The 886,262-nt window shown below is 40.5% G+C and overlaps 5 protein-coding genes and 1 long non-coding RNA gene across 11 annotated transcripts; 4 read left to right on the forward strand and 2 right to left on the reverse strand.

Moving 5' to 3' along the window:
• Window positions 1-74,527: 74,527 nt before the first annotated feature.
• On the reverse strand, window positions 74,528-77,734 carry LOC134358739 (uncharacterized). Its single transcript, XR_010020934.1, has 3 exons — window positions 77,616-77,734; window positions 75,346-75,467; window positions 74,528-74,903 (listed from the first exon to the last, which is right to left on the reverse strand). It is a non-coding gene; the product is annotated as an uncharacterized LOC134358739 (long non-coding RNA).
• A 19,519-nt stretch (window positions 77,735-97,253) lies between these two features.
• On the forward strand, window positions 97,254-330,759 carry c19h10orf90 (chromosome 19 C10orf90 homolog). Of its 3 annotated transcripts, XR_010020935.1 has the most exons (11): window positions 97,254-97,449; window positions 117,909-118,690; window positions 125,476-125,560; window positions 232,320-232,399; window positions 241,207-242,344; window positions 258,217-258,431; window positions 279,516-279,720; window positions 289,160-289,223; window positions 296,793-296,892; window positions 296,986-297,101; window positions 330,647-330,759. XR_010020935.1 is itself a non-coding variant. In XM_063071199.1 (10 exons), the coding sequence occupies exons 2-10, from the start codon at window positions 118,076-118,078 to the stop codon at window positions 297,016-297,018; spliced, it is 2,535 nt and encodes an 844-aa protein (XP_062927269.1). In that variant the 5' UTR covers window positions 97,254-97,449; window positions 117,909-118,075; the 3' UTR covers window positions 297,019-299,275. The 3 variants fall into 3 exon arrangements, 2 of the variants coding, with proteins under 2 accessions (XP_062927269.1, XP_062927271.1); XM_063071199.1 differs by lacking the exon at window positions 330,647-330,759 and having other exon boundaries at window positions 296,986-299,275; XM_063071201.1 differs by lacking the exons at window positions 97,254-97,449; window positions 330,647-330,759 and adding an exon at window positions 117,692-117,768 and having other exon boundaries at window positions 296,986-299,275.
• Window positions 330,760-342,394: 11,635 nt separating this feature from the next.
• On the forward strand, window positions 342,395-739,521 carry LOC134359017 (disintegrin and metalloproteinase domain-containing protein 12-like). Its single transcript, XM_063071825.1, has 23 exons — window positions 342,395-342,795; window positions 413,381-413,514; window positions 428,707-428,780; window positions 589,083-589,161; window positions 600,094-600,170; window positions 616,333-616,519; window positions 620,438-620,503; window positions 622,681-622,752; window positions 629,170-629,339; window positions 635,999-636,083; window positions 654,028-654,176; window positions 679,788-679,965; window positions 685,965-686,054; window positions 691,996-692,191; window positions 696,967-697,075; window positions 709,609-709,807; window positions 712,956-713,033; window positions 720,396-720,504; window positions 723,097-723,232; window positions 728,102-728,171; window positions 728,366-728,614; window positions 735,691-735,803; window positions 738,024-739,521. Exons 1-23 carry the CDS (start codon window positions 342,633-342,635, stop codon window positions 738,070-738,072), a joined length of 2,832 nt encoding a protein of 943 aa, XP_062927895.1. The 5' UTR covers window positions 342,395-342,632; the 3' UTR covers window positions 738,073-739,521.
• Window positions 739,522-815,273: 75,752 nt separating this feature from the next.
• On the forward strand, window positions 815,274-855,140 carry dhx32b (DEAH (Asp-Glu-Ala-His) box polypeptide 32b). 2 transcript variants are annotated; one of them, XM_063071826.1, is made up of 11 exons: window positions 815,274-815,804; window positions 822,510-822,703; window positions 825,788-826,172; window positions 836,117-836,362; window positions 845,546-845,645; window positions 847,424-847,582; window positions 849,799-849,990; window positions 851,370-851,519; window positions 851,692-851,882; window positions 852,245-852,426; window positions 854,957-855,140. In XM_063071826.1, the coding sequence occupies exons 1-11, from the start codon at window positions 815,526-815,528 to the stop codon at window positions 855,138-855,140; spliced, it is 2,262 nt and encodes a 753-aa protein (XP_062927896.1). In that variant the 5' UTR covers window positions 815,274-815,525. The 2 variants fall into 2 exon arrangements, with proteins under 2 accessions (XP_062927896.1, XP_062927897.1); XM_063071827.1 differs by lacking the exon at window positions 852,245-852,426 and having other exon boundaries at window positions 854,957-855,122.
• A 125-nt stretch (window positions 855,141-855,265) lies between these two features.
• Window positions 855,266-862,814, reverse strand: bccip (BRCA2 and CDKN1A interacting protein). The gene is made up of 7 exons (XM_063071828.1): window positions 862,683-862,814; window positions 862,085-862,159; window positions 861,923-862,003; window positions 861,261-861,350; window positions 857,021-857,205; window positions 855,752-855,920; window positions 855,266-855,575 (listed from the first exon to the last, which is right to left on the reverse strand). Exons 1-7 carry the CDS (start codon window positions 862,797-862,799, stop codon window positions 855,405-855,407), a joined length of 888 nt encoding a protein of 295 aa, XP_062927898.1. The 5' UTR covers window positions 862,800-862,814; the 3' UTR covers window positions 855,266-855,404.
• A 57-nt stretch (window positions 862,815-862,871) lies between these two features.
• uros (uroporphyrinogen III synthase) lies at window positions 862,872-884,039 on the forward strand. Of its 3 annotated transcripts, none has more exons than XM_063071832.1 (10): window positions 862,872-863,010; window positions 866,649-866,761; window positions 866,998-867,081; window positions 871,238-871,334; window positions 873,708-873,785; window positions 875,415-875,489; window positions 877,036-877,119; window positions 879,721-879,806; window positions 881,220-881,318; window positions 882,339-884,039. In XM_063071832.1, the coding sequence occupies exons 2-10, from the start codon at window positions 866,699-866,701 to the stop codon at window positions 882,456-882,458; spliced, it is 786 nt and encodes a 261-aa protein (XP_062927902.1). In that variant the 5' UTR covers window positions 862,872-863,010; window positions 866,649-866,698; the 3' UTR covers window positions 882,459-884,039. The 3 variants fall into 3 exon arrangements, with proteins under 3 accessions (XP_062927902.1, XP_062927900.1, XP_062927899.1); XM_063071830.1 differs by having other exon boundaries at window positions 866,677-866,761; XM_063071829.1 differs by lacking the exon at window positions 862,872-863,010 and having other exon boundaries at window positions 866,552-866,761.
• The last annotated feature ends 2,223 nt before the right edge of the window (window positions 884,040-886,262 follow it).

Genomic DNA, 886,262 nt, shown 5'->3' on the forward strand with positions numbered 1-886,262 from the left:
TATCGGCTAGTGTAGGATCCAATACCAAAGATCAACACTGACGGTCAATCAGAAGTCCATAAGATGGCCAAAACCTGGAAACTAAAAACTCTGGGGATCTGTCCCGGAGTTGAGGGGCCGTCTATGTGTGTGGGCGGGTGGGAAGGAGGAAGGAGGCTTGTCTTGCTGCTGTTGTTTCGTTGTGTTCTCTGTTGCTCTGCTGAGCATCGTGGACACCAGAATATGAGGCAACGTTTGTAGGCTACCACAGCACATCCCTAGGTTGTGTTGGGTGTTAATGCAAATTATGCATTTCACTGTATGCTTCAATGTGCATGTGATACATCTGAATCCACGTCTATGAAATGTTTGGAATTGAGGGCTTTGTGTAACTGGCACAGAGCAGAGGAGAACTTGACACTAGCATAGATCAGCCATGATCACATTGAATGTGGGCAGGTTCGAGGAGCCTGGTGGCCTACTCTTGCTGCTGTTATGCTCATAAACTGGACAATTGTCCATTTCCATAGTTTTCCTACAGTTAGCACTTCAAAAGCGGTTAAAAGGAAGGTGAATATGTTTAAATTGATTTTTGCTTGATTCTCATTGACTTCCACGTTCCCAATGAACAACAATGTGTTTTCAATCATTGATCTTAATCAGCAAAGGTATGATGTACCTTGATCAATTTGTGAGCAGAAAAGAAAATGTGAGTAAATGTTCTCATTTGCTATAATAAAACCATCACAGCTCAAACTGCTTTTGTATTAAACTCTGAAGAGCTTTTGGATGAAAAATATACAGATATCCCCAAATACATTTTAATAAATTATGAAAACTACACTTGGGGATAGCTAGTTGCTGAAAGACAAATGTAATTAAAGTCCTTGCAATGTAGAGTAAATTTGAAACTTTGCTTTTGTAAAAGATGTGCTTAAGAGCTACATTTACTTGTGCACTGCTTAATTTTAATAATTTTATCACATGCATTTAAAAATTCTGGTACCCAGGAAAACATTTTCCCAATATTTTTAATGATTTTTCAATTTACACCTTAAAAGGAAAATACTTACATATTAAAATGTATATTTTTCCCAATATTTTTAATTCTGTTTGTGCAGAATTAAATTTTGACAAAACAAAAATGAACTGGAGTAAGATATTGGGCCATTAGAGGCCTTATTGCCATTCAGCAATATCATGGCTAAACTTCCAACTCAGCACCATTTTCCTGCCCTGTCCTGAAATCCTATGATTCCTGTAACATCCAGAATCCTTTCTGAAAGCAATTAGTGGCTAGCTCTGAATAGAGGGTAGGGAATTGCTAGTATTCAAAACTCTAAGTGAAGAAATTAAAGTTCAAATTTGAAAAGTCTAATCCAAAATGAAGACTAGTAAAATTTCTGAGCAGAAATGCATGCCATATATAAGCTTGTTAAGTCCATAAGACCATAAGACAAAGGAGCAGAAGTTGGCCATTCGGCCCGTCGAGTCTGCTCCGCCATTTTATCATGAGCTGATCCATTCTCCCACTTAGTCCCACTCCCCTGCCTTTTCACCATAACCTTCGATGCCCTGGCTACTCAGATACCTATCAATCTCTGCCTTAAATACACCCAATGACTTGGCCTCCACTGCTGCCCGTGGCAACAAATTCCATAGATTCACCACCCTCTGGCTAAAAAAATTTCTTCGCATTTCTGTTCTGCATGGGCGCCCTTCAATCCTTAAGTCATGCCCTCTCGTACTAGACTCCCCCATTATGGGAAACAACTTTGCCACATCCACTCTGTCCATGCCTTGCAACATTTGAAATGTTTCTATAAGGTCTCCCCTCATTCTTCAAAACTCCAAAGAATACAGTCCAAGAGCAGACAAGCGTTTCTCATATATTAATCACATAAGTCCAATCACAAGCTGAATTCCTCCAGCATTGTGTGTGTGTAAGCTTATTAACATTGCTTGGATTTTTTACCCATTGAATCTCAGCTGTATTCTTCACACTAAAATATACCATTTGGATTCCAATGGCACTTCTGGTGCCAATGCATGTTTGGCAGATGTTGTGACTCTAGTCTATAAAATGCATGATATTTAAACAAATATCAGAATCCAAACCACAAATTAAAAGCTCACATCAGATACATTTGTAATTAGTGTTTTCAGTCATCATTTCATTTTCCTTCCTACTTTGCTCTCTGCCAACCCTCCAAAACTAAACACAACTTCTAAAAATTACAACAAAATTTCACTTAAAATTTGAAGTTTCAACAATTGAAATATTCTTTCAGAGTGATTCACTTAAGGCTAATAAAATTTCCCGTCATTTGATTGATTAAGTGTTGCCAAAGCATCATAGGAAATTCTGCAATGCCAAACCACTACCTCTTCTGGCAGTTAATCTTAGAAAATATAGCTTCTTGATTTTATCTTCATTCCAAATTTAAAAATGCTAATTTATCTGTAGATAATGTAACATTTATACAGTTCCCTACTCTTGCAATAGAAAAGGTATGTTACAGTAGCTATCAAGAAGGGACAATAAAAATATAAAAAACAACAAACCTGAAATTTTTAAAAAACTTTTATTTAAAGTGCTTCTCCAGACTGTGTGAGCAATTGCACCCACAGGTTCATTGCCAAAATATTTGCGTTCAAATAAGAGAATACACCTTGCTAAAACCATTGAAAGACAAGACTGCCTGTAATTGTTTAAAAAAAAGAGTAATCATAGAGTATAAGTTTTTTTTTAATTGGGGAATGCTATTCAGGAGTCTGAATAGCTAGTTGAAACTGTCCAATAATACAATGTTGTAACAAGTGCATTTATAATTCCTTTGGTAAATAAAAATTGTTAGTCCTTTTTTCTCACAATATCAATATTGTATATCAATACTGTATATATTTGATTACACTGATTTTAAAAAAGATACATTATGTAAGTGATGTTGGCAGCATCATTTTTTTCTTAGATTTTTTGTGATTTCAAAAATAAGTTTTAGACAAAATGATGCTATGTTGGGTCGCTTTCGAAGTCGTGACTCAGACTTAGTTGTTTTTTGGGTTCATAGGGATGGTTTTGTTAGGGGTCAGGTTAGTGTTTAAAGGCCAACGACATGGGCAGATGACATCCACAGTCCAGGCATCTGCTCTATGCTCAAAGACCAGTGACATTGACATGGGACAAAGGATATCTATGGTTGTATGTCGGTCTGGCAGACAAAGAGGGCAAGACCTGGTTGGCCTCCCCAGCTCAGTGAGTCACCGGCCAGTTCTGGGATCGGAGTTCCATGCAGGCAGGAGGCACAAGCAACAGTCATTCCTCAGGTACATGAATCGTCGAGACCAGAGTTTGAAGCATAATGTTCTGGGTCACATCATCTGGGAGTCAGAGATGCATCTTTCTACCTGTCCAAGCTGGCTCCAATTTTTGTAAATATATATGATACACAAGAAGTGAATTTTAAGATTTCTAATTCGTGAACCATGTATACTGAAGATTAAGAATTAGTCAAATTTCTTTTTCTGAAATATTGTAACAGAATAGACCAATTGCTAATAAATGATTTTGTGATCAATAGAAAACAAAGCTGTATCCAAATTTCATCTATTTATGCTTGTCTTGTAACAGCCTGTTATATTCAGGTGAGGTCAAAACATGCGTGACAATGGAAGTTTATAGTTAGTTATGACTCTGTGATGGTTTTGAAAGAGCCACATGTAGTATATAAATTTGAAAATTCTCACATTATAGTTGATTAAATATTATTTTAAAACGGTTATTCAGGATGTCATAATAAACGTAAAATGGATAAATGCTCAATTCCCTCCCTTTGACCAATTCTGAATTGCATAGGACAATTTTATCTTTCAGCCTGAGCCCCAGTATAATGAAGATAATGATTCAGTTAAAGGGAGCATCAAATCCAGTACCATTATCAGTGAATAAAATATAGTTTATGTACAAAAATAGAAATAGTTCCAAGAAAGAACTGTGGGCAATACGTGAATGAAAAGTAGCAATGATTATACATAATGCTTTAATTTTCATTTTTAAAATTTTTTATTGATACGTAATCTTCTACAGCTATAAAATGATACAAGACTTCAAAAATTGATATATATACAGTTAATATAGCTGAAGAAAAAACATCAAAAAAGAATATATGATAATGAAAAAAAATTATTTTTATAAAGAAAAGGAAAAAAGAGAACCCTAACTAAAAAAAAAACCACAACTACAAGAGAAAGAAAAAGAAAAAAGAGAGAAACAAAAAACCATTAGGAACCAACTCCCGGAGCAATATGTCTTACAATGATTTGTATACAGTATATATAAAGAAGACAAATCATCAAACGCCAATTCACATTTATATAAAATAAGATAGGAAGGAAACCATATAAATTAATTCAAATTAAATGATAATATTTGGCAAAAGAGCCCCATCTTCTCTCAAAATCGAATTGAGGGTCAAAAATTCTACTTCTAATTTATTCTAAACAAAGATATAACATTACTTGGGAAAACCATTGAACTAATGTAGGGACAGAGGTATCTTTCCATTTCAATAAAATAGTCCTTCTTGCCAACAATGTAACAAATACAATTACATGTTGGGCTGCAGATCAATACCCTGAATATGATGCGGAACTATTCCAGATAGAACAGTCAATGTATTAGATTGTAAATTAATTTTCAGAGCTTTAGAAATTGTAGAAAATAAAGATTTCCAAAAAGATTTTAATGAAGAACATGACCAGAACATAAGTGACAAAGTAGCTACTTCAGTTTTACACCTATCACAATAGATGTCTATGTTAGGAAATATCTTGGATAGTCTCTCCTTTGTTAAATAATGACAGTGAACAATTTTAAATTGAATTAAACAGTGATTGGCACATACCGAAAAAGAATTGACCATTTTCAGAACTTGCAACCAATCTTCATTAACAAAGGTCATATTAAGTTCTCTCTCCCAATCTTGTTTAATCTTTAGCGAGAGGTTATCTTTTTGTAGTAAAAGTAAATTATAAATTCTACCAATGGAACCTCTCACTAAAGGATTCATATTCAAAATAGTATCCCACAAATCAGATTCTTGCATGTATGGAAACTTAGATAAGTATTTTTGTAAAAAATGTCTAACCTGAAAATATTGCAGCAAGTGTGTACGAGAGAAAGAATATTTGCTAATTAACTCTTCAAAAGTCATCAATCGACCATCACAAAATAAATCTGCAAAAAAACAGATCCCCTTATTTCTCCATAAGACAAAAATGGGATCGGTTGTTGAAGGTTTGAATAGAAAATTTCGATAAGAGGATTCAAATGATCTATAAGAATCCTATTGCTACTGTTATTACTAATAATTTCAGGTCCCTTTTTTTCACTTTCATGAGGTACTAGACAGGGATGTCCATTAAGTCCTTTATTATTTAATCTTGTACTGGAGCCTTTGGCTATAATACTCCGTGAAGCTAAAAACATTCATGGTATCTCTATAAATGAGACCATACATAAGATCATGGGACAGGAGGTCCGGGAAGAAAGACAAGGGGGGGGGACCCAGAGGATGGGCAAGAGGTATATTCAGAGGAACAGAGGAAGAAAAAGGAGAGTGAGAGAAAGAATGTGTGCATAAAAATGAGTAACAGATGGGGTACGAGGGGGAGGTGGGGCCTTAGCGGAAGTTAGAGAAGTCGATGTTCATGCCATCAGGTTGGAGGCTACCCAGACGGAATATAAGGTGTTGTTCCTCCAACCTGAGTGTGGCTTCATCTTTACAGTAGAGGAGGCCGTGGATAGACATGACAGAATGGGAATGGGATGTGGAATTAAAATGTGTGGCCACTGGGAGATCCTGCTTTCTCTGGCGGACAGAGTGTAGATGTTCAGCAAAGCGGTCTCCTAGTCTGCGTCGGGTCTCGCCAATATATAAAAGGCCACATCGGGAGCACCGGACGCAGTATATCACCCCAGTCGACTCACAGGTGAAGTGTTGCCTCACCTGGAAGGATTGTTTGGGGCCCTAAATGGTGGTAAGGGAGGAAGTGTAAGGGCATGTGTAGCACTTGTTCCGCTTACACGGATAAGTGCCAGGAGGGAGATCAGTGGGGAGGGATGGGGGGGACGAATGGACAAGGGAGTTGTGTAGGGAGCGATCCCTGCGGAATGCGGGGGGGGAGGGAAAGATGTGCTTAGTGGTGGGATCCAGTTGGAGGTGGCGGAAGTTACGGAGAATAATATGTTGGACCCGGAGGCTGGTGGGGTGGTAGGTGAGGACATACCTCTTGCCCATCCTCTGGGTCCCCCCCCACCCGTCTTTCTTCCCGGACCTCCTGTCCCATGATCCTCTCATATCCCCTTTTGCCTATCACCTGTCCAGCTCTTGGCTCTATCCCTCCCCCTCCTGTCTTCTCCTATCATTTTGGATGTGGCCTTTTATATATTGGCGAGACCCGACGCAGACTGGGAGACTGCTTTGCTGAGCATCTACGCTCTGTCCGCCAGAGAAATCAGGATCTCCCAGTGGCCACACATTTTAATTCCACATCCCATTCCCATTCTGACATGTCTATCCACGGCCTCCTCTACTGTAAAGATGAAGCCACACTCAGGTTGGAGGAACCACACCTTATATTCCGTCTGGCTAGCCTCCAACCTGATGGCATGAACATCGACTTCTCTAACTTCCGCTAAGGCCCCACCTCCCCCTCGTACTCCATCTGTTACTCATTTTTATGCACACATTCTTTCTCTCACTCTCCTTTTTCTCCCTCTGTCCCTCTGAATATACCTCTTGCCCATCCTCTGGTACCCCCCCCCCCATTGTCTTTCTTCCCGGACCTCCTGTCCCATGATCCTCTCGTATCCCCTTTTGCCTATCACCTGTCCAGCTCTTGGCTCTATCCCTCCCCCTCCTGTCTTCTCCTGTAATTTTGGATATCCCCCTCCCCCTCCAACTTTTAAATCCCTTACTCACTCTTCCTTCAGTTAGTCCTGAAGAAGGGTCTCGGCCTGAAACGTCGACTGCACCTCTTCCTACAGATGCTGCTTGGCCTGCTGCGTTCACCAGCAACTTTGATGTGTGTTGCTTGATTTCCAGCATCTGCAGAATTCCTGTTGTTTCCATACATAAGATTTCTCTTTACGCAGATGATCCTTTGGTTTATATTTTGAACCCTGAAGAATCTATTCCTAATCTTTTGGAAATATTAAATGATTTTGGAAAATTTTCGGGATATAAAATTAACTTAAACAAAAGTGAATTGTTCCCATTAAATACTCCCGTTTTTATATATAATGATATTCCATTTAGAATTGTGAATTCTTTTAAATATTTAGATATTATCATTACTTAGTCCTTTAATAAAACTGGCAAAATTTATGTCCAGAATGACAAGTATACCAGATATGGACCTTGTAATACTGTACTAAGTTTAGGTTAATCAAGATTACACTTACTTATCTTTTTCTAAGTATTTTGACTCAAGGACGTCTTGCTTCCACTTATATTCTTTGAAATTCCATATGAGTTGATAAAGCAGTAAAGCAATAGGTCAGAAAATGATAACAATATTGTTTCTGTTAGAATCATTCTAATTCAATGTAATTTAGTTAATCTTAAAAGTACCATGAAACCAAAAACAGGTATCAATCGAAATATTGCTGCATTGGGGTGAAAGTGTTGAAATTTGGAAATAATTCAATATATTTTTAAAATATCGTTTACCCAAAAGTCAATTTTCCTCCTTTTGCTCATTTGTAGGTTTACCCCCCCGCCCCCCCGCCACACACAAGCGCAAAGGTGGCAGCTTTATCATAGGCTTTCCCCATTGCTTCTTTTATGAGGGGTGATTGATAAGTTTGTAGCCTAAGGTAGAAGGAGTCAGTTTTAGAAAACCTAGCACATTTATTTTTCCTACATTTACACACTTAGTCCAGCAGTCGTGGAGCATACGGATCCTTCTTTGTAGAAGTCGGCATCTTGGACCCCCAGAAAGTGGTCCACGACAGGGGTGATTGATAAATTCATGGCCTAAAGTAGAAGGAGATGATTAAATTAGATTAGGTTAGATTATGAAGACACACAGTCCTCTTTTGTTGTCATTTAGTAATGCATGCATTAAGAAATGATACAATATTTCCTCTGGTGTGATATCACAAAACACAGGACAGACCAAGACTGAAAAAACTGACAAAACCACATAATTGTAACATATAGTTACATCAGTGCAACAATACCATAACTTGATGAAGAAGTCCATGAGCACAGTAAAAATTCAAACCCTCTCAAATGTCCCACATCTCATGCAGATGGGAGAAGGAAGAAAAACTCTCCCTGCCATGCCCGACCACAATCCGTCTCTGAGTCATCCGAAAACTTCGAGCCTCCGAATCAGCTCTCCGACACCATGTACTGAGCGCCATCTTTCTGCATTTTCACTCAGAGAGTGGAACTGCACGTGCATGTAATAAGAGCTATATAACTTATCTCCTTCTACCTTAGGCCACAAACTTATCAATCACCCCTGCTGTGGACCGCTTCTGCAAAGAAGGGATCCGTATGCTCCACGACCGCTGGACTAAGTGTGTACATGTAGGAGGGGACTATGTTGAAAAATAAATGTGCTAGGTTTTCTAAAATTGACACCTTCTACCTTAGACCACAAACTTATCAATCACCTCTCATAGTTGTTCACAATATGTTGGCAAGAACATCCACACATCCCATTTGACTTTTCTTACCATCTCAAGTATAGCTGCTGCTCTCAGCTTGCAATGTCCTCAGAGTAACTTGTCAGACACAATGTTCCACCAGCAGAGTCCCACACAATAATAATTTATCAAAAAGATGCAGTAGCATCTCTTAAGTTGTCCTTTCCATTGACATCCATAAAAAATAGACCCAAATCTTTCATAGATAATTTGCCACATCTGAAGCCAGTCCAGTTGTATTGGGTCTTAATCATTCTATCTATTAACTTCAAGATGTAAATTGATACATTCAGTTACGCTTAGCCAAAATTGATTTTACATCAAAATGAGGTAATCAGATGTATATATGTTTTAAAAAAAATGCAAGTGAAAATTTTCCATCTGATCTTAATGATCTAATTTTGTGAAAGATGTCTCTACATTTGTCGTTATGATTATGATAAAAGTTCTTAATTCTTAATATATTGGTGGTAAATAATTTACACCACTACCAAAGCTTGGTGCTAACTTTGCAATTGTGCAAGGGGTATACAGAAGATATTTGAATTGTTGTTTTTATTCCACAGTTTGAGCTACAGATATTGTGCATGCTGATATATTTCAGTGGCACAATGCATGCACCTTATTCTATTTTTAATAACTGTTCTATTTTGTATAATATAAAGAATACAAATAAAAAATATTTCAACTGAGGGAAGAAAGTTATCTATATATGCCAAAGATACATTCATATTTTTAATGCTAAAGCAGAATAGTGCTTGGAATTGAGCTTTAGCTCCAAAGTTAACAAAGCAAGTATTTCAGACACAATTATACTGTATTTATTATTAGAATTCAGTATACTTTCTATTGGTACTTTGACCTTTTACCGTATTCACTGGAATAACCACAACAAACTTGCACAAAAAATTGGGAAATATTTGTGGAAGATTAGCATGAGACGAATTGGCATGAAACTTATTGAGTAGTAACTTACTGAGTATGTCAGATACCTGACTTAAAAAGTGAACAGGGTCTGTCAGGTCTTTCAGTGGAGCTTGAGATTGTTTAGGTCAGTTACTTATGGGAGAGGAATGCACCAGATTTAAAAACCGAGCAGGACCTTTTGAGATTGTCTGCGGAACTTGAGATCATGTTTTCTATGTTTCTATGTTTCTGTCATATGGGTTATTAGCCAATTGGCCCAATAAAAAGAAGTTAGGTTTATGTGGGAGTGTCCATTATGTAAGTAGACCAGGGTTTAGAATGGGGAGACAAAGCTTTAGCTCAAGGGGCATTGGGAAGGAGAAGTTGAGGGTAAGATAAGTATCTGGTAAGTTTCTTTCTTTCTTATTGCACAGTTAGAGTCGTGAGAATGAGAGTTAGGGCAGTGGAGTGCTCCTCTTGCAGAATGTAGAAAGACTGGGAGACCTCCAGTATGCCTGAGCACTACACCTGAAAGAAATGCATCCAGCTGCAGTTTCTTACAGATTCTTTGAGGGAACCAGACCAGGATGCCCTTTGGATCATTCGGGAGGCAAGGGTGGTAAGACATGTCTAAACAATATTATAGAGGTTTTTGAGGAAAATTAGTGAAGGAAAGGCAATGGGGGGGGAGGAGGGGGACTGATGTTTGATGGTTTTCTTTGAAGGGGTTGGTTCTGTGGTTCTTTTTTTTCATGACTGTCTGTGGGGAAGACAAATTTCGGGGTCGTATACTATATACATAATTTGATAATAAATGTACTTTGGATCTTAAGATTTTGTCTATGTGGACTTTAGCAAAGCCTTTGATAAAATCTCATGTGGAAAGCTGTTCTAAAAGGTTCATTCACCTGGAAATCAGGATGACATAGTAAATTGGATTCAACATTGTCTTAGTGGGAAAGGGCAAAGAGTGGTAGTAAATGGTTGCTTCTTTTATTGGAGGTCTGTGACTAGTAATGTGCCTCAGGGATCTGTGCTAGGTCCATTGTTGTTTGATAATGTTGTGAACTGGATCAGCAAATTTTTGGGTGACAGCAAGTTTAAAAGCATGCTGGACAGTGAGGAATATTTTCAAAGCTTGCACCGGGATCTAGATCAGATGGATCAGGAAATAGCGATCCATAATTCCTTGAAAGTTGTGTCACAGGTGGATGGTGTCGTAAAGAGAGTTTTTGACACAGTGCCCTTTGTGCATCAAAGTATTGACTTTCATGAATTGGAATCTCCTGTTGAAGTTGTATAAGACATTCGTGAGGGCAAATGTGGAGTATCGTATGCACTGGTCTCTTCTTTATAGGAAAGATATAAATAAGATGGAAAAAGGATAGAGAAAATTTACAAGGATGGTGCTTGGATTTAAAGACCTGAGTTATAGGCAAAGGTTGAATAGGGTAGGAAATTTCTCTCTGGAGTGTAAAAAAATGAGGGGAGATTTGATAGAGATATACAAAGTTATGAGGGGTATAGATCGGGTAAATTCAAGCAGTCTTTTTCCACTGAGTTTGAGTGAGACTAGAACCAGAGGTCACAGGTTAAGTGTGAAAGGTGAAACATTTAAGGGGAATCTGAGGGGAATCTTCTTCACTCGGAGAGCGGGGCAAGTGTGGAACGTGCTGCCTGCAGAAGTGGTGGATGCAGGTTCGATTGCAAAATTGAAGGGAGGTTTGGCTAAGTACATGGATGGGAGGGATGTGGAAGGTTATAGTCCAAGTGCAGGTCAATGGGACTTGGCAGAAAAACAGTTCAGCATGGACTAGATGAGCCAAAGAGTGTGTTTTTTGTATTGTAGTAATCTATAACCTTTGATTTGACTCTGAACTTAGCAGACATTTTATCTATAAATAATACTTCAATGATTTTGAATCTGTAAACAGAAGATGTTTCAGGCTGAGACCCTTCTTCAGGACACTTTTTTCAGGTCTCAGCCATAAACGTCGACTATTTACTCTTTTCCATAGATGCTGCCTGATCTTCTGAGATCCTCCAGCATTTTGTGTATGTGCTTTCGATTTCCAGCATCTGCAGATTTCCGCGAGTTTGTAAAAATAATGTTTAGATTTAAAAGCGATCGTGACCTCATTGTGCCCAAGTTACCTTTTTTTTATAAGTTAATGAGAGTTCAGTTGAGATCACAACGCAGAGTCTCAGATGCACTCGTAGGCAAACAGAAAAAGAGTAATTAGAATTTAAGTGCACTTTCTGTCAAGTGCTGAATAATTCTGGGGAGGAATTAAATACCTTCACCACATCTAGAGAATTACCATTTGACAAACAAATGAGGCTAAAATGGAGACATAAGAGACTGCAGATGGTGGAACCTTGAGCAAAAAACAACTGATGGAGGAACTCAGCAGGTCAAGCAGCATCTTTAAAGGCAAAGGGATAATTGATATTTTAGGTTGAGACTCTGCAACAGTACTGAACTGTAAAGAAAAGATATCTGGTCTAATGAGTAAGAGAGATGGGAAGGCAGCAGCTAGCAGTTGATGGGTGGAACCCGGTGAGGAAGGAGGTGATGAGCTGATTAACCTAGGTGGGGGTGGAGAGGGGTGAGGTCAGGTGGATGATAACTAGAGACAGATAAGAAAAGATAAATGAGGGGGTAGATGGGGTCAGATGGGGGGATGTTGTGGGAGGGTAGGATGGAGTTGTGCTAAAAGGCTGGATAGTAATAAAGGGGCTCAAGAGGCTGCAGAATCTGGAATATGATAAGTAACAGGGCAAAAGGTTGATAATTCCCTGAGTCTGGGTGGCGTGTTTACTAGGATTTTAAAAACAGAGTCTACTGAAATAATCATTGTAATATTTATAATATTCCAAAACTTCTTGGATTATGGAGAAAAGCCAGAGAATTAGAAAACTGTTTATGTGACACCCCTATTCGAAAAGAGAGAGAGGTGATAAAGGATTTAGCTATAAGCTGATTAGCCTAACATCCAAGGTAGAATTAATTATTACAAAAGTAATGGCAGATGGATAATTGTAATCTTATGAAGCAGAGTCAGCATGACTTCTTAGTATATCAGTCATCAATAATTTGGATCAATTCCAGAGCATGATGTTCACTTTGTAAAACTGTGAGGGGTGCACAGAGGTCATATGAATGTGCATTTCATAGAATCGTAAAAACAAATAGCTCATCATATCCCACTAGCCAAGAAGGTGCCACCCAATCTGCCCCTACCTTTCAGTAGTTGATCTGCAATGCAGCAGGCTCCAGCTACTTAAGTACACATACGGTCATTTTTTAAAAATATGGTGAGAGTTTCTGACCATCACCCTCTCAGGAAATGCATGCTAGACAGTTACCACCCTTACCTCCTTTCGATTCTTCCTAGAATTATAAAATGATTCCCCCTGCTTTTTGATCCCTGAGCCAAGGGAAGTGGGTTCTTTCCATACACTATTTCTCGGTTCCTCAAAATATTATGGACCTTAATGAATTTTGCGTTTTGCCTCCATCATCCCCTCAAAACTAATCATTGAGCTTCAAGGCCCTGGCCTCAATACCTCTTTTTGCATTTGGATTTTCTATTTTCTCTATTGCAGATGCCAGTCAGTTCAGATTGGCAACAAGGTCTCCTCTCAAATCTCCATCAGCACAGGTACACCACAAGGCTATGGGCTTAGCCCCCTGCTGTACTCGCTTTACACTTATGAATGTGCAGCTAAGCACAGCTCCAATGCACATTAACTTTTGTTGATGACACCACTGTCATATGCCAAATCAAACATGGTGACAAATCAGTAGGCAGAAGGGAGATTGAAAACCTGGCTGAATAGAGCCACAACAACCTCTTACTCATGTCAACAAGACCAAGGAGCTGATTATTGACTTCAGGAGGGAGAAACCAGAGGTCCATGGGCCAGTCCTCATCAGGGGATCAGAAGTGGAGAGGGGTCAGCAAATTAAATTTCTCAGTGTTATCATATCCTGAGCCCAGCACATAAGTGCAAATACGAAGAAAGCATGGCAGCACCTCTACTTTCTTAGAAGTTTGCAAAGATTCAGCATAACATCTAAAACTTTGACAAACTTCTATAGATATCTGGTGGAGAGTGTATTGACTAGCTGCATCACAGCCTGGTATGGAAACACCAAAGTTCAAAGTACAATGTTATCAAAATATGTATGAGGTATACAACTCTGAGATTCATCTTCCCACAGAGAGCCACAAAAGAAAGGAACACTATGGAACCCGTTCAAGAAAACATCAAACACTGCACATGCAAATGATAAAACACAGAATATAAAACATTAAACCACAGAGTCATTTAAAGAATCCAAAAATGTTCAGTTTACTTCAGTTCATTTCAATTTAACGCTGTGACCTTCGTTGACTGCAGGCCACCGATCAAATCACACAAAATAGCATTTAAAAAAAGTAACCAGAAATCAGAAACACGTAGAATGTGAAACACAGAGACCAATCTACAAACCATTTTGATTAAAACTTGCCAAGACTTTGGCACCATCCTCTGGCAGCCAGAGGGAGAGGGAGAGGGAGAGGGAGAGGGAGAGGGAGAGAGAGAGAGAGAGAGACCATTAAAACACAGACAGACAGCCTTAAACACCCATTCGCCTTCTGCTCTCATCTTTGTTGATTTAAATTTTTGCTCAACACTTTAATTAGTAAGATTGGTGAGAAATGGGGTTGATCATGAGCTCACACCTTGTCTCCAGGCTGCACACTTCACTCCAAACCTCAGAGACAGCAAAGCACCACATCGCTTAATCGGCCTGAAAACACACCATCAAAATGTAAACTATAGGTTCCAACAGTAGTAGAATCATATTTGAAAGAAGAAGTAAAAGAAGTATTTTCATGAACTATGTGAAGGATGCTGCCTTTGGTCACATTGTTTGCTGGCACTATCTTCTCCACTGCCCTTCAATGGAAAATCCTACAGAAAGTAGTGAATACAGCCCAGTCCATCACAGGTAAAGCCATCCCTTCCACTGAGCGCATCTACTCAGAACATTGTTGCAGGAAAGCAGCATTCATCATCCCCACCACCCAGGTCATGCTCTTTTCTCATTGCTGCCATCAGGAAGAAAGTACCGGAGCCTCAGGACTCACACCACCAGTTTCAGGAGTGGTTATTACTCCTCAACCATCAGGCTCTTAAACCAATGGGGATAACTTGACTCAACTTCACTTGCCCCATCACTGAACCTGTTGGAATTCCTTGAGGAGATTACAAGTAGGTAGATAAAGAGATGCAGTGAATGTTGTATATTGGAATGTCAGAAGGCCTTTGACAAGGTGCCATGAATGAGGCTGCTTATCAAGTTTAGAGCCCATGGTATTACAGAAAAGTTACTGGCATGGTTAGAGCATTGGGTGATTGGTAGGAGGCAGCGGGTTGGAATAAAAGGGTCCTTTTCTGGTTGGCTGCCAGTGACTAGTGATGTTTTGCAGGGGTCAGTGTTGAGACTGCTTCTTTCTCTGCTGTATATCAATGATTTACATGATGGAATGGCTTTGTTGACAACTTTGCAAAGATTGGTGGAGGGGCAGGTAGTTGAGGAAACAGGCTGCAGAAGGACTTAGATTAGGGAAATAGGCATGAGAGTGGCAAATGAAATACAATGTTGGAAAATACATGGTCATGCACTTTGGTAGTAGAAATAAATGTGCAAACTATTTTCTGAACAAAGGGGAATCCAAAATTAAGAGAGGGACTTGCAAGTTGAATTGGTGGTGAAGAAGGCAAATGCAATGTTAGCCTTCATTTCAAGAGGTACAGAATACAAGAGCAGGGTTGTGATGCTGAGGCTTTCTGGGGCACTGGTGCAGCCTCACCTTGAGTACTGTGGACAGTTTTGGGCTCCTCATCTAAGGTTTCCCATGGTGGGGGAGTCTAGGACAAGAGGGCACAGCCTCAGGATAGAGAGGCGTCCATTTAAAGCAGAGATGTGGAGAAATTTCTTTTGCGAGAGAGTGGTGAATTTGTGGAATTTGTTACCATAGGCAGCTGTGGAATCCAGGTTGTTGGGTGTATTTAAGGCAGAGTTTGATAAGTTCTTGACTGAGCACGGCATCAAAGGATACAGGGAGATCACCAGGGGGTGGGGCTGAAGGGGGGGGGAATGGATCAGCCATGATTGAATGGTGGAGCAGACTCGATGGGCCAAAGGCTTAATTCTGCTGCTGTGTCTTATGGTCCTAACATTGTGGGCCAAGGGGCCAGGACTATGCTGTACTGTTCTGTTTTATTCTCCGTGGGATTGTGTCTCCTTGAACAAAGAAATCAATGAATGGCAAATGATGACATGTTGTCAATGACTGTAAGCAAACAAGGTCACTTTAAATATAATTGAATGGTCATCTGGCCAGGGATTGGAACTATGATCCTTGCATTTTCATTGGAAATACAGGGACTGCAGATGCTGGAATCTGGAATAATAAACAATCTATTGGAAAAAGTCAGGTCAAGTAGCGTTTATAGGAGGAAAGCAATTGTTGACATTTTGAGTCAAAATCCTGCATCATGGCATTGCTAGTTCATTGTTGGTGTAAAATTAGAATTATTTTCAGAATGTCTGGTACATTCTTCTCTTGAGAACCCTTTCAGCTTCCTGCTCTGCCAGTCAACAGTTCACCTGTTTTGCTGTATTAGTCGGGAACTAACCACTGTGATGTAACCGTATCTAGGAGCTATTAGCTTTGTGCAGAAGCTTGGCATCAGCAAAATTTCATTAAGCAACTGACACGCCATTGTCTGCAATCAACTGAAACTAATCAAATATAGGGAAGCACAAGAAGCTGTCATTCAGTACTCTCCATTTGCCTGGAGGACTTCAGGTCTGTAAGACCAGAAGGCATAGGAGTAGCATCAGGCCATTCAGCCCATCAAGTCTACTGTGCCATATAATCATGTTGATTTATTTTCCCTACCAACCTCATTCTTCTGACTTTTCCCCATAACCCTTACTAATCAAGAACTATCCGAACTCTACTTTAAATACACCCAATGACTTGGCCTGCTCGCTATCTGGGCAATGAATTCCACCTATTCAGCATCCTCTGGCTAAAGAAGTTCCTCCTCATCTCTGTTCTAGAGGCAACACACATCAAAGTTGCTGGTGAACGCAGCAGGCCAAGCAGCATCTATAGGAAGAGGCGCAGTCGACGTTTCAGGCCGAGACCCTTCGTCAGGACTAACTGAAGGAAGAGTTAGTCTTCCTTCAGTTAGTCCTGACGAAGGGTCTCGGCCTGAAACGTCGACTGCGCCTCTTCCTATAGATGCTGCTTGGCCTGCTGCGTTCACCAGCAACTTTGATGTGTGTTGCTTGAATTTCCAGCATCTGCAGAATTCCTGTTGTTTCTGTTCTAGAGGGATGTCTTTGTACTCTGAGGCTGTGCCTCTGGTCCTATACTCTCCCACTATTGCAAACATCCTCTCCATGTCCACTCAATCTATGCCTTTCAATATTCAGTGGATTTCAATGAGATACCCCCTCATTCTTCTAAATTCCATCAAGTACAGGCCTACAACCATCAATTTCTCTTCAAGCATCAACCCTTTCATTTCTGGGATCATTCTCAGCACATTAGCCAATGCCGGCACATCCTTTCTTCAATACAGGGCCCAAAATTGCTCACTCCAAGTGTAGTTTGACCTATACCTTATGAAGTTTCAGCATTACATCCATTCTTTTATATTCTAGTCCTCTTGAAATGAATGCTAGCACTGCATTTGCATTCCTCACTATCAGCTCAACCTGCAAGTTAACCTTTAGGAATCCTGCAATAGGACTCCCAAGTACTCTTGAACCTCTGATTTCTGAATTCATTGCCCGTTTAGAAAATAGCCTATGCCTTTATTCCTTCTATCAATGTTCAAGGCCATATATTTCCCTAGCTGTATTCCATCTGCTGCTTCTTTGCCCATTCTCCTAATTTTTCCAAGTCCTTCTGCAGATACCCTGCTTCTTCAACGCTAGCAGCAATTATCTTTCACAATGGTAGAATAACAAGTTATTTTATTGAACTTATAATATAAAGTGATTCATATGTTCCATTAAGTCCTTGCATCATTTGCACTGCTGTAAGCCTCACATCCACATCCAACTGCTTGCAGACAGGACCGGACGTTCAAATATGACACCCAATTAACCAAGCCCAATCTTGCCCTGCAGCCACCGGGAAAGAAGTCACAAGAGCTGGCATGTGCCGTTGGATTCCATGCTGGGTTGGAGGATGGCCCTGTCCCACCGGTGCTGATTTCCAGTGCTCATTTAGCGGAAGACAAACTGGATTGCCTTTATTTGCGGCTACACTGTGCAATATAAGGAGCTGCTGCAGGCTGTTCTTGCAGAAACCTGGCTCCAGGACTGTATCCATGCAGCTTCAATCTACAGGCTATACTTAGGCTATATTATCGTTTTTTATATTATATACTTTTTGTAACTGTATGTTTTTCCTGCTATCATAATTATATGTGCTATATGTGCTGTGTGCGACTATTGGTTCTGTGCGTTGCTTGGTCATAGTCATGAGTATGGTTGAATGACAATTGAACATTGTGTTCATTGTTGCCTTTTACTGGGCAGGGTGGCACAAAAGTAAATATAATCAGAGGATTCTGAGAATGTGTTCAGCTTCTATCACACAAACTGGGGAATTTAACTTAATTAAATATATTGAGATTAATACTTAAAAATCACATATTGGTAATAGTGATGATGAAACTACAAGGAAATTGTATAAAGTCTTTAGGGAAAGAAGTCTGCTGTCTTTATCTGGTGTGGCTTATTTCAGACTCCTTATTCAATGTAATTTAAGACACAGTGAGACTGACTTTTTCCTCTGGAGGAAATCCCTGCGATCACAGAGAGAAATCCATACAGACTGTACTGGAGGTTAGGATTGAACCTGGGTTGCTGGAGCGGTGAAGCAGCACCTCTGCTAGCTGTTCCAGTCTGCTGCACTGTATCTATGAGCTTATACTGAAATCAAAAGGATTCCATTGCATCAACAGTGGATGTGTGGGGAGTAGAGAAAAGTATTGTGCGCTGAAAATCCCTGTGTGAGTATTATTGTCAAGTTGAGTTTACTTTCATTTGCACAAGCATGGTGAGGTATATTACAATGAAAATCTTTCAGCAGCATCACAGGCATGTAGGTACAAGCAACACATAATTTAAGTTATACATAACCATACTGTATACCACAGTTCAGTCCAAAGTGAAAAAATACACAGAAATAAAATGCTTGACCTTTGCTGTCAGATTTTTTTTAATCTGCAACCAGGAACAGATTAATTGTGGAATCTGGGAATCTAGTTTGACAGCTACTGTATGAGACACAAATAGCTACAGAAAAGTGGATTTGGATAAGCAAAGCTGCAGTGTGATCTAAAACCAGGTGAGAAATGATGGGTGGCTGAATATGACAAAAGCTAAAAAATGGAAGGTTGCTTAGATGTTGCAAGTATTGTCACTAGTATTGCAGAAATTCCTTCAAATAATCACTCCTTTCTAAAGGACATTAAATAATAAATGTTGGACTTGACAATGATGCCTGTATCCCAGATTGGAAAAATATACAGTGGAATCCAGTTAATTGGGCCATTGGTTAATTAAAGCAGCCGGTTATTTGGGACAACTCTTAAAGATCAAAAACTAATCAAGAAAATAGCCAAGATTCTCTTAGACACTATGCCACTTAATTGGGGCAGGAATCTGTTACCAAACAGCTTCTAGCTAACATCAAATGCATGTATGCGTGGTCATTAGAAACAACACTGTGCTTAGAGTGAACAGTTTTCAAATAGTGTCAGTTGTATATGCTTACATGCAGTAATTTTTTGTCAGGCGAGAAATAAGCAGGAAGAAAACACAGAACTGTTTTGCTTACTGTGGCTTCAAGCATTCAGGCTTGCAGATGCCAGGAACAGGTGGAAGTGAAAATTAAACAACTTCGCTACTTCAGCAAGTTGGAAACTACAAAGAATTTGAAAGTATCAACAATCATCTTGAAAGTTACAATGAAAATGAAGATTTGAAGAATGCAATCATTGATAGCGTTGTACGAAGGTTGGTGATGGTGATGAAATGTGTCAACTCCGGCCAAAGAAATGACTTGGATGCACTTCAATTTGCTTACCGGCACAACAGGTTCACAACTGATGCCATTTTATTGGCTATTCACTTAACCATGGATCATCTGGACAGCAAAGATGCATACATCAGGATGCTCTTTACTAACTACAGCTCAGCATTCAATATCATCATCCCCTCAAACCTAACCAATAAACTTCAAGACCTTGGTCTCAATACCTCCTTGTAAAATTGGATGCTTGATTTCCTCACTTGCAGATTCTAGTCAGTTTGGATTGGCACAACATCTCATCCACGATCTCCATCAGCACAGGTGCACCACAAGGCTGCTTGCTTAGCTCCTGTTCTACTCGCTTTATACTCACAGTATAACTGAGAGACAAAGCATGACTCCAATGCCATTTTCAAGATAGCTGATGACACCACTGTTGTTGACGTCTAAAACTATGACAAACGTGTAGATGTGTGGTGGAGAGGCTGCATCAGAGGCTGGTATGGAAACACCAATATCCGTGAACAGAAAATCCTCCAAAAGGTAGTGAATACACCCAGTTCATCATGGGTAAAGCATTCCCCATCATTGAGCACATCCACATTGAGTGCTGTCACAGTAAAGAGGCGTCCATCATCAAGGGACTCCACAATCCAAGCCATGCCTTCTTCTTGCTGCTGCCAGCAGGAAGAATTTACCGGAACCTCAGGACCCACACCACTAGGTTCAGGAACTGTTATTACACCTCAACCATCGGCTCTTGAACTAGTGAGGAAAACTTCATTCAACTTCACTCACCCGATCACACAACTGTTCTCAAAGCCTATTGTTTCACTTTCAAGGACCCTTCATCTCATGTTCTCCATATTTGTTGCTTATTTATTTATTATTAGTATTTTTTTTCTTTGTTTGTTATCTTTCGCACATTGGTTGTTTGTCCATCCTGTTGGGTATGGTCTTCCATTGTTTCTATTGTGTTTTACTTCTTCTTTTCCTTCTTGTGCATGCCCACAAGAAAACAAATTTCAGGGTTGCATATGGTGACATATACAGGCATGCACTTTGATAATAAATTTATTTTGAACTTTGAACAATTAATCAGAATCCACTGTATTCTGTAGGAATGTCTGTTTCTCAAGTTATGGTAGCTGTTGTTGAGACTTCCCTTTGGGAAGCTCTTCAGCCAAGAAACCATCGAATTGGTGGTGCTGAATCTCTGTCCCTGGTATAGATGCCCATTATTGAGTATCTGCAAAGCTAATATTCTCAGACGGTAACCGCATTTCTTTCTTACTGTTTTGTCCATCCATTTCTATTTTCTCATGGAAGATTGTCACATTTTAGAACAAATATATTAGAAAACTGTCCATCTTCTGTTTATTGGAAAGACTCTCCCTTAGGCTCAACAACATTAAGTTTGATTGAATCCAAGACAGTTCTGCTGGAAATTTTTCCTTTATCCCCAACCTTTTCTGAAATACATTTCCTAAGATTTAGTTAACACTCTTTTCAACTATCCTACTATGTATATTGCCGTTACATATTGAACTTTAAATAAACATGTGTTTGAAACAAAAAAGCTACTAATATGTACAATATTGAAGCTTAATATATAGTAAGCTGTTGCCATAGATTCGCTTAATCTTTATGCAGACTCACCAACTTAAAACGATGTTCTTAACCAGAGAGCGAAAGTCCAGATTTGTAGTACAGCGTGAGTGACATTCAGCAGACTTGGTCCTTTTGTTTTGATCAAAATATTTCCTTACCAACAGTTTCTAGAAGGGGGAAAATCTGATCAATTTAAAAATCTAATCCCTAGGTCATCAATTAGAAGTAACATAAAGTAGATAATTATTTTATTGATGGGTAAATGGGATGTGCACCTTTTATCAAAGAAAATGAAGTACTGATCATGAAATAGAAATGATAAATTTTGCTTGCAGAGAATGATATATTACTGTCAAGGAAACTTCTATAGTATTGTCTCTTTTTTGTATCAGTCAGCAATTAACTAGCTGATCAGTTAGTACAATTATCCCTTTTGCATTATGTATTGCTAGGACCCTATTCCTCAGTGTCATCTAGCATTCTTGTTGGCCTTTTGATATTTTCTCTGGATGTCTGTTCATTTGCAATGCTAATGGACAGGACACAAACATGGCTTGGTAATAAAAGTTTTAGCTCAGTCCGGAAATTTGAACACACATCTAAATGCTTCAATGTTACCTATTGACAGTGACATTAAAAGCAAAATTTTATTTCTCCAAGTGACTGTATTAAATTTCATACAATGAGAATGTTTTACCAACATTGTAGCTGACTGTTCATTTCTATAATCATTTGTTCACTTCAGATTGTGAGAATTTGCTGCGCAAAATTGGCTGCTATATTTTGCTACATGATAGCAGCTCAAAAGTACTTCATCCTTTTAATTTTCAGCCAGTGCCTGAGAATGTTAGAATTGACATAATGACATGTTTCTTTTCTCTTCACAAGAAAATATTACAGCAGATTCTATGTAGCAGATTGTATGATCATCTGCTATTACAGGCATACATCTGCAACTGCACCAGAAGTGGTGTATTAGTATTCTCATGGCTTGCTGCATGATTACACTGGGCATTCTATCTCATTGTGTTTGTTTGCAGATGGTGACCTTGGATGCTGTACGTGTGAATGAGCCAAAGCTGCTGATGAGAGACTTGATTGTACAGAAATAACCTTGACAACTCTGGGGGTCAAAATTTGCTGCAGTGAGCTACTTTAAAGTCAAGCCATTGTATTAATGGGTTACTGTGTAATCAATTGTGTAATCTTATGATGGTGACAAACAAACTAAGCAGTCTGAACAAATTCCTTGCCATCTGAGCGGATAATGATATTTTTCAATTAAAACACATTGGCTTGATCTATAATCTCCCTGCTCTTCAGAAAGCCAGAGTGCAAATTTTCACAGCAGTGTCACCCTATTGCAGGCTGTCCGGGTGAGTGGAGATCAAATGATTTGTTAAAATAAATAAAATTAACATACTGCCTCCCATATTTATTGGAGATTGATATAACACATTGGAAAGATCCAGAAGCATAGTATTTACGGGTGCCAGTCAATAATGCACCCATGGATAAGTTTAGCCAATCACTTAGTCTGGGGATGAAATCAAGAAGAATGAAATAAGTTGCAAACCCTGATATTTATGTTGGAGGGCAGGAAAAAAATGTCTGGTATTGCTGGGTTCAAGTTGAAGAAAATTCTTAAGTCATCTTTGGCCAGCTGGACAGTAGTACAAATGCTGTTCCTGCTCCTCATGTTAAATATGGACATGCAATAATGTTAAATATTGTGAGTGAGCACATTTCAAAGTATATTAATAACTCTTACCTGGTACACTGCTTCAGTAAGCGGGCTAAACCAGGTGAGGGTAGCCAGTGGCAACATACCCCAGAGAGGTAGGGACATGCCTGTCCTAGCATGTGAAGCCTGCTGTAGCGGAGTGGGCGGATCAGATCTACAGCAAAATCCAGAGGCCAAGAAGGCAGTATGCAGCACTCCATGGAGAGCGAAGGGGATGATAAGACACAGAAAACATCATGGTCATCCATTGCAGTGAAGGAAGACCCCAGTTTGTGATCGTAAACAAGAGAAAATCTGCAGATGCTGGATATCCCATCTGCTGAAGGGTTTCAGCCCGAAATGTCGACTGTACTCTTCCATAGATGCTGTCTCGCTTGCTGAGTTCCTCAAGCAGTTTGTGTATGTTCCCCAGTTTATGATGCTTATTCATACAACTGGAGGTTGACAGAGTGGAACTGGTTTCAATATTAGGTAAGGATCAACTGTTTAAACTAGTTGAGAACCTGGATCCATCCTTTCACAAGTTTCATGTTATAGGACAACCACCATTTCCCTTCATTTTAATACCACGGAGTTCTATACTTTGCAGTGGACCCATCAAAAGATGTCGAACAAATTTTCAGACCAGTATTTCATTTTCAAAATATGTGTGTTTGTAGTTTAGATTCAAAATTGGCTTGGCCATAGAAAACAGAGGCCTGTGATGGAGGGGTATCCTGACTTGGGATCTGTGACCAAGGGTGTGCTGCAGCAACCAGTGCTTGGACAACTGGATGAAGATTTAGGGTGTATGTGTTGCCGATGACACAGAACTTGTCAGACTTGTGGAGAGTGAGGAAGGTTATCAAAGGATACAGGATGTAGATCAATTGGAAATATGGGCAGAAAGTCACAGATGCACTTTAATCCAAACAAGTGTAAGGTATTGTGCTTCGGGATACCAAAGTAAGTATACAGTAAATGCCAGGACCGTTGAGAGTTTTGGAGACACTGGAGATTGCAGATACTGGAATCTGCGGCAAAAAAAACACAAGCTGATGGACAGCCTTAGCAGGTAAGGCAGAATCTGTGTCGGGAAGGGATTGGTTGATGATTTGGTTGAGATCCTGCATCAGGACTGAGTGCATAGAGGGAGGACAGCCAGTATAAAGGAGAAACAAGGAGGGGTGAGTCAGCCCCTCCCTGGTGATGGGTAGACCTAGGTGGGATGAGGAATGGAGGGGAGAAGAAGCTAGGAGGAGGAGGGATGGAGTTAGGAGATAGAGACTGGGAGTGAAAGGTTGAATGTAGGTACAGAAAGAAATTTTGTACAATGACGTTGGGTATCATTGTTAAATCTTTCCCATCTCAAATGAAAGGATTACAGACTTAAAAATTTTCCTGATTTTTAGAAGAGTTCATTTCTGAATTTTTAAATTACTATCATATTAACGTGACATTTTCAAGCCATGTAGGGCTGTTGATCGAGTTGGTGGAATAGAGTTGGTCTGTCAATTGATTAGGTAGTGAGTTGTAGATTCTATTTTTAATTAGCAATCATGTTTTGTTCCACTAGGAAATGGCTTCTATTTCCAAGCTAGATGTTTGATTGAACATTCAGTAGTGGATCAATGCTCCCCTTGAGATCAAGAGACATATAAAAATGTGCTTTGAAAATTACGTACTGCATATCTAATCATTTTTCTCAATATAGTTGCTGAATTTTGCCACTTCATGATAGAAAATTATCTATTTTAATACAGGTTGTGAAGGAAAATTATCTTACATTCCATCAGATCATTTTAACTGCTCAATCTCATTTAAATGCCACAACCCTGTTTTTGAATAGAACTTTGGTTAGGTGACTGCAGATGCAAAAACCCAAAGAAATTGTCTGTTTCAGAATTTCATAAAAATATAACATTATGCTTACATTTTTCATTCAACCAGGCCTAAAATGTATATTTTACAGTACTTCAATGTCTCAATCAAGTCTTGCTGTTGAACTTAATGCTACCCAAAATCCTCTGGTAGTATCCTCTGGTCGCACAATAAATTTTGTTCCAACAAAACATTTTTGTTGGCAAGTTCCAACATGGCTGGGCCAAAGGACTTTCAAGTTTCTAAAATGAAATTGATTAACGTGCTGGGACCTGTTAACCAATTTTGCAATGACACAAAGCTCTCAATCTTCTGCAGGCATATGGTGATGGATATTGAAGTCTCTCACACAGAGTGTATCCTCTGCCCTTCGTACACTTGTGCTTAAACCGTTTGTTATTCAATATGGAGGAGTATTGATTTACCAGCTGGGCTGCAGGTGGTAAACAACAGGAGGTTTCCTTGCCTGGAATTGATAATGTCATGTGACTATATGGGTCTGTGCTCAATATTGAGGATACTCAGCTATTTTTTTTCCTGGTTGTATAATACTATGCCACCATGTCTGCTCAGTTAGTCCTGCAAGTGGCACTGATTATAATCCAAGGACTTTGATAGAGGAATTTAGGACACTTGCTGAAAAGGATGATTATGTACATACAATCTTATCATTGAATAGAATGCATTTAGATGCTATTCCCTTGTTGATAGTGAGGAAGCCAACTGGACTAGAAGTAACTTTGCCATCTCAGTGTAACAGCTAAGTTGATTCTGGGTGATTTGGTTGTTTTTACTCCTATCTTGTGCGAAAACTGTAGCAATTGAAACAACTGATTCCCTGTATACCAAATCAGATGGCCAGTAATAAGGACCTAAAGTCACAGATAGGCTGTACCTAAAGTAGTTTAGATGTCTGATAAAATGAGGAAGCAGTAAAGGTATGGAGTAACATAAGACCATGTACACACATTAATGACAATAGTGAAGGTGGAAATAAATTTTATGAAAGAATATCAGAGGCAATGCCTAATGGTGGCACTGGATGAATTGATGGTGAGAGCCTCATACCTATTCTTCTTTTCTTTTTCCACTTCTCTCTTCCCAAAATCACTCTGTTGACAAACTACAAATGGTGCATTTTTACCTTCTTCCCATCTGTCTTTACAATCCTATCTTTACCCTTCTTCGTTTTCGGAACTTGAGTTTTCTCAGAAGAGGAAAAAGAAACATAATTGGATATGAAGAACCGCTGTCATTTGATTCTACTCATGTAAACCATGAAGCCCAGATAATAATACTATTTATTTTAAAGTTAAGAAATAAAGGAGGAATTCACATGTGTTGAGTCAGTGGACATTATTGCATTGTAGTTAAGATAGTGGGACAATGCATAACCCAGCATCACTAGGTGCTCATAGTAATTTTGCTGTAAAAGAATCATCAATGAATTTTGATGCCTGTGACTACAGATGAGTTGTTAAGTGTTTACAATTGAATGTTTGATGCAATAAGAATCTGACCAGTAATCCTGTGTGAGACATCAGGGTGTATGGGACACCTGCACCAATAAACACAAAATTTGGATTGTCATAGAATTGACAGTCATTTCACTATGAAATTTGCTATGATACAAGCAAATTATCTGAAGCATCACAGCTCTGCTGCAAAACAGCCTTTTTTGTGTGGTATGTGTCCTGCATTACAATCTTAGACTGCTGTCTTGCAAACTTGAGTTGCATCCATCGGTGCTCTGTTCACTTGGCCTTCAGGACATTAAATAATCCATCAACTTGCTCTCAATAATATTTGATCCTAGAGGCTTAAAGCCAATTAAGGACTGAAGCTTCTGAGGCTACACTCTAGGTTTGAAGTATTTAAAATTCTCAATTCTTTAGGCACGTGTTATAAGCAAGACATGCCTAATTGTAAAAATTATACTTCTTACATTTCATTTATCATTTTAAGTATTAATTTGAAAAGAGTGAGGATTGATGACCTCTTTAAAAATGTATGTTACTAGGTGAAGAATCCTACAAAAAATTAAATTATGGATGCAGCCCATCATGGGTAAAGCCATCCCCACTATTGTGCACTTTTACACAGAGCATTGTTGCAAGAAAGCAGCATCCATCATCAGGGACTCCCACCACTCCGTCATGCTCTCTTCTCAATGTTGCCATCAGGAAGGTGGTACAGGAGCCTCAGGACTCATACCACCAGGTTTAGGACGTTATTACCCCTCAATCATCAGGCTCTTGAACCGGAAGGGATAAGTTCATTCAATTCTACTTGCATCATCACTGAAATGTTGCCACAGCCTATGGACTCACTTTCAAGTACTCTTTATCTCAAGTTCTCAATATGTGTTGCTAATTTATTAATTATTATTCTTTCTTTCTTTTTGTATTTGCATAGTTTACTGCTGTTTGCTCATTGGTTATATGCCCGGTCAATGTGGTCTTTCATTGATTCTGTTATGGTTTTTGGACTTATTAAGTATGCCCATAAGAAAATGAAACTCAGGGTGTATATGGTGACATACATATCTCCATACTTTGATAATAAAATTAGTTTGAACTTTAAAATTTCATTTGGACTACATAATTGATACTGATTTATGTTTAAGATATTATATCCGGAGACAATAACAGTTCTTTAATAGCCAAGCTGGTCATTCCATGAATGCATACTTTGAAGAAGCTATCAGCAAAAATTAGAAGGTAGAATGGATTATTAACATTGGCCCAAGGGACATTTTTAGGCACTTTTACAGGGTATTTTTAAAATTTATTTTTATTTAGCATAGAATAGGCCCTTCTAGCTCTTTGAGTGCATCACCTGAACAACCCACCGATTTAATCCTAATCATGGGACAATTTTCATTAACCAATTAACTTACTATCCGGTATGTAACTGGACCGCAGGAGGAAACTGGAACACCTGGAGAAAACCCACGTGCACAGTGGATGGCATATACAAACTTGTTTAATGAGGACGCCAAATTGAACTCTGAACTCCGCATCCCCCCCAGCTGGAAAAGCATTGCACTAACTGCTTTGCTACTGTGGCACCCTGGATGTTCACTATTGGATTAAAAATATATTAGCTCTTAGGTGTGTGGTCTATGAATAGTAAGTATGAACATCAATAAGCTACTTAGTTATAAAGAAAACACAGAAATAATAAATTTTCAGATTAGTTAATAAATTCTGACCTATTAGGCACCATAGATTCATGATTTGAAGGTCATTTTGTAATAAATGTGCATAATGCAGAATAGAGCTATAATTTCATCTACAGTATTTAATTGTTTTTATCTATATAAGGATTTAATAAAGAAAGAAAAATATCAGAACTGTTAAATGAATATCTAAGGCAAACGTTATATATAGTTTATTCCTGACCACTTGTTTTAACTTGGTAGTCGCAGTGGTAACATTTTCTGAATATTGATAGCTTCATGCCAAACTCATTCAGGCAGGGCCACCTGCAAGCAGAATGTTAGCATACTAAATTCTGCTAGGCAAGCAATATGTTTTTTTTTCTACAAAATGTAAATAAGTGAAGTACTTGAGACTGGCATGGTCTGCCAAGCAGCAATATGAAAGCCAAAGTGGAAATGTCATTAGTGAGCAGAATCTTCCTGAGATATGCTCAAATCACAAAAGTGTGAAATATGTTACCTGGCCTTAATTATATTTAATTCTTCAGCTCAGTGGTCACTACCAAAGTTGTCTAAAAAATACCTAAGTAGTTATGATTTTAAAGCAATGATTTTCATAAGCATGGAACTTAGAATCAACTGGTATACATGGTTTAAGAGGACAGCAGTTTGCTATTGACAGCCAGAAGGGCATCAAAGGATGATCTTGATAATTACCTTTCTGCAGATTTTGATCTTCGTCTTTCTTGTTTCTGTTGCTAGCTTCTTTGTGGTTTAATTTTATACCATAAGACACAGGAGCATAATTAAGCCATTCAGCACATTGAGTTTGCTCTGCCATTTGATCATGACTAATTTATTTTCCCTATCAACCTCATTCTCTTGCTTTTTATCCCCATAACCTTTGATGCCCCTACTAATCAAGAACCTATCAATCTCTGTTTTAAATATAATCAATGATTTGGCCTCCACAGTTGTCTGTGGCATTGAATGTCACAGATTCACCACCCTCTAGCTAAAAAAAAACTCCTCATCTCTATTCTAAAGGGATGTCCTTTTATTTGAAGGCTGTGCCCTCTTGTCCTAGACTCCTACTATTGGAAATCTTCACTCTATCTAGGCCGTCCTATATTCAGTAGGTTTCAATGAGGTCACCCCTCATTCTTCTAAATGCCAGTGAGTACAAACCCAGAGTCAAATGTTAACCCTTTAATTTCTGAATCATTATCATAAGCCATTTTAGGACCCTCTCTAATGCCTGCACATCCTTTCTTAGATATGGGACCCACTTTTGCTGATGGAGTGTTTTCAGAGAGGTATAATGATTTCCATAAAAACAGCCTCGTGCATCTGAAGTTGAACCCCTTTGCTTCTCAAAAGTTGCAGATGGTATTGTCACTAAGCAATTTAAAGTTTTTGCCAGTGATACAACTTAATATGTCTTGGCTGTATCATTACCGTAATATTTCTGGTTAAAACTGCAGTGCAACTTAAAAGTCTTCTCAAGGGTAAACGAAGTACAGCACACTCAGCTCCACATTTATACTGTAACTAGGCAAAAATGAAAGGAAAAAAATCTTGTTTTTTGTACTAAACATGCAACATCTATCATACGTCTTTTGAATTATGTTTCTGAAATTCAGTTCAAAGCTTCTTAACATCAATTTTAAAACTCTCAATTTCTACTACTTATATTCATGTGGCAAGTTTCCCAGTGCAGTGCATTGCTTTTTTGAATTTGATTGTGTGCTTGTGGATATTTGAATTTTTGGTTTTACACAGTCATATTGCAGTTCCATGCCCTTATATAAAATTCAGAAAATCAATTGCATTTAATTAACACCTGTGATGGCCTGAGGCCAACACTGTTATTTTACAACCAGTGAATTTTTCAGCAAATCTGTATGCAGAGTGTTCCCCCGGTATGCAATACAATAATTTGCAGTTAATTCTTTTATTCGAATTGGAGAATAAATGTTGGTCAACAAATTGGGGATATTCCCACATTATACTCCATTTACTTGTATATGTGGATCTCTTATACAAGACTAGGTTCATTTTAACACCTGACCTGAGAAACGACACCTAATAATGTACAGCATATCCTCATTTTCCTAGTGGTGTATAATCTTGCTCTCCAGAGTGGAATTTGAACATACGACTTTCCACCTCAAAGGAAAGTGCGCACAAATTAAGCAATGGGTCACACTTAATTGCCTCTTAAAAAAAAAACTGCCAATAAATTTTCTAGTGCACATGAAGAAATCAGGCAGGGATCATGAGGAAAATACCTCAGCTGCACCTAATTGGTAAACACTCCAGAGTGAGTAATGAGTATTTTCATTAACCAGCATGCCCTTGCAGCCATGAGAAGCCACCCAGTGCTGGCCACCTGGCCACCTATTCTTTTGATTACCCTTAGCATAAGCAAAAGTGATTTCAGTATTGGCTTTTACAAGCAGATGCATTAAAGATTGCCTGATTGCCAGACTGTGCTAATAACTCAGTATTTGCCTGTCTTGCAGAATATTTCCAGCAGTGTCTGTTTATATTCCTGGAAAGATCTCATTGCTGTGAGAGAAGGCATGGATACCAGATTCATGCCAACTGGTCACGTTTCTGTAAACATCATCAGATACTAAATCACCCAAAGCAATGTCTGTTCTCTTGCAGCAATGGTGTTCATCATATATCAGAAAAAAAATTATTGCAACCTTTACAAGCAGGTATTGTTCTGTTCGTCTATTCTTTCCTCTGCAATTGCAGGTGCATACATGAGTGATTTCCTGCTGTTTTTTGAAATGATAATTGATGTTGTCAGTTCCAGTTCCCTGGATTTCCTAGTATCACAGCAGAAATACTACATACCACTCTGTGGCAATGCAAAAACACAAATTTGTCAAATGGGTACTTCCATAGTTTTCAAACAGATTTGTAAAGTTCACAAAGTAAACTTCAATTCCAACAAAGAAACTATAAAATTTTCTGATCAACAAAACTTCTGTGAAGATAATCTTTCACTCTAAAAAGCAAGTAGGAGGCTACTGTTTTTATTTGCCTGATTTACCGAAGAGTTCTTGACTCACTGTTCAATGCAGTTAGGCTCTCATCTTGAATATTGGTTTCACCAGTGAGTTCCAAGAAGGACAGGAAATCTGTGTGTGAAGAATTAAATCTAACACCTATTAACAAGGGATTACTACATTGAAATTGCCAAATATCAGTTCTAAGGTAGTTTCCTGCACGAGTTGAACTCAACATGTTGGTTAAAATGTATTGTCAATTTTACCTTCTATAGTAAATGTTGTTACATTTTTCTTCTCCTTTCTACTCCATGTGAGAAGTAGTATCTTCAGTGGTTTTATTTCACCAGGGAGAAAATAACTGAGATTTGCCAGCTCTTTCAGCATCATGCTGGTATCAGATCTTTCACCTGTGGTTATAAGGTTAATGCTGTCATTAACATCTATGCATCAAGGCATAACAAGTTCTATAGAGGAAAGTAACAAATTCACTAAGCTGTTGTGCATTGCTCCAGGCAGTCCAAGATGCTAATTTTCAACAGTGCAATTAATTTATTGTCGTAAGGGCATGCTGGGAGCATTGGTGGCGGACCCAAATGCAAGACACAGACACAGAAGTACTAGGAACAGGTCTTAACTAGAGAGCTGGGACAAGAACACAGACTTGGGCTAGGACATTGGCTAGGCAAGCGGGAGCAGGACAAGGAACTGGGAACTAGGAGACTGGGCTTGAACTCCGAGCCGGAGACTGGACAAGGACCCAGAACATGGGTCTTGACTCGGGCTCGGACTCTGGAACCAGGGGAAGCCAGGACGTGGTCTTGGGAGACAGGACTAGGTGAGGCTACAGGAAGAACAAGAGACTCCTGGGCAGGACGAGGGAACTCCAGTACAGGATGAGAGAACTCCGGTACAGGACGAGGCACATGGACAGGACGAGAACACGAAGCCTTGACTTGGTACTCAGGAGCAGCCGAGCCTTGGACTTGGGATGACAGGAACCTCGGAACCTTGGACTCGGGACAACAGGAACACAGAACATAGATACTTGGTCTTGGGGAGGACAGGAACACAGAGCCTTGGATTTGAGAGACAGGACACAGGGACGTGGAACACAGAGCCGGGACCGCTCCTTGGGAACAGGACTTGGGGCTGGGGCTCTATACAGAATGATGAACAGAACAAGACAGTTCCGAACACTGGGTAGCAGCAAACAGCCAGACCTACCTAGCGTGGGCATGGACACAGAGACAGTTCCAACTCAACAATAGACAGTTCCTTACCTTGACACAGCAAGGCTCCGGTCTCGCTCAGGTGGTAGAACTTGAGAAGGTTGCAGGCAAAGGCTCCAGCCACAGGTTGCAGGCAAGGGCTCCAGAAGGAAGGGGAAGGGGAAGGGGAAGGGGAATAGTCCAGCCTCAGGGTAACGGTAAAGAAGGCCTGGCTTACCCCACAAGAGGAGAGGACAGGATACTGACAAGACAAACCAGCACCTACACTCGAACCCAGGGCCACTTATATTCCCAACCCCAAGATGAGCATCAGGTGCCTATCACAGACCAGACCATGACAGAACCCCCCCCCCCCCACCCTTATGGGAGTCTCCGGGCGACCAAACTGGCTCTCCTGGACTAAGGACAACCCAGGTGGGTTTGGGGGGGGGGGTGGAATTCAATCAGGAGAGAACCCAGGATGATGAGAGTTAGACGACAGTGTCTGCATTGCTGGGTCCATGTATGGCTGGTTCGTTCTGTCATAAGGGCGCACTGGGAGCATTGGTGGTGGACCCAAATGCAAGACACAGACACTGAAATACTAGGAACAGGACTTAACTACAGAGCTGGGGCAAGAACACAGACTTGGGCTAGGACATTGGCTAGGCAAGCGGGACCAGGCCAAGGAACTGGGAACTAGGAGCCTGAGCTTGAACTCCAAGCCGGAGACTGGACAAGGACCCAGAACCTGGGTCTTGACTCAGGCTCGGATCCCGGAACTAGGCGAGGACATGACATGGCTACAGGACTGGACATGGCTTGTGTACTTCATGGTGAGGACATGACAAGGCTTGGGTTCAGACTCCGAGCCAGAGACTGGACAAGGACCAAGAACCTGGGTCTTGACTCAGGCTCAGACTCCGGAACTAGGCGAAAACATGACGTGGCTCCAGACGCAGGTTACAGGCAAATGCTTCAGACACATGTTTCAGACAAAGGCTTCAGAAGGAAGGAGAAGAAAGGAAGGGAACAGTCCAGCCTCAGGGTAATGGTAAAGACAGCCTGGCTTACCCAACAGAGGCAAGGACAGGAAGGGACCGATCCAACCACAGGGTAACAGCAAAGCCAGCCTGATTTACCCCACAGAGGCAAGGACAGGATACTGACAAGACAATACAGCACCCACACTCAAACCCAGGGCCACTTATATTCCCAGCCCCAAGATGAGCATCAGGTGCCTATGATTAAGCCCAACTGAAACAAGGGACAGCCGGAAGACCCAGAGTCCGGAGTCCGCGGACCAGACCATGACATTATTCTCCATTTTCTGGTTGGAGCTAAATAAAAGGAAAGATTCTGACCCTTGCATTTATAAAACTTCAATATAATACTAAATATTATATGTACCAATTGATGTTGATGCTTACTGGTAAAGCTGGGGAACACTAAATATAACAACTTTGACTTTGCCAGATTTGCAGGTTTTCCTCCCAGTGTGTTATGTTTTAAATTATACTTTAAGACTTAAATCTATGGATTATATTGTGTTAACTTTCAGAATGCAGGCTCAGAGATACAATACATACTTTCTCTATAAAAATAATGACCCACTGATACAGAGTTGGAGTTGAATAGTCGTCCCCTATGATCATTTGATCCATGCCTTTTAGGTCTAGGGATATCATCAGAAGTCAGTAGGACTTCTCTGTCAATACGTAGGAATTCAGATTTAGTGGCTTTGACTTTAATCCCCTACTTTTAAATGTCACAGACCTGCAACGTCTCTTCATTAGTCAAGAAGGCACAACAGTGTCTACATTTTCTGAGGAAATTGAGGCATGCAAGGCTTCATGTCCCCACTCTAACAACTTTCTATAGGAGCGCCATCGAGACTGCATCCTTGTGTGGTACAGAAGTTGCAAGGCATCAGACGGAAATCCCTACATAGGATAGAGAAAACCGCTGAGAGGATAACAGGGTCTCCCTCACCCTTTTTTGTGACATTTACCGTGAGCGTTGTATGCGGAAGGCCTGAAGTATTGTTAAGGATCCTTACCAGCCATCCCACAATTTCTTTAACCCTCTACCATCAGGAAGGAGGTACAGGAGCATCAGGTCTAAGACTGCCAGACTGGGTAACATCTCCTTTCCCCAGGCTTTGAGATTAATGAATACTCTGCTGCAACTGGGGTCTGGTTACTGTTTACCTGTGCTGTGTACTTCACATGGGTTTTGAATCGTTTGTGGTAATATTTTGTTTTATGTGCTGTGTATTGTGGGTACAACGTGGTCCAGAGGAATGTTGTTTCATTTGGTTTTATATATATGTACATTCATATGACAATGAACTTGAACTTATGAATTAGTTTTGTTTCTCACCCACTTTCTCACCCGCATACAGTTGTATGTTTCATTTCTTTCTGTACTGACACATTCAATCAATCTATGCTAACAAATGGTTTAAGTATTTAGTGTATTCTCAGATGTTCTATCATCTGCCATGGCATAGATTTCTTGATTTTGTATCTTTTGTATCAGTCCATTTAATCTTTCTTTTATGTTTTCAGTTTTGATTTGTACATTTTATCTCAGTGGCTGATGCAGGCATTTTTCCCCTATGAACCTATGGTAATCTACAGTTCCTGCATAGCCACCTGTCACGCAGATTTTAAAATTCTTTTGTTCTTGTTGTTTGCCTCCTTTTCCAGGACTGATCTGGATGTTGGTTATTTAAGCAGTCAGCATCCCATGGCTCTTGCCTGTACTGGCTCTACCTGTACCTATATTTTGTGCTTTTTGTATACCTGGGTATGCTGAATCCCAGATGAGCTGCTTCATTATCCTTTTATTTATTTCCTTGAATTTACATTTAATAGCTGCAATTCTCAGCCTTGTAAGGAAATCTTCATCAAGTTCACCTGGTCCCTGCCTAGAGCTTTGGTGATGGCATCTGTGGATCCAGCAGTTCAATTTTCATTTGAGGTTTGTGTAGAATTTTTCAAAGATCTTGTCAAGTATTTCATTTCCCAACCCATATATATCCCAACTGTTTTAAGGTTCTTTTCTTCCTCACTCATCCACAAAAGCATATGGCTGACTATGTCACTCGTGCCTTTTAGAAATAAATGAATGTCAGATTATATTTCTGTTTAATTTTTCCCAGTACCCCAGCTTATGGCAATTCTTTGGGGTGTATTTTCTTCTTTGGTAGTCCCTTGAGACTGAGGATGACCTGTTTCCACTCTGGTTTGTGGGTTCTCGGATATCTAGTGTGAATAATGCAGACCCTTCCACAAGTAGGGGCAGCAGATTGCTGATGGATGAACAGGTGGCAAACTTGTTAGGTAACATGCTCCTTCCACTGCTTATGCACATCTTCCTTGATCATCTGGTGTATGGTTTTTTGAGGTCCTCAATAACAATCTGAATACTGCTTCTACACTTCTTCATAGAAGCTCTGAGCACATCCTTGAATCCTCCTCAACCTCACCTCTGACCCCTGAAGGAGTGTCCTTCATGAGCAATGAGAATGAGGAGGATTCATAGTAACACCTTTTCCAATTAGCCTTGCTGCCAATCCTCATCAACAAGATGTCAAGAAACCCTATAGCAAGAGTGCTTTAGGAGCAGATGGTCACCTGTAAAGTTTTAAAATTTGTTATCAAAGATCTTTAGGCACAGTTCCTCTCTGGGAAGAGGACATATACTAGGAGATGTTAGAGGTGCTGTAATCACGATCACCTTCAGGAAAGAAGTCCAACTGTGATAACTACAAAGAGTGTCTCAGCTGTCTGCTTCAGAGAAATTCAGCACTAAAGACCTACTCCCCATGGCTGAGTGCTGCTCCCTAAATCACAGTGTGGATTCTGTCCATCTAGGGGCATGGTAGATGAAACCTCTCAGAGTATAACTGCTCAAAAACTGTAGTTATCTTTCACATATTCAGAACACAAAGATTAGAATTGATGTTTATTTCTGAATCAAATTGTGTAAACATAGATAAATCACCTTAGTGGGTTGTATCTCAAATAATGATGTCAGAGTACAGGAGAGGTGAAGAATTTAATAACGTGGTGTCATGGCAACAACCTTTCCCTCAATGTCAACAAAACAAAAAGGCTGGTCATTGAATTAAGGAAAAGGGGCAATGCACTTGCTCCTGGCTACATCAACAGTGCTGAAGTTGAGAGGTTTGAGAACTTCAGTCCCAAGGAACTAACATCACCAATACCTTGTCCTGCTTCCACCATGCGGACATCACTGCCAAGAAAGCTCACCACCACTTTTACTTTCTCAGGAGGCTAAAGAAATTTGGCAAACCCTATTAAAACCTTACCATTTTTATCGATGCACTCTAGAAAGCATCCTATCTGGATGCGTAATATGCTTGATATAGCAACTGTTCTAATCATGACTGCAAGAAACTGCAGAACATTGCGAACAGAGCTCAGCACATCACGGAAACAAACATAGCTTTCATAAGCTCTGTCTATACTTCTCACTACCTCAGCAAAATAGCCAGCGTAATCAAAGACCCCACCCACTCCAGTCATTCTCTGTTCTCCTCTCTTCCATCGGGCAGAAGAATCAAAAGCCTGAAAGCACTTGCCATCAGGCTCAGTGACACTTTCTACCTGTTCTAAGATTATTGACTGGTTCCCTAGTGCAAGAAGATGGACTCTTGACCTTACAGTTGATCTAGTTATGATCTTGCACCTTATTGTTTACCTGCACTGCACTTTCACTGTAGCTGTTACCCTTTATTGTGCACTGTTATTGCTTTACCTTATTCTTCTAGCCAGATGGGACTCAGCAGCCATGGTTGGCAGCTCACCCAGGAGAAGGAAATTTCTGACCACAAACCTCCACAGCCTCGTGGCTTTACCCACTCATGGAGAATGCTTTGGGAGTAAACCCTAAGGAAAAATCAGGAGTTGGAATCCCTAAAGCAGCAGTCCTCTGTTGAGTTCAGTGATGACTGGCAACTGCTGTGAAGTCGCTGGTGCCAAACTGTATCGGTCTCTGCCAATCCTTTGGATTCATCAGCTGCGAAGAAAGGGAAAGCCTCCTGAATCGGCAACAGCTTGCCCTCCATTTCAGTACTCCCCTGGCTTGCGTATCAACTACATAGACAGCTAGGATATATATATGGTCGATCCCGACCAATGGAGTGTCTCCTCACTCTGCCTCAGTAAACTTTGTAATGGTTTAAGCCATACGAACAGTTCACAAGACAAGCTTTTCACTGTTTCTTGGTACAAGTGAGAATAATAAACCAATTCCAATAATAAATGGATTCCTTATATGTGATGTAAATTGGTTATTTTAGTTTTATTTTATTTACTTAGTGATAGAGCATGAAGTAGGCCCTCCTGGCCCTTCGAGCCACACTGCCCCAGCAACTTCTGACAACCCCAGTTTAACCCTAACCTAGTCAAAGGACAATTTACAATGACCAATTAATCTGCCTGGTACGACTTTGGACACATTTCACGGGGAGGACATAGGGATTCTTTACAGATGATGCCGGAATTGAAGTCCAAAATCTGATGCCCCAAGCTGCAATAACGAGTGCTAACCTGCTATGCTACCATAGTGAATTTCATTCACGAGACTGCCACCCCTACTCGATCAGATTGTTTAGGTTATGAAGACACGTAGTCCTCTTTTATTGTCATTTAGTAATGCATGCATTAAGAAATGATACATTATTTCCTCCGGTGTGATATCACAAAACACAGGACAGACCAAGACTGAAAAAACTGACAAAACCACATAATTATAACATATAGTTACAACAGTGCACAATACCATAACTTGATGAAGAAGTCCATGAGCACAGTAAAGTTCAAAGTTTCTCAAATGTCCCACATCTCACGCAGACGGGAGAAGGAAGAAAAACTCTCCCTGCCGTACATGACCACGGTCCGACTCTGAGTCATCTGAAAACTTCGAGCTCTGATCAGCTCTCCGACACCGAGTATTGAGCGCCATCTCTGTCCGAACGATTCAACCCCCTTCTCGGTCGCCAAAAGTAGGCAAGGCCGGGGATTTTGAGGCCTACCCTCCGAATGATTCCCGACCACACAGTAACGACAGCAGCGAACGGGCGTTTCAGAAATTTCTCCAGATGTTCCGCTGTGCTTTCACATCCATTCTCCATCAAATCAGAATTGTCTACAGCCCCTATTTAACAGATACGATATCATTTTTCACCGGAGGGCTGCGCACACGCAGGCGCGCCATCTTCTCTGCCCGCCAATCAAAATGGTCCAACAAGCCCTACATTTCAGGAGGGAATTAGGAAAGGACAATAATTGCTGGACTTGGCAGTGATACAGTATGCACAATGAAAATCATGGATAGACAAGTTTAATGTATGCATGTGGATAAATAAACGTTAAGTGGGATGGAAATTCTGCCCACACAGAATTAGTTGGATTCGGCCCACTTGGGATGCTGAAGAAAGGCAGATGCTTCTATGTACATAGATCTAGCATTTTTGGACAAGTGTGTGACAGTTACGGCCTTCTTTGATAGATAGATTTGCAAAAAAGAATGCTATTTTATGTTAACTCGTGTTTGTCATCACAATGTATTATACAGCTGCTGAAAAAAAAAACAAGTTTTATGGCATTTTTATTTTGTGTATATGACCATAAGACATAGAACAGAGTTAGGCTATTTGACCCATTGAGGCTGCTCCGCCATTCAATCATAGCTGATTTATTATCGCTCTCAACCTCATTCTCCTGCTTTCTCCTTGTAAACTTTGAGACCCTTACTAATCATGAACTTATCTACCTCCACTTCTACAAATGTCTGAGGCAATGAATTCCACAAATTCACCACCCTCTGGCAAAAGAAATTCCTCCTCATCTCTGTTGTAAATGGATGTCTCTCTATTCTGAGGCTGTGCGCAATGGTCCTAGATTCTCCTACTTTTGGACAAGGTCTCTCCACATCCTCTCTGTCTAAGCATTTCAATATTAAGCAGGTTTCAATGAAATCCTCCTGCAGCCTTCTAAACCCCAGGCAGCGCAGGTTTAGAGTCATCAAAAGCTCTTCAAGCATTAACCCTTTCGTTCCCAGGATCATTCTCGCAAACTTCTTCTGCACCCTCTCCAATGCCCACACAGATACGGGGCTCAAAACTATTCTCAGTACTCCAAATGTGGTCTGACCAATGCCCTATAAAGCCTCAGCATTACATCATTGCCTTTATATTCTAATCCTCTTTAAATGAAAGCTAACATTGCAGTTGCCTTCCTTACTTCTGACTCAAACTGCAAGTTAACCTTTTATGGAACCTTGCACTCTTAAGTTCCTTTGCACCTCTGATTTATGAATTTACTCCCCATTTAAAAATAGTTTATGCCATTATTCTTTGTTCCAAAGTGTATAGCCATATACTTTTATACACCTTCTGTATGCCTATGACATCAGTAGATTTTAACTTAATATTTTCTTACAATTTGAGAGGAATTCCTGCTCTTTTACTGTCTTTTTCCTTGGATCTATCTTGGCCCAACATATATTTCATTATAGCAGTGATACAGTGCCTATAAAATGAATTCACCCCCCCCGCCGAAAGTTTTCGTGTTTTACAACACTGAATCATAATGGATTTAAATGGACTTTTTTGACACTGATTGACAGAAAGAGACACATGTTAGATCTCTACAAAGTGATGTAAATTAATTAGAAATATAAAATACAATTTAGTCAGTATTTTTGGCAATTACAGCCTAGAGTCTGTGTTCATAGGTCTCTTATCAACTTTGCACATCTAGACAGTCCAATTTTTCCCCATTCTTCTTTACAAAACTGCTCAAACTCATCAGATTGCATGGGGATCGTGAGTGAACAGCTTTTTCAAGCCCAGTTACAAATCCTCAACTGGATTGAGGTCCGAACTCTGACTTGACCACTCCAGGACATTAATTTTGTTGTTTTTAAGCAATTCTGTGTAACTTTGGCTTTATGCTTGCTGGAAAACAAATCTTCTCCCAAGTCACAGTTCCCTTGCAGACTGTATCAGGTTTTCCTCCAGAATTTCCCTGTATTTTGCTGCATCCATTTTACCCTGTACCTTCACAAGCCTTCCAGAGCCTGCTGCAGTGAAGCATCCCCATAGCATGATGCAGCCACACCATGCTTCACGGTAGGGATGGTATCTTTTTAATGATGTGCAGTGTTTGGCTTACACCAAATGTAGTATTTAGTCTGATGGCCAAGAAGCTTAATTTTGGTTTCATCAGACCATAGAACCTTCTTCCAGCTGACTTCAGAATCTTGCACGTTCCTTCTGGCAAACTCTGGCCAAGATTTCATGCGAGCTTATTTCAACAGTGGCTTTCCCTTTGCCACTCTCCCATAAAGCTGTGACTGGTAAAATACCCAAGCAACAGTTGTATGCACAGTCTCTCCAATTTCAGCCACTGAAGCTTGTAACTCTTCCAGATTTGTCAGGTCTCTTGATGAGCTCCCTCACTCGTCCTCTTCTTGCACAGTCACTCAATTTTTGAGAACAACCTGCTTTAGGCAGATTTACAGGTGTGTCATGTTCTTTCCATTTCTTGATGATTGATTTAAGTGTACTCCAAGGGATATTCAGAGACTTGGAGATTTTCTTGTATCCGTCTCTGGACTTGTGCGTTTCAATAACCTTTTTGTGGAGTTGCTTGGAGTGTTCTTTTATCTTCATGGTATAGCTTTGGCCGGAATACTAACTCATCACCGGTTGGAGCTTCCAGATACAGGTGTATTCTTACTACAATCAATTGAAACACCTTGACTGCACACAGATCTCCAAAAACGGACCATAAGAACATAAGAAATAGGAGCCATCCGTCCCATCGAACCTGCCCCGCCATTCAATAAGATCATGGCTGATCTGTCTGTAAACTCAGCACCACCTACCTGCCTTTTCTCCATAACCCTTAATTCCCTTACTATGTAAAATCCTATCTAACTGTTTCTTAAATATATTTAGTGAAGAAGCCTCAACTGCTTCCCTGGGCAAAGAATTCCACAGATTCACCACTCTCTGGGAAAAACAGTTTCTCCTCATCTCCGTTCTAATATTTCTCCCCTGAATCTTGAGGCAAAGTCCCCAGTTCTAGTCTCACCTACCAATGGAAACAACTTTTCTATCCCTTTCAAAAGTTTGTATGTTTCTATAAAATCCCCTCTCATTCTTCTGAACTCCAGAGTGTATAGTCCCAGGCGACTCAATCTCCAAACAGATCTCTATTTAACTAATTATGTGACCTCTAAAACCAATTGGCTGCACCAGTGATGATTTGGTGTGTCATATTAAAGGGAGGAGGGTGAATACTTGTGCAATCAATTATTTTGTGTTTTATATTTGTAATTAATTTAGATTACTTTGTAGAGATCTGTTTTCACTTTGACATAGAGAGTCTTTTTCTGTTGATCAGTGTTAAAAAAGCCAGATTAAATCCATTGTGATTCAAGGTTATAAAACAATAAAACATGAAAACTTCCAAGGGAGGAGTGAATACTTTTTATAGGCACTGTGTATTAACCTGATAGCCTACACTTTTGTGATGTTACCACAATAATGACTACTTCCTGAAGTATTTTAATCAAACTGCTCTAAGTTCTGGCATGGGATCAGGGGCATAAGGTCCACTCCATCACTCTCACATGTTTTTTACTTTGAAATGTTCATTATAACTGCACATTTTAGTTAGATAATTGTTGATTTCCTGATTGGGGAGACTTCAGACTCAGAACAATTATCCTTGAAAACACAGACAGTGGTGATTCTGTGGAATTCTCTGCCACAGGAAACAGTTGAGGCCAGTTCATTGGCTATATTTAAGAGGGAGTTAGATATGGCCCTTGTGGCTAGAGGGATCAGGGGGTATGGAGGGAAGGCAGGTACAGGGTTCTGAGTTGGATGATCAGTCATGATCATACTGAATGGCGGTGCAGGCTCAAAGGGCTGAATGGCCTACTCCTGCACCTATTTTCTATGTTTCTATTAGCAGGGAAATCATAGGCTGCATGTCCTGATTTTTCATGCAATCAAGTTATTGCATAGGAATTAAGTTCTGTGGAATCTGGAAGTGCTTGATATGATTTTATTTACATTTCAGCATGAACTTATAATACACAATTGCAGTACACAAATAATTAAGTTATTGAATTCTGCCAGTGAATCAAGGAAAGACCAATCGTAGATATTGTATCTGGCACATCAGTCCTCTTGCATCCATACAAAATTCTTAAGGGACTTCACAGGGTAGAGGCATAATTGGTGTTAATCCCTGCACAAGTGTTTTAGAAGCAGTGATTAAGGTCTCAAAAATGGGGTATACTATTCTGTCACAGTTGAGAGGCAAACACCTTCATTCACAGAGTAATGAATCATTAGAATTCTTTACCCAGGAGGGTTATGGTGGCTTAGCCTTTGTGTATATTCATGACATAGGCTGTCATATTTTTAGATGTTAAAGGAATCAACGGACACGGGAAAACACAGGAGAGGAATGCCGAGGTAAGTGATCAGCCATGATTTTATTCAATGGCTGAGCAGACACACAGGGACAAATGCCTTGTTCCTCTTTCTACTTCCTCTGTGTATGTGTTCCCTGCCTTTAGCTATGTGAACTTCAAGTCTGTTATTGAGTCCATGTCAGGAATAGTTATTTACAATAACTTATATTCCCTTCCTTTGGTCTGTATCCGCTGAGACCTTATTACTGTGTATGATTTGTATAATAAAACTATGCTTTTTTTTGAAAAAATGTTCAGTACCAAGAGGACGATTAGAATCAGTATGAGATTTCACCATGTTCAAAACAAGGGACATTTATCTAGTGTTTTTCTTTGTTCAGTATAAGTTTTTGAAATGCTGAATGAATGTCAATTTAAAATGTTACATCTGCTGAGAGTGATATTTAATCTATAAAATGATCTTGATTTATTCTTAGATTTTTTTGACACCACCCTCCTTATCCCTGTCTCCAGAATTGACAACGACAGTAAAAAGTTAACGTAAGACTGTAGACTCAGGATGTGCCCTCTTCTTATTGTTACCATCAGGAAGTAGGTACTGAAGCCTGAAGGAACATACTCAGCAACTCAGGAACAGCTTCTTTCCCTCTGCCATCTGATTTCTGAATGGATATGGAAACCACGGACACAACCTCACTTTTTTAATTTATGTTTTCGCACTTTTTAAAATGTAACTATTTGACATACACATATATACTTACTGTAATTCACAGTTTACTTCCCTATATTATCATGGATTGCATTGTACAAAAAGCAAGCTTCTGGAGGAACTCAGATAATCAGGCAGCATCTGTGGGTCACATATAATCTGAGGAGGTAATGTATCTTCACTCTTTCCTTCTCCCCCCGATTCCATCTGCCCTTCAATCGCTTCTCACCCTGATCCACCTACAGTACAGCTTTCCAGCTCCTGCCTTGCCCCTCTGCTTCACCCCGTTTTACTGGCCATCTTTCGCTAACACTCTCCGACTTCTCAATTCAAAATGTTGACTATCCCTTTGCTTTCACAGATGCTGCCTGACCTGCTCCAGCAGCTTGGTTTGTTTTTGTAAGATCAGGTAGTACGGCAGCTTAGCAGTGTGGAGAAGGTCAGTTAAAACATGCCCAGTGGATCTATGTAAAATTTAACTCTGAACTCTCACAGGAAGCAAGTTTCTAGGAATCCTTTCCTGGCCTGTAAAGAAGGTTGATCCACATTAATTTTCACATCAAAATCCTGATGATATTTGGATTTCCTGACAATTTATTTAGAATGATCCTACAATATGTTTGTAAATATTGGGTCTTAATGGTAAGTTGGGGCTCTTGAGCCAATCTTAGAAAAAGTTCTGACCCTGGGAAGTCACAAGAAAATTCCTGGAAAAATAAGCCAGCATCCAGAATTTCAGAGTTTCTCAAATTCAAATGTTATCTGTTAATTATGCTTGAAGGTTCTGACATTACTTCTTTACAAATAGATAAGATTTTAAAAGTCAGAAAGATAGAAAATGGACCTATTCATGTTTAATGGCTAGCCTATCAGGCTTATCAATAAATAAAAATTCAGTTACTGTCTCAAAGGTATTTCAACATTTTTATACTAAAAAGCAGATTTTACATTTAAGTAGAACCTTTCTCAGGTTTTGGAAAGTCTTAAAGTATTTTAAGATCTATATACTTTTTATACAGGAAACCTGGTGTACCTACAATCTTTCAGGTCATGACCCTGCTCCCGTACTGAATGAGCTTTGTGTATAATTGAGGACAAGTGTGTTGTCCAGGTGGGGTAGGGTGGGATAGTTGTGGTGATGGGGGGACCAATGGTGACCAGCCCCAGTTTATGATCAGTAATCAGGTAAGTGACTAAAAAGAATTTGTTTAGAGGTGGGGGTGGTTGCAGGAAGTATTGTGTAGCTGTAAGCAAGGAAGTTAAGGCCAAAAAGCAGCTATCAAGTAAATAGCTTTGAGGCAAATCCAAGCAAAAGTTGAAGGGGATGAATATGGTATTCCAGGTGTGTGATGATTGAGTTGACCATGTAATTATTGGGAGAGGATAGGGGCTAAGGCCAATGATCAGACATGTAGCTAGGGGGTGGAAATTAGTGCATGTGGAGAAATCAGAAAAATTGGAGGGATTATTTGGGGATGGGTTGGAGGACCACTGTTATTCGTAAAATCTTAGATAACAACAAGGAAGCGTACAGGAGTGTGATAGTGTTGCAACAATAACCTCACACTTGACATAATCAAGAGCAAGGAATTGTTGGGGCAGTTGGGAGTACACACACAAGCCCTCATTGAGGGGTAAGTGCAGGAAAGGGTGAGCAGCTACAAGTTCCTAGGCATCAACACCTCAGAGGGACTACCCAACACATTGATGTAGTCATGAAAAAGGCACATCAGTAGCTCTACTTCATTTAGAGTTTGAGGAGATTTTATATGTCACCAAACGCTTGCAAATTTCTATGGATGTAGGGTAGCGAGCATTCTGACTGGTTTCATCAAAGTCTGGCCTGGAGGTTCCAACGAGTAGGATTGCAAAAGGCTGCAAAGTGTTGAGATGCTGCCAACTCCACAATGGACACAACCCTCCCCACCATCAAGGGCATCTTCAAGAGGTAGTGCCTCAAGAAGTTAGCATTCATCTTTAAATAATCCTCAGCATCTGGGACATGCCCTCTTCTCATTACTACCATCAGGGAAGAGCTACAGGAGCCTGAAGACTCATACTCAGTGATTTAGGAACATTAGATTTCTAAATCATCCATGAACCAATGAACACTACTTTGTTATTCTTTTGTTTTGCACTATTTATTTATTTTGTAATGTATAGTAATGTTTATGTCTAATGTTTAATGTTGCCAATCAACACCAAATTTCACATGATACAAGGCAGTGAAAGTAAACGTGATTTTGATTCTGACACTATGGAATTGATTAGCGGCTTGCAGATGGAGCATGGAGAATGCTTGGAGCCTAGATGACCTGGAAGGCAAGGAAATTAGTAATCAGTGAATGGGTGAGTATCTGGGCTTGGACGTATTGAAGGAGATGCAGGAATGCTGGTGTTTGAACCAATCGGGGAGTGTGTGTGAAGATCAGGGGTTGTTGACAGAGGTAGGGTTTAAACTGAATGTGGATGTCTGGGGAGAGGTCATAGAATGGAGGGAATTCAAGCCCACGGTGATTACGGGTAGGGCAGTTTTGTAACAGAGAAGGATTGGACTTGCAGGGCAATGGGTAGTGATCTTGGGCCTTACTGAGACCCTGCGCTGCTTCGCTATCTCTGGAGTGACCAACAATTGCCTTGTCAGAGATAAGGTAATCTAATTTCTATCCATGGCATCACAAGGAATGCTTTAGATAGAAACAAGGAATGGCATAGTTTGATACACAAACAAATCTTACATCGGGAAGTGAGAGCTGAATTTCCAGAATGACAGTAAATTGTTATAACTCGCAATGCAGTTTAATATCTTTACAATTCTATTCGCAATTATTTTGACTGAGATAAACATTAACTGGAATGCCAGAGTTCTCTCCATTATTATTATTGAAGATCATTCCTTGTTATATGTTAGATTCACTTGAGGAGGGATGTGTGGCCTCAGTTTAATGTCCTGTGAATGACAACACCTGATGTTCAGCTGTCATTATTACTGTCCTGGAAATCTCAGCCTAGTTTTTGTGTTTATGACTGGGTTTTAATCACAACACGTACTAAGAATTGGTGAATTCCCATTGTTGCAGAATGACCTCACTCTCCCTTGCTGGAGAGGGAGAGCCTGTCTGAGATACTGAAGTGCTGGGCTATGGACTGTAGTTTCGATGGACTCTGGGTCAAGGTCTATTTGGGAGGCTTTTGCTTGGTGGGGGCATTGGTGCTTTTGCTGGCACGAGTTGGGGGGGTGGTGGAGTTAATGCTGTTGCTGCTGCTTCTGTGAAGGGTTTAGGGACTTTGATGTTCTGTGGAGGGTTTAGGGACTTTGATGTTCTGTGGAGGGTTTAGGGACTTTGATGTTCTATCATTCACTCTATGGGGTCTCTTGTTTCGTGGATGTCTGTGAAGAGCACAAATTTCAGGTTGTATACTGAATACATTCCATGATATTAAAGGAAACTAAATCTAAAAATCCCAAATCTGGTAGCACAAGAGTAACATGAGATTATTGTAATGTATCTGTTAACAAAGTTCTACATCTGTCATTACTATTTCCCACCAAATTAGCACCAGCAAGTATGATTGACCAATCGGCATCTACTGATCTCCAGCAGTGAATTCTTCAACTTATTCCTAGCACAAAATTGCAGCTGGATCAAAAGACAACAAGGTTAAAGGGGAATATGCATCACAGAGCTTTCATTTCATTTGTTTTCTGGCTCAGTGAATCTACGTGAAGCCTTGTGTTTTGAATCTACTCTGTAAAGAAGCACATAGAGCAGTCTTTGGAGAATTTTATAGTCTTTAAAATATGGGAAATGACCTGGAATAAAGCATCTGAGCAAGCTTTCTTTTCTGCCAAGGCCAAGCAGTTGTACCTTGTGGACATGGCAAGGAACAAGTCATTGAAATGAAAAACTGCCGATGCTAGAAATCTGAAACAAAAGCTTAAAATACTGGAAGCACTCAGCCTTTCAAACAGAGATGATGTTTCAGGTCAAAGGTACGTCATCAGAACTGGAAAAGTAAGAAACCAGTGGTGGGAGGGAATGGAGGAAATGTCAGTGGTAAGGTCAAGGTAACAGTTACTTTAAAAAATGCAAGTTAGAGACAGAAGGCAGAGAAAAAAAAAACAAAATGGAACAGAGGTATATAGCCAGGCCCGTAGGTAAAAAAGAGTGGTTAACTGGGATTCTTAAATTCAGTATTGTGCCAAAAACAGAGATATCAGCGGGTAAGGAGAAATGAAGTAATAGCTATCACTCTCATGGACTGAAGAAAGGTGTTCTGCAAAGAAGAGCTATGATTGTATTGCACAATAGGGAATTAAATATTATTAGAATAATTTGTGATTTATATAAGTATGATCTTCCAACTTCTATACGGTTGCTGTCAGGCAAGTAGCATTTTTCAGTTATGTGACATTAAAAATGAGGCTATGAGCAGCTGAGAAATTGTGGGTTGAAAAGAGAGCTTTATTGTTGGCTAGACATGTGTGGGGGAAGGCAAGGTGTTAATGGAAGAGCAGAACAAAAGTTATGGAACTTAAATAAATTTCCAAAACAAAAGCTTCTGGGAACAGTATGTCCATATTGAGATGTTCTCCCTGTTTCTTTTTCTACCTCTGCTTCCTCCTAATAAACCTCTTCACCTTCAGAATTACCCATGGTGGCTCTGTCCTCCTAGCATTGTCCCTCCTGCAGGCATAAGTTTTGCTGTTGGGGCACCATAGTGTTGCAGTACTTAGCATTGTTGCTTCATGACTCCAGGGACTTGGGTTTGATGCTGACCCTATCTGTGACTGTGTTGAGTTTACATGTACTCCTTTGACCACATGGGTTTCCTGCAGGCACTCCAATATCCTCAAACATGTCAAAGGAGTGTGGATTGGTAGATCAAATTGGAACTTTAAATTACTGCTAGTGTAGGAAAATGGGTGTGGGATTGCCTCTGTTGACAGGCATACATGAGGGAAAATTGAATTTGTGTAGGATTTATGAAGATGAGTGCTGGATGGTCAATGCGGATGCAGTGGGCTGAACTGCCTGTGTAACTGTATGAACATAATTATTACGAGGTTCCTGGCTTGAGTGAACTAAAAGGCACATTCGCCTCTGGTAAGGCACTAGATCTCAAATTGCTATGTCTTATACCTCTGGTTTCTGAGAAGTATTATCAGCTATGTTTTAAGTAAGTGACCTTTCATTGAGTGGTTAGTTGTTCATTCTGACAAGATAGGCCCAAGCCAGCATGGTTTCATGAAGGGAAGATCCTGCCTCACTAACCTATTGGAATTTTTTGAGGTAATCTCAAATAAGTTTGACAAGGGAGAGGCTGTGGATGTTGTGTATTTGGATTTTCAAAAGGCCTTCGACAAGGTGCCGCATAAGAAGCTGCTTAATAAGATGAGAGCCCATGGAATTACAGGAAAGATATTGGAAAGGGTGGAGCATTGGCTGATAGGCAGAAAGCAAAGGGTGGGAATAAAGGGATTATTCTGATTGGTTGCCGGTTACTAGTGGTGTTCCACAGGGGTCGGTGTTGGGACCGCTTCTTTTTACAATGTATATCGATTTTTTAGATTATGGATTAAGTGGTCTTGTGACTAAGTTTGCAGATGACACCAAGACAGGCGAAGGAGCAGGAAGTGTTGAAGAAACTGAAAGGTTGCAGAGAGACTTGGTCAGTTTAGGAGAGTGGGCAAAGAAATGGCAGATGAGATATGATGTTGAGAAATGTACGGTTGTACATTTTGGAAGAAGAAACAATCAAGCAGATTATTATTTAGATGGGAAGAAAATTCAAAAATCCGAAGTGCAAAGGGACTTGGGGGTCCTCGTGCAGGATACCCTAAAGGTTAACCACCAGGTTGGATCGGCAGTAAGGAAAGCGAATGCTATGTTGGCATTCATTTCAAGAGGAATATTGTATAAGAGTAAGGAGGTGTTGATGAGGCTCTATGGGGCACTGGTGAGACCTCATTTGGAATACTGTGTGCAGTTTTGGGCCTCCTATCTTAGAAGGGATGTTCTGATGTTGGAGAGAGATCAGAGAAGATTTATGAGGATGATTCCTGGAATGCAGGGGCTAACATATGAGGAGCATTTGTTGGCCTTTGGACTGTATTCATTAGAGTATAGAAGAATGAGAGGGGATCTCATAGAAACATTTTGAATGTTGAAAGGGTTGGACAGAGTAGATGTGGAAGGGCTGTTTCCCTTGATGGATGATTCCAGGACAAGAGGCCACAGTCTTAGAATTAGAGGGTACCCATTTAAAACAGAGATGAGGAGAAATTTTTTTAGCCAGAGGGTCATGGATTTATGGAATTCGTTGCCACATACAGCTGTAAAGGCCCGATCATTGAGGGTGTTTAAACAGGAGATTGATAGGTATCTAATTAGTCAGGGTATCAAGGGATATGGGGAAAAAGCTGGAAACTGGAACTTGATGGGAGAATAGTTTAGCTCATGGTGGAATGGTGGAGCAGACTCAATGGGCCGAATGGCCTACTTCTGCTCCTTTGTCTTGTGATCTTGTGATTCTCACTTCCGGTAACACAGATGTTTAGGAGGATGGACTACCTTGTAACATCATGACAACTGCCTTGAAGTCTTACACTTTAGTAGGGCATTGATTAGGTATCACTGAATGCGACAGATACTCATGGGCGACTAGGTGACGCTTTAATTAGCACATATGAGGAGTCAATGATGTCCTTCGGGAAGTCTGTCAGAGTGGCAAATCCAAATGCTTGCTCATTCTGATTGGTATCACTGCAATTGAGGTTGGTAATTGCTAGCTGTGGAATAAAAGCAAATAGTAATCGAGAACTTGAGAGATTCTGCAGATGCTGGAGACACAGAGCAACACACAATCAATGTTCTTCATTTCCTTCATTGAGTTCCTGTAAAATACCCTGGAGGAGTTCTTCAATCATCCTGAGGCAAATCAGTTACGGAAGCTAGTGACAATGGCAGACACTAGCAAAGGAAGACCACATGGTTCATCTGGCAATGTCCGTTGTGATGTCTAGAAACTTTGCAAAATACTGATTGCTTACACTTGTCCAGGAAGCTTACTTTCATTCTGGAAACCTATGTAGGATGGATGTAGCTTCATGTAAGCTATACGTTTCCAATCATTTCCATCTCTCTTGTGGTTTTTATTTGAATTTTAACTGAATGCAGGGTAAGTGACACCCAACCTGCTGTGAAATATGAGAGCACTGTGATGAAATTCAAGTGAATGTATTAGCTTGGTTAAGGGGCCGTTTAAGAACAAAAGAACTGAGAATATCAAGTCATTTTCAGACTGAAAATAGTTACTGTAAATTATATAGCTTAATGTGTCAGGTGACTAGCAAAACAAGAAGCAATAATGATTGAATCTTTCATTTCTGGGGGGCTACGGTAGCGTAGCAGTTAGTGCTTTATTACTACTCATTACAACTCGAGGCGTCTGAGTTTGGGGTTCATTTCCCGCACTGTCTGTACGGAGTTTGTACGTTCTCCCTGTGACTACATGAGTTTTTCCAGGTGCTCCAGTTTCCTCACATAATCCAAAGATGAATCAGTTACTAGGTTAATTGGCCATTGTAAATTGCCCTGTGATCAGGTTAGAGTTAAATATAGGTAGGGTGCTGGGAGGCATGACTCATTGGGCTGGGAGGGCCTGTTCTGCAGTGTAATAAATAAACTATTGTAATATATTTTGTAGTATATACTTGCAATACATATGTCTAATATATTATCCAGAATTTATTTTGAGAGCAGTATTGTAGAATGGAATTCCATGGCCTGTGGGTAATGAGATCAAGTAGCATCTTTACTTTTGTCTGCTTTGATTTGTCTTGCATAACCAGTTTAATGTAGGGTGTAAATACCTCTGTGCATTGTCTCCATTCTTTAGACAAGTTACATGCCTGGAAATTCAGTAGCATGGGTGTCTTTATTTGTTCTGATGATAGGTCTTCAGCCTGAAGTGCTAACTTCCTTCCTCTTACCAGTAATGCTACCAGACCTGGTGATCATCTATAGTATTTAGTTCATTCCAGATATGGAGCATCTGCAGATTTTTGCTTTCCTCCTTTATTCGTTCCATGGTGTACTATTTTAATTTAAATTATTCCCAGCATTGTCTTTCTGCACAAATCTGTCTATTATGTTAATCTTCAGCCACAAGGTTTAAATTTCATAGATTCCTTAACCAGCATTTCTGACACTATATACAAACATATGTTATTTTCTAAAATACTGGAGGAAATGAAACTAGCAATGTTTTTAATTAAAGAAAATACTAGGATGGACAAATCATTTCTTTTTTATGTGACTGCCTACTCCTTCCCTCTGCTAGCCTGCAGGTCACCCTTGGGCAAGGTGTAGCACCTGCTTATCCCCCCAGTCAGGGTCACGTGAAGCCATAGGAGAAGGTGGTCGATGGTTGTATAAAAAGCTGGTGCATATCACAAGTCCTGATTATGCGACCACTGATGTCAGGCAGGCAATCTCTGAAGAGTATTGATAATGGCTGGGGTCACCTATCTTGTAAAGACTCTGCCCAGAAGAAGGCAATGGCAAATCACTTCTCTCGAAAAATTTGCCAAAAACAGTCGTCGTTATGGATAGATCATGATCACCTACGTCCATCATACGACACGGCACATACTGATGGTGATGACTCCCAGATAGGTAACTGGTTCAATCCTATGTAATACTCACAGTCTAAAACTACTTACAGAGAGATCTATTGTTCACTTATACACTTATATATACAATTATACACTTAATATAACTCAAGTCATGTATTTTACAATCATTTTTGATAATGAAAAAATAGCAAAAGTACAAAAGAGCTTTCCAGTTTGACTAAAGACTTTGATGCTCCCTCCAGGTCTGGTTCTAACAGACTGCAGTTCTCCTGGAGCTTCTTGCTGATGTGTGGTGTTCTCACTCTGCGGAGTTAATAATGCACTATTTGGTGTTTCTACAGTAACCAAAGGATTGCCGCAGAGAATCAGTGAAGACCTAGCTCTTTTGAATTCTATACTGCTTAAATGAAAGGACCATGTAGTTTGTCTAGATATACAGATAATTCAAAACTAGTTGGGGAAATAAGATGTGAGAAGAATGTAAAATGCCTGCTGAAGTATGTAACCAAATTAAGGGAATGAGCAAGGACGAGGTAGGTAGGAGAGAAAACGTGGGCATTTTAGGCTTCTCATTTCAATCAGAAGAGCAGGAAAACAGATTTTTTTAAAGTTACGAGAAATTGTAAATGTTGGTGTTTAGAATAAGTTGAGTGTACTTGGACAAACACGAAGAAGTCAATATATTTAGGTAGGCATTATTTGGACAAATGTTGTATTACAATAGTGTAGCGGTTAACACAATGCTGTTACAGCTTGGGGCATTGCAGTTCAGGGTTCAATCCTGGCATCCTCTGTAAGGAGTATGTATATTCTCCCTGTGGAATGCATGGGTTTCCTCTGGGCTCTCTAGTTTCCACCAACAGTCCAAAAGCTCCTCTGCCTCCCTTGGCCATATCTTCACTGTCCTCTTCATGGACTCTATGGCCCTCAATCTTCAGCACATATTCTCCTTTTGGATGGCACGGTAGCACAGTGGTCAGGACCACACTCTAGTACAGGTGACACTGGTTCAATTCCTGCTCCTGCCTGTATCTACTCCTCGTGAACCCATGGGTTTCTTCCGGGTGCTCTGGTTTCCTACTACAGTCTAAAGACGTACCAGTCGGTAGGTTAACTGGTCAGTGTAAATTGTCCTGTGATTAAGCCAGGGTTAATTAGGTGGGTTGTGGGCCTGTTATGTGCTCTATCTCTAAATAAAAAGCAATAAAAAATAAAAATTACTGCACTTTTACAGGAGAGGGAGAGTACAAGTGTAACTAGTTATTGCTGCAAATATAAATGGCTTTGCTGAGACCAGATCTGGAGTACTAAATACAGTTTTCATATGCATACGTAGGAGAGGGTGTCATTATAAATTCAATGGAATTATTGCTCTAATTATCACATGAAGAGCCATATTCAGTTTTGGAGAAAGGGGTTAACCCATCATGTGCAAAATGGAGGCACAAGAAACTGCAGCAGCTAGGATCTGGAGCAATAAGCAGATGCTAGAGGAACACAAATGCTGCATGCCCAGGTGGAAGATGAACAAATGGGCTTTGTTGAGGCTAAAGCCTGCAAGTCTTTTAGTGATCAAATGAAGCCCAACATAAGCCTGAGGCATGTTTAATTGTGCTAACCAATCTTTCCATTTTATGTCAGAACAAACTTCATGAGGTAAAAGGGCAGGGAATGGTCGATGTGCACGGCATAATGGGTAGTGTCTGTTGTCAGGGCCGTGGAGTACGGCTGGAGTTGGGTTGATATTTTGGTTCAATGTAATTTCTGATAGGGGTTTAAAACACTGAGACATTGCTTCTATTTGGCTCTCCATAGATGTTGCCTGGCCTGCTGAATAATTCCAACATTCATTTTTTTATATATATATCCACCTTAGATCTGTTGTGATGGTAGGTGAATTACGGTGGGTCCAGGTCGTTGCTCAGCCAGAAGTTAATTCTAGCCATAATCAACCTCTGAAAACACTATTATGGAAAATAAATATGATACGGGTGATAGTCATTGACCCAGCTCACTTTGAGCACCAGAATGATTGATGGGAAGTTCAGATTGAGGCAATGAAAGGTTGAAGATGTCCTTGAATACACCACCCAGTTGTTCGGCACAGGTTTTCAGTACCCACCCAGGTACATTGCTGGAGCATGATGATTGTGAGGATTCACCCTCTTGAAGGATGTCTGGACATTGACCTCCAAGGCAGAGGTCACAGGACTGCTGGATGCTGTGGGGATTCCCAGAGGTGTAGTCTAACTGTCCCTTTCAAAGTGTGCATAAAAGGCAGAGAGCACATCGGGGAGAGAAGCACGACTGACGAAGTAATCCTCAGGTTCCTATGCAGTTAGCTTTAATCAGAGTTGCCTTTTGCTCTCACAATTGTCTTCCATAGGTCATACTTGGATTTCTTTTAGGATTGTGTATCGCCAGTCTTGAAAGCCACAGATCTAGCCCCCAGCATACTGTGAATCTCTTGATTCATCTAGGACTTTCTGGTTTGGTAGGACTCCACATGTTCTCAAAGACATACACATATCCACACAGGTCTTCATAAAATCAGTGGCAGTTGTGTCGCATTCATTCAGATTGGAAGATAAATCCCTGAATATAGTCTAATTTGCTAATTCAAAGCTGTCATATAAATGTTCCTCTGCCTCTCTTGATCATATCTTCACTGTCATCATCGTGAGTTCTGAGCTCTTCAGTCTTTGCACATATTCTCCTTTATCACAGCATTGGCTGTGTTCTTCGTCTCATTGCTCCAGCAATCTTTTATTAATTTCCCTGTATCATTCCTCTATTTAAACATTCACTAGATAGATTTGTTCCCATTAACCAGCCTTCTTAACTCCTTCTCAGTTGACATCTTTATCATGCTGTTTTCTTCGTCACTACTCTATCACTGACAGCACTTCATTTCTTTTCCTTTCGATTCATCATAAGGATGTGGATGCTGCCGGCAATACCATTATTTACTGCTCATCCCTGGTTGTTCTTATGGGGGAGGTGATCAGCTGCCTTCTTGAACTGTTGTAATCATTTCAATGAAGTTTTTCTCACTGTGCTGTTGAGGAGGGCTAAAATTTTGGTGATAATGAATTACTTGTGATCTACTCCCTAATCATGTTGTTGAGTGCCTTCGAAAGATATGTTCCCACACATCAAAGTTGCTGGTGAACGCAGCATCTCTAGGAAGAGGTGCAGTCGACGTTTCAGGTCGAGACCCTTTTTCAGGACTAACTGAAGAAAGAGTGAGTAAGAGATTTGAAAGTTGGAGGGGGAGGGGGAGATCCAAAATGATAGGAGAAGACAGGAGGGGGAGGGATGGAGTCAAGAGCTGGACAGGTGATTGGCAAAAGGGATACGAGAGGATCATGGGACAGGAGGTCAGATAGGAGGTCTTTCTTCCTGGACCTCCTGTTCCATGATCCTCTCGTATCCCTTTTGCCAATCACCTGTCCAGTTCTTGGCTCCATCCCTCCCCCCTCCTGTCTTCTCCTATCATTTTGGATCTCCCTCTCCCCCTCCAACTTTCAAATCTCTTACTCACTCTTCCTTCAGTTAGTCCTGACGAAGGGTCTCGGCCTGAAACATTGACTGCACCTCTTCCTAGAGATGCTGCCTGGCCTGCTGCGTTCACCAGTAACTTTGATGTGTGTTGCTTGAATTTCCAGCATCTGCAGAATTCCTGTTGTTTGCGAAGATATGTTCCCATGCACTTTCTGCCCTTATCCTTCCTGTGTAAAGGACATTTGTTTGGGAGGTGCAGTTGGATAGTTTAGGTGACTCACTGCACTGTAATCATTAGATGGTAAATTCTCCAGTTACTCTCTGTCATTGCTGAAATGAATGATTATGTGGAGTGGTCGGTTGTCTTAGATGATGTTCATTTCCTGACAGTTGTTGGGATTAAGGACATTGAGGCAAGTTGAGAATAGCTCTGGCAGCTCTGGACACCTTTTTCTTCTTCTAGTTTGTGCATCTTGATCTTGGGAATGTGCATTTAGTTCACAGGAGTTCTCTTATTAATCCTTCAATTGCTCCCTTTAAGATCTGATCTCTCCTCTCGGTTTCCTGATCCACAACATTATCGGCCAAATCCTCTGTTTTGGTATCTCCATTAACTCCTTTCCTTTTGGCCTTCCATTCCTCAAGCTGGGCTTTGGTCTTTGCACCTACTTTTTCAAGTCACTTCTTATCTCCCTCTTGAAGTTCATGCAATAATTATAATGCATGCAGAGTAGATTCTGGATCTTTATACCCACAAAGCTGAATGCTTGCAACTTTCTAAAGCTCCTTGAACTCTCTTCCAGCTTAAAACCAAGCCACAGTTTGCAAAAAAAAAGCCTAATTAACATATCAGAAGCTTTCTCAGATTTGTTGGCTACAAAAACTGTTGTAGGTAGAGCACTGCTTTCGACACTTTCACGATTCCTCTGTGCTGCATGGTCACACCTTGGTCCAATATCCTTTCCCACCGGGGCACAGAACTTGGCACTAACACTTGTTTGTCTTCTGTTGGACAATGGTTCATGGTGTTCAGCACAGAGACAGCTATGCTTTCAGTCAACTTTATTGCAGGGAATGTGGCATGCAAATTATGGATGGATTGCCTATCAAGCTGTAGTTGTCTCAGCCAGTCATGCTTCAACAATACAGGTCCTTCTGTTTTTACTACATACAAACTCAATGCGTCTTACTGATTGTTGTATTTTACTGTTATGGATGACATTTCCACTGGAGTTATCTTTTCTCCATTATAAGTTCTTAGTTGAATATCTGCAGCTTTCCATTTGATATCTTTGAAATGCTGTTCAAATTCATTTTGTGGAATGACTGAAACAGATGAGCCAGGGTCCCATTCCATTTTAATTAATTTACCATTCACTTCTGGTGTAAGCAACATTGCTTATCTATTATTAGTTTTCACACTGTTAATCTCAAGGCTACACAATCCTGTGTCACTCTCATCATTATCAGATTTTTCATCAATAGCATGCATATTAGTGCAACACTTACAGTACGCTGGATGAACACAGCAGCAGCAGTGGAAACGATGAGTCGACGTTTCGGGCCGGAACCCTTCGTCAGGACTGAAGAATGAAGGAGGTGGAAGGATTTGAAGAATGCTTGTAGGTCTTTTTCTCTTCTCTGCGCAGTCTATTTATTTTTGTCTACCTGACATGTTCTTAGTATGTGGCCTACTTTGTTGCATTTTCTGCAAGTTTTGTCTTTAAACCTGCAATTGTTTGGTGAATGTGAGCTCCTGCCACAATGGTAGCACAATTTGTTTGGCCACGCTGGTTTCTGTTTAGATGCTGCCATTTTATTCACTCTCATTTTCAATCCTGACTGTAACTCAATTGCATCTCTGCCTGCTGTTTCCATTGAAACAGCAATCTCAGTTGCTCTTCTGAATGTACATTGTGCTTCAGTTAGGAGCTATTTTTGAATATTTTCTTTTAAGATTCCGTAAACTAAATGATCCCTCAGTACAGCATTCAGCCCATTATCAAACTGACAATGCTCCAACAATTTCTTCAATTCAGCCACTTACACTGAAATGGACTCCCCTTCCTTTTGATTCCACTTATGCAATCAGCAATGTCTTCGGATCCAAATGTTTCTGCATTACTTTTACAATAGCAGGAAAACTCATTTCTGATGGTTTAATTGTGGCAGTCAAACCTTGAAGCAAACTGTATGCCTTTAACCTCAATGCACTTACTCAATGTATTCACCCCTCTTCAAAGTTTCATGTTTTAATGTTTCACAACTTTGAATCAAAATGGATTAAGTTTGGCTTTTTTGACACTGATCAACAGAAAAAGACTCTTTCATGTCAAAGTGAAAACAGATTTCTACAAAGTGATCTAAATGAATTACAAATAAAAAACACAGAATAATTGATTGCACAAGTATTCACCCCAACCCCCTTTAATATGACACACCAAATCATCACTGGTGCAGCCAATTGGTTTTAGAAGTCACATAATTAGTTAAATGGAGATCTGTTTTTGGAGATTTGTGTGCAATCAAGGTGTTTCAATTGATTGTAGTAAAAATACACCTGTATCTGGACGGTCCAACCGCTGGTGAGTTAGTATTCTGGCAAAAGTATGCAGCTCCTAAGAGACTGCGTTAGGAAACTGGAGCTGCAGCTCGATGACCTTCGTCTTATCAGGGAGAGTGAGGAGTTGATAGAGAGAAGTTACAGGCAGGTGGTCACACTGGGGCCACGGGAAGCAGACAAGTGGGTCAAGGTTAGGAGGGGGAATAGGAAGAATCAGGTAATAGAGAGTACCCCTGTGGCTGTGGTTGTGCTGCTTGACAATAAGTACTCCTGTTTGAGTACTGTTGGGGGGGGATAGCTTATCTGGGGGAAGCAACACTGGCCGTGCCTCTGGCACAGAGTCCGGCCCTGTAGCTAAGAAGGATAGGGAATGGAAGAGGAGGATAATAGTAATAGGGGACTCAATAGTTAGGGGCTCAGATAGATGATTCTGTGGATGATGTCAGGAGACCTGGATGGTAGTTTGCCTCCCTGGTGCCAGGGTCCGGGATGTTTCTGATCGCGTCCAAGAGATCCTGAAGTGGGAGGGAGAGGAGCCAGAGTTCATGGTACATATAGGTACCAATGACATAGGTTGGAAAAGGGGAGAGGTCCTGAAAGAAGAATATAGGGAGTTAGGAAGGGAGTTGAGAGAAAGGACAACAAAGGTAGTAATCTCGGGATTACTGCCTGTGCTACGCAATAGTGAGAGTGGGAATGCAATGAGATGTAGGATAAATGCATGGCTGAGAGATTGGAGCAAGGGGCAGGGATTTGAATTTTTGGATCATTGGGACCACTATTCGCGCAGGCGTGACCTGTACAAAGGGGACGGGTTGCACTTGAATCCTAGGGGGACCAATATCCTGGCGGGGAGATTTGCGAGGGCTACTGAGGTGATTTTAAACTAGAATGGTTGGGGGGAGGGAATCAAATTAAGGAGAGTAGGAGAGGGGAGGTTGATGTAGGAGAAAAGGAAGAAAAAGATAACAAGGTTGTTTCTCAATTAAGGATAAACAGAGAGTAGGAGGTGGAGCGTTTCTTAAATGCATCTGTTTTAATGCTAGGAGCATTGTAAGAAAGGTGGATGAGCTTAGAGCATGGATGGATACCTGGAAATATGATGTTGTAGCTATTAGTGAAACGTGGTTGCAGGAGGGGTATGATTGGCAACTAAATATTCCAGGATTTTGTTGCTTCAGGTGTGATAGAATAGGAGGGGCAAGAGGGGGAGGTGTTGCATTGCTTGTCAGAGAAAATATAACAGTGGTGCTCTGGCAGGATAGATTAGTGGACTCGTCTAGGGAGGCTATTTGGGTGGAATTGAGGAATAGGAAAGGTGCCGTGACGCTTATAGGGGTGTATTATAGACCACCGAATGGGGACCGAGAACTGGAGGAGCAAATTTGTAAGGAGATGGCAGATATTTGAAGCAAGCACAAGGTTGTGATTGTGGGAGATTTTAATTTTCCACACATAGACTGGGAAGCCCATTCTGTAAAAGGGCTGGATGGTTTGGAGTTTGTAAAATGTGTGCAGGATAGTTTTCTGCAGCAATACATAGAGGTACCAACTAGAGAAGGGGCAGTGTTGGATCTTCTGTTAGGGAATGAGATAGGTTAGGTGACGGAGGTATTTGTCAGGGAGCACTTAGGGTCCAGTGATCACAATACAATTAGTTTCAGTGTAATTATGGAGAAGGATAGGACTGGACCTAGGAGTGAGTTTTTTGATTGGAGAAAGGCTAACTTTGAGGAGATGCGAAAGGATTTAGAAGGAGTGGATTGGGAAAATTTGTTTTATGGGAAGGATGTAACAGAGAAATGGAAGTCATTTAAAGCTGAAATTTTGAGGATTCAGAATCTCTATGTTCCTGTTAGGTTCGAAGGAAAGGTTAAAAGTTTGAGAGAGCCATGGTTTTCAAGAGATATTAGAAACTTGGTTCAGAAAAAGAGAGGGATCTTCAATAAATATAGGCAGCTTGGAGTTAATGAGGTACTCGAGGAATATAAAGAATGTAAAAAGAATCTTAAGAAAGAAATTTAGAAAAGCTAAAAGAAGGTACGAGGCTGCTTTGGCAAGTAAGGTGGAAATAAATCCAAAGGGGTTCTACCGTTATGTTAGTGGCAAAAGGATAGTGAGGGATAAAATTGGTCCCTTGGAGAATCAGAGTAGACGGCTATGTGCGGAGCCAAAAGAGATGGGGGAGATCTTGAACAATTTCTTTTCTTCGGTATTCACTAAGGAGAAGGATATTGAATTGTGTAAGGGAAAGAAAACAAGTAGGGTAGTTATGGAAACTATGACAATTAAAGAAGAGGAAGTAGTGGAACTTTTAAGGAATATAAAAGTGGATAAGTCTCCGGGTCCGGACAAGATATTCCCTAGCACCTTGAGGGAAGTTAGTGTAGAAATAGTAGGGGCGCTGACAGAAATATTACAAATTTCATTAGAAACGGGGATGGTGCAAGAGGATTGGCATATTGCTCATGTGGTTCCATTGTTTAAAAAAGGTTCTAAGAGTAAACCTTGCAATTATCAGCCTGTGAGTTTGACGTCAGTGGTGGGTAAATTGATGGAAAGTATTCTTGGAGATGGTATATATAATTATCTGGATAGATAGGGTCTGATTAGGAACAGTCAACATGGATTTGTGCGTGGAAGGTCATGTTTGACAAATCTTATTGAATTTTTTGATGAGGTTACTAAGAAAGTTGACGAGGGTAAAACGGTGGGTGTTGTCTATGTGGACTTCAGTAAGGTCTTTGGCAAGGTTCCACATGGAAGGTTAGTTAGGATGGTTCAATCGTTAGGCATTAATATGGAAGTAGTAAAATGGATTCAGCAGTGGCTAGATGGGAGACGCCAGAAAGTAGTGGTGGATAACTGTGAGACCGCTTTGCTGAACATCTACGCTTTGTCCGCCAGAGAAAGCAGGATCTCCCAGTGGCCACACATTTTAATTCCACATCCCATTCCCATTCTGACATGTCTATCCACGGCCTCCTCTACTGTAAAGATGAAGCCACACTCAGGTTGGAGGAACAACACCTTATATTCTGTCTGGGTAGCCTCCAACCTGATGGCATGAACATCGACTTCTCTAACTTCCGCTAAGGCCCCACCTCCCCCTCATACCCCATCTGTTACTTATTTTTATGCACACATTCTTTCTCTCACTCTCCTTTTTCTCCCTCTGTCCCTCTGAATATACCTCTTGCCCATCCTCTGGGTCCCCCCCCCCCGCCCTTGTCTTTCTTCCCGGACCTCCTGTCCCATGAACCTCTCGTATCCCCTTTTGCCTATCACCTGTCCAGCTCTTGGCTCTATCCCTCCCCCTCCTGTCTTCTCCTATCATTTTGGATCTCCCCCTCCCCCTCCAACTTTCAAATCCCTTACTTGCTCTTCCTTCAGTTAGTCCTGACGAAGGGTCTCGGCCTGAAACGTCGACTGCACCTCTTCCTACAGATGCTGCTTGGCCTGCTGCGTTCACCAGCAACTTTGATGTGTGTTGCTTGAATTTCCAGCATCTGCAGAATTCCTGTTGTTTTTGTGGATATCTGTGTGTCAGATTGGAGGACAGTGTGTAGCGGTGTGCCTCAGGGATCTGTACTGGGTCCAATATTGTTTGTCATATATATTAATGATCTGGATGATGGGGTGGTAAATTGGATTAGTAAGTATGCAGATGATACTAAGATAGGTGGTGTTGTGGATGATGAGGTAGGTTTTCAAAGCTTGCAGAGAGATTTATGACAGTTAGAAGAGTGGGCTGAAAGATGGCAGATGGAGTTTAATGCTGAAAAATGTGAGGTGCTATATTTTGGTAGAGCTAATCAAAATAGGACATACATGGTAAATGGTAGGGCATTAAAGAATGCTGTAGAACAGAGGGATCTAGGAATAATGGTGCATAGTTCCCTGAAGATGGAATCTCATGTGGATAGGGTGGTGAAGAAAGCTTTTGGTTTGTTGGCCTTTATTAATCAGAGCATTGAGTATAGGAGTTGGGAGGTAATGTTGAATTTGTATAAGACTGGGGTGTTGTGTACAGTTCTGGTCACCGAATTATACGAAAGATGTCAATAAAACTGAGAGAGTACAGAGGAGGTTTACTAAAATGTTGCCTGGGTTTCATCTCCTAAGTTACAGAGAAAGGTTGAATAAGTTAGGTCTTTATTCTTTGGAGCGTAGAAGGTTGAGGGGGAACTTGATAGAGGTGTTTAAAATTATGAGGGGGATTGATAGAGTTGACATGGTTAGACTTTTTCTATTGAGAGGGGGAAGATTCAAACAAGAGGACATGGGTTGAGAGTTAGAGGACAAAAGTTTAAGGGTAACATGAGGGGGAACTTCTTTACTCAGAGAGTGGTACCTGTGTGGAATGAGCTTCCAGCAGAAGTGGTTGAGGCAGGTTCTATGTTGTTGTTTAAAGTTGAATTGGGTAGATATATTAACAGGAAAGGAATGGAGGGTTATGGACTGAGTGCAGGTTGGTGGGACTAGGATAGGGTAAGAGTTCGGCACGGACTAGAAGGGCCGAGATGGCCTGTTTCCATGCTGTAATTGTTATATGGTTAAAAGCTACACCATGAAGATAAAAGAACACTCCAAGCAACTTCACAAAAAGATTATTGAAACGTACAAGTCAGGAGATGGATACAAGAAAATTTCCAAGTCTCTGAGTATCCCCTGGAGTACAGTTAAATCAATCATCAAGAAATGGAAAGAACATGGCACAGCTGTATATCTGCCTAAAGCAGGCTGTTCTCAAAAATTGAGGGACTGTGCAAGAAAAGGATGAGTGAGGGAGGCCACCAAGAGACCTGACAAATCAGGAGGAGTTACAAGCTTCAGTGGCTGAGATGGGAGAGACTGCAAATCCAACAACTGTTGCCCAGGTGCTTCACCAGTCATATCTTTATGGAAGAGTGGCAAAGGGAAAGCCACTGTTGAAAAAAGCTCACAAGAAATCTCATCTAGAGTTTGCCAGAAGGCACATCTGAGACTCTGAAGTCAGCTGGAGGAAGATTTTATAGACTGATGAAACCAAAATTGAGCTTTTTTAGCCAACAGACTAAATTCTATGTTTGGCATGAGCCAAACACCGCACATCATCAGAAACATACCATCCCAACCATTAAGCATGGCGGTGGCTGCATCATCCTGTGGGGATGATTCATGCAGCAGGCCCTGGAAGGCTTGTAAAGGTAGAGGGAAAAATGAATGCAGCAAAATGCAGGGAAATCCTGGAGGAAAACCTAATGCAGTCTGCAAGAGAACTGTGACTTGTGAAAAGATTTGTTTTCCAGTCAGACAATGACCCCAAGTATGAAGCCAAAGCTACACAGGAATGACTTAAAAACAATAAAGTTAATGTCCTGGAGTGGCCAAGTCAGAGTCAAGACCTCAATCCAATTGAGAATTTGTGGCTGGACTTGAAAAGGACTGTTTGTTCATGATCCCCATGCAATGACAGATCTTCAGCAATTTTGTAAAGAAGAATGGGGAAAATTTTCATTGTCTAGGTGTGCAAAGCTGATCAAGACCTATCCACACAGATTCAAGGCTGTAATTGCTGCCAAAATCGCATTTACTAAATACTGACTTGAAGGGGTGAATACTTATGCCATCAATTAGTTGTGTTTTATACTTGTAATTAACTTAGATCACTTTGTAGAGATCTGTTTTTACTTTGACCTGGATAAAATCTTTTCCTGTTGATCAGTGTCAAAAAAGCCTAATTGGATCCATTGTGATTCAATGTTGTAAAACAATAAAACATGAAAACTTCCACTGGGGTTGAATGCATATTATAGGCACTGTACAAAAGTAAGTTCATAACAACGCTGGTAAAAATTGGGGAACTGGAATTTCTGCTGCACAATCCAAACATTCTGCGTAGCCATATTGACCTGAGACAGTATAGGATATTTTCTGGTTTTCCTTCAGATCATTTTTGTTGTAATAGGGAGATTTTCAATTTGCATTGGGGAGAATACTTTGAGAAGAGTGTCTTTTTTTGTAAATTACTCTGGTATTTCCTTTTCTAAGCACAAATGGAACAATCTATCAGCATTTCCATGATTAGTTATCCTCTAGAACAGGGGTCCCCAACCTTTATTGCACTGCGGACCGGTTTAATATTGACAATATTCTTGCGGATCGGCCAACCGGGGGGTGGTGGGGGGTGGTGTTCAAGTAGGGTCAAACTCACCTCAACATGTCTTTTACAGTTAGGGTTGCCAACTTTCTCACTCCCAAATAAGGGACAAAAGTAGCAGTCAAATCCCGGGACACTTTACCCCTGGAAAGACTACCATGACCATGAAGCCTTGCGCGGGCACCTGTGTGCGCATGTGTGTACGTGCCGATTTCTTTCCCCACAAATCAGTTTTGCCTTCATCTTCCCAACTATACTGTACATACATTATTTCTACTTTATGTAGGCTGTGTTTTTATCATATCATTCCTGCTTTTACTACATGTTACTGTTACTTATTTTCGGTTTTATGTGTTACTTGGTATGATTTGGTAGGTTTTTTTTGGGTCTGGAAACACTCAAAAATTTTTCCCATATAAATTAATGGTAATTGCTTCTTCTCTTCACGGCATTTCGGCACGAAAGGTTTCATAAGAACGCTGTACCTTAGCGGGGGAAATACGGGACAAACCAATTTAGCCCAATATACGGGATGTCCCGGCAAATGCGGCAGAGTTGGCAATCCTATGTTCAAATTCAACAGTGCGTGACAGGGAATGAGGAAAGGTGCAGCTGACTCATATCATTTCCTTGCAGCCCGGTAGGACATGCTTTGCGGCCCAGTACCAGTCCGCGGCCCGGTGGTTGGGGACTGCTGCTCTAGAATTCAATCTTGTAATTGTGTCCTCCAAGAAACATTTTCTGTGCTCGTGCTGCTGCTGTTAGTGGAGCATCCTTCTGTGGACTGAAAATGGACATGAGTGGACACGAGTGTAAATTCTAACCTATACAAGTGCTGATTAAAATGTTTCACACCCCAAACTAGACTCAATGACTCTCTGTCGATCTTTCCGTAATTTTTCTCTGCAGTGGTGAGGGAATTTGATGCAAAAGCTATGGGCTGGGGCATTCACTTTCATTACTCTTTGTATGTGACAGAATTGCACCTGTAAAATAAAGCAAGGCATCACAGGCAAGCTTCACTAGATGGTGTGGATCATAATGTTTGAGTACAGTGTTTGATGTCACCATTTCCTTTACCTTTTTGAAAGCCACCTCACTACTTTGACCATTATCATTTCTTCTCATAGTGAGTTCCAGGGGTGGAACACAGTAGCCAGGTTTGGCAGGATCCTGTTACAGTAACTTCCAAATCCCAAATAAGACCACAACTGTGACATGTCCTTTGGCCTTGGAGCTTCCACCAATGCTTGAATTTTGTCAGCATACTTGGAAGTCCTTGTGCATCAATAATGTGACCACAGTAAGTGATGCTTGGTTTAAAGTATTCACACTTGTTGCACATGCTCTGAGCTCATAATCTAATCTTTTTGACACTTCTTGAGTTTTTGCAGATGTTCCTTATCATCCCCAGTGGTAACAACGATGCCATGCAGGTAACACGAAGTTCTCAGACAGCCCTACAGCACCTGGTACATAGATTTCTGCCAGACTGCAGGTGCAGATGCTACTCCGTGACTGTTAACGGTGAGAAGCACTTTGGACTCTTCTTCCATCTCAGTTTGAAAGTAGGCCTCAGCTAAGTCCATTTTGCTGAAGTGTTTTCCTCTAAAAAGGTTTGCTAAGGTATTCTATATCCTGGGCAGAGTGTATTGATCTGCTTTCCGTATTGTGCTGATGGTAACCTTAAAATCACCAGAGATTGTGACACATTCTTCTTGGCTACTGGGACTTTGGCATTGCCCCTAGGCTCGGAAAGAATTCCTTCAGTCTCCAAGCACTCTAGCACACTGGCAGCTTTATCACAGATGGTATAAGAAACCAGACTAGCTTTGCAAACCATGGCATTTTCATTTGACACTATTTTACCTTTGATATATTTGAGTTTTCCGATGCCAACCCTGAACACTGCTGTGGCATGACCCAGTACTTTTCTTAATTCACTTTCAGATAGCTTCATTGAAGGGAAAGTGGCATGCAAATTGTGGATGGATCTCCAATCAAGTTGTAGTTGTCTCAACCAATCACATCCCCAACAATGTTGGTCCTCCTGTTTTTACCACATGCATGATGAATGTGGTTTGTTGGTTATTGTATTTCACTATCATGAAAGTTATCACTTCTCCAGTATATGTTCTCAGTTTAGTATCTGCAGACTTCAGCTTAGTATCTCTGAAATTCCGTTCAAACTTTTTTTTGTAGAATTATTGAAATAGCTGAGCCAGTGACCATTTTCATTTTAATTAATTTACCATTTACTTCTGGTGTAAGTGATATTGCTTGTCTATTATTAGTTTTCATATTGTAAATCTCAAGGCTAGCTAGTCTTGTGTCAGTCTCATCATTATCAGATTTTTCATCAACAGCATGCAGGGTAGTGCTCTTTTTGAAACTGCAACTTGACTTTTTAGCTTTTTCTTTTCCCTCTTCAGTCCATTTATTTTTGCCTGACCAACATGTGTGTCCTACTTTGTTGCATTTTCTGCATTTTGCCTTTAAATCTATAATGATCTGGTGTATGTGAGCACCTGCCACAACAGTAACACAATTTGTTCAGCTTAGATACTGCAGTTTTGTTCATACTTACTTTCATTCCTGACTGCAACTTAATTGCGTCTGTGTCTGCGGTTTCCATCGAAACTGTGATTTCAACTGCTCTTTTCAATGTAAGTTGTGCTTCAGTTAGGAGCTAATATTGAATACTTTCTTGTGCGATTCCCCAAACAACATGATCTCTAAATGCATCATTAAGACCATTACCAAACTGACAATGCTTAGACAATCTCTTTAATTCAGCCACAAGTGCTGAACTGGACTCCCCTTGCTTTTGATTCTGCTTATGGAGGCTAAAGTGCCCTGCAATCAACGATGGCTTTGGTACTAAATGTTCCTGCATTACTTTGATAATATCAGCAAAACTTATTTTGGATGGTTTGGTTGGAGATGTTAAAATTTGGAGCAAACTGTATACCTTTAAACCCAATGCAGTCAACAAAATTATTACTTGCTTCTCATTGCCTATTCCATTTGCTTCAAAATACTCTTCAGCTAGATCAGTATACATGAGACAGTTACCTCTTGAGCAATCAAACCCAACAATCTTGCCAATGAAGCCAGCTATTTCTGCTCCTTTTTTAAATGATTATTATCACCCAGTACTTGTTCTTTATGTACCCATATATTCTTCCAGTTCTAACTTTAAAAAAAACCTGGATCATGTCTTCACTTCTGAAAAACACACGCTGCACTGTTTATTTTTCAACTCAACCATCTCTGCACATGTTGTGCTCCAGTTTTTTACCTCCAGTTCCTCGCTGTGTTTTCTTTAGTTTGAATGTCTTGCTGCACTTCAAAGGAAGTTACGGGAATCCAAAATGTGAGTCTAACTTTGTGTTTAAGTGAGGCATGCACATATAACATGGTAGCATGATGACATAGGTAATTCACGTGTTTATACATATAACCCTAATGAATTATTTAAATGAACAAGAATGCTTTATCAAAATATTTAAAATTACTCAAAATATTACTGAAATATTAAATACACAACACTTTACTGAAAGAAACATATGATCTTGTTTTTATCTCATCGTCATTTGGAGAGAATTGAAACAGAATTGTAAAAATGACAGCAAAGAAATAAATCATCTGCAAAGTTTAGGGAATCAATTGCAGATCTTGGAGCCCAGGTAACCGAACATTCAATTGGAACTATCTGAGTGATACAAATGGACGGAATGCAAGAGGCTAGAACTTGAGGAGTGCAGAAATTGTAAACAAACAAAATGCACATGTGCAGGGTTATGCAATTCCAAAGATTAAAAATAATCTATTTTCTGCTATAGCTTTAATTCATTCTTATGCCTTTAATACCCTGCAAGAATTCTGATTTGGTTGTCTCCAACTCTCCCACACTTTCATTTCTTCTTTTTACTTGTGTCATATTTTCTTTCTTTCTCTCTCCCTCCCTCCCTCCTCCTCCCCACCCCCTTCTGCATGTCTCCTAATTTCTAGGTAGATTTTGTCATTTATCTTTCACAGATGTTGATTTCATGCAACATTTTAGAATATAGAGAATAGAAAACCTACAGCACAGTACAGTCCCCTCGGCCCACAATGCTGTGCCAAACATGTACTTACTTTAGAAATTACCTAAGGTTACCCATAGCCCTCTATTTTTCTAAGCTCCATGTACCTATCCAGGAGTCTCTTAAAAGACCATATTGTATCTGCCTCCACCACTGTCGCAGGCAGCCCAATCCATACACTCACCACTCTTTGGGTCAAAAACTTACCCCTGACATCTCCTCTGTACCTACTTCCAAGCACCTTAAAACTATGCCCTTTATGATGCAGTTTTTATTTTGGGCATATGACCACTGATCATTTGACTGACTGCCTGTTGCAAAATCTTTTGCCATGTGGACTTGTATCAGAGAATGATGATTAAAAGTTGTTAGTAATTATTATTATAGTTATTCCACAGTCCTTGAATATGAGCTTTTTAAATTGTGCTTCACCACTTTAAACCAAGCACATATCAATCATGCAGTATTTCCTCTGCAATGAGACTTTTTACAATCCTGGTAAAATGCAAATTAATACCAGAAGACCAGAATATACTGTATTTCTCATCCTAGGTAGCTAGTCTGCCGTGTGGGTTCATGTTTTTTAGTAGATTGAGTAAGGGAGGAGAGAGAGCAATGCACCTCATTTGTGCTGCCCTCTGGTGAAAAATGATATCGTATCCGTTAAATAGGGGCCGTGGACAATTCTGATTTGATGGAGACGGATGTGAAAGCACAGAGGAGCATCTGGAAAAAATTTCTGAAACGCTTGTTCGCTGCTGTCGTTACTGCGCAGTCGGGAATCTTTCGGAGGGAAGGCCTCAAAATCCCCGGCTTTGCCTGTTCTTGGTGACCAAGATGGAGGTCGAATCGCTCGGATAGAGATGGTGCTCAGTACTCGGTGTCGGAGAGCTGATCAGGGCTCGAAGTTTTCGGATGACTCAGAGTCGGACCGTGGTCGGGTACGGCAGGGAGAGTTTTTCTTCCTTCTCCCGTCTGCGTGAGATGTGGGATATTTGAGAGACTTTGAACTTTTACTGTGCTCATAGACTTCTTCATCAAGTTATGGTATTGTTGCACTGTTGTAACTATATGTTATAATTATGTGGTTTTGTTAGTTTTTTTTCAGTCTTGATCTGTCCTGTGTTTTGTGATATCACACCGGAGGAAATATTGTATCATTTCTTAATGCATGCATTACTAAATGACAATAAAAGAGGACTACATGTCTTCATAATCTAAATCATTCTGCTGTTTTATTAAGGAGTTAACGAGGGCATGATTGTACAAAAGGCATATTTAAAGCTATGTGACAATCACTATCAATATCCAAAATTGCTTAGGAAAAGAACATTTGACAGATATGAAATGCTAATTAGACAAAGAGCCAGATCTTCCAAGTATTAGTCCCTATGCAAGAGATCTCGGAGGCCCCTCCCTATTCTTGGACATATCCTCCTACCTCCCCAAGTTCCAGACTGCACCAGAACCTTACTCAGAGTTCTTTTGTCAATCAACAATCTGAAAAGTCTTTGCGGAGCCTGGATTGCTGAAAGGGGAAGATTCCTGTTGATGCTCATGCTAGGAGATTAAGCTTCTAATGGCAAGAAGAGAGACTACCAAAGGACTTGATCCAACAGTAGGTAGTAAGTCAGAAAATGAACAGTTCAGAGATTCAGACTCTTTGCAATCAGAAATAAAGGTAAGTACTGACAATTACTTCTGCAACCTTTGCTTCACAAGTCAGACAAATCAATCATAGTGCTAAGTGCAATAAAACTATCTGCTATACAACTGAGTCCTGATCTACTCAGAAAATGAAACTAATTGTCTCACAGGGGAGCTTAAAAATCTCACTTTTCAACTACCAAGAAAGATTTCTTCACAATTTGTATTAAATTTGAATATTTATAACATCCCTAATAATTAACATAATATACTGATACCAAGATGTGGAGTACAAAGATCATCTCAGTCATCATAAAGTCATATCTCAGAGTTTCTCATCACAGAAACCTCTAAACCTGACCAAGTACTCTGGTATGGATTTTTAAAGTGTGCTTAAAAGGTAAATATATAATCTTCAAATAATTATAAAACTAAAAATGTAATTCCTTTTTAAAATGAAAAGTATCTTCAGTAAGAAACCAACATCAAAAATTTGATTCATTTCTTGTGTTCTCGCTTTCTTTTCAGGTAGGTTTCTCCATTTTGTAACAGCCCCAAAAATATTCTCCAAACAAGATCACAAAAAATATGAAAATACAGTGGATTCAGGTTAATTGGGGCAGCCGCTTATTTGTGACTATACTTAAAGAAAAAAACAAATTGAGAGAAGGGAATAGTCAAGCAAAGGGTGGGGGGGGGTGGGGAAGATTGAGAAATCAATGTTCATGCCATCAGTTTGGAGGCTACCCAGATGGAATATAAGGAGTTGCTCCTCCAACTCGAGTGTAGCTTCATCTCAATAGAGGAGGCAGCCATGGAATGACATGTCGGAATGGGAATGGAAAGTGGAATTAAAATGGGTGGCCACTGGGAGTTCCAGCTTTTTCTGGAGGACCATACATAGGTGCTTGGTGCAACAGTCGCCCAACCTAGATCGGGTCTCACTGATGTACAGGGGTCCACACCGGGAGCACTGGATACAGTATATGACCCCAACAGACTCAAAGGTGAAATTTCACCTCACCTGGAAGAACTGTTTGGCTCCCTGAATGGCAGTGAGGGAGGAGGTGTAGGGCCAGGTGTAGCAATTGTTCCACTTGCAAGGACGTACCAGGAGGGAGATCAGTGGGGAGGGATGAATGGTCAAGGGAGTCGTGTAGGGAGCGATCCCTGCAGAAAGCAGAGAGTTAGCGGGAGGGAAGGATGTGCTGGGTGGTGAGATCCCCTTGGAAATGGCCGAAGTTATAGAGAATTATGTGCTGGACACAGATGCTGGTGGGGTGGTAGGTGAAGAGGAACCCTATCGCTGGTGTGGTGGCGGGAGGATGGAGTGAGGACAGATGTGCGCAAAATGAAAGATATGCAGTTGAGGGTAGCATTGATGGTGGTTACAGTCAATTACTTTCCTTTAAATTTCAGATTTTTTAATCTTTGCTATTTTGCAGAGAAATTGTCATTATTAGCTAAGATCAGAAAGTTCCATTTATCTTTCAATAATGAAAGAATCCAGTGAGGCATAATGTCATAGGATTTGCTTTGTGCCTTTTATTTGGTGTTAAAACAGCATTGCAAATCACCTTCATGCTATTTCTGAAAATTACGTCAAGAGAGAGAACTTCATAGAACATAGAAGAATATGGCATAGGATCAGTTCTGTGCAGGAGGTTCACAAAGCAGAATTGTCATATTTATCTGTGTAATGCCACACTGAAACTATTATATTCATTTTCAGCACAACATTCTCGTTGTTGTGTTTTCAGTTCTCATTGTCTTCAGTAGGAAAACAACATCTGTGATCTTTGCAGGCAGCTTTAATAGGGAAAACTCTTACGTACATTTGGGAATGTTACCAATGATTGAATGGACGTTGCAGTGATGGGAGGAGGGTGGTAAAGTGCTCCCAAGGATCAGAGGGACCTGAACAAGATGCTGAATAGTGGTGCTGGCAGGAGACATGTTCATTTTGGATGAGAATCTGAGAACCACAGAAAACTTTCAGAAATATAGCCAAACATCTCAAGCAACGCACATTACATCTCTTGCAAGATGTAGGATGTCAGGAAACCTCACCATCTCCCTGATAACTACGTTTGTGGAAGTGCACCCAGCTTCAGCTACTGACAGACTGTGCAGGGGGTTTGCAACATTTTTTATGCCATGGAGCAATACCATTAAGCAAGGGGTCCATGGACCCCAGATTGGGAACTCCCGAATGAACTGCAACTGGAGCTGGAGTTGGATATACTCAGGATAATCTGGGAGGCTGAGAACTTCATAGAGGAGTCCTTCATTTCGGTGGTCACACCCAGGCTGCAGATGGGTAGGTGACTACTAGGAAAAGTAAGGGAAGCAGGCAGTTAATGCAGGGCTCCTCTGTGACCATTCCATCTTATTAACAAGAACTGTAACCCCTTTGGATACTGTTGGGGTGGGGAGAATAGAGTTTTCAGGGGTTAGCAGCGGCAGTCAGATCTCTGGCATTGTGACCAGATCTGAGGCTCATTAAAGAGTAGGTATTGTACATGGAGAACAGGGTCTGGAGGGATTTGGGCTGAACATAGATAGCTGGATCTAGCTTGGTGGACGACATGACTGGCATGTACTCATTGAGTTGAAGGGCCTGTTTTGCTCTGTGATTCTGGCTGTAACATATTACTTGGTTCTGAACCAAGAAACATAAACTGCTGTTTCAAAGTCTGCTGTTCTCAGGTACAAATTATCCAATTTTCAATTTGATTTTTATGAATATATAATGTATTCACATTGGTTAATAGCAATCATAAGGACTTTCTACAGGGGCACAATTGAGAGCATCCTGACTGACTGTATAGAATTGTACTTCTCTCAATTGCAAATCTCTGCAGAGAGTGGTGCAGACAGCCCAGTGCATCTGTAGATGTGAACTTTCCACTATTCAGGACATTTATAGAGGCAGGTATTAAAAAGGGCCTGAAGGATCATTGGGGACCCGAGTCACCCCAACCACAAACTGTTCCAGCTGCTACCATCCAGGAAATGGTACTGCAGCATAAAAGCCAGGACCATCAGGCTCCGGGACAGTTTCTTCCACCAGGCCATCAGACTGATGAACTCACACTGATACAATTGTATTTCTATGTTATATTGACTGTCCTGTTGTACATACTATTTATTACAAATGACTATAAATTACACATTTAGACAGAGATGTAACGTAACGGTTTTTACTCCTCATGTATCTGAAGGATGTAAATAATAGAGTCAATTCAATTCAATACAAACACTGGAGGAACTCAGCGGTTCAAGCAGCATCAGTGAAATGAGAGACTTAGTCGATGCTTTAGGTTGAGATCCCATGCTCTACAACTTCCCCTTGGCACCCCCTTCAGGTGTTTCATGACCTCTTCATTTCCATTTGTGTCAATCACCTCTATTTCTCCACTGCGTGCACCTATTACCTCACTCCCTCCAAACAGGAAGCCTTACTCTCAAACAACACACATCAAAGTCGCTGGTGAATGCAGCAGGACAGGCAGCATCTCTAGGAAGAGGTAAAGTTGACGTTTCGGGCCGAGACCCTTCGTCAGGACTAACTGTAAGAAGAGCTAGTAAGAGATTTGAAAGTGGGAGGGGGAGGAGGAGATCCAAAATCATAGGAGACGACAGGAGGGGGAGGGATGGAACCAAGAGCTGGACAGTTGATTGGCAAAAGGGATATGAGAGGATCATGGGACAGGAGGCCCAGAGAGAAAGAAAATAGGGAGGTGGGGCATTAGCGGAAGTTTGAGAAGTCAATGTTCATGCCATCAGGTTATGACCTCCCCCTCGTACCCCACCCGTTATTTATTTCTATACACACATTCTTTCTCTCTCTCTCCTTTTTCTCCCTTTGTCCCTCTCACTATACCCCTTGCCCATCCTCTGGGTTTTCCCCCCTCCCCCTTTTCTTTCTCCCTGGGCCTCCCGTCCCATGATCCTCTCATATCCCTTTTGCCAATCAACTGTCCAGCTCTTGGCTCCATCCCTCCACCTCCTGTCTTCTCCTATCATTTTGGATCTCCCCCTCCCCCTCCCACTTGCAAATTTCTTACTAGCTCTTCTTTCAGTTAGTCCCGACGAAGGGTCTCGGCCTGAAACGCCGACTGTACCTCTTCCTAGAAATGCTGCTTGGCCTGCTGCGTTCACCAGCAACTTTGATGTGTGTTGCTTGAATTTCCAGCATCTGCAGAATTCCTCGTGTTTGAGCCTTACTCTCACTTCATATCAATCCCAATCTTGTCATCTTTACTACTCCCACTGGTTAATGATTGGTAGATATGCAAATTATAGCGCTTAGCTTTACACACAGAAGAGGAATACTGTAATCAGCCCACTGACACGTTCAAAGTTCAAAGTAAATTTATTATCAAAGTAGATGTGTGTCACCATATCAGCTTTGTTTTTGCCTATACTGGACTGTAGTATTCTTGACTGCTGACTGAAGTGCAACTGATAAGAGCAGAGCTGTGGTTACTTGGCAAAAGGACATCTATCTAACTTGCAGATGATGAATGGGAGTTCTGACACCACCTTATATCTTCCTTCAGATCATCACAAATTATGTCATTGTTTCTCAGTTGCCCACCTCATTTTCTCTGAAGATCTTCTCCTTACAGCTTCCACCTTAGAGTCACAAGTACACATAGCTCACTTCGATTTCCTTCCGGGGAGACCCATCATTCTAACCATTTTCAGTTTCACAGAGCTAATCTCTTCATATCTTGTTCTGTTTTTTTTCTCCTCTTCCCATTACAGCAGCTACACTAGGAACATAAGAAGATATTTGAGTCAGCATTTGGGCCCTCAAGCCAATGCAAACATTTGATAATCTGCTATCGACATTGTTTCCTGTTCTATGTCAGTTTCCCATAGTTCTTGATTGCAGCATCAGGAAGGCAAAACAGGACTATTCACAAAGAATATACTGCAGTCCTGTGATATCAAAGTCACAAGGTGCATGTGGCAGGGCATTCAGACCATAATGGACCACAAGTTCACCCTGTACCTCAAAGATAGTGATACCTCTCTTCGTGATAGGTTGAATGTCTTTCACACATGGTTTGATGCACAGAGGAATGTGTTGGCGAAGAAGACTGCCACCACATCCCCCCCCCCGCCCCCGAGGAGCAGGCACTCTGTCTGGCTGCAGCTGATGTGAGGAAACCAGAGTCAGCACATGTAAAGCTGTGGGGCCTGGCAACATACCTGGGCAGGACTGAGGGGTTGAAAAGTCCAGTTAACAAAGGTTCTAACCAACATCTTCTATATTGCTCTGGAATACTCCACTGTCCCCACAGGCTTCAAGGCAGTCAGCATCATCCTCATGCCTAAGAGTGTAACAGAAACCTGCTTTAATGACTACAGTCTCGCGGCACTGACCTCAGCAATTATGAAGTGCTTTGAACAGTTGGCTACGGATCAAATTAATTTCAATATTCTGCTATATTGAACCTTTTCCAGTTTGCTTATCACTCAAAACCAGTCCATTGATGATGGCATAGCCCCCGACCTCCACTCCGTCCTGTCCCACCTGGGCAATTAAGCCTCATACGCCTGGATGCTATTTATCAACATCAGCTTGGCATTTAATATCATCATCCCTCAGAAGCCTATGGGTAAACTGTCCTTGTTGGGTCTCAACACCTCCCTCTGTATCTGGGTCTTGGACTTTGTGACAAAAAGACCATAGTCAGTCCAAGTTATCAGTAACATCTCTAGCTCCAGCAGACAGAGCGTTGGCACCCTCCAGGGCTGCGTTCTCAGCCCACTGCTGTTCATGCTGCTAATGCATGACCGTACTGCTAGATTAAACTCAAACTGTCATCCAGTTTATTGATGACACAACAGTGCTTGGCTTCGTCAACAGCGAATATGAGACTGAGTGCAGAGAGGAGGTAGAGCAGGTTGTAGAATGGTGTGAGCACGACAACTTACGTCTCAACATGGACAAGACTAAAGAGGTGCTTGTGGACTTTAGGAAGGTGCAGTCTGATCACTCCTCACTACACATACAGTAAACAACTCCTCCATGGAGAATTAGGAACATCAAATTTCTAGGCGTACACAGAATGGACGATCTCACCTGGTCCTCCATTACCACCTCTTTAGTCGAGGAAGCGCAGTAGCATCTCCACTTCCTAAGTAGAATGCTTTGAGCAAGGCTCCACTCCTCCAGCCCCATTCTCACCAACCGTACTGGAGCACCATCAAGAGAACCCTGACTAGCTGCATCGCCGTCTGGTATGGAGGTTGCAAGGCGTCTGACCACAAGGCCGTACAAAGGATTGTGGAGGCTGCTGAGAGGAATATCAGGGTCTCTCTTCCATCCATCTGAGATATTTCTGCGGAGTGCTGCCAATGCAGGGCCTTTACCATTATCAAGGATCCCTCCCATCTATTCCATAATCTCTTTGACCTCCTACCATCAGGCAGGTGGTACCATAGCATTAGGACAAGGATTGTTAGGATGGGAAACAGTTTCTTACCCTAGGCTGTGAGACTACTGAACTCCCTGCCACCACCCAGGTCTCATCACGTATGAAGCACCATCAACTATGTATTTTTTTTTAACTTGTGTCGTAAATGCACCTTATGCTAAATGTCAGTCTTCTGGAATACATTTTATTATTTGTTAATTTATTTGGGCCAATTTTACTTTATGTGTTCTGTGTGAGTTATATGTACTGTGTTGTGCACGTTGGTCCAGAGCAATGTTGTTATATTTAGTGGAATACATGTAAAGTATGTGGTTGAATGAGAATAAAGTTGAACTTCAATCTCTAAATAGACTGCATTGAAATATTAATTTAATTTCTTCCTTCATAGAACCTTCTAGGCTTTTATGTTGTTTTTCTTTAAATTTCAGACTTCCACTAATGCAGTATTTTGCTTTTGAACTACATTGTTTTTTCTGTGTTTTTTTACCTTGACCTAGATTTTGCTGATAAAAGTTCAACATTGAGCTGTTGGTTTCTCCAACTGAAGTTGCAAGTTGTTGAGAACTCTGCACAAGTACAGAACCTCTCAAAAAAAACACCTCATTTTAAAATTGTAAAGCTTTACTACAATTCTTAACTGAACACCTCTCAGACTGGCAGTGAAGCATCCAGGAAAGCACAAAGTGCTTCATTTCACTGACAGGAGTATCCAATAATTCAATAATACACCTAAAAGCCCTGACAAGCCTGACTTGTCATACCTAGGTAAAATTTGTGGCTCTCACATAGGATTCATTAGTCACCCTAGAATGGAGAGAAATGTAATTGTACAATGTCATCTGACAGACTGTCTATGAAATATGACTCAATGCCATAAGCAGGTGATGGATCACTCAACTTGCTGTTCCTTTTGTTAGTCTCTCTTAGATGCTAATTGAATCTGAACAGAGAGTACAACCACATTAATTGCTTTATGGTTAGTGATATCTCAAAAACTCAGATTATTCATTCCTACATGCAAAATAGAACTGAAATTACCTTGAGATGAATCTCAGTAGCTCCAAAGATAGTTTTGTAGTTTTAATGGTATACTGTAAAATAGGAGCATGACTTGTGTGGTAAAAATTTCATAATCCTTTTTTTGTTTCCAAATGCACAAGCAAATGAGTGTCTGCTCATAATACATCACTTATTTGTGATATTTGCCCGGGCCCACTTTTGCAGTTCTTTTGGTTCTTTTCCCACTGTCAACAAAACAAGTTTTGTACACCAGCTTATTAAGGAGACAGACAGCCTCTATCATTTTGTTTGTTTTCAAATCTCTAATCCTTAGCTCATTAGGACTTAAATACAAGTTGCAATTACCACTCAAAGAAGCAGAGGAAAGGGTTTATTCCTAAAGTGAATAAAACATGATGCTTTTTAAAGCATATAGTTAGTAACTAGCACCATAACATTACAAATTATTGAACTAAATAAAATACAAGTAAATCCAAAAGATTTATATTGACATTAATGCCAAAAAGGCATTAAAGGCCTAAGTACAGGAGAAATTCTGTTAAAAGGTGGAAAAAAGCCAAGAAAAATACTTGCATTAACATCTAGAAAAGCATTATTTATCAACAAAGGGAGCAGCTATTTGAATCATAGTGAAGACCTTATTGGAGTGAGTACAACTGAAAAGAGCTACTTTTTCATACCCATGTGTCTTTGGTGTTCAAACCAATAAAGTGCATGGTCTATTTAAAAATGGCCTGACATTTATATGGAGAATATGTTGGATGGTTCTGATGACATAACTGGATGTTCCTTGCAGTAATGATTTTTTGCTAAATGCTCCATCTCTTACTCCCTCAATGTTAACTTTTCTTTAGGTCCTTCAATAGCATATCTCACAAATAATTTGGACTTCATACTCCATGTTATTGTATTTTCATCATCCACATTTCTTGCAGTGTATGTTCATAAACCTACATTACAGAGAGGGAAGCTAAATGAGAGAAGTCATGCAGTATGTATCACTCAACCTCAGACATGATTTAAAAAAGAAAGATGAAATGCAGATATGCCATAAAATAAATGAGCTTTGGAAAGTCAAATGGTTGGCTAGAAAGTGTTTGGAAAAACATGAGACTGCAGATGATGAAACAAATAATTTATTGGACGAACACAGTGGGGTGAGCAGCATCAGTGGGGGAAAGGAATCTTTAAAGTCCATGTTGTGTAGCTCTACAGTCCTTGTATATATAATAGACCTGGCAGCTCAAAACTAGAATGTCATTTACAATAAACAACAGCAGAATCTATTTCCCTATGAGATACTGTGTAACCTCATTTCATAGTATATATCCTTCACTTTACCATAAACTCAAGTAGCACCTAGACCTCAAAATTGTATGACAATTACTATTTCAAGAGGAGTCAAATCATCCACCTATCATTCACTGGCATTACCATTGCTGATTTACCCCCACCTTCCCACATCATCTACATCCCGAGGGTCACCAATGAGCAGGAACACAACTGGAACAGCCACATATATAGTTTTTCAATCCTCCCCGTTCCTCTATTCCCCGCTCTGACCTTTTAACTCTTCTCACCTAATGATCGCTTCCCCCTGGGTCCCCTCCTCCTTTTCATTCTCCTATGGTCCACTCTCCTCTCCTATCAGATTCCTTTTTCTCCAGCCGTTGAACTTTCCCACCCACCTGGTTTCACTTATCACCTTCCAGCTAGCCTCCTTCCCTAATTCCTGCTTTTTATTCTGGCGTCTTCCCCCTTCTTTTCTCAACCCAAAATATTGACCATTTACGTGGTGGCTGCCTGACCTGGAGAGTTCCTCCAGCATTTTCTGTGCATTACATATATAGTTTGTTACAAGAGCATGAGAGATTAGTTATCTGGTGGTGAGGGACTCACCTTTGAAAACCCAAAGATATATCACCATCTGAATTATTTCAGTCATGAGCACATGGAATAATCTTCACTTGCTTGGGTGAGTGCAGACTCACAAAGATCAAGGAGCTTGATGATACTTGATTGCTACCCCATTGTGCTCGGTAATAACTCATTGTGTTTACTTGCCAAGGCTACTTTGACAGCACTCACCAATCCTGTGCTTTATACCAACAAGAAAGAGAAGAACTTAAGATGCATGGTAACACCACGATACTTCTCTCTAAGTTATAAACCCCATGATCCTGGAATTGTATTGCCACTTCTTCTTTGTTACTTGGTCTAGATCTTAAAGTTTCTTACTCAAGAGGTTTTCATGAGTACAGTCACCAGGAGGACGATATAGTGTTTTAAGAAGATGCCCCCTTTTTGGGGCAATTTGGAGTTTTCAATAAATACTGTCATTGGCCAAATTCAGATAGTTAAAAAATACACGTGGACTAAGATGTTAACTGTCCTGTGCTATCACCAGTGGGATCATCAGTTGATCTGCCACCTGTCTTCAGGAGTTTCGGCCCGCTTATGATCAAGACTCCCTCGAGGTGGTGGGTGAAAAATGACTGCACTATCTCTTTGATTAACTGAATTAACAATAGACAGTTTTCAGTCTTTCTCCCCTCATATCTCCATGACAACCATGCATTTGGGATTCTTTAACAGGAATTCACAAAAAGCACTGCAAAGTGATTGAAAATTTGAACTGACAATTGGTTTGCCACTTTTCTTTCCAATAAACTATCACAGATAACCTATCTGTAGATCTTGGATTTCAATAGCTCCTGTGCCAAAGAGAAACAAGTAATATGAGCAGATTGCCTCCGCCACCCACAACTATTCCACAGACTTTTCAAAAGCATTTCTCAGTATGTTTATCAATTTGTGATTGGGTCCTTTTATCTTACTATTCATTAATCTGAAAGACAACCACACTTTCCAAATAATATGTCATCACCCACAAAGAATTGCAAGAAGTAGGGACAATTGATTTTACTCTTGCGTCAATCAGTTAATCCTACTGCAACAGAAAGTTCAGCCCTTCAAAAACTTCTTCAGAATTAATAATATGCAATGGACTTTATTTTTGCAGAGGAAACAAAGTGATTTTATAAATATGATCAAATGAATAAAGTAAGTGAGGAAATATTGTTCAATAACTGCAAATGCTGATTGTTAATAAAGATTTTTATGTGCACAAGTATAATGGAGGTATTAACCTACAACAAAGTATTTTATAGTAGTTTAATGCTTCCATAAAAATGCAGATTATGAGATTACGTAATGACCTATTAATACAATGACATAAAACACTATATATTCATCTACAACAGCAATTTGTGATATGGTATGGTTGTGAAAATTGATTGATAAGCAATGTATTTCAATCAGCATTCAAAAAGGACAAAGACAGACAACTCCTTCAGTGAAATCTATGGTTTTGCATTCATGGATCCCTCAAACTCTGGGATCCCTCAAGTTTGATTTAAAATGTAAGCTTTATTCAAAATTATGAAATTAATATTCCTTTAATTCAGAGAATATCCCTTTTCCTTAGACTACACATTGCAACCAGTTTCAAATCTCCATGAAAGTCTTTGGATTATGGGAAATTTTATGGAAGTCAAACAGCTATTTTCCTGCACCTCTACACAATTAATTTGCCTGGAAATACCCAATTATGTTGAGTTCCAATTATTGGAAATGTATTGGAAAGGTGTCTTACAAAGTGTCAGACTGTCTTTTCCTCATGGGCTGGGTCCACACAAAGAAAACAAATCTCAAGCATGAATTCTGTGGTTTGCTGAAGAGATGGAGAAAAAGGAGATGAGGCCTTGTGCCTCAATAATCTTTCTCAGTGTTTTTCATTTAGTTTGACCTTGGAAGCAGGAGGCTGTGGTATTACTTCATACTGAGCCTTTAGAACAATTACATATCTTTAATTTATTGCAATAGTAAATTAGTAGTTTGGGCTAATAATTTGAAGAAAGTAAGTAACTGAATTTCTGAAAGATTCCAAAATATTGCTGACAACAAATGATAAACATTAATGCTGGCAACTCCACAACTGCAGTGAAAATTTGATTTTATTTACAGAAGAGGGAAATCATCTGGCTCACAGGTAAGAGAACTACACCTCTTCCCTTGCCGCCAAACCCAAAGCACAATGGCAGTCTTTTATTTAAAGTAATAGCCTATAGGATCTACGGTAGGTCTAAATAGCAAACCTAAACCAAGATTGACTCATAAACATAAGAAATTCTGACGGCTTCTATAGAAAGGAATAAACTTGAAGTTTCAGGCCAAGACCATTCTTCAGGACTGGAAAGGAAGGGGGAAGATGTCAGAATAAAAAGGTGGGGGGGGGGGGAAGATGTCAGAATAAAAAATTGGGGGGGGGGAAGATGCCGGAATAAAAAGGTGGAGAAGAGGCAAAGGAGGACAGATAGAAGGAGGAGAAGGAGGTAGGAAAGTTAAAGGGATGGAAAAGAACAAACCTGATAGGATAGGAGAGTGGACCACAGGAGAAAGGGAAGAAGGAGTGGACCCAGGGGGAGGTGATAGGCAGGCAAGAAGAGGTAAGAGGTTGGAGTGGGGAATGGAAGAGGGGAGAGGAAGGGATTTTATTTACCAGATATCAATATTCATGCCATCAGGTGGCAGGAAAGAAAAGTTAATGGTTCACTGCTAATGTTGAATCAAAAACTTTTGCCTAAGGGGTTCCACAGGACTCATGACTCAGATCCCGAGTTTTTGCAATACGTAGTGCACCCTCATGTTCCTGAGGGAATGCATTCCTAGAAAATCACAATTTTCAGTAACATGAAGTCATGACAAAAATTGACAAGATTTGTTCTGTGAGGAGTGCAGAAAACCTCGATAATAGCAGCAGGCATTGTGTAATTGAGGAACCAACCTAACGAAACTGCAGTACTACAAGATGCAAAGCAGAAATCAATTAACAGAACTTAGTGATTCCATAAGCATCAATTCAGATCACGAGATCTGCAGTTCAGCTACATCTAACCAGGAAAGATAGTGGACAGTTAAAAAATATAATTTGAGAAGGTGTCCAAGACATGTGTGCCAAAGACAAGGCTAAAAGAATTTGCATCCATCTTCAATCTGAAGTGCAAGTTGAATGATTTGTCTCCGTCCTGAGTACCTTGCGATTATTTAAGCATCTTGGAGTACTGAATAGAATAAGGCTATGAGACCATTCAATATTCTGGCTGTAGTGCAAAAGACTTGCACTCCAGATCTAGCTACATTACCTATAAGCCTATCCAAATAGTTACATTAGCTATGCAGAACAGTCTGTGTTCCAACTCTTCCGTGGTAATGCTCCCTAAGTCTTCCTTGCTGAGCTCGTGAATTTAATCAAGTTTGCCTCCAACTTCCACCCTGCCCTTAAATTCATTTGATCCATTTCTAAGACCTCCCTCTCCTTTCTTGATCTCTCTATCTCCATCTTTGAAGGCAAACTGTCTCTGGACATCTTTTATAAACATAGTGATTCCCATGTCTATACTTCTTCCCACCCTGTCTCCTGTAAAAATGCTATTTTCTTTTCTCAGTTCTGTCTCTCCTGCATTAGTTCCCAGGATGAGGCTTTCCTTTCCAGGACATCAGAGGTGTCCTCTTTCTTCAAATACAGGGCATCCCTTCCTCCACCACTGATGCTACCCTGACCTGCATCTCCTCCATTCCCCGAACATCTACGCTCACCCCATCTTTTCATCACCTTAACAGGAATAAAATTGCTCTTAACCTCACTTACCAGGCCATGAGCCTTCATATTCAATACATCGTTCTCCACAACTTCCACCATCCTTAACAGGATCTTAACACCCAACACGTTTTTAACCCCCTCCCCTCGCTCTTCACTTTCCACAGGGTTTACTCCCTCCATGATTCCCTTGTCCATTCATCCTTCCCCACCAATCTCCCTCCTGACACATACCCCTGGAAACAACAGAAATGTTACATCTGCCCATGTACCTCCATCCTTACTTTCATTCAGGGCCCCAAACAGTCCTTCCAGGTGAGGACTACATCTGTGAATCTGTTGTGGTCAACTATTCTATCCAGTGCTCCTGATGCAGCCTCCTCTCTGTTGGTAAAACCCGACATAAACTGGGGGACCACTTGGTCGAGCACCTCAGCTCTATCCTCCAAAAGTGGAATTTCGCGCTGGCCAACCAGTTTAATTCCTATCCCCATTCCCATTATGACATGTTAGCCCATGGCCTCCTCTTCTTCCCTGATGAGGCCACTCTCAGGGTGGAGGAGCAACACTTCATATTCCATCTGGGTAGCCTCCAACCTGATGGCATGAACATCAATTTCTCCTTCTGGTATTTCCCCCCTCCCTCTTCCCTCTCCCCTCTTCTTCCATTCTCCATTCTGGGCTCTTACCTCTTCTCCTGACCCGCCTGTCACCTCCCACTGGTTCTGTTTCAGCTTCCTTGTTTCCCCACTGTCCTCTCTCCTCTTCTATTAGATTCATTCTTCTTCAACCCTTTACCTTCCCCACTCAACTGGCTTCACCTATCAGCTTCTAGCTATCCTCCTTCCCCTCCCCCCTTTTTATTCTGGTGTCTTCCTCCTTCCTTTCCAGTCCTGAAGAAGGGTTTCAGTCTGAAACTTCAACTGTTTATTCACTTCCATGACTTGTTGATTTCCACCAGCGTTTTATGCATGCTACAGTTACAATACTGTCATCTCAAAAATAATATGAAAAAATGTCCACGTTTGTTCTGTGTATAAAAAGGACAAATCCAATCTGATCAATTACTGGTCAATGAGTCTGCCATCAATCCTCAACAAAGTGACTGAAAATGTTATCAACAATACTACAAAATAGCAGTTACTCAACAACAAGTTGTTTGGCATTAATCAGTCTGGATTTTGCCATGATCATTTTGTTCCAGACTTTATTAAATTGACAAGATCTCAATTACAGAGGCAATGTCACATTGACTACCCTAGCCTCAAGGCTGCATTCTGGGCACCACAAAGCCTTCATCAAATTAAATTAAATGGGTATCAAAAGGAAAACTCACCTCTGGCTGGAGGTCCTCAGACAGAAAAAAATAATTGTAGTTGTCGAGGTCAATCATCCCATTCCGAAGTCATGGTTGCAGGAACTTCTCTAATGTCCCAGCCCTAATCGTTTCACCAGCTTAATTTTGAAGGCAAAAGTGGGCACCTTGGTTGATGATTGAATCTTACTTAATTATATTTGCATTTTCTTAGAGTATGATGTCTACAGAAAGACCTGGAAAACGTGGCTGATAAGTGGTAGGTAACATTTGAATAAGAAAATATCAAGCAATAACTATCCACCACCTCCATGGAAAGGAAGACCAACCATTAGCCCCTGATGTTCAGAAACTTTATCACCCCTGTTTCCCACTGCCGATATCCAGATTTAAGCATTGATCAGAAACTTAACTGAACCAACTGGATAAGTAGCATGAAGAAAGCTGTAGCTCTAGGCAGGATGGTAATTAATGGAGTGAAATGCACCTTCTGTAAAAATTTGGGATTGCAGGGTACCTAACAGACTCCCTGATGACTACATCTGCAGGAAGTGCATCCAACGCTGGCTCCTGACTGACAACGTTAAGTAAGTGGAGCTGGAGCTGGATGTACTCTGGAACATCTGGGAGGCTGAAAATTTCATAGATGAGACTTTTAGTGAAGGGATCGCACACAGAATGCAGTCTTCAGATAGTAGATGGGTGACCACCAGAAGTAAGAGGAGTAAGCAGTTATTGCAGGGCTGTCTCGTGGCCATTCTCCACAGCAACAAGTATTTGGATACTGCTTGGTGGTGAGGGGGGCCAGAATGACTTAACAGGGCATAGCAGCAGCAGAAGATCTGGGGCTCAGAAGGAAAGGGTAAAGTCAGGTCGAGCAATAGTGATGGAAGACTTGATAGTTAGGGGGATGAACAGGAGATTCTGTGGCTGTAGAGACGATGCTAAGATGGTGCGTTGCCTCCCAGGTGCTAGGTTCAAGGGTATCTCTGAGTGGCTGCAGAATATTCTCAAGAGGTGGGGTGACCAGCCAGAGGTCACGGTGCATATTGGCACCAATGACATAGGTAGAAAAGTGGAAGTGGTCCTGCACAGTGAGCATAGGGACGTAAAGAAGAGGCTAAAAAGCAAGACCTCCAAGGTGGTAATCTCTGGATTACTCCCAGTGCCACATGTTAATCAGGCCAGGAATAGGATGATAGTACAGATGAATGAGTGGCTGAGAAGGAACTCCAGGGAGCAAGGTTTCAAATTTCTGAACTACTAGGATTTCTTCTGGGGAAATTATGATCTGTATAAAAAGGACAGGTTAAACCTGAGGTTGAGGGAACCAATATCCTTGCAGGCATGTTTTCCAGAACTACTAGGGAGGATTTAAACTAATTTAGCAGGAGATGGGAATTGGAGTGATAGGGCTGAGGATGGGGCAGTTGGTATAGAACTAGATGCAGTGTGTAGTGACACTGAGGAAGGACAGGCCGGAGATAGGACAAAATTACAGTCAGTAAGATGAGTTGAAATGTAGGTCTGGGGCAAAATTGAAAAGGATGATGAATACAGGACTGAAGGTATTATATGTGATTGCTTGCAGTATAAGGAATAATGCAGGTGATTTTGTAGTGCGGTTAGAATTATGTAGGTATGACGTGGGCATCACTGAATTATGGCTGAAAGAAGGTCATAATTGGAAGCTTAAATACCCAAGGATACATAAAGTGTTAAAATACAGGTGGGTAGGCAGAGGGTGTGGGGCAGCTCTGTTTGTAAAAATTAAATCAAATCCTTAGAAAAAAGTGGATCAGCAGCTGTAGAATCATTGTGGATACTATTGATTAACTACAAAGGAAAAACATCCTGATGGGAGTTATATACAGGCCTCCAAACAGTAGCCAGGATCTAAGCTACAAGTTACAATGGGAGATAGAAAAGGAATGTCAAAAGAGAAGTGTTGTGATAAAATCATGGGTGATTTCAATATGCATCTGGAAGGCACCAGCTGTATGCCAGAAATCTGAGACAGTCAGAGGGCAGAAGTGAGTGTAGTTGCTATTACTAAAGAGAAGGTGCTTGGGAAGCTGAAAGGTCTGAAGGTAGATAAGTCACACAGATCAGTTAGATTGGTCCAGAATTCTGAAAGAGGTAGCTGAAGTGATTATGGAGTCATTAATAATGTTCCTTCAGGAATCACTAGATTCTGGAATGGTTCTGGAGGAATGGAAAATTGTAAATACTCTAATCCTGTTTTCCTGATAGAGTTTGCAGTCCAATTGGCACCAATTAACTCATTTGAAATGGCACATTCATTGTTTGATTCTTCTGGCCATCCTGAATAAAAACACCTTTAAAATTGTAGCAAGAGAGCTATGAATGATAGTAAACCCAAGTGCAGAGTAAGGTCTAGAATTGACTCAGACTCAAAATAAACAAGATGACACAAATGAAATTCAAAGATAAAAACCCACAAGCAGCAGTTCTATAAATAGAACTCCTATAATTGAGCACTGAAGACTCAGCATGAGGCCTTTAAGTACAGACTTTCCATGAAGGAATGTGGCAAGCAATAATAGGCAGTTTGAGTCTCAAAGGGACAGAGGCAGTGAACCATACTCTGGGAACTGGAGTGCTGAAACTTGGATGCCTGCTGCTGTTCAGTTGGGATCATGAAAAAACAGGCAGGCACCTTCAGATGATATGCAAGAAAGAACTTGATTAGACAAGTTTGTGATATTTAGTCATCTACAATTTAATGGTACACTTTTAATGTATTTATACAATGGATATTGGAATTTCTGCCAGAAATCAAGACACAACCTTTGTAAATCTATCAGAGATGCGAAGAGACAGTATCAGTCCAAAATCTAGTCACAGACTGACTGTCAGTTGTGGTAGAGCTTCCATACTTTAAGAGGCTACAAAATTAAGTCCAGCAGCATCAAACGGAAAGAAATTTGGCATGTCTTTGTTGCCCTGTACAAATTTTTATTGATCCTACTGGGATGCAAAACTGCTTGGTATGGCAACTGCTCTTCATGTGACCACATGAAACTGTAGAGAGCTTTGGACACGGATCAGCACATCACGGAAACCACCCTCCCCTCCATGGACTCTACCATGAACTCTCACTGCCTCGGTAAAGCAGCGCTTCTCTCCTCTCCCAAAGGGCAAAATATAAAAAAGGTTAAAAATATAACATCAGGGTCAAGCACAGGTTATACTTTGCTGTTATAAGACTATTGAATGGTTTCCTAGTACAATATGATGTCCTTGACCTCACAATCTATCTCAGTATGATCTTGCACCTTATTGTTTACCCGCACTGCCGGCTGTTTTTATTATTGCTTTACCCTATCCTACCTCACTGTACTGTATAATGATTTGATATGAATGAACAGTATGCAACACAAACTTTTCAATGTATTTTGGTGTAATAGAATATTGACAACTCTGTTTTATTGGTAAATTTAATTGTAGGATAAATCTTTAACTATTTAAAGAAGTCTCTTACAAATTACTTTAGTTAACATTGGTAAAAAAAATACTTGAACTAAGTATTTTTCTTTCATGAGGCTTGAAAGAAAATCATTTCTGAGCAGTTCAGTATCATACAGAATCATTTATAAATTAAAAATAACCAGTCTGAAACTTTTCATGAAAAAGTAATATTAGGATATTAAGAGTCTGGCAATGGCTTTGACAATTCTTAGCCTTTTCCTAGACTAATTAAAATGCTTCATTTACAGAATAACATTGTAAGCTCTGTGAGTTCATAAAATGACTGTGATTGGTTAATTCTGCACGTCAGAATGTCATAAATATACTCCAGGTGGTTACACACTGTTTAAAAAATTATTAATATATATTAATATTAGTAGATAATAATATAGACAAAAACAAATCGAGGGAAAGAGGGGGGAGGGAGGGAGAGGGAAAGAGGGAGGGAGAGGGAAAGAGGGAGGGAGAGGGAAAGAGGGGGGGAGGGAGGGAGAGGGAAAGAGGGGGGGAGGGAGGGAGAGGGAAAGAGGGGGGAGGGAGGGAGAGGGAAAGAGGGGGGGAGGGAGGGAGAGGGAAAGAGGGGGGGAGGGAGGGAGAGGGAAAGAGGGGGAGGGAGGGAGAGGGAAAGAGGGGGGGAGGGAGGGAGAGGGAAAGAGGGGGGGAGGGAGGGAGAGGGAAAGAGGGGGGGAGGGAGGGAGAGGGAAAGAGGGGGGGAGGGAGGGAGAGGGAAAGAGGGGGAGGGAGGGAGAGGGAAAGAGGGGGAGGGAGGGAGAGGGAAAGAGGGGGAGGGAGGGAGAGGGAAAGAGGGAGGGAGAGGGAAAGAGGGGGGAGGGAGGGAGAGGGAAAGGGGGGGAGGGAGGGAGAGGGAAAGAGGGGGGAGGGAGGGAGAGGGAAAGAGGGGGGAGGGAGGGAGAGTGAAAGAGGGGGGGAGGGAGAGTGAAAGAGGGGGGAGGGAGGGAGAGGGAAAGGGGGGAGGGAGGGAGAGGGAAAGAGGGGGGAGGGAGGGGAGAGAGAGGGGGGAGGGAGGGAGAGAGAAGGGGAGGGAGGGAGAGAGAAGGGGAGGGAGGGAGGGAGAGAGAAGGGGAGGGAGAGAAGGAGGAAGGGGTGGATGGAGCGAAAGAGAGAGGGAGGGTGAGAGAGGGAGAGAGAGAGAGAGAGAGAGAGAGAAACTGGTAATTTTTTGTAAACAAGGCTTGTAGAGGCTTGTTGTCCAAAGGAATGGGCTGATCAGTTCCAAGGAATGCAAAATCTGATTGATACCTTCACAACTGCTGCCAATACTGCTTATCCAGAAAGAAGCATGCTAAAGCAAGTCCATTAGTTATTTTTTAAGTGGAAACCTCACTTCTGCAAAGTGCTTGTAACAACGCTGAGTGTTGTTGCCAATAAAACAATTCTTGCTTTGGATGCATTCACAGAATTGCTTTAATAGTTAATGACAATCCATGCCCGAACTCATAGGCTGTCAAAGCTTTCAGTGGGATCAGGACAACTGACTATTTGCCAGTCACACAAACTCACTAAGTCTTGAGATGTGCAAAAAAAAAGATGTAAAAATGTTGAAAATTTTTAAAGAAATGCATTAGCACTTTACAAATAGTAAAACATATACCCATTAAAAATAATTCAGAATTGTTAAAACTATTTTAAATAAATTATAAAACCATGATTATCTGCTGTTCAGAAGAATCTGACCTGCACTACTTGAAAGGAAAGTATTTCTAAGGGGAAGTGCCTAAAACTGTACACACTTTAATGGATTTAGTCTAACCACCCCTTGAATAAAGGTAGAAAAAATATTTCCCTCTATTTTCCAGATCACTAATATAAATGTTGAATTCCCTTAATGTTTTTGATATGTACCTGGCCACAATAATTTAATAATCTTTGAAACTAGCTTTCATCATTTAATGATCATTCAGATCTATTCTGTTTAATACAAAATTAATGGAATCTGATCACCGCTGCCAAAATCCACAGATTCAATCACTAATTAATCTGTAAATGAAGCTTTATGCTCCCATTCTCATAAATTACCATGGCACCTACCATTGTGATATTAGCAAATCTGATTCTCTGTTTTGTTAATGAAACACCTTCCAATTTATGAGTAAATACAAGGAATAGCACTTAGAGTCATAGAGCACAGAAGCAGGCTCTTTGGCCTATCCAGTCCATGCCTAAACCCTTTAAACTACCTACTTCCATTACCTTGCACCAGGACCATAGCACTTCATATCCCTACAATCCATGTACTTATCCAAACTTCTCTTAAACATTGAAATCAAGCTCACATGCACCACTTGAACTGGCAGCTCATTCCATACTCTCATGGCCCTCTGAGTGAAGAAGATTCCCCTCTTGTTCCCTTTAACCTTCTCACCTTTCACCCTTAACCCATGACCTCTGGTTGTAGTCCCTCTCAATCTCAGTGGGAAAAGCCTCCTTGCATTTGCACTATCTATACCCCTCATTGTCAAGTTGGATTTATTTTTATTCTTTGAACATGTGCAGCTTCCCCACTTGAAAGAGATTCAGTGCGGCTACCCGAAGGTTTTTAACTGGAATCCACTCAATGACCAAACATCTTTTCCTTTTTCCTCCTTTTATTTTTTGCAAGTGTGGCAGTTCGATAGTTCCATTAATTCCATCAACCATTTGCCATTAGACATTAGTCACTAGTCTTTAGACACTAGTCATTAGACATTTAGGTGAAAAACTGGCTACCCCTGCGGACTTTACAGACAGATTCCGACCTGCACCTCTCCGCTCCCTCACAGACGGTTATTTTTTCAAACCGGGTACGCCCTACACGAAGGTTCCCGAGCTCTTCTTAAACCTCGCGCCATTTCCCAGAAGTGCCTGCGCGCGATGATCCCTGTGAAGCGAAGCTCGTGCTGACCCAAAATGCAGTGCTAGCAGTGCTCTCGTCCGTGAAACAGTCTCTAAGGTTATTTAAAGTTCAGTATCTTACCGCAGATTTCAACGCTGCTCCGGGACTGCCGCTGTGATGCTGCCGGGTCCTTCCGATATTCCGGGCAGAAGCAGCACTCAGGCAGCGCGTTTCATCCACTCTATCAATGGATTCTTGCTATTCCTTTTAAATTTTACCTTCTTTTGCCTGTTGGTCCCAATACTTTCTCGAGAATCTAGTTTGACTTGACACTCATAGTTTTGTATACCTCTATCAAATCTCCTCTCAATCTTTCACGTTCCAAAGAATACAGTACAAACTTATTCAACCTTTTCTTCCATCTCAGGTCTTCCAGACCAGGCAACATCCTTGTAAATTTTCTCTGCACTCTTTCAACCTTGTTTATAGCTTTCCCGTAGGTAGATAACCAAAACTGCACACAGTGCTTCTCATTAGGCCTCTATACAACTTCAACATAACATCCCATCTTTTGTAATCAATACGTTGACATATGAAGGCCTTGTGAGCAGCACTGATCCTTGTGGGATACCATTAGCCATTTCCTTCCTAAAAGAAATACAGAATCTTGTTTCTACATTCCTTCCTCTACAATAACTCATCAGTTTATCTTCAGTGAAATGAGAATTAATTTTTGCAAATGCCACAGATGAAATTGGTCAAAACTGACCATCTATGAGGTACTGCAAATCGTCAGAAGAACCAGGATGGTTTCCAAATGTATTGATCACCTTTAATCAGTACATATTCTTTACCGTACCGTTGGTAACAAACTCAGAAATTAATCACAGTTCAACAAGAAGAGTACAAATAGCAGCAGCAGCTGAACTTGAAAATGATGTGCTAATCTGGTGAAGCTGCAGAACTATGTGTGCTTTAGGTAACAGAAGCAAAACGCTGCATACAGACTTAAGTGATGTCAAAACCAGTGAACGAAATCAAAGACCGGCAACTCTGCTATTTCCAGTCTGTGATAATGTAGCAATATTCATCATGTTCATCTACATATCGTTTATTATCATTGATACTTGTTGTGAGATTTGTTGTTTTGCAGCAGTAGTACACTACAAGTTACAACAATAAATAATAAATGCTGCCTATGAATAAATAAAGTGTGCAAAAGTGGGATAGCAAGGTAGTTTCATAAGACTCATTGGACCATTCAGAAATCTGATGACAGAGAGAAAGAAGCTGTTTCTAAAAACTGAGTGTGGACTTTCAAGCTCCTGTATAATGTGTAGATCATGGTGTGGCTGAGGAATGTGTCCAGCAGGGCGGATTATATTAAAGCAGAAAAAAGAAGAATCAGACTGATGATAATTGACAGAATTGACAAGCTCAGATACAAATAGAAGTAAAGGACATGTTATTTAATAATTGGAGAATTCCACATTTAGTCCTGCATGCTGCAACATGTCCAGAGGTTAAGGCAGTGTTCGTCAAGCTGGGACTGATTCATCTTTGGTGACAAGAAAAATTAAATACACTATTAACCCAACATCAGCGGTTTATAAATTTGCCAGCAATAGCAAATCTAAGGATTGGAAGCACTTTAGATCTCTACGAAGAAGGGACAAGAAATCAATTAAGGAAGGCAAGGTAGAATAGGAGTGGAACCTGGCAAGAAACATACAACAGACTGTAGGCATTATGATAGGTATGGAAAAAGGAGAAGACTAGTGAGGACATATACAGAGACTCAACTACAGACAGAGATGAGTAAGCAAATGGCAAAGAAATTAAACATCTGCATTGCACCTGCCTTCAGAAACAAAACTCCTAACCGATATATCAGAGAATCTATTGAGAATGAAAAGAACTTGGTCAAAAAATTCAATCTATAGGAGTGATCTATTGAAAGCCTGATAGAGTCCAAGGACTTGACGATTTACATCCCAGAATTAAGAAAGAAGTGGGGTTAGGGACAGTGGATACTTTAGAAGTTCCTTTTACAAGACATTGGCAAATATGATCTGAATATTTTGAGATGTGATGAAGAGGGAAAACAAGGAACTACTGGCCTAATGTCAGTCATAGGAAAAATGTGGAAATCTATAATGAAAGATGTAACAACAAAGCACCAGTAGGAAAAGAAAAATATTCAATTGAATAAAGATGCCCTGGATTTATAAAAAGAAAACCATGTTTGATTGATCCTTGGAGATCTTTGTGAATGTGGCCACAAAACTAAATGAAAGGGAAATGGTGGATTTCTGAAGGCTACTTAATGAGTTAAGAGCACATGAAATTTAGGGTTATGTATGGACAAAGATTAAGATAAACTTACTGGAGAAAATGCAAAACGTGGAAATAACCAAAACATTGATGGGATGAGACTAAAGGGATAGCACTATGCTTGGACCCAGGTATTAACAATTTGACTGAGGAGACAAAAATTCATATTAAAGTCTGCTGAAAATTCTGAACACAATTGAATTGTGAGTATGGTAAAGGATGCAAAAAAGATTCTCAAATGAAATTGATAAGCTGAATGAATAGGTGAGTAAATAACAGATGGAATATAATGTGGAAAGAATATGAGATCATTTATTTTGGTGCCTATAAAAGCAAAGCAGGATATTAAATGTTGAAAGATTGGGTAGTATTGCTGTTCAAAGGGACTTGGGTGTGCTTGTACATTTGTCACTGAAAGTCAGCATGAAGCGATTAGAAGAACAAAAGGCATGTTAGTCTTCATGTGGGAGAGGGGTTATTTATTCAGTGTTGGCAGATGAAGCCAAACCAAACTCGAGAACGTTTGGATAAGCACATTTGTACAGGAGTATTAATTAGTTATATTGAGAATTGGGAGATGAGGGTGGAAGGAGACTAGATGAGTGGGAACAATAAATAATTGCAGAGGTTTGAAAAGAATAAAGTCCTTCTATATGAGCGAATGTGCAAGGTGAAGGGAACAACATAGGGTTAATGGAGTGGGCTAAAGTGGTCACCTGTCTAATGGAAACATCACTATCTGTTAAGCTCAATCAGAACACTTGTCTCAAATGGATATAAAAATCAGAGCATTCTGATGATCTGATAGACATGGAGGTTTTCCCTTGCTTGTTCATATCAATTGAGTAATGATTTGTTGTATCTGTATATAATTGATCATCAGAAACATTCTTACCACTCAACCAACAGATATTGAGCAGCTCTAAGAGGAGAAACATAAACACCTGCAATTGAGAAGGAATAACATTATTTTTATTGATTCCTCACAAAGGTAATGGCTTGAAGGTCACCACAGAGTGGAAACTTGCTTGGAATGGTCACATAAAGAACGTGGCTTTAAGTGCCAACCAGAGACTATGTTTTGTACAGTATGGATCTCACCATTGACTTTTCAAAACGTTTCTGCAGATGAAAGCAGAAGGAAGGGGAGTAATGGAATCCTTCCACTTATCTGGATAAGTACAGCTGGAATAACATTCAGAATGCTTGCCGTCATTCAGACAATGCAATCCACTTTACTGAAAAAACTCAACATCCACCTTGAGATGTTCCCTCAACAATTAATGCCCTGTGGCTGCCATGTATGACATCTACAAGATGAATATCACCATCTCACCAAAGATGGTATTAATAGCACTACAGATAACACTTCAGATAAAAATGCAAGTAGGGTGGTTCACCTCTACATTACACACTTGGATATGTACACTCAGTGGCCGCTGATCAGGTACACCCATTCGTTAATGTAAATATTTAATCCGCCAATCATGTAGCAGCAACTCAATGCATGACAATCATGCATTCATGCTTGAGAGTTTGATTGTTCTTCATATGCATTAGAATGGGGAAGAAATGTGATCTAAGTGACTTTGACCATGGAATGATTGCTCCTGCCAGTCGGGGTGGTTTGAGTATCTCACAGTCTGCTGATCTCCTTGGGTTTCTATGCATAACAGTTGTTTATTTTTTCTTACTTACCTTCTAATATTTGTATATAAACATAGAACATAGAATAGAACAGCACAGTACAGGCCCTTCAGCCCACTGAAGAGGCGCTGGCTGCCCACTCAATCTATTCCTCTTAATATCTTGTACACCTCTATCATGTCTCCTCTCATCCTCCTTCTCTCCAGAGAGTAAAGCCCTAGCTCCCTTAATCTCTGATCATAATGAATACTCTCTAAGCCAGGCAGCATCCTGGTAAATCTCCTCTGTACCCTTTCCAATGCTTCCACATCCTTCCTATAGCGAGGCGACCAGAACTGGACACAGTACTCCAAGTGTGGCCTAACCAGAGTTTTATAGAGCTGCATCATTACCCCGCGAATCTTAAACTCTATCCCTTGACTTATGAAAACTAACACCCCATAAGCTTTCTTAACTACCCTATCTACCTGTGAGGCAACTTTCAGGGATCTGTGGACATGTACCCCCAGATCGCTCTGCTCCTCCACACTACCAAGTATCCTGCCATTTACTTTGTACTCTGCCTTGGAGTTTGTCCTTCCAAAGTGTACCACCTTACAATTCTCCAGGTTGAACTCCATCTGCCGCTTCTCAGCCCACTTCTGCACCCCATCAATGTCTCTCTGCAAACTTCGATAATCCTCTACACTATCCACAACACCACCAACCTTTGTGCAGTCTGCAAACTTGCCAACCCACCCTTCTACCCCCACATCCGATCGTTAATAAAAATCACAAAAAGCAGAGGTCCCAGAACCGATCCTTGTGGGACACCACTAGTCACATCCCTCCAATCCAAATGTACTCCCTCTACCACGACCCTCTGCTTTCTGCAGACGAGCCAATTCTGAATCCACTTGGCCAAACTTCCCTGGATCCCATGTCTTCTGACTTTCTGAATAAGCCTACCGTGTGGAACCATGTCAAATGCCTTACTAAAATCCATGTAGATCACATCCACTGCACTACCCTGATCTATATGCCTGGTCACCTCCTCAAAGAACTCTATCTGTGCACTTGTAATGCTACTGTGACACTGTAATTTCCTTTGAGCTCAATAAAGTATCTATCTATCTATCTATCTAGAATTTACAGAGAATAGTGCACGAAACAGAAAACAACCTGTGAGCAGCAATTCTGTGGGCAAAATGCCTTATTAATGAGAGAGGTCAGAGGAGAATGGTCAGACTGGTTCAAGCTGACAGGAAGGTGACAGTAACTCAAATAACCAGGCACTACAACAGTGGTGTGCAGAAAAGCATCTCTGAACGCACTACACATCGAACCTTGAAGTGGATGGGCTACAGCAATAGAAGACCATGAGCATACAGAGATAGTACCTCCTGTCCCTAATGAAATGGCCATTGACTGTATTTCTGTCCCATTATTGCTAATGTAAAATCTTGAATTTTGTTATTCAGCAGAACTGTGAGACACCATCACCAAACGCTCACATCATTTTCTTAAGGGTACAAGGTAAATGTTGGCCTTGTCAGTAATTACCACATTCCAAAAATCAATAGAAAATTTACTGTTAATGCACTCTTTATCGTCAGTTATACAGTCCAATAAGTTCCCTACAGCACATTGTGTTCACTTTGAACCTTTAAAAAATTTAATATGCTTGAGTTCTGCCTTGATACCCATAATTTCTCCACTTAGAGCTTTTACTAACAGCTTTGTAACTTTCCATTTTCTCTCTCACTTAAATGTTGCAATTTACAGCCTCTATGGTACAATATATTTTGTAAAATTTTGAAAACGTAAACATCTGTTGTTTTTGAAGTAAATAAAATGGTATGATTATGAGAAGGTAAAACATACAAAGTGAAAGTGTAGGGGAATAATAGATAGTTTTCTTTCATTTTATTGAATTACACTGATGACTAATTTCCCTTTGCATTATTGCATTTCATTTAAATGATTCATGAAATAAATACACTGAATCAAAATAGGTTTTTTATTACAGATGGCAGATTAACCAAGCAATCAAGGACCTCTGAAGAATTCCATTCATTGTTGTAATGTGCATCTGACAATTATTGATAAAGTAGGGCTTTAATAAGTCATGAATTCATGATCATTACTTTACTTATCATTGACAAAATGACAAAAATTAGGAAAATTAGGCACATATGATAATAAAAATGAATGCTTCAACTTCAGAAAATTAATTTCTGTTGAGTTATCCTTTAAAATAGTATCAAGAAAAAGCTTAAAACATTTTTGCACTGCATACAAGCTTTTCAGTGTTAATCATTAAATGAACCTTAAATATTATGAATGCATGACTGATTGAACTTGGTCCTGTTAACTTCAAACATTTTAAAAAGCTTTTCATATGTGATTGAATTCTGGTAAGAAGAAGGTATTTGTTACATATGGATTTAGCGTTTTCCAAAAAAATTAAATCCCTAAATTATTTCTAATTATTGGAAGTAATTTGGAAAATGCTGGTGCCTTTCTACATGCAGGTTGATATTTTCATGCCAAATCTTAAACGTGGAGAGCGACGGAATGGGACTTTACATGGGTAAGCTATTTCATAGCATTAAGGAATTAAGAATGTATCCAGTTATCCATGTCAATGTACTTAATGCACTAAACTAGTAAGCTTTTTAATAGTTTCTTTATTATTTTCACTTGGAATATTTCTCCTTTTCTATATTGCATTCCATTTAAATGGTTCATTAAGTAAACACATTGAATCAACACATCGAACCGTTTTTTTTTATGGTAGACTGTAGATTAAACAAGAATTCCAGGACTTTTATGAAGTATTCTATTCACTGTTGTAAATACACATTAGACAATTACTGAAAAAGTAATTACCTTAATAAGTACAGAATATCTTTCTTAAACACTTCTTGAAAACTTATTGTAATATGTCCTTAAAAAGCTGCAAGTTCTCACTATTACTGATGTTTAAGTGTACCAAAATCAGTTACATGCATGGATCTGTGTTGAGGAGGAGAATGAAAATGAAATCGAGCCTCAATAAAATCTTTCTTGTCTTAGTTTTTGAATATTATTGTATTGCATGATTACTGTAAGGTGTATTCTTCAACCTTATTTAACTAAGTTCCTGATTGTATTGTTGTTGCCATGGAGAACTGATCTTCAGTTCAGGTTTTTTGTTTGGAGATGAGGTGAGTGACAGCATTAGGCTGCTGTGTGTTTCCAGAAGCTAGCTAAAATACAACCTAGGAAAAATCCTATCTTCGTGAATGCCATTTTGACTGGTTTACATATGACAAAGCAAACCTTCCCAGTGGAAAGACAGTGATAAATGTTTCATTTGTTGAGGTAAACAAAGAATGATTTATACTTGTGGTAAAATCTGAAGAATTTTCTTTTAACTCATAATGCTTCTGTTACATCTAAATATTGCCGAATTCTGCTTTTAAATTATATAAATTTCAATTTACTTATTTATTGAGTTAAAGTGCAGAATAGGCCCCTCCGACCCCTTGAGCTACATGGCCAGTAATCCCCCAATTTAATTTCAGCCTAATCATGGACAATTTACAATGATCAATTAACCTACCAACCGGCATGCCTTTGGACTGTGGGAGGAATCAGGAACACTCGGAAGAAACACACACAATCATGGGGGGGGGGGTGGGGAGCATACAAACTCCCTACAGCAATGGCGGGAATTGAACCTGTGTCTATATTTTTACGCTTCCTCTTTACTTATTAGCAATTTCATGCTTTTCACCTTTTTCTAAAATCAATAATAGTTCCACTTGGTAAGGGTTTGCTACTTAAGTGCTATTCATTAATTGCTAAACCTTGAACATAAGTAAAAGTTATTTGACTCTGAGGATCCTCTTAATGCAACCTAACCATGTTTTTAACTGGGACTGGATCTGGAAACTAATTTCATAATGCTGTTTTATTTTTTAACATACTTCCTGAATGCTTCTTGATGTCAGAGCTTTTTGTAACACGGCATGACTAGGCCACAAGGGATGATGCCACTCCCTAAATGGAAAATTGGAAAATTGCAGTGATCTTCTGGATTTTCTCAAGTGGACCAACTGTCCACATCTACCACTTGCATTCCTCATTCCTTCTTATTTATCTCCTTCTCCCAAATCAGAAAGTCAGTCCAGCTGGTCCTGGAGCTGAAGCGTGTTAGGGATCCAAAGATGTTGAAGGCTTTTCTACTTTTCAACGTTGGAAATAACATACATCATGCATCACTATTTTGGAGCAATGCTAGTAGAAACTGGGTTACAAAATTCCGTTGAGTAAGCCATACCACTTGATTTCCAAAGCAGTGCTTAATTGGTAGAAGCACATTTAAAGGGACTCACACTGAGTGTTGCAGAGAATTATGGAGTGAATACTCAATCTGCTCCACTTCATCACAGAGATCCTTGTATTCCAGTGTCATTTCAACATAGTGAAATTTCTCACAATGGTTGGATCTGTGATGATCCTATTGCACTTGGAGTGAGATCTAGCACCATTGGGATCATTGGCAAAGTTGTGTACCTCAAGTGAGGAGGTCAAGAAGTATTCAAGTTAGAAGAACCTATCCCCACAGATTTCCTTGACCTAAAAGCCATCTGCTGGAGAAACTCAAAAGCTGAGGCAGCATCTGTAGAAGCAAAAGGGTAGTCAACATTTTGATTTGAGACCCTGTGTAAGTGGTGAAGCAGAGCTTAACCCAAAAAGTTGACTATCCTTTTGTGTCCGCAGGTACAGCTTGGCCTGCTGAGGTCCTCTTGCATTTTCCAGGATCTGAAGTCTGTTATGCCTCCCTTGTACTCCAATGATCATTTTGAAGACCAATAGCCCCGTAGAGTGAGGTTATTCATGGTGGGGATATTCAAGGACATTTTCAACCTCTCACTGCTACGGGCGGAAGTTCCCACTTGCTTCAAAAAGGCAACCATTATACCAGGGCCTAAGAAGAATAATATGAGCTGCCTTAATGACTATCGCCCAGTAGCACTCACATCTACAGTGATGAAATACTTAGAGAGGTTGGTCCTGACTAGACTGAATTCCTGCCTCAGCAAGGACCTGGACCCGTTGCAATTTGCCTATCGCCACAATAGGTCAACGGCAGATGCAATCTCAATGGAACACATACCAATCTCAATGTAAGACAAAGGAACACATACCAATCCTCATAGAGGGATCAGAAGTGGAGAGAGTGAGCGGTTTCAAGTTCCTGGGTGTCAAGATCTCTGAGGATCTAGCCTGGTCCCAACATATCGATGAGGTTATAAGGAAGGCAAGACAGCTGTTACACTTTATTTGGAGTTTGTCAACAAATACCCTCAAAAACTTCTATAGATGTACAGTGGAGAGCATTCTGACAGGCTGCATCACTGTCTGGTATTGGGGGGGGGGGGGCTACTACACAGGACTGAAAGAAGCTGCAGAGGGTTTTAAATTTAGTCAGCTCCATCTTGGGTACTAGCCTACAAAGTACCCAGGACATCTTCAGGGAGCGATGTCTCAGAAAGGCAGCGTCCATTATTAAGGACCTCCAGCACCCAGGACATGCCCTTTTCTCTATCAGGTAGGAGGTACAGAAGCCTGAAGGCACACGCTCAGGAATTCAGGAACAGCTTCTTCCCCTCAGCTATCAGATTCCTAAATGGACATTGAACCCTTGGACACTGCTTCACTTTATTTTAATATATAGTATTTCTGTTTTTGCACAGTTTTTAATCTATTCAATATACGTATACTGTATAAAGTATAATGAATAAGATTTATTTACTTTTATTATTATTTTCTAGAATATGTATTGCATTGAACTGCTGCTGCTAAGGTAACAAATTTCATGTCACATGCCGGTGATAATAAACCAGATTTTGAATCAATCAACATAGAGATATGTGACATTGTGAGGGCAATCCATGCCCACTGCGTACACTCCTCAGCCCTCAGATATCATGCTGCCTGCTACACTCAGCATTATACCCTCATATTCTTTTCGGGTGTCTGACGCTGATCCATGCTCCACCTATTTACTCTCCCTGCATCATTAATGAAGTATCTGGTGTACTATCTTCCAGGAAAAGGGACTCACTCTACCTTTTCCTCACTAGAATGAGGCAGGGCATCAATCTTCCAGTATTGCTGTTTTCTCTAAAGTTCATGTAGCTCCTTTGTCCCCCTTCAGAACCCAGATTTCTTTACAACTCATGAGGTTTAATAATACCTCAATAATGGAGAATATTCAACATCATGCTTCAAGGTGTTCACATGGCTCTTTCAATCTTAAGGAATCCACTTTGCCAACTTCCTTCCTGGACTGGTGTAACTGGGGCTCCATTTGATTAGTCAAGGATGATTTCCTTTTAATACATCCTTTATAACAGTTCAATTGTACTTTAATTTTATATATATCTTGATATTGCATAATAAAAATAGGTAAATTGCATACTAACCTTAGTTGTTTGAGAAATTTCAGATCAAGAGCAAAGCTTTCTTACCAAACTAAGTGAGTCACCAGTGAGGCTGCACCTGCAGTATTGTAAACAGTTTTGATGGGCCCTCCCAAAAATAGATAAACTTACTATGAATAGAATGTGACAAAACTGGTCCCTAGGAAGACAGGTTTGCAACATGAGGACACAATAAGTAAGTTAGGCCTCTATTTTTTACTGTTTAGAGGATGGAGAGATGGCCTAATTAAAATTCTTAGAGGGCATGACAGGATAAATCAGGAGAATATTTTCCCTGGCCGAGGAGTCTAGATAAATCACGGGCTATTTAGAACAGAAATGAGGAAAATTGCCTTCATTATTCCTGGTGGGTGAATCTTTGAAATTCTCTATTCAGAAAGGCTGCGGAGTCTTGATAAATAATTACGTTTGAAACAGAGATTGGTGGATTTCTGAATATAGGGAGAATGAAAGATTAAAGATTAGCTCTATTTGTCACACATGCATCGAAACATCATAACAAACAGTGAAATGCATCATTTGCGTCAGCTGCCAACAGAGTCTGAGGATGTGCCAGGAGTCTCAACTGATATAGGGAGGTGACAAAATATTCCTGGGCTATGGCTAATATTCCCTTCAGATGTAGTGAACATCACACATTTAAACTACTGAAATACTGTATCATTGTAAGAGGATAACTGATCAAGATTGCACAAAACTGCACATGGCAGGCAGGGATTTTATAATCATGTAACATTATTGTGTCCTTGATCAGAGACTAGCTCTAGAAATACAGATGCAAGTAAATATATTTTATTCTCACAAGCATTCCATTATGCAAGTGTCTGGTGTGTTGGTTCCTCCAAAAGAATTATCATCATTTTGTCATTGATCCATATCACCATCCAGCAAGGAACGAATATTGTCTTCCAGAGTTTAACTAGCTGTTGTCACCATCAAGAATTTTTAGCATTACAACTCAGCAATCATAACCGAGAACATGCCTTGCTGGATGGAGATCTGTGCTGTAATAATTTACCATTGCAAGTTAATGCTGATAAGGTGCCACTGGGGATTCCTTCAAAGTAGTTGTTTAAGTTAATGTTAACTATAAATATAATAGGCAACTGTTAATCCATTTAGCTATCCAAGTCTGTTCTGCATACCAATGAGTACAACACTGAATAATGAAAACAAAAGGCCTTTTTTTAGTTAGTGTCATTCTCATTATTGGTATCTCTGCAGATCATCATTTGGAACCAAAAGAAAAATCAATGAGTTGGAGGAAATCAGTGGACCAGTCAGCATCTGATGCAGGCTGTTGACTCAAAATGTCAGCTCTCACTTTGCTGCCTGAGCCACTGAGTTCCTCTAGCAGCTGATTTTTGCTGCCTCAGATCCAAGCATCTCAATCCCATGTGTCAACATTCAGAACAACTGAGCTCCATATGAGACAAATCAAAAGTAAAACCACCCTTAACGTGGAAGACCCTTATTTTTCCACAACAATCCCTCCCGTGAAAGGAAACATCCTCCGAACATCTATCCTATTAAGATGGCACAAAATCTTATACATTCATACAAGTCTCATGCCCTTGTTCTGAACTCCAATATCTACAAGCCTATCAAGGTCCAGCTTCTACAGTTGATACAAGGATGAGGGTCTACACACTTGACCCAAAATAAAAAGGATTCCTAGCACATCCTCAACATCAACCCTGTAATACAGTAATATGTAGATAAATACTCAGCGGTCACTTAATTAGGTATCTCCTGTACTTACTAAAGTGGCCACTAAGTGTATGCTCATGGTCTTCTGCTGCTGTAGTCCATCCACTTCAAGGTTTGACATGTACACTCAGAGATGCTCTTCTGCACACAACTATTGTAATGTGTGGATATTTGAGTTACAGTTGCCTTCTTGTCAGCTTGAACCAGTCTGGTCCTTCTCCACTGACCCCTCTCATTATCACGGCATTTTTGCCCACAGAACTGCTGCTCACTGAATTTTTTTTTTGTTTTTCACACCATTCTCTGTAGACTCCAGAGCAGGGGTTTCCAACCATTTTAATGCCGGACACCGGCCCCCTAGGCCTGAGTCGACGTAGTAATAGTAGTAGTTTACGCTATGGACTAATACCAGTAAGCAAGGAGTCCATGGACTCCAGACTGGGAACTCCTGCTCTAGAAACTGTTGTGCATGAAAATCCCAGGAGATGAGCAGTTTCTGAGATACTCAAACCACACCACCTGGCACCAACAACCATTCCATGGTCAATGTCACTCAGATCACATTTCTTCCCCATTCTGATGTTTGGTCTGAACAACAAGTGACTCTCTTGACAATGTCTGAATGCATTGAGTTGCTGCCACGTGTTTGAGTGATTGGATAGTTGCTTTAATGAGCAGGTGTATCGGTGTATGTGGCCACAGTGTGTACTTAAACACCGAGAAGCCTTTATAGCTGCAGCTTCTGACAAACTGCTTCATTGCCCTGGAACTGAGCATGGATTCATGTGGAGCATCCATTTTCTGAGAATGTTATGGATAACACATTCACTGAGTTAGTCACGCTCAAGTTTAAGGGCCTAGGGAAAGAAAGGGAATAGGTGATCAAAAGGGAGTGCAGTAGCAGGAAGGTAGTGCAGGTAGTACATCTCCCTCCAAAACAGATAAATATCTTTGGATACTGTTGGGGGAGATGGCTCATCAGGGGAAGGTGGCAGCAGCCAAGATCATGAGTGGCTCTGCTGCACTGGAGGGCAGGGAAAAGAGTGTCAGAGCTATTGCTATAGGGGATTCCGTGGCAAGAGGAACAGAAAGGAGCTTTTGTGGCCACAAAATGGGATTCACGGTTGATGTGTCGTCTCCCAGATGCAAGGGTTAGTAGTGATGTCTCATAATGGCTGCTGGGCATTCGGGAAGGGGAGGGTGAACAGTCAGTTGTTATGGTGCGTACAGGTACCAACAATATAGGAAGAAAATGAAAGAGGCCCTCCAAGCCAGATTTAGGGAGCTAGGAGAGATATTAAAAAGGAGGACCTCAAAAGAAATGATTTCCAGATTGCTACTGATGCCATGGGCTAGTCAGAGCAGGAATAGCAGAATAGTTAAGATGAATATATGGCTTCAGCAGTGGTTCAGGAGGGAGGGTTGCAGTTCCTTAAGGCACTGGAACCTGTTCTGGGGGGAGGTGAACAAGTACAAAGTGATAGTCTGTTCCCGGGCAGGACTGGGATCAATGTCCTAGGGCGATTGCTTGCTAGTGCCATTGAGCAAGGAATATGTCAGTTGGTTGGGAATCCAGGCAGGGAAGCAATGAAAAAACCAAAACAAAAGTTAGAAAAAGTCAGAGTGATGTACAGAAAAGTCAAATGCAATGGACACAGAGATCGCTAGATTCAAAAAGCTCAATGAATTTAATGGTACTTTATCTGAATTAGCAAACTCCTGGGCCTAAAGGTAGACAAGTCCCCTTGGTGCTGATCGATTGCATCTCAGTGAACTGAAAAAATGGCAGAAGTTATAGTAGACTGTCTGTGATAATTTAACAACACTCACGGGACTTTGGGCAGATCCTAGCAGATTGGAAGACAGTGAATATCATGTATTATTTTAAAAAATGGATGTAGACAAAGGGCAGGTAACTAAAGGCCAGTTAGTTGGAAAATGCTAGAAGCTACCCTTAAGACCGCAAGACATAGGAGCAGAATTAGGTCATTCACTTCCTCAAGTCTGCTCCACCATTTCTTCGCGGCTGATTTATTATCCCTCTCAAACCCATTTTCTTGCTTTCTCCTTGTAACCTTTGATGCCCTGATTAATCAAAAACCTATCAACCTCTCTTTTAAATATGCTTGCCCGCCACAGCTGTCTGTGGTAATGAATTCCTCCAATTCACTACCCTCTGGCTGAAGAAATTCCTCCTCCTCTCTGTTCTAAATGGATGTCCTTCTATTCTGAGGCTGTGCTCTCTAGTTCTAGACACACCCACTATAGAAAACATCCTCTCCACATCAACTGTATCTAGGGCTTTCAATATTCGACAGTTTTCAATGAGATCCCCCCCACTCATTCTAAGCTCCAGCAAGTACAGGCCCAGTCCATCAAACACTCCTCATATATTAACCCTTTCATTCCTAGAATAATTCTCGTGAACCTCCTCTAGACCCTCTCCAATGCCACCACATCTTTTCTTAGGTAAGGGGCCCAAAACTGCTCACAATTCTTCAAATATAGTCTGACCAATCCTTTATAAAGCCTCAGCTTCATATCTTTGCTTTTATATTCAAGTCCTCTCAAAATGAATGCTCACATTGCATTTATCTTCTTTATCAACCTGCAAGTTAAACTTCAGGGAATCCTGCATGAGGACTCCCTTCGTATAACACCATGGACTCTTATCTTGTTAAGCAGCCTCATGTGTGCCACCTTGCCAAAGACCTTCTGAAAATCCAAGTAAACCAACATAGAAGTGGTTCCATCAGCATGGATTCAAGAACGGCAGGTCTTATTTGACAAACTTACTGGAGTTCTTTGAGGATATAACGAGTGTACTGGACAGTCAGGAACAGGTGGGCAAGTGTCTGGCAGATGGATTGCAATGTTGGTAAATGCGAGGTCATCCACTTAGGAAGAAAAAAAATAGAAGATCGGATATTATTTAAATGGTGAAAGATTGCAGCATGCTGTTGTGCAGGGGGATTTGGGAATCACAAAACGTTATTTGCAAGTGCAGCAGGTTATCAAGAAGGCAAATGGAATGTTGCCATTCTTTGCTAAAAGCTTTGAATATAAGAGCAGGGAGGTTATACTGCAACTGCAGTGATGCTGCACCTGGAGAACTGCATGCAGTTCTGGTTTCCTTTACTTGAAGAAATACATACTGTCTTTGTAGATGTTACAGAGGAGGTTCAGCAGGTTGATTCTGGAGATGAGGATGTTAACTTATGAGGAGAGATTGAGTCAGCTGGGACTATACTCACTGTAATCCAGAAAAATGAAGGGAAGCTTATAGAAATATAAAATTATGAAAGGAACAGACAATATAGAGGCAGAAAAGTTGTTATTGGTAAATGAAACTAGAACTATGGGACATCGCCTCAAGACTTGGAGGAATAGATTTAGGACAGGGATGAGGCGAAACTTCTTTTCCCAGCGAGTAGCAAATCGATAGAGTTCTCTGCCCGGGGAAGCAGTAAAGGCTATCTCATTAAATATATTTAAGACACAGATATATATTGGTATAGCAGGGGAATTAAGGGTTATGGGGGGAAAAAAGCAGGTAGATGGAGCTTAGTTCACAGTCATATCAGCAAGATCACAGGGCAGATGGCCTAGTCCCGCTACTACTTCTTATATTATTATATTCGTTTGCTTTTCCTGTGTGGGTCACTTGGAATTTTTAGTCTTTATTGCAAGGTGGTTGATGTACAAAAGTCCAGCTAAAAGTAGGCAAGGCATTGCTGAGACTACACCTGGAATACATCAAAGAGCTTTGTTCTCCTTACTTGTGCAAGGATATGTTTTCATTTGAGGCAGTTCAAAGCACATTTACATACAAAATATTGGAGGAACTCAATGGGTCAGGCATCATCTACAGAGGGAAGTGGACAGTCAACATTTTGGGTCGAGACCCTCGTCAGGATTTAGAGAGGCAAGAGAGACTGCAGTTGCTGAACAACAGGATTCCCAGCATTGTTGTCCATCTTGGGACTCACTGTTGCAGCTGCTTCAGCATTATGGATGAATGGTGTAGACCTTGGGTGAAATGTGTAGAGTTTACAGTTTCTCCCCGAGACTATGTGAGCTTCCCTGCTTGCTCCAGTTATTTCCTTATCTCAGGATGTCCTGGCAGGTTAATCAGCTGTAAATGACCTTTAGCTCAGATAATTTGCAAATAAATCAAAGGGAAGTTGATTAGTATTTGAGAGAGAGAAAAAATGCAAGACTTCAGTGGGGAAAAGAAAGAAGGAATGGGAGGGATAGGAAGCCTGCATAGATTTGATAAGATGAATGGTCTCCTTTTGTGTTGTAAAAAGATTGATTCCCGGCTGAAATACATTGATGTTTAGAAGAATGAGTGTCGATCCTACTGAAAAAATAAAAGATTCAGGGGAGCCCTCCCAGGGTTAATACTGAGTAGATAGTTCATCTTACAAGGAAATAAGGATGAATTTCTTCTCTCAGAGAATTTTAAGTATTTGGAATTTCTACCCTGAAGATCTGAGAAGGTTGAGTTCTTGAATGTATCAAGGCTAAGATGCATAGATTTTTGGACTACAGGATAATGGGCACAAAAGTGGAAATGAGGCCAAGAACAAATGATCTTATTGAACAGTTTGGTAGTCAGAGGATTAGGACAACCATCATAGATTAGACAATAGAACTCTCTGTACATTTGTCGATTATTGAAGTTGCTGCAAGAGTAGCCAATAATCTCTGAAGTTCCCTAAAAGTGTAAAAAAGTATAAGAAAAGGAGTTTGATAATGAATTAATTGAAGCTGTGAATCTCCAGGATTGATCACAGGATTTTCAGTCGGGAAATGTTTTGAGAAATAAACATAACTGCAGGCTGGGAGCAGACTGGTATGTGATAAGGGACAATACCTCATGTAGCATTTTTTCAGCTTCACTAAGTGACAGTAATACATTGGGAACCAAACTCACTTTAAGACACAAGGTTGCAGGGCATAATAAATTGGAGTCAATAAGACAGTTCTATATAGTTATGGTGAAATGAAAAATAAACAACAGGCCAACTCTAAGACATTTCTTATTGCATCTAGGTCTCAATGGCAAGCTGAAGAACTTGTTATTACAATGGCAATAAAACATAATTAGAACCCATAGTTAAGACATGGGCCAGCTGGTGGCGCAGTGACATCAGCGCTGGACTCTGGAGCGAAGGTTCCTGTGTTCGAACCCAGTCGGGCTGCTCCCGGGCACACTTTGCATCCGTGCCGGGTTGAGTGTGGAGTTTGCAACTCGGCCTCATAAAAAAAAAACTGCGCTGTGAGAAGGACGTGGGGGACCACTCACAGAATCTTTCCTCCAAGACAACCACTTGAAAAGTGGTCGCCGAGGCTCTGGCAGAGTATGGCACACAAAAAAAAAGTTAAGACATAGAAATACTTCAATGACGAGGCCTAGTTTTCAGAAACATGTGGAAAGAGCGTCCTTGTATGAATGATAAGGGGCAATCAATTTAATGTTCTCAATACATGAACAGCTCAGTACCAATAGCTAGGAAGCTATGTAATTGTCATTAAGTGGAAAATAAAGCTGATACTTTGCTAGCTGCAATGGAGTGAAGATGGCCGAAATGGACATTTGATTGGAGGATAACAGAAGGAATTTGGCGGGGGGGGGGGGGGATTTGTCCTGGAAATAGGATTGAACACCTTACTTCAGAAAGAAAGAATCCTGAGCTTGTGGTTCAGAGAAAGCTGGGCACTACAGGTCAGACAAGATCACACTGTGTCTTGATAGAATATTGTGCAAGCTATGAGAACTTATACTTCATTGGTCCAACTGGGAGTTTGAGTAAAGCTCACTATAGCTTTCATTACTTCCCCATAGTGCAATTTTAATAGAAGTGTGTATTAGAAAAAATTCTGGTAGGACAGATTTTTTCCTACTTTCACTCTACTATGTTCCAGCTAGGGCAGATTGCCCTAATACAGTGATGGAAGTTTCCTTTCACTGGCTGCCACATGGCAGCAGGAAGAGCCAGGTCTTTTAATTGTAAAGCAGACATGCATAATCAGCTCAAGCTTTCAAAGGGCAGGCAGCTGCCTGCTACAAGCTCCCATAATTGGCTGCAATTTGGAATAACAGGCTATGTTGCAAAGGCAAGTGTATTCCCTAAGAAAAATGACATCCTGAGAGAATTGAGCACCAAACAATTTACTGGAGGAACTCAGTGGATCCAACAGCATCTGAGTCGGAAAAGGAATTGTTGATGTTTTGGGTCGAAATCCTGCATCATGATTTCCAGCTGAAACACCAACAATTCCTTTCTCCTTCTCAGATGTGCTCGACATACTGCGTTCCTCCCAGCAGGTTGCTGCTACAGATTCCAGCACCTGCTGTCTTTTGTGTCTCCTTCCTGAGAAATTTGACTTTCCTTTGAAGAAAAGGAGATAGATTCTGTATTCATGGAGACCCACGCATTGGTTCTTCATTTGAACCCGACAAGTAGTTGGAAAAATATTAACTCTTCAGATCAAATATGCCTCTCTGACAACAATAATTGTTTCATAGGATCCTAAAGACAATAAGGTTTTATTTTCTTTAATTTCTCAAACCAAACCGGCCACTTGGGGGCAGCATCAAGTTGCTTTGAATTGAGGGTAGTGCACTTGGGAATTTCCTGGAATGACCATCTTCCCTAGATTTTGTTGTCCACCGGCTGTGAGGATATTCCAGATTTTCCTTTATATTTTTGTTCATGAAATGTCATCCTTCATGCAATGTGAGAGTCAGGGGCAGACATTCTGGAATTTAGCCCTTGTGAACTTTTGGGATTCTGCTCAATAAATGAAAATTGGTGTAGCAGATTAACTTGATAACAGTTTGTATAATATTAAAATATCACAATCGTGGCCATGAAATCACTGCCAGAAATTGGAATACATTTTTAATCTGTTAAGTTTCAACATGTTGCATATTTTGAAGATTAAAGTTAAATAACAACAAGGTTTACATGGTGGCCATGTTATTAGGTACGTCCTGAACTTAATTAGGTAGCTACTGAATGTATATTCGTGGTCTGCTACTGCTGTAATCATCCACTTCAAGGTTTGATATGTTATGCATTTAGAAATGTTCAGTAGCACACCACTATTGTAACACATGCTTATTTGAGTTACTGGCACCTTCCTGTCAGCTTGAACCAGTCTGGCCATTGTCTTCTGACCTCTCTCATTAACAAGGCATTTTCACCCACAGAACTGCCCCTCACTGGATGTTTTTCTTTGTTTCTTGCACCATTCTCTGTAACCTTTAGAGACTGTTGTCTGTTAAAATACCCGGAGGTCAGCCATTTATGAGATACTCGAACCACCCATCTGGCACCAACAATTATTCCATGGTCAAAGTCACTTAGATCACATTTTATCCCCATTCTCATGTTTGGTCTTAACTATATTTGAACCTCTTGACCATGTTGGCATGCTTTTATGCATTGAATGCTGCCACACGATTAGCTGATTAGATATTTGTATTAATGAGCAGGCATACAGGTGTACCTAATAAAGTGGCCATGAGATTGCATGCTAGTGTTTCAACAGCAGCCTCTTTCATTTGCAACGTACATGTCAATTCTGAGTTCCTTCATTGTGCCATTATATATAATGGTTAGGTGTTTTAGAAGTTTTGAATTTGGAGCGGGGGGTGGGGGAGTATGGAGATTATAGACTGGCTATTTACAAATACAATTCCCACAAACTGATAATAGACGTGGTTTGTGATTAGATTATCATTCAATTTTTGACAACTTCTAAATAAAAACTTTGATAAAATAAATGGCATGAATTTGGCTGCAATAATAACGTGAAGACTACCTCACACAGTAGCAACAACATAAACTTAATTGGAACACCTGACATCTGCAGCTCTGCAGTAAACAAGGAAGTCTGGAAATGGTTGACTGAGCTCCAAACTGAGGTGGGGTGGGCAATTTTGTAGTTTTTGTTAATAAGCAAGATATTAAGATAACTGAGCTTATGACATTGAACCATATTCCTGACTAAAAATGGCTAGATAAAGTTAGTGCTTTTAGAGGCAAATGTGTTTAATACTGTGCTAGTCATTATGGATCAATATTAATATCCATAAAGAATTAAGGTGACTGTTTTATGTGAATGGGGCATAAATGAGATAGAGTGAGAGTGGGGTTGTGGGATCCCTGGGGAATTAGGTAATTCAACTGATTACACTGGATTGCTCCCTGAATACTTTTGGGTTTATCTTATGGATTTTGGGTTGCTAATCATGAAAATCACCATGAATCTTCCCTATCATGCATCACTTTTTAAAAAAAAAGTTGCCTATATCTGTTATTTCAATTCATAATTCAAGTTAGAATAACCCATGCCAAGATTAAGGAAAGTAGTTTTGTAGGTTCATGAACAGGTCATTAATGACAGGCAATTCAAAGAATTAGTAGGACAGGAGAAAATGGAATGGAAGGCATACAAGAATATTGTTGAAAACATTCTTGGCAACTATAGAGCACCAAACTACATGCTTCAGGCATACAAAGCCATGAAGTGCAGCATGTCACTAAAGATTTATTTTCTGCATTTTCCTGCAAGTCTTGGTGCTGTCAGTGACAAGCTTTTTGAAAGGTTTCACCAGGATATTGTGGTTATAGACAAACAGTATCGGGGCAATTGGAATCCATCAATGCTGGCTGATTATTGTTGGACACTTGCGTGAAAAGCCTCAGATACTGAACACAAATGAAAATCATCAATTAAACATTTTAGCTTAGTTGAACTACTACAAACTGTCAGCAGTATTATGCAATTAAACACATTATATTCAATAAAAGTTCATTTCTTGTTTCCCCGAAGCCCTTTGTGATACAAGTGATCTGAAATTATATTTGTGTTCAGCTTCAAGCAGTCTATCATAATCACAGCAAAGCTCCAAGGAAGCAACACTTACAAAAAAAATTGTTATCCAGTGTTATGAATATTCTCAGCATCGATGGAGAAGACAGGCATGCAACTTTTTCCCAGGGCAGCAACACCTAATATAATACAGCTTGGTGATGTATACTCAGTGGCCATATTTTTATGTACAAATATCTAATCAGCCAATCATGTGGCATCAACCTAATGCATAAAAGTATACAGACATGGTCAAGGTGTTCAGTTATTGTGCAGACCAAATATAAGAATGAGGAAAAAATGTGATCTAAGTGAATAGGTATAGATAAGGTGAATGCAAGCAGGCTTTTTCCACTGAGGCAAGGGGAGAAAAAAAAAGAGGACATGAGTTAAGGGTGAGGGGGGAAAAGTTTAAAGGGAACATTGGAGGGCTTCTTCACACAGAGAGTGGTGGGAGTGTGGAATGAGCTGCCAGATGAAGTGATAAATGTGGGCTCACTTTTAACATTTAAGAAAAAATTGGATAGGTACATGGATGAGAGGTGTATGGAGGGATATGGTCCAGGTGCAGGTCAGTGGGACTAGGCAGGAAAATGGTTCGGCACAGCCAAAAAAGGCCAAAAGGCCTGTTTCTGTGCTGTAATGTTCTATGGTTCTATGATTTCGACTGTGGAATGATTGTTGGTGCCAGACAGGGTGGTCTGAGTATCTCAGATGATCTCATGGAATTTTCTCACACAGCAGTCTTGAGAGTTAATGAGAAAGGTGCGAAAGACAAAAACATCTTCTATGGTTCTAAGGGCAAAAGCACCTTGTCAATGAGAGAGGTCAGAGGAGAATGGCTAGACTGGTTCAAGCTGACAAGAAGGCACGTTAACTCACGTAACTACACATTACCAAAGTAGTGTGCAGAAGGGCTGTTTTGAATGCACAACATTTCAAAACTTGAAGTGCATAGGCCACAGCTGCAGAAGATCACTGACATAGACTCTATGGCCATTCTATCAGGTACAGGAAGTCCCTAATAAAGTGGTCACTGAGTGTACATGCAGGAGGGATGAGTCCTCCACATTGACTCTAAACCCCATGAAGTCTCTGTGACTGGGAGACCATTTCACTGAACACCTACGCTTGGTCCACCAGAGGAAGCATGATCTCCCAGTGGTCACATATTTTAATTCCACGTCCCATTCCCATTCTGATATGTCAATCCATGGCCTCCTCTACTGTTGAGATGAAGCCACACTCAGGTTGGAGGAACAACACCTTATATTCCATCTGGGTAGCCTCCAACCTGATGGCATGAATATTGATTTCTCCAACTTCCGTTCATGCCCCTCCTCCCCTTCTTACCCCATCCCCTATTTTATTTACTTATTCATTTATTATTCCCCCCTTTTTTTCTCTCTCTTCCCCTCTCACAATCACTCCTTGCCTGCTCTCCATCATCCTCTGGTGCTACCCTTCCCCTTTCTTTCCCCTGTGTCTCCAGCTTTGTTTCCCTTTAGCCAATCAGCTTCCCAGCTCTTAGCTTCATCACTCCCCCTCCTGTCTTCTCCTATCATTTCGGATCTCCCCCTCCCCCTCCCTCTCCCTCTTTCAAATCTCTTATTATCTCTTCTTTCAGTTAGTCCTGACGAAGGGTCTCAGCCCAAAATGTCGACTGTATCTCTTCCTATAGATGCTGTCTGGCCTGCTGTGTTCTACCAGCATTTTGTGTGTGTTGCTTAAAGTTTCTCAGCGTTAGGTTGCGTAGAAGAACCTCCTGATTACCGCCTCTCCTGATAAATTAGTACCCCTCCATATCGAACAGCACTTGGAAGATTTATTGATACACAAGGGCTTGGAATGCATTCTGGCTGGGAGATTGAATGCCAATAAGCAACAGTGGCTCAGTAGCAAGAACCCCAGTCAAGTGTTGAAGAGCATAGTTGCCTGACTGTCTGCAGTTGGTGATGAATGAATTAACCGAAGGGATTAGCCGATTTGACCTCATCCCCACTAACATACTTGTAGAAGATGCATCTCTCCATGATGAGGTTGTTGGGAGTGACCAGCACATAGTCCCAGCTTCTGCAGTGAGAACCCCTTAATCATGTTTTGTAGCACCACACTCAGGCTAAATTAGATAGATTCAGTACAGAGCTGACAGCTGAAAACTGAGCATCTATGAGTGGCTGTGGATCACTTGCTGAAAACGTACAGTATACCACCAGAAACGTGGTCCAACATACCATCTTTCTCACATTATTCCCAGGCCAGGAGATCAATGAGAATGTAATGAGCTTTCAGGTCTGTGTGGGGTGCCTGGGAACATTGGGCTCTGAGGCTTTTAAAGCCCCTGAATTGGGTAATTGTTGTTTAATGGGAGTCACTAATTGTTTAGAGTTCCTTGTATTTTTCTCCAGCGACTTGCTTTTTGTAATGTGGCCTCCTGGTGCTTTCTATTTAAGGTTGTTAAGTTTATTTTGATAGGCTAGGGGATTTCATGTTACTTGTAATAATTAAGTGGACACTTGATTCGTGATACTTGCGGGGTCCTAGTTTTGAGAATGTTACTTCTTGTGAAGTTGCTCAGCCGAGCCACTGATGTTCTTGTGGGGTTATGATGAATAAACTCTCACCGCCGTCTCCACATCAGAGTCTGCCTTTCCTCCGCACTTGGGTTTTGAAATTGCTAGCATACATCGTGACAGAGAGGTGCAGAATACTGAGAATAGCACCAAGCATTATAACAAGCATGAGGTGTTAACCTTATAAGACTGTATTCCAATCAATAAAATCAAAAGCTCTGCAGTCTTACCATGTCTAGTTATAAATAGTAGTGGACAATTAAACTACTGATTGGAATTGGAAATAAAGACCCCAAGAACATATCTATCCTTGATGATGATGTGGACTGACATGTAAGTGATAATGACAAATATAAACTACTTCAGCTTGAAGTGCCAAAAGATTATCTATCTCAGCTTCCTCTTGAACCACACACCCCCCCCCACCCACCCCCCAACAGCGCTGATGCAAGAGTTAGCATATTCAATTTGATCAATATGATAAAAGAAATGGCTAAAAGCAATGGGTACAGCAGAGGTGATAGGAACAGACGATATTTAAATGATAATATTGAATATCTGCTCTTCCGAGCCAGCTGTACCTCTAGTCAAAGAGCTTCAGTACAGTTAGAGTTGGCATCCAGCCAATAAAGTTAATGTTTTTTTTACAAAGCGCAGGGCAAACCCAAAAGAAAGAGAAAAGCAAAATAAGCAAAACACCCAAGTGACTGGATCAGCTAAAGATGTCAGGTGAAAGCTGGTTTAAGGCTGGTATCATGTGGTGATTAACTGCCCTCCTGACACACAGTGCGTTCCACCATTTACAAAGCAAATGTCAGGAGTGTGTTGGAGTACTTTCCACTCATCTGGATGAGCACCTTGGCAGCAATTCTCAGCAAGCCCAAGACCTTCCAAGTCAAAACGGCCCACTTGATTTGCACCCCTGAACTATATTAAATATTCTTCCCCTACATCACCAACACACAGAAGCTGCAGTGTTTATCTCCTCACTGCTGTTACTTGATTAGGTCTTTCCAACTGCATAAGCCAAACTCATGCAATCTGCTACCAAAAGGATAAGGAGAACAGGAGCCCACAACACCGTAAGACTTTGGAGCAAAATAAGGCCATTTGGCCCATTGAGTCTTTTCTGCTATTTGATCATGGCTGATCTATTTTCCCTTCAACTCCATTCTCTTACCTTCTCCCCATAATCTTTCATGTCCTGACTTATCAAGAGCCTATCAACCTCTGTTTTAAATACACTCAATGATCTGGCCTCCACAGCTGCCTGTGGCAAAAAAAATCTACAGATTCTCCACACTCTGGCTAAAGAAATTCTTCTTCATCTCCATTATATGTGGACGTCCCTCTGTTCTGAGGTTATGCCCTCTGGGCCTAGACTCCCCCACTATAGGAAACATGCTCTCCACATTCATTCTATCTAAGCCTTTCAACATTCGATAGATTTCAATGAGATTTGCCTTTATTCTAAATTCTAGTGAGTATAGGCTCTGAGCCATCAAACGCTCCTCATATGATAAGTCTTTCATTCACGGTATAATTTTCGTGAACCTCCTTTGAGCCTTCTCCAATGTCAGCACATCCTTTCTTAGATAAGGAGCCCAAAACTGCTCACAATACTCCAAGTGAGGCCTCACCCATGCCTTATATAGCCTCTGCACGACATCATTGCTGACTTTATCAGCCATAGCGATATCAGATTAAATGGCAAAAGTCAGAGGTTACATGTAGTTATGTTTCTCACTTTGTGGTTTACAATTCTGTGTTTTGGTGAGATTTCTTCCATCCTCAGCATTTTCTAATGCTTGTTTTGTTCATGCTGGTAGAAGGCCTTGAACCAAAGCAAGCAGGATGTTATATCAACTGACAAGTCTTCAAATGTCCCTGAGGAACTGTCAGTGAGATGAACATCAAAAAGTTGCAGATCTGAAGTATTAACTCTCCAATCTGACCTGCTTTTATTTTAAAAGTGTTTCTTGCTTAGAACAAAACCTAGACCATTATGGACTGAAGACATTTTGTTATCTGGTTGACTATAGTTTCATAGAGTCATACAGTGTGCAAGCAGGCCTTTTGGTCCAAATGGTGTAAGCTGACCAAGATTCTTGTCTAAGCTCCTCCCATTTTCCAGCATTTGACCCATATTCCCCGAAACCAGGGGTCCATGGACTCCTTGGTTAATGGTAAGCCTCCATGGCATAAAAAAAGATTGGAAACTCCTTACCCTAAACCTTTCCTATCCATGTTCCTATCCAAGTGCTTCTGAAATGTTGTTAATGTACCTGCCTTAATCATTTCCTCTGACAGTTTATATCATATGCTCACCACCAGAATATGGTGCAATATGTTGCCTCTTGGGTTTCTATTAAATCTCTCCCCTCTCACCCTAAACCTAGGTTTCTGAGTTCCACTCTGGGATAAAGACTGTATGCATTTGTATATGGTTGGCATATGGATATGCATTCTCCTTGGCTATACCCATCATGATTATATACACCTCTGTCACTTCAGTTTCCCACAGTCCAATGAATAAAGTCAAACCTGCTTAACTTCTCTCCTTGACTCAGTCCCCTGAGTCCCAGCAACACCATTGCCAATCTCCACTGCACTCATGTAGTGTTCAGAAGAATTTAGTCTTGCTAAATCAGAAACAAACCCCTGAAGCAAATTAATAAACTGCACATAGCAATATTGGTTGTTAAGGAATTACCAATGAATTTAAAAGCAAATCTATTTATAAAATAAATAAGATATTTATATCAAACTTCATATGATTTTGCAAAACAACTGTAGAATATATAGCTTGCCTGGATTGAAAATAGCAACACCAAATAAAATAAAGAAGTAATTCAATCTAAAAAGATAACAGTTTCATTCTGAATGGAACCCGTGTGATCTCTGCCTTGAATTCTAACAGAGCTGTCTTTTGTTCATTTTGAGGGAAGACTTGCTTGGCTATTTCACGCATGACTTGAAAATTTTCTGATGGTTACAAACGTATGATGAATAAACAAGTTTTAAGTGTAGTCAAAGCCGGAAAACAATTTATATACTTTATTGGGTCAACTTGCATAATGCATATGCAGACAGAGCAAAGCTATAAAGCCTTCATAGCGTAATCAATCCCGAAGCAAGTGAGCAGATTGGGTTACAAAGCTTCTTCACGTTATAAAACATTTATCTGCATCAACTGTTCTCTCGTTCAGCAGATAAAAGCCACATCCTGCATTGGAAATGAAGGTATGTGTATTTGTTAGAGTTATAACATGGTGATTTATCAGGGAATGACCCTAAGGAATGATCTGTTTTTGTTGCATTTGATCACATTAACAAAGTTGGCATTTATCAATAATGGAATACAATGTGTTCTTCATACTTAGGTTCTGCAGATGCTTCTGTCTTGTATCTGGATTGAACGCTGAAGCTGACTCTCTAACTGAAAGAATTTTACTTCCTGATCAGATCATCAAAAAAGCAGAATATGAAATACTGCAATGAACCTGTGATATTCTAAAATGACTGATGTTTATTTCATGGATTCAGAACAATGGAGCTGTCTAGTGAATGTGTGCCTACATCTTACATAAGTGAAGAATATCAGAGCAGCTACTGGGATTTTGTGATGTCTCCGGTGAAGATTTTGCCATCCAGGCCTTTTATGGCAAACATTAGTTTGGAAAACATTTCACTGCAGGCTCAAAAGGCACAAAAAAGGGTCACAGAGGACTTCAAGAAAAGAGCTGCTTCACCAGCTTTACAAAGTGTATCAATGCCAGAGCTGTCTAGTGATTACATTACATGCACAGCAAGCCTGAACAACCAGAATGTAAATGACAAACTTGGCTACAGCGACGGACTGAATCAGTGTTATTCAGGTTCTACAAAGTACATGTCTAAATTGAGTTATTCAGAAAAGCCTTTTGCAACCACTGCCCAGAGAACCCAAGATTCCACAGCTTACAGAACAACCAATGCTGAAATTGATTTTGGTGCAAGAACTGAGAAAGTACAAATAAAAGACTCCTGTGTGCAAAGGAAACAGTATATTACACTAGTCACATCTGATACGGTAAAATACCATCAATTACCAAAGCGATGTTTTCCAACTTATATCGACGATGAAAAATATGACAATAATACCCCAGTATGGTACTGCACAGAGGTAAGCCTAGAAAGAAAGTACAGATTGTAATTCAATGATATTGAAAAAATAATAATAATGTTCTCCTGCAGTCAGAGAATCATTTGTGGTTTCAGCCGACATTCTAATTTGTTTTTTATACCATTACATTTATAATTGTGGATATTAAATGGAGACAATACTTCACCATTGATTATTATAGTGAAGTATTGTCTCCATTTAAATTAAATTTCCAATCTCAAAATGGAATGTAGTTATCCCTCAAGGACCAAAGAGGTAATTTAAGCGTGGATGGGGGGAATATGATCAAGAACCTAAATGACTACTTTACATTAGTATTCACCAGGGAGAAGGATATGGAGGCTGGTTAAGTAAGGAAGGAGTGCACCGATGTTCTGGGGCACGTCTATATTAGGAAAGAGGAATTGGCGTGGGGTAGGGTGGATGACATCCCTAGGGTCTGACAGCATCTAACACTGAATGCAAAGGTAAGAAAGAGTGGAGACTGCTGGAGATCTGATGGAGATCTTTTCCATCTTTGCTAGTTACGGGGGAATGTTGTTCCATTGCCGAAAAAGGGCAGAAGAGATCAGAATGGAATGTGCAGGCCATTGAGCCTTACATCAGTGGTAGGGAAGTTGTTGGAGATGATTTTGATGGACATGACTTCAGTTCACTTAGGGTATCAGGGAATTTTTAAGAGAGCATAACCACAAGGGATTCAGCTGACAGTGGAAATCCAGAGCAACAACACATAGAAAATGCTGGAGGAATTTAGCAGGCCAGGCAGCATCTATGGAAATGAATAAACAGTTGACGATTCGAGCCAAGACTCTTCATCGGGACCACAGAGGAAGGGAGAAGATGCCAAAATAAGAAGGTGGGGCAACGGGAAGGAGATCCAGATAGAAAATGATAGGTGAAGCCAGATGGACAGGGGAGGAGTGGGGGATGAAGTAAGAAGCTGGGAGGTGATAGGTGTAAAAGTTAAAGGTCTGGAGAAGAAGGAATCTAGTAGCAGAGGAGAGTGGACCATGGGAGAAAGGGAAACTGGAAGGGCATTGGGGAGGTGATAGGCAGGTGAGGAGAAAAAGTAAGAAGCCAGAGTGGGGAGTTGAGGAAGAAGGAAGGGGGAGGGGAACATTCCAGAAGATGAAGTATTGATGTTCATACCATCAGACTACCTAGATGGATTATGAGGGGTTGTTCCTCCAACCTGAGAGTAGCCTCATCATGGAGAAGAGGAGGCCATGGACACACATGTTGGAATAGGAATGGAGATAAGAATTAAAATAGTTGGCCACTGGGAAATTCTACTTTCTGCTGATGGAACGGAGATGCTGGACAAAGCAGTTCCCAAATGTATGTCGGGTCTCATTAATGTAGGGAAGGCCACATCGGGAGCACTGGACACAGCAGACGACACCAACAGATTAGCAGGTAAAGTGTTGCCTTACTTGGAAAGACTGTCTGGGGCTCTGAATGGAGGTGAGGGAGGAGGTGAATGGGCAGGTGTAGTACTTCTGCAGCTTGCAGGGACAAGTGCCAGGAGGGGGATTAGTGGGGAGGAACGAATAGACAAGGAATCATGGAGGGAGTAATCTCTGCAGAAAGCGGAGGTTGGGGGAGATAAAGTTGTGTTTGGTGGTGGGACCCCGTTGAAGGTGGCGGAAGTTGTGGAGAATGATTTATTGGATATGGAGGCTCATGGGATGGTAGGTGAGGACAAAAGGAACTCTATCTCTTTTAAGGAAGTGGGAAGATGGGGAGAGCATTGGATGTCTGGGAAATGGAGGAGATGCTGGTGAGGGCAGCATCAATGGAGGAGGAAAGGACCCCATTTTTTGAAGAAGGACGACATTGCTGATGTCCTGGAAAGGAAATCTTCATCATAGGTCACAGATGCGCTGAAGATGAAGGAACTGATAAAAGGGAATAGCATTTGCACAGAAAAGAGTTGTAGTCAAAATAGCCACAGGAATTGGTAGCTTTATAAAAGATATTGGCAGACGGTTTGTCTCCTGAGATGGAGATAGAGAGATCGAGAAAGGAGAGAAGGATACCAGAAATGGGCCAAATGAATTTAAGGCCAGGGTGGAAGTTGGAAGCAAAGCTGATGAAACTGATGATCTCAGCATGGGTGCCTGAAGCAGCTCCAATGAAGCTGTCAATGTAGAGTAGAAAGAGTTGGGAAGCATTTTCTGGGAAAACTTGGAATGTGGACTATCCTACACAGTCAACAAAAACACAGGCATAGCTGGGACCCACGTGGGTGTCCATGGCTACACCTTGAGTTTGGAGAAAGTGGGAGGAACTGAAACAGAAATTATTGAGGCTGAGGACCAGTTCCACCAGACATTGGAGGGTAATGGTGGAGGGAACCGGTTGGGTATGCTGTCAAGAAAGAAGCAGACAGCTTTAAGGATTTCTTGATGGAGGATATAAGTGTGTAGGGACTGGATACTTCCAGTATACAGACTAGACTAGCCAATGTATAGGATCTGGATGATTAGGAGAAGTCAGTATGGTATTATGCAGAGGAGAACACATCTCACAAATTGGGTTGAGATTGTTGAAGAGGTAACTCAGAAAACTGATGAAGGCAGAGTTGCAGATGTGGTCTTCATGGACTTCAGGAAGGCCTTGCACCAACACCTTCTGCATGGTGGACTGGTCCATAGGGTTAAAGAAAACTGGATCTAAAGTTAGCTGGATGATTAGTGGCAGAGAGTAATGGTGGGTGAGTGCCCTTTTAATGAAGTTTGTAACAGAGGTCTACCATAGGGATTGGGACTGGGAGATTTTTTGTTTGTCATATATATATCATTGTCTTGGATGAGAATGTAAGTGGGCCTCATTATAAGCTTGTGAACAAATTGATCGCAATAATGCAATGTAAGGATGCTTGGGTACATAGATCAGCTGGAAAGTTGGGTGCAATGATGGTAGATGGAACTTAATCCAGACAATTATGATACAATGTACTTTGGAAAGTCAAATTCTGTTCAGTCATATAGAGTAAACGAAAGGGACCTTAGGAGCATCAGTGTACAGAAGGAACTTTGAGTGCAAGTCCACAGTTCACTGAAAGTGGTGACACCAGTGGAAAGAGTAATGGAGAAGGCATTCGTCATGTTTGCCTTCTAAGGACAAGGCATTGAGTATAGGAGTTGGACTGTCATGTTGTAACTGTGCAAAATATTGACTGGACAACATTTGGAGTATTATGTACGATTCTGGTTGCCACCTCAAGAAATAATGTGGTACAAATTGAGAGAGTGCTGAAAAGATTTGTCGGGATGTTGCCTGGTATGGAATCATAGGTCAACCAGCATGGAGTCAGGCTAGTCAAGGTGAACTATCTAAGCTAGTGCCATTTGCCAGCCTTTGGTCAATAACCTTCTAAACTTCTCCAATCCATGTACTTGTCTTTTATTATACCTGCCTCAACCATTTCCTCTAACAGCTCGTTCCATATTCTTACCACCCATTGTGCATAGAAGTTGCTCCTAAATTCCTCTTGATTCTTTCCCCCCTTCACCTTAAACTGATGTCTTCTTGTTTTAACCTTTTCTACTCTGGGAAAAAAGACCCGATCTGTTCCCCTCATGATTTTATACAGATCTGTAAAACTATAAGACCTCAAGATACAGGAGCAGAACATGGTGATCCGGCCCATTGAGTCTGCTCCGCATTTGATCATGGCTGATTTATTTGTACCATCTCAACCCCATGTTCCTGCTTTCGGCCTCTAACCTCTAACTGATCACCTGTCAGTCTCCTATGCCCCAAGGTATAAAGTCCTAGACCATCCAGTGTCTCAATATAACTCAGTCCTTTATGTCCTGGTAGTAACCTTACCAATATTTCTGCACTCTTTCCAAAAGTAGAGTGACCAAAACTGAACGTAATACTCCAAGTACAGCCTCACGATTGTACTTCGAACATTTATATTCAATACTCTGACTTACAAAGGCTGCTGTGCCAAAACCTTCCTCACCGCCCCATCTACCTGTGACTCCACCTTCAGGGAACTATGTGCTCTGAGTCACTCTGCTTTACAACACTCCTCAGGGGCTTGCTATCTCTGTGAAAGTCCTATGCGGATTTGACTTTCCAAAATGCAACACCTTCACATTTATCCGAATTAAACTCCATTTGCCATTCCTTGGCCCACTTACTCAGCTGATGAAAATTCCCCTGTAATTTTTGTTACCCTTCTCCATTTTCCATGATACCACCTATTTTTGTGCTACCTGCAAACTTACTAACCATGCCTTATACATTCTTATCCAAATTGTTGAAATAGACGACAAACACCAATAGGACCAGCACCAACTCCTGAGGCACACGACTGAGGAAATTGACACGACATTTGACACTATAATTCTAACTATTCATGGAATGACCTTCAGCTTACTTTAGTATATTTCTGAAATTAAAGTCCTGTCGATTTTTCAAAATAAAATCCTTTGAGCCTCTTTGTTGAAAGTACAATATTAATTAATGATGATCACCTTTTCTGGAGCCCAGCCAGCACTACTTTGAAATGAGTACATTTCCAGTACTTGAGAGGAATCAACATTACAGTGAGAAGATTTTGCATTTATGTAACACATTATAAATATCCTATTTAGTTTCACAACCATTTAATTATTTTTGAAGGGCTTTTATTATTATTGTGTTAGTAAACACATCACCTAATCGCACAAACAACTAATCAGTTTTGATGTTGGTTGAGAAAACTTGTATTGGCCAGAAAACAACTGAATTTCCTCCTCTTCCTTAGATGGTGCCAAGGAAATATTTCTGGAGAGACATTCAAAGACTTAATTTAAAAGGCAATTTAAAAACTCTTAGTTTCAACAATGCAGGAAATACCAACTGAAATTAGAAGTTGAAAAAGTTAGAAGTTGAAACCATTTAGTAGAACTTGATCTTTCAGCTTTCTGCTTTGGATACAGGCTTGACTGCTTCATTGTGTAACTAGTTAGACCAGTTTGATCATGAAAATTGTGGGGTATTTTATCTCTACCATTGAGTGATTAGAAATCTCATGCTATCATCAGTGTTCATCAGAGGTGATAACCTCATAAAAAGCTGAATTCTGGGTTTCTAATCTCCTTTGGATCCAGTGGCTTTTTGAGAAATTGCATCAGCTGATTTCCTAAAGACAGAGTCTTCAACAGAATCATGGAGCACTACGTCACAGAAGCAGGCTCTTTGGTCCATCTATTTCATGCCTGACATTCATAAAAAGCTGAAGTTTGGGTTTCTAATCTCCTTTGGATCTTTTGAGAAATTGCATCAGCTGATTTCTAAAAGATAGAGTCATGGAGCACTATAGCACAGAAACAGGGTCCTTGGCCCACCTAGTCCATGCTTGGTTTTCTGTTTAGTGCTTTCTACCTGTACCTGGACCATAGCCCTTCATCTCTCTCTCATCCACACACTCCCCTTAAATGGTAACAATTGAAACACATCTATACTTCTGCTGATATCTCATTCCACATTTGTACTACCCCCTGACCCTATTTCAGCTTGCACATAAGCCTTGAATTCTAGATTCACCCAACCCGAGGAGGGAAAGCATGCATGTACTCACCCTGTCCATAAGTCATAAAACAAGAAAAAATGCCAAAGAAGTTAATTGAATGTGTCTGCAATCCTTCTCTCCTGGCTATATTGCTACCTATGAAGATATATGCCTGGACTTCTGCATGTGGTGATTGTAAGATTTACTGCAGACTTCATCTGGGTCTTGGACTTAACGGAACAGAATTTGGAGAGTACACAAAGAAGAATGCACCATCTAGAATTAAGGTCAGGTTTGGGAGATGGGAAAGGGCTGGTGAGGAGTTGATAGCTGGTGACTTGGGACATGTGCTAATTAAGTATCAGAGTGTTGGGATTTCGAATTAGGGATGTACTGATTGGTTGTTTAGGCAATCGAGGGGCCAGCTTTGGCAAATGGTGACCTGAGGTTTGTGAATAAAAATGGGGCTTCAATCGAGCACAGGTCTTAGCTTAGTGGGGTCCGGGTATCTGGCTCTGTGAAGAATCCATGATTGTTTCATCAGTGATCAATGATTATTTGAACTGGGTTCAATTCCTACTGCTGCCTGTAAGGAGTTTGTATGTTCTTCCCGTGACCGTGTGGGTTTCCTTCAGGTGCTCCAGTGTCCTCCGACAGTCCAAGGACGGACTGGTTAGTGGGTTAGTTGGTCATTGTAAATTGTCCCATGATTAGGTTAACATTGAATTGGGGGGATTGCTGGGTAGTGTAGCTTGAAGGGCTGGAAGGGCCTACTCTATGCTGTATCTCAATCAATAAAATAAATAAAAATTATTTCTCACAGAATATGAAAGACTAATTTGGTTGGCTGTACATGGGCCTGGCATCATTAATGTGGGACTGATGCTAAAACTGTGCCAAACATGCAAGTCCAATCACTCCAGAAATGCTTAGTTGAATTTCCAGTGATACAAAATGATTTAGAAATGACCATGGTTACACTTCTCTCCGGAAAGCGATGTTTTTAATGGCACCATATTATCTCGTCTACATTCTTTTTGCAGGTTAGGAATAATTGACAGGAGGTGGCTCTGAACAAAAGTACTAAAGTAACTAAATAGCTATACAACTACAAATTTCAATGAGAGCTTCTTGTAATGTATCCTCTTTCTGTTTTATTTTAATGTAACAATTAGGAAATGTAGTAAAGCTTTAATTAAAATTGAATTAAATTGCTGTGCTAATGAAAAAATATTCTATGTTAATAAGATTCTAATTTTGTTTGCAACAGAACAAGAAAATGAATCTTCCCTTTCCATCAGTTCAGAACAGCAAAAATAGATTGAGGACCAGGGGTGAAGACCAGCTTACCCAAGGTAGGGACCAGCTTACACAAACCTTGTGCTTAAAAGAAAAGTTTCTGAAAGCAAAAGTTTTGCAATTGGATGGGTGCAAAAGCATAGGCAAATAATACAGCATGTTCTGATATTAGTGTTGTTTGCATTTGGCTATCCTTATGGCAGGATAGCCCATATGATTGAGTGATGCCGTAATAATAACCTCTTGCTGAACATCAGCAAAACTATTGATTTCAGAAAGGGGAAAGAGGTGAACAGGCTGTGGCCTACATTGGGGGATTGGTGGTGGAGAAAGTCAGCAGCTTTAGCAAGTCACCTTATTAGATGATCTGTCCCTGGTCCAGCACATAGATGCAATCATAAGGGAAGAATTCTAATGAAGTTAAGGAGGATAGCTTTTCACCAAACACTCTAACAATTTTCTACAGATGTACTGTTGAAAGTATTCTGACTGGGTGCATGATGCTCTTATGTGACATTTCAAATGCTCAGGGATCTAAGCAATTGCAGGGAGTAGTGGACTATGCACAATACATCACGAGCACATCCCTTTCCACCACTGGTAAAATCTGCAATAGGTACTACCACAAGAGGACAACATTCATCATCAAAAATCCCACCATCCAGGCCATGCCACCTTTTTGCAGCAACCAAAGCCAAAAGTCCCACAGCACTAGCTTCAAAAACAGTGACTTCCCTTCAACCATTCCCTTCTTGAACCAGCCAGTAAAATACTAATCGCTAGTTAGCAATACCATGACACTTGGTACTAAGTTGGAAATTTTTATTGTTGTAATTGTGTCCTTTCTGGTAAAAATGTAAATAATTTATGTTTTTCTTGTGATTGTTGTTTATGTGATGCTGTGTGTGCCTGTGATGCTGATGCAAAGTTTTTCATTGCACCTGTGCATACATGTATTGTGCTATAAACTCAGTCTTTGACTTACTGTGAAGAATGAAGACTGCTTATACGTGGGGAAGGTGCTGACTACCTTCATTGCATTTTGAAGTTGTAAGCCTGGTAATAATATAATTGGCTCATAAGAGGTCTTCATCTGTGTATACACTGTGTGTGCTTTTGGAATCTAGTAAAATTAGTTTAAATTGTCTTAGCAATTTTTAAACAGATACTATGTAATTTTGAATGTTTGTGATTGTATTTAACATTTAGTGACAGAGGTAACTTTGGTCTGTAGATGGTGTTTCACAATGCTGTTCTGTCAGCAGAGATGGTTACCTGCTGGAGGGGTCTTGTACTCGACTACTACCTGGGCTGTGCTGGGACACACGCTTCTCAATGGAAAATTGTACTTCTTCCAGATTAGTGTGCTGCATTCGTTGCTCTTCTTCATATGGTTTCCAGTTCATTGGAAAATTCTAAAACAGACTGGATGATCAGTCAGTCTACAAGGGTGAAACTGAGCCTTCAGTGTCAGCTTAATTTCCCTTTCCTACTCTAACACTTCTGCTTTTGATCTGTAACATTTGCTTCAGTGAAGTCTGGTGTACATTAGATCTTCCATTAGGCTTGTTGCAACCCTCAGCACTCAGGAATGAATGAACACAATTCAGATAACCAGCCTTCCAGTTTGTGCTTGAACTGGCTTACTCTGATAACAGGTCACTCACTCAAAATTCTAACAACGTCATTAATCTCACATTTCCAGTGCCCGCAGCATCTGTTCAGTCTGTTGGTCCTTAGTTAGGTCTCAGGAAGAAGTCTGGAGAGGAATTAACAGTTGGTTGGCACGATTTCCTTCATGCTGTTGAATTGCTAACAGGAGGATGATCCATTGCACCATCTTGAGACATAATAAAAATAAAAATCTTGCATCACAATGAGTGTTACTTACATAATATGTACAACATGGTCATTTGGCTATGCATGTCAATCATGTTCGTGTCAACTATTTCATATGAGCCTTCAAGGAAGGCATGTATATTTAGTCTGAACTATTCAGTACACCACATAAAACATTTTTTTAATTAATGGCAGCCTAGTAATAACCCCAAGATATTTCTATTCCCCCCATGCTAATTTATCATCTTTCCTATTTTTGTCCACAGACTTGTATTACAAATATTTGTATTATATATGGCCATTTCTACATAATAGGGAGTATAATTATTAGGCATGTGGCAGTATGTGGCAGTCAAAAAGAATTGCTCCCAGATTTCAAAGCCTCATGGAAGTAAATTACTGCAGCCGCATGTCATTTCGAAATCCAAAGAAAAATATATGACAGACTTAACCTGTCCAGAAACAAATTACAAAGTTCTTGTTTTATTTACTTTCTTTTAAAACTTGTTTACACATTAGACAAAATGCATTCTCTCAAGAAGTAGAATAATACTACTGTTGATTGAAAACTGAAATAATAACAAAAATGTTGGAAATGCACCGCAGACCAGGCAGCGTCTGTGTAGAAAGAAACAGAGCTAATGTTTCAGACAATTGAACTTTTCATCAGATCGCTCTCAGATTTTCGTTATTACTGCCATCATTAACAATAGCAGTGTAATCAGATTCCCTCCAAGGTGAGATGCTTCTTACCCTTCATCACTTTGTTTCCAACACTGATAAGAACCTCTTTCAGCTAAAATTATCTGATGGGTACTCAGCGACCTTAGAGTTGGGAATCAAGCTCAAGTTACCAAGTTTTCATGATTCATGTCATTAAAAATAGAAATTGCCACCAGCCAAATATGCAGAAGTCCCATAATATTTTCTGTTGAAATTGATCCCAGTTATCTCGTGTCACAATCTTGCTGAATTCATATCTAAGTACAGCATTATTTTCTTAGAATACTTCAACAAATAATTAGAAGATTAATTAGTATTTATTTATGAGAAAAACCTTGTAACCAAACACTGTTATGATTTTTACTTCATTTCTTTAGGAAGGCAAGAAAAGCAAATGTCAGCAAACATGCATATTGTGCAGTATTGAAGGTTATTTTTAAAATATATTGTCAATAAATTTGTGTTATGGGTAGGAAAGGTTTTGAGGGATGTGGGTCAAATGCAGACAAATAGGACTAGCTCAGGTAGACATCTTGGTCAGCATGGATGAGATGAGCCAAAGGGCCTGACTCCATGCTGCATAAAACTCTATAACTCTATTAAGCTGTCTGGAGAAATAATTGGATTCTGTGTTGTAAAATGTTGATATCAGATTCAATCAAGCCATCAGAGTTAATTGCAAATTATAAATATTTGGAACAGTGCAGGAATGTTTTTAATCTATGATCCTTCATAGCTTATTTCTTCAGAGATGAATCCCACAAGAAGTCCCTCGTCACCAGTGAAGACTGGAACAGAAAATAAATTACGAGGGGTGATTGATAAGTTTGTGGCCTAAGGTAGAGGGAGTCAATTTTAGAAAAACTAGCACATTTATTTTTCAACGTAGTCCCCTCCTACATTTACACACTTAGTCCAGCAGTCGTGGAGCATACGGATCCCTTCTTTGTAGAAGTCGGCGTCTTGGACCTCCAGAAAGTGGTCCACAGCAGGGGTGATTGATAAGTTCGTGCCCTAAGGTAGAAGGAGATAAGTTATTAACTTCAAACTTTCTGCATAATCACTCAAAGAGTTGAACTGCACGTGCATGTAACGAGAACTGTATAACTCATCTCCTTCTACCTTAGGGCACGAACTTATCAATCACCCCTGCTGTGGACCACTTTCTGGAAGTCCAAGACGTCAACTTCTACAAAGGAGGGATCCGTATGCTCCACGACCACTGGACTACCTATGTAAATGTAGGAGGGGACTATAGTTAAAAATAAATGTACTAGGTTTTCTAAATTTGACTCCTTCTACCTTAGGCCACAAACTTATCAATCACCCCTCGTATGTCTTTGAAATACAATTTTATACTTAGCCTTTAAAAAAGGCTAAGATTGACTCTGGAATTTAAAACAAGGGAAATATTCCTAGACAAATCTTTGAATATTAATATTTTTCTCTCTCTATGACTGTTTTCAGAGCACTCTTTCAGAGATTTTGTTCCCGCATGAATGTATTTTACACTTTATAGCCAAACCTGTGGAATTTTGACCTACTGTTCCCTTAACATACGATGCTAAGTGTTAATAGATTCAAGAGGAGAGGCAATTATCTTCCTGGGTCAAGTATTGCTTGTTCTCGTTCTAGACTAAAACCTACTACTTCATTGGAGGCTACTATGGCAAATAAAAAGGAAGTTGAATTATTACTTCATTGGCTTCCATGCACATAGAGCAAAATGTACTAGCCAGCAAGATTTGAGTCTAACATGCAATCTAAGAATATACAAGCAAACCAGTTATTTACATAATCTTTAAGCTTATTTACAGAGAGTACAATGTTATGAACATAATTGTAGCACAAATGGAAACACAAATATTATTAGGGTGTATTCTGGAGTTACAATATATAGCAAATATTAACTTCAACAGCAACCAGTCTTCAGGTCTGAATGACGATCCTATATTGAATTTAAAATGCAGCTCAGAAGAATGGTTTTCCTGCAGCAGCAGATTGGGGTCACATGCAAAACAGGAAACACCCCATTGATCAAGAACCACCCCACTGACCCGAGATGTCTGCATATGCATGAAAGCAGCTGAGAAACAGCAGTGATTAACAATCATTTTGGGTGTATGGATTGTTGGTGTGAAGATCTTTGTGTTTTTAAATTATATGTAATTTAAATGAAGCATTAGGAATGCATTGTAACTATAGAATTGTCCTGCTGTTACCTTTGATCTTCAGCATATTAAAATGTGATGTTCACTGCGTCAGGGAGCCGCTCTCCAGAATGTCTCCAAATACTGTCAGCTTGTGCGTGTGCCAGATAAATATTTTTATGCTGCCATCAGCATGTCTCTCTGGTGGCTTTTGTTGAGAGTCACAAAAGATATGTTTGGAATTAGTAGGGTATCTGTACTGATTCCACTGTCAGAAGATAAATGTAGTCTAAATTTATCACAGTCATATCCAACTAGAAGACATCAAAGAGATGAGCTATTGATGATGCAATCCAGTCACATTTTACTCATGTTTGCAAAGATGTTGTGGGGCAGTTTATCTGATGACTGTAAATTATTTCCCTGTGTTAGCAAAGAGTTAAGTGGGGATAATGGGCATGAGAGAGTACATTGCAGGGCTTCAGAGACATAAGGAGGGAGAAATGGGGCCAATGAGATTGGTCTTTTGGGAGCTGTCATGGACATAATGGACTGAATGCTCTCTTTGAGTGTTGCAATAAGTCAATAAGTAAAGTAGTTGCATCATGCAGAAAATAGCAAAAAATTTTATTTACCTTCCTAATCTTGTCATCAAAAAAAAACTAGGGTCATTTTCCAGCATGAATCTTGAGATGTAGTTATTGTAATTTTAAGACAATCTTGAATTAAATTGCATTTGCTTCTATTTAAGAAAAGTCCAAATTAATAAAGTCATGACTGTCATATTTTTTTGGGATCATTTGCCAGTGTTTTTGTCTGACTTTGTGGGGCTATCATTACTTCATCAATGACCACATAATCTCCAGGAAATGTGTGCAGTCTGAGGATCAGGGGGAGTGTGTAGGGTGGTGGTGAGAGAGGAGAAGTGCCATCTCTATCATAAACTGGAAATCACTTTAGCTTTCAGCCTCTCCATCCTGGCTATAGGCTGGGCAGCATTAGCAAAAGGCTGAAAGACCATGGCATGGGGGTGGAAATGGAGTAGTTTTAGCTAAGATAGACAAACTAAGAGGAGTGCTTGCTGATATCCTTGCACTCCATAGTGTATCATAATTTCTCACAATAATGATTCATTAGAAAATGTATCCTCTTTGGGTATGTTTTGAAAGACTGTGCTGTCTGCCAACAGACTAATAACACACTGCAGTGTATCACAGCCAAAGTGATCACAGCACTTGATTTCCTGGGTTTACTCACTCCGCAATAAACTGCAATGCATATTTGGATATGCTAGATACAGTAGCTGATGCCATGCTAAAGTCAACAAGTGTCCTCTCTCCATTATCAGCAAGGATGACAGTGTGAGGCTGTTCCACGGTCTCCTTCGATGCTTATGCTATGATACTTTAACATTAAAATATTCTTTTGTTAACCCCTATATTTGACTATATGCATGACTGCTTAAAGATAAGAACTATTGCTGCAACCTGATTAGTGCCCCTTCAAGGCAATCTATTCTCATTTGCCACGTTTCACCTCAACTAGGACCATAGATTGACTTGAACAGTCATTTTGCAGACCAGTTGAGACCTTGTACAATGAACTCTCTGGCTTGTTAGGCTAAGTGGCTTCCTCCAACAGCTTTTCATTTATTGTTGTAGCTTCCCATGTCATGCACATGTTAATGTGAAATGGAAAGAAAATATGGGTGAGGATTTTCATCCTGAGAGTGAAGGTAAATGATTGGTCAATGGTTTGGATAACGGAGTTGATGGCTTTGTGGCAAACCTTGTGGATGATACGAAGATAGGCAGAAGGGTAGGTAGGTAGGCAATGCGATTGCAGGACTTAAAACAAATTGGGAGAATGGGCAAAAAAGTGGCAGATGGAATACAGCATTGGGAAATGTATGATAATGCATTTTGGTAAAAGAATAGTGCAGACTATTATGTAAATGGGGAGAAAATTCAAACATAAAGGGTGCAAAGGGACTTAGGAGTCCTCATGCAAGTCTCCCAGAAGGTTAATTCACTGGTTGAGTCTGTGGTAAAGAAGGCAAATGCAATGCTGGCATTTACTTCAAGGGGAATAAGATACAAAAACAAGGAGATAATGCTGAAACTTTATGAGACACTAGTCAGGCTGCACTTGGAGTATTGTCAACAGTTTTGGCCTGTATCTCAGAATGGATGTGTTGTCATTGAAGAGAGTTCAGAAGAGGTTCACAAGGATGATTCTGAGAATGAAGACGTTAACATATGAGGGGCATTTGGCAGCTTTGGGGCTGTACTCACTGGAATTTAGAAGAAAGCAGGGGGATCTCATTGAAACCTACTGAATGTTTAAACAACTAGATAGGGTGGACGTAGAGAGGATGTTTCCTGTTGGGATATCCAGAACTAGAGGGCACAGCCTCAAATCTGAGGGGCAACATTTTAGAACAGATTTTTTTTCAGCCAGAGTGTTGCGAATCTGTGGAGTGCTCTGCCACAGACTGCGATGGATGCCGTCCGTGGGTGTACTTAAGGTGGAAATTGATCGTTTCCCGATCAGTCAGGGCATCAAAGGATATGGCGAGAAGGCAGGTGTATGGGGTCAAGTGGGATCTGGGATCAGCCATGATGGAATGGTGGAGCAGACTTGATGGGCTGAATGGCCTAGCCTAATTCTGCTCCAACATCTTATGGTCTTACGGCGATACAGTTAACATCAAGGATGATAAATATAAGTGGGAGAAAGCCATCATCAATCTGGAGTATGATTCACAGCACTTCACTGAACAGCAGGTCATCTGAAAAACTGCTGCACCAAGACTATCAATGTTTAACTTGAGAGAGTCATTTGAATTGAGGTGCAAGATTCAAGATTGTTTAATGTCATTTCCTGTATACAAGTGTAAGGAGAACAAAATAATTGTTATTCTGGATCTGATGCAGCACAAAAAAAAACATGAAAGATTAAGAACACAATAATAATAACAAAAATCACACCGTAAATATAAATAAATAAGATAGCTTATGTACAAAGATTGATTGCCTGTCCATAAAGTGATGTTAGGCTGTACATATGGTAACTGATAGGAAATAATGTCATGGTAACAACATCTAACAACATATTCCATTCCTATCGTATGATCTTCTCTGCAATGAGATTGTTCCTTAGTTATTCCATTAATCTATAGGGAAACAATCACAGGAGTTCCATGATCTGATCCAAGCACAGTTCCAAAATTGAGATATTCCACCCCATCCATGGGTAGACACTGATGCTGTGTGCCAGAACTAGATAGTAGTTGAGTTTTGTTAGATTGGTACTTATTTTCTTATACACATAAAGCTATGAAGCTTGGCCCCTAATGTTTTATCTCTGTCCTCTTTAGCAAAGTTGGGGCTATGGGGCAGCATGGTGGCATAGTGATTAGCACGCTTTACAGTAGAAGCAACCTGAGTTCAACGCTTGCCGCTGTCTGTAAGGACTTTGTACGTTCTCTCCATGATTGCATGGGTGTCCTCCCACAGACCAACAATGTACTAGTCGGTAGGTTAATTGGTCTTTGAACTTGTCCTGTGATTAGGCTCGGGTTAAATCGGAGGTTGTTGGCCGGTGCAGCAAGTATCTATTCCATGCTGTATCTCAATAAATAAATTAAAAGCTTCCTGTCCATTGATTTTTTTTTTGTTGAACACTGCTACGATGTGCATATCCATTTAACACACTTTCTGTTTATAAGTCTGGATTCTAACCTTTGTGCTAGTGCTTGCAGAAGTTAGAATCAATTATAACACAGCTTAAAACGAAGATTGATCACTCCTTTCTAAATAATTGGGCTGAATCATTGGAAGGATTTTGCCAAGAGCAGTGGCACATGCCGTATAACGTGAAACACGGATTAATTTATCCTACGGTACTAGGCTGTCTATGTGTGATTTTGAAAGAAATCAAATGAAGAAAGTACAGGAACAAAAATGGGCAAACACTGTCCATGCCTGGTTCCATCATTGCCTCTCCAAAAGGTACATGTGGTCGTTTTAATAATAACATTGATCGAAGTGTCTTTTTTTGCAGTGTGAGTTTGAACCTGCTGTTCTTAGAGCCTCCCTTCCGTTCTGCACCAGCTTTCAGAGCACTAAGAGTAGTAGTGGGTTAATGTGGAGCCTGCAGAATAATTGTGAAAATTTATAGGTAGGCTTAGGATAGTGTGCATACCAAGAGGAAGAAAAGGTAAATGTGTGGGAAATTACTCAATGAAAGCAAGTACACATAACTATCAAATGGCATAAGGAAAACATCATTCCCCATATGTTTCTGCAATGCCATTGTAAAAAACAATCAATCCATTTATCTGCTGCACTGCTTTACATTTTACATCTAGATGCTGGTCTTGAAGAAGTGTTCCTTTCATAGGTTTTGTACTTATTAATAAACTATGCTGTACACGTAGCCTCGGTACAGTTTCTCCTGTACCTGAAGCTTGTTCAAAATGGGAAATAGGACAGTAATGTAATATTTGGCAAAGTTTGTCTTTGCTTATACACTAGAGGCCACTTTATTAGGGACCTCTTGTACCTAGTAAAATAGCAACTGAGTGGATGTTCATAGTTTTCTGCTGCTGTAGCCTATCCACTTCAAGATTCAACATGTTGTACGTTCAGAGATGCTCTTCCGCACATCATTGTTGTAACATGTGGTGATTTCCGTTACAGTCAGCTTGATCCAGTACAATACTTCTCCTCTGACCTCTCTCACTACAAGGCAATTTCACCCACAGAACTGCTGCTCATTGACTGCTTTTAATTTTTCACATCATTCTCTGTGAACACTACCCGACCTGACACCAACAATCGTTCCACAGTCAAAGTCACTTAGATCACATTTCTTCCCCACTCTGATGTTTAATCGGAGCAACAACTGAACCTCTTGACCACGTCTGCATGCTTTTACGCACTGAGTTGCTTCAGCATGATTGGATTATTTGCATTAATGAGCAGGTGTACAGATGTACCTAATAAAGTGGCACTGACTGTATGAGATACCTGTGTATGATAATACATATTAAAGTTGTATGTTTTTACCTTTAAAATCTAAAAAAAAGACTTGCAAGAAGTAATCATTTCTAGAGCAGTTGTTTGCAGTTTTTTTTTGTTTTATACAGACTTCTAGATTGTACAATAATTGGTTACCATATATATCAGCATCTGCTTACTGTTCATATATCATCAACAGCCCCCAAAGTTGCTTGGAGATCTAACACAAAATTAGACCAACTTCTGCCTCTATTGCATAACATGTTTAATCATTTCAACTAACCAAATAAAATTCCTCTTTCTGTTAGATTTCCTTTTCATGAGCATAGAAAGATGTGAAAAATTCAAGCCACTTATCTTAGCTTATTCTGAACTATGATTATAGAATCAATCTGCAGTAAAAGACGAAGTTATCACTGTCTGAAATGCAATATTTAATAGGACTTTTACAAAGAATAATATTTCAGCGCAGAAACAGCACTGGATGCATACTAGCACAAAAAGCTTCATATAAATGTGATTTATGCCTGACAACCTGGAATGATTAAAAACATAAAGTGAATTGAAAAATATGTTTCTTCATCTTGCTGAGCAAATACATCATTGTGCTAAGTAGAAGCCCTGAAAACATGCACTTCATGTGATAATTAAGTTTTTGATATGCTAAGTTTTATTTAGATATAACAGGGAAATGAAAGTGACTGCTTAGAAATGATCGGCTCACAATGTGAGTATGATTAAGTTCTGCTTAGCTTTCACAGTCCAGACTTAACTGCAAGTGTGCTGTGAAATAGGATTTGTATAGAAAAGATATTATTTTCATTAAGATACAGAGATTGTGATAGGGCCTTTCTTATCACCAGCTGAGATAGTTTTCAACTTTTTCTAAATGATTTTGTTCATTATTTGGAATGTGTTTCTGTGTCTTCATTGGTCGGGATGTTGAGTATGAAAGTTGCATGTGCAGGTTTCAACTATGTAAAACTTTAGTAAGGCCACATTTGAAGTAATTGTACAGTACTGATTGTCGCATTATGGGGAGATCGTGGAAAGGATGCAGAAGAGGTTCATCAGGATGTTGCCTTGATTACAATTATAAGGAGTGGTTGGACAAATTTGTATTCAAACTCTGGAGCTCTGGGAGCTGGGCAGACATTCTGACAGAAGTATATAAAGTTATGAGAGGTACAGATTGGGTAGGTAGCCAGAATCATTTTCCCAGGGTGGGAATATCAAATACTAAATGGCAGAGATTTAAGATGAGAGAGGGAAAGTTTAAAGGAAATTTACGAGGCCATTTTTTTTAAAATATAGAGAGTGGTAGGTGCTTGGAAAGTATTGCAAGGTGCGGTGGTGGAAGCTACAGTATACAATAGCAATATTTAAGAGGTGTTTATATATGCACATGAGCATGTAGGGAGTGAAAGGATGTAGACTATGTGCAGAAAGATCATTTTGGATCAGCATCTTGATCAGCACAGATATTGTGGGCCAAAAGGCCTATTCCAGTACTGTACTAGAATATATTCCATGTTCCATGTTCTATGTGGGAATTAAGTTGGAAGTTGTGGCTAGTTATAGGTTCATCTAAAGTCTTTTTTCTTGAATTTTCATGTTTATTGCAAGTATAGTCTTATAAGTTACTTACAATGGGACAGTGCCATGATGGTAGAATTGGTCAGTTAACATGCTAACAATTGTTAGATTTTTATAATCTTTACATTGGCCTTATACTGAAATTCGTTACCCATATACAGTAGCTTTCGAAGGTAGTACCAGTCTACACTGCCGAATAATTGATATAAAATAAAACAAACTTAGACAAAAATTCAACTACTTATGTATCTATGAGAACAAAAAACATATCTACTTCGAATTGACATTATTTTTGGATCCCTTTTGCAGAAGTCTTCCTTCCATGAACATGAAAGATGATAGATTCAGGGACAATAATGTCCCTCTCATCGATCCCTTTTTTTTAAACAAACCTCTTTTGAAAATTAACTACATTTAGAAATAGATATTAAAGCCACATCACTGGGCATTAACCTTTATTTCTCATGATGTTCAGAAATAAAGTCCTAGCCAATTCAGTTGGCTTGATTCCCATCTGATGTACATAATTATTCAATAGAAAGAACTCAATCAGATTTGATTTCACTGCCTGAAACTCAAATTTATTAAAGGCCAGAGGTCCTTTATGATGAACTGTAGTGGTTTGTGAAATAATTGAGTGAGATGGACTTGGTTAATAGCCAAGGCTAAGGTTTCCAGAAATAAATTTGTTTCACACGTTATTTATAATAACTATGATATGGAGTTTTGTGCCTTTTAGACCTAAATGATAACTATATTCATGTTCATGACAAATATTTACACATCTTCTCCTTTTCCCCTACATGGAGATCTCAATAAAATTTGTAAACGACATTGCTTGAAAGGAACGCTTAACTCTGATAGTAACACAATTTTTAAAAAATTAAATACAGTCACTAAGTCAGATAGTATCTATTGAGAGAAACGTCATTGACTTGAAATATTAATTCTGCTTTTTTTCTCGAGGGATATAGTCTGATTGCTGAATAATTTCAGGATATTCTGTTTTTCATTTGAGATTTATAGCTCATGCAGTATTACTCTCCTTGATATTTTTGAAACTATTATGTTTTAACTTCAAGAATCACCATGTTGGTGGTTCTATTTCCTTCAGAGTGGATCAGTAATAATCATAATATGATGGTTATTTGAATTTTTTAATATTTGAAATGAAAGAATTTGTGATTATCTTTACTTAATATCCGGACTGAGTTTAGAATCAGACAATATTGTCTCCAGAAAACATGTTGTCCAGAATCTTGGGGTTCTTTCTGGCCTTTTTTAAATCACTGTCTGAAAATTTTATCAAGATACCATCTCCAGTGCGACTGTATGGAGAAACTGTTTTTTAAAGCTGACTTGACAACAGAATGAGGTCATTTAGTTGTGCAAATGTACTTCAGAAATTCATTTTAAGGGAAGTATGGTGCCAGGAAGACAAGATTTAAAACTCATGTTGCAGAGGATATTTTATCTGCTGCTGAATTGATAGACCGAATCACAATGTATCATTAGCAAACACATTTATGCCTGTTTCAGGAAAGTCCACACACCAAAATTTCCTTGAAAATGTTACTGAACTTCTTAAGTATGCATTTTGTAATTGTTAACTACAAATTAATCTATCAGCTTGAATAAAACTGCTTAATTCTAAAATTCTCTCAGATAGTATTTGTGTTTTTTAAGTTCTGCATGAATAAATATTCAAATTGAAGCACTTGTTTTATGTGAACATGGTAAAATAGAACACATCACAAGTAATGAGAACTTGTGCTTCAGTGCACCAAATACCCAGGCACGCAAGGATAAAGAGATGTAAATCCCAATGATTCTGATGCAGAATCAGATTTATTTAATGCAATATTCATTTGTTAGCTTCCTGCTGAAATTCTATTTCATTAGAGAACATTTGGGTCACTCAAAGGAAATGACATTTTAACTGTATCATCAAGGCCTTAACCTACCTGTAGTTTTATTGTAGAATGAAATACCAATAATAAGAGTAGCTACAGTATTTGTCATATGTACATTGAAAGATACAGTGAAATGTATCACTTGTATCAAATCAAATCAGTTAGGATTGTGCAGGGCGGACTGCACAGTCTCTCACAGCCACGGACTCTGCAGCGGGGTCTGTGTGCTCTCGTGGGCAGACTGCGGAATGGATACAATGTTCACGCTCATGAGTTTGCATGTTTCGGCCAATTAATGTTTCACTGTAGTCGTATTTGACGCCCTTCTTCTTGTTCCAATCTTGTCAAGACTTGACCAAGAACAGAGCAACATCTAGTTTCCTACTTACCAGTGTCCTAGTTCCAGGAAAGAAGACTACCGTGTAGCTTAAGGCTGTTAAGGAGGGGTATTTATTTAGTATCAACCTACCTTATCTGAGCCACTGTATTGGCGTTAGATTTGGTTTGACGGTTCTGGTTAATGGCCTTGTTGACCTAGCATTTATTTATTCCCCTTATTCTCTGCACATTTCACATTGAAGTCAGTGGACTGTTGATCCGTTTCAGTCTCTTTTTCTTCTCTCTCTCTCTCTCTCTCTCTCTCTCTCTCTCTCTCTCTCTCCTCTCCACCCCCCCCCCCCACCACACATGGGCACATCATGTCACAATCTCCAATTTTATCTTAGAATCAGAGAAATAGTTGCAAGGTGTCTGGGTGAGTGCTGAACAATATTTTCATTTTATTATCTCGTTCCCAAAATTACTTTAGTAATGCTCAAACTGGATTTGAGTGCAGTGAGGAACAGGAGCAACAGTTCTAAAGGGAAGATTAATTACCTGGAGCACTATGAAGGATAAAGGGAAGGAAAGTTCATTTTGATAATTCCTATCTTATAAGAATCTACCTAGAACCAGACATCTAATGCCAACTTTCAAGTGTATATTGGTGACATTCTGTACATCTGACATTTCCTGCAGGCTGAAGTCCAGTTGCATACCGTACCTGTGGTGGTGAAGAACACTGGCAAGTCTAAGCTTCTTGATTCTAGATCATCACAGATGAATATGGTTGGTCATTGTGACAAATCACAGTCTTAAGTACTCTGCTGCACAATTTGCCTAGGTTCAAGGAAAAAGGACTTTATCTCCCTATACTTGAGGCTAGCAAAATCATGGACACAGATGCTGGAAATCCGAAGCAACACACACACAAAGTGTTGGATGAACTCAGCGGGTCAGGCAGTATCTGCAGTATGGCGAGGGATAAGAAGCTTCCTGCCTGAGAAGTGACTTGGATCCACCACAGTTTGTCTACCAACACACAGAAGCAGCCATTTCTTTAGCTCTTCACTCAACCCTGGAACATCTGGACAGCAAAGGTGCATACAACGGGATACTCTTTATCAACTACAGCTCAGTATTCAGTACTATCATCCCCTCAAAACTAATCGATAATCTGCAAGACCATGCCCTCAATACCTTCTTTGCAATTGGATCCTCAGTTTCCTCACTTGCAGATCCCAGTCACTTTGGATTGGCAACACCATCTCCTTCACGATCTCCATCAGCACAGGTGCACCACAAGGCTGTATGCTTAGTCTTCTGCTCCACTTGTTTGACACTGATGACTGTGCAACTAAGCACAGCTACAATGCCATATTTAAGCTTGCTCTTGACGCCACTGTAGTTGGCCGTATCAAAGGTGGTGACAAATCAGCATAGAGGATGGTGATTGAAAATCTAGCTGAATGGTGCCATAACAACAATCTCTTACTCAATGTCAGCAAGACCAAGGAGCTCATTATTGACTTCAGGAGGAAGAAACCGGAGGTCCATAATCCAGTCCTCATCAGGAACCACAGGTGGAGAAGGGCAGAAATTTTGAATCCCTCAGTGCTATCATTACAGAGGACCTGTCCTGGGCCTAACATATAAATGCAATTACAAAGAACGCACGGCAGTGCTTCTACTTCCTTAGAAATTTGCAAAGATTCAACATGACATCTAAAGCTTTGTCAAACTTCTATAGATGTGTGGTGGAGAGTATATTGCCTGGCTGCATCAGAGACTGGTATGGAAACACCAATGCCGTTGAATGGAAAATCCTATAGAAAGTAGTGGATACAGCCCAGTCCATCACAGCTGAAGCCCCTCCCTCCCCTGAGCACACCTACACAAAGCATTGGTTCAGGAAAGCAGCATCCAGCATCAGGGGACGCACTACCCAGGTCATGCTCCCTTCTTGCTGTTGCCATCAGAAAGGAAGTACAAGAGCCTCAGGACTCATACCACTAGGTTCAGGAAGTTATTACCGCTCAACCATCACACTTTTGAACCAGAGGGGACAACTTCACTTGCCCCATCATTGAAATGTTCCCATAATTCATAACCAATGAGTTTCAAGGACTCTTCACCTCATGATCTCAGTTTTTATTGCTTATTTATTTGCATAGTTAGTTTTCTATAGATTTATTGAGGATGCCTACAAGAAAATGAACCTCACGGTTGTATATGGTGACATATATGTACTTTGATAATAAACTTTACTTTGAACTTTGAACCAGCCACGTAAGTCGCAGATTATATGACTGAAACCAGAGCACATCAGGAAAGGCTCATTACCCATTGAAAGTAAGGCGTGTGTGGCTAAAAGCGGAAGTCCATGTGGTTTTTAAAAAAACTTGGGTTTATTGTCTCTCTATTTGTTATCTGCTGCACAACGTTGAGGGTTGGCTTTTTGTGTTGACTCTTCCTGCTCTGGGTCATTACCTTATCCAAACTCTTGTAAATTCTGCAGGGGGGAAAAGCTACTTCAAAAAGGGCAAGTAGGAGACTTGTCGAGAGTGGAGTTAAAGCCCTCAAAATGGAATTATGGTGCTAAAGTAGACGAATGGGTAGCACTATCCATGTTATCATTTCCTTAACCTCCAAAACGTTGTAGAAATACTACCCAAAATCTTTCAAAATATATGTTAGTAGGAATTAACATTAATGTCAATCAATAGATTTTTATGTTAGCAATAGTAATTAATATTTACGCTTTTTGCTGATAATTATACCTTTGTGGAGAACAAACTCCTCTTTCTTCCCACATGAGATTGTTCCACCATGATCCTTTGATACCATGAGGCATAGTAACCCGATGAAAGCAAGTTTGTGTAGTATTTCATTAATTCTATAATGGTAATTATCCTATTATGGATTTATTAAGTCTGCCCACAAGAAAATGAATCCCAGGGTTGTATATGGTGACATATACGTTTGTACTTTTATAATCGATTTCTTTGAACATCAGCTTCTGATCTTGTCGTGATTTAGTTGAAGACTATCGAGGGGTGACAATTGACTGAATATAAAATCTCTCCCATATCTTCCCTTTAGACAACTATTTTAAATCTGTAACCTTTAGTTACAGAGGCATGGAGTCATAACGTAATACAGCACAGAAACAGGATCCTCAGCCCAACTATCCCATGCCAAGCAAGGCACTTACGTAAACTAGTCAATTTACCTTTAGTTGACCTATATCTCTTTAAACTTTTCCTGCCATGTACTTATTCAAAAATCTATAAATACTGTTTGTCCAAATATCTTTTCAATACTGTTACTAATCTACTGAGCAGAATCCTATTATGAATCATAAACTCTGTATCTTTCCATAGTTGCTGCCTGATCTACTGATTGTTTCCAACATTTTCTGTTTTTATTTCAAAATTTCAGCATCTGCAGTTCTTTTGATTTTCAAAATATGTTCTCAGTACTTTTATTTGAAAACCTTTCAAGATTGTGAATACCTTGCTAGATTTCTCCTTAATCTTCTGTTGCCCCAAGAAGAATAAGCTAAGCTTCTCCAATGTCTTCACTAATTGAAAACTCTTATCATTGATGCCATCCCAGAGAACCTCTTCTGTACAATTAATGAGGACAATATATTCTCTTTGAAGAGTTGTGCAGAATTATGAATAGTATAACAGAGAATTTTCTTCAGAAGTGTAACGGATCCACAAGAATTGCTTAATTTTATATTCAATGCCTTTACTAACAAAGTACATAGCGGGGGTGCTAAGCAGGTGCTACACCTTGCCCAAGGGTGACCTGCAGGCTGGCGGAGGGAAGGATTGCCTTACGGCCCCTTTAGTAGAGACATATCTCCACCCCACCATCCAAATCAAATATTACTGAAATATTAAATACAAATCACTCGTCCCTGCTTAGCTATAAACTCCAACTCAATATAGAATGCATCTCAGCCTATATACACATACACACATATAGACGTATGTACATACATATCCTGTATATAGACATATAATACTATATATACTAAGGCTGAATCACTGTGGAGGATTTCCTTCTCTGTAGGATAATGTCTTTTCTGACGGGGGCAGGAGATGGTCACTCTGCTTGACAAGTGAGACTTGTGGCTGTGAAACAATTTCAGCTACTGGGGCCTTGTCCACGGCGGTTGCAGGAGTTGACTCCGGGGCTGCAGGAAGTGGTTATGACAGCTCTCGACACCTTTTTTCTGGATGTGTTGGCATCCCGCAAAATGCATGCCAAGCTTCACTCGGCGAAGTGAATCATAATGTGCGTGTACTGCTTCTGCCGTCACCAGTCCCACTACCTTTTGGAAAGCCACCACACACAGCTTTGCCCATTGCTATTTCTTCCCGATCTGTAGTAATGAGTTCAAGGGGTGGAGCACAATATTCAGATTTGGCAGGAATCTGTTATAGTAATTGACAAATACTAAAAAGGGTCACAACAGTGTTATGTCCTTTGGCCTTGGAACATCTACATGACATGAATTTTCTGAGCAGCCTTATGTAATTCTTATGCATCAACAGTGTGACCACAGTAAATAATTAAAGAATTCACAATTGTTACATTGTGCTCTGAGTCCATAATCTTCTAATCTTCTAAACACTGCCTTGAGATTTTGAAGATATTCCTTGTCATATTTACTAATAATAAAGATGACATCCAGGTAACACTGAGTACTTGGGCAGTTCCCTTTCAGGACCTGGCCCATACCTTTCTGCCAGAGAGCAGGTACAGATGCTCCTCCAAAAATAAGCCCATTATCATGATAAAGCCCATTGTGAGGGACTTTTCTTCCATCTCCATCTGTAGTTAGGCCTCATCTAAGTCCACTTTGCTGAAAGGTTTCCCTCAGAGAGGTTTGCAAAGATATCCTCCATCCTGTCAGAGGGTGCTGATCTACTTTCAGTACTGGGCTGATGGTGACCTTAAATTCTTTTCAGGTCCTGACAGACCCATTCTTCTTGGCTTCTGGGACCACTGGCAATGCCCATAGGCTCCACCAACTCAGCCATGGAAAGAATTCCTTCAGCCTCCATGGCTAGCTCATGGACTATGTTATCACAGGTAGCATAAGGAACCAGATTGGCTTTATAAACTTGGGTGTGGCATTTTCATTTAACACTATTTTACCCTTGATATGTTTGAGTTTTCCGATACCATCCTTGAATACTGCCCTAGCATCACCTAATACTTTTCTTAGTTCATTTTCAGTTAACTCTATTGCAAGGTGTGAGACATGCAAATGGTGGATGGAATTCCGATCATGCTATAGCTTTCTCAAACATTCACAACCCCATGATGTTAGCCCTCCTATTTTTACCATATAAAAGCCCAGTGTGGCTTGTTGGTTTTACTGTTGTATTTTACTGCCGTATTTCAGTCTTTCAAATGTCATTCCCACAGGTGTTATTTTTTCTCCTATATAAGGTTTTGGCTGGATATCTGCAGGCTTTAGTTCACTATCTTTGAAATGTCATTCAAACTTCATTTTGTAGAATGACTGAAACAGCTGAGCCAGTCTTCAGTTCCATTTGTTTAATTTTCCATTCACTACTGCTGTAAGCATAGACCTTGTTGACAGTTTTCACATTGTAAATCTGAAGGCTACTCAGTCCTGTGTCACTCTCATCACGATCAGACTTTTCATCAATAGCATGCAGACTAGTGTTGTTTTTTGAAACTGGAATTTGACTTTACATCTTTTTCTCATCCCTGCATAGTCCATTTATTTTTGTCTGTCTGACATGCCCTTTGTATTCTTCGTATTTGTCCTACTTTGGTTGCAATTTCTTCAAGTTTTACCTTTAAATCTGCATTGGTCTGGTGTATGTGAGCTAGTACAACAATTTGTTTAACCAGGCTGGTTTCTGTTTAGACATTGCAATTTTGTTTAAGCTTACATTCTTTCCTGACTGCATCTCAGTCTGCTGTTTTATTGATTCAGTGATTTTGTCTGCTCTTTTAAATGCAAGTTGAGCTTCAATTAGGAGCTGATTTTGAATGCTTTCTCGTAAGGAAACGATCTCTCAGTGCATCATTAAGGCAATTACTGAACTGACAAGGCTCAGACAACTAATTCAATTCAGCCATGTATGCTGAAATGGACTCCCCTTCCTTTTGGTTACCCTTATGAAACCTAACGTGTTCTGCAATCAACAATGGTTTTGGTTCTAAATGTTCCTGAGTTACTTTCACAATATCAGCAAAGCTAGGAAGACACAAACAATCTCCCAGATATAATAATGGCCAAAGGACCTAGGGTAATGGATGAACTGAAGGAAATCTATATTAGGCAGGAAATAGTGTTGGATAGACTGTTGGATCTGAAGGGTGATAAGTCCCCGGGACCTGATGGTCTGCATCCCAGGGTACTTAAGGAGGTGGCTTTAGAAATCGTGGATGCATTGGTAATCATTTTCCAATGTTCTGTAGATTCAGGATCAGTTCCTGTGGATTGGAGGGTAGCTAATGTTGTCCCTCTCTTCAAGAATGGAGGAAGAGAGAAAACAGGGAATTATAGACTGGTTAGCCTGACATCAGTGGTGGGAAAGATGCTGGAGTCAATTATAAAAGATGAAATTACAACACATTTGGATGGCAGTAACAGGATAGGTCCGAGTCAGCATGGAGTTATGAAGGGGAAATCGTGCTTGAATTTCTTCTGGAATTTTTTGAGGATGTCACTATGAAAATGGATAAGGGAGAGCCAGTGGATGTAGTGTACCTGGACTTTCAGAAAGCCTTTGATAAAGTCCCACATAGGAGATCAGTGGGAAAAATTAGGGTACATGGTATTGGGGGCAGAGTACTGACATAGATTGAAAATTGGCTGGCTGACAGAAAACAAAGAGTAGCGATTAACAGGTCCCTTTCAGAATGGCAGGCAGTGACCAGTGGGGTACCGCAGGGTTCAGTGCTGGGACCGCAGATGTTTACCATATATATTAATGATTTAGATGAGGGAATTAAAAGTAACATTAGCAAATTTGCCGATGACACAAAGCTGGGTGGCGTTGTGAAATCTGGATGTTATGAGAATGCAGGGTGACTTGGACAGGCTGGGTGAGTGGGCAGATGCATGGCAGATGCAGTTTAATGTGGATAAATGTGAGGTTATCCACTTTAGTGGTAAGAACAGGAAGGCAGATTATTATCTAAATGAAGTGGTTAGGAAAAGGGGAAGTACAACGAGATCGAGGTGTTCTTGTACACCAGTCACTGAAAGCCAGCATGCAGGTACAGCAGGCAGTGAAGAAAGCTAATGGCATGCTGGCATGGGGAATTGAGTATAGGGGCAAAGAGGTCCTTCTGCAGCTGTACAGGGCCCTGGTGAGACCACACCTGGAGTATTCTGTGCAGTTTTGGTCTCCAAATTTGAGGAAGGACATTCTTGCTATTGAGGGAGTGCAGCGTAGGTTCACAAGGTTAATTCCCGGGATGGTGGGACTGTCATATGTTGAAAAATTGGAGCGACTGGGCTTGTATACACTGGAATTTAGAAGGATGAAAGGGGACCTGATTGAAACATATAAGATTATTAAGGGATTGGACACGCTGGAGGCAGGAAGCATGTTCCCGCTGATGGGTGAGTCCAGAACCAGAGGTCACAGTTTAAGAATAAGGGGTAGGCCATTTAGAACGGAGTTGAGGAAAAACTTTTTCAACCAGAGAGTGGTGGATATGTGGAATGCTCTGCCCCAGAAGGCAATGGAGGCCAATTCTCTGGATGTTTTCAAGAAAGAGTTAGATAGAGCTCTTAAAGATAGCGGAATCAAAGGTTATGGGGATAAGGCAGGAACTGGATACTGATTGTGGATGATCAGCCATGATCACAGTGAATGGCGGTGCTGGATCGAAGGGCCGAATGGCCTACTCCTGCACCTATTGTCTATTGTCTATTGTCTGTAAAGCCAATTTTGGCTGGTTTGGTTGGAGCAGTCAAGCATCTAAGCTAACTATATGCCTTTAAATCTAATGCACGCAGCAATATTAGCAGTCACTTCTGATTGACTTATTTGCTTCGAAACTTAGCTCAATTTGCTCAGTATATAATATGCAGTTATTTCCTGTGCAACTGAATGCATCTATCTTTCCAATGTAGCCAGCCATTTTTGTTTTTTAAAAATTTGACTGTCTGTCCCTTCAAAAGATGCATATGCTGCGATGTGTTTTTTAAAGTAATGCGACTGTTTCTTGTTGCGCTTTTCTTTAACTTGAATGCCTCACATTTCTGGAACAGCTCAGTAGTTGTCTCAAGTTCATTTTAAAAATACCTTGTTGCCAATAATTTGTAACTCCAAAACATAAAATTAATTGAAAGGAAAAGAAGGGAGCCAGGAATAATGGTCTAACTTCTGTTTACTTTAAGTGAGGGGTATACGTATGATGTGGCAGTGTTATGACGTATGCTATTCATGTACTTCATATATGTAACCGTAATGAATTATTTAAACAAAGAGTGCTTAATTAAGCAATATATTTACAATATTACTGAAATATTTAATACAAAACATTACCAACTTTACTAATTGCTTTCAAGCAACTTTTTTGGCCTAAGATATAAAAAATGTTTTAAACTCTTTTCATGGCACATGCTATGTGTGTCCAAAGGGAAAAAAAGAATATTCAGAGTTTAGACGTTTAGAATATCAGAGGTTTAGGAATGGTGGGTGTGATTGCTGCATTACTATGTTCCAATTATGTGGTTATATTTGACGTGATCACTCTTCCTCCCAGACAGAAGATGCTGACAACATAGAAAAACAGAGTTTACCAATTCTTATAACTTGAAATAACTTGTAATGTCACAATTAAAAAGTTTTGGAGGAAATAATATCACACGCCAAATTTAAATTTGCATACATGGCATGATATGTTGGAAATCACGTAGTGAGAGATTGAGGTTTGATTCCTTAGGTTATCAACTTTCCAACCTTGTCTAGCAAAATAGCTCAATACAAAGGGACAGAGATGAAATTTGAGTTGACCCTTCACTTCCGGAAAGCAGCTTTTTGAGAGAGTACTGTTAAGCATCAGTTACAAGATATGAATGAGCTAAAAATAAAGGTAAGTAGACAAATATCTTATTAAAATCAATTTTTAAATGAACACAGCTTCATATGAAATATTAGATTAGTTTCTCAATGATTGTTCATAATGCTTGAGTTTATAAGGTGACTAGATTATTGATTTTTAGACACAAGACTATTACCCTCACTTTAGTGTATTCTTTAAATTCCTACCGTCTCCAAAGTAGTTAAGGAAATATCAGTAAGACTATTTTTATCCTGGAACATCCTATTAACCTTTTAATTGAATTAATAATCAATGTTAAAAAATCATCTCAATTCATTTCTGAAAAGCAATGGAAAAGCCTGTATTCATTATCAGCATAACATATTTCTCTCTTCCATAATAATTCAGTGTGAGATATTAATGTAGAAAGATTTCATAATCCTTTTACAAAGAAGCTGGTCAGGAAACAGTAGATCTTATTAATTTTACTGTGTACTGACTCAGGCTGATAGAGTTATATTTGATGCTTGGGCTTCAATAGCACTTGCAAATCTTAAGGTTTATTTTTTGAGCTGTCACCATGTCCAGTATATCTAAGTCATAACCAGAGTCATAACTTTCAATCTTAAAACTGATGAAGGAATAAAATTTGATTTGGCTCTTGGGGCAGGAGTATGACTTTCTGCAGAGCAACCACAATGTCTGAATTTGTCCTTGTATAACTCCTGCCTTTTTCACCAAAGCAATGTCAGTGAGACCTATTCAAAACAGGACAGCCAATGTAACTCTGGCTGAATAAATACAGAGCAACCCATTTCCATTCCAATTAAACCAATGTAGCTCAACCATTCTATTCAACGTACCTACGCCATACACTGGAGGCACAATGTGGTTTACTCATAATGAAGTTGTTCCATGTTTCAGTACCTCACCGTGATAGTTACAGACAATGCAAAAAACAACAATTTTCAACCAAGATTAAACAGACAAATACTTAACTGTACTTGTCGCCAGATGATGATTCCCTTTTGTTTGGAGACATGAGAGGTTGGTCAAGCCTGACTACGGATATAATATGAGCATTTCTCTTTCGTTTCAGAAGAAATTTGCAAGAAAAATATCTGAGTTTACCTTATCATGAAAGAGTGGGCACCGTAACCGTTTGATACTGGGGCACAATGTGATGTCTGTCTATTATTCATACCAGTAGGAACTTCTCTGATAATTTAGAAGCTAGTGAAATTTGTTTGATAGTTTTGCTTATGGGAGCTCCTGAGGGAAACCCGTGTGGTTACGTAGAGAACGTGCAAACTCCACGCAGACAGCACCAGAAGTCAGGATCAAAACCTAACCACCGGAGCTATTAAGCAGATGCTCTTCTAGTGGCTCCACTATGCCATCCTACCAATATTGTCATGGGAAAATACATCTTAAGATTAGTGACAATGATGACAAATAGGCTTATCATGTGCGTAGGCTCATTTAATCATCTGGTACAGATGAATTATGACAGCTGTGTTCTTCAGGACACAATCTAGTTTGTTGCTACTGAGTGAGTCTTGGTGATGGACATTAAAATCCCTAGTCCATTCTATGTCATTTCACTTTCTGCTTTGGTGAAACTGGGAAAATGGCTGCAAAGTATGATTCTATTAATTTGCCTGTCTTAGCTTGTTGCTTCACAAGCTGCAATATATCCCTCTCAATTTTGAAACCAGCTTTATGAGGACTTTGCAAGATTCAATTGATTGGAAGAACAAGAATATATCCAAGAATTGAGATTGATGTCAGGTGGTTTGTACATTTTTGATCATGCTGTTCTCAGCATTGTGGCTTTGATACAGCTGCGGTCGGGTAGGCCATTTCAGACAAGATAAAGATTTTCTCTTAAGAAAACCATCCTGACCGGCCTATTTTATCATGTGCCTTTAAGTACCCTGAGACCTCATCCTTAATAATCGACTCCCAACAACTCCCCAGCCACTGAGGTCAGGCTAACTGGCCTATAATTTCCTTTTTTCTGCCTTCCTTCCTTCATTAAGAGTGGAGAGATATTTGTAATCTTCCAGTCCTCCAGAACCATACCAGGATCTAGTCCTTCTTGAAAGATCATTAGGAATGCCTCCACAATCTCCTCAGCTACCACTTTCAGAAACCTTGGATGAAGTCCATCTGGTCCAGGTGACTTATCTAACTTCAGACCTTTCAGTTGCCCGAGCACCTTCTCCCTCGTTATTGTAATGGCACTCACTTCTGCCCTGACACACTTGAACTTCCAGCAAACTACTTGAGTCTAATGCAAAATACTTAATCAGTTCACCTGACAATTCCTCGTCCTCCATAAGTACCTCTCCAGCATCATTTTCCAGTAGTCCGGTATCTATATTCACCTCTCTTTTAATCTTTATATATCTGAAAAAACTTTTGGTATCCTCTTTCATATTATTGGTTATTTCACCTCCATATTTAATGTTGCCCACCCCCCCCCATGGCTTTTTAGTTGCCTTCTTTTGCTTTTTAAAAGCTTCCCAAATCTCTAACTAATTTTTCCTATTATATCCCCTCTCTTTTGCTTTTATGTTGTCTTTGACTTCTCTTGTCAGTCACGGATGCATCACCCTGCCCTTAAAATACTTCTTCTTTGGGGGGGGGGTTGCTCCCAGAAAATCCAGCCATTGCTGCTCTGCTATCATCCCTGCTAGTGTTCCCTTCCAATCAACTGTGACCAGTTCCTCTGTCACGCCTCTATAATTCCTTTTACTCCACTGTAATAAAAATACTTCTGACTTTATCTCTTCCTCTAAAATTGCAGGATGAATTCTAGCATATTATGATAACAGCCTCTTAAGGGTTTCTTTACCTTAAGCTCCCTAATTAAATCTAGTTCATTACACAGCACCCAACCCAGAATAGCCTTTCCCTTAGATGACTGCTCTAAAAAGCTATCTCATAGGGATCTATAAATTCTCTCTCTTGGGATTCAGCACCAATCCGATTTTCTCAATCTACCTGCATATTGAAATCCCCTATAATTATCATAACTATCCACAAAGATTCTATATCTTCTGATCTTGTGTTACATCTTTCTAAGGATTTGATTTCATTTTTTACCAACAGAACCATGCCACCCCTCTGTCTACCTGCCTGTCCTTTCAATACAATGAATATCCTTGGATGTTAAGCTCCCAACTATAATTTTCTTTCAGCCACGACTCAGTGATACGCACATTAATCTCTAACTGCACTACAAGATCATCGACCTTATTCCGTATACTGCATGGATTCAAATATAACATCTTCATTCCTGTATTTCTCTCTTTTTTCAATTTTATCCCCATGTTACACTGCAACCCATCCCACTGACTGCAATTTTTGCCCCATCATCCTCCCGTTCTTCTTGATAGTGTCACTACACACTGCATCTGCTTGTATTCCAACTGCCCCATCCTCAGCCTTATCACTCCATTCCCCTACCAAATTAGTTTAAACCCTCCTTAACAGCTGTTGCAAACCTGCCCTCAGGATATTGGTCCCTCTTGGGTTCGGGTGTAATCCATCCCTTTTGTACAGGTCATACAGAAGAAATCCCAATAACCCAGAAACCTGAGGGCCTTCCCCCCCCCCACCCCGTGGTGGTACCTCCGCCATGCATTCAACTGCCAAATCATCCTATTCTTACCCTCACTGGCACGTGGCATAGGCAACAAATTGGAGATTACTACCCTGGAGGTCCTGCTGTTCAGCTTTCTACCTAACTCGCAAAATTCTCTCTTCAGGACATTTTCCCTATTCCTATCTATGTTATTGGTGGCAATATGTACCAAGACATCTGGCTGCTCACCCTCCCTCGTTAGAATGCCATAGACCCCATCGGAGACGTCCCTGTCCCTGCCACCTGTGAGGAAACATACCATTTGTGTGTCTCTTTCACGTCCACAGAAGCTCGCATCTGCTCCTGTAACTATGGAATCCCCTGTCACTACAGCACTCCTCTTCTCCCCCCTTGAGCCGCCGTGCGAGGCCGGGTACCTGAGACTCGGTCGCTGTGGCTCCCCGCAGGTAGGTCAGTGCACGAAGGTGTTGGGCAGTTTAACAGTGAGTGATCGTCTCAGTTGCTTTTCTGGTGATTGCAAGACCCTGTTGGATATTGTTAATGTGGAATGCTGCAAGTCTGATTTGCTGATCTATTTGCAGACGGTGGGGGAACTGCGTGGTCTCAGTCATAGTGAGGACTGGGCCTCAAGCTGCAGAGTCGCCTCTTTACAGCCACCCAGGAGAGAGGTGGAGTTGGTGTAGCGCACCAGAGGTGCTGTGTTCAGGCTGGAGTTGGAGCTGTTCCCTAGTGTTTGCTTGGCAGAAGAGAAGTTGTATTGTGTTCCACTGCAGCACAATGCATCATTCATGTACTCAGGACCTTGGAATATTTTTCTGGTATGACTGTATTTTACTGATACCTTATGTGTGCTTGCTATTTTGCATGTGCAGTATGTGCCTTGTGCTGTGTGTGACTGGTAGTTTTGCTCCTTGGCCACGGAGTAATTCTGTTTCGTTTGGCTGTATTCATCGGTATTCATGTATGGTTGAATGACAATTTAACTTGAATGTGAACTTGAGGTGAATGCCCACGGGGGTACACCTGCACTGACTGCCCATTTTCTTTTCCTCTCCTGACAGTCAGCCAGGTACCTGCCTCCTGCATTTTAGGGGTGGCTACCTCCTTGTAGCTCCTATATATCACCTCTTCATTTTCACTCATACAGTTTGATAATAAATTTACTTAAAACCTTGAAATTGCTTACTATACTTTTGATTCATATCTATCCTTTATTTAAGATAAATAAAGTAACATAACTGCAAATGCAGGTTTGAACTTAGATACTTGTTATTGATCAGAAGAATATTTGCTTTCCAGTGACTTGTGCAAGTAAAATACAAGTTATGGTCTTAACTTTTCTTAATTGTGTAATCTAACATATTGATTGGGCATTATAATTTCAAACCTTAGCATTTTTTAGTCCCGATACAGGGTTTTTCACTGAAATGCCAACCATCCCTTTCCTTCCATGGATACTGCTGGACCTGTTGAACTTGTTGCAACAGTTGGCTTCTTGCTCAAGATTCCAGCATCTGCGGTTTTATATCTCAGTTTGACATATTCTATACCGTGTTCACTACTTCCCAAATTGAAACCAGTAGCATATTTATCGAAGTCTTAATTATTTAACATGGCCACCATCTAATTAATTTTCACAGGTGCTTTTGGAATTTCTATTTTTGAATGAGGAAAATCATATTTTCTTTTCTTCTGATTTGAACATAGGCCATTTCTGCATATTGGGATGCCCTCAGGTTATGGATCTCACTTTATTCTGTTTTCTTTAGTCCTTGTTCAGCTATAATTAGTTTCTCAATCTGTTAGCCAAATCTGACAAATTTTTAACATCTTAATTAGCTGTTCTCTTACAACTTTCTATGATTTAAAATGTTATCAGCAGCGTCAGACTACTGAATCCCAATTGGGAAATCTCAAACAACAATCTTCCTTCAGTTGGGAAGCATCATTGCATAATTTCACAGAATTTTACTAAATAATTGCATAGCAGTTACATTACCATACAATACCCTTACTTTCTGGTTTATCTTGGGACTCTGGCTGTCTAATTTAATATTCTGAATGGAGAGCAAAACCAATAAGAGATTATTTGCTGAAAATACTGGCTAGTTGAATTTTTTGATTAGCAATGCTGATATTAGAAGTTACTTTTAAACACTAAGAAAAATTGATATTATAAATTAAGTATTCAGATACACACCTTCTGTATTAGTAATGTAGTCATATCTCTGATTTATTTTTAATTTATTAAAATACGTGTGGAATATGTCCTTCTGGCCCTCTGAGCCTCAATGCTAAACAATCCCTCGATTTAATCATAGCCTAGTCATGGGACAATTTACAATGACCAATTAACCTACTAACAGGTACATCTTTGGACTGTGGGAGGAAAGCAGAGTACCTAGAGGAAACCCATGTGGTCATGGGGAGAACGTACAAACTTCTTACAGGCAGTGGCTGGAAGTGAACACAGGTCACTTGTACTATAAAGCATTCTGCTAACCACTATGCTACCATGATGTCCAATTCATTGGGGGAAGAGTAAAATCTTCCAAAATCTTGTAACTTGTTGTTTTCTTTTTCCTCAATAGTGTGTTTGAAGTTCACTCATTTACAATGTGAAATAGGAACAAAACCATTTCTGGGCTGAATTGCATCACTCTGCAATGTGCCCAGGTACTTCCCACTGTGAATGACCCTTGCACATTTCGCATGATTTCAATCTCCACTAAAGTTATTCACCAACATTGCTACCCTACCCTACAGTCATTTTCACTCATATCAATCTTTCAGTCAGTACCCATAAATTCAGAGGAGTTAAAACTGACCCTGCAGCTTTTTCAAAGGCAGAAGTGCAGGTAGAATAAGCAATGAGAAAAGGCTATCAGACTTATGCTTCTTTTTGTGTTTGGAGAGCATTGAAATCTTTTGATCTTGATGTTGAATGCCTTTACAATATTCACAAGTCCCTGGGTGTAATAAATTTATTTTATGAAATCAAAGTTATTTTATTTTAATTCCCAGAGAAGAAAATCAAACCAAATTGTATAGAACGTATTGGTGCCATTTTATTGCTAATACAAGATAATTTGATTTATTTGAACCAAAGTTATTTTTGAACTATCAGAGATAGTCTGTACCAGAAATGACAGGTATACCTGTAACTAAGAACAGTCTGAAAGAATAGTGAGCTGTTGCCTCCACTAACTTGCAAATCCTTTGGAGGTCATAACCTCTGTACTGTTACCAGGGAAGAGAAAGTGGAAGTTATGAGAATTTCTTTCACATGTTATATTTGTTTTAAGGAAAAAAAGTACGCTTGATCACAACGTGCTTGTGAAACAGCAATTGTAATGTTATTTGTTGCAAAATTGGACAATTATTTATAAGGCAGAAAAGAGCAGGATAAGGGTGTAGATCAGGGATATAAGACCATAAGACATAGGAGCAGAATTAGTCCACCGTAACTCATCTGTTTGGGATAGATGAATGGGTGACTGTCAGGAGAGGAAAGAGAGAACATCAGATAGTGGAGAGCACCCCCATGGCTGTCCCCCTCAATGGTAGGTACTCCATTTTGAGTACTGTTGGGCATGGGCGGGAGGGATGACCTACCTGGGGGAAGCAACAGCAGATGTGTCTCTTGGACTGAGTCTGGCCCTGTGGCTCAGAAGGGTAGGGAACTGCAGAGGATGGCAGTAGAAACAGGGGACTCCATAGCCAGGGGGACAGATAGGTGATTCTGTGGACACGGAAAGAAAACACCAGTGGTAGCTTGCCTCCTAGGTGCCAGGGTCCATGATGTTTCTGAACAGATCCATAATATCCTGAAAAGGGAGGGTAAGCAGCCAGAAGTCATGGTACATATTGGTACCAATGACATAGGAGGAGAAAGGGAGGAGGTCCTGAAAGAAAATACAGGGAGTTAGGAAGGAAGCTGAGAAGCAGGCGCTCAAGGGTGGTAATCGATAAGACCATAAGGCCATAGGAGTAAACTTAGGCTATTTGGCCCATTGAGTCTGCTCTGCCATTCAATTATGGTTGATCCTTTTTTCTTTTCTCAGCCCCACTCCCTGGCCTTTTCCCTGTAACCTTTGATGCCACGGCCAATCAAGAACCTTTGAAGCTCTGCCTTAAGTACACCCAATGATCTGGCCTCACATCAGCCTTTGGTAATAAATTCCACAAATTCACCACCCTCTGGCTAAAGAAATTTCTCTGCATCTCTGTTCTAAGTGGACCCTCTATCTTGAGGCTGTGACCTCTTGTCCTAGCCTCCCCCACCATGGGAAACGGCCTTTCCACATCTACTCTGTTTAGCCTTTCAATATTCAAAAGGTTTCAATGAGATCTCCCTTCATCCTTCTAAATTCCAGCGAGTACAGACCCAGAGCTATCAAACATTCCTTGTATGATAACCCTTTCATTCCTGGAATCATCTCTGTGAACCTCCTATGAACCCTTTATCTACTTTATCTATCCTACTTGTAATCTCCTCAAAGAATTTCAACAGGTTTGTCAGGCAAGATTTTCCCTTAAGGGAACCATGCTGACTTTGTTCTATCTTGTCCTATGTCACCAAGTACTCCATAGCATCATCCTTAACAATTGACTTGAACATCTTCCCAACCACTGAATTCAGGCTAAATAGTCTATAATTTCCTTTCTGCTGCCTTCCTCCTTTCTTAAGCAGAGGAGTGACATTTGCAATTTTTCGGTCCTCTGGCACCATGCTAGAGTCCAATGATTTTTGAAAGATCATTACTAATGCCTCCACAATCTCTACCGCTACCTCTTTCAGAACCCTAGGGTGCAGTTCCTCTGGTCCGGGAGACTTAGGTACACTTAGGTCTTTCAGCTTTTTGAGCATCTTCTCCCTTGTAATAGTAACTGCACTCACTTCTCTTCCCTCACACCCTTCAGCATCTGGCACACTGCTAGTGACTTCCACAGTGAAGACTGATGCAAGGTTCTCATTTAGTTCATCTTCCATGTCCTTGTCCCATTATTATTTCTCCAGCCTCATTGTCTAATGGTCCTATATCCACTCTCACTTCTGTTTTATTTTTTACATTCTTGAAAAAGCTTTTACTATCCACTTGATATTGTTTGCTAGCTTGCTTTCATATTTCATCTTTTCCCTCCTAATGATTCTTCTAGTTGCTCTCTGTAAGTTTTTAAAAGCTTCCCAGTCGTCTATCTTCCTGCTAATTTTTGCTTTGTTATATGCCCTCTCTTTTCTTATACATTAGCTTTGACTTCTCTTCTCAGCCACAGTTATACTATTTTGCCACTTGAGTATTTCTTTGTTTTTGGAAAACATCTATCCTGCATCTTCTTCATTTCCCCCAGAAACTCATGCCATTTTTGCTTTGCTGTCATTCCTGCCAGCATTTCCTTTCAATTTACTTTGGCCAGCTCCTCTCTCATACTACTGCCTCCTAAGTGTTCTTTTATCTTAAGCTCCCTAGTGACTTCTGATCCAATCCAGAATAGCTGATCCCCAAGTAGGCTCAACAACAAACTGCTTTAAAAGCCATCTTGTAGGTATTCAACAAACTCACTCTCTTGAAATCCATTACCAACCTGATTTTCCCAATCAACCTGGATATTAAAATCTCCCATGACTATCATAACATTGCCTTTTTAACACGCCTTTTCTATTTCCTATTGTAATCTGTAGTTCACATCCCAGCTATTGTTAGGAGGCCTGTATATAGCCGCCATCAGGGTCCTTTTACTCTTGCAGTTTCTAACTCAACTGGCAAGGATTCAACATCTTCAGATCCTTTGTCACAACTTTCTACTGATTTGATGCCATTTATTACCAGCAGAGCCACACCACCCCCTCTGCCTACTTTCCAATCCCTCTGAATCAACGTGTAACCTTGGACATTCAGCTCCCAATTACAACCATCCTTCAGTCAAGTTTCAGTGATGGCCACAAGATCATATCTGACAATCTGTAATAGTGTAACAAAATCAGCCACCTTATTTCTTACACTCCGTGCATTGAGATATGACACGTTTAGTACTGCATTTGCTACTCTTGTTGATTCTGCATCCCCAATGCACTGATACTCACCTTGCTGGCTGCAATTTTGTCCTATCATCTGCCTGCCCTGCCTGACAGTCTGACTCCAAGCTATCTTTGTTTTTTTACCATCTCTCTGATCCTAACCCCCTTCATCTGCCAAATTGGTTTAACCTTACCCAAGTGCGCAAACTAACAAATATTGGTCCCCCTCGGGTTCAGATGCAACTGATCCCTTTTGTACAGGCCACACCTCCCCCAGAAGAGATCTAATGATCCAAGAAATGGATCTCTCTAACTGGAAAGATAACACTGGTATAGGCGCATTGGTTGCAAAATCTTACACTTTGACTTTTCATTTAGTAATTTACATCACCATTTTGCTTTAGACTCTCTTCAACTCAGTATTCTACAATAAGTCTGGATATACTTGACATACTTTTCCAGTAGAAAACTGATGGAATTTGTTGGCTTCCTTTTTTTGTGCACAGTTCAGTATTTTTGTTACAGACTTCAAGAATCTAGTCTGTGTAAAACAAGCATGTATTGATCTTATCCTGACAATTAAGATACAAACTAATATTCTAAATCAAATATCAAATTAAGACAAATAATTTCTTGCCAATTATTTTAAACTGAAATATGAAAATAAATGGCTAAGTAATTTTGCTGTGATACAATGGAGACAAAAATGTCTACAAGGTTTCAGTCATTTATTTGTGGAGCCAATTTTGATTCCTGGATTGAATTATGATATCAGTGACAATAGTTTGAAAGTTTGAATGGTTTTGTATGTTCTGACTTTATCCAATTGGAATTCATATTGGAAAAACACAGTAGCCAAGATGACAAAAAAGAGGTAACAGATTGGTCTGAAAAGTTGGCAGTAATACATTCCATTTCATTACTTCAGCAAGGAAACTGTTTTGTGGAGGTGGTCATTGAATTTGTATATAGATACAGAGTAATTGATACTGACAACTGCTTAGATAATACGATTATCCATTTAAATCCATAATAACTTTCAGAAACATTTGATATGAAGCAATTTTGCATTAGGAGAAGCTACATTAACTGGTAATTGATATACTAGGCACATACATACTTACATTTTGAATATTCCCCATTAAAGCATATGGAATCTGGCTGACTCAAATTCTGTTTATGATTAATGAAAGTTGTAGCAACAGAAATTTACATAGAAGAGTTGATGTACATTTATCATTTGATGAATTGTGCATTCACATGTGCAAACTAATTCTGAGCATACTTTAAAAACACATGGAATTGTACATTGCAGAAATGGGCCCTTTCCTATGTTACCTGTGATGCCCATTTACACTATCTAAATCCATTTGCACACATTACACCCATATTCATTTATTTTTTACCACTCCAAAGCATTTTAAATGTTGTAATTTTTATCTTTCTCAACCACCTCCTCTGGCAGCTTCTTTCAGTTTACCAACTCTTTATGGAAAAGACCCTCAGATCTCACTTAAAATTGTCCCCTCTTACCTTAAACCTGTACCTTCTAGTTTTAGACCTTCTCCCATCTTGCAGAAAAGATGCTACATATTCTCTCTAATCTCCACATAATTTTTTTTAAAACCCCTATAAATTCACCCTTCACTGTTGTATGTTCCAAAGAGAATAAGTACTCCCCATTCAATCTCTCCGAGCTGCAGTCCTCCATTCCAGGCAACAGTCAGTTGAATCTCTTCTGCACTCTCTTCATTGCTACTACTTCCTCCTTGTTGTGTGCTGACAAGAGCTGCACAACGTAACAGTGCTGTTTAACAAATTATGACTTACTTTTCAAAAATATATATTTATTGTCGTTCATCATAACATCTTGAATGCAAGTAAGATTTTCAGCAAAGTATTTTGAAATGGTGGAATATGATCAGTTACATAATTATACTCCCAGAGGTAGCAAGTTCAGCAACTAATTTATCATCATCAGGTGCCGCGCCCAGTTTGAGCTTTGACTGCCATGGCCCACACACTCCTGTTTCGGGTCAAGTGGATCAATTCATTGGTATTCATTTCCAGTTCTCTGGCTGCTGTCTACATCATCATTTGTCTTTGTCTTCCTCTTGCTTTCTTCCCTTCAATTTTTCCCATAATTACCGTGCATTCTAACTCCTCTTTCCTAATCACATGTCCAATGAAGTTACATTTCCTTTTCATGATCTCATACATTATTTCTCTTTTTAATTTATAATTTTAAATTTAATTTAATTTATACTTGATTCAAAACTAAAACTAACTCTGCAGTATAAAACTCATTTCCAGCGAGTATAAATGAATTCTCACCGGCGTTAAAGTGGAGCATGGAAGTAATACTGAGCAAATGAAAACTGGGAACAATTCACACCTCTTTGGCAATGATTCCACACCCTGTCCCAATTCTTTGGTAAGAATTCCTCATTCCTTCCCGCTGATGGCCCCTTCTCCCATCTACAACTCTCCTCCTCTTTTTGGACACCCCACTCTGGTACTTTGCCTGCTGTTGATCGTTTCATCTCGAACTGCCAACAAGACATTAACTATCTCAACTTCAGCAGTCCTCTCTCCTCCTCTAACCTTACTCCTTCTGAACGCACTACCGTCCAATCCCAACCTCCCCAATCAAAGCCGCAGACAAATGGAGTGCTGTGGTCGTGTGGCACACTGACCTTCCCCTTGCTGAGGCCAGATGGCAACTCTCAGTCACCACCTCATACCTACCCTCGAAGAGAACCCCAGTCTGGACCATCAGAAAACTGTCTCCGACACCATCACTGACCTCACACACTCTAGAGAACATGCATCCACTGCCACCAAACTCATAGTTCCGTTACTTTGCACAGATCGTTTCTACCTGAATACCTGACTGCTCAGGTAGGCTTATTTTCTCTGCCTGCTCCTGCCATTGAACTCACGCCATCTTACTACTACGACATCACTCAGGCCTAGGGGGCTGGCAAGGCAAGGCAAGGCATGCTGTCATACCTCAACTCCATTCTATCCCCTCTGGTGCAGCCCCTTCCCACCTGCATCCTTGACACTTCTCATGGTCTTGATCTTCTCAGTAACTTTCAATTACCTGGCCTTGACCCTTTCATTTTCACCATGGATATCCTGTCCCTATACACTTCTATCCCCCATCAAAAAGGTCTGAAAGCTCTCCTCTTCTTTCTCAATAAAAGAACCAATTAGTTCTCCCCCACCACCACTGTCCTCCATCTGGCAGAATGGGTCCTCACCTTCAACAAATTTTTCTTTGACTCCTCCCACTTCCTCGAGACTTGAGAAGTAGCCAAGGGCAGCCGCATTAGTCCCAGCTATGCTTGCCTGTGTAGAACAGTCCATGTTTCAAGCCTTCCCTGGTAATGCTCCCAAATCTTCCTCTGGTACGTTGACGTTGCCGCTGCTTCATGCACCCATGCTGAGCTCATCAATTTCATCAATTTTGGCTCTAACTTCCACTCTATTTTTAAATTCACGTCCATTTTTGATATCTCCCTCCCCTTTCTTGATCTCTCTGTCTCCATCTCTGGAGACAAACTGTTGACCAACATCTTTTATAAACATACTGGTTCCTATGGTTATCTTGACAATACTTCTCCTCATCCTGTCTCCTGTAAAAATGCTATTCTCTTTTCTCAGTTCCTTCTGATCCACCACACCTGTTCCCAGGGTGTGGTTTTCCATTCAAAGTTCAAAGTAAAATTTATTTATCAGAGTACATATATGTCACCACATACAACCGTGAGATTCTTCTTCTGTGGGCATACTTAGCAAATCTATAGAACAGGAACAGTAAACTGTAAACACCAGGTACTGTTAACTATAATCTGTGCAAATGCAGATATAAATAAATAGCAAAATAACAGGGTCCTTAAATGAGTGTAGCTAACCCCTTTTGTTCAGGAACCTGATGGTTGATGGTTAGTAGCTGTTCTTGAACCTGGTAGTGTGAGTCCTGAGGCACCTGTACCTTCTACCTGATGGCAGGAGAGAGAAAAAAGCATGGCCGGGTGGTGAGGGTCTTTGACGATGGATGCTGCTTTTCTATGGCAACATTTCATGTAAATGTGCTCAATGGTTGGGAGGGTTTTACCTGGGATGTACTGGACCAAATCAACTACCTTTTGTAGGATTTTCCACGCCAAGGCATTGGTGTTCCCATACCAGACGTAATGCAGCCAATCAGCATACGGTCCAGCACACGTCTATAGAAGTTTGCGAAAGTTGTCGATGACATGCTGAACTTCCACAGACGCTGAGGAAGTAAACACACTGTCATGTTTGCTTCACAATAATATTTATATTATAGGTCAGATCCTCTGAGATAGTGACACCCAAGAATTTAAAGTTAATGACTGTCTCTGCCTCTGATCCTCTGATAATTACTGGCTCATGGACCTCTGGTTTCCCTCTCCTGGTCTAAAATTAGTTCCTTGGTCTTACTGACATTGAGTGAGAGGTTGTTGTTATTACACCACTCAGTCAAGTTTTCAATCTCACTCCTGTATTAATCACCCCCTTTGATATAGCCCTCAACAGTGGTGTCATCAGCAAATTTATATATGGTGGTGGAGCTGTCACAGTCAGGGGGATGATGGTGTTAAATGCTGAACGGCAATCAGCAGATCAGAGAAGTTCTCCTTCTCCAAAGAATGGGTTTCCCTTCCTCCGCCACTGATAACACGCTGGAGGAACTCAGCAGGTCGGTCAGCATCCATGGAAAAGATCGGTCGACGTTTCGGGCCGGAACCCTTCGTCAGGACTGTAGGGGGAAGGGACAAAGGCCCTATAAAGAAGGTGGGGGGAGGGTGGGAAGGAGAGGCTGGTAGGTTCCAGGTGAAAAACCAGTAAGGGGAAAGATAAATGGGTGGGGGGGGTGGGGAAGCAGGGAGGTGATAGGCAGGAAAGGTGAAAAAAGAATAGGGGAAAACACAATGGGTAGTAGAAGGAGGCGGAACCAAGAGGGAGGTGGTAGGCAGCTGGGGGAGGGGGCAGAGTGACATAGGGATAGGGGAAGGGAGGGGGAGGGAATTACCGGAAGTTGGAGAATTCTATGTTCATACCAAGGGGCTGGAGACTACCTAGACGGTGTATGAGGTGTTGCTCCTCCAACTGTATGATAGAAAAATGCGCGAGGCTCAGCAGTCAAGCAAGCCTTCCACATCAGCCACAGCAGATGACAAACCTTGACCTTCAACATCGAGGCGGGCAGAGATAGAAGATGACCTGCCTGCCCTAATGGCAATGACGAAATGACACCCCAGTGTCCCACCACCCCAACCCCCAGGCCACGGACAGATACCAATTCGTGGAGAATGCAACGGTAGCTGGGAGGCACACAGCACATCTTTAAGAAAAAAGCCGAAATAAGCATGTTAATTAATTAGGTGCCGCCGACCCGTAATTGTTGGCCCAGATCAGAGATGACGCAATCGGAAATCGGCACTGATCTGGGCCGACAATTACATACCGGGCGGCACCTAATTAATTAGTATGTTTGTTTCGGCTTTTTTCTTAAAGATGTGCTGTGTGCCTCCCGGCTACTGCTGCACCCCTGCGTGCTTCGCGGCAATGTATCGCTCGGAGGCCTGGAGGGTGGGGGCCACTGCACCACCCAAACTCTGACAGCCTAACACACCATTATCAGTGTGCTTGGCGCTGTCTTCCCGATTCCGGTAAGTGATACTACACTGTACATACATTATTTCTACTTTATATAGGCTGTGTATTTTTACGTGTTATTTGGTATGATTTGGCAGCTTCATAGCTTAAAGGTTACTGGAGAGCGCTTGCGCCGTGTTTTTGGCAACAGCGCTTGCGTGAGATTTTCGCTGCGGAGAACAGTGCAGTAATGATTGTGAAAAAGTATTTCTACTTTATATAGGCTGTGTATTTATCATATCATTCCTGCTTTTACTATATGTTACTGTTATTTTTAGGTTTTATGCGTTATTTGGCATGATTTGCTAGGTTATTTTTTGGGTCTGCAAATGCTCACAAAATTTCCCAATATAAATAAATGGTAATTGCTTCTTCACTTTACGACAATTCGGCTTACGAACCATTTCACAGGAATACTCTACCTTCAGATGGCGGAGGAAACCTGTGTGTGTGTGTGTGTGTGTGTGTGTGTGTGTGTGTGTGTGTGTGTGTGTATGTGTATGTGTGTGTATATATATATATATATATATATATACACACACACACATACATATATATATATATATATACATACACACACACACACACACACACACACACATATATATATATATAGAGAGAGAGAGAGAGAGAGAGAGAGAGCACGCGCAAAATGGTTAAAATCAAAATGGTTAACAACATTTGAACAGAAAATGCTGAAAACATGCAAAAGGACAGACACCACATGTGGAAAGAGGAAGAGTTCACTTTTCAGGTCTCGGACACATCTTGGGAAGTGAGAAAAAGAGAATCAAGTTAGTTTTGGGTAGTGGAGGAGGTGGATGGGTGGAATGACTGGAAGTTCTCCAGTAGGTTGAGTCAGGATTATTGGCACATGGTTCCACAAATCAGAGCTGTAAGCATGGTTCAGAGTGGTGCTTGAGAAAGGGGTTTTAATTCAAAAGATACAGGCATCAATACTTGGGGAATATGGAGATGTTTCACTGGGATCAGCTTCATATGAATTATGCTGGGATCAATGCACTGACTAAACTGAGTAAATAAGCCTGTTTAGTATTTATCTCAAGGGCTGATCCCACCTTCCAGCAGACAACAACAATAGGTCAAAATACTGCATAATTAGGGCATTCAAATAACTAAAACTGTCAAAGCAGCTTTAATATCATGGGATTGAATCTAGTAAGAAAAATATTAATAAATTAAACAGAAACAACATTGATAGTGTAGCATATTGACATGTAAAATGGTAAGTGGAATATGACAGGAAGGGGCAGGATATATAACAGCAGCAGCAAATGGGGTCAAAATGAAAAATGGTTAACATCAAAATTAAAGAGCCTTTAACTGAATGCATCATAAATGAATTGGTGATAAAATAGTTGTTATAAAAATGTGGTTGCAATGTTACCAAGGCTAAGAAGTGATTATTCAAAAGCAATGCTATTGCATAGCCAAGGTGAGCAATTGCAATTTGACTTTTTGTCTCTAATCCTCACCATTTTAATGTCTCACTATGAACTTTCTTCAAGGCATGCTAACTTTGAAGAGAAATAGCTCCTCATGTGTCTCCAAATGGACAGAATTCACTGCGATCATTGTGCCTGATGCTGATGGGGGAAATGCCTAAGGTGAATAGGGTGCCAATCAAAACTTATTGTACTGCTCTGAACGGTATCAAGCTTTCTGATTGTTGCTGAGGCTCCATCCTTCTGAGTAATACCTTGAAGACAGTAGAAAGGCTCTGATATGCAGAAGAGTTTCCTGAGAGTGGAGTCTCTCCAAATATTGGCAGTGGTGATTCATCTGCCTCTTCAATACAGCTGCTTAAAAGGCAAATGCTAGATTAAGCTATGAACAAGAGATTCTTGCAGACTAGGGGTTCCCAAATTGGGGTCCACAGATCCCTCAGTTAATGGTAGGAGTCTATGGCATAAAGAAGGTTGGGAACCTCTGTTGCATACATTCTGCATTAAACAAATAAGTGTTTGTTACATAGATGTACTGAGCGTTACAACACATGGTGCACTCTCATATACAGCATACTATATTAAGCAATACAATAGTTCTACATGTATAGCTAAAATATAAGCTTTTAATTAAAATAAGTTTGGATAAATATACTGAGTGGCCACTTTCTTTGGTACACCAGTACACCTGATCATTAATGCAAATATCTAATCAGCCAATTATGAGGGAGCAACTCAATGCATAAAAGCATGCAGACATGGTCAAGAAGTTCTGATGTTCGGACAGAACATTAGAATAGGGAAGAAATGTAATCTAAGTGACTTGGGCTGTGGAATGATAGTTGGTGCTTGACAGGGTGGTTTGAGTATCTCAGAAACTGCTGAACACCTGGGATTTTCACACACAACAGTCTTGAGAAGTTTACAGAGAATTGTGCGATAAAACAAAACATCCAGTGAGCGGCATTTCTGTGGGTGAAAATAACTTGTTAATGAGAGAGGTCAGAGGAGAATGGTCAGACTGGTTCAAGCTGATAGGAAGGTGACAATAACTCAAATAACCATGTGTTACAACAGTGGTGTGTAGAAGAGCATCTTGAATCAAGTCAAACCTTGAAGTGGATGGGCTGCAGTAGCAGAAGACCGTGAACATACACTCAGTGGCCACTTTATTTGGTACAGCAGGTACATAATAAAGTGGGCACTGAGTTTATATCAGGAATATTACATCTATTGATGAACCAGATATTAGCAATATCTATAAATGAACTAATTCTAAGTAAATGTATTGATTTATAGTACTGTATATCATAAATAAAGATGTCTGCACTAATAATTATTGCACAAGATTACAGTTCATGCATAGTATACCTTGAAGATTGGTTATGACAGTAAACAGAAAATATAAATGTATTATTTGTGGGTCATCAGATTGTAATTAATTGTTTTAGAACAATCATAATGGTTTGTCTGGTGCCATTTATAATCTGTAACAATTGCCTAATTGAAGGGACTAAATCAAACATTGTTAATATATAGTATTGTGCAAAAGTATTAGGCATATATATATATATATATATATATATATATATATATATATATAGCTGGGGTGCCGAAAACTTTTGGTGAGAACAAAGGGTATTGGGAATGGCGAGGGCAGAGCTCCGTGGGAGGGATGTGCAATGGGAATGCCAGGGATTTGGGGGGGGGGGGGTTGGTGGTGATGCAGGTGCAGACACACCCAACCCTGAGACACCAGGCAAAGTAATTTGATTCCAAACAATTGGTTTATTGGTTACTAGAGTGTCTCACTGGTGCTTCCTGCTTCCACCCCTCTCCCTTCTTCTTTTCCAACCACGACTCCCCTCTCCCTGCCACCTTCCCACTCTCAGTCCACAACAGAGACCCATATCACAATCAGGTTTATCATCATTCACATGTCATGAAATCTGTTTTATTTTGTAACAGCAGTACAGTGCAATATATAAGATTACTGCAGTACTCTGCAAAAGTCTTTTGTAAGCCTAGCTGTATATATACGCTGAAGACTTTTGCACAGTAGCATACAATATTAGGAGGAAAACTAGTCCGTATTGTGATTGTAACTGGATTAATAAAGGGGAAGAAGGCAGCAGAACAAGTATATAACATGTCGAATTTTGTTTTTCATAACTACCGGCATTCATCGATTTGAATATGCTTGTGCAAGATAAAATTATGAGACATATACAGCAAATAAATGTTAGTCTTTTTTGCAATGAAGCTGGAGTATTACAATGAAAAACTCTGTCAATTACATGGTGAAACCAAATGTAGTTTAATATATTCAGTTTTGATCTTGATACCCAAAGAAAGATGGATTTTGCAGGAGGATAATGATCCGTGGGTGAAAATGTTGTTCTTTGATGAGAAATTTATGAACGTTCATGAAATTCATCTAGATGAATGAGAATAGATCTTATTGATGTACTCGGTGTAGGGGGTTTGACAGAATAGCTACTGAGAAGCTATTTCCCTGGCCTGGGGAATCTAAAGCCAGAGGTAATAGTCACAAGGTGCAGCCTTGTTGAAATGAAGTAAGAAAAAATATTGAGAAAGTTCTGAATATTTGGCATTCTTTCTGTTAGAGAGCTGTAATGCAAATTGGTGAATATATTCCAGGTTAGGGAGATGGTCATAATAATCATAATTTTGAAAGGTGGTGCAGGATTGAGAAGCTTATACCTGTCTCTGCATACTTTATTCTTATTGGAATTGAAAGAGCCAAAGAGCTCAGTTGCATTGAATCATCCAATGCTGAATGAATTCAATGAGCCCGCCATACACCCGTCAACACCTTGAAAGAACAGTAAGCGTTTGTCTTACTGCCCCTTTGCAATTTTCCTGATGTAATAATGACTTTAAGCGTATAGATAATTTCAAGTACCTTAGAAGTGACAACATACTGGAAGTAGAGAGAGAAGGAATTATCGATCTGGTAACTAAATTAAGCTCAAAGAGGCTTTAGAGGAAGTGATGGGTGATTTTTTTTAAATATAGAAATGTTCTATAAATTGGATTGAAGGAGTTGAAAGTTTAACAGCCAGAGTTGGTGTGCAAGGAAGATGGAGGAGAGAGGATGGTCATGGGAAATGCAAAGGAGGGTGGAGTCCACAATGAAGGCACGTGCAGGATTGAGGTAGGCCACGAAAGGGGTTATCCAACTGAAAATTTTATGGGAGTTTATGTTAACTCAAGCATTAGTTCTCAGGGTCCAGCTGGCAAAGTTGTATCTTGCGATGTGACAGACAGGACTGGGAGTAATTTGGACAGTTTAACACATTATATATCTGGGTAACAGTTAAGACTCAAGCACAGCAGAACTAATAAAAGTACAAAGAACCACTAGTTTACAAATGGAAGAATACTTTCTCAGCTGTGAATAATGCATTCTAATATTTGTTACTTGCTTTGTTCAGAGTTGCATCAACTTACTGTCTAAATGTGTTCCCTGAATATCATATTTCTTCTTTAAGAAGCCTTTCAATTCTTGAATTAGAGTGCAGTGTAGACAGACTTATAGGTCATTTTGACAGGTTTTCATCCTTCCAAGGGCAGCTGTTGGATTTCTGGGAATTGTCTAAGTACACAGGGTGAGTGACTGGAGTCAAGTTATACTCATCAATTTTGACAGGTCCCAAGTGATTATAAACTAATGATCACTACATGTAAGAATAATTGTCTGATAATATCCTGCACAATAGATGACAAATCAAAAGTTGTGCTTGAGTATAACACTCGTCAGTTGTGTTAAGTCTCAGTAAACAGTATTGTTTAACAGCTGAGAACAGCAGCTGTGTTCAGTCTCAGTAAATTGTGTTGTTTCACAGTCGAGAGCTGCATCTTGCATGAAACTGTAAATTAATTTTGAAAGCTTTTTGATTCACCAAAAAATCAGAATCACTTTATCGCCAGTATGTGAAACATACCAGAATTTATTGTGATTCATTGCCAAGCATAAAGCACAGGACAATACCATAGCAGATAATGTCATAGCAACCAACAGCTTACAAGACCATAATGCCAACAGCCATAACCAATCAGCTATTAGCAGAACGGTCACATGCAGAACGTCAATAATCAAACTTAAATTAATGTGAACATATGAACAGACTCAATAATATTCAACAAAGCAAGGAGAGCAGGAAAAGACCATTGACTGGATATTGTGCAGGGGCAGTCAGGGTGTTCCACCTGAGTGAGCTTTGTTCATGCTTCCCACTCGTACTTGCCACCAAGTCCATATTCAGTTCAGCAATTATTACAGCCCTCTGCTTTCTCTTCAACAGATGAGGAAATTGCTTGGCCATCAGCCAAATTTCTGATATGTTGCTGAATTTCTTATCCCTTTTTAGAATAACTCTATTTTTAAAAAATTGAGCGTTATTTAAAAAAATCATTAAAATATCAATGAACAGTTGTTTGGTGTCAAATCATGGATTTTAATATGACTAGGAATTGAGATACCAAATCTACTCTATCAATTAGTTATTACTTAACATCATACTTTGTACATGTTAGGCTCACACTTTCTTTCTTGTGTGGGATAGACACACAACAGGTTATATGCAGCTTAACTTTTGTTTTTATGTCTGGAGAAGTTATGTTCTCATCACACATCACCTCTGCATACATTTAAAATTTTTCAGCAGGGTAACTTTACAGGTCACATGCATGGAAACTAGCAAGTGGTGACAACGGTTACGTTGTCGAAAAGATCTTTTTGCAGCCTTACTTTTAATAACAGTCTTATCCAGTCTATGTGTGAGGATGTTGTTCAACGTACTGCAGGAACTGGGTTTTCAGTCATCTGGAAAAGAGGGAGTTTGTGTAAATTTAGAGTCGTTGTTGTAAAGAGATATGGCGACCATTGACAAACACGTTATTCTCGGAGGGGAAGAATTAGAATCCTGAAAAGTATGTTCTCTTTGTAGTACCAGATGAAGGATATCTCTTTGCAGTTGGAGAGGAGTTTGGAAAGGAAGGTCATTTGTCCAAAGTTCACAGTCAATGTATATTTATGTGCACACTGAGTTGACGAACTTTGGGACATGAGTGAATACAGATGCTGGAAACTGGAGCAAAAAAAAACTGCTGGGGGAACTCAATGGGTCAGATAGCACCTGTAGGGGAAAAGGGATGGTTGCAATTTTGGTCTGAGACTCTGCATTGGGATTAAGATTGTACAGAGAAGGTAGCCAGGGTAGTAGGAGATAGGTGGAACAAGATGACTTAAGGAATGATGGCCAGATAGACAGGTGGGGGAAATTCAAAGAGAAACTGCCTGGTAACAAGAATTAATCTGCTGAAACGATAACGGTTTTGAATTTAAAAAGGAGGGACTCTCTTTTATACAACAACCATTGGCAGTCACAGTATATTCTGCAGCCATGAATGAGAATCTTGAAGAGACTTTTCTTGAAACTGCTTGATAAAAATTGTTTCTAGTGGTTTTTCTTCCAAACAAGCAGAAACATTTTCTTTGGATCACCTGTCAAAATATTTCATAATTTTAAAAGCCTCTATCAGATCCCCACTCTCAGGAGAAAAGAGATCATTCACTCTTTCATGATAACATACACCTTTTCACATCTGCTTTCATTGTTGTAAACCTTCTATTCACCTTCATCAGTACTTCATTAATTTCTCAATTTCCAAATGTATCTTTGACAGATTTTCACTACAGCAATATTTATTCCCTGCAGTATGTGTATCAATTCACAAGGCTATTTTTCATGATAATGGATAGTGTGGCACTCGCTGGGCAGACAAATATATTGAAATGAAATATCCACAGTACATGTAGTCTAGCCTTTTTGATTTACAATCCCTTGCATATAGGAATATATCTCTTCTAGGAATATATCTCTTTTGTAAATCAATCCCAATAAGAACTATCTGTGTGTCAATGAGGTCACATCTCGTTTTTCTAAGACCACTCACCCAATCTGCCTAATCTGTTTTCACTGGGCACTCTGGTGTAGAAATTTCCAGAAATCAATATGGTAATCCTTTGCTGTGCTCCGTCAATCATAAATATATCTTTCCTTAGATCGGGGATAAGAGCTGTATGCCGTATTCTTGATTCAGCCACACAAGGGCCTCATATGATTGTACTTTGACATTTTTACTTCTATATTGAAATCCCCTTGCATTAAAGGCAAGTAGTTTTCCTGATTACTAGCTGTACCTGTAATGTTCAAGTTCAAAATCAGAATCAGGTTTAATATCACTGGCAAATGTCATGAAATTTGTTAACTTTGCAGTAGCAGTACCATGCAATAATAGAGAAAAAACTTAATTATGCTCCATATATAGAAACATAGAAAACCTACAGCACAATACAGGCCCTTCGGCCCACAAATCTATGCCGAACATGTCCTTACCTTAGAAGTTCCCTAGGGTTACCCATAGCCCTTTTTTTTCTAAGCTCCATGTACCTATCCAGGAGTCTCTTAAAAGACCCTATTATATCCATCTTCACCACCATTACCAGCAGCCCATTCCACGCACTCACCACTCTCTGTGTAAAAAAAACTTACCCCTGATATCTCCCCTGTACTTACTTCCAAGCACCTTAAAATTGTGTCCTCTCGTGCTAGCTATTTCAGCCCTGGGAAAAAGCCTCTGACTATCCACACAATCAATGCCTCTCATCATCTTATACACCTCTATCAGGTCATCTCTCATCCTCTGTCGCTCCAAAGGGAAAAGGCCGAGTTCACTCAACCTATTCTCATAACGCATGCTCCCCAATCCAGGCAGCATCCTTGTAAATCTCCTCTGCACCCTTTCTATGGTTTCCACATCCTTCCTATAGTGAGGCGACCAGAACTGAGCACAGTACTCCAAGTGGGGTCTGACCAGGGTCCTATATAGCTGTAACATTACCTCTCAGCTCCTAAACTCAATCCTACAATTGATGAAAGCCAGTGCACCGTATGCCTTCTTAACCACAGAGTCAACTTGCACAGAAGCTTTGAGTGTCCTATGGACTCGGACCCCAAGATCCCTCTGATCCTCCACACTGCCAAGAGTCCTACCATTAAGAATATATTTTGCCATCATTTTGGACCTACCAAAATGAACCACCTCACTCTTATATGGGTTGAACTCCATCTGCCACTTCTCAGCCCAGTTTTGCAACCTATCAACGTCCCGCTGTAACCTCTGACAGCCCTCCACACTATCCACAACAGCTCAACCTTTGTGTCATCAGCAAATTTACTAAACCATCCCTCCACTTCCTCATCCAGGTTATTTATAAAAATCACAAAGAGTAGGGATTCCAGAACAGATCCCTGAGGCACATAACCGGTCACTGACCTCCATGCAGAATATGACCCGTCTACAGTCACTCTTTGCCTTCTGTGGACAAGCTAGTTCTGGATCCACAAAGCAAGGTTCCATTGGATCCCATGCCTCCTTACTTTCCCAATAAGCCTTGCATGGGGTACCTTATCAAATGCCTTGCTGAAATCCATATACACTACATCCACTGTTCTACCTTCATCAATGTGTCTAGTCACATCCTCAAAAAATTTGATCAGGCTCATAAGGCACAACCCACCTTTGACAAAGCCATGCTGACTATTCCAAATCATATTATGCCTCTCCGAATGTTCATAAATCCTGCCTCTTGACATCTTCTCCATCAACTTACCAACCACTGAAGTAAGACTCACTGGTCAATAATTTCCTGGGCTATTTCTACTCCCTTTCTTGAATAAGGAAACAACATCCGCAACCCTCCAATCCTCCGGAACCTCTCCCATCCCCATTGATGATGCAAAGTTCATCGCCAGAGGCTCAGCAATCTCCTCCCTCACCTCCCACAGTAGCCTAGGGTACATCTCGTCTGGTCCCGGTGACTTATATATATATATATATATATATATATATATATATATATATATATATAATAGTTAAATTAAAGGAGCAGTGTAAAAGATAGATATAAAAAATTAGTGAGGTGTTTAATGTCCATTCAGAAATCAGATGGCAGAGGGGAAGAAGCTGGTGGTGGTGATTGTAAATCCAATTTGCCACAGGCCTGACTGTTGCCTTGGTCTTGCTGTATACCGACATGTACTGGTTCAGTTTCTGAGATAAAGAAGGAGAAAATGTAAACATTAACTCCACTTGTCACATGTACATTGAACATGCTGTGAGCTGTGTTGTTTGGGTCAAATCAAATCAGTGAGGATTTTGCTGTGCAGCGCACAAACATCACCACACTTCTAGTGCCAATATAACATGTCCACAACTTACTAACCATAACCGTATGTCTTTGGAATATGGGTGGAAACCCACGTGATCGTGGGAGAATGCGCAAACTGCTTACAGGCAGCAGAAGGAATGTGTGACAGTTGCCGCTGATTAGTGTTACACTAACTGCAATGCTATCGTGCTGGCCCCACTGAATGGATTTGTGAATGGAATTGAACAGTATATAACCAATAAACATTGCAGAAGATCAGAAAATTGGCAAAGCAGCTGAAAGTAGCTGGGCCTAGGAGCCTTCTCTGTTGGACTCCTACAACAATGCATTGGAACTCCTATAGAAATCTTCAACAACCACAATCATCTTCCTTTCTGTGAGACTCCATGCAGTGGAAAGTTTTCTTATAATTACCATTTGGTTTCAGTTTCATCAGGGATTCTTGAAGACTCATGTGGTCAAATGCTGTCTTTCTCTCAAGAGTAGTTATTCCAGAATTCAATGCTTGTCCATGTTTTGACCCAGGTAATAGTGGCATCAGTGGTTAAGTTGATTTGCTGAACAATATAAAGGTATAATAACATCTGCATTCAAAGGTGTTCATAGTCACTCCTGATAGAATGTAAAATTGTACGTGAGGAGGTAGTTAATTTTTGAAGATATTCCTTCAGGTAAGCTCTTCATCTTTAGAGTCACAAGTCAAGAAAGGTAACTTTGGGAGGGATCAGATAACAACCAACTCTTTTCTGAAATATACTTCAGAGAGAATAAATATTTTAAAGATAGAAAAAAGGAAGAACAAGAAGAAGAATAAAAATTGTCTTCAAGCCAAAAACTTTGAAATGGAAAATTGTATGTGGCTTTTGGAACTTCAATTGAATAGATGTAATTGGCTTTGAAACCTGTCATTAGAAGCAACTAATTACAAAAGAATCCAATAATTAAACCATGAATCTGACTATAAAACAGCTTGAAAGATGATTTGGTTATCTTCATTATATTTCTGATTCTTAAATTGAATAAAATGCATTAGTATTCAAAAGTTGGCTGGCAGGCTGACAATGCTTTAGTATTTTAGTGTCGTATGCAAATGCCTGGAATTGTTCTCATTTGATTCCAACCAAGCATTTTGCTAAGTTTTCATCATTGCTGTTTCTTTTTTCATTTATATTATCTTTCATGTTTTTTCATTGAAAATGAAATGGTATTTAATTTGAAAATACATTACCTTCAATACAGAGTTATCATTTTATGGGGACAAATTCTTTCATGTATATCTAAAATTTTACAAATACAGTCTGGGCAGAAATTCTGTCAAAACATACATTAATCCAATAACTAATCTTAATGAGTAAGGCTATTTTGTACCTTGACAGAACATTATCATGTTCAAAATGTATTTCATTGCAACTTGGTTTTGCTTAATTTTATGGTCGTGTTATAATGAGATCACTCAATTCCTGACTTGCTTTATTCCACATGACATTTAAGAGCTTCTCTACATCGAATACAGTAATATCTATGAACACTGACAATGTCCCATTGAAAGTGCTAAAGCCCATGTACCATAACTAAACATTCCATTATCCTACCACAACCAAAACTGAATTAAATCTACTTGTGACACTGAACTGATCTGCTTACAGTCTGTGGAAAGTTGCCAAGTACTTCCTCTCTGGAAAAAGCTGTTAAAATCAAAGTTAAATACATTTCTAAGTGTTTGGTCTAAATTAATAAAGAATATAAATGAGAAGTTCTATTAGAAAAGCATGAAGCCACAAGTCAATATTAGTCTGCATTTACAGAATCAGAATCAGGTTTAATATCATTAGCATCTCATGAAATTTGTTAACTTTGCAGCAGCAATACAATGTAATGCATGATAAACATAGAAAAAAGTGAATTACGCTAATTATATATATACATATATTAAATAGTTAAATTAAATAAGTCGTGGAAAAACAGAAATAAAAAAGCAATGAGGTAGTATTCATGTGTTCAATTCCCATTTAGAAATTAGGTGGCAGAGGGGAAGAAGCTGTTCCTGAATCTCTGAGTGTGTGCCTTCAGGCTTCTGTACCCCCTTCCTGATAGTAACAATGAGAAGAGGACATGTCCTGGGTGTTGGGGTCCTGAATGATGGATGCCACCTTCCTGAGGCACCACTCCTTGAAGATGTCTTGGACGCTGCGGAGGTTAGTGCCCATGATGGAGGTGACTCTTGTTGCAACTTTCTGTAACTTACTTCGATCTTGTGCGGTAGCCACCCCTTACCCCCCGCCCCACCCCCGCCACCACCCCGTACCAGATGATGATGCAGCCAGTCAGAATGCTCTCCACGGTACATCTGAAGAAGTTTTCTAGTGTTTTAGGTGACAAACCAAATCTCCTCAAACTCCTAATGAAATATAGCCCCTGTCTTGCCTTATTTATAGCTGCATCAATTTGTTGGGTCTAGGTTAGATCCTCAGAGATATTGACACCCAGGAACTTGGAACTTGAAATTGATCACTCTTTCCACTTCTGATCCCTCTGAGGATTGATTTGTGTTCCCTTGACTTGCCCTTTCTGAAGACCACAATCAGTTCTTTGGTCCTGCTAACATTGTTGTTGCTACAAGACCACTTAACGAGTTGGTATATGCCCTCTCGTCACCATCTGAGATTCTGCCAACAATAGTTGTATTATCAGCAAACTTATGGATGGTATTTGAGGTATGCCTAGCCGTACAGTGAGCAAGTTCTCTTCATTTTGAGCTACGCATCAGCAAAACCCAGCTGGATAAGTCCATGGGGATCTCCAATTTTAAACTGTAGTCCAAAGTTCTGTTAGGCACACGTGGCTTAATGCAGCCAAAAGCTTCTAAGCACAGAAACAATGGGACTAAAATTCAGATTTTTTTTTAAAGGAGACATGAAATTTCACGTACATCTGCTCTCACTCCATCCTCCCACCACCCCACCAGGTATAGGGTTCCCCTGGTCCTCACCTACCACCCCACCAGCCTCCAGGTCCAACATATTATTCTCCGTAACTTCCACCACCTCCAACGGGATCCCACCACTAAGCACATCTTTCCCTCCCCCCCTCTCTCTGCATTCCGCAGGGATCGCTCCCTACACAACTCCCTTGTCCATTCGTCCCCCCCATCCCTCCCCACTGATCTCCCTCCTGGCACTTACCCGTGTAAGCGGAACAAGTGCTACACATGCCCTTACACTTCCTCCCTTACCACCATTCAGGGCCCCAAACAGTCCTTCCAGGTGAGACATCACTTCACCTGTGAGTCGACTGGGGTGATATACTGCGTTCGGTGCTCCCGATGTGGCCTTTTATATATTGGTGAGACCCGACGCAGACTGGGAGACCGCTTTGCTGAACATCTACGCTCTGTCCGCCAGAGAAAGCAGGATCTCCCAGTGGCCACACATTTTAATTCCACATCCCATTCCCATTCTGACATGTCTATCCACGGCCTCCTCTACTGTAAAGATGAAGCCACACTCAGGTTGGAGGAACAACACCTTATATTCCGTCTGGGTAGCCTCCAACCTGATGGCATGAACATCGACTTCTCTAACTTCCGCTAAGGCCCCACCTCCCCCTCGTACCCCATCTGTTACTCATTTTTATGCACACATTCTTTCTCTCACTCTCCTTTTTCTCCCTCTGTCCCTCTGAATATACCTCTTGCCCATCCTCTGGGTCAACCCCCCCCCCTTGTCTTTCTTCCCGGACCTCCTGTCCCATGATCCTCTCGTATCCCCTTTTGCCTATCACCTGTCCAGCTCTCAGCTCTATCCCTCCCCCTCCTGTCTTCTCCTATCATTTTGGATCTCCCCCTCCCCCTCCAACTTTCAAATCCCTTACTCACTCTTCCTTCAGTTAGTCCTGACGAAGGGTCTCGGTCTGAAACGTTGACTGCACCTCTTCCTATAGATGCTGCTTGGCCTGCTGCGTTCACCAGCAACTTTGATGTGTGTTGCATGAAAAATTACTGACAAGTAAAATAATAGAAAGTAAAAATTGTTTTGAGAGGTGCCTTGATGGAGGTGTTTAAATTGGTAAGAGGCATTGATGGAGTGGACAGCCAGCATCTTATCAAGAATGGCTAATACGAGAGAGGATAATTTTAAGGTGATTGCAGGAAAGGGTATTAGGGATGTCAGAGTTTGTTTGTTTTTTTTTACAGAGAGAGAGGTTGGTGCATGGAATATGCTGCCAGGATGGTGATAGAGGCAGTTATGTTAGAGACATTAAAGAGATAGACACATAGATTAAAAAAAAAGTGGAGGGCTATGTGGAAGTGAATCACTAGATTGATCTTGGAGTGGTTAAAAAGTTAGCACAATATCGTGAGCCGAAGGGCTTGTACTATTAACACACATAAAAGTCGCTGGTGGACACAGCAGGCCAGGCAGCATCTCTAGGAAGAGGTACAGTTGACGTTTTGGGCTGAGACCCTTCATCAGGACTAACTAAAGGAAGAGCTAGTAAGAGATTTGAAAGTGGGACGGAGAGGCGGAGATCCAAAATGATCTGCCAGAGAAAGCAGGATCTCCCAGTGGCCAGACATTTTAGTTCCACGTCCCACTCCCATCCTGATATGTCTATCCACGGCCTCTACCTGATATTCTGTCTGGGTAACCTCCAACCTGATGGCATGAACATTGACTTCTCTAACTTCCACTGATGCCCCACCTCCCTTTCGTACCCCATCTATTATTTATTTATATACACACATTTTTCTCTCTCTCTCTCTCTCTCTCTCTCTCTCTCTCCTTTTTCTCCCTCTGTCCCCCTGACTATACCCCTTGCCCATCCTCTGGGTTTTTTTTACCCCCTCCCCCTTTTCCTTCTCCCCGGGCCTCCTGTCCCATGATCCTCTCATATCCCCTTTGCCAATCACCTGTCCAGCTCTTGGCTCCATCCCTCCCCCTCCTGTCTTCTCCTATCATTTTGGATCTCCCCCTCCCCCTCCCACTTTCAAACCTCTTACTAGCTCTTCCTTCAGTTAGTCCTGATGAAGGGTCTCGGCCCGAAACATCAACTGTACCTCTTCCTAGAGATGCTGCCTGGCCTGCTGCATTCACCAGCAACTTTGATGGGTGTTGCTTGAATTTCCAGCATCTGCAGAATTCCTCGTGTTTGTGTTTGTACTATGTTCTATTTTATTAACACTTATATTTAAAAAAAACAAGAATAAGACTTATTAGAGACCGAAAAGGCCATCTATGTGAAGGTAGGATGTAAGTAAAGTTCCTGAAGATATTTCATATGGCTTCATAAAAGAGAAGGATGTTCTTGAAGTTTTAATGATGAAGAAGGAGTGTGAAATGTTGGATAGGGAGAAGCATTAAACAGGTAAGTATTTACAGACTTTAACATCTTGAAGTGGATAAATTAATAGGCCTGGATGAGAGGTATTCAAGTCTCTCAAGAGGACTAAGAAAGAAATTACAGAGTCTTCGACAATCATTTTATGATGCATGTTGGCTATTAGAAGACTGGACGATTGCTTTTATTGCACTGTTATGTAAGGGGGTGCAGAGGGTGGGGGGTTAACAGTGGTGGGAAAGGTGCAACGGTTGGGTGGAGATGATAAGCCACTTTAAGATTTCAACAGCATGGTTTAATTAAAAGAAGGACATGTTTGACTAAACTACATGAATTTTTGTTTTTGAGAACGTAGCGAGGAGGATTGATGACGGAAATACATTTGTTGGCCACTATGTGGATTTTAGCAAGGTTGTTGACAAGGAGGATGGTCAGAAAATAATATCTTACTAGATCCAACACAAAGTGGCAGAAGCGAAGGAAATTATGGCTGTTTGATTTTTGTGGAATGGAACGGTATGTTGAACTGAACAGCAATTACTGGAGGATTTTATCCTTAAATGCAAGGATTTAAAGTATATTGTGATGATACAAAAATTACAGAAATTGGTTGCTAATGAGGAAGAAAGCTTGAGATAAAAGAACATTACAGGTGGTCTGCTGAGTTGGCAAGAACCAGAATCAGATTTAATATCACTGGCAAATGGTGTGAAATTTGTTGTTCCTAAGGCAGCAGTACAATGCAATACATAATAATAGATAAAGTATGGTGAATTTGAGTAAATACATAGCAATTAGATTAAGTAAGTGGTACAAAGTAGAACTAAAAAAGTAGTGAGGTTGTGTTCATGCGTTCAATATCCATTCAGAAATCAGATGGCAGATGGGAAGAAACTGTTCCTGAATCATTGAGTGTGTGTCTTCAGACTTCTGTACCTCCTTCCTGACAGTAATAGTGAGAACAAGGCAAGGCCTGGGTGATGGGGTCCTTATTGATGGACACCACCTTTTTGAGGCATCGCTCCTTGATATTATGAAGGCTGGTGCCCATGATGGAGCTAAGCTTACACCTCTCAGCAACTTATTTCGATCCCATGCAGTAGCCTCCGTGCACCCCACCCCCATGCTCCTATATACCGGACGGTGATGCAGCCAGTTAGAATGCTCTCCATGGTACATCTGTAGCAATAGACATTTAAAGTAGCAAATGGAATTTAATCCAGAGAATTAACAGATAATACAATTAAGAAGGTGTAATAAGACAAAGAGGATTTAATCCGGAGATCTGAGGTAGTACATAAATATAAAAGTGGAAGGTTTTTGAGTGCTGTGAAAGAAGAAGAGAGTTTTAGCGAGTATATCCACAGATCCTTAAAGGTAGCAGAATAGCTCAACTATGTTAGTGTAAATGTATATTCACTACAGAAAAGGATCTTGACGATTGTAGGGACGATTTACAGCAGATTGAAAAGCTTGAGCATATAGACATTAAGAAAGAGGATGTGCTGGAGCTTTTTGAAAGCATCAAGTTGGATAAGTCTCCGGGACTGGACGAGATGTACCCCAGGCTACTGTAGGAGGTGAGGGAGGAGATTTCTGAGCCTTTGGCAATGATCTTTGCATCATCAATGGGGACGGGAGAGGTTCCAGAGGATTGGAGGCATGGGATCCAAGGGGACATTGCTTTGTGGATCCAGAACTGGCTTGCCCACAGAAGGCAGAGTGGTTGTAGTTGGGTCATAGTCTCCACAGATGTTGGTGACCAGTGATTTGTGCCTCAGGGATCTGTTCTGGGACCCCTTCTCTTCATGATTTTTATAAATGACCTGGATGAGGAAGTGGAGGGATGGTTTAGTAAAGTTGTTGATGACACAAAGGTTGGGGGTGTTGTGGATAGTGTGGAGGGCTGTCAAAGGTTGCAGCGGGACATTGATAGAATGCAAAACTAGGCTGAGAAGTGGCAGATAGAGTTCAACCCAGGTAAGTGTGAGGTGGTTCATTTTTGGTAGATCAAATATAATGCCAAAATATAGTATTAATAGTAAGATTCTTGGCAGTGTGGAGAATCAGAGGGATCTTGGGGTCCGAGTACATAGGACACTCAAAGCTGCTGCACAGCTTGACTCTGTGGTTAAGAAGGCATATGGTGCATTGGCCTTCATCAATCATGGAATTGAGTTTAAGAGCCGAAGGGCAATTTTGCAGCTATTTAGGACCCTGGTCAGACCCCACTTGGAGTACTGGGGAGCATGCCTTATGAGAATAGGTTGAGTGAACTCGGCCTTTTCTCCTTGGAGCAATGGAGGATGAGTGGTGACCTGATAGAGGTGTATAAGATGATGAGAAGCATTGATCATGTGGATAGTCAGAGGCTTTTTCCCAGGGCTGAAATGGCTAACACAAGAGGGCACAGTGTTAAGGTGCTTGGAAGTAGGTACAGAGGAGATGTCAGGGTTAAGTTTTTTTACGCAGAGAGTGGTGAGTGCGTGGAATGGGCCGCTGGTGACGGTGGTGGAGGCGGATATGATAGGGTCTTTTAAGAGACTTCTGGATAGGTACATGGAGCTTCGAAAAATAGAGGGCTATGGGTAATCCTAGGTAATTTCTAAAGTAAGTACATGTGTCAGCACAGCATTGTGGGCCGAAGGGCCTGTGTTGAGCTGTAGGTTTTCTATGTTTCTATGTTTCTAGATAAGGAATAGGATATAGGATAAGGGAGGGTACACACAGAATGCATGCAATGTTAGTTAGACCACACATTAAATATTATGTACAGTTCTGGTCACCTTATGAAAGGGAATATGCTATTAGAATGGGTAGAATGTAAGGGAATCGGAGGATTTCCCATCAGTCACAAAGTGCAAAAGCTTGAAAGCATGTACCCCATCAGTAATCAATGATGGTTTCTATCCCAGTGTTAGCTGTATCTTGAATGGATAACTCTTATGCCAAAGACGAATTCTTGATTGACTCTCTTTGCACTTCATTTATTTACCTGGACTGTAGTTTGTAGCAGCCACACCATATTCTGCATTGTTTTCTTCTCACTACCTCGATGTACATGTAAACCGAAGTATTTTGGTGCACATGACAATATTGATAGATAGATAGATACACTTTATTGATCCCGAGGGAAATTGGGTTTTGTTACAGCCACACCAACCAAGAATAGAGCATAAATAGAGCAATACAAAAACCACAAACAATCAAACAACAAAATGCAAACTATGCCAGATGGAAAATAAGTCCAGGACCAGTCTATTGGCTCAGGGTGTCTGACCCTCCACGGGAGGAGCTGCAAGTTCGATGGCCACAGGCAGGAACAACCTCCCATGACGCCCGGTGTTGTATCTCGGTGGAATGTGGCCAAAGTCCAACAGTAAAAAGTTCAATATCCGGTCTACAAACACGTTCCTCGATCGTAATATGACCCGGATTGCACCATCTGTTGTTAACCAGAACAGTAAGCACCCAACTCCTTTACGCTTACTGCTCTCAGTGCACTTCCGGTCAGCCCGAACAGTCTGGAAGCCGTCCATGGAGAAATTTTGATCGGGTATTCAATCAATTCCAACAGTAAAGTAATTCCAATTCCATGCTATGAATTAAGAATTTCTGGTATCTCTATCCTATGTAGTTTATCCTGTAGTCCAAGGTTATGGCCCGCACGTACAGTCAAATGGAGGAATCAGTCTCTTTAGATTCAGACAGTTGAAACTTCAAATAGAATTTCTCTTAAGTTTCATCAAGATCCCCTGTCATTTTTCTAAACTCTCGGAACTCAGTAGAAATGTCTGATTAATCATAATACTGGAAGCTGCTTCAGATGCTCTCTAATCACAGTATATTAAACTCTCAGATGCTGGATGAAAGAAGATAACCAAGGATAATTGACAGCTGGCAAATGTATATCCTTACTGATTGTATCTTGGCAACTGTAACCAAACATAGTAGTAGATCAAGAAACATCGATTGGTCACTGATTGTGGGAAACAGGAATTCTGGGAGAGCAATTACACAGATTTGTCCTAGCTGGGCAATCCATTAGAAAATTTTAGAATCGATATTTTGTAGTGGTTTTATTCAATAAAGTATTCATCACTAAATTTCAAAATGTAATGATTTAGACCAGGTGTAACAGCAAATTTCAGCTCATTTTCAATCAAGAATGAGTGCTAATAAGACAGTGCTAATAAGATAGTGAGAGAGTTACAAATCTCTTCATTTATCAAATGTTTGGCATTGATTGCCATGACCTTTCAAAAGTCCTGGTACTTTAAATCTACTACCAAAATACAATGGTGCAGTATACTTAAAGAAACAAAAAAAGGTTTTCATAGCAGATACAGTTAAAAAGAAATTCCTTATGTTCAAAAGATTTTAATATATTATAGAAGTATTTTTCATTTAACTGCTCTGTTATAAGGGAAGCTAGTCATTTTTACAGAAGTACATCTGCTTCAGGATATCAGAACAAACTATATTAAATACTTTAACTGCTACATTTCCCTGTTTGGGTAGTGCAGTGGTGTAGTCAGGTGAGTTGTTGTCTCACAGCTCTAGTGACTTGGGTTTAATCCTGACTTCTGGTGCTGTTTGCATAGAGTTTGTATGTTCTCCCTGTAATCAAGTGGGTTTCTTTTAAGGTGCTATGGTTTCCTATCATATCCTCAGACTGAAGGATTAATTGGTCACTGTAAATTGCCCCTTGCGTGTCAGAGAGTGGTAGAATCTGGCGGAAACTGAGGGGAATGCAAGGAGAATAAAATGGGATTTCGGTAGGATTAGCGTAAGTTGGCAAATGCAGAGAGCTGAAGGTTCTTTCTGTGCTATCACTGATATGAATTCTGTATAACAAATTGATAGAGGGATTACTGTTATATAAAAAATTTAAAGGTCTAGTGCAAATGGAGGACATCCATTTAAGGTGAGTGGACTTATCAGAGGTAAGTATTTTATTCAAAGAGCTGTGGATGCCTGAAATGCATTGCCTGGACTGACGGTGAAGGCTGATACAATAGAGACATTTAAGAGACTCTTATAGAGGCATACGGATGTAAGATAAATGGAGATAATGTGCTGTGTGGAAGGGAAGGGATAGATCAATCGTGGAGTACAGAACATCATGGGATGAAGGGCCTGTACTGTGCAGTACTATTCTATGCTCTAACATTTGCATACTTCATTATAAATCTTGCCTGAAGATTGGATTGGGCAGTATCGGATTTATGTGTGCCACAGAATGCCTTTTCAATTAAAAAAAATCAATATTTAGAATTTTATCAAACTGCACAAAATAACTAATTATAAACTTGTATTTAAAGAAATTTGTAAAAATGTTATTCCCTTTTTCAGTTCCTCTTTCTCTGTCGTATCTGTTCTCAGGATAATGCTTTCCATTCCAGAACATCCGAGATGTTGCAAAGAATGGGATTTCCCTTTCTCTACCATTATGCTGCTCGCACCCACATCTCCTCTATTTTCTGCACACCTGCCTTCACCCACTTTCCCACTGTCATAGGAATAGAATTCCATTGCCCTTACTTACTGCTCAATGAGCCTCCATATCCAGCACACCATTCTCCATAACTTCCACCATCCTCAATGGGATCCGACCATTAGACACATTTTTCCCTCCTCCCCCCACTACTATCTGCCTTCCATAGGGATTGACCTCGATGTGACTCTCTTCTCCACTTGCCCCTTTCACTGTTCTTCCTGGCATGTATCCCTGTAAGTGGAACAAATGCTACATCTGACCCTTCATCTCATCCCTCACCACCATTCAGGCCCCAAACAATCCTTCCAGGTGGGACGACATTTCACCTGCAAATCTGACAGGTGATCTTCTGTATCAGGTGCTCCCAGTGCAACCTCCTCTACGTCGGTGAGACCCAACTTAGATTGGGGGAATCACTTCATCAAGCACCTTTTCTCTGTCCTCCACAGAAGGTGGGACTTCCTGCTGGCCACCCATTTCAACTCGACTTCCCATTCTCATTCCATCATGTCAGTCCATGAGTTACTCTATCACAATGAGACTGCTCTCAAGCTGAAGCAGCAACATCTCATGTTCCATCCGGGTAGTCTTCAACCTGACAGCATGAACATCGATTTCTCTAACTTGCAGGCATTTCTCACTTTATCCTTTCCCCATTCTAGCTCCTCTCTTACCCTTTTTCTCCTCACTTGCCCATCATCTCCCTCTGGTGTCCCTCCTCCTTCTCTTTCCCTCATGGTTCATTCTCCTCCTTTTTCTGCCCTTTACTCCTTCCACCTATCTTCTTCCAGCTTCTTTCCTTCTTCTCTCTTCCTTTCCAGTCCAGGTGAAGGGTCTAGGCCCAAAATGTCAATTATTTAATTTCCTCCACAGGTACTGCCTGACCTGCTGTGCTCCTCCAGTATTGTGTGTGTAACTCTAATTTTCGTTTTGATTCTTCTATTTGAAGTGCAGGTGAATCATTTTGAAATAAACTCAAATCAGATATCCTGAAAAAGTAATCACAACATTAGATTAGCCTTGCGTTAGAGAAATGATTTTTGTTTTTCTTTCAAAGAAGCATTACTACTTAACTTGTGCATGTAACAGGTAGTTGTAATGGAGATGAAGGAAAACTGATGGAATCACAGGGAATTGTGGAGCCGGAGAGGCTGTGCAGGAATGCAGTGGAGCGTAGGTGTCCAGATGAACAAATCTGCCCCAAACCCTCTCTTGCAACCCCAGACTCATGGACTGGAAAAGTCATACACTGTGCCACAAATAGCCTCAACTCACTGTGGTAATGCTGAGCAAGGTGCCTATGATATGAAAGTGTCAATCTTCAGTTCCCTGCTTGAGGCTAATGGCAATTACATTTTTAATGCATTAAAATGACTAAGGAGGAATTATAATATTAAAACAATGTCCTAGAAAGAACACTTTAAATTATGCATAATCATTACTCTCAGTACAATGTACTTTTTATTGAGTGTTAACAATAAAGGTGGTAGATTAGGCCCTTTAGATTCAACTTCTATGGCAAATAATTATATGTTTGAAATGCAATAGCAAAATAGCATCCATCTTCAAATGGTCCCGTTTCCTCAAGGTTGGGATGTCATCATCAAATGGGTACAAATATTTTTTTTGTGTGTGATTTATACAGGGCTTCTGTACTTTACATTAATATATACATGATCTATGTTGTACTTAGTCCATTCATGCAGAAGCAGATTTTCAACAACACTGGTGAACTCTGCTTCAGCCCAAGTTGAAAGAGAGCAATTAGTCAGGTGCCAAGGTGGTTCCTTGACTTAAAGCTTACTTGTCTCTCTATGGACCAACTACCAAATATACCATTACACTAATCCCAAACAAAAAAGGAAAGTTCAGCCTTTTCCTGAGTTCAGGGAGCTTGCCTGACCATTTTCAAACTGCTGATCTGCTGAACCATCATTTCCCATTTACTGATCTGTCAAACTGCCCTGGTAATCCAACTCATCTCCCAAGCACTTGATCACTGATCTTACCTACAATGATTCCAAATAGTTGACTCCAGTTCTGTAAACATTATCTATCAACTGGCTCTGCCCCCAAATCCTCTGAAACACAGCCCTTCCCTGTATGCCCTTGTCTCTGTCCTCAGTTAATTCCTATTCTTGCACACAGCTCCATTGGCTTCATGGGTAAGTTTTCAGGCTGCTGAAAACATCAATGCACTCAATATTATGCAACACACACAAAAAATGCTGGAGGAACTCAACATGTCAGGCAGCACCTATGGAAATGAATACACAGTCGATGTTTTGGGCTGAGACCCTTCTTCAAGAGTGGAAAGGAAGGGGGAAGATGCCAGAATAGAAAGATGGGGGAAGAGGAAGGAGGATAACTAGAAGGTGATAGGTGAAGCCAGGTGGGTTGGAAAGATAAAGGGCTGGAGAGGAAGGAATCTGATGGGAGAGGAGAGTGGACCATAGGAGAAAGGGAAGGAGGAAAGAATATGTTATTTTGTTAAAGCATTTTACTCTTATTATCCTCATTAGATGCATGTCTGTTATTCTACAATTTCTCACACAACACTGCTGTATTTGGAATTCTCTATAAATTGTAGTAGCAGAAAGATTAGCTAATAGCTATCAATTTTTGGGTTTTTTTTCCTGATCTTAAATTCAAGGCACATTCAGTTTTTCTTCTACACTTGGATTTTAATTGTTTCAATCCTTGATTGACAAACTCTCAGAATGTAAATTCAATATAATTAAATAATTTTATCGAATATAGTGTGCTGGGATTTTTACTCCCCCACTAGGCATGCAACTTATTTAAAATTTTATTCTAATTAGATGAGAAAAGATGCCCGTTTTATTATGTAATGTAGTGCAGATTACAATTTTGCATTTCAGATCCTTACACTGCTAACTTTTTGCTTATAATTTTTTGGCGGGCTTTTTCCAGTACTACTTTGGTGTCTTACTGATCATGGAGCATGTGGACTTAAACATGATCTGTGCTGAGAGTTGCAAAGCATAGGAGGTTGTGGAGCTGTTCTAGTACGTCCAGAAGTAAGATGTTCATGATCCTTCACATCTGCTTTATTAATATAAAAATTCTGCTCAGTCACTGTCTTAATAATTAAAATCAAGTTTATCACTGACATATGTCATGAAATTTTAATCATAAAGTGATTCTGCAGGTGCTGAAAATCCAGAGTAACATACAAAATGCTGGAGGAATTCGGCAGGTCAGGCATCATCTACTGAGGGGAATAAACAGTCAAAGTTTCAGGCCAAGATGCTGATGAGGCCTTACCCATTGAGTTCCTCCAGTATTTTGTGCATTCTCATGAAACTTGTTGTTTTGCAGCAGCAGTACACTGAATTAGATTAGATTCAACTTTATTGTCATTGTGCCGAGTACAAATACAAAGGCAATGAAATGCATTTAGCATCTGACCAGAAATGCAAAGAGCAGTGTTATTTACAAAATAACTGCAAATAAAACAAGTGCTACAGCACACAAATATAAAAGTACTGAGACAGTACAATACGGATGCAATACTGCTTGGCGCTGTGATGAGAGGTTAAGCAGTGTCACAGCCTCAGGGAAGAAGCTCTTCCTGTGCCTTCTGGTGCGGGAGCGGAGGCTCCTGTAGCACCTACCGGATGGGAGGAAAGTAAAAAGTCCATGGTTAGGGTGAGATGCTGATAATGCTTTTCGCCCTGCCCAGGCAGCATTTATGGTAGATGTTCTCAATGGTGGGCAATTGGGTGCCGCTAATCCACTGGGCAGTTTTCACCACATGCTGGAGTGCCTTGCGGTCCAATACGGGACAATTGCCATACCACACTGAGATGCAGTTGGTGAGTATGCTCTCAATGGTACAGTGGTAAAAGTCTGCCAGTATCCTGGGACAGAAGCGAGCTTTCTTAATGCTCCGCAGGAAATAAAGGCACTGTTGCACCTTCTTGATCAGGATGGAGGAGTTCAGGGACTAGGTGACATCCTCGGAAATGTGGACACCAAGGAATTTTCAGCTTGATACACGCTCCACTACAGTTCCGTTGATGTAGATGGGGACGTGAGTGTGACTCCTGGCCTGAAGTCCACAATGATCTCCTTGGTCTTCTGGGTGTTAAGGGCCGGATTGTTGTCGGCACATCATGCAGCCAGGTGCTGGACCTCATCCCTGTAGGCTGTCTCATCATACCCCCTGATCAGACCAACCACCGTGGTGTCGTCTGCGAACTTGATTATGGAGTTAGAACCATGTACGGGAACACAGTCATAGGTGAAAAGGGAGTACAGAAGAGGGCTCAGCACACAGCCTTGAGGCACGCCGGTGTTCAGGGTGAGAGTGGAGAAGGAGAGGTTGCCTAACTTAACTGATTGGGGTCTGTTAGTCAGAAAGTCCAAGGTCCAATTGCAGAGGGATACGTTGATACCAAGCTGACGAAGTTTGGTGATCAGCTTGGAGGGAATCACAGTATTAAATGCCGAACTAATGTCAATGAACAGCATTCTGACGTAAGAGTTGGGGCTGTCCAGGTGGGTCAGGGCAGAGTGAATTGCCGTGGAGATGGCATCCTCTGTTGACCTGTTGGTGCGATAGACAAATTGATGGGGGTCCAGGGTTGAGGGCAGACAGGATTTCAGATGTGATAGAACCAGTCTCTCAAAGCACTTTGCAATGATGGGGGTGAGTGCAACTGGACAGAAGTCATTCAGGCCCGTGGCAGTGGAATGCTTTGGCACTGGCACAATGGTGGCGATCTTGAAGCTTGTGGGGACAACTGCCTGGGCCAGGGACAGATTAAAAATGTCCATGAAGACCCCGGCCAACTGCCCTGCCAGACTCTGAGCACGTGGCCAGGTATTCCATCCGGCCAATGACACAAAAATAACAGTAAGTTACAAACATAAATGAATTGTGCAAATTGCAAATAATGAAAGTGTTCATTGACCATCAGAAATCAGATGGAGACAGTAAAAAGCTATTCCTAAAACATGGATGTGGATTTTCATGCTGCTGTACCTTCTCCCTGATGGTAATAATGCAAACAGGGCATGTTCTGGATGGTGAGGGTCTTTAATGATGAATCCATCTTGAGGCAATGCCTCTCGAAGGTGTCCTCAGCGGTGGTTAAGCTTGTGCTTGTGATGGAACTGACTGAACCTACATCCCGCTACACCCTCTTGCAAGTCTGTGCATTGTCAGAATGTACAATCAGTCAGAACACTCTCCACCTTACATCTGTTGAAATTTTCTGGAGTCTTTGGTGACATACCAAATCTCCTCAATCTCCTGACAAAGCAGAGCTGCTGGTGTGTCTTCTTCGTGGTTACATTAATGTGTTGGAGCATAATAGAGCCTCTAAGTTATTGATGCCCAGAAACTTGAAGTTCATTAAATCATTACAATGTGGCAAATAATATTTTCTTTGGAAAACAAGCAAACTGATTTTGGAAACAATTTTGGTAGCTACAGAAAGTTGTTAGTTTTTTTTGTTCTTTGTACTATGGCTACAAATGGAGCTCATTCAAAAGCAGATCTGGGATGGTGCTAAATAACATTCCAGTTTATGGTTAACATTTTATTTTTGTATATTTATTAACCGATTATGAAAAATATTAGCAAGATGATGACCCTATGTCACTTTGAGTGGTTTCAAAAGTAGATCAAATCTGCACAGTGATGTTTAAAATGCTGCAGTAAATATAAGATTGCAGTGTTCTTAGTATTACTAAACACCAGCACTGCCATAAACACAGATTTACTTTTTCTGCATTACAATACTACCCTCCGAAACAGAAGCACACAATTTATGAAAAAGAACATGAGTGCTTCAACTTCAAGAAATTTGCCCTTCCTTTTTGCTTCTCCTTCTTCCTCTTGTAAAGAAAATTTGCCCTATAAAAATCCTTATTTGTAAGTGACTCATTTGGTACACAATTGGTGGAACCAGTATAGTGAAGGACATCTGTTATTGGGATAGGTGCTAGAAAAGTAATTAGCTATCCCAATTAAATTTTGTCTCACACATGTACCTGAAATAATACCAGCTGTGCAGGCACATGGTTGATCTAATTAGTGCTTTCTCAATTCACAGTAGAACCTAGTTACTCAAACTGTCACAACTATTTTTGGAATGGTACACCTTTTAGTGCAACAATGAATATTTTACTTGTCTGCTTACGTGCATTTGTACTTATTTCAATGCATTTTAAACTGAGAATGTTGTGTATTTAATATTTCAGTAATATTTGAATAATCTTATATATATGTTGCTTTATTAAGCATTCTTGTTTGTTTAAATAAGTCATTATATGTTAAACTCTATATATAAATACCTGAATTGCATACTCTGTTGTGCCACCCCATGATACATGTGCACCTCGCTTAAAGAACAAACTAAGACTCACGTTTCAGACTCCTGTGTCTTCCTTTAAATTGCTTCAATGTCTTGAAGTTACAAAGAGGTGTTTTTAAAATGAACCCAAGACAGCTATTGACCTATTGAAGTGTAGCGAGATGTTTGAACTAAAAAAAGGAAGTGATGAACGGCGAGTAAAAAAAGCAGTGCAGCGTAGACAGAAAAGATGGTTCATAATCAATCAGAACAGGGTAATAATAATCATATAAAAAGCTGAAATGGCTGCCTACATCAAAAAGATTGATGTGTTTGATTATGTAACAGATAATTGGATTTTATATAATGAATAGATTGAACAATATTTTGAAGCAATGGAAATAGCTAATTAGAACTGAGTACCAATTTTGCTAAGTGCATTGGGTTTAAAAGCATACAGTTTGCTTAGAAGTCTGACTGCTCCGACCAAACCAGCAGAAATTAGCCTTGTGGATATTGCCAAAGTAATGCAGGAACATTTAGAACTGTATCCAATTCTGGTTGCAGAATGATTTAGGTTTCATAAGCAGAATCAAAAAGGAGAGTCCACCAGCGTACATGGCTGATTTGAAGAGATTGACTTATTATTATCAGTTTTGTAATAGTCTTAATGATGTACTGAGAGATAATTTCATTTGTGGAATCTTACAAGAAAGCATTCAAATATAGCTCCAACCAAAGCACAGCTTACATTTTAAAGAGCAGTTGAAATCGCTGTATCAATGGAAATAACAGGCAGAGATGCAATTGAATTGCATTCAAATGAAAGTAAGCATGGACAAAATTGCAGTGTCTAAACAGCAACTGGCCAGGTCAAACAAATTGTGTTATTATTGTGGCAGGGACTTACATGCACCAAACAAATGCAGGTTTAAAGGTGAAATTTGCAGAAAATGCAACAATGTAGGACACATACAAAGAGCAAGTCAGGGAGACAAACTGCATAGGGAAGAAGAAAAACTAAAATGTCAACTTACAGTTTCAAAAAGAACACTAATCTGCATGCTGTTGATGAAAAATCTGATAATCACAACAGTGACACAGGGCTGTGTAGCCTTGAGATTTACAGTATGAAAACTAATAATATACTGTACAAGCAATGTGGCTTACACCAGGAGTAAACATCATATTAATTAAAATGGAATTGGACACTGGCTCAGCTGTTTCAGTCATTCCACAAAACAAGTTTGAATGTATTTCAAAGATACTAAATGGAAGCCTGCCAATATCATACTAAGAACTTCATTGGAGAAAAGATAACTTCTGTGGGAACGACATTTGTAACACTGAAGTACACAACCAACAAGCCACATTGAGCTTGCATGTGGTAAAAACGGGAAGACCAGCATTGCGAGGGTGTGATTGGCTGAAACAACTACAGCCTGATTGGAGATACATCCATCATATTTTCCACAATAAAGTCAACTGGAAGCAAATTAAAAAAAGGTATTGGATGATGCAACACCTGTCTCCATGCTGTACACCATGAACCATTGTCCAACAGAGGGCAAATAAGTTTTGGTGCCAATGTCTGTTGGAAAGCATATTGGACCAAGGAAGGACACGCTGCTCAGAAGAAAAAGCAGTAATCTGATGAAAACAGCTGTTCAAGGCAACATATCTGAGAAAATCTCTGATATGTTAATCATGCAGCTAGTTGTGAAATGTGGCTATGTTTTAAGCAGGAAAAGTGTAGGATTTAGGATAAATTGGAATGGGAATTGGAATTAAAATTTTTGGACACCAAGAAGCCCCGCTTATGGCAGATGGTGTGGAGGTGCTCAACAAAACGGTCCCCCAATCGGCAGGTGGTGTGGAGATGCTTGATGAAGTGGTCCCCCAATAGGTGGAGGAGTAACATCTTATATTCCATCTGGATACCCTCCAACCTGAGGGCATAAATATTGATTTCTCCTTCCAGTAAACAAATTTTCCCCACTCTCCCTCTATTCCCCACTTTGACCCCTTACTTCTTCTCATCTGCCTATTGCATACAAGAAACTCATAGGCTGAACAACCAACTCTATGTGCCAGGAATGCATTTGGCTATTGACACCCCTAGCCAAACTTATGGAAGTTCAATCTTTGTTAAAGATAAATCTATAGTAATGAGCACAGCAAACATCCAAGCTGGCTCAGTGGAACTTCTGAAAGTTGAAATAAAACACATAAATATCGTCTCGGTCTATAAACCCCTTAATGAACCATTCATGTGGCCACATAACCTAGATCTCCAGGACAAAATGTACCTCATTATTGGTGACTTTAATAGGCATAACTCCAACTGGGGATACGAAGATGATGATGCAAATGGAGAAGAGGTTGTATCATGGGCTCTAAACAACAGTCTTGAGCTACTATACGAGTCAAAGGACACCCCTACCTTCACAAGTGCCAGGTGGAGAAAAGGATACAGCCCAGACCTTGCCTTTGTTACCTCGGCAAGCTCCAACCTCTTCACACGAACAGTACTCCAACATATACCCAAATCCCAACATCGTCCAGTCCAGGTAGAATCCCTCCCAGTTCTGAGACCTGTACCATCAAAGTACCAAGATTTAACCTGAGAAAAGCGAATTGGACATCTTTCACAGAATCCCTTGATCAACTTATCGATACCATACCACCAGAACCTGATCATTATGATGAATTTATCCGACTAACCTGGAAAGTAGCACAGCAGAACATACCTAGAGGCTGCAGAACCAAATATATTCAGGGATTGACTAGTGATATCAAGCAAAGTTATGATGAGTATGTCAACTTATATGACCAAGACCCGTTTGGTCAAGACACAATTGAAATGGGAGAGTCAGTTCTGTCCCTACTGAGATGAGAGAGACAACAGCATTGGCAAGATCTGATAGAAAACACAGACATGACCAAGAACAGTAAGAAGGCATGGGCAACTGTTTGGAAACTCAACTCAGACAATAGACCACCACAGAGAATTGCTGCTGTAACACCCAATCAGGTTGCCCATCAACTAATACTAAATGGTCGACCAATTAACAAGAAATGGAGGCAAAAGAAAAAGCAACCTCAGGTGATGGAGTCAGCTCTCTCAAACGGAATAATAACTTCCCACCTCTCACCCTAGAAGAATTAAAAGATGAAGTATGACAGCTAAAATCCAACAAAGCTGATGGCATAGATGGGATTCTTAATGAATTCCTTAAACATCTTGGACCTAAAGCAATTCACTGGCTTCTGTCCCTTTTTAACTGCCGCCTAAGATCATTCAAAATACCTAAAAAGTGGAGAAGAGCCAAAGTTGTTGCTCTCCTAAAACCCAATAAAGACCCCAACATTCCTAAAAATTACAGACCCATTTCCTTGCTCTCACCCTCTATAAACTCTACGAGAGACTCATACTGAAAAAAATATACCCCTTAGTCGAATATCTTCTAACACCAGACCAAGCCGGGTTCAGGCCAGGCTGCTCTTTCTGCATCAAGTCCTGAACTTAACCCAGTACATTGAGGATGGCTTTGAAATGCAACAAATTACGGGGGCTATATTCGTTGACTTGACAGCAGCATATGACACTGTGAATCACAAAGGCCTTCTACTGAAATTATCTAAAATGTTAAAGAACAAAACCATAGTCAAAGTAATAAGAAACCTCCTAGAAAATCATAGATTCTATGTAGAAATGAATGGAATTAAGAGTAGGTCACATCCACAAAAGAACAGACTACCACAGGGATCAGTCCTGGCATCTCTACACAAACGACCAACCAACCTTTCCTAACACATGCAGGTTTATCTATGCAGATGACCTATGCATAGCAACACAAGCTAACTCCTTTCAAGAAGTTGAAGTACGACTTACAGCAATCCTCAAAGCAATGAAGCAGTATTATGAAAAATGGCCTCTGAACCCAAATCCATCAAAAACTCAAGTATGTGCATTCCACCTGAGGAATCGAGAAGCAGCTTGGAAACTCAAGATCTTCTGGTGTGGGAAGGAGCTCGAACACAATCCGACTCCAATTTACCTGGGCGTGACACTGGATGGGATGCTCTCATTTGCCATCCACATCCAAAAACTCTGAGGGAAAGTTGGCTCTCGCAATTCTCTCTTGAAAAAATTAGCAGGCACGAAATGGGGAGCTAATGCTCACCCACTTAGATCAACTGCCCTAGCACTTTGCTTTGCACCTGCAGAATACTGTGCACCTGTGTGGGGCAGATCAGCCCATGCGAAGAAAATAGACCCGTTGTTTAACGAATCCTGCCGAATGATCACGGGCACACTGCGCCCCACACCCACTAACATCATTTACAGACTTGCAGGCATCGCTCCCCCAGAGATCCAAAGACACACTACAACAAAAATTGAAAAAGGTAAACAAAACTCGGATCCACGGCTCCCACTACATCATCATGTGCCAGTTTCCAACCGCCTAAAATCGAGGAAAAGCTTTGCAACAGTGGAGGAACTACCGCATGGAATATCCCCCCAAACATACAGGATTGACCTCTGGCAACAAACAGAAGCCAGACCCCAATCAAACAATACGGTGCAAGATCCCATAGAAATGTTACCAGACGGGGCACTGCTTGACAGACGGAAGTGGTGCACTCTCAACAAAGCAAGAGCGGGAGTTTGTAGGACAGGAGACAATATGGTGAAGTGGGGTTTAAAGACCAGCGAATCCTGTGAGTGTGGCAAAAGGGTGCAGGACATTGAACACGTTCTGCGCAACTGCCCACCCTCACCTGATTTAGCTGCCACTGACCTGCTCAACATCAATCAAACAACACTAGAGTGGCTGGCTGTCTGGTGTGACAAGCTATGATAATGACCTGCCTATTACTTCCACGTGGGTTCCCTCCTCCTTCCCTTTCTCCTATGGTCCACTCTCCTCTCCTATCAAATTCCTTCTTATTCAGCTCTGACCTTTCCCACACACCCAGCTTCACCTATCATCTTGCAGCTACTCCCTTTCGCCTCCTTCCTCACTTTTTATTCTGGCATCTTCCCCCTTCCTTCTCAGTCCTGAAGAAGGGCCTCAGCCCAAAATGTTGACTATCTATTCATTTTATAGATGTTACTTGACCAGCTGAGTTCCTCCAGAATTTTGTGTGTTGCTGTGTATGTAGTTGAGATGCATTCTATTTTGAGTTGGAGCTTATAGCCTGGTAGAGAGGAGTGTTGTGTGTTTAATGTTTTCGTAATATTTGAAAACTCTTGTGTATATATTATTTGATAAAACTTTCTTGTTTGTTTAGATAGGTCATTATGGGTTATACATATAAATACGTGAATTGCATACTACCACATGATATGTGCGCACCTTGCTTAAGGGAAAGAATGAAGTAAGACTCACATTTCGGTCTCCTGTGTCTTCCTTTAAATTAGCTTAACATTTAACATGTTACAAAACATAGCAGAGAGGATAGGGTCCATTCTTGTCTTTGCATCTGTTAAAGAGGAAACAAATAAAGCTTAGTAAACATTTTGTGAATTAGTGAAACAAAAATGATATTATTAATCCCAGTTGAGTAAAATTAACATTAACAATTTTTAACTCTTTTGAACCTTGTTTAGCTAGAAAGTCATTAACACATGTTTAATGCCAAAGAAGCACATGAATACCCATCGCTTTTTAGTCATTTATTATTTGAGCATGGGTGAAATAGCACTGATTCCTACTGCAAGTAATCAACTTACTTTGCATATATTTGGATGTTTTTCATGGTGGTGATTAGAAACTCATTTAGGATAAGAGAGTGGAAACAAGGCTAGATACCTAACAGCCTAAATCATAATCATCCACAGACAAAAAAAGGAAAATATTAATTGCATGAATGCATAATAGATAATTAAAGGACTGGAAAACCATAACTCAGAACACTGCTTAACTTGCAAAAGAAAGACCGGGGTACAAATGCTTTAGAGCAGCAGTTCCCGACCAGGGGGCCATAGTTCCCTCTGTTAATAACAGGTATCTGTGGCATAAAAAACGGTTGGGAACCCCTGCTTCAGAGTAAGTTTAGGACTATAAGCAGTCTTTTTATGATTTCTCTGTTTAGAGTAGACTAGGTAGAGGAAGAGGGTTTGTATGTTTAAACATTTGACTGACAACTCTCTTAAGATAATATTAAAATTTCCGAATCATATTTGGAATTTAGGCCATCTTCCCTCCTCACGGAAAATGGCAATGGTAGTGCCTATTCTAAAACCTGGAAAACCCAGGTCGGATCCTTCTAGTTATAGACTAATATCATTGATGCCCCATTTGTGTAAACTTACGGAATATATGGTAATAGAGCAGTTTAATTATATTTTGGGAAAAAGAGGTGATATAGTGTTTTATCAGAGCAGATTTTGGAAGGGTAACATGACATTGGATTCAGTTTTACGTTTGGAAGATGATATTAGGAAAGCACGGGTAAATAAAGAAGTTGTAATAGCAGTATTTTTTGATATAGGAAAAGCTTATGATATATTATGGAGGGTGGGTCTTTTGATTAAATTATGGAAATTAGGAGTGGGTGGAAGGCTATATAATTTTTTCTGAGTTCCTTATTTGGACAGTCTATGTAGGTAAGGATAGGAAAGGTATTTTCGGGCTTCTATGAGATAGAGAACTGGACTCCATAAGGCAGACTTTGCAGCCCTTTATTGTGTAATATTATGATTAATGATATTTTCTCCACAACAGGCACTGGAGTGGGTAAATCACTTCTTGCAGATTATGGAGAATTATGGATCAGAGGGAAAAAAAATTCAGTTTAACTGTATATAGGATGCAATTAGTAATTAATAAGTTTGAAAAGTGGGCAAACAGATGGGGCTTTAAGCTTTCAGCAGCTAAAACACAAGTTATATGTTTTACAATAGATCTGCACTCAATTTGAAACTGTATAGTCAAACTCTTGAATAAGTGTCAGTGGTAAGTGTTCTTGGCACGTGGCTGGACAATAAACTGACATGGAAGCACCATATCAGTAAGATAATTGACAAATGTAAAAGGGTGTTAAATATCCTTAGGTGGGTATTCTTGGGGTGCTACACGAAAATCTCTGTTGACTTTATATTTTTGTTTAATTTAATCAGTACTTGATTATGGCTGTGTGGCTTATGGATCAGCTTCATCTTCAAATTTAAAATGTTTGGATGTGATACAAGCTCAGGCTTTAAGACTGCGTTGTGGTGCAGTAAGGTCATCTCCTGTTTCAGCTTTACTGGTTGAAATGGGATAATTGCCCTTACAGTTGCGGAGGATCAAGCTATTATTAACATACTGGGTTAACTTGAGGGGGCAGAAGAATGATCACCCAGTTAAAAGTGTGTTGGAAGACTGTTGGGAACATCACAAGTTTTGGGTAGCTGGGTTCTCATCACGCTGGGAATATGGATTTGTTGGATTACGTAATTTGTCCCACAGTAGTTTTTTCGGTAACCCCACCATGGTTTTTTCCAATGGCTTTAGTTGATTATAGGTTGCATGATTTAATGAAACCAAGGACCCTGATATGCCCGAGAGTCTGTTGGTTCATCAGTATGTTAAGGTGAATTATTGGGATGTGTTAACCATCTTTACTGGTGGATCAAAAGATAATTTAATGGGAAATGTCGGTTTGGCTGTTTTTATGTCTGAATTACAGGTAATAGTAAGAAATGTCCTATTAACTATCAGTGTATACTGCAGAAATGGTTGCCATCATTTTGGGCTTACAGTGGGTGGAGGATATCTGTCCTTGTAAAGTTATAATTTGTTGAAATTATTTTTCAGTTTTGACTTGTCTTAAAACAGGTCATTCTATCAGTAGGCCTGATTTACTGCTGCAAGATCTTCAAACTTTATTTCATATTCAAAGTATTGGTCAACATGTCTTCTTCTTATGGGTTCCTGCACATAGAGGTGTTGGGGGGAATGGGCAGGTTGATTGTTTGGCCAAAAAAGCTGTTAAAAGTTCAACTGTGGATATAGACAGTTAGCAAGTCAGAGACTAAGGGGTTGGTGGGATTTAAGAATAAGGGCATAAAGGGAGACACTTTTACAGAGTACAGAAAACTGTTGGGTTGATGGGAGAAGAGGGTAAGACAAGAAGTGAAAGAATCTTATTGACTCGACTTAGAATTGGGCATACTATATTCAATCATTCCTTATATCTTGTTGGAAAACATCACGCTGGGGTGCATAGGTATTGTCATCATTATGAAACAGTTGAACACACTATTTTACAACGTGAAGCATACAAGGTTGAAAGAAAGCAAATGCAGGCTGTACTACTAGCTTTCCAGGTTGACAGTTTTCATTTAAAAACTTTACTAAGTTATGGAAGTGACTTTAATTTAATTCACAATATTGTATTTCATTATTTAAAATATATAGGGCTTTTTGGGGTAATTTACTTAAAGAACTAGTAGGGGTTTTATTTCCCAACTCGCTACACCACACTCCAGTCCAGTTGGTGGCGATAATGCACCTTGAACTTGGACTGTCAACCACCATTAAAGGTCAGAAGAAGAAGGAGGAAGAAGGTTTCATTTTGAGGATGGTGTTAACATCTTTGTCATTTGCTGTTGCTAGGAGTCTAGAATAGAATGAAGACAGAATACTTGATTGAGAACTGTTTGCTTCTTGGTAAAATGTGTAAGCTTCCCTTTGTAAGTGTTTTGGTGATTGTTTTATTTACTGTTATTGGGAGTCCTCCACTAGTTGTGGGGTTATGAACTATTTACTTTTGTGGAGTTAACTGTTTTCTTTTTGTTCATCAACTTTCAGAAATGTATTGAATATAGGGTTGTCCTATGACTCTTATGTGTTAACAGTGATGAGAGATGGGAGGGAAGTGCTGTTAGAGCAGGTCAGAAGCTATGTTCTTTAAGAAAGGTATCCAGGATACAGCCAAAAACAGATATCACAACTAATATGACAGGACTGTAGCAACATATGCCTGCAATCCTTTGGGGTGAAGCAAAGGTACATCAAATCTTATAGTTGGCAGTAGAGTTTGGGTGACAGCTCTAATGAAGTAAAGAAATGTGGCAAAAATTTCCAAATGCCCCCTAAACTGATCATGGGGCTAAAGAGCTAGAAGTAATCGTGAACACGTGCATCTGTGCTTATGTAGCTGATGACTTATGTACTTGATGACAAAGAATAGAATTTGAGTGTTATCTCTTGATATACTTTTGGGAGGTTAGTAAAACTTTTGTGATTAGACAAGAAATTTTACAATCAATGAGGCTGAGCCTCATACTGGAAATGATCTTTGCATATGAATGACCAGTAACATAAATTAAAGTTTTACACCATGGTTTGTAAGTGTCAAATTTTCAAAAGTATGTTGAGATTCCAGAAATGTATGCAATATTCTAAATTTGGTTAAGTCAGTTTTCAACTGCAGTGATGCCTTTCGTTTGAAGTAAAAATAAAGCATTGGAAAAACTTAACATACCAGGGAGAGTCCTCTGGAGAAAAAAAAAGTTAGTATTTCAGGACAATGACCATTCATCGGAGCTAGGTATGTGAGAAAACAACTGTGCTTTAAATTGCAGAGAGCAATGAGAATATCTGCAAGAGGATGGAGATCACTGCTGGTGAGGTGAGATATCCAGATCATTGATAAAGGGAATAAAAAAATCAAAAGAACATGCTCGAGCAGTGAGAGTCAGAACAGAGCAAGTGCTGGAAATTGGGGACAGGGGGATGAAAATATCCAGCAGACGAGGCAGTACCTGTGGAGAGAGTGAAGCTGAGTTAAGTTGGCAGACTATATATATTACAACAGGTCAGTTGCGACACAAATGAGAAAAGACTGAAGTTATTTAATTCAATATTGAATCTCCAGAGCTGCAATGTATACTAATGAAAGATAACGGTCTACTTTAGATTCAGAAGCACAGTGTGATAGAGAATTAAGTTACCAATGACAGGGAGCTCAGAGATGTTCTTTGTGGATTTTTCTTCAAAGTCATTTATTCACTTAATGATAACTTTATTTATATAGTACCTTTCACACATTAAGATGCAGGATCAAAGTGCTTTTACATAGATAGTAAAGATAAATTAATGTCATAAACATATGTGACAAAATTAAAATTAAAGACAAACATATAGAATTAAAGACAAACATATAGAATAAGCTGTAATCAAATATACCAAATCATATAATTGTAATCAACATCAACAGGTATTAAATAATTCTCTAAGGCGGCAAAATTTTAAAGTAGGTTTTTAGAAGTGTTCTGAAACATTCCAGAGTACTAGCCTGGTGTATCTTAGTCAGTGGAGTATTCCTGATTTTTGGTACAGAAGAGCAAAAGGTTATACCACTAGTTCTTATATGCTTGGCTGTAGGAACACTAAGCAAACCAACATTTACAGATCTCAGATTACGATAATAGGTGTAAGGGGATAGACACTCCAAAAATATATGGAGGAACTAGAATATTCAGGGTCTTATATACAACTAAGTGTATTTTAAAATTGATCCTAATGGACATGGGCAGCCTGTGTAATGATGCCAAAAATGGGGAGACTTGTGAGCCTCTCCATTTAATCATGTTTATAAGTTTTGGGGAGGGATACGGACAAGATGAGCAATCTGGTGTTGAGATTGCTATGAAGGAATATCTTTGGAAGGTGAGATTAGTGACTGTCTGGGAGGCAGTAGTCTATGTTCCAAGAGAGATGTGAGTAAGCTTCTGCAAATTAATTATTAACTAGACAGCTTTGAAAAAATTGTTATGAAACCTCAGAAAGATCATTCCCTTTGTATTTTCCAGTCCTCTCTTACTCTGCAAATTAAGACATGCATTGACCGAAAACTGTATTTCTTTCTCCTTGCACTAAATGCAGCATGCCCAGCTAAGTGTTTACAGTACTTTGTTTCCGTTCCAATTTCTAGCATGTTTGATTTTTCAATGACTGTTTTCCTATAGGGTTTCTGATCTAGTGTTTAAAAAATATTGTGGGGTTTTCATATGAAACCATTGCCTTGGAACTGAAAACTAATTAGCAAATTCCTGCTTTTGTTTCTATTTGATGGTTCAATGCATCAATCTTGAACTCCTTGTGATCTAGAGGCACTGTGTGAATTGGGGCTCCCTTGAGTTCAAAGGGACTGGTAAAACTCTGTTGTGTTTAAATGGAGCAGAGGAAACAGCCCATTGTGGGAATTAGTGTTCTGGTGTATTAATGGGAGTGTGGGAACTGGGGCTCCAACTTTTTAAAGGGGCGTTAAGGAACTGGAACTTTAGTTTGTGAAAGTAATCAGTACCTTTCTGAATAATCAGACGGCTGATTATTGCAATTTTACTGCAATATATATCTCCTGGACCTAAAAGTGGCCACTGAATGTATGCTCGTGGTCTTCTGCTGCTGTAGCCCATCCACTTCAAGGTCTGATGTGTTGTGCTTTCAAAAATGCTCTTCTGCAGACCACTGTTGTAACAGGTAGTTACTTGAATGACTGTCACCTTCCTACCCGAATCAACCAGTCTAACATTCTCCTCTGATCTTTTTCGTTAGCAAGGCATTTTTGCCCACAGAGCTGACACTCAATGGATTTTTTAAATGTTTCTTTCTCACCGTTCTCTGTAAATTCGAGAGATCTTTGTATGAGAAAATCTCAGGATATCAGCAGTTTCTCAGATACCCAAACCACCCTGTCTGGCACCAACAAACATTCCACAGTTAAAATCACATAGATCACATTCCTTCCCGATCTTGATTTTTGTTCTGAATAACAACTGAACCTCTTGACCATGTCTGCATGCTTTTATATATTTAGTTTCTGCCACCTGATTGCCTGATTAGATATTTGCATTAAAGAGCAGGTGTATCTAATAAAGTGGGCACTGACTGTACATTCAGCCATCAGCATATGATCTGCCAGGTATGCCAGGCAACCAGCAAATTTAAAGACCTGCTGGCCATTTCAAGAACTGTCATTCCTCTATGCAGTTTGGGGCAGTCCTACTTAATGCCATAGTATAGAAAGCTACGTTAAAATGAATATTTCTCCCATCAAATTCTGAATGCTCCTGTCTATCTTTGGTTGGGTCCATCTGCAATAAAGAGCAACACAGGCATCGTCGAAGTAGATCAAAGAACAAGCAAATGTGCCTGTGTCTGAAACCAGGACGTGAGAAAGATAATTCCTGGGTTTTGCTAAAATTAATTCCCTATGTTGCGTTACTTGAACACCAAACAAAAACCGCTGAGAGATTGAGTGAGGGATTTAATACTGCACGATGTGCTTTGACACTGTGTGACGCGTTTCCAAATAACCGAGTTCTGAGTCGAAAGAAGGACGTTCGATCCTTTAGTACGAAACCAGCAAAGGCGAATAATCTAATCTCTATAGCAATATCAGCGAAACTAGCAGAATTAGTGAAATAAGCAAAATTAGTGTAATTAGTAGTCAACAAAAAAATCCAACCCTGGTTTTCTCTAAAACTAATGAGGTCCAAGAGTGACTATGGGGTTAGACTCATTTGCTTCTATCACGCCCCAACTCACATGACAAATTACCATAACCCATAATAAACATTGGCAACACAAAATACAATACAGACAGACAAAAAATAGATACATTGCTCCTACACCTTATTCCATAGCTTTTTGATACAAGGACGTTGAAATGACTGCACTTCTATTTAATTAAAGAATCAGAAACCAGCACAGAAATAGTCTCCATTGCACATATCCATCTTTTCATTTTGCAGTGTTACCAACCCAGTTTTGATCAGATGACCCTTTAAATGCATAAATTATCAAATAAATTTCATGTACAAGATGCCTAAATATTGCATGTTTACACATTCCCAAGATGGCTAATGGCACTTTAGTGACTCACCTTGCCTGTCCCTTTGCAACAGTGGGAGAGACTGCATAATAAACTGTCACTTGGAGCGCAGAAGTACTGATGATAGGAGCCATCTCATTAAGCCTGATATGCTGGTTATACATCTTTTATCAAATGTGTGTAGTTGATCATTTATTCACAATAAGTTGATAGTGTGAGAGGATATAACAAAAACAGTAAAATTTCTCCAAATTGTCTTTACAAAGCTGCAAACAATGATGTATATCTAAAAACAGAATTGTTGATGTGTAATTAGCCTAATACGTTTTCTTTGTTACGTACCCCGTAACTGGGTTGCCAAACCAGCAGAAATGGATCACTCAGTTGGAGTCTGGAGTACTAGAACTAAGAAAGTTTTATTAAAGAAACAAGCAACACAGTAATCGAAAGGATAATAAATGCAACAATTCAACAATGATAACCACACATGTGCACAGAATTAAGATAACAGCATCAATCAAGCTCTATCGTTGTCTAGGGGTAAATGACCAATTTCAAAATGACTCAAAGTTCAGTCCAGTTTAGTAGTTCAGTTCGCAGTAATCGTTGCCATGGCGGTGGACAATGTGGGGGAAGAGAGAGATAGAATAGGAACAACTCATCATTCAGAACGGCTTCACTCACAGACCAGCAAGATGGCTCACAGACCAGCGAGATGGCTCACAAACAGCTTTTTGGGCGGGTCCTTGGTGATGTCACCTGAGGTCACCGACTGTGACCCCTCCTCCAGATGCGGTCGATCCTCTGCAGTGAACCCGGCACCCAGGCAAGGGCGGACACACACCGGGTTCCCGCTGATCGTACCTTTCCACCCTGTGCGTTGTCCGGTACTTCTCACCACTCGTGAGAGGCGCACCGCTTCCAGGGTCTCGTTACCTCGGGTGGCGTGTGTGTCTGTCTTAGCGAACCTGTCCCTTTTTATCCCCCTGCTGGGGTATCGCCTGTCCATCACTTCAAACAGTTCAGGGCTCAAAGGGGGGAGCCGCTCCAGACAGCTCTTCCTCCCACATCCCTTCATTACACATCTCCAGACGCTGCTCCATTGTTCCTTATCTCTCCTTCCCCTGAGGGCAGGTGGCAGACCAACTGCTGATGCCACTGATGCTAGCCCAGGCCAGCAAACATCTTAATTTTATGTGTATTCTCGTAACATCTTAAATTACTTCAGCCACTTAGTCTTCGTAACAAATATTGCAGAGGGTTCTGTTATTTTTGACATAGTCAAATGAATGCATTGCAGGGAACTTTCCTTCAGAAGTAAAGGATGTGACCTTCACTAAGCTTTAATCACTTAAGAAGTGCTCAGAGCTACTAAAGGCTTGTAACAGAGCTCAAAGGCAATTAGCAAGTTCAACATATTCACCTGAATCCCAGTGGAGGACGCTTCAGCAAAGGCTGACATTTTAACTTTCTCCGAGAATGGTGCAAATCCATAATGATGGTTCTGAACAGGCCGAGAGTCATAGACTTGTACAGCATAGAAATGGCTCCTTTGGATCACCATGTCCATACTGATATTTTTGCCAATATACATAATCCCATTTGTCGACCATAGATCTGCCTCTTTTTATGTCTGTCTACATAGCTCTTAAAAGCTGGGATTGCCGAAGGAGGGGTTGAAATCAGGTACAATGAATTCCAAACATCAGTACCTGTGTTTCATGCAAAAAAATACTTTCCACAAAATCCTACATAAATCTCCTCTTTCTCACCTTATTTATATGCTTTAGTTTTAATATTCTCCCTAGTACTACCTCCCCTATTTATGCCTCTTATAATTATATATAAAGCTATGAAGTTGTCCCTCAGCATCCTGCAATCCAGGGGAAAAACTCTCTCTCTGAAGTCCTCAAGTCTGAGAAATATACTTGTGACTCTCCCCTGAATTCTGTCCTGCACAACCATGTCCTTCCTATGGTGTGGCAACTAAAACTGCAACCATGACTCCAAATGCAGTCAAGGCAGTGTTTTATTAAAGTTGCACCTTAAGGTCTCAACCTTTATGTTCTATGCCCTGACCAATAAAGATGAGCATGCCATGTGTCCTCTTCGTTATTCTATCTGACTGTGTTACTACTTCCAAGGAATTAGACTTTAATCTCAAGGTCTCTTTATTCATCAGTATTTCTTAGTGCCCTATCATGTGCTATATATGTCCTACCCCATTTGACTTCCCAAAATGTATCACCTCACACTAGTCAGAAATATTCCTAATCCCAGTACAAGGGAGACGACATTCTGGAGTCTCACACTCGATCACAGAAACACCTGTATGGCCCCCTCCCAAACAGGTCCACCACTATAGCTTACTTAGATTTCCCCCCTCCCCTATTGTATAGTAGAGCCAACCATGATTGCATGAATGTGGTTGCTGCTGCTGCTTTCCCCTAAGAGGCCATACTACAGCACTATCTAGAACAATGTGCACGTGTGAGAGGAGACTGACCACATGGGACTTCTACACAACCTGTCTACACTTTGTACTCTACTGAGTGGTCACCCAACCCATTCTTTCTGTACACGTGGAATGACTAACTCACTAAAGATACTGCACAGAACATTTTCCACTTCCTGTATGCTTCATATTAAGTCCAACTGCTCAATGAAATAGCACAGGAGTTATAGATGGACATATTTCTGGCAAACGTCATCCCTGATCTCCAACATCCTGCAGAAAGAGCATACCATTTTCTATCTTCCATATCTTTTATTCCCAGTTTCTTATAATAAGGAAAAAAAGAAAAAAAGTCTGTCACCACTCACTCTGTTTACCAAACCTTGAACAAAATCACCACTACCAAATGACTCTCCCACTCACTGATCAAATTACACTGATCTCACAGTTACGGCCCAATTTTCACTTCAACATATTTTTATCTCAAAAAACTGAGAATTTGAACTGCAAATCTGTAATTACTTGTTCAAATCAAAGCAGAATATAAATTTGATGTGATTAGTACTACTGCACAGTTCTTTCAATATATTATGCTGGCGTAGCTGAACAGGTAACCATTTTGCCTTTGAATCGAAAGGTTTTGAAGTTACCAGTAAATTATTCCATAACTACTTGAGCACAAATCTTGGTTGATTCTTCTTCAATGGAGTGTTGCATTGCTAGAAGTACCATCATACAGCTGAACTGTTAAACTAAGGAATGAGTAACATAATTCACCAAAATTTCTGACCTCTCGGGTAGATGTAAAAGATTCTGAGATATTACTTAGACGACAAAATAATTTTCTGAGTTTGACTTATGTCAACATAATTTAAAAAGACTATCTGGTCATTGTCAAAATCGTATGTGTGAGCTCTCCCTGAGTATAACTGACAGCCTTTTTCTTACATTGCAACATTGATTACTCTCCAAAATTGCTTCAATAACTTAAAAGAAATTTTGAAATCTCTTGAGATAATGAAAAAGAAAGAAAGAAATTAGTTCTCTTTACCTTCTGTATTGGTGTACTGAGTTAAATACTGCCAAAGATTTAATTACCTGGCAAACAAAATTACGCCTTTCTTTTTATTGTGAATGTTGAAAGCAATCCATCCATTTTATATTAAATATTAAAAGAACTGAACTTGGCAATATTCCACAAACAGTACCATTAGGTTGACTATCCAGTTATAAACCTTTAGCATTCATTCCAAGAATTTAACATGCACCAGGAGAACCTTTGCTCTGTACATGATATCCATGAAGAGATTTGGCACGTCACCAATGACCCTGGCAAATTTCTACAGAAATGAAGAGCATTTTGACGGGTTGCCACTGCCTAGTATCGGAGGCTCCAATGCACAGGATCGAAGGAGGCTGTATCCTCCTACTGAAATTGGGTTTGAGGTTGTAGATAGCCAGCTCCATCATGGGCACAACCCTCTCACTATCGAGGACGTCTTGAAAAGGTGATACCCCAAGAAGGCAGCACCCATCACTGAGGACCTTTCCCATTTGGGACATGCCCTCTTCTAATTACTACCATCATGGAGAAGGTACAGGAGCCTGAAGACTCACATACAATATTTTATAAACAGCTTCTTTCCCTTCACTATTAGGCTTCTGAATGATCCATGGACACTAATGTAGTGTATTTAATATTTCATTAATATTTGAATAATCATTCTTTGTTTACATAATTCATTATGGGTTATATGTAAGAAATATGTGAATGGCATACAGCATTATGCCACCACATCATACAGTATGTGAGAGCCTCACTGAAACTAAGGAAAGAAAAACTAAACAGACCAGTATCAGCATCCCAGCTCCTGTTTATTTTTCAAATAGTTTCTGGAGTCACCAAACGTAACATAGGTGATGAGGAAGTTTTTTTTTAAATGAACCCAAAATGACTACCTACCTGCTGAAGAGCAGCTCTTTTTTCTTTGGAAGGGAAGAGAAACATTCATGTTTTTAAAAAAGGCAGAAAATGGACAATCAATAAGCAACAAGTATGACCATAATGGTCGAGTACCAGGTAATAATAATAATAATAATAATAAATAAAGGAAAAATGGCTGACTACATCGAAAAAGATAGACACATTCGATTGCACAACAGATAATTAGATGATGCAAACTGAATGAATTGAACAGTACTTTGAAGCAAATGAAATAGCTGATGAAAAATGAGTGTCAGTGTTGCTTAGTACAATGGGTGGGAAAGCATACAGTTTGCTTAGTTTAACTACTCCAACCAAACCAATCAAAATCGTGAATGTAATGCAAGAACACTTAGAAATGAAACTATTGTTGATTGCAGAACGCTTTAGGTTTCATAAGCAGAATCTAAAGGAAGGTGAACCCATTTCAGTTTATGTGACTGAATCGAAGAAATTGCCTGAGCATCATCAGTTCAGTGATGGGCTTAATGATGCACTGAGAGATCGTTTAGTTTATGGAATCTTACAAGAACGCAGGGCAAGCAATGTCTGTAGAACACATTACACTGACACTGAATCAGAAGCTTGCTAATTCCCTCCTTGTATATCGCAATGCAGCATACTCCACAACCAACTACTCACCAGCTCTCCCATTCCTGGGCCGTCCCTTGTTCTCACTTTTGGATCTCCTCAAATCCAATCTCAGAAGGAGTATACAGAACAAACAGCTAAGGCAAATTGAAGACTCCTCAAAAAAGGAGGTTTGATGTTTTCCTCCTGGACAAACAGCCCTGGTGAGGGGCTACAGAGGTGATCAAAAGTGGGTACTTGGCAAGATTAAGGACAGAACTGGACCTCTCTCCTATACAGTAGAGATTGCAACTGATGTCATTTGGAGAGCAGACAAGTATCCTGGCTCCTGTGCTTCTCTTTTAATTAGTTTCTGGAATTATTAAACATAAAAACTAACTCATTATTCCTCTTTTTCAATATTCATGTTTTGAATTTATAGTAATTTTTATGTACTGCTGCCACAAAACAACAAATTTCGATACATACAGGATATCAGTGATAATAATGAACCTGATTCTGACATCCATTTGAACAAGAAAATTAAACCTCAGTTTAATATGTCATGCAATGATTTTGCCTTTAAAATCACAGTATTGTCTAAAAAGTATTGTATTATGTGCATGCCCTCATATGCAATTTGAATCTCATATTTTTTATTTGTTATAAGTAAATTATTTCCTGACCGAGACATAACATGTTATGGGATTTTCAGCTAGCTATCTGCTCCATTCTAGATATTAAGTTGTATAGAAAGGTCTTGGATCCAGCTGAGTCTTCTGCAAACTCATTATTAGGGATTGATCAGTCATTATTATGTACTTGCAAGTTTTTTTTTCAAATAAATGACAGGTGGCTTTTGTCTGTTTATTTAGAAGTTCCTAAATTCCTAAATGTGTGCCTTGTTCACAGGACACTTCCTTATTCTCCTGATAGAGCACTCCTTATCCTACAAGGAATATGGTGGAAGCTCAAGAATGGATAAGATTTTATTGACCTTCAGTAGCCATTACCCAAATATAACACTTGTGCAGCCTGCCCACCTGCAATAGCATTGTGGAAATGGAGGCGTGGCCTAGTAGATGTTCCACAAAATTGAGTGATCCTAAGTTGTGACTAGATCTTAGGGGGCATGTTCTGTACGTGAACCACCCTGACAACCTTTTGAATGCTTGGCATTGTCAAACCTTTTGATTTATTTTTAAACTAACATACACCCTGTGGTCACTTTATTAGAAACTTACTGTACCTGTTGCACAGACATGGCGGTGGACGAACCCAAGTGCAGAACACGGGCACGGAGGCAGAGTCGTGAAATCAGTATCCAGGAGCGATGCTAGACTTAGAACTGACAGTCCTAAGAGTCACAAAATGAGGTTGCTCACACCGGAGTCAACCAACAAACTGGGAGTTCCTTGTTGTGATCACAGGGTCTTTATCCTGCATTTTCTGATGGAAAGCAGGTGTGTGTAGTTAGTGGAACCTGGGTATGATTGGAAACTAAATGAGGGGAGTGAGGCCCGATTCCTGAGGTAAATAGCAAGGTGAGGTATTGCCAGAAGGGACCATGACAGTACCGAATTAGTTGCTGCTGAGTGTATGTTCTCAGTCTTCCACTACTTGCAGTCCAACCACTTCAAGGCTTGACTAGTGCATTCAGAGATGCTCTTCTGCACACCACAGTTGTAATGCATGGTTATTTGAGTTATTGTTGCCTTCTTGCCAGGTTGAATCACTCTGGGCATTCTCCTCTGACTTCTCTCATTAACAGTTATTTTTGCCAACAGAACTACCTGCCGCACACTGATTTTCTTTGTTTTTGTTTTTCACACAATTCTCTATAAAATCTAGAGATCATTGTGCAAGAAAATCCCAGGGGATTAACAATTTCTGAGATACTCTGACCATGCCATCTGGCACCAACAATCATTCCACAGTCAAAGTCACTTAGATCACATTGCTTCTCCATTCTGATATTTGCTCTGAGCAATAATTGAACCTCTTGAGCATGTCTGCATGCTTTTATGCATTGAGTTGCTGCCACATGATTGGCTGATTAGGTATTTGCATAAACAGGTGCAAATAAAATGCACCTAAAATAATTGCACCGAATAAAATGGCCACTAAGTGTATCTACAAATAGACTAACAATAAAACACCGTAAAGTACTATAAAGTACTAGATGCAAAACAAATAAAATAACGTATTGTAAGTGAACTACCTATAGCTTTTTACTCATTCAAATGAATCAGGTTGCTCTCTTGTAACAGTTATCCCTTGTGCAATACTTGAGGCGTAGCTACAGAAGTAGAAGCTGAACTGTAAGTTGCAGCTGTGTGTGTTATCTTTGGCTGAAGATAAAGTTTAACTAGGCCAATACAAACAACAGATTGCAAAACAAAGCAAACGCGTTTGTGATCCTCCTTGTATACAAACTATTCTAAGTCAGATTGCTTTAAGTTTATTCCAAAAATGTAAAGCATCAAGGGCAGTCAGCCTAGCATGAGAGAGAGTTTCAGCCAAGTAAGCTTTAAGTCCGTTTTATCATCTAATACATGAACAAGTCCATATGGCAAATGTTTCCTTCAGAGCTGTGTAAGTAGTTTTGAGTAATTCCATTAATAACATTTATGGAATTGTATTAATTCACTTCTATTTAATGCAAGAATAATTTTGGCCACTTATTTCATAGAATGAAATGGCACAGAGACCAAACAAGTTTTGTAGGGAAAAGGTTGGGAAGTGGAGTTGAAGCCAAGGCGAGATCAATCACATCTTTTAAATAGTCCAGCAGGGTCACATCTGACTTACTCTTGCTCGTATTTCTCGTATTCTCTATACTTACAAAATGCTGGCAACTTGGAGAGTGTCAGTGTATTATGATGCCTTTGTGTAACACGTACATTAAACAATATAGACACATGACCCAAGCATGCAGAATGTTACAAGTCTGATCAAATGCCTGTCGCTGTGTATCCAGGCTTCCTGAGTGTTTTTTATAACCCTTCTTAATCCCTCAATTTTCCTATGGAGATCTGCATCTAAATTGTTCAACAGAGACTACGTTTCAGCCTATAATATTTGCTCTCCTTTAGGTGACATTCGGGGTGGCAGGTTGGAGGTACGTCTCTACCGAAGGAGGTGTAATGCACTCCTTTCCTCCACTAGCCTGCAGGTCACCCTCGGGCAAGGTGAAGCAATTGTTTTTTTCCCATCCCCAGAGAACCGATCAGGCTCACGTGAAGCCATGGGTGTAGGTGGCAGATGGTCGTATGAGCAGCTGATGCATTTTACATGTCCTGGTTATGCAACCACTGACCAACAGTCTCTGAAGAGAACTGATAATGGCTGGGGTCACCTGTCTTGTAAAGACACTGCCCAGAAGAAGACAATGGCAAACCTCTTCTGTAGAAAAATTTGCCAAGAACAACCATGGTCATGACAGGTGGAAGACCTTGATCGCTCATGTCCTATGACACAGAACATAATGATGATGATAAAGGTTAAATTTCTGCGGTACACATCCTTCTTGAATAAGAATCAGGTTTAATATCGCTGGCATATGTTGTGAAATTTGTTTTGCAGCAGCAGTACAATGCAATACATAATAATGAAAACTAAATTATAGTAACAATATATGAAAAAGAAAATATAATGCAAAACAAGAGGGAAAATATGCTGAGGTTGTGTTCATGGGTTCATTGTCCATTCAGAGGTCTGATGCTGGAGGGGAAGTGGATGTTCCTCAATCACTGAGTGGTGCATTCAGGCTCCTGTACCTCTTCCCTGATGGTAGCAGTGAGAAGAAGGCATGCCCTGGGTGATGGGTGTCCTTAATGATGGATGCCACCTTTTTTAAGGCATCGACTTTTTAAGATATCTTGGATGCTGGGGAGGTGAGTGCTCGTGATGGAGCTGGCTGAGCTTACAACTTTCTGCAGCTTTTTCTGATCCTGTGCAGTGGCCCCTCTATACCAGACAGTGATGCAAGTAATTAGAAGGCAGAATGGTACATCAGTGAGTGACTTTGGTGACATGCCAATTCTCCTCAAACTCCTAATGAAATATAGCTGCTGTTGTGCCTTCTTGATCTATCTTTTCTTTTAATTGCAGAGATAAAGACAACTATATCATCTGAAGCCCTACATGTATGCTTGCTAGCTCAATTGTGATCAATTTTCCTTGCTTCTGGCATTGATTCTAATCATACCATTCCACAACAATCCCTTTGTGATTCCTATGCATCTGCCAGCACAAAAGAACTTCAGTAATACAGAGCCTATCCATGTACAAGAGAATGGAGAAACCTTGAACTTCTCCTGCTGAGATGTGCCCCACGCTATCTCTACATCCACCTCCAGACTCTTGAAGGCAGAAGAAAGAATTATAATCTCCATTCCCCAAGCCATGGACTGAGCTAATGGTCTTGATGAGGAATATTCAACAAAGCTCAGGCTCTTTCTAAAGATCAAATTGGAACTGGTCCAATTTCAAATGAACACCACAGAAGACATATTACATAAAATTCCCTAGTGAAATTGATGTAATTCCCTAAATGTATCCCTTAATGTGGACATCAAAATCAGGTTAGGCTTGTAGATAAAGGCATATAGATATAAGATTCATCAATGGATTTGTCCAAGGGATATGAAGGAACAATGCAAATAGAATGGGATGCCCATATATCATTTCAGGTCCTGCTCGGACAGCTAATCCACTCTTGGATAAGAGACTATCCTTTAGCCTGATAAAAAATCAAAGTGGAGCATGAATTACAAATTCCACATCTATTATAAAACATCAAGGGTCCATTTAGAAGGCATAATATATGGCCAGTTATAAACCTTATTAATAATCCTGATTCATAAGTTAATTATGTATAAAAATCATTATATTTCTAGGAAGAAAAACTATATTTTAAACTATATTTTAACTATATTTTAGTCAAATTTATTCTTGAGAAATTTTCTGGTTCTGATCAGCAGTTTCTCGTTTTCATTATGCTAATAACTGCCATGCTGGAAATCTCTGTAATAAGTGGGCTTTGTTTCTTAGGTTGCAATATAATCCTTTAAAATGGTTTCATTTTTCTTCAAGAGTTACTATTGAACCATGAAAATTTATGTCTTATGTTCTTTAATTTGTGTACTTATGAATTAACAAGTTTCAATTTCTTAAAAATCATAGCTACAGCTTATTATTAGTGCAGTAATTATTCAGCCAGAATTCACAATTAGTTTCATTAGATACTTAGGATATTTCTCTTCAATATTGAAAATAACATTCAGTCTATCTGAAGTACAATGATAACAGTAAAGTACATATATTTGTTTAGTAATAGCACAACATGTTAAATAATATATATGTAACTGCTGAGTGTAATGCTCAAATGCAATTTATGGCATTTTTAGCTCATTTCAATTGTACTACTTTCATGTCCCTTTCTCTTGTGGACCTCATATTCTATGCAGCATATTTCATTTCTCAGTAGAGACAGAGAACCTCCCCTCTGACCTTACCTTCCTGTCATCGAGAACTGTTAATGTGGCAATCATGATCTCCTCAGTATGCCTTTTATAACCCTTCAGCCTTCTGAAAATGTTCATTAGAATTTTCGAAGTACTGAGTGAAATGGTGCACCTGATGTTTCACAAAGCTGGGAGCTGAGATTATGGTTGATTACCCGATTACAACTTTCATTTCATCTGGCAGAAATTGCTTCAGGACCCTGAATATTGCAAGACTAGCTTGAAAAGAATCCAGTGTAGGTTTGACTACTGGAATGAAACAAATACAGCTTCTTCTACAAAACTCGTTAATCCTACATCTGGGGAAAACTATTCTGACTTCCTATTCATCAAATTATTTTTAGCGGATGATTGTATTATAGATTGATATCCATGAAGTTCATCTGAAGTATTCATAAAATCAATGGTGTCATTTGAAGTGCAAGCTGAACCCACTGGGAGATTCTAAGCATTACTTGATTTGATTGCTGAAAAAGGCACAAAAATACTGACTCCCCATTTCTAAATGATTGTAATGGCACATGCCTTATGTTGCATCAATTACTTGCTTGCATTATAGCTGTATGTAGAGAAAAAAAATCAGAGTTACATTTTAAACACTTTCAGTGATTTTTGCACTAGCAATAGAAGATATCACCCCAATATGTCTAAAGGGGAATGTGACAGAGTTTCAGAATAGGTCTGTGTTCCAGGCCTCGAGCTATAATTTTGTTTTGATGAGACTTTCAATATGACTTTCTTCTACACTGAAATAGCAGGGACCAGCATACTTTTAGAATCTGGGGTATGCAATTGCAGAATTATAAACCCCTGTAACTGTCAAAATGAGATGTACTTCATTTTGAAACAAAGGAAAAGGCCATGTTTGTATACATTTCTTGTTTTAAGCCTGCCATTATCAATAAAATAGCCTCATAAATAATTCTTAATCCAGGAAGGAAAAGAGCAGAAAGAGTCATGTGCTATTTTCACCATTACGTTGGTAAAACAATTATTGATCTGAAGATTCAGGGTTTATCACACACAAAATGCTGGAAGAACTCAGCAGTCCAGGCAGCATCTATGGAAAAGAATAAACAGTTGGTGTTTCAAGCCAAGACCCTTCATCAGGACCTGCAGGACAGTCCTGGATTAGAACAAGCAAGTTTCTAGTAAGCTTGTTTTTCTCTTTCTTTGTCTAGTAGTACATAGCTAGTGTGGTGAGAATGGGTTGATGGTCGGTAGCATGTTCTTCATGTGAGTTATGGGAATTCAGGGTAATCTCTAGTCTCCCTGATAACTACATCTACATGAAGTGCACCAAGCCGCAGCTCCTTAGAGACTATGTTAAGGAATTGGATAAAGGGTCTTGGCCTCAAACGTCAACTCCTTACTCTTTTCCATAGATGCTTCCAGCATCTGCAGATTTTCTCATGTTTGTGACTCAACATTTAATACAGTGCTCCATTCTCCATCATTTTATAGGGCATATTAACCATAATTCGTAACTTAATTGGAATTAACCATTAGCTTTCATGCAAGTTATTTCCCTTGATCTGGCCTTGATGTTTTCCAAGCTCGTTTCGCAAAGAGCGTGGATGAAGTTGCCTTGGTTGCCATCGCAGATGGGGAATCTGACTGGAAATTAGGTGGGGCTGTTGAGGAGAAGACTAACGATTGGGATTGGAGGCTGACAACCAGGAGGGAAAGACTGGGGGAAGAAAGCTGCTGATCAGGGTAAGGGAGATTGAAAACTCCCTTGAGAGAACTAAAGGGAACATACCTGATCACAATGGCCCATAAAACTTGGTGAAATAAGCCAATACATTTAGGAGCCAAAAGCTCCCTGATAAGTATCCTGACCCCTGTTAAGTCTGTGCAGTGCAATGACTTAAGTTTCAAGTCAAATTCCATTATCACAGAGAAAGATTGATTTAAATATGCCAGTCAAGTATCCCATCACTCAAGTAACTTAATGTGCACATTTATAAACAGTAAAAGAAAGTGGCTTTTCAGCGTCACTCTCACTGCCAACTGCATTACCAATTGCATTCAATCTTATTACCTCCTCAAACAATTTCTTTGAGAAGTCTGAATAAAGTTAAAAGGTATTTACAAAAGGAAGTAAAGACATCTGAACTAAAATCAAGTTAAAGTACATGAGGAATTGTTGACTGATATAAAACCTATATTTTAAAGTTTGAGTATTGTAAAGGAATGTAAGATAAGGGATTTTAGTTTTGGTGAAATGGGAATCAGATTTATTATCACTGGCAGATGTCATGAAATATGTTGTTATGTGATAAAAATACAATGCAAGAGAAAAAATGACTACAAATGTTTACAGAAATATATAAATAGACAAAAGATCACTAATGAGGTGCTGTTCATGTGTTCAAGGACCATTCAGAAGGGAAGGATCCTCCAAGATTCTTTTTCAGTGCATTGCAATCATCATGAGCAGTTACTTGTTTGGCTGAGCCAGTGTGAGGTTTAGAGAAACATAGAAAACATTCAGCACAATACAGGCCCTTCGGCCCACAAAGCTGTGCCGAACATGTCCCCAGCTCAGGAAAAATAAGCTTTAAAAAATGCTTGGGGCATCTTGGAACTTTTTGGTGGGCTGCAATCATAATGACCTATTAGGCACTCAGAAAAGACCAATTAAAAGAAGTGAATTGTAAGTGGAGTGGCCATTGTTGGAGTGGATGGTGTTAGACAGTGTTAGAGGGGACAGGCTTTGACTCAACAGGCTTAGACAAGAGCAAGTAAGTTTCTAGTAAACTTCTTTTTCTCTTTCTTTGCCTATGAGTACGTAGCTAGTGTGATGAGAATGGGTTCATGGTCAGTAGCATGTTCTTCGTGTGAGATGTGGGAATTCTGTGTGACCACTAGACTCCCTGATAACTACATCGGCATGAAGTGCATCAAGCTGTAGCTCCTTAGAACCAGAGCTGCAGCTAGATGACCTTTGGCTCATGTGGGAGAATAAGGAAAAGACAGATAGAACTACAGGGAGGTAGTCACTCCTAAGTTGCAGGAGGCAGGTATCTGCATGACTGAGAGGGAGAGTGAAGAGACAGCCAGTGCAGAGTATCCTTGTGGCCATTTCCCCTCAATAATAAGTGTACCACGTTGGATAGTGCTGGGAGGCAGGGGGGTGGGAAGGGGCAGCGACCAAATCTCTGACATTGTGGCTCAGAAGGGAAGAGGGAAGAGAATAGTACAGTAGTGGCAGGGGATTCCCTAGTTAGAGGAGCAGACAAGAGATTCTGTGAATGTCAAAGAGACACCCAGATGGTATGTTGCCTTCCAGATGCCAGGGTCAGGGATGTCTAATATCACATCCACAGCATTTTAAAGGGGGAGAGTGAAGAGGCGGATGAGGTGGTACATATTGGTGCCAATGACATAGGTAGGATTACGGAGGAGATTCTGAAGAGGGAATATGGGGAATTAGGCAGGACTTTAAAGCAGTAATCTCTGGATTGCTGCCCATGCCACAAATCAGTAATGGTAAAAAATAAGCTGATAAAGCAGATGAATGTGTGACTGAGGAACTGGTGCAGCGGGCAAGGTTTCATATTTCTGGATCATTGGCATCTTGTCTGGGTAAGGTATGGCCTGTACAAAAAAGGCGGGTTGCATCTGAATCCAAGGGGAACCAACATCCTTTCAGGCAGGTTTGCTAGAGCTGTTAGGGAGGGTTTAAACTAATTTGGCAGGGAGAGGGGAACCAGAGTGATTGGGCTGAGGAAGGGACATTTGGTATACAAGTAGATGTATTGTGCAGTGAGACTGTGAGGAAGGACAGGCAGATGACAGGGTAAAATTGCAGTCAGTGTGTTAAGTTGAAAGCAACATGGGTGCACAATCAAACAGAATGATGAATAATACATCTGAAGATGTTAGATTTGAATGCACACAGTATAAGAATAAGGTAGATGATGTGGCTAGAGATTGGCAGGTATGATGTAGGCATCACTGAGTCGTGGCTGAAAGAAAATTATAGTTGGGAGCTTAATATCCAAGGATACATATTATATTGAAAGGATAGGCAGGTAAACAAAGGATATGGGGTGGCTCTGTTGATAAAAAATTGAAATCAAATTCTTAGCAAGAGGTGACAGAGAATCGGAGATGTGGAATCTTTGTGAGTTAAAAAACTGCAAGGGTAAAGAGACCCTGATGGGAGCTATATACAGGACAGCAAATACTATCCAGGATGTGGGATATGAGTTACAGTGGGAGATAGAAATGCATTGAAAGGGCAAAGTTATAATATTCATGGAGGATTTCAAAGTGCAGATAGATTGGGAAAATCAGGTTGGTGCTAAATACCAAGAGAAGAACTTGTAGAATGTCTATGAGCTGGCTTTTTAGAGGAGTTTGTGGTTCAGCCCAGTAAGGGAAAGGCAATTCTGGATTGGGTGTTGTTTAATGAAACAGACTTGATTAGGGAGCTTAAGATAAAAGAACCTTAGGAGTATTAATATGATAATAATGTAATGGAATATGATAGAATTCAGCCTGTTGTTTGAGAGAGAGAGAGAGAGAGAGAGAGAGAGGGAGCTAAGTTAGGTATATCAGTATTACAGTAGAGTAAAGGGAATTATGGAGGCATGAGAGAGAAGCTGGCCAAAGTTGAGTTGAAGGGGACACTAGCAGGGATGACGGTAGAACAGCAATGTCTGGAACTTCTGGGAGCAATTCGGAATGCACAGGATAGATACATCCCAAAGATGAAGAAGTATTCTAAAGGTAAGATAACACAATTGTGACTGACAAGGAAAGTCAAAGACAGCACAAAAGCAAAAGAGAGGATATTATGATATCACAAAGATTAGTGGGAAGTTAGAGGATTAGGAAGCCTGTTGAAATGAACAGAAGGCATCTTTGAAAGTCATAAGGAGAGAAAAGCTTAAATATGAAGGTAATATAAGCACCAAAAGTTTCTTTCAGATATATAACGAGTAAAAGAGAGATGAGAATGGATATCGAACTGTGGGAAAATGACACTGAAGAAGCAGTAATGGGGGACACAGAAACGGGAGACGGAACTTAATAAGCAGTTTTCATCAATCTTCACTGTGGAATACACCAGCAGTAAGCTTGAAATTCAGCAGTGTCTGCAGGCAGAAGTGAATGCAGTTGCTATTACTAAGGAGAAGGTGCATGGGAAGCTGAAAGGTCTGAAGGTAGATAAGTCACCTGAACCAGGGGACCTGCAACCTGTATTCTGAAAGAGGTAGCTAAAGAGGTTGTGGAGAATTAGTAGTGATCCTTCAAGAATCACTAGATTCTGGAATGGTTCCTGGGGACTCAAAACTTGCAAATGTCACTCCACTCTAACAAGGCAGGGAGGAAGGAAAAAAAAGAAATTGTAGGCCACAGACAAGAGAAAATCTGCTGGAAATCCAAGTAATACCTGAAAAATGCTGCAGGAACTCAGCAGGCCAGGCAGCATCAATCAAAAAGAGTAAACAGTCGACATTGCAGACTGAAACCCTTCATCAGGACTGGATAAAGAGATGAGAAGTCACAATAAGAAAGTGGGGGAGGGGAGGAAGAAATACAAGGTAGTAGTTAATGGTTGAAACCATGAGAGGGGAGGGGTGAAGTAAAGAGCCAGGAAGTTGGTTGGTGAAAGAGATAAAGGACTGGAGAAGAGGGAGTCTGCTAGGAGAAGACAGAAGACCATGGAAGAAAGAGAAGGCGGAGGAACACCAGAGGGAGGTGATGGGCAAGTAAGCAGATAAGGCGAGGGGGGGGAAACAGGAATGGGGAATGGTGAAGGAGAAAACAGGGGTCCATTACTGGAAGTTTGAGAACTCAATATTCATGCCATCAGATTGGTCAGTTACAGGTCAGTTAGCCTGACTATAGTGGTTGGGAAGATGTTGGAGTCTATTATTAAGGATGAGGTTTCGGGGTACTTTGGGTGGAGGACACATGATAAAATAGGCCAAAGCCAGCATGTTTATCTTAAAGGAGACCTTATCTGCCAAATCTGTGGGAATTCTTTGAGAAAATAATGAACAGGATAGAGAAAGGAGAGTCAGTTTTTATTCTAAACGGGAAGAAAATTTCCCGTTGATTTCCCGTTTAGAAAATAGTCTATGCTTATATGGGAGGCAGAGTTTGAGGGTCGGCACAACATTGTGGGCCGAAGGGCCTGTACTGTGCTGTACTATTCTATGAATCTTCTATATTTTCAGAAGGCACTTGACAAGGTGCTGTACATGAGGCTTCTTAATGAGATAAGAGCCCATGGTATTACAGGAAAGGTACGAGCATGGATAGACAATAGACAATATACAATAGGTGCAGGAGTAGGCCATTCGGCCCTTCGAGCCACACCGCCATTCACTGTGATCATGGCTGATCATCCACAATCAGTACCCTTTTCCTGCCTTTTCCCCATATCCCTTGACTCCGCTATCTTTAAGAGCTCTATCTAACTCCTTCTTGAAAGAATCCAGAGAGTTGGCCTCCACTGCCTTCTGAGGCAGAGCATTCCACAGATCCACAACCCTCTGTGTGAAAAAGTTTTTCCTCAATTCCGTTCTAAATGGTCTACCCCTTATTCTTAAACTGTGGCCTCTGGTTCTGGACTCCTCCAACATCGGGAACATGTTTCCTGTCTCTAGCGTGTCCAATCCCTTAATAATCTTATGTATTTCAATCAGATCCCCTCTCATCCTTCTAAATTCCAGTGTATACAAGCCCAGTCGCTCCAATCTTTCAACATATGACATTCCCGCCATCCCTGGGATTAACCCAGTGAACCTACACGGCACTCCCTCCATAGCAAGAATGTCCTTCCTCAAATTTGGAGACCAAAACTGCACACAATACTCCAGGTGGGTCTCACCAGGGCCTTGTACAACTGCAGAAGGACCTCTTTGCTCCTATACTCAACTCCCCTTATTATGAAGGCCAACATGTCATTAGCTTTCTTTACTGCCTGCTGTACCTGTATGCTTAATTTCAGTGACTGATGAACAAGAACAAGGATAGAATATTGGCTGACTGTCAGGATGCAAAGAATAGGAATAAAGAGGACCTTTTCTGGTTGGCTGACAGTGACTACCAGTGTACCATAGGAATTGGTATTTGGATCTTTTTTTTAAGATTGTATGCCAGTAATTTGGATGATGGGTTTGATGACTTTGAGGCTAAGTTTTTGGATGATATAAAGACATGTGGAAGAGCAGATAGTGTTGAGGAAGGAGGGCATCTGCTGAAGACCCAGACAGTTTGGAAGAATGGGCAAAGCAGTGGCAGATGGAATATAGTGTAGGGAAGTGTATTGTCATGCAATTCAGTAAAAGGAATAAAAGCATAGACTATTTTCTAAACGGGAAGAAAATTAAAAAATTTAGAGGTACAGAAGGATTTGAGAGTCCTTGTGTAGGATTCCTTAAAGGTTAACTTGGTTGAGTTGATGGTAAGAAAGGCTAATGCAATGTTGGCATTCATTTTGAGAGGAAGGAAAAGGAAAGGTACGTCACATCCAGAGTTTCTCCGGTTAGCGGACTATTTCCCTCCCCGGCTCTCTTGATGTAGTGGGGAATTGCGTATGAGGCAAGTTACAGCAGTGGTTTGCCATTGCCTTCTGCTGGGTGAGTTTCCAAAGAGATCACCAGCTCATAACCCAACACGAATGGAAGGCGTGCAGGGGAGCTGGGTGGCTGGATTCGAACTCGGGACCTTTCATCCCGGAGTCCAGTTCTGATGCCACTACACCACCAGCTGGGTATTCGAGAGGACTGGAATATAAAAGCAAGTATGCAATGGTGAGGATTTAAAAGGCATTGGTCAGACTGCACTTGGAGTATTGTGAGCAGTTTTGGGTCACTTATCTAAGAAAGGATGTGCTGACATTGGAGAGGGTCCCAAGGAGATTCATGAGAATGATTCTGGGAAGGACAGGGCTACTGTATGAAGACCATTTGATTGCTCTTGGCCTATACTCGCTGGAGTTTAGCAGAATACGGGGGAATCTCTTTGAAACCTATTGAATATTGAAAAGTCTAGATAGAGTAGATAGGGAGAGGATGTTTCTTATAGTGGGGGAGTCATGGACCAGAGGCTACAGACTCAGAATAGAGGGACATCTATTTAAAACAGAGATGAGGAGGAATTTCTTTCGCCGGAGAGTAGTGAATTATTGCCACAGGTGGCTGTGGAGGTCAAATCATTGGTTGATAGGATCTTGATTTGTCACAGCGTCAAATTTTATAGAGAAAAGGCAGGACAATAGGGATGAGAGGGATAGTAAATCAGCCTTGATGGAATGGTGGAGCAGACCCGATGGGCCGAATAGCCTAATTCTGCACCTGTGCCCTATAGTCTTATGATAATGCCCAGGAACAAGAAGATGCTCACCCTTTCCACCACTGACCCCTCAATGACTACTGGTTTCTTCCTCAAGTCCACAACTAATTGCTTGGTTTTGCTGATGTTGGGTGCAAGGTTGTTGTTGCGACACCACTCAACTAGCAGATTAATCTAAATCTCCCTCCTGTACGCCTCACCGTCGCCATCGGAAATTCTGCCAACAACAGTGGTGTCATCGACAAATTTATATATGGTGTTTGAGTTGTGCCTAGCCACACAGTCATGAGTGTAGACAGAGCAGAGGAATCGGCTAAGCAGACGTCGTTGAGATACGCCTATGTCAATGGTCAATGATGAGTTAATGTTACTACCGATCTGCATTGACTATGATCTCTCGATGAGCAAGTCAGGGATCCAGTGGCAGAAGAAGCGACAAAGACTCAGGTTCTGAAGCTTACTAATTAGTACTGAGTGGATTGTGATGTTGAACACTGAGCCATAATCAATGGACAGCAGCTTGACATATGTTTTGCTGTTATCTAAGTGCTCCTAAGCCAAGTGAAGAGCCAGTGACACTGCATCCACAGTAGACCCGTTGTGCAGGGTGCAAATTACAGTGAGCCCAGGTTCTTGCTTGGGAAGGAGTCAATTCTAGCTGCAATCAATCTCTCAAAGCACTTCCTCGTATTAAATGTGAATGCTACTGGGCAATAGTTATTGTGGAAGCTCACCCTACTCTTCTTCGGTGCCAGTATGATTGGTTCTCCTTTGAAGCAGATGGGAAACGTCTAATTGCAATGAGATGTCCTTGAATTCTTCAGCCAGTTGGTCTGCACGGATTTTCAATATCCTTCGAGGTACACCATGAGGACCTAATGCCTTGCTAGGATTCGCCCCCTTGAAGGATATCCTGACGTTAACCTCAAAGAGATAGAAATCAAGGAGTCACGAGATACTGTGGTGATTTGTACAGGCATGGCATTATTTTCCCTTCAAGCATGCATAGAAGTATGGAGCTCATTGGGGAGAGGAGCATTGCTGTCATTTATGCTGATATGTTTCACCTTATGGGAAATAATGGCATGCAGACACTGCCATAGCTGTTATGCATTCAACTGTATCTTTAACTTCAATTGGACTTGTCTTTTCACTCTGACGATGGCCTTCCATGGGTCATACCTGGATTTATAGTAGGATTCTGGATCACCAGTCTTGAACACCACAGGTCTAGCCCTTAGCTGATCGTAAATTGGCTGATTCATCCATGGCTTTCTTGTTTGGGAAAATATGAGTTCTCAAAGGCACACACTCAGCCACACAGGTCCTGAGGAAGTTGGTGACAAATTCATTCAGATCCAAAGATGATTCCCTGAACATAAACCAGTCCACCCCTCCCCTCCTGTCCTCTCCTATCATTTCGGATCTCCCCCTCCCCCTCCCACTTTCAAATCTCTTACTACCTCTTCTTTCAGTTAGTCCTGATGAAGGGTCCCGGCCCGAAACGTCGACTGTACCTCTTCCTATAGATGCTGCGTTCACCAGCACTTTTTGTGTGTGTTGCTTGAATTTCCAGTATCTGCATATTTCCCCGTGTCAACCAATTTAAAGCAGTTCTGTAAATGTTCTTACACCTCTCCTGACCATACTTTCGCTGTCATAACCACTGGTGCTATGGTGCTCAGTCTCTACCTCTCTACCAGGAGTAGAAGCATAGCCAGATGATTGAACTTGGCCAAGTTTGGGTGTGGTGTGGCACAGTAAGCATTTTGGTTGGAGGTGTAACAGTGCTTGACGGTGTTGGCTTCTCTGGTTTTGCATTTGATATGCTACTGGTAGTTTGTCAGAGACTTCTTCAAGCTGGCTTTGAAGATCAGCCCTGTGATAATTGGGAAGCCATCAAGGTGTGCTGCCTTGAGACTTTTGATCATGGTATTCAGCCTCCCCAATGCCAGTTTGATTTTTGCCAGTCGTGGAATGTCCACTGCAACCAGGATGCTGGTGGAGAACTCCTTCGGAATACAGATCAGACGACACTTGATGCTCTGATTGAAGGAATAGGATTCTGACAGAACTGCCACGTCTGTGCACCATGGTGAGTTAATCAAATGAAAATGCTGCTGGCTCTGCCGAATGACGCCATCCAGTCCATTCAGTGGATATTGTAGCTGTACTGTATCAAACGAGGATATGACTATGAATACATCAGTAAATCAATTTGAGTCAAGTACCTTACATTTACTAGCACGATCCCACTTAAGAGACAACTAATTACTTTAACAGATTATAATTTCAATCCAAGATGATTTGCATGGGATAATCTTCTCAGATTTATTACATCTGTGAAGATAAATTAATTAGTATTTTTGCAATGATTGAAAAGATTACTAAACTATGTGAAAACTGAATTTTGTTACAATAGAGGAAATTCCCATTAAAATATTTGATATTTACTATTTTTCTCCTTGTGCTGAGTACTTTTCACCTTTTCTTGACATTTCTTGTCTTTATCCCTCTATTATGAATAAACTTCCTGATTTATCATTTATTTTGTTTCTTTCCTATTAATGGTATAGTTTTATGTTTCTTACAGTAATGAATAGTTCACATTGTGTTAAGCAAATGTGTAGTGGACTATTTTGTTTGAATTTGTTTGTCAGCTGAAAACCTTATTGTAGCATTGGCCCAGGCATGGTTTAAAAGACTGGATTCCAGAGGTGAGGTGAGAGTGATAGCAGTTGATATCAAGATAAATTTTGACTGAGAGCAACATCAAGAGCCCCAGCAAAACAGAACTCAATGGGTCAATGAGCATCAAAGAGGAAAACACACACACTTCAAAGGAAGATGGTTGTGTTTTTTGGAGATCAGTATCGTATCCGTAAGGGTTTACTTCAGGAGTTCTTCAGGGCAGTGTAATAGGCCAACTATCTTCAGTTGCTTCATCAAATAAACTGCCAATGATTATAAGGCCAGAGGTGTGGAAATTCACTGTGTATTTCACCTGCAACTTTGCAGAAAATGAAACAGTCAACTCCTGCTTTCATTAGGAGCTAGCTAACTTCATACCTGCTCTGATCACCAACAAGTAACATCTACGGCACACTAGTACCAAGCACCGACAATCTCCGAGAAAGGCGTTAGACTGCCAAAGCCTGGCATTCATTGTCATTGTTATTGCTGTCAAACATTGATTTGATATCATGCTGAGTTCCTCCTCTGCAATGCTTGCCAGAAACTCAATTAGAACAGCCTCATACATATTATGATAGCAAGAACAGATCAAAGTCTGGATGTCCAGAAACAAGTGAATCATCTCCTAACACTCTAAAGACTTCCTGCTGTCCACAGGGTTTCAGTCAAGAATGTCAGCCTTTGAAGCTCTGGTCTTATGGATCCATTATGTTCCTCACATTCCATTGATTCTAACTTTTTCTCAGATTAGGGCATCATTCCACAATGTATCTAGGCTCCAAAATATTGCTCTAAGCTCTCTGCGTCGTTATGATGTTGGTTCCAATTCAGTGGACCTTTAGGTTCAGAGGAGTATTTACTTTTATTTTGAGAACTAGAAGTAGGGGACATTGCCTCAAGATTCAGGGGAGAAGATTTAGGACGGAGATGAGGAGAAACTGTTTTTCCCAGAGAGTGGTGAATCTGTGGAATTCTCTGCCCAGGGAAGCAGTTGAGGCTTCTTCACTAAATATAGTTAGATAGGTTTTTACATAGTAAGGGAATTAAGGGTTATGGGGAAAAGGCAGGTAGATGGAGCTGAGTTTATGGACAGATTAGCCATGATCTTATTGAATGGCTGGGCAGGCTCGATGGGCCAGATGGCCTACTCCTGCTCCTATTTCTTATGTTCTTATGTTCTTATGAGATACAGCACAGTAACAGGATCTAATGGGGCCGTAGCACCTAGTTACATCCACGTGACCAATTAACCTACTAAACTGTACATCTTTGGATTGCGGGAGGAAGCCAAAGTACCTGGAGGGAATTCACATGGTCATGGGGAGAATGTTCAAACTCCTTACAGAGAGTGCCAGAGTTGAACCTGGGTCATTGGCACTGTAATAGTGTTATGGTAACCGCTAAACTACCTTGCCTCCCCAGTAATTTGTTGTCATCTGTAGCAATTTGTATTTTGTTGTCCATTTTCAAAGTTTTTTTTGTATTAAAATGCTCTGTAGCTTGATCGTTTTCTGTATCACATCCAACCTGCACCATCTTTGAACAAACTACACATTTCTTGGACAGTATTTTAAAAGCACCTGATGGTACAGCCTTTGTCCTGAATATATTAATCTCCTGACTTTAGACTGTAGAGCAGGGGTCCCCAACCTTTTTCGCACCGCGGACTGGTTTAATATTGACAATATTCTTGCGGACTGGCCGACAGGGCGGGTGGGGTTGTTGAAGTAGGGTGAAAATCACCTCAACATGTCTTTTACAGTTAGGGTTGCCAACTCTCTCACTCCCAAATAAGGGACAAAAGTAGCCGTCAAATCCTGGGACACTTGTGTTTACCCCAAGAAGGACTACCATGACCACGAAGCCTTGCGTGGGCACTTGTGTGTGCATGCGCGTATGTGCCGATTTTTTTCCCAACAAATCGGTTTTGGCTTAATCTTCCCAACTATACTGTACATACATTATTTCTTCTTTATATAGGCTGTGTATTTATCATATAATTCCTGCTTTTACTATATGTTAGTGTTATTTTCGGTTTTGTGTGTTATTTGGTATGATTTGGTAGATTATTTTTTGGGTCTGGGAACGCTCAAAATTTTTCCCACATAAATTAATGGTAATTGCTTCTTCGCATCATGCCAAATCGGCATGAAAGGTTTCATAGGAACGCTGTACCTTAGCGGGGGAAATACAGGACAAGGGCAATCCCGTATGGGACAAACCAATTTAGCCCAATATACCGGATGACCCAGCAAATACGGGACAGTTGGCAACCCTATGTTCAAGTTCAACAGTGCGTGACAGGGAATGAGGAAAGGTGCAGCTGACTCGTATCGTTTCCTCATGGCCCCATAGCACATGCTTTGCGGCCCGGTGGATGGAGACCACTGCGTAGAGAAATTTGCTAATCTAATTCACGGTATCACATTTTTCTCGTTGTCATGATCACAAATCATGCCAATAGTTCAAGTGGTTCAATTTAATATCAGAGAATGTATACAGTATACAACCTGAAATTTTGGCTCTTTGCGGACATCCATGAAACAAAAAAAAACAAATGAATGACAGAGACATAAGAATTCCGAAGCCCCCTTCCCCCCTCCCACACTCAAGCAGCAGCAGAAGCATTGATTCTCCTCTCCCCCTACTTGCACCAGCAAAGGCACCCCCTTACCATGCAAGCAATAGCAAAAGCCCCTAAAGAGACCTTAATCTCGAGTCCATCAAATACTGCAGTCCATAACCCAACACTACGGTATTTCAAACAGTTGAAGCAAATATTATCCTTAAAATATAATAGTATATATGAATTACATTTCATCCTGTCATATATATGGAAAACGCCATGTAAATTGGAATTATGTAACACTGTATCCCATTCTTAGGATGCACCAGCAATTATTATTGTCATGCAGTAAAACTGTGTAGAGAGCAGTTAATGACAAACATACATTATTTGATAAATGTAGCATTGTACTCTGTTATTCAATTGTTCTATTTTTATTATCTCTGTACATCTTCTGCATAAATGCAGTATTTTTCTTCGTATGTTAGTGTAAATAAGTCAGGCTGCAGAGGGAGGCCTGTTATCTTGGCCCTACATCAGTTGTAGTACAGCGGATGAAGGAATGAGATAGATGACCAAAACATCCTGAATCAATCATGTTTCCACCACAGTAAAAGAAAGTGCTGGAAATTCTTTAATATACAAGTCATTCACTGCTGCAACTTATATTTACACACAGGGCACTAATAAATGTTGTTTCAGATTTATTTATACAGACTGAACATAAACTACTTTGATATGACTGTACTACTGTATTTCTTGCAGAAGATAAAATGAGCCAATTAGTACTCCAATGCTGAGTCAAACATACCTAGAAATGAACTGCTATGGATGTAATACTATGTTTGTTCAATGGATATTAAAACAACTATGAACAATTATTGTGTTTGTATTGTAATTTAAAAATGTGAAAACCAGTGCTGTGAAATATATGTATTCTTAGCTGTTTTTGTACTTGAGTAGAATTTCAATTTGCACATAATTCCTTGTGTGCCTCTTTCCCATGGCAATTTGCAACATTACTCAGGAAATGGCACTCTCTCTCTCGACTCTATTATGTAGGTTTTCAAACTGGGTGGTGAGGCCCTTAGAGGTTTTGATAATGTTAGAAGGGAGTTGTAATTATAACATGAACATATGATCATTATTTATAATTAGAGTGGAGAATGATGGGGGTGAAGGGGTAGAGAAAACAAATCTGTAGTGGGATATAGAAAACCCTCTGCAAGCCTCGATTACAGTGGCAGCCCAGCTCTTTGGCCTCTCTTTCTTGTCATGCAGCCAGATAATAATTACCTCTATCATTTCCACACTATCATTACTCTACACATTGATGGTGTTGTCTTAGTTAGGAGTACCCTGAAATCAGGAAGATTGTACGCTTGAGCGACATGATACGGTAGTGATTACCATGTTGCTTTACAAGCCAGTGATCACCGATCGGTGTTCAATTCATGCTGCAAAATGTTTGTGTATTTTCCCCGTGACTGGGTGGGTTTCCTCCCACATTCAAAAGAGGCATGGTTAGGGTTGGTGAGTTGTGGGCATGCCATATTGGCGCCAGAAGCGTGTAATAAATTTTGTTATTCAGATGTTGTATACATTCACATCCTAGTTGTTAATATACATATATCACCAGCAATAATTTATCCTAGCACTGAATTATATGGTACACAACTGATCATGGACTTCCAATCAGAAAAATATCCCTTCTTCACCACTCTCTGTCTCCTTACACCAATCCAATTTTAGATCAAATTAGTCAGCTCTTCTTGGATCCCATGTGTCTTAAATTTCTGGATCAATCTACCATGTGTAATCTTATCAAATGTCTTAGTATAGTTCAGATAGTCATGTCTAACCAACTTGGCTTCATCAGTCTTCTGAGTTACCTCATTAAAAAACTCAAATTTTTAATGGGTGAGCAGCATGGTAGCCTAATGGCTGGCACAATGCTTTAAGGTACAGATAACCTGGGTTCAATTCCTGCTGCTGCTTGTAAGGAGTTTGTATTTTCTCCCCGTGACTGTGTGAGTTTCCTCTGGGTGCTCGGGTTTCCTCCCACAGTCCAAAAAACGTACCAGTTGGTAGGTTAATTGGTCATTGTAAATTGTTCCCATGATTAGGCTGAGATTATATCAGGGGATTTCTGGGCAGCACAGCTTGAAGGCCTGAAAGGGGCCTTTTCCGAGCTGTATTTCCATGATAGAGGTATACAAAATATTAAGAGGAATAGATAGAGTGGACAGCCAGCGCCCCTTCCCCAGGGCACCACTGCTCAATAAAAGAGGACATGGCTTTAAGGTAAGGGGTGAGAAGTTCAAGGGGGATATTAAAGGAAGGTTTTTTACTCAGAGAGTGGCTGGTGCGTGGAATGCACTGCCTGAGTCAGTGGTGTAGGCAGATACACTAGTGAACTTTAAGAGAATACTAGACAGGTATATGGAGGAATTTAATGTGGGGGATTATATGGGAGGCAGGGTTTAAGGGTCGGCACAACACTATGGGCTGAAGGGCCTGTACTGTGCTGTACTGTTCTATGCTCTATGTAAGTAAATAAATAAATGTACGAGGCAGGATTTCTCTGCACAAGGCCTGGCTGAGTACGAGCAGGATTTCTTCAATAATTTTCCTTGCACTGGCATTAGGCTCATTGACTTGTAATTGCTGTTCTTATCCCGGCTGCACTTCTTAAGGAAAGAAATCCTTGAGTTCTGCTCCAATTTTGTGGTACCTCACCTATGGCTAATAAAAATGCAAAAATGTCTGCCAGCTATCTCCTGCTTAGATTTCCTTAGCAAAGTGGTATAGATCTCATCTAGCCCTTGGGACTTATCAGTCTTTATGCATGCCAAGATATTTCATACTTCCTCCCTCTTAACACTGACCTGATAATCCATGTAGCCATCCCTGAACTTGCAGTCTGTCACATTGTTCCGCTTGGTGAATACAGGTGGGAAGTATTCATTTGGGACCTCACTCATGTCACCAGGCTCCGCACTCAGATTCCTCCTTTGGTCCTTCAAGAGTTCTACTCTTTCCTTACAGTACTGTACAAAGTACATAGGCAAACACACACACACACACACACACACACACACACACACACAGGGGTCAGAGAGAGGGGAATCATGGTTGGAAAAAGGGAAAGGGAGAGGGGAAAGTGCAGGAAGATCTTTGCAAAGATTGATCTTTGCAAAGATCATTAAACCAATTGATTGGAATCAAACGGCCTTGCCTGGTGTCTCAGGGCTGGGTGTGTCTACATCCACACCACTCCCCACCCCGGCACTCCCCCTCTGTCACACCCCTCTCGCAACACTACACCCTCGCCATTCCCAACATCCTTTACTGCCAGCAGAACTGTGTAAAAGTCTTAGGCACCCCAGCTATATGTATATATGTGCCTAAGACTTTTTCAAAGTACAGTAGCTACCTCAAATGTAATTCCTTGCCTATATACTTTATCCTGAAACTGAGAAATGCAACTGTTTCTTAGTCTTCATATAAAAAATACATCATTACAAGTATATGGCTAGCCCTTATGAATATCGTATGGAAGAATGTAAGTGGCTAATATTGACTGCGAACTTTGTCAAATGTACAATATCAGTTTGACCTGCTCATTTAAACAGTTCTTTCTTTCAGCTTTCCTCCCATCAGCCCTCCCTTCTAGTGAAATCAATGGAAGCAACGTTTTCCAGGTGCTTAATTGAGTGGCAGAGCTAAGATCACACATTTTATGTTACCACCTGAAGTCAACATTATCTTCAATGACATAATGATGTGAAGAGAAAGATTTCTTGCCTGGAGCTCCTGAAAGATAGTTTGTAGATCTGTTTATGAAACTGGCGAGAACAGATTTTGAAAACACTTTAAACAGATGCTTCATACAGAGATTGAGAACATTCAAAGTCCCTGCATTCAAGTATTTTTGTTCTTAATACGCAATAATGTAGTTTAACCTTTTTTATACGTTTATGTTGAGTGAAATAAAAATGTTGCTATTTTGTTATGAACAAAATAGATCTATAACTCATATTAACACAGCAATCAACTGATCATTCTGAAAGCAGTCAGTTTTGGAATTTCTTTTTTGTAAACTATCTTTTGTTATGAGTGCTATTTACACTAGTCAGATTATTTTTCTTTCTTGAAGTGAATCACAATGACAATGGAGTAAAATAAAACATGAAATAATAAAGTTATATTCTCAGAAATCATCAGGCTTTGAAATTTTATATGGTGACTTGTTATCAAGAAACCTGCATATTGTGGAGTTTTAGAAACTTAAACCCCAAGCAAGCTAGAATATATATTTTTTTGTTGTTTTGGAGGTTTTTTTAAGGAGTGAGTGAAAAAGGAACACGAGTGAACCCCTCTGTTTGTCTCCCATTCCATCTTTGGAATATTGACTGAGCCTTGTAACTCAATACACAGAAAATCAGTGATGCAGATGATGCACCAGTACATTAATATGCTGCCCCCATATATTACATGCTGCACCATCCAGATAGCAGGATGTTACTTCACAGTATCTAGGGTCACTACTTTTATGTTTGATTCTTTCGTAGCCTTAAACAGTAAGGACTCGGGTTACTCTGTTAACATCTGCGAAATAGCCTGTCCATCCATGAATACAAACACAATATTAAATTATTTATAAGAAGAACCTATGACCCTTCAGATGTTTTTTAGTGAGTCATTATGACGATGTCAAAACCATTTTGGCAGTCTTACAGTTCACTGCATAAGCAACCTTTCTCCTTCATCACTCAATGGTTTGTGCTCAAATTTACATGAGTGCTGTGAACATGTTAGTTTAGTAAATCAAGTCTTGGAAGACAAACGTAATTTCAGCACGAAAATATGCATTCCCACATTTCTTTCTTCATTTTTCTGTGCAGTATCAGAACATTTACTTGTGTGGTATATTTATACTATTACTTGTTAATAGTTTTTTTTTAAAAATTAGGCTGTTAAATCGATACCAAATAAAACTTGTAATATTCTAAATATCTTTATTTCAGGTTTATCTGAAGAAGCTAAGAATAATTTGGAGCATTGTATTTTTATGACATATCCTCATTCCAGAGCACCTACATCTGAGGTAAAGATTTACAAAAAACTAATAACATCAAATATTGTGGCAAGTTTGCAATGTAGATTTTTGTTATCTTGGATTTTTAATCATTATATTTTTAATGTTTAAGAATGTTTTATTCTGATCCCATATTCCTCTATGTTATATTCCTTATCTAACTAATCTTTTCACTCTCTTACATAATATAACTTGAGCTGTCTGTCCGTTCCATTTGATAAGGCAATAATTTGTGACTTGATGATACACATTTTTAGTCATACATATACAGGAATTAATGGGCAAAGTTCTATTTCTCCAATATTTGCCCAGATTTCAATAGATTTGCCATTCTTTGTCAAAAAATAATTGGGAAATTCATTAATACTGTTAAATTCATATACATTTCTTCCTTAATGCCATCACAGCTTAGGAGTATGCTATTCCAAGATAATTCAAGCTGCTACATCTTAAGTACATGAATCACTATGCAAAAGCTAGATAACAATGATTATTGCCTGTGCTCCATAACATTAATAAAAGTGTTCTAAGACTAATGATTAGTCCTTTTATCTGCAGTGAGTCATGTGCGTCTGAAATTGAGAAACTGAGTTGCCTATGACTATATTTGCTGGAATACAGAAGAATGAGAGTGGCTCATGTACAAACATCTAAATTAGTACACTTGGTAAATTGGTAACTGCTTTATTTTTGTCATATGTACTGAGGAACGGTGAAAATTTTTTAGTGCAAGCCGTTCTCACAGTTCAATCATTACATTAATGAATCGAGGCAGTACAAGGTAAAACAATAACTGAGTGCAGAATAAAGTGTTACAGTACGGTGAAAATGCAGTGCATGTAGACAATAAGGCACAAGATCACAATGAGTTAGATTGTTATGTCAACGAACATCTCATTGAACTAGAGAAACATTCAATAGTTTTATACTGTAACAGTGGAATAGAAGCTGTCCTTCAGATTTTTGGCATGTACTTTGACACTGTTGTATCTTTGACCCAATTGGAGGTGGGGGTGAAGAGAGAATGTCCAGGGTGGGCAAGATCTTTGATTATGCTGCCTGCTTTACTGAGGCAGGGAGGAATATAGACAGTGTGAAATGAAGGAGGCTGGTTTTCCATGATATGCTCAGCGGTGTCAATGACATTCTGGTTGTTACTAAGGTGGGACTGGGTCCCCAGCCATATCAGCCAGGAGCTTATTGAATAGCAGAACAGGCGCAACAGGCCAGCTAGTCCATTCCTGATCCAATTCCTAATGTTCTTATAACATATGAATTTTGGTAGCCTCAAGTAAAGGGCAGCACAGAGTAACAACTAGAATTCAATCCTGAGCTCCAGAGCTCTCTGGTGGGATTTAGACATTCTCCCTATGACTGCGTGGGTTTCCTCCAGGGGCTTTGGTTTCCTCCCTCACTGGTAGGTTAATTGGCCACTGTGGAAATATTCCTAGTGTGTACACGAATGGTAGAGTCTGGGGAAAAAGTGATGGGAATACACGGAGAATAAAAATAGGTTAAGGCAGGATTATGTAAAAATTGGTGCTTGATGGCCAGTGAGGACTTATAGACCAAAGGAATCGTTTCCATGTCTGTGACACAATGACTCAATTTTTCTACATGCAGAACAGTTTTAATAATTAATATTGGACTGCTGGGGGTTCCAATCTCAATTAAGTGTTGGAAGATGAATAAAAAGTGACGATTGAATGGATTGATGGACAGACTGAGTCATAGTATGTTGGAAAAGGGAAAATGTTAGTTAAATAAGATGTATTACATAGATTGAGGACCGTGAGAAAGTAATAAAATGCTTTAAAAATATAGCTGTTTGGTTAGGCAACAGGACCACACAAGTACATTTGTAGATCTGCTGCTTACCCTACCAGATAATAGTAAATAGAGCTAGATCAGGGTTCCCAGCCTTTTTTTACGCTATTGACCCTGACCATTAACGAGGTTCCCAACTTCAGGTTAGGAATCCCTCAGCTGAAGGAACAGCTGAGTTTGGATCAGAAGTCTATAAAATAGACCGGGCCTAGGAAGATTAGTTACTGTGTGAATTCCTATGCAAGCTTGCAAGGACTCGGATTATACTAGTCCTTAATACAAGGATATACAACATATTTTCCACAAGTAATTGGAAAAAGCAGATTACTTTGGTTGCTGAATAGCAAGCACTGAATAATTTGAAGTGCCATCTCAGCCTCTAAATACCATAAGAAGTCTACTTATGAGCCAGAAATGAAATCTATAGTGATAATATAATGCATCTAATTTGGAAAAAATAACAGAAGAAAATTACAGAATTCTAATCCACATGTTGGTTTAAGAAAATTTCAGCACCGACGCACAGAAGACCATTTTTGTGTTTTTCCAGTTGCGCCTCTGTGTTTTGCGCTTTGGAAGTGAATTGCAACCTGCAGCGGTTGCCAGAGTGGTTGTCTCCTCTGATCTAGTAAAATTGTCTGTTTGAGTTTTCTAGCCTCCTAATGAAGTGTGGAAAGGATGTGCAGGAATATCTCATTGGTCTCTGCTTGCAGCTTCCCCTGCTTGCATGAAGAGCAATTTATTTGTCTCTTTTAATAAGCCTTCTACACATTTTAATTTTAGGGTCAAATTTCATCTGCATGGAATGTATTATAAATATGCATATATATGATGAATCACACCTGTGCTTTTTGGGAAAAAAAACTGTAAAGTTTCATCCTTCCAGTTCAATATTTCTCTTTTTTTTTGGTCTCTGATTAATAGACCATAAAGGTACTCTCAAACTCAAAGGAACTGATTACTTGGTGTTAAGGGGCACCAAAGCAGTTTTGAAATGTGATTCAAATTGATCCAATTCCAATTTCCTGATTGGATCAGCTTAGACTTGAGATCACACATCAGTGCCTTATTATATCTTTTGATGTGAAAATAATTTAAAATACTTGCTTTATAAATTTACTTACTTACTTAAATACTATTTAAGCGTAAGCCTGCTGTTGAATTTCTGTACTAAGCAATCAGTTCCAGCAGCGCTGTAGTATAAAGATATTAATCTGTTTTAAATGCAGTGATCAGTTCCTGGAACTTGGCTTGAAGTAAATTCATTTCATTTTTCATATGGTGATCAGATCAATGTCAAGGACGATAACATGTCTGATGTTATTTTAGTGAAGTATTACTGTCCAACTTTAGGGAATCAGACAATGATTATAACAGAGAAAGCAGTTAATTCTATGGTCCCAGTCATCCTTTCAGATACTCTTCATGTCCCTTTTGAATTGATTTCTGCCTCCACAACTTCCCCTGGCAGTGCTCTCCAGGCTGTTCAAAAATTTCTTCCTTGTATCATTTTTAATTATTTTTCCATTTACCTTGACTCTCCTTTAATTATTAACCACTCTGCAAGTGGGATTAAGTGGATCAGCCAAAATGAAATAGCGAAGCAGGCTCGGTGGGCCAAATGGCCTAATTCTGTTCCTATATCTTCTGGTCTTACAGGAATATTTTTGTTCTACTTACGCTGTCTGAATTATCATTTCTTTAATTTGTTTCTGTCAGATTCCCTCCCTGACGCCATCTCCCTGGACCTATACTCACCTCTGGAGCTTTTGAATAGTAAAGACACCAGCATTAAACAATTGTTTATTGCCTACAGTTCCAGCTTCAATACTTTAAGTTCCTCTCCAGAATCTAGACTTGCGACTCAAACACCTCCCTCTGCAACTGGATCCTTGACATCCTAACTAGCAGACCTCAGTCAGTAGGAATATTAGTAACACCTCTGCCATGATATCCCACACACTGGTGTCCATAAAGATGCACATTCAGCCTCATACTTACTCCATATGCATTCATGGCTGTGGCTAGATTCTACACTAACTCCATCTACAAGTTTGCAGATAATACTACTGCAGTGGCCGAATCTCAAATAAGATTGTGTCAGAGTACGAGAAGGAGATAGATAACTTAGTGATGTGGCGTCATGGCAACAATCTTCCCCTCCATATCAACAAAAGAAATGAGATGGTCATTGACTTCAGTATTGGGATGGTTCACATGCTCCTGTTAACATCAATGGTGCTGAAATTGAGAGGGTTGAGAACTTCATGTTTCTAAGAGTGAAATCACCAATACCCCCGTCCTGGTCCAAACGTGTTGATGAATCAGCCAAAAAATTTCACCAGTGTCTCTACTTCCTCAAGATGCCAAAGAAATCTGGCATGTCCTCTTTGACTGTCACCAATTTTTATTGATGCTTCCTATCCAAATGCATTGTGCCTTGGTCTGGCAAATGCTCGGCCTGAGACCACAGGAAACTGCAGGGAGTTGAGGACACAGCTGAGCACATCACAGAAACCAAACTCCCCTCCATAGACTCTGTCTACCCTTCTTGCTGGCTCTCTAAAGTACCCAGCATAATCAAAGACCCCACCCACCCAGACATTCTCTTTTCTCCCACCTTCCATCATGCAGAAGATACAACAGCCTGAAAGTACATACCACTGGGTACAAAGACAGCTTCTATCTCATTGTTGTAAGACTATTGGGCAGTTCCTTAGTACAATAAGATCAACTTTTGACCTCACAGACTACGTTGTTATGATTTTGCAACTTATTGTTTGCCTGCACAGGGCTTGGTCTGTAACTGTAATACTCTATTCCATATTCTGTTATTGTTTTACCTTCTGCTACCTCAATGTAATAAAGTAATCTGTATGGTTGGCTTGCAGAACAAAGTTTTTCACTGTAAACTTACCAGTTTACCTTGCAAGGCCCCATATTCCAAGGAGAAAAAAATTTAGCTTCTTTATTCTGATAGCAAGAGTAAAGTCCATCATTCATGGAATTGGTATATCTTATTTGTTTGTTTGTTTATTTATTGAGATACGCTGCTGAATAGGCTCTTCCGGCACTTCAAACCGCACTGCCCAGCAACCCCTGATTTAACCCTAGCCTTGTCATGGGACAATTTGCAATGAGCAATTAACCTATCAAATGGTACACCTTTGGACTGTGGGAGGAAACCAGAGCACCTGGAGGAAACCTACACGGTCACGGGGAGAACATACAAACTCCTTACAGACAGCTGTGGGAATTGAACCTGAGTTGCAGGTACTGTAAGCGTTGTGCTAACCAGTACACTTCCATGCTGTGTGGATCTCTTCTACTTTGCCACAAAGTCCATTATATCTTTTCTAGTGTATGGTACCAGACTGGAGTCCGGTACTGGCTCAACTACTTTAGTTGTAGTTGTGCCAGTGTTTTATAAAGGTTTGGCATGAGCCAGCAAATTACAGCTAATCACATTTTCTTAAATGCTAACTTCACATGTGCCCCTATTTGCAATTAACTAAAATTCAAATTGAATACAGATAATAAAATGTCATGTATATGTAAGAGTTTGATTACAGTTGAGCAGTATTTTTTATGGTTTTTTGCTGGTTTCCCTTCCTTGAAGTTGATAGAGATAGATCATAACTGTAAAGTGTAGATCACTTTGCATTAACATGGGGGATTGTAGTCAAAACTGCATACAACCACTATAGACAACTATAAATTTAGACCATTTCTTCCAAGACTCCAAAGGCAATATAGCCTAAATAAATTTACTATGATTTGTCTACAAAACTTTGCTGAATTCTGATCTTTAGGACTAGTAGTCAGCTGTTGATCTCAGGGGATGATGGGTTTGTGCCTCTGGTGGACTGTGTCCTCTCCAGGACACAGGCCTGGGCGGGAAGATTTGAAGAACCAGCTGTAGTCCAAGCGAAGGGCAAGCACTGATATAGCTTGGCACCAGCGTCGTCGCAGAGGTTGCCAGAGTGAAGTTGTAAACAACATCAAACTGCCTTAGGGACCCCTGCTGTGGATTTCTTCCTCGGGATTTACTCCTGAAGCCTTTCCCATGGGTGGGTATGGCCGCAAGGCAGTGGAGGTTTAAAATCAGAGTTTTCCTTCTCTTAGGCGGGTTGTTGTTCAAGGTTGACAAGCCCACCTGCCTGAAGCAACTGGTTTTGAGGTGCCAGTGGTCCGCCTTTGCCCCTTCTGTTGTCAGTAGAAACAGTTCCTCCAGGCCTAGCAGCTAAGCCACACATGAAGGCCAAGAATTGAACTTGGTTGTCAGAGGCTGTTAGAGACGCATGCCATTTGGAGCACTTTATAGGTAGTGGGAGCTTATCCCCACTACCACCACAGCTGTGACAACCTTAGGAACCTTTTTAGGACTAATTATTTAAAAATATTACTCAGTAAATTGCAGAGCAGATTTTAAAAATATTTAATGCCAGAACTTAGAAGGCACTACGAATCTTGTATCAAATATCATAAAACAGTAACTATACTGTTAAAATTCATGCAATATATTTTCTATTGTATGAGGCCCATTTCCTACCTCAGTTTCATTTTTTGCTATTTAAGGTTGGGTTGAGAGCTTACTCAAAATTATTTAAATCTCTCTAAAAGTGGGCTTTTGGGCATGAATATAAAGGTCCAATCGATCATTCATGAAAATGAAAAGCAAGTTAGGACATACAGAATCAAAACAAAAAGAATAGTTTGGATCTGAGCCAACACTCGGCCACAAGTGAACAAATTGGCTGAAGGTTTTCCACATGGCTGCATTTGGCTAATATTAGTTTGCAAGAAGACCAAAAAGGTTAAAGGGGAAGAAACTTAATGTGAAACGATTGAACAGCTACGAAACTCTCAGAGAATTTCTGGATGTCCTCATCATTTATAGCCTACGTCTGCAACAGGTAAAGGCGGACCGTAACTAAAGTAGTACAGAACATTTCTCAGTTTTTTCACCAGGTCAACAGAGACAAAAAGCTGGGGTGGAGGCAAATGCCAAGTCTCTTTCAGGCTGTATAATCTACAAAGTTCCTGGATCCATCCTGAAGATTAGTGGAAGCAGAAGAGAAGTGAAGATAGCAACTCCTCAATCTGTACAGACACTCACACCCCTGCAAGGCTCACCTGAATACAATCTGTGAGCCTACTGGCTTCCTGGCTCACTCTCTCTGCAAACAGTTGAGCAGAATGGCTGAGACCAGAAACATAGTACAAGAAAATGCAGCACTGATGTCGAAAATCACTGTGAACTGAAGCAATTGTCCATTGTTCACAAATTATATGCCACATTTTGCCCAAGTAATCAAGTGTTTGATCATTAAGAATCTGGAGAAGAAAACACACTGTGAATGTCTACCAAACTTCCGTGTTCATATTCCTCACAAATGGGTTTTTTCAAGGACAATCCCAGTCGGTGTTCTGACCTTACAAATTTGTATATATTGTATGCATTATGAAGTTTTGATTGGGTAACCTAAAATGAAAAATATATATAAAATAATGAGATAATTAGCAACTAAAATAATTGCAGGATATTTTGCTTTAACGTTCTTTTGACTGATATCCCATTGCAGAACTGTGCCCATCTTTATCCAGTTTTATATCATGCATTTAAATTGTGGTCAACACTTACATACACTTAATGTTACTCTTAAATTATGACAATCTGCACAGAATAAGAATATTTATCAGACAGTGGATCAACCTTTGTCAACCCTGCATCTCAGAGATAAGTATACCTCAATATTTGACTGATTGAGTGCAGTGGTCCATCTAGTTACAAAGCACTAAACATTTTGGTATATTCTGGGAGCATTTAAAATTAAATGTCAATTGCATCCTACTCAAACATCTTACAGAGATCAGCATGTGTCTCTCTTGTCTGATGCAAAATACTGCTGCTTTGGTTTGCCAAATTGAAATGAAAAGCAGTAGCTGTGCTGCAATGCGGAAATAGCATTGCTAATGTTGCAGTAAAAGTATCATTAGTCCAAATGTGGTGACAGGTCAGGAGCAATCTTTCAACTGCACTGGTGATCTTCTTCTGACCAAAAAGCAACATGTATCAAACTTGCCATTTTGTTATCATCAAAATAAAACTCGTGAATTTGTTTTCCCCTTCTGTTCGGTTGACAACTGCAGCGTCTTTTCTCCTCCAGATTCCGAATAATCATAAACATGATTACTTAGGCAAAACATAGCAGACAATTTAAACAATGGACAATTGCTTCAGTTCATCGTCGCTTTCTACATGATGAAATATTGCAAAAGCCTGAAGAAGAAAGGCAGGCACTCTGAATTTCTCAGCTAGTTCCTCACAAATGAGATCAAGGAAAAATAGTAACATACTTTTTGTATACCTGCAACTATAAATCAGAGCACATTACCTTTAAAAGACGAGTGCTTAAAATGTATAAAGGAAAATTGATGAAGTAAGAATGATTTAACAAATGCAGTGTACATGATATGCAAATCATAAGACTTGATATTTATACTTGTTAGCCACTTTTGGATGTATTCCACTGTTACTTAATTTCTTCCACAATTATATGGATTACTAGATGCATTAGCAGATACAAGGTAATTAAAAGGATTACGGGATGCACTGGTCCCCCTATCTTTCTGCTATTTCTCCCCTGTTGCAACATTAATAATTGGACAGATTATGCCTCAAATTATATATAATTCAATTAAATTACAGCCAAGTAGTTTGACATGTGAAAGGGTAATTCCTTGTAATTGAATGCCACCTAGCTGAACAAAAAGAGCCTCTACAGTTTTAATTTATGGGTATTGTGTTCTTTAATGGGATTGAAACACTAAAACACTAATAGCCATTTTCTTTCAATGAATAAGATTTAAGCTAGAAAATATTTAAGAAACTTAGTGCGCTGTACAGAAAAAAGAAGAAAGTACTAAAATTATCTTGTTCTTATCATGATACTGAAAATAAATTCATTTTTTTTACTTTTCTGCAGCATGCAACATTCAGCAAAGGAAGAGAAAATAATCCATCATCTTTAATCTCAGTGATAATCAGAGTGGAAGCAAAAAAAGATCGCGATGTTTTGCCTGATTGTTTCCAGGATTCTGAGGGTGAAGGCTCTCAGGAATCAATAAAATACCCAAACACACGACACACTACACCATTGACAATGCCAAATGTAGAAGGTATTCCTGAGTCCACAGTGCTTTGCAGCAAAAATAAAACCTTGAATAAATCCAGGAATGGGTTTTCTTCCATTACAGTTACTGCCCGAAGAGTGGTGAGCCCAGTTAATAAACTTCCTAAGCCAACTCTCAGTGCTTCTTCGCACAAGAATAATTCAACTCAGCATCAGAGATCAATGAACGTCCTGAAAAATTTCAAGAGTTCTGAAGATATTGTGTGCATTCTTTCTCTGACAGATAACATTAATGAGTTTCCATGTAACAGATATACTTTTACAGAAGAGAGTTCCCAGTCTCAGTCAATGTTATTTTCAACAGGAGATAGAGTGAGCTCTTTAAAAATTAATAGCAAGCAACATGATACCATGGTACCAAGCAACAATGAAGACAAAACCAATCTCTCTTCTCAGCTCTTTCATCCTGTTGTTTCCTTTGTACATTTCATTGTCACACCACTGTATTTTAACAGTACTTACCACTTAGACAAATCTCTTTTGGTTGATCTTTGCTCTCTTACAAATGACAATGGATCTGCATTGGTACAGAAATCATCTCTGTCCTTAAGACTAAGCTGCACTTCTGCTAACTCATCAGCAGATGGCGGTGATGGCATGTTTAAATTAATTTCATTCATCGGAAGCACCAAACAGGAAGCTTCTTACATCATGTTCGATAAGGAAATCCCAGATATATCCTCCAGAACCAGAGATATCAGTCTGCAACAACCATCAGCTGTCCAGAAAGTGTCTAAGACTGCATACCAATATGATGGACATTTATGTTTGGGTGGAAAAGAAACACTAAGTTCACCCAAAAGGTCTACTTACCTCTTTATTTCTCTTTCAAATATGAATAAAGGAACAAATGATTTTATTTTGGGACAGAAGCGTAAACCATGTCGTCATGAAGTACAGTGCCCATTCTCTGACCTCATTAGGGAATCAGGTATGTACAAGTATATTGCTTTCCTAAAACTATATGGAGTGGTAGAAGTTCTGCAACAGATGCAATTTGGTAATTATATGCAAAATGCACATGATTTTGGTCTGAGCACATAACACTTTGAGTTCCCAATCCACTTGAATTTCAGAACCTTCGTTGATCTTGCTGTTTAAACAAAAAATATTATTTTTCTCATAAATAAGAATGGTAGCCAGGTGCAGCTTTAATACTGTAAACATATCATGCCTTTTTGGCAGGTGTGTACAACTCCCCATCTGTGAATAACCTGACATCCTAAAGATGAAAACTGACTTTAAAAACTATACTGTGACCAATTTTTAAGATAATTTCTTAGTAAATGCAAAATCTTTCAGATTTTACCTAATAATTGCTGTGTACCTAAGGAAATTTGAAGAACTTTCCCAGTTGATGGATCCTTACTACATTGACCCCAGGGCCATGGCTAGTTTTGTGGATGGAGCCTGATGAGGGGGAACTCATCAGGTAGGGTTGGTCAGTTGATGGAGGAGATCCTGAGAGGCAGGGTTTATAAACATTTTGAGAGGCATAATATAACTAGGAATAGTCAGCATGGCTTTGTCAAAGGCAGGTCGTGCCTTACAAGCCTGATTGAATTTTTTGAGGATATAACTAAACACATAGATGAGGGCAGAGCAGTAGATGTACGTATATGGATTTCAGCAAGGCATTTGATAAGGTACCCCATGCAAGGCTTATTCAGAAAGTAAGGAGGCATGGGATCCAAGGGGACATTGCTTAGTGGATCCAGAACTGGCTTTCACACACAGGCAAAGAGTAGTTGTAGACGGGTCATATTCTGCTTGGAGGTCAGTGACCAGTGGTGTGCCTCAGGGATCTGTTCTGGGACCCTTTCTCTTCATGATTTTTATACATTTTTATAAATGATCTGGATGAGGAAGTGGAGGGATGGGTTAGTAAATTTTCTGATGACACAAAGGTTGGGGGTATTGTAGATAGTGTGGAGGGCTGTCAGAGGTTACAGCGGGATATTGATAGGATGCAAAACCGGGCTGAGAAGTGGCAGATGGAGTTCAACCCAGACAAGTGTGAGGTGATTCATCTTGGTAGGTCAAATATAATGGCGGAATATAGCATTAATGGTAAGACTCTTGGCAGTGTGGAGGATCAGAAGGATCTTGGGGTCTGTGTCATGGTCCGGTCCATGAAGTCCGCATTCCAGTTCACGGTCTGATCCATTGACTCTTGCTCCAGGTTTTCCTGTCTACCCTGTTTCTGTTCCTGTTGAGCTCTAATTGAGACAGCTGATGCTCGTTGGGGCTGGCTGCATAAATACCTCCAGAGACCAGGGTGCGGCTGCTGGATTGTTCTTGTCCTTACTCCGTGTATCCCTTCCCCCGCCTTCTGTTTCCTCGCCTGAAGCCTTGCCTTGTCTTGCCGGTATCTCTGGCCTCGCCTGAAGTTCTTGTCTCGCCTTGCATTGCCTGAAGCCTTGCCTTGTCTTGCTGGTAACTCTCGCCTCATCTCGCCTGAAGTCTTTTCTGGGAGTCACCCTGAACCTAGCTCCCTTCCTGTCCCTTGCCTCCGTCGGGTAAGCCAGGCCAGATTGCCGTTACTCTGCTATGGGTCCTGTCCCTTCCTGTCCCTTGCCTCCGTCGGGTAAGTCAGGCCAGATTGCCATTACCCTGCAGTTGGTTCTGTCCCTTCCTGTCCCTCGCCTCCGTCAGGTGGAGAACTGCACCCTGCTCAGGAATGCCACGCCCTGCCCAGGAGGAGCTTCAAGACCCCAAGCTTCGAGCCTCGCCCCAAACCAAGCTTTAAGACCCCAAGCCTCATGCCTCACCTCAGGTCTCTAGTCTCAAGCCTCACCTCAGGTCTCTGGTCTGAAGCCTCACCTCAGGTCTCTGGTCTCTAGCCTCGCCTAAAGTCTGAAGACTCCAGCCTCGTCGTGCCTGCCAGCCAAGTCACGTCCTTGCCTAGTTCTGAGGTTCGAGCCAGAGGCAAGACCCAGGTTCTGGGTCCTTGTCCAGTCTCTGGCTCGGAGTCCAAGCTGGGGCTCCTAGCTCTCTTGTCCAGTCCTGTTCTGGGTTCCCGGTTTTTGTGTCCATGTCCTCACCCTCACCCTGTATCCTAGTCCTGTCCCTAGTACTTCAGTGTCTGTGTCTTGCACTTGGGTCCGTTCCCAGTCACCACCTTATGACAGTCTGAGTCCATAGGCACTCAAAGCTGCTGAGCAGGTTGACTGTGTGGTTAAGAAGGCATATGGTGTATTGGCTTTCATCAACCTTGGGATTGAGTTCAAGGGCCGAGAGGTAATGTTGCAGCTGTATGGGACCCTGGTCAGATCCCACTTGGAGTACTGTGCTCAGTTCTGGTCACCTCACTACAGAAAGTATGTAGAAACTATAGAAAGGGTGCAAAGGAGATTTACAAGGATGTTGCCTGGATTGGGGAGTATGCCTTATGAGAATAGGTTAAGTGAACTTGGCCTTTTCTCCTTGGAGTATGTAGGATGAGAGGTGACCTGATAGAAATGTATAAGATGATGAGAGGCATTGATCGTGTTTCTCCCTAGGCTGAAATGGCTAGCACGAGAGGACACAGTTTTAAGGTGCTTGGAAGTAGGTACAGAGATGTCAGGGGTAAGTTTTTTACACAGAGAGTGGTGAATGCACGGAATGGGCTGCGGCGATGGTGGTGGAGGTGGATACAATAGGGTCTTTTAAGAGACTTCTGGATAGATAGGTGGAGCTTAGAAAAATAGAGGGCAATGGGTAACCCGAGGTAATTTCTAAAGTAGGTACATGTTTGGCACAGCATTGTGGGCTGATGGGCCTGTATTGTGTTGTAGCTTTTCTATGTTTCTATGATTCTAACTGGGTCTTGAACTCGTTTCAAAGATGTGGGGAACAGAAACATATGATTTTGAGTATGATTCACTGACATATATACTACCCAGATTATTTGAGCTGGTTGTTCCAATTCTACTTTGATTGTAATGGCCTAACCTTGACCCTTGTAAATTTCAAATACAACTGCACCAAAACTTCCATTGAAGAGTTTATGGTTGAAAATGAAGTAGTTTCTTTGGATATAAAAGAATGAAAACTCCAACTGCTGAAAGACTGAAGTAAGGGCTGAAAATGTAGGAAAGATACATTGTCCCCATATTAGAACAGAGACTAAAATATAGATTTGTATTCATTTACATCATATATTTCTTGAGGTTATAGAAAAATGCTTTATTGACAATGGCACCAATACTTCTGATGTTAAAAACGCAAACACGAGGAATTCTGCAGATGCTGGAAATTCAAGCAACACACATCAAAGTTGCTGGTGAACACAGCAGGCCAGGCAGCATCTCTAGGAAGAGGTACAGTTGACATTTCAGGCCGAGACCCTTCGTCAGGACGGACAAAGGGTCTCGGCCCGAAACGTCGACTGCACCTCTTCCTAGAGATGCTGCCTGGCCTGCTGCGTTCACCAGCAATTTTGATGTGTGTTGCCTGATACTTCTGATGTGTAGATTTTGTTGCATCATAGGAAATGAAGCAGAAAGTTTGTGGAGGAGAAGTTCCTACGAACAGCAGAGTTTGACTGAGGGATCAATACTGGTTTAGGTACAGGGCAAACACAATTTGAAAATGATCTTCTATCTCCTCCAATAGATAAGACCTTACATTAACAGTTAATCCAAAAGACAGTGCTGCATCAGTGTGGAAAACCATCTGCATTGGAATATCACTCTGACATGCACTTTGAAAACTCAACCCTCTAACTTAAAGCCAAACATTTCTCCATTTGAGCTGCAGATGAAACTAAAGGGAGAATAGTTTGATACTGTAGATTTTCCACATTCAAGATATCCAGATGTTGATATATTAACTGTACAGTATATTTTGTATTTTCTGTTTCATGTGTGATATTTTCACTTGTCCACTGTATCACACGCAAAATTGGAGGAACTCAGCAGGTCAGACAGCACGTATGGAAATGAATAAACATTTCCAGTCAAGACCCTTACCAGGCCTGGAAAGGAAGGGGAAGACGCTAGAATACGTAGGTGGGGGTAGAGGAAGGGGTACAAGCTAGAAGATGATAGGTGAACAACAGGAATTCTGCAGATACTGGAAATTCAAGCAACATACATCAAAGTTGCTGGTGAACGCAGCAGGCCAAGCAGCATCTATAGGAAGAGGCGCAGTCGACGTTTCAGGCCGAGACCCTTCGTCATGATAGGTGAAGCCAGGTGGGTGGGGGAGGTGGTTGAAGTAAGTAGCTGGGAGGTAATAAGTGGGAAGGGCTAAGAGCTGGAGAAGAAATCTGATAGGAGAAGAAAGTGGACCATGGGAGAAAGGGAAGGAGGCGCATCAGGGGGAGGTGATAGGCAGATGAGGAGAAGAGGTGAAGGACAGAGTGAGAAAATAAAGAAGAGCGAAGGGGAGGAGAAAAATATCAGAAGTTGGAGGAATTGATTTTCATTCCCTCAGACTGGAGTCTATATAGGCAGGATATGAGTTGTTGCTCCTCCGACCTGTGAGTGGCCATATTGTGGCAGAAGAAGAGGTCATGGGCTGAGATGTTAGAATGGGGATGGAAATAGGAATTGAAATGGTCGGCCATCAGGAAATTCCACTTTTTGCGGATAGAGAAAAAGTGCTCCACAAAGTGGTCTCCCAATCTACGGCGGGATTGTATTGTGATTTCTTTGCGCACGTTTACAATATTAACTCAAACTTTGAATGAATATACTAAAAAGTTAATAAAAAGTAGATACCAATTTTGAAAATGCTTAATCTTACAAATCAATGTTGAGTACCAACTGTTGAATTAAATTTTCAAATGTGAACTAAATTTTAAAATTTTAGCACTAAGGACACTGGTTTCAGGCATTTGATTCTGATCCTTTAATATTTTATTGAGTCTTGTTCTATTATTCATATTGTAAATTATATAATTTAGACTAGTTGCCTGTTATCCCTGTATTACAATTTGGCTAAAATAATTGAGTTCAGGAACAATAATATTAGAAAAAATTATTTCCTCTCAAGATGATTGTGAATTAGAGTTCTAATTGTGAGTGGCATTTGAAATTGTCTACCTTCACTAGAAGATTTAGCATGCCTCAATTGAAAGTAATGATTCTCACCAGAGGATTTGAGGAGTTGGCAGTTAGTTATGAAGTTACTTCATTCAGAAGAGAAATGAGGAAGTATATGAATAGGATAGAGCTGGATATAATTGGAATAATTACAGCAAGATGTTCAAATGCTTTATTGAATTTCATATAGCCTATGTCCAGGAAAGAAGTGGAAAAAGTATTGAACTCTGTGGGGCAATGTGTGAAGAGCGGTGCAAGCAAATTTTTTGTAATTTAATTTGTTAGCCTTTGCGTAGTGGTGAAAACTATTTCAGAATTTTGAATCAGAAAATTGAATAGGTAACTTAAATTTGAATTGAACCCTGAGAGGTTGTTATGGAGATGACAGTACCTTTATGAAATTTATTAATTATCTGGATGGTGCAATACATCCAATGTTTGAAGATGACACAAAACTTGAAAGTAAAGAAGTAGACGTATACACAAATGAATATAGATAGACTGAAGGAATGCCTTGATACAAAACAGATGCAACTTAAAGAAATGTCAGGTAAATAAAGATAAGTTATGAAGAACATGGTATAGTTTTAAAGTGGGCTTGAGAACAGAAATCTTTTGCTATGGGATGTCAAATTGGTCAGCCTGTTTACAAACCAGAGAGAAATTCATGGTTTTAGAAATAAAGTCTTCAACTGCAAAGACATAGTTTAATGCTCAATTTTATAAGATATTAGATGGGCCCTTGCTGAAGGACTTCAGCTACTATACCTTCTCCTAAGAATCTTTGATTTTATTCACTCCACTACTATATGTTTGCCACTAACAAAGATTTAGATTCTGGAATCCCCTTGTCAAACGTCTTTGTTTTCCTCAATTGTTGCACCCTTGGACTTATTTTTGGTCCACGTTTTTGGTCATTTAATATGTGATCAACATGATCAATATATTCTGGTAATTGTTTGGTGAAGAAGCTGTAGGATACTTCATGTTATTGAAAATATATAAACAAATAATTTTTGCTACTTTCTTTCACAAAATTGCTTAAATGCAAAATATTGTTACATGAAATACATCTCAATGTTGTGAATAACTTAGAGACATATTTAGACAATTAGTTAAAGAAAAAATACGATTAGATAGATTAATTTCAGGTTGTCCGATTTGTTGCTAATGAGATGCCACAAAAAAAATAATTACTTGATTCTCAATTCTTCACAACTGACATGAATTGGATGAATATAGAACATAAAACATAGAATGTAGAACATTACAGCTCTGTACAGGCCATTCGGCCCACGATGTTGTGCTGGCCTTTTAGCCTACACTAAATTCAACATAACCCTTTGCTCCTACATAACCCTCTATTTTTCTATCATCCATGTGCCTATCTAAGACTTTCTTAAATGCCCCTAATGTGTCTGCCTTTACCACCACACCTGGAAGGACGTTCGACGCAGCCTCCACTCTGTGTAAAGCACTTAACTCTGACATTCCCCCACCTCCCCTTCATTCTTTCTTCCAATCACCTTTGTGTGTCCCCTCTATAGCCATTATTAACCATTCTTGTCCTGGGAAAAATCCCTGGCAGTCCACTCGATCTATGCCTCTTACCAACTTGTACTTCTATGCTTAGTCACTTCTCAACCTCCTTTGCTCCGAAGAGAAAATCCCTAGCTCACTCAATCTATTCTCATAAGACATGCTCTCTAGTCCAGGCAGCGTTCTGGTAAATCTCCTCTGCACCCTCTCTAATGCTTTCACATCTTCCCTATAATGAGGTGACCGGAACTGGAGGATCAAGGATCAACTTTATGCACCCTATACATTTACAGTACCGTGCAAAAGTCTTGGGCACATATGTATTGCTAGGGCGCCTAAGATTTTTGCACTGTTTTGGATTTGTTAACGTGGAATGGAGTGTAGTTTGTAAATTTGGTAGGAGAAAAGGATGCTCAGAGTGACGAGGGTGAAGCACCCCAGGAGGGGTGTGGGATAGGACCAGAGAAGGAGTGCCAGTGTTGGGAGGGGGACGCGGTTGCAGACACACCCAGCCCTGCGACATCAGGAAAGGTAATCTGATTCCAAACAATTGGTTTGTTGATTACTACAGAATGTCTCTCTGGTGCTTCCTGTACCCCCCCCCCAACTTCCCCTTTTCTCAACCAGGATTCCCCCCTACCTGCCCTCTTCCCACTCTCAGCGCACGATAGAGACCCATATCAGAATCAGGTTTATTATCACTCACATACGTCATGAAATTTGTCGGGTTTTTTTTGCAGCAGCATTACAGTGCGATACATAAAGTTACCACAGTACTGTTCAAACATCTTCGGCTCCCTAGCTATATATATGTGCCTAAGACTTTTGCACAGTACTCTACATTGTATTAGGAATTTGCTGTGGTGTGCTGGTGTGACATGCAACAGAAAACAACAATATTCAACAATTATAAAGACTAAAGAATGATATAAAAATAAACTTAGAGGTTAATGTATGGATAGGGAATAAAATGTGCATAAATACATAAATACCAGCATGTATTTACAGTGTAAACAGCTTTATAAAAAGTGGTTCAAAGTGTTTACAGTGTAGTGCAGTGAATGGGATAACGGATAGAGGTGGGTAGGGGGTCTTACTGGAATTGTTGTTCAGATTAACAGCCTGGGAAAAGAAACTTTAAAAGTAGCATGAGGTTTTTGTTGTAATAGCCCTGTAGCACTTTCCAGTAGGAGGCTTTTGGAAAAGGCAATTTGCTTGGTGGGCAGTGCCCTCAGTAATTTTTTCTGCCACTTGTTTGTCCTGGACACAATCAAGCCCTGCTGTAGTTTTTGCATATTGTGAGGGGATTCTTTACCAAGCCAGACAGTAATGGCTGATGTGAAGATGCTCTCTATGACGGCAGGAGAGAACTGCACCAGGATGTTCTGGGGAAAAAGGAATTTTACCAAATGTTGCAAGACATACATCCTCTGCTGAGCCTTCTTGTTAAGGAAGAAGATATGGTTCTCCTGCACGGGGTCATACAAAACAACGATGCCCAGGAATCTGAATGTTGAAGCCGTGCTAACTGTAGAGTTGTTGATGATGAGAGGGTGGCGAGGAGAAATGTTTCTCCTGGAGTTGATATGCTTCACCACGGTTTTGAGGGCATTCAGCTCGAAGATGTTGTACCAGGACACTAGCTTGTTTACTTCCTGGTGGTACTTGGATTTATTGCCTTGGGCAATTAGTCCAATGACAATGGTGTTATCCCCAAACTTTATCAGTCTAACTAATGGATCACTGGAGATTCAGCCACCAGTGTGTAGAGAAAATAGGAGAGAGGAAAAAACACAACCCCTGTGTTGACTGTGCGGGATGTGGGGTTGTGCTTGCTGAATCTCACATACTGCTTCCTGTCATAGAGAAAGTTTGTGGTCCACCTGCGGATGGAACTTGGTACGTTAAATTTGGAGCATTTCCCCCACAGAAGCTCAGGGTTGATGGTGTTGAAGGCTGAAATGAAATCAACAAAGAGAATCCTGGCATTTGTACCGGGGGAGACGAGGTGCTGTACAATGAAGTTCAGACCGATGTTAACTGCATCATCTATAGATCTGTTGCCTCTGTAGTGAACTGCCAGTGGACCCTGGGGGCAGCATGGTAGCGTGATAGTTAGCACAACGCTTTATAATACAGGGGACCCAGATTCAATTCCTGTCACTGTCTGTACATTCTTCCTGTGACCGTATGCACTCTGGTTTCTTCCCACAGTCCAAAGCCAAACCAGTTGGTAGGCTAATTGGTCATTGGCCTATGATTAGGCTAGGAGTAACCTGGGGGGGGGTGGGGTGGAGTTGCTGGGTGGCTTGGCTCGAAGGGGCAGAAGGGGCTATTCTGTGCTGTATCTCAATAATTAAATCCAGAAAAAATTGAGTTATGGATTTGAATGGCAGAGCATATTGGAATTAATGTTCACAGACACTAATTGAAGTCTCCCCCTGCATAGCACTCAAAAGTCTCATGATGAGAAACATTAGGTTCATCATTCTAAAATGTTACACCATGCTGCGTCTGATACCAGCAGGTGATTATTTAACGTGGCTGAACGGCTTTAACCTATTCAGTATTCTAATTGAGGAGATCAGGAAAAATGGGTCAGTGCCTCCATTAAAACAGCAAGCAGAGGAATGCCAAACAAACATGCTGCACATTCAAATGCTAATGTCACACATTAAATCTGAAAGACCTTTAAAGGACAACTGAAAACACTGAACTGTTGAAATAAATCAGCACACAGTTCAGCACAAGGGTTCAGTGTTCAAAAATTCAATGATTTGTAGAGAGCCATCTATGAGATGCCGTATATTTCATTTGTTTATGATGATATCACTGACTTTCATTTAATCTTTAAAATAATTGGGAAAATATGTTTGCATATGTTGTCAGAATCATAGGGTTCACATATGTTCAATCAATTAATTCTTAATAACAGCACCAGTGAGTCATCATTTCCAGATGCAAGTTGCAATCAATGTTGTAGCCAAAATTTTATGACTGCGTATAAAATGTGAGAACATTAGCATTTAATGCATGAAAAAAAGGATTTTGAAAAATTGATACAATATGTTGTACTGTCACCTGGCTGCTGTACTGCCCTATAGTGCGGTCAAAACTTCCCTGTTTGAATATACCGTATGTATACTTAAATGTCTTTATACACTAGGGTGATTATAGGTAGATTTTAACATTTATATAACTTCCATTACAGCGTCAGTGCAGAACCTCTACATTCAATGATTCTCAGATTAATTTTCCCTCTTCTAGGGCCTCTACTACTCAGCTACTCACAGCAACCTGGTCAACATCAAGAATTTAATAGATTGGAGTCTTACTTGTGATCTCCAAAATGTGATGCAGCATCCTGGATTTTACTGTCCCACTGTGTTCTGACTGGGGTTATAGGGGTATGGATGGGAGATCAGTAAAGGTAGGGTGGGATGTTATGGTCTCATGATATGCTGGAAACCCAGAGGTGACTTCAGTGAGTGAGTTTTAACTCATACTTTGTGTTATCAAATACTGCTTAGTGTGTCAATGTGATTTCTTGATTTTAACTTCATCAATACAGAGCGTGGAAGCCATGTATCTGTTCTCTAACTGCTTTCAATTCTGTGTTACTTGTTTATTACAGTAACTAGTCACATGAGTGGAGGCATGGTAAAAGCAAAGGGAATAAATTATGTATTTATGCTTATTACGTGGCGGCTTGTAGCTGGGGGCTGCGGAGGTCGTATCTTTGCTGACCGCTGGGATAAGGCTAATTGCTAATAAAGGATCGATATAGGGATTTGACTCTTTGGGGCAATCATTGAAGCCGTGGGCGTGTCATGCAAGTATAACATGCTATGCCAATGGTTTTGTTTTGATTTTGGACCAAGCTTTGGCCGCCACATAAAGAATATTCCAAATATGCATGGAAGCAGTTGGAATTGCCACAAATGAACAAATTATGAGTGTATGTCTGGTACCTAAGTGCTTTACTCGGCCTACATTTGTTGCTGCCTCAGAAAAGCAGCCGGCATATTCAAAGTCGCCCCCACCCACCCATCTGTCAAGCAGCAGACACAAAAGCATGAGAACATGCAACACTAGACTGAAGGGCAATCTACCATGCACATTATTGTGTACCTGCACGGCACCTTCTCTATCACTGTACCTGTATCACTATAAACTGTTATTGCTCCAGCATTTCATCTGTGTTGCTTCTGTTCTTGCTTCTCCTTTGTGCTATAATACCTGGTGGTACATGCTTTCAGGCTTTTGTCTGTTCAAGAAACACACACAAAAAGCTGGAGGAACTCAGCAGGCCAGGCAGCATCTATGGAAAAGAGTACAGATGACGTTTCGGGCCCAGACCCTTTCACCAGACTATATGCTCATTCTGACTGGGGGAGAGGGGTAGAATTGCTGAGGTAGATGGAGTCGTTAATTACCCTTTACTGAGGCGGTGAGAAGTGTATTCAGGCAAGGCTGGTTTCCATGATGAGCTGACCACAACTCTCTGCAGTTTCTTGTAGCCATGGACAGAGCTGTTTCCTTACCAAGCATGATTCAATTCATTTAATTGTCATTCAACCTTTCTTGAATATTCATGTGTACAGCCAAATGAAATAGTGTTACTATGGGGTCAAGTTGCAAAGCACAGTATGAACCACCCACGATGCCTCTCCCCCCGGCCCAGGATCCGATGTTTTGTATAATACATCATAAAAATTGATGACAGTGAAATTTCTTTAATTTCCTGAGGAAATAGTGACGCTGATGAGCTTAAAAACGCAAACACGGGGAAATCTGCAGATGCTGGAATTTCAAGCAACCCACATAAAAGTTGCTGGTGAACGCAGCAGGCCAGGCAGCATCTCTAGGAACAGGTACAGTCGACATTTCAGGCTGAGACCCTTCGTGAGCCCGGCAACTTTTATGTGTGTTACGCTGATGAGCTTTCTTGGTCATGACATCAGCAAGGTTTGGGCCAGAACAGGCTACGAGTGATGTTCACTCCTAAAGACTTGAAGCTCTTATCCCTCTCAGCTCCAGCAGCGTTGACAAATACAAGAGCATGTGCATCACCCCCTCTGTGAAGTTGATTGCTGCCTCTTTTGTTTTGTAGACTTTGACGGAAATGCTGTTGTCATGACAACATGTCACTAGGCTCTCAGTCTCCTTCCTGGACTATGACACATTGTTATTTGAGACAGGGTCCACTGCAGTGGTATCATCTGCAAACTCGGAGATGGAATTAGAGCAGAATCTAGCCGCACAGTCTTGAGTGGGGGGGTAGTACTGAGGATCCAGCCTTGTACTGGAACAAGGGGCCTGCTTGTATACTGTATTATATGGAATCATTATGATGTTTGTGTGAATTTGGCCATTTGAATGTTCCCCAGCATTTAGGCAGGTAGTAAACCAATCCAATTCCATAAGGTCACTTGATATCATGACGTAATTGTACATGTGATGTAGTACATGCAGTAATTATTTTTAGTCTTAACTAAAGTGTTAGCATGTATTTTAAAGCACAAGAGATTCTGCAGGTATTGAAAATTCAGAGCAACACACACAAAATGGTGGAGGGTCTCAGCAGGTCAGGCAGCATCGAAGGAAATGAATAAATGGTTAATGTTTCGAGCTGAGACTCTTCATCAGGGCAGGAAAGGAAGGGGGGAAGATGCTAGAATAAAAGGGTGGAGGGTGAGGAAGGAGGTCAAGGTAGAAAGTGATAGGTGAAGCCTGGTGGGTGGGAGAAGGGGTATGAAGTAAGAAACTAGGAGGGGATAGGTGGTAAGGGTAAAGGGCTGGAGAAGAAGGAATCTGATAGGACAGAAGATTAGACCATTGGAGGAAGAGAAGGTGGAGGGGCACCTGGTGGAGGTGATAGGCAGGTGAGGAGAAGAAATAAGAACGCAAACTACACACACAAGATGCTGGGGAGAGTGGGAAAATGAAGAAGTGTGAAGGGGGAGGGGGAAAATTACCAGAAATTGGAGAAAATTGAAGTTCATGCCATCAAGTTGCAGGTTACCTAGATGGAATATAAGGTGTAGCTCCTCCTACCTGAGAGTCTCCTCATCATGGCAGAAGAGAAGAGGAGGCCATGGACTGACTTGTTGGAACGGGAATGGAGATTGGAATTGAAATGATTGGCTACCAGGAAATCCTGATTTTTGCCGATAGAATGAAGGTGCTTGACAAAGGGCTCCCCCAGTCTATGTTGGGTCTCAGCAATGTAGACAAGGCCTCATTGGGAGCTCTGGATACAGTAGATGACCCCAGAGATTCACAGGCAAAGTGTCACCTCACCTGGAAGGACTGCTTGGGGCCCTGAATGATGGCAAGGGAGGAAGAGAATGGTCGAGTGTAGCTCTTTTCCCTCTTGCAGGGATAAGTACCAGGAGCAAATTAGTATGGAAGGACGAATGAACAAGTGAATTATGGAGGGAAGTCTCTTTGCTTTAATTCCCCAATCTGGCCTCCTCTTACCTCTTCTCCTCACTAGGCTATCACGTCCCCTGGTGCCCTCCATTTTCCCTTTCTCCCATGGTCCATTCTTCTCTCCTATCAGATTCCTTCTTCTCTAGTCAAACCTTTCCCACCTATCACCTCCCAGCTTCTTACTTCATCCCGCCCCCATCCACCTGGCTTCTCCTATCACCTTCTAGCTTGTGCATCTTCCCCACCACCCACCTTACACTGGCATCTTCCCTCTTCCTTTGCAGGTCATTAGGAGTGGGTAATTTAAACGGTTTTCAGGATGGACTAGATAGACCAAAGAGCCTGTTTCTGTGCTGTACTTCTCTATGGCTTTATGAAGCAGGGTCTTGGCCCAAAACATCAACTGTTTATTCACTTCCATAGATGCTGCCTGAACTGTCGAGTTCCTCGGGCGTTTTGTGGGTATTGCTCTGTAGTTTAAACTCCCGGTCTCTTCTGGAGTTTATTAGTGCAGTGACCACCAATTCACATTGATAAGTCACAGTGACACTTCGACGATTTCCCAGTATAACTCAATAATTAGAGAATATATTAAGGTGGAAGACAGAATGCCTAAGGTCAGAGGAATAAAATATCATGCTTTGAATCTCCTGGGCATCAAGGATAGTCATCCCAGGCCACAAAAGCTGCAAAACCCACAGATGCAGAGGAGACAGTGGCTGAAATGTCAAAGTTTCAATGATTTCTGGAGCCCAGAGGGTCTGGAAACTTGTGTGTCCTGCTCAGTGAAAATACTTCGGTTGTTAAGGACTGCTGATAAGCAAAACAAAACACAAGAAACCTGAACGCAGTGCAAAGAAGTCTTGATTGCTGAAACATAGTAATGGCACAATTGCAGACAGGATTTCAAAATCTGGGTTTATGAATGATTCCTCTAAGTAGATGGTCAGCTTGGACTCGTTGGGCCAGGAGGCCTGTTTCCATGCTGTTTAACACTATAATTCTTGGACGTACAGCAGTGTTCATGTGAATATTTGAATATTCCACAGCATTTAGGCAGAGAATAGAACTATTCTTGTAAGCAAATTATGTTTTGGAAATAGAGGATCATATGTAAAATACTAGATAGGACTAAAAAAAGTCTCTTCAGTGGTTGAAGATTTGCTCGTGGAATTATCACATGCTAACTAATCTGGTAGCCTCAAAGAAAGCCAACAATACTGTGTTTCCTGAACTTTTGAAGAAATTGGAGGATTATTTCAATCCACAGCATTTGGAAATTGTATAAAGTAACAAGTTTGATACAAGAATCAAAGAGCAAGAGACACTAAGAACAAATATCCCATGCAAAAGGGAGAATCTGTGGGATGGAGGAGAAAATGTGGTAAAACAATAAGGATTGTAGGAGTCTTTTTACCATGGGAGGTAATACCTGGAGCAGAAAATTCAGCTATCTCCCTTTGGCAAAGTATACATGTAATCTCAAGTTGTACTCTAGAAAACAACTGAAGATAAAGCTGTCAATCCTCTCGAAGACATCCCCCCGACTCCCACACTTGGAACAAAATAATCAAGTTGTACTCTAGAAAACAACTGAAGATAAAGCTGTCAATCCTCTTGAAGACATCCCCCTGACTCCCACACTTGGAACAAGTAGGATCAGGCCATTTGGCTGCTTCGGCTCTCACCTACTCACTTCCCCGCCAGAACAAGAATGAAGTTTTTTTCTTTGGTCCTTGCTCTCCACTCCACTGGCATTTGCATTATTTGCAATTTATGCCATCTTCAGTGGGATTCCACCACCACGCATTTTTCCTGTACTCTTTCCTTTCACTATCATTCTTGATCTGCTGAGTGGTTCCAGGATTTTTCTGTTTTTGAGTTAGAATTCTAGGATCTGCAAATATTTTGCTCAAAGTACTGCAAGTATGAGATCAAATAATAAGCCTTCTTTATTATAATGGATAATGATTAGAATTACCAATGGTTGTAGCCAATTGCAAACTGCAAATTACAAACACTATTGCTTGGTAACAACTAGATAAGGAAAAGAATAACCAATTAGATGGGTGAGTTTAGTATCTTTGAAGATTCTGGAAAATCAATCATGGTCATTGTCCATTCATGTGATTGTTTTCAATAAGAATCTAATCTCTATTCAATTTAACACTTCTTTTATTTGACGGTTTGGCAAATACGGCATCAATCAAGTTTCTCCCCAACTCCAGACTGGGTATTCCCATTCCTGGGCTCAGGCATTGCACCTCTGAATGCTGAAGGTTTGGGCTCCACCAAACTTCTTCCAGGCTTTTCCTGTTGACTGGGAGTCAAGCCTCTCAATCTGACTGATTTCCAGACAGAGTTCCTATTTCCCTCATTCCCTGACTAAAAACACCAAATCCTGCCTAAGCAATCTAGCTCTGTGAAAATATCAGTAAATTTTCCCCTCTACATTCACCAACTTCTCCCCCAACAGCACAACCATGATTCCCTGAGAGTTGGAAGAGGAATTCAGTATGTAATGAAGCCAGCAGGCATTTGGTAGTATGTCACTGTACTTGTGGTTAATTTTTGCATGTCAACTCATCATATCAATTCCCAGAAAAATTGTACCATTTCTAAGTGAACTATCGAAATTTATCTTTTTAGCAGAGGATTGAATTTTCTTTCTGTGACTTAGGTGCACTCTTTCACAGCATTTTCTCAAGAATGCTGTATTTCAAACTGTTTTATGTTTGCTACATATTGACTTGACATGACAGTACTTGCATGAATTAATGTGAGATTTTCTTCACAGCTGATATGAAATTTCCCAACAGTCATGTTGATTTATGGGGAAAGAAGAAAAGCACTTTGAAACAAAGCCAAGAAAAATTCACCCTCAGTATGACGGCAAAGTTTACAGGATCTTCTACTGAAAATGAAGGGGAAGATATTGAGACAGTATCTGATACTGATACAGCGCTCACTACAAAGCATAAGAAAACTTTGTCAGAAGTACTCACGCTGCGGGTAAGATCCTTGAAACCTTGTAAGTGTAATTGGATAGCAATAAGAGAAGAGAAATTCCTATTACAGATGTGGCGTATGTGAAGTTGAGACACAATTTTTGGATGTGAAATATTGAATAAAAAGAAAGACAATAGTATTTTAAATATTATAAGCAGTTTGTCAAGTTAAAGAAAATAAGCTAAAGGAGCTATTTCATTTGCTGAATTGTTTGGGAACCCTCATGCATTTTAGGAAATTACTCAATTGGACCATTAAGTACTTTTTTTCAGGTGTGTTTTACACAACTAAATTGATATTTATCATGTTCTTACAATTACTTTAGCCCTATGCACCTAATGCAATTAGTTTTTCTAAATACACTGTGGGATGAGTTTGCTAAATGAGCCATTGAGACATTCAAATTCAATTTCCCAATATGCATTAAGTCTTCAGTCTGTGTTCCCACCACCCAGGACATGCTCTCTTCTCACTGCTGCCATCAGGAAGAACGTACAGGACTTGCACCACCAGGTTCAGCAACAGATACTACCCCTCAACCATCAGGCTCTTGAACCAAAGGGGATAATTATTTCTTTCTTTTTGGATTTGCAAAGCTTGTTGTCTTTTGCACTCTGGCTGAGTGGCCAAGTTGGTGCAGTCTTTGATCGATTCTGTTATGGTTACTATTCTATGGGTTTTAACCAATTTCCCCCTGGGGTCAATAAAGTATGACTATGACTATGTTTACTGAATAAGCTCACAATAGAATGATTCTCAGAGTTGTATATGGTGGCATATATGTACCTTGATAATAAATTTACTTTAAACTTTGAACTTTGGCATAGAAAGATAAGTTTCTGACAGACTGTAATTGACTTTGTCACTTTAAAGATGTAGTCAGGATTATTGCTCGTGACTGCAATGCAGTGAATCTCAGTGGAAAACAGTAAGTTATTCTGTGATATACTCCACTCACCTTGCCCTTTCCACATACCTCCAGCCACCACGGTGGAATCACCCGCCAATACTCTTTGTTAAACTGTGTTGATGTGAGGTACCATAGGATACCTGATACTATATTGACAGAATTGAGAGAAATAAGGGATGAAAATTGTTGGAGAAATACAGCAAAAAAAATTTGTTTATTCTTTTTAGTTATACATTGGGTTGGTACATATCTATGATATAAGTTTGATGATAACTTAGATGAATGGACCTCTTCTTTTTACTGATTTTGATATGTGGCTGTAATATGTAAAGCAATTTCCCAATATGCATTAAGTCTACCAAACAAAATCAATAATAATTTGATGATGATTAGGCAACTGTCACTGAACCCTCTCAATATCTAATCCTATATCCAACTTGTACAGTTACTGGTCAATGCCTGGATACTAACAGAATCAAGAGTGCAAAGTTGGAGAAACATAAATATCTAAGAAGTTCTTGGTATTGGAACAGATTACTACATAGTATGAAAGTTCAAAAGGACATTTATTATGAAACTATGTATGCAGTCTACAACCCTGAGAATTGTCTTCCTACAGGTAGCCATGCAACCCATTCAAAAAAAGCATCACACATCAAATGTGCAAAAAAAAGAACAAATCATGCAAATAGCAAAAAACAAGTGAATAGTACACAGAATATGAAATAGCAAATGTTGAATCCTTGACACACTCTAGGAATGTTCAGAGTAGTTTAGTTCAGTTCAGTTTAGCGCTGTGTCATTTTTTGACTGTAGGCCGCAGAGCCAGTCAGAGTTGAAGTGCCCCGACCAACGTGGCGCAAGATAGCAATAGAAAAGGTGTAACCAGAAACCAGAAGCACAAATAACATGAGCTGTACGTTCTCTAAAAATGAGTCCAAACCACAAATCATGCCAATCAAATCGTGTCTGAGACCCAAGACTCCTGCGCGTTCGTCCAGCAGCAGCGAGTGACAGGGAGAGGGAGACTGGTCAAATGCTGGCAGAAGGCGCTGAACACCCACTCACTTTCCGCTCTCAATCGCATTGATTTCAATCTTGCTCAACGCTTTAATCACTGAGATCAGCGAAGAACCTACGTGGGTCAGCATGCATAGGAAAATTAGATAAGTGGGAGTTTGGGCACAGGCTGCTAAATTTAGTGTTAAAACATATATTTTTTTTATTTTGCTGATAATATGTGGTAAATACAATTATTATACTCATGGTCTTTAAATTATATGTGCCCGGAAATGATATCACTTACTTCTTCTTTTCAGTCCTCTGCAATTAGACAATGATTTCCCAAACAAAACAATATCAAAGCTACATAGAATGATGTTCAGTTTGAGAAATGCTTGACTACTTGAACCCTGTTGGCCCAGGGCACCAATTGTCAAGGCTCCTCGGACAACATGATCTTAAAAATGCAGAGCCACGTTAGGGAATGTGCAAGGTAATTCGAATGCTCATCTTCTTTCTTGGATGCACATGTCCCAATAACATGCCAGTCCCTGCAGCCCCCTCACCTCAGCTATGATCCCCTCAGCCAGGCTGTGTTCTACCCATCTATAATCCCCCCACCCCACCCCACACTCGCAATATACAGCCACTACCCTTGACATCCCCTCCCCATGTGATGCACAGTCACAGCAACTTCCATCACCATTGCCACTGGCCATCAAAATACCACAAACAAGAGAAAATCTGCAGATGCTGGTAATCCAAGCAACATACAAAAATGCATATGTTGCTCTATCAAAATACCACACTCAATTTCCCCATTCTGCACAGAAAATTTAATCACAACACACACAAAATGCTGGATGAACTCAGCAAGCCAGGCAGTGTCTTTGGAAAAGAATAGACAGCCAATATTTTGAGCTTAGACCCTTCTTGTTCAAATGTGGACCCACTACTTTGTGTAAAACTTCCGTGCTCAAAGCTATTCGCTAACTTTTATTGCTGCACATTTTTGTTTCTCTATGCTTTGAGGTTTGATGGTCTGTTTTTTAAAATGGGGTTTTTTGGGGTTTCTTTGTTTTGTGGCTGCCTATAAGGAAATGAATCTCAAGGTTGTATAATGTATACATATATTGATAATAAATGTACTTTGAATTTGAACTTTGAATTTGCATGTATTCTGGTGTGGATCAGCCACCCATATTGATTGGTAATGTCACACGCAGCCACCTGTGACCAGTTACATATTGCTCCTTGGGTCACTAATCATGCTGACTTCAGGTCAGAGGTAAATAAGAATTTAGTATAAAAGTGACAATGACATTTATGTGTCTGGCCTTACTAATTGAGATCAAATGAGTGTAATTCACTGAGGTGCATGATCTTTACTGGGTTATCATGAGGCTACTCTTTAAGACCTGGGCAGTAGCTGACGTGGTCATCCCCCATTGTGTGCTGTTGTTGTTTGTTCAGTGCTTCTTTATGTCATGTCTGTAAACGAGGCAGATTATTCTGCTTCTTGACATCTACCAAGGATGTTGGAGATGGTGATGGTATAATTATTTAAGCTAGATCTCGAGTAATCAGCCCTGTCCCTGGGAGATGTCTGCCTGCTGCTGCACTTATCACTCACACTTATTGAAGATCTGGCTTTGATGTAGCTGAGGGAGGATGTGGCAGTCTGTGGGGACGTTTGCTCTGGTTAAACAGGAGGTCATTGGGATGGGTTGTCAGCAAAAGGATGAAAATAATTGGTCAATTTACACCTAATAAAACCAAATTGAAACTAATTTTTTATCAAAGTACACATTCGTTCTTATATACTACATTGGGATTCATTTTCTTTCGGGCATTGATTGAAAAGAAAAAGAAATACAATAGAATTTAAAGAAAGATATACATAAACGAACAATGGACGAAAGAAGACAAACTGTGCAAATTTTAGAAAAGCCTTCCGCTTTCAAATCCCTGGGTTCCGCTGTGTTCAGTTTCATTTCTTTCAACTCTCCGCTATTTCAGTCTGTGATATCTATGTGAAAAAGAAGTTTAAAAGTCCACATGGAAAGTTGCAAGGAGTCACTAAAAGAAAATCTTGCATATTCACATTCCATGAGGTGCAGTTGGACTCCCACAGACTTTCTTTTATTTGTCTCCATAATCTCTATTCAATATCCCTTAAGGAACTTTAGCAAAGCAGAATCAAGTGTATCATTTTTCTCCTCCATCTTTCAATCTGCACAATTTGCACTGTAGCCATCAAGGCCACCTACATAAAACCAATGGGGATCCTTTCAATATATACATGTGGGTTCTCAGGGATATCATCACAAGCCAAATATCATTTTGACTTAGTGGAAAGCTATCAAGCAGCAACAGAAGTTTTTTTTTGCAGGCTCTGAAGGAGCAGAAATGCTCTTTTGGGATATACAGTGAGAACTGGCTGCTGCAGGAATACATCCTCCTTGATTGCAAAATATCTGTGGAGAAAACCCCCGTTGTCTTTGGAATTGCTAATGTTCTACATCTTCCATTTGAAATGAGATTTAAGTGACTGAAAAATGTTCTGATTTCTGTTTCAGCAAGGGTGCTTTAAATTCGTATCAATGCTCACTGCCAAAACTGAGATGAAACTTTGTTTACAATTGCACTATAGTATAGTTTAAAGCAGCTTATTTTTCTTCTCACTTTTCAAGCTTTATTGGTATACATTTGTCACTTACATTTTTTTTGTCAGCTGCTGAAACATACATACAGGTAACCAAGATAACTGGATTTCAAACTCGTCATGGCAATTAAAGTGTTACTGGTTGGTTGCTTGATACCTTAGCCCAGACCAGAAGCTTGTCACACCAGCAAAGGTCAACTAAACACAGCTGTAATTAAACACGCCAAACAAGTCTCACTCTTAGCAATTTCTTGTTCCCTGAAAACTGAAGTAAAAATTTGATTACTCAAGGCAAACCACATCCTGTTGGTTCACAAACACCAGAAAATCTACAGATGCTGGAAATCCAAAGCATCACACACAAGCAAAAAATGCAGACGCTGCATTTAATAAAGGAAACTTTAAAAGTACATAAAAGTAATTTGAAGGAACCTGCAGACAATACTTGAGCAAAATACGTTCAGTTATTAAAATGTCCACTGAGTATATGTTCATTGTATTCTGTTGCTGCAGTCCATTTACTTCAAGGTTCAACATGTTATGCATTCAGAGATATTCTTCTGCACATCACTGTTGTGGTTATTTGAGTTACTGTGGCCTCCCTGTCAGTTTGAACCAGTCTGGCCATTCTCGTCTGACCTCTTTCATTAACAAACTATTTTCACCCACAGAACTGCTGCTCACTGGATGCTCCTTTTTTGTTTTTTTGCATCATTCTCTGTAAACTCTGGAGAATGTTGTGAGTGAAAATCCCAAGAGATTTGCAGTTTCTGACATTCTAACTGGCACTAACAACCATTTCATGGTCAAAGACACTTAGATCATATTTCTTCCCCATTCTGATGTTTGGTCCAAACAACAACTGAACCTCTTGACCATGCCTGCATGCTTTTATGCATTTAGTTGCTGCCACATGATTGGCTGATTAGATATTTGCATTAACATACAGGTATACACAATAAAGTGGCCACTGAGTGCATGCAAACAGAAATTGTTCCAGAAATTAAATCAGATAATTTATTTTCAATCTTTCTTGCCATTAATAATAAAACTATTCAAAAATATGAAGACGACTGGGAAATGTTCACTAGCCCTATTAGTGCCACATACTTAGTAATGGAATTCATTTTTCAGCTTTGCAAATAATATTGCTTTTAGACTCTAAAGAAACATTTGATCAAACTTCACACCACCCTATGAATTCTAGAGAATGAAGAAGAAATTGAAGTGTCTGCATTCTCAATTTGCGACATTATATATTGTTAAAGAGTCTGGAGGAAGGTAATGAAATTAAATAGGTGAATGAAGTGTACTTTGTTGATGAATAGAATTGAAACTTATCAGCTCAGCAAATAATATTGCTTCTGAGCCACAAAACTGAATTTCAGAGAATCAAGAAGAAATTGTATGAAGTAAAGTACCAATTTCTTCACATCTAGTAGATAGAGATCTTGTAAGATAAATAAAACCACATTTCTGCAAAAATATATGTTGGTAGAGAAGGCAGAATGATGTAATGAAATTCATAAATCAATGAAATGGCTGCTGTTGATCAATAAATACTTAAATCATATTAATTCAGCTTTTACATAAATCAGATCAGCGCTATAATTTTACTTGATAGAATTGCAAATCTCTGTGCACAACTGGACATCTTGGCTTCACTGAAAAGGTGCTTTTTACTCCTCTTCCTTTTTTGGTCTCCATCGGCATGCATGACATGTAGCTAATGGGTTGCATGGCAACTTTAAAGCTGGTCTCTAAGAGACATGAAAGCAGCCTAGTATGACTCGTTCTTTGATTTATTTCCTTCTTTATATGTGCAGAAATATCTGTCTCTATTTTGCAGAGAAGTAACATGGTTTTGGTTAGAAAATCAGTTTCTAGGAAGTGGTAGGAAGAGAAAACTATTAATCTTTAAGCAGTCTGTTATTTTCTTTAAAGATTAGATAAAAGGTTACCAATACACAAAGTACTAATATTTAGTATTCAATATGTATACCTACATTGGTACAGTTACGAACCCATAATCTATTATTTGTGATCTGACAAAAATATGGCATAAAAGCTTTTGGAATTCTGTGATCATTGTATGCAGAATTTACAAGATCCCTTCTAGAAATGGTTTATCTTTTGTTTTTGAACAGTACAGATAATAAGATCAAGGAAGATCTTCATGATTGCATACTAAAGAGAACCACTATGTGGACAGTTGTATAGGGCAAGGCAGTGAGAAATAGTTGGTACAGGGAGTGGAAAAATCTGCTCACTCATCATCATTGGATTTGGACTATATCAGTAAGGCAACAATAATTTAATGATATATTGGTTAGGACTTCATTCTCTAGAAAGCAGAAAAAAGATTGAGAGGAGATGTGATAGAGTATACAAAATTATGAGGGGTATAGATGGGGTAAATGCAAGCAGGCTTTAACCACTGAGGCTGGGTGAGACTAGAATTAGAGGTCATGGGTGAAGAGTGAAAGGGCAACATGAGGGGGATCTTCTTCACTCAGAGGGCGGTGAGAGTGTAGAACGAGCTGCCAGTGCAAGTCTTGGATGGGGGTTCAATTTCAACATTTAAAATAAATTTGGATAGGATGGGTATGCAGGGCAATGGTCCGGGTGTAGGTTGGTGGGATGAAGGAGATTAATGGTTGGGCACAAACTAGATGGGCTAAAGGATCCATTTATGTCCTGTAGTGTTCTATGACTCTAGGTGCTATACTTAATGGATTAATCATTTGGAAGTCTTGACTACTGATCCAAAGACATGAATTTACTCCACACCATCTGAGCAAATTTAAATACAGCTAATTATATCAACTGGAATTTGGAGGAGAAAAGAACACACATGTAATAGTAGCCATGAAATGAAAAAATAGTTGCAAAAAGCTTACCTTCAGAGAAATAGACAATATGAAAAGCAGTATATTTGACTCCTAACTGTCATCTGAAATGGCCTCAGAAGTCTCTCAGTTCCAGACCAACTAGGGATGGGCTATAAATGCCAGTCTGCATGTCATCTATGAAGAACTGAAAGGATGGAGGAGCAACACTTCGTATCCCATCTGGGTAGTTTCAACCTGATGGCATGAATATCAATTTCTCCTTCTGGTAAAATATTTCTTCACCCCCACCACTCCTCTGTACTTCTATTGCCCATTCAGTCCTTTTCCTCTACTCATCTACCTATCACTTCCCCCTGGACCACCACATCCTTCCCTTTCTCCTATGATCAACTTTCTCTCCTATCAGATTCCTTCTTCTCCAACCCTTGACCTTTCCCATCTACTTGGTTTCACCTATCACCCTCTAGCTATCATCCTTCCTCTTCCCTCACCTTTTTATTCTGGAGTCTTCCCCCTTCCTTCTCAGTCCAGGCCGCCTGACCTGCTGAGCTCCTCCAGCGTTTCGTGTGTGTTACAAAGGAAAATATTGTATGATTCATGTGTGCTGTTGTCTCAACCTCAATGATTCCCTTCTTCATCTGCAGAATGGTTAATTATTAGATAAATCTAAAGTGAATGAAGGAGAAAAAGAGGAAAGAGGAAAGAAAAATAAATCTAAATAAAAGAAACTGAGTAAATACAGAAGTTTCATGGTGTATAAATACACCTCACATCCAACAAAATGCCTTTAATGTGAAGCCACTGTTATTTAATATGGAATCACTGCAGCCAATTAGTCCTCAGTATGGTTTCACAAATAATAATGATGTAATACTTCCAGATATTCATTTTGATAGCTTTGGCCTTTCTACCAGAAGCTCTCCCCAACTCTTCGATGTAAAGTCCTATGGGATATTATACATCCATTTAAGAAGGGAGAAAAGAACTCAGTTTAATGCATTACCTGAGACTCATTTAGTACCATTCAAGTTTAAATCAAAAACTCCTGGCTGAAGTTTCCTCCAGGGATGAAAGCACAAAAATCTAGCCTGACACTTTAGTGCACATGAAAGTCTCCTGCACTCTTACAAGTGTTCCATTTGATTTGAGATTTTAATTTAGGATACCTTCTGCTCTTTTCTGTGGAGACAAAAGATCCTTTGGTGTTTTTTTTAAGGTAACCCTCGAGCTCTGGGCAACATTTATCCCACAAATAATATTTCTAAATCAGATCCAGGTTTTGTGTGCTTCCAAATTAGCCCTGGAGGGACTAAGGCTTTTGCCTGAAGCTCAGCATGATGGAATATAGATTTGGAATGGTTGCATTTTTCTAAATTATTTATTTATTTATCTATTTATTTATCTATCTATCTATTTATTGATTTGTTTGTTTATTTATCTATCTATTTATTTATTTGTTTGTTTGCTTATTTGTTTGTATACCTGTCTGTTTACTTATTTATTTATCTATTTATCTATCTGCTTATTTATTTATTTGTTGAGCGAGAGTGTGGAATAAGCCCTTCTGACCCTCTAACCTGTGCTGTCCAGCAGTCCCCCAATTTAACCCTAGCCTAATCACGGGTCAGTTTTCAATGATCAATTAGCCTACCAACCAGTATGTCTTTGGACTGTTGGAGGAAACCAGAGCACCTGGAGGAAACCCACACGGTCACAGGGAGAACGCAGAAACTCCTCGCGGGCAGCAGGGGGAATTAAAGCCGGGTCGCTGGTACTGTAAAGCCTTGTGCTAACCACTACGCCACCGTGCTGCCCCGTATGGGGGTCAAAGGTTATTGGATCCTGGAAGTGATGAGGTTCTCCGAAACTAGGCAGCTAAATTGAGGGTCATTAGAAAAGGGTTTGGCTGTCAAGGATCTTTAGATGTTGACAACAAAGAGCTATGGGTTATGGCAGCCTAATCAAGTATTCCAATTCAGTGTCAGGGAGAGGTGGTAGACTAAGCAGTATTTGCAAAGGTATCTACTGGGGAGGAGTTATGTGATCTAGTTGGGGGTTACAAGTTAAATAGCAAAGATCAGTAGCTCAGGGTTCCTAAATGGAAGTGAGGATCAGGAGTTAAATATTAGATAAATATTCACAAATTGTCTGCTTTGCTGAAGCATTTTGCAAGTTACATTGATTTCAAATTTTCTTTATTGATTTTCATAATTAGTTTGGATAGTTGATTTTTTCCCACTGTTTCATCATTTTCTGGCTGCTCTGTAATGACTGGGCTGTCAGATTTCACACTGAGGCGTAAACAGATGGTGCTATATATGAAGTAATCCTGCTTTAAAAAAATCCAGCTGAGAGCTTGAATACTTAATAATATTGCAGAACAACTGTTCTGCCTTTCACCTTTTCTTCATTTCGAGTGGATTCCTTTAATGCAACAGGGTAAATAATTCTGTGGGAGTTCCCACTGATCCTGCTGAACACACTGTAATAGGCAGTGACTCATTTCCCAGATGGAAGAGGAAGGGCTACATTCATTTCCTGATATTATGTCATTTAAATTTTACTTGGTACCTTATTAATCATGTAGGGCACAGACTGCTCCACATGTACATGTTAACTGTGAAAGTAATCAATATTGGCAAATTCAAAAATGCCCTACTAACATTTTCTTCAGCATATTATTTCCTGAAGTTGATATTTTTTAATCAAAGCTTTCAAAAATAGAGCATCTGTTTTCGTGCTTGCTATTCTGCCTTGTACTGATTAATATAGTTGACATTTCAAAGCATTAATGAGAGTCTGCACAACGTTAGAGGGATGCCATCATTTGGATAAGTTATTAAATTTATCATCTTGGTAGATGCATAGGACATAAACACAAGATACTCAACAGATGCAAACAGGAGGAACTCTGCAGATGCTGGAAATTCAGGCAACACACACAAAATGCTGGTGGAACGCAGCAGGCCAGGCAGCATCTAAAGGAAGAAGTACAGCTGACGTTTCGGGCTGAGACCCTTTGTCAGGACTAACTGAAAGAAGAGCTAGTAAGAGATTTGAAAGTGGGAGGGGGAGGGGGAGATCCGAAATGATAGGAGAAGACAGGAGGGGGAGGGATGGAGCCAAGAGCTGGAAAGTTGATTGACGAAAGGGATACAAGGCTGGAGAAGGGAGAGAATTTCGGGACAAGAGGCCTGGGGAGAAAGAAGGGGGGAGGGGAACACCAGAGGAAGATGGAGAGCAGGCAAGGAGTTATTGTGAGAGGGACAGAGAGAGAGAAAAAAAGGAAAAAAATAATAACTTTTTTCTGGGAGACCGTTTCACTGAACACCTATGCTCTGTCCGCCAGAGAAAGCAGGATCTCCCAGTGGCCACACATTTTAATTCCACGTCCCATTCTCATTCTGATATGTCTATCCACGGCCTTCTCTACTGTCAAGATGAAGCCACACTCAGGTTGGAGGAATAACACCTTATATTCCGTCTGGGTAGCCTCCAACCTGATGGCATGAACATTGATTTCTCTAATTTCTGTTAATGCCCCTGCTCCCCTTCTTACCCCATCCCTCATTTATTTATTTGTTTGTTTATTTTCCTTTTTTTCTCCCTCTGTCCCTCCCACAATAACTCCTTGCCTGCTCTCCATCTTCCTCTGGTGCTCCCCTCCCCCTTTCTTTCTCCCCAGGCCTCCCGTCCCATGATCCTCCCCCTCCTCCAGCCTTGTATCCCTTTTGTCAATCAACTTTCCAGTTCTCAGCTTCATCCCTCCCCCTCCTGTCTTCTCCTATCATTTCAGATCTCCCCCTCCCCCTCCCACTTTCAAATCTCTTGCTATCCCTTCTTTCAGTTAGTCCTGATGAAGGGTCTCAGCCCAAAACGTCGACTGTTCTTCTTCCTATAGATGCTGCCTGGCCTGCTGCATTCCACCAGCATTTTGTGTGTGATACTCTACAGATGCTGGTAATCCAAAGCAACACACACAAAATGCTGGAGGAACTCAACAGGCCAGGCAGCATCTGTGGAACTAAATAAGGAGTCAACATTTTGTCACAGTGCCGGGGGCTTTGGGAGCAAGGGCGGACTCAAATGCAAGACACATCTTGTGAGATTACTTAGGTTTAGTTTATTGTACGATACCAGGAGAGCTAGGCAGGAGCAGGAATAGCGAACAGGATAAGGACTCAGGACTACGACTAGGCTGGGACCAAGGGTCTGGGCTTGGACTCGGAATTGGCTCCCAGAACTAGAGGAGACATGAAGAGGCTAGGGTAAGGACTCTGAGCCCGAGACTGGGCAAGGAGCCAGTACCTGGGTCTTGCCTCGGGCTCGGACCCCAGAACCAGGCATGGACATAGCATGGGCTGGGGAGAGGAGGAACATGGAAACACAGAGCTTCGGTCTAGGGGAGCAGGTACATGGAACCATGGACTCACACACAGAACAGAGAGCCGGGACCCCTCCTTGGGTACAGGACATAGGGCCGGGACTCATGAACCTCCACGGGGCAATGGCAAGATGGCCTGACTTACCCCACGGAGGCGAGGACAAGACAAGACAAGACACGACATGACTCCCTGCGGGGCAATGGCAAGACGGCCTGACTTACCCCACGGAGGTGAGGACAAGACAAGACAAGACCAACACGAATGAACACCAGACAGTACCTATCTAGCTTCGGCGATGGAACTAGACCAAAGTGCAGGCGGGGGCTGCAGACGAGGGCTAGAGGCGAGAGGGGCAGAGAAGAGATTCAGACAAGGGGGTAGGACAGGAATCACAGACCGCCAGGGCCAGGACTTGACATGGTACTTGAATGCCGCCAGGGCCAGGACTTGACTTGGAGCCTCCGGGTAGTGCCGAGCTCTCGACTTGGCCCGGGAACAGTAGACAGCAGTTCTTGATTCCCTCTGGCGGGTTAACTGACAGACCCACCTCAGTAAGGAAACTTTGCAGGCTCGCTTTGGCGAGGTAACTTGACAAGGTTGCTCCAGTGAGGAAAGACGAATTACCGGCACTCACTTCGGGTGGAGACTAGGCTTGCTCCGGCCAGATGACATCGGCACGCCGTGACTTTGTAGACACTCCCGCACCGAACGGCTGAAAGCCGGAGACTATAAACTACCGGTTCAGCCGAGTATTAATTACCTCTAATCACCAAAGTCGAGGGACACGGGAAAACAGGGTATCAACGGTCCGGATCGTAACATAAACAAGCTAAATTTAAAGGGACCCGATCCGGACCATGACACATTTCAGGCCAAGAGCTTTTTTCTGGACTGGAAAGAGAGGGGGAAGAAGTCAGAATAAACAGGTGGGGGGAGGGAAAGAGGAATAGCTAGAAGGTAATAGGTGAAGCCAGGTGGATGGGAAGAGTAAAGGTCTGGAGTGGAAGGAATCTGATAGGAAGAGGGTGGACCATTGGAGAAAGGGAAGGAGAAGGGGAGCCGGGGGGAGGTGGTAGGCAGGAAAGTAGAGATACGAGGCCAGAGTGGGGAATAGAGGAGTACAGAGGGAGGGAACTTTTTTAACTGGAAGGAGAAATCAATATTCATGACATCAGATATGAGCTATCCAGATGGAATATACGGTGTTGCTCCTCCACCCTGAGGGCGGCCTCATCATGGCAAAAGAGGAGGCCATGGGCCAACATGTTGGAACGGGAATGGGAATCAGAATGGAAATGCTGAGCCACCAGGAAGTACTGCTTTTGGCGGACGGAGCAGAGATGCTCGATGAAGTGGAACTTCCATTTACAACGGGTGTCGCCAATGTAGAGGAGGCTGCCTCGGGAGCACCAGATACAATAGACAACTCCAGCAGATTTCCAGGTGAAGTGTCGCCTCTCCTGGAAGGACTGCTGGATCCCTGGCTTGTCCTCCAATCTTCTGGAACCTCACCTGAGGTTCTGCCAGAGCCCCAGTAATTGCTTCCTTTGCTTCCCACAACATCCCAGGGTAGATACACTTGCAACTTAACTTCTTTAATGTGATTCAAGACTGCCAGTACCTTCTCTTTCATAATATGAAATACATTTCCTGTAAGAACAATGGGAGAAGATTCAAATATAACATTTAAAACAACAAAGCACTCCGTTCTTTATTCATTTCTCCAATTGGCTAAAAAGGTCTTAAAAGCAAATCAGTGGAGTAGATTTAATTGGATGGCTCATTTAAAGTGCAGGCATAATGGGTCAGATAAGTTATTTCTGTGCTGCTTCAAACAATGCTTATATAAATTGATATTTATGAGTTGTGTATTTGCAACTAATATAAATTAATACCGAGTCCAAAGTGGAACATAACATTTGACTAACTTTGCAGAAGGTATTATTTGACCAGACAGGCAGGTGGATAACACGATATGTTGGGACCAGGTTAGATCCTCAGAGATCTTGACACTCAGGAACTTGAAGCTGCTCACTCTCTCCACTTCTGATCTCTCTATGAGGATTGGTATGTGTTCCTTCATCTTACCCTTCCTGAAGTCCACAATCAGCTCTTTTGTCTTACTGACGTTGAGTGCCAGGATGTTGCTGTGGCACCATTCCACTAGTTGGCATATCTCACTCCTGTATACCCTCTCATCACCACCTGAGATTCTACCAACAATGGTTGTATCGTCAGCAAATTTGTAGATGGTATTTGAGCTATGCCCAGCCACACAGTCACTTGTATACAGCAGACATCCCACCCTGCAAAAACTCACTTCAGGGAGGTCTCAACTGGAAGTCTCAACCTCATAGCAATCTGTGTCAATTAATTTGTTAATTTTGCAAGACATCAGATTCACAAGTGTTTTGTGAGACAGCTGACTTCTGAATTCTGTCTTAATGTGCCATGTTCACAATAGCTGCTGTCTTGGTTGATGAGTAGGCATAGTTTTCTGCTATTTCTGAATCTGGAAACATTTTCCTGAATAGCTTGCCTGTGTGCTTAAACACCTGGAATGGCAGGTTATACTCAACGATAAAAGATGTAAAGTACACCTCAGCTCTAGTGACCTTCTCTGTCAGACTTTGGTTTTCTGCTGAAAAGAACTGTGAAATACTTGAGCAGCCTTCCCTGCGCTTAGCCTCCCTGATATGTTGTGGTCCCTAAAAGAAATAAAAGCATAAGGTGTATCCTTATTACAGGTGTGCGTCGCTTAACGTCCATTCAGACAAGGTCTGATCACACATATATCTGTAGTCACACACACACACATTGCCTGCAATAGTCGGGATCAGAACTTACTTTTTTACATCAAAATGGGGGATTTTAAATGAGTGATTTAGAAGTTCTGTATCTTCAAGTTCAAGTTTATTGTCATCTGGCTGATTGTCCACAAATGAAACAACCTCTGTCCAGATCACGGTGTAGCCACAATACATATATCATGCACACCACATAAAATAATATTTTACCATATTATTTAATAAAGTGTAATTCAAAATGCATATAAAGTGTGCAGCACAGGTAAACAGTTCGCTGTCCTAAAGACGAGACCTCGGTGGGGGCCGGGTATTTATTAAAATCAGTTTTTCTTCTAAAAACGGCTGTGCTTAAACCCAGCCCATCACGGGCTTCGATATACCTGTAAGTGGAAGTGTTTCAGGAAAAAAACCCCAAAGAATTTGCTTGCTGCGAACGCGTTTTTAAAGATTTCTTAGCGGACGATTTTGGAATTTCGCTCCAATTTAAGCCCCGCTCTAATCCCCTTTAAGAAGCCAACGCACCCCACCCATATAGGACAGCCTTGCATAGTCAGGTTTCACCACCAGCCTTGGGAATTTCTTCGCCAGGCTTTTGTACTTCATCTCCAACAGTTGTCCGGATGTTTTCAGCGTCATTACAGAAGGCAGTAACTGAACTGATGGAATATGGAAGAGAGAGAGAGGTTGACTGTAAAGCCCACCCACAGAGAAAACTAATAGGTCTACTTAGCAGAAAGAGAGATCAAGCAGGATTCATTCATTTTCTTTCTTTCTTTTTTTTCCCTTTCCCCCTTCCTCCCTAAAAAATCGATTTCCGGGACATTGTATATAATTTGCGGGCCTCAGGGAGCTGCTATCAATATGCAGGAGACTCCCGGAACTCCCGGGAAAGGTGGGATGTCTGATACAGAGAGTAGAGCAGTGGGCTAAGCACACACCCCTGAGGTGCACCAGTATTGATCATCAGCGAGGAGGATTTGTTATCACCAATCTGCACAGACTGTGGTCTTCCGGTTATTAAGTCAAGGATCCAATTGCAGAGGGAGGTACAGAGGCCCAGGTTCTGCAACTTCTCAATCAGGATGGTGGGAATGATGGTATTAAATGCTGAGCTATAGTCGATGAACAGCATCCTGACGTAATTGTTTGTGTTGTCTAGGTGGTCTAAAGCCACGTGGAGAGCCATTGAGATTGCATCTGCCATTGACCTAATGTGGCGATAGGCAAATTGCAATGGGTCCAGGTCCTTGTTGAGGCAGGAGTTCAGTCTAGTCATAACCAACCTCTCAAAGCATTTCATCACTGTCGATGTGAGTGCTACCAAGTGATAGTCATTATGGCAGTTCACATTATTCTTCTTAGTCACTGGTATAATTGTGCCTTCTTGAAGCAAGTGGGAACTTCTGCCTGTAGCATTGAGAGGTTGAAAATGTCCTTGAATACTCCCACTAGTTGGTTGGCACAGGTTTTCAGAGCCTTACCAGGTAATCCATCAAGACCTTCTGCCTTCCAAGGGTTCACTCGCTTTAAAGACAGAGTAACATCAGCCTCTGAGACAGAGATCACAGGGTCATTAGGTGCAGCAGGGATCTTCATAGTTGTAGTTGTGTTCTCCTTTTCAAGGCATGCATAGAAGGCGTTGAGTTCATCTGGTAGTGAAGCATTACTGCCATTCGTACTACAGGTTACCCCCGCCATCCGAAGGTACGGCGTTCCTATGAAACGGTTTGTAAGCCGGAATGTCATAAAGTGAAGAAGCAATTACCATTTATTTATATGGGAAAAATTTGTGCGCATTCGCAGATCCAAAAATAACCTACCAAATCATGCCAAGCAACACATAAAACCTAAAATAACAGTAACATATAGTAAAAGCAGGAATGATATGATGAATGCACAGCCTATATAAAGTAGAAATACTTCTCTACAATCATTGCCGCACTGTTCTCCATAGCGAAAATTTCACAAGCAGAAACACTCTCTCCAGTAACCTTTAAGCTATGATGCTGCCAAATCATACCAAATAACACATAAAAATACACAGCTTATATAAAGTAGAAATAATGTATGCACAGTGTAGTATCACTTACTGGAATTGGGAAGATGGCGCTGATCACACTGATGATGGTGTGATAGGCTGAGTCGTCAGAGGTTGGGGTGGTGCAGTGGTCCCCAACCTCCGGGCAGCGGACCGATACCGATCTGTGAAGCATGCTGGGGTGCAGCGGTAGCCGGGAGGCACCCAGCACATCTTTAAGAAAAAAAGCCAAAATAAACAAGCTAATTAATTAGGTGCCGCCCGGCACTTAAATGTCGGCCCAGATCAGAGGCGACGCAATTGGCAACCGATTCTCTAGTTCGCTACTGCATTCGGTTTCAATTGTTATCCTTTCCTCTTCCAATTGCATCAGCTCTTCATCTATCAGTTCTTGGTCATGGGATGCCAAAACCTCTTCAACATCATCTTCTTCAACTTCCACAAGCCAAACTCACTTTGTCCTTACCTCGTTCACCACGATCGAAACGCTTAATTATGTCTAGTTTTATGCTAAGTGTAACACCCTTATGAGTTCTTTTAGGCTTTTCCGATATCTTAGAACTCAGCTTGCTAACGGCTGCTCACAGGCACGTGTTTAAGCAATGCCGCTAGAATGCAGTTCCGGGGGTGGAACTTGGCTGCTCGGGGTGCGCGCTGCTTTTATCACGCGCTGCCTTGTTTTGCGCACTGCCTTTTTTTGTAACAGTGAAAACACCTTCTGTTAGAGAAAACAGGTGACTGATGTAGATCTTTCGCAACAGCAAGGTTTCAGAAAGCGAACGTTCAAAAAGCGGGGGACACCTGTATTGGGTTTCCCTTTGCAGGAAGTAATGTCTTGCAGACCCTGCCAGAGTTGCCGTGCATCTCATATTGCCTCCAACCTTGTTCAAAATTGTCTCTTCACCACTGAAATAGCCCTCTGCAAATCATACCTGGTTTTCTGGTACAGGCCTGTGTTGCCAGACTTGAATGCCACAGATCTAGCCTTCAGCAGATAACGTACCTCCTGGTTCATCCACGGCTTTTGGTTTGGCAATGTACAGTAAGTCTTTGTTGGCACATACTCATCTACGCAGGTTTTAATGAAGTCGATAACAACTGCAGCATACTCATCCAGATTCAAAGACGAATCCCTGAATACAGTCCAGTCCACCGATTCAAAGCAGTCCTGCAGGCACTCCTGTGCTTCCCTTGTCCATACCTTCTTGGTCCCCACTACTGGTGCTGCAGTCTTCAGTCTCTGCCTATACTCAGGGAGTAGAAATACAGCCAGGTGATCAGACTTCCCAAAGTGAGGGCGTGGAATAGCACAGAAGGCATTCTTGATAGTGGCATAGCAATGGTCCAGTGTGTTGTTTCCTCTGGTATTGCAAGTGATTTGTTGATAGTAATTGCTTAGTGATTTTTTTCAGACTGGCCTGGTTAAAATCTCCCAAAACGATGGTGAAGACGTTAGGGTGCGCTGTTTTGTGCATGTTGATCCCATTGCTCAGATCATCTAAAGCCTGCTTGAGGTGGAATGTAAACTCTGAGCAGAATTACCCCAGAGAACTCCCATGGTAGGTAAAAAGGACGACACTTTACTACTAGATATTCCAGGTCTGGTGAGCAGAATTGGGACAGCAGTGACATATTTATGCACCAAGAGTTGATCATGAGGCATACTCCTCCACCTCTGCTTTTGAGAGACTCTGTAGATCTATCCTGATGGTGTATAGTAAACCCCTCGATCCGAATCGCTGCATCCGATACGGAAGGGGTTAACCAGGATTCCATGAAACAAAGGATACACGTGGTCCTAATGTCCCTCTGATTCAGCACCCTGGCTCTGAGATCATTGATTTTATTCACCAGAGACTCCACATTCGCCAGCAAGGTAGTTTTATGTATAGATATTGTTAAAAATTTGTTCCTTGTCACAATTCAATGTTGTCCATGCTATCTGAGGGAACATTTAGTGGTTCTTCACTGAACTAATCAGAACCAGGTTGATTACCATCAGCATGTGTCATGAAATTTGTTAACTTAGCAGCAGCAGTTCAATGCAATGCATGATAATATAGAAAGAAAAAAATTAAGTAAATCATCCCAGTAAGTATGTGTGTGTGTATATATATATATATATATATATATATATATATAGAGAGAGAGAGAGAGAGAGAGAGAGAGAGAGAGAGAGAGAGAGAGAGAGAGAGAGAGAGAGAGAGAGAGAGAGAGAGAGAGAGAGAGAGAGAGAGACTTATGGAGAAGAGGAGTTCAGTGGGTAATACCGTTCCGCCTGACCGGAAGTGCACTGAGAGCGGTAAGCGTAAAGGAGTTGGGTGCTTGCTGTTCTGGCTAACAACGGATGGTGCAATCCGGGGTATATTACGATCGAGGAACGTGTTTGCAGACTGGATATTGAACTTTTTACTGTTGGATTCGGCCACATTCCACTGTGATACAACACTTGGTGGCATGGGAGGTCGTTCCTGCCTGTGGCCATCCAACGTGCAGCTCCTCCCGTGGAGGGTCAGACACCCTGAGCCAATAGACTAGTCCTGGACTTATTTTCCATCTGGCATAGTTTGCATTTTGGTGTTTGATTGTTGGGGTTTTTTGTATTGCTATATTTATGCTCTATTCTTGGTTGGTGCGGCTGTAACGAAACCACATTTCCCTCGGGATTAATAAAGTGTATCTATCTATCTATCTATCTATCTATCTAGAATAGATTCAAAATGGTACAAAAACAGAAATATATATTAAAAAACGGAAATAAAAGTGAGGTAGCGTTCATGTGTTCAATGTCTATTTAGAAATCAGATGGCAAAGGAGAAGAAGCTGTTTCTGACTCACCGAGTATGTGCCTTTAGGCTTTGGTACCTCTTTCCTGATGGTAAGAATGAGAAGAGCTGGGTGAAGATGGTCCTTAATAATGAATGTCACCTTTCTGAGGCACCGCTCCTTGAAAGTGCCTTGCGTATTACAAACATTAGTACCCAAAACTGAGCTGACTAATTTTACAAACTTCTGTAGCTTCTTTTTGTCCTGTGCAGTAGACAACCCTGCCCCACACCAAACAGTAATGCAGCCTGCGAGAATGCTGTCCATTGTACACCTATAGAAAGTGTTTTAGGTGGTAAACCAAATCTCTTCTAACTCCAAATAAAATATAGCCGATATAAAAATTCTTTATAGCTGCATTGATATGTTGGGACAAGATTAGATCATCAGAGATCTTGACACCCAGGTACTTGAAATTGCTCACTCTCTTCACTTCTGATCCCTCTATGAGATTTGGTTGGTGTTCCCTCATCTTACCCTTCCTGAAGTCCACAATCAACTCTTTCATCTCACTGACACAGAGTGCAAGGTTGTTCCTATGACACCACACAGCTAGCTGATATATCTTGCTCCTGTATGCCCTCTCATTTCCATCTGAGTTTCTACCAACAATAGTTGTATCATCAGCAAATTTATAGATGGTATTTGAGCTATACCTAAATACACTGTCATGGATATAGAGAGAGTAGAGCAATGGGCCAAGCACACACCCCTGAGGTGCGTCAGTGCGGAGGAACTATTATCACCAATCCGCACAGATTGTGGTCTTCCAGTTAGGAAGTCAGGGATCCAATTGCAGATGGATGTACAGAGGCCCAGGTTCTGTAGCTTATCGATCTGTACTGTGGGAATGATGGTGTTAAACGCTAAACTATAGTCAACAAACAGCATTCTGACATAGGTGTTTGTAATGCTACAATGGACATAGAAAAATCCCAAAATAATTGCAAATTCAAAGTATTTGGGCATTGCATAGAGGCAGAAAGATGAAATTTTTGTTCCTGACTATTTGCAAAACTTCAGTTTTATCTATAACATCTGGGATTAATAATTTGGTGGCTATGGTTCTGGACAGGCAATTTACAGATTATAAAATCTCTCCATGGTCAATAATAAAAGTAACCAATAAATTTGGTTATTTATGCACAGTATATTGTGTGGAACCCTAAATGGTTTGTCCCAAGCTTACTGTAGTGCCTGTTATTTTTATTTGACTCTTAATGTTCTTTGTATATGGACTTCCAGTATCGCCTCCAGCAAAATACTTCCTCTTTAATACAATTTGGGAGCAGGGCCAGATGGCCACGAAATGGCATCACACACACAAAAAAATAAAGTTAATGAAAATAACTCAGAGAATATCTGCGTTAATGGTGAGGAAGTATTTTATTAATATAATGAAAATTAAAAAGGTGTTATATGTTCATATGTAACATGGAGCTGATGATCCAGTTTACCAAAATACTCTGTGGTCACCGTATTAGCTACACCAGCATACCTTCATTTGTTACAGCAGATGTTGTCAGAAGAAAGTTCTTATATTTTCTTTATGGTATGACACCACATGCAAATCATAATACTTCCATTTTATTTTCACACTAGGAGGCTTTGGAGCTGTACAAGCCAGAATTTATCTTTCGATCACGAAAGCGTTTGCGGGAGCTTGAAGTTAAGGCAAAGCAGAGGAGAGTCCAGATGCGTGAATGCGTGCAGCGACGAAGGGAAAGAGTCAGAGCACCAATGCAAACTATACCATTACCCTCTCCATTTAAAAAACGACAGTGCACCATACCACACCCTCTGAGTGGTAAGTTATTTCAAATTGCAAACCTGACTAATACATTAGAGAGAAAACGTAGAACATTGCGCAAAATATTCCTCGCTTGAGCAAAAAATCAACTCAGCCTAAGAGGGTTGCTTTTGATATTTAATCTATCTGGTAATCTTCTTTGGGTGTCCGTGGATAATATGCTTCCATAATTTTTCAGTGCATCTGAATTCAGATTAGAACACAAGTTTGATAGAATGTTTATACTTATCTCTACCTATGCATTACGCAGCAGACATACATGATTATATTTCATGTTTCTTTCTAAGAGAATGTTCAGCCCACCTGGTCTATGCTAGCTCTCAACACAATCTCATTCCTCTGCTGATTTCCTCTCTCTGTGATCTCTTCTCCCCACATCCCAATCAACTGCTGACTGATTTTATCCCTTCTCTACATAATAATGGATCAACCCATTTTACTTACCAACCCATTTTTTCTTTTGGAATGTGGGTGGAAACTAGAGCTCCTGGTGGAAACCCATACAGTCACAGTGAGGACACGCACAATCAGTACCAGAGCTCGGATTAAACCCAATTCACTTGGCAGTAGTATTATGACACGTATGAATCATTCCATTCTAGCCCCTCATTTTGAGTGGCTTCAGGAGGTAAGCCATCAGTAGTAGTGAAAACAGCTTCGACGGATTTTGGAAATGCTGTATCATTTTAGGCAGCCCAATCAAATGAAATTGAAATGAGGCAGACACGAGGAAATCTGCAGATGCTGGAAATTCAAGCAACACACACAAAATGCTGGTGAAGCTGTCGTTAACTTGTCGTTACTGAAAGTACTGCCGACGGATAGGATATGTTAAAAACTAATAGTTCTTATTGTTTTTTAGTCAGCATGTGCATAGTTTATGTGATTCAATAAAAATATTGCATGAGAAATGGATTTTGTCCCTGCCACAGTTACTGAGGGATTACCATTCTGTGGTGTTCGCATTTCACAAATTAAAATTGCCAATTGCATTAATTCTTTAGTGTGTGACCTTGCTTTAAATCAGGTACTTAGAGAGTAAGTTATGAATTCTCTAATCTTCAGTTCTGGCTCTCTGTGCATTTGATGTACTAAGACTTGGAGAAACCAGGTATGAACTAGAGTTTCCAACAACGGTAGTGTTATTCCTTTAACTTTAAAATGCGAATATGCGGCCTGAACCAGACATAGGATTGCAGAAGTGGATGGCATGATATCATAGTGGTTAGCATAATTCTTTACAGTACTAGCAACCTGAGTTTAATTCCTGCCGTTATCTGTAAGGAGTTTGTACGTTCTTCCCATGAGTACGTGGGTTTCCTGTGGGCACTCCCATTTCCTCCCACAGTCCAAATACGTACCAGATAGCAGGTTAATTGGTCATTGTGAATTGTCCTGTGATTAGGCTAGGATTAAATAGGGGGATTACTGGGTAGTGTGGCTCAAAGGGCCGGAAGGGTCTGTCCCATTCTGTATCTCAATAAATAAATGAAGTAGATATCTCAGTATCTAAAAGAAAAGCTGGCAGAGAATATCCCAGGCTAACTTTGTGACCCAGTCTCTGCTTAGTCAACTTTGTTTACCTCCCGCTCACTGAGACTGCATGCAAAGCTTGCAACCTTTGCCCAGCTCTTACCCTACCCACTGATCTGCTGTCCCATATAACCAGGAATATCTCCAGGCACTTCATCCCAAATATTGATCTCTACCTCATGAAGTGATAATTACACATAATTGCCTATTGTGCCAACCAATAGCCCAGTGGTCCCCAACCACCGGGCCGCGGACCGATACCGGGCCGCAAAGCATGTGCTACCGGGCCGCAAGGAAATGATATGATTTGGTGATATGAAACGATATGAGTCAGCTGCACCTTTCCTCATTCCCTGTCACGCACTGTTGAATTTTCATCAGTGACCCAAGACGTGAAAAGGAGTGGGTCCGTGACCCATTTATGAATGTCCCCGGTGAATCATCCATGTCAGCACGGGAAAAACATCAACTCCTCAAGCTTGCAAATGACGATGGGCTGAAAAGTATGTTTGACATAAAATCTCTGCCGGCATTCTGGATCAAAGTCAAGGCTGAATATCCTGAGATAGCCATAAAAGCACTGAAAACGTTGCTTCCATTTCCAGCATCATATCGCTGCGAAGCAGAGTTTTCTGCAATGAATGCAACGAATACTAAATTGCGGAATAGGCTGGACATAAGGAACCCCCTTCGAGTATTGCTGTCTCCTATCACTCCTCGATGGCACCGTCTTGTTGCGGGGAAACAAGCCCAGGGCTCCCACTGATTCAGCGATATTGGTGTGTTGCAATGATTTGATATGTTCATACGAGGAAAATATGCACTGTGTGTTTAACATCCAAACATTACTTAAAATGTTATGATGCTATTGACTTATAAGTGACTTATAATTCAGTGGTCCCTAACCTCTGGGCCGCGAAGAATGCAGCAGTGGCCGGAACGCACCCAGCACATCTTTAAGAAAAAAGCCGAAATAAACATGCTAATTAATTAGGTGCCACCCGGCACGTAAATGTCGGCCCAGATCAGAAGCGATTGCCGATTGCATCGCCTCTGATCTGGGCCGATATTTACGTGCCGGGCAGCACCTAATTCTGACGAAGGGTCTCGGCCCGAAATGTCGACCGTACCTCTTCCTATAGATGCTGCCTGGCCTGCTGCGTTCACCAGCAATTTTTATGTGTGTAGCTGTTTCTTTCGGCTTTTTTTTTAAAGATGTGCTGGATGTGTTCCGACCACCGTTGTACCGTTGCATTCTTCACAGCCCGGAGGTTTGGGACCACTGTTACAATTGACTTATCACTATAATCATGCAAGGAAGATATGCACTGTGTGTTTAATATTAAATTTGTTAGATAAACCCTTTCAGAAATGAAATTGAGTGTATTAGCCACTTATAAGTGACATAGTTGAATTAGCACCTATATACCGGTAGTGATTAACACCACCCACCCCCCACCTCCCCCGGGTCGGCCGATCTGCAAGAATATTTTTAATATTAAACCAATCCGCGGTGCAAAAAAGGTTGGGGACCCCTGCAATAGCCAATAGCTACCACCAACATAAACACCATACCCTTCCTGACAGCTGGCCCCTACACACTCTTAATCCCCAGCAGCATAATTCCCCAATAAATTATGCCCCAACTGCTTTGCCTGATTTTAGAAACATAGGAATAGAAACATAGAAAACCTACAACACAATACAGGCCCTTCGGCCCACAAATTTGTGCCGAACATGTCCCTACCTTAGAAATTACGAGACTTCCCCATAGCCCTCTGTTTTCCTAAGCTCCAGATACCTATCCAAAAGTCTCTTAAAAGATCCTATTGTATCCGCCTCCACCACCATTGCCAGCAGCCCATTCCATGCACTCAACACGCTCTGAGTAAAAAACTTACCCCTGACATCTCCTCTGTACCTACTACACAGCACCTTAAACTTGTTTCCTCTTATGGCAACCATTTCAGCCCTGGGAAAAAGCCTCTGACTATCCACACAATCAATGCCTCTCATCATCTTATACACCTCTATCAGATCACCTCTCATCCTCCATTGCTCCAAGGAGAAAAGGCCGAGTTCACTCAACCTGTTTTCATAAGGCATGCTCCCCAATCCAGGCAACATCCTTGTAAATCCCCTCTGCACCCTTTCTATGGCTTCCACATCCTTCCTGTAGTGAGGTGACCAGAACTGAGCACAGTACTCCAAGTGGGGTCTGAACAGGGTCCTATATAGCTGCAACATTACCTCTCAACTCCTAAATTCAATTCCATGATTAATGAAGGCCAATACACCGTATGCCTTCTTAACCATAGAGTCAACCTGCGCAGCTGCTTTGAGCGTCCTAAGGACTCGGACCCAAAGATCCCTCTGATCCTCCACACTGCCAAGAGTCTTACCATTAATACTATATTCTGCCATCATATTTGACCTACCAAAATGAACCACTTCACACTTACAACAGGAATTCTGCAGATGCTGGAAATTCAAGCAACACACATCAAAGTTGCTGGTGAACCCAGCAGGCCAGGCAGCATCTCTAGGAAGAGGTACCTCTTCCTAGAGATGCTGCCTGGCCTGCTGCGTTCACCAGCAACTTTGATGTGTGTCACTTCACACTTATCTGGGTTGAACTCCATCTGCCACTTCTCAGCCCAGTTTTGTATCCTATTAATGTCCCGCTGTAACCTCTGATAGCCCTCCACACTATCCACAACACCTCCAACCTTTGTGTCATCAGCAAACTTACTAACCCATCCCTCCACTTCCTCATCTAGATCATTTATAAAAATTATGAAGAGTAAGCGTCCCAGAACAGATCCCTGAGGCACACCACTGGTCACCAACCTCCATGCGGAACATGACCCATCTACAACCACTCTTTGCCTTTTGCGGGCAAGCCAATTCTGGATCCACAAAGCAATGTCCCCTTGGACCCCATGCCTCCCTACTTTCTCAATAAGCCTTGCATGGGGTACCTTATCAAATGCCTTGCTGAAATCCATGTACACTACATCTATTGCTCTACCTTCATCAACGTGTTTAGTCACATCCTCAAAAAATTCAATCAGGCTTGTAAGGCATGACCTGTCTTTGACAAAGCCATGCTGATGATTCCTAATCATATTATACCTCTCCAAATGTTAATAAATCCTGCCTCTCAGGATCTTCTCCATCAACTTACCAACCACTGAAGTAAGACTCACTAGTCTATAATTTCCTGGGCTATCTCTACTCCCTTTCTTGAATAAGGGAACAACATCCGCAACCCTCCAATCCTCCAGAACCTCTCTCGTGCCCATTGATGATTCAAAGATCATCCCCAGAGACTCAACAATCTCCTTCCTCGCCTCCCACAGTAGCTTGGGGTACATCTCATCCGGTCCCGGCGACTTATCCAACTTGATGTTTTCCAAAAGCTCCAGCACCTCCTCTTTCTTAATATCTACAAGCTCAAGCTTTTCAATCTGCTGCAAGTCAGAACTACAATCACCAGTATCCTTTTCCATAGTGAGTACTGAAGTGAAGTATTCATTAAGTACCTCTGCTATTTCCTCCACTTCCATACATACTTTCCCACTGTCACACTTGATAGCTCCTATTCTTTCATGTCTTATCCTCTTGCTCTTCACATACTTGTAGAATGCCTTGGGGTTTTCCTTAATCCTGCCCGCCAAGGCCTTCTCATGGCCTCTTCTGGCTCTCCTAATTTCCTTTTTAAGCTCCTTCCTGTTAGCCTTATAATCTTCTAGATCCCTAACATTACGTAACTCTCTGAACCTTTTGTAAGCTTTTCTTTTCTTCTTGACTATATTTATTACAGCCTTTGTACACCACGGTTCCTGTACCCTACCATAACTTCCCTGTCTCATTGGAACGTACCTATGCAGAACTCCACACAAATATCCCCTGAACATTTCAAGATTCAAGATTCAAAGATTCAAAAAACTTTATTGTCATTCTAACCATACATCAGCTCTGCAGGGCAGAATGAGACAGCGTTTCTCAGGGGCAGTGCAATCATAACATAACAAACGCAACACTAAATAATAAACATAACAATAAATAGTAAAACACAACAGCCACATGTCAGTTAAAATCAGTTATAAGTGACCATGCAAGTTAAAAGTGTCCAAAGCAGAGTCAGGTGGAGCAGCTATTTAGCAGTCTGACTGCCTGTGGGAGCAAGCTGTTTAGTAGCCTTGTGGTTTTAGTTTTGATGCTCCTGTAATGTTTGCCTGATGGCTGAAGAACAAACAGTTCATGGAGAGGGTGTGAGGGGTCTTTAATGATGCACCGTGTCTTCTGGAGGCATCGACTCTGAAAGAGGTCTTGGACAGAAGGTAGGGAGACCCCAATAACCTTCTCTGCCCCCCTAACCACCCTCTGCAAGGCTTTTTTGTTGACAGCACTGCAGCTGGAGTACCAGGTTGTGATGCAAAAGGTCAGCACACTCTCAACCACGCCTCTGTAGAATGTAGTTAAGATGTTAGTGGGGAGTGATGCTTGTTTAAGCTTCCTCAGAAAGTGCAATCTCTGCTGGGCCCGTTTCACAATCCCAGTGGTGTTCCTGGACCAGGTGAGGTTGTCCGAGATCTGCACCCCAAGGAAATTGATGTTTTCCACTCTCTCCACTGTGGAGCCGCTGATGCTGAGGGGTGTGTGCTCGGGCTGAGACCATCTGAAATTGACGATCATCTCCTTGGTTTTGGTGACATTAAGCATCAAGTTGTTATCCCTGCACCAGCTCTCTAGGTGTTTGACCTCTTCCTTGTACATAGTTTCATCATCTTTGCTGATGAGCCCCACCACTGTTGTATCATCTGCAAATTTAATAATCAGGTTCTCCTTGAATCTGGCTGCACAGTCATGTGTTAGCAGTGTAAACAGCAATGGGCTAAGCACACAGCCTTGTGGGGATCCAGTGCTCAGTGTAATGGAGTCAGAGATGTTCCTGCCAACACGGACTGACTGGGGTCTCTCTGTCAAGAAATCCAGAATCCAGCCACACATGGCAGTGCTAAGGCCAAGCAGCGACAGTTTCTCCACTAGTCTCTGCGGGATGATGGTATTGAACGCTGAACTGAAATCAATGTGCAGGATACTGGCATAAGAGTCTTTGTTGTCCAAGTGAGAGAGAACTGAGTGCAGTGTGGTGGATATTGCATCCTCTGTAGAGCGATTTGGACGATAAGCAAACTGTAGAGGATCCAGCGATGAGGGGAGGCTGGCTGTGATATGAGGCTTGACAAGCCGTTCAAAACGTTTCATCACTATGGGGCTCAGGGCAACGGGACGGTAATCATTCAGACAGGCTACAACTGATTTCTTTGCTACAGGGATGATTATGGAGGTTTTGAAGCATCTGGGGACAATAACTTGACTGAGGGAGATGTTGAAAATGTCTGTCAGGACATCTGCTAATACATCAGCACATTCCTTGAGCACACGTCCAGGGATGTTGTCGGGTGTGGGTTGACCCTGGCAAGGGTCCTCCATGTTTGCTCTGGATCAATGATTGGAGCTGGCTGGTCAGATGGTAAAAAGAGACTGGCTCTCCCCCTTGCTGTAGTGTTTGATGCTTCGAAGCGGGCAAACAAATTGTTAAGCCTGTCTGGTAGAGAGGGGTCACTGTCATCAGTTTTCTGCCTGATCTTGTAGTCTGTCAGAGCTTTAATTCCCTGCCACATCCGTCTGGTGTCAGCTGTGTCACAGAAGTGTCCATGTATTTTGCCCGCGTAGGCCTTTTCGCTTTCCTGATCCCTAGTGAAAGCGCAGACCAGGCTGAGCGAAGCGCACTCCTGTCCCCGATCTGTAGGCTGTGTCACGGGCCTTCAGTAGTGAACGCACCGCTGTTGTCATCCGTGGCTTTTTATAACCACGTGTGGTGAAGGTTTTCATCACAGTGACATCCTCCGTGCATTTGGCTATGTAGCTGATTACTGCCTCCGCATACTCCTCAATGTCTGTATGGTCGTCATAGGAGGCTGCTGTTTTGAATATGTCCCAGTCTGTGTGCAAAAAACAGTCTTGTAGTGCTGAGGCTGCTCCTTTTGGCCAGACTTCCGAAATTTGCCACATTTGTTCCGTACTTTTCCCTGAGAACATCTGTTCCCAATTTAAGCTTCCAATTTCCTGCCTGATAGCCTCATAATTCCCCTTACTCCAATTAAGCACTTTTCTAACTTGCCAGTTCCTATCTCTCTTCAATGCTATTGTAAAGGAGATAGAATTATGAAAACTATCTCCAAATTGCTCTCCCACTGTGAGATCTGACACCTGACCACGTTCATTTCCCAATACCAAATCAAGTAAAGTCTCTCCTCTTCAAGGTGGTAAGAGTCTGGTGATGTGACCACTGACGCCAGGCAGACAATCTCTGAAGAGTATTGATAATGACTGGGCTTACCTGTCTTGTAAAGTCACTGCCCAGAAGAAAGCAAAGGCAGACCACTTGTGTTGAAATATTTGCCAAGAGCAATCATGGTCAAGACCATAATTACCCACATCATACAAGGCATGTAATGGATGAATGATGGTAAGAAGCTTGCATGACATAAGGTAAGTTTAATAGCTTCTGGGTTTGCGGGCTTTTAGTGCTACAGGACTCCCCACCAGCGGGCTCACAGCGAAAATGTTTCTGATCTGCCATGCAGCAATAGTTTTGCAGGTGTTGAAGAATTTTCAGTTGTAAAATAATAAAAATAATGTTTTTGATGTTGACAGCCTTTTGATCAAGCATATTACAAAAGAGAATAGATGGAAGATTTAGTGTTCAATAAGTTCTCGGACACAGAAGTGCAATCACAGGAAGGCTGAAGTTTATAATTGATTAGCACTGATTGCTTGAGATATTGGCCCCCGTCCCAAAACTGGTGAGAGGATAGCACCATTGCAAAACTGGTTATTTCAAAAAATCTACTGCTTCACTGATCAATTCATTTACTTCAAAATTGCAGCAACTTTGCCAAAACCCTTTCCAGCACATTAATTGTTGTTTGATTTATGATTTAGATCCTTTTTAATTACTTTATTTGTAGTCACCATTTTAGTATGGTATATTTATGTTCTTTTACAAACTGATTGTCTTTGTACAGTCATAAACCATTTATACAAATGTTTCTGTGATTGCTATTGATTTAACGGTAACATAAATCAACTGGAGATCTTCCATCGATCCAACATTTTTATTGCTATTTGTTTTTTTTCCACAGTGACAGATTACCTACCTACCCTTAATCTTTGTCAGAGGCTTGGAATCTTTTCCATGATGATCAGCAAACATAGTTAACTACACTTAATGTTTAATATTCTGCCTATGAGGCCTTCATTGTCACCATGCAACCCCATTCCCCAATTCTACTTCTACCCTGTGGTTCCTCTTGCAATTTATCAAGTGTAAGCTACGTTGTATCCCACTACAGTATCAGGGGAATAATCTATGCTTATTCAGTAAACTATTGCACAAAGCAACAGTTTCCAGTAAAGATATAATCCAAAATATACATCTTCTTCAGAAATTGCTTTATTAGCTTATCTAATTCCACTTATGCAGCTTTTTTCCAGTCCCATAGCTCTATTATATCCAGCTACACTCTACCTTTTATCTTCTGTCTATCATGCTCCAAGCTTTGCTTGATTGTTGATGGCAATCTAAAATACATCAATCATGTTCCCTTAAATTCCCCTGCTGAAGCCCAAAGCCTTGTTTTCTCCCCCTTCCAACTTTAAAAGACTCCTTGCAGTCATTATATCTTGAAACCTTTGGACTGCATAAACGAAAGTTGTTGTGGGGTGACAAGGACCTTTCACTGGACAAAATTTCAAGTTGAAATTGTGCAATTGTACACAATCTGATTAAACATGGCATTTTATTAAGTGCCCATCTCTCCATTTTTAGATAATCTATACAAACCGAAGGAGAGGATGATTCCAGAGAAGGAAATGCAGATGAGATCCAAAAGGTAATTTGAGATTATTCTTAGGACATTTTCTAATCTGTAAAGACGCCCTGAGTGCAATTTATTTTAAAACTTTCATTCAGCTTTACAATGTCAGCAGTTCTATTTCTGGCGAAGTGTTTTGCTCACAGAAGTGTGAGTTAAAGGGCTGGCAACTCAACAATACATTTGAACATTTCTTATTGTGGATTCATTCGTTCTAGTGACTGAAGCCCAGGGTTTACAACAGTTGCCAGAAATAGCATGGCTTTTGAAAACTGACTTATGCTCCAAGATGTCAAATCTGCAAAATTTTTGAACAGAACTTCGTAAAGTAATATAATTAATATAAATTTGTCTTTGCTTTAGCTAAGAAAATCAAAAAATAAATAATTTCCGTACAGTGGGTCATGTCCTTAATCATATCTACTGCATGTACACTAATCTAATCTGCCTTTGATACAGTTTATATCTTGAAATTTTTATTGAACAACTAGAAACTACTTACAAATCATACACAACTGTGACTTTGTTGGAAACTAATTTATAAATTTTTAAGGATGTGTACTTTATAAAATTGTGTCCATATTTTCTCAAATGATATAGTTTTTATCCATTTTGTTTATTTGATACAAATTATTATTTGCTTGCTTTCTGTCTGCAATATACTTTGCCAAAATATGACAAAAGGCTTGGAAGAGTAGATGGAAAGAATGAAAATCTTTTATAGTGTAACTGTTACAGTTTGAATGTGAAAAATATGTATGGCTGGACACTAACCTGAAAATGCTTGTATTTTTGTGATCTGACTGTTCACTAACCTAATACAGTGCAGGTGTGAACCACCTGTCCCTGGCAGGGCAGTCGGTACTTTTACGACAGTGGCTAAATAGGTTTCAACAATAAGAATATTTCTGCTTGGCTTTCTAACCTTGTTGTTTTCTGAATTGGATTCAGTATTGGGCTAACATATTAATTTTATTCCTGATGAAGACATGTTCACATTAAGAGAGGAGTAAGAACAAGAGCCACCTTAAAATTAGGGCTCTCAACCTTTTTTATGCCATAGACCCCTACTATTAACCGAGGGTCCGTGGACCCCAGTGATATGTTTTGTAACTTCAAAATATTAAACTAATTCGAAGGAAGGCACAGGAATCTGTGAATGTGGGCCTATCTTCGAGTTTACTTTAAGCAAGTCGCGCACGTATCTTGTAGTAGTGTGATGACATATGTAATTCACATACTTATGCACGTAAGCCATATTTAAATGCACAAGAATGCTTAACCAACTTCTCTCTCTCTCTCTATATATATATATATACAAGATTACTCAAATATTACTTGTATTAAATACACAACAGCCAGGTTGGGAACCCCAGCTTTAAATCCTTCCACCTCCTTTTGAACAGATGAGAATGCTCCAGTTCTGGCCTCAGTTCCCGCTCCTTTGGGAGAATCCCTGGACATCACTGATGTCTTCAAGAATGGAAATATATAATCCTCTTAGCAAAATCCTATAAACTGGAATTGTGTTTTTTATAGTCAAAGATGCACTAGGAGCTTGAACGTGTGTGTAGGAATTCATCCTCGAGAATGTCAGGGAAGTGGTTGGGCTGCCTTTCTGTTTAGTTTCTAGTGATTTCAATTGCTCAGAGAAGTTTAATGGTGGCGAAACCAATCATAGTGGGAGTGATAATTTGTTCAGCCAGAGCTATTTGGTCTCAGTTGTTATGATAGAGCAGTATGTCATTGTATCCGTGTTGCTTTATTTGTTTTCTATTCTGAAATACATCATTTATATATTTGATGTGAATGATAGAGATAATTATGAAGGCAGCATCGAGACGCTGCTTTTTCAGAGCCTTGGCACTCTTCAGCAATTAATATTCAGGTAGTGAAATGCATACTCTTCGGTATAACATTTTAAATTGCATGACATCATACGATACTACATCAATGTCAACAATAAAAGGAAACTAAGATAAATAGTTGAACCTCCTCTTCTAATATATTCCTTAAATTTGTTAAGTCATGAAGTGCTGCACTTAAAACTACAGGCAATCATGTGAAATTGGAGAACTGCAGAGAAAGTTGTTTTCCATATGTGATTTAAATGTAATTTATAATGCTTTCTAAACTCTCTGTAGATAGATATTAGGATTACTGATTCAAATTGGTGACAGAGCCTTATTATTTTATGTTCTGTTTTCACATGCCAAAGATGCTATTAGACAGTGGTGCATTGGAGCAGATATTTGAAGAGTGAAAATCAGTTATGAAAGGCCCAGAGAAGCTCCATGAGAAAATGTCCGCTTGGTGAAGAGAATACGTTTCTTCAACACCGACTGCAGAAACTGGGCCAATATTTTCATCTTGCAATGTATTAAGCATAAGAGGTGCTTGAAAAGATTAAGAATTATAGTTTTGAAGGTGAAGGCTTTGGGAACTTATGAATTAAGTGCAAGTATAGGCCATTTGGCTCCCCAGACCTGCTCCATTGTTTAATCCAATGGCTGATCTGATTGTAACCACAACTCCATCATCCCATCTACCAGAAGTAACATTTCACATTCTTGCTTATCAAGTATTTATCTAACTCTGCCTTAAAAATATAAAAGGTCTTTGCTTGCACAGGCCTTGGAGGAAGAAGGTACCAAAGTCTCATGACAGAAAAAATTTCACTTCATTGCTATCTCAGATGCTTTGCTTTTAACCGGCGATCCCCTATTTTTAGATATGCTTCCACAATAGGAAACATCTACTGCAGAGTCACCCTGTTTTGTCTTCTCAGGATATTATATGTTTCAATTATTCCTTCTCACTCTCTGTCAGAATATACAAACTTAGAATTCCTAAATTGTCCTCCTTGGATCACCTCCCCTATTCTCAGAATTCGACTAGAAAACTTTTTTTCGAAATACTTCAAATGCATTAAATCTTCCTCTAAGAAAACCAGTACTATATACAGGAAAATGGTGTGTATCACAATTTTCTTTAACACAAAGCCATGTCATCTGCACAGGTGTCAAGAAGCATGAGATTAAAATAAAATAAATTTTGTGTTTCTTAATTTGTTGTTTTCCACATAAATTCCACAAGAGTGAATTTTAATCCAATCCTCATTCTCCTCCAACAGATTCAATACCAGGAGTTTAATAATCTAGCTGTTGATTTCTCTAAAGAGTCACATTTTGTTTCATGGACTGCAATAATAATAATAATAATAATAATAATATTATTATCATATAGGGCTAGTAAAACAGTCCAAAAACTGACTACAAATTTTCCTCAGTAATGGAGTAATGGAGAATAATAAATCAAACTGAAGCTACAGATGTTATGGATGGTAAGAGGGACAAGGTTTAGTTTCATGGATTATAATTTGGTTATGGTTATCATTTGATAGCTTACTTAAACATTTTTTTGAAAATATTACCTTGTAAATCACACCAAAGTTTGTATTATTTTCAACATCAAAAGAAAACCAATTGACAAGAAGTTCAAAGTTCAAAGTAAATTTATTATCAAAGTACCTATATGTCATCATATACAGCCTTCAGATTCATTTTCTTGCAGGCATAATAAATCCAATAACTATAATAGAATCAATTAAATAAGTGCACCAACAGGGCAGACAACCAGTGTGCAAAAGACAAAAAAGATTTTAAAAAGTAGTAATAAGAATAATAAATAAATAAGCAAGAAATATCAAGAACATGAGATGAAGATTCATTGAAAGTGAGGCCTTAGGTTGTGGGAACATTTCAATGATGGGAAAAGTGAGGTAGGGTGAGGTTATCCCCTCTGATTCAAGAGCCAGATGGTTGAGGGGTAATAACTGTTTTTGAACCTGGTGGTATGAGCTCTGAGGCTCCTGTATCTTCTTCCTGATGGCAGCAGTGAGTAGACAGCATAACCTGGGCATGGGGTCCCTGATGATCAAAGCTGTTATCCTGCAACAATGCTCTGTGCAGATGTGCTGTAGGTTGGGATGGCTTTACCTGTGATGGACTCAGCCGTGTCCACTACTTTTGTAGGACTTTCTGTTCAAGGGCATTGTTGTGATGCAGTCAGTCAATATACTCTCCACCACACATCTATAGAAGTTGTCCAAATCTTGAGATGCTTATTTCTCTAATAAACGGCTTTTCCTCTTGCACATGCTCTGTTTTAATTATCAATCTGCCAATCTATTAATGAACTTTTAAGTAAAGGATAGCTTCATCCACGGCATTAGGACATACATCAAAATATTTTGTAAGCTTACTTTTTTGATAATAATTTTGATAAGCACCCGTCTGCGTCCCAGCTATGCCTGCCTTTGTGTTGGCTTTGTGGAACAATCTATGTTCCATGCCTATTCTGGTATCTGTCCCCCACTTTTCCTTCGCTACATCGATGACTGCATTGGCGCTGCTTCCTGCACGCATGTTGAGTTCGTTGACTTTATTAACTTTGCCTCCAACTTTCACCTTGCCCTCAAGTTTACCTGGTCCATTTCTGACACCTCCCTCCCCTTTCTGAATCTTTCTGTCTCTGTCTCTGGAGACAGCTTATCTACTGATGTCTACTATAAGCCTACGGACTATTTTACTCATAGCTACCTGGACTATTCCTTTTCTCACCCTATCTCTTGCAAAAATGCCATCCCCTTCTCGCAATTCCTCCGTCTCCGCTGCATCTGCTCTCAGGATGAGGCCTTTCTTTCCAGGATGAAGGAGATGAAGGAGATGTCTTCCATTTTAAAAGAAAGGGGCTTCCCTTCCTCCACCATCAACTCTGCTCTCTTCACGCACATCTGCTCTCACCCCATCCTCCCGCCAACTCACTAGGAATAGGGTTCCCCTTGTCCTCACCTACAACCCCATCAGCCTCCGGGTCCAACATGTAATTCCCCGTAACTTCCGCCACCTCCAACGGGATCCCACCACTAAGCACATCTTTCCCTCACCCCCTCTCTCTGCTTTCCGCAGGGATCGCTCCCTATGCAACTCCCTTGTCCATTCGTCCCCCCCATCCCTTCCCACTGATCTCCCTCCCGGTATTATCCTTGTAAGCGGAACAAGTGCTACACATGCCCTTACACTTCCTCCCTTACCACCATTCAGGGCCTCAGACAGTCCTTCCAGGTGAGGTGACACTTCACCTGTGAATTGGCTGGGGTGATATACTGCGTCCGGTGCTCCCGATGCGGCCTTCAATATATTGGTGAGACCCGACGCAGGCTGGGAGATGGTTTCGCTGAACACCTATGCCCTGTCCGCCAGAGAAAACAGGATCTCCCAGTGGCCCCACATTTTAATTCCACATCCCATTCCCATTCTGATATGTCTATCCACGGCTTCTTCTACTGTCAAGATGAAGCCACACTCAGGTTAGAGGAACAACACCTTATATTCCGTCTGGGTAGCCTCCAACCTGATGGCATGAACATTGACTCCTCTAACTTTCGTTAATGCCCCACCTCCCCTTCGTACCCCATCCATTATTTATTTATTATATATATATTTTTTTTTCTTTTCTCCCTCCTTTTTCTCCCTCTGTCCCTCTCACTATACTCCTTGCCCATCCTCTGGGATTTCCCCCCTCCCCCTCTCTTTCTCCCTAGGCCTCCCGTCCCATGATCCTCTCATATCCCCTTTTGCCAATCACCTGTCCAGCTCTTGGCTCCATCCCTCCCCCTCCTGTCTTCTCCTATCATTTTGGATCTCCCCCTCCCCCTCCCACTTTCAAATCTCTTACTATCTCTTCTCTCAGTTAGTCCTGACGAAGGGTCTTGGCCCGAAACATCGACTCTACCTCTTCCTAAGAATGCTGCCTGGCCTGCTGCGTTCACCAGCAACTTTTATGTATTGCTTGATAAGCTTCCTAACTGGATTACTCAGAAACTTACACGCCTATCTTCTGTGCCTGTCATATTGGCCTGAGTGGGAATCACAATCACCCCATTTTATATTGTTGGCAAAGATCACTCTGGAGCAAGTCTGGAACAATTTAATATAAAGCACTCCACTCTCCTCAGCTATGCATTGTCCAGCGAGTCTCATATATTTCTAACCTCACACAGAGCTGCTGCTGTTACGTTTGGAGCAACTGTGCAGTAATATTGTTTTTTTAAATACTATACAAAGTTTAATCTACATATGCACTCATTGTTAAAATGTTAACAAGTCAATACATAAAAAAGATTTTTAATCACGTAACGTTATAATATATTAATTGCTGTATTTGTCTGCAGAGTATTAATGCAACTAATGGGAAGCCAGACTGTGCAAATAAATCCATGGGGAAGACACAAACCCTTTATCAATAATCTAAAAACAAGCAATTTGACAAAAGCATCAAATGGATGAAGAAATTTAGTATGGGCCCCCAAATGCTAAGAACTTTCTATAGGGGCACAATTGAGAGCATTCTGACTGGCTGGATCACTGCCTGGTATGGGAACTGTACCTCCCTCAATCGCAGGACTCTGCAGAGAGAGGTGCAGACAGGCCAGCTATTCAGGACATTTACAAAGACGGTGTGTAAAAAGGGCCCAAAGGATCATTGGGGACCTGAGTCACCCCACCACAAACTGTTCCAGCTGCTACCATCCGGGAAATGGTACCACAGCATAAAAACCAGGACCAACAGGCTCCGGGACAGCAGATTCTTCCACCAGGCCATCAGACTGCTTAATTCATACTGATGCAACTGTGTTTCTATGTTATATTGACTATCCTGTTGTACATAATACTTATTATAAATTACTATAAATTGCACATTTAGACTGAGATGTAATGTAAAGATTTTTACTCCTCGTGTATATGAAGGATGTAAGTAATCAAGTCAATTCAATTCAAGCAATGAGAAGACTTGAAATTATGGCCAACACCATATACAATAAACACAAAATAATCTGCAGATACTGGGGTCAAAGCAACACTCACAACACGCTGGAGGAACTCAGCAGGTCGGGCAGCATCCGTGGAAAAGATCGGTTGACGTTTCGGGCCAGAACCCTCGACCGATCTTTTCCACGGATGCTGCCCGACCTGCTGATTTCCTCCAGCGTGTTGTGAGTGTTACCATATACAGTAGTGGTTAGTTGCTGCCTGTTACGCTGCTGGTGTGTAGGGCAGCAAACCATCATATACTGTACATAAAACTATTTTTTCTTCCCACCTTAGAATGAGAGTGAGAATGTTTGGTGAGGCTTTTATCGACGAGATGCACATACAGAGCAGGAATGAGTTCAGGGGTGTCTCAGAAGAGTGGCAAGTCAAATGAGCTACAGAAGAAAATATAAGCATGCTATAGAAAAAAATAAATAGTCGAATGAATTATGATAATGGCGTAGTGGAGAAAATATTCAATTATAATCATGACTTTCAATAAACTTGAGGTTTATTGAGCTACTCGCTCAATCAAATAAAACAGAACTGCATCATATTAAAATGAAGCACTGATTCTCAGTCCATTTTCTTGCTGTCATTTCCCACTGATATATAACATCTGCCTGTACAACTAATATACTTTTTTACACAATATACAATGCATAGAGGTTGATGATTTCTAATGTCTGCTTTCATTTCAAAACTGTGTCAGAATTTATAACAAGCTGCCAGAGGTGAAAAAGAAAAAGGAGGAAGAGAAGAAGAAAGTTGCTTCTCAAGCAAATCGATTGCGAGCTATGGTTTTCAAAAAGGTATTACAACCACGAGAGAATTACTCATTATTCATTTAAGTATTAGTGGCGTTTATATTTTCAGTGGTATTAATTTATTCTCATTCTTTCCAGAAACTGCTGGACCAAATCCTACAGAAACAATGACTATTTTCATAAAGCATCAGGAAGATCTTATGCTAAAGCTACCAGAGAAGTGATATAATTGAAGCTACTACACTTCATAAAATGTTAATATATGAAAGTCCACCCTTTCAAGTTTTAAAACCTTAGTGTCTAATTTACTTTTTCGAGAGTTTGTTTGGAGTTTCATACTTCAAAAAAAAATGCTTGTTCTTTATTATGCTGTTGCATCTATGCCCATTGGTGCACTAGGCACAACTATACTTTTATTAGAAATAATACCTGTCTACTAGTTCAGGGTTTTTATTATTTATCCATTGGAATGAAGTTCAAGCTCAATCTTGTTAAGGACAACAAACATGAAATTATTTCTTGTTTTTTTTCCTCAGAGCCAGATTGAAAAGTTCTGGGATGTTCTCTCTAACCTACGAATCAAAGTTCAAAGTTTAAGATAAATTTATTATTGAAGTATATGTATATCACCATATACGACCCTGTGGTTCATTTTCTTGTATGTATTCACAGTCAAATGAATAAATAAGATAGAATCAAGAAAAACTGCACACAAACAAAAATATTTACAAGAAAATCCAAAAATATCTAACTAAATCCATGACAAAATAAGTCAATAACAATTTACTCAGTATATTAATATGAAAGCAAATATTCTCAGTATATAATATATTATTAGTCCTGAAGAAGGGTCTCAGGCAAAAATGTCAATTGTTTATCCATTTCCATAGATGCTGCCTGACCTGCTGAGTTTCTCTAGCATTTTTTGTGTATTATCAGTATATATTTAGTTTAAGTACTGTAGTAGAAACTGTATATTTATATTGAATCCTTGGTGGTACCTCCTGTTTAATTGTACACCAAGGCACAAGCTAGATTATTGTACTCTCCTCATGCAGTAACCGATTCAGGTTCTCTTTCATGTTAGCTTTAGGAAAATACCCAAAAATCTCTCATTCTGATCCAAAATCTCCAAAGTAAGTAACTGATGTGGAAGAGACTTCACTATCCTACACTTAGTGAATTCTGTATTTGTCTGTGAGGACTGGCTTCACTTTTACAGTGAACTAGAATATTGCGGAAAAAAATGACCACTACAGCTTAGAAGTATCTAATGGCATCTTGAACAACCATGAAAACAGATGAAGATGGAGACACAGTAAGAGGAAATAGTAGAAATGACCCTTCTGTCCTAATACACTCCAGCAGTGGTGAGTTATATGAATCTTTTAAAGGTAAGAAGCACCAAGCAAAAAAAAATTGTAAAATAGAAGGAATGATACAAGGTATAGATACAAACCTTTCCAAAAATAACATGTGACCCAATAAGCAATAATCTAGGCAAGGATAAATTTTTTGAATCTGCTATACTGCTTACATTTTGAAAAAAATACATGCACCTCTGCTTAAAAAATTCAAGCTATTTTGAAATCTTGTACAGTATATTTAAGTTAATGTGCTAAAGCAGTGCTGCTATTTTTTACTTATTTTATAATTACCTGGTGCAATACTTATTAATACTTGTATATAGTTTAAAAGATATAATAATCGTATATATTTTAAATGATATTTAGTAGCGCATACTATAAATCACAAGGCAAGTTCACATTTAGTAGTCATGATGTGCAATTTTAAGCTACTTACAGTACTTGAATGTGGTTTAACATTGCACAACTAATCAAAATGCATCACCAATTTAGTTATTCATTTGAATTTATTGAATTCAAAGGTAGCTCATTATCAGGGCTAAATATTACATTTTATTTGCATAATGATAAGTAGAATAAAATCCTGATGAACTTCCAACCTTCATTTGTTTCTTGTCTTTAGATCAACCATTTGAATAGATTGTATTTGTTTTCCTTTACCTAATGCAACATTTGTAACAGCATATTATTCTTTCAGATGAAAGACGATTTAAAAAGAACTGTACTATGAAATAAAATGAAGGTTGAACTGAATTTAGCAAGATGGCTGGACATGAAACTGTTCCATTGTTTCAATGAATAAAATATTATTATATTCCATCACATTTGTAATTATAAATTATTATAGATTAAGGTTTATGATGTGTTCTAGTTCTGGTCATTTTTTTTTGTTTCTACTTTTGGGCAACTTTGAGTCGGGGCAGCTTGCAGATAATAAACACTGAGCTGAACTGGAACATGCCTTTTGATTTTGTGTTTTATATTCTGTGTTTTTGCTCTTTTTTTATTGTGGTTTGCATCATCTTTTTTGCATGTGGGGAGGAGGGTTGGTGTTGCTTTTTGAACTTGTTGGTTCCATAGTTCTTTGTTTCGTGGCTGTCTGTGGAGAAGACAAATTTCAGGGTTGTCTGCCACATACATACTTCGATAATAAATGTACTTTGAATACAAAATGGAATATATTGGCAAATAGTTTTTTTACAATCCTCACCCTTACTGAAGAAACATTGTGCTGTTAACAGGAGATACTAGAATTAAAATGTGAGAATACTATCCTTTCTCCATTATGAAAACATATACTTGCTTCTTACTGCTATTTAAAAACATACTCATTTACATGACTCTCCTTGCACAGACAGTGAAGGAGAATCCTAAGGCATTTTATAAATAAATTAAAAACAATAGGATAGCTGGGGAGAGAATAGGACCACTCAAGAACAAAGAGGGAGTTCACACCTGGAGCCAGAAAAAGTGGGCAGGACACTCAACAAGTACTTGTCATTGATATTCACTGAGGAGTGGGCATGGAGAATTGTGAGATCATGGTGGGTTATGTTGATATTCTAGGGAATGTTGATATCAAGAAGGAGAACTAGTTGGGTCTTTTGAGGAGCACTAATGTGGATAATAGGGTCTGATGGGATAATTGAGAGAGAAAGAGAGGAGATTGCTGAGGTCTTGTTGCAGATCTTTGTATCCTCTTTAGCCATAGATGAAGCCCCAGAGGACTGGACAGCAGCCAGTGTTGTCTTTTAAATGCAATAATTGTACTTGTCTCTTAACTTCCTCTGGCAGCTTAATCCATGCATTAGCCACCCTCTGGGGTGAAATAGATGTCACTCAGATTTCTTTTAAAACTTGTCTCTCTCACTTTAAGCTAGCCTTCTAGTTCTGGACTCCCATTCCCCTGGGGAAAATACTTTGGCTATTCACCTTATCTATGCCCCTTATGATTTATAAATCCTGATAAGGTCACCCCTCTGTCTCCTATCCAGCCTCTCATTATAACCCAGCCCTCTAGTCCCAGCAACATTCTTGGTTGCACCTCTTCAGTTTAAAGTCACATTTCTGAAAGAGGGAGACCAGAACTGTACCCTGTACTTCTAGTGTGCTCTTACCAACATCTTCACCAGCTGAAACAGGATGTTCCAACTCCTATACTCAGTAAATTGACTGATAAAGACAAGCATGCCAATTACTTTCATCAACTTATCTGCCTGTTTTGCTACTTTTACCAAACTATGGATTTGCTCCCCTGGGTCCTCTGTTCAACAACACTTCTGAGGGCTCTACAATTTACTGTAGAATTCCTGCCCTGATTTGTCTTAACCAAATACAACACTTCATAAATATCTAAATATTCACTATGGCTTTGAGTGATAAAGGTTGTATCTTACATGATTGAGTTTTTTTTTGAGGAAATGACAAAGATGAGGACAGGGCAGTGGATGCTGTGCACAAGGACTTTAGTAAAGTTTTTGGCAATGCCCCTCATGGTAGACTTATCCAGAAGACAAAGGCACACAGGATCCATAGAAACTTGATTCTCTAGATTCAAAATTGGCAGAGGCCAGAGGGTAGTGGTACAGGGATGTTATGTTGAATGCATGTCTGTGACCAGTGATGTTCTGCAGGGTTCAGTTCTGTTTCTGATTATTTGGACAAAAGTATTGGTGGGCTGATTAGTACGTTGACAGGTGGCTTGAAGGGGGAGATGAATTGGCATGAAGTGCCAGCAGGGAGATCGGTGGTGAGGGGGGCAGAAAGAGACAAAGGAATCATAGAAAAAGCAATACCTATGGGAAACAGAGAATGGGTGGTGAGGTGAAGACGCATTTGATGTAGGATCACACTGAAGATGGTGGAAGTTGTAGAGAAAAGTGTGCTGGATGCAGAGGCTCATGGGTGGTAGGTAAAGAGAAGAGGAAGTGGAGATATGTATATCTGTTTTGTATTTGCACTGTGACATCTGTTCCCCAGGATGAGGCTTTACTTTACAGAGCATCAGAAATGTCCGCCTTCTTCAACAAATGGAATTTCCCTTCCTCTACCATTGATGCTGCCCTTACCCGCATCTCACCCATTTCTCAGACATCCACCTTCACCCCATCTTCCCACCATCTTAATAGGGATTTATTGTGTGTGTGTGTGTTTGTGATAGTCCTTTATGTGTGAAAGTTCATTCATGAGTAATTCTCCATGTTGGTAGATGTCAGTGTCATAACTGTACTGGACTTGCTGGACCGTATGCTCAGCTACTTCTGGAGTGTGAGACTTCAGTACTATAGCCAACATTGTCCCATTGCATGTGATGTATCTAGTCATCTCAATTATTTCTCAATATCAAGTGTAGTGAATCAAATTGGTTGAAGACTGGCTTCTGTAATGGTGATATTCTCCACCAAGATATTCATCCTTGTAACATTTCTGGTTGAAAATACAATCTTCTCCATTGTGTTCAGGCACTGAACTCAGAAAGGTGAATAGGTGGGAAAGGGGTCACTCAGGGCAGACGTTATGTAGGCCACTTCTTGACAGAAGTGTTTTATACAAAACTTTCCAAAGTGTCTTACACTGCTGTCTTAATGTATTCTCAGTAGAGCAGAGGACTCTACTGTTCCAGCTCAGGTTCTTTCATACCTGCTGCCACCATCTACTGAGTATTGCTATGGTGTGGCTACATAGGGGACTATGCCTTTAAATGTGGATATTAATTTGGGGCTGTTACACTGAAGAGTGTTTGCAGGTGTGTTAAATTAAGCAAATGTCTTTAAGAAACATGCAGAAGAGAAGCAGGCATATAAATTGTATAGTTAGGAAAACATAGGCAGCTATTAATGAAGTAGTGGAATGGGGATGTTGATGGGAGTTTAAATTTTCTGTTGCAAAAACTCAAGTTATTTGTTTTTTCTAAAAAGAACATTACACCCACAATTGTTCTCAAGTTACATGGTCAAACAAGAATTACTGGTAAAGTTTTTAGGAATGTGGATGGACACATGTCTAACTTAGAAAGTGCATGCGAATAAATTTCTAGAGAAGTGTAAAAAAAGCCCTTAATGTGCTCGAGTGCTTAGTTGGGTGTGATTGCGGTGTGAGTAGGAGGTCACAAAATTGCTTTAATCAGATCTGTCTTTGATTATGGATGTGTTGCTTATGGGTCAGCCTCACCAGCAGTCTTAAAGCCCCTCGGTGAAGTTCAAGCTCAACCGTTATGTTGTGGTGCTTTTAAATCATTCCCAATTTTGACATTACTGGTAGAAGTGGGTGAAGTACTTTACATCTAAGCAACACACACAAAATGCTGGAGGAACTCAGCAGGCCAGGCAGCATCTATGGAAAAGAGTAAACAGCCGATGTTTTGGGCCGAGACCCTTCATCAGGACAGGGAAAAAAAAAGAGAAATCAGGATAAGAAGGTGAGGGGAGGGGAGGAAGAAGTACAAGGGGGTAGATGATAGGTGAAACTGGGAGGGGAGGTGTGAAGTAAAGAGCTGGGAAGTTGATTGGTGAAAGAGATAAAAGGCTGGAGAAGGGGAAAATCTGATAAGAGATGGTAGAAGACCATGGAAGAAAGGGAAGGATGAGGACCACCAGAGGGAGGTGATGGTGAGATAAGGAGATAAGGTGAGAGAAGGAAATGGGAATGGTGAAGCGGGGGGGGGGGGCAATTACCAGAATTTTGAGAAATCAATGTTCACCCCATCAGGTTGAGGCTACCTAGACAGAATATAAGGTGTTGCTCCTCCAACCTGAGTGTGGCCTCATCATGGCAGTAGAGGACACCATGGACTGACATGTCAGAATGGGAATAGGAAATAGAATTGAATTGGGTGGCCACCAGGAGATCCCGCTTTTTCTGGTGGACAGAGCGTAGGTTCTCAGCAAAGTGGTCTCTCAATCTACGCAGGTTGCACTGATATACTGAAGGCAACACTGGGACCACCATGTACAGAAGATGACCCCAACGGACTCACAGATGAAGTGTCGCCTCACCTGGAAGGACTGTTTGGGGCCCTGAATGGTGGTGAGGGAGGAGGCATAGGGGCAGGTGTAGCACTCGGTCCGCTTGCAAGGGCAAGTGCCAGGAGAGAGATCAGTGGGGAGGGACGAATGGACAAGGGAGTCACACAGGGAGCGATTCCTGTGGAAAGCAGAAAGTGGTGGGGGGAGTGGAGGAAAAGATGTGCTTGGTGGTGGGATCCCACTGGAGATGGCAGAAGTTACGGAGAATTACGTGCTGGACACAGAAACTGGTGGGGTGGTATGTGAGGACAAGAGGAACCCTTTTGCTGGTGGGGTGGCAGGGGGATGAGGTGAGGGCAGACATGTGTGAAATGGAAATGATGTGGGTGAAGGCTGTGTTGATGATGGAAGAAGGAAAGCCCCTTTCTTTGAAGGAGGTCTTCTTAAGAGTTCTGGAATGAAAAGCCTCATCCTGAGAGCAGTTGCTGCAGAGACAGAGGAACTGAGAGAAGGGGATAGCATTTTTACCAGTGACAGGGTGGGAAGAGGTATAGTCCAGGTAGCTGTGCCAATCAGTGGATTTATAAAAGATATCAGTAGATAACCTCTCTCCAGAGACAGAGACAGAGACAGAGAGATCAACAAAGGGGAGGGTGGTGTCGGAAATAGATCAGGTAAACTTGAGGGCAGGGTGGAAGACGGAGGCAAAGTTGATGAAGTTGATGAGTTCAGCATGGGTGCAAGAAGCAGCACCAAAGCAGTTGTTGATGTAGCATCGGAAAAGTTGGGAAATGATACTGGTGTAGGCTTGGAGCATAGACTGTTCCACACAGCTGATAAAACGGCAGGCATATCTGGGACTCTTTGGTTTCAAGGAAGAGGAAGTGCCGAAGGAGAAATTATTGAGAAGGAGAACCAGTTCCGCCAGACAGAGGAAAATGGTGGTGTAGGGGGAACAGGTTGAGTCTGTTGTCTGGAAAGAAGTGGAGAGCTTTAAGGCCCTCCTGATGGGGAATGGAGGTGTACAGAGACTGGACATCCATGCTGAAAATGAGTTGATTAGGGCCAGGGAACTTGAAGTCATTGTAAAGATCCAGAGTATGTAAAGTGTCACGGATGTAGGTAGGAAGGGACTGAACTGGTGGGGAGAATAAAACAGAGTTGAGGTTTGCAGATATGAGTTCAGTGGGGCAGGAACAAGCTGAAACAATGAGTCTACCTGAGCAGTCGGGTTTGTGTGTCTAAGGTAGGAGGTAGAAATAGGAGGTGTGGGGTAAGGGAACGATGAGGTTGGTGACAGTGGATAGAAGATCCCCAGGATTAATAAGGTCAGCAATGGTGCTCCTTCATGGGATTCTGTTCGAGGGGTAAGTAAGAGGAAGTGTCTGAGAGTTGTTGCCTGGCCTCCACAAGGTAGAGGTCAGTCCTCCAGACTACTACAGCATCACCCCCTTATCTGTGGGTTTGATGGTGAGGTTAGGACTAGTGCGGAGAGAGTGGAGAGTAGTGCGTTCAGAAGGGGTGAGGTTAAAATTGGACAGAGGAGAGGTAAAGGCAAAATGGTTGATGTCTCGTTGGCAGTTAGCAATGAAAAGATCCAAAGCAGGCAGGAGACCAGAGTGGGGTGTCCAGGAAGAGAAGAGTTGAAGAAGGGAGAAGGGATCAACAGCGTGGGTGGGAGAGCCCTTGCCAAAGTAGGCATGGAGGCAGAGAGAGCGGAAGAAGTGCTCTGCGTCATGGCAGGCGCAGAGCTCACTGAGGTGTGGGCGCAGTTTAGCAGTGAAAAGATCCAGAGCAGGCAGAAGGCCAAAGTAGTACATCTACGCAAGTTACAGTTAGCAATTTTTTATTGAGTTAATGTAAGACGACCTAAATTTGGTCATTCAATATTGGCAACATTAGTAGAGTGGTGAGAGCACTGTATTCGTAAAGTCTTCAGTTTGTGGGGCGGGGGGGGCGGGGAATGAACAGGCATAAAATCTTGTGTTGTTTCATGTGGAATATGGTACTGAAGTACCCCTTTCTGTCAGTCCTCCTTGGTTTTTTCCTTTAGCTGTGGTTGATTTAAGCTTTCAAGAAAAGATCAAGATGAAGAATGATTATGTATCAGTGGCACAGGTAGTATCTCAGGCGATATCTGTCTGAGACAGTTGCTATCACTTTAGCTTTGGAATAGGTCGAAGAAGTACACCATGATGACATACTTCTATACTCTGATTCATTCTCAGTCTTGACATCTATAAAAACAGATTATGTACTTCATATTGTGGGCAAGGCATTCTTCTTGAGATTGGACAACATCTGTCGAGGCTGCACAGTCCAGGCTTCTGTGTACATTTCATTTGGCGAGAAGGAAATGAGGTGGCAGACTTCCTTGCCAAGCAATTACTTAACATTAAGGACATAAAGGATATAAATGTAGTAATGTCTTAGCAAAAATGGCAGGCGAAATGCATAATTCAGGGGAATTAAGGGTTCTGAGAAAAGGCAGGTAGGTGACAATGATTCTATGGCCAGATTTCTGACTGTTTGGGGGAGGGATTTAGTGGGTATACTTCCTGTTCCTTTGCTCCATACTCCAACTTGGTAAGTGATGGTAATGCACCTTATGTTGGTCTGCCAACTGTCATTAAACCTTACAAGAAGAAGGAGAAATATTCGGGCCCTACTTTAATGCATGATGCTAGGTGCAGTTCATCATCATAATCTTTTACACAAATTATTATTCAAATGTATGTTTATTTTACAGATTGCCTGTTGTGTACTGATGATAATTTTAGAGCGAGATTGTTTCCAAAAATATAGGATCTGGTCAGTTTTAGTTTTAGCTGAACCATTTGATTGTCGTTTTCCACAAACTTCTGTTGGAAAAGTTTCGTGAGATAAGGTACTATGTGTAATTGAGTGGAGTATGTTGTTAGTTCATTTCTGACTGCAAAATCTTCTGACTTTGTGTCAGCTGCCTCACAAGAGAAAGGAACTCTCTTGGTCATTGTGAATCAGAATATGTTTGCACTTAGTCACGAACATGTTGATCTTGTTTCATGTCTTTGAAATAAAGGAATAAGGGCATACACTTACAAAATATCTTTCGTGATTAAAGGAAACGTCAAAGCACTAAGTACTCTGATTACTGATGTTATGCAGGAAACATGATAAGAATTTGTGTACAACAATCTCCCACAGACGAAGATGTGATACTGTTCAGATAATTTATGTTTTAGTGTGTCGGTTAAGAGGTTACTTCTGACCAGAACAATGGAGGTAACTTCCCTGCTCTTTGAAATAGCTGTCTAGGATCTATGATGTCAGTGAGCAGAAAGACCCAAAGTTCAATATCTCATCAGAACAATTCCAATCTGTGACATCATAACACATCTTTGGGACTAAACAGGAGTGTCTGGATTGAGATGTAATCTGCAAAGGGATGAATGTATGAAGGAATAATATCACTTTGGGAGAATAGTGATGATACCTGACATAAACATACTTAGAACGTATGTACAAAGGGAATACAAAAATGGAAAAATTTGTAAGCACGGATGAAGTGTTTCAGGTTATAGCATATAGGATGAGAAGGCAGCAAAGATACATCTTAGGCAAATGCCAAAGAGGATATGAACAGGTATATATTTCATGAACTGAAATTCAAGAAAACCTTCAGAAGAACAATGTAGAAAACAATAGCTTTTTCAAATGGAAGCAGTCTAGTTAATTGAGTAAGGGAAGTGAAACCACTGAAGACGAGTCCCATGGAAGTAGATAAGAGGGAAAAATGAAGAGAATTGCAAATTTGATTTTATTGATTCTTTTTTCAATGAACTGCTGTGAGAGAAAATATGTTTCATGAGATCATTCGCGACCAACGTTGACCCAATGTTCTGAGGAGGCCAGGGAATTGGAATTAGTTTGGAATTGGGTTATTATTGTCACATACACTGAAGTATAGTGAGAAGTTCGTCTTGTATACTGCTCACGTAGCACATAGTGTTTCATCATTACACAGTACATTGAAGTAGTACAAGGTAAAACAATAGTAGAATGCAGAACGAAGTGTAACTGCCACAGAGAGAATGCAGTTCAAGTAGGCATTGAGATGTAGAATCATAATGAGGAAGATTGTGGGGTCAAGAGTTCACCTTATCACATTAGGGAACCATTCAATCATCTCATCAGTGTAGAATCTGTCATTGAGCCTGGTGGTACATGCATTCAGGCTTTTACATTTTCACCTGGAGAGGAGAGAAGAAGTTGTTTGGGGTGGATGGGGTCCTTGATTATGCTGGTTGTTTTATCGAGGCGGTGAGAAGTATAGAGACCAGCTGATGTGCTGAGCTGTGTCCACAGCTCTCTGCAGTTTTTTGCAGTCGTGGGCAGAGCAGTTGCCATACAAAGTTGTTATGCATCCAGATAAGATGCATCAATAAAAATTGGCAAGTGCTGATTCAAGTAAATTTATTCTCAGAGAATAAATTGTTCAATCTTGAGATTTGCTTGCTCACAGGTAGCCACAAAGTAAGAAACCTAAAAGAACACAATTTAAGGGGAAAAAAATTAAAAGACCAACATTTGATGCACAAACAATTGAAGCGAACAACAGCATTCCGAACTAAAAATGAGTCATCAGATCCGAATCCTGGAGCAGCCCGGAGTAGGTCCAAAGCCTCGCTTCTCAGTTCATCATATTAGTGGGCATGGAGCACAGGAGCTGAGCAGTCTTCATAACCTCAGCACCATGAAGATGACCATCGCAGAGAGCGAGCGAACTTGGCTCTCATTCTGACTGACACCCTGTCATTTCAGCCTATCTGGGCCTGCGTTTCAATTGATCCAACGATGGAACAGCAAAAAGTTCCAGTGCCCTGGAGAGAAGAGTGAACATTGTGGTGAGCAAGTGAAATCGGCTCTCACCTCTGATCTGGGCAGCCATTTAAATTGTCAAAACAGCACATTGCACCTTGCACCAGGACCCAGGCACCACTGCTGTGAAATGCCCCAGGACTAGACCACATGCTGCCCAGCAACTTGCTTCAGGCCTGGATATCGTCACCCAGACTGAAACCACTCTTAAACTCTTCAAATCAGCTTGGCGTCCAGAGCAATCTAACCTTGCACCCGGGTCAGTTGTACAAGCATCAAAATTGAATCTCCTCTGCCCGGACCCCGACTTCTCCTTACGGCTCCCAGAGTGATCCAAACTCGCTCCCGGGCCAGCTGTTGATGGGGACATGCCAAATTTTTTTAGCCACCTGCGGAAAGGGAGGCATTGGTAAACTTTCTTGTCTGTGGCATTTACTGTATATGGTTGGACCAGAACAGGCTATTAGTAATCCTTGCTACTTATTAAAAATTTTATTTCTGTTTTTGCCTACTTATTTTACCAATTTAATATATAAAACTTAACTATTTAATATACATATATATTTACTGTAATTCTGCTTTTTTCCATAGTTCTCATGTATTGTATTGAACTGCGGCCGTAAAGTTAACAAATTACACGACAATGGCCTGATTCTCGTTCTGATCCATTCCTATTAACTTGACCCTCTCAAGCATTTGAACCTCACTATCATTATTGAAGACAGGAGCATGTGCACTTCCCTGTTCCTGAAGTTAATCAAAATCTTTTTTGTTTTTCTGAGACTGAGGGAAAGATCGTTGTCCTGGCACCATGTTACTGAACTCTCGATCTCCCTCCTGTACTTTGATTTAAGGTTATTTGAGATATGGCCCACTAAATTAGATTAGATTATGAGGACACTCAGTCCTCGGTTATTGTCATTTAGAAATGCATGCATTAAAAATGATACAATGTTCCTCCAGAAAGATATCACAGAAACACAGGACAAACCAAGACTAAAACTGACAAAACCACATAATTATAACATATAGTTACAACAGTGCAAAGCAATACCATAATTTGATAAAGAACAGACCATGGGCACGGTACAAAAAAGTCTCAAGTTCCGATAGCCCCATCATCTCATGCAGACGGTAGAAGGGAGAAACTCTCCCTGCCATGAACCTCCAAGCGCCGCAAACTTGCTGATGCATTGGAAGCACCCGACCGCAGTGGACTCTGAGTCCATCCGAAAACTTTGAGCTTCTGACCAGCCCTCCGACACCGAGCACCGAGCACCATCTCTGCCGAGCACTTCGACGCCGCCCCGGCCACCGAGCAACAAGCAAAGCCGAGGACTCGGGGCCTTCCCCTCCAGAGATTCTGGATCACACAGTAGTAGCAGCAGCGAAGCAGGCATGTCAGAAGTTTCACCAGATGTCCCTCCATGTTCTCACATCCGTCTCCATCAAATCAGGATTGTGCACGGCACCCTACTTGACAGATAACAGACATCATTCACCGGAGTGGCCACTGCGAGCTGCGTCACGCCGCCATCTTCTCCTCCAATATCACTACAGTGATATTATCTGAAAACTTACTAATGGAATCAGAACAGAATCTAGCCAGGCAATCATGAGTGCATAGGGAGTAGAGTAGGGAACAGAGGTGCAACCTTTTGCTTAAAGCTGAGCCCAATTGAAAGGATTTAAACCAGTGTTTTGACAAAAATTTGCAGCTGAATTTGAGAGGCAACAGTGCAGTCAAGTATCTTGCATAATGAATGGAGATAATGACATATCGAAGTTCAAAGTAAATTTATTATCTAAGTACGGATATGTCACAATATACAACCCTGAGAATCATTTTCTTGTGGACGTACTCAATAAATCCATTAGAAAATGATAACCGTAATAGACTCAGTGAAAGACTGTCCCAACTTGGGCATTCAACCAATGTGCAAAAACAAACTGTGCAAGCACAGAAAGAAAGAAATAATAATAATAATAATAATGATAATACATAAATAAATAAATAATAAATAAAGATCATTGAACATGATGGGATTGATGTAGATACAAGAGATTGTAGATGTTGGAATCTGGAAAGAAAATAAACCACTGGAGGAACTCAATGGATTAGGCAGCACCCGAAGCAGGGGAATGGTTGTCATTTTGGATTGAGACACTGCATCAGAACTTGTGATGTTAGGATTGAGTTAGTTGGTCTTGTGGAGAGATGAGTTTTGGGGAGTGTGACTAGAGATCATAGAGAAATTACGAGTGGTGGTTGATATGTTCGTGGCCTAGGGTAGAAGGAGTCAATTTTAGAAAACCTAGCACATTTATTTTTCAACATAGTCCCCGCCTACATTTACACACTTAGTCCAGCGGCCATGGAGCATACGGATCTTGGATCTCCAGGAAGTGACCACAGATGGGTGATTGATAAATTTGTGGCCTAAGGTAGAGGGAGATGAGTTATACAGCCCTTGTTATATGCACATGCAGGTCAATTCTGCGTGATTATGCAGAAAGTTTGAAGTTAATGACTCATCTCCTTCTACCTTAGGCTACGAACTTATCAATTACCCCTGATGAGTTATTAACTTCAAACTTTCTGCATAATCACTCAAGGAGTTGAACTGCATGTGCATGTAAAGAGAGCTGTATAACTCATCTCCTTCTACCTTAGGCCATGAACCTATCAATCACCCCTGCTGTGGACACTTTCTGGAGGTCTAAGATCCGTATGCTCTACGACCACTGGACTAAGAGTCAGTGAGAACTGGTAGAGCCCAGCAGTAGGGAGAAAAGAAAAAATATTTAACATTTTAAAGAGTGGTGAATGGTTAAAAGATGAGGCTTTCTACAAACTCCTAGTCATTGGGATGAAAAAGAACTGAAAGGAACTTGAACATGCATCTTTTTAAAGAAAATTGAATACTCTTCCCCTCAGAGTTAATTCTGGAGCAATCAAAGGTGACTAAATCCTGCTCTCGAGAGAAACTTCACTAAATAGAGAGAAGCTTAAAGTTATCAATTTCAAATAAGGACACCTGCTACAGAAAAACTTAAGAAGCTTCTAGAAAAATACAGAATCAACTGTACAACAATTGCAAGAAATTTTACTGAATAGTTACATGTATATAGGAGATTATATAAAAATACAAGCACAAATAGGAAAGGTTATAAGAAATGTTACTGTGTTACATTCGAATCCAACATCATACACCAACTGTGTTAAAGTTTCTGGCTTTTTGAGCTCTCGGGAAAAACATCTGAGAGTGGTACATGTGAGCGGAAAGAGTGAGCAACTTAGCGAAAGCAACACTATTAAATGCAAATGGTAGGAAGTCGATGGATACATCATCAGTGACTAGAGTCTTGTAATGGGTAGATTGTGTTCGGAGGTTGGAAGTGAATACCTAATGAAACAGGGTGAGAAGTGTGGGATTAGAGGGAGGAGGGGAAGTGGGAAGTTAAATAAGTAAGTAGTTAGAGATGGCCATCTTGGTGATTAAGATATTGAAGGTCGATAGGACGTAGTTCATTGTTAGTTACTTGAGCATAGATGAGTACATTATTGGGAATCAATGAGCCGGAGAAATATCGACAATACAGAGAGTGAAGAATTGCACCCATTGATGATTAACGGAGAACTGAAAGAAGGCTGATGCTATCTGCATGGACTTTGTCCAGTCATCTAAATGAGAGACAAGTTTGGAAGTGGACATGGCATCTATTAGCTACGTGGGTTATGACCAAAGAAAAAATGGCTGGAGTTGCTTAGCACTTTAGTGCAAGGGTGTTTATTAGGTGCGTCAAAAATCAAACTTGCAAATAGTAGCGAAAATAGTGAAAAGAAACTCCTCCATGAAATTGCAGAATCCCAACATAACTGATTATGTACAGTAAGAGAAAAATACCAGAGATTATATCCTGAACTGCTCGGTGTCACTGGGATGTAAACACTCTTTCAAGGATAACGAGGGTAACTTTCTTCAACTCCAGTTTTCTAATGAGGCCAATATGGAAACTGAAGATACTTCCATGGATGAGGTGGAGGTGGCTGATGGTACGGGTGGATAACACACATAAAAGTTGCTGGTGAATGCAGCAGGCCAGGCAGCATCTCTAGGAAGAGGTGCAGTCGACGTTTCAGGCCGAGACCCTTCGTCAGGACCTGACGAAGGGTCTTGGCCTGAAATGTCGACTGCACCTCTTCCTAGAGATGCTGCCTGATCTGCTGCGTTCACCAGCAACTTTTATGTGTGTTGCTTGAATTTCCAGCATCTGCAGAATTCCTGTTGTTTGGTACGGGTGGGTGGCCAGTTTATGCAGGCCTCAGAATAATCAACAACTACAAACATGAGAAAATCATATAGAACAACGTTTACAGGTAATGAGTGAAAAAGAATAATAAAGCAATGGTGTAGAGAAATACTGGCTTCAATTACAATGACCATGCAGTGATAAGTTGGCCACAGAACAGAAGGACATCCCTTTAGCACAGAGCTGAGAAGGAATATCTTTAACCAGACGAATTCAGTGCCATGGATGGCTATGGATGCCAAATCATTGAGTGTATTTAAAGCGGTGGTTGATAATTTCTTGATTAGTAAGGGTGTCAATGGTTACAGGGAAATAGCAGGAGAATGAGGTTGAGAGGGGTAATAAATCAGCCATGATTGAACGGTGGAGCAGACTCGATGGGCTGAATAGTCTAACTCTGCTGTGTTATGTTCGAAGTGATAAGGAATTGTCACAGGTGGTAAAAGAGTGTCAGACTGTAGAATAGTATTCAAATAAAGAAGGATATTTCCAAAATCAGGACTACAGTTTAAAGGTGAAAATTAATCTGACGAAGTAGGTTACAGCTCACAAACATCAAGAAACATGATATATGGGAAAGAAAAGACATCAGCATTACATTCTATATTTTCCCTTTACCCTTCAATAAAAATTTGCCTTACAGCTTTCAATCACCAGTACCAAGCTGGAAAAAAATAGTAAAATTTGTGGCGTCTGCTAAAGAAGGTAAAGAGAATCAAAACAGAATTATTCAGAGAGACAGAGGAGAAGCCATAGCAATGGAATACCACAGGTAGTGGTGTGAAGAACAGTGACATGAAGATGATTGACTGATGATAGATTCCCTAGATTAAATATCCTGCTTCTGTGCTTGGTAGCCTGTGACTTTCCTGCCATTAAAATTAATGGGCAGAAAATCACAGATTGGCAAGTGAAGAAGTGATAAGCTCCTGTCTTAACATATCTCATTTGCCTTGTGCACTGTCATAAGTTATTTGCTTGTGAATAAAAGATTACTTTGAAATCTATATTGTACTGAATCATGAAGTAAAATCAAAGATTACTTAATTACAATAGATGTAACTGGATCCAATACATTTTCTTTGTATTTTCAGCTATTTAATTCAAGGAGAATACAAAGATACATACACTTCAGTTAGGCTTATTGTGAAGCGAAATGACAAAGTATAATTAAGTTTATTTCATATTCTTCAGAAAAAGAATCGGTTCAGTTCTCCATTCTTAGAAATAATTTAAGACATAATGTGCACTTCTGGCAGGCATTAACCATGAGGTAATTGAAATTACATCAGTCTGTTGTTTGGTCTGTCAGAGTAATGGAAATTACCTTGACAGGGTATATAATATTCACTTTTAGGAAATCATGCATCCTTGTTGATCAGCCTTAGAGCTGGCAGATACTTTATCTACAACAGGTTAGAATATTTGAAACATTTTCCCCATCTTCAGTTTGTCCAGTTTAGCACCTAATTTTCTGAGTGAGCTCAGAAGATATATTATACCTTAAAAGATACGTAATAAACATATTGTTTAAAATGTAGGAATAAAAATGCCTCATGATGATGTGTAAACAAATAAGTCTTTAAATCCAATTCAACAATGCCAGTAATGTGAAATGAGAGCCTTTACTGTCCATATAAACATAAGACTGGGTTTATATGTCTGCCTGTCTGCTTTTCTGCTAAACCAATACATTCAGTAAAAACACATAATTAAGCTCTCCAGCTTCATCCATGAATTCCCATTTCTCCAGTACTTTCTGTTACTCCTCAGGTAACATATTAGCTGGTACTGCCAAACAATGAGACATCTTAAGAAGTTTGTCTCATTTTTATGATGTTGACTCATGGTATAATCTAATCCAGCTGTGGCATGGAACGTAGGCTCTTGCTTGGTTTTTTAAAGACTTCAATATGGTTTCAGTTACTGGATCTAATTGAATTTGTTTTCTAATAATTGGCTAAGTTGCACTTTAGTCCACTAGAAATAATCATTGCTGCGGTGTTAGACTGGAATGTGCTGAGTATGCATTTCGCAGACTCAAATATCCTTAACACCCAAGCAGAATTATTTATCTCTGTCAATACTTGGGTCACAAAATTGCCAACATTTTGAATACCTTAGGAAATGTGCTTCAAGAAAATAATGCACATTTAACTTTCTACATAACAGATCAATACCTTTATTTGAATGTAATAATAAAACTGTCTTAAAGATTTTTTAAGTCACATAAAATTAAGCCTTCTTTAGGTTAGCACAAATTTTCCAAAGTGAGAAGTCAATTTGAATTAGTATCTGATTTTTTTCTTTGCCTACATTATTCAGCAACATGGTGCACTACGGTCAATATTTCGGTTCCATTTATTTCCCCTCATTCTCTCATATTATTAACTTCTTGCTTACTGCCTTTAATTGGATTGGGTTCTAATTCCATTTTTCTGAATATCACTGTCCCCAGCATAGCAAACATGGACTCATTAACTTTGTATGGGCTACTGTTTTGTGCTGTTATAATGGCATTTTTATTCTGAAAAGACAAATATTCACATTCCAAATAATTATTATTCAATACAGGTTTTTCATTATGGACCATGCTTCAAAGCAGCTTTGCATTTGTTCCTTCTAGGTTATATTAAATCAAAAAGCATTGATTAATCACTGAAATTCTGATGCTAAATATGGCTATTGATCTAATATCCAACTCCTCCATTTCAGAGCATTGTAGCTGCAATATATACAATCAACCTGATGCACTGCATTAAATCACAGGGGACATACCAACATCACCTCCTTCCTCACATCTCTTGTCATATAAAAAAGCATTTTAACCAATGCTAGGAACAAAACAAGTTTTTCTCTATTACATACGGTCCTGATCTATAAATACTCAAAGTAAACTTTGAGAAATATATACATACCTGTGTTTTCACTGTCCCTTGTCTTCAAAATGTGATTTGATAAGTTGTTGGTGATCTCACACTTGGAGTATTGTGTACAGTTTTGGTTTCCTGTTTCAGAAAAGATTTGAAAGAGTGGAGAGATTTACGAGGATGTTGCCAAGGCCAGAGTTATAGAGAGAGGCTGGCCGGTCTAGGCGTTTATTGCCTGGAATGTAGAGAGTGATGGTGACCTTATGAGGATTTTTAATAATTATGAGATGCATGGATGACAGTCATTTCCCCAGGGGAGGGGAGTTCAAAGCAGAGTGTACAGCCTTAGGGTGAGAGGGGAAAGATTTAAAAGGGACCTGAAGGGCAAATTTTACACATACAGTACCGCACAAATTCTTAGGCACATATATCTGTGTGTGTACACACAGTCACACACACACACACACACACACACAGTGTCTAAGAATTTTACACAGTGCTGTAGAGGGTGGGGAGTACATGGAATGAGCCGACAGAGGAAACGGTATAGGCAGGTCTAATACAATAGATATAGTTGGAGAAACACTTGGATAGGTACATGGAGGGGCAGGTCTCAGAAGGATATGCACTGAATGCAGGAAATTGGGACTAGCTGAATGGGCACTGCTTTTGGCATGGACTCATTGAGCCAGAAGGCCAGCGTCCACATTGTATTGCTCTAAGACTCCATAACTCTAATTCTGTCTGGATTGAATTCAGAAGCCACGACCCACCCAGCCAACACACCTTTTGTCCCTCTTCCCTCCGGGAGAAGATTTAGGAGCTTGAAGACTTATACGGCCAGATTTGGGAACAGCTTCTTTCCAACTGTGATGAGACTGCTGAACGGATCCTAACCCAGATCTGGGCCGTACCCTCCAAATATCTGGACCTGCCTCTCGATTTTTTTTTGCACTATCTTACTTCCCATTTTTCTATTTTGTATTTATGATTTATAATTTAAATTTTTAATATTTACTAATTTTAACTATTTTTAATATTTTTAATATTTAATATTTGTAATCCAGGGAGTGTGATGCGCAGAATCAAATATTGCTGTGATGATTGTACGTTCTAGTACCAATTGTTTGGCGAAAATAAAGTATAAAGTATAAAGAATAATATATTCTGAGATAATTGACTTATCTAAACCATCAGCAGTTTATGAAGAAGGACCACAATCGTCTTTGTCAAGAAGAAAAATGAGGGGTTGCTGTCACTACACCGAACACTAAAGACTCAACAAAATAAACATAAAGAACCAATACCCTCTCCATTTAATGGATAGCGCATTCGCAACACTCTATGGGCCCCAGATCTTCACCAAGTTGGATCTGCAAAGTGCGTCCAGTCTAAACCACATGAGAGGAAGACAGCGTTCATAACACCCTCTGGCCCCCATGAATACTTGATGATGCCTTTCAGACTTTCAGCCGTTTCAAAGCCTTCATTCACAAGATCCTCCAAGACATGCTACACGACTCCGTGTTCTTCTCCCTCGATGACGTCCCCATTTTCTCCAAGGACCCCCAAGACCAGGCCTGTCACACCTGTTCAGTCCTACAGCGTTGCCTCGAACACAAAGTACTGTAAGTTAGAGAAATGCCAGTTCCTCACCCAAGTCATTTCCTTCCTGTGCAACATTCTTTGACCCTAGGGCATAATCATGGACCCAGAGAAAGCTTGCACCATCATTGAATGGCCCCCACCATACTTCTTGGGCTTCTCCAATTTTCATCAGGAACTCCAGCCAGATTGCCACTACTCTCCGCTCCCTCACCAAATCACCTACATCACAGATAACCTGGTCTGCCATCGCAGGCCAGGCTTTCAAGGAGCTCAGGAGATGCTTAATCTCTGCTCCTATTCTTCGCCATCCAAACCCCTCCAGACCTTTTGTGGTAGAGGTGGACGTATCTGACATGAGCACCGCGGCCATCCTCTCCCAGAACAGATGGGAAGACTCACCCTTGTGCCGCCTTCTCATGCAACTTCAATTCTACATAGCGTTGTTATGGAGTGAGAGAGAAGGAGTTACCTGCATTAAGTAGGCCTTGAAGGAATGGAGACATTGGCTGACGGGAAGCACCAAGTCCTTGCTGATCTGGATGGACCACCAGAACCCTAGATTCATTCAGTGGACCCGCCAACTCAAACCACATCAGGCTTGCTGGGTCCTCTTCTTTGAGAAATTCAACTTCACCATCTCCTATTGACCCAGCTCCAAGAGCACGAAGGCAGACACCATGTCATGACAGTTCAACCCAACTGCAATGGGGATCGACCCTCAGCCCATCACTCCACCCTCTCAGACTCCTGCTTCGGTCGTCTGGGAGCTTGAGAACCAGATCCACCAGGCTCTACAGCACAAGCCTACTCCGGCCAACACACCTGACAACTGCATGTACATGCCGGTGACTATGTCTTCCAAGGCACTCCAGTGGGTCCACTCCTCAGCCCTCTCCAGCTACCCAGGTGCAAGATAGATCCTGTATTTCCCTTGGCACCTGTTCTTCTGGTCCACCAGGATCGCAAATGTATGTCAGTTTATTGCTGCCTGCCATCAATGTGCCCAGCCCAGTTCTTCCAACTACTGGCACTCTTCTCTTCTATGACCCCTACAAGACCCTAGATGTCTGTGGTCCCACATCCTCATGGATTTCATCGTGGCTTTGCCATCTTCCAATGGGACCACAGTGACCATGACAGTGGTGGACCGGTTCTCCAAGGCAACCAACTTCATTGCTCTCCCCAAACATCCATCAGCTGCTGTGACGGTGGACCTGCTTCTCCCACATTTAGTTCGCCTCCACGTTTTCCCTCAAGAAATTGTGCCGGACCAGGACCCACGACTCTTCTCCCGTTTCTGGCAAACCTTCTGCTGCCTCCTCTGCATCTCATTGAGTTTGTTCTCTGCCTATCATCCCAAGACCAATGGCCAGTCAGAAAGAGCCAATCAGCAAGTGGAGAAGTTTCTGAGACACCTCGTTGCCTCTAACCAATCCACATGGCAGAAGAATCTGCTCTGGGCCGAACTGTCCCACAATTTACACACGGCCTCTGCCATGGCTACGTCACCCTTTGAAGTGCTTCATGGCTACCAACCCCCAATGGTGGTTGTCTCATCTGCTGGGGTCCTGGTTTGCTGCTGCTGTAATGTTTGAAAGCGGGAATGGAGGGCCATCCTAGCTGCCAACCACACATACTGTTGCCAGGCCAGCTGCTGGTGGTGCCTAATCAGACTTCTCTAGTCTGGGGACCAGTCCTGACTGTCCACCTGAGATCTTCCCCACACACCAAGTCGCATAAACTCTCACCCCTGTTTATCAGTCCTCTCAAGGTCACCTTCTGCATCAATCCAGTAACGTACAATCTCCAGCTGCCGCCGCCCCTTGGTATCGCACCTAACTTCCACGTGTCTGGCCTGAAGCCTGTTGGCCACAGACCACTCAACCCAATTGAGCCTACATCTCTGGAAAATAGGGTGGTAGAAGGTGGTCTCGTGTACATGGTCCATCTGTTGATGGATTCACATTGTTGTGGTTGGGGTGTGCAGTACCTGGTTGACTGGGAAGCGTACAGCCCAGAGGAGAGGGCTTGGATGCCATCCAGTTTTATCTTGGATGCATCACTCATTGAGGAGTTTCACCAGACCATCTGGATCATCTTGGGTTTTTGGGTGTCAGGTGTGTGGAGCTAAGGGTGGGGGGGGGTGAGTGTCCTCTCAGGCCTGTACAGGCAGGCACCTCCCATTCTCCACCCAGCTAAACAGAAATCACATGTCACTTGCTTCCAACTCGTCAGCTGCTGCCTACTTAAACCCTGCTCTCATCCACAGTCCTTGTTCACCCATTGAGTCACCCAGCAAGCCTCAGTCGGTTTCTCCTAGTCTTCATTTACCTTGTGGTCCTGTCATGTTAAGTATCCATTCTCTGCTGTTTTGTGGCCCTTCAAAGCTTGTTAGTTTGCAGTTTATCATTAAAGTGATTGCACACCACTAAATCCTTTCTGCTGCACTGCATTTGAATTCTGACACCTCTACGTTCTGGGACGTATCCAGTAATAGGGACTATTCAAAGTTGAGATCAATCAGGATGAAGAAAATCAGGGGATGGGTGAATGGTTTGGAAAATAGACATGTGATGTAGAATTATCTTATTGAATAATGGGAGATTTTAGAGGGCTATATGGCCTGTTTCTCTAGACAAAATCACATCATGGTTATGCTTAGATGAGGATTTGAGAAGATAACCCCTTGTTAGTTGGTGGATCAAGACTACCTGTTTCCGAACTGTTCTGAACTAGTTTAAGATTGGGATAGATTACAGCAACATTACAATTTTAGGCCATCAAAGCTACATCTAAATCTATTGACATTTGTTGTCCAGAACCTTTCAATTTGTATTGATATAGGATGATCCCCAAGGAGGTACAGCACCTTGCAAAAGTTTTAGGCACATGTAAAACAATTCTGTAAAGCAAAGATACCTTCAAAAATAATGAGGTGAAAAGTTGCTTAGTATCAAAAAAATACTATAAGAGCAGTAAACAGTTAAAAAACTGAATCAAATCAATATTTGGTGTAACCCCTCTTTGCCTTTAAAACTGCATCAATTCTGTTAGGTACACTATAATGCAGTTTTATAAGAATATTGGCTGGTAGTTTGTTCCAAGTATTTTGGAGAACTTGCAACAGTTCCGCAAACTTTGGCTGTCTCACTTGCTTCTGTCTCTCCAGGTAATCCCAGACAGCTCTGTAGAAGCCATGCCATCCAAAACCATATAAAAATGGAGGGTGCCTAAGACTTTTATACGGCTTATTTGATACTACTAGAATATCAAAGGTGTGTTTGTTCTTTTTTTGTTACTGATAGGAAACCTTGAGGATCTGAGTGCACTGCACATTACTATTATTGATCACACAATTCACTTACTAAAACTTTTCGAAAAAAGCTTATGCTTTTTCAGCACAGGGGGAGCTTGTTTTCTGAATGTTGTAAGGAGATCTGTACATATTTTAAAAAGCGTTACTTAATTTTGTTAATTTTTAAAAGAGTAACAGACATGTAAATTGCTGTAATGTTACCTGTTTATGAAATATCCCATAGTTAAATTAATTGAAGTTAGTTTGGGTTTATTTGCTTTGAAATATAACACTCTTCCTGAAGTAAGCAGTAAACCATTGTAATACTTCAAAGGTGATAACCAAGTAAACCATTTCGAAAAACTCGGGTGTAATTAAAATAAATGCAGTGATTACATCGTACAGTATGTTGATCCTTGAATCCAGCACAGTGAGAGGCTGAATTGTTGTCAGCTGTATCCCAAGCCAGTGAGAGTATGAATGAGCAATTCTACACATCTGTTGCAAGGTCATCAACACTGTGGAAAATAGCAATTTCAGATCAGAACATAAATCATAGAACAGTACAGTGCAGGAACAGACCTTTGGCCCACAATGTTGTGCTGAACCAATTAAATTAGTAATCAGATGGCCAACTAAACTAATCTCTTCTGCCAACACCATGTCCATATCCTTCTATTCTCCTCACATTCATGTGCCTACCTAAACATCCCTTAAAAGTCCCTAATGTACCTCTACCACCACCCCAGGTAGTGCATTCCAGGCACCCACTTCTGTCTGTGTAAGAAACATGCCCTTGCATATCCTTTGAAATTACGCACTCTCACCTTAAATGCATGCCCTCTGGTTTTGGACATTTCAACCCTGGGAGAAAGATGCTGACTGTTTTATTTATGCCTCTCATTAGCCCCTATCTAATTACCCCTGAGCCTCTGCTGCTCTAGAGAAAGCAACCCAAGTTTGTCCAATCTCTCGTGATAGCACATGCCCTCTAATCCAGGCGGCATCCTGGTAAACCTCCTCTGCACCCTCTCCCAAGCCACAACATCCTTCATATAATGGGGGCAACCAGAACTGTTTGTAAGGCTAACTAGAATTTTATAAAACTGCAACATAACTTCTTGACTTTTGAACTCAGTGCCTCACAAATAAAGGTAGGCAGGCTGTGTAGCTATGAACTTGGACCTCAAAATTCCTCTGTTTATCAACACTGTTAAAGGTCTTGCCCTTAACAGAGCACTATCTCTTTATGTTTGACTGACCAAGGTGTAGCACCTCACATTTGACTAGGTTAAACTCCATTTGCCATTTCTTCACCCAGCACAGATCCCTGTGGAACACCACTCATCACAGACCTCCAGCAAGAATAAATCCCTGAGACCACAACACTCTGCCGTCTATGGGCAAGCCAGTTCAGAACCCAACAGCAAATTCACCATGGATCCCATGCAGTTCATCTTCTAGATGAGCCCCCCATGAGGGACCTTGTCAAACACCTGCTGAAGAATTCTCCACAGTATCTTCCATACCACTGACATAAGAGTCACCAGTCTATAGCGTCAAGGATTATCCCTGTTCCCTTTTTAAATAATGGAACAACATTAGCTTCTCAGTGGCCCTCTGGGACTTCACATGTGGCTAGAAAGGAAACAAAAACATTGTTCAAGGACGCAGCAATCTCTTCTCTTGCCTCTCTCAATAACCTGGGGTATATCCCTATCCTCCATGTCCACTCCTTGGTACTGTACTCATTGTGTCTATCATAGCGCTCAGATCATCCCCGTAATTCCCATGCCCCAAGTTATTTCCCTTTTAACCTATTCTCTCTCACATTTCCACTACTACCCTGCTGCACAGGAGCAGTTTTTTTTTGAGGCTTTCCGCTGGTCAGAGTCAACCATGGATATTGCATCCTAGCTGTCTACGTGACCAGCAAGCCTGTACACAAAGCCAGGGCAGTACGATATGGAAAGCAATCCGATGCCCATGCAACAAGCCTCCCTCTCTCCATGCAGCTGATGAATCCAAAGGAATGGTAGAAACCAATACAGTTTGGCACCAGAGGCTTGGCAGGAGTTGCCAGTCAGTATTGAACTCAACGCGAGACTGCCTGAAGGACTACAGCTCCGGATTTTTCTTCAGGGTTTACTCATGCCCATGAGTGGGCATAGCTGCAAGGCAGCAGAGGTTTGCGATCCGAGTTTTCCTTCTCCTAGAGGAGCTGCCAACCGAGGCTGACGATTTCCATCTGCCTGAAGCGGCTGGTTTTAAGATGCCAGTAACATACGTTTGCCCCTTCTCCTAAAGGTAGAAACAAATCTGCCAGGCTTAGTAGGTAAACCACAAGTGAATGCCAGGAGTTGGACTTGGTTGTCAGAGGCTATTTGGGGTGCACGCCAATGGGAGCATTTAATAAGCTTATCTCCACTACCTGCTCTGGCTATGATAACCTTAAGGAACCACAAGTGTGTCTACTGAAAGAAGCAGTTATGTGCTGCTTGCTTCATGATATACAGTTTACATTTAAACATGCCTGGTTCTTTCATAAGATCTTCAAAAATATTTAATTAAGTGCAAAACGGGCTTTCTGAGGCAGAACTCAGGATATACTGCATGAGACCCATTCACTGCTCAGAGTCCACTCCACCGGCCCGGATCTCTGTTAAATATGGAGTTAACAGGTACCAGACCCATATTCTGTGAACAAACTGAACAGTTGTGCTAGATCCACAGGGAGCATGGTCCAGGATGATACAGCCTGTTGGAAATTATTTTCTTTTCGTTTGCTGGTGCTATCTACATATTTCTTCAATGGAACTTTTGTATTATTGTGCTCATCTTCAAATGATTCAAGTTCATGCTTTCAATTAACTTCTCCAAAGATTGAGAAACAAATTAAAGTTTATCCCCTCCATAGCTGCTGCCTGATTGGTTCCCCCAGAATTCTGTGTGTGTTCCTCAAGATTCCCAGCACCTGCAGAATCTCCTGTGCTTTAGAAAGTTTTAATTTATTTGTTTTGTTTGTTTCACAATTAGTTTCTAATCTGTATTTCATTCAGTGAGTAATTGACTTATAGTAAATCACAAAGTCCAAGGTTCAATCCCAAGACCACATTGCTAGTTAATTTAAATAGATTGGAATTGTAATGCTCTGGTTGATGTTGCTGCCTCTGGGGCAGAGTGATAAAAATCAGCATGGTTTTTACAGTTGATCTTCATTTAAATTAACACTTCTACATTTGTTCCATAATGACAGAACTGTACAGTGCTTTAATACGCAACAAATAAGTTAGAAATAGATTAAGAAAAACATTTGCAATTGTTGCACATGAAAAATAGCCGTTTGGGAAATGTAGAAGAGGATAGCTGTTGTTCATTAATCTTACTTTTAGATAAATTGCCGTGAACCGCTTCCATTATTTCTGTATAGAACCGATTCCAAGGGATGGTTATTTGTTTAATGATTTTTTTTCTGCAGATAAATTTTGGATTTTCACATGCATCCCATTACAATGACTTGTATGCTAGCTTTTATGGTGAAAATTTTTGGTACCTTACATTGGGTTGGATGGATGTCTGAAATTCTGCTGCATTGGGCTAATACTTTTAACATGCCTATTATTAACATAACAACTGTGTTAAAAGTATTAGCCTGTCCAAATCTGGCTTCAATTCTCCCAACTAATTAATCTTGACTTTCATTTTAGGATTTGTTCTGGAACTTGTCCTTCTTATACATCACAGCTATCAGAACAATAATATATAGACTGTGACACCCACTCTTACTATTCTATAGGTTAGAAGAAAGGTAGTACAGGAAATCATCGGCATCTGGGTACATGCCCAAAGAAATTAAACAATTAAATCAATAATGTAAATGTATAATTGCAGAAGCATGAAAAAACTTCAAACAGTTGGCGGATTAGTTAGATTATCTGTTGTGGGCCTGAAACCTTAACTCTATTTCTCTTAAGCACAGGAGATTTTGCAGGTGCTGGAAATCCTCCAAAACGCTGATGGTTTGTTCATTTCTATTGATGCTGCCTGACCTGCTGAGCTCCTCCGGCATTTTGTGCGTGTAATCCTGTTTCTCCGTAGGACCATAAGACATCGGAGCAGAATCAGGCCATTCAGCCCATCGAGTCTGCTCTGCCATTCTATCCTGGCTGATCCCAGATCCCATCCAACCCCATACACCTGCCTTCTCAGCATGTCCTTTGATGCCCTGACCGATCAGGAAACTTTCAACTTCTGCCTTAAGTATACCTATAGACTTAGCCTCCACTGTAGTCTGTGACAGACCATTCCACAGATTCACTACCTTCTGGCGAAAAAAAATCCTGTTTCTCTCTGTTCTAAAAGGTTGCCCCTTGAGGCTGTGCCCTCTAGTTCTGGATACCCCCACCAAAGGAAACATCCTCTCCATATCCACCCTGTCTAATCCTTTCAACATTCAATAGGTTTCAATGAGATTCCCCTGCACTCTTCTAAATTGCAGTGAGTACAAGCCATACCACCAAATGCTCCTCATATGTTAACCCCTTCATTCCCGAAATCATCCTCATAAACGTCCTCTGGACTCTCTCCAACGACAACACATCCTTTCTAAGATTTAGGGCCCAAAACCGTTGATATATTCCAAGTGCTGCCTGACTAGTGTCTTAAAAAGCCACAGCATTATCTCCTTGTTTTCATACAGATTATACTACTGAGGTTAGGCTACCTGGCCTATAATACCTGGCCTATCAGAGCGAGTTAGGGAATTGGAGCTGGAGCTGGATGAACTACGGATCATTCGGGAGGCAGAGATAGAGATAGATAAGAGTTATCAGGAGGTAGTCACACCGAAAAGATGGGAGGTAGGCAACTGGATGACTGTCAGGAGATGGAGGGGGAGTAGGCAGAGAGTGCAGAGCATCCCTGTGGCCATTCCCATCAACAATAAGTATACCGTTTTGGATACTGTTGGTGGGGATGACCTACCAGGAACAAGTTGCAGTGGTCTTGTCTCTGACACTGAGGTTGGACCCTCGACTCAGAAGGGGAGGAGGGAGGAGAGGACAGCGGTAGTGATAGGGGATTCTATAGTCAGGGGGGCAGGTAGGAGATTTTGTGAGGGAGATCGGGAGTCTCGGATGGTATGTTGCCTCCCTGGTGCTGGGGTCCGGGACATCTCAGATCGGGTGCAGGTTATTCTCGAGAGGGAGGGCAAGAATCCAGATGTGGTGGTCCATGTAGGGACCAACGACGTGGGTAGGAAGAGTGAGGGGGTCCTGTGTAGTGAGTTCAGGGAGTTAGGTATGAAGCTGAAGGGCAGGACCTCCAGGGTAACAATCTCAGGATTGCTACCTGTGCCACGTGCGAGTGAGGCGAGGAACAGAAGGATTATACAGATCAATACATGGCTGAGAGGATGGTGCAGGAGGGAGGCTTCAGGTTTTTAGATAATTGGGCTTTGTTCCAGGGAAGGTGGGATCTGTTCGGACAAGACCATTTACACCTGAACTGGAGGGGTACTAACATTCTTGCAGGAAAGTTTGCTAGTGCTGCTTGGGGGGGGGGGTTTAAACTAAATTTGCAGGGGGCAGGGATCCAGAATGTGAGAGAGGATAGCAAGATGAAGTATAAAGGACAGGTGGGGACTACACGTTTCCGGAATATTAAGTGTGAAGTAGAGAAAGGTGAGGCGGAACGAGTGATAAGGAGGATACATGTGCAGAGGAATGGTCTGACGGAGCATGAAGTTAAATGTGCAGAAAGAGTAAGTAAATTTAAGAAGGACAACAAAATTCAAGGGGCGTATAGCCCAGTGAGAGTTCGGGGAGCTGGGTTATGCACAATAGGCAGCGATTTAAACAGAGAGAGGAGAAATGGGTTAAAAATTCTATATCTGAATGCACGAAGTGTCAGAAATAAGTCAGATGAGCTTGAAGCTCAGGTGCGAATGGGTAACTATGATGTTGTTGGGATAACGGAGACATGGCTGCAGGGGGATCAGACCTGGGAATTGAATGTACAAGGGTATACGTGCTATCGAAGGGACAGAAAGGTGGGCAGAGGGGGTGGGGTGGCCCTGTTGGTGAGGAATGAGATTCAGTCCCTTGCAAGGGGGGACATAGAATCAGCAGAAGTAGAGTCACTGTGGATAGAACTGAGGGCAAAAAGACCCTAATAGGTGTTATCTACAGGCCCCCAAACAGTAGCATGGATATTGGGTGCAAGTTGAATAGGGAGTTAACAATGGCATGTGGCAAAGGAAATGTCGCAGTAGTTATGGGGGATTTCAACATGCAGGTGAACTGGGAAAATCAGGTTGGTACTGGACCCCAGGACAGGGAGTTTGTAGAGTGCCTACGGGATGCATTTTTGGAGCAGATTGTACGAGAACAGACAAGGGATAAGGCTATTCTGGATTTAGTGTTGTGCAATAAACAGGATTTGATAAGTGATCTTGAAGTAAAGGAGCCATTAGGAGGTAGTGACCATAATATGATAAGTTTTTATCTGCAAGTTGAGAGGGATAAGGGCAGATCAGAAGTGTCAGTATTGCAGTTGAACAAAGGAGACTATGGAGCCATGAGGGAGGAGCTGGCCAAAGTTGCCTGGTCGGATATCCGAGCAGAAAAGAGAGTGGAAGAGCAATGGCAGGTATTCTTGGAAATAATGCACAAGGTGCAAAATCAGTTCATCCCCCAGAGAAGGAGCGATTCAAAGGGGGGAAAGTGGGCACAGTGGTTGACAAAGGAAGTCAGAGATAGCATAGCATTAAAAAAGAAGTATAACACAGCTAAGGTGAGTGGGAAGACGGATGATTGGGAAATTTTTAAGGAGCAACAGAACTTAGCTAAAAAGGCAATACGGGGAGAAAAAATGAGGTATGAACGCAAGCTAGCTAGGAATATAAAGGAGGATAGCAAAAGTTTTTTTGGGTATGTGAAGAGAAGGAACATAGTTAAGAACAATGTTCGGCCCTTGAAGAATGAATTGGAAGAAATTGTTATGGGAAACAGAGAAATGGCAGACGAATTTAATAAGTACTTTGGATCTGTCTTCACTAGGGAAGACACGAGCAATCTCCCAGATGTATGGATGGGCCAAGGACATAGGGTAACAGAGGAACTGAAACAGATTGACATTAGGAAGGAAACGGTGATGAGTAGACTGATGGGACTGAAGGCTAACAAATCCCCAGGTCCAGATGGTCTGCATCCTAGGGTACTAAAGGAGGTGGCTCTGGAAATTGCGGATGCATTGGTGATCATTTTCCAATGTTCCTTAGATTCAGGATCAGTTCCTGAGGATTGGCGAATGGCTAATGTTATCCCACTTTTTAAGAAAGGAGGGAGGGAGAAAACAGAGAACTATCGCCCTGTTAGCCTAACATCAGTAGTGGGGAAGATGCTAGAGTCCATTATTAAAGATGAAATAGCGGCATATCTTGATAGCAGTGATAAGATTGGGCCGAGCCAGCATGGATTTACCAAGGGCAAATCATGCTTGACTAATCTATTGGAGTTTTTCCGAGGATGTAACCAGGAAGATAGATGCGGGAGATCCAGTGGATGTGGTGTACCTTGACTTTCAGAAGGCTTTTGATAAGGTACCACATAGGAGATTGATGGGTAAAATTAGAGCTCATGGCATTGTGGGGGAGGATATTGACATGGATAGAAAACTGGTTGGCAGATAGAAAGCAAAGGGTAGCAGTGAATGGGTGCTTCTCGGAATGACAGGTGGTGACTAGTGGGGTGCCACAGGGCTCAGTATTGGGACCACAGCTGTTTACGATTTACGTCAATGATTTAAAGGAAGGCATTGTGAATAACATCAGCAAGTTTGCTGATGATACTAAGCTGGGTGGCAGTGTGACATGTGACGAGGATATTAGGAGAATTCAAGGTGACTTGGATAGGCTGGGTGAGTGGACAGAAACTTAGCAGGTGGCGTTTAATGTGAATAAGTGTGAGGTTATTCACTTTGGGAGCAAGAACAGGAAGGCAGATTATTATCTGAACGGTGAGGAGTTAGGTAAGGGAGAAATACAAAGAGATCTAGGAGTACTTGTTTATCAGTCTCTGAAGGTGAATGAGCAAGTGCAGCAGGCAGTGAAGAAGGCTAATGGAATGTTGGCCTTTATTATAAAGGGAATTGAGTACAAGAGCAAGGAAATCCTTTTGCATTTGTACAGGGCCCTGGTGAGACCACACCTGGAGTATTGTGTGCAGTTTTGGTCTCCAGCGTTAAGGAAGGACATCCTGGCTGTGGAGGAGGTGCAGCGTAGGTTCACTAGGTTAATTCCTGGGATGTCCGGACTGTCTTACGCAGAGAGGTTAGAGAGACTGGGCTTGTACACGCTGGAATTAAGGAGATTGAGGGGGAATCTGATTGAGACATATAAGATTATTAAGGGATTGGACAAGATAGAGGCAGGAAATATGTTCCAGATGCTGGGAGAGTCCAGTACCAGAGGGCATGGTTTAAGAATAAAGAGTAGGTCATTTAGGACAGAGTTGAGGAGGAACTTCTTCTCCCAGAGAGTTGTGGAGGTGTGGAACGCACTGCCTCAGAAGGCAGTGGAGGCCAATTCTCTGGATGCTTTCAAGAAGGAGCTAGATAGGTATCTTATGGATAGGGGAATCAAGGGTTATGGGGACAAGGCAGGAACCGGGTATTGATAGTAGATGATCAGCCATGATCTCAGAATGGCGGTGCAGGTTCGAAGGGCCGAATGGTCTACTTCTGCACCTATTGTCTATTGGCTATTGCCTCTGATTAAAAGACAAGTTAAAAACTATTCCAATGTCTTACACAACAGCTAAGTGTTGAATCGCCGTTATGGTTTTGGAGGAAATGGATGTCAGGATCCGGCTCCTACAGCCCCCTTGCCACTCATGGCAGGATTCCCACAGCAGTTTGACCAGTGGCCATCCCACAAACACATCTTTTTTTTTTAGATAAGGGGCACAAGATGGTGAGTAATTTTGGGCCCAGTATCTAAGGAAAGATGTGCTGGTCCTGAGATGGTCCAGAGGAGAGTCAAAAGAATGATCCAAGATATGAAAGGCTTAACATTGGATGGCTCTGGACCCATACTCAGTGAAGTTCAGAGGATGAGGGGGAATCTCATTGTAACCTACTGAAAACCGAAGGCCTGGATAGAGTGGACAGAGAGAAGATGCTTCTTTTATAGGCGGGGCTAGGAGCTGAGGCACAGCATCAGAATAAAAGGCCTCACTAAATCAGAGATGAGGAGGAATATTTTTCTGCCAGAGGGTGATGAATCTGAAGAATTCATTGCCAGAAGAGGGCTGTACAAGCCAAGTCATCGGGCATATTTAAGGTAGAGATGAAAAGGTTCTTGTTTGGTAAAGGGGATTAAGAGTTGCAGGGAGAAGGTGGGAGAATGGGCTTGGGAAAAAAATAACCATGACTGAATGGCAGAGCAGACTCAACGGGCCAGATAGCCTTATCTTCATCCTATATCTCATGCTCTTACGATCAATCTTGACTGGAATGGCAGAAATCCAAGAAGTGAGTGTGGTCACTATCTAGCACAGTCCATTGAAATTCTGCCTTTCTCTCTGTGTGGGTGTTACCCAACTTGCTGAGGGTTCTTATTATTTCAATTTTTAAGTCTGAACTATTTTGCTTGACATTACATATATTTGTGTTCTAATATTTTTGTTTATGTGCTTTATAAATCAGCATAAGAAATGAGAAAACAATCTCAATTTGCAGCGGAGTATTTGTTGCTCCAGCTTCCAACATCTGTTGTCTATAGTATCTCAGGAGAAGGTATGAACCTACTTGTGGGTGGGAGACCCTTTGATTCCAGTAACATAGCATATGAGTGGTGAAAGGTGCATGGATGGGCAAGCTGAATGTCAGTGGGAGGGGAATGTTAAGACTCTACACACCGGATTATTTAAACTACATTCTCTGGACATTGGGATTGGGAGATCACAAACATGAGAAAGTCTGCAGATGCTGGAAATCCAGAGCAACACACACAAAATTCTGGAGGAACTCATCAGGTCAGGCAACATCTCTGGAAAAGGGTAAACAGTTGATGTTTCGGGCCGAGACCCTTCCTCAGGATTGAGAGGGAAGTGGGGAGATTGCTGAATTTAAAAGTGGGGGGAGGGGAAAGAGGCTAGATGGAAGGTGACAGTTGAGTGAGGTGGGTAGGAAAGATCAAAGGCTGGAGAAGAAAGAATCTGATAGGAGAGGAAAGTGGACTATAGGAGAAAGGGAAGGAGGAGTGGACCCAGGGGGAAGTAATAGGCAGGTGCGAAGAAGTAAAAAGTCAGAGTGGGGAATAGAGGAAGGGTAAGGGGCAAAGTTTTGTTTACTGCAAGAAGAAATCAATATTCGAACTATCAGGTTGGAAGGTATCACTGGGAGATGCAGTTGAAGTGAGACAGTGGAAAAAAACACGACTTAGAAACAGAATGTGAAGTGACTGATTACCAAATTGCAACCCTCCAAATGTAATCTGCAGTTTTTGTTGACTTTTCTTAGGAAAGAAGCAAAAGGTAGAAAAAGGAGAAAAAAGAGTGATGAAATGAATGAAGCATAAAATGAAAGAAGACCAAGGGATCATAAGCACTGTGATGACTCCAGTGTCTCGAAAGACAGGGTTCATGTCCTCCCAAGCTAACATCAGAAATTAACAGAGATATGGACAAGTAGCCAGAATTCGGAACTTAGCACAGATGTTCGTTCATTGGCACAACAAGCTAAATGGCTCTATTTTTGGCACAGGTTCAATGATTGAGTTAATTATGAATAATAGTAATGGCTATGTGAAGAGTGGAAGAATATTGATTAGTAATGTAAGTGTTCTACAGCTCCATCTACGATGCTTTGTCTGCCTCAGCCAACTTCACAATTTGGTATCTGTTAGGGTCCCACAGCCTGCATAATTAACGTAAAATACTCTCTTGTAGAAATAAGTCTTTTGTCTTTATTAACTTACAAATCATATTTCCAGCATTTAATTTTTACACTTTAGCAAGAAGACAGATTTTCTTCATCCCTATTCTTACTTCAGAGTTTGCTTTATTGTAATGTGTTGATTTTATCCATTCTTAGTCATTTTATCCACTTTACTGCACAGCAATAATGCATTGCAGGCTTTTGAATATTAATTTCAAATCAATTAAATGAAAGTTAAGATGTACTGTTTAGGCTTAATATGCAAAGTAAATTGATAAAATCTGATATCATTATTAAATGTATATTTACTATTTCCTCCTTTCAAAGTTAACTCACAAAATATTCAAAAGCACATGCTTTATATTATTCATTATCTTTATACAATATATTTCAAGTATATTTAATAGCTTTTAACAATGAATACTCTATAGATTTTAATCTCATTAGTTTCTACAATCACAACGGAATGCAATACCGATTAAGATTAGAATAGCAGATCCAGCACGAGCTGTGAATGGAAATTCCTGTTATTAATTATTTTTAAATCTGCACTTTCAAGGTTATAATTTCAAGGTTATAATTTCAAGCTGAAAAATGTAGCTTGTAATTTAGTCAACATTTCAGCTACACTGTGACTTTCACATACTGGAAAATGCTATGTGTAACTTGCAATAGAGAAATTGCTATTGTACATGTGGCTGTAAGGATCTTCTTTGTGTAAGTCTTGCTCTTTTATAAAGTTGTGAGTATTTTGAAACATTACACTGTAACTTTGGTGACATTTTTAACTATTTTTCCACCTTCCTTTTGCGACTTGCTGTATGAAATTTGAACTAATCAGAGACAAATGATTGAGGTACAGAAAAGAGGGATACAAACAATAAGCAAGAATTTTATCCGTAGTAATTCATGTTTTGGTGGTTATGTGTGTATTGCTGATGCTCCCTTTGAGTCCTGAGTTCGTTCTTGCTCGAGACCACAGCTGTAAACTCAATATCCCAGACCTAATCTTCCACAGATCTAATATATTTGTCGAATCTTTCCCATTATAGAGCAGGGCTTTGTATTCTCGTAATCTAGTCTCTGAGAGAGGCGCCTTCTCGAAGGAGTGCTTGGAAAATGTTTTCACAGATAACGCAGTTAAAGAAAAGAAGTTTGCTGTTTCTTGAAAATGCTTCTCAAAGGATGACTATCCTCTTCTGCATTTGTTCACGTCCAATTTTCCCCGAACATCTATCTCTCACCCTCTTCATTCTCACATAGCTGTCTCCGCAAATAAACTCACATACTGTTTCTGTCCTATCATTCATTCTTTTACAAATCTTTAAGGAGACTGTACCCCACCATCCCTCATTCCTCATGCTTTTGTGCACACACACACACACACACACACACACACACACACATACACACACACACACACACACACACACACACACACACACACACACACACACACACACACACACACACTATTGCAACCAATGACCTTTAACGTTCTCAGTGCGGTTCACTTGAAGATCAGGAAGCCAACACAGGGATATGGAAGGATCTCTAAGAAGGCAAAGGGTAAAGATAGGAAATGTGAACCTAAGGGAAAAAAATACACTGCAGGAAAAAGTCTGGTCATGCTGCACTATATTGGCCTTATGGTAATTATGAAGGATAATGCAAAATTTTCAAAGATAATGAAAGAGCTCCATATGCAATAATAGCACAGTAATGAGACGATAAGCCCAAACTAACACGGAGCTTTACTGCAATCAAAAGGAGTAATTAGAGAAGGTGGTAAGGAAAGAAGAAAATTAAAATAGTATTTTTCTGCAGGTATATGTGCAAGGACGATAAACTGCATGCAAAATGTAAATAGAGTGTAGTTGTGGTGCCATCTAGAGGTTCAGATATTGCAGTATGAATGTGTAACACTGACACCTACTGTTGGGAGGACTGAAAATATCATGTATTTATACTTCTCTCTGTGAAACCCAGACATGGTGAATCTAGAATTGCATGCTAGCATAGATGAAACATTGGAATTACATCCAAGTGTTTAGTATAATTCATCCTACTAGTGTAGAGCATTTATTCCTACAACTTTGCCATATTTATCATGGTTAATATCATAAATACAAATTACTGGTCATTATCCCATTGTATGTTGGAATTTACTGTGTTAAGTCGGGTGTTGCTGGGTAGCGTGGCTCGAAGGCCAGAAGGGCCTATTTCACACTGTACCTCAATAAACAAATAAATAAATAAATATCAGCTGAACTATAGCTGAACCATGGACTGAAACAGAAAACATACAATCTCCTAATCATTTTTACCTGATATATACAATACATACATTCTTTCTGCTGTGATTCATACAGAGTAAAAAGTTTAAAACTCATCTCCTTCCCATCCCCTCTTTCACATTGAGATTGTGTTTCAAATGTTTCTTTCAATAATGAGCCATCATGAAAGACCATAATATTGATTGTCATCCAGATGAGACAGAAATGAGAGATTTACCAATTGAATAGGGTGGGAGTCCTTCTTTCAGATAAATAGATATCTGTGGGTTGGACTAATATTTCATTTAGTACCAGAATGTGGCTAAAAAGTAACAACATAGAGATTTTTCCACTTGTGGGACATACGAAACAAAAAATCCTAAATCTCAAACAGTCACTAATAAATCGTATGGGTAATTCTGGGAAAGCTCTTTAACCCAAAGAGTATATACTCTGTGGCCACTTAATTAGGTCCACCTGTACACCTGCTCATTAATGCAAGTATCTAATCAGCCAATCATGTGGCAGCAACTCATTGCATAAAAGCATGCGGACATGGTCAAGAGGTTCAGTTGTTGTCCAGATCAAACATCAGAATGGTGAAGAAATGTGATACTGTCTGAGTGACTTTGACCATGGAATGATTGTCAGTACTTTATACTTTATTGTCGCCAAACAATTGGTACTAGAACATACAATCATCACAGCGATATTTGATTCTGTGCTTCCCACTCCCTGGATTACAAATATTAAATATTAAAAATATTAAAAATAGTTAAAATTAATAGTGCCAGGGAAGATGGTTTAAGTCTTTCAGAAACTGCTGATCCCCTGGGATTTTCACACTCAACAGTCTCTAGAGTTTAGACAGAATTGTGTGAAAAACAAAAAGAAAACATCCAGTGAGAAGCCATTCTGCGGGCTACAATGCCTTGTTAATGAGAGTGATCAGAGGAAAATGACAAGACTGGTTCAAGCATGTATTACAACAGTGGTGCACAGTAGAGCATCTCTGAATGCACAACACATTGAACCTTGAAGTGGATGGGCTACAGCAGCAGAAGACCAGGAACATACAGAACTGTGCAAAAGTCTTAGACACATATATGTATCTAGAGTGCCTTAGGCTTTTGCACAGTACTGCATATTATATTTCTCCAGTTACCAGATAACTCTTAATACTACTGAGCTAATACAAAGCTAAATACTCTTGTTTCTATTTCCCAAACACCTTCCTATCTTAACCAATATACTGTACCATGCAAAGGTCTTAGGAACCCTAGCTCTATATATATATATGTCTAAGACTTTTTGCACCATACAGTGCACTCAGTGGGCACTTTATTAAGTACAGGAGGTACCTGATAAAGCGGCCACAGAGTGTAGCTTGATATATGAGTTACAACAGGAACACAGATATACATGAAGACAAGTAGGACATGTAAGAAAGAAAGAAATGGAAGACTTATTTATTTATTTGTTTGTTTATTGAGATACAGCACAGAATAGGACCACTTGTCCCTTCGAGCCACACTGCCCAACAATCCTCCAATATAATCCTGCGACAATTTACAATGACCAATTAACCTGCCAACTGGTACGTCTTTGGACTGGAAGAAACCAGAGCACCAGGAAGAAACCCGAGCACCAGGAAGAAACCCACATGGTCACGGGGAGAACACACAAACTTCTTACAGGCGGTGACAGGAAATGAACCTGGGTTGCCTGTACTGTAAAGTGTTGTGCTAACCACTACACCACTCTGCTGCCCTATTATGCTGATAGGGTTAAATGTAATGGATCGAAGGCCCATGTGGAACATGAATCATATGGTCTTTTTTCTTTAATAATAATTTATGTATCACTGGCAGATCACCCTTGATATTTCCCATAATTACTCCTATACATATTGTATTTCTTTCATTTAATTTTGCCAAAATTCAGTTTCTGTATACTTCTGCAGAAACAATGATTCTGAAATTCCTGGGGCCAGAATAGAAATACTCTGGCATTAAAGTGACATGGGAGAGAATCTAATCTAACAGGATGGAGTGTACTTTCATTAGTTTCAAAGGGATTGTGTAAAAGCTCACCCACAAAGTACATTCCACTTCATTCTTTATCACTGTTACCTGGGACACTGAAAGTCATTGTTGTACAATGCTGCAGGGGAGATGTGTTTCCAATTTCGACGATTGGCTTTGGAGACACGATTAATTACAGAAACAGTGAGAATAACACGTGTTTAGTGATTTTTGCCTCTCACCCTGACTAGATTCCGAAGATCAGTTTATCATACTACAACAAACAAGGCCCTTGTGTCAATGGCAGAATTGGAAAGATATGTGTATGATGATACCACAGCAGAGGAGGATTGACAACCCTTTCAGATGAACAGCAAGTAAATAAAAATAAACAGGGTCTTTTTATTTCAGACCAGTTCTGTTCTTAATATATTTCTGTGTTGAATTGGCATGAGGAAAGCATATTCCTTGCTCAAGCCCCCCTTAAAATTGTAGTCAGATTCTAATGATATCAATAGAGCCTTAAAGACATTTTAGTTGGTCCTTTTAGGCCTACCTGCTCAAATTCAACTATGTGAGTAAAAATAAAAGCTTCTACTAATGTTGTTAATACAAATGTTTATTTTATTTGAGCTAGATATAAATAAAATGATTTTCATAGAAAAATGCCCAACAATCAAATACTGTATTAAATAAATATTTAAGAGAAGAATGTTAAAACTACCAATGAATATGAAAGAGCTATATTGCTGAATTTACTCAGCAGTTCAGCTATAACTTATGCATTTAGAACATAGAATAGTACAGCACATTACAGGCCTTTCGGCCCACAATGTTGTGCCGACTCTCAAACCCTGCCTCCCATATAATTTACTGTCTGGTTTTCAGGCATTTGATAGTTTATTTCAGAAATTACTAAATTAGCATATTGGCCATCTAATCCTCTCCTCCATTCAGTATTTTTGAAAGTATTGAGATGACTGTCAGGTCCTGCATTAAGGGCCCATCACTAATAGTCCTTTAGAAAGCTGGTGTGAACTGCCTTCTTGTAACTCTTGGAGTGGAAGTATTTACACAATATTATGAGATAGAGAGTTCCAGTAGTTAGACCCAGTGAAAATAAATGAACTGTGATTTATTTCCATGTCAAAATGGGGAGTGACTTGGCAGGGAACTTGCAGCTCTATTGTGTTCCCAATCAACAGCTGCCCTCATCCTTTTTGCTAATGTCTTAGGTCTGATAATCATCTCTAAACGTGTTGCTGTATACCACACTTCTGACCTGAAAACAAAGCAAATATGGTTGGGCCAACCACACTTAAGTTATGCCTTGAAGATGGAATCTCCAGCAACCACAACTATCTACCTTATACAAGCTATATCTTCAACCAACAAACTGCTATCCTCACTGATGCTACATGTAAATGTGAAGAGATTTTACCTCCAACAAGCTTTCAAGCGGTAAGTTGTACAGTAACTTTGGTTTACCAAATCTCCTTGGTGCCACTCTTAGTCAAATGCTACCTTGAAGACAAGGGTATTTACACAAGTTTATCAGGTAAAACCCAAACTAAGTAGATTATTTCTAGGTAGGTGCTGCTTGATTAAGCTTCTGATTACACCTGCCACCACTTTGGTGCTGACTGCATGCTATTATTGTGTGGTAACTAGTACTTTTAGTCCACCATGCATCCCTAGGCAATGTCCCACAATGCATGGCTCAGGTCAGTTTTTAACTTTACTGTAGTGAATTGTCTGATGTGTCTACTGTAGCAGTGTTCTTTTCAACCTCATCATGCTTCAGAACAGTCCATCTCTTATTTCCATATTTTCAACCATGGAATCATCAAATTTATTAACAAAATGAAGGTCATTATGTCAATGCTGGTCACAAGTACCTCTATTCAGGTTTCTCCAGACACCCTTCTAAATCGGAAGCCATTTTGTCTCCAGTATACTTGAAGGCAGTTAAGTTCAAAATTAACATGACTCATTGGGCAAAAAAAAACCTCTCTAATCCTCAACCAGCTATTGTAAATCTTCATCTGCTTATTACCTTGCTGTCGATCAAGAAAAATAGATTCTTCATTTTCATCATATCCAGTCTTCACAGAATCTAAAGCATGTCAGTTAAATACCCCCTCCATACTACCTTCCTCCCAGTTTCCATTATTCCAAAGAAAACAACCCCAGTTTGGTCAGGTCTCCTCTTAAGTCCAATTTTTCAGCTCTGGCAGTATCCATGTAAGTAAGCTTCCTCTGCATTCTCTCTCGTGCTTTCATTTCCTTCCTGTAGTGTGGTGACTAGCACTGTGCACGGTACTGAAGCTGAGGCTTAACTATTGTTTGCTGTGACTCCAGTATGACCTCCCTGCTCTTATAATCTATGCCTTAGGCTGTAATGTATCCCAAATGACATTTAAAGAACTTTATCTGCTTGTGTTTCTGTCTATAGGGACCAGCACATATGTGCTCCAAGGACTCTCTCTTCCTCTGTACTTAGCTTGCTCACATTTATCATGTATTCCTTAGCTTGTCCTGTCTTAAGTGTGGTTACTGTTGCTGATATAACAAAGGAAATGTGGCTGTGATTTCAACCATAACTAGACTTCACAAATAGAGAAAAAAATCAGGAAGAGATAACCTACTTTGGGAGTTGGCCGGTAATCAACATTCATCAGAACAGTAGAGATAAAACTACTCAACCCATCAAGTCTGCTCCACTATTTAATCACAGCTGATTCATTATCTCTCTCAAACCTATTCTCTTGCCTTCTTTTCATAATCTTTAACCTTAATGTCCTGACTAATCACAAGCCTATGAACCTCCACTTTAAATACACTCAATGACTTGGCCTCCACAGCAATCTGTGGCAATAAATTCCACAGATTCACCACCCTCTGGCTAAAGAAATTCCTGCTCATCTCTAATTGAAATGGACTTTCCTCTATTCTGAGGCGGTGTCCTTTGGTCCCCGAATCACCCACTATAGGAAACATCCTCTGTACATCCACTCTATCTAGGCATTACAATATTTTCTAGGTTTCAATGAGAAACCTCCTCATTCTTCTAAATTCCAGTGAATACAGACACAGAGCATCAAACGCTTTTTATACATTGTCGCTTTCATTCCCGGAATCATTCTTGAGAACCTCCTCTGCACCATCTCCAGACCCTCGCCAGTGCCAACACAACTTTTCTTAGATAAGAGCACAAAACTGCTTCCAATACTTAGTCTCACCAATGCCTTATAAAGCTTCAGCATCATATCCTTGCTATTATATTCTAGTCCTCTCGAAATGAATGCTAACATTGCATTTGCCTTCCTTACCATCAACTCAACTTGTAAGTTAATCTTTATGGAATCCTGCAAGATGACTCCCAAGTCCATTTGAAGCTCTAAGTTTTGAACTTTCTCCCCATTTAGTAAATAGTCTGCGCCTTTATTCCTTCTACCAAAGTGCATGACCATACTCTTCCCTACATTATGTTCCATCTGCCACTTCTTTGCCCATTATACCAATCAGTCTCAGTCTTTCTACAGACTACCTGCTTCCTCAACACTACCTGCCCCTCCACCTATCTTTGTATTGTCTGCAAACTGGCCACAAAGCCATCAATTCCATCATCAAAATCATTGACATATAACATGAAAATAAGCAGTTCCAATACCGACCCCTGACTTTGGGCTACTTTATCATGCATCTCCAAGTAACCCAAAACCTTATCCTTAATATTAGACTCCAATATCTTCCCAACCACTAAAGTCAGGCTAACCGGCCTATAATTTCCTTTTTGCTGTCTCTCTCCCTTCTTAAAGAGCAGAGTGACATTTGCAATTTCCCAGTCCTCTGGAACCATTCCATAATCTATTGATAACTCTCCTGGTATTCTTCAAAAGTGACAGTGACCTTTTACATTTGAAAAGGGGATGATAAGAATGCTTTCTCTGTTGCTTGTTTACCACTATTTTCACCAGGATTGTTATGAATACAGAGCATTACTCTGATCTTTTCTCTTTGTGGATGTTGACTGACTTACTGAATGTTCCTGGTACTTCCTTTTTTAAAATTTGTATGTCAGTTATCTTGTATTTCTCTTTTGTTTGTACACTATTATTTTTTGTGTTTGTTATTCAGCTGTGCAATATTGTAGCTTCACTGGGTTAGTATAATATTATAGTGCTATGTTGATATTTCCTGTTTCTTGTTGATTTATGTCAACTTCAAGTACATATCGATATGGAATTGGCAGAGTTTGTCAAATGTTAGATCCCAATTTTACATCGTAACCTAATAATTTGAAATGATCTTAGACATTTTTCATTGTAGATTTATTTATTTAGAGACAGAGAATGGTACAGGCTGTTCCAACCCAACACACCCACGGTGTCCAATTACAACCATGTGACCAAGTAACCGAATATTCTGGGCCCAATATATTGATGCATTAAAAAAAATAATAATAGAATTATTTTATTGATCCTGAGTGGGAAATTCTTTTGTTACAGCAGCAACATTTAAAACACACTTAGAAGTGTGCAGGCTTAACTAATAATAATATACACAATAATCATGTAGCAATGTGCAATAATAATGTACTAAATCATAAAGCAGAGATTATCATACTGGGATGTGTGTTCTCCTGTCACACAGAGATGAACTGTTGTATATGCTTATTGCATTTGGTAGGAAAGTTTTTCTGTAACGATCCTTGTGACGGCGGAGCTGAATGAGCCTGTTCGAAAAGGTACTCCGCTGCTTATTCAATAGGTCATGGAGAGGATGTGCCAGATTGTCCATAACGGATAGCAGTTTGTTCAGTGACTTCCTCTCAAAAGGGTCCGGGTTAAAGCCAAGGACAGATCCAGACTTTTTGATGAGCTTATTTATTCTTTTTGCATCACTAGCACCAACATAAAGCAGTAAAGAAGACTGCATTTAATACAACAGACTGGTAAAAGACCTCTAACATAAGCTGCATACATTGAAGGGTCTCAGCTTCCTTAGAAAATAAGCACAACAGTGGACATATTTCATTAGGAGTTTGAGGAAAATTGATATGTTACCAAATACACTCTCAGATGTACCATGGAGAGCATTCTAACTAGTTACATCTCTGTCTAGTATGGAGGGACCATTGCACAGGACTGGAAAAAGCTGCAGAAAGTTGTAAACTCTACCAGTGCCATTACGGGTACTAGCATCCCCAACATTCAGGAAACCTTCAAGGAGCGATGGCTCAAAAAGGCTGTATCTATCTCTAAGGACCCCCGTCACCAAGGACATGGCCTCCTCTCATTGCTACCATCAAGGAGGAGGTACAAGAGTCTGAAGACACACACTCAATATTTCAGGAACAGCTTTTTCCCCTCCACTATCAGATTTCTGAATGGACAACGAACCCACAAACACTACCTCAGTATTCATTTTTGTCTCTTTTAGCACTGCTTATTTAATTCTTCTTTTTAAATTTATCATTTTATTATTATGTATTGCAATGTACTGCTGCCACAAAACAACAAATTTCATGACATATGACGGTAATATTAAACCTGATTCCGATTCCGAACCCATACAAATTTGGAAGGTAGCTGGAAACCGGAGCACCTGGAGGAAACCCAAACAGTTAGGGGAAAAACGTACAAACTTCTTACAGACTCTGGCAGGAATTGAACTTGGGTCACTGGAGCTGTAATAGTGTAATACCGTGCCACCTCCTTCAAAACATCAGGGTGATTGCAATCCACCACCACCAGGTCCTGCCTCAGAAAATAATAACTTTAATTTCAGACGAATTGTGGTTCCAGGAGTTGTAGAGGTGAGGCTTAAGTGGGCTATTAGGCCTTCTGTGACTTTTATAACATTATTATAATCTAAATTTATCAGACAACATTAATATTTCTAGTTCAGGGAGAACTGTGTATGCATGTAAGCATTTGTGCATGTAACAAGACAGCAAAGTTCCTGTTACAGCCGTGGTTAAACAATGTAATCGCTAGATATGATTTTCATTATTCTTGAGTAATGATGAAAATGAGCTTAAAATGTATGTATCACATAATTATATCCCTCAGAACTACATTGAAGTGATTTGTATGTGATAAGTTACACTGATGTGTTGTCATTGTGGTTGAATAGTGTTAAATTTGCAGACACAGCAATGTTCACTTAATTTAATGTCGGTTACTTTCCTCGATGAAGTCAAGGCACTGGAAAAACTTCCTGCGGTGCTGTGCTTGCTGTGAAAATGTGTAGTCAAACAAATGCCATTCAAGGAAACTGTAGCTGGAGTTCTCAATTTGTTGAAATACAGTAGTTGTGAAATACAGCGTGTACAAGGACAGAGTGTTGCATGCATTTCAGTTATATCCTAGAAACATGAATAGGAAAACTGTTTCAGCACAACAACAATTAAAGACACAGGATTATTTATTAAAAGTCTGTCAGGGATGATGGTTTATTAAACCATGCAGGATTAAGACGTGCAAAAGTTTTCTGCTTTATATTGATATTACGATGGGTACTTTACTGGGTTGAAGTTGATCTCCCACTGCTCCTGATTAACTTGGGAGAGGAAATGTTTATAGTACAGTGAGGAAGAACGCGCTCTACTTGCAAACGGAAGAAAATGTAGAGCAGACGAACTGCAAATATTGAGATGACGCTGCTCACTTTAATTTCACCGGGTGATTGTTAAGGTTGAACTTCTACTGTGCACTGTCACTAAGCTGATGCAATGGGCATTTATGTAAAGCATTATTGAAATCCCGATTTCCTGAAGTGCGATTTCACAAATTCAGACATCCTAAAGGTCATTTGCATCTTGGGGCCTCTTGCATTGTTCACCTCACGTGCTAAATCCGAATTAATTGTGGCGGAGGTAACCATTTCAGGGGATGGGTCGACTTTTCTGTTTTGATTACGTCAGCAGGAATGACCCATTCATATTTTCAAACTGAACACGACGGGCACTAGGACCCAAGAGCTACATCTGTGGTTATACAAGCAGCGGTATGGGGGGGGGGCTGTCGAAGAAAAGCTGCTAAAGTGGCATTTTAGAGCAGGCTTTTCCGTCTGAGTCCTGAGCACATGAATTGGGCACCTGGGCCCTCTACAGCTTCTTTAGGAACACATGTCTTTGCTGCCTTTGTCCCAAGTGAACTTTGTGACAGTGCCCGAAATCCTGCCCAGTCTGGGAGGGCTGTATGAGGCGAGTGACCGTCTGCCGGAAATCTCCCACGTCCTGATCCCGGCTCCCTCTATATTATGGTGCTGATCTCCCCCATCCAGTTTGATGCAAAGATCGCTAAGTTATCTCACAGTCTGCACAAGATGACAAGAGGACTTGGGCGCAGTGGTTTTGCAGCGAGACTGCAAATACTGTATGTTTTTATAAGCGTAACCGATGCATTCGTAACATGGAAAGATGGTGAGAGTTATTTTTTAAAATTTATTTTGGTTCCGAAAAGTACTATAACTTCTGTGTGTTTTTTGCTACTATTTTATGGGCAATGCAATCGCCTTGCTTTCACGCCGTGCCCGTTACTTTGAGGCATCTATCCATTGGCCGTTACACCATCTGGCTCCTATTTGAATGACTCAAAATACATTGGGATCAAACTTTTCCATTGTGCTTCAGAACAGTTGCACAGTTTGCTTGGTATCCCGAGAGATATATTGAACCAATGTGATTCGTGCCCATGTAACTATGATCAAGACAGGTTTTCTGTCTTTTGGTTTACTTCCAGCGTAAGATTATTGACTGAATTTGATTGCCAGTTATTCTGTTCTCCGATCCTGCCTGCATCGCTCACAGCGCAAAGCAGTTCTGGTGTGCTGGACGTTATGCTGTGGATTGGAAAGCTAATGACCATTGGAAGGAGCTAGAAGTTGGAAATACTTTAGCACCGTTTTATTAGTGTTTTATCCAGTTCGGTCCGGCGCTTTTATAAAAGCTGGAAACTATTCACTTAAGAAAAAGTTACTAGAAACTTAGCAACAAAGTGACTTGTGTGATGGCATTTTTGGATGGAATCAGCGTTTGAAATTGAATGCGAAATCCTGTGATTTCGCTAACTCACTGATTTGGAATCATGAGCTGGCATGGAATGACTGAGCGAGAACTTCGGAGATTACTTCTATGCTCCTAATTAAATGTTAGCTTTAGAACATGGTTCTTGATCCTTCAAAGTTTGGCCAGTACTGATTAATATTTGGGTTTAAGGGATCTCCCTGCGGACATATACTACTTCCCTCTCCCAATTCTCTGTCTTTGTGCTTCCCTGGAGGACATCGCCCTTTTCGTAACCTACACACAGAAATAATGCGCAGTTAACTTGAACCACCTTTCTTTGATGTTTAATTCCACCAAACACAAGTTCCTATCGTGTTTGGTTAGTACAGGAGTTAACTTGTATTTATTTGCCTTAGTTAACTTGTATTTATTTGCCTTGGTCGTAATTATGTGTTAGGGGTTAGCTGGAGGAAACTCATTTATTGAATTTGACGTGTTTCACCTTTTATCAAAAGTTAAATCAAGACATCAGTCCTTTCACAGGCTGTAGCATCAATAAAATATTCCCCATTTCTTTCCTGAGTTGGACATATTATGCAAGGGTTATCAGTGAATTTGGCATTTCATCTAAAAGGCTAATTGCTTCCCCAGAACAGGCAGCTGCAGTAATCAGATTTTTTTTTCTTCCTGTATGATGAAAATGAATATACACAATAGAACAAGAGCTGGAGCTAATTCTACCTAAAATAGTTTCAATATTGGACTTCTAAAACAGCATTCTGGTCTTTGGAATTTTGCAAACTGAAATAGGCGAGGATTGAATTCATTTTCATTCAAATATGTGTTCAAAGTCTTGGATAATATATCAGTATTCAGTTCCTTCAGTCATATACTGTCAGTTGATTAATCAGTAGTGGGAACTGTTATGTTCCTTTTCATCTGAAGTTCAATATTGTTCTTCCATCATCAGCAGGAATGATAATTTAAAAAGATGCATGCTGTCATGTGGTATGATGTTAATCCAGTCTACTGTGTGACACAAATTTATGCCACTGACTCTCTGAACAAAGAGTCTTCTGCCTCAGTTAGGCTGTCTTTAGAGGTAAGAGGTCAGGCATTTTCCCTCAGGGAGTGAGCATAAGCCAGAGGAAGATTCTCCAAAGCCTGTCACATCCCTTTCAGTGATGGATCCTACAGATAGAAAGAGGCATTTTGGCCTACTGAGCCACACTGACCATCAAACACCCACTTACACCAGTCGTACACTATCTCTTCTTTATTCTCCCTGCATTCTCATCCGTTCTTCTCAGATTCTATCACCCATCCACACACTGGAAGCGATTTACAACGACCATTTAACCTACCAATCTGTACTTCTTTGGAATACAAAAGGAAGTTGAAGCCCCCTAATGGTCACAGGCAAAACATTTTAATACATAGATATCAGAGGTTAGGATTCAACTTGGGCTACTGAAGCCGTGTGGCAGCAGCTCTCCTAGTTGGTTCACTGTGATGCTGTTGTTCTCTGAAGTACAGAAGTGAATGGACCTCACACGATGTCCACAAGACAAGGATTATCCATTAACCTGCTGCTGCTGGACTATGTCACCTCCCAACAATAAAGGATTCTGGGAAATGAACCACTTCACATACCCATGGGACCCACTATTCAATGAAGGCATTCATCAATCATGAAATTTACCACCTCCTTCAGTATGCCCTCTGAGGAAAAGTGTGCTTGAAGTACAGACCTAACAAGAAGCTCATTGTCCCTCGAACATTGTGATTCTTGCCCTCCACTTTTGAGACTAGCCAACTTGAAGTACTGGAGTGGTACTGCAAAATATATGTCTGCAAAATCTTCCAAATCCACTCAGGAACTGAACCAGAAACACCAGAACCTATTCACGGTAACATAGTGGCGAGGACAGTGCTTTAGAGCACCAGTGACAAGCGTTCAATTCCCAGTGGTGTCTGTAAGGAGTCTGTACATTCTGCCCATGATCGCGTGGGTTTCCCCCGGGTGCTCCGCTTTCCTCCCACAGTTCAAAGACGTACCGATTGCTGGGTTAATTGGTCACTGTAAATTGTCCTGTGATTAGGCCAGGGTTAAATTGGGTGGGGGTTGTTGGGTGGTGCAGTCGTAGGGCCTATTCCGTGCTGTACCTCAATAAAATAATAATCAGGTCCACTTATGCACACTTCATATGCTGAAGTTAGGTACAGAAGTAGATTTGTCTTAGTTATATGATTTCTTTCAAGGTCAAATCTGTAGCTGATGATACCTGAAGTCATATGATACCTGAAATCTGATGATATGCTTGCTTGACTGCCTACAATCCTCAAAGGTAATAGGTCACAGCCAAAGACACCAGCCTGCATTGGATCCAACCTATTACCTTTGACGATCAATTCAAAATAATCCTGAGCACCTTGCACAGGGGTTAGCCAGGAAAAGACAATAAGCAGGTCTGAATTATTTCAGGGATTATAGAGTATTCATCAGTGATGTTTTATTTTATTGCTGACGAACATTTTGGCAATCATTTCTGATCTGCATTCTGTGATCACTGATCAGCTTTCACTTTGCAGTAACTAGATGCAATTCATAGCACCAAAGTCCATCTCAGCAGACCATTGCAGGAACTAGCTCAAGCACACAGGAGATTGCTGTGTCCCCTCCTAATCTTCTTTCCATCACCTGCTGAACAGTCTTTACTGCAGCTGCTCGGTAGAATAAGTTAATTATATGCTTACCAGGGCAGTGGTGTTGGGGCATTACAGGTTCCTTGTACAACTCCAGACATGATCCAGACAGTTCTCATTTGGATTGATGATTCCTTTTGTAAAATGCTTTAGCAATGCCTTTGACTGATTCTTTGCAGGATATTAATGCAATGCACAGCAGGTGGCTGGCGCACCAAAAATAGCCTTGTCTCCATCAGGGCCTAGAAGTCTATGAGTAGCTTGACGGTCTTCTTTCTTAGCAATTAATGATGTGCGTTTCAGGAGCTTGGCAGCCACTTTACTTGTGCCAATGGTACAGAGGCAATCTGTCATTAAGGGCAAGGTCAGGGAACAGAGTGTGACTGAGATAAAATTGTCTACACCTCTGTACTCCTTAAATTCAACCATGCTTCTGTCATAATTGTGGCTGTTCATATAGAACTTTCCAATTCTAATTGCCACCATAAAAGTTTTTTTTCAGCTCTTCTTAAGTATCATTCACAGAGAGAAACAAACAGTTACAAAGGATAGCAGTCCAGAAGAACCCGAGCAAGCCAATGATCGAGAAAAATATAAATAATTGAAGTGTTTTAGTAAAATTATTATTTTATATAAAGTCAATATTAATCTTGAAATCCCTTTTGCTTTAGTTCAATTCTTCTTTAAATATAATGATAGTAACTCTACCATATTACTGGCTTGCTCAACTTTCTTGGGAATGTTAATCTCTGTTTGAGCATTGAAGGTGTATTTTGGCAAACTGAATAGAGGTGAATACATCTGGAAAATGTTACTAATCACATGAATAGTCACAATAATCACACAAGCGCCGCCAAATTTAAGGGGTAATGTTATTGCCAACCATAATGGACATTTACTTGAATGCCTGACTTTGTCATTGCTGACAGATCACATCTGTGCCATATCTAAGCTGACAAAAGGCATCAAGTGTTTGTTTCAACACAAGTATTCAGTTCAGAGGAGGGAAGCTGATTAACTACCGAATCAGCAGCCATTGTCACCTTCCTCCCTTCAACATCTTCAAAGGGAACTCAAGATATCCAGTTCTCTTTCCACTGATGTGATAGATGTCACTGCCTCCTTGCAAGTGTTGGGCCCCATGTCAATTCTGGCTAGATAGGTTGTAACCTTCCCTCATTTTTGGGAGGATGTGATTTCATATCCTACAGTGGAGACTATGAGACCATAAAACACAGAAGAGGAATCGGACCATTTGGCCCATCAAATTTGCTCCGCCATTCGATCATGGCTAATTTATTTTCCCTCTCAACCTTACTTTCCCTGTAACTTTTGACACACTTACTAATCAAAAACCTTCTCTTTAAATATATCCACTAACTTAGCCTCCACCGCCATCTGTGGCAATGAATTACACAGTTTCACTACCCTCTGGCTAAAAAAATTCCTCCTCATCTCTATTCTATTTTCCTATTCTGAGGCTGTACCCTCTGGTCCTAGACTCCCCTACTATTGGAAAAATCCTCATCACGCCCGTTCCATTTGGTAGGTTCCACTGAGATTCACCCTCATTCTTTTAAACTCCAGTGAGTCCAGGTCTAGAGCCATCAAATGCTCTTCATACTTTAACCCATTCATTCCTGTGGTCATTTGTAAACCTCTTCCGGACCCTCTCCAAGGACAGCACATTGTTTCTTAGAAACGGTGCCTTGAAAAAGTATTCAGCCCCAACCCTTTGTTCACATAACCCTTTGTTCCCTGGTCGTACAACCAGGAATTTTGATCAATTTACCTGAGAATTTTTATTTGTGGACTACAAGCTCCTTCCCACCTGCACCCCCCCCCACCACACACAGTAAAGCCCCCAAAACACAGGGAAAATTGTAAAGCATGAAAAACTACAAATTCAAAAACTAAAATGTCAGCAGTTCAAATATATTCAAACACGAGAAAATCTGCAGATGCTGGAAATCCAAAGCAATACATACAAAATGCTGAAGGAACTCAGCAAGCCAGGTAGTATCTATGGAAAAGGGTAAATAGTCAACGTTTTGGGCCAGGACCTTTCATCAGGACTGGAAAGAAAGAGGAGAAGTCAGGATAAGAAGGTGGGGGGAGGGGAAGAAGAGGTACAAGGTAGGAGGTGAAATGGTGGGGGACTGGGGTGAAGTAAAGAGCTAAGAAGTTGATTGGTGAAAGAGATAGGGGGCTGGAGAAGGGAGAATCTGATAGGAGAGGACAGAAGTCCGTGGAAAAAAGATAAGGGGGAGGAGCACCAGAGAGAGGTGAAAGAGGGAAATAGGAATAGGGAATGGTGAAAGGAGGGAGGCATTACCAGAAGTTTGAGAAATTGATGTTCATGCCGTCGGGTTGGAGGCTACCCTGACGGAATACAAGATGTTACTCATCCAAGCTAAGTGTGGCCTCATTGCAATAGTAGAGGAGGCCATGGACTAACATGTTAGAATGGAAATGGAAAGTAGAATTGAAATGGGTAGTTCATGGGAGATCCCACATTTTTTGGCAGACGGAGTGTAGGTGCTTAGTGAATCGGTCTCCCAATCTAATTCGGGTCTCACCGATGTACAGGAGGCCACACTGGGAGCACTGGATACAGTAGATGTCCCCAACAGACTCGCAAGTGAAGTAATGCCTCACTTGGAAGGACTGTTTGGGGCCCTGAATGGTAGTGAGAGGGGAGGTGTAGAGGCAAGTGTAGTACTTGTTCTGCTTGCAAGCATAAGTACCAGTAGGGAGATCAGTAGGGAGGGACACCTCGACAAGGGAGTCATGTAGGAGGGCGATCCCTGCAGAAAACAGAAAGTGTGGGGGAGAGGTGGAGGAAAGATGTGCTTGGTGGTGCGATCCCATTGAAGATGGCGGAAGTTATGGAGAATTATGTGCTGGACGTGGAGGCTAGTCAGGTGTTGGGTCAGGACAAGAGGAACCCTATCCTGGTGTGGCAGTGGGAGGATGAGGTGAGGGCAGACGTGCGCAAGATGGATGAGATGTAGGTGAGGGCAGCGTTGATGGTGGAGGAAGGGAAACCCCTTTCTTTGAAGAAGGAGGATATCTCAGTAGTTCTGGAATGAAAAACCTTATTCTGGCAGCAGATGTTGCAGAGATTGAGGAACTGAGAGAAGGGGATGCCATTATTTTAATCCTTTCTTTCATGGTCTTCTGTCCTCTCCTATCAGATTCCCCATTGTCCAGCCCCTTATCTCTTTCACCAATCAACTTCCCACCTCTTTACTTCACTCTCCTGGTTTCACCTATCATCTGCTACATTGTACTTCTTCCTCCCCTTCCCCCATCTTCTTACTCTGCCTTCCCCTCTTACTTTACAGTCCTGATGAAGGGTCTTGGGCCAAAACATTGACTGTTTATTCATTTCCATAGATGCTGCTTGGCCTGCTGAGTTCCTCCAGCATTTTGTGTGTGTTGTACAATGTGATGGAACAAGATTTGCCCATTCCTCCTTATAAAATTGCTCAAGCAGTGTTAAGTTAGTTGGAGTGTAGTGGTGGACAGCAATCTTGAGGTCTGGCCAGAGATGTTCAATTGGGTTAAGGTTAGGACTCTGACTGGGCCACTCAAGGACATAAATTTTCTTCATTTGAAGCCATTTCATGACTGTTCTGGTAGTTTGCTTTGGGTTGTTCTGCTGAAAGACGTATTTCCTTCCCAAAGGCAGAGGCTAGCAGGTTTTGATCCAGGATCTCTATGTATTTAGTTGCATTCATCTTCCCATCAGTCCTGACCAGATATCCAGTCCCTGCTGCTGAAAGGCATCCCCAGAGCATGATGCTATCTCCACCGTACTTTACAGTAGGGATGGTGTTACCTGGCTGATATGTGGTAGTTGATTTACACCACATGTACCACTCAGTGTTGGGGCCAGAAAGTTCCACTTTAGTCTCATCCGATCGTAATACCTTCTCCCACATCTTTACAGTATCTACTAAGTGACATTTTACAAAACCTTTACAGGAAAGGATATTTTTTTTTAGCTATGGCTTATTCCTTGCCACTTTTCCATAAATACCCTTTTTATGCAAGGCGTTAGAGATTATGGAGCCATGAACTTCATCTCCATTTGCAGCCACTGATTTCTTCAGCTCACTCAGAGTGACACAGTTGGTGTCACAGTTGCCTCTATTAAAGGCCCATTCTTCTCTAGTGATTTAGTTCAGAGGTATGGTCTGATCTAGGCAATGTGGCTGTGGTGTCATATATTTTTCACTTTTTCACAATGCACTGCACTGAGCTGAGGTGTGTTCAGTGCTTTTGAGATGGCCTTGTACCCTTCCCCAGATCTGTGCTTCCCTATTATCATTTCCCTGACTTGCCTTGAATGCTCTTTTGTCTTCATTTTGGGCTGGTCTATTGAATGTCTACCATACTGTTGAACCTTCGAAAGATAGGGGGTATTGATTCTTATGAATTCATTGAAAGCAGGTATCCTCCAGTTTTGTACATCACAAATTGGGTGTGTTGGTAAGGTTGGAAAGTTAGCGTAGTAATTACAAAAGGGCTGAATACATTTTCAACCTCACAATTTTGGTTTTTAATTTTTAGCAGGTTTTGTAATCTTTTCTTTTGATTTGACATGTTGCACCATGCCTTGGAGATTAGCTGAAAAAATCTTACTTCAATATATTTTAAATTTAGAAAATAAGACAGTAAAATGTGAAAATAGTTGTGGGAGCTGAATACTTTTTCCAAGGCAGTGTATGGGACCTAAAACTGCTTACAATATTCCAGACCTAATCTGACCTAACCTAAGCCTTATAATGTCTCAGCGTTTGCTTTTATATTCTGGTCCTCTTGAAATGAATACTAACATTGCATTTGCCTTGAATGAAATACACGTTCCAGGTTGATAATCGACGTGGTCAGGATGGAATGCTGCTTGGTTTGTCAAATGTTCTCTCAGATGGACATTACAGATTGTATGGGGCTATTTCAAAGAAATAAAAGAAAGTTTTCTTTTCTAATATCCTAGCAAATATTTACCCATCAACTAATTCCAGTGAGAAAAGATTATCTGTTCATCATTGTAAACTTGGAGGTTTCAGAAGTTGTTGTGTGCAAATTGCCACAATTTTACATCGCCACTATAACTTCATTTTAAAAATGCATTTTTAGCTGTGAAACACTTTGAATTTTTCTGGGGCATGGAAGACTTATATTAGTGCATGTCTTTCTTAATCTCTTTTGTCAACAAAGTTTGACATCACCACAGGCACGCTTCACTATTAAATCTTTTTTTTAGGTGATAATGGCAGAAAGAGAGGAAGCTTGTAATACTTAGCTCTCAAACCAGGATGAGATTTGCTTGAAAATTAGATTTTCAAGTAATTGCTAAGCAACTGAGTTTCCAATGCAACCCCTTACTTAAAAAAATGTGTCAGAATGTGGAATACACTACTGTTTAAGTAAAGATAGAGTCATAGAGTAATATAGCATTGAAAGAGGCCCTTCAGCCCAACTCGTCCATGCTGACTATCGTGTCCCACAAGCTCGTCCCATTTGCCCAAGTTTGGTGCATATCTTTCTAAGCCCCTGTTACCTGTCTACTTATTCCGATGTTTTTGGAATGTTGTTATTGTACCTTTGTCAACCACTTCCTCTGACAGCTCATTCTATGTGCACACCATTATCTGCAAGCAAACACTGCCCTCAGTTTCCTTTTTAATCTCTCACTTCTCAGTTTAAACATATGCTCTCTAATTACACTTCAATAAAGTCACCCCTCAATCTGCTAAAATCCAAGGAATAAATTCTTAGCCTGCCCATCTTGTCCGTATAATTCATATAAGTCCATATAAGTCCTGGCAGCATCCTCGTAAATCTTTTCTGCAGTCTTTCAAGTTTAATAATTTCTTTCCTGTAAAAGGGTGACCAAAACTGTGCACAATATTCCACGTGCGGTCTCACCAATGTCTTGTACAACAGCAACATAACACCCCCAACTCTGATAAAATACATCAAGGTCATTCAGTGTATACTGGTCTCCTAGTGCAGCCTCCTCTACATCAGAGAGACCCAATGTAGATTGGGAAATTGCTTCATTAAGCACCTTCACTCCATCCGTCTAACAGTCAGGATCTCCCGGTGGCCAGAGATTTTAATTTCTTACATGTTTTTCATGGCCATTCACCTATCCCCTGTCGAGTAATGCTCTTTTCCCTCCCGCACACTTTTATTCTTCCTTTCCCATCCTGATGAAGGATCTCAGCCTGAAAGGTTGAGTGTTCATTTACCTGCATAGAAGCTGCCTGATCTGCTGGGACACCCCTGTGTTTTGTATATATTACTCCAGCATTCCAGCATCAGCAGTCTCTCCTGAGTCTCTCATACACAAGGCTATGTCCGGTGAAAGCCAGCGTACCAAACACTTCCTTCACCTGTGACACTGCTTTCAGCAAACAGTATATTTGTTCTTGTAGCTTCCTCTGTTCTGCAACACTCCATCGGGCTCTACCATTCACCATACAAGTCCTACCCTTCCTTGATTTCCCAAAATGTAAAACTTCATGCTTATTTAACTTCAAAGTCACTTGTCAATCCTCATCCCACTAACCTAGTTGAACAGTAACCCCATGTAATTTTTGATTACCTCCTTCACTGTCTGCAATATCACCTTTTTAAGTATCATCTGCAAACCTACTCTCCAAGACAACAAACTGCGCAAAAACAAAAGTTATTAATTCTTCCTTTTTACATGTCTTTTGCACACTGGTTGAATGGCGAGTTGGTCTGGTCTTTCATTGATTCTATTATGGTTATTATTCTATTATGGATTTATTGAGTATGCTGGCAAGGAAATGAATCTCAGGGTTGTATATGGCGGCATACATGTACTTTGATAATAAATTAACTTTGAACTTTGTATCTTCTTCTTAGCCACTTCCTCAGGATTGAGGATGATGTCTCTGCTCCCAACTACAGTCTAACTTCCAGCTTATGTTGAAACAAATTCAAAATATTGAGTTGGTTGATTAAGCTTATTCATGGTCCAACGTGCATGCACAGGAAATGGTTTAGAGCAGAAGTTCCCAACCTTTTTCATGTCGTGGACCCCAGGTTGGGAACCCCTGGTTTAGAGGGATATGAAGCAAATGGGACTAGTTTGGAAGGATGTCTTAGATGACGTTGATCAATTGGGCTGAAAGTCCTATTTCCATGTTGTATTACTCCATGAAATGTGTCCACTTAAGCTTTGTGGTGACTAATGAGAATAATTATGCGAACTTTGAACTCTTCTACTGATTGAGCAGGTGGTGGGTGAGGGGGTGGACAGAGTGAGCAGCGTTGTGAGTTTGTGTTCTCCTTCCACCACTCATTCTCCTGAGACATGTCATTGAGATTCTTAGTACCATGCTGCAGGCTAAGTGTACGAAAGAGAGGAAAGACTAGAAAGATATGCTGGTACAGAGGGATCAAGCAAGGCAAGACATTGATCCATGGGGCCTAAGTATTGACATTGATCATGTGGCCATAAGGTCTTTCTGAGGATTATTATAGGCTTCTTTAGTTGGGCATCCAAACCAAAATCAGTGACCCAAAGTTAAGTAGAAGAGTCAAGATGTTTATAAATCATCTCCTTACCACTGTAAGACTGTTCTCTATAAAACTACATAATTACCTTATCAAATGATGAAGTGGTGCTAAAAGAGTATCGTTTGTGATGTATCCTAATGAGTCACTTTGTTTTTACATTAATGCTCACATAATAGTTTTGTTTGAAGATATAAATAGTTGTAAAATCAGAAGCATTTTTATGGTTATTCAAGGCCAATGGTAGGGTATAAAATCTATTTTTTGTATGAGGATGGGTTAAATGAGTAGGGAAAGTAAATTCCTTATTTAGTTGAACTGCTTAAGTCAGTGGAGTTAAAGCTGGGAAGAACACAGGGTATACTGATTTTCACTATATATTGTTGATCACAGTAATTCTTATAAACACCATGCACTGTTCAGTAGTAAATTTTGCTGAACAGAATTTTGGTCAAGATGTACATGACTAATATATGACAGGCTGTAATTATGATACTTGTACATTAAAAAAAACTTTTTCTAAACTATTGGTGTGACATACTATTAGAGACCACTGTGTTTTTAAAAATACTTTTTATAAGATTTGTCCATTTAAACAAACTCATGTATTTTTCACACTCACTGGCAGAAAGCGGTACAGCAGCTAATTATCTCCTTTCTCATTTTTCATTGGCTCACTATTAGCGCATTACCCACGTGATGTAATTATTTTAATTATGTAGCCTATTGATTAATTCAGCCCTATCTAAGGCATTTAAAACATTTTATCTATAAAATTGATAGATTTTTCTGAAATGCCATCTTTATTCTTTTGTCTTAGCCTTAATTCCCCTCCTTAGCATTGTTTCTGTAGTATTTGTATGTTTGCTTGTACTCTAAAATAAACTGAAATCTTAGAATAAAGACTACTCATCATTCTTGACTCCTGGAAGAGCCCCAAGGGTCAGAAAATAAACGGAAACAACAGTATCAAAAATGACATATTCTGAAGTGGTATTGAACTTTACTCAGCTATTATGATGATTTGATTCCACTTCTGAAATATATTTACTTTACTTTATTGTCGACAAACAATTGATACTAGAGCATACAATCATCACAGTGATATTTGATTCTGCGCGTCACTTTATGAATGAAAGTGTAAAGTACACTTGTCTCAAATTGCTTGTTTGTAATCTTCCTTTCAACATTTTCTTTTGATTACATAAACTTATCCAATAAATCTTTATTGGTAAGAAATGATATTAAATCATTAGAAAGAGGTGACATAGGATTGGAAGGTGCAGAATCTTTATGAGTTGAGCTAAGAAATAGCAGGGGTAAAAGGACCCTGATTGCAGTTATATACAGGCCTCCTAACAGCTGCAGTGATGTGGACTACAAACTACAACAGGAAATAGAAAAGGCTTGTCAGACGGGAAATGATAATTGTGGGGGATTTTAACATGCGAATGGATTGGGAAAATCAGATCGGCACTGGATCTCAAGAGAGAGAATTTGTAGAATGTCTGTGAGATGGCTTTTTAGAACAGCTTGTTGTTGAGCCCACTAGGGGATCGGCTGTACTGGATTGGGTATTGTGTAATGAACCGGAGGTGATTAGAGAGATTGACGTGAAGGAACCTTTAGGAGGCAGTGATCATAACATGATTGAGATCATTGTGAAAGTTGAGAAAGAGAAGCCGAAATCCGATCTGTCAGTATTTCAGTGGAGTAAAGGAAATTACAGTGGCATGAGAGAGGAACTGGCTAAAGTTGACTGGAAAGGGACACTGGCGGGAAAGACGGCAGAGCAGCAGTGGCTGGAGTTTATGCAAGAAGTGAGGAAGGTGCAAGACAGATATATTCCAAAAAAGAAGAAATTTTTGAATGGAAAAAGGATGCAACTATGGCTGACAAGAGAATTCAAAGCCAAAGTTAAAGCAAAGGAGAGGGGATACAAGGAAGCAAAAATTACTGGGAAGACAGAGGATTGGGAAGTTTTTAAAAGCTTACAAAAGGAAACTAAGAAGGTCATTAAGAGGGAAAAGATGAACTATGAAAGGAAGCTAGCAAATAATATCAAAGAGGATACTAAAAGCTTTTTCAAGTATATAAGGAGTAAAAGATAGGTGAGAGTAGATATGGGACCGATAGAAAATGATGCTAGAGAAATTGTAATGGGAGATAAGGAGATGGTGGAGGAACTGAACGAGTATTTTGCATCAGTCTTCACTCAGGAAGACATCGCTAGTATACCGGACACTCAAGGGTGGCAGGGAAGAGAAGTGTGCGCAGTCACAATTACGGCAGAGAAAGTACTCAGGAAGCTAAATAGTCTAAGGGTAGATAAATCTCCCAGACCAGATGGAATGCACCCTCGTGTTCTGAAGAAAGTAGCTGTGGAGATTGCGAAGGCATTAGCAATGATCTTTCAAAAGTCAATAGATTCTGGCATGGTTCCGGAGGACTGAAAGATTGCAAATGTCACTCTGCTATTTAAGAAGGGGGCAAGGAAGCAAAAAGGAAATTATAGACCTGTTAGCTTGACATCAGTGGTTGGGAAGTTGTTGGAGTCGATTGTCAAGGATGAGGTTACGGAGTACCTGGAGGCATATGACAAGATTTGCAGAACTCAGCATGGTTTCCTTAAAGAAAAATCCTACCTGACAAATCTGTTGCAATTTTTTGAGGAAATTACCAGTAGGCTAGACAAGGGAGATGCAGTGGATGTTGTATATTTGGATTTTCAGAGGGCCTTTGACAAGGTGCCACACATGAGGCTACTTAACAAGATAAGAGCCCATGGAATTATGGGAAAGTTACATACGTGGATAGAGCGTTGGCTGATTGGCAGGAAACAGAGAGTGGGAATAAAGGGATCCTATTCCAGTTGGCTGCCGGTTACCAGTGGTGGGACACGGGTCCGTGCTGGGGCCGCTTCTTTTTACGTTATACATCAACAATTTGGATTATGGAATAGATGGCTTTGTGGCTAAGTTTGCTGATGATACGAAGATAGGTGGAGGGCCCGGTAGTGCTGAGGAAACAGAGAGTCTGCAGAGAGACTTGGATAGATTGGGAGAATGGGCAAAGAAGTGGCAAATGAAGTACAATGTTGGAAAGTGTATGGTTATGCACTTTGGTAGAAGAAATAAACGGGCAGACTATTATTTAAATGGGGAGAGAATTTAAAGTTCTGAGATGCAATGGGACTTGGGAGTCCTCGTGCAGGATAAACTTAAGGTTAACCTCCAGGTCGAGTCGATGGTGAAGAAGGCGAAGGCAATGTTGGCATTCATTTCCAGAGGAATAGAGTATAGGAGCAGGGATGTGATGTTGAGGCTCTATAAGGCTCTGGTAAGGCCTCACTTGGAGTACTGTGGGCAGTTTTGGGGTCCTTATTTAAGAAAGGATGTGCTGACGTTGGAGGGTTCAGAGAAGATTCACTAGAATGATTCCGGGAATGCGAGGGTTAACATATGAAGAACGTTTGACTGCTCTTGGACTGTACTCCTTGGACTTTAGAAGAATGAGGTGAGACCTCATAGAAACATTTCGAATGTTGAAAGGCATGGACAGAGTGGATGTGGCAAAGTTGTTTCCCATGGTGGGGGAGTCTAGTATGAGAGGGCATGACTTAAGAATTGAAGAGCGCCCATTCAGAACAGAGATGCAAAGAAATTTTTTTAGCCAGAGGGTGGTGAATCTGTGGAATTTGTTGCCACGGACGGCAGTGGAGGTCAAGTCATTGTGTGTATTTAAGGCAGAGATTAATAGGTATCTGAGTAGCCAGGGCATCAAAGATTATGGTGAGAAGGCAGGGGAGTGGGAGAATGGATCAGTTCATGATAAAATAGCGGAGCAGACTTGATGGGCCGAATGGCCGAATTCTCCTTTGTCTTATGGTCTAAGTCATTGACAAAGCAATATATAATAGCTCAAAGCAATTCATGCATTGTAGGTCATTTAGGATATTCAATATTATAGTGACAAATAAAAAATCAGATATGCATTAAAATAGAATATTCAATAAGCATGAAACAATGAAACTTGCTCAAATGCAATGGAGATATTACAAAATTAATATCAAATTAAATTCATACAGCAGAGTTTGTGAATCAGAAATATGGCTCCATACTGAGTTCACTGGTGGCAGAATATGTCTATTGCCCCACAGCAGCCAGCAACTTGTACTGTTGGTCTCTTAAACACTCACTTGTATGTGCATAAGTTGAGTGTTTGTGAACTGGGGAGTACCTGTACTGCATAGTTTAAATAGACTTTACAAAAGGGAGCACACAAAAAATTGCTAGTAGCCAAGAAGGCATATTAACAACATTCCTCCAATATTTTTTGGCTTTTGAAGAGAGAAGCATCCTCTTGTATTGGTTTCTAAAGATTATAATATGGTTCTTAGGATTCATAAATATGTAATGCGACTATGTTAAGGTTATGCTTTGTGAGATAGAAAGTTTTATATAACTCAGCCCTTCTTAGCACTAATCTCTCCTAAATTGTCCATCCAAGGAGTCTTCTGGTAACTTAGATCCCTGTAGATTATGTTCAAAACTCTTGGATCAACTCCAGATGTGCTGGATGTTAAACTAAAATACCAAAGCTGGCGAGCATATTCTGTAGGACTTAATCGCCTTTATGGAGAATAATAAATCAGCAATATTAGAATTATCGCTTACACCAAAAAAACTAAAATAAATGATTCCTTTGTTAACATTTTCTGATCAATTTATCAACATTTTATTTGTCAGGTTTTAATTCCAACTTTATCAGATAGATTGACGCCAGTTAGCTCTTAAAGGGAAACATATTTCAATTTGAAAACCAGCTACTGTTAGTCTTGGAATTGTCAAATGATTACATGTATTATTACAATTAAAGTGGCTTTGAATTTTTGAATATTTTAAGGACCTTTTACATTCTTAACTATTTATATTGCTGGGATGTGCTCTTGAAAAGTTTAATATTTTAGAACTTTGCTGAATCTTTCTGCAAGCTGATCAAAGTATTGATCTGCAATGTGGTATTTCTTAGGAAAATGAAATGAACAGATAAAAAATGCGTTTGATAAATATTTGTTTATTTGTTTGATCCGCTGTGGTTCTGTTTACTATAACTCTTTGCCCTATCTCCTTTACCCCTCCCCGTCCCCGATTTGGATTTGTTGATCAGAATCTTGTAAAGGCATTGGCATAAAATCTTGAATAGGTTGTAGGTCCATGACATATGTGAGACTTTATTATCTTCCCAGGGATCCCACGGAGCAAATGAGCTCACTGAAAAGCCTTGAGTAATGCATGTAAAATGTTATATTCTGTCGATTCAAATTCCTATTCCTCCATGATCATTCTTGTTGTCATCCTTTCCAACATCCATCATTCCCAATTTCCAACCTTCCCTAAACATTACCGCTCTTTACAATCTTTTAGATCTGCAGCCTCTATTCATCCTTCTCCTCCAGCTCTTGTAAAACTGCAATTAAATTCAAAGGTGGAGCCAGTTTTTCCTTGTACTGAGGAGGGTGTCAACCCAAGAGATTGTGCCTGGGAGAAGGCATGAAGGAATACTTCAATGATCTGTATAATGTTTTGATCTGTACAAACAGCGTGCAAGACAAGCTTTTCACTGTATTTTAGTATATGTGACAATAATAAACTAATAGAAATACCAGAATTGCTGGTGCAAAGCAACAGGCCAGTCATCAGAAGATCTGGTCCATTGACTCTTTGCTGGGTTATGGTTTCAAAGACCTGGGATGCTTTCCAGTGCTTCACCCAAGAACCCATTTTTCATGCTAGCAGTCAGTCTTGCTGGAGTTTTCTTTCTGGCTCCATCCTGGATAGTATCATTGGTAACTCTGTGCGCATGCGCCAGTCGTGCATGCAGCCTGGTACAGCCGTTCCGATCTATTCTTTTACTTTCTTCTTCTTACTTTTTAATTTACGTTATGTTTTGTATTTTTTTCTCACGGTAACACGTCAAAGCTGCACCCTCTCTAATATGCTGGTAGAGAGAGTTTTATTTGGGTTTTCTTTAGCGCTGGAAATGGTTACATCCCGACACGCGGGACAGAAGCAAGGTCGCATTGTGTATTTCACGGACCAGCAAATTCCGGCCGGCAGACACCCCTACTGAAACCTGGAGGAAAACACACAGAGGGGGATCACAAAGCCGAGGAAAGAGGTCCGGGTCGAGACAACAGAGACTTATGGAGAAGAGGAGTTTGGTGGGTAATACTGTTCCGCCTGACCGGAAGTGCACGGAGAGTGGTAAGCAACGTGAAGGAGTGGGGTGCTTACAGAACTGGCTAACAACGGATGGTGCAATCCGGGGTATATTACGATCGAGGAACATGTTTGCAGACTGGATATTGAACTTTTTACTGTTGGACTTCGGCCACATTCCACTGTGATACAACACTTGGCGGCACGGGAGGTCGTTCCTGCCTGTGGCCATCGAACATGCAGCTCCTCCCATGGAGGGTCAGACACCCTGAGCCAATAGACTGGTCCTGGACTTATTTTCCATCTGGCATAGTTTTTGAATTTTGTTGTTTGATTGTTGGAGTTTTTTGTATTGCTATATTTATGCTCTATTCTTGGTTGGTGCAGCTGTAACGAAACCAAATTTCCCTCGGGATTAATAAAGTATATCTATCTATCTATCTATCTATCTATCTAACTCTCATTGTAATTTTGATTGGGATCACTCAGTTTACATAAACAAGGATAAAACTTCAAATAGTCTGGGGGTTGGAAATTCCACATATTTTTCTCCCCATTCTGAATGGAATGAAATCAAATTCTGTGATATATTATAAGTGATATGTGCCCACATCCATTAGCCCTATGCATTTAATTATCCATTGTTCTTACGATGATGCAGCATTGTCTTCACCCGAGGGTTTTCCTTCCAATTGAACTAGTGATTGGGTCAGCTGGTGATTCTGTTCATTTGGGAAGTGTGTCACACAGCATCCAGACTCTCTGGCACACACATAGGCACAGCATTCCACCATTAATCACCCAACCAGCAGTTAAATAAGGCTGCTGTCTAGGTTTGCCTTGCTTTCACAACATTTATTTGACTAACTATGGATAAGAACATCAATCAGTTGATCTGTGTTGTTGCTACTGTAGACATTTCAATTAGTTCAATGAGGAGAATTGTCTACCAGTCAGTTAGAGCTATGTACCTACACTGCAGCCGCAGAAATAATCAACTCTTGCATTTCATTCGATTCCACCCAGACCGCAGTGGCCTGGCACCAGTTACAAATTGGTAATGCACAATTGTGCTGATAATTTGCAGGACTTTTCTTTCAAGCTTATGCTGATGAGTTTCCACAGAAGCTTGAGTGAACACACTAGCAATGTCCTGTGCACTCTCGGAGCACGTTGCTGACTGCACCGCTGCAGATATTCCATCTCCCGCTTATTCTTGCTTGCATACTGCCTTGTCCATGTAGGCAGGCAAACAGCTCTAGTATCATTGTTTTTATTTAAGCTGTTTTAAATCTGTTAGAGTTAATTTCATTTAGTGCACACTCGCTTATTATTATTTCTTTTTGTATTTGCAGTTCGTTGTGTTTTGCTCATAGGTTGCTTGTCCGTGCTGTTGGATGCAGTCTTTCATTGATTCTATTGTACTTCTTGTGATTGCCCTCAAGAAAATGAATCTCAGGATTGTGTGATGCCATACACTGCTGTGCAGAAGTCTTAGGCACATATATATAGCTAGGTTGTCTGAGACTTCCGCATAGTACTGTAGTATTTTATTTTTTTGCATTGCATTGTATTCCTGCTGCAAAAAAAAATCATGACATATGTGAGTGTTGATAAACCTGATTCTGTTATGGGTCTCTGTTGTGGACTGAGAGTGGAAAGGGGGCACGGAGAGGGGAATCGTAGTTGGGAAAAGGGGAAGGGAGAGGGTGGGGGAGTGGAAATCACCCGAGAGCCATTCTGTAATCAATAAATCAATTGATTGGAACCGACTGACCTTTGCCTGGTGGCTTAGGACTGGGTGTGTCTGCACCCATGCCAACCCAGACCCCTGGCATTCTTATGCCACTTATCCCACACCCCTCCAGCAGCACTCCACCATCACCATTCCCAACCTTCTTTGCTCCCGCCAGATTTACAAACTCGCTCTCCCCATTTCTTATTCAAATTCTCTCCAGCTGATAATTTGATTTAAATTAACAAAGGTCTCCAACTTACACCGACATGTATGCCTACAGTCTTCCCTACTACTGTTGCATAGTGTTAAAGCAGCATTTTGTGTCACTGATTGAAATTCTCAGCTTAAAATCTTCCATTACATGACTTGCAGAACAAAGTAGTTGAATTTTGTTGTAGAATACTGCTGAATGCAAGTTTCAGGAGAGATTTGGTCAAGTTCTCTCAGCTGCCGGCATTTAACCTGGCATGTCCAACCTCGGGAGTCAGCTCTTTAAGGGTCACACAACAATATGGCAGCACTGTCGGCCAGGGAGAAGGTTAGTAATGACATTGTTTTAATGAAGTAGGGAAGGAGGATGCAAGCATGGAAAGGATTCCAAAGATTGGTCCTACAAGGGTTATGTTTCTGTGCAAGTGAACTATAGCCTCTGGTCTGGCAGGAAGTTGCCTGGGGCATTTCTGCAATGAGAACTACTATGAGCGTCACCAATCTATGAATGATTACAATTTAGGGAACATGACGTTCTAGTCAAATGATTCTGCCTCTACCTGTGGAGTGAAAGAACAGCAGGTAATATCTCCCTTGAAAAGTGAAGATTGAGTGACCTGAACAACAGGAATTCTGCAGATGCTGGAAATTCAAGCAACACACATCAAAGTTGCTGGTAAACGCAGCAGGCCAGGCAGCATCTCTAGGAAGAGGTGCAGTCGACGTTTTAGGCCGAGACCCTTCGTCAGGACTAACTGAAGGAAGAGTGACCTGTCTTATTACAGCAATGAACAGCAATCTATAAGATGTGGTAGGCATCAGCAGGGGCCTTGAATGATTCTGACCAGAAAGATGACTGCGGCTGTATCAATGACCTGGACTGAGCAAAGCAGTCCAGTCGCATCAGATGCTGTGTTTGGCATCACAGGAGGTCATGGCTCTCAGTGAGTTCAAAGCATGCAGTTTGAGTTTTGGCCCTCATAGTGGCATGGTTTTCAGACAAAACAGGATTGATAAAATGCGGTTATTCTGTGAGTAAATCAGAACTGTATTTTTTTCAGGTGTGAGGTGAAAATCTTGCTGGAAAACTCACTTTGACCATTTTAATATTTATGCCATCAAACAAGAGTCCCATTGAAGCATCATGTACTGACTCTCCACAGGCTAAAAAAAAACTATATAAATGTATACATCAGTGTATTTTTGTCTAAACTGATTTTGAACTGCACAACATTTTTCTTGTTAAAGTGCAAAGTGATAGTGTTTTCAAATCTAAGTACAAGCTTGAAAGTGATTCTAAAATATGCTGAAAATACTTGAATTAATTCTTTTTCTTCTCAAACTCTAGGGGTTGAGTCAGAATGTACTGGGTTCTAATCTCACTTCTGTCCTGGAGCGTAGAAGATTGCTTGAAAGAGTGGTGCTTTGTTGGAGGTTTTGTTGCTTGGAGGAAACTTTAAACCAAGGCCCCTTATTTAGGCACATGTGAAAGGATTCCATTGTGTCATTGAAGAGGATTAAGGAATTAGTATCCTTACAGACACTCTTTAGTCAGACTCACTATCAAAGTGAGTCTTATCTCTTTTGTTGCTTGTGTGGTCTTACCATGTGCAAATTGGCTGTTGCATCTCCTCAGAAAATTCAAAAATATATCCTGGTTCTTAATTCATTGAATGCAATGTACTTTAAGAAATCATGAGGAATATATTGAAGGTACTGTAAAAGGAAAGTAATTTTGTTCTAACTTTGTCAAAGATGGACTTTTGGCCTCAATCTACCTTGTTATGACCTTACACTTTATCATTTACCTGTCCAGCACTCATTTGGTGGTTTTTAAACTTTATTCTGCATTGTTATTGTTTTACCTTAGTCTAGATCAGTGCAGAATATAATGATTTGATCTGTATATGCAAGAGAAGCTTTCACTGTATCTTGGTGCATGTGATAGTAATAAACCAATATATCATTACCAATAATCTACATGGGTTGAAAAAGCATTTCAGGATGTATATTGTATACATTTCTCTGACATTAAATTTGACCTTTGAACCTTTGGACCTTTGAAATTGTATGAAATTACAATCAACTGCATATGGAAAAAGAATTAAAAATTAAAGAATACTGTTTATGCTTCTTTAGATGTTACAAGTGCAAAAATCTGGTATTTACATTTTCATTTCTGAACCTTGTAGACATCTGACACACTCAACATAAATTATATTTTCTGTTTCTTTGTTTTAAAAAGCTAACTCTTGCAGAATGCTCTAATTTGACAACTATTTATTGACCCAGGTTTCCTGGAGAAACTGGTAGAGATAAGAAAATGGACCTAATGTACAAACATTTCAAATTGACATATTTTTGTTTGTTTTTAAAGATAAAGCTTTGACATACCAGGAACCACTTTCTCTGTCTAAAGCTGGGCATTATTTGCTCTGCATCCCAGTTTATAAAATAGTCTGCTTTGTGCAGATGAATGGCTTTAAGGAGGAAGGACCAATACTTCTGTGGGCAGCCTGTTTGTTTGAGATGGATCTCAAGCGACTTTCAGAAGGTGATGTGTGCTTTCACACAGACCGAGGGTCCAGTGCGTGAGTTAAAGACAACTTCAGGATTAGCTCCAGTTTATGTGCACATTTGACTGTTTAATCATAATGGATCCTTTTTGTTATTTTCTTTTCTTTAATAACTCTTTGGTGAAATTAACGTTCATAAATACACTTCCTTTATAATTGTATGTAGTGTATGACCTGTATTTTCTTGCCGACAGGCTATTGCATGGGGCTGTAAAGCACATAGTATTCACCCAAACTGGGATTTGGGTGGGTGAGACGTCCCTACCTCACAGGTTTGGCGGGACACAAGTCATATCTATCCCAGACGTAAGCAGTCTGAGAATGGAGGTTTTCTCAACACTGTCTGGTGGCTGTTCGTGAGGGACTAGCAAGCCGCATGTTTATAGATGCCCGGTAAAAAGGGGTTTCAACTACTTTTAGCTGGGGTGAATGCAAGTAGTCAAAGTCATACATACAGTAAATACCACCAGTTAAAGTTAATCTGCCTTTCTGAAAGGCAAAACACATTGTAGTGGAGCGGGTGATGTCATCTTCACTACTAATAAGGCTGACCTGGGAACAGATGAAAAATGATAATCAGATTGAGTTCAAGAGCTACACAATAATGTTGTGGGTCTATTAAGCTATGATTAGACCATTATTAGAATTTTGTGTTCAGTTCTGGTCATCTTATTATAGGAAGGATGTGAAAGCTGTGGAGAGGGTGCGAAGGAGATTTACCAGAATGCTACCTGGATTAGACAGTCTGCCTCGGGAGGAAAGTTTGAGTGACCTGGGGCTTTTTTCTTTGGAGAGAGGCCAGATGAAAAAGAACTTAACAGAGATGTATAAGATAATGAGAGGCATAGATAGAAGGGACAGACAGTGCATTTTTTCCATGGGTGGCAATGACCAATATAGGATCCCAGGAATGCACTGCCAGGGGTTGGTGGCCGAGGCTGATAAACTTGGGAGACTCTTGAATAGACACATGGATGAATGAAAGATGGAGGGCCACGTGCAGGGGAAGCGTTAGATTGATCTTAGAGAAGGTTAAGAGGCTGCACAACATTGTGGGCTGAAGGACCTGTACTGTGCTGTTCTATGTTCTTTGATACTACACATGCCATGTGTTCTTTGATTTGTCGGGCTGGAGGTCCTGGTTGTAGAAGATGGCAAAGAGGAAGGGAGCAAGAGGCTCCGGAAGTTGGAGCAGATTAATTCTGGAGGTGGGATCCTGAGGATCTGGTTGGAGTCCCACAAGGAATTCCGTTGGAATTAGCAGGAACCTGATTGCAGTTCATCATGCATTCCTCACCAGTAATTTCTTTCAACCAATGCTAGCCTTTATGCTGGGGAACCTGGCTGAGAAACCTATGCAGCTTGGACTCTGCCTCAGTGATGGGAACAAAAGGTACAAAACATCAGTACTTCGAGTTTTTTTAAATAACTGAAATGGAAGCTTTAGTAATTTTGTTAATTATTTATAACAGTTTTTTTTGATTGTTTCAGATATTAAGAAATATTCATTGTTTTAATAGCTTGGACAGCTGGCTAAACTAGTCTTAGCTTAGTCAGTTAATCTTGTCAGCAGTTTTAGAGTTGGGTTTGTTGTGATTCATTTTCCTTTATGACAGAATTTAGGGGTATTAGGGGTAGGGAGCAGGCCCGTGTTTGTGCATAATTTTACCACAGAACTTAGCACTGACTGCAGATGCCAGACCAAAGCTTCACAGGTGTGATCGAGATAAAATGGCTTCCGGAAGCTACATCCTGTTTACTGCTTAACCTGATTTCAGAAATGCTTAAGTCACTACAATCACTTGCCTTTCAATGTGGCCTATCAACCAGGGCTCTAATGTGATGTTCATACACTCCACCACACCCTTTCAGAGTTGATATTGCACGAGCTTTTCACCCGTATCTTGCAGCTTGGGAACATTGCCAGCCTTTTAGATGTGGCAAACCATATCAAGCAAACAGATCACACAATGTTCACCGGCAATTTCCCTCTCCCTTGCAGGACAAGGAGATGCAAAAAAACAGACACATTTACAACCAGATGAACGGAAGAGAAATATCTACATGTCCTAAGCCATGATGGAGGCTGTGCTGACCTCAGTAGGATGGCCAGAGCTGGGGTTGTGGCCGGTGGCAGGGCTGAAATTGACTTTGTATCCTCAGACTTAAGTGTAACTTCTTACATTATACCTCTGCATCAGTCTTTTGTGGATCATGCCATACATTCCCTTCACCCCACAGAACAGACAAACTTTATTTTTCTCATTTCTGATAATTACACAAATTCTACATTAATGTCATGTTTTACTCTTGTGACATTTTCACGAACTCCACCCTTCGCCCCCCCCACCAGATTTTACCACTCACCTACACATAAGAGACAATTTATAGAGGCCAAGTAATTAACCTTTGGGATGTGGAAGGAAGTTAGAGCACCTGGAGGAAGGCCATGTGGTTACAGTACGAGTGTGCAAACTTTAAACAAACAGCACCAGAGGTCAGGATTGATCCCAGGTCACTGGCATAGTGAGACAATGGTTCACTAGTTGTGCCGCTGGGCTGTATGAAAACTGGAAGATGGCAGTCCCAAATTTTTCCTCGTCTCATGGCCATTCCATGCGTCAGGTATCCTCGGCTGATTTTTCTCTACCCTATTCAAATTAATATGATTATTGTTTGCACCGAGACCATTTAATTAACTCCGTACTGACCAAAGAAATTCTCTTCTGCATGTCAGTCTATCAAGAATCAAGACAGTTTATTGTCATTCTTCAGTACATGAGTGTAAGGGAGAATGAAATTATTGTTACTCTGGATCCAGAAAAAACATAAAGAACACAATAAAAACACATATATGAATATAAAAGCAATCCTATAGGCAATGTTTAAGTGGACTGCATATACATAATATTACCATACTTACATAGATTATAAGTACATAAAGTTCATTGTGTATGTAGTGGTGTCAGTGTTGATAGGGTTAGTTAATGGATGGAGGTGTAGATCAGCCTGGTGGATTGGTAAAGTAATTGCTTTTGAGTCTTGAGGTCCTAGTGTGAATGCTCTGTAGCCTCTTCCCTGATGGGAGTGGAACAAACAGTCTATAAGTAAGGTGGGTGGGATGCTTCATAATATTAGATTATTACATTAGATTAGATTATGAGGACACGCAGTCCTCTTTTATTGTCATTTAGTAATGCATGCATTGAGAAATGATACATTATTCCTCCGGTGTGATATCACAAAAACACAGGACAGACCAAGACTGAAAAACTAACAAAACCACATAATTATAACATATAGTTACAACAGTGCAACAATACCATAACTTGATGAAGAAATCCATGAGCACAGTAAAAAAGTTCAAAGTCTCTCAAATGTCCCACATCTCATGCAGACGGGAGAAGGAAGAAAACTCTCCCTGCCATGCCCGACCACAGTCCGACTCTGAGTCGTCCGAAAACTTCGAGCCTACGATCAGCCCTATGACACCGAGTACCGAGCACCATCTCTATCTGAACGTTTTGACCTCAGCCTCGGTCGCCGGCAGCAGTCCTAATGAAGGGTTTCGGTCCAAAACTTCAAATGTTTATTCATTTTCATAGATGCTGCCTCATCTGTTGAGTTCCTCCAACATTTTGTGTGTGGGTGCTGTGATGGTGTAACAACTCTCCTGTAAAATAGCATAAAAGATATTAAGCTCAAAGCAACACTCACAACAAATTATAATTTATTGTAAAAGTAAAGGAAATGTATAAGAGGTCCTAAACATATATTTAGACCACTGAAATAACTAAACTAAGTTATAAAATTGCAATTAAGATATATTGATAACAGTGGATTCCAGTTAATTGGGCCATCAGTTATTCGGGGCAGCTGCTTATTTGAGCCAACTTTTAAAGAAGAAAAACTAATTAAGAAATAGCCAGGATTCCCTTCATTTATTTGGGACACTATGGCGCTTAACTGGGGTGGGAGACTGTTGCTGAACAGTTTCCACCTAGCGTCCCAAATGCGTGCACTTGTGTGTCCATTAGACACTACAGCGTGCTTAGAACAGTTTTTCAATAGTGTCAGTTGTGTGTGCTTTTGTTCAGAAATCAATGATTTCGGTCATCGATAGTTGGTGAGAAATAAGCAGTAAGATAATTCAGAACTGTTTTTCTCACTGTGGTTTCAAACATTCGGGCTTGGAGATGCCAGAAACAGCTGGAAGTGAAAGTGAAATGAATCCAATGCTTCGACAAGTTAGGAACTACAAAGAATCTGAGGATGTCAACAATCATCTTGAGTGTTCCAATGAAAATGAAGATTTGGAAGATGCAGTCTTCGATAGCATTGTATGAAAGCAGTCAGTTATCTACACACAATATCTGCTCTGATTTTGTTCCTTTATGCAGCAGCGTACACTGAATTCCTCCATCAATAACTATTGGAAACTAATACAGTTTTATAATACTGTAGTAGTATTTGTAGTGTTCTAATTTGTTATGTATCTCATTTAAATACATAATATGTTACTCAGTTAATTGGTAGGTTGTCTTTATTATACATTTTTAACTACTTCCATGAAACTTTGACTATTTAGCGCAGCTGCATAGCTGGGCCAAAATGGGTCAAAAGGTTCCAAGCTGTCTGAATTAACTGAAATTCACTGCATAGTGTTTTCTATAATGATACCGTAAACCCCTATTTATAGGAAAATATATATGAAAGTGAGGAAAATAAACAGGAAAAAGGAAAAAAAAATATTCAGGAGGAAAATACGGAGGCAAATCAGAGCATGATGCAATTGCTTTTTCTTGCTGATTAGTGACATACTATATATGATTTTACTTAAATCTTTAAGTAAAAAATACTGTCTAGTTTCTATTTCAAGGTCATGCCAACCATGATTCAGAGTAGATTATTAAATCTGAGGAAGCATAGTCTTAAAACTAGGCTCCATGGCTTGGCAAATGTAATGTTAAATTTAAGAGCAAATGAATTCATAATCAGGTTTAATATCACTGCTTATTTGTGAAATTTGTTGTTTTACGGCAGCATTATGTTGCAATACATAATAAAAACCAGAAATTAGAATAAGAAGTATATATTATAAAAGAAAATTAAATTAAATTAGTAGTGTAATAAGTGAAGAAAAAATACTGAGGGTTCATTATCCATTCAGAAATCGGATGGCGGAAGAGAAGAAGTTGTTCCTGAAATGATGAGTATGTGTCTTCAGGCTCCTCTACCTCCTCCTTGATTAGCAATGAAAAGAGGGCATGTCTTGGGTGATGGGGAGTCCGTAATGATGGATGCTGTCTTTTTGAGACATTGCCTTTAGAAGGTGTCTTGGATGCTGAGGAGGCTAGTGCCCATGATGGAGCTGGCTGAGTTTACAACTTTCTGCAGTTTTTTTCCAATCCTGTGCAGTGGCCCCAACATTATGGTAATATTTTACAAAAATCTGTTGATTTGCCAATGTAATAATTTTGTGGAGATGGGCTTCAGCAGAATGGTTAGATGGTTTCAGATCTCTTTCATGTTGTAACGAAATTGAAGTCACTTTAATTTGATTGTGGGCTACTAATCAAGGCAGGTGTTTTGGGTTACTGTTTATTTATGGAATTATGGAAACTTTACAACCATACTGGCTGAAAATGGGATACCCTGTGTAATCAGTAGGCCTCAGGACACAAGTTAGAATGTGAGGAGAGTTTCCATCTCTGCCATGCTGGGAGACAGTGAATAGTAATCCTCAATGAACCTGTGGATGAAAAAATAAATAATTTGCCAGGATTCCTCTTTCAATAAATTTATTAATTAAATCTACAGTATGCTGCTTGGATTTAGCCCCCTCTGCTTAGAGTCAGTTATGCAGCACGGAAGCAGTATCTTTGGTTCACTGAGACCATAGACCAGAGATTCCATGGACCAATACCATTAAGCAAGAGGTGTGTGGACCCCAGGGTGGGAGCCCCTGCCATAGACAAAGAGAAATAGTACCTTCCTGATTACTCTATTTAGGTCCTTAAATTTTATACAGCTCTGTTAAAACACGGCTTAGCCTTCCAAGCTTTCTCATAGGTGGAATTTTCATCTTCATAAATTACCTCTGTATTCTCTGCATTTCACTCACTAAAGGTAACATTCCTGTAATGTGGTGAATGAAAACTATAGGCACAAGCTGCTTTAATGTGCCACTCCACCCTTTGGTTGACTCTGGAAAAAGCTATTTTGAATTTGCAAAAACCCCTGATCTACCTACAACAGGTACCTCAAATGCAGCTGGAAAATGGAACGTATGTTGTCTCCTGCAGAATACTTCTCATACACTGGAAGTATAAGAGAACCAGTGTGAGTGCCTCATTCCAAGACATTGTCCCCAGTATTGAGGTCTGGTTTCACTCAGTTAGATATTTTGGGATGGCTTTGGTGTTGTGTGTCTGTCACTAGACTCCTAGAACAGACGCTCTGTTCCAAGCTTGGTAGTGAGAGGACAGTATCAGGTGGAAAAGAATCAAAGCATTCAAAGCCTCCTTGAAGATATGTAACATTTCCACTGACTGCTGGACTCTGGCCTATGACCACTCAAAGTAGAAAAGGAACATTCAGTGTGGCCTTGAGAACATTGAGGGAACACAGAGGCTGTGCATGACAGAAGCCATGGAGCACTGTACAAAGTAACTACCCAATTATCCATTTCAGCAACTTGCGGCCCCATCTGTAGAACAGGATGTGATTCCCAAATTATCCCCAGTAGTCAGCTCAGAACCCACAAAACCAGTGTGGAAGTAACCTGAGGAAATGTCAAAGAAGAAGAAGCAGAACTGTGCACATACACTCCCAGGATACACTTTCCTTCCTTCTATTTCCCTACATTGTTACGCCAGCCCAAATGCACGAATGCACACATTTCTGGATTAAATTCTGTTCTCCATTTTTCTGTTAGTACTAAGGGCCAAGGCTGACTATAATGTGGGAGCCAGCACCTTGTGAAAGTGCGACACTCTTTCTGAAAGGAAACAATGACATCCATATTTCAAAGTGCTCTGGTAAATTGTAATGGACTTGGTATCCAAGCAACAAAATAGACAAGTGAGTGGTTCTGCGGCACAGGAATGTTGTTACAATAGAAAGAAATCAGCAGGTCATGGGATGGTATTTCAATAAGAGGACCCACTTCATGGATGGAGGTAAACTTTATAAAAACAACATCTCCCGCAGGAACTATTGGAAACAAAGCTGAGAGTCAGAACAATTTTTTACACAATCCATTATGCATTAATGAGGTTTGACTTAATTCAGATATAATTCAGGATCTTAATGGCTTTGCACAATATTATTTGCAGATTAGTAGTACCCTGAGCTTTTTAGTCCTAACATGCCGTATACATTATGCATTGGGCGCTAAGTAAGCTTAACAATAATATGAAGTTACTGATACGTCATTGAAAATACCTGCGAGATTATTATTCACTCTGCTTTGACATCAACATTAATTTTGTAATTGAGTACAGACGGTGTTTCAGGCCGAGACCCCTCAGCTGATGGGTCGTGGCCCAAAACGTCGACTGTACTCTTTTCCATAGATGCTGCCTGGCCTGCTGAGTTCCTCCAACATTTTGTGTGTCTTACTTGAATTTCCAGCATCTGCAGATTTTCTCTTTTTTGTAATTGAAGTCTCTTTGGATAGATCCGAGTTTGTGTTATAATTTTAGAGCATACCATTTTAGCCAGCTTTAATTTTTTAAGAATGCTCAGAAATTAGGTTGCTACTACGTAACTTGCAGGTTGAGTTGGTGGTAAGGAACCCAATTTCCCTCGGGATCAATAAAGTATGTCTATCTATGTATCTAAATGCAATTGTAGCATTAATTTTGAGAGGACTAGAATACAAATGCAAGGATGTAATGCTGAGATTTTATAAGACATTGGTCAGACCGCGCTTGAAGTATTGTGAGCCGTTTTGGGCCTCTTATCTAAGAAAAGATGTGCTGGCATTAGAGGGAGTCCAAAGGAAGATCACTGGAATGATCCAAGGAATGAAAGGGTTAATATATAAGGAGCATTTGATAGCTCTGTGCCTGAAGTCACTGGAGTTAAGAGGAATGGTGGGGGGGGGGGGAGGAATCTAATTGCAACCTATTGAATATAGAAAGGTCTGGATAAAGTGGATGGGAGAGGATGTTTCCTATAGTGGCAGAATTCTAGGACCAGAGGACACAACTTCAGAGTTGAGGGACATCCATTTAGAACAGAGATGAGAAAAAATGTCTTCAGTCGGAGGGTGGTGAATCTGTCGAATTCATTATCATATACGGCTGTGCAGGCCAAGCCAATGGGTATACGTGTATTTAAGGTGGAGATCGATAGGTTCTTGATTCATCAGGGCATCAAAGGCTATAGGGAGAAGGCAGAAGAATGGGGTTGAGAGGGATGATAAATCAGCCATGATGGAATGGTAGAACATACTCAACAGGCCGAATGGCCTCATTCTGCTCCTATGTCTTATGGTCTTATAGTCTCAGAGTAATTTAGTTATTTTGTATCAGTTCACAATTGGACCAGCATCAGGCAAGAGCAAGGAAATATATGGAAATTATTTTTGGAAGTATATGTCCTGGTCAAAGCGTACTCTACATGCCATAAATTGAAATTACGTAATTGCAGCTCAACTGCTAGGAACAACAATTCCATGAGGAAATATATATTATCAAGCTGTTGAAGGTGCAGAGAACTAGTATATTTTATGTTGAATGCATCTGGTAAACCTGGAAACCAGAAATGTGGCCTACTGGCGCAAACTGTTTCTCATCACCTTGAACACTAGGGACACAGTATTATCATCTCTAACCTCTCTAGGCCAGCTTTGGCATCCTCTAGTCTTTTCAGATCATCAGCTGAAGAAATACATTATAGAAGTTCTGCTCAATAGTTAGGGGAAAGAAGTCACCATGTATGACCAATAATGAGTCTGACAAGGCTCATTCCTCATGCTAGTGAACTTCAATATATGATTTGTATTTACATTTCATGTGTATATGTTTCACAGGCTGGGATAATGATGTATGATGTAGAGTATATTGACTGGTTGCACCACAGCCTGGTATGGAAGCACCAATGCCCTTGAATGGAAAATCCTACAAAAAATAGTGGATACAGCCCAGTCCATCATGGGTAAAGCCCTCCCCACCACTGAGCACATCTACACGGAGCGTTATCGTGGGAAAGCAGCATCCATCATCAGAGGCCCCCACCGTCCAGATCATGATCTCTTCTCACTGCTGCCATCGGGACGAAGATACGGGAGCCTCAGGACTGACACCAGCAGGTTCAGGAACAGTTATTACCCCTCAACCATCAGGGTCTTGAACCAAAGGGAATAATTTCACTCAACTTCACTTACCCTGTTATTGAAATGTTCCCACAACCCATGGACTCACTTTCAAGGACTCTTCATCTCATGTTCTTGAAATTTATTGCTTATTTATCATTATTATTATTATTATTATTATTATTGCTATTACTTTTTCCATTTTGTATTTACAGTTTGTTGTCTTTTGCACACTGGTTACCCATCCTGATGGTTGTGTCTTTCCGTGATTCTGCTATGCATATTATTCTATTGTGGATTTATTGAGTATTTCCATAAGACATACTTGTGAAAATTAATCTTAGGGTTGTATATGGTGACATATATGTACTTTGATAATAAATTTACTTTGTTCTTTGAGACTGGGATCAGGATGGGTGTAATATCAAACTCATTAGCAGAGACTCTATTTTGTCTTGAAGTCTATTTCCAGCAATCATGTATTTTCCCAAAATGTTCTTAAGCCTATTGCCTCAACATTTCAGTTCAGCAACAAAGATGTACAAAAAACAGAATTTTCCACTCGGAGCAACATACAAGTGCTCTGGAGGAACTCAACCGGTCAGGCAGCATCTATGGCTGTAAGTGGGCAATTGACATTTTGCAACGAGATGAAACGTCTTGAGTTCCTTGAGTGGCTTTGTGTGTTTCTCCAGATTTCCAGCATGTATAGTCTCATCAGGATGGTCCACTTACCCATAATGTAAAGGCATCATATCCCCCATACTACTAAACATGAAACCAAAGTTCAAGTCCAGATTCAATCAAGTTTGAAAGTAAATAAGCTCCATGTAGGATTAAAAAAAAAACTACATGGCTTTGCTCATATTGATATCTCAACTAGCCTGACTGGGTTAACGAGTTTACATTAAAAATGCTGTTGATCTTCATCTAAGGAAGAATAAGAACAATTTTGGGATCATTGAGATCCAGCAACTAGATTAGCTTTTTCTATGGTTATTCAGAGTACTTCCTGATGTTTGTCAAAAGCTAATCTTGCTCATAGACTATAGTTAGCTGACAGAAATATTGGAAAAAAAACAGGAGACTGTAGACAGCTGCCACAATTGCCGATCCACCTGGAATTAAATCACTTCTCTTTGCACTTAGCTATTTCTCAACTCTAGTGGAGCTCTTTGTTTTTTGCCGAGCTGCACTGTGGTACAACAGCAGAGTATGGAATGCTGGGAAAACCTAACCTAACCCTTCTTGAATCCAGTAAGAATAGGCCGGTCACATTGCATAGATAAACGAAGAGCAAACATACTTGCAATGATGTTATCCAAGTCATATCGGGAAATCTCCTCCTTAAAGATCCCTTAACAGTGGCACTTTCCTCTCGATTCTGCAATCTCTGATATTGACGGGCAGAAGGTAATAGATGGAGACATAAGATGCAGTAATGTGGAGCAAAGCAACGCATTTCTAGAGGAACTCAGTAGTTGTTTGCCCTACATCAGCAACATCTATAGAGGCAGAGAGATGGTTAACATTTCAGGTTGAGACCATACATCAGTTCTGCTGAACTGCTGAATTCAATTCCTCTAGCAATTCATTTCTATTTTACAGAAAATAATAGATTATGCAATTGCAGTTCAAAGGTTTCAAAGGTACATCTAATGTCAGAGAAATGTATACAATATACATCCTGAAATCCTTTTTCTTCACAACCATCCATGAAAACAGAGGAGTGCCCGCAAAAAATGAGCGACAGTTAAATGTTAGAACCCCAAAGTTCCCCCCAGCTCCCCTCCCTCCCGCACGTAAGTGGCAGCAAGCAACGATCCCCACTACCCCAACGGCAAAAAAAAAGCACCGACATCCGCCACCAAGCACTCAAGCGTGAGCAAAGCAACAGCAAAGACATTGACTTGCAGTACCCAAGGACTACTCGTTCACCCGGGCTTCGACATACCACAGGCTCTCTCTCTCTACCTAATAAGGGAGAAAGGGGCGTCTTTGTTTCACAGCAAGAGGGGAGACATTACAAACAACTCGCTGGTTTATGGTGTTAAAAGTCCGTTGCACCACTTTTTTCCGAGCTCTGTGCCCAAAGATCTGGGGTCTTTGTTTCCCGATTAAAGTGCTATGCTATATTGGATGATATGCAGTCCCCTGCCATACTTCTAGTGCACATTCTCCACTCCAATATTATTAACTTTCCTGAAGTTAAAATCCTCATTATTTTTTTAAACCACATCCAGCAGTCACTTTCTCTAACCATTCAGTTACTCTCATGTTTATTGATAGTTATCAGAGTAGGAAGCCTTGGTGGATTTTCCATTCCCTTCATTGGAGACAGTAAGCTCTCCAGCGGGATTTCAATTACTGCCTAACTTGGAAAGAATTGATTCTTGAGATGAGTCATTATTCCAGAAAACAGAGCAGCACCTTAGCTGATATATACTTGTCAGCATCGCATCATTGCTTCATGTTACTGAGCGACTACATTTTCTAATTTTCTGGGAATTGTATTACAGCTCATTAAATCACCAATAGATGTTCAAAAATGGAAGTAAAATAAAAAGTGTTGGCAAATGTTACAAAATTCTGCACGCATTGTATTTGGCACAAAATTGTTGTAAGTAAGTATTAGATGAGGTGGAGAGGAAGGCAGATGTCAAGGCCAGTAGTAACAGACAAGTGCAAAGTAATAGATATGATAGGACAGATAGATTGAAGCGTGTGTATTTTAATGCTCAGAGTATTTTGGGCAAAGGTGATGAAATTAGAGCATGGATCAGTGTGTAGAACTATGATGTTGTGGTCATTATCGATACTTAGTTAAGAGAGGGACAGGAATGAGTGCTTAATGTCCCAGGGAGTGATGTTTTAGAAAAGATAGCGAGGGAGGTAAAAGGAGGGGGGTTGCACTATATCAGGGACTAGATTGCAGCTGTACTCAGAGGGGACGTAATGGAGGGCTCATACCCTGAGTCTATATGGGTAGAACTCAAAAACAGGAAGGGTGCAATCACTGATGGGATTGTACAATGGATCCACAATAGCCACCAGGACATTGAGGAACAGATATGCAGGCAGATGAAGGAATGGTGAAAAAACAATAAGTTGCTGTCATGGGGGACTTCAACTTCCTTAATATAAACTGGCACTTCCTTAGTGAAGAGGTTTAGATGGCACAGAATATGTTAGGTGCATTGAGGAGGGCTTCTTAAATCAATATGGAGATAGTCCAATGAGACTAGTGTTGGGCAATGAGCCTGGCCAGGTGATTGACCTTTTGGTGGGTGAGCAGTTAGGAAACAGTGACCACAACTCCTTAGGTTTTAAAATAGCAATAAATAAGGATGCGTGGGGTTTGTGCGGGTTATTAAATAGGAACAGGGTAAATTACAAGAGTATTAGGCAGCAACTAGTGAGAGTTAATTGGGAACGGCTAAAAGTCCGTATTTGACATGTGGAAAGTGTTTAAAGACCAACTGCACAGAGTACAAGACTGGTACGTTCCATCAGAAGGAAGGACACAGGCAAGGTAAGATAACCTTGGATGTCGAGAGAGGTGATGAAATTAGTCAAGAAGTAAAAGGAAAAGTATGTAAATCTTAGGAAGCTAGAATCAAACAGAGCCCTTGAGGAGTATAAAGGAGCCAGAAAAGAACTCAAGAAGGGAATTAGGAACTTCAAGAGGGGCCTTGAAAAGTCCTTGGCAAGTAGGATTAAAGAGTATCCCAAGGCATTCTATACATATATCAAGAGCAAGAGGATAACTAGGGAAAGGGTAGGATCACTCTAGGATAAAAGGTGGGGGACGGGACATTTGAATGTATTGACTTCATTACTTACATCCTTCATATACATGAGGAGTAAAAATCTTTGTTACATCTCTGTTCAAATGTGCAATGTGCAATTATAGTAATTTATAATAAATATTTTGTACAACAGTATAGTCAATATACAAAGAAATACAGTTGCATCAGCTTGAATGAATCAGTCTGATGGCCTGGTGGAAGAAGCTGTCCCGAAGCCTATTGGTCCTGGCATTTATGCTGCGGTACTGTTTCCCAGATGGCAGCAGCTGGAACAGTTTGTGGTTGGGGTGATTCGGGTCTTCAATGACCCTTCTGGCCCTTTTTACACACCTATCTTTGTAAATGTCCTGAATATTGGAAAGTTCATATCTACTGATGCGCTGGGCTGTCTACACCACTCTCTGCAGAGTCCTGTGATTGAGGGGAGTACAGTTCCCATACCAGGTAGTGATGTAGCCAGTCAGGATGCTCTCAATTGTGCCCCTATAGAAAGTTCTCAGAATTTTGGGGGCGATACCAAACTTCTTCAGCCGCCTGAGGTGAAAGAGGCGCTGTTGTGCATTTTTCACCACACAGCCGGTATGTACATACCACGTGAGATCCTCGGAGATGTTTATGCCGAAGGACATAAAGCTGTTCGCCCTCTTAACCCCAGATCCATTGATGTCTATAGGGATTAGCCTGTCTTCATTCCTCCTGTAGTCCACAACCAGCTCCTTTGAGTGGCTAATGTAACCCCACTTTTTAAAAAAGGAGGGAGAGAGAAACCGGGGAATTATAGACTGGTTAGCCTAACGTCGGTGGTGGGGAAACTGCTGGAGTCAATTATCAAAGATGTGATAACAGCACATTTGGAAAGCGGTGAAATCATCGGACAAAGTCAGCATGGATTTGTGAAAGGAAAATCATGTCTGACGTATCTCATAGAATGTTTTGAGGATGTAACTAGTAGAGTGGATAGGGGAGAACCAGTGGATGTGGTATATTTGGATTTTCAAAAGGCTTTTGACAAGGTCCCACACAGGAGATTAGTGTGCAAACTTAAAGCACACAGTATTGGGGTGAGGTATTGATGTGGATAGAGAATTGGTTAGCAGACAGGAAGCAAAGAGTGGGAATAAACGGGACCTTTTCAGAATGGCAGGCAGTGACTAGTGGGGTACCGCAAGGCTCAGTGCTGGGACCCCAGTTGTTTACAATATATATTAATGACTTGGATGAGGGAATTAAATGCAGCATCTCCAAGTTTGTGGATGACACGAAGCTGGGCGGCAGTGTTAGCTGTGAGGAGGATGCTAAGAGGATGCAGGGTGACTTAGATAGGTTGGGTGAGTGGGCAAATTCATGGCAGATGCAATTTAATGTAGATAAATGTGAAGTTATCCACTCTGGTGGCAAAAATAGGAAAACAGATTATTATCTGAATGATGGCCGATTAGGAAAAGGGGAGGTGCAACGAGACCTGGGTGTCATTCTACACCAGTCATTGAAAGTGGGCATGCAGGTACAGCAGGCGGTGAAAAAGGCGAATGGTATGCTGGCATTTATAACGAGAGGATTCAAGTACAGGAGCAGGGAGGTACTACTGCAGTTGTACAAGGCCTTGGTGAGACCACACCTGGAGTATTGTGTGCAGTTTTGGTCCCCTAATCTGAGGAAAGACATCCTTGCCAAAGAGGGAGTACAAAGAAGGTTCACCAGATTGATTCCTGGGATGGCAGGACTTTCATATGAAGAAAGACTGGATGAACTGGGCTTGTACTCGTTGGAATTTAGAAGATTGAGGGGGAATCTGATTGAAACGTATAAAATCCTAAAGGGATTGGACAGGCTAGATGCAGGAAGATTGTTCCTGATGTTGGGGAAGTCCAGAACGAGGAGTCATAGTTTGAGGATAAAGGGGAAGCCTTTTAGGACCGAGATGAGGAAAAACTTCTTCACACAGAGAGTGGTGAATCTGTGGAATTCTCTGCCACAGGAAACAGTTGAGGCCAGGTCATTGGCTATATTTAAGAGGGAGTTAGATATGGCCCTTGTGGCTACGGGGATCAGAGGGTATGGAGGGAAGGCTGGTGCAGGGTTCTGAGTTGGATGATCAGCCATGATCATAATAAATGGCGGTGCAGGCTCGAAGGGCTGAATGGCCTACTCCTGCACCTATTTTCTATGTTTCTATGTTTTTCTGACATTGAGGGAAAGGTTGTTTTCTTGACACCACTGTGTCAGGGTGATGACTTCCTCTCTGTAGAGAAACACTTGTTTGGATACGGAGGATTAGGATGAGGCCCTTAATTCTTTACATCAGTATTTACCAAGGAGAATCTCAGTGAGGATAGGAAGATCAATGATGAATGTATTGATATGCTAAGGCATTTTGAGGTAAACGAGGAGGTAATGTTGGGTCTGTTAAGGAGCATTAAGGTGGACAAGTCCCCAGCGCCTGATGGGATATACTCCCGGTTTACTGAGAGAGGCAAGAGAAGGGGTTTTTGAGTCTTGACCAATATCTTCATGTTCTCTCTAGCCACAGGTGAGGTCCCGGAGGAGGAGTGAGTAGCTAATGTTGTTCCATTATTTAAGTAGGGAACCAGAGACAGTTCTGCAAACCATAGACAAGTGAGTCTCACCTCAGTAGAAGGAAAGTTACTGGGGGGGAATTCTTAGGGATAGAATTGCTGAGCATTTGGGAAACCATAGCTTAATTAGGGAGAGCCAGTGTGGCTTTGTGCAGGGGCAGTCACGTCTTACTAACTTGTTTGATTTTTTTTTAATGAGGTGATGAGGGCAATTGATGAAGGTAGAGCTGTGGATATTGTCTACATGAATTTTCGTAAGATGTCTGACAGGGTCTCTCATTCGAGGCTCATCCAGAAGATTAAGATGCATGGGATCCTTGGAAAGTTTGCTGTTTGGATTCAGAACTGGCGTGTCAATAGAAGACGGAGAATAGTGGTCTCAGGGACTTATTCTAGCCAGAGGTCTGTCATTAGTTGTGTTCTGCAGGGATCTGTATTGAGCCCTCTGCAGTTTGTGAAATATATAAATGACCTGGATGAAAATGAGGTTTGCAGGTGATACAAAATTTGATGATGTTGTAGGTAGTGTAGAAAATTGGCAAATAATACTGCAGGATAGAGATCAGAAGCAGATATGGGCAGAGAAATGGCAGACTGAGTTTAACCCGGTGAAGTGTTGCACCTTGGCAGGTAGGTCAAATGTAAAGAGACAGTACATTGTTAAAGGCAAGGCCCTCGACAATGTTGATGAGCAGAGGGAACTTGGAGTCCAAGTTCATAGCTCCCTGAAAGATGCTACACAGGTTGATAGGGTGGTTAAGAAGGCAAATGGCATGCTTGTCTTTATTAGTCAAGGCACTGCGTTCAAAAGTCAGGAAGTTATGTTGCAGATTTATAAAATTCTAGTTAGGCCTCATCCAGAGTATTGCATACATTTCTGGTCTCCCCATTATAGGATGAGGCTGAGGCTTTGGAGAGGATTAAAGGACATGTACTGTAACAAGAGGTTGGACAACTTGGGCTGTTTTCCCTGGAGCCATGGAGGCTGAGGGGAGATCCGATAGAGATTTATAAGATTATGAGAAGCATAGACAGAGCAGACAGACAGCATCTTTTTCTGAGATTTGAAATGTCTTATTATCAGAGGGTGTGCATTTAAGGTGAGAGGGTGTAATTTCAAAGGAGATGTGAGCTGCAAGTTTTTTTGCAGGGAGTGGTGGGTGCCTGCAATGTGCTGCCTGGGGTGGTGCCTGAGGCAGATACTTCAGGGACTTTTAAAAGACATTTAGTTAGGCACATGAACGTGAGGAAAATGGAAGGATATGGATATTTTGCAGGCAAAAGAGATGAGTTTAGTTGGTCATTTTTTAACATAATTTAATGTAATTTGTTCGGCACAATATTGTGGGCTGAAGGTCCTGTTGCTGTGTTGTACTGTTCTACGTTCTATAAAGGAGCATTTGTTATCCAAACATCCAAATTACTTCTCAGTAGATCAGCTATTAATTAACCTACATTTAATGTAAGTTACATAAATGATTATAAAATAGCCTTATGTGTGTATAGCATTGACATAATGCTCTGATGCAAACCTTTTTTTCAAAATAGGCTATTTGTATGAAACATTTTTGCTTTTAATACAAGCCAAGCATGCTTACCATGACCGATGAGTACAGATTTCCAGTCATATGCTTTGAATGAAGCCATTTATTAGCTCCAGACTTGAGGTTTTCAATATGCCAGAATTAGAAACTTAACGTATTCAAACTGGCTAAAGTTAGGTACAAAATCTAGATATAATGCTTCCTTTCTGGGATGACTCTGCAAATTTAGAACTGTGTTTCATCTCTTTCAAAATATATTCTTCAAAATATGTGTTTTGTAGATTTGGAAGATGCTTCAATATGATAGGACTAAGTGAAATTGTCTCCTTTAGGGACCAAAGGTACATATAGTAGATTCCGGTTGTGCAGACAGTTATATCACCCTCTGAATTTGGAATGTTGTTCTCTGAGCAATACAGTGGATTCTGGTTAATTAGGACTCATCAGGAACCATACATTTTGGGTCAATTAAGTGGTTGCCCCAATTAGCTGAAGTTTCATGGAAATTAAGACTAACAACCAATTAACTAAGTAATAACTTATGTATTTAAATGAAATACAGAACAAATTAGAACACTACCAATACTATCAGCAGTATATAAACTATATGAGTTCCTGGTAGTTATTGACAGAGGAGTTCATCCACTGTACACTGCCATGTTGTTTTGATTGACGGTAAATTAACAAAATCAGCACAGACTCCTTGTGCAGATAGTGGACTGGCTTCACACAATATTTTTGACTATTGCATCCTCCAAGTCTTCATTTGCATTGTAACATTCAAGATGATTATCGGTACCTTCAAATTCTTTATAGTTCCTAACTTGTTGAAATTTTGAAATCATTTCATTTTCACTCCCGGCCATTTCTGGCATCGCCAAGCCTGAATGCTTGAAACCACAGTGAGCAAAATGGTTCTGAATTGTACTACTGCTTATTTCTCGCCAACTATTAGTGGCAAAAATCATTGCTCTTTGTATGTAAACACACGCAGTAATACTATATAATAACTGTTTGCACTAAGCATGGCCACAGGGGTTCACATGACTGATGCTAGTTAGAAACTTCAGCAACAGTTTCCTGTCCCAATTAAGCAGCATAGTGCAGAAATAAATGAAGGGAATCCTGGCTATTTTCTCAATTAGTTTTGTTCTTTAAGAGTTGTCCCAAGTAAGCAGCTGCCCCAATTAAACCAAAGGCCCATCCACTGTATTACTCAGCTACATATCTGAATTTTTCAGGAGATTTTTAGGAGTACTTTATTTCTTTGCATTATGAATCAATAGGCTATAAAATTGATTGAAGTTACATTTTTAATTCAAGCTCAAGTTTATTGTCATCTGATTATACATTTATACAACCAAATGAAACAACATTCCTCTGGACCACGGTGCACCCACAACATATACATCACACACAGCACATAAAAGAAAATATGACCACAAATAAGTTAATGGAATATAATTCAAAATGCATATGAGGTGTGCAGTACAAGTGAACAGTAAACAGTACAATATACAATAAACACCAAACCGCTCTCTGTCCTGGTGATGAGACCTAGTGGTGGCAGGGTATTCATTAGTCTTGCGGTCTGGGGAAGAAGCAGTTACCTCCTTCTTGATGGTAATAGATAAAAGGGATTGTGGGAATGGGTGGTAGGGGTCTTCAACAATGCTTTGGGGCCTTTGTATACAATGCTCCTGGTAAATGTCACAAATAGCGGGGGAGGGAGACCCCAGTGATCCTCTCAACAGTTTTTACTATCCTCTGTAGGGTCTTGAGGTCCAATCGATTACATCATACATACCACTCAATTCTATAAAAATATATTAGCTGTCTTGTAGTGAGTAAAAGTTGCTAACTCCCTGTTAATGATCACAGATTGGATTTCTTCTTACCTATGGCTACTTAAAATTTCAATGCAACTCTCTTTTCAACATAGATCTTGGCAACTGCAGACGTCTTACAAGTAGACATACTGTGATTGCAATTTAGTAACTGAAAGAAATCTGGGTCCATATTTTACAATAGAATTAAAGAAATGCACAGAATGAAGGTTAACACAATTTGGATAAAATTTGACTGTTGTTTTTGGTAATGGTCACAGAGAAAAAGGGCTGTGCATTTTCCAAGATCTGTCCTAGATTCCATGCAAGTCAGTTCAGTTGAAAAAGACCATTGTAATTTTAGTTTGCTTTTGAAGCACAGAAGTGGAAGCATCTTCTTGAGAATTCCTGTCAATATAGTGGACATATTTGTATTCTGAAGCTAAATTAGCTTGAAAATCTCAACCCAATTACTTTTAATGTAAACGAAAAGATCCATTGTCTCACCATAAGTTGAAAGCTTCATTGTAATTGTAGGAAAGGGAAATAAAAATAGTTGATCTGAAGTCAATGGGCCAACTGACATCCCCTTACACTATAAAAATTCAGTGATGTATAAATACACATTCTGTTTTGCCAACAAACATGGGTTAGGATCGAGTACAGGCCACTTGGCCCTTCTGGCTGTTCGTCATACTGCTTTGCTGTCCTAAAGTTCACTTTAGAATTTGTATGTACTACACTCTACTTGGCTAATTTACCAACTCAGTACATGGTAGATCAAAGAGGTGCAACTCATTTTTCTTTTCTGCGTTTTAATTTAAGAGATGGTACAGCTATCTTGCACAAAGTAAACTCTCTCACCAGCTCGATGTCAGGGTTACAGTTTACCTGCTTCCCAGGGCTGAGGATAAATGAAGCAATTCAATGTTGCTGCTCTATAAAGAATGGTCATGCTTGCAGTTGATGCTTTAACAAAGTAAAAAAAGTATTTGTTTACATATCTGAATTGAAATAGTACGTGTTAGTAGAATAAATCAAGAAAATTAATCCAATCATAATTTGAGTTGAAAATGACCTTATTAAGTAGAACTCCAATAAAGTGACATGTACTGTATGTTCAGTGCTTGCATGGTGCCAGATTAGCAGGTTTTTCAGATGACTGTAAGTTCTTAAAGATCAGTATTCCAACACACTTCTAATTACTTCTCCTTCAGCCCAGCCCTTTACCTCTTCCATGTATCATTCCCAGTTTCGCAATTCATCCTTCTCCCCATTCACCCACATTCTCCTACACCTGGACACACCTGTCAGCTCATTCTCTTCCTCTTCCCCCAAACTTCTTATTCTGGCTTCTATCCCCTGTCTTGTTAAAGGGTCTTGGCCTGAAACCTTGACTCTTTATCTCCTTTCATTAATGCTGCCTGATTTGCTGAGTTCCTCTGGCATTTCATGTGTGTTGCTCAAGATTTCCAGCATCTGCAGAATCTCTTGTGTCTCTTAATTCCCTTTACACAGTAGTAGTATAAAATTTCCAGTGCATTTGTTCGGTTTATAGTGAAGGATAGGACTAGTCCTCGAGATGAGATTCTAAATTGGAGAAAGTCCAATTTTGATGGTATCAGAAGAGTTTTGGCAGGTGTGGTTGTTTCCTGGCAAAGGAATGCTTGAAAAGTGGGAGGCCTTCAAAAGTGAAATGTAGAGAGTACAGAATCTGTATGTTCTTGTTAGAATAAAGACAAGGCTAAAAGGATTAGGGAATTTTGGTTTTCCAGGAATATTGAGGTCCTGGTTAAGAAGAAGAAGGAGATGCATAGCAGGAATAGACAGCAAGGAACAAATGAGACACTCGAAGAGTATAAAAATGCAATAAAACACTTAAGAGAGAATTTAGGAGGATTAAAAAATGACATTGGGTTGCACTGGCAGACAAGATGAAACAAGAATCCCAAGGTCTTCCACATTAAGAGCAAAAGGATATCAAGTGACGGATTTGGTCCTTTTGAAGATCAACGTGGTCATCTATGCCTGGAATCAAAAGAGATGGGGGAGATTTTAATCAAGAACAGACTCATAAAACGCTTCAGCACAGAAAAAGACCTTTCATCCCACCTAGCCTGAGCCAATCTGCCTAGTCCCGTCGACCCGTACCTGAACCGTAGCCCTCCATACCTGCCCATCCATATACCTATCCAAATTTCTCTTAAATGTTGAAATCAAATCAGCATCTAGCACTTGCACTGGCTGCCTGTTCCACACTCCCACCACCCTCTGAGTGAAAGAGTCCCCCTTCACCTTCCTCTTAAACATTTCACTTTTCACCCTTAACCCATGATATCTAGTTCTAGTCTCACTTAACTCCAGTGGGAAAGGCCTGCTTACATTTACTCCATTTATACCCCTCATAATTTTGTTTACCTCCATCAAATTTCCCCTCATTTTTCTACTCTCTAGGGAGTAAATTCCTAATCTATTCAACCTTTTCGTATAACTCAGGTCTCAAGTCTTGGCAACATCCCTTTTAAATTTTCTCTGCACACTTCCAACCTTATTCACATCTTTCCTGTAGGTAGGTGACCAAAATTGGATACAATACTCCAAATTGGGCCTCTACAATGTCTTATAAAACTTCAACCTAACATCCTAACTCCAGTACTCAATACTTCAATTTATGAAGACCAAGTGCCAAATGTTTTCTTTACGATCCTTTCTACCACTTTCAAGGAATAATGTATCTGTTTTCCCAAATCCCTCTGTTCTACTGCACTCTTCAGTGCCCTACTAATCAAAAATGTAGGTCCTACCCTGGTTTGTCCTCTCAAAGGGGGAAACCTCACACTTGTCTGCATTCAGTTCCATCTGCCATTTTTCCAGCTGGTCCAGATCCCATTAAAAGCTATGATAGTCTTCCTCCTAGTCCACTACACCCCCAAATCTTGATGTCATCTGTAAATTTGCTGGTACAGTTTACCACATTATCATTCAGAACATTGATATACAATAGAAGACAAACAGCAATAGACCCAGCACTGATCCCTGTGGTGCATTATGAGTCACAGGCCTCCAGTCAGAGAGCGAACCATCTACTACCACTCCCTGGCTTCTTCTGCAAAGCCAAAGTCTAATCCAATTTACTACCTCATCTTGAATGCCAAGTGACTGAACCTTCTAGCCCCACCTCCCATGCAGGACCTGGTAAAATGCTTGCTGAGATCAATGCAGGCAACATCCACTGCCTTGCCTTCATCAACCTTCCTGGTAACTTCTTTGAAAAACTCTGTAAGTTTGGTTAAACTCAACCTACCACCTACAAAGTCATGTTGACTATTATTTCCTGGCATAATTTACATAATTTACATATTACTATTTAACTATTTATGGTTTTATTACTATTTAATTATTTATGGTGCAACTGTAATGAAAACCAATTTCCCCCGGGATCAATAAAGTATGACTATGACTATGACTAAACAAACCCTGTCTGTCTAAATACACACACACACACACACACACACACACACACACACACATGTGTGTGTGTGTATCCTTTACGATACTATAAAAATTGTCTTTCTCCAACTTGGAATTGGAATTTCAGCTTGGGGTCGAGACCTATCTTTTTGCACAATTGTATTAAAACTAATCGCATTGTGATCATTAGATGCAAAGTGCTCCCCTACACAAACTTCTGTCACATGTTCCTTCTCGTTCCCTAATAGGAGATCTAATAGTGCACTCTCTTTAGTTGGGACCTCCGTGTACTGGTTAAGGAAGCATTCCTGAACATATTTGACAAACTCTTTCCCATTCAGCCCATTTACACTGTAGGAATCGCAGTCAACATGTGGAAAGTTAATATTACAGCTTTATGTTTCTTTCAACAGTCTGCAATCTCTCTATGGACTGTTGAGTGAACTATAATATAATCCCATCAATGTGATCATTCCTTTCCTGTTACTCAGTCGCTCAGTCCCACCCATATAGACTCAGTAGATGAGCTCCTCAGTCTTTCCTGTCTGAGCACTGCCGAGACATTGTCTCTGATGAGTAATGCCACCTCTTCCCTTTCCGTGAGTATCATGTTTTTTGATTTCTCAAGTACCTTCAATACTATACAGCCCTCATGCCCTTCCATCTATCTTCGTATCATCTCCAAGCTTTGCCACAAAACCATCAATTCCCCATCTTCTGTTGGTGGTGTGCTGGGTAGTGGCATCAACACGGGTGATGCCAGCAGGCTCAATAAACTGATTAGAAAGGCTGGCTCTGTTATAGGAGTCAAAGTGGTCACACTGGAGGCTGTTATAGAACAAAGGACCCTATGGAAAACCCTGGCAATTCTGGACAATGTTTCTCACCCTCTGCGTGCCACCTTGGCTGAACTGAAGAGCACTTTTAGTGACAGAGTAAGACAACTGCACTGCTCCAAAGGGTGGTATGTGTGGTCATTCATAGCCTCAACCATTAGGCTCTATAATGAGCCAACCTATAGCTGGAGAAATGATAACTCCCTCCTGTTAGACTGTTTGAGGTAACTTATTTTTTATTCTTTCTTACTTCTCTTCTAATATTTGTGTATTTGTACATGTGTGCTCTTGTAATGCTACTGTGCCTCTGTAATTTCCTTTGGGATCAATAAAGTATCTATTTATTTTTAATGGTCCCCCACTTTGTCACATCTAAAACAACGGAACTTCAGAGCATTGAGCTGCCAATCCTACCCCTCCTGCAAACAAATCTCAGTAATGGCTATAATATCATAATTCCACATGCTGATCCATGCCCTAAGTTCATTTGCCTTTCCTTATAATACTCCTTGCATTGAAATAGACACAATTCAGAATATTAGTCCCACCATGCTCAATCTCTTGATCCTGACTTTGTATATATAGGCTTAACAACATCTTTCCCCACAACTACTCCACTATCTGCTCTGGTGCTCTGGTTTCCAACCCCCTGCAGCTCTAATATAAATATCACCCCCGCCCCACCTCTGTGCTGCGCTAGCAAGCCTTCCTGCAAGGATATTAGTCCCTATCCATTTCAGGTGTAAATCATCCCTTCCATACAGGTCCCACTTCCCTGGACGAGAGCCCAATGATCCAAAAATCTGAAGCATTCCCTCCTATACTATCTCCTTAATCACGAGTTAAACTGTATGATCTTCCTATTTCTGGTCTCACGGCACAGGTAGCAATCCTGAGATCACCACCCTGGAGTTTCTGCCCTTTAACTTAGCACCTAACTCCCTGAGCCCACTTTGCAGGACCTGGTCACCCTTCCTACCCACGTCATTGGTACTGATGTGGACCATGACCTCTGGACGCTCACCCTTCCACTTAAGAATATAGTTACTACTATAGCTATTACTTCGCTCATCCCTTCTGAGCTGCAGAGCCAGACTCAGTGCCAAAGACCAGACCACTATGGCTTTCCTCTGCTAGGCCATCCCTCCCGCACCCCCACAACAGTATCCAAAGCACTATGCCTGCTGTTGAGGGAATGGCCACGGGGTACTCTACAGTGGCTGCCAATTGCCTTTCCCCCTGCTGACAGTCACCCAGTTACCTGGGTCCTGCACCTTGGGTGTAACTACCTCCCTATATGTCCTGTCAATCAACACTCAGCCTCCAGAATGATCTAAAGTTCATCCAGCTCCAGCTCCATTTCCTTAGCATGGTCTGAAAGAAGCTGCAGCTGGACACACTTCTTGCAGGTATGTCCGTTAGGGGCACAGGAGGTCTCTCTGCCTTCCCGTATCCCACAAAGGGAGAATTCCACTATCTTGCCTGACATCTCCAATGTTCTAACTGTGCAATAAGAAAGAAAGAAAGAAAAATGAAATGAAAAGAAATTACCTATAGCCCCCTGCCTCTCCTCGCCGAAACCTCTATGAGCTAAAGCCTGAATTCGCAACACTGGCCCACTCACACAATAGCTGCTCCCACAATGCCTGCTCTGCTTAAACCTAACTTCTTTTTTACTGGCTCTTGCCAAGTGCCTAATTACGCACAACCCAAGGTCTTCTCAGGAACTGCGGCACAGAAAGTGTCCTGAGTATCCCTGCTTGCTTTTTGAAAAACCTCTCTCTCACTATGCAATCCAACATCTCCTTGGGAACTATGGCACTCAGATTGTCTCTCTGACTACACCCAATCCAACATCTCCTTAGTGCTGGGTTTGTTGTTGTTTATCCTCTACTTTAATGATTTAGATGATGATGTGGATCAGCATATTTGTGACTTACGTCAAGACTGAAGGCATTTTGGATAGTGAGGAAGGCTATGCAAGCTTTCAGCATGATCAGGACCAACTGGAGAAATGGGCTGTGGAGTAGCAGATGGAATTTAATGCATAGAGGTGTTACGCTTTGACTGTATAAACAGTGAACAGTACAGCACTGTGCCGTGCAGTGGAACAAAGCAATCTGGGAATACAGATCTGTAATTCATTGAAAGTGGCATCGCAGGTAGGTAGGGTTGTAAGAAGAGCTTTTGGCATATTAGCCTTCATAAATCAGAATGCTGAGTACAGGAGTTGGGATGATATGTTCAAGTTCTATAAGACATTGTATAAGATGAGCTTGGAATATTATATGTAGTTTCTGGTCACCTGCCTACAGGGAAGATTTCAATAAGCTTGAAAGAATTTAGAGAAAATTTACAGGAATGTTGCCAGGACATAAAGATCTGAGTTACAGGGATAGATTGAATAGGTTAGGACTTTATTCTCTGCAGCATGGGAGAATAAGGAGAGATCTTATAGAGGCGTACAAAAATTATGAGGGTGTAGATAGGGTTAATACATGTAGACTCTTTACCCTGAGGATTGCTGAGACAAAAACTAGATGTCATAGGCTTACAGTGAAAAGTGAAATATTTAAGGGGAAACTGAGGGGGATCTTCTTCACTCAGAGGGTGAATTAATGAGTGGAATGAGTGGTAGATGTGGGTTGATTTGCAACATTCAAGAGAAGCTTGAATGAGTACATCGGTGCGAGGGGTATGGAGGACTGTGGTGGAGTGTGAATAGCTGGGACTTGGCAGAAAACCAGGCTGGCATGGAGTAGATGGACTGAAGGGCCTGTTTCTGCACTATAATGCTCTTTGACTGTAAAGGGAGTGTGTGAAGGGGTTAAAGGGAGAGTGGGAATTATAGCCCGGTGAGCTCAAAGGGTCCAAGACCCCAGTGAATGAAAGCAGGGTACTGATGAGCTTTGGGGGCAGGGGATACCAGGAGAGTGGATTATTGGAATTTCACTGCACTGTCAGGCCGGAGTGAGTCTACCGAGAGCATCTATGCCATTTTAAAGGCATCTAGTACTGACTTTCTTCATTACATCAACTGACCCACTCTATTTTGTTCATAGTTAATTGCTGATTTCATTGATGTATGAAACTGAAGAAGAAAGATGGACATTTTCTTGAAAGTTGCATTGGAGGGGTGAACATGTCAAGAGTAAAATTATATACTTTTATACCTTCTGAAAGTTTCTCAATTTGTTAGACTTTACTGGAAGTAATATTTCAGTCATTTTTTTTCTTTGTTCTTTACTGATGTAAAGCTCCTTGTTTAAAGTTGGTCATCCATGAGACAGAAAAACTAAATTCACCTTAAGAGAGAGGGACTCACACAGCTGTGCTCAAATAATTTCTGGCTCCCTTAAACTTTTTCACTGGCAGGGATGAGACTGATTTTATTTTTGTTAACCTGGAATTAACTGGAAAAATCCAGCGCGTAATATGTGGAGGAGAGCCCTGGCAAAATTAAGTTACGGGAATATTTATTTATTTATTTTGTTCTGTCTATACAGTCTGGTTCTATTTAAGAAATGCACCAATTTTTCTTTATGCTAAAGGTCATTCACAACTATAATTTCTTTCACACCAATATCAATTCTGCTTTTCTCATAACAGTTTCCAAAATATAGCATGACATCATGAAATTGATGTTTCTGAGTATAGAGAATGGCTGTATGAAATATTAAAACCTATCAGGAGTCAGGATTCAATTACATAAGCAAAGAAGAAAAATATGAAGGGTATCAAAGGCATCTGAGTAGATTAATGCGATCCTTCTGCATTTCCCACTTGTTTTCATATGTACAGAAGTTGTCATAAGCTACAACGAAAAGATGTTTCACTGAGGCCATTAACTTGGTTTCGTCATTAAGAAAAAGCCTTTTGCTGATGGGTAGGTAAATGTTAAGTTGGTACTTAAAACTGAATCATGGTCTCTGCCTTAGCTTTGCCCTTTATGTATTTAGGCCAGATTACTGTACGCTGTGGCCAGGTTGCCATTATTCAATGATTGATGGAAAGGGGCCAAAAAAAATCAAAATGCAGCCAAAGTTGTATCACACAAGTCCAAAAAGGGAGAAAATGAACACCAGTTAAAAAGGTGTTTTTCTTGTACCAGAGATATTGCTCGCATTTTTACTGCTGTGATGGGTTGTTGTTAGCCACTCTGGGCAAACCCCATCCTCGGTTTATTCAGCATCCAAGAGCATCTTGCATTTACTTATTGGCCCATCTTCTGAAAACTCATGGGAATCAGAATGCAGCTGTATTGTTAGTAAGAAGTCTGCCTCGTCCCCTTGGAGTGTATCTTGTTCAAACATTTGGGGTGTGTACAATCCAGGCAACTGTGAAACCAGCACTGGAGACTGAATTCTAAAATGCTGCACTCCACTGTTCCTGTCTTTTCTCAAAAGACTAGATTTCTGTTCCATTCCTTGCATCTGAAGAGCTCCGTGAGCTTGACACTGTACAAATGTGGAAACTGTGGAAAGTGAGGGAGGATGTCTAAGGCTACAGCAGGATATAGATCAGATGGAAAGCTGGACAGATAGTTGACAGATGGAAATTAATTGTTTCAAATGTAAGACGGTGCATTATAGTGGTAGGATGCATACAGTACAGGCAGAAAATCTGCAAATGCTGGAAATCCAAAGCGACACACACTCAAAATGCTGGAAGGACTCAGCAAATCAGGCAGCATCCATGGAAAAGAGTAAACAGTTGGCATTTCAGGCACTGAGAAGAAAGTGCTTTCTTCAGCACTGAGAAGAAAGGGGAGAGATACCTGAATAAAAAGGTGGGAGGAGAGGAAAGAAGCTAGCAAAAAGGTGATAGGTGAAGCCAGGTAGGAGGGAAGGGTCCAGAGAAGAAAGAATCTGATAGGAGGGGAAAGTGGACAATAGGAGAAAGGGAAGGAGAAGGGGAACTGGAGGAAGTAATAGGCAGGAGAGATTTGCAAGGACAGAGTGGGGAATTGGGGGACGGGGGAATTTTTTTCACCAGAAGGAGAATCGATATTCATACCATAAGGTTGGAAGGTACCTAGATGGAATATAAGGTGTTGCTCTTTCCCTCCTGAGGATGGCCTGATCTTGGCACAAGAGGAGGCTATGGATCATCAGATTGGTACGGGAATGGGAATTAAAATGTTTGGCACTGGGAAGTCCCCTCTTGTGGCGGATGGTGCAGAGGTGCTTGACAAAGCGGTCCCCCAATTTATGTTGGGTCCCACCAATGTAGAGAAGGCCACATCAGGAGCATTGACACATACAGTAAATGGTGACACTGTAAGGGATGTTAATGAACAGAGGGACCATGTGGTTTAAGACCATAAATTTCTGAAGACAGCAGCACAGCTGGTGAAGACACAGTAAAAATGTACATTCTTTTTACACAGACAGTGGTCGGTGTCTGGAAAGGATTGGCAGGGGTAGTGGTGAAAGCTGGTGTAAGTGTAGTGTTTAGATGAACAGAGAATGAAGAGATGTGGATCATGTGTAGGCAAAAGAGATTCATGTTTGGTGCGGATATCATGGGCAGAAGGGTGTGTCCCTAAGCTGTATTGTTCTGTTTTATCTTCGGTGTTTAAAAAGCGTTGGTTAGAACACACCTAGTCCACTTCTGCTTGCTACCCTATCGGAAGGATGTGGTGCTGGAAAGAGGACCGAAGAAATTCACTGGGATGTTGATGGATTTGGAAGATTTTAGTTATGAGGAGAGATTGAACAGGCTGGGTTTGTTTACCCTGCAATAAAACGGGCTGAAGACTGACCTAACACATGTATGTAGAATTATAGCAGGTGGAGATAGAATAAACAGTCTAAATCTTCCCTTGGTAGCGAGATCAGAAACAAGACAGCATAGGTTTAAGATGAGAGGAAGGAGAATTTGATGGTAATTTTTTTTACGCAGTGAATGGTTGTTATCTGGAACATGCTGCCAGAGGAGGAGGAGTCAGATACACTCATTATATTTAAGACACATCTAGATTAGGCATTTAAATAGGCATGGTACAGATATAGAAGGAGACAGAGATAATGTAGGCAAATAGGGTGAGTGTAGATGAGCCAAAAGACCAGTTTCTGTGCTGTACAATTCTATGAAAATATTACATCCTTTCAGGAATCTGGTTGGAAGATCTTGTTTAAATTGTTAAGGCTAGGCTTAAACAAAGACTTTGAAACCCATCACTTATGCTGGTAGGTTTTAGAACTGCATTAAACTGCAGCAAACTAGCCTCTGCTTTCTATTTCTCAGTTCCATACAGCCATAGATTCATGACCCTGGGGAGGAGTTCAGTGGCACTTCCCCTAGAACACAAACTATGTGTTCCTTTCATTCCAAGAGTGGCTTTAGAATGGCTGTCTTCATTTGAAAGGTGCCTTTGTGTGTATCAGAATATCGACAAAACCAGTTTCCTGACTGCTGTGGATTTGTAAAGTTTAAGATCAGCAATTTTAATTTAACCACATTGTTTTCAGAAACAAAACACTTGCCACTTAAGCATAAGTGGCTGTGCTGTTGCTTTCTTAAAAACACGTGCAAAAAGTTGTTTCAGTTTCTAAAACAAAACATCAGTTCTTTGTTTTGTGACAGGATTATGCAGCCAATTTTGATTTTCAGTTATCAGATTGTGAAGGGTTTCCAACTGTTTTATGTTACTGTTGGTTTGATCCCCTTGCAATTAATGTGTTGAGGGGAAAAATGACTACATTTCTGTTTGTTCTGCAAATACGATAAATGTTTAGATGCAAGTGTGCACAGATTTACGTCTGATGTATTTTAAGCCTTTTAGAGGTTTTTAAGAAAATTATATACATTAATACAATAAAATTGGTCTTTTGCCACAAGACTTGCCAAAATGCAATAGTTGAAGTTATTATTTGTTCAAAAAAAAACATGTTTGAAACATCCAGTACATTTCCGGTAAAAGATATAACATTTTATATAATAGCCTTGAGCTATTTTACTCTGTTTAGATAGGAGTAGAAACTTGTAGCCAGGGTATTCTTGTACAGCTGGATTCATGACATCATAAGTCAAATGTTATTGATCTATTATCTTCTGGCATTGTATACAACGGACTGTTTTTATATAGATGAGATTTTAATAAGACATGAGGCAGTGATTTTTGAAAGAGAACAAAACATTAGGCTCAAAGCAAATTTTAAGTTGCTTTGTATCACAACTGAATACAATATTAATGAAGTGGTATAAATGCCAATATATTGAAGATAGAAACATCAGCCTGATCAATAAATATTTTGTTTAACAAACATATGCTAAGTATTGTATATACATCTCTAAAGTACAGGCGGTTGGATTTAGATACAAGTAGTTTTAATTATTCTTCGTGAGAACGTCAATTTATCGCAATTAGTTTGAATTAATGTGTTGCCGCGTGGCCAAGTGGTTAAGACGTCAGTCTAGTGATCTGAAGATCGCTAGTTCGAGCCTCAGCTGAGGCAGCGTGTTGTGTCCTTGAGCAAGGTACTTAACCACACATTGCTCTGCGACGACACTGGTGCCAAGCTGTATGGGTCCTAATGCCCTTCCCTTGGACAACATCGGTGGTGTGGAGAGGGGAGACTTGCAGCATGGGCAACTGCTGGTCTTCCATACAACCTTGCCCAGGCCTGTGGCCTGGAAACCTTCCAAAGTGCAAATCCATGGTCTCACAAGACTAACGGGTGCCTGTATAAATTTGAATTGATATTTTTTCCCACTGAAAAGGAATATTTCATTTCCAACTTATTGGTTGGCTCACTTAAACATTCTGTTCCCATTTCTTCAAATGTCAATCCTTTTTCAAAATAAGTTTAGAGATCTGATGAAATTTATGAGTTTTCACTAAATAACTATCTCTATCAAACTTATATGGTTGTGTACAAGGATTATAGCATTGGGATCACTTTTAGATGGGTTTGAATTTGGATGTTCTTTTGTGCTGTAAACATTTAAGTGGTATTTGCCATTCACACTATGACACAAATTCTGTCGCAGACCATATTTAAGTGCATTACATGATAGGATTTGATCATTTGCTGGATGTGATTGGGTACTTATGACGTCTACAATGAAGTTCAACTCCAGAAGGCTCCATTCTTGAGACTGAACCAGCTCTCAATCTCTCATTTTCTTTTCCTACTTTTGCTAAATCTCTTTCCATCATGATACTTTCCTCCGTGCTCTGTGAGCTATAACCTACGTATTTTCCTTGACTGGTTCTGCAACATCCATTTAATGCTTCTTTCCCCTTGCCCAGAAGAACTTCAATGGGTTAAATTGCTAGCTAATAGTTGTCTTTGCTGGTTGAATTGAGAATGACTTGGAGTTTGCACGGTGCAGTTCAACAGCAGAGGCTTGGGTGACCTTGATTCTAAATGAGGTGACCATTGGTTGAACATCTTCCCATTAATTCTGATGATTAACTCCCCTACCATGGGGAGCTTGTTGGAAGTGGAATGCAGCTTTGTGTTGAGAAGGATTGAGGAAAAAATGTTGGGGTAATGACTCAGATTTGCCTCATGCTGGTCTTCACTGAAACTGGCTGTTCCAGTAAATTGGTTGGCTAATATAATGGTATGCAGACAGAAGTGAACAAACCTAAGTGTCATTGCTGAGGCTAACATCAATATCTGCAGTACTGTATGTTGGTTAAAATAGGAAGGTGGTTGGGAAACAGAAATAAGAGTACTTAGCTTTGTATTAGCTCAGTAGTATTAAGTGTTACTTGGGAACTGGAAAGATATAATATACAGTACTCTGCAAAAGTCCTAGGCACTAATATATATATATCTAAGACTTCCGATATTTAAGAGACCCGTAGATGGGCATATGGATGAAAGAAAAATGGAGGGCTATTTGGGAAGGAAAGCAAAATAGACACTCTCTTCTAAGCTCTGTTGTGGGAACTGATTGCCAGGTGGCCAACGGAAAAGGTTCGAGGAACTGCTCAAGGTGGAGAAGGAGCATTTGCGGTGGTGTTGTGAGTCAGGAGGCCACAGAGGCAGTGAAATCCACACTGTGGGTTTTGGTGAGCGTCGTGTGCTCTTATGAAGCTGTGGACTTTAAAAAGATAAGACATAATCAGCTGTAATAGACATTCAGTGCAAAGGTGTTTATGGTGTGCCAGAGGTAAAAAACCTTTAGAAAAAGTGCAAAAATATTTACAGTGAAAAAACTAGCAAATTAACAACAATGACAAAAAGAGAAAATGTAGATATATACCATCAGACCTTTGGGACTACAGGTCCAAAACATCAGTCTGAAGTCATACACCTCACCTTACAACACCGTCTCTACCGCTTTCCCACTTAGACTAACATGAACCTTTAAATAAGGATCTCCTTACTCTAGGAAAAAAGCAAAAGTCCATTCTTTGGAATGTGGGATGGGGATGGGGAGAGTTGTTACTGTGAGCCTGAACAATTATGCAAAGAAACAAAACACAGGATTTCACATCCTTCTTCACAGTCGCAGATGTCCACAGATACACTCACCACATTACGATCGCAATGACATTGTCACTGTCCCAGTACGTGCAAATACAAGCAAAACTGTCCATGCTGCATGTGTACCGGATAAGCATAACGTCAGCACTGCCTGGCAGGGATAATGAGGATTACTGGGCTACTTGGGGTACGGGGAGGAAGGAGTTACTTGTGGTAGACCTGCTCTGTCACAACACAGACACCAATTTGCCTACAATATCTGGCAACTCCTCCTCCATTCACGGGAAGTTCTTCAGTTCACACACTGGCTCTTAAGCCATTTCCAAACCCACAAAACTGAAATGGAATGAAGTCACCCTCATTCTCGAGGGATTGCCTAAGAAGAAACGGGGGTGACAAACCATCCTTAGGTATGGAATTTACCTTGAGCTAGCATCTAGCAGTTCTGTTCTGAAGTTTAGAAACCAGACGAATGGAGAGGAATTATCGTCGCCAGTGAATGGATTCTTTATCAGAAAATGGACTGAATTATTTTTGTTAACTAAAACAAAAGCTGGGTCTCTCTGTAAATTCATCCAGTATGATGAAGCCCATAAGCTGATGGGACCTCAGTCACATAGTGAGAATTCCCACAAGAAGGTGCAGTGCAGAATGAAATTTCTTGTTCACTCAAGATACACTGGGCTGTTTGCACGTCAGTGCTTCCACCTACAGATAGTAGATCCTCAGGGGAATATACTTTATCTAAAGCAAGATACCACTCAAGAAAATAGAGACTTTATAGCAGGCTGTTTAAGTGACTGGAGTAGGGATTAATTCACTCTGGTGTAATCGATGCAGGATTTGAAGGATTATTTATTTATTTATTTATTTAATGATACCACGTGGAGTAGGCCCTTCTGGCTCTTTGCACCATGCTTCCCCAGCAGTCCCTGACAAACCGGATTAACTCTAATCTAATCATGGGACAATTTACAATGACAAATTAACCTACTGTGTATGTCTTTGGGCTGTGGGAGGAAACTGCAGGACCCCGGGGAGAAAAAAACCCCGTGTATTCCATGTGGAGGGCATAAAGAGGCTCCTTACAGGATGGCACCGGAAATGAACTCTGAACTCTGGAATGCCCTCGAGCTGTAATAGCGTTGCGCTAGCTGCTATGCATCATCTGAGCCCCTTCTTCGGACAGTTGTAAAAGACAACCTTGGAAATACTTTTTCTCCCTCTGTCCCCCTCACTATACCCCTTTGCCCATCCTGTTTCCCCCCCTCCCCCTTTTCTTTCTCCCTAGGCCTCCCATCCCCTGATCCTCTCATATCCCTTTTGCCAATCACCTGTCCCGCTCTTGGTTCCATCCCTCTCCCTCCTGTCTTCTCCTATCATTTTGGATCTCCCCCTCCCCCTCCCACTTTCTAATCTCAGTTAGTCCTGACGAAAAGTCTCGGCCCGAAATGTCGACTGTACCTCTTCCTAGAGATGCTGCCTGGCCTACTGCGTTCACCAGCAACTTTTATGTGCGTTGCTTGGAAATACTCATCAGGTTAGGCAGCCTCAATGGAGAGAGAAACAGAGTTGAATTATTGGTATACTTGCTGATGTCATGACTGACATGTGAAAATGGTCACTTGACACATTGATCATCATTTTTCCTTGCATCTTGCTGTTAGCTGGGACAAGAGATGCTAGATCAGGGGTTCCTAACTTTTTTTTTATGTCATTGACTCCTGCCATTAACCAAGGGGTCCGTGGACCCCAGGTTGGTAACCCCTGCTCTAGATGCTGATCAGGAGTATTGCCCAGTAGCCCCATTCCTCCTCTTGGTCTTTTTTTCTGCTAATCTTTAGGCTTTGGTCTTTGGTCCTCAGGCTCCAAATCTGCTTGCTGCTCTCCCCTTGACACTGGCAGCTGTTTCAGGTTTGCATGATGGTGCAGCGTGTAATATGCAGTGATTAGTTCCCTACATCTCGTAGCAAGTACGGCAATGTGCCCCCAGACAGATGCCAACAGCAAAATCTCATTTTGAAGAGGCCAGCGGTAGCTTCCATGGCAACAGTGATCGGAGAAGGCAGCCATGGAAGTTGAGAGTACCTCCTGTCCCCCAGGATTCTTTGCTCCAGGCAGTGCTGGCTGCTAAACCTAAAAATGTCTGGCAGTCTGGATTCCCTGAGGATGATGGAACCATGTGTGGTTCCCAGAAAAAAAAAAAGAGCATTCACCACGAGGAATTAATTATCATAATCCACAACAAGCAACATACTGAAGGAATGGAAACTTTTCCTGTTGATGGGTTCTTAAAGGAAGCCCTTATGAGCAAGCGATTGCAGTCAACAGCTGCCTGTACTTTGGTAAGCTAGCAATCACAGCAAATCTCAAGAACCAACAAGGCAGCTGTTACTCAAGGTAGATCAAGTCATTTCTTAGTGAGTGCAGTGCTTTGATGATGAGCATCAACATCATCATCATCAGCAGCATTATGTGTTGCGCCGTGTGATGTGGGACATCATGGTCTATCCATGACCATGATTGTCCTTGGCAATTTTTTTCTACCAAAGTGGCTTGTTATTGCTTTTCTCTAGGCAGTGTCTTTACAAGATATATGACCCCAGCCATTATTAATACTCTTCTGAGACTGTCTGCCCGATGTCAGTGATCGCATAACCCAGTCTTATGATATGCAGTGAGAGAGCAGCCTATTGGGAGACGTAAGAAAGATCTGCCATGACCAGTTGGAAAGATCATGTGGTGAGGAAACTCATGACGTGGACTGCCACAAATAGAGCCGGTCAGGCACAGGAATGTGAGTGAAGGTATCCAAGATTGCACCTGTGAACTACGGCAATGTGTTGCAGGCTGCTTACAAAACTTCTAAATATACTTCGTTTGAACTACTCCCACTGCAATCTGTAGCTTGTAATCTCCCTTTAAGAAACATATATTTGAACCATCTTAATGAACTGGTAACTTTATGATCTTCAGAAAGACTCAGCAGACATAACTCTCAAGCATGCAGGTATGGCACTTTTACAAAGGTACATTGCCTTGGCCAGAAGAGAGGGAAGAGGTTTGACTCCAAGCTGCACTGAGATGAAGGGGAATAAAATTCCCTCTATGCAGCATCTTGTTATCAAATGTACAGGCGCTGCAGAACAAGATTGCTATGTTCTGTGTTTCACAGAGGCATGGCTCACTCTGGACATGCCGGATGCGTGAGTAAGACACGGAGGCTTCTCAACACACAGGGTGGACTGAACTGCTGATTTGGAGAAGGCAAAAAGTGGGGATTTGTGTTTCATGATAAACGCTGTGGTATTTTGATGTCTGACTGCAAGAACATGGTTCAAAGGGACAGAAGGACCTACTCCTTACTGTATCGTGAAATATAGTTACACATATAGGGTTGAGTGAAGAACCAATGAAATGGCTCCTACTGTTGATCTGTCATGATGGTAAGCAAATTAGAGCGGATCCAAGTCACTTCACAGGCAGGAGTTGATATGTTTCATCACCAACCTCTCAAGGCACTTCATCACAGTGGATGCTGATGCTACTTGACACTAGTCATTGAGGCTGATTACCATGTTCTTCTTCGGCAAAGATCTAATGGAAGCCTGCTTGAAGCCGGTGGATACCTCATACTGCTGAAGTTAATCAGCACAGGTTGTTAGTCCACAGCAGATGGCATTTCATTAGCTCTTCACTCAACCTTATAGCACCTGGTCAGCAAAGATGTATGCATCAGCATTCTCTTCAGTGACTACAGCTCGAAATTCAGTACTATCATCCTCTCAAAACAAATCAATAAGCTTCAAAACCTTGGCCTCTACTTCCTTGTGCAACTGGATCCTTGATTTTCTCACTTGCAGACCCCAGTCAGTTCAGAATGACAAAAGCATCTCCTCCACAATCTCCATCAGTACAGGTGCAAGACAAGGCTATGTGCTTAACTCCCTGCTCTACTCATTTTATACTTCTGACTGTGAGGCTAAGCACAACTCCAATGCCATATTTAAGTTTGCTGATGAAACCATTATCATTGGCCATATCAAAGATGGTGACAAATCAGCATATAGGAAGGATACTGAAAATCTGGCTGTGGTGCCACAACGACAACAAACTCTCACTCAATGTCAGCAAGACCATTGAATTTGGGAGGAGGAAACCAGAGGAGCATAAGTCAGTTCTCATTGGGGGAATCATAGGTGGAGAGGGTCAGAGACTTTAAATTCCTCAGTGTTATCATTTCAGAGAATCTCTTCTGGGTCTAGCATATAAGTGGCATTACGAAGAACGAATGCCAGTGCCTCTACTTTCTTAGAAGTTTGTGAAGATTCGGCATGACATTTAAAACTTTGACAACCGTCTATAGTTGTATGGTGGAGAGTATATTGACTGTCAGCATCACGGCCTGGTATGGAAACACCAATGCCCTTGAATGGGAAATCTTACAAAAAACAGTGGATATGGCCCAGTCCATCACGGTTAAAGTCTTCCCCACCAATGAGCACATCTACATGGAGCGATGTCGCAGGAAAGCAGCATCCATCATCAAGGACCCCCACAATCCAAGTCATGCTTTCCTCTCACTGTTGCCATCAGGAAGAAGGTTCAGGAGCCTCAGGACCCACAGCACCAGGTGCAGGAACAGTTATTACCTGTCAACTATCAAGCTCCTGAACCAGAGGTCATAACTTCACTCAACTTCACTTACCTCATCACTGAATTGTTCCCATATACTATCGATTTACTTTCAAGGACTCTTCATCTCATGTTCCTGATATTTATTGCTTACTTATTTATTGTTCTATGTGTTTCTTTTATATGCTCTGTACACCCACAAAAAACAAATCTCAGGGTTGTATATGGTGACATATATATACTTGGATAATTAATTTACTCTTAAGTTTGGACTTGACCAGCAATAACCTCTCAAGCACAATACCTTGATAGCACATTAATGTCCCCTCGTAGGATGATAAATTGTGAAAGAGCATATCAGAATCGAAGTTTCAGGACATTGTGCTAAGTAATTCACCAGTATCTGAAATATAAACTTGGATAAATTATTTGAATGACTGGTGCCTCTTCTTTCAGTTAGCAGAAGCTCTTCTCTTTTGAACTTCATTGTAATTTGTTCTTACGCACTAATACTGAGTAGTAGTAATATCTACATAGACAAGGTGTAAGAATATGCATTTCGCTATACGACGAAAAAAAGACATACAGTACGGGAGGTATTGTTAACGGTGCAGAGCTTCCACTTAAAAACTGGTAGACGTGTCTGAACATTACCAGTATGTTTGAATTGAATTCAGTCATAATAATAAATAGTTAGTATAATGTGGGCAAGATACAATTGACTGCCCATGATATATTAGCGTAAGTGACTTGGAATAGGTTTATCTCCAGATTTTAAATATGGATTTAGTAATTATGCATAAAAACAAGCCTTATCTTCTCTTTGCTTCTTTGGCAAATTACCTTAAAACTCTGTCATTTGGTTATCAATCTTTCCAACCCTGGAAACAAATTCATCTTATTTAGCCTATCAAAACATATAATAATTTTGAATAGCTCAAGTAAATGTACCCCTCAGTCTCTTCATATCATGCGAGCCCCTCACTTCTAGTATAATTGTGGTATGTCCCTTCCAGGCCCTCTCCAAGGCATTGACATCCTGGACACAAAACTCCAGCTGAGGCCCAACCAAGTGATTTATTTATGTTTAGCATAATCTTGGTTTGACATACCTCTGTGCATAAAAAAATAAAAGACCCATATTCTTCTTAAATAACCAACCTGCGATGTTGGAAATGAGGGAATATTTATTATTTGTGGATAGTAGGGTAAATTGTAAAGAGGGTAGCGAAAGGGCTACTGGAGGCTATAAATGGCTTAGCAGAGAGGACAGTGGATTTCAAATGGAGCACAGTGTGGGAAAATAATTTGAAGCTGTAGCTTTCAGAAGATCAGGAAAGGAAAATCATTCCAAATTGTAGAATTTAAAGGTTGTGGAGTAACAGATGAGCAGATAAACATATCATTAAAAATAGTAGGTCATACAAAGTATTTTAAAAAAGTACAGAATTCTAGTTTTTTTTTATCCAGAGTAGAATAAAACAAGTGAAAGGATATAACGTCGAATATATATAAAATAAATATATATTCCGAGGCTTCGGTCTGTATGTTGTGTCTGGTGTGGGTGTTTTCATTTTTGTAAGTGCATACAATTAAATGAATGGGATAAATTCACTGGGATCTTATCAGAATGTAGAATTGTAGCCATAAGAAGAAGCTTAAATTGTTTTCAACAAAATTCTGAAAGCTAATGGAATAGATTATTAAAATGGAAATAAATAATAGAATTTTTCCACTTGTTGACAAAAATAATAAGCTGACACAAAGTTAAGATAAACAGGGAATGAAAGGCAAGGAATGAAATATATATTTATAGGAAGGGTGATTGCAATATTATTCTTCATTGTATTATAAAGTAATTGAATAAGAGTCAATGGTATGAGATGGTTGTTTGAAAGATGGCAGTTAATAACTGTAGCATAACTAATTAACTATTCATTTTCAACTTTGTGGTGTAATGATATTGAAGTGTCATACTTTCTGTAGAAAGCAAGTAATAACTTTATTCTCATCAGTAAGCAGCTTTCTTGTATTGTTAATTTCAATGCGTTTGGTTCGTATTCCAGCAAAGAGGAAATTAAATTTTGGGGCATTATTGATCATCATATAGATCCATTTAATCTATTCTAAATTGAGATCAGACTATAACTTTGTGTAGTTCTACTTGGTCAACCCATTAGGAGTTGTTTAAACACTTAATGTGTAACAATGGTTTGAAAAGGTCCTTTCCTATTTTTGGAATATCAATTGTAGCAATTAAAATGTCAAGTGAACAGTTATTTTATTTATCTCAGTAGATTAGGTAATGTCTAATTCCTTTACTGTTTTATTATAAATTGCTTTGCTTGATAAAGATAAGTAGCCTGTAATTTTTGTTCTGATTAAATAATATCTGACAATAATGTGCAAAAGTATTGAAATTGCTTTAAGGGTAACTTGTTTTTATTTGTTTTAAATAAATACTGATGAAGTGATGTGAATTGAGCATCAGACAATGACTAAAGCTTAAACACTGGGGTGGCACAGTAGCATAGTGGTTAGCAGAACGCTTTACAGTACCAGCGACAAGGGTTCGATTCCTGCCGCTGCCTGTAAGGAATTTGTATGCTCTCTCTGCGAGTCCATTTCCTGGGGTTTCCTGGGGCTTCTTCTGTTTCCTCTCACAGTTTAAAGACATACCAGTTGGTAGGTTAGTTAGTCATTGTAAATTGTCCCGTGATGAAGCTGGGATTAAGCTGGGGGAGAGTCGGGCAGTGTGGCTCGAAGGGCCGGAGGGGCCTATTCTGCGCTGTATCTCAATCAATAAATAATCAAATATTTAAATTTCATTCCTTTTAAGTGCAGTAGCTGATAGCTGTCAAGAAGGTGGCCATCATGTGGTGTAAAATAAGGACAAAACGCTTATTTACAAATCCTATCTGATTAAATTAGACATACTCAGAAGAGATTCTCAAATTTCTTCATGTGTACACAGTCACATTGGACTGAAACTTGCTGACTGATAGCAAGGAGTTCTGAAACACTCTGAAGATCACATGCTGACTGTTTTGTTGAGTACATTTTGTCTGTCTAGGTACCATATCTGATGTGGACTTTGGTGACCATGGTTTTCCATATAGATCTATCCTTTGTGTTTTGGATGACTTCCATTTCCTCGATGTGTAGCCACCTGGCTATGCTTTTGATGTACATAAGCCGAGGTCTTCCTCTAGGTTTACTCCCCTCAATCTTTCCAGAGAGTGTGAGTTTTTCTAGTTCATCTTTCCACATGATGTGTCCTAGGAATCTGAGTTGTCTTTCTCTTGTTGTTGGTATGAGTGATCGAACTGCTTGGGCTCTTCTGAGAACTTCTTCATTTGATGTGTGTGTGGTCCAGGATATTTTTAACATTCTCCTGTAGAACCAGAATTCAGCTGCTTCTAGTCTCTTTTCCATTGCTGGAGAAATGGTCCAGCATTCACTACCATAAGTCAGGATAGAATAAATGTAGCACTGTAGTATTCCGTTTTTAGTGCACGTGCTCATCTTTCTGTCTGTTAATACAGTCTTCATTTTTTTGGAAAGCTTCTTTCACCATTAGCAGAGTAATAACTTACTGAAGGGAAGGTCTTTGCATAAGGCCCTCAGCATTGCCCTGTGGAGAGCTAGCATATCAGGCATGGCTCCATTCAATTGACTGGGTTTGTTAACCATGTGACTTAAAGGTAAATTATTTTATTGTAATGTTTTAAATAGTTTATTGTTTTTAATGCACTTTTAATTAACTTTATGGTTTAGCTTTCAAAATGATTTAAACATTTTTGTAAGATTATTTAAAATCTGAATATTAAAAAAAAATATCTCTCAGGTAAGTGTCACAGGTAGTCAGGGCATCGAAGTGGTGCTAGATCTTATCGCTTAAAGCTTACTGTGCATTGCTGATGCCCATGGGGGATGGGGGAGGAATTATGGTGGTGGGGGTGTTGGTGAGCTCAGCAGTATGTTCACATCCGGATAAAGAAAATGCAGGCATGCAGGTAATGTAGGTGGTGACCCTGGGTCGAGAGTGACCCTGCACACTACTTACAGGTCGCACCACTCTGCCAAACTAGAAATTGGTAATCTGATTATCAGATCAAACTTTTTATTTTATTTTTACATTCAAACTAGTAAAATTTATGGGGAATGGGAAATAAAACATATTGCACTCCCACATGATGTAAACTTGGTAATTTTTCTAATTTAGATACAGCATGGGAGGGATTTTACGACAGTACTTAAATATCCTCAGTATAATGCTTGCAAATTTCTAAATCAACTGCTATCAATTCCTTCTGACTCAGATTTTCAACGTAAGCTAATTGCTTCTTGATAATGGTATTAACTTATAGCTATTCAATCTCATTAGAGCTGTCAGAGCGGAAATGTTGAAAAAGGTGCTATCTAAATGCAGCTTCTTTCTTTCATTCCATGAACTGGTGTTGGTAATTTGATTGTAGAGATAAATGCAGTGCATTCAGCTTTCATCATCACCATGTTGTGCTGTGTCGTATGTCATGGGTGATCATGGTCCCCATGACCATGATTGTTGTTGGCAAATTTTTCTACAGAAGTGGTTTGCCATTGCCTTTTTCTGGGTGGTGTCTTTACAAGATGGGTGACCGCAGCCATTATCAGTATGCTTCAGAGATTGTTCACTTAGCCCCAGAGGTGACATAACCAGGACTTGTGATACGCACCAGCTGCTCATACGACCATCCACTGCCTGCTTCCACGGCTTCAAGTGACCCTGGTCGGGGGACTAAGCAGGTGTTACACCTTGCCCAAGGGTGACCTGCAGGCTAGTGGAAGGAAGGAGTGTCTTGCACCTCCTTTGGTAGAGACATCTCCACGCCACCACCTAATTCAGCTTTACAATGTTTAAAAGGATTTGGACTAACTTGAAATCATCTAACATAAGGAAAAATCAAAACAGAAGCTATTAATGAAGAGTCATCATGAAACATTAGCTACCTTGCTAGGGGTACTGCTGGATCAGCTGAATGTTTTCAGCATTTTCTGTTTTTATTTCAGATATCCTGTTCCTTAAGGTTACTCAATATCTTATGGCCAACCCATCATCTCATCAGACATCTGACAACAATATTTCAAACGATTAGGACTAAAAGTATAATTCACATTCGTAGACTGCATTCATGCCTCCAAATATTCAACCAAAAACCGTGTCACCCTCAGGCATTGCATGGTGTCGTCTAACACTCACCTACAGGTAAAGATGGCATCCAGTTGTTGGCAGTAGCATCTAACTGATAAGTGAATAGAGATAGCCTGCAATTATCTTAGTGACTAATACTAAGATCTGTGTTGGTCCTGAATCAATAAAAGTTGATAATCATCCGTCTCACATTTTAGTTGTACCTCTAAACAATCTGTATGCATTAATTAGTTACTCCTCTACTTCCTTGACTTTAATCCTATCCCTATACCACACCTCTTTCTGATAGAAACTGCAAGCTGATTAAACTTTGGTACAAAATCTGCAATTTAGAGATTGACTTTGATTAGATCTGCATGAGGTGGGACACAAAGTGTGAATAACTGACCATTAGGATGAGAGAAATGGGTATCTTGCATGGCACAAGTGCTGCAGAGGAACATTACACAGGACCAAAAATGTCCTGGTATGCTTTGGATGCCTTATTGTAACCAATCCATATTCAATAACATCCTAGGAAAAACAGAGAGGAATTTCACAGCCATTATCTACTCATGACCACTTTGATTCCAATACTTTCACCTACCTTAATCTATTCTTTGTAAATTTGACTTCATTCTAAATTCTCTATCTCTATCTTAGCTCTAACAATGTCATATTCATTTATCACACCCATGCTGGTTTGGTTCACAATTAAGCAGTTCCTCAGTATTAATCTTGTCAAGTCAAGTCAAGTGAGGTTTACTGCCATTTAACTACATACATTTATATGACGTATATAACCAAGTAATGTATATAGAAACAAGACTACGTTTCTTCGAACCAGGGCGTACAGCATTAACACATGATATGAAGGTAAGGATAAAAGAACAAACTAAAGTGCATTAAAATTAAACATTGTAAGGTACGAAACAGATTAATTAGTGACACTTCGAATACGACGCGGCTGGGAGTTCAGAAGCCTAATGGCCTGGGAGAAGAAGCTGTTTCTCATCCTCACCATCTCTGGTTCTGGCCTACTGAGCATCCCAAGTTCTCATGACCTTGAGCTCCTTTGCTGCATTAAGAATGATATATAAGTTGGAGTAGTTATGGTTGCTAATGGATCTCCAATGGACAATGGCGACTTTGTGTTGAAATCATGCAAATGGACTTTGGAAGCAACTGGTGTGAATTTATTGCATGTTGCATCACCACAGCCATCTTAGGTCCTATCTAAATTAGTCCAAAGCCAATTTATTGATATTGATTAAATAATGTGTTGACCAAAACACCAGGAGGATTTCTCTGCTTACCTTGTGAACCTTTGTTATCACCTAAGAGATAATCAGTCAAGGTCTCAGCTAAGTAATGCATTGGAAAAATTAAACAGTTGCTGTACTCCCACAGTATTACTTTGGTACTCAAACTTCTGGAGTAGGACCTGGATACACAAATATTTGACCTCAAGGGGAGAATGCCACTAACTAACTCATGACTAATATTAATTATTATGTCAAACTATCTGTAAAATGTTAGCCACTATGATTTTGAATGCTGTATTTTCCTTTTTCTGATTTATGGGCCTTCCTAAATTGTATGTCTTCTGCTAGTTGGACAGATTATCTGTTCCCAATGTAATACCAAAACATAAGGAAACAAAATAACTTGTACTTGGGTAACACATTTCCTGACTCAAATTGTCCCTTAGCTTTTTCCAGTCAATTAATTATTTTTGAAGTTTTGACACAAATACAAAATAGGAAACCCAGCAGTTAATGGTTTGCAACAAGACCCAGGAAGGGCAGTAAAATGAAAGACCAGCTAACCCTTTCAAAAAGTTCCATAGTTTTTTTTCACTTGGACAAAAAACATGCCTTTCAGATGTATTTTGTCGTTTATAGTCCACGTGAGTCTCTTTCCATTTCAGGTACCTCATCTTTTTTGCCTTTATGGGTATCTGTTTTTGCTCATATGCTTTAATTTCCCTTTAAAAGCATTCTTTCCCTTTGAAAGCATTTCTAAGCTTTTTATCCCAGACTTTTTTCTATGGTATGAACTTCACATAATTAATTAAATATGTCAAGCAAAAGGTGGTTTCAGGGCATTCAACATAAATATGATGGATTATGTTTCTGGACTTAGATTGAGTACACGATCTTCTTCCTCAGTAATGGGGCCAATATCTACAGCCAAACTAACCTGAAAATGCCCAATCTTGCCCAATTTCGGAGGCTAAGCAGGCTCAGGCCTGGTTAGTACTTGGATAGGAGGCTAACTGGGATACCAAGTGCTGTAGGCTTTCTCATGACAGTGGTAATACTGCAAGTCCAGATCTCTGGTTTATTGGTGAGACGATGGTTGAGGAGCTGTGTTGCCTCGGTTTTTGTGTGGACAAGGCCCTCAAGATTTGGAGTCACCTATTGTGGGTGCTGGTGAGGGAGATGCTGAAGCTGGCAGTATGCAGATATCCCACCTCTCCCGGAAGTTCCGGGAGTCTCCCGCATATGAATAGTGGCTCCCTGATGCCTGCAAATGATATACAATATCACGGAAATCAATTTTTTTGAGAGCGAGCGAGCGAGAGAAAGCAAGCGAGAGAGCGAGCGAGAGAGAGAGCGCGAGAGCAAGCAAGCGAGAGCGCGAGAGAGAAAGCAAGCGAGAGAGCAAGAGAGTGAGAGAGCAAGCAAGCGAGAGCACGAGCGACCATGACAGAGAGAGAGAGAGAGAGAGAGAGAGCACGCGAGCACGCGCCATGACAGAGTGTTCCAAAAAAAAAGAAAGTATAAAACGTACGTCACCCCAGACTACACTAAAGTGTACCTCTGATTAATAGGGATCAAAAATAATGACAGTGTTGCTCACTGCACTGTCTGCAACAGTGACTTTTCTATTGCCCATGGTGGGTTAAGACTGTAAAAGACATGTTGAGGTGAGTTTAACAGGTGTCATTCGTTCATCGGCATAGCTAACGTTATTTAAACTAGCTGTCTGGCTGCTAAGGAGATACTCTATTGCAGACATCCCACCTCTCCCGAGAGTCTCCCGCAAATTGATGGTGCTACCTCCCTGAAATGGGTTTTTGCAGGGTGGGGTGTCTGCAGTATGCTGCTGGATTTCATACTGGTTTGGGGGAGGGGCACGGGGACTGGCCTTTCCTGTCAGTGCTGCCTTCCGGTGTTTGATTGGTGGACGTACAAGCTGGACCAGGTCATGTCAGGGACTTGGGCTATGTTATTATTATTTTTCTCTTTGTGACTATGTTTTTCTGAAATCATAACCATGTGTGCTATGTGCAGTGTGCTGTGAGCTGTTGGTAACATCTTTTGCATTTTGGCCCTGGAGGAAAGCTATTTCATTTCGCTATATTCATCTGTGGTTGAATGATAAATAAACTTGAAACTAAAAGGTGTCCCACAATGATGCAGGTAAAAGTGCTGGAGAATGATAATCCTCCCTTCATACTCTGCCTCATTCTGTGCCACTTTGCAGAATTTCTGTATGGCGCCTCTCTACATTGCAAACCATCTCCTGTACGTAAAAACAAAAGTGCTGGAAATACTCAGAAAATCTGAAGGAAGTGAAATAGTTTTAGTTTGAGGACTCATTGTCAATTCTGAAGGGTCTCTGATCTCAACTCTGTTTTTCTTCCCACAGATGCAGCCTCGCCTGCTGAGTATTTCTAACATTTTGTTTTTATTTTAGATTTTCATCATCTGCAGTAGTTTTTAAAAATCATCTCCTATAATTAATTGGTAGAGTATTTCACTTCGGATGTAACAAGTAATGAAGCCACTTGGTCCAGAATTTATGGCTTTTGTCCATTGCAAATTGAGGTGAGAGTGACAGAATTTCATGTTAAGGCAGCATTTGATCAGTTATACATGCTCAAGTTTCAAGTTTAAGTTTTGTTCTTAAAGGTAGATGTACTCGGGGTATAAATGCCATGAAAGTTAGCTTTTTGGAGCAGCACAAAATATTACAAACATGGGTACATAAATTAATGTATACTTAAATTAACATAACGTACTCAACAAATGAACTAAAATAAACATAATGATGTTTGTGCAAATTGAGAGAGAAGAAAAGAAATACAGTCCAAGATAGTGTTAGGAATTTTTCAGGTTTGTTCAAGAGCCTGATGGTAGTGTTGTCGAAACAACAAAGGGCTTCTGTAAAACTGAAGTAAATGTGAATCAGAGGAAAGTACCCCACAGGTTGGATTCATACCTTGTGCAAAGGAAGATGTTTGTGATTGTAGGTCAATCATCCCAGCCCAAGAATCAGGGGAGTACCTCACACCCAAGTATCTTTAGCTGCAGCATTCATGACCTTCCTTCCATTGTAAGGTGGAAAATGGGAATGTTGGCAGATGATTGCACAATGTTCAGTTCCATTCACAACTCCTTGATAAATGAAGCGATGGTTGCCAGCCTGCAGCAGGATTTAGACAACAATCATGTGGGAAATTACATTGACACCACAGAGGTGTCAGGCATTGACCATTTCCAACAAGAGGGTCCAATCACCACCTATCCTTGCTATCCAGTGGTATTACCACATCCGAGTTCCCCACCAACAATACTTGACCAGGAATCAATCAGATCAGCCACATAAGTATCAAAGCATGAAAAACAGGTTGGAGGCTGGGAATCTTGTGGTCATTGGTGTTTCTCTTGAAACTCCAGTGCCTTTTCTCCATTTACAACATAATGCCTGGAGTAAGATACAATATCGTATCCCCTCGACAATATTTGACACTATCCAGGACAAAGCGCCCACTGGTACCACACCCACACTCTAAACATTCATTCCCTGTGACAATGAAGTGTGTTCCATTACAAAATGAAATCAAGAATCAGCATTATTTCCCATGTATATTTACGTGTATTAGGAAAGTGCTGTGGTGGGTTGATGCTACATGCAAAAATAAACAACATTCAGTGCTTATACAGAGTAAAGAATTACATAAGCATATTGTTAGAAGTACAGATATGGAATAAAATATACATAAATACCAGTATGTGTTTATAATGTATACAGCTTTATAAAAGGTGGTTTAAAGTGTTTACAGCACCGTGCAGTGATTGTGGTAATAGAGGGGATGGGGAGGCTAACTAGAATGTTTGATCAGATTAACTGCCTGGGGGAAGAAACTTTTAAGAACGTGCAAAGCTTTTGTTTTAATAGGCCTATAGTACTTTTCAGAAGGGAGCTTTCAGGAAAGCCAGTTTGCTGGGTGGGTAATGTCCACAATGATTTTTTCCAACCCAGTGACTTGTCTGTGCAAGTTCAGCACCTTCCAAACCTTGACATCTGCCACTAAGGTTTCAAGGGCACTAGAACAACTCCAACTACAGTCTCCCTTCCAAGTGGCACGCCACCCTGATTTGGAAATAAGTTGTTGTCCTAAAGCCTGGACTCTGGGAGAAGGTTTACCAGGAAGATTGCATGGTCCAGGTGTATAGATCACTGCTGGTCCAAGTAGATATATCACTGCCACCTTCTAAAGGCTAATTGGGGTATAGCAATGAACACCAGCATAATCAAAATGAATAAATAAAGACATCTATTAATCATATGAAAAAATCATTTGCAATATAGCTTAAAGCAACTAGAAAGAGAATTGCATTTATAGTTGCTCAATGCCCTGAGCTAGAGTGTTCAAGAACAGAACATAATTCTGAAGCAGGAGAAGACTTTTCAGACCCTTGCATTTGCTGTGCGATTCAGTAAAATAATGGCTGATCTTTTACCACAGCATCACTTACCTAGACTGACCCAATATCCCCCTATTCCCCACTCTCCAAACTTTAATCAGTCTCTGTTTTTAAGTGACTGAACCTCTGCAGCTTTCAGGGGCTGCTAATTCTACAGTTCAAAGCCGAAGTGAATAGGTAGTTCCTTGTCTCACTTCTGTAGTACTGACCTTTATTTCTGGGGCTGGGGACTCCTAGTTCTAGACAATCTGTCAGGGGAAACATTATCCCTGCTAATCCCTGTTACAGATCTCTGTGTTTCAATGATACCATTTCTCTTCTAAGCTCTGGGGCAAAGCTGCCTAGTCCGTTTAGTCACACTGGACAGTTCCCCTTATCCTAAGCATCATCCTGTTGAACCGGGTTTAATTTTATTCAGGGATGGAATGGAGAAAGCCAAGATGCTGTTTTTTTTGCTTGCCAAATCTTTGTTGTAGCAGCACTTAATATTCTGTAGCTACTGCTGCAAAGTATGCCTTATATTTTTCCCTTATGACACATAAATGTATCTGAACAAGTTTGCCACATTATAGTACATTTGGGAGCATGGTCTATTTCCTCATCTTTAATAATAATGATGTACTTACAGGCAATATTTTGTCCAGTAAATTGTCATCGCCTAGGCAACAGGACCATCTAAAGCAGCTGCAACAATATGAGCAAGTCGTTCCTTACCTCCTGGATGGAGATCACCAGGAACAATCCAGCAACCTTCATGGAAAGGTCGGCATCTTTATTTTTCCTGTTTCTCACATGACAAAGCAACCTATGCTTAATGCTTCATATATAACTATTCATAGTGGAATCAAGTTGATACAATCATTGTCATGTACGTTTGATATCTTTCTAACATCTTTTAGAGTAATTTGCTGGACGTTTAAGATTAGATTGTTTATCTACAAAATATTAAATAATGCTTAGTTGGGCAAAATGAGTCATTGCCTTTGGACAAAATCTCAGTGTCGATAAATTAATGTTCAATATCAGACACAGTCTATTTTGCTGAAATGTGCTAATTTTCACAAGGGAGAACATGAAGCCAAATCTAACCTCAGCAGATTTTATGCAGTTTAAGTTTACCATTCATTATATTAATTGTTGGTTATTTTTCAGGAAATAGTGTCTCACTGCCTTTCAAGGAGAACTATTCTGATTATTGCATAGCAAGACTGTATCCAGTTTAGAGGTTAATAAACATTTTCTATCTAGTAGTAAGGCACATAAGGAATCAATATAATACACATTTGAAGTATAGAAGTCTTGATAACTTTTACCTTTAACAGTCAGAATTACATTCAATTGAAATTTGAACCATTGACTTTTTTTGTTGAAGTAGGTAGTCAGCACATGGAGAGTGCCCCTCGGAACTGTACTGAGTTCTAGCTTTCAACCGAAGTTGTAGATGACTTAGATGAAGAAATAGGGAGCTGTATTTCCCACTTTGGTGGAACTCTATCAAGTGATGCAATTAATATTGTACAGTGGAGCAAAGGCACAGAGCTGGACTAAGTGAGCAATAAATGCTAGAAGGTGGAGCTTGGATACAGGAGAAGCTCGAGGGTGGAGATCGGGTGTGGGAGGAATTGGAAGGTGAAGATCGGGTGTGGGAGGAGCTGGAAGGTGAGGATTGGGTGTGGGAGGAGCTGGAAGGTGAAGATCGGGTGTGGGAGAAGCTGGAAGGTGAAGTTCGGGTGTGGGAGAAGCTGGAAGGTGAGGATCGGGTGTGGGAGAAGCTGGAAGGTGAAGATCGGGTGTGGGAGGAGCTGGAAGGTGAAGATCGGGTGTGGGAGAAGCTGGAAGGTGAAGATCGGGTGTGGGAGGAGCTAGAAGGTGCAGATCGGGCGTGGGAGGAGCTGGAGATCGGGCGTGGGAGGAGCTGGAGATCGGGCGTGGGAGAAGCCGGAAGGTGGAGATCAGGCATGGGAGAAGCTGGAAGGTGAGGATCGGGTGTGGGAGAAGCTGGAAGGTGAAGATCGGGTGTGGGAGGAGCTGGAAGGTGAAGATCGGGTGTGGGAGAAGCTGGAAGGTGAAGATCGGGTGTGGGAGGAGCTAGAAGGTGCAGATCGGGCGTGGGAGGAGCTGGAGATCGGGCGTGGGAGAAGCCGGAAGGTGGAGATCAGGCATGGGAGAAGCTGGAAGGTAGAGATCGGGCATGGGAGCAGCTGGAAGGTGAGGATCGGGTATAGGAGGAGCTGGAAGGTGAGGATCGGGGGTGGGAGGAGCTGGAAGGTGAGGATCAGGTGTGGGAGGAGCTGGAAGGTGCAGATCGGGTGTGGGAGAAGCTGGAAGGTGAAGATCGGGCGTGGGAGAAGCTGAAAGGTGGAGATCGGGCGTGGGAGAAGCTGGAAGGTGAAGATCGGGTGTGGGAGAAGCTGGAAGGTGAAGATCGGGTGTGGGAGAAGCTGGAAGGTGAAGATCGGGTGTGGGAGGAGCTAGAAGGTGCAGATTGGGCGTGGGAGAAGCTGGAAGGTGAAGATCGGGTGTAGAAGGAGCTGGAAGGTGCAGATCGGGCGTGGGAGGAGCTGGAGATCGGGCGTGGGAGGAGCTGAAAGGTGGAGATCAGGCGTGGGAGAAGCTGAAAGGTGGAGGATCGGGCGTGGGAGAAGCTGGAAGGTGGAGGTCGGGTGTGGGAGGAGCTGGAAGGTGAGGATCGGGTGTGGGAGGAGCTGGAAGGTGAGGATCAGGCGTGGGAGGAGCTGGATGATGGAGATCGGGCGTGGGAGAAGCTGGAAGGTGAGGATCGGGCGTGGGAGAAACTGGAAGGTGGAGATCGGGCGTGGGAGAAGCTGGAAGGTGAGGATCGGGTGTGGGAGAAGCTGGAAGGTGAAGATCGGGTGTGGGAGGAGCTGGAAGGTGCAGATCAGGCATGGGAGGAGCTGGAGATCGGGCGTGGGAGGAGCTGAAAGGTGGCGATCAGGCGTGGGAGAAGCTGGAAGGTAGAGATCGTGCGTGGGAGCAGCTGGAAGGTGAGGATCGGGTGTAGGAGGAGCTGGAAGGTGAGGATCGGGGGTGGGAGGAGCTGGAAGGTGAGGATCGGGTGTGGGAGGAGCTGGAGATCGGGCGTGGGAGGAGCTGAAAGGTGGAGATCAGGCGTGGGAGAAGCTGAAAGGTGGAGATCGGGCGTGGGAGCAGCTGGAAGGTGAGGATCGGGTGTAGGAGGAGCTGGAAGGTGAGGATCGGGGGTGGGAGGAGCTGGAAGGTGAGGATCGGGTGTGGGAGGAGCCGGAAGGTGGAGATCGGGCGTGGGAGGAGCCGGAATGTGGAGATCGGGCGTGGGAGAAACTGGAGGGTGGAGATCGGGCGTGGGAGGAGCTGGAAGGTGAGGATCGGGTGTAGGAGAAGCTGGAAGGTGAGGATCGGGGGTGGGAGGAGCTGGAAGGTGAGGATCGGGTGTGGGAGGAGCCGGAAGGTGGAGATCGGGCGTGGGAGGAGCCGGAAGGTGGAGATCAGGCGTGGGAGGAGCCGGAAGGTGGAGATCGGGCGTGGGAGGAGCTGGAAGGTGATTGGGCGTGGGAGGAGCCGGAATGTGGAGATTGGGCGTGGGAGAAACTGGAGGGTGGAGATCGGGCGTGGGAGAAGCTGGAAAGTGAGGATCGGGTGTGGGAGAAGCTGGAAGGTGAGGATCGGGTGTGGGAGGAGCTGGAAGGTGGAGATCGGGTGTGGGAGAAGCTGGAAGGTGGAGGTCGGGTGTGGGAGGAGCTGGAAGGTGAGGATCGGGTGTGGGAGGAGCTGGAAGGTGAGGATCAGGCGTGGGAGAAGCTGGAAGGTGAAGATCGGGCATGGGAGAAGCTGGAAGGTGAAGATCGGGTGTAGAAGGAGCTGGAAGGTGCAGATCGGGCGTGGGAGGAGCTGGAGATCGGGCGTGGGAGGAGCTGAAAGGTGGAGATCAGGCGTGGGAGAAGCTGAAAGGTGGAGGTCGGGCGTGGGAGAAGCTGGAAGGTGGAGGTCGGGTGTGGGAGGAGCTGGAAGGTGAGGATCGGGTGTGGGAGGAGCTGGAAGGTGAGGATCAGGCGTGGGAGGAGCTGGATGATGGAGATCGGGCGTGGGAGAAGCTGGAAGGTGAGGATCGGGCGTGGGAGAAACTGGAAGGTGGAGATCGGGCGTGGGAGAAGCTGGAAGGTGAGGATCGGGTGTGGGAGAAGCTGGAAGGTGAGGATCGGGCGTGGGAGAAGCTGGAAGGTGGAGATCGGGCGTGGGAGAAGCTGGAAGGTGGAGATCGGGCGTGGGAGAAGCTGGAAGGTGAGGATCGGGTGTGGGAGAAGCTGGAAGATGAAGAACGGGTGTGGGAGCAGCTGGAAGGTGAGGATCGGGTGTGGGAGCAGCTGGAAGGTGAGGATCGGGTGTGGGAGAAGCTGGAAGGTGGTTTACCAGGTGTGGGGAAACCTGGAAGGTGAGGATCAGGTGTGGGAAATTATGTGCCATCCATTGACACCTAAGAAAGATAGATAAACATTTGGGAACACTGGAGGGATCAGATAGAGAAGTTGTTGAAGCTATTCTACTGGACAAAAATAAATTTAAAAGGTAATGAAATGTCAGCCTTTATCTCAAATGGACTGTAATTCAAAGGGCTGGAAAGTGTTACAACTGTATCGAGCTGTAGTTAGATTCCATGTGGAGTATCATGCTCAGTTCTTGGTGTCATACCACAGGAAAACTATATTCACTTGAATGGAGAGCATTCCATATTCAACTGGTAAACTTACTGCCAGTTACACTGCTGATATTTAGGGTAACAATGAAGGTTCTCCATCTCTGTCTCTCCTTCCAGAAACCAATTTTGTTCTTGGGCTTCCTTCATCAAACCTGTAGCTTCCTGCCCATTTTCACTACTCTCAGCCATCTAAGTCTCAGATGGAGACTCAGGAATACTGTCACACTCAGATGTAGAAGGATTCTTCAATGCTTTTTCCGTAACAATTTTGTTTGACCAGTCAGGGTTGTTAACCTTGAGCTGAACCCCAGAATGTGGAGGACTGCTGGGACACTCTTAGTCTGCTTCTACTCTTTGACCTTTTGGCATGCGTGATCCTACCAAAAGCCAAAGCACAAGGCCCTGTCTCCAACCAGCATAGCTGTCTGGGTCATTGAGGCACACAAGCCTCTAAACCACAACAAGGTTGTGGTCCTCTTGGAGGAGCAGATAATCTAATACAATGATTAAAGGGTTTTATAGAATAATAGCGAAGAAATTATTGTCTTTGGTCAAAGATCCAGAACAAAGAGGGAGAATGACCTGAAAGCTGGAGCTTCCTCTCATCACCAGCAATGATGTTAGACAACGCTTTTCATTCATGTTAATGAATATCTGGAACTCTCACTACAAAAAATTGTTGAGGTTAAGTCATAAAATATTTCAAAACAGGGTGACAGTTCTTTAAGCAAGAGAGCTCACAAGGATATAAGGGGAAGGAACCAAGCTGGATGAAAGCATTTGAAGTTCAGATCAGCTCTGATCTAACAGAATACTGAAGTAAGATTATATATTTGAAAGGCCTATTCTGGTTCCAATAGTGTGGATGTCTATGCATGCAGACAGTTACATAACCTGTTGAACTTGCAGTGCTCTTCTACGAGCAACTACTGTGGATTCTGATTAATGGGGACACATCGGGACCAGTACATTTTGGCCTAATTAAGCAGCTTGCCCAATTTGCTGAAGTTTCATGGAAATAAAAACGTCTAATAAAGGCAAACTGCTGTTTAACTGAGTAACAAATTATATATTTAAATGAAATACAAAACAAATTAGAACACTGCCTGTACGACTCCACTATTCTTTCTTTTTAAATCTTTTATTAATTTTCCAAAATTATAAACAGAATAACAATATTGATACAGAGAGATTGGAATAATCTTATTGTTATAAACATGTACAAAAAAGATTTCAAATAATACAGGTGTAATAGACTTTCAAACTCTTAATATAGTTAATCATAGAGAAAAAAGAAATAAAAATTAAAAAAAAACAAAGAAAACCCCCGAAAAAAGAACCAAAAATAAAACTAAATACTAAAAAAAGCAAATGGAACAAAACAAGGCTGGACCAATATCTTAAATCGAATACGTTCAATAATGTCGTCAACTCCGCTCCTCTATTCATATATTTTAAGTTAATAAGAAGGACTTGGAAAAGTCAGATTACACTACTCCACTATTCTAAAACTGTGCATTTATTCCTAATAGATATCAATGGAGAAATTAATCAAGAGGAGGCTGCTGTGTTCTTTTGATTGATGTAAATGAACAAAATCAGCACAGACATCTAGTACAGATAATGGACTGTCTTCATACAATGCTCTCGATGTTTGCATCTCCCAAATCTTCATCTTCATTGTAACATTCAAGATGATTGTTGATACCTTCAAATTCTTCATAGGTCCTAACTTACTGAAGCAGTGAAATCATTTCATTTTCACTCCCGTCTGTTCTGGCATCTCCATGCCTGAATGTTCAAAACCACAGTGAGCAAAACGGTTTTGAATTGTCTTACTGCTTATTTCTCACCAACTATCAGTGACAAAAATCACTTCTTTCTGAACACACACACATGCAACTGATGCTGTTTTAAAAACTGTTAGCTTTAAGCACGGTATAATGTCTAACAGCCAGGCAAGAGCACGTGATTGACACTAGTTAGAAACTGTTCTGGCCACAGTTTCTGGCCGCAATTAAGTGGCGTAGTGTCCCAAGTAAGTGAAGGGAATGGTGGCTGTTTTCTCGATTAGCTTTTGTTCTTTTACAGTTATTCCAAATAAGCCACTGCCCCGGTTAACTGATGGACCAGTTAACAGGAATTCACTGTATATGTGTGTAGTTCAATGAACCAGAATTTGCATTCAAATTTGAACTTGGAAAAAGTAAGCCTAGTCAGGCAGCAAATCTGAGCATCATGCTGGGTAATGAACAATCCTGCTGAATTTATTATGTTTAAACCTACTCTGTGTAAACAAACTCTGTGCCTTCATCACTAACTCTATGCCTCTCCTGTTTCCCAAGGTTATTCAAATAGCTCAGAAGTCTGACTGCTTGTTTACCTCCCAAAACCATCTCTTCTTCATCACAAAACCATCTCTTCATCACAAAGACTGCCTCTTTCTGTAACATCTGCAGCATATACCCAGACTTATCTTGAAGCATGTAGTAGTTCATTGTGTAATGACGTCTAGTGCATGAAAGCAATTTGGAGGTTTTGCATTGCAATTAACATAAAACTGGATTAGTCTGATTATGTTGCTAAACAACCATTTGAACAATTTGCTGCGGAGATTGTAAGAATTTTGTGATAAAGTTGAGGACTTTAGAACTGTACTTTTGATGGTAGATCAACCAAAAGAGAAATACAGTAATTCCCTAAACATTATTAAGAAATAAACAAGCTTTGTGTGTCTAAATCATGACTTCAATTTAAGAAAATTATGACAGCAAAAGTTAGTTTGAATTGACAAACAGTACAATGCTACAAATGGTTTGCTATGTGATCATGTTCGAAAACTTATCAGTTCTATCCATCAGCAAAAAACAGACGAACATCGTGCATCTATCATTATGCAAAAAGTACCATAGATAAATGACCAACGTATTCCAGTGTTTAACCCTTGGATGTGTAGTTGTGTAAAATACATTAGAGATAAAATTTCTCCTCCCTTAGACAACTCTATCTAATTTCATCATTAGGTCGCTTCTGGAATTTCCAGTTGGCGGACAATTTCCCTCCACGCCGCTCTATCCCGACACCTGCCCACAACATCCCTAGTCTTGTCCAGCTTGGTCCAATCCTTGATGTTATCCAGGCACATTGTTCTTTCCTTCCCTTTTTCTTTCTCTCCCTCCACCTTTCCATATAGCAAGTCCGACAAGATGTTGTCTCTCCGCGTAACGTGTCTATAACAAGGAACTTTTGACTTCATAATCTTCTCCAGCAATATCCATGATCTATCAACTTCGGACAAAACCCTCTCATGTGAAACTTAATCTACCCAGCTGATCTTCAACATTCATCAATAGCACTACATTTCAAAAGCGTTAATTCGTTTCATGTCATCCTTCTTCAGGGTCCATGTTTCTGCTCCATACCTCAGCACTGACCATACGTAACACTCAAGGAAGCGGATTCTACTTTGGATGTCTACCTTCCGATTGCATCGCAGATCTTTTAGCTTCATGAACTGGGTCTTAGCCATACCTATTCTCCTTCTGATCTCAACTTCACATCTCCCGTCATCTGTCAGACAACTGCCAAGATATTCAAACTTTTGCACCTGTTCAATGTCTTGTCTATACACTTGTAACGATACCGTCATGAATGAGTCTTTAGTGTTTGTTTAACTTACCACAATCGATCTTGTTTTCTTAGAGTTGATTTTAAGGCCATAGCCAAGGCTTTTCTCATTCACTTTATTCAGCATAATTTGCAGTTCGCATTCGCTGTCAGCTAACAACGCGGTGTCATCCGCACACCTGATGTTACCCACCTTCTGGCCTCTGATTGGAATACCTGTCTCCTGATGGTCGCATTCCCAAAAAGTACATTCTCCGTAGAGGTTGAACAAATCTGGCGATCCAACACAGCCTTGCCTTACGCCTCACTTAATACATGCCCATGGTGATAGCTCATTTTCTACCCTGACCGCCGCTTTCTGTTTCCAATACAAGTTCAATATTATCTGCACATTCTCCCATCCCAGATTGTACTTGTTCAGCATCTCTATTACTTTCTCGTGTCTTACTTTATCAAAAGCCTTTTCATAGTCAATAAAGCATAAGTAGATGGTCTTTTGTGCCTCAATGCATCTCTCCATGATGCTTCTCATCACAAATATTCCTTCCCTTGTTCCTTAGCATTTACGAAAACCAAACTGTGATTCTCCAATTTCATCGCTGATTGTACCTTTCATTCTGCCGAACATTATTTTCAACAGTAGCTTCATGCAGTGAGACATTATGCTTCTCGTCCTGTGTTGGTTACATTTTATCGTCCTATCTAATTCTATCTAATTAAAATATAGATTGAACATAAATATGTTGAAATATAGTGAGAAAATGATAGCAGGGTTAAAACATTACCCCAAAAGAGTAAAGAAACTGTTATAAAAGTATATATTTTTATTAAAAAGGCATCTATCTGCACTACTTCCCTTCAAAGTTCAATGTTTAAAGTAAATTTATTATTGAAGTACGTACACTGTATGTCTATATATAACCTTGAGATTCATTTCCTTGTAGGCATTCACAGTAGAACAATAAAACACAATAGAATCAGTGACAAAAAAATTGCAGGTCTGCTATGTGTGCATGGCATGTTCCAATGCACTCACAGCAGATTCAACATCTTCTTTTTTCTTTCTAATATTCCCACCATTGAGGGATTCTAATTCTCCATCCAAGCAAAGCAGCAATTTACTTGTACTTTGAATTTTGTGGATGACATTTGGTGCTGTTAATGTGATTTCCCCTGAAATGGAGAAACCAAATGCAGATTGGGTGACTCTAAGTTCACAGTTGCCACCCACTTCCAATCTGGCCCCTCTGTTTTTGCCCCCTTACATGGTTCCAACAAAGCTAGATATAAGGTGAAGTGACAGGATTTCATTTTTCCAATGAGGAATGCTCCAGCCACTGTGGCTTTACAATACATTCACGCATATCAGATAACTAGATGTTCTAGTACTTGTATGAACTGGCCTGTTCTGTTGAAATGTCACTAACCTGTAATACTAACTCAGTTTTTGCCTCTTCACACTGTAGATGCTGCATAATCTGATGGGTATTTCCAGCCATACCGTTTATTTCGGATTTCTGTGGTGCTTTGTATCCCATAGTCCTAGTACTGTGTGAGCACGTGGCCAAGTGGTTAAGGTATTGGACTAGCTACCTGAAGGTCGTGAGTTCGAGCCCCAGCCGAGGGAAAGTGTTGTGTCCTTGAGCAAGGCACTTAATCACACATTGCTCTGCGATGACACTGGTGTCAAGCTGTATGGGTAATAATGCCCTTCCCTTGGACAACATTGGTGTCATGGAGAGGGGAGACTTGCAGCATGGGCAACTATTGGTCTTCCTTACAACCTTGCCCAGGCCTGCGCCCTGGAGAGTGAAGACTTTCCAGGTGCAGATCTATCGTCTCACAAGACTAACAGATGCCTTTAAGTTCTAGCACTTCTTGCTCTCCTCTGTTCCCGTTGGACACTAACACTATTTTTTTGTCATTCAGTCTCCCTTGTTGATGTTCCCTTTGTTCTCTCTGTGCCTGCCAACTCTTCGACTTCTACCTTTTACAAAAATCTGATCAAAGGTCATCACTTGAAAACTTTAACTCTGCTTCTCTTTCCATGCATCTCCAACATTCTCTTGTTTTCCGATAGCTGCTGGTTTTATTTAGCATATGTTTGCTTACACTTTGATGTTAAATTTACTTTGAACTTTGAGTTATTGAACCAAAAGCTAGATATACTGGTTAACAATATTGTTGAGAAAATAAGCAATTTCAATCAGAATCAGATTTATTATCACCGTCTTGTATGACCCACAATATGTTGTTTAGAACAATACAGCATATGACCAGACTCTACCCTCCCTACCCATGACCAGTCCAATTAATCCCTTCTGACAGCACATGCTATTCTCTGCCTCCCATGTGTCTACACTAATCTCCACATCTATGTGAAAATTAATGATCTCACATTATTTAACATACCAGTGATAATATTAAAATGTTGCATTATTGTATAGGGTTATAAAATATTTGTGTTTATTTCAAGCTTTCCTAAATTTACATCTTCCAGCTGTGCAATTGGTGTGCACCTCTGGAGTGGCAGATTGCCTTGATTCATCTCTAATCCCAGTGGGTTTTTTTTCTTGCAACGGTGAAAGGGTGTGGTTGACATCTGCTTCTAGCCATGATGTTATATTTCTACTCCAAGGGAGGGCAGGGTGGAGTTTGGTTGAATCCTGTTGCCAGGGGTTGAGTTTTTATAGCAGTCATTATATTTCTTTGGCTAGAGAAACAATGAGAGAAAGCATTGGAAAGATGGAATCTCTTCATAGGAAGAGATGATACAGTTCACTTGCGCATTGTGTTCATCTTCAAACAGTTGCTGACTGGTCATGGAGCCACTTCGTTGACTTTTCAGAGTCCCTTGTACTCAGCTAGAATGTCATCTTGCTACCTGTGCATTGGTTACTTCCCAGCAAATAAATGACAGCTACTAATCCCTTCTGAGCAGGCCATCTGCAGAAAACATTGAGAGAATTAAAGTATGCTTCACCAGTATATGAAAAACACTGAATTGATGTTGTTTTTAAAGCAATACACTACACCATTGGAATGGATTGAGCACTTGAAAGAATGTATAGAAGCAATTTGAAAGAACGTTAAACAGAGGAGAATTAGTTTTCTGGAATAGCTGGAATTGAACTGAAGTGATATCACAACTGAACCTAGGGACTCAATTTCAAGGGCACTATGACTAAAGTTATTATTTTTAATTTTAATGCCTTATTTATTATTGTATTATTATTTTTTTTGATTTTGCATAGTTTGTCTTCTGCACATTGGTTGTTTGTCAGTCTATGCTTGTGTGCAGTTTTTCATTGATTCTACCACATTTCTTTCTTCTACTGAGATTTCCTGAAAGAAAGTTTAATCTCAGGGTAGTGTATGATGACATATACAGTGTGTACTTTGATAATAAATATACTTTGAATTTTCTTTGAACTTTATTCTCAAAGGGCATGGAGGATAAAAGGAGATTTGAAGGAAAATTGGAAAATCTCGAATAGTTTAATAGAAAAAGATAAGGAGAAATGATTTCCAGTGTCTGAAGAGTGAGTGACCTATGGAGGCAATTTAAAAATATTTGAAAAAAAACCAATGGAACTACAAGGAAAGGGTCTTTTCAATGAAATGTTATTTTCTTGAAAGGGCTGTTGGAAAGGATGAAGAAGCAAATTTAAGATTTTTAAAAATAATTACAATAGATTATAAGGCCATGGGTAAGAATAGTGACATGGAGATACAAGAAACTGCAGATGCTGGAATCCAGAGAAACTGGGTAGGTCAGGCAGCATCTATGGAGGCAAATGGGCGGTTGACATTTTGAGTCGAGGTCCTTCAAATGAACTTAAAGAGGTGAGAAAGCCAGTATAAACAAGTGGAGGGAAGGGCAGGTGAATCCAGGTGATAGGCATATGAGGGAGGAGGGGAGTGGGGAACTACAAGATACTAGGTGAAAGTGACAAAGGTCTGAAGATAATGGAATTTGATGGGAAAGGACGGTGATGTATGGAATAAAGAGAAGGAGGTGGGGAGAGGAACCAGTGAGAGGAGTGCATGGGTTTGGCAGATGAAAAAGGTGGTGGAGGGGCAAGAGATAGGATGATGGGACCAGGTGGATTAGGAGGAGAAAAAGAAACAGAGAAAGGTTGGGGGGGGTGGGGTCCAAGTGTGTGGGTGAGGGAGGTAACCTAAAGTCTTAGAATTCGACGTTCATTCTGTCAGGTTGGAGACAGTCCAGGTGGAATATGAGGTGTTGTTCCTTCGGAGGGATGAGATTGTTTTTAAGTCCCATTTGAAAATAATGCTGACAGCCACTAATTGAAAATGACAGGATTTTTTTTTTGGTCAATATCTATTTTAAATCACTAAATATTCATTTAGCATTAGTCAGAAACATACAATAAAAACCGGATTATGGTTGAGTACACCTGCAAGGTCTGATGTTTCTGCCTTGAGGAATTTAAACGACTTTATTCAGTTACTTCCCAAAACTGAAATTTTACTGGAGGCCTGTGTCTTTCTCCACACCCATGAGTCTCTACTTAAAGAGACTGAATAGAGCTATCAGCATCCTCGTTCTGAGAAAGATATAGCTGATTGTATGATGGGCGTAGTTAATTTGGAACAAAAATGTTAGAATTTTAAAAGTTGCTCATCTTAGTGAGAAGGAATAAATTCATAAATGACTTTTACGACTCTCTCAACTCCATAAATTCCAATTATAGATAACATGTATAGTTTTTATGTCATAGCAAAATGGAAATTGGAAATTGAGGAGAAAGGATAAAAATATTAATATCTTCTTGCTTTCCAACAGTTTTTTCACCGAGAAATGTTTTCTTAGATTGACACATTAATGCATGATTTTCTGATCTCCAGGAAACACCCTATCCATGTTTCAGAAAAACACTTTAAAAGTCATTTAAAAGGGGTTTAAGGTTAATGTCATTAAGGCACAGTACACAGGGCTTTTGGCCACTATTTTTGAATTATGTATCAGTTTTATTCCATTGTTCAGATGTGTGTATAAGGAAATGGAATCCTGCAAGATTAATTTGTTTCTGATTTAATCTTGGAAAATACATAATGATATGTAGACAAAAATGAAATGATTCTAGTAGTTTTTCCTGACAGCTAATGTCTGATAAGTTTTAGCTTTGGCAGTGGAACAGCAGCAAAATGAACACAGCTACCTGGGAGAATTAAAATCTAACACACTTCTGCTTTTATCATTTCTGAAGTTTGCTTTTATTTGGGGGGTACTTTTTATTTCGAAGAACATGCAGATTGTAATAGCCATGGATGCCAGAATTCATCCAAACTACAATAACATATTTTGTCACTGTGAAGTTTACTCTTGAGATAGCAGCAAAAGTATAAAATCATCTGTTTTAGTAATCTGTGCAAACTAAGCTTGTAAATTAAAATGGTTTGATTCGAGTATCATAAATTTCTGTTAAATGAATACATTTTTCTGGTTCCACAAGTAATAAGGTCAGTGTGTGGATTTACATGGAAGCTTGGCCCATTCTGGCCTTATTTTCTTCTGTTGGAGCCAGACCATCTAGGCAAATCTCTCTGAACGTGGTTTAGCTGCATCAGTACCTTAGCTCGTTTCTCACCAGCACAAACTCCCACATGCTTAATGAACCCTGCATGCATGCTCATGTACGGTTGATTGATCAATAATTATATTCAAACCTTCCTGATTAACATATGGCCAGTCAAGGTGTTGATTTTTATAACCAACTTCTCACATAAGATTATTTTCATCAGAACTTTTCTTTATAGACTCTGAAGAAACACTTTGGCTCTTTTGAACGTCAAACAGTAAACTCAGCCACATACATTTCATTTGATATAGGGTCACTAATTGGTACAGGGCCATTGAGTGGATAGAACATTGGGCGATGAGATTCGATCTAACTATTGTAAGGATTTGGGAAGAGGAAGGTTGTTACGTTTACAGCTGCACCAAAATAGGAGAGATAGATACATATGTTGAACAACACTAAGAAACAAAGTGGTGAAAATACTTAAAAGTTCAAAGTTCAAAATTCAGAGTCAATTTTATTATCACGTACATATATGTCACCATATACCACCCTGAGATTCATTCTCCTGCGGGCATACTCAGCAAATCTATAGAATAGTAGCTATAACAGGATCAATGAAAGATCAGCCTGATTGCAGAAGACAACAGACTGTGCAAATGCAAATAGAAAAAAAGCAATAAATAATGAGAACATGAGATAAAAAGATAAAGACTCCTTAAAGTGAGATCATTAATTGTGGGAACATCTCAATGGATGGGCTAGTGAGTGTGGTGATCCCGTTTTGTTCAACAGCCTGATGGTTGTGGGGCAGTAACTGTACTAGAACTGGGTGGTGTGAGTCCTGAGACTCTTGTATCTTCTACCTGATGGCAGCAGCAAGAAAACCATATACAGGTCAGGCAACATATCGAGACACAGGTGAGGAGTTAACACCAGGATTTATTAAAACTCTGAAAGGTTTAAGATAACAGGCTTAAGATACAAAGAAAAGAACAGAATCAAAGGAAGGGTTATTGGCAAATAGAATGCAAGACAGATCGAAGACGGGTGTTAGAAAGAAAAAGGGAATACTCTACAAAGAAAGAAACAAAGGTTGGCTTGGAGGTAAAGTTCAAAAAGCCTTTGACCATAATTATATCAGTAATGTGGTTGCATGGGATAAAGAAGTGAAGCAAGAGTTAGCCATCAAATATCAAGGTTCTGTTCTTCTGTTTCGTAAAAGACTTCAGGACAATTAGCGTCATCTTCCCCACGTATAAAATCAGCTTTTAAGGTGGATGAATTTCACCTTTATGGAAAGTTATAATTTGTTGAAAGGCAAACATTGTTTATATAGCATGAGGCAATTTTCAAAATTGTTGGGGGCTAAAAGTAATATTGATACTGACAATATTGGTAAATGTGTGTGTGTATATATATATATATATATATATATAGAGAGAGAGAGAGAGAGAGAGAGAGAGAGAGAGAGAGAGAGAGAGAGGATGCAATGCTGATAAAAGTTGGTAAGTATTATTCCAGGTTATGAAATTCATGAATTAAGTTTGCTTTCAAATATATTACCAGAATAACTATTATTCATTGCAGATTCTGGATAAATTCAAGTAATTTAACCCTTGCACTGCAAGATGACTGCTAAGAGGCCATGTGATCTGCAGGGGCTGTGAAAGTTGAACACAAATAAACCTGATTCATGTGGTTTTTTTTAACCATGGTCACTCACGTTCACGTCTTCCAAGTGTAAGCAATGAAGTGGCGCAAACTTTAAACTGGCATTCTCTATCCCTGAAGAAAAGTTTGCCATGCCATATAATCACTTCACTATACTCAAGAGTTCTGGTATTCTCAGAATTGTGAACTGGCCTCTTCTGTCACAGAAGCACTGTTGTTGGCTAGGCTGCTCTGATTATAATGTGCATTGCCAGCTTTCATCACAGTTCAGCGATAGCTGGATGGAAACCACAATGAAATGGTGAATAGACCAAGCATTACTCTAAGTAATCCGAGACACATATGAACAAGAATTTTTAGTGTACTATGTACGTTAATTAGCATTTCAATATGAATTTTGTATTTTTACCCTAGAACTATCCAATGCGGACCAAATTCCTAATTGAAGCTGAAGGCAAACAGCTGATCATCGAACTTGAAAGAAATAAGTGAGTAGCAGTAATGTTCCAAATTGATGACATATGTAATGCCTAAGGCAATGATTGTGTTCTGCTTAATGATGTGTAGCTTCTGGTAAATATATTGTAACTCTAATAGTTCTATTTAAATTCAAATTATTCTTAACTTAAGTAAGCATTAATCAACAAATTCTAAGAGTTAGTGAAATGTGCCAAGTGATATTGAACATTCATTGACATCATAGATATAAGTTCAAACTTTGTGACAAATATTATGACAAGCTATCTTAATGACACTATTCCTTTTACTTTTTTCGCTTAAAACATGTAGCATTGTTATTTGTCATCAGTAAAGTCTTCCAGCTTGAAAGAGCTTGTACTCTGTGGTAACTTTGTCTTGCCTTAATAAATCTGAACTGTAACATTTCATTAAGCATGCCTGCCGTGAGAGCAGCAATGTGTGATTGAAAACATCATATTAAATGTTACGATTTATTATTGCAGCTTTTACTTTGTCTCTATTATCAGATTTATAAAGTTGGTAGTGTGCAGACTGGAAAAAAAAGAGCCACTGCATTATATAACTGCACTAAAAAGACATTTTCGTGTTGCATACAAAGTGGAAATTGATAAGTTATTTCAAAATTAGTTTGCCAATGCCAGCAGCTGTCATTCTTAAGATACTCTCCATTTCCTTTTGACGTGGACAAATTATAACAGCAGTTAGATGAAGACTGGAAAAGATCAGACTTTTGTTCTGATGAGACTCATACATATTAAACAAAGGATTGGTTGCTGTAGGCTACATTGGTAGCTAGTACGGTTATCCTGAACAGTGATGAAGAATTCATCAAAAATTGTTTAATAACCTGTGTTCTGTTGCTACTGCATTGAAAGTAGCACAGTGAACATAATAATGACAAAACGCAATCAGCTACTTTTCTATCCACTGTCAAATTTGAAAAAATACTTGTTTTCAAAGGTACCAACAATTACATAGTGTCATCAACTTTTTTATTGCTGTTCAGTTTGAATTTAAATTGCTGAGGCTCACGTGCTTGCCTTGTACCTATCTGTATTGAGATCTAAATTTGTTCAATTGTAGATTTAATTATTTTTATTTTTACAGCTGTGGTTTAGAATAATAATTCAAAAATATCTGTTTCTGAGGACCACCAACTAAACCTGCAGATGTCAAACTGTAGTGAACTTTATTCAACCTTATAGTAAGCCACAACATCACTCTACATTTTATGCTTTCAGATTTTCCTGTTAATAGTACAGTATACCAGACAAAATACCATATTGCTTCTTAAACAGGACTTCCAGTGAAGCTATAAAAGATGAAGGGAATTCTACAGACCTGATGAAAGAGTATTTAACCCATTAATATGTACACTTTACAGCAGGATTCATTATAATGAAAGTTCTTTCCCTCAGGATGGTTGTGAGCTACGGTACTGTACAAAGATCTTAGGCACATATTTATAGCCTAAGACTTTTGCACAATGCTGTATTTGATGACATGAAGCAGAGAGTGTGTTTGTAAATCTGGCAGGAACTAAGGATGTTGGGAATAGCAAGGGAGGGGTGTGGGACAGGTGGCAGGAAAGAAGTACCAAGGGTGGGGCGTGGCGCAGGTGCAGCCATATCCAGCCCTGAGACACCAGACGAGGTCATTTGATTCTGAACATCTGGTTTATTGATCATTACAGAATGTCTCTAGTACTTCCCGCTCCCTCCCCTCTCCCTTCCTCTTTTCTCAACTATGATTCCCCTCTCCCTGTCCCTTCCCATTCTCAGTTGACAATAGAGACCCATACCAGAATCAGGTATGTCATACTTGCAGATGTCATAAAATTTGTGGCAGCAGTACAGTGCAATACATAAAATTACTACAGTACTGTGCAAAAGTCTTAGGCGCCCTAGCTATACATATGTGCCTAAGATTCTTTCACAGTACTGTATAAGATTTTTTTCTGACTGAATTGCATAATTGACTATGATGGTATCTTGGTGATGGTAAAACATAAATTGCTTATTTATATATTTTTTTCACTATAATGTATTTATGTTTTCAAAATAATCTGGAAATGTTTACTTAGAAGTACAAAGGAGCAGGGTATATTTACAGTGCCTACACAGTGAGAACTCAGGAAGCCTTAATATTGGACCTTGGTTCTCACATCTTCCAGGTGAGATGGAGTTAGCAATCATTGGATATATAGACGATAAAAATCTGTCTCAGGGCCTTGAATAGCTGCTTCCACTTTGCTATAATTAATCTTATCTGCTGAGTTTTTAAGATAATTATTATTGTGAAATGGTTTTGTGCTGACAGGTACTAATGATTCTGCTCCCTTTGTCTGTCAGTCTGTGTTGGCCATTTCTCAACCACGTACTCCACACAAGTGTACTTTTTATTGTGACTGCATGGCTCCCAGAGTCCTGGAGGCGCCACTGTTTCAGCATCCTCTGAGGCAGAGTGGCCTGTGAATGATCCCCAGGACCCAGATGCTGGAAACTTGGAGCACCCAAATGGCCCTTTCACAGTTCATGCTTTTTTTTCCCACTGTCTCTAATTGTTCTTGATGATCAGAGATATTTAAAGACTGTTGACATGCAATTTAATAAAATATATATTTTTTGAAAAGTAAGCCGTGATGAAATTATGTAGAATAATTGAAATTATGTATGCTAACCAAAATATAGGAAGAAATATAAACATGGAAGGAAAATGGTTCTGCTTGTGCCTAACATTTACTTATCTCCTAATGATCCCCATTACCTTTCCTATCAGAATCCAGCAATGGTGGTCTTTTGTCTTACTGCTTTTTACATCCATCAGCTGTCTCCAACCTTCACCCTCCCCTTCCCCCACTTTCCTTTATTTGCTCCTTATTTTTTTTGCTTCCTTTGTTGCTGCAGCCAACACCCCCAACCCTATCCTCTCTCTCCTCCCCTACCCTACCACAACCTACGAATCACCTTTCACCACCCTCCCTCCAGTCGACAAGTCACGTTGGGTTCCAGTCTCACCATACCTCCGCTCTTCTTTACACTGACCACTTTCCCTCTCCACTCCTGGTCCTGATGAAGGGCTTTGACCCAAAATGTCAACCATTCCATTCCCATTCCAGATGCAGCTCGACCGACGAAGTTCCTCAATCAGATTGTTGGCTGCCAAAGAAAAACAAAAACTTATGCTCACTTAATGAAGGTCAGTGGGCATTATTGAATGAAAAGGTTGCACTCGACCTGGCTGGGATAAAGCCAAGGGACTGGAATCAAAAAGTATTCAGCCTTTCAGCTTGGTGTCATCAAGAACTCACTCTGAAGTCAGCATGGAGATCAGTGATGGAGTTAGGCTTTCCCTTACATCCACCGTGTTCTATGTTCCACAGCACACTGAGTAGGTGTGGAAACCCAGAACGAACTGATGTGAATAAAGCGCATGGAGGGTGGTTTTCTGTAACACGTTGGGTCATCTATGAATCTTAATGCAGCCCCTTCATGAAGAGACACAATATAGCTCATGTAATTGCACTTAAGCATTATATTTTCCTTAATTTTTTTACAATTCACTAATCATGCTTTTTATCTTAAATTCACAATAAATCGCTGTTTTGCATGAGATGAGAGTAAGTTGCAAAAATAAACACTTGGGGGAGCTGCATAAAATATCTGCCTTTTAGGGGAAAAAAACACAGTTGTCAAGCTTGTATCTTGTGGCTTGATCCTTTTGCTTGCTTATCAAAATAAACAAGAAAATGTTTAAAGAAAGAATCAGCCTTACTGGATACGGTTACAATTGCAACATGTCAGTGGAATGTCCATCACAGACTGGGGCAGTCAGTTCAATCCCCAATGCACAAGCTAAAACAGCTAACTTTGTTACTAAGCAAATCAGCTGGTGACCACAGAAGTGCTGTCCTACCGAACAGAACATTCATTAAACTGACCCTGCTCTGCCTGTAATTTATCATGTGCTTAAATTAAATTTATGCTCACAGAATCCTACCAACAGCATTGACCTTGCATTCATTATTGCCTAATTCAATGTAGCAGAGGGCTACATTTAAATTAAAACACATTAATATCATACGTCAAATGCTTTATAAATATTTTAAAGCCTCCATTTTCAGGGACAGCATCCATTTTGTTGCTGCTCATTGGCTGCATGTCATAAGTGTGATGAGAGCTTCCTTAAGAGAACAAAAGTCTTGCAAAATGTTTTTATTCGTCATGGCAAATGGAATAAATAGAATCACTGAGTGTTAAATAAAATTTGGAAATTAAAGTAGGAGACTAATTAATTATCTTTTTAATCTGATGTACTTTGCCACATGCTTATTGTATGCAATGATATCTGTCAGAAATATTCAGTAATTGTCAACAAAACGCAGTGGCTTGATGTCTGAAAGAAAATAATTGCAAAAGCAAGTAATCTGGTGGAAATACCCAGCTGCTCAGTCAGCATCTGTGGAAGACTCTTTGACCTGAAGCATAATTTCCTCTTTCCACAGATGCTACCTAACCTGTTGAATATTGCCATAAATTTTCTTGTCTTTAAAATCAAATTTAATTATGCATTCATTTCAGAGTTAGACTCATAGAAAAGTAGGGCACAGAAACAAGCCCTTTCACCCGTCTAGTCTCTGCCAAACCATTTAAACTGCCTACTCCCATCGACCTGTATTTGTTTCTGAGGAATAGAAACAGTTACCAATCGTATTTCTCTCTTCCATTTACTGTCTTCCTCCCACCCACTGTAGATCAAAGAGCTTGATAGCTCTGGCAGCACAGTCTTATTCAGGTGGGGCTGCAGAAGGTAAGTAAATATGTCAGAAGGTAGTCGGTGTCCGGAGTTGACCATGAAATGTGCAATAACTATCCTGTTTCCCAGTAGAAACTGAGCCAGGATCTATTGAGACTATTGCTGTAAGAACTCAGCTGGTTGGGCAGCATCTGTGGAGGTAGAGGGGTGGTCAATGTTACAGGTTAACACCCTACATCAGTAACTTGATACCTGATCTGCTGATCACACCAAACGAAGTCTCTTGCATCTCCTGTCTTATGGACTCCATTGGAAAAAAAACATCTATTTATTTGTTGAGATACAGCATGGAGCCATGTTGCCCGGCAACCCCCGACTTAATCAAATCCTAATCACGGGACAATTTACAATGATCAATTAGCCTACTCACTAGAATGTCTCTGGACTGTGGGAGGAAACAGGAGCACCTGGAGGAAACCTAAGCCACCCCAGGGAGAACATACAAACTCCTTACAGACGGCGGTGGGAATATTGTGTGTGAACAAGCATAGAAATGAGTCTGGATGTGATACATTGGTTTTGAATAGACTGATTACACTTATTATCGAAATTTGTGCATGACAAATATTCATTTAATCCAAGTAATGAGAGTATTTGCCATCCTAGGAAATGTGCTATAAGAAACATTGATTACCCAAGGATTCGGATGTTCCCTTACTGTTTCTTCAGCATTTTTGCATGGCATTTGAACAAGCAAACCCTATAGATTGTGTTTTTCAGAATCAGAATTAGGTTTATTATCACTGACTTATATGTTGTCAAACTTGTTGTTTTGCAGCAGCAGTACAGAGCAAAGAGACAAATATTACTATAAATTACAAAATAAATCGTTACACACAAGGAATAATGAGGTAGTGTTCATAGACTGTTCAGAAGTCTGATGGCAGAGGGGAAAAAGCGGTTTTTAAGTCATTGAGTGTGGGCTTCGAACTCTTGTCCGTTCTCTCCGATGGTAATAAGAGAAGAGGATGCTGAGGACCCTTTGTGATACTTGCCTCCTTCTTGAGGCACTGCCTCTTGAGGATGTCGTCAGTGGGGAGGGAAGGTTGTGCCCATGATGGGGCTGGCTCTATCTCCAACCCTCTGCGGCTGCCTGCAATCCTGTGCATTGGAGCGTCCATACCAGGTGGTAATGCAACCAGTCAGAATACTTGTGTGGAGTACACTGTTGCTAGAATGTTTGGTAATATACCAAATCTCTTAAAACACTCAAAAAGCAGAACTGCTGATATAGCTTCTCTGGGATTGTATCATTGTGTTGAGCCAGGAATAGACCATGGTTATTCCTGGTGGATATTCATTGAATAGGGCCAAGTGTAAATACACTGGGAAAAAAAACTGCAATCTTTAGGAGTTCTGCCAGTCCCTTGTTTGCAGTGATTAGGCCCTGTAAAACTACCAAAGTTAGGCAGTTAATTGCCAATATTAATGTATTATTTACATGACATATAACTTGTTTTTTTTATCATTTGGAAAAATGTAACACTTTTAGCTCAAAAGATGATAAATCACGTTAGCTAGTCCAATGGAATTTACTTTACGTTCAAATTGTATTAGTGTGATAAAGATTGTCATGGAGATTTTACTACAAAATTAAATTTTGTATGTACTTGAAAAATAATGATTCTAGTTGTTTGTTTTCATAAAGACAGGCTCTTCTTCTGAACCCAAACTAGTTACACCTAATTTAAAACTTTTTATATTTCTATCATCCAAAAAGAGATCTATGAGTACATCTCAAAGTCCACCCTGTGTTGGAACTGCCTATCTTATAAAGGCACAGTAAGATATGTTCCAGCATAGGTGGTTAGTGCATTGAGTAAGACTGCAGGGCAAGATGATTCATTCTATTCAACTGCATAGTGTGGGGGTGGAGGTTGGCTCCAATTCTCATGATGGATTGATTCATCATTCCTCAGAAGAGGTCAGAGGAGGTAGGGAATTAAGGGGGATGTGGGGGGAAATGCATTAATGTACCTCCTGGATTATAAAAGGAACTGTAAAGACACTTAATCTAATGTCTGTGCCCCCTGTGCATAATTTTCTGTTATTCTAACTCTTCTAAGTATTTTTAGTATTTTCTACTGTCTGTATTTATTATCTATCAAATCCCAATGATCTCCTGGTCATTGGCATCTGCACAAGACAAATTTATAGTACAATGAAACCAGTGTATCAGCAGTTTTTTGGTGTTATGGTACTTAAAAATATTTGTAATAAACTTAGATTCACACCTAGTTTTCTTGAGTTACAATTGATTTATGAGTTGAAGTCTTCACATTGAAGAGTTTTACATGCTCTTTCCATTTCTGTTTCATGCTTCCCAGTTGTTCTAAGGATAGATAGCTAGCTTTAGAAAATAAAACTCAACAAATGACATCAGTTCTGCATCTTGGACAAATTGCTAAGTACTATGTCTAAACAGAGGAAGACAGGATTGCTCTCAGGGTCAATTGCCTCCTGTGCGTGAGTCCCTCGCTGGGCACTTGTCCCTCACAGGAAGTAAAGAAGCAGGGGTCATAATTATAGGCTTCGGAAGTCTTGAGCAGGACATGACTTAAGATTCAACTTCTTTTTCACATGTAGGTTTGTAGACTTATGAAATATATGCTACTAAAACATACAATCTGTGGAAGCTTTCAAGACGGAAGTGGATATGTTGCTGATTAGGGAAGAAGGATATGCACTTGGCACTGATCCAGACTAATCTGTCTTGAACATAAATTCAGAAAAAGGACTTCAACTGGAGAGAGTTGAATTACCTTCCTTTGTTCCTAACTTTTTTTTTGCATAAATAGATTTTAACTCTGGTATTAATGTATTCATATTTAAATTCTTGTATACTTTCTGATAAATTGAATTAAAGATGCTTCTTAATAGTAACAGAAAATACTTATTTGTATCAAGTTCATTCCTTTGTCTCATTTTGTTTATTCCATTTTAACATTATTTCTTTCATTAATTTTCCTGTATTCAGTCACTTCTTTATTAATCTCAGTAGTTTTTTGACAATGTGCTTCAATTACAATATATAAGATATAAATATAGATGTAGCTGACAACTAGACATGTTATTAAACACATTGCATATAAATCATATTGCTGTTTCCCTTTTAAATATATATGTATTTAGTTTAAACTGGGTAACTGTATATTTTGATAAAGGCATTGTTAATTGACAACAAATCAATTAATTTTTGGCATTAGTATTCACTGAAATGTCCACATTTTCCCAGGCTGATACATATTTGACAGTTGATAAATGCCCCCAGTGTGGCTTTGCGACATCAGGTCTTAAGTGACCTACTGGTGAGGCTCGTCCCCAGATCACCCTGTGTTAGGAAACAAAGCTGGGAACAGAGCTTCATCCTCTGTCAAAGCCAGGAGATTTTTAAAAATAGTTTTTAAATATCTCTGATGTTCACAGCTGCAGATAATTAAGATAGAATTATATCTAAAAATTGCAAATGCATTGAAAGACTAAGTAATTATTTAGGGAACATTAAGTAAGGTATGTAACATTAAATAACAATCCCAATTGCAAGGGCAGGAATCTCACTACATGACTGGAGATTTTGAACATACAATGGATATGATTGGTGTGGATTGGGAGTGGCTGATTTCCCAGACGTAAATGCTGGAAATGCCTGCAAGAGAAGGTTATGCCATTGGGCTTTGTTGAGGCCAGCGACAGGGGAGAGTGGGAGAGATGTGCCAGCATCTATTACTCACCATTCCCCAGGACTAGCTTAATGAAAAATGATGAACATTGATAGCTTACTTCAGGGCAGGGTCTCCCAACCTTTTTTTACGCAATGGATGAATACAATTAAGCGTGAGATCCATGGACCCCATGTTAGGAACCCCTGCTTCAGAGCTACCAGATACAGCCAGGAAACTTCGGCAATATATGCAAATCAACACACACGAAGTGTCTGAGGAATTCAGCAGGTCAGGCAGCATCTATGGAAATGAACGGATAGTTGACGTTTCAGGCTGAGACTGTTCTTCAGAAGCTGCTTTTAAGCTGTGTATTAACGGAGGTTGGAAGGCAGAGAGGTCTTTTGCCCTTGGGAGCTGGAAGTACGATCAGTAGAGTGATTAGTTCTGGAATGAGAAGGCCAACGATCTCTCAGGCAATTATTGTACAGGAGATTTCCGAGGTAAGAACGCTTGGAAGCAATTGGGATTCGAGGACTAGAATTTTAAAATTAAGTTGTTGACCATCTAAGAGCCTTTGCAAGCATGAGTGGAGGGTGAACAGGACTTGATGCAAGTGCAGGCATTTGATGGCCTCATTTTTTTTTTCTGAAGTTGGAGCAAGGGAAACAAGTCAGTACTTCAGTAGATTCATTAAGTTTAGAGGCGTAAAGGCATGAATGAAGATTTCAGCAGTCTGGTGATGTTACAGAGGGAAGTACAAGTTAACTTGGTGGTGATACAGACGAGAATGCAATGCACAGCTTGTGAACTACCTGGAGGGTGTTAAGGATAGATTCTGAGGAAGAGCACCAAAAATAATGAGAACTTGGGAAATGAAGAAAGTACTCTTTGTTTTCATTCTACAACTGGCTAAGCGCAGAGATAAGCAGCCGGATGAAGATCTACAAATAAATCGGAAAGGATCAGGTCATTGTCATAATCGCCTGTGATTAAAAGTGCTTGACTGCAATGGTAAGGCTGAAATGTGACTTTAGTATTTCAAACAAGAAATTCCAGGCATCTTAGGCAGTTGCAACACATTCAGACTTTAATGGGAAAGGGGAGGACAATGTTACAGGTTTCTACAGATTTTCTTCTCTCATCAAAGAGAACAACTTCATAAATAAATTATGACAACTATTATCATCAGTTCATTGTTTTGCAAAAGATATCATAGTCGAGCCAGATCCCATTTTCATTTGATGTCAACAGCACACAATTTCCAACTCTAGTAAGCAGAAACGGAAAGTGATGTTCCAGTGGAAAGTGAAAATAGTTAACTGAGTCTACTTCAGAATTAAATAACTCTGAGTCTTCACTGTCAGATGTGATATAGGTAACCTGTTGCCTGTTCAACAGTAAATCCAGATATCATGCAAACTGTATTTAATGAGTCTATATCTGAAAAGCTGTTAACAATTCAACTACAATGGATTAGGATTTTCATCATTCATTTCAGATTTTAATATTAATAAGACCTTTTTATGCAGACATTTACCGCTATCGTTCACTTGGCTTCAATAATGATAAAATCATTTCCCTTTATAAAAGCAAGTCTTATAGGGCTATTAGGATTATGACAAATAATAGAAATCTATCATGACTCATTGTTGGGAATACACTTTGGCATGAAAGTAAGAGGCCTTAGATTAATACCAGTTGTAAAAACATCACCCGTTTCTTTGAAAAATTATTTTAAAGAGTCATAAATTTCATGGCTTGCAGTTAGTGTCAGTTTTTTTTTAATACTATCTCACCAATGCAATGAATACCTACTCCATTGAATGGCTGGTCATATGAAGAGAATTTGATGGCTCTGGGCCTGTATTCACTGGAATTCAGAATAAGGGATGACCTTATTGAAATCTATTGAATGGTGAAAGGCCTTGATAGAGTGGATGTGGAGAGGATGTTTCCTGTGGTGGCAGAGTCTAAGACCAGAGGACACAGCCTCAGAATAGAGAGGTGTCATTTTTAGAATAGAGATGAGGAGGAATTTGTTTAGCAGTGAGTAGTGAATCTGTGGAATTCATTGCCACAGGCAGCTGTGGAGGCCAAGAGTAATGTATATTTAAAGCTGAGGTTGATAGTCTCTTGATTGGTCGGGGCATGATGGGATACGTGGGGAAGGTAGGTGATTGGGGCTGAGAGGAAAAATGGATCAGCCATGATGAAATGGTGAAACAGACTCGATGAGCCAAAAGGCCTAATTCTGCTCCTATATCTTATGGTCCATCACAAGCTAACATGGTACCACATGAAGATCGATCTTGCATTGCATTTTCCTAAACTTATGAATTGCCAGTTTGCTGACAACTTCAGCATTCACAGGCAGGTAACTAGAGTTATAGAGTCTTGCAGCATGGAATCAAGCTATTGGCCCAACTCATCCATGCTAAGTGAGACCTGGTCCCATCTGCCTGCATTTGTTCCATAGCTTTCTAAACTTCTATCCACATACTTATCCAGATGGCTTTTAAAACCCTTTTTTTTTAACTGCCTGTTACACCTGGTGATGCTTAGGGCAACAATGAAGGTCCTCCATCTCTGTCTGTTCTCAGCCACTCAGATGTAGAAGAATTCTTCATTGCTGTTTCCGTAACAATTTTGTTTGACCAGTCAGAGTTGCTAGCCTTGAAATGAACCCCCAAACCTGGAGGACCAGTGGACTACTCTTAGTCTGACCTCTACCCTTTGACCTGTTTGGCACAGGTGACCCTACCAAGAGCCAAAGCAGAAGGCCCTGACTCCAGGTCATTCAGGCATGAAAGAAGCTTTCAGTTAGTCCTGATGAAGGGTCTCGGCCCGAAATGTCAATTGTACCTCTGTTCTATAGATGCTGCCTGGCCTGCTGCGTTCACCAGCATTTTTTGTGTGTGTTGCTTGAAATTCCAGCATCTGCAGATTTCCTCGTGTTTGCGTTTTTCTTCATGCCTTATTGTGTTTCTTTAATTTCAATATTTCTCAAAATTTCAAAAATATTAAATTAATATCAATTTCTTAAACATATCTGTGAATATTATAGATATTTAAAGCTTGCTACAAAACCATTCAGGCTTTGAGACGAGGTGACGTTTCTCTCCCAGAGTTACCTTTAGACTAGTCAACGTGCAAACATACTGTTGTCACGCTCACATAATCATCTCTTACAGACAGTATGTTGTATTCCCTCATTATAATCCTTGAGTTTGATCTTCTCACTGTGGTGGCAGCATGGTGCCATATAGACAAGAGTGTGTAGCCCTCAGAATCCTAAACATTTGCTGCAGACACTATGAACTTTCATGGTATTAGGTCAAAAATAAGTAAACCACCTGATTACTGGTTGCAATCTTTCTTCAATCAGTGATTCAGTGCAGTGCTAGGAAAAAGCTTTTACCATACCAGGAACACAGAAAGTACTCTGGGTAGATCACTTCAATATCCTTCACCAAAGGCTTGGTAGTCCCACTAATGAATGAGTTGGTCAAGTCCTGAAGGACAGAGCTGGCAGAATGGGTCTACAGCAGGTGCCAAGTGAACCAGTGTGGGATAAACCTACTTGATATCATCTTCACCAATCCGCTTGTTGGGGATGTGTCTGTCCGCAATAACATCAGATCAGTAAGAGCTCACGCCAAACCGTTCTTGGTGGAGCAAACTTTTTTTTTCTGAACACCAGGGATAGTCTTCACTGTGTTGCTTGGCAATATCGTAGCAATAAATGGAATAAAGTCAGAGCCAATCGAACAGCTCAGAACTCGGCATTCATAAGGAGCTGAGAGCCATCAGCAGCAGTACAACTGTATCGTACTGTAGCAAAAAGAAAACAACAGGTTGAGCAGAATCTGTGGGGGTGGTGGGAGAGGAAGGAATTGTTAATGTTTTGAGCCTGCTATCCTAATGCAGTGTATTGACCCAAAAGTACACAATTCCTTTCCCCTCACAGATGCTGATTGATCCCTTGAGATCCTCCAGCAGCATGCCAGATCCTAGTGTCTCATCTGTATCCTCCTCTAACCTATGAGTGCCCAGTGAATGGTTACCTATTAACTTGATTAATGTATGTGGCCTTGGGCTCTATACACTGAACGATTCTACAGTGTAAAGTCGTCATCAACGAATAAATATTTCCAGAACGTCTGTTTTGTGGGACTTGCCCTTTTTATATTCCAGAGCCTAGGTCAGCAGCAGAGCAGCAGACAGATAATGATGCTTGCGAGTTTGATTTCTGGTCATTGACCCTCTCACAATCGCCTGGGAGGTTGCTTCACGTCAGAAAGTCATAAAAGCAGCATGTGCAGCTTGTGTTTGATCAATGCTCTCTGGGACATGGTGATCCCTGCACAAGGACTGCCACAAGGGAGGTTATTGTTCTTTGGAGAGATGTCTGTACACGCTCTGGCATTTTATTTGTATTCTGTTGTGTTTCGTACTTATTGCTACTTTTCAATAGAAGGATTTTTGTTCGGGCTTACCTCACGATGGAGTATCTTGCTACAATTAAAATTAATTACCAGAGATTTAAAATCTACCTTGTGGAGGAGAGTTTATAGCCAAGTCTGACAAGACATTAATATACTGTATCCCTAGTCATTTCAGTTCAAAGTACAAAGTAAATTTCTTATCAAACTGCATATATGTCACTATATGCACCACTTCTTTGTGAGCATAATCAGTAAACCCAATAACCGTAATAGAATCAATGGAAGACCTCACCGACAGGGTGGACAACCAGTGTGCAAAAGACAACAAACTGTGCAAATATGAAAAAAAAGTAGTAATAATAATAATAAATAAATAAACAATAAATATTGAGAACATGAGATGAAGAGTCCTTGAAAGAGAGTCCATTGGTTGCGGGATGGGGCCAGTGAAGTTGAGTGAAGTTATTCCGCTGGTTCAAGAACCTGATGGCTGAGAGGTAATAACTGTTCCTGAACCTGGTGGTGTGAGTCCTGAGACTCCAGTACCTTCTTCCTGGTAGCAGCAGTGAGAAGAGAACATGACCTGAATGGTGGGGGTGGGGGGGGGGTGTCCCTGGTGATAGAGAGCGTTACATGTAGATGTACTCAATGGTGGGGTGGGCTTTATCCGTGATGGACTAGGCTGTATCCACTATTTTTTGTAGGATTTTCCATTCAAGCGTATTGGTGTTTACATACCAGGCTATGATGCCGCCAACAATATACACTCCACCACACATCTATCTAAGTGCTGGCTGGTGGCACAATGGCATCAGCGCCGGACTCCGGAGCGAAGGCTCCCGAGTTCGAACCCAAGTCGGGCCACCCCCCCCAGCACGCTTTCCATCCGTGCTAGGTTGAGTATTGACCTAGCCACTCTGCCTCGTTTAAAAAAAAGGGTCGAGTCAGGAACGTTCATATCGTGACCCAGTTAATCCGAAAGGAGACCAATCCTGACACCACGCGCTAGACAAGAATGGCTGACTGTCTGGTGCGACACACTAAAACAAAATCTATACAAGTTTGTCAAAGTTTTAAATGTCATGCCAAATCTTCGCAAACTCCTCAAGAAGGAGAGGCACTGATTTGCTTTCTTCATAACTACACTTATGTGCTGGGACAGGTCCACTAAAATGATTACACTGGGGAATTTAAAGTTGCTGAGCCTCTCCACCTCTGTTTCTTGATGAGGACTGGCTCATGGAACCCTGGTTTCCTCTTCCTGAAGTCAATAATCAGTTCCTTCGTTTTGCTGACACTGAATGAGAGGTTGTTGTCGTGGCACCACTCAGCCGGATTTTCAATCTCCCTCCTATATGCTGACTCATCACCACCTTTGATTCGGCCTACGACAGTGATGTCATCAGCAAACGTAAATACTGTGTAGCATTGGAGCTCTGCTGAGCCGCACAGTCAGAAGTGTAAAGCCAATAGAGCAGGGGGCTAAGCATGCAACTAGTTCTTAGTTTAGAACTGATGTGTCATGAGCGTGCTTCATGTTGTCAGAGTATATTCACAGAGAGGATTTGTTGTGAAACCGGCTAAATGCGTGCTCACCAACAGCTGACCTGGCTGCGTCTGCTCATACTTCCTTTCAGTGTGGGAAAAGGAAACTTGTGAGGAAATTCCTGCTGCTAGTCTGTCAGGAGAAACAGCTGAGATTCTAAAATCTACACAGAATTTTCCTACTTTCAAAACTCACTGACTTCTCCTTCTTGGGTGTTCCCTCACAATTGAGTGTAACTAGATTCCCCCCCCCACCCACTTTTTTTTAAGAGATACAGCATAGTAACAGGCCTATGCTGCCCAACAGGCCTGCACTGCCAATTACACATGTGACCAATTAACCTGCTGGCTGGTACATTTTTGGAATGTGGGCAGAAACTGGAGCCCCTGGAGAAACCCCATGTGGTCACAGGGAGAACATACGATCTCCTTACAGACCACGGTAGGAATCGAACCTGGGACACTGGTGCTGACTGCTATGCTACCTTCCTGTACCACCCTTCTTTACTGCTGGACTAGAGGGAGCTGATGAGGGGAGTGTGGGACCCAGAGACTACCACAAGGGGTGGCGGGAATTGCTTGAAAAAGAAGTTGGCAGGTAGATGGGGTGGTGACGTACTTCTTCCTTCATTCTATGTCAGCCTGATGAAGGACCTGAAGTTCTAAGTGCCATTCCCAACAGTGCTCCTTTTTGAGTAGTCAGAGCCAGAGAATGCCACAAGTTGATTGGGAAGTTATACTTCTTCCAATTTAGGGTAGTGCACGGTGTTTAGAACACAGACTAGGTGACCATTTTATAAAGCACCCGCATTCAGTCATCAGGAGTGGCTTTGAGTCCTGCCACTTTAATTCCCCATCCTACTCTCACTTTGACCTGTTTGTCTGTGGCCTCCTGCACTCCTCGCAACAAGGTCCAACACGAGTTTGATCAACCACGCAAGTCTGATGAATGACAGCTCATTTTCCATCTGGGCGTTTTGCAGCTTTCTGGACTCCATTTCAAGATCTCAGGCGATTCACTTTCTTCACATCTGTATCAAAATTTCAACTCGCCTGTCATCATTGTAACTGTTATGATGCTGTTCGCGTGATTCTGATGTCATTTCTAAGGAGTCTGTACGTTCTCCATGTGGAAGGTGTTGGTTTTCTCCGAGTCCTCTGGTTTCCTCCCACAGTATAAAGATGTACAGATTTGTAGGTTAATTGTTCATTGTAAATTGGCCCATGATCAGGCTAGGATTGAATCGGTGGTTGTTGTGGCGTTGTAGCACAAAGAACTGGAACGCTCACTCTGCGCTATAGCTCTAAATAAATAAACAAATAATTTTTTTTTCCGCTCACATTCATACTGTCTGGTGTGCTGTCCCAAACAAAGCCACTTAATGCACTTATAATTGTCCCCATTAACACATTTGAAATCACCCAATCAGATGTTCTGCCCATTGCTCCTTCACTGTTTCGCCTAATGAAAACTGCTTTCTTTTCTCTCTTTCCCAGTTCTTTTGGACCACGTTTCTCTCTCTACCAATGGCAGCTGACCTGCAAATCCATCATTTTCTGTTTTTTTATTTCTGCTGGACGATGGAGATAGTGGGGTTGGGGTAATTTTGGTGCTGATATGGAGGTAAAATGGTGAACTGTTTTTCATTGGTCCTAAGGGCTAGCTCCACTTCAGTGATGTGTAAGACTGAGAAAAGTGTTGGTGGGAGGCATGGGTTGGAGGTAATGCCACCTAGCTTAACACAAGTCTGCACCTCGATGGGCTCTGTTAGCCATTAGTTGAATTGAAGCACAGAAACATAGAAAACCTACAGCACAATACTTAATACTGATCTGAATATACCTGGACTCTTTTGATGACTTTGTGATTTGGTGCATTGAAATTTGTGTTTTTCGCTTTTTTTTGCCGTTGTGATTTGTTCTTTCTTTTTTTTTGCTGCACAAGTCTCAACAAGCACTACAACAAAAAGAAGGAAGTTAAATACCACCATAGTGAAATAATAATTAGCTGGCACATGCATATTCACGAGCACAGTTGCCGAATCTGCTGTGCTGCTAAGTCCATAGTTCTGACAAACTCGGTTATCCAATCTCATTGGTTTTACAGTTCTATTGCAGAAAAGAACACAAAAGCTGAAGGAAAGCTAGACAGGCCTTTGGTCTGTTTTTTCAACTTAGTTATTCATTAAGATCATGACTGAATCTTTTTGGCAGTGGCACTTTTCATGTGAATACAAAGCCTATTAATCGCCTTACGATCCCAAACTTTATCATTCTTAACCAATTAAGTGATTTTAAAAGAGGGTAAGATGATTTTGAGCTTTTGGATAGAATTCAGCAAGAATTATTGGAGTAAAGTGCACAATAATGTGAAAAACTGCAGGTGCTGAAAATCTGAAATAAAATAAAATAAAATAAAATGCTAGAAAGACTCATCAGTTTAGGCAGCATCTAAAGCAGGGGTTCACAATCTTTTTCATGCCAATGGCCCCTACCATTAACCAAGGGTTATGTTGGGAACCTTTGATCTGAAGGGTCTCTAAAGCTGAAACATTAACTGTTTCTCTTTCCAAAGATGCTGCTTGAGCTGCTGAGTGTTTCCAGATTTTTCTGTTTTTTTTAATTGTATGAATCATACTGTTTAACAATAGTTTTCTAAAAGTAACTGAGTGGCAGGCTTGTGATATTTCCAATAATTATGATTTGATGTTGATAGTTTAGCTGTGCTGAAATTGACAAAATATGGCATTTTGTAATCTTATAAAGCCATTATGATTTGGCATAAAATACATAAACACTGCCATAATTGATTTCTGAGCCTTGCTGGCTCTGACCATGCTGTTAAATGAAGTCAGAAGCAATGATCAACATGCTGCCACAAAATATTGCTGTATTTTTTTATTTTATGACATGAATATGATATAAAATCATCTCATTACATAAACATGTTTACTGTAAGACATTGTTGAGATCTGCTGTATGCACAGTCAATCCCAGAATATCAAACTATGAATCTAGAAATTTGCTACTGAGTGTTTATGTATGGCCAGAAGTTATTGGTTTGAATTTTTCATACCTTAACAAATAACTTAATGTTTATTCTAATGCAAGAATAATTTTTAGTGGGAAGACAAGGAAGAGTTTGTGTGGTAATTACAATCTATCAAAATATTTAACGTTATTATGAGCTCCATTTCTAAACGAAGATCCAATGGTTTCCCTTTCTAGGGTTATAGTTTACACAGAGGTTTGTAGTGTGCCAAAGTCAAGACAATTAATCATTCTTCACACAGCCAGGTTGATCCTTGCCCCCATTTGTTTGCCTCATAATAATGCCAGCTCCACACAATTCAGACACTTGCGGTTCTTCAGACAGCACAGAAAAAGTAAAATAGTTATACTTATTTTATCTTAATCAGTATGTTCATCAACACCGACTGTTGGTTATCAATTACTGACAGCTACTTATAAATTTACACAAGACAAGGAAATCTGCAGATGCTGGAAATCCAGAGCAACACATGCAAAATGCTGGAGGAACTCAGCAGGCCAAGCAGCATCTATGAAAAAGAGTAAACAGTCAATGTTTCGGGCTGACAGCCTTCATCAGGTCTAGAGAAGGGACTAGGGAATTTACAGCTTGACAGAATAGATTTAACTTCTTGTTTCCTGTTACTAGATCTTCCTAAAAATATTTTTTTTATTGATTTAGTCTCTGCTAAGCTTGATCTTGACAGGAGTTTCATTCATCAGATCACATTGAAGCATATCTGTTGGCAAAAACATGTTGTGAATATCGACATTCCACTGCTACGTCTACTCTACCAGAAGACACAGATCCCTTTAAGTTGGCAGTGCAAACAAAACCTGTACAAATTGGTGTTAAGGGTGATACAAGTTCTTCAGATACTTATTTCAAAATAATTGAGTTTCAAGAGTTTCTCAGGGGGAAATTACCGGGAATGATCTCATGTCCTGTCAGGCTCTGTTTATTGTCAAACTTCCATCAGTAAACTGAACTGGACAGCTAAATGGACACATTATATAACCTGTACCCTATTTCTGTGCTGTTTGTGATTCCTTTTCGCAACCAATTGGTTGGCCGTTGCATGACAGATATCACATAGTCTTGGAAAAGCAAAATTCAGGATGATTGAAGGACAGGTTCCTCTGCACATACATGTACAGACAAACACACACACACACACACACACACACACACACACACACACACACACTTCATCCTTGCCTGGATTGACAGGCAGAATCCTATACAACTGATTCCCTCATCTTCTTATGTCTGCCTAGTCCATCCCTGACTCCCCCTCTATTCACCATCCATCTCCAGCTGTTTTATCACACTGCTTCTGCCAGTCACGCCTTCAGCTGCTAAGCCCTGTTCTGGAATTTCCTCCTTGAACCTTTCTGTATGTCGAAATCTCCCTTTTACTTTGGCCATTTAGTTATCTGCACTTGGTACTTGATAAAGTACCTTGGTACTTAAAGTGAGGAACTAGTCAATATTGGTACATGAAGGTAGCTGGCTTGGACATTCACTAGATGTTAAGTGATTTCGATCATCTTCAACATGGTGGCACTTCTCCCCCTCTCCTCCATTCTCGACATTCTGCGGAGACCATATCTTCTACTACTCCATAAATTGTATTTCCACCTCCACGAGGACCAGGAAGTAAATGGCCAGTGTAAGCATTTAACCATTTGCTAACCATTTGTGTTACACCAAATTTGAAATTAAGAATATCATAAAAATATTATTAAAATAATATCCACCTCCACAATTACTCCCCTTCTTCACGTCCTTTTCCAAGCAGCTGCAGGAGATATATCACCTACCCTTTTACTCTTAGCCTTTCCTTCATCTGGGGACCCAAACGTTCCCTCCAGGTGAAGTAGTAATTCATCTCTGCTCCAGGCTAATCAGAACATAGCGATTAACAATCACAATATTAACATGTTGAGTCCTGATGGTGGATCTCAGCCTGAAATGCCGACTCCTTATTCCCTTCTATACATGCTGCTGTATCTGCTGAGTTCTTCCAGCATTTTATATGTGTTATATTGATGAACAAGTCTTCACCGAGCATTCTCAGTTTGCATGCCACTACTTATGGCATTCAATCATTCTTGTTTCCACTTTTTTGTAAGCATTCCCCTTGCTTTCTCTGTCTTCCACCATCAGCGACCTCCTCCACTCAGGTAATGCTGTCTTCTCGCTGCTGCCAGCAGGAGGAAGGTGCAGGAGCCTCAGAACTCACACCACCAGGTTCAAGAACAGTTATTACCCCTCAACCAAAGGGGATGACTTCACATAACTTCATTTGCTCCATCACTGAACTATTTCCACAACTTATGGACTCACTTTCAAGGACTTTTCATCTCATGTTCTCGATATTTATTGCTCAGCTATTTTTTTTTCCTTTGGTACTCGCACAGTCTCTTACCTTTTGCACAATGGTTGTCTGCCCTGTTAGTGTGGTCTTACATTGATTCTATTATGGTTATTAGATTTATTGAGTATGTCTGCAAGGAAATGAGAGTGAATCTCAGGATTGTATATGGTGACATATACACATATGTACTTTGATAATAAGTTTACTTTGAACTTTGAAAACTCTCAGTCCCAATGTAATTACATCTACCTAAAATGTTTAACTCTGCTTTCTTTTCTTTCACAAATGCTGACTGGTATTTTTTAAAATTTCACATCCTGGTGGTTTTTACAGGGGTTGTTAAAATGGTTGGAGCATTAATCTGAATTTGTTCAGGAATTCAGTTTTCCACTAGAAGTAATGTCAGGTGTACACTAATCACCCCAGTGAAATTGCGTCTTGCATTGTTCATGCAGGAAGAATGCTTAAAGTTTTCAGGTTAATCTTGCTATGAACTCAGTGGATTAGGCAGCATCTGTGGTGGGAAATATCCAGTTGATGTGTCAGATTGAGACCCTTCATCTGGACTCACGTTATTTGATTATTGGAAAGTGGTCTGTCTTTGCAACTACCTTATCCCAAAAGCTTTGGAAACCTTTTTTTTTCACCGTTTGGCTCTGCTGCAAGCATTACCTCATTCAAAATTCAGGAGTGCTTCATTGCCTGAAAACTGCATTGGAATGTCCAAGTTGTGAAAATCATTATGTAAATACAAGTTGCTTATTTTCCTTTCAGATTATTACCAGTGTCTCAGTACATTTAAATATCCACCTTGCCTGCCCAGTGCTACAAGGGTCTTGAGGCTAAAGACTAGAAAGCTGCTCACCTTCACCTCCAATTCCACCCAATTTCTGTCAGGTGGAGAGAGATTTGGAATTTCCCCTCCTATTAATTGGGAAGTGATTTGCAGAGAGACAGGCATCTTTTTCTGTGCCAAATGTAGGCATGGTTGATGTGTAACAGCTGACTTGGCTCGAATCAGAAAACTGAATCCTCAACAGCCCAACACATCATCTGTTTGTCTTCTCTGCTTATTAGGGAGAAGGAGCTTGGCAAATCTCTGCAATTGCTCACTAACTTTTTAAGTAATTTACCTGATGGTTTCCATATTGAAAAAAAAACTGGGGAGTAATTTTCGTAATTTCAGAGGAGTGGGGAGTAAAGCAGGGGAACATTCTGTACTTGCAGAAAATACCACAATTATGCATGGCCCGAGAAGTATGTAACTGGTCAGGCTTTACTTTTGCTTATGACTAGTTTTGAAAATCTAATTTGAAGGCTCAGAAAGTACTAACTACACATTACCATAAACTCTTATTTTTTTACTGGGGGAAGGGTCTGTATATGTTTAAATGGCAAACCACTGTTGAACTGTATTTTATGGGGGAGTGTATTTTGAAATGTGAATCATTTCTTTGCTGAGCACTGAATTAACAACATATGTTCAGTAAGACGTTACACAGCATTGCCATACATTCAAACTCGTATATCAGTGATCCTGTTGTATGTTGTACAAGTTCACCCACCCATGTATATTATATTACTTAACATGAATATTTCATTGCATTTTTTTGGCTTGCCTTACTTCGCTGCTACAGCTTCCAAACTCACACTGTCGTCTTGAAAGTAAATACTTAAATCATCTTGTATGAAATGTACACTATTACAATATCTTTTGATTTTGTGAGGCTTATGGATCAGCTGGCTTGATGAAGTTTCTAATCAAAGCTTTGTACTGCCTTTAGTAAAAGGTCAGCAAATAGTTCATCTGAAACGAGATTTCTGTTGAGGGGCATGGGTGGATGAAGAATAAGGATTGATGTAATGTGGTTGCAGATGTTATTAAACCCTTTTGAGATTCTGGAGGTTAAATGTTGTCTTATATTACCTTGGGTAAGTGGAATATTTTCATGTTGCTATTTTTAAAAAAAAATGTTCAACTGAAGTAAGAAAAATAAAGAATTATTAAATCCAGAAATCAGTTCCACTGTGGACCATAGATACAAAAGGCGCTTTCCTTAGCCTGGGAAAGTTTAATTCAGACAAAATGAAATTTAGAATTACAAATTCATAAAGAATTCCATTGTTTCTTAATAAGTGATAGGTTTATTTCAATGCCATTACCCATCAACCGAATCATTTTATTCCTACAGAACTACAACCCCCCATCTTCACCATTCCCCGTCCCATTTTCCCTCTCTCACATTATCTCCTTACCTGCCCATCACCTCTCTCTGGTGTTCCTCTCCCTTTTCTTTCTTCCTTGGCCTTCTGTCCTCTCCCCTTCTCCAGCCCTTTATCTCTTTCACCAATCAACTTCCCAGCTCATTACTTCATCCCCCCGCCCTTCCCGGTTCCACCAATCACCTTGTGTTTCTCGCTCCCCTCCCCTCCCCCCACCTTCTAACTCTGACTCCTCCTCATTTTTTCTCCAATCCCGCTGAAGGGTCTCGGCCCGAAAGGTCGACCATACTCTTTTCCACAGGTGCTGCCTGGCCTGCTGAGTTCCTCCAGCATTTTATGTGTGCTGCTTGGATTTCCAACATCCGCAGATTTTCTCTTGTTTGAGATTGATTTTCTTTTTGGTATGATGAAGTATCATTGTGTGCAATGCCAAATGGGCACTCCCACCCCAGATGATCACAGAATTGGTCAGAAACAAGCATGCAACTGTGTTAGCATGGTTTCAACATGAAACAATGCATGAATCACAACCTGTGCAGGTCCCAATGGGAGCAGTGTTACTGTGACACAGCTTCAGTCAGTTTGCTGAGCAGCACTCTGGGAAGATCATGGATTCTTAAAGTCATAGTCCCCATGGTAACCAAATACCAGAGGAACGAGATGTCATGGGTATTGAGTCCTAGCTGTCTATGTGATGTGCAAGCCAGGGCAGTACAATATAGAGACTGAGCTGTTGCCCATACAGCAGGCTCACCCTCTCCACATAGCTGACGAATCTAAAGGAACAGCAAAGACTGATACAACTTGGCACCAGCGGTGTCGCAGGAGTTGCCAGTCAGCGTTGAACTCAACGTAGGGACTCCAGTTCCGGATTTGTCCTCGGGGCCTAGTCCTGAAGCCTTCTCCGTGAGTGGATATAGACACAAGGCAGCAGAGGTTTGAGATCAGAGTTTTCCTTCTCCTAGATGAGCTACCACCCATGGCTGACTAGCCCCATCTGCCCGAAGGAAGAACGGAGGAATACAGGCTGTGTAAAGGGCAAGAGAAGCAGCTTTTGGAGGTTTAGATTTTTCTGCCTTCTCTCTCAAAGAACTACCTAGAACCGCTTAGCACACAGAGGCAGACACTATCTGCAGAATAGCAAATTTGAAGATAATATTATTTTCAGATGTTACATGTTTAAAAAAAACAACTGGCATTAGATTTGAGTACAAATGGCACTTTGGAATGTGTATGAGCAGATTCTTTTGATTTCTTGAAGAAGAAAGCCCTTAACTCCGAGTGGAGTCATCGGGACACCATCATGACGGCATTTTTTTTAGCAGGCTTTCTTATTTTTACGAGGCTGAGTTGTTAGCTCGACGCTCAACCCAGCACGGATGGAAAGCATGCAAGGGAGCCGGCTGGATTCGAACTCAGGAGCCTTCGCTCCGAAGTCCGGCGCTGATGCCACTACGCCACCAGCCGGCATTGAGTTCTTGAGCTACCTTCTAAAGTTCCCATGATTGCAGATTTCCCCTTTAAATCTCGAGCAAAGCAAGACTGCAGTGCAACACCACCCAGGTTCTCCTGACATTTCCTCAGAGAGTCATTACATACAGTTTCCTCCTCTGCCTTATGTTGATGTGGGCAAAAACCTGCATGTACAACGGTTGACAGTTGAAGGTAATGGGTGAGGATTGATGGATTTGTTGATAGTCAGCTGGATCATCACTGGCTATGGAGCAATTTTTCTGAGTAGGTAAGATGGGCCAGAACAACGGCAGGTGTAATTTGCTCTTGAAAAATATGTGGTCATACATTTCAGAGGACAAGAAGGCTAAGATACATATAATGAACAGCAGGATGATAGGAAAAGACCTAGGTGTAGCTGATCCCTCATATGAGTAGTACAGAAATAAAGAAAAGGTGGCTAGGAAAGCATTTGGGATATTTCTTTTCATTACTCAGGCCATAGAACATTAGAACCGAGAGTTTATATTCAGCATTAGTTATGTTACATCTATCGAGTACTGACAGCCGTTCTCACCAGACAACAGGAAGGGATTGCAATTGGAGAGAGTGCAGAAGTGATTCACCACAATGTTACCTGAGTTTATTTTCTTTGAAGAATAGGGGTTTACTCCCGAAGCCCTTCCCATGAGTGGATGTTATTTATTTATTTATTTGTTCATTTACGGGATGGGGATGTCACCACCTATGCTAGCATTTGTTGCCCATCCCTAGCTGCCCTTGAGGAGGTGGTGATGAGCTGCCTTCTTGAACCGCTGCAGTCCCTGAGGTGTAGGTACACCCACAAGGCAGCAGAGGTTTAAGATCAGAGACCAGGGGTGGTGGGTGAAATGAGTTACATGATATTATGAAGAGTATAGATAGAGTGGGTAATGAGAACCATTTCCCCTTAACAGATATGCCTATAACCAGAAGACATAGTTTTATAAGGGTAGGCATAGGAACTTTGGAGGGGAATTGAAAGGAGATTTTTATTCACTGAAGGATGGTTGAAATGCACTGCCTGAGAGTGTGATGCAGGCAGGGATTCACAACATTTATGACGTACGTAAATGATCACTTGCAATGCCATGGCATGGAAGGTTAAGTACTAGGATGGATAGATAAATACAATGGCCAGAATGGACCAAAGACTCTGATTCATGTTGTTTGACTATGTGACACCACGATGTTGTAAGGTATCTGCCTGCTGTAGGGATAATGTTAGGTTTGTAATGTGAATAGAAAGGCTAGGTGTAATTTCACTATTAACGGAATTTCACCAGCAAGTGATTACTAACGTGATTTACACTGGGTATAAATCTACTTTGGGTTTTGTAGCATTGAAAAAGTAAGCATCTCAGCTAATATTTCCAAAACTGGATCAGAATATTGCCAAGCAGGACATTTGAAGAAATTAACGCACAGATGGCCATATTAGCTGTATCCACTCATAATCCTTTTCAGTACCGGGATGTGTACGTTTGTGCCAAAATGTCACAGCTGGGAGCAGTGTTGGAAGGCTAGGATGTATTCAGGAGAGATTCCATGAATTGCATTTTTAAAGTTTGGAAATTAGCTTATATAGACTAACAAAACCCACTATTACCTCCTATTTTTCACACCTTTATGTGCAACGCAAGCTTTCTAAGCAAAGCTCTGGGTCCTGTAAAGAGCTGAAATGACAATCTGAATATTGTCTTGAGGAGAGCTCCATTACACTGGTGTTATCCAGTTTCTAACTTGAATCCAAGGAATGAAAGTTTCTGGCATCAATTTAGGAACAACTACGTGTACACCAGCCCTGCGTCTTTCATAGACTGTGGTCTGACATTCTTTTTTGTACTAAGATGGTCTAGAGGGAATATAAGGATTTCAATGTGTAATAACATCTGGAAGGGGCAATTAATGGAATTATAATTTTTTCATTCTCTTGCAGATTTTCCCACAAATATTATTTCATATTTTTATGCATCATTGAGAACAGAATTAGTTATTGCTTGTCATCTTTGATTTATAATTCAGTGTTCATTTTATTTTGGTATGAAAAAAAGCATTTATGATGGAATCTGAGTACAAATTTCTGTTTGGAAGGCATAGGGCAGAAATGTTTTATGAGAATGCCTTGCTACCTTTTCCATATTATGCTGTTTGGTATTCTTTGGGCAAATAGCTTAGTTAGTCCAATTATAAAATGCCCAGCCTGAGGATGCAATACTTGATGATGGGTATAAAGAGAGTTCTTCCTTCTACCTGTTGACAAACAGCTTCCTTGGCAACAGATTTAGATCATGAATCATTTTTTTGTCAGGCAGTATTCATTCTAATTCATCTTTAACTAGTATTAAACAAATAAGCCCTAAAAGGAGGTAATTTCCTACACTTTTTCTTGAAGGGGATTATAATAAAAATCATCAGGATTACTTTCATTATGTTTCATTGGGACTTTCAGAAGAACAGATTATGGCTTGGGTTTCAATTAGGTTCACATTAAGCGGAGGAACTACGATGAAGCAGGATGGGATCTTCTCTTCCTTTCTGGCTGCGTACTGGACATTACTTGGCAATTGTTTGATAACTTGATGCTGTAGTCCGCCCTTGGACTATCAGAGTCCTGGGAGTGGGCCAGCAACATTAGATGAGACATATCTCCAATGTTATTTATCCAATCATAACCATCTGGCTGGCAGCAATGACCTGTGGTTTTTATTTCTCTGCCCCAGTTTGCTTCAGCTCCTTCCGCCAGCACTGGGGCACCTCCAAAGTGCAATAAACACTGCTTTGGACACAGTATTATTGACTCTGGTGCTACAATGTGATAAGTGTGTGACAGGACTATCAATCCTATTGTAATCAAGAAACCCCTACCCTTTCCATTTTAGTGAGCAGTTGGGAGTTACAAAGCAATTAAGCTGAGAAAAGGATAAAACCTGGCACGTGTACTCCTACTTCCAAGTCAACAGCACTTGATTTAGGGACAACTGAGTAAGCTACTTCATAAGGGAGGGTCTGTGATTCCAGAAATTGAGTAAGACTGCTTTCTTTGCAATGTAAGAGCCATTTGAATTTACGGGCTGCAAACAGTTGCTGCCAGATCTGGGAAGAGCTCCCCTTTGTCCTGGCAGTGAATCCTCTGTCACATTATGTCTGCCTCGCTGTGATCAGTTGGCTATCTTTAGCCCTGCTCCATATGAGCTGCAGACTCCTAACCCACTCTCCCCACTATCTCTCCTTCTGTACTCCATTGTTACATGCTAAATCACCGTTCATGGCCTGTGCCTTGATCTCTTCTAATTGATGGGACATCTCAGCTGACCCTAGCTGTGACTCTACTATTGGGCTTCCTGTCTAGGCAGAAAATGGGCTTTTAAAAAGTTTACTCGTTAAATACACCAGGACTGCTGTGATTTTGGCTTTTCCAGATGTCCCGGCCAGAATCACACACACACCTCCTTCTCCCTCCTGCCATTTCCTTCCTTTCTGTAACAATTGGGGCCTGCCAGTCAGAATAAATCTGACCCCTTAGGAGTACCACTCAGGAATATGAGATGTCCTATTTACCGGTTAGTTCTTACTAAAGCTACTAATACTGTTATGGCCAAAGTTCTGCAAGATGCCCAAGGGTTTTATCACTTTGCCAATCATGGCTAATTATTTATTGTCAACTGTGGAATATCAAGATCAAAGTGCAGAAACGGATTAAAAAGTGTGATAGCTGATCCCCCTTGACCTGTTGTGACACCTTTTAAACAGCCTTTTCAGAACTTTTTGAAGAACAGGGCCTAGCTGAAAACTCAGAAGAACACTGCACACTGCTGTTTATGTAAGTCAATGAAGAAAGCGCTAGAACCTATACACTCAGCACTAATTCATTTTGTTTGCAGGTCAATGTCACTGATTGAATATCATACCAGGAAGTACAGAGATGAAAGTATGCATTTTAAACAGATTAATCTCTCAGATGTCATAATCAGAATCAGAATCAGGTTTGTTATCACCGGCATGTGTCGTGAAATTTGTTAACTTAGCAGCAGCAGTTCAATGCAATACATAATCTAGAAGAGAAAAAACAAAATAAAATATTAATATTAATAAATAAGAAAATCATTTACAGTATAAGTATATTGACTAGATTAAAAACTGTGCAAGAACAGAAATAATATATATTAAAAAAGTGAGGTAGTGTCCATGGGTTCAATATTCATTTAGGAATCAGATGGCAGAGGGGAAGAAGCTGTTCCTGAGTCGTTGAGTGTCTGCCTTTAGGCTTCTGTACCTCCTAACTGATGGTAACAATGAAAAAAAGGCATGCCCTGGGTGCTGGAGGTTCTTAATAATGGATGCTGCCTTCCTGAGACACCGCTGCTTGAAGATGTCCTGGGTACTTTGTAGGCTAGTACCTAAGATGGAGCCGACTAGATTTACAACCCTCTGCAGCTTCTTTCAGTCCTGTGCAGTAGTCACCCCCCACCCCCAGACCAAACAGTGATGCAGCCTGTCAGAATGCTCTCCATGATACATCTATAGAAGCTTTTGAGTCTATTTGTTGACATACCAAATCTCTTCAGACCCCTAATGAAGTGTAGACACTGTCTTGCCTTCTTTATAACTGCATCAGTATGTTGGGACCAGGTTAGATCCTCAGAGACCTTGATACCCAGGAACTTGAAAGTGCTCACTCTCTCCACTTCTGATCCCTCTATGAGGATTGGTATGTGTTACTTTGTCTTACCCTTCCGGAAGTCCACAATCAGCTCTTTTGTCTTACTGACATTGAGTGCCAGGTTGTTTCTGCGACACTACTCCACTAGTTGGCATCTCTCACTCCTGTACGCCTTCTCAGCACCATCTGAGATTCTACCAACAATGGCTGTATCATCAGAAAACTTATAGATGGTATTTGAGCTATGCCTAGCCACACAGTCGTGAGTATATAGAGAGTAGAGCGGTGGGCTAAGCACACATTTCTGAGGTGCACCAGTGTTGATCTTCAGTGAGGAGGAGACGTTATCACCAATCTGCACAGATTGTGGTCTTCCGGTTAGGAAGTCGCGGATTCAATTGCAGAGGGAGGTACAGAGGCCCAGGTTCTGCACTTCTCAATCAGGATTGTGGGAATGATGGTGTTAAATGCTGAGCTATAGTCGATGAACAGCATCCTGACATAGGTGTTTGTGTTGTCCAGGTGGTCTAAAGTCCTGTGGAGAGCCATTGAGATTGCATCTGCCGTTGACGTATTGTGGTGATAGGCAAATTGCAATGGGTCCAGGTCCTTGCTGAGGCAGGAGTTCAGTCGAATTATGACCAACCTCTCAAAGCATTTCATCACTGTCGATGTGAGTGCTACCCGGCAATAGTCATTAAGGTAACTCACAGTATTCTTCTGAGGCACTGGTATATTTGTTGCCTTTTTGAAGCAAGTGGGAACTTCCGCCCGTAGTAGTGAGAGGTTGAAAATGTCCTTGAATACTCCTGCTAGTTGGTTGGCACAGGTTTTCAGAGCCTTTCCAGGTACTCCATCGGGACCTTCCACCTTGCGAGGGTTCACTCGCTTTAAAGACAGTCTAACATCAGCCTCTGAGACAGAGATCACAGGGTCAATAGGTGCAGCAGGGATCTTCACAGGTAGTTATATTCTCCCTTTCAAAGTGGGCATAGAAGGCTTTGAGTTCATTTGGTAGTGAAGCATCGCTGCCATTCATGGTATTGGGTTTTGCTTTGTAGGAAGTAATGTCTTGCAGACCCTGCTAGAGTTGTCGTACATCTGATGTCGCCTCCAACCTAATTCGAAATTGTCTTTTCGCCCTTGAAGTAGCCCTCTGCAATTCATACCTGGTTTTCTGGTACAGGCCTGGGTCACCAGACTTGAATGCCACAGGTCTAGCCTTCAGAAGATGGTGTACCTCCTCGTTTATTCAGACAACATAGTGCTGCACAACTACTGGATAATAAAAGGAGTTTGAATATCGTCTTTGATTTAACAAATTGCGCATAGGCACGTTACAGATACATCAAATGGCTGTGACACCAAAACATCAGGGGAATTAGAGGAGTGAACAAAAGCATGGCAGAACTGAGGACTTCAAAGTATTATGGGGAAGTAGGAAGGATGAGATGTGAAGGAGTTTGAGGGGGACCTGCAGAGCCAAAGATGGCTGGCTAAGGGAAAGTGATGTAAAAGAAAATCCAAAATTAGGGGAGGTTTTTAGCTTGATTCATAAGGAGAAGTTTGTAGGACTGGAGGAAGATAAGGAAAAAATTAGGCTACATGTTCAACAGCAGCATTCAATATTTGGAGAAAAGAATGTAAAGAAAGGGGGGAAGAATGGGAAAATGATTGTTATAATGTAATGTGAACCAAATCACCGGTGAAACACTGAAGCTAGTGGATACAGAAGTGTTTTATTCAACAAAATGTGACACTTTCGGAGGAAGAAGCTTATTCGGACGCAATATTACATGACATGTTTTATGCCAAAGATCAAAGGTAGTGGAAGTACAATTCTATATTTATAATGTATCTACAATGCTTCCTTTGAATTACATATAATTTTCATGCCTCCTTCTTCGTACCCATACACCAGGCACCCAAAATGAATGTTAATCAGCATTGTCTGGTTTTCACTTAGCTCCAGGAAACAATTGCCCAGGCCTGCATTTTAAGTTCAATCTACAATCCAAGTTCAGGTCTAAAGATCGATTGCTGAAGTAATATTGGCAATATATCCTCCTCCTGAATGTGCCCTCATAAGCGGTACTACCTACGAGCTGCATGGAGAGAAACCATGGCATGATTTAAAGACAAAGGATTAATGTGTGATTGAGAGCCGATGTGTGTCAGTGAGGATGAGGGTGTGGGATAGAGTATCAGCAGCAGAGTTTTGGGAGATGTGGATCTTTTGAAGGGTGGAGGGCGAGAGCTAGCCAAGCAAGAAATTGAGTAATCATATTTCAATTGATGAGGACATGTATAAAGGTTTCAACAACAGATGTTAATGCAATGTTTTGGAAATTGAAGAATGTTTACTTTAGGAGTTGAGGACAACTTTCCAGCGATTATGTGGCTATACTTCAGTGTTATATGTGGGATACCATACTCTCTCTGAGTTCTTAACTTCAGATTTGCATTTTAATACCTCTCCCTGGCCGTTGCCTTATTTTGTCCACGGCAAGCGTGATGAACAGCTGGTAAAATGACCCCTGTATATTCAGTGAGCTAATTTTTCTTTTGAAATTCAATCTTCATTATTAATCCACAATCTAAAATGAGAGAAAAAGTTAAAACGGCCAGTAACTACTCAGTTGTTCAACTTTAAGAACTGGCTGAGAAGAATTATTGTATCTGCATTCAAAGGTCTGGGACTGATGAAAAACAGAAGGGAAAGTCTGGCAAAGAAGCTAATTACTCTTCCCATTGTTCCTTTCAGCCGTTATCGTACTGTCTTCCAAAAGCACTTTGTTTTCCTACCTTTACTCAACCATGAAAAGCCCACTAAAACTTTGTACTCTGTCCATATTTCCAGTCTCCACATCAAATTCTATAACTAAAACAAAAATGTTGTTGTTGGAAATCTGAAAAGAAGGCAGAACATGCTGGGAATACCAAGTCTACAGTTAACAGCTAAAGGTTTCATGTTGCTGAGGCTTCGGTGTAACAGGTTGACTCTGTTCTTCCACATAAGTATCCCTGGCTGCTGAGTATTTCCAGCACTTTTTGATTCCAATTAAAACTCCTTCACTTCTTGGTTGGTGTTCCTAACAATCATTCCACACCAAATCTTCTCTGTATTCAGCTCACATGTTACCTCCACACACAACCTCCAAGACGTTATTATAAGCTTTTAATGTTTTCAGATATTGGGAAAATCAGTTTTTAAATAGCCCTGCTCTGAGCATTTGCCAATGTTCTACCATTGCAGTATGCTGCCTTCTTTAGTTTTTTTTTCAGTTGCCAATCAATGATATTTCTAGTTTCTCTCTGCTCAGGGCCAATTTATTAGGCACTTGCTATTCCTAATAAAGTCTGCACTGAGTGTATGTTCTTCATCTTCTGCCACTGTAACCCATTCACTTCAGGATTCAACATGTTGTACATTCAGAGATGCTCTTCTGCACACCACTGTTGTAACACGTGGTTATTGGAGTTATTGTCACCTTCCTGTCAGCTTGAACCAGTCTGGCCATTCTTCTCTGACCTCTCTCATTAACAAGGCTTTTTTTCACCCACAGAACTGCCAATCACTAGATGTTTTCTGTTTTTTGTACTGTATTCTGTAAACTCTAGAGACAGTTGTGTGTGAAAATCCCAGGAGATCAACAGTTTCTGAGATACTCAGACTGCCCCATCTGGCACCAACAATCATTCCATGGTCAAAGTCACTTTGATCACATTTTATTCCCATTCTGATGTTTGTCCTGAAAAACAACTGAACCTTGTGACCATGTCTGTATGCCTTTATACCACTTTATTGGCTAATTAATAAATTGCATTAACTAGTGAGTATATAGGTGTAAAGTGGCCACTGTGTGCATGTGATCTTAACAAATATGCTACAACAACAGCAAGAGTCTTGGTTTTAGAAGTACAAAATCTAAAATACAAAAATGTGCAAAAATGCAGCATTGCTGCTATTGCAGTGAGGGCACAGTTTTGCCTCAATTGCAGTGATCTTATGTTTCTGTAGCTGAAGTAAATGTAGGAAGTGGAATAGATGATCCTCCAGTTTTTTTTTTGATGTGCTGTTGAAGACTAAAGCAGAGTTGGAAGTTAAGTAAACTCCTGTATAAGAATAAAGATTTTTTTTGCAACAAGTAACTCCTAAAAGGTTTATGTGAGCAAACACTGTCTCAGCCCACACACAATATCTGCTTCCATTAATATATTTTTGCACAACCTCACCTTTCGAACAAAGAGTAAATCAATGCAAGGAATCATCTGTCCCATGTCTCCTTTATGAAGTCTAGACAGTGGCTTTATTGTGACTGGACTTGTGCGGTTATGGGAGAAAGCTACGGGTACTGAGGTTATGAAAGAGTCCTGTGCCATTTTGTATGTGTTGCCTCCAACTGCAGATTTATACACCAAATGAAAATAGCATATATGTCCAAAGTACACAGGGGAAAATGAAGCATTAGGTGTCAATATCAGGTGTCCAGTAATATAAACTGTAACTTAATATTTCAATATTGCAGGGCTGCCACAAGCAAGGAAATATGAGCTTAAAGGCTTTATGTATTTCCAGTATAATCCTTTGCTTCTGTAGAGCTAATGTTGTCTGGATCCTCATTGCTGCAGTAAAGATAAAAAAAAAAGTTTCAACAGAAGTTGCATTGCATGTAGGGGGCATGGGCCCCTTTCCTTTCTAATAATTATTACATATGATAAGTCTGTTTATAAATGCCCTGCCAAAGCAGTTGTATTTAAATTAAACTGCACATACCTAATAGCACATCATAAAGGAATCAGTGCCTCTTGCTTTGTTTATTTATGATCCCTTAAAGGGAGATAAAGCAGCTTATCAACAATTAAATTAAAACTAACTGTTGTGTGCAGGAAGTGCTTAATTTAATCCATTTGGCAGAAATGTCAAATCAGGCTTTGTTTTTCTTCTCCAGAAGAATATTTTTGCAGTTTTACACAAAATTTATCCTTGGAATGTTTTGCTGATGTGAATTTATGTTTCTCAATTTAGTGTTGGACTCTTACTAGGGCAAGTTTTATGAAATACCAACAAACAATGGGCCAAACCTAGCAACAGCATCTGTTGGATCTCCATGTGTTGATGGCTAAATGCAAAATGTCCCACATGGGAGATTGGTCAAGACTGTTCAGTTGCTTGGCATTCTAGATGAGGGTTAGACATTGGTTTACATGGGAGAAGCCGGAGAGTGGTTGTAGATGGTTTTTTTCCCTGACAAGAGGCCTGTGACCAGTGGAGTGCCACAGGGATAGTTGCTGGGTCTGTTGTTGTTTGCCATATGTACCAGCAATGTGGATTATAATGTGGTAAACTGAAAGAACTACTTTGTGGGTGACAATAAGATGGAGGGGGCGGGGGGGTATAGTGGACAGTGAGAAAAACTATCAAAGCTTGCAAAAGATCTGGACCAGCTGGAAAAATTGGCTGAAAAATACCAGATGGAATTTCACACAGACCAGTGTGAAGTGTTATACTTTGGGAGGACAAACCAGTATAGGATTTAAGCAGAGAATGGTAGGACACTGTGGAGTGTGCTAGATCAGAGGGATCTAGGAATACAGGTCCATAATTTATTGAAAATGGTGTCACAGGTAGAGTCATAAAGAGAGTTTTGGCACATTGGCCTTCATAAATCAAAGTATTGAGAACATGTGTTGGGATGTTATGTTCAAGTTGTATACAGTACGATATTGGTGAGGCCTATTGTATGCAGCTTTGGTCACCTACCTATAGAAAAGATATCAATAAGATTGTAAGAGTACAGAGAAAATGCGCAAGGATGTTGCCAGCATTTGAGGACCTGAGTTATAGAGATAAGTTGATTGGTTAAGAATTTATTCCCTGGAACATAGAAGATTGAGAGGAGATTTGATAAAGCATACAAAATTATGAGGGGTATACATAGGGTAATTGCAAGCAGGCTTTTTCCACTGAGATTGGGTGAGACTAGAACTAGAAGTCGTGGGTTAAGGGTGAAAGGTGAAATATTTTAGGGGAACATGAGGGGAAACATTCTGCACTCAGATGATAGTCAGAGTGTGGAATGAGCTGCCAGCAGAAGTGGTGGAATGGGTTTGATTTCAGAATTTCTGAGAAATTTGGTTAGGAGGGGCATGGAGGGTGTTGGTACTGGTAGAGATCAAAGGGGCTCAGTAGATCGATAGCTCGACATGGACAACTGGGCCGAAAGGCCTGTTTCTGTGCTATAGTGTTCTACGACTCTTCATCTGTAAGAGGTATCCAGTAAATTACATTTTCCTGACCATTTGCTCTGCTCTGAGAGTCATGAGGGAGTTGAGCACTGGGGCATTGACATGTTCAACAGAGGAATCAGCCGCACATCGCATCTGGCCCTCTGCCCGAGGACAGGAACAGATCTACTCACTTTTTGCAGTATGGAATGAAGCCGTTCACCTCATTGCATCCAAGCTTCTTCCCAGTAGACAGCACCATGAACCCCACTGTCCATTTGCAAGGATCCATAGAAGGTACCAACATTTAAAATCCGAAATAGCTGCTTCTTGTGACAAGTGCACTACTTGGTCTTAGTTATAGTGCATTCAAATCTCTGCATGCAGAGTAAGTATGGGGATTGGGTGTGGACAGGGGGCAGTGACCTACTGCTCTTCAATTCTTCCATCCATAAACTTACCCTCAACCCCAGCTCCCAGCCATTGTACTGACATCAACCCCACTCACTTGAACACAGTCAACAGTCCTGTAAACAAAATACATGTTTATTTGGCATAAAATAGATTTTAATTATGCTTTAGTCTCTTAAGGTGCTTTAATCATTTATTCTCCTATAATTTTAATTATTTAAATCCTTTTGATGGAGACATAGTAGTCTCTTGACTATTATGAACACTTAAAAAGAATTGAAATTCTTTGACAATGAGAAGAGGTCCATGGATCTCATGGCATCTTGGGAACAGGCTCTCAACGCAGAGATTCCAGGATCCCACTCAATCTCATCCACTCCTACACCTCTAAGAAGTAGGTGAGGCCTGCAGCCAGAGGGTCTGGGCAGTAGGGTGGGTTCAGGGTGGTTTATCCCTTATTGTACCAACCAGCACCATCTGAAATCTGGATTGACCCTTCCTGGAATAGTTTAATGTATAAGGGCAGTTTAATGTTCCAAGCAATCTGAAAGCATCATTTCAATTCCAATGAAGAATCTACAGCCAAAACGACATCCCCACACATTCTATTTCTTTGGGTCTAAAGTACATTTTCCTATTGTGTTTAGGATTGATTTTGAAATAATTTGTTCAGAGCCAAAAGAAAAATGGTCCTATTTTCTGTTCCTGTAATCATAAGGTAGTGGTGTGGATTTTGACCACCAAGGATAGAGAGTAGGTGGGAAGAAGTTAAAAAGAAGTGGCCCAGTTGATTCTATGTGTGTTAACCTGCTGATTTTTAACTTTGCAATCTTTCTCCCCATGTAATTTGTCCAGCACCCCACCCTCCTGCTCTCGGAATCAGAACCACTGACATATGCTCACTGTGCTCCTTGGCTGCTTTCCCACCCAAAAAGCAGCCAACCTGTCAATTTGGCTGGTTAGCAGGCAAAAAAAATAAAATAAAATCACAAGAAAAATCCTACAGAACTCCCAGCAGTCCTAGTCTTCTAAGCTTCCTCTGCAGAAATCCTCCCTATTCTCACCATGTATTCATTGAGACCCTTTGCTTTCCTTCCTCTCCGGCCTTAAGTTGCTTTGTATTTATGTTGTTTGTCTTTCACTTCCAATCTCCACTCCTCCATTCGTGCAATTGAATTGTCAATCTTTCTCAAGGGAACAGAGAAGCAAAGACAAGAACAGGAGTAGGCTATTAAGCCCCATAACCTGCTTTGATATTTAATGAAGTCACGGTTGACTGATGGACTAAATACTTATGCCTATTTTCCCTCATATTTCTTAAATGCTTTGATTTATAAAAAAGAAATCCTTCCAAATAAACTGAATCCTAAGCTCTGGAACCTGAGCCTTAGCACTAGGATCTGCAGTTGGATCTTCAACTTCCTCACAGACAGGACCCAGGCTGTAAAAATAGGGGACCAGCTCTCCTCTACAATCACTCTGAGCACCGGTGCCCCACAAGGCTGTGTACTCAGCCCCCTGCTGTACTCACTGTACACCCATGATTGTGTGGCCAAGTTTCCATCAAACTCAACATATACGTTTGCTGATGACACAACAATTGTAGGCCGTATCTCGGATAATGATGAGTTTGAGTACAGAGAGGAAATTAAGAACCTGTTGGCATGGTGCGAAGACAATAACCTATCCCTCAACGTCAGCAAGACGAAGGAATTGGTTGTTGACTTCAGAAGGAGTAGCGGACCACAAGGCCCGATTTACATCGGTGGTGCGCAAGTGGAACAGGTCAAAAGCTTTAAGTTCCTCAAGGTCAATATCACAAATGACCTGACTTGGTCCAACCAAGCAGAGTCCACTGCCAAGAAGGCCCACCAGCACCTTTACTTCCTGAGAAAACTAAAGAAAACCCTCACTAATTTTTATAGATGCACAGTAGAAAGCATTCTTCTCGGGTACATCACAACTTGGTATGGAAGTTGTCCTGTCCAAGACCGGAAGAAGCTACAGAAGATCGTGAACACGGTGCAACATATCACACAAACCAATTTTCCGTCCTTGGACTCACTTTACACTGCACGCTGTTGGAGCAGCGCTGCCAGGATAATCAAGGACATGACTCACCCAGCCAAAACACTTTCTGTCCCTCTTCCCTCCGGGAAAAGGCTCAGGAGCTTGAAGACTCGTACGGCCAGATTTGGGAACAGCTTCTTTCCAACTGTGATAAGACTGCTGAACGGATCCTGACCCAGATCTGGGCCGTACCCTCCAAATATCCGGACCTGCATCTTGGTTTTTTTGTACTACCTTACCTTCTATTTTTCTAATTTTTCTATTTATGATTTATAATTTAAATTTTTAATATTTACTATTGATTTGTAATCCAGGGAGCGGGAAACGCAGAATCAAATATCACTATGATGATTGTACATTCTAGTATCAATTGTTTAGCGACAACAAAGTACAAAGTATAAATATAGTAAAGTAGAAATTAACCTTAGATTAAGATTATAAATTGACATAGCATCATGTGATATTTGGGAAAATCTATTTCAAATCTTTACACTTTTACCTTGCATGACTTGTTTCTAAATTTTAATACTCTTAAGTACTTTGTTTTGAACTCTCAAAATAGATAGATTCTCTTAATATTTTGAAAACTTCAATCAAATCACCCCCTATCCTTCTAAACTGCAGGAAAACAGCCCTTATTTGTGTTATCTCCCCTCGTAATTTAATCCACAGGTATCCTGCTGGTAGATCTACCCTACCCTCTCCTCGGTGTCAATAAATTCCTCCGAAAGTGTCAACCTATGCAGGTTTTCAAACTGTTGTAGCTTAATTCCAACGCCTTCATATTTGTATCCTCCCAACACAAACTCAACATTTCATAAAAATTTTTGAATAATTTCCATTTGTTATTTATGTGGACCTCCAAGTCTCCTTTGACTTTAAATGCTGTTAATTTTCTTATTTAAGAAGTGTTATTTCCATGTCTGAAGTGAAAATCCCACATTTGTCCTCATTGAATTATATTTGCCATAATTTTAATTTTAATCTCTAATTATATTTTTACAAGTTAACGGTTCCATTACACTACTAGGTTTGTATTGAAAAGCTTGGTAATATGGATTTCTAATCTCACCGTCTAAGTAGTTAAGAAATTCTGAAAATAATTGAGTCCCCAGCCCTTGACTTCTGGACATCATTCAAATTCAGGAAACAGTCTCCTGTGAGGACCTTAATCAGATGTCTATTTAAAAGTTCTCCTTAGTCAGCCCCGTCCGCAGTCACTACATCACCTAAACATCCTTCAGTCTTGTCAACATTACTTATTCTTTCCAAAACTTTCCAAACTGACTCTGATCAGCTGAGGAATTCTAAACCTTAATTTTAGCCCCAGTATGTCAGGGAATGATTGAAAGTGGACAAAACTGACAGCAGACCGGGAGGAGTAAACGTCATCTTCTACACAAATGGCCAGTTGAATTTCAAAAGTGATACAAATTGACCAAAAGATAGTTTATATTGCATTCATTTAAGCTAAATTGAATTTTCTGGTCATAAAGTCTGCAGAACCTGTTTACTGCTTCAAAGTTGCTGGTGAACGCAGCAGGCCAGGCAGCACCTCTAGGAAGAGGTACAGTCAACGTTTCGGGCCGAGACCCTTCGTCAGGACTAACTGAAGGAAGAACTAGTAAGAGATTTGAAAGTGGGAGGGGGAAGGGGAGATCCGAAATGATAGGAGAAGACAGGAGGGGGAGGGATGGAGCCAAGAGCTGGACAGGTGATATGAGAGGATATCCCCCCCCCCCACTTTTCCTTCTCCCCGGGCCTCCTGTCCCATGATCCTCTCATATCCCTTTTGCCAATCACCTGTCCAGCTCTTGGCTCCATCCCTCCCCCTCCTGGACCTCCACATAAAGACTACTTCAGCTACACACCAAATCCCAGTTTTCATTTTCAAAGTTCCCATATTTCCTATTCATTTTTCACATGTTACTGCTTTTAACCTATCATTTTTCCCTCACCTCATATGCTCAAATTTTGATTGATACTTTATTTTCCTTCTTTTATTTTGGAATTGATATTGGTAATGGGCTGAACCACACTGGATCTGACTAATAATCTATAGTAAACAACAGGAATTCTGCAGATGCTGGAAATTCAAACAACACACATCAAAGTTGCTGGTGAACGCAGCAGGCCAGGCAGCATCTGTAGGAAGAGGTGCAGTCGACGTTTCAGGCCGAGACCCTCCGACTAGTCCTGACGAAGGGTCTCGGCCTGAAACGTCGACTGCACCTCTTCCTACAGATGCTGCCTGGCCTGCTGCGTTCACCAGCAACTTTGATGTGTATTGCAATAATCTATAGTCCTTGCTTGCCTGCTGGCAGTTACCTAGGCTAGTGAAGAGGACTGGTCTCTGCATCAAGGGGGCAACCAACAAGGTATAAGATCATAAGCTTTCAGAGCCATTCAGCCCATTGGGTCTGCTCTGTCATTCCATCATGGCTGATTTATTATCCCTCTCAACCCATTTGGAGGCTTCGACGGTGGCATGGTATGACAACCCTGACAGCATATAACAGAAACCTTACCTCTGGTACATCCTGGAATGCTATTTTACAGTTTCTGAGAGCATCCAATTAGCCCCCAACAGCCATTCTTGGTGTTCAGCATCCTGAGGCTTCCCCAAACTAAAAGATGAATAATAATGGCTGTATCTACTGAGTAGCTTTTTACAGTTGTCATCTTAAAATAGGTCCTCTCCATGGACTCTGTCTACAATTCTCACTGCTTTGGTAAAACCACCAACGTAATCAAAGACCCTTTCACCCTGGACATGCTGGCTTCACTCGCCTCCCATCAGACAGAAGATATAAAAACAATGAAGGCACATACTGCTATATTAAGAATACTGAACAGGTCTCTTGTATGACAAAGTGGATTCTGCCTCACATTCTACCTCATTGTGGCCTTGCACCATATTGTCTGCCTCCACTAAACTTTCTCTGTAACCATAACACTATATTCTGCATTCTCTTATTCCTTTTGTCTTGTGCTACCTCAAGGTAGTGATCTACATGGATGGCATAACTGTTTTCACTGTAGCTTGGTGGTGTAGTGTTTAGCACAACGCATTACAATACCAGCGGCCCGGGATCAATTCCCGCTGCTGTCTGTAAGGAGTTTGTACATTTTCCCCATGACCACGTGGGATTCCTCTGACAGTCCAAAGATGATAGGGGTTGATAGGGGATGATAGAGGTTAATAGGTTAATTGATCATTGTAAATTGTCCCATGAGTAGGCTAGAGTTAAACTGGGGGTTGGTGGGTGAAGTTGCTCCAAAGGCCGGAAGGGCCTGTTCTGTATTGTATCTCAATAAATAAATAAAATCTAACAGTTATAAACCATTGTTACAGTTATTTTCAACCCCCACCACCACCAAATCATTCATTTTTCAAAGTCTTCGCTTAGAGAACAATAGATTTTGTTTCATTTTTATCATTCTTTATTTCTCTTTGGTCAAAATAGAGATTAAATAAATTATTTTCATTTACATCACTTGCTGAGTTCTGTACTTGTCCCAATGCAATGAATATTATTCTTGTAAAGTGGATGCATATTGTCTTGGAACAGGAAGCAACTGGGATTGGCCACACCTGAACCAAGCTGGGACTAGAGACCAGATCCAAGGGATATTCAGCTGACAGTTCTAAAGATAATTGCCATAGAATACCCACTTCCGTTCAAATAAGTCCTGGGTATCCCCAGTCCCCGAGTTACGGTATAGAATCAGCTGGTGGTTTCTTTCGCTTTGCTGTTTCTACCAGAGTGTATTGCAGAAAATACCACTGATACTGACAGCTCAGTTCAATTTCAGTTTAACAGTAACATTTTTTGACATTTAGAGCGAACATTTGGATCAGTTGGAAAATGGTGATCTTTGACAGCACCCTTGGAGATATAAAATATTGGGAGGAAGGTTGAATGGTTCAGACGGGACATCAGTGGAGATGGCAGTCTATGCAACTTCTGCTGTGCAGTCAAGTACAAGGCCCGAGCAACTGAAGCGACAGAGACACCCTGTTCTTTCTTCTTCCAAAAACAAAAGATGATTTCCTTTGAGATTATTTAGTACTTTATTTAAATTGTAATTAAGTATTACTTATTGATGGAATACTTAGAAATAATTCTTCTTTTTGCCAATGATTGGTTAGAGTATTTTAGAACCTGTTGCAAGTATGGCAGAGGCATGAATATCTTTTTTATCCACAACAGACTCAAGTCCACCGCGGACAAGCAACACTTTTTTTGTCCTTCTTTCTTGCTCTAACAACCTTCTCGCTGGAATGGAGTCACCTATAAGGCAAATGCTAAACTACTATAAACTGGCCCCATCATGCTATCTCTTTCCCATTCCTCATGCTCTTCATCTGCCCATCACCCACAAACTTCTCTCTGGTTTCCCTCCACACCACCCTCTCATTATTCCATGCTCCACCTTCTTTTCCTATCAGATTCCATCTTTTTCAGTCCATTGTCACTTTCAACTATCACCTCCAGCTTCTGACATCATTCCCACTCTCCCCTTCTCTCATCTGCCTGGCATCCCCTCACCTGGGCCCGCCTATCAGCTGCCAGCTCTTCAAAGTTCTACATTGAAAGTAGATTTATTATCAAAGTATGTATACAGAATACAACTCTGAGATCTGACCTCCTGCAGGCAGCCACAACACAAAGAAACACCACGGAACCAATTCAAGAAAACATTAAAAGTCCAACGCGCAAATAAAGAACAAATTGCGCAAATGGCACAAAGATCACTCAATCGACCCAAAAACACACCATCAAAATGTAAATCACAGGTTCCAATTGCACACACTTTAGTCGAAGAATCATATTTGAAAGGGGAGGGAGGTTTGATGTTTGATGTTTTCTTTGAACAGGTTGGTCCCATGGTTGTTTTGTGACTGCCGGTGAGAAGTTGAATTACAGAGTTGTATACGGAATCAATACCTTGATATTAAATTTTGAACTGTTGAACTTCAAAAGAAGTTTCGTGAACTGTCTGCAGGACGTTGCTGTTTGTTACGTTTGTTGTTCACTGTTGCCCCAGAAGAAGCTCTTTCCTTTGGTTTTTTATACTGGCTATCTCCCCTCTTTCCTTCAATTCTGGTGAAGGATCTCTACACAAAATATTAACTGCCCATTTCCTTCCATAGATACTGTCTGATTTGTTGAGTTCTTCCAATACTTTGTATGTTTCTCCAGTTTCCAATATCTGCTGTCTCTTGTGTCTCCTGCTAAATTATTAAGCCTACGGTACGTCCCAAATTCAAGGCTACTGTAATCTCAGCTATGGAGCGTGTTACATGGGAATACATATATCTGGAAAGTAGGCTCCAAGTTATTATTGATTTCTTCACTAAGGCTTATAGTAGAATGGACATTGCATTGGACGCCAGGAAACAAAGATTCTCATCCAATAAAAGTGCACAATGAGTCCTTGGCAATCATGGATTAACTTGCAGGTTGGACGAGCCACCTCTCATCAAAGATGGACAATGCTAATGAGGGTTATGAAGATCAAGGCTTCATACCTAACTTAAGTTCAGGGTCTGCCAGGCAGCAGCAATTCCCATATTCTGTTAAGACATGACTGCCTGTAGCAGATGCCTCCAAATGCTGGAGATGTACCATCAGTGTTGTCCCTGAAATATCCTCAAAAACTACTAACAGAATAAGAAAACAAACAAACACCAGAGATTATGTAGCTGTTGAAAATCTTAAGCAACACACAAAATGTTGGAGGAACTGTGCAAGTCAGGCAGCTTCTATGGAGGTGGGGGGATAAACAGTCAACAGAGGGTGAGGGTGGGGGAATGTGTACCAACTGGAAGATGCTAGGTGAGTCCAGGTGAGGAGGAGGGGCAATGAAATAAGAAGCTGGGAAGTGACTGGTGGAAAAGATAAAGAGATGAAGAAGAGAGAATCTGATAGGAGAGGACAGTGACCATGGAAGAAAGGGAAGGAGGGGAGGCACAGAGGGAGGTGATGGCAGGTGAGGAGAAGAGAAGGGATGAGAATCTCTTCTCACTTCATGTCCCTCTCCCACCCACCCACCTTCCCCCTCCCCCCTCATGTCTCACTTATCACCTGCCAGTTTGTACTCCTTCCCCTCCCCCACCTTATTCAGTTTCTTTTCTATTTATTGAGATACAGCGTGGAGTACATCCTTCCGGCCCTGCGAGCTGCTTCGCCCAGCAACCCCCGATTTAACCTTAGCCTAATCACAGGACAATTTACAATGACCAATTAATCTACCAAACAGTACAGTTTTGGTCCTTGGGAGGAAACCGGAATGCCCAGAGAACACCCACACGGTCACAAGGAGAGCGCAGCATCAGGCGTTGATCTCAGGATGCTGGTACTGTAAATGCTGCCTGATTTGCTGAGTTCCTCCAGCATTTTGTGTGTGTTACTGAACATCAGCGTTCTCTTCCGAGACAAAATCCCCAGCATCCTAGCTTTAATTACATTAATTTGATTCTGCTGGATAGGATATCTCAGTCGCATGTCCGACATCAGACTCTCTCAAATCCAGCTGAGCAAGAGATTACCCCTCATTCAGGGTAATGAAGCAAGGGTGTCTCAATGCTTCCTTAAAAGTATGATATCCAGACTGCCTCATGGAAATCCCTGGCCCGAGTCCACTCAGTGAAGGAGTATCTGGGATCGTACTGAGTTCCTTCACTAGGAGCACATGGAAGCCCAGAGTCAATAGCAGAAAATTACATTCCATGAACACCCAATGCGCCTCCTCTCTGACCTCGTAATGCCTGAGAAGAAGGTAAATGTTTGATTTGTTGGTTAATAAGTGTGGGAAAATGATGTTCAACGGCACACCTAAAGTCAGAATGAATTGATGGCTTTCCTTTAAGTTGTGTATATTGAAGAATGCTGTCAGATTTTCCAACAGCATCTGCAGACAGTTGGCTGCTTTTTCCACTTCTGGACCCCACAGACTGTGCTTATGGTCTGGTCTGTGAGTCAGTTTCCCTTCCTCAGCAGAAAATGTTAGCCTTGGGTCAGACTTCCTGCTGTAAACTTCCCTCAGTAACTTTGTCTTAATCTGCTTGATGTCAGTAGTCTACATGTCAAGAATCATGGCCACTGTGCTGAGTACTTAGCGGAAATATGCTATTTACTGTGTTCCTTTGGGAGCAACACTCCTCAGCACAGGCAATCTGGCATCACGGGTCATGTGTGTGCTGGCTGACTTTTGTCAGGCAAGTGTGTCTACCAGCCTGACTTCTCTGAAAGCTTCCAGTAGGAGTAAGGCATTCTCAAAGTTACTAATGCTTTTCTCTTTGAAGCTGTTTCCAAACTTTTCATCAGCCATAACAAAATAAGTTTAGTTCAAATCTAAGGCTTCAATTCAAGCTAAAAGCAGTATTGGTTGGTAAATTCATTTTTGTTTTTGTGGTTGGAAATTTTCTCCAGTTAGGTTTTACTTGGCTCCACCATATTTATATAATCAGCAAAGTAACAGGGGAAACAAATAATATGGGTATCGTGCAATAGGTCAAAATCACCTCTATGATAATAAATTAGGCATAAGCTTAGAATAATCAAAATATGCAGCATGATTTCCTGTCCCAAATCACCCAATACTATCCATTGAAATGTAATATTTGTCACTTATAGCGTTACCATGGCAATTCCTCATCCTTGTACATGTCGACACAAAAGAGAATTGGCTCGGTCATTAAACATATGGAAGCTGGAGCCTCAGTTTCTGGAGGATTCACCTGTCTCTCAGTTCATTTTCAAGTAAAGAATAGTGGCCTTAAAATCCAATTCACCCATTGATCATGCTTTTCAAGTAGGTAAGAAAATTGCTGTGAGAGAATTTGCTATTTTCTCTTCAGCAAAGTTTTTAGTCTTTGAAATACATTGGTGTCTGCTGTCATTTGTTATATCTTCACGTTTCTACTTTAGTGCTACTGCCGGATAAGGGAAGGTAATGAATATTCTGAGGCACTTTCTGAAAGTTTTGTCAAAGTTCAAAGTAAATTTATTGTCAAAGTACGTATATGTCACCATATACAACCCTGAGATTCATTTTCCTGCGCGCATACCCAATAAATCCATAATAGAATCAGTGGAAGACCAGACCAACTTGGGCATTCAACCAGTGTGCAAAAGACACAAACTGTGCAAATATAAAAAGGAAGAGATAATGATAATAAATAAATAAACAATAATTATCGAGAGCATGAGATGAAGAGTCTTTAAAAGTCAGTCCATATGTTGTGGAAGCATTTCAGTGATGGGGGCAAGTGAAATTGAGTGAAGTTCTCCCCACTGATTCAATCCCTGATGGTTGAGGGGTAGTAACTGTTCCCGAACCTGATGGTGTGAGTCCTGAGGCTCTTATTCCTTCTTCCTGATGGCAACAGTAAGAAGAGAGCACGAGCTGCGTGGTGGGAGTCCTTGATGATGAATTCTGTTTTTCTGCAACAACGCTCCATGTCGATGTGCTCAATGGTGGGCAGGGCTTTACCTGTGATGGACTGGGCTGCACCAATTACGTTTTGTAGGATTTTCTGTTCAAGGGCATTGGTGCTTCTATATGAAGCTGTGATGCAACTAGAGTATTGCTACTCGTGATATTTTGCCTAAAGAATGGCATTATTTTTAACAGACTTTCAATATGCTGATTAGTGTACCTCTGCCTTTGCATATCCTGGAGAGGGCAGGAAAATTCAGCTGAGGTATGTTAGACATATAATGCATAATCTCTTCTTGGGCTTCCAGCTGGGCGCGGATATCAATTATGGCTGACGTTTCAATAACAAAGTCTGCCATCTTCTTCAGGCGTATGTTTACAGTATATTATAATCTATCCTCATCTGTTCCAGACTCTTCCTTCTTTGGAGCAGTCTAAAGATGTCTGCTAATGCATGCTCTAAGAGTGCCAAGAGACCAGAACTATCATAGACATTCCTGAAATACTCTTGGAAGCTGCTTCCAAAACAGAGTTGGCTGTCAATCTTTAGTAGCAGTTACAGTTATAATGAACATTTATGGGGTAGATTTTAATCAAATAATCTTAACTGACTTTTGTCACAACTCCCAATAGTTCACAATTTGCTTTGCAACTCTTAGAATGGACATTCCCAATGGCAATACAGTTGTTAGTTGTTAACCAGTACATTTTGGCCCAATTAAGCAGCTGCCCCAGTTAGCTTAAGTTTCATGGAAATAGTGTAAAAGGTGTAAAAAATATAAACTGCCATTTGACTGAGTGACGAATTATATTTTTAAATGAAATACAGAACAAATTAGAACACTACCTGGTTGTCAATCACAAACATGAGAAAGTTTGCAGACGCTGGAAATCCAAAGCAACACACACAAAATGCTGGAAGAACTCAGCAGGTCAGGTAGCATCGATGGAGAAGAGTAAACAGTCGATGTTTCAGACCAAGACCTTTTTCAAGACTGTCATGTGTGCAAGTTTTTAAAGTGGAAGTGCCATTGTACTGGGGCAGTCACACTCTCAGCCTTGAGATCTGGGTCCAGTGGGACAAGTAGGCATTATAACTGAAGTCATCCTTGATTGCAGTGGATGACCATGACTTGTTCTCCTATACAACATTTTGCCCTGTGCTCTCTATGGAGCTTTGAAGAATCACCTTCCTGGCTTTTGGATCACCTTGTAGATCTCATCTGCCCAGTCTGCCAGAGCTGACTTCACATGCTAAGACAGGCACGTCCCTATGTCCCTGGGGTGTGAGGTCCACTGGCTTCCCTCAGCTGGTTTAGCCCGCCTGTTGAACCAGTGTACCAGGGTATGGCTGCTGTCGCATACAAACAGCTACTTGGAGTCACGGGTGAAAGCTAAGTGTCCTTTGGGGACCAAAGATGATTAAAGATGATTGTCAGTACCTTCAAATTCTTTGTAGTTCATGATTTGTTGAAGCAGTGAAATTGTTTCATTTTTACTCCCAACCATTTCTGGCATTTCCAAGCCTGAATGCTTGAAACCACAGTGAGCAAAACGGTTCTAAATTGTCTTACTGCTTATTTCTTTGCCAATTATCAGTGACAAAAATCACTGGTTTTTGAACACAAATACCTATGACAGATGCTTTTAAAAACTGTTTGCTCTAAGCATGGTGTAATACTTAACGACCACACAAGCACACATGACTGATGCTAATTAGAAATTGTTTGGCAATGGTCTCTTGTCCAAATAAAACGGTGAAGTGTCTCAAATAAACAAAGGGAATCCCGGCTATTTTCCCAATCAGTTTTTGCTCTTTAAGTGTTGCCCAAAATAAGCAGCTGTCCTGATTAACCAATGGACCCTTGACCAGAAACCATTGTGTAGCCTGGGGAAAAGTACACACTCAGGACAACAAAGACTTTTCCAGGTTTTAATTCCTAATTCTGTTTTAGATGTTTAAGTGCCAGAAGAGGGTCGCGAAACAAAACGATTGAATTTACAACCAGTTCTTGCCATTACAATCTCAGCTTAACTTTCGATTCACACCCTTGTGTATGGACAGAATTGCGTATGCAGTATAAAAAATACCAGAACTAATACGGTACAAATATGGCAGTGGCAATCTTGGATGGTGACCAACTTGGTATAAGCCACGCAACCCAGCGTTGATTTCTTAACTCGTGGAAATCTTTCCTCACCATGCCCAGCCTTGGGAGGAACCCCAATTCCATTGCCTTAGCACGTCTTCAGCGGAAAGCAAAATGGTCTCCCCACTATCCCGCGCGTGCGTAATGACATCACCGGCTCCCTTAAAGGCACAGACAACTATTCTAACATTACTCTGATGGACGCCTAAGTACACTTTTAACAATACTGAATAAGATCCGACGGTCACCTGGTTACAATTGTATCCTGGATTTCTTACTAATTTAACACACCAATCTCCATCTTAATCACTTTTCTTAATCAATAGAAAGTTAAATTAAAGTGGGGATTGGGAGCTGCATGAGAAGGGTGGGAACAGAAAATTGGTGTTTAACCCTAAATTGTTACTGGGCCAGTCGGTTTTCAATCACCCAACTCGAACCCCAACCCTAGCTCCAGCCACTTGTTGTTTGCTAGTGAATTAAGCCTTTCAAAGGCAGAGTCCAACAGGAAATAACCCTTCATTTTTGCCATATGGCAAGTTTACCCAGAATGTAGGGTATAATTGATGCTTCTAATATGGTTATAAGCATCCCAACCCAAGACGGTTCTTTCAGGAACAAAAAGAGGTGCTGCTCCAAGAATATATAACTGTTCACCGGCACATTGCGCATATGAATGTCATTACATTGGCATCTTCAGTCATTTCTTCATCCAACAGCGGTCAACTCTGCCAGCACTTTTTGAAGGGCTATGAAATCTGCAGTGGCTGCTGGGAGACCAGAAATATACCTCAGCCAGAGCTCACAAAACTACATGCAAGTCCAGGGACGGTAAACGGTAAGGTAAAATGTGGCAGAAGAAAAGAAATTGATTGATGCTCCCAAAGAACATTTCAGATGCCTGGAAAGAGCAGAGGTGTACTGCAGCTTAGTCTTGCTTGCAGAATTCGCCAAGGGTATTATAGCTTGCTGAATAACTTTGCATGCAGTTGTGACAGGCAGAAGAAAGTCTGCAGCAAGTGGGGAAAAAAGATAAGCAAAACAATAAAACCAGAGACATAAACTGAGGTTAAATAGATCAAATATTCATGAAGGTGTATTTTACCTTTAGTAAATCAGACCCATCTCCATATGTGCTCAGAACATTTGCCATAAATAGCATTGTCTTCATTGGGTTCATCAGAATTCCATAAGTGTCACTCAGATTCACTCCAAGATCCACACAATATTAAAGAACAGTCGGGAAAGATCACAGTAGGAACTAATCATGATTAACTCACTTGGCATTTCAGGATCTTTGGGGCTGTCCTCCAGCCCAAAAAAATTCTGATGTTTCTTAATGATAGAAGCCATCAGCAATTGAAGGGACTGGTGAGTCATATTAATGCACCGAACAGCTGTACTAACAAAGTTTTCCATATTCACAGCAGATCAGTGGCTCATTGGATGCTTGTTGAACATTAAAGAATCATTATTGCAGATGTTAGCTTTTATTACTCTGTAAGAGTTTGAATTCTTATGAACCCTCTCTTGCAACCATGATGCTTTAGTGGGTTGTAAATTAACAGAAATTTGAAAATCTCTATTTTCAAAAAGAAAACTTTTGTCTTTACAACTGCTACGTGGTTTGGGTGATGACATGAAGGTAAAAAGAGCAAGTCTTTCTTAAGTAATTTATCATCAGGGTATAACAGGTATATTGATTGCTGGCAGAGCATTCTAAAATGATTTGCAAGGAACCAAAACTGATATGAGAAAAAATATTTTTATGCTGTGAATGGTACGGTATGGAATGAGCTGCCTGGGGCAGTAGGGAGGCAAATTCAAATGTAGTTTTCATAAGAAAGCTTGATAATATCTGATGAAGGGTCAAGGCCTGAAACTTCAATTCTTTATTCCTTTCCATAGATGCTGCATGACCTGCTGAGTTCCTCCAGCATTTTGTGTGTGTTACTCTGGATTTCCAGCATCTGCAGAATCTCTTGTGTTTATGGTTAATATCTGAAAGGAAAGAATTTGTGGTGAGGATGAGGGAGTAGGGCTAGCATAATTTTATTTTCAATTTTTATCACATTTCATTCCAACATAAATAGAAGCATACAATTTTATATGTAACTTAAGATTTTAACAGTGTTAATTTTTGAAAGATATTTGACATTTGACTACTCACATAAAATACATTGACTTTGACTGAATAATGGAAAGCATGTATAACCCAGCAGCTGATGTTCTGACACTCAGAACATGTGTGTCCCCTATTTTATTTCTTGGATGTTTAATTTAGTTTCGAACATAAAGGGGAATTTGTGATGAAGGAGTGTAGAGATCAAAAGCCTTTGTGGTCATTGGTGAAATTATAGCTTTAGGTGTCTTTAAAAGCAGTGTTCATCGATTCTTCCGTCTTCCTTCAGGTTTTGTTCATCCTCTGGGCATCTCTGGGAACTCTCTGGATTTGCCCAGTTTATATGTACGTACTGTACAAAGACACCTCTAGCCAGTGGCTTTACAGGTCTTATGGTCTGCTGAAATCAAAAGATCTCAGGTATGCTGATGTGCTGCCCAACCTGTTTCAATATAATGCATATGTTCTCTTAAACAACAATATTAATTGCGTTTGTTGATCAGGGCTTGTTATTACTGTTCATTTACAGGCTGTGTTCTAATTCCCCCAGATGACATCTCTTTGCCTCTATTAACAACTCAAAAAGTTGGTTTATTAATAGGAACATTGTTTCAGGCACAGTAACTGTTGAGCTGTTAAGTGTTAGCCTGGAAAGTGGATTGTAGACAAACATTTGCACCTTTTTAATCGATAAGCTGTGCATTAGACGTGTTTTTTGACTGACTTCATCATTGTGCACAGCACTCATTAGTTACTTACTGATAGAAATTAGGTCTATAGTTTGGAATTTATAAAGCTTTGTAATTAATTTACAGGTCAGTGAGGAGTACTTCACACTGAGGGTAACAGAACGTCTCCATATGGAATATTATTTTTATTTATTTATTGAGATTCAGCATGGAACCGGCCCTTCCAGCCCTTCGAGGCACGCCACCAGTAACCCTTGGTTTTACCCTAGTCTAATTTACAGTGGCCAACTAACCTACCGACCAATGCAGCTTTGGACTGTGGGAGGAAACCAGAGTACCCGGAGAAAACCCGTGCGGTCATGGCGAGAACGTTCAAACTCTTTACGGAGTTGGGGGGGGTGCGGGAATTGAACCCAGGTCATTCGTACTGTAAAGCTTTGTGTTAACCACTACACTACCATACAACCTCTATAGAATTACAAGGGGTGATTGATAAGTTCGTGGCCTTAAGGTAGAAGGAGTCAATTTTAGAAAACCTAGCACATTTATTTTTCAACATAGTCCCCTCCTACATTTACACATTTACACATTTATGCCGGCGGTCGTGGAGCATACGGATCTTGGACCTCCAGAAAGTGTCCACAGATGGGTGATTGATAAGTTTGTGGCCTAAGGTAGAAGGAGATGAGTTATTAACTTCAAACTTTCTGCATAATCACACAAAGAGTTGACCTGCATGTGCACGTGACGAGAGCTGTATAACTCATCACCTTCTACCTTAGGTCATGAACATATCAATCACCCCTTGTATCTCTCATACTATTGTTCAATACTCTGAGAGGCTGTCATCACCACAACTTTTTCACATAGTCCCAGAGTCCTCAGATATCTGTACTACTCCAATATCAGCTTCTTGCATATTCTAGCTTTCCTTTGCCCCAGCAGTGACATAAAAACATAGGCAAGGAAGGGCCCTATTGCTCTATGATGATACAAGCAGGAGTCTTTTGTGTATTAAAAATTACCCACAGTAACTCTTATTGATATAAAACTATATTGCCAGCAGCCCTCAATTCTGATACAGGCTAACTGCCCCTGCCCCCCCTCCTGGTTTCCCTTCCACTTCCATTTTCCATGATATCCACGCTCCCTCACCGTGTAAGATCACCTTCATGCCTGCCTGGGCTGAGGCCTCCTCAGGAAACCATGTTGCCTGTGAATTAGACAAATCAGGTTTTTAACAATTTTTAAAGAGAGTAAACCAAAACTATGATTTCATAAGGCAAGGATGTCCAAATGTTGTAATTTTATGCTAAATTTTTGACTTGGCACATTTAGCAGAGCAAAAATACACAATTATAACAGGTTGAAAGAGTAGAAGTGGCATGGATAATTAAAATGAAGGGGAATCTTTTGCTACTGGATGGTGGTGTTCAGCAAAGTAGTCACCTAGTCTATGTTAGGTTTCTCCAATATCAAAGAAACCACACCCTGAGCACTGAATGAAATACAAATATGGGGTAAATTCAATTTCTAGGCAGCTAATTTTAATGGCTTACCTGCATTTACGGTTAAAATAGAATTCAACGTTCAAAGTAAATTTATTATCATGCATATATGTCACCATATAAAACCCTGAGATTCATTTTCTTGTGGGCATACTCAATAAATCGAAGAAACATAATAAAATCAATGAAAGACTGCACCCAAAAGGGTGGGAAAACAACCAGTGTGCAAAAGGCAACAAATTGTGCAAATGCAAAATAAGAAAAAAGAAATAATAATAATAATAAATAAATAAACTATAAGTATCAAGTACATGAGATGAAGATGCAGTGGTAGTTACTCCCATGCCACTCAGTTAGCCACTCCCACATGAGAGGAGTTCACGTATTGTACAAGCGGGGTTGTCAATAAAGTTCAGCTTGGTGTCCTGCATGCTGGCATCCTGGTGTGCTCTGCACTCTCCCTCAATAACAAACACAACAGAAGCATCTTGGAAATATTTCCATAGTTTGTGGGAATATTTTAGTGATGGGGCAAGTGAGGTTATCCCCTCTGGTACAGGAACCTGATGGTTGAATGGTAATAATTGTTCCTGAACCTGGTGATGTGTGTCCTGAGGCTCCTGTATCTTCATTGGAAAATATGATTAAACTAAATATTTTTGATAGCTTCTCAAGGAGACAAGTGTGTTCTAAGCATGTCCCTTATTACTAGTAGCTAGTACTAAGTTTCAGATTTAATGATTTGTCCACAATGAATTCTCAAACAGCACATGAACCATTTAATGTATCTTGGGGATATTGCCTCTCAGGATTCAGGGAAGAAGATTTAGGACGGAGATGAGGAGAAACTTTTCCGAGAGAATGGTGAATCTCTGGAATTCTCTGCCCAGGGAAGCAGTTGAGGCTTCTTCACTAAGTATATTTAAGACACATTTAGGTAGATTTTTACATAGTAGGGAATTAAGGGTTATGGGAAAAAGGCAAGTAGATGGAGCTGAGTTTACGGACAGAGGTTATGGGAGCAGAAGATGGCGACGCGACGCAGCGTGCGTGGCCACTCCGAATTGATATCGTATTTGTTAAGTAGGGGCCGTGCACAATCCTGATTTGATGGAGATGGACGTGAGAAGCACAGAGGAACATCTGGAGAAACTTCTGAAATGCCTGCTTCGCTGCCGCTGCTACTGTGCGATCGAGAATCTCCGGAGGGAAGGCCCCAAGTCCTCGGCCTTGCCTATTGCCTGTTGCCGGGGCTGGGGTCAAAGCGCTCGGCAGAAATGGTGCTCGGTGCTCGGTGTCGGAGAGCTGGTCAGAGGCTCGAAGTTTTCAGACGGACTCAGAGTCGGACTGTGGTCGGGTGCTTCCAGGATGCTGCATCGGCAAGTTTGCAGCGCTGGAAGCTCATGGCAGGGAGAGTTTCTCTCTTCAACCGTCTGTGTGAGATGATGGGACTTTTGAGAGACTTTGAGACTTTTTTTTACCGTGCCCATGGTCTGTTCTTCATCAAATTATGGTATTGCTTTGCACTGTTGTAACCATATGTTATAATTATGTAGTTTTTGTCAGTTTTTTTTCGTCTTGGTTTGTCTTGTGTTTCTGTGATATCATTCTGGAGGAACAAATTGTATCATTTCTTAATGCATACATTACTAAATGACAATAAAAGAGGACTACGTGTCCTCATAATCTAATCTAATCTAATCAACCATGATCTTATTGAATGGCGGGGCAGGCTCGATGGGCTGGATGGCCGACTCCTGCTCCTATTTCTTATGTTCTTATGTTCTTATTGCTTGGGTTGAATGGGAACCCCTTTAACATGAGAATTTATTGGTATGTAGAGACTGAATAAAAAAGGTAGAATTTGAGAAAGTGGTAACCACCATGCCTTGGAACAGGAGTTCCCAAGCTGGGGTTCACGGACCACTCGGTTAATGGTAGAGCTCTATGGCATAAAAAAGGTTGGGAACCCCTGCCTTAGAATGTCATTGTTGGCACAGAGATCTCACTGTTCAATAGGAACTGGTAACTGAGCATAAATTGACTCAGTGGCCCACTGGTGACCAAGATCCCCCATCAAAGGAAATGTTGCAGTTTCATCTACAGAAGTAGAAAATATTGAGCCCGCATCAAAAAATGACTGCAGCAATTCTGTAGCTTAAAATACCAGCATGGCAACTAGTGGGAGAGTATTGCACTGGCCTTTGGCCATTCCCCTTCTGATTTCCCAATGTGTGGAATTTACAGAATACATTGCCAATTTTTCTATTATTGGAATAGCTGATCTCATGTTTCTTTAGAAATAAATTGAGAACAATCTTAAGTATATTTTTAAATAACTTCATGTGATCTTTTACACTTGTGAGCAGGTACATTGCTTCTCATTTTAACATCCTATCCAAAAGAAGATACTGTAATCAGACAGTGTTGTAGTGAAGTACGGTGCTATGCGAAAGTGTTAGGCACATACATATAGCTGGGGTGACTAAGACTTTTGCACAGTACTGTATTTCTCAACGTGGAGCCGAAAGCGAGTTTGTAAATCTAGTGGGAGCAAAAGATGTTGGGTATGGCGAGGGTAGGGTGCCATGGGAGGGGTGAGGGACTGGTGGTATAGGAGTGCCAGGGACTGGGGGGTGGCAGTAGTGTGGGTGCAGACACACCCAGCCCTGAGACACCAGGCAAGGTCATTTGGTTCCAAACAGTTAGTGTATTGATCATTACAGAATGTCTCCCTGGTACTTCCCTCTCCCTCCCCTCGCCCTTTCCCTTTTCCCAATCTTGATTCCCCTCTCCCTGCCCCATTCCCACTCTCACTCCACAATAGAGATCCATATCAGAATCGGGTTTATCATCACTCACATATGTCATGTAATTAGTTTTTTTTATGGCAGCAGTCAAGTGCAGTGCATAAAATTACTACAGGAATGTGCAAAAAGTCTTAGGCACCCTGGCCATGTATATGTGCCTAAGACTTTTGCATAGTACTGTAGGTTACATACTAAAGTTTGAATACATGATAATCTTATCAGAAATAATCATATGGCAAACTAACCAAGGCAGACATTTCTGATCTGAACTGATTCTCTCATAATGCAGTTATTAAATATTTTGTGCTTTTTGACATCATTTCTTTTGGTGCTGCATTCAGCAGACAAATATAGGAATCTTCACCAGCTATGTTATCTATTGTATAAAAATAGTTGAGTTCATCCAATATTTCCTCTTGGCTGCTTCTGTTTAAACCCTGATAATATCAGTCAAAGAAAATATATTTCTCTTAAAATTTGATAATAGCACTAATTAACCATGACTTGGTCAGATTTATATAATCATTGGCAACTCCTCATGCTATTCATGGAAGTATATCTACAGTTTATTAACCAAATAAGTAGATTTTTGTTCTGATTTACTTTTGATGAAATAAATGCAATTCTGTATCTTTTTTTATCTCCAGTAGGAATTTACAGCATTGTTAGTTAGTGCTATTTACATTTGGGCCAAATCCAAAATGTGTATTCTTCTCCTAATTTTCTAAAGTCTGATTGCATAGTACGTTGAAATACTGACAGAAAAATCCTCACACAAAAAAAAACAAACATGCACATAAAACACCCTCTGGGAGGCTCACTGCATGTAGCAGCCTCAATTAAAACAGTACTCATCACAGCGTTTGATGGAATACATTGAACCCTCTCTGTACTGAATCTATAAGATATAATCAAGCTGTTCAGCTGGTGTTACACTGCACTTAAAGATTCCTCACACTCTCACTTCCACTTCCCACCTTCTGTTTTTTTCCCTATTATTTTCTGTTTCTGATAAGAAGCAAGCTATCCTTGAAAGCATCAATGTTGTCACTCCACTTGACATTAAGTTCCATATTCACTTTTTTTGATGTGCAAGTAAATTCCACTTAAAACCTTTATTTGATCTGGCTATGTTGTACTAATGCCCTTGTTTTATCTTACAAAAGATTAAAACATCCTTTTTTGTCATTCATGTTACAATTCTAAAGCTTTTAATCAGGTCTTCTAAAAAGAAGCAAGGGTTCAAGGTTTATTGATAGTGGTCTCTGTCAAATTATAACAATATCATTGAAAACCTTTCTATACTGTAATTCATTTTTTAGTCTTGGGGACTCCAGTTTTCTCTCACAGACCAAAGATGTACCAGGTAGGTTAATTGGTCATCATAAGCTGTCCTGTGATTAGGTGGGTAAAATTGGGGTTGTGGGGTTGCTGGGCAACGTGGCTCTTGGAGCAGGAAGGGCCTACTCTGTGCTGTATCACTAAATAAATAAACAATAAACGCTAACAATACGCCTAGGGTCCTATACATTTTAACTTTACCCCGTCAACAACCAATAGATTATTTGATTATGACCAGTACAGAAAAACAAACTATTGCAAAACAAATATTCCAATCAATGTTACGAATTAAATCATGCAAAAATGCATATGAAATAAAATAATCTTTGGTACTGGTTCATTATTGTCACATGTACCAAGATACAGTCAAAAGCTTGTCTTGTATACTGTTTATACAGATCATATTGTTACACAGTGCAGTTACAGTTATAATGAACATTTATGGGGCAGATTTCAATCAAACAATCGTATCTCCCAATAGTTCACAATTGGCTTTGCAGCTCTTAGAATGGGCATTCCCAATGGAAGTACGGTGGTTTCCAGTTCTTGGGACACACCAGGACCAGTACATTTTGGCCCAATTACATGGCTGCCCCAATTAGCTTAAGTTTCATGAAAATAGTTTGAAAGGTATAAAAAAAAGATAAACTGCCGTTTAACTGAGTAACAAATTATGTTTTTAAATGAAATACAGAACAAATTAGAACACTACCTGGTGGTCAATTGTAAACATGAGAAAGTCTGCAGATGCTGGAAATCCAAAGGAACACACAGAAAACGATAAAGTGTAAGATCATAGTGAGGAAAACTGTGAGGCTAAGGGCCCATCTTAACATACAAGAGGCTCCTTCAAGAATCAGAGAATAATGGGATAGAAACTGATCTTGAGCCTGCCGGTATGTACTTGTATGCTTTTGTATCTTCTCCCCGATGATAGAAGGGAGAAGGGAGAAGTGAGAATATCCAGGATATTTGGGATCTCTGACTGTGCTGGCTACTGAGCAGCAAGAAGTATAAACAGAGTCCATATAGAGGAGTCTGACTCCTGTGATGTGCTGAGCTGTGTCCATGACTCTTAATCACAAAATAATCTGCAGATGCTGGGATCAAAGCAACACTCACAACACGCTGGAGGAACTCAGCAGGTCGGGCAGCAGCCGTGGAAAAGATCGGTCGACGTTTCAGGCCGGAACCCTTCGTCAGGACTGAAGAGGGAAGGGGCAGAGGCCCTATAAAGAAGGTGGGGGGAGGGTGGGAAGGAGAAAGCTGGTAGGTTCCAGGTGAAAAACCAGTAAGGGGAAAGATAAAGGGGTGGGGGAAGGGAGGCAGGGAGGTGCTAGGCAGGAAAGGTGAAAAAAGAATAGGGGAAAACACAATGAGGAGATCCTGTCTGTTTTGGTGGACAGAATGGAGGTGCGCCCAGTAGCCACCCACTTCAATTCTGCTTCCCACTCCCATTCAGGTATGTCCATACATGGCCTCCTCTACTGCCATGATGAGGCTAAACTCAGGTTGGAGGAGCAACACCTCGTATACCGTCTAGGTAGTCTCCAGCCTCTTGGTATGAACATAGAATTCTCCAACTTCCGGTAATTCCCTCCCCCTTCCTTCCCCTATCCCAGTTTCACTCTGCCCCCTCCCCCCAGCTGCCTATCACCTCCCTCATGGTTCTGCCTCCTTCTACTACCCATCGTGTTTTTCCCTGTTCTTTCTTCACCTTTCCAGCCTATCACCTCCCTGCCTCCCCTCCCCCACCCCTTTATCTTTCCCCTTACTGGTTTTTCACCTGGACCCTACCAGCCTTCTCCTTCCCACCCTCCCCCAACCTTCTTTATAGGGCCTCTGCCCCTTCCCTCTTCAGTCCTGACGAAGGGTTCCGGCCCGAAACGTCAACCAATCTTTTCCACGGATGCTGCCCGACCTGCTGAGTTCCTCCAGTGTGTTGTGAGTGTCCATAACTCTTTGCAATTAGTTGCATTCACATGCAGAGCAGTTTCAATACCTAGCCATTAGGCATCCAGGCTAAATGCTATGGTGCATCAATAAAGATTGGTAAGAGTTGATTGGCCCTGCCTATTTCTTTAGTCTCCTGATGATGTGGAGATGTTGATGAGCTTTCTTGGCTGTGGCATCGACATGTTTGGACCAGGACAGGCTGTTGGTTGTGTTCACTTCTCGGAACTTGAAGCCCTCAACCCCGTTGATGCAGACGGGAGCATGTGTACTGTGCCCCTCTCTGAAGTCAATGACCAGCTCTTCTGTTGACATTGATGGAAAGGTTGTTGTCATAACACCATGTCACTAAGTTTTCTATCTCCTCTCTGGATTCTGACTCATTGTTATTTGAGATGTGGCCCACAACAGTGGCATCATTCTCGAACTTGTACATGAAGTGAGAGCAGCATGTGGCCATGTTGTCATGGGAGTACAGGGAGTAGAGTAGGGGGCTGAGGACACAACCTTGTGGAGTAGCAGTGCTTAGAATACTCATGGTGCAGATGTTGCTGTCTAACCTTATTGGTTGGTGTCTTTTGGTCAGAAAGTCAAGAATCCAAAAGCAGAGGGAGACAGCGACTCCTAGAGTTCAAAGTTTACATGGAATAATAGTATTAAGGGCAGAACTATAGTCAATAAACAATAATCTGATGTAGGTGTCTTTGCTGTCCTGATGATCCAGAGATGAGTTTAGGGCCAGGGTGATAGTACTCCCTGTAGACTTGTTTTGGTGACAGGCAAGCTGCAGTGGGTTGACATTGTCTGGAGAGCTAGGGTTCAGGCATAATATTACCAACCTCTTGAAGTATTTCATGATGGTAGATGTTAGAGTCACTGGATGGCAGTCATTAGGCAAGTCATCTTGCTTTTCTTGGTTAAAATCTGCAGATGCTGGAAATACAAACCAACACACACAAAATGCTGGAGGAAATCAGCATGTCAGGCAGCATCTAAGGAAAAAAGTAAACAGTTGATGTTTTGAGCCAAGACCTTTTACCAGGATTCATTGGGTATGTTGCTGTTCATTCCCTTAGTGCTGTGTTCCTGTCCTGGTGCACCTGTATTGCTGCGTCTCACAGGGAACCATTTTATTGTGCCTACCCATCGGTTCCCTTCACGTCAGTGAAGTTATCAGTACAGTTTTTTTGTAAAGGGACCATGTCTGGCCTCTACAAACCGGCACCTTTGGCACCTTAGCCTATTCTCACTCTTCCGTGGTGCAGGCCGTGGTCTAACTTTGCACATGTTGTGATGGTATGGGATTACTGGCTGTGGAGTTCTGAACTGAAATGAAGATCTTAAGCCCTGTCCAATATAGATAGCTACAGGTACCCTCACTAGAGGAAGGTTATACTGTAACCACCCAGTCTTCAAGGACTAGTTCACTTCCATGGTAAGTTTAGCTGCCAAAACCCGATATATTGAGCGGTGGGTCTCCTCTCCCTACCAAAGAGGGGATACCTCCAGTTAACAAAGTGGCTTAAATACAGTTCATTTACTTTCAGTGATACATATTTAAATTCAGATAAAATTCTTAAAATGCGGTTAAAACTTACTGAGGATTTCTGTCTTTGGAAAAGATTTCCGAAGTCCAAACCATTTCTGAAACACAAAGGATTTCCAAAACAGAGGTACAATTCCTGTAAGCTAAAAAGGCCTACTACCTAACGAGTTGCAGACCTTGAATCGTCCATTGTGGAAATCAAAGGCAGAGGAATGGATTCTAGTCTCCTGTCTTTCTGTCATTCTTCTTAAACAGAAGAAATTCTGCAGATGCTGGAAATCCAAAGCATCCCAGAGGGAGGTGATAGGCAGGTGAGAAGAGGTAGGAAGCAAGAGTGGGGAATAGAAGAAGGGTGGGGGAAGGGATTTGTTTTTCCCCGGAAGGAGAAGTTAATATTCATGCCATCAGGTTGGAGGCTACCTAGACGGAATATAAGGTGTTGCTCCTCCACCCTGAGGGTGGCCTCACTTTGGCACAAGAGGAGGCCCTGGACTGACATGTCAGAATGGGAATAGGAATCAAAATAAAAATCTTTGGCCACCGGGAAGTTCTTCTTGATGTTCTTAATCATTCCTAATAAGCTTGACTGCTCTCTACATTTATATGGTTTATCAGCCCCTTGGACAACTTCACAAACGTGTGATATTTTTTCACAAAGATTCTCTAGAAGCTTCTGGGGACAGAGTTCCCTGATGCTTACAATTAATGCTAGGAATGCTGATACCCTGAGTACACAAACCTTCCAACTACTAATAAATCAGCTATTTGATGTGCTGCGTGATAGTATCAAGTTTATCTTGAACTATCCAGTCCAGGGCCAGGAGGCTATTCTTTTTTGCCAAGCTCAGCTTTCTAAACACAACAGCTATGAACTTCTACAGATCAAAGTTTCCTTGAGCTAAATAACTTACCCAGTGGTGTATGGTTTGATGAAGGTAAATTAGCATCTACCATTGTCTTATGCTGTCCGTCTTGAATGGTCAGCCCAGGTGCTGTGGGCCAGCATGCTCTGCGTTATAGACAGTGCTTGTTTGTGAAGCTGTCCTTATAATTTCAGACTGGTGCAGTTTCACAGATTGCAATGAAGATTGCACACACAGTTTCTGCTGCCTCCAGTTGCATGCATAAACACGATTCCCATTTTTCTAGCCTTCAAAAAAGAGGGACTTCTGTTTCATGCAATAGGTATGGGTGATGTGGTCATAATATTGAAATAGCTGGCACTGTGTGTACACTATGAGCTATGGATGTGATACTTACAGTTGTAGCAGGTATGTAAAGCTGAGGTGGACCATTTGGAGGCTGTGGATGAACCCAATTAATAAGGACCATTGGGTGATGAATTGTGAAGACTTAGTGCAGCGATGTGGCTAGAAAGACATTGCATATGTAGTGTAATCATTCACGTGAAGTCTTAGAACCTCTATTGGCAATTGGATTGAGGTTCTCAGTTCGGGCTCCTGGCTCAATCTGTCTTCACGCGCTGCCCCCTAAGCATGTGCCTGAAGCCTTGGAAATCTATGGCACATCTCTTTCGCTTCCACCAATGTTTCCAGCATGGTGCTCAAAAACTTTAGTACCCACTGTTTCTCACACCTTTTCTCTGACCAAACTTGATTAGTCAATGATTAGTATATGCTTCCGCCAATGTGCACCTCCACTTTCAGAAGTTCGGAATATCTTTAAAGTATTCAGTCTAATTTAACTGGTGCTGAAAGATATTATTTTGAATCTTTTGCTCACTCATGTAATTAATCTATATCTTGTTAGAAAGAGTTACATGTTTAAGTCATGATAATGATCAGACAACAAGAAAAAGCTTCATTGCAATCTGTGAAACTGTGCCTGACAATATTTCAGTTCAGCCTCCTGATAAGTATACATATCACAACATAACTGTATATCTACAACTGATGTTTAGGTAAATGGTCTGCAGTTTTCCAGATTAGTCATGTCTTCATTTTACAGACAGGAATTACTTGTGCAGTTTGCCATTCCCTGGCTGTTTCCCTTTTTCTGATGGATTTTATTTATTTAGAGACTGTTTTTCCACTTTCTGCTTTGTAAGAAGACAAACAAAAACTTCTTTAATAAGTGAGAGCTTCCAAAAACATACAGCCCATCTCTCTGAACTAATAGATAGAATTTATGGTTGGGACCTTATTAATATCTGAAACTCTCAAAATTACTGTTTCATTGGCTTGATTTTTACTGAGTAGGATTGACCGCCCGCAGTCGCCAGTTGCATACACTAAAGGCATAAACCTACCTGAATATGAGTAGCCAATCTTATTGATGGAGACAGTCCTGGAGAACAATTTTAAGGCCTTCTGCAGCACTTGTTTCAAGTGCCCCAGTGATTCCTGTCTGTGAAAAGAAGGCATTAATTAATCTGGAAAACTTTAGACCATTTAACTAAACATTAGTAGTAGTATACAGTATATCAGGAGGTTGAACCAAACAATTGCCAAGCACAATTGCAAAGAAGGCACTTGCATCAAGTCATGTGAGCAAGCCAGAATAATACTGTAGACTGTATGTTAAAAATATTTAAAAATCTGGAAAAATGATTAATCCTCTTAAAATTCTTTTAAACAATTAAAAATATTAAATCAGACACAAATACTTAAAACAGCACAGCTCATTTTCTTCTTACTATTCTTTCTCAAAACCTTAGAATCATCTTTCAAATGAATTTATTTGGAGCTCAAATATCAACACTAACATGGAGCAGGTTCTCGGAGGAGATCTTGAAGAAATAGCGTGCAGGATAGACAAAGGAGAGTCAGTGGATGTTGTTACTTGGATATTCAGAAGGTTTTTCACAGGGTGTGGCATATGCGGCTGAGTCCATGGTATTACAGGAAATTTACTAGCATGAACAGAAGATTGCTGAATGGCAGAAGGCAAACAGTTGAAGAAAGTGGGCCTTTTCTAGTTGGCTACCAGTGACTAATATTGACCCGCAAAGGTCTGTTTTGTGTCCACCACTTTCATGTTATACGTTAATGAACTGGACGACAAAATTGATGGCTTCTTGGCAAAGTTTGCGGATGATACAAAGATAGGTGGAGGAGCTGGTAGTGTTAAGGAAGCAGAGAGTCTGCAGAAAGATTTGGACAGATTGGGAGAAAAGGCTATAAGCGGCAGATGAAATAGGGTAGGGAAGTGTATGATCATGCACTTTGATTGAAGGAGTAGAGGTGTAGATTATTTTCTAAATGGAGAGCACATTTGGAAATCGAAAGTGCAACAAGGACTTTGGATTCCTAGTGCAGGATTCCCTAAAGGTTAAATGGGAGGTTGAATTGGTGGTAAGGAAGGCAAATGCAACGTTAGCATTTATTTTGAGGGACTAGAATATAAAAGCAAAGATGTAATGCTGAGGCATTGTAAGGCATTGGTCTGACTACATTTGGAGTACTGTGAGCAGTTTAGGACCCCATATCTAAAAAACGATTTGCTGACATTGAGACAGTCCAGAGGCGATATATGAGAATGGTCTCAGGAATGAAAGGGTTAATGTATGAGGAACATTTGTTGGCTCTCCACCTTTACTCACTAGAATTTAGAAGAATGAGGGAAAATCTCATTGAAACCTGCTGAATATTCAAAGGACTAGATAGGTTGGATGTGGAGAGGATGTTTCAAATGGTGGGAGATTCTAGGACCAAGGGCAGAATAGAAGGACTTCCTGTTAGAACAGAGATGAGGAGGAACTTCTTTAGTCAAGGATGGTGAATATGTGGAATTCGTTGCCAAAGATGGCTGCGGAGGCCAAGTCATTGGGTATATTTAAAGTGGAGGTGGATAGGTTCTGGATCAGAAAGGGTGTCAAAGGTTACCAGGAATAGGTAGGAGAATGGAGTTGAGAGGGAAAATAAATAAGCCATGATCGAATGGAGGAGCAGGCTTAATGGAGTGAATGGCTTAATTCTGCACCTATCTCTTATGGTCCTTTCTCCATTTTAAGTGCTGTGACCTTCCACTGTAAGATTCCATTCAGTGTTCAGAAATGCTGGCTGCATTTGAGCAGCTTGTCGGGACATTCACGTTTATCTGGAAATCTTGGAACCTACAGGCATTTCTGTGATTATCTGTAGTGCCGAGGTAGCATAGCGGTCAGCGCGGCGCTATTACAGCTTGAGGCGTCGGAGTTAGGAGTTCAATTCCAGTGTCCTCTGCCGGGAGTTTGTATATCCTCCCCGTGGAATGCGTGGGTTTTCTCTGACTGCTCCAGTTTCCTCCCACTGTCCAAAAACGACAATTAGTAGATTAATTGGTCGTTGTAAATGGTCTTGTGGTTAGATTTAAATCGGGGGTTGTTGGACGGTGCGGCCCAAATGGTCAGAAATGCTTGTTCCACGCTGTATCTCAAATTAAAGTAAAATGAAATAAATGTCATTATGTAACAATTGCCAAAGCATGCTTCTTCTATTAGCACTGTTCTGGAAGAAGATTGAAGCTCACCGTTGACTAGGTTGACAGATTTGTGGTTAGATGAGGGACAGCTTCACCATCACTCTCTGACGGTGGTGTCTGAAAAGAGGATGCTCTCCAAGTTGCATGCCATCTTGGACAATGTCTCCCATCCACTACATAATGTACTGGGTGGGCACAGGAGTACATTCAGCCAGAGACTCATTCCCCTGAGATGCAACACAGAGCGTCATAGGAAGTCATTCCTGCCTGTGGCCATCAAACTTTACAACTCCTCCCTTGGAGGGTCAGACACCCTGAGCCAATAGGCTGGTCCTGGACTTATTTCATGGCATAATTTACATACTATTATTTAATTATTTATGGTTTTGTATTGCTATATCTATACTCTATTCTTGGTTGGTGCAACTGTAATGAAACCCAATTTCCCTCGGGATCAATAAAGTATGACTCTGACTCTGACTATGACTATGAGGGATCATCCTATACCACCAACTGGCAATCAACATTCGGAAGAAGATTTGACAAAAGGAAGTGGGGAAGGTGATCTTAAACACAAGAGATTATGCAGATGCTGAAAATCCAGAGTAACACAGACAAAATGCTGGAGGAACTCAGCAGGCCAGGCAGCATCTATAGAGAGGAATAAACAGTTGGTGTTTTGAGCTGAGACCCTTCATGAGATTCAAGATTCAAAATTGTTTAACGTTACTTCCAAAACACAAGTGTAAAGGAGAATGTAATACAGTAATTGTTATTCCAAATCCGATGCAGCACAAGAAAATTCAATAAAATAAAGAACGCAATAATAATTTTAAAATATAGCACGTAAAATAGCTTATATATGTGGACGGTCAATACAACAGATGGCAGGATACCTCATTATGAAGAGGCATCTATTTAATTGTCCTGTTACTAGCTCACAAACATTGAATATGTTGATAATTTTTTTTTTGATCAGTGAGATGAGTGGACTACAGACCTGTGCAGACAGGTGACCATGCAATGAAAAATTTAACTCAGTGACCCAGGCTTTGGATATATCAATGTGTTCACAGACCCAACGGCAAAATGGCTGACACCTGTTAAAACATTAAACGAGAAGCACAGAGAAATAAGACAGGACAAGTTATGCTGCAATGAACAGGAAATTGCTCGGGAATTTGGAGTTCCACCAGTATCATACCGTATGAATAGTTCACTTCATGCAAATGGTAATTTCTCTCGCGTTTTTCTTCTGTCACCAGGGACACAGCAAACACCATCAAGCACATCCAATCATGTTGGCCCTTTGTGCATCTTATAAGTGAAAATAGGGACATATAAGCACAATCTGATTTGAATTAGAGCTCACTTAAACATAAAATATAGAAACAGAATGAGGCAATTCAGCCCATCAAGTCTGCTCTGCCATTCCATCATGGCTGATATATTATCTCTCTTATCTCATTCAGCTGCCTTCTCCCGGTAACCTTTGATGCTCTTACTAATCAAGGACCTATCAAGCTCCTCTTTAAATATACCCAATATAACTTGGCCTCCACAGTCACTTGTGGCAATGAATTCCACAGATTCACCACCCTCTGGCTAAAGAAATTCCTCATCTCTGTTTTAAAGGGACATCATTGTACTCTGAGGCTGTGCCCTCTGGTACTAGACTCCCCCACGATAGGAAGCACATCTGACAATAAGCTTAAAAAAGTAGATGTTGGTGACTCCTGGTTTCAGACTGGTTTAGCAAGAATTATTAATAATGGTGTAGTTGACTTTGTGTAGTGTAAGCAGAAGTTATTGGCATCAGTGCTGATATTTGAATTTATATTAAGCAACCTCAAAGAAGAGATACGTATAATTCTGATTACAAAATTAGGACTATTTGTTTGTTGATCCTTGTTCAAGACAAATATTTACCAAAATGTTAAACAGAATCACAGCTATCTGCTGATACTGAATGCTCCAGATGTTTTCAAGGTACATTACTCTGGAGAGAGGTTTCCACTTGTAAACCTCAGTTCAGACACAGATCCTCTGGGACCTTACAGAACTGCAAGTGATTTAATTTGCTTATGACCTGAGAAAGTTAAGTACATGTATCTCATCCTGAAAGTTCCAAAGAAAGAGGTAGTGGCGCTCTACTTGACCTTCCTAAATGATTTAAATGAAGTGTTTCCTTACGGCTTGGACTTTGTTCAAAATGGATAACATAGAAAAGATTTTGCAATTGGGCTTGCTTTGTTTAACTGCACAAACTAAAAATCTGTTCTCAAACTGCATTGTAAAATGTGGAAACAATTTTAGTAAAAATTTTGTTATTCTATGACAACAATGCCGTATGGCCTAAATTAAGGGCCTAAAATTCATCTGCATTGGGCCTGTTTTACTAATCACACAGCTCAAAAAGGATCTTAAATAACAGACGCAAGGCTTGCCACATGTGTTGAAGAGAGAGCAGCTGCATCATATTAAAGATTAAGATTAAAGATTAGCTTTATTTGTCACATATACATGAAAACATTGAAAGTTACAGTGAAATATGTCATTTGGATCAACAACAAATACTGTCCGAGGGTATGCTTCGGCAGCCTGCAAATGTCTTCATGCGTCCAGCACTAACAAAACATGCCTAGAGCTTACAAAATCGGTACGTTTTCTTTTAAGGGGGTGCACATAGGCAGATTTCTAAATTAGGAATAATCTAGGCAGTTGTGTGGCCACACTTTGCGTCATATAGTTGTTTGTCTGCATTGTGTTGACTTCACACTATTCAATCTGATGTTGCTGGCAAGAAGCTCCCTTTCCACATTATGTTGAAGTGATTCATGCCATTTTCACATGCCAGTTTCCAGCTCACTATATCTGGCTTTAATTTCCAGGTGTGGTTGAGTTTGAATAAATTTTAAATCTACTTTGTCTGCAGAAGCAAATTTGCTGTTTCTGCTGACGACGTGGATTACTTATTGTTCAACTGGTGGTTCTATATCTCATAAAATGTCTGTCTGAAAATATGGATAGTCTGAAGCAAGTAAATTAGGGAATAGGGAATCAATAAGAACCACAAGAAATGCAGGAGGAAGCTGCAGATGTTGTTGGATGGGGAGGAAGAAAACTTTGTACAGAAGGCTTTAAGCACAGTGAATTTTCAGCAAGGACACATCTCAGCTCAACCTCAAAGATAAGTAATTAGTGAGGTGCCTCTGTTTCATTGTTGACTTTTGTAGACAAAATAGCAGTCAGCGCAGTGGAATGCACCTCCTGCAAGATGTGGGAAGTCAAGGAACCTGGGAGTCTCCCTGATGACCACATCTGTAGGAAGTACACTCAGTGCAGTTCCTGACAGACCGGGTCACCAGACTGAAGGTGCAGGATCATCTGGGAGCCTGAAGGTGAGAGTTCAGTGAGGTGGTCACACCTCAGGTGTAAGCTGACAGGTGACCCCCCCCCAAAAAAAATGTAATTGGAGAAAGCAGATAGTGCAGAAAGAATCATTTGGCCATTCCCCTCTTTCACGTATACCATTTTGAATACTGTTGGAGGAATGACCTTTCAGAGACCAGGATCAGTAGCTGGGTTAGTGGCATTCTGCCCACCTCTGAGGCAAAGAAGAGAACAATGAAGTCAAGCAGGAACAATAGTGATAAGGGACTCAATATAACAACCATAGAAAGGTGCTTTTGGGGTCGTAGTCAAGACTCCAGTATAGTATGTTGACTCCTAGGTGCTAGGTCAATGATGTCTCACAGTGGATACTGGATGTATGGGTATCAGTGACACAAAGGAACAGACATGAGTTCCTGCAGAGGGACTTCCAGGGTGGTAATGTCAGGATTACTGCCCATGCAGCATGCAAGGGAGGTAAGAAATAGAATTGTGGTGTAGTTCAACACCTGGATAAGGAGCTGGTGCAGGAAGGTGGGCTTCAGATTGGTGAAGGCAGAGACCAGGGGTGGAGGGCTGTTATTCCAGCTGGAGGTCCATGACCAGTGGTGTTCTGCAAGGATTAGTGCTGGGATCTCTGTTGTTTCTGATATATCAATGACTTGGATGAAAATGTAGATGGGTGCATTAGCATGTTTACGGATTAAACCAATATTGGTGCAGTTGTGGACCATCGAAGAATACAGTGTGATATAGATCAGTTACAGATATGGACAGAGAAGTGACTAATGGAGCTTTATCTGGGCAAGTGTGAGGTGTTGCACTTTGGGATGTCAAATGAAAAGGGTAAGGATGTAGTCAATTGTAGGCCATCATTAGCACTGAGGGACAGAGGGATCTTGGGGTTCATGTCCATCATTCTCTGAGAGTGGCAAAGCAAATGGGTAAGATAGTAAAGAAGGTGTACAGTGTGCTTTCCTGCATTGGTTGGCGTGATGGGTATCAGAATAAGGGAGGAACATTGCAGTTATATAAAGCTTCAGTTATACTGCATTTGGGATATTGCATGCGGTTCTGACTGCCTCATTATAGGAAGGATGTTGAGATTGAGGAGAGGGTGCAGTAGACGTTTACTGGAATGCTGCCCAGATGAATGTTTATGAGCTGTAAGGAAAGGTTGGACGAACTCAGTTTGTTCTCCCAAGAGCATCAGAACTAAGGGAAGACCTGACTGAGTTTTTTAAAATTATGAAAGTCATAGATATGGTAGGTGGGCAGAAATATTTCCCCAGTTTAGAATGTCATACAGAAGAGGACATGCTGATGGGGTTAAAGGTGACATGATGGGCAAGTTGTTTTTTACACAGACGTTGATAAGTGTTTGGAATATGTTACCAGGGTTAATAATGGAATCAGGCAATTTGGTGGCGTTTAAGAGGCTTTTCAATAGACACATAAAGGTAGTGGAGGTATATGGATGGTACACAGCAGATTTGGCATCAGGGTTGGCTCAACATTGTGGGCTGAGTGGCCTGACCAGTGCTGTACTTCCAATGTTTTATGTTCTAAGAAGGTAGCTTCTGCCTTCATGAGCCTCATCTACTGTTTTAAACCAGGACCCTGCCTGCAACCCCAAAGCAGTGTGGCCCTCAATTTTTTTTAACCGTCATCTGCATTTCTGCAGCACCAGATGATATTATCTACATCTGACAGCTTGCAGTTAACCAGTGTATTTTGGGAAGCTACTGGCTCTTCTCCACCATGAAATATTCATCAATCAAAATGAATGGCAATCCCTCACCAAACAACTGTACTGTGCCCACTATGTAAGCAGCTGTCAGCATTCCTTTGTTCTGCTGCTGTCTACAAGGGCTCAACTCACAGTTCCAAGTCAATACCCATTGAAGGTGTTATTAAGATGGAGGCTCATTCCTTCTTCAGGCATCGCCATTAAATACACTTGCAGTCAGAACAGAATCTATGCTCCATGCTGTTGTTAGTTGCCTTTAAGTTTCTCCCTTCCTTCATCTGCTGGGCATAGGGCAGATTTGTTATCTGACTTTGGAGAAGTGCTGCACTCAGAGCATTAATTTGTCTTCCTGTTAGAATCACAGCTCAACTGATCATTTATCTTTTGTTTTTACTTTGTATTTATTTGTAGAATGTTCTGGGACATCAGTGATGTAACCTGGGGTCATCAGGTGTTTCAGGTCTTTCAAAATCAGACACCCTCATCCAGGCAACCCAGTCAGGGTTAATCAGATCCCAGCAGCATTGGTCCTCCCAGCAGCATTGGTCCCTGAGTCACACCTCTTGATCCATAACCATCAGGAAACTTGCTCAGTAGCCTCTGTGACGGTCCTGATGATCTTTTACTTTTCAGCGCCCATGAGAATAAGCAAAATATTCATTTGATTTATTTGTAGATTAGATAAAGAAATATAGGAGTTTGAAATCAAATACTGTTTTACTCTTACATACCTTTTTTTGTTTTGGTATGTAAATGGTAACTGTAGTTAGCATTTTCAGGAGTTTGATTAAAGTCATCAGCATAATTATGTGCTGTGTCGTATGACGTGGGTAATCATGGTCTTTGACCATGATTGTTCTTGGCAACATTTTTCTACAGAAGTGGTTTGCCAATGCCTTCTTCCGTGCAGTGCCTTTACAAGAAGGGTGAGCCCAGTCATTATCTCTTAGAGATTGGCTGGCATCAATGGTCGCATAACCAGGACTTGTGATATGCACCAGCTGATCATACGCCCATCCACCACCTGCTCCCATGGCTTCACATGACCCTGACTTGGGGTGGGGTGGGGGAGGGGCCCCAAAGGGGACCTGAAAGCTAGCGGAGGGAAGAAACACCTTACAGCTCCTTTGGTAGAGACGTACAGTATCTCCACCCCGCCACATTTTGATTAAAGTAGCAAAATCAATAAAAGAGTGAATATTGCAGATATGCAAACCACAGATGAAACAGTTGTTTGTAATAGCATTAGCTGGACAGAATAAGTAAAACAGAAGGGAAAAGTCACTCGTCATCCTGTCCAGATGTGTCTTATTAGTGGACTTAGAAATGTGGCACTGCACCAAAATGGGATTTACAGTACTGTAAAGCACAACTCTTACATACCTTCATACAAAAATTATCAGAACACCCTGGAACAGTATAATTTTTTTCAATATAATTCAACAGTATTAAAATAAAGACAACTTTATTAATCAGCCAGAAAAAAAGACTTACCAGCCTGAGATCTAATTAATCATTCGCCAACTAAATAGTTTAATTTTTGAATAATTGTAATGACATGTACCAAACATAGCTGAAGCACTGAATTTACATTACCCTTTTCTGATTGAATTGTCTCAAGTGTCAGTACTGCTATGTGCAGTGCATGACCAGAACATCAAAACATTAACAAGGGCGCCACGGTGGTGTAGTGGTGAACATGATGCTATTACAGCTTGGGGTGTCAGAGTTCAGAGTTCAATCCTGGTGTCTTCTGCAAGGAGTTTGTACATCCTCCCCATGGAATGCATGAGTTCCCTCCCAAGTTCAAAGACATATGGCTAGTAGGTTAATTGGTCAATGTAAGTTGTCCCATGCCTAGGCTAGGGTGGATCTCTAATCTCCATGCTGTATCTCTAATAATAATAACTTTATTTATACAGCTCCTTTCATACATTAAGATGTGGGCTCAAAGTTCTTTATATAGATTGTAAAGGCAACTCAATCTAGTCATAAAAATACGAGACAACATTAAAAATCAAAGTAAAGTCAAACATTATATAGAATAAAATGTAATCCAATATACCAAATTATATAAATGTAATCAACATCAACAAGCAGTAAGTAATCCTAAGAGTAGGCCAAATTTTTAAAAAGTAGGTTTTTAGAAGAGTTTTGAAACAGTCCGTAGGACTAGCCTGGCATATTTCTGTTGGTAGAGTATTCCAGACTTTTAGAACATAGAACATAGAAAACCTACAGCACAAGGTTATGCCGAGCATATCCCTACCTTAGAAACTACTAGGCTTACCTATAGCCATCTATTTTTCTAAGCTTCATGTACCTATCCAAAAGTCTGTTAAAAGTCCCTATCGTATCTGCCTCCACCACCATTGCCGGCAGCCCATTCCACACATTACCACTCTCTGAGTAAAAAAAACTTACCCTGACATCTCCTCTGTACCTGCTTCCAAGCACCTTAAACCTGTGTCCTCTTGTGGCAACCATTTCAGCCCTGGAAAAAAGCCTCTGACTATCCACACGATCAATGCCTCTCATCATCTTATACACCTCTATCAGGTCACCTCTCATCCTCCATCACTCTAAGTAGAAAAGGCCGAGTTCACTGAACCTATTCTCATAAGGCATGCTCTCCAATCCAGGCAACATCCTTGTAAATCTCCTCTGCACCCTTTCTATGGTTTCCACATCCTTCCTGTAGTGAGGCGACCAGAACTGAGCACAGCACTCCAAGTGGGGTCTGACCAGAATCCTATACAGCTCTATACATTACCTCTCAGCTCCTCAACTCAGTCCCACGGTTGATGAAGGCCAATGCATCATATGCCTTCTTAATCACAGAGTCAACCTGCGCAGCAGCTTTGAGGGTCCTATGGACTTGGACCCTAAGATCCTTCTGATCCTTCACACTGTCAAGAATCTTACCATTAATACTATATTCTGCCATCATATTTGACATACCGAAATGAACCACTTCACACTTATCTGGGTTGAACTCCATCTGCCACTTCTCAGCCCAGTTTTGCATCCTATCAATGTCCCGCTGTAACCTCTGACAGCCCTCCACACTATCCACAACACCCGCAACCTTTGTGTCATCAGCAACTTTACTAACCCATCTCTCCACTTCCTTATACAGGTCATTTATAAAACTCACAAAGAGTAGGGATCCCAGAACAGATCCCTAAGGTTACCGGCCTCCATGCAGAATATAATGGCGATATTCTTTACTTCTGGCTCTAAATAAACAAATAACTAAAATTAAAAATATAGATATATGCACATATATAGTAAACATATGTTTACAAGATTACTAACTGCATTATTGTTCATTATCATACAATCTGCAATGTAAGTAGCTTCTTCACATTTGTTTATCTCTTCACCCATGCTGTCTGACTTGCTAAGTATTCCCAGTATCTTTCTGTTACTTCACTGTTCTAGCATCTAGAGATTTTTTGCTTTTGACTCACGCAGATTAATCCTCTGGGTGATGACATTAACATTCACTATCCTAACAAAAGCTTCAAAAGAATTAGAGAGAATTAACCAAAAATCAGAAATGCCTGTAATTGATTCTTAAGATGCTATGGTAACAGTTACCTCATCCTTTGACCTTGCACAAGTATTTATAAAGTTAGCTCTGTGGGTGATGACATTAACATTCACTATCCTAACAAAAACTTCAAAAGAATTAGAGAGAATTAACCAAAAATCAGAAATGCCTGTAATTGATTCTTAAGATGCTATGGTAACAGTTACCTCATCCTTTGACCTTGCACAAGTATTTATAAAGTTAGCTCTGACAATTTTGGTTTATTTTATACTGCCCTTTTTTCATAATCATTTTCTTCTTTGCTAAATAAATGTTTCAGGGAAGAATGGTTCCTACCAGAGGATCAAAAACAAAAAATTCTCACTATTAGTTGATGCAAAACCATTGCTTTTGAGTCTTGATCTGTAGTGAGAAACCAGTCTGAGCAAAGGAAATAGTCTTCCTCCTTTCTATGCAGTTCTGATGAAGGGGTTCAGCCCGAAATATTGACTGTTGAATGTTTCTGTAGAGGCTGCCTGATCTGCTGAGTTCAGTAAGCGTTTGTGTGCATGCTGACGATATTTGTGGTGGTGAAAGAAAAAATCGTACTTCTAGTTACAGTTCATGGATAGAAATGTACTGTATGTGTTGTAGATGGTCAAGAGGGATAAAATTAGGCCTGATGTTTCCACTAGGGTGAGTACCTGAAATCAATGCTAGCCTTTAACACTGTCTTCAGAAGTAAAGGGAAAGTCTCCAGCGGTTTCCTGAACTCAGCCAGTCTGTTAGCTTTCTTGGAGGGATATGCACAGTCGATATTTCAGGTTGGGGATGCTTCATGTCCCACTACCCAAAATATTGACTATCCACTTTCCTCCACAGATACTTTCTGGATTGTGGAGTTCCTCCAGCAGCTTGTTTTTATTTATTCCGGTTTTCAACATCTGTAGCTTTTGTCCTCTCGTTTTTTTTAAAACTCCATTGATTGAAACATGTAAGACCTGAATGAGGTAATATGGAGGAAATATTTCTTCTTGAGCAAAAGTCTAAAACTGGGGAAGCGATTTTATTTTTTCTCAGAGAGTCATAAGTCTTTAGAAATGTCTCTGTGGAAGCAAAGTTTATAACTATATTTTAAGACGGAGGTTTTAGATAATTAGTAAGCAAAAGAGTGAAAGTTAATGCAGGTAGATGGGAATCTGGAATTGAGTTCAGATCAACTATTAAGTGACAGAGTTCAGATCAATCTTACTTAATGACAGAGCAAGCTTTGAGGGCCCAGTTGCCTACTTTTGTTCATAATTCATACGTTTGAATGTATTTGCATATTTGCTGATGGGAAGTATCATCCTCATTGTTAATAGGTTTAACAAAATTCAAATGTATCTGAGCAGACCATTTTAATGTTAGGTTTTGGAGAGAGGCGTGAATTCAATTTCCTGTTTATCCTCCCAATATACATCCCACCAGATTCAATTCTCCCTCACACACCAGCGGGAAACAGACATGGAATCTGCCACATCAGAAGACTCATTTTTTATGGATCTCTGCTCTTGACAGAACAGTGTGGGTTGGTCACGTTCCAAAGTCCACGAGAACTGTATGAATAATGTGAAATTTGTTAATGTTAAAATGACTGTAACTTGATCAAAGAGTTTTCAGGCAAATTTGTTGTTGGGACTACTTTGCTCATAGGTATTTTGCATCATTATTTTGTTTGCTACTGAATACATACATTGGAGCAGATTTTACAGTACTGTGCTAAAGTCTTATGAACATATATATAGCTAGGGTGTCTAAGACTTTTGCACAGTGCAATAGTATTTTTTTGTATGGCATTGTATTGCTGTCACAAAAAAAACTAATTTCATGACATATGTGAGTGATGATAAATCTGATTCTGATATGGGTCTCTATTGCGGAATGAGAGTGGGATGGGGGCAGGGTAAGGGGAATTGTGGTTGGGGAAGGATCAGGAGCACCAAAGGGACATTCTATAATGATCAATAAACCAATTGTTTCGTACTAAATGACCTTGCCTGGTGTCTTAGGGCTGGGTACATCTGCACCCATGCCATCCCTCACCCTAGCACTCCTTCTCTGCCATCTGTCCCACACACCTCCTACGGCACTCCACCCTCGCTATTCCCAACATCCTTTGCTCCCGTCAGATTAACAAACTCGCTGTCCACTCCACGTGGACAAATAGAGCACTGTGCAAAAATCTTAAGCACCCTAGCATCTGCCATTGTGTAACTATTTTAAGCTGTAGAGAAAGTTTGTTTTTATCATGAAAGTTAGAGCAATGAATCTAAATTTGTAGTGCTACATGAAATCAGTATCCAAACACTAGTGGCTGTGTTATGTGAAGTAATTTTGACCATTATAATTTTACTTCCTGAGAATGTAGAAATCTAGATACTATAGATTTTAAAATTTGTGATGCAAATGTCATATTGATGTTCATAATAATTTCTGGCACAGACTGAAAGGTATCCTGTTCCCAAGTACAACATTCCCCAAGCTTAATGGTATGTTGAAGATTAACATAATGAATCATATCAGCTGTTCATATTCTCTTTATTTAACTCACAGACAGTTCTTCTGTACAACATCAAGGCAATAATCTTTACATATGTTACATTACTCAGAAGATTCTCCTAGACTAAATATTTTCATTTGAGACATAGCCTAGATCAAATACTGGAAAACTTAATGTCTGTATATTTTGGTAAATACATTCATTTATTCAAGTACATTTTGTCACATTCATAGTCATCTTGGCAACTAATTCAATGCTTAAAGATGGCAAATGTTTCTGAACGTGCATGCTGTTCTACCTTATTATAGACAACATCTTCTACTACTATTATCAGTGGATACCCTCATGAAAGAATGAACAAGATTGGACTTTAGCCCGAAATGTTGACTGGTTACTCTTTTCCATGGATGCTGCCTGACCTGCTGAGTTCCTCCAGCATTTTGTGTGTGTTGCTTTGGATTTCCAGCATCTGCAGATTTTGTCATGTTTGTGAAAAGCTTGGATAACTTGACAATTGTCAGACAAGGGCAAAAAATATATATGCATAAGGAAAGACCTGTTAGGAAAAAGAATGATCAAAATAAATGAAAGTATAATGAACAGCTGGAACATATAGAACCTGTTATGTTTTGTAACTTCAAAACATTAAACTAATTCAAAGAAACACACGGGAGATCGGGAATGCGGGTCTAACTTCAAGGTTACTTTTAAGCAAGGCACGCTCGTATCACTTGGTAGCGTGATGACATATGCAATTCATGTATCTTTACATTTAGCCCATAATTAATTGTTCAAATGAAGAAAGAATGCTTAACCAACAAAATATTTACAAGATTACTCAAGATATATTAAATACGCAATGGAACCTAAACAAGTTTTGAAGCATCCAGCATTTAAAGGAAACATTTTAGATCCAGCTAATGTTGCTAACAGTGTCCCCCTAGATAGTATATTGGCAATGAAAAGTTAGGCCAAAAATTTTAACTGCTTGTCAAGTTAATCAAAATCTTATCAATAAAGACAGCATCCATTATTTCCTAAAAGACTGCAGTCAGTTGAAAGGCCAAGCACATCAGTGAAAACAAGCAATTTCTAAGGATTGAGAAATCTAAGACAAAAGGATTCAATTTATGTTATAAGACAAGAATAAATTCAGAACGTGTATGATCTGTTGGCCTTCAGTAGTTGGGGGATTGAGTTCAAGAGACATCAGGTAATGTTGATGCTCTAGAAAAACTCCAGTTAGACCACACTTGGAGTATTGTGTTCAGTTCTGGTTGCCTCATTATAGGACGGATTTAGACTGAGAGTACCTGGATTAGAGAGTATGTCTTATAAGAAAAGGTTGAACAAACTAGGGCTTTTCTCTTTGGAGTGAGGGTGACTTTATATTGGTGTGAAAATGATAAGTGCAGACAGAGTGGACAGCCAGAGCCTATTCCCAAGGTAACAAGGTACAAGAGGCATAATTTTTAAGATGATTGGAGGAACTTTTATGGGGAATATCAAAGGTAGGTGTTTCACACGTTGAGTGGTAAACAGAGCAGATGCTGCCAGGGATTATGGCGACATTTGTGAGACTCTTAGGCACACGGATGATCAAAAAATGAAGGGCTATGTGTTAGATTGACCTTGGTTAAAAGATCAGCACAACATTGTGGGCTGTAGAATTTGTGCTGTGCTTGTTCTATGTTCTAAGCTATTTCTATAAGATCAACTTGAGAAATGCAATGCGTTGAAACATACCAGATCTCAATTCAATTTATTTGTATCCTGTATTCTTTGGGAGAAAAGAAAGCCTGGAATTTGAAGATTTAATCCACTTTTTTTGCAGTTCTTCCACTACTTTATCACAGATATTTAATCATTTTGCACCTCTACTGAAGTGCTAACCTAAATATATGAAATTGTATATTAAATATCCATCCAACAAAAATATACTACATACAGCAATTTCTAAGCAATACTCTTTGATCTGGATTGAATAGTTGTTAGATGGTGTATATAAGACTTCACGCTCAAGAACAGTTCAAAGTTCAAAGTAAATTTATTATCAAAATATATACATGTCACCATATACAACCCTGAGATTATTTTTATGGGATTTACAGCAGATACAAAGGAACATAACATAATCAATAAAAAACTGTGCACAACAGGATGGTCAAACAACCAATGTGCTAAAGACAACAAACTGTGCAAATATAAAAAGAAAATGAACAAGAATAAACAAACAATAAATATCGAGAACATGAGGTGAAGCGTCTTGAAAGTGAGTCCATAGGTTGTGGAAACAGTTTGGTGTTGGGGTGAGAGAAGGTGAGTGAGGTTATTCTCTCCAGTTCTGCATATAGGAGGGAGGGAGACTGAAAATCTGGCTGAGAGGTGCCACAACAACAACCTCTCACTCAATGTCAGCAAGGCCAAGGAGCTGATTATTGAGTACAGGAAAAGGAAACTAGAGGTCCATGGGCCAATCTTCACCAGGGAATCAGAAGAGGAAAAGGTCAGCAAATTTAAATTCCTTGGTGTTATTATTTCAGAGGTTCTGTACTGGGTGCAGCACTTAAGTGTCATTACAAAGAAAAAGAAGGTCAATTGATAGGTAGTAAAAAGTCTACATATATTGAAAAATGGAACCAGCATTTCAAGTTAGAAGGCTATGGGTTCTGTCTATGTGTGTCACTTGCACTGTCCCACTCCAGACAGTTTTGATGACTACAGACAAAAAGTTCCTTTCTCAGAATAGTGAGAGGAAATCCAGCAAGTTTGCTTTTGATAAATGTTATCTCAGGTTTGCTTGTTATTCTCAAAACAAGCAAATTTTCAGCAAAGAAAACAGTGGGTTGTCTCATATGCCGTTAAGAGAATAAGATTTGTCAGCCTAACCTTGAGCCGTGCCTTTCACTCTCACATTCAGAGTGTATCGTTGATAGTTTTCTCACTGCTGTTACAAGTTTTTTGATTTTATGATCCAGTTCTATAGACGATGAACCTTGGCACTTGCGACATCAAGTAACAATTCAGAATGATGTGCTGTGGGGGAGGATCACAGTAGCAATTCCTGCCAAGTCTCTCCTGATTCTGGAAATAATGCCCAGTGGCTGGCGTTTGCTGATTTTGACAGTCATTAAATTAAACACATACTGTGTGGCTTTGGCATTAAAATGAAACATGATCTGTTTATGCATCTAAAGATTCTTATGTTAACCAGACATCATCACATTGCCAGATAAGAATTATGACAGACCAAACCTACTTATCCAAACACCGAGTCTGCTACTGCCTGTGGTGCTGTGTAACAATGTTGGATGGCTTGTGGGTGTGGGCACAGGCTGTTTCAGCCCCCAGCCCTTGCCTCTGTTAAGCGTCTGTGTTGATGGTACAGTCAAAGTAGTATGTCAATATGTGATGTAATTATGACAAGGCGTATACATTCTGCAGGGAGTTTGTGCATTAGCACGATAGAGCAGAACAACCATTCCTTGAATTATATTGTTTTATTGGATTCCAGCACAGTAAGCATATCCACAGGGCTAATTGCCTTTTTTGTTCTTCTTCGTTTTTGCAATATGAAACTCAGGGCAATTATTTCAGGCCACGAATCATAAAAATAGAGCTTTGTTCACTGAAATTAATGGAATCCTGGCCGGCTCTGGACGTTCTCAAGACATTTTGGGAACTGAGACGCACTTAAGGGGCCACAGTGAGATGACTGATAGTTCCTGACTGAACACTACCGGTCAGGTGTTCGAATCTCAACCTTTCTCAGGTTCTCACCTGCACTCGATGAAGGGTGGAAATCTGCGAAGCGGGAAGTACCCGTATCAGGTGCCGGTGCATTTGACCTCCATCATCTGTAGTGGACTATTGAACCTGGCAGCAGATTACTGAAGGGCCAGGGGGAGAAGTCAGGTCCATTCTGCAAGCAGCAGCTCACATTTATGTCAGGAATGGCTGATTAAAAAAGAACACACCTCCATTTATTTGACCGTCCAACTCTATGGAAACACCTAAGTACTTTCTTCTTTTCACTTTTTTTGATTTATTAGTATTTAAGGTACTTTTAAGTAAAATTATGCTTCCTAATTTTTCTAGTATTTTTATGTTACAGTACTGTGCAAAAGTCTTAGGTATATATATAGAGCTTAAGATGGGGAAAGTCGAAGAAACAATTAATGTAATGAAGAAGAAACTTGACTTTTTGACTTTTAAAAACTCTGACTTGGAATCTAGAATGCGACGGCAGAATTTACGAATGATTGGCGTCAGGGAAGCCGTGGAAGCTAACAACCCTATGAAATATTTCTCCCAACTTTTAAAAGATGCATTCCCTACTGTATTTCCTGACCAACCACCGCTACTGGATCGTGTTCACAGAATCCCATCATACTCGTCTAGGTCAGATAGACCTAGGCATGTTATCTTACGTTTTCATTACTTTCAAGACAAGGAGAGACTGTTTCGATTCGCTCGATCTAAAGGTTTCATTGATTTTTCGGATCTTAAGTTCCGATTTGTGGAAGATTTCAGTAAACCAATCTGGGACCAACGGGTCCGTTACAGATCCGTGATGTCGGAATTCTATAAGATGGATTTAAGACCAGCGCTGCTGTACCCTGCACGTCTAAGGATTCGCATGTTAGATGGAGCCCTTCGTTTTTTTGATTCTCCATCGGATGCCCAGAGTTATCTGGATCAACTTTCATCTTCAACATCTTAATTGCCTTTTTTTAATTTTCTCCGTTGATCGGAGGCTGTGAATTGGTTGGTTTTAACTTTTCTGTGCCCTATTTGGGCAGAAAAGTTTACTTTCGATTTCTTAATATGGCTGCTAAACTTTCTTTTTAACTGCGTCATTTCTTTCTTTTCCCAGGGGATTCTGGGTGGTTACTTCCCTTTTGTCATCTTACGTATTTCCTGTGCGGCCTTAAATTTTGTAGTTTTTTTTAAATTTTATTCTGTTTTGCTTTTTATAATCATTTTATGTTAATAATCCTATTTTTTTTTGTTGCTGTGTCTATTCATGAGTTTGAGGTTTATTGTGGTTTTTTTTTAATATATACTTTCCGGCTTTTGTTCTGTTCTGTGTGTATTTTAATTGAGCTAACTTTTTTTTACTTATTTTTTTACTGTTTTACAATTAGCTGATCCTTTTCATATTTGTACCTTTTTTTTAGGGAGCGTATGCCGGAAGTCATGGGGGTAGTTTTAGCGCTTGCTTCTTTCTGGCGGGTCTGCTTTAGATTTCGCCTTGGGGTCTTGGGGTGGGGGGTGGTGGGAGGGGCTTCACGTTTTAGTTTGTTTCTCTTTGGGCTATATACATTATTGAAGTATTGGTTGCGTCCTTTTCCCCGGTATCTTTTGTATGTTCTGTTTCCTCTCCGGGTTTGTGGGTCGCGCCTATTGTCAATCCTCCTTGTTATGGGTTGACTTTAGGATTTATGGAGTCTATTATTAATTTTGTCTCCTGGAATACTAATGGTCTTAATCATCCTATTAAAAGGAAAAAAGTTTTTAAAGTGTTCCGGAGACTTAAAGCACAAATTTTATTTTTACAAGAGACCCATGTACGGAGGGGGGACAGACTACGTTTTTTCAAATTCTGGAAGGGACAACAATTTCATTCGAACTCCAATGCTAAGATTCGAGGCGTCTCTATTTTTATAGACTTCTCAGTTACTTTTATACAACAGGATATTATCTCTGATCCGAATGGTAGATTTTTATTGGTTAGTGGTTTACTATTTAATAAAAAAGTAGTTTTGGTTAATGTTTATGCTCCTAATATGGATTGTCCGGAATTTTATAAATCATTGTTTGATCAGTTTCCGAATTTGAACGAGTTTTCATTGATTTGGGGCGGAGATCTTAATACCTGTTTATCTCCAGCTTTGGATCGTTCGGCTCCTTTACGGACTTTACCTAATAAATCTGCAAATTTGATTAATTTTTTCCTTTCTGATTCTGGGTCGACGGACATTTGGCGTTTTTTGCATCCTCAGGAAAAAGATTTTTCCTTCTTTTCACATGTTCATCATTCCTATTCAAGAATTGATTATTTTTTCATTGATTCTCGTCTCATTCCTTCAGTGATTAAATGTGATTATGATTCTATAACCATTTCGGATCATGCTCCACTTAAGCTTTCTATTAAAATTATGGCCAATATACCAAGCAATAGACAATGGCGTTTTAATTCGCTGTTGCTTCAGGACTCGGACTTTGTTAATTTTATGAATGAACAGATTGAGCTTTTTTTTACAATTAACCATACAGAAGATATTTCGGTTAACACTCTTTGGGACACTTTTAAAGCCTATATTCGGGGTCAGATTATTTCGTATTCCGTTGCTTTGAGGAAGAAACAGAAGCAGGAGGAGATGGCAATTGTGGACAAGATTAAAGAAATTGATAAGAAATATGTTATGGCTCCTTCTGAGGAGCTATACAAACAAAGAACTGAACTTCAAATGGAACACAGTTTACTACTTTCGTCCTCGATTGTAAACCAATTAAAGAAAACAAGAAGTGATTTTTATGTTCACAGTGATAAAATTGGCAAGCTGCTGGCTAATCAATTGAAATCTAATTATGTTAAATCTCAAATCAATCAGATTTATAACCAAAATGATCGATTGATATTGGATCATGTGGGGATTAATCAAACCTTTTGTGATTTTTATTCTTCTTTATATCAATCAGAGTCTCCTCGAGATTCTAAATATATGAATGATTTTTTAGATAAGTTAGACTTCCCTCAGATTTCACAGGATATGTCTTCTTTATTAGATACTTCCATTACAATGGATGAGATTAAGAATGTTATTTTTTCTATGAATCTGGGGAAAGCTCCTGGCCCTGATGGGTTTACCGTTGAATTTTATAAATGTTTTGCTTCTTTATTGATTCCTTGGCTCTATAAGGTTTTTGAGGCTTCTTTGAAACTTGGTAAACTTCCGGAATCTTTTAATAGAGCATCAATTTCTTTAATACTAAAGAAGGATAAAGACCCTGCTCAATGTGCATCTTATAGACCAATATCTTTATTAAATGTTGATTCTAAAGTTTTTTCTAAGTTATTAGCAAATAGACTAGAAAAAGTACTTCCTTCTATTATTTCGGAAGACCAAACGGGTTTTATTAAAGGTCGTTACTCTTTTTATAATATTCGTACATTGTTAAATATCGTTTATACTCCCTCACAAAATGTTCCTGAGTGTGTTATTTCTTTAGATGCCGAGAAAGCTTTTGATAGAGTAGAATGGCCTTATTTATTTAAGGTGCTTGAAATGTTTAATTTTAGCTTGAAATTTATATCCTGGATTAAACTGTTATATCACTCCCCTGTAGCCTCGGTTCGTACTAACTCCTTAAACTCACCTTTTTTTCCTCTCTTTCGTGGTACTCGACAAGGCTGTCCTCTTAGTCCCCTATTATTTGATATTGCATTAGAACCTCTTGCAATTGCTATTCGAGAATCTTCAAATATTACTGGGATAACTCGGGGATTAAAGTCCCATAAATTATCACTCTATGCTGATGATTTACTTTTATATATTTCTAATCCTGAGAGATCCATTCCTGCTGTTTTAGAGTTATTAGCACAATTTGGTCTTTTCTCAGGTTATAAATTAAATCTTAGTAAGAGTGAACTTTTTCCGATTAATAAACATCTTCCCTTATATTATAAATTTCCATTTAAATTGATTAATAATTACTTTTCATATCTTGGGATTAAAATTACTTGTAAACATAAAGATTTATTTAAGACTAACTTTTTACCATTAATAGACCATATTACTCAACTTTCATCTAAATGGTTTCCCTTATATTTAACTTTGATTGGTCGTATTAATGCAGTTAAGATGTTTTTTTTGCCAAAATTTTTATATGTGTTTCAGGCATTACCAATTTTCGTTCCTAAATCTTTTTTTGATAAAGTTGACTCTAAAATTTCTTCATTTATTTGGCAGAATAAGAATCCGAGACTGGGTAAAATACATTTACAGAAAGCTAAGAGAGATGGAGGTTTAGCATTACCTAACTTTAGATTTTATTATTGGGCTATTAATATTCGACATATGAAATTTTGGTTACTTGACCGGGACATACTATCTATTCCTAAATGGGTAGCATTGGAATTACAATCTGTTCAGGGTTATACACTTGGTTCTATTTTAGGTTCCTCTCTTCCTTTTGATTCGAAACGCCTTAAGCAGGTCTCTAACCCGATAGTTAAATATGCTTTGCGCATTTGGTTTCAATTCAGAAAATTTTTTGATCTTAATCAATTCGGGTTAGCGATTCCTATTTTAGGTAACATATTTTTTCCTCCCTCTTTTACGGATCGCGCTTTTCAAACTTGGAAGACTAAGGGTATTTTACGGTTTTTGGATTTATTTTTAGATGGTTCCCTTATGTCTTTTGAACAATTATCTAATAAATATAACTTATCAAGAATACATTTTTTTAGATATTTACAAGTTAGAAATTTCCTAAGTACTATACTTTCTTCCTTTCCAATGCTTCCTCCTATATATATTTTAGATTCGATAATTAACCTTAATCCATGTCAGAAAGGTGCATCGGCTATGATTTATAATATTATTATGAAACTTAGGAAAGCTCCATTTGATAAGATTAGGGTAGATTGGGAACAGGAATTGGGGCTTACCATTTCTGTGGATGATTGGGGGCAGATTTTACAATTAGTTAATACTTCCTCTATTTGTGCTAAACATTCCCTAATTCAATTTTAAGTGGTTCATAGAGCACATATGTCCAAAGATAAGTTAGCGCGTTTTTACTCGCATATTAATCCTTTCTGTGATAGATGTTCGGGGCAGATAGCCTCTTTAACTCATATGTTTTGGTCTTGCCCTACTTTGGAAACTTTTTGGAGAGATATTTTCAATATTATTTCTAAGGTATTAAATATAGATATCTCTCCTCACCCTATTACTGCTATCTTTGGACTACCTAAAAGTTCTAGTAATCTTTCCCTTTCAGCCCGTAGAATGATTGCATTTCTTACTTTAATGGCGAAAAGATGTATTTTACAACATTGGAAAGAGCTTAATGCTCCAACTACCTTTTTTTGGTTTTCTCAGACGATTTTATGTTTGAATCTGGAGAAAATTAGAAGTAACCTTTATGATTCTTCATTTAAATTTGAACAGATTTGGGGACCTTTTATTCGATATTTTCATTTAATGTAATATTTACCCTTCTTGTTTTTTCTTCACTGTTTTAATGGAGGTCGGGATTGAGGACGTGATTTTAAGTTTAACTCTGTTTGGTTTCAAGTTAGCCCATTGCTTTGCTTTGCTTTTAGTTAGTTGCACGGTGGGTTTTTTTTTGGGGGGTTTTTTTTTCTTTTTTTTTCCATTGATATATATAAAATCTAGTATACTATTATGTTATCTTGGTTTCTTATGCTTAAATTACATTGTTTGTAGTATTTTCTTTTTGGTATTGTTATCTTTTGGAATTTTATTATACTTTAACATTGTATTAATGTTTATATGGCTTACCTTTTTTGTATACTTACTCAATAAAAAGATTTAAAAAGAAAAAGAAAGAAAGGTATATATATGGAATCATGTTTGGGAAAAGGGGAAGGGAGAGGGAAGGGAGTGGGAAGCACCAGAGAGGTGTTCTGTAATGATCAATAAACCAGCTGTTTGGAATCAAATGATCTTGCCTGGTGTTTCAGGGCTGGGTGCATCCACGCTGCCCTCTGTCCCTGGCACTCCCTCTCTGCCTCCTGTCCCACACCCCTCCACCCTCACCATTCCCAACATCCTTTGCTCCTGCCAGATTTACAGTCTTGCTCTCCAGGTTGACAAACACGGTACTGTGCCAAAGTATTAGCTCCCCTCACTGTATAAATGTGTCTAAGTCTTTTTGCACAGTATCGTATGTAAATATTTAAGTCTATTAGAATAGATTTTAAATGTTCCCAATGACTTAAAAGTGTTCAAAAGCCTTTGACAGCATGTTCACCTCAGTGAACAATTGTGTATAATGGAGAGTCAACTTGTTCGGCCCTCCACACCCAAGCAAGCTAAGTCCACTAGGACAGATACCGTCAAAGCGAGTCTAGTCAGCAAGCTACGATCAGCAGTATCCGGCCTGGTGTTTAATTTGTGTTATCGCTATCTGAGACATTTACAAATGACCTGAATTTGAATCCAATAGTTTTGGGTCATTTTCACCTGGGTGCCAGCACGTCAGCCACTCTGTGACCATACGTCACATTAGATGTTCTAAGTTCAGTGCTGTCATTCCATTTTCTGACCTGTATTATTTGCTATCAATTGGGTATGTGCTGCACCAGCGGACCAATGAAATCCATCTGGGCAGCTCAGACTTCTCCGATTTCCCAGCTCTCTCTCACACCAAGCGCTAGGCTGAGCAAGCCCCGTGAACCCACTGAAATCACAGCTGTTGGGAAATTGTAAGTAGACATTTTGGTATACTTATTTCAGTTATTTTTTAATTGTTTAATTGTTTTTAACATTTTAATGTAGTTATTTTAATATACAGTACTGTGCAAAAATCTTAGGCACAGATACAGTATATACTGTATAGTTAGGGTCCCTAAGACTTTTGCATACTACTGTACACCCTGGCTGTTTTGAATACTCATGATGTCAAAGACGGGTGGTGAGCCTAACTGGAAAGTCAGGGGACCTCACCAGCTGTTACAGCCATTCTCACAGTGTAGATTGTCACATCTGACAAGGAGGATCTTACACTGTGCAGAGATGTAGGACCCAGCTTCCCAAGAGCAAAATAAAAGAAATGTAGCGGCTTAAGGACATGTGGATGATGTTCTCACAGCAGAAGATCTGCCCCATTTAAGCAGTAATGTAAAACATATTGGTAATTTGGGTTACTTTTCAGTCATGTATCCTGTTAGAAGCCCATTGTGGATGTATATTCAGTTATTAATATCATACATTCATATTTGTCTTCATGTAAAGCCACAAATTCTATATATGGTTTTGGTTTTGCACAATGAACAGCCTAGCTAACTATTCAAAGGATTCCTCTTTTTCCCCAAGAGGAAAACTTGCTGTGTAGAAATCCATAGACCACAATTTTGTGTGTGATTAACAAATAGTTGTAGGAACTTAACAGTGGATTGCTCTCCAGTGAATAAATAATGCAGTATTTTGCAAAAGCAGGGTTTATGTTTCTAATTTATTTTACTTTGATAAAGAAATTACACAGTTATGTGGATCCAGCCAGTAAGATAATCAGTGAGTGTTCATCTCAGAAGGATAGGGATGTTAGAATACAGAGTGGTATGGTCTGCTAATTTGGAAAATTTGCAATTCAGCATGTAAGAGTATCAGAATAGTAATACTGTGGCACACTTAAGCATCCTCCTGTTTATGTAATGATTGTTTGTTGAAGTTAAAAGCTCCAAACTCCAATGGTACCTACTATTAGGGGCCACACATATTTTAAGGATTTTTATTTTTCCAGTTTGACACCAATTTTTTTCCATTAGTAAAGAGTATAAGGTTAAACAGATTACCTAACATAATTACATATGAATCCACTGAGTGAAAGAAGTTAATAGATCTACATTATATGTGCTCAGATTGTAGATACACTTTAAAGTTTGATTGACGCTAATTATAATTAGTTTTTCCATTAAAACTTTGAAATTCTGGTACCTGGGTCACAGAAAAATAAATTGGCAATATCTTTTTCTGGAAGTGCAGCACTTAAACCCAGAAATTAGATTGCATTGCATTTTTCAAGTACTGCACACCCCAGTATTGATTATCACACCAATCAGAATGAGTTAATAATCATTCTGGGTGACATCATGTCAAAGTTCAAAGTTCAAATTTATTATCGACATATGTATAGCAAATGTATCCTTGAGATTCGTCTTGCAACAATCCACAAAACAAAGAATTCACTAAAAAAAAACACACACAACAAGACCATCACATGTCCAACTTACAAAAAGGGACAAATCATGTAGATAGTTTAAAAAACAGAGTAAATAAAACACATGGAACATGAACTGCAGAGTCCCCAAAACTGAGTCCACAGCTGCGGAGCCCATTCAGCAACGAGGCGAGTGAGGGCAACAACTGCTCCCGAATCCGGTAGCGTGGGACCCAAGACTTCAGAACCTCCCACTCCATTACAGCAGCAAGAAGAGAGGGAGACCTTTCCAATGCAGGCAGACGGCATTGAACACCTGTTCATTTTCTGCTCTCGTCCTGGACAATTGTAATCTTGCTCGACACTTTAATTGGTGCAGTGTAATGGAGCCGACCATGTGTTCATCTTCTGCTGTCAGGCCTTGACGCGGCAGCCACCCCCGGTAACGGCCGACCCATCCTTACCTGCACTCTTGAGAGTCAAGTTCGCTGAATCCCCCAGGAAACTGCATGTGCGTTTGTTTAGTTGGTTCAAAGCTACGTCTTTAAAATGGAAATTGCAGGCTGCAGACTGCAGCAATTGCAATTCAGAAAAATATATCTATTAGAATATCTAGTAGTTTTGTCGTGTCATGTCCATTTCATTTACATACTTATTAGTTTGCCAACTTGTATGGACTGTAAGGAAGCCACCTCATGATATCACTGGCCATGCAACTCATGTTTCTACCCATACCACATAAAATGGACCTTAAGACATCACTCAATAAATATCATGGAACGGTCTCAACAGATTACCCCACACTGAATTCTTGTTGTTCTCTCCACTGAAGGAGTGCTCTTCCAATGTCAAACAGATTGAACCAGCATCCTGAAACTACCTGCAGATTACTTCAACACCTCTCCAGGACTCTCCAAGGTTCCCAACTAGACCACAACTACCAAAGAGCATTTTTTTCCTGCATTCAGCTTCTGGCTGGCTTCATACATGGTGGTTCAGTAGTGTCTTTGCTGACTCATTGGCATCCTTCGCAGGGCCATTGCCATACCTGTGACAGAGGCTTAGGACATGAGTGCAAAAGGCAAACACATGCCCATCCGCAAAGAAAATTCCTTGTGTAGCTTCAGTCATTGTAAATGGACCTCTGTGATGAATGTGAGTCTTAGGATTTCAATGTCTTCAAGATGAAGAATGTGACATTCTGTTAGAACTTCATATCTGCTTCCACGCTTAGACAGAACTCTGATTGGAGGTCATGGTGACAGTGGCCGTCAATTCCCTAGTTACAATATCATTCTTGTCGCCAGTAGTGGATTTGGGTTATATTTCTAAATGTGATGCTCTCTGGAATATCTGAGGTTGCTTTAATCATGAAGGCAATTCATCTTTTTTTTTATTTCATTGAGGGGAGAGGGGCAGTGGGATTTGTCAGCACTCACCTTCCAGTGCGGGTAATGATTCATAAGGCCTGTTCATCAGCAGAGCTTGCAAAGTAAAGGTCTGTAATGTTACCTTCTCTTTGATCAAGTCCTCCCCACCGGCATAACACACGTACCATCACCTATATCTACAATGCTTGTAAAAAGAAAAATGTATTATATAAGAAATTCTTAAAACATAGAACAAGGGAAGGTGAAATTAAATACAAGATATATAAAAATAAGTTAACAAGTATTACGAGATCTAGTAAAAGGAGTTATTATAGTAAATTATTGGAGAATAATAGAAATAATTAGGTCTCCCATCCCATGATCCTCTCATATCCCTTTTGCCAATCAACTGTCCAGCTCTTGGCTCCATCCCTCCCCCTCCTGTCTTCTCCTATCATTTCGGATCTCCCCCTCCCCCTCCCACTTTCAAATCTCTTACTAGCTCTTCCTTCAGTTAGTCCTGACGAAAGGTCTCGGCCTGAAACGTCGACTGTACCTCTTCCTAGAGATGCTGCCTGGCCTGCTGCGTTCACCAGCAACTTTTAAGTGTGTTGCTTGAAATTCCAGCATCTGCAGATTTCCTCATGTTTGCGCTTAAAAATATTTGGAGAGCTTTAAATGAAATTATTAAAAAGGATAAAAGAAAAACAATTTACCCATATTACTTTAATTCAAACAATGATAAGGTAATAAAGGATACTAATTTGGTTGCAGATAGGTTGAATGATTTCTTTGTTAATGTGGGAACTAAATTAGCTAAATCAATTATTGAAACCAGCAATAAAGATGGAGTAAACAGTAATATTATCAATATAAACACTTACACTATGTTTATTAGAGCAACTGAGGAAAAAGAAATAATTGATATAGTATATAAATCAAAGAGCAATAAATCAACACATTGGAATGGAAATGATATGTATTTAATTAAAAACATCATTGACTGTGTTGTGAAACCACTGACTCATATTCGTAATCAGTCTTTGATTGCTGGAAAATTTCCCAATAAAATGAAAGTAGCCAAGGTCATTCCAATATACAAAGCTGGAGATAAACATGTATTTTCAAATTATAGACTAGTTTCTCTGCTCTCACAGTTTTCCAAAATATTGGAAAAATATTTGTAAGAAGGTTAAATGGTTTCATAACAAAACATAATATACTCTGTGAACAGCAATATGGTTTCAGAATAAAACATAACCACTACAATAATATTAATAGATTTTGTAGAAGAAATATCAAACACAATAGAAAGAAATGAATACACAGTGGGAATATTCCTTGATCTAAAAAAAAGCATTTGACACCATTGACCATAAATTAATATTAACAAAATTAGAGAGATATGGTATTAGAGGGGTGGCACATGACTGGTTAAGTAGTTATTTGGAAGACAGTTGTACATATAAACAACTTGAATTCAAAACTTTTGAGGGTAACTTGTGGGGTTCCACAAGGTTCAGTGCTTGGTTCATTGCTGTTCATTCTGTATATAAACGATATATGTATGGTCTCTCAGACATTAAAATGTATATTATTTGCTGGTGATACAACTATATTTTGTAGTGGGGAACATCTGAAACAACTTTTGGGTACAGTGGAGAAAGAACTAAAAATTATGAAGAAATGGTTTGATACTAACAAATTATCACTGAATCTAAGTAAAACTAAATTCATAATATTTGGACACCGTGTACCAAACTCATACAGTAAACTTAGAATAAATGATGTTGAAATTGATAAGGTATTTGAAAGAAAATTTTTAGGAGTGGTAATAGATAATAAATTAAGTTGGAAACCACATTTAAATTATGTCAAAGCAAAAATATCAAAATCTATTGCAATACTGTACAAAGTGCAAGATTTCTTAAATCAGGAACCTTTGTATACATTATACTGTTCACTTATAGTCCTATACATGACTTACTGTGTAGAGATATGGGGAAATACATACAAAACAAATATAAACTCAATTTTTCTACTCCAAAAGAAAGTCATACAAATTGTAAATAAGACATATTATAATGAGCCAACCAATCCGCTATTTATACAACTAAACACTTTAGAATTCAGCGATTTCGTAGATTTTAAAATAATGCAAATTATGTATAAAGTAAAAAAATGGACAGCTACCACAAAGTATCCAAAGGTTGTTTAAAATGAGAGAAAGTAAACATGATTTGAGAGGAACATGTATATTTCAAAACCAAGGGATAAGAACAAATGTCAAAAATCATTGTATTTCAGTCAGAGGGGTGAATCTATGGAACAGTTGTAGTGAGAATTTAAAAACACGCACCACACTTAACAAGTTAAAAAAAATATTTAAAGATAATTTAATGAACAAATATAAAATACATGATATAAAATGAATGGGAGTAATGTAATAAATGATACTTGGAATTAGATTTTGTGTTAAAAAATTATGAAATTTTTTGTTTCGATGTGAAGATTGACGCCAAATATGTTGTATAAGTAAGAAGGGTAGGTGTAATAAGCTGTAGCTTCAGCCTACACCCTTTTGGTCTGTTTTAAAGAATATCTGTTTTTTGTTGTAATCTTGTCCTATGAAATCATCATTGAAAATGATGCTTTTCGTTATGTTTCTACTGACTGAAATAAATTTCATTCATTCAGTCATTCAATCAGGCGGAAGAAATGACACGATGCATATTATTCCTTCATAACCTTTAGTGTATGCCATTCCCTGATCGAAATACAGTGTCGCTGTAGCTCTTAATAAGTGGAGCCTCACTTAAAGCTCTCTGGCCTCTGCGCAGATGAACTCTATTCTGAAAGCCAAAACAATGCCCGAAAGATTGTAAGCGCTGGTCCGCTGTTCACCATTACATCCAGAGCAGTTGTGACTATTGCACAGCACAATACATTAACAAACTTGGCATGCAATGGGGGGAGGGAATTACTGACATTTCATGGCATGAGAGCCAAGAGTCAATCAACAATTTGAAAAAAACCCTTTGTATCAACTGACTGGTTCAAGTTACACCATGGGGAAGAACTGATCGATCAGTGGCAGAAGCTGAAAATTCTATTCCTTTCACATTTCGGTGTGGTCAATGTAGTTTCACAAGCAATTGCTTTCGAGTAAAGTATCTCGCCTCTCATTTCATCTATAAATCTTTACATTGTAACGGCAGCAGCAAGCAAATGTCTTCACGGTCATGTCCCCTGCTGTAGTGACAGGGTCATTTTTTTTATGGAAAAGCATTATCCAATATCTTGCGAAAAACAAAGATGGTCTCGAGAACATTCACATGACATTAGCAGATTTTCTAAGTGAGGCATTAAGGTTCAAAGTAAATTTATTATCAAAGTACATATACAACCCTGAGATTCATTTTCTTGTGGGCATATGCAATAAATCCAATAACCATAATAGAATAATGAAAGACAACTAGTGTGCAAAAAACAATAAACTTTGCAAATGCAAAAAGAAAGAAGAACTAGTAGTTATAATAATAATTAAAGTATAAGAAATACATATTGAGAACATGAGATGAAAAGTCCATAAATTTATAATCGAAGTACACATATTATGGATTTATTGAGTGCGTCACCATTCTCAGTAAATCCACAATAGAATAACAATCAATGAAAGACTGCATCGGCGTTCAACCAACGTGCAAAAGACAAAAACTCTGCAAGTACAAAAAGAAGGAAATAATAATAACTAAATAAGCAACAAATTTCGAGAACATGACATGAAGAGTCTTTGAAAGTGAGTCCATAGGTTGCGGGAACATTTCAGGGATGGGGCAAGTGAAGTTAAACGAATTTATCCCCTTTGATTTAAGAACCTGGTGGTTGAGAGTAATAACTGTTCTTGAACCTGAACCTGGAATCCTGAGGCTCCTGTATCTTTTTCCTGATGGCAGCAGTGGGAAGACTGCTGTCAGATGACTGCAATGGCCGTAATTACCACACTAGTGTAACTTAATCCTGCATACTGAAGGATGTTAGATGCATTAAATATTAAACACTAGAATGCCTTTGGTACCTTGAAATCATTTATAACAAAGCAAAGTCAAACACAGCAATGTTTCATTAGTCTGACGTGCCTTATACCTCGGTGGTGCAAGATTTTCCAGTGAACCAGAGAAGCAGGGACTATTCCATTACACTGCAGATGAGGGGTAGTCTCAAAGGGTATCTCTCTTGCTGCAATATATCAAGTACCCGGACTACATTATTTACACTGGAACACTGAAACCAGTGTTTCTCATTAGTAACCCTAGGAATGTTGACAGTGGAGAATCAAATATAAAGCTGCAGATTTTGGAATTCTGAAATAAAAGCAGAAAATATAGTGAAAAATACTCAACAGGTCAGGCAGCATCAATTGGCATAAGAATAGTTAAGGTTTCAGGTCAAAGACCCTTCTCTAGGGTTGCCAGACCTCCAGAGGTTTTCTAGCAATCTGTATTTTTTATCTTCTGATAATGCCACTGGCAATAATGAAGGTTCTGAAATTAGTAGAATGATTTTGTACAGCTTTAGCCCCCACTACCTATTAAATACTCCCAATGGTGTGTGCTACAAATAGCCTCTAACAACCAAGTCCGGCTCCTGGACTTCACATGTGGCTTTGCTACTGAGCCCAGCGGAACCATTTCTACTGACAGGAGATGGGGCAAAGGCATCTTAAAACCAGTCGCTTCAGGTAGGTGGGGCTCGTCAGCCATGGTTGGTAGCTTATCTAGAAGAAGGAAAATTCTGATCTCAAACCTCTGCTGCCTTGTATTTATACCCACTCATGGGGAAGGCTTCAAGAGCAAACCCCAAGTGAACGATCTGGAGCTGGATTCCCAATGGCAGTCCTGCGTTGTGTTTAGTGCTGACTGGCAACTTCAGCAGTTCTGCTGGTAACAAACTGTATCAGTCTCTTCCATGCATCTGGGTTCATCAGTTGCATGGAGGGGGAGAGCTTGCTACATGAGCAACAGCTTGCTCTCCATATCGTACTGCCCGGGCTTGCACATCTAGACAGCGAGGGAGCAACATCCATGGTCAACCTTGACTGATGGAGGCCTCACTCACTCAACTCATGGAAATTTGTGCAATGGAAAGTGGGACCTCACCAGCTCTCAAATCCCCCCCAGAGAGTGTAGCTGGCCTGTTGTTGCAGGAGAGGTCCTGACCACCCTATAGAATGGTGAGTTGACCGTGTTGATGGTGACGTTTCTTGTGATGATCAGAAACAGGTGCAATCCCACTTCTAGAGTTTAAAATTCAGATTTGCCAAGCTGTACCAGAGAAAGCTGTTACTAATATCAGCCTGCTGTTTCTGTGTTATTTCTACATTCAAAAACTTGTGTATTTAGAAAGCAATCTTAAATATTCAATAAGTTTTTGATCAAAATCATCGGAATGCTCTGTGCTAATGCTATTGTTGGCAGAGCACTGGATATGTATTTGCATTGTATTTCTTACCACATGGAGATGTGATGTCACTGAACAGCAGGTTTGGCATAGAAACCTGCACATGCTACTTCCTGTTTTTAGTGCCACATTCAATTTCCTACATCGACTGGCAGAACATAAACTCTCCATAGAACTACAAAAACATGAATTCAAGACCAAATGAGGCAGAAAAGTCTTTTGTTGAAACTTTCAGTGAGTCAAAATAAATGTTACATTTGGGACAATTCACAGGCTAATGTGAATTGTTCCAGCCCTTGAAGACAGATGAATCCAGTTGATATTTTTTGCAACCATTTATGTCTCAGGAATTGAGTTATCTTTTTATAAGATTATGTTTGCTAAAATCTTGCAAAATCATAGCTAACTGTCCCTCATCTTAATATTATTTAAAGAAATTTCTCTGAGATTTATGCAACTTTGAACCACAGAGTACATACTAAACTTTCATAAATCAGCAGATAAACAGGCAGTGTATTCAGTCCAGTTCAGGCATGGTTTTCAGAAGCAGAACACTCATGCCAAATCCTAGCACTTATCTTTCTTCAAGGCACTCCCTCACTATGTTCTGACACCTTCATGGGAGCAGATCACTGGGCAACAATAGATTCATTAAGCTGTCTTCTTAATCTTATCCTCCTGTCAAAAAAAGGCTGTGCTTTTTAACATTGGTGGCCCAGAAAATTAAGGAGAATTGGTTGAGCAGGGAGGAAGAAATTGGGGTATGTGAAGTGTTGAGTTCAGTAAACCTATTGAAATAGACCTTCTGCAGCTACTGCTGAACTTAAACTTTTTGACTCCATTTCCCAAGCAGATTGAGAGGTTAGTTAGCTGGTGGGCAGAAGCATGCTTTATCAGGAAGGTAGAGGAGGGAGTAAGAGATGATCAGCATGGGGAAGGGAGCATGCTTCGGGAAGAAAAGAGAGTGATCGTCCTGTTTGGAGAAGTTGGAAGAGAGTTGAGAACGAAATTTGGGCACTGAAATGAGGGATGTGGATTGTTGGAGGTCAGGGAACAATTGTCAGAAACGTGATATGGTATTTAGTTTCAAGGGCTACAACTCAAGAGAAATAAGGGATATCGATTGTTGGAGGGACAGAGGACAATTGACAGAAAAGTGGAATGTTATTTAATTTGGAGGGCTACAACTCCAGAGAAGGCAATCCTGCGTTTTACTGATGTACAAGCAATGTTCTCTCCTTCTCTCAACTGCTTCGTGTCTCAGCCTGGGAAACTTAAATGAAAATGGATCTCATGCTTTCACGATGTATATGATGAATAAAGTTTTCTTGGGCTTCCAGCCGGATACGGGTTTCAATGACTGATGCTTCTGATGAAGCTGGTAGAGTTTGTCTGTTTGGCAGAGTCCATTCAGAATAAACTCAAGTTTAATGCATAGCTAAAGCTGAAGCAAGAAACTTACTAAAATAGTTAAAATTTGATGCGTCTGTGAATGACTGAGTGATGAAGTATGTTAGTAAGAGAGGAGGAAAAGCTAAGAGGATCATATTGATCCACCAGTTTATACTCTCAGAGGTCTCCAGTATCAGAATCCAAGGAACTGTTTTTCCTTTAGAAGTGTGGGGACAGCTATTGAGTGGAGTCCCCTAAGCATTTATTTTTTTCTCTTTATTTTACTTGCAGTCGTTTTCCTCAGGATGGTAACAAAAAAAAGTGTTTCCCTAACTGGCCAATACATTGACTGAACAGATCAGATGGCCATGAGAGAAGCCGGCTGGATTTCATTCCATTGATTTATAATCTATAATGTAAAATGATTTTTCTGTTATCACTGAACCTAGTTACTAAATCCAAATCTGAGGAAGCCTACAGAGCATCGGAAACTAAGTGAAAATAGCCAGAAAGTGTAGGACTCAATTACTGAACTGTCTGGAAGGTTTTGCCTCACATTATCAGTGCTGAGATCCTAATAGTTCTTGGATCCCATTTCAGTTAATTTGGAAAAGGAAACTATAAAATATATACCTTTCTGGTTGTTGTTAATCTTTACCCCTTGCTGTGCAGATTATGCAAAGCCTTGTCTATTAAGCAGATAAAACTACTCAAGGACTGCACATATTGGGGGCAATTAAAGGCTCTTGCATTTTGAAAACTTATGTCAAACTGGTTGCCAAGTAAGGGCCAGCCAGATGTAGGTTGCCAAAAGAAGAGGCAGTTGTGCAATTTGTTTTTTCAGTTTAAACAGCTTTGGAGTTTTTTTCCCCCAAAATGTGTTTTTATTCTAGAATATTTCCAGAATTAGAGAATGGTCCAGTACAGAAAGGGTATTCAGCCCATATTCTTTGAAAGATCGTCCAATTAGAGCCACTCCCTGCTCTTTCCCCAGAACCCTCCAAGTATTTTCCCCTTCAACTATTTGTCCAGTTCCATTTTGAAGGTTATAGTAAATCCTGATCCGTTTCAACGCACAGCTTAACTTTTATTTTTCCTCATGTTATCTCTGGTTCTTCGTCTGTGGCTCTCAATTCGCCTGTGTCTGGAAGCTGATCTCTATCTTGATTATTTGTGATTTTGAACAACTCCTTCAGATCTCTCCTTAACATATTCTGTCGATCAGAAGCAATCTCCGTTTTCCTAGTCTATCTGCATACCATTGTCTTTCATCCTTAATGTTGTTCCCTTCAGTCTTATCTGTGATATCTTGACATCGTTCCTAAAGTAATGTGCCCTGAAATGGTCACATATCCCAGCTGAATCCTCACTAGTCTTTTATACATTTATGCACCATTTGTTTATGTTTATTACATAAAGGAGAGATACAGTTTGCCATTTCGACAGCTATGTCAACTTCTGTCATCACCTCTTTGCTCCTCCATGGTCCTTAACAAATTAGAATTGGATATATCACCTACTTTTATTCTCTTAGACCATAAGACCATAAGACCATTAGATATAGAAGCAGAATTAGGCCTATTTGGCCCATCGAGTCTACTCTGCCATTTCATCAAGGCTGATCCACTTCCCTCTCAGCCCAAATCTCTTGCCTTTCCATATCCCTTTGTGCCTTGACTAATTAAGAATCTATCAACCTCTGCCTTAAAAAAATACCTTGTTGCATGTTTTGATATTTGCCAGTGATGGTCTTGCTGGCATTTTGTATGTGTTTATTGACCACCCAAATCCAGAGTGTCTATTGACATCAATGGAGATGGGACTGCATTTTTAAAGACCGGTATCTTCCTCTGATTGCTGTGCCTGAAGTGTTTCCACCTTCACTAAGTTAGGCGATGTTCCATCCAGGATGCTTTGGCTGGTATTAGTACTTGTTTCTGAGTGTAGATCAGCATTTCATGATTGTGAGAGATCAGATTAGACCATAAGACATAGGAGCAGAATTAGGCCATTCAGCCCGTCAAGTCTGTTCCACCGCGTCATCATGGCTGATCCATTTTCCCTCTCAACCCCATTCTCTTGCCGTCTCCCCCGTAGCCTTTCATGCCCTGACTAATCAAGACCCTATCAATCTCCGCCTTAAAAACACCCAATGACCTCTCCTGCACAGCTGCCTGTGGCAATAAATTCCACAGATTCATCACCTTTGGCTAATGAAATTTTCCCTCATCTCTGTTCGAAATAGTCGTTCCTCTATTCTGAGGCCGCACCCTCTGGTTCAAGACTCCCCATTATAGGAAACATTTCTGTATCTTGGCTTTTCAATATTCAATAGGTTTCAATGAGATCCCACCTCTAATGGGTTAGGCACTAGTACGTGTTTAGTGCAGTAGAAATGAGTGAAATCCAATTAGCAGGAACCTATATCCTCCTCCAGTCTAAAAATCAACTAATCATCTTCCTCTCTGATTTTTGTTCCTTAGATAATTATATATCCATGATCTTTCAATCTGCTTAGTTCAATATTGCCACCATTTTAGGTTCTTATTGAAACTTTCTCTGACAGGCTTTTCATTGAGAAGTTAGACCCTGCTGAGGTAGACTGGAGGCCCCCATAATATTTCCCTTGAATTGTAAACATAATAGGATGTTGTACATCTGTGAGCTTTGTCCTTTGCTGCTGCCTCCACCATTCCTGGCTATTGAGGTTACACACTCCGCACTGTTTAAAAGTCTTGTAAGCAGCTGAGAAGGCTGGAAGCAATTAAAGGTAAATTTTCATTGTCGGCACAGAGATTCATGAAGGTTAGTGAAACTAAGTACAGCTGAGACTGCATAATAATCTTGGCTTATTACTGCAGGTTTTATTATAAACTCTGGTGACATTTAAAACTTTAACAATATTTGTATTTGTAGTTTCAAGTTAAATGTTTCTGAATCACAAAAGACAAAGGAAAGTTTGCAAAAACCACAATGTTATAACTGAGATGTACAAAGGACACGTTTTTCATGTATTGTTATCTTTTTTTTTAAACTGAGGTACAGTGTGGAATAGGCCCTTCCAGCCTTCCAGCCATGCCACCCAATTTAATCCCAGCCTCATCACGGAGCAATTTACAATGACCACTCAGTCTACCAACCGGTACGTCTTCGGACTGCGGTAGGACACTGGAGCACTGGAAGGAAAAGCATGCGGTCACGGGGAGAACGTACAAACTCCTTCTGGGCTGTGGCGGGAATAGAACCTGCGTTGCTCGTACTGTAAAGCATTGTGCTAACCACTACAATATGGTTCCCAGTCTTTTTTTGCTGCAGATGCCCACTGACCTACAATGTGGATTTATAGCATTCTGTGGTTTTAAATTTTATTGCCAGGATTTATATATGATGAATTTATAAATACCACATGGAATAAATTGGACGGAATTGGATAGAAAGTACGGATTTATAATACAATAAGCAGTTAAGCCAAGGCCTGTCAATTAGTTGCTCTATTTTACCTCAGGAGAGAGGAAAGCACGTCAGGGTCATACTATTTCAACCATTAGTGTATGCCGGCTTTCCGATACGAGTAGGAGTTTTGCAAGGATACTAAATGCACGAGACTGAGGGGATCAGTATGCAAATGAGGTAAGATTCTTGTTTATTGGATGGGAGAGTTATGCCATTATGGTGAACTGAGCAGTTTGTAGGCCACTGGTACTGATATTGGTTTATTATCATCACTTGTATTTAAGGCAGAGGTTGATAGATTCTTGATTGGACAGGGCATGAAGGGATACGGGGAGAAGGCTGGAGACTGGGGCTGAGAGGGAAATGGATAGGCTATGATGAGAACGCAAAGCAGACTCGATGGGCCAGATGACCTAATTCTGTTCCTATATATTAATGGTTTTATAGTCTTACGTAAACCGGCCAGTGGTGTAGTGGCATCTGCACTGCACTTCGAGGCAAGTGGTCCCAGGTTCGAATCTGGCCGTCTCCTTGTGTGCTTTCCATCCGTGTTGGGTTGAGCATCGAGTTAGCAACTCAACCTCGTAAACCGACAAAATGCTAAAGAAAGAGCAAAGTTGCCAGAAGGCGTGGAGAGGAACAACAAAAAAAAACGGCCTTATACACAAAGATACAGCTTGTCTTGAATGCTGTTTATACAGATGAAATCATTACACAGTGCATTGAGCTAGAATAAGGTAAAAGCTAGCAAAAGAGTGCAGTACAGGTAAATGATAAACTGCAAGATCATAATGAGGTAGGTTGCGAGGTCGGGGTTCCATTTTGTCATACGACAGGTCTGTTCAAGAGTCGGATAACAGTGGGATAGTAACTGGTTTTAAGCCTGGTGGTATGTGCTTTCAGGCCTTTGTGCCTTCTGCCTGAGGAGAGGGGAGAAGAGAGAATGTCTAGAGTAGGTGTGGTCTTTGACTATGCTGGCTGCTTTACTGAGGCAAGAAATATAGACAAGAGTCCACAGAGGGGAGGCTGGTGCAGTAATGTAAGTATAATATATGAATATACATTTACTAAACTTGACCAAGAATGTGAAGACAAACACTGCATTTGTATACTCATGGCATGCTTCTGGACATTCTCCTTGAAAGTACCCCCTCTTGCCCTCACAATGGCTGTAGGGCTGTCTGGTTCCTCAGTGCGTCCAGAACACCAAGTCATTCCCTTCTATCTCCTCCTCTGAGATTTAGATGAAAACATTTGACAAGTGGGATGTGCACTCTCTCCTGTGTTGTACCATTTCCTTGTCAACGTGTTGAAAGTTGAATTTGCCACCACTCGCTGTTCCACCATTTCAGAGAAAAAGCTGCGGACAAGCTTAAGTTGAGCGAACAACGTTGGCTGATCATTTATTAAAATGGAAATCTGTGCTGAGGAGTTAATCAGCTTAACAGTTTGGATATGCTGGCTGAGTGCTACAATCAGATGACTTTCAAAGCAAATATTTATCAATATTTGAAAGTGTAGTTTCAAGCTAAGTGTCTCTGAATATCAAAAGGCAAAGGAAGAATAGCAAATACTGCAAAATTATAACTGAAATCAGCCATGATGGAATGGTAGAACAGACTCAATGAGCTGAATGGCCTAATTCTGCTCCTATATCTTATGGTTTTATGGAAATATGTAAAGGATATGTTTTTCACCCTATGAAGCAGATGTTTATCCCATGGACCTCTACCATTAACCAAAGGTTCTGTGGATCCCAGCTTGGGAACCCTTGCATTGCAATCCATTATTGGAGTGACTGTGACTTGTGCCATGGTGAAAATCATTAAAACTGATGCTATCCTTATGCCTAATTGCATTTATTTTTGAGCCAATTTTTCATCGTAAAGACATTTCTGATTTACAGATTGGAGCTGGTGCACTAGGTAGTTCTGCTTTTTGCACCTCGTCGCGAGACATCTCACCTTGTGTCTTCCTCATTTCAGATGACGTAGAACTGCAGCCTGCCCAGATAGTAATGGAAGAGTCAGAAAACAATGTCAGTGATTATGAGCATTAGCTGGGAGGAGTGAACTTCCTTTAGGAGTCTGAGTATCCAACTAAGACCATAAGACATAGGCGCAGAATTGGGCCATTTGGCCCATCGAGTCAGCTCCACCATTTCATCATGGCTGATCCATTTTTCCTTTCAGCTTCAATCTCCTGCCTTATCCCTGTATCCCTTTATGCCCTGACCAATCAAGAATTGTTTAACCTCTGCCTTAAATATACATAAAGACTTTGCCTCCATAGTTGCCTATAGCAACAAATTCTACAGATTCACCATTCTCCAGCTAAAGAAATTCCTCCTCATCTCACACCAATATATATAGCGCATGCAGACTTCGGCAGCCTGTTCACTGGACATCTTGGTGGCACATTGCTGAGGCTGGTAATGGTTCTTTTTCATCACATTTCCAAGCTTCGACCTTGCACATAATAAAGTGCATTGTGAGTGCTGTGTTGTATGTCTCCGTTGAGTTACACAAATGGTTAAATTGCTGCAATTCTTTGTGAATAGGCAAAGTTTTTTGGCTTATACCTAGAAGACATCTCTGATTTGCGATGTGAGGGTGACAGATTGTGGATATTAGTCTCTTGGATAAACAAAATATCTTCTGTGCTGTTCTTGGGAATAGAAATTACGTGGGTAAAGCTCCAACAGAAAACCACCTCTGTTTCCTGGAAGTTCTTCCAGGTGCCTATAAAGAGGTCTGCAAAGTGTCAGTGACAACTTCCCAGGATTTCCTGAATGTTTAACGTGACAGAGCTGCAGAATAAGAGACAGCAGACAAAGGCCAAGGCTAAAATGCCATTTGAGATACATAATGCTGCAGTCCTTTAAGATCTGTAATACAGCATAATTTCCGGGTGCTGATTTATAGTGACTGGCATTTCTATATTAACAGTCCCACATGGTGCTTGATCAGCCTTTAAAATAAACTGAACGTAAAGCAACATCTGGATTCAGCTGAGATCAAGTCCTACTTTTATGTTGATCCTTAGATGGGAGGGAGTGGAAAACCAACCTTATTTTCTTACAGTAATACTTAATTGGCAAATGCTTATTTATTTTCTTTAGTGATACAGCACAGCAAGGCCCTTCTGGCCCTACGAGCCACATTGCCCCAGCAACCCCGCAACCCCAATTAACCCTAACCTAGTCACAGGACAATTTACAATGACCAATTAACTCGTCTAGTATGTCCTTGAATTATGGGAGGAAACCAGAGGTCCTGGAGAAAACCTATGCATTCGATGGAGACTCCTTATAGAATGGCACAGGAATTATGCCCTGAGCTGTAATAGCCTCGTGTTAACCATACGCTACAATGGTGCTCTATTATTGTCACTAATCTGATGGGAGACATGTTGGTCAACTGGAACATTGCATTCCCTTGTTTGTTACTATACATATAGTGTGCCTTCTGCCTTTTTCTCTTGCCCCTGATTTCAATCAGGAGTCAGACAAAGCTAATCTTGATTGTCCTATGAAAAATCCCCACAGTCCAAAGAGCTGCTGGCATAGTCTTTGCCTGCTCGTAATGGCACAGAGGCAAGGGCTCAGTATCTATTGCCTGGGAGCCTAGTTACACTTGCAGCCCACTCAACTCCATTGGAAAATGAGACCTCGGAGTCGTTGGGAGCCGCCCCTGTCACAACAGCGTATTGAAGCCACAGACCAACAGGTCCAATCCAGTCCAGCTCAGAACTTTTCACACACACAGGTGGCCAGGGATATGCCAGTCTCCAAACAATGAGTTGTCAGCTATTCAAATAAGGCACTACGGCCTTGCTGAGACATGTGGGATAAGAGCTTTATGATTGCATTAATCTGACAATTTTGATATTTGTCAAGGTTGAACCAATTCTGTAATTTTGTTTTTAAAATTATTTAAGCGGTTCACGGAGGATATTTCACTTCAATCATTGGATTGCCCATTTTCTTGAAATGAGCTAATGTGTTTGTTGCTTCAAGTGATGCAAACCTGATTAATTGCTTAATTCACAGAGATCTGTGCTCCTTCTATCTATAAACTCTCCATTCCTATTCTACCTAGACCGAGGGTGATATCCTTCCATTCCAGTCCCATGGGTCCTGCAGTGGCTGAAGAGGCAACTGTGGAATTTGCAGTCTCTGACATAGGTGGGGCAAAGGATCCTTGAAGGGGCAGGCAGCTGGGTAATTTGAGAAGCCCCCTTTACACTGGACTTCTGTGCAGTCCAGATGTTTTCACTGTCACTCACGTGCTTCTTCATTATGAGCTGGTAAAGTTCAGAGATACCTGTAGGTCAGTGAGGATGTTAATTATTTCAAGTTTTCATTGAGAATATTTTTAAATATTTTCCACCATCCTCCTAATGATCTCTCTTGCAGGAACAGAACTCAGTATAGAGCATCCGTTTGGGAGCCCGGTGATTCTAGCCGCTTGGCCTCTAAATGTGTTTAGGAGCAGTTGTCATCTGTCGACTGCATCTTGATCGGTCATTTTGATTCTTCAGTGAAAGTAATGCAAGTGGAAGTTGAAGCAATTTCCATAGCTTCTGTAGGTTAGTTCCATTCTGCCAGGAAGCTTGTTGGATGTCATGTGAAGCATTGCAATGAGGAAGACTGAGAAATTGATAGGGTTAAGGCATAGCTTCACATAACACCAGTCTATGCTGTGACTAGGACTATTGTTTTTCCTCTTCCTTTTCAATCCTGAAGTAGGGTCTTGGCCCGAAATGTAAATACTTTTCTCATTTTCATAGATGCTGCCTGACTTGCTGAGTTCCTCCCGAGTTTTGTGTGTGTTGCTTTGGATTTCCAGCATCTTCAGACTTTCTCGTGTTTACTAACTTGTTGCTAACATTCATGATTTGTATGCCATTATGAAGCAGATGTAAACCACAAATTAGTTTGTCAGTAAAATTTCTACATGGACCTGTATTAATTATGTTTTAAATATAAAACAGAATACAGAACAAATCTTTTATAGGTAAACAAACAACAAACAATCTTTTATAGAAGTGTAGAGACAGCAAGTTAATCATTAATGTTGCCTTCCTATTTTGTTTCATGCAGAGGGTCTCAATTTAGTTCAGACGAAATGTGGGCTAGCCTAAGGTATGTGACTTATATATTGGTCTCAGGAAACAATATCTGGAGAAGAACAAATCATAACAGTTGCCTTGAAGCCTACAGACTGGATGCATAGGGTAGGAAAAATATGTGGGCCCCTCTCATCAAAGGCATGTGAACTTTTCCCTTTTCTGTCATTCTCTGCTTTATCAAAATTATTATAACTATTCCCTTAACATTCCTCTGCAGCCCCTCCTGAAAACCGAATGTAGATCTGAGTTGGCGACAAGTGTCTGATTTTCACTAGCCTGAGAACCTATGAGGTTCAGTTTCCCTGGTGGTCCGAGGAATAGTCTGTCTGCAGCAGTCAGTCCGGAGGGAAGAGGGAAGTTTTTCCTTCTGTGGTAGCTGCCTTCCCAAGTGGCCTTTGAAAGCTGTCACTGCAAATCCTTCAGGCAAAATCGTGTTTTAGCAGGCTTTGTATTCAGTTGCTGTTAATTATTTTTTTAGAGGGGTGCTGCGTCCTCTTGCAATGTCTGAAGCCACCTGATTATTTCAACTCATTTATTTTTTTTAAATGGTTTAGTCTGTGACATTGACAGAATTGTTTTCTCCAAAAACTGTAAACGTAATATTCCCTCACTCCATCTGAAACTTAACAAAGGTTATATTTCAGGGCAAACACAAGAAGCAGAATGTATCTTGAAATAGATCCAACTGCAAACGTCAATAAAAGTACACAAGATGTAAGAAATTCATGATACACACCATTTAAACATCTGAATATGTTTCAGTAATTAGCCCTATTATAGTAAGAACTCCCTTGGCAGCTTTACAATAACTCATAGAACAATGTCCTTATATTTTTTGGAAGAGGATGAAACTTAATTCAGTGAATGACCTTTCACCCACTTAAGTTTATCCTGACTGCAGTTTCGTAGAAAGTAGCTGAAGAGACAGCTATAATGTCTCCGTGCCTTCATAAATTGTGTCCAATCACCAGACACCCTGAGGGCTTAAAGTGGTGAACAACTGACACATTATTTTAAGAAGTGAGTCACACAGCAGCTGATGGGAGATGCCAAGTAACACCTGTCTGACCAACTGTTAACAGACTTGAACTCCAAGGCTGCATAGTTTACCCTCCTTAGGAGTTAATCCACATGTAACCCTCAGGCTCGCCCAGCTCGTGTTCGTCTGGGGGAAACAACCTTCGGCCCCGCCAAGCTGAGTAATCACGTCTGTGTGGATGCTGTGTAATGTACCCCCAGTTACAAACCCACAACACAAAATATCAGACAGTACACCATATGCAATTAAATGATTGAACTTTATAAATCTTAATATGAATATAGGGTTAGTAATGAAAATTAAAAAAAGGGCCCAAATCAAGGAAAAGTCAAAGGTTTGTTGGAGCTCGCTCAGTAGTCATTCTTCCACCATCGGTCTCCTCCGAATGTTGCCGACCTTCAGACCGTCAGATCCCAGTCCACTCCGTCCGGTGGTCTACCAGCTCTCTCCACACGCGTCTTCCCTCTTCATCTCTCCTCAACAAAAGACCACGAAAAACCCGACTCCCAGACGCACAAAAAAGACCAACATTTCTCTCATTCGATAGCCACTGAATTCCAAAGTCCCGTTATCTCTAATCATAAGCCAAACATTGCTGCTACAGAGAAACCATTACCTTAACAGTGGAACATCACATAGAAGCCATTACCTTAGCCTGAGCAGTGAAACCTTACAGCATGTGACACACAAAATTGATTGACTCACTATATTTATGCACTTGAATGGTTAACTTCATTTAGCTCCTCAGAGCTATCTGCAAGATCAATCACACGTCCTGATCTCCAGCATGTGGGTAGCATAGTAGCACGGTTGGTAGTGCTGATGCCTCATGGTTCCATCAGCTTGGGTTCCATCCTGACCTCGATGTGAATTTTCCCCTGGATGTGCTGGTCTCCTCCCACAGTCTAAAGATGGTTGGTTAATTAGTTACCTCAGATTATCCCCAGTGCAGGTGGGTGGAGAACCTGGGTGGAACTGATGGCCGTGAGAGAGAGAACAAGCTATAGGAATTAAGTGGCAGAATGAAGTTGGTGGAATTGTTCCCGTTGGCTGAATGGAGTCTTTCTGTGGCGTGAGAAAATTAGAAATATGATAAGTGGCCTTTTTGTGGGTAAAATTGGAAACAAAACTAAGGATTAAAAGTTGCAAAGATATAACTGTAAGTATCTCTGTAATTAACTGTTCCAGTTCATGAGAATAACTTTTTTGTTAGCAGAATTGGAAAATATCATTTACCACATTGCATCAGTTGAGTTCCTTCCAATCTTTAGACCTCCAGAAAAGAACAGTTTGGTGAGTAAAACCAGTAAAGTTCTTAGCTCAGTTTAGATTCTTCCTGCCTTTTTTTTTGCCAACTCCCCACTGGTCTACAGCGCCTTGTAAAAATATTCAGCCTCTGACTCTTTGTTCACATATATGAGTATTACAACCAGGGATTTTGGTCAATTTAACTGAGAATTTTTATCTATGAATCACATGCTCCATTTTGCACAATAGAGCCTGAAAAAGCACTGAAAATTGTAAGGTAAGAGAAACTAAAAATTCAAAACCTGAAATGTCAGCAGTCCAAATGTATTTATCCCCATTTGCTCAGTACTGAGTTGAACCACCTCTCACAGCTATTACAGCCAGTAGTGTTTCTGGATAAGTATCTCTTAGCTTTTCACAATATAATGGAGCCCATTTCTCCTTCCGAAATTGCTCAAGCTGTGCCAGGTTAGTTGGGGAGTGGTGGTGGACAGTAACCTTGAGGCCTTGCCAGAGATGTTCAGTTGGGTTAAGATCAGGACTCTGAATGGGTCACTCAAGGACATCAATTTTCTCCCCAGATTAAGCATTGTTGCCGAGGATGGCAGGTTTTTATCTAAGATCTCAGTGTTTAGCAGCATTCATCTTCCCATCAATCCTGACCAGAGTTCCATTCCCTGCTGCTGAAAAGCATCCCCATAGCATGATGCTACCTCCACCATACTTTACAGTAGGGTCGGTGTTACCCAGCTGAAGCATAGTATTAGATTAATGCTTCACTTACTGCTTAGTGTTGCAGACAAGAAGTTCCACTTTAGTCTCATAGAAACATAGAAAATAGGTGCAGGAGGAGACCATTCGGCCCTTCGAGCCTGCACCGCCATTTATTATGATCATGGCTGATCATCCAACTCAGAACCCTGCACCAGCCTTCCCTCCATACCCCCTGACCCCCGTAGCCACAAGGGCCATATCTAACTCCCTCTTAAATATAGCCAATGAACTGGCCTCAACTGTTTCCTGTGGCAGAGAATTCCACAGATTCACCACTCTCTGTGTGAAGAAGTTTTTCCTAATCTCGATCCTAAAAGGCTTCCCCTTTATCCTCAAACTGTGACCCCTCGTTCTGGACTTCCCCAACATCGGGAACAATCTTCCTGCATCTAGCCTGGTCTCTCTAGTCTCATCTGACCACAAGTCTCATCTTGCCACTCTTGCTTAAATACCCTTTTTGTACAAAGCCTTAGATATTGTGGAGCCATGAACTTCATCTCCAGTTGTAGCTGCAGCTCACTCAAAGTGACTGTTGCCATCACAGTAGCCTCTCTTACAAGTGCAATTCTTCTCCAACGATTAAGCTTAGAGCGATGGCCTGACATAGGCAGTGTTTCTGTGGTTTCATATTTTTTCCACTTTTACACGATGGGCTGGATTGAGTTCCGAGGGATGTTCAAAGCCTTTGAGATAGTTTTGTACTGTTCCCCAGATGCGTACTTCTCTATTGTCATTTCCCTGACTTGTCTTGAATGCTCTCTTGTCTTCATTTTGGGTTGTTCTGTTGAAAATTCACCATACTATTGGACCTTACAGAGAGAGATGTTATTTATTCTTACGAATTCATTGAAGACAGGTAATCCTCCAATTTTCTACATCAACAAATTGGTGAGTTTCAGCCTCACAATTTTGGTTTTTAATTTTTAGTAAATTGTTGACAGGTTTCCTTTGAATTGACGTGATGCACAATATTTTGTAGATAAGCTCAAAAGCCCTACTTCAATATATTTTAAAATCAGAATATGAGACAGTAAAATGTTGTGGGGGCTGAATACTTTATCAAGGCACTGTATAAGGAATCGACTGGACTAGTTGCAGGAATACAGATTTACAAATACGTGGAGTCGCTGAGGAAGCTTGGCTTGCTGTCTTTGGAATAGTGAAGGATATGACGCAATTTGATTAATGTGTTTAAAATTAAAAGGATGCTGATCGGAGTAAAGACAGAGTAACAATTTAAAATGGATGAAGGATTGATACCAGTTGAGATCAATTTTTATTTATTGTCAAAAAACTTTAAGATCAGAAAGGAAAGACTTTTTTTAAGCAGTGATATATTAGGATTTGGATCCATAGATTAACAGGTGGCAGATACAGTTTCAATTATAGTCTTCGGGGTGAACTTGGTAAATACTTGATAGAGAAATGTAAGCAAAGATATGGGGTAAGAGTGAATAGGGAGATGAACTGTAGAACTCTTTGACAGAGCCAACAGGTTTGATGGGCCAAGTGACCTCGTTCTCTCTTGTACAATTCCATGATACTCTGAACCCAAGGAGTTATGCTGATGCTGGAAATCGAGAGCAACGCAAATGTTGGAAGAACTCAGTGGGGAGTGTCCGGCTGAGTTCCTCCAACATTCACTAAGATACCTTGTAGCTTTCAATCTGATTAATCATTCAATCATATTCTGACAGTTAAGTTTTGAAAGTAGTAGATGTTTTCACTGACATCAAATTGAAATGATAGTAAATTTGAAACTACAGCTATTGCAATATTCAATTGATATGGTTACAGTTGCTCACAAGATCACAAGACAAAGGAGCAGAAGTAGGCCTCTTGGTTGCTGCATTCTAACTTCCAATAGATGACAGATTGTTGTTGGGCCTTGATGTTTTTTCAACCCAAAGTTTTTTGGACATCAAGAAAGAGGCATGAAATGTTGCTTATGATCATTTAGTAAGTGTTACAGGAACAGAGAAACAAGGGGAAAGGAAAGGTAGTGGAGAGCAAAAGCAAAGCCTATTGGCAGGGAGGAAGAACAAAGAAGAAGGAGAAAGAGCAAAAGTGATGTGGTACTTTTATACCAGTTTGCTGATACCACACATTCCATTCCAATTCCAGTTAATCAATAAGCTCGGGACTATTCAAGAAAGGCAAAACCCACCACTGAAACTAAATGTTTCCAGAAAAACACAAAAATCATCTGCATCGACTAAAAACAGACTGAACAATTACATGTATATATGTAATTACAGTTATATCAAAACACAAACAGGCATAAGAAAGTTAAACTATAAGGAAAATTTCATTTATACAGTCCATCAAAATTTGGATAGGCACATCAATGAGAGGGCTATGTCCTGGGTACAGGCTGATGCGACTAGGCAGACAGACTAGATGGGCCAAAGGGCCTACTCTATGCTGTCATGTTCTATGACTCTATGACCCTAATCCAACATTGTCAAAATAATGTAACAGCAGTGAGTGGACTGTACATAAACAATACTTTGCTGATTTTGGCATTGTGAAAGAGGAATCTTGAATCAATGGGCACTCCATGTGGCATTTTTTCTGAAAAAGGTCATAAACTAATTTCCCAATGTGTTGTTACTGGTAGATTAAGTATGTCATATTTACTATCCACAATAATTCTCAACACTTTTATCTTATTGAGCAAAATATTTAAATTTTATGATACAACAATGAAGACATAATCTCAATTCTACTTAAACTAATCCTCAGATAAATGTAGTGTCTTTCACTTGGATTGAATTCAGATGTTCTCTGTTGGCATTGGGCCTGCTAATAGAAAACCGTGTTTGAATTGTTTTTACTGAAGCATAGAATAGCAATAGCATTGAAGAGGGAGGGAAGAATTGTGCAGGGAGTTCAAGGCCAGGAAACAGGAGTGGTGTCAGATCAAGGGGTAAGCAGGAATGGTGGAGGTAGTGCAGGGACAGAAGACAATAGATGTGTTGGGACAAAGAGGTCAGTGTGAATTGGAACCAATATGTACCTTCAGAGTAGATACAGGAACAAAGATGTACAGTTAGAGAACCTAATAGCTCAGGGTCTTCTCAATTATCAAAGTATTTTATCCAAGGTATTAGAGCCAAACTCCATGGGCTGGTACCTATTCAGGCAATAAACAAAGCAAATCTCCCAAGTGTTCTGCTTTTGCAAAAGCGTACATGAATCCACAGGCTGTCTCCACGTGAATGAAAATCACGGACGTGACGTATCTTGTGAACTGTTGGCCCTCTCCATCTGTTAGCACATCAGAGTCTCGGAAGGACAATCTAAGACTTTGTAGAACGTACACAATCCTTGATTTTCCTTGGAATATTTCATTGATTGAAACTGTATAGCCTACAAAACCTTGAACTATGTGATCCAATTTCTGTGCAAGGAAACTGGATAAGATGTTACTGCTCTTCCCATAACATTTCACAGTGCAGAGTCGGTCCTTCTGACCCTTTGAACCATGTCCCCGAGTGACCCCTGACTAACCCAGTTAACCCTAACCTAATCAGGGGACAGCTTACAATGACCAGTTAACCTGCTGGGTACATCTACGAACTGTAGGAGGAAGCTGGAAGGCCCGGAAAAATCCTGCGTATTCCACGGGGGAGGATCTACAGGGACTTCCTACAGAGCGGTGCTGGAATTGAACCCCGAACTCTGGAACAGCCTGAGCTATAATAGCATCGCACTAACCACTACGCTACCAAGGCATCCTTATAGCAGCCTCATTACAAAGTTGCTAATGATTATAATTACAAGAAAGGACATTTAAACTTCAACGTAAAATATTTGGCTGGAAGACCAAGATTTTCCCTGTAGAAGTGGGATGAAGGGGATTCGTTGTTACATCTATGACCAGTCTATTGAAGAAGATGGGGGTGAGGGGTCACTCCCTCCAACAAGCAATCAAGTCCTTGTCAAATGCAGCAGAAGAAAGCAGCAATTAGATTTGGATTAAAAGGAAAGACAACAACTGGGCTGCAAGATGAAGACAGGAGGGTATGGAACTGAGGGGGTGTATCTGGGACGCCAGGTAGCAGCGTTGAGCCCTCTGGAGACGTCGTGGGCTTATCAACGAAATGTCAAAGAAGGAGGGTGCCCACCTGATGACCGCGATGACGTACCTACCCTCCCTCCTTGTCACCACTCCAAGCCCACTGCCAACATCGAGAGTGCCGACTTACCATAGGGATTGAAACATCAAGTCCTAGTAGCTCTACTAATTAATGGCCTTTTCAGTGTTCAAGCAGTAACCGTATAGTATCTGCGTGGATCATCTCATCACCCACATAGGTAACATCTGAACTCAGGCACGTCTGAAGCATTGTTACTTATGGATGATACTATTCACTTCAATTTACTTCTTGACTGCAATGAAAGCCCAGTCAGGTTTAAATCTGATCTATTCAAGCTCCTTACTTAATATAAAATCAGTTCAATGCTAAATAGAAGTATGAACTGTTTTTTGTTCTCCTTTAAGAGGGAATAAAAGTGAATGGTTTATGCCTGTAACACAAAGCAGTTTAAGGCTATTTACAAATTTTAACAAAATTACTTCTGTACTGCCAATTGAACATTAAGGGTGTATGTTAAGTTCATCATTTTGGAACTACTAACAGATGCAGATTGTGACTCAGTTCTTTTTATCTTTAATGCACCTTGTTTTTGTCCCAAGACATATTACAGTTTTCCATATACAATTGATAGTTTAATTAAAATCTGCAAATCTTACGACCTTAGTGATAACTACATTTCTTTATGTTGAAATTCAGTCCATTGACGGACTTTTAGGAGATTGTTTTACTGAATTGCTTGTAAGCCACAGCCTGAAAAGCTGATTTACAAAGGATTATTGTTCTTTAGAATATATTTTCTTTAAAACTTTCAGGACAATATGGTAACAGAAGAAATTAAACACAAAGAAGTGATTCATAGGGATCATTCTAAAGAGATTATGCTTTAATCTTTATATATCTTTGTAGATCTTCAACATCTCAGCACGATTTTTTATGTTATATTGATATTTGCTTTTTTTTTTGTTTTTTTATATAGTACAATGTCGCTGAAGAGACTTGCCATGTATTCAGGCTGTAGGAACTAACCAGCAGAGCAATTAATATGTGACAATGTGTCAGGAAGTAACAGGGCACGCGTTTCCATCACAGAATGTTTCTGAGTCAGTGCAATGTGGCAGATGTTGTAGCAGTACTCTGTGCACAAATCTGGGTGCTGGCCGTAATGATAGAAACTGTCTTGGAGACAATGCTGCCCTGTGTTTGTTGGTAGAAATCTCCTACTGAGTCGTCTGCACAGATACTACAGTTAGCCCATACATAAAGCCAGGCAAGGCAAGTTTCTTTCTCGGTTTTCTTAAAGGCACACAGCTACTATGCAGCCATTCCAGAACTGAAATGGCTTATCAATATGGCAGCTTGAAAAATAAGTAGTGGATACAGCTCAGTCCATCATGGGTAAAGACCATGAAACCAAAAGAAATAGGAGAAGAATTAGGCCATTTGGCCCATCAAGCCTGCTCTGCCATTTCTCCCATCGAGCTGCTCCAGCATTTCATCATGTCTGATCCATTTTCCCTCTCAGCCTCAATCTCCTGTCTTCTCTCTGTACCTCCTCATGCCCTGACTAATCAAATATCTATCAACCTCTGCCTTAAATATACGCAATGACTTGGCCTCCACAGCTGCCTATGGCAATGAATTCCACAGATGTACCATCCTCTTGCTAAAGATGTTCCTCCTTATCTCCATTGTAAAAAGGACATCCCTCTATTCTGAGGCTGTGTTCTCTGGTCTTAGACTGTCCCACCATAGGAAATATCCTCTCCGCATCCACTCTTTTGAGGCCTTTTCAACATTTGATAGGTTTCAATAAGGTCATCCCTTATTCTTCTGAATTCCAGTGAGTAGATACCCAGAGTCAACAAATGTTTCTCATTTGACAATCCTTTCAATCCCGGAATCATTTTTGTTCACCTCCTTTGAATCCTCTCCAGTGTCAGCACATCCGTTCTTTGAAAAGAGGGCACTTCAAGTTAGGCCTCACCATTACATCCTTGCTTTTATATTCCAGTCCCAGTCCAACCACATCTACATGAAATGCTAACACAGGAAAACAACATCCATCGTCAGGAAACCCCATCACCCAGGTCATGCTCCCTTCTCGTGGCTGCCATCAGGAGAAAGGACTCACACCACCTGGTTCAGGAACATTTAATACCCTTCAACCATCAGGCTCTTGAACCAAAGGGAATAACTTTACTCAACTTCACTTGCCTCGTCAGTGAAATGTTCCCACAACCCATGGGCTCTTCATCCAAGTTCTCAATATTTATTGTCAATTTATTTATTCTTATTATTTCTTTCATTGATTCTGTTATGGTTATTATTCTACAGATTTATTGAGTATGCCCATAAGAATTTCAGGGTGGTATATGGTGACATATACTTTGATAATATATTTACTTTAAACTTTGAATTAATATCAAGTTTTCCAATATCCATTAATTTATTTTTGCTGCTTCATTTAGATCTTCCTGGTTTTCAAATCTACAATCGGCGGCCACTTAATTGGGCATCTCCTGTACCTAATAAAGTGGCCACTGAGTGTATTTTCATGGTCGTCTGCTGCTGTATCCCATTCACTTCCAGGCTCGACATGTTGTCATTCAGAGATGCTATTCTGCACACCACTATTGTAACGTGTACTTATTTGAGTCACTGTTGCTTTTCTGTCAGTTTGAACCAGTCTGAACATTCTCCTCTGACCTCTCTTATTAACAAGGTGCTCTCACCCCGGATTTTTTTTTTTTGTTTTTCACACCATTCTCTGTAATCTCTAGAAACTGGTGTGTGTGAAAATCCCAGGAGATCAGCAGTTTCTGAGATACTCAAACCACCCTGCCTGGCGCTAACAATCATTGCACAGTCAAAGTCACTTAGATCATATTTCTTCCCCATAATGATGTTTGGTCTGAACAACAACTGAACCTCTTGACCCTGTCTGCATGCTTTTATGCATTGAATTGCTGTCATGTGATTGGCTGATTAGATTTTTGCATTAACATGCAGGTGTACCTAATAAAGTGGCCACTGAGTGCATTTTGATAAACTGTTCCTTTACAATTTTGTTGTATTAATAAAAGGTTTCACCATCATTAACTCAGTTAGGTATTTGCATTAACAAGTTGGTACCTAATAAAGTGACCACTGAGAAAATGTCAGCAGTGATATTAGATTAGATTATGAAGACACACAGTCCAACTTTATTGTCATTTAGTAATGCATGCATTAAGAAATGATACAATATTTCCTCCGGTGTGATATCACAAAACACAGGACAGACCAGGAGTGAAAAAACTAACAAAACCACATAATTATAACATATAGTTACAACAGTGCAACAATACCATAACTTGATGAAGAAGTCCATGAGCACAGTAAAAAGTTCAAAGTCTCTCAAATGTCCCACATCTCATGCAGACAGGAGAAGGAAGAAAAACTCTCCCTGCCATGCCGACCACAGTCCGACTCTGAGTCATCCGAAAACTTCGAGCCTCCAATCAGCTGTCCGACACCAAGTACTGAGTGCCATCTCTGTCCGAACGATTCGACCTCTATCTCGGTTGCCAACAGCAGGCAAAGCCGGGGAATTTGAGGCCTTCCCTCCGGAAGATTCCTGACCGCGCAGTAACAACAGCAGCGAACTGGCATTTCAGAAATTTCTCCAGATTTTCCTCTGTGCTTTCATGTCTGTCTCCATCAAATCAGAATTGTCTACGGCCCCTATTTAACGGATACGATATCATTTTTCACCGGAGGGCTGCGCACGCATGGCGCGCTGCTCTCTCTCCTCCCGCCGTGAGCTTTGAATGGATTGGTTGCTTTGTGTATTAGAGATTAACTAACCGTTGCCTGAATGTACAGCTTTCTTTCTTCAGTTTCCTGACATACATTTACATGTAAATTCTGGTATACAGTAGTTGGAACCTCTGGCTTGGATCAATGTAATCATCATTACAGTCCCGTCATCTTTTATCCTGCACTCATCTGAGCACGTGCAGTATTGCAGAGCGCTGCTAATTCAGATGTAACATGAGGCAGTGAAAATAATTAGAAAGTGAAGACTGAATAGAATTATTTCATTGCTCATGAATGTTGGCCTTTATTTCAAAACTGATTCCATATTAATAACCAGCTTTACCATTTCCATTGTATTTTCTTCTCAAAAGGCACTCACTAAGCATGAAGACTGGGTGAAGTAAATTAGTTCATAATTTTTATTGAAGCAAGATGTTAAATACTATTTTCTGTAGTGAATTCCAGTCTAGGTGCAATTGTATAAAGAGTGGTACTTTGAACACAGCTTGCTCTCAGCATATGTTTCGGTGCATATCAGTCACAGGAAAATGATCTATAAATTGCATCTAACATAGAATCAAGATCAGTAGAAGTGTGAAACAACAACAGCATTCTGAACCAAACTGAGTCCTTAGATCTAAATGCCCAGAATAGCCCGGAGAGGCCCAAAGCCTCTCAGTATTCAGTTCATCCTATTCGCAGTTCAAGTTGCCACAAAGTTCGCAAACACGAAGCACAGCAGCCTCAGTGTCGGGAGAGAAGAGAGCCCAGACTATCTGGGCTGGTGTTTAAATTGTCCGAACAGCAGATCGTATCTCACATTGGGACCTGGGCACTGCCGTGGCCTCGATTTTGCTGCTGAAGAAGCCGTTCTTGACCTCTCCAAACCAACTTGGTGTGCTGAGCAATCCAGCCTGGCCCGACTCTCAACACCCTGCCTTTCTAGTTTACCTGGGCCAGCATTTAAATTGTCCAAACATTGAATCATACCTTGCATTACTGCATTGTCTACGTTTTAGTGTTTCTCTACACTGAAGAGACAATTCTGTGGAATACATTAACATGGTTCTGCATTTCTGCCATTAGATTAAAGGATTCAAATTCATGAAGAAAATGCAATTAAGTAGCATACAGATATCAAGATCACCCACTCAGAATTCTAGAAATACCAAATAAACAAGTATTATTCAATCAACCTTCATCATTATATACCAACATGAAAGAATCTATCCAAGGAGCAAAACTCTGAAGAAGAAACAGTTGTTTTGTAGGAATTGAATGGAAAATAATTCTGAAGCTTTACAAGACACAAGGAAATATATGAAGATTGTGTTGAGTCATAGGGTCATCCAACACAGTAACAGGTGCTACAGCCCAAATGGTTTATGCTGACCAAATGCCTATGTAGGCTTGTCCCATTAGCCTGCATTTGGTCCATATCCTTCTAAACCTTTCTGATTTGTGTAATGTCCAACTGTCTTTTAAAATATGCCATTGTACCAGCCTTGCGCAATTCCTCAGGCAGTTCATTCCAAATACTGTATGTACCACTGTATGTGTAAAAATCTTGACCCTCAATTCTCTATTAAATCATTTCCCTCTCACCTTAGCCTTTTCTCTCTAATTCTTGATTACCCAACCTTGGGAAATAGACCAAGTGTATTTACCTAATCTTTGTTCCTCATGGTTTTATATGCCTCTGATGAACCTATGACACCTGTGCCCAATATGGCACGTGAAGCGATTTTGTTGGAATTAGAATCAGAATCAGGTTTAATAACTGGCATATGTCATGAAATTTGTTTGTTTTGTGGTAGCAGTACATTGCAAAACATAATAATAAAAACTATATTACAGTAAGAAGTGTGTATAGATATGTATGTGTATACGTGTATACTATATATGTGTGTGTGCGTGTGTGTGTGTGTGTGTGTGTGTGTGTGTGTGTGTGTGCATGTGTGTGTGTGTGTGCGTGTGTGCGTGTGTGTGTGCGTGTGCGTGTGTGTGTGTGTGTGTGTGCGTGTGTGTGTGTGTGTGCGTGTGTGTGTGTGTGTGTGTGTGTAAGTAGTGCAGCAAGGGAGTCAAAATAAAGAGATAGTGTTCATGGTTTGGTTCAATGTCCATTCAGAAATTGGATGATAAAGGGGAAGAAGCTGTTCCTGAATCACTGAGTGTGTGCCTTCAGGCTTCTGTACCTCCTCCCTGATTTTAGCAATGAGAAGCGAGCATAGCCTGGGAGATGGGGGTCCTTTTCAGGCATCGCTCCTTGAAGGTGTCCTGGATGCTGTGGAGGCTATTGCCCATGCTGGAGCTGACTGAGTTTACAGCTTTCTCCAGCCTATTTCAATCCTCCCCGTACCAGACAGTAATGCAGTCGGGTAGAATGCTGTCCATGGTACATCTGTAGAAATTTGTGAGTGTTTTTGGTGACTTGCCAAATCTCCTCAAACTGCTAATGAAATATTGCCACTGCTGTGTCTTCTTTGTAACTGGGCCCAGGACAGATCCTCACAAATGTTTACACCCAGGAACTTGAAATTGCTCTCTCCTTCCATTTCTGATCCCTCTATGAGGACTGGTGTGTGTCACCATGTCTTACATTTTCTAACGTTCTCAATCAATTCTTTGGTCTTACGGACGTTGAGTGCAAGGTTGTTGCTACAACACCACTTAACTAGCTGATATAGCTCGCTCTTGTATGCATTCTCTTCACCATCTGAAATTCTGCTACCAATCATTGTGTCGATAGCAAATTTATAAATGGCATTTGAGCTGTGCCTAGCCCCACAGTCATGGATGTAGACAGAGTAGAGCAATGGGCTAAGCACATGTCCTTGAAGTGCGTATGTATTCAGTGGTGTCCCTTGATTCTTCAAACCCCATCTATCACAAAAAGATGCGCTATAATAATCTTTACTGCCAAATGAAGCAGTGAATGATTTTTATACCATCAGAGACAGTGAGATGACTTCACAAGAAATGTCTTACAATAGCTTGGCATCAAATAGACAATTTTGCAAGAATATGTGACGTTGGATGATACGTTTTGAAATCCTCACAAATATCATTATTTGGATAGTAAATGCTGTATGTATTTTAGCACCTCCATAAATATTTATTTTTCAATTGCCTTTTTGAAAAGATTAATATCAATAATTTTTGAACAGATTTTCTAAATTTTTCACTTATTTAAATTTGTCACTATTATACTTCTATTAATAGTAAAACAATAAATACATATAAATAGACAATGGGATTCATCCTTTTTCCTTAAGAAAGTGTCCATAATTATTGTTACTAATTCATTAATCAGTGATAATCAAAATTACCATATTAGAGAAGTTCTTAGATGATTTTCACAAATTTAGGAACACACTCTCAAAAATGTTGCCACCCCTGTTCTATAAGATTGGCTTTTAGTTTCCGGCACTCCAATGGATAATGCTTGAGCCTGCCTTGTCTTTCCCTAAAACTCAGTCCATCAAGTTCCTGTCAACATCTTTTTCTGTACTCTTTTCAGTTTAGTCTTTCTTATGGCAGGTAACCAAGCTGAACACCGTACTCCAACTGGGGCCTCAATAGTACCTTGTACAATTCCATTGAATTGCATGAATTGACTTTATTTCTTACATCCTTCACATACATGAGGAGTAAAAATCTTTATGTTACGTCTCCATCCTCCCAACTTCTATACTCAGTGCCCTTACTGATGAAGACTAGAGTGCTAAAAGCCTTCTTCACCATCCTACCTACCTGTGAATCCACTTTCAAGGAACCATGTACTTGAACTCCAAGGTCGCTCTGTTCAAAATCACTTACCAAAGCACAACAGTTCATTCCCGTTCACCGTGATAGTGAATCTTTATTTGACTTTGCAAAATGTAAACCATGCTCTTATCTGAATTAGACTCAATTTGCCATTCCTCAGCACCCTTCCTAGTTTATTTTTAATAGATAAAAGTAAAACAAAATGAAGAAAATTTAATTTAGAACCCAGAACATAGAAATCTACAGCACATATTAAGTTCAAAGTAAAGCAGTAACTGATTTAGCCCAAATATCTAAATTTGTCAGGATCACAATTTCAGGAAGTTTTTGAAGCAGCAATGAAATGCATTTATCTCCTGCAAGCTGTTAATCATTTTTACAAAGTAACTGGCCTGAAATCTGAACTAAGAAGAGGCCAGCTCCATCAAAAGCTCCTTGTAATCAAGTCAATTAATATAGCTCCTTTCCCATTCACTTAAAGGTGTCCAGACATCAATAGTAGGTATTAGATTGTATTTCAGGGTTTTTTTCTACATCAAACATTTTGTGTCATTGAAGTTCATGGTTTATGTTTCTCTAATACTTTCCTCATTCTGTTATTAGTGCAGGTCTTTGGGTTTAGAAAGAAAGTTGGATCAAAATGTCAGGAGTTGCAGAGCAAATCTCCAAATTCAGCTGCAGATAATTCTTCCTAATGTGCAAACAAGTTTTCACTGATAACTTTCAGTGAAAAAAAAGTTACTGGGGAAAAGAGAGCAGCAAGCAGCAAATGCCAGACGCGTTAAGCATGACGGCTCTGTGCTTCTGACCTCTGCACTTCTGGTCTCTACAAACCACAGAGCTGGTATCTAGGTAATGCCCAAACAAATAAATCACCCACACGTTATAGCTACGTTTGGAACAGAGGCTTGTTTATTTTTAAACAAATAGTTTGCACTCTAGTAAATTGTTCTTTGTCAATGGTTGGATGGATGTATGATTCACAAATTCAAGGAAAATATCAAGAACATTCACTGAAAATAACTAGAGTGTTTCACCAATCAAGAGAATTAAGGCAAAAGGACCAGAAGTTGCACTTCTAAGAAATTTTAATGAAATTACTGCAACATAAAGGGACTGAAGTTGTTAATGTCTAATTTTGTAGAAGGACTAGAAACACCATCGTGATGACTTAATATTTATAGTAAAAATAATTCTTTGCTTATTGCAAACTAATTCACTTCCGTTTATTGAGTTAATTCCAAATCATAGGAATGATGTATAACACTATGTGAGAAGATGGGGGCTGAACAGTTGTACATCTTCACAACTCCATTGGTCCATCTAATCCTAGCAACTAGAAATCATCTTTTTCTATTTGCAGAGTTTGTTGTCTTCGGCTCTCTGGTTGAAACCCCAGTCGAATGGCCTTTCATAGATTCTGTTACGAGGGGTGATTGATATGTTCGTGGCCTAAGGTACAAGGAGTCGATTTTAGAAAACCTAGCACATTTATTTTTCAACATAGTCCCCTCCTACATTTACACACTTAGTCCAGCAGTCATGGAGCATACAGATCCCTTCTTTGTAGAAGTCAGCGTCTTGGACCTCCAGGAGTGGTCGACAGTAAGGATGATTGATAAGTTTATGGTCTAAGGTAGAAGGAGATGAGTTATACAGCTCTTATTACACGCACGTGCAGTTCAACTCTGAGTGATTATGCAGAAAGTTTGAAGTTAATAACTCATCTCCTTCTACCTCAGGCCATGAACACATCAATCAGCCCTGCTGTGGACCACTTTCTGGAGGTCCAAGACGCCGACTTCTCCAAAGAAGGGATCCGTATGCTCCACGACTGCTGGACTAAGTGTGTAAATGCAGGAAAAATAAATGTGCTAGGTTTTCTAAATTTGTGTCCTTCTACCTTAGGCCATGGACATATCAAACACCCCTCGTATGGTTATTATTTTATGTACTTATTGAGTATGCAAACAAGAAAATGAATCTCAGAATTGTATATGGTGGCATATATGTACTTTGATAGAAAAATTTTCTTTGAATTTTGAAGTTTAATGAGCAGGCAGTAAATAAATCCACGTCAATCTAGTCCATGTTGGAATTTGTAGGTTGTGGACACAGTAGAAACAACCACAGCTTTTCTAGTTTGGGAAATGATAGGGATAAAAGAATGGCAATTGAGACTGAATAGTACCACCCTATTTTCCTGCAGTATGTGGCAAGATAATAGTGATAAATTAGCAGAATATTTGGAAACAAGGAGAGTAATAATAGTCACAAAAAATCTGTTGCAACCACTGACGTGTGCCAGAACTTAAGTGTAGGATCCATGCTGGTCACAATTTATTCCTGTTACTATGTACATACATTTGCCAGATGCAATATCTCAACTGTTAAACAGTTGTTAAAAATGCAAGTCAATGCATTTCTCTTGTTCATCTACTGATATTGGGCAAGTTAGAGTTCGGCAAAGAGCTGCCAATCAACAGAGGAACAATTGACCTCAGGAAATGCCTAACATAAATGAGCCTGTAATTGACTTCAGGGTTAAACACTTCTTTAACAGAAATTAGGCATTATTTTCCACTTTATAACAAAGTGGCACAGATCCTTTTTATTAAGTGATAAATAAGTTGTCTGTTCTATCCAGAAGATGAGAACTTTCTCATGATATGGCTAAGGAGTTACAGATTTCTTCTATAATGGTCTTCTTGTTAGGGCGGCATGGTAGCTTAGCAATAAACGCAATGCTTTACAGCGGAAGCTGTAAGATTAGTTTTCAATTCCCACCACTGTCTGTAAGGAGATTGTACGTTCTTCCTGTGACCGCGGAGGTTTCGTCTAGGTGCTCCAGTTTCCGCCCACATTCCAAAGATGTATGGTTCAGCTTTGTGAGTTGTGGGTATTGTCACGTTCAGCAGACTAATGAACAAGGAGGCAATTAAAAGAGAAGGAGAGTACGGTGCGAGCTGAGACATGAGCTGGGAAGTCACCATACTAACAGCTTAGAGCGGTTGAGCTAACGGACGCTGGAATTTTGGATGGATTATAAAAAGTTGATCCTTCGGTCTGATAACAGCAGAGGAGACATGACACAAGAGAACTGCGGAAGCTACCCGAAAAACCACTGGTGGAATTTAAGACCACCACAAGGGTGGAGGCGACGGACCGATTAATTTTGACCCGTGATTACCAGTGCGGGTAAGAGCTTGCCTGTGGGGGTCTGCTGGTGGTGAACCCGTGCTGTGGGTTAGTAGACCATTCCCTAGAAGGGGCTCTGTCGATCTGTGTCTGTGTGGGGGTCACACCAAGTGACTCGGAAGACTTCGGAAGTAGGAACAACTAAAGCTGCCAACTTGAACATCAACTCAATTAACTCTCTCTCTCTCCATCAATTCAACTCGACGCAACACAAAGTGAACTGAACTGCTTAAACTTACCTGACACTGTGAGACTGATATCTACCTCCTGGACAATTATTTTTTCGTATCCACACACACACATATACAGATATATATATATAATAGTATAACCTGTAGTGTATTATTTGGTTTAATAATATTAATTCGTAGTAGTAATAAATATAGTCTTAATTTATAGTAAACCAGACTCCAGGTGTGTTCCATTTCTGCTGGTCCTTTTCAACCCGTCATGGGGTTCATGACAGTATACAGAGTTAGCTCTGGAATCATGGTGACACTTGCAGGCTGCCGAGCACAATCCTCACTAGTCTGGGAGAATCGGAAATTCAAATTACTGTTTGAATCATCACCACAAACAACAGCTTTCCAGGGAGTGTTTGAATAAAAATTCCAAGATGGAATTTGTTCAATCCCATTCTGTGAAAAGATTAAACAAATCATCATTGAGTTAGAAATAAAACAGAACTGCTACAGTCACATTTCCACATACATCAGCTTTTCCTTCTCTGCTTAATACCTAGAATAGCTTCACTTTGCCTGTAAATCACTGTTGGAGTGAAAATAACGGATATAAACTGGGTTAGGATAAATAACATAACCACTTCATGGTTCCATGTGGCAATCAAGCAGTTTTAGTTCTAGGATATCAAGATAGTAATTGGTGCAATATTCTTACCAGAAATATTTATTCAAATACTACCATCCTTCAAGGAAACTTATCTAAACTCATGAGCAAATCAATAATAAAAATATATTATCAGCAATATAATGTGGAACTATTGAAAGATGCAAACAACTGAAGCTAAAGTATCTCTGTAAAAGCAGTATTTTTATACAACAAGGAAATTACTTGATAATTCTGAAAACAATTCAACTTCTTTGGCCATTCCTTGCAATCAAGGATGACTTGCTTCCACTATGATTTTGTAGATTGTGAGATGATGAATGAAGGCTATACAGGATCAATAAGCCCTCACCCAGGTGTGTAAATATGATTATTCCATTCTTGCATGTTCCCTCTGTTGGTTGTGAATGACTTCCACGTGCTCCTGTGAAGGCACTCAGGGTGCTTGGTAGCTTCCGAGTACTTGTCACTTCAATGTTCAAAGTTCAAAGTAAATGTATTATCAGAGTGCATATATGTCACCCTGACATATATATAAATCTCAGAGTATATAATGAACATTATACAGGTATACACATCAAAGTTGCTGGTGAACGCAGCAGGCCAGGCAGCATCTCTAGGAAGAGGTACAGTCGACGTTTCAGGCCGAGACCCTTCGTCAGGACTTAGGTCTCGGCCTGAAACGTTGACTGTACCTCTTCCTAGAGATGCTGCCTGACCTGCTGCGTTCACCAGCAACTTTGATGTGTGTTGCTTGAATTTCCAGCATCTGCAGAATTCCTGTTGTTATTATACCAGTATATATGAACCTCAGGGTTGTGTGTATATATATATATATATATATATATATATATATACACAAAACCTTGAGATACATTTTCTTGTGGGCATTCACAGCAAATACAAGAAAATCCACAGAATCAATGAAAGATTGTACCCAACAACCAATGTGAAAAAATAAACAGCAACAGACTATGCAAACGCAAAAAGAAAGAGAAAAAGGAATTAATAATAATAAATAATTAAAGCAATATATATCGAGAATATGAGATGAAGTGTCCTTGAGGATGAATCTGTAGGTTGTGGGAGCAGTTCAGTGATGGGGTGAGGGAAGTTGACTGAAGTTAACCCCTTTGATTCAGAAGCCTGATGGTTGAGGGGTAATAAGTGTTCCTGAACCTGGTGGTTTGGGCCCTGAGTCTCCTGTACCTTCTTTTTGGTGGCAGCAGCGAGAAGAGAAAATGGCCCGGAGGGTGGAGGTCATTGACGATGGATCCTGCCTTCCTGCAACAGTGCTCTGTATAGATGTGCTTAATGATAGGGAAGACTTTACCCGTGAACAACTGGGCCGTATCCATTAATTTTGTAGGCTTTTCCATATCAGGCTATGATGCAACCAGTCAATATACTCCCAACCACACATCTATAGAAGTTTGTCAAAGTTTTAGATAACATGTCGAATCTTCCCAAACTTCTAAGAAAGTAGGGGCGCTGCCATGCTTTCTTCGAAACACCGCTTACGTTCTGGACCCAGGACAGATCTTCTGACATGATAACATCGAGGAATTTAAAGTCTCTGATCTTCTCCACCTCTGAACCACAGATGAGGACCTGTTCATGGACTTCTAGTTTGCTCCTCCTGAAGTTAATAACCATCTCCTTGGTCTTGCTGACATTCAGTGAGAGGTTGTTGTTGTGGCACCACTCAGCCTGATTTTCAATTTCACTTCAAGAAACAGTGGAGGCTACCTTGTTAAATATATTTAAGTTGCACTTAGATGGGTTTTTATATCGCAGGGTAATTAACGGTTATGTGGGAAAAGCCAGGTAGATGGAGCTGAGCCCACAGTCAGATCAGCCATGATTTTATCGAATATCGGAGCAGACTTGACAGACCAGGTGGCCTACTGCTGCTCGTATTTCTTATGTTCTTGTCTTCTTATGTTTCTGGATCCTTCTCTACCAGTCTGAGTGGTCTCTGGATGTGATTCCCATGAATCAGTGATGATGTTACAGTTTTTTCCAACATGTTTTGAAGACATCCTGTGAGTATTTCCACTCCTACAAATCACCTGCTGTGAGATGAGCCAGAGAAGGCTTGACTTGAGAGTCTGGGGTCAGGTATATGAACAAGTGGGACTGCCATTGAAGCTTGCTGAATGATATCAGGGCCTTGATGCTGGAAATGTTGGCCTAGGAGATCACCAAGAGTAATGGGAAACAAAACGCCAACTGAATTTTATTTCCATTTTTTCCACTCAAATTGGAATTCCAATGCCTCTGGAGAATATAATCATCTCTCAGGCACAAGATGAAGGTATGGCAGAAAGAATTCTCCTGTTGGTACAGGAACACACAAAACTGATGAAAGAGAAGAAGTGCATTTGGCCCTGTGACTTCAATTAAATGTTAGTTAAAAGTTCAACCAGAGTAGGTTCCAGCTGTGTAAAAGGGTTTGTCTTCATAAGTAGGAGTTTTTGAATGCATGTATGGGAGGTTGAGAAGCAATGGGTACATCAGTCTTGTCTTTTTTTCTTAAATGTGTTCATGATTACAGTATCTCTGAGGTCTCCCAGCATGGTCTTCTCTTCCCAAATTAAATGAGGTCATGATTTAATGCCAGATGTACTTTTCGATCAGGTTTTCATAATTTCACTGGGGATGTTGTCTGCTCCAGATCCCCTGTTGATTTTCGGCTGATGAATAGCTTCGTGGACTCTTTCTCAGGCTAGAGTAGCACTGGGGTCATGAATGAATATGGTCAGTATGGAATTGAGTCAAGGATACATGCATCAAAGACAACGAGCCCATTGTGACTTACGCTGCATTGGTGAAACAAGATGTAGACCAAGTGACTTCTTCACCGAGCACCTTTACTTGGCCCACCATGCCTGCCAATGGTCAGCCATTTTAATTCAAGCTGTCTGGACTACACTAAAGAACCTTTGCACATCATACACTTACGCTGGATGTTGGACCATCTCAATTCTTTCCACTCATAATCTGCAGTTCATTTTCAAATTTTTTTATTGGGCCCCAGCATTTCAAACCCTGTAGATCAGTTTTCTTTTCAGTTTTTATATTGCAATGATGCTTTCGATCTATGAAAGCTTTGTGTTTACAATTCATTTGCTTCTGTGTCTTCTTTACATTCTTCTTGAGCCAGCCCCTGTTTTCTGCTGGAGAAACCAAGAGTGCAAATCAATTAACAGATATAAGTCATGGTGCAGATCAGGCCAGACTAGGCACTTATGGATTTATGGATGCACTGTGGAAGCTTGGCCAGGCTGATAGAAAGGACAGAGTAGTGTGCCAATGTGAGTGATTTAGTCATAATCAGTTCCTGCATGGTATGGTGGAATGGACATCTTTGCAAATTCTCACATTTAGCATGGATCAGTACATGGAACTACGATGTTGTAGCGATTACTGAAACCTGCTGGAGAGAGGGGCAGGAATGGGTGATTAATATACCAGGTTTACAAAGCTTTAGAAAAGATAGAGGAGAAGGTTTAGCCAGGAAGGTTTCTTAAATCAATATGTGAATGGTCCAAAGAGAGGAGGGGACATACTGGACCTGGTGTTGAGAAATGAGCCTGACCATGTGACTGACCTTTCAAGTGGATGAATGGTTAAGGAACGTGACCACAAGTCCTTATCGTTCAGGATTGCTATAGATAAGGATAGGTATGGTCCTTGTGGGAGAGTTTCAAATTGGAGGGCATTATGAGGGCATTTGGCATGTGGCCACGTGGTTACGGCATTGGACTAGCGACCTGAAGGTCGTGAGTTCGAGCCCCAGCCGAGGGAACGTGATGTGTCCTTGAGCAAGGCACTTAATCACACATTGCTCTGCGACGACATTGGTGCCAAGCTGTATGGGCCCTAATGCCCTTCCCTTGGACAACATTGGTGTCGTGGAGAGGGGAGACTTGCAGCATGGGCAACTGCTGGCCTTCCATAAAACCTTGCCCAGGCCTGCGCCCTGGAGAGTGAAGACTTTCCAGGCGCAGATCCACGATCTCGCAAGACTAATGGAGGCCTTTTAGGCAAGAACTAAGGAGCATTAATTGGGAACTCCTTTTTTCTGGTAAGTCCACCTCAGATATGTGGAGGGTATTTAAATGTCAATTGCACAGAGTACAGGAAAGGTTTGTTCCTGTAAGAAGGAAGGATAGGGAAGGAAAGATAAGGGAGCCTTGGATGTCCAGAGAGGGGATGAATTTAGTCAAGGAGAAAAAGGAAAAAAGAATGTAAGAACATAAGAAATAGGAGCAGGGTTAGGCCATCTGGCCCGTTGAGCCTGCTCCGCCATTCAATAAGATCATGGCCGATCTGGCCATGGACTCATCTCCACCTACCTGCCTTTTTCCCATAACCCTTAATTCCCCTACTACGCAAAAAGTATGTAAAGCTTCAACAGTTTGGATTAAATGAATCACATAAAGAGTATGAAGAAGCCAGAAAAGAACTAAAGAAGGGACTTAGGAAACCAGGAGAGGCCATGAAAAGTCCTTGGTAAGTAGGATTAAAGTGAATCCCAAGGCATTCTGTGCATACGTCAAGAGAAAGAGGATCTAGGGAGAGGGTGGAACTACTCAAGGATAAAGGAGGGAACATTTGCTTAGATGCAGAGAATGTGAGCAAGGTACTTAATGAGTACTTTGCTTCAGTATTTACCAAGGATAAGGATATAGAAGACTAGGAGATCAACGCTGAGTGTATAAATATTTCAGGGCACTTAGAGACCAAGGAGGAGGAAGTGTTAGGCCTCCTAATGGGTGTTGTTAGGGCCCAATGGGATTTTCTCCAGGTTATTGAAGGAGGCAAGAGTCAAGATGCTGTGCCATTAACCAGTATCTCCGTGTCCTCTCTAGTGTTGTACCTCTGTTTAAGAAGGAAACAAGGGAAACTCCTTGGAACTATAGACAGGTGAGACTCACGTCAGTTTTAGGGAAATTGCTGGAGAAAATTCTTAGGGATAGGATATACGAGCATTTGGAAATCCGTGGCCTAATTAAGGAGAGCCAGGATGGCTTCGTGCAAGGCAGGCCATGCCTTACCAACTTGCTTGAGTTTTTTGACAAGGTGGTTAGGGCAGTGGATATTGTCTGCATGGATTTCAATAAGGCATTTAACGAAGTCCCTCATGGGAGGCTAATCCTAAAGATTAAGATTCACGGGTTCCAAGGAGAATTGTCTGTTTGGAATCAGAACTGGCTTGTACATAGCAAACAGAGGGTCATGGTTGAAGTGACTTATTCAGGCTGGAAGTCTGTAATTAGTAGAGTTCTGCAGGGATCTGTGCTGGGACCTCTGCTGTTTGTGATGTGTATAAATGACCTGGGTGAAAATGTAGATGGATAGGCTAGTAAGTTTGTGGATGATACCAGGACTGATGGAGTCATAGTGTAGAAGACTGGCAACAAATATAGCAGGATAAAGATCAGTTGGAGATATAGGCTGAGAAATGGCAAATAACAGAAGGAGTTTAACCCAGATAAATATGAGGTGTTTTACCTCGGTAGGGCAAATGCAAGGAGGCAGTACACTGTTAAGGGCAAGATTCTTAACAGTGTTGTTGAGCAGGGAGATCTTGGGGTCCAAGTTCAAAGCAGGTCAATAGGGTGTTTAAGAAGGCTTATGGAATGCTTGCTTTTTTTAGTTGAAGCGTTGAGTTCAAAGGTTAGCAGGTTCTGTTGCAACTTTATAAAACTCTGGTCAGGCCACGTCTGGAGTATTGCTTACAGTTCTAGTCACCCCACTATAGGAAGGATGTTACGGCTTTCGAGAGGGTGCAGAAGAGGTTTACCAGGATGCTGCCTGGTTTAGGGGGCATCTGCTATCACGAGAGCCTGGATAAACTTGGGTAGTTTCCTCTGAAGTGCCGGAGGCTGAGGGGAGATCTGATAGATGTTTACAAGATTATGAGAGGCACAGATAGAGTGGACAGAGAGTATCTGTTTCCCAGGGTTGAAATGTCTAATATCAGATAGGATGCATTGAAGGTGAGAAGGAGTAGGTTCAGGGGCGATGTGAGGGGTAAATTTCTTACTCGGAGAGTCATGGATACCTGGAATGTGCTGCCTGGTATGGTGGTAGAGGCAAGTACTGTAGACACTTTTAAGAGATGTTTGGAAAGCACATGGATGTAAGGATGATGGAGGAATATGGACATGGTGAGGTAGGAGGGATTAGTGTTTAGGTGTTCTTGATTTGCTTTTTAGCCAGTTCCGCACAATGTTGTGGACTGAAAGTCCTGTTCCTGTGTTGTACTCTTCTATATCCCATGGCATTCTTCTCCAAAAGAAAGTATACCTCCCTTCTCCTCTGAACTGCTTCCTTATGCCTGCAGTCTCATTCAGAGCAGTACTTACCGCATTGAAAGATCTAACTTCTTGAGTCTGATGGAAATATCATGTTTAGAGCAGCTGCTGGTGGAATTGTCAAAGCAACGTATTGATCCAATGGTAAAATGGCTCAAAATAAATCTGAATCAGAATCAGGTTTTTTTAATCACTGTCTTCTTTTCTACTTGCATGACCTCTCAATTCTAAATGTCTGTATCTGTTCCCCTCTTATTTCCCATATAGTGTATTAATGCAATTATTAAATGAACAGACTGCGGATGAAAAAAGAGTTTAAGTGAATAAGAATTATATGTCTTATTGAAAAGTGATTTATGAAATAATGTTGAAAATATTAATGAAAGTGAGGGGTTAAATAATGAATGTAATGATCAGTGTTTTGAACTTTAATGACTATTTTCAACAAAAGGCAAAAAGAAAAACATTTTCTCACCACAACAAAACACAAAAATAATAGCATCAGTTCAGAAGTTTGATAAGATGCATCCAACATCTGATTTCTATAACATTCTTCAGCTTAATAAAAAAAAATATCTTAATGCCAGCTAAAATTTGGATTTGGATAACGTTGAAAGTGAAATAACATGCATTTAAGGGATCACAATTATTTTAATGGATTTGCTGGATTGGCTGCGTGTACAGCAATAGAGATTATTGCTCATACAAAGGGAAAACTTACTTGAGCACCATTTTCCCACTCTGTACATCATTAGGAAGCAGATGTTCTATTGTCAGATTGCCAGATGAAAAATTTTGACCTCAAAAATGCAACCACAATAGTTACATTATGAAAATATATCAGTGCTACTTTGAATTCATACTTTTTTTGGTTAATGTTTACATCTGCTAAACAAACTACATACAGTATATTAGTATGTGTAATTTAACAGATATTGGATTTCATGATGGGGGGGAAACTACAGGCTTCTGTGTTCAGACACAGAAAACCGCAGTCTTACATCCTCGATACTAGGATATGTGTTTGTTTTTTGTAGGCTATAATCTATGCATGAACAATGAAATAAACAAGTGCTTACTAACCCCAGCACTAGATTTTTGAAAAAGCTCTATATTTGGTGAAGTAAACGCATTGAAAGTTTCTCACTTGGAAGTAACGAATAACCCATTTGTAAAGTCTGCAGGTTCAAAGAGGTTTTACTGCCGACGTTTTTATTTTTAAGTCGGCAAGTTAGTCTATTGCAAAATGTCTGTAATAACGCTATTTGTCAACTAACCCAGCAGCAGAATTGGCAATTTGGTCCACTTGCAATAGTAGCAACCAATGGATCTGAGTGGAACTGCTGGCTTTTAATTAGAAGTTCTGGGCCAATAGTTTGTTAAATTAGTTGCTTTATTAATAGACAACCGACAAAAGCAATGCGGTGTACAGGGTCACCTGTGGAGACTGCAATAAGAACTATGTTGGCCACACAGGACGTTAACACTCAACTCGTTTACGGGAAGACAAACAGGCGGTACAGAGACTTGGTCCATTGTCGCTGATCTTGGTACATGAAGACAGAGGAGAACACCGCTTTAACTAGGACACCACGGAGTTTCGGCCAAAGGCACGAGAGTTTTTAGAAGCATGGTTATCTTCTGATAACTCTGTAAACGAACGTATCAAAATAGATGACATCTACTAACCCCTAAGAGTCTACGAAACGCAAGCCAATAGAATTCAAAGATTAACTGAAGGGGTAACCAACCGGGACTGAGGCAAGCAAACTTTACAACTCCTCCCTTGGAGAGTCAGACACCTTGAGCCAATAGTCTGGTCCTGGACTTATTTCATAATTTACTGGCATAATTTACATATTACTATTTAACTATTTATGGTTCCATTACTATTTATTATTTATGGTGCAACTGTAACGAAAATCAATTTCCCCCAGGATCAATAAAGTATGACTATGACTAACCAACCAGGACTGAGGCAAGCAAACAGGAGTCTATATAAACGTGAACACTCACAGAGAGAAACATCAACAACTGTGCACTCAGGATGTCAACCTGATGTGATAAATGTCTGCAAACTAATTGCCAAGTTTGGCGAACACAACATCAATAGCACCAAGTATTAAGCTTTATTTAACAGTTGTAAGTCTTCATGAGTCAGAACAGAATAATTTTCAATTTTGTAAATAAGTCAGGCTTCATAAAGAAAAGGACACACAAATAACTTAGTTTGTGGTGACTACCTACTTATACAAAGAGAAATAGATAATTTTATTGTGTCCAAATAGTCTGACTTACACTTAAAGGTTCATCATGTGAATTTGTAGTTCAGTAGTAGTTAAAATTATAATTGTAAAGTATTGCAGTTTTTACTAACCCCTACACTTCATGCTTAGTGAACAGTTTTGAATTGTTTAATTTTTATAGACTAAAGTAGTTCGCAGCAAGGATGTCAAAAGAGAACAGATGATAATAGCTCATTATAAGAAAAATATCATTGTCTAGAATGGAAACAAATCAGGCTCAGTCAGGGATTAGTTACTGTGAGCCTCAATGCAAATTAAGATGCAACTGTGTCCTCATTTGCATCTGTGATTTATATTCTGGTACATCTGCATATTCATTTGGAAAGCTGATATGCAAGTACGTGAAATGGAAGAAAAATACATAAATAATTATTGTACATAAGAAACTTTTATTCTGGTCACTATTGTAATGGTATTTAAAATATAGTGGAATAATTTTGCCCTATTTCTATATATAATAAGGTCAAAAATAGCCATTAATATGTTCTCTTTGTTTACAACGAACGGCTAACATGGAGCATTCACACTTATTAAAAAAAAACTAATATACATCAGCCAGATCATTTCTTCCTCAGTTGTCTCTTTTCCCTTTTCGTAAACCAGTAAAAATAAAGTGGTGTAGTGCACAGCAGCAGAGCAACAACCTTCATCAGTTTCAATATTGATGTCTTATCACACTTAGATATCAATATGTTTGAGAAAACTGCGTGCAGTATACAGAACTGTTTATGAAAGAAATGAAGTTTACTGAAGAAACATCAAGTGCTGGATTGTAATCCAAAGACCTTCTCCTAACCCTATCCCTTCTCATTAATCTCAGAATATAATCCTTGTGGATGTGCCAACAGAGCAACATATGAACTTGGCCCAATGACTTGTTTCAGTATACTCCATAGAACAAGCAATGGTCAGTGTACCCTGAGATTCCACTTGGAGAATGCAGTGAAAGGAACAGAAGGGAGGGTTTAGAAAACTCAATCATCCATCAGTAAAACTTTTTAAAAGAATGTTGATCATTGTTCAATTATCAGATGTGCAGAGAATAGGTAACTACTCTCTGTGCCCATAAGTGATGATGGTGCATTGTCGATGATTGATTGGTTGTTCCTGAAGATGACCAGAGATCATAACTTATTTCCACCTTCTGTCTGAAACTCGCCCTGCAGTGTTCCATATTAGAATTCTACTCTCCGCAGTTCATGGCCACTGTGTCCTTCAAGTGCTGATGCCATATGATTAAATGTTACCTAAACACTGTAATATAAATTTGCCCCAAAACCTTCCTGCTCAACTTGGGTCCTCATGAAAGATATTGGCCTGAAAAGTTGAGTCTTTGTTCCCCTTCATAGATGCCGCCTGACCTGCTGAGTTGTTCCAGCATTTTATGTGTACCACTCTGGATTTCCAGCACCTGCAGAATCGCTTGTGGTTCTTATTTATATTTTCTTCAGCATATCTCAAACTAGGAACATAATCCAGTTAATGAAAGTGAGGAAGGAAGAGTCAGTTACCTCTTCTTGTTGTTGATGGTCATCTGCTTACTTAAACTTTTTCACTAAAGTTAAGACACTGGATTTTATTTTTAATATTACAGTTTTACAAGAGAAAGCTTATGACAGGTTTTTTTTAAATTTCAGTAGCCGGGAACCTTGAGTGACATTCCTGTGTGATCGGCTTGTTGCAAGTTTGATCGGAATAAATAAAACCGATAGTGGTTTGTTGTGGGAGGTCAAGTTATGAAGGTGACACATAAAAGATTTTCAGCATAACTAACCAAAGTCATCATCTGATAAAGTATTGCAAACACAAATACAGCATCTCATGAACTGACCTTGAACAAGACAAAAACATGAGAACTGTGTTGCCTGGTATTATGGGAGTATTAAAATTGAACCAGCTAATTATTCTTGATTATTCCAAAGCAAATTAAACAGTGAATGTGACAGTTTTCTCTATGAAGGCAGCTTAGCTTCAATAATTGCTTCCACGACATTCAATCCCTTAGAATTTAAAACTACTGGAATTTATAAAAAGGGAGAAAGTTACAGTGTTACGTATTTCTTGAAATTGCCCTACGCTTTGTAACATTCAGCAGCACAATCAAGGACCTTAATTGGAACAACGAGCAAGTTAAAAAGAGCAGAGAAGAATCCACTGCACAACTGACTAAAAGTGATAAATGCATCCAACGGATTTTTGAATGATAGGCAATTCATTATGCTTTCTGTAGAGATAAGTAATGTTAATAAGTAATTGTCTTTTCTGTGTTTAGTCATTCAATTTTTGTAAATGATGAAACCAAGAACAAGTTGTCCCTTGGCAACTGTAAATACAAGAAATCTGGGAACTTGGAAGCAATGCTTTCTTGGAAAAGAATAATCAGGGTTTTAAACATTACGATCAAAAGTCAGTGTCTTCAGTGTCCTTTCCTAAGCTAATACTGAAAAGTCAATTTGGTAGTATGGGTGGATTTGAGATTAATTTCACCATGAATAAAATTCAAACTCTGAACGACCCAGTTTCATTTAAAGAATAGCATAAGCTGCTCAGAGCTGAGACCAGGTTATGAACCCAAGTGGTGAAATTCAGTGAGGAATTTATTCTGATGCAATTTAACAGATGTTTTTTTTATACAATGATACTTGCTGTTAAATTATACTTGTAAGTAAAAGAATCTGAGTCATTACATTAAGTGGAATCCCTCCAGATTATGATCTGATGCAGATATATGCTCAGTGGCCACTTTATTAAGTACCTCCTGTACCTAATAAATTGACCACTGATTGTATGTTGTGGTCTTCTGCTGCTGTAACCCATCCACTTCAAAGTTCATCATCCTGTACATTCAGAGATGCTCCTCTGCACACCACTGTTGTAATGCATGGTTATTTGAGTCACTGTCACCTTCCTAGCAGTTTGACTTAGTCTGGCCATCCTCTTCTGACCTCTTATATGAACAAGGCATTTTCACCCTCAGAACGGTCGTTCACTGGATTGGTTTTGTGTACCATTCTCTGTAAACTCTAGAGACAGTTGTGTGTGAAAATCCCAGGAGATCAGCAGTTTCTTAGATACTCAAACCACCCCATCTGGCACCAACAATCATTCCACAGTCATATCACTTAGATTAAAGTTCAAAGTGCATTTATTATCGAAGTATTTATATCATATACACTACAATCTTGAGATTCATCTTCTTGCAGGCAGCCACAAAACAAAGAAACACAATTAATCTACGACAAAGACCGTCAAACATCCAATGAGTTACAAAAGAACAAATCATGCGAACAATAAAAAATAAACAAATAATACACAGAACATGAACTATAGGATCCCTGAAAGTGAGTCACAGAAAAAAATTCAATGCTGAGGCAAGTAAAGACTGCTTCAGGCCAACAGTGCTCTTGAACCTGGCGGTGTGGGACCTAAGACTCCTGCAGTGCCTGTCTGATGATAGCAGTGAGAAGAGAGGGGTCAAACACAGACAAATGGGATGGGTTCAGGTAGGGGATCCTGGCTGACACAAAGTAGTGAGCTGAAAGCTAGTTCGTCCTTGATATCTAAAGCTTTTCAGTCTGGCTCACAGCTTAGATTGGCTAAAAATTTCTTCCCCATTTTGATGTTTGGTCTGAACAACAAGTGAATCTCTTGACTATGTCTGCATGCTTTTATCCATTGAATTGCTGCCACATGATTGACTGATTAGATTTTGCATTAATGAGCAGGTAAACTGTATATGTATCTAATAAAGTGGCTACTCAATTTATTTTGCTGACTCCACTCAGATACAACTTATGAAATAATGTCTTGCATAACACACTCACCTACCCCCCTCCCCTCACTCCAAGGTTTACTCTACCATGCATCAGCTCCTTAGGAACAAAAATGAAATGTTAGAAACAGCATTTGATTTTGGCGACTGGTGACTATGGATAAATATTTAATATGCTTCATTTGTGTTTATCACATACAAATAATAACACCAGAAATAATTCACTGGATCAGCAATTTTGCGGATGACAACAAGATGGGGGGTGTAGTGGACAGCAAGGAAGGCTATCACGGCTTGCAGAGGGATCTGCATCGGCTGGAAAAATGGGCTGAAAAATGGCAGGTGGAATCTAATGCAGACAAGAGCGAGGTTTTGCACTTTGGTAGGACCAACCAGGGTCGGTCTTACACAGTGAAGGGCTGGGCACTGAGGAGTGAGGTAAAACAAAGGGTTCTGGAAATACAGGTACATAATTCATTGAAAGTGGTGTCACAGGTAGATAGAGTGTTAAAGAAAGCTTCAGACGCACTGGCCCCGATAAATCAATGTATTGAGTACCGGAGATGGGATGTTATGTTGAAGTTATACAAGACGTGGGTGAGGATTAATTTGGAGTATTGTGTGCAGTTTTGGTCACGTATCCACAGGAAAGATGTAAACAAGGTTGAAAGAGTACAGAGAAAATTTACAAGGATGTTACCAGAAGGATTTGGAAGGCCTGAGTTATAAGGCAAGGTTGAATAGGTTAGGACTTTATTTCTTAGAATATAGAAGATTGAGAAGAGATTTGATAGAGGTATACAAAATTATGAGGGGTATAGTTAGGGTAAATGCAAACAGGCTTTTTCCACTGAGGTTGGGTGGGACTACAACCAGAGGCCATGGGTTAAGGATGAAAGGTGAAAAGTTTAAGGGGAATATGAGGGGAAACTTATTCACTCAGAGGATTGTGAGAGTGTAGAATGAGCTGCCAGCACAAGTGGTGCACTGGAGCTCGATTTCAACACCTAAGAGAAGTTTGGATACTAGGGATATGGAGAGCTATGGTCCCAGTGCAGGTCGATGGGTGTTGGCAGATTAAATGATTTCAGTATGGTTTAGGTGGGCCAAAAAGCCTGTTTCTGTGTTCAACTTATCTATGACTCTATGACTCTAAGTTTCCTCCTTTTATAAAATCAATCATGGGAAGTTCTCAACTTACAAAAGCCTGTGAGCTAAAACCTGGGTTAAAGTGTACTTCCATTACTTGTCCCAGTGATGTTAATGTGTGATGTCACTCATAGGATGGCACTCAATGAATGTTCCTTTCATTGGTGGACAGTAATTTCAGCAGGCCAAGTCACCTGTTGAAACTGGCCACCACTAAATGATATTGTACCAGATTTTGCTAAATAAGAAGTAACCTTTAAATTTGACAATTGATGAAGTTACCATGCAACTTAAGGAGCACCCAAAATGTTAAAGGAAGCACAGACACGGAGCAGGTTCCTCATTTCACAAATGGGCTCTGGGAATTTTAGAAGAAAAGGCGCATACCCTGATGGGAGTTCTGACCACTGGAGTTCCAGGAAGTCATCAAAGGCAAAGTGCAGTAAGAACAATACTTACAGTAATCCTAAGCAACACACACAAAATGCTGGAGGAACTCAGCAGGTCAGGCAGCATCAATGGAAATGAATAAACAGTCAACATTTCAGGCTGAGACCCTTCTTCACGAGTGGAAAGAAAAGGGGAAGATGCCAGTAATCCTCATGTGTTTGACCCCAGTTACTGCAAGAAGTTTAATGAAGCTATTCATGATGTGGTCATGTTTAAAGGAATTGGCAATAGGATCCATCTGCCAACATATTCTACAATAATGCCCATATTTTCTACTACTCCAACCAAAAGGGAAAGAAAGTCTGTGACAAGATAGAGCACTGCAGATACTGAAAAGCTAAAAGGAAAATGGAACTTGGTGTAAGAGGTTGGTACAAAAAATGGTGAATAAGTTAACTGAGCATGGAAGAGGTGCAAAATACTGCAGAAAGTAAATAAATATAGAAACACATGAAGTAAGAATAGGACTAGATGATTTGGCACTTAAACCATGCTGTAACATTCAGTATGATCAGAGCTGATTACTCAACTTCAGCTGTTGCTGTTCTCACCTTTTATATCTCAGGCCTTTGGGATTGTATGGAACTTCTTCTTAAATATATTTAATGATTGAGCTTCAATTGCCTTCTGTGATAGAGAATTCCACAGGTCACCATTCCTCAAGTGAAGAAATCGCTCCTCATCTCAGTCTTAAAGTGCATAGCCCACATCCTAAGGCTAAGATTGGTGGCTCTGGACTTCCCACCTACTGGGAACGTCCCTGCTGCAACTTTCAGGATCATAATAGGTTTCAGTCAGATCTCTGATTCTTCTGAAGTGTAGTGAATGTACGCCAAACTGTTCCACTCTTCTTATATGTAACAATACCAACAGAAAGAGAGAAAAAGAAGCTATGACTACTGGAAATATGAGATACCAGATCTGGAGTTACTGATTTCCTGAAATTGTTGAACTCGGTCTGGAAGATATCATATGTTTGGCTGCAATATTTCTTTTAAAAGCCTCTGTTGGGCCCAATTTGAACAATGCACTTTTAAGTAGATCTTGTATAATGAAGGTTCAATCATCCTCTTTTAGAACTCAGAAACAGCTAGTCTGAGATGCATCGAATAAAAATAAAGCTGTACGAAGCACAGAACAGCTGATATAATGCTTCATGGTTATACTGATGCTTCAGTATAAACACCCAGGGAGGTCATGTTCCAACCTACCAACAGATTGCTACATTAACTATGAGATGAAAAGAGGTTTAAAGGTAAGAGACCAGGCTTTACTTGACACTGTCAATGCAGCTGACTCTTTTGAGATTCTGTTAAGCTCTGCTTCAAGTTTCAAAGGTGACAAATTGTGTACAGCAGTACAGCCTGTCCAGTTCATCACTGACTGTTTTTAATAATCTTCACTTTCACGATCAACTGGGCATCAGATATCTCTATTTTCACCATATCTTATTTTAGTAACTTTGATAATAAACCTGCCATTTGAGGTAACACTTCTTTTGTCATCTATTGAATTGAAAGGAATTGACTATTTCTTACATCCTTTACATACATGAATAAAAATCTTTATGTTACACCTCTGTCTGAACATGCAATGTGCAATTTATAGTAAATTGTAATAACTAGTATGTACAACAGAACAGTCAATATAGCTTAGAAAATACTATTGTGTCAGCGTGAATTAATCAGTCTGATGGCCTCATGGAAGAAGGTATCCTGGAGCCTCTTGGTCCTGGCTTTAATGCTGCGGTACCGTTTCCCAGATGGTAGCAGCTAGAACAGTTTGTGGTTGGGGTGACTCAGGACCACAATGATCCTTTGGGCCCTTCTTATGCATCTGTCTCTGTAAATGGCCTGAATAGTGGGAAGTTCACATCCACAGATGTGTTGGGCTGTCCACACCACTCTCTGCAGAGTCCTGTGATTGAGGGAAGTACAGTTCCCATAGCAGACAGTGATGTAGCCAATCAGGATGCTCTCAATTGTGCCCATATAGAAGGTCCTTAGGATTTGGGGACTCATGCCAAACTTCTTCAACTGAGGTGAAAGAGGCACTGTTGTGCTTTTTTCACCACACAGCTGGTATGTATAGACCACGTGCGGTCCATGGTGATGTATATACCAAGGAACTTAAAGCTGTTCACCCTCTCAACCCCAGATCCATTGATATCAATAGGGGTGAGCCTGTCTCCATTCCTCCTGTAGTCCACAACCAACTCCTTTGTTTTTGCGACATTGGGGGACTGATGTGGCTCCTGTACATTGGTGAGACCCGTTGTAAATCGAGAGACTGCTCTGTGTAGCACCTCCGCATCATCCACCACAAGCAGGAAATCCCGGTGGCCAAACATTTTAATTACAATTCCCATTCTGACATGATGATCCATGGCATCCTCTTGTGCCCAGATCAGGCCACCCTCAGGGTGGAGGAGCAACATCTTATATTCCGTCTGAGAACCCTCCAATCTGATGGTATGAAAATCGATTTCTCCTTCTGGTGAACAAATTTCCATACCTCCCCCTTTCTCTATTCCCCACTCTGAACTTCCACTTCTTCTCACCTGCCTATAACTTCTCCTTGGGTCCCCTCCTCCTTCCCTTTCTCCTATTCTTCACTCTCCTCTCTTATCAAGTTCTTTCTGCTCCAGCCCTTAACCTTTCCCATCACCCTGGCTCCAGCTAGCCTCTTTCCCCTACACCCATCTTTATAGTTTGGTATCTCTCCCCTTCCTTCTCAGTCCTGAAGCAGGGTCTTGGCCAGAAATGTTGACTGTTTGCTCTTTTCTCAGCAGCCTGACCTGCTGAGTTCCTGCTGCATTTTGTGTGCATTGCTTTGGATTTCCAGCATCTGCAGACTTTCTCGTTTTTATGGTAACCCAATCTGTGCTTGACTAATTCATGTTTCAAAAAGGAAGATGCCAGATATTGCATGGGCACAACTGCTCCTTCCCCATTGAGTTAATTCACAAAGGTTTGACCTGTTTACTTGTTGTATTACTCTACGAGCATGTTGGTTGGCACAAAGAAATTGGGCCAAAAAGCCTGTGTCTGTGTGGTATTACTCTGTGGCTCTATGACTCTTAAATTCACTTCACCAAGATGGCTAAATTCATCCTAAACTGATTCCAGATTGGGTTCCAATTAAGAAAGTGAAAATGATGAAACTGAAAAAAAACTCAAGGCCTGTCCACACTCCGTTAGATTACGTTGCATGCTGATGGCGCTGCACAGCACAACCAAATGTGGACCTGATGTTTTAACAATGTTAGCATGCTGGGACTGATGTATCCAGCTGATTCAAATTCATTCTGCTCTACTAAAATAAATAAAACTATTGACATTGTCATGTTAACTTAAATCAACAAAGGAGATTTAGTGAAGTATTTTGGAAGTATTCTTCCCCCTTAAGGCAGTCCAAAATGCTTCGTTTCCTGCCATAAATCCTGAACAGCACTCCAATGTTTTTTCACTTAGCGTGTATCTGTAGTTGTCTCCGTTGTCTGGCATTGGGTCCACCACAACTTGGTCTTTTATATTAACATAAGCTATTCTATATGCCATACATTAAAGTCAACAACATAAATATCTAATTTTTATGCAGAGCAAACAATTTTGAGGTAATATACCGCTCAGAAAATATGGCATTTTACATGGTACTGTGAAGTTACAAACAGAAGTGGTAACGTGGAAATGAATTGTAGTATTTTTATTAACTTTATTGATGTTTAGCATATAGAAACTTGCATTGTGGTAATTTAATGAATAGTAGATATTGTGAAGACGAGTCAATTCCACTGTAGGCTGATCTTATATTTTGCAGTCTGCTATAATGTGTATTTGTTCTTGAATTTCACAGTAAATAACCATCCCTGTCAGGGTTTTAATTCTTGATGTGCAACAGTACTGTGCAAAAGTCTTAGGTACATTTATATAGCTAAGGTGTCTAAGACTTTTATGCAGTACTACATTAATTTTATGTATTGCATTGTATAGCTGCCGCAAAAAAAAACAAATTTCATGACATACGTGAGTGATGATAAACCTGATTCTGATATGAGTCTCAATTGTGGACTGTGGGAAGGGGGCAGGGAGAAGGGAATCATGGTTGGGGAAGGGGGAAGGCAGAGGGACAATCTGTAATGATCAATAAACCAATTGTTTGGAATCAAATGACCTTGCCTGGTGACTCAAGGATGGGTACCTTTGCATCCATGCCCCACCCCCCCCCCATCCACACACTCCTGGCACTCCTTTTCTGCCACTTGTCCAACACCCCTCCCATGGCACTCCACCCTCGCCATTCCCAACATCCCTTGTTTCCACCAGATTTACAAACTCACTCTCTGCTCCACAGTGACAAATACAGTAGTACTGTGCAAATGTCTTAGGCAGCTTAGTTATATATATGCGCCTAGGACTTCTGTAGAGTACTGTCTTGACAGAATATATTTTAGTTTATAAGTCAGTGTGCGGTACGAGGACTTTATATACTTTTTCACTAATAGAAGTATGTTTTACCTGGTGCAATTCGGTTATCCTGTAGGGCTTCGTTAAATAAGGCCACGGACTTCCTTTGCATGAATAGTACATAATGTAGAGACGGCATATAAAAAAATCCTTGCAAGTACTGATATTAAAATTATTATGTTTACAGTTCTGATAAAGGGTCACAGACCTGAGATGTCAACCCTCTATCCAGGGATGCCAAGGGACCAGTATTTCTAACTTTTTTTCCCGATTTCAGCATTTGCAGGTTTTTTTAACTTCTTGAAAAGATTGAAGGGAATTCTTTAGACTTGGAATTGTCGTGGGCTCAGTATGCCTCAGAAATTACATTCATTTCATCTTTTCCTTTTGCGTGAGCCAGTAAGTTATGTGACAGGTCATTTCAGTCAAAGTGATTTGGAGAATTCTCATTTAAGTTCAGGTTTATGCATGAATACTGCCAAATGGAACAATTCCTCTGGACCAAGGTGCACAACACAGTACATATAACTGACACAGAACCCATAAAGTATTATTACCAAAAATAAAGTAACAAATACTAAGGTGCATTTACGACACAAGTTAAAAAGTAAACAGTATAATGCGACTGGCGCTTCATACGTGATGAGTCCTGGGTCATGGCGGGGAGTTCAGTAGTTTCACTGCTTGGGGGAAGATGCTGTTTCCCATCTTAACAGTCCTTATCCTTATGCTATGGTACCTCCTTGTGTCAGAAGCCCTGCAATCACCAACCAGATGGTGATGCAGCTGGTTTCAAAGGTACATTTAATGTCAGAGAAATGTATACAATATACACCCTGAAGTACTTTTTCTTCGCAACCATCCACGAAAACAGAGGAGTGCACCCGAAGTATGAATTACAATTAAATGTTAGAACCACAACGTCCCCTGCCAGCTCCCCCCTCCCGTGCGTAAGCAGCAGCAAAGCAACGAACACCCCCCCTCCCCCATCAGCAAAAGAAAGAATTGGCACCACCACCGAGCACTCAAGCGTGCAGCAAAGCATCAGCAAAGACACAGACTTGCAGTACCCTAAAAACTACATTTTTACCCAGTATTTGACATACCACAGGTTCTCTTTCTCCCTAATAAGGGAAAAAGAGGTGTCTGCGTTGCACAGCGAGAGGGGAAACATAACGAACAACTCGCTGATTCACGAAGCTAAAAGTCCGTTGCGTCGCTTTTTTCTGAGCTCTGTGCCCAAAGAAGTCAGGTCTCTGGGCACACAGCCAGCAGCCAACTCACTGCTTTCGATCTTCCGTCTCCCATGACACACCATGGTCAGAACACTCTCAATGGTGCTCCTGTAAAAATTGGATAGATTGGGAGGAGGGAGAAGGGTGGGGGGGTGGGGGGTAGCCTTGCTCGCCTCGCTCTGTTCAGGAAGTGGAGATGATGCTGTGCTTTCATGACTAAAGATGTGGTTTTGAGGGACCAGGTGTGATCGTCTGTTATGTGCATGCCCAGACGTTTGGTGTTACTGACTCTCTCCATGCATGGAGCCATTTAATGTAAAGTGAGAAGTGGGCAGCCTGCACTTTCCTAAAGTCCACAACCACCTCTTTGATCCTATCCTCATTGAGACTCAAGTTGTTGTACTCAAACCGTTCTCTGAGCTGCATCGCCATTGTTGATGAGCCCATCCACAACTGTGTCCTCAGTGAACTTGTTGATTTGGTTGGAACTGTTTCTAGAGGCACATTCAGGCATCAGCAGCGTGAACAGCAAGCAGGTCGGGGGCCGCGCAGTGCTCGGCGTGATGGAGCGAGAGATCTTGTTGCCAACATGGACTGACTGTGATCTGTCTTGTCGAGAGGTCCAAGATCCAGTTACGGAGAGAATTGTGACCAGATTTATGATCAAGGAAGGTGAAGGAAAAGAAAGCTGTCAGATTTGTTCCCAATGACCCTGGCTGAAGCAAAATCTTAATTTTTCACTCCCTTCAAGATTTTTCTTCAGCTTGAAAAGTTATGTCTGGGTATCTCTAATATACAAGGCTGTTTGCCTGAACTCTCTCGATAAAGCATCCAGAAGTGAAGGCAGTGTTGTTTTTGTTAAATGTTTTCATAACTTCCCTGTGACCCACAGAGTATTAATATTAGTTTATTTCCCATGTGAATGTAGCCTAGTCCTGTTTGTATTTATCATTTCATAAATCTAAAGCTGCACTTTTGCATTTTTAGGTACTACAACTGTGATGCAACAGATAGGAAGCCCACATTTTAGACAATTATTAGTTTGTCAATATTGTACTTGGTTAAATATGGCTATAAGGAACATAAATTATAAGGGCCACATTTGTGCTGGGGAAATGTGTGCATCTAATAAATTTAATGCAACATTTCCACCCCTGTGGTTCATGCTTTGGAGTTTCATGGTAAAACTGAATTGCACGTTTTTTTCGGAATTTTGCAACATGCTTTACCCTGGCTTGGCATCGTTGATCACATTTGGCTCTAGTATAAGTTTTAAATTAACTCATCAGAATCAGAGTCTGGCATAATATCACTGGCATATGTTGTGAAATGTGTTGTTATGCGGCAGTGGTACAGTGCAAAAATAAAGCTGTAAATTACAGTAAGATGCATATACTTATTTTTAAAAAAAGTTAAATTAAATAAGCAGTGCAAAAAGAGGGAAAGAAGTAGTGAGGTAGCGTTTATAGGTTCAATGTCCATTCAGAGGGAAAGAAGCTATTTCTGAATCATTGAACATGTGCCTTCTGGCTCCTGTACCTCTTCCCTGATGAGAAGAAGGCATGTTCTGGGTGACTGGCGTGCTTAATGTTAGATGCCGCCTTTTTGAGGCATAGCTCCTTGAAGTTGTCCTGGATGTTGGTGAGCTAGTGCCTATGATGGAGCTGTCGCATAGTTGATGGTATGGCACAATCATTGGTGCTATAGATGAGACTTTTAAGTTTATAGTTTTACTGGGAACCTAAGTATGAAGGCAAGAATGAGGAAAATGGCATCTCAAACAATATGTCAAATATGGCAATACCATCAACACACACAAAATGCTGGTGGAATGCAGCAGGCCAGGCAGCATCTATAGGAAGAAGTACAGTCGACGTTTCAGGCCGAGACCCTTCGTCAGGACTAACTGAAAGAAGAGATGGTAAGAGATTTGAAAGGGGAAGGGGGAGATCCGAAATGATAGGAGAAGACAGGAGGGGGAGGGATAGAGCTAAGAGCTGGAAAGTTGATTGGCAAAAGAGATACAAGGCTGGAGAAGGGAGAGGATCATGGAACGGGAGGCCTAGGGAGAGAGAAAGGGGGAGGGGAGCACCAAAGGAAGATATAATGAGAGGGACAGAGGGGGAAAAAAGAGAGAGAAAGAAAGGGGAATAAATAGATAGATAGATAGAAAAATAAGGATGGGGTAAGAAGGGGAGGAGGGGCATTAATGGAAGTTAGAGAAGTCAATGTTCATGCCATCAGGTTGGAGGCTACCCAGACGGAATATAAGGTGTTGTTCCTCCAACCTGAGTGTGGCTTCACCTTTACAGTAGAGGAGGCCGTGGATAGACATATCAAAATGGGAATGGAACGTGAAATTAAAATGTGTGGCCACTGGGAGATCCTGCTCTCTCTGGCAGACGGAGCGTAGGTGTTCAGCAAAACGGTCTCCCAGTCTGCGTCAGGTCTCGCCAATATATAGAAGGCCGCACCGGGAGCACCGGACGCAGTATATCACCCCAGTCGACTCACAGGTGAAGTGTCGCCTCACCTGGAAGGACTGTCTGAGGCCCTGAATGGTGGTAAGGGAGGAAGTGTAAGGGCATGTGTAGCACTTGTTCCGCCCACAAGGATAAGTGCTGGGAGGGAGATCGGTGGGAAGGGATGGGAGGGACGAATGGACAAGGGAGTCGCGTAGGGAGTGATCCCTGCGGAAAGCAGAAGGTGGGGAGGGAAAGATGTGCTTGGTGGTGAGATCCCGTTGGAGGTGGCAGAAGCTATGGTGTATTATATGTTGGACCCAGAGGCTGGTGGGGTAGTAGGTGAGGACAAGGGGAACCCTATCCCTAGTGGGGTGGCGGGAGGATGGGGTGAGAGCAGATGTGTGTGAAATGGGAGAGATGCGTTTGAGAGCAGAGTTGATGGTGGAGGAAGGGAAGCCCCTTTCTTTAAAAAAGGAAGACATCTCCTTCGTCCTGGAATGAAAAACCTCATCCTGAGAGCAGATGCGGCGGAGACGGAGGAGTTGCGAGAAGGGGGTGGCATTTTTGCAAGAGATAGGGTGGGAAGAGGAATAGTCCAGGTAGCTGTGAGAGTCCGTGGGATTATAGTAGACATCAGTAGAAAGCTGTCTCCAGAGACAGAGACAGAAAGATCAAGAAAGGGGAGCAAGGTGTTGGAAATGGACCAGGTAAATTTGAGGGCAGGGTGAAAGTTGGAGGCAAAGTTAATGAAGTCAACGAGCTCAGCATGCATGCAGGAAGCAGCGCCAATGCAGTCGTCGATGTAGCGAAGGAGAAGTGGTGGACAGATACCAGTATAGGCTTGGAACATGGATTATTCTACAAAGCCAACAAAAAGGCAGGCATAGCTGGGACCCATACGGAGCCCATGGCTGCATCTTTAGTTTGGAGGAAGAGGGAGGAGCCAAAAGAGAAATTATTAAGGGTAAAGACTGATTCTATGTTTTTTTATCCAGTCAAGTTTTTGGACTGAAAAGTAAAATCCTGGAAGAATTTAGCAAGTCAAGACTCATCTATGGAGGCAAAGAAATGGTCGACATTTCGGGTCAAGATCCAGCATCAGAAGGAAAGATATCCTATAAATGGAAGTGATGTGAAGGAGTGAAACAGGCGTGACAGCTGGGACTAGATTTGGGAGGGAAGATTGGCAAATTAAACCAGGTGGAGGAGAGGATAGGAATTGTGAACCAAGGGAGGAGAAGCCCAGGAGGGTTGATGTGTAGCTGATGGGCAAATGGGACGAGACAGAGACAGAGAAGGGTGATGGACCTACAGTGAGGGTGGGGTGAGTAGGGATGGAAGAGGTGAACAAAGGGACAGAGACTCTGGATGAACTGGTTGGATGGGTGATCTAATACTGAAACCCTCAATATGCAAACCATTGAACTGTTGGCTACCCCAGAGGAATATAAGGTTCCTTTTTTTTCCAGTTTATGTTCGGCCTCAGTGTGGAACTGAGGACAGGCAGGTTGGTGTGGGAGTGAGAAGCGGACTTGGGAATCAGAATAGTACTCTTCCAGCAGTTTACCTTTTGCTCCAAATTCCTGCATCTGCAGTCACTTGTGCCTCCGGAGTTTTGGACTTGGCATTAATCTTTCTGTGAATCTCCTCAGACTTCAACTGAAGTCATAGTGATATCTGGTACGTGAGTGTTTGAATTCAGTTGTGCATTACTGTGTTCACCCGCGCAGAGCTGTTGGTGGGGAGGTTACCAAAGGGCACCACAAGTTGTGCCCGTTGAGATTTCCACATGCTGTCCACATATTCATAGGTTAGGAATATATGTAACGGTACACAAGACTAATGCAGAGTGAAGTCAGAGGGAAAATGAAAGAATATTTACCTAATATAGTTTCAGCTCAGAGTGGGAAAATAAGTAATGACAGAATTGTAAGTAGTGATCTGAATTTATTAAAATCCAGCCAAAGAAGACTTGAGGCAATAAATTGAAACATTCTGGCAGAACGTCCACACATCATGTAAGGAATAAAATTCAATTCATTGTATAAGCTGTAACCTGATCTAAAATGTAATCCTGGTAACAATTGTTAGAAAGGCCATTGAAGCTGAAAATAAATAGGTCTCAGTTTCAATAGAAGTGGAAGGTGATGCCCTCAAACAGTTTAGCTGAGTTCATAATCAAGTACAATAAAAAAAAATTCACTTTACTATTGGAGCCAAAACAGAACAATGATGCGTTGCATGTGTGCATTAATTTTAAAGAGCTACAGCTATTTAAAATACTAGGACAGATCTAGGTACCTAGGTACCCGGACTTCTGTTGAAATGTAACCTATATTACTCTGTTGACGTAACAACATTTAGAACAGGTGTGGACTTAAGCTAACAGTAGCATCTTCCGCTTTGTGCCAACCACAGCAGTGAAATCCTTATGTAATTCAATAGATAGTGGAAATCTGCATAGACTTCTAATTCTTATATTGGGCAATCTGTGTTTTGAGCATGTTACAGTTATTCTGGCCTCGTTGAAATGAATGTGCATAAGCCAAGTTTACCTTTTTACAACTTTGAATAATTTAAATACTGTATAATTAACTAGAGTTTCTAGTAATAAAAACAACATTAATATCTTTCCAAATACAAAATGTTATTCTTTTATTGGACATGTTAAAATACCAAATATTTTGAGAAGGAGTAAAATATTCGTGCTGGGAGCCCTTCTGAAATTCATCAATCATTTAATTATGCCTAGAAATCCATGGCCAAGTGGCTGTTATAACTTTTACTTGTTTTCTCAGGGAATCACTTTTAGCTGGTTTTAACTTTAAATTTGGAAGAAATTAAAACATTGAATTTTATGAGGTATCAGAAAAATAAACACTGAATCGTAAAGAGAAGCGGTGGAAATGAGAATCACATATTTACTAAGTTGTGCTTGTGATATTAGGAGAAAATTTCTGGTTTGCAGTCTCTGAAAGCCCAGTTAAAGATCTCTAAAATGATTAACTCTTTCATGCAAAGTTGCAAGCCTAATCTATAATTTTGCTTCATAATTCCTCAAAAGAACAGTGACAAAGTTCTAAACAGATAAAACCTTAATCATACAATTGTGTACCTGTTTCCCTTTAACACTGTACCATGATCAAAAAAAATTGTCAATGTGCATTATGTGCTAGGTGCATTATGGGTCTTTCTATCTTCTTAAAAACAATCTGAAGGTAATATTCAAATACTTTGTAATACAGGTCCTGTTCAGGTTACAGCAGAGTTCCTTTCCTCTGAATAGTTCATAACTTCAATACTTTGCATATCATAAATGCATCTGCGAATCAAGGTGCATTCATCCTGCTGGTCTCCCAAACACTTGGTGATATATCCTCGATGTACTGGGAAATCCATCCTGCTGGTCTCCCAAACACTTGGTGATATGTCCTCGATGTACTGGGAAATCCATCCTGCTGGTCGCCCAAACACTTAGTCATATGTACTCGATGTACTGGGACATCCAATCTGCTGGTCTCCCAAACACTTGGTCACATGAACTGAATGTACATACATCGGGTGTTTCTGAGTTGCGAGGGATCTTACAAATCATCAAATAACTAATTGTTTGTGTTTTGGAATAACTTTTAACAACTACATGTTGTATTTTTCCTTTATGAAGAGATGGCATTGAATTATCATATTTCCTACCTATTTTCAGAGGGAAGGAACTCTGCTATAACCTAAAGAGGATTGGTCCAATCATAGTCACTGGATTATACCTTCAGATTTTCTTTAGGAAAATAGAAAGACCCGTAATGTGCCAATTGGTAATTTACTTTATCATGGTGCTGAGTTAAAGGGAAACAGGGTACAACAGGTTTGGACAATTTAAGCGTCGGGCCAGATTGAAAAGGTCAGTGTGTCGGGAACAGGCTGGTTCAGAGGGTTACTCATCTCCACACTGAAATGAAGCTGTGGCCTGCAGCTAACAGGCTCCTGAATCGGCTGCAGTGATGACTGGCTTTGTGGCTATGGACTCCGTTTTGTGAACTTCAGTTCTGAATGTTATTTGCTTACTTGTATTGTTTGCATGATTTGTTTTTTTCTCTCTGCACATTGGGTGTTTGATGGTCATTTTCTTTAATGGGTTCTATTGGGTTTCTCTGTTTTGTGGCTGTCTGTAAGGAGATGAATCTCAAGGTTGTATTTACCATATTTAGATAATAAAGTACTTTTGTACTTTAGTCACTAAGTACATCAGAAACTCCAAAAAGTATAGGAAAACCAAGCAACTTACAGGACAAGTTGAGTATAATCCTGGAGTATGTTACAAGTTTGAAACTCGATGAAGAGGTTCACATGGCAACGTAAACCACAAGCAGCCATGCTTGAGGGGCTCCCTGCTCAACTGATCCAGGAATGTGTGCCATAAGTTCATACGCCAAATCATTATTTGTTTCTATGATAGTTTGATTTATTTAGTATTTCTTCTGCATTTGGAGGTTTACTGGTGGAACTTGTTGGGGTTAACGTCAATGGTTTCTGAGGATTGCAATGCATGGTTAACCCATACCCATTGCTTCCGATGCAGGCAACACATCAACTTTGCATGATTGGTGCGGGCAGCCAGCATTACTATACTGTTCATTAACTGCGTGCCTCAGCGGGGATTCGATATCAAATCGAGTTCACACTGCTTAAAGCTAGCCTGCACTAATTAAAGCCAGACCGCACCTTATAAAGGGGAGGTGACTTGTCACTACCAGAGATGCTGGGAGATTTTCCAAGAATCAGTTTGAGCAGCTATCCTTTGAGCTAGGTGACTATGCAGGAGAGAACAAGGTAGCAGATCTTCAAGGTTCAAGATCAAACCTATTTATAGCCACAAGTGTAAAGAAGAAAGCAATGACTGTAAGTCCGGATCTGAGGTAGCATAAAAGAACACAAGTATAAACAAACTATAAATCCTATAAGACATAATGTACAATGACTGTAATGTGCCAGTGCATGGGGAGGATGAAGGGATGGGGAGAGGGATGTGGATGTAGTGGTGATGGGGTGAATTAAAGCGTGGAGATGTTGATCAGCCTGACAGCTTGCTGAAAGTAACTGTTTTTGGTCTAGCGTAAATGCTGTACTGGAGGGCTTGATGCAAAGATTGTAGAAAAGTGATCCAACCCTCCACACAAACTTTCCAGAGACAGTGGGAACAGATAGCTGTGGCAATTGTGTGGATGTAGATCTGCGAACAGTTCAGTGATCTCAGATCAGCAACCAGCGGCCTCCCAATCTCATCAGTCAACTATCATCAATCTGTATCTAAGGCAAGAGTTCCTAGCTTGGGGTCCACGAACCCCTCGGTTAATGGCTAAGTTCCATGGCATGAAAAAGGTTGGGAATCCCTGATACAATGGGAATTGTATCTAACATTATCATTAGTATACACTGCATTCCAAATATTTTGGCTTTACAAACTACCAGATAGTCAGTAATCAAGGGCGCATGCATTAAACTCTTCCACCTTAAGCACACTCCCTGACACAGCAAGATGGCAGGCAATGCTATTCTGTTCAGGGAAAGAACATGTGGCCAGACCTTAACTGGAGGGAGGAAACTGTCCTCTCTATCGTTGCTGTGGCCATTACTGAAGCCATGGAAGGTGATATTGCCTCAATCAATTCTCTTTCCACATCCCATCTTCTCCACAGATTTACAAACTCAGATGTTTGTAAGAATGGATATCTTAATTTCTCTTCCCTCTCAACACATTTCCACCTCTGTATCTTTCTCAAAGCCAAAACTCCAGGGTGTACACAACAAGGAGATGATGAAGATGTATGCGTAACATCACTCCATATCATTCTTACAGCTGCTGGCTCGGATACGGCCTTTGTATATAATGTAGTTAGGATCTGTATTTCATCATTCACTGGGTATAAGTCTACTATAGACTAGGTGGGTGGAAAGGATTACCAAGCAATTATCTCTCCAGAGGGTGAAGCTGTAAAATAACGCTGTCACAGAGGATTCAGTTGGGTATTTTGATAGGCAGCCTATTGGAGGAAGCTAATGTGTACGCAAAAAAGAAATACAAGGAACATTAAAAGACCTACTGAAAAGATAAACGTGCATAGAAAAGTCTGGCTCTGATCTTATACAGGGCTTTGTTCAGACTTTGGAGCCTCTCACATGGAGGTGGTAACCAAATACTTGTGAACCCGACTGTCTCACACATCTTCTAGCTAATGTCTGGTCTTACAGCATAAATGGTAGTCAGCCATGTCTTGGAGTCACGACAGAAGGAGATAAGGTGATTGCAAAATTAGAACTGTGTGTACTGGTGTCATCTTTGGATAATTTGTTCACATATGGCCCAACAAGAAAGAAATTGCCTGGTCCTTGCCCTTACATTCTTTTTCTTCCAATTCCTCCTCTTCCCTCTGTTCCTCATGAAACTCCAACCTATCAGTTTGCTATGTGGCTTGGGCCAAGTTACTTCATGATGTAGTGATCCAAGTATCACAGATCTTTACATCACCCCTGCTGAATGCTGTGGGGTTGCACTGGAATGGTCTCAGCGTGGCTTCCTTTATGCTACTTTCTGTGGCAACGTGATTTCAGTGTCCCATACACTAACAACCTGGCTGTTTGCTCAACTATGCAAGTCACACCCGTGTCACATGGTATTCAGGGGACGTAAGCATGACCTGCATAGTTGTGCCAACAGCCGGGCTGACAGTGTGTGGAGTTTTACATTGAGTAGCCACCTTTTGGTTTGTTGTGGTAAGTGAAATGCAATTGGTAGGAAGCAATACCAAAGAACAAAGACATCATGAATGCTGCTCAAATGCTAGTGCATGATATATTCCTTACTGTTACACCCCAGCGAATTCTCTGCCTGCAGAAATTGTGGATAGTTACCACACTGAAAGTTTGGAAATCTCACTCACAATTCCCTATATATGATTTGAAAATTGTTCCTCTACTCCCCCAGAAGAAACTTGACCAGGACCATTTTGGCCTACATTTCTTTGTACTGGACAATTTCTAGACTGTGTTTTGGAAGGGTATGCTGGCATAAAAAGATCATTAAAGTTTTGTATTGGTTAAAGTAGAGTCCATTATTTATTACAATGTTTAATTATTTCCTTAGTTGAAAGCAAGAGTGAAGGGTTGCTTTCTGTTTGGATCTGTTTATCTCACTATGGAAGGATGTACAACTGGACAAAGGGGCAAAACTTCCTCTTAGTTTTTAACAATATCATAAACATAGCAGCAAATATTTCGAAAAACTTTTGGAAATTTTATACAACTTATTTGGGTTATTTGCTGCCATGTTTATAATACTCATCAAGCACAGTGCTCAGAGGAAATGCCCTGATACGTTTGTTTATGTTTGGATCGTGGAGTCTTGATTCACAATGTTGAAACTAAACCAAACAGGATTAATAATTGGCAAGAGTGTTTTGGAGATTATGAAGTGGTGTTTTGTGAATGCACTGGCTCACTTAGCCCCATGATCAGTTCCATAAAAAATGATGCAACGTTATCTCGCGTGTCAGCTTCCTATCACTGAATGTGCAGCAGTTCCCGTCGCTGCACCTGTAGAAAACAGAAGTTAGATAGCTTGTGAGCCTTTTTATTTGGAGAAATCCTGCATCCCAAGTTGTCACAGTAATAGGACTTGCATTAGAGTTGCTTGTAGGCTTTTATTTCAACGCACTCTGGACAAATTTCCTACATTATTCTACGCAATGCCATTGCTAATCTGAGTGGAGGCGATCGGGTAAATTGTCTGCAAATGAAGCTCGGAGACTGCACAATTATAAATGCCTGAGATTGCCTTAATGAGCATAACTTATATCTCACTATCCTCCAGTTAATGGATTTTTCTGGAGAAATTAGTATGTTTCTTTTCTGAGATGCTGCTATTGTTTCTGTTAATATTCTTTAAACAGACTTGGTAAATGAACATTATCTTGCTCCACCGTAGACTGCTATGAGTTATTAGGCTTGATCTATGCCTCTCATTGGCTGATTCAATATTGTCAATAAATATTTTAACTAAATTATTGGTGAGCACCATATGGAGTATTACATATGCTTTTGGTCAACTCATTAATGTTTTTGTAATTGTAGTCATTTATGTAAGATGAGTGTTAAATGAGTACAAGTAGCTGAATACTGTGAATCTTCTTTGCATTTTAAACAAAATCTTTCTGCGTGCTTCTGCAGAAAACATTAATATTAGTGAGTGGCCAGTGGGTAAGAGGAGATAGTGTTGGCTCTGTTTCCATTCCCCACTTGCTTATGGAGTCATAAAGCTGTACAACATGGAAACGAGTCCTTCAGGCCATTGACTATCAAGCACCCATTTACACTAATCCTACATTCATCATTTTCTATTCTCCTCAAACTTACATCAACTCTCCACAGCTTCTAAACTTGCCTACACCCCATGGGCAACTTACAGACGCCAATTAAACCACCAAGACACACAGCTTTGGAGGAAAATGGAGTAACAGGAGAAAACCCCAGTGGTCAGAGAGAGCATCAGAGGTCAGGAGTGAACCAGGGTTATTGGAGCCGTGAGGAGGCAGCTATACATCTGTGTCATCTTAGCAATGACTTTATTTAATCGATGTGTGGAATTACACTGATTCAGCAGCGTTTTGCTCAAAGGGGACTCAGACCAAAAGAAGATAAATATACACCATCATTTTTTCAAACCTTTAGGGCTCCTGGAAAGCGTATGAAGACAGGATGAACAGACTGTTGAGTATGAGCGCCTTACATCACATAGATTTATTATTCTACAACGTGGACTTTGGGACTACGGAGTAGGGATTACACACTCTCAGAAGTCAATGCACAGAATATAAATTATTTTTCTTACTCTCTCACTGTTGGCACCAGCACCCTCTTTACTCACTTATCCAACACTTACACAACTGACACAATCCCATAAAACTTCTCCACAGGATGCAAAACAAAAAGATTTGCAATACAGAAATAGACCACCTGCTTCCACAGATCCATGCTGGTGTTTGTGCTTGGCAGGTTCCTTCTCGTCCATTACTTTCACCATGTCCTTCAGTTCCATTCTCTTCCCTACAAATCCAGATTCCTTTGGCATGCCTCACTGTAACGGTGGAAAGTGTAGTTGTGCTCAGCAGGGCACCAGTAATCTGATGAATGTGTGCTTGTACTGCTCTCTGGCTGAGGATGCAGAGATTTCAGAGACCAGTGCCTGAAATAACCACGTGGTATAGAAGTTGAGGACAAAGTTTGCCTTCAGAGCCAGCAGCTGAGCAGAGCTGCAGGTCTTGAAATAGGAGGTTGCAGAGCTTTCATTTTGCCACTTTGAAGAAGCACATTCAAAAGCATGGCTCATTGTCATGTCCTGATCTTTCTCTTGCACATCTTCCAAGCATCAAGTTTAACTCATGATGGATTGCGATGTCCTTCATTGTTGCCTCAGCACCAATTGTATACCAACTGGTAAAACATGGGTAACTAAAGCCAGAATGTTATGGTCAACAAATGAGTGTATTTTCAATACTGCTATGCTCCTGTTTTCAAATTTGAGTACGCATCTTATGAAGGATGTGAAACATCAGAACTAGTATAGAAGTGATCAGACATAGCAATTTTGGGGTGAGGGTTTACAAAGTAGATTTGATGGAGTTGTTTGATGGAGAGCCTAGATCTCCCAGTGGATAGCTAAAATCAGAGTGACTGAGAGGTCAAGATCCAAGGACACACAGATATGAAGATGATTATAAAATGAACTGGAGATCACATGGGGTAAAAATACTTATACAATGAGTGGTTGGCAATTAGAATATAGTGACTATTACAATGGTGGAAACGATACAGTAGTTGGTTCTACAAAGGAAATGTATAAGTGAGGAGATAATGGGGGATGTACTAGGAATTCTTTTAAAAGTTCACTATGGATCTGACAGGCTCGGTCTGCGCTGACTGTCCTGAATTGCAGCGTGCATGATTCTAAGCTGCAGAGCTCACTGTGGTTTTCGGACAAACGTTTCACTTCAATCTATATCCTCAGGATGCTGTGGCAGTCAGTACAAACTCTGGAATGCTGAGTTCTGCTTCAGCCTAATACAAATTAGGTGAATGGTGATTCATTAGGCTGACTGAAACATTTCAAAATGTGGAAAAAAGATTGTGTGAAATGTTTTTAAATGAAAATTGGAGAGAAGTGTTTTTTTTTTGCTGGAAAACTCTTTTTGTGCTGTTCTTGTATAGTACATTTGAAACCTTAAGTGAAAATTGCACTTATAATCTCACACTTCCACTTCTTCTATTGTATTACATAGGCCATATTTTTGACTATTCTGTTAATTGGTCAGTGGCAAAATTGCTTGCTACTTTTTATAATCCCTATTATGGTATTACCAGCAAACCTTGAAGCAATGCCTATCACCAGTTGGAGATTATCTATAATAATATTGTTCAGCCCCAGGGAATCATTACTTAGAACCTGACTCCAGTCTGAGTAAACTACATTTATATTAATAATTTATTTTCTCATCCTTTGACCACATTTCTTCCCAAACTGCATTATTTATTTATTCTAGAAACTTTTGACTAAGTATATAAGACCATAAGACATAGGAACATAATCAGGCCATTCGGCCCATTGAGTCTTTTCTGCCATTCCATCATGTCTGATTGTTATCCTTCTCAACCCAATTCTCCTGCCTTCTCCCCATAATCTTTGATGCCCTGACTGATCAAGAACCCATCAACCTCCATTTCAAATACACCAAATGACTTGGCTTCCGCAGCCGTCTGTGGCAATGAATTCCACAGATTCACCTCCCTCTTACTCAAGAAATTCCTCTTCATCTCTATCCTAAAGGGACATCGTTCTATTCTGAGCCTGTGCTGTCTGGTTCTAGGCTCACCCACTGTAGGAAGCATCCACTCTATCTGATAGGTTTTAAAAAGATCTCCCCTCAGTCTTCTAAACTCCAGCAAGAACAGGCCCAGAGCCATCAACGTTAACCCCTCCTATATTAACCGTTTTATTCCTGGAATAATTCTCGCAAAACTCTCTGGGCCTCTACAATTCCAGCATATCCACAGCCCAAACTGCTCATAATACTCCGAGTGTGGTCTAACAATGCCTTACAGAACCTCAGCATTCAATCCTTGTTCTTATATTCTTGTCCCCTCAAAATAATGCTAACATTCCAATTGCCTTCCTTAGACTCAACCTGCAAATTAACCTTTAGGGAATCCCTCGGCTCCTCTGAGCTTTGAATTTTCTCCCTTTTTAGAAAATAGTCTACGCCATTATTCCTTCTACCAAAGTGCAAGACAATACTATTCTCTACACTATATTCTATCTGCCACTTCTTTGCCCATTCTCCCAGTCTGTCTAAATCCTTCTGCAGACTCCCTTAATCCTCAACTCTACCTGTCTCTCCACCTATCATTGTATCATCTGTAAACATGGCCATAAAGCCATCAGATCTACCATCCAAATAGTCTTTATGATGGGTCTTTATCAAACACCTTCCAAATATCTATTGACACTGCGTCAAATGGTATCGGCTTTATTTACCCCAATTAGTGTATATCAAAAATCCCCTCGCTAAATAAATATTCTTCCACCTTTTTGGAAGATGAGTTGCCTGCGCAATGAAAAAATTCAATTCATCAACTAACTCAAGTGGCCTCTGTATTTACAAGTATATTTACTGTTCTTCCGACAGGGACCGTGAGCAAATTAACAGTGATTATAAATTATACACGTGGAAATTAATATAAACAATTATACCTTACAGTAGTTAAAATTAAACAATAGAGTTGCAAGGACATAAATGATGTTTAGTTGGAGAGCGCATGTAGTCCCCATAGGACACCAAGGAGGGTATCTTCTACTCTGAGCAGTTTAACTAGGGATTATTAATGAGCATTTTTTATCGCGAAAAATCAGATTAACCTATTAAATGTATTTGGTTTACTTCCAAGTGGAACTGCAAACAATCCCTGACTAAAAGGCGTTAATAATATCAAGATTCATGTAGAATTTTCAGTTCCTAACTGTGCCTGATATTTTCCTGTTCCAAATCTGTTTATGAGGTACATGTTGTGGCTTGTTCACCAGGCTAAGGTTCTGTAACATTTCCACATATTGGGTGCCTGACTCAGAACATTTACACTTTATCTCAGTGCACTTGTGTGTTAATGTAATGAAACAGAATTATCTTGTTTCAGTATACGCATCTCTAATTAATTTGAAATATAGGGCTTTGATTACTTGTTATAACAGTCCAACATTACAAATATATGAAAGGTCCTTAATGTTATTAAGCTACTTTAATGCCAAACCAATAATTCGGTTAATGTCAGTATCTTCATCAAAAGCAATTAATAGTGCTATTTCAGTAAATTTGTAAACAATCTGCGTTTAACAGACTTAAGAATTGTGTTGTGGCTTCTTACTGCAGTGCAGAATAGCTACATGATTCCTTTGAGCAACATTGATCCGGATGGATTCTCAAAATATTTTGATACCAAAACTGCCAAACAGCGTGACAAGTAGAGAAAAGCTACTACATTTTGTCTACTTATACAATACTGTGCAAAAGTCTTAGGCACATATATATAACTAAGGTACCTAAGACTTTTGCACAGTACAGTACTATATTTGTCAACATGGAGCAGAGAGCAAGTTTGAAAATCTGGCAGGAGCAAAGGATGTTGGGAATGGCAAGGGGGGAGCGCCATAAGAGGGGTGTGGGACAGGTGGCCGTGAAAGAGTGCTGGGGTGGGGGCAAGGTCATTTGATTCCTAACAATTGGTTTCTTGATCATTACACAATGTCTCTGGTGCTTCCTGTTCCCTCCTCTCTCACTTCCCCTTTTCCCAACCATGATTACCCTCTCCCTGTCCCCTTCCCACTCTCAATCCACAATGAAGACCCATCTCAGAATCAGGTTTGCCATCACTCACATATATCATGTAATATTTTTTGTGGCAGCATTTCAGAGAAATACATAAAATAACTACAGTACTGTGCAAAAGTCTTAGGCACCCTAGCTATATATATATTTGCCAGACTTTTGCACAGTACTGTACTTTACAGAAACACTTGCCAATGCTTTAAAGATTCCACTAAGTATTAGAATCACATTGATTTTAAGCAGCTTAAGATGCCAACTTTAAGAATAACTATGAAATTTTCTCACTGCTATTATAGAAATATACAAAATTTTGAATAATGTGGAGAGACTTAAGACATTATCTACAAACTTAGTCCTCACTGATGTATGTAATCTCCTGTGACCGAAAACACAGCTTCACGTGAATGAGGGAAATGGAAGGATATGGACATGGTGTCGGCAGAAGAGATTAGTTTAGTTGGTCATTTGATTACTAATTTAATTGGTTCAACACAATATTGTGGGCCAAAGGGCCTGTTCTTGTGCTGTACTGTTCTATGTCCTATGTATGCCTAGAATTCTATACTTGTGGTCATTTGGGGTCCTGGAAAACTGGACCACTTCCCATCTCTCAGCAAGCAACCCCCATCAAAGGTACACATTATTTATGAAACTCACCATCACTCTCTGTGATTTTGCAGTTTGGAGCGTTTATAGATCTAGAACTCTGACTGGCACTAAACCTATGGTCTACCACACAGGGAGTTACTCTTGCAACATGGACTATTTAGAGCAGGCAGCTGGGAAGGTACCACAAAGGGGCAAAATCCACTGGCAGAATACACAAATCCACATAATGTTCTCTCCTAACCCAACATACCCAACAACAAACACTTAATTACAGTCAATTAGCTTTAATGGGTTCTCATGTTGATCACATTCCCAACGTCAGAATACTGAATTGATATTGTGCTCTGAACTCTGCCAAGAGATCACCAGGTAAACAGAGGGAATCACTTAAAGATCTCAACAACACCTCCATCCCCATCATCTCATGTGGCATGGCCCATGGCTGCTTAAAATAAAGAAGCAGCTCTTGGGATTAAGAACCTTGAGCCCAATTTTTTGGAACATGCAAAAGTCAGCACACAGAGTAGAAGTATATCATCTCTCAATCACCTGTACACCCGCCCACTGCAATAAAAACCTCCTGTAGATCCCATATTGGCCTCATCAACAACCTTCCCAAATTCAATTTTCAAGTAGAAGAGACTTCATCCACTGTTCCTTGTCCCCACAGGAGCAGGCAGAGTAGTTTGCATTGGCTGTATTTGCAAGCTTTTGCAAAGTCAAGGCATCCAGAATCTTCATGGAGCTGTCTTCAGAACTTCTGCCAGAGGGCACCTTGCTATTAAGCTGGAGGATTTCTGCCCCATGTACAAAGAATGGGCTTTTTGTTGCTATAGTTCGTCACCAATCTATCAAAGTCCTTATGATCATTTTTAGGAGCTCCCAATCTTTTTTTATGCCATGGACCCCTACCATTAACTGTGGGGGGGGGGGTGCGGTTATGTGGACCTCAGGTTGGGAACTCCTGCTATAATCCTTCGAGAGCAATATCTCATTCATTTCTTACTGGTGTGGCATCAAATACTGTAGGTATGTCCGTTAAGAGTTAGCTGCTGAGATGTACCTGCCATGCTAAATGCTGGCAGGTACAAGAACTGCAATATATTAAAAAGAAATGAGGCACAGAAAACAGTAATGTGAGTTTCACAATTAAATGTGGAAGATACTGGAAATACTCAACAGGTGAGGCAGTGTCTGTGGGAAAAGAAGCAAAGTTATAGCTCTAGCTCGGAAACTGGATATCACTTTGAGCACATTGTACAGAAGAACCAGAGTAATGATATTCAGTAAACTTTGATTTAAAGGTTTGATATTCATGTGACATCCAGAAACATCAGAGTGACCCAGAATGCTGCATTAATGTCACTAACAGTGGCTAATCCCAATTCTAGGAGATTGGGTTTGCTGGATTATGGCCCTATGATTGAAAATTTAGTTTAATTTAACTTTTGTTTAAGCATTCGGAGCAGAAGTTAGCTAGAGATTAATAGCTGAGAAGCTGCTTTAGCGTAGTGTGGTTGGCTGCCTCAGGAAGAGCAAGAAGTGAGTTTCCAGTGATGCCACTATTCATGAATGTATACCTGCCATCTCCCACCTGCCACCTGCCAACACCACCTCAGTTCAAACACAGTGTATGTCACTAACTTACCTCTGGATGTGGCAACTTTTGGAATGGAATTGGAAAAACATTTTTGGATCTGAATTTCACCCTAGACCAGTGGGCAAGAAAAAAAATTACAATCCTCAAAAATGGTCACAGGTTAATTTGAAAATAACAATACAATTATTTGTGAGATAATTTTGAATTTAAAGCAAGAAAAAGATGATTTAATTTTGAATTATTTCCGTGTCCAAGGGTTTGATGATGAATTGTTTGCGAGGCTGCATTGGCCTGAGCCTTGTTTCTAAACTTTTCATGTATTCCCTGTCTTGCAGAATGCTTTTTGCTGAAAACTACACAGAGACTCACTACCTGCTTGATGGCAGTGCCGTCACAAACACACGGAGTCATACGGTGAGTAACTGGAATTCCTTGTTCATAAATAGCAAAGCCACATTGCAGTGATTTGAGTACAGTTGCTGAGCTGTCAATCAATTATTATTCAAATGAATCAATTATATCAACCATTGCTTCCAACTCCAGTCTCTTTATTATTAGTTTACAGTTCACTAATAGAACACAGAGTCAGATTTTACTTGATAATTAAAGAGTGAAAACTTAAATAAAGGTTTGCTTGGCATGAGAATCTATTTATTTATTTACCTATCTAACTATCTGTTCATTTCTTCATTCATTCATTTATTTATCTATTTATGTATTGATTGATTGATTGACATACAGTGTGGAATAGGCCCTTCTGGCCCTTTGAGCCACGCTGCCCAGCAACCCCCAATTTAACCCTAGCCTAATCACGGGACAACTTACAATAAGAACATAAGAACATAAGAAATGGGAGCAGAAGTAGGCCATCCAGCCCATTGAGCCTGCCCCACCATTCAATAAGATAATGGCTGATCTGTCCGTAAAACCCAGCTCCATCTACTTGCCTTTTCCCCATAACCCTTAATTCCCTTACTCTGTAAAAGCCTACCTAACTATTTCTTAAATATATTTAGTGAGGAGGCCTCAACTGCTTCCCTGGGAAGATAATTCCCCAGATTCACCACTCTCTGGGAAAAACAGTTTCTCCTCATCTTCGTCCTAATTCTTCTCCCCTGAATCTTGAGGCAATGTCCCCTAGTTCTAGTCTCACTTACCAATGGAAACAACATTCCTACTTCTGTCTTACCTATCCCTTTCAAAATTTTGTATGTTTCTATAAGATCCCCTCTCATTCTTCTCAACTCCGGAGGGTATAGTCCCAGGCAACTCAATCTCTCCTCATAGGTTAACCCCTTCATCCCTGGAATCAACCTGGTGAACCTCCTCTGCACTGCCTCCAAAGCCAGTATACCCTTCCTCAAGTATAGAGACCAGAACTACGGACAGTACTCCAGGTGCAGCCTCACCAGTACCCTGTATGCATGACCTCCTTGCACTTGAATTCAATCCCTCTAGCAATGAAGGCCAACATTCCATTTGCCTTCTTAATAACCTGTTATACCTGCAAGCCAACTTTTTGTGATTCATGAACAAGCACTCCCATGTCCCTCTGCACAACAGCGTGCTGCAATCTTTCACCATTTAAATAATATTATTCTATTATTCCTTCCAAAGTGATGATCTCGCATCTACCAACATTGTATTCCATCTGCCAGACCTTGGCCTACTCACTTAACCTATCTATCTACCTCTGCAGGCTCTCCACATCCTCTGTACAATTTGTTTTTCCACTCAGTTTAGTGTCATCAGCAAATTGTGCTATGCTACGCTCAGTCCCCTCTCCCAAATCATCAATGTAAATGGTAAACAGCTGTGGGCCCAGCACCAACCCCTGCGGCACCCCACTCAACACCGACTGCCAACTGGAGAAACACCCATTTATACCAACTCCCTGCCTTCCATTGGTTAACCAATCCACTATCCATGCCAATACACTTCCTCCGACTCCATGCATCCATATCTTATTTATAAGTCTTTTGTGCGGCATCTTATCAAATGCCTTTTGGAAATCCAAGTATACGATATCCACCTGTTCCCCTCGATCCACTGCACCCATTGTGTCCTCAAAGAACTCCAGTAAGTTTGTCAAACAGGACCTGCCCTTTCTGAATCCATGCTGCATCTGTCCAATGGAACCACTCCTTTCTAAATGTTTCTCTATTTCTTCCTTAATAACAGCTTCAGGCATTATCCCAACTACAGACATTAAACTAACTGGCCTATAGTTGCCCGTCTTTTGCCTACACCCTTTTTTAAAAAGTGGCATGACTTTTGCTGTCAATAATCAATTAACCTACCAACCGGTACGTTTTTGAACTGTGGGGGGAAAGTGGAGCACCCAGAGGAAACCCATGTGGTCACGGGGAGAACGTACAAACTCCTTACACACAGAGGTGGGAATTGAGCCCGGGTTGCTGGTACTGTTAAGCGTTGTGCCAACCACTACACTACCATGTGTAAATTTCATTTGATCGTGTGAGCTATCTCATCAGTTATTTTGTGGGTGTGAAGGATTTACTTTAAAGTGGCTGGAAAATGATGGACCCACTGTTGGTCCTACTTGGACTACTGTGCCTGTCATTGCTGGCTAGCTGCAGTTGTGGAGCTAATGTCACCCTGGGCCATGAGGTTTGCTCAACCATACTGACCTAAAGAGTTGCCTGTAAGACCACAAGACACAACAGCAGAATTAGGCCATTCACCATTGAGTTTGCTCCATTCCTGGCTCAACGTTACTGTCCTAAAGGGCAGACAATAAGAACATAAGACATAGTAGCAGATTTAGGCCACTTAGCCTATTGACTCTGCTCAACTAATTCCATCATGACTGATTTATCATCCCATTCTCCAGCCTTCCCCCTGTAACCTTTGACACGCTCACTAATCAAGAATCTATCAACCTTCAGTTTAAATATAGCAATGACTTGGTCTCCACAGTAATGAATTCCACAGATTCCACACCCTCTTTTAAGAGACTCCTGGTTAGGTACATGGAGCTTAGAGAAATAGAGGGCTGTGGGTAACCCTAGGTAATTTCTAAGGTAAGGACATGTTCGGCACAGCTTTGTGGACCGAAGGGTCTGTATTGTGCTGTAGGTTTTCTATGTTTAAAGAAATTCCTCCTCATCTCTGCAATATGTGTCCATAGGCCAGAGGTGAATGTAGATACAACAACAGCATATTTTCAGATTTGGTGGTCAAGTAATGCAATTTATTTTCATTGGCTTTGCCTTATAATTAGTAAACATATTTGTAGATATTTTTATTCTTATTAACCTTGGTGAAAGCTCATTTCAAATATTGGTTAGTAAATGTCATAACTACTAGAATGGGACAAAAATAATAAGTGCTATATGAGAGTGAAGATTTTTGTACTAATGTTACAGGGTTTGAGATATCACTGCTATGTTTAAACATTTACACCTGAAATTAGTACTAACTGCACAATACACCAGAGTAGAGTGAGCATTGGTGTGAGTGGATATTGCTGACCTTCACATCCCTGCCTAGGAAGAACGAATTATCTGCCAAGTTCCAGATCTGATCATTTTTGGAACCCTCTGCTGAGAAATGCATGTGTGTACAGTAAACAGGGATATATTTCTGTTCAGCGATGATAAAGCCTTTGAAGCATGAAGCATGGACACGTAGAGTCATAGAGTCATAGAAAAGTACAGCACAGAACCAGGCCATTTGGCCCATCTAGTCCATGCCGAACCATTGAAACTGCCTATTTCCAGTGACCTGCTCTGGGACCGTAGCCCTCCATACCCCTACCATCCATGTACCTATCCAAACTTCGCTTAAATGTTGAAATTGAGCTCGCATGCACCACTTGTGCTGGCAGTTTCTTCCACACTCTTATGACCCTCTGAGTGAAGGAGTTTCCCCTCATATTCCTCTTAAAATTTTCACCTTTCACCCTTAACCCATGACCTCTGGTTGTAATCCCACCCAACCTCAGTGGAAAAAACCTCCTTGCATTTACCTTCTCTATAGCCCTCATAATTTTCTAGATCTCTATCAAATCTCCCCTCAGTCTTCTCTGTTCCAAGGAATAAAGTCCTAACCTATTCAATCTTATAACTCAGGTCCTCCAGACCAGCAATACCCCTGTATATTTTCTCTGTACTCTTTCAACCTTATTTACATCTTTCCTGTAGGTAGGTGACAAAAACTGAACACAATACCCCAAATTAAGCTTCACCAACATCTTATACAACTTCAACATAACATCCTATCTCCTGTACTCAATATACCTTGTGCCTCAAGCTTTGTTTACCACCCTATCTACCTGTGACACCACTTTCAATGAATTATGGACCTGTTTTCCCAGATCCCGCGGTTCTACCTTGATTCTCAGTGCCCTACCATTCACTTGTTTGAGGTGCTGAAGGAAAGACGACTCTGATTGAATTGTATCCCAAGAAGTGTTTCCAGATTCAATTTTGCAAATCAGTAGAAAAAATAGAAAATGCTGGAAACACTCAGGATGTCAAGCAGCACCTGTGGAAAGAGTGACAGCTAACAACCCTTCATGAGAACTGGTAAATATCGAAAGCAAGTAGCAGTGGAGGTGTGGCAGTGGAGTGGGATAAGGTTGAATCGGATAAGAGAGAAACAAGTTAATAATCTTACATTAGAACTCAACATGCTGCCAGCTACTCAACAGCACTGACTTGTTGAGACATGCTGCTGCTCAGCAGTGCAGTTCATACTGACACTTCCACCAGTCTTACAAATTAGCAGTTCACACCGTTAGCAAGCTGTCTGCATGAGAAGCAGTGAGTGTATGTTAGTCTTACACCTGATTGAGGGGACCAATCCGTTCAGCTTTCTCAGCATTTCAACTCCATGATGATGACTCTGAGAATCTTAGATGAGCAGAAATTTGTGTCCCTAAATGACATATGCTTCTTTTAAATGGATGCTCATTGGTGCCTGATGATCGCAGGGCCAGCGGAAGGCAAAAATATATTACATGGCACAGTGGACTCCAAACGCAAGTTAAACTGAACAGTACCAAGTGACTGACCTCCCATGGAATTGAAAAGAAATGCAGTCTAAATTGAAGTGGCTGATTGTTTTTTCTTTCCTAAATTCAGTGGCAAAATGAATAATTTGTTACTGAGCTTCTGAACCACTGGAAATTCACCATCATAGTCAAACTTGGCTTAGTTCTATTCAACAGTTTAATTTCAGATTGATTCGAATTTGCGTTGAGGCCTCCAGTTATTTCTTTTTTGTTCTGTTTACAAGATTTATATTGGCCAGTTTAACTCTGAATTTTCATGCAATGCATTTTTCCATCTCCGGACATTGGTGCCATTTCCCAACCCATTTTCAAAGTGCTGCTCCGGTTCTGCTGTTACCATCCAGAGGCAGCAGTGAAATTCTAACTCCAGTTGGCACCTTGTCCATTTCTTCTTCCCAATCTCACTCACCATTGTGTCAGAGCAGAGGAAACAAGTCACATCCTATCCCTCTCAGGCTGTGTACCAGGACATCGTTTTCTTCTTTGTAGCTTTACAATTTTCTGGTTGTTATTTTTATATATTAATTTATTGCCATTATAGTTAATAAGAAAAAATATGAAAGAAAATAATAATTCTGTATATTTTGGACGAATGTTTAAAATTAAACTTCTGTAAATATGTGCTGATTAAATGGCAAATAACATTTGTGTCAGACAAGTGCCAAACAAGCAAGAATTAGGCTACCAGCCCTTACATTCAGTGGCATTACCATCACTTCCTTCCCGGCCATCAGCATTCCAGGTATAACCATTAACCAGAGAGATTGTTGGACCCACTAGTTAAATTTTGAGGCTATGAAAGCAAGTCAGAGGCAAGTTATCCACTGGTGAGTCACCTTCCACCTGATATCTCAAAGCCTTTGCACCATCTACAAGCTACAAGTAAGATGTGTGGTGGAATAAAGAAAATTTATTTATTTATTGATAGAGATACAGCACGGAATCAGACCTTCCGGCCCTTCAAGCCGTACCATACAGCAATCCTGCGATTTGACCCTAGCCTAATGGCGGGACAACTTACAATGACCAATTAACCTACCGACTGGTAGGTCTTTGGTCTGTGGGCGGAAACCAGAGCACCCAGAGGAAATCCATGCAGTCACGGGGAAAATGTACAAACTCCTTACAGACAGCGGTGGGAATTGAACCTGGGTCACCGGTACTGTAAGACATTGTGCTAACCATTACGCTACATGCTGTTCAATACCATTGAAATCAACGCTGCCCACTTGAATGTTAGCCCTTTCACCAGCATAAGCATTCGTTCCCTAGGCCATTAGCCCATATGAATGCCAGATATGCCATCTATACAATACACTACCTAGGCTAACATCTCTCAAGCTTGTAACTTTAGTCTCCGAGGACAAAGACTACAAGTGTATGGGAACTCCAATAGCTGACGGTTCACCTCCAGGTGATACACAATCCTAACTGGGAAATATTTCCTCCATTGTTCATTACTATTGGACCTCACTTCCCAGTAACACTGTGGGAATTCCTTTAAAAGGAGTTCCACGCATTGATAAAGACATTGATAATTGTAAATAAAAAGGCTTATAATAACAACAAGCTAACAACCTTTTTAAGGTTGTTAGGATCAGCCCTTATTCCAAGAAATTAACAGGTAAAGAGAAAATCTTCCAATTAAAAAAGAGTAGTGTGATACAAATAAAATAAAGTTCCTCCCTGCGCCTTGTTTGTCATGTCGGGCGGCAGTCGAGCCATTTCTTTAACATTTGTTTTACGAGGCCAAGTTGCTGGCTGGACACTTAACCAACACAGATGGAAAGCGTGCAAGGGGCCGGCTGGATTCGAACCGGGATCGCTTGTTCCGAAGTCCAGGTGCGGATACCACTGCACCACCGGCAAAGACATAGTATCAAGTACAGAAGCCATAAGAAAGCATGTTTTAACTTATTTCTTAAGGAAACTAACACTAAAATAGTAAACCTATTCTACTCCCAATTCTAACCAAATACAACCATTCTCTGTTTTTCAGAAACTCTCATTGTCACTGCTGCTGAGTTCTTCTTTGCAGTCATTTCCTGACTTCCTGTTAGTAATTTCCTCTTTATACAAATTCCTTGATTATTAAAAGACAGTCAGGATGTGTCTTAAATTAAGTAAATGCTTTGAAATTCTTTTACAGTTTATTTCCTCTGTCTCCCATGCCCGATCATTAATCATATATTCAGCTGCCAGATTTCATTCTGTAAGAGACCTGAACAAATTATATACAGGAGTGTGCACAGCAACTTAATTATGCAGTAGCATAATCCAAGGGTCAATTAGATCATCTTATGACGTAAATTATATTATTGTGTGCATTGCTCCTGTCTTTATATATCATTCCACCACAAAGGACCCTCACCACCTGGGACTTGCCCTTTACTCAATACCACCATCAGGGAGAAGGCTGGCCTTCTGACTCGTCTCTGTATTCATTCGTTCGTTCATTGTATGACATAGGCGATCATGGTCTTTCCATGACCATGATGGTTCTTGGAGAATTTTTCCACAGAAGTGGTTTGCCACTGCCTTCTTCATTATTAAGCCTACAAGTGAAAGTGGATACCCTAGATACTTGGGATGTGGCATAATGAAAAATTCTGTCACTCTTGAAAGGATAAGGTGTATCAGACTTAATAGATCTGATCGAAGCAATTAAGTTGTCCAAAGCAAGCCAACATTTCAGTCTTATCCAGGTTTATATGCACTTTCCATACTGTGTCTTGTGCTTGTGGTTTTAGTTTTTTCAAGCCTGTATGAATTTACCTTAAGCTAAAGCATATTTATCATTACATTCAAATTTCAAAGTAAATTTTATTATCAGAGTATATATATATATCACCATGTACAACCTTGAGATTCATTTACTTGTGGGCATACTCAATAAACCTATAGAATAATAACTATAGCAGAATCAATGAAAGACCGCGCAACTGGGGTGTTCAACCAGAGTACAGAATACAGAAACTGTGCAAATACAAAGAGATGTAAATAATAATAATAATAAATAAACAAACAATAAATATCGAGAACATAAGATGAAGAGTCCTTGAAAGTGTGTCATTGGATGTGGGAATATTTCAGTGATGGGGCAAGTGAAGTTATCCAGGATCTGATGGTTGAGGGGTAGCTACAGTTCTTTCACGTGGTGCTGTGAGTCCTGAGGCTCCCTTCCTGATAGCAGCAGTGAGACGAGAGCTCGTCCTGGGTGATCCATGTTCTTAGAAAAATTGACAGATCTCTTGTGTTGGGAGATTCTCTTTACCTCATAGGTACTTGCAGTAAGTACCAGACCTACAATCAGCCACAAATTTTGGAGTGTCATTTTCTAGTCCATGTTAGTCAATAGTGTTCTCGTTACTCAGAGACCTATGCAGGAAATGTGCTTTCAGCATGTGAGGTGAGAATATATTTGAAACCCCATTGTTAAACAGGACACTGATAGCCACTGTCTGGGTTCATATCGTGCTGCTTTAATTTCTGTTACCTTGCTCGGGAGGTTATTCCAAGCACATGCTACACTGAATGTAGATGAAGCTCAAAGATTAAAGGATAGCCAGGCACTGACTAGGGATAGTCAGCATGGGAACTTGGTCAGGAAGGTTCAGGTACTTGGCGTTCAGATGAGGTAGTAAACTAGATTAGACATTGGCTTTGTGGGAGAAAGTGGGCACGTGGCCAAGTGGTTAAGGCATTGGACCTGAAGATCGGGAGTTCGAGCCCCAGCTGAGGGAACGTGTTGGGTCCTTGAGCAAGGCACTTAATCACACATTGCTCTGCGACGACACCGGTGCCAAGCTGTATGGGTCCTAATGCCCTTCCCTTGGACAACATTGGTGTCGTGGAGAGGGGAGACTTGCAGCATGGGCAACTGCTGGTCTTCCATACAACCTTGCCCAGGCCTGCGCCCTGGAGAGTGAAGACTTTCCAGATGCAGATCCATGGTCTCGCAAGACTAATGGATGCCTTTATTTATTTATTTGTGGGAAAAGCCAGAGAGTGGTAATAGACGGTTGTCTGAGTGATTGGAGGCCTGTGACTAGTGGAGTTCCACAAGGATCAGTGGTGTGCCCATTGTTGTTTGTCATCTATGTCAACGATCTGGATGAAAATGTGGTTAACTGTTTCAGCAGATTTGCAGATGACACCAGATTGGGGGTGTAGTGGACAGCAAGAAAGACTACCAGAGCTAGCAGAAGGATTTGAACCAATTGGAGAAAAGGGCTGAAAAATGGCAGATGGAATTTAATGCAGACAAGTGCAAGGTATTCCACGTTGGTAGTACCAACCAGGGTAGGCCTTACACAGTGAACCAAAGAGTACTGAGGTATGTGGTAGAACAAGGGGACAGGTCCATAATTCATTGAAAGTGGGAGCACAGGTAGATAGGGTTGTAAAGAAAGCTTTTGGCACATTGGCCTAAATAAATCAAAGTATTGAGTACAGAAGATGGGATGTTATGTTGAAGTTGTATAAGATGTTAGTGAGGCCTAATTTAGAGTATTGTGTGCAGTTTTGGTCACCTACCTACAGGAAAGATGTAAATAAGGTTGAAAGAGTAAAGAGAAAAATGGTTACAAAACATCCTGTGACATAATGTCAAAGAATTATGGAATATATTGTCTCATTGTCAAATATAATTTTCAGCTAAGTGTTAGTAAAATGTTTTTTTTTGGTGGGGGAAGCACAGTAGGATAGTAGTTAATGCAATCACTTTACAGTGGCAGTGATCACCAGTTGGGGTTTGATCCTAATTGCTGTCTATAAGGAGTTTGTACATTTTCCTCGTGACTGTGTAGATTTCCTTTGATTGCTCTGGTTTCCTCCTAGGAAGATGTACAGATAGGGTTAAGGTTAGTGAGTTGTGCGCATGCTATTTTGGTGCTGGAAGCCGGGGTAACATTTGCTGGCGGCCCAGCACAACCTTCACTGCTTTGAACTGATGTAAACAATGTATTTCACTGCATTTCACACACATAATGCTGGAGGAACTCAGCAGGTCAGGCAGCATCTATGAAATAAATAAATAAATAAGGAAGCGGGGAAGATGCCAGAATAAAAAGGTGGAGGGAGGGAAAGGAGGATAGCTAGAAGATGATAGGTGAAGCCAGGTGGGTTGGAAAGATAAAGGGCTGGAGAGGAAGGTATCCACAGGAGAAAGGGGAGGCGGAGGGGACCCAGGGGTAGGTGATAGGTAGGTGAGAAGAGATGAGAAACCAGAATAGTAAACAGAAGAGAGGAGGGGAGGGAAAGAATTTCACCGTATATTTCAAATAAAGCTAATCTTTAATCTTTCTACTATCAAATCACATGCACTCTTACTGTTCTAATACTGTACTATCACTATTACTGGTCCAAAGAATGTTGTTTGTAACAGATGCACAATATAATGTGATGTTTTTCAATTGGCCATAATTATAACATACATTTGCTTCACTGAATCTCAAATTCTTCAGTGGAATATGTTTGTCTCATTAACTTAAGGACACCATTGTAAGAAGGTAATGTTTAAACATTGGAGTAAGCACAGAAAATATAGTTACAGTATTCCCTGAAATAATCTATAGTACTGTGCAAAAGTCTTAGGTACATACATATATAGCTAGGGTGCCTAAGACTTTTGCTCTGCACTGTAGTGGTTTTATGTATTGTACTGTACTGCCACAAAAAAAACTAATTTCATGACATGTGAGTGATGATAAACCTGATTCTGATATGGGTCTCTATTGTGGACTGAGAATGGGAAGGAGGCAGGGAGAGGGGAATTATGGTTGGGAGAAGGGGAAAGGAAAAGGGAAGGGAGGGAGCAGGAAGCACCAGAGAGACATTCTGTAATGATTGATAAACTAATTGGAATTGAATGAGCTTGCCTGGTGTCTCAGGGCTGGGTGTGTCTACACCTGCACCACCTCCAATCCCTGGCATTCCTTCTCTCCCACTCGCCCATACCCCTTCCGCAGCACTCCACCCTCAACACTCGCAACATGCCTTGCTCCTGCCAGGCTTACAAACTTGCTCTTTGCTCTATGTTGACAAACAGAGAACTGTGCAAAAGTCTTAGGCACCCTGGCTATCTATCTATCTGTACTAAATATATATATATACGCACACACATAAGAATTTTGCACAGTACTGTATATGGTGGTCAAATAATGCTTGATTTTCCTATGAAGTGCTATTCTATTTGTAGACTTGCGCAAATTTGAAGCATTTAACCAATAGGTTTGCTAATTATTTATTAAATGTTGGCACACCTGAGAAAAATCGTAGTTAATATATATATAATATTTTCTTTTAAGGGTCACTGCTATTACCATGGTCATGTGCAAGGATATTCGCAGTCTACTGTCAGCCTCAGCACTTGTTCTGGTCTCAGGTATGAATTAAACACTTCCCATTTGCAACATGCATTCTGTTTTTTATCAGACTGGTGTTATTTCTCATTGAATGCATGTTTAAATTTTCTGAACAACAATCCACTTGTGGTATCCTTGTGTTATGTTTGGGTTCTTTGGTTCAAGTAAGACAAAGATGAATTAAGGTCAAGGGAGCAGTGACTGATATACTCAAAGTTATTAAAGGACATGTTCTCCGTATTTTTGATCCTCACTGAAGAGACAAGCCAAATCTTCTCTTTGTTTTGAGTCAAAGCAATGCAGGTAAGAATGCTGATTTATTGGAGTGGGAAGTGAAAAGGGAATTTCTTCTAAAGCATTAATTAAAAAAAAATGTCTGGTGTCACTTGACTTCTAGGTGCTCTGTAAACTGACTGACAGCCTTATTGTTTCCTGGCACATCATGCAAATGCAACAAACTAGTGTGTTACAAATCAGGCAAAATTGTAGTGCCTGTGAGGCAAGACCTGCAGCTAGTTTAAGCTTCCAACACTGAAACACATCTTTTCTAGAACATTTAGTTCTGCTTTATTCCTGATTGGCCCACTACTGGCAAATCGAAATCTTGTGTCTTCATTCAACTAGGCTAACTATCGATGTTTCATTATTTATAATTGCTCCCAATCACGTCCTCCTCCACCCCTTAACTCCACCTAATTGATGGGAGTAGGCTGATTAATGGTTCGGCACAGACTAGATGGGCCAAAGGGCCTTTTTCAGTGTTGTTGTGTTCTATGACTCTAAATTATCCACTGGTCTTGATTAGTATTCTTATTGACCTACCCTTGAATAATCTTTGGTCGTTTCCCTGATTAGCAATCCATCCTTCCTTAGGTCTCTTCTACTCATGGTCGTTCTCCCACATTCACCCTGCAACCTGGCTTCTTCTCTCTATTTGACTACCAACCCCAACTTCCATCCAATTCCCCTTCTTCCACTCTGAAGCTGAACATACTTTCCTACGATCTTCACTCTTCATGAAGATGGGAGTTTGTAAAGGAGAGGACTTTGTGTGAGTTTATTTGCGTAAATTCTATTCTAAAACATAAGCCATATATTTTAAATCTGGGCAACAATAACTTGCAGAAACAAGGAACCAATTGTGAACTCTTGTGATGTGTCAGTTTAAAGTTGTAAATCTGGTTTTGTAATAATGTTGAATTATGAGCATAATAACATACGAGCATCCAGATTAGAAGCAGGATTAACTGACTTGAACATATCCATCTATCACGAGAGATTTGATAATAAATTCAACTCCATAATCCAACCCATTTCTGGTATTCTTTCTCTCTTTCCTTACAAAGAATCTATCTTCCTCTATCCTAAAATATAATCAAAATCGCTACTTCCATTGTCCTTTAATTAAAAGAGTTCTTGTGATCCTGTGAAAGGAGATTTCACCTCATCTCTGTCTTAGATAGCTGACTCCTTATTTTTCAACAATGATCACTATTTCAAAGTTCAAAATAAATGTATTATCAAAGTACATACACATTATGCCACCATGTACAACTCTGAGATCGAAATCAATGAAAGACTGCACCCAACAGAGCGAACAATCAGTGTACAAAAGACAACAAATTGCGCAAATACAAAAGAAAAATAAAGAAACAACATAAATAAAAAAATAGAAATAAATATCGAGAGCATGAGATGAAGAGTCCTTGAAAGTGAGTCCATAGGTCATGGGAACAATTCAGCGGTGAAGCAAGTGAAGTTATCCCCTCTGGTTGGAGTGTAATAACTGTTCCTGAACCTAGTGGTGAGAGTCCAGAGGACCCATTAGCTGCTTCCTGCTGACAGCAGCAAGAAGAGAGCATGTCTTTAGTGGTAGGGAGGGCTTTATCTGTGATGGACTGAGCTATATCCGATATTTTTGTGGGATTTTTTGTTCAAGGGCACTGCTGTTTCCATTCCAGGCTAGTCAATATACTTTCCACCCTGTGATAAAGGCCCGTCGCTGATTACGGACGGCACATGACGCACTCGCTAAAACACTCATCCCCAGCAGTAATGGTGACTGGGTCTGAAACAGAGCTGCTGCATGGAGCTGTCTCATAGAGGCAGCAGCAACCTGCACAGGAGTGCTGATAGTGGAGGATACCATCTTTAATTGGATAATTGAGTTAATTAGCTTTTGGTTGGTCTGGGGTAGGGGCTTAGCAGTTATAAGCCTCAGGTTACCAAGGCTTTGGGTTTTTAGTTTTCTTTGTGTTTAGTCTGAGGGTGGCTATATATATAGTATTTTTTTTCCAGTATTTGTCTTGTTTTGAGGTAAATAAAAGCACCTCAATCTATTTTTGCGACTCAAGCCATCTTGTTATTTTCCTTAAACAATTGACCCACAGTTTTTTGTGACATACCCCATGTCTATAGAAGTTTATCAAAGTTTCAGATGACATGCTGCATCTTTGTAGATTCTTAAGGAAGTAGAGACACTGCCATGCTTTCTTCATAATGGCACTTAAGCGTTGGGTCCATGATAGGTCCTCTGAAATGATATGTTCAATGAATTTAAAGTAGCTGACCATCTTCACCTCTGATCACCCAATGAGGACTGGACAATGGACCTCCGAGTTCCTCCTCCAGAAGTCAATAATCACTTCCTTCGTCATGCTTTTCAATCTCCCACCTATATGCTGATTCATCACCACCTTTGATTTGACCAACAACAATGGTGTCATCAGCAAACTTAACTATGGGATTGGAGCCGTGCTTAGCCTCACCAATTTATTCACCGGAGAGCCATCCTCTCTACATCCACCCCATGAAGAACAATTATAAGGTGGCCTTGTATGTGCTAACTTAATATTTGTTCTTCTGTATAGCGTTCTTAAGTGCATTTATAATTCTGGCAACCTGCATTTAGTGTCAGTGGCAATGGAATCCATATTTGGGCCTTGTGAAAATAAGTTTTATATGTTTGTATATGTGCACCTGAAGAAATGAAAAGAGGGTATAAGCTTTGAATGTTCTGTCAACTGAAACATATCAATTAAAATACATTTGATAAGTTTCCTCTCCCCGGAGAAAATAACGCAAATCAACACCACTCTGAAACAACACGGCTTAGCAGTTCAGTGAAATACCTGTACAAATAAATTTGGAGTTAAAAAACATCTGTAAAGGATCAAGTGCACGGAAATATCCTGTTTTACGACCTTAACCTGTTGAAGATTAAAGAGATGTTTGCAGCTTATAAAATTAACATGTTATCCATCTTATTTCTTTTTGCAACTGTAGAAGGCAGATCCCAATGATTTTGGTACAATACCTGGAATAGTTTCTGGGGATCATGGCTATCAGGGGAATTAGTTTGCCTGACTTTTATTAATAATGTTTTTTCACTGCCCATGCAGAGTCTACTGTTACACTGTATATGCAGGACTCTCAGCGTAATAAGCTTGTCATGCTCGTCATGGTCCTAGTTTACCACCCATGAAATCCAAGTAACCCCTCTCATCTATTGTGGGCCTTTGCAACCAATGAAACTCCAGGCTTCGCTGGCATAGCTGACCAATATGAACAGCAACCAGACCTCACCATGCCTCAGACTCAAGAATTTGCCCCAGTTCAACCTGATGGTCTTTTTCACAGCTTGTGCTATCAAAGGCCTTTTTAAGCGTCTCCAAATGAGTCTGACATCAGAAGCATTTATGAACTGTTGAAGTAATCCAAGAACATTTGAGATTTTAAAGGAATTAAAAATAATGAATGAGAGATTGATTTGACACATTTATTATTGGTGAAAGATTAACGGTATAGCACGGTTGCTTAGTGGTTAGCGCAACGCTTTACAGTAGCAACAGCCCAGGTTCAATTCCCGCTGCTGCACGTAAGGAGTTAGTACGTTCTCACCATGATCGTGTGTGTTTCCTCCAGGTGCACCAGTTTCTTCTCACAGTCCAAAGTTGGTAGGTTAATTGGTCATCATAAATTTTCTTGTGATTAGGCTAGGATTAAATCCAGGGATTACTGGGTAGTGCAGCTCGAAAGGCTGGATCAGCCTATTCTGCACTGTATCTTAATAAATAAATAGATAAGATAAAGTAAAAAGGAACCAGCTACTTGCCTTTTCATCCAGTTCTGCTACCCCAATCAACTGATTCAAATCAAGTGTCCAGTCTGATCTAGACCCAGGGCCTTTCACTGCGGTGTTGTCTGAGTCCCAGTGCAAGGTACAATGCGCCTTTTAGACAACTTAAACACTGGCCCAGATCAAAGATGAGAGCCAACTTCACTCGCTCTCCATGATGGTCACTCCTCTCTCCAGGGTGTGGAGCCTTTTTACTGTCCTGTCGTTGGGTCAATTTAATCACTGGCCCAAATAGACTGAAAAGACAGGGTAAACAACAGGAATTCTGCAGATGCTGGAAATTCAAGCAACATACATCAAAGGGTCTCGGCCTGAAACGTCGACTGCACCTCTTCCTACAGATGCTGCTTGGCCTGCTGCGTTCACCAGCAACTTTGAAAAGACAGGGTGTCAGCCAGGACAAGGGCTGATTTCGCTGGTTCTCCGTGATGGTCATCTCCATTGTCCTGAGGCTATGAAGGTCACTCTAGCTGCTGTGCTCCATGGCCACTAATATGATGAACTGATAAGCAAGGCTTTGGGCCTACTCCGGGCTGCTCCGGAGTTCGGGTCTGAGGACTCATTTTTGGTCTGGAGTGCTGTTGTTCGCTTCAATTATTTACATGGCTTGTATTTTTTTTCCCTTGCTCATCAAGTGCTGGTCTGTTATTTTTATTTTTATTCTTTTATTTTAAATGGGGTTCTTTCAAGTTTCTTGCTTTGTAGCTATCTGTGAGCAAGTAAATCTCAAGGTTGTATAATTTATACATTCTTTGATAATAAATATACTTGTATCCTGAACTTGAGTCTTAAACCTTGAAATGAATAGTGTTGCAGTGCATGCGTCATGAAGGGCCAGAATTAAATTTATCCAGCCCCTCAGATCAGAGCTGATGCCTTCCAGGGCATCATAACAGCAGAGGTTACATTTGAACCTTGTGAAAATAAAGGTCGGAATCTGGTGCTTCTGACCTCCAGTACATTCCTGAATTTCACATCTCAATGAACATGCATGGGGGTTATGAATGCACTGTCCTTCAAGGAACATAGTTCTCTTCCAAATCAATAGCAAACGTTAAGTACATTTCAGCCCTATATGCACAAAGCAGTGTATCTATGGTAGAGCCAATCTCAATGATATAGAAGTTCTGCATATTTTTCAGTGGTTGTTCTGGGGGATTCAATGGACAGGAGTCTCAAAGGTTCAGTACGGTGGCATGGCAGATACATGCTGAATTGAAGCAGCAGGGCCCAGGTGAGGAACAACCCAGTTTGGCCACGGTGGAACGGTCTTGGGGCTTACTTCCTCAGGGAGACCCGATGGGTCTGAAATAGTTTTCACACGGTTAGTCAAAGTAGAAAGAACCACTCTACGTTTGGAGGCATGATAGTGGCTGTTATTGTTGAGGTATAAGTCCATGTGAATGGGTTTCAGGTAGATGCCATGCCTGAGGCTACCGTCTGATTTCCATCATAGTAGAACGTCCAGGAATGAGAGGCTACCATTCTTCTCCATCTCCATCATAAATTGAATGTTTATATAAATACCACTGGACTAGACATGCCCAGGTGTCTTCCCTAAAAAAGATGGCAGAGCTTGTCATCGAAGCGTCGGTTATAATCGATACCTGTACCCAGTTGGAAGACCGAGAAGAGTTTATTTGTCACTTACACTGGGAAGGCATTAGATCCTTTTTCACCTGAGCAGATGCTGGTGAATCATGATAGGAGTTGTCAACTTGACAAGATTTGACTATGCTGGGGTTAGTTTTCTTTGGAACAGGAGCTGGGGGCCCAGTTTAACGAGGCATAAAATTGTGAAGACACTAACATGGTCAAAAACCTGTGGAATTAACTGAAAGTTAAAGGATTTGAGGAATATTGAGGTATATTTCATCCAAAAATTGGTGAGGGGGGTGGAATTCACTGCCTAAAATGTTGCTAGAGGTGGAATGCTGTTAAATGGGGACAATGGACCAAAAGCTGGAAAATTTAAAATACACACACAAGAAATGCTGCAGATGGTGGAAATACAAAGCAACACACACAAAGTGCGGGAGGAGCTCAGCAGGTCAAGCAGCATCTATGGAAAGTAATAAACAGTCGACGTTTCAGGCTGAGACCCTTCTTCAGGAAAATGTGCCTAGACTACAAAATTCCTTTACCAGCAGGGACATGATTGGCCAAATAACCTTCCCTCTGCTGCAAAATCTCAAGATTTTCTGGTGCAAAAGAAATAAAACCAAGGCTTTCCATAAAAGAAAAAAAATAAGATCCATTTTGAAGATTGAAGAAAATGAAGATTTGTCCCACTATTTTACATCAAGTATGTGAAGCAATGTTTCATTCATAATTAACAAAATTTAAAGGTTTGAAATCCCTCCTTTCCTCATCACTTTGGAAAATGAACATAGCAACCTAGCTGAGCATTAAATTTTAGACTTTGTAACAAACGATTGTCTTACTGAATTTAACAGATGAAAGTGTGATCTCCTTCAAGAAAAGACACACCCTTTGATGACATCATCAGCATTGACGACTCAACCAAAAATATTCAAAACATTTGAATCCTTACATCAGAGTCACTTTATAGTCGGACTTTTACCAGTTCCCAAATAAGGAGTAAGATTAAACTGTCGAATACTTCCAACATTTTCTGTCTTAATCAGAGAGGAAATGTCCACATTTTTTCATCGTTCCCATTTCTTGGATCGGGGTTGGCAGTTTTTCTGCACATGATGTTTCCCTTTAATTTGTGCCATGTGTAACAACTACTTTACAGAATCATAGCAACATTTTAGCACAGGAGGCTAAGCAGCCGACCATGTCCTTGTCAGTGGAGCCTGGTCAAAATGGTGCTGAGCTGTGGTGGCCATGGAGATCATGGCTCAGACATAGTTGTTTGTTACTTGTAGGGATGGTTTTGAAGACAACGAGGCGAGTTAGGGGTCAGGCTAGGGTTTAGGAACAGGGATGTCAGGCAGTTAGAGATCAGGTTAGGGTTTAGGAACAGGGATGTCAGGCAGTTAGGGGTCAGGTTAGGGTTTAGGAACAGGGATGTCAGGCGGTTAGAGGTCGGGGTAGAGCCTAGGCCAACGGTCCACATTCCGCATTTGAAAGCCAGTGATGTGGACATGTGATGAAGGATATCCATGGACAGACATCAGGTCTGCAAGTGCTGTGGACGAAGACCAGCGAGGACGGGGGCTGGTGGCCCTCAGGTCGGCAAGTCAGCCCAGGACAGCGGGTCCCGAGGGCAGGGGTGCATGATGGCAGAAGGCATGAGGTCCAGTGACCTCCTAGGTGAGTCCTGTGGGGAGTTCAGGGTCCTGTCATTGGTGACTCCTGGGGTTGATACTGGCTATTGAAGCCCAAAGGTGACTGAAGTTGGTTAGTCCAGAAGCTGAGGCCTAATGGCTGAAGCCCTGGGTCTACGAATCTACTGGGGAAGTCAAAGGCCCAATGATTGTGAGTCTGTCAGTCCACTGGAGGGTGGAGGCCCGGTATAGCTTATCCTGGGGTTAGAGGACTGTCTGTGTGTGTGAGTGGGTAGGAGGGCAGAAAGGGGCTTCTTTTGCTGTAGTTATTGTTTTGCTCATGCTCTGTTGCTGTTGCCACTTGTGGTTTTTGCTGAACATTGTAGGGATGCTATGTCAGCGCCGGAATGTGTGTTGACACCCACCACATCCTTAGGTTGTGTTGGTTGTTAATCCAAATGATGCATTTCACTGTACGTTTCAACATACATGTGATAAATAAATGAATGAATGAAATCTGCCCAGCTGAATCCCTTTCTCCAGCATTTGATCCATTGCCCTGTAGGTGGCAGCACCTCAGGTACACATCCCAAGTAGTTTAAATGTGACTGAGGCTGGTGTTTCTTCCACCTTTTCAGGCATTGACTTTCAGACTCAAAACACCCACTGGGTGGGAGAAGTTTCTTTCATCTCCCCTCTATTTCTTCTAATAGTAACTTCAAATATATGCCCCTGTCTTTCACCCCTCTGCTGAAGGAAATTTATTTACAGATTTTAATCTTAAATTCATAGGGTCATAGAGCACTTCAGGACAGAGGCAGACCATTCAGGCTATCCAGTCCATGCTGAACTGTTATTCTTCCTAGTTCCATTGACCTATATCTGAGCCATAGCCCTCCATACCCTTCCCATCCAAGTACTGATCTAAATTTTTCTTAAATACTGAAATCGAACCCATATCCATCACTTCCACCGGCAGTTCGTTTCACACACTCACTACCCTTTGAGTGAAGAATTCTCCTTCATGTTCCCCTTAAATATTTCATCTTCACCCCCAATCTATAATCTCTAGTTCTAGTCTCATCCAACCTCAGTGGAAAAAGCCCAGTTGTAAGCCTCTCATAATTTTGTACACCTCTATCAAATCTCCCCTCAGTCTCCTATGCTCTAGGGAATAAGGGCCTAACCTATTCAACCGTTCCCTATAATTCAGGTCCTCAAGTCCCAGTCAAAATTCTTGTAAATTTTTGCTGTACTGTTTCAATCTTATTGATATCTCTGCTGTAGTTAGGGGACCAAAACTGCACACAATGCTCAAAATTAGGCCTCACCAATGTCTTGTACTCTACCTCAAACTACCAAAGATCATGACAAGCTTGGTTTTACATAAAACCAGGATGAACCAAAAGGGTCAGACCAGTTACGCTCACAGATCTCGATTTTGTTGGTGACATAGTCCTGCTCTCTGACCAGATGGAGGAAGCACAGCAGCTACTGACAAAAGTGGAAACTGGGTGCAATAAAGTTGGACTTTAACTGCAATGAAGGTACTCTCAAGACCGTAAAGATACAGAAGGCGTTGGCGTTGAGGGCTATGAATGACATGAAGGAAATCTGGAAGTCGAACCTGACCAGAAGGCTTAAAAAGAGGATTTTCATAGCAGTCATAGAGTCTATTCTCACGTACGAATGCAAAATGTGGACACTCACCAAGACTATGTGAAAGTCTCTAGATGGTTGCTATACACGAATGCTCCGGATGGCTCTTGACATGAGTTGGCAACAGCACATGACGAACGTCGAACTCTGTGATGACCTACCGATGCTCACCACTAAAATCGAGGTGAGAAGACTGCAACTAGCAGGGCACTGTCTGCGCCACCCCGAGCTACCTGCCAGCCTAGTCATCATATGGGAGCCCAAGCATGGGAAGATGAACTCTGGGCACCCTCCCAAGACTATGGTCAACATGATCCTAGAAGACAGTGGCGCGGCTAATGTAGATGAACTGAACACACTGATGAGGGAGAGGGAGAAGTGGAGAGTCTGTCATCGTGCCTGACGCCGGCCCCCTAGGCCTGAGTCGACGTAGTAGTAATAGTAGTAGTAGTAATGTCTTATACAACTTAACATAACATCCCGCCATCTGTACTCAGTACTGTGATGTATGAAGACCAATTTTGCCGAAAGCTCTCTTTACAAACTCATCTACCTGTGGAGGCACTTACAAGGAATTATGGATCTGTATTTTCAGATCCCTCTGTTCTACCGCACTCTTCCGTGTCCTACTGTTCACTGTGCAAATCCAACCCTGGTTTGTCCTCCCAAATTGCAACACCTCACATTTGTCTGCATTAAATTCCGTCTGCATTAAATTCCATCTGCCGTTTTCCAGCTGATCCTGATTTTGCTGCAAGCTTTGTTAGCCTTCCTCACTGACCAGTATGCCCCCAGTCTTGGTGTGATCCTCAAATTTACTGGTCACTTTTGCCACACTATCATCCATATCATTAATACTGATGACTGTATATGCTGATTAAGATTATTTCAATCTCTTTGTACCAACTTTGTTATTGAGTTTATAATGTTGAAAATTAATAAAAAGATTTAAAAAGAAGGAAAGAAAGTACTGATGATAAACAACAACTGGCCCAGCACTAATCACAGGCCTCCAGTCGGAGAGGCAACCATCTTCAGCCACTGTCTGGCTTCTCCCGCAAAGCCAATGTCAAATCAAGTGTATTACCTCATCCTGAATGCCAAGCAACTGAATCTTCTTGATCAACCGTCCATGTGGGACATTGTTAAAGGCTTTCCAAAATAAATTTATGCCTTTTTACCCTGCTTACCCTGTCTACTGTATCAAATTACTTTCATACTGTCATATGCCTAAATTAAATCTCTTTTTATTCTGAAGGTAAACAATCCTAGCCTATAAAATAGTTCCTTTTTGTGCACATTTCCCAGTCTTTGCATCGTCCTCTGTAAACTCCTTTGCAGCCTCTCAGGAGCTGTCTACTGTGAGGAATCTGTGGTCTGGTGGAGTTCTAGACTGTCTTGGGATTAGAGGACTGTGTATGCGGGTTGGTGGGAGGGAGGAACAGGGTTTGTTTTGCTGTTGTCGTTTTGTTGATTGTTGTGTTCTGTGTTGTTCTGCCGAGCATTGTGGACAGGCTGTGTTGGCAGACACTTCCAGCTGCCTATAGCGCATCCTCAGGTGTGTTGGTTGTTAACACAAATGATGCATTTCACGTATTGTATGTTTCAATGTACATGTGATAAATAAACTGAAATGTTGAACCTTGTGTGACTAACAAAAAAAAGCACAATACTTGCCCATATGAACTACCTTATTCAACCCCTTCTGGAGTTAAACTTTAAACTCATGTAGTTCTTCCACACCTTTCAAAATTCTCTCAGTTGGATGTTCCCTCGCAGTCAATCATGCAGCCAATTGTTATGAAGTTTGCAATTTTCTCATCATCTCCCCAACATTTTTGAGTTTTAATTATTAATATGAGCACTAACTAGAAAAGGATCAAACACTGAAGCTGGTGGGACTCTTTTGCAAACAACTTTTCAAATCCATTACGTATTACCTTTTACTTACAACCACTGAGCCAATTTCAAATCTAGCTTGCAAACACTTCATTGGATCCCATGGGCTTTTGCATTTTTGACTAGGCTGCCATGTACAACCATGTCAAAAGTTTAGCTAAAGTCCATTTAGACTATATCATATATTTTCCTTGACAACCCTCATTCCTACAACCTCAGACAAAATAGCAAACTTGGTCAGGTGCAGGGTTGCTGACTTGTATTCCAATAATAAGGGATGTTATGGGGAAGATGTGAGGTAGCGTGGGAAGGGCTTGCAAGCAAGTTTTATTGTGGGCAAGATTACAAGACAAGGATTACAACAAAAAATGCTGGGAGAAGCACAAGCTCAGAAGAATTGCATTCGACCCATTGCATCGATAGCTTTCTAATAGAGCAGCTCCCTGGTTCCACCACCTGGCCATTTCTTCACTCCCTTGCAAATTTTCATCACCATCTATGTATCCACAGCCCTTCTGAAGGTCGCAGTAGAACCTGCCTCCTCCACCACCACCACACATGCAGGCTCTACGTTCCAGATTCTGCTTACAAGCTGTGTCAAAAAGTTTTTCTCTTTGTCACCCTTAATTTTTAATCTCTTAATTTTCCACTCTCCACCTCTAGCGCTCAGCTTTCACAACAGGGAACAATCTTCCTCTGTCACTTTTGTCCAAGTGGCTCATAATTTTCTATTCCTCATTGATAAAAGGTAGCTTGATTTGTTAATATAATTTGCTAGTTATCTTCTGATATCTTAGACAGCAAATATATTGATCCATCTTGACAAAAATGCTGATTGTTGAAAGGATAGCAATTAGATGCCACCTTGCCTGATCCAAATACGAAAGAAAAGGAGTTAACCCTCCCAATGGAAATGACAGATGAATGTAGGTGGAGAGATAACAAACTGAGTGATTGTTTCAGATATTATAAGATGGAGAAGATCATGATTTCAAAGGAGCTACATTTTACAAGCAAGAAACTAAAGAGTGAAGACAAAAGAGAAAAGAGAGGGAGGGGTTTATGTTCTTTATTGAACTCAGAGTGGTAGGTAAACCTGCAGAGGTGAATTTCAAGGTGGTATTGTATCACGTTGGCCATGAGGCACACACAAAACCTTCATCTGAGAGCTTGGAGATTGAATTGGATGCATTGCAAATATATCGCAAGTTCCCGCTGCTGCCTGTAAGAAGCTTGTAGGTTCTCCCTCTAACCGCGTAGATTTCCTCCTGGTGTTCTGGTTTCCTCCCTACAATCCAAAAGCATACCAGCTGGTAGGTTAGTTAATCATTGTAAATTGTCCCGTGTTTAGGCTGCGGTTAAATCGATGGTCGCTGGGCAGCGTGGCTCAAAGTGCCGGAAGGGCCTGTTCTGCACTGTATCTCAATAAATAAATAAAAAACTCGCTTAGAAATAAATCAGTTGATCATTACCTGCCCTTTATTGACAAGTAGGAGTAGGGAGCGTCCTGTCTTGTTTTCTTCACAGAATTAAGATTTTTAGCAAGTAGTGACATTTCAAAGATTTTGAGAACTCACTCATTAGAAATCAGGTGATTTGTGGAGTCTGTGTGAGCTACTGGAAGCTATTTGATGAGAAACAAGACACTCAGGTGTTCAAGGCCGGAAGCATTGGATAGTCAGGAACAGGAAGTGCCTGCAGTCAAGCGGAACAGAAGGTACAGCCCAGGTTACTTAGTTGGTGCAAGTTTTGTAGAGAGCAGTTTGTGTGATTTGAAAAGAGTGTGTACAATGTGCTTTGAAAACTACGTATTAAAGAGGACGTTAAATGTCCCTGAAAGTGGGTAAGTAAGTCATGCAGAGACATAATCAGATTCACAGAAGCCATTAAACACAATGTACCCGCTGCCACTTATGGTCAATTTTGTGAAATGAACACCCACCAGATGTAATTATTGGAGGCTGTTGATTTGGGAGCAACCTGTGACATTTCAGCTTGGGTGCGAGTAATGGGTGATACCCTCCGGAGAAAGCCACCAGACCTGAGGCAGTGCAATTGGAACCGATGAGTGGGATCTGCTGTGAGCTGCCCTTTGGAAGCGGTAAACCTAAAGAATTGAGGTAGTATATGGATTTCATTGAATCCAGTAAAAAGTATCATTCCCAAGCTGGTAGGGTGAAGAATGGAGCAATGTGATTGATGAAACTATATCTTGACTGAATTAGGAAGGTTGCCTCAGTGCAAGCAATCACTTTAGCCGTGTCACTCACTGATGAAAAAATGGATTTTTTCGTAGAGTAGATAAAGGAAAAGAACAGAAATGTGTTGGAGGCCTACAGGAAGACTTTGCATTAAGGGAAACTCTGTATTGCTATTTTGAATTTGATTTCATTTTCTTTTTAATTATTTCATCACTGAAGGATGAATGTAATGTATGAAGATGGATGGTTCCACTTTAAAACTGCAGTATATGGCCAACAATTTCTTTTTGTGTTAACATACAACTTCAGTGTCAGTCTCTGTAGGGAAGGTCACAGTGAGAAATATGACTTTTCACAGTGTAAGTTCTTTCATAAATATAGTGTATTTCTTTGCTCCTTTCAATTACCAGCCCATCCTTCAAAATCCTAAAGGCTGAATGAGAGAGAGAGGAGACACTAAGACAGGAATGAGCCGAAGGTCTTGATGGTTTGTTCCACAGACACCAGCCGTGTGTTTATTTCTTTGTCATTTCTTTTCGAGGTCACTTGACAGAGACAGTTTGGGGAGAGTAGAGAAAAAATAATGAGCTATCAGTTTGGTTCGAAACTTGCATTGCCCATTTCCTGAGTGAAATGTCTGTAGAAGGTCTACTGTTTGCTTTTCCCTACCCTCCCAGATACAGCAGCGAGCGGATGAAAAGTGACAGCGCCACAATGAAACATCATCAATAAAGGATGCCTGCTACTGGTGTCCATTATACAATGAACATACGGAGAAACGTCAGCCGGCGCTTCCATTAGATTTACATTTATACATGTTTTGGTGTTTCTCCTCAAACGTTTTAGGTCCTGCCAGCCTTAAGGAGTTGAAACTAAGAAAGGATGTGCTGACATTGGAGAGGACTCAAAGAAGGCTGAAGAAAATGATTCTGTGACTGACAGGATTGTCATATAAGGAGTGTTTGATGGCTCTGACTTCTACTCAATAGAATTCAAAAGAATGAGGGGTGACTTCATTAAAGCCTATCGAATGTTGAAAGGCCTTGATAGAGTGGATGTAGAGAGGATATTTCCTGTAGTGAGGGAGTCTGAAACCAGAGGACACAGCCTCAGAATAGAGGGGTGTCCTTTTATAATGGAGGTGAGGAATTTCTTTAGCCAGAGAGTGGTGAATCTGTGGAATTCGTTGCCATTGGTGGCTGTGGAGGCCAAGTCATTGGGGTATACTTAAGACAGGGGTTGACAAAATTCTTGATTAGTCAGGGCAACAAGGGATACGGGGAGAATGCAGGAGACTGGGGTTGAGAGGGAAATGGATCAGCCATGATGTGATGGCAGAACAGACTTGATGGGCCAAATGGCCTATTTCTGGTCCTATATCTTATGGTCTTATGAAACAGTACATGATGCAAATCAGTGGTAGCAATCCATTATGCATACCAAGGATTAAGTGCTCTTGTAAGGCTAAGCTTCCCGGTTGTTAGAGTGATTCCATTAGGTGTGCATGGTAGCATGACAGTGGTAACTTTCAAAGGTGACAGAGAAAAGCATAAAATTTAAAAAGAGAATATATCAATTTAACATGGCTCCCTAATGACAAAAACATTCAATGAAAGCGAAGTTTAAGGAATGTTCCTGCAGCTAGACTCTTTCAGACTATCTTCATTGCTTTTCTGTCACTGTAATAACGTATTGCTCAACAAAACAATCTTGCAGATGGGTCTCATTGTTTAACTCACACTAGGTTCATAAGATCAGTGAACAGAAACAAAAGTCATTCGGCTGCTTCGCAATGCAAGGGACATCTCTCTGTGGGGTCATGTTGGTGGAGAAATCAAAGCAGGGTTTCATAGAGATGTGAAATTTGAACCAATGTTAACTTGCGATCAGTACAGTAAAATACTGGCATATGAAGTACAAGCAGACAGTTTACGTTGGCACTTTGTGCACTGCTGACCGTGGTGCTTTGCATCAAATCAGTTGAAGCTCTTAAATAGTTGGAAAAAAAAATCTCTTTTATGCTTTATGGTTTCCTGAAACGTGAAGATTTATTGAATTTAATTAGGTTCTCACTAAGAATAAATTGCTCCAAAATTAAAAAGTGCTGCAGCAAACATTTCAGCTGCCATTTAACAAATTAAGTACTGAACTCTTTTTTTAAAACCAGATTAATAATAAAGCTAAAATCCAACTGAAATCTCCTCAGTTCATGTCCAGACCAGTAAAAGAAATTATTCTTATCACCCAATAATTTCTTTGGCATTTAATAATTCTTAGTAATTCTTTTAAAAATCTTTTTTAATCACTTGCTAATGCAGAGCTTAATGAACTGTTCAGATTTCCCCAAAGACTCCTATACTCATCATCATCATTATGTGCTGTGTTGTATGCCATGGATGATCATGGTCTTTGACCATGTTTGTTCTTGGCAAATTGTCCTGCAGAAGTGGTAGGACTTGTGATATGCACCAGCTGCTCATATGACCATCCATCACCTCCTCCCATGGCTTCATGTGAGTGACTCTGCTGGGTGAGCATGTGCTACATTTTGCCCATGGGTGACCTGCAGGCTAGCAGAGGGAGGGAGCACCTTGCATCTCCTTTGGTAGAGACGTATCTCCACTCCGCCACCCAACTCCTCTACTACTACATTAAATAATGACAACATATAGTTTCTTTATTGTAGAGAAGATGTCTGCTAGTTGCTTCAAACAGGCAAAATCAGATGCCCAAACCAAAAAAGAATATAGCAGTTGAACAAAAGACTTGCAAAAATAAATGCATAAATGCTGGAGCAAGAAGCGCTGAAGATGCACAAGTTCAGAGAATTCCCAAGTACGGGGTTTACCTCAAGGAAAGCACAATGGCCATTGGTTAGAAAAATGCATACGAATTCAGAATCAGAACACTAGATTTTACATGATGAAGTTATAGGGCTAGACAAACAAGATGGTGTAACAGTATCAAGTCTTTAATTTTAAGCATGAAAGTTTTATGTTGTAAGATTAGGAGCTGTTTCTTCTGACAAAACTTGTGTTTTCTTTAACAGGGGATTTGTATCATTCGAAAATAAAACTTATATATTAGAACCCATTGAAGGTGCTACCAATAATACACACTTGATCTACCGAGCAGAAAATCTTCAGGGCATTGTGGGTACCTGTGGACATAACTACAGAACTTCAGATACCACTGTGGACAGCATTGTTGAGTCCTTGCAGAGATCTTCCACAAGGGTAGGTTAATTATATTTGTTTAGGGAACAGAATATGACATACATACAATGTGTGGCCAAGTATCAATGATGTTTTAAGAAGCTTTGTAAGAAGAACTTCCTAATAGAATTATTTTCCACTGAATCAGCTATCAGTAACTTGACATATTTCAAGCAGATCTAATTTAAATGTTTGTTTATGCTGGCGCTGAGCCTTAGCAATAGTCCATCTTCAAATATAAGAATTATAGAGAGGTTGGAGTTCAGTGTTTTGCTTTTCATACAAAAACTTTCTTTCAGTTAATAAAATACAATATTTTGGAAGATCTGGGGTTCACTGCTGTTTAGGTCAGCAGGCAGTGGAGACTGTTTCTAAGACAAGGAGAACATGTTGTGCCTGGCAGGTCGTACAGTGTCATGAGTTCATTGTTCAGCATTATAAGGAAAATATTAAAAATGCAATTCTGCAGTTTCTCATTAACCATTTCTTCATGATATCATTCACAGTTAAAACATAAAAATTTCACAAAGTCAAGAATCACTCGAAGTTACAGGAATAAATAAAGTAAAATATAAACATGAGAAAATCTGCAGATGCCGGAAATTGGAGCAACGCACCCAAAATGCTGGAGGCACTCACCAGGTCAGGCAGCACCTATGGAAAAGAGTTACCTGTCAGTGTTTCAGGCCGAGGCCCTTCTCCAGTTCAGATGAAGAGTCTCGACCCAAAACGTCGACTGCTTACTCTTTTCTACAGATGCTGCCTAACTTGCTGAATTCCTCCAGCGTCTTATGTGTGTTACGTAAAATAAAATGATTTGCTATTGCATTTAACCAATTTCCCCCTGGGATCAATAAAGTATGACTATGACTATAACTATGACTATTACTTTAAATATTGCGCTTGAGATGAAGGTTTATCTTCAGATATGATGATGCAAACTAAAGACCGTGGAGTACTGGACTCCCTCCTGCCTCTACCACTGACCCAAACCCAAATGAGTTCAGACTTCTTCACCCTTCCTTTCCAGTCCCAATGAAGGATCTTAGACCAAAATGCCAACTGTTCATTCCTCTCCATGGATGCTGACTTCCTTTTATGTGCGTTGCTCTAGATTTCCAGCATCTGCAGAATCTCTTGTAATGATGAAAGACTGTGAAAGGGCCTTTGAATTACAAAAGACTGCATGTGCTCATTGTGCAGCATCATCAGCAATACTCAGCATATATTTTACAAGTATTAAATGTCAAAATGTTTGCCACATAAATCATAAACCACAGAAATAAAAAAGTTGGATTTTTATGATGTTCATCATGTCCTCCAAATACTTTTAACCACATTTAAACTGTAGTCATTATTGATTTGAAATTAAAATTGTACAGAATTTTATTTGAGTGGCATATTGGTTAGATGATATTGATGAAAAATACAGAATTTTATCAGATTACCAATAGGCAAGGACAGCTTTAACTTGAATAAGCAGATAGGTCTTCATTTTGGCTTTTCATATGAAAGACGGGGCCTCAAAACTGGACTAACGTCCAGACAGGGATTACACGCTTTAAGACCGGGGCTGAAACTTGAACCTATAAGCTTCTGACTGAGAAGTACAAACACTATCATTTGCTACTGGCTGATGAATGGCAGGGTTTTAAATCATGCCTTTCACATGTAGCTCGTTTCTAAATAACTGTAGACAAGTTCCCACAATGATTTGGAGCTTGTCAGTGTAATGGGAATAGTATGAAGAATCCTCCAAGTATTTTTACACTATTTTATAAGCTTATGTAGCAGTTAAGAAGCAATACCAATTGTGATTTTTTACATCATGTAAGATTGCCAGCTGCTCATTTGTTACCTTATGAAATCTTTGGCATGATTGTGAAGCCATGATTGATTTATACACAATACAAGTAATCTGATCCACTGTCTACATTGAAAAGTAATTAGGCAGCAGAATCCAACTGTATTGGATTTCAAAGATTACGAACATCTCTTAAGCAATCTAGACATTTAAATTGGAACATTTTATCCAAGTAATGTATTTAACATTTTAATACATGTTATTATACTTTTAGCCTGCAGAGAAGGCCTTGAAACCGGCATCTGATTGGTTATTACTGAACATTTTAACTTTGCCATGGGGAAATTGGCTCCAGAATACACTCGTTAATCAGGTTCTGTTACAAAAGTGAGCATTTATCAAGGACATTATTGCATTTATTCTTATCAGCTTTATCTTCTGATGGGACAATATACAAAACAAGTCATTGGCTCATAGAGATTACAAAAAAAATCGGAAATTATGCAGATAAGAACTGTGTTGTTTACTCTGTTCAGTACACTGGAGAGCATAGCAGAACAGAGAAACCTCGTGATACAGGTACACATCTCCCTGAAAATAGAGACATAGGCAGATAGTGAAGGAGGCATTTGGCATCTTTGCCACTGGAGTGCAGGAACTGCAATGCCAAACTTACAATTGTTCTAGTCATTGATGTGATCACACTTGGATTGTCGTATGCCATTCTGCCATCTTGTTACATGTTACTAAGCTGCAAAGGGTCGAGAAAAGATTCATGAGGATGTTAACAAGACTGGAGGGCTTTAGTTATAAGGAGAGGCTGTAGAGATTGGGACATTTTTCCCTGGAGTACAGGAGGCTGAGGGGGGACTTTATAAAATCACAAGGGGTATAGGTACGATGATGGTCACAATCTTATGGGAACCTAAGACTAGAAGCCATAGGCTTAAGGTGAGAGGGTAAAGATTTAAAAGGGACACGGGGTAACTTTTACTGTCAGAAGGTGGTGAGTACATGGGACAAGCTGCCAGAGGAATCTGTAGAAGTGGGTACAATTGCAATGTATAAAAGACATTTAGGCAGGTACACAGATAAAGAAGGTTAGGGCACAGGTTCCCACCCTGTGGTCCAAGGACCCTTTGCTTAATGATATTTGGTCCATGGCATAAAAATGGTCGGGAACCCCTGGTTTAAGGGGTTATGGGCTAACTACAACCAAATAGGACTAGGTCAGGCAGACAACTTAGTGAGAATAGATGGATTGGCCTTTTTAATGTATTTTTTCCAAGTTTGAATGTTGCATATTTGGAAAAAATACAGATAATGCTATTCCTGTGCCCCTTGTTGTGGCATGAATAACGTTGGGAACCCCTGTTTCAGGTGCTTGTGGCTGTAGATTTTGGATGTGCTATCAAAGTTGCTGTGATACGTTTTATAAATGATACACATTGCAGTCATAGAATACTGGTAGTGGAGGGAGTGAGTATCTCTCATAGCCCACTAGTGTAATCTGCACAGTTCACTGAATTTGATGTCAACTACAAATTTGAAAATTGTGCCCTGTATGTTGCGAGTTCAATTCTTGACCAATCCCTAGGGAACATTTCTGTACATTTCCCACCAGTTGGAAAAACATGCTATGTTGTGCGTCCTGTTCCTTTTCCACTCTTCTGTCCATTCTTCTAACATAGCCTTTGATTTTGATGACATCCTATAATATTATATTTTATTTAAACCTTCTGAAGCTCATATAAAATATCAACTGCATTTTGCTGTCACCAACTTTGTCAAAAAAAATTCTGTCCTTGTTTATTGTTCTAGGATTTCCAAACTGATATTAAGCTGAATGTTCTGTTGCTAACAAGAGCTTTTTGCTCACTCAATTTCTTGAACAAACATCATGTTACCTCATCAAAACACAAATGATTTAAATATGATTATCTATTCTAATTACATAGGTTACATGGATGCAACAGTTCTTTTAGACGTTGGTACTTCAACCTCACAGAGAGCCTCTTTTGAGTTCTGTGATATCCCTTTTCCAATGTATTTTATTATAATATTTTTTTAAAAAATAAATGGAATTTGAGAGCTTTTAGAAAATAGTAGCTTATTATTTGTACCTTGTTTTGCAGCACAAGAGGGATATTTTGAAGACCACTAAATATGTGGAACTGATTATAGTAGCAGACAATCGAGAGGTAGGATATTGAACAAATTTTCAGTTCAGAATGCATCAGACCTTTATTTCTTCAATTAATTGGAGTTTCTGTTTTATTGTTGAGCACCAGAGTAACTGGAGAACCACCACTGCTTTTGCAGAATCTCATTGTGTTTTGTTTATCGATTGATAAGACTGGAAATATTTTTCATGAGTGGATTTTGAAAGGATGTTTTCAGTAAATTAATGGTCACGTTTTCTTTTCCATCTATTTGGTCTATTTGTGGGGTAAGACTATTTGTTATTCTTCATTAGCCAGTAAATTTTCCCATGATGATTTTATGTATTACTGAGGCACTATGCATTATAACTATTAGGTGTAGCAATTGCCATCCTTTTATGATTTTTTTTAAAGTTACAGGTCAAAATCAGTTAAGATGTAAAATTTTATCTCAAATACATGAGTAATAATTCCTGATGGAATATAATGGAATTAGGACTGGTCAGAATCCAACAGACCTATCATATTCTTCAATATCTTTCATACACAGCTGTCAAACGTGTGACAAAGTATTTATCCAGTTTGCAAACAAAACTGGCCTCAAATGCATTTTTTTTGTGCAATTCAATTCTATACTTTCACCACTATAAACTAGTGGTGTTCACACCATTGGAGTTCACGAAAAGTGAATGGAACAGGATCTAAATTAGGCAGCCAACTGAAAGGTACCTGTTTTCCATTTACACCCAAACTGAAATTACCTCCACTCCCTCTTCCTCTGTTACGGGGATATTGCTGGGTCTGGAGGACCTGAGTTTAAAGGAAAGATAGAATAGGCTAGCACTTTATTCCTTGGAATGCAGAAGATAGAGGGGAGATTTGATAGAGGTATACAAAATTATGAGGGTTGTAGATAGGGTAAAGGCAAGCAGGCATTTTCCACTGAGGTAAGGCGGGACTACAACCAGAGGTCATGGGTTAAGACTGGAAGATGGGGAAGGTGAGGGTCTGTAGTCAGAGGGTTGTGAGAGTGTGGGATGAGCTGCCACCACAAGTGCATGTGAGCTCAGTTTCAAGCTCTAAGAGAAGTTTGGATAGGTACATGGATAGTAGGGGTATGGTGCAAGTTGATGGCAGTAGGCAGTTTAAATAGTTCCAGCATGGATTAGATGGGCCAAAGGGCCTGTTTCTATGCGGTACTTCTCTATGACTCACTGACTCTTCCCGCCTCTAAATCTGATATTTCCAACAAAAAAATGCTGTGATTACGCATGTAAAATCACATCATATGCTGTGATTAAATTCTTGTTTATTTCTCTATTTCCCATAGCTTAAGACCAGTCAGTGCAAACCACAATATTGTGGTTGGACCAGTTTGCAGTGTACAATTAGTTACCAGAAAATGCCGCATTTCTTAATACGATTTATTAGTTACAAAACTGCATATGCAATCATATATGGCAGTGACTTTTAACTTGCAGTAAGCATCAGAGTGATTTTTACAAAAACAAAAACAAGCTTGCATTTATACAACATCTTGTAAGTCTGAGGGGCTTTTCATTTCTTTGCAGCCAAATCACGTATTGTGCAATTTAGGAAACACAGTAGCCAATTCACACACAGCTAATTGTCATAATTATCCGAATGTTGAGACAAAACATGTCCAATAATGTTGATAAGGATATCTAAGCTAGCTCCTTTTTCTCTATGAAATATTACCATAGGGTGGCAAAGTGGAGGTATGCCTGTACCGAAGACTGTGTAAGGCGCTACTTCCCTCAGGTCACCTGTAGGCAAAGTGTAGCACCTGCTTAGCCCCACGATCAGGGTTACGTGAAGCCATGGATGGTCGTATGAGCAGCTGGTGCATGTCACAAGTCCTGCTTATGTAACCACTGACGCCAGGTAGACAATCTCTGGAGTATTGATAATGGCTAGGGGTCACCCGTCTTGTAAAGACACTGCTCAAAGAAGGCAATGGCAAACCACTTCTGTAGAAAAATTTCCAAGAACAGTCATGATCATGGACCTCCAGTTCAGTGATAAGTCAATAATCAGAAATTTTGAAATAAAATAAATCACTTTTATTAATGTCAGCATTTTGCAGCTATATTACTCACTGACTTGTTTAGCCGGTCAATTTTCCTGACTAGGTAGATATAACAAAATTTGTAAAGCAGTATAAACTTAACTATCAGTGTCTTCCACATATTCAGTTTCAGAAACATGGAAAGGATTTGGAAAAGACTAAACAAAGATTGATAGAAATTGGCAACTTTGTGGATAAGGTAAGCATGCAGCAAAGTATTTAAACAAAACAACTTTTCCCAAGTAAATGACGAATAGAAGAAGGGAGTAGAATAAATACTGTCATTTGATTTTATTCATTGTTCTTCTGACAAGGAGTCATTGTACAAAATTTTTTGACTTATTAATATCTGCATGGTAGATTTGGGAAAAGAAAAACAAGGTGAGCCTTAAGACTACCAGCTCAAATCTTCACTCGAAAACTTCTTGAAGGGTCTTAGCCTGAAATGTCTATTCTTTACTCTTTTCTATCGATGCTGCCTGGCCTGCTGAGTTCCTACAGCATTTGTTTGTGTATTGCTTTGGATTTCCAGCATCTAGAGATTTTCTCGTGTTTGTGGCTCAAAACCTATACCTGCTTTCTCCTCCCCCCTGCTCCCGCGAAAAAAATCTGCCTGCCTTAAGGTCCTCAGAGTTGTTCAATACAACCCATTGAGTCATATGAATCAGAATAAGGTTTAACATCATTAGCATATGTTCTGAAATTTGTTGTTAAACAGCAGCAGTATATTGCAATACGTAATAATAATTTAAAACACTGTAAATTACAGAAAAAATAAATATATAGTTAAATTAATTACATTAAAAGAGGAAAAACAACAATAGTGAGGTGGTGTTCATGGGTTCAATATCCATTTGGAAACCTAATGGCAGAGGGAAAGAAGCTGTTCCTGAATCATTGAGTGTGTGCCTTCAGGCTTCAGTACCTCCTTTCTGCCAGTAGCAATGAGAGGAGGGTGTGTCCTGGGTGATGGGGATCCTGAATGATGGATGCCATCTCTTTGAAGCATTACTACTGAAAGATGTCCTGGATGCCTGTGATGGATCTGACCGAGTTTACAACTTTCTTCAGTTTCTGACAATTGAAGGAGTATGTTGTATTTGTTTTGCTTCATGTTTCTTTGGACTTGCTTTGTTGTTAATGTTCCTACACAACTGCTCAATGATTTTGTTAAGTGTTACTAAAGAGGATAATCTTATTTTTATGTTAGAAAGAAGAACAAGGGGAGTTATATATGTATATAATCAGCTTGGCAGACATTAGAATATAGCCTCTAAACACAAATTCAATGAGTCCAAACAAAAATTTGACCTCTCTGGATGCCTTGGAAGTTTACATAATCTTCTTGTTTTGTTGCCATTTGGGAAATATATGACCTGCTAGCTTATGATCAGCAGTCCACTTTTACCAACAGTATAGTTTAGTCAGTAAATTGTTCACCATTGCCTTAAATGTCATTAGACTATTAGTTAGAAGTTAGACTATTCTGTGGAACATCAAACAATAAATCGCACATGAGCCACTTAGCAGTTGAGGAAAAGTTATTGACATACTGTTCAGGGAGGGTGTACAATTAACTTCCTTAAAAGTGAAAGCAGAGTAAAATTGAGATCTCTGTACTATGGACTGGGGGGCTTTACAGATATGGAGGCCACAATAAATGGATGCCAGGTCCTATGAAAAGTATAACAGGCTGGTCAATATAGCATAATCTCTCCATTAGAGCACTGCCAGGGATCTGTAGTCAGCTCAGCTCTACACTAGTGGTTGGAAAAATCTTTTATTGAATATGCATAAGAGAACCAGTGCAGGACTTAAGGTTAAAGCCAGGAAACAAGGATAAAAATGGACAATTAGCTATCTTCCTGATGGAAACCAAAGCAGGGATGAAGAATAAAATCGGAATGATGTTTATTTTTGCTGATTCATATGATGTGGAAGATGTTGTTTTGCAGTGGCAGTTCAACGCAAAACAAAAAAAAAAGATAAATTATAAAATAAATAGTGGAAATTAAGGAATAATGAGGCAGTGTTCGTGGTTTCATGGACCGTTCAAAGTGGCAGATTGATCTTTAAAGTTTGTGGAGTGCACTAAATTGGTGGAGGAAGGGGAACAACTGAAAAATGACAAGTAAATCATTCTTACTCTTGACAAATGAACCTCACCAGAAGTAAGTGTGAGGTATAAGCAAAAGTTCCTATTACTTGAGAATAAGAGACACGGTAGTGAAACAGAAGGATTTTGTGGTACCAAATGTATAATCATTAAAAATATTGAAGCAGGTTAATAAGGCTATAAAAAAGCAAACCAAGTGCAAGAACTCATTTTAAGACATATAAATTGGAAAGTTGAGAAATAAAGTTAAACTTGTATTGAGCCATAATTACTGCATTCAACTCCAGTTGCCATATTATTAAATGAATACAAAGACATGGAATAAATACAAATAAATAGGTTCATAAGATCAGAGGCAGAAAATTGAGCTTAACCTAGAAAGAAGAAACAGCAAACAGGCTGAGTTTCTTTTCTCTTGAATAGAGAGGCTGAGTAGTAACCTAAACTTATGAAAGATTTGAGTTGCGTGGACACAATGATTGTATTTGCAGGGAGGAACAAAACTTATCTTCAGATATATTGAACCATCAAAACAAATGATACCCAAAATATTAAAAAGTGTTTTTGAAGGAATTTCTTAATTTAGAAAGAACCAGGATTTATTACCCTGAAGAGTCGCTGAAACAGAGTATAAATGTATTTTTTTATGAGAACACTAGTGAACTACATGGGAAAAAGGGAAAGAAGGTTTTATTGATAAGAGCTAGATAAGAAGGGACAGTTGGGTGTATTTAAGGCAGAGATTGATAGGTATCTGAGTAGCCAGGGCATCAAAGGTTATGGTGAGAAGGCAGGGGAGTGGGACTAAATAGGAGAATGGATCAGCTCATGATAAAATGGCGGAGCAGACTCGATGGGCCGAACGGCCTACTTCTGCTCCTTTGTCTTATGGTCTTATGGACAGGGGAAATGAGCAGCAATAATATCCTGATTCTGTCCTAACTCTTCTAACTCTTCTACATACTTTTATGTGCTGTGCAACAGAACTGCCCCTCCTTGCCTTTGTCTCTGCCAAAAGCATATTCACAGGGCTGAATGAAAACCTTAATTCTCTTCCTTCGTTTCTTCAGCTATTTTGCAACGCCAGGAACTATAAAATCTGGCTGCAGGTGCTACATACCAAGGTTACATTTCATTCCCTCCCAAAAGTAGAAAGCCATTTTTTTGCCGATGTGTAATTGCTCCTGCACGACTTGTGAGCTTCAAGGCTAAATAATGTCAGAATCAGAATCAGGTTAATTGTCATTGGCAGTAGTCAAGAAATTTGTTGTTTTGTTGCATCAGTACAGTACAAGCATGACAAATTATTAAAAGGTATGATGAAAATGAAAAATTAAATAAACAGTGCAAAAGAAGAACAGCGAGGTTCATGAATTCATGAACCATTCAGAAGTCTGGTGGCAAAGGGGAAGAGGCTGTTCCTAAAACACTGAGTTTGGGTCATCAGGCTCCTGTACCTCCTCCCTAATGGTAGTAATGAGAAGATGGCATGTTCCCATCCAGTGAGGGCCCTTAATGATGGATGCTGCCTTCATGAGCCACCAACTTTTGAAGTTGTCTTCAATGGTAGGGAAGCTTGAGCTGACTGAGTCTACAACCCTCTGGAGCCTCCTACAGTCCTGTTACCTCGTAAGCCCGATTCTGATTCTGACTCATTAAATTTTACGATTTTTTTTGTGTTCATTAATACAAGCTGGTGAAAGGGCTAGTTTTGACGTCTAATTTAATGCCAATAGCAGAGTTAAAAAAAACAAAAAACTACAATAGTTGTTTCTGTTGCCTTTGCAAAATAGTGAATGACAATTTTAAATAGAAGTTTCTTTTGGTCTACAGTATTTCACTTTAATGACTCTCACCATCCCAGAGCAAAAATCACCAATGTTCAGGTTCCTGGATCTATTAGTGCAAAATCTACTGGACTATTTGTTATGATGTTTTTGTGATCCAGAAAAGTGTGTATTTCTTCACCAAGTCAATAAGGAGAGTCCTGTACTATTTACTAATGGTCTTCCATAAAGTCTATCAAAACCAGGGGTTTGCAACCTTTTTAATACTAGAGACCCTTACCATTAACCAAGGGGTCCATGGACACCAGGTTGGGAATCATTGTTCTAAGCAGACAGCCTAAAATGATTAAACATGAGAAAGTCTGAAGATGCTAGAAATCTAAAGCAACACACACACAAAATACTGGAGGAAATCATGGGTCAGGCAGAATATACAGTGGCATGCAAAAGTTTGGGCACCCCTGGTCAAAATTTCTGTTACTGTGAATAGCTAAGCGAGTAGAAGATGACCTGATTTCCAAAAGGCATAAAGTTAAAGATGACACATTTCTTTAATATTTTAAGCAAGATTACTTTTTTATTTCCATCTTTTGCAGTTTCAAAATAACAAAAAAGGAAAAGGGCCCGAAGCAAAGGTTTGGGCACCCAGAATGGTCAGTACTTAGTAACACCCCCTTTGGCAAGTATCACAGCTTGTAAACGCTTTTTGTAGCCAGCTAAGAGACTTTCAATTCTTGTTTGGGGAATTTTCACCCATTCTTCCTTGCAAAAGGCTTCTAATTCTGTGAGATTCTTGGGCCATCTTGCATGCACTGCTCTTTTGAGGTCTATCCACAGATTTTCGATGAAGTTTAAGTCAGGGGACTGTGAGGGCCATGGCAAAACCTTCAGCTTGCACCTCTTGAGGTAGTCCATTGTGGATTTTGAAGTGTGTTTAGAATCATTATCCTGTTGTAGAAGCCATCCTCTTGTCATCTTCAGCTTTTTTTACAGATGGTGTGATGTTGGCTTCCAGAATTTGCTGGTATTTAATTGAATTCATTCTTCCCTCTACCAGCGAAATGTTCCCCGTGCCACTGGCTGCAACACAAGCCCAAAGCATGATCAATCCACCCCCGTGCTTAACAGTTGGAGAGGTGTTCTTTTCATGAAATTCTCCACCTTTTTCCCTCCCAACATACCTTTGCTCATTGCGGCCAAAACGTTCAGTTTTAACTTCATCAGTCCACAGGACTTGTTTCCAAAATGCATCAGGCTTGTTTAGATGTTCCTTTGCAAACTTCTGATGCTGAATTTTGTGGTGAGGATGCAGGAAAGGTTTTCTTCTGATGACTGTTCCATGAAGGTCATATTTGTGCAGGTGTCACTGCACAGTAGAACAGTGCACTGCCACTCCAGAGTCTGCTAAATCTTCCTGAAGGTTGTTTGCAGTCAAACGGGGGTTTTGATTTGCCTTTCTAGCAATCCTATGAACAGTTCTTCCAGACCTCAACTTGACCTCTACCGTTCCTGTTAGCTGCCATTTCTTAATTACATTATGAACTGAGGAAATGGCTACCTCAAAACGTTTTGCTATCTTCTTATAGCCTTCTCCTGCTTTGTGAGCATTATTTATTTTAATTTTCAAAGTGCTAGGCAGTTGCTGAGAAGACCCTGTGGCTGCTGATTGTTGGGACAAGGTTTGAGGAGTCAGGGTATTTATAAAGCTTTGAAATTTGCATCACCTGGCCTTTCCTGATGATGACTGTAAACAAGCCATAGCCCTAACAAACTAATTAAGGTTTGAGACCTTGGTAAAAGTTATCTGAGAGCTCAAATCTCTTGGGGTGCCCAAACTTTTGCATGGTGCTCCTTTCCTTTTTTCACTCTAAAATTGTACAAAACTAAAATAATACACTAATCTTGCTTAAAATGTTGAAAAGAATGTTTCAACTTTAACTTTATGACTTTTGGAGATTAGTTCATCTTCTACTCACTTAACTATTCACAGTAACAGAAATTTTGCATGCCACTGTATATAATCAATAGATAGTTGACGTTTTGGGCCGATGCCCTTCTTCTGGAAGGAAGGGGCAAAGATGCCAAAATAAAAAGGTGGGGAAGGAGAAGGAGGCTAGCTGGAAGGTGATAGGTGAAGCCAGGTGGATGGGAAAGGTCAAGGGCTGGAGAAGAAGGAATCTGATAGGAGAGTGGACTGTAGGAGAAAGGAAATGTGGAGGGAATGCAGTATGTTTTTTTTTAATTCTTTCATTTATTCATGAATTCTGGCTTCCAGATAACATTGGATGTGCGATACAGACATCAGTAGTCTTGATAGCACACACAAAATGCTGCAGGGACTCAGCAAGTCAGGCAGCATTCACGGAGGGAAATGAACAGTTGACATTTCAGGCCGAGGCCTGTTATCAGGAATTCCTCCAGCATTTCGGGTGTGCTGCTCTGGATTTCCACCATCTGCAGTCTCTCTTGTGTCTCCAGTATTCTTACCCAGTTATTTTGCTTTCAATTACAGTAATTAGTAACAGTGAATAATTGAAAGGTGCAGTGTTACAAAGTTTTAATGAGATTTTTGATTCATATCATAAATTATGACCATTTTAAGACCTTTAGCCATTCAGTGCTTTAAACTAGAGATAAACGGTCTTGACTAATATTAATCCTGAACCATTCATACTTGCTTTGCTTTTTCCCATTTGGCTACAATAATTTGTAGTTTTACAGACCCTTGAATATTCGAGTTGCTCTAGTTGGAGTGGAAGTCTGGACTGATATGGATAAATGCTCAATAACTGGTGATCCATTTACTACACTCAATGAGTTCCTTGACTGGAGGAAGGTGAAACTACTGTCCCGTAAACCACATGACAATGCCCAGCTTGTGAGGTAGGTATTCTGCAATTCCTCGAGTTATTCAGCTTGCAGTTGTGTTGAGTTCATGGTACATTGCATAGATGCACTGTTTGGTCAAATATATCCACATTTTTGTTTGCGTCCTTCCTTCTGCCTTGAACTTTGAATGTTGATACTGTTATAGTTTAAACAACTGTAGCAATGATTAAGACCCCTAATACAAGAGTAAGAAACTCAACCCAATTTTAGTGTTTAAGTCCATAAGACCATAAGATATAGGAACAGAATTAGGCCATTCGGCCCATTGAGTCTGCTGCACCATTTCATCATGGCTGATCCATTTCCCTCTCAGCACCAGTCTCCTGCCTTTTCCCCCTCACCCCCCCATACCCCTTCATGCCCTGACTAATCAAGAATCTATCAACCTCTGCCTTAAATACACCCAATGACTTGGTCTCCACAGATTCCCCACTCTCCGGCTACAGAAATTCCTCCACATCTCCATTCTAAATTTACTCCCCTCTATTTTGAGGCTGTGTCCTTTGGACTTAGATTCCTCCACCAGATTCCGCTCCACATCCCATGGTGAAGGCCTTTCACCATTCAACAGGCTTTATTGAGATCCCCTTCATTCTTCTGAATTCATTAAATTGTGGGTAATCTGAGTTTTGACTCCTCTGGGCAATTTAGTAACCTTTGTTTACATCTCTATGAAGCAGAAGTAATGTGCATTAACTAGAATGAAAGTACTCTGCATGGAAAAAATTGGTGTAAGAAATCAATACCACATCTTGTAGAAATGCCACTTAAGATTCAAATTTCTTTGAATATTTTGAATCAAAGAGGGATAATCAAGAAACAGGGGGTCAGAATCAGAATCAGGTTTATTATCACGGACATGTGACGTGAAATTTGTTAACTTAGCAGCAGCAGTTCAATGCAATACATAAACTAGCAAAGAGAGAAAAAAATAATAAATAAAATAAAACATAATAATAAATAAACAAGTAAATCAATTACGTATATTGAATAGATTTTTTTAAATGTGCAAAAACAGAAATACTGTATATTAAAAAAAGTGAGGTAAAGTCCAAAGCTTCAATGTCCATTTAGGAATCGGATAGCAGAGGGGAAGAAGTTGTTCTTGAATCATTGAGTGTGTTCCTTCAGGCTTCTGTACCTCCTACCTGATGATAACAGTGAGAAAAGGGCATGCCCTGGGTGCTGGAGGTCTTTAATAATGGATACTGCCTTTCTGAGACACCGCTTCCTAAAGATGTCCTGAGTACTTTGTAGGCTAGTGCCCAAGATGGAGCTGACTAGATTTACAACCTTCTGCAGCTTCTTTCGGTCCTGTGCAGTAGCCCCTCCCTACCAGATAGTGATGCAGCCTGTCAGAATGCTCTCCACGGTACAACTATAGAAGCTTTTGAGTGTATTTGTTGACATGCCAAATCTCTTCAAACTCCTAATGAAGTATAGCCACTGTCTTGCCTTCTTTATGACTACACCAATATGTCGTGACCAGGTTAGATCCTCAGAGATCTTGACACCCAGTAACCTGAGGCTGCTCACTCTTTCCCAGATCGCTGTGAAGGCCCATATATGGAAGCAATTTTCCCACTTGGCCAAAAAATAACATGCCAAATCAGTTGCTGGATTCCAAGGAAGTGGTGGAGGCAGATACAATTATGTTTAAAAGGCATTTGGACTGGTATTTGGAAAGAAAAGAGGTAGAGACCCATGCAGGCAAATGGGATTAGTGTAAATATACATCATGTTCGGCATGGACGCATAGGGTATATTTCTGTGCTGTACAACCTAATGATTTTTTGGTCAAACCTTAGAAATAAAGGGAATTTAAATGGTTAAAAATGGAGAACATGTAAGTTCTAGTTGGATCTGGTCATTTTGCAAATTGCCACTAACTTTCCCAGGTAAAGGAATATCTGAGCTGAAGCTGACCTTAGAACTGGACTAATTCATAACAAGTATTTACATAAAAAGTTATGTAGTTTGAATATGTCAAATCACAACAATGAAAATGGCATTAGGAAAGTATGAAAGTTAGAACAAGCAGCATCTTATAAACTATCTTTGTTTGAAATGAAGAATACATGACTTTTAATTAGAATATTTACTTGTGTATGAAGCACTTATCATTCATCAAAAAGAATGCAATTCTAATGATAGCTCGCAGTGGAAGCACTTTTGAATGACTGATGGTACATTCAAAGCAGAAAATGCACTATAAATCATTTTTAAGTTATTTCCTCTGTTAGAACAGCAAACTGAGAAATATCCTAAAGCTGTTGTCTGTGAATACCACTAACGCTCTCTTCCAGACAACAAAGGTAAAAGGCTGTCAGTTTTCTTGCTAATTTTATCTTCATCTCTGATATGCTCAGAGCCTTTGCTGGGGAGACTTCTGAGCGGAAAAAAGGTGAACAGCAGATACTAACCATTGGTCATTGTTAGCAAGTCTAAACCTGTTCTCTGAGACTCCCTGGATAATAATCCAGATGAGAACTCTTGGCATTTTCCCTATTAATGCAGGCCAATTGTAGCACCTCTAGAAAGGATCAAAAACATCTAACTTCGCACTTGCCAGAATTTAAATCTGATTTTTACGGCTCTGTAACTGAAATTTACTGTCTACATTTTTATAATTTGATAGTAGGTTTTATGATTCAATCTTTGCCCTTTTCATGATTTGGAGACTTTTCACAAGAAAAATATTACAATTAATTAGGATATATCAACATTGATATTGGTAATTTGATAAATTTGTGTATTACTGTCACATTTACCAAACTACAGTTGAAAACTTTGCAGACAATTTATAAAGTTTTCATTACATCAGTGCACTGAGGTAATACTAGGGGAGACAATCATAAAATGCAGAATAAAGTATTACAATTACAGAGAAATTGCAGTGCACTCAGGCTGTAAAGTGCAAGGTCATAAGGGATTAGATTATAAAATAAAGAGGCCATCTTATCATACTGGAGGACCATTTGGTTGCCTTATAATTGAGTAAATTATTTATGAGTAATTTCAAAATCTGAATACATTTGGCCTGCCCAGCACAACCAAAGACCAGACTACACAACACTATCCAGACTTCTCATCAGCAAAACATTAACCAGACAAAGGAGTTCAGCTGTGCATTCAATAGCTGCATCATTTCACCCCATTACAGTCATTCCCTTTGTTCCACCCACTGCCCTCACACGCCTTCTCTGAAACTCTGCATCACTCTCTATAATTATTCGGCAATCAATGATTGTAACATTGACACCAAACAACACAGGTCATTGAGTTTAGGAGAATGCAGAAGTACTGGAAGTGAGCTGTAATGAATGAAAGCTTTCTCACAATAGAAAGTCAGTATCTTGGACTGGGAGTGGGGAAGTTTGTTGTTTATTATTACAGCTTTGAGGGGTCTAACCAGCAAGTTTCCAATGGCACTCATTCAATGACATCTGCAATACATAGGCACATGAGAAAGTGGAACTGCTTTCCAGAAAAGGCATGCGTCCACTGAAAGTTCATGGGAAGTACTCAGGGCAGACAGGTCATGATGCCAATCATCGTTGACCTCAATTGACACCAGCTTTGTCCCACTGGAGCTCAGTGCTCCAATTAAAGTTCTCTCTTAACTTTGCATGCTTGACTACCTGCTAGTGAGTAGAAAAGCTGCCTTTCCCACCCCAGTAATACTGAAAGGAGTCATCAAAAACCTATAGTTCAGGACCAACTTGATTGCTGTTGGCTGATAGCAGAGGCTCGCCATCATGATAGAATTAGTGATAAGTGCTTTCAACGAGATGGTGATGTCAAAGCAATTTCATGGCAACAAGGCTAATGGCAATGGGCTAGTCATGACTGCTGTAAGCAGAGTTCTGGGGCTACACCAGGTCAGGGTAGCCAGCAGCCTTATACCCTGGTGAGATCGGGACATGCCTGTCAGCACCGGCAGACTGGACAGATGAGATTCACAGCAAGATCCAGTGGCCAGAACGATGACACTGTAACGCTCCGCGGAGAGCGAAGGGCATGACAAGGCACAGACGGCATCATGGTCATCCACTGCAACCAAGAAAGACCCCAGTTTGAGACATTTGTTTGTACCTCTGGACCCAGACTTCTGAGGTCGAGAGAGTGGAACTGCTTCATTGTGATGGTTTTCCCACTTTAATAACTCTCTCGCACGGGGATCACTGTCATCATTGGACACGACGGACAACCACTAATCATGACTGCTGACTCTGATATATGGAAGTCACAGATATGTCAGCAACATACCTAAAATAGAAGCTGTACTGCCACACTAAATATAACACAACATGTCGCCAACATGCTGAAAACATACTCTCTGGATAATTTGGAAGAGCTTTGGGTCTTGGCAGAACAGGTACCATGATTAGCAATTCAAGAGGTGCAGCCCTTGCTGCCAGCTATAAACGAAGCAGCTAAAGATCAGGAACATAATGAAGAAAAGGAAGGAGGAAGCAAGGACCCATGTGATACTAAAAGTGTTCATTCTGATTTTTCTTACACCAACTATTGCTCTGAACAGGAAATCTTTACATGGCCTGAAAACTGCGTGGCACTTTAAGTGATTTTTTTGAAAGATTATTTACCAAAAAATTCAGAATATGATTTTTTTTCATCTCAAACAAACACAAAACACAACTTGCAATACAAGTAAATGATGTCAGACAGTCAAAACAAGTGACAGACACAATGGCAAAAGTGAAATGTTTTGTCTAGACGGCGTTAGCATTCAGCAGGCTGGCAGTGTATTAACAATAAGCTACCGACTTCCATTCTGTGTTTATTGTGGTTGTCGTGAGTGGGAAGGAACTCTGGATTCTAGGAATGGAGATGAGGATGGGGTAAGAGAGACAGTGGAGGAACAGTGAGGAATGAAGCAGAGAGGCACCTTGGGGAGGCAGTGAGATACATAGATGGCATTGTATGTTTTGTTTCTATATTTAAAATCTAACATGTAAAAGTATGTATAATTTAAATTTAACAAACCAATCAGAAAATTTATGTTTTTGCAGCACTAATTGTGACTAAATTATCTCGATAAGCATGATTAAAATAAAAATATTTCCCAAGAGCGATCATTGACTGTATTTGGATTGTCATTTTGCCTTCCTCTTCAAAACAAAAATTTGTGCACCACTGTCATCAAGAAAATCAGCTCTTTAGCATCAGAATCTTTATAGGCAGCATCCTCTTTGTCTGCAGCAAACACATTTCTTGTTTGAAGGTGAAACTAAATTAGGGTCTTCAATAAAAAGAAGATGGAAAGAAACTGCAACGTTTGAGCAGTTTGATTTGTTTGTTTGGTTTTCTTTCTATTTCAATAAGAAAAAAATATACAGTATGGCTGAAATCCAACTGAAAACTTGAAAATTAAAACATTAATATATTGCAAAATTTGATAGAAATATCCAGCATTGTGCTGGAGTAGGTTTTCACATCAATCAATCATTATTCCCTTCCATGCGATTTGTAGGAAACACTGCCACATTTAACTGATTAGTATGTCACGGTTCTTGCCATAAACTTAGTCCAATTACCTAGGAATTTGGTGTGATACTTTTAAGATAGTCTATTAACATTGAATATTCAACCATTTATTAGATTAGTTGTTTAGTGATTAGAAATACTTCTCGATGTCATGTCCTTTAATTTGGCACAATGTTGTTCTCTTAGCTGATAATCTGATGATTCAGAAATATGAAAAATATCCATCTGGCAACATGTTACTGAGACATTGAGACTAATGGACCCACATTCTTCAACATGTCTTCTTCAGGATCAAAGTCAAAATCACAGAAGGCAGTAATAATTATATTTTCCAGAAACTAAACCCTGTTTGAGTTTTGATTGTCTAATAATTTGATTTGTTCAATAATCAATTTGAGTTACACAGAATACTGGAGGCTCAGCAGGTTAGGAGGCATCTGTAAAGAGGAGTAAACAGTCTGTAGGAGCCACGTATCTGTCCTCTATTGCTTTTGTATTCTGTGTTGAGTGTTTATTATGGTAAATAGTCACATTAGTTGAGGTGTGGTAAAAGCAAAGGGAATAAGTTACATATTCTTATTACGTCGCAGTTTGTAGCTTGGGACTGGCAGAGATCATATCTTTGCTGACTACTTCTTATCACTGAATAATGCTAAATTCATTTTAGTACGCTTAAATTCATCACTTCAAGATTGCATGTTTGCTAACTGCTAATAAAGGATCGAAATAAAGGATTTGGTGCTTTGGAACAATCATGTTATTGGAGCTCAGGATGCAACATGCAAGTATAACAATCCCATGACTGTTGCGGGCTAGCGGCAAATGTTTTGTTTTGATTTTGGATTAGTTTTGCCGCTACACAGTCAATGAAACATTGACGATTTATTCCACTCCAGAGTTGCTGCCTGACCTGCTGAGTTCCTCCAGCATTTTGTGTTGTGTAGCTCTGGAAATCCAGCCTCTGTCGAATCTCTTGCTAACTCAGTTGTCAAAGTGTAGACTCCCCACCGAAGTCCAAATTGCAAACCGAATCTAATTTGAAATGCGAATTAAGAAATATCAGGTGCTGAAATTTTGAGAATGTTAAGTTTGTAGCTTTGTACAAATTCAGAATATGATGAAGTGTGTTTATTATCTATCTACAGTGGCGTGTACTTTCAGGGAACTACCATTGGAATGGCACCAATTATGAGTATGTGCACAGCTGAACAATCAGGAGGGATTGTTATGGTGAGTAATGATCAGGAAACATTACATCGTGTGAACTGGAATCTGTCTATCATGCAGAGTTCATTAGTCTTAATAGATTAAAAATGGAGGCAAAAAGATAGTGAAATTTCTTTCACTTCTTAATCCTCACATTCAAGTGCTGTCTCTGATTTCTGGTGGAATGTCTATTTCCATCTACCTGCAGTTTTATTCAAAGAGATGGATGTACGGGAGGAGAAATGTTGGTGGGGCAGAGTGATTTTCTGCAGGTTGGAATTGATGATATCATTAGACTGGTTTGAAAAAGGCTCAAATCTTTTGTTCTGAAGAAGGGTCCGGTTTGTCCTGAAGAAGGGTCTCAGCCTGAAACCGTCGGCCGTTTATTCTTTTCCATAGATGCTGCCTGATCTGCTGAGTTCCTCCAGTGTTTTGTGTGTGTTGTTTTGAGAAATAACTGCTGCATTTGATCTCGAAATAGTTAAATTTGATGCTGGAAACTGAGGTATTATAGAAGTTAGCCTCATGCTATGTAGGCTCCCATGGTTAAGTTCTTCTTGGAATTCCAGGTTTAGCAAAATTGTTTCATGTCAATGTCCAGGGGCTGCTGAGCATGCATCCATACGGCTATGGATCAAGAGGTGCAGTGCTGCTGGGACCTGATCAACCCTGGCAGTGTCACCTGGGTGAGGGTGTCTGACGTTGAAAGACCCGCAACGCCCGATGACCTCAGGCTACATCATGGATGATGTGTCCCAGCGCATCCTTGAATGTATCTCAGTATCCACCTGTTCTGTTGATGTGTGCTGACCAGAGCGCTATGCTGGGACATTTTCCTTAAATTCAAAATCGACATCTGAAAACATCTATTAAGCTGACTCCTCAAACATGCCATGGCCTGGAAAGCATCGATAGTCTGTTCCCTGATTGCGCTATGTAGTGGCTTCAATATATTGTACTCCACTCTAGAAATTCATTCCATTGAAGTGAAGAGAATAAATTTCAGAGGCTGAGGCAGTGTGCTGATGCTATTATGTGCTGCAATTAATGCTAATGAGCAAGAATGCCTTCCTAGGCAGATATATATACAGTATATCCTTGTTCACTAATTCTTTCTTTTCATTGATCTTCTTTGTTTTTTTGTTTCATGGCTGTCTGAAGACAAATCTCAGAGTGGTATACTGCATATTTTTCAAACAAATTTACCTTGAACCATGAGCCTTGAAATAGAAAAGCCACAGATACTGGAAATCTGAAATGACGACGAGGATACTGGAAACATTCAGTAAATCAGGCAGCATCTGTAGAAACAGAAGCTAAGTAAATATTTCAGCTCACCTCTTTGTCAGAACCTTTATCTAAAAGGTGAAGAGTATCGATGTGTGATGGTCTGATTGGACCAGGAGACAATGCACAGATGCAAGGGAGGAAGAAGTAATTTTAGTGGAGCAAGAACTGGCTGAGACAATAGATTTGACAGGACAAACCTGTTAATCCTGATCCAGGGCTAATTAGGAGTTTTTGCAGGAAATATCACCTCTGTTCTCTTTTCATAGGTGCTGCCTGAGCTGCATTTTCTGTTTTTTAATTCCTTCTTTTTAGTCCACCGCTGTTACAACAGGGCAAGGATACCAAAATGCACGCCAGATACGGGCTTTCCCATATGGGGAAGCAAATGTAAAAGTAACATTTAGAAATTATTGTGCATTGTAGTTACTCATCATCAAAAAATAGCACAGTCTGTTAAGCACTTACGACACAGTAAGCCAAGGTGGTTCTTGGGCCACAGACCCCACTACAACCATCCCACTGCCTCCTTCCACTAACCATACTATTGCAAAGTGCCTGTCACATCCTCCTGGGTACTTTAATGTAATAAATTACATTATTTCATTCAATCCCAACAAAGAGCTCAAAGGACATGTTTCTCTTAGACCAAAATCTTATAGCATTCTTATTGAACAACTGTTTTCTTTCATTATTGTCAAACAAAGAATCCTCTTATGTGATTCTGAAGTTAACAATTAAAGTATCAACAGTTTTCCTATATTTCCTAAAGGTGTCAAATGAAAACTTTTCAAAGCCTGATTCAGGTCACTTTTTTCATGCCCTTTCTCTTTAGAAGTGACAATCCATCAACTTGTATTTGTTCTGGACTTTATCCAGATTTTTCACTTTCACTTTAGAATTATAAATTGTGCAATTATAATTAAGTGGTGTCATTTTCAATAAAATCACAAAAAATTGTACTGACTAAAATGTGAAAGAGCCAGCAAATTACTTACGCCGCTAATAGTCACTTTATAAATTCAATCTTCAAAGCTGATTCGTTCAGTACTGGTTCATTATGTTGCTTGTTTTTTGTTATCCTAGAACTTGTAATTAGCGGTTAAACCACAGTGTGATGGTTAATCAAATTTTAGTATAACATATTGAAACTTAACTCTTACAGCTCACTCCCTGCTCTCTTCATGTTGTGGTATCAATATGGGTCGTGGCATCTGGCTTACCAGATGTGATGAAAAGCAGGCAAAGCAAGGAAGTGTGTACAAGTTACCTTCTAAATCAGAAGGGTAACTTGCTGAGTGGCTGGTGGGTTGCAGACACACCTTGACCAAAGGAAGTGTAAGGCACTCCTTCCTTCTTCTACCCTGCAGGTCACCCTTGGGCAAGGTGTAGCATCTGCTTAGCCCCCGATCAGCGTCATGTGAAGCCATGGGAGCAGGTGGTGGATGGTCGTATGTGCAGCTGGTGCAGATCACAAGACCTGGTTATGTGACCACTGACACCATTGAAGCAATCTCTGAAGAGTATTGATAATAGCTGCGGTCACCCACCTTGTAAAGACACTGCCCAGAAGAAGGCAATGGCAAACCACTTCTGTAGAAAAATTTGCTAAGAACCATCGTGGTCATGGAAGGACCATGATTGCCTCCATCACATGACACAGCACATAACAAATGAATGAAAGATCTTGCTAATGTGGCTGACATGGTTGTACAAATGACTGGCGTTGAATGCGAGCTCTTTTATATATTAGAATATCAGTGGAGGCTAGATTGGCAAATTTCAAGCTGCTTGTTTATTTCCATGATTCTAGCTTTCTGGAGGCCCATTAGCATCAATGCCTAGCACACATTAGAGCCCTTTATCTTTCCTACCCTCCTGGCTTCACCTATAACCTTGTATCTCCAGCCCTCTGCCTCTCCCACCACCTGGCATCACTTATCACCTTCTGGCTAGCCTCTTTCCAATCCCCCCACCTTTTCATTCTGGCATTTACCCCCTTCCTTTCTAGTCCTGAAGAAGGGTCTCGGCCAGAAACTTCAACTGTTCACTCATTTACAGAGATGCTGCCTGACCTGCTGAGTTCCTCCAGCATTTTGGGTGTGTGCTTTGGGATTTTTAGCATCTGCAGACTTTGTGGTATTTACACATTAGCATGAATACCTGAAATCAGACTGCACTTATTAAACAAGGAAGTACAATGAGGACGTGAGTCTTGCAGCAGTACCAAACATGTACAAATAAGCATGAAGATCGGGTATGAGTATTGCAAGACACGGATTATAGATTGATAGGTGAGGAATGAGGGAGCAGTAAATTGGGCAACACTGGAAGATGTTGCACTGATTGACTTTGACCAGAGCATAGAGGTCTTTCACCATGCATCAGGGTTTGCTGGTTATTTGGCTCCCTTGCCTACAGAGCTTTTTGCCCCCTTAAAGCATCAGAAGGGCCTTTGTACCTTCTGCACCAAAGCTTCCAGTGTAGCTCTGGGAAGAACGAAACATGCCTGTGCTCACTCATGCGGTGCATTCTTCACAGTTTCTAGCTTGGCTTCATTTGCAGAAAAACTGTCAACCTCTTCAGTGCACTCCTCACTTAATAAGTGCAGCCTGACTTCAAGTAATGGTGGCAAGCTGCAATGTGTGCTAGGCATTGATGATAATGGGCCTCCAATGGTGTGTCCACCAGGTGAATGGCATAATTAGCACTGACAGAAAGCCGTAATCATGGAAATAAATGGCAGCATGAAATTTGCAAATCTAGCCTCCAATGATTTTCTAATAGATAAAAGGTTTTAATGTACACTTATATTCTAGTAATTTTCTCACATGGATACACATAATATCACACAACATAGCCATCAAAGCCTCAGCTGTGGAAGAATTCTTTGCACAGAAGTTGGATCCACTGTGTTAGATGTGCTGAACTAATGTGCTGGAGTCCAATATGATCTTCTTCAAAATGTTGCAAAAAAAAAATCATTGAAACCGTGTTAGATTGTTTTATATACAGAAATGTGCTGAAATATGCTTAGCCATACAAATTCTGTCCTTCATGAATTCCATTTAGTCCAAGGCTTTGGGGAATAGCAGAGAGGCCATTAGTTTGCCAGTGTAAATGCTAAACATAAACTTCTACTCCAATTACTTCTAACATACCTATTCATGATAGGTTTTATACTTTAGGACTCTAAGTAGAGTGTAAACCCTATTAGTCCGTGAGCCAGTCGGGTTGGTCAGTACCATCTGAGGGGAATAATGCTCATAGTGATTTTTGGCAAGGTATACATCTCTAGAGTTAGAAAATATGCGATAGCATTGCACCAGTGGTAGCTTTATGTGTGCTATCATGCATTTTATAACACTACCCTAAAATAAGCATTTCTGAAAAGTGGCCAATATAAAGTACAACATATATATTCAACCTAGTGGTATTTTGTCATCAGTGATCCCTCAACATTGAAATTTGTCACAATGATAGCTGAGTTCAAGCACTTTTCAGCAAATGTTGTTATAAAATTCTACATTGAAAACTATGTCATTGGTGGCACTCGCAGTACAGTGGCCAATTTCAGAGTGAATCATTTCATTTTTAGAAAAATATTTGTCTGTTGTTTATTTTGGAAAAGTCAATAAAAACCCTAGGACACATATAATCACATGGTTTTGTAGAGAATTTATTCAGGAATTCAAATAAGTAATCACTTTTTGTATATATTCCATATTAACATCAGTACAGCAGAAAATGTTACCCCACCCCCCAAAAGATAAAAAACCTCATTTGGAGAGATTTCTGGAGTTTTATCAATGTCATGATATTTTCCATATTGTTGTATCAAATCAAAACAATCTTAAGCTTTTGTCATAGCATATAGAATTACAGTACAATAATTCAAATGTGGGTTCCACACCGCCATAACCTAGGCCCCATTTGGTTGTAAAATGAATACATTTAATCAAAGACTGCTTTCCATACTTTCTTTTCCATACTTTCAAAACCTATTAATAATCATAACAATTTTCCAAACCTTCCACATCTTCCACATCTTCATCTGAACTTTCCACACTGTCTGAGGTGGGTGCCTGGTTCCCGCAGTCTGCCAGTCTACACATGTCAGTACACCTGAGGCCATTTGCAACACACATACATCTTGGGAGTGAACATTCTTTTGGACAGTTACAGGCCAGTGGATCCAGGACGGCATCAGGTGCTGGCTGGCCTTCCATCCAGTGCACCACCAATTGTTCAGCTTCCTCTTCTCTCTCCATCTTCCATCCTCTGCCAACAGGGCTTGGCACTTGTGGGTCCTTCTCCAAACATCCTCTCCATATACCAGCCTGGTAGTTGGCTCGCTGTGCATGTTTTGTTAAGCAGTCCTTGCATGGTGGGAGTTGATGACTTTCGATTTCACCTTTTTTGGCACAGAAAAGGTAGTACCTGAGCTCATTGACCTTGGTGGTCAATGCTTTTGGGGCATATAGGAGACATGTAAATGCCTCCAGTTTGTCCATCAGTACTGGGGAGAGGTTGCATTCCTGACCCAACTCCAAGAATGTGTCCTGAGTTTCCCTGTTGCTGGTCAGAAGTTTCAGGGCACTTGTCTTCCCTTTACCTGCAAAAGCACTTTGTGTCACATCCTGTATATGCTTGCAACCTGATGAGAGCCTTACAAACCTCTATGCCAACAGTGGCAGCAACCTTCCTGATGTCTACAAGCCTTGTACGGGTTCTAGTGCCACACTTCTGGAACAATGGGGCCTCAATCTTGTCACAAAATGCTAAAGACATGATAAAGACATCTGTGTCTTCTGAGCAGATCACTACAGATTGGTATCCCTCTCTTGTGGCATGGGCAGCATGGAGAAGTAGGCGGCCATCTGCTTCTTCTTGTTGACACCGAATTGCTGACACATCCTCACTGTCTTGAGATGTGATTCTGTAACATTTGTCATTCACAATTGCGTACAGAATCTTCTCCTGTAGCTTTGCTCTGTACTCCACCTTCCTCCATTCATGGACTATGAAGCTAATGAGACTTTTTGTTACTGACTTTGGTCAGGAAGCTCCCTCACTGCCTCACCATCTGTGTGCCTGTGATACCTTGCAACTCATGACCAGTCTCTTCATCCCATAGCGATCTTTCACTATTCTTGATAGAGTTCTCCTTGTATGTGTCGAACACAACATCTATTCTGCTACTCTGACTGCCTTCACTCAGAGCCAGACCCAGAATTGTTGCGGCAACATCTCTGAAAGTAACTTGATAACCTTTCACCTCTTTGGACCAAGTTCATTTCATCAACCACTGTAGCACGGTTTCCTGGCAGTTGCTCTTCTACTGCTACATTTTTCTACAAGGTTGTGGCTGAAGTAGCTTTACTTGTCTTTCTCAGCAATCCTTCTGGTGTGGACAGGACCCAGCTCAATGGTCTAAGGGGATGAAAAAGGATAACCTTCATACGTAGACTGCACCCTTGTGCCATCACTATGATGCATCCAAAGATCTGTCTGCTTTCAAGATGATCGCCCTCCCATTTGATTTCACTTCTCTCTTCTTACACATATCACTGAATATCTTCAGCTTGTTGGTTTTCATTGGGTCATGGAATTTCTTTGCTGGTGGGTCTTCCTCCAGTCTCTCATCCTTGAAGGTTGCATAGCATTGCTCACCAATCTCATATGCCTTCATCAGGTTGGAGGCAATGTCCTTGGGGGCCGCCTTTGCCATAGAGATGCTAATGAGGTCTCGCTTCTCTGCAAAAGGGTTGACCCATTCATGTATGAGGCTAACCACTGCTGAAACTGCTTCCTCATCTTTCTGGATTCTTGGCCACTGTAGCTCTGCATGACAAAACTCTGATTTGTTGCCTTGCACCATCTCCCTTAACTGTCCCAAGAATGCACTGCGGTGCTCAGCTGTTATGTAGTAACGCTTGATAGCTCCAGTATTCAGACCAAACCGTGATGTGTCTCCAGGAGTCTGTGTGTCTTTGTTCACTGTGGCTTCAATAGCCTGGTCCACAGGGATCTGCCCAAAGGAGTTGTTACTTGACAGCTGCACTGGGAATTGGCCTGTCTTGAAGGCCTTATACACAGAAGGATTCTTCTCTGGGACGTTCATCATCCGAGCAAAGTAAGGGGACAGGTACCTGGCATAATTCATCTTATCATAGGCAAAGCACCATGGGATCATGGTTCTTATAGCATGGAGGTGCAACTCCCAGTCTCCCTCACAGAAAGCTACCACCGCTGCAATGCTATCACATATTTTCTAGCACTAGGGGTGTATACCTTGCCAAAAATAACTATAAGAATTATTCCCCCCAGATGGTACCGGTGGCCCAAATTTGGGGTCCTGGCTCACGAACTGTATCAGGAGTAGTCTGGTAGGAGTAATTGCAAGAGTTAATAGCAGGGTCTTCCCTGCCTCACTGAAAGGAAATAAAGACTAGGCTATTGTGAATTTGTTCATTTCAGTTAGGTTATCAGCAAGAGCACTACAATTGGCCTCAGCATCTTGGATTAAAGTAGAAAGAAATCAGCCAAGATTCCTGTTATCTTTGCTGTCTGTGTGAGAATGTGTTTGCAGAGGCAGGCAATGGCAAGATCGGGTTCAATTGTGTTATTTCCCAGGGTATTGCAGCTTGTTTAAAGCCATAAAGAACTTCTATTGGGTGAGAAACTGGAATGACTGAGCATTTTCAGTGCAGGAGAGAGTAATGGGGAGAAAATTGGATGTAAAAAGACCCCTATGGTTCTACTTTTGACTGCTATCCAGTGGTCTCCCCTATTGAATAATTGCATCTCTACTTCTTTGCCAAAATTCTTGGTCCCTGCAGGGGTCAACAGCTTCAGGGAAGAAAGGTTTTGGCAGGAAATATTTTAACAGGGGGACTTTTCTTACATGTGTTGAAAACTATTGGCTTCAGTCTGTCATCTATAAACTCCCAATCTTTGCCTTTGAAATGAATGTGTACTTATTGAACCTGCTACATTTGTGTATGATAATCATAAAATATTCTGTCCTCCATTCTGCAGACAAAGATTTTTCATATTTGTTCATGATTTAATGTCAATAATGAACTGTTAGATCTACCAACATGTCACAACTTTATTTCATATATATTTTTTCATTTTTCAGTTAATACAGTTTTAATCATGTTAGACCATATGATATAGGAGTAAAGTTAGGCCATTCAGTCCATCAAGTCTGCTGTGCCTTTTCATCATGGCTGATGCATTTCCCTCCCAGCCCCAATCTCCCACCTTCTCCCTGTATCCCTTCATGCCCTGACTAATCAAGATCAGGTTCAATTGAGTTATTTCCCAGGATATTGCAGCTTGTTTAAAGCAATAAAGGACTCCTACTGGGTGAGAAACTGGAATGACTGAGCATCTAATGGTGTTAGATCTCTTCACTTAATTCTATTAGAGAACACACCATTTAGAAAAGAAGTATTACAAGAACATGAACTAAAACTTTCAACCAATATCATCTAAAATATACCCGCATGAATTGAGTTTTCTTTAATTAAATAAACTTTCTAGAATAGATTAAATGCTCTCACTAAAATAATCTGTGTACAAAGATACCCAGTGGAAACTAACACCCCAGGGATTTCTGGAGGATTTCTCCGAGTATTTTTCAATAATATCAGTAAGAAATTGAATTGAAATTGAGCATATTTTCCCTAATGTTTCAACTAAATGGAGAATTTTTTAGAAATCTCCCATGCAGTCATAACGAGACAAAAAAAGCTTTTAAAAGAATCAGCCATTCTTCCTCCTGCACCTGTTGAATCCTTTCAACTTCTGTGGCTCCCTGCCTGACGTGTAACTATTGAAGCCTAATATTCAAGGCCTAATATCATGCAAGGGGACAGCATGGTTATGGAGAACTCCAAATCCTGACCTGCAAACCAATCCGTTCCGGTACACCAATGCATATGACTCATGTACAGTTCATTATCCTCACAAAAACACCTCAAGACATTTATAGTCATAGTCATAGTCATACTTTATTGATCCCGAGGGAAATTGGTTTTCGTTACAGTTGCACCATAAATAATTAAATAGTAATATATAAGTTATACCAGAAAATAAGTCCAGGACCAGCCTATTGGCTCAGGGTGTCTGACCCTCCAAGGGAGGAGTTTTAAAGTTTGATGGCCACAGGCAGGAATGACTTCCTATGACGCTCTGTGTTGCATCTCGGTGGAAAGAATCTCTGGCTGAATGTACTCCTGTGCCCAACCAGTCCATTATGTAGTGGATGGGAGACATTGTCCAAGATGGCATGCAACTTGGACAGCATCCTCTTTTCAGACACCACCGTCAGAGAGTCCAGTTCCATCCCCACGACATCACCGGCCTTACAAATGAGTTTGTTGATTCTGTTGGTGTCTGCTACCCTCAGGCTGCTGCCCAAGCACACAACAGCAAACCTGATAGCACTGGCCACCACAGACTCGTAGAACATTCTCAGCATCGTCTGGCAGATGTTAAAGAACCTCAGTCTCCTCAAGAAATAGAGACGGCTCTGACCCTTCTTGTAGACAGCCTCAGTGTTCTTTAACCAGTCCAGTTTATTGTCAATTTGTATCCCCAGGTATTTGTAATCCTCCACCATGTCCACACTGACCCCCTGGATGTACACAGGGGTCACCGGTGCCTTAGCCCTCCTCAGGTCTACCACCAGCTCCTTAGTCTTTTTCGCATTAAGCCGGAGATAATTCTGCTCACACCATGTGACAAAGTTTCCTACCGTAGCCCTGTACTCAGCCTCATCTCCCCTGCTGATGCATCCAACTATGGCAGAGTCATCAGAAAACTTCTGAAGATGACAAGACTCTATCGTAGTTGAAGTCCGAGGTGTAAAAGCTGAAGAGAAAGGGAGACAAGACCGTCCCCTGATTAAGGCAAAGCTTCCAGGGGGAAAACAAGTTCCTTGTTAACAAACATTTCAAGTGCATGGTTAAAAATATCCACACCACTATTCTCTTCCCGCTATCTCCAAATTAGAGCAATTTTGTTCTTTGGACACAATCATAAAACCAGGAAACAACAAGAATTCTGCAGATGCTGGAAATTCAAGCAACACACATCAAAGTTGCTGGTGAACGCAGCAGGCCAAGCAGCATCTATAGGAAGAGGCGCAGTCGACGTTTCAGGCCGAGACCCTTCGTCAGGACTAACTGAAGGAAGAGTGAGTAAGGGATTTGAAAGCTGGAGGGGGAGGGGGAGATGCAAAATGATAGGAGAAGACCGGCGGGGGAGGGATAGAGCCGAGAGCTGGACAGGTGATAGGCAAAAGGGGATACGAGAGGATCATGGGACAGGGGGTCACCCCCCCCCGTCTTTCTTCCCGGACCTCCTGTCCCATGATCCTCTCGTATCCCCTTCTGCCTATCACCTGTCCAGCTCTCGGCTCCATCCCTCCCCCTCCTGTCTTCTCCTATCATTTTGCATCTCCCCCTCCCCCTCCAGCTTTCAAATCCCTTACTCACTCTTCCTTCAGTTAGTCCTGACGAAGGGTCTCGGCCTGAAACGTCGACTGCGCCTCTTCCTAGAGATGCTGCTTGGCCTGCTGCGTTCACCATAAAACCAGGAGTAAGTTGTTGCCAGGTGAACAGTATGTATCCATAAACAGTTGCTATAAATGAGTCCTATTTCTGTCCCAAACTCATTTGTATCATTATATATGTAGATCTCCCTTGAATCAATGCATTTGGACTATATTTTACAAGCTTTTTATCCTGGTGCCTTCCCACTTCCTTTCCAATCCTCAAGAAGGGTCTCGGCCCGAAACATCTGCTTTCTGTTCATTTCCATGCTTGCTGCATGTCCTGCTGAGTTCCTCCAGCAATCTGTATGTGTTGCTTTGGATTGCCAGCATCAGAAGACTTCCTTGTGTTTAAGATATTACAACATATCTCTTTTGTTTTCTCTGTGATGCATTAAAATATTGTCTGTGATATATTTATGATTGCTAACCCAATGCATTTTAATAATTCTTAAGATAGCTTTATCAGCAAAAGTAAAAAAAAATAATGAGTTTCTCAGAGCACCACTTTAAGTAATATAATTTTAAACAATCAACATTAAAAATTATGCTGAACCATTTACTGATATAATTAGTGTGCAGAATAATGTTTAATAATTTTTGAAAGCAGCCTGCCGTTGCCCTTGCACCTAAGTGTTGAACCATTTCAATTTTGGGATCAGCGTCAAAGTCTGTTGAGAACTATTTGCAGAAACTTGGCGTGATGATTAACTTAAGTTTGTTGTGCACCACATCTGTGAATGCATCATTTCAGATGGCACAGCAGCATAGTGTACAGCGCTTTACGGTACCAGCTACCTGGCTTTGTACATTCTCCCCATAACCACATAGGTTTCCTCCAGGTGCTCGGGTTTCCTCCCACAGTCCAAAAACATACCGGCTGATAGGTTAAATGGTTATTGTAAACTGTCCTGTGCTAGGCTAGGATTAAACCAGGGGGGTGTTGCTAGGCAGGGCGGCATGAAGGGCCAGAAGGGCCGATTCCACACTGTATCTCAATAAATAAATAAACATATAATCAGATTTCTAGCACAGTTTAAAGTAAGACAAAAAAAAAGTCCCAGAAACTTGGTTTGCAGTGGACAAAACTTTCATAACGCCTTGTTTTACTGGATTCTTTTTGTCAAGTTAACATCAGGGCAGCCTACAGGAAATGCAGCCCTTTTTATTTTTCTTCCCATGCTTTGAAACTCAAAAACTGCTTAGAAGTGAAGCATGACTTCCTACTTTTCTGTTCAAATCCCCAAACAATGAATTATAACATTCTGTTAGATCACCAATTCACTTGCTGTACTTGCACGCTAACCTTTTGTGAATCATGCACTAGGACACTCAGATTCCTCTGCACCTCGGACCTCTGCAATCTCTTCATTTAGGTGCTTCTTGTTTGTAAAAATTTGTTGGCTTGGAGCACTGATTAGAGTAAATAAATGCTCTCATAGAGGGTCTAAATCCATAAAATGAGAAGCTGCTTTCCTAATCCTCCAGGCCCGTGAAGTCTATGCCTGAAAGATTTATCCAGCCCACTTTTCTCATATTAATCACATAAAGACAATTTCAACAAACATTACTGTCATTTAAACTAACAAATTCTAATTGGCTACAAGATGAAACGGGGAATATGGAATCTATGAAAGGGGCTCTAGGCTAAATTTGATACACTAATCCCTTGCTAGATACTACAAACCAAAATGTTTTAATGTCTGAAAAGCAGGATGTTACAAATGCACACACAGAAGTTAAGTAAGTGGGAAAACATATGTGGCAGAAGAAGTCCGATATGGGGAAATCTGAGGTAATTTACTCTGTATCCAAGAAAATCAAATGGGAATATTTTCTTCTTGTTGACAGAGAAAGAATTTTGAAAAAGGAAGGATGAGAAATTAGTAGAAATATATGCAAATCTATATGAGGAACTGAAAAACTATCCGGAAATCAGGGAGCTGATTCCCAGAAATGAACTCAAACCTGGCCTCAAGAAAGCATCCCAGAAACACAAGATAACTTTCAGCAATGCCATTCGCTTAGGGAGAGAGATGATGAAATGGCAATGAAGCCAAGTTTGTGCTTGATGCAGTTAGTAGATACTATACATATGAATTGTGATCGGGGTAGGCCACTTAGGCCTTCAAACCTACTCTGTGATTATAGCTGATCTGATTTTAACCTCATTGCTAGATCCTTCATTAGCCTTGCCTAGCAAGAATTTATTTACCTCTCTCTTCAAAGTATTCAAAGAATTTACTTCCACTGCTCTTTGAGAAACATCATTTGAAAGGTTCACGATCTCATCTCTGTCTTGAATGGGTGAATCTTTATTTTCAAGCAATGACCATTGGTCGACTATGGATGTTGCAGCCTAGCCGTCTGGATACACAAGCCAGGGCACTACGATATGGAGAGTAAGTTGCTGCCCATGTAACAAACCCCATCCCCCAGTCCTTCCATGCATCTGCTCTACCCAGAGGAACACAGAGATTGATTTCAATAGGTTTCAATAAATGCTCTGACAATAGCATTTAATGTCAGAGAACTGTAAGCAATATACATCCTGAAATTCTTTTTCTTCACTAACATCCACGACAACAGAGGAGTGCCCTGAAGAATGAATGACAGTTAAATCATTGAACCCCAAAGCCCCCCCAACTCCCCCGCCAGCAAAAAGCATTGGCACCCCGCCTCCGAGCACTCAAGCACGCAGCAAAGCATCACAGACTTGCAGTACCCCAAAGACTACTCGTTCACCTGGTAATTCGGCATACCACAGGCTCTCACACTCTCTCTCTCTCTCTCTCTCTCTCTCTCTCTCTCTCTATCTCTCTCTCTCTCTCTTCTCCCCCCTAATAAGGGAAAAAGAGGTGTCCCCATTTCACAGCAAGAGGGGAGACATAACAAAACAACTCGCTGATTTATGGTGTTAATAGTCTGTTGTGTCGCTTTTTCCGAGTTCTGTGCCCAAAGGACTCATGTCTCTTGGCACACAGCCAGCAGCCAGCTCGCTGCTTTCAATCTTCCATGTACTCCCACAACACATCAGGCGACGGCACCAGCCTTGAATCCACCCACCTCCAGAGCCATGAAAATCCAGCACCCTGAAGGTGCGCTGGTCTTCCAGGCCACCTTGGAATATCGAAAAGCGGCCGGTTGTGAGGCCCTGAGAGCGGGTCCCATTTCTGCAAAGAACCATAGTCAGTGCGTAACTCCAGGTCAGGGTCTTCAAAAGAACCTTGAAAGGGGAAAAAAAGGAGATATCAAAGATAGAAATAGAGCTCTTTCTGAAGATGCCAGCGAAGGAGTGGCCGTTAGGCACCATCATCCCTCCTGAGCTCCGCCCGAATTGATACAGTTTGGCACCAGCAGCGCTCAACATAGGACTGGCTTAGGGACTCCCCCTGGATTTACTCCCAAAGCCTTCCCCATGAGTGGGTATAGTCACAAGATAACAGAGGTTTGAGATCAGAGTTTTCCTTCTCCTAGAAGAGCTGCCAGTCCCATCTGCCCAAAGTGACTGGTTTTAAAGCACCAGTAACCCACCTTTGCCCCTTCTCCTGCCTGTAGAAACAGTTTCACTGGGCTTAGTAGCTAAGGCGCACATGAAGGCCAGGAGCTGGACTTGGTTGTCAGAGGCTATTTGAGGCGCATACCATTGGGAACATTTAATAGGTATTGGGAGCTTATCCCCACTACCACCCCCAGCTATAACAACCTTAAGAAACCTTAAGCAGTGACTATTAATTCAATATTCCCCTTCAAGACGAAATATCCTCTCTATATCTACCCTGTCAAGATCCCTCAGAATCAAGGAACTCTTCGGAATGCCACCTGACACATGCCTAGCCTATTTAACCATTTCTTATATGCCAACTCAACCTTTCCAGGTACAGTATCATGCCGATAATCCTTCTCTGAATTATTTCCAATGCATGAACATCCACCCTTGAATAAGGAGATGAATACTATGCACATGACTCCAGATATGATCTCATTAATACTCACAGGAATCAAGCAATTCCCCTGACAATGAATTATAACGTTCTGTTAGGTGCCCTATCCATTTGCTGTACTTGAGCACTAACCTTCTGTCGCTCATGCACGTGGACACCCAGAACCCTCTGCACTTCAGACCTCTGAAATCTCCTTTCATTTAGATGTTTCTTCGTGTTTTTTTTTTGTTTTACTCCCAAAATGGATATTACTTAAAATTCCAAGTTTTGTTCAGACTGACCAAAAACATTGAGGCACTCCTCTTAGGGTGTTCGTCCATCGTCGTTGATGAAGACCTTGACACCATTAGTCAAATGATGATGGTGTCGAGACTAGTGCTTGATTTGGATTTAAGTGAAGGAGAGTTGCGCAGCGTCAGCCTCACTCTGTCTTCCCAATTCCCATCTGGATCCAGTGGCAAGACAAGAGTCGAGACGGCTGGAGATGGGACTAGGTGCAGTGGATGACCAGGCCGTCTCCTGTGTCTAGTCGTACTCTACGTGTTCCACGACGCTTGCAGGGACCGCCTTCCTGACTGTTGGACCTTCCATTGGTCTCATCCGCTCAATCCGCCGGAGTCTCTGTCTTCACATGCTGGGATAGACAACTCCCTATCTCACCGAGGGTTTGAGACCCGTCGGCTACCTTCACCTAGTTTAGCCGGCTTGTCGAAGCTGTTGCCTGGGGTGTGGCCGCTGTCGCATGCAAACAGCTACGGGGAGCCACAGGTGAGAGCTGAGTGCCAGGTGGGGACCAAAGGTGGACAAACCGCCTTGAGAAGGACGTGACATGTTCCCCCACCAGAGGTGCTACCCCTCCCTGACACCCCATACACCCCTCTTACAGGTTACATTCCTCTGAATGTGGTTAAAAATAAACTTATATGGGTTTAGATTGAATGAGGATGACAACAAATACATTTTCTTTCTCAAAAACAGCTTCTCAATAACAATTCATTGCTTGGATACTGAAGTAATCAAGTCATTCTGCCTTCTACATTGTTTGATATCTGCTATTTCAGTCAAAATCCATTCCAGTGCTTCCCAAAAGGGTGATTAAAAACCAAACCATCTTAATTATTCCTTTAATTCTGAATTTCTTTCCGAGATTCACAGAAAGGTGATGACCACATACAAATAAGAAGGGTGTATAAAAGAGCAAAAATTGCTACAGAAGCAAAAGTTCAAAGTTCTAAGTAAATATATTACTAAAGTACATATATGTCATCATATATGTACCTTCTTCCTGATGGCAGCAGCAAGAAGAGAACACATCCTTGGTGGTGGAGGTCCCTGATGATGGATGCTGCTTTCCTGTGACAAAGATTCATGTAGATGTGCTCATTGGTGGGGAGGGCTTTAACCATGATGGACTTGGCCGTATCCACTACTTTTTGTAGGATTTTCAGTTGAAGGGCATTGGTATTTGCATGCCACGCTGTGATGCAGCTAGTCAGTACACTCTTCGCCATACATCTATAGATGTCACACCGAATCTTCGCAGACTCCTAAGGAAGTAGAGGCACAGCGGTGCTTTCTTCATTATCGCAATTACATGCTGGGTCCAGGAAAGGTCCTCTGAAATAGTAACACTGAGATTCATGTATATGAAAAAAAACGAAAGAAGGCAAAATAACAGTAACAAAAGGACTCTGAAGATAGATGGAGAGTTATTTATTATATAATTATGAGGGAGGAAAAGAAATAGCCAAGAGTCTTCTGGACTACTATAAAACATGAGGACAAATGAAAATAAAGAAATAAATATATACTTTGAGTAATACCTGATGAATAAGGAACATGATAATATGATTAATATTTCAGGGAAATGAATTATAGATAAACTGAAGTTGACATAAGCGAAGAAACTGCATTTTAAAACTGGGACAACAGGATGTCAAATCCTCTGTATTTACTGCTTTCTATCCCAACAATTTGAAGGAAGCAAGTGTGGAAATTCAGACATTCGAAAGCTGTGCTCGTTCAAGTTTTCTTTCTTTATTTGGAAAATTGCAAAATAAACTCACATTTGAAAAGTGAGAGAAAGAAAATAGAGGATATTGGAGATTTGTGTGTCTCACATATATCTGATGCAAGGAAGTTCTGGGAGTTTATAATTTAGGACAGAGTAATTGAGCACATAAGAGAAATCAGAGCCAACTGGAGGAAGCCAAAGTGGATTTGAAAAGTGTGGTACAAGTCTAACAAATCTGAGTGATAATTGTGAGGAAGTAATTGAAGGAGCTGTCAGAGACAGGTCCTTAGAAATGCTTTATACCAACTTCCAAATGGCATTTAGTCAAATTTCATGTGAAACGTTGTGAGATAAAATGACAGCTTTGAAGATGGGAAAATTTTTGATTTGATTGGGGTGTGCTGCAGTATTAGTAGACAGAGAGGCATACTAGCAGACCGAATGGGTACATACTCATATTTAAAGGAAGTCACTCATGCCACCAGATACTGTAATGCTGGTGGTCATCTCTTCATGGTATTAATTAATGCCTTACATTAAGCAGTGGAGAGTCATATCTGCGAATTTTCTGTCCACACAAGATAGGTGATATTGCAAGTAGACTTGACAGATATGTACTGTAAAATTGTGAAGAGACAATGATAGGAAGTGACCTGAGAGAAAGCTTTACTGTCAGCAAGAGTGTCCAAGGCAAGGAAGATCAGTTTCAGAATCTGCGAAATAAATTGAACAAAGGGTGGCAGAGCTATGAAAGTTGTTCACAGATACGCAGTCACAGTAGATACTAGCTCAGTGAATCGCTAAAATCAGAGAATGGTTGATTTATGTTCACCTAGGTTTTTAAAAGATATGGAGTAAAGATCTGTCATACCACTAATGAATGACAGAACAATGCCAAGATCTTAATGGCCCCCTATCATTCCTGCATTATTATAGCCAAAGGAAATGAATATGGAAACTACATTTAACTGGAGATTTGCATAGCAGTGAGTCCATTTACTAATTTATAGTGTAATGGACATTATGAGATCCTTCTGACTCGCATATAAAGTCAACATACTTCTTTGATTACTTTGAGTATTTCAGCTTTTTAGATGGAACAGTGCTCTTTCTGACGTTTAAACTCCAAAATACGATTTTGGCTCTGCAATTTTACAGGATCATTCGGATAATCCTCTTGGCGCAGCAGTTACTATGGCGCACGAGCTGGGCCACAATTTTGGCATGAACCACGACACTCCTGAACGTAGCTGTACCTGCAAGGCATCATCAGACAAAGGGGGCTGCATCATGACACCATCCACCGGGTAAGCTACACGGTTGCACGTAGACAATGTATTTGTCTGCGCTTCATCGTTGAAATTTGGAAGCTGTCTAAGAAAATATTGTAGTGTTGGAGACTGAAAAAAATATACGAGTATGCAATTTTTTTGGCTGTGACATCCCTATGGTATTCTAAACATAGCATTGCACAAACTATGGACTAAGGAACTCACACTTCATTTTAATTCTTTAACAGTTCATAGTTTTTGGATCATTGTGGGCCTGGTATGGGATATTATTTTATGAAGCAATATGTCAACAACCAATGAATTCAGTATTAAATGGCTATTGTTATAAGGTCCAAACAAAATACATGTTTGCCTTCATTCTTAATCAGAATGCCCAGAATCTGTGACTGAACATCAAACCCCATCCAGGGTAGAGAACTCCAAAGATTCGCTACTCTCTGAGTGAAGAAACTTCTTCTCATCTCAGTTATATACAGTCTATTGTTTACCATGATTGTGTCCAGAGTAACCTGTTCTCCATTAATACAGAATTGGGGAATGCCCATTACTCTGTAAATATTCTGTTCTACACAAACTAGTTGTATTCCTGGGACTGATACAGCTGAAATGCCTGTTAAATCAATTATAAGCTCGATAGATAATAATAGGATAAATTATCTATTGTGTGTGAATAGATTGAGTGGAAAAAGCAGACCAAACAAAATTGATTGTAGTATGTTGATGGACTAGTGATGTTAGCTCTAACAGATTGGATATTATTCAACCAACCGGCTGCCAACTATAACTCATTACAAGCCTTAGATTGTCCTCACAGACTAATATTTAAGGATCATGGTTCTGCAAAGTATTATCACATACTTAAAAATGCCAAATGGAGTTAATTAAATCACAAAAACGAGAAAATCTACAGATGCTGGAAATCCAAGCAACACACACAAAATGCCGGAGGAACTCAGCAGACCAGGCAGCATTTGTGGAAAAGAGTAAATAGTTGACATTTCAGGCTGAGACCCTTCACCAGGACTGGAGATAAAAGATGAAAGGTCAGAGTAAGAAGGTGGGAGGAGGGGAGGAAGAAATACAAGGTAGTAGGTGATCGGTGAAACCGGGAGAGGGGGAGTGATGAAGTAAAGAACTGGGAAGTTGATTGGTGAGAGAGAGAAAGGGCTAGAGAAGGGGAAATCTGATAGGAAAAGACAGAAGGCCATGGAAGGAGGAGAAGGGAGAGGAGCACCAGAGGGAGGTGATGGGCAGGTAAGGGGATAAGGTGAGAGCGGGAAATGGGAATAGAGAAAGGTGAAGTGGGAGAGGGCAGTTACTTGGAGTTTTGAGAAATCGATGTTCATGCCATCAGGTTGGAGGCTACCAGATGGAATATAAGGTGTTGCTCCTCCAACCTGAGTGTGGCCTCATCGCACAATGAGCAGAAAGGAGTTCATTAAATGCTATCTACACACAAGGATCAGCATGTAACATCCAGTACTACTTTTTCACCACACTGCATTCCATAATTAAACTTCGCTAGTTGAGGAAAATTTCTGCTTTCCCAGTAAACATTCCATCAATAATGATTGACCTTAGTTTTATTTTGTTGGAGTTTCTCATGCTGGTCTTAATTCTGTGCTTATGTGGAGAATAAGTAGTAAGAAGAACGTAGTGCTTTAACCTCTGTCTGATATATTGCTTGTGACAAGACTCGTATAGTTTAGCCAGCAGTGCAGAACTTGACATGAAATACAAGTAGAAATATCACATTTACCCAAGAGGCGTTCTGCTGTAAAATGTGCCCATGGGTCTCTATTACCTCTCAGTAGTAAATTGTCCCAAGTGCTAACATTTGAACTTGTCATAACATTTTAATATCAATTTATGCTGTCTAAAGGACTGGCCTGTTGCAGACTCTATGCCAAAAACCTGTTTTAGAAAACATGACTTACTTTAAGGACAAGATGTCTAAAACATGCCACTTGTAAGCAGGAGTCTCTAAAATGAGATTCCAATATGAAGTAATATTTGCAAGCAATAACTAACTTTAAGCGATAAGTTCGTGGCCTAAGGTAGAAGGAGTCAATTTTAGAAAACCTAGCACATATATTTTTCAACATAGTCCCCTCCTACATTTACACACTTAGTCCAGCGGTCGTGGAGCATACAGATCCCTTCTTTGTAGAAGTCGGCGTCTTGGACCTCTAAAAATTGGTCCACAGCAGGGGTGATTGATAAGTTCGTGGCCTAATGTGGAAGGATATGAGTTATTAACTTCAAACTTTCTGCATAATCACTCAAAGAGTTGAACTGCATGTGCCTGTAACGAGAGCTGTATAACTCATCTCCTTCTACTTTAGGCCACGAACACCACTCACCTCTCCTGTGGACCACTTTCTGGAGGTCCAAGATGTTGACTTCTACCAAAAAGGGATCCGTATGCTCCACAACCGCTGGACTAATTGTGTAAATGTAGGAGGGGACTATGTCGAAAAATAAATATGCTAAGTTTTCTAAAATTGATTCCTTCTACCTTAGGCCATGAACTTATCAATCACCCCTGGTAAAATGCTGGAGGAACTCAGCAGATCAAACAGCATCTATAGAAAGGAATAAACAGTCGACATTTTGGACAAAACCTTGTATCAGGATCTGCAGAATCTCTTGTGTTTCTGATAAATTTATGTAGTTGTTTTGATGGTTACACTTAAAGGCAAAAGAATTTTTTTTGGTATATGAGATTATCCATACAAGAAGTTAGACAGATTAGTATAAATCAGGATTCCCATGCAGAAATTTCTCAATGGAGTTTCAAGCCAATTAAAATTCTACATGGACAATTATTAATTGACAATTGTTATATTTTTATTAATAAATAAGGATTATTTTCTTTGTAACCCAGGAAGTAGGTGAATGCATTTTCATATTAATTTCCAATATACATTTGACTTGACTTTAAAATGAAGCTTTAAGGCCTAGTCTACATTATAAGGCAGTGACATTGAACCACATAGTTTCAGAATAAAATTGTGAAAACTTTGTTTATATTATCTGATATAATACATTAATATGTGATTAGATTAATTGATTGTCCAGCCTATTTCAAACCTCCAACAAAACTAATTTATCTGGAAGCTGTGGCATTGTCCTTTGGTGACATAGACTCATTGAACACTACAGCATAGGAACAGGCTATTCAGACCATCTAGTCCATGCCGGGTCATAAGTCTGCCTAGTCCCATCAACCTGCACCTGAACCATTGTCATCCATACTCCTCCCATCCATGTACCGATCTAAATTTCTCTTAAATGTTGAAATTTAACCACAACCACCACATGTGCTGGCAGCTCATTCCACTCTCTCACCACCCCCGAGTGAAGAATTTCAAGTTCAATTTCAAGTTTAATTGTCATTCAGCCCTTCATGAATACCTATGGATACAGCCAAATGAAGAAGTTTTACTTTTGGGCCAAGGTGCAAAACACAGTACCAACAGTCACACACAGCACATATAAGATAGCAGTAGTATTGTCACCTGAAAAATATATAGTCCAGGTTCCTGAGTCTATGAATGTTCCAGCAGTCTACATTCAAACAAAATACATCTTGTCTTCTGCCGAGCGAACACTGGGCGGGGGGGGGAATGGACAGCACTGACCATGGATGCCATGCCACACCACTTCCTGTGCCCTGGTGGACTAGCCAACCTCTTTGGCACCTGCAAGCAGGTGGCACCGCAGCTTGATGCCAAGTCCTCACTACAACTGAGGCCACGCAGCTCCCCTGCTGTTTGCCAATAAGCCAGTGAATTGGACTTGCAGCTTTCCACATTAACAATGTCCAACAGGGTCTTGCAATCACAAGAAAAGTGACTACAATGATCGCTCTCTGTTAGACTACACATATCCTTCGTGCACCACTGCCTCTCTGTCGAAGGCAGCATCACAATCCACACCAAGTCCAGCTCCTTCAGTTTCTCCACCATTAAGCAACTCACTGCTAGAGTAGACCTGAGTATTTTAAGCTCTTATTGTCCAGCAGAGTCTTGCAATTGTAAAAAAATATATTTTTAAGACAATAACACCTTAGGTTAGCCCTGTAGAAGCCTCTGCATCAAAGTGAACTGCCATCTTACAAGAAGTACCGGAAGTTCCTCCTCATGTTTCCCTAAGCATTTCATCTTTCACCTTTAACCCATGACCTTTAGTTGTAGTACCATCCAACCTCAGTGGATAAAGCCTGCTTGTATTTACCCTATCTATACCCCTCATAATTTTACATACTGTGCCTCTATCAAATCTCCCCTCAATCTTCTATGCTCCAGGCAAAATTTCCAATCCTATTCAACCTTTCCCTATAGCTTAGGTCATCAAGTCTTGACAACACCCTTGTAAATTTTCTCTGCACTCTTTCAATTTATTTACACCTTTTCTGTAGGTAGGTGACCAAAACTGCACACGGTACTCCAAATTAGGCCTCACCATCTTGTACAATTTCAACGTAACATCCCAACTCCTGTATTCCATACATTAATGTACTACCTCAGCTTGAATGCTAAACTACTGAACATTCTTGACCAACTTCCCATACGGGACCTTGTCAGATGCCTTGCTAAAGCCCATGAAGACAATATCCACCTTCTTGCCTTCATCAGCTTTCCTGGTGACTTTGAAAAATTCTGAAAAACTGGTTAGCCATAACTTACCACACATAAAAGCATGTTGACTATCCCTAATCAGTCCCCATCCTTCCAAATAATTATCTATCCAGTTGCTTGGAATACCTTCCAATAATCTTCCCACTACTGATGTCAGGCTCACTGGCCTATAATTTTCTGGCTTATCCTTAGAGCCAAATTATGCCAGACTTACTTCCTGGCATAAATTACATACTACTATTTAACTATTTATGGTTTATTACTATTTAATTATTTATGGTGCAACTGTAACGAAAACCAATTTCCCCTGGGATCAATAAAGTATGTCTATAACTATGACTATAAACAACGGAACACCATTAGCTATCATCCAAACCTCCAATATCTCTCTCATAGCTAAGGGCATTTTAAGTACCTCTGCTAGGACCCCTGCGATTTCTGCACTAGCCTCCCACATGGTCTGAAGGAATATCTTGTCAGGCCCTGGGAATTTATCCACCCTAATTGCTCCTCTGTAGTATTTATAGAGTCCATAACTTCTTTGCTGCTTTCCTTCACCTCCATAGACTCTGTGTTCATCCCCCAAGTAAACGCAGATGCAAAAACAAATCCATTTTAGATCTCCAACAACTCTTTTGGCTTCATGCATAGCCTACCTTTCTGATCTTCCAGACAACTAATTTTGACCCTTGCTACCCTTTTGCTCTTAATATATATCTATAGAAACCCTTAAAATTCTCCTTCGCCTTGTCTGCTAGTGCAACCTCGTGCTTTCTTTTAGCCCTACTGACTTCCTTCTTAATTGTTCTCTTGCATTTCTTATATTACTCATGTAGTTCATTTGTTTCCACCTGCCAGTACCTGACATGCACCTCCTTTTTCTTAACAAGGGCCTCAATATCTCTCAAACACCAAGGTTCCCAAAACCTGTTCTCCCTGCCTTTTACTCTGTACTTTCAAAAAATTACACTTTTGAAAGCCTCTCGGTTACCAAGTATATCTTTGCCAGAAAGCAGCCTGTCCCAGTTCACACTTGCCAGATCCTTTCCGACACCATCAAAATTGGCCTTTCTCCAATTTAGAATCTCAGCCTGAGGATCAGACCTATCTTTTCTATATTGACTTTGAAACTAATGGCATTATAACCACTAGGTGCAAAGTGTTCGACACAAATTTCTGTCACCTGCCCTGTCTCATTCGCTAATAGGAGATCTAGTATGACACTCTCTTTAGCTGAGATTCTATGTACTGATTAAGGAAACTTTCCTAAGCACATTTGACAAATGCTTTCCCATCCAACCCTTTTACATAATGGGAATCCCAGTCATTATGTGCAAAGTTAAAATCACCTACTATCACAACCTTATGTTTCTTGCAACAGTCTGCAATTGCTGTACAAATTTGCTGCTCTAGATCCCGCAGACTGTTGGGTGGTCTGTAAGTTAATCCCATTAACATTGTCATACATTTATTATTCCTCAGTTCTACCCATAGAGCCTTACTAGATGAGCTCTCCAGTCTGTCCTAACTGAGCACTGGCATGAAGTTTCCTCTGACTAGTAACGCCACTTCTCCCCCTGTAACCCCTCCCACTCTCTCACATCTAAAACAACAGAACCCTGGAACATTCCGCTGCAAGTCCTTTCCCTCCTACAAGTCTCACTAATAGCTACAATGTCATCATTCTACGTGCTGATCCATGCCCTAAGCTCATCTGCCTTTCCTATCATACTGCTCACATTGAAAATATACACAGCTCAGAACATTAGTCCCACCATGCTCTACCTTTTCCTGACATTGTATGTAACATCCTTCTCCACAACCACTCCACTAACTGCTCTGGGACTGCGGTTCCTATCCCTAAGTAACTCTAGTTTAACCCCTCCACCCCCCATGCAGCACTGGCAAAGCTTCCCGCTAAGATATTCATCTCCCTATAGGCCAGGTACAACCTGTCCCTTCTGTATAGGTTCCACCTTCTCTGGAAGGCAGCCCAATCATCCAAAAACCTTTTGGCACCATCTCCTCAGCCATGTGTTAAACTGTACGATCTTCTTATTTCTGGGCTCATTGGTACATGGTACAGGTAGCAATCCTGAGATCACCACCCTGGAGTTCCTGTCCTTTAACTTTAGCACCAAAGTCCCTGAACTCGCTTTGCAGGACCTCACCAGCACTCCGACCCATGTCATTGTTACCGACGTGGACCACGACCTCTGCTTTCTCACCCTCCCACTTAAGAATGCTGTGTACTTGATCCGAGAGGTCTCTAACCCTGCAACTCGGGATGCAACGTACCACCTGAGCATCTGATTCTTAGCCACAGAACCTCTTTCTCTGTTCCCTTAACCAACAAGTTCCCTGTCACTACAGCTAGCCTTTTCTCCCCACTTCCCTTCTGAGCTACACTGCCAGACTTAGTGCCAAAGACCTGACTGTTGTGGCTTTCCTCTGTTAGGTCATCCCTCCCCCAACAGTATCCAAAGTGGTAAATCTATTGCTGAGGAGAAAAGCCATAGGGGTGGGGTACCGCACTGGCTGCCTATCCCCTTTCCCCCTCCTGACGGTCACCCAATTACTTGTGTCCCACATCTACCTCCCTGTACGTCCTGTCTAACAACCCCTCAGCTTCCCGCATGATCTGGAGTTCCTCCAGCTCCAGCTCCAACTGCTTAACACACAGTCTATTAGAAGCTGCTGCTGAATGCACTTCCTGCAGATGTAGTCATCAGGGACACCGGTGGTCTCCCTTCCTTCGCACATCCTGCAAGAGGAGTATTTCACAACCCTTCCTGGCATCCCCACTGCTCTAAATGTAGAATAAGAAAGAATGAAGAATAAATAACAAAAAACAAATATACTTACGGCCGATTGCTCTCATTGCCAAAGCGTCAACTCCCCACTCTAACTCTGCTTACTCACACAATAGTTGCACCACTTAAACCTAACTTTTTTTTTCTTGCTATGCTTAATTATGTGCAATCCAGTGTCTCCTTGGGAACTGCAGCATACAAAATCTGTTGCCTCCGCTCACTTCTTTTAAACTTTCTCTCCCCCTACGTAATCCGATGTCTCTTCATGAACTGCCAGTCCTGTAGTCAGCTAGGCAACCAGATGTCAGAAAGTCATTGTACAAAAGTTCCAGGTAAAAATCTATGTATAATATGCTGTATATATTCAGTCCAAAATGGGATGTTTTTTAAAGCTTTCATCCATAATGAAGAATATTCAAAATATATAAAATGGTGATTTGACAGAAAACCTATTGACAAATTTACACATGCCAAAGAATCTCACATGTCTAGTATGAACAGCATGGAGACCATCTCCAGCCACATTGTGGTAGGTAATGTTAACCCACTGAATGGACAGAGGAAGATTAAAAATCCACCATCTGGAATCTTATATCTTTTAAACTTCTAATTTTAATGGAGGCACATTGAGAGTAGGGTAACTTATTTCCTACTCGGAGGAACTCATTAATTACTGAAGCATTTTAAATAAGGATACATTTACTTTAGTTTTTAGACATACAGGAAGGATTTGCTGGACTCGGGAAAACCTGACTGATAAGGGGAGACAAGTAGGACCATACCCATCAGATCAGTGCCTTGACAGTCCTGTACGTGGGCCAAGAGGAGCTGGTGCATCCTGTCTGGCCCTATCTATAGCCAGCTGGCCCATCAGCCAAGCTGACTGAGGCCATGAAATTCATGCAAAAATTTTAAATTAAGTCCTGTTGTTAAATTTGGCAGCACCTCTAAGAAATACTTACCTCTGAGTTTCCTGGCTGCTAAAACTCTCCCCCAGTTCCTTCCTTCCTAGCCATCAGTATTGGGGTATTTAACACACAGTATTTCTTCTGTAGATGGGCCAGATTTATGTCCTGCATCCAATGAAGGTAAGCAATGACATTTTAATTAGGTTAGGTTTATACTTTGCTCTGGTTATGGAAAATAACACTAAGCACATGCATCCTTAGATGACTTGAAAATGAACAAACCAAATGCAGTGATCTGTTTAAGTAGAAAATCCATCCGAGTGCAAAGGTCTCTTCTAACTTCTTCAATTCAAGGTCAAGGGACATTGGTTTTGAACACACTTACTGCAAAATGTTGGCATCTTGACGGTTTTCTCCATCTATCAAGCTGTAAAGGATGAAATGTTTCTGTTTACCAAATTTAAACACAGCCAATCTATCTTGGCTTTTTATCAGTGATTTTCCTGCAGACTCAGATATTATGACTTGCCAACATGCAACTATATTCCAAAGGTAATTCTTCCATTAACCCCTTTTATATGTTCAGAGTTTCCTATGTTGTTAGCAGAAAGAACCCTATAATATTCAAACACAAGATTCGTATCTTTCACCTGTGTTTCTTTTGCAATTTATTTTACTGATGGATCTGTAGCCTAACATGTAATAGAGAAGGGAGATGAGCCAACAATTTATAGGTTTGACATGATTACAGCTACTTTGCCTGGCTGCATGATTTCCTCTAGAAAAAACTGTTGTCTGAGTGAAATCCCCAGTGTGGTCTGGAGACAGACCCCTCTAGATTAATGCTCGCAAGCTGTCAGCTTTGATGAATTAGCTCTCAGAGTTCATTTTATGCTTGAGCCACAACTTCAAAGTGTTTTTGTTACATTTGTGAATGTAATATTTTTTTGTCAAGCTACCCAGGCCATGTGTCAAATCTGTCACCAATCATAACAACATTAAATCTTTATTAACGTGTGATTTCTTTGTCACAAAGCCTTTTTATGCATCTTATGAAAATAAAGTTTCAAACTGAAGTTAAGTATTTTCACACAGTTCTTTGGAAATAACATGGACAGCTAAGAGCATGGAAGTACTTAAATGGTAAATGGTCAGCGAGTTTAAAAAGTAATAAGACATTTGTCCTTATATTTATAGAGGACTAGCACAGATCAGGCAGAAGGTGCAGTGGGTGAAAATTTAACAGCAGGTCCTGATATAATTTTGGGACCCCATTTTGCAGCCTCAGCTCTCAGTCAAGGAACTCACCAAGACCAGGCTGTGGAGAAGGAGTGGAGAATAGAAGGAGGAAGGGATCATTATTTGTGGGAATGTTGAGAGCATAGGATCCGGTTAGAGGAACCAGAAAGAGGGGTGAGGATTAAAGAGGTGGTGGCTGCAGCTGAGGAGTGCTTGGAGATCACAAGGTCCCAATTGCTGGGAGGTTAGCAGATTGTTTGGTGATTTGGGGGGATCTTTCCTCTTTCTCAACTATAAGCATTGTTGATATAAACTTACACATTGGGTTTAGGTGGGAAGCCCTGTCTGCTGAGTTAAAATTTAACATCTATAAGCCTGCTAAAGTATTTCAGTTAGTGGCCTTCCATGCCTCCTCTCCAATGTGCTGCCTTTTCCCACTGAACTAGGGTTGTTGGAATTCAATTGGCTTTAAACTTACTGTTTTTGGAATCCCAATCGCTACTCTGAAAGCGGCCTATTCCCTGCTCTCCACCCTGCTTCAGCCAAGAGAGATCCAGGAGTTATAATAACCTCACTGGTTCATTGTTAATTTCCTGTTCTGCTCGGTCCTCTAGAGAGTTTATTTCTGAAGTTCCTTGCTCATTTTGTCATTGGACTTTAATTTGTAAGCTTGGTTCTGAAGTATTAGAGACAGAATCATAATATACAGATTTCCGAACGTGTTGCTAGGGTCACTCCTTAGAAGGTACGTGAGTTTCCTTTGGCTGGGGATGCTCACCTCGTCTCATACTTCTTCCCTTTTACTTGATTCCTGACAAAACTCATACAGATGTTTGCAGGGGGAGAAAGGGAGCGGTGCATCCCATCACACGTGCTTGGCTGCACTAAACAAAGCTGTTTCGCTTTGATAGTAACGTAAAATAACTTTTAAGGTTTTAAAACAACATTGAGATTATTCTCAATATTGATTTTTATAGTACAAAATTAATTAGTCCCTATCACTGTTAATACTCCATGTCAACCTTGAGCCAACCATCTGAGGCAATAATACATAGCCCTACAACCTTGCCTGCCATATGCCTGTTTAATGGTTCCCTATCGACATATTCCAACAAAAATGTTACAAAGTATGTTTATTGTTAACCAAAGCTCAGACTGCACAATTTGCCAAACTGACCAATTATATTGAAGGCAAAAGAAACTGCTTCAGAGACAAAAAGGCTGTTTCAGATAAACCACACTGGCAGTGTTCTCTTGTCTCACACACTCACGTTGCTTTCTCCTCCCGTTGTCCATCTGCACATCAACTCCCCACTCCTGGTTCTACTTGCCCATCATCCCCTCCCCATCTAGTTCCAGATATTATCCATCAGCACCCATTTCAACCCTTACCCCAGCTAACAGTATCGACCCATCATCTCCTCACTGTATGTTCCACCTATTACCAGTCAGCCTCTGCCCCCCCGCCCCACAACAACATTGCTCCATCTCCCCGTCACCTCCATCCGCCCCTTCCCATTGGGTTCCATCAATTACTACATCCTCTGTTTCAACCCAGCCCACGGCTCTATACTATATCCTTATCACTCTCACTTCTGATGCAAAATCCTAACCCAAAAAGCCGAACTTAAAACTGTTTACCTTCAGAGATGCTGCTTAACCTGCTGAGTTCTTCCAGCATCCTGTGTATCGTTGATCAATAACATTGTAATTTGTTACGGTTTTTGAATAGACAAAAACAAATGAAATGAAAAGTTCAAGGCAAATTATTATCAAAGTACATAGAATATGTGTCACCATGTACAACCTTGAGATTCATTTTCTTTTGCATACTCGGTAAATCCAAGTAACATAATTGAATCAATGAAAGACCGCACCCAACAGGATGGACAAGCAATCAACGTGTAGAAGAAAACAAACTGTGCAATTACAAAAGAAAAAAAGATAAATAATCAATAAATAGCGAGAACGTGAGATGAAAAGTCCTTGAAAGTGTGGGAGCATTTAAATGATGGGGCGAGTGAAGTTATCCCCACTGGTCAGGAGGCTGATGGTTGAGGGGTGTAGTAGATCAGCAGGGTTGTAGAGCTGCCCTATGACTCTTGACTAAATTGAACTGGTTTATCTTTGGTAGAGCTTTGTTGTAGAGCCATTAAGTAAATGCAAACAACAATGAACATAATGTAACCAAATGACTTGTGATCAGATCTCCAGAGAAAGGTAAAGTTGAAGTTGGCAAACATATTCAAAGTTGGGCTTATAGCAGCTGGGCACCAATAACACTTTCCGAATCTACTCTCCCAATCTCCAGCTCATTGGAGCAGATTTTCCAAATGTTCCCAGTATCTAAGGCTCCATTGCTGAACTATCTCCTCACACCACTTGATCTCAGAACTGTCAATGTGTTGTTCATTTGCGGTAGATCTAGTGATGAATTTCAACATAGTGCACCACAATTAACATGGTTTAGGAGCAACAACAATGCGTGCACCAATTTCAGCCTTACTTATTATTCTATTGATCCTGTTCCTTATCAGGCCCTAGAAGTACATTAGAAGCAAACAAATTAGTGTTTTCATATCAGTAATCTCTGCCAATGGCAAGAGAACTAAGCATTTGCCATCAGCTGCTGTTTAAATGTAATTTTTCAAATATAATTTCTCAAGGATTTGTCATTTGTCATGTTGATATCTATTTCACTAATCAATTTTCAAAGCAATTTAAGCTTCAGATAATTATCGTCTTCAACTTTGTAGTAGAAGTTTCAGCAAAAATTGTTGTGAAACATAGGCTTCTAACTTTGGGTTTGGTTACCGATTCAGACACAGATGATAGCTCCCATTTTTGGAGTGTTTTCATTCCTCATATTTTGCTCAAAATCATAAATACTGCAAAATTGTCAAAATCTTCCATAAACCAGAGAAATATTAAAATATAATGTTAAAAAATTGCTTCTATATTGTTTTCCAATATGCTTGTTTTCATAGAGGCACACCAACACATAAATTTTTTTTTAAAATTGGACTAATTAAAGTATATTTTTGCAAATGTTGTAAGACTGTTTACTAGTTTAAAGTCTCCCAAAAGATTTGTAAATGATCATAATTCGCAGAAGCACTCCGGAGGCCTGGTCAATTTTGTGGGCAGGAATTAGCACAGAAACTGGCATACCACTCACTGCTTGCATGCATAAAATATTCAAAATTTGAAGCCAATTTGTCAACTTCAGCTGATTAAAGTTAAAAAAAAGTGCAATCAAACTGAAGGTCTAATCCAATGAAATCAAAGTAAAGCAGAATTCTTAGGTTCATCTACTTATTTGTTGTCAGTTTCATGCAAATTTCCTACAATTTCAACAAAGTTTATAAAGCAATATTCCAAACTTAAATTCCCCTTTCTTTAAGAACGTGTTAATTAAAATTTGATCAACCATGCAGCAGTTTACATAGATTTTGAACTGCAGCTTTTCTCAGTCAATTTAGCACCAGACAATAATATAATCCCTGCATTTCCCCAAGACATCCAAGATGACTGATATAAGGTAACGTCTGTACATGATTCCAGATCAAAGTATCTGATAGATTGGTCGCAGTAATCTGACACTAAACTTTATACTTCTTCCTTTCCTTTTCAAAGAACAGTTGGTCAATTTAAGAAAAACAAAACAATGTTTAAGAACTTCAGAATCCAGAATTTTTTTTTTCTGTTGGTCCTTCCTTGCATATTGTTTTCAATTGCAATGCCTGACTATACTTAGACAATTTCAGACTTGAAGTAATTGGGGAAACATTAGAAAGCATTTTTCTTTCATTGTCCATTATTGCTTCTAGCAAGTTCCATGAGCTTCACAGCTGTAGTGATCCTGAATTCGGGTGCTGGTTCCATGGCAACCACTTTCCTTCTACATCTCAAAGATGTGCCAGTTGATTGATTAATTAACTACCATATATTAGATGGCTGTTGGGAGAATTAGGGTATCGCTAATGAGCAAGTGAGACACAGATTCCATAGTGGGAGAAAAGGACTGATCATATTTCTCTATCTACCAGCATGGACATGATAGTTTAAATGGCCTCCTATTTTGTAAGAAAATATTAAAATTTAAAGATAAATATGGTTTCCTTATGGCTTAAATAAATAGTCCACATCTGTTGCAATGTCAAGGAAAGGATTTATTCTAAATTTTCAACTAAATCTTCACCTAAGTCAATTTTTTCTTGATGAGGAAACTATATATCATAAGCAAACATTAATTCATATAACAATAACATTAAAAGCTTAATATTTTCCACATTTGTATAAGCTGGTTCATGTCTATATGAAGTGAAAATACATCTTTGTAAAGAACTTTTAACATTTTTCTCCTGTTTAATCTTTATAATCCTTCCCGAGATGAAAGCGATCTCTTGGCTCTTAATCCCCAGATGGATGCTCACAATCTGCCCTGTAACTCTCCACTTAGGCTAAGCAGAAATTTTGTTGTCACTCAAAAAGGCAATGAGGTTACAGAATGGTATTTCCCAGAGGGGAAGCTATGGCCAAACTGGCCCGTGGCTACAACCTAGAAATTTCTGGTGACCATAAAAATGCATGAACTTGGTGGTACCCAGCAGAACAATAAATGATTCCACTGAAGGACAGCTGTTTCAAGATTCTGAAGGCCTAAAACTGTAGACTGGGCCTTATTCTGGCTAAAGTTTCTCTTTTGGAACGTGTGAAGGAAACAAATGGATTCCATGTGAGGAAAGCCTACTAAAGTAGGGAAGATTGAATCAGCAAGAGAAGATGATGTGGAAGGCAGTGAGTCCAGTAGATTTGAAACTATAAGGGGTGGATTGGGTTAGAGTAGGTAGCCATACTCAGCTGTTGGATGGTTAGACTAGCATTCAAGGATTTAGAGGACTGAGAGTCAGCCTTACCATCAAGAGAGTGTTATGACTCAAGCTCATAATCAATTAAGAAGGGAATATTGAAGTTTGGGTTGTTGAGGATCTAATGGAAGACTCTTGTGACTTCAAAAGAGACCTCCTGAATGTAGGTCTCCAGTGCTGGTTTCCACAGCCTGGGATTCCCTCAACTAAATACACATTGGGCCATATGTGCCCTAAGGACTGCTTCTGCATGTTTGGCTTGGCTATATGTGTGTGTATGTCTAATGAAAAACCATGGTATTGGGATTCAGGCATGCATTTTTCACAGCTGACTATCTCTACCAATTTTTGGATACATCTGTACCACATGCATTCATTGCACAGGACAGAAAATCTTTTTTTTTTCAGTAAATAGTTTTTTGTTCATGAAAACTTTTCATAGGAATTCTCTTTTGAGGTCCACATGGTCAGATGCTACTTGACTGAGTTTCTCAGCTATTTTGTTGTCCCTGTTTTTCATTGCCTGGAAGTGTGGTGGATGGTAACAGACCACACAATTAAAAGGGGAATTGATGAAGTAGTTGAAGAACTGTGAAACTTCCAACCTGCTCCTGGCTAGTGGGGTTGGGCTAGGAAGCTTGACGTAACCACCAAAGACACAATGAGACAAATGGTCTCCTATGTGTCATAAGATTTTATTATGTAATTTTTCAAATATGAGTAGATACAAATCATCTTGAGTAGTTGTCTTAGCAATAATTTTCTCTTTTTGAGCCATGATTTCTAAGTCATCCCAAATGTGCTACAGTGCATAAAGTTTAAAAGATTCAAGGTTCAAAAGGTTCTTCCAATATCAGAGAATGTACATAGTGAAATTCATACTCTTCAGAGACATCCACAAAACAAGAACTCCATAGAATGAATGATAGATTATCGAAGCCCGGGAGCCCCCTCTCTTCGAACAAGCATCAGCAAATGCATTGACCCTCACCCACACCAGCAGAAGCTCCGACCCCTTCCCCACCCCATCATGTAAGCAACAGCAGAAGACCCCAAAGAGTCCCTTGATAAAAGCAAATTAACTATTTGGTATTTCTGTCATTGGCTGTAATTTTGTTATGTGAGCCCACCTCCCCCACCCCAGTGGCCCTATCTGTATGCTGATGTTTCCTTTGTTATTTATGTGTTTGCCAAATTCCTTTCTATATTTCTGTTAGTACAATATTTTTCTTTCTCTTCGTAATTCTTCTGAATTGCCTTTCCTGACATTTCTGTACATTCTTTTACATTATTTCTTCTATTGTTTAGGCACTTTTGGAATGTGGACTAATGTACTGCCTACAATAAAATGTGAATCTGATCCAATTACAGCAACAACCACTATGTTACTCGGTCAAATCAATACATACCCTAATTTCATTCTGAAACTAAATTTAATCTGGATAATGTCAGTTTATTAAGTTAATTCTAATTCCACTTACATTTTGAGAAAGTTTTAAGTTCAGCAATAAACCCATTAATAGCAAACTGCATTTGTGTAGTGTGATACCTTTAACACTTATCTATAACATGAAGTACTATGTTTATTCTAGCTAAATTTATGTTCTCCATATTGTCAACTGTAATTGAAATAAAATACTTGACAATCCTTGAATAGAGTCTCTTTCTTCTCCAGTTCTTGCAATCTGGACTGAATTAGAAGTTTATAAGGATTGACAGCAGGGAATTAGAAAGTAATGATAGTGTTAAGAAAGGACTCAGAAATCCTGGAAACATTTCGCAGGTCACTTAGCATCTGTGAAAAGATATGAAACCATCATATATTACAGATGAACAGCATTTATAAGAGAAAGCAGAACTGAACAAAGGGAAATGGAATAGAAATGTACATACACGCACAGAAATAAGACCATAAGGTATAGGAGCAGAATTAAGCCATTTGGCCCATCGAGTCTGCTCCACCATTTCATCATGGCTGATCCATTTTCCCTCTTAGCCCCAGTCTCCTGCCTTCTCTCCATATTCCTTCAAGCCCCAAGCACTCAAGAATCTATCAACCTTGGCCTTAAATGTACACAATGACTTGGCCTCCACAGCCATCTGTAGCAACAAATTCTACGGATTCACCACTCTTTGGCTGAAGAAATTCCTCCTTATCTCTGTTCTAAAAGGACGCCCCTCTATTCTGAGGCTGTGTCTCTGGCCTTAGACCCAATATAGAAAACATCCTCTCCACATCCACTCAATTGCGGCCTTGCAACATTAGATCGGTTTCAATAAGGTCGTCCCTCATTCTTTTGAATTCTGGTGAGTGGAGGCCCAGAGCTATTGAACACTCCTCATGTGACAAGCCTTTCAATCACAGAATCATTTTTGTAAAGCTCCTTTGAACACTTTCCAATGTCAGCTCATCATGCTCAGATAAGGGACCCAGCCTGCTCACAATACTCCAGGTGAGGTCTCACCAGTGCTTTATAGAGCCTCATCATTACATCCTTGCTTTCATATCTAGTCACTGTACGCGGAGCCACTGAACACAAATAAAATAACATATTGTTGGTTCTCAGCAGTTCAGTAGAACTATTATTTGAAAATTTATGTACATTTGGAGTGAGTTAACCGATGAAGGGAAGCAAGTTCTGCTCAAAGACCAGTAGAATGAAGTAAAACAGAGATCACTTACAAGCTATGGGCTGAGAAATTTCTTTATTACACTTTAGTGGCTTTAAAACAACATTGTATAAATCCCTTAAAGATTATAAACTTTAGTTGCAAGCATCACAAAACACCATTGTTAGGTTTCCCTGATAAACCCATACTACATACTGCCTACCTCCGTTGATCTATTGGCTGATCTCACAGTTGCCAGTATTTAGCTTTGTAGCCACAATCTTGGCAGCCAGCTTTAAAGGAATATATGAATGTACAGTCCTGTGCAAATAATCTTAGGCACCCGAGATTGTTTATATATTTTCCGATAGTATGGCCTCCACAGAGCCCTGATCATCACAGAGCCCTGTTGACATCATCGAGGCTGTCTGGGAGCACCTGGAGAGACAGAAGAAGATCAGACAGCCAAAGTCAGCAGAAGAACTTCAAGATGTTTGGAACAACCTGCCAGATGATTTTCTTATAAAACTGCACAACAGTATACCTAAGAAAATTGATGCCATTTTAAAGGCAAAGGGTGATCACACCAAATATTGATTTGATTCTGATTTTTACTGTTTGCCACTCTTGATAGTAATTTCTTTGATCTTTAGAAACTTTTCATTTCTTATTTTTACAGACTTTTTATATGTGCCTATGATTTTTGCACAGTACTGTACAAGTAGCAATCTTTCTGGAAAGTGGAATGCTGACACATATATATGGTGATAGGAAGGGATAGCAGAATGCCCATAGAACATCAGAGGAACTTGGGCAGGTTGGTTGCCCAAGGTCTTCTGCTGGACTAGGGGTAAGTCCTAGCTGAATTAATGGATTTGGCCCAAAATATTAACTTTCCTTTTCCACAAATGTTGTGCAATCTGCTTCGTGTTTCTCTCATTTTGTGTTTTTATTTCATATGTCCAGCATTTGCAGATTTATTTTTGGTTTTCATTTACTGATGGCAGAGTCTTTGTACAGAGGGCCATGATGATCTTTTGGAGCTGCTTTTTTGGAAGGAGTTTGTCAGGTGGTCTCTGTAAGGAGTTATACTGCATGAGGGCAGCCATTGAATAATTGCCTTTCTAGGAAGCCTCTTTGACTGCTTCTGTGAGCTAAAACAAGTGCCCAACAGGAGGAAGACGGTACAGGAGCCTCAGGACTCACACCACCAGGTTCAGGAACAGTTATTACCCCTTAGCCAGCAGCCTCTTGAACCAAAGGGGATAACTTCACTCAACTTCACTTTGCTCCATCACTGAAATGATCCCACACATGCTATGGACTCACTTTCAAGGACTTGTCATCTCATGTTCTTGATATTTATTGGTTCTTTTATTTTTTTTCTTTTTATATTTGCAGTTTATTGTCTTTTGCACACTGGTTGGATGCTCATTTGGTGGGGTCTTGCATTGATTCTTTTGGGGTTATTGGAATTGTTGAACTTTGAAGTATTTTTCCCTTTTGTATGGAGCTTTAGTGACCTTTACAATGTAGCACTGAAAAATATAGAATGATCCCAGGGTCTGGAAGCTAAGAGTGACCTCCACAGATAAAACAGAAATCACAACAGTGGAGCACGTTTGAGATCATAGTAAGTCACAAATCTCAGTAAGGAAGTAAATGTACAGTACATCAATCAATGACCCTTTAAATAGCACAATTTCAGTGGTAAGGGAATTAGTAAAACTCATCTGTTCCCTGAATAAATAAAAACTATAAATTTCTAAAGCACTTAAAATTAATTTACAACCTAATAAATTAACTGTGCTTTTTGGAATAGTTCCTCAAAATATTCATGGTATTTCTGTGTCTGACCAACATGTTATTGCATTTGTTACACTGATAGCTAGGAGCGCCATTTTGTTGAAGTGGAAGGATACATCAGCTCCCACTTTGTCACAATGGTTCTCTCGAGTGATGCTATGTCTTAGTCTGGAGAAAATTAGAAGTCAAACCTTTAAACCTTTATTTGATTTTGAGAAAAGATGGGGCTCATTTGCTCATTATTATCATTTGAGTTAATTGATATAATTTTTCCACGATCTAATTGTAAATTTTTTTAGTATATTTTCTTTTCTTGCTGGCGGTTTGATGTCTATTTTTAGAAGCTTTTTGTATGACGCATGGCTCCGGGGTTGTACACCTAATGGGTTCTCTTTTTTTTCTCACTTTTCTGCTCAGTAGGCTTTTTTTGTTATCACAAAATTTTGTTTTCAATCTTTAAGATGATGGTTTATTTTGAGGCATTATAAGTGTTGTTACTTCGATGTACTCATGTTACTTTTCCTATATATACAATAAAAAGATTTGAAAAGAAAGAAAAAACCAGTTCAATGTTACACCGCAAATGTATTTTGATCATTGGGCTACTGTTGACATCATATAGAACTATCTTACGCTGGAAACATTCTACAGAAAATTTAAGAATCAAATATCCTCTACCAAGACATCCAGGAGTGAGCACCATATTGCTGTATTCCAGGTTAAGCCAACTCCCAACTGCTTTACACTTTGCTTTACTGGAGTTACTGAAAGGGGTTCCTTAGCCTGATACAAGCAGAGCAAAGAAAAAATCAAAAACACGGGATGTGGGATGAGCACGTTTATTTCCAAATCAATTATATTTGCATGTGTTTATTATGCTACATGTCTGAATGTCTGGAGTTTATAGGTAGAAGCATGTGGAACTAATGTTGCAGCTCAAAAAAACCACCAATTTTTCCAAGTTTGTATGTTGCCACCTTCTGAGTTGCAATGTGTTATGTACATACTGTTGGTCTTTCTTGATTTATTACAATTGCTGACTGAAAATTGATTAATTACTCACATTGCTAATAGCCAATTATTTGATTGTCATTGAAGTCATATATCAAAAGATTTATTGATACCCTTATTTAGTCATCTTCTATCAGGCTGTCTTTGTAAATAAATGTTTTGGATGCTAACCATCGAAATCCAATCAATCTCGTAAATGGTTGGAGTGTACGTCCTCCATACTAAGTATGCAAGAATGGGCCTTCTCAGGGTGGAAGAAAGAAGGTAGATATCATTTTGCATAGATCCTCAGCCTTTAGGACTGATCAAACTCCTCCAAGTGAAACCACATTTGCTATAGCAATAGGCACGCTTCCAGCATATCGTGGAGTTAAACATAGAAAACATAGAAAATAGGTGCAGGAGTAGGCCATTCGGCCCTTCGAGCCTGCACCGCCATTTATTATGATCATGGCTGATCATCCAACTCAGAACCCTGCACCAGCCTTCCCTCCATACCCTCTGATCCCCCTACCCACAAGGGCCATATCTAACTCCCTCTTAAATATAGCCAATGAACTGGCCTCAACTGTTTCCTGTGGCAGAGAATTCCACAGATTCACCACTCTCTGTGTGAAGAAGTTTTTCCTAATCTCAGTCCTAAAAGGCTTCGCCTTTATCCTCAAACTGTGACCCCTCGTTCTGGACTTCCCCAACATCGGGAACAATCTTCCTGCATCTAGCCTGTCCAAGCCCTTTAGGATTTTATACGTTTCAATCAGATCCCCCCTCAATCTTCTAAATTCCAACGAGTACAAGCTTAGTTCATCCAGTCTTTCTTCATATGAAAGTCCTGCCATCCCAGGAATCAATCTGGTGAACCTTCTTTGTACTTCCTCTATGGCAAGGATGTCTTTCCTCAGATTAGGGGACCAAAACTGCACACAATACTCCAGGTGTGGTCTCACCAAGGCCTTGTACAACTGCAGTAGTACCTCCCTGCTCCTGTACTCGAATCCTCTTGCTATAAATGCCAGCATACCATTCGCCTTTTTCACCGCCTGCTGTACCTGCATGCCCACTTTCAATGACTGGTGTATAATGACACCCAGATCTCGTTGCACCTCCCCTTTTCCTAATCGGCCACCATTCAGATAATAATCTGTTTTCCTATTTTTGCCACCAAAGTGGATAACTTCACATTTATCCACATTAAATTGCATCTGCCATGAATTTGCCCACTCACCCAACCTATCCAAGTCACCCTGCATCCTCTTAGCATCCTCCTCACAGCTAACACTGCCACCCAGCTTCGTGTCATCCGCAAACTTGGAGATGCTGCATTTAATTCCCTCATCCAAGTCATTAATATATATTGTAAACAACTGGGGTCCCAGCACTGAGCCTTGCGGTACCCCACTAGTCACTGCCTGCCATTCTGAAAAGGTCCCGTTTATTCCCACTCTTTGCTTCCTGTCTGTTAACCAATTCTCTATCCACATCAATACCTTACCCCCAATACCGTGTGCTTTAAGTTTGCACGCTAATCTCCTGTGTGGGACCTTGTCAAAAGCCTTTTGAAAATCCAAATATACCACATCCACTGGTTCTCCCCTATCCACTCTACTAGTTACATCCTCAAAAAATTCTATGAGATTCGTCAGACATGATTTTCCTTTCACAAATCCATGCTGACTTTGTCCGATGATTTCACCAAATGTGCTGTTATCACATCTTTGATAACTGACTCTAGCAGTTTCCCCACCACCGACGTTAGGCTAACCGGTCTATAATTCCCCGGTTTCTCTCTCCCTCCTTTTTTAAAAAGTGGGGTTACATTAGCCACCCTCCAATCCTCAGGAACTAGTCCAGAATCTAACGAGTTTTGAAAAATTATCACTAATGCATCCACTATTTCTTGGGCTACTTCCTTAAGCACTCTGGGATGCAGACCATCTGGCCCTGGGGATTTATCTGCCTTTAATCCCTTCAATTTACCTAACACCACTTCCCTACTAACATGTATATCGCTCAGTTCCTCCATCTCACTGGACCCTCTGTCCCTTACTATTTCTGGAAGATTATTTATGTCCTCCTTAGTGAAGACAGAACCAAAGTAATTATTCAATTGGTCTGCCATGTCCTTGCTCCCCATAATCAATTCACCTGTTTCTGTCTGTAGGGGACCTACATTTGTCTTTCCCAGTCTTTTCCTTTTTACATATCTATAAAAGCTTTTACAGTCAGTTTTTATGTTCCCTGCCAGTTTTCTCTCATAATCTTTTTTCCCCTTCCTAATTAAGCCCTTTGTCCTCCTCTGCTGAACTCTGAATTTCTCCCAGTCCTCAGGTGAGCCACTTTTTCTGGCTAATTTGTATGCTTCTTCTTTGGAATTGATACTATCCCTAATTTCTCTTGTCAGCCACGGGTGCACTACCTTCCTTGATTTATTCTTTTGCCAAACTGGGATGAACAATTGTTATTACGAAGGAACATACATCTCCAGTGCACTCGTAAGAAACTTACAATGGGGTCTTCATCCATCACTAAAATTTCTGAAGGTGCCTAGGAAGAAGTCAAAGCAAACTAAATGTCCAATCAGAATCAGAAACGGGTTTAATATCACTGGTCTATGTCGTGAAATTTGTTGTTTTGCGGAAGTAGTACAATGCAATACAGAATAATAAAAAAAATATAATAATGTAATGCAAAAACAGATTTTAAAAAGTCATAAAAAACATAGTCAGGTAATGCACATGGGTTCATTGTCCATTCAGAAATCTTATGGCAGAGGGGAAAAAGCTGTTCCTAAAATGTTGAGTATGTATCCTCCTTGATGGTAGCAATGAGAAGAGGGCATGTCCTGGGTGATGTGAGTTCTTAAGGACAGATACAACCTTTTTGAAGATGTCCTCGATGTTGGGGAGTCCAGTTCCCATGATGAAACTGACTGAGTTTACAACTTGCTGCCACTTTTTACGATCCTGTGCAATAACACCTCCATACCAGACAGTGATGCAACAAAGTTAGAATGCTCTCCATGGTACATCTGAAAGAAATTTGCGAGAGTCTTTGGTGACATACCAAGTTTCCTCAAATTCCTAATAAAATATAGCCACTGTTGTACCTTTGTTGTAATTAGAAAAACATAGCAAACCTACAGCAAAATACAGGCCCATCGGACCACAAAGCTGTACCAAACATGTCCCTACTGTAGAACTACCTAGGCTTACCCATAGCCCTCTATTTTTCTAAGCTCCATGTATCCATCCAGGAGTCTCTGAAAAGACCCTATCGTTCCCGCTTCCACTGCCGCTGCCGGCAGCCCATACTACGCACTCACCACTCTCTGCGTTAAGAACTTACCCCTGATATCTCCTCTGTACCTGCTTCCAAGCACCTTAAAAATATGCCCTCTCGTGCTAGCCATTTCAGCCCTGGCAAAGAGCCTCTGACTATCCACATGATCAATGCCTCTCATTATCTTGTACACCTCTATCAGGTCACCTCTCATCTTCCGTCGCTCCAAGGAGAAAAGGCCAAGTTCACTCAACCTATTCTCATAAGGCATACTCCCCAATCCAGGCAACATCTTTGTAAGTCTGCTCTGCACCCTTTCTATGATTTCCACATCAAATTGCTTTGTCCAGGATAGATCTTCAGACATGTTGACGCCCAGGAACTTGAAACTGCTCGTGCTTTCCACTGCTAATCTCTCAATGAAGACTTGCGTGTGTTTTCTTGACTTCTTTCTGAAGTCCATGATCAATTCCTCCGTCTTACTGACATTGAGTTCAAGGTTGTTGTTGCAATACAACTCAACTAACTGGACTATCTTGCTACCGTATGCCTCCTCGTCACCATCCAAACTTCTGCTAACAATGTCATTGTCAAATGTATAGATGGTGTTTGAGTTGAGACTAGCCACACAATCACGGGCATAGAGCGAGTAGCGAAGGGGCTAAACTCACATCATTGAGGTGTGCCCGTGTTGATTGTCAGCAAGGAAGAGATGAAAACATTAGATCTTTGGCCCTTCAACAAAAGCCAGAAGTTTTGCTAACAGGCCTGCAGCTGATGCTTTTACTTCTTTCCCTGTCTTCCTTCAGTTGTTTTCTAATGTGTAGCACTTCCAAGAAGAATGGCTGCAGGGCATGCAATCTGACCGTAGGATTGATATTGCCCACTGATGTTGTGTGCTTGCCAGACTGGGTAACTTCTCTCACCAGATACTAAAACAAAGGAAGGGATTGAGGTCAGTCACTGGATTTAGTATTCAGCACATATCAAATTTCAGTGAAGAAATTTTGGATACTGAGTAGCTAATGTAGCAATATGCATAATTATGAGAAATATATACACATGGCTTTTGTAGTAATTGAGCCTGTGACCATGGATCAAGTGTATGAATCCATTTCAGTAAATGTTAACAAGTTAACTTTTCTTCAGCATGAAAGAGATTGCTGTTGTAATTACTGACGGAGTATACGGTCCCTGCTTCAATTTCTTTCTTGCTGCTTGTGATTTCTGATAGGATTATTTCACTGACAAATATTCATTTATATTTGTTCGTGCGGCATTATGTCAGTAATTCTGAGTCGAGTGCATTCCATGGTTCTGCTCTAACACTTTGCTATAATAGTTTCTTTGCTAACATTAGGTAATGGCTCATATGCTAATAGGATCAAATGAGGATGTGAAGTAGTTCACGGCAAACCATAGCACTGGTACAGAGCAGTTGGAAGTGAGTGCTTTCTTTCTGTGCTGTGAGATATCTGCAATTGATGAATTCTAGTCATTGTCCTGATGAACATGTTATTACCATCATGTCATCATAAACTAGAGCAAAAGACAGAGGAGCAGAATTAGCCCATTTAACCCATCAAATCTGCTCTGCTGGTCCAACGTGGCTGATTATTATCCCTTTCAACCCCATTCTCCTGCCTTCTCACCATAACTTTTCGTAAACACAAAATACTCTGCAGATGGTGGGGACAAAGCAATACTCACAACACGCTGGAGAAACTTAGCAGGTCGGGCAGCATCCGTGGAAACGATCAGTCAGCGTTTCGGGCCGGAAGGGTTCCCTCCCCCTCCTGTCTTCTCCTATCATTTTCCATCTCCCCCTCCCCCTCCCACTCCCACTTTCAAACCTCTTACTATCTCTTCTTTCAGTTAGTCCTGACGAAGGGTCTCGGCCAGAAACGTCGACTGTACCTCTTCCTAGAGATGCTGCCTGGCCTGCTGCGTTCACCAGCAACTTTGATGTGTGTTGCTTGAAATTCCAGCATCTGCAGAATTCCTCATCTCAGCATTTTATCCTTGCTTTTATATTCTAACCTTCTCAAAACGAATGCTAACCTTGCAATTGCCTTCCTTATTGGACACCTTTGCTTCACCAGTCGTCACTCAGCAGAATGAATTTTATATAAATAAATGTTAAATATTGCAACAGCTGTTGAGTGCACTTTGGTTGTAAATAATAGCATCATATGAGCATTTTTAATCTCAAACTGATGTTCGCAGTCTAAATTTTATACAACCCTGTGCCATGATGAATGCCATATATTGTAAGCAACATTAAACCTGGTTGCTTAGGCTGTAGACCAAACATGCTAATTAACCAGACTCTGCTTTCCATAGAATTAATGTTCTGTTGCTGCTTGTGACAACTGATATAGATGTTAAATGATAACGTAACACGATTGCATTTATTTGGCTGAACATTTTTTTCCCCCTTTTTCAGATATCCTTTTCCCACAGTTTTTAGCAGCTGTAGCAAGAAAGATCTGGACAGTAGCCTGGAAAAGGGTGTTGGAATGTGCCTTTTCAATATGCCAGAAATAAAACAGCTCTACGGTGGGCAAAAATGTGGCAATGGATACGTTGAGGAAGGCGAAGAGTGCGACTGTGGGGAACTTGAAGTAAGAGTACAAAACACAGATTGAATTTGTTTCTGATTTCCTTAAAATTTAAGAAAAAATTTCTTAACAGCTTGGTGTCTAAATTATATATAAAATACAGAATAGAAATTATTATAGCCAATAAATTTTTACTGAATACTTATTAACTAATGCTGTAGTAAATAAGTCATTGTATAAAATCAGGTAGCTGAGTCAAAACCACATGTGTATTATCAAAACATTAATGCAAGAAGTGAAGTAGTTTTAGCAGAAACTTCCAAACCAAGCAGCCAGTTTAAAAGCCTGTTGGGACCAAGCAAATATTAACATATTTCATGTAAGTCCAGATACAGTATAGCAAGATTCTCAGTTGCAGGTTTTGTTTAAAAAAACACTTACTTTGCCAAAATTATGTCAGCCAATGATTTGTAAATCATCGAAATTTAATGCTACTATGTGGCCACTTTGCCCATCATCTACGTGCTGGTGGAGCAAGGGCTATCGAACCTAATTATGCCTTCCAGCACTTGATTCCTACCCCTGTAGGTCCCAAATCTTCAAGGACACATCCAGACACATTTTAAATATGATGATGCTTTCCGGTCTTGTGCATCCCTCACTCCCACTGCACTAACACCCACACACACACGCAAACGCACACACACACACACACACACACACACACACACACGCAAACGCACACACACACACACACACACACACAAACGCGCGCGCGCCCACACACACACACACACACACACACACACCTTGTTCAGGCAGTGAATTCCAGAACCCCACATCTCTCCTAATGCTTTTACCAATTATTTTAAATCTATATCCCTTGTTTAACCCTTCTACAAAGGAAAATAGTCCCTTTCTACCTATCTATCCATCTATCCATCCATCCATTTATTTAAAGATACATGCACTTCGAGCCATGCCACCAGCAACCCACTGATTTAACCCCAGTCTAATCACGGGAAGATTTACAATGACCAGTTAACCTACTAATTGGTACATCTTTGGACTGTGGGAGGAAACCAGAGCACCCAGGGGAAACCCATTCATTCATGGGGAGGATGCACGTACTCCTTACAGAATTGAACTCTGAACTCTAATGCTCCGACCTTTAATAGTGCCGTACTAACCGCTACACTACCATAGCAAGGTCCCGTATCTTTTAAACACCTCAGTTAAGTTTCCCATCACCCTCTCCTGTTCCAAAGAAACCAGTGCTAGCTGATCCAATAATTTCTTATGGCTACAATTTTCTAGTCCTGGCAATGTCATGATAAATATTGTCAGTACCTTCCAGAAAGGCATCATATTTTTCCTGTAACTCTGCACATTACCCTTCCCTTCCCTCTATTTCTCTTTCATCCATGTGCTTATCTAAGAGTTTCTTAAATGTCCCTAATGTATCTGCCTCTACCACCACCCCAGGCAGCATGTTCCATGCACCCACCACTCTCCGTGTAAAAAAGTTACCTCTGACATCCATCCTGTGCTTTCCTCCAACCACTGTAAAATTATGCTCCCTTGTATTAACCATTTCAACCCTCGGAAAAAGTCTCTGGATATCCATTCGATTTATGCCTGTTATCATGCAGTACACTTCTTTCTCTCTCCCGTTTTCTGCTTCTTCCCTTGCCTTTTTGAACTTCGCCAAACTGCATTGCCTTATGCATGTTTAGATTAAATTTCACTCACCTCCTTATTGTCCGCCCAACTCAGCTATCTAAATCCTCCAAAGCTTTCCTCAACCACAAAGTCAATTGTTGTGTCATCTGCAAACTTAATTAGAGATGGGAGAGGCAAAAGCGCAAAGCAAACTGTGAGCAAAATCAATTTACTCAGCGAGGAGGAAATGAAGTGAGTGAAAGATAGGTATAAATAAATTATGGGCATAAAATCACTCTCAGTCCGTTGATAGCAGTTTCGTCACCAAGTCTGATTGCAGTAATTAAGTCAGTCTTCTCACTTCGGCTGGCTGCGTCATTGTCACAACGTGCACATGAGTAAAACAGATCCCAGACCGAAATCATCAATCCGTAGGGAATTATCTTGGAATGGTGAGAGCTTCTAAATGGAGTGGCCTTGGAGCTTGGTTCTGTCCTGTTTAATTTATGTAAAATATGCAGATTTGTAAATTCAGGGTAAAGTGATAAATGATAGTCAATGAGAAGAGGCAATTGTCAGTAGAAGACAAAATATAAATGGACAGAACAATCAACTTGTAGAAAATAAACCTGGAGTTCTAAGCAGGGGAAGCAAGAATCAACAGCACACATTACTTTAAATAGTGTTGAAATGGCTAGCTCAAAGAAACATGGAAGTCTATATTCATTCAACTCTAATTTAATTCAACTAATCCAGAAAAACATTCAATGCCATCTGTAGAATGTTAAAATATCTGTCTAAAATTGTAGAACAAAAGGAAATGATCATCAGAATTTGTTTTGCATTTATCAGAATAATTCTGCATCCAATGCTGGTTGCCAAGACATCAGAGAATCATGAGAACTCTAGAGAAAATTCAGCGAATTGCTACTGGACTAATTCTAGCTGCAAGAGGTGGAGGTTATGGGAAAAGACTGACAAAACCTGCGGTTTGCATTCTGGAGTTGAAATATCTGAGATAACACACTATAATTATTAAGGCTGTATGCACAAGAAAAACTGCACAACCTAGAAATACAAATCAACACACAAAATGCTGGAGGAACTCAGCAGGTCAAGCAGATCTATGAAAGTCAGTAAACAGTCGACAATTTGTGTCTTGGCCTGAAATGTTGACTGTTTATTTGCTTCCATAGATACTGCCTGACCTGCTGAGTTCAACCAGCATTTTGTGTGTTTTGATTAAGATTGTGTGAAGTTCATGCAAAATATTACTTCAGACTGAGCACATGAATAGTACCAGTGGATTGGAGTTCAAAGTTATGAAATGTAAATTTAGGATTGAAATCTATGAAAATTAGCACGTGAAGTACACTTCCAGAAGAAGTGGGGAAGGTTAGTAAAAGACCATAATACAAAGAAGCAGAATTAGGCCATTCAGCCCATTGAGTCTGCTCCACCAATCCATCCTGGCTGATCCCGGATCCCTCTCAACCCCATACACCTGCCTTCTCGCCATATCCTTTGATGCCTTGACTGATCAAGAAACTATGAACTTCCGGCTTAAATACACCCACAGACGTGGCTTCCATCGCAGTCTGTGGCAAAGTATTCCACAGATTCACCACTCTCTGGCTAAAAAAATTCCTCCTTACCTCTGTTCTAAAAGGTCACCTCTCAATTTTGAGGCTGTGCCCTGTAGTCTTGGATACCCCCACCATAGGAAACATCCTCTCCACATCCACCCTATCTAATCCTTTCAACATGCGGTAGGTTTCAATGAGATTCCCCCAAATTCTTCTAAATTCCAGTGAGTACAGGCCCAAAGCTGCCAAACACTCCTCACATGTTAACCCCTTCATTCCCAGTATCACCCTTGTGAACCTCCTCTGGACTTTCTCCAATGACAACACATCCTTTCTGAGATGTGAGGCCCAAAACTGTTGATAATACTCCAAGTGCAGCCTGACTAGTGTCTTGTAAATGCTCGGCGTTATCGCCTTGCTTTTATATTCTAGTCTTCTTGAAATAATTGCCAACGTTGAATTTGCCTTTATCACATACTCAACCTGTAAGTTAACCTTCTGGGAGTCTTGCATGAGGACTCCTAGGTCCCTCTGCACCTCTGATGTTTGAACCTTCTCCGCATTTAGATAATAGTCCGCACTATTGTTCTTTTACCAAAATGCATTATCATACATTTCCCAGCACAATATTCCACCAGTCGCTTTTTTGCCCAATTTGTCTACATGCTACTGCAACTGAATTGCTTCCTCAGCACTACCTACCCCTCCACCTATCTTCACATCATCCGCAAGCTTTGCTACAAAGCCATCAATTCCATTATTCAAATCATTGACGAACAATGTGAAAAGTAGTGATCCCAATACTGACTCTTGAGGAACACCACCAGTCACAGGCAGCCAACCAGAACCATGTAGCAATTGAATAAATTATCAACATCTCCAATTAATGTCACTCAGGTTTGTCCGGCTAGACATACTGAGTCAAGTCAAGTTTACTGTCAATTAACTATATACAGGCATACCGCCAAATGAGCCAACATTTCTCTGGACCAGGGTGTAAAGCGCAGTAGTACATATGACACACATATAACACACATTAACTTAAGAAAGTAAGAATTAAATCTACAAATGAATTATGCATAGATAAACAAAGTAAAGTGCATAAATTAAATACTATAAGGTTCAGTACAAATTATCCATTGGCATGTCGAACGCGGTGCAGCTGTGAGTTCAGAAGCCTAATGGCCTGATGGAAGAAGCAGTTTCTCGTCCTGATGGTAGAATGTCAAAGAGTTCTGCCTGGATGGGTGGGATGCTTGTTAATACTAAGTCATAGTCATAATTTGTTGATCCCGGGGGAAATTGGTTTTTGTTACAGTTGCACCATAAATAATAAATGGTAATAGAACCATAAATAGTTAAATAGTAATATGTAAATTATGCCAGTAAATTATGAAATAAGTCCAGGACCAGCCTATTGGCTCAGGGTGTCTGACCCTCCAAGGGAGGAGTTGTAAAGTTTGATGGCCACAGGCAGGAATGACTTCCTATGACGCTCTGTGCTGCATCTTGGTGGAATGAGTCTCTGGCTGAATGTACTCCTATGTACTCCTGAGAAATATCCCTGATGGATAGTAGAGAGACCTCTATGAACCTCTCAGCCGTTCTCACAGACCTATGTAGGCACTTCCAGTCCCCAATCCTCTACTGCTCCCATACTAGGTGGAGATACAGCTCTCAATGGTCCTCCTATAAAGTTCATTTAAGGTGGACCCTGAAGCCCCTCAGCTTCAATCTGACCAGCAGCTCAGCTCTTTTCCCACACTTCCTCGGTAAGTAGTGCATCTTTCCAGGTCTCCATCGATGCAGTGTGTTGTTGTCAGCTCTTTGATGTTGGTGGACACGTCCCGCGGGAATCGATCGGCGGATTGCGTCTTCTTGTGCTCCGGGTCGGGCCGAGTAACGGGGGAGGCACCACTGCCACTTCCAGCTGCCGGGGGCCTGGGCTGTTGATTGGGTAGGGCCCTGAAGCCCACACTTAATCCCGGATGGCCGGGCTCCTGGCTGAAACAAGCCCTTAAGCCGAGTCACAGTTGCGGAGGCCTCCGCTCCAGCCGAGCCTTGGGCTCGATTTCCGAGGTCAGCGGCGGAGGCCTCACTTCCGGCCACTGTGGATGGCCACCAACGGGGCTTTACGGTGGTCGCTCTGGGGAAGTGTCTGGGGCACCTTGAGGTCTCCGCCGTCACTTCTGTGTGGTCGTCTGCTCCGGAGAGATGCTGGTCAGAATGGGCCGTGTCTCCTATAAAGTTCATTATATGGGGGGAGGGGGGATGTCTCACTTGCTAATAGACCAAATACCATCCTCAGTGTTAATCTTCTTGTGAATAAAAACCAGCAGGCTATCCAGCTGTCTTATTTCTAACAGTAGAAAGCAAAAGCAATGCTTCCACTGTCTGAAGTTGAGCCGTCTTCATACTTGTTTCCAAACTGCAAAATCATCAGCTTGCATTGATTTTCAAGGTTTATTATGAGAGTTGAACTAACACACACACACAGTTTGTCTTTTTGTGGCCTTGGTCAATAATGTCGATTGCTCAACTGATTAAATTTATGTTCTGTATTTAAACATATATAGGCCATAAATGAATATGTAAGTATGGCACAGACAAAGAATAACATAATCAATATGTCAGGAAAAGGTTCTAAGATAAAAAAAAAATCTTTGAAAGATACAAACAGATTTTAATGGTTTGTTACCTTGTACTAGTTACAATTCTCTTTGTATTCTGGTAATTGTCTATTCCTTCAATTTCTTGTAGAATAAAAATATGGATTTAAGTATCCATACAAATTCCTCTTTTTTCCCTTTTCAGGAATGTACCAACCCCTGCTGTAATGCGAGTACTTGCACATTGAAGCCTGAGGCTGTTTGTGCTCATGGACTTTGCTGCAAAGACTGCAAGGTAACCAAATCCTCCAAGAACTGAGGTTCCTTCTCTTGTAACACATTGACGTTTTCCATCCACAAATCCCACAGAAATAAAACGTTAGCACAGATGCTGTCTAAATCTACTACAATGAATGTAAATTGATACGGTGGAGAGAAACAGCATATGCTGCAGTTATGAAAAATATAATGGAGACTTTCTAAAATATAGAACAGGAACTAAATATAGAATATGTTCTTCTATGAAGCTCAGAATTTGACACATTGTGTTCAAAGGTCAAGTAATATATTGCACTCAGCATTGTATTTTCATCTGTGTTATTTATTTTGAGATGCAGTGCGGAATGGGGCCCTCCAGCCCATCGAACTGCAATGCCCTGATTTAATCCCAGCCTAATCACGGAACAATTTACAATGAGCAATTAAACTACCAACCGGTACGCCTTTGGATTGTGTGAGGAAACTGGAGCACCCAGAGGAAACCCATGCAGTCACGGCGAGAACGTACAAACTCCTTACAGGCAGCGGCGGGAATTGAACCCAAGTCGCCTGTACTGTGTTGTGCTAATCGCCATACTATCGCACTGCCCTGGATGTCTTATGCTATTAATGATCTTGGAACCATAACAATATCAAGCAGAGATGGTTGTGCTTATATGCAGGAACTTGGAATAAATATTGCTCTTACATGAAACATCACCTTTAATAATTATTTGGATGTTATCTGAAGCCCTCTAAATCACGGTTTCTCCAGTGAGGGCATCAAATGTTCATCATTGTCAGCCAGTTAGGGATCATTCTTCTGGTCTTTAAGAACATAGGATATTGCAGCACAGTGCGGGCCCTTCACAGTAAAAACTTCACAGTTTTTACAAAACCACTACCCCATTAAAAAAGTCGAAGAGTAATCAATCCATGTTTCACTTTATGTTGGCCTTAATGGTGACTTTTGTAGTAGTATTTGTTAATAGACGGTTCTGACAAAAATCCTTGACATAGAAGGCCAATTCACTCAATATGGTAAAGGCAGCTGACAAAGAGACTTTCAGCCTTTTCCCACTGTCCAACTTTTGACCCATAAGCTTGCCAGATAGTTTTCCAAGTGCACATTCAGGTTTCTGCCCTGCCCACATCTTAAGAGGGTGAATTAAACCTGAAAGATCAAAAGCTTCTCAATTCTCAATCCATTCCTCTATGCCCTCTACATATCAGTCTCTCTGCAGCAGTATTTCTTCATCAGCTTAAATGCCTCCATTGCTCCTCAGCCTTATTTCTTTCAAAATAGACAACCGTCTGTCAAATCACAGACACGAGAAAATCTCCAGATGCTAGAAATCAAAGGCAGCACACACAAAATACTGGAGGAACTCAGCAGGTCAGGTAGCATCTATGGAAAAGAGTAAACAGTCAACGTTTCGAGCTGAGACTATGTCCTGAAGAAGAGTCTCAGCCTGAAACATCGACTGTTTACTCTTTTTCATAGATGCTGCCCGACCTGCTGAGTTCCTGCAGCATTTTGAGTCTGTCTAATCTTTGCTCATAACTAAAATTCACAAGCCAGTGCAGCAGTTTCGTTAATTTCACTTGCACCCTCCCAATTGCAATTTATCTTGCAAATCTGTAACCATGATACACATTACAGGAATACTCCACTAGTCCATTATCTAACTATTTGGAAATCAGGATGGTTTTTGTCATCTGCCTTACCAGTGATGTTTCACATGCTCCCCTGAAATTCACCAGGGCCCCATTACTGCACTTCCTTGAATCAATGTGACTCCTGTTCCCACACTATCCAGAAACTCATTCATGCCCTGGTTCACATGATCTCCTGATTCCTGTGTACTATTTAAACCTCCTCTACTGTAAAGATGAAGCCACACTCAGGTTGGAGGAACAACACCTTATATTCCGTCTGGGTAGCCTCCAACCTGATGGCATGAACATTGACTTCTCTAACTTCCGCTAGGCCCCACCTCCCCCTCGTACCCCAGCTGTTACTCATTTTTATGCACACATTCTTTCTCTCACTCTCCTTTTTCTCCCTCTGTCCCTCTGAATATACCTCTTGCCCATCCTCTGGGTCACCCCCCCCCCGTCTTTCTCCCTAGGCCTCCTGTCCCATGATCCTCTCGTATCCCCTTTTGCCTATCACCTGTCCAGCTCTCGGCTCTATCCCTCCCCCTCCTGTCTTCTCCTATCATTTTGCATCTCCCCCTCCCCCTCCAGCTTTCAAATCCCTTACTCACTCTTCCTTCAGTTAGTCCTGACGAAGGGTCTCGGCCTGAAACGTCGACTGCACCTCCTCCTATAGATGCTGCCTGGCCTGCTGCGTTCACCAGCAACTTTGATGTATGTTGCTTGAATTTCCAGCATCTGCAGAATTCCTGTTGTTTACTATTTAAACCTACCGGGTTAACTGGAAAATGTATTATTATACTGCATAACATCTAAAATAATGATTTTAAATTGTGTTGGGCTATCAATAAGGAAAAAATATTGAACAGTCTGCAAAGTTTGTGAATCTGGCACCACAAAAATGCAAAGTGTGGCAGAATCTTTGAGTCTTATTGCATTCCAGTGATACTAAACTAATATGTTACTACACATCAAGCATCATCTTCCTGTCCTGGTTTTCTGTTCCATCAATATACAAAATATCCGATGTGTCTTCTTAACTACCTTAGCTACGCATGCTGCTACCTTCAGGAGAGTCTCTTTGTTTCTCTTAAGGATAGAGGGTAAATGAAAAGTAAAAGAATTGTTCAAGCGCAGAGAAATAAACAAAAAAAGAATCAACCCTGTTGTACAGTACTGTGCAAAAATCTTAGGCATATATATATATATATAAGCAACACACATCAAAGTTGCTGGTGAACGCAGCAGGCCAGGCAGCATCTCTAGGAAGAGGTACGGTCGACATTTCAGGCCGAGACCGTTCGTCAGGACTAACTGAAGGAAGAGTTAGTAAGAGATTTGAAATATGTATATATATTTAGAGTACCTAAGACTTTTGCACAGTACTGTAGCAATTTTATGTATTGCACTGTACTGGGGTCACAAAGAAAGATTTCACAACATATGTGAGTGATGATTCTGATATGGGTCACTATTGCAGACTGAGAGTGGGAAGGGGGCAGGAAAAGAGGAATCATGGTTGGAAAAAGGAGAAGGGAGAGGGAAGAGAGCAGGAAGCACCAAGGAGACATTGTGTAATGGTTAATAGACCAATTGTTTGGAATCAAATTACCTTGCCTGGTGTCTCAAAGCTGGGTGTATCTGCCCCCTTGCCCCTGGCATTCATTTGCTGCCACCTGTCCCACACCCCTCCCACAGCATTCCACCCCCACCATTCCCAACATGCTTTGCTCTCACCAGATTTACAAACCTGCTCTCCACTCCACATTGACAAATACACTACTGCACAAAACTCCTAGCTATATATTTGTGCCTAAGACTTTTGCACAGCACTGTATAACAAACAGAGACCTGCTTACTTATCATTGTGAGCAAATGCGATATCCACCTTGCAAGTATGCATCAGCAAAGGCAGTGTCTGTAGAGGAACAGCTGCCATTTCAAAACTTAGAACCCGTTCTTAGCACTGAAAGAGTTTGTCAATGAAACACATATTTAGAAAAGTAAAAGCATTAGAAAGGGAGAATATTAAAAAAGCAGAAAAAAAAATTGGGATAGTTTCCGAAAACCTTGCCTGGAAATAGGAAATGATTAAATTATTAAAATGATATTGACCAAAGGCTAAAGGAAGCACAATGGAAAGAAGAATGTTGTCTTTCAGCAGTAGCATTAAATGAGCCCCTATCCTTTGCACAAGAACTTTTCACTTCCCATGCATTTTCTCCTGCATGCAGTTTTTTTTTTCAAATAGTTTTCATCTGTGATATCTTCCAGTTGTGACAATGAATCCTAAAACTAAAACACTGGCTTCCACCCCACGGATTCAACCTGTCCTAATGAGACTTAGTCCATCTTTTACTTCTTCCATCTTTCTCATTTGGTTTCATTAAGCATCATTTTAATGTATAATGTTAATATGATCAAACTGAAAACTTATTGGAAAGACTTTTATTTGGCAGCTTCCACTGTCGTTCTGATGGCTTTCAAGTTCCAAAGGCCACATTCATGCCTGGTCTGTGATGATATAGAAACCACATTAACCACATTAATCACTGTGTGTGCATAGATAAATCTCAGAGGCCGGTGAGAGAGGAAGAATTGAGTCAGTTACATTCTCCATTTATTTTGATGTTTTAAATTACTTAGAGTTGGTTTAGGAATTGTTAGTATGATTAATATTTCACCTTTATGTAGACACCTGAAGGAGCTTAAGATCACCATTATTGTACATAGCAATCCGGACATGAAATGTGCACGATTTACCTTTAATTAAGTCATTGTTAAGAAAGAATTTCTAAACTTTAAAAATGCATTAATGATACTCGAGGCCCTCTGCTGGTAGAAGAACATGAAAATATTTCATTATGTACTGGAAGCACATTGATTAGCCTAATTCAGTTGTTTCTGAGATGAAAATTGCCTGGACCAGACTTCCCTGGGGAATGGCTCAACTCCTCCTGACAGTTACCTCAAAAACATGAACTTATTTCCAACATGTAGAAACAAAGGGGAAACATTGCACCAGTATTTTTATTCTAAAACGAATGTAGCTGGGTTACCACTTGCCTTCCGGTATCAGTGCTGACTGAATCACTTCTGATGATCAGTTTCTGTGAATTGCCTAGCTTGGCTTACTGTTTGAGATTTTGAAGGCCAAAGAATGAATGCTGTTTTCTGATTCTGACGATCAGAGGGAGCTTATTAGATCTCTCTCATCCTCAAATCCAATCCTGCAGATAATGAGGCTTTCACAAAAGGAATAACATGGATACTAAACTTGGTTCTGACATTTCTTTCCTAGACACTTTTAACTACAGCCATTTACTCTTACCCTCAGGCCTATAAATATACATTTTTTTAATTGAGTGCTATGCAAAAGTCTTAGGCATATATATATAGATAGCTAGGGTGCCTAAGACTTGTGCACAGTATTATATTTGTCACCAGGGAGTAGAGAGAGAGTTTGCAAATCTGGTGGGAGAAAAAGATGTTTGAAATGGCGATGGAGGGGTGTAGGACAGATAACAGAGAAGGGGTGTCAGGGGCATGGGGGTGGCGTGGGTGCAGGCATACCCAGCCCTGAGACGCCATGTGAGGACACTTAATTCCAAACAATTGAATCGCTGGTGCTCCCTGTTCATTCCCCTCTCCCTTCCCCTTTTCCCAACCATACTACTCCTCTCCCTGCCCCCATCCCACTCTCAGTCCACAATAGAGACCCATATCAGAATCAGGTTTATCATCACTCAGAAATATCTTGATTTTTTTTGTGGCAGTAGTACAGTACATAAAATTACTACAGTACCGTCCAAAAGTCTTAGGCCCTAGCTATATACATGTGCCTAAAATTTTTGCATAGTACTGTATGTCTATTTCTTACCTGGGATATGGGAGTTAATGATAAGGCTAGCAATTATTGCTTTATAGCTGATTACTTTGAAAAAGAGGGTGAAGGGATGCTTTCTTGTTACCACCATTACAAGTTTAATACAGAAGAATCGCTTATTATGTCACTTCAAGTGACAGTTAAGATCAACTGAGTTAGTTTGAAACTGAAGCCACACACATATTGTGGATTTGACAAACTTTGAACACCTGGTTTCGTTTCTAAAAGAACGTGAGTGAATAGGCTGGTTTTTAATTTGTTCAAAATGTTGTTTTGAATTAAATGAAAAGATTCACATCTACTCTAAGCTGGTTTTTTTTCATTTTTTTTTGCAGAACAGGACTTCATGCTGTTTGCAGACTTCAAACTGATCAATGCAGCTTCAAACACATTGACTCACTTTGTGTTTTATTTTGTTGATGTGCATTTACAGTTGAAACCTCCAGGAACCCCTTGCAGAGATTCCAGCAATTCTTGCGATCTGCCTGAGTTTTGCACTGGAACAAATGCACAGTGTCCAGCCAATGTATATCTGCACGATGGGCAACCATGTCATAAGAAGGATGGCTACTGTTACAATGGGATATGTCAGACTCATGAGCAACAGTGTATTACTCTATGGGGACCAGGTACATCATGGTTATTTAAATCTATCTACAACATTGCATGGGATATCATATTATTCAGTTCTGTACAGAACGTTTTCAAATTGGAAGATGGAATTTTGTTAATAATCTAACACATTTATAATGTGTTTAAGGCAGGTCAACACTCATTCCTTTTATGTTTTTTCAGTTCTCAACTTCAGTCTAATACATTATCAAATTGCTCAGAAGTGTTAATGATAGCACACTGTTCTCCCCAGAGAATGAATCAGTCTATACAAAAGGTCTGGACAAAATGGAGGCACGGAATGAGATAGATTCAGAGCAGAGCTGACAGAGCATCCATAAGGTGCTACCAACCATTGACAGCAGTAGAAGTGTACATCATCATAATGAATATCCTCATGGCCTTGCAAATCTCTCACCCACCATCACTGTCAAAGCACAAGGACATCTCTGATTCAAAGAGCTTTGCAGCTGAAACAGCAGGCATTGGACAGAACTAAATGATTTTACAATTAACACACCAGAGGAAAGCTCTGTAGTCCCAACCCATCTATCAGTGAGAGGCGGTAGACAAGTAAACAGCTAACAGACAGGAGCACGTCCTTCACCAGCAAATGCCGAAGACCAAGCTGAAGCGTTCACAGCCACATTCAGCCGGAAGTAGTAAATGGATGTTCCACCACAGTTTTCTCCAGATTCCCCCTCTCCTGCCATTGCAGAAGCCAGTCATCAACCAGTTCAGTTCACTCCCCATGAAATCAAGAAATTGTTGGGCACATTGGATACAAAAATGACTGTGGGACCAGACAATATACTGGAGATAGTGGTGAAAATCCACTCCCTGATCAAGCTGTTCCAGTAGTGTTACAATACTGGTTTATTGACACAACAATGTGAAAATATTGCCCAAGGATGTTCCGTGGACATAAAGCACGACAAATCCAAGCTAACACCATAACCACACAATCAGTCTACTCGCCAATTTAAGGCAAGTTATTGAAGGTGACACTCACATTGCAATAAAGCAGCGGTAATGCAGCAATAACATGCAGAACCACTCCACTCCACATGTTAACATCATCTTGATCCAAACATGGATCAAAGGTCAGGATTCCAGATGTGAACTAAGCAGTGTCTAGGAGCTCCATGAAAGCTGAAGACAACTGGTTTATTATCGGCTCATATATTGAAGTACAGTGGAAAATTTCCTGCATGCTATTCATACAGATTATTTCAAAATGTAATTACATTGAGGTAGCACAAAGGGGAAAAAATATAACAGAATGCTAACTATAGTGCTATAGATGCAGAGAAAGTTCAGTGTAGGTAGACAACAAGGTGCAAGGGCCATAACGAGATAAATTGTGAAGTCAAGGGTTCTTTACATACAAGAGGTCCACTCAAGGGTCTTATAACAGAGGGATATAAGCTGTCCATGAGCCTGGTGGTGCGTGTTTTCAAGCTTTTGTACCTTCTGCCCAATGGATGAGGGAGAAGAGAGAGGGAAGAGCCTTTGATTAGGTTGGCTCCTCTCTTGAAGCACCAGGAAGTGTAGACAGAGTCCATGGAGGGGAGGTTGGTTTTGTGATGCACTGAGCTCTGTCCACACCTTACTGCAATTTCTTGTGGCCTTCGGCAAAGCAGTTGCCGTAATAAAATTTGGTGCCTCTGGACAGGATGTTTTTGCTAGTGCCTGTATACCTTAGCACCATTGATTCATACAAGGTTACGTGCTGCACCCTGCTTTCTGAAGTCATTGATCAGATTCTTTGTTTTGCTGACAGTGAGGGAAACGTTGCCTTGATATCATACCATTAGGCCTGCTATCTCTTCCCTGTACTCCATATTATCATTGTTTAGGACCTGGCCCACTACAGTGGTGTCATCTCCAAGTCTGTAGGTGGAGTTAGATCAAAATCTGGCCATATAGTCATGAAGGTATACAGAGTAAAGTCAGGGGCTGAGAACGCAGCCTTGTGGGGCACCAGGATAATCATCACAGTGCTGTTTATCCTTACTGATTGGTCAGAAAGTCAAGAATAGAATTGCAAATGGAGGTGCTGATTTCCAGGCCTAGGAGTTGGGAGATGAGTTTATATGTAATTATGACATTGATTATAAAGATGTAGTTAATAAATAGGAGTCTGACTTAGACATCTTTGTTGTCCAGGTATTCCAGAAATTAGTGTAGAGCCATGGAGATGGTGTGGCAGGAGAATTTCAGTGGGTCAAGATTGCCTGAGAGGCTGTAATTGATGTATACCATGGCCAGCCTCTCAGAGCACTTCATGATGATGGAGGCTAGTCTCAACTGGCGATTGTCATTAAGGCATGTTACCTTATTTTTCTTTGGCACCGGGCAATAGTGGACTTCTTAGAGCAGGAGAGAACATCAGATTGAAGTAAGGGAAGGTTAAAAATGTCTGCAACCAGCTAATTGCAAGGGATCAAAAGATCCCTTGCTGAAGTTGGTGGTTGAAGGTAAGTGTAGGAATTCTTCAGGGCAGGACCTAAATGCTAACCATCTTTGTCTGCTTCATCAGTGAGTATCATAAATGATGACTGCATTATATTCAATTTCATAGCATAAAGGGATGGACCACACTTGCATGCAACAAGACCTCAACAACGCATTCCAATTGTTAAAATGCCTGAACAGATTAGATATGACAAAGTTATTTCCCATGGTAGGGGATTCTAGGACAAGAGGGCACAACTCCAGGATTGAAGGACGTCCATTTAGAACTGAGATGCAGAGAAATTACTTTAGTCAGAGAGTGGTAAATCTGACCACAATTTGTTGCCATGAACGGCTATGGAGGCCAAGTCACTGGGTGTGTTTAAGGCAGACATAGATAGGTTCTTGATTAGCCAGGGCATCAAACGGTATGGGGTGAAAGCAGGGGAGTGGGGATGACTGGAAGAATGGGATCAGCCCATTTCTGAATGGCGGAGCAGCCTCGATGGGCCGAATGGCCTACTTCTGCTCCTATATCTTATAGTTTTATGGTCTCACAACTCCCCCAGGGATGGGCTGATCATCAGCAAGTAATATTTGTGCCACTGCTATGCCAGGCAACAATCATCCCTAACCAAGTAAAAGCATCACAGTCTTCCCTTGACATTCCCATTACTAACATCAAGCTGGGGCTAATCATTGAATAGATACTTAGCTGGGCCAAAACACAAAAAATGCACTGACTGCTAGAGCAGTTCACAGGTTAGGTGTGTGTGAAGGGTGACTCAGATTTTGACTCTCTAAAGACTTTCCGCTCTGTTGGAGTGATGGCCCCATCAAAACCCAAACTGCGCACCAGCGAGTAATCGATAAAAATGATAACATTTTCTTTAACCTTGCTAATATATGAGCTGTGATTGTGGTTGTCTTGCTTTTTGTGAATAAGACCTACTTGGACACACCAAGGCACAAGTCAGGAATATAACAGAATTGTCTACTTGCCTCTAACAACATTCTGAATGGTCAATACTATTCAGGATGAAACAGACCATTTAATTTGTACGTCATTCAGAACCTAAACACTCATTCCCTCCAGCACTGTTACACAGAGAATGGTCAGTGTTTCTTGGTCTATGTGCCATCTACGAATTGCACTGCATTTGCTCACCTAAGTTACTCTGTAGAAACCTCCCAAAGCAGCAAGCTCTACCACAAAGAAGGACAATGTTTACAAGTGCATGGGAACACTGTCACCTGCAGCTTCCTTTCCAAGTCACACGGCATCTTTTGTCAAAAATATATTGCAGATTTCTTCACTGGTGCTTCGTCTAAGATCCTTTGTCAATATCATCGTAGGCGTATTTTTAGGTGACATATTTTGGTGGCTCAAGAAAGCTGTTCACATGCACCTCCACAAGGTTCCACAAGCAATGTCCAAATCATGAAAAATGAATAAATAAAAAATAAAGATGTTTAACTTAACTGGTAAAAGATAAGTTGAACTAATTTCAAAATACTCACATAAGCAACTTGAACCATATTCAACTGAGACAGCTTATCCTTTCATTATCCTTTAGTTCCAGCTTCTATAGCAGCATGACACTTTTAGAAGGTCTGATTCTAACCGTAAAGTTCCTATTGTGAAGATTCATATAAACAAAATTTATACTCATCTGTATCATACAGGCATGAAATTGGTTTGGTTTCAATCCTGGTCAAGGATCAGGTGCTTGTCTGAAAAAGAATTGAAAAAATATATAATTGTTATTTTTACGGGGCTTGGGATGAATATTATAGAATTCCATTATATATGGAATTCAGGTATGTGGCTTACCTAATCATCTGCTATACTGTAGCTACCCAGTTCTGACTTACTCCTGTAAGAGATGAGTTTCAATGGTTAACTCCTGACAAAGGAACATTCCACCATCATGGTTGATGGATAATCCGTCTGTAAAAAGGCACTTGTGTACACAAAAGAATGTTTTCTTGCCTTGTAGAGAAGTCTACATGGTGTACTGCGTGGGAATGAAATTGAAATATAGAATGTTCAATTTATGACAATCTAATTTACTTTAGTTTGCTAGATATTACTATATATCATTCAATGCATTTGAAAAGCGTAAGTGCTACCCCAGGTGTTATTCAGTCAAGTTTTATATTTTATGAAACATTGTTACTTGATGTGAAGAAAAAAGAATCAGATGAATGTTATTCTTTCATATACTGCTTAATCCTACCTTTGTGGAAAATGAAAAAGAGCTCAATTTCAGTACTTTCATTCTTCGCCTTTCCAAGCATCCATAGAAGTGACTGCAATATTTCAACTCTTTAGGTGCCAAACCTGCCCCTGGAATCTGCTTTGAAAGAGTAAACTCGGCAGGCGACCCATACGGTAATTGTGGAAAGGACTCATCTGGTTCATTTGCAAAATGTGAGATCAGGTACACACAACATCTTCAACATATTACCTTCTGGCGCTCCTGTCTCATTATGTTACAACATTTTCAACATAAAAGCAATAGGCTGTGGCCAATAAAATGATTGCAGAAAATGTGATGTATTTTTACAAATTCCCATTTAACTTTTACTGTTAATTATATTTTTTCTGCTTCCCCACCCCCTCCCTAATGATTATTAGTTGCTTCACAATTTACTGCAGGGTGCAGGACCTTTTTATCAGCTGTTTTAATTACATTAGATCTGTTTCATAATGAAGATAATTGCCACTGAAACATTAAACCATATTGTGAGAAGTTCAGATGCATGTAGATTGAAGACAGTAAGCTACAGGCTATGTGTTTGCTTTTAAATTGACACGTCTGTTCCACTTTATTTCTTTTGCAATATTGGAGCTCTATAATCCAGGGTTTTTGCCTCTTACTTGAAAATTTTTCAATTTATTGGACGAAAGCAAATAAACCCTTTTATTTTCCAAATGATGTGATCCATTTTAAACTTGGTAAACTATTACAACAGTCAAAGGGATTTAAGTTTCCTACAGACCTGATTCTGTGTAATAAAAAGACAATTTTCCATAAAATCAATTGAACATGCAACCCAAATATTTAGTTTCCATCTCCAACCATTTCCAAAGTACTAAATTGAGCCTACATCCATAGTTTCCATTTTCTTGATTGCCATAGAAGAAATACTTATCCATTTATTCAATATTAAAGTCCCCCACAAACCTAGTATATGTATGAAATAAAATTGTCCAATTTCTACAGAAATTTAAATCTGTCATATCTAGCGCTGTTTGATTTTAGCAAGATATATTTAATATCCAGTTATATCAAATGTACCAAGTTCCTTTATCTACATCGAATATTCAGTAGGACTGTTTCATTCCCAACTCTCACCTTCTCTATAGCCCCGTTGATGTTTTTCTCATGCTTCTCACATAACGATAAGGTCTCTGAATCAAGTCGGGATTGCAACAATTTCTCTGCTAATCTTAAGTGTGCTCCATACCAGTTTGCTACACAACTTAAATTGAACCTTTAGGAACTTCGAATTTGAAATTCATTAAGCTAAAATTTCTGTTTGAAGCCGAAAGTTTGGATTGTGGTCAAAGTGAAACACAGAGGACAGGTGGTAGCCCTTGGTAGCCCTTGTTAGTAGTCTGCAACCTGTGGCTGGCTAATGAGACCCATACTACCTACCAGCCGTGGGCCAAGGAGTAAGATTAACCAGCTTGAGCTCCAGGCTTCTCCAGTTTCCACATTCTAGCAACACACATAAAATGCCGGAGGAAATCTGAAGGCCAGGCAGCCTCTATAGAAAAGAGTATGGTCGATGTTTTGGGCTGAGATCTTTCATCAGGGCTATTTACATTCTACAACATTCTATCTCAGTTTCCCTCACCAAGATATTGGAAACAGTCAGTAAATTAAAATGGCTACAAGGTTCCTTTATTAATACAAGAAAAATGTGCAGTCTCAGCCCAGCATTTCTTCCAGGTGAGGCAACACTTCACTTGCGAATCTGCAGTGGCTGCCCATTGTACCCAGTACTCCCGATGCAGCCGCCTCCATATTGGTGCAACCCATTGTAGATTGGGGGATCGCTTCATTGAGCATTTCCTCACCATCCACCACAAGTGGGACCTTGCAGTGGCCAAAATTTTAATTTCCATTCCTATTCCCATTCTGACATGTTGGTCCATGACCTCCTATTGTGCCAAGATGAGGCCACCCTCGGTGAAGGACCAATATCTTATAGCCACCAACCTGATGGCAAGAATATCCATTTCTTCTTCTGGGGAAAAAATCCCTCCCCCTCCCCTTTTCATCTATCCCCCACTCGAACCTTTTACCTCTTCTCACCTGCTTATTACTTCCTCTCCTCCTTCCCTTTCTCCTATAGTCCATTCTCCTCTCCTATCAGATTCTTTCTTCTCCAGCCCTTGAAATTCCCCACGGACATGACTTCACTTATCTCCCTCTAGTTATCCTCCTTCACTTCCCAGTACCTTTTTATTCTGTCGTTTCCCCTCTTCATTCTCAGTCCTGAAGAAGGGCCTTGGCCCAAAATAAGTCCAACTATCTACTTACATCCATAAATGCTGCCTGACTTGCTGAGCTCCTCCAGCATTCTGTGTACGTTGCTTTCCGACATGGTTCCCTTTCATACACCATGCATTGTTCAAACAGAATGGTGAAGAATTAGTTACTCAAGGACTCAGAAACATCTTTCCCTCTGCCTTCAGATTACTGAGGGGTCCATGAATCCAGTGACGCTACCTAATTATTCCTTTTATTTTACATTATTGATTTATTTTTGTAATTTGTAGTAATTTTATGTCATTGATGCAAAACAATTAATTTTGTGTCATCTAAATCATTACTAATAAATCTGACTCTGTAAAAGTGGTAGAGCATTAAAACAAACAAAGGTAGGGCATTTAACATTTCTCATTTGAAGAGTATAAAGAAAACAAAGTAAAATCAAATATCTAAAACAACTCATCAACACAAGAGATTCTACAGGTGCTGCAAATCCAGAGGAACACACTCTAAATGCTAGAGGAACTCACTCCTGATAGAGGGCCTCGGCCTAAAACATTGACTGCTCAATGGGCTTCCAGCCGGGTACAGATATCGATTTTAACCAACGTTTCGATGACAGACTCTGCCATCTTCATCAACGATGAGGCCTCGGCATGTCTAGACCGGTGGTACATACCCCTGTTGTCCATCCCTCCTGATTGGTTAGTCCTCATCCAATCAGGTTTCCACTGTCACACCTTGTTTACAATCGAATTCCAGTTCTTACTCAGAGCGAAACCTTCGTCTTTGTTAAAATTCTGCTCCTCTAGTTTTATTTCAATGGCTTCCTTCACCAAGCGGTGCCAAAACCCACTAGCGCAGCACAGTAGCTTTGTGCCATCAAAGCCAATTGCGAATGTTACTTACTAGCTCGTCTTTCAGTTAGTCCTGACGAAGGGTTTCGGCCCGAAACGTCGACTGTACCTCTTCTTAGAGATGCTGCCTGGCCTGCTGTGTTCACCAGCAACTTTGATGTGTGTTGCGAATGTTATGTTCTGCTACCGCCAATTTCTCTGGGTAGCCCAAATGGATACACTTTGTATAGTGTATATAAGCCAGACGGGGTGCACGGTGGAAACCCGCATCAAGGAACACAGGAAGTGTATCTGTTTTGACCTTTTGTCAGAACTGGAAACAGAAAGCAAATTGGTTTTCACTCCTAGGGGAGGAAAATGAATGTGTAAAACAAAGGAACTGACCTTGATGGGGTGAGATCAAATGACTTAAAGTGGCATTTAGAACCCTGATATCTTGCCTAATCTGCTTGATATGTTGCTAACATATCTGTGAGATATATCCAGCCAGTTAGACTATTCTGATGAGAAGAGAAAAAATTGGTTTGAAAATTCAATATTGAGTCTGTTTGCCCGGCAGAAGATGAGGTACTGTCCTTCAAGCTTATGTTAGACCTTATAATTGCTTTAATCTTTAATTTAGAGATACAGCACAGTAAAGGATCTTCAGCCCTACGAGCCAGCACTGCCCCTAATACACCCATGTGACCAATTAACCGAACCCATATATCGTTGGAATGTGGGAGGAAACTGGAGCACCCAGAGGAAACCAACGTAGACATAGGGAGAACATACAAAGTCCTCACAGACGGTGGAGGGAACTAAACCCGGATTGCTGGCACTGTAATGGCATTACGCTACTGTGCTGTTGAAGGAGACAGTAGACAGAGGTTGGAGTGGGAGTGGCATTGTACATCAAAGTGACAGACAAGTAGAAGTTCATTTTCTTTGTGGACTGAACACGGGTGATCCGCAAAGCAATCACCCAACCTGCATTTGGTTTCTCCGTTGTCACAGAGATCTCATTATGACCATCGAATGCAGAACATTAGATTGGAAGGAAGGCAAGTATATCACTGTTTAACATGAAAAGGCTGTCTGGGTCCCTGATTCATGGGAATGGAGAAGTCCACTAAGGTGGTTAATGATCGGTTGTGATGGAAGGGCAGGAAATGACATGGAGTCCAACCCAAGGGTTCTGAAGGATGACAGGGGAGAGGAACCTATGCCTGGAGGTGGAGTTTTATCGGGGATGGTGGATATAGCAAATACTAAACTATTAATTGAGAGGCTGTAGAGAATAAAGGTGAGGACTAGAGGAACTATATTCTTGCCTTGTTCAGAAAGAGAGGTGTGAGAGCAGAGGTGTGGGAAATAGATGAGATGAAGCCAAGGGGTTTGTCCACTGTTATAGAAGAGAAGCAATCGTTCTGGAGGAAGGAAGACACTTCAGATGCATCTGTATGGAATATTTCAATACTGAGCAAATGTGAAGAAGATGCAGAAACTGAGAGAGTGGAATGGAGTCCTTACAAGAGGTAGGGGAGGAGGAAATAATATCAAGGTAGATGTGGAACTGTGGCTTGCAGTGCATGTCTGTGACATGCTGAGGTGGAAATGGACAGATCCAGGAAGAGAAGAGTAGTGTTAGTGACGGACCACGTAAAGGTGAGAGCACGGGGGAAAATGGCAGCAGAATAATGATTTTGTTTTTGTTTCGGACTGAGGGCAGGAAGCAGCTTCAGTGCATTCTTCATTCCCCTATCCATGAAGAACATCTGCAAATCCATCCTAAACACAAGAGATTCTGCAGATGCTGGAAATCCAGAGCAACACACGAATAAAGTGCTGAAGGAGTTCAGCCAGTCAGGCGGCATCTATGGGAGGGAATTAACAGTCAACATTTTGGGCCAAAACCCTTCATCAGGACTAGAAAGCAAGCGGGAAGCAGTCAGAATAAGTAAGTCGGGTAGGGAAGGAGTACAAACTGGCAGGTGATAGGTGAAACCTACTGAGGGGGGACGTGGGTGGGCAGGGGGTGCAGATGTAATGATAAGCTAGAAGGTGATAGATGAAAGAGGTAAAGTCTAAAGAAGAAAGAATCTGATAGGAAGTTCATCTGCAGGTTGCACAGCTGAAGTGATTGTTTACATCGAAACAGTCTTTGTAATCCTGTCACAAATACCTTTATAAGTTCCCATTGCCAAAATATATAGGTATGATATGTTTCTGGTCTTTACAATGAATCCACATCAATCTTCCCTCAATTTTTGTGTTCAGCTCCCAGAAAGCTCCATTATAGCATTACTGTAAATTGACAAAACATAACTTTTTGATTACAACTGCACTATCCTGAGTTGATGCCTTATGTCAGCAGAACATTCCACATTGCTTCCAAATCAAGTTTCAATTGTAGCTGCTTTCCTTTGCAATTGGTGTAGTATTGTGTAGAATTGAACATTTGAAATCAGGTTTGCTTTTTCCACTGGGTGTTCAGAATCAGAACCCGTCTCCATCCCTGTATGGCTCATCCCTTTCACTCAGTAAACTTTTCATGAGTCTTCATTAGGCTCTGAATTTCCAATTCACATTGAATACGAACTGTCCCACTCCAGCAATATCTCACAACCCTTCGCCATACATTCCCTTTCTGTCTTTTCTCCATGTTCTTCCTATTGTTGATCTAGCCTGCCTTGGGTTAGTTAAGCAGCTTTGCAGATCTGTAGCTGCTTTCATGAGCAATGTTCTGTCTAATTTTTTTTTAACTGCATGAACCGGCCATTGTTCTGGGCAGGAATTTTTTTTACGTGGCCTGAAAACTGGACTGGAAAATGTTTAAATGTTAAGAAAACTCCAGCTGCACGGCAACAAAGGCTACGTGCACGGAGCATTCCAGTTCCTGCGCAGCCACGTGCCCACACAGCTCAGAGTGTTCATGAGTTCATTCTGCCTCACGCAGTAACTGCTTCATCTGGCTGGTCTCCTAGGATATTACTTTAGCAAGTCTTAGGAAACTAGGATTATCTTCTACGAATGTCAGCAAAATTAAGAAGGTCCCCATGGATTCTTCCTGCTCCTGATTGCATGTAAATAATCTGTAGAGGTCAACTTTTTCATTTCTTTGTGGGTTGGCAAAATGCTGGCAATGGTTCAGTGCATTCTGTGTGGTTCCATTTGAAGGATTTGTGGTCTGATACAATGTTTTCCCTTGTGACTAATAAGAGAAAGTAGTTGCTTTTAGCTACAGTGTTTTATCTGCCATAACTGGCTCAGTTTGAAGTCATCCTTACACTATCACTCTTCTTTAGTTAAGTTAATTGAGTGGAAATCCAGTCACTCAGGACAACACGTGCCACATAAGCTCCTAGACTCTCAGTGCACAACCACATACTATCTCAAATGAGAGAGATCACATCAGCATTCAGCATTCTGGCTTAAGCAGGCCATCAAACTTTTATAGTTTCATCAGCCATCATTGGTCCTGGTACCAAGTGTAAGACTTTCGTTCTAAGTTAATAGATCCAATTATTCAGGTTCGCAGGGTTTCTTTGTTAACAAAATTTTACCTAGATCATTTTACCACCAATTATAAAAATCAAGGAGTTTAAAAACCCAGTATTTTATCTGTGATCAGCACTGCAAAAAGTTTTTTTTTTTTGGCATCTTATATTTTATTTAAGAAAGTGAAAGATAGTGTCAGGCCAGCATTTTTTACTGTCACTCTCTCCGGAGAGACAAGAAGGTTCTGGAACTTCCAACACAAAATGTTATTGCTGCAATGCAGTAAGCACATGATGTAACCTTTAAAGTGGTACTGAGTGAACCAAAAATCAGAATAAGGTCTAGTATCACCGGCATAAGTCATGAAATTTGTTGTTTTTGCAGCAGCAGTACAGTGCAATACATAATAATAAAAACTGTGGATTACAGTAAGTATATACGTTAAAAATAGTTAAATTAAATAAGTAGTGCAAAAATAGAAATTAAAAAAAAGTAGTGAGGTTGTGTTCATGGATTCAATGTCCATTCCGAAAATGGATGGCAGAGGGGAACGAGCTGTTCCTGAATCATTCGAGTGTGTGCCTTCATGCTTCTGTACCTCCTTCCTGATGGTAGCAATGAGAACAAGGCATGACCTGGGTGATGGAGGTCCTTAATGATGGGCGTTGCCTTTTTGAAGCATCTCTCCTTGAAAATATCCTGGATGCTGGGGAGGCTAGTGCCCTTGATGGAGCTGACTGAGTTCACAAATTTCTGCAGCTTATTTCGATTCTGCGAAGTAACCACTGCCACCCCCCACCCCCCATACCAGACAGTGATACAGCCAATTAGAATGGTCTCCACGGTACATCTGTAGAAATATGCGAGTGTCTTTGCTGACATACCAGATCTCCTCAATCTCCTAATGAAACATAACCACTGATCCTGCCTTCTTCATAATTGTGTCTTCGATATGTTGGGCCCAGGGTAGTTGACACCCAGGAACTTGAAACTGCTCACCTTTTCCACTTCTGATCCCTTTACAAGGACTAGTGCGTGTCCCCTCATCTTGCCTTTCTGAAGTCTGCAATCTGTTCTTTACACAATACAGTCATTTTTGTTAACAACTGATATTGCATAATGTGCCTCATATATTTTGAGGATTTTTTTTTAAGTTTAAGCTTAGCTGTGGGAGACAGCCTGTTCTACATCAATTCAAGTACAATTGGCTAGGCAAAACTTGTGATTAGTCATAAACTATATGTACAAAAAGGACTGACACTTTTGTTGAACATTTGCTTAAACAATTCAGGTGACTAATGCCAATTTCAGGTGGATCAAACTTGAACAATTATTGAGTTCCCTAACCAATATGGTTTGCACAGTATTTCTAAGGCTTGCAGAACATGAGCAAGCTGAATGTCATTCTTTCAGTGAAATAGTTCACATATTGTTAAGGGCTTATTTAAATTTGAAACAGTTTCATAGAAGGAGGTTGTTCTACCAAACCTGGGCCCAGGTGAGTGAATTCCACAATGAATAGAGAAAACCTTTCAACCAGGAAAATTACTTTTGGAAGCATTGAAGCAGCAACAACTGATTTCATTCCACTTCAGACAATTAACTATCACGTGGGCTATTGTAAAAATATCCTAAATCAATTCTGGATGTCTATGCATGAATTTCCGAAAGGGGCAGCAGGAATGTTGTTTCCATAGATCTTTCAAACAGTGAAATGATATTTCAAAGAACTTGATAACATTATGAGGTACCTTGGCCTTCACCCTGTCAGAATGTTTTAAGCAGAAAACTGTGAATTGAAGTTGCTCTGAACTTTAGGGCGAAGTCAGCTTTTGGGTCGACTTGCAACTTAATTCGAGCAATAAAAATTGGGATAAGAGCAATCATAACTTCCTTGGCAGATGGTAGTGCACACCACACTAACCTTATGGTCCCAGGGAAGTATAGCTTTAATTTTTAAATGTAAGAACACATTTGAAAGACAAAGTCATATTTTTGAAAACCCTGACAAAGTTTCTACATGGATAGGAAATACTAACTCCAATTTGATTTCTGGTCATGGTCCTTCATTTTAAGTAAACACTTGGAAATTTGGCGTGGCTTTCTTGGGGTTAACTGTAAGATGCTTGGGACTTATTTTGTTGTAGAAGTAGTTAAAAGATGTCAAATAGGGTACAATTAAGGCATGCCTGATACCTAATTTCAGTACCTCATCCATGGCTAACAAAACTACAAAATTCTGTCAGGACCCCAGCAATTTTTTTTCCTTTGCTTTCCACAACGTCTCAGGATACACTCAGTCAGGCCCTGGTGGCTTGTCCACCCTTACGCACCTCAAAACATTTAATACCTCTTTTGTAATAGCAATATGCTTCAGCATGCAGTGCTCACACTAAAGAAAAATTAAGATCGGGTTTCAGAGGAGCTTCTGCCAATGTAGGCATGAAGGTAACATTCAGGTAGCAATGTCTTTTTTCAAGTGGGATGGTATGTGAATTGGTGATATCCCTAAAGATATTCTTAAGTATTCAACTAATAGATGGCACAAACTCTGAAAGTGGAATGGACTGAGACTTAAGCACGAGATTCCTCAGATACGGCAACACAGGAGATTCTAATAGATTGAGACTTCCCCTTTCTAGAAATGGAATAAGTATTCCTAAGGTCCTGAGGCTCAGTTGTACATAAGCAAATCAGGCAGCTAAAATTTGACAAGTACAGAGGCTGTTCAAAGCATCTGTCATCTGAGCTTCTTGGATATATGCAAGTACAGCCAATAAACCAAAAGCCAATAGAAGATTGTAAGGTTTATTGCAAGGGAAATTAGATACAAAAGAGGAGACAATATGCTGCAAATTATAAATAAAACGCATCTGGTATATTCTGCAAAGGTTTGGTCTTTGGATTTGAGAAAGAATGTAAATACATTGAGAGCAATTCAGAAGAGGTATGCTGGACCAATAACCTAGAATGAGCAGGATGATTTATGTGAGAACAAAGAGGTAAAGAGATTAGCTTCATTTGTAACATGTACATTGAAACATCAAACATACAGCGAAATGTGTCATTTGTGTCAACAACCAACACAGTCCGAGGATGTCGCCATGCTTCTGGCACCAACATAGCACGCCCACAATTTTCTACTCCTTCCTAAACCATAAGTCTTTGGAATGTGGGGAGAAACCGCAACATCCAGAGTAAACCCATGCGATCACGGGGAGAATGTACAAACCTCCTTACAGACAGCGGCAGGAAATGAATCCCAAATGTTGGCAGAGTAAAGGGTAGAATAAACAGACTTGCATCCACCAGAGCTTAGAAGAGAGAAGAGTGATTGAATGAAACATACAATATAAGATCCCAAAAAGTCTTGATATCACAGATCTTTGATCTAGAATCTAGAACTGCAGGTCACTCTGTAAAAACCCGTTTAAATCAGAGAAGAGGGTTTTTTTTAGTCTTGGCAGATTGTGGGTCTTATGGAGGGAGGTTTGATGCTTTTGCCTCTTCTAGTGCAAAGGTTTGGGGGATGAGGGACTTGGGGCATCAATGTTTCTATCATTCACTCTGGGGATTCTTGTTTCATGGATGTCTGTGAAGAGTACAAATTTCAGGTTGTATAGTGCATACATTCTCTGATATTAAATGAATCTTTGAACATTTTTTAGAGCTTTCTTCTTCAAAAGGAGAGTCTTTTCAGGCAGAACTAAATAGAGGAAAGGTTACCAGAGATACTGAGCTGTGTTTACATTCAGACCTGCCGTGATCTTAGTGAATAGCAGAGTAGGCTCAAGGAACTGAGTGGCTACCGCTGTTAATTTGTATGTTTGTAGGTACAAAACTGACATTTCCGCTTCAAATCACATCTTTAAAGAACATGGGAAACTCGTTTATGCCTAATATGTTGAGCAAAAATCATTCCATTTGTGAATTATTGTGGAAGATCAAGAGAAGTTACGAGACTTTTGGAATAGGCAGAATATTAAATGGGGGGGGTAGATTAGGGTCATGTGGGGTAGGGTTTGCAGGATCATCTGCACTAATAATCTGAAGTATTGTGATACACCTGCACAAGAGACATTAAGGAAGACACAGCTCTCCAAACACTGGAAAATTGAAATACCTGTGCGTGCCCTCGGAGTAAGAATATGAGGCGATAAGACCTAAGAGCGGAATAGGCCATTTGGCCCATTGAGTCTGCTCAACAATTCCATCATGGCTGATTTATTAACCCTCTCAACCCCATTCTCCTGTCTTCTCACCATAATCTTTGCCGCTGCAACTAATCAAAAACCTATCAACATCTGCCTTAAATATATTTGAGACGTGACAGTGCTATCCAATGGAAGAAGTAAGGATTACAAGTATTATTTTACAATTCCTATGGTTTTGTAAAGGTCTCGCCTAAACAACAAATTAATTTTATCAAATCCAAGGGTTTTATGAAGATTAACCCAAATAACTAATTAATTGATCAAATCCATGGTCATTCAAAAGGAGTCTTCAAAAGAACCCAGGGACGCAATAGCTATTCTGTCAATTAAACTACTCAACAAGGCATACTTATTAAAATCAACACACACAAGATGCTGGAGGAACTCAGCAAGTCAGGCAGTATTTATACAAATGAATGGATAGTCGATGTTTCAGGCCAAGATGCCTCTTCAGCACTGAGAAGGAAGGGGGAAGATGCCAGAATAAAAAGGTGGGGGGAGGGGAAGGAGGCTAGCTGAAGGGTGATAAGTAAGCCAGGGTGGTGGGAAAGGTCAAGGGCTGGAGAAGAAGGAACCTTGTAGGAGAGGAGAGGGGACCATAGGAGAAAGGGAAGAGGAGAGGACCGAGAGAAAAGTAATAGACACGTGAGAAGAGTAGGGAATGGGGGTGGAGGGTGAAATTTGTCTACCGGAAAGAAAAATCCATGTTCGTGTCATCAATTTGGAGGCTGTCCAGGCAAGATATAAGTTGTTGCTCCTCCACCTCATCCTGTCGCAAAAAGAGCCATGGACCAACATGTCGGAATGGGAATGGGAGTCAGAATTAAAATGTTTGGCCATCGGGAAGTCTCGCTTGTGGCAGATGGTGCGGAAGTGCTCAATGAGGCAGTCCCCCGATTTCCGACAGATCTCACCAATGTAGAGGAAACCCCATTGGGAGCACTTGTTAAAATGCAGTCTGAGGGTGAAATTTCTCTTTTGGACAAACACGATAACCACAACTCTGTATGCTTTTGACTTTAGACCGTTTACATTATTTATATTATTGTTTCAGGTAAAACTTTTTATTTTGGAAAAGGCAATGTAAGTACTTGCACCACCATGCCAAACTATACCCAAACTGCTGAGTTTGCTCAGTGGAAGTGTTCTCCATGCAAATAGAAGCTACTTGCTTCAGGCCTCATCATTTATTCAACGTGCAGGAGCCCTATCATTTATTTACTGCGTTTGGCAGCTCAGGCATTAATAAAGTTTAAATGAACTTCCAGTCAAAGTTATAAATGAAGCTAAACAAGGCAAGTTTGTAACATACTTGAAGAAGGTAGTGTGGTGATAATTTCTTTGAATTCTGACCCATTTAGTTTATTGAGATTACTACAAATTAGTAATAGTTATGAACTTTTGCAAATGCCACTAACCAGCTGAAGGCTATTGCAGAATCAGAATCAAGTTTAATATCACCAGCATATATTGTGAAATTTGTTGTTTTCGCTGCAGCAAAGTACAATGCAATACATAATAGAGAAAAAAACTGAATTACAGTAAGTATGTATATTAAATACTTGAACTAAATAAGTAGTGCATAAATAAAAATTTGAAAGAAATAGTGAGGTAGTGTTCATGGGTTCAATGTCCATTCAGAAATCGAATGGCAGAGGGGATGAAGCTGTTCCTGAATTGTTGAGTGTGTGCCTTCAGGCTCCAGTACCTCCTTCCTGATGGCTATGATTTCACTATTTATGACAATAATTTCATAAGCAAAGGCTGTTTAGAACTTTGCTAAAAAGATATTCAGCAATTAAAATGATAATCATGATCAATTGCATTATATGAATACTTTGATGCTTTTGATATGCTTTTCACTCATTTGATTGACATTCCCTCTCATTTATGTCAGTCACCTATTTCTTTTTAACAGGGATGCTCAGTGCGGAAAAATCCAGTGTCAAGGAGGAGCAAGTCGGCCTGTTATTGGGACAAATGCAGTCTCCATAGAAACTAACATCCCTTTGCAAGAAGGTGGAAAGATCCTGTGCCGTGGTACTCATGTCTATCTAGGTGATGATATGCCTGACCCAGGACTTGTGCTAACAGGCACTAAGTGTGGAGAGGGGAAGGTAGGAATGATCTACCATCAGTAATCTATTAAACATTTAAATTAGATCATTGCCGGTAAAATTTAAGTCCTTTTTACCAAGTTAAAACATGTACTTGCATTGGGAAGATGGAAAAAAAGGCAATCTGACATTCAATATCATTTATAAATGAAAATGAATGGGGAAGCAAGGTAGCATAGTGGTTAGCACAGCACTTTACAGTGCAGGCGACTCCAGTTCAATTTCTGCTGATGTCTGTAAGATGTTTGTATGTTCTCTCTGTGATTGCGTGGGTTTCCTCCGGGTGCTCCAGTTTCCTCCCACAGTCCAAAGGTATACTGCTCCGTAGGTTCGTTGGTCATTGTAAATTGTCCTGTGATTAGGCCGGGATTAAATCAAGGAAGTGTTGGGCAGCATGGCTCAAAGGGCCAGAAGGGCCTATTCCACACTGTACCTCAATAAATAAATGAAGTCCATTCCTTATCGTGAATATTCAACATTCAGTAGATTCAGCTCCAAAGAACCAGAATTTTGATGAATTCAGCTCAAATTGCTTGAAGTAGTGGCATATCACTTACAGCCTGTCTGCGTAAATCATCTGCTTCACAAAGTCCACAAGAAGAGGATAAAGGAGGCTGCAGGGTTTTTGGCAAAGAACATCCCTGCTGTTTCTCCCGGATCCACAGCATAAACTTTTATCCTTTGTTTTTGTCGTATTGATGACCACGAGAGATTCAATGTTGGCCAGACTTAATGGATGTGAATTTTAATATACTTAGGAAGCTCAGACCAGCTTTTACCAGCTTAAAGCATGTAAATATTTATGAATTTAGCATTGGAACTGACCACTTTACTGAACAGTGTAGGCTTTCTCCCTGCTAAGCCAGTCTCCTTAGCCCCACTTTCTGCACGATTTACTACTGATCTGACAAGCCTGCCATTGCTATTATTAATAATAAGGGAGAAGAAGGAAAAAAGTTTGCATTCACAGAACAACTTCAAACATCACAGGACATTCCAACACAGAGCAGAGCCAGTGAATTATCTCTGAGACGCAATTGCTCAAGGAACTGATGGAATTGCAGCATTTCCCAATGCTTGCACTAAGAGGCCACAAGCAGGAATAAAATAACTGTTTGAGTAACTGGCAGAAGGATAAAAATTGGCTGCTATATTGGGAGAACTCTCACACTTAGCGTGAAGTCATACCATGGTTCAGTACTGCGCAAAAGTTTTAGACACATATATATACTTAGCTAGGGAGCCTAAGACTCTTGCACAGTGCTGTTGTAATTTTATGTACTCACTATACTACTACCTCAAAAAAAAACAAATTTCATGATGTATGTTAGTGATGATAAACCTGATTCTATTATGGACTGTAATTGGGAAGGGGGCAGCGAGAGAGGAATCATTATTGGGAAAAGGGAAAGGTGGGGAGGGAGCGGGAAGCACCAGAGAGACATCCTGTGATGATCAATAAACCAATTGTTTAGAATCAAAAGACCTCCCTGGTGTCTCAGGGCTGGGTATGTCTCCACCCACACCACCACTGCCCTCCCCCAGCCTTGGCACTCCTCTCTCCCACCAGTCCCACACCCATCCCACGGTTCTCCACTCTCACCATTCCCAACATCCTTTGCTCCCGCCAGATTGACGAACTTGCTCTCTGCTCCACGTTGACAAATACAGTACTATGTAAGTGTCTTACGAACCCTAGCCCTATATATATGTGTGTGTGTGTGTGTGTCTAAGACTTTTGCACAAGACTGTATTTGTAAATCCCCTTAATTTATGCCCCATTGGAAAGTTAGTACTTCCCTCACTACCTCAATGTCACCGGAGATGTTGTTATCAGATATTGCTCGCACACATTGCAATATGACATGCAAACACATGTAATACCTCTGAGCTTAAAGAAAGGTGAAGTTGCAGACACCAGAGAATGCAGATGCATGAAATCAGTGATTGAGCAGTATCTGTGTGTGTCGAGGAATTGGTGCCTGGCATTTTAGGTCAAAACCCTGAATCACGACCAGGATCGGAGAGGTAAGATAGCCAGTATTAAGAGAAGGGAGGGAGTGGTGAGACATGCAGCAAAGATGATAGGCAGACTGAGGACGGGTGATGGGTGGTAGGCAGCTTGAGCCAAGCAGGAAAGTGGCAGGGTGGAGTTGAGAGACAGAGGCACGTGGATGATGGATGAAGACAGATCAAAAATAGAAAAAAACGAAGGAAGATGGAGCTAGAAAGGAGAAGGAGAAGGGAGATGTGGAGTCCGCCGTTCCACCTTCTACCTTCTGTCTCTCCTCCTGGAGAAGGATGAGGTATGGGGATGAGGGAGGCAGATGTTCTTGTATTGTTGGGGGAAAAAATAACATCTTACATTTATAGGAAGCTCCCCTAAAACAGTAAAGTATCCCTACATGTTTCATGTTAGTATTATCAAATAAAATTTGATACTGAAGCTCCAAGAAAGATATTAACTTGGATGCCTGCCCTGAGTTTTCCTGTTTTGGCTTAAATTTTGATATTTTAAAATTTTAAATAAAGAAAGGCAAAAACTTCTTATTATTAAAATTTTTTTAAAATTCTAGTATCTAGTATTACAATTGCAAATGTGTGGGAAAATGTACAAAAAGGTAAACATCAGGGTTGCAGTGAGTTTGATGTAACTTTCATTTGGAGTTTTCTGGCACTGTGTTTCATCCCCCAGCAAGCGTTGCTTTGCTCACCATCACTTTGCCTGCTGCCTTCCCATCCCTGAACACCACAGATTTAAAACCAGTCCTCATGTGTTAGATCTCAGCATGGATTCACCTCCTCCCGATCTCTTCAGTGTCCTCTCAGGCTATAAATCCTCCATGAATGCTTTTGATCACCTCTCCTTATGTATCATGTTTATTCCCATGTTGTTTTCATTTTAATTCGAGCTCAGTGGAGCATTTTACTGTGTTTTCTGCATCAAAGGGATTTGTCTTTGTTGTTCAAGCCTCTTAAAATAGGGATTTCTATGGACTATTATTGTACATAACATCATAGAAAAATTGTTAAGTGGAAAGAAATTCAAATATTTTAGAGAGCCTGCACTTCTAGATTAATTTATATGTAATCAAATGTATTCATGAACACTTACAGTATAATAACATAAGTATTTCTGCTTTGCCAGATCTGTCTAAACCGACGCTGCCAGAACATCAGTGCCTTTGGAGTTTTAGAATGTGCTTCTAAATGTCACGGTCAAGGGGTAAGATTGAGCATTATCACATTTTTTAAAACACTTTTTAGTCTTAATACTAAATGTGAAAAGGCTCTCTGTGAAAATTCTTTGGTCACTTAAGCTTATTCATGAGTTATACTGATAAGATCTTATTCCATTTAATATCAAAGCACTTCCATCAGCAAAACCAGTTCAAGTTTAATAGTTGGTTTTAAAGGCCAAATTGTTCTGTTTATTTTTAAGTCAGTAGCCATCCAAATCTGATCTTGTTCTCAGCCCAAAATATTAATGAGATATTGATTTGGTGACGTATCCTAAATGGCAGACTCTAATCCTGCAGGCTATATTAGCAAAACAAAATTTTAAAACTCAGTGCTTGTAATGTCGTATGTAGAAATTAAGAACTGGTTTAAAAATGAGATTGGCAAAAAATAATGTAAACATATTTTCATCAGCAATGCCATCTGGTCTGAAGTATCCTTTGATGAGCTTTGGAGGACAGGTATGAATAGATAACATTTCTCTGGTGGATGTTACTACCTCTGCTTTCAGTTAGTGCTGACAAAGGGTCTTGGCCTTTTTACTTTCCATCCGCATTGATTTTTATCCCCGGTCTTTATATAACCAGCAAACCTGAGAGTGTGAATTTCAAGCATGTGATCTCAGTCATCAGTTGAGATCCAGCATGGATCCCTAGGGAATGACACTGGTCACTCCCACCCATTGGAATGATCATACTGTACAACCAGTCTCCTAATCAGTTTTGTAATTTGCCTTAGTTCCACAAGCTGTAGCTTTTACCTGTTTTAATTCAATTGTCTCTTATTGGCCTGGACAAATGAAAACTTCTGTCCAACGCAGTTTAAGTAACAGAAGTGTTACATTCAAAGTACGTTTAAAAATCATTCATTACTTACAGTGAATGGAAATTCCACCTATTACATCATCATTATCATCAGTATGTGCTGTGTTGTATGATGTAAGCAATCATGGTCTCATCATTGGGATTGTCCATGGCAAAATTTTTTACAGAAGTAGTTTGCTATTGCCTTCTTCTGGGCCATGTCCTTACAAGATGGGTGACCCCAGCCATTATCAATACTCTTCAGCGACTGTCTGCCCGGCGTCAGTGGTCACATAACCACTGTGATATGCACCAGCTGCTCATACGACCATCCACCAGCTGCTCCCATGGCTTCACATGACCCTGATCGGCGGGCTAAGCTGGTGTTACACCTTGCCCAAGGGTGACTTGCGGGCTAGTGGAAAGAAACAGCACCTTACACCTCTTCTGGTAGAGATGTATCTTCACCCGCCATCCTTCGCTTTTACATTAATTCTACAAATAACAACAAAATAAATTTTTATATATACAAGTTAAATTCAAATAAAACAATGAGAAATACTTTTAAAAGTTGTAGTAGCATTTCCACCTTATTAAATGTGCAGTATCTTAGTTAATAAATCTCTTTAACAAATGTAATGGAATTTTAGGTCTTATAATAGGGTATGTAAATACGTAAAAGTCTTTAGGGCCGGCTGGTGGCGCAATGACATCAGCGACGGACTCTGGAACGGAGGTTCCCGGGTTCGAACCCAGCCGGGTCTGCTCCCGAGTATGCTTTCCATCCGTGCCGGGTTGAGTGTCGAGATCGCAACTCAACCTCGTAAAATAAACGGAAAAATACTGCAAAATGTCTGTGTGCGGAGTGGCGTGCCATACAGTCTCTCTCTCTCTTGCTCCGCACCTTGTAAAGGTTTGAAAAAGATATCGTCCCGATAACATCACATGCACGCACACGCAAAAAAAAGGTAAAAGTCTTTATATAATGGTGAGTGTAATGTGAAATCTTCACAAGAGCTCAGTTGGACTTACCCTGCCATAGAGTGCTAGAAATTATTGGGAAGATTTTTGAAGCTTTAGAGATGGTACAATATAGTTTCAATTACATTCTCCTTGGTAAAAGGGAAAAGCAATAAATTAAGAAAAGTTTAATGACTTGAACCATTTCTTTAGAACAGCACAGAATATGGTGCATTGTGATAAAATCATATTCAAATTATGTCTAGATGGAATTAGTCAGCAGGTTATTCCTAGAGTTTGATGGACCATGCGTACAAGGGATGTAAAGCAGATATCAGGAGATTTATTTGCACCGCTCTGAGTTAAGGATTAATGATTGGCAGATAAAAGAAACAGAATTGAAAGATTAGTAGCCCAGCAAATGTGAATAGAGCTGTTGCCTTGTATGAAAGATAAATAAAAACATGCAACTTCCATGAGCTGATACAAATTCATTACAACAAAAGCAACCAATATTGATGTTTGTCGTTATTGGTTAATCAGTATTATTGCAGACCCAAAGCTTTGGGGTGGACCTCACTTGTCATTACATTTTCTGCTAATCATCTGCAGTTGTCTTTAAACGGCTTTATCATCTTTCAATTTTTTTGGTCTTTTGTTTCCTCCCTATATTTACAGTAACTCAGCTTGCAAACTATTTCCCTTAAAATGAATACTTTATGCAGATATAATCCATCTTCCTTATGGGATAATGACAGAGCTACTTCATATTCAAATATGAACTCTAATCAGGAGAGAGAAAAGCATAAAGATCAGCATCTCTCCAATTATCCCTTTTTTGTTTTGTTATACAATTAACTTCTTTGTAAGCATACAAGTTGCATTGCAAAATTTTCTCATTAATTAAATTCAATCTGATTTTGAATAAAATGGTTGGCATGGTAGCGTGGTGGTTAGCACTACGGTTTACAGTACTAGTGACCTGGGTTCGTTTCCTGCCACTGTCTACAAGGAGTTTGTACATTCTCCCCATGACCACGTAAGTATACTCTGCATGTTTCAGTTTCCTCCCACAGTCAAAAGAATTACTGGTTGGTAGGTTAATTGGTCATTGTACATTGTCCCGTGATTAGGCTAGAGTTAAATCAGGATTTGCCAGGTGGTGAGGCTCAAAGGGCCAGAAGGGCCTATTCCACACTTTATCTCAATAATTAAACATATAAGTAAATAAATAGCAATTAGCCATGTGTTATCATTGCTTTTTCCACCCCACTCCTGCACAAATTCTTACAAATTAACCAGGCTTAATGAGTAGCACAAAATGCCTTTCTGCCATTGTTCCTTTGAACCTATTTTGGGGGAGAATCAATTCGCATCATACATATATTGAACCATTATTTATTTATCTTGTATATTGAGGGTGCTTTTCAACCTAGTGCCAGAGCTTAAAAATAAAATTTTAGTCAGGCAATTTTCCTTTCAAGGGAAGTGGGTAATTTACTTTCATTCAATTGGAAAGATAATTGCACGGCTTTCTACATTCATTCCTCAGCTCACTCTGTTTTATGCTCCACCAGTATGTTCAAAATTAACCCCATTCACTTTCCCAGTAAAATTAACATCTGGATTAAAATTTGAACCATTATTGTAATGCTACTTTGTAAGATTGCCAAAATGTAATTATTCCAGTTAAAAACTATATTTAAAGAAAAAATATCAAGCCATAAACTTTCACAAACTGAGTCTAGCCGAGTAAACTCGGTGGGCAGAATGGCCTAATTTTGCTCCTAAGTTTAATGGTCTTACTCTCTTAAAATCTTTCTGAGACATTATTAAACTATGCTAAAAATTGTTCTCATTATTGAGTTATCAGTTATAATATTAAAATCTTTTATTTTCACTTGTTCAAAACCCTGCTTTGGCTGAATTTCTTATCTGTCCATTGTGCCATTGCTCTGGTTTAATTCTAATCTTAAATTTTTGCAGCACACCATATTTCAACCCAATGATTGCTTTTTAAGTGTGAAGATTTATGAATACCATGAATTCAGATTAAAGCAAAAAGTAACCATCTTTTAAAATTTATTTATTTGCTGAAATGTATATTTTGCTGAACTTCAATCTTTCAAAAGTGAGAAAATTGACTTTTTAAAAGCTATGTGTACCTTATCTTCAAAAAATAAGTTTTTATGTATTTTTATATATTATGCAAAAGATTTTGACGAACACTTTGCAATCGTTTATGGATTACAGTTTCTGTGCTTCCATTGGCTCCCTGACTCAAGCCCACCAGCAGAGCCAAACACAAATGGATATGATTTTCCATATAATATAATCATGACTTTAAATTAGATGGGAAAATTACATGCAGTCTGCAGTTTAATTTTAGATATATGTTGCCAGTGAGCAAGGCTTCCTGCTAGGAAAGCAAAAGCAGAAATCTGCCCCTTCTGATATTGCTGAAGTAGGCAAGAAACACTTGGCAGGTGAAGGGAGGGACAGTCTGAAAAGCCATTTCTCATTCCCAGTTTTCCACTGGTTTTGTACTTTTACACAACTTTCTATCCCATTTAAAATTTATTTCCCTTCCACTCTTGTTCTTATCTGAGTGAGAAGGCTAGAATATACTGTGAGCAGCAACGCTCGTGCATGATGGTGTAGTGGTTTGTGCACTGCTTTACACTGTCAACTGTACGATCGGAGTCTGATCCTTGCTGCTGTGTCTAAGGGGTTTGTACTTTCTCCCCATGACTACACGGGTTTCATCTGGTTCCCTCCACATACATACAGTGAGTCGTGGGCATACAACGTTGGCATAGGAAGAGTGGTGGCACTTGTGGGCTGCCCAGTACAATCCTCTCGGATTCTACTTGACACAAAAAACACATTTCTCTGCATGTTTTGATGTACAAATAAAGCTAATCTTTATCTCTTTATAACGTGTCCGTAATGTGGGTTAAGTCATGAGAGCCTGGGTGTTCTGGATTGACTTTAGATGGTTTAATCACCCAGGGATGTACATGAGGCTGGAAGACACCCAGGTGACATGGCATCCTGCTGTTTCCCTATTAAAAATGTGTCCATTTATGTACATTAACTGCTCCATATAGAATTCCTCTACAAAATTCACGGATATTTTCTGGAAGCCTCTGTAGCTGCTATTTTTCACAAAAGTTAGTGTCAGCCACCACTGAATGAATGTTCTTGCAAGAAATACTGGCTCCTCTACACTATCCTATCCACCATAGCACCTCATACCTCACCACACAAATCTCCACAACCTTACCTCTCCCAGCCCCACATATACATCCGCCATTCCTACCCTCAAACCTAAACCTAAGGTCCAAAGGGGCACACACCCTCACTAACCTGAGGCACGCCCCAGTTAACCCTGGCCACATCCCCACAAACCCACAGCCACTACACTACCCTTGCCGCCAGAACCCCACAAAACTCCACAACCTGACCTCTCCCACCCCAACATATACAACCGCCAGCCCTACCCCCAAACCTAATCCTAAAGTCCAACGGGGCACATCCCCCCACTAAGCCGAGGCACGCCCCGATTAACTCTGGCCACACCCCCACAAACCCGACGACCTGTGTTAGGAGGGGCAAGATCCAAGACAGGCAAGTGTTGGACCTGGTTAATGAAGGCATGGGCCAGGTCAAAATGGCAGGGTTGCGAGATACTGAATCTCAAGTGACGAGATCAAGAAACACAAGAGGGCTGATTCGCCCACTGCCGGAATACTCTCTGCAGTTGTGATCTTCAGTCCTGCTACTGTTAAGGTAACACAATGGAATGATTTTCCACTGTGTTATGCTGAATATGCACTAAATATGAGTATCACGCTACTTGCTAATCTACATTGACTCCCAGTTTAGCAGCGGCACTTCAATCTCTGAAGTCATATGCTGGTTTCAAGCCTCTGTCTGACTCACTTCTTCACACCTCAGTAATCTTTGACAACCTCAAGACTCTCTTTGATATCTTATGTTTCTTTCATTTCCATCTTTAAAAAGTTGCTTCATATGTTCTTCTCTGACAAACATTTTGCTCATAGGCAGTGATATTTGTTTATATTGTTTGGTAACAGTATTAGGTTTCAAGAGAATGTGGCAGAGTAGTAGAACGGTTAGACATTCCAGATTAAATTTAACACAGAAAATGCCAAGTGTTATATTTCACTAAAGGAAGAGAAGGTAGTTCAAAGCTCAAAGTATGTTTATTATCAAAATATGTATACTGTACACAACCTTGAGATTCATTTCCTTACATGCAGCCACAAAACAAAGGAACCCAACGGAACCTCTTAAAAGAACCAAACATTCAATGTGCAGAGACGGGAAAAAAAGAATCATGCAAACAATAAAATTAATCAAATAGCATTCAGAACTGAAGTTCACGAAAGTGAGTCCACAGACACGAAGCCAGGAGTCACAGCAGCCGATTCAGGCGATGCAGGAGCCTGTTAGCTGCAGGCCGCAGCCTCAGTTCAGTGCAGAGACGAGTAAACCTTACAGAGCGGTGAGCTGAACCAGCCCGTCCCTCGCCTCACACTCTGACCTTTTCAATCTGGCAATTTAAGCAGGAGGATACAGTTCTTAAGGAGCTAAAAGAACATGAATCTAATGGTAAATGTGCGTAAATCATTGCAAGCGGAAAGGCAGATTTTTTAAAAAGTAGTTAAGGGGGATAAAGAATCCTGGGCACAGAGTACATGAAATGAAAATTAAAAGAAACTACAGATGCTGGAAATCTGAAATAAAACAGAAAATGCTGGAAACAGTACGGCAGTTACATTGTGGATCCTATGCCAAGGCTAATCTGACAGAATCTGAGAGCCAGTAGTTTTGCTGTTGGAGTCCATATAAAATTTGGTAACAGATTCTGCATTCCAAATCCAACCAGAAGTTTAGGGAGCTCTCATTTGATGATGAATCTAGAAAAGCCAGTTTTGTTTCCATTTAAAGGTGTAAATATCAGCTGCTTCATAAATAAGGTGTGTTTATCAATGGAGCTCCAAGATATTTAAGTAAGGCTTCAAGGACTGAGCATGTCACTTCTACTAACTTGGTATTTTAATAGTTTTTTTTGATTTAGTATCTATTATAGCCAGAGAGTGGTGAATCTGTGGAATTCGTTGCCACAGGCAGCTGTGGAGGCCAAGTTCTTTAAGGCAGAGGTTGACAGACTCTTGATTAGTCAGGGCATGAAGGGAAATGGGGAGAAGGCAGGAAGTTGGTGCTGAGAGGGAAAATTGAATCAGCCATGATGAAATGGTGGAGCAGACTCAATGGGCCAAATGGCCTAATTCTGCTCCTATATTTTACAGTCTTATATAGGAGGTGCTGTATGTTATATGAGCTATGTGCTGAGTGTGACTATATGTACTCTGATTTTTACCTTGGCCCCAGAGGAAAGCTGTTTCATTTAGCTGCACGCATGTGTATGGTTAAATGACAATTCAACTTGAACTTGATCTATGAACTATATTAAATACGAACTGAATCAGAAAGGTTACATTTATTCTTGTGTTAGACTTAAGCAATTACATACAAGTTACTTTACTTGTTACTAGGTGTGCAACAACAATAAGAACTGCCACTGTGACCATGACTGGGCTCCGCCATATTGCGACAAGCCTGGTTTAGGAGGGAGTATAGACAGTGGACCCATGAGGCTTGAAGGTGAGGATTGACAGCATATTGCTATGATTATCAACTTAGTTTCTTTTTGTGCTAGCTTTTACACAAGATTTTGCATAAATATGGAAACTATAATCAGTATGATAGAAATAAAAATCTGTTAAACCCAAGAGCATGCCAATGGTGTAAAAATGTTCATATTATTCATATTGTGCATTCAAAATGTTCGTATTGTTGCATAGTGCAACAAAAAATAACCAGAGGCACTGTAAATTTAATGAATTGAAGTAAAACCTTATCATCAGAGTACAAACGTGTAAGTTTAAAATATCCTCTAAACATAGTCACTGGTACTTTCCCTGGGGCATTAGGATGAAAAGTGAAGTTTGGATATGTGATTGACAATATTGACTGTTGCAAGGGCGACAGTTTTCTCTCCGTATGGTACTGCCATGGCTTGCGAGCCAATTTCAGAAGCTAAGACACAACATCCGTGGTCGAACCCGGCCAACGGAGCACCACACAAGCAACAACAACTTGCATCTGAGTAAATACAAATCAAAACAAGTATCAATACTGGAAGTGCAAACTAAAAATATTGCAAATGCCCCATATATGTGTTTGTTAAATGTTTTATAATAATCCTCTAACAGTAAACAATCTTAAGGTTGTCATGGCTGAGGGTGGTAGTGGGGAGAAGCTCCCACTACCTATTAAATGCTCCTATTGGTGTGTGTCTCAAATAGCTACTGGCAACCAAGTCCAGCTCCTGGTCTTCATGTGTGACTTAGCTACTAAGCCCAGTAGATCTGTTTCTACTGTTAGTGGCAAAGGTGAGTCACTGGCACCTTAAAAATAGTCACTTTGGCAGATGGGGCTCGTCAGCCGTGGTTGGCAGCTCATCTAGGAAAAGGAAAATTCTGATCTCAAACCTCCGCTGCCTTGCGGCTATACCCACTCATGGGGAAGTCTTCATGAAAACTCCGGAGGTGGAGTCCCTAAAGCAGTCCTACATTGAGTTCAACGCTGACTAACAAACTTCTGCAATGCCACTGGTGCCAGACTGTGTTGGTCATTGCCATTCCTTTGGATTCATCAGCTGCATGGAGAGAGGGAGACTGTTGCAAGGGCGACAGTTTTCTCTCCGTATGGTACTGCCATGGCTTGCGAGCCAATTTCAGAAGCTAAGACACAACATCCGTGGTCGAACCCGGCCAACGGAGCACCACACAAGCAACAACAACTTGCATCTGAGTAAATATAAATCAAAACAAGTATCAATACTGGAAGTGCAAACTAAAAAAAGAAATTGCTGGAAGTCAGACTGCCTCTGTGGAAAGAGAAATGGTTCATGCTTCACGCCTGATCCCCTTTCGTTCTTCCATTCTGATACACTGCATTCAGTGGCCACAATGTGGCCCTCCCTACATTGGTGAAACCAAATGCAGGCTGAGAAATGGCTTTATGGTACACCTGCTTTTAATCCATAGGAATGTTCCTGAGCTTTCAGTTTCCTGCTATCTTTATTCACCATCCCAACCATTTTCAGACCTGTCTTTTTATGGCATCCTGCAGTAGCAACGAGAGCCAATGCAAACTTGTGGATCAACATTTTATCTTCCATCTGGGGAGTTTATAGCCTCCAGGGCCCCATACTGAATTCTCTAACTTTAGTAAACATGCTTTCTTTCTGTCTCTATCAGAACTGACCATTTCTGCCTGGCGCCATTTTGGCTAGATTCTTTTTCTATTGGTCTGTCCTGCTGAGTAAATCTCTCAGCTTTGCTTTTAACAGCACATAATAGACACAAAGAGGCTTAACCTGATTATTTTACTGCTATATTAAGTCATTTGGTCTCACCCTCTATGTGATATTCCTTAATACGTGATAAACCTCACCTCGCCTTCTCTTTTACTGAAAACTATTTGGTTTTCCGATCCTGACAAAGGGACTTGGACCTTAAATATCAGCTGTTTCTCTTTCCACATTTGCAGACTGACTGGATTTGCTGCTTTTATGTTAATTTTCCCTCACATTAAACAGAGCAGAGTGTCCCAAAGTACTGAAAGAAAGAATAGAAAGTGTGGAACATTTCCGAGCTTGTGAATCTATTACTAGTTCAAAACACTTGATACTCAGCACCAACAGGAATTATTGGGGCACATGGCCAAAGGCCTCGCCATGGTGGTACACTTAAGAGGCAACCTAGAGGAGGAAGGAGAATCGGAGAGAATGGTTAGTGAGGAAACTTTAGATTTTAGGGATGCTGCTGATGGTGGAGTAATTAAACCCTGCATTGGGCTGGAGTACAGAATTAGAGGCATGACATGATATTACAGATATAGGGAGGACAAGCCCTAGAAAGAATCTGAACAATGTATGACATTTTAAAATTAAGACTCAACTGGAAAAGGTATGGGTCAGAGTGCACAATGTTGGAGCATGAATAAGAGAATAACATTTCATTCAGGAATGAAAGGATTTCAAAAATGATACAGGCAGCCAAACTTTAGAAAATTGTGAATCAGTTACCAGTGATTGATTACTGATTAAATGTTTGTACAATTATCTATTTTAAAGACTATGTTGCAATCACTATTGAAATTAAATTGTATGTACCCTTTGTGTTTCAGGAAATAACAGCTTGTTTGTGGGCATTCTAGTCACCATTTTGAGCCTAATCACAGCTGGTGTGATCATGTGTTTCAAACGGAAGACACTGCTTCAGCTCCTTTTCTCACATAAAATAACCACCGTAGAAAAATTAAGGTAAAGCCTTTATAAGAAAATAATTTGGTAAAAATAATTTCGTCTTTTGCTATGGAGACGCTTGGAAATGTCTTTGTTTTTTAACGTAGGTTTTGAATTACAAGAGAAAAGATCTAGTTGGTCCATTGCCCTAATTATAGATAACGGATGCAAACATTCCTGTTTCTCTCGTCCTTCCCTTTTTAAATCCCTGCAAAATCAATTTTTAAAATCGCATTAATGTCCCTTTTAATATGGAAAAATGCCTAAATCAGTATAATATTTATCTTAAAGGAAATATTCTTAATCCTTAACATTCATCAAAGTAATACATGAGAAAGTCAGTGAATGGAAGATGTTCCAATTCGTTTCTGATGACAGTAGTGGGTACCAAGTATTACACAGGCAGCACTGAAAAATGAAATTGACCCAGAACACCTCTGTTTCAGTCCCAAAGGACCCTGTATTTATTTACTTAGTTAGAGATACAGTGTGGTCACAGGCACTTCCAGCCCATGCTGCACAGTTATACCCATGTGACCAATTAACATACTAACCTGTATATCTTTGGACCATGGGAGGAAACCAACGTGGTCTTAGGGAGACATTGGTAGAATTTTACGATATACTGTATCTTATGATCTTATGAAGGCAGGAGATTGGGGCTGAAGGGGAAAATGGATCAGTCATGGTCAGAAAATGGCAGACAGACTCGATGCATTGAACAGCCTAATTCTGCTCCTCTATCTTATGATCTAATTGAACCCGTGTAGCTGGTGTTTTAACAGCATTATGCTACTGCGCTGCTTAAGTTCAGCACATCATACACGTATCCTTTAAGTTGTTGATGTTCCTTTAAGTCTAAGCTCAGAACACATCGATGTGCTCTCAAACTTTGAGCTTTCTGCTACTTGTGCCAAATCCCAAGCCCAGATCCCCTGTGCCACTCTGTCCACAAATCCTGCTATTCGCCCGCGTCAGTGCACTGCTCACAATTACTTACACACTACTCACTCATCAGTGTTACTGTCAACATAATTTGAAAGCGCCTATGCCATAAGACATCAGAGCAGAATTCGGCCATCGAAACTGTTTCTGATAATGGTGGGATAGAAGTTTGCGTTAAGCCTGGTGCTTTTGTGCATTCAAGCTTTTGTATATTGGGCACTCCAATTCATCGAGATGTCAGTTACAGAAGGAAAGCATTGATAGTGTATACTTCTAGTTAAAAATCCAAGTTATCTTTTGTTAGAATAAATTAAAGAGTTCTTGGCACTAGGGTGATGTTGCACTAGAAAATCTGCATTACCAGGATAATGAAGTTGGTGAATTTATGCTGTCCATTTGCAGCAAATAACCACAAAATGTTTTAAAGATGAAGTTAAAGCTGTGGCTTTGCTTCTGTGTTTGTGTCCTATAAATGTCTTTCTGTGCCTCCTGCTTTAAAAATCAGATATTATTGATACTGTACACATAAAAGATAAAGAGATTTGCCTTTATGCACAATGTAGATATTTTTCCAATGCATATTATATGGACGATGGAACTCATTTAGACTGAAATGATGAAAGGTGATGTGAGGCATCATACAGCAGTGTACTCTACTTCAAAAGAAAATACTGAATACTATTACCAAAGCAGAAGAAAATAGATGCAAAGAAAATACTGCTGTATGTTGCAAAGAAGCAAACTGCTGGAAGATCTCAATGAGTTGTGAGGCACTGGTGAGAGGTTGTGGGGAGTGGGGGTGTTAGGTGGGAGCTGCATGGTAAGGAATTGAAGAAACAGTTTTGGTTTGGGACCCTGGATTGAGAGTGGAGAGGGCTGATAGTTGGCATAAAGAGAAGAGCGTAGATGTGAGGCAGGGGCCAGCAGAGGATAAGCTGGCTGAGGTGGGGTGAAGGATGGTGGGCAGATGAAGCCAGTTGAGGGGAGGGGTAGAGTTGGGAGGCAGAGGCAGGGGAATGATGAATGGAAGCAGACAAGGAAACAAAAGATGGATGGAGCCAGGTGGTGGAGGGAACGGGTTAATGTGGAGACAGGGTGATAAGCTTGAACACAATGGATGCGAGAGTTAGGATCTGATGAGTAAGGAATGTGACAATAGGACCCAGTAAGGGAGTGATAAAGGGCAAATTGAATCAGATAGGGAAGAAATCTGGCGGATGAGGTCTGTGAGTTGTAGGTGGATGGAACTAGGAGAGGGAGAAGGATGAAACTAGGTAACGGAGTTTGGTGGGGCATATGGAAAAAGGAATAAAAATGAGAGAATCAAAGGTGGGTCAGAGAGTGGAAACACAGGAGGAAAGGGTAAGTGAAATTGGAAGATTCAATGTTTGTATTTGTAGACCAAACACAAGTGAGGTTGGTACCCACTATACCTGGTAGAATATGAAATGGTGTTCTAGTTGATGTTGGGTTGATGATGATGGACTGGTTGGTAGTGAGGGGAGTTGAAATGGCTTGCAACAGGAAGCTTAGGGTGGCCATTTCCTTCAGAGTGCCGGCGCTCTGCAAACCGATCACCTTGTCTGCCAGTTTGCAGTATACCACCCTGAATGCTTCCTTTTTCTGAAGCTCACAGTTTTGATCTGATAGATCAGGATTTCATTTTATCTTCCTACTATTATTATGTCTGCATATATTTCCTCTTAGGTTTAGTCTTTACCTTAAATGCCATCCTAAGTAGGTTTCAGCAACCCATCAAAAGGAGAACATTTGCAAATAAATGATATGGGCTGGGATGGAATCCAGGTACTTGCATGATAAAACAGAATGAAGAGTAAGCAATAGACTCATTTAATGGGCAAGCATTCTAAGAACAGGTTGGGTTCCCCTTATCCGAAGTGCTTGGGGCTGGAAGTGTTCCGGATTTTGGATTTTTTTCAGATTTTGGAATATATAATAAGCGGTTTGAGATCGTCATCATTTCTGACTGAATTTATGTGCTACCTGTAAGCAGTCTTTGTCTCCCATGTGGTCATCACACACATGTACTTAACAGTAAAAATGATTACCTACTTTAATGAAAATATAACGTGTACAGAGTAACAGAAGCAGCAGAGCAGCATCAGGAGAATACCTGAATCAGCTGTTGAGCAACGACAAACAACAACAGGCTTTCAGTCTCCAGCTACAGTGATTAAAGGGTTACAGAACACTGTTTTTGTAATTTAGTACTTTTTTTCGGTTTTATGCAAGGTATAGAAACAATCGGTATCGTAGGTTTGTTCTAGTGTTAGATTTTCATCAGCGATGATCTTCGCAAACACATCAATGAATTTCCCTCCTCCTTCATGATCAGAACTCACCTTTAATTTTTTTAAGTCTTTAAGAATGTAATGCCATGCCTTTTGTTAAATTTCTGCAACCAGCCTGCTGAATATTCACAATTACCTTCAATTTTCAGTTCATTGTGGTAGATTTTTGCATGTCTCGTGATCAGCAGACTGTTAAGCTGCATATGTTCACTCCAATGCTGACGAATCCACTCTTTTAATACACAATCAAGATCTTCATTTTTCACCTTATGCAGTTTTTTTCTATTTTTCATTAACTTCTGTTGGTCACATATGTGAGGTCACCTCTCAGAACTGTCAGTGGTGTGCAGAGACCTAAGCAAAGCCTGGGAACCTTAGGTTCTGGAATTTTCCATGGTGACAACGTGTCAGCGCTTAAAAAAAATTGTATTTCAGATATTTTCAGATTTGGTATTTCAGCTAAGGAGTATTTAACCTGTGTTTTTTTTCCCCCAAATCAACAAACCATTCAATCTTGTCATTAAAATATGTGGAAGGAATGGAAAAGTATGGTACACTGTATCTCTGTTGACAATGCCAAAGTTAATTCCCAATTGTTTTAGGTCAGTGGACAATAAAAAAGCATAAAAACCAGGAAGACCCTAGTTATCCATCTGCCCTAAGTTAATTGGCCTCATTCAGACAGTTGTATTAAATAGGTTTTGATTTAAAAAATAAGCAATGAGGATAAAAGACAAGGAATAAAAATAATTAAATTGGGCCCCAATAACTGGAATAATGTGTACCATAAATACAAACGATTGGCTTGTTATTACCGCATGTATCAAAATACAGTGAAAAGCTTGTCTTGGATACTGTTCATACAGATCAAATCATTGCACAGTGCGTTGAATTAGAAACGATAACAATGTAGAATAAAGTGTAAAAGCTCCTAAAAAATGCAGTGAAGGTAAATAACAAAGTGAATAATGATATTGAGTTAGATTGTGGGGTCAAGTCCATCTTATTCTACGAAAGGTCCATTTAAGAGCCTGACAACCGTGGGAAAGAAGCTATCATTGAGCCTGGTGCTTTGTGCTTTCCAGATTTTTGTATCTCCTGCCCGATGGGAGAAGGGAGAAGAGAGAACCATGGTAGGGCAGGGTCTTTGATTATGCAGACTGAAGTAAATGTGAAGGCCATTTTTGCCCAGCTGTGATGTCTAGAAGCAAGGATTACGGTCTAAAAATAAGAGATCAGCCATTTTGGATTGAGATGGGATGAAATTGCTTCATCCAAAGCTTTATGTATAGCATATTGTTGTCAGATAAGAAATTAACTTGATTTGTTTGTGATGTAAACACATTTCCCAACTGTGTATTAGAAGAACAATAATTCTTTTGTGATTAATATGTTTCTATGTTACTTTTGGTGTCAGTGGAGCACAACACATTACATTTAAGATGAGCTTGAGAACAAGAACTACATTAAGTTGCATTTGGCAAAGGCGTGATCAGAAGGAAACGTATTCATATTATTTCTAATTTTATTTAACTGTATAGCTGTATAACTGTTGTTTTCACTGTATAAAATCTGTTCAAATCAACTGTATTAATAAGTTTTTCCTATTGTATTTTGTGGATCCTCCTAGATCTTCTACACCAAGCCAATCTAGTACTGCCTACACAACTCCTATCAAAAGACAATCCAAAATATACAAGGTATACTACCAGAGAAAATACTGTATGTTTTCAATACGAGATAGAGTTCATTGTTCCTTGACTCAATACAGATTCTCATAATAAGTTACTCAGCTAAATCCAAATAAAATGTTGTATACCAAGTTAAATGATTGCCAGTTAACACATACTGAGTAATTTTATTATAGTTAACTTTGGTTGCCTGTTTATTTCAGCATGCAGACAATCTTCAGCCTGCTAGTTCATTCCCATCCCCTGCTGTGCTGGATCAGGCTGTACGGCGACCACCCGGCTATCAGCCTGTTCATATTAGCAATCCACTGCCAAATTCAGTCAAAGGAGCAAACTTGCACTTTTCCCTGACACCGCAGCGGGTCCTGCCACCTCTCAACCATGGCATGGAGTCAAGTTCTGGAGTACCCAGCAGGCCACTCCCAGCTAACCCTTCCTTCAGACATCCCCAGGTAAGCCCGTGGCCAGTATGGTGCTAACATGCTGTTAGGTTTTAAAGAAATCTATTATTTGAAAATACCTCATATATTTCTGCAACATATTGTATTTTTGGTCAGAAATTTTTGGAATACTTTTTTATATAATAGTGAAAATAAAGCAGACAGTTAAGTTGAAATTGTTTCATAAATTTTGCACATATTTAGGCTGATTTATACTTGTGTGTCAAATGTACACCGTAGGTACCGCGTAACCTACGCCGTACCCTCCGCCGTAGGGTGACGTGCACCTCCCCAAAAATGTCACTCACCCGTCGCAGCAATGCAGACCGCAACGACTGTGATTGGTCCACTCGGTAGCATCGCATTTCCTCATACGCATTTCTGGTTGCTTTTCTCCGCCATGTCCGTACACTGATGCAAAATAAATGGTTGGAGACGATGAACCAACGTCAAATCTACCTGCCGACATCCGAAAATACTTGAAATGCATTTCCTCGTCCGTGCCTCTCGCGAAGAAACTCAACACAGTGGCATAGAAACCCCACCGCCAACTAGCGTTTTGGTGGTGAATTGCAGAGCGACGCAGACACAACTACACATGCTCGCTACGGCACTGGGCTACACAAAAGTATAAATCAGGCCTATGGTGTAGCCCGTACGCACAAGTATACATCAGCCTTTAATCTGGTAACATACAGAAGGCCTTAGGAGGCATGCTAAAGTAACTTTGTTGTTTTAATTATTTACTAATTAATTATTTAGGCTTCAAATTCAGCAAAGTCATTATATGAATATTGCCCTGTGACTGTGTGAGCTCTCCGCCCCCTCGCCCCAAGTCCTGAGCCTACTTCTTGTAATCCCAAAGTCATGCTGAGTGGTTGCTTAATTGGTTATGATAAATTGTCTCTCGTGTAGGTGGGTGGTAGGAGAATCAAGGTTGTTGACAGGAATGCTAGAGAGAGTGGGGTGCTGTGTAAAATAAGCCCTCCCCAAATTATGAACACCTGATTTACTGAACATAGCGTGTACGTATAAATGAGCACTTGGAAGACTGGTGGTATGGTACTGCTGGACATTGAGGGGCTGCTAGGAGCCAGATTTCTGACTTGTGAACCGTCCGGGTTGCAAAAAGTTTACCAGAATAGAGCCTGCTGAAACCTGGGGAGGATCTGTCAGGGAGGAAATTGGTTTGATGGGAATGAACTGGAGAGCACTTTACGGGCAGAATGTTATGAGAAATATGAAAAACATGCAATATGATAATATTCATATTGTTTTTCATAAGATTCTTTTTTAGAATGGAAGATTCCATCAGAAGTACACATAAAAAATCAGTTTTCCAATTAAATGGATTCACTGAACTAATATTTCTCTAGCGATAAAATAGTGCCTCTTGATTCTGGATTTCATGCTAAATATGCCCCAGAATTATTAAACAGGGAAGCTTCATAAATCTTTAACCACGATTCCAAACACATGATAACCCGTTTCTATTTTGGCTTGGAGAGCTCATGAAAATCCAATGCGAGCATATCCTTAATGCTTTAAAATTATACATCAAGTCTTTTCCTACCAGTTGTTTCTTCAGTTTTCTTTTAAGCTATGGTAAGATTTGAGAGGGCTAGAAATAAAAGCCTGAAAGCAGAGAAAATATGAAACATCATTTTACTGTGAGTGTGTTGAGTGATGTTGAAATATTTATCGTCCAGGCAAAGAAAGGGACAAGATGGCAGGCAAAGAAGGCTGCTGGAACTCTTACTGTGAGCTGCTTTGCTTCCTTAATCGGGAGGAAATCTGAAATAAATTTTAATTAGATTTAAATGGGGCTCCTTCGACTTAAAGGTTACCTTTGGTTAACTAATTAAGGAATCGTTTTGCAAATTTAGTTTTTTTAAAGCTTAAGAGCAAACTACTGAAATAAAAGGAAGCATGTTTCAGGCATGGGCATTTTGTACTGTGAATCCTTTAATATTTTTCTTCTTCTTCTTGGGCCCTTAGCTCCCAGTGAGCAAAGGCATTGATGACCTCCTGTCTCCATCGTCCAAATTCGATGGTATGGTTGGAGTTCATTAATGTTTCTGTAATCCATTGTATCCACCGTACAGGGGATTGGCCTACAGAGCTTCACCAGAGCCCTTTTGGCCGGCCTTACTCGTTTCCACCTCTCACAACAGGGACATAGGGTTGGACTTTGAGAGGCTTAGCATTTTCAGATGTTAAAGTGAACAAAACAACTTAGGAGGCCAGAAAGATGACGTGAATGGCTTTGGCAACCAGGATTAGGGAGAATCCCAACAACTTTTTTCAATAATATCTGAAGCAAGAGAGTAGCTGGGGAAGGAATTGATCCCTTCAGGCACCTATCAGGAATTCTATAGGTGGAGCCAGAGATACGAGTGAGATCCTAAATGAATACTTCAGTAGGAGAAGGTGGAGAGGTAGGGGAGGGCTACTGTCACATTCTAAAATATATGTATGCCACAAAATGTCTGTAATAAGTAAATAAATTCCCATGGCAGGACCTATCCCAGGATGCTATGGGAAGCAAGAGATGATGTTACTAGGCACTCATGGAGATTTTGGCCACTTTGTTAGCTATGGGTGAGATACCAGAAAACTGCAGGACAGCTAATATCCTCTTATTGATAAAGGTCATTAGAGATAAATCATGAAATTATAGGTGAATGAACCTTCCATCAATAGTAAGGAAATTACTGGAAAAATTTGAAGGGACAGAATTTAAATTCACTTGGAACGGCAGGGACTGATCAGGAGGTGTCAACTTGGCTTTGGCAGGGAAATCCTATCTCATAAATCCAACTGAGTGCTTTGTGGAGGTAGCTAAGAAAGGCCGAGCAGTAGATGTGTTGGAACTTAGGAACAGAGCAAGAGGCTTTGACAAAGTCGTATTAGGTCCGCAGATGGGATCCAAGATAAAACAGGCAAGGAATCAGTAAATCAGGCAGCGTCTACGAAAAGGAATAAATAGTCGATGCTTCGGGCCAAGACCCTTCAACAGGAGGGGTCTGAGCCCAAATCATTGACTCGGGCTGAAATGTCAGTCCAAGATGTGTTGGCAAACTGGATGCTAAAAACTGGCTTTATGAGAGTAAACAGAGAGTAGTGGTGGATGGGTGTTTCTCTGACTGGATATCTGTAACTAGTGGTGCACCGCAGGGACTGATGCTGGAATTATGGTTGTTTGTCTTAATATAAATAACTTGGAACTGAATGTCGGTGGTCTGATTGGTTAACTTGCAGATGACATCAACACTGGTGGAGCAGTGAGTAGAAAAGAAGGTTGCAAAAGGTTACAGCAGGACATAGATCATTTGGAAAGCTGGGCAGAGCAGTGGCAGAACTTAATCCTGTAAAGTGTGAAGTAATGTAATTTGGGACATCAAATACTCAGAACATAAATGGCAACATCCTCAGGGACCTGTTGATGTACAGAGCGACATTAGGTGCGATTGTTTAGCTCCCTGTTAATGGTAACAGAAGTGGATAGAGTAGTGAAAATAGAATTAAGCTTTAGGCTCAAGCATTGAGAATAAGAATTGGTATGACGCACAGCAACTGTGCAAATCATTAGAATTATCTGAGGGATAATTTTTTCTCTCAGGAGGCAGTAGAACAAACTCTCAGAGGAAGTAGTAAAGGCAGATACAATTGCAATATTTAAAGGGCAGATACTTAGATTAGAAAGTAGGAAAGAGGGATACAGGCCTAATGCAGGCAAATTAGATTACCATAGGTAGGCATCATGGTCCATCACAAATGAGCCGGGCCAAAAGACCGTACAATTCTGTACCTCTCCAGCTGTGTTGAAATTCTACTTCTGTGTCTCACACAGCTGAATACAAGATAAAAACTGAATTGTCAGGATTCAGTAATCCAGCTAGAACTGGCAGGCACTCACACGTTAAAAGCCACCACAAATTACAGCATAAAAGCAAATTTATGAGAAAGAGAAACTTTATGGAAGACAGTAATGCTGATCAAGATACTTTATTGACTCTGTTATCTTTTGCATCTTTTACACAAAATATAAATTGAAGCATCAGGAGGTGACAGAGCAACATAAATTAAAATATTCTACCCCGCTAGCTTTTAAATGCAAATATTGTAAGAAATATTGACATGTCATTTTACAATCAAAATATTAGCTTTCCCATTCTAATTGTTAGGATGGCACTTAAAGTAGTGTCATAAAGTATTTGAACATCCCTGAAAAGCCTAAGGTGATTTAGTTTATACTAAGAGAAAGTGTGCAAATGCTGGTGTAACCCTCAGGTGCTATCGGCTGAGTAAGTCTGGGGAAGACAATCTCTGACCCCGCCAAAGACAATCTCTTCTCCCTCCTGCCATCTGGAAAAAGGCACCAAAGCATTCGGGCTCTCACGACCAGACTATGTAACAGTTTCTTCCCCCAAGCCATCAGACTCCTCAATACCCAGAGCCTGGCTCGTCACCAACCTACTGCCCTCTACTGTGCCTACTGTCTTGTTTATTATTTATTGTAATGCCTGCACTGTTTTGTGCACTTTATGCAGTCCTGGATAGGTCTGTAGTCTAGTGTAGTTTTTGTGTTTTTTCTTACGTAGTTCAGTGTAGTTTTTGTATTGTTTCATGTAGCACCATGGTCCTGGAAAATACTGTCTCATTTTTACTATGTTCTGTACCAGCAGTTATGGTTGAAATGACAATAAAAAGTGACTTGACTTGAGGTGTGAAGTTGAGATGCAAAACTTCCTGTTTGTGTGGATGCTGTGTGGTGTGTTACCCTGTTACAAATCAATACCACCAAATAACAGACAGCACACAATATGCAATTAAACAATTTAGCTTTATAATTCTTAATTTGACTAAAGGATTAGTAAAGAAAAACTAAAAGAAAAGGTCTAATGTGCACAGGTTGGAGCTCACGGTTTCCCTTTTGCCGATCCTCCATCGATTTCCCTGAGCTTCGTCGAATCCTGGCCCCATTCAAAGTCCACTCCTTTCTGGTGTCTACAACCTCTCCTTTCTGGCATCATCTCTCTCCGTCTCCCGCTGAACAAAGGGCCCAGATCACCTCGGTATCAGGCCCACAGCACGAAAACACACTCTCCTCATTGGATGGCTCACATTCCAAAGCACCCGTTATCTCTAGCCGTAACCCAAACACTGCTTCTACAGAAAGACCATTACATTAGCAGTGAAACCTTTCCCAGGGTGTTACACTGGAACTAGAATCAAACCTGAAAACAGAAAGTGCTGGAGTTACTCAGCAGGTCAGACAGCATCCATGGAAAGAGAAACCGAATGAATGCTTTACTTCAGATGTCCTTTCACGGCAGGGTAATTGTTGTCTCTCTTTCTGCAAATGTTGTCTCACTTGTTGATTGTTTCCAGCCTCTTTCATTATAAATACTGGACATTTAAAACAAAAGCACTAGGTCTTGGAGATACACTTATATAACAGCGCACAAAAAGTGAGAACATTTTCAGGGCGACACAGGAGTGTAGTGGTTAGCACAACACTTTACCGTACAGGTGACCCGGGTTCAATTCCTGCCGCTGCCGGTAAGGAGTTTGTACGTTCTCCCTGTGACTGCGTGGGTTTCCTCTGGGTGCTCTGGTTTCCTCCCACAGTCCCAAGACATACCAGCTGGTAGGATAATTGGTCATTGTAGATTATCCCATGATTAGGCTTAAGTTAAGTTGGGAGTTGCTAGGCAGCGTAGCACATTATATCTTAATAAATAAAATAAAAATAAAAATTACCATCTTATGAACTGCTGCTTAAACAGTAAATCTGAATTGCTCTTTCATAATTTTTATTGATATTAGAGTTACTGTCATTAGGGAAGGAGAAGGCCTGCCGACTTCTGTGTGTGATTACCAGTTTTTTAATTTGCCTGATTGTATATGCCAAATATTTACTGTTAAGCCAAAGTAATAAAAGGTTATTACTTGCTATTATGAATGAAGCTATTATTGTTATTAAGTATGATAACACGTTGGAAGTGAATAGTAAATAGAACATTTTTCTGCATTCTAAGTAATGTACACTCCCAATTACATTTGTTAGTCAGCAGAAAACCTATCATTATCTTTCATTTCTATTAGTGAAAGTCCAACAATGCACTGTATCTGGAATCGTCACCATTTGCCAAACAAATGACTCTACAACAGATTTTTTTAAGTAATTAGCCCTCTTTGATTGCATAATTGTAAAACTGAGATATTTAAGATGGTATTAAGCCTGAGTTGCCCTACACAAACTGTGCCACAGGCCATAATCATCCCTCCTGCTGGCTGAACTAACAGTTCAGTACCTTGATACCCTGAGCTTCTCTTCATCATAAAGGTGTCCACATTCATCTCTGTAATATGTGCCATCTCCAGTCCTAGCCCCACACAGTTGCAACTGACAAACATACATCAATTATTCTATCCTCTAGTTAATCTTCCCACCATCCATTCTCCGTAAACTTGAACTTAATCAAAAATCTGCTGCCCATATTCAAATTTGCACTAAATCACATTTATCCTTCACCTTCAGCTTGCTGACATAAATTAATGTCCTGCTTAAATCTCAAACAACAGGAATTCTGCAGATGCTGGAAATTCAAGCAACACACATCAAAGTTGCTGGTGAACGCAGCAGGCCAGGCAGCATCTCTAGGAAGAGGTACAGTCAACGTTTCAGGCCGAGACCCTTCGTCAGGACTAACTGAAAGAAGAGCTAGTAAGAGATACTAGCTCTTCTTTCAGTTAGTCCTGACGAAGGGTCTCGGCTGAAATGTTGACTGTACCTCTTCCTAGAGATGATGTCTGGCCTGCTGCGTTCACCAGCAACTTTGATGTGTGTTCCCTGCTTAAATCTGTTATATTATCTTCAAATTACTCCACAGTCCAACCATGCCCCACTTCTGTTACCTTTGACAGTTATACAGTACATCTCTCCAGTTCCTCCATTTCTTTGACATCTGGAATTCTAGTATTTTGGGGAGCATTATGGACATTTATTTGCTGTTCTAACTGGTTTACCAGATTGTTTCGAATCAGTACAAACCACATTTTGTTTCTCATGCTAAACACAGGGGCCATCTAAACGTAGTCCGCCACAGAAACCTCTGCCAGCAAACCCTGTTAACCGGCCAGTTCAACTGCATGCCTCCATTCAGAACCCTGAGATCCAGATCAGACCAGTTAGGTAAGTTATTTATGGAAGCATTAATTTTTACTTGACAATGAGCAAAACAAAACATCAAAGGGAATAAAGCAACAAACACGAAATGCTGGAGGAGCTCAGCAGGTCAGGCAGCAACTGTGGAGGAGAATAAACAGTCGACGTCTCGGCTCAAAACTTTGCCTGCTTTAGCCAGTCCTGGGGCTGCAGCTGAGCTGACCTTCATCGATCAGCCAGGAGCAGACATCATGAAGGAAGGCAGGACATGGGAACCTGCTCCAGGAAAGACTGAGCATTGAGTGGTGTGCAGTGAACTCACACAACTCTGTCAGTGGAAGATGCAAATTGACACCCAAACCTTTCACTTTTTGCTTCATTAATGTTTAAGTCTGATCTTCATGAATAACCTGATAGGTGAAAAAAGTAAAGAGTGCAGAGTGAGACAGAAAATTCAGGTGTTTCTTCTGAAGTTCAGTCACTGTCTTTCTTATGCTGGTATCCTTCCTTTTCCTGCTATATTGACCTCTGTAAGTACCCCATTCGCAACTAATTATGGAGAAGACAAAGCTTCCAATGTGTTGAGTTCCACTTCCCACTTTTGTGAGCAGAGTAGGTCGAGGGGAATCTTTAGATGTGGTGTTTCGGTCTTCCAGAAGGCATTTGACAAGGTGCCATACAATTTGAAAGGAGCCTTCAATGAAGTGGATTCTGTGTTCTTTGATATGAATCACAAAAAGAAATGACCAGACAGCTAAAGCTAGTGATTAAGAAAGGAAATGTTATATTGGCTTTTTTTTGGTATAGAAGGCTGGCAGTTAGAAATAGGGAAGTTTTGTTACAGTTATGGATCCAGATCAACAGACGGATTTAAAATGGGGGTAGATATATTTCTGAAAGATCAAGGAATTGAAGGCTACGGACACCCAGCACAGAGGAGAAGTAGGTCAGCCACGGTCATACTGAATGATGGAGCAGGCTTGATGGCAAAGTGATCTACTCCTGTCCTATTTTCTTGTGTTCTTGTGTGTAACTCATCTTGTAAGGACAGATGGAGTCATCTGTTGGGACCCAATATATTTGCATCCTCATCCATGTGTATGAGATTTCAATATGATATATTATCTCAACAAAGTAAGCTCTGGGATCTATTCCTTTCGTCTTTTTGGACAAATCTTCAAGGCTAATCTTGATTACAGTAGCTATGAAACTAGAAACAAGGGAAAATCTGCAGCTGCTGGAAATCCAATCAATCCACACAAAATGCTGGAGGAACTCAGTCAGCAAGGCAGCATCTATGGAAAAGAGTACAGTCGACGTTTCAAGCCGAGACCCAGGATTTTGTATGTGTAGCTATGAAATTAGATTGGGTTTACTCACATTATATTTTATATAAATTGCTTAATTTTTACCAAAATGTTTCTTCCTTTGAGGATACGGATATTGAAAATAGTACCACCTACATTTATACTTTCTCAAGCATTACAAGAGAAATGATTCATCATACGTGACATCTTGATTGCCCTCAACCTTGGAAGAGCTCAAGTTTAGATACAGTCAGTTATACCTGAAGACATTTGATCACCTAAACCAAAACAAAGATAGTAGAGGCAAGACACCTCCAAGAGGACCACAACCTTGTCATGGTTTGGAGACTTGCGTGCCTCAATGGCCCAGAGAGCTACGTTGGCTGGAGTCAGGGCTTTATGCTTTGGCTCTTGGTAGGGTCATTCATGTCCAACAGGTCAAAGGGTAGAGGCCACTCTAAAAGTTGTCCACTGGTCCTCCAGATTCAAGGGTTCAGTTCAGGGCTAACGACCCTGATTGGTAAAACAAAATGATTACAGAAACTGCAATGAAGAATCCTTCTACATCTGAGTGCGATGGTATTCCTGAGTCTCCACCAGAACTTGAATGATGGACAGTAGTGAAAACTGAGCTACTGACACGATGAAGGAAGCCCTGAACACAGCCAGGGGTGAAGAAGCTTCATTGCTGCCCTAAACACCAGCGGTGTAACAGGCAGTAGGGAGAGAGGCAGGACAGATGACAGAACAGTGACAGATAGCCATATGTGCCAGCATTTAATAGTTAGAGGTGTAGATAGATTCTGGAGATAAGCAAAGCAGTGACATGAAGAAGAGTTTGATTGGGACATCAGGCCACCAAGGATCTGTGTTTTCTTGACATTGCAGGACTTGTTGAACACCTTTGTTTACTCATTATCTTTATTTTTTTCTCTTTCAGACCAGCTCCCAAGAAGCCTCAACAACACAATGTGAATCGGCGTTGTTGATATTGAAGGAGAGAAGTTTATCTGCCAGCAACTGACCAAACATGTTTGCACTATATAAGAATTCTAAACAGACTTAATCCTCTTTTTAACCAGCATTGCGAGTAGGAATGTTCCTGCCATATATCCATATTTGTGCCCATATTTCTCGACTGGCATGGGCAAAGTCTCATAAAATATAGGTGGCGGCCAAACTGTTCTTCTCAGCCTAATTAGTGGAAGAGGAAATAACTGCTAATGTGTCTAATTGAGAAATGCCTAGAACATAGAACATCAATGTTTTTTATACCATGGAAGTGGTCCTGCTTCCCAGTACCAGTAGTATTTCATGGTACCACAATGCATCTTAGCAATGTGCTGTAATAGCTTCATTGTATCCCATCTCTGGTTGTTATATCGTAACCCATACTAAAAATGCATTTTATTCGATTCTTAATGACATCAGAGCAAATCATTTAGACAGTCAAAGCACTGAAACTTGACAGTGCCTTTACTGTGTAAACAAGTCATCATGTGGATATAATGCCTCTGTGCTATATGATCGGAGCCATTCATCGTGTTAGGATTGTATGACAGCAGACATAATATCTGTTAAATCTCTGAGTGACGTATGAACCCACATGATTAGGCATTTTATTTGCTGCATGGGCTAATAGTGACTGAACCAACTGTTTGAAATGCAACCTTATACTGTAAATAAGAGATAAACTCACACCACCAAAGGTTGTGATCAAATTAGCTGGTGCTCAACATATTTTGTGTACAGATAAAGGGACTCTGAGCTCCTATTTTTGGTGCTGTGGCTCCTTATGGTGCTTTGTACTTGCTCAGGTACGTGTAAATTATTAATTTATGTTGAATATTTATTACAATGCAGTGCACTGTGGTAGACACTTTTACAATAACTGAAATTTCTTAAAGGAAAAACTCTGAGTGTCATAATTGTGATAATTTTCAGTGAAAACATTCTGCCTAATTGCAGCTTAGCAGAATAAATGCATTTGCTCTACAGTTACTAGGGCACCAATAAACAATGTGCTATTACACTTAAACAGCAGGAATTAAAACAAAAATCAGATTAAAATGAGGAATTCAGCACAAATTGGACTGATTCACAGAATTCATAAAAATCCAATTACTGCATTGTTTCCTTCTTCAGGTAAACCATTTTGTAAAATGATTTTTAAGAAATCCAAACTTGTTATTAGTGCCTGATGTAGTTTATTGATTAAACTATACACACATTTTTGTAGCATTTACATATACTAGAAGGTCAGCTAGCCACTCCAATCTCGTATTTTTTAAATGAAATGTATGTAACATTCCATTTAAGCTTGTTCAAGTTAGTTGTATGTTTTAGGTTTTACAGGGAAACATTTCTGCAATTTGTTTTCCTTTGCCATTGATTCAAGGTTATGCTTGTGAACTGTCCATTATTCACTAAATTCTGTGTTCAGACAATTGCCTTTGTGTCATTAGTTATTGTGTACATTGTCATGCCTTAATGTCTCCATATAACATCGGAAAGTTCAACAAACTAAAGAATAGAAACAATGCACACCAAAATGCTGCAGGAATTCAGCAGGTCAGGCAGCATCTATGGACATGAATAAACGGTTGACTTTTCAGGCCAAGACCCTTCTTCAGGACTGAGAAGGAAGGGGGTAGTTGCCCGAATAGAAAGGTGTGGGGAGTGGAGGTAGGCGGGCTGGAAGGTGATCGGTGAAGCCAGACGAGTATGAAAGTTGAAAGAGTGAAGAAGAAGGAATCTGGTAAGTAAGGAGAGTGGACCATAGGAGAAAAGGAAGGAGGAGGGGAACCAGGGGGAAGTCATAGGCAGGTGAGAAGAAGTGAAAGGTCAGAATAGGGAATAGGGGAAGAGGAGAGGAAACTCATTCACTGGAAGGAGAAATTGACATTCATGCCATCAGGTTAGAGGGTATCCAGATGGAATATAAGGTGTTGTTTCTCCAGCTTAAGGGTGGCTTCATCTCAGCAAAAGAGGAGGCCATGGATTGACATGTTGGAAAAGGAATGGGAATCAGAATTAAAATGTTTGGCCACCTGGAAGTCCCGGTGCCCAAACAGAATTATATGTAATCAATTATAACTTACAGTATGTAAAAATAATCAGAAATAATAAGCAGATATTCCATAAATCTCTCCTTCAGTATGAAATAGTTATATTCAAGAAATATTATTTAACATAAGAGGAACGCTTGTCTGCTCTTGGACTGTATTCCTTGGAATTTAGATGAATGAGGGGAGAACTCATAGGAATATATCGAACGGACAGAGTGGATGTGGCAAAGTTGTTTCCCATGATGGGGGAGCCTAGTACGAGAGGGCATGACTTAAGGATTGAAGGGCGCCCTTTCAGAACAGAAATGCGAAGAAAATTTTTTAGTCAGAGGGTGGTGAATCTATGGAATTTGTTGCCACGGGCAGCAGTGGAGGCCAAGTCATTGGGTGTATTTAAGGCAGAGATTGATACGTATCTGAGTAGCCAGGGCATCAAAGGTTATGGTGAGAAGGCAGGGGAGTGGGACTAAATAGGAGAAAATGGATCAGCTCATGATAAAATGGCAGAGCAGACTCGATGGGCCGAATGGCCTATTTCTGCTCCTTTGTCTTATGGTCTTATTATTTGGTATTTTTTCCACTTATCACATTCTGGTAAAGGGGTGCTAGAGACAAAAAAGGAACCAAATATTTTGAAATTTATAAACTGCATCCCACCAAAAAAAAGCTGATCTTGGGAATTGTTCCTCAGGAATTAATACTCTCTCATTTTCCCTTCACGTCAAGTTATCCAGAAAAATTAACAATTAGATCTTTTAGAGAGCTTTAAGATACCCTACTTAAATATGATCACAGTAAGACAAGTAATTCTGCTTCTATACCGATTAAAATCTTCACATATTTTAGTTAGAACACCAGAAGTCTAGGCAAAACTCTTGGTCACAAAATAGGGCTGCTTTGCCCAGCTTTATGCAGGTGGGTGAATTTGAGCAATGAGCGAGATCCAAGATAATCTGTCTATTGGAACACACAGCAAAATAAAGGGCAATTCCTAGCCAAAGGTATAAATCAAATACAGAAGAGCTGAGATTTTATTTCTGACAAGAGAAAATCTGCAGATGCTGTAATCCAAAAAAACGCACACAAAATGCTGGAGGAACTCAGCAGACTGGGCAGCATCTATGGAAAAGTGTACAGTCGACGTTTCGAGCCGAAACCCTTCAACGGGACTAGAAAAAAAAATGAGTCAGAATAAGTAGGTGTGGGGAGGGAAAGAAGAACCACAAGGTGATAGGAAAAACTAGGAGGGGGTGGGGGTGAAGTAAAGAGTTGGAAAGTTGATTGGTGAAAGAGATACTGAGCTGGAGGAGGGAATTTGATAGGAGTGGATAGAAGGCCATGGAAGAAAGAAAAGGGAGAGGAGCACCAGAGGGAGGTGATAGTCAGGTAGGGAGATAAGGTGAGAGAGGGAAATGGGAATGATGAATAGTGAAGGAGAGGGGAGGTGGGGCATTACTAGAAGATTGAGAAATGTGTTCATGCCATCAGGTTGGAGGCTACCCAGACGGAATATAAGGTGTTGCTCCTCCAAGCTCAGCCTGGTCTCATCGGGAATGGGAATGGGAAGTGCAATTAGAATGACTAGCCACTGGGAGATCCCGCTTTTTCTGGCAGATAGAGTTTAGGTGCTCGGCGAAGTGGTCTCTCAATCTGCATCGAGTCTCCCTGATACACAGGAGGCCACACCAGGAGCCCTGAATACAGTAGATGGCCCCACAGACTCACCGGAGAAATGTCACCTCACCTGGAAGGACTGTTTGGGGTCCTGAATGGCAGTGAGGGAGGAAGTGTAGGGGCAGGAGACGTCGTCGTGGCTATCCCTCGAGGTTGAGATGATGGTCTTCGTTCTGAAGAAGTGTCCCACAGAGTGAAGACACCTGTGCGTGTATTTGTTTAACGTGTACTTGATGTTGCACTCCAAGAAGCACACGGTGCTTCACAAATTAACCAACTGATTCCAATGGCATGGAAACCACGACGATTGGAGCTGATGGATTTGTTGCAGCCTTCATCCACCTTCACAGCCGTTGAGTTCGAAGTAACTTTGTCCGCCTGTTCAACCGTTGAGGTCTTGGTTGGGTTGTTCTTTGTCAGGGACCTCACCCTCGACCTTACCGCCATGGGTGACCCTACCAGGAGCATAGCGCCAGACGGCATTGCTCTCAGGACCTCAGGACCACACAAGCTTCTCCACCACGACAAGGTGACAATCCACAGAGAAGTAACACTTGTCTCACTTGCAAGGATAAGTGCCAGGATCAGTGGGGAGGAATGAATGGACAAGGGAGTCATGTAGGGTGCGATCCCTGGGGAAAGCAGAAAGTGGTAGGGAGGGAAAGATGTGCTTGGTAGTGGGATCCCACTGGAGATGACAGAATTTACGGAGACACAGATGCTGGTGGGGTGGTTGGTGAGGACAAGAGGAATCCTATCCCTGGTGGGGTGGCGGGAGGATGGGGTGAGGGTGACGTGTGCAAAATGGAAGGAATGCAGTTGAGGACAACGTTGATGGTGGAGGAAGGGAAGCCCATTTCTTTGAAGAAGGAGGACATCCAACTTCATTTATTCACTTTTCAGAATATGAACATCATTGGCCAAGATGATGGGAGCCGTCATCTTGAAACTCCTTAGTTCTTCTGCTGAAGCCTGTCCCAAATATATTTTATTTAGAGGTATAACATAGAACAGTCCCGTGCAGCCCAATGTGCCACACTGCCCAATAACCCATTGATTTAACACCAACCTAATCACAGGACAACTTTCAATGGCCAATTAACCTATTAATCAGTACATCTTTAGACTGTAGGAGGAAACTGGAACTCCCAAGGAAAACCACACTTACTGGAATTTAGCTTTGAACTCTGGAACGCCCTGAGCTGTAATAGCATCATGCTAGAGAATTTCAGGGTTTCTACCTGGAGGTGACTGAGGAAGGAACGTATAATTTCAAGTCTGGGTGATATGTGACTTGGAAGGGAAACCACAGTTCTGGTGTTCCAATGTGTTGCTGCCGTTGTACACTTGGATGGATTTCGGAGCGTTGTTAATAAATCCGAGGTGACTAATTGCAGTGCATTTCATAGGTAACTACACACTGTTGCAACAGAGGCCATGTGAATGATTGTTTAAGATGGTGGATTGTGTGGAAGCAAGCAAGTTCCTTTTACTGGGATTGTGTCGAGCATGGAGGATTGCACATCCAGTCAATGAGAGAGAACTCCATCATACGTGTGTAAAACAATGCGTGCAGATTGCTTCCCATTTTTTTAGACCATGCCAGCACAGAGCACTGATTGCAAAATTGCAGTTTTGAGTGCGACTCCTTTTACAGTGATTAATATTTGCCTGAAATCAGTATCACAGCTCATGATTTCATCGGTTGTGCATCGCGCATTTCCCTAATACTGACAGAAGATGTAGCTTTGGGGGAAATGCTATAACCTAAGGAAGCAAACTCAGGGCACATTAAGCAGGTTTCAGGAATGAAATGCAAATAAGCTGTTTTGCATGCAGCATCTTGCTACCTCATTGCTATGGTCATCAGTGTGGATAATCAGTCAGTGGTCCTCCCGGCAGTGATCAAGTGATACTGAAGACCATTTTGAAGATCATTTGTGAGGTGCGAGCTGCAATCATTTCTGCCTTAATCAGACTTAAATCAAGCTGTGCCTCTGGGAAATTGTCCAGGAGTGTGAGGGTCCAGATAAAAAGAAGAACACTTTGTATCTCCTCCCACATTTTCTCTAATTTCCATGACGCCTTATTGTCACTGCTGTAAGATCTCTCTGAATGACAGTGTATTTGCCAGCACATAGTATAGCAATAGCATCGCAGGTGAAAGGTCTATATACAACACCCTCTGGACAGAACATGGGTCCCATTTATCTCCATGTGCTTAATGCCATCACATAATTTATTTCTGGCCAATAACCTATGTTTTTGCTGGAAATCTGAGCCAGTGTTATCACTATGCAGTCTGTGTTTAACACACCAACATCTTCAGGGCAAACTATGCTCATTATGCTGAACTATAAACTTATCGTGTTTTTTTAACCAAAATAAATGTTTTTGTACTGAACATAAATTAAGATTCTTCGCAGCTTTTCAACCTGAGAAACTCTATTTTTTCTCTCACTCTGTGAATTGATGAGCATTTCCAACATTTTCTGTTTTTATTTCTCAACTTCTTAAATTTGCTTTAAGAAAACCATGTTGAAAATGTAAATTCAATCAACATTAAGACCAAGAGGAGACCATTAACGTGTTCAGATGCATCCAACGTAATCTTTTCTAATTTACTTCAAATTAGTTATAATTATATCAGAATCGGAATGTTGTGAAATTTGTTAACTTTGTGGTAGCAGTACAATGCAATATATGATAATAGAGAGAAAAACAACTGTGAATTATGGTAAATATAGTAGTAGTAGGCAGCTGTTGTACCCAGGGGATCATGAGTTTGTGCCCCTGGTGGACTGTGTCCTCTCCAGGGTGCAACCCTGGACAGGAAGATTTGAAGAACCGGCTGTTGCCCATGCAGCGGGTTCCCCCTCTCCACGTCACTGATGTAGTCCAAGCGAAGGGCAAGCACTGATACAGCTTGGCACCAGTGTCGTCGCAGAGGTTACCAGAGTGAAATTGTAAACAACATCAAACTGCCTTAGGGACCCTGGCTCCAGATTTCTTCCTCGGGGTTTATTACCTAAGCCTTTCCCATGGGTGGGTATGGCCATAGGGCAGCGGAGGTTTAAAATCAGAGTTTTGCTTCTCCTCGGCGGGCTGCTGTTCAAGGCTGACAAGCCCCACCTGCCTGAGGCAACTGGTTTTGAGGTGCCAGTGGTCCGCCTTTGCCCCTTCTCTTTTCAGAGAAACAGTTCCACCAGGCCTAGCAGCTAAGCCACACATGAAGGCCAAGAGTTAGACTTGGTTGTCAGAGGCCGTTAGAGTTGGACACCATTGGGGCACTTTATAAGTAGTGGAAGCTCCTTCACTAGGAACTTGAGGAACCTTAGGAACTTGAGTGTGCACCTTCAGGATCTTGTACCTCCTCCCTGATGGTAGCAATGAGAACAAGGTACGCCCTGGGTGGTGGGGGTATTTAACCACTCAAGATCTCCACTGGGTGGTAGGATGGAGATATGACTATACCAAAGGAGGTGTACGGTACTCCTTCCCTCCGCCAGCCCACAAGGCACCCTAGGACAAGGTGTAGCACCTGCTTAGCCCCCCTTCAGGGTCACATGAAGTCATGGGAGCAGTGGTGGATGGTCGTATGAGCAGCTGATGCAAATCCTGGTTATGCTTCAACTGGTGCCAGGCAGACAATCTCTGAAGAGTATTGATAATGGCTGGCGCCACCCGTCTTGTAAAGACACTTGCCAGAGGAAGGCAATAGCAAACTATTTCTGTAGAAAAATTTGCCACAAACAATCATGGCCACGAGATCATGATCGCCTATGTCATTTGACACTGCGCATAATGATGGTGATGATTTCTGTACTAACGTGAACAATGTTACTGGAGAGACACTGAACCCAGTGGATATAGCAGTATTTTATTCAACAAAAACAAACAGCAAGCATCATATTGAGGCATACTTGGAGGAAGAGGCCCGCTGGACCCAATATTACATGACATTTTTATATGCTAAAGATTAAAGGGAACAGCGGGACAATTCGATAATTACAATGTATCTACAATCTATCTTTTCGAATTACACACAGTTTTCACACATCTTCACACATACACTTCTGACACCCAGAATGAACGTAATCGGCTTTGTCCGCTTTGCAATCGTCTAGTCTACAGCTCCAAGAAAACTATTGATCAGAGCTGAAGATTGGTTGCTGGAGAAGTTAATATTTGCTACATACCCTAACTCCAGAATAATCGCCACCCTTTTTAAAACTGTTTAACATTTCAGTACAGTTGTTTTGTTCATACTTCTTGCATGCTTGTAAAATTTAGAACACAATGGACACAAGTCCAACAAAAGTCTTCAAGGTATATCTCAACTTTGAGAAGCATTTTGTTTAACGTCATTAAAAACACACTGGTCTGCAATTTTGGAGCACCTGCTCATGGGTTCATTGGAGGCCGATAGTCATAGTCATAGTTATAGTCATAGTCATACTTTATTGATCCCGGAGGAATTGGTTTTCGTTACAGTGGCACCATAAATAATTAAAAAGTAATAAAACCATAAATAATTAAATAGTAATATGTAAATCATGCCAGTAAATAAGTCCAGGACCAGCCTATTGGCTCAGGGTGTCTGACCCTCCAAGGGAGGAGTTGTAAAATTTGATGGCCACAGGTAGGAATGACTTCCTATGACGCTCTGTGCTGCATCTCGATGGAATGAGTCTCTGGCTGAATGTACTCCTGTGCCCAACCAGCACATTATGTAGTGGATGGGCGACATTATCCAAGATGGCATGCAACTTGGATTGAGTCCCCGTTCAGTATCAAGAGCCTTATATCAGCCCAGTTTGAAACAGCATCTGCAGAAACATCCTCATGGGCAACTCATGAATTGGATGAAGGTAGAAAAACAAAGGGCGTTACACTGTCACTGGACAAAAAACTAATCTTAATAGAATCAAATTCATTAACATTAATCATTATTACCAATAACATTTCTAATTTAAACAGGAATTACCATTAATACATCCTTAATTTGTTTTAAAATAAAGGCAATGTTGCTCTTTTCATCATGTAAGTTCTCATTGTCTTCCAAACTACTCAAGGGGACAATCACATTTTTTGGAATAGAAAGAATGTAAACAGTACATTGTTACACAAAAGCAAAAATTAACAATCAGTAGATAAAATGCTAAAGCATTACTGAACCAATGAAACGATTTGCATTAAGTTACATACAGTGCCTCTGTGCTAAAGAATTTGGCCACCTGTAGACTACCCATTGCATACAGAATTCAAAGACAAACAAAAGCACTGCAGGGCCGCTAACTTAATATTTCTTATCAATCACCTTCTGTAACACAACATACATGATGGTGCCAGTGAACAATGCGGTCAATGGTGACATCCTGCTGACAGTTCATGAAATTACCTCTTTTACTTCTTTCAAATATGATTCAGCTACTAAGCCGTGTGTGGTTGGAACCTGTGATTTACATTTCGATGGTGTGCTCTAGGGCCAATTGAGTGATTTTCTGCTTTGCTGTCTCTGAGGGAGTTCAGTGAGGTTTGGAACCACGTGTGGAGCCTGGATGCCTGAAAGCCTGGAGACCCGGGTGCAAGCTCCTGATCAACTCCATTGCTTCGCTCCGCTTGATGAGAGGGGAGGACAGGCAGGTGTTTGGCGCCACCTGCCTGTGTTTGACTGGTCAATCCCTCCTTCTCGTTAGCTGCTGTCAGAGAAAAGTGCAGGGATCCATGTTGCGAGGATTGATCGGTGAGGCTGTGGAGGGACTTTGAGATTTTGTCGCATGCATTTCTGGAGTCTAGTTCCATGGTGTTTCCTCGTCTCGTGGCTGCACGCAGGAGAACAAATCTCAGAGTTGTATTCTATATACATACTTTGCTAATAAATATACTTTGAATGGTAAATCTGATTCAGAATTATATTGAAAATACTCGTGTCCAGTGACATTTAGAAGTATTACGAAACAATGGCATTTTCGCAAAAATAATAAGCAATCTGTTGCTGCATTTGTATATCTCTAAAATTGACAAAAAACATACTTGCGGTAAATATTTGAATAAATGATTGAACCAGATCAATAGACAACTGCAGAAAATTTGACATGTAATCCAATGTGACGGTGGATGCAATCACAGCCAAAAAAAAGATATTTCAATCTTTTAAAAATGTACAGGATTATCAAGAACAGAAATGTAAGGAAATTGCCAAATTAATGAGTAGTATCCAGAGGGTCAAACAATAAGTTCATCAGCAAACTTTGCTGTTGACCTGTCCAGTGAATATGCTGTTAATTAGGAGGCTCTCCGTAATTAAATATTTCAGAACAATCATGACATGGAAGACCAACTGAAAAGAAGGACAAACTTTAAGCTGTTTTGTGCATCATGAGACCAATGCCCACAAGCCACTTATAAAAAGGATTTTAAAACCACCAGACAAAAGCCCCTGTAAAGAAAATAATGACTTCATTTCTGTAGTACCTCATAACATAGCTGAACGCTCTGTACAATCTTTGATCTACATATCTTTCATCCATCCGAAGATGAATCACATATTTGCCAACCAGTAAACCTTTACTGCTTTATTCACTCCATATATCAGCCTACCAGCAGATTCCTCCCCGGGCCATGAAGATCTTGCATTATAATGCTTATCCTTTGGTCAGAACCTCATTAATGCTGGGCATGAACATTCTAGCCATTCAAAGTTTCATGAAAGTGAAATAGAGAGTAATTCAGAATCAGAATCAGGTTTAATATCATCGGCATATGTTGTGAAATTTATTAACTTTGCAGCAGCAATACAATTCAACACATGATAATAGAGAGAAAAAGAAAACTGAATTACAATAAGTAAATATATATATATTAAATATCTAAATTAAATAAGTAGTGCACAAAATAGAGAATATTTTTCCACAGGGGTCTGTATCAGGACTGATTCTTTTTACATTATATGTCAATGACTTGGATGATAGAATTGATGGCATGTCGGCAAAGATTGCAGACAATGTGAAGGGACAGGGAGTTTTGAGGAAGTAGAGAGGCTACAGAACTACTTAGACAGATTAGGAGAATGGGCAAAGAAATGGCAGATGGAATACAATGTTAGGAAGTGAATGGTCATGCAATTTGGTAGAAGAAATTAACGTGTGGACTGTTTTCTAAATGGGGAGAAAATACAACAAAATTGAGGTGCAAAAGGGACTTGGGTGTCCTTGTGCAGCATTTCCGAAAGGTTAATATGCAGATTGAGTCTGAAAATGGAAAAGGCTCGAAGGAGCTTCATGGAAATGATTCCATGATTGAATAGCTTATCATATGAAGAGTGTTTGATGGCCCTGAGCCTTTATTCGCGGAATTCAGAAGAATGAGGAGTGACCTCTTTGAAACCAATCAAAAGGTGAAAGGCCTTGAGAGAGTGGATGTGGAGAGGATGTTTCCTATGGTGGGAGAGTCTAAGACCAGAGGGCACAGCCTTGAAATAGGGCAGGAGTCCCTTTCGAACGGAGTTGAAGAGGAATTTTTTTAGTGAGAGAGTGGTGAATTTGTAGAATTTTTTGTCACAGATAACTGTGGAGGCCAAGTCTTTATGTATTTTTAAGGCAGAGGTTGCTAGATTCTTGATTGGTCAGGGCCTGAAGAGATAAGGGGAGAAAACAGGAGATTGGGATAGAGAGGGAAATGGATCAGCCATGATGAAATGGTGGAGTAGACTAAATGGGCTGAATGGCCTGATTCTGCTCCTATATCTTATGGTCTTATAAAAAAAAGTAGTAAGGTAGGGTTCAATGTCCATTCAGAAATCGGATGGCAGAGGGGATGAATCTGTTCCTGAATTGCTGAGTGTGTGCCTTCAGGCTTCTGTACCTCCTTTCTGATGGTAGCAATGAAAAGACAGCATGTCCTGGGTGGTGGGGGTCCTTAATATGGACACCACCTTTCTGAGGAACCAGTCCTTGAAAATCACCTGGATACTATGGAGGCTAGTGCCAATGATGGAGCCGGCTGATTTTACAACTCTCCCTACATACCAATATTCCTAATAAGTTCCTTGCGTTTTTAGCTGCCGTTACGTTCTCCTTTGTGGCAGGCATGCTCCAAGAGGCCTGTAGAAATCTGGATCACTGTTCAGTTATACCACAAAATCCTCTTCCCAAGAGAAGACATCAATTCACAGCATGAACACAAATCTAATATTATGCATCATTTGCAGTTGAGACTTTAAATATAAAGATATGAAAGTGGGGATTGTACCAGGAGTGGTGAGAATGGGAGATTGAATTAATATGGTATTATTGAATGCAGCATTTACAAGCTGAAAATTACTTACAGATGAAGGCAAGGTGACTTCTTGTACTCAATAACCCTACAGTCACCACCTATCCCTTCTCTGCTTCTAGCTGCCATGAGCCCTCAATGCATATATTTTATTTTAGGATGTCTGCCAATGCCACTCTGCTGAGAAATCCATTTCAAATATGAATCACAGTCTGCAAGTAAAGAAATCTCCAGACACCAGCCCTGCAGTTAGATTTTACAACTGAAATCTTTATTTTCACTGCTCAATTCTGTGTTAACATTTAAATGGAGATTCAGCGACCTTTCCAGTTTTGCTGAAAGAACAATAGCTTTGTTTCTCCTGCGGCTCCCCAGGGCTGGAAGGATTGGAGCAGAAGATAAGTCATCATCCATGTTCCAAACCATTGCCACCCCATCATAACTTACATTTGACAGGGCAGTGATGGAATGTGATTAGGAGAATGTAATTTACATTCTATAGAAAGGAGGCAGTCAACCTCCCTGTCTGATTGCATTTTCTACTTTTCTGTTGCCTAATTTGGAGTGCAATAGCAACGGAATTCCCAAGCCAAGATATCTACCACCAAAAAAACCATTATTGCTCTTTCTTATCTGCTCATTCCCCCAAGGATGAGGCACAAATATTCATAAGACATTTGGATACAGAAAGCTTTGCATTACAACTTTTGTTACAGGAACTCTATCAGCTCCAGGATACAATTTCACCACAGTACAAGTAGGATGTTGAAAGGTTCAATTGTTACATAAGGAGAAATAGCTTAAAACCTTGAGCTATTATAAAGGTTGGCAGTGAAACATATCAAGCTCAATAAACCAGTCTTTTAGTATGTGGTTGTTTAAATATACAGGGGCCATCCAGTGATACCATATGGGTAGAACTCTGGAATAAGAAAAGCGAAATCAAAATGATGTAGTTATATTATAGTCCTTCCAATAGGCAATGGGAACTAGAGGAACTGATATACAGGCAGATTATGCAAAGATATATAAGCAATGGGGTCATTGTAGTCAAATTCCTCGATATTGACTAGGACTATGTAGGTTCCAGGGACTTGAATGGGGAAGAATTTCTTGGGTGAATCCAGGATAGTTTCTTGAAGGAACAAATCCATAATTCAACCAATGTGAATAGACTGATAGTGATAGAGCTAATTAGATGTTATGCAGGGAATGAGCCTGGGCACGCAGCTGCAGTTTCTGTGGGGGAGCAACTTGGGAACAGTGATCTCTCTTCCATGAGTTTCAAGATTTTCATGGATAAGGTAAGAATGATTCTCAGGTGAAAGAGCTTAACTGGAGGCTGGCAAGTTACAAAAGTGAAGGCTGTTGGAGGGCAAACCCACATATGACATGTGGGTGTTTCTAAGAACATAAGAACATTAAAAATAGGAGCCCATTGAGCCTTCTCTGCCATTCAATAGATCATGGCTGATCTGGCCGTAGGCACAGCTCCACCTACCTGCCTTTTCCCTATTACCCTTAATTCCCCCGCTATGCAAAAATGTATCTGTGTCTTAAGTATATTCAATGAGTAGCCTCTACTGCTTCCCTGGGCAGAGAAATCCACAGATTCTCTACTCTCTTGGAAATCTTGCTGTTCCTCATCTCTGCCCTAAATCTATTCCTTTGAATTTTGAGGCTATGTCCTCTACCAGAAATCCAACCTATCAGTGGAAACAACTTCTTTGCCTTTTTTATCTATCCCTTGCATAATTTCATATCTTTCTATAAGATTGCCTCTCATTCTTCTGAATTCCATCAACTATAGGTGACTCAATTTCCCCTCATAGGCTAAACCCCTCATCTTCACCATCAATCTAGTGAACTTCTTATGTATTTCCTCCAAAGCTAGTATATAATTTACCAAGACCAGAATTTCATGCAATACTCCAGGTGCAGTCTCACCTGTACCCTGTACAGTTGCAGTGTAAACTCCATGCTCTTAAATTCGGTCCCTCTAGCAATGAAGGCTAACATTTCATTTGTCTTCTTGATAACCTGTTCACCAGTGATTCATGCACAGGCACTTCTTAAGTCCCTCTGCACAATAGTATGTTGCAATCATTCACCACTGAAATAATAACCTGCTTTTCTCATTCTCCTTCCAAAATGAGTGTGATCGCATTTACCAACATTGTACTCCATCTGCTATCAGAGGTTTCCAACCTTTTTTCATGCCGTGGACTAATACCATCAAGCAACGGGTCCATGGAGCCAACATCGGAAATCTTTGTGCTAGACCTTAGTCCAATCACTTAACTTATCTATATCTTTTTGTAGTCTCTCTGTATCCTTTGCCACAAATTGCCTTCCCACTCAAGTTTCAAATATAACTAGTATTTAACCATACATGAATATAGTGAAACAAAACAGTGTTCTTTTGGGGCCAAGGTGCAAAACGCATTACCAACAGCACACAGCACACTGCACATAGCACAAATATCAAATATGGTTATGATTTTAGAAAAACATACAGTCACAAAGAGAAAAAAATAGTATAGTCTAAGTCCCTAAGTTGTGCTGGTCCAGCTTGTTCTTCCACCAAACAAACACCGACAGGAGGGATCAGCCCCAACCCAGTAGAAATCCAGCCGCACACAGCCAGCTCTGACACCTCCTTCGCCAGCGACTGAAACAGGCGACTCCAAGGCATGTTGGCCTTGTCCATGCAAGAACTGAGGCAGCACAGCTCTGCCACTATCAGTCTCACCAATGAATCAGTGAACCGGGTTTGCAGTAGTCTATGTTACCAATGTGCAACAGGGTTTTGCGATCGTTATAAAAATGTCCAAGACAATCACTCACATCTTTGTTTTTTGGACTGCGCACCATCTCGGTACAATGGTACACAACAAGCTCAGATGACAACACAACAATGGAATGCAATAACCCCAGCTCCTCACTGGTGAGATAATCCCGCAATACGTGATATTCATAGCATCCATCAGTAGCTTTCGGTTGTAAAAGAGACATACAGAACGAACAAATACATCTTTGAAAAGACCCAGAGTGGCCCGCTGCTATTTTACCCCAATTTAATGTGACAGCAGACTTAGATACCTTACTTCCAATCCCCACTTCCAAATCATTAAGGTCTTTTGTGCCCAGCACTGATGCCTATGGCACTCCGCTCACCACTGATTACTAGAGAAACAACCACTTATCCCAACTCTCTGCTTTCGAAAGGTTACCCAATCCTCTATCCATAGTAATACATTCCCCCCCAAACTTCATGCGTTCTTCCATATGGATGTTTGTTATGCGACATGTATTCAAACACTATCTGCTTTTAGCATTCATCTGTTCTCCTCTATCCACTGCACCCATTATTTCCTCAAAGAAATTCAGTAAGTTTGACAAATAGGACCTGCCCTTTTTGAATCCACGCTGTTTCTGCCCTGCTGGAACCACTTCTATCTAGCTGCCTTACTATTTCATCCTTAATGATAGCTTCAAGCATTTACTCAACTATGGACATTACAAAACTGGCCTACAGTTACTGTATCTACCTTTTACCTGCATCTATTTTTAAATAGTGGCATGACATTCATTATCTTCCAATCCACCAGGACCTGCCCAGAATCCAGAGAATTCTGGCGAACCGTCACAAAAGCCTCTACTGTAACTTTCACTATTCCTTTCAGTTTCCTGGGACGCATTCAGTTAGAAGCAGAGGACTATTTAACTTTTATGCCCACTACTTTGCTCAACACCACCTCTTTATTAGTGATTCTATTGAGGTACTCACCTACTATTGCATGTATAACATCTCCCTTTACCACGTTAAACATGTCCTCCACTGTGAATTTTCAATATAAAATAGTCATTCAAAGCTTCAGTCATTTTCTTATTCCAATATTAATTCCCACTTCTAAACCTTTCAAGGGAACTACATTCACACTTATTATAGGCATCCGCTAGTCTCGTGCGACCATGGATTTTCACCTTGGAAGGTCTCCAAGGCGCAGGCCTGGGCAAGGTTGTATGGAAGACTGGCAGTTGCCCATGCTGCAAGTCTCCCCTCTCCATGCCACCGATGTTGTCCAAGGGAAGGGCACTAGGGCCAATACAGCTTGGCACCAGTGTCGTCGCAGAGCAACGTGTAGTTAAGTGCCTTGCTCAAGGACACAACACGCTGCCTCAGCTGAGGCTCCAATAGTGACCTTCAGATCACCAGACTGATGCCTTAACCAATTGGCCATGCGCCAATACAACATTCACACTAGCCACCCTTTTTCATTTTTTCCACTTGGGCAGCACGATAGTGTAGTGATTTACACAATGCTTTACAGTGGTAGCAGACCGGGTTCAATTCCTGCCGCTGTCTGTAAGGAGTTTGTACGTTCTCCCCGTGACCACCTGGGTTTTCTCTGGGTGCTCCAGTTTCCTCTCACAGTCCAAAAGACGTACAGGTTTATAGATTAATTGGTCATTGTAAATTGTCCCGTGATTAGGCTAGGGTTCAATCGGGGCTGCTAAACACCACGGTCAAAGGACCAGAAGAGCTTATTCCACGCTGTAATAAAGTAATAAATAAACTTTATATAATTATAAAAACTTGTATAATTTGTTTTTAAGAATTTGTGCTAGATTACTTTCACAATCAATCTTCCCTTTTCAACAACAAATTACTTTTTTGTTGCTTTTTAAAGTTTTCCTAGTCTTCCAGTTTCCCACTATTCTTGGCAACTTTGTTTAAATGAGGTTTTAGTTTGAAGTTTTCCTTTATTCCCTTAATTATCCAAGGCTGGCTGTCCTTTAAAGGTTAGTTGGTTGAAAGATAAGAATGGAAAAGTTCTGGGATCTTGGGTGACAAAACAATATTGCAAGTTTAGTGAAACTGGTAAATTACACTTTTATTGTTACATGCAGTGAGGTACAATAAAAAATATTTTTCATCCCGTTTATACAGATCAATTCATTACAAAAGTATACTGAGGTAATACAGGGTAAAACAATAACAGAGCTAAAGTTACAAAGGAAGTGCAGCACATGTGGACAACAAATTGCAAGGTCATAACAAGTTAGATTATGAGGTCAAGAGTACTAGGGAACCAATCAATCATCTTAAAACAGGATAGAAACTGTCCTTGAGCTTGGTGGTACATACTTTCAAGGTTCTTATATCTTCTGCCTGATGGGAAGTGGAAGAAGAGAGAATGTAGTGGGTGGGTGGGGTCTTTGATTATGCTGGCAGCCTTACTCAGCCAGCGAGAAGTGTAGACTGAGTCCATTGAGGGGAGGCTGGTTTCCGTGACGTGCGGAGCCATGACTACAGTTCTCTGCAAGTCAAGTTGCATCCAGACAGGATGCTTCCTATGGTGCATGGATAAAAATTGGTGAGAGTTGAAGGGTAAATTTCAAACTGATAGAGGTGCTAATAAGCTTTCTTAGTTGTGGCGTCAACATGGTTGGAATAGGACAGACTATTGGTGATGTTCACCTGAAGATCTCGATCTTCTTGACCTCAGCACTGTTATGTAAACAGGGCCACATGCATCATACACTTCCTGGGTCAATGGACAGCTCTTTTGTTTTACTGATATTGAAAGAAATGTTGTTGTTATGACACCATTTTACTAAGCACTCTATCTTCTTTTTGTACTCAAATTCATTTGTTGTAAGGACTTACCCCTGAGTCATAATGGTCAGACAGGCACAGAGAGAATCTGTATTAACCAACAAGTACCTTTGTTGTCTCACCTGAAAAGCACATGAAATTACAGAACCGAATAGTGTACACATACTACATTTCTCTCACCCTCCATGAACAGTCAAAGAATAGAAAAGGTGGTATCCGGGAAAGGGTTTACAATGAGCAGGTGGCCCTCGTGGTCCTCTTCCGATCTCCACGTGCCCGTGGGGTCCTCCACGTCCACGATGGTTGGTCTCTGGAGAGTTGTCTTTGCTTTGCAATTGAAGTTCCTTTCTTTTTAAACACTTCTCAAAAGTTCAAATGTCACATTTCTATCCTGTTGGATTGCGTTCACCTGATCTACCTGGCTCACCTTCTTATTGGCTCTGTTGCAGGGGTACAACCAGCGTTGTTCTGTGGTCTTTGCCATCAGTCCCATGCCTTCTGTTCTTTTCAACGCTGACTGGTTCAAGTCAGTCAAACCAGGTGACCCAGACACTAAGCCTCCTCCTGCAAACGTAGTAGGTGTGCACTATTCGGTTCTGTAATTTCATGTTCTTTTCAGGTGAGACAACAAAGGTATTTGTTGGTAATTACAGATTCTCTCTGTGCCTGTCTGATCATTATGACTCAGGGGTAAGTCCTTATAACAAATGAATCTGAGTACAGAAAGAAGATAGAGTGCTTAGTAAGGTGAGTTTGCTTGGAATGATAGTATTGAAAGCAGAATAGTAGTCAATAAACAATAGTCTAATGTTGGTTTCTTTGATTATGAATGTTCTTGTCTAATCGTTCTACAGAAATGGTTTGCTGACTTCACCGACTGAAGCATTCCTTGCCGATGTCGGAGGCCCCTGCACTCAAGCAATAATTTTCTCTCTCTCTCTCTCGATGATAAGAGAGAATTTTCTGATTCTCCCTCATTAGTGAGGGAGAGGGCCTTTTGAGATGTTGAGGTGTTAGGGTAGACAGCCGGTTTTGATGGCCGATAGATCGTGGTGTCTGGGAGCTTGCTATTGCTTGGTTGATGGTGGAGGAGTGCTGATGCTTTCTACTGGAACAAGTGGGGGGGAGAGAGACGGGAGAGGGAGGGGAGAGGGAGGGGGAGGGGTGATGACTTGCTGCTGCTTGTGTGTGGGAGGGGGTAGTCTTTGGGGGTTCACATGTTTTTCTGTCATTCTTTGCTTTTTTTTCTGTTTCATGGATGTCTGTGATGAGTAAACATTTCAGGTTGTATAGTGCTTACATTCTCTAATATTAAATTGAACCATTGAACCATTGCCTTCTTCTGGACAGTGTCTTTACAATTTGGGTGACCACAGCCATTATCAATACTCTTCAGAGATGGTCTACCTGTCGTCAGTGGTCACATAACTAGGACTTGTGATACGACCATCCACCACTTGCTCCCATGGATTCACGCAACTCTGATCAGGGGGCTAAACAGGTGCTACACCTTGCCCAAGGGTGACCTGCAAGCTAGCGGAGGGAAGGATCACCTTACACCTCCTTTGGTAGAGACATATCTCTCCTTTGCTAACCAACTCTCCAGATGCTGCAGAGGTAAGTGTTGGCCTGGGAGATGACATCTGCTGTAGACCTGCTTCGGTGGTAGGTGAATTACAGTGGGTTAAGGTTGTTTGGAAGCCTGGTGTTAATGTGCACCACGGTCAGCCTCTCAAAGCACATCATGGTGGTGGATGTCAGAGCCAGCAGGGAGTAGTCAGTAAGGCCTGAAGAAGGGTCTCAGCCCAAAATATCAACTGTTTATTCCTCTCCATAGAGGTTGCCAGACCAGCTGAGCTCTTCCAGCATTTTGTGTTTATTGCGCTGGATTTCCAGCACCTGCAGAACTTCTCGTTAAATCATTAAGGCACGTTCCCTTGTTTTTCCTAGGAATCGGAATGATATCAAAAATCAAAGAGGAAAAGAGGCAAAGGGGAAAAGGAAGCATATATAAGATTTAGGAAGTGGAACTCGAACTCGAACAGAACACTCCAGATCATAAAAGAATCAGGAAAGAAATTAAACAAGAAATTAGGAAGACTAAAAAGGGGCCATGAAATGTCCGTTGAAAGTCAAAGTAAGGAGAATTCCTAGTCCGTCATCAAAAATACTCGCAAGATTCTACAGATGTACGGTGTAGAGCATTCTAACCGGCTGCATCACTGTCTGGCATGGGTGAGGTGCTACTACACAGGATCGAAGTAAGCGTACTGTAACTCACAGGTTTTTCTCTATTATTATGTATTGCATTGTACTGCTACCCCAAAGTTAACAAAATTCATAGCAATGCTGGTGATATTAAACCTGATTCTGATGTAAGACATTCAGTGAGGGCTGATGACAGAAAAAAATTCCTCCATCATCATCATACCATCCATCTTTTATTTCTATCATTTCTTTTGGGTTGTCACTTTTCAAATAAAGCTCTGGAAGTTGTCCGACTTTGTACATCTACTACTGGTTACTTGGATATTTGTGAAAGTAACCTTTGGTGACAGTGCTCGACAAGTTTCTTGCTCACTATGATGCAGAAGGAAGTTATTTAGTCCATTGGGTCCATTCCAGTTCCCAACAGGGCAATCCCATCAGTCTCATTGACCCCTCCTTATTTCCTCATGGCCCTGCAATTTATTTTCTTCCACGTTCACTCAATTTCCTTTTAGTCTTGAGTAATATAATAGGTTGCACAATTTATGTCATGTTGATAAATTTATTTAGACTTCTTCATGAAAAATGAACAAATTACTAAAAGTGAAGAATAGAAAATACTTCAGAGTTTGAACCATCCATTACCCAAACCAATGCCAAGCTGGTATTGAATTTGGGAATCTGAACCTCTACTGTACTTGCCAATAATCAGAAAATAAAGTGCAGCATTTCTACATGGGTAAGTGCCCTTGGAAGTGTGTAAAAGGAAAATTGTGAACACTTTCAATCAGCTAATTGAAAACATATTCACCTAGAAATTCAATTTCATAACAATATCTTTTTCAGCTTTATGTAATTAATTCTTTTTTCCCTAGAGTGAAACATGATCACAGCCACTGCCTACACATTTCACATCACTTCACATCACCATGACATGTGGGATTATTTAATTTTCTGCCAAATATTCCTATTGCATTACAGGAGAACATAGACCAGGTTGTCCAGGGAGCACAGCAGGGGCAAGAGGGTCTCCTGATAGCAGCAATGGACTGGGACATCGTCATTTAAGAGAATTACTCAGTTTTGTCATTCATGCCACCGGCCACCACACTCTCCTCCACCCGTCACCTGCCATCATTCATTGGTGGCCAACCTGCACCCCAAACCTCTTAAGCACCAGAATTCCATGTCCCAATCTCCCCCCCCCCCCCACAACACTCATTGTTCAAAACTCGCACTCCCTAAGCACCCTCTGGCTACAAACCAAGTGCTGGTCTGAATCCCCAGGCCTCCATTGTCACTACCCTACAACCACCAAACAGCATCACAGATCTCCATTTGATTCATTGACCCTCTGCTCCAATGTCACAATCCCATTGCTCTCACCCATAGCAACCCAAGTACAAGTACAATATGCGACCCCTCCAGCCCCCTGCAATATGCCAAGTGTCAATGCCAATCCCTTTCATTCCTCCATTCTGGACAGAATAAAAATTGCCAGTTCCTAATCTACAAATGACTCGCCACCACCCCTCAACCACAACATTCCAAAATACAAATCTCTACCGGATTGACTCACCACTACACTACATGAGGCAGTTCCACCAAATCCACCCTGTCATCATCTCCATATTAGAAAGCGAAGAGCCACTGATCAAAATGTTCATTGTATCCCACCTTTGGACAATTTAGTGCACAGTGTAGGGATCATTAGAATTTCTAAGCAGTTGAGAACTGCCTAATTTTAGATGAAATTAGAACAGTCATATCGTTAAAACATGTGGAACTAATTAGGATTTTTATTGATTCCATTTGTATTGCAATTACAAAACTGGTTTTGAATGAATTCCATACCTCACAACCATCATTTATCATCCATTCAATTACACTGAAGAGCTCCCCATCCATATCCTTGTGCACAGAGGATGAGCCCCCATTATCGCGGACTTGCCATGTCGTTTCAAATCTCTGAAGACAATTAACAACATCCAGGTGTTCAGCAAATCAGGCTAGCATTTAGTTGCAACATAAGAACTGCATCGATATTATCCCAAAATATGAAATTTTATTTCCTTCGCTTACAAATATTTTTCATTTTTCTGAAATGTTATATGTTGGTATTATATTATTTAAAGTTTCAAGAAACAAAGCAATTTAATTAAACATGATCCAACAATGAACATTTAATTCATTGCTAGCTTAAATCAGGTTGTCAAACAATCAGCCCAATGTATTTTCTTCTTTGTTACTTCACTTTGCCTGTCTTTATATCTGCCATGCATTAGCAGCGGAATTTGTCAGAATTGTTACCAACTAGGGAGTAGTAAACGTTTAAATTGGATTTTGTCATTGCCAAGCAAGCTACTACATGACTAGGAGGATTTGCTTCTTCCTGTGACTAACTCAAGTTATCCAAACATCCGATACATGTACAGCCCTTCTCTGGATATAGCAATAAATATGGCTCATACAATTCTCCCTCCAAAACTATAAATATGATAAAGGAAGCAATTTATATATATTGTCTTCTTAGGTAGTTCCTTGAGATTGAAGATGACTGTGTCCATTCCTATTCTGTAGGTTCTGAGGCCAATATAGGACGCAGTGGGGCATAAGATATGTGACTGAATGTGTATTGGGTACCTTGTAAAGTGGTATGCTTCTTCTGGGCTTCTATGTGCTCCCGGTACAACAACTCCAACAGAAGTGCAGAGAGTAACTCTAACATCACCTTATTTGCCCACACGAAAGCTTTTGATTCCCCCAACTGGGAGCACCCTCCTAAAATTCAGCAGTCTGCAGAAATTTACCTCAAATTCACTTAACGTTGATGAAGTCCTATTAACAAAATCCAAAGCTTTTTTTAAAATACAGCTAATAGTTCTTTTGAAATGTTAATAATTTTGTCAATACAGAAAACAAGTGGTCATGTACTAAATGACTACAAAGAGAAATGTAACGATGACCTGATAATCATTTTAATGTAAGCCGGACTCAGGAGGTTTCTCCATTGGTGTCAAAGGAATGAAATGTGGCCTTTTACACGAGGGAGCAGAGAAGGACTCAATAGCTCACATGAAAATCAATGCTGACAGTATAGTAATCCTTCTATATGCCTTTGGAGCATTTGCCTAGATTGTTGCAAAATCTCTTCACAGCGATTTGAACAGAGAGATGTCTGACTGAAAGGCAAGAATGCTCCAATAAAGTGACAGTTAATCGGCAGTACAATCAGAGTAGATGCTCTGCGCTATCTAGTTGGTGTTGCAGTTTCTTATTGCATCCCTTTTTGAAGTTGATGATCATTATCCTCTCCTATCCTTCCTTCATCTTATTTGTCCCATTCAATCCATTCTAGTCTCATCCCTGTCCAGCTCTTACAGCACCTGGAACAAAACAGAATAGGTGGCCCATCAAAACGGTGCCAGCTATGAAGATTTCCCAGCGCACACCACCTACTGGATGTATGACAAAACTATCCCAAGGTTTCTCCACTTACTTACTTGCAGCCCGTTATGTCACTGGCATTTAAGGCAGCAATGAAGGCCTTCCAGCTCTGATGCACACAGATATAGAATGATTCTTCATTGCTGTTTCCATAACAATTGTTTTCTGACCAGTCAGGGTTGTTAGCCCTGAGCTGAACCCCCGAACCTGGAGGACCAGTGGATCAATCTTAGTCCAGCCTCCCCCCTTTGATCTGTTTGGCGTGGGTGATCCTACCAAGAATCAAAGCACAAGGCCCTGACTCCAGCCAACATAGCTCTCTGGGTCATTGAGGCACACAAGCCTCCAAATGTTACCACAAGGATGTGGTCCTCTTGGAGGCAGGTTTCTTCAGAAGCACCTGGAAACCCATGACTTCTGCTGCTAAGCAAGAATGGGGACTGAAGATACTTGTGAACCATTTTAACTCCAAGTTCCCCTCTATCCAGATATCACTCAACTGGAACAAAGCACCATTCCTTCCTCACTCCTGTGGAAATATCTCGGAAGTCTCCGAGTAACAGGATCGCGTATTCCCTTCAGCACACAGACAACACCCGTTGAAGCTGGTGGTGAATTTATTATCCATTCGATCACATTGAAGTGTTCCCCATCCATAACCTTCCGCACTCACAATTACCTCAGGCTTCCCTTGTCACTCCAAGTTTTTGAAGATGAATCACTTTCTTCATAACTCTGTTCATGTTGAGTTCAGATATAACTTCACCCTTCTCCATAGATTCGGCCTGACCTGCTTCGTATTGCTAACATGTTCCCAATCAGAAATAGGTTTAATATCACTGCATATGTCGTGAAATTTGTTAACTTTGCGGCAGCCGTACAATGCAATACATAATAATATAGAAAAAATAAATAAATAAATCAATTAGAGTAAGTGTATATATATGTATATCAAATAGTCAAATTAAAAATAGTGCAAAAACAGAAATCATTTTTAAAAAATGAGATAATGGTCATCGGTTTAATGTCCATTTAGGAATCAGGTGGCAGAGAGGAAGAAGCTGTTCCTGATTCACTGAGTCTGTGCCTTTAGGCTTCTGTACCTCCTTCCTGGTAGCAATAATAAGAAGAGGGCATGCCCTGGGTGATGGGGGTCCTTAATAATGGACACCACCTTTCTGAGGCACTGGTCCTTGAAGATGTCTTGGATACCACGGAGGCCAGTACCCAAGATGGAGCTGACTAATTCTGCAACTTTCTTTCGATCCTGTGCATTAGCACCACATGCCCCCCGCCCCCCACCCCCATACCAGACAGGGATGCAGCCTGTCAGAATGCTCTCCACAGGACATCTATAGAAATTTTTGAATTTCAGATTTAATATCATTGGTATGTGTTGTGAAAGTTTTTCTTATACAGCAGCAGTACGTTGCAATACAAAATAATAAAACTGTAAATTACTGTGAAAAAAATATATTTTTTACTGTAGTTTTATATAATTCCACACACACTTGACCATATACTACCCCCCTCATATCAATTCAAGGCCCCAAACCATGAGATGACATCTGCTAGGGAATCTGCTGTTATCATCTATTGTGTCTGGATCTCCTGATGCAGCCTTCTTTAAGTTGGTGAGACCCGTTGAATGGAGTTACTTCATTGAGCACCTCCGCACCATCCGCCATAATTGGGACTTCCCAGAGATCAAACATTTTAATTCCCATTCCCACTCCCATTCCGACATGTTGTCCATATCCTCCGCTTGTGCCATTATGAGGCCACCCTCAGGGTGGGGAAGCAACACCTTACATTCTGCATGAGTACCCTCCAACCTGATGGTATGAATATCAATTTTTCCTTCCAGTAAACAAATTCCGCGCCCCCCCCCCTTTCTTTACTACCCCACTCAGACCTTCTTACCTACCTGTTATTCCATCTGGTCCGCTCTTCCTTCAATTTCTTCTATAGTCCACACTCCTCTCCTATTGAATTCCTTCTTCTCCAGCCCTTGACCTTTCCACCCACCTGACTTCATCTATTGCCTTCCATCTAGCCTCTTCCTCCTTCCTCCACCTTTGTATTCAGACACCTTCCCCCACCTTCTCAGCGCTGAAGAAGGGTCGACCCAAAATGCCGACTACCTATTCATTTCCACAGATACCGCTTGACCTGCTGAGTTCCTCTAGAATTTTGTGTGTGTTTCTTTGGACTTCCAGCAAGCATCTGCAGACTTTCTTGTGTTTATTATACATATTTTAAAAGTTAAATTAAAATGAGTAGTGCAAAAAGAGAGAAAATGGGTTTAATGTCCATTCGGAAATCTCACGGCAGAGGTGAAGAAGCTGTTCCTGAATCATTGAGTGTTTTCTGTTTTAGTTCAATAAATACTCGCCTTGCCCATGTGCTAAGTCTTAATATTTTTACATATTTAAAAAATTCTTTCTCTTACACAGTTTTCCCATACATTTTCCATCACATTTCGTTTTTCCTTTTTATCTGTTTTGTTATTTAATTTCATTCTGCTCGTTCCCATTTTCACTCGTCAATAAGTGCCCTTTATTATTCTGTTCTATCTCTAAAGGATTTCAGTGATTTACAAAAGGAATGGCTTTCAAAAACTCAAACTAATCTTCCAAAATATGAAAGAAGCTTAATGATGTTTATTTAAAAAATTATATGGCAAACAGGATATCAAAGAAATATGTAGGCTCTGTGTGCAGATAAAAATAGTAACGTGTGTGATAATGGAATCGTGAAAACTCTTCTAAATGAATATAGTACCAGCCTTTTCAAAATAGGTCAACAATAAAAATACAAACAATATTTTTCATTCTTTCTGGGTTAAGGAAGAATGCAAAATAGGATGATGTGGAAAGTTCTGACAAAGAGTTTCACACCTAATCCACAGTTATGACTGGTGAGTGTTTCTAACACTTTCCGTGCTCCATTCAGATTTCCAGCTGCTTTCTTTCACCTACACTGCAAAGTACTCCACACAGTCGCACTCTTATCAATTGTTCACCTCTTATAGAGTGGATACATTTCCAAGGAATCTCAGATTGTTAAGGATATAATAAGGCTCTGCGTATAATGTGCTGTGAACTGCTTGTGCCAATTACCAACAGAGAAGTGGAACAAGACATTTAGTATGAAAAAATATGGGGGAAAATATGAAATGGCAATACAAATTGTATGATATTGACAAGATTGTTTAAAGTAGTAGAACAGATAGCTCAAATAGCTAAGAAGATTTTGCAAGTTGTTTTTCTTTATTGACCAAAAAGAAGTGGTCATGCTGGAACTGAAGAAAACCCCAGTTGGATAATTACTATGTACAATTCTGTTTACTCCTTACAAGAAGGATATGACAGTAGTATAAAGGGTTCAGAAGAGGTTAATGGAGATGTTGCTAGGGATGAAGATTTTTTTCTGAGCGAAGTTTGACTAGGCTGGAGTTGTTTTCTTTGGAACAGGGGAAATCAGGGGAGATTTAATGGAGCTGTGTGAATTTATGAGGGGCCTAAAAGGGGCAAGTAAGAAAGACCTACTGTCCTTACCGAAGAGAGGAATAACTGGGGAATTAAATTTAAAATAAAAGCTAAAAGGATTACAGGAGAATTATCAAAAAATATTTTCATCAGAAGAGAGGAACTAGATATCTGAATGGATGCCCAAGTTTGAAATACTCATAAATTTTAAAAACTATCTGGATGAGTATTCATTGTGGATTAACCTACAGAGGAGAAAGCATTAGAAAATGAGATTATACTGAATAGTTCTTGAGGTCAGGGAAGACATAGCTAGTCAAAAAGGCTCCTCCTGCTATTCTGTTATTTCTATAATTCTTGAACAATATACTTTTTAAACACTATCTTTTCTTGTAGGATGGGAAAAAACAAGTATTAAATTGAACAAAGGCGTAATTCAGTGGTTGCTCCTGGCAATAGTTGTACATCACACACAACATGAAGCGAAACATAAACTGTCAATAAATATTAGAAATGTTTCAGAGAAGCACAAAGACATTAAGTAAGATTTATTCAATATTTACAGTATATAAGTGGCTTTAGTGCCATTCCACCATCAGTATGTAGTATGAAGCTGAAGTTAACATTAAATGTACGGACAGCATAGCACTTCAAGGTTGACCACCTGTAAACTGTCACAGCTGCATATAGGAAAAAAATAACTCAAAAGTTATTCTATTCTAAGGTCAGGTTTTCACTGAACTGTAAAATATTGTATCACTGTAATATAAAACTCAAATCTTTTATTGTAGTGACAGGCAGTAATGTGTTCCCGCAGTATACTCGTCCTCCCCTTTCATCTAAGCTTACTTGATATCAATAATAGGGCAGTCAAAGGAATACACTTTTCTCAAAATTCAGGGTTGACAAGTGATTGATTTGCAATTGAGTTATTATGGTGATTTTCCAACAGTACTATGCAAAAGCTTTCGGCACATATATATAGCTAGGGTGTCTAAACTTTTGCACAGTCCTGTATTTGTCAATGTGGTGCAGGGAGCAAGTTTGTAAATTAGACAGGAGCAAAGGATGTTGGGAATGGTGGAGTGCCGCGGGAGGGGTGTGGGTCCGATGGCAGAGAAGGAATGCCCAGGGCAGGGGGTAGCATGGATGCAGACACACTTGGCCCTAATCCATCAGGCAAGGTCATTTGATTCCAAACAATTGATTTATTGATCACTACAGAATATCTCTCTGGTGCTTCCCACTCCCTCTCCTCTCTCTTCCTCATCCATGATTCCCATCTCCCTGCCCCCTTCCCACTCTCAGTCCACGATAGAGACTCATATCAGAATCAGGTTTATCATCTTCATATATGTCAAGAAATTTGTTTTTTTTTGTCTGATAGCAGTACAGTGCAATATGTAAAACTACCACAGTACTGTGCAAAAGTCTTAGGCACCCTAGCTATGACCCTAAGACTTTTGCACAGTATTGTATGTGGAATACTATATATAGCTGCCTCAATAGTTTACTGAGTTTGTATCACAGTTATTTTCCACTGTAAATGGATTTAACTTAATGAACAATTATAATCCAAATACAGATAATGGAACAATTTTATAAGGATTGTGCAGGGCATAAATATTGGAGGCTAGACACTTCAGTCCCGGAACACCTCTGTGGATTTTCCTCGAGTCATATGCTAGATCCATTTGTTTCGTCAGTGATCTGACCTACACTGTTCAGTTAGTATTGAGAATATTCACAGAGGATTGAGCAGACTTCAGTCCATTTGCAAATTCTCATAGAAACACTCGATGGCTGCATGCAATCAATCTATATGAGATCCAGATGGAATCCAACCATTTAGCACACATAGTCAAATATCCCAAAATCAACATCTTCAGGGTCACCACTAACCAGAAACCGAAATGAATGAGCTCAGTAAACCTTGTGGCTACCAGTGCCCCTCAGAGGCATAATTTCTGCAATGCCTGAATCACCTCCTGAACAAGAAATCCTTTCCAAGACATGTCAGCTATGTGATGTAATACTTGGCTTAATGAGTGCAACCCCAAGAACACCCACCAGGTTTAGCTCAATCAAGGACAAAGCGGCTTTTTGATTAGCATCCCAGCCTCCTCCAGTTTAAACTATTGCTGCAAGTTATACCATCTCCAAGATGCGCTGAAGCAACTCACAAAGATTTCCTCAGACAACCATGATCTCATTCATCTAGAAGCACAAATGCAGTAGGCAGCTGTGAACACTGCTGGCTGCAAATCCACCTCTGAATCACAGACCATCCGAAAGAAAAATTCTCCCATTGCCTCAATATCATTAAATCAAAATCCTGGAATTCCAGCTCTGACAACACTGTGGGGGTACTTTCAACACATGCCCCATAGCAATTGATGAAGGTGGCTGGAAATGAATACAAAATAATCTCACTATTAAAAAAAATTCAAATTTTCTGCTACCTTGTATCCTCGTTCGTCTCTTTTAGACATGGGTACTGATGTGAGGACGGTTTGGGTAAAGACTAATTCCCTAAAATTGCTCTCAAATTATCGGTGAACTCTTTACATTCTGCTTCACATCTGTTGGTGCTCAACAGATCACCGGATCAACTTTGCAACATCTGGTTTTTGACTTTTGCTACACAGCCTAGGGGGCAGTTGTTATAATTTTCATCTGCAGAGTTTGACTCATAAGAGGAATTTTACCTTCCAGTATTGTTTGAGTTGGCTCACCATCTAAGGTCTATCTAAAACCATCAGTAAGCTGTCATGTGGCTGACATTGTGTGATAGATTGAAGTGGGGACCACACAGAAATAAACGTGAGCTATGAAGGGGGTTTTACGTATTTGTTTCATGCTGCACATTTTTGTGAGTCATTGAAGCTGATTTAAAACATAATTACAAATCAATAGAAATAGATTTCACAAAAATGCAGATTCCTAAGCATGCCCATTTCATAATTCTGAGGCCAATCAAAAATCAAGCTACGAATGCAATATTTATAATCTAAATCATGGATGGGAATATTGGATGAAATCAACAAACACAGCAGAAATAATTTGGTTTAAATATTACATTCTAGGAATATCCAGGTAAGTTTCCAAAAAGTTGAAATATGTACTAACTGGGCATAAAATCCTGTCACAGAACTTTCAAAAACTACCAACAAACTTTTGGATTTATTTCAAGTTAGTTTTTGTTATAATTTCGAGTTACTATTTTTGCCTGTAATGTTGTTATCATGTCTCTTTCATTGGTATCTGACAAAAGGTTTGTAAAATCATATGTGGAAAGAACCACAACGTATCAAGTATCAAGGCTTTGGAGAACTGGCAGAAGAGATTTACCAGGATGCTGCCCAGATTAAAGGACATGTGCTATAACGAGAGGTTGGACAAACTTGGGTTGTTTTCTCTGGAGTGGCAGAGACTGAGGTGATATGTGATAGAAGGTTATGTGATGATGAGAGGCATTAATAGAGTAGACTGACAGCATCTTTTTCCCAGGGTTGGAATATCTAATACCAGAGGGCATGCATTTAAGGTGAGAGAGGGTAGCTTGAAAGGTGATATGAAGGGCGTTTTTTTATACACCTGAAAGAATAATAAGTGGTTTTGCAATTTAAAAAATTGATTCATATGGTAATACCACTGAGTCTTAAAATTAAGAGATAAGAATAAATTTTAACTGAAATTTTAATTTTGAAAATTGTGCACAATTACTGTAATTTATTCAAGTCCCCATTAATTTCTCAGAATGAGGCAGTTGTAAGTTAACCATACATATAGAACATAGAACAGTACAGCACACGAAAAGGCCATTCAGCCCACAGTGTTATGCTGAACCAGCTAAAAAGCGAATCAAAAACACCCAAATGCTAATCCCTCCTACCTGCACCATGTCTATGTCCCTCCATCTTCCTCACATTCATGAGCCTATCCAAATGGTTCTTAAAAACCTCTAATGTATTTGCCCTTACCACCATACCAGGCAGCACATTCCAGGCATTCACGACTCTCTGAGTAAAAAACTTACCCCTCACATCCCCCTTGATCCTATCCCCCTCACTTAAATCTCACCTACGATATATCTAAAGCATATTTGGAATAACTTTATGACTTGACTATTATCACTGCATTGTCCTCAAGAGCTCATCACAATCCAATGATGGGAGTCAGTCCTAGGAAACAATAGATAGGTCCTGTGTAATGCTCCCTCCAGTGATGCGATCCTCAGTGTCACAAGTCAGCACTGAGCTGATCTCCAGCTTGTGTCACCTTTCTTATCTGAGATGGGTTTGCAAGACTTTTCACACCACCAAAGTGAAAATAAAAATCACTTGAATTGCTAATTCTTATTCATGAACGTCCACTTATAAATATTTGTATAGTGATATGAGAAGAAGACAAGAATGAGATCAAATTGACAAGCCCTCCCAATCATCCTTGTCAAAAGTATGCTGCTATTGACATCTAAAGATCAAAAGTGATGCAAAATAATGAATATATTTATTTTTTTTAAATGATGAGATTAAAAACTGAGATCGTGTGAATAGTTAATTATTGAGTAATCAAAAATAATTAGAGTCCATGCTATTATTTGAGCTTTCTAGAGAAGATTGCCATAAGAATTGCTGCACCTTGCCTAGCAATCATGGTCCTTGAATTTAAATCACCAATGGTTTATCTTTGATGTTATTAAACTTATAAAATTACAGAAACTTAAATTTGTTTAACATCAAGATGTAAAGAAAAGAAGGTTGCATCTTAGGTGATCAGACAGAGCAGTTAATATTGTTCCCTCCTTCTATCTTTTGGTGGCCCTCCAGGCCACGTTGCCAAGGCTGTCCCGTGAAGAGCAATTATCTGTGAGCAACGACTAGGCCTCGGACAGTGATCTCCCATCAATGTCTATTGGTTTTTTGATAACTCATTGCTGTCAAGGGCTGTTGAGCTGATTTTAGATGTTTCTAGCAATCAGTGAAATTTAAAATAGCTGATTAATTTTTGAACAAAATAACTATAATTAAATTGGGGGAATGCTTCACTGAGCACCTCAGTTCCATCTGCCAAAAGAGGAACTTCCTAGAGGCAAAACATTTTAATTCCAATTCCTATTCCATTCTGACATGTCAGTCCATGGCTTCCTCTTGTGCCAAGATGAGGCACCCTCACGGTGGAGAAGCAACACCTTATATTCCGTCTGGGTAGCCTCTAACCTGACAGCCTGAATATCTATTTCTCCTTCCGGTACCGATATAAAAAAAATTCCCTCCCCCTCCCCTCTTCTTCTATTCCCCACTCTGGCCTCTTAACTCTTCTCACCTGCCTATCACATCCCCCTGGGTCCCCTCCTTCCCTTTCTCCTGTGGTCCACTCTCCTCTCCTATCAGATTCCTTCCTCTCCAGCCCTTTATCTTTCCTACCCACCCAGCTTCACCTATGACTTTCTAGCTATCCTGCTTCCCCTTCCCCCATCCGACATCTTCCCCCTTCCTTTCCTGTCCTGAAGAACAGTTGCAGACAAAAGTGTTTATTCATTTCCATAGATACTGTCTGACCTGCTGAGTTCCTCCAGCATTTTGTGTGCTGCTAAACATAATTAAAAATTTATGTGAGAAATACATTTAAGTGGTGGAATTTAAGTAAAAATGTTAAGATTAAGTTAAGTTAAACATATCTGTACTTAACTGTTCAACAAGATATGCGACCCCAAACACAAGAAATTCTGCAGATACTGGATATCCAAAGCAACACACACAAAATGCTAGAGGAACTCAGCAGGCCAGGCAGCATCTATGGAAAGGAGTAAACAGTCAATGCTTTGGGCCGAGACCCTTCTTCAGGCCTTGTACACATATCCAAACCACACTTGGATATGTACACATCTACCTCATCAGCACTCCTGCACCTTATTATGTCCCTGTGCAGAACTCCCTCTGTAACAGTAGCATTATATTCTGAATTCTGTTATTGCTTTTGCCTTGAGCTACCTCAATATACAGAACTTGTTTTGAAATGGTCGGTACGGATGGTTTCACCATACCTTGGTACATGTGACAGTAATAAAGGCTTAAAAGGTTCAAATGTTCATTTTATTGTCGAAGTACACATGTACAATACAACTCCGATACTTGTCTTCTCCCCAGGGCCATGAATTAAAGAAAGACCATGGAGCTGATGAAGCAAAGACATCAACTCCCCTAATGCCAAACCAATGTAAGGATACGATTCCATGTGTATAGAAATTCAGATGTTAAATAATAGAATTCCATCGGATATAATCACTAGGTTAAAAAGTAAAATATTCATAGTAGTATCAGTTATCCAGTATTGTAAATAGGTGGAAATTACTGAATAATTGTAATAGCATCACCTATTATTGTTGCAATTGGCTCATTATGTTATTCTGAATTACAACATGATGTAGCTGCATTCTGTTCACTGTTTCCCCTAATTATAAAACATGAAGTAAATAATTATGATCTTTATATCAACCGTGAAGTCACAAAAACAGAATAACAAATAAAAACCATTGAGAAAATCCTCCCTACAACATGGAAAAAGAAAGTAAAGAGTTGTAAAAGATGAAGTTTCATGGCAGAGTTAATACCATCAATCTCAATGCCAACACTCAATTCCCAAATAGGAAATAGTATGGATTTTTTTTTAATGCTAATGCTCCTTTAATATGGATGAGAAGTTAGTGTTAACACTCAAGAAGTTTGACACCATCCAAGACAAACAAACTCATGTTACTGGTACTTCACCAATCTCCCTAAACATTCATTTCCTCATCACCAGTGTGCTGTAGCTGCAAGCATCTGAACTTACTCAGCTAGATACTCTGACAAAACCTTTCATACCTTTGAACTCTACTAACAAGAAAGACAAGGGCAGCAGGCTTATATTAACACCACTATCTGCAGCTTTGCTGCCAAGTTATGCACCATCTAAACTTGGAAATTTGTTGTTGTTCCCTGATCATCACCAGGCCTAATTTCCGGAACTTCCTACCAAACTGGTTCCTTATGGTTGTCATAGCTGGGGGTGGTAATGGGGATAAGCTCCCACTGCCTATTAAATGCTCCCAATGGCATATGTCTCAAATAGCCTCTGACAACCAAGACCAGCTCCTGGCTTTCATGTGTGGCTTAGCTACTAAGTCCAGCAGAACCATTTCAACTGATAGTGAAAAGGCGAATTGCTAGCGCTTTAAGACCATTCACTTTGGACAGATGGGACTCATCAGCCGTGGATAGCAGCTCATCTAGAAGAAGGAAAATTTTTGATCTCAAGCCGCCACTGTCGTGTGGCTATACCAACTCATGGAGAAGGCTTAGGGAATAAACCTTGAGGAAAAATCCGGAGTTGAAGTCCCTAAGGCTGTCCTACATTGAGTTCAATGCTGACTGGTGACTCCTGAGATGCTGCTGGTGTCAAACGGTATCGGTCTCTGCTGTTCCCTTTTATTCATCAGCTGCGTGGAGAGGAGGAGCCTGATACTTGGGCAACAGCTTGCTCTCCATATCGTACTGCCCTGGCTCGCTTATGTTTCATGTAGACAGCAAGGACACAACATCCGTGGTCAACCCCAACCAATGGAGGGTCGCTTTCTCACTATTCAACTGCACGTAGAAGTGACCTCAGTGGAAGGAATGCAGCTTATGGAATGTAAAACATTGGCCCACAATGTTGTGCCTATATTTTAACTCGTTCTAACATCAATCTAACCCTTTCCTCACACATACCCCTCAGTTTTTCTATCATCCATATGCCTATCTAAGAGTCTCTTAAATGTCCATAATGTATCTACTTCTGCTACCACCCCCGATAGGTGCACATCTTACACACCCACCACTCTCTGTGTAAGGTACTTATCTCTGACATTCCCCCCCCCATACTTTCCTCCAATCACCTTAAAAGTGTGCAATTTCCACAATGGGAACAATCTCTGACTGTCCTCTTATCATCTTGTACATTCTATCAAGTCACCTCTCATCCCCTCATCCCCCTTTGTTTCAAAGAGAAAAACCCTAGCTTGCTCAACCTATCCTCATAAGACATGCTCTCTAATCCAGGCGACATCCTGGTGAATCTCCTCTGCACCCTCTCTAAAGCTTCATCCTTCCTACAATGAGGTGACCAGCAATGAACACAAAATTGCAAACAACACACACACAAAATTTTGGAGGAACTCAGCAGGCCAGCAACATCTATGGAAAAAAAACCGCAGTCGACATTTCGGCCCAAAACATCAACTGTGCTTTTTTCCATAGATGCTGCCTGGCCTGCTGAGTTCCTCCAGCATTTTGTGTGTGTTGCTCAGATTTCCAACATCATCAGATCTTCTCTTGTTTGTGACAAATTTGCATGTGTGGACTAACCAGGGCTTATAGGGCAGCAACATGACCTCGTGGCTCTTAAACTCAATCCCCTGGCTAATGAAAGCCAACACACCATACACCTTCTTAACAATCCTATCAACTTGCATGGCAACTTTCAGGGATCTATAGATGTGGACCCCAAGATCCCTCTGTTCCTCCACACCGCTAAGAATCCTGCCATTAATACTTGAGAAAGGGGCACATTATCATTTCACAAGGTTATTTAAGGACGTATATCGTCAACAATGCTCACATTCCAAAAATGAGTAAACCATCATACTTGCCAAGAACTATCATTTGGTATTGGTACATTCTCAGAGTTTTTGGCTAACCCCGTTACAAGATATTAATGCCTATGTAAAATGAAAGCTTTCCAAATGCAATGTATCAGTTTGTACTAAACACGGGTATATATATAAATCTGCAAGCACATACGTCTCCAAGATAAATAAAGCATTTGCATTTTAGTAGAATATCACAAAGATGTAATATTTGTAGTCTTACTGTACAGAAAAAAAACCACAGGAAACAATTTTAAAGCTGTAATATTCATAGCACAAAGATGCATGACTCATAGACGGATCAAAAATTGTTGATATCACATACCTCTGGGATCCCCAGGGAAGAAAGGAAGTCACATCAAGGTCAAGTTTGTGTAAATATTTTGCTTTCATTCTAAGTTATGTACAGTCTCTGATTAGAGAATCAAGGATTAAAGAAGCAAAGAGGGAGCCAGGAACAGTGACCTTTACAATCAAGGAACACCGCCTTGATTAACAAAGGAAGAAAACATATCAAAATTAGACAAAACACTGAAAATGGAGGTTTTTGAATTGCACTTCCTTACATTTATGTTTCATTTTGTGAATTCATCTTGTGTATCTGAATGCAAATCCTCATTGATTTGATAGAAAGTTTCATCATAGCTTTGATAACTATGCAAGAACTAATTATGCAACCACTGAACACACGAAAGATCTGATATTCAAAATTGTGCGGAGTCAAAATGATGGCTGGAGCTAATCTACATTGAATTGGAAATAAAAGCTAATCAAGACATCATCTCAGACAACTAATTAGATGTGATCTTAATGTTGGGCTGCTAATTCAGGCCAGCTGAAATACAAAACTTTTAGCCCTTGAGTCGAACTTCATTCTGTTTCTTCTCGCATCTGATACATGAAATCAAGTTGACAATTCATTAATATTTCTTTTGAATGAAACTGCGTATGCATATAATTGGCCATCATTATAAATGCAAGTGGTTGCAATGTATAATGGGAAAAATATGAAGCTTGGAATAGCTGACAATATATCAACCACTGAATAAATCAGCCCAGCATGCAGCTGTCACATTAGGGCAGAAATTTGATGAGTAGTGAAAAAGAACATACAGTGACACTTATTTGCAGTGGAAACAGTAATACCTTCATTGTAGACCTAGGGTCCTGAACAATTAATGACTTTTAATCAAAATCTAGAAAGAGTGAAAGCTGAAACCCCCTCCCCCCACTCCCACTTTGCAATATGCTACTTGGCACATGCTTTGAAAAATTTTTTTTAAAGAATTTTTTTGGGATACCAGAATAGTACAATTCTTGGTTAAATAAATTAAATATGTAATCCATATAAAATAAATGGTTACATAGTATCTAAATAAGAGAGACAGTAAAGAGTAAACATAGTTCTTACAAAAAAATCTAAAAGTTTTAAGAGTTATAAACACTTTAATACCTTTTTTCTACTGAGAATTCAGTATAAACATTTACTGATTGCATCTATTAAGAACTTCACTGCCTGTCTGGATTACAGATGATATCAATGTGAGAGAGACAAGGAAACTGAATTAGAATTAACATACAAGCTTAAACCCATGAGCAGTGTGTATATGTGTGTGTATGTCTGTGTCTGTGTGTGTTGCTCTAGATTTCCAGCATCTGCAGAATCTCTTGTGTTTAAGCCTATGAGTCAGTTTTGCAAATCCTCAATATTAAATGTTATGTCCCCAAGGTAGAAGATTACACAATACTGCAGCAAAAGGTGTTAGCTTCAGTACATAATTGTTAATATTGTTATAATGCAGCATGAAGAATTCTCATCTACTCACAAATAAGGTGCTGCAAACAAGAATTCATAAAGATAGTGATGACTCTCCTCCAGTTAGTGGGCCCCAGGAAAAGTTAATCATAGAAAAGAAACATTATCAAGTTCATTAGAGAGAAAAATTGTTTCATTTTATACTGATTAGGTTTAATTTCATACAGAATGGAAATATGTTACATCCCTTATAATTGTGTATCTACTCGGAGCTTAACAGTTTGAAACCAATGTACTTCTGCCATCTAGTGATTTTAGTGAAAATGACAATGAAGGGGAATGAAGATGTTCAAAACGACATCAGGATCAAAATCAGGTTTAATATTACCAGCATATGTTGTCAAGTTTGTTAAATATGCGGCAGCAGTACAATGACAATATAGGAAAAAACTGTGAATTATGATAAGTATATATATGTATATATTTAATAGTTCAATGAAATAAGTAGTGCAAAAACAGACATTAAAAGTAGAGGTAGTATTACAAATGCAAGAAAATCTGCAGATGCTCGAAATCCAAAGCAACACAAGTCCATTCAGTAATCAGATGGCAGAGGGGAAGAAGCCGTTCCTGAATCATTGAGTGTGTGCCTTCAGGCTTCTGTACTTCCTTCCTGATGGTAACAGTGAGAAGAGGGCATGCCCTAGGTGGTGGGGCGTCCTTAATGATGGACACCACTTTTTTGAGGCACCACTCTATGAAGGTGCTTTGGATACTATGGAGGCTAGTACCCATGATGGAGCTGACTAATTTTAAAACTCTCTGCAGTTTACTTCAATCTTGTGCAGTAACATCCCACTCCAACCCCAATACCAGAGAGTGATGCAGCCACGTAGAAATTTGTGAGTGTTTTAGGTGGCATACCAAATCTCCTCAGACTCCGGGTGAAATATAGCCATTGTTGTGCCTTCTTTATAGCTGCATCGACATGTTGGGACCAGGTTAGGTCCTCAGGGATCTTGACATCCAGGAACTTGAAATTGCTCACTCTCTCCACTTCTGATCTCTCTATGAGGACTGTTGTGTGTTTCCTCATCTTTCTCTTTCTGAAGTCAACAATCAGCTCTTTGCTTCATGCTTCAGTCCCAACATATTAATATACTACAAAATTATAATTTATAACAAATAATATTAATAATTATTCAATACATATATTAACAATTGAAAGTTGTTACTGCTAGATTGTATCCAATGCACTGTAAGCCTCCAACATTATTCTTTTGGAGATTCACAGTTGTAACAGAGCTCAAATTGAGAAACTGTTCCTGAAGCACCATTCAATACACAATACTGTAGATGTACTAACTAAAATCACAATACCATTACTGCATATATTAGAAACAAATTTTGTGTTTTCCCCAATTTAAATACAATGTTAAAAACCATTCCAATTAAAAGCTGTTAAGGTCCAGAATTAGTTAAATACAATAACGTAGCCTTCAAAAGTGGATAATGAAGTGCAAAGTTCAAAGCACTGTATCATTATACAGGAGCAACACCTTGTATTCCGTCTGGGTAGCCTCCAACCTAATGGCATGAACATCAATTTCTCCTTTTGGTAAACAAATTTTCTCCCCCACCCCCGACCCCCCACTTCCTCTATTCCCCACTCTGACCTTTTACCTCATCTCACCTGCCTATTACTTCCCCTTGGTTTCCCTCCTCCTTCCCTTTCTCCTATCGTCCACTCTCCTCTCATATCAGATTCCTTCTTCTCCAGCCCTTGACCTTTGCCACCCACCTGGCTTCACCTATCACCTTTTAGCTAGCTTAGTTCCCCCACCTTTTTATTCAGGCATTTTCCTCCTTCTTTCTCAATCCTGAAGTACGGTCTTGGTCCAAAACGTTGGCTATCTATTCATTTCCATAGATGCTGCCTGACCCACTGAGTTCCTCCAGCATTTTGTGCGTGTTGCATCATGATAATTTTATGTTTTAGTCAACATGTGTCAAAAATGCTTTCACTTTGTGGGAACTGCGGTTTGTAAAATTCAGCTGGCACCTCCAGTCACAATTAGCCTAGAGTCAGATGGTGCACAGGTGTGACATCGATCAGTAAGCAACACACAATCATTATCAGCTCAAACTTGGTCAGCTTTTTATGCCAAACAGAACTGCCTAGACACTCGAAGCAGATTTTCATAACTCTCTATTTACTGTAGTTGAGGATTGAAAAGCCACTCATCCTTTTGACTTTAATTCTGCAGTCTGACTTCTGTCAATGGCAAGTGCTCGGAAGAAGCTAGGTAGCATAGTGGTTAGCGCAAAGCTTTACAGTACAGGTGAGCCAGGTTCAATTCCCACCACTGCCTGTAAGGAGTTTGTATGTTCTCCCCGTGACCGTGTGGGTTTCCTCTGGGTGCTCCGGTTTCTCTTCACAGTCCAAAGATGTACCGGTTAATAGGTTAACTGGTCATTGTAAAATTGTCCTCTGATTAGCTATTTGGTGCTGTATCTCAATAAATAAATAGATATATAGATAAGATAGAGAGAAAAATAAATAAACACACACACACACACACACACATTGCAAATTCTTTCAGAGGAGATATGCTTTTGTGAGAAGAAGCGATTCCCTCCAGTTCTTTTTGCTTCACACGCTTGTGGCAACTTACTCCTGAAGGGAAAAGCTGCGTTTGAAGGTCTGTGTGTCTAACTGTACCAGTAGATGAACCTAGATTCGAAAATAACCTCTGGTGCTGGTTGTGTGAAGCTCTCAGATTCTCCCTGTGGCTACATGGAGATTTTACTGAGGTTCTGGCTTCCTCCATATCCGAAAGACAATGTTAGTCTGTTAATTTAGTCACTGTAAATTGCTCTGGTATAGGGGAATTGGAAGAAGGGGGGAAGCAGGGCTGATGGGTATGTAATAAAGGGAGAGGGAAATAAATGAGATGATGGGATTGATGTGATTGAGCTAAGATCCTGTAGAAATATAGAAAACCTACAGCACAATACAGGCCCTTCAGCCCACGATGCTATGCCGGACATGTACTTATTTTAGAAATTAGCTAGGGTTACTCATAGCCCTCTATTTTTCTAAGCTCCATGTACCTATCCAGGTGCCTCTTAAAAGACCCTATTGTATCCACCTCCACCACTGTCACTGGCAGCCCATTCCACGCACTCACCACTCTGCGTAAAAAAATTTACCTCTAACATCTCCTCTGTACCTACTTCCAAGCACCTTAAAAATGTGCCCTCTCATGTCAGCCATTTCAGCCCTGGGAAAAAGCCTCTGACTATCCACACGATCAATGTCTCTCATCATCTTATACACCTCTAACAAGTCACCTCTCATCCTCCGTCGCTCCAAGGACAAACGGCCAAGTTCACTCAACCTATTCTCATAGGGAATGCTTCCCGATCCAGGCAAGCCACTGCTCTACCCAACGATCAAATAACATCCTTCAATGCCGTAAGAAAAAAAAAGAAAAAATATTCCTGCTTTGTAAATACAGTGGATTCCGGTTAATTAAGCCATTGGTTAATCAGGGCAGCCACTTATTTGGAACAACTCTTAAAAATCAGAAACTAATGGAGAAAATTGCTGCAATTCTCTTCATTTGTTTGGGATACCAAGCCACTTAATTGGGGCAGGAGACTGCTGCCGAACAAGTTTGCACTTGTAGACGCTACTCCACGCTTAGAGCGAACAGTTTTTAAATAGTATCAGTTGCGTGTTTATGTTCAAAGAGCAGTGATTTTTGTCACTGATAGTTGGCGGAAAATAAGCAGTGAGACAATTCAGAACTGTTTTGCTCGCTGCAGTTTCAAGCATTCAGTCCAGGAAATGCCAGAAACAGCACGGAGTGAAAATGAAACTATCTCACTACTATACTTAACAAGTTAGGAGCTATGAAGAATTTGAATGTATTGACGATCACCTTGAATGTTACGATGAAAATGAGGATTTGGAGGATACAATCGATGGCATTGAAGGCAGTCTATTATCTTCATTAGGTGTCTGAGCTGATATTGTTCATTGCGTGCACTGGGCGAATTTTTCTGTTGACAGCTATTAGGAAATAATATACACTTTTTTCGTACTGTAGAACTATTGATAGGGTTCTGATTTGTTCCATATTTCATTTAAATACATAATTTGTTACTTAGTTTGTCTTTTTTATACTCTTCAACTATTTCCATGAAACTCCTGCTAATTGGAGCAAGCTGATTAATTGGGCCAAAATGTAGTGGTCCCCTTGTGTTCCAGTGCACCAGAATCCACTGTATTCCATAAGACCATGAGATATAGGAGCAGAAGTAGGCCATTCCCCCCCCCCCACCTCCCATTGAGTCTGTTCTGCCATTCAATCATGAGCTGATCCAACTCTTTCAGTCATCCCCACTCCCCTTCCTTCTCCCCATAACCTTTGATGCCCTGGCTAATCAAGAACCAATCTATCTCTACCTTAAATACACCCAGTGACTTGGCTTCCACAGCTCCTCATGGCAACAAATTCCACAGATTTACCAGCTTCTGACAAAAGTAATTTTTCCACATTTCTGTTCTAAATGGGCGTCCTTCAATCCTAAAGTCGTGCCCTCTTGTTCTAGACTCCCCTACCATGGTAAGTAACTTTGCCATATCTAATCTGTTCAGGCCTTTTAACATTTGGAATGTTTCCATGAGATCCCCCTCATTCTCCTGAACTCCAGGGAATACAGCCCAAGAGCTAGGCGTTTCTCATGTGGTAACCCTTTCATTCCTGGAATTATTCTCGTGAATCTTCTCTGAACCTTCTCCAGTGTCAGTATATCCTTTCTAAAATAAGGAGCCCAAAACTGCACACAATTCTCCAAGCAACACACATCAAAGTTGCTGGTGAACGCAGCAGGCCAGGCAGCATCTCTAGGAAGAGGTACAGTAGACGTTTCAGGCCGAGACCCTTCGTCAGGACTAACTGAAAGAAGAGTGAGTAAGAGATTTGAAAGTTGGAGGGGGAGGGGGAGATCCAAAATGATAGGAGAAGACAGGAGGGGGAGGGATGGAGCCAAGAGCTGGACAGGTGATAGGCAAAAGGGATATGAGAGGATCATGGGAAAGGAGGTCCTGGAAGAAAGATGGGGGGGGGGGAACCAGAGGATGGGCAAGGGATATATTCAGAGGGACAGAGGGAGAAAAAGGAGAGTGAGAGAAAGAATGTGTGTATAAAAACAAACAACAGATGGGGTACGAGGGGGAGGTGGGGCATTAGCGGAAGTTAGAGAAGTCGATGTTCATGCCATCAGGCTGGAGGCTACCCAAACGGAATATAAGGTGTTGTTCCTCCAACCTGAGTGTGGCTTCATCTTTACAGTAGAGGAGGCCGTGGATAGACATATCAGAATGGGAATGGGATGTGAAATTAAAATGTGTGGCCACTGGGAGATCCTGCTTTCTCTGGCGGACAGAGTGTAGGTGTTCAGCAAAGCGGTCTCCCAGTCTGCGTTGGGTCTCGCCAATATATAAAAGGCCACATCGGGAGCACCGAACGCAGTATATCACCCCAGCCGATTCACAGGTGAAGTGTTGCCTCACCTGGAAGGACTGTTTGGGGTCCTGAATGGTGGTAAGGGAGGAAGTGTAAGGGCATGTGTAGCACTTGTTCCGCTTACACGGATAAGTGCCAGGAGGGAGATCAGTGGGGAGGGATGGGGGGGAACGAATGGGCAAGGGAGTCGTGTAGGGAGCGATCCCTGCGGAAAGCAGGGGGGAGGGGAAGATGTGCTTAGTGGTGGGATCCCGTTGGAGGTGACGGAAGTTACGGATGTATTGTTGTTCACAATACTCCAAGTGTGATCTCAGGAGTGCCTTATAGAGCCTCAACATCATATCCCTGCTCTTATATTCTATACCTCTAGAAATGAATGCCAACATTGCATTCGTCTTCTTCATTACCGACTCAACCTGGAGGTTAACCTTTAGGGTACCCTGCACAAGGACTCCCAAGTCCCTTTGCATCTCTGTGTTCTGAATTCGCTCCCAATCTAAATTTGCACTTTGTATTCCCTTTTATTCTTTCTTATATTTCTTTTGTCCATTCACCTCCTCCTCCCTCCCACACACACACAAGTTAAAGCTTATCCATCTCTATAGTTTTGAGATGTAATTTATCACATCTATAAGAGAAGTAGTAGATGTGCTGCATTTAGATTTTCAAAACGATTTCAGCATGATCCTAAACAGGCAATTAGTGAAGAAGGAAATAACTTATGGAATAGGAGGCAATATACTGACACAGATTGAGAACTGTCTAACAGACAGATAACAAAGAGGGTTAACAATCTGTGATTTGTGGGATTTGGCAGCGAGTAGTATTTGGGTTCCAGCTGTTATGATTTGGGAGGGATTGGTGTTTGAGTTCCAGCTGTTTAGAATCTATTACAACAATATGGCTGAGGAGATCAAATTTCCAAGTTAGCTTATGGTGCAAAGGTGAATGGAATTGGCACTTGGGAGAATAAAAAGAGGCTTCAAGGTGATATAAGCAAATGAGGTGAATGGACTAGAATATGACATATGGAATATAATGTGGAAAATGTGAAGTCATTCACTTTGGCAGACAGAACTGAAAATTTGAGTACTTTTTAAATGGTGACAAACTGGGAAATGTTGATGTTCAGAGATTTTTGAGTCGTTGAACACAAGCCACTTAAAACCAATATCCAGTTCCAGCAAAGTAAAGTTGTATATTTTTTTATTATGAGGAGCTTTGTATATAGAAGTAAAAAGGTCTTAATGCAATTATATAGGGCCTTAGAAAAATTACGTATAGCTGTGATTTTCTTATGCAATGAAGTTTCATCAGCTTGACTCTTGGTTTGAATTATGAGGAGTTATTGAGCTGACCAGAGTTGAGAGGAATGAGAGCCGATCTCATAGAAACCTACAGAATTCTTACAGGGCACCAAATATCAGGTGACAAGGATTTTCCCCCTGGACAAGGTGTCCAAAAACAGCGGTCACTGGTTCTGACTGGGCTATTAGGCTTGGGACTGGGGAAGATTTCACTTACTCTGAGTACAGTGAATCTTCGAAATTCTCAACCTGAAAGGACTGTAGAGGCTCAGTTGACCTCATTCAAAATAGAGGTTGACACATTTCTGGATGCTGACAGAAATGGGGATCATGCAGGAAAATGGTGCTGAGTTTGGAGGTCAGCTATGATCTCGATGAATGGCAAAGCAGGCGAGAAGGGCTGGCTCTCATTTCTTCCCTTCTTCTGTTCTCTGCGGCAGAAAAGCAGCTTGAAGCACTGAAAGATTCATGAAATGCCACCAGTAGCTTGATATACATTGGATTGTAAGATATTCTTCATTAGCTGATTGCTGTTGACAATGGGCATATGGGTGCTGTCCATCAGCAGCTTTCTGTTCAATACTTCACATGAACGGATAATTCTCATACAGAAGCAGAGATATATCCCCTCTGTCCACACACCTCTCCTTCAGCATGGCTTGTTGAGTCACTTCTCTCGTACTCACATTATAGAGAGAACTGACTTAAGGAAAAGAGTGAAGACAGCAAAGGCAAGACTCCCATGCCTGGACCTGTCTGTGCAGGGCATGTCAACACGCTCAGCCACAGGTCTGACATTGGACTAGTCAGAGTGTCAGGGGATCATTGTGCCACTTGTCTATCCAGAGTTTGCTTGGAGTGTTAATTCAGAAGATGAAATCAAAGCACTCATTCAATGTGTCTTCTCTTCCCCATTATCAGAGAGTTAGATTGCTCCTTCAATTAGCCCTGAGCATCTGTCTGAAATGGACCCATCTAGGGTGAGACAGTCTCATGGGTCATCAAGGACATTGGTGCAGATTCAACTTGAAAGGGAACTGTCTTTTCAGCGGCTACATGTGGATACCCTGATGTTGCACATACATTTCAAAACCTACACAGTAGTGAAACAGAAGAGGTATTAATTTCACAGAATGGTGTTATGATTTTCCATATTTTTCTTATTTATCTCTTTTCCCTGTTGTAACAGGTGAATAATATACTCTCATTTGGCCAATTGGAGGAGGAAGGAGAAGATGGCGGCATGACACAGCGCACGCGGCTGTTCTGAATGATATTGTATGTGTAACTAGGGGCCGTGCATAATCCTGATTTGATGGAGACAGATGTGAAGAAGCACAGAGGAGCATATCCAGAAACTTCTGAAATGCCCGCTTCGCTGCCGCTGCTACTGTGCGATCGAGAATCTCCGGAGGGGAAGGCCTCAAATCCTCGGCTTTGCCTATTGCCTGTTGCCGGGGCCGGGGTTGAAGCACTCGGCAGAGATGGTGCTCGGTGCTCAGTGTCGGTGGGCTAGTCAGAGGCTCGGAGTTTTCGGACGGACTCGGAGTCGGACTGTGGTCGGATGCTTCTAGGATGCTGCATCGGCAAGTTTGCGGCACTGGAGGTTCACTGTCTGCGTGAGATGATGGGACTTTCGAGAGACTTTGAGACTTTTTACCATGCCCATGGTCTGTTCTTTATCAAATTATGGTATTGCTTTGCACTGTTGTAACTATATGTTATAATTATGTGGTTTTTGTCAGTTTTTCAGTCGGTTTGTCATGTGTTTCTGCGATATCATTCTGGAGAAACATTGTATCATTCCTTAATGCATGCATTATTAAATGACAATAAAAGAGGACTGTGTGTCCTCATAATCTAATCTAACATTGGGCAGAATGGTAACATAGTGGCTAACACATCGCTATACAGTACCAGTGATTGTGATTGGTCCATTTCCCACCACTGTCTGTGAAGAGCTTGTACGTCCTCCCAGTGACCGTGTTTTCTCTGAGTACCCCGGTTTCCTCCCACATTCCAAAGATGCACAGGTTAGGGTTAGCAAGTTATGGTGGTGCCAGAAGCATGGAGAGACTTGTGGGCTGCTCCAAGCACACCCTTGAACTGTGTTGGTCTTTGACGCAAATGACACTTTGCACCATGTGTCTTGATGTCACAAATAAAGATAATCTTGATCTCTTGATTTTCTTTCTTGCGGAGATAAGTGACACCCGTGCAACAACTGTTGACATTGCTGTCTCTGCCAGGCAGGTTACTAATGGAGTGCAGCCTGTGACGAATCAACATACAGGAGGGAGATTGAAAAGCTGGCAGAGTGGTGCCACAATAACAATCTCTTAACTGGATGTTCACAAGACCAAGGAGCTGATTACTGACCTCAGGAGGAGGAAACCAGAGGTCCATGAGCCAGTTCTTACTGGGAGATCAGAGGTGGAGAGGGTCACCGACCTTGAATTCCTCACTGCTATCATTTCAGAGGACCTGTTCTGGGCTCAGCATGTAAGTGCAATTACAAAGAAAGTATAGCAGCACCTCCACTTCCTTAAGAGTTTGCAAAGATTTGGCATGACATCTAAAATTTTGACAAACTTCTACAGCTGTGTAGTGGAAAGTATATCAAATGACTGCACCACAGTCTAATATGGAATCACCAATGTCCTTGAACAGAAAATCCTACAAGAAGTAGTGAATACAGCCCAGTCCATGATAGGTGAAGCCCTCCCCACCATTGAGCACATCTGCACGGAGTATTGCCAAGGGAAGCAGGGACTCCCACCACCCAGGTCATGCTCTCTTCTTGCTGCTGCCATCAAGAGGAAGGTACAAGAGGCTCAGGACTCACACCACCAGGTTCAGGAACAGTTATCACACCTCAACCATCAGGCTCATGAACGAGAGGGGATAACTTCACTCAACTTCACTTGCCCCATCACTGAACTGTTCCTATGACCTATGGATTCACTTTCAAGTACTCTTTATCTCATGTTCTTGATATTTATTGCTTATTTATTTATTATTATTATTTCTTTTTTTGTATTTGCATAGTTTGTTGTCTTTTGCACACTGGTTGTCTGCCCTGTCGGGTGTGGTCCTTCACTGATTCTATTGTGGTTATTAGATTTTCTGATATGTCCACAAGAAAATGAATCTCAGGGTTGTAATGCTGACATATATGACTTCGATAATAAATTAATTTGAACTTTAAACTGTTCATTTCATTTGTTTATGTCCATTCTTTGAACTTTGAATGAAGCCGGAAAATGCTGAAAAAAAAAACATTTCTTGTTTGCTTGAGCATACTTTGTGTTGTTTGGAAGGTGCTCGAGCAGTCAGCAGAGAATTGAGGAGTTGCCCACTCAGGTTTATCAACAGCAGAACGTGGTCTCGTTAAATAACACAATCTATTCTTTGCTGTCCTGATGCAGGGTTTTGAACCTGAAATGTTGACAATTTTTTTCTTCCTACAGATATCTGTCGAATTACTGAGTTCCAACAGAAGATTTCTTGATACTCTTAATTCTACTCTGCCTTTTTATCAAACAACGTTGTTGCACCCAGAAGCCTCAACTTACATCGTGAGGTAGCAAACATAAAGTGTAACACTTGTGAAAACATTGTGATGCCTATATCAGGGGATAACATTGGATGTGCTAATATGAACCACGCATGGAGGTATAATGAATATTCAGTGTGACCTAACCTTGGGTAAATCACTTTTATGTGAAACTTGTATATAAAAAAGTTATTAATGAATTTAATTTCTAGCCCAAGGTCTCCCCAGAACAGTTATCTATTGTGGAGACATTGTGGAGAACATCCTGTCCATCTTTCTGTATGTCTATATTTTTCCTTTACTTGTGGGTGAATTCCGTTAATATAATTTTAGTGAATTCTTGGAAAGCTTCAGCTGGAAGAGTTTCATGAAGCTCATGAAACAGTATTTCATATACAATGCACAGATATTATTACTGATGTTTTCTTCAGATACATAAAGGGTAAAAGAGAGGTGAGAGTGGATATCGGACCACTGGAAAACGATACTGGAGAGGTAGTAATGGAAAATAATGAAATGTCACTGTGGAAGACACTAGCAGTATGGTGGAAGTTCCAGGTGTCAGGGGTCATGAAGTGTGTGAAGTTACAATAACAAGAGAAAAGGTTCTTGGGAAACTGAAAGGTTTGAAGTTACGTAAGTCAACTGCACCAAATGGTATAAACCCCAAGGTTCTGAAAGAGGTGTCTGAAGAGATCATGGAGGCATTAATGACAATCATTCAAGAATCAATAGGTTCTGGAATGGTTCCAAAAGACTGGAAAATTGCAAATTTCACTCTTCAAGAAGGGAGAGAGGCAGAAGAAAGGAAACTACAGGCCAGTTAGTCTGACCACACTGGTTGAGAAGATGTTGGAGTCAATTATTAAGGATGAAGTGTCAGGGTACTTGGAGGCACATGATAAAATAGGCCGTAGTCAGCATGGTTTCTTCAATGGAAAATCTTGCCTGACAAATCTGTTGGAATTCTTTGAAGAAGTAACAAGCAAGATAGACAAAGGAGAATCGGTTGATTTTGTGTACTTGTATTTTCAGAAGGCCTTTGACAAGGTGCCATACGAGGCTGCTTAACAAGCTACTGAATGGCATTACAGGAAAGATTCTAACATGGATAAAGCAGTGGCTGATTGGCAGGAGGAAAAGAGTGGTATTAAAGAGAGTCTTTTCTGGTTGGCTGCCAATTACCAGTGGTGTTCCACAGGGGTCTGTGTTGGGACTGATTATTTCTACGTTATATGTCAATGATTTGGATGATGGAATTGATGACTTTGTTCCAAAGTTTACAGACAATTTGAAAATAGGTGGAGGGGCAGGTAGTTTTGAGGAAGTAGAGAGGCTACAGAAGGACAGACAGATTAGGACAATAGGCAAAGAAATGGTAGATGGAATACAGTGTCGGGAAGTGTATGGTCATGCACTTTGGTAGAAGAAATGAAAGGGTCGAATATCGTCTAAATAGAGAGAAAACGAGACACAAAAGGACTTGGGAGTCCTTGTGCAGGATTCCCTAAAGTTTCACTTGCAGATAGAAGACAAGTGTGAGGTTAGCAATCATTTCAAGAGGACAAGAATGTAAAATCAAGGATATAATGCTGAGCCTTTACAAAACACTGGTGAGGCCTCACTTGGAGTTTTGTGAGCAGTTCTGGGCCCCTTATCTTAGAAAGGATGTGCTGAAACTGGAGCGGGTTCAAAGAAAATTCATGAAAGTGATTCCAGGATTGAATGGTTTGTCATATGAAGAGCATTTGATGGCTCTGGGCCTGTATTCACTCAAATTCAGAAGACTGAGGGGTGACCTCATTGAAATCTATCGTATGGTAAAAGGTCTGGATAGAATGGACATGGAGAAGATGTTTCCTATGGTAGAAGGGACCAAGGCCAGAGGACACAGCCTCAGAAGAGAGGGCTGTCCCTTTAGAACTTCTTAAGCCAGAGAGTGGGGAATCTGTGGAATTCTTTGCCATAGGCAGCTGTGGAGGCCAAATTATTGGGTATATTTAGGGCAGAATTTGATAGATTCTTGATTGGTCAGGGCATGAAGGGATATGGGGAAAAGGGAGGAGATTGGGACTGGCAGGAAAAATGGATCAGCCATGATGAAATGGCAGAGCAGATTCCATCGGACAAATGGCCTAATTCTGCTCCTATATCTCACGGTAATGGCCTAATGTTTTGCGGGTAGCTGACAAAACTACTAACTATTCTAATAAATATACGGTTTTTCTGGACTACAATCACTGCAATCCACAGTCCGTAATTTCCCTTTGGGAGGTGTACTCTTGAACTGCTTGTACAGCCTGGCGTTTTTGCGGTATTCTGAAGGAATCAGCGAACTGGACTTTCGAGAATATAGGTGCGGCTATGGCTCTTGCTGGAGTGGACTTTGGGCCAGATTAAAAGTTTGGGTTGGAACTTTGGGCTGGATTAAACGTTTGGGCCAGATTGAAAGTTGGGTTGGGTTGAAACTTTGGGCTGGATTAAAAGTTTGGGTCGGATTGAAACTTTGGGCCGGAATAAAACTCTGGGCCGGATTGAATGAGTGGAGCCCAAGAGTAGAAAATGAATCAATGTTCAGCCTAGTCAGATTAAAAAGATTAAGGCATCAAGGCTGATTGCAAAAAGACAGACTGGTGTTCAGCTCACTACTGCATGAGGCTTCACTCGCCTCAGCACGGTGGTCTGCAGCCATTGGCAATTACCTCAGCACTGAACTGGCTGTGTGGCTGTGGCCTGCAACAATCAGGCTCCTGGACCATCTGCAGTGCTGAACTGGCTGCGCGCTACAGACTCAACTCTGAGGACTCTGCAGTTCATGGTCGGTGATTTATTTGTTTACTTTTTTTATTGTTTGCACAATTTGTTATTTTCCTGTACACTGGATGTTTGACTGTCTTTCTGCTGTGGAGTTTTTCATGAACTCTACTGTGCTTCTTAGTTTTGTGGCTGCCTTCAAGAAGATGACTCTTATGGTTGTATATGATAAATTGTACATGCTTTGATAATAAATATACTTCCAGCTTTTGAAACTTATAGCAAACAAGATGAGTTTTATAGACTCTGTGGTGCAAGTAATTCCTCCACAAATGAAAGAAATGATCTAAGCCTGCTGTAAAACATAGACACACACAGACATTTTAGAGTAAAAAAGAGCTTTTTTTCTTAAAATGATTTGAGTTTGAGGATAATTGAACACAAAAATAATCAATTTACAAAATACAAAATACAAAATTGCAACTCTTGAATCTTCTTCAGGAAAGGAAAAAAATCTAACTAAGCTTCCTCATAAAATAGTTTAAGATTAAAACATTGCGTTCTTGAATTAATACACCCAAAAGCTATACACCATAATCAAGGATAGAGATGGTCATATGAGGCTTCTTCAAAGTGGGCATGTTCGATATTGTGTGGGAATGATGAATGTTTAGATGTTAATGCAATAAATCATTACAAGAATGGAACGCTCCGAAAGATCATCCAGACAGCGTGGAGAAGACACCCATAGAAGCTCACCCAATGTGGCACAAGCTCTTCCTCATCTGCCTCGAATGACAAGTGTTTTCCACAGCAGTAAGACAAAATCTGTAGCCAGCAGCAAGACCAAAGCCACAGATGTTGATAACCTCATACTTAATCTTCATCCTCAAATCTTGTTTTCTACTCAACCCACGCTTTGCGTTGTTGCAAGTTTACCTTTGAGCTGCGACACAGGAGACCAACTTACTGGCACGTCTTTGGGACTTAAGGAGATACTAGAGAGTGGATAGAACACAGATCTCTGGAATAAAGAGCCAGCAGCACTGGCGATGTAAATTTTCAATGTAAATGGGTTAACAACACACTGTCACTTGAACTGACACAAGTGTAATAATCCAGAAGAGAAATAATGGCTCTGTGGAACACAAATCTACTGACCTCTCTCAGGGTGCCAGCACTCATAATCTTCCGCTGTCAATTCCCAGCTCTTGCTTGTCACTCACTGTCACTAGCAGCTGCTTACTGTGGCATTATGATCCAAACCATTGCCTTTTAGAGCTATTCAGTCTCCTGATATGATTATTTGCATTATCTTCCAACAGAAGTCGACATCCATCTACAAGCCTTTCTACGTCACTGTGAAAACAGTGCATAAAAATACGAGGTTGGGCAGTGGGACATAGAAGGTAGGACTAAGGGAACACACATATGATTGATCAGTTAATACTTCCATGCAGAATAGCATTGTTTGGTTCATTAATTTAAAATATTGAATATCGTTTATTTTGCATTGAGTTTTTTTGTTATATCTTGACTAATAACTTGCTATAGTGTACTCCTATCACCTTGCACTCTGAGAGAAACGACCAGCAAACCAATCATGTCATTACAGCAGTTTCAACCAAGACACACCAGACGGGCTCCTGACAGATCTTTTCAAGTCTAAATTCGAGACACTAAACCCAATTTGGATTGCAGTAAAATCTAACTGAAACAAATCACCCATTTTATAAACACGAGGAAGTCTGCAGATGCTGGAAATTCTCCAAAGCAACACACACACGATGCTGGAGGAATTCAGCAGGTCCGGCAGCATTTATGGAAAAGAGTAAACAGTCGACATTTCAGGCCAAGACCCTTTTTCAGGACTGAGAAGGAAGGGGGAAGATGCCAGAATAAAAAGGTGGGGGGAGGGAGGGGAAGGGGGTTAGCTGGAAGGTGATTGGTGAAGCCTGGTGGTGCAGTGAAGATAAGCTCCAAGGAAGGATACGTGGCTGTGATAGCTGGTCTGGGTGATATATGGTTGAAGATGCAGAAATCACATAGGGGGAGCAGTGAGGTGTCCCCCACCTTTTTATTCTGGTGGCCTCCCTGTTCCTTTCCAGTCCCAAAGAAGGTTCTCAGCCCCAAATGTCGACTGTTAACTCACGTCCATAAGACCATAAGACAAAGGAGCAGAACTCGGCCATTCGGCCCATCGAGTCTGCTCCACCATTTTATCATGAGCTGATCCATTCTCCCATTTAGTCCACTCCCCCGCCTTCTCACCATAACCTTTGATGCCCTTGCTGCTCAGATATGTATCAATCTCTGCCTTAAATACACCCAATGACTTGGCCTCCACTGCTGCCCGTGGCAACAAATACCACAGATTCGCCACCCTCTGACTAAAAAAATTTCTTCGCATTTCTGTTCTGAATGGGCGCCCTTCAATCCTTAAGTCATGCCCTCTCGTACTGGACTCCCCCATCATGGGAAACAACTTTGTCACATCCACTCTGTCCATGCCTTTCAACATTCGATGTTCTTGGAGGCTGCCTGATTTCCTGAGTTCCTCCTGCATTTAATGTCTGTTGCTTTGGATTTCCAGCATCTGCAGAATTTCTCACGTTTTTAAACATCAAAAAATTTGGAAGCAACTGATCATTCCTCTAAAGGCCATATGGTAGAGGCACCCTACCTGCTGCTGGGCGCTTCATTCTCTGGGTGCACTTAACACACAGCATTAGCTGCATGGCAAGCTCTAATTTAACCATGCTGCCCTGAAAACAGTTTTACAAGTAACTGGCACTGCGCTGTGTTTATTCTGCACAATCATGGCATCCTTTCCAGGGTGAGGGTCAGAACAACCCACACTACGAATACACACAGTGGATGCCAAACTGAAAGCAAATTGGCATCTGTTGTAAGCAAACACAGTAATAAGTAGCTGGATTTTGCAGTTTTTTCCACTCTTCCTTTTCATAATTCGACCTCCTCTAAAGAAAGAAGGATATATGCCTTTATAACAATGAATTACAAAAAAGTATATTGTCATGTAAACAAGGACAACTTTGTAGCTCATGAGCTTCTGGGAGTCACCCATCCTTGTTTCGTTCAATTAGTTTAAATTATACTACATTCCCGTGCTGTCAAATAGTTCTCCATGATTAAGCACAATACATCCCTCTCACATCTTCTCAAGTCCCTGAAGAACAGTGGATTAAAGTTACTACAAAGATAATATCACTCAGTACTTCCCAACATGCAAATTTAAACCTTCAACGATTAATCATACCTTCAATTTTCTAAGAGATATAACGTACCTCAGGGAAGTTCTCTTGGTCCCCTACTCTTCTCGTTGTATATGCTCCCGTTAGGAGACATCGTTAGGGAGCATCAACTTGATTTCCTCAGTTATATAGATGACTCACAATTGTATATCTCAGTTGAGCACGGTGATGATAACACCCTATCTTCTCTGACTTCTGGTATGGCTGTAGTAAAGAAATAGATGAGCAATGATTTCCTAAAACTAAATGAAGATAAAACTTCGATACTTTTGGTTGGTCCCAAAGCCAAAAGAGATAAACTTCTTGATAAACTTGGGAATTTGGCTCCCCTTGTAAAATCAGAAGTAACAAGCCTGGGTGTTACCCTTGATTCAGACTTGAATTTTAAATCCCACATAAAGAAGGTGACAAGAGCAGCATTTCTACACTGAAGAAATATTGCAAAGGTATGTTCGTTTCTGTCATGTAATGATGCTAAAAAACTAATTCATACTTTTATATCAAATAGACAAGATTACTGCAGTGCACTTTTTACTGGCCTTCCAAAGCAATCTAATGACAAATTTCAATTCATTCAAAACATCTCTGCTAGACTTTTAACCAAATTCAGGATAAGGGACCACATTACTCCTGTACTTGATATTCTGCATTGGCTTACTGTATCTTTTAGAATTGATTTTAAAGTTCCCCTCCTTGTTTTTTAATAGTCTGAGACCAGAAATCAGACTCATTTTTGTTTTATAATCCCGCTCAAGCTCTCAGGTCTTCTTCTGCTGGTCTCTTAAATCTAAACAATCTCCCTCAAAAAATAATTGGCAGGTCAGCTTTTTTGAACTATGCTTCTAAATGGTGGAATTCAATACCTAAAACTATCAGGGATGCAGACACAGTTGACTCTTTTAAATCAAAGTTGCTGGTGAACGCAGCAGGCCAAGCAGCATCTATAAGAAGAGGCGCAGTCGACGTTTCAGGCCGAGACCCTTCGTCAGGACAACTGAAGGAAGAGTGAGTAAGGGGTTTGAAAGCTGGAGGGTCTCGGCCTGAAACGTCGACTGCGCCTCTTCCTATAGATGCTGCTTGGCCTGCTGCGTTCACCAGCAACTTTGATGTATGTTGCTTGAATTTTCAGCATCTGCAGAATTCCTGTTGTTTGACTCTTTTAAATGCCAGCTTGAAACCATTTTTTATTTAACCTTGCTTGAAACTAACATCCTTTCGTCTTTTATTTTCATTTTTATTTTTATTTGTATTATTTATTTTACTTTCATGTTTGTACTTGTATCCCATTGTAAAGCACTTTGAACCACATCGTCTGTATGAAAGTGCTCTATAAATAAAGATATTGTTATTAAAGGTGGAAGGTAAAGGGCATGGGAGAATACAAGCTGCCGAGCATAATCAAGCAAAATGTATAAGCAAGGTAGGAATTTGATAAAGATAAGAATTAGCTTTATTTGTTACATGTACATAGAAACATTGAAACATACAGTGAAATGCATTGTTGTGTCAATGAACAGTTCAGTCTGAGAATATGCTGGAAACAGCCCACAACTGTCGCCATGCTTCCGGCACAACTTACCCTAATCCATACATCTTCGGAGCGTGGGAGGAAACCGGAGAACCTGGAGGAAACCCGTGTGTCCATGGGGAGAACGTACAAACTCATTCCAGGCAGCGGTGGGAATTGAACCCAGATCTCTGGCAGTGTGATAGCATTTTGCTAACCACTATGATACCGTGCCACCCAAATTGCTTTCTGTATAAAACATACAGGATTTCGCAATTCTATTCTGAACTGTGACCAGTACTGTGTTTAATAGAATATTGTGTGGTTGAATTTTTGCTTAATGTTTGTTATAATACTAAATGTTTTTTCAAACATCGGATCCAAGTGGAAGCACTGATTCACATTCTCATAACTAGGAAAGGAAGAACTAAACTGAAATTTCTGCATGCTTTTTTTCCTTAATCTTTATTCAATAATTCAGTAATTATAAATTATTTCACTTCAAATCTGAATTCAATAATTCTATATGGTTCTAAATTTACACAGACGTTGCCAAGACTTGAGTTCCAGGGAAAGGTTGAATAGGTTATTTGTTTATTGCCTAGAGCACAGCAGAACTGAGGGGAGATCTTAAATTGTGGAAGGTATAGAATGTTTTCAGGTTTTTTTTCCCCATCAGGTGGTTGAGACTAGAACTAGAGGTCATAGGTTTAGGGTGAAAGGTAAACTATCTAAGTGGAATTTGAAGGGGAATTATTTATATTTTGGTGCGAATGTGGCAGAAGTGAGTTCAATTGTAGTATTTACAAGAAATTTGGATAGTTACGTGGATGGGAGAAGTATGGAGGCTATGGTCTGGGTGCAGGTGGATGGGATTGGGTAGGAAACTAGGCTGGCATGTTCTGAAGGGCCTGGCTCAGGCCTGTAGTACTCTATGACACTGAATTTTTTATATTTTGCCTGACTGTCATGCGCACTATTAGATTATTTGTGATGCTCACGTAAACTTTATTGAAATATTAAGAGGTAAATCATCAAAGAGAAACTAGAATTGATACATAATTGCAGATGGTGAAATAAAGCTTTGCTCATCTTGGATTCATATTTTGCACAATAAATACATTGATTTACTTAGAAGAGGATTAAAAGCCTGGAGAAGTGGATTTAATGGAATTGACAGAGGAATTACAGGGAAGATAAGGAAAATATTATTACCCAGAGAGTGTTGTGGGTCTTGATCTCACTGCTTGAAAAATCTGACAGAGGCAAAAACCTTCACAATACTTAACCAGGATATGTCAAAGTAACTGCTGTTACTGCTAATGAAATAACTAGCTAAAATAACAAAAGTAACTGGGCCCAGAAAACACGCACTCTTACGACTCAAACATCCTTTTTATTTTACTTGTGCACAAGAAGAATAGCACGGCCCCTGTCACCCACACTGTTCTGAAGTCAGCACAGAAAACTCCTGCCTTTAGGCAGAATTGGCTTATCACTTACGGGTATTGATTACCGTAAATTGTATACGTTTGTATTCCTCACTCGCAATATCATTCGCCATTCACAATAGAAGTGTTAAAGTCAATCGGAACTTTGAGCAGACTTTATCATATTTTGAAGTTATTTGGAGTTAGTAAAGATGACAGCGGTTAGTTGTTGCTTACGTTTCACATTCTTCTGTCATCTCGTCTGTCTCCGACACTCCACCTTGTGTAAAGGGACACTAAGGTTTAGGAAGAGCTTTCTGAAGAAGTCTCACTGCTGAGGCTTGTTTACAAACTGCTGCAGTAAATCTCGTCCATAGTAACTGGCCTACATTATTGTATTCCTTGTTCTACAAGAGCACGACCCTCCCTGCCATTGAGGAAATCTTCGGGAGATGGTGCCTCATAAAGGTTGCATCCAAGTAACACCGTCGCCACCCAGAATATGCCCTCCGCGACACTACCATCTGCGAGGAAGTGGGGAAGCCTGAAGACCCACACTCAATGTTTTAGGAACAGCTTCTTCCTCTCCGCCATCAGATTTCTGAACGGCCCATCAACCCACAAGCACTACCTTATTAGTTGTCTTTTGCACTATTTAATTCTTTATTGTAACTTAAAGTAATTCTTATATCTCGCACTGTACTACTGTCATAAAGTAACAAATTTCATGATATACAGTGCTTGCAAAAGTCTTAGGCACGTATATTTAGCTAGGGTGTCTAAGGCTTTTGCACAGTGCTGTAGTAATGTTATGTTTTGCACTGTACTGCTGCTACAAAAAAAACAAATTTCATGACATATGTGAGTGATAATAAACCTGATTCCGATATGGGCCTCTATCGTGGACTGAGAGCGGGAAGGGGGCAGGGAGAGGTGAATCGTGCTTGGGGAAAGTGGAAGGGAGAGAGGGAGCACCAGAGAGAGCCATTCTGTAATGATCAATAAATCAATTGTTTGGATTTAAATGACCTTGCCTGGTGTCTCAGAACTGGGTATGTCTGAACCCGTGCCACCACTCCACCCCCCCCCCACCCTGGCATTCCTTCTGTGCCATCTGTCCCACACCCCTCCCATGGTGCTTCACCATTCCCAACATCCTTTCCTCCTGTCAGATTTACAGACTCTCTCTCTGCTCCACATTGACAAGTATAGTACTGAGCAAAAGTCTTAGGCAACCTAGCATGTGTCTAAGGTTTTTACACAGTGTTGTATGTCATCGATAATATACCTGATTCTAAATCAGATTCAAGCAAATTCAGGGGGGGACTGACAAAATGAAGAGAAAACCTTTCAAGTCAAGCCCTTAATTTGCCTTCAAAGATGCTGAAGGTTCAATAATGGACAGATCCTACATCACTGGACAATCGCTAGAGACTTAGTATTTCTCTGATTACTGCAGATTTTGGAAAGACTGATCACTAATTTTGCAGAATAAACTTTCAATGAGGCAATCACTTCACATAAATTTCCAGCTAATCTGTTGATTACTGTGCATCTGATCTTGATGTCACTCCCATACGTGCCAGGGGATGAATTGATGCAGGTGGGATGGAGAAATGGAGTAAATTGGTGTGAGAACTGATGGAAAGGGGAGAAGATTTGGCTGCAAGAACTGGTCTCTTTTCCCCTTGGATTCAAAGTCACCTGGGAGGCAGGCTTGAATGGGTCTTTCTTCTGTGAGAAGAAATTCTAGCCTGAAACCCCCTTCCACGCCTATTGACAGCTTGCAACTTTAGCTCTGAGTAAGGGACTTGGCAGCCTACATTTACGGAGGGCTCATTAATCTACCAAGGGGGAAAGACTGTGATAGTTTGATGGAGATGAAGTAGAGAAAAATGCATCAGTAAATGGTTGGTTACAGGCGTTATGAAATTAAAAAGGTAGAAGGAATTAGATTTATTTGACACCTTTCATAACCTGAGAACTTTACAAAGCCAATTAAATACTTCTGCAGTTGCAATGTAGAAAATTTGTGCAGAGCAGCCTCTCACAAACAGAAATGCTGTATGACGAGTTAATCTACTGGGCGGCGCAGCTCAGAGAGCTGGAAGGGCTTATTCCATGCTGTACCTCAATAGGTAAGTATTGATTAACGAATAGGTATTATCCATGGCATAAGGGATAACACCTAAGCTCTTCTTGGAAATAGTATGAGAGGACCTTTCATAATTCTGTGATCCACTTTAAAACATGAACTGGACTCAGTTTAATACCTCACCCAGAAGGACAGTAACAGCAATAATGCACCACGCCTCAATTCTACAACAAAGAGCCCATCTAGATTCCTGAGCTCGGATAGCTACAGGGTCCCCAACCTGGTGTCCATGGACTCCCTCAGTTAATGGCAGGGATCCATGGCATAAAAGAGTTTGGGAACCCCCGGTCTAGAGCATAATTTAAACCCACAATCTTATAATAACTAATATTTCAATAGTAAGCTTTGTAGTTTAAGAAAGGGTCCCGAGTAAATATAAATATTTATAAAATACTTCTGTCAATGACAATACATTGTGATAAAAAGTCATAGTATGAATCTCATCCCTATTTCTTCTCATTCATCTCTGTCCTTCCTTTCCCCTTCCCTCATTTCCTTGTATATCCACTCTTTCTCTTCTTCCAATTTCTTCTCTCTTCCTTTTGCTGGAAGTGGAATTGGGACCATGCAGCATATGCACAAGGCCCGAGGCCAACCCAGTTACAAAGAATCTTACCATATTATTCGTTAATTCATAATCATTTGGCTAATTACTTTCAACATGTTTCCTTGCAGTCATTCAAACGATGAGGGCTTCACAGGTTGACCCAACATGTAACTGCTCATCCCTAACTGCCCTTGAGAAAGTGGTGCTGACATTAGACAACATTTTTTTTTCAAAATTGTTGCTTCCTCTGAGTTTTTTTTTGTTTATGATAGGCCTTGAAACTGAACACAAATATAATTTCAGACTACTTGTATCATGTAGGAATTAACAAGAAATTAACTTTTATTGAATATAATGCATTTAATTGCTTAATAGTAATAATGCTAACAGTTCAAGCAAAAATGTTTGGTTCATATTTTCATTTGTACTCAGTGTCTGCGGCTTCTCACTTAAGTGTCCAACAATAATCAGCCAGCATTGGTAGATTCTAGTTGCCCTGATACCACTTCTCCATGACCTTAATGTCCTGGTGAAACCTTTCACCATGCTCGTCACTGACAAGATTTACAGGGAAGAAGCCTAAATAGGAATGTGGAAAATGAACCTTTAGTGACATGCTGCACTCCATGGTTTTGTATGCTTGAAGCATGTTGTCAACCAGCTGCAAGTAGTTTGGTGTTCTGTAGTTGCCAAGAAAATTTTCAACAACATCCTTGAATGCCTTCCATGTGATTTTCTCTGGTCCCACTCGAAGTTCTTTGAATTGCCTGTCATTGATGACCTGTTTGATTTGTGGACCAATAAAAATGCCTTCCTTAATCTAGGCAACAATTACTCTGACTTGAATTATGGATTGAAATAATAAATAGAGGCAATTTCAAAAAAAATGGTGCATGACAAGGAAACTTCATGGTGGTTTTCGTGTTCAGCAGCCCAAAATCCATAAGATACACCCAGAAGTATTTAGGAAGAAAAGTCTTTGTTGTCCAGTGTAACCTGCCTTCTTGAACTACTGCGTTCCCTGAGATTTGAGAGGAAGCTCCAGGATTTTTATCCAGAGATGGTGATATACTTCCAAGTCAGGAGGGTGTGTGGCTTAAAGGGCATTTCTCAGTGCTGGTGTTCCCATGCTCTTTCTGTCCTTGTTCCTCTAGCAGGTAGAGGTTGTCTAAAGTGCAGTCTAAGGAGTTTTGGTCAGTGGCTACAATGCGTCCTATGGATCGTAAAAACTTCTGCGTCCATGCGTCGCTGATGGGGTGAGTGAATGCTTGTGGGTGAGGTGCCTCTCAAATACAGGAGTCCTGTATGGTATTGAGTTTCCTGATTGTTGTTGAAATTGCACTCATCCAAGCAAGTGGACGGTATTCCATCACTTTGCTGACTTGAGGTTTGTAGACGGTGGACAAGCTTTGGGGAGCTAGGAGCTAGGAAAATCAGCATCAGAAGCTGGTTTATGTCACTGGCATATGTCATGAAATTTGTTGTTTTGCGGCAGCAGTACATTACAAGATGTAATAATAAAAACTGTAAATTACAATAAGAGGTATATATATACTTGTATATGTGTGTGTGTGCGTGTCTGAAGACCACATACCAGATGTATAGGACAGCTACAAATACCTGGTGATCCGCAGGCAGAAGGAAGCCACAATGAGGACACAAGGAAGGCTGCAACGTCCAAGTACTTCCAAAGAGTGAGGCAGGCCCTAAAAAGCCAGCTGAATGGGGAGAACACAATCAAAGTCATCAACACATTCGCCCTACCAGTCATCAGATACCCAGCCGCAATACTGTGCTGGCCAAGGAATGAAATGGAAGCCGCTGGCATCAAGATCCGGCAGCTACTAACAATACATGGAGGATTCTATCCAAAATCCAATGTCAAGCAACTGTATTCCCACCAGGAGGAGGACGGGGACTTGGAAATGTCAAGCCCACAGTCCTGGAGAAATGTGAAATATCCATGAGTATGTCAGGAAGATGGCCCCTAAGGACAACCTGCTAGGAGAATACCTCAACAGCAGGCAGGGATATGGAAATAGTGGGTGAAGTAGAGCCAGAGTTCCAGAGGCCATGGCAGGACAAGCCACTGCACAGGATGTCCCATCGCCAGATATCAGAGGTGGCTGACATAAGAAAATCCTACAAATGGCTGGAAATGGCAGGACTGAGGGGCTGTTCATGGCTGCACAAGGACAGACGCTGATCACAAGAGCGATAGAAGCGGAGTCTATCACACTGGACAAGACCCAGGATGCAGAGTGTGCAAGGAATCTGTTGAAACCATTCAGCACATAGCAGCAGGGTGCACGATGCAGGTAGGGACAGCACACACTGAACAGCACAACCAGTGCAGGAATTGTGTACAGGAACATCTGAGATGAGTATGGATTGGACACTCCCCAGTCCAAGTGGGAAACACCCAGCAAGGTAGTGAAGAATCAAATTGCTAAGATCCTGTGGGACTTCCAAATACGGACTAATAAGCAGGTACTGGTCAACCAACCAGACAGAGTAAAACTGGACAAGGAACAGAAGAAAGTTAAAGTAATAGATATGGCAATCCCAAATGACAGCAACATCAGGAAGGAAGAATATGAGAAGCTGGAGAAATACCAGGGCTTGAAAGAGCAGATAGAAAGGATGTGGAAAGTTAAAGCCAGAGTAATCCAGATGGTGATAGGAGCACTTGGAGCTGGATTGCGTGAGTGTCTCACTCACTAGGTACTGCAGAAAGAAAAAGAAAGTAGTGAGGTAGTGTTCATGGGTTCAATGTCCATTCAGAAATTGGATGGCAGAGAGGAAGAAGCTGTTCCTGAATTATTGACTGTGTGCCTTCAGGCTCCTGTACCTTCTTCCTGATGGCAGCAATGAGAAGAAGACATGTCCTGGGTGATGGGGGGTCTTTAATGATGGATGCTGCTTTTTGAGGCATTGCTCCTTGAAGATATCCTGGACACTGGCGAAGCTATGCCCATGCTGGAGCAGAAAGTTTACAACTTTCTGGAGCTTATTTTGATCTTGTGCGTTGCCCTCTCCTCATCCCAGACGGTGATGCAGCCAGTTAGAATGCTCTCCTCAGTACAGCTGTAGAGATTTGCAAATATCTTTGGTGACATACCAATTCTCCTCAAACTTCTAATGAAATATAGCCACTGTTGTGCCTTCTTTGTAACTGCATTGATATGTTGGGCATATGTGAGTTACTTTACACAATATTATATTTTCTGAGCTTGAAGTGAAATGTAAGGTCCCAATTAAACCTCTGCATGTAACCCCAACAAAGTGAAGGTTGCTTTGGTCTTCCTGCTTTCCATCACCTAACTGCGATCGTGGTGGCAGGGGAGAGCAGCAGAGATGCTAAACTTCCCTCCAGGCATGGTGCTTTACTGAGACAGACCTCGACTTAATGATGTTGGTAGTCACATTATGTTTAACCCCAAATGAACAATCAAGGGATCATGATTACTTCTGCTATCCAGCTTGAGAGGAAATGATTAGGAGCAAGAGGAATTTCTGCCATATTTACTAAGTGGATTATCTGGGAAGGAAACCAGGAAGAAATAATAGACAGGAGGCTCCCTCAAACCGCAAATTTTTGGGGAAGCAAATTTCCCATGGGCTGTGTGTTTAAAATAAGATCCAATTGATAACTGAAAAATTACAATAAGAAGCAGGCTTTACATGAGACATTTTACACTGTCCCAGACTTTTCTGGGTGGTTTAATTGCTAGCATTCTACTGTGAAGATGAATAACAGCATTTTTAGTTTATACTGTTGCTCTTCAGGAACCCGTTAATCTTACTGGATAATCAGTGATAAAGATCAGTGGCATCCTGAGCTGTCATCTGGACTGGAATGCCTTTGTAATGGAGCCAGCGGGTGACATAACAATTAATACTACATGTGATGTTTATTGCAAAGTAAATATGAATCATATTGCCACCTGTAGGAACAACATATACTGAATGCAGCACATGCGAGCACTTCTAAAATGTATTTTCCCCACCATCAAAACCAGACCAGTTTTAATGTGACTTGTGTCTTACTTTTTACCATGAATTTTAATACAATGAGTAGGAATATGCACTGATGTGCTTTGTAACTTTGAAACCATTAATTCAAAGGAAGATACACTGCCTTAACTTCGAGTTTACTTTAAGCAAGGTGCACATATAATTATGTGGTATTGTGATGACAGGTGCAATTAACATATTTTTACATATAACCCATAATTAATTATGTAATCAAACAGGAATGCTTAATCAACCAATATATATATATATATATATACAAGATTACTCAAATATTACTAAAATATTAAATACACAACATGCACCAATTTGATGGAGGCTTCTTTGTAGAATCATTTGCCTATTTGAATTTTCATTTTCCAACACATATTTTCCAATACTTTGGACGGTATTTCCAAAGTACTAAAACTTGATCAATAAACTTTCCCCCATCCACTCCCCCAAAAGAGGTGAGTATCACTATAATTTCATAGCAACATTTAGTATTTATTCATGGATTAGTGGCATCTATGGGTAGAATTCAAGTATTGCAATCATTGTTCCTTTCATACACAAGTTGCAACAGAGAAACAGAAGATTTGGGATTAAAAAATTTCAAGAGATTCTGCAGATACTGGATGTCCAGAGCAAAACACACACAAAATGCTGGAGGAACTCAACAGGTCAGGTATATCTATGGAACTGAATAAACTGTTGACGTTTCATCAGGACTGGAAAGGAAGGAGGAAGATGCCAGAATAAGAAGGTGGGGGGGGAGGGGGAGAGAAAGGAGTATAAGCTTAAAGGTCATTGGTGAAGTCAGGAGGGTGGAGAGGTGATTTACAATATATTGGGGTTAACCCATTTATCCATTTATATCAATGACTACTCTCCAAGACAGCCAAGTTGCACACAGCAGAGGTCATATAGGCAGTCTTTGTTTTAACCAGATGATGTCACAGCTGTTCTGTCTACATTGTTCAGTATTCCATCTTGCAGTCTTGCTCTGATGACATAACAAAAGGAAATCATAATAAACATGTGACAGCAATATTCAAACCTTAACTTTGACTTTTCCTGATTTCATAATATTGTGGAATTCCATCTCCGCAACTTCAGGCAATTGTATTCGATATTTCTATGACTGTTACAAAGGGCATTCTTAGACAAAGTTATGGATGGAGAAGACAGATAGATTAAAGAGACAGGACCAGCTTAACGGGTAGTTTCCCAGATATAACACAAAGGTAAGAAAAAAATAGTTGTGCAAAGTGATACAGTACTAGTTAAATAAGTTAAAATTTATTACATGTCAAATCTTTGTGTAACACCAGAGATGCATTAAATCAATAACGTAAGACACACACACACACAATGCTGGAGGAACTCAGCATCTATGGAAATGAATGTTTCAGACCAAGACCCTTCTTCAAGAATGGAAAGGAAGGGGGAAGTTGCCATATGGGGGAAGGGGAAACAGGATAGCTGGAAGATAATAGGTGAAGCCAGGTACGTAGGAAGGGTAAAGCGTTGGAGAGGGAGGAATCTGATAGGAGAGGAGAGGAGAGTGGACCATAAGAGAAAGGGAAGGAGGAGGGAGGAGGAGACCCAGGGGGAGGTGATAGGCAGGTGAGAAGAAATAAGAGGCCAGACTGGGGATTAGAAGAAGAGTGGAAGGGGAGGGATTTTTTTTAAAGGAAGAAGAAATGGATGTTCATGCCATCAGGTTGGAGGCTAACCAGATGGAATATGCTCCTCCACCCTGAGGGTGGCACAAGACGCCATGAACCAACATGTCAGAATGGGAATGGGAATTAAAATATTTGGCCATCGGGAAGTTCTGCTTTTCACAGAAGGAGTAGACATGCTCGACAAAGTAGTCCCCCAGTTTAATGATGCTACGGCAGAATGGGGCTGATGATTTTTAAAGTTTTAAGAGATTACTCGTATGTGGTTTAATGGTTTCTCCTTAAATTAAGAAATATATTTCTTCACTGTATACTCTAATTCCTTGCAGCTGGTGTTAATTCCAGTACAGTTCAGTATGATAGTGAATCAATTTGCCCACAATGGGAGGAGCTGGCTTGGGAATTATCACCTGGCTATTTAACAAAGAAAAATATCTTAACATAAACTCACAGAATTGGAAAGGGGCAATGCTTTCTATGAACTGTAATAAATCATAAGTACCTCAGTTATAGTAATGCATACTATTTTGGACTGGACCCCATTATGTGAATGAGGCAACTTCTGCCACAGCTTAGTCTTCTACCTCAGGGTCCACATTATTAATTCTGCTAGGTCCCTGCTAAGAATACTATCATTGGGAATGAACCATAAAGTATCAGAATCTGAATCAGGCTTATTATCACCGGCATGTGACATGAAATTTGTTAACTTAGCAGCAGCAGTTCAATGCAATACATAATCTAGAAGAATAAATAAATAAATAGATTGCAATATACTGTATGTATATTGCATAGAATAAAAATCATGCAAAAACAGAAATAATATATACCAAAAGAAGTGAGGTAGTGTTCACGAGTTCAATGTCCATTTAGGAGTCAGATGGCAGAGAGGAAGAAGCTTGCCTGAATCACTGAGTGTGTGCCTTCAGGTTTCTGTACCTCCTTCCTGATAGTAACAGTGAGGAAAGGGCATGCCCGGGGTTCTGGAGGTCCTTAATAATGGACGCTGCCTTTCTGAGGCACCGCTCCTTGAAGATACCCTGGGTACTTTGTAGGCCAGTACCCAAGATGGAGCCGACTAAATTTACAACCCTCTGCAGCTTCTTTCAGTGCAAAGCAATGCAAATGTAAGAAAAGTAATTTGTAATTTTCATTCAAATTTAGCTTTTTGGAGATAATTTTGCGACTAACTTTATTAAATATTGACTCAAGTGTTAACACAATGTGCAGAATTAGCTGGAGAAGAACATTGTATGCCGAGAGAAACCTAAAACTGAGCGCCTGTCATGAGGAGAAGGGTATCTAGAGTGGCATTGTCCCAAAGGTCTACAATAAGGAGGCACTCATGCAAAGTTTGATGCAGTTCCAGAATGAGATAGTTGATATGTCAAAGCGACAACACAAGTGGTTGGTGTGGTAAAGAATGTGTATGGCCTGCTTGCCTTCGTGAGTCAGGGCACTGAGTGAAAAATAATGGGAGGTCATGGTGCAGCTCTGAAACTTTGGTTAAACCACATTTGGGATAATGTGTGAGGTTCTAGTCACCATATTACAGATACAACGTGGAGGCATTGGAAAGGCTACAGAAGAAGATCACCAGGATGTTGCTATGTCTGGAGTGTATTAGCTGTAAGGAGAAGCTGGACAAACATGGACTGTTTTCAATGGAATGTCAGAGGCTAAGGACCTGAGGAGTATATAAAATTATGAAAAGCATACTGTAAATAAAGTAGATCGCCTGATCCAGATTGAAAGGGAACAGGTTTAAGATGAGAGGAGGAAATCTTAAAGAAGATTTCAGAGGCAAATTTTTACACAGAGAGTAATAGCTGCCTGGAATGGACAGCTAGGGGAAATGATGGAAGCATTCATCGTGTCATTGTACAAGAAGCATTTAGACAGATACATGGTCTGACAGGGAATGGAGAGGTCATTCAAAGGCCCAGAATGAGTGAACGTGGAGATGATGTTTCTATTAGTGGGTGAGTCTAGGACAAGAGGGCACAGTCTCAGATTGGAATGATGCCCCTTTAGAAAAGAGATGAAGAGGAATTTCTTTAGCCAGAGGGTGGCAAATCTTTGGAAACCATGCAACATGCAGCCTGGAATCAGAATCAGAATCAGGTTTATTATCATCGGCATGTGACGTGAAATTTGTTACCTTAGCAGCAGCAGTTCAATGCAATACAATCTAGCAGAGAGAGAAAAAAAATAATAATAAATAAAATAAAACATAATAAATAAATCAATCAATTATGTATATTGAATAGATTTTTTAAAATGTGCAAAAACAGAAATACTGTATATTTTAAAAAGTGAGGTAGTGTCCAAAGCTTCAATGTCCATTTAGGAATCGGATGGCAGAGGGGAAGGCGGCCAAGAAATTGAGTACATTTAAAGGTTCTTGATTAGTAAGGGCATCAAAGGTTGAAAGGGAAATTAAATCAGCCATTATTAAATGGCAGAGTCGAATAGCCGAATTCTGTTCCTATTTCTTATACTCTTATAGGACAATGTTTAAAGACCATGTCCAGGTACAGGGTATTAATTGAGACTGGCATCAGTTTAGACTGGCATCATGGTTGTCACAGACTTGTTGGCTAAAGTGTCTGTCCTGTGCTCTACTGTTCTCTTCTTTTCTTTTTAACATAGAAATCTACAGCACATTACAGGCCCTTCGGCCCACAATGTTGTGCCGACCATGTAACCTACTCTAGAAACAGCCTAGAATTTCCCTACCCCATGGCCCTCTGTTTTTCTAAGCTTCATGTACTTAACTAAGAGTCTCTTAAAAGACCTTATTGTATCTACCTCTGCCACCTTCGCTGGTAATGCATTCCACACACCCACCACTCTTTGTGTAAAAAAACTTACCTCTGACATCAACCTTGTATCTACTTCCAAGCACCTTAAAACTATGCCCCCTCCTGTTAGCCATTTCAGCCCTGGGAAAAAGACTCTGGCTATCCACACGATCAATGCTTCTCATCATCTTATACACCTCTATCATGTCACCTCTTTAACACTGTCGTTCCAAGGAGAAAAGGCCAAGTTCACTCAACCTATTCTTATGAAGCATGCTCTCTAATCCAGGCAACATCCTTGTAAATCTCCTCTGCACTCTCTCTATAGTATCCACATCCTTCCTGTAGTGAGATGACCAGAACTGAACACAGTACTCCAAGAGGGATCTAACTAAGGTCTTTTATAGCTGTAACATTACCTCACGGCTCTTGAACTCAATCTCATGGTTGATGAAGACCAGCACACCATAAGCTTTCTTAACAACACAGTCAACCTGTGCAGCAGCTTTTTAAAAAATATTTTAGTTTCAAAATTTTCAAAAAAAACCCAATGAAATCAACAAGAACATACAGCTCAGTCATGTGTAAAAATGAAATAAGCAAAAAAAAAGGGGACATAACATTAGAGGGATGCCTATTGTACAAAGTGCTCAAAAATACTAAACATTAAATCTCAAATGAGGGCCGTAAGAAATCAGCTGGGGGAAAATTGTTCATCCGCACCTGTCCTTGTCCAAGTAGGCAAGAAATGGATCCCAGATAGCCGAAAATTTATTAATTGAATTGGGTTCTCAAGAACCCAAGTCTCTCCATCTATATGACTGAGGTCATGTCAGCCATCCATCTCCGAAAGGAAGGGGGAGAGGGTGATTTCCATTCCCTCAAGATAAGTCTTTTGGCGACAGTTATCCCCAGCATCAGAGACTGTTGTATGGCTGTAGAGAAACAAATAGTAGATTGCGAACAGCCAAAGACGACGAGACCAGCTTCCAAGGGGAGGGATCTTTTATAGGCCTTTGAGTACCAGTCAAATATTTTGGACCAAAATCCAGTCAATAATGGGCAAAACCAAAAGGTGTGTGACAACATGGCTTCCATCCCTGGGCATCTATCGCTTCCATCCCTGGGCATCTATCACACATTGGCGAGACAGAAGGGTAAATCCTGTGCAATCTAAGTTTAGAGTAGTGGAGACGGTGGACAGATTTAAACTGGATCAGTTGGTGTCTGCTGTTAACAGAGCAAGCCTGTATCATAGACAAACTCTTGTCCCAGGCAGCTTCAGATAATTCAACGCCCAACTCCTCTCTCCAGGCGTCTCTAATCTTCACAGTAGACGCTGCAGAGAAACCATCGAACAAACGTACAAACTTAGAAACGAGATGCTTGGAGTCAGGAGGATTCTTTAAAATATCAAAAATATATGCTTCCCTGGAAGGATTTCAAAATTACAAATCTTAGATTGAATGTAGTGTCTAATTTGTAAGTAATGAAAAAAGTGCGAATGAGGCAGCTCAAATTTCTCTTTCAGCCGACTAAATGTTGCAAACCCTCCCTCTATGTACAGGTCTTCAATAGAAACTAGTCCTTACTCTTAATAATTTCTCCTTTTGCTCCTCCCATTTCCTCCAAACTAAAGGTGTAGCTATGGGCACCCGTATGGGTCCTAGCTATGCCTGCCTTTTTGTTGGGTTTGTGGAACAATCTATGTTCCGTGCCTATTCTGGTATCTGTCCCCCACTTTTCCTTCGCTACATCGACGACTGCATTGGCGCTGCTTCCTGCACACATGCAGAACTCGTTGACTTTATTAACTTTGCCTCCAACTTTCACCCTGCCCTCAAGTTTACCTGGTCCATTTCCGACACCTCCCTCCCCTTTCTAGATCTTTCTGTCTCTGTCTCTGGAGACAGCTTATCCACTGATGTCTACTATAAGCCTACTGACTCTCACAGCTATCTGGACTATTCCTCTTCTCACCCTGTCTCTTGCAAAAACGCCATCCCCTTCTCGCAATTCCTCCGTCTCCGCCGCATCTGCTCTCAGGATGAGGCTTTTCATTCTAGGACGAGGGAGATGTCTTCATTTTTTAAAGAAAGGGGCTTCCCTTCCTCCACTATCAACTCTGCTCTTAAACGCATCTCCCCCATTTCACGTACATCTGCTCTCACTCCATCCTCCCACCACCCCACTAGGAATAGGGTTCCCCTGGTCCTCACCTACCACCCCACCAGCCTCCGGGTCCAACATATTATTCTCCGTAACTTCCGCCACCTCCAACGGGATCCCACCACTAAGCATATCTTTCCCTCCCCCCCGCTCTCTGCATTCCGCAGGGATCGCTCCCTACACAACTCCCTTGTCCATTCGTCCCCCCCATCCCTCCCCACTGATCTCCCTCCTGGCACTTATCCGTGTAAGCGGAACAAGTGCTACACATGCCCTTACACTTCCTCCCTTACCACCATTCAGGGCCCCAAACAGTCCTTCCAGGTGAGGCATCACTTCACCTGTGAGTCGACTGGGGTGATATACTGCGTCCGGTGCTCCCGATGTGGCCTTTTATATATTGGTGAGACCCGACGCAGACTGGGAGACTGCTTTGCTGAACATCTACACTCTGTCCGCCAGAGAAAGCAGGATCTCCCAGTGGCCACACATTTTAATTCCACATCCCATTCCCATTCTGACATGTCTATCCACGGCCTCCTCTACTGTAAAGATGAAGCCACACTCAGGTTGGAGGAACAACACCTTATATTCCGCATGGGTAGCCTCCAACCTGATGGCATGAACATTGACTTCTCTAACTTCCGCTAATACCCCACCTTCCCCTCGTACCCCATCTGTTACTCTTTTTTATGCACACATTCTTTCTCTCACTCTCCTTTTTCTCCCTCTGTCCCTCTGAATATACCTCTTGCCCATCCTCTGGGTCACCCCACCCCCTGTCTTTCTTCCCGGACCTCCTGTCCCATGATCCTCTCGTATCCCCTTCTGCCTATCACCTGTCCAGCTCTCGGCTCCATCCCTCCCCCTCCTGTCTTCTCCTATCATTTTGCATCTCCCCCTCCCCCTCCAGCTTTCAAATCCCTTACTCACTCTTCCTTCAGTTAGTCCTGACGAAGGGTCTTGGCCTGAAACGTCGACTGCGCCTCTTCCTATAGATGCTGCCTGGCCTGCTGCGTTCACCAGCAACTTTGATGTATGTTGTTGTTATTTAGATAGGCAATCAGTTTCAATGAAGAAGGTCAATGTCAATGGCCAAATGGACAAATTCTGCTCCTATATCTTATGGTCTTATGGTTTCAGTATTAGACACTCAATCATCATTATCTATATTGATGACCTGAAAGAAGAAACCTACTTGAGCAGATTTGTCGGTAATTCAAATATAAATGTCTTCACCGGTTGGGAGGAGGACACAAAGAGTCTGAAAGAAGACTCCACATTTGATGCTGCCCACACCCGCATCTCATCCATTTCCCATATATCAGCCCTCATCCATCCTCGCTCCAGCGTAACAGGGATAAGGTTCCCCATGTCCTTACTTACCATCCCAAAAGCCTCAGTATTCAGCACATTATTCTCCATAACCTCCACCATTTCCAATGGGAACCTATTACTCCCTTGTCCAGATCCCACTCCACTGATCTCCATCCTGGAATTTATTCCTGCAAGCGGGGCAAGTGCTACACCTGCCCTACGCCTCTTCCCTCATAACCATTCAGGGCCCCAGCAGGTGAGGTGAGGTGACCTTCTAGATAGGACAGGCGTGGTAGCGTAGTGGTTAGCACAACGTTTTACAGTGCAGGTTCAATTCCCGCCGCTGCCTGTAAGGAGTTTATCCATTCTCCTCGTGACCGCCTGGGTTTCCTCCGGGTTCTCTGGTTTCCTCTCACAGTCCCAAGATGTACCAGATGACAGGTTAATTGTCCATTGTAAATTGTCTCGTGATTAGGCTATGGTTCAATCAGGGGTTTGCAGGGCAGTGTGTTTGAAGGGCCAGAAGAGTCTATTCTGCGTTGTATCTCAATAAATAATAAATAAATCAGAATCAGAATCAGTTTTAATATCACTGACATGTCTTTGTGGCAGGACTACATTGCAATATATAATAATAGAGGAAAAAATTGTGAATTACAGTAAGTATATATATTAATAGTTGGGGTGTGGCCAAGTGGTTAAGGCATTCGTCTAGTGATTTGAAGGTCGCTAGTTCGAGCCTTGAAGAGTTTAGCCTTATCATGGAGGAACAACACCTCATATACCGTCTAGGTAGTCTCCAACCCCTTGGTATGAATGTAGAATTCTCCAACTTCCGGTAATTCCCTCCCCCTCCCTTCCCCTATCCCTATTTCACTCTGCCCCCTCCCCCAGCGGCCTATCACTTCCCTCATGGTTCTGCCTCCTTCTATTACCCATTGTGCTTTCCCCTATTCCTTCTTCACCTTTCCTGCCTATCCCTTACCTGCCTCCCCCCCCCCCACCCCTTTATCTTTTCCCTTACTGGTTTTTCACCTGGAACCTACCAGCCTTCTCCTTCCCACCCTCCCCCCACCTTCTTTATAAGGCCTCTACCTCTTCCCTCTACAGTCCTGACGAAGGGTTCCGGCCCGAAACGTCGACTGATCGTTTCCACGGATGCTGCCCGACCTGCTGAGTTCCTCCAGCGTGTTGTGAGTATTGCTAGAAACTGTATCCGGTGCTCCTGATGCAGCCTCCTCTACATTAGTGAGACACAATGTAGATTGGGGATCACTTTGTCAAGCACTTTGCTCTGTCTGCCCCAAAAGGTGGGATTTCCTGATGGTCATCCATTCCAGTTCTGACAAGTGGGTCTCTATTGCCTTCCTGAGGCTGCACTCAGGAGCAACACCTCAGATTCTGTCTGGGTAGACTCCAACTTGAAGAGTGACCAAGTGCTTTATGGCAGATCATTCCAATTACATATCTTTTTCTAGTGCAATGAGAACAGTCTGATTGAAACAGAGAGAATCAACTGATTGGGGTTTTGTGTTGAATCACTAAGCATTAACTCTTGTCTCAGGATGAAGAAAGAATTCAGAATACAGGGGAAGAAACAAACTTACACAAACAGATATCTATTCCTAACCAATGCCAATGCATAACAATCTTGCTTCTGAAACAGGAAGCTGAGTTTGAAATATACTCCAGAAACTATATATAATAACTGGAACGTAACCATCTTTCTTTGTATTCAATTCCCTGGCAATAAACAACAACATTATGTTAGAAACATGAGAATGTCTGCAGATGCTGGAAATTCAAAGCAACACACAACATACACACACACACACACACACAATGAAGGAACACAGCAGGTCAGGCAGCACCCATGGAAAAGAATAAACTGTCAATTTTCTGGGTCAAGATCATTCTTCAGGACTGAGAAGGAAGGGGGAAGAAGCCTGAATAAAAAGATGGGAGAGGGGGAAGAGACTAGCTGGAAGGTGATGGGTGAAGCCAGGTGGGTGAGAAAGGTCAGGGGCTGAAGAGGAACAGATCTGACAGCAGAGCAGAGTGGACCACAGGAGAAAGAGAAGGAGGAGGAGACCCGGGCGCTAGTTACAGGCAGGTGAGGAGAAGTAGAAAGACCATAGTGGGGAATAGAGGAAGCAGGGGTGGGGAGGGAGGTGGAATTTGCTTAGCGGAAGGGGAAATCGATATTCATACCATCAGGTTGGAGAGTACCCACATGGAACCTCCTGTTGGTTTCACTTGTCTCCTGTGTGAATCCTTCACTCAAACACTCAGATCCTTCTGCGCCTCAGAGATCTACAATCTCTCATCTTATAGATAACACCCTTGATTTTTTTAAAAACCTACCAGAATAGACAACACCATACTTATAATTATTCAACACATTTTGTCTGATCTTAGTCAATCTACCCATCCTATTGCCCTCTTCACTACCTATCTCCCTCGGTGTCGTTGGCAAATTGACCATTCACACCTTTGATGGCTTCATCCAAGATTCTTATATAATTTTTAAAAAGTTGAAGCCTCAACACCAATCCCTGGTACATCACTTGCTACATTCAAGAGTCAAGATTCAAGGTTGTTTATTGTTAGTATCTAGTACACAAATGCAAAGAACAAAATGATAGTTACTCTGAATCCACGCAACACACATCAAAGTTACTGGTGAACGCAGCAGGCCAGGCAGCATCTCTAGGAAGAGGTACAGTCGACGTTTCAGGCCGAGACCCTTCGTCAGGACTAACTGAAGGAAGAGTTAGTAAGAGATCTGAAAGTGGGAGGGGGAGGGGGAGATCCAAAATGATAGGAGAAGACAGGAGGGGGAGGGATGGAGCCAAGAGCTGGACAGGTGATTGGCAAAGGGGATATGAGAGGATCACGAGACAAGAGGCCTGGGGAGAAAGACAAGTGGGGGGGGGAATCCAGAGGATGGGCAAGGGGTATAGTCAGAGGGACGGAGGGAGAAAAAGGAGAGTGAGAGAAAGAATGTGTGTATAAAACTAAATAACGGATGGGGTACGATGGGGAGGAGGGGCATTAGCGGAAGTTACTCTGAATCAGATGCAGCATAAAAAAACACAATAAGCATAAAGAACACAATTAAAAGAAAGACAGAAGCACAATGAAAGTAAATATAAAAGCAACCTTTAAAACAATGCACAATTGTTATACTGTATACATAGACTAATTGCATGTAGATAACGTGATGCTAGCTAATGTATACATTGTGGTGGTGGGGGGTAGTTGATCAGCCTAACGGCTTGAAGAGATAACTGTCTATCCACGGCCACACGTTTTAATTCCACATCCCATTCCCATTCTGATATGTCTATCCACGGCCTCCTCTACTGTAAAGATGAAGCCACACTCAGGTTGGAGGAACAACACCTTATATTCCGTCTGGGTAGCCTCCAACCTGATGGCATGAACATTGACTTCTCTAACTTCCGTTAATGCTCCACCTCCCCCTCGTACCCCATCCGTTATTTATTTATATACACACATTCTTTCTCTCTCTCTCCTTTTTCTCCTTCTGTCCCTCTGACTATACCCCTTGCCCATCCTCTGGGTTTATACCCCCCTCTCCCCCTTTCTTTCTCCCTGGGCCTCCTGTCCCATGATCCTCTCATATCCCTTTTGCCAATCACCTGTCCAGCTCTTGGCTCCATCCCTCCCCCTCCTGTCTTCTATCATTTTGGATCTCCCCCTCCCCCTCCCACTTTCAAATCTCTTACTAGCTCTTCCTTCAGTTAGTCCTGACGAAGGGTCTCGGCCTGAAACATCGACTGTACCTCTTCCTAGAGATGCTGCCTGGCCTGCTGCGTTCACCAGCAACTTTGATGTGTGTTGTTTTAGAGTACTGTGTAGTGGTCCTGGCATGGATGCTATGTAGACTTCCCTTATGGGAGTGGGACGAACAGTCCATAAGCAGGATGGATGTGAACTTTCATGATATTGCTGGCCTGTTTCCAGCACCTTTGTGTATACAGTATGTCCTTGTTGGTGTGTAGACTAGTGCAGATGATGCATGATTTTTTTTTATTCTTTATTTTAAGTAAATACTGCAACTTGTGGGTGGTGGGGGTGGAGATACGTCTCCGCCAAAGGAGGTGCAAACTGCCCCTTCCCTCCACTAGCCTGCAGGTCACCCTTGGGCAAGGTTGCACCCTTTACCCAGGGTCACGTGAAGCCATGGCAGCAGGTGGCACAAGTCCTGATTATGCGACCACTGATGCCAGGCAGACAATCTCTGAAGAGTATTGATAATGGCTGGGGTCACCCGTCTTGTAAAGATACTGCCCAGAAGAAGGCGAAGGCAAACCACTTTTACAGAAAATTTGCCAAGTATAATCATGGTCATGATCACCCACATCGTACCACACTGCACATAATGATGATGATGATGATGATGATAGAACATAGAATAGTACAGCACAGTACAGGCCCTTCGGCCCACAATGTTGTGCCGACCTTCAATCCCTGCCTCGCATATAAGCCCCCACCTTAGATTCCTCCATATACCTGTCTAGTAGTCTCTTAAACTTCACTAGTGTATCTGCCTCCATCACTGACTCAGGCAGTACATTCCACGCACCAACCACTCTCTGAGTAAAAAACCTTCCTCTAATATCCCCCTTGAACTTCCCACCCCTTACCTTAAAGCCATGTCCTCTTGTATTGAGCAGTGGTGCCCTGGGGAAGAGGCACTGGCTATCCACTCTATCTATTCCTCCTATTATCTTGTACACCTCTATCATGTCTCCTCTCATCCTCCTTCTCTCCAAAGAGTAAAGCCCTAGCTCCCTTAATCTCTGATCGTAATGCATACTTTCTAAACCAGGCAGCATCCTGGTAAATCTCCTCTGTACCCTTTCCAATGCTTCCACATCCTTCCTATAGTGAAGTGACCAGAACTGGACACAGTACTCCAAGTGTGGCCTAACCAGAGTTTTATAGAGCTGCATCATTACATCATGACTCTTAAACTCTATCCCTGACTTATGAAAGCTAACACCCCATAAGCTTTCTTAACTACCCTATCTACCTGTGAAGCAACTTTCAGGGATCTGTGGACATGTACCCCCAGATCCCTCTGCTCCTCCACACTACCAAGTATCCTGCCATTTACTTTGTACTCTGCCTTGGAGTTTGTCCTTCCAAAGTGTACCACCTCACACTTCTCCAGGTTGAACTCCGGATGATGGCTGCAACTTGATTTCTTGCTTAAGAAAATGGAATTGATTGTCTTAGGTTGATAATTAATTAATTAGATAATTAATTAATTAATTCGATAAACGTGTCATATAGAGATATCTCACAAAAGCTCTTCTATCTGTTTCTCTTCCCACAGATGCCGCTTGTTTTACTGATTTCCAGCATTTTCAGTTTTTTTTAGTTTAAGTTTCCAATATCTGTATCTCTTTTATACTTTCGTGTACACATATTAATGACACTTGTTCTGAAATCGCAATGCTACTTTCATTGTTCAATGGAGGGAGAGAAACTAAAAGAAACTTTAGCTCGTGACTACCACTTCGTAGAGGTTTACTCTCCGGGTCGGGAAAACCATTCACGGTTTAAGAGTCCGTTCGGACAGCACGAAAATACAATTAAATCTGATCCCATTCACATTCAAATCAACCAGAGGGTTATAATTCGCATTGCTTTCAGGGCTGACACCAGCCGGGTCTGTGGCAGATGTGTTTGTGCAGTCGGTTTCTAAGAGACCCATTAGAATTTCCATACTCTGCAGATTCCAACAAGCAATCCCCGGCCCTCATTGTCAAGAGATTAAGTGGCCACATGACCGTATTATTCTGCACAATACTTCCTCGTTTAGCCGGGACTGTTCAAAGTCAATCAATAACCCGACACGTGGGCTGGGATAGCGGGGAAAATCGAGCAGCGTGGAACCGAAAAAGACGGTCACAGGAATCGCTTTCTCTTATCCAAGTCTTTAAACAGTTGATTTTCAAGAAATACTGATTTGGTTTTCAGATGATTGTTGGGGAAATAGGCGGAAAGTGTGAAGCTGTGCGGTACGTGTGGAGTGGACCGTCATCTCATTGTGGGACCAGGTACTAACCACGGTGTAAAGTGGAGGATTGCTCACCGACTGCTTCGCCCTCTTTGTGCTGACCGGCGCTGGTATGGCTGCTCTCGATCTGTGCGCTGCTAACCAGGACAGTGCCAGGCAAAGCTGCCCGCAGGAATTTGGATCCGACAGTGGGGATGAAGTGTTACCCTGTGACACAGATCTGGAGATGAACCCCTTTGATGGACTGCCTTATTCATCTCGATATTACAAACTCCTGCGAGAAAGGAAAAAGCTACCAGTGTGGGAAGCTAAGGACGTCTTCATGTCGAGTTTAGTGGGCAATAACTTTATCATCCTGTCTGGAGAAGCGGACATCGGCAAAAGCAGCCAGGTAAGAATAACTGAAGTAACTGCAATTGCGTCGAAATTAAACGCTCGTTTAATAATCCTGGCAGGTTGCATGTGTGTAGTATGTGCGGGGGCAGGGGTGGTGATGTAAGTGGCGGCTGGCTTTAAGTTATTTTCCCACTGCGTGGTATCACACTGTTTTGGGAAAAGGCGCCAATACTTTCAAAGGTTTATCTATTCAGTAACTGAAGAAGCCGTGAAGCACAAACGCCCTCGACAGTAGAGGAATGAGTCCAAGCTAGCATGTGTAACCACTCCAACACAGAATTACATTTTCTGCTGCCCTTGCCTTATTTTAAAGCCTGGAATTAGCGTAACTCTGATAGAGAAGGGGACACATTGTCTGTTGTGTGCTTTGCTTATGATCTGAACAAGCTGATTGATCATGATCAAACAAATCCATTCTTTTTCAGAAATTCCTTTCCACTTACCTAAAACTAAGCTGTGGTACTTGAGTTTTTTAAAAACTTAAGACCATGAGATATTAGAGCAGAATTAGGCCATTCGGCCCATCGAGTCTGCTCTGCCATTTGATCGTAGTTGATCCATTTCCCTCTGAACCCCATTCTGTCCCTCGGGATCAATAAAGTATGTCTATTCTCCTAACTTCTTCCTATAGCCTTTCATCCCCGGACTAATCAAGAGCGTGTCGGTCTCTGCTTTAAATACACTCAATGACCTGGCCTTCACAGCCACCTGTGGCAACAAGTTCTGCAGATTCACCATCCTCTAGCTAAATAAATTTCTCCTCATCTCTGTTCTAAAGTATGTCCCTCTGTTCTGAGGTTGCACTCTCCAGTCTTAGGCTGTAGGAAACATCCTTTTCACAATCACTCCAACTAGGCCTTTCAACATTCGACAGTCAAGTAATTTGCTGGTAATTTACTTAGATCTTGCAAATTGTTTACAGAATAATACTTGCTACCTGTTAACAGTGCAAATGGGATCTCTTTTGAGAATGTGGGAGTTCAATATTGAATTTAGTATGTGTCGTTTAGCTTTGTTGGATGATCGAATAATGTTCCTGGATGTTGTGTTGGGCTTTATTGGAGAAGGGCAGAGTGGAAGAGGGTGGAGGATTCAAAGGACAGGAAGTGAAAGCTCAGGATCACCCTTGTGGACTGATTGGAGGTGATCTACAACATGGGCACCCAACCTGCATCTGGTTTCTCCAAATGTCATGGTGACCACGGGGGAGTGCACTGAATTGGAATAGGCAGCTGCTTCACCTCGAATTTGGTTTTGGATCCCTGGATGATGGGAAGTAAAGAGGCACCAGGGCACGTTGCATCACTTATGACTACGTGGAAGGTGGTGTGAGAGGAGGCACAAGGGTGAACGGTGAGAGCAGCTGTGTTGGAATGTTGGGTGGGAGGGTAAGATATTTCTGGTATATTACATGGTTCAGGATTCACTCAAGGTGGAGGTTAGTGAGATAGAAGGTAGAAGAAGCATGTGAGAGTGGAAATGCTAGTATTGCTCCAGAAATAGCTCAGACACTTGTCATACGCAGCAGAGTAGGAGCCACGCTCGGGCTAAACTTTGCAATGCTCATTCCATCACAAGTACATTCATCCCACTGGACAAGTGAGACATAGAGTATATGCAGTATTCTCAATCCCATCAGGGTCCTATAATTGGTGCAAGATGTCTCCAGCTAAACGCTTGGCAATTTGCCTTCCTAATTGATTTTCTACCTGCACATTTGCTTTTATTGGTTTGAACACGAGGACACACCAATAATTCAAAATCATCACCTTTCAGTCTCTCACTTTTGAGAAAATACTGTGCCTTAGTATTTTTCTTTATGGAAATTGAGATGAGAGAAGGTGTAGTCAAGAATAGCAAAAGCCTGAGGTTTTGCTTGAACTTTCTGCTGTTAGTCTGTTCCCTTGTATGAAGATAGTAAGAAATGGGCAAAGTCAGAAATTGGCATAAAAAGGAGAGTAGGGTGGAAATTGGCAATAAAAGTGATGAAAGTTCTTCCAAGTTCACATGGGAACAGAAAACAACACCAATACAGTCTTCGGTGTATTGGGATAAAGAGGTGAGGGAGGGAGACTGGAAAATGGAGATGGTGTTACAGTGAAATAAATCAGGGAATGGAACTGATGGTATAGCTGTAAAAGCCAACACGGACTCCACAGGCTGAATGCTTTCTTTCTAGGTTAAAAGAAAATATAAAACAAAAAATAAAAGTGGATTGGTCTCACAATGTGACTGTTTAGCTGTATATTGCGGAGAAGTTAAAGGTGAGAATAAATTCAGCCAGGTTTAGGAAGGTTGGTGGAAGGGGTGGGCGTTTGCCTCTGTTCAAGAAAGAAGCAAAGGATGCTCTGATCATTCTGCTGCTGCCTAACACAGAGTGTTTCTATCATTTTCAGTTATTTCCAGAAATGCAGTGTTTGGTGCTTCACCATTATAGCATTGATTTTTCTCTGTCCTTACTTCCTTTTTCTTCTTCTGTACCTCCACTGGAAAGTGACTTCTGATTAATTAGCTTTCACTCTCTCCCCTCCACCAGCACCAACACTTCCAGTGTCGTTCAGTTTTGTTGGTCTCCAACCTACTGCAGACATCAACTCCTTTGGTTTTTCCTTCTCTCCCGCTCGTACCTTTTCTGTGAAGCAAGTCATTTCAATTTGTAACTTTTCTTAGGTTTGAAACATTAATTCTCCTTTTCTTTCCATTGATGCCGCCTGACCTGCTGAGTGTTTGCAACATTTTGTTTACATTTTACGTTTCCTCTATTTGCTATTTTTTTGCTTCTGTCACTATTAATGGAATTTAGATTTGACATAATTTTCTATTAAATGTAATACATATCCCATGTTCATAATCATAGTCATACTTTATTGATCCCGGGGGAAATTGGTTTTTGTTACAGTTGCAACATAAATTGTTAAATAGTAATATGTAAGTTATGCCAGGAAATAAGTCCAGGACCAGCCTATTGGCTCAGGGTGTCTGACCCTCCAAGGGAGGAGTTGTAAAGTTTGATGGCCACAGGCAGGAATGACTTCCTATGACGCTCTGTGTTGCATTTCGGTGGAATGAGTCTCTGGCTGAATGTACTCCTGTGCCCAACCAGTACATTATGTAGTGGATGAGAGACATTGTCCAAGATGGCATGCAACTTGGACAGCATCCTCTTTTCAGACACCACCGTCAGAAAGTCCAGTTCCATCCCCACAACATCACTGGCCTTACGAATGAGTTTGTTGATTCTGTTGGTGTCTGCTGCCCTCAGCCTGCTGCCCCAGCACACAACAGCAAACATGATAGCACTGGCCACCACAGACTCAGAACATCCTCAGCATCGTCCGGCAGATGTTAAAGGACCTCAGCCTCCTCAGGAAATAGAGATGGCTCTGACACATCTTGTAGACAGCCTCAGTGTTCTTTGACCAGTCCAGTTTATTGTCAATTCGTATCCCCAGGTATTTGTAATCCTCCACCATGTCCACACCGACCCCCTGGATGGAAACGGGTCACCGGTGCCTTAGCTCTCCTCAGGTCTACCACCAGCTCCTTAGTCTTTTTCACATTAAGCTGCAGATAATTCTGCTCACGCCATGTGACGAAGTTTCCTACTGTAGCCCTGTACTCAGCCTCATCTCCCTTGCTGATGCATCCAACTATGGCAGAGTCATCCGAAAACTTCTGAAGATGACAAGACTCCGTGCAGTAGTTGAGGTCCGAGGTGTAAATGGTGAAGAAAAAGGGAGACAAGACAGTCCCCTGTGGAGCCCCAGTGCTGCTGATCACTCTGTCGGATGCACAGTGTTGGAAGCACACGTATTGTGGTCTGCCAGTCAGGTAATCAAGAATCCATGATACCAGGGAAGCATCCACCTGCATCGCTGTCAGCTTCTCCCCCAGCAGAGCAGGACGGATGGTGCTGAACGCACTGGAGAAGTCAAAAAACATGACCCTTACAGTGCTCGCTGGCTTGTCCAGGTGGGCGTAGACACGGTTCAGCAGGTAGACGATGGCATCCTCAACTCCTAGTCGGGGCTGGTAGGCGAACTGGAGGGGATCTAAGTGTGTAGATACATAATGTACACACAGAACTCAATTATTTACTTGCCTCTGCTGTATTTTTCAAAAAAGTATCGAACTGTTGCAACTCTCCATTCAAAAACAAACTATTTACTAAATTCCTATTGACACTTTTATCATGAAAACATTTATATGATTAGATCCACCTTAATGACTAGAATTAGATATTTCAGTGTTTAACCATTCAGCGTGCAGGGTGTGGATAGGTCTCCACCAAAGCAGGTGTAAGGCACTCCTTCCCTCTACTAGCCTGCAGGTCACCCTTGGGCAAGGTGTAGCACCTGCTTAGCACTTTCTTTCCCAAAATGATTTTAAATATCTGGGAGAATTCAGAGGTTCATTATCAGTCACAACCAGTGCTGGAGAAATGCTAATAATGCCAATAATCCTGTGGAACCCTGTTCTCATGACCCGGATCTGGGCTGTACCCTCCAAATATCCGGACCTGCCTCTCGGTTTTTTTGCACTACCTTACTTTCCATTTTTCTATTTTCTATTCACGAATTATAATTTAATTTTTTAGTATTTACTAATTTTTACTATTAATAATGTTTAATATTTGTAATCCAGGGAGTGGGAAGCGCAGAATCAAATATTGCTGTGATGATTGTACGTCCTAGTGTCAATTGTTTGGCGACAATAAAGTATTAAGTATAATAAAGAGAGTCAGGAAGGAATGTGAAGAAATAACTACAGAAATAAAACAGGTTACGTAGTCTGTGGAGGGGGAATCAGTTGGCATTTTAGATTGTGATAAAAAATCATTGGCATGAAGTGCTAATTCTGTTTCTCACTCCACAGCTATTGCCTGACCTGCTGTATACTGTTTTTATTTCAGAATTTTTATCATTTGGTTTAAAAAAAAATTTAGGTGATTTGAGAGGACCAGATATGAGAGTGAGCAAGTTTTTCTTTTCAACTAGACGTTCCCTATTCTGCATGTGTTTCGGACTCCTAGAATTTCCTTTCCTTTTTACAAGGGGTTATTGATAGGTTTGTGGCCTAAGGTAGAAGGAGTCTATTTTAGAAAACCTAGCACATTTATTTTTCCTACACTTACACGCTTAGTCCAGCGGTCATGGAGCATATGGATCCCTTCTTTGTAGAAGTCGGTGTCTTGGACCTCCAGAAGTGGTCCACAGCAGGGGTGATTGATAAGTTCATGGCTTAAGGTAAAAGGATATGAGTTATTAACTTCAAAATTTCTGCATTTTCACTCAGAGTTGAACTGCACGTGCATGTAATGAGAGCTGTATAACATCTCCTACCGTAGACCACAAACTTATTAATCACCTCTGCTGTGGACCACCTGGAGGTCCAAGACGCTCTCGTTAGATGCACGTGCAATTCAACTCTTTGAGTGATAATGCAGAAAGTTTGAAGTTAATAACTCATCTCCTTCTACCTTTGGCTACAAACTTATCAATCACCCCTGCTGTGGACCACCTCTACAAGGAAGGAATCCGTATGCTCCACGACCGCTGGACTAAGTGTGTACACGTAGGAGGGGACTATGTTGAAAAATAAATGTGCTAGGTTTTCTAAAATTGACTCCTTCTACCTTAGGCTACGGACTTATCAATCACCCCTCGTAAAAGAAATTGAAATTATGTTTACAAAAATCAATCTAAGTAAAGGAAGCTTCATTATTTTATACCTTGTGATATAAATTGCATTCTTCAGCTTAACAAAGAGCATGCATGGAATACAGATCTGTGAATTTTTTACCTATCTTACTCTTATCAGAATCCATTTTGCATATTGATCGCTCCACAGCTTTTCAGTAACCTTTGAAAGTTTATTTTTAAACTTTTAAGGTAACTTAAAAATCTATTGTGGTGTCGGGAGGTGGAGGGAGAAGAGAAAGAAGAATTGAGAACAGAATAACCCCAAAAATTAAAGGGAAGCAGAATAACATGGTAAAAGTAACAAATATTAATATAGCTAAAATGGCCAACAATAAAACCTGAAGATTGTATTGATAAATGAAAAGGATATTGTTAAGGAGACCCATAGGAGATTTATTTGGGTTTGAGTTTTGCGAGAATTTGAATTGGAACAGCAAGTTAGCTCATGATATAATAAGGCTGTTGATTGTACATCTAACATCACTGTCAAAATCACAGAAACCCAGGACTATTGCAGAACATGCTGAATTACAGTCTTCATTACAGCACTGTGATTTTAATCACTGATCCGTTTTTAAAATAAAATGATGGAGCTAATTGAATTAGGGAAGCTTTCTACAGATACCTTTTATTTCCAAGCTAACCATCACGTATAGCTGGCCGGTGGTGTTGTGACATCTGCATGGGACTTAAAAGCAAGTGTTCCCAGGTTTGAATCCGGCCGGCAACTTGCCTTTGTAAACAAAAAACAAACAGCAAGGTTGCTGCCCGATACACCACAAGGCGTGGAAAGGATGACCAACCATCATGAATAGGTACTTACAGATTGACATGAGTGTATCCAAATTGACATAATTCAAAATCTTTATTATTTAGTATTTTGTCAGTTCTGAAACTATTTAATATCTAAGTCTAGGCTTGGTTGTGCAAGCATGCTGTGCTGAAACATTGCATTCAAAGCCTGTGGTGGTCACAATTGCTTCCTTTATCTTTTGCAGATTCCCCAGTGGTGTGCTGAGTATTGTTTCTCCTCCAGGTATCAGCATGGGGTTGTTGTGTGCACACAGACACACAAGCAGACAGCTGTTGACCTTGCTCTTCGTGTGGCGGATGAGATGGATGTCAACATCGGGCACGAAGTGGGCTACGTAATCCCATATGAAAACTGTTGCATGAATGAAACTATCCTGAGGTTTGTGTGCTTCTGTCTACTTACGGTGACCTTTGTGCAACCATCACTCGAATACAAACGGAAACCACTAAATGGGGACTGCAGCTGCATGCCTCTTTTTAAAAAGCTGACACCATATGCTGCTCCGTAGCATTTACGTTACATTTTACAAGGAATGACAATAGAATCCAGTGTTAATGAGAGACAAAGAGAGTGGCGATGATGAGCAAGAGGAGAGTAAGTTAAAGGAAGTCTAAATTTGAACAAAGGATTGGATATCATTTAACATCAGATTCAGATAGTAAATTAAGTGTTTCATAAATACATGGGTTGATTTAAGATAGGTTTTTTTTTTAGAAGCCAGAGATACCTGTCCAAACCTCTATTGGTCTAATGTAAACATGATGAAAACTCCATGCTGAAAACATCCAAACAATAACTTATATTTATAACTTTAGAATCCACATTAACATTTTGTGAAGGATTATATCCTGTATCGAAACTCTAAACCAATGACGTGACTGTAGAATAATACTTTCACAATTTAACCTCATACTTTATTGACACAATTATATGTAACTTTATATATGTTTATGATAATTAAATAGAAAATTTATGGTACAGAAAATCATGATAAAAATATAACTTTCCTTTTCCTGTCACTCCATGCTATTTTTTTTATGGTTTTTTACCTTCATTTATATTTGAATAGACTGTGAATTATTCCTCATCCCTCAAGACGGGTTACTTGATATCAGATCTCTATTTTCAAATTGCTCCTTAAGAAGAACTGGAGAAGCCAAGGGAATGAGGGTCGATTACTTCCACCTCTCTTTTCTAGGGAAAGAGATTTTTCTTCTATCCATACGACTCAAATATATTTTGCACTAAATGCAAAATACGTTTCTCTGTACTGCCTCTCCTCACATTTCTAGGTAAGGTTGTCAACTGAATTAGTATGTCAAAAATAATTTCAATTCATTAACAATCTGTGGTCTCTGTCATGGGATCCCGTCAGTCATGAAAAATGTGCTGTACATAAGACCATGAGATAGAGGAGCTTAATTAGGCCATTAGGCCTATCAAGTCTGCTCCCCCATTTCATCATGGCTGATCCAATTTTCCTCTCTGCCCCAGTCTCCAGCCATCTCCCCATATCCCTTCATGCCCTGACCAATCAAGAATCTATCAATCTCTGCCTTAAATATACATAAAGACTTCTGGCCTCCACAGCTGCCTGTGGCGAAGAATTCCACAGTTTTACCACTCCCTGGCTAAAGAAACTCCTCCTCATATCTGTTCTAAAAGGACGCCCCTCTATTCAGAGGCTGTGTCCTCTGATCTTACACTCTCCACTTTCACACTATCAAGGCTTTCACCATTCGATAGGTTTCAATGAGGTCACCCCTCATTCTTCTGAATTCCAGCAAGTCCTCTTGAAATGAATGCTAACATTCCATTTGCTTTCCTCACCACAGCTCAACCTGCACACTGACCTTTACGGAATCCTGCAGAAGGACTCCCAAGTCCCTTTTGCACCTCAGTTCTTTTGTATATTCTCCCCATTTAGAAAATAGTCAACCCTTTTATTTCTTCCACCAAAATGTATGTTCATACACTTCCTGACACTGTATTCCATCTGCCATTTCTTTGCCCATTCTCCTAATCCGTCCAAGTCCTTCTGTAGCCTCTCTACTGCCTCAAAACCACCTGCCCCTCCACCTATCTTCACATCGTCTGTAAACTTTGCAACAAAGCCATCAATTCCATCATCCAAATCATTGACATGTAATGTAAAAAGAATTGGTCCCAACACAGACCCCCCAGTGGAACATCATTAGTCACTGGCAGCCAGCCAGAAAAGGTTCCCTTTTCCCCACTCTTTGCCTCCTGCTACTGCTTTGTCCATGCTAGAATGTTCCCTGTAATACCATGTGCTCATAGCTTGTTAAGCAGCTTGTATGGCACCTTGTCAAAGGCCACCTGAAAATACAAGTACACAACATCAACAGGTTCTCCTTTGTCTATCTTGCTTGTTCTTTCTTCAAAGAATTCCAACAGATTTATCAGGCAAGATCTCCCCAGTTTATTATGTGCCTCCAAGTATCCTAAAACCTCATCCTTAATAATCAACTCCAACATCTTTGCTACCACTGGGGTCAGACTAACTGACCTATAGTTTCCTTTCTTTCTGCCTCTCTCCCTTCTTGAAGAGTGGAATGACATTTGTAATTTTCCATTCTTCTGGAACCATTCCAGAATCTGGTAATTCTTGAGAGATCATTACTACTGTCTCCATAATCTCTTAGCCACCTCTTTCAGAACCCTGGCGTTTACACCATTTGGTCCAGGTGATTTCTCTTCCTCCAGGCCTTTTAGTTTTCCAAGAACATTTTCTCTTGCCATGGTAACTTCACACACTTCATGACCCCTGACACCTGGAACTTCCACCATACTGCATGTTTTCCACAGTGAAGACTGATACAAAATGCTTATTCCATTCATCCAGTGTTTCGTTATTCCCCATTACTGCCTCTCCAGCATCATTTTCGAGTGGTCCTCTCTTTTACACTTCGTGTATCTGACAAAACTTTTGGTATCCTCTTTAATATTATTGGCTAGCTTACTTTCATGTTCCATCTTTATCTCAATGACTTTTTTTAGTTGCCTTCTGTTGGTTTTTAAAAGCTTCCCAATCCTCTGACTTTCCATGAATTTTTGCTCAATTATATGCCCTCTCTTTGGCTTTTATTTTGGCTTTGACTTCTCTTGTTAGCCAGGGTTGTGTCATTTTTCTTTGAGAATACTTCTTCCTCTTTGGGATGTGTCTATCCTGTGTCTTCCGAATTGCTTCCAGATATTCCAGCCATTGCTGCTGTGCCATCATCTCTGCCAGTGTTCTTTTCCAATCAATTCTGGCCAAGGCGTGTCTTGTGCCTCTGTAATTCCCTTTACTCCATTGTAATACTGATGCATCTGACTTCGAGGATGAAGAGAAGGGTTCTATTTTAGGGAAAAAAAAAATCTGTGATCTTTAACGGATTTGTTTTATCCTTTAAGCATGTTCAAATCAAGCCATCCAAATAACATTCTCCTATGTCTCAGGTATAGCACGGATGATATGCTCCTTCGGGAGATGATGTCGAACCCTCTACTGGAACACTATGCAGTTATCATCGTGGATGAAACTCACAGACGAACCGTTTCCACAGATGTGCTGCTGGGTCTTCTGAAAGACATCGTGAGACAGAGACCAGAACTAAAGGTTGTTATAATAACCTCCCCTCACATGTCCAGTAAGCTGCAGGCCTATTACGGTGACAGTCCTCTAATACAAGTGGAGACTGGAGAGTCCATTGGGTGCCCATTCGAAATTGTTTACAGTTGCATGCCTCAAGAAAACTATTTCTTCTCAGCACTTAGACTGTTGTTTAAAATACACAGCACAATGGAGGAGGGTGATGTTGCTATTTTTCTATCCTGTGAAAAGGTAAGCCTTTTGTTTTTTTTTTCTTGAATCCCTGCTGCTAACAAAGTAGAAATGTTGTTGAATGTGCAAATCGCATGGCAATAACGAAACAATCATGAGAACCAAATAGCAGAAGTGAGTATAACTATAGGTGATGGCGTCTCATCCATTTAAATGCAGGTTTATTGAATACTTTAGACTGCAGATGAAACACTCAATGATTCAGGAATGGTTTTATCCCCTCTGCCATTCGATTTCAGAATGGACATTGAATCCACAAACCCTACCTCACTACTTCTTGAAAATTTTTATTTTTGAACTACTTATTTAATTTAACTATTTACTGTAATTCAGTTTATTTCTCTATTATTATGTATTGCATGTAATGATTTATTGAGGTACAATGAGGAACAGGCACTTCCGACCCTTTCAGCTGCACTGTCCAGCAATCCCCAGTTTAACCATAGCCTAGTCACGGGACAGTTTATAATGATCAATTAATCTGACAACCGTATGTCTTTGGAAACTGGAGCACCCGAAGAAAACCCACACAATCACGGGCAGAACATACAAAATCATTACAGGCAGTGGTGGGAATTGAACCTGAGTCACTGGTACTGTAAAGCATCGTGCTTCTACTGCTGCCGCAAAGACGACAAATTTCACAGCATATGTCGGTGATATTAAATCTGGTTCTAATTATTGCTCCTGGTCCTTCAATTGCAGTGTCATATTGCACTGGTTACTTGAGGAACATAAACATGTAAATTACTTGGCTCTTTTAATATATAAACTGGTTAATCCAGTTTTCTCACATCATCTTGTGAAGAATGGAGCTACTTCCTGTTCCCCTTGCTCCACTTCTTTGTTCACAAATATGGCACGCTTCCAGAAATGTTTAATCATTGTTCTTCAGAGGTTTGCTGTGCAATTTTATATCTGCTGCCATGTGCCCAATTTCTTCTGCCTTCATCCATGTCACTGGTGCTCTAGTAACACTGATCCTCTAGGAGGGGGTGTAACCTCTTTGATAAGCAGCACCTAGAGATGATATTCTTGGGGGATTGTCCAGTGAGATCGTATGGGTAGAACTTAGAAACACGAGTGGGAGGGTCACTCTAGGACCTTATTTTAGATTCCCTCACCCCCAGTAGTCAGTGAGAACTTAAGGAATAGGTATATAGAGAAATTGCTCAAATTGTAAGAGTAGTAGGGTTTTATTAGTGAGAGATTTTAATTCCCCTGGCATCAACTGCACCACCCAGAATGTTAAGGGACTGGACGAAAGGATATTTGTGAAAAGTGTTCACCGAATCAATATAGTGGGCCATAATCAGGAGGGTGCAATACTGGATCTCTGCTTGGGGGATAAGGCAGAACAACTAGCTGAGGGGGCAGACAGATATTCTCAACCTGGGGTTCATGGCACAAATAAGAGTTGGGAACCCCTGCTCCAGAGACTATAATTCGATAAGTTTTCAGGTACAGTAATGATGGAAAAGGATAGAGCAGGTCTATGGCTTAGAGTCCTAAACTGGAGCGGGCCTGTTTTGGAGGAGAATTAGACAGCATTTAGCAGAGGTTGATTTGGTGATCCCAGATGAAGGGAAAGGAACAAATGGGAAGTGGAAGGACTTTAAGAGTGTGATGGGAAGCATCCAGGAGCAGCATGTTCCTGTTAAGGCGAAAGGTAAACCTGGCAGGTTTAGGGAACTTTAGCTAACGAGAGATATTAAGGCTCTGGTCAAGAAAAAGAAGGAATCATATATTGGGTTTAGGAGGTCAGAGATGAGGAAATCCCTTGATGGCTATAAAAAGATAAAGAATACTCTTGAGAGGGAAATCAGGAAGGCAAAGAGAGGGTATAAAATGGATCTGGCATGCAAGCTTAAGGAAAATCTCAGGAGGTTCTCTAGCTATAGTAAGTGTAAGAAGGTGGTTAAGGAGTGAGTAGGTCTCCTCAGATTGGCAGAACTGCTGACCTCTTGAGCTCCAGGAGGTGGAAGGATTTCTAACAAGTATTTCTCCTTGGTATTTACGGGGGTGGTGGGGGATCATGGTTGCTAAAGAGATAAGGAAAACAAGTCGAGATGTTTTGGAGAACCTTCATATGATCAGGTGATATGTAGGAGGTGGTATTTCTAGCCTTACAATGCACTAAGGTGAATGAATCCCCAGGGCCTGATCAAGTGTATCCTCAGATATCGTGAGAGGCTAGAGAAGTAATTGTGGGGGCCTTCACAGCCTTCATTGTCAGCCATTACTGAAGTTCTCAAAGATTAATGTTCTGTTGTTTAAGAAGGGTAGCAAGGACATGCCAGGGAACTACAGGCCAGTTAACCTGACATCAGTAATAGTAGTTAGTAGGTTAATTGGTCATTGTAAATTGCCTTGTGAAATAGAGGGGTAGCTGGGTGGTGCGGTTCATTGGGCCAGAGGGGCCTGTTTCATGCTGCATAGTTAAATAGAGGATAAATCTCTTAAAGCTGAGCACTCTAAATACAGGCCCTTCAGCCCAAAAGTCCATGCATACCAAATGATTCCAATTTCTTGCATTTGGCCCATATTCCTCTAAATCCCATCCCCCTAAGTACCTATCCTAGTGCTTCTTAAATGATAGCATTGTATCCACCTCAACTACTTGTTCCATACATTCCCCACCCACTGCATGAAAAAGTTACCCCTCGGGTCACTATTAAATCTCGCCCCTCTCACCCTGACTCTGTGCCCTGTAATTTTGATCTTCCCTACCTTGGGAAATGATGTCCATCTTATCAATGACTCTCACAACTTAAACTTTCTATAAAGTGCCTCTTATTCTCCTAATTCTAAGGAATAAAGACCTAGCCTGATCAACTTATCATGAATAGCAAGAGGTCCAACACTGACTGCTGCAGCACACCACTGATCACCTACCTCAATTCTGAGAAACCACCTTCCACTACCATTCTCTGCTTCCCTCCTCCGAGCCAGTTTTGAATCCACTTAATCAGCTGTCCCTGAATTCCTTGGGATGTAACCTTCCAGACAAGCCTACCATGGGGGATCTTATTGAAGACCTTACTAAAGTCAAAATAGAGAAATCTAGCACCAAACCTTCATCTATCTCTTTGGTTACCTCTTCAAAAAAACTCTGTGAAATTTTTGCCAAGCATGACTTTCCAAGCCCAAAGTCATACTGGCTTCTCCTAATCAAACTCATTCTATCCAAATTCTACTCAGAGTTTCCTCCAATAACTTGCCCATTACTGACATCAGGTTGACTGGCCTGTGGTTCCCTGCCTTGTCCTTCTTTGCTAATAACTTAGCAAAAACTTTAGAATCAACATTTAATAAAGATATTGGTCTATAAGATGCACATTGAGCAGGATCTTTATCCTCCTTTAATATTAAAGAGATAGACGCTCTATTAAAAGATTCAGGAAGTTTACCAAGTTTCAATGAAGCCTCAAAAACCCTACAGAGCCAAGTGATTAATGAAGGAGCAAAACATTTATAAAATTCTACGGTAAACCCATCAGGGCCAGGAACTTTCCCCAAATTCATAGAGAAAATAACATGCTTAATCTCATCCATGGTAATAGGAGTATCTAACATAGAAGCCATATCCTGTGAAATCTCAGGGAAGTCTAAATTATCTAAAAAATCATTCATATATTTAGAATCTCGAGGAGACTCTGATTGATATAAGGAAGAGTAAAAATCACAGAAGGTTTGATTAATCCCCACATGATCAAGTATTAGTCGATCATTTTGGTTATAAATCTGATTAATTTGAGATTTAGCATAATTAGACTTCAATTGATTAGCCAACAATTTACCAATTTTGTCACTGTGTAAATAAAATTCACTTCTTGTTTTCTTTAATTGGTTTACAATCAAGGACGAGAGTAATAAACTGTGTTCCATTTGAAGTTCAGTTCTTTGTTTATATAACTCCTCAGAAGGAGCTATAACATATTTCTTATCAATTTCCTTAATCTTGTCCACAATTACCAACTCCTCCTGCTTCTGCTTCTTCCTCAAAGCAGCAGAATACGAGATAATCTGACCACGAATATAAGCTTTAAAAGTATCCCAAAGAGTGTTAACAGAAATATCCTCTGTATGGTTAATTGTAAAAAAAAGATCAATCTGTTCATTCATAAAGTTAACAAAGTCCGAGTCCTGAAGCAACAGCGAATTAAAACGCCATTGTCTATTATTTTGTATATTGGCCTGAATTTTAATAGAAAGCTTAAGTGGAGCATGATCCGAAATGGTTATAGAATCATAATCACATTTAATCACTGAGGGAATAAGACGAGAATCAATAAAGAAATAATCAATTCTTGAATAGGAATGATGAACATGTGAAAAAAAAGAAAAATCTTTTTCCTGAGGATGCAAAAAGGGTCAAATGTCCGTCGACCCAGAATCAGAAAGAAATGAATTAATCAAAGTTGCAGATTTATTAGGTAAGGTCCGTAAAGGAGCCGAACGGTCCAAAACTGGAGACAAACAGGTATTAAGATCTCCGCCCCAGATCAATGAAAACTCATTCAAATTCGGAAACTGATTAAATAATGATTTATAAAATTCCGGACAATCCATATTAGGAGCATAAACATTAACCAAAACTACTTTTTTATTAAATAGTAAACCACTAACCAATAGAAATCTACCATTCGGATCAGAAATAATACCATGCTGTATAAAAGTAACTGAGGAGTCTATAAAAATAGAGACGCCTCGAATCTTAGCATTGGAGTTCAAATGAAACTGTTGTCCCTTCCAGAATTTAAAAAAAACGTAGTCTGTCCCCCCTCCGCACTCGGGTCTCTTGTAAGAATAAAATTTGTGCTTTAAGTCTCCGGAACACTTTAAAAACTTTTTTCCTTTTAATAGGATGATTAAAACCATTAGTATTCCAGGAGCCAAAATTAATAATAGACTCCATAAACCCTAAAGTCAACCCATAACAAGGAGGATTGACGATAGGCTCGACCCACGAACCCGGAGAGGGAACAGAACATACAAGAGATACCGGGAAGAAGAACGCAACCAATACTTCAATAATGTATATAGCCCAAGAAGAAAGAAACTAAAAAGTGAAGCCCCTCCCACCACCCCCCACCCCATGTCCCCAAAGCTAAGTCTAACGCAGACCAGCCCGAAAGAAGCAAGCACTAAAACTACCCCCATGACTTCCGGTATACGCTCCCTAAAAAAAAGTGTAAATATAAAAAAGATCAGCTGATTATAAAACAGTAAAAGAATAAAAAAAGATAACTCAATTAAAATAAACACATAACAGAATAAAAGCCAGAAAATATATGAAAAAAAACCACAATAAACCCCAGACCCATGAATAAACAAAACAAAAATAATAAGATTATTAACATAAACTAGTTATAAAAACCTACAAAACAAAATAGATTTAAAAAAAAAACTACAAAATTTAAGGCCACAAAGGAAATACGTAAAATGACAATAAGGAAGTAACCACCCAGAATCCCCTGGGAAAAAGAAAGAAATGACGCAGTTAAAAAGAAAGTTTAGCAACCATATTAAGTAATCAAAAATAAACTTTTCTGCCCATATAAGGCAAAAAAAATTAAGACCGACAAATTCACAGCCTCCGATCAGCGGAGATAGTTAAAAAATTACAATTAAGATGTTGAAGGTGAAAATTGATCCAAATAGCTCTGGGCATCCGATGGAGAGTCAAAAAAACGGAGGGGTCCATCCAACGTACGAATCCTTAGACGTGCAGGGTAAAGCAGCGCTGGTCTTAAATCCATCTTGTAGAGTTCCGACATCACAGATCTGTAACGAACCCGTTGATCCCGGATTGGTTTACTGAAATCTTCCACGAATCGGAATTTAAGATCCAGAAAATCAATGAAACCCTTAGATCGAACGAATCGAAACAGTTTCTCCTTGTCTTGAAAGTAATGAAACTGTAAAATAACATGTCGAGGTCTATCTGACCTAGGCGAGTATGATGGAACTCTGTGAACACGATCCAATAACGGTGGTTGGTCAGGAAATACAGTAGGAAATGCATCTTTTAAAAGTTGAGAAAAATACTTCATAGGGTTATCAGATTCAACAGCTTCACGCACCGCGATCATTCGTAGATTCTGCCGTCGCATTCTAGATTCTAAGTCCAGAGTTTTTAAAGGTCAGAAAATCAAGTTTCTTCTTCATTACATTAGTTGTTTCTTCGATTTTCCCCATCTTAAGCTCACTTTGTTGTGTGGATTTTTGAAGATCAGATATAGCCGACTGATGTTCCGTAATAGATGTTTGTATCTTATCGATTGAATCGGCAATTTTCTGGAAATGAATTGAAATTTCCGCATGAATCAGCTCCGTAACAGAGGTTGAAATTTCCCTTTGAATTAACTCCGATATAGCTTTCAAAGTCACCGGTGGTTCAGTCGGAGGGAAATCGGTACCTTTTGGTTTAACCGGAGGTTTGCCATCCTTCCCGTTTTTCCCATTCTTAGACATAGCAGACCTTAAACGCATCCAGTTATCGAAGAGCCCAATTTGATTCAAAGTATTGTAAAAGTTTATGCCTTAATGGTTAATTAAAATATAGCTGATCAGAAGAAAAAATACTCAGAGGTAATGGAGCAAGTCAAGAACGCGACTTCACTCCATGAGTGCTACCGGAAGTCCCGCCTTGTCCTTCTTAAACAACTGAACCAGCTTAGCCACCTTCAAATCTTTAAGAACTTCAGTAATATGGGTAGAAGTCAGGAACAGGAAGGGAGCAGTTACTCTATTGGAAGTATTCTGTAGGCCCCCTTGAAGCAGCAGAGATACCGAGGAGCAGATCGGAAGGCAGATTTTGGAAAAGCGCAAAAATAACAGGGTTGTTATCATGGGTGACTTTAACTTTCCGAATATTAATTGGCACCTGATTAGTTCCAATGATTTAGACGGGGCAGAGTTTGTTAAGTGTGTCCAGATGGATTCCTGTCACAGTATGTTGACAGGCTGACTAGGGGGAATGCCATACTAGATCTAGTATTAGGTAACAAACCGGGTCAGGTCACAGATCTCTCACTGGATGAGCATCTGGGGGACAGTGACACCCGCTCCCTGGCCTTTAGCATTATCATGGAAAAGGATAGAATCAGAGAGGGCAGGAAAATTTTTAATTGGGGAAGGGCAAATTACGAGGCTATAAGGCTAGAACTTGCGGGTGTGAATTGGGATGATGTTTTTGCAGGGAAATGTACTATGGACACGTGGTTGATGTTTAGGGATCTCTTGCAGGATGTTAGGGATAAGTTTGTCCCGGCGAGGAAAATAAAGAATGGTAGGGTGAAGGAACCATGGGTGACAAGTGAGTTGGAGAATCTAGTCAAGTGGAAGAAGGCAGCATACATGAGATTTAGGAAGCAGGGATCAGATGGGTCTATTGAGGAATATAGGGTAGCAAGAAAAGCTTAAGAAAGGGCTGAGAAGAGCAAGAAGGGGGCATGAGAAGGCCTTGGCGAGTAGGGTAAAGGAAAACCCCAAGGCATTCTTCAATTATGTGAAGAACAAAAGGATGACAGGAGTGAAGATAGGACCAATTAGAGATAAAGATGGGAAGATGTGCCTGGAGGCTGTGGAAGTGAGTAAGGTCCTCAATGAATACTTCTCTTCGGTATTCACCAATGAGGGGGAACTTGATGATGGTGAGGACAATATGAGTGAGGTTGATGTTCTGGAGCATGTTGATATTAAGAGAGAGGAGATGTTGGAGTTGTTAAAATATATTAGGACGGATAAGTCCCCGGGGCCTGACAGAATATTCCCCAGGCAGCTCCAGGAGGCGAGGGAAGAGATTGCTGAGCCTCTGGCTAGGATCTTTATGTCCTCATTGTCCACAGGAATGGTATCGGAGGATTGGAGGGAGGCGAATGTTGTCCCTTTGTTCAAAAAAGGTAGTAGGGATAGTCTGGGTAACTATAGACCAGTGAGCCTTATGTCTGTGGTGGGAAAGCTGTTGGAAAAGATTCTTAGAGATAGGATCTATGAGCATTTAGAGAATCATGGTCTGATCAGGGACAGTCTGCATGGCTTTGTGAAGGGCAGATCCTGTCTATCAAGCCTGATAGAGTTCTTTGAGGAGGTGACCAGGCATATAGATGAGGGTAGTGCAGTGGATGTGATCTATATGGATTTTAGTAAGGCATTTGACAGGGTTCCACACGATAGGCTTATTCAGAAAGTCAGAAGGCTTGAGATCCGGGGAAGTTTGGCCAGGTGGATCCAGAATTGGCTTGCCTGCAGGAAGCAGAGGGTCGTGGTGGAGAGAGTACATTCGGATTGGAGGGTTGTGACTAGTGGTGTCCCACAAGGATCGGTTCTGGGACCTCTACTTTTCATGATTTTTATTAATGACCTGGATGTGGGGGTAGAAGGGTGGGTTGGCAAGTTTGCAGACGACACAAATGTTGGTGGTGTTGTGGATAGTGTAGAGGATTGTCAAAGATTGCAGAGAGACATTGATAAGATACAGAAGTGGGCTAAGAAGTGGCAGGTGGAGTTCAACCCGGAGAAGTGTGAGGTGGTACACTTTGGAAGGACAAACTCCAAGGCAGAGTACAAAGTAAATGGCAGGATACTTGGAAGTGTGGAGGAGCAGAGGGATCTGGGGGTACATGTCCACAGATCCCTGAAAGTTGCCTCACAGGTAGATAGGGTAGTTAAGAAAGCTTATGGATTGTTAGCTTTCATAAGTCGAGGGATAGATTTTAAGAGTCGTGGGGTAATGATGAAGCTCTATAAATCCCTGGTTAGGCCACACTTGGAGTACTGTGTCCAGTTCTGGTTGTCTCACTATAGGAAGGATGTGGAAGCATTGGAAAGGATACAGAGGAGATTTACCAGGATGCTGCCTGGTTTAGAGAGTATGCATTATGATCAGAGAATAAGGGAGCTAGGGCTTTACTCTTTGGAGAGAAGGAGGATGAGAGGAGACATGATAGAGGTGTACAAGATAATAAGAGGAATAGATAGAGTGGATAGCCAGCGCCTCTTCCCCAGGGCACCACTGCTCAATACAAGAGGACATGGCTTTAAGGTAAGGGGTGGGAAGTTCAAGGGGGATATTAGAGGAATGTTTTTTACTCAGAGAGTGGTTGGTGCGTGGAATGCACTGCCTGAGTTAGTGGTGGAGGCAGATACACTAGTGAAATTTAAGAGACTACTAGACAGGTATATGGAGGAATTTAAGGTGGGGTTTATATGGGAGGCAGGGTTTAAGGGTCGGCACAACATTGTGGGCCGAAGGGCCTGTACTGTGCTGTACTGTTCTATGTTCTGTGTAATAGCTAACAATGAAACAAATCTCTGCAGGGGCCTCCACAGTTTCTTCTTTGGAATGTGAGAGGAAACTGATGCACTGAAAGGAAATCCACGTGCTCACAGGAAGGATGCACAAACTTCTTACAGACAGCATTGGAATTGAACTCCAAACTCCGACCCCTCAAGCTGTAATAGTGTTGCCCTAACCATGGCATCCCTTTATGCCAGAGTCACTGAAGCTTTTTCTGTGTCTTGTACCATTATCACTACAACTGGATGTTTGTTATAAGCTAAGCACAGAACTGATGAGGAGAAGCATTATTTGAATTAAATTCAGTATTGTTCTGCATGATTGAACTGAATTTATTAAAAACAAAAAATTAAATTTTGCTCATAGTTATTGGATTAAATGCCGTCTGGTGGCATAGTGGCATCAGCGCCGGACTTCGGAGCGAAGGCTCCTGAGTTCGAATCCAGCCGGCTCCCCAGCACACTTTCCATCCGTGCTGGGTTGAGCGTCGAGCTAGCAACTCGGTCTCGTAAAAAAGAAATTGCCTGCTACAGAAACATCAACAGCAAAAAGTTGATGGACTATGTTCTCTCGTGAGTTTAAAAAAAAAGTCAATTTCTTTTTTTTATTGGATTAAATAGATCTATTTATATACCTTCAGGAAATTGATGAAGCCTACAAGATTATTGAACAAGAAACTTCTAAACAGCATCCGATGCTGGGAGAACTCGTTCCAATTCCTCTTGACCCAGAGCAGACAATGTCTTTTGACAGACCAGATGACCTGTCGGAGCAGAACGGCAAACGATACAAAAGGAAGGTGATATTGACCACAAGTGTGGGGAAGTCCTTACTTTACATGGAAAATGTGAAGTATGTTATTGATGTGGGCATGGAGAGAAGAAGTGTGAGTAGATTGATTCTGTAGCAGATTTTGTTTAATAAATGTGTTAAAAGGTGTTATACAGTCACTCAGCATTTACAAAGTTTTTCAGACAAAATGTTCACTTTTTTTTTGCAATGGATCACAAAGGGGGAATTGAGGAAAGAAGCACAAGGTGGAATGTTTATAGATGTTTTGTTATCTTGTTCCCAGATCCTACATCCCATGCAGATGTTTTCTATAGCATTGCTTCATCTTTTTAATTAAATCTAACACAAAGTCTGCAGATTGAGACTTCCGGTAGCGCTCATGGAGTGAAGTCGCGTTCTTGACTCGCTCCATTACCTCTGAGTTTTTTCTCTCTATGGTCAGCTATACTTTAATTAACTATTAAGGCATCAATTTTTACAATACTTTGAATTAAACTGAATTCTCTGACAATTGGATGATACTGAGATCGGCTATGTCTAAGAACGGGAAAGACGGCAAGGATGGTAAACCTCCGGTTAAACCGAAAGCTACGGATCTCCCTCCGACTGAATCACCGGTGACTTTGGAAGCTATATCGGAGTTAATTCAGAGGGAAATTTCAACCTCTGTTAGGGAGATGATTCGTACAGAAATTATGGGCTCTGTTAAAGACCTGATTCATATGGAAATCTCAACTAAGTTCCAGAAAATTGCCGATTTAATTGATAAGATGCAAACATGTATTGCGGAACATCAGTCGGCTATATCTGGTCTTCAAAAATCCGCGCAACAAAGTGAGCTTAAGATGGGGAAAGTCGAAGAAACAATTAATGTAATGAAGAAGAAACTTGACTTTTTGACTTTTAAAAACTCTGACTTGGAATCTAGAATGCGACGGCAGAATTTACGAATGATTGGCGTCAGGGAAGCCGTGGAAGCTAACAACCCTATGAAATATTTCTCCCAACTTTTAAAAGATGCATTCCCTACTGTATTTCCTGACCAACCACCGCTACTGGATCGTGTTCACAGAATCCCATCATACTCGTCTAGGTCAGATAGACCTAGGCATGTTATCTTACGTTTTCATTACTTTCAAGACAAGGAGAGACTGTTTCGATTCGCTCGATCTAAAGGTTTCATTGATTTTTCGGATCTTAAGTTCCGATTCGTGGAAGATTTCAGTAAACCAATCTGGGACCAACGGGTCCGTTACAGATCCGTGATGTCGGAATTCTATAAGATGGATTTAAGACCAGCGCTGCTGTACCCTGCACGTCTAAGGATTCGCATGTTAGATGGAGCTCTTCGTTTTTTTGATTCTCCATCGGATGCCCAGAGTTATCTGGATCAACTTTCATCTTCAACATCTTAATTGCCTTTTTTTAATTTTCTCCGTTGATCGGAGGCTGTGAATTGGTTGGTTTTAACTTTTCTGTGCCCTATTTGGGCAGAAAAGTTTACTTTTGATTTCTTAATATGGCTGCTAAACTTTCTTTTTAACTGCGTCATTTCTTTCTTTTCCCAGGGGATTCTGGGTGGTTACTTCCCTTTTGTCATCTTACGTATTTCCTGTGCGGCCTTAAATTTTGTAGTTTTTTTTAAATTTTATTCTGTTTTGCTTTTTATAATCATTTTATGTTAATAATCCTATTTTTTTTGTTGCTGTGTCTATTCATGAGTTTGAGGTTTATTGTGGTTTTTTTTTAATATATACTTTCCGGCTTTTGTTCTGTTCTGTGTGTATTTTAATTGAGCTAACTTTTTTTTACTTATTTTTTTTACTGTTTTACAATTAGCCGATCCTTTTCATATTTATACCTTTTTTTTAGGGAGCGTATACCGGAAGTCATGGGGGTAGTTTTAGCGCTTGCTTCTTTCTGGCGGGTCTGCTTTAGATTTCGCCTTGGGGTCCTGGGGTGGGGGGCGGTGGGAGGGGCTTCACGTTTTAGTTTGTTTCTCTTTGGGCTATATACATTATTGAAGTATTGGTTACGTCCTTTTCCCCGGTATCTTTTGTATGTTCTGTTTCCTCTCCGGGTCTGTGGGTCGCGCCTATTGTCAATCCTCCTTGTTATGGGTTGACTTTAGGATTTATGGAGTCTATTATTAATTTTGTCTCCTGGAATACTAATGGTCTTAATCATCCTGTTAAAAGGAAAAAAGTTTTTAAAGTGTTCCGGAGACTTAAAGCACAAATTTTATTTTTACAAGAGACCCATGTACGGAGGGGGGACAGACTACGTTTTTTCAAATTTTGGAAGGGACAACAATTTCATTCGAACTCCAATGCTAAGATTCGAGGCGTCTCTATTTTTATAGACTCCTCAGTTACTTTTATACAACAGGATATTATCTCTGATCCGAATGGTAGATTTTTATTGGTTAGTGGTTTATTATTTAATAAAAAAGTAGTTTTGGTTAATGTTTATGCTCCTAATATGGATTGTCCGGAATTTTATAAATCATTGTTTGATCAGTTTCCGAATTTGAACGAGTTTTCATTGATTTGGGGCGGAGATCTTAATACCTGTTTATCTCCAGCTTTGGACCGTTCGGCTCCTTTACGGACTTTACCTAATAAATCTGCAAATTTGATTAATTTTTTCCTTTCTGATTCTGGGTCGACGGACATTTGGCGTTTTTTGCATCCTCAGGAAAAAGATTTTTCCTTCTTTTCACATGTTCATCATTCCTATTCAAGAATTGATTATTTTTTCATTGATTCTCGTCTCATTCCTTCAGTGATTAAATGTGATTATGATTCTATAACCATTTCGGATCATGCTCCACTTAAGCTTTCTATTAAAATTATGGCCAATATACCAAACAATAGACAATGGCATTTTAATTCGCTGTTGCTTCAGGACTCGGACTTTGTTAATTTTATGAATGAACAGATTGAGCTTTTTTTTACAATTAACCATACAGAAGATATTTCGGTTAACACTCTTTGGGACACTTTTAAAGCCTATATTCGGGGTCAGATTATTTCGTATTCCGTTGCTTTGAGGAAGAAACAGAAGCAGGAGGAGATGGTAATTGTGGACAAGATTAAAGAAATTGATAAGAAATATGTTATGGCTCCTTCTGAGGAGCTATACAAACAAAGAACTGAACTTCAAATGGAACACAGTTTACTACTCTCGTCCTCGATTGTAAACCAATTAAAGAAAACAAGAAGTGATTTTTATGTTCACAGTGATAAAATTGGCAAGCTGCTGGCTAATCAATTGAAATCTAATTATGTTAAATCTCAAATCAATCAGATTTATAACCAAAATGATCGATTGATATTGGATCATGTGGGGATTAATCAAACCTTTTGTGATTTTTATTCTTCTTTATACCAATCAGAGTCTCCTCGAGATTCTAAATATATGAATGATTTTTTAGATAAGTTAGACTTCCCTCTGATTTCACAGGATATGTCTTCTTTATTAGATACTTCCATTACAATGGATGAGATTAAGAATGTTATTTTTTCTATGAATCTGGGGAAAGCTCCTGGCCCTGATGGGTTTACCGTTGAATTTTATAAATGTTTTGCTTCTTTATTGATTCCTTGGCTCTATAAGGTTTTTGAGGCTTCTTTGAAACTTGGTAAACTTCCGGAATCTTTTAATAGAGCATCAATTTCTTTAATACTAAAGAAGGATAAAGACCCTGCTCAATGTGCATCTTATAGACCAATATCTTTATTAAATGTTGATTCTAAAGTTTTTTCTAAGTTATTAGCAAATAGACTAGAAAAAGTACTTCCTTCTATTATTTCGGAAGACCAAACGGGTTTTATTAAAGGTCGTTACTCTTTTTATAATATTCGTACATTGTTAAATATCGTTTATACTCCCTCACAAAATGTTCCTGAGTGTGTTATTTCTTTAGATGCCGAGAAAGCTTTTGATAGAGTAGAATGGCCTTATTTATTTAAGGTGCTTGAAATGTTTAATTTTAGCTTGAAATTTATATCCTGGATTAAACTGTTATATTACTCCCCTGTAGCCTCGGTTCGTACTAACTCCTTAAACTCACCTTTTTTTCCTCTCTTTCGTGGTACTCGACAAGGCTGTCCTCTTAGTCCCCTATTATTTGATATTGCATTAGAACCTCTTGCAATTGCTATTCGAGAATCTTTAAATATTACTGGGATAACTCGGGGATTAAAGTCCCATAAATTATCACTCTATGCTGATGATTTACTTTTATATATTTCTAATCCTGAGAGATCCATTCCTGCTGTTTTAGAGTTATTAGCACAATTTGGTCTTTTCTCAGGTTATAAATTAAATCTTAGTAAGAGTGAACTTTTTCCGATTAATAAACATCTTCCCTTATATTATAAATTTCCATTTAAATTGATTAATAATTACTTTTCATATCTTGGGATTAAAATTACTTGTAAACATAAAGATTTATTTAAGACTAACTTTTTACCATTAATAGACCATATTACTCAACTTTCATCTAAATGGTTTCCCTTATATTTAACTTTGATTGGTCGTATTAATGCAGTTAAGATGTTTTTTTTGCCAAAATTTTTATATGTGTTTCAGGCATTACCAATTTTCGTTCCTAAATCTTTTTTTGATAAAGTTGACTCTAAAATTTCTTCATTTATTTGGCAGAACAAGAATCCGAGACTGGGTAAAATACATTTACAGAAAGCTAAGAGAGATGGAGGTTTAGCATTACCTAACTTTAGATTTTATTATTGGGCTATTAATATTCGACATATGAAATTTTGGTTACTTGACCGGGACATACTATTTATTCCTAAATGGGTAGCATTGGAATTACAATCTGTTCAGGGTTATACACTTGGTTCTATTTTAGGTTCCTCTCTTCCTTTTGATTCGAAACGTCTTAAGCAGGTCTCTAACCCGATAGTTAAATATGCTTTGCGCATTTGGTTTCAATTCAGAAAATTTTTTGATCTTAATCAATTCGGGTTAGCGATTCCTATTTTAGGTAACATATTTTTTCCTCCCTCTTTTACGGATCGCGCTTTTCAAACTTGGAAGACTAAGGGTATTTTACGGTTTTTGGATTTATTTTTAGATGGTTCCCTTATGTCTTTTGAACAATTATCTAATAAATATAACTTATCAAGAATACATTTTTTTAGATATTTACAAGTTAGAAATTTCCTAAGTACTATACTTACTTCCTTTCCAATGCTTCCTCCTATATATATTTTAGATTCGATAATTAACCTTAATCCATGTCAGAAAGGTGCATCGGCTATGATTTATAATATTATTATGAAACTTAGGAAAGCTCCATTTGATAAGATTAGGGTAGATTGGGAACAGGAATTGGGGCTTACCATTTCTGTGGATGATTGGGGGCAGATTTTACAATTAGTTAATACTTCCTCTATTTGTGCTAAACATTCCCTAATTCAATTTAAAGTGGTTCATAGAGCACATATGTCCAAAGATAAGTTAGCGCGTTTTTACTCGCATATTAATCCTTTCTGTGATAGATGTTCGGGGCAGATAGCCTCTTTAACTCATATGTTTTGGTCTTGCCCTACTTTGGAAACTTTTTGGAGAGATATTTTCAATATTATTTCTAAGGTATTAAATATAGATATCTCTCCTCACCCTATTACTGCTATCTTTGGACTACCTAAAATTTCTAGTAATCTTTCCCCTTCAGCCCGTAGAATGATTGCATTTCTTACTTTAATGGCGAAAAGATGTATTTTACAACATTGGAAAGAGCTTAATGCTCCAACTACCTTTTTTTGGTTTTCTCAGACGATTTTATGTTTGAATCTGGAGAAAATTAGAAGTAACCTTTATGATTCTTCATTTAAATTTGAACAGATTTGGGGACCTTTTATTCGATATTTTCATTTAATGTAATATTTACCCTTCTTGTTTTTTCTTCACTGTTTTAATGGAGGTCGGGATTGAGGACGTGATTTTAAGTTTAACTCTGTTTGGTTTCAAGTTAGCCCATTGCTTTGCTTTGCTTTTAGTTAGTTGCACGGTGGGTTTTTTTTTGGGGTTTTTTTTTTTCTTTTTTTTCCATTGATATATATAAAATCTAGTATACTATTATGTTATCTTGGTTTCTTATGCTTAAATTACATTGTTTGTAGTATTTTCTTTTTGGTATTGTTATCTTTTGGAATTTTATTATACTTTAACATTGTATTAATGTTTATATGGCTTACCTTTTTTGTATACTTACTCAATAAAAAGATTTAAAACAAAGTCTGCAGATTGCTGGAAGTCCAGGAACTCAGCAAATCAGCAGCATCTATGGAAATTAACAAATAGTCGATGTTTCGAGCTGAGACCCTTCTTCAGGAGAGGGGGAGAGATTTTTTTTATATACTGGAATGAGAAATCTATATTCATCCCACCAGGTTGGAGGCTACCCAGACAGAATATAAGGTGTTGTTCCTCCACCTTGAGTGTGGCATCATCATGGCACAAGAGGAGGCCATTTACCAACAAGTTGGACTTGTTATATTTTTACATATTTTGCATTTTTATTGAATTCTTTCATGTTTGAAGCAAATTTCATGTTGTGTTTATAAATTGGCATATTGATTCACGATGTTGATACCTTCACTATCAGCACTTGGTTTAATAGGAAAGAGAAATGATTGTACAAATGGACTAGGGAGTCTTTGATATTGTAATATGAGAGGCTTGCTTTAGTATTTGCTGCAGAAGACTGCACTTTAAAAACAACTGTATACCCACCATTTCCTTTCTATGTACATATTTTTGTGAAGATTCATGAACAATCTGTGTGGCTTGAAATCTTTAAAGTAAGGGAGCGGATGTGAGGGTAAAGGATAGAGATTCTGTTCAGATTCATTGACTGCAGCGGCTTCCTGCTGCAGTGAGACCATATATCAGCTATTGATCAAACCTTCAAGCTCATGACACTTGGGCTGAAGTGTGAAACAAATATTGCAATGTTCTGGTGAAATTAGCAAACAAGTGACAGAAACATGGTCGAATTCTTTCAATTCTGAGGCTCTGCCTTCTGGGCCTAGACTACCTGACTATAGAAAACATCGACATCTTCTCCACATTCACTCTATCCAGACCTTTCAATATTTGATAGATTTCAATGAGGTTTCCCCCTTCGCTTCCACCCCTCGCCATTCTTCTAAACTCCAGTGAGTATAGGCCCATAGTCATCAACACAACTTGTATGTTGATCCTTTCATTCCTGGGATCATTCTTGTGAACTTTGTCTGAATGCTCTTCAATGCCAGCACATCCTGTCTTAGATAAGGGGCCCAAAACTGCTCACAATACTTCAAGTGCAGCCGTATAAATCCTCAGCATTACATCCTTTCTTTTTCATTCTAGTCTTCTTGAAATGAATGCTAACATTGCATTTGCCTTCCTTACCACCAACCTAAACCGGCAAATTAACTTTTAGGGAATTCTTCACAGGGACTCCCAAGTCCTCTGCATATCTAATTTTTGAATTTTCTCTAAATTTACAGAATAGTCCACATCTTTATTCCTTTCGTCAAAGTGCATGACCGTGCACTTCTCTACATTATATTCCATCTGTCACTTCTTTGCCCATTCCCTCAACCGGTCTGTCCTGCAGCCTCCCTGATTTCTCAACACTACTTGCTCTTCCACCTGTCTTGGTATCGTCTGCAAACTTGTCCACAAATCCATCAATTCCTTCATCCAAATCATTGACATATAAAGTTAAAGTCCCAGCACAGACCCCCACAGCACACTACTAGTCACCAGTCACCAGTAGCCAACCGGAAAAGGCCTCCTTTATTCCAACTCTTTGCCTCGTGCCAGTCAGCCAATATTCTATCCATCCAAGTACTTCTGCCGTGATACCATGGGCCCTTAGTTTGTTAAGCACCCTCGTGTGCAATACCTTTTCAAAGACCTTCTTAAAATTTAAATAAACAACATCCACTGACTCCTTTATATATTCTGCCTGTTATTTCCTCAAAGAATTCCAGCAGATTTCCCCTTTTAGATGTGCCTCCAAGTACCCCAAAACCTCATCCTTAATAATAAATTTCAACACTTCAGTCAGGTTAACTGGCCTATAATTGTCTTTCTTCTGCCTCTCTCTGTTCTTGAAGAGTAAAGTGGCATTTGTAAATTTCCAGTTCTCAGGAACCATTTCAGAATCTGGTGATTCTTGAACGATCACTACTAATGCGTCCATGATCCCTTAAGCTCACTCATAACCCTGGGGTGTAGGCCATCTGACTTATCTACCTTTAGACGTTTCAGCTTCCCAAGTACCTTCTCCTTAGTAATAGCAACAACACTCACTTCTGCCCCCTGACACTCTCGCATTTCTGGCATTCCAGTGAAGACTGACACAAAATTCTTAAGTTTCTCCCCCATTTTTTGTACCCCATTGCTACCTCTGCAGTATCATTTTCCAGCAGTCCAATATCCACTCTTGTCTCTCTTTCACTGCTTGTATATCTGGGGAAAAAAAACTTATTATATCCTCTTTTATATTTTTGGCTAACTTACCTTCATATTTCATCTCTTCTTTATGGCTTTTTTAGTATCTCTCTGGTTTTTAAAAGCTTCCCAATCCTCTACCTTCCTACTTTAGAATACCTTTTCATCTTTGGAATGTATCTTCTTGCAGTTTCTGAATTTACCCCAGAAACACCAGCCGTTGCTGTTCTGCCGTCATCCCTGCTAGTGTCCCCTTTCAATCAACTTTAGCCAGCTCCTCACCCATGCTGCTGTAATTTCCTTACTCTGTTGTAACACTCCAATGTGACATATGGAGGTAAGTAATGAATTGAAGCACTCTGTACCTCTGTCACAGGTCCTGAGTAAAGTGCTGATGGTGGAAGATAATTCTTGAATCACCAGTTTTAACCAACTCTACTGGTGACTTTTAGAGAGGTATTAAAAGTTGAATTTCTTTTGTGACTCATCCAGACTATTGATCAATGCCAAATAATAGGAAGTGAATGGTGCTATGTGATTCCCAAACTGATGCCTTTACCCGGTTACACTCCAAAAAAGACACTGTTTGCAGTTGAATTTGATTCTCTGGATGGTATATGAAGTGTTGACTAGAGGAATTGCAAAGACTGCCAACTGGAGAATCTTAGTGAACATTTCAACAGCTATATCCAGAGGCATATGCTGCATATAGAATATCAAACTTTGCTTGATTGTATCTGTCCTTCAGGCATTATTCATTTTTACTTTCATGTCATTGCTTTGTTCCATCAAATCCTAGGTTTACAATCCAAGAATCAGAGCTGAATCTTTAGTGATGCGACCCATCAGCAAAATTCAGGCGAAGATGCGTACACAAATCATTGACACTGCTAGACTGGGTAAAGACTGATTTTATCTATCTATATACTACTAAAACTCTCATGCTCTGTCTGTCTGTCTGTTTGTTTGTGACCTCCAATTAGCGCAAACGCTGCATTACAGCGGCACTTTTTTTGGCTAAATCGAATTAAAATGCGCTAATTTACAGAATGCAGGTAAAGTTCAGGGTTATATATTCGTATAAAATTTCTCATTCACTAAAAATCAACAGGCTGGCTTTCACCCAAGACCCGATCGGCCATCATTGAAATCGGGACGCAACAGCCCAACACATGCGCACGGCCAGCCTCAGCAGCGACACCTACCGGAGCGAAAGGACAAGGCAGCTCTATTTCGAGGGGTCGCATTCTGCTAATCACCATCAGTATGTGCAGGATTGGGACAGATCTAACTGCCACCCATCAATAATTAAATCTTATTGTAACGACATACTTTGAGACACCCATAAAACCCTTCGCTGCAGTCAAAGGACAGCGGTGACAATATCACATCCATTTAGGAGAGCGCCAAGCACATCATCAAGAATAATCAGCATCCTTTGGTGTTAGTGCTTCATATCTTCTATCCAGCGTTAGGGTAAAAAAAAAATGGTCAGCCTAATTATGCCGCTTGGAAAGGAAGGGGGACATTATGATCAAAAGATGACGCCAAACGTCATCCGGAAGCAGCAAGGGGAGGGAGAGAACAAGAATTGGATGAGGCCAGGGCTGCACGACTCCAGGATCAAAGAGTCAGGACAAAAAAAATGAGAGAAGAAGAGACAGAGGAGGAGAGGCATGCACGTCTCCAGGATCAGAGACAAGGAACAAACAGCCAAAGAGATGAAGAGACGGGGTATGAAAGGACTGCACGTCTCCAGAATGACAACGAGAGGCACAAGGGTGGCAGATAAACTAGAAATGATGCCATCAAAAGTGTCCTTCATTAAATGAGCAGCAGCTATATTTGCTTTGCTACGCGTCATTCTTCTTTAATAAACAGGTTTTCTACTTCAGTTTCCAAAGCAAAATGATACCAGTAGCTTTCAGGAAAATTTAATGTTCATTCTGGTCACATCAGACTGCACTATCCTTCTCTCAAAGGGTGCCCCAACGGGTCACCCCATTGTCTAGTTTGATATAAACTTTACTTTGAACACAGCTTACTACCCTAAATGGCATCTTTTGAACTCTCTGAGAGACAGATATGCTGTACTGGAGCACAATTAGACTATTTGGCCCATTGAGTCTGCTCTGCCATTCAATCATGGCTGATTTATTTTCCCTCTCAACCACATTCTCCTATATTCTTCCCATAACCTTTGACCATCTTATTAATTAAGAACCTTTCACACTATGCTTTAAATGTACCCAGCAACTTGGCAATAAACCCACAGAGTCAGCACCCTTGTCGAGTCACCAAAACTTGCTGTATTTCTCTTCCTCCTCTACCTGGCCCAATCTGCCTGCTATCCTTCACTGTTTCTCAGTCCATCAGTCACCTTTGGCCTCTACATCACCACTCCCTCTCTCCTCTTTATACTGACTATCCCCTCCTTTCTACTCTTAAACCTGATACAGGGGGTTTGATCTGAAATACTGACAATTCCTCCCCCACCCAGATTGTCCCATTGTGTTCCTGCATTAGATTATACTGGCATCCGCAGTCTTTTATATCTTGTGTTGACATATTTTCCTTATGGTATGATGCAAATATTGCTATTAGCTATGTTTTCTTGTAATTGATGTACAACTATGAGTGCACAACTTAATTAATCTGAACTAATTGCTTTATTCAGGCAAATGTTTCCGCTTATACTCTGAGGAGTTTCTAAAGAAAGAAATGCCTGACTTCTCACCGGCTTGTGTGCTAGAATCAAACCTTACTCGCATGGTTTTATTCCTAAAGAGAATGGATATAGCAGACATGGGCCAATGTGACTTCATTGAGAGGCCAGGTAATACTATAACTACAATATACAACATATGAGTGAGATGATCTATTTCTGATTAGCTGTTCAAAACTGTTCACAATTTTTGCCTCAGACCATAATTAATGAAGTTGGTACACAATTACACATGCAACCAATCTGACAAAACATCTTGTTACTTCATAGCCTCTGACTTTCACCGTGGCCAAAATGGATATTGCATACCCAAATGAGCAACTCAACCAAAATTAAAATTCCAACATGTAGTTTTGGAATTAACTCAGTGAATAATACTGCAAGTATTGCAAAGCTACCAGATTGTTGTGAAAACTTGTTTAATTGACTAATTTGCTTTAGGCCATCCATCCATTTATGATCTAGTTGATATGGGACCCCAGACCCATACCAATATGCTGGACACTTATAATATTCTGGGAAATGCCCAGTAAATTGCTCTGTTCCAGCAATGGGCAATAAATGCTTGCCTTGCATCCTAAAAACTAAATAATGAAAGATGTAAAATTGGAAATTAAAGTTATAACTTTTTTGATATAAACATTGTAAGTGTGCAGAAGTTTTTTAAAATCAAATTGATTTAAACCTTTTTTGAGACCTAGTGAAACTTGTGCTTTCTCTGAACATGTGTAGACTCCTTTTTCTTTAGATACTGTCAGCTGCTCCCCAGTTGACAGTGGTACTGGAGGCATACTCTGCCGGTATACTGGCTTTGTTTATCAAGGGTAGTTGAGCGTGTATCACTGCAAGATGATGTACCAAGACTTTCAAAATGGTAAATGTAGCAGAAATAACAAGTGATTACATGCTATTAAGCTGCATAAGTTAGGAATTCAACTACCGAATATGAAGTTACAAGTAGTAAGTTGGTCGTTGCTATTAACCGTCCTTTGAGTGGAAATGGGTCACTGGAGTAATCCTGACTTCATATGTAAAAGGATAATGCCAAATTTTTGCCCAATTTATTTAATGAGATGCTTTACTACCTTTTTTAATATATAGAACCATTCCCTGAAAAACTCCTCTCTCCTCCTCTGCATCCCCTTCCCAAATCAAACCAGATGCAACACTGCAGCAGGTTGGTTCTAGAATTGTCATTGTTCAGACTATCTTTAGTTAATTATTATTCATGAACCCTTGAAACTATTCATCACCCTTAATGATAGCTAAGCTGGAGTCTTAATTCCTGTTTCATTTAATTTCCTGTAATTATCTGCTATGATAGATCACTGCAAAGTAATTTACTATCACTAACTGCCCTGGCAGATTAGTACCTCAACTGACTTATTTTAATAATCTATTAAGGAGCCACATTAACAGAGACACCTCTTTTTCCCTTATGAGAGGGAGAGAGAGAGACAGACAGACAGACAGACTGTGGTATGAACAAGTAGTCTTTGGTGTACTGCAAGTCCTTATCTTTGCTGATGCTTTGCTGCATGCTTGAGTGCTAGGTGGTGGATGTCAATGCTTTTTTTTTGCTGGTGGTGGAGGAGGGATTGTTGCTTTACTGCTGCTTATGCGTGGGAGGGGAGCTGGGGGGGCTTTTTGTTCTTACATTTAAATGTCATTCATTCTTTGGAGGCACTCCTCTGTTTTCGTGGATGGTTGCAAAGAAAAAACATTTCGGGATGTATATTGTATACATTTCTCTGACCTGGGTTTCATCACCTGAGTTACAGAGAAAGGTTGAACAAGTTGGGTCTTTATTCTCTGGAATGTAGAAGGGTGAAGGGGGACTTATGATAGAGGTATTTAAAATTATGAGGGGGATAGATAGAGTTGAATTGGATAGGCTTTTTCCATTGAGAGTGGGGGAGATTCAAACAAGAGGACATGAGTTGAGAGTTAAAGGGCAAAAGTTTAGGGGTAACATGAGGGGGAACTTCTTTACTCAGAGTGGTAGCTGTGTGGAATGAGCTTCCAGCAGAAGTGGTTGAGGCAGGTTCGATGTTGTCGTTTAAAGTTAAATTGGACAGCTATATGGACAGGAAAGGAATGGAGGGTTATGGGCTGAGTGCAGGTCGGTGTGACTAGGTGAGAGTAAGAGTTCGGCACAGACTAGAAGGGCCGAGATGGCCAGTTTCCGTGCTGTAATGGTTATATGGTTATATTAAATGTACCTTTGAAACTTTTGAAGAGATACATAGGGTATTGATTACAGAATGATATGAAGCAATCTCTTGGATTTTAAATGATGTAAATGCGTATTGTTCCTTTTCTAACAGCTCCTGAAGCCTTAATGCAGGCATTGGAAGACCTTGATTACCTTGCAGCCCTGGATGATGATGGAAATTTGTCAGAAATTGGAATCATCATGTCTGAATTTCCACTAGATCCCCAAATGGCCAAAGCTCTTGTTGCATCCTGTGAATATGACTGTGTACATGAAATGTTAACAATAGCTGCCATGGTAACAGGTATTTTAACAATCCAGTACTCCATTTCCTTTGGTCACATTCATGCAGATTTACTGGAGCAAACAAGTACAAAACACAAACAGAACATGCTGGAAACATTCAAGTTATGCAACGCCAGTGGCAGAAACAGAGTTGATGTTTCAGTATGATCAGAAATGAATAAAGAGAATACAAGCATGTTTGAAGTTGCAGAGATGGGTGAACAGAGGGAATGCCTCTGACAGGATGTAGATCAAGAGAACAAGTTGTCAAGGCAACAACTATTTTTAAAACCATCAGTTAGAGACAGAAGAGAAACTGAAAGATACTAGGGGGAGGGGGTGAGGGCTGAGTGGAAGTTACAATGTACCTGAAATACTGAGTCACAATGCCAAACAAAAATTGAAGTTCTTTCCCTCAAATTCATAAGGAAATCATTGAAGCAATAAGGAGGCTAAGAGGTTATAGGAGTTCTAGCATGTTCTGTTTCATGTATACTAGTGATACTCGGACGATAATGTTGGAGCAGTATTATCAATTGGTAACTAAAAACATCTTAGTCTGCACATTCAGTAAGTATGTACCTTTTTTTTAAAAAGATTTGTGCCCAAGTCTTCCAAAATAATGAAATATTATGCTTATTAATAAAATCAAGAAATTTCCAACCTTAACTATTTCAAAAGGTGTGCTACAATTCGGAGATACAAAATATTCAGTGTGCAAAATATCAAATTTCAATTGGGAAAGTATTTTCCATAGACATTTATAGATTTAATGATTGGCATCATTAACAGCTGATCATAAATTCTGAGTTAATGTACGCAATTTATACCTCTAAGAAATATTCCTACAAAACTTAAATAGCACATATTTTTCCTTTGCACTGTTCACTGCATAGCTATATGATCACGGTTCCATAGAAAATTTAATTGAACAGCAAAAGATTATTAAACCAGTACGAAATAGCCATGGTAACATGCACATTTGTAAGATGAAAGGTAAATTTTAAATATTTATTGGGAAATCCCTTATTTTGTAAAATAATGAGTTATTGTATGCATTTAATTTAAAGGCCAGATAGTTTAATATATTAATAGAAATATTAATGGCATACTGGAAAATAACATTGTAATTCAGAAGGAATTTTATAGTGGAACTAGACTATAGTTAATAGATCATGCTTAAGAGAATTTAACTAATATCAGTTGATACGTTGAAGAAAACTATGCACAATGTTCTGTGGAGTTGCAGGATTTCCACTTTGCAGGCATAGAAATTTCATAACGAAAGCAACAGATTTCATTTGCATTCCTACAGCAGTAGCAGATTTTAATCACAACAAATTGAGGGATTAATTGCATAAGAAATAAAATATCTCCTATACTTTATCTTTCTTAAAGCTCCTTGTTGTTTCTTGGAACCGCCTCCCAGTTTAGAGGAAGTTGCACAGTCTTGCCGAAGGAAATTCTTCCATCCTGAGGGTGATCACTTTACACTTATAAATGTTTACACTGCATTTAAGCAAAGCAAGATGATCTCATCAGCTGAATGTAAGTAAACTAAAAAAATGAGATTAATTTTTCTTTAAGTTGGTAATTCTTAAGAATGGTTTACTTAACCTCGTTTAGAAAAAATGTTGAATATCATTTTGAAAGTGTTGAACCAACTGTCTCACGGTTTGTTTTTTAAACATCCTGCTATTTGGTTTTTACTTCAACACAGTCTCTGAAGATGAAAAATGGTGCCATGACAATTTTTTAAATTGCTCTGCTCTGAGGATAGCAGATGCCATCCGGGCTGATCTGCTGGACATTATGCAGCGCATTGAACTTCCCATTTCAAAACCTGCTTTTGGCACACATAAGAATTCATTGAATGTGAAAAGAGCTTTATTGTCTGGCTATTTCATGCAGGTAAATACTTTTGGGAACATTTTTCACAATGGTCTGAAATGGGTGTATTACTAAAAATAGTGTTTCTAAATGTCCACCTCCACAAAGTATTTTAACAGCACTCACTTTCTTCTTGACAATTGTATGAGCTTTTTGTCATCTCACTGTATATCTTTCTTTAGGTCCAATTTCTATTTGTGCTATTGCTCATTAATGGTCAGGCTTTTAGCAGAGAAAGGAAGTCCACAAATAGTTAGGTTGAATTTGAGTTGAAACTGTAGACTTAAGGTAATGATGAACTACTCTTTGATAAAAGTGATGAAGTAATTTTTTAATCCAATTCAAAATTCTAGAAATGCATTAATGCAACCCTTCCATTCTAGACTGCTCGAGATGTTGATGGATTAGGAAACTACGTCATGCTAACACACAAACACGTAACACAACTGCACCCCTTTTCAAGCTATTGTTCTACAAGATTAAAACCAGAATGGGTTTTGTTCCATGAATTTACAATATCGGAGAACAACTGCATCAGAATTATCTCAGAGGTGTCACCCGAAATGTAAGTGTAAATTCATGCTGGGTGCGATTAAAATGCAGTTTTACATGGAGGAATTGGTTACTTCTCATCACTAATGTCTTCAACAGTTACAATGCCATTTAATTGGAAAGAATCAAATAAGCAAACAAACAGAAAAAATGTTCTCCTAATTTCAAGATGAATGTTACCAATCATTATTCAGTAATACTGAGAGCAAGCTCAGTTCTCTGCACATGAAAATTTTGTTGCCTTCTGTGACCTCCCTACAGCCAATAAAGTATATAAAGTACAACTTGTTATGAAAAAGCAAAAACAGCCAACCTACATTGAAAAATCCCAGAAACAAGTGTGTTAACCAATTAGATGTTAAAGCTACATAGTATTAAACACAAATAACAGAACTTGGTATCAGCGATATGCCACAAGGTGGGGCAACACAGCAGCATAGTGGTTAGCACAATTTACAGGACAGGCAACCTGGGGTCGATTCCCACCGCTGCTTGTAAGAGGTTTCTACATTCTGCCATGACCACTTGCATTTCCTCCCACAGTCCAAAGCTGTACCAGTTGCTAGGTTAATATGTCATTGTAAATTGTACCATGATTAGGCCAGGATTAGTATTGGGGGATTGCTGGCTAACATGGCTGGAAGGGGCTGCTCCCCACTGTATCTCATTAAGTAAATAAGATTTGAGTCCATGCTTGTGCAGAAATCCAAACCAGTCCTGAATCAACCACTATTAGAAATACAGCAATCTTGTATACAATATTTGCTTAGTATTACAGCATGTATAGTTCCAATCAGAATTGGGAATTGAGTACACAATGATACAACTTTGTGCTTATAATTAGTAGATGAATTTCTAAGCATTTTAAGTATTTAGTTCCCTGCCACTATGTCCATACTGAACATTACAAGTTGTTCTGTGCTCTGTTGAGGTCTGAAGGGTTATCCACTCTTTTGACTGTTCTTCAGTCTTAATTCAGTATGACCTCCCCTCCCCCCACTATAACAACAGATGCAGGTATTATTTCAATTATACATCCTCCATTACACACACACACACACACAGGGGCTACCATTTTGGCCTCACATAGGACCTACTCTTCATCTCACTTACACACTCCAATTTTTAAATTTCAACTTTACTTGCACTAGAAAACATTGGTTTGGTTAAATTTGCTTTATCTCATCCTGTTTGCTCCCCACCCACTGACAACGTGGGGAAAGTTCTACAAATTTTGCTAGCATTATGTCTGCAGCCAATTCAAAGCATTACATCTCAATCCAAAGTGCTGAACTATATTACTTACTGACCTTTTATCTTCAAGTTTGTCAATGCTGGACATACTAATTTCACAATATTTGTCATTGGTTTAAAAATCCCTTAATACCACTCATTCTTAGGATTTTTTTTTCTAGTTATGTGCCCCGTTGGACATCTGACTCATTACTTTCTGTACCCAACTACTTCAGTTCATTTCAAACCATTCCAGGCTACCCCAACTCATCTAAAAGCCTTTTCCTACGAGCAGGGAACTAATTCAGTATAAAGTGACCACCCTGAAAATAGGCAATTCTCCTACAACAATGCTGATGCTGAATTCAATGCCCTACAATGTGTAATGGGAATATAGCTGATATTAGTATTTTCAAATGTGAGATTCAAGAAAACACAGATGGAAAACTAATATCTAAGCCTGAAACAAAACTGTTACAAGTTGACTTAAGTTATTTTAATGTTTTGAATCATCACTTTAAAATTTGCTTTTTAGAACAAGTTAGCATTTTTTTAAGAACATCTGGATATTGAGAACTTTCAGCAATGAACTTCTGGAATTAGTGAAAATAGCAAACGACTTGTGTACAGTTGGTTCCAAACCTGGCTATCAGCTGATGCCATGTCTTTGTTAAGCTGATTGTGGGGTAAATAATGGGCAAGGCACAGAAGATGGCTTTTTCACTTCAAAATATTATGGTCACTAGCACCAATCTGAATGTTCAACTCAATCTAGTTTTGTTACTAGAATAAGTTTAAGTATTAAAATGATGCAAATTTAATTGTAAAATTTAAATACTGCTTTTGTCATGAATATACACCACACATTACTGTCAGTCTAAAATTAAGAGAAGCTTAAAGTGAAAGGCTTAGAAATGTAATTACACAAGAAACAATACAACTGAAAATTTAAAAGTAATCATATTATTTTGTTACTCTGGAAATTCAAATGGGCTAATGCTATTCTCATTGCATTCATTTGGTACCATAATAAATGAGAAATGATCTTGGCAACAGGTTATCCTCTTGCCTTTAGCAAATTTCCATAGTAGTATGGATAGAAATGTGCAAGGGCAGGCGTATGCTGGCGGCAGGGTTCTTGGTTGTAAAAGTTCTATTTACTTGCTGTCCGTAACTGATAGTTGTGTTAAGTATTTGTAGACAATTTAGTTTCATACTAAATTTTTGCTGCAAACTAGAATGCAATGTAACTACATCATGAAATATTTGTGAAATCAGCTTCTTAAATCTGAGCCCACATTTCTTTTCAGGTTTGTACAGGTGGTTCCTCAGTACTATTTCAGTAACCTACCTCACAGTGAGAGTAAAGAAATTCTGCAGGAAATTACTGATCACTTAAAACTGTCAACAGATGGAGAAGTACATCATGTAACAAACAAAGAGAATGATAAGCCACAGGAAAACTCAACAGAAGACAGATGCACCATTCAATAATTGACTACCTTTCATAACTTCAGAACTGGACACAAGATAATCTTATGGTATAAAGCTGTATACAACCTCTGCAATGTTTTGAAAGACTTTAATCCTATTTAGAGATTACTCAATTGTTTTAATACATTAGTTTTCAAATTTTACATGTAAAAGTTTTTAATATCATTGTTTAAAAATCAAATTTTATTTGTTAATTAAAGTCATAGGACAAAAAGCTAAATACTCATCGTTGGAAATCTGTCCATTGTGAAAATGCAATATTGATTATACAGATAAATATTCTTTGAATTTGTCCATAACTGCATTTAAGCAGTTAGCAGGAATTAGCATTACTATACGTAGAGGTTTCATAGGAACATCATCAAATGCCCAACGTCCAGAGAGACAGCTGTCACTCTCCTCTTCCACACTGTAGCTGAATTTCATAATGGATTGCTGGAACAAAAAGCAAATAATTAGAAGTGGAAATCACAAACTGATGCACCAAAACAAATTCATGGTTTCAACTGTAATGGGTGCACATTCATTTCAAATTGAAACTTGGGCATACCACTGCTGTCATTACTGACCAAGCTTGAACAATGAACAAGTGGAAAAAAGGAAAAACATACCTCATAAAAGAACTCATCTTCTGCATTTGCAAACAATAAATCTTCTTTCTGCTTGCCCCTTTGATGTGACTTTTTCTTTCCTGCTTCCACACAGGCCTTGCTGATCACAAGGTAATAATGGCACTTGCCACAAGGTTTGTTAGTCCTCTGTGCATCCAACAATTCCGCTCTAATGTTTATAAACAAGTAATAATCAAAAATCAAGGAACATATTTCCATCAAGAGTACATTACTTACAAATGAGAATTCTTTTCATACATTGCTAAACAAAAGTAGGTCACTCAAGATTTAAGCTTCACTACCAGTAGGGAACAACTTTTGGACTCAAGAGTGTAGCAGAGGAGATTTTCCCCTCGTATGAATGTCTGCATTGAAAATATTCATTACCCTACTGTTTTAATGCAAGGAAACGCTGAACACAGTGATCTAAAACACCACTTCCTTTCTACCAAATAAGCTCAACATTAGTTGTAAATGTTGGAAACACTCAGCATGTCAAACAGCAGCTCTGGAAAGGGAGGGAACTAGATCATTCCATTAAAAGTAGCATCATGTGAGAATACCTGCTCCAGTACTATTCACTTTCATGTGCATGATGATAAACCTGATTTTGATGTGTCTCTATTGTGAACAGAGTGGGAAGGAGGCAGGGAGAACAGAATCTTGGTTGGGAAATGGGGAAGGGAGAGAGAAGCACCAGAGACATTTTAAATTATCAATAAACCAATTGTGTGGAATCAAATGACTTTGCCTAGTGTCTCAGAGCTGGCTGTGGCAGTAGCTGTGCCATCAACCCTGCCCAGGCACTCCTTCACTGCCACCTGTCGTATACCCCACCCAATATTTTTTCTCCCACCAGATTTACAAACACTGTCCACTTGACATTGACAAAGACTTAGGCAGGCTAGATAAATATGTACACAGGACCTTTGCACAGTACTATACCTCAACAAATACCATGTCCAAATGCTTCAGATGCTAAATCCAAAGAGCAGATTTAAAGTATCTAATGGGCATCTCCCTCATCTTGCATTTTTGTTTATGGAATACATGAACTTGCAAGTACAATTAACACAGTATGCTGTGAACAGCAGAATGCTTTAAAAGCGAATCAGCACTTTGTTTCTTTTCATGATAGAGAACTCATTTAACAAGTGTTTTTAATCACTATACCAGTTTTATACAGCCAAATTAGAAACAATTTTTCCTTCCAATTGTTCACTAACAAGTCTTTTATTACAACATAATTGCTCAGTACGTGGTCCTTACTGGAGCTGTTTGTGCAGTGGCAGTGCAATCTGAGGAGGCACATTAATGAAGCGCTCACTGATGAGAAAGCTGACAGTCTTGCTGTTGTCATTTAGTATTTTTTCCAGCTGCTCAGCTGCAGTCGGATAATGGGTCTTGCACTGGCTCAGAACCAAATCTTTTATCTGTTCTATAGATTCAGTTCCCTAAATCAGAGGGAAAAACATCAGATAACAAAATTGATCATTAAAATGAAAAAAAACATAGAAAATGTAGCAAAATGGTGCACAATTTTGAGAAATACAAAATTATTCATGTTGTCATTGAAAATGTTACAGAAGCTAGAGCTACTAGGTGGCATCAAATGTTTATCATGGAATTAATACCAACTCATTTTTACAGCTATAGGGAACCACAGACATTTGTTGCAATTTTCTATTCATGTTATGACCTCAAATACAGCTAATAGGCCATATTCTCAGTTCTCTAGATCTGGGAGACCAGCATTTCAGTCCTAGGTAACTGCAGGGATGAACAGTGAGGCCTGCAAATGGCCAGGACCTTGAACAACATAATCAGGCGATAGCATGTCCTGACCATGAAACACTTCTGGAAACCTTTACCTGGGAAACCTAAAGGCCTGGACCAGGATCTGCTATCTGTCGAAGATTTTCATTGTTGCTGAATAACTTCAACCCTTCACAAGATCATAAGACAAAGGAGCAGAAGTGGGCCATTCTGCCCATTGAGTTTGTTCTGCCACTCCACCATGAGCTAAACTATTCTCCCATCTAGTTCCAATTTCCAGCTTTTTCCCCCATATCCCTTGGCTAATGAACAATCAAAATAAGTCTTGCTTTATTTAAAATTAACTTTATAGAGAATTTACGATTCAATATTAAGCATTTAACCAAAATTTGTGATCATGCTCAACTTGGACAAATGCATTTTATTAGTATCTGCTTGCAACATCTAAAGGTTTCTTTAATGTCATCACGAACAAGTGTACTGTCAATCAACTAGGCCAATATGGGCAGCTTTAAAATAGACCACATTAACCAACCCCCAGCCCCCTTCTGCAAAAAAAATAAATATACTAAAGCTAGAAAAACAACAATAGAAAATGCTGGGGGGGGGGGGGAAGAATTGGTAAATTAAGCAGCATCTGTAGAAAGAGAAACTGTAGCATCAAATATATTGGAGTACAGTTAATTGGGCCATCAGTTAATCAAGGCAGGTGCTTATTTAGGACAATTATTAAAGAACAAAAACTGATTGAGACAATAGCCAGGATTCCCATCATTGTTTTGGGACGCTCTGCCACTTAATTGGGGATAGGAGTCAGCTGTCAAACAGTTCCTAACTACCATCAGTTGTGTGCACTTGTGTGACCATTAGACACTACATAGCGCTTAGAGCAGTTTTTAAATAGTGCCAGTTGCTTGTGTTTATGTTATCCATTTGGGCCAATGGATGCTGAATCAAAGACCAGCACCAGCAGTACAGTCTGTCACTGATAGTTGGCATGAAACAAGCAGTGATTCCTGTGGAAAGCAGAAAGTGGGGGGGAGGAGGGGGGAAAAGAGAGATCTGTTTGGTGGTGAGATCCAGTTAGAGGAGGCGAAAGTTTCGGAGAATTTTGTGCTGGATGCGGAGGGTGGAAGGTGAGGACAAGAGGAGCCCTATCCCTGGTAGGGTGGCGGGAGGATGGGGTAAGAGCAGATGCGCATGAAATGTAAGAGATGTAGTTGAGGGCAGCATGGATGGTGGAGGAAGGGAAGCCCCCTTCTTTGAAAAAGGGCATCTCCTTTGTTCTAGAATGAAAATCCTCATTCTGAGAGCAGATGTGGCAGAGGTGCAGAAACTGAGAGAAGGGGATGGCGTTTTTACAAGTAAAAGGGTGAGGCGAGGTACAGTCCAGGCAGCTATGAGAATCCGTGGGTTTATAATAGACATCAGTGGATAAGCTGTCTCCGGAAATAGAGACAGCGAGATCGAGAAAGGGAGGGAGGTGTTCGAAATGGACCAGGTAAATTTCAGGGCAGAGTGGAAGTTGGAGGCAAAGTGGATGAAGTCCATGAGTTCAGTATGGGTGCAGGAAGCAGCGCTATTCATTGATGTCGCATAGGAAAAGTGCGGGACTGTCACCAGTGTAGGCATGGAACATAGACTGTTCCACGTAACTGACAAACAGGCAGGCACAGCTAGGACACATGGGAGTGCCCATGGCTACCCCTCTTTGCTCCAGTCTTGTCACAGGGTTTTGGCCCAAAACATTCACCGTCCTCTTTTCCATAGATCTGCCTGGCTTGCTGAGTTCCTCCAGCAGTTTGTGCATGTTGCACAGTTTTATAGTATTGTGATAGTATTTGTCGTGTTCTAATTTGTTCTGCATTTCATTTAAATACTTTTTTTTAAGCAATTTGTCCCTTTTTCATATCATTTTAACTACTTCCATGAAACTTCAACTAACTGTGGTAGCTGTTCAATTGTGCTAAAATGTACTGGTCCTTATGTGTCCCAATTAACCGGAATCAACTATATTTCTGTTTCCACAAATATAGCCTAACATGCCAAGTAGTACTAACATTTTCTATAATTTTACATTTCCAACATCTTCAGACTTTATTTTCACCTATTTGCTGTTCTCAGATCTCATCTCCCAGCTAGTTCATGTTGTCACATTGTTATAGCACCATGCAGCATTCATTATAATACAATTTCCTTTGAAGCATACAAATATTGATCCAAAAATATTCTGTAATATTACCAAAATTATTTGACCCTCAGCTGGCTTTCAAAAACCCATGTTCACTACCCCAGTGGTCCCCAACCACAGGGCCGCAAAGCATGTGCTACCAGGCCGCGAGGAAACAATATGATTTGGCGATATGAGTCAGCTGCACCTTTCCTCATTCCCTGTCACCCACTGTTGAATTTGAACACAGGATTGCCAATTGTCCCGTATTAGCCAGGATATCGGGCTAAATTGGTTTGCCCCATACAGGACCGCCCTTATCCCGTATTTCCCCCGCTAAGGTAGAGCGTTCCTATGAAGCCATTCGTAAGCCAAAATGGCGTAAAGCGAAGAAGCAATTACTATTAATTTATAATGGGAAACATTCTTGAGCATTCCCAGACCCAAAAAATAACCTACCAAATCATACCAATTAACACATAAAACCTAAGATAACACTAGCATATAGTAAAAGCAGGAATGATATGATAAATACACAGCCTGTATAAAATAGAAATAATGTATGTACAGTGTAGTTTCACTTAACAGAATCGGGAAGATTAAGCCAAAACCAATTTCTAGAAAAAAAATCGGCACATACACACATGCGCACACAGGTGCCCGCGCAAGGCTTCATGGTCATGGTAGTCTTTCTCAGGGTAAACACAAGTGTCCCATATTTGACTGCTACTTTTGTCCCTTATTTGGGAGTGAGAAAGTTTGCAACCCTACTTGAACATCCCCTCCACCCCCTCCCTACCCCGTCGGCCGGCCCGCAAGACTATTGTCAATATTAAACCAGTCCACGGTGCAAAAAAGGTCGGGGACCCCTGCACTACCCTGACTAGTCTATCAGTAGTTTCATTGCAAGTAATATACATAACAAATGTATTCATAAAAACCCAAACAGCTGTTGGCTTAGAATTGGTTATTAAAAAATGTTTTTAAAAAAATTACCACCCAACACGCATAAAAGTTGCTGGTGAACACAGCAGGCCAGGCAGCATCTCTAGGAAGAGGTACAGTCGTCCTGACGAAGGGTCTCGGCCCGAAACGTCGACTGTACCTCTTCCTAGAGATGCTGTCTGGCCTGCTGTGTTCATCAGCAACTTTTATGTGCGTTGCTTGAAATTCCAGCATCTGCAGATTTCCTGGTGTTTGCGCGAATAAGTACCACCCTCCGTTTCTGATCATTCCTGTTCATAATTCAGAAAATTGAGCATTTTTTGCATTCTTAGTAGTACTTCCCAAAACAATCACCCTAGTTAACATGGAAAATTTTGCGAAGAACTTAACAGAAACCCAGTATTCCATGAATTTAAAACCTGATATTCCCTCAAGTGCAAAATGATTAAAGTTCCTCAGCAGGACATTGAATGCAAAACAACTAAGCAGTTAATGCAGAGTTCCAATTACTCCAATTGCATGAAATTAAACATGATTTTTACATCCAAATGAAATGTGACCATTCCGAGAGACAATACAACATTCTGGTCTGAGCAATTAATACATAGGTCTGCATACCTTCCTTTCAGTCAGATTTAAAACAGTGATAAATCCAAAAACACCATCTTCATCATCTTCTTCACTACTTTCATCTGAGATTTCAGCTTGCTTAAAACAAAAATTCATGTTTCAAAAACCAAAATCAAGGCTTTTAACTACGAAATAGGTTGAACTGTAGTGTACCATTTACAGGTTAATAAATAGCAAATATGTCAGTACTCAAGGAGTTAAGATTTTACAACAGTTTTATAATCTGAGCTGCAACTATGCTTGAACTGTAATAAAGGATGTCACAAAAGCAAGTTGATGTCAAGCATGCAATATTAAAAAGGCATAATTTCTGAACATTTACTCCTGAAACGTAAAAAATTGGTTATTTGTCAACCTATTCAAGCAAGGAGGAAATCAAATAGAATACAGTAACTTTCGTCATTTATTATTTCAGAAGCAGAATCAGGTTTAATATCAGTGGCATACGTTGTGAAGTTTGTCTTTGCAGCAGGACAATACAATATATAATGATAGAGAAAAAACAATTACATAGTTAAAGTGACAAAATTGAAAAGAAATTTTAAAAAAAGTGTGGTGCTCGTGAGTTCATAAACACCACCTAAATTCTGCTGAGACATTATAAATAACTTGCTTTCAAATGATAATTACTGTGGTTGATGCCATCTTACCCGAATAACACTTCCAATGTGATTTTGTTGTATAATCAAATCAGCTAGCTCAGTGATGTTGACACTGGCCTTGAGAAATAACTGTAAGTAACAAAAACAATAGTTGTAAGCATACTTGTACCAACCCACAGACTTTTATTTCAAAATTGTTTTACAACTTACCTGCTGTAACAATCTCTTGATTCCATCGCAATCTAAGTCAGATATGGTGTGTGCTTCAAAATCTACTTGCACTTCCTGCCAAACAGAAATATAGATCAGATTAACATGTGAAATTTGTTGCACTTGTACAAGACAGAAAACAATAAAAATTAAATAGTGCAAAAAAAGGTCGGGTGAGCTAGTGTCCCTGGACCGTAACTGTGACCACCACGACGGCGAAAGAACGGGCACTTGGCCGCCAGATGCCCCGGACAACAAAAATTAGACATCTGATTAAAAATTACAGTCTCGAAACAAGGAGTATATGCCCCGTGGCTGATTAACCGAGAAACCGGGGAGGGGGAAATCAGTCAGAATAAGAGAGCGGTCTGGTCCCCATTCTAGTACTTGGCCCCTTCCCCAGACGGCACTTTTCTTTCAGCCCCAGTTCACACCCACGCCGGGTACCGGTATGACCGCCCCTCTCCTTACCCCGACCCCTTGCGCTGCCGCCTGCCCGGCTCCCCATCCTCCTGCAACTTCTCCCCCGTTCCTGTCCACGTGGTTCCGGCTTCACCAGGCCGCCGAGTCCGACCCGCGGCTTCTGTCAGCGCCTCACCTCGTGCAGTTCTTCTTCCGAGTCCTCGCCGCTTCCGTCGGAGCCTTGGCCCGACTCGGACTCGGACTCGCTGCCCGCCGCCTCCCGCAACGCGCGGCGCTTCGCCGCCGACGCCATCTTCCTGCGCTTCCGTCAGCGGAAGTTGATTCAGCCGGGCCTCCCATGGCTGCACACAGTCCGTCAACCCATCGCGTTTCTTCCGAAAAAACAAACAATTAGCGAAATAGCTGCTGGTTATGAGCAACGTTAATCTTTAGTGTGACGCTGTTAATGTCTGGGACGGCCCATCGCCGGCGAACTTCGACCCCTGACTGAACCGGCCTCCAACGTGAGTTACCGCACTCTGCGGTGTCATTGGCGGTGGGCTCACCGTCCGGAGGAAGATCAGCCAATCAGGGGAAGGGTCACAGTGGGGGCTCAGTGGGGGGCAGAAATTGAGGGGCAAATAGGACAAATGTGGGCAGAATTATTGAGGGGCAACCAACTAATTGTTTGGGATGGGGGTGGGGGAGAGAATAATTGAGCAATCAAAACCAGTGGGAGCAATCAACTGGATCTTTGACTGACTGTCTAACAAACCTCAGTAAGGATAGGCAATAACTCCTCCACCACGATTGTTCTCAACACTTGGCATCCTCAGTTCCCACTCTCCTGTCTGTTTACTCATGACTGCTGGCCAGATTCTGCTCTAGGGAAGGCAGAATCATTGAAGGCCAACTGTAAACAGTGGTGAGAGAATCATGCAGGTTATGAGACTAGAGGTGTGGTCAGTGGGGCAAACAGCCACTGCTATCAAGATTAGTGTCTTTCACAAACGTAGGTGATGGAGTCAGTGAGCAACACAAATTCAGAGAGATAGAATGAGGAATAGGATCAATGGGGCTGATTGAGAGCTAAACTCAACCAACGAGGGAGGGGCAGACAGTGGGAGGCAAACATGCAGTGACACAAATAGAGAGGAAACAAATCAGTGAGTGGCTTTAGAGAAATAGAACTAGTCAGGAATAAAGATAATAGAACCATAGAACACTACAGCACAGAAACAGGCCTTTTGGCCCTTCTTGGCTCTGCCAAACCATTTTTCTGCCTCGTCCCACTGACCTGCACCGGGACCATATCCCCTCTCATCCATGTACCAGTCCAAGTTTTTCTTAAATGTTAATAGTGAGCCCGCATTTACCACTTCATCTGGCAGCTTATTCCACATTCCCACCACTCTCTGTGTGAAGCCCCCCCCCACCCACCCCAATGTTCCCTTTAAACTTTATAATGTGATAGAATAAGATCAACAAGTAGCTGAGAGAATGATTAAGAGATACTAATGTGATAGGATAATAAGGCCATCAGACATAGGAGCAGAATTAGGCCATTTCCGACATCCCACCCTGCAAAAACTCATTTCAGGGAGGTAGCACCATCAATTTGCGGGAGATTCCCGGAACTTCCAGGCGAGGTGGGATGTCTGCAATAGAGTAGCTCCTTACCAGCTAGCCAGCTAGTTTAAATAACATTAGCTATGCTAATGAATGAATGACACCTGTTAAACTCACCTCAACATGTCTTTTACAGTCCTAACCCACCATGGGCAATAGAAAAGTCACTGTTGCAAACAGTGCAGCGAGCAACACTGTCATTATTTTTGACCCCTATTAGGCAGGGTTACACTTTAGGGTAGTCTGGGGTGACGTATGTTTTATATTTTCTTTTTTTGAAACACTCTCCCATGGCGCGCTTTCTCTCTCTATCTCTCTCTCTCTCTCTCTCACACGCACGTGCACTCACTTTCTTGCTCTCTCTCGTGATCACTCTCGCGCTCGCTCTCTCTAGCACGCTTTCTCGCTGTCTCTCACTCTCTCTCTTGCTCTCTCTCGCTCACTCGATCTCAAAACAATTGATTTCCGAGACATTGTATATAATTTGTGGGCATCAGGGAGCCACTATTAATAAGCGGGAGACTCCCGGAACTTCTGGGAGAGGTAGGACGTCTGCCATTTGGCCCATCGGGGCCCTCAATCCCACTCCCCAGCCTTCTCCCTATAACCTTTGATGTCATGGCCAATCAAAAACCTATCAAGCTCTGCCTTAATTACACCCAATGACCTGGCCTCCACAGCTGCCTGTGGTAATAAATTCCACAAATTCACCACCCTCTGGCTAAAGAAATTTCTCTGCATCTCTGTTTTAAATGGACACCCCTCTATCCTGAGGCTGTGCCCCCTTGTCCTAGACTTTCCTACCATGGGAAACATCCTTTCCACACTTACTCTGTCTAGGCCTTTCAAGATTACTCCCCTCATCCTTCTAAATTCCAGCGAGTACAGTGATAATAGATAATAAGTGAAAGATAAAGGCACAAAGAGAATGTCAGGTACATTTAAAGTAACTAGGACAGTGAACGACACACGAGCAGAACAGTAAGCAGAGAGCTTTCTATACAGTGATACAAAGGATGTGTGTAGAATGATTGCAGCTGGAATCAGTATACTCTGATATGAAGGAACAAAATGTAAGTGAAACTCATACTGAATGACATGAAGAAATATTTGCAGAATGCTATTTTGAAAGGGTGGTATAATATGACAGGAGGTGTAAGGCACCCCTTCCCTCCACTAGCCTACAGATCACCTTTGGCCAGCGTGTAGCACCTGCTTAGCACCGCCCCCTTCAATCAGGTGAAGCCACGGGAGCAGGTGGTGGATGGTCATATGAACAGCTGGTGCATATCACAACTCCTGGTTATGCCACCACTGACGCCGGGCAGATAATCTCTGAAAAGTATTGACAATGTCTGGGGGTCACCCGTCTTGTAAAGAGCTGCCCAGAAGAAGGCAATGGCAAATCAATTCTGGAGAAAAAATTTGCCAGGAAAAATCATGGTTATGGAAAGACCATGATCGCCTACGACATACGAGGCGGCACATAATGAACGATCGAATATGAGAGAATAGAACTGCTGAAACACTTTCTGGATGGCAGGTGGAATGTAGACATCATGAGCCAGTGATGGGCTGCTAGGCTGCTAAATATTGATCCTTGTAGGTTTATTTGTTGGAAAGGTTGAGAATTATTTTTTTTGATACACTTAATCAGTCAAGTTGGGGGGAAAATATTTAAGTTCATGCAGTCAACACAGTATACCATCTTCCACAACAGCTCAATATATCCTTCCATGTGTTCTCTGAATCATGTGAGCACTTAGTGATTGAGAATTGTTCAGACTTTGAATCCACATTTTGAGGATTTGTGGGGTGGGGGTGTAGAGGGAGGAGGGGGAGTTTTAAATTAATGAATTGTGGCTGTGAGAAACAGAAGCTCTGTGACGAAGGGGGTAAATTTATGTATTAAGATACAACGTGAAATAGGCCTTTGAGCCGCACCACACAGTAATCCCCCGTTAATCCCAGCCTAATCACGGGACAGTTTACAATGACCAATTAACCTGCCAACCAGTACGTCTTTGGACGGTGGGAAGAAACCGGAGCACCCGGAAGAAACCCACGTGGTCACGGGGAGAGCATACAAACACTTAGAGACTGCGGTAGGAATTGAACCTGGGTCGTCAGTACTGTAAAGCATTGTGCTAACCACTACACTACTGTGCTGCCCGAATGAGGATAATGACAATGTAAGATCACCAATAAAAAATCATTTTATATATAATTGAACCCTAGAGAATCAGTGAATAAATGAACTGTTTACAATAGTACAAAATGGTACAGAGGAGAAGTTACAGAAACTGAAGAAGCACTCTTAGTCTCAACCTTTAAGGCTTATCTTCCAAAACATTTGTTATAATTGGGTGGTTTCATGACTGCAAGGATATGACAGTGGTTCGAGTTAAACCGTTGGAAGTGGTTATCTATTTATTAAAAAGGGTGTTGCTACAAAGAAGGCATCGATGACTATTTGGCACAATGCTATCTCGGTATTAGGAAAACAATTCTGAAAATTTTGTGCTCCATGCAGTTCCAGTTATTTGCAATCTCATTCTTAGCACTGTGAAGAAAGTGTGAGAAATGAAAGTCCTTTTGCTTAAAGATCCTAAGGAAGGAGAATTGGGACCTGATCCATATGTTCAGGTAAGTTCCCTGAACTAATTTTATTTTTACATTATTGTATATCATTTAGTTGCAACTGTTTTTGTGTGTGATGACAAAAAAAACCTTGAAATGTCAATCAGTATAACACAGACTTTATCGTAGACATTTTTGGCTGAAGATTTTATGTGAATATACTGGATCAATACTTTATAGTTTCCTATGAAAAGAAATTAATATTTTTCTAATATATCCCAATTTGGACTTTTTGTTATCAGGAATTTGCTTCACGTGGCCTTCAAGCAACTTTAATTCCTGTTCTATCATTTGAATTTATATCACTTCAAGACTTATCAAGAAAGGTAAAAAGAGAAATGAAATAGTAAATGCTTAGAAAATTGGTTCTGTACTTTTTGTTAGACAGTGAGATGAAAACCTGTGCCTGTAAAGACATCCGAATTATGCCACAGAATATACGAGGACTGATGTTCTGTGACTCTGGTGGTTGAGAATTTTATACTGGAGTTTGCAACTGAGAAAAATATTTTTAAGTGGCAATATAATTCAGTCGTAAGGAAGTGAGTAGATTATAATAGGTACAGAAAAAGCAGGGAGTTATCATGTCTGAGTTAACATTTAGGAAAAAGTAAGAAAGACTGTAATGTGAAATGAGATGTTTATTAAGTGCAAGCAGTTCACCACTGTAACATTATTATAATAAGAGTAAGCCCTGAAATAAATGTAAGATTTAATGGATGCATCTTCTGATACTTTAAATTATTAAGCTACAGATTCCTAAAGATCATCAGATCACCATTGTATATGGCTGAACCACCAACAACATCAGACCCTGCTCTCATCTGGCAAAACTGTTTGCTGTTCTAAGATGTTCTTGGCTGCAAAGATAACATCCAGCTTCTTTTGTAACCAGTCTTCTGTGTCTCCTTTACGTTCAACACCAATTACAAGTGTAAGGAATTCATGTCACAATGATTTGATATCCAATTTATTGCCTCTGTCACTTCTCTTCATTGTTCTTAAATGCACTAGAACAACTTCCTAATGCTTGGTTGACCCTAATTCCAATCATGTATATTTTTCCAATTACCCCATGTTCAAAATTATCTACTTCACGAGGCCCAGTTCAAAGGTTCATTTTTTTGTCAAAGTATGCATGTACATACAACTCTGATATTTGTCTTCTCCAGATATCCATGAGGTACAGAAAGACCATACATCAACTACCCCTGCAGGAAAAAGAAACAAAGCTCGCAGACCTCAAAATACCCCACCCCCTCCCTGCAGAAAAAAGGTAGCAACAATAGCAACCAATTCCCAACCCCACCCCCGCAGAAAAAAAACAGTGGCAATAACAATCCCCAACCCTCTCACTCGCAAATAAGAACAGCAACAGTAGGATCAAAATCCCCAACACCACTCTGCCTTCTGCACACACACACACACACACACACACACACACACACACAATCAGCCAGAAGAAAGAAAATGCTGAAAAACCAAAGCAGACCAATATAAAGTACAGTGCAATTGCATAAATCTCAGGACATCGAACAGCGTGACTCAGAACTCACGCCTGGTCTGAATGTCCCAGTGCTCCCACGTGGGAGCAATCGCTGACCCGCTCTGCATTTGCCATAGTGGTCTCCATTGGGAACTATTACTGACCGGGTCTGATTGCCGCCAACCTGGTTGGTGGCTTCCATTGCGAGCGACCGCGGACTCCCTCCGCATTCACGTCGATGCTTCAATCTTCCTCGCCGCTTCAAGATGGAGTCATAAATGACCCCGCGTCCCGTCTCCGGTCTTTTCCACAAGTCAGTTCGTGTTCTCGGTCCTTTTCGGATCCTGGTCTCTGATCTCCACGAGGCAGCTCTGCGGACACAGCAGAACACTAGGTCGTTTGATCGAGTTCCAAACTGCACGCCACGGGCTCCAACAGTTTCCATAACACAAACAAGACAAAAAGAACAAGCAGAAGGATGGAAAAAGTGAAATAACTTAAGAGATTTAGGTACTCATTACCCTCCATGTAAAGAAGTTGCCTCTGAGATCTCTTCTAAATGTCTCTGCTCGTTTTGAACTTCCCTTTTCCAACCTGGGGAAAAGGCTAATTCTTGTAGTTATATTACTTCTCTTTCTAAAGTGTACTGTTTGTTTATATTGTTAATGGCACCGTTTCCTTCTGTTCATGATCACCTACATCATACGACACAGCACATAACGAACAAACTATTTCCTCAGCTACTGCCAGCCTTTCAGTCAAACCGATTGTCATGTGATCACTCAATAAAAAAGACTATGATCTATCCATCATTGCAAACTGTCCTCCCCAAATCAGTTTTTACCTTCCAAATGTATGGAGATATTTTCTGCTGTTCCTGTCACTGTCTCTATTCCTTGGCTGCTGAATCTGAGCCCCTTCTTAGAGACCATCATACTTAACAGTGAGCTGAGGTTCAGGCACTAATTGGGCTATCACCTCGATCATCTCTACGTCTTACTTTGAACTTCCACGTCCAATTCTCAGTAACTTTAATGTTATCCAAAAAAGCTTCGCTACCTGCGCCATAACTTGCTGTTCACTTATTAACTTTGTACAAATTGACCTTCATTGGCAACTAATTAGCAAAGCTGCAAATTTAGTAATCTCTCTATAGCCTTGGTCTTTCCTTTCTGTTTTACTCCTATAACCCTCCAACCAGTCTGTGGTCTCTTCTTCTCTGACCGCTAGAATGTCCATGCACTAATTAATTTAATATTGGCAGCTACACCTTCAGTTGCCAAATCCTTTAAGTTCTGATATTTGCTCTGTAACTCCCCCCACCTCTCTACTTCCACCCACCTAATTTTCTCCTTGAAAATGCTCCAAAAGTCTCCTCTTTGACCACATGTCTGTTCATCAGCAATGATTACTTTCGAACAAATGAAGCAGTTCAGAGACTAAGTACATGGGGGGGGGCGGGGTGGAGGGAAGGGGTTGACACTGTATAACGTGCTCTCCAGAAGTAGCAAGATCCTAAGTCGATGAAAATGCGTTAGATCCTTTACTGAGGAATCAGCAAATATGAACTATCTTGTAACGATAAAACTAATGAAAGTAAGACTAGCAATATAATGAGATTAACAGTCCAAGCATATTCAAATGTATTTAAGCCAAGCATTCTTAAAATATTTAAATGATAAATGAAATGGTCAACAAAAAAGCGTCATTCCTAGCTGCCTCTAACTCTAACCTGACTAAAAGCTGAGCTAAGAAAAAGCATAAATACATAACTATACTCTCCACTTCTATCACGCCCGACCCACGTGACAAATTAGCCATAATAAATGCACAATACAAAATACAATACAGACAGACATAAAATAGATACCAGGCTCCTGCACACCCATCTGTAAATATCTTCTTGGATACTTCAGCATCTATTTTTGATTTCCACTCTTTGAAGCACCTTAGAACGATTAAAAGGGTTATATTAATGAAAGCTGGTTTTGGTGTGAAACTCTGGCTTAAGTTTTTTTTGAAGTTCATCCCTGTGAGTATTGAGTTAAATTTGCACGTGGCCATGTACAAACAATGGATATGTTACAATTTGTTTGGGAAATACAATCAGTCATTCCCCCTCCAACTTTCAAATCCCTTACTCACTCTTCCTTCAGTTAGTCCTGACGAAGGGTCTCGGCCTGAAACGTCGACTGCACCTCTTCCTAGAGATGCTGCCTGGCCTGCTGCGTTCACCAGCAACTTTGATGTGTGTTGCTTGAATTTCCAGCATCTGCAGAATTTCTGTTGTTTGCAGTCATTTCAGGATGTTGTTTTAAAATTCCACTGAAAACAATTCTTCACTGAACTTACTTCTTTTCTCATTTATGTTTATTTTAATAATGATCATTGTTATGCACTTTATTGGAGCTGTATGGTGCTTAAATACTCATCATCCACGGATAACTGGGAACGTCGGAAAGGGTTAGCAAATAAAAGCTCATTGGACGGTTAAGCTCAAATCATTTGGACATCAATATTTGAGTATTTACAATATGTGGTAAAATAAGAAGTAAGCATAAATGAATATTTTTGTGTTTAGCGACAGAATCGTGATAAATGCTTAAAAAATAAAATGTACAGATATTTACAGTATTTGTTTTAGTATATGAAAGTAGTTTTCCTCAAAAACTAGTGTATGTCACTGGTCTTTGAGACAATAGCTGGTTTATAAGTTCTGGGTAAATGTTATGCAGAATTATTGCATCCAAGCAAGATATTAGTCTTGGAATAACTCATAAGATGGAGTTGAGATTTACTACAGAAAATAATGTCAATTAAGTGCAATATTTGATTTAACAAAAAGTTATTCTGAAAGGTTTGCATAATACTTGGTTCACATAAAATTCACATTAGAATATTTATAGTCATGTTGCAATAGGTACTAGAATTGTACTTCCTGCACTGTTAAGAAATTAATTATGCAATTACTCATTTTCATTCTCCTTTGCATGTAGCTTGCACACCCTGAAGCTTATGGTGGGCTGATATTTCCCAGCCCCAGAGCAGTGGATGCTGTGAAGTTATGTTTGGCAGAAAAAGAGATTAGCGAAGGTGAGTAAATTTTTAAACTCTTATAACACATTTAATTATGAAGCATTATCTTTTCCCTGGAGATAAAATGAGTACTATTATAAAAATGAATAAAATTTAATTTCTTGTATTTTAATTACACTAATTACATATTATATATTTTTCTCAAGTTCTTTATCTTGGTTTAATCCATCATAATATGGAAATTGTATAAATTATCATCACAGAATCCATCCATCCATCCTGTGTGACAATTCCAAATTATGAGCATTTAAATCTCCTCTTATTCTTTGTTAAGGAGACCAACTCTTGCTTTATCAGTCCCTTCACATAAAGTGAAGCACTTCATCCATTTAACCATTCCTGTAAATCTCATCTGTGTGCTTTTTAATGCCTTACCATTAATAATTGTTTACTCAGCTATAAATATTACTGACTAGTTTGATTTGCTTTTGAATCAGGAATATAAGTTAGTCAAGAATATCTGGGACATTTAAGTTCTTTTTAATTTCTAAAAATCAAAGGTAAAGTAGATTTATTTATTATCAAAGTACGTATATGTTACCATATAGAACCCTGAGATTTATCTTCTTGCAGGCATGCAGGAAAATAAAGAAATGATAAATAAATTTACTTTGACTTTGATTTTTATAATTTATGAAAAATAAAATAAAACTAAAGGCATCCGTTAGTCTTGCGATACCGTGGATCTGTGCCTGGAAAGTCTTCACTCTCCAGGGCGCAGGTCTGGGCAAGGTTGTATGGAAGACCAGCAGTAGCCCATGCTGCAAGTCTACCCTCTCCATGACACCAATGTTGTCCCAGGGAAGGGCATTAGGACCTATAAGGCTTGGCACCAGTGTCGTCGCAGAGCAATGTGTGATTGAGTGCCTTGCTCAAGGACACAACACGTTCCCTCGGCTGGGGCTCGAACTCACGACCTTCAGATCGCTAGTCGAACGCCTTAACCACTTGGCCACGTGCCCACAATTTATGAAAAACTATACATAAACAATCAATGTGCAAAAGAAGACAAATTGTGCAAATACTAAACAGGTAACTCTGAGAGCACGAGTCATTGACAGTAAGTCTGGAGGTTGTCGAATCAGTTCATTGTTAAGGTGAGTGAAGTTATCCACACTGGTTCAGGAGCTTGAAAATATAGGGCATTTTCTCTGAATTATTGAACATCCTGTCCCAGAACTTCATCGACTAAAACGTTGCATTAAATAGCACTATCAGGGAGGGTGCAGGGTTTGTGCAACCTTAATCACAAGACTCGTTCTGTCAATCACTGGGCCCATGTCATCATGCTGATGTTCAAAGAGCACTTACTTCATGGAGGAGAAGAGAGGGATTGAGAAGTCCTTCTGAGGATGAGTGTAAAGGTTTGAGGGCTTGAAGTGAAGGAACAGTTCAAGAAGGCACAGACGAGGGCTGGGGTGCTGCTGGAGCATGAACCCCTTTGGCAGTGCAGTGTTGGGGAGGAGGGGAAGCAAAATAAACATCAAAAAAAATTCTCAAAAGGGATTTGTGGGACAGAAGATTAATGCATAACCAAATCTGTGAAAAGGAGACACCTCTTTCTCCCTTACTAGGGAGAGAGAGAGAGCCTGTGGTATGTCAAATACCGGGTGAACGAGTAGTCCTTGGGGTACTGCAAGTCAGTGTCTTTGTTGTTGCTTTGCTCACGCCTGAGTGCTCGGTGGTGGGTGCCGATGCTTTTTTTTGCTAGTGGGGAGAGGGGACATCATTGCTTGCTGCTGCTTACGCGTGGGAGGGAGGGGAGCTGGGGGGATACTTTGGGGTTCTATCATTTAACTGTCATCCGTTCTTTGGGGGCACTCCTCTGTTTTTGGTGGATGTTTGTGAAGGAAAAGCACTTCAGTATACATTTCTCTGACATTAAAGGTACCTTTGAAACCTTTGAAATCTCAGCTCTTTAGTTCTTCTCACCAAGGAACCCGTGCTATTTGCAGGCCTCAAATGTATAAATAAATTTTGGTCAGCTGATGTTAGAGCATACAGCCTATACTGCAAGGCTTCACTAAGCTCCCAGGTGCTTATATAGCTGTGACATGCCTGTAGATGACACAAACAAATATACGACCCATGCAACATTGTGTTGAATTTGGTGATCAGGTTTGAAACCAATTTGTTTGTTGTACATAAAGGTGTTTCACTTAGGGTAAGAATTTCTATCCCAATATATTCTGCAGGGATTGATCAGATAATTTCCATAGTGCAGAGTTTACATTTAAAAAAGACATTATAATAATCATATTGTGATTGAAAGTTAGAAAAAACAATTGATTATATCATCACGTTAAGAAAATTATAACTTTGAACTAAAAATCTAAATGCAGTTAATCAAATTTCCTTATTTTTTAACAGCATGGTACAATCATTCTTTAAGAGAACAGTGGAATGAAAAATCTAACTATGTTGTTGGAAAATCTACAGCAAATTTGGGTAAGAAAAGTTAGTTTCATGTACATTACAGATATATTTCCCTCAAACATTACACATAAGGTAAATTAATTGTCTTATTGAAACACTATTGGATGAAGGAATAAAGCTGGAATTGATATTCCCAAACATTCAGAGTGCTCTGTGAATTTAGAAGTGTTCCAACTATTTTGATGTTTTGCAGGGTGAGGATCAGAGGCCTGGGGGTGAGGTGTTGGGACAAGTAAGGTGAGACTGGAACTGAATTGGAAAGTAGAGGAGACACTGCAGCAGGCAGGGGCCAAAAGCTGTTCTAGTATGACTAGTAGTAAGTTTCTGGAAGGAGTATTATGAGCATTTGGGTGGCGGGGTGGAGGTACCTCTCTACCAAAGGAGGTAAAAGGTGCTCCTTCTCTCCGCAAGCCTGCAGGTCACCCTTGGGCAAGGTGTAGCACCTGCTTAGCCCCCCCCCCACCCCAATTAAGGTCACATGAAGCGATGGGAACAGGTGGTGGATGGTCGTATGAGCTGGTGAATATCACAAGTCCTGGTTATGTGACCACTGACGCTCTGAAACTTTTGATAATGGCTGGGCCACCCATCTAGTAAAGACTCTGCACAGAAGAATGCAATGGCAAACTATTGGAAAGACCATGATCGCCCACATCGTATGACATGGCACACAATGATTATGAGAGCTACCTGGAGAAGGAACATCAAATAATGAATGCTGCAGATGACCTACAGTTTCATTTTGAGCATTGCCAGGTTTTGGCAGGGAACAATCATGGCTGAGAGAGAAGAACACAATAATTTTTGTACCATGTACAAAATTTGATCCACGTACAAACAACTGAAACAGGAAACTGATAATTTTTACATCTGAACTGATTGGGTGATATGAAAAAGCTGAGAGATTATTAGCACCCAGGATATACATAGATGTGCAAAAAGACTATCAACAGTTTTCTTAAGCCAATTACACAGCTGTTGGAAATTTGACTTGAAAAGACTATATCTGTTGTCATGTGGTAGAACTCAGTAGGTTGAGGGGTTCTGGAATAGCCATGGAAAACAGAAATAGTTGTGAATTTATTCATTTTGTGATCTGGTCATACATTTGCGCTAAAGAGGACTAGATTATCTTGTGTTGCATGAATGAGCAATGGTTTTGGACTCTAATTACTTACTCTAGGGACAGGATGATGCGTTCTTCATTGTCCTAGCACAAAAGTTCAGAAAGAGGGAATTATTTGAATCCATAACTTCACCCCTTCTGATCAGTCTACAAGGTAGATTGATAGCATCAATGGAGAGAAAAACAGAGTCGTGGTTCTGATCAGTGACCCTTCATCAGTAAGGAAAATTAAGAAAACAAGTGTGTTTTAAATTACTAAGAGTGTAGCAACAAATATCTGTAATAGTGTGGAGTCCAAGGTTGTCCATGTGGGACAGTTGGCTTTGGTACTATTGGAGAGAGGAATGAACACTCGGTAATTAAGGCTCATTTGCCTGGAGGAATATAAATGTAGGGAGGTGAATGAGCAAAGTCTTTTGAGCTATCCAGTCTATAAAAAAAATTCCTGGCTTTTGCACAAGTATTCTTCAGTACCTTCAGATTTATTAATATGTATTTTCCCCTCTTGTTATAAGTAAAGGAAATTGGTCTTGCAACACAAGGAGAAGAAACTGGGAATGCAGAAAACCTAGCTAAGTTCATCTGTAGCAGTAAGTTCATGTTATAACTTTTTAAGCATTTCATATGTAGGTCATTTTAATGGGCAGTCATTTATAAATAAAAGTAACATTTTCTAAATAAAATACTGATTTCACATAAAATTGATTTATTTAAGATGAGAAAGTAACTAAATCTGGGACATTTCTCAACACCTTTTTGTGAGATCTTTATGGCAATTATGGTACTGGATTAGTTAATAGCAAGCGTGAATAGGAAGTTGAAAATGGTAACAATATTTGTACTGTACTGTAGGTAGAGGTAATTAATTATATCAGACATGATGCAGAAGTGAAAATGGAACAGGTACACCCAGTGGCCACTTAATTAGGCACAGGAGTGGAAACCATTGTGATCTTCTGCTGCTGTAGCACATCCATTTCAAGGTTCAATGTGTAGTGTACGCAGAGATGCTCTTCTGCACACTACCGTTGTAACACATGGTTATTTGAGTTACTGTCACGTTCCTGTCAGCTCGAACCAGTCTGGCCACTCTCCTCTGACTTCTCTCGTTAACAAGACATTTTTGCCCTCACAACTGCCACTTGGTGGATGTTTTTGTGTCCCTCGCACCGTTCTCGATAAACTCCAGAGACTGTTGTGCGTGAAAATCCCAAGGGATAAGCAGTTTCTGAGATACTCAAACCACTCCGTCTGGCATCAACAATCATTCTGTGGTCAACGTCACTTAGGTGACATTTCTTCCCCTGTTCTGATGTTTGGTCTGAATGACAACTGAACTCTTGACCTTGCCTACAAACTTTTATGCATTGAGTTGCTGTCACATGATTGGCTGACTGGACGTTTGCGTTAACAATGAGGTATACCTAATAAAGTGGCCACTGAGTGTACATGACACTGGCTGTGCTTCATTAACTCCTCTATGACAGTATTGGCGGAATGCAATGTGCAGTGCAGTTGCTCGATCAAAGTTACGCACTCTGCTGCATGTTGTGAGTCATATGACGTAGCACTGTCAGTGATGTCATCAGAGCTCTACTCCCAGTTAGTAGTTTGTGTTATTGTTAGAACATCAGCTTTTGTATATCAGTGAACTATTTGAAAGTATATTGTAAAAAAGTGGCTAGCTGATTTGCAATTTCACATCTTTAATGCTGTGATACAAGGAGCTTCTGTGCATGAAGAGCAACTTCCACTGTTAGTCTAGAGCAGGGGGTTCCCAACCATTTTTATGCCATGGACCAAAACATTAAGCATGGGGTCTGTGGACCCCAGATTGGGAATCCCTGGTCTGGAGAAAACAATATATTAGAGGCCAATGTTTGGCTGAATTATTAGGAAGATTCAAAACTGAAACTGCAGATCTGATCTGGCAATTAAACACGTCTTGGTTTATGTTATGTACTTTAAAATGTAGAAAATTATTTTTTTATTGGATCAGGTCTATATAGATTTGATTCTTTCACTGAATTTAATATTTTTGGTTTGCACCTTTTGTGATACAGATCTTGCTATATGATATTGTACAGTGAGAAAAGTTGTTTTGTAATTAAAAACATTTTATACTGTTTTCAACAGAAGAATCGTCAAGCTCCCTACCTCTTCTGTTTGTATGCGGTACACTTAAAAGAGAGACACTCCCTAAATGCTTGAATGAGAACAGTAGGTATAAATTTTGATAATGAAAATGCAATTGTATATCAAATGGTATTTAAAGGACGGAGAAAAATTGTTGTTTCAGTTATGACACTTCTTTAAATCCCGTAAGTATTAATGGAAAAGCGCTAACTTTTTTTTAGATGCAGATCAACATTGTATTTTACAATCAGGTCCACGCAGACCCCTTAGGAAACATCAGTTACTCATCATTATTAATTCCATTTACCAGCTTATGGTCGTCTATGCTTGACAATTCAAGTGTTCATACTTTGAGAGCATCTGCCCTCCATGCCACTCAAGAACGAGTTCTAGTTTGCAGCTACCCTTTGAGTGTAATTTTTTTTCCCCGCTCAGATTTAAGATTTAAAGCACATTTATTATCTAAGACTATATAAATACACCTTGAAATGTGTCTGTTTTCAAGAATAACCCAATTAAAAAAAGACCAAAAACCAATTTGTCAATGATTTAGATTGTCGAATTGATGGCTTTGTGGCAAAGTTTGTGGATGATACAAAGGTAGGTAGAGGGGTAGGTAGTGCTGAGGAAGCAATACGATTGCAGCCGGACTTAGACAAGTTGGAAGAATGGCCAAAAAAGTAGCAAATGAAATACAGTGTCGGAAAATGTATGATAATACAGTTTGATAAGGAACAATAGTGCAGACTATTATCTAAATGGGGAGAAAATTCAAACTTCAGAGGTGCAAAGAGACTTCGGGATCCTCATGCAAGGCTCCCAGAAAGTTATTTCACAGGCTAAGTGTGTGGTAAAGAAGGCAAATGCAATATTGACATTTATTTTAAGGTGAATATAATATAAAAACTAGGAGATAATGCTGAAGCTTTATAAGACACTAGTCAGGCCACATTTGGAGTATTGTCAACAGTTTTGGACCCCCTTATCTCAGAAAGGATGTTGTCATTGGAGAGAATCCACAAGAGTTTCACGAGAATGATTCCAGGAATGAAGGGGTTAACATGTGAGGAGTGTTTGGCAGCTTTGGGCCTGTATTCACTGGAATTTAGAAGAATGCGTGGGATCTCAATGAAACCTACAGAATGTTGAAAGGACTAGATAAAGTAGACGTGGAGAGGATATTTCTTTTGGTGGGAGCATCCAGAACTAGAAGGCACAGCCTCAAAATTGAGGGGCAACCTTTTAGAATAGAAGCAAAGAAGATTTTTTTTTAGCCAACGAATGGTGAATCTGTGAAATGCTCTGCCACAGACCCTGGTGGAGGCCAAGTCTGTGTATATTCAAAGCTGCAGTTGATAGATTCCCGATTGGTCGGGGCATCAGGAGATATGGTGAGTGGGCAGGTGTATGGGGTTGAATGATGAAATGGCAGAGTGGACTTGATGGGCTGAATGGCCTAATTCTCCTCCTATGTCTTATGGCCTTAAGAAGCAAAGAGTGGGAATAAAAGCAGCATTTTCTGGTTGGCTGCTGGTGACTAGTGGTGGTCCACAGGGGATTCTTTTTACTCTAGAAGTGAATGACTTGGATGATGGAATTGATGGCTTTGTGACCAAGTTTGTGGAAAATACAAAGACAGGAGAGGTAGGTAGTTTTGAGGAAGTAGAGAGGCCACAGAATGACTTAGACAAATTAGGAGAATGGGCAAAGTGGCAGATGGAATAAAGTGTCAGGAAGTGTATGGTCATGCACTCTGGCAGAAGAAATAAAAGGGGTAGACTATTTTCTCGTGCAGGATTCCCTAAAGGTTAAATTTCAGGTTGAGGAAGGCAAATGGGACATTAGGATTCATTTTGAGGGGACTGGAATATAAAAGCAAGGATGTAAGGTAGAGGCTTTAAAGCACTACTGAGGCCTCATTTGGAGTATTGTGAGCAGTTCTATCCCCTTATCTAAGAAAGGAGGTGCTATCATTGAAGAAGGTTGAAAAGAGGTTCACTAAAATGATTCTGGGAATCAAAGGCTTGTCACTTGAGGAGTGTTTGATGGCTCTGGGCCTTTACTCACTGGAATTCAGAAGAATGAAGGGATGACCTCATTGAAAGCTATCGAGTAGTGAAAGGCCTTGATAGTGTGGATATGGAGAGGATGTTTCCTATGGTGGGGGAGTCTAAGACCAGAGAACACAGCCTCAAAAAAGTGGGATATCATTTTATGACAGAGATGAGGAGGAATTTCTTTAGCTAGAGAATGGTGAATCTGTGGAATTCATTGCCACAGGCGGCTGTGGAGGCCACATCACTGGGTATAGTTAAGGCAGAGATTGATAGATTCTTGATTAGTCTAGGCATGAAAGGATATGGGAGGAAGGAAATTGGGGCTGAGAGGGAAAATGGATCAGCCATGATAAAATGGCAGAGCAGACTTGATGGGCCAAATGGCCTAATTTGTCTCCTATATTGTATGGCCTTATGGTACTTAATAAGATGACCACTGAGTGTACAAGTACTTGCTAAGAAAATCAATCACATTTGATGTTTGGTTTTAATCAATACTTAAAGGAAATAAATTAAGTTTGTTAATTTTTTATGGAAACCAGTTTACACAAGGCTGTGATAAAACAGTTTTTTCACTGTGTGGTATTTATATTGGCTTAAAGCTTTCTGATGTCTGCACTGATTTCAGATGTGCCTTTGGAGAGCATCACTGTCTATCGGACATCTCAACATCCTTCCCTCCAGCAGGCTTTGAGTGATTATTTTTCACAACAGGTATGTGATTCAGAGTATAGTGCAATACCTGCCTATTTAGGCTAAATGAAATACAGATTAGCTTTATTTGCCTGCTCTGAATCTTTGTATCGCTAACTGCCCACAATACATCAAACTTCTTGACTTTAACACTCCAGTTGAAACCTCAATCCCTCTCAATGCACTGCTCTCCACTCTCTCCGCACTAATCCCAACTTCACCATCAAACCCGCATATAAGGGGGGGTGCTGTCGTAGTCTGGCAGACTGACCTTTACCTTGCTGAGGGCAGATGGCAACTCCTCTTACTTACCCCTTCAACAGGACCCCATTATCAGATTGTCATCCGCACCATCATTAATCTTATTGACTCTGAGGATCTCCCACCTATTGCCCCCAACCTCATAATTCCCTTACCCTGCACCTCCCGTTTCTACCTCCTACCCAAGATCCACTGGTTGGGTGTGTTGTCCAGAAAGAAGCAGAGAGTTTTACGGCCGTCCTGATTGGAGATAGTAGTGTATAGGGTCTGGACATCCAGTGAAAATGAGATGATCGGGGCTAGGGAACTTAAGGTCACTGAAGAGATCGAGAGCATGTGAATTGTGATGGATGTAGGTAGGAATTGACCAAAGGGGTTAAAATAGAGTCGAGGTTTGCAGACGGGAGTTCTGTAGGGCGGGAGCAGGCAGAAACAATTGGTCTACCTGGACGGACAGGCTCAGTACCAATATGCACCAAGACATCTGGTTGCTCCCCCTCCCCCTCCAAAATGCTGTGGACGCCATCTGAGACCTCCCTGACCCTGGCACCTGGGAGGCAACATACCATCCGGGTTTCCCGTTCACATCCACAGAATCTCCTATCTGTTCCTCTGACAATTGTGTCCCCTATCAGTATCGCTCGTCTTTTCTCCCCCTTTCCCTTCTGCACCGCAGACCCTTGCTCAGTGCCAGTAACCTGGTCTCAGTGGCATTCCCCTGGGAGGTCATCCCCCACAACAGTATCCAAAATGGTATATTTATTATTGAGGGACATGGCGCTGCAGCTGGATACATTTCACACAGATGTACTTCCCTGGAAGACCCAGGGTCTCCCGGGACTCCAGCATCTGACATGAAGAACACACAATGGCCATTTAAACTGCACTAAGTATCTCTGACACAGTAAGAAAAAAGGGAAACTTAACAGAAACTTAGCAAGACAACTTACCCAGAGCTGACGCTTCTTCCGAGTCGAAACCTCCTTTGAGCCAAAGCCTGACACTCCCACTCTCACCGCTGGCCCGTGTTGACTGTTTATTCACATCCATAGATGCTGCCTGACCTGCTGAGCAGAACGACTATGTGCAGCAGGTCCAGTCCAGTTAGACCTGACCCATCTTCTTAACATTCACAGTTCGGAACTTTAAAAACTTTTTTCTCTTTTCTCCCAGGGAATTCCAGCAAGCATTACCTTTTTTAGTCCTTCTGGTGTCAGGTTTTCTTTGAAGACCATTCAAAAGTTGGCTGGAGATTCCATTAATCAAATCGAGGTAAACAAGAGGAATTCTGCAGATGCTGGAAATTCAAGCAACACACATCAAAGTTGCTGGTGAACGCAGCAGGCCAGGCAGCATCTCTAGGAAGAGGTATAGTCGACCCTTCGTCAGGAAGGGTCTCGGTCTGAAATGTAGACTGTACTTCTTCCTAGAGATGCTGCCTGGCCTGCTGCGTTCATCAGCAACTTCGATGTGTGTTGCATTAATCAAATCAAGGTACTGTATTTGTGAAGTGCTTTTCATGTTGTAACCTGACAGATCTTAAGATCCATTTAACAAAAGCTGGTAGGTTTATTTTTTCTGAATGGAGGAGACCAAGAAGAAACCTATTATAAAATTATGAGAGGGCTAGATGGAACAAGCAAAGATCTATTTTCCTTAGCAGAGGAATCAAAGCTGGCTGTGGGGCATGGATTTAAAGTAAACCACACAAAAATTAGAAGGGGAGAAACCCATAGGGTGGTGATGACCTGGAACTCACAGTCTGAAAGTGTGGGAGAGACTGAAACCTTTTGGGTTGAGACCCGCCACCAGGACTGGAAAGAAAGGAGAGAAGCAGTATAAAATGTTGGGAAGAAAGGGTGGAGCAAAGGCTAGAAGATGACTAGTGAATCCAGGTGAGGGGGTAAACTACCTGGAGGGGGAAGGAGAGAGTGGGAGTGATGCAAGAAGCTGCGGGTGATAGGTGTAAGTGACAAGGAGATGGAATTTAATAGATGACAGTGCCATCTTCTTCAGCCTGAAACAAAATGGTTTAGGTACCTCTGAGGTTCAGACCTGCTCAGGTTGTTCATGTTTCCAGTAGTGTGTCCATTCTTATGAGCTTTGTGGCTTACAAGTTTCTCAGTGTACCAGGACCAAGAGCTGAGAAATGGGATTAGTGCAACTAGCTCAGTTTGTCCAACATGGACAGTGAGATGACAGGCATCATGTGTTGTACTGAGTTCTTGCAGAGATACATTTCATCTATGTTAGGTGCGACTTTGGTCATTTTGTTATGGTTTTGCTTTTCAGTTTGCAGCGATAGGGTCAACAACAGCTGAAGCCATGGCATCAGAGGGACTGACTGTGAGCTGTACAGCTGAAAAACCTACACCACAAGATCTGGCAGCGTGTGTGAGAAGAGTGCTGTAGCAATGCACAGAGTAATAAATAATTGCTCATGTCTCATGGATAAAATGTATGCTTAATTGCCATCTGTCCTGACTTTGAATTGCCCTGTTTTTTTTTGTAAAATTACATTAAATCAGGATTGTTCTAGGTTTGCATTGTTTGTAAGAAAGAAATCTGTAGTGTCATCTCTTAAACAAGAGAAAATCTGCAGATACTGGAAATCAAAGTAATACACACAAACTGCTGGAGGAATTCAGCAGGCCAAGCAGCATTCTTGGAAAAGAGGAAACAGTTGATGTTTTGGGCTGAAACCCTTCATCAGAACTTGGTCCGAAACGTCGACTGTATACTCTTTTCTATAGACGCTGACTGGCCTGCCGTGTTCCTCTAGAATTTTGTGTGTATTACTGTCAGCTCTTAATAGGATCCTCTAAATTACTTACAATATTGAGCTGGATTCTGTGAATAAATGTGTGATCAACATTACATGCAAACAGGCCAGCAACTTCAGTTGTTAAGGAGATACTCAATGAATTGTGAACCAGCAAATTGGTAGATGATTTCAGCAGATCTTTCGTTAGTCTTGCTTTAAAAACATTAGCTCATCTTTGACTCCCCTCTGTGTATCATGAGTTTGATACATTTTCACATTAACTGTTCACTGATCACACTGAAGAAAGTTTACTAATTAAGATGGTAGCCTACTCTAACAACGTGATGAAGGTCATTGGCTACCGATCAACCTCTCTGGCCTAGAAAATGAACAACTGTAGAGTTTTATTTTGTCAAGTAGTGAATTACTGTTGGAAATTTGAAGCTCATATTTTAATTTTTAGAATTGCAATTTCTAATCCTTTGCTTTCTTTTGCTTAGTTTAATCTTTCTTTAATGTTACTTATTCCTCTTTGTGAACCTGACTTGCTACTCTGTTCTCTCACACTAATTCATCCTCCTTCTCTTGTCTTTGTTTTTTTTTTGGTTAAAGGGACACTCTTGGACCCCACCATTCACTGAGTTGTTACATGCCTGTTACCCTCAACATATTATTGACAGATTAACCTGATCGGTATTGGAAAAATTGACTTGTCCTACTAGAGATACCATCAAATTCTAACCTATTATTTGCACAGAACTAAAAAGATTGGTTAAAATTTTCTGCATGTATAAATCACTTGGATATTGTTTATGGTAGAAATTCAAGTGGTCAAATGCATTAGGTGTGCAAAGTGGAATATACTGACTGAATTCTATTTCAAAATATCTCATTCCCTTGCTAGTTAATTGCACAAGTATAGTACATGAAAATTCCTTTCTGGGAAATGTGTTTGGACTGTTTTCTGTATGTAACCAAATGAAATCTCACAAGTCAGTATGATGGCCACATCTTTTAAGTTATTTATATTCTTGGTATAAGGTAAAATAATTGGCATTCAGGGCTAACTACTGTGCATGACATTGTAAGGTATTTTCATTAAAGCAATGGGCTATATATCTGATTACAACTGTAAATCTTTATCCAGAATCAGGTTAACACTGCCTTATATGATGTGAAATGTGTTTTGTGGAAGCAGTACAATGCAAAGACATAAAACTACTATAAATTACAAAATAAATAGTGCAAAAAAGGAATAATGAGTTCATGAGTTCCTTGTGATTTTCAAACACATCTTTTGTCGCATAGTTCAGAACAAAGACATGTCCATTTTGAGAAATGTTTGATCTGAATTTTAACTCTGAAAGAAGATTGGATAGTTTCTTTTGACAGACTTAAGAGAAAAGTACCAAAAAAATTATAAAAGGCACCAAAGATAACTAACTTCTGACTTACTAGAGATGGGACATGAGTCAGACCACCAATTACCTCATCGAATACAGGTTCATCATTTCAATTTCATTTCCATTTGAACAGCTACTTTATATTTACTGTCATCTAGGTTTCCAAGCTTCAATAAACCCACCAAGCAACAATGGCTGAATTTGTAATTTATAGCACATTTTGTAGGCTTTACAGACCAGCACACTCCCCCCTCCAAAATCAAAGCCCTTAAACATTTAAAATGCACATTTAGAGTTCATTTGTAGCATAGAGTCATCATTCATAAGTTTATTTTAGATTATGAGGACAGACAGTCCTCTTTTATTGTCATTTAGTAATGCATGCATTAAGAAATGATACAATGTTCCTCCAGAATTATATCACAGAAACACAAGACAAACCAAGACTTAAAAAAACTGACAAAAATCACATAATTATAACATATAGTTACAATAGTGCAAAGCAATACCGTAATTTGATGAAGAACAGACCATGGGCACAGTTAAAGTCTCAAAGTCTCTCGAAAGCCCCATCATCTCACGCAGACGGTAGAAGGAAGAAAAATTCTCCCTGCCATGAGCTTCCAGCGCCGCAAACTTGCCGATGCAACACCCTGGAAGCACCCGACCACAGCCGACTCTTGAGTCCGTCCAAAAACTTCGAGCCTCTGACCAGCCCTCCGACACCGAGCACCATCCTCTGCTGAGCGCTTCGACCCCGGCCCCAGCAATAGGCAAACGTTTATGTTATGTTTATGATATGAAGATATCCCATGCGCCAAACAGCCTGAATGATAGGTTGTGTGTCTTGAGCAGAAACGCCGGCAGTACTAGAACACATGCACAGGATTTTGTGGTGACATTGGATTAGCCAGAATAAAGGGAAGAATCAAGAATTTAGAGACCAAGGAGGTGGACGTTAGTGGGCTTGTTTGGCCAAGAAGAGTCTTTCATTTTCTTGACCCAAAAGTATTCTTGTAAACTAACCTAGATCCATTCCTTCTAAACTCCTTTTACGCATTGGTCATGGAAACCTTGTTTGCAAAATGGAGGCATGCAAAGATTTCACCAACCAACTTGCCTCTTACTTGCACCACCATTCAATCTGGAACTTGACAATTTCTGGTCATTTTTGATTTTTTTTTTCTCAAATATAAGCTTCTTGTTCAACCTAACTGTTTCCTTTCTGGACTCTAAAATCACCAAGTGGATTTAAATTGCTCTTTTATTATTTGCTAAGATTAAGAAACTGCAAGACATTGTGCACAAATAGGAAAAAGACTGCAGGTGCTGGAAATCCAAAGCATCGCACACAAAATGCTGGAGGAACTCAGCAGATCAGGCAGCATCTGTGGAAAAAAGTTGACGTTTTGGGCTGAGACCTTGACTGTTTACTCTTTTCCATAGATTTGGCTTGACCTGCTGAATTCCTCCAGCATTTTATGTATTGTGCACAAGTGCAGTATGATACCGTACAATGAAAAATTTGCTTGTAAGCAGCATCACAGGACGTCGTTGAGCACCCTGACTAGATACAATTCACATTTTTTCAGCTACTGTATGCCATATTCTGGGCATGACAACTCTCATGACCAAAACCTGGATCCTATGAACCAAAGTATAATGCAGTGTACTGAGAAGCCTGAGTATATTTTATTTCTGGTGTTTTCCCCCAAACAGAGGCAGGGCAATGGTGAGCACAAAACTTTACACTACAGGTGACCTAGGCTCATTTCTCGCCACTGCCTGTAAGTTATTTTCTCCCCACTGTCGCGTGGGTTTCCTCCGGGTGCCCTGTTTCCTCCCACAGTCCAAAGACGTGCCGATTGGTAGGTTAATTGGTCATTGTAAATTGTCCTGTGTTTAGGCTAGGGTTAAACTGGGAGGACTGCAGGCGCTCAAAGGATCGGAAGGGGCTATTCCGCGCTGTATCTCAATTAAAAAAATAAATAATGTATTGAATCATGGTTATTAAGATTAAATAAATGGAACATTATAGTTCCTTTGATT

The sequence above is a fragment of the Mobula hypostoma genome, chromosome 19, assembly GCF_963921235.1.
Source record: "Mobula hypostoma chromosome 19, sMobHyp1.1, whole genome shotgun sequence".
NCBI classification, from domain to species: domain Eukaryota; kingdom Metazoa; phylum Chordata; class Chondrichthyes; order Myliobatiformes; family Myliobatidae; genus Mobula; species Mobula hypostoma.

Excerpts from the sequence above, each read along its gene's own strand:
- dhx32b (XM_063071826.1), top strand. The coding sequence starts at position 815,526 with ATGGCTGCTCTCGATCTGTGCGCTGCTAACCAGGACAGTGCCAGGCAA. Across the intron at positions 847,583-849,798 it reads TGACTTCATTGAGAGGCCAG|CTCCTGAAGCCTTAATGCAG; the intron begins GTAATACTATAA and ends CTTTTCTAACAG. Across the intron at positions 851,520-851,691 it reads GATGATCTCATCAGCTGAAT|TCTCTGAAGATGAAAAATGG; the intron begins GTAAGTAAACTA and ends ACTTCAACACAG.
- LOC134359017 (XM_063071825.1), top strand. The coding sequence starts at position 342,633 with ATGGTGCTGATCTCCCCCATCCAGTTTGATGCAAAGATCGCTAAGTTA. Across the intron at positions 654,177-679,787 it reads ATCATGACACCATCCACCGG|ATATCCTTTTCCCACAGTTT; the intron begins GTAAGCTACACG and ends CCCCTTTTTCAG. Across the intron at positions 686,055-691,995 it reads TTTGCTGCAAAGACTGCAAG|TTGAAACCTCCAGGAACCCC; the intron begins GTAACCAAATCC and ends GTGCATTTACAG.
- uros (XM_063071832.1), top strand. The coding sequence starts at position 866,699 with ATGAAAGTCCTTTTGCTTAAAGATCCTAAGGAAGGAGAATTGGGACCT. Across the intron at positions 875,490-877,035 it reads AGCTAAGTTCATCTGTAGCA|AAGAATCGTCAAGCTCCCTA; the intron begins GTAAGTTCATGT and ends TGTTTTCAACAG. Across the intron at positions 879,807-881,219 it reads GTGATTATTTTTCACAACAG|GGAATTCCAGCAAGCATTAC; the intron begins GTATGTGATTCA and ends CTTTTCTCCCAG.
- c19h10orf90 (XM_063071199.1), top strand. The coding sequence starts at position 118,076 with ATGGAGCTGTCTAGTGAATGTGTGCCTACATCTTACATAAGTGAAGAA. Across the intron at positions 232,400-241,206 it reads CCAGAGCACCTACATCTGAG|CATGCAACATTCAGCAAAGG; the intron begins GTAAAGATTTAC and ends ACTTTTCTGCAG. Across the intron at positions 258,432-279,515 it reads CAGAAGTACTCACGCTGCGG|GAGGCTTTGGAGCTGTACAA; the intron begins GTAAGATCCTTG and ends TTTTCACACTAG.
- bccip (XM_063071828.1), bottom strand. The coding sequence starts at position 862,799 with ATGGCGTCGGCGGCGAAGCGCCGCGCGTTGCGGGAGGCGGCGGGCAGC. Across the intron at positions 857,206-861,260 it reads TAAATCTGACTGAAAGGAAG|GGAACTGAATCTATAGAACA; the intron begins GTATGCAGACCT and ends CCTCTGATTTAG. Across the intron at positions 855,576-855,751 it reads AAGATGAGTTCTTTTATGAG|CAATCCATTATGAAATTCAG; the intron begins GTATGTTTTTCC and ends TTTTTGTTCCAG.